General features: G+C 46.8%; 1 protein-coding gene across 1 annotated transcript; it reads right to left on the bottom strand.

Annotated features, from left to right (window-relative positions):
* Nucleotides 1-266,103: 266,103 nt before the first annotated feature.
* UBL3 (ubiquitin like 3) lies at nucleotides 266,104-959,564 on the bottom strand. The gene is made up of 5 exons (XM_069640754.1): nucleotides 958,768-959,564; nucleotides 622,234-622,342; nucleotides 490,088-490,174; nucleotides 382,211-382,288; nucleotides 266,104-267,877 (listed from the first exon to the last, which is right to left on the bottom strand). The coding sequence occupies exons 1-5, from the start codon at nucleotides 958,795-958,797 to the stop codon at nucleotides 267,825-267,827; spliced, it is 357 nt and encodes a 118-aa protein (XP_069496855.1). The 5' UTR covers nucleotides 958,798-959,564; the 3' UTR covers nucleotides 266,104-267,824.
* Nucleotides 959,565-1,153,433: the final 193,869 nt, after the last annotated feature.

Here is a 1,153,433-nt window from a genome sequence, read left to right as displayed (position 1 = left end):
TCGCTCTTATTGATTTTATTCTGCAAGTTGTTCAGCATTGGTGATGTTTTTTTTTTTTTTATTAGACGCACTTCTCTTCTCAGCTCTTTCTTTTTGTCGTCTATCACTTTACTAAATCGATGTTTGTGACTATTAAGTTGTTGAGCTGGATCATTTTTGTTTGTTATGTATATTGACAAGAGCGGAGCATAGTCTACGCCATTTGCTAAGTTCATTAGTGCTTCAGTTAAGTTACCAATTTTTCTCACACTCAGCCAAAGACGATTACCACTGAAGTTCGCTTCCACTGGTGTAGAATAACGCAAGGTGGAATCAAGCGAAGGCAGTAGGCAGCCAAGTTTTAGTAGCCTATGATCACTATTAGGCATTTTCAAGGCGTGTAGCGTTGTTACCTTACACTCGAAATTCCTGGATACCCAAAAATAGTCAATGATGCTGTGTGAAAACAGTCGGTGCCAAGTTGGTTGCGCCGGAATGTCACCCTGAACGGCACCGTTCAGCAACACACAGTCCCGCATCTTCATTGCGTCCAACCAATTTTGCTCTTTTGCATCCAGATTTTCATAGGCCAGTTGTCTGTAGCTTTGGTTGTTTGAATCATAGTTGAACCATGTACAATTCAAATCAACACAACAGATGATCATCAAATTGTTGTGTTTGAGACTTGTCTCATCCATTAACTCACAGATCGCAGTGATAAAAACTTTTTCTTTTATTTTGGCTGGATCCCAGTAACAGTTAATAATCAGCAATGATGAATTTACCCTTGTGGTGTCAATCATTGAGTGCATAAGTGTACCTTCAACAAAGGGATTTGGATTTGAACACGGTGGCGTTGTACAATTTCCAGTCAGACGTACCATCGTCACTAGGCCTGCACTCAGACGACCTTGTGTATTTTTAATGGCCAGATTAACTAGGATTGAGTATCCATCTCTCATAGGTGCTTCAGAGAGCCAAGTTTCTTGTAAACAGATCGCAAAGACATCGTCTAAAGGTACACCAAAGCTTTGAAAGAGATGATGGAATCCTCTGGTGTTCCACGAGAGGATTGAAAATGGAGCATCCCGGGGTTTCAATCATTGCTAATCTTGCGCTTGACGTCTTGATCTAAGTTCTTGCTTTTCGTATTGTTGACTTGTTTGGCCTTTTCTTGCAGCCACCGTTAAGCTGCTACGTAGCTGATTCACATCAACAAATTTATTTTCTGCTGAACTACGTGCATGAGACTCAGAATATTTGTTCTGAGAATGCTTGTCTGGTTCAACTGCAATGTCGAATCCGAACATCAGAAGGTCGTCAACCGCTTTAAGCAGAGTATTGCGAACTCCTGCAGATTCAATATGTAGGAGAACAGCATCAGAGCATTGCTCAGTCACATATTCGACAATTTTAATATCGTCAGAGTTAATCAGTCGCAAAGGTGGAATATGTTTAAATAGTCTCAATACATTTGCTCGATTTAAGTTGAGTTAGTTGTCCTCTTTGTGAATTTTTTCCAATCTGAGTTTACAAATGCGCTCGACCTCTTGATGTACATGGGATTTGTGAACCTTTGATGTAAATCGCACTTGCTGTTTTCGTTGATTTGTGGTTAATTTAGGGTTCAAACTTGAGGCTGCCACATTGAGTTTCGTGTCTTCTTTGTTAGTCGAAACAGTACTCGTTACTCTGTTGTCTTGCAATTTCGAAAAGGAAGAAGTCGTCATAACATTTATTGCTTGCGGTGGGGGACGCGAGCAGGGAACAATTCCATCACTGGAAATGTGAGACTTCACCTCGTCATCAGAGTTTGAGTACGTGGATAGATCACATAGAGCAGTTGATACTGAGTTTACTGAAGTAACTGACTGACAGACATCCGAATTAATACGTTGCTGCTTTGCTCCAGGTCTTAGGTACGTTGACTCACAGTTCTTTTGAGATTCTGTGGGCTCCTTCGCACTGTTACTGTGGCGATTAAAAAGCCCCAGCCGCGGCGGCGTAGAAAGGTTTCGTATAAAACTTTTCGTGGATGAATGAGTGGGTCGCTTTGCTTTCTTCACTATTGTGGTGATTTTATTTTTTGTTTTGGCTTGTGCTAAGTTCTTGACTTCAGTTGTAACTGCAGGTGTTTTAGCAGTGCGACCCACTACACCTGTTTTGGCCGGGCCAGTGAAAATGCCAAATGAGGAAAATACTCCCCTTTGTGCAGCCTCTTGAGAAGCAGTTAGAGAAGGATGCCTTTCTTCATTAGAGGGGGCACGTACAGCCACAGTAGACAGATCAATTACCGGCTGGACTTGTAGGGGAGCATTATCAGGGACGATATTCGTTCATACCACGATATTTTGAGTACTTAGGTCTTCGTCAGATTGGACTGGTAAGCACTTATTTTGAACCGGCATTGGCAGAAGTCTTTCTGCAACCTCCTCGTGTGCTTGCGTCCCAATGATAGTACAAGTAGATGAATCAGAAGTCTGTATGACTCCTCCGGAATTGTTTGTACAACGCTCTGTGGTTAACAGAGGAGCTAGCTCTCTAAGTACCTCCAGCAGACAGTTTATCTGAAGCTCATGTCGCTCCTGTTGCGTTGCAACTAATTCACCGAGACGTGTTTGCCACTGCAAACTTTTATCTTTTTCTTCTTGCATTTGTTGGTGTACAGACTTGGTGAAATTGTCTATTTGATCTAATTTTATGGAGAGATTTGATAGAATCGCCCCTTGATCACGAATCGTGTCATTCAGTGATTTGTAAAGTTTTACAAAGGGGATCATCGCTTGGGAGGAAGCCGCCAGTACATTGTTGTGCAATTGAATTGCAGCACCTGCTGAAAGGTTAATTTTTGAGTGTGACATGTTATGACCATCTTTTTCAGGACTTGGGGCAGTTGACGGCTCCGTGATGGAGGTGAGAAATTTTGATGGAGTTGCTGGAAATGCAGCTGCGGTTGTATTTTTTAAACTATGACGGCTTTCTGATTGTTTCGCCATAGACAGCTGATTTGAAGTTTTTTCATTTTCTTGTTGGCCATTTCGTAGCGTCAATAGAAAGTTCATTCGTGCTTGAGCTGATATTGTAGTAGGAAGATGCTCCAAATTTTTCTGATTCAACTTGAGAGGTGGGGTACTCACAGGCAATTGCTCACTCTTACGGAACTGCTGGTTAGACGTTACTTTAGATACATCATTTTGTAAGTGAGACTGAGACGGTGATTCAAGGAGATTGATTACACAACCATTTACTGTCTTTTCTGGTGGATGATTCGAATACTGAGAGCTGTGCAAAGAGGCAACCCCCTGATGTAAGTGGTTATTCGGGGTCCTTTGGCCTCCCACTGGCGCCAAACTTGACTGTGAGGAAGCGACAACAGGTGGTCGCCGATCCTTGGGCGGCGTGTATAGCACCGCTGGCGGCGCTGTGATTAAGGGCACCAAATCACTGCACGTGGCTGTTTGAGGTATCGAGTCAGCTATGGCCTGAATGGAGTTAGAGCTTGCCTCAGGTTTTCCAGGCAGGCCCTCATTAATACCTACTGGTGTGCTGAGTGTGGATGGTAAGTGTTGCTCACTTCTAGCATTGCTTACAAGACCGTCAGTTATACCAAGGGACGGAATCATGCTTTCATCAAGCCTCTCGTGTGCTTCAGACGCAGCATTTATGATTTCTGCATCCGTTAGGTCGAATGGAGAAAAGTACTTCACAGGGGGAGCAATTTGCCTGGGTACGTCATCTGCTTTTTCTTCCTGTGCCGCTGACGGAAACGAGATTGGCACCAGATCGGCCAAAGAAAGCAGCATCTGCGGTCTTACAGGCTGTTCACTAGGCTCTGTGTTTAATTGACTGTTAGATGACTCGACTGCTTCTGGTGCAGTTAAACTTACAGGACTTGCGGGGCTTACAAGGGGGCAGGTAAAGGCAGCAAACTCGTTGGAGACTTCTTGGTGCACTTGTGCTTTAGTCGTGCTAGATAAAGTCGCATTCAAAGTCGGAGTATCCGACGTGGATGTAGTAGTCGGAACAGCATGCAATGCTAGCTTGCTTACCTAAAGGCCAGCGCCAGACTTGTCAGGCAGTGTAGTCCAAGGATTTAGCATACGGCGTTGCTGCAACGTCTTTCGCCGAGTCTGTGGACCGTTAGATAGGGGTGCTTTCAGCGGAGCAACCATTCCAGCGTTCCACACCTGGGGCGAACTGGGCAAACTGAACTCTGCCGGAGTGCTTTTATGCAAAACAGTGGAGGTAGAAACAGGACTCCAGTCGCTGCAGCTCCTCTCAGGCACACACGAGTGGGACTGGGCAAACTGGTAGTGCAGTGTGTACACGTTTTAAAAAAATCTCTCCACACTCCACACGCCAAAGCCGCCAAACAGCTCAAACAGCACTACCCAGCCCTTCTGTCCTCAGGGCTTACTTCTGTGACATGGTAAATGTAATGTACTAGCAGGTGTCCTCATGCTTTACACAGTAGTTCCTATGGCTGATGCGTGTAAGCTTGTAGTTCTGTACCCGTACTTGTACGGCTGAAGCATATAAGCTTGCATTCATCAATTTCTGTAGGAAATTAAGTTCCTGTGATTATCATGAGATTTACCACGATGTGACGGACAACGTCATTGCAGAGACTATTGAAGAGACATGCACCGTTTCCTGTCACCCGCATTACTACAAAAGCGCTGTTTTGTGTCACCTGCATGACTTCAAAAGTGAGTGCTGCTGTTAGCCAGAATGCTGATGGTGTGGATATTTTAGGGACATTGAACTGCTGCAGTTTACATGAAATGCTGAACTTTAGGAATAACAAACGTAGAAGTACAGCAAACCTACGGTACAAGAGAGCTATATGGCACAGGTAAGCATTGCAGACCGCTTAAAAAGAAAAATTGAAAAATGTACATTTTATATGTTTTACATTGTCCACACCATGGAACCTACCCACGTGCCAAGTTCCAGGTTTGTAACATGTTGGGAAGTATGCTGAACATTTCGAACAGACACACACAGATATCCAAGCATTGCAGACCACAGAAAATGTAAACATGTATATTTTATACTTTGTACATGGTCTACACCATGGAACCTACCCACATGCCACATTTTAGCTTTGTAGCATGTCAGGAAGTGTGCTGAACATATCAAACAGACACACACACATATCCACAAATTTCCCTTAGATGGATAGATACATAAAGACCTCTTCAGTACTGCTATGGTTAACGGTTCGAAGACCACTTCCTGCCCAGTGGTGTCATGGGTCCAACAAGGGTGTCCACTCTCACCTCTTCTATTTGTTTATGTTATAGAGCTCCTGGAAGAACACTGCAGACGGAATGAGGACATCAGATGGATCAAAGTGCTAGAAAGATTCGGCAAAGGCAAGGTGAAGTGCTCCCTCTACAAGGATGACGTCTCAGTCTTCTGCGCAGATGGAAGCTCTTTGAGGGCCCTGGTGAAGACCTGTGAGGACTTCAGCAAAGTCTCAGGGGCTAGGATCAAATGCACAACGTTGGATACCATGCTCTTCTTACACTGGAACACTGCGCACAAGCCGCTGACTTTCCCCATCAGTCTGGCCCACATGAGGATCCTGGGAGTCTGGTTTGCATGTTATTTAATGGTGGAAAGGATGTGGTATGAACGAAAAGCAGAGGCCAAACCGAAGCTGGGACTCTGGAGCATGCGGAAGCTGATAATCGAAGGAAAGATGGTGGCCCTAGGAAAGACGTGCTACCCGTGCTGCGGTGCATGGCTCGGTTCTGGCCCGTCCAGAGGAGGATGGTAAAAACCATCACCCAGATGGTGTTCTACCTCATTTGGAATTCCGAGATGGACCGATTGAAGAGGGACATGATGTACAAGGAGCATGAGAAAGGGAGCAAGGGAGTGCCAGACAACCCCACCACTCAGAGAGGCTTCTTCACTTGCAACGGTTTAAGGGCCACGCTTAAGAGCAGCGATGAGAGTCACTTGGGATTCCTGAAGGCCAGCGTCTTCCTCCTTCTGGTCTGGCAGAGACGGGGGCAGCTTGGAACAGCAGGATCCCAAATAACTGGGTGTCATCTCTGAGGGATCTCTGAGGAAACCTAGCTGGAGAGGTGACACCAGACTAGTGGAAGATGGAGGCCATCTATGCACCATCTGTGAAAGGGATGTCTGCAAGCAGATTGGTGCCATTCCCTCAGAGATGGCAGTTCACGTGTGGGAGAACATTGCATTTGTGCATTTGATGAAGAAGCACAAATACATTTTCTGCATGGCTGTCCAGGGGTTCTGTCAATGAGAGCCTTCTTGTACACTAGAGAACTGAACCACTTCAGGAACTGCTTGTGGAGATGTACAGCAGATGAGACGGAGTATCACCTCTTCTAGGACTGCACCTATGCCAAGGACTTCATGAGGGACCTGTCCATGGAGCTCGGGAGCCTGTGTTACGCTCACCTGGTTCTCACAGGGGTGTTGGGCGGAACTGGACAGCCGCGGTCTCCACCAACGTGATGCGTAGTGCAGATATGACTGACTGGACTGGCCCACCTAGCTTAATCTGCTTGACCCGTAGAAGTAGTCTCCTAAAGGCAGAGAAAGGGAATTAGCCACCCGTGGAGTTGAGTAATAGCCCCTCACTGCGTTCCCATTTATCACCTCTGATATTCCCTTTCACCAAGCTCACCTTATAGTTTTGAATGATGAGCTCTCCATCCTGCAAGGAACGCAGGGGCGCATTGATGGCCAGTTACTTCACTGGCTTGAGGATATTGGAAGAGTTCTAGACAATCTTGGCTCCAAAACTCCTGGCGAAGGGCCATAAGTATATAGTTCTAAAGAGTTCAAAAATGTCTGAATAATCACTCTTGTCCAATTCCTTTATTTATCTTGCAGCTTAGACCCAAATGAAGATAGTTCTGTGGCAGCTGAAAGCGTTCTGGTAAGAGTCTGTGCTATTCCACACTGTCCGTTAAATGATGCCAAAGTTTAACTCGCTGCTGTCTCTCTTCTTACAGGTGCGGCGTAAGAAGATTTGGCGTGCTGGTGAATAATACCTCCGGCGGTAAAATCAGGTAAGTATATGGTGGCAAGAGATTGACCTTATTTATTTCCCCTCGGCTCACCTTGTTGTTTTCTTGTCCCACTTAGGTGCTGGAATACGGCAACTTAATGATGGAGACAACGCCGGATCGTAGAGATGCTGAGAGGAACGGTGAGTATGGCGCGGCGCTGCTGCTGGCGATGCGCCGTGTTTAAAATAAAGTATTTTTCTCGTTCAAAGATGTGATGAATCCGGAATCAGGTAAGAAACCCAATAATGTTCTTGTTCTAACCTTTCTTCTTCTTTCCCTTCTTTCTAGACGCTCTGGACTCGAGGCGGGCGTGGTACGAGGCTGGATGCTGACTGCAGGCACGGTGAGTGTTACGCTGCTGGATGCAGAATAACGCGACGCGTGTGCTGCCCTTCGGGCGTGGTTTAAATAGCCTCCAAAGTAGTCCCAGGTAAGTATTCCTCCACAACCACACCCGAGTAACAAAATAGTCCCCAGGTAAAGTAGTCCCTTCCAAGCCTCACATGGGCTTGGACTCTTGCAGCATGGTCTGCATCAGGTAAGTTTTAACATATGAGCCTGGCGCCTATGGTGCCAGGACTGTTCCCCCATATGAACCTGGCGCCATAGACGCCAGAACTGTACCCATATAGCCCCTAACAAGGGTTGCTGGGTTTTCTCTGGGTAACATGATGCCTGCTTCCGGGGTTGCTGGACTTGGTCTGGATGCCCGGGAGTAGGCATCATGACAGCCTGATCCCCTATCCCTACCTATGTTCCTGGTGTTCTTCTTCCTCTCAGTACTTTCCAGAACCTTGAGGTAGTCTGCCTTATAACAGTACATAGGTCTACTTTCTAAAAAGAGGTTAGCAGAAGGAGAGACTAGAGTGTCTGGGGTCTGAAGTCCTCATAAGAGCTATACCCTAGATGGTTTGTCCCTCCCCATGAGATCCTCCTCACCTCCCTGGCCTCAAGGGAATGGGTTCCCCCTTGGGGAGAAGTGATGATATCTAGTGATTCGTCACATACCCTTCCACTAATGCTGTTGGCTTCCCTATCGCCTTCCATGGGAAAACACAATAGGAAATAATGTTACCCTGCTCTTTTCCCCTCCCATATTCTACACAAAAAAAGAAGGGTTGTAGGTCCAAAAAACAGCACATGATCCTAGGGTTGGTCTCCTTTCGGAGACTAAGCCAAGTGGAGGATGAATGGTCACTGGTGAGCTTACATTTTCTCCCTGTTAGATAGAACTTTAGGTATCCTATGGGCCACTTTATTGCCAGTTCCTAATTCGATGGTGGCATAATTTCTTTCTCAAGGAAATAACTTCCGACTGATGTATAGTACTGGATATTCCACACCACCGTATTCCTGAGATAACACTGCACCTCTTCCCACCTTAGAGGTGTCAGTCTGAAAGATTAATTCCTTGTTAAAGTTGGGGACTTTTAAGACTGGGTCTGTCAGGCCCGAGGGAGTAACAAACAACTCCTTCCAGTCCATGGAAGTCGAATGGATGGCGACCCTCCCACCCTGGTTGACACGGGTTCCTGATTGTGAGTAAAAGGTAACCACGAGGCAGCCAATGGAGGGAAGAGTGTTAGGGAGAGGTTGGGAATGGTTAGGGGGATTTTAGGGAAACCGGTAAGAGGGTTAGGAAACTTACTTGGGTGGGTAGGGGCTTGGGGGAAATAATACCATCAGCACCACTCTGGATATAACATTGCCTCCTGTCTAACACCCTCATGTAGTAGCTAACCCTAACCCTAGTGGGAGCTGGTGTGCCGTTTATCTAGGGTTAGGGGATAGACATAGAGAACTGTCCCTAGACCGGAATCTCAAAAAGGCGCAATAACAAAAACAAAACATAGAAACAGTGTTTTCTTTTTTTGCTATTCCCACAATGTTATAAAATCTGGAAATACTGGAACAAGGAGCACGGGAGGGAGTTTAGACCAATTTATAACTGTCCCCTACTCATCTGTTCACTTGTGAAACTATTAAGAACAAAGATAGTTTCTCTAGAATATCTGATTAGTTGTCAGACATTCCAAAATCTGGACGATCGACCGGTTTTAGTGGGGTGCCGATTATTTCTATCCCACTTTCATCAGGACCCAAACACAATGGTGGTGCACAAGACCAGACTTATATCCCAAGGTTCCTGTAGAAATCCTGCAGAAGGACAGGAAGAGAGTGGACATATATTATCACTGTCACAATTTGTGGGAGTGTCATGCTTACTGATCACTTATGCTGAGGGGTGAAAGTTACTCACCATCTAATTGGTGATCCTTTCTTGAAGTCAATAAAGAAGTGTGCTGTGCATCGCTGCCTCTATCTGATTGCCCTAAAATAAACAGTGGCACATTATAGTCTTTTATGTTGTAGTCACTATAATGTAGTACCTACACTCTATATTATAAAGTAAGGTGGCCAGAATGCATAAAAATATACTCGCCTACAGTGTAGTATAGTCCTCTTCTAGTGGGCACTGTGGGTTGGATGTCTGTATCTCTATACTGCTGGCTAACTGCAGCATTGTCTTATTTCTACAATATAGTAATTGTATGTAGCTGAATATTTAATGCTACTAGTTTTGTGGAAGCTTTAAAGACAGAGGGCTTCATTGCAAGTATGGCAGTGCGGTAAAAAATTGGCAGTAATGGAATTACTGCCCCTTTTCCTGCACCGCCATACTATGACAATGACCCTGGAGTGGGGGATTTACCTCCAGCATTATGCTGGAGGTAAATCCTCCCGCTTTCCACCGAAAGTCGGCAAAATCGGAGGAATTACCACCACAGTAATTCTGCCAAAAATGCCACATAGACTCCAGTGCACTCTATAAAAATGGGGATTAACCCAGCCACTGCCACTTGTAATACCGTTAAAAGTGGTAACGGTAATTCAGTTTGGTGGTATCTGGGTAAATTTACCACCCAGATACCACCAAACTCGTAATGAGGCCCATAGTCTTTTATAATTAGAAGTTTAAACATTTTCTCATGTACAAGCTTACCTTTCTTTTGTTTGACACACATGGCAAATAGTCCTCTGGCTGGGGCTGCTACAAAGTAGCCTGTGTGACTCTACAGAATATATGCTATCTATCTCAGGCTCTAAACTGAGGACCATACAGTTTTTTAACTTGTATGGTCCACCATCTTAAAATGGTTTAAGGTTTATGTTCTTATATGCATGTTGTAATTAAATATCCTGCCAGTTGCGTATTATATAGTGTCTTATAAATGATGGTGCCCCCCCCCAGATGGTGACTAGTATTTTTGCGCCAAGATCCTATTCTTTTTTGGGATTTTATAATTGTGTTATTAAATTAAATTGGCACCTGTGACTCGCACGAGCTTTGGGCTGGGAGTTAGTTCAACATGTGATATAACCTGTCAATTACTGTTCTCATCTCAATGTGATTGTTGCCCTGGACTGTACACATGTTGCGCTGGTGCCCCACCCAGGCCCACAAAGCAGTATACTGAAACTGCAAGCACTACCACTTTATGAATGTGCACTTGACCTGTGACCCCAACATTATCATCACCCACTGCTGTGCCAGCTACCCTGGTTCCACCCACAATGCCCTGGTCCTACGGAACAGCACACTGCCAGGATACATGGAGAGGCACAGAGAACAACGGACATGGATATTGTATGAGTAGAAAAGCTAGCACACATGCGCTGTGCATCACATGCCAAATGGTGGTGGAGGGGGTCGAATGACCACACAAAGGCTGGCATGACAAGCAAATGTAAAAATCTGCCCATGACCACCTCCTGCACCAACATCACAGTACAGACCAGGGAGCATGCACATGTCTGACTTACCTGCATGGAGCATCAGTAGTACACATACAGTATCCACCAAATACACCAACATGACTACATGTTCCACAATGCAACATGCACTCACCAAAGCAATGCAGACAAATGGCAAAAATGTCACACAGCACAAAATCCATGCCAGTGCCACGGCCAGGCACCCATATGCGGCCAGCCCACAATTCCCACCTGTTGCCACCAGACACTGAGGGAGGGTCAATGGGGAACCCAGCATGCCACATGCACGTGTAAAGGCACAGCCACATGACAGCCACCATGTCCGCTGTACATGTCACTGACATACACCTTACGTAACATATGCAGCAAGGGAACAGAACACAGAACACTGTTTACTGCCTCTATCATCTATGTATCTTATTTATTACTATTTATTCTTTTCTCCACTACTCCGCACTTTCCACTCCCCCCACCGCCTCCCATGTACTTTTTCCCCCTCTCCTCTGCCCTTGCATGTTCTCAATGTCACTGGGCCTAGTAAGATCGTTGTTTGTCTCTCCCCTGTTCCCTTCCCTTGCCTTGTCGCGCTCTGAAACACTTGTGTACGAGCGCGTTACAAATAAAATATCATATATCATATCATGCGAAGCACAAACAATGCATGGCACAAGTGACGCTGCATGCAGAGACATAGAATAGACACATGCCATGAAATTAAGACCCATTTGCATGCACAAGTAGTCCATTTACCTGATATTGTGTAAATCCACTCCCAGACCTTACACTGTGACTAATGCTGTGTCTCCACCCATGCAGGTGACTCCGGATACCCACAGCTGACCTGGCTAATGACCCCTGCGCATGATCCACAAACACCGTAAGAGAATGCCTACAACCACGCTCACAGCCAGACCTGTGTGTGCATTGAGCGTACCTTTGACCTCATGAAGGCACGTTTCCGCTGCCTCAACCGTACCGGTGGAGTCCTGATGTATGCTCCAGAGAAAGTTGGTAAAATTGTGACTGTGTGTGCAATGTTGCACAATATCTGCCTGAAGAGAAATGTTCTGCTACCCTGTGGTGTGAACATGCCACCCCCAGAGGATGAGAATGCAGTGCCTGTGGCTGAGTCAAATGCACGCATTGCCAGAGATGACATGAGGGATGGGCGAATGGCACACCAGGCACTGATAGACAATTTTTTTTCACACTTTCAAATGGCACAAGCCATGTATCACTGTGTGACCCCACCCTAATCAATACACAAGACAAAGACACAATCATGAATGTCCTTTCATTGATGAATTTTAACAGTGTTTATGGAATGAAGTGCTCCAACTATCCCCTCTCCCCCACCAACTCCCCAGCACACTATCCCCCCTCCCATCACCAACTCCCCAGCATGCCCACTCATGGCGGCCAGTGTGTCAGACTTTGTGCGATGACGGCATTAGTACTGTTGTTGCGGGGTGCCCTGCTCTGACCCCGACCGTGGGTGTTGTCGAGGTGGATGGGACAGAGCCTGTCACCAGGTTCTGCTGCCGTTTGAACTCATTGCCCTGCCGGATGACTTCCGCTAGGGCACAGACACACTTTGTCATTTCTATGACATGTTGTGCATATAATGTCAGGGTGGACATGTTGGCACTCATCTCGGCCCTGTTCCACACCATTTTCTGCACAACCATGCGGGTGGCCCAGTGGATGCTCTCACTCTGCACACCTGCAGGCCATCAGGGAGTGTGGCCAATCTCCTCCATCTCCCGCTGTCTGTGCTCCATGCCATCCAGCCTTTGCAGCAATCTGTGAGACAGACTATGCGGTCTGGGTGGGAGGCTCTGTACTGGACCAGGGCTGTATGCAGGTGAGCCATAAGATGGAGTGTCCATATCCTGCTCTGGTGTCGCTATGCGCTGGCGATGTTGAGAGCTGCCTGGGGAGTGTAGGCCTTCGGCAGGAGTTGATTCCGGGCTGATGTCCCCCCGTGGCTTTTCAGTGGCACTGGCAGAAGGTGTTGGCTTGTGTCCGAACATATGGCTGCAGGTGTGGCTGCAGCTTGGCCTGCACTGCTCCTGTTGGCTGCTGGTGTTGGCACAGGGCCAGCAGTGCAACCTGCAGGCTAGGCTTTGCTCGCTGCAGGCATAGCACAGCAGTCTGTGTGCTTAGGCAAGGATCGTGTGCGCCTTTGTGGGGTGGTGGCAGACCTTGAAGGCCTTGAAGCGCCACTCCCTGATGGACCTGCTACCTCCTTCGGCGATGCGTGAGTGCCTGTAGGGGACATAGGAAATGTCATCAGGTATGGTTCCCCCACATGTATAGGCATGCAGGACACAATTGCAATGGTACAGAGTGTGATCCTACACATATGGACAAATTGACATGGTTCAGAATAGGAGGATGCATGTGGGACCACTGTCATGGGGTTGCTTGCGACGATGAGACCCGTGGCCTGTTGGTCATTGGCCTGTGTTTGTATAGGGCAGGGTGTACATGCTGGGCCGGGATATGTCTGACATGTATGCTTGTGGTCCTTCATGGCCCCACATCCTCTGCCCGGGTGGCACTCGCATGGTGGGGTTGGGGTGGGGGAGTGGCTTGCTCCATGGCACTGCCATGGCTCTATGTGGAAATTTGCAGCCAGCAGGGTTGTACTGTGGTGCACAGTGATTGGCAGGCTGGGCACATGTCTGTGTGCGGGAGGTGCACTTCCCTGTGGCTTGTCTGCCATGCCCTCATGGGGCAGGCCTACTGGGACAGCTTCATGATGGGGTGACTGCTGCACGGTGTCATGGCCGCTCAGGTACCTCAATCCTGCTGGCACAGGGTGCGCCAGTAGGGGTTTGGTCATTTGTTTGGTTCACTTGCCTGCCCATCCCGCTGCTTTGATGCTCAGGGGTGCCCTTGGTGCCATACCTCATGGCTGCTGTGAAGATGCCCAGTTTCAGGGTCTGATGACTTGTGTCCCTGTCCACTGGGGCTTCTTATGCTGGGTTGTCATTTGTGTATGCATTTGTTCGGGCGGGGGGGGGGGGTCACTCGCTTCCTGGCTCCTGCCTCTGCCCTACCGACTCACTCTATCCCCTAGAGATACAGCACTGTGCTACATTTCTCCTCCCAGGTGGTGAGGACCAGTGGCTCAACAATGCCTCCTCCTGTCGCCAGGGACTCGCAACATTGTTGGGACAGCAGTCCCCCACACCCTTACCCACCAGTCATTGCACCTCTTGCGGCAGTTCTCAATATCACAGGCTACACTGGATACTGATGTCACCTTCTGGGCGATGGTGTTCCAGATTGCTGTGCCCCTGCTGGCCACTGTTCTTCATTTGCCTGCTTCCGTACAGCTCCTCACGGTGGGTCCCTACCTCATCTATGAGGACCACAAGCACCCCTTACTAAATGTAAGCTTACTCAGGCAATATTCAGCCCCTTTGCCTCGTAGCCTCTCCTGGGACATATTTGCAGCGTTACGGGGCCGATGGCTGCAGAAAGTGGAGATATTCAATGAATTGTGTTTTTTCAAAATCGCTACCCGATGCTTCCCGTTCTGGCAGTGATGCAATTTCCTCTGGTGCTATTAGTGCCGACACTAATAGTGCTGGGTTTGCCGGAAATAGCACTATTAGCGCAGCTTCATTGGTGCTAGCCCTTATTCTGGCGCAATTGCTGTTTGGGGCTAATAGCGTTACCGTCTGTGTCGGGGGCCCATTCACTCCAGGTTGTGATATGACACTGTCTGTGCCACACGACCTGGCAGTAACACTATTTGCACTCGGCGGTAATTGCATTGATTTATCACCAGGCTTGTGATGAGGCCCTGTGTCTTAAAAGCTTCCACAAAACTAATACCATTAAATAATCAGCTACATACATTTACTATAGTGTAGAAAGAAGACAATACTGCAGAGTTAGCCAGCAGTATAGAGATAGACATCCCACCCTCTGTAGCCCACAAGGACTGTTCCACACAGTAGGTGAGTACATTTTTATGCATTCTGCCCACCTACATTCATAATATACAGTGTAGACACTGCAGCACAGTGACAACATAAAAGACAATAATGTGCCACTGTTTATTCTAGGGCAATCCGAAAGAGGCGATGCACAGCACTCTTCTTTATTGGTTTCAAGAAAGGATCACCAATTAGATGGTGAGTAAATATTAACCTTCAGCATAAGGTAGCATGGTTGGGGATCAAGACTTTTATTATATAGTAAAGCAAGAGAAAGCCTATCTTTCCCTATTATTAAGAGGGGGTTCTCTGCCTCTCAACTAAAGATCTAAGGTGACTGTCATGATGTCTGTTAAAGTAAGTGTCCACCGTCCACTGTCATGAAAACCTTACTTCTTTCTCTTGCACTATAAACTAAGGAATAAAGCAGTACTATTCTGGTCCCAGGAGAATGCCTCCCTTCTCCTAGGTTATGGTCAAAGTGGGCCAGCAGAATGCTCCCTTCTTCTGACATACAGTCTCAAATAGACTGGGGGAGTGACTCTCTTCCCCAGGTCACAAGGTTTCAAACAATATTTACTTTGTAGTTCAGGAGGATGCCTCCCTTCTCCTCACCTTCAGCCTCAAACAGTATTCACTTTGTAGGCCAGGAGAATGCCTCCATTCCCCTGGCGTTCAGTCTCGAATAGCCTTGGGTAAATGACTCCCTTCCCCAGGCCTGCTGGAGCTTCCTCCTGGTCTGAGTTGCCAGGAGAATATGACTCCCTTCTCCTGATAATCACAAAACATTTTCTTACAACCAGGGGGAAAGAATCACTTCCCCTGGTCGGCTTCTTTTGTGGTTTGGTCCACTTGGTTCACTTTCCTGCCAAGTACTGCCACGAGGAAGATGACTTGAATCACTCTCTTGGTTTGGGTCCCTGACCCTGGTTTCTCTTTTTTGGTTTGGCCCACTTGGTTTACTTCCTTTGCCAAGTGCTGCCACGGGTAAGATGACTCATAGTAGAGGCGATGACTGTGAGTGAGTGTTGACTGTAAAGAAAAAAGAAAGGGGAGGTACCAGTTGAGGAGTAAGAGGCGTTATTGTAAGCAAATGCTCCTGCACCTAAAACGCTGAACCATGTGTCTTGGTGCTGTAGGCACAGACTATGGAGGTATTGTTCTAACATCTGATTCAGGGATTCTGTCTGTCTGTTGGTTTCTGAATGGAAAAGCAGAGGAAAACAGAGCATTGATACCTAGGAGGGAATTAAGCACCGTCCAAAAAGGTGACAATGATAGAAGAGAGGCCGAACAAAGAAAAAACGCAGCAGAAATATAAATCAGCAAGACTGGAGCAGTGGGAATGCCTGAACAGGGAACAAAGCGAGCCATTTTCGTGAAATAGTCAACAACCACCCAGATGGTATCATGGTTCTGTACCTTGGGAAGGTCAGTAATGAAGTCCATAGAGACCATATACCACAGTAATGTGGAATCGGCCTGGGTTGCAAAAGGCAAACGGGTTTCCCTCTGACATACTTTCCAAGCACACATACTGAGCAATAGGGGACATAGTCAACAGTGTCCTATCTCATTGTAAGCCACCAACTCCATCGCTGTAAATACGTCAATGTCTTGTGTTGGCCGGGATGTCCATTAATTGGAGCATCATATGGCCATTGTATGGCTTGCTGTCTTGTGTTGGTAGAAAAAGAGGACCTTGGACAAACAGTATTGTATGGTTGTGATCAATGTTGGTGGTGGTGTACATATACACACGAAGTGAGTCTGTTGCAGAACAGTATCTAGAAACACAGGGAGATTATCACTGCCCGAAAGATGCAATAAGGCAACAGCTTTTCCTAGCAATGAACGGGACGGTGTTTAATTGTGAAATCGAAAACGGAATAAAAATGTGCCCCGCACTTGACGGCTGTTAATGTATTTCATAGAAGCCAGGTCTTGAATGTTGTGATGATCTGTATACACCGTCACTGGTCATTTAACAGCCAAGAGATGGTGTCTCCATGCCAAGAAGGTGTCTTTAATAGCCAGGGGCTCTTTTTCTGTAACTGTGTAATGCATTTCAGAAACTTAGAACTTCCTGGAAAGCCACTGGATGTAGTTATCCAGTGTTAGGACATAGAGCAAAAGAGGATGAATCTGCTTCTACAATAAACGGAACGTCCAGATCGGGTTGTGATAAAAGCAGTTTTCAGAGTGTCAACGGCCTCTTGTTGGAGAGTAGTCCAGTTAAAGGGGACCACTGGATGTGTTAGTTGGGTCAAAGGAGCAGTGATGGCAAAACACCCGAGGATAAAGTAGCAATAAAAGTTAGCAAAGCCAAGGAAGGTCTGTAAGGCTTTTACAGAGGTTGGTACAGGCCAGTCAAGAATGAATTGCCCCCTGGTTGTATTCATAGTCAAACCGTCCGCGGTTATCGGAAAGCCCATTAATTCGATCTCATGAACGTGGAATAGGCATTTTTCCGCTTTCGTGAACAATGCATTCTGGCATAGTCGGAGAAGTACCTCTCATACATGTTTTATGTGAGTATCGTATGATGGGGAACAAAATGAATGTCTAGATATACAATGGTATAAGTGTCAAGAATGTTGTGAAAAATGTAATTCAAGAAACGTTGGAAGGTTGCAGGTGCATTACAAAGGCCTAAAGACATGACGCTATATTCATAAAGACCATATCTTGTACAGAAAGCCATCTTCCATTCATCGTCCTTTCTGATGCAGACCAGGTTGTAGGCAACTCTAAGGTCCAGCTTTGTGAATATAATGGATTGAATGAGGTGATCTAGCAAGACTGAAATCAGAAAAATCGGATACCTATTTTTTATGGTGATTTGATTCACCCATCTGTAATCAATGCAAGGTCATAAGTCGCCTTCCTTTTTAGGGAACAATTATAGGACTTGGGGCTGGGTACTGGGAGGGTCTGATGTGTCAGTTGCGCAAGACCAAGGCGATTTATTCTTTCAGAGCTTGGTCTTCTGTAGGATTTAACGAATAGACATGACCACATGGTACATCTGTATCCGGAATAATGGGGAAATCATACAGACGGTGTGGAGACAGTGACGCAGCCTAGCATTTGTCAAATACATCTAAAAAGGAGGCACATTCCTCTCATACACTTGATATTGTAGCACCCACCAGATGTCCCACAGAAGCGAAGGCTTGACAAGGTGAATGGTATACGAATGTAAAAGGCTAACAATTCTCATGACAATATGAAGAGTGGAAGTCTAGAGTGCTGTGAGTCCAATCAATTAAAGGGTTATATTTCTTCAGCCATGGGATTCCTAGGATCATGCCAAATTGTGGAGCTTCTATAAGGTCAAAAGAAAGGTGTTCGGAATGATGTGCTTGTATGGTAAGAAGTAAAGGCAGACTTTGTTACCTGATTGGGCCAGAGACAAGGGTAGTACCATCGACTGCTTGTACGGATTCGGTTTTTGTTTTTATCTTGTAGTGGTAGTTTCAAGGAGTTGGCCAGAGGGATGTCCACATAGTTACCCGTGGCACCTGAGTCTATCAAAACCCGGATGGGTTGGTCCGCTCGTCCGGGAATGGTGGGACAGGCTTCTATGAACAGGTGAGTGGACTGACTGGTCACGGACGTGTTGAGGGGCAGGTCGCTCTCTTGGCTCATCTCAACCCCTCGATTTAAGGCTGAACATTCCAAAAAACCGACACGTATTTTGGTCTCTTAGGACATTCCTCTAACGAAATGTCCCAGTTGACCACAGTAGACACACTCATTGGTCAAATTCTGTCGTATTCGACCCAGAATACTGCCAATCTGCATGGGTTCGGGAGCACTTTCCGTGGAACCTGAAGGGCCCAGAAACTGACAGGGTGTAAAACCATGTGTCTTATACAACTCACGTTTGTTCTGCTCTCCTTGCATCTACTTGAAGAGTTAGGTCAACTAGCTCTGTATACAGGTTAGGCAATGCGGGAACAGCCAGGGCATCTTTCATGGCATCACTAAAACCCCTGCAGAATACAACAGATTTCTTATTTTCAGGCCAGGAAGACTTGGCAGCCAATTGGTTGAATCGAGTTATGTAGTCCAAATGTCCAGCCTTGTCTTGCGTTTATTCCAATAATTCTAGATCTCATGTTTGAGCCTTGAATCGAAAAAAGTCATTTCAGCTAACAGGAGATCGAAATCATACAGAACAGGGCTGTTGCCTTCCAATAAGGGATTAGCCCATCCCTCCGTGATGCAATAATGTGAAGACAGCCTTAGTAGTGGAGTCTGGGACAGCCTGAAGTCTACCCAAGAAGTGCAATTTGCACTGATTTATAAATGTGTGTAATTTACGCGTCTCTCCAATGAAACGTTCCGGAGGAGCCAATGGAAATGGAGTAAGTACATAAACAGGGGCTTCTGGGACTGGTGCCGGAACACTCCCAGGTTGTAGATGGGCTGCATCCCCAAACTTATAATTTGGGGGTAGCGGATGACGACCACTCTGAATCGCATCCAGTCATTGGTGCAAGACAGTCTTGGCGGTAGTCATGTCTGCCCTGAGTGCAGAAATAGCCTGAATCAAGGCTTTTACTGGGTCCTCAGCAGCCTCCATAAGTTCAGATGGGATCAAAATAAGGCTTCTCAGTCTGGCATGAACTGAGGTCCCAGGTGAACTTATGCCTTTTTCCCACAAGTATCAACCAGGAAGGGCAAAAGTACTCCATGTCCACAAACTGGGACAAAGGGTGAGACAGGAAGTTTGTTTGTTTGTTTATTGTTTTTATATTGCGCTCCAGACCCTCGGGTATCAGGGCGCTTTGCATAAAATCACTTACAGCTTGGTTACACATCATAAGAATCACATACAGTTTATAACTTATTTATAAAGCGAAGCAAAAAATATACAAGCATGTGGTACAGGCTAAGGTCAGAATATATGCAGAAGACAACAGTATACAGTGCAGGTAAAGAAACGTATGTATAAATATACAGAGTAGGCCAGAAGGGGACTAGGCGAAGGCGAGCCATTACTTGTCAGAGCCTTTGAGCCACCTTATGAAGTTCAGTCGGAATTTGAAGTAAGATGGATCCTCTCGCAGAGGAGGGGGTAGTGAGTTCCAAAGTTGGGTTGCTTTGACTTGGAAACTGCGTCCCCCGACTCTAGCAAGTTTGAATCTTGGGACTTCGTACTGGATGATCTGGTAAGTCTTGTGGGACTCATTTTGGTGAGTCTCTCTGAGAGATAGCAAGGTGCTGTGTTATTTAGACATTTATATGTTAGTGACGCCACTTTTAACTGGATTTTTTCATGGGTTGAAAGCCAGTTGTTTGATTTTCTAGTTTCAGAGATGTGCTCGCTCCTTGAAATTCCAAGTGCTGCTCTGAGAGCATTATTCTGGAGGAGCTGGATTCTCCTGATGATTGCCTTACTAGCCCCGATGTACAAGGCAGTACAATAATCCAACTTTGACAGAATGAGTGCTCTAGCCAAGGTAATGCAGCTGTTGGATATGAAAGGTTTTCCTGCTTTGATCACTTTGCAGGTATATGCAGTAGCCGAGGCTATCGCATTAACCTGTTTATTAAAGGTGAGGGTGGAGTCCAGATAGACACCCAAGGTTTTCACCTTGTTAGCAGCCGAGATAAGGTTATTATCAATATTGAAGGTGGAGTAGCTGGGACCTAATTTTTTGAAGGTAGAGGGGGTGCCCAGGATGATGAACTCTGTTTTATCATCATTCAGGCATAGTCCATGTGTGGCCATCCATGCCTGGATGATGAGATACACGCTGTTCGCTAAGGCCAAATCCTTGTCATAATCCCCAATAAGTGGTAGGAGAATCTGAGTATCATCTGCATAATTAGTGTAGATGATACCAAGATGGTCCAGATCATCGAAAACGGGCTTTGTGAAAATGTTATATAGCGTGGGAGAGACACATGAACCCTGGGGCACTCCGGAGGTGATGGGGATAGGGTCTGCAGCTGCAGTGGGGGAGAAGACCCTTATAGTCCTATTATTGAGATAGGATTGTATCCACACTATCGCTTCCTCAGAGAAATGGGCAGCCGAGTCCAGGTGGCTGCAGAGGACCTTGTGGTCCACAAGGTCGAAAGCAGCTGATAGGTCCAAAAGGAGGAGTAGGGCTGATTTCCCTTTATCTCTGAGCTCGTCAATCTGGGCCTTTAGGTCTATTAAGGCTGTGTCAGTGCCATGCTAAGGCCAAAAACCAGACTGGCGTGCTCCTAGTAAGTGGTAGGATGTCAGATGTTTCTGTATTTGCGAGTATGCCATCTTTTCTATGATCTTCAGAAGAAAGGGCACTGTTGTAATTGGTCGGTAATTGGTGGGTATAGCTAGGTCTAGTATCTGTTTTTTAGAAGGGGAAGCACCCAAGATTCTTTAAGGTTACTTGGTATAGATCCCGCGGTAAATGAAGCATTGATAAGTTTCGAGATAAAGGGAGCCAAATCTCTGGCTGCATCCTTTATCAGTTGAGCAGGACATTGATCTCCCTGACAGTTGGATGGTTTAAGCGATAGAATAGTTTTTTCAGTCTCGAGTATGGAGACTTTAGAACATTTAAAATGGGGGGGAGCCTGCAGTATTTTTGGGAAGTGAGGAGGAGATTTTGCCAGGGGTAGGTATAGTGAGTGATGCTTTTTTCTTGGCAATTTTAGCTTGAAGGGTGGTTACTTTGTTGGCAAGTGCTTGCTGAATGTTAAAGCACCAGGATTTATCTTTGACGCAGTTATCTGACACTGGGGTGGGGGCTTGTAATTCTTTCAAGATAACAAAGAGTTCCTTTGTACTTGATTTTGCTTGAGATATTCTGGTGTTGTAGGTTTCACGTTTCGCCAACAGTATTTCGTTCTTATAGAGAGCATTTCTATTTCTCAGGTTTGTTTTATTTTCATCAGAGGGTAGTAGTCTCCAAGATACCTCGTGTTGTCTTTTTTTTATGCGTAATGTTTTGAGGTATGGTGTGAACCATGAACTTAGGTGGGCTTCGGGTTTGCTTTGTCTTGTTTTGAGAGATGCGATTAAGTCCAGTGAGGTAGACATAGTTTTATTGTAATCATTCACCAGGGCCTCAGGGCTCAAGCTCTCTGGCAGAGAGTTACGTTTGGCGAGAATCAATGGGAGTAGATTATCCACAGTGATATTTTTATTTCTTGTAGGAATGGACAGGGCCATATGGGTGGGAGTGGAGGTCGGTCTTACGGTTGCTAGTGAGAATGTCACGAGGTGATGGTCTGTCCAAATCTGTGAAGAGATTGACGAAATAGCAGCATTACAATTGTAATCTAACACCTAGTCAAGTATTCTTCCTTTATTGAGTGTGGAGAGGAGCATTCTTTGGGAGAAGCCAAGTTCAGTCAGTCGGAGTATTTTCAACGCTAGTTGCATGTGGATCTTTAGGGTCATTGAAACCTAAGTTGAAGTCACCTGGTAGGATGACTTGGGAGGAGTGTTTTAGATTGTTGGACAGGATGGTAGAAATATCCTCCTCTAAGGTACCCATAGGGCCCGGAGGTCTATATATCAAATGGATAGTGAGAGTCTGAGAGTTGTTAATGGATAGCTTGCCTATGAGACTTTCACAGGATTTAATGTCAAGGGAAAGGGCTAATCTGATAGAGAGGTTAGATTTGGCAATAAGGGCTATACCTCCTCAGCGAGCTTCATTTCTGTCAGATCTTAATATAGTGTATTCATTAGGAATACCTAGCATAAGGGCAGGTCCTGCTGCGGCGTGAATCCAAGATTCATAGCCAAGAAATCAAGGTTTTGAAGCTGGGTGAGGTCGGCGATCTCAGTAGCATGGGCTACTAGAGATCTGGCGTTTATAAGAGCGCCTCTGAGACTGGTAGATCTTAGTGTATCAGGGGTACCTGAGGGTGAGGTCTTAGCGGTGCGTTGGGTACGTGGCACAAATATCTGCCGCTGGCAGTGTGATCTTTTTTGCACTATTGTTAGAGGTTACAGTGGGAACGGAGGCCTTTGTATGGTTTATAATGTTAATGATGATGTGTTATTTATATAGCGCCTTAATCCAAAGCGCTTTACAGAGCACATATTTACATACACTATCACCCAACCCAGATTGGTAATCCTTTATCGACCTCGGAAGGATGAAAGGCTGAGTTGGACTTCCCGGGATTCGAACCTGCGACCTGCAGATCATGCTCAGATCGCAGCAGCGAGCGCTCAACCCGCTGAGCTATTGTACCGGATTGAATTCTAGTAGGTTGAATTCTAGTTAGTGGTTCATAATTTGGCTAATCTAGAACACATTTAAAGCAAAAGGAAATCCCAGATTAAGACTGCGCCAAGTTTTTCAAAACATGATTTATTATATAAATGCCCTTTCTGATGACACGTATTTCGGTCCCTTATAGGACCTTCTTCAAATCAGGGCTAATTGCGTATATCACCGAAAAGTTATATAAGTATTTTCCCAACACAACAAAAATAAAAATAAAAATGTTCATTCAAATATTTAGCATATTTAGCAATAAGCACCAGTGATATAATAATATTTTTGTTAACAAAAAAATAGTAGTTGTTAGATCAGAGAAACCAAAATGCCAGACAAAAATTGGGTAGGGGATAGGGAGGGATGTCGGGGGTCAAGAGATAAGCAAAAAACACATTTTCATTAGTCACTGCTGCATGTATTGTCACATGGTTATTCAAAAATATTTTAAATTTGACTGTTTTACCTTATTTTCACCTAGTGCCCCTTAATGGGTTTAAGCAAATAGTAGCCGCTCATCAAGTCTCGGGTTAGATCCCTTCAAAAAAATATAAATCAAATATAGTGTCACCTCTAGCTTAGTGTACAGACTCACCATAAGTGTTTCATATCATTTGCGCGATAATCGCCTTACATCTCCCAATGGTAGTGTTGTTTTTTAGACTTGTAACCATAAGAAACAATATTTTTTGGAATCCATTCATTTTGTGCTATATATATATATATATATATATATATATATATACATATACACGTTCCCTAGTTCCCTAGTGACATGTGAACAGTTTTTATTCGAATCAGAAGTGATAATGCCTTTTTGTAATTATCATTCCTTATATACGAGTGAGAAATGCTCATTCTTGTTCACAAATTTGTTCGTTCTGACAGAGCGTCATAACTTAAGTGATTGTTCTAAGCAGATGTCCGTGCGCGCGTGAAAGCCACGCACGGCAAAATAGTGATGAAGCCCCAAGCGTTTAAAATCTCGCACACAGACTCGCGGCAGGCATTTCTACAAAAGCAGCGTGCGCTGCACTTGAAGGGCAGTCTCTTACCTGACAACAAATGCTCTCGCGTATAATCGCATACTGACGATTTTCCAGAGGGGGCGTCAATAGGCGCCCTCTCCCTCATTATTGTATCCAGGTTGCCATAGGAACGGATCCAAGCACTAGTTTGTTTTCCACATAATTAGCAACTGCTCTCCTATGTTATTGTGGCGGCCATTTTAAGATGGTGTCATTAACCTTACTAATGTAACCTAGAACACAGTCTTTTGTTTCTGGTGGTAATGTTGCATGATTGGGAGTTATATGTGGGAGACTGCTGTAGTTTTGCACCATTGTTAAGATTAATCAGCGGTAGGGTGTGTGTCAAGATAGACTGCGTCATTATGACGTTTGGCCTTGAGAGGTAGTATGGAGCTAGAGGGGTCCTATATTTGCAGACTAAGGCTGATATTTTTGTAATGGAGAGTAAAAGAAGCTCTGAAATATACATCTTGTAGGTACAGAGGTTAGATGTGAATTTGAGGTAGTATACCATTCTGTAATGTATGAGTGATGGGTCTTGTATGAACCCTGTCTAGGGCTGGCAGTATTCGGTACAAGAGAGACAAGGTGGGCTAAATCAGTATGCAGCTACCCCTAAATGGGTAAATCAGTGTGCACAAGGAGTGGCTGGTAAACTAGGTACAGTGCGGTAGGCTAGTTCGATTCACAGGACATGGAAAACAGGCCAATTCAATACTAAGAATAAATATACTTATACAGCTGGTAGAATATACAACGCTACAGACTAGGCTAATTCAGTGCTAGCTCGACAAGTGAGAAGGGATACTGTGAATAGAATAGGCTAGGTCATTTGTTAGGTAAGCGTTATACTAGGCTGAGGCGGTGTACGAAATGAGTGTAGTACGTTACATTAGTTATCTAAACAAAAGAGTAGGCAGGTTCAGAGAAATGGCAACAATATAGGCTGATTCACGTTATAGGAGAAGCAGTAAAATATGCGATTCGGCTCTAGGGCAACAGGTGGACTCGTTCAGATACAGCAGATAATGCAAGTAGTGCAAATAAACAGGATAGACTCAAACAGTACTAGTGCCAACAAGTGGGCTGAATCTGGTTACAGGGCATGCAGTAAAATTGGCTGATTTCGTCGCATTGAAGTAGTTAATTCAATTGGCAGAAGATACAGTAGGATGTATGAGTTTGGAGTTGTGAAGATAATTGTGAAGATAATTGTATAACATGGAACGCCTATTCACTTGACTAATGCTTAGGATTCGTTAACAGAGATAGGATAGTTTAGGTATACCAGGTATTGTTTCATACTGTCACAGCATCAAAGTGTTATCATGTAGCGCATTATGTTGTAGTCACATTTAAATTGTTAGCATGAGAAAGCTGGGGCAGACATGTAAAGGACAGGTCTGGAGTGCACTACTGGGAAGGCCCAGCGTGCAGCGTGGCTCAGATACTTAGATAGTGCAGTGATTTTATACTCTCACTGTCGTAGTCGAGAAGGTCCAGAGATGTACATAGGCTCAAAGGCAGTTGTGTGAACACACAGTAAGGGGCGGCAGGCAAGTAGAGGGGGCCAGGAGGACTGACCTGTACACTGTACATCCATGGACAGGCGCAGGACAGGCTGTAGTCCTTAGTGTGACGTCCTTCGTGCGATGGGGCGTATGATTGGCTTTGATGTAGATCCGACAGCCAATCCGGTTGTAATGGCAGGGCAATTGTAGTAAAGGTAGAAGACAAACTACTCAGGTTCCGATTCAGGCTAGGGTGGCGGCCATCATGGTCTGTGTCTCACCTCGTGGGGATCAATGGCGGCCTGGGGGCCTTGAGGTGCAGACTAGGAGTAAATGATGCACCGCAACAGAAATAATCATCTAGGAGGATTGCGGCATAAAAGTCTATGATGGTAGAGCGGTCCGCTTGAAAATACAAGCAAAGGACCGCTTGTGCAAAATCAAGTGGCCACGAAAGGCAATTGGCAGGTAAAAGAAAGCAATGAAACAGTTAACCACAAATAATGTATTACAGCCATGTAAACCCCCTATGTACGTGACATACCTGGTCCAGGAGTAGGTAAGCAGTGAAGAGATGGAAGACAGACAGTTATCACGAGGAGTCCAATCATGGAAAATCTATCCCGAACGGCATGAGTGCGCAAACTAGGGACGATGAAAGGGATTCCTAATGTTGCAGTTTAAATTTCTCACCAGGGTTCCAGGAGGAAAAGAGTTCTACAGAGTCAAAAGTTCAAAGTACCAAATCCAGTTCCAGTGCAACAAAATACAGGGGATAATCCTACAGCCAAAGTTCCAAAGGTAAACCAGTACGCCAAATCCAATACTGTAAAAAAAGCAATACAGGAAGGGAGCCAAGGTCAAAATACAAGAAATCCAAATACAGAAAAACATAGCAAGCCACTCGCAAAAACAGCTGAGAAGCAGTGAAGTCTTGCTGCAGGGCGTTTAAATAGCCAGAGAAAAGTCACTTCCTGAATCCAACATCACGTGACATGAGTGTCACGTGATCATCCTGGTCCCATGTCGGTGTGCGCATCGGGCCCCGTCACTGAGGCGCTACGGTAGTCCCCAATGAGGCAGCAGGATCCTCTGGTGCTGCTGAATCCTGGAAGGTACATGCAGCTGGGAATGGCACGGCACCCCCGGTCACTCTGGAGATGACCGTTGTGACTGGTGCATATCAGGTAAGTGTGTGACAGTCGTTCTCTTGGTTTGGGTCCTTGACCCTTGTTTCTCTCCCCTTCTCTTTATGTCCCCTTGACTGCCTCACTTACCAAGTATTGGCACGAGGGGGATAGTCCTGCTTGTTATATCTCTTAAGAAAATCTCAGTCACCAGTGGCTTGTTTGTCTCTTCGGCGAATCCTTGTTAATAGTATGTTGTGATTATACTGGGATCTGTACTATTGGCTCCCTTGTTATATCTCTGCAGGGTTTTTGCCTCCAGCACCTTCCATGCCCTACCAGTCCCTGCACTTCTCATGTCACCTTGCCTGCTGCTGGGATGTGTGCCCGGTTCTTCCTGGCATCTCTCTCATACTCCATGTGCTGCGTGGGCATCTCTGTGTCTCGGTGCCTTCACCTTGCGGATCTCCCCTTCTGAACTATGGTATGGACACTGCCTTTATTCATTATTATCACTGTCTGTCAGCCTCCCGTTACCGTCTGGACGCTGTTGGGCAAGGGAGTCCTGATGTTCTGTTGACTCCGGGAGCTGACTGCTCTCAGCTTCATCTTCGCCTTCTCTGCTTCTCCTTCATGCTTCCTGGGCTTCACAGTCTCTCGTCCTGGTTGGCTGTGTCTCTCCAATAGGCAGTTCTTTTTTGGTTTTTGTGACATAAAAGGAACCACACCTCCACGGAAGTCTCTATCACTGTAGTTTCTTCTTGGTATTGCTCTTCATTGTTCCTGTGTTCCACCTCGTCCCAGTACTTGATTACCTATGTTCCCAATGTTGTTCTTCGTCTCAGTAGTTTCCAGATCCTTGAGGTAGCCTGCCTTATAACAGTACATCGGTCTTCTGTCTAAAAAGATGTTAGCAGAAGGAGGATAGTGTGTAGGGGTCTGATGTTCTCATAAGGGCTATACACTAGATAATGGCCGTCCTTCACCCTGGGTGGAAGGGTCCTACCCATGAGATTCTCCCGCATTATACCACCCCCATGGGGACTATCTGGTAGCGGCCTCACATCCCTAGCCTCATGGGAAAGGGTGGCCCTCTTGAGAGAAGTAACGACATCTAGTGATTCATCACAGTTGCCACACCCAAGCAGACCTGCATACAGTCTAAATTATGCTGACAGTTGACCTGCATCCAGTCTAAAACATGCTGGCAGTTGACCTGCATCCAGTCTAAACATGCTGACAGTTGACCTGCATCCAGTATAAAACATGCTGGCAGTTGACCTGCATCCAGTCTAAAACATGCTGGCAGTTGACCTGCATCCAGTCTAAAACATGCTGGCAGTTGACTTGCATCCAGTCTAAAACATGCTGGCAGTTGACCTGCATCCAGTCTAAAACATGCTGACAGTTGACCTGCATCCAGTCTAAAACATGCTGGCAGTTGACCTGCATCCAGTCTAAAACATGCTGACAGTTGACCTGCATCCAGTCTAAAACATGCTGACAGTTGACAAAATGCTGACAGTTGACCTGCATCCAGTCTAAAACATGCTGACAGTTGACCTGCATCCAGTCTAAAACATGCTGACAATTGACCTGCATCCAGTCTAAAACATGCTGACAGTTGACCTGCATCCAGTCTAAAACATGCTGACAGTTGACAAAATGCTGACAGTTGACTTGCATCTAGTCTAAAACATGCTGGCAGTTGACCTGCATCCAGTCTAAAACATGCTGGCAGTTGACCTGTATCCAGTCTAAAACATGCTGGCAGTTGACCTGCATCCAGTCTAAAACATGCTGGCAGTTGACCTGCATCCAGTCTAAAACATGCTGACAGCTGACAAAATGCTGACAGTTGACTTGCATCTAGTCTAAAACATGCTGGCAGTTGACCTGCATCCAGTCTAAAACATGCTGGCAGTTGACCTGTATCCAGTCTAAAAAATGCTGGCAGTTGACCTGCATCCAGTCTAAAACATGCTGGCAGTTGACCTGCATCCAGTCTAAAACATGCTGACAGCTGACAAAATGCTGACAGTTGACCTGCATCCAGTCTAAAACATGCTGACAGTTGACCTGCATCTAGTCTAAAACATGCTGGCAGTTGACCTGCATCCAGTCTAAAACATGCTGACAGCTGACAAAATGCTGACAGTTGACTTGTATCTAGTCTAAAACATGCTGGCAGTTGACCTGCATCCAGTCTAAAACATGCTGGCAGTTGACCTGTATCCAGTCTAAAACATGCTGGCAGTTGACCTGCATCCAGTCTAAAACATGCTGGCAGTTGACCTGCATCCAGTCTAAAACATGCTGACAGCTGACAAAATGCTGACAGTTGACCTGCATCCAGTCTAAAACATGCTGGCAGTTGACCTGCATCCAGTCTAAAACATGCTGGCAGTTGAAGAGGAACAATTACAGAGGATGCAAGCAAATCAATTGTACATTTATACATTATTACTCATTGGACAATATAATTGTACAAACACATAAAATGACACCATCATATTTCAATGTGAACTATTTTACGAATTTAGAAATGTCCTCATTGTTTTCATAAAACAAAATAAAATAACCATCAACAACATATTTACACTTGTAATAACTTTTCACTTTTCTTTCATAAAAACAAAGTATGCCGTACAATCTTAGAAATCCTAAAATATTTTGTCATATATCCGTACCCAATAATGGCATGCCTCGCCCTTCTCCATTGCCACTGGGCCTTGTCCGGAAACATTGTCATGAGGTGAAACAGGTATTATACATGTCATTTCATAGACACTAGAGAGTTAAACCAACACTCTCATAATAGTTACTTGCCATCTTTCATGGACGTTACCAAACTGACTTCTTTCTACCACTCCTATCAAGTGACACCCCATCCTCCTTTGTGACTGTATACATAAACCTATTCACAAGTTAAGACAGTTGATTGAACATTGAATTTCTTTAAAAAAGACTCTGAATACACACCTCACACATTGTACTCATAATGATCACTTGCACTGATCGCCTCAACCAACTACATTTTTGTCAAATTCACAACCATTTCAAACAAAACATGATGCGTGCATAACATGCAAGACCATATACAAATGTAAAGTACACATCTGTTTGTTTCAATAATGATGCATATTTTCTTTAACTCTTTTTTTGTTAAGATCATGTTTAGTCTATTCTCTATCTAGATACTGCAGCCCTGGAAGCTTGAGGCACAAACGGTTGTGCACAAAATCACAGCATGCTGTTTGTCGGGCTTCCGGGGATGCAGTATCTAGACCGCGGAAGGAGGCAGCTGGAGGAAAGAGCCTGCAGTAGGTAAGTGGGAGTGAAGGGGGGTCGGGGCAAAGGGTGTTGCGCTAAGGTGGGGGCTACAAGACGAGGAACTCCTAACGCCCCAATCCCCGAGAGGCCGGTTACAATACAAAAGGCAGAACCTGCAAAATGTTGCCATCGACTGTTACTGTGAATTTTATCAACTATGGGAAAACTCAGAACCTACCAAATTAAGGCATTCCATTATTGTTAAATAAAGCATGTAATTTACTAATCTATTCCTTCATAAATATAAATCATTTCAACAAATGGTACTTGTGGTTCAATCCATCTTTACATGGAATGTGTTATCTTTTGATGTTATTATTGGTAGCAGAAGCATATCCGTCAGCAAATTGTAAAAATTGGCATCTGCGCACTTTCCATTCATGAAAAATATGCTGTTTACAATAGCCCAGTTTTAATGACAAGTAGTGTCTGAACTATTAGGGTAAAATAAATGATGAATCACCCAGATATGCCCAACAATGTGAGAAGCATGTACATGATCAACTAATCACTTTTGACATGTCATAGCAACCTTTTGAATCTTCTCCTACAGGAGATATTGAAATTCAAATCCACAGCAATTAAGAAATTTAAGTTGCACAAAGACCTTCAACGCAAGTCTGTGATCACCCAGAAACCATCCAATAAAGCACACCACATGAAACATAAGCATGACCACTACAAACATCGCCACAATCACCATTCAATTAAGTCTGAAGTAAACATTTTATAAGAAATATAACCCAACAAAACTATCATACAACATAGCATACAAACGATACCAAAAATAACATGTTAGTAGACATTAGCTAACGTGTTTGTAAATACCATGCCAAACTATAAACGTATTACTTTACAAGAAACTATTTCAAAATTAATAATAAGAAACATATGTATTTACAGACCAATCTGATGAACAACACCACATGATGGATCTCCTCCCCACAAACCACAGACAAGGGAGAGACATCACTTACAACTTGGAAACGTAATTTTTAGATGTAATAGTGACATGCTCAACATGCAAACAAGAGTTACCATATAACATCATATTAAGTTGTCCTTTTCGCTTGATTTCTGTCTGGAAGATATTAACAAAAACAGAAACACAATAAAAGGCCACATTACAGAGAGAACACTACTCACAGTACTCATCAGAATACTTTGAAAGGGCCTTAAAGAGAGCATTTGACAACTACCACACACTTATAACTCCCCATATTTCTACTTCTACTATTTTATCTACAAAAATAACCACTTTACTCTCTCATACATCCATAGCTCACAGTCACACTTTCTGTTGAGACACCTACCGTCACACTTTCCACAATCCCACAGACACTGCATTAGTGCAAGCCTCCACTGCAACAAACACCTGCCTATCCATTTATACAATAACATCCACATTTTATGTATTTCATTAACAGCAACATGCACACAACAATGTCATCACCTCAACACACTTTACAAGCAAAACACCACCAGTTTCCAATAGACATTTATTCATCATTAAAACACAACATCCTTTGACAATCAATCATCCTTCCAGAACGTCTGAAATTCCTCTACACTCAGGAAAACACCAACTGTGTAATCAACACGTTCTACACACTCAGTCCCCACGTATGAAAGAAGACCAATGAGGGATACACTGATGACTGTGAAGTTCACAAAAACATCCTGACCCACTAAATAAAGTAAACTGATGTCCATCATCACCTACCAAACACACAAGCCTGCAACTGCTACCCGTGAGATATTTGGTGTGAAACTACGCTCTTCAGTCTGGGATTGTTTTGATATTCCTGTTAATGAAGATGTCAATACAGCGCATCAGTAATGCCTACACTTTGTCTATGCCGCCAGAAGCATGGTAAAACCTCACAATATCACCTGTGTACCAGTTGGATATTGAGTTACATGAAAAACATACCAACACATTTACATCCAAACTACTCTTCCAGATAGTGAACAGACTCCTCCATCCAAAATGTCGCTGACTGAGAAACTCAAATACACACAAACACATCAGACTACGGCCACATACAGCAAGAACAAATGGCCAACAGCCAGTAAACGTAAACCCACTCCCAGAATGATCACATCAGTTCAGGATACACAAATATGTACTCTTCCAAACTCATACGATATAATCAAGCCACAGTACATATATTTGGGAATTACCAGTTTCCAGTGTAACAAATAGGTCACCATTGTTGAGGTAAATACCACAAGGTGAATGCAAAAGATCAGGTTTAATTTGAAAAAGAAATCATACAGTAACTAAACTCATACCCTATCTGTTTAATCCATAAAGTCATATTTATATTTGATATGTTCATATTTGAATACAAGGTAATTTAATGTAAAATACTTTATTTCTGTATTATTCATGTTCTCGTATGCCTTTCTGCAATCAATAATGAGATCTTACAAGACCATATTGCATGTGTAAGTAATATATTTTACTGTTAATGAGTTTCAGCAACTTGCAAATAGGAAAGCAAACGTTATTTTGTGCAGAAGAAGCAAACACTTTCAGAAGTGTATTTAGAAATAGTTAGTGAGAGAGAAAGGTCAATATTGACATGAGAAAACATTTTCCAAAAGCCCAATATCATTATTTTCAAATGAAATCATTAATTTAAACCAAGTCATTATTTAAGGTCAAGATGTTCCTCCGTAAAAGTGGGTACAAAGTATCGGTAGAAACATGAGAAATGACAATGATATAGTGTGTGTCCCAGGAACCAGTCAATTGCTGTGTCTGCATGCAAATGCAGCTTATTTACAGTCATTGATTTGTTTTCTTATATAGTGTAAATTGTCCAACGATGAATAGATGAAAACAAAGAGATCCTCCAATGTGAACCACAGTGTATGAACATTACAAAGTAGAAAGCATCATCAAATCTTCTTCCATGTTAGGAAGTCTGCAGTGAAAAGATAAGTCACAAGGTTTAAATTTAGTGACTTAATTGTCTAATAGTTCTGTCAATCATACGCTGAAGAAATATTTTGGTCTCATCACTTATAAAGCAAAATAAAATAATTTACAAATGGTACCAGACATAGAAAGCAAGATAACATTTACAAGTAGGTTAAAAAAAATACACAATAAGGTTCCATTACATTTAACTGTGAACATGCCTACATGTGAAAATCCGCAAAATATTCCAAGTTGTTAACTTTTTTTTTTGGATCATTGAGGAAACAATTGTACAACACCATAATAAATGACCGCCTCCCTTCAATCAGGTACCATGTAAGAAACACACCTCCTAAACACTCCTATGAATTAAAATGCAGCTTGCAATCACTAAGCATAAATAACTGTTTTCCTGTCATATTTGCATTGTGCAATGCAAATATAGATGTTCAGTTTATTGCTGGCAACTCAATGACCATTAGTTAGTACATCACTTCTTATGTCACAAAAGCAGACAAATGGCATATGCAAGATCTTCGGGAGGATATTTCAAATTAAAATTTACTATCAGCATGATTAACCAGATTAGGAGACAAAATATTCTCTCATCATGAGATTGGTACAAAAGAGCCAACAGATCAGTTAACCAATACAAGCCTTGATGGAAAAGGTGTTGACATCAAGTGGATCCGTTTGGTTTCCTGAAAGTAGAAAACAAGTATTGAAACCATATGATCATATTGAAATGCTTGCAAACATTGACTCAAACAGCAGAACAATTGTCAAAATCAACATACTTGATGATCACTATCCTTGTTGATCAAACCATCTAGAGGATTTGTGTTTATAATAAACCTAGCCTTATTAACCATCAAATATTAACATGCAGCAATGGAGAGAAAAGAAAAATATATTGGTCTTCTGTAATTGTTCTCACTATTGCAGGAAGAAGCTGAATAAATTGTAAGATGTAGCAATTATGAAGAATCCTTCAATAATGGGAAAGACTCCATACAATACCCACTCTTCCCGATTTACTTAAAAATGCGCAATTACAAAAGTACGAAAAAGAAAAAATGTGTAGAAGTGGAATTGAACCAAAATACCCCAGAATGACAGACTGAACAACATTTTAAGGATCCAGCTCCTCTAGCTGATCCCATACTGCACAGTGAAGTACACATTCCAATGCATGATGTACCTGCTGAAATGATTCAGCTGGAAATGGAAGAACAAAGCCTGCAAGAAATAACACATTTCATGAATGTGAAACAAAACCATATTTTGCATACTATTGTATTTAACATGGATAATGCATTTTCACGTGAGTAAACTGAATATGATTGTGAAAATGACCAACCTAATTGATTATACAGTTGAAGCTGGTAGAGGTAAAACCATTTGATTTAAATCATTCAAATGTTTATTCACTAACCCATTAGCTAGTAATGTCACAGGACAAACTTACTTCCTGCACCGTTGGTGTAATAACTTTATACTGTGTGTTAATAATAGTAGAGAATCATGAAAAATGTGAGTATTGAAAATCACATGCTGATGCAGCACACACAATGTAAACAATCTTTGAAGAAAATTAAAGCTATCATAAACAATGAAACAATGTGTAAACATGTTTGTAGGCAAGTATATGATTTTATTTGGACACCTCTTATAATCGACTTATGTAAATGGCCAACTGATTTTCAAAATAACAACTGAATTCAGTTCTAAAACCATGGGCTGTATAAAGAATATAAATGTACGGATTTAGTTCACTGATTTTGAATTGATGAAAAATATACACCAATGTAAATACGGAGCTTGAGCAGAGATAGAGCAATCTTTGCAGTCCGCACTGCCTCTGTGCTCCAGTCTGTCTACCATTGCAGCAGTTTTTGTGGGAGGACCCATAAAATCTACCTCAGACCATGGAGCAGTCGCGGAGCTTGAGCAGCGGTAGAGCAGTCTTTGCAGTCCTTGTCAGGACTGAAAAGGCTGCCAGCGAAATGGACCCGGACCCAGACACTCAACAAACTATTTTGCAACACACACCTCCGTTATCTATCAATGAAGGTGAAGACACCGAGAAAAGGCGTCTAAGAAGCTTACGGCAAACGCACCTAGCTTGTGACCCAATACCCCATATGCAAACTACCAGATCACGCCAGGCAGGTTTGTCAAACACCTGTACGGCGCCACTCCATCAAAACACCACCTACATACCAGGCGAGCAACTCTGCCCCACCAAATTGCCTGCAAGCTTTGGGCAAACTACTAAGGGAGATGCTCAGTCGGGTGCCGACCCCACACTAAAACAACGTGCCCAATTAAAACTGAAATCCATGGATAAAAACGCCACAAGAAATCTACACTCATCAAAGGAAATGCTTCGGGACTGGGAGCCAAACGGCACACCGCCCGCAATGCCCCCACGAAACTGTCTCCCCGCTGGAAGCAACCCAGTGCAGCCGGTCGAAGGACGGACTGCGAGAGAAATTGCTCCAGTGGGATTAGCCGACGAATGTGAGGTCAAAGAACCATCAGCATTTCGAAATCAAACCACTGGAGAAACAGAAACTTCCGAAACCTTGCATTCCTTGGATGGGCGGCTGGTCCACCTCCCGGCAGGCAAGGCGATGTGCCGGAGTGGGCCTCTGCACGCATGCCATAAGAAAGAACTCTCGAGACCGCTGGAGAACACCCGCGAGGCAAAACGACAATTCATTACCACCCAATAAACACAAAACGACCAAGAAATCTCAAAGGACTCTACAACATCACGTACAAAGATCACCAAGAACTGTGGAAGACTTCATGGCAGATAAAAACTCCATGAACATAACCTTGCATCTCACACCCGAAATAGGGGTAAGCAAGAAATTCCCTGAAAACGAACCAGAATCACAGCGGAGAACTGAAAGAAAACCAGTACCTAAAAAACGCAGACAGAATAGCTCACACACACCTCCTCCAAAATCATGGGAGAGCTCAAGAACCCCAAGAGGCCCAGCCCACACCAAACAACAAGTATCGGGGTCATCTCTTCAGCAATCACGATCAGAGTCAAAACAAGAAACGAGAACAGAGGATCGAAGATACAGCTACCACACCCACCCCCTCCGAAGAAACGCACCAAAAAGAGACGAGGAATCGAAAACGACAGGCCACAGAACCTTGCAACCCTCTACTCCAAATCACCAAAGGACCACAATCGCGACGAGTAAAAAATCTGATACTCAATCACAATCCAAGAAGTCGGTCCTTACAAAAATGTTCAAGTTAGAACAAACCCCAAAAAAATCTGAAGCACTAACATTGAATCGAGGAACAATTATGAAGATCCTAAAAACATCAGGGACCTCAAACATCTAAGACCAGATGATATTATTCTTGTGGAGCCCTACCACAAAGCTCAGAAAGCTAAAGCTCATTTACACATAAAAGAAGCCGCAACAACGACACCAACCAAGGAGGGTCTAGAGGACCTACTTCAAAGAGGGTACCTTCTAACAGTGTTCGAACAAAAATCGCCCAATACAGAACAGCAAACCTCACAAAAACCAGCGCGAACACACAGGATACATTACAGGTCTGAAACCGAAGCAGACTACCGGTTAGGCAATAACCTCCCGAGATTCCAAGACCTAATGCACGGAAGCAAAAGCCCAGACAAACAATCCACGGAGTCAACCCATAAGCTTAGACATCTAGCCAGAGAAAGACCACACTAGGTCCACAAAGGCATAAAAGAAACTGAAATGAAAAGAGCGCCGGAAATGACAACAAACACGCAACAAAAAGTTCTATCATTTGCCCCAATCCAACAGTTTTGGGCCTGGCTACCGAAATCAGTACCATCGTCCACAACCAAATAGCAACCATTGATAAGACAAGACAAAAAGGAAAATCTGAGAAGCACATCGGGAATTAATTTAACAGCAACAACATTAAAAATGGCTTTGTGGAATACCCGTGGTTATAAACACCTGACGACAACGGGAGGAATCAACCTGGGCGACTTCGACATCTCAGCTCTCCAAGACACCTAGCTGACAACCACGCCATCCATGGATGGCTTTGCAATAGAAGTTTTGCCAGCGACAAGAGGGATGTTAGGCCGCCCATCAGCTGGCCTCCTGATCGCAGTTCGTTCAGGCAGCGGGCTGTCTATCCAAAAACATATGTCCTCCCCTCAAAGCCATCTATCAGTTTTGGTGAAGTGGGATCGACCTGTAACAACCACGGGGAAAATCCAGGAAACTTTGATTGCTCTAATTACAATATACTGGAATCCAAACGCTATCACAGATGAGAAATTCTTAAGAACAATAGAATTAGAAATTTACAAGATCCAAGCAAACTCCGAAATCTTGCTAACAGCCATTTGTGGGCACCTAAAAGCTAAGTGTCCGAGACCAAAACCCCTGTCTTCAGCAAACACCTCGAAAGTCCAAGGCGACCCTAGGGGCAAACAATGGCAGAAACTAATGGATTAGAGAAACTTCCACAATACCAAACAGATCTCCCCAAAAGTTTTCCAAATTCCCACTTTGGAGAGAAGCAGCCAAAAAGCAAACATTGACTACATATTCGCCTCTGAGGCAATGTTTGATCTTGTGACATCGTTCGAGATAATAAGATCAAATGCCAGCGACCATAACATGCTCCAAATAACATGGGCTTCTCAAAGACCTCAGAATCCAACAATGGCCGACAAAGTTGAAGCCACAAATCAAGGAAACCGGCTAAAACTAACAGCAGAACGAATAGAAGACCTGACATCGAACTACAAAACCAAGCTCGCTAGAACCAACATCATGGGATCTGCAAAAATTGACTATCAGCCCCTACTAATACCATACCAGGCCGTCCCTTCAAAACACTCTAGAGGCTCACAGTCGGCCACCCATCTCTACAACAAAGTACTTGTGGAGAAACGCCGAGACCTATGTAAATTCAAGCGACAGGCCACAAAATCCAAATCAGCCCCACTCAAAAAAAAGTTCCTAGAGGAATCAAAGAAATATGCGTCCTGGATCAAATCTTACCGAATAACACTCTATCAGCATGATTCAGAGGAGATGCTCAGAAAGGTCGCGGGAAGAAATTCCAGAGAATTCTGGTCCCTCGTCAAATCAGCTGACAAACAACAAGTCCCCATGCTGCCAAATACTGTGAGTGACGAAATATGGAAGACGCACTTCACCGCCCTATTTCGAACTCCAGCCCAGGCACACATGCCTTATAAACCCTGCAGCATCACAGACTGGGAAGATCTTTCAAACAAGGACAACATAGAAAGAATGATTAGAAAACAAAAATCTTCCAGAGCCACAGGCCCGGACAAGGTAACAAATATTGACTTAAAAAAACACCCAGTTGAATGGGCTTCATTCATCAGCCTGGTCTTTAAGGAATCAAGCAAAACAAATACAATACCAAGATTATGGGCCTCAGCAGTAGTGGTCCCAATCTTTAAAAAGGGGGATAGATCCGACCCTTGCAACGTCCGCCCGATAGCGCTGCTGGACACAATTGGGAAAATCTATGGCTCCTTCTTACTTGAAAGCTTCCAACAATGGGTAAAAACCTCCCCCAGCGCAGACCCGCTTCAAGCCGGCTTCACGAAAAACACAGGAACTACGGTAAACATCATGCTGCTGAGCATTATAAAAAGCAAACTACGGGCCCAACAAACAAAAGTCTTTATGGCTTTCGTCGACCTAACACGAGCCTTCGACAAGATCAACTGCACTCTGCTATGGTCCAAATTGAAAACATGGAATTGCCTGAATCAAATCTTGGAGCCTATTATAGCACTCCACTCGGCAACCACCATGAGAGTGAAGCTGAACCAAAATGGCACCCTGTCAGATGAAATCGTTATCAATAGAGGAGTAAAGCAAGGCTGTCCCCTAGCACCTGCCTTATTTACCGCATTCCTCTGGGACTACAAAGACTCATGTAAAGAGATTAGATCTTTCCCACCAAAAATGGGAGAGTCTACGGTTCCTAGGCTTCTTTACACTGACAATATCATCCTCTTGGATCAAACCCTGATCGGCCTGCAACGCCAACTAAACAATCTGGCCAGCTATATCTCAAAAACAATCTTGAGATAAACAAAGAAAAAAACAAGATTATGATTTTTGAAAACACAGCAACAAGAAAAAAAAACTTACCAATGGAACCTTGAAAACACCAAAATCAAAGTAGTCAAAGACTTCAAATATCTCGGGGTAATGCTGGACAGTACAGGCCGTGAAGCAAGAATGCACAGCTACTTATGGGAAAAGACACGGAAACTTACCTCCCAAACCTGCGTTATAGACAGAAAGTTTGGACGCTTTTCACTGATTTTGGTGATAAAGTTCTACAAGGCTAAAGTGGTCCTGTCATTGACAAATGGAGGAGAAGCTTTGCCCAAAATCCCATCGGGTACTTGGGCAAAACTAGAAGGCTACTTCTGGCGGGAAATGCTACGCTTTCCAAAGTCAACTGCTAGTTAGGCAATCAGGAGAGAACTAGGCTTGCTATCATTAAAAGCAACAGGAGACTCAAACGAAATGTCGCTCTACAGGAAAGCGATCATGCCAGATTCAGCACCACAATACAACCTGATAAATCAAGAAATACAAAAAGGAGGTTGCAAAATGTTATCAGCTTGGGCAGCAAGTGAAAAAACACCAACTGCAACAAATTGGATGCTCAGAGGAGGAATTGTTTCAAAATCCAACAAAAATCCCCCAAAAAATGGACGAACAAGACTGGATTGAAACCCAAGACTGGTCAGACTGCAATAAATGACTTGTCCATCTACCAAAGCACAGCAAAAAACTCAGTGAAACTGAACAAGTTATTAAGAAGTTCCCGAACAAAAGACTGAGACAAACATTCATAAGGGCAAGGCTGAATCTCCTCCCGACAAATGAAATTTGAGCACAAAGGGGACTATCATCGTCCTCTGTCTGCAGACTTTGTAAGGACACCTCTATAACCGAATCAGTCCGACATCTGCTGACGAGCTGCCTGGAAACCTTAGTCTTAAGAAAAGCCTATCTTAATCTACTCCTAGAACCATTCACCCTGCGCGAAGAAGAAACTTGGTGGAACCGTCTAGTAAGTGGAAAAAAAAACAGCTGGACAATAGCCACAGCAAAGATCCTCGAAGCTGCTCTAGCAGAATGCGCTAAAGCAGAAAAACAACTAGCAGCGCCTGAAAATGAACAAGAAGAAAATGTGGAAGTATGCTGAAACGAGGATACATTCTTCTGGAAACCCTGAAATATCTCGAAAGGAAACACTTTGTAAAATCAATCAAATTGATAAATACAAAAATAATATATATATTCAGTGTATGGTTAAATATTGTTAAAAAATGAGACTAGGACAAATAAATGACATTACGATTCATAGGTACGATACTCGTCACTCATTTATATGGCTCCAATACTTCCACAACAGATGTATATAGAATAAACTCATTGTGGTAGGTACATAAAATGTATGTCTAATGTCCACATTAGAAGACCGTGAACATTAAGTAATGTAATGTTAACTAAAGAGAAACAACCATTACTACTAATTCAAGCAATAGATGAAATCCAACAGCACAGTCTAACTAGGGAGAATGTCCCTTTCTCAACGTATGGCCCTGGGCTTCTACCTGGGCCATAGCATGGGAGCATGTCATTATTCACCGATAACACCCCTCCCTCGGTATATAAGGCTATGGTAACCCAACCTCTGATAGAAAGTTACTCATTTTGTATTTGTATATATTTAGATAGGGATGGGAGGTACAAAACACTGAGCACATGTGGATGGTGTCGCAATCCCACAAATAGGTGTTTTACTTTGGTAGATACGATGCAGGGAAAGATACATTAGGGAGGCATTGGCACAGCAAAAAGGGAGCTCACTAACTTGGTCATCAATGCATATATTACGGGTTTAACAATTTTAAATATATACATAAGTTACAAGGTTATCTATCATTTTCAGCATGTGCAACGAAATATGGGTGAAATAGCAGGATAGCCACAGGGAGTGGGTGACCCATCAGGCGCTCCTGTGGCCCTTTTAGGGTAAAGAGGTGCCTGTTCAGTGTAGTCTTCAAGCAAGCTAAAGTCTGGATGGACTTCATGTCAATGGCAAGTGAATTGCAGTTGTTGGGAGCGAGTAGGGTTAAGGAGCAATAGGTATCACAGGGAGGACAGTAGACAAAGGGATTTTTGATAATTTGAGATTTTCGTGCCAGTGGGGGGCGAGGAAAGAAAGGTGAAGTTAGCAAGCAAGAGGGAGTTTGCCCATGGGTCAACCTGTAGACAAGGAGGAGAAATTTAAGGTGGAAGCAATTGTGTGTAGAACCAGGGGTCAAGTCCTAAAAATAAAAGTGGGGGTACTCATCAACAAATGCAATGGGATATGACGTCACCAGAAATTAGCATATCAAGGTGAAATATGCACATATCATTAAATTGGCTTTGCATATCCACCCAAATTGCACAGGACGAATGGCACTTGTCTGTCATAAAATCAACACACACACAAAACCAAGAGACGATATTTTCTTCTATAATAAAACGTTAAAAAGTGTGCATGTTTTGAACTCCAAGAACCAATACAAATGTTTTCCATGGGACTTGCAGTACCGAAATGAGACATTTCACCTTTAGTTGTTTGTTATTTTTCATTAGGTTATTTAGTTCAGTGGTGAAGTATCTGGCCTGCAAACCTGACAACTGCATTTTCATCCCAGAGGTCGGCTTTAATTCATTAATTCAAATAGGGCGTTCAATGTTTCTCACTTTAGCTGGGGGGGGACTGAGTCCACCCTCTGGAAAAAGTGGGTGGACTCCGTCCCCCTGCGTGTACCCTAGACTTGAGCCCTGCGTAGAACAAGCACCCTTGAGGCAGTTTGAAGAGGTGGCCGAGCGCCTGGGAAGGTTGAACAGGTTGCCGATAGCAAAATTAAGATGACGCAGTAGTGTGGGAGTCTCCTGTGACTAGTGTAGTAGTCTACCCTGCTGGGGCAAAGTTTGTAGACAGACGTTTTAGTAGAGTGAAAGGGGAGAAAAGGGTGATCAGTGCAGATGTTGAGGACGACAGTCTGGCTGCCAGAACTGTAGATGTAATTGATTGTTGAGATGTTATATCACTGTAAAAGCGAAACCCCTGCCGCAACACATTGGGCAAGGCATGCCGGGATAAGAGGGCAGAGGATAAAGGAGAGTAGAGAAGGGGTGAGGCATTAGAAGCCAGGTGGTGGTAGCAGGTTACCTCAGTTCTAGAAGAGATAAGCACCAAGCAGTGAATCACCCTCCAGTGGCCCACGGGGGGCTGGCTCTCGGGGATTCAGGAAGAAAGTTTGCAAATTTAAGTCAGATGAGCTTGTCAAGTGATGAGGTATAAGAGTGAATAGTTGTAGGCCAAGGACATAGCTTTGAAGGACCCCACTAGATTTCCACAAAATGTAAAAAAATGCAACAAGCTAAGCAGGAGGCAATCAAGGTAAGCACAGTGCCCTTGACCCCCAGGTGAGAGAGTGTCGGGGGAAGAGATGAGCTGTGGACAGAAGTTGCTGGGAGATCAGGGAGGATGAGAGTAGAAGAAAGATGAGAGTATTGGGCAAGTGAGAGGGAATGTTAGAGACATAGGCGAGCGCCGTTTCTGTAGAACTATGACTGTAGAACTCATACTGGAGGGGGTCACCCAATCCAATCAATGTACCAAGCGACGAAGATCTAACTCAAATATGCCTGCTTGCATTAACCAAATAACCTCTCCTCCCCTCAATGATCTCTGATACCGACTGTAACTAAGCAGACCACTTTGGTATGTAGCCTCGTCCCATGCTTCCTATTCTTTGTATTTGTCACACATTTGTAGTGTACTCAGTGTCCTGTTTGATTTGTTCCCAGTGCTTTGAAGTGACACCCCTGTGAGTCAGCACATTATAAAACAAAAAAAAGAAATAAATAAAATCCATACATTTCCATTTAATTGGGGATGTAATTGAACATTGTGGTTCAAAGAATTTTAGAATAGTGTGGGAGAAGGGAGACTGGTCGGTAGCTAGCAGGGTTCTGAGGGTCAGTCGTAGTTTTTATTTTCTTTTTTAAAAGGGCAATATGATTGTGCCCATCATATAGCAAGCTGGAAAGATCTCTGAGGATAGGGAGAGTTTGCATAGAGGAGAGGGGTAGCTTCAGGTAAGTGGTGCGAGTTCCTTAATGGTGCCAAAGAAAAGGAGGGTAGTGTGGGTGTCACAGATGTTAGATAATTTCATGAAGATGTTACAAGCAAAGTCAGCAGGGCGAGAGAGGAATGACGTTATGAGGGGTGGGGGCGAGATGAGCATATGGAGGGTCCTGGATAGCTCACGAGGGGTGAGAGGTTGGCATTATAGGAAGGCTTGGCAGAGTCGAGGACGGAGGAGAGAAAGTCAACGGATTCCTTTTGGGAGGCAAGGTCAACCTGGGACCGTATTTTGTGCCAGTTGCATAGATGGCGTCTCATATTCATTCTTAACTATATGATGCCAAGGATGGATAGGGGCAAGGAGACGTAAATAGGAGGGGGATTATATGATAGATTATTTATAACGGGCTTAATACCCAGAGGTTTCTAAGCGTGGACAGGGGGATCGAACCTGTGTTGCTCAGTGTCGTCTTGCTTCCAAGGCCAGCACGTTGCCACTGAGCTATCCTCCCGAGACAAGTGTTAATCTTAGGAGGAAATGGCTGTATTCACTTAGGGAATAATGGAGCAGTCATAATTTGTGCATGTTCACTAGAGAGGGGGATGGGTGCAGAGTGAAGTGGGGGCATATGAACTGAAGTGCAGGGGGGTTGAACTAGTGCAAAGGAGAGAAAGAGGAGACCCACCGAGTGTCAGCTAATGTTGACTGACTGGTTACGGAGAGTGACCAGAGAGAAGGAAGTCAAGCTGAAGTCAATAGCCCATGGTAACGCTCGGGGTGAAATCTAAACTTCAGTGGGCAGAGAATCAAGTATGAGGTCTAGGCAATGGAAAACGTGATCAGGTGTTTTCCTGTCTCCCTGGCATCAAAGGCCAGTCCTTTGATGTGCAATTATACTGCGGGAAAAGCATGCCAGAAGTAATGGAGGCAGAAGGAAAACACGTCTTATCTTCATCAGTTTCTTCTGCGCATGCGCAAGCTCGCACATACCCATTTGTCCATTTTCACATGACAAAGCTTCTCGTCACGTTAGGTTAACTGTGTCCTCTCTGGACACTACAGGTGTGTCAAACAGAAAATAAGTATAGTCAGAGGAGTTGAATGCCAGTGTGTTAAAACAGATAGAGGGTGTAGTCGTGGGTGCATAGACCGTTTTTTGCTGATCATGACAAGTGACCCCTCAACAATTCTTTTTGTTTGTGTGAGGGCAGGGGTCAGTGTGAATGGATTCCAGTGTCATTGGGTCTGAGCAGTGATCCAGGTTTCTGTGAGGGTCATAACTGTGAGATGGGGGAAGTGAACATGGTAACGTCAGTTAAAAAGGAAGTCTTGCTGCAGAGAGATTTGACGTGCCATATCCTTAACATTACTTCAGAGAGGAGGTGAGCTATGAGATGGGAGTGGTGCCCCCAACTGGTAGAAACTAGGGGTATATGAGGCTTGACTAGATGTGTGCAGAGTGACTCAAGGCTCACATGGGTGCATATCAGTCTTTGTCCCACCCACAAGGCCATCCAGCACCGAAATGCTGGGCAATTCTGCTCTGAACAAGAGTACCGTCAGCAACCCCAGACACGTGTTTCGGCCTTGTTGGGCCTCCTCAGTGAAGTGAAGCTGAGCCTACTGAAAGAACAAGTTTTACATAATTACAAAGGAGTGTGGGAGTCCATCTAGTGCGAACGAACATGGGTCAAATAACCAGTTCTATGAATTTTTTCCACTCAGGAGGGTCTACAATCACATTTTAGCTCAGCACACCGTACCCCTCATAGAGGAGAAATATGAATTTACATATCAGTCTTTAGCCCCGCCACAAGGGCAGTCCAATACCAAAATGCTAGGTAATTCTCCTCTGAACGAGAGTACCATCAGCAACCCCAGACAGGTGTTAGAGCCTTGTTGGGCCTCCTCAGTGAGGTGAAGCTGAACCTCTCTGAGGAACAGTGAGCAAGGGGTTCACGCCTGGCTTACCCTGGAACACATAGGATGAAATCCCACGTTTAACAACATTACAAAGGAGTGTAAGGAATTCCTTATAACAGCATATTTGACCCATGTTCATTCTCAGTACAGGGGCTCCCACACTCCTTTTCAGTACTGAATGTTTAGTTATGATGGTTTAAAGTTTCATCGAATTCAATAAAAACTATTTTCCAGGGCCACAGTTGCACCCAGTACATGGTTTCTATTTCTCTAGAATAGTTTCCATCAAGCGGTGTCAAATAATGGCTTTGCAAAGGCACAGAGAATCACTCCGTATTGCTTCAGTCCTGCGACCATTGCTAATCCTTTCTGTCAAGCAGCCCACTTCAAAGATGGCCGCCTGCTGTGTGGATTCTAAAAGGCTGCCTGTGTTACTTAAAGTTCAAAATTATTTCCCCCGCTTTTTGAAAAGATTGTCATGAAACTTTGAGTGTCAGTAAATGTAACTTGCGTATACATTCTGCTTGCTATAATGCTTCCTGCTATCCCGTAGCACAGGAAATAACATAGGTTACTATGTATTGGCCGTGGAAGGCTGGGTCGGCCTTACCAGAATTTGAACTTGTTCCTTGCAGATTGAACGGAAATCACAGCAGCAAGTGTTTAACTCGTTGATTTATCTGGTCAGCTTACCAAATGTTTCATCAAACCCTGCGTTTAGTAGGTATGCTGCTTCACAAGCTTGTAATAAAAGCCTCCCCCAATCATAAGTATGAACTAAGATTTTAGGGAAGAACAAGATTAAGCAAATACCCTTTATGAGCTTTAAAGCTCTTCAGTAAGGTACCAAATGTGCCCATCTTACACAGGATTCTCCAACTCTTGGCTAGCCAGATGTTTTAGACTACAGCTCCAATTATCCTTTACCATGGTCTAAGTTGACTGGGGTTGATGGGAGTTGTAGTCCAAAAAACCAGGAGAGCCACAGGTTGCAGACCCATGATCTATAATATCACCTTAACTGCGAACATGCTTAGATGCTGAGTGGCCAATTGAAAACGACATTTCTGGCCTTGATAGTGCATTGCTGTATGCTTGATCCTGAGTAGCAAAATCAAACAGCAGGGGGCCCAACGTTAGGTGAGAACATACAAACACAAAGTTCAGATGAAAATGATATATCAGCTCTCATTTAGGAAAAACCTGTAGGAAGACACGTGCTTTTGCAGTTTTGTCAGCAGCAAAGGCTATTTGTTCAATTGGCAAAAAAAAATGTTGGGGGTCGCGTGGCTGTGACCCATGTCATTTCATTGCCATCCCTGTGTCCTTGGTCCTGTTCGCTTTCAGATGTGAAGTGGTTCCTTGCACTGATGAGCTTTTAACATTTTGTGACAATCCTTATTTAGTAATCGTTCGCCGTCCTCCATGTTCTTGGTGGTAGCGCTGTGATGCGCGTTTTGAGCCGTGTAGCACTCTACAAAGACACTCGAGCCAAATCCCGAGCACCACGGCAGGGTATGTACAGGCACCTTTGGGCACTTGTGCAGGAGCCAGCAGCAATAATAACTAGGCATTCTGTGGCACAGTAAATGAGAAGGGGGGAGATATCATTTCATAGTGAATTGCTGCCTCCGTCTTCCCTATATGTATCAATTGGTGTAAGTGTTTTTCTTGGACTCGAAGCAGTCACAGTCTGTGCTCCAATTGCATGCGTTTTATCGATAGGTGCAGGCAAGCTATAGAGCAAGTGTGCTCTCTTAAAAGGTGCAGTTGAGCTCGATTTTACAGATCTACTACTCGTTACGTAGATGGATTGGTATTTTTGTTTACGAAATGATGGTATCAGATGCGTATTCTGGGTTGCACTTTAATGGATTATAGCTTTCTTTGGCAGACCCCCGGCTGCATCTGTCCATCAGCTCAATAGTTGGAAGGCCAAACCAGTAAACAATGAATTGAATACCCTAATTAGTACACCTTTTTATGTAGAAACTCAAGATCTTATTTTTATTTAGGAGATGGCAGCTTGTGTACATGCGTGCAATGGATTATGGTATGATATGTTATTTATAAAGCGCTTAATACCTTAATTTCTAAGCACGCACCCCGGGATCGAACCTGTGGTGCTCGGTTTCGTCTTGCTTCCAAGGCGAGCACGTATCCTCCCGAGACAATCCAAATTAATATTATTATTTATGGTTATTAATAACCTTTACAAAAGCTTAAAAGCAAAGCAATACAGTTCATTACAACATACACAACATATCCATCTTCGAATTAACCATTACAGAACTTAAAATCATATCAACCAGTTAATACAAAACAGAACATTACATCATATATAGAGAAGATAAATAAGCGTATCATGATCACATAACATAAGACACAATTCCAAATAGCGACCTTCTACTTATTCAGTTCATTATTTTTTCCTAACTCATCACTCAATTCCCTTTCTGCCCCCAATTTACATACATTTCCCAGATAGCTGACAATCGCCATTTGAAGCGATTTGTCCTTTCCATGTAGCATTTTCCACCAAAGTGAATTCAGATTGACTAAACCAGTGGAAACAACAAATTTGCTAAAATATTCTCAAGCCGATTCATGGAATTATTAGCGCGGCGCAAGTGGCCAAAAACGTGTGAATCGCAGTGGAATAGTGAAAATCGCAGTGCAAGTGCGAATATCGCACGAAAAGCAGCGCACATCGATTCATGGAAGGCCGTGCGCGAGAAAACCATCGGATGTGCGATAAAAAAGTGCGCGGCGCACGTTGGCGCACAGGCCATCTAACGGCGTGCGCCAGGTTACAGCGAAAATCGCACAGGCCACAGCGAAAATCGCACATAGCGCGGCGCACTCAACAAAAGTAGGCGTAACACGGGGCGTAACAATCGGAATGGGGAACAACTTGCCAAAATGTGGGCGTCACGGGGGAAGCACAGGGTACAAGTGCGCGGAACGCCCACACGCTCGCCTACAACACGTATTCATGGAATAGAATAGTGCAAAAAAGCCACGCTCAAACCAGCGCACAGGCACAAACACGACCGCCACAAGAAAGCAGGCGGTAGCGTCTCTGCGCCTGTAAGAAATGTGCACCAAAAGGTGCGCCAACAAATAGCACCTATATACAGCCATGATGAATGCCCAATACTGTGGCCCTCCAGGACAAATGACGTGCAAAGGGGTACCCACAAACACAGACACGCGCTGACAGAAAAAAAACGTGTGCGTGTATACCGGGGTGCGCGGGAAGTCTCACACGCGAATTGGCCGGGTACGTGGATTACAGGGGTGCGCGGGAAGTACCACACGCGATTTGTCAGGGTACGTGGATTTCAGGGGTGCGCGGGAAGTTCCACACGCGATATGGCCAGGTACGTGGATTTCAGGGGTGCGAGGGAAGTTCCACACGCGATATGGCCGGGTACGTGGATTTCAGGGGTGCGCGGGAAGTACCACACGCGATTTGTCAGGGTATGTGGATTTCAGGGGTGCGCGGGAAGTTACACACGCGATTTGGCCGGGTACGTGGATTTCAGGGGTGCGCGGGAAGTTCCACACGCGATTTGGCCGGGTACGTGGATTTCAGGGGTGCGCGGGAAGTTCCACACGCGATTAGTCAGGGTACGTGGATTGCAGGGGTGCGCGGGAAGTTCCACACGCGATTTGGCCATGTACGTGGATTTCAGGGGTGCGTGGGAAGTACCACACGCGATTTGTCAGGGTACGTGGATTTCAGGGGTGCGCGGGAAGTTACACACGCGATTTGGCCGGGTACGTGGATTTCAGGGGTGCGCGGGAAGTTCCACACGCGATTTGGCCGGGTACGTGGATTTCAGGGGTGCGCGGGAAGTTCCACACGCGATTAGTCAGTGTACGTGGATTTCAGGGGTGCGCGGGAAGTTACACACGCGATTTGGCTGGGTACGTGGATTACAGGGGTGCGCGGGAAGTTCCACACGCGATTTGGCCAGGTACGTGGATTTCAGGGGTGCGCGGGAAGTTCCACACGCGATTAGTCAGGGTACGTGGATTGCAGGGGTGCGCGGGAAGTTCCACACGCGATTTGGCCGTGTACGTGGATTTCAGGGGTGCGCGGGAAGTACCACACGCGATTTGTCAGGGTACGTGGATTTCAGGGGTGCACGGAAAGTTACACACGCGATTTGGCCGGGTACGTGGATTTCAGGGGTGCGCGGGAAGTTCCACACGCGATTTGGCCGGGTACGTGGATTTCAGGGGTGCGCGGGAAGTTCCACACGCGATTAGTCAGTGTACGTGGATTTCAGGGGTGCGCGGGAAGTTACACACGCGATTTGGCCGGGTACGTGGATTTCAGGGGTGCGCGGGAAGTTCCACACGCGATTTGGCCGGGTACGTGGATTTCAGGGGTGCGCGGGAAGTTCCACACGCGATTAGTCAGGGTACGTGGATTGCAGGGGTGCGCGGGAAGTTCCACACGCGATTTGGCTGTGTGCTCCCAGGTATTACCTGTACACCCTCCACGGCCCCTGCAGGCAGCACACACCACAGGGGACTACCCTGCACACCTGCTCATGTCACCCACCACCCTCACCCCCAGCCACCAGGGGCACCCTCCACCAGGCCCCCACCCATGCCACCCACCACCCCCACCCCCCAGCCACCAGGGGCACCCTCCACCAGGCCCCCACCCATGTCACCCACCACCCCCATCCCCCAGCAGTGCAGGGGCATCCTCCACCAGGCCCCCACCCATGTCTCCCACCACCCCCACCCCCCAGCAGTGCAGGGGCATCCTCCACCAGGCCCCCACCCATGTCTCCCACCACCCCCACCCCCCAGCACTGTGGGGCACCTGCCAGCAGGCCCCCACCCATGTCCAACCCATGTCTCCCACCACCCCCACCCCCCAGCACTGTGGGGCACCCTCCACCAGGCCCCCACCCATGTCTCCCACCACCCCCACCCCCAGCCACCAGGGGCACCCTCCACCAGGCCCCCACCCATGTCACCCACCACCCCCACCCCCCAGGCACCAGGGACACCCTCCACCAGGCCCCCACCCATGTCACCCACCACCCCCACCCCCCAGCAGTGCAGGGGCATCCTCCACCAGGCCCCCACCCATGTCTCCCACCACCCCCACCCCCCAGCAGTGCAGGGGCATCCTCCACCAGGCCCCCACCCATGTCTCCCACCACCCCCATCCCCTAGCCACCTGGGGCACCCTCCACCAGGCCCCCACCCATGTCACCCACCACCCCACCCCCCAGCCACCAGGGCACCCTCCACCAGGCCCCCACCCATGTCTCCCACCACCCCCACCCCCCCAGCACTGTGGGGCACCTGCCAGCAGGCCCCCACCCATGTCCAACCCATGTCTCCCACCACCCCCACCCTCCAGCACTGTGGGGCACCTGCCAGCAGGCCCCCACCCATGTCCAACCCATGTCTCCCACCACCCCCACCCCCCAGCACTGTGGGGCACCCTCCACCAGGCCCCCACCCATGTCACCCACCACCCCCACCCCCCAGCCACCAGGGGCACCCTCCACCAGGCCCCCACCCATGTCTCCCACCACCCCCACCCCCCAGCAGTGCAGGGGCAGCCTCCACCAGGCCCCCACCCATGTCTCCCACCACCCCCACCCCCCAGCAGTGCAGGGGCATCCTCCACCAGGCCCCCACCCATGTCTCCCACCACCCCCACCCCCCAGCACTGTGGGGCACCTGCCAGCAGGCCCCCACCCATGTCCAACCCATGTCTCCCACCACCCCCACCCCCCAGCACTGTGGGGCACACTCCACCAGGCCCCCACCCATGTCTCCCACCACCCCCACCCCCCAGCCACCAGGGGCACCCTCCACCAGGCCCCCACCCATGTCACCCACCACCCCCACCCCCCAGCCACCAGGGGCACCCTCCACCAGGCCCCCACCCATGTCTCCCACCACCCCCACCCCCCAGCACTGTGGGGCACCTGCCAGCAGGCCCCCACCCATGTCCAACCCATGTCTCCCACCACCCCCACCCCCCAGCACTGTGGGGCACCCTCCACCAGGCCCCCACCCATGTCTCCCACCACCCCCACCCCCCAGCCACCAGGGGCACCCTCCACCAGGCCCCCACCCATGTCACCCACCACCCCCACCCCCCAGCCACCAGGGGCACCCTCCACCAGGCCCCCACCCATGTCTCCCACCACCCCCACCCCCCAGCACTGTGGGGCACCTGCCAGCAGGCCCCCACCCATGTCCAACCCATGTCTCCCACCACTCCCACCCCCCAGCACTGTGGGGCACCCTCCACCAGGCCCCCACCCATGTCTCCCACCACCCCACCCCCCAGCCACCAGGGGTACCCTCCACCAGGCCCCCACCCATGTCACCCACCACCCCCACCCCCAGCCACCAGGGGCACCCTCCACCAGGCCCCCACCCATGTCTCCCACCACCCCCACCCCCCAGCAATGCAGGGGCAGCCTCCACCAGGCCCCCACCCATGTCTCCCACCACCCCCACCCCCCAGCAGTGCAGGGGCATCCTCCACCAGGCCCCCACCCATGTCTCCCACCACCCCCACCCCCCAGCACTGTGGGGCACCTGCCAGCAGGCCTCCACCCATGTCCAACCCATGTCTCCCACCACCCCCACCCCCCAGCACTGTGGGGCACCCTCCACCAGGCCCCCACCCATGTCTCCCACCACCCCCACCCCCCAGCCACCAGGGGCACCCTCCACCAGGCCCCCACCCATGTCACCCACCACCCCCACCCCCCAGCCACCAGGGGCACCCTCCACCAGGCCCCCACCCATGTCTCCCACCACCCCCACCCCCCAGCAGTGTGGGGCACCTGCCAGCAGGCCCCCACCCATGTCCAACCCATGTCTCCCACCACCCCCACTCCCCAGCACTGTGGGGCACCCTCCACCAGGCCCCCACCCATGTCTCCCACCACCCCCACCCCCCAGCCACCAGGGGCACCCTCCACCAGGCCCCCACCCATGTCACCCACCAACCCCACCCCCCAGCCACCAGGGGCACCCTCCACCAGGCCCCCACCCATGTCTCCCACCACCCCCACCCCCCAGCAGTGCAGGGGCAGCCTCCACTAGGCCCCCACCCATGTCTCCCACCACCCCCACCCCCCAGCAGTGCAGGGGCATCCTCCACCAGGCCCCCACCCATGTCTCTCACCACCCCACCCCCCAGCACTGTGGGGCACCTGCCAGCAGGCCCCCACCCATGTCCAACCCATGTCTCCCACCACCCCCACCCCCCAGCACTGTGGGGCACCCTCCACCAGGCCCCCACCCATGTCTCCCACCACCCCACCCCCCAGCCACCAGGGGCACCCTCCACCAGGCCCCCACCCATGTCTCCCACCACCCCCACCCCCCAGCCACCAGGGGCACCCTCCACCAGGCCCCCACCCATGTCACCCACCACCCCCACCCCCCAGCCACCAGGGGCACCCTCCACCAGGCCCCCACCCATGTCTCCCACCACCCCCACCCCCCAGCAGTGCAGGGGCAGCCTCCACCAGGCCCCCACCCATGTCTCCCACCACCCCCACCCCCCAGCAGTGCAGGGGCATCCTCCACCAGGCCCCCACCCATGTCTCCCACCACCCCCACCCCCCAGCACTGTGGGGCACCTGCCAGCAGGCCCCCACCCATGTCACCCACCCCCCCACCCCCATGCACTGTGGGGCACCCTCCACCAGGCCCCCACCCATGTCACCCACCACCCCCACCCCCCAGCCACCAGGGGCACCCTCCACCAGGCACCCACACATGTCCCCCTGCCCACAGGTCCTGACGATACTCAATCATGGCAGTAATGGGCAGCATACCCAGCACAAACACCCAGGCAAGGATTGCATCCACCCACATAGTGAATGCAATTACATGATACAACCCCAATGGCAAGTATGTAAATGAACACATGTCCGTCACACACACATACACAATGGGTGCAAGTGAATGTCAAAACCCATATCATGACATGTATGAAACCAATGAGAAAATACCACAAGTGAAAGTTAAAAAAACATGTATTAAAGATGAAAAATAAGTAAACAAATCAAACATACAACAATGGGGATAACAAAATAAATGGTCCATGTCCGAGAACAAATGTAAAAATAAAAAAAACAAAGTAATCCAAAAACAAATGTTGTCCAAAGCAATATCATGTGGAAGGAAAATAATGAAAAACCATTTCCTCATGGTGAACACAATAATTAATAAAAAAAATGTTTCTTCAAAAAGCAAACTATATACACGAATATTCCAGGGTCCATGAGCCCAACACCATAAATGAAACCTACTACTACCTAATGAAAAAAATATATACAAAAAAGTGGCCATTGTCCGAGCGGTCCAAAAAAATAAAAATGAATAAAGGAAACCTAACACTAACTAACTAAATAACTATATACAAAGGCAGCGGGCAAGTCCTGCGGCTCACTCGGTGATGTTGCTGGCCAGGGCATCATCGAACTCCATGTCGATGTCCTGGAGGCGGGACTCTGTCCTGGGCCCGAGGTCTCGCAGGGATAACCCCATGTTCAGCTCAAACTCCCTGCGAGCTTCCTCGAGGCACTCAGCCCGCCTCAACGCCCGACGCATGGAGAACTCCGCCCTGACCATGGTGAGCCGCTCCTCTTCCGCCCGCTGCCGCTCCGCACCTATCCGCTGGACCAACTGCTCCCACACGGAAGACACCACCATCCCAGGGTTGCCCTGCCCTCCGGCCGATGCCTGCCCCTCTGATCTTGATGGCCCCGAGCCATGATGCCTCCCACGTCGAGCCTGCTGCTGCCTCCGACGCCACTGCCTCTGCCAGCACGACGGCATCCAGGCTGATGGAAACCACCGACGCCGTCGTGCACGTGCCCTGCCCGATGATGCTGTCACATCTTCCATCTGCTGGGGTCCAGTTGCTGTGTTGTCCACCCCTGCTGGACCTCCGACTCCCAACTGTGGCAGGGATGGGATCCCCACCGAGCTGGCTGCATTGGTCGGGGCAGGTCCACAGGGGGCCCTGGTGGCATCTGGGCCGGAAGACGGCAAGGAGAACGACTGGTGTATAGCCTGCACAGAGGAGGAGAGGGCCGCCAGATTGGCCAACACATGCAGCAAACCCCCGAACATGGCCGATCCCAATTGGGCCACGTCGGCACAGTGCACTTCGTGATGACGTGCGTGCTCCTCCCGGGAAGCACGCACGGCATCACGAATCACAGCCGTGCGCATCGCGACCCCAATCAGGACCTTCTCCACACGCCCAGGGGTTCCCATGTCTGCAGGTGGAGGGGAGTCAGGTGACATGGACATCCCCTCTACCTGCGGACGGGCCTGGGACGGGGCATCCCTGCTGGTGCATGGTGGTGCACTCACAGGGTCAGGGACAGCGACATGCACAGGCCCCTCCACGGTGACCTGTGCTGCCTCCTGCCCCTGGCCCTGGACTGCACCACTTGCACCAGCAGGGATGCCCCCACCAGGCCCCATGTGTGCCCCAGTGGCGGCCTCCTCCTCCTCTGTGCAAACCACCAACCTGGATGGGTCCTCACCGTCTCCCACCGTAGCAGGCCCCTGTGGGGGCTCACCCACCCCTTCCGCTGCAGCCGTGGGGGCATCCCCGCTGCCTTGCTCCACAGCGCCGTCTCCGCCCTCTTCTTCACTAGCCGCTGCGTAGAGGGAGACAAAGAACACAAGCATCAGGGTACTGTACAATGGTCCCCTAGACAGGAAGCAATAGCAGATGAGCACCACTGTCAAAGTACACTTCCATCATGTCCCTCCACAACACATGGGTCAGTCCAGGCAAAACACACACAGTAACAGGCATGGTGCATGCCATGGACATTTCCATGCATGTCCAATGGACTCTTGAAACATTCAATGATATGTAACTCACATGCATCATGGCTCATGCCTATCACATGCACACACTTCACCTCAGTCACATCCATCTGGCCCCAAACACACCAAACACAGCGGATACAAGGGTAATTTGGCAGCTTCACTGAATCTGTGCATTGTCACACACATGTGTCATGCATCCATGGCATGCACAAGTCACAGACACGCAGGTCAGGCACACAGACATGGCTACCATTTATGTACCTGGCATCAGCACCCATCCCTCACCCCCACCCATGTCCAGGTACAGAGACTGGCATGCTCTCATGTTCAAAATCTGCATAGGGCTCCCCATGCGGCATTTGAACACATGCAACAACCATGTGGGTCACACATCACTGGTCGCACATGCATTACTATGATGTCCCTGCACACATACATGCATACATGGCCTATGGCACACATACAGGCAAGTATCATAGAACCAGCACACCGCAACATGCCCTGTCTCACACAGTAATGCTTGGACACTTACCGCTCAACTCCAGACGGGCCTCCCTCTCAAGGATCTAGGCGTGGAGCCTGGGCGTACGCGTTCCAGGACCCTCATCTGGATGGAACTCATGCAGCCCCGGCCCCCCTCCACGAGGCGCCGGGCCTTCACAAGGGTCCTGGACCTCAAGTCCTCCCAGCGCTTCGTGATCTTCTGGACGTTGCGGGTTGCCACCCCCTCCGCGTTGATGGCAACCACACAGTCGGCCCAGATCCTCTCCTGTCCTTCATTGCTGGCGCGGGACGATCCAAAGAGGGCATCATACTGCCCCAGGACATGCTCCACCAGGACACCAACTTCGGTGGCAGTGAAGCTGGTGCCCCTCTGCCCCTCTGGCCTGGGGTTGCCACTGGTGCCAGATGTGGAAGTGCCCGACATGGCAACCCCAGAGGCAGGTGTGGGTGGGCAACTGGGTCCTGGGGCTGGGCTGTGGAGCGATGTAATCCCAGTCGGGAGTCTTCAGTTCCAGCAGGGGTGGACACAGCAACTGGACCCCTGCAGATGGCTGATGTGCAGGCACCAAATGGCAGGGCACGGTGGCAGCAGGCAGGCAGGCAGGCAGCAGCAGATGGCACGTGGGAGGCTGCTCGGGGCACTGGGGGGCAGTAACTCGGCCTTCTGGGCAGGAGCGTGGTCTTCCGTGTGTTTTCGCGTGGCCAGCTTGATACGGAGTGATTTGGCACGTGAAAATCCTGCACGTCAGCGTGAAATCCGAGGAAAGGCCCTTAGCGCGTAAGCGCGTCAGCACGCATACGCGATTCTATTGGACCAGAGTCCCTCAGCGCGTAAGCGCGTCTGTGACGTGACCCGCACGGGTGTTCCCCACTCAGCAGGTGATGACGGAGCACACGTGGAAATACTGCACGTCAGAGTGTCATCGCGTGTAATTGGACAAAAGTGCGCGTACACGCGATTGGCCTATGTACGTGTATTTCAGGGGTGCGCGGGCACTTACACACGCAAGTACGTCAGCGCACCTGTATCCCGTGGTGCGTGGGAATTTCCACACGCTATTGGACTGGGAACTGGATTCCAGGGGTGCGCGGGTCACACGTTCGCCTAGAACACGCGCAAAGCATACATTTGCGCACTTTAACAATAACAAGCTCAGACGCCAGGATGAACATACCGTTCCTAGCAGCAGTGGCAGTGGGCTACCAAAGGAGGAGGAGGAGGATAGTCAGGGCCAGAATATTCACACCCAGAACCAGCCTTTTCGGGATGCCTGATGACCAGGAGGTACAGTTTTCCACCACACATAATACTGGACCTGGTGAGTGAGTGGGAGGATGACCTCACATCACCCACCCTGTGCTCCCAAGCACTCAGCCCCCTGGAGAAGGTCCTCAATGTACTGCACTTCTTAGCCACTGGATCATTTCAGCGGACAAGTGCCATAGTGGGTGGGGTGTCACAGGCCACCCAGTCACGCTGCCTACACCAGGTCTTGAACATCATCACTGCACGCCCATCAGTCCGCAGGCACATATACCTGCCCAGAACACCTACAGAAAGGCATGCTGCCGCCCTGGATTTTACGGTGTGGCACGATTCCCCAAAGTGCTAGGTGCCATCGACTGCACCCATGTGGCTCTACGTCCCCCCAGGGCATCTGAGCACATCTATAGGAACCGCAAGCACTGGCATTCCATCAACGTGCAGGTAGCATGTAATGCCAAGGGAATCATCACCTCAGTATATGCCAACTATCCCGGGTCCACCCACGACAGCTTCATTTACCGAATGTCCACCCTAAGCCGGGACCTAGAAGCTGGGCGGCATGGCGATACATGGCTGCTTGGTGAGTATGTATGCCACTGCACATGCATGCATGTTGGATACTGAGCAAGGTCACAACCCCACCAATGATACCAATCACCACCACCACAGGGGACAGTGCCTACCCTCTCAGCCCCCACATGATGACGCCAATTCGGAACCCCACCACGCCACCCGAGGTAAGATATAACACAGCCCACATTACGACCCGGGGCATAGTGGAGCGCACATTCGGAGTGCGAAAGTCACGCTTTCGCTCCCTTGACCGTTCTGGCGGGCAGCTGTTATACGCTCCCCCAGTAGTGTGCAGGATCATAGTGGCAGCATGTGTCCTGCACAACGTTGCAACACGCCGGGGCCTGGCCGTGGACATGGTGGTGGCCCCACATCCCCAACCACATGCACAGCCGCTGCGCATGGGAGGGGAAAGGGCATGGGGGGAGGCAGCCCGTACACAGCTAGTGGCTAATTACTTCACATAGTGATCACACCCCTGTGGAGTGTACACTGGCCTGGCACATTCCATCTGACAATCAATGATGACTCAACCTGACACTGATCCTGAATGTCTGGAGATTCAACCGTGAAAAGCATATCAGCCTGAGATTGTTCACCTGGAAGTGTTACAATGTGTGCATCCCTACCCACACACACCACCAATGCAGTTTTGTGAAGAAACACATTCAAGCAGCTAAAATGAATACCCACTTGCTAAATGCAACAAGAGGACAGTGCCATGTCACCCAACCCATCCCCAGCACCGCCACACAACACACCGTGCCATGTCATGCTATGTGCAGGTAAACAAAGTAATCCCCACAACATGACAAGTGTCACGATGTACAGTGTCCCCAATTGAAACTTGCTACACCTGAAATGCTCACTGTAATGCAGGACCAACAACAAACTTGAGCAGGTACTACCATTAACATGACTTCACTAATGTAATAAATCAGTAGTCTCACCACCTGGAAATACCTGCACTCCCACCACTTCCAACTGTACAGTGTTGGCGCCATGTAGAGTTGTAGGTGCACTGCTGCCAACAAGTACCCCATCTCCAGACTAGAGGGCCTTGTGTAGACATGAGGAAGGGACCTGCAAATTGGGAGGCAGACACAGATGATGAGTTACACATCAATGCAACATGCAGTGTACAACAGAACAGCAATATGCACTAGGAATGTATACACAGTATTGACTAGACTACCCACACATGTAGTGGGAGTCCAATGTCACCATGTACTTCAATGTCACTTGGGCACACCCTTTGCAAGCCCATGGAAACGGGAAGCAGGAGGGGTGTGTGTGACTCAAACCCAGGCATCTGAACCAAATACATGACAAGCCTGCATGTGCCCAGCCACAATGCAGCGTATGCCCACAGGAACCACGGAAGCCAACAAATTGTCCCAAAAAAATTGGGAAAAATATAAGAATAAAAATCAAAATTAAAAAAAAAATAAAAATAAAAAAAAATCAAAAATGGCCATTAATGGGCCTGGGGGGGGGGGGGTTGGGGAGGCCACCCAGGAGGTCCGAGGACAGGGTGCACACCAAAACCCACCTGTGTGGATCCTGGGAAAAAAAACACCTCCATGGGCTCATGGCCCACACGGCTACCCTATTGTGGGAGTATCACTGCTGTCGCTATTATCACCCTGTGCAGCTGCATCCGGAGGTGGTTGCACTATGGGAGGCAGCCCACGCAAGGCCCTACTCTGTTCCTCCACGGCTGCAAGCATGCGGGTGTGGTAGGTCTCGTTCTGGAGGATGAGGGTGCGGAGGTCCCCATGCAACAACTCACGGGATGCCCGGACCTCCGCCCTCGTTGCTTGCATCTCAGCTGAGAGCGTACGGGTGAGACGCTCCAGCTGCTCTTCTGTCCTTTGGTGTGTTGAAGCCTCAAGCTCAACAAGAGTCGTCCTGAGTTGATGGAGCTCCTGCCTCAGGGCTTCCCTGTGGCCCTGGGAGTCTATGGAGATGGCCTCCTGCAGAGTCGCCAGTGCCGCCCGCCTGTCCCTGTTGGACGCCAACATGTCCTCCCTGTGTGACTGGCAGATGGAGTCGGTTGCCTGCTCTAGTCGCTCCATCAGCCTTTCAGGGGGGACAATGGAAGTGGCCACCCTATCCATGGCCTGAGCCATCATCTCGGATGATGCTGCCTGTTGGGTAGCCATACCGTAAATGGATTGCTCCCATGCGGTATTGCCAGGTGGCGTACGGCCACCACGTCGGCGGGCACCACACCTGTCTGGGGCAAGGCGGACTGCACCTTGCTGTGCCGGCACTGCCTGAGGCTGCAGGACTGCATTCCCCCTCTGATCTGCTGGCCCAGGAACAGGATCAGATGTCGCGGAGTGTGACCCTGCATCCGTAACCACCAAAGGCCTAGCTGCCAACACTGACATCCCCATTGAGGGTTCTGACCCTGGTGCAGGTGGGTGGGACAGAACAGAATCCCTCCCTGGAACACTCACCTGCGACGGCACGTAGGTCTCATCATCCGAATCAACAGCTGAGTACAGCTCGGGGGAGGTGCAGCCAGAGACACCCCTTGAGAGCACGACCTGCAGCACTTGTGGGTTCTCACCCACCAGCACACCACGTCCCTCACTGGTGGTTGGTCGGCCCTCGGACCCCTCCTGGCTCTGCACCATCTCCACAACCCCAGCAGTATCAGGTGCGTCTTCCCCTGCAAAGACATAATAACAAAGAAATGGAAACAGGCATTAGCACCATGGCACACAATGAGGGCTGAGAAGCAAGAGAACCAGTACTTGATTGACACATGTCCCACATGACTAAGACCCTCCCATGCATGCACCCTCACTGCGTATGAAGGGCAGGCAAATGGCACACACTGATGACACAAAGATGGAAGATGAACACATTTCCTGCATGCTGCCTGGCAGTGGCATCACACATTGGCCTGTGATTGCCAGGTGACACACACATGCCATCACACAGATGGCATGTACCATTGCTATTGAGGCAAGATGGAGAGGAGGGCAGCACTTATTCATTCAGTCCAGTTCCCGCATGTAATAGCTTTTCTAAATCAAACAGGTCTGATTTTCACCTGGAGCTGGCAGTCCTAAATGGTCCAATTGCACAGGGACATGTGTGAACATATGATATCCAGGTAACAAAGTCACTCCACTTTACCATAGCCATGCCAGACATGTGACTAGAGGACTGAGAAATGCCTAGTATAAGTGGTGGAATGCAAACAATCTGTCTGAATGAACAGAGAAAAATAAGCAACAATGTTGTGGCAAGGTGACACTTCAAGGGCAACTGGCGTGCTGTTGGGCTAGATGTCTACTGTTGGCAGAAGGGATACTGCAATGGCCAAATGCAGCTGCGCAGGATGTATTGCATGAAGCACATGGCTGACCCATACGACTCAGGCGCACACACTCTCACCTGGCACACAAACAGAAGCCCTCACACACACACCATGCACATGGATGACACACACATGCATGTGCACTCACCGGACAATGCCTCGTAATCAGGCAGATCTCCCACGCCTTGGATCTGTTCCTCCGTGACGTAGGTCCCAGCGACTGACTCATGTGGAGTGAGTTCCATGTCTACTACTGGAGACCCACCTCCAGTCACTAGAGTTGCGGCATGACTTGAGGCCAGCTTCTTCTTTGCCCTGCGCTTTAGGTCATTCCAGCGCTTATAGCAATCATTGGCTGTGCGCCTCACGATTCCAAGGGCACTTACGATGTCCGCAACGGTCTGCCAGTGTGCCTGGCGTTGTGCAGGTGTGGTCTTGGATCCTGCAACAATGACCATCTCGTTATCATGTCCGGACACATACTCGACAAGTGCATTCAGTTCGTCATCCGTGAAGCTGGGCTTCCTCGACGGGCCGGACTGTGTAGCCGTGTCTGGGGCATCAGCCTGTGCCGGACGAGCACTCTTCCTCTTCCGCTTGGAAGGTGGTGGTGATCCTGAGTGTCCTGCGCCGCTCTGGACACTAGGGGCAGGAGCCCTGGTGGGCTCTGTATCAGGTGTGTGGGATTGCACACTCAGCATGGGAGTTGGAGCAGGCATTGGCTCAAGTGTAATGGTGTCAGGGGGAATGTCAGCAGGATGGACTGGGACCGACACTGTCCTGGCTGGGTGTGTGAGAGCTGGGGTGGATGGAGCCGCAGCTGCCCCTGCAGCCTCTCCGCCCTGCCTACTTGGGGCAGCAGATGACCTTGCTGCCCCAGATCCACGTGGCATGATGGCATAAACGTGCACTAGCGCACGTGTCGTAGCCCTGCTGACCTGGAAGTCAGCCATGGAGTCAGCCAGGTCTGGTGCCACAATGGGCTGGTCCAGCAAGGGCTGAGCATGGATGGTGTCAGCCACATCAGCCTCAACGGGAGGGGGGGGGGGATTATGGGTGCCCTTGACTGGTCCTCCACACATGGGGGGACAGGCTCACCCTGCAAGTTACGACCACGTCCCCTACCGGATCCACCACGGCCACCACTTGTGGCTCTTCCACCTTTGCCACCCTTACGGAATCCTCGCCTCCCAGCCATGGCACTGATATTAATGTGCGTATGGGAGTGGCTGTAGACTATTGTCCTGGGCAATTGGGGGTCAAAGGGGTTGGGTACCAGATGGTAATTGTACCCTAGTGCTCTAGCAAGGCTGAATGTAACCCCTGGGGAAAGATGACGGGTCACGCAACGCACAGGAGGCCCAAAAAAGGGAGATGACGTGCACGCAACCCCTCCTAGACCACGTGTGCAGAAAGAAAAACCTGCACTACGCTGTGGCACCCAGTAACACAAGAATGAACGTATGCGTGTCACACGCAGCCTAGAATGACCTCTGAAGGGGTAGGCTACACACGGGGCAAGCACAGATGTTAGATACGTGCGTGACTCACCGTCTGCCAGGTAAAAGAGCGTGAAAAATGAGCGCGTTTGGTTGGCAACACCCCCGCCAAAAGAAGATATGTACGCTGTCTGAGGAGACAGGACAACAGTAGAAGGGAACACTGTTTGAGGGAACAGGCCCAGGTAAACCAGTACAAGAGAAAAAATAGAAAAAGCTGTCAGAGGTAACAGGGAGTACAAACTTGAAACGCTGTGAAGTAAATCGCGTGTGAAACGACAAGAAGTACAGAATTCACCCACTCGCTCTCCACGAAAAGCATGTACAAGGAATTGGTGTTCTACACGTACCTTATATGCAGGCCCACACGTACAGCGTCACTTACCACTTACGCGGCGTGTACGTGCTAGGCCCATTCCCACCAATTACACGCTTTGACACTTCTGCGTGTAGGTCCATTTTCACCAATTACACGCTTTGTAACTTCTGCGTGTAGGGCTATTTCCACCAATAACACGCTTTGACACTCGGACGTGTCACGCAACTTTTTCCTACGCGTGCACGTGACTTCATAGACGCGCATACGCTAGTGACGCGTTTACGCGCTAAGGGCCTTTCATCGATTTACACGCAGACGTGTGGGATTTTCACGTGCAAAATCACTCCGTATCAAGCTGTCCACGCGTTCACACACGAAAGACCACACTCCTGCCCAGGAGGCCAAATTACTGCCCCCCAGAGCCCTGAGCACGCTCCCACCTGCCATCTGCTGCTGCCTGACTGCCTGCTGCGCACGTGCCCTGCCATTTGCTGCCTGCACATCAGCCAGGGGGGCTGTTGCTGTGACCACCCCTGCTGGAACCAAAGGCTCCCGACTGCTTTTCCGTCGCCCCACAGCCCAGCCCCAGGACCCAGTTGCCCACCCACTCCTGCCTCTGGGGTTGCCATGTCGGGCACTACAACATCTGGCACCAGTGGCAACCCCCGGCCAAGGAGGCAGAGGGGCACCAGCTTCAGTGCCAGGGAAGTTGGTGTCCTGGTGGAGCATGTCCTGGGGCAGTATGATGCCCTCTTCAGAAGGTTGCGCGCCGACAAGGAAGGACGGACTCGGATCTGGATGGACATCGTGACTGCCATCAACGCGGAGGAGGTGGCAGTCCGCGACTACGAACGTGTCAGGAAGCCCTGGGAGGACTTCATGTCCAGGACCCTCAACAAGGCCCGGCGCCTCATGATGGCAGCAGATGCTGAGGGGCGGGCGGGGCCACTTGTCGGAAGATCAGATGAGTGTCCTGGAACGCATATCCCCAGCGCTCCACATCCAGGTCCTTGAGAAGCAGACTCGTCTGGAGTCGAGCGGTAAGTGTACATGCATACTGATTGTAAGCTGTGCGTGTGGTGGTGTGCCAGGAGTGTGCAGGTTGAACATGTATTTTTATGTGGCCAAGTAGGGGGGTTGTACAGGGCTGTGAGGGTGACACATGCGAGGGGTCTCATGTGTGACACATGGATGGTGCTTGTGTGTGTGGGCTTGCATGGCACAGGATGTGGAGGAATGATTGTCAGGTGTGACATGGATGTCGATCGAGACACTGCGACAGTTGGCGGAGGTGTACACATGCATGCAGGTTTGGTGTTGTGTGTGCATGTGTAGTGTACTCCCTATGTTGCATGTGATGTGTGGATGACCTTTGGCTGCCCATGCTGTTGTATGTGAATGGATGGTGCTGGCTGTTGCATTATGGCTGTGGTATGGCTCATGTGTGCAAGTTGAAATGACATGTGTGTTGGGGATTGTGATGCCATGTGTGAGGTTTACCAATGCCACTCATGTATAACTGTCATGTGTGTATGAGTCCATTTTACAGTGCCCTGATGCCTGTGTTTTCCTTCTCCCTGTCTGCAGCGTCAACTGATGAAGAGGGCGGAGAAGGTGCTGTGGAGCACAGCGGCAGGGGTCGCACCACCAGCCGAAGACGCAAGGCCCGGATCCCCTCCCAAGTTGTGATCTCGTCGGGGAGTGAGGAGTCTGGTGCGGCGTCCCAGGCCGCAGCTGGCGAGGGGAGGTCCAAGAGGCGGAGGTCGGAGTTGGACTCCTCGGCAGCAGAAGGGGCAGCTGGGACCCCACAGGGCCCAACGGGGGAAGATGGCACGGAGTCATCCAGGTTGGTGGGGTGTTTGGTGGAGGGTGCCCCTGCACTGCTGGGGGGTGGGGGTGGTGGGAGACATGGGTGGGGGCCTGGTGGAGGGTGCCCCTGGTGGCTGGGGGGTGGGGGGGGTGGGTGACATGGGTGGGGGCCTGGTGGAGGGTGCCCCACAGTGCTGGGGGGTGGGGGTGGTGGGAGACATGGGTTGGACATGGGTGGGGGCCTGCTGGCAGGTGCCCCACAGTGCTGGGGGGTGGGGGTGGTGGGTGACATGGGTGGGGGCCTGGTGGAGGGTGCCCCTGGTGGCTGGGGGGTGGGGGTGGTGGGAGACATGGGTGGGGGCCTGGTGGAGGGTGCCCCTGGTGGCTGGGGGGTGGGGGTGGTGGGTGACATGGGTGGGGGCCTGGTGGAGGGTGCCCCACAGTGCTGGGGGGTGGGGGTGGTGGGAGACATGGGTTGGACATGGGTGGGGGCCTGCTGGCAGGTGCCCCACAGTGCTGGGGGGTGGGGGTGGTGGGTGACATGGGTGGGGGCCTGGTGGAGGGTGCCCCTGGTGGCTGGGGGGTGGGGGTGATGGGAGACATGGGTGGGGGCCTGGTGGAGGGTGCCCCTGGTGGCTGGGGGGTGGGGGTGGTGGGTGACATGGGTGGAGGCCTGGTGGAGGGTGCCCCACAGTGCTGGGGGGTGGGGGTGGTGGGTGACATGGGTTGGACATGGGTGGGGGCCTGCTGGCAGGTGCCCCACAGTGCTGGGGGGTGGGGGTGGTGGGTGACATGGGTGGGGGCCTGGTGGAGGGTGCCCCTGGTGGCTGGGGGGTGGGGGTGGTGGGAGACATGGGTGGGGGCCTGGTGGAGGGTGCCCCTGGTGGCTGGGGGGTGGGGGTGGTGGGTGACATGGGTGGGGGCCTGGTGGAGGGTGCCCCACAGTGCTGGGGGGTGGGGGTGGTGGGTGACATGGGTGGGGGCCTGGTGGAGGGTGCCCCTGGTGGCTGGGGGGTGGGGGTGGTGGGAGACATGAGTCGGGCATGAGTGGGGGCCTGGTGGAGGGTGCCCCTGGTGGCTGGGGGTGGTGGGAGACATGGGTGGGGGCCTGGTGGAGGCTGCCCCTGCACTGCTGGTGGGTGGGGGTGGTGGGAGACATGGGTGGGGGCCTGGTGGAGGCTGCCCCTGGTGGCTGGGGGGTGGGGGTGGTGGGAGACATGAGTTGGGCATGAGTGGGGGCCTGGTGGAGGCTGCCCCTGGTGGCTGGGGGGTGGGGGTGGTGGGAGACATGAGTGGGGGCCTGGTGGAGGCTGCCCCTGCACTGCTGGGGGGTGGGGGTGGTGGGAGACATGGGTTGGACATGGGTGGGGGCCTGCTGGCAGGTGCCCCACAGCGCTGCGGGGTGGGGGTGGTAGGAGACATGGGTGGGGGCCTGGTGGTGGGTGCCCCTGGTGGCTGGGGGGTGGGGGTGGTGGTTCGACATGAATCGGGCATGAGTGGGGGCCTGGTGGAGGGTGCCCCTGGTGGCTGGGGGGTGGGGGTGGTGGGAGACATGAGTGGGGGCCTGGTGGAGGCTGCCCCTGCACTGCTGGGGGGTGGGGGTGGTGGGAGACATGGGTGGGGGCCTGGTGGAGGGTGCCCCTGGTGGCTGGGGGGTGGGGGTGGTGGGAGACATGGGTTGGACATGGGTGGGGGCCTGCTGGCAGGTGCCCCACAGTGCTGGGGGGTGGGGGTGGTGGGTGACATGGGTGGGGGCCTGGTGGAGGGTGCCCCTGGTGGCTGGGGGGTGGGGGTGGTGGGAGACATGGGTGGGGGCCTGGTGGAGGCTGCCCCTGGTGGCTGGGGGGTGGGGGTGGTGGGAGACATGAGTTGGGCATGAGTGGGGGCCTGGTGGAGGCTGCCCCTGGTGGCTGGGGGGTGGGGGTGGTGGGAGACATGAGTGGGGGCCTGGTGGAGGCTGCCCCTGCACTGCTGGGGGGTGGGGGTGGTGGGAGACATGGGTTGGACATGGGTGGGGGCCTGCTGGCAGGTGCCCCACAGCGCTGGGGGGTGGGGGTGGTAGGAGACATGGGTGGGGGCCTGGTGGTGGGTGCCCCTGGTGGCTGGGGGGTCGGGGTGGTGGGAGACATGAGTCGGGCATGAGTGGGGGCCTGGTGGAGGGTGCCCCTGGTGGGTGGGGGTGGTGGGAGACATGGGTGGGGGCCTGGTGGAGGCTGCCCCTGCACTGCTGGTGGGTGGGGGTGGTGGGAGACATGGGTGGGGGCCTGGTGGAGGCTGCCCCTGGTGGCTGGGGGGTGGGGGTGGTGGGAGACATGAGTTGGGCATGAGTGGGGGCCTGGTGGAGGCTGCCCCTGGTGGCTGGGGGGTGGGGGTCGTGGGAGACATGAGTGGGGGCCTGGTGGAGGCTGCCCCTGCACTGCTGGGGGGTGGGGGTGGTGGGAGACATGGGTTGGACATGGGTGGGGGCCTGCTGGCAGGTGCCCCACAGTGCTGGGGGGTGGGGGTGGTGGGTGACATGGGTGGGGGCCTGGTGGAGGGTGCCCCTGGTGGCTGGGGGGTGGGGGTGGTGGGAGACATGGGTGGGGGCCTGGTGGAGGCTGCCCCTGCACTGCTGGTGGGTGGGGGTGGTGGGAGACATGGGTGGGGGCCTGGTGGAGGCTGCCCCTGGTGGCTGGGGGGTGGGGGTGGTGGGAGACATGAGTTGGGCATGAGTGGGGGCCTGGTGGAGGCTGCCCCTGGTGGCTGGGGGGTGGGGGTGGTGGGAGACATGAGTGGGGGCCTGGTGGAGGCTGCCCCTGCACTGCTGGGGGGTGGGGGTGGTGGGAGACATGGGTTGGACATGGGTGGGGGCCTGCTGGCAGGTGCCCCACAGCGCTGGGGGGTGGGGGTGGTAGGAGACATGGGTGGGGGCCTGGTGGTGGGTGCCCCTGGTGGCTGGGGGGTGGGGGTGGTGGGAGACATGGGTGGGGGCCTGGTGGAGGATGCCCCTGGTGGCTGGGGGGTGGGGGTGGTGGGAGACATGAGTCGGGCATGAGTGGGGGCCTGGTGGAGGGTGCCCCTGGTGGCTGGGGGGTGGGGGTGGTGGGAGACATGGGTGGGGGCCTGGTGGAGGCTGCCCCTGGTGGCTGGGGGGTGGGGGTGGTGGGAGACATGAGTGGGGGCCTGGTGGAGGCTGCCCCTGCACTGCTGGGGGGTGGGGGTGGTGGGAGACATGGGTTGGACATGGGTGGGGGCCTGCTGGCAGGTGCCCCACAGCGCTGGGGGGTGGGGGTGGTAGGAGACATGGGTGGGGGCCTGGTGGTGGGTGCCCCTGGTGGCTGGGGGGTGGGGGTGGTGGGAGACATGGGGGGGGGCCTGGTGGAGGATGCCCCTGGTGGGTGGGGGTGGTGGGAGACATGAGTCGGGCATGAGTGGGGGCCTGGTGGAGGGTGCCCCTGGTGGCTGGGGGGTGGGGGTTGTGGGAGACATGAGTGGGGGCCTGGTGGAGGCTGCCCCTGCACTGCTGGGGGGTGGGGGTGGTGGGAGACATGAGTGGGGGCCTGGTGGAGGCTGCCCCTGCACTGCTGGGGGGTGGGGGTGGTGGGAGACATGGGTTGGACATGGGTGGGGGCCTGCTGGCAGGTGCCCCACAGCGCTGGGGGGTGGGGGTGGTAGGAGACATGGGTTGGGGCTTGGTGGTGGGTGCCCCTGGTGGCTGGGGGGTGGGGGTGGTGGGAGACATGGGTGTGGGCCTGGTGGAGGATGCCCCTGGTGGCTGGGGGGTGGGGGTGGTGGGAGACATGAGTTGGGCATGAGTGGGGGCCTGGTGGAGGCTGCCCCTGGTGGCTGGGGGGTGGGGGTGGTGGGAGACATGAGTGGGGGCCTGGTGGAGGCTGCCCCTGCACTGCTGGGGGGTGGGGGTGGTGGGAGACATGGGTTGGACATGGGTGGGGGCCTGCTGGCAGGTGCCCCACAGCGCTGGGGGGTGGGGGTGGTAGGAGACATGGGTGGGGGCCTGGTGGTGGGTGCCCCTGGTGGCTGGGGGGTGGGGGTGGTGGGAGACATGGGTGGGGGCCTGGTGGAGGATGCCCCTGGTGGCTGGGGGGTGGGGGTGGTGGGAGACATGAGTCGGGCATGAGTGGGGGCCTGGTGGAGGGTGCCCCTGGTGGCTGGGGGGTGGGGGTGGTGGGAGACATGGGTGGGGGCCTGGTGGAGGCTGCCCCTGCACTGCTGGTGGGTGGGGGTGGTGGGAGACATGGGTGGGGGCCTGGTGGAGGCTGCCCCTGGTGGGTGGGGGTGGTGGGAGACATGAGTTGGGCATGAGTGGGGGCCTGGTGGAGGCTGCCCCTGGTGGCTGGGGGGTGGGGGTGGTGGGAGACATGAGTGGGGGCCTGGTGGAGGCTGCCCCTGCACTGCTGGGGGGTGGGGGTGGTAGGAGACATGGGTGGGGGCCTGGTGGTGGGTGCCCCTGGTGGCTGGGGGTGGGGGTGCAGGGGGACATGAGCAGGTGTGCAGGGTAGTCCCCTGTTTTGTGGGCTGCCTGCAGGGGCCGTGGAGGGTGTACAGGGAACACCTGTGAGGACCCACCCAGCCTAATCGCGTGTGATAATTCCCACGCACCCCTGTAATACACGTACCCAGCAAAATGGCGTGTGATAATTCCCACGCACCCCTGTAATTCACGTACCCTGCCAAATCGCGTGTGATAATTCCCGCGTACCCCTGTATTACACGTGCCCTGGCTAATCGCATGTAAGACTTCACGCGTACCCCTGTAATACACGTTCCCTGGACAATCGCGTGTTGAACTTCCCGCGTACCCCTGTAATACACGTACCCTGGCTAATCGCGTGTAAAACTTCCCGCGTACTCCTGATATGAAGGTTGCCCGCTTTGCGTTCCTTGTTTGGCAGCCCTGTAAACTGGTCCAGGGTTAGCGCAGCCCTTTGCGATGATTTAGCGATGTTGATGGCTTTTCCTTGCGCGAGGGCGTTCTTGGGGGCGTTACTGGCGCTGCTGCAGGCTCGCTGCGATACTCTGCGCCACGGCTGGTTTGGGAGCATGAAATCCATGAATACGCTGTGCGCGGAAATCGGTTTTAGCGCACGTGCCTGGCGCACACAATCGCACGCGGACACTCTGCGCCAGCCGCTTGCGACACTTTTCTGCGAAATTCTATGAATTACCCTGTCTATCCGTTAGGTCTCATTATTGGACAGTCTATCATCAAATGCTCTAGAGTCTCTATTTCTCCTATTTTCTGACAAAATCTGCAGTTTTGCACCAGCCCTAACTCTGTCCTCCGAGCATATAGGATTTCTCTTGTAGGGAGAACATTACACCTGAATCGCATAAACATATGCATGGCCGATTTGTCAGGGAACAAGATTAAATAGGGTTCCACGCTTCCCAGCTTTTTATAATGCAATACCATGTGTTTATGAGAGCGTGTAGCCACAACAGCACTCATTGTGATATCCCAATCCCACCACTCCAAGCGTTTTTTTACTGTAGAAGGATTAAACATTAAAAATTCCAGTGAGAGGCCCAGGATTTCAGGTTAACTCATACATTCTTCTTTAAGCTCAAGTATATAAGCAGAGGTAATGTTGTTACTTTGCATACCCGAGCCCAAGAGATCATACCTCTAGCAGTTGTAACCAATTTCCTAAGGAGTGCAAGCTGTTTCCATATTATCATGCTCGCCAAAGAGTTCAGTCCTAGTTCATAACGTAGCACTGCCAGCGGTGTACACTTCGGTAAACACAGAAAGATTGTCCTCAATAGACGTCCCTCATATTTAGGCAGTTCTACCATGAGCCATCTAGGGAACAGCTTCAGTCCATAGCAAAGTTGTGGTAGGAGTTTCTGCTTATAGAAGCATAAGGCAGGTATAATTGAAAACTTGCCAAATTTGCTATCGATTTTTTGTAATTGTAGCATTAAAGGTTTAATTTTGGCATCCAAATAATCTCTATAGTGAGACTTCTGCTTGTTTCCAAAGATGGGATAGCCCAGATATCGCATATTAGGCCTTACCACAAGTTTTATATGGTTCAAAAAACAGGAGTAGTGTTTTACATAAGGGTGCAGATGTAGGCGTATAACAACTGTTTTGTTTTCATTAATCATTAAATGATTTGTATCGGTGTATTCTCAAAACCTGCACAGCAAACGCTGTAGTCCAATAGGCGTATGATCGAAGAGCATGAAATCATCTGCATATGCAGACCAACAGATTTGAGTTCCCTCGACCACCGGAGACGCAAAGGCAGCCTCTTCCAGCCCGTCTTTTACATCTGAGACATACAAATTGAATATAGTTGGCGCAAACACGCACTCCTGAGGCAGACCATTCGGAGTATCTATCGATTAGAGTGAAGAGGCTAATCTGGTTATTAAGTCGGACCTGCAGTTGGGATCCCTCATGTAGGTGTATTAAAACAGAGAGAAGGGCCGATGGCATACGCAGATGTTTCAGCTTTTCCCAAAGCAATCTTCTATCCACTTTGTCAAACGCCATTAACAAGTCAACGGATGCGATATAAATCGGCACGGCCTCCTTTCTCCATGCAAAATTATTTAGCATACCTTCAGCTGAAAATCAATGCCTCTATATGCTGTGGGCTCTTCCCTGTGCTGCAGATCAGTAATGTGTGTGTGTGTGTGTGTTTTTTTTTTCTGGTTGCGATTATTGTACAGCTCTGGCGTGGGTGTTTAGCAAGTGCTTTGCGAAGATGCTGAAATCATGAATTTGTTATTCTAAAATATTCAAATACATTAAGCTTCCTTTTTAATTGAGCTCTCCACATTTGTTGGAACGGGCGTGCATTCCCATGTACAGTGCCTAAGTGATTATCCTCTGAGGTTCCTGAGCCTTTTGCAGAGATATAAATACTGCTCCACGAATCGCAGCCGGCGAATTGTGATGAACTCTTGCTTCTTACTGCGCCCGGATCCCAATCGGTTTGGAAATCTCAATTGATTAGGAATGGAAACTTGTGCACAAAAACAGGTGTCCCTGCTCCACCTCGACTGACTCCCACACAGGGATAATCTGCAGGTTTTTGTCCATAACTAAACGATACAATTTAGTACAGGGTAACCAATACCAAAAGCAGTCTCTGCTCTTTGACAAATTGTTTCCGCAATAGATAGATAATTCAGCACATCCAGTAAAATAACACATTCAAATGTTATGTAATTACATCTTTTTAAAGAAAATATCACCTACAGAAAATGGTAGAAATAATAACTTAATAATAATGGGTAATAAAAAGCCTTTTGAAGTGTCTTGGTCAGGTAAGTGAACAAGGAGCAGGAACCAGACCGACCCAGGAAAGTGCAAAAGAACGAGTTTCTTTATTTATTCTTAGTTACAAGGACAGACCTTCTACATGCTGGGGCAAACAAACAAGAATTCAACCCAAATTCCTTCTACCCTGGCCTGCCACACTAGGTTCACGCGGCTGTCACTCGCGAGCATGAACTTTGCCACACACAGACAAAATAAACCTACCTACATTACCAACCCTCAAGGAAACTGGACCTCTTTCTGCCAGGGACTGCCCTTCCCTGGCAACAGGTCTGCCACACCTGCATACACTCCTATGCCCACAAGAGAGCAAAATAAGCAAACAATGTTCCAGGCACCCATCTAACTCAACAAAATCAGCACATCCAGAAACAACCTGCACCATCCCTTCTTCCACAAGAAAACACTTAAAAGAAATGAAAAGTGGATAGAAAAGTAACTAACACCACTAAGAACACACAAAACGATGATGCAACCACACAGGCATGGTGCGCAAAAGTGCAGAGATTCAGTGTACTGTGAAAAGCTTCACTGCAAGCACGGTATGATGAAAACAATTGTGCAATGCAGTACAATCTCAAAACAGCAATACAATTTTGGAAACATTTTCACAAAAGATCACCCATCGAATCACTCCACCAGTGTTTTGAAAGTAAACTTGTTCTGGTATGTTCAGACTGCAACATCAAAACTTCACCTAAAAAACTTCACCAACCCTTCCCTTTGATCCACAGCTCACCTTGTTTTCTTGGAAAGTGTGCTCTCCATCCGGCTTTCAGTGCAGGGGCGCTTTGATTGATGCGGGCTCGTTGCTGCCTAGTTACTTCACTGGCAAGAGTCCGACAGGTAAGTATAATGAGTCTTTTGAACTGTACTCTAACTTCGTTCCTTTCCTTCCTTAGATGATGGCCGGCGTCCGGGGATGGCGACGTGCTGCTGAGATGAGTAGCGCTGAAGATGAGTGAGAGCGCGATGCGCAATGCGACCCTTTCGTATTTGTATTGAACTGAGTTCTTTTTCTGTGTCTTTTAGGTGCCACGACGTTTTCAGCGTGGATGCCGGTTATGAAGAAGAAATGCAGTGAGTAAGCGCGGTATGTGGCTCCTCTAGATGTTTACACGCTAACCTGGAGTGTCTCCATCTTTCAGATGGATGAGAAGTTCCGGAGACAGAGTTCCCCCGAGCGGCTGGGATTCAGGTAAGCATTTGAAGCTCGTACAGTCTTTAAAAATAAGCAAAGATTTGCTGAATGCTTACTAATGCCGGGATGGGAAATGACACCGCCGAAGATGCCCGCAGAACAGAAGAAGCGATGAATGATGGGCAGAAGCGCCGCAAGGTAAGGCTGTTCCTAACAGTGTTCTTGTTCTTGCAGGAGCTCAGCGCAGAAGAAAGATGCAGGCCTACTGGAGACCGATCCGAACACGGTGAGTGTCACGTTGCAGGTGCAGAAAACAGAAAGCATGTTTCTCAGCCTGGGCGTATGTTAGGCAGAAACCTGTGCAGTTCCCTTGGGGAACACTGCAAAAGATTTAAGACTACAGGTATAGCAGTAAACCCACTTGGTAGCAGTCTGTACCACCCAGATTTACCTGGTAGCTGTGGCTGAGCAGTCAGACTTCCCTCAAGAAGAGTTAGGCAGTATGCAAAGTATACACAATATGTCCTCAGACACAATAGCCCAAGCAAACACTGACCAGAGCTTGGTTTCAAAAGTACATAGTTATTTATTTATAAAACACACATAAGTTGAAAACACTCTAGCAAAGTATAGTGAAAACACTTAAAACACAGTTATAATGAAAGCAGTTTCAACCATTACTCCTATCTAGACAACTCTAAGTTAACTCCACATAATTAAAACAGAGGTGAGCGCTTAACGTTAGATGACACTCTAGTAGGTTTGAGGAAGGGGTAAAAAGAAACAGAAATGGGTTAAACACACCACTCTAAGATCCAGAACACTTGCAATAGGCTCAAAGAAGTACAGGTGAGCAAAAGTCACTAGGCAGGGCCCACTCTTAGAGTAGCCGGAGCGAAAATGTGTCCAAGATCACACTGTTATTAGGGATTCAAAGTCTTGCAAAGAGTTAGAAAGAGTGTAGAGTGGCTTAGAAAGTTTAGCCAGGGTGTCCCAGGCACTCCCAGGTTCGAAAGCCGGGGGCTAAATCTACCCCGTACAGTCGGTAGCAAGGGAAGCCAGGCGGAACACGGTACCTTAAGCGGAAAGGATCCTCCAGCGGTGGCAGTTGTTCCAGGCAGTGGCAGCAGGGCTCGACGTCGGTCAGGGGAGAAGAAGTTCTCGCTGAAGAGCAGAAGAAGAGGGTCGTTGCACTGCCCGGGAAGAAACCAGCCGCGGAGTCCTCCGGTTGAAGGGTTGTACCGACTTTCGTGGTTGGGGTAAAAGTGGTGGGGTTCCGGTTGCCGGGGTGCTTGGCACTGGCAAGGCGGCCACGAGATACCTCGAGAAGCGAAAAGAAGGCGAAAACTGGTTGTCCCCACCAGTCAAGGGAAGGAGCCACTCTGTTAGGAGTTCTCCTCGGTCGTCGGGAAAGTGGTGAGACGGTTCAGCAGGGCTCCACCGGGTGGTGTCGTCGAAGCAGGTCGGCTCAGCTCTTCCCTCGTCGGATTCTTGGTCCTGTGGCGACTTCTGAAGTTCCAGTCCCCAAAGCCCTGCTTTTATGCAGCAAACCCCCATTCACCCAGCCTAGCTGTCACTCAAACATGCTAAGTGGTGAGCCGGGCGGCTCACCACTTGGGCCAATCAGGACGGAGTGCGACTTGAGTTACCACGGTAACTCAGTCCAGGGTGCCTAAATCCCCCTCCACCCCTCCTAAGTACCCCAGACAGAGTGGCACCACTTTGGAGGGCTTCTGTGGAGAAGCCCGCCAAAAGTGGAACAAAGGGCTCCACTTTGGGTCAGAGTTACAGAGGCGAACACCAACGCCATTTTGGAATCAAGTTTTGGCAAAAAATCCCAACCGGAGTTATAAAAATAAATATATAAACCGGCGGTATGTTTAAGGCTACCGTAAATAAATAATTAAATGTGTTAGCCTAAAACAATGGGAAATCCCATAGGAAAATATTCGCGGTCGAATATAAAACGTAGTTTCCACTGCCACCAGCCAAAACTCGATCAGGGGGGACGGAGACGTGCCCCCTCGACTAACAGACCCTGGGGCAATCGAATTGCCCCAGCCAGTACGTCCACAATATGATGGTTTGTACTGGTTCTGTTCAGGATTCAAGACTAGCAAAGTCTTTGGTGACTTTACATGCCCTGGGAGACAGTAGTCAGTCCCAGGGTATGGAGTCTATGTTGGGGGGTCCCTAGGACACCCCTGGGTCACGGCACAGAGGGTGCTGTGTAACCCACATCACAAAAATACATGAGGCCCTATGGAGTAAAAGACCCCATAGCCCATTCAACACAAGGTTTGTCCAAGATAACACAGTTCAACATGTCCAAGAGTGAGGGTAAAAGAGTCTCACTCTTGGCAGGAGAAAAAAAGAAACCCCAGAAATCCAGCAAAGCTGCTGGGGGACTCACTAGGTAGGGAAATTCAGCCTAAACAGAGAATTCTCCCTAACACTCGCCCCCCCCAGACTAAGGGACAGGAGGATTTAATCCACTCCCGGATGAACCTCATACCTCTAGTCGATGATATACATCCTAGAGAGTCCATCAGCATTTTGATGGTGACACCCTGACCTGTGCTCAATGGTGAAATCAAACCCTTGCAGGCAGATTGACCATCTCAATAGTTTTGGATTTTCCCCTTTCATTTGCATTAACCATCTCAAGGGTTGGTGGTCAGTCTGAATAACAAAAGTAGAACCATACAAGTATGGCCTAAACTTCTTCAGTGCCCACACAATAGCAAAGCATTCTCTTTCGATAGTTGCCCACCTTGTCTCAGGATCCTTCAGTTTCCTACTGATGAAGCAAATGGGGTGCTCCCTACCCTTCTCATCCAGTTGGCTTAAAACTGCACCTATACCTACATTGGAAGCATCAGTTTGTACAATGAAAGGTTGGTGGTAGTCAGGAGCTCTCAATACTGGAGCTTGGCAAAGAGCTCTCTTCAGTTTTTCAAAGGCCTGATTGCACTCCTCATTCCATTTTACCTTTTTAGGGAATTTGGGAGAGGAGATTACATTCAGTGGAGAAGCTATGGTCCCATAGTTCTCAATGAAATTCCTGTAATATCCAGTGAGGCCTAGAAAAGCTCTCACTTGGGTTTGAGTAGTTGGTGTTGTCCAATTTTGCACAGCTTCAATCTTGCTGGGCAAAGGCCTTATTTCTCCACCTCCTACCTCATGTCCAAGGTAGACCACTTTACTTTGACCAATCTGGCACTTACTGGCTTTGATTGTCAAATGGGCCTGTTCCAGAGCCTGCAACACATGTCCTAGGTGGTTCACATGTTCTTCCCAGGAGTGGCTGAAGACTGCAATGTCATCCAAGTATGCCATGCAGAAATCTTCCATCCCAGCCAGAACTTGGTTCACCATCCTTTGGAATGTGGCAGGTGCATTTTTTAGTCCAAAAGGCATGACCTTAAACTGGTACAAGCCAACTGGGGTTGAAAATGCAGTTTTCTCCTTGGCATGGTCTGTCAGGGCTATTTGCCAATAGCCTGACGTCAGGTCAAATGTGCTGAGGTACTTGGCGGCACCAAGTTTATCCACCAACTCATCTGTCCTGGGCAAAGGGTGGGCATCAGTCTTGGTGACTGCATTTAGAGCTCTATAGTCCACACAGAATCTCAAGTCTTTGGATCCTGCCTTTGGTACTAACACAACTGGGCTAGACCATGGACTAGTAGAGGGCTCTATTACCCCGAGATCAAGCATCTTCTGGACCTCTCCTTTGATGTGGGCTCTGATATGTTCTGACATTCTGTATCCTCTGCTTTTGACTGGCATACAGTCACCAGTGAGTATCTCATGCTGGCCCCAAGGGGTCAAGCCTGGTGACAGTGAGAACAGGGAGGCAAACTGATTTAACATAGATTTGCACTCCTCTTGTTGCTCAGGTGTCAGGTCTGAAGAGAGATTGACTCCTTCAACTTTTTTATCTAAAGGTACACCTCTGAGGAGATCAGGGAGAGATTCACTCTCTTCCTCCTCTGCAGCTGAAGCTAGAAGCAAGGCTCCTACATCAGGTCTGGAGATGTATGCTTTTAGTCGGTTGGTGTGGAAGACTCTAGGAGCTTCCCTGGGTCTGCCCAGATCCACCAGATAGTTGACCTCTCCAAGTTTTCCCACAACCTTGAAGGGTCCCATCCATTTGTCTTGCAAGGCCCTCTGCCTTGTTGGGAGCATAACTAGAACTAGCTGGTCTTGAGTAAACTCAACCATGTTAGCCTTCTGGTCGTGCCAATGTTTGACCAGGGCTTGACCAGCTTTCAAGTTGTCACTTGCTTCTGCCATCATGTGTGACATTCTCCTCCGGAGACCTATCACATAGTCAGTCACTCTGACTGGCTTGAGGGGAGGAGCACCTTCCAACCCCTCCTTAATCAGGGCCAATGGACCTCTGACTGGATGGCCATAGAGAAGCTCAAAGGGAGAATAACCTACTCCCTCCTGAGGGACTTCTCTATAAGCAAAGAGAAGGCATGGCAGTAGAAGGTCCCACTTTTTCTTAAGGGGTTCTTCCAAAGCACCTATCATGCTCTTCATGGTTCTGTTAAACCTTTCAACCAACCCGTTTGTCTGAGGGTGGTAGGCGGTTGAGAACTTGTAGGTAACTCCACAGGTTTTCCACATGGCCTTCATGTAGTGGGACATAAAGTTTGACCCCCTGTCAGAGATTACCTCCTTAGGAAACCCAACCCTGGTAAAAATACCAAGGAGGGCCTTAGCCACAGCCGGAGCTGTAACAGTCCTCATAGGAATTGCCTCAGGGTACCTAGTAGCATGGTCTACTACAACAAGGATAAACCTGTTGCCTGAGGAGGTTGGAGGATCAAGGGGACCAACAATGTCAATCCCCACCCTCTCAAATGGGACTCCCACAACTGGGAGAGGCACTAAAGGTGCCACATTCTTGGAACCAACCTTACCAGAAGTCTGGCAGGTATGGCAGCTCTTACAATATCTATCTACTTCAGCCCCCATCTTTGGCCAATAAAAGTAGAGTGAGAGCCTTTCCTTGGTCTTCTTGAAACTCAAGTGACCAGCCAAAGGTATCTCATGGGCTAGTTGTAAGAACTGTTGTCTGTTCTCTTGTGGGACTACAAGGCGTTTGTAGTCTCCAGGTTCAGACTCAGTGGGTTCACTGTAGAAGAGGCCATCTTCCCAGTGCAACCTATACTTCCCAGGCTCTTGCCCATCAGCTTGAGAAGCTGCCTGGTGGCGGAGACCTTCCAGAGTTGGACATTCTCTTTGCCCCTTACGAAAAGCTGCCCTGCTAGGCCCACCTTCTGCCAGTAAAGACTGCAGCTCAGGATGGTCCTCAGGGTCCAAATCTCCAATAAGGTTGGGGCCTCCTTCTAGCTCTTCCTCAGAGTCTAGCTCAACCACACAGGGTTGTACCTCCCTCTCAGCCTCAGCTGGAGGTGGAGTTACAGGTGTAACTTTGGACAACCTAGGGGAAGTCCTTGTTGGAAGCACTGGAGTGCTTGCTGCTGGCTTTTTCCTAGGAGTCTTGGGTTGCCCCTTTGCTCCTGATCTGGTAGTTACTGCAGTAAGTTGCTCCAGTGGTAGAGGAGTGATTTCTGTCATCATCTCCTGAGATAACCCTCTCAGGGTTTTCTCCCTTGCAGGTTTTGTGAGTTCCTGGAACCTTTTGCTAGGAGGTCTGGGGGTATGAGATACAACTCCAAGAGCTTTGAGGTCATTACCCAACAGAACCCTACCTGGCACTTCACATTGTACACTGACAGGTATTTTTACAGCCATATCATTACATTGGATGAGAACTGGTAACTGGGGACACATCTGCACAGGCCCACCAGCTAACTTGGTGAGGCATTTGGGTGCCTTAGCAACATCCTCTGCCTTGAAAAATGATTCATCCACCACAGTTATGCTGGCTCCAGTGTCCCTAATGGCAGGAGTCTCCTGACCATTCACCTGGACACTGTCCTTATAATACTCTTTAGTATTATCTGGGATAGAGTTATAGACATCTAAATTCTGTTGTTCCCACAACCCCAGAGAGACTAAAGAAACACTAGCTGAGACTCCAGTGGGTTCATCAGCTAGTAATAGAAAGTTTCCACTTGCCATCTGTACTTCCTCTTCTGGAGCGAAGGCTAAGGAGGCAAGCTGGACCCCTGAAGGTTTACCCTTACATCTGGGATCTCCTTTCACATGGTCAGTAGCCTTACAAACAAAGCATGAGCCAAAGGCTCGCTGGAATGGAGGCTTGTTCTGACCTCCTTCTGGTCTGGGACCAGAAGGTACACTAGCCTGATTTGGTTTCCCTTGTGGCTTACCCTTATAGTTTTGTTTGGGGCCCTCTTTGGAATTTGTAGTATTAGAATTCTCTTTGGAGTCCTTTTTAGACTGTTTCTCCCCATCCTTCTTCTGAGTTACCCCAGAATCCTTGTGAGTGGCCCTGTTGGCAACCCACAAGTCAGCAGCCTTAGCTAGTTTCCGGGAATCCAATTCCCTGGAATCAGCCAAGTGTTGTCTGAGCTCAGGAGAGCAGGCATCATAAATAGTCTCCAACATAAACAAATTCTTCATACCTTCATAAGTGTTCACCTTGTAACCCTTAATCCATCCCTCTAAGTTTTTCAAACATTCACTCACCCAGGTAGCCCAAGGGGTACCATCATGCTTTTTGAGGTTCCTAAACCTCTTAAGATACTGGGAAGGGGTCTTCCCAAACCTAGCTATCAAAGCTAGTTTCACACATTCATAGTCCTTCCTATCCTCCTCCCCCATCTCCATTACCACATCAGTTGCAACAGGGGGGAGCCTAGAGAACAACCAGGTGAGTAAGTCATTTCCTGTGATGTTCTGGAGCCCATGATTATATTCAAACAGAGACAACCAATCCAACACATCCAACTTAGGCTCATACATACCAACCAATTCTTTAGGCATCCGGGGTCTTTTAGGACTGGAACTTCTAGAGGAGCCAGAGAGAGAAACATTCTCAACAGATAATTTCTTCATTTCTAAGTCATACTTGAGCTCCATTTCCCTTAGCCTTAGTTCTTTGTCAGTTTGAGCATTAAGTTTCTTATACTCCAATTCTAGCTTCATTTTCTCCAGTTCAAAGTACTGAGGACTAAATGTGGGACCTGGTAAAGGCCCAGTAGGCACAGCAGGTAGAGCAGGCAGAGGCCTAGGGGGACAGTTACAACAGCCTCACCCTCCTCTTCTGACTCTTCCTCAGAATCATCAACATTTTGCTCCATGTTAACTTCAACACTGTCATCTACAGTTGCTGGAGTGGTAGGTTCCTCTGAACCATCACCCAGACTTTGGTTAGCTAACAATCTTTCAATCAGCTCCATTTTCTTGCCCTTAGTCAGGAGATCCTTATGTTTACAGAGCACTCTTAAACAATCAGCAGTTTTGGCTGCAAGGGACTCTTGACTATAGCTTTCTATAACTGACATGTTAGAGGTTTTACTTTTTCAGTGCTAAGCTTTGTGGTTAGTTGCACTAAGGTATCTAAAGCACAATAAAATGTATACTCAATACAAATCCCACCGCTGTACACCAGTGTTAGGCAGAAACCTGTGCAGTTCCCTTGGGGAACACTGCAAAAGATTTAAGACTACAGGTATAGCAGTAAACCCACTTGGTAGCAGTCTGTACCACCCAGATTTACCTGGTAGCTGTGGCTGAGCAGTCAGACTTCCCTCAAGAAGAGTTAGGCAGTATGCAAAGTATACACAATATGTCCTCAGACACAATAGCCCAAGCAAACACTGACCAGAGCTTGGTTTCAAAAGTACATAGTTATTTATTTATAAAACACACATAAGTTGAAAACACTCTAGCAAAGTATAGTGAAAACACTTAAAACACAGTTATAATGAAAGCAGTTTCAACCCTTACTCCTATCTAGACAACTCTAAGTTAACTCCACATAATTAAAACAGAGGTGAGCGCTTAACGTTAGATGACACTCTAGTAGGTTTGAGGAAGGGGTAAAAAGAAACAGAAATGGGTTAAACACACCACTCTAAGATCCAGAACACTTGCAATAGGCTCAAAGAAGTACAGGTGAGCAAAAGTCACTAGGCAGGGCCCACTCTTAGAGTAGCCGGAGCGAAAATGTGTCCAAGATCACACTGTTATTAGGGATTCAAAGTCTTGCAAAGAGTTAGAAAGAGTGTAGAGTGGCTTAGAAAGTTTAGCCAGGGTGTCCCAGGCACTCCCAGGTTCGAAAGCCGGGGGCTAAATCTACCCCGTACAGTCGGTAGCAAGGGAAGCCAGGCGGAACACAGTACCTTAAGCGGAAAGGATCCTCCAGCGGTGGCAGTTGTTCCAGGCAGTGGCAGCAGGGCTCGACGTCGGTCAGGGGAGAAGAAGTTCTCGCTGAAGAGCAGAAGAAGAGGGTCGTTGCACTGCCCGGGAAGAAACCAGCCGCGGAGTCCTCCGGTTGAAGGGTTGTACCGACTTTCGTGGTTGGGGTAAAAGTGGTGGGGTTCCGGTTGCCGGGGTGCTTGGCACTGGCAAGGCGGCCACGAGATACCTCGAGAAGCGAAAAGAAGGCGAAAACTGGTTGTCCCCACCAGTCAAGGGAAGGAGCCACTCTGTTAGGAGTTCTCCTCGGTCGTCGGGAAAGTGGTGAGACGGTTCAGCAGGGCTCCACCGGGTGGTGTCGTCGAAGCAGGTCGGCTCAGCTCTTCCCTCGTCGGATTCTTGGTCCTGTGGCGACTTCTGAAGTTCCAGTCCCCAAAGCCCTGCTTTTATGCAGCAAACCCCCATTCACCCAGCCTAGCTGTCACTCAAACATGCTAAGTGGTGAGCCGGGCGGCTCACCACTTGGGCCAATCAGGACGGAGTGCGACTTGAGTTACCACGGTAACTCAGTCCAGGGTGCCTAAATCCCCCTCCACCCCTCCTAAGTACCCCAGACAGAGTGGCACCACTTTGGAGGGCTTCTGTGGAGAAGCCCGCCAAAAGTGGAACAAAGGGCTCCACTTTGGGTCAGAGTTACAGAGGCGAACACCAACGCCATTTTGGAATCAAGTTTTGGCAAAAAATCCCAACCGGAGTTATAAAAATAAATATATAAACCGGCGGTATGTTTAAGGCTACCGTAAATAAATAATTAAATGTGTTAGCCTAAAACAATGGGAAATCCCATAGGAAAATATTCGCGGTCGAATATAAAACGTAGTTTCCACTGCCACCAGCCAAAACTCGATCAGGGGGGACGGAGACGTGCCCCCTCGACTAACAGACCCTGGGGCAATCGAATTGCCCCAGCCAGTACGTCCACAATATGATGGTTTGTACTGGTTCTGTTCAGGATTCAAGACTAGCAAAGTCTTTGGTGACTTTACATGCCCTGGGAGACAGTAGTCAGTCCCAGGGTATGGAGTCTATGTTGGGGGGTCCCTAGGACACCCCTGGGTCACGGCACAGAGGGTGCTGTGTAACCCACATCACAAAAATACATGAGGCCCTATGGAGTAAAAGACCCCATAGCCCATTCAACACAAGGTTTGTCCAAGATAACACAGTTCAACATGTCCAAGAGTGAGGGTAAAAGAGTCTCACTCTTGGCAGGAGAAAAAAAGAAACCCCAGAAATCCAGCAAAGCTGCTGGGGGACTCACTAGGTAGGGAAATTCAGCCTAAACAGAGAATTCTCCCTAACAGCGTAGCTTAAATAGTCTCTGGGTATCCCAGTTGTCTCTGGGCTGAACCACACCCAAAAGACTAGACTGCACATGCAGTTCTGGGAACCGAAATATGTGGGGGCATCCATCTTGTCCCCATCAATGCACTACAAGTCCTATCCCCAATGTTAACCTATGGGAGTGAGTGAGTCTGGTGCCACAAGCGCCACGTCTGACTCCAAGTGGGTCTTTGGAGGGATGGAGAGGCCCTTGAGGGCCATGTAGGTGATCGTGGCCTGGCTCCAGCCTGACATCTTGGAGGGCTCGATAAAACCCTAGCCAAGATAAACGAAATTATTGGTGGCCCACGTGGCGTAAAGACATTATCCAATTCATCCTATCTTGTGGAGTGTGTGCTCAAAACAAGTCATCCAAGCAGAAACCGGCTGGGCTATTACAACCATTGGAAATCCCACCAGCACCCTGGCACAGGAATCATGACAGCACCCCCCCCCCCCAAGGCCCCTCTCAAGATGGCTCTTCTGTCTGGTCCTGGTTTGTTTGGATGGTTTTGATGAAATCGTCTAAGCAAGCGAGGTGCATGGATGTACTCACAAGGCTCCCATGTCCTGTCTTGTGGACCATACCACTTCCAGTCTACTAAGTAGTATAATTTGGATCTGACGTACTTTGAATCCAGGAGATCGTTGACTACGAATTCTGGCTCCCCGGCGACTACTACTAGCTGCGGGAGCGTTGCTACCCGGGTCCCAGGTTGAACAGGTTTGAATCTGCATGTTTGACGGCAAAGCTAGTCTGACCGCCACAGGATTTATCACGGAGGTGACGGGGAATGGACCCAGGTATCTTGGACGGAAAGTGTGGGTTCCTTTAATGGACACGTGTTTAGATGCCAGCCAGACTTTGTCTCCCACTTGGTAGTTGGGAGCCTTTGCTCGGTGTTGATCTGCAAACTTCTTTTGGCGATTCGTAGCTTGCAGTAGGTGTTCAGCTGCCTTTTTAAAGGTTTGAGAAATGGTCGTGTGCACGTTTTTGACTGCTGGCACTTCCAGGGTTGTAGGAACGTCCAACTCAGAAGTACGTGGGTGCCTGCCATACATGGTATAAAAGGATGTCTGCCCAGTGCTGGTGTTTAGGGAATTATTATAAGCATATTCAGCTATCTATAATAGGTTGAACCAGCTTCCTTCAGCTTGGTGTAACATGCAACGCAGATACTGCTTGAGCGTCTAATTTGTCCTCTCAGTTTGACCATCCGTTTGGGGATGGTGACTGGTGGATAGCCAGATGTCGATCTGGGCCATAGAGCAGCATTTTCTCTAGAAGTTAGATACGAATTGAGTACCTCGGTCTGAGACTAAAACTGAAGGAAATCCATGGAGCTGTACGATGCCTTCAAGAAATACCTTTGCCAGAGTGGAAGCATTTGGGAGCCCCTTAAGAGGAATGAAATGTGCCATTTCTGAAAATAGGTCCACGAACACAAGAATAGTGTTAAACCCTTGACTGGGTTGTAAGTCAGTAATAAAATCGAGGGACAACGTGTGCCAGGATGCTGATGGGATTTCCAATGGTTGTAATAGCCCAGCCGGTTTCTGCTTGGATGACTTGTTTTGAGCACACATGTAACGCTCACCTGACTCCCACAGAGGCGCTGGCCTGGTTCGCGCTGCTGTGACCTCTTCTAAGGTGATGCGCAGGGTTCGGAAGACGGACTGGACTGGGCCCCCAAATCTGGCTTGTCTGGCTCGCAGAAGTATCCTTCTTAGGGTCTGGAAGGACGAGCTCTCCATCCTGCTTCTGATGCAGGGGCGCGTTGGTATCCAGTTACTTCACTGGATTTTCGGATTGGTGAGAACCAAACTTGCTTGGCTTCCAGGTAAGTTTTTTGATAAGAGGTTCCCCTTGTGTCCATGCATTAATGTACTAATGCTAGTGTCTTTTTCCCCATACGGGCCGGGGTACGGAATGCCGGGGAACAGGCATCGACCCGAGATGAGAGGTGAAATCCTTGTAGAAATCAGTTAAGTCTTTAATGAGCGTTTTTTGGTAATGTCTTTTCATTTGCTCATTAACGCTGATGTCTCTTTTTCCCCTTCGGGGGCCGGGGTCCGGAAATGCCAGGATGCGGCGCGGACCCGAAATGAAGAGGGAATGAATCAACAGGTAAGTCTTAACATGGAGATTTAGCTTTCCTTATTCCCTTCTCTCTCTCATCTTTTGTTCTGGTCTTTTTCTCCCTAGGCGCTGGGGCGTGACTGCAAATCCGGATGATCGCTGCTGAACATGGAGGCGCCCTGTAAAGGTGAGTGGAATGCGGCGCTGCAGCGATCGATGCAATGAGCTTTTAAATAAAAGTCTTCCTTTTCAGGATTGTCGGCGAGATGTCTCCGGGATGCGGATTTAGCAGGTAAGGACTTTTCCTTCTTCTGTTCTCTTCTTCTCTTCCTTTGCAGGTGATCCAGGATGCTGGCAGGCGTGGCAGAAGTCAGGATGCAGGAGCAGACACGGTGAGCGTCCAGCTGCTGGATGCAGAACAACGCGAAGCACGTGTGGCTGTTTGGGTGGGGTTTAAATAGCCTTGGAAGAAGTTCCAGGTATGTATCCTTCCTCCAATCAGGTATGAATCCTTCTCCGACCACGCCCGGATGGTAAATTAGTCCCACAGGTAAAGTAGTTCCTTTCAGGCCTCAAGGAGGCCGGGATCCTGCAGCATGGTCTGCATCAGGTAAGTGCACCCAGCAACCCCATATAGGGGCCCTTTGGACAGTGTCCTGGTGCCTACGGCGCCAGGACTGATGTCTTTTATGAGCCTGGTGCCATAGGCGCCAGGACACTGTCCAAAGGGCCCCTATATGGGGTTGCTGGGCCCTTCCTTGGGGACTGGATGTCCGCTTTCGGGGACGCAGGGCTTGAACCGGCTCCCTGGGAGCGGGCATCATGACAGCACTCCCCCCCAAGGCCCCTCCCAAGGTTGTTCCCTCCGGGGGTTTTGGTTTGTCTGGGAAGAGTCGGTGGAATCTCCTGACTAATCGAGGTGCATGCACATGGTCGCTGGGTTCCCACGACCTCTCCTGAGGTCCGTACCCCTTCCAATCAATTAGGTAGAACAGTTTAGACCTAAACATTTTTGAGTCTAAAATGTTCTTCACTTCGAATTCGGGCTCCCCATCTATTAGAATAGGTTCTGGAGGTTTGAGTAGTCGGGTTCCGGGTACCACTGGTTTCAGAAGTGACACATGAAAAACAGGGTGAATTTGCATACTAGCTGGTAAATCAAGTTTAACAGCCACTGGGTTAATTATTGCCGTAATAGAATAAGGTCCCAGATATTTTGGGTTAAAAGTTCGAGGCCCTTTGAGTGGTAAATGTCTGGTAGCTAACCACACTTGATTCCCAATCTGATACGGAGGTGCTTCACTCCGATTTAGATCAGCATTCTCCTTGTATTTTCTCTTGGCTTGTTGTAAATGCGTAGTTGCCTCTTTGAAGGCTTGGGTAATTGTAGAATGCAGATGTTCTACTGCAGGCATTCCGAGGTTCTGAGGTGAGTCAAGGTTTGAGGTTCAAGGGTGATGCCCAAACAAAGTATAAAAAGGACTGTGGCCAGTTCCAGAGTGTACCGAATTATTATATGCCTATTTGGCTATCCAAAGAATGTCTTTCCAGTTGCCTTCAGATTGCTGTAACATACACCGTAAGTATTGCTCAAGGGTCTGATTTGTCCTCTCGGTCTGACCATCGGTCTGAGGGTGGTGACTGGTCGATAATCTTACGTCGATCTGCACCATTTGACAACATTTGTGCCAGAAGTGGGAAATTAATTGGCTTCCCCGGTCAGAGATTAGTATAGATGGGAATCCATGTAGCCGAACAATATTTTCGAGGAATTCTTTGGCTAGGACAGAAGCTGAAGGTAAACCTTTCAAAGGAATAAAGTGGGCCATTTTGGAAAACAAATCCACAATTACCAGAATAGTATTGTACCCCGAACAAGGAGGCAGGTCCGTAATAAAATCCATTGATAGGGTGTGCCAGGGTGCATGTCTAGAGGTTGAAGGAGACCGGCTGGTCTTTTCTTTTGACTTTTATTTTGGGCGCAAACATCACAGGACATCACAAAAGATTTAACATCTTTTCGCCAAGAGGGCCACCAAAATTGTCGTTTCACATTTTCCTCTGTCTTGGCAATACCGGGGTGTCCCTCTATTAATGCATTATGATAACCGGAAATAACTAGTTCGTGTAATTCCTTATGTGGCAGGAATAAGCGTCCTTGGAAATAAGGTAAACCATTATCTATGGTAAAGTCTGATCCCTTTTGTATCCAATCCTGTAAGGTTGTAGGGTCCAGGAGTTGTTTCACTCTGGCTTGAATGTTTTCAAGCGTCTGTAACGAAGTCATGCCTAGAATCCTCTGTTCGGGAATTATTGGTACTGGTTCTGAGTTTGTATCAGATTCTCCCATTCCAATTCGGGATAAGGCGTCTGCTTTGCCATTCTTGCAGCCAGGTCGATAGGTAATCACGAAATCAAATTCAGCGAAAAGCAAAGCCCATCGGAGCTGCCGTGATGACTGAGCCTTGGCGGTTTTCAAATACTGTAAATTGCGGTGATCAGTGATCACTGTGATGGTATGTCGAGCGCCAAGCAGATAATGCCGCTAGGCTTTAAAAGCGGACTTAATGGCTAACAGTTCGTTGTCCGTGATTGCATAATTAACTTCGGGTGCCGAGAATTTTCTGGACCAAAATGCTACGGGATGCAGTTGGTTGGTTTCGGGATCTCTTTGGGACAGGACAGCTCCCATGGCTAGACTGGATGCGTCAGTCTCGACGACATAAGGGAGATCTGGACGCGGGTGTTTCAATATAGGTGCGGAGGTAAACTTAGCTCTTAAATCCTTAAAGGCCTGCTCGGCTTCTTCAGACCATTCAAAACGTTTATTTTTCCTCAAGAGTGCAGCAATGGGTTGTACCACGCGTGAAAATTCCGGGATAAACCTGCGATAGAAATTGGCAAAGCCGAGCATGCTTTGAACCCCTTTTACAGAGCTAGGTGATGGCCATTTGAGGATGGCATCCACTTTTCTTGAGTCCATTCGGACTCCTTTGGGTGTCAGGATGAAACCTAGAAACTCGACTTCTGTGGTATGGAAAACACATTTCTCCATAATTAGCAAATAGTTTGTGTTGGCGATGTTTTTCAAGTACTGCCCTGACGTGTTTTCTGTGATCAGATTCCGAAGAGGAGTACACCAGAATGTCATCGATATATACGACAACACAAACATCGATGAGTTCCCAAAGGACATCATTCATGAAGTATTGGAAGGCAGCCGGCGCGTTACACAATCCGAAAGGCATCATCTGGTACTCGAATAATCCGTATTTAGTACGGAAGGCAGTTTTCCATTCGTTGCCTTCTTTAACTCGTACCAGATGATAAGCCCCCCGGAGATCTAACTTGGTGTATATGCAAGCGTCCTTCACCTGGTCAAGGAGTTCAGGGATCAGTGGCATAGGATAACGGTTTTTAACCGTTATCTGGTTCAATGCGCGGTAATCGATACAAGTTCTAAGGTCGCCTTCTTTTTTGGGCACCAAGAACAAAGCTGAGGATACCGGGGACTTTGACGGGCGAATAAAACCATTAGCTAGGTATTGATCCAAATATTGTCTCAAATGCAGATTCTCAGGTTCGGTAAGGGCATAAATCCGGCTACAAGGGGGTTGTGCACCGGGCACCAGATCGATTTGGCAATCGTATGATCTGTGAGGAGGTAACATGTTGGCCTGTTCCTTTTGGAAGACGTCCTGAAAGTCTTGGTATTCAGGAGGTAGTTGCATGGAGGCAGAGGTTACAGATGCTAGATTAATCTTCAGGTTTTCTGGGTAGCAGGTTTGTGTACAATCCGGGAAGGTTATTCTCTTAGCTCGCCAATCAATTCGAGGATTATGTGTCTCTAACCAAGGGATTCCAAGAATAACTTGAAACTGTGGAGCCTTGATTACATCAAACACAACACCCTCCTGATGGCCGTCGGGACCAATAAGAGTCACCTCAGTAGTGGAATGTGTTACCGGTCCAGAGGCAATTTCATTTCCATCGACTGTGGTGATGACATCTTTGCTGGTTTTAGGACGGAGAGGGAGGTTAATCCTAGAGACCAATTCACGATCCACATAGTTTCCAATAGCCCCACTATCGATGTATGCCTTTATTGCATGCAACCGCTTAAGCTGTTCTGGGTCTACGAGAACCATTGGCACAATGAAATGCGAGGTCTGAGAGTTAGTTTTCAAGCTCGGCAAGCTGACCCCTACACTTGTCGGGCAGAGTCGTTTCCCGAAACAGAGTCTTCATGGTTTTTATCAGCGGCTCCTACCGCCTTTCGGGGCGGTTTTGCCGGGCAATCTCGTAGAAAGTGTCCAGAATTCCCACAATAAAGACATAATTTTAACTGCCGCCTCCTTTCACGTACCTTTTGAGTTAAGGGTCCTTTAACCCCTCCAATTTGCATAGGCTCAGAGACATCAACTCCCTTGGGATTAGCATGGGTCTTGACCAACACCCGGGTCTCAAACCTGGACCGATCTGCTTTTCTGTTTTGAAGTCTGTGATCCAATTGGACCACTAAGTCTATATACTCTGTGCATTCTTGGGGCGGATTTACAACTTGGGCCAAGACATCTTTAAGTTCTCCGCGTAGGCCTCGATAAAACAACGTGACTCTTTTATCCTCTGGCCATCCCGTTTCCACAATTAGTCTATTAAAGGTTGCAATATAGGATAGGAGGTCCTGATTGCCCTGTCGCAGGGATAGAAGTTCGTCATCCAGAGCCAGCCCCTGAGAGTGTCGAGCAAATAACCTTTCCATGCTTGCTGAAACCTTTGAAAATCACGGAGAATCGGGTCATCTTGAGTAACCAGTGGAACTGACCAATCGGCAGCGCAGCCGCTGAGATATGACAATACAAAGGCTACCTTGGTCTGATCATTAGGGAAGGCCCCAGGTCTGCATAGGAAGTGCAAACGACACTGATTCATGAATACGGCGAATCGTTTGGGGTCCCCAGCAAAGCGTTCGGGTGGGGCCAGCGGCATGTTTCCAGGTAGATTAATTTGCACAGGGTTACTGGAAACCACAGGAGCGGGGTTCCCTCCGGAACCGGGTAGAGGAGTTTGCCCAGCTTGACCTTGCAAAAGCTGTCTGGCCAGGTCATCAGTTCTTTCCTTTGATATTATTAATTCCCTCCTGAGGGCATTAGTCTCTTGACGAGCGGCAAGCACTTCGGCCCGTAATTCCCCCAGTAATTGGGCCAACTGATCAGTCTCAGAACTTTCCATAGCGCCTGGGTGGGAATTTGTAGGAAGGCTTCGCGTTCTGTAACGCTCACCTGACTCCCACGGAGGCGCTGGCCTGGTTCGCGCTGCTGTGACCTCTTCTAAGGTGATGCGCAGGGTTCGGAAGACGGACTGGACCGGGCCCCCAAATCTGGCTTGTCTGGCTCGCAAAAGTATCCTTCTTAGGGTCTGGAAGGACGAGCTCTCCATCCTGCTTCTGATGCAGGGGCGCGTTGGTATCCAGTTACTTCACTGGATTTTCGGATTGGTGAGAACCAAACTTGCTTGGATTCCAGGTAAGTTTTTTGATAAGAGGTTCCCATTGTGTCCATGCATTAATGTACTAATGCTAGTGTCTTTTTCCCCATAGGGGCCGGGGTACGGAATGCCGGGAAACAGGCACCGACCCGAGATGAGAGGTGAAATCCTTGTAGAAATCAGGTAAGTCTTTAATGAGCGTTTTTTGGTAATGTCTTTTCATTCGCTCATTAACGCTGATGTCTCTTTTTCCCCTTAGGGGACGGGGTCCGGAAATGCCAGGATGTGGCGCGGACCCGAAATGAAGAGGGAATGAATCAACAGGTAAGTCTTAACATGGAGATTTAGCTTTCCTTATTCCCTTCTCTCTCTCACCTTTTGTTCTGGTCTTTTTCTCCCTAGGCGCTGGGGCGTGACTGCGAATCCGGATGATCGCTGCTGAACATGGAGGCGCCCTGTAAAGGTGAGTGGAATGCGGCGCTGCAGCGATCGACGCGATGAGCTTTTAAATAAAAGTCTTCCTTTTCAGGATTGTCAGCGAGATGTCTCCGGGATGCGGTTTTTAGCAGGTAAGGATTTTCCTTCTTCTGTTCTCTTCTTCTTTTCCTTTGCAGGTGATCCAGGATGCTGGCAGGCGTGGCAGAAGTCAGGATGCAGGAGCAGACACGGTGAGCGTCCAGCTGCTAGATGCAGAACATGGCTGTTCGGGTGGGGTTTAAATAGCCTTGGAAGAAATTCCAGGTATGTATCCTTCCTCCAATCAGGTATGTATCCTTCCCCGACCACGCCCGGATGGTAAATTAGTCCCACAGGTAAAGTAGTTCCTTTCAGGCCTCAAGGAGGCCGGGATCCTGCAGCATGGTCTGCATCAGGTAAGTGCACCCAAGCACTTCCATAATGAGCCTGGCGCCTATGGCGCCAGGACTGATGTCTTTTATGAGCCTGGCGCCAGAGGTGCCAGGACACTGTCCAAAGGGCCCCTATGTGGGGTTGCTGGGCCCTTCCTTGGGGACTGGATGTCCGCTTTCGGGGACGCAGGGCTTGGACCGGCTCCCCGGGAGCGGGCATCATGACAACACACTCCACAAGATAGGATGAATTGGATAATGTCTTTACGCCACGTGGGCCACCAATAATTTCATTTTACCTTGGCTAGTGTTTTAGCGATTCCAGGGTGCCCCTCAATCAAGGAATCATGATAACCGGACATGACTTGTTCTTGTAGTTCTTGGTTTGGTAAGAATAAACGATTCCTGAAGTAGGGCAACTGATCTTTTATCATGTAATGTTCTCCTTGCGCACTCCACGCTTGTAATTGCTCCGGACTCATCAGGTTTTGGATTTCTTCATGTAATTCTTTCTGAGTTATGGTTACTGTGATTCCTAGGAGCTTGTCACTTGGGATGATTGCTATTGGGTCAGGGGTCTGGTACCCTTGTTCTTCCACCGCCATACGGGAAAGGGCATCGACCTTCCCTTTTTTCACCCCTGGTTGAAATGTAATCACGTAGTCATATTCAGCAAAAAAAGAGCCCAACGTAGTTGTCGTGAGGATTGGGTCTTTGCCGCTTTTAGGTACTGGAGGTTCTGGTGGTCAGTTATTATGGTGATTGTGTGTCTGGCGCCCAAGAGGTAGTGCTGCCATGCCTTAAAGGCTGACTTAATGGCCAGGAGTTCTTTGTCTGTGATAGCGTAATTGAGTTCAGGGGGTGTGAATTTATGCGACCAGAAGGCAACAGGGTGTAACTGGCCCGTTTCGGGGTCCTTTTGTGAGAGGACGGCTCCCATAGCCACACTTGAGGTGTCCGTTTCCACCAGGTATGGGAGATCAGGGCGAGGGTGGCGTAAGATTGGGGCAGATGTGAATCTTGCTTTGAGTTCCCTGGAAAGCTTCCTCGGCTTCTGTTGTCCACTGAAAATTTTCTGTTGCTTTTCCTTAGCAATGACGTGATGGGATGCACGATTGAACCGGCGGTAGAAGTTTGCAAAACCCAGCATACTTTGAACCCCCTTGAATTAATTTGGGGATGGTCGGTTCAGGATAGCATCTACCTTGTGTACATCCATTCGGATTCCATTCGGGCTGAGAATAAAGCCCAGGAATTCCACCTCGGAGACGTGGAATGAGCACTTTTTCGAGCTTGGCGTAGAGCTGGTGTTGACAGAGTTTCTCCAATACGGATCGGACGTGTTTAACATGGTCCTGCTTTGATGTGGAATATACTAGAATATCGTCGATGTACACTAGAGCACAGACATCAATCAATTCCCGTAGGACATCGTTCATGAAGTATTGAAATGCTGCAGGCGCGTTGCAAAGGCCAAAGGGCATTATTTGATATTCGTACAAGCCGTATTTGGGGCGAAAAGTGGTTTTCCATTCGTCCCCCTGTTTTACGCAGACAAGGTGATATGCCCCCCTCAGGTCTAGTTTTGTGTAGATTTGGGCATCTTTGATTTGATCAAGCAATTCAGGGATCAGTGGCAGGGGGTAGCGGTTTTTTACGGTAATCTGGTTCAGTGCGCGATAGTCGATGCACGTTCTCAAGTCTCCCTCCTTTTTTCGGTACGAAGAATAGAGGACTGGCTGCTGGAGACTTCGAGGGACGGATGAACCCGTTGGCCAGGTATCGGTCAAGATAGGCCTTGAGGGTGCTGGTTTTCTGGTACCGTTAGTGCGTAAATTCTCCCACAAGGTATTTGTGGGCCGGGTATCAGGTTGATTTGGCAATCATATGGTCTATGCGGTGGCAGGGTATTAGCCTGTTCTTTCTGAAAGACATCTTGAAAGTCCTGGTATTCACTTGGTAGGGTGCCAATTGCCACAGTCGCAAGCGTGGAGGTTCTGGTGTCTATTGGTTGTTTCTCTTGGCAATAACATGTGTGGGCGCAAGTCTCTGGAAAGGACAATTCTTTTTCTCCTCCGAATCGATTCGAGGATTGTGAGCTACCAACCATGGCATTCCCAAAATCAACCAGGAACTGTGGTTCCTTAATGAGGTCGAAAACGATAGATTTTTGGTGTGCATCCTGGCACAGAAGGGTTAAAGCTGCAATGCATTGGGATACTGGACCAGAAGCTATTTCCGTGCTGCTGACAGTGGTAACAGTGTCGGTAGTTGCTTTAGGGTGTAACGGAAGCCCCATCTTTGCCGCAAGATACTGGTCGATGTAATTCCCAATGGCTCCACTGTCAATGTACGCTCTTACTGCGTGCATCCGAGATGGTTGTTGGTGATTGATCAAGACCACAGATAGTGCAAAATGGGAGGTCTGTAGTTCACTTTCTTCGCTCGACAAGTGGACCCCTACACTTGCTGGGCTGGGTAGTTTTCTGATTCCTTGATGGTATTTTCCTTGTCCGTGGCCCCTACCGTCCTCCTCAGTGGCTTCACAGGGCACTCTTTAAGGAAATGACCTGACCTTCCACAGTACAGACATAACTGCTGCTGTCTCCTTTTATCCCTTTACGCTTTATTCAAGGGGGATCTGACCCCCACGATTTGCATTGGTTCTCCTAAACCTTCCTTTGTGCGGGCAATATTGTCCTTTGAACACACATACATAGGGCGAGGGTCCGGTCTGGTTCGATCTGCTCTTCGGTCCTGCAACCTATGATCCAGTTGAACAACAAGGCCAATGAATTCTGAGCAGTCTTTCAGGGGGTTCATTACATGTGCGAGAACATCCTTGAGCTCACCCCGCAACCCCTGATGAAATAACGTGGTTCTCTTCTACACTGGCCATTCTGCTTCAACTACAAGCCTATTGAACGTGGCTATGTATGTTAATAGGTCTTGATTCCCTCGGCGTAGAGACAGAAGTTTGTTGTCTATTGCTGAGTACGACGGACGAACAGCTTTTCCATCTCCTGCTGAAAGCCCCCGAAGTCATGCAGCAAAGGATTGTCTTGGGCCACACAGTGTACAGACCAGTCCGCGGCACTTCCACTCAGGTAGGATAGCACAAAAGCGACCCGTGATTGGTCATTCGGAAAGGCCCCTGTTCTACAAAGGAAGTGCAGGCGGCACTGGTTCATGAACGTTGCAAACCTCCTGGGATCCCCCGTAAATCGTTCGAGCGGGGCCAAGGGAACTGCCCCAGGAAGGGTTATCCAAACGGGATTGGCTGATGGTGCTGGCATCGAGGGCACGCTTCCCGGCAATGGTGTATGCCTTGCTTGTGACTGGAGAAGTTGCCGGCTTAAATCATCAGTGCGTTCTTTGGCTACTATCAGCTCTCTCCTCAGGGTGTTGGTCTCCTTCCTGGCTGCATGTACTTCGGAACGTAGCTGCCCCAACATGTGGGCTAACTGGTCGGTTTCTGACGTTTCCATGATGCCCAGGTGGATTTTGATGTGAGGCTTTGTGTTCTGTAACGCTCACCTGGTATCCACGGGGACGTCACTCAGCCTGTTCTGACCTCTTACGACCTCAAACCCTTCCTTGGAGTCTACTCGACTGGAGACTGGGCCTGAAACACAGGATTGATAGAGTTTAACTCCCTATTGTCTCTGTGTGCTTGAACCCCTTCTTCCCCGGGGTCCAACCTTTCCCTTTGATCCACAGCTCACCTTGTTTTCTTGGAAAGTGTGCTCTCCATCCTGCTTTCAGCGCAGAGGTGCATTGATTGACGGAGGCTCGTTGCTGCCTAGTTACTTCACTTGCAAGAGTCCGACAGGCAAGTATAATGAGTCTTTTGAACTGTTCTCTAACTTTGTTCCTTTCCTTCCTTAGATGATGGCTGGCGTCTGGGGATGGCGACGTGCTGCTGAGATGAGTAGCGCTGAAGGTGAGTGAGAGCGCGATGCAACCCTTTTGTATTTGTATTGAACTGAGTTCTTTTTCTCTGTCTTTTAGGTGCCGCGACGTTTTCAGCGTAGATGCCGGTTATGAAGGAGAAATGGGGTGAGTAAGCACGGTATGCGGCGCCTCTAGATGTTTCCACGGAGACAGAGTTCTCCCAGAGCGGCTGGGATTCAGGTAGGCGTTTGAAGCTCGTACAGTCTTTAAAAATAAGCAAAGATTTGCTGAATGCTTACTATTGCCTTTTTTCTGTTCTTTTCCCTTTTCCTTAGGCAGCGGCGTGCCGGGATGGGAATGACACCGCCGAAGATGCCCGCAGAACAGAGGAATCGATGAATGATGGGCAGAAGCGCCGCAAGGTAAGACTGTTCCTAACGGTGTTCTTGTTCTTGCAGGAGCTGAGCGCAGAAGAAAGATGCAGGCCTACTGGAGACCGATCCGAACACGGTGAGTGTCACACTGCAAGTGCAGAAAACACAAAGCATGTTTCTCAGCCTGGGCGTAGCTTAAATAGTCTCTGGCTATCCCAGATGTCTCTGGGCTGAACCACACCCAAAAGAATAGACTGCACATGCAGTTCTGGGAACCGAAATATGTGGGGGCATCCATCTTCTCCCCATCAATGCACTACAAATCCAATCCCCAATGTTATCCTATGGGAGTGAGTGAGTCTGGTGCCACAAGCGCCAAGTCTGACTCCAAGTGGGTCTTTGGAGGGATGGAGAGGCCCTTGAGGGCCATGTAGGTGATCGTGGCCTGGCTCCAGCCTGACATCTTGGAGGGCTGGGGACATGAGGGGCAGGAATCATGACAGCTGGAGATTGGTTCAGCCAGGAGAGGCATGGCTTCTTTTATGAGAGAGCAAGCGGTGCTCTGATTGTCAGAGGACTTGAGGTTCTTACCCAGGGAGAGAATCTTGATAGAGGTTACTGGAGTGAATTACTGAAAAGAGCCAGTGGTTGGGTGGCCCAAGAGAAGGTGAAACGGAAGAACGATGCTGTTGCTTGACTGACAGATGGATTAGGTCGACCTTTTCTTGGACAGAAAAGGCAAAGGTAGATTAGATGCATATACTGCCGAAGGGGTAGAGGTAGAATACATTTGTGGACTATTACTGATTTCCAAGTAGATCTTAAAAGACTTCTGAGTCCTTATGTCAGTTTTAGAGATGCTGGTCTGAAAGTGGATTTTCTTTTTCCTTGTGATAGTTGAGTGATGGCACCTTCTTGAGGCTTCATAATGTAGTTAGTTAGTTTCAGAGCAAGATTTACACTGTCATTTCATGTCCTTACTGCTCTCTTTGTCTGTGGGAAGTCTTCGCTGAATCATTTGTTACCTTCTTAATGGGAGGTTGACCAAAGTGAAGTTAGGGCAGCAAAGGAGTCCAAAATGAATACATTTTCACAGACAATATGGTTTAGAAGAATGACTGGATGCTCCATTTGTGGATGTGGGTTGCATAAAGTGCTTTCCGAAGTTAACCAAAGTCTGTAGACAAGTCTGGAAAGAAATTCAGCCTGGGGTGCTGCTATCCATTGGAGCAGTACAGTAGAGTTACTTTCCCAACCATTTACAAATGATGATCAGACTAAAAAAGAGTCACATTGGGTCGGGAACGAAAGGAAATTTAATATGTAAATCACATCTATCTGCTGTGTTGGTTTTATGACCCAAAGGGTAAAGTTTAGATTGTGCATAAGTGTACACAAGGCTTAACACTGGGCCTCATCACGACTTGGGCGGTAACGGTAACGCTATTAGCGCGGGGGCTATTAGCGCGACCGCCATAGCCCCGGCGCTAATAGCACGGGATCACGACTTTGGCGGACTTGGGAGTCCCCATTCCCCATTGAGCCCATTCGGGAATGCCCCATTCCCCATTGGGCTCAATGGGGAAAATTTGCGCTCTTACCGCCGGCGGATTTCCCGCCGGCGGTAATAGCGCGAATCTTCGGCGGATTTCCCCCCAGCTAAGGGCTGGGGGGAAATCCACGGAAGTCCTGATTTGGCGAACCCTTAAATCCAGCGGTAATAGCGCTACCGCCAGATTTAAGGGTTACCGCCAAAGTCGTGATGAGGCCCACTATCTGTTGTCAGAACAATCAAACCAAATAGACAGGTTACCAAGTATAAGGCTATGGTTTGTCGTAGTTTGGAGGGTGGACAGAACATTGTGAGGAAGAAAGGGTTGGTGCCAGCCTTACGGCCTTTTGTCAGTGAGAATGGTGATAGAAGTGTTCGCATTGATGAGAAGTTTTCCAACGTGTTTTTCGAATAAGCAGATGGGACTGGTTTGAGCGAAGGTGATGTTAAGATTTGAGATGAAAGCCACACTCCTTTTTTTGCCCTGCATGATTGTTGATCAAAATGTTGAATCGTTTGGATGTCACAGTGGAGACAGATGTGTCGATGTATAGAACCCAGGGAACCAAGTTTTGGTAATTGCACAGATGTCAATGTTGAATTCTATAATGTACTGGACAATGGTTGCCACATGCTGTATGATATCATTACGGTTGAGTGAGCCCAAGCAAATGATGGCAGGATTTTTAGAGGGTGGTATGCAATTGGTCTGGGGGCTGAGTGTGCACTCCCACCAGCCCTCGCCAGCATAGTCTATGGTTGGGAATCATGGCAGAGGTAGTCCAAAACATCCGGGGAGCCTAAAGTTACAGACTCCTGTTCTAGGACCAATCAAGAGTGTACAATGTAGGATTAACTGCTAGGTGTAGCTGGTCGAGAGAGCAGAAGGCCACTGTGTGCAGAAGGCCACTTTGGCCAGGCTGAAGAGCTATTGGGAGGACATGTTTTGTATGTGAGTGTAAGATGGTGTCAGATTTGGTGTAGTCAGTGATCAGCCTGGAACATAACATTACCAGAATTGTAGATATTTATTGTCAATTTGCTGGTTCTGGATTGAGGTAAAGAAGCGATCCGAAGGATACCAGTATTGGTGGAGTGGGCTAAGGTAGGTCTTTAGGATTTACGTCCAGGACAAAGTCTTATGAGAGAACTGAGGGTGGACTTTTACCATGACCCATTCTGTATGTGCCAGTTTAAGGCCAGTAAGGGCTTGGCAGAAAGTGTTGCTTTTATTTTATTTTCTTCCTGCTATTTTTGGTGTTGCAGTACACTGGGTATTTGAAATTAGCACAGTATGTTAATACAGGTCGAAGGAATTCAGATAGATGGCAGGGAGGAAAGGTGTAATTGCACTGTAATATAGTATCTTAGTACAGGTGCTGTGAACACAGATAGTAAGGCACACAGAGGGAAAGTCATTGTAACTGTTGATGAAATAACATGTTGTGCACAACTATTGCAGGCTATGTCACAGTAGGCAGTTGAATAGTACAAGTAATATTGTTTGCAAACTAATACTTTGTGACAAGGCCAGCAGTCTGGCCTTGTCAAGAGATGAAAGCAACCCTCTCAGCAGGGGATGGGAGGCCTACCGGGCGAGATTCAGAGCCGGTCCTAACCCTGAGGGAGGGACTGTGGCACTTGAGAGGGCTCCAATTCCTGACCCCCTTAGTGGCAGTCTGTTATTAAGCAGTCAACCTTTTTCCCATGCCATACATCCACTACAAGATGCCTGCCAGTCTTTTTGTATATCTTTTACAGAGATCCAAGATCAAAGCAAGAAAACAACAGAACACATCAAAGAGGGAGCCTGTCATGAGCACCCCAGATCCACAGTAGAGAATCCGCAACCTGACCACCAACCAGAATTTCCCTAGTCTCCCACAAGGTCCTTCCAGGCTGACAGCAACTAGAGGAGAGAAAGGAGCAAAGCCATGGCACTTGTGTGTGGTGGCAAGAACAGCCGTGCAGTGCAACTGAGTGATGGCAGCAAGTAGACCCAGCTGCCACTGGCTACCCTTGACCACCAGGTGTCAGAACTGCCCCTTGGCAACTTTGAAAATGCTGGCATCTACCACATCATTTTGTTCCACTACGACTCTACTGAATTCAGCATTGAAGTTCTAGTTCTCTGAACAGACACCCAAATTTACATCAACGTCTTGTCTTCCAGCTAAATTGATACAGTGCCAGAGGAAGTCTGCGTCTCAATACAGAGACATTGCCTCCTGTTCCGACGCTCCTATATTGTACGTTCTCTGCCTTCTCTGATCATTATTCCCCTGTTTCTGCTTACCTACTTTCTCGCTACTACTGGCTCATTTCCTCTAACCTGCTTGAGCGCCTTGAGTCCTGTTCCAACGACGTTCCTGTTATCCTTCCTTCACCGGTGACTTAGTCCTGTTGCATTATCTGTCAGCAACATCAATTTAGTACCAACTGAGTACCAGGAATTTATTGACATCTTCATTGAAGAAGCAGTTAAGACCCCACCACCCCATTGTGCATACGATTGTGCTATTGAATTGATACCAGTATCCGTTGTACATTTTGGCAGGATGTTTATCCTCTCAGAACCAGAAAAAAAACCCTGCTTGAATATTTACAAATCAATCTTCAGAACACCCTAATAACAGAGTCTAAAGCACAGTGTAGAGCCTAACTATTTCTTGTTCCTAAAAAAGACTGTACAGAGTTACGGCCATGCCTAGGATTATATAGGACTCAATAACATCACAATTAAGGACAAATATCCTCTTCCTCTAATCCACTAGAAGCAGTTTGTGGAGTCGTTATATTTACCTAACTTGATCTCCAGGGAGCCGATCATTTAATAGGGGTCAGAAAGGAAGAGGAATGGAAGATGACATTCCGGACCCCCTTTGGTCATTTTGAATATCGGGTCATGCCCTTTGTGCTTACCAATGCCCCTGCTGTATTCCAGCAATTGGTTGATCACATATTTTCAGATCTCCTCTTCCAAACTGTGATAATTTATTTGGATGACATCCTGATATATTCTAGAAACATTGCTGATCATCCCTCTCAAGTGAAAGAAGTCTTACTACGCCTCCTTGAAAACAATCTATTGGTTAAACCTTAAAAATATCTTTTCGGAGTATTGAGTGTTACTTATTTAGGCACCATATTCTCTCCTGCTGGCATACAGATGGATCCCAGAAAGATGTAAGCCATTCTTAAATGGCCTGTCCTAAATCCATCAAGGACATCCAAAGGTTTCTTGGATTATCGAATTTTTTAAGAAAATTAATTTCCAATTATGCCACTATGGTTTTACCATTGAATTGTCTTCTTAAGAAGAATGTACCATTCATCTGTGATACTCCCCTCGAAAATGCCCTAGTAGCACTCAAAACCTCTTTTACTACAGCACCGGTCCTCTGCCAACCTGATTCCAGCAAACCCTTAATTTTAGAGACTGATGTCTCCGATGGTGCGCTTGGAGCGGTGTTACTACTGAAACAAACTGGCGGAAAAGAACATCCCATAGCATACCTATCTCACACTTTTCTGAAAGTTAACTGAATTATGCAGTACTCAAAAAGAATTGTTGGCAATCAAATCTGCATTTAAACAATGGAGACACTTGTTACTAGGGGTCCAACATCCTGTGGAAATACGGGTAGACCATACAAACCTACAAACCTTACAGAGCTTGGAATGGCGAAATAGCTTTCAGGCAAGGTGGGTGCATTTTTTCACTCAGTACACTTTCTTTGTTACTAAGCTACAAGGCACTGACATTATTATTGCCAATGCCCTGTCTAGAAAGGAGAATAACTCTGCTTCTCACCCTTTTTCCAGTGAACCTGTGTTCCAGCCTCATACCTTTTGTGTTTGATGTAAATACATTCCTACAGAAGCTGCAGAACAAAACAGCAGAATACCCTTAGAAATGATTCTCCTGATTTTTTAGATGATTCTTTCTTAAAGAAGGATGGTTTGATCTTCAAGAAACAAGTTTTGGTGCCCAGCATTGATCTTCAACAACAAGATCTCTTTGTATGTCATGACAGCAAAAGTGGTGGTTATCGTATCATTATACCTACTCAGAATTTAGTCCTTAGATAATTTTGGTGGCCTACAGTTAAAAAGTATGTTCGACAATACATTACCACATGTTCCATTTGCACACAAAATAAGAGACCAACTACTGCATGGTTGGCAAATTGCAACAACCTCAACTGCCTACTCGACGTTGGGAAATAATCACCACGGATTTCATGATAGAGTTACCAGTGTAGAGTAGCAGCCAACTGCCTCTGCAGTCCCGCCCCCCTACTACATGTATGCTGGAAGCCTGAAATACTGCCATGTTTGACACCAGAAGTTGTGACTATTCCGCATTGAGTCTTCGAGAAAAGGTATCCACTTAGACAACCTTTTCAGATGTATGCCCAAAGAGATGACAATCTCTTGGAGGAGATCCCTGAAGGAATATGAAAATGAGAAAAAAAGAAGTTGATGATGTCACAAGAAACGAGCGTGACGCACTGAGAAGACTGGCTGACAAAGAGAATGTATGGACCATATAGAAACTGATGACGAAGTAAAGAATCACATAAACCTTCATGTGCGAAATGAAGATTGAACTTGTGAAAAGCACTATAGAAAATGCAATCCGTTTAAGAATTGTACAGATGCAGCAACGCAAGTAGACTAAGTGATCATGGAAGTTGGCTATACGTAGCGAAGAGACTGCAGGCAAAGCTGCCATTATATAGAAGCTGGACATCGGTATCACAAGTTTAGTAAGTTCAGACCACGAAGAGAAGGACTGTGTCGCAGCAATGAATTAGCTGGGAGCATGGAAGGAACGAGAAGGGCTTTCTGGCCTGGTGTCAAGACTGAAGGTTGGACCCTCCCAGGTCCAACTTGGGCATGCTCCAAGTGGCATGATGCCTGCTTCCGGGGCTGCTGGGCCTGGTCTGGTCTTCCGGGGGCAGGCATCATGACACTCACTCAGGGTCAGTCGTTTCTCAAAGAAACAAGCTGTGGGTAGGTCTCTGTATTCAGCTGGGTCCTCCCTCTAGAACAGGCTCCGCCTGCCATTCTAAAACTTGAGGAGAACCATCTCCGGTTCCGGAAGCACCTCAAGACCCTCCTCTTTGCTTCTGTCTTCACCCCCCCCATGCTGATTCTGTTCTCCATCGGCACTGTGCACTTGGCCACCCTCTGTCCTTTGGGCCCAGGTACCTGCTCACTCTGCCACCCTCACGCACTGCCTCCGGGCCACCCCTTGCACTGGGGTCTGTATCTGTACCCATTCAGTCCCCCCTTTTTCTTCCTGCACTTATCAGACCTACCCAGCCTGCTGCCTTTCAACCCAAAACGTGCTACTTGCTGGCTGCACTACCATTGTTTGTTGCCTTCATTATTTATTAATTTATTATTATTTATCTGTTTTTCGCCTTGCTCCGCACTCTCCTTTTCTCCCCCCCTTCCATGCACTTCTCCTTCCCCCTCTTCTATGCACTTGCACGTTCTCAATGTCACTGGGCCTAGCAAGATCGTTATTTTTGTTTTCCCCTGTTTCCCTTCCCGTGCCATGATCTGAAACACTTGTATATGAGCGTGATAGAACTAAAATATCAATATCAATATCAATTGACCATCTAGTTGCTCTCTGAACAGGACATCCCATGCTACATCAATGTCTTGTCTTCTGGCTAAATGGATACTTAGCGAGAGGACCTCTGCGTCTCAATACAAGTAATTTCTCCTAGTCCAACACTCCTTTCTTCCTTGTTCCCTGCCTTCCCGGATCTTTATTCCCCTGTTTCTGTTTACCTATTTCTCTTTACTACTGGCTCATTTCCTCTAACGTCCTCGAGCCACTCGAGTCCTGTTCCATTGGTGTTCCTGTTATCTTTCCTTCATCCATGACTCCTTGCTGTTGGGTTATCTGTCCACCCATTCGTCTTCTGAAGATCATCGAATTTTGGATACTACCGAGTACGAATCCCAACAGGGGTTTTTACGGTGCAGCGTTCGGGTTCTCTCTCCCTGATAACAGTATATTGAACTGGTACCTTCGGGAGAGATCTGGCTCACCTGGCCTTTAAACATCTGTTTCATTGAAAGCAATGCCTGCTGCCATTCAAAGAAGGTGCTAAGGGGGCATTATTTTTATAAATTGTCCTTAGTTCTGACACCAGGGACTTGTAAGGGAGCCAAGACATGTCAGCAAGCTAAGGAGAATTCTTGAAAGCAAGAACCTTGAAGTTGAAAAAACACAGCTTGAAGTAAATTTTAAAGGGCAAGGGAGCCATTGTAACCCAAACAGAATGTGTAATTGTTCTCAATAGGTCACAATATGTAAGCAGGTGCTGTGTGATCAGGGCTTTAAGTGGGCCGGGGCCTGCCGGGGCCGGGCCCCGGCAGTCTCCAAAAAGTGGGACTGAGCCGGGGCCCTGCCGGGGCCCCCCCTTCCACTGCACGCAACATTGGCGGGATGCATTATCCCGTCGCGGCAGCAGCCGCGACGGGAAATGCGCCTGCCATGAAGTCAGGCATCTGACAGAAGTGGCAGCCAACCACAGCGATGCTGTGCCTGGCTGCCACTTCTGTAAGTCATAGTAACTGCCTCTGGTGACCTCTCGCGCGAGGGGTCACCAGAGGCAGTTACTGTCCCTTTGTTTCCCCAGGTCGCCGAGGCGTCTTTAACCCTCGGCGAACCTGGGGATTCCTCGACATTTTTCGAGGTTTATGAAAGATGGCTTGAAAAGTACACAATTCAAGCCATCTTTTATAAATCTTTGCCGACGGACAATTTTGTCCGTAGTCAAAGTTTTATAAAAGATGGCTTGAATTGTGTACTTTCAAAGCCATCTTTTATAAAACCGAAATGTTTAAAAAAAAAATGGCCTGAAAAGTAGGCAAACCGTAAGGTATGCACACACACATATATATGCATGTTATATATCTGTGTGCGTACCTTACTATGGTTTGTGTACTTTGCAAGCCATCTTTTCTAAACATAGAAATAAATATGTTATAAAAGATGGCTTGCAAAGTACACAAACCATAGTAAGGTACGCACACAGATATATAACATGCATATATATGTGTGTGCATACCTTACGATTTGCGTACGTTTTAGGCCACGCCTCCCACAAGCCATGCCCCCAAATGAGGGCCCCCCCCTCGATTTCTTACCCCACTTAAAGCCCTGTGTGTGATCAAATGATTTCTACCTCGCAGGAGTCCAAGAATGAATAGTGGCTAAACCTCCTACTCATCCCTCACACTTCTACAAAACAAGAGTGATCCCAACCATAAAGGTGAAACGTGCATAGGGAAGAGATGTACCTCCTTCGCCATTCGTGGTAACGTGGGCTGAGGGAAGGCTATACTCTTAAGAGGGGTGTGAATGTGAAACATTAGCAACCCAAACAGCAAAGTACAACAGTCCAAATGCCCAATCAAGGTACTATAAAAATGTATATACTTTAATTAAGCATACAATAGGCAAAAATAACTAAATAGAACAACACTATGCAAAACTCACCCCCGTGGAAAGAACACAGAATATGAAAGAAATGTAAATTCTTCTGAGAGGCAGGTCTTGCTCCAGCAGCAGGTAACCCCACATGTGCCCAGGGGATGGTTAAGGAGCAGAGCTAGCCTCTGTCACAGATCACTTGCTTTCACCTCAGAAGTGGGGGGCTTTGGAAAAGACTGCTCTCGCAGCTGATTCCAATGAATTCTTCTTGAAGGTTTGAAGTCCAGAGATGAATCAAAGGAGGAGTGGGAGACCCCCTCATTTATAGGCAAAAGTCCAAAGGTGATGGAACCAAAGCAAGCCTGCTTTAAGGAGTCCAATTCCTGTCCTTAAAACAAGTGGTTGTTTCCTTCTGACATCATGCCCTGAGTGCTTTATGCTAAAAGAAATGGAAGGGACAGGATGGAAAGAGGTACAGAGAAAAACAAAATGGTGAAACCCTTCTCCAACTATGCTTAGCTCACTCGGTCTACTTTAAACCACCCCTTCTCAGATCCATAGCATCAAAAGCTCGTTGGTATGCAACACCCTGGTGTGAGTCCAGTGTTTTTGTATAGGATGCGCCCTTTGATGCTGGTTTCCCAAACCAACCCCTGCTGAAGGGCAGTTTCCTTGTATAGAGGTTTTTTTCCCTTACAAAGGATCAAAGGAGAGACACAGCCAATGAGTCTCTTACCCTGCTAGTGGCAGGGACAACTTGTCTGACCAAAATCCATACAATCCGTCCACTGCTGGCCTGGCCTCACAATACTGACGCATGTATGATATAAACTAGATGTGGCTTCTTATAGTTATGTGAATTTCTATCCATCATACCTTAAACTCATGTATGGCTTTATGTTCACAGATTAAACTGCCAACAGAATAGCCATTACTCCTGAATTGCATGGTTTTGGAAAAGAGGGACAGTCTCTCTGCTGAAGTGCCTTGGCTGGCACAACAGCTGCCAAAATGGCACTTGTGACCACTGAACCTGATCTTGCTCTATTCCACTGGAGAGAAGACGCTATAGATCAGGAGACTGATTCATCAGAGCACAGGCCACTATGCTTTTGTTATGGAGCTTATGAAAGGGGGATCTGGATAGCAGATCAACCTCTCTGAGATGGAATTACCCGTATATTAACTAATAGAACATCATAAAAGCCAGGGCTTTTACACCCCTGCCAGAAGGCAATTCCTCATATGCTGACAAGCTCAGTAATATGAGAGGTAAAAAAGAGAGCAGAGCCTATATTGGAAAGCGCTTCAGAGACTTGGTCAGTGAATATACCAATAGATGACAGGGAAGACAGCAAGGTCTGCCCATGCAAAGAAGATGGTGAGGAAGTGAGTAATAGAAATTCCTCTGAATTGTCAAAGGCCATACCTCGACTGCTGATTTGTGGTGGTGATTGGTGTGTGCTGTACTTTCCACATGCATAGAGTGCATCCGTTTTGGAGGTCTGTTTCCCCCAAATGACCCTTACATGAGATATGGATTTATATGGAGTACTCCTACCAGCCCCAGTTAGGAATTGTTTGGCCCTTTCAATTCTCCTATAGCAAATGCAAGAGATGTCTCATGTGATTTAACAAATGGTAGACCTAATATTGCAGTGCTCAATGGTTGCTCCTTTTCAGAGGGACACAATGTTGTGTGTGTCCCAGAGGAAGCCACTTGCTAGCATTCTACCAATATGTCTTTGTCTGTCATTCAGGGACTGGAATTGATGGGCACTGGGCACTAATTAGCTCCTGGCTGACAGGAGGAAGTGCTTGATAACATTCCCCTTAATTGTTTGCAGATGCTAACATCAGTGCCTGCTCTATATTCAATGTGTGGTACAATTGTTCTTTCATGTGAAATGCCACTCAGGTAGTGGCAGAATGCTATTATAATGAGACCAGTGAGCACTGATTAAGCGCCTTTGCTAATCAGCCCAGTAGTGAAGTTCTTGTTCAAAACGCTGTAGAGAGGCAGATGTACACGTCATCTTTAGTACCCACCCCCTCACCTCCGTCATACTGGAATTGAAGCAAGAGAGCACTGTATGTGACACCAGGTATTGTCCCAATACTGCATCGAAGATATAAGAGATGTTATGCACTCAGACAACCGTATCGAATGTACCCTCTCACTGACATGGTGGAAGGATGTCTGCATACACCACTGGACATACAAGAGCTATAAGAGACATCAGGCTACATCATAGTGATCATAGTGATGTCAGTAAGAGAATATATAAGGACAAACTGATATGACATGCAAATATTTGACAAAGGTGCAACTGAAGTAATAAGAGAAACATGTATGTAGAAACGAAGAAATGTTATTCACTGAGGGGAGGGTCAATAAATGTGCATATGCAGAAATGCAAGGTAGATAGGATACACATAGAAGCTTGCTGCAGATTAAAATATAGCGCAATAAGAGCTGCCATGAATAAAACGAGGGACGTCGGACTCGTGCTAAGAATGATCAAACTACCTCAGAAACAGGCCAGGGCTGCAGAGCTGCAAAGAGATGGAAAACAGCTTCATGTGAGGAATAAAGAATGTCTATTGGCCTGGGATCAAGGATGCCACATGAAGGAATAATTGCAAGGCACAAGGGGAGATGATAGGCTATGTATGCATGACATATTTCTCTTGGATTAAGCACTGAAGAAAACATCTGCAAGTGTCAACCATTGAACAATTAAAGACGCAGAAAGCATATGTGAAATGGAACAACCAAGTCTCCAGAGGCCAAGAGGAGTAATAGCACCCAGCATAATTGAATTAAACAGCATTAAATAGAAGGTCGAAATGGACAAAATCGTGGTCTCCTTACATGTGACTCAAGACTCGAAACAAGGCCTATCCATTAGGCTCTAAATGAAGATAGTCATGTACCTACACACCCTTAAAAGTTCCAGAGAAGAGAACAGTCAACAAGATCAACTATAAAGAAGAAGCCTTGTCTCGGGGCTTAACTCATGAGAGATGGTAGGCTAATTGACCATGTGGGTAGTAGTCTGATGTTATTCACCGCACCAGGGTTTCGTTTTGCACATGTGCTGCTAGTTAGCCGAAGGTCCAAGGTTGGGAGAGAATGGCAACCAATCACAAGGGCCTATCTCGCAGTGTACTAAGCCAATCCACTGCTTTTATTCTGCTATTAATCTGTATTATATCTTTTTTAGAGTTAGTTCGGGGCATGCCTACCAGATAAGGGGCAGCCAATTATGTTCCTATCACCTAAATGATATATAGGTATGTATGTTCCCTTAATAAGTCACTCCACCCGATAGGTTTTACTATTTGCCACGTTGGATGACGTCATACATAACATACATCGAAGTATAAAGACTTTGTATATCTGAAATATCGCTGAGTGTGTGAGCTGCAGTTTGTCTGTTCACCAGGTTTCCCTACTTTATTTGAGATGATAATAAAGTAGTACTTTGCCATATTCTTTGAGTCTGTCCGGTTGTTTGGGTCTGAGATCGTTTATTGGTTATTCCATCTGGCAATTGGAACGCTTCAGGTGCTACTACACAATGCAGTCAAGCAATTTGGGCCACCCCAGTCAAAATAGTCTGGACACGCCACTAGCGCACTCTAACTGGCGCACCTTCGGGATGCCATGCTTCTAATATTGCTCCCAGATGGACAGATTAATCACCCGCCACAATCTGGAGCACCTACCCTAATTTAATATCAATGCTAGCAGCATTTGTTTTGTGAGCAGGTCTGCTCTACAGCTTGGTTGTATGATCTGTGGTAGACCTCCCAAACTAGTCCATGGACAGTATCAAATTCACACTGGGGAATTTCATCAGTTGAAATTCAGATCTACAAGTCGAGCTGCCATGTTTAGCAGGGACAGTGCACTGGGCAGAGAGTGATAAGGTGAGTAACTGTAATCTGCATCCTTATATATTGGGTCACTTTCATGTTAGTGTTGCAACCCATTGCAGTGTGAAGATTTGTATGGGGTGTGTGATGCTGCATTAACGACCTTCTAAAATGCTGCTCTTTAGAGCTGGACGTTTTAAGGCATTTTAACTCGGGAGACCTTTTCACACACCCTCCTTAAATATTCACATTTGGACATCCTTTTCAAGCTACTGAAGGAGACAGATAAAGTGCCTGAAAATCGGAGGACAGGGACCTGGTTGGCCCATCAGACTTTGTAAACACTATTTGACTGCAGTATTGTTTCAAACAAGTTATAGTTTTTGCTTGTAGTAAATCTTAAAAGGTCACAGTGCTGACTGTATGTGTTATGATGTGTTATTGTGGTATCATTCTGTCCTGCTGGCCACCTTTGTATGCTGTGTAGAATGCTGGTGACTAAGTGATTGGCAGCTCAGGAGAATGCTGGTTAGTGTTGCTGGAGAGTGTTTTCAATGAGTGTCAGTTGAGGCCTGAGTTGAGGTGTGTGAGCTATAGCAAGCTGGAGTACCTTATCAATTAAGTGTGTGGGGGTGCACGGGAAGTGAAGGAGTGCTTAGTGCTCCGCTTTTAATCCTTTGAACATAACTTATTCATGTTTTTCTTTATAATGCACAAATGGACATGCAGATTGATTTTGTATGGGAAAACGGCACCTGATAACCAGGCAGACATTGCACAGTCTGTGCAATACACTGGACATGTGGAAGTCTTACAAAAGCAAATGCCCCCTGCTTCCCACCGCTGTTTGCATGTGCACTAGCACATTGCAAAGGTACCTGTGGAGTATTTTTATCCACGCCACTGCGCCAAACTGCACCCCTTTGCCAAAGGGGAAAGGAAATTGCCAAGAATGGAGGCAATTACCCCTGAGCGCACTAAGTTTGCAAAATTGCGCAGAGTTCATAACCCATCAATGGGGCTGCAAGCCCTGCCAAATACACCAGCAAAGTGGTGTAAAAGCAGGCATCACTGCTGTCACCTGTCATCTGTCACTGGAAACAAGCCCACAGAATGGCAAGAATTCAAAAATGCCCCTAAATACAGTTTTCTAATCAAGGGCAAACTTCAAAGTGCTGTCTTGGCGCTAAATTCAGTTATTTTCCCCAGTGAATTATTGAAAGGAGAGTGTGCTGGAATCATGGATCCTCAAGGCAGTCAGAGGAATCCAGGCATCAAAGCCTGACAGCTGCCTAAAGAAATTGTCTGTCAAACGTAGCTTAAAAGTATTTCTGTGTCATGAAAAGTTGCAAAATCCACAATTTCAAGTATGTTGGTGAAGGGCTAATTCTTTTAAAATGGTTAAATCCTGTATACTTTGTATTTATATTTTATATGTGAACTGAAAAGATTTTAATATCCAAGAGCCCAGTCTGAAGCCAATCCACAGGTGAATTCTGATCTGACAGGGCCTGCCCTGGGAAAACTGATATCTCTGGTTGACACTCCCTTGAGAACAGGAAGACTAATGGCTGTTAATGGGTCACACATAATCCCAGCAAGCCACTCAAAGGGGCTGTATTGGGTATTTGTCTGCTGACTGGCCAAAGAACAAAGGACATGCTGATAATTGGCCTCTGCAAGGAGGAGCAGGATGTGGGGGAGGTTTCTCAGTGAACTTCAAAGGACTGGCCATCTGCTCACTTTGGGAAGCAAGAGAAAAAAAACCTGGACTGGATTTTGAATGGAAATTACTTGTTTTTGCCTCAGAAGTGTATGACATTTAACATGATAGCCAAAATAAGTAGAAAAGTGAAAAATACAAACACTGAAATCATGCTAGACAGTTGAAGAGGTGTTAGGAGTTTTAATACATAAGGAACCAAAGATACACTAAAAAACTTATTGTGGCAAAACTATTAATGTTGCAAGCTTAAAATTGTATGTACACGATCCACTGATCAGCGCCCAGAGGTGTGTCAAATTAGAAATGATGAAGCCAAAGTGTTCTGGGTAAAATTGACAAAAATCCATAAAATGACCAATACAGCTCTCACAAAGATGGAAATTGGATGTAAATGTAGACAATCAAATGTGAAAAATATGTGTCTAATTTTATGAGGGTACATAATGGTAGAAATGTACATTTGTGCAAACGTATGTTTTGGGTAAAAATTAAGGTGGGAGTTCCCAAATCCTTTCATTAGATGAGAGCCCTGTTTAAGCTGCCAACCAAAATGAAGTGCACGCCTGTAGCCACTCACAGATAGGGGGGAGGGTGGGTGTTCTGAAGTTCTGCCCATGCCATAACATTTGTAATGGATAAATATAGAAAGGGCACTGGACTCTACACTCTGCTTCCAGAACACCCTGCTTCCAGAACCTATCCAGATGTCCGTGCAGCACCTTATTCCAGAACCCATCCAGATGTCCATGCACCACCTTATAGCAGAACTCTTCCTTTTGTAGCTGACTCCAGAATTCTTTGAGAGTTCCAGATTTACTTGCAGAATCCAGACTTTAGCATTGCAAAAATATTGCTAGTCTGACCCAATTGCAAAAATCACAAACCTGAAGGGACTTAATTTTAATTCAGGTTGGCTGGCTATCATTAGGCTTGCCCGCTGAAAACTTGTATCCGGCTATCTACCGCATATAGTCACCAGAAGGGGCCCTTCCAAATCCAGTCTGAGGTGCAGTCCAAACTTGACCAGAACCGCGCAGCTGACCCAAAGCCCTACAGAGGTGCCTGTTTGCCGGTGGAACTGCCCAATCCATGACCGGAACTGAAGGTCCAATTTAAGAACTTATTCTGTGAGGATTAATAGGAAGAAATGTGACCCTAATATATCTGCAAAGTCTGATCCCTATCTCAAACCCATCCCATCTCTAATTCAGAACCATCGTCTTGCAAGAACAATTTTTGCGCTGATTTCTTTTCTCATCTGAAGAAGTAGAGTATCCACAGCAGGCAGGTTATGCTGATCACGTGACTGTAAGATCCATCTGTGGCATACTCTTTTTCATAGTCATAATTTATTGTAATCAACCCATCTGTCTTTTCAAAGTGCATTTCTGTTTTCCATTCTCGCGCCTATTTTACAAAAACGACCTTTACTAAAACCTCGATAACTCCCTCCGTTTTTATGATACAAACGAAATTTCAACTCCTACTTGTATCTAACATCCTTAGCTATCCATAGAACCCAATGCGATTCTCCCATTAGAGCGAATATCATGCAAGGGAAAGTTTGCCGCGAATTACAATTCTGAAAGGTTTTTACACGTGTGAATTAGCTCAAAGCCGCTTCAGACTTGGACTTTGAGATTTCAAATGTTTTCTTTGGACTAAATCATTGTGATTGCGTGCAACTGTGCAAAGCGGCTCCCATAGGAATTTATAATAATTTAAGTGTTTTTGACCACATTTAGAGTTTTTGCTCAGTCAATTCTAAAGACACTTTCAAAGCCATTGTGACAGCTGAAAAGTCAATTCCATTTTTCTCTTGTGTTTGAAGGGGGAAGGTGGGAGTGATATTCTGTTTGATTTGTGCTATTCCTGAATACCTGCTCTCTCCTCACATCTATTCATTGCCTATTGGGGGTTGAGGGGTGTTGCAGGGGGAACCACTAACCATAATGCTATCTGTTCTACACCAATTCAAAGTATTATTTTCTGTGCTGCATTTGTTTTTGTGCTCATTAATTGATTCCTAGTGCGTTAAAGATATTATTCAGTGTCCTGTCACCCCATTGGTGATTGTTGTTTACCTATTAAAATATATTGTGGTTAAATTTTAAATACATAAATAAATATTTACCTTTGCAAACTAGCCTGATTCCTGGTTCAGTGTGACCGGGGTGGGGGTTGGGTCGCAGGAGAAGGGTGTGATATGAGTGGTATATCGTTCACAATATTGAATTTATAGACAAAATTAATAAGGGCTTCAATTGCGCACTATATGCTGGGAGAGACTTGGGTGTGTGCCAGATTGAAATCACTTACATACCATTACCCAACAGTACTCACTGCAATCTGCTAGAGACGTAGAACCAGACTGGAAGGCATTTGTCAATCCTTGCAGTGTGCTGAACATATGGAAACTGCAGTTAAATCTTATCGACAATGGGCCTCATTACAGGTCGGGCGGTCCGGAATTAACAGTGGCGGTAAACCCGCCGCCACTGTTAATTCCGGACCCCCCGACCCCAACTCCTGCAGGCGGGAGGTGATGTTCCCGCCAGGTCTGACCTGGTGGGTTTAACACCGCCCGCCTGCAGGCGGACGTGGAAACACCAGCACCATCACAAGATGGTGCCGGTGTTTCCACTTCCCCATTCCCATTGAGTCCTATAGGACTCAATGGGAATGGGGATTTACTGAATTCCGCCTCCGGAATTCCCGGGACACCAGGGAAGGCGGAATGGTAATACTAGTCCGGCGGTAACCAGGCGGTTTTACCGCCTCGGTTACCGCCGGACTCGTAATGAGGCCCAATATATTCTTTTTTAATCAGTGCTTAATTTGTCTAATAAATAAATGCCAGGGCCTAAATATTTTCTAGCACTCTGTGACACTGCGGGTATGCAGTTATCCACCACTGCTGCCACCACCAATGGCTGCTCCCTACAGAGTCGACATATTTGGGGTTGCACTGCAGCTCACACCTGCTCTTTGTGGTGGATGGATGCACTGACTATCACCAATTCATAATCAAACTGAGTCTGAGACAATAAGTGCTGGGGCAAACACCCCCACAAATTAAGCACGGTTTGTAATGGTCAGGGGAAGATACAATTGCAGCAGGATTCATGAGGCACGTGCACCCTTATAATGTGCACAGCCACGAGGAAAGTTAATTAAGCACTATGTGGCACATATCAATCATAAATGTGTTCTGAGGAAAGTGCAATGAATATAGGATACGGCATTTCTCCTTCTGTGCAATATGCTGAAGCTTGAGGAACCAACACAAACACAGTGCACTACAAAGTACTTCAAAAAGCGTCACTTCACTAATTGTGGTAAAACAGTTTTTGAGGAGATTACACAGCCACTCTGTGCAGAGATGTAAAGAATTTCGTGAGAATGGGGATCTGATTATCCTCTCTTGTAGTCCCTCATGGTCAGGAGGTAAGAGTAGCACACACATTAGTAGGGGCTGTTTGCATCACGCATGCAGTCGCAGTTTGTGAAGAAACTGTGTGCACGCATCATCCTTGTGTGCCTAAGTACCAACCTCACACACAAACAAATACGCATTCAGTATTAATCAGAAAGGCCCCTCGTGGAGTCACAAAGGAGGCCCCATCCACTACTACCAACCAAATGAACTCCACCATGTAGCCTCTCACCCATTCAGACATGGAAAATATCCCAGGGGCCGGACTCTGGCACAGGAAGCTGGCCTTAAATGGGAACGCATCCTGCCTTGTTACTCATGTCCATGGGGGGTGAGCAAGCTGTGCTACGGCGCTGTGTGGACAGGCACTCTTCCAGGTTGCCAAAGCCAAAAGGGTTCAACCTTATGCTCAGTGTGGTCCATGGACAAGGGCCAATAAAAGAGTGAAAGCTTGGAACATGAGCAGAGAAAACCTGGGGGGCTGCACCTCAAACATTTATGAAGAGGGGGACTGTGGAAGTCCCTTAGATACTAATGCGGGGAACAAGTCTTGTCTCAACAGTGTTGAAGGGGTGCCAAGCTACAACATCTGTTTCCAGTTGCACCCTAGGCTTCAGCCCCAACAATGGATTATGCTTTTTTAAATTTGGTAAACCAAATGACTTTTACTGTAACAGATATAAGTAAACACAAAAAGGAATATAGCAATTTCTTGTAACTAAAAGAGCACAATTACAGATAGAAAGTTGAAAGTCAATAAACACGACAATTGCAGTAAATGTTGTATATGCATTTTGGAAGCTGCAACCGAGATTTAAGTTTTACATAAAATCAATGGTAATTTTCTTGGAACGCCTGAGTGTAGAATTGCTATTAATATAATTTGCTCTGCTGATCCCAGGCTATCTGGCCTTTGCAATATTGTAAAAAAAATCACCCATTCCCTCCTTTCTGCATTAAATTATCCCAGACTGATTGAATTTACAATGTTAAATTTAATCCGGATGCTACACCACTGGCATATGACCTCTTTCTTGTGTTACACCATGCATCTGTCCTTACCTTGTATTTATGGTAGACAAGATGATGAAGGTTTGACAGAAGTCCATCTGGTGAGGGCAGAATAGACCACCTGTTTTGATTTTTAATACTAAAATGAGGTGGCTAATTCTTTTTCTGAAAGGGAGGTCTGCTAATCAGACCCTTCAAGAAACCTGAACACTGACATTGTTTTTCAATTTGATTGCCTGGACACCCCCTGCTCATCTACCCAGCATGCTCTCCTACACAGTCTGCATTTTCTGGGGCTGATTTTCAAGGTCCAGAACATAAAGGAAGGTGCAAAAAATAGGTGTAAAAATGTTATACCTGTCTTCACTCCTTCATTCACTCTCTGGGGCATTTACGTTGTTTTTGAAGGCTGGGCAGCAGGGGTGGGATGGGAGTTATGTTTCTTCCTCTCTTTGAGCTTACACCTTAAAACGACTTTGTTTTCTGCCAGCATGACATTTTCATGATGGCGTGAAACCAATAATTTCCTATGGAATCCACCTACATTTTACACCAGCAAAAAGAAGGCGGATTCCATTAAAGATCATTGTAAACGCTGCCTGTCATGCTTAAATGGCAGGCAGCGTTTACTCGTTTTGCACTTCAGCATGCAAAAAGGAGGCATAAAGTTGCTTCCGCCGTCACTTGGCGCATCTCTGTCGCACTCTGCTGTGCAAATGAGAAAGATTGCCCAGTCCTGCAGAGTGTGCAAATGTAAGCGGTCTCCTCCAGGCAATTTACACACATTTTTAGAAATGAGAGCTACCACGCAAGGCGAAGAAGGTATACCTTACTATACCAGGATGCGCCTGTTTCAACTTTATGATTTGGATCACTGCTGGTTTAGTAGTATAGTGCCACTGAGTTGGTGGTTTAGCCACTACTCGTACCTGTACTCCTGCAGAGCAGTAGTCATTTACTCAAACTGATGGGCAGCAGTGGAATCTGATACAGACTCCGCTTATGGCTTAGTCATCCAGAATAAAGGACTGTGTTTCAATGTTAGAAACACTGCTAGTATTTTATGATTGATACACAATGCATCTAGACATGAACACAGTGAGGGGCTTGAAGACCAGAGCCCTTCGTATGCAATTCTAGGAAAGGGACCGCCCCAAAGGCAGTAATGCTAATAAACATGAATTGCTTACGAGCCTCCAAGGTCTTGAGGAAGCGCTGGTGATTGCAGAGACCCAGGGGTCTCGTAGTGATCTGGAGCTCTCAACCCAGGTACCCAATCCAGCGGGGCGGGCTAGTGTAAACATAGAGGGGGAGAGCGAAAGTGACAGTTGTACCCGCCATTCCCCCCAGAGGGCAGGTAGTGTGGTTTCTCAATCATCCATAAAACCTCAGCTTCAGTTAGGTCCCAAGACTCAGTCAGGTCCCAAATGACTTTTGCTGGGGCTGTGCTTGATGCAAGGAAGCTCATTCTAGAAAAGAGAGGCTTTGTGCAGCAGAAGCAGAGGGATGCAAGGCAGAAAACTATAGGATTTTATGATGCTATGCAAGTTGGAATTTGATGAACAGAGGGTGTCCTGTAAGCAGACCTCTTTTGGGAAGGGGAGTGTTTCCAATGGTGGCACACAAGGAAAGCATAGGCGCCACATCCCCAAGTACTTCGTGCAACTAAATGAGGTGGTGAAAGACTGGAACTAGCCTTCAAGCTCCATCTAATGGTTGGAACTGATGTTATCATTAACATGGGTCCTGAGAGAGTGCCCATTTACGATGAATGAAAGCTGCCATCCTCAGGATGTTCTGCAAAACCTCTGAGTAGTAGCCCATGAGCTTTAGAGAGCCCAACAAAAAGGGGAATGAACCCTTGAAGCATTTACACATCAGTCCTTAAAATCAGTCCAAGGATATCACAGACCCCACAGACCTTGAAAGAGCTGCTCAAATGTATGCGATTACTCAAGACCAGGAAAAGCCTCAGATGAACACATTCAAACCAGAAGATAAGGTATGTGAAAAGAAAAAAGAAACTGAAGGACGGAAAGCAGAAAGGTTCTCACCCTTCTGCCAAGAAAGATTCCCAAAAGTACTCTGGGCAATCCCAGCCACATCACTCATCAACTTCCACAGAAAAGGGGGCTGATGGTTCCTCTAATACTGCAGCAGATACACCCTCTGCACTCAAAGGTGGCTTTCTGTGTTGAGACATAACACATAGAAAGGTAGATCCAGACTGTAAGGCTAAACCGAAGCAAGCCGTAGTCAGTGCTGGTCTCATGCAGGAAGCAATAGTCAGTGTGGGCATCTTGAAAGGTGAATCCACGCTATGCCAGGGAGTGGCCAAATGTTCTGTATTGGCACTGAGTGGGAATGGTACTGGGTCCCCTGCAGAGGTCTCTGTTCCATAGAATTCACACATATTTTTGCAGCATGTCTTCATTAATATGTGACACAGCTGTGAGTTACAGCGCTGTCAGATGACAGTGGGTGTAAGAAGATCACATCATTCCTGGGCTAGAAAAGTTAGTTAGGGCCTTTTGAAGGCCTCCGCCGATGCCCATTGGCAATGGTGGAGTTTAGCTGGGGAGGGTAAACCTCTCAGTGTTGTGTTGCTGTTTAGTACACCAATTCCAGTTGACTGACTGTTTGGGAATAATCACCCTGACCCAGAGATAATGCTACAGTCATTAGATCTGATCTACAGCCAAACAACCAGCAAGGGAAGCAGCACTTGGGGCCATGGTCCCAGGGGCTCTTCAAGCTGGCTTAAGCACAATCAGGGGGTAGACGCAGGTGGATGAAGTCCACCCACTTTTTCAGAGGGTGGACTCAGTCCCCCCAGCTAAAATTAGAAACATTGAATGTCCTCTTTGAATTTATGAATTAAAGCCTCTGGGATATAACCGCAGTCGTAGGGTTTGCAGGCCGAACACTTCACCACTGCACTATATAACCTGATCAAAAATAACAAACATCTTAACGTGAAACGTGGTTGTAATGGTGAGAGAGTTGTGCAGGGTACCATATCCCTGAGTGAGATGAAAGGTAGTAGAGAGAGGTAGTGGTAGTAGCATGAAACGGAGTGATACAGTATTTCAGGTAGTAGCGTGAAGAGCGACAGTGAGTGAGAGAACAGTATTAGCTATTGGTTTAGAATTGATGAGGAGTTAGGATCAGAAGAATCGTACGGGGCAAAAAAGTAAAGTGAGAGGAAGGAGGAAGAAGAGGAAATAGAGGTAGAGTAGTAGTGGGCGATATCAGTTGTTATGAGAACAGGAGTGAGAAAGGAAGTAAGATCGAAGGGTGGAGGTGAAAAGCCGGGGTGAGAGATTGGAAGGGATAGTGACGTGGTGGGAGGAGAACAGTTGGAAAGTATTTACATAGTGACGGGCCAGGAGTGAGAGGTTGTGGTAGGAGTGTAAGTGATGTTGAGTGAAAGAAGGCACCATTACGATTTCACCCAGAAACCAATCAATGATAGGAGAGGGAGAGTTAGACGTTCCATAGGGAGGAAAATAGCCAACGACTTAGTGAGAACATCTTTAGTGGTAGTAAGAAGAGGGACAGATAGGGGTTACCGATCGATAGAAGGCTAACAGTCCAATAGGAACGTCTGTGGCCAGGAGGTGAATTCCAGGCCCCAGGATAAGTCGAGAGAGAAGAGGGTCAGCCCTAGAGCCAACTATTCCCCAGTCCACGAGAAATGAAGAAAGAAACAACTATCCTGACAATTCGTTTTAAATAAACACCCTTGAAATTTACTCAAGGAGTCAGCGTGGTTATTTGTGGCAGGCCGCCCCGTCACACATGCCAATTTAACCTCCCCGTTTATACAATCTCACCCCACAATTCTGGGCTAGAAACAGAGTGTGGTATTAAAAAATCAAAATGTATTGAAAAGAATAATGTAACTTTAACTAAGTTGATCACCGGCCGTACCATGGAGATAACTACAATGTATGTGTATCCAAAACAATTATCAATACAAACAAAAGTTCACCTGCCTACATTATTTCTCCTATCCTTTCTGTTTGTTTCACTGTGTTATTGTGCGCCCAAATTCTTGCAGTTCTCACTATTTTCAGTCCATACAAGCATTCAATCCAATGTTCTCTTTCTACATAGTATACTCTAAAAGATACTAGGCATTCTGTATATTTCTCTTCTACATTGGCTTCTTTATGAAAATCTTTATATACTTCTAAAATAACAGTTCAAGATGAGGTAAGTATATTTAAAACATTGTCGAAAGCGGCCGTGAGACTGAGATTCTGTGAGTTTCAACGGTGCGGCTTGACAATCGAACGCGCTGAGACATACTGAGAGGTTAATTCCTCCAAATATCTGAGCCAAGCCGAGCTAAGCAGAGGAGGTTAGGAGGCTGCTGCATTGCCGTGTTGTGCTGTGCCATGCTGTGCACCTATACCGCGGTTATAAGAGCAGTTATAAGAGCCCCCCAACTGCCCCCCTAGAGCTGCTCAAAGAGGGCCTACCTCACAGAGAGTCCTCTGACGGAGAGCCGTACCACTGCACTAAGAGCCCAAAGTGTGCCGTCTCTCGACGGGGCTACCCTACGCCTCTGTATAAACATCTTCTTACAAAACAGAGGCACGGTTGTGCCATTGGCAAGAAAGGTAAGCAGGCTGTCCTGAACCACACTTTTTAAATCGTATGCCCAGAAGTACTTGCTACTGGCCTGGTTGCACTTCTGCTGCTGACGCTGGGCGCTGGTTGCTGGTTGCATAGTCCTCCCCTGGTGAAGTGGAGGCAAAGTGTTGGCTGCTCGCAGAGGTTTACTTCCTTGCCCTGCTGTGGTGTGTGTATATATGTGATGTGTGCATGTATTGGACCCTGTTCTTGTGATATAGCTCTTAAAGGACTGAGCACATATGAACGAAAGAGAGTCCTCGATGGAAAATTCCAGTAAGGACCTCATACCGTCTGCACAGGAGGAGGCTTCTTTGCTTACGGACTCTGAAACGAGGGAATCAGATAATACTGTTGCATGTGAAGGGAGTGGGTGCCCCTTGGAGGTACAGATGCGAGTGGGCGCATTCACCACCTCAGCAGTGAACATGTTGGCCATAGAGAATCTGAGCGCTATAAGCGAACCTGGCCTACGTGTATCTACCAGCAGTGAGACTGGGTTGCAGACTTTAGAACTGGACCCCATTAACCAGCCTTTGGTCTCCAACTGCCAATTGCTACAGTCAGATTTTGACATGATGAGTGGAAGCTTAGGTGTCCCTTGCGAGGACAGGACACCAAATCCAACGGTGTTTACGTTTGACGTTTCTCACAATACCAAAACCCCATAAAACAGACAATATCACCAAGCATCCCTAAAAACGGTGTGGCACCCCAGTGGCCTGTCGACAGGCCCTCCATCAAAGCAATGTTTTTTTTTGTTTACAATAAACCAGCAATGTTGGGGGCACTGGAAGGCGAAACAGCTCAAAATGTAAACAGGGAGCGAAGGCTACCCTTGGCCAACCGGTCCCTGGATACACAGCTAGTTACACTGGATTCTGCCCAGAGACATGAGAATTTAGCCGCAGACTCTTCCTCTCTTAACAAACATCATTCTGAGACTGGCCAGGAAGGAATGTATTGCAGACAGGATCATCAATCCAGGAGCGAAACCCTTCAGTGAGCCAGATACCCCTCAGAGCGGAGAGGGGAACAAGGAGATCGGCCTCGTGATAAAACTGGTACATCGCAGGCCCCGAAGGATTGAGCAAGGGATCAGGAACACTCAAAGAAGAGACCCTGTAGCAAGCACTCTTCACAATCTGCATTTAAGGAGCGAGAGTTAGTGATCACCCATATAGAAAATTCAGACTACGAGGAGCTAATGAACTTATCTACATATTCATACTCAGAAGTAGAGCACCAGGAAGAAGCCGAGGGGCAGGAAGCCGATACTTCGATCTTAACGCTATACTCTAGTGATATTGGTGATGGTGCTGGGTCGGATGGATACTACAAGGGTGATACATCGAGTACTGAAGAGGAAGTGGAACATCGATCCGAGACAGAGGAAAGACCTAAAATAAAGGTCATAAGACAAACTCCTTCGAAAACGAGGTTTATGGGAGGTCAGAAACCGATAATACAAAAGCATGTGATCACTGCTCCCCGTCTCTCTGGAAGGAAAATCCCACTAAAATCTTATGACTCTGATGGTCATTTTGCTACCTTAGAGGAGAGGATGAAGGCCTTGGTGAACAGACAGCTACCTTATAGTAATGCTAAGAGACCCCTTCTTGAAAACAGACCACTGAAAAAAGAAAACAGAGCTTTAATCCAGCGCATAAGGAAGCCAAGAAAAGCAGTGAAACTTATAGGCTGCTGTTACAGAGAGTGTTAAAAATTAATGACGACCTTACCTTGAACAGGGCTAATGTACTGAGACTTTTACACTCTATTCCCTCTTTAAAAGTAATTGAGTCTGGTGAGCTGCACTTGATTGAGTTTCCAGAAGAGGATTGCTGGGATAAGGTCAATAAAAGGCTGGAAATTAATATTTTATCAACATTGCTCTCAAATATGTTATGATTCCATTCTGACCCTATTTGCATATTGTGTTCTCCAAAACACATGGGTACAGTTTTCACCAATCATGCCTGTGTGACTTTCAGTAAAAATGAGTGTGTGATTTCCAATCTATATATGTATGTGGGTGTATATGTGAAGCTATGGCCTCAGGCATCTTTCCATTCTGTGTATGTCTGCACAACTTTGATGCATCTGTGTGTGTGGCTTTCAGCCACCATGTATTCTAGGGCTGAAGATATTGTTCTGATCCCACCTGTATTTTGTGTTCTCAGAATGCGTTGGTGCAGCTTTCTACAGCCAGGAATATGTGGTTTCAACTAAACATAAATGTGTTCCTTTCAATTTAGATGCATGCACAGTCTAAAGGGGCCTAGATGCTATGCTTTCAGGCCTCTTGTATTTCTGGGCTGGAGATATACTATTCTCCAGTAACAGATACTTAGTTGAAGACCCCCGTCCCTCCCACATTACACCCGACTCTGCCTACGTATTGAAAGACAAGGGAATGCAGAGGTTTACATTTCACACAATTCTTAATACATAGAATTAATTTCTCTCAGCATAAATTGTGTTGAGCAAACATCCAACCTAAGGCTTTTGCTCGCCTGGGCTGCATTAAATGCATGACATTGCTCCAGGTAATAGAATTGTGCATTTTCCCTATAAGCCAACACAACTCTACATCTGTTCAAACCACTACTTTTATTTCAATTAATACTTAACTTTAGAAACCAATTGCACATTAAAGTGATGCCAAAATGTCTTCCGATTTGAGATTTGGTACCAAGTGGATTAGGCCTTAAAGAACAATATCTCACTTTGTATTTAATATCTATGGGGAAACACATGGCCTGAATGTATCATCACCTGTGTTCCTGTTTTCAAATTGCATCCCTGTACAATTCTCTTTCTATTGTTATTCATGATTTTACCCTGATTAATCTATGCACAGTGTGTGTGTCGATGGGGTTTTAATTTACCTTTATAATACAGCATATGATTTTTGAGTGCCAGCAGGTGTCAACAATACCATAGGGGAGGAAGTGTCGACACCACAGAAGCCGAATGAAGTCGACCCTCCACCCGTGGTTGGCACAGATACCTGATATTCAAAACACAGGATACCACGTGGCAGCCAATGGGGGGAAGAGGGTTAGGGAGAGGTTGTGGACGGAGAGGGGAAGTTTAGGGAAACTGGATGGAGGGTTAGGAAACACCTAAAATGGATAGGATAGGGGAAAGAACAGGGAAAAACCCTACACTGTCTAATGCGTGGATAATGTACCATGAAACATAACACACACATAGATCTCAACATATGACCCCCTTAATACAGGTCGAAATAGTACCTAGCTAGTGTAGTTGTGTTCTCTAATAGCCCCTTAATACAGGCACAAGCAGTAATGACCAGGACATAGAATACATGTATGCAAGCACCAATGAAACAAACTCATGGGATGTGATTCCCAATATGAAGAACATGACACATGGCCCTTTGGGCAAGCGTAAGCAACATAAAACACTCATAGAACATGTAGGACCAAAGGTGTGAATTCGACTCCCACAGAGAATGGATTCCAACAAACATATACACTGTAATACTAAGCTGTAGGTTGCACTGCATGCCCCCTTAGTGCCTCCTTCGAAATGGATTAATCATAGTGTTCTGCCCATATGACAGGCTCTTGAAGTCTCTCAAAAAGATAATAACGACGAAGAATGATGACGCCTTAAGATGAAGCCCCGTTCACAGTGTCAGTGCCGGTAGGGGAGCGGAGCTTGAACGAGGCGGCAGCCCCTTTCACAGTGTCAGCACCGGGATGACAGCGGGGCTGAAACGAGGCGGCGTGTGTCCTCCTTACACTTCCTGGGCTCCACCGCTCGTTCCGCGTAGTTCTCCGTGTGCTGCTGCTGCCACATACCCTGAATCCAATTAGAGCGTGCGCGATACCGCACAAACATCCGGCATGGCTTCGCCTCATGAAAACAATAAGCCACACCTGCCGTACGCTGGTGGCCCTTGATAAGCTGTTACTAATTAAGAACAGCTGGCCATACGCGCACACAGCAAGCACTACAAAACACCAAAGGGGCTGCTGGGAAATGTAGTTTTTCCTACGCTCTGTTTAGATTTAGACACCTTTTTCGCCTCCACCACCCCAGATTCCTGACATTACCTCCTCTCCTAGGGCCCTTCCAAGGGCTTGGTCTATCAGGATGTTGCTGATGAAATTGTCTGACCAACCTTGGAGCATGTACCTCAGCTGCACGTTCCCAAGAACAATCTTCTTGTCCATACCCTTTCCACTGGATCAAATACCAAAATTGTCGATTCCTTTTCTTAACATCCAGAATACTCTGCACTTCATATTCCTCCAGGCCATCTTTCATGATCACTGGGGGTCTCTTCGTAGTCATACCTGGAGCTGCAGGTCTAAGTAAAGAGACATGGAACACTGGGTGTATCCGCAAAGATGTAGGCAAACGCAATTTCATAGCAGTGTCAGATATACGTTTGCAAATCACATATTGCCCAATAAATCGAGGTAGAAATTTTCGGGATCCTATTAAAGACAAATTGCGAGTAGACAACCAAACTCTGTCCCCCACTTTGTATTGAGGACCCTTCTGGCAGTGCTTGTCAGCTTGCCCTTTGTATTGTCTTTTTGCTCTCTCCAGATTTTCTCGTGCCTTCCGTCTAGCCTCAAGAAGCAACTGTTTGCGCTCCTGTAAAACTAGCATATCACCTATTTCCGGCAATTCTTCTGGTATCATATTTTGTTCATGACCATATAAACATTCATTAGGTGCCATTCCCAGGGAAGTATGGTAAGTATTATTATAAGTGAATTCAGCTAACCATAAAGCCTGCACCCAGGAGGTCCAACCATCACTCAAATAGCCACGTAAATATTGTTCAAGTGTCTGATTCATCCTTTCTGTCTGCCCATCTGTCTGTGGGTGATAACTGGTAGAAGGAGCACAGTTTATTCCCAATATTCAACAAAAAGCACGCCAAAATCTGGAGGTAAACTGCGAGCCTCTATCTGAAACAATACTTTTTGGCAACCCATGTAACCGAACCACATGTTGTAGAAATAACTCAGCCAACTTACCTGCCCCGGGTATTCCTTCACAAGTAATGAAATGGGCTTGTTTTGACAGATAATCTACCAATACCCATATGGTGTCATATTGTTTATCAGGTGGCAGATCAGTAATAAAGTCCATAGAAATGTGTGTCCATGGTTGCTCAGGAGTAGGTAATGGCTGCAGTAGACCCCTTTTTCTAACATGCTCCGCTTTGTTCCGGGCACAAATCTCACATAATGCCACATAGTTTTCCATGTATTGTTTCAAGGAGGGCCACCAAAAGTATTTTTTCAACATGGCCTGCATTTTTCTCAACCCTGCATATCCTGCCAAAGGAGACTGATGAAACCAAAATAAAGCCTTGTCTTGTAACTCTTTCGTTGGTAAATATAACCGGCTCAGATGATAGGGTAACCCCTCTCGTATACTGCGTGCCGGATGACTGTTCCACCACTGTACCAACTGTCGTGATGTTAAAGCCTTTTTTTACTAAGTCTGTGATTTGTGTGGTAATGACCCCAACAATTTTATCTGGTGAGATAACAGTTTTAACTTCACTTACTGGCTGTTCCAAATTTTGTTGTCTAGAAAGTGCATCTGCCTTCCCATTTTTGCTACCCGGTCGAAAAGTAACCACAAAATCAAATTCATAAAAAAATTGACACCATCGCTATTGTCTGCGACTAAGGGTTTGAGCTGTCTTGAAATATTGCAAATTTTTGTGGTCCGTTACCACCACCACCTGATGTCTAGCACCCAATAAGTAGTGTCGCCACTCAAGGAACGCCACTCAAATCGCCAACAATTCCTTATCAGTTATAGAATAATTTTGCTCACACCCTGACAACTTTCTGGAGTAAAATGCTACCGGGTGCCATATTTCTTTTTCATCTTTCTGTGACAGAATAGCGCCTATCACCACATTACTGGTATCTGTTTCAACTTGAAATACTCTATCAGTGTTAGAATGTTGTAACACCTGTGAAAGCTATTTTCAACTTCTGAAAGGCGTTTTCCGCTTCATCACTCCAAGTGAATTTCACTGCCTTTTTTAACAAATGTGTGATGGGAGTAACAATGTTAGAGAAATTACTGATAAATCGCCTATAAAAGTTGGCAAATCCTAGAAAAGATTGTATATCTTTGATGCATTAGGGCGACTGCCAGTCTCTAACTGCCTTTACTTTCTTAGGGTCCATCACAATGCCTGTATTCGTCAAGATAAATCCCAAAAATTCCACTTGTGTTACATGAAAGGCACATTTCTCCACTTTGACACATAATTGACAATCCTGTAACCTTTGCAATACTGTTTTTACATGTCGCACATGCTGCTCCGGAGACTCAGAGTAAATCAGGATATCATCAATATAAACAATAACAAAAACATCAATGTATTCCTGTAAAACTTCTTGCATAAAGAACTGAAAAGCAGCAGGAGCATTACATGAACCAAAAGGCATTACAAGGTATTCGAACAAACCAAACTTAGTTCTAAAAGCCGTCTTCCACTCATCCCCCTCCTTAACCCGTATCAAACGATAAGCTCCTCTCAAATCCAACGTGGTGTAAATCTTAGCGGACCTCACTTGGTCCAACAAAACTGAAATCAATGGCAACGGAAATCTATTCTTGATAGTTACCTTATTTAAGGCCCTACAGTCAATACAAGTACGTAAAGTCCCTTCTTTCTTGGGGACAAAAAATAAAGTTGAGGAGACCGGGGATGTGGAATGCGTAATAAAACCCTTAGTCGACATTTCATCTAAATATTCTCGCAAATACTGATTTTCCTTTTCTGTCAGGGCATAAATTCTGCTGCAAGGTAATTTTGCTCCGTCCTCCAAATCTATTACACAATCGTAAGGTCTATGTGGAGGTAATTGCTCTGCCAGTCTTTTGTCAAACACATCACTAAACTCTTTGTATTGTGCAGGAATTCCCTCCGCCACTGCCCCCACAATTTGACCTTCAGACCCCTTCTCCACTAACCATGTCACTGGTCCTGTGTCCGGAGAGATATGCTCTTGACATTGCTTTTCCTCAAACCACACTGTCTGCTTTCCCCAATCAATTTTGGGGTTATGAAGCACCAACCAGGGCATTACCAAAATGAATCCAAATTGAGGTGCTGCTATTAGGTCAAAAGTGATTTCCTCCCTATCCCCATGACCACAAATCATTTCCAATTGTGCTGTCTGCTTTCTTATAGGGCCCGATACCAAAGGAGACCCATCCACTGACTGCACTCCTTCCGCCTTGATCTTGTCAGACAAAGGCAATCCTAACTGTTCCGCCAGAGTAATATCTACGAAATCACCAGTAGCCCCTGAATCCACCATTGCCAAAACCTCTCGCTTAGTCAGGGCAAAACATAACGTCACCAAAATATATAAGTGAGAAGTCATACCCCCCACTGTGTTTGCCACCCATCTGGGGAACTTGATCTCCATCGGGCCTGTCACCTTTGTTCCCCTTAAGGCCTGCCCATCTCTTTTCCCGCTTCCTTTGTGTTAGTCTCACATCCTCCACTTTTCTGCGGAGTATTAGGACATGTACGTATAAAATGTCCTGCTTGCCCACAATAGACACACAGTTTATTCACCTTACGTTGTTCCTTCTCCGCAGCTGACAAAGGTCCTCTTACACTACCAATTTGCATTGGTTCCACTTCACTTGTCCTTCCTCCTCTGCTTCTGTCTAAGCGCACAAAAGGCCCCATTTCTGGTCTCTTTTTATCTCCTTTCCTTTCATTCATGCGATGATCCAATCTAAGAGCTAAATCAATCATTGCCGTGCAAGTGGATGGTTGTGGCTCCACTTGAGCAATGGCATCCTTCAGTTCCTCACGTAAGACCTGGTAGAATAACACCGTCTGTTTCACCACTGGCCACTCGGTCTCAATTACCAACCTGTTAAACTGGGTAACATATGTGACTAAATCTTGACCACCCTGTCTTAATCCCAACAGCTCCTTATCTTGAGCTAATGACACCTCTCTGCGATCAAATAACCTGCCAAATTCTCCTAGAAAGCCATCCCAATTGTATAATATGGGATCATCTTTCTGAACCAACGGCATTGCCCATGCAGCTGCATCCCCTGTTAGATATGAAATGACAAATGCCGTCCTAGCCTGAATGGATACAAACGCAGTAGGTTTACACAAAAAATGAAGACAACATTTGGTCAGGAATGTCATGTACTTCCTAGGATCACCAGAAAAGCGCTCTGGCACTGCCAACGGTACACTACTGGAGGGTTGGACAATAACCGTGGGATTCTGACTCTAGGAACCTCTTGCCACATTAGCACCTTCCAACGGTGTTCGCTGAGCTACCAAACCCTGTACCTGGGCCTTTAACGTATCCGATTCCTGTTTTGCTTGTACTAGCTCTATCTGAATATCCTGAAGCGCCTTAAGCACATCTGTCAAGGACGGAGCAGTCGCCTCCATTTGGCTCGGGTGGTTGTAAGTATCCCAATTTGGGGGTGGCTTATTATGTCAACACCACCATAGGGGAGGACATGTCGACACTCTCCCCCGAACCACAGAAGCCGAATGAAGTCGACCCTCCACCCGTGGTTGGCACAGATACCTGATATTCAAAACACAGGATACCACGTGGCAGCCAATGGGGGGAAGAGGGTTAGGGAGAGGTTGTGGACGGGTAGGGGAAGTTTAGGGAAACCGGATAGAGGGTTAGGAAACTCCTAAAATGGATAGGATAGGGGAAAGAACAGGGAAAACCCTACACTGTCTAATGCATAGATAATGTACCACGACACATAACACACACATAGATCTCAACATATGACCCCCTTAATACAGGCCAAAATAGTACCTAGCTAGTGTAGTTGTGCTCTCTAATAGCCCCTTGATACAGGCACAAGCAGTAATTACCAGGACATAGAATACATGTATGCAAGCACCAATGAAACAAACTCATGGGATGTGATTCCCAATATGAAGAACATGACACATGGCCCTTTGGGCAAGCGTAAGCAACATAAAACACTCATAGAACATGTAGGACCAAAGGTGTGAATTTGACTCCCACAGAGAATGGATTCCAACAATCATATACACTGTAATACTAAGCTGTAGGTTGCACTGCATGCCCCCTTTAGTGCCTCCTTAGAAATGGATTAATCATAGTGTTCTGCCCATATGACAGGCTCTTGAAGTCTCTCAAAAAGATAATAATGCAAACATAGCCCCATGTTAACTCATGAGAGCAAACAAACTCATAAAGCACTTATCTGTGCGTCTGGGAGACTCGCAAGCCATCCCAGACGAAGAATGATGACGCATTGAGATGAAGCCCCATTCACAGTGTCAGCGACGGTAGGGGAGCAGAGCTTGAACGAGGCGGCAGCCCCTTTCACAGTGTCAGCACCGGGATGAGAGCGAAGCTGAAACGAGGCGGCACGCGTCCTCCTTACACTTCCTGGGCTCCGCCACTCGTTCCGCGTAGTTCTCCGTGTGCTGCTGCTGCCACATACCCTGAATCCGATTAGAGCGTGCGCGAGACCGCACGAACCTCCGGCATGGCTTCGCCTCATGAAAACAATAAGCCACACCTGCCGTGCGCCATTGGCCCTTGATAAACTGTTATTAATTAAGAACAGCTGGTCATACGCAGGCACGGCAAGGACTACAAAACACCAAAGGGGCTGCTGGGAAATGTCGTTTTTCCTACGCTCCGTTTAGATTTAGACACCTTTTTCGCCTCCACCATCCCAGATTCCTGACAGCAGGGGACTCAGCCTGAAATCATTCCTTCAACAAACCCTCTTATCAGTTGGCTTTTCGAAATCAACCTCCCATAGAGTGCCCACTCCTCCTTCCTGGAATGGTACGATGCCGCTAGGCAGGTGTCCGGTGGATGGAATAAGGGATATCAATGTGTTAATCACTGACAATGCGCTGTGAGAAATCTACTAGCCACTCCAGTCCAGTTTAACAAATATAACGTCTAGCTATTTGGGAGACATGTACATTATGTTCCATTCGGCCACGGAGTGAGAGAATTCCTGAGGAGCCATTGTTGACTCCCGGTACCAAATGGTCAGGCTGGACGCACTGCATTCAAGCACGAAACCCCAGAGGAAGATGTGGAACACAGCCATTCCCAATGTCGTTGAAACAGATTCAATATGTTAGATGTGGACAAAGAAGGAGTGGGCCTATTCTACACTAGTTGGGCATGGCAATAGTAAAGACAGGTGTATAAACAAATGGAATAAAGTGTATGTTTGTGTGCTTGACAAAGTCCACATATTAGTGGATTACCATTGATGCATATACAAACTGAATATATGTTATAGCTGTGATGGTTATGCTATCGATATAGGGGTAGACACATGCCTTATAAGGAGGTATAGTATGAAAGTCTGACAGCATGGCCTAAGTATGGTGTGAAGTGAATTGTTTATTTGGTGTGTGTCTGTGTTTACATTGAAGAATATGGAGTGCACATGTCTATGTTTTAATATAGGAAAGATGTTATTTAATAAACTTGTTGTTGCATCAGACCTAGACTCCGTGGATCTGTTTTAAACAAACCTGATTTATTCCATATAATGAATGAGCATTAATATACCCCATGTGACACATTTCTGTTTAGGCATGCACTCTTCCCTCCTGGACTGGCTGCCTTCTATTAGTGGGCTGATGTGAAGAATGAATCCTGCACAGTCAGCACCGATCCCCAGCTAAAGTGTTCTCCCATGCGGCCAGGGGAAGGCAGCTGCTACCTAATCTCGAACCTGGGGGTGGCATTCTTAGGGTGGATCACACGGGAGGAGATGGCTGTCGGGGGAGAGTTGCAACTCCAACAGGAGATAAGCAGTATTCTTCTCTTTCCTGCAAGGAAGATCTCTTCATTCCAGAGTTTTTGATAGAAACTACTTTGTTCAAACAAAACCCTACTCAGTCGTCATGTGTAGATGATGAGCCTAAAACATATGCAACATCTAATGTTTATGGTGATTGTAACTGTTCAACAATGTAACTTAAATTCATGTAAAACTTCCTCGGATTCCAAGTCCCAGAAAGCCTCAAGTACTGAGACGCGGAAGAGGAGCAAAGAGTCAATGTGAAGGGAATGTGACACCAAGTGAAAGGTGCAATCTAGTTGTCAAGGTCCAAGTCAGCTGCACAGGACATTTAAACCTGGGAATCACCTGCAGCTGGCAGACCAGAGAAGGAGACAGGAGAAAGGCTCCAGAGTGCGTAAAGCGGGAAGCAAGTCTAGAGGCAGATGCAAGCTCACAGAGAAGAGCCGTGGGAAGAGCGGAACGCATCTGCCAGTAACAAAATGGAGGCGTTCAGGACCAGACAAGAGGAACTCCAGTGAAGTCAAGGCAAACTATACACCACAGGACAAGGGGAGATGTGGTCCTGTACAGCAGCAGTGGTTCCATTGTCAAAGGGCTGACACGACGATGCGGGAACCAAAAGACAGCCTGACCAGGTGGAGAGGTTTGCCCAATAGAACCTCCTCACAGCAGCCGCACAGTGAACCGGTGAGTCAACCTAAATGAATGGGGGGCCCAGGGTTGTGCAAACTTGTTAACAAATATTTGGGAAGCATATTTGACTACCAACCAAATAGAATTGAAAAGCAAAGGCAGATATGGTACACATCTCCTGATATGAGATGTCATTTGGGGGAAACCTGGAATGAGCATTGCCATAAGCCAAAAGACATTATAAAAGCAGCAACACGGCAAAAGATGTACAATGCTCCTGATATTAGATGTCAATTGGGGGAAACCTGGAACAAGCATTTGCAAAGAGGCAAGAGAGATTGAACAAACTCTCATATATGGGATGCCAGTATGGGGAAAATTGGTACAAGTAATAACTGAAGTCAACAAATGTGTACTATTGAAGAAGTACAGTTGTGTGAAACCTAAGAGAAATGTCAATGTTGTAGAGAGACCTGATAAGAGCATCAGGTAGTGAACCTTTTTGGAAAGAGATACCTGGCAGGAGAGTACACCGGGGGATCTGCATGAGCCAAAAGGGAGATATCTCTGGCAGGAGAGTAAACCAGGATATCAAGAGATTCAGTGAGAAGTTTCCTGGCAGGGGAGTACATCAGGAAACCCATTTCGAACTGGTATGTCAAAGAGAAACTTTGTCATATCAAGTTGTTGTTTAAATTGAAAATGTTGTCAGCCACATGACTGGAAAAGACTTGCTTTTTGCCATACCTTAACCAATACTGAAGAAAAGACACTTGTTTCACCATCCAGAAAATTAGGAAAGACTTTCCTTTGCTATATTCAAACCAATGTTGTGGAAAAGACATTCTGTTTTGCCATCCTGATAGACGAGGAGAGGCGTTCTCTTTATTATATTTCAACCAGGGTTGTGGAAGAGACCTTTGTTTTGCTGTCCTAAGGAAGGTATTAGGTGAAAGTCATGTTCATTTCCTTTAAGAGACTATTGCTGAAACAGAACATTTTGAACAATTTACCAGAAATAATCTAGGGGAAGGGAACCACCCGCTTGGACTAGAGGCTTGTTTTTGTTGAAGTCATATGTTTAAATGTTTGCACGTTTTTGTTGAATTCATATTCTACACATTTACCTTGCACCTTTTGATTGTGACTGTTAGTGTTGTGGTCAGATTTAGTTTGGACGCAAGGTCAGCCTGCTTTCATTTTAGTTTCATAGGAAGGGATATTTGCTTTAGGATTGGGAAAGCTAGACCTTTAGTCAAACCCCTTTCTGTAAATAAAATGACGGATGATGAGAATATTACCATTTTGTGTCCGCCTCTCATTTCTGACCCCTCACAGCTGATCTCCCAGCTACCTACGGTCACTCCTTCAGCTGGTTCCTTAATATTCTTCACCCAATATTCCCTAAAGATAATCCTCTCTCCCAGTGTGTGCCAATTCGTATAGCTCTCTAAAGCCACCGCTGCCTCGTGACAGAGGTGTGGTTTCCCAGCCAGATGACTAGCAAAGGGGGCAGCAAAAAAACTACTCCTGTTGAAGAGATGCTGATTTCGTGTTTATACTCTAATTTCTGGCCAAATATGCGATCATAATGACACATACATTTTCAGATTCTGCCATTCAGTAAGCACGTTTAGATGTTTTGATGAACGCTGCTATAATGTTTAGTGAAATTATGAGATTTTGCTAATTTTCATCAATTCAAAATGTGGGACTGCCTATTTCTTAAGACATATTATGATAGATATTACTTCTAGCTACAACATTCCCAAATGTGGAGTCAATCGGAGATTTCACTACGATGCACCGATCAAATAGTGATTACACATTTTAATGTGAGATTTCCTTTTGTAAATGAATTCTGGACATTTCCCATTGGGGCAGTGGCAGTACATTGCCTAAATGCTATCTCTTTTATGCCATCCATGTATTTCCTAGATTGGGGTGTTTTTGTTTGACAGACAAAAAGTATATAAACTTCCCTTTAAGGGTTTAGAGCAGATATCTTTTCTGTGTGCATAGTTTAGAGAACTTTACCCCAGCCTGGGTTAATGCACTTTTTATAATAGTGGCCTGGTCTTTGAGACATGATGACAATCTCATAGAGGCTCACAGGCCAAAGAAACCAGGAGTGATATCTCTATTCCAAACCAGCCCCCCCGTCTATTGATTCTGAGAACACTTGCAAGTTTCATCTCCCCATTTTTGCAATGCTGAACTGCCCTTTGCATGGCACAGCAGAAACTAATCTAAACTGAAGCACTCTAATAGATGATAACATAGTTCTTATCTGATTCTCAGCCTTGTCCTTTGGAATTGTTACACAGTGGCTGAAAGAAAATATGTAACAGGCAGAAATCTCTAATAAATAAAATAATCAAGTCTGTTGCCACTCTTAATCTGCCCTAAAGGCCTTTCTCATTTTATTAATTCTAGGCCCCATTTGCACTGTGAAATCCCTGACAACATTCTGGGTGTTGTCTCAACCCAAAAGTACATCATCTCAATCCGATTTCACTGTTAATTCAACCCGCTGGTAGCCATCCATTCACATGCCAAGCTGACCCAATGAAAGCATCATTTTCATCCAACTTGACTGCTGACACAAACTCCTGAAAACCTATTGACTCACGTCTTCCCAACTGCCGACTCAATCCAAACAGAGCCCCGTTTTTAAGCTGTCTCGACACTGGATCAAAATAAATGACTCCATCTAGACACCCAAGACAAAGAATTCACATACTGTGAAAAGGCCCTTTTTCCCCTTGTCCACCTTTGGATCATGGTAACTTTTAAGCTCCTTCTCTGTCTTTTTCTTCAAGGACATTAAACATGTACCTGATCTGATTATCCCTGCTCATCTACCCAGAGTGGCCTCCCTCAGTGTATTCTCTGTTTTATTTTACAGGGTGGCTTTTTCTAGTGCTTTCTAGTTAGTTGTTTGCACTTTATTGTTTAATTAAAAGTCTATTTTTTTATAGAATTTTGGTTGGACATTCCATTGTTTGGAATCATTGTACTATTGCTGTTTGGATTGCTACTGTTATCACATCCCTCCTAAAGATATAGCCTGCCCTCGGCCTGTGCTACCACAAAAAGTGAAGGAGATGTACTTGTTGGGCTGTGCATGTTTCACCTTTATGATTCGGATCACTGGGCTGAGTAGGCGGTTTAGCCACTACTCATAACTGGACTCCTACAGAACAGTAGTCATTGCATCACACATGGTCATCTTATGTGCCTTAATTACCAGCATTGATCTCAATTTGATGTTTATTACAATACAATATAGTATTTTTCTGTTCAGATGGTGACTCAATATATATGTTCAAAATTATATGCCAAGCTGACAATATTGTACCAGTCTACTATGAGTGGCTGAAGAGTCTGCACCCTTCAGGTCATGTTATCTTTACTTGTTTTGTTTAGTGCGCATAGACAGGTAGGTGCTGTATTTGCAAATAGATGATCCATGTTGGCAACATGGTCAACAAACTTCATGATTAAAGTTTTTTGGTGGAAAAAATATATGTTGTGATTTTTTCCTAAAATGTAGGGTGTTTTTCTCTAGTCCTACATTTCAGGGAAGATTGTTGCACAGTTGATTGCTCCAGAGGCTATTCTATACTATTCAGAGGCTCAATTCTATACTAAACCTGCGTTACCCTTGGGTACAGGTCCACATAATCAATCCCACTACAACACATGTAAACATAGAACGTTCAACATTAAAAATGGATTTGGTTTTTAACCCAATCAATTATTGAAACATCATCTGGCCCTTTGACATCATATTATGCTTAATTAGTACCCGGCGAGAGTCAAGCAGAATGCAACACACATTCTGATTGGCTCTCGCCGGGTCATTACCCGGCCGAGAATCCCTTGATTCTCGACCGGGATTCCAGCTGCCTTGTCCACGGCAGGGGGTGTGGCAGCCCCTCAGCCAATGAGGAGGCTCGAAGCGGGGCCATCCCCACTCCGAGCCTCCCCATGGCTGAGAAGCTGCCTTCACCCCCCCTCTGGGGACTCAGGTAAGGGTTTTTTTTTTCTTCCCCTTTCCTCCCACCTCTCTGCCCTCCCCACCCCACTTACCTTCTGCCTCCTTTGTCCACGGCGGGCGGCGTGGCAGCCTCCAGCCATGTGGAGGCTCGAAGCGGGGCCATCCCCGCACTGCGCCTCCACATGGCTGTAGGCTACCATCGTCCCCTGACGGGGATTCTGGTGCGTCTTTTTATTATTTTTTTCTTTCTTTTCCCTCCCCCATCCCCATCTCCAACCCCACTTACCTTCTTCTCTGTCGAATTTCGGGAGCAGACACGCTGTGAACACTTTTGCTCCTAGCGCATCCGCTCCCAATGGCTGCCATAGAAAGGGAAAACAGATTCTGTGTTCCCTTTCCCGGTGGCCATTTTCTTGGTCGATTATTATTTTCTATCTGTTACAGCATTTCGGGACATAAAAAACTGCTTTTAGTGCCCCGGTCACGCAGATCTTGCGGGCCGGGGTACTAATAGCAATATGCCCCTCACGGGGGGGGGGATTCGTTAAGGTTCTTGCTTTGCTTGGGCCTATAACTATGGGGGGGGGATTCGTTAAGGTTCTTGCTTTGCTTGGGCCTATAACTATGGGCCCCGGGGCATTACCTGATTCGGTAATGCACCCGCCGCTTGGGGGCATATTGCTTAAATACCACATGAAATGGCACTAATTGTTCCTGCCTATATCCGTTCTATACCATATTCCATCATCATATACTTTCAATGATCTATGGACACTAATAGAATTTCTTCTTCAGGCATGTACTAGATGTTTGTTTAACTACAAATGGTGTTGCATTGGGTCCAACCTGAGAAGAATGCCCTAGATAGAATATCTTCCTGACATGCTTTATTTCCTTATGGTACTCTGGGAACTTCTACTGGAGGATTACCAGCGGTAAGGGGTAGATGGAATTGTTGTGATATCCTACAAAACAATGAATATAATAATGTGTGAGGGCTTAGGAAAGTTGATCTAAATGTGTACCCATACAAAAGAATAAATGGAAACATTACCTGGTGGTCTGTTGCCGTAAGATTGCAGTTTTCACTCTTGCATGCATGTCGTGCAGTGTGCAGTTCTCCCTCCCTCTCTTTATCCTCCTTCCATCTCTCGGCCCTCTCCCTCCATGGTGCTTTCCATCTCCCCTATCTTCTCTAACTGCTATTCTATCACCTATCCTATCTCTCTTTCGAAGTCTGGAAGGAAAACGTTCAAGAAAGGTCTCCTGGTATCCAATCCAGGCCTGCCCATTGCTGACACCTATGTCAACGCTTCTTCCAGGCAGACTGTCACTGACACCCTCTTTGTCATTCCCTCTCCTGACCTCTGGATTCCACATATGGTCTCAGAGCTGTCCCCTTTCTCTAACTCGCCCATTAATGGTGGAACCTGATGGGAAGTATTCTTGGCTTATTTCCCGACCTCTAGGAGCATCATTAATGTCTACCAGAATGGCAGCCCAACCTCCTCCTTCTGGATAGTAGTAGTCTTCCGTCTCTCATTGATGTCCTCCCTTTTCCTGCCACTCCTCCTACTGCCACCCCTCTGCCACCACTGACGGGTGTGCCACATTCCTGTGCGCCTCCTTGGAAGATCTTCAAAAATGGCAACAAGCTCCACTTAGCTACCCTCAATTCTCACTCTGCCGTTAAACACTCCTCTAACATCTACCACCTCCTTGAAGACCTCAACCTTGATGTCCTCGCTATCACTGAGACAGGGTTCATAGCCAGCTCTGTCACTATTTTTGACACACTCCTCCCGGAGGGCTACATGATCCTCTCTAAGCCCAGGCATAACTGATCAGCAGAGTGTCCGTGATCATCCCTGAATGGGTCCCTGCTACTATCATGTCCACTCTTTCTTCGAATGCCTTGTCTGCAGGATTGGCGTTTCTCCAATCCTCTCGCTGACTCTTGCCGCCATCTACAGGACCACTGCTCTGATCTCCCTCTTCCCCTAAGAGAGGTCTGACCTCACCTCTTCTCTCCTGCCCTCCACCTCCAAGCTTCACCTCTGTCACAAGGGTCGGCTATGCCCTCTTCTTCAAATGAAGTTTCTGTCTCAAAACCCTCCCCTTCCTCCTCACCTTTGTCTTTTCTCCTGGGTTTCCTTTCTTCTTTGTTTCCGGACCTCTCCTTTTTTTTTATGAAGGTAGGGCCGGCCACGAAAGGACGCCACCGTGGCACCGTATTGGTGAGGCGGTGGGCAATCCCCCTTGACTGTCAGAAAAGGGTTAAAAAGCCAAAGGCACAAAAAACCCCTATATGATGACTTCAGGCTGACACCGGGCAGTCCGGAATCCTTAGAAACAAAGGACGGAATAAGGTGTTCAATATGGAGATCCAGAGGTGAGCGAAGATATGGTGAGCAAAAGTGTAGCAGTTCGTGTGGCAGAGGCAGTCCAGTAAACAGTCCAGGTCCGGTACACAGGTATTCAGGAAGGTAACACAACAGGAGGCAGAGGCGGTCCGATGGGCAGGCAGGGTCGGTTGACCAGGTATCCAAATGGCAAAGGTAAAGAGAGAGGAGAAAACAGGGTTCCAGAAGGGGAAAGATACAAGTTAAGAAGTATAACAGAAGAGGGGGGAAAAAGGAACGGACGAAGGAAAGGAAGGAGAAAGAACCGAAAGAGCTACTAGAGGAAGAAAAGGAGGGAAGAGGGTAACGGAGACGAGTATGAATGGAAGGAAACAGGGGAGGAAGCCAGGAAGGGGAGAACAAGTAGAGCAGAAGCACTCGGAAGGCAAAAGCCCAGAGCGGCAACCAAGGCGAAAAACCTAGAGAACGTTGCAACGCATACGCGACCCGTAAGTAGAGGCATAAAAGCTCCCGGTCGCGTATGCTAGACCTGCAAGTTACGTTCGGGGGAAAAAAACGTGATGGCACAATCTATGGAGAACCGCGGCAATAGCGGTTCCAGACTCGCCATTTTCCCCAGGATGTGACAACCTCATCTGAGACTTCATTATTCACCTTGACTCCCCTGATGCAGCCTCTGGACACTTCTGCAGCCTCTGTGACTCTCTTTCCCTCTCCATTCTTCCTACCGGTCTGATGCACTCAGCTGGACACATCTTGGATGCTATAATATCAGCAGACATCCCCATCTCAAACTCTCTCACTACACCTATCTTCTGGTCTGATTATGGTCTCCTGTCCTCTCACCTGGATCTCTTGGGTCTCCCAGCTAAGCCTCTGCCTGCACCGCCGTTTGACTGATAAAGCGAGTGTCAGTTGCTGCTTTTGCCGTCACCTTCATTCCCCCTCCCGCCCTGTACACTGACTCTCACACTGACCTAGCCCTGGCTAACCTTCAACTCTCCATCTCCAACACTCTGGACATCATTGCCCTGATCATGAGGATCCGCCTGAAGCCTGCTTCCAAGTGCTTCAAGCACATTCTCTGACAGACTGGTCTGCCACCTGCTGCAAAGGCAATACAGACTCTCCATTCGCTCGAAAAATAAGGCCTGCATCTCTGGGACCACTAACTACATGGCTGAAATGTTCAAAATCGGCAAGAAACTCGCCAATCCTAATGCAGTCTCCATTTCCCCTCAGCCATCTTTGACCTCTGCACTGCACTGGCCTCTCACTTCATATCCAAAACCCAGCACTATCCTCTACTCCCCCTTTTCCCTCACCCATTCTCAGGCCTCCCTTGCCCATTTCCCTCCTACTCTCCTCTTTCTCACCCATAGCACCGGATGAGGTCACTAGTCGAGTCCTCGCTATGAAAGTCTCTTCCAAAGCGGTGCTCGCCTGCTGCTCCATAACTATCAAGGACAACATTGTCTCCCTTGCTCCAGCCATGGCTGATTTCGGCAATCACTTCTTTGCCACTGGCTCGTTCTCGTCACCCCTCAAGCACTCGCTTGTGCACCCTCTGCTGAAAAAGCCTTCTGCCAACTCCTCCTGCCCGGCTAACTACTACCCTATCTCCAGTACCCCCTTCCTGGGCAAACTCTTGGAAAAGCTAGCCATCTCCCAGCTTATCCAACACACTGAATCTGTTGGTTGTCTCCACGGCCATCGGTCTGACTTCAGAGCATCGAGAGGCATGGAAACTGCTCTCCTGAACACCTGTGAAGACCTGCTCTCAAATCTCTACTCCAGCTCTCTGTCTGTTATCATCCTTCTTGACCTTTCCTCTGCCTTTAATATGTTCAGTCATGCCACCCTTATAAATTGGCTCTGTTATACCCTTGATATCATGGACCTAGCACTGGACTGGTTGACCTCCTTCCTCTCTGAATGACCATCCTAGATTCAACTGGGCCCTTTTCTTTCCTCCATCCTACTCTCCACCTGCGGTGTCCCTCAGGGCTCTATTCTCGCACTGTGGCTCTTCAATACCCATCTTGCCCCGCTGGCCCATTTGATCTCTGCTTTCTCTCCTCACTTCCAGTGGTATGCAGATAACATGCAGCTCTCGTTCAAGCTTCCCTCCTCTGCCTCCTCTTCTTCCTCTCTAATTCCTGACTGTCTGACTGCCATTCAGGCATGGTGCACTGCTAACGATCTCTGTCTTAATCTCAGTAAGACTGAGATCCTTCTCATTGGGACCCCAGCTCCCTCCTTCCCTCCGGCCGCCCTCCATGGGCTCCCTCCCCTCACCCTCCTCTGAGGCAAAAAACCTTCATGTCATTTTCAACTCCTCTCTCTCCTTTTCTCCCCACATCACGGACCTCGCCAAGAAGGCCCACTTTCAGCTGCACCTCCTCAGAGGCATTCTCCCTTTCCTCACCTTCCCCCAGAAACTCAATGTTTCCAGACCTCTTGTCCTCTCTAGGCTGGACTATTGCAACATCCTCTTCCTCAATTTGCCTTATTCCTCCCTTTGTCCCCTTAACTAATCCAGAATAGGACTGCAAGACTTATCCTTGGTCTCAACCCCAGGAACTGCATCTCTCCAGCCCTATAATCTCTCCACTGGCTCCTGGCTGCTGCGAGGAGCAAGTTCAAGACCATCTGATCACTCAGAAAGCTTTCTGGGACCTGGGACCCCGCTACATCCAACTCTTTTTCCCTAAATACCTCAGTGCAAGAGCACTTCAGTCTTATAGCTCCAACTCTCTGCAGATCAGATGCTTTTCCAAGCAGAGGGTGGGGGAAGAGCTCTTCTGCAGGAGCCTCCCTCTGGGATGACCTCCCTGCCCCTCTTAGACTCGAGCCGGATCTCCTTAAGTTCTAGAAGCTTCGGAAGACCCTTCTTTTCCCTTCTTCCTTTTCTCTCCCCCGCTAATGTCGCCCTCTGCTGCATTTGACTGGCGGCCTGGATCCTTCTGAATCTACAGGGCACCAGGCCCCTCCTCGCCTAGTCTACCCCAGCACTTCAGTCTCCCCTGACACCCCGCCCGCTCCCCTCACCTGCCCTACCAGCCACCCTCTCCTGCACTAGACTGGCTGGGCCTGCTCCTGTATTGAGCCCATCTAGCCCCGTCTTCGCAGTTAGCATGTGGACCTCATTCCTCTGTCCAATGTGGACTCCCTTGCATAACTTTGGGGCCCTCTTCCCCCCTTTGCTCCTCCCCCCACAGCACTTGCATGCTCTCCATTCCAACCTGCACTTCCTTCCCCTCCTTGCATTGCACATCTCGCTCTGACTTGCACATCCCCGACCTCCACACTTCTTGGTACTGCACTTGCATGATCCGAATGTCACAAGGGTTAGTAAGACCGTTTTTGTTAACCCCCCGCCCCCCTTCCAGTCTTGTTGTGCCATTTTCTGTATAGGCGCATAATACCAAATAACTACATTTTGAAAATATATATTGTTTCTACAGGCTGTGTTACTGTTACAGTTACAGGTCGTTTCTGGTCGTTACAGGTCACCTATCCTTTCGTGTTGGGATCTTCATGGAGAGGTAACATAGGAACATAGAATGAACATCCGGCTAACCCGTCTAAATGAGAAAATAGTGTATCTAAAAAAATGCTAACAAAAAATATACGGGTTGTACAGTGCAGAGAACTACTTTTTGAACTTTTGAGCAAAGCCTCCAAGCACTAAACTTCATTTTGCCGGTTGACTTTGAAGGTTTCTTGAGTCTGTATTTGATATCTTGTTGGATTGTGTTTCTGGAACCACAGTCGCGTATTAATGACGCTGCATGCATTGCATGGATGGATCCATAACTACATGACAGGTGGTTTTCGAATCTTTTTACCATTTAGATTATCTGGACCACCTCATCATCCCGCCACTAGCAGATGGAGCAGGTATGGCAGGACCCACTGTTTGTGGGTTTTCTTTGTTCGCGCGGTGTAATGACGTAGACACAGCCACTATTCATAAAGAGACCGCCCTACGTCTACTGTGGGTGGACACATCACCTGCAGTAGGTGTATATTGTTAACACTTGTACATATGTTGGATTGGGTAATTCATTAGTAATCTGCTATACAGCGTGCAAGCCTGCTCATTTTCTTGCATTAGGCTGATGCATATTAAGAGAAACAAACACAATGCTTTGTTATAATGCATGACAGTATTGTATTTAATTATAGATAATTAATCAGAGCACTTCTATTCTAAGCACTAGTACCAAGACATCTGCAGGGCATAGCCTCCCACCCATCCCGAAGAGCCCGCTGCCATCCTGCTCCAACCCACTACTCCAGCGGGCCTCAAAGAGGCAGATCATTGGCACCGTTGAGCCCAAACTCTTTCCATCCCACCCTGGGAGCAGAATGAAACTCCCTCCAGGCGTGTTGCTAGGTCTGGAAAAGATCCGGGGCTACGCTAATGTCGGGATTGTCGGGACTCGGGGCTAGCTAGCCTTTTGGTTGTCGCCCCTGAGCTTCTATCCGGGGCTACAACCAAAAGACCAAGGGCTATAGACCCCTCTGCCCCACGCCCCCAACCGCCATAGCAACACCTCTGCTCCCGGCCATTCCAAAAACTATTGCAAACCTAACTCTTCAAGCTGCCTGATTGCTGAACACTACAGGAGTGTAGGCAGGCCAGTTTCTAGGGCCGGGCGAAGCGGGCCTTGGCCCAGGGCTCAGAGTGGGGAGAGGGTTGCTGCAGGGGCGGCCTCCTACCTTCCTCTCATCAAGGGCAGATAGTGAGGGATGGTTTCATCAGATTAGCATCCATGTCAGCAGCTCACTGACCACGGCCAAAAGAAAGAAGGCTGCTTTTTCCTGCAGTGCTCTCCCACCCCCACCCAACAAGCACTTTGTCACCTCTTTAACATCCTTAATGGCCCTAACTTTCCCAGGGCGCTGCCAGCTTTAGACAAGTTGGGACCATTAGTCCCCCACAGGGAAGGGATTGCCAGGGCTGAGTGGGTGATGAAACACCTGACAATAAAAACGTAATTCAAGTAAACTAAATAGAAAAGCAGGGTAGATGAGGGGGGAACTTGAGGTGCTGGACGGCTTATTGAGAAAAAGAGGGGGGAATAAAGGATGGGCTTAGTGCATGGAAAAGGGCAAAGAACGTGAACACAGGAATTAAAGGAGAAAACGCAGAAAGAAAATGCTAAGAATTCCAGAATATTAGAAAAGAGGGGGGAAAGGAAGAAAGTGAACATTGCATGGAAAAGAAAAAGCAAATAACGTGGACGAGAGCAAACCCAGTGTCAAATGAGAAAAAAACGGTGAAGGAAAGGGGGGTGAAAGATCAAAAGAAAGCAGGGGATTGAACAAAAAACAAACGGAATGCAGAATGGAATTTAATAAAAGAAATGATGTGAGAGAATGCTGGTCGAAAGTAGCAACATGCAGTAGAAAGGGATCAGGAAAGGTGGTGCTGCAGACACAGAAAAGGGGAACTAGATGGAAGAAGGAATGCACTCATCTCTTCCCGGATCTTGGGTGCATCCTACTCCATGCCAAGCTGAGTCTCTGCCTGGACAAGTTGCATGTTACCTACTTGGTGGTGGTGGCCCAGGTAAATGTCAGAAGAACCCAGCGCTATATGACCCATTACTGTTACTGGTATTTGGGTCGGTTCCTAACAATTCCTGAAAACATTGCAATGAATCGGCATGTGGTTGGCTAACACCTGAAAAATGTCAGCCCATTTTCCAGCCCACAATATATCATCCTGCCCTCCAAAAAAAGAAATGTGGTAATACACAGTTTTAAGGTCTGCCCTATTTATATACATAATGGGCCTTATTATGACTCTGGCGGTAGCAGTGGTGGTAAAAACGGCACTGCTGCCGCCATAGTCATTTTTTTTCCGGCGCCCAGCAATGGGGGTTTACCGGCGCAGGAAAAAGAAAATCCTCATTCCCATTTGAGCCCCATTGGACTTAATGGGAATGGAGAGGACGGATGCACCGCGACTGTGTGCAACAGTGCCGGTGCATCCGTCAAGGTCTGCCAGATCAGACCTGGCAGGTGGAAAGGCACCAGCTCACAGAACTCGTAGTTTGCCAGTCTGGAAACAACAGTACTGGCAAGCTTACCGGTACCGTTGTTTCCGGACCGGGAAACGTGTAATGAGGCCCAATGTGCGCCTTCTCTCACGGCATCATCACATGCAGGGTATCATCCCTTCCTAACACAAAGCTGAGGCATACCTCTCAACCGACACGGCTTTGGCGCGTGTCACCCACCATGGAGCCACTTCATAAACCCAGCTAGCCCAATAGTATCCATAGATTTCAACGGGCTCGTTACTCTAACCCTGATTTTCTCCGCTAGGGCGGCTCAAATAGATTGCGATGTAAGGGTGTGATGTGAATAATGTACTGCAGTGTTTGGTGGGTACAGATGGATCCGGTTGGGGCAAGTCCTTTAACTGGTGGGGAGCCAGCCTGCACAATTGCTTTCAACAACCCCAGGTCCTTGGGTGCATAACGGTGGAAGCTGTACCTGCTGCTATGATATCTCTGAGGCAAGAGGGGCACACTGATGTTGGGTATGTCGTGGGGGAGAGGTTGCGTGCGGAGGCAAGTTTGTGGCATTTGGAGGAGCTGCGTAAAAGTTGGGGGGGGGCACACTTTAGCTGTTTGTTCTGGGCCCCATATTGCCTAGAAACTGATCTGAGTGTAGGTGTTCTAATGAAGAGTGCCAGGTAGGGGATCATACCTTGACTCTGGTTGGACTATCTCAAGGTCAACAGAACACCTATTGCACGTTCCAGAGATCTGAAGTGACCACCGGTATCTCAAGGTCAACAGAACACCTATTGCACGTTCCAGAGATCTGAAGTGACCACCGGTATCTCAAGGTCAACAGAACACCTATTGCACGTTCCAGAGATCTGAAGTGACCACCGGGGGACCGGAAGTGGATTGCAAAATGCTGTCAACAAATTAAGGATAGCAAGTTAGGAAAGCTCTGCAAATAATGTTGCCTTTAGTCTTCTGATCGCCTACATCTTTTCATTTCAGTTGCAAAGATGTTACAGTCGAAGTTCAACTTCAGACGTTGACGCCCATGTTCCTATAGGATTAAATAAATACATGCACAAATCAGCAGTGCGGGATTTATTTACGCCTTCTTTCGCCCTCCACGGCTCATGTTTCTTGACGCAGAGTGGCACATGCCTGACGTGTGACTCAGGCACTATCTCTATGACTAAGGCAAGTATATATTTAAAAAGAGAACCGACAAGAAAGTCTGGTTGTTCAGCATTGTCCAAAAAGTGTGCCTAATGCTTCGGGCTAGAGGCGGGCGCCTGTCATGATTCTAAGAAAAGCTTTTATAAGAAAGAGAGGAACATTCGGATGAGGGCGGGTGGGTTGCAGAAACACGGCATGTGACGCAGTGCTGAGGGAAGAATTGTAAATGAGCGGTGGTATGAGGAACCGTAAGCAATAGAGAAGCATGAAAGGTTTGAAGACTTTGACAATAGGTTCTCTGGGTGTGTAGTTCTGGAGGGTTACCAGTCATTTGGTCGAAAACCAAATGGTCGAATGACCATTTGATCGAAGTAAAATGGTCGAAAAAAAAGGTCGATTTTTTTTAATTTTTTTTTTACTTTATGAGGGGGTTCTCCCTCAATCCCCCTTTTTCTTTATTAAAAATATTTTTTAAGCAACCAAAACTAAAAAAAAATATATAAATAAATAAATAAAATAAATTCAACCTTTTTTTTTCGACCATTTTGATTCGATCAAATGGTCATTCGATCTTTTATTTTCGACCAAATGACCGGACACCGTTCTGGAGATATAGGGTAACAAATCATCTTCAAGATACTTGCTGACAGAAAAGTACACTGAGTTCAGATCTTCCAGGGTTCCCCTTGCCATGTTGTGAGAAGGCCATGCAGTCCTGTTGTTATTTCCCTTTGAATCCGCGGACTTGGATTCTGGGAGTTTTTTCTTTCCATTTTTAAATCTAGGACAATTATAAATTCCATAATTCCAAGAAAACAGGGCTGGGTGGCCTCACACGTGGCAAGGGGGAACTTGAGAGATCTGTTAGAGTAGCAAACACTGGCTGTGGTTCCCCCAACATTTCCCGGAAATGAAGGAAAGGGATACCCTCTACTCACAATACAGAGGAGAATTCTGGGAAGCTGTAAAGCATCACTTCACTTGCTGTCCATCTACAGCTATTGAACAGTGTGGACTCTCAACTGCCCCCTCGCCCGTTGTGTATTTTTCTAAAAGTGAGCACCAGTATTAAGCGTCACTGCTCCTTTGGGATGTTGTGTGCATGTTGGCAGATCGAGCGCTGAATCAGACGCCTTCCAGGCCCAATCATTGAGGGCAAGAAACATTTTGTAATGATAGATGTTGAAAAACGGATCTGCATCAAACTCTTGATCAAGATCTGATGGTCGACGGTAGCTGTTGTGGTGAGGAACCGGAACCTGGAGGAGGCTCCTTTAAGGAGGAAGGACTGGGGACCAGGGAGGGAGGAGGGAGAGGAGACAAGGTAGGAAGAGGCAGTTAATGTAAGAGTGGGGAATAAAGAGGTTGAAACAGAGACGTGGCTCTGTGTCCCTCATTGATAGCTTACAAAGGGTACAACAACTGGCGATGAAGCGCAACATCTTCATACTGCTGCACAACGTGCTGAGCGGTGCAGGAGTCTAACAAAACACGACACGCAGAGACACAAGAAAGCTGACAACCCCGCAAGTGAGGAGGACCGCGGAGGGCCGATGGCAAAAGCGAGCGGGTGAGGATGACCCTGCATGGAAGCCGACTGGTGAGGAGGACCAGGCGGAAGGTGGAGCTGGTGAGAGAGACTAAAGATACACATGAGCGGGTGCAGAGGACTCAAACGAGAAGCAGACGCTATGCCATGCCCGCGTAATACAGCGAAGGCAGGAGGAGGCACACAAACATGCTGCAGGAGGACAGAGTGCTGCACGGGGCCGCTCCCCTAGACACCCAGGGCAAGGAACGCTCACGGAGCAAACACCACCCACACTGAACCACCAGGGAGCCAGTTCCCCACAGCAACTAGGGCGTGAAGAAAACATTAAAAATATATATAATTGAGACAACATGTTTTTTTACTGCAAATCTGCATGGCATACTTTTAGAGAGAGACTGAACCAAAGGGGTGTGAGGGACAGGCACCCAGGCAGCTCTGTGCCACAGGGTGAGCGGTGCAAGGACCACAACAGACAGACTGCTCAGCGCAGAAACAAAAGAGACAAAGAATATCAGAACTAAAGAGACCAGGAATGAGGGATGGTGCTGAAGCGTAACACGCAAAGAACAAAGCAAGCACACCTCATAACCTGGCAACATGGCTGATGAAGCTCGGCAGCCGCAGCTACGGGCGTAAGTGCAGGCGCGAGGCCAACATCGGAGCAGGGCTCACTTCCAGAGCAGCATTCCTCCCATGACCCAACCCATTCACGCTGCAGCCACATCACGACCAGGGGCAGAGTTGGGAGGAATTTGAAGACTTCATGAGAGCGATCAGTGAACAGAACTCCACCAACAACATTGACATTTTTGCCAACCTGGCAGGAAAAGAGATCAAGGGGATTCTAAACATCTGCGCGCAAGAGAAAACCACATATGCATTAACGTCTGCCATCAACAGGAAGCTGGTAATATCACCCAACAGGGAATATGAGAGATACTTGTTCAATCAATGTGTACAACTACCGCATGAGACCATATGGGAATTCGTCCTCAGGCTCCAGAGGCAAATCACCCACTGCGATTTTTCAGGAAACACATACTGAATAAGCCCCTCTCTCTACAAGAGATCATTGACCTGGCCAGGGTATACGAGTGAGTGGATGTGCAAGCAGCAGTTATGGAGTGCCCAAGAAGAACACCACCATTGCAGCTGTATACACTGGACCCTATGTGAATGTCCACAGTAAGGGTATGCTGCCCAGACAAGAACCCCGAAGCCCGCACCGACGGCCTCAAGGTGAGAAGCAGTGTTATAAGTGTGGATTTGAATTTCCCCACAGAGGCCAATATCTGGCCATAGGACAGATGTGTATGAGATGCGGCCAGGAAAATCACTTTCAGGCGATGTGCAGGGAGAAATTCCAGATGCTTGCTGCCAACAGGCTGACTGCACTTGCTGGCCCAGACAGTGGACTTGAGCAACCAAGAGGACCGAACCTCAGACTGTACCCTGACCGCGACACCCAGGGAACGAATATAGACAGGAGTGCGCCGACCTTTCAGGCCCAAACAGGTGTCGTAAAGGCCATGGAAGACCTTGCCATTGACCTGTCGAGATGCTACTTGATTGAATACGACAACTCAGCCAGCCCACCAACATGCTATGCTCTCAACCAAGGACACAGTCAAGAGCCCAAATCGTACACATACAGGACGTCATACTACAGTCAAGACCCATACGAAAAACCCTCAACGGATCGAGCAAGGGAACAGTCGCCCGACCAGCACTACAACCATGACAGGTACAGCAAAGAATACGTCAGACTTATCAATGATACCTCCGTTGACAGCGTGACCCCAAAGGTCGCCATCCAGATTGGTGGCCTGACCAACCAATTTATTGTGGACACTGGGGCTACAGTCAACATAATGAATGAGTGCCTTCACCATGCCATAAGAGACACCTACCCACTACGCCCATCCCAGGCTTGCATATTTCAGTGGGGTGCAGCTCACCCACTCCAGTCAAAAGGACAAATCCAGTGTGACCAACCTGGCCGGAAAGGGCGCAGAGTACCCAACTCACAGGGAGGTGCCGCCTCAGCTACCAGACCATTCAAGCACTGGCCCTGATCAACATACAATATGACCAATCTGAAGTTGTCCAGGGTCTTCCGCCGGGAGTGCAAGGCCTGTGCTCGATATTGCATCAAGTGATGAAAATTTAGGAATTCAAATCCCTGTACCCCAAACTGTTTGAAGCAGTGGGCATGCTAAAAGACACTGTCATATCTCTCCACATTGACCCAAAGATCAACCCAGTACCGCAACACCTGCGCTGGGTAGGATTCCACCTGCAAGCCCAGGTCATGCATGAGCTGCAACTACTCCTTTACAATGACAGTATTGAGAGAGTGGATGGCGCCACCCCATGGGTGTCCCCCCTGGTCATCATCCCAAGGGACAAGGGCCGTCTGCGCCACTACATCTACATGCTCATACCTAACATTGCCATTCAAAGGGAGAGACTCCCAGGTACCAACATCGAGGAAATGCTAGTGAGATTGAATCAGGCCACTTGTTTCTCCAAATTAGATCTCAACCAAGGGTACCACCTGCTGGTGATGGACCCTGCCTCCAGACCCATCACCACCTTTGCAATGCAGGGAGGGCTCTTCCGCTACAAGCGGCTCAACTTTGGGATATCCTCCGCCACTGAAATTTGTCTAGAGACGATTCGCAGGCTGATTTCACTGGTGCTCAATGCCCTCAACTACAGCAATGACATTCTCATATTTGGCACCAGCCAGGACCAGCATGATTGTGCACTTAAGGCCATGTGTGACATCCTACACAAGGCTGGGCTCACCCTGAATGGCCCAAAGTGTGGCATCAACAGGAATAGCCTGTGATTCTTTGGCTATATCTTTTCAGACCAGGGCATCACGGCCGACCCCGACAAAATCAGGGCCATTGTCGGTTTAGCATCCCCCGCAGGGGTCACCGAACTGAACTATGCCACGCTCACAGACCCACTCTGATGACTCCTCAAGTAGGGCTGTCCGCTCGAGTGGGACCTACGATACCAAGACGCAATCTGCACCATCAAGGAGGAACTTGCCAATAATCGCTGGCTTGCCTATTGATCGCGTCGCCTCCGTTGAGGTGTGCCGCGAATTACTTCCTTGCCTGAGTGCACAAGGTCCCTGAGGCTGGCCCCCTTGTTGCCATTGTTGTGTTGAGGTAGGCCCCACAGTGGAACCTAAGAAGCACCACCCCCCCCAACAGAGGAAACAGATCAGATGTTCTCAGTTCAGGCTCCGCTCGTGCCGACGCGGGAAGGTCCCTTTTATTCCATGCGGCAGAGTTACATGACTCTGTTGCGTGCGCCGACATGATATCATCACAAACTCGTATACTTTAGCTATTGCGCATTTGCGCACACATGAACTTCCTTTACGTTCCACCGACTACCCTCGACACATTATAAATTGTAATTTTAGCATTTTAGAACTTGAAGTGGTTGTACGCCATTGAGCGCACTATACATTAGGAATACATTTATAGAAACACTTCAGATTTAAGCACAAATACTTTTGCTATTGCGCATGAGCACATACATGAGGTTACCCCACGCTATACCGAGTGCAGTAATCTCAACGGACTAGTTGTTGAATGCGACTTTGCGTGCATGCTGGCTTTTGTGTAAATAATTATGCAAGCAACATGGCGCATGCTATCACTGTGGGACTCTGTGTCGAGCCAGAAAGGCAGTTTGATTACACTAGCCAAAAGGCGGGAGGAGGACAGATTTTAAGGGCACCCCCCGCTCTTTATAGTAAGCATTGTGCTGACGCACTCTAATATATTCTTAATACTTTCATGAAATACGAATTGTGACAAGCTCACCCATCTACACAGATACTTAAATGGCTTCTCTGCTTACACGCCACTATCAGTTTATCAACCGATTAGGCCACTTATATAGAACCTAATAAGAAGTACGTATCTGTCTTATTGAACCAGACACCAAGGGTAAGCACCCCATTTTCATATGTTGCAAATTACTCTCACTGGTGGTACTTTATATTGGGACTACCTTTCCCAAATGATATATTGTGACCCATATACATTACTTATTTCTTGTAGATTTATATTTAATAGCTAACAGGAGGTTACTACTACATGCCATTTTCGGTATTCATACCGTATTGGCCACCCCCACAAGGACAAACCTTGCTCTTGAGGTAACAACCTCATCTTATTCTTTCTTTTTTAATCCAATTGAGGCAATCAGTTGATTCTTAGCATGCCAAATATTAATTGAGGATTCTTTGCACATAGATTCAATTATTCGCAGTGAGTGATATACCGAGATTGTACTGGGATCTCTGAAAAGTTCTTGGTAAGCCTTTTATGTCCTGGCTTCCACCGTCCTTTGCTACAATGTCACAAGCTGTGATTTAATATTGATATGCTAATAACCTGTCTCTCTCTCCCTGCCCCCCCCTTTCCTCTCTCACATATTATGAAGTCAACCAAAAAAGAAAAACAAATTCCACATGTATGATTCTAAAATTTCAGTTTGTTATTTAATTTCACTTATAGCTTTTCATTCAATTTTTCCAATCTTATTCATATTTGTCTATTTGGTTTGTTTTTGTATTAGTTCAGGCTTGAGGAAGACCTGTGATGGTTGAAACATGTGTCGGCTGATTCACTTACTCCTTATATTAAATTTGACATATATTTACATATTAATATTTTCTGTGATTATTAATTGGTGTAACCAGCGCATGATATCCGGGCACAACCCATACGTTTGTGTTTGGTTACTCCAATGAGGTTAAAGTCACAGTACTTCCACAAGCCTCATTACGACTTCGGCGGTAGCCATACTGCTATTGGTGGCATGGCTGCCACCAAAATCGGGTCCGGGTTCCCAGAATGGGGAATTACCGGGCCATTCTGAGTTTGGAGGGCCCAGTAATTCCTCCCTCCAGGAACCCGGGCCCGGACCTTCCCCATTCCCATTTTAGCCCCCATAGGGCTGAATGGGAATGAGAGAGGGAGCAAACAACGGGCTGATTACGAGCGGCCCGTTGTTTGCTACCTCTTCCCCTTGCGGGTCCCGGTAAGGACGCCTGGTTTTACCAGGCGTCCTTACCGGGTCCCGCGAGGGGAGCTTGTAATGAGGCAGAACAGGTTTAATGGGTCCGCCTCCTTTAGCGGAGCCCGTTAACCCGTTCCGCCTCGCTCGTAATGAGGCCCAGGGTCTCTGTCTCAAATCACACTTGTCCTCAAAGGAGTAAACAGACACTCAGAGTGCTTGGGGTTTAGGATGCCCCACCCTTCTTTCTTGGCAATTCATCATGTTTCTTGGTTGTAACTCGTCAGGATATCGTGTTGGTACACCAAGACTCGCAGATTAACTGGTACCACTTTATGTCCATTGCATGGCTTCTGCAGGCTGGTTCTCCCCAGAATGCAGGTACACTCTTGGGCTCTTTCTCCTCAGCTCAAGAACATTAGCAGGGCCTGTGATGCAGGGTTATTTTCCTTTCTCTAACGCTCATTTGGGATGGTGTTCCTCCTCCACCTAACCTTCTTAACCCTCTTTACCACCTTCTTCAATTGCTGTTCTCCTCCAACCATCTCTTCTTTGTATTCCCTTCATTCACTCCCCTCTCATGTCTTTGGGCCTCCTCACACTCTGCCACACCCCCCTTATGCTCCTTGCCTTTCCTTTAGCCCTTCCTCCACTCTTTCTCTCTTTTTCACCTCCTCCGCTCTTCTCTTCCTCCTCAATCAGGAGCCATATGAACAACATGGCCATGCCTACCTGGACAACACTTTAGCAGTAAGCTTTAAGGGAGTACTGGATAGGTCAGTGAACATAACAGTTCCCTCCACAGTAGGTAATGGCTTTATCCAGTCCAGCAGAGACATGAGTCACTGGAGGCCTATATCCAAAAACAGTTCCAGTAGCCCTCGTTGTTACGTCCCTCTGCAGTAGCCTTGACTAAAAGGCTGGGGCTGCCTGCCAGGTCCCACAGGATGTTACACAGTGGAGGAAATTCAGCCTGTAAGAAATCTTCCTCTTATGCCCCCATACCATATTACAACACAGGAGCCACAGTCCCAGAGGCTAAGCCTGCATTCAAAAATCTGAAATCTGCTTTCATTGTGAGAAGGACTGTGCCCGGCCTCTTACCCTCCACCTTGGGTAAAGATACTATGTGGCTAACTGGTTCCACTGTTGGAACAGGGCCCGAATTAAGCAGACCATAAGTCCACCTTGGATGAGGCAGGTGTCTAGAAAGAACAGATGGAGTGGTAAGGCCATAAATGCAGGAATGTTACCATCCGAGCTGCAACCTTCAAGAGAAGGTGTCACTGGCTCGGACAGGCTTGATCCAGAGGACATACATCATCCAAGGTCCTCTGATTGAACCGCATCCCCTACCTGGCAGACTACATGAGCATACTGCTGCACAAGATCCTCGACAAGGAAGAGTGGGCCAATTTAAAGGCAAAATGCCTCAGACCTTCATTGGAGAGTAAAGTCACTATTATTTCGGAGATTGATTTGTGCATACTAACAATCACCTCAAAGGAACTGTGATGAATCTGATGATGTCAGCACTCCTTTCCCGGAGGTAGCCTCTCTTCATGTGGTCAGGGGATGACAGCCACTACCTGATTCTGACCCAAGGGGTAGCTATATGAGGGAGGATCACTTAGGGGAGGCGACCCTGAGAGCTATGGACAAGCATCAGATGAGACATGGTATCCCCCCTTTCCTTTTAGGGATACCCCCTTCATTCCCCTTACTGGCATATTGGAAGAACAATATCATGTAAAAGCTGATGACAGAACTTATGAACATTGGACATTTAGTAAAACTAGATGCACTGAGACGAGAAAGAGGACTGCCTTGAGCAAGAGTGCGAGCCATAATGTGCAGTCTAGTGTTAAGAGCGTGATTGATCCAAGACACTTTCCAGTGTGGAGGCAGGAGATTAAAACAGCCGCTGTTGAAAAGTGGAGAGACCTTCATTTTCCAAGCATTGGCTCGGAAGCCAACGAGAGACACAGGGTGCAGGGCAGAGCAGACAATGTCCGAACCTGGAAGCGAACCTCGAAGGCAGGTGAGTGAAAGCGGTGAGAGAGGGAGCCGACCCAAGTACCAAGCTGACAGGGCCAATAGCAATGGCTGCAGAGCACTGCCCATGAAAGGAGAGGTGCTTAGGCGAGCTCTGGACCAGCCATGTATTGAAGTGGTGCCGGTTGACCATGGAAGCACCAGAAGAAGAAAGTCGCAGTCTGATCTGGAAGCCAGGGCGGGCTTCGTTCCGATGCAAGGAGTGAGAACGCTCCTTGCCGCTGACTGGGGAAAGCTGCTCGAGGGGAGAAGATGATGCCAAAACTGAGGCAAGGAGACCCTGAAAGAGTCAATTGGTTGCCAAGAGTGGGGGAAATAGTAATCCTCATTGGAATCAGTATCATCTTCATTGTCCCAGTACTTTGCCATAAAGTAACTTGGGGAATACCCATGCTGAATGAGAAAGAGGGATTGCACCGTAAAGTCCTGGAAGGAGAGTATACCGGGCAAATTGCGGATCTGGGATTTGCACCCATGAGGAATTATATAAAGAGAACTTGGCAGGGAGTATACCAGGTGTTTTGCGTTTCTGGGACATGCACCCAAAAGAAACTGTATAAAAGAACCTGGCAGGGGAATACACCAGGTGTTTTGCGAGTATTATGAGACCTGAATGCAAGCTGTGTTATCTTGGAAGGAGAATCCTAAGAAAAACGCATGCCATTAAGATTTGAATTGCATTGAATGAGTAAAAAGGCCCGGAGAAGGGAGTCATTTCCCCTGGAGTGAATTGCACAAATAATGCAACACAAAAGGAGGGAGTTATCCTCTTGGGCTACAAGAACTTGGTTATTCTTTGAACCTTTGCTTTGGTGGATAGAATCCTGGGGATTGAACATCTGCGCACGTTCTAAGCCAAATAAAATACCCTTAAACACCTTAGAGTTAGTTTTAGAATGCGAGGGATAGGATGGAATTTCGGACACAGGACATTTTGCTTTGGACATCTTGACACTTGACAGACCCTTAGTTTTGGTTGAGGTAATCAAATACCTTTCTGGATTAGGGACAGTGAAGCATTTTCCAACCTCTTTATTAATTAATAAAAGTATATATCCACAACCATGGTTCCTCTGTGTCCCGGTCTCATTCCTGGTTCCACACAGAACACAAGTGCCCCAATAAAAGTATTGACCACTGATAAAAGTACTTCCATGCCAAACTTCTAAATCTTTTGATTCTGCTGACCAAAGTCCTAAACGCTATTAAAATGAGCCCTAAATACCAGCTTCCTGTTATCAAGTGATCCTAAATATTTGGGCACAGTGGGCTGTCTGCACACTGGGCAATTCTGACTTCACAATTTGTGCTGCACATTGCAGAGGTATTCTCATGAGACTCACTCATTAGAGGGAACAGGTTGCTTCAAAAGCCAGCCCTGAAACTGATGGGCTTCTTTCCAGGGTTCCCTTTTTGAAGGAGCTTTCTAAATTTGTTAGCATATATACAGCAGTTAATAAACTTCTGGCATCAATATGGAGAGTCATCCTATCAAAGATGTTTTGAAGGGCCAGTCATGGCAGTAGCTACTTGGTCGGCCGTATTTATAGGAATCCTTCCAAGCTTGAAGGAGGTAGAGGCACTGAATCCTAGTGGGAGACACGATAGCAACATTCTTCCTTCCCATTCAGAATACCAGGTAGTCACAGAAGGAGATGGAGATTGTCTAGGCAACCGTCCATTATCTCAAGTGAGCTCACCTCTATTTCCTTTTATTCTATTAGGGGGAGGGGAGCAAACTACCTTGGTTATGCACAGTTTAGGGTGGATATTTGACGATACCTGGGTATTACGGGCAATAAAGCTTTTCTACCTAGAATTAGTAAGGACTCCAATTCAGAAAACTCTCTCCCTCACCATTCAGCACTCAGCAGAATCGATGCCGCTGATAACCCAGGAGGCGAAAGAACTGTCTGGCAAAAGGGCTATAGTTCCCTTTTCCTTGCACCCCGGAATTTTTCTCATCAAACTATTTATTTATTTATTTATTGTTTGCTTGTTAGGCACTTAGACAATAAGAATATACTGATTCAAAGCGCCCACAGGGCAGGGGGGGGAGGAGGAGGAAGAGGGATGGACCTACTATGCCTTCTGAGTATTCAGAATGTACAATGTTCTTAGTACACTGAAAAGGGAAGTGGGCCCGGTCATACAGTGGATGGAATTCAACAACTGGATTATTTATCAGCATTTCAAGATGGAGTGTATCCACATGCTGAGGGATATCTTGCTAAGAGACAACTGTCTAGTTCATCTTAATTTCAAAGATGAATATCTCACAGTGCTCATTTTCAGACCACACAGGAGGTGTCTACAGTTTTGACATTCACAGTCCTCCCCTTCAGGTTGTAATCAGCATTCTGGTTCTTTACGTAGCATGACGATGGTGTGAGGAACCCTCAGGAGACAAGGCATTTGAATGATCATATATCTGGATGACATATGTTTATGTCACAAGACTCCACACTTTTAGCAGAACAAGTCCAGATGGCAAGATGCTTTACAGAGTTTTGGGTTTCTCATACATTGGCAGAAGTCAGAACTCTCTCTAGACTGACAGCTGGAGTTCTAGCTCACCGGGGCCCCTAAATTTGGCAGTGGGCGCGGCTGGGGAGATGGCATTCTTTTTTGCTTTACACTTGATACACAGTACCGTGCATCAAGGGTAAAGAAAACATGATAAGTGAAGTGTTATTTTGTGGCTAGACTGGCTTGCATTCAATGTCGGCCAGTGTAGCCATGTAATAACACTTGTGTTGGATTTACCCTTGATGTACAGTTACTATACATCCAGGGTAAAGTACACGTGATAACTTTATTAAAAGGCTAGACTGGTCTACATTCAATGTAGGCCTGACTGGCCAAGTAAAAACCCTTATGTTCGCGTTATCATTGATACACTGTAAAGGTGATCAAGAGGGAAGCAAACATGATAAGCAAAGTGTTATTATGTGGCAAGGCTGGCCTGCATTGTCTGTAGGCCAGTCTAGCCATGTAACAACACTTAGACTAGCCTACACGTACTAACATACTCTCCATAGTAATTATGCACTACACAGTTACTTCCCACAATAGAAATCCTCTAGTGGTGTTGCATCAAATTCATTAATCCTATCATGTCTCTGTAATGCTCTTAGGATGTCTGTGTGCTGTGAACTGAGCAGATGCTACACTACTCTTACTCAGACAACCCTTGGATCCCAAGATTTGTTGTCGGGGGTCATCGTTCCGTACAGATATTGTAGATAGTCACTTTCTGAATCACCCACTTTGTTCATTTGTCTCAAGAATCATCAAGAAAACATGTCCACAAGCTTTGTCTGTTGACCTTTGCCTGTGAAAGGAAAAGGTCATGCTAAGTTTAAATGTACATTACTTATTCATTCTTGTCTCTCTGATGGGGCCCCTAGGGGACCCTCGCGTATGGAAACAAGGCACAGTCACCACACACAAACTGATATGCTAGACACAAGGTTCAATTCCCAAAACCTAGGGTTTATTGCAAAGCAAATAGTCTCAGTTGGCCAACCGGGTCTCACGTCCCGCAACATGTGTCTCCAGACCCCGAGGGATGTAAGAGTGAGTATTTTACAACAGTTACATATATACAAAACCAACATCTTATTATCAGTAATGACATATTCAATAACGCCCATAATGTAATTCCTTTGAAATGGATTTGATGATTGACAATTGTGACGAATATGACACCTTCACACATTCATTTAGCAACAGTTTGCAATTTGCGGACTTGCAGACATCATTCTTTGTTTTAGGGAACACACTGCTCCTGTTCTTACAAGCAAGCTGCGTGCAGGGGAGAGACACATTCCAGGCCTCACGATCTTCCAGTTTCTATTCGTGTGCAGGGGGTCAACTTGCTCTACAGGGCTCAGTGAAGGGGGGCCGTAAAAGAGAGCATAATTCAAGCAATCAATTGTTTGTTTCTACCATTTCTACCGCATCAGCGAGACTAGCTGGCACTTGCGTAGTGATTAAATGCCTAGTTGCTTACTTCCAAGGACTTGTGAAGGAGGAGACTGGGCATTGTGGTCTGGGTTGCCTGTGTTGTGTTTCAACATGTATCTTGTGGCCTTGCTCTATACATGAGCAACAACGGAATAATGGAATAGAATATGCTTACAGCAAAGCAGTTTGGACAGAAAGCAAGAAGCGAAAATTAGTCAAAATGGCGAATTCTATTCCATCAAAATGGACACTCTCTGGTCATGCTCATGAGTCTGTACTAATACTGAACATATGAGGCGGTTGGCTTTCGGCCAACAGAATACATTGCCTATGTTATGGGAGGGTAATTTCTGGACAAACCCTCCTCTTGGCCATAAACCAAACGCATCATCCAAACATTGCATCCTCTTCTGACCAAGTATCTGATTCCGAACTTTGCATACTACTATAATTGTCATCATTGTCCTCGATATTAATTGACATAAATTCTTTTACTGTCTTCATTTCATAATTCATTTTAGTATCCAATTTGGGAGTTTTCTTGTGTGCTACCATGTGTACGCACTCCTCACTTACTAAGTGCAAATTATTGGTAAACAGTGTGTGCAACAACAACATGTCATAAATATTCCTAGCGCTGCTACTAGGATTGCAACTAGTTTCCATCCCCATGAGCGTATTATTTCCCAGAACCAGGAACATATGTTTACTTCCCAACTACCTTCTGGGGCATGGAAGTCGGAGCTCAAAACATGCAACGTTTTTATCGCTTCAAAAATCGTAGGCGAGGAGTCACTTACAAATACGCAACAAGATGCCCACGATTTTGCAAACTCCCCCACGATCAGCCAAAACTATGTCAAGAGCCATCCTATTTTGGCGTGTCATCAATCTAATCCCCTTTTCCTCCAACGTCATGTTACATAATATGTCCGTTGTCCCATTTATCGTTTTCTCTAATATTCTGGACAGTTGTCTTATATTATAGGAGTTTATTGCTTGGCCCCAAAATGGTATAAATGATTTTGCTCTGTCCTCTGCAATTAATCCTCCTTCCTCATCTCATCGTGGTCTTGATCTAGATAGTTTGGCTATGTCTGCAATTTTTGAAAGAAACACCCCTGGAAACAGAATCCCAAAGTAACAAGTACCTCCCCAGTTTCTAGGTAACCAGGGATAAGCTTTTTCTCCATATATGAAATAAACAGGGTCACCTACATACACTGGTTCTTCCTCTCTGTCGAGGATTGCAATGTTCATACACCTGGTGTATGTCCCTACTGAATAGGAGCCTTTTTTCTTCAAGCAAAATGGAACAGAGCGTGGGCTGTGATTTACTGCATAGGAGGGGGGCACTGTATCTTTATTTCCTTCTAGGTTCATATGAAACGTGATTACAGATGATTTATATGGCACATATAATCTATATAATCTATCTTGCGGCGTAACTGCTGGTCTTATTAATCTTGCTTTGCAAAATATAGAGCAACCTACAGGTTTCATTACTACCTCCTCAAATTCATCCATATTTGTTTTATCTATTTGAACTATTTCACTCTTATTCCATTTCCCATAGTACAATGCACTTAAGGATGCGTAACATGCAGAACTCAATGGCAATGGCTGCACATACCAAACTATTGCCTTACCACCATGCTGTGGTAAGTGAGCACACACCCAACAATTGTTTTTTCTCAGAATTGAGTGTGTCATCTTCATTATCAAAAGTAATGTGTTATTTCCATATCCTTCTCTGTGTCTCTCTTCCATTGGGGACAAAGTATAAGAAATTACGTGGACCGGGCTTTCAGTGGCAGAAATATTTCTAATAGGTAAGAACACTTCTAATGGGTGTATTTCTTCTAAATACGATAATACCAGTACTGTCATTATCGGTGCTAATATACTCATAACACACATGACTATTGTTAGGATCAGCATACAATTTTTTCGGCAATGTTTTTTCTGCAACCTTACAGTCTCTACAGTGAAATCATTATCAGCAGTGGTGCAGGAGGGGGCAAAAGCTGGTGCAGGCATTTTTTTTCACTTGTGGTCCTCCTTCTCCAACAATGTTTGTCGTGAATATCTCTCACCGTTGCACTTGTTCGAATTTTAATAAATTCAGGAATGTCAACTAAGTGTTTTGCCAGTTCTCAGCAGCCTGGATTGCTATACGTTGGGCAAGATTATCGTGCTTCTGCACATCGCTCAAAGAACTCCAGAGCAGTTATCACTTGTCTTTGTACCATATGAGCCCCTCTTGTCCGTGAGGGGTGATCTACACAAGGATTTTCAAAGATAGCAATGGGGAGCCACGTTCCTGAGCTGTCGGATTTGCACAACTCCCAAGCCTCTCTCCCCTAGGCCTCCGGTTCCCACTTCATCCATGATGGGAAACAGAGGCAACAAAGATCAATAAAATGAAGATTTGACCACTCCTTCTTTCGAGGCCGTCGGTTATACCGCCTTGCTCTTGGTACTGTGTGATTAAAGAATAGTGCGGGTGCACTTGCAAACTCAGGCTCAGAGTCAGCCTGCGGCGCAATGATAAGTGGTGGGCGCCAAAGTGACGATGCAGTCTTCATGTCAGCCAGCAGTGATGCAGATTCTGCTGGGCAACGTTGGGGCTCTCTTAGCCCTTTCTCCTTTATAGCAATCTTTCCAGGCTTTGTTTCAGGATCAGACCAGTTTTGCGGCAAAGAACTGGCAACAATTTCCTTTGTTTCAGAAGCAGCTGTCTCTCTCTGGTCGTCTGGATCGGGCAGTTCTTTCAATGGCGATGGGACTTTCTTCGTATGCGTGGCATCTATCCACGCCTTCCTACCGTCCACACGGACTGCTGTTTGTGTTGCCAAAAGTACCTGGTAGGGTCCTCGCCATCTGGGTGCAAGCGATGATTTCCTCTCAAAGTTCTTCACTAGTATCCAATCGCCTGGTTGCAGAGAATGCCCCAGACCAGTGTATCTGATGGGAAGAGCCTCCTGCACCTGCTGATGAATCAAACTCAATTTCTGCTGCATTAACAAGTTACAGTATGTACTGAGCACAGGGTATTCGACTTCATTTAATCGCCTTGGCTGTGGCGCACACCAAACATTTGCAGGTCTCCCCATCACAATCTCGTACGGGGAGAGCCCAGTCCTTGCCTGTATTGGCTGTTGGTATATATATTTACACTAAAATTTTCAGAAATTTCACATGCTCTGGTTAATGCTATTATCTCCGCAGCTTGTGCAGAGTTGTAGGGGATTCTCTTACTCTCTACAATACTTTTTTGTGTCGTAATAGCATAGGCAGCAGTTGATGTGCCATCAGGTAATTTGAAACAGGAGCCGTCACAAAACAGTTCTCCATCTGGCTCTTTCTGTGGGATGTCTGTTAAATCAACTATTCCTTTCGTTTCTTCCTCAGTAACCATTAAACAATCATGGGGAGGTGATTCATTCTCTCCTATTTCTTCATTGGGCAGTGGCATTAATTCTGCAGGATTCAAAGCACTACACCTCATAATTTGGTTGTCTCCTTGTGACACCAGGCGCAAAGTATTATTCCTGGAGCCTTGCCTGCGCTCTTCATCCACCTCAAGACTGACATTGCTGCTCGGGAACCCAACGGGGCCGCAGATGCGTGAGGCGTCTCCACACTGTCTCTGTGCCATCCTGCTCCCACACTAGTAGTCACGGTCCAGTCGGGGTCGTGACTGCTTGGGGTGCCTCCCTGCTTGCAGCCCTCCCTTCCTTACGACCAGAGTGGCAGTTCTGGATTCCGACCACAGTCCATCTGCTGCAGCAGCTTGAAGTTCTCCCGCCGGTACCTTAATACTTTTCTGAACAGCAGCCAGCAATCCTCCCCGCTCAAGAGTGGGCACTATTACGGAGCATCACTGCATCTGCCCTCCACTTGACAGTCTTAATTCTTCTTCCTGTGCCCCCACACTGCTCCCGGAACCGCCGCCTGCTGCCCTCCCCATTCAAGTGTGGGTGCAGCTGCCTAGTGCCTCCATACTATCTCGGATCAGCAGCCAGCACTCCTTCCTGCTCAAGGGTGGGCGCTGTCACGGAGCATCTCTGCATCAGCCCTTCCACCTGACAGTCTTAATTCCTCTTCTGGTGCCCCCACACTGCTCCTGGAACCGCTGCCTACTGACTTCCCCATTCAAGTGTGAGCTTAGCTGCCTAGGCACAGGGCACAGTGCCTCCGGCACAGGACAAGACCAAGGGACTCTCCGCCCAAGTACAAGGGCCACAGCCCATCATCTTGACATCAGTTTGCCTGCCTCAACCAGCTGGCCCCTCCATCAGTGACTCCTCCTAAGAACTAGTACCTGCAGTTCCCCCTACTCAAGATCAGGCCCAGCAGCCCAGCATCGCGATCCCAATCTGCCTGCCTCAACCGCCTGAGCCCCTCTGCCTGCAGCACTGGGTACCTGCTGTCTACGACCCCACTGGCTCCTGTCATCCTTCTCTCATCGCAAGGCCTAGGACTTCCTCTGGCGCCAATCTGTTCCTGCTGCCTAGCGCTTCCGCTCTGACTCTGCGCCTCCCCCCCGTCTCATCCCCATCTGTCATTGTCAGGCACCACTCCACTTATTCCAAACCTGCTGCTACCCTCCCCCATCACTCTTCTAATCCGGCTCCCTGATCACCACCCCTACTTGAAACTGCCCCACTGGTTTCTGTTTTCACCACCACAAGACTCTACAGCAACTATCCTTCCATGATCTTTAGAAGCCTCTGTTATGTAATTTTCCAAATCCCCTTCTCACCACCCTTCCTTCCCTCTTCCCCCCTTTCCCCTACTGCCCCCTTCTCTTCTCTCGCCTACTCTCCTTCTCCCTTCTAACGCCCAGCCCTCTCCCCTATCCCCCTCACCCCTCCCATTACACTCCTTCCCTTTCTCTCCGCCCTAACCTTCTTTACCCGCCTACCGTCCACCACTCCAGCCACTTGAACATGGCACTCTGGAACGCCAGATCCATCTGCAACAAAACCGCAGCTGTTCTTGCCCTCTTCTTTCGCCTTAACCTCCATTTTCTATGCCTAACTGAAACCTGGATTCCCCCCCCATAACACTTCTGTCCCCACTTCCTTAACCATCTCCTATACATCCTTTATTCACACTCCACGCGCTACTGGCCGCGGTGGAGGCATTGGCCTCCTCCACCACCCCAAGTTCACCTCCTCTTCCTCCTCACCATCTCTTCCTTCTTTCCCTACCTTTGAATTCCTTTACAAATCTTTCTCCTCTCCCCACCCTATCTCTTTTCTGATCATATACCATCCCCCTGGCCCTCTCTCTTCCTTCTATGAAGACCTGGATCACCTCCTCTCACTTATATCTCCCTCCCCCTCTCCTCTAACCGTGCTTGGTAACTTCAATCTCCATCTCCCTTCTCCCCCTCAATCCTCTCCCCTCCTCTCCATCTTTGACTCCTACCTCCTTTCCCCTCTCCCTTCCTCCTCCACTCACTCCTCTGGCTCCACCCTGGACCTCATCTTCAACTCTTCCTACCCCTCTTCCCCTGTCTCTACTTTTCCTATCTCTCTGATCATGCCTTACTCTCTTTCTACCTTTCTCCTCAACCCCACACCACCACTCCTAACCTCTCCTCTCCTAACTTCTCACGGCGGGACTTTGACCCCTCCCTCTTTATTGACTCCTGCTCTTCCTCCCTTCGAGCTCTTCATGACTTCTCCATATTACCTGCGAATGATGCCCTATCCTCCCTCTCCTCTGCTATCTCCTCCTCCCTTGATCGACTCTACCCCCTTTCTCTTTTCCGCTCTACCCGGAAACCCTCTCAACCTAGGCTTACTCCTCAACTCCTCTATATGCGACGCTTTCTCCGTCGTCTCGAGAGACTCTCGCTCCAAACTCCCTCGCTCTCTAACCAAACCTCTTACTTCTCTTAACATACACTCTACGACTCATGTCTCACCTCTGCTAAAGCCTCTTACTTCTCTAACCTACTACATTCTCAAGCCACTCACCCTCGCCGTATCTTCCAAACTCTCTCTCGACTTCTTTCACCCCCCACTCCTTATCCCTCCTCCAATTCTACACTCTCCCCTTCTGATTTCGCCAACTTCTTCTCCTCTAAGATTCTTACCCTTCGTCAAAAAATCCACACCCCCTCTGATTTCACTTCTACTCCTCCCCCCTCCCTCTTCCTGCATGAGCATCTTCTCTCCCGTCTCCCCTTCTGAAGTCTCCACCCTACTATCCAAAGCCCACCCCACCTCCACCCCATCTGACCCTCTCCCTTCCCTTCTCATCCCTAAGATTTACCCTCTACTTATCCCCTACCTCACCTCCTTTTTCAACATCTGTCTCTCCTCAGCTACTTTTCCCTCTGCTTTCAAGCATGCTACGATCATCCCTATCCTGAAGAAACCTTCTGCTGATCCTCTTCTCACCTCTAACTTCAGATCCATCTTTCTTCTCCCATTCCTCTCCAAGCTTCTCAAGAGCCTTGCCTACTCTCAGCTCTCATCCTTTATCACTAACTCCTCTCTCCTAACACCCTACCAATCAGGTTTACGTCCCAAACATTCCACAGAAACTGCTCTCACCTCTATTCTCAACTCCCTTCTCTCTGCTCGCCACGCCAAACAATCCTCTATCCTTATTCTCCTCGACCTCTCTGCAGCCTTTGACACTGTCAATCATCCCCTCCTCATTCACACTCTTTCTTCCTTTGGTTTCAAAGGTTCTGTCCTCAACTGGCTATCCTCTTACCTCTCTTCCCGCTCCTTTACTGTCTCCTGGGGTGGCCGGTCCTCTCCTACCTATCCTCTTGAGTACGGTGTACCCCAAGGGTCAGTACTTGGTCCTTTCCTCTTTAAACCTCCCTCATTGCCCCTGTAATCTCTTCGTTTGGCATCTCCCACCACTTCTATGCCGACGACACTCAACTCTTCCTCTCTTTCTCCTCCTTCTCATCTGACCTCCACCAAAACCTCTCCTCCTGCCTTACTGCCATTAAGAACTGGATGTCTTCCCGATTTCTCTCTCTCAACACTGACAAAACCGAAGTTATATTATTTACCTCTAACTCTATTCCCCATCCCTCTCCTCCCCCATTCATTCACTTTCCTCCCTCCAATCTTCCTATCTCTCCTCAGGCTCGTAACTTAGGGGTTCTCTTTGACTCCTCTCTCTCAACATATTTCCCTCACTTCCTGCACCTGTCGCTACCACCTCTTCAATATTCGCAAAATCCGTCCTTCTCTCACTTTCCACGCTACTAAACTCCTAATCTCCTCCCTCATATTCTCTCGCCTCTTCTACTGCTCCTCCCTACTCTTTGGACTTCCTACGTCTCATCTTGCCCCTCTTAAATCTATCTACCACTCTGCTGTCTGTACCCTCTGTCTACTTACCACCCGCGACTCCATCTCTGCCTCTCTCTCTTCCCTTGGCTGGCTTCCTTTTCACTCCCAGCTTCAATTTCAATTTCTCTGCCTTGTCTTCAAATCTCTCCATGGCCTTGCTCCCCCTTATCTCTCCTCCCCTCTCCTTCTACTCTCCCTCCCGTCCCCTTCAGTCTGCTGACCATTTCCTTCTCACTGTACCACGCTCCCCTTGTGCCTCCTCCCATTTCTGCTCCTTCCAACACCTAGCACCTCTACACTGGAACTCCCTCCCTCTTGTTATCCTCTCTACCCCCACCCTCACCTCATTCCGCACTTCCCTTAAATCCCTCCTCCTCCATTCCCCTCCCTGAAGCTCCTCCCCCCTCCTGATTCCCCCCTCCTTATTCTTTCCCCTACCTCCCCACCTCTCCTACCCCCCTCTCACCCTCCCCCATTCCCTCCTCCTACCATTCATCACCACTCCCCTCCCATCCTCTCCCTCTCCCCTTCCCTACCTATACCCCTCAGTTAATTGCTCTTTTCACTGTTTTTGTTGAATGATTCACTATGTATTTGCTTCAGCTGTTATTGTTATTGTCTGTTTATGTATTATGTTGTTCTATTGTACAGCGCTTTGGCGTAAGGCGCTTAATAAATCAATAAATCAATAAAAAATAAATAAATTTGAATGTGTGGTGCAAATAGGACAATTTCGTATCTAGTCAATCTAGCGGACGTGAGGTGTTGCGTCTGCGTTCTATTCGATAGAACGTCTATGGCATGTGGCACCATTAAAACTAAAGTGTGCCCCAGCACCATTCCTTCAGTTTGCTTTACTGACGCAGCAGCCGCTGCCACAGCTCGTAAACAACGTGGTAACGCGCATGCTACAGGGTCCAGCGTGGAAGAAAAATAGCCGCATGGTCTATTTCTTCCACCTTATTCCTGTATCAAAACAGCCAACGCGCAGCCTTTATTCTCATGCACAAATAATCTGAACATTTTTTCATAGTTTGGTGTGCCCAAAACTGGGGCGGAACACAATGCAGTTTTGTGCAGATCAAATGCTCTCTGGCATTCTTCATTCCATTGCAAAGGCATCACAGCATCCTTTTTTGTCAATGCCACCATTGGTTTCACAATCATTGCGAAGTTTACTATCCACTGCCGGCAATAGGAAGCCATGCCTATTATGGCTCTGACTCCTTTCTGTGTTTTTGGAATAGGCATACCAGAGATACTTTCTATCCTTTCTGGTGTCAGTCTTCTCCCCTCTCTCGAAAGTAGGTAGCCCAAATAAGCCACCTCCTTTCGACAATACTGGAATTTCTTCAAACTTGCTTTATGGCCATGCTCTGATAAGTGTGATAATAACAAAACAGTACTTTCTTTACAAATCTCCTCTGTATCAGCAGCAATCAACAAATCATCTATATACTGTAACAATACACAACCTGCCGGTAGTTCTAACATATCTAACTGTTCTTTCAATGCCCTGCTATAAATACTCGGACTCTCTGTATATCCTTGAGGAATGCGTGTGAATGTAAATGACCGCTCTCCTAACGTGAAAGCAAACAAGTATCTGCTATCCTTGTGTACTGAAATGCTGAAAAATGCATTCTTAAGGTCTATCACGCTAAAATATGCTGCCGAGGCGGGTATCATTGTCAAAATTGTGGTGACGTCTGGGACTAATGGGAATTGAGGATCAACCACTTTGTTCAATTCGCGAAGATCAATTATGAAATGATACGGTATCTCATTCCCTCCTTTCTTATACACCGGGTGAATGGGGCTGTTACATGTGCTACCTGTAATCTCTTCAATTACCTTCAATTTTACGAAATCTGAACCAATACTTTTTAATGTTTTCTCGCCCTCCATTGAAATCTCGCACTGAGGAATACGTGGCAATGTTACCCCCTCCTTCAAAACAATTTTTACTGGTTCTATCTTCAAGCATCCCACATCATTGTCATTCATCACCCATATGCAAGCTGGTACTCCACTCAATTCCCCCAGCAAAGGTTTGGACAGGAACTCAGATACTGGTAAATTCTGTGGCGATATTGTCAAGAGCACTCCATCAGGAGTGCAATGGATAACTGCACTCAGTTTTTTCAACAAGTTTAATCCTAAAAGATTTTCCCCACAATTGTCTGTTAAGAGAAATGTACAATATTCAGTGAATTGACCTAATGTTACTGGTACTGATTGGGACACTGGATTGATTACTGGCGTACCTGTGAACCCTACTGATTATATTTCTTTGCCCCGGCAGCGTTATTTCCGGAACCAAGTGGTGGTCTATTGAGCACTTTTATGCACCTGTGTTTACAAGAAAGCTGTGCTCCCTATTCCCGACTTTCATTTCTACGTAGGGTCCTTTTTGATTCACAGGAATAGACACTGGTTCCGACCCCTGTCTTGGGCTGTCCCATTGAGGAAACAACACATCATCCAATGTATAGTCGCTACAATAATATGTATTAGGTTGTGTGTCAAAAATGTTTCCGCTCCTGCCTTTATTTCGCTCACTTTGATTATGGTTATAAGGAATCTGACCCTGATCTTGGCTCTGATTCTGAGTGCCATTTCCTTGATTATTCTGGTTTTGCTGCATATTATTATTTCTACTCTGTCCATTTCTTCCCGGGTGTCCCCTGTACGGTCTTCTCTGACCATACCCGATCCTATTTTGCAAGTGTGGACTTTGCGCTCGCCAAAGACCCTCTTCTCTACAATATGCACACTGATTTAATCCCAGAGGCCCTCCATGCATGTTGGAATTACTCATCCCTTGTGGATTTCCCCTCTCTCTCTATTGTGTCCCGCTACCTGCTGAAGTAACACCCTCGTTTTTAAATATACCCTATCCTTCGCCTCTTTCTCTTTCTCTGTATTCACCCTATTCTAATAATACTGGGCCATATGCAATACTTCACTCTATGATTTTGCTTGCCATGCACTTTCTGATGTCATTATTAAGTTTTGAATTAGAGGTATTAATCCTCTCACATATTTATCAACAAATAGTCTTTTATCTGCCTCCGTGCTTACATCCTGTCCGCTAAAATCTGTAAACACTTCCTTAAATCTATTAAAATAATCTGTGGATAACTCATCTTTGCCTTGAACACATGCAGTTAATTTGTCCCATACAATTCTTTTTTCTGGAACTATCTCCTTCAATTTTTGTATCATTCGTCCTGGTAACGCTGCCATATTTGGCGATGGTTTCTCGCCCGCTTTTCTATTTTTATCCTCTACTGTTAGATTTTCCCATGTGGCACCATAGGCATCCTCATCATTTACTTTCCTTATTTGCTTCCATATGTCTGCTGGCACAATTACTGGGAATATTAGGTCTATATCATTCATACTAAAAATGGACAATCTCAAATAGGACTCTATTTCTTTATAGAATCCCGCCGGATTCTTCCTCAAATCTGGAATCGCTTGTTTTATATTATTCATCTCTTGTCTGGAGAAAGGGACATGTACATACTGTGCTGTGGTTTATAGTGATAATTTCGAAAGTCATTATTTCGAAAAAAAAATGTCGAAAAAAAAGTCGAATTTTTTCAATACGTTTTTTTTTTTAAATGGGCGGTTCCCCTCCAAACCCCCTTTTTTTTTGTTTTACCCATTTTTATTTACTCCCGGACCCCAAAATAAATATATAATTTAAAAAAACGTAATTCGACATTTTTTTTCGACATTTTTGTCAGTCGACATTTTTTTTTCGAAATTATGACTGACCACCCTGTGCTGTATGATGCGCTTCCGTTACCCGTGCTGGTTGATTACCTGTTGCAGGAATTTCTACTTTCGGCACAAAAGTAGGTGGCACTTCCCTCATAGGAAATACCAACAGGATTAGGTCTATGTTTCTTTCTTCCCAACCACTAGGTGGTTCGTGGAAGATAGAAGTCAGGACATGTTTTTAAAGTGTTCATTACTCACTCATCATCGTTGCTGTCATCATCTGATCGTTGATGATTACGTAGACCCTTAGGAGGCTGAGGCTCAACCACCGACAGGATTCAGTTGATGTTTCATTTTTCCCCACCACTAGGTGGTTCCTGGAAAGAGAAACATATTTAAAATAGCACAGGATTGTCAAGCAGGCCTGGATATCTCGCTGTGCGTGGGACCCCAAGAACAAACCACACAACACTGACTCTTTGACACGTACTGGGATGAGGTGTAACACAGGAACAATGAACAACAATACCAAGAAGGAACTACATCGGTATAGACTTCTATAGAGGCATTGTTCCTCTTACATCATACAAATCAAAGAAGACACAGCCAACTAGGATGAGAGACTGTGATGCCCAGGAAGTACGAAGGAGACATGTAGAAGGCCAGGATGGAGATGAGAGCAGTCCACTCCTGGAGTCAAGAGTACAATAGGACTCCTTTGCCATACGGCATCGAGACAGTAATTGGAGGCTGGCAGATGGTGATGCGAACACAAGAGGCAGCATCCAAACCTTCGGGCCAAGGGTACCGTGAGGTCCACAAGGTGAATGCACCAAGACCTGCACATGCCGTGCAATACACGGACTAGGAGAGCAACCCCAGGAAGAAGAGACCACGCATCCTGGGAACAGGCAAAGTAACGGGAGAGTCATGGGGACCGGTAGGTGCTGGAAGGTACAGGTGGAAAAAACCTTGTACAGCTATAATGAGCATCACTATACCCCTTGTGTCAGTACTTGGCAAGCGAGGCAGCCAAGAGGACATTAGGAGAAGGGAAGAGAAACCCAAATCAAGAGAGTGATATGAGTCATCTTCCTCATGGCAGTTCTTGGCAGGGAAGTGAACCAAGTGGGCCAAACCAAAGAAGAAGAGAAGCAAGGGACAAGGACCCAAACCAAGAGAGTGATACAAGTCATCTTCCTCATTGCAGTACTCGACAGAGAAATGAAGCAATTGGGCCAAACCACAGAAGAAGACGACCAAGGGAAGGGAGTCGTTCCTCCTGGTTGTAAGAACGTGTTTTGTGATTACCAGGTGTTAGGTAAGAATTGATATAGTAACACTGTGCGAGACTACACAACACTTATCTGTTTGGGTAACCCACCTTTTGGTGTAGGCCTGTATGTCACAAGTTGGTAGTGTGACTGAGCAGCCAGGCTTATCTCAAGAGGGGTAAATGTGAGCTGGAGAGCTGTAGCAATGAAATTTGCAAATACAAGTGACACTTACACTCAAGGTTTCAGTTATAAATAGTTATTTATTTAGCATCAATTTTTAAATAAGCGTTCTTTAAAAAAGGCAAGATATGTAACAATCAAATATACTTTAAAATACTTTTCCAGAACCAGCACAAGTTAGTGGATACTCTTTAGAAATGCTTTTTACACACTTCCTACACCCAGAGGAAACTACATTCACAAGGACAGTAATAGCATTTATATATCAATAGTTATACTTTGCAGATTCTGAGGTTGCAGAAAGTAAAGGTTTAAGGAAGGAAAAAGGTTAAAACAGGTTCTCAGTGTAAGTGAGGACAATTAATCTTCCAATGAGATCTAGACAAGCCTATCCCAGCAATAGCAGTCTAAAACAGGTTATCACCTATGTGGGACAGAAGGAGTCTGCAGGGAGCCAGGACAGCCAAAGTCTATTGGAGCACAGTCTCTGTCGCGGAGGCACTTCTTAGATAGTAAAGGTCTTGCACAAAGTTAGTGAGAGTTGTAGAAATCACTTGCGGGACCCAAGCTGTTACACTTGTGAAAAGCTGTGTTGGAATCAACTCTAGCAAAAGTAGCCAATGCAGGTCTCAACTGAGAAGAGCACAGCTAAAGATACCGAGGTAAGTACCCTAAGTCTAAACAGAACCTCTGGTTTGAAGAACAGTTGGCAAGCTGGATTCTATCCTGTTGCAGTGATGCCGATCCTGGTTTCCTGAGCCTCAGTCATGGTGACAAGCGGGATGACGGCTGTAGGACTCCTGCAGCAGCAATTTGGCGGTCGCTAACAGCTAAGAGTTCTTTTCGGATCAGCAGCACTTTGCAGTTTCAGCGCTCAGTAAACAGCACCACCATGTATCTTGGATACTGGTTGGGTTTCCTTCACTCCTTGAGTCTGGCACTCTGGTGAAGGGACTCGAGCTCTGATCGTCCTGCTTCTGGAGGGTCCTTAGGAGACTCCTGGAGCTTGTGGCTGGATTGCAGACGTTGCACTCGGCTACGGATTTCTCGACCCCTGGCACTCGGTTCCTGCAGTAGCGAAGAAGTACAGCCAGTCATGGAAGATGGTCCAGTGACGTTTGTCTCGGGGTTAGTTGGTCCCAGTAACTGAAGGGAAGAAGTCCTCCCTTCCGGAGCTTGTCTTATCGATCAGAAAAAGGAGTTTCAGCACAGCAGCTGGGCTTCACCATACAATTCAAAGGTCCAGGAGGATGCAGCAAGCTTTGTTCATGGTTTTTTCTTCGGGTGTTTCTCCCAGTGGTCGACACTGACTCTAGTCCCAAAACCCTTGCCTTTTAAGCAGGTTTCTCCCATTCATGCACAGCCTAGGCTGTCACTCAAACAGCAGGGTGGCTAATCAGGACCGGTTGCATTCATGCACTCCTAGAGACAAAGTACAGGGGAGTTTCAGGAACCTCCCTCACATCCTGCCTTTCCAGACACACTGGAGCCAGAGGCGGGTTTCAGGACTGAAGGCCACCAAAGGCAAAATGAACAAATGGCTCAAACCTGGTTTGGCGCATAGAGTAAACCTCAAGAAAGACCTCACAAACAGAAAATGGTGAAACAAGAAGACTGGGTCATTTTGACAAAATGGTCATCCTTGGGTGCTATACTGCAGCTGAGGATTCAGCCTGCGGTAGAAAAGCACAATGGTGGGAAAATTAAACCACTGCCACCAGCCATTTAAAGTACTGAGGGTAACATAACAATTTTTACATGAGAATGCAGGAGAAGGGGCTACTAGGTAACCCCCTAGCACTCCACATAAGATGGTGTGTGCTGGACCCCGCAAAGAGAAAAGGTAAGTAAAGTCGGTGTAACTTTACTATTCTTGGGAACAGTAGTTCACACTAGAAAAGGTATTTAAACCTTATGAGAAATCTAAAGGATTTCTCTGTGACACTGCACTTATGCTGTGTGTCACCATACAAAAAGTAGATGCCTATGGAGTTTGTCAGACTCCAAAAACAGTGGAAACACATAGTCCAAATCAGGTCAAAACATATATCAGTGAGAAAAGGTCTCACTCGCTCCAGGGTTAAAATGAAAAAGTCCTAAAGGCCAGCAAAAGAGCGTGGTGTCTCTAAGCTGGAAGGGAATTAGCACAGAAATGAGAATTCGCCCGAACACTAGGAGAAGGGAGTCATTCTCCCGGCAGTTCGGACCAGGAGGAAGGTCCAGCAGGCCTGTGAAGAGAATCCTTGCCCCCAAGCTATTTGTGACCGAACGCCAGGAGAAGGGAGGCATTCTCCTGAACTATAAAGTAAATAACATTTGGAAATGTGTGGCCTGGCGAAGGCAGTCGTTCCACCAGGCGATTTTAAACTGAACGGGAGGCATTCTCCTGGCCCACCAATGAAACATTGTGTGGAGCTTTGACCATAGCCTGGGAGAAGGGAGGCATTCTCCTGGGACCAGAACAGTACTGCTGTATTCCTTAGTTTATATTGTAAGGGGCAGAAGGTTTTCTTGACACAGGATGTTGGACACGGTTACTTTCACAGACATCCCGACAGTCACAGACATCCTTACATTCACCATAGATCTTTAGTTGAGGCAGGGAAAGCCCTCTTAGGAGCAGGAAGAGAGTTTTATTCCTGCTTTACTGTATAATAAAAGTCTTTAGCCCCAAACATGCTACCTTTGTACCAGAGACCTTCTTCTGTAGCCTTATGTAATGCATGGAGAGGCGTACACGACATGACGTCATGTGCGCAATTTGCCAACATAAAAAGCATATGCCAATGACCTCTGATGCTACAATGGTGCCATCCACATCATTAAGGGAGCAAGGAGTTGAAGAGGATTTGAAGGAAGACTTGTTGTGCAAGTGTGGAGGAGGACAAATTGATTTGATTTCTCTGCCTTCTCTGAGTCTGTTGGAGTTTGCTGGATCTGAAAGAGGCTTGCATTTTGCCACTGGAATGGTTTGCAATCGCTGGGCTGGGCCAGGCAGTATTTGCACCAGGAAAATGTTAGTTTGAAAATGGTCAACAATGTAAGTGATGCAATGGGTGTTCTGAGTGATGTTAATATGTGTGTATTTAGTGATGATTTTAGGAGAGCAGACACTGTTTTTTGTATGGCAGTATTTGCAGGAACAGTAATTTCTCTATTGTAGGTTCAGCTGTGATGCTTTTAGTACTGTGAAAGCTGCAATGGGTGCTTGTATGGCTATCGGCTAAACAAAGCTCATAAGTTAACCATTTATTTTTTGATGCTTTTAGGGCAGTGGGCAGTTTAGGTGTTGCTTGTCTAGTCTGAAAAGTTTAACTTTTTTCATGTTGTTCTAACAAGGTTATTCTAATTAAGCGATGATGGGATTATGTGGCTATGCATAATTTTGTTTTCTTTTTCAATCGTGTGATGACTATTTGTTCATTTATTTGTAAATCGATTGGATATCTGTAGTTATTGGCTTTGTTATTCAGTGTGTTTTCATGATGGGATCATATTTATGCTTTGTAGCCTTCTTAAAAAAGCCAGATTTGTAGGCACATGAATACCTATTGAAACATGGCACAGGCTTTAATTTGAATTTAGCTAATAGGGTACATTATATGGCACAGACTTCGAGGCACTAAGTGGGAGACCATTGTGAAACTTGTGACAAGTAACGAGTTAGCGAGCGGTTCCTCATATTCTTCTGCGATATGCCAGAGGCAATGATACAAGAAATGTGAATAGTACAATGTTGACGAGTAGAGACAGTCCAAATCTGCAGGGCAGACGTTTGTGCAGAAAATGCACATTTCATATGAGCACAGACCGCCACAATTGTTACAGATTTTAAAATCACCCGCATCATTTCCAAATCTTTTGACAGTTCCAGATCATTTTCTCCCCCTAAATACGGGATTACTGACTCTGCAGAAATATGAAAAATATTGGTGACATACATTTTTATATAATATGTTGTTTGCATGGTCTAGATTGTGCATTGCCTGAAGGCATGGATGACCCCAGTTAAGTGGTGTCCTGGGTACACCTGTCTTATAGTTACTATCGAGTGTACCATTGTCTTAAGGTGCCTGTCAAGTGGATACTCATAATTACATGTGCTTTCCTGACAAACTTTGTTTGTGTTGATTTTGATTGTGATGGTAGGGTTAGTTGTACCTGACTGCAGGCTGAACAAAGATCATGTGATTATTTGAATCCTCTTTTATGAACACGTCGGACAGGAAGCATATTCATTGGTATGTCTATTTCGTACGATAGACATTGACATGTGAATATTTTATTCTTACTATGCAATCCTTTGAATCATATTGTTCAGCAGGTTGGACTGGAAGGATTTTGAATTTTACATATGTGCAATTCGTACATGGTTCACCATTTGTTCTGGTCATACAATTTTCAATGGCGCATGTCATGTTCAGTTGGTGTGTTTTTAAAAATGGTTCGACTAAAAACAAGGACAGTAAATTTCACGTTGCTGACTAAAATCAAAGGGGACAATTTTGAAAAATGATGTTCTGAAAATCCATTTCCCCTACAGAGAGATTATTGTGTTGAGGTATTCGTCTTTCGTGAATGGTGACTGCACAGCCACAGGTAATTCTTTGTATGCATATTTATTCAGTACAGCACATGATTACTAATACAGCTGCCAGCCACAGTCGTCGTCCTCCCTCGACCTTGTCCTTTTACAACAACCACCCATTTTAGTACCTCAGGGGAAAGACAAATGGGCAAAGTTGTTGGCAATGCTCTCTGCCTGCCTGTCAAGCTACACATCTTGCCTGTGCTGAATACCTGACTCTTTGCTCAATGAACCACAGGGTCTGTGTACACAGGGAGATGGCAGGATATTCAGGAGAAGATCAATCGTGATCTTAACCTATGTAATAATGTTATGGATGTTTGCACCTGAAATGGTAGTACCACAGCCAGACAGGACGGACAAAGGTTGTCAAACGGACCTGCATAATACACAGATACCTCCAAATATGTCTGAAAAAGGTCGTCAAGCTGACCTGATGTTTATCAGTAGCTTGTCTTCTGCTGATGAGGAGATCCTAGAAGGCCAGTCAGAGTCACTATGTGTAGCCTTCGGATCAAAGCGGCCATTAGGATCTGTGGACTTTGTATTATACTACAGCCATCACCCTAAAACCTTTGGTGCACGCAACTTTTATATCCTGGCCGGCCTACAGATTGGAGTGTGGTAGGGGTGCATCAGAACCCAGCACCTTAGACTCCATCGGACTGGTGCTCCTTGAGGAATACAGACTGCATCGCCATTGGCTGTGCTCATATCAATCTCATGCCGTTTTTGAGCCGCTCCACACCTTGGGCAGCAGGTCATCCACATCGAATTTAAGAATTATACTTCCTTGACCTGTTTTTCACTCTTTTTCCATGTCTGTCTTGAAGACTGTTTTTTGAAATTAGTTCAATTTAGCCTTTTGTAGGTTATGTTTTTTGCTTTTCCTTCTGACCGTATTGGATTGTTCGTGTTTATTTTTTGGTGTTTTTTGTTTTTGAGTAGTGCTCTGAGGCCTTTGGGTGAGTTGGTGTTTTATTAAAAATAAATTCAATTCAATATCCCCCTCTGTGTGGTGTCCAGAGTACTTTACTTGCTGGCATATATACCAGGTAGTGCAGAGGGCCAGGCCCAAGCCGTCCCCCAGGGTGGTAACTCCAGAGACCGACTGAGCCAAACTCCCTACACTATGGGACAGCCTCCCAGAATAAGCGTGGTGTTTAGACAGTACAAACACTGCACTGATAGGCCAGGTAGTGTGTGACACCAAACATAGTCCAAAGGTCAGGCATATAGGAAGTGAAGCTCAAAAAGGGGATGAGATTCGGTTGAGAACCGAAGTCAGCAAAAGAGATGGAGAAGGTAAGAGAACTGAATGGTAGGAGCATTGACAGGCACAGAAGCACTGGAAGGCAGGGGAGGACCAAAGGCAAGGGAGATGGCAAAAAGGAAACAGGAAGGACAGAAAAGGGAGGTGGAAAGAGCAGTTGAAGGCTGAGGGGGAGAAAAGCAGAAGAACAGGAATTCAGCAAAACCGGCAAATAACCAAGGTATTGAACTGCTTTGTGATGCAAGTGTACCGCAGCAGCTAGCAGGCTAAATCGGGCCGCTGCTGTCACAATCAGGATCTGGAGATGGCAGCATGTATTGCTGATGCCACAGAGTATGCTCCCCCATTGTACGTGTGAGAACACAGTAATGCATTCTCCCAGCACAAGCGTGCTTTGAAAACAGTAGTGGTAACGGTGTGGGACAAGGTCTGCCATTCTCTGTTGCCACCAGATGTCCTTGTTTTCTCCCCGGCCAGAGCAGAGTATAAATTGCAGAGTATTGGTGCTTTGATGTGAGTGGGTGTGTGTGTTGATATTCCGGGTTCTGCACCAACTGACGTTTATACGTAGGTGATGACTGGGCGCGTTTGTCTACGCTGCCCACTAACATCAATAAAAATAGGTGGAGAATATCACTAGGAATACTGATGTCAGCTTCAGGGGCGGGGGATATGATTTAGTGCCGCGTGGGCAGGTCAACTTAGGGCGATGCAGCAACGGACAAGGTTAGCACAAGATGACCACGCCCTGCTCATTGATTTCACATGTGTAAAAGTGCGGAAAACTAAGGTAAGGTGCATAGGAAATGTTTTTACGATTGATCACAGATTGCTTTAAACCACATGCCCGAACGCTCGGGACAAGAACATTTTTGAGCGCACTATTCCTTTAAGGAGAAGATCAATCAGGATCTTAACTTATGTAAGAATGTTATGGATGTTTGCACCTGTTATGGTAGTACTACAGCCAGACAGGACAGACAAAGGTTGTCAAACGAACCTGCATAATACACAGTACCTCCAAATATGTCTGAAAAAGGTGGTCAAGCTGACCTGATGTTTATCAGTAGCTTGTCTTCTGCTGGTGAGGAGTTCCCAGAAGGCCAGTCAGAGTCGTTATGTGTAACGACTGAGGGGGAGAAAAGGAGAAGAACAGGAATAAAGCAAAACCAGCAAATAACCAAGGTATTGAACTGCTTTGAGATGCAAGTGTACTGAAGCAGCTAGCAGGCTAAATTGAGACGTTGCTGTCACAATGAGGCTCGGGAGATGGCAGCATGTATTGTTGATGCCACAGAGTATGCTCCCCCATTGTACGTGTGAGAACACGGTAATGCATTCTCCCAGCACAAGCGTGCTTTGGAAACAATAGTGGTAATGGTGGGGGACAAGGTCTGCCATTCTCTGTTCCCACCAGATGTCCTTGTTTTCTCCCCGGCCAGGGCGTGCCTACCTAGGGCCTCATGCACCAAAGAGGATAAAGGTGCCATCCTCTGTGCTGGATAACAGCCAAGTACGACAGGGCGGTGAGGGGGTGGGTTATGCGCATAGCGCATGACACTGCCTAGCTTTCCCAGCCTACATCCTAGGCTCTGTGATTTGACATGGCTTCCACTGAGCTTCCTTTTCACTTGTCTGACCCACCTGACTATTGGCCAAAAGAGGGAGCAAGGGTGACAAGCTTGGGGCTTTAGTTTCTGAGCAAGCTACTTTCCTCTTCAGGCCGTAGCTTGCCCAGAACCTACAGCCGAAAGAACGTGTCAGAGCAGGTCCCAGACATAAAAAATAAGGTTTCGGAAACAGTGAAGCAGTAACTTGAGACCAGACATTTTTTGGCAAACCCTGAAGTTGCATTAGACATTCAAACAGAAGAAGGGTTTGGGAAACCCTCAAGCCAGAGAGGCAATGCAGACCTGACTTTAGGAGAGTGTAGGAGAACGTTGGGGGAAAAGTGAGGCATTTCCTTGTTCTGAGAGGCTGGGCCAGTGAGTGTGAGGAAGAGTTGGTGAAAGGGTGTGGGGGAACCAATGTTTCATGCTGTACTTACCATCTTGTTGGTGCCGTATCTATCCCACGTGTTTGGAGGACCTAAGGCAATAAACTAGCACCAGATCATGAATGCCTGGTGTTTGAATCATGCTTGACCCAAATGACACCATTACATTTTGCACACGGGAACCATCTTGTACGCGGGAACGTTCCTTGCCCACTCTGCACTGCCTTGCAAAATGCCCCCTCATACTGCAGCATCTGCAGTCGGCCGCAGCAGCAGAACATACCATGGACCCTGTGGTGTGACTGTTCCGCCTGCATCTGTTACAGTTCCCTTTATTTTTTCTGCTTACCCTTGCATTCACCCCTACTTGCCCATCTCCTTTACTGGGCCGCCCCTCTTTGGCAGGAGACATGTCCCTCTTCGACTGCTTGATGCACCATCCTTGAAGGTCATAGCCCGAATATTTCTGGTGAACTCTTCTATTGCCCTGGCCAACTCCAAAGGCGGGTTCTTGTTGATCCAGAGTCGCTCCCTTATCTTAGCCATGACCCCATCATAATGCAATCCCTTATGTACTTATCCAAAGTTGCAGTGTAATGACATGTAGCGCAGTAACATAACTATCCATGGACTCCTACATTCCTTACAAATTATGCCTGGCTTCAAAAAGCAATATGACTAAAACCTTCAATGTTGCTGTGTTAGTAGAAAATATGAACTGTGCTCGTAAGGCCCCTTTGCTAGGTTAGTCAAATTATGTGACATCGTAATCTTACATCCACAATATAAAATATAAATTATACATGTACATCTAATTATAGAATCCGCTTCCCATGTGCCCCACAGCTAAAGAACCAATTAAGAATGCTGCCAAAACACTGAACAAATGCAATCCACTGCAGTAGAACAGGCTACAGCATCAGCAACAAACACAGCTGGTCTGTGCACATTACAAACTAGGAACCCCTACCAAACAAAAATGGTGTGAATCTCTAAAGTAAAATAGGCATTGGCAAACAAACTACTACAGTAAACAAAAAAAGAATATTAATAAGTCAACTTGGGCTATTCAAAACTGAATTAACTATTAGTAGTACCCGGCGAGGGTGTGGAAGGCCAGCCAATCAGGAGGCTCAGAATGGGGTCTTTGCTGCATGGTGAAGCCCCTGCTCCGAGCCTGCACAGAGCTGGAGGCCACCATCTTCCACCCGCTGGGTACGAGGTAAGTGTGCCTATGTCCCCAAACCCCTTTTCCACATATTTAGCCCTCTGTCCCCATTTACCTGCCACTTCCTTGCCCCTCTACACTAGTGTTCCCGGCGCATCACTGATGCAGAAATGGCCACCATGGAAAGGGAGAAGGGACTACATGTAGTTCTCTTCTCCCCGATCCATGGTGGCTACCTTGTTTTGTAGTTTTTTTCCCAACTTTAGAAACGGCAAACACGCCGTTTCTCAACTTCAGAAACAAACACTATTAATACTCTGATATAACGTGCTGGGGTACTAATAGCAATATAACCAGAGTAGGAGGGCATCACCGGTCAGGTAATGCCCTGGGGGCACAATTAAAGTCAAGCCCCCCCCCCCCCCTGCTAGGGTTATGTTACTTAAGTATATTTATACAAAGCATGCAGAACATTAACAGTGACAATAACATGTAAATATTTCCCTCCAGAGCCAAATGGAGATGCACATTGGAGTGCTTTTAGCTCTGAAAATCGACAAGCACACGGGGTTGCGATGAGCCAGCATGCTACAGTGGAACCTACAATCTTTGGTGCCCTGTGACACTGGTAAATCCAAAACATTATTTCAATGCAATTAGGAGGTTGGTTATGCAAATAGACCACTGTTCAGTTTTCCAGCATATTGGAAGGAGCAGCACCTCTCTCATGTCAACTAAAATTGCATTTTAGTCATTACTTTGCACCAATTATACTCCTTGTGTTTTACACATGCCTACACGGTTGCGTAGTACACATGCTCAGCTTTTTGAGCACTACATCTATTTAGGTGCAATTGGTACTAGCTGTGCACATGCTGAAGGGCTTTAAGTCACTAGTAAGGAATGCTTTACTTGATATGATATGATATGGCATTTGTAACGCGCCTATACACAAGTGTTTCAAGGCGCGACGAGGCAGGGGGGGAACAAGGGGAAGACAGACAACGATCCTACTAGGCCAGGTGTCATTCAGATCGCGCAAGTGCAAGGGTAGAGGGGACTGGGAAAAAGTGCAAGGGGGAGGGGGAAAGTGCAGGACATGGTTAGTAGAATGCAAGATAAATAATAGGGCCAGCTGGTGGCAAGTGCAAGGAAAAGTGCAGGACATGGTTAGTAGAATACAAGATAAATAATAGGGCCAGCTGGTGGCAAGTGTAAGGTAAGTGCCGGGAGAAGGGGCTGTAGGATACAGAGACAGTCCCGTAGTGCAGGTAGGCAGTTGAGGGAAGAGTGGCTGGGCCAAGGACAGAGATCGGAGAGTGGCCCGGTAGCAGATTCAGTCCAGGTTCAGTGTTTTTAGCAGGGGAGAGAGCGAGAGAAAGCGGAGGCAAAGAGGAAGGTTTTGAGGTGCTTCCTGAACCGGAGATGGTTCTCCTCAAGTTTCAGGGAGGCAGGAAGGCTGTTCCAGAGGGAGGCCCCTGCTGCGGAGAGAGATCTACCCCCAGCTCGTTGCTTGGAGAAGCGGCTGACCCTGAGGTAGTTGGAGGTGGATGAGCGAAGAGCTCGAGAAGGAAGATATTTAGGAAGAGAGAGTTGAAGGTATTTTGGCCCAAGGCCCCAGAAGGCCCCAGAAGGCCTTGTGGACAATGCAGAGGGTTTTGAACTTAATCCTCACAGCCACTGGGAGCCAGTGTAGTGATTTCAGTCCTCGAGAGATACAGTCCTTGGACTTGAGGCCAAGGACAAGTCTCGCAGTCCTGTTCTGGATGAGTTGCAAAGGGCGGAGAGTAGAGGCAGGAAGATTTAGATAGAGGCTGTTACAGTAGTCCAGCCTCGAGAGAACCAGGGCTCTGGAGACAGTGAGCTTCTGGGGGAAGGAGAGAAAGGGAAGGATACCTCTGAGGAGGTGTAGGGTGGTAGTGTGACTTCTTAGAGACGTCAGATATGTGAGGAGAGAAAGAGAGTGTGGAGTCGAAGATGACTCCAAGGTTTTTTGCTTTGCAGGTAGACGCAGGAAGAGGGCCAAGGGAGGCCGGCCAGAGAGCTGCAGGGAAGGAGGGAGTGGGTGTGCCAATGAGTAGAATCTCAGTCTTACTGGCATTAAGGCAGAGGTCATTGGCGGCACACCATTCCTGGATAGCAGAGAGACAGTCTGAGATGAGGGAAGGGGAAGAGGAGGCTGAGGGTAGCCTGAAAATGAGCTGGGTATCATCCGCGTAGCACTGAAAGTTGGGACATAGAGCATTCTAATGAGCAGCAATGGTTTTAATGCAAATAAGCCAAGAGTAGAGTAAAACTGAATCAGTGCCCAGCAGCAATGTGCATTGGGGCACATGCTTAATGTATGGATTGCACAGTCGGGTTCATAAGACCACATTAACACATTTATCAAACAAAGTGAATGAAATGGCTTTTGCCCGTGAAAACAGCACACTGCAAACTGCTCAAAAGGGCAAATGTTAAATGTATTTTATGTATAAAGCAAGAGTGCACTAGTTACATCAGACTTTCATTCGACTGCTGGTGTAGTGTGTAGTTTTTTTAATGTGTGTGTGCGTCAATAGGGTCAGGAACCCATACCATTATAGCTCCTTTTTACCTCGGATATCAGTGGTGCAAAAGGAAAGGCAACACGACCCTCTATCACTTCCACGTAGAGCCACCACAGTGAACAAAGATGATTGGGAGAAGTGTGGAGCCAAACTCAGGAGCCAAGTTGCATCCACCATAATGAACGGAGAGATGATGGGGAGAGGTTTGGGAGAAGTGTGGAGCCAAACTCAGGAGCCAAGTTGCAACCAACAACAAGAACGGAGAGATGATGGGGAGAGGTGTGGAGCCAAACTCAGGAGCCAAGTTGCACCCACCACAATGAACAGAGAGATGATGGGGAGAGGTGTGGAGCCAAACTCAGGAGCCAAGTTGCATCCACCACAATGAACGGAGAGATGATGGGGAGAGGTGTGGAGCCAAACTCAGGAGCCAAGTTGCACCCACCACAATGAACAGAGAGATGATGGGGAGAGGTGTGGAGCCAAACTCAGGAGCCAAGTTGCATCCACCACAATGAACAAAGAGATGATGGGGAGAGGTGTGGAGCCAAACTCAGGAGCCAAGTTGCAACCAACAACAAGAACGGAGAGATGATGGGGAGAGGTGTGGAGCCAAACTCAGGAGCCAAGTTGCACCCACCACAATGAACAGAGAGATGATGGGGAGAGGTGTGGAGCCAAACTCAGGAGCCAAGTTGCATCCACCACAATGAACGGAGAGATGATGGGGAGAGGTGTGGAGCCAAACTCAGGAGCCAAGTTGCACCCACCACAATGAACAGAGAGATGATGGGGAGAGGTGTGGAGCCAAACTCAGGAGCCAAGTTGCATCCACCACAATGAACAAAGAGATGATGGGGAGAGGTGTGGAGCCAAACTCAGGAGCCAAGTTGCATCCACCACAATGAACGGAGAGATGATGGGGAGAGGTGTGGAGCCAAAATCAGGAGCCAAGTTGCATCCACCACAATGAAAAGAGATAGGATGGGGAGAGGTGTGGAGCCCTGCTTAGGAGCCAGTTGCATCTGCAGCAAATGCCACACTGGGTTGACATTCTGTTTACCAATTGGGAAAGGGGGGCATCACTATCGCTGGGTGCTGCATTGGTGCACATATCTAAAAGCAGGCCCCATGATCCCATTAGTGCATAACTGCCTTGACTGGTCAAAAGATGAGGGTCATGGGAAAATCCATGGTCCCATGCAGCAGACGATTTTCAAGCCAGGCAGGAATGAAACTGATTTCGTGCCATCAAGTTGAAAACATTGCCACGAGGAGAATGTGGAGCGGAATAACCAAGCATGTACACTTTTTTGGTGCACCTTGCAGAACTAGATGTGTGGGCACATATAAAGTATGTTTATTTTATGTTTTAAGAACATCAAGCTGAAGCAGAAAAAGCCTACATCCATGTTTCACAAAAATTGCAATCTTGGGAACGATCATGAGGGACTGATTGATCAGGTGAACATGTCAAGTGGGCCTAGTCACAGTAATGTCTCCATGGGCCTGTTTCCCCGAGACCCATAAAAACTCTGCCTCGGCCTGGATGTTTCCCTGTGCATAACTGAACATGCCAGTCTGAGAACTGTGGCATAGCCATTGTGCGTGTGCCAACATTAATCGCTGTAACTCACCTGAAACAAAAGCAGATATGGTGTCACTGCTTTATTAAGCTTTTATACTAAGTTCATCCCCATCATAGTGGTCTTTAGGCTCAGAGGCTTATCTGGATTGCATATTTTGCCCCTGCTGAGGTGTGTGGGGGTTGGGAATGGAGGGAAAGGTGTGAGAGGATGGTACAAGCATAAGACTAAAACAAACAACTTGAAAGATGCAATGGTGTTGGGGGTGGGAGTTAGATTATGGTAGTAGGGGTGTGTGCAATCATTGGAAGTGGATCAAACGAATGTTGATAATCAAAAAGAAGCTGAATGGAATGAATGGGTATGCAGTCTGAGCTTCCCCCTTGTTCTCTCTATAGCAGATTTGAATCTCCCTGTTCTCAGTAGAGGGGCTCCCACAGTCCTTTTCAATTTAGTAGCATTTGACGTTTCACTCTAAATAATATTTGAAGACATTTTTATGTGGCCGTAGATTTTATAGTGTGCACAACGTTTGGAAAGAGATTTTAGAAGGGAAACAGGTCTCTACGATCCTAGCTACTGTACTGAAAGACGCAGGAAACCCTACACTCTGGACCCTGGTATTAACATACGAGTGTGCACTGAAGAAATGTCCAGAGGACTCTATTCAATTATTACGTATCAAAAATATTTCACTTGATGAAGATTTTTTATTTTACATAAATGAATAAATCATGTAACATCACCACTTTAAATCACATTGGGGTTGCAGGAAAAACAAAATTTAAAACATTGCAGAAGACCCAACTCTTAACTACAACAAACAATTCAATCATTCATCAACATACATTCTCATACATACATGTACATCCAACAATACATACACAAAAGTTTGTTGAATGTGTGGAAAAAAAGCTATTTTAAATAACAACATGAACAAAATTTGATTAAAGATTTAAGAACATTTCATCAAAAGTTGGAATGGATCTGGATAATAATAACATTTCATTTGATCACATCCCCAACAATCTTCGGTTTTCGACCGGTTACGACGTGTTGGAATTATTTAATCCACCTCTTCACGAAAGGCCAGCTGATGGTTCCAAAAGAACAGAGAAAATGGTAGCACAGCACTCTCACAAATTAATAGTGATCATTAAGCGCTGCCCATTTAATGATCCCGCAGCCAATGTTTTCATAAATATGGAGCATAAGTAGCATGTAATTCTCTGAGATTGTATTTATGAACAAAATGCATGTTCCAATTTGACTGCACTTCAATCGGATCTTGCATAACTCACGCGTCTGTTCCGAAAAGAGCAGGTCCTGTGCCCCGACAGGATCAGGTTGTTTTCACCAATGTGATTTAGAGTGGTGATGTATACATGATTTATTCATTTATATGAACAAAATCTGTATCAAGTGAAATACATATTTTTGATACATAATAATTGAAGAGTCCTCTGGACATTTGTCTATGATCCAAGCAACAGAAATCCTCAATAAGATTTGATTGTTTCTGCTTTAAAGAATTTAACTGCGGTGGGTCTTTTATAATCAATGTAGTTTTGATATATATCTTTGCATTTTCATGTACATTGCATGCTTGCTTTATTGGAGGTTTTCTTTTTGGGATACATAGTGTTGTTTTTTGTATGGTATAATTTTTATATTCTTAATTTATGAGTAAGGTTTTCATGTAATGTCAAGTCTACTAAGGGATGAAAGGATATCGACCCCCACTCTCGAACCACAAAAGCCGGATAGATCAACCATCCCACCGTGGTTGGCACGGGTGTCTGAATGTTAGTAATACAGAGAACCACGTGGCAGCCAATGGGGGAAGACAGAGTTAGGGAAAGGGGGTGGACTGACAAAGGAAAGGTGGGGAAGAGAAAACATGCATATCTAACATCTACATTTAATACTGAAACTTGCCTGAGCTCCTAATCCTGCTCTCCACACTTGTTACCAACTGTCCTGCCCTACTCCTGTTAACTACATACATAAGCAGCTTAGTAAGCTTGATTGTTATTAGCCATACCAGATAACCGTGTTAACATATAAATGAAGCACGGTTATGACACCACATAGCAAACATAAAGCAAACCACAAACTGTATGGCACAGACAAGGGAATGTTCTGTAAAATTAATTAACATGACACATGGCACATTGGGCTAATATTCAACATGAAACAGAACATAAATCATGGAATTCTCTGTGCATCTGTGCATGGAAGACTCTGTCCTTCCGCCCCTGGTACCCTGCACCCTTAGCAAAGATACCGCTTTTCACTGTGAGTACCCCGGGTGTTACACCATACTACCAACAACCTTTCAATGCTGGAATATGGATTCATGTGTCCCATCAGAAATCACAACTTCAGTTCCTTAATTAAACATAGAACTCCAGACACATTGCTCAATTCCTTAAACAAAGTAATTGGTGAGCACTTATCTTAGTGTCCGGGTGACTCGAGAGGTCACCCGGACATCGTAGCATGCCGCCTTTGAAACGCTGTAGCCTCTTGTGGCCCACCGCCGCGTACTGCTCAGACTCCCTCCTGCACTGCAGGAGTGGATTTCATGCTCACTGCCACTGCCCAGGGAGGGAACGCGCTCCGACTGCGAGCACAAAATCCCCTGAGCTCCGAGAAACACCACCGCAGCCCAAGGAAAGCCGCTGAATCAGCCAGCCAAAAGTTCACTCTCTCACCACCGCGGCGGCCCGCAGGATACACCAGCCTGCCGCCAGCTTCAAACGGAGTCCCATCCAAACTGTCGTGGCTGCCTGTGCTGCACAATCATCAATTATCAGCCCCTTGTGCACGGGCGGTCAACAGCTAAATACAGTCCTGATTGCCCACAGCTGACTCATGGCGCGAATCTCCTGAAACTACAACCCGCCCTAAAGCATGCCGGGAACTGTCATTTTTGCACTCATTTCTTTACATACCGTCTCCTGGGCTTGCCCCAAACCCTATTCCTGACATGTAAAACCATGGACATAATAAATAAACCATGCTTTAAAAAGCACTTGCTTAAGAACCCACAGACAAGCAACAAATACATACATTAGGGATACATCAGACTTGTTTTAGGAAAATGCTTATGAAGGAAAAAGCCTTGTCTGTTGGATTTCTTTTGACATGGATGAAACAACATTCTATAATGTGCAGGTATTAACTACCCTCGCAACTTCAGCTGGTGACAATATACAATTGCCACCTACCACTGGTGGATGGGCAATGTTGAGGACCACGCCACACAAAGGGAGGCAGACCCACTCCTGTCTAATTGGGATTTGCCAGCTTTCCTGGCACAACCACTTCCCGAGTGCGCGTTTGGCAGGGAGGGGCCTCCACCCCCGGGTTATGTGGAGTCACCTCTACAGGTTCTCACAATATAGTAACCAATAAAGCTAAATCACTTGCTGCTGAGTCAACTATTAGCTCTAATTGCAACAAAGAACTGGCATTAAGACAAGATTGGAAGCTGAGATGTATGTTGCTTAGTACCAGGTCACTTATTTAGCATTCTACGGAGGTAGATTACTTAGTCACCCCATAAATTGAGTTCTGTGTCATTACAGAATCATGGTTACATGATGCTGCAGGACCCGTCTTTACGCTGGCGGTCCGGGCTGGCTATAATATCCTATGGACTGATTGTTTCAATGCCAAAGGAGGTGGAGTGCTGCTACTCTATGTCCAAGCTTTGAAAATGTACAAGATGGAGAATATTATGCTTTCGGAATGTGAGGCGATGTGGGCAAAGTTTGAGATTGTCCTCCCGAACACCACAATCAACATTCTTGATATACACACCACCACATAGTATGCTGATTTCCTGACCCACCTTACTGATCTTATAGCTCCCAGTCTTAAACCCAAAGCAAGAACTCTCATTCTGGGAGACTTCAACCGTGTCTTCCTGATGACACTGATGTGACATCTACAACGGTCAAGACCTTGCTGCTGAATTTAGGCTTTTACCAGCACATTACCCAGCCTACCCATATTAAAGGGAGTATTTTAAATTGCGTTCTGGCAGAGAATATCACAATAGGTGACATGCATAACAACCAGTGCCCATAGTCGAACCATCTTATGGAGTGGAATATGTCCATCCCCTCTACCATTAAAATACCACAAGAGAACTGCTGGGTATCCTATAGAAACCACTGCAAGCTCACACCTGCGGCCATGGCACACTTCATTGCACCCACCAAAGATAACTTGGCCAACTTACACTGCTGACGATCTAGCAGTTGCCTATCAGAGAACACTAGAGACAGCTGTTGATAACGTGGCTCCTGTTAAGACACGCCTCATGAAAAAGCGACCTGACAAAAAGTGGTACTCACCAGACATTCCGGCTCTTAAAGACAAAAATAATGTATTAAAACATTGGGAAAAAACTAAATCTGATGATAATATATCCACCTACTTACAGGTAGTCAAAGCACATCCGACTGCCACATCCCTAGCAAAGAAATATTACCATGACCAACGTATTTTGGAAGCTGAATCCAGCTCTAAAGAGCTGTTTAGAGTTCTTAAAGAGCTCGAGGACCCATGTCCGCTTCCATCACATGTCAGAGACACTAAGAGGTGTAACACCATTCAAAAAACGTTCCTGGACAAACTCAAAAACATCCAGACTAACATCCCAAGCGAAAATTTCCAGAATAACCCTGAACATAGTAACTTGTCAGTCTCTAACCCAACAAGTACTTGCTCGGAATTCAATTTCCACTCAATCTCTGAGCAGGATCTCAATGATCTTCTCAGTAAGATAAAACCCACAAACTGTAAAGGGGACCTATATCCAGATATTGCAGTAAAGTCCTGTGCCCCACTTCTGGTCCCCCTTATTACTAAATTTGTGAATGCATCATTCAGTGAAAACTGTGTCCCATGTAATATTAAGCAGGCCTGGATTTCTCCCCTGTTAAACCCTCCCTTGATCCCAGGCTGCCAGTCAACTATCGACCCATATTTAATGTCCCCTATCTGCTTAAGATACTGGACAGAGTGGCACATCTGCAAATTGAGGCTTTCCTCACTGAATATGACATTCCTGGCCACAAACAGTCTGGTTTCATGCTGCTTGAACTAAAAAAACGAACCTACTCCAGACTATGAAAGGTGGCCATACGGTCCTGCTTGTGCTGCTGGAACTCTGCTGCTTTCGATGTGGTGGATCACACCCTTTTGACAGAGAGATTATGTATTTCAGCACATTTTTCCACAGCAGCAGCTGATCAGTTAAAATCTTTTTTGGCCGACCGTAGAGCTAGGGTTTTCTTTAAGGGTGCACAGGCAGAGGAGTTCATGGTTACCTGTTGGTTCCCACAGGGCTCATGTGTGTCACCAACTCTTTTCAACATCTTTACACTTCTGTTGTTTGAACATCTAGACAGGGTAGGCATTACATATGTGAACTACGCAAATCAAATGACACGCAGTGTCTTGTTCCCCTCGCAGGGGACTAGATCACTGACTCCACCGCTTTGAGCTCCAACTTTGAGCATTTCAAGACATGGATGCAAGCTGATAAACTTGCCCTTAAAAGCTCTAAAACACAATTTATGGTCCTGGGCACCGCAACCCAGTTGCGTAAGCTTAGCCCAGAGTACACATCTTTCAAAATTGAGGACTGTAGTATTCCTACCCAGTTTTAGGTCAAAATACTTGGTGTCACACTAGACCAAAAATTGACCTTGGAAGGGCAAGTAAACAGCCTTGTGTCTAGCACCTGCTACCACCTGAAACTGATTGCCAAGATACACCCCTTTGTTTCCACCGCAAATGTTGCTACTATTGATAGGGCAATTATAGGTGCCAAACTGGACTACTGTTCGAGTTTATTGCTTGGCATCCCAAAACACAATCTCACTCACCTATAGGTTGTGCAAAACAACGCTGTATGCGTCGTTGAGGGTCTACATAGAACAGACCATGCCACTGTGGCCAGGAGAGCTCTACACTGACTTCCTGTCTGTAGCAGAATCACTTTCTGTGTGCTATGCATTACGCATAAATGCCTTTTCGGGCAGGCCCCCCAAATACTTATCCACGCACATCTCTGACTGCTGCTAGTCCGCAGAACACAGAGATCCAATAACACCTGTATATGTTGGAGGCACCTAGAACCAGACTTTCCTATGTGGCCCAGAAATCCTTTTTCACACGCAGCTCAAAGGATCTCGAATACTCTTCCACTCAACCTTGCCCCTCACTTGCACTCTTCAAGGGAAGACTAAAAACTGTCTTGTTTATCTGATAATCTGGTGTTCTTCCTCTCTTGAGCTCCTCTCTGCTTTTCTGTTACGCGTTGTTTTTGTCTTGTTTTAGCGCTACTATGCCTCGGGGGTTGTGTTCACGTGCTTTACAAATAAATTCAATTAAAATGTAATTAAAGGGGATAAAGGGGAGTCTTAGAGGTTTCCTCGAAAAAAAAGGTATTTTCTTGGGAGTCCAAAACATGTGTCACTATTCAGCCCAGATTCCGACACTGTAGGCCTCGGCCTCAATCGAATTACTATAATCTGTCAGAATACCTTTATTATGTTGTGAACCAGTGTGATTAGCAAAAGGACATAGGGCCATACATTTGCTTCATCCTCATCAATTGCTTAGAAATATGATCAGATAATTTGGAACCTCCAGATAAAGTAACCCAGAGTTATGCATAACTGTTGACACATACCACTGTCTCATATTTACATGCACAATCTAGTAGTATATGTTGTATCCAGGACCTACAGCCATCAAATTTGACTTTGATGAATTCACCAAATGCCCCTTACTATACACGTAGATAACAATCATTTACTAAACACTGTAAAGCACATGGGTGTGTGCTAAACATGCCACATCATATGCGTAAAATGAAACAAGAAATGTAGAACCAGATGCATGTGGCACATCAACTGTATCAGTGAAATATCTTTCCAGATCATTTATGTCAAAGAAGCAAAGGGGCAAAAACACACCCCAGGCGCACACCGGGATACATCGCACTCATAGCGTATTGCTACATGTAAATAAGAATGAAGTTCCTTAAGAAGATTCATTAAGTGGGCCAAAAGACCTTTGGCCTCTAAATGTGACCACAAAACACCTGTCTACGTAATGAATACACTTGTTAAATCTATAAACACAAGATAAATTGTATCTTAATTTAGAAGGAGGGACAACATCAATTGTGGTGCATTGATCCAAAGGCCTTCAATAAACCCAAACCGAACGTGAGATACTATGTCGTTTTTAATAGAGCATTCCACTAACTTATGATCAGATGACCAAAAGGTTTAGAAACTGCGTCTAATAAAGACATTGGCCGGTAACACTTCAGGTCACCTCTATTACCTTTCTTAAAAATTTGAACTGTATGCAAGCATTTCCAACTTTCTGGAATTTTGCATGACATTATGATAACATTAAATAGAGAGCGAAGTATTGCAACTCAAAAATCTATATAAACGTTCTTGTTCACAACGTTTGTAACTTCTGCATGGATACATTGAAGAATCAGAACATATGGACTCCGTTACAGTCTACAGCTTCACCAGCTATGCCTCAAAGTTTAGAAAAATTATCCACCCATACATGTTCTTCAACAACAGCAGTTACACCCATTTGCGGCTATGTCAATACTGTCTCTCCGAATTGCATTTAGAGAGGGCATTAATGCAGACCTGCACCTATGCAAGTTTTATCGCACCAATTGAGTTGTCCTCTGTCAGGAAAATACAAGAGGGTTTTTGGTTGAGAACAGATTTTTTATATTTTGCAAGACATTATTAAACAATCCCAATATTGCTGGAAGATCAATTCTACCTCCCCCCCACCTCCCCTTCTTGGAGAAGAGACACCACACCCCCGAGCTGTTTTGATTTAAAATAGGAGTCAATCCAACTGAGTGCTCATCTAATGTTTGGGTCCTCACCGACCGGTTTTCTATTCTGATTCTTTAGTTCTGCCGAACGTGGACCAAAAAAAACCCCTACGTAATAGTAATTCGGAGGCCTGACCATGACCATCATATTGCCATATACTTTTAATCCATAACAGGTACAATGGCATAATCCATAATACTACTATTCCTGCTGCCTCCCTTACAAGTAAACAAACCCGGGAGTCGGACTTCGTACAACCATTCATTAATAGCCCAGACTCCTATATAAAGGCCAAGAAGACCCTAGCACTGGCTCTCCTTTATTATCCATGAGTTAGCCCAGGGGAAAACATGGGGCTGCATCTTTATCAAAATGAAGAGTCTAGATCATCCAATTTGAATATTAAAGTCAGTGCCTGCCAAACACCAATATTTATCCAGAGCAGAACCCTAGATCATTTGAGTAATACAGGACTGTTATATTGTTAAATGGTGATTCTGGAGTAGTGAGTGTAAGTGTGCCTTCCCCAAGTTCATTAATGGTTGTTCCTGGTATCTAGACTATCTATCGACATTAGATTCATCAAATTAATATCCAACAAATCATTAATTGAAAGCCATTTCCATCGAAATGCACTTTCATTGAGTACATTTCTTTGGATTTCGATTAGGGTAAGGGTTGTGTTATGGGGGTGGCCTTGGGGTTTAGGAGGAATTCAGGGAGGGAACCCCCCCAAAAAATAATAAACACCGAAACGTTACATGAAGCTGGCCAGTGCTGAGATACTTTGAAGATTTCAGCACTGGACAGCTCCATGTAACGTTTTAACGTGAAAAATAAATGCATCGAAATTCTATCTTTTACATTTAAAAGTACATATCCATCCAAACCTGTCCATTCCTATATTCGATGGACAGGTTTAGATGGATATGTACTTTTAAATGTAAAAGGATGCATTTACATTTGGTGCTTTTACTTCGATGGCTTTCTTTTTCGATGCATTTTTTTCGTTAAATACCATAAACCGTTGTTCCTTTATTGATTGGGTTGCCTGGCAGCAGATACCTAGTGCGAAATGATACCCACTAGTCAGTCCAGTTGTGAAAATTGGATGAGGGGAAACTTAGGTCTGACTCATGCGCCTAGGCTACAAGTCTGTTTGGAAAATAATTGACTTACTAATTTTGCTTCGAGATTGTGATTTATTGGCATTTCATTCTAGGTTAGTACATTGTGCCAACATTTCTCCCATTTCGAATATTATTTAAGCAATTTCTACAAATACACCCTAATTGAGGTATTAACATACCTATCCACTTTCCTTGCTTCCCACTTTTCCTCCATCTTTACAAAACCTGATATCAGTGATTTCGCAAAGCAGATTGAATGTTTCATTTATATGGTATAAATCAACTGTAGGACACTGTAAAAACCTGAATATGTCGAACATGTATGTGAAATAAGTAATAGTGCATTTACAACACTAAGTAATGAATGTACTAAATGGCTATCAGTCCAGACACCTCGCATATTAAGGGCAGTAAGGGCACAGTAAGGGCGTCCCTAAATATAGATCTTCCTTGATGACTTTCAAACCCATTAATCTGCGTAATCTATTTTACATATTGTACTTATTCGAATGTGCCTTGAGAAAGCCCAAGCAAGGGCAAAACTATAGCACATGCCTTAAATGTGGAGAAATGTCGGCACAATGTACTAACCTAGAATGAAATCAAATAAATCAGAATATCAAAGCAAAATTAGTAAATTAGTCTATTTTACAAACAGACTTATAGTTTAGGCTCCTGAGTCAGGCCTGGATTTTCCCTCATCCAACTGTTATATAGCTAGCATTACATTATCAAAAGGGCACATATGTATATATATATATATATTCACTGATAAAACTTTGTTAAAGGGACATTATGGTTATGTTGGACTAATAAAAACCTAGGAAATTCAAAGAAAAAATGTTGTTAAAGGGACATTATGGTTTCAAGTAAAATCATAAAACCCCAGAAATTCGCCAGTTATGGTAAGCTAAACAACCATAACTCGCGCCACCACCGTGCACTGCTAAGACTAACACCCAGGACATCAAAGATGACATCACAAATGTCATTGATGACATCACATATCTGGGCCACTTGTTTCTGTTTATTGACATATGTAGGCCAGGTGGTTTTGTTCACTGGCAGTCAGAATAATAAAATTGAAAAAGGTGCTATATATCTAGACATTAACCTTGTCATATGTTCTTTGAGTACTTTCCTTAGGGAAAAGCAATACTAAATACCATCTTTATAGCCAAAATAGTATTGGCGCGAATGAAGATTTTCAGAGAGACATGAAACCCAGGTTCCCAACCCTCCTAGCCTTTTACACCTTGAGGATGCTACAGCCGTTGAAAAATAGCAGGCAAATCGATCCAACTCCGCGCCATATCTAGCGAATCTAAGTGATTTGGCCGCGGCAGAAACTACTGCGGCCGAAACGTTTGCATGAGAAAGGTGCGAACTACCAAACGTTTCCACCTTTCTCATGCGAACACACATACACACCCATAACACCCCCACCCCACACCCTCAGCACACCCCCACCCACAACATAAACAAACCCCACTTACCTTCATCTTCACGCTGGGTTCCTGCAGCGCCAGTTCCCTTTCACTTCCGTGATCGGGAACCGGCGCTGCAGGGTCCTTTTTTTTCTTTCTTTTTTTAAACAGAAGGCTGCGGGGGTGTCCCCCGCAACCCCCGCTCACTATACCATGAAGTGTAATGAGCGGAGCGATGCGGAGGACACCCCCGAAGCCCTGTTTTTTTTGTTGTTTTACAATGCTACCACCAAAGTTTCGAACTTTTGGTGTTCGAACCTTTGGTGGTAGCATTTTTAGAACTTTTGGTCATTGCAAACATTTTTTGTCGGTCAAATCGGCCTATACCTATCTAGCCATGTTTCCTGCAACATTACTTTGTCAAAAGAATCAACAGCTGCTAAGAAGAACGGACCATGATGCCAGACATCAGATTTCACTGATCAGCACATTCTCTCAAAAGAACAACTTGGACTACATTATAGGAATTGTTAACTTTAGAAAAGAAAACGTGAACAGCTGAACTTTTCAATCGACCTGATTGGGTTTGTGTGTGTGTATCATTGCAGTAAGTTCTTTCATGGCTACCTGCTTAAATCACGTTTCTGGACGCCACATACAATTATTATTAGGACAACCTAAACTGCCAGTTCTGCAACAACCCTGTGAACAGAGAAAGTGTCTAACATCAATACCCTTGTATTGCAACAAAGGCTTATGCTATATGTGATACTGCCAATGTTGTATATTTAAGCCAATGCCCGTGCGGCTTGTACTATGTTGGACGGACCATGCACAGTAAAAATATGATGAATTGAGCATCCCTCCAACATATACTTGTGGATTATTAAGTCACCTTTGGCCGGTCACTTGTTGGGAAAAGGCCTTGCTATCTAGTATCTCAATTTTCGGATTCAACTGGTTTGTTTTTTCTGGAGTCGCATTGAATGCTGCCCTCTTCAAAGTGACATTTTTAATCGAGTAACTACCCAAATGACATCAATGATTAACTTGATGTGACACGTTTTATCTGCTTGCTGTGCATGTCCTCCAAAGTGTATTTAGCCTTAAATATTTTCGATTTGATTTGTTTTCTTCTTTTAAAATGAGTGATGTCTTATATGGTCTTGCCCCTCACTTACACGTTTCCCGTTCTTATCTTTCCCTTTGTCTATTATAATTTTGTCCATTTTTTTTACTTCAGTTTTTCTATCGTTTTAATTGAACTATTCTAATCTTACCCTTTTTCCGATTTTACCCTGTTGTTACTGCTAAATTGTGGTCTGTTCTTCCTCTTCTTTATTCTTCCATCTTAAAACGTTCCCTTTCCCATTCATTCACCCCACGTTTACAGATTATTCTATAGAATGGTTTTGTTTGGTTAGTTGTAGGTCTCTTTTTGTTTGGAAGCCTGCTAGTTCGATTTCATACTTTTTCCCCATTTCTCTTTAATTGACTTCCATGTATTCTTTTTTTCTCTTCCATTTAACATTGTTTTTGTTATTGTTAGTATCATATTTATTCGCTTACAATCCCACATGCTGAAAGTTTTGTTAGTAGGTCTTCTGTTATTGGTTCACCGAATGGCGAGCATTGATTTATTGTATCAATATTGATGGCAATTTCACCACCACTGGACTTGGATGATTACACTGTAGCTCTCATCGTTTCACCCCTTGGGACTTTTCATGTTTCATGTTATGCTTATTAACAATACATGGGTAGGATATATTTGTGGCCATCATTCCTGCTAGTTAATTTAGTGAGAAGATGATTATAAGCGTTACCATTCTTTTAATCATTAATGTATTCTGTATTGTTACACAGTGTTAAGCAAATTGTATTTTGCTCAAATGTCAGCATTACCTGGCTCTGTTACGTTCAGGGTATGTTTTCCATTTGAGTTTTTTTAAATACTGTATTAAGTTCTGACTGCATCAGATGACGATCTCACATTGCATTGTGTCTGGCTCAATATAGGTAATTCTTATGAACTTTCATTCCACTGTTATGAGACTGTATCCTTGTGTGTTGTTCTACTGTAATTTCCCTATTAAAGGGTTACTTGGATCTAAACCTTCTGCTGCAAATGCATTCATCTTAGTTTGTTTCACAATTTCCCCATTAATTTGGAAGTTGTTCATTGTGAGATGTTATAAGAACCTAATCATGACTTTGGACTGTTTTTTGCCATTATTGAGATGTGTAAGAACATCTTGCAAGTATTCAAAATTTTAAGGACTTTTGAATACCATGAGTTTTCTTTTTCTACTTTTCTAGAGAAACCTTTTATTTTGAGGCATAGTGAACTACTTATCTGCATTCATTGGTATCCAAGGGGTTTCTATTATAGGACAATGGGCCACCCACCACCCTGCACCCACGCTAATATTGGGGAGAATAGGAGAGCCAATGGAATTTGCAACACATGATTAGACACATGAACCCTTGTTATTGAATGCTGATGGGATGATGTTACTGCCCAAAAAAAGGATAGAAATGAGAAAGAAGCAATACGTGCTGTCGTTAAAACATGTGCTGTGGTCAGCCCAGTCTCACTAACCGAAAGGAAGGCAACACTGAAGATGAAGTGGTGGTGTCGCTTGGGCAGAGTCTGAATGTCGAAGCGTGTTCAACAAGGAAACAAGTGCAACACCCAAAGGCCATCAGGCACGATCAGTAAAGCATCTAGAGAAACATGTCCCTCCAAACTTCTAGGTGACAGAGTGGGTAAGGCTCGTTGGGCAATGGGCGAAATTCAAAAAGGCAGTTTGCTTCATAAGGCAAAATACACTAGCCCTTCTCCAATGCAGCCTGATCGGTAATGAGGCAGCTTAAACATTCTAAGACATGGTGGCTGCTAGTATGCACTTCTCTTTTCTTTATTTACATACGAGCAAGACGAGAAACCTACAAACTATTGCTCCCGCAATCACCAACTCATGCTCCTCTCTCCTTCAGTCTTCAAATTAGGAAGCAATCTCTACTTATAAAGACCTTCCTGGAACCTGCATACATCCTCCTTTCTTGCTGGTCCTGCTTGCATGATAAGTATCTTAAGAGCATTTCTATTTTATGGTAATCACTTACTTTGTGAGGGACGCTTGGTTGGCAGTCGTGTCTTCAGGTGGAGAATGTAGCCATTTATAAGTGTACTTTGGGTGAAAATGTATGTGTAATCTAATGAGTAGCTGCTTCCCAAGTCATGGAAACTGAGGTTTATGCCCTCATCTAAAATAGAGTCTGGCAGTAGACTACTTCTGAATATATAACCAGTTTTCTAAATCAAGAATGGTTTCTGGCCTGTCCATATATAACCTGTTGTTTGGATACTTTAATCCTGGTATAAAATCTTTTGTGGTTTCACCTGATAGATTTCTCATTAAACAATTATTCCCAGTCTAGCCAACAAGTGTTTCGGCCAGTCTGGTATTTTTCAAGGATATTCTAGTAGAATATAAATTAGACATGTGCAACAATTATATCCATGTGATAATCCAAAGACATTCTACTAAATCAAACCACAAGTATGAAGCATAAAAAAACGAGAAAAACATGGTCAGTCAGTATAGAGAGAAAAGTGGCAAGGTGGGAGGGAAAACAGAAAATCTGTTTTCCAAGTAGTGTTCTCAGTGCGTCTGACTGGCAAACAGCCACCATGGAAAGGAGGAAAGGATACATGTAGTTCCCTTCATCTCGATCCATGGCAGCCATTTATTTTGTAGTTTTATATCTCAAGTTGAGAGACGTTTTACACACTGTTTCTTAACTTGAGAAAAATACACTGTTAGTATCCTGGTACAACGTGCTGGGGTACTAATAGCAATACAACCCGAGCAGGGGGGGCTCATTACTGGCCTAGTAATGCCCCCGAGACACAGTTAAAACCCTCACTTCACGCATGCTTCTAACTTATGTCCCGGGGCATTAGCGGACTGGTAATTACTCTCCCGCTCAGGTTATATTGCTGAAATAGTCTACTTTCAGACTATTTTTATTAAATGTCATGAATACACTGGATTTTTTTTATTTCTTTGGTTCCTTTGCTGTATTAACTCAAATAACAAGCTACGCATGACTTTCAGGAAAGCCATAATTCGTCTTCAAGTGGGTCATGGTCGCTGCTGTGACCCAGGATTTGCTTGCACTCCGAGGTTCCCTTGCAGAAGTGTGCTGGCCCGTCACCTCGAGAGTGCTCATTCCTTCCCCTTTTCAGTTCCATACAGCAACCACACAGTTTCACAGGAGATTCAGGGGCTGCAGCATTGGCTAGCACCCAGTGCCAGTTTCAAGTAAAGGACCCCGGCATTGGAGCAGTTTGGCAATGGAAGTAGAACAGGGTCTGGAGGAGCATTGGTTAAGAGGTTTAGAATGCCACCAGTCGCCTCTAAGCCACTTAGCTTGATTTGGTCACTTCGACATTGGTTTTGGTTGTCTCCTTTTAATTCTGGTGAATATGTTGCAAAAAGAGAAGGCATTACACACAATGAACCTGTGGATTCTATAGAATGGCAGAATTAGCTTAATTGATTAATAACACTGTAGTCCAGGCCTGCAAGTGAACTACCGGCGATCAGGTAGGCATGGACATAAATGTGTCAATGGCCTCTATGTTCATTAGTTTTGAAGAGTGTTGCCACCACTATGAAGCAAGGATTGACTGCCCAGTCCAATGAGGACTTTGGCCAATCAAAAAAAGAAGGGGGGGATTACTTCTGAGACACTCAAACCTGCTTCATATGCAGACACAGTATAGTGGGGACATGGGTATGTCCATGCAGTCCAGCATCCCCAGGACTGGTGCACTTTTGAGACCCCCTTTGGCAACATTTTCACTTTATGGGTCCCAAGCAAAGTGGGCGAACAATATCCGCAGAAAAGGGCAGGATTTGCAGCCCAGCCTCTTCATGGGGGAAAAATGAGGGGAACACAGTTTGGGATGATCCTAATTCCCCTCAACTGTTTGATTTTCCCAACACCCCTCCAGCAGGAGATGGCATGGAGTTAAAAAGAGATGGTCTCTCTATTTCATGAGAAGGTGATCACATGGGGGAGTCCATGATTAACCCTTTGCTTTGACACATCCCTATTCCTCAGATTTGTACATCTCACCACACAGAGAAGTTTGCCCAATTCTTTTTAGCTACAAATTTGGACAATAATTGCAGGAACAAAAACTCTATATCAGGCAAGTAGCATATGGCGCCATCCACTGACCCTAAATTGGCTTTCTTTTTCCTGATATGGGAGAGATATTGCTAAGGGAGCTGACCAAGCCTGGGCCATTGAACACTTGAGCACAGAAGAGGCTTGAGTTACAAGTGATCCGTCGCTGAAAGGCACAGGAGACCCCACACTCTTGATTAGGGTATTAACGTAATAATTCATCTCAGAAAGGAAATCCAGAGGAAACAATTTTCAAAAGGCGTATTAAGGATTTTATTGCACCCAATACATTTTTTCTGTGAGTTTAATCACAAATTAATCTGCACTGTAGCAATTTTTATTTTACATAGCAGGAATATTTTAAAAACATCACAATTTGATAAAACTCATCCTATTAAATCATGCAAACATTTACCCGCATTCATACAACATCCATCCAACAACTCATACAACTCATCAAAAAAGTACAAGATAAAAACATATAACAATACATCCACAATTTCATCATTATACAAACAATTTTAGTGCAAAACAACGCATAGTGCAGGGCCACAATATGTTTTTTAAGTGGTCAGCAGCAACAACACATAGTGCATGACCATGATAGATTTTGAAAACAATGGTCAGCAATTGGGATAGGTCAAACAGAATCTTCACAGGTGACCTTATCCTAGGTTTTTCTCGACCGGTTTTGACATATAAACGATGGTTTGGTACGTCTTCATCAGGAGATTAAGGGTAGTTGTCTAAAAGCAAACACAAATATATGGGCCCATCAGTTCCCTATCCAACACTAAGTGCAAGTGATAGAGGGGAGAGGACAAGTGAAAAGAAAGTGGGGAAAGAAAAAGCAATACATGACTTCACTAAGCTAGATTACTGCTGTCCTGCTAGAAATGGCCCAATATCTACCTGTATTGGGATTAAACTCAGGGTGTCATACATGGAGTGCAGCCAAGAGAAATCAGTGTCCCTAAACCAAACTAGTGTAGATCATAGAAATGACAGAAGGAAATGCAAAGTTTGTAAAGAAGACACCTTTCTTGAAGAAAAGAACTTTTTTTCAAACCAACCTTGGCAATTTAAACAGGAGTCAATCCATTGTATGAATTTAGTACAACGCAGAAACACCGTCATACAAATTAGCCGGGTTCTGGTAAACAATCCTGCTAGGCAGATGGCTGGAATTAGGCTCCAATCTGTAAAAGTTAAAAAATGAAATAGAATTGTATCAAGGACCTGACCAAAAGTACCTAGAAGTGATTTTCTGTTGGTACATAGCGTCTTTATAGGGACGGGAGATAATTGCCTGTACACAATTACCAGAATTCAAGGTGGGGCACTACACCAGACTATGGCCCAAAGTCCGAGATTGGAAAAGTCACTTTTGAATTAATTTTTAGTCAAAATCTATGACATCCAGTCTAGACTGAAACAAGTCTATGTCAAGGAAAAAAGGCTATATCAAGAACAAAGGGGCCCTTTTGTAACCACCCAATTACTGCATTATAGCAAAGGCGAAGGAAAAACTTCCTTTAAAGTTGTCCGGCTTCAAGAGACTACTTACCTGCAGGGAGCATGCCACGGAATGAATCAGCGCTACTCGAACGGGAACCAGAGTCCGATGTTAGCTCCGGTCGTCTGTCACTCGTCCAGATCGGAGGGAGAGACGCATCTAACTTGCCTATACTTCCCGGCCCCTTTAGAAACGGTTGGCTGCCCATCACGTGAGTGCCCTGCATCACGTTGATAGGGTAATCCATAGCCCAACTGCACACGTGATTGAAGGACCCTTAGTCACGTGACTCTGCTAATCGTAACTACTGAGTAACGTGTTCATTTTGAGCCGCGTTGCTGAAGAGGCTGATCGACCTGAAATGACACATGATCTTTGGTCCACGTAACGTGCCCAGCAATAGCCTATGAGCACTCGGCAACAAAGCTTGCGCGCAACCGTTGTCACGGCAACCCATCACTCAAACGAGTGGTTGAACTTATTAACCAAACCTGAATCAACTAGTTGGACTTGGGAAGAGGAAATGCCAAGTCGTGATCGAAACCCAGAAAAATATATACATTTCTCAAAAGGCATTTCTGTAAAACACATGCAACTGGGCGATCCCTGCACTTACATGATGCCTGTACATCTAAATCACATGCTTATAGTAGATCGGGAGTAAACAACATATGTTGCCTGTGCTAGAACACAGCTCTCATGTGTCCCGACACGTGACTCAATATATGTAAGAGAATATCGAATATTGGGCAAGGAATGTTATGTACTTACATGCAAAGGTTCTAAAGTATTTAGCCCTTGGGTCAATGTTTTTAAATTGAAGATCCATAATTCTTCTTTGTAGGCTAGGTTTTTTAGGATTTGGGTGGGATTATTCCCAAAAACCCTTTCCACACAGAACCAATCCATTTGATCTGCTTTATGGCCCATCTCAACATAATAGATCACCATAGGGGCATTAAGCTTACAGGTTTTTATTTTCGAGTGATGCTCATTGATCCGTGTGCTTACTTCCCGGGTCGTCTTACCAATGTACATTTTTAGGCATGGGCACCGAATCGCATAAATAATGTTTTTACTTTTGCAAGTTGTGAAGGTGCGGAGGTCCCACTGTTTTTGTTGCATGAAAAACGAAGTCGTTTTTTTAGAAAATCTACAGGCCACACAGGTGGTGCATGGGTAATGCCCAAGGACCGGCTTTTGATTCAGATCCCGTATCATCGTCAGTTTTTGGTTGCTTCTGCTGGCGGGTGTAATCGTCTCTTTAAGATTTTTGCTTTTTTTTTAAATGCAAAAAGGGGTTTGGGTGACATAGTTCCTGAGGCATTTAAAATGCGCCAGTTTTTTAATATGATGCCTTCTATGGCTTCACTGTGTTGACAAAAAGTTGAAACGCATATTAGTTCTTTTTTCTGTAGTTGAACTTTGGGTAACAGTAGGGCCTCTCTATTCGCAAAACGGGCTCTTTTTCTCGATTGCTTTATGAGTTTTTTTGGGTAACCTCGTTGCAATAGTCTTTTTTCCAAAACAGCGGCATGTTTTTGAAAATTGTTGATGTCTGTACAATTACGTCGTAGTCGCAAAAACATGCCATAGGGCAAATTCCACAAGAGACTTGCCGGATGTTGGCTCTCATATTTCAGTGTTCTATTTCTTTCAGTCGCTTTTCTGTGTAATTCGGTATGAAGAACGCTTCCATCAGAAAAAATGGATAGGTCCAGGAACGCAATTCTCAATATATTGACTTTTTTTATAAAACCTTTGGCAATGGCCACTCCAACTTTTCTACTGGATTCACAAGACGTTATCAATCTGGTCCAATTAAGAGCTTTCGACTCATCTACACAAATATTGGTCTCCCTAGATATTGAGGCATTATATACAAACATACCCCAAGATAGAGCTATCCTGAGTTTAAGAACAATCCTAGATAGGAGACCATCCCCCCATATTGTACCTACAAAATTTCTCTGCAAAGCAGCGCAATTGGTTCTGACTAATAGCTTCTTCAAATTCAAAGAAGAATTTTTTCTACAAAATAAGGGTACAGCGATGGGGTGTACTTTTGCCCCAAACTTGGCCATCATTTTCATGTCGCTACTCGAAGAAAAAATCTTACATACCTCCAATCCGTTTAGAGAAAAGATCAAGAGTTATCGTCGATACATCGACGATATATTCATGATCTGGGAGGGCTCAATGGAATCTCTGTTGGCATTTATGGATTGGCTCAATAAAGTGGATACAGACATCCATTTCACTTTTGAAGATTCCACGACGAGAATTGCGTTCCTGGACCTATCCTGGACCTATCCACTACAATTGTTTGTATAATGTTGAAATTGTGGATGAATTGTTATATGTTTTTATCTTGTACTTTTTTGATGAGTTGTTGGATGGATGTTGTATGACTGCGGGTAAATGTTTGCATGATTTAACAGGATGAGTTTTATCAAATTGTGATGTTTTTAAAATATTCCTGCTATGTAAAATAAAAATTGCTACAGTGCAGATTAATTCGTGATTAAACTCACAGAAAAAATGTATTGGGTACAATAAAATCCTTAATACGCCTTTTGAAAATTGTTTCCTCTGGATTTCCTTTCTGAGATGAATTGAGTTACAAGTGAACCATTGAACTTAGCAGTTATCACTAGTTGGGCCTAGAGAGCATTGTGCTTCCTAGGAGGTACAATCACCTCCATTATACAGGAATGTCAGAAAGGAGTCCTAACGAAAATGCATCCGAAATTGATTTGACTTGTCGATTCCCTACTTCGGGGGATTTATAGGGTGTTTGGTGAGGGGTTCATCAAGGCGATTGGCAAATTTGTGGCTACATTTACTTCATTTGACAAGGCCCAGACTTCCCTCTGGAAGATTTCTTACCCTCAGGTCACTAGACGGGCCTGGCGTTGGAGAGATCCTTTGGCCTGTTGGGCATGGTCCACCAGTTGCAGTAATTTCAGCCCCTTCCAGCAGGCCTTTCAGAATCTCCCACGGTTGTCAGCCACAACAAAGGAGCAGAACCCCCTTCTTTCCACAAAGGGGTCAATGTGGCTGAGGCTCTAGGTCAGAGGCTGGCCAGCACCCCTATTAACCTGAGTATTCTTCTGTGACCCTCACCCCAAGACATGCCAGTGGGGGGGGGGGAGGAGTGCCTACAGTATTTTTTCACAAACTGGATTTTGATTTCCACAGATCCCTTGATTATGGACATGATCAGGGGATATAACAGAGATACACAGGACACCTCACCAGGTATACCCTGCGGGCCGACTCCGGTTCAATCAAACACAGGTGCGAGCAGTGAGTCAGGAGTTAGGGCAGTTGTTTAAGAATCGTGGCTATAGAGCGTTGGAGCCAACAACTCAGACTTATTCAGCAATATTTTTTGGTGTAAAAAAAAAAAAGGACTGCAAGTTCCAGCCAGTTTTCAATCTGTGATGACTGAATCAGTTTATCGAAACTTGGTAATTAGGCCAGGCGACAGGATAGTTTAGTGAGATCTCAAAGGCACATATCTGACAGTTCACATTGCACCCAAATACAGTGTTTCCTCAGTGGCATCAGCAGATGTGTAGTTTTCCTCTGCCTTTTGGTTTGTCAATCTCACCTTGGTGTTTTTTTTTTAAATTGTGTCCAGTGGTAGGTTGCCTATGGCTCAGGCGGGTCAGAATATTCCTATCCTGGTTCAGTCTCAGGAGGTGCTTTTTAAAGCACCTGCAATTGGCAGGTCAACTTGCAAACATTTCTTTGTTCGCTGATCCATTGGGAGAAATCAGAATGTCAGCCATTGCAAAAACTGCAATTTTTGGTCTTTGAAATAGATTGGGTTTCATCTACGCTTAGGCTTCTCAAAGAGGTTTGCAACATCATACAGGAATTTGGTGTTTCCTTCAAGCAAAGACGATGTCCATTTGGCCGGTAGCCAGGATCGTGGGGCTCTTATCAGCCTTGATTCAGGTGATATTTCTGGCCCCGCTGGATAACATAGCCCTGCAGAGGTTGAAGCTTTAGAAGCTCTGCGAAGGGTATTCCAATTGGGGCCGGCTTTCTTTAGAATCTTCCAGCGTTAACATGGGGGCCCCACCATATAGAGTCATGGAATGGGTGCAATTTTTGCTAATACCCCCAGTTTTGTATTGGAATCAGATGCCAGCCTCAGCGGTTGAGAAGCATACTGCACTGGGGTTTTCACTGGAGGTCTGAGATGGCACACGAAATCTCAAAAGCATATTGTTTAGAGATCCTTGTTGAAATCATTTGCAGCCATGAGGGAGGCAGAAATAGACAGACCTTTTTGTGGCACATTACGATAGAGGTGGGATGGCCTATAAAACCTTTTGGAAGATATTCTCTGGGAAGCCGACTGGGCTAATCCATCAACTTTATATACTTTCCATTGAAAGGCTATTGTGCATGCTTTAGATGTGATTGTCCCAATGTGCATAATAGCACAATACGTGACATGCCTGCAAATTCCAATGAGTCCTAGTGAGCAACAAGCAATCCTGATTCTATTATTGGCATGGAGGCAAATGTTACCCCTCTCGAACCCTGACCATGGGCTAGTAATGCTTGGTCTTCTTTATATCGAAGACTCTGGTGATCACAATGGCAGTCCTTCTAGGAGAGGTTGCAGTAGTGCAGCAGATTCTTTTAAGATGGTGGTCTCGTTTGGCAGATTTTTACAGGGGGACTTCATCGTGCCGGTGTCACAGCCTTGGAAAAGAGGATATATGCAGCTTGTAAGAAGGTCTTATGAGGAAAGACTGATCCCTGAAGGGGGGTGAAGCATAAGTTAGGGATTGTGGGAGTAGTAGTTTGTATGTTTCTTTCCTTGCTGCTATGTAAATAAAGAAAAGCAAAGTGCATAACACTCACCTCCTTTCCATCAATAGAATCACATCTGTCCATCGCTCACTAGGATTAATCGGAATTCCATGACAATGCTGCATTTTTATGAACTTGTTCATCAGTAGTTTCATGATGCTGTAGCAGAAAAGCAGGTGTAGCTGAAGCACACATGAACACAGTTTTAACATGAATGAAAGTGCCTTTATTTTCATTTGAAAATGAAGATGATCACATGTAAGAGAAGTTAATTGGTAAGTGGTTCCACACTTGGGGGGAAAAAGATTTCTCACGCACCCTTGCACTGGTCACCAAGAGTTTGAGTGGTGTAGATCCTAATGGCTTATATAGCACACTCTGCTTGGTCTCCAAATTCCGGTGCCACTTCAATGATGACCTTGTCAGCAAATCATAGAGCCTTATAAGGGACAGTTAGCTCCGCCTGGGGTCAATGCAAGCTTCTATAGAAGGATGCTACAAGAAGGTAGTCCAAATATTGTTCCAATTGTAGCATTTGCACTAATAGTAAATCATAGTAATAGTGGCCCCAGTACTGGACAGGGAAATATACTGGGGAATCCCACCAATGATTGAGTGCCATGAGAGAACCCAAAGGGACAGAGTAGTGAAACTCAGGCGAAGCCCCCTCGTACCCCCAATAACATTTGTTACATAAGGTGTTGAAATTGTTCAGTTTTACAGCAAATGTTTACCTTAAAATTGGATCCATCACACAATTTACAATCCATTCTGTAGGATGACACATGAACAAACCCAACAGATGGTCGGGATCCAACAATACACCATACATTTTACAACACATTTTATTACAACCCAGCCCACAATATATGCTAGTACTGCCACCGCAAAGCACGTGCAGATTCTAAAAAACAATGTTTGTGACAAGGGATACGCCGAAGAAATAAAAACCCTATCAGCTGTGATAAACCTGAAGGTGTCTCACCCGCTAGTCTCCTGAGATCTGTCATCCAGGTGGCCAGGACACAGCCATCGCTATTGGATTCAGTTCATGGGGGTGGACCACTGGGGGGGAGGATCTCCTGGATCGGGGGTCTTCAGGGAGTGGAACTGGGACACCTTCTAATCCCTTTTCCCCATCCTACCCCGCAGGTTACTTAGAAGCTGCCCCCCCCCCTTCATGACATGAACCCTTTCCTAAACCATGAAAGACAAGAGATCAACACCAGAGCGGTTTACCTTACATGTCTAACACAAGGGTCAGGCAGAATCAGGCAATTGATCATAACTACGCACACCTGACAGCCCTTTCCCTTCCCCACAGGGATAAAAGGCGGAGCACAAGAGCACGAATGCACAAGGAAATCGCTACACCGGACCGGCAGTTCAAATGGAGGAGAAAAGGCATTGAGACCTGGAGGGACGACAAAGGGAGAACTGCCCTTGCTCTTTTTTTTTTTTTTTTTTTTAAGACAGACCCGCGAAGCCTCCAAAAGGGAAATCATAAGACCGGGAAGACCAGCTCGCGTGTGGTGTAACAGGTGTCAAGGGCACATGGGGCTCCCGGGTGCTGATAGCCAAAGTGGGAGGAACCGCTTGCCACCGTGGTGTCATCCTTGACTCACAAGACAAGAAAACTGACAGTTCAGCAGAGCCAGCGAGTCAAAGATGATAGTAAAACCGAACTGTGCTGGGCCCAAGGTTGCAGGCGGCAACCTTATTTAACAAAACTTGTGTAAATGAACTTTAATGAACCCCCAGTAAAAGGCTCAAAAGCAGAGTGGACAGGCATCGCGGGGAGCTCATTTGAAGGACTAACTGAAGCCTTTTTTGTGTTGTGTTTTTTTGTGTTGAAACTACGAAAGCAAAGAGGTCTTAGAGAGGGCACAGAGAAGTGTCAAAGTGGTCCTAAAAGGGTCGAGCAAAACCTTTCGTACACTCGAAATTCTGACATATTGGAGAAAGGTGAATGAACTGTGAAACTGGCAAAAGTGAACCCGACAGTGGGAAGCCAAACAATGAATTTTGAAACTGGCAAATGTAAACCCGACAGAGGGAGGCCAACATTGCAAGAGGTATCCGAGCCCAGCTGAGGGGGACACAAAGGGGCAAAGAGCAATCACCCAACCTGAAAGATTACCAAAGGAAGTTGTGTTTGTTTTGGTTCAGCCAGCCTTCTAAAGCAAGACACTTTGCAGGAAAGAGACTTGGCCCGAGAAGGTCCTGGCATCATTGAAAAGAACTGTAACCTCATGCTAGCGAGGCCCAGGAGTGTGCTGTGCTCAAAGGTCCTGCCTTGCCCCGTGCTAAAAACGTGGAGAAGGGAGACCCCAGCACTACCATCCTGACTTATTTTGCAAACACTTCTTTTTTTTCTTCTGAACATTATCCCACACTACTTTGTAATTTAGCTGCAAGGATTGGCCACAGTTTATTTTTTTAGTTTAGGCCCTTTTTGTGTATTTTACAAGACGCCACTAGGACTGCCTTATTACTTGATGGTCGTAGCTTGCTCCGATCTTAGTTTTAGGTTCAGCTTTTTTCTCACCCATTACACAGTTTAATAAACACCCTTGAACTGTGATCACTTGCGTCTGTCTTTACTGTTGCCATCATGAGTTCCTTACACAGCCCAGAAAGGAGGACACAACAAATGTCACCTACCACCAATTACAACTATATGTGTTATCTTTGTTAAGTTTAGCCATCTAGCCACAATATCTCACCTTCCATTGCGGACATTCTAGGTAGGGGGCTAGTAGCTATTCTTATATTTTAAGTAGGATTACATTTATTACAGTTTATTGCTTTGTAGTAAAAGCTGGTAACAATTACTTTGGGCTCTAGTGCCCTTGCTGTATTTTCTTAAGCGCCATTGTGTTTCCCCACCTTTGCAGCCTAATCTCTCACCCCCAATGATGCTTTCATCCATTTTAGTATTTTGTCCTCCCTTGTGGGAGGTACAACATGTTCTACAAGTCATGATCCTCGCCATCCCACCCTCTTCTTTCGGGTACTATTTATTGTTGCCCAAGCCCGTTCTATTTCACAACAATCCGAGTGCTTTCTGGGCATAATCTCCAGCCAAGTCCAATAGGTAGTTTAATATTCAGGTTTGCCTTTGTGCCCAAAAACTTTTATATATTTAGCAAACATTTTTCTTACTCATCATTGCCTCCATTTTGTAACAGTCTTAAATACCTGAAATGGGAAGTGACAGTCCACATAGCCATTATAGCAGTTAAAGGTCATAGCACCGTCTTATGTCCCACCAACAAGTTTACTTATTTGGCTAAAACAGGGCCCAACCAACCACCTTACTTCTGGTCTCCAAAAGTAATATACGCAATAGCATATCAGTCCTTCCTACGAATGCCAGTAAAGTATTTTCACTCCCTAAATCTGGAGTAACATAATAGCTGGAAGTTGTACTTCTGAAAAGGAGCCTATTACATATGGCAATTGTTTACACTAATAAAATCCCTTCGGAGTCATCCAGCCTCCCTCTTAGTTATGTATCCTTTTTCCAATTTAGGCAAGGAACACTTAGTTTGCGACTTGTATTAAATGGTGATTACTAAATTAGTTTGTGAGCCTGATGGAAGTTTTAATTTGCCTTTTGGAGAGCCTTAAAGGAATGGTTCGGTCAGAAATATTCTTGTCCCTATGGTTCGGCCATGTGCTTTTAACCATAATTCGATCGATCGTACAAACATTTCCTATGAACCTTACCAGAGTTTTCAACTCTTGAACACAAGCAAAATCAGGCAGCAGGGCACGGCCATTTTGTGATAATCTTATCACTTGCCGCATCGCCCTGGGTGACCTGCGTTTGCGGCACTAAATCATATCCCCCGCCCCTGAGCCTGACATCACCAAATCATTTATATTCTCCACCTCTCTCCGTGACGTTGCTGGGCAGCGTAGCCAAACGGCAGGCGCATTGTAGCAATGGTCCAAGAACACTTTGCTGGAATCGCCGGTCATATTAGATTCATTTTCTGGCCATTCAATATACGGATCTAGTATACATCCCTACAAAAAATAGTATCCATTTAAAATAAGTCATTGGCATTACACATATAATTAGACCGACTTTCTTTCATTAGATGGTACCGTCAGTACGCATACCTCTGGCTCCGGATCAACTGTAAGGTCTGGTTCCGGAACAACTACAAGGGATAATGTAATTGTAGAGGACGCTGCAGCATCTCCCTGAAACACAGTGCTTGCATTAGTAAGGTCGAAAAGATTGGAAACTGGACACACAATTCGTAAAGACGACAAAGGTACATATCAATAATAAAGTAGGAATGAAACATTGTGTAAAACAATTACACAATATGAAAATATGATCAGATTATCTCGTCCTATTGAACGATGAAGACCCATACCACGGTCACCGGATAGACTAAGAGGGATGTTGTAATTTTAGTGGACGCTTCAGCATCTCCCTGAAACACAGTACTTGCATTAGTAAGGACAAAATGATTGGAAACGGGACACAATTTGGAAAGACAACAAAGGTACATATCAACAGTAAAGTAGTAATGAAACATTGTGCAAAGCAATGATACATTGCGAAAATATGATCACATTATCTAGAATTCCGTGCATAAAAACAGTCTGGATCAGAATAGCTAGGTAAGATTACCCGATACGCACTCGAAGTGGTTGGTGACTCCCGGCAAGACATGGATGTTGAATCTTGTTCCTTCATATTCGGTGGATAGTCATGGAGTGGTAAAGGGAAAGTATTATTCCATTTAGAAATTCCAACATTACAAAATGGCATGTACGGAGACTGAATACGAGAAAATTACACTTCTTGAAATGCATATTATAGCATAGTTATCCGTCCCCATAAATCATTTTTCTATGTGGGTTCTACAAAACAAGGACTGATGTTTAGCAAAATAGTAATTATTTCAACAGCTACTCAATTACATAAATACGGAAAGTACTATAATTGACATTTACACCAAAAATACAGGCGTAAAGCTAAATCCGGAAGCGTGACTCACCTGTGGCATAATTTTCACGAATAAAGTTGGAGTAGCGTTTGGGAGCAATTTCCGAGTTGTTCTCAGTTGATTCCTCTTTGTGTACAAGGATCTGTCGTACATATCAGGGTCGAAGTGCAGGCTGCAGATGCGGTATTGATGACCCCTCTTGTCCTCCAAGACTTGTTTGACTCTACTTTCAAGCTCTTCCAATGGATATCTGCAACGTCTGACCCATTCTCTTATTCGATCAACAGTCCTAGGGAATACATGCATTGTAATGCCTTCGGATTTGTCATGGGTCTTCGAAGGGCAACCGAAAATAGAACATTCAGGCATTGTTGTAAATTCTGCAAAATAAAGGTCAACATTAGAAAATTATTTTGCATAAACATGTGAATTGGACCATACATTGTTCATTGCACGCTTTCTTTTGGGCACCACAGCAAAACCAGTGCAGCGTGTGCGGCTGTATTATGTGATAAATTGCAGAAGCGATTCATTGATGTGTTGAAAATCAGAACATGTTACTTTTCCCTTGAATGTACTATCGTGCATGAAAAGGAAACATGCTTATATTATAGACACGGTCCGCGAAGGATGCAATACGTAGCCAATGGACACTGATAAAAATTGATAAATCGATAACATAACAAAAGAAACGCAAGTCAATAGCAATGCACTACGGAGTTCGATACTTCGGAATAGATATACATTTACAAATCAAGGAGATATGATTAGGATACATGGCCTTATCTTGACCAACACACAGTTGGATTCAGCAAGCACAGTAATTAGTGGCAGGAGAACAGGGAGATGTTCACAGGTAGCACACTGACGAGTTCACTCGAAGCGGCCACAGAGTAGCACGTTCACAGTTGACTCGCAGTGCTCAAAGATGTTCTCATGATAAATATCCAGTGGTTTATAAAGAATAACAAAAAGGGGTGTGTTTGTGAATGATTTACATGTATATGTTGTGGTATTATGTGGATTGCAGGGGCACGGTCTGCTTCAGGGGAGGCCTGCCTGCAGACACAGGGTCTGTGGAGGCCATGTGAACAATGGTCCCTGGGCGTAGGATACCTTTTGAAGTGTACATATTGTTTGGCACCTTGGCCGTTCGCGCCCCTGACAGCACCCCATGGCAGCGCACATCCACTGGTGCGAACTGCCTTTGATAGTGGGGGGTGGGATGGATGGGCCGGGAGGCGTGCAGACAAGGCACCGGAACACTGCTGAATGGGGAGACACTTCATTCACTTAAACACTGAAACAACCATTGATAAAAAATATGTTGTGTTTTATTTGGTTTCTTATTTTGATGGCATAAAAATACTAGACATTGTAAAGGTCTGGTTGCAGCTCTGCGAGGGAAAATCCCCTGTACTGACCGCTGTCACTGGGGAAAGTTTTTCTAATGGCACCAACGACACAGGCGGTTATTACTCGTCGAACGTGGTGTCCAAGCCTAGCATGAAGCCACCATGTGTATGACCGATAGGACACCAGCCGGTACCACCTATGAAAGAGAAAGATACAATCTGTTTTTAAATGACCAATCTAAGTGTATTAAACCTTAGTTGTCAATGACAATTCTTGTATGTAATGGCATTTTGGCCAGGACAAATGCTAACTAGACACTGCACAATATTGAACGACTTTTATGCGACTATTACTAGAGAATTGCAAGACTAAACGGATAAGACAAGGATATCTTGAAGTTACGAGAATAGAGGGGACAAACGTGAAATAGTAGTGGCCTAACTGACATCACAACCAGACTATACTTACTCGTTAACTGGATTACGAGGGCGAACTGTTACGCGAAGTTCGTGTATAAGTACCATAAAAATCCTCAACATGGACCGTGTGAGACAGACTGCCGTGAAGTCTGGCGCTCGGTAACGCATTGCGGCTGTGGATCGCCTTGCGATATGTAGGACAAGCATCCAGAGTTTTCTCGGCAGCAGCAGTTCTCCACCTCGGTTGGCATTAGCGCGCACCGATTGCAGGTACACCAGGTGGAAACACCGTCCATGCGACTAGGCCCAGGCTCTTCATCTGTTGAAACGTCCGCCCAACTGTTGTCCAAATCCCCATCATTTACAGAGCTTGCTCTTTCCAGTAATTCCTCCTCGGAATACTCAGGCTCGTTCAGGTATGGCATTATTGTGGCCATTGTGTGATAAAGAAACAAAATAATTGATAGCGGTCGTACTGGTATCTGTTCACACGGGCTACAAGCAACGAAGATAGCTGACCAGAGCACAGAAGCTAGTCACAGAATACTCAAAGAAATACAGCGAGAGGAATGCAAAAGAAAATCTGCTGTTGTGTGTTGTGAAACGCTCTGTTTATACTTATCGAGGAAAGAGGCTTTCTGCCATTTCCATGGTGACACGTCATTAGATGAGGCGCAGAGAATATTTACACAAGACGTTCTTTGGTGATGTGAAATGGGCGGTACGCGTCTAGTGAGGTCAGGCTCAGGGAATATGATTTAGTGCCGCAAACGCAGGTCACCCAGGGCGATGCGGCAAGTGATAAGATTATCACAAAATGGCCGTGCCCTGCAGCCTGATTTTGCTTGTGTTCAAGAGACGAAAACTCGGGTAAGGTGCATAGGAAATGTTTGTACAATCGATCGAATTATGGTTAAAAGCACATGGCCGACCCATAGGGACAATAATATTTTTTGCCCGAACCATTCCTTTAAATGGGGAGGGGCTTCCAATGAGGTGCTCTGGTATTGAATTACTTCATATATACCCAGTCAAAACACATGCATTTTGAGAGCTTTCTTCCCCAAACTTTACACAGTGACATTTCAAATGTGGTTTCTGTAAGAGCTGGTGCTACATGCTGGCTTTGTGGAGGACCTAGCCTAACACAAAACAAAACAGTGAACATATGTCTGTACACGGAGGATGAATAAAGAAAGGCACAGAAAAGAAACTGGCTGTGTTGCAGCATGAACAATATTAGGCTTTCTTCAGATGTAATACTTCTAGCCTTCACCATATTTCCCTTTGGAAGAGTGTGAATACTTGAGGGGCTGATGCAGGACTAATGTGATCACAATGTTTAAGGTTTATCCTGCCTTTCAGAAACAAGATTAGCAGCCATTTCAGTTTGATATATCAGATATTCCAATGTATCATCCACCAGAATATTACAATAACAAATTGAAGGAAACCGAGCCTCGTGGTGCTAATGGCATCAGCTAAAAAAAAGGAAGGCAAGAATAGAAAACAGGAAAGAAAAGGAAAGGGAGAAACAGAATAAAGTACTGAAAAGAAAAGGTTAAGATGTGAAAGAAAACGTACAGATGGAAATAGAGAAAGGGGGAGAAAGGATGTCTCGAAAGTAGGGAAACATAAAACAACAGTTGCCATACGGAACAAAAAAACAAGAAAAACAAGGGAAAACGGGCAAAAGAAAAGAAACAAGGAAAGAAAGCTTGAAAGATGAGTAAAACATACAAGATAAAATGAAAGATGGAATTGAAGGACAGAAAGATGGAGTGAACAAAAGGAAGGGAATATGGAAGGAATGATGGAAAGAATATATGACATGAAGGGAGGAAAGATTGAATGAAAGGCAGAAAGAAAGGACACACTAAAAGGGAAAACAGAATACACTGATGAATTGAAAGCAAGGAAAAGGGAGCCCATTTGATAAGAATTGAAGACAAGAAACAACATCATGAAAAAGAAAAAATGAAGATAGTTATAAAGACAGAAAGATGGTGGACAGTGGATCTGCTTACCATTCCAAATAGCTAATGAGAATTGGGGTGTGTATTTATACCGCGCAAAACAGACTTAAAGTTACAGTAGTCAATACTCTAAAGTTTCGAATCCTCAAAACACAATCAAAAAAATATATAGATGAAGCCGTCCAATATGTGAATAGTGATTTATTCTGTGCACAGCCGACACGTGTTTCGACTAATCAGTCATTATCTAGGCTGGTATTAGTATATTTGCAACAATTCAATCATCAACAGAAAATGTATATATACAATTGTTTGTGTGTATTGAATGATAACCAGCAAAACATAAGTGATACAAAAATAATGTGCAATTGTGCGAATAACATGGATTATTCAGGGCAGGTGTGCATTATAAACATCAAAAACTGGGTGTTCATACCTATAATCAGGCACGGACAATCATGAAGGGCGAGAGCAGAAGTGGGGAAATAAGACTTAAAATTCCTTAGCACATAGTCATAGTTCAATTAACATAGTATGAGTGAGTTTATTACTTTGTTAGGATAGTCCATTATCGATAATAAATGTTATTGTTATGGTTTAATCCCAGTAGTGATTGGTGGAAAAAAATGCCATTATATTTGACCATTGGTGAGACCCATTACGAAACATAGGTGTACCTGTTGTGCATGTTACATATCATGCAAAAGGAGAGCACTAAAAACTCACCAGATAGTTCAGGGAACGAATCCTATATACCGAGATATGGAATAAAAGAATACGTTCTATGTATATAGGAGAACTCAAAGAATCATTTGGTAGTACAGAACTAATGGCTCTGGACTGTTAGTCTATTGGAGCAAGGGCGAATGATTCTTACCCTGGCTGAACTTTGGTAAAGTTTCTTGGATGAAATAAGTTGGTTATAAGGGTTGTATTGCAATGCCTCTTTCATATGCCAAAATTCTAGACCATCATGGTTCGGGGCTTAAATGCCTGAAAAAGTGTATATACATCTATAGTTGGTGCCCAATTGGCAATATATATTCGATAAATAAGCAGTAATGCATAGAAAATTGGCGGTAGAACAATAAAGCCCATTAAAGTGTAATGATCCTTTCTCTCACCTTAGGGAGTGTTTCAAGCTGGCACGTTGGCCTGTCTGTTTCAAGCAATCTTCATTGCAATAAAGAGGTCCCAATACCTGAGATAACAAAATAGCGGGAAGTGAGTTAGCCCCAAGATTTTAATCATGGTGGTTCAATGGGCATCAAGGTTGGATAAGCCATACCTCATAATCTGAGTCCCAGGGATGTATCCCAGCAGGATGCCTGCAACAAAATGGCCGCGCTCGGTCAGGTGAGTAGTGTTTACATCTCGCCAGCGCGTCTGATGTCACGCTTAAACACGTGACGTTACGCGCATGCGCACTGAAGGAAAATGACGTCACGTGCAAGCGTTGCCGCCAAGAGAAACTAACCTATGAGTTATATTTGTGGGTATATAAAATGAGGAACCTGATTAAGTAATATGGAAAATATTATGAAGTAACATCAAAGTGAGGTGAGTTATATAGTTAATTGATGAGTAATATATTAGAAGAAAAAGGAGCTAAAGAAAGGTATGAGGATTAATATAACAATGATGATTGTAGGATTCCTAATAATCCCTGGATGTGGATTAAATAACACACCTTGGTAATAGGTTGTTAAAGGATGAAAGATGTAAAGGATGAGATAACAAAGAACATTGTAGCATTGCTAATAATCCCTAGATGTGGATTGAATAACAAACTTTAGTATTAGGTTGTTGAAGGTCTTGTGGATACAAGAAATGAGAACAAGAATATAATCTCGAACCAAAATGCTCACGTGATGAATATAATGTGGGGTAACTTGTATTAGTACCATGGATAACTATATCATCAGTGTAACTAGTAGATTAGGATCAAGCACTGAGGTTGTCACATGTGTTATTAATAGGATTAGGGTGATGTTCGGATGGATCGCAACAAGGCACTTACCAGGTCATGCATTGCAGATAATTGTTGATCAGGTCCCATGTTACTGACTAGGAATGCATATCTAAATCAAAGGAAACCATAGATTTCATTATCTGTTTTCAAACCATGTTGGACACACCATAAATTGCAAGTGGTTTTGGCTTCCAGTTGTCTCAATTTGAGCTTCAAACCTCCTCCTCTTTTCCCAATAGATGCCTTCTTTAGGCCAATAAATCTTATGTCATCAACATTGTCCATCTGATGGCACTCCTGCTAGTGAGTGGCTAATGGCAGTAAGTGGTCCTGTTTATTGAGACTACTGAGGTGTTCTCGAATTCGGATACGTAGCTGCCTAATCGTACTGCCTACATATACCTTCAGTCAGACACACACAATTGCATAGACCACAAACTTGGTCCTACAGTTGATGCAATCAGTGATCCCAGTTTTAATACCAAGCTGGGTAGTGAATTCTCTAGTGTCCGAGTATGCATGCTTAAATACAGTACAAGTACAACATTTGTGGAATCCCTTCACTGTTTTCAACCATTCTGATCCTTTAGGTTTGGAGTGGACAGTGAGTGAAGGGCAAAGTCTGTTTTTCAGGGTTTGTGCTTAAGGTTGGTTCATCACTGACAAAAGGCAAAATATCATAATCCAATTTCAAAATATCCCAGTGTCTTTGTACAATATTATATAGCTTGTGTGCCTCAGTCAAATATTGTGTGATGATATCTATGTATTTCCTTGGTGTTCGTGCTGTTTTACTGGTATTGTCAAGTTTGAGCATATCTACTCTTTCCTTGTTGTCTGTTTTGATGCGTGCTTTGGCTATAACGTTGTCAGAGTAGCCTCTTCCTCTGAATTTTGTGGTGATAAGTTCACTCTCTTGTGAGAAAGTAAGATCAGTACTGCAGTTGTGGCGTGCCTGATAGAATTCCCCAGCCGGGATATTCATAAATGTAACTGTAGTTTTACGATGTCAACTGTCAGCATGCAATGTGCTGTTGACCTCAGTGGGTTTGCGATATGTCATGGTCTCGATTTTCCCCTGAGAAATGTAGATGGTCAAATCCAGAACATTGATAGATGTGTTAGAACACTCACCAGTCAGTTTAATACCAAATGTGTTATCATTTAGGTGTTTTGCAAAAGAGCCAAAATCGGCAGCAGAGCCTTTCCAGATTATCAGCACATCGTCAATAAAACGCCTCCATATTACTATGTTGTCAAGGTAAATATTATTGAAGATGTGCTGGTACTCGAAATTGGACATAAAAAGGTTGGCAAGGGGGGGTGCGTATTTAGCCCCATTGCCACACCTTTCAGTTGGCCGTATAATGTATCATCAAACAAGAAAACATTGTTATTGAGAGTAAATCTGAGAAAATCTTTCAACATTTCCACGTGCATTAGAAATGAGGCAGAGTGATCCCTGCACACATAATCAATAGTACTTAGTGCCAGTTCATGACTAATTGACGTGTACAGTGCTGTCACATCCACAGTTGCTAGCATGAAGTCATCCTCCCACTCAATGGTTGATGATATCTGTAGCTGTCTCTTAAGTAAGTTGGCATCTGTGTTACAAAGGTCTTAAGTATGTTATCAATGTAACTGGATAGTCCTTCACCCAATCCCACCCATTATGGGCCTTACTTCTGGCAGAGTGTTATAAGCCTTGTGGATTTTGGGTAGAAAATACATGACCGGGATCACAGGGTTACACATTTTCAAAAATGATTTCTCATCATCCGAGATGCTACCTCTACTGTGCCAATTGTCTATCATTGAATGTAAGTTATGGATGATGGTCTTAGTTGGATTATTAGGAAGCTTCCAGTAGCAGCCTACTCCAATAGACTAACAGTCCAGAGCCATTAGTTCTGTACTACCAAATGATTCTTCGAGTTCTCCTATATACATAGAATGTATTCTTTTATTCCATATCTTAATATATAGGATTCGTCCCCAGATCTATCTGGTGAGTTTTTTTAGTGCTCTCCTTTTGCATGATCTGTAACATGCACAACAGGTATACCTATGTTTGGTAATGGGTCTCACCAATGGTCAAATATAATGGCATTTTTTCCACCAATCACTACCGGGATTAAACCATAACAATAACATTTATTATCAATAATGGACTATTCTAACAAAGTGAGAAACTCACTGATACTATGTTAATTGAACTATGACTGTGCTAAGGAATTTTACGTCTTATTTCCCCACTTCTGCTCTCGACCTTCATGATTGTCTGTGCCTGATTATGGGTATGTACACCCGTTTTTGATGTTTACAATGCACACCTGCCCTGAATAATCATATTATTCACACAATTGCACATTATTTCTGTATCACTTATGTTTTGATGGTTATCATTCAATACACACCAACAATTGTATATATACACTTTTTCTGTTGATGATGATTGGATTGTTGCAAATATACTAATACCAGCTTTGATAACGACCGATTGGTCGAAACGTGTGTCGGCTGTGCACAGAATAAATCACCATTCACATATTGGACGGCTTCATCTATATATTTTTTATTATTGCGAGTATTGACTACTGCAACTAAGTCTGTTTTGCACAGTATAAATACACACCCCAATTGTCATTAACTATTACTTTTTGAGGTACCAAGGGGAACCTCATGTGTATTTTCTGCTGCTTTTAGACATGATTCTAGGAAGCTGAGCGCACTGCATACAGTTACTCCCCTACTTTTTTGGTATTTGCATTCCAAATAGCATTGCTACCAATTAATACATTTCAGAATATTATCACTATACAGAGTTGACAAATGTTTGCTATAGTGAGGTCAATCATTGATATGTTTAAGCAGCAGCCTGTGTCGCCTACTTTTGTACAACATATTCTGCAGTGACCAGATGACTATTACTTGTAGTTAAAACAGGAGTTGTGGCATTTTCTGTGGCAGTGGCAAAGATGGCAGTCCCAGACGCCATATTGTGTTTTGAAGTTCTGCTAGTGTTCTCCCCAGTGACACTGGTAATTATTTCAATGTTTAAAATAAAATTTTATGAAGTTTCACCTTTACAAGTTGGACTTTTTTCTACACTATTTCCATTCTGTATATGTTAACCTTGATACTGCAGGCATGATGTACCTACAGTCCACAGTTAAGTCTGACTTTATTTGGACTTGCAGGTCTGCTCCTCACTTCAAATATAAACAGTTTACACCTACCTCCCCTGTTCCTGCACTTCCTAGGTAGGCCCAGTTGCGGCTGCTTTGGGTTCAGGGCCCCGGAGCACTCGTGCGGGAATACCCCTGGAACTGCTACCCCCCTTGTGACGACACTCATAGTAGTATAGAACCAGAGATGGATAAGACTCCATTTTGTAAAGCACCAACTCCATTTTGTAATGTCAAAACAATTGTGTGATTCCAATGCAAGCCTGCAGCTCTCCCAGCCAGGCGCGCACAGCGAGCGAGTACGTCCCCCCACCTCCTCCCCCTGTTCATCGTCTCTGCAGTTGTTCGTTTCCCATGAGAAGACTGTCTGTGAGAATGAAACAAAAGCTACACTGTATCTTCTGCCTTCCATCTTACTTCACTGACCCAGATACAGCCCTGAGCAGGGGCCTGGGCAGAAGCGGGGCAACTCCCCGACAGACCCTGGCCATAAAAAACATGATGCCCCCAGGATAGAGTCTGAGTTTGACTTTGATCTTTTATGCTTTAACGTAGACACAGCCAATATACCTCTTTCAAACAGGATCATGTAAACCTAATGTGGGCCAATGTATATATAAGTAACCAACATAATATGTATGTATAACCAGAAATCCCGATGTTAAACCCCAACGATGAACGTATGATGTATACTAATGTGGGACATAAGAATGCTCATGGAGAACTTGCGACAATGCAATGCATAATCGATATGACCTTGTACACACCAGCACAGAGCTCCCTCATGTCCATTAATCTGTAAGTTCAAATGTAAATATATGTGTAACATTGTGTAAGAATAATATAGTGGCTAGTCACTCTCAGCAAGCCATAATCTCTGCTAAAGGTGCACATAAAGGCCGCAAGTCATGAATCGCCTTTATTCCTTGTATATGTGAAAGCTGAACACCGATCCAAGTATATGTTTTATTTCTTGAATGAACTCTCTTGCTTCCTTCTGTGATAAGATTGTTGAGCTAAATGGGAAATACAGTATGATTTAACTTAGTATGTCTTAAGCAACTCAGCAAGCCACGTGTAGAAAGCCTGTATGTACAACTGTGTTCTAAACATCCCTGCCTCATTGTGCAACAAGAAACTAAACTGCAGGGAAGCCTCAACTCTCCCATGCAACCAGGGTGTCAAAATAGGTCAGCAAAGAGTTAATGATGTTTGGATACTTGATCATTGAGCCCCCACAATGAAATGTATACCCATAATGATATGTGCTTATTGTGACCCAGTCATTTCAGTTATACATTTAGAATCCACTTTGTTGTTATCAGATGGGCACCCCAGACCATGCAATGACCCCAAGAGCTCTACCCCTTACTCAGTATATCCAGAATTGTCTAAAAAGATCATGTACAGCATTTAACAGATGAAGTCTGATCTATGACCAGTAATAAATGATGTACCTTTGAACTATGTTTTGCAAGGATTAAGAAACAAGTCTCTGAGATCACTGGACAAACAAATTATGGCAGTGAGTGCATGGGAGTGTGTGGCCACAAGGGCAAATATCACTAGGTCAGGGCACCAGAAGAAACAAGTATCTGCACAGCATACCAATCCGATGAGCCCAGCTGACCGAATGACCCGGGACACCACGTCATCCCACCAAGTGCCTCCAAACCAATTGAACTCCTCCGGCCCTATGGCACCTATAGGTGACCACTCTTAGTGTCCAATCCAGATTGTCTTTGTACCTCCTAGGCCTTCCCACAGAAGTTTTTCGTGTATATAACTGAACTGTAACATGTTTTCTGCAGAGTGCTCTCAGCGTGAGCAGAGTAGATTCTGCTTGCCCCATTTTAGATAAAGTTTTCGTTACCTCCAGCTCTTGGTCTCATTCCCTTTTGGAATGTGTAATTATTGGCTCCGTTGGGAGGTTTAATTGTATTTTTGGGGGTCTCTCACTTACATTGGTGACCCAGACGCGATTGCGTTCTTTTCCATCCTTCTGACATGAGACGTCTCCCCTGCTTTGACCCAGAGCGCACTCCCTCAAGAGCTACCCGCCAACAGCAACCGGCACACCTAGATGTGCACACGCAGTAGGGCGAGAGGGTACGGGATTTCCCTTTACAAAACCCAACGTACCACTCGCCGGAGCCGGGTGTGGTCTTTGAGCGAGGAGCGGCGCACTGACCGATCGGGTCCAGAGGGTCTCGGATCAAGACGGACACGTGAGTATCAAGTGCGAGTGGTACTGAAAGGTGGGTGGGAGTCATTTTAAAGGGTATTGGGACAAATGACATAATTCTGGTGGAAACAGTGGAGAAACGTAGAGCTTAGGGGAGAGGGGTATAGGGGTCAGTAGCCATTTCTTTTTTCTCTATATTCCAACCTATTTCTTGTCTATCGCATATGGCCATTAGGACGGTGATGGAAAATAAGGTGTAAAGAGGTTAAGGGATCCTATCTCCGTTGGGGGGTGGAAGGTGGCGCCGCATAGTGCTATATCGACTAGTACAGGATTTATGAGTGTGAGAAAAATAAGGAAAGAGTATAAAGTAGGGGTCTCGAAGGAAGACTCGAAGTAGTTTTAGAAATGCTTTTTCCAACTTTGTCTTATCTATCCCTTTTTTCTTCCACTTTCGGGTGGGCTGGAACAAGTGAAGGGGGTTAGGTAACTTGGAGAGGGTGTAACTAAAGAGGGGTAGCGGGGATATTCGGGACGGTAAAGTGTAGTATATGTTATTTTCACTTTTGTTGTATATGAAGCTTGTAATATGTTGGTTTTTATGAAAAATAGTGTTTATGTGGGTAAACATTAATTAACAGGTTCGACATTGCATGACACATGGTGTATTGATAGAGATGCAGCCTACAAGTGTCGTAAAGTGAACAGTTCAATTTGTAAACAGGATTTCATAAGTGTGTTGAGCTCGTCATATAAAAGGTGTACGAGTATATGTGAGAATTGGCAATTGACTTACATTGAGAATAACATACAATGGGTGCAGAGATGCCTCTCGCTCATATTTGTCTCTACCAGGGTATGCTGACAAAATAAATAAGTACCATGACCAGTGGGTCGTGGAGCTGAAAGGAGAAGGACTGCCCCAGGTTTGGCCAGAGGGGGGGTATTTGATAAAACGGTACTAGACATGGTTGCCACCGGTTTGTTAATTAAATATAAGGGGAAACAGTTGCAGAACAGAAGAGAAGAACAAGTTACTTCTTACCTGGTAACGTTCTTTCGGCGGGATGTTCCTCCGACGTATTCCTTATCTTTGATAATACGTTTCCAGTTTGCTGGCCTCGGAAATGTTTTCTGTAGAGGGCGCTGCGCGTCGATGTCTGCCGAGTCGATGTCGTTCGACGGCCACCGTATCGGCGCCGACGTCACCATGCCCATGAATAGCCAGGCGCTGCGTCCGTTGCTCAGTTCTGTTTTGTAGCTTAAGAAAAGTCATGCCCGAATTGGTTATTGACCTTGAAGGAGCGTAAGCTGCAACCACAAGGGAAGTTATCACTGCAGGGATGTATGGGCGGGGCGATAAGGAATACGTCGGAGGAACATCCCGTCGAAAAAACGTTACCAGGTAAGAAGTAACTTGTTCTTCGAAGGGATTGTGTCCTCCGACGTATTCCTTATCTTTGATAGACTCCCATAGCAGTGGCATGTAATTGGAGGTGGGAGTGAGAGTGTTATGTATCCCTTTAGGGATGGACCGAATGTAATACAGCCTTGCCAAATCTGGTCTCTTGAGCAGTGGAGGAATCCAGATTGTACAATTGTGTGAATGTATGTGCGGACGACCATGTGGCAGCCGCACATATGTCCTGGACCGGTACCCCTCTTTGGAGAGCCGAAGAGGCTGCGATACCCCTGGTTGAATGAGCCCTGAGATTTTGGGGTGGCTCTTTCCCTGCTAGTCTATAACATTCCAGGATGGCCAAAATAATCCACCTGGAGATGGTTTGTTTTGTTATGGGTAGTCCCAACTTGTGAACTGAGTATCCTACAAACAGTTGGTCTGCTTGCCTGATCCTAGCCATTCTGCTGATGTAAAAGCTGAGAGCTTGCCTAGGGTCCAGCCTATGTAGCCTTTCCTCCTCTTTCCCTGGATGGGGAGGAGGGTAGAACGAAGGTAAGGTAATTTTGTGAGTAATATGAAATTCAGAAACCACCTTTGGGAAGAAATTAGGCTTCACCTGTAGGACAACTTTGTCCTTGTGGAAGATTAGATGTGGGGGTTTACAGGAGAGAGCTTGTAGCTCGCTCACCCTCCTAGCAGATGTTAGTGCTACCAATAGGACAGTTTTAAGCGTGATAAATCTCAGCGCGCAAGAGTGAAGTGGTTCGAATGGAGTGCCCATTAAGAAATTTAAGACTAAATTTAAGTCCCATAAGGGAACCTGGAATGGTTTTGGAGGGTAAACATTAGTTAGTCCCTTGAGAAATTGTACCACTAGAGGAAGTTTGAAATACAATGGTTCCTCCGTAGTGCTCTTGAAGATAGAAAGCGCTGCGAGATAGCCTTTTACAGTGCCCACTTGAAGGCCTGAGTTTGCCAAGTAGAGTAGAAACGATAACACCGTTGGTGTACCACATGAAAAAGGGTCGATATTCTCTTCCCTACACCAGCTGCAAAATTTGTTCCAACGGCAGCGGTATAAAGACTTTGTTGCCGGTCTTCTGGCCAAAAGCAACACCTCCATGACGTCATCAGGGAGATCCCAATCCTTGTACCTCAACCTTTCAGAAGCCAAGCGTGAAGGTTGAGGGTTCTGCTGTCTGGATGGAGAACCTGACCTCCCTTTTGCGAGAGAAGATTCTCTTTGGATGGAAGACGGATTGGAGGACAGATGGACATATCTAGAAGGTCCGGGAACCACATTCTCCTGGCCCAATCTGGGGCAATTAGGATCATGGTCTTCCGGAATCTTCTCAACCTCCTGATCATTTGAGGAATAACAGGGACTGGAGGGAACGCGTAAAGGAGTGGAAACTCCCAGTCCACTATGAACGCATCTCCTAGAGCTCCTCTCGGGGGAAATTCCCTTGAACAGGACAGATCGCACTTCTTGTTGTTGCTTGTGGCGAACAGATCCACCTGAGGGGTTCCCCAAAGGGTGAAGATCTCTTGAAGGACTTCCTGAGCTAGCTCCCACTCGTGGGAGACTCTGCTCTGCCTGCTCAGAGCGTCCGCTGTCAAGTTCTTCTCTCCGGCTAGGTGGACAGCCAATAGAGAGATTCCTTCTTGGATTGCCCAAAACCAGAGCTGCATCGCCTCTCTGCACAGTGGCAGTGATCCTACGCCTCCTCTTTTGTTGAGGTAGTGCATGGCCACTGTGTTGTCCGTCATTATCAGGACATTTCTCCCCTGTACTGATGGAAGGAAAGCTTTCAGCGCTAGTCTGATTGCTCTCAACTCTAATAGGTTGATGTGTAGTCTGGACTCCGATAGAGACCAACGACCGCTGATGGTCAAGTCGTTGGCATGGGCTCCCCACCCCGTGAGTGAGGTGTCTGTGACTACTGTTATCTCCGGCCATGGTTGCCAAAACAGTTCTCCTTTCAAGATGTTCTCTGGATAGGCCCACCATTGAAGGTCGCGGGCTACCTTGTCAGGAATCTGGAGGAGATCTGTCATTGTCCCTGAGAATTGCGACCACTGACTTCTCATTGCCCACTGAAGAGATCTCATTCTCAGGCGAGCCTCTGGCACAAGGAAGATGCAGGATGCCATGATGCCTAGCAACCTCAAAAAGTTGAAGGCTGGGAGACGTTGGGCATCTTGAAACTTGGTGACCATCTGTAGAATATCTTGAGCCCTCACCTCTGGTGGCAAGGCTTTTCCCAGGGAAGTGTCCAGGAACGCTCCAATGAACTGGAGTCTCTGTGATGGTATCATCTGTGACTTCTTTAAATTGAGGGAGAAGCCCAGTCTGTGAAGGAAGTGGCAGACATAATCTAGCTGGGCCTGGGCCTGTTCCGAAGATACAGCCCTGATCAGCCAGTCCAGGTAGGGGTAGACGTGGATCCCTTCCCTCCTTAGACTCGCCGCCACTACCGACATCAGCTTGGTGATGACCCTCGGGGAGGAGGTCAGCCCAAATGGCAGAACTAGAAATTGATAATGAGAGTCGCCAATTGCGAACCTCAGGTATTTCCTGTGTTTGAGATGGATTGGCACATGGAAATAAGCATCCTGAAGGTCCAGAGATACCAGCCAGTCCTGGAGCTGGAGGGCCTGAAGGATCTGAGAGAGAGTTACCATCTTGAACTTGTCCTTCCTGAGGAACTTGTTCAATTCTCTTAAGTCCAGGATGGGTCTCAGTCCTCCGTCCTTCTTTGGTATGAGAAAGTAGGGGGAGTACTAGCCCTTGTTCCTGTCCGCTACAGGTACTGGTTCTATGGCACCTTTCTCTAGCAGGTCTATAATCTCCTGCAAGAGGAGCGGATCTGGAACTTTTAGAGAGCTGTTCCCCGGTGGATGTCTCTAAGGAATGTGTAGAAAGGGTAGGCAGTAACCTTGGGCAACTGTTTCCAATGCCCAAGCATCTGACGTTATAGCCTGCCATTCCGTCAGATGGTGAGTTAACCTGCCCCCTACAGGTGTATTGTGTGGAAAGGCCTCCAAGTGGTTTGGGGGCGGCTGATGCAGATGCCGAGGGTAAAGAGGTACCTGCTGCTGCTGCGTTCTTAGTACTTTTGACCCGTCCACCTCGGGTGGATCCCCTTTGGCCTCTTTGAGCCGGCTGTCCTCTGCCTTTCCCGAATGCGGAATAATAGCGAAAGGACTTTCCTCTTCCAGAGGTTCCTGAGGGACGAAAAGAAGGTTGGTGGATAGCAGCTCCTAAAGATTTTGCTGCTGCTTTAGAAGTCTAACTTTTCCAGACTGTCATCAGCCTTTTTCCCGAATAATGAAGAGCCGTCAAAGGGCATATTCAAAAGTCTGGCCTGTACATCTGGAGCAAAGCCCGACTTTCGCAACAACGCATGCCTGCGGATTGTTGTACTTGCCGCCATGGCCCTGCCGATACTGTCAGCGGAATCGATGCCAGTTTGAAGTGATTCGCACATGGCATCCTTGCCATCTTTAATATTGTTAAGGAAGACTTCCTTTTCCTCTCCTTCGGGTATGCAGTCAGCCGCTGATGAAGCACACTCCCATAGTGTGTGACTGAACCTGGCGAGCGTACAGGTGGCGTTGATGGACTTCAACGCCATACTACAGGCAGAGAAAACTTTCTTTGCCATAGAGTCGTACCTCTTGTCATCTCTATCCTGTGGGACAGTAGGGTAAGCGGTCCTACTGCTAGATGAAGTTGCCGCTTGAACCACCAGGCAGTCTTTTATTGACTGCAGGGATAACTTCGGGAGTTTCCCAATTGGATGCAATTTTCCTTTGTAAGGCTGCATGGAAGGGGACCACTGGGTCCTCCTGTGGGCCTTTGTCTAATATATCTGTTAGGTCATCCTGTTGAAAAACAGATGAAGGCGCAGACCAACCCATAATTTCAATAATTCTTGCTATCAGGGTTGTATAGGGTGTTTCGGCATGTTCCCCTGGGTCTGGCTTAACAAATTCCACTTCTGGGGAAGTGTCCAGCCCACTTGCCTCATGTAGTGACTCCTGTAGGTCCTTCAGCCTTCTTTCCTCAGAGGTGAAATCCTCTGCAATAGGCAGTGTGGTCCTTTGTAACCCGAATGTTTCCTGGTCAGAATCTTCCCCCTCTTCATAAAGTGAAGAAAGTCCGGGGCACTCTGACCTCTGAAATGGAGTAAAGCCCATCTCTAGGGCAGAAGGAGCCAAACTCGTTATTGGACGAGAAAACGTCGATGTCGTTGACGCCGATGTAACAGGCTTCGAAGGCGCCGAAAACGGCGTCGAAAAAACTGGAAGGGGTCTCTAAGAACTCGAGAGGATCGGGATCCTACTCGAGGGCATCGACGGTCTCGGCGTCGTGCCGGAGGCCGGAGTCCCTTTAAATCACCGTTGGCTGTGGAGTGGCCTTGGTCCTCTCTTTCATCGGCGTCGGCGATGGCATCAAGTTGATCGACCGACCGATGCAACGAGGAACCCTTCGACAACCGCGTCGAGGGAATCTTCGACGACGGCGAAGATGGCGCCTTCTTACCCGATGGCTCATGGCGCTCTCAGGTGGAATGTTTCGCCGGGTGCTGCGACTCGCGGCGTTTTGATTTTTTGGGTTTTTCACCTGGGGTATCACCCTCAGCTGTCTTCGAGGGGGTCGAGGCCACGTTCTCGAAGACGCTTAACATTTTCTTTCTGAATTCCTCCCACTCAGCTTGAGAACTGTGTTTAGTGGGACAGGAGACCCTTTCTGGGGACACAGAAGACGAGGAATGGGACCTTCAACGTCTCTTTTTTGAGTGTCCTGATCTCGACGAACGGTGGGAGTTACTTCGAGATCTAGAATGGGAATGTTTGACGGTGAGGAGACAAATGCCTCGACTCAGCCGACAAAACTCTCGAGGAGGTTTTGGCCGACTTACCTGTCTCGAGCTTCCCCTTGCGCTCCTTCAAGGCTTTCGCCCTCATGGACATGCAGTCCTCACACTCCGAACAATGGAGCTCGGATCCCAAGCACCATAAGGAGATCCTGTGTGGATCCGTTATTGACATTTTTTTACCGCAGTCTCGACATTTCTTGAAGCCAGATCGCGGCGTCGTCGGTTCTGATGAAGAAGCCATCGAGAACGATAAGGAATATTCGAATAGAAATAGTTATCCTGACTGAACTGAGCAACGGCGTTCCGAGGCCCCCACGAAGCGCGGGAAAACGGAACTGAGCAACGGACGCAGCGCGTGGCTATTTATGGGCATGGTGACGTCGGCGCCGATGCGGTGGCCGTCGAAGGACATCGACTCGGCGGACGTCGACGCGCAGCGCCCTCTACAGAAAAAATTTACAAGGCCAGCAAGCTGGAAACGTATTATCAAAGATAAGGCATACGTCAGAGGACACAATCCCTTCGAAATATTGGACTTGTGGCACCTGTTTGAGGAAGTGCCCCTGGATAAATTTTGTGAGAATAACATCTCCCCTGACAACAACTGGCAGTGAAGGGCCGATCACACAGAGCGAGAATATGCTGGAGGTCCCACATGTATATCCCTTATTGTCAAAACCAGTACCTGCGGAAGGATATAGTGATCCCGAATATGTAGCACAACCCACAGCGCCCCCCCACAGTAAAACCATCTAGCACGGCACTGCCCCCTTATGAGAGCCAAGGGGCAACTAGACAGGCAAGTACCCCCACAATCAATATTTATAAACTTACACAGGATTTAGACTCACGATTAACAATGGCTCGAACTGATTTATCCCACCTAAGATCTATGGGAGAACAAGGGGGGTCACTCACCCCCCCCCCCCCCGAGCAGAATGTGACGAGACGCCCCAGCCAAGCGTAGGGGCAGGGGAAGATGGATGGAAGAAGGGAGAGATATTATTTCTAATAAATGACACTCCCACACAAATAGAAATAAACACAGTTGACAGTGAACGCGAGGTAGAAGGGTGGCATCAGATCGAGAAGAGGAATATTGGAGTGACTTAGAACAAGAGGAAGAAGGTTGGGGATTGCCACCGGTGGGGCTTGTTCAGGAGGGGGGCTGTCTGCCATAGAAGAATGGAGGGGAAGGTTAAGATATAGAACCGGGCACATGGCTGAGATTGGAAAGAAAGGGAAGAAGGCGAGTACAACAAAGGGGGGGCCGCGGGGGGTTTACAGCTGCCACTAATACATAGGGGGGGGCAGGGAAGCCAAATTATATACCATGGGCTCAAATGGACAAGGCCAGCTTACTGAAACAGCTACCCCCACTGTCAGGAGGCGCCATCAAGTGGATATATGCATTTGAAAAACATACAGCGGGAGTGCCCTTGGCGGTGGGGGATGTTAAAAGCCTGTTGGTATCCACAGTGGGAAAGCAAGCCAACAGGGTCTGGGCAAAGGCGGAGTGCGAGCACGTGTGTCGGATGCATTGAGATAAACATTCCCAGACACTCCAGATTTACAGTCAGTGATTCAATGTACAATGAATGATGAGGAAGATACGATGTCTTTCATTCTCCGGGTGCAGGACATGTGGAGGGCGGAAACGGGTACGGCCTGGGACCAATCAAGAGGTGGATTCAGGGGATCAAGAGGAGGAGGTACAGGGTATGGAGGGCCCCGAGGGGGAATGCAAGGGCAGTGTTGGAATTGTGGGGGGTGGGAACATTTCATGAGGGAATGTTGAAACAGGCCCAGTAACCCCTACCAAAACGAACACCAGATCGGGCACCCGCACCCAGGAAGCCCCTATGGGCTACCGATGGGTGGGAATAGAAGAGACAGCCAGCCCGATCCAAGACACTTGAACGAGCGGCCATTGCCCATGCAAAATACGTCCCCACACCTCCTGTGTCATGACAACACTACCCCATGCGGAATAACTCTTACGTCAATACAGCAAATGGTGCACCAACCACACTGTGTAGAGGGACAGCAATGGTAACAGGAAATGTTTTTGATGGAGATGAACTCCTGTGGCATTCAGCATAGGACAGCCCACAGAGAGCACTGGGGGTTGGCGACAGGAAACAAACAATTGATATTTATGGTGGATTCGGGAGCAGAAAAATCATGCCTCAAGGAAGGCAGGTTCCCGCTTTCTAATCGGACCTTGGAAACGCAGGGTTCTCTGGGGCGGTGGTCGAGGTTCCATACACTGAAGAGCTAGACATAACAGTGGGGGGAAAACTATACGTGCACCCCTGCTGTATTACGAAGAGTTACCCATTAACTTACTGGGGTGGGATCTCCTTAGCAAACTCAACATGACCATCTCCTTTACTGAAAGAGGGATTGTGTGCTCCACGCCAGGCATATGTGCAGTCCGCGCCATGTTAGTGATACATACACAAGCAAATTTCCTTCAAACACATGGTATACCCGTGAACCCAGACATGTTCATTCAGGGACTGAGAATTCTCGCGAGAGTAGTGCCAGAGCTGAAGAACGAAAAATGGAGAGTGCCTTCAGAATTTGTTTTCCTCCCAATCACAGACCCGGAAATAGTGCCAGGATCCATAGTATCCCTAGACATACATGCAATACAAGTGTCATCTCAAAACATAACAGTAATAGCAATGCAGGCATGCCAGTGGAGAACAGTGCTGTGCATCAATGCCAATACGGCCCTGCGAGAGTTGAAAGATGAGGAGCTTTATGACTCAGAAGATGACGGGGAAGTGGTGATGGAAATTGCTATCCCTTGTGATGTTATGATTCAAAGAAGAGAAGTACCACTACCCCTCTTAGCAGTAATTAAAGCCCCACCAGCATACTTTGAGGAAGATATGTCCCAAGTGCCACAGCAGCTGTGGACCACAGGCCTCCATGATGTGGGACTATTATACGAAGTGACACCAGTAAAAATAAAGCTTAAACACAGGGCCATTTTACCTCGAGTAAAGCAATATCCCCTGTATAGGGAAGCAGAGGAAGGGATAAAAGACAATTTATGCGCTCATGGCACAAGGAATAATAGTGCCATCTAACTCGCCCTGTAACACTTGCATTTACCCAATCAAAAAAGCTAAGGGAGGGGCGTTGAGGATGATTCAAGACCTATGCCCCCTCAATGACGTAGTACAAAAGGAGTTCCCTCTTGTCCGAATCCTGCTTCAATCCTATGTAGTATCCCAACAGAAGCCACTCACTAAACGGTAGTGGACCTAAAAAACGCCTTCTCAATTCCACTTGATGAAGGGTCATGGTACTTGACGGCATTCACAATAGGGGGGGGGGAAGAGATATGAGCACTATAGATTGCCACAAGGTTACTGTAAAAGCCCTAGTATTTTCAACAGAATACTGCATGAAGATCTTGGAAGCATACACACAACCAGTCCCATAATTCAATATGTAGACGATTTGTTAGTCTGCGGAAGGGATGAAAATGAGTGCAGAAAGGATTCTATCACTCTGCTGCTAACACACCTTGCACAGAAAGGGTACAAAGTGGACAAACAAAAACTGCAATATTGCCTGACTGAGGTGCTATATCTAGGTCAGTTAATATCCAAAGACGGCAAAAGAATCATACCTGACATAGGAGCGGCAATAAAAGCAGTAAAAGAGCCCAACACAGTAAAAGAGATGCAAACATTTCTCACCATGTGTAATTACTGCCGTGCATGGATATTGGATTATGCAGCATACACAAAGCCCCTTTTACAGGAGCTCAAGGAAGTGCAGCGGGAAAACACAACCTTGCAATGGACACAGGAAATGCACACCGGTTTTAACAGTCTCAAAGAACTGATATCCACTGCCCCAGTTCTCGTGACCCCCAACTATGAGCAGGAGTTTTATTTATGGTCACATTGTGATGGCACGCTCATGACGGCTGTACTGACACAAAAGACATCTTTGGGTCACAAGCCCCTGGCATTCCACAGTGGAACTCTAGATGCAGTGATGCAGGGACACTTTGCATGCGAACAGGCTCTTGCAGCCGCCGCATTCGCGATAGAAATAAGTTCTACCATTGTGATGGGATGCTCCGTCACATTGTACGTAGACCACTCCCTGTTTGCCATCCTTGAAAGATCAAAAAGTACGCTAACGACTCAAAGGACCACGGCATATGAACTGATTATTTCTAGTGCAAACATTCATATAGTGCAGTGTAAAAGTGTACACCCAGCCAGATTTATCACAGAAGCTTGCACAGAAGAAGACATGCAACAGCACGACTGCGCCACATACACAGGAGATGACACACCCAAAGCACATGAGAACACACTGTCAGAAGGAGAAATATACTTTGTGGATGGGTCAGCCTCTATAGATTGTGAGACGTGAGAAAAACATGCAGTAGTGAGAGTGGAGGACGGGGAGTTTGAGGTTATTGTGCAAAAAGGCTACTGCCGCATATTTCCACCCAAGCAGCAGAACTGGTAGCGCTCATAGAAGCGCTGCACACCATGAGGGGGTGCATAGTAACAATTTATACAGACTCTGCCTACATGGCAACAACAGTACATGGAGGGCTAGCAAGATGGGGGAGAAGAGGATTCAGGAGGGCAGATGGGTCCCCAGTCCAGCACGCAACACTACTAGTGGAATTAAGTGATGCATTAAAAGAACCTGCACTTGTAGCAGTTGTGAAGTGTCAGGCCCATACGCGAGGTGTGGACGTCATCTCACTGGGAAACGCGGCAGCGGACGCAGCCGCAAAGGATGCCTCCTATTTGCCAAAACCCCCAACTGGTGAGTACCTATCACAGAGGGTAGTGGAAGATGCACAACCTGATGGGTTTAATTCATTAACAGTATCTCAAATCATTGAGCTCCAAGATGCATCAAGTGAAGAAAAGGAGATGTGGGTGAAAAGAGGGTGTAATTAGTCTGCCACAGACCTGCTATGGAGACAGAATAACACTGGCAAGGTAGTGATGCCAGCATAATTGTTAGAGGTTGCATTTAAACAGTTACACTTCCCAGCCCACAATGCAAAGCAGCACATCATCGCAGACATACAAGAAAATTGGTTTGCCCCTGGAGTACAGGAACAGGTAACCAAGCTGATAATAGAATGCGTCACCTGCCAAACGTATAATTCTGGCAAGACATTACGAACCCTTAGGGGAACATTACCAAAACCCAAAGGACCCTTCAGAGAACTACATATAGATAATGCAGATATGGGAGAGCGCTGTAATGTGGGCTCGGTATTTGATTGTTGTTGTGTGCCCCTTTTCCCAGTGGGTGGAAGCCGGCCCCTGTGCTCACCCAGACACATGGTGCGCTGCCAAGTTCTTAGTGAGAGGTGTTTCCCCACTGGGGCATCTGTGACGTCATATGTTCCGACAATGGAACACATTTTGTGAATGACATGTTTAAACACATCACTGCGATGCTAGGGGTAACACACAAGCTCTGTACGATTTATCATCCACAATCAAATGCGATTGTGGAAAAAATAAACGAATTGCTCAAGAGTAGATTGTCAAAACTGTGCCACACTCACAAGAAGAACTGGGGGTATTGTTTGCCCCTGGCACTTTTTGAGATGAGAAATCAACCCAGCAAGGACCACCACCTGTCACCCAATGAGATTGTGAGAGGAAGGAGGATACACATGCCCCACTCTCTCCTGCGCAAGCAATCAGACGCACACCAGAGTGCAAAAGTTCTAGGAGAAGAATTCCACAAGTACCTCAGAAATTTTACAAGAGCAGCTCGAGATAGAGCCAAAGAACTAGCACCCCCATTTACACAGGAAAGTGCTACTGACACAGTAACAACAGCCACAGATAGCCCAAACTGCCAGTTGATGACAGGCGACATGGTATACGTGAGGAATTTTGTGCGAAGATGGAATGGGCCAAGGTTCCACATCCATACAAGGTAATATACTGCACGCCTACTGCAGTCAAGGTTCAGGGCTTGAGGTACTGGCTGCATTTGACATATGTTCGTAGGGCCCATGGGAGCACAGACTGCACGGACCACAAAGGTAATGGGGACGTGCATAGCACCCAAATGTAAAAAAAAGAAAAAAAGGGACGTGCAAGTAAATGTATAGTTTCTCTAAGTATCGATATGTGCGACAAGATGTAATATAAAATGAAATTATTTTTCTCTCTCTCTTTTTCATCTTTCTCTCTCCTGATTTAGTGGTTAAAAAGGTCTACAATAATGAATTTTCCTTCCTTAGCAATAAAATTAATGGACGGGGACCTACCTCTCTCGGGTCCCCTCCCCCAGACTTGAGGTGTGGGAGAGGGGAAACAGAAGGACGCAGAATAGCGAAGTAATGATATCCCTGAAGTTCACTTGTGAAAGCAAAACGAGGGAATAATGAATATAGAAGGAGCCGAATTTAAGCGGCAAAGTGTATATGTAAATTATAAACAGGTGATATGCGTGATTAACAAATGCTTATATTTCATTTATTAGGAGCTACAATGGGCATGTGGGCATGTATGAGGCCCTGACTGCAACAACTAATAGTGTAGATAGAAATAGGAGATATGTGTATCCCAGTTATTCATTTGAGTGCATGTTTGTGTGTGCAGTCTTGTTCTTTTCCACACTGTTTGGCCTGTCCTTGTATTGGGTCATCGCGTATATTTCAGTTAATACTGGCAAAGGGGGTGTGGGTATAGAGATTATCAAAAAGGGGACCCATCTGATTTGGGATGGTACAAAGTTTATATGGGCATACTGGGACCAAGAGAATGAGTACAATGGCTCTGCAGGTATTACGCCCAGTAAAGCAATACAAGCCACTCCCCAGTCCTCATATGTGACTGACCGAACTCCCTCAGAAGTTATGTGGGTACAGAATCACCCATACCCAACAACCATGCCAGTTTCTGAAACAGCCACAGTAAAAGACTTATATAGGTTATATTATAAGCTATATACACAATGGGAGGGGAAAGAGGGTGGCACACAGGCCCAAGGAAATGGGAGGGGTGGGCCTAGAAGAAAGAAGAGGGAATCACAACAGGAAACATGGGAGGAGCATTACAAAATTGGCCCCGAAACAGTTGATGACCCTCAACACCCTCACCAGTAAACAAATGGTATGCAGACATGAGCAACACAGCCAAGCAAACAACTAACGAAAGTTATGTGTGCTCCCTAATACCCCATGCTTCAGGCACTCCTAAGGTGTTGCTGCCACAAGAAATCCCATTTGCAGAGGCCCAGTGTCTCCTACACCTTGCACTATGCCGCATAAAAAATACATTTCAAGCACACACAGTGTTTGAACTTTTACAAAATGAGTGAACATGCTATTCTCGGCAGCAAGGAGTAATCTGTGTTAAAGAACCTTTCCTGGTGATCAAGGGAACATTGCACGTGGACAATAAATGGCAGAAAGAAGAAATACTATGCAAAGCAGAAGCATTGCGAGGGCTGTCTGAAGAAAAAACTCATGGGTACAGAAGACATGCACTCCCATATGGACTGGTCATGTAACTAAACTTACTTGGGTTACCGCCATCGAGAAACCCTTCAAATTGCAAAAAGACATTAGCTATGAACTGTGTTTTCACGGAGAAGGAAAAAGGGATAGGGGGAGAACAAGAACTGCAGCAAAACACTCATAATACCTGACATGAAAAGGGGAACGGCCGCAATAATGGACACGTACTGGGTTTGCGGCAATATGGCGGACCTGCATCTCCCACAATCCTGGAGAGGAACGTGTTCCCTGGCAACGCTGCATTCTGCATTGATGGTGATCCCAGCAAGCCATATCCGTGATGAGAGCACACGTGCGCCAGTCCTAAAAGGGCCATCCCCGACGCCGCTCAAAGAAGTTCCCGTGTACACTATAGACGAGGCAGGTGTGCAAAATCTGCTCCAAAGAAAGAAACGGTCGTCGAAATTACATCTCGGCCAAATCATCAGAGCTCCTGGCCCAAATAACAGATTGATTCCGGTTGTTCAGCTCCATAGAGACATTATTTGCGTCCCTTGTTCCCAGCATCCAGGCAAGAACAAATGCCAAATGGGTACAAATTACAAGGTGGGAGCTCATCCAGTTGGCCAACGACACTGAAGAAGGGTTCAATGCCATCAAGGTTGAGCTCAGAGCCCTGCGATTAATGACAATGCAAAACAAATATGTGCTGGACTTGTTAACAGCAATCGATAGGTGTTTGCCGAAGAATCGGGAGCACATGTTGTACATTTGTACCTTCTGCAGACGCTGAGAGCGGTTCCCTCTCCTGCGTGATAGCGGCGGTGCATGACCTCAGAGAGCAGATGGAGGGGCACAGTCAAGCACTTGGTTCGACATTCTTTTTTCCTGTGTACCTTCTTGGCTAGGAATAACGGTAAAACTCCTCATACCACGCATCGTCCTCTTGCTTCTTATTTTGTGTGTGCGCCAATTGGGACTTCGATGCTGCGCAAAAGCGGTGCCAAATGATGCAATGATGATGGTGACGATGGGTTGTGCAAATGGTGTGGCACAAATCAAACACGAGGCAGAAGTACAAACAGGGGAGAGTTCAGAGCCCAAATGTAGAATGACTGCCATATATAACACAGGGCACATAGTGGGCAGTCTATATCACACAACCATAAAGGAACCCAGAGAATTGGAATGGTACAAGGAAGTATGGGTAGATCTGGAAGGTGATGGAAGGTGCATCTACATGAGCTGCACCCCGGATGAATATGTTAGAAGGGGACATAGCCTCAGAGCGGTATGTAGGGCATGGATGCCAATAAAGGGGACACCTGCATGGGACAAAGCAGTGGCAGAAGAGGAGGGACATAAGAGATTGGGACGATTACAGTATTCGTTACTTAAGTAACGAAAGGGGGAATGAGTGGAAGGAGGAGATATTTTAGAACCCCTCCCCTATTCCCGCACTTCCTAGGTAGGCCCAGTCGCGGCTGCTTAGGGTTCAGTGCCCCGGCACCGTAGCACTCGTGTGGGATTACCCCTGGAACTGCGACCCCCCTTGTGACGACCCTCATAGTAGTATAGAACCAGAGATGGATAAGACTCCATTTTGTAAAGCACCAACTCCATTTTGTAATGTCAAAACTATTGTGCGATTCCAATGCAAGCCTGCAGCTCTCCCAGCCAGGCTCGCACAGCGAGAAAGTATCTCCCCCCCACCTCATCCCCCTGTTCATCGTCTCTGCAGTTGTTCGGTTCCCATGAGAAGACTGTCTGCGAGAATGCATCAAAATCCACACTGTATCTTCTTCCTTCCATCTTACTTCACTGACCCAGATACAGCTCTGAGCAGGGCAGAAGCTGTTTGTTTCCATAAACCCGCCCAACTCCCCCACAGACCCTGGCCATAAACATGATGCCCCCAGGTTAGAGTCAACAGCTAAGAATGACCCTTGAGTTCGACTTTGATCTTTTATGCTTTAACGTAGACACAGCCAATATACCTCTTTCAAACAGGATCATGTAAACCTAATGTGGGCCAATGTATATATAAGTAACCAACATAATATGTATGTATAACCAGAAGTCCCCCATGTTAAACCTTAACGATGAACGTATGATCTATACTAGCTAATGTGGGACATAAGAATGCTCATGGAGATAACTTGCGACAATGCAATGCATAATCGAGATGACCTTGTACACAACAGCACGGAGCTACCTCATGTCCATTAATCTGTAAGTTCAAATGGAAATATATGTGTAACATTGTGTAAGAATAATATAGTGGCTAGTCACTCTCAGCAAGCCATAATCCCTGCTAAAGGTGCACATACAGGCCGCAAGTCATGAATCGCCTTTATTCCTTGTATATGTGAAAGCTGAACACTGATCCAAGTATAGGTTTTATTTCTTGAATGAACTCTGTTGCTTCCTTCTGTGAGAAGAACGTTGAGCTAAATGGGAAATACAGTAGGTTTTAACTTAGTATGTCTTAAGTGCAACTCAGCAAGCTACGTGTAGAAAGCCTGTCTGTACAACTGTGTTCTAAACAGCCCTGCCTTATTGTGCAACAAGAAACTAAACCACAGGGAAGCCTCGACTCTCCCATGCCACCAGGGTATCAAAATAGGACAGCAAAGAGTTCATGTTGGGACACTTGATCATTGAGCCTCCACAATGAAATGTATACCCATAATGATATGTGCTTATTGTGACCCAGTCATTTTAGTCATATATTTAGAATCCACTTTGTTGTTACCAGATGGGCACCCCAGACCATACAATGACCCCAAGAGCTCTACCCCTTAGTCAGTATATCCTGAATTGTCTAAACAGATCATGTACAGCATTTAACAGATGAAGTCTGATCTATGACCAGTAATAAATAATGTACCTTTGAACTATGTTTTGCAAGTATTAAGATACAGGTCTCCGAGGACGAACAAATTATGGTAGTGAGTGCATGGGACAGTGTGGCCACAAGGGCAAATATCACATGGTCAGGGCACCAGAAGAAACACAAGTATCTGCACAGCATACCAATCCGATGAGCCCAGCTGACCGAATGACCCGGGACACCACGTCATCCCACCACGTGCCTCCAAACCAATTGAACTCCTGCGGCCGTATGGCACCTATAGGTGACCACTCAGTGTCCAATCCGGATTGTCTTTGTACCCCCTAGGCCTTCCCACAGTTGATGTTTTTCGTGTATATAACTAAACTGTAACATGTTTTCTGCAGAGCGCTCTCAGCGTGAGCAGAGTAGATTCTGCTTGCCCTATTTTAGATAAGGTTGTCGTTGCCTCCAGCACTTGGTCTTGGTCTCATTCCCTTTTGGGATGTGTCATTGACTCCATTGGGAGGTTTAATTGTATTTTTGGGGGTCTCTCACATACAATTCTGCACTATTACGTCTTCCATTGCTTCCGGTCTTTTAGCCAGTGAATAAGAATTGCGCACGTTAATATTCAAATGACCATGGAGGGTCAGGAAAAGCCAACTACTGTTAGGCACACTGGAATGGCTATTTAAAGCTTGAAATTTGGACGGCTCCCTGACCAACATTTTGAGTGTGATAATTTTATAGATAAGGGATGAGTGAAACCGTAAATGAAGGCGGAGTGGCCTATTGGCAGCGACCCCTCTGCAATAATGTATAAGGAGGGAGTCTTAAAACTCAAATTTTCCAGGGATTCATGTAGCCGATGTATTTCAAAGGTGCATACTGTAGGGAAATCTAATTCAAAGAAAAGATGCAGTGCAAGGTGCATTTTTAAAAACAAACATGTGAGCTGCGGCCTGAACACAGCTTTTGAAAAACATACATGCAAGCAAAACGTACAATGTTTACATTTCAGTGAAATCAAACTATAATTGACAGGTCCTTAGATAAATATTTCCAAGTACCAGAAAATATACTGCAGCTCTTATTAAAATGGAAAACTGTTCAAATTCGAGGGGAAAAATCACTGACTTTTAAAGTAATTATAAAAAAATGAATGTGCTGTTCCATTTTCCTTTACAGAAATGATGAGTTACGTTTAGGAAACTTTAAAATGTTGAAAAGGTGGACTTTTGATAGGCGTGGATAAGCCGATACAATGGATATACTTCAAAGTTTGGTGAAAAGGTAAAATCTAGGGGAACAGGAAAATGTACATTTAAAAACTGCAATTGTGAATGGGACCAAATTAAATTAAGCCAGGACTGGACAATGACGTATGGTATTCTGTTCAACTCCCCAACCCACAACAAAGTTGGGAAAACCGACGTTGTCCCTTCTAAAGAAAATAATTGTGTGAAGCTCAGCCATAAAGACTGCCCTGCGACTACGTTACAGGCCGATCCTGCAATTCTAAGCGTTTTATGGCCTGCATCCATGTATTTGTTGGGTTTGAGGTCATGGGGATACAAAGGAATTCAGCTGGACCAGTGGTTCTGTCTTATCCAATCTGATATTCCAAACTCTAACGCCTCCCCTGAAGGAAGGACCAAGAAACCTGGGAAAACAATGTTTTATCTAAGATCCGCTAGGCCCTGGAAACTACTCCATGGGGGCAGGACTGAAGTTGTAAACCCCTAGAAACATAAAACTACAAACGACCTTACTGCAGGCAGGCCTCTGACATCGTAAATACCTTTAGGTATGATCTAACAGTGAAGACAACAGACACTCTTATTGACAGACCCCACTGCAGATGCCATGTAACATGTAATATTTTGTATAAACAAATTGCCTTTTGAATGTTACATTGGAATTCAGCATTTTATTTATACTCTTGAAGGAAACCTTGCAGAGAGTTCATTTCATTTTTAAAAGGTTCAGCTTCACGCTATTAGAGGGACCAGAATGATTTTTCTAATGTGATTTTGAATTGTGCAACTTAGGTAAATTTGCATGTTTTCATGCGGAAATGGTGCATGCCAGGGAGTCATGTGTCTTAGCGTCCAGATTTGTGAGTCCATTACTTTGAGATGGGAATGTGTATATAAAAGAAGAATGGAGTTAAATGGAAAAATAGGTAAGTCAGCAACCATTCGTCCTACCTAGATACAAATTGCATCATTTTATTCAAGCCAGGGAGTTAAGGCTGGTGGATCTATTACCTATACAAGTATAGGTGTGGCATTTACTATTTCAGAATGTTACAATGTTTAATGCATGACATCTGAGATGGCATCACAATAAATGGAAGGGAAACTGGGTTTAGAAGTTAGTCCCATCAGACTGCCTTCTTCGTTAACATGCCCAATGGCTACAAAGGACTAGAACTAATGTGATGTCACTTTTGGAACACTGTCCAATCACATACATTGACCAATTGTATTCAATAAACATACACACCACAAAAAGGAGTGGTTTCTGTTCTATAGAATGTCAAACTGACAGGAGAGACTGTTGCTCACTCAGTGATGGAGAGGAAGGAGGAAAGGGGAATAGATGCTATCAGGAGCGGGTTGAAATAGATTTCTCTCCCTTTGAACCCATTGATGGATTATTAGAGTAAGTAAGGGCGGACTACCAGCAGTTAAAGTCCCAGGCCTCCTTCAGTGGAAGAGACAGCAAACAGGCTGTAGAGGAAATGTAATCCCATCTTGCTGACTGGTGTCCACCTGTTACTAGAGGGGGAGAATTTAAGAGGCTGCCAACCTGTCTGTGAGACAGCCAAAGAAACTCATAAGTGAGTATGAACTAAAGGGGAAGTCATCCAGAGGGGGCCAGGGTTTAATCCAGACTACAATGGAAGATTGACGTGGCTTCCAGGTGAGGCCGGATGTGAGGGACATTGTTGACTGATGGGATTGGAGATAAATAATCCTGCTGCTCCTGGATAAATATCCTGTGGAGCCTGCAAGTTAAGAATACTCTGGCGAATGTAGAAAAAAATACATTGTTTACCAGAATCGCAAGGATTTTGGTAAACAAATGTGCTAAAAGCTATAAAAGGCTAGTTTTTGGGAGGGTAAGTCCGAGCTGTTCGAGCGATCCTGGAGAAATTCTGTCAGGCTGGTAGACCAGAAGAAGGCTGGATATCCTCTACCCATTATGGCCTATGGAGAGAGGGCCAGCTCATCTACTCCTTTTCTATGCTTGGATTGTGAAGCATTGAAATTGCATTTTGGGCTCCAGAAGCTCACATATTGTTTTTGGGAGAACTACATATTTTGATTGAGCTGCATAAGGACACACTCCTTCCTATGCCAATCCGCTCACTACCATACAACTATTCAGATTTGGCTTATTTTTGCAACATGGTAAATTTCAATTGATACTCAATATAGTTAAGGCCGTTTAATTTTTTGCTGCTTTTTGCTAAGAGACCATGATCGGTTTTGATGGGTGTTTTTTCCAACAGGATTTGAAATTTTTGGATGTTCCTGTATTGTACAGACAGCAAGCTTTCCTGCAGGCATCCAGCCTTTGCACTCTCTTCTCCCTATTACCAGAGGACTATTGCTAGTATGAGACTCAGTATTACTCATTTTTAATATCACAATGGGACAAAAGGAGTGGTATTGAGAAGGCAGTTCATATTTTGCAGCCGTTTTGTGAGAATTGATGAACATACAATTGATTTTAAAGGAGCTATGTTTTTTAGATGTGGACTCATCGTAAATAGACAGTTTAAGAAAATTACAACCTTTTTTCGTATTGAGTGACGTAGTTAAAATGATAGTGGTAATGCTTTTTTTTAACTTATTTCTCTTAACATGCACTTTGCAAAAGCGTTAGAGCATTGTGTTTGAGAAACAAGTTCATATGCATGTGTGCATGTGAATGAAGTGTGGAGCATTGATTTAAAGTAATGCATATCATCTTAATGTATGTGGCACATGTTTGTGTTAAGGAAGGTATTAGAAGGTTTAATAGCAGACTCTTTAATTACATTACATTAGCAAATTAGTCCATATGGATGAGTGAGGGTGGAAAGCGCACTGCAGGGATTCATTGCCTGCTCTTGATGCATATTCACAGGTATATGCATTTCTCTATTCCTGCCACAGCCCCTACTGTGTGTGTTTTGGGTGGGGGGGACAGATGGGTTACACACTGCGATTGGGGTGGAGCAAAGGCTCGGTGAGGTAGAGGGGATAGGAATCACATTTTGGGGACCATGAAGGAACCCTACTAGTTAAACAATCCTACACCCAATATATTCTTCCTACTTCATTACTGAAGGGCTAAGAGGGTGGCTACAGACCTGATTATGCAATTACTTTCTTTAAAAGTCTTATAAAACACTCAAGTGAAGAGCAGGGTGTCTACATTAAGCAAGTAATCTTAAATCAGTCTAGCTAAGAGATACTGGAATGGCTAATACACATGTTTATGTTCCTATACCTGTAGATTTTCACCAAGCACCAACTAGATGGTTACATGAAGGAAGTAAGTCTTGGGTATGTTGACACCAATTTCATAGTGGCAGTGGCTGTGCCTGGAGAAACCCTTTTTTAAATATATGAAGACACCTGGCATCAAGCCTTGGGACAGGTTTCAAACCATACACATTAGGAGGGACCTAGATGAAATACAGTATGCACCGTAGAGGTATCCTGAGTTGGCTTTGCAACAGGTAGACCACCAGAACTGGTGTCCATGGGTTCTGACATATCCCACTACCAGGGCTAGGCATGGTCCTTTGTTATAACAGGGTTAACCTTAGAACACATCCTTAGGTACCACCCAAATCGGGAGGCAAATTACCCCTAACACTATGCAATTCTGAGGCAACACTGTTTGTGCTCAGGCTGTAAAGTTAAGAGCTCTGGGGGCTGAACCAGCAGCACCTAGACTTGTAGAAGCATGGGAAGAACACTTCCATTCCAGACCCTCAAAGCCTTGTTGGGCATCTGGCCCACACAGCAGGAAGAAATCCCTAAATGGCATTCCACTAAACTGGGTCAGCTGGAGGCTTTCTACCTTTAAGATACTGCTCAGCAGACATATGTATAGCACGCCTATACACAAGTGTTTCAAGGCGCGACGAGTCAGGGGAAGGGGGGATATGACAACGATCTTACTACGCTCAGTGACATTAAGAATGCACTAGTGCAGGGGAGAGGTGCCAGGGGAAGGGGAGAAGCAGCAAGTGCAAGACATAGGATCAAACATCAAAAACCAAGAAGTGCGGCCAGCAGGTGGCAATGCAGGGTTAAGTGCAGACAACAAGTGTTAGTTGCAGATGCAGCCCCAAGTGCCGGGTTGCCAGGAGGCAGTACAGGTGTGCAACTGGGATGGCATGGACAGTGGTTCAGAGTGTATCCAGGTAACTAGTGTAGTATCAGACAGGAGATTATCAAGGCAGAGGAAGAGAGAAGGCAGAAGCAAAGAGGAAAGTCTTGAGCTGCTTCCGGAACCGGAGATGGGTCTGCTCAAGTTTCAGAGAGGCAGGGCGGCTGTTCTAGCGGGAGGTGCCTGCCGAAGAAAAAGATCTGCCCCCAACTCGTTGCTGGGAAACGTGACAGACCCTCAAGGAGTTGAAGGGGCGAAGAGTTTGGGTAGGAAGATACTTCAGAAGAGCAAGCTGGAGATATTTCGGTCCCAGGCCCCAGAAGGCCTTGTGGACAAAGCAAAGGGTCTTGCACTTGATTCCTGCAGCCACTGGGAGCCAATTGAGAGATTTCAGTGCTAGAGAGATATGATCCCTGGGCTTGAGGACAAGGACAAATCTTGCTGTCCTGTTCTGGATGAGTTGTAGAGGACGTAGAGGGGAAGGCAGGCAGCTTTAAAGAGAGGCTGTTACAGTAGTCAGTCAAGCCTAGAGAGAAACAGAGTTCTGGATGCAGTGAGCTTCTGGGGGAAGGAGAGGAAAGGAAGAATACTTCTGAGGAGGTGCAGTTGGTAGTTTGACTTCTTAGAGACATTGCAAATATGAGGAGAGAAGGAGAGTGAGGAGTCGAAGATAATCCTGAGGTTCTTAGTCTCACTGGTGGGAGCAAGAGGCCGGCCAGAGTGGCGGGAAAGAGGGGGAAGGTGTGCCAATGAGGAGGATCTCCGCCTTGCTGGCATTCAGGCAGAGATCATTGGCGGCACACCACTCCTGGATTGCAGACCGAATCAGGGGAAGGAGAAGAGTGCTTTAGCAATCATATTGTCAGCATGTCGTAGTCCACCCATTGAACAAAGACAGCTGGGTTTCAGTACATATGTGGCTATACATTCATCGAAAAGGGACTCCTTCAATTACAGAATTAACCTCAATTCTGGGAGAGATAATAAGCCCCTAGGGAGCAGAAGCAGAATGAGTTTAGCTGGGGCAATTATCCGATGATGGGAGTAATCATGTCACTAATAAAAAGGATAATCCGTGAGAAGAGGTCTTCTGGCACATTGCCATTTTGCCCAGTGAAAAAGAAAAGAAAATCCAATTTGGTCAAACTGCCGAGTCTAAAGACTTTCTATGGATTATCATCATGGGAAAAATACTTAATGTTATGGACCATTCATTGATTTTGAACATTCCTGTGCCAACAAGACCAAGTCTAATGTGTGACACATTGCAGTTCTAGGGTACCCTGCACCAAGTGAAGGATCACTGGGTAAAACCATCTATGAGGTACCCTACACCCATGCTTGCATTATGCATAGGGATTCAACTGTTAACCAGTATTACCTGAAACACTGTGGGAACACTTCATGTAAAATGCCAGGGCACCTCTAAGGTCCACCCATGTGAGCAGAATTCAAACTCTTACAGTATGTCCATTGAGTGCTATGTGAATTGAAACTTTCAGCAGCAAAGCCTTGTTACTACTTAATGGTTCCAACATTGTGCAGTGCAACTCTTAATAAGATGTGCCTGTGGGAGCTGCCAGCCTAATTACGGTCTCAGAGGTGGCAATATGTTGGGACATCCTTCAGCCACCAGTGCAGACAACTTGTGGTATTAAATTAGCCTGAAGCTAAAGCGAATGTCTCTTCAGTTCCCACAGTTCTCATTGAAGCTAGCATACCTCCTGAATATGAAGATTGCCAGCACCAGAGAAATCTTTGCAGAAGCATCAAACAGAGCAATGTTGACCAAAGCCCTGCTAGAAAAAACACCCAATGGGGTGAAAGGAGTTCAAATTCCAATCTAAGGTTCCCCCCCAACAAATGGGAGTTCCATCCTAGGGTCCATTACTGGCTGGCTGATGCATTCAGTCTGTTCCTTTAATCCAGTGACATGCATTATGGACTACATTGGGAAGATGGGCGCAGAGATTCCTCCTATTTTCTATATTCTCACAGCTGGATTCATCCTGATCATCTTTTTCTTAAATTGTGGGGGATAACAAAGGATCGTTCCATGCACCAGAGGTCTAACCGGACTGACAAATGAGAACTGTTCTGAACAATTTGTGCAACTAAGATCCACCCATCTCCGTCACCATTTATGACTATTCATCATGGGTTTTGCTATGAATAGACTTGCATCATCAACTAGAAGTGGTCTACAGTGCTACATCTACCACAGCCAGCTTATCTTAACAATGTGTTTAATTGTAATATTTTTACTAACTAGTGCAGATCCTGAGAAAACCTCATCAGCGACCGGCTAGATGTTGAATGCTTTTTCTTTTGTCTCTTCACTCTTATTTCCATGATCCATACACATTGTCCATGGCATGTTCAATTACTCTTTGTGAGGGGGTGGAGGGTGTTTATTCTAGTCAGACAGGAGATTGAGCATTATCTCAAGCAGTGGAGCCATTTTGCAAGATAGCTTGCAAGTTGCACACTGCATTGAGCACATATCAACAAATCTGAAGTCCTACCATTTACTGTGTAAGTCTGGGCTTTGAGCCAGGCTAATCAGTTATTTTGGAACACAAGGTGCATTGTGAGTGGCATAACTTCTGGGATGTAATCCAACGGTCTGGGATGCGCTCCAGTAATTTGTTTGTGCAATTAGTATCCAATTTTCTAGTAACCACTAACTAAGCCCTAAAGACTACGATGGACTACAAGGGAAGATTGATGCGGCTTCCAGGCTAGGCTGGATGTGAGGGAGATTGTTGACTGATGGCCTTGGAGATACATAATCCTGCCTCGCTTGGAGATAAATAATCCTCTGGAGAGCCTGCAAGGTCACAATCCTCTAGCAAATGTAGAAGGGAAACGTTTTACCAGAATTGTGATGGTTCTGGTTAACAAATGTGATAAAAGCTATAAAAGACCAGTTTTGTAAGAGGGGGGGGGGAAGAAGTCTGAGCTGTTGAAGTGATCCTGATGAAAAGTACTCAAGCTGGAGAACAGAGCTAGAGGACCAGAAGCAGGCTGAAAATGCTCTCCCTATTATGGCCTATGTAGAGAAGAGGGGCTGTCTGCTCTTTTTTTCTGCTTGGAATTTGAAGCCTTAAAATTGTATTTTGGCCCAAAACGTTCAGAAAGATTTTCTTTTTGCAAGATCTATTATTGTGTAGTAACAGCAGAAGTGGCATCCTCCTAGTCATTTTCTCTCCTGACCTATGGACACCAAATATGGTCTATTTTCTCTCCCATCTCTTCCTCTCCCAATAATGGTGGCACTCGGTCAGAGGTCCTCTTGGCCTCCTTCCACGCCTCCAAGACCACAATTGATGTCTACCGGAATGGCACGGTCTTGGTCCATGGATGGCCGTCAGCCCAATCTCCTTTTCAATAGACTTCTTCTGCGTCTTAGCCACTTCATTCTTTCCCCCGCTACTCCTACTAGGACCTCTCTGGCTCCTCCGCACCTTCTTCAGCTGCCTCTCTGGCACCCTCCTCCTCCTCTCTGGCTACTATGGCACCGCCTGCCACCACCTCTGCCCACTCAGGTTCCTTTACCACTTCCGCAGGGTATACCTCAAGCTTTTCTCCCAAACCGGAAGCCTTTCAAATGTGGCAACTTGCTCCACATTGCAACCCTCTCTCGCTCAGCTGTCCAACACTCCACTGAGTTCTTCGAGGAGGTGGCAGATGTCAACCTGAATGTCCTCCCTCTCACCGAGACATTCAAGTTTTGACACTCTCCTCCCTGAGGGCTACAAGATCCTCTCTGTACCTAGAACCAACCGTCCTGGAGGCAGAGTAATTTTCCCAGAGTGGGTCCCTGCTTCTGTCAGCCGCATGCATGCCACCTCCTCCCTGGAATATCTGGTCTGCAGGCTCTCTACCTCTCCTGGCCTCTGACTGTGGCCAGCATCTACAGGCCACCTGGCCAGGTCGCCCTCTTCCTCCGAGTGGGCTGACCTCTCCTCTCCTTGCCTCTAGCTCTCAACTTCTTCTCAGTGACCTCAACATCCACCTGGATGCTTCCAATTCCTCCTCAGGGTTCCTCCGCAACCTCTGACACTTTTTCCATTCTACCCTCTGGTCCAACATTCAAGGGATACCTTGGATGTTCTCATCTTCTCAGACATCCTCCTCTCAAACCCTCTCACCACTTTTCTCTTTGACTGACCACTTTCTGCTTTCCTCTCACCAGACACTGTCCCTCAGGCAAAGCCCACCCCAGCACTGCCAACTACCTTCTCCATCATTCGGCCAATGAAGCCTGTGTCAGTGGATGCCTTTGTTGCTACTTTCTCTGCTCCACCAACACCTGCAACTCTCACTCTGACATAGCCCTCTCTAACCTGCACCTCCCTAGCTCCAACACTCTGGATGTCCTTGCCCCAATCATGAGAATCTGTCTGAAGCCTACCTCCAAGTGCAACTCTTGGGATGACTCTGACCTGGCCGCTCTGAAACGCAAGTGTAGGTTGGCTGAGAGGAAGGGCATCGGGCACATCCTCTAACAAACTGACCTGCTGCCTGCTCCAAAGGCAATACAGGCTTCTCTGTCCTGACCAAAAAGAGCCCACATCCAAGCCAGTGTCTCGGCGGCCTCCAACACGGCCAAACGCTTTAAAATCTGCAAGGAGCTGGCCAATACTTCTGCAGTCTCCACCTGTCCTGTTCCCACCTAGGCCCTCTAAAGCTTTGGCTTCTCACTTCACCAGTAAAACACAGGACATCATGTCCTCTCTTGCCTCCACCTCCCTCTCTTCCTCTCTTGGGCCCCCCTCTGGCCACCCCACCCTCTCCTCCTTTCTACTCTTTCTCTCCGACAACACCCAAAGTTTCTAGACAAGTCTCATCTATGCAAGTGTCGTCCAAAGAGGTGCTCGCCTGCTCCTCCAGAGCTTCCAAGGACCACATTGATACCCTCGCCGATTTCTGCAATCACTCCTTTGCCACTGGATCTTCCCCCTCTCTCCTCAAACACTCCCTTGTGCAACCCACCCCCATAAAAAGCCTTCTGCCGAGCCTATCTGTCTGGCAAACTATCATCCCCCGATCTCCATCACTCCTTTCCTGGGCAAACTCCTGGAAAAGATGGCCATCTCCCAGCATACTCTGCATACTGAATCTGTTGGTTGTCTATGACCATCAGTCTAGCTTCAGAGCAGCCAGAGGCACGGAAACCTCTTTCCTGTACACTTGTGAAGATCTGCTCACTAATTTCGATTCTAGCCTTCCTTCTGTCCTCATCCTCCCGACCTTTCCTCTGCTTTTGACATGCTCAATCACGCCATCCTGAACAACCGACTGCGAGAACCTGGGCATCACGGATGAGGCCCTGGAGTGGTGACTCTCCCAGGTCCAACTTGGGTCCTTTCTCTCCACCACTTCTCTCTCCGCATGTGGTGTGCCCCAGAGCTCCAACCTCTCACCCTGGCTCTTCAATGTCTACTTGGCCCCTTTGGCACACCTATCTCTACCTTCTCCTCTAACTTTCAGTGTTATGTGGATGACTCAACTCTCCTTCAAGCTCCCCTCAGCCTCCTCCTCTCGCTCATTCCTGACACTATCAATGATTCAGGATTGGTGCACCTCCAACGATCACTGCCTTAATGTCAGTAAGACTGATCCTTCTCATTGGGGCACCTGCTCCCGCTTTCTCGCCCTCACTCTGGCCGCCCTCTTCCTACACCTTCCTGTGAGGCAAAAAACATCAGTGTCACCTTTAATTCCACGCTCTCCTCACATCACGGACCTAGCCAAGAAGGCCCACTACCAGCTGCACCTCCTTAGAGGTATTCTTCCTTTTCTCACTTTCCCCCAAAGCGGTCTCCAGAGCCCTGGCTCTCTAGGCTGGACTTCCTCTACTCTCCAACCTCTACAACTAATCCAGAACAGGACTGTAAGACTTGTTCTTTGCCTCAAACCCAGGTCCGTATCTCTCCAGCCCTGAAATCTCTCCACTAGCTCCCAGTGGCTGCAAGGATCACGTTCAAGACCCTCTGCATCATCCACAAGACCTTCTGGGGCCGGGGCCTGCACTAAATCCAACTCTTCCAAAACACCTTCCTTCTCAAGCCCTGCAACTCTGTGGGCAGACGCTTCACCAGGCAGAGAATGAGGGGTAGATCTCTCTCCTCAGCAGGTGCCTCCCTCTGGAATGGCCTCCCTGCCCCCCCCCAAACTGAGCCACACCAACTGAAGTTACAGAAGTAGCTAAAGACCTTCCTCTTCACCTCTGCTTTCTCTCTCCCTTGCAGACTTACTCATCTGCTGCGCCAGCTGGTGGCCTAGCTACCCTCAGTCTCACTGGGTACCATGATCCTCCACAACCAGTCACTCCTGCGCTGTCTCCAGGCCTACCGAGCACTTCAGGACTGTAACCCAACAGTCCCCTGCCACCCTGCCTTTACTCTGAGCTACGCTGCCATGGGTGCACTCAGAGCAATGCACTTCCCCTTTCCCAGGCACTTCCACATCCTCCCCCTCGGAACTTGAATATCGCACTTGCACGATCTGAATGAAACAAGTCCTAGTAAGAAAGTTTTGTCCTCCCTCTGTCTTCCCTCCCTTGTCTTGTCGCGCCTAGAAACAAGTGTACAGGCGCATTATAAATTAGATATTCTAATGCTTTATTACTACTTTATCTCAAGTAAAAGAAAAGCACTTTGCAAGAGTGAGAACATTCCCCCCAACTTGGGGGGGGGGGGGGTGAGGTGATCCAGCACACTCCCCTTGGGGTGGAGGAAAGGCTCCGGGAGGTAGATGCAATAATAATCAGGTTAGTCTCCCCCAAGAAGTTATGGAACATTTCATAAGTTCATGCGCTTCTGGAAAAAAGTATTTGATAGACTAGGTTCAATGGCATGCCTATAGTGAGATCCCCTCATTATATAACGAGGTCTAGTGCAGAAGAATGATTAGGAGAGTTAAATGGATATCTCATGTTGTGCATACCTAGAAATAAAATCTAATTGAAATAATTCCTGTGTATACCATCAAGCAGAATACGGTTATTATGAGTTGCTTAAGGCAAAAGGGAGAGGGCGAATATCCGCTACACATTTTCCCACTTTAATTTGCCCATTGAAGGGGAGAAAAGTACGCTTTTACACCATAATTCCTTTCTACAAGCCGTTTGCATACAGGAAGGTCCAGTAGTTGGTTGTAATTGAATTTTTCGAATGCAGCTGAAATTCTGACATGTCTGTTGAGCAAGTGGGGGGTGGGGTGGGGTGGTATCTATTTTGAATAAAGGGGAAGTGGAGAGAATTGAATAGGCAGGGGTGTTTGAAACCAATTTGTTTTTAACAAATCAAAAGATTCCTCTTGGACTCTCGTGCATTTTCAATCCATACTGTATGCGCGCTCAGGGTCAATTCAATGTATCTATACCTATGGGGGAGGGGGTGTTACAAGAATCTCCATTTCTAGAAATATAGCCTTGAAAACTGACGTGAATAGTGTGATGATTATTTTTCATCATCGGCATTTCATGGATGTATAATTGGTTATCTTTAAACTAATTTGATGATTTCTATTTGGCGAATATATATACCTTTTGTGCAAACCTGTGCGTTTTGGTCCCAAAAGGGGAGGGAGACTGCAAACAATCAATGCTGTTAAGTTGGGGGTCCCAGATCATAGAAAGTACCATCAAATAAATGTTTGCGCCTGGTTGGAAAGTTTCCCTGAATTATATGCCACCCGACTAAAACACACTACAATACAATGTGGTGTTACTTCAAGGAGGTTCTATGTAATTTGACCGTTTTTTTCGACTGGTGTTTTTATGAAAAAATTTGCTGAAAAACCTCTTGAAATTTTTATTATTTTAGGGGGGTTCCCCTTCAATCCCCCCAATTTTTTAATATTCCCGCCCGCCCAACCCTTTATATTTCCCCCCCATATTCTTTATTGAGTTTTTCGGCTAAAGAATTTGTAAAAATACTAGTCAAAAATACTGCTGACGATGAAAGGACGTCGTACCCTTCAAGATTTTGCAGTGGATCTAGGTCTATATGCTGGGAACAAGCGAGCAAATTTGCAGAATCTAGCTCATTAATGCTGAACCCCGCAAGGTCAGTATTTTCTTCCCGGCCCCCTCTCCTGGTCCTTGCCCCCATCCTGGGTTTTGCAGTTCCACCGGCCCCCTCCACTTAACTGGTGCAGGCACTAACAGCCTTCCTAATCGATGTGAAGGTCGCAAACACTGAAACCCCAATGGTCTGCATGATGCGCTTCATCGTAGGTTTTGTAGGCCGGCAAACTTTGATAGAAATGTTCTTCCAAGTGGCCAAAACCCTTGTGAGTGAAGCAAGAACGGCTTGATTTTTCCAAGTTCTTGAAAGACTAGGCCATCTTTTGTTGTACTATAGTTTGGCTGTGAAATTGGTCAGAAGGTCTTCCCAAACTTGACTTTCTGAGAAGGCTGGCTGGAGCGTCCCTCAGTTCCTTCGATTCATAATGAGGTTTGTATTGGTTTGAAGAAAGAATTTCAACACAAACCCTGTAAAAAGGAACCACTACAGAATGAACAATCTAGTTTCTAGGTACTTTACAGCAGGGTAGTGGAACGGAGAAGAAACATCAGTTGGTTAAGTGGGAACATGAAAAGGGGACAATAATTACTGATGGGTAGATTACTTGATGGGCGTATATTAAAGCACTACAATCCAATTAGATACCGTGGTTATTTGTGTGAGCAGAACAGGATAGATAACCAATCAGAGGGTGATGCCACTAAATTTCAAGAGCCCCTTTAAGAGATCGGTGGGAATTGTTTTTAAGGGAATCAACGGCCTGAATAGTGGTTATGTTTGTACATCTTTCCTGTGGGTGATGTTCATTTTAATGGAAGGGTGCAAGGATGATGAATGGCAGAAAGGGCATGCAGTGCAGGGTGGGCTAGAATAGAGGTTCAAGTTTTCTGGGTTCAATCAGGGGAGTAGCAAGATAGTGAGTTGCTAGATTGTTGGAGAAGGGGGAAATGGCAATTAGTGGATACATGTGTAAATGAGTAGAAAGAACTTGGAGAGGGACTGGTGTTACTGAAGAGTATACATGTGGCAAAGTAGGGCACATTGCTAAGGAGAAAAAAGTAAATAAAGGGGAGTCCCACAAGGAGGCAGGAGCAGTAGTGAAGCCTTCTAAGGACCAGAGTGGAGATCAATGTTTTAGCTGCATGAAATGTGAATCAGGGGTCCATTTTGCACATGCAAACCATAGACTGTTTAGCAACAAAGGTGAAACTGTTGGCGTTGAAATTAACTTTCAAAGAGAAGCTCCAGGTCATACATCTTGGGGGCATAGATTAAGGAGGCAAGGTGGAACTGGACAAGTGGCAGGGAGAAGATACGTTCGCAGTTGAGAGATTTTGTATGAGTTGAGTATCAATTAGCAGAGTGCCATCAAGTGATGTGTGGCAGCTGGATGCTTGGAGAAGCAAGACAGCTTAAGGGTGAATGAGTAAAACAAATGTGGTCATCATTAGTAAATAGGCGGATAGAAGTCAAATGAGGAAATCAGTTTGCCAAGAGAGGACATTTAGTGTGTGCATAGGAAGGAGCCAAGGACTATTCCATGGGGCAATGTTACTGGGAAGTTGGTGGTAATGGAAGTCCTTTTACTTCAACAGATTGAGTGTGATAAAGGGGTTCAACATGGTCTGGGAGTTTGAGGATAGTTGGTGAGGATACAAGCAGAGAGAAAAGATAAGGCTGGTGTAGTAGTTGGATTTAGCAAATTTGAGGTGAGAGATTCCTTATTGGCAGCAAATAAAAGGGGTCCTCATACTTTCCATCAGAGACTGAATGCGAGGTGCATGGATATCATCAACTCATGGATCAGACAGGTTAATCTGGGCTAAGGGGATGGGGCTGAGAGGGAGTGAATGAGCAAGCAGGATAGTAGTGTTCAAAGGGAGTGCCTAGTACCAAGCTAAAGGCTGTAAAGGCGTTGTCTATGGAGGTTGTGTAAAATGCATCAAATCCTGGAGAGAAGATTTCCTCAAGATGGCGAGCAAGAGGGTCGGGTTTCAATTTGCTTTTGGTGACGTAGGGGGGCAGTAGGGAGTAGTTTAAGGAAGAAGAAAAGATGTGGCTCAGACAAATGTCAGAGTAAGCTGGTAGGTTGTGCTGAGACACCAGGGAATGGCCAGGTGGAATACAGTCAGGTTGGAAGCGGAGGTTATTGGAAAGGTTTGGGGGAATTGAAGCTGCCTATGAGCACAATCCCATCAGAGAGCAGGGAGTATAGTAAGAGGCCATGTGTTAGTGACAGTTTGGGGGTGGAGAGGATAATAGTGAGAGGCATCAGTGGAAAGAGTGGCATGGCAATATGTTCAAAGGAGGAAGGGAGAAAGTCTGGAGGGGGCAAATTGGATGAACCTGCTAATGAACATACACCCACCAAAACCCTTAGCTAGCTAAGGAGTAGTAGAAGGTATTCCAGAAGAATAGCCAGCAGCAACATAGCACAATGTACTGCCATAGTAATCATATTTTTCTAAGCAAAGAGTGTCTTTTACAGACAGTTACCATGACGTTTTACTTAGCACTTGTGAAATTAAATGTGCCGCATTAGAAAAAGATTCAGGCCTCTGGCTCGAGTTACTATGCTGGCATCGCAAAAGAAAAAAAATACATTAAATAAGTACTACACCAGGCAAAAAGCTATTTTAATTTTCAACCATTTATTAACTATTATACTGACCCAATATGTAATGGGTGTAATTCGTGATACTATGGTTCATACCCAGCAGAAGCATCATAGAACAGAAGCACTGCTTTCTTATGACAGTATTGCACATACCCAGCCACTGCTATCCTATACTGGTTAAAGCCTCACATGCCAGATAGTCACAATATGCAAACACTGCCTTGCACTTATCTTATGCCAGGTACATTAAGAAATGCTAGAGACAGGATTCAGCAGGTTTGTTTTTGTATAGTGCAAACTTAATTTTTGCAATGTCAATTTGAGAGATTCAGGAAAACGTGGCCCTGTGAGGTAAAGTAGTTTTCCAAGGTTCACACATTAGTCAAGTGGAGACTCTGGGACTTGTGCCTATTACACGGTCTCCAGTTTACCAAGCATACGACATGTCCTACCATCCCATGTTTAAATGTATACTAACATACTAAAAATGTTGCGTTGAGGTTCATGAGCAGACAGTGGATACATGAAGCACCAAACCACATTCTAAATTAATCTGTAAATAAACCTGTTGGTGACAGTATGATTTTCGATTTTCTGCATTACACTTAACTGCAAACACTGATGGCAGGCACACAAACAAAAATAGACCGGTCGAGGGCATCTAGGCATCAACCTGCTGCGCTGATCACTTATCAGGTTGCAAGAAAGAAACACTAATTATCAAGTAGATAGGGTCCCAATGCCCCATAGACCCCGAAAGTACACAAATACAAAAATTGCACGATCACACTGCGCTGATTAGTGAATCTGACATAGAATTGTTTTGATTAACCAAAAACAGCCAACACGTGTTTAGGCCTTCACAGTGTTCTTCCAGGCCGAGTACATAAGTAGTGACACACCAAGTATGGAATATGCAATCAAGCGCCCCAATTTACAAGATACAGTTTAAAACAAACCCAACAATATCGATCAAACCCATGGTTTGACAAGATTACAATTGTTCATATAGGGAGACCAGTTCAGGCATAATTCGAGGTAAAACAAATTAAATAAAAATATCAATATACATACTGTACCAGTTTTGAACAAATGTCCAAACACCCCAACCAAATGAACATTGAAAAGAGGACGAAGAGAAGAATGGAATTGTAATTGCAAATTAATGAGAAAAAGGGGGAACAATGAAAATAAATTATGAAAAATGGGAGCAAAAACTAAATTGCAATTACAATTTGAACACAGGTGTACAAGCAAATACAATGTCAATTCACAAATGGAAGTTCCACATCCGAGCCATTGCCACGTCCGGAGGTGAGCATGCACATGTAGTAAGTAATACATGAGGTTTTATAGCACACTAACTTATCATATAGACTACTTGTAGCATTACATACAGCAAAGCTCCCACACTTGGAAGGACGTTAATCCCCTCATTTATGGATGAATAGATGACACCCAAGGTTCTAAATTGGCTACAGCAATGCCAATTTAAGGGGTTCAACAAATGCAGGACTTGTTCTATGTGCACATTTGCCCTTGAAACTAATGTTATAGATTTTGGCAGTCTGGGTTCACAATACATAAAAAATTATTAATTGTGACACCAAATGTGTTATCTATTGCATTAAATGTGTGTGGGGGTTGTTTTACATTGGCAGCACTATTCGGGGACTCAAAATTAGGATTCAGAACACCTGAGCACGATTGGGAGCCAAGTTGCCAAGTACACTTGCATCACACTGGCAGTTGCATCACGAAATGGACAACACCAAAGTTCTCCACTTTGCAGGATCACTACAGGTTTCCACACCAAAACGAGGCGGCAATTCGGAGCTCCTACTCCGGCAAGGGTAAACAATTAATTTGTAAATATACGACTGTCTGTTGGTCTAAGCACTGACCATGAGTTCTCAATTTTCTTATAAACCGCTCATTGTGCCTGGCAATGCCAGGTGTTCGTCCATTTTTGATAATTTGATTATTTATGCAGCTTGGCCTGGATGTCAATGGTTATTCAGCAGCGTATTACATTATGCTCATTGCCAACATGGGGTCTAACCTCCTTGTTCTGTCTTTTGGGTTGCCAACAGAAAATATTAGTTTTAGATTTCTAATTGTGATCTCACAACAAAAATGTTTGAATAGTGAGCATCTGAGAAAATGCCAGGGAGTCCTTTCACAAGACTAAGACCTATGCACACAAGTTAATGGGCGCACATTTCTTCTTACCCTCCCCACTCATCTCATTTCTCGAGTTAGACCAGTTTTAGGCACTTGGTATGCATTTAGCAATACCTTGATGTTATCGGTCTTAGGTGTATGGTAACCTTTGTAAATGTTCCCTTTGAATTCATCGAGTTACAGGATAACTTGTTAACAATACTGGGATACCTGCATTTTAATAGTATGCAACTCACATTCCCAATCTTGGGCTGGGACACAGGTCATAGGCTTTCTTACCATTCCTCAGATGGAGGGCACCTTGCTCTTTTTAGTATCATATTGGTCTAACAGACCACAATGATTTATAACACGTCTCGCAATCCATGCGATTCACTAACGAACATGGGCTACGGGTGTATATGTGGTTTACAGCAGTAGTTTTGTCGCAAATAGCTCCACTCCAAGATGGCGCTTAGTTTGCGTTAGACCTCCACTTTTGGTCCGTGCTGCGTTTAATATATTGTGAGGCTGCTGCGGGTCGAGGAGAAGGCCGCAGAGACATGACGAAAGGCTTGCACATGTAGGCAAGCACTTGACAGGCTAATGTATTAGGTAATTGTTCATCTACTGGTGTTGGAAGAACTCGGAGTTGCCCACTGACGCCGGTCACATGAGTATTTTTTTGTTTTTATACTTGTACAGCAATAGCTCTTCCGCACTAGCGCAGGGATATTAGCTTGGCACATGTAAATACCCAATTGTCTTTCAATGGTGCTGAGGTGTGGGGGCTTGGATGTCATTTTAGAACTGGTGGTCGAGACGGATGTTTATTGTCCTGGAGGCGCACTCAAAGTAAGGAACAAGTTACTTACCTGTAACTGTTCTCCAGCATGGGTCTGGCATGGATTCACATGCTCATGAATATTCCCCGTTGTCCGGCTGGGAATCCTCGGTAAAGAAAAAAATCAGTTTCATTTCTGAACTGTCTTTCTACTACTAACCAATCACTGGTCTCTGGGTCATACTGCCCCCAGCCAATGACTGCCCTCTACCTAAGCCCCTCCTCTGGCAGCCATATTCAGATTTGTTAGCATGTAAAGTGTCAGTAGGACCAAGAGAAGAGCCGCAGAGGGGCTGGAGGGAGGGTTCGCATGTGAATCCATGCCAGACCCATGCCGGAGAACAACAGTTACAGGTAAGTAACTTGTTCCTTCTCCAGCATGGGGTCTGGCATGGATTCACATGCTCCTGAATACAAGAATACATAGCAGTACACACATGCACAACCACGGGAGGTGGCAAGGCTCAACATTAAGCATTTCAACAACTCAGCATTAAGCATCTCTTACCTCCTTACCAGGCTCGCCTTCAGTCGAACAGGTTGCGCAGGACAGCCTGGCCGACTCTGGATTCCTCCCTGGAATCCCGGTCGTCGCAGTAGAATCTCGTGAAAGTGTGTGTCGACCACCACGTAGCAGCCCTGCAGATGTGCAGCAAGGGCACACCAGAAAGGAACCCTGTAGTAGCAGCAGCGATCCCTCTGGTCGAATGGGCTCTCGGACGGCCGGGCAACAGACTGTTTGCCAACCGGTGACAGTGCCCGATGCAGCCGGAGAGCCATCTGGAAATGGAAGCCTTCGAGATGGCCTTCCCTTGGTTCACAGGTCCAAAGTTCACAAACAGCTGTGATGTCTTCCAAAATCTCTTGGTGCTGTCCACGTAGAACTCCAGTGCTCTAGCCACATCCAGCGAGTGCAAAGTCCTCTCGCCCGGCGACGAAGGGGATGGGAAGAAAAAAGGTAACACCAAGGGCTCGTTGAGGTGGAAGTCTGGCGGCACCTTGGGCATGAAGGAGGGCTGCGTCCTCAGCACTACCCTCGACTTGTGGAATGTCAGATATGGAGGTTTACAGGAGAGGGCCTGGATCTCTCCCACTCGTCGAGCGGAGGTGATGGCCACAAGAAACGCTGTTTTCCAAGATAGGAACTTCAACGGTGCCGAATGCAGAGGCTCGAATGGTGGGCCCATGAGCCTGGTCAGCCCCACATTAAGCTCCCACTGCAGGGCCAGAGCCTTTACCGGCAGGAAAGAGCAGAACAGTCCTTTCATGAACTCCTTCACCAGGCGGTGAGACCACAGCAACAACTGCCCCAGAGTTCTGGTGTAGCGGGAGGTAGCCACCAGATGGATCTTGGTGGAGGCATGTGCCAGCCCCGCCTTGGCCAGCGACAGCAAGTTGGCAGAACTTGAGTCGCCGTAATCTGTAGAAGGTTGATGATCTGTGCATGGCACCAGACAGAGAACCTCTTCCATTTGTGCCCATAGCACTTCAGAGTAGAGGACGCCCTGGCCTTTGCAAGGACCTCCTTGCAGTCCGCCAGAATATTGTAGCCTCTGAACTCTAGTGCTGCAGGAGCCAGCCCTACAGGTTCAGCGATCCTGGGTCATGATGTAGGATGGCGCCTCCTTCCCTGGTGAGAAGATCCACGTCCGTCGACAGTTTGACTGGCTGACAAGTCCAGAAGGTCCGGGAATCATATCTGCCTCGGCCACGCCAGTGCGATGAGCATCATCCTGCACCGGGACCGTTTGAGTTGACTGATGAGTCGCAGAAGCAATGGCAACGGTGGGAATGCATACAGGAACAGTCCGTCCCAGGGGATGGAAAATGCATCGCCCATGCTCCCCGGCTGGGGAAACCTGCTGGCGAACCTACGGCAATTGGTGTTCGTCGCTGTCGCGAAGAGATCTATGTGGGGATTGACCCATCATCGGAATAGCAGATCCACTTGATCCTGCTGGAGTTCCCACTCGTGGCACGAGCGCAGCTCCCTGCAGAGTGAGTCGGTGACAGTGTTCTTTATTCCTGCCAGGTGGAAGGGCACCAGGAACATCCCGTGGGCAAAGGCCCAGTGCCACAGATCCTGCGCTTCCTTGGATAGGGCTGGGGATCTGGTGCCCCCTTGCTTCCGGATGTAGAACATCTTGGTGGTGTTGTCGGTGAGGACCCTCACCACCTTGCCCTAGAGGGACGGGAGGAACGACCTGAGGGCACAGAACACGGCTCTGAGCTCCAGGACGTTGATGTGTAGTGACCTCTCCTCCGGGAGCCAAAGGCCTCTTGCGTGGAGATCTCCGGTGTGCGCTCCCCATCCTTCCAGGGAGGCGTCAGTCGTCACCGTTTCCTGATGTGTCGGAGGTCTGGAAGTCCATACCTGCTGCTAGATGCACGCTGTTGCCCCACCACCGGATCGCTTGGCGGAACGTCTCATTGAGGGAGATCTTGTCTTCGAAACTGCCCGCTGCCTGCATCCAACGGGCATCGAGGAACTCCTGCAGTGGGCACATCCGCAACCTGCCCAATGTGCCCACTGCAGGAGTTCCTCGATGCCCGTTGGATGCAGGCAGCGGGCAGTTTCGAAGACAAGATCTCCCTCAATGAGACGTTCCGCCAAGCGATCCGGTGGTGGGGCAACAGCGTGCATCTAGCAGCAGGTATGGACTTCCAGACCTCTGACACATCAGGAAACGGTGACGACTGACGCCTTCCTGGAAGGATGGGGAGCGCACACCGGAGATCTCCACGCACGCAGTAGATGCACGATGACATCATGCCGAGTAGGGACTTGATGGACCTCACACTGGCCCTGTCCATGGCCAACAATCGTCGTACCTTGCCCAGGATGGCCTTTGTCCTTTCCTCAGACGGTGAAGCCAACCGCGCCACTGGTCGAGTCTGGCTCCCAGGAACAGGGCGTCTTGCGACGGTACCAAGTGGGATTTCGCAGTTGATAGAGAATCCCAGATCCGGGAGCAGTCGGACGGTCTTCACCGTGTGATCGACGGCAAGTTCTCTTGACTTTACTCAGATGAGCCAATCGTCCAGGTAGGGGTATGCGTGGATCCCCTGCAGGAGTAGCCGCGCCACCACCGGTGCCAGGCACTTGGTGAAATCCCTCGGCACCGACTTCAAACCAAAGGGTAGGGCCTTGAACTGGTAGTGTCGCCCTTGGACTACGAATCATAGGAACTTTCGGTGTCCTTTGTGTATCGGGATGTGGATGTAGGTATCCTCCAAGTCCAGCGACAATGGGAATTCGCCCTCCTCCAGCTGTCCCAGAACGTGCTGAAGGGTGACCATCCGGAACTTCTGGGACTTGATGCATTTGTTGAGGTGGCGAAGGTCCAGGACGGGTCGCCAACCGCCGGTCTTCTTTCGGACGAGGAAGTACCGCGAGTATACTCCGGAGCCTCTTCGGGACGAGTTCTATCGCGCCCTTTTTCAGCATTGCTCATACCTCCAGAAGTAGCGGTGGCAAAGTAGCGGTGGCATGTTGGTTTCCTTCCTTGCCTCGGGTGGTAGACGGGGACACTTTCTTTTGAATTCCAGAGTGTGCCCATGGGCCAGAGCATCCAGCACCCAACGGTCACTGGAGATGGACTCCTACACACTGACGAAATTCGCCAGCCGGCCTCCCACCGGGGTGCTTGGGTGGGGGCCCAGACGTCATGGCCGGTTCAATCTTGCTTTGCCGAGGCCCTGCCGCCTAGGCCTCCTTGGGGACGCCGATGTCCTCCGGCCTTGCTGTGGCCTCTGTAGGTCTCCTGCGACGATGAGCGGGCCGCTTGGCGGTACGGCGCAAAGCCGCCACCAAATCCTTTGGAGGCACCTTGAGACTTGCCACCGAGTGTCCAAAAGGATGGCTGTCGTTGATGGAGAGAACCCAAGGCCCGGGCCGTTTCGGTGTCTGCTTTGATGGCCTGCAGTGACTAGTCTACTGCCTTTCCGAACAGGTTGTTCCCGTTGAAGGGCATGTCCAGTACCCTGGTCTGAACGTCCTGACGGAAGTCTATGGCCTTGAGCCACCTGCGCCGGCGGAGGCAAACACTGTTGCCCATCTGGCAAAAACCGGTGTCAGCAATGTCCGTGGACACTGATGGCGTGGTCCGACACCACCTCGCCTTCCTGTATTTCAAGGGCCTCCGCCCTCTTGTTGTCCGGCAGGAAATCCAGGAGGGGAGCTATCTTGAACCACAGCTCCCTGTCGTAGCGTGCCATGATCGCGAAGGCGTTGGCCGCTTTGATGGTAGTCGCCGCCGACGAGATGAGTCATCTTCCCATGGCGTCCAGCTTCTTTCCCTCACCGTCCGGTGGGGAAGTGGAGTTGATGCGGTTGCCCCTGCCTATTTCTTCTTGGCTGCCGCGGAAACCACTGAATACGGGGACGGCTGAGCTCTGAGGCACATCGGGGTAGAATCTGGGACCCGGTACTACTTCTCATACCGGTCCATCTTTGCAGGAGCCATGGATGGGTTCTTGAGCAGCGATAGTCCCTCGTCCTAGATGTCATCTACTAACAGGACTGAGAGGAGCATCTTCCTCTTTGCCTCCCGTCGTTGGTAGAGGAAACCCTCCTTCTGCTCTTCGGGATACAGCTGGAAAAGCTCCGATGCCCTGGCGATCATGGCGTGAAAGGAGCCAATTTCGTCGGGAGGGGAGGCCCGGGCAGGAGGTGATGGGACATCCATCCCGTCAGGAAATAACAGGGTAGATTAAAGCTCGAAGAGCCGGAGTGGCAACTGCCTTCCCAAACCGTAGGGAGATACTGGTACACAGGGGACGGTTTTCTGGGGAAAAAGGTTTGTCAGCTTGCCAATCAGGGCAAGACAGAACAACTAATGGAAATGCTTGAACGGTGGTCCTGTTCTCTTGGACACAGGGTGGAAAGCTGATCTGGTGCTCTGTTGAGACACCCAGACCCCACCGGTGAGGAGGAGGAGGTTTCGTGGGGGGTAAGAGGAGGTGTCGTGTGGGATATCTAGCCACAGGCGATGATGGACGTGCTACCTGACTGGAAGGCAGTCTGGCTTGGTGTGAGTTGTTTTGGTCACCAACAGCCTGACAGATGGAAAGGGGGGGAAAGGGGGGGGGAACAGGGTGGGAGGGGGGCAACCAGCACTATTATATACAAGAGTGCGAGAGGGGGATTAAATCTTGTGATCTTAGATCTAGACGACTAGAAATGACAAGTGCAAAATTGGAGGCATCGGGATTTTTTATGATTTTATTCACCCTGGTGACTCGAAAGTTCCTTGCAGATGGATGGTTGCCCGGAGAGTGGATTGGGTGATACCAAATTTTTACTAAAAATGCACTGTCCCACTAGCTAGGGGATGTGCTGGAAAAACCCATGCTCTGTTTTTTTTGCAATTTCGTGCAGTAGCCCCTGCTGGTTTTGGGGGTATCATAAAATGTTGTGGTGGAGCCACAACAGGTGAGGTCGACCGGTTTCGATGGTTTGTTAGTGATTACCGACCATCTCCTTCAGGACAAGATCGATCTTCATGTGCTACTGAATAGTATCTGTCCTCTTAGTAGGGCAGCGGTGGCAGGCTGCATGGGGATCCTGGGTAGGGTTGCTGTGCTGTCCAGGAGGTCCGCTGGGAGGAAAAAATGGGCTCTCTCCAGGGGCGTACCTGAAAGTTCAGGGCGGGCACAAAACGCTGCAGCCTGCTCCGTCCCGTCATCACCACCGTCATCGTCGTCCATCCCCGTCTCATCCCTCAGTGCAGGGGAAGGAGGTGAAGGCTGGAAAGGAGGGGGAGGATGGGTTTGCCTCTGCTTGTTCGGTGGGCAGGTCGATGCTCCAGGCGCCGCTGGATTGTCCGCTGGGGGTAAAGGCAACTTCGTCCTTATCTCCGTACACAGGGTCTGGATAGCCATCAAGATCGCTCCTGAGTTGTCCTGTGGCATAGGCATCGGTTGCGAAGGGAGCAACGGCTGGGGCGTGGGATCGTCCGTCTCCTCCACGGCCCGCGGCTCCTCGTCTGCTTCACCGTTGCTCTCTACGTCCGCCTCGTCGGGATCCCTCCCGTAGGACCAGACTACCTCGAACTTTTTGTCCAGGATCTTTGACGCCTGCCAGCTCATCTTCGGAGGTGTTTTCTGTGTCCGTTATGTAGCCTCCACAAGCTTTGCCAGGGCCTCCACGACTCCTTCAATCGAGGCCTTCGCCGGGTGAATCAGGGCCTTCACGACCTTGGCCTCGTCTGGGGCCTTCACCTTAGGGGGAGGGTCACTGCCTCGCCCCCCCTTGGCTTTCTCTGTCGGGATTGAACGGGGCTTCTCCCAAAGCTTACTCGGGTTCTCCAACTTACTTTTGCCCCCGAGCCAGAGCATTGGCTCGCGGTTGATAGCATCGGGGACATCACGCCCTGCCTGGCAGCCGAGGAGCCCTGTACCAACGGCGGACTCGCAGTGCTTTGCCTTATGCTGGGCCCCCGTCGCCAGAGCACCCTCAAAGGTCTTAGAAGACTGCTCGGACTTCTTCTCACCTGCTACTGGGCTCTTCCCTTCCATCAGTTAGCGAGTCGAGTCTGACGGTCCTTGCTCATCCTCCTTAAAGACATTCAGCAATCCACATCCAGGGCAGTTCCTAAACAGCTTGGATCCAGTAGGCATCGTGTCTACTTTGTCCTGGACCATGTCCACGCGGGGTAGGCCTCAAAGATCTTCCGGAATCCTCCAAGAAGAGAAACTATGAAAATTCGCCCTTGAGGGGTGTAGAAAAATTCCAAAACGGGTCCCCGTTGATCGAGCGAAGAATCGGTGGAGCTTGAAGCTCGAATTGACCGAAAAATAAGAGAACACTCTTAGGAAAAAGGCAAAATGGAGTAAAAGCTTGAGAGCTATAGCATGAGGACTCCCAACACTTGAACGTGCGGTAGTAAAAATCTGAAGATGGCTGCCAGAGGAGGGGCTTCGGTAGAGGGCAGTCATTGGCTTGGGGCAGTATGACCCAAAGACCAGTGATTGGTTAGTAGTAGAAAGACTGTTCAAAAACGAAACTGATTTTTTCTTTAACAGGGATTCCCAGCCCGACGACGGGGAATATTCATGAGCATGTGAATCCATGCCAGACCCCATGCTGGAGAAGGCCTGTTAACGGTCCATGTTAATATTGGCTCATTTACAGGTATGCCTGCACTTATTCACTTGGATTCTCCATGGGCAATTTGCCACTTAAATGAGACGATATTTATCCAAATGGGATTTCTAGGTATCATTGCGCACTTGCATGTATGTGTGACTGGTCCGTTCGACTGCTGAGCATACGGTAATCACCCCCAAAAAGATAACCAAGTGGTAGGCTTTGCGCCTCCTTTATTTCCGTCAGCAATTATGGCATAAATACTGTGAGGTTATAACTTTTTGACTTTCAAATCACATTGACGAGGAGGGCATGATACCACATTTCACCCGTACCACAGTGCCACTGGAGGGTACACTTACCTTGATTGTACATTCCGTGCTTGATGTGGCACTACTTATGTTGTCGGCCTGGAAGAAGACTGAAGGTTGAAACACATGTTGGCTGTTTCTGGTTAATTAAAACAATTCTGTGTTAAATTCACTAATCAGCGCAGTCTGATCGTGCAATTTCTGTACACAAAAATAGTAATACAGCTTCCCTGACAAAAAATTATTCAAAAGATGCCATGAGAGGTGCTGTTGTGGAAAAAGTTTAGTTTGCTTATGCAAATCGACAAGCGCGCACTTCTTCAGGCAATACGAATGACAGTGACACCCTTTGTACAAGCAGTCATTTTGAAAAGGTCAATGACGCTAAAACACACTTAGTGCTAACAACAAAGTTATTTATTTTAGTAGTGCAACAGTGTTTTTCACTGAGCAATAGAGAACTCAGAACCCCAAGTGTGAGGGCTGATAGGTCAGCAGTTGCAGAGGCAGTGCCAGGCGTTATTATAAGGAAGGCATGGTATCAAATAGACAGACACGTGATCACAGTTCAAGTGTGTTTATTGAACTTCAATTGGCTTTGAAAAACTCCCATCTAATCCTAAATCTAAAGATGGAAGCAAACTACGACCATCAAATAATAAAGCAGTCCTAGTCGAGTGTAAAAATAAAAGGGGCTATACTAATAAACGTATCGCCAGTCCTTACTTCTAAATACAACTAGTGTGGCAAACAATGTTATGCAAAAGAAAAGTGTTCAAGAAATTATATGCCAGGATATTCAAGCCGTTGGCTTCCCTTCCCCACGTTTTCAGCATGGGACAAGGCGGCACACGCGAGCTTAGCACACTCTGGTTTCTCTAGCATGAGGATGCAGTTCAAAACCTCAACATCAGGGCCTTCTGTGCCAAAGTCTCTTTGCCATTCAAAGTTTCTTATTTCTGATGCAACACAACAAATCTTAAAGTTCCTTTCTAACTTCTCGCAGGTGAAGTACTTTAAACCCTGGGTCCCCCTCCTCCAGGCTCTGACCAACTTTGACACAAAGTTACTTTCTTTTCTTCTTAGGATTTCACACATACAACTTCTCTGGTGATTTTCTGTTCACCCTGGGTTCCCCTCCACCGGGCTCAGACCCACTGACGCAAAATCTTCAATTGATCTCCCTCCACCGAGCTCGCACCAAATGTATCTACTTTTCCAAACGTTCTCTACTTTATGCAAATCGAAGACTTTCGACTGCACAGGACTTTGCTTACCCCATCACAGCACCACTTCGATTCACAATTAATCTTTTTCTTCTTGATATAACCTTTTCCTCTCTTTTGCCACTTCTGGATACCTTACAGAGACCTTCGATTGAGCACCAACGCTGTGCCGGACCACTTTGTCAAAAGTATTGCATCTTGCTTTTAAGGTTCAATCACTCACCAGTTCACTTTTCTTGCGTCTCTTATCACACGCATTTTAATAATATTCAGTCCAGCGCTCGCCATACAATGTTGCTGCTTGCAACCTTGGCTTCAACACAGACCGGTCTTGAATTGGTCTCCCCAACTCACCGGCTGTGTTGATTTTAGACGTCGCTTTATTCTTGGAGCCAAGGACGGTACTATGGTGGCTGCTCCTTCTACCCGCCTTGATTATTGCTGCGGGAGGGCCCGGGTATCTCCGACACAATGTAGGATTCTTTAGCCTGGTTCCCTGGTCTAATGATTTCGATTCTCAAGGTCTCTGAAAAGTAACGGTTCCTTGTCGAAAAGGTCAAGGGAAATTCCCTCCTTGCAATCCCGTTCTGTTTTGCCTTCTTTCTCTCGTTCAGCTGCTGTCTCGAAACTGTGGTTTCCTCGTATGCTGTGCCTCGCTCAGAGTGTGCTCTCATGCACCGCCTTATCTCTGTTCGGAAGCTTAATGGGAGTCAGGTGTGTGTGATGTCAGTAATTGCCCGACCTCGTCTGACCTTTGTATTAGGACACGTCAGGTATACTGCTCAAGCTTAAGTATTTTCTCTCATAGCGGGCTGTCCGTGTGAAAGTGTTTGTGTTGTAAAGGGGGCAGGGGTAGAGTGCCTAAATAGCCTACCTGGTAGGATGGTATAAAGGTCTTACAGGGAAGGGGATACTGCGTCTCACCATCTGGTGTCCCAATCCCCGAAGACCCCTCACCCAGGTGATCCTCCTGCACTGGTGCACCCCGAGGAACTAGATCCAAGGGCGATGGCCGTGTCCTGGCCATCTGGATGACAGATCCCTGGAGACTAGTGGGCAAGACACCTTCTGGTTTCTCACAATACAAAGGAGAATGTCAGAGGTAGTGCCCAATATCTGAAGTTACCACCAGACGATATACATGCTGTGGAAGAGAAAAACTTGTTATGCAAAATATCCTGACCACAGTTACCCATCCCCTGAATATTGCTTGGATTGAAAAGACAAGAAAATATCCCCTGGAATAATGATTGCTGCTGGTGTGAATAAACTTCATAGCGGATGCCTTGACCAAATTAGGTTTTTGCCAGTCTAGATTTTGATGGCAGGCTTGCATTTTCCATTGGTCACACCTTTGGTTAGACGCAGGTAGCCATGTCCTAACAAACCAACGTCTGGTTCATTGTAAATGCTTGGTGAGCTCTACAGCAATTCTTTTAAATAAAAAACAAGGTTGTTTATATTAAGTTTTACTTAAGTTTTCTTATTTGCTTCAAGCAAGAAAAGTTTTATGATGTCCATTTCAATCAAACATGTTGAGAACAATTACAATCCTAGGCAACAGCACTGAACGACTAACAAAGTGCACTACAATATTATTTTATTTAGTTTACAGAAGAATCAGTACAGGTTGCAGAAAGGAAATGTTTAGTGCTATTTACAATTGTTTCTTTAAAACTCTGTTCTATACAAATTTAATTCAGATAAGCATTAACAATATATCTGTAAGACCTACCGCATATAAAGCATTTTGTCAAAGCAATACCAATGAATAAAAGAACCCGATTACATATATTTGTTGCTGACCATTTGAAAAAGAATTACACATAACATTTGTCAGGGTTGTGGACATTTTTGTTAAGTATACAGAACACAATGTCAACCTATGACTTTGAATTTATCTAAAAGGTTACAGCCTTTTCATATGGTAATTTGTTCGATGGCGCTATATGCCAATCTATATGCAAGATCTATAGTTCTGTATTTTATACGATCTTTATTAAATATATTCTACAGAGATTTATAATTTCAACCAGGAAGGATATCTCCCCAGTGAAAAAATATAAAAACTTTATATTTTTACAGGTTTAGATGAAACTATGGCATGCTTTAGTGCTGTGCAAATTTCTTGAGCATATCTTTTGAATTGCTTGGAAGAAAGTAAAGAGTGAGGGATGCTTGTTTTTTTAATCAAGTGCCCTTTCATGAAAAAACAGCTTCCGGTTTTAATGCAATTTCAAGCACTAATACAAATGCAGGTTACATAAAGAAACAAAACCAAGTACTACGGTATGGCAAGGGTTTTTCTTCTGCTATAGAAGTTGTTTGACATCTCTGAAAAACGTGACAGAATACTAGGGTACAGGTGAAAAAGTACGGAAAAACATCAATTCTTGATATTCATTTCAAATACATAAACTTGATAAGTAAAGGAGGTCTTCTAATATATATGCACAATAATAAAACCCAATGAGCTACAGAAATTGACCCCTCCCAAAGTAAGGCTTGGAAAAGCACTCTCCGCAGGTTTGTGCTTTGAACATGCACCCCGACTGATGGCAGAAGGAGGAGTGTCCAATCATGGGAAAACAAAATCAGACTTAACAGCTCCCGGCTCACCTCCCCCTGTAGAGTGCTTTTAAACAGGCACATTTCGCTTTGTTAGTCCCAGGGAATAGATACCATATTGTCATTCTTGGTTTAGTTAGCGTTCTAAGCAATTATGGCCAGCACGGTTGACGCAGGTAGAATATTCACTTCATTCTATAGTTTTTCTTTCATATAGCTGCTGTCGAGCTCCTTTTAATTGTGGAATAGTTCTGCACTCCAGTGTAGAATAAAACATATTTAATTCATAGGCGCCGTGTACAAGTTTATGGTGATGAGCAATGAGTTAGCCAATTAGTTTAGTGCAAATTGCATCTAGAACACCTGGGATGGTTAATTCGGTTCATCGACGATGCTCGTTGCCGTCCTGTGACGACTCCTGTGGAAGAGGTGGTCTACTTGTTTCCCTGGAGATACTGAATGCAGTTGACCAATAACTGGCGTACTACGAGATTATTCACCACAAGCGAAACAAATGGAAAGGAAGTCCGAATGAAAATGTTCTGGATCTCTTGTTTTTCTTAGTGAAAATAAAGAGGATGTGTGAAAGCGTTCATGTAATATTTCAGTTCCATGGCGTCACAGACAGGATATCATCCTATGGGTCTCTGAAGCGATGTTGAGGGCTCTTCTATTCCAGCAGCATGAAAGACAAAGACTATATTACACCACAGTTAGCAGACACACCGCAGAGTGCTTACAGGATCACACAGCAATTGCTTTCTCCAGTTTTTTCACGGTTCCTTTGACCTGCAAACGAGAAATGTAGGCAATTAAAGTTGGGCTAAAAAGCCATACACTTCCAATTACATGTCACAACATATAATCTAGCATGTATGTTTAAATTTCACACAATTACATTTATGTAAAGTGGAAGGGGACCCTGAACTCTACTCCCATGCCCTCATCACCTTTTTGAAGGACTTTCACTCTGATCACCAACCCACTTAGCTCAACTTGGTTTTTTAATACTCTTCACTCTGCTAAAGATGGACCATGCTCGAATACAAAAACCATCCCCACTGCGGCATCCATTCCTTTCATTGCCTACTCCTCCACACCTCTCTAACAAACTCCATTCCCTACCACAAACAGTTTCATGACAAACCTCCATCGATTTCCTTTAGTTAGGTTTACATTGCCCTAGTCCGTGCCCTCAAAGCCTCTCACAATTTAATAACCACATCACATCACTCACCGTGAAAACCCACAGGGATGTCCACCTTCACTGGTGGAGCAAAACATGCTTTAAACACGCGAAGCATACATAAAAAGGAATACAGAAATTGGTAGTGCTTCATCCTTAACATGGAGGAATCGTAGTACCATTAAAGTTCATCCTTCTACCTTATCCCTCTGAAAACAAGCATCGTCAAAGCCAAGTTAAGGCTTTGTGTAGGCATGGGAAGAACACTTGCCAGGCACTGTAGTAGTGGTATTAACTGGCCATTGATATATGTACCTGGTGCAAAATGGTGCTAGTACCTGGGCATCCAACAGCAGTGCCAATGCCTAATGCTTATAAAAGCCAAAACTGCTGGCTTTGCAAATGCTGGTTTTCACCAGGATATGCAGAGTGCTTATAACATCGAGGCAGGCCGAGTTTACAACTTCAATTAAGGTCATTAACTCTTTGAAGAAAACACTGGCAGGCACCTAAAGTGCAAACTTTGATGGAAAGTCTAAATAAAAGCAAGCTCCAAGAGTTCCAATGAGGTGGTGTTTTGGGTGTGGAGGGGCAGGAACTGGGTGGGAATGGTCACGGGGATTAGCATGGCCACAGGCAGTCACTGGGTTGTCTAATAACCGAACACCTACAAGTTCTGTGTCCCTCCTCATATGCCATTTCTGCCAATCTGTACTTTAATGCAATAGTTTCGCTTATAGGTGTAGCAAGCGACACACAATGGCCCACACTAAACATGCTACACTACCTTTAAAACTCTGCTAACCCCAATCACACTTTCCTTTTCCTTCCTTACAACAACAGGTGACTTTCACCTACGCCTATGGAAATCCAAGTACTGAATAGCATCTCTTAGTCCCTTTCATGAAAGCCGCCACCCACATCCGAAATTCACTCCCTACTCAATTTTCCTTCCCAGATCAAACTTGCCCTAATTGTCCAATTGGTCACCACTTCCTGTTACTTATCAGATCCCTTCCTCTTGCGAATCCTAAAAGTCAAATACCTACAAAACCATTAAACTAATACTTCTATCTGGTGTCTTCTCTTGTTTCTTAAAAAACGGCCTTGAACACCTGCATAATCAACTCCGCCTATCGCATCTCTTTCTTCATTTACTTTTCAGTCTCCTACCAACTCTGTTCAAAGATGCAAGCCAGACAAACAGATTCGACCTCTTTCCAAACATCCCCAACACGTCAATCTAACATTCTGCATTTTGGGCATGTTAAGCTTTTGAGTTTAGGTGGAAGTCTTGGCCATGAGCGACTGTTTAATCACAATTGGGCACCTCATCAATCGATCCTTTATTTCCATTCACAGAGACCTCCGACGCCTAGGATATTGAACACCACTACATGTGTATCACTGGACAGCACTTTCTGTAAATGCACAGAACTTAAGAAAAACTACAAATCATTCAGCAACAATAGCTGCCAAAGACAATGGGCGTGGAGTGGAAATGTTCGCACATCAGCTATCCTGGACTGTTGGTTCCTCCCTAGAAATTCACCTCCCAAAAGTTACTGTTAACAGACCTGCTGTGTTCCGCACACCACTACAGTTGAGGACCTTCTCTAGCACAGAAGAATGGTCCATAACCTATAGTCAAGATATCTATGTTTTAACGTGAGCATAACCGTTCCTGAAAAAGAAAATTCACCTGGAGGGCACAGGACCTCCACCTCGTAGGTAGCAGGTGGCTAGGACACAGGCATGAGGCATAACGAGCTGCACAACTTGTGACTGCACAATTGAGTGCTTGCGGTAACCAACACACCCCATGCCCTATAAGAAGTGGTCCTCTGTACTCCTGGCTCCTTATAATCATCTGCTAATGTCTAGCAGAGCAATGCCAGATCCTAAACCGGTCAAAGGTGATGTCACTTCCTTTCCTCATCGAATGCCCCCCAAAATATAACTACCTCCCCTGTCCCCAAATCCATTCCCATGTTAAATGAGACCCTGCCTCTTCAAACCACTGCTTCTTTGGTCAACTATAAACTACTCAAAAGCCATAGAATATTTTCCCACCTCAAAGATCACGGATCCAAAACTCAAATGGGATTTACCTCAAACTTGATTTTCGCACTCTGATATGGCACGAGATTTACAGCTGTTGCAATCCCTAATATGCTATGTCATACCCAGCTATTTTTAGTAAAGAAAAGACCAAGTATTGGAATTGGCAGCCAGATCCTTAAAATAGAGAATGGTAACGAGATTGTGCATAACCAAGCAAATATCTGCTAATAGGTTATGTTTATTGATTTAGATCGTGCATGCCACATACCAAATTGCAGCTACAGTTCCAATAGTGGACGCCTGGCATGCAAGGGGAGGGGTGAAAGAAAGCGATGGCTTTGCAGAACATGGGAGAAGAAAGTGTTACGTTTAGAACAGGAGAGTTTTCCATTTGGATTTGAAGCGCAATATAGAGTTAAGAGGCTCTCGGGGACAGTGGGAGCGAGTTGCAAGGTGGAGGTCCTATGACAGGAAAGCATAGGTCACCCAAGGATTTATCATTTGAATCTAGGAGCCTTCAGATCTTTGCAGGCATGGTGCAGGACATTGCATTGCAAGTATCTGGGTGCAACGATTTGGACTGTGAAGTGGACCTTGGAGCAGATTGGCAGTGAAATGACTGATATGAAGTCGCATGCTTTCTATTTAAGCCAAATATCAAGTGGATGACAGCATTTTGCACTTTTAAAAGCGTGTCTCACGAGGTTTGGCTTGAGTCCATTGCCATAGTCTGAACCGCAATTCATTAATGGACCCATGTGTTCCCCTTGGGATCAATGGCAGAATCTTGTTCAGTAGGTTATGGTGAAAAAAGGCATTTTACCAATCTGAACACAACCAACAGCAACTTAAGGCACATTGAGTCCCTCCACAGAAGTAGTTTCTGTAATACTTCAAAAAATCTGATGAGCTGAACACAGATCCAGCAGATCTCTGAACATTCTTTTTTGGAAAGAACGGTCAGAGTCAAAAGGTACAGAAAACGATCTCATGGGTAAGGAGAAGCGCTACACCACAAGAGCGGGAGAGTTGAAGGAAACTGTTGCAGTAACAGAAGGGAAGTATTCAATCAAAGGAGAGCACCTTAATCACCCACACACCAGACGAAAGTTATGACCACAGTGGTCGAAGTGGGTGGGAGCAGTGCTCCTCTACTTTTTAAAATTAAGTGTCTGTTCCTATATATTTTTTTTTTTTTTTAAAACGTTCTGGAATGTTTTTTTTTTTCAAATACAATTGTAGGAAGCGGTTGAAACTTGCACTTCAGTGCACTGAACTGAACATTCCCTTAACCAACAGACATTTCTTTGGGGTTTTGTATCATGGGGGTGGCATTGGAGTTTGTGGGGGTGGGGCAGGCCAGCAGTATATATAGTTCCACTCAGCGCTACAGATAAGGGTTGTATCAGCTACTTTTACGCCCTAAAAATGGGGAGTAAAAATATTCAACAACAAATAGACAAGTACCACCTAGTCCCTCTGCTTTCACTTGCAGAGCTATATAGATATGTTTAGAACATTAGTGCACAAAGTACCACACAAAGAAACTAGTTATAACTGCCTGATTGGAAGAAGTAAATTGCATTTTTTAATGTGTATGAATAACTAGGTGCAAAGAAAAACATGCATTACTTACCGTAAAAGCATTTCTGATGGTTGCATCTGCTTAGATTCACATGCTGTGCATAGTCCGACATCCAGTGGTAACTGCTGAGTATTGCATCTGGTCTTTCGAGAATCGAAAGGGGACGTCGACATGGGAGTGCCTGTAACACTATCCCTAAGAGACATGTAATGTACCCAAGGTCCCTCCGATTGTATTTTTTCTGCCAAGAGGGAGCCTTATGACTATTGTGAGTGAGTACAGAAAAGAGAGCGAATGTAGTAAGACTTCTATGTTCCTTCCATCCGAGCGGGGAGGAAGGGTGGGCGCATGTGAATCTAAGCAGATACAACCACCAGAAATGCTTTTACGGTAAGTAATGCATGTCTTCTGATGTTTGTCAATCTGCTTAGAATCACATGCTGTGCATAGACTAGCGAGCAGTAACCGGATTTGGAGGTGGGTTGTGAGAAGGAAGAGTAGTGAAAAGGTGTCTTAGTACTGCTTGTCCCACCTGAGAATCAGACCTAGAATGAGTGTCTAGGCAATGGTGTTTTGTAAAGGTGTGTACATAACTCCAGGTTGCCGCTTTGTAAATAGACTCGAGAGGAATATTTGCAATGAATGCTATGGATGCCCCAGTGCCTCGAGTGGAATGTGCTCTAGGCTTGAAGGGCAGTTCTCTCTTAGCAAGATTGTAGCAGAGTGTAATGCAATTGACAATCCATCTAGAAATAGTGGATTTTGAGACTGTCTCCTCTTCCTGTGGCCATTGAAATGAAAAACGTATTTGTTTTCCTAAGTGGCCGAGTTCTTTTCATATAGAACATAACAGCTCTGCGTACATCCAGTGTGTGTAGGGTTCTTTCACAAAGGCTTGAAGGATTTTGAAAGAACGTTGGTAGCTCTATTGACTGGTTTACATAGAACTTGGAAATTAATTTAGGTGCAAATCTAGGGTGAGTGCGCAAAACCACCTGGTCTTTGTGAACTGTTACAAAAGGATCTAGAATAGACAGTGCCTGTAGTTCACTTACTCTTCTAATGGAAGCGATTGCTATTAAAAAAGCAGTCTTGAGGGTGAGGTTCTTAAGACTTGCTCTGTGCATGGGCTCGAAAGGAGCTCCCATAAGCCTAGTTAACATCACATTTAGGTCCCATCCGGGAGCCGGGTTACAAAGGGGAGGGTGAATTCTTTATATTCCTTCCATGAAGGCCTTTAATCACTGGAATTTTCCACCAAGACACCTTCTGTTGTGAGGTTGTATATGCTGAAAGTGCTGCCAAGTGCACCTTTATTGAGTTGAAGACTAGGCCTGAATCAAGTAAGTGAGTTAGGTATAAAACAATGTGAGTGGGAGAGCAGTTGATTGGGTTGATGCTCTTCGAGTTACACCAGATGACAAACCGTTTCCATTTACTAGAATAACAATATCTAGTGTTAGGGTTCCTAGCCTCCCTGAGGATGTCCATACATCTTTGAGGGAGGTGCAGGTGTCCGAAATCTGTGACCTCAGGAGCCAGGCCGCGAAGTTCAGTGTCTGTGGGCATGGGTGCAACGTCTCTGCTTTGTCTTGCAACATGTTGTACGGGCAAGACAGTTTGACTGGAGGAGATAGGGACATCTCCATCAGATGAGCAAACCAGGGTTGGCGGGTCCACAAATTTCCCTGACCATGTTATCCAGAGTCCGTTCCCCTTGGATCGGTTCTGGGGGTATCTGGAGGCGTAATATTGGCATTGGGTGTTTTCCAGGGTTGCGAACAGATCGGTCTCTGGAAAACCCCATTGTGCAAAGACGTTGGAGACTATGTCTCCGTGTAATCGCCATTCATACTCCCTGGGCAACAGAAAGTCTCTGCCGAGTACAACTGCCAGAAGATTGAGTTCCCCTGGAACATGTTGTGATTGAGAGCCCACTTCCAAATGTTCTGAGACAGTTTGGACAGCCCTGAAGAATGAGTGCCTCCCTGCTTGTTCCGATAGTAAATGGCTTCCACTGCGGGGGTGGTGAAGGATTAGCCCTTCAAGAAATGTTCCCTCTACCACCACCGCAGCGAGAGAACTAGGGCCGGCGATACTACTACTAAATCGTCCCACTGTCCGTTGGCCTGACACCACTGGTTGCTTAGCCACTCTTGCATTGGACGCATGTGCAGGCACGTGTGAGGACCTAACCAGATACAGGACGCCATCATTCCTAGCAGTCCCATAGCTTTGCATACTGTTACCTGTCGACTGGCTACATAGTGAGGGATCTGAAATATGTTTTGAACCCTCTCGGAGGGGAATACAAGGCCGTCCTTTGTTCGAATTAGAGCCCCTAGGAATTGTTTGACTTGACTGGGGTCTAAACTGGACTTTTTCTCGTTGATCGAGAACCCTAGGCTGAATAAAAGATCTATGGTCTTTTGGGTATTTGATAGACATGTCTTGTAGGTGTCCCCTGTTATGAGCCAGTCGTCGAGGTAAGGATAAACTGGGATGGATTGCCTACGCAGGTGTGCTGCCGCTATTGCTAGTACCTTTGTAAATACCCTTGGTGCAGATGCTATGCCGAAGGGTGGTACTTTGAATTGGTAATGTTTGTCTTGTAACATGAACCTGAGGTACTCTGTGCGCTAGCAACATCAAAATATGAAAGTATGCATCTTTCATATCTAGAATTGTCATGCCATATCCCGTGTGAGCAGGGGGGTTACTTCCTGCAGTGTGACCATGCAAAACTTTTGTGGTTTTACAAACTTGTTTGCAGGGTGCAGGTCTAGAACAGGATGCATGGTTAGATCTTTTTTGGGTACAAGGAAGTACACTGAATAAATACCCTCCTTTACCTGTGATAGAGGTACGATCTCTATGGCTCCTTATTGTTCTAGTATCTCAACTTCTCGGAGAAGTATGCGAAGATGTTCTGCTGTTAGTTTTCGTTGGCGTGGAGGTCTGTATCTTGGGGAATTGTCTGAACTCTACACAGTATCCGTGGGCTATGGTCTTTAGCACCCACTGGTCCATGGTTATTCCCTCCAATGCTTTCAGAAATGATGACAGCCGGCCCCCCTACCAGGGAGGCATGGGAGGGGACCTGAATCTTTGAGTCATCTGGAGCCTGAGGCAGGAGAGCCTCTGGGGGTCGGGTTCCTGCCTCTTCCTTTACCACATCGCTGTCCCCTTTGGGGGTACGGGGTATTGTAAGTACTGGTTCCTTGCTGGGAGTTCCAGTTGTTTCCAGAAGGATAGTGTTGATAAGTGGAGTGTTGGCCTCAAAAACACCTTCCGTTTCCAAATCCTCGCCTTGTGGAAGATCTTTGAGTGATTTGGTTTCCACTCCTTCCCCCAGAAGCTCACTGTCTCTAGAACCCTGGTTCTCTCGAAGCTGGACTACTGTAACAGCCTCTATCTAAATCTGCCCGCCTCTACTCTCCGCCCTTTGCAACTCATCCAGAACAGGACTGCAAGACTTGTCCTTGGCCTCAAGCCCAGGGACTGCATCTCTCCAGGACTGAAATCACTACACTGGCTCCCAGTGACTGAGGATCAAGTTCAAAACCCTCTGCATTGTCCACAAGGCCGTCTGGGGCCTTGGGCCAAAATACCTTCCTTCTCGAGCTCTTCGCTCATCCGCCTCCAACTCCCTCAGGGTCAGCCGCTTCTCCAAACAACGAGTTGGGGGCAGATCTCTCTCCGCTGCAGGGGCCTCCCTCTGGAACAGCCTTCCTGCCTCCCTGAAACTTGAGAGAACCATCTCCGGTTCCGGAAGCACCTCAAAACCTTCCTCTTTGCCTCCGCTTTCTCTCCCCCTCTCCCCTGCTAATACTACTGAAACTGCACTGAATCTGCAACTGGGCCACTCACTGTTCTCGGTCCTTGGCCCAGCCACTCTCCCCTGCACTGCCTCCCCAGCAACCCCTGCACTGTGGGACTGTGTCTGTATCCCTACAGCTCCCCTTCCCAGCACTTGTCTGCACTTACCTCGCACTTGCCACCAGCTGGCCCTTGTTATTTATCCTGTATGCTAATAACCCTGTACTGCACTTCCCCCCTCTCCCTTTCCCCCCATGCACTTTTCCCTTCCCCTCTACCCTTGCACTTGCGCGATCTGAATGACATCTGGCCTAGTAGGATCGTTGTCCGTCTCCCCTTGTCCCCGCCCCCCCGCCTCGTCGCGCCTTAAAACACTTGTGTATAGGCACGTTTCAAATGCCATATCATAGATCATATCATAAGCTTTTTAAAGTTTCATGTTCTTTTTTCACGGTTTCCAAAGCCTCATCGACCGCTTTTCCAAACAAGTTGGAATCTTCCACTTGTTTGTTTTTAAGAGCAGCTTGCGTTTCGGGTTTAAACCCTGAATTACGGAGCCAAGCATGTCTCTTGAGGAGAATGCCTTGAGCAAGGGCTCGGCTGGCTGTCTCGGCAGAGTCTAAAAAGTGTTTTTTAAAATACTCTGGTTGACTTGTCTGCCTTCAGAGACTGTGGTAAGTAGGCGGGTCCGCAGAGGTTCTGGTGCTTCCTGTAGGCCTTCTTGTATTAGGGTCCACTGCGCATCTGCGTAGCTGGCCAGTAAGGTAGTGTTATTGGCGATGCGTGTAGAGTACGCTGCCGAGTGGTAACACTTTTACCCAGGGCATACAGTCGTTTCCTCACTTTGTCAGGGGGAGCCTCGCCTGTGGATAAAGGAACCCCTACCCTTTTTCTTGTGGTAGTGACCACTAAAGAATCTGGGGTAGAATGACCTCTAATGTAAAGAGGGTCTGATGGTGAGGGGCGAAAGAGTTTTTCAATCCTTGGATTTACGCCTCTGGTAAAAAAGGTGTGGCAAAGGATGGAGCAATGCGTCTTCTAATCGAATTGAGAAGTGGTATGGCTTGGCTAGTAGGCAGCTTTTCTTCGAGTATATCCTCAACAAAGTCGGCTTCAGGCACTGCCTCTTCAGTGACAACTTTAAAGTGATCAGCTGCTTTACGTAGCATCACATTAAATGTTAGTTGGTCATCAATAGGAGAGGGATTTCTAGTAGGAGTAATCAGAGGGGAGTCCAAAGCCAGGATCTCTGGGTCCGGGTCTTGTGGTTCTGGAGACTGCCAGGGTTGTGGTTCACCCACATCTGGCTCCACTCCCCATCCTTCCATGGGCTCATCTTGAATGGGCTTCTCGAGTTCCTCTTCGTCATAGAAGGGATTCTCCTCTCCTCTAACTGGTGGAGTGTCCTCTTCTGTAAGGTCATAATTATAAATGTCCTTTTCTTAAGAGGGGCCAAAAAGCTTTCGGTATTCGTCTCTGGGGTAGGCAGGGCTTTCCTCTCCTGACCTTCTAGGTTGTTCTGCACGAGACAAACTTGTCTAGCCTTTCCATGCAGTCCTCAAACTTCTTCCTAGTCCAGACTGAAGATTTAGAGTAGTCTAGGGGTGGAAAGGTGTCTTTTTCTAGGTCTTCAATTGAAAAAATGTGTCTAGCCCTCTCTTCCGTCGAGAAAGGTAGACCTTTGTCCCTCAGAGAAGTTTTCTGGTGGGCCAATGAAGGTGGGGTCTGTCAGTGACCTACTTTTTCCTTCGAAATGCTGTCCTTCGATTTCGACGGATGTTTGGATCTTTCGGAGACCACCGGAGATTCCCTAGCCTGCCGTTTATGTGAATCAGCGGCTACAATCCTTGCCAGACTGGCTTCGACCTCCTCATCAGTCGGGAGGTGCTTCGGTACGTCTGCTGATTGTATGGAAGTCTGTTTCGGTGGGATTTGGGCTTTGCCTTTATCAGTCGCCGTAACTTTCTACGGTGCCTTCTCCTGAGTCCTTAGTTTGTCGTCGCCAAACGCTTTCTAATGATGCCTGTCGACGGAACTGAGTTTTGTGGGTAGCGGACTTTGTTTTGGAATCAGTTGCGTAGGCGGCTGCTGGGAGGACTGCCGATCTCGTCAATCGGTGGGTATGATCGGAACTACCGGTCCACCCGTTGGCGCTGAAGTCTTTTTCGATGTAGTCAAAGAAAGGTTAGCGGTTGTGTTCTTAGTGCCATGCACATGTCTGTCTTTGTCGCCGGGGTGTGATCTCCCCATGGCAGGGCCTACGCTGTGCTCATCGGGGCTGGGGACAGACGCTGCAGAACGTGAACGTTCCATCTAAAGGTCGACAACCTCTGGTTCGGAGGTTTGGTTGTCACTCTCGCCATCGTCACATTAGGTGGTGGCAGCAGTGGGTGAAGTCACGGCCTTGGACATACCGTAGGCTGCCCACCTTTTAACTCTACGCTCCTTTAAAGTTTTGGGGCGGAGAAGCTTACAGACTGCACACCCTTCCTCTTAATGATCGAGCGGCAAGCACCGGTTACACTGTCTGTGCTTATCCCTCCATGGGAATTTTCCCTTACAAATAGGGCAAAATCTAAACGGAGTCCTATCCATAGCTGAGGTGACCCAGAGTGACTATGACCGACAAACAGAGTGAAGAAAAGGAAAGGCAGTTTCAGAAGGAAATGTCCACCCACCCCCACTCTTCCTACTGTATAGGCCAGCGGAAGGCCCGGCCACGTGGTCGGTGACAGATCACTTTGTCGAAATTCACAGGTCTTCGGCGGGGACTGGAATAGCCGTTGAGTAATGGACGGAAGGGGCAATATTAAATGTTCTTTATAGAACAAATCGATCAAAGGTTGTGGGACAAAAGCACTGTTCTTTACGAACTCCGCATATGGGCACCGGTTAGCTGGGCAGAAAAAAAACTGAGGGACCTCGACGCGTAAGGGATTTTGAGTACACTACACATCACGTAGGGATAGTGTTACAGGTAAGCCCATGTCGACGTCCCCTTTCGATTCTCGAAAGACAAGATGCAATACTCTGCGGTTACCACTGGATGTCGGACTATGCACAGCTTGACAAACAATAGAATGATTATTCCAAAAACAATTGTTTTCCAGTTAAAAACATTTTTACTCTCTTATAAATTACTCCCATTGGGAATTGATTTAACATTTTAACTCCCTAAAAAATCATTTTTCTCCCACTTCCAAATCTTATCTGGAGCAATGGTTATGATATATGATATAATATTTTATTTATATCGCGCCCATACACAGGTGAAATGGTTCCACTTTTCATACACCTCTGGATGACCGTGCACACAACACCATGGGAGGGTGCCAAGGAGAGAGAACAGGCTAAAGGGAACAAGTCAACTTTAAAGGCTCTAAGAGGTGATTTGAATAACTATCCATCTGCATCAACTGAAACCAAGGTTCACCAACAATCTTTTCACCTTTCATTGGAGCCTAAAAACAGCCTCAGAGTTCCAGATGCAAACCATCCTGTAGAACCTGAGGCAGTTTGTTTTGTATCCAACGTAACAATCCACTTAGGAGCAAATCAGACCTGAAAAGATGATCAAAAACCTGGATGCTGCAGAGTCCGAGTGTCTGAATCTCAGGAACAAAAAGAACAAGAGGAGACAACAGGACTGACATGACAGCAGACCTGAGAGGGCATGAACAGAGGGGGTATAGTTAATATAGTAACTGCTGTATGCCTAGTTCATAGTCCCCATTCCTCCATATCCCGTGGACAAATCCACCATGGCAGGACAGAAGCATGTTGCGGAGCAGGACGGGTCAAAGAAAAAACAGGGCTGTGGCATGCGTGGCAACACCCCTGTGCAGCACTTTCCTTATGCATGCTCAGAGCCCCAACTGCTAGTCCTTTAATTAGCGTGACCCTACCCGTGTATCTTTTTAAGGGGCATAGCCGGGAGGGCTATATGGAGGAGGGAGACTCTGGACTAGGAGTACAACAGTCAGAGTGAGGCTTTAACTTTCTCGTAGGTCCCATCCCCTTTCCTCCATCATCAAGAGATGTGCAAGCAGTCCTTACAGGAGGATGGCAGAACCATTACCCTTAACACACACCAGACATTCCTAACCAAAAGTATTATCCAGAGCCTTCTGTACAACTCTTTGCATCTGTTCCTGTGCTGGAATTTATACAAAATATTTCTTACCAAAACTGAAGTGTAGAGAAGGTAACTGCCTTGCACATACTTCTGGTAATTGACCACCAGCACTCCAGGAGACATTATGAACCAACAGGTAACCTTCCCTGCATAGTACTTTTTCTTTCCAACTTTCACTTACCCTTCCATATCTATTTATTTTATTTATTTGTATTGCGCCGGTAGCTCGCAAGCCTCGGGCGCAGAGACATTAACACGAGGAGACATGAGACAGTAGACGAAGTCAAACAGGAAAACTACAGTGTATGGTTAGTTGAAGATGTGGGTTTTCACCAATTTGCAAAAGCGCATGTAGTTGGCTTCCATCCTTATATGGTTAGGGAGTTTATTCCAAAGGCCTGCGACTAATATGGGTAAGGATCTTCCTATACCGCATTTAAGCTTGTGTGCGGCCACAATGATCTTGCCTTCGTCGGTGGATCTTAGCTTTCTGCTGGGCACATATAGCTGTATTTTGGTCTTTAGGTACGCTGGTGCATTTCCATAGATACATCTGTGCGCCAGGGTTAAAGCCTTAAAGTGGACCCTGTCTTCGATTTTCAACCAGTGTAGCTCCCTTCTGGAGTCACTGATATGCTGAGGTCTAGTTTTTTGCTTAATGATCCTTACTGCGTTGTTCTGAACAACCCGATAGCTGTGGAGACATTGTTTGTTAGATCCCAGAATGAATGCGTTACCATACTCGAGGCGTGACAGTATAATTGCCCTTGCAATGGTGTCCTCCGATAGGTAGGGCCCAATGGCTTTTAGTAATCTAAGGTGGTATGCACCCGTTTTTTTAATGAATTGAGCTTGAGCTTCTGTCCCCAAGGAGGCTTCAAGCATCATTCCAAGGGTATTGACCCAACTAAAAATTTGTATTTGTGTGTCTTTTATCAAGAATGAGCTGTATGTTGGAAATTTTGCTCTGGCTGAATGGGAGCCAAATACCATAAGTTGTGTTTTGCCATTAAGGCACCTCCAATTAGCGTCCATCCATTGTTCTACAGTATTGTAGACCATGGTAAGCTGATCGCCGTCTTTCTGGAAATCCCCATTCAGTTCAATCAACAGCTGAGTATCATCAGCATAGTTGGTGAAGAAGTCTTACTTACCAGTAACTGTATTTCTCCAGCATTGGTATCTTTCATAGATTAACATGCTTCAATATTCCCAGTTGTCAGACAAGGAATCCTCTGATTTAAATAATTATTAAAACATTTAAATGCATACATTATTTCCATAGAAAATGACTGTAGATTGCCCATTATGATCTATAAGCCATTCACTCGTGTAGTCCCACCACCTCACTTTGGTCCTTTATGGCCCCAACCAATGAGGTGGCATGGCTTAAGCTCCGCCCCAGACAGCCATCTTCAGACTTTGAACCGTAGAGACTACAGCATGATGGATGCCGAGTGTAGGAGCAGCCTCTAGGGGAGGCGGGTGGGCGCATTGCTGAAAGATAGCAATGCTGGAGAAATACAGTTACAGGTAGGTAACTAAGACTTCTCCAGCATTACATCTTTCATAGATTCAGATGCTTGAATAGAACAAGCAGTTGGAAAAAAAAAAAAAAAAAAGAAGAAAAAAAAGAAAAATTAAACGTGCCCACAACATGTATACATCAATACGCAGAAAGAAAGACCTTCTGCAAACCTTTGCCGTAGAGCAACACCAAAGTTACATACCCAGGGAAAGGCGGGAGGAAGCCTGAACCTACCTTATGCAAAGAGATGGCAGAGCACTGCCTGGCCAACTGCAGATTCTTTGTTGGTATCTTCTGTCAGGCAGTAGTGCTTGGCAAATGTGTGCAGAGTGCTCCAGGTAGGTGTGGTGAATCGGGGGCCAACGGGAGAGGTGTTGTAGAGTGGAGTACCAGATCTGCCAGGCCCAATCCGGAGCTATCAGGATCATTGAACAATTCTGTTCCTTTAGTCTGCGTAGCACTCTCGATACGAGGGATGAGGGGAAAGGCAAAGGAATTTCCCTGTCCAATCCACTGAGAACGCTTCTTCTACTGACCGATGTTCTGGGTACCTGGAGGCAAATTTGTGGCATTTCTTGTTGGCTTTGATGGCAAACAGGTCGATCTGCGGATGACCCCATTTGGAAAATATTTGTTGGGCTTTCCTCTCGTCCAGTTCCCACTCGTGAGAAGTTGTTAACTCTCTGCTTAGTTTGTCTGCTAGGACGTTGTCCACTTTGGGGAGATGTTCCGCTTTGATTTGTACTCTGGTGCACTGCCCATTGGACTGTATCCTCCCACGAGCTGGGTGCCCGTTTCTATTGGTGTTCCAGGTCCTAGATCGGGCTCATGTGAAGCCTGCAATTTGGTATGAGGCATATACATGAGGACATCATGCCCAGGAGAGATTTGTAAGAGCGTATCTTGGTTGCCGTTCTGTTTAGGAACCATGAGGTCAAGTGTAGAATAGCAGTTATTCGGTCTGCAGAGGGTATTACCCTGGGGATGCAGGTGTCGAGGTCTGCACCCAGGAAGAGAACTGTTTTACTGGGCAGGATTTCGTTTTGTTGATGGAGAAACCTAACCCTCTTAAGCGTTTTATTGTACTCAAGACTGCCAAGCGTGCGAGTTTGTATGAGCTTGCCCTTGGCCAGTTGTCCGAATATGGGAAGACTTCTGTTTCTGTCCTTCTGAGTTTTGCCGCTAACGGTGCAAGGCATTTGGTAAAAACTTGGAGCCGATTTTAGGCCAAACGGGAGAACACAGAATTGGAAGTGTAAATCCCCTACTGAGAACCTGAGGAACTGTCTGTGGGCCGGATGAATGGGGATGTGGAAGTAGGCATCTTCCAAATCTAGAGTGGTCAGGAAGTCGTGTTGGTTTAGCCACTTTGTAGGGATATCATCTTGAATTTGATGCGCTTGATGAATTTGTTGAGCGCTCCAAGATCCAGAATAGATCTCCACTGACCGTTTTTCTTCTTGATCAGGAAGAAACAGGAGAAAAAACCTTCCCTTCTGTTGGTCTTGGACTGGTTCGATGGCTGCTTTTAGGAGCAGTCTTCGAATCTCGGACAAGACATGTCTTAAAAGATGCACCTTGCGAGGTGTGGGAGCAAGGGATGGGGGTTGATCTAGAAAATCTATAGTGTAAACCTTTCGGATCACCTGTAACACCCACTTGTCCGATGTTATTGACTGCCAACAATGGAGAAATCGGACTACTCTTCCCCCCACCCCCACTGGGGTGACACATTGAAGGAAAAGGTAGGATGTGTCAATTTTGCTTACCCTTGGACTTGCCCTGGTGTAACGCTCACCTGGTATCCACGGGGACGTCACTCAGCCTGTTCTGACCTCTTACGACCTCAAACCCTTCCCTGCAGTCTACTCGACTGGAGACTGGGCCTAAAACACAGGATTGGTAGAGTTTCACTCCCTATTGTCTGTGTGCTTGAACCCCTTCTTCCCCGGGGTCCAACCCTTCCCTTTGATCCACAGCTCACCTTTTCTTGGAAAGTGTGCTCTCCGTCCTCCTTTCAGCACAGGGGCGCGTCAATTGATGCAGGCTCGTTGCTGCCTAGTTACTTCACTGCCAAGAGTCCGACAGGTAAGTATAATGAGTCTTTTGAACAGTTCTCCAACTTCGTTCCTTTCCTTCCTTAGATGATGGCCGGCGCCCGGGATGGCGACGTGCTGCTGAGATGAGTAGCGCTGAAGGTGAGTGAGAGCGTGATGCGACCCTTTCGTATTTGTATTGAACGGAGTTCTTTTTCTGTGTCTTTTAGGTGCCGCGAAGTTTTCAGCGAGGATGCCGGTTATGAAGAAGAAATGCGGTGAGTAAGCGCGGTATGCAGCGCCTCTAGATGTTTCCACGCTAACCTCGAGTGTCTTTTCCCTCTTGCAGATGGATGAGAAGTTCCGGAGACACAGTTCCCCCAGAGCGGCTGGGATTCAGGTAAGCGTTTGAAGCTTGTACAGTCTTTAAAAATAAGCGAAGATTTGCTGAATGCTTAGTAATGCCTTTTATCTGTTCTTTTCCCTTTTCCTTAGGAAGCGGCGTGCCGGGATGGGAATGACACCGCCGAAGATGCCAGCAGAACAGAAGGAGCCATGAATGATGGGCAGAAGCGCCGCAAGGTAAGGCTGTTCCTAACAGTGTTCTTGTTCTTGCAGGAGCTGAGCGCAGAAGAAAGATGCAGGCCTACTGGAGACCGATCCGAACACGGTGAGTGTCACGCTGCAGGTGCAGAAAACACAAAGCATGTTTCTCAGCCTGGGCGTGCCTTAAATAGTCTCTGGGTATCCCAGGTGTCTCTGGGCTGAACCACACCCAAAAGACTAGCCTGCACATGTTCTGGGAAACAAAATATGTGGGGGCATCTTGTCCCCATCAACGCACTACAAGTCCAATCCCCAATGTTATCATATGGGAGTGAGTGAGAATTTGGAGGATGAGCCTCGAAAGGATCTGCGGTCTTTGTCCTTATCTTTAAGGGAACTGATGGCTCGAGCCGTGTCCGTCTTAATTCCTTTGAGGTGGTCATCGATCTTTTTGCCAAATAAGTCCTGCCCATCAAAGGGCATGTCTAAAATTTGAGCTTGGACTTCCGGTCTGATATTTGTAACCTTCATCCAGGCCGGTCTGCTTAGTACCGTTCCGTGAGATATTTGTCCGAAAATGGATTCCGCCACATCCACTGCTGCGTCAATCATATGATCTGAGGTAGCTTCCGCGTCTGCTATGATTGATCTGGCTTCTTCCTGAAGATCTGTTGGTAAGTGTCTGGCTAGTTTAGACATACGCAACCATAGTTTGCGGTCAAAACGCGCTGTCATGGCTAGTGCGTTGCACGCTCTGATGGTGAGAAAGGCTGATGAAGATACCTTCCTGCCCATGGCCTCGAACCTCCGTCCCTCCTTGTCAGGGGGTGCTGATAAGGGCGATGCAGGATTGGCCAACTTTTTCCTCGCTGCCACCGTGATGACAGAATCTGGTTTGGTGTGTCCCCTTAGACAAAGCGGCACTGCGTACAGAGCTTTGTATTTCTTTTCCGGTCTAGAAACCAGAGCGGAGGTAGATGAAGGTGTAGCCAATATCTTTGACCCCGATTCCCATATGGTATCAGGAAGAGGAATGGTTGTGACAGTCCTTCTGCATTTATCCCTGTGCTCATAAAGCACTGACTTTCTCTTCAGATGTGACTTGAAGCTTGAACAAGACTGCAGCTTTGCAATAATGGTGTGGAAAGATACCAAAACGTCTGGTGGTGAAGAATCTCCTGCAGAGTCTTTCTTACAGGGTTTTTCAACTATGTAATCATCCCATTCGCTCTGAGTGTCAGGTTGATGAGTGATCTCCCCTTATACGGGGTCAGAGAATTCACGGAAAGGATCCTCTTGCCAGTCTGAGACCAATGCGGTTGAAGGCACAATCGTCATGATAATCTAGGAAATGGGATCCTTGTTGGTGAAGCACTGGATCTGTGAGGGGGGGGGGGGGGGACCAGGTGTGTCCTTTTACGTGGTCTGCTCCTGGAAGGAGACGGTCTAGGCGTTCTATGCCGAGGTGAGATGCTCTGAGGCGGTGTTACCTATAGGTATAGATGACTTATTCTTTTCTGCTTGACGTCTGTTGAATTCTTCGATGATCCATTGCATCAATTCTATGATGATTGAATCGTAAGGATCGACCGGTTCCTCCACAGTTGGTTGCCAGGGAGGACTATGTTCCTTGGGGGTGGGGCAAGGTTGCCCGCCAACAAATTGTGTCTGAAAACTCCTCCTGAAAAATGCTGTCTGGGAGTTCTGTCATGTCTCCCAACGGCGAAGGTTGTGCTCCTATCAGTTCATCCGATAAAGGGAGTACTGTCTTTTCATTGGATGGTGTAACAGTGGCATCTGTTTTGGGTTTTGATTTCTCCACGGGGGTTGATTTTGTCGTCAACAGCGCCGAAATGGGCTTAGTCGACGGTGGTTTCGTGGACGATGACTAGTTCGTCGCCGGGGTGTCTTCGTGGACGATGACTTCGTTGACGGGCGAGTGTTTATCCGTTGATAGGATCTTCGTGGACGAGTGTGTCGTGGACGAATGGTGGGACTCAGTCGACGAGTGCTTCGTGGAAGCGGATTTGATCGTCGACGACGAGGTTTGAAGTGTCGTCGCCGTGGACGCTACGGGTTTGGTCGACGGCTTGGTCGTCAATGGACCTCTTACCATGACCGCTCGTAGGAGGTTTATCCGTTGACGATTGCCCCCCCCCCTGGGTTTTTTTAAAACTCCTCCTTACCTCTGGAGGTGGTTTTTTCTTCAGGATGCTGTTTTTTGTGATCCCGGATTTCAAAGGAGGTATAGCCACCTTCTTTTACTTTTGTGAGAAGGTGAGACACTCCTTTCAACTGAAGAGGCCCTTCTCTTAGAAGTGTGTCTCTCTGATGGTTTAGAAGAATGTACAGGAGCTGTTTTTGCAGATTCTTCGTCAGAAGATAGACCGTTGGCTTCTAAATGGAGAAGTCTTCTGTGTCTATCCTGCAGGGTCTTGTTAGAAAAAGTCCTGCAAATGTCACATTTATTTATATCATGAGGATATAAACAGTAGATGCATTGATCATGAGGATCCTTCATGTAGACAAGTTTCTTTATGTACCTCGTGCAGTCCTTGAATAGGGAAGGCTTCTTGGCAGTTGGAAGTTCAGCCATGTTGTGAAGAGGATTTCACTCGAAGATTTTATGATATAAAGTGTTTTCTGAGCCCAGAAACAGAGCAGAAAGCTCTTGAACAGGAGATCTCAAAAAGGTATAATTTGTGTAAAACAAATATACCTAACAGGAAAAAATATAAGAAAAGCTCAGAGAGCTTGAGGATTCCCTCTGTCAGACTGTGATGAAAAATCTGAAGATGACTGCCTGGGGCGCAGCTTAAGGCCTGCCACCTCATTGGTTCGGGCCATAAAGGACCAAAGTGAGGTGGAGGGACTACACAAGTGAATGGCTTATAGATCATAATGGGCAATCTACAGTCATATTTCTATGAAAATAATGTATGTATTTAAACATTTTTATAATTATTTAAATCACTGAGGATTCCCGGTCTGACGACGGGGAATATTCAAGCATCTGAATCTATGAAAGATCCAATGCTGGTGAAAGTATTGATATGGTCGAGCACTAAACAGATATCTCAGATAAAGATTGAATAGTAGTGGTGACATACTGGCCCCCTGCGGGGTTGTGCATCAACCTTCCACTACAACTTTGATTGCCTAAAGCTCTAAAGTCACAGGATTAACCTACCCGGGTTGTATTTTTGGGGGTATGAGGTAATGGGAGAGATGTCTGTTCCCATTCCTAAACAAGCTTCTGTTTACAAAAAAATACTAGAGCCACCCATACTCTTCACACCTCTACACACTTACTACAAACTACTGCAGTACACATTCTGCCCAGTTATATTTACTTTGAGGCTTTTGCTTCCTAGTTTTAGATTACTCTCCTGTGCAGCCCTCAAAGCTCCAGTCAGCAACTTTTATTCTACAAGTAACTAACCACAAACAAGTACTACCCCGTGTTACGGCATACCCTATCACATCAATAAATTAATTTCATATGCATCTGCCATCATTTTGCCATCCACGTCTCCCTTCCCAACTCATTTCCTTCACACCCCAGTTTTGATACACCAGGTGGTGATACAAATCACCAACCTGTGGATACACCTCAGCATTGAGAGACCACTATGGAGGTAACTGGTCCATTATAAAAGCCTATTTAAGTAGCATGAAAGGGTAGATAGTCAGGAGCACAGTTTTCGTTCGTAAAATTACCTCTATTAGTTGGGGATTCCTCTAGAAGCATTTGCCACTAAGACTTTGATTTCTCTTCATTTTTCTGTTTAATCAGAGTGCAGTGAGCAGCCCAAACACTCCACCGTAAGAAAAATACATTTTCTTTTTAGCATTTTATATTTGTTCAACGCAGTTCATATGCAACACATCTGCAGTTTCAATTGTCAACAAAGTGCACCTGTGCAACCATGTACCTAAAAACCTGAGAAATTACTTAAGTTGAGTTTCTGGGGATATTCACCTCAGTAGCCCTTCCCCAAAATAAATGTCCTCTTGTGCAGCATACGGGCAGGAATGCGAGGCCTGGTAACAGTGGGCCTTCAAACATTTGACTTAGTCCTACATCTATTTTTTATACAATGGCAGCATAATTCTGACCCTTCCAGGATGCCATTTTAGATTGAAAAAAAAACATTCTAGTTCGGAAGCGAGTGATGCTACACATTTTCCACTTCACCGAGTATCTAAGCTACAAAATACAGTGCCATCATAGGCTGAATTATTTGGATATTACACAATTTTTTTTTTTAATTCTGGTTTTATTACATTTTCAACCAATCAGAGTAGTTGGGTTACATTTACAATCTGGGCATTTGCAATCTTGTTTACATTTCTGATTCTCACAATGTTTCCCTCCGACAATCAGCTTAAACATATAACAACTTTCTAACTGGTTTGTTTTTACCCCTCCCCTGCCACCCAGCACCCCGAGCAGAGTTTCAACAGAGTTACACATTTCACAGGTGCACTTGGTTGTTGCTTAGGACAGATATTCTGCATTATCATCAATTTTTATTCAGTTTAGGTAACGATAAAGTCAATAGATTCAGAGGCTTCGCTCGCCCAGGGGAATCTCTCACATTAGGAAGTATTAGGAGCAAACTTCGAAACTTCTAGTGTTCCAGTTACTCAGTGTCCAGAGAGGATTCAGTCAAGAATACCCCTACACAATTGCTCCACATCTCATTCTGGGCTGCTTTTCCATGGAGAGCGGCAGTGATTCGCTTCATTGTGTATATGTTGGTCGCCACTGCAACCCACTCTCTCAGGCTGGGGAGAATGTCCACTTGCCACTTGGTGACCAAGAATGCCCTTGCGGCTAGCAGTAGCATGGCTGCTATACCTTTTAGTCTAGTCATCTCCCCCTCAGAATGCTCGAGGCCTAACAGAACCAGGAACGGGGTGGTTTCTCTGGAGATCCCATCCACCTTTTTGATCCAACTAAGGACTTCTTCCCAGTATGTCCGGGCACCAGGACACTCCCACCACATATGCCAATAATCCCCCCTATCCCCGCACTGGCGCCAACAGAGTGGGCTCCTTGTCTGAAATATTTTAGATAGTCTATGAAGGTCTTATTGCCACCTGTGGAGGAGCTTAATGGCATGGAGTTTGTATTACACCGATATTGATACGCTCCCCTAAAGATACTATTCCAATCCTCTGGGTCTAGCTCTATGCCCAGGTCCCTTTCCCATCTAGGTTTGAGATCGTCGGTCAAGCCCCTCCCCACCCCCAGTAATGATTTATACATGCCGGATAGCGTGCCCCTGGCTCCAGACATTGTATCCAAAAGCTTTTCAAAGGGGGTAAGATCTCTCTGGATTTTATCAGCCCATTCTTTCCTCATAAGAGTGCCCTTTAGTTGCAGGAAGAGGAAGACCGATAGTGGGTGGATCCCTAGTGCTTCTTCAAGCTCAGTAATCGTGATGTATATCCCAGTTTCTCCACAATTGTCCGACCCTCTCCAAACCTGCATCATACCACGATTGGAATCTAGGATGGTCATTGATTTCTTCCTGTAAACCCGGAGTCCATATGTGGCTCAATGCGGAGGGCCATGTAGTGACCCCTTTCATGTCTGTGCCTTCCCTCCAGATATCCCATATTGTGGCCAGTATCGGGTGGGTCCAGAGTCTGCGTGTGAATTTGTGTCTAGGGACCCACAGCCATTCCACCAATGTAACCGGGGTCTGGTTGTGGTGGTCTAAGTGTACCCATTGTAGTTCTTTTCTCCCGCTCAGATGGGGGATTAGTATCCTCAGTTGCACGGCCTTATAATACCGCTGGCAGTCGGGGAGGCCCAGGCCACCTTTTTCTTTGGGCAAGGTGAGAATGTCATACGATATCCTTGGTTTTTTCCCTAGCCACAAAAATTTAATGATGGCTCTTTTCACTTCTTTCAAAAATGTGTCTTGGAGTTTTATGGGAAGCATTTGGAATGGGTATAGGAACCTTGGAAGGCAGATCATCTTGATCGCATTAAGTCTACCCATCCAGTAGATCATGAGTTTTTGCCATTTCGCTAGGACCGTATGGAAGCCTGCCAAGAGTTGGGTAAAATTTGCCTCATATATATTCTCTAATTTTTTTGGACAGGTTTCTACCCAAGTACCGGAGGGTGTTACTCTCCAGTACCAATCCGAGTGCAGAGAGGGTGGAGGTGTCTTCGGGGGTGAGCTCCTTCAGTGGGAATAATATTGATCTTGATCTATTAATTTTGAAGCCCGAAAGGGCACCATATTTCTTAATCAGTAGTATACCCCTAGGTATGGTCGTAAGAGGGTTTTGGACTTGAAGTAGGATGTCGTCTATCAGCATAGAGAGCTATTTTGTATTCTCTGCCGGCCATCTGGAGACCTTCGACTTGGGGATCCGCCCTTAGGATCTGGGCAAGGTGGGGGGGGAATTCTACTGAAAGGGCGAACAGGATTGCAGAGAGTGGGCAGCCTTGCCTCGTTCCTCTGCTCAAATCAAACCACCTTGAGTATTCAGAGTTTACCATTAGAGGCCTTGGGGGATTTGTAGACTGCCTTGATCCCTCTAAGGAGGGTTGGGCCTATTCCGATCTTGACTAGGACTGCTTCCAGAAAGCTCCACTCTACTCTGTCTACTCTGTCGAATGCTTTTTCGACATCAACAGACAAGAGCGCTGGGTTGTCTGCCATTCTCTGTGACTCATGAATGAGGTGAAGTGTTTTTTGCATCGTGTCCGCCCCCTGTCGTCCTAATATGAATCACAGAGGGCATATGGGTTTCCAACCTGACAGCCAGCACTCTGGAGTATATCTTTTGCATCTATGTTAAGAAGTGAGATGGGACGATAGGAACCGCAATGTTTGGGATCTGTTCCTTCTTTTCGGATCACAGAAATTAAAGCCTGGGAAAAGGTTTCAGGGGCCAGTCCTGTTTGTAGGATGTTGTTAAATAATTCTACTATGAAGGGGAAGAGGGGGGTTATGAAGGTTTTATAGAATCCCGCTGTATAGTCGTCATTTCCCGGTGCTTTCCCTAGTGGAAGCCTTTTGATTGCTCTTTCAACCTCCTCTGCCATAATCGGTGACTATCCCTTCTGCCGTGTCTCGGGGGAGTCTTGGCAGATCTATTTCCTGCAAGTATTGGTCAACCTCCTCCTGGGCTTGTCCCATTTCTGATGTATAGAGGCGTTCGTAGAATTTTTCAAATGCCTCAGAGATTCCCTCCAGGTCTAATATCTGTGTCCCATCTTCCTTTTCAATGTCCTTGCCCACCTTTCCGCACGCTGTCCCCGTAGTCAGGCCGCCAATAAGGAGTTAGCTTTGTCACCCTTTTCATAATGCTTCTTCTTGAGAAACTGAAGTTTGCGCACCACTAGGCCTTCATCTAGATGTTTTAGTTCTTCCCTTTTCTGCATTGCCTCTGCGACTTTTGCAACCCTGACTGTCTCATTGTTCCATGCTGCTGCATCCAGCTGTGTGATTTCATTCCTCAGCCTTTTCTCCATTATGGGCCTTTGCCTCTTTTTCGCTGCCCCCTCTCTAATTAGGACACCCCTCCACGTTGCCTTGCCCGCCTCCCATACTGTTCTCTTTGAGACGTCTCCCGTGTCATTTATTTTGAAATAATCTTTGATTTCGCGGGCCATTCCGGGGCGGAAGATTGGGTCTTTCCAAAGAGACTCATTAAATCGCCATTTCGTGTTTTTGATTGGTAGGGTGTCCAGTCTAATACCGACCATTCCTAAGTCACGGTCTGACCATGAGGTTGGGACTATATCGGCCATGTTGGTGACCTTGAAGATTTCCTTTGTTAAGTACATGTAATCAATCCTAGTGTATGTTAAGTGTGGGGCTGAGTAAAAAGTGAAGCCTTTGTCATTGGGGTGTATGTTCCGCCAGGCATCTTGCAAACCATAGACTAGCATCATTTCAACCACTTCTGCTCGGCCTCTGTCTGGCGGAGGGCCGGCATCTGGGTTACCTGCCTGTCCATGGTGGGGTCTGCCATTAGAATGATATGTCCGGCTGCCTCGAGCATAAGCTTTGGGACAGTGCGTTTCAGAAAGCGGGTCGGACCACCATTAGGGGAGTATAGTGTTAAGGTAAGGGTAATGTTGTGAATTCTGCCCACCAATAAGATGTCTGTCCCCTCCCGATCGGTCCATATCTTGGAGACCTCAAGGTTAAGCCCCTTCCTAACCATTATGCCTATGCCCGCCTACCTCAGGGGACCAGAGCTCCAGTATTCAGAGCCTATTCTATCTTGCAAAACTTTTCGTTCTTCCCCCCGCATGTATTTAGTTTCCTGGAGAAAGAGTACATCCAAGTGTGCTCTCCTGAATTCCCTGCACACCAGAGATCTTTTATTTGGCGAGTTCAAGCCCTTCACATTGAGCGTGCTGATCCTGAGCAGCCCGTGGGCGCTAACTGGGGGCGGTGCCATCATTGTACTTTCGTTTGTTTTGATTGCTATGCGGACATCTCGTGCAACTATTGTTACTTAATTTCTCCGTGCCCTTGATCCAGTCTGTCGAGCTCCCCAACTCTGCCCGATCCCTTACCACGTCTCCATTCCTCCTCTATCCCCCTTGGTATCCGATCTAGCTGGAACATCTCACCCAGCCAGCCTCAGACCACCAGTGCGGAACGTGCAACCCATGGTCCAAATCTTAAACATCACAACTAACCATGAGACAACCCCCCCTTATATGTTTCCATATCTGCAAGTCTTTTAGTACTTCACTATCTGTTTACATGACGTCCAACCTAGTGATAAACATCTGACCACTAGTGTTGTGGCTGCGTCCAAATGGCATTACTCACCGTGACAGTCACTACCCCAGCGTTTACCTGTGGTCCAATACTGCCATCAATTAAATCATCCACCTGAAACGTCTTATAGCTGGAGTCACGTTCAGGCCCCCAGAATCCTCAGGGGTCCCTCCTTCTCGAAACTTCAATGTCCTCTGGTCGACATTTGCTACCATCAGTGCTCTACTCCTGGTGAGGCGTTCATCCGCCTATATGTCCTGGATCCCGGGATTTTTCCTACGTCTGGGTCCCTGTAGCCTCCATTGTCGATCCTCACAGGGTCTTTCTTCTGGATTGTGTTTGTTGGTTAGGTTGCCTACCAGGTCCGCTATGCAGTTCTGTATGTCCTTTTCTGTTTGTAGTCTAACGGCACTTCCTTTGTGTTCAAACGTGAGGTAGAAGGAACAAGTTACTTACCTGTAACTGTTGTTCTCCAGCATGGGTCTGGCATGGATTCACATGCTCATGAATATTCCCCGTCAGGCTGGGAATCCTCGGTAAAGAAAAATCAGTATCAGTTTCATTTCTGATCTGTCTTTCGTAGTAGTAACCAATCACTGATCTCTGCGTCATATTGACCACAGCCAATGACTGCCATCTCCCTAAGCCCCGCCTCTGGCAGCCATCTTCAGATTTGGTAGCACGTGAAGTGGCAGTATGACCAAGTGAAGAGCCGCAGAGGGGTAGGCGGGAGGGTTCGCATGTGAATCCATGCCAGACCCATGCTGGAGAACAACAGTTACAGGTAAGTAACTAGTTCCTTCTCCAGCATGGGTTCTGGCATGGATTCACATGCTCATGAATAAAAGAATACGTAGCAGTACACACATGCACAACCACGGGAGGTGGCACAATACAACAACTCAACATTAAGCATCTCTTACCTTCTCACCAGGCTCACCTTAGGCGAACAGGTCGCGCAGCACTGCTTGGCCGACCCTGGACTCCTCCCTGGAATCCCGGTTGACGCAGTAGAATTTCGTGAAGGTGTGCGTCGACCTCCACGTAGCAGCCCTGCAGATGTCCAGCAGGGGCACACCAGATAGGAACGCCGTGGTAGCTGCGATCGCTCTGGTGGAATGGGCTCTCGGATGGCCGGGCAGCGGTCGGTTTGCCAACCGATGACAGTACATGATACAGCTGGAGAGCCATCTGGAAATGGAAGAGAGCCTTCCCCTGATTGACAGGTCCAAAGTTCACAAAAAGTTGTGACGCCTTCCGAAAACTTTGTGCGGTCCACGTAGAACTTCAGCGCTCTAGCCACATCCAGCGAGTGCAAAGTCCTTTCAGCCGGCGACGAAGGCGACAGGAAGAAAACAGGCAACACCAAGGGTTCGTTGAGGTGGAAGTCCGACGGCACCTTGGGCATGAAGGAGGGGGTGCATCCTGAGCACTACCCTCGTGTCGTGAAAAGTCAAGTACGGGGGCTTGCAGGAAAGGGCCTGGATCTCTCCCACTCGTCGTGCGGAGGTGATGGCCACAAGAAACGCTGTTTTCCACGACAAGAACTTCAACAGAGCTGAGTGCAGAGGCTCGAACGGGGGTCCCATGAGCTTGGTCAGCACCACGATGAGATCCCACGCCGGGGCCGGAGCCGTCACCGGCGGGAACAATCTGAACAGTCCCTTTATGAATTCTTTCACCAGACGATGAGACCACAAAGACGTCCGTCCCGTGGTTCTGGTGTATCGGGAGATCGCGGCAAGATGAATCTTGATGGAAGCGTGCGCCAGTCAAGCCTTGGCCAGCGTCAGTAGGTACGGCAGTACTTGAGGAGCTGTGATCCGTAGAGGGTTAATCTTCTGTGCACGGCACCAGACAGACAGAGAACCTCTTCCATTTGTGTCCGTAGCATTTAAGAGTCGAGGATGCCCTGGCCTTTGCAAGAACCTCTCTGCAGTCGGCCGGTATGTCGTAACCTCCAAACTCTAACGCTGCAGGAGCCAGGCCTGCAAGTTCAGCGACTTCAGGTTGTGATGGAGGATGGCGCCTCCTTCCCTGGAGAGAAGATCTGCGTCCACTGGCAGCTTGATTGACGGGGACGCTGACAAGTCCGGGAACCATATCTGCCTCGGCCACGCAGGTGCGACGAGGATCATCCTGCACCATGACCTCTTGAGCTGGTTGATGAGCCGGATCAGCAACGGCAATGGAGGGAACGCGTATAGAAACAGGCCCTCCCAGGGGAGCGAGAAAGCATCGCCCATGCTCCTCTGCTGGGGAAACCTGCTGGCGAACTTATGGCACTTGAAGTTCGTCGCAGTCGCGAACAGATCGATCTGGGGAGTGCCCCACCGTTGGAAGAGGCGGTCCACTAGATCCTGTCTTAGTTCCCACTCGTGGCACGAGCGCAGCTCTCTGCTGAGCGAGTCGGCGATGGTGTTTTTTATTCCTGCCAGATGAAACGGCACCAGAAACATCCCTTGGGCGACGGCCCAATGCCACAGATCCTGCGCCTCCTTGGACAGGGCTGGGGATCTGGTACCGCCCTGCTTCCTGATGTAGAACAACATGGTGGTGGTGTTGTCGGTGAAGATCCTCACCACTTTGCCCTTGAGGGATGGAAGAAATGACCCGAGGGCCCAAAACACTGCTCGGAGCTCCAGGACGACAGAAACCAAAGGCCTCTCGCGTGCAGATTTTTGGTGTGCGCTCCCCACCCTTCCAGGGAGGCATCCGTAGTCACTGTCTCCTGGAGGCCCGGGGTCTGGAAGTCCATGCCCGCCGTCAGATGCGCGCGGGTGCCCCACCACCGGATCGCTCTTCGGAAGCTGTCGAGTGTGATCCTGTCCTCAAAGCTGCCGGTCTGAATCCAGCGAGCGTCCAGGAACTCCTGTAACGGTGGCATCCGAAGCCTGCACAGGCGGATGAGATAAATGCAAGAAGACATCATTCCGAGGAGGGATTTGATGGACCTCACCCTGGCCGCGTCCGCAACCAGCATCCGCTGCACCTTGTCCAAGATGGTCCTCGTCCTTTCCTCCGACGGAGAGGCCAGAAGCGCCACTGTGTCGAGTTTCGCTCCCAGAAACAGTGCGTCTTGCGCTGGCACCAGGTGGGACTTGGCGTAGTTTATGGAGAATCCCAGGTCCGTGAGTAGTTGGACGGTCCTCGCCGTGTGCTCCGCGGCGAGTTCCCTTGTCTTTGCTCGGATGAGCCAGTCGTCCAGGTAGGGGTAGACGTGGATCCCCTCCAGGGGCAGCCGCGCCGCCACCGGTGCGAGGCACTTGGTGAATACCGTGGGTGCCGACCTCAATCCGAAGGGAAGGGCTCTGAACTGGTAGTGACGCCCTTGGCCACGAATCTGAGAAACTTTTGGTGTCCCTTTAGGATGGGGATATGGAAGTAAGCATCCTCCAAATCCAACGACGACAGGAAATAGCCCTCCTCCAGCTGACCCAGGACGTGCTGGAGGGTGACCATCCGGAACTTCTGTGCCTTGATGAATTTGTTCAGTCGCCGTAGGTCCAGGATGGGACGCCATCCTCCTGTCTTCTTCTTCACGAGGAAGTATCTTGAGTAAACTCCAGAGCCCTGAAGCCTCTTTGGGACGAGCTCGATGGCGCCTTTCTTGAGCATCGCCTTTACCTCCAAGAGAAGTTGAGGGACGTGATGTTCCTTCCTGGCCACAGGGGGGGACGCGCGGGCACTTCTTTCGAAACTCGAGCGCGTGACCCTGGGCCAGGGTGTCCAGCACCCAACGGTCAGTGGAGATGGACTGCCACACGCTGACGAAGTTCGCCAGCTGGCCTCCCACCGGGGTGCTTCGGTGGGGGCCCGACCCCACGGCCGGTTCAGTCATGCTTCGACGAGGCTTTGCCGCCTTGTCCTCCCTGGCGACGACGGCGGGGTCCGCCCGACTTGCCTCGTCCCCTGTAGGCTTCCTATGACGACGAACGGGACGCTTGGTGGAAGATCCGCCGCCGGAACCTTTGGAGGCACCCTGCTTGCCTCCGGCGCTCCGAAAGGGCAGCCGTCGTTGCTGGAGAACACCAAGAGCCCGGGCCGTCTCCGTGTCCGTGTCCGTCTTGATGGCTTGTAGGGAATCGTCCACTGTTTTCCCAAATAGGTTGCTCCCGTCGAACGGCATGTCCAAGACTCTGGTCTGCACGTCCTGCCGGAAGTCTGTTGCCTTGAGCCATCCACGCCGTCTAAGGCACACGCCGTTGCCCAACTGGCGAAACTCAGTGTCAGCGATGTCTGTCGCTATCGTAATGGCGTGGTCCGACGCCACTTCTCCTTCCTGCAAGATCTCTAGGGCCTCCGCCCTCTTGGCCGAGTCCGGGGTCGGCTGTGCCCGAAGGCACAAAGGGGCCGCGTCCGGGACCCGGTACTTCTTCTCGTACCGATTCCTTCTTGCAGGCGTTGTGGATGGGTTCTTGAGGAGGGCGAGACCCTCATCCCAGATATCGTCCAGTAGAGGTACAGCGAGGACCGTCTTCCTCTTGGTCTCGCGCCGTTGATAAAGGAAACCTTCATTCTTCTCTTCCGGGCAGAGCTGGAAAAGCTGGATGCCCTGGCGATCATGGCATGAAACGATCCAATCTCGTGGGGTGGGGAAGCCCGGGGAGGAGGCGACGACGGGAGATCCTCGTCGTAAACCTCGTCGTCTGTACCCGTCGCGGCCGTGTCCGTCCCTGTATCATCCCCATGGGTCGGGGAGGAGGGCTGAGCAGGGCGCGATGGTTGATAAGGAGGTGGAGGATGAATCCTTCTCTTAGGAGGAGGGCTCCCAGAAGGGCCTGGCTCCGGGTCCCCCATCGGGAGCGGTTCCTCCGTTGGTGGTAGCGGCAATCTCATCCTTATCTCCGAGCATAAGGACTGTATAGCCAACAAAATGGCCGCCGATTTGTCTTGCGGCACTGGTTGGGGGGGATTCCGACGGGCGGTCAGGAGCCTCGTCGGCACCCTCGACGTTGTCTCTGACGTCGGGGTCCCTCCCGACGGGCTGGTCTTCTTCCACGCCAACGCCGTGGCTTAAGACTTCGATCAGCTCCTCTTCAGAGGTTGAGGCCGAATCCACGACAACCCCCTGCCCCCCCTTTTTCTTCTCCGTCGGAGGTTTCACGGGGGTCCTGTTGATGGGCACGAAAGAGGACTCCCTCCGCGGTGGCAGGGAGACTCTGGGCCCCGAGGTCGCCTCCACTGGTGTAGCCTCCACAGGCTGAGCCAGGGCCGCCGCGACTGTCTCGATAGAGGCCTTGGCAGGGTGGATTAAGGCTTTCACCACCTTAGGTGCGCTCACCGCCTTCTCCCTTGGGGGGAGAGTCACCGCCTCGCTCCCCCTCCTATGGGGCCTTCAAGCTCGACCGGGGTCTCTCCAGGAGCTTCGCCGGGTGCTCGGCCTTCCTCTTACCCGAGCTAGAGCATTGGCTCGTGGTTGATGGCGCCGGCGAGGATGCGCCCTGCCTGGCACCCGTAGAGCCCGACCGTTCAGCGCTCCCGGTGCCAGCGGACTTGCGGTGCTTGGCCTTCTGTTGGGCCCGCGTCGCCGAGGCGCCCTCAAAGGTCTTAGAAGACCGCTCGGACGACTTCTTTTTCTCGCCTGACGGGCTCTTCCCTTCCAGCCAGTTGGCGAGACGCAGGTGGCGGTCCTTCATGGTCCGCTCCGACATATTGCCGCAAAACGCACAGTCCTTCTCCACGTGCGTCTTGTCCTCATGCAGGCAGTAGAGGCAAAGGGAGTGTTCGTCCTCCTTAAAGACATTCTGAAGCCGGCATCCAGGGCAGACCCTGAAGAAGCTTTCCGGGCGTCGAGCTTCCCTTCTCCTGGGCCATGTCCGAGATGGGCCTGAGAAACTTCTGGAGTCCTCCAAAAGCGTGGCTCGACGAAATCTTCACCCTTGAGGGGCATAGAAGAATCCAACACGGGTCGCTGTTGATTGGATAAAGAAACGGTGGAGCTTGAGGCTCTTTTGACCGAAAAAGAGAACATTTTCCTATGAAAAAACGTGAAAAAAGCACTAAAGTTCGAGAGCAATAGCACGAGGATCCCAACACTTGAACGTGTGGTAAAAATCTGAAGATGGCTGCCAGAGGCGGGGCTTAGGGAGATGGCAGTCATTGGCTGTGGTCAGTATGACGCAGAGATCAGTGATTGGCTACTACGAAAGACAGATCAGAAACGAAACTGATGCTGATTTTTCTTTACCGAGGATTCCCAGCCTGATGGGGAATATTCATGAGCATGTGAATCCATGCCAGACCCCATGCTGGAGAAGGGGTATCCCCACCGATATCGGATTCCCTTTTCCTTAAGCCATTTAGTCGGGGGTATGCATTTCCTCCGCATGGCCAGAGTGAGCGAGGGAAAGTCCTGGAAGATCACCACATTAGCTGTGTCATTGACTATTTGGGGGGTGTTTTTTGGCCTATTCCAGAATTCTCGCTCTGAGTAATTGTGGAATCTCACATGTACCATCTTTGGACCACCGGGGATCCCCCCGACCTATGTATGCGGTCGATCTTGGGCTCGTCCACAGTGTCGTCCTCAAATAATATTTTTAGAATCGCATGGAGGGATCTTTTCAAGTCTTGTTCTGTTTCCCCTTCTCGTGCTGGTATTCCAAAGATTCTCAGGTTGTCACGCCTTTCACGATTTTCCAAATCGTAGATTTTCAACTGATATTCTTCTTTCCTTGTCTCGATGTCTGCAAGCCTCTGGTCTATTTGGGTTCAAGCGTGTCTAGGGAGGTTTGGTTGGTCTCTACCCCCTCGAGCCTCTTCGAGTTTATCAATTCTGTTTGTGATCCTGTCGATCTTTCCCCCGATGTCTGCTCTCATGCTCTCCATCTCAGTGAGAATGGCTGCCACATCAGCCTTTGTTGCAGTGGCTTCTGTTCCTGATGTTGCCATGATAGGGCTCTATTTGGTATCCGCTTCGGAGTGGAGTGGGGAATACCGGTATTTAGCAAGTTTTTGGCATGGGTCCATGCTCTTTTCGTTCCGTTAGCTGTAGGGTTTCACATGTTTCTTCTCGCCTGGTCTTTGTTGGTGTATGGTTATCCAGGAGGGTCTTCCGCAACCATGGTCCATCTGAAGTACAGTTACTTTCCTTTTGTGCCCAGATTTCCCTCCTCTGTCTTCTATTGTTAATGTGTTAGCCCAAGGGAGGCACACGCCTCTGTTTTGTTTTCTGAGGGGGCCCAACCCCTTAGTGCACACAGTTCAGTTGTAGATCATGAATAGGGCTCAACACTGGGATTGGGGTTCCTGGGAGGTCATGGGATTTACGAGCCATGGTCCAAAAAGTTCAGTGCGAGAGACGCACTGTCATGGATCCCAGGTGCAGCCCTCCCCTGGCTGGCCGAACAGAGGCACCTGTGAGGATGGTGCAGTCGTGGGAGAGGCATTCACCACTTCAGGGCGCCCCTGCAAGGCCTCCAATCATCACTTTAAAAAAAATTAGACGCGTACGTGGTGCAGTGGACGGGACTCTGACCTTCCAAGTGAGCCGCCTATGTTTCTCAGTACTTTCTTATTGTCAGTTATGGTATCACGTTCAGGGAGGCGTTCCACGCTATGTGGTGCTATCAGTCCACATTACCTCAGCTCCGGATTAGCAGATTAGATGTCCCCAGACTGATTCCAGAATCGAGGGTTGTGGGTGTGCGCACGTCAAATGCGGCGAGTAGCCTCAAGGGCTGGAAAGTCACAGTGGCTTATTCAGATTGTTCTCATGTAGGGCACCCAGTTGAGTAGGTGGGTGGAACCAGGTAGTAAAGGGAGAGTCCACCTATATTCGCTCTTGACCGAGTTCAAGGTGAAAACCCACAGTATGTCACGGCAGTGTCATGTTTTATTGCGTAGTGGTGCAGCGACAACAACTTCCTGGCGGGGGCTGCTGCGGCAGTGTTATGCGGTTTTTGTCCCCTGGCATCTAACTTCTCTTCCCAGGTGCAGGGGAGCAGGCGCTTCTGTGCACATCAAACAATCAGGGCGGGTAAGGCATTAGGAGTGCACCAGACTGTCTTGGCAAAAATAGCGTGACCTCCGGGTCGGTGGTTCCGTGTGTTCGATCCGCACATGCATCTATGATGCGCAGTCCTCATATTGAGAGTGGGGCACAGACAGGAAGCATGGGCAAGGGCGCTTTTCTCATTCCCCAGTGACACCTCTGCTTCACCCCAATGCATCGTACGAGGCGGTACAGTAATTCATGTAGGTTCACTGACCCCGAATGAATGCCACAACTCCGGTGGGCTAGAGGGATCCGTCGACAGGCATCGGGTGCAGCTGTGGTCAGCTTACGTCAGGCCGGCGAGGATGAATTGAGTGCTGGGATTACCTTTCGTTGGTATCCCCGTGCACTGCTCACCTCACGTGGCGTATCCGTGTCCACTGGAGGCGTGCAGCTCAGGGCAGGTGGAGCTGCACGGCTGTCGGGGTGTCTCTCAGGCAGCACTGGGTTCCATGGGGGGCACGGGCCTGCAACAGGCAACCGCCAGCCCACAGGCTCAGCTCGGTCACCCACAGCCAAAGCTGGAAGAGTCTTAGGGCAGTCCTCTCAGCTTGGGCGAAGCGGCGTCAGGCAGAGAGTCACTACGGGGTCCGTGGTTTTCTGCTGCAAAACCAAATTTTTCTCCGCCAGCAGCCTACTCCTTACCACCCGCGCTGGGTGAGCAGCAGAGACGGGTCTCACGGTATAGTGCAGCAAGTCTCCCCGGCAGGACCGCAGGGTTAATCCGTCTCTCTTCAGAGTCATACGTGTATCAGTAGCGGTTTCACTTTCACCAGATAACGTTCCCGGTGCCACTGGAAACACAATTTCTTCATGAATATGGCACCGATTTTCTTCGACTTTTCTCCGGCGAGAGGTTCCACTATCCCACATCACATGCTCACTGTTCAGCCATGTGGGTTAGGGTGGGGTCGAGAAGTGGGGGCCCAGAACCACTTTACGGACCTCGGAGTCGGAGCCCACACTGAGGGAGAGCTCATCCGTGCGGCCCTGGAGGCCAGTTTTTAAAAAAAAAAAAAAAACTATTGATTGTGGTTCAGGACATTGCAGCAACACTTTAAAAAACAATCAAATATAACAGAGATGAGAATCTTAATCACACAGTACATCATACATTTTACCAAATCAAACATGCATCAGGGCCTTGGGTGGTGGGAGGGGGGCTTTCTTCATCTGACATCTCGAATAGATATATCCTAAACAGAGTCCATATATCTTTGGGTCGATTTGTTCTAGGTAATGTCATCACATATTGTTCCTCACATTTGTTTACATACATAAGTTCTTTAAGAAAGTGGTCTATGTGTGGCGGGTGTGGGCTTTTTCAGTTCTGAAGTATACACTTTTGGCCACAGCACAGGTCACAAACAATCTTCTGGTTACTTCCACTATTTTCCCTATATCCCCGAACAAATACTTCTGGGGTGTGAGGTCAGCCGGTACCTGTGTTATTTCCTCTATTATCTCAGCCACCTCCCACCAAATATTCAAGAATGAGTGGACAACTCCAGTACATATGGAATGAGCCCGCTAATGGATTCCCACATTTCTGGCAGCCTCCAGGGCAATTTTCTGTGAATCTAGCAATTTTGGCTGGTGTATACTGTAGTTTGTTCATTAATTTAAACTTGATTAAGCGGAGTCCGGCTTTAAGTGATACTGTCTTGGATAGTGCACAGTATTGTCACCATTTTTCGTCTTAGAGTGTGGTCCCAGGTCTTTCTCCCATGAAACCTTAATCGTGTTAAGTGAGGGTGTGTGCGTTTGTACTATCGTATACAGTTTAGAAACACTGGTTCCAGACTGAGAAGACAATAAGAAGCATTCATGCGATGGAGGTTCATCTGGAAACCTCCCTTTAAATGCCATCTTCATACGATGATATTGCAACATTCGAAGCTGTCCTCAGCCCACAGTGGCCACGAAAATCTTCTGGAGTAACAAATTTCCCATTGGGAAACATATCCTGCATTTTTATTTCGCTGTTGGGGATCCCACATCTTTTGTATGTCCGTATCGAATGATGGTGAGGTCAGGTTTTAGCCCTTTAAAAATCTTAGACTAGGCATGGACTGTTGTACTAACTGGGTCGAAATTGCATTCATCCTTGTGTTGTGTTTTAAATAAAATAGAGCATAGATTTATCGGGGGTGCAGCGTGTCGTTCTATAGAGATGTGTGGTGCAGTGTCCAACGGGTCATACAAGTGTTTGGCATATTGGGCTTTTGCTACTAGGTAGTACAACCCAAAATCCGGTGCTGCTATGCCTCCTGTATTATACGGTTCAACCAGCTTCTCCCACTTCATCCTGGCTGTTCCCCCATTTCAAATGAACGCTATGACTATTGACCGTATGTTATCAAACAATTATATGCCAGGCCAGATCGGGATATTACTGAATATATATGTTATGTTCTGTTACTTTGTATTTATATAGCCCCTTATGCATCATTGGTATGATCTCAAAGTGCTGGTAGGTTGAATGCCCTCGGGAACCGTAGTTCAAGTCAGTAGAGAGAGAGAGAGAGAGAGAGAGAGAGAGAGAGAGAGAGAGAGAGAGAGAGAGAGAGAGAGAGAGAGAGAGAGAGTCATAAGGTGCGTGGGTGCACCGGATGTGTGCAGCTGGTGTGGCACTTGCATGATAGCTGTTTCTTAGCGGTATGTGTGGCGGTTGGGAGGTCAGGAATATGTTAATTCTGGAGGGTGGACACCCAGACTGATTTCTGGCTGCGTTAGGCCTGAGGAGACGCTTAGGCTAGCGGTGTGTGCTCAGCTAGATGTGTTTAATTACGAGGAGTACGTGGCGGGTGTTAGTATGAGAACAGCTATACCGAATGTGTCATAGTATCGCTGTGTTCTAGTTGAGTGGTGGTGTATAGGAGAGAGTGTAAGCGTGGTAGCATGTGATCTGGTGGTTTTCAGTAAAACAGTTCCATCCACTCCATCCGTTCCGTCCGTTCCATGCACTCCATCAGTGCATAATAGTTTGGCAGGACCACCATTTTAAGGATTGCGACACGACCGATCAGTGAAATGGGGAGTTTGGCCCATAACTGGAGTTTGGTTGCGACTGCATGTAAAAGTTGTTCATGATTATCCGTGTACAGAGAAGCTATTTCTTTCGACACAAGAATCCCCAGGTATTTTAATGGGCGACCATTTAAGCCCATGTGTGTTGGTTGGACATTTGGTGACGGGCGTCAGGGGGAACATTTCAGACTTGGAGTTGTTCATTTTATAACCCAAGTACTCTGCAAACGCATGCATGGTTTCCATAGCGGGGCTGAGATTAGTTTCGGGTTCTCAGACGTATAGTAACATGTCATCCGCATAGAGTGATATCGACTGGGTCAATCCCGCCATTCTGATTCTTCGCTGTCCCAGATTCTGCCTAATAGCGGCTGCCACTGGCTCTTTTGTAAGAGCAAACAATATAGGGGAGAACGGGCATCCCTGTCTGATACCCCTGCCCAATTTAAAGATATGTGAAATGGTACAGTTGGTCAATACCTTAGCTCCAGTTCCAGAGTACAGCAGCTTGACACATTTTAGAAAATAGGGGCCTGGTCCAAACTTCAAGTACTGCAAACAAGTATGTTCATGACAGCGTTAAAAGCCTTTTCGCTATCCAATGAGATAACCACTGCTTGAGCCCCGGGTTTAATTTGAGCCATGACCCTGAACAGTCTGCGCAAATTCAATGCAGGCGACCTTATCGGGATGAAGCCACATTGGTCCGGGTGGACCAGTTGGGGCATGTAAGGTACTAGCCTTGTGGCCGGAGCCTTAGCAAAAATGTTGGCGAAAAAAGGTAACGAAAGAGGTCTGTAAGAAGACATGTCATGAGATAGGCGCCTTGGCTTTAACAGCACTGTTATCATGGCCTCCCTCAAAGATTCTGGCAGAGTCCCCCGTTCGATCGCCTCCTCCCACACCAATAACAATATGGGGGCAAGTTCGGCACTGAATTCCTTATATAGTTCTGCGCCCAGGCCATCAGATCCAGGTGCTTTCCGGGATCACAAGGATTTCATTGACTCATTGATTTACTCCAGTATCATCGGTTTCTCAAGGGCCAGCACATTTTCTAACTGGAGTTTTGGAAGTGTTACTGTATTCAAATAATTCTCCATTTCCTTAGCAGGCCTTACTTCATGATTGGAGTATAGTTCCAGATAAAAAAAAAAATCAGTAAACTCCCTGTTGATACCTTCCTCACTGGTGATCACGTTGCCAACTCCCGCAACTATACCGGAGATGAGTGCATGATACCATTCAGCATTTAAAAAATTTGCGAGAGAACAACCTGCTTTCTTCCCTTCGCCATAGCGGCGCACCCTCAGAGGAGTAGTCGTGTATAGTAGCTCCCTGTCGCCAACTTTTTGAAGTCCTATAGAAGACTATTAATGTCTGCTAAGGTCTTTTCATGGGTGATACTGTATTGTAAGTCCAGCTCCCTCAGTCGCCTCTCCACCTCCGTCAGCTCCGACCTCACCGATTTCAGTAACCCAGTGGACTTGGAGATCAGGATCCCCTTCTCCAAATCTTGATTTCCCATAGTGTCGCACTCCTGTCTACGGACCCCTTGTTAATCTAAAAATAATTCCTCAATTTCAGTATGAAGTGCTTCTGTGACAGTCGAGTCCTTTAGGACATCGGTGGCATTCTCCATCTTCTAGCTGGAGGTTTAACATTGTCCAACAATATTTCTAGGGATATTGGGGAGTGGTCTGATAACGTGCGGGGTGTATCTCACAATTATCGATCACGCTAGAAAGGTGAGTGGAGACAAGCCAGTAATCAATGAGAGACTCAGTATCATGCACAGAGGAGTAAAATGAGTATTGTCTCTCTAGTGGGTGCAATGTCCTCCAAGCATCAACAAGGGCCATCTGTGTTAAAATCTGAAGCACAGTGGTGGCTGTTCTAGTAGGTACTCTGTGCCTACTAGAAGATCGGTCTAAGGAGACATCAAGAATAATATTCAAATCATCACCCCCACGATACACATTCACCATCCAACGGGCCTATCTCGTATGCAACATTTGTATAGAAATCGGGGACATCAATATTTGGGCCATACATATTTACAAGTACCACTTCCTTTCCGGCAATGCAACCCCACATTACAACGTAGCGCCCCTGTGGGGCAATTTTGCCCTTAGAGATGTATTAATGTGAGAACCCATCTTGCTTGAGAAGAGTATTCAGTGTAATATCTCTGCTTTCCCCAATCCCAAAGAAGGCCCACGTTTACTTTCTGACGTCCATGCGTTTCCTGTAACATGACAACATGGGGGTGATGTCTGGCAACATACGCTTCAACCTTCCGCAACTTGGCCAGATTGTTAAGCCCTCGGACATTCTATGTAAGGAGTTGAACTTATCCCCTTGGATATTGCCTTACTGTGTGCCATGTATGTACCTTGAAGTTACTTATAGTCATCGCCATCTTTTCCAAACAGGTGTAGCATGCGGCAGCGTGACCACACATTTTTATCAACTGAACCACTGGATACCAGTATCCTAACTCGCCCCCTGCCCCATATACAATAACGTAATAAGACTTCCTCTCCATTTGTCCCGCCCACCACCCCGCATCATCGTCCCCAACTTGACAATGCTTCCCCTTGAATCTTAAGAACTTCCCAAAGGGCATCCCCTTCAACTTGTGGAAATCTCCTGAGGGTCACTCGTTGCAGCTCCATGGCTGCCATCAACAGAGGCACACAACCCCGATTTAAACAATCAATCAGAGCCACTCTTCCTTACCGAAGGCCTCAAACATTGCAAAGGATATAACCATGCACGTCTCAATCAGCGGGGTCTTGTCTCATCTGGTCATGGTTACATATTCTGATCCACTGCCTGGTCTCTGGGGGGGGTAGAGGGATGGAAGCCTCAACGTATGCCATGGTTTCAGCCGGGTTCTTAAAAAAATGTGCCCTTCGACACCACTGACCTCGTAGCATGGGTCATGGGAGTGGCCCGCAAAGGCTTGCAGGCTTTCTCGTTGCAGAAGGAAATCGTAGACGATACCCAACGGGAAAGGCCTTGCTTCAGTATCGCCTTCCCCGTTGGAGTGGCTGAAAGCCACAAATAGTTGCCTCGGGGTCCTGAAGGACTGTCACGATAAAAATTCAACAACCTCTTGACATCTAAGGAATGCAGCCCTTTCTCCGCTGGAGAGGTAGCCTTTGGATAAAGGTGGGCAAGGCTATCGTAGTGTTCTTGTGAAACTCCGACGGAATCTTAGGAATAAGGTGAGGATTCATAGACAGGAGAACCTTGGACCTCATGAAACAGATACAGAGCCTGAGGTTCAGAAACCCGCTTGGCAGACGTGATGGCCACTAGAAAAGTGAGCTTCCAGGTTAGAAACTTCACCGCCGTTGTGGACATCGGCTCAAACTGTGGTTTCCTGAGGACCGAGAGTACCACATTGACACTCCAGACCGGAAAAAAATTCTTTGGGTAGGAACTTACAGAAAAGGCCTTTGAGAAAATGCTTATTCAATCTGTCGCTGAACAGAGGTGTAGAGTTGTGCTGCATCGTGAACCTGGCGATGGCAGCCAAGTGGACCTTGATCAAAGACAACGTCAGACCCCCAGACAGTAGAAGATACGGCAGGAGTTGTGGCGGCGAAACCTGTAATGGTTGCAAGTTCAGCTGCTTCAAGCACCAGGCACAGAACTTTTCCACTTTCGACCTTAAGACACATTGGTAGATGGCGCCCTTGCAGCTGCCAAGATGCAGCAACAGTCCTAAGGAATCTTTAGGTGTCCAAATTCTGAATGGTCAGGAGCCACGCTGCAAGGCTGGGGGGGGGGGTCCTGTGTCGTGATGCCACACCTCTCCGCCATCCTGCGACAGCAGTTCCGCCTCCAACCCCAGATGAAGAGGGCTGTCCACTGCTAGGTGAAGAAGGTCCGAGAACCAGGTCTGTCTGGGCCAGAATGGGGCCACCAAAATTACATTGCACGGAAAATTGTGCGCCATCTGGATCGTTTTCCGGATCAGAGAAAACGGAGGGAACGCGTATAGGCCCATCCACAGGAATGAGAATGCGTCCCCCTTCGAGTCCGGATGAACCACCCTGCTGGCAAAGAGAAGACACTGCTTGTTTACTGGGCTCGCGAATAAATCCTGAGGGGGAGTCCCCCATTTTTTTAATATCCTTGCCACCTGGGTGTCCTTCAGCCACCATTCGTGCATCCGAGCTGTTTCTCTGCTGACAGCATCCACCTGAACATTTTGAACCCCTGGCAAATCGTAAACCACGAGGCGAACCCTGTGAGCGATGGCCCAGTGCCAGACCGATTGAGCCTACCGGCACAGGGGCTGTGAATGGGTGCCTCCCTGCTTGCGCAGATAAAACATTGTGGTGGTTTTGTCAGACTCTGTACCACGGAGCCCTGAATGAGGGGCAGAAAATACTTCAGTGCCCAGTGTACTGCCTTCAGCTCTAGAATGTCAATGTGTAATGAAGCCTCCTTGAGGGGCCACAGGCCCTGTACCTGAAACTGGTCGGGGTGCACCCCCCAACCCACCTTGGAAGCGTCTGTTGCGATAGTCTACTGAAAATTCCAGGGGCATACCCCTTGCTATGTTGTCGGAACAAGCTCACCACTGCAGGGCATCTGCCAGCGCTCGAGAAATGAGAACCTTGTCAGACCAGGAACAGAGGACCTGTGACCATCTTGAGGCGAGAAACTCCTGCACTGGCTACATGAAAAGCTGACAATTGGGGAGGAGTGGGATCTAGGACGCCATGATGCTGAGAAGAGACATGTATAAGCGGACCATGACTGAGGTTCCCGGCCCAAAGGAGCCCACCATGGATAGCAGTTTCTCTATTATGTCGACCGATGGCTTCACCAGATTGAGCTGTGTATGAAACTGTGCTAGAAAAACCAAGTCCCTGGAGGGCGTCAGACAAGATTTAGCGAAGATGACCGCAACACCCAGACATTGTAACAGGAGCATAGCTGCTTGGAGAGACTCTGCTGTTGGGTCGCCCACCTGACCAACCAGTCCAGTTACGGCTAAACATTGTGTCCCTCCCTGCAGAGGTAAGGCGCCACCGGAGCCAGGCACTTGGTGAACATTCTGGGTGCCGACTTGAGGCCAAAAGGGGAGAACCCAGAACTGGTATTGCTAGTCTACCGCAAACTGTAGAAACTTGCGATGTTTGGGGTGCATCGGGATGTGGAAATAGGGATCTTCAAGATCCAAAAACGCCAAAAGTTCCCCAGGCTGAACCGTTCGTATGGCATCTTGCATCGTTAGCATCCTGAACTTTTGGCATTTTACATTTTTGTTCAGTAGCCGCAGGTTCAGAATGGGACACCATTTCCCGTTCGGTTTCTTGATGACAAAATAAAAACGTGTGTAGGTTCCTTCCCCTCTCTCCGATGCCAGGACCGTTTCTGTCACCCCCCTTCTGCAGCATTAGACTCACCTCCTGCCACAAGACCTGTAGATGAGGCTGTGATACCTTCAGTGGTAGAATAGGGCGTTGCGTACGCCAGAACTCAGAGTGGCTCCAATGGACTGCATCTAGCACCTATTGCTCCGTCATAATCAAACGGTACTCGTCAACATGATGCACCACTCTCCCTCCCAGTTGACTGCCCATACGGCAGTCATTGTTGAGGCTTGGACTACTGGCGGCTATTAGTGGAGGAGGACTGACCCCTCTTTCGCTGACTTTGATAGTCCTTGTTCCGCGGAGCTGACTGGAAAGATTGTCAGAAACCCTCAGAGGAATATCTTGAGCGACCGCAGCCTTTGTCATGAGATTCCACAAACCTGGCATTCCCTGAGGCTCCCCGAAACAAGCGAAAAGCGCGAAACAAACCTACCCTGCAGCCTCGCCAGGTACCTCGCCGTAACCGAGCACTCATTCATGTTCTTCAGAGCCTGGTCAATCTTCTCCCCAAATAGCTGTTCTCCATGACAAGGCATGTCCATCACTTTGTGCTGAACCTCAGGTCGAAAATCGGTACAGCGGAGGACGACCCCATTATTAATCTGTTTAAACGCGCATTCTGCCAGGTTCACAGCGATATTAATGCTATGATTGGAGGCTTCCTCCCCCTCATGAACCAGAAGCATCGCCCCCTTCGGTTCCTGCTCAGGCAGATGGTCCAGCAGTGGAGCCAATCTGTGCCACTTCTGTAATAGCGCGCAATGATCGCCAATAAGTTGGCCGCCTTATGATATGATATATGGCATTTGTAACGCGCCTATACACAAGTGTTTCAAGGCGCGACGAGGCAGGGGGGGGAAACAAGGGGAAGACAGACAACGATCCTACTAGGCCAGGTGACATTCAGACCGCGCAAGTGCAGGGGAAGGGGGAAGGGGAAAAGTGCAAGGGGAAGGGGGAAGTGCAGTACAAGTAAGTAGAATAAGTAAATAAATAGGGCCAGCTGGTGGCAAGTGCAAGGTAAGTGCAGACAAGTGCTGGGAAAAGGGGGGCTGTAGGGATACAGAGAACAGTCCCTCAGTGCAGGGGTTGCCAGGGAGGCAGTGCAAGAGGAGAGTGGCTGGGACCAGGACTGAGGTCGGTGAGAGTGGCCCAGTTGCAGATTCGGTGCAGATTCATGTCGAGACTTTAGCAGGGGAGAGGGAGAGAGAAAGCAGAAGCAAAGAGGAAGGTTTTGAGGTGCTTCCGGAACCGGAGATGGTTCTCCTCAAGTTTCAGGGAGGCAGGAAGGCTGTTCCAGAGGGAGGACCCTGCCACGGCGAGAGATCGACCCCCGACTCGTTGCTTCGAGAAGCGGCTGACCCTGAGGGAGTTGGAGATGGATGAGCGAAGGGCTCGGGAAGGAAGATATTTAGGAAGAGCGAGTTGAAGGTATTTAGGCCCCAGGCCCCAGAAGGCCTTGTGGACAATGCAGAGGGTTTTGAACTTAATCCTCGCAACCACTGGGAGCCAGTGTAGAGATTTCAGTCCTGGAGAGATACGGTCCCTGGGCTTGAGGCCAAGGACAAGTCTCGCAGTTCTGTTCTGGATGAGTTGCAGGGGGCGGAGAGTGGAGGCAGGCAGATTAAGATAGAGGCTGTTACAGTAGTCCAGCTTCGAGAGAACCAGGGCTCGGGAGACAGTGAGCTTCTGGGGGAAGGAGAGGAAGGGAAGAATACCTCTGAGGAGGTGCAGCTGGTAGTGTGACTTCTTAGAGACGTCAGATATATGAGGGGAGAAGGAGAGTGTGGAGTCGAAGATGACCCCGAGGTTTTTTGCCTTGCAGGTAGGAGCAGGAGGAGGGCCAAGCGAGGATGGCCAGAGAGCTACAGGGAAGGAGGGAGTGGGTGTGCCGATGAGTAGAATCTCAGTCTTACTAGCATTAAGGCAGAGGTCGTTGGCGGCACACCATTCCTGGATGGCAGACAGACAGTCAGAGATGAGGGAAGGAAAGGAGGAGGCCGAGGGTAGCCTGAAAATGAGCTGGGTGTCGTCTGCATAGCACTGAAAGTAGGGGCAGAGAGCGGCGATGCGGTGGGCAAGGTGTGCCAGATACTGGTTGAACAGCCAGGGAGAGAGATTAGATCCCTGGGGAACACCACAGGTGGAGAAAAAGATGTCAGAGAGGAAGGACCCAAGTTGGACCTGGGAGGGTCGATTTGAAAGGAAAGAGGTCAGCCACGCCAGAGCCTGACCAGTGATACCCAGGTCATCACGGAGACGGTTGAGCAGGATGGCATGGTTGACAGTGTCAAAGGCAGAAGAGAGATCGAGCAGAATGAGAACACACGGAGTGTTGGAGTCGAGGTTTAAGAGCAGGTCCTCACGGATGTTTAGGAGAGCAGTTTCCGTGCTTCTGGCCGCTCTGAAGCCAGATTGATGGTCATGGAGACTACCAACAGTTTCGGCATGGAGGTTAAGCTGGGAGATGGCCAGTTTCTCCAGGAGCTTGCCCAGGAAGGGAGTGATGGAGATTGGGCGATAGTTAGCCGGGCAGGAGGGGTCGGAGGAGGGTTTCTTAAGAAGAGGGTGCACAAGGGAGTGCTTGAGGGGGGAAGGGAAGATTCCAGAGGCGAAGGAGTGGTTGCAAAAGTCAGCCAGGGCAGGAGCCAGGGAGTCGATGTGGTCCTTGATAGTTTTGGAGGAACAGGGGTGAACCTGTTTAGACGAGACTTTCATAGATCGGACTTGTCTGGAAACCTCGTCAGCAGAAAAAAGTGGAAAGGCAGAGAAGGAGGGAGGAGGGGTGGCTGCAGAAGGGCCAGAGGAAGAGTCGGGAAGAGAGGGAGGGAGGGAGGTGATAGGTGGAGAGTGAGGACAGGATGTCCTGAGTTTTTGAGATGAAGTGAGAGGCCAGTGCAGTGCAGAGGGCCTGGGAGGGGACAGGAGAGGTAGAGACTGCAGCAGGGTTGGCAAGCTCCTTGCAGATTTTAAAGAGTTCAGCCGAGTTGTTGGATGCCGCAGAGATGCGGGCTTGGATAAGGGCTCTCTTTTTGGTGAGAACGGAGAGATGGTATTGCCTTTGGAGCAGGCGGCAGGCCAGTTTATCAGAGGATGAACATGAAGCACGCCATTTCCTCTCAGCCACCCTGCACTTGCGTTTTAGGGTGACGAGATCCGAGTCATACCAGGAGTTACATTTGGCTTTGGGCTTCAGGCGGATTCTCATGACAGGGGCAAGGATATCAAGAGTATCAGATATAGCAGAGTGGAGCATGGAGAGGGCTGTGTCAGGGTGGGAGTCAGCCGAAGGGGGAGGGGGGGCGAGAAGGTGGCAGCGAAAGCCTCAACTGACACGCGTTTCATGGGTCGGATGACCGAGAAGGTGAGTGGCAATGATGAGGGTGGCTTTGCCTGTGGGGTAGGGAGGGTGAGGTGGGAGGATAGGAGAAAGTGATCACTCCAGGAGAGAGGAGTGGAGAGAGGGACAGAGAGGGGAAGGTCAGAAGAAATCAGAGCATCAAGAGTGTGCCCTGCAGAATGAGTAGGCCCAGACGGGAGAATAGAGAGTAAGAGAGAGTCGCAGAGGTCACGAAAGAGTCCAGTGGGGGGACAGGAGGCATCAAGGTGGATGTTGAAGTCTCCAAGAAAGAGGAGTTGAGTGGTTGAGGACAAGAGTGAGGAGGAGAGGTCAGCCCACTCAGAGAGGAAGGAGGAAATTTGACCAGGTGGCCGATAGATAGTAGCCACAGTAAGAGAATGGCTAGGAGAGAGAGAGAGTCGGCAGACAAGACATTCAAAAGAGGAGTAGGTCTGCGTAGGAATGACAGTGGCAGGAATCCACTCAGGGAAGATAAGGGCAACACCCCCACCTGCACGGTTGGGCCTGGGCACGGAGAAGATCTTGTAACCGTCAGGAAGGAGTGTGTCAAAGCTGGTGACAGAGCTGGCTGTGAACCATGTCTCAGTGAGACCGAGGACGTCAAGGTCCAGTTCCTCAAGAAGGTGACAGATATCAGAGGAATGCTTGATGGCAGAGCGAGAGTTAAGAGTGGCAATGTGGAGAAGGTTGCCAGCCTTGAAGGACTTCCGGGGGGGGGGGGGGGGTACAGATCAGAGGTACGCCCTGCGGAGGTATAGAAGGAGGTGAAGAAGGAGCACTAGAGGGGACAGGGAGGGAGGGTAGAGGCAAGGTAGCCGAGGACAGAGGAGGGGGGACAGCGGGAGAGCAAAGGAAGTTGATGAGGCGAGGGAAGCGTCTATCAAAGAGGTGAAGGTTGGCCTGAGGACCTTGGACCAAGACGGTCCCATTTGCATAGACATTAATGATGGCCTTAGAGGAGCAGAAGGGGGCCAGGAGGACATCCCAACGGGTGCCACCATTAATGGGAGAAGAGGAGAAAGGAGAGAGCACAGAGACCATATGAAGGGTCCATAGGTCAGGCGAAGGCACAAAAAAGAGGATGTCAGTAAGAGTTTCCTTGGAGCAGGCACTGGTATAGGTGTCAGCGATAGGGAGGCCTTGGTTGGAGACCAGGATGTCCTTTTTAAACTTTTTCCTACCAGATTTAGTGAGGAGAGCAGGATAGTCGATGGAGAAGCAGTTAGAGAAGATAGGCGAGATAGAGAGCACCATGGAGTAGGAGGGAGTGGAGGGGGGGGAAGACAGACGATGCGAGAGCCCGCAGACAGGAAGAGAGCGGCAGGCACAGGTTGACCACAGTTCAGAACAACAACAGTAATGTGTATTAGGTACACAGTGGAGAGCCCACCTAAGTTTGAGAATCCTGCGAGGGGAGAAAAACCCTAGTTGTAGCCCCCACCATAAGCACCTTCTTGTCAAAAGCATCCAGCTTACGGCCCTCACTGTCCAGGGGAGTCACACACTTATGCTGGCTATGCGCTTTCCTACTGGCTGCCACCGACTCCGGCATGGGCTGCGACGTGAGGCACTTTGGCATTGACTCCGGCACCTAGAACTTTTTCTCTAAGCGGCCCTTGACCGCAGGCTCCATAAACCGATGGTGCATCATGCAAAGCCCTTCCTGCCACACGTGGTCCAAGATGGGGATGGGGAAGGCCTCTTCCCCATATGAGCAAACAAAAAACAAACAGTCTTTCCTCTCCTCTTCCGGAGTGAGGTCAAACTCATGGCAAGCCTTTGGGCAACTGAAGGCAACTGACCTCCATCGGCCACCAGCGAAGCAGAGGACAACAGTAGTTCCATTCCTGTCAAAGAAGCCGCAGACGACGAGGCAGTCGTGGTTGACAGAAAAGCGTAGCCGGGGTCGTCAACGAGCGGATTGCCGACAGCAAAGTGGTCGAGGAGGGGGTCCCTCATCAATGAGCTCATTGGAATCGAGGCCCCAGCCGGCGGCCTGGCTTTCACCAGCGGGACAGCTTGGACGTAGAGCTGGAGTGGTGTCTGGAAGACTCTTTGCCAGAAGGCAACCAACGCCAGTCCTGCGAAGAAGACTGTCGACGAGGACAATGAATGTGACTGGGACTTATCCTTGTCCGATGCAGAGGGCGTGCGCGATGATTCTGCCAGTTTCTCCGGCCGGCCACTCGAATCCTTCAATTTCTGAGTGCACGGTTCAGGCGTGACTGGAGAGGGGCCTCCCGACCCTGTGCTTTTTTGCACCTGCCGTGCCACGGAAGAGACTCCTAAATCTGACGCTGGCCCCGTCCCTGTGAGTGGCTTCTTAAGCATTGGCTCCACCGACTGCTCCCTCTGATGCAAAGGAGACCTTTTTGCCAAAGGAGTAGAGGACTTGCCCCGGCAGGCCGAACCTACTTCAGATCCCAGATAGGCCCCTTCATTCAACCAGCAAATCAACCGCTAGTTACAGTCTGAGCGTCTTCTGGGAGAACTCCTTGCAAATGCCAGTTCTCCATGAAGTAATTGGGGTACAGGCAGTCCGCATGGTCATCCCCTTCATAAAGGTTTGTGAGGCTGCAGGTCTCACAGCCGAAATCAAAACTTCTTTGGGCCCACAGTTGACATGGGGCCTGGAAACCCACCGGAACAGCGAAAAGACAAAGCAAATTCGAGAGAACACGATGTGATCCCAACAGTTTGGAGACGGTTGAAATCTGAAGGGAAGCCGCGGTGCGGGGCTATTTATACTCTACGTCCTATTGATGCAGCTTAAAGCACCCATAAAGACGTGGATAGGACACTTGGTGTGGAAGTTTTCCATAGGAAAACTGCTATATTAAAGTTACTGAGGTTTCCCAGTCTGACAGGAAATATTCACAGCATGTGAATCCATGAAAGATCCAATGCTGGAGAATTAAGGTAAACCTTGATAAGAGTGAAGCACTTACTATAAAATCTGGCCCAGGCCACCCACAAGTGCAGAAGTGAGGGGCTCCCTTCCTCTGGCCCATATGCTCCCTAAAATACCTTGGACATTCGGTTAACACTGCACAGTGGGGATCTTTATTCAGCAAACTTCCTGGTGCTGCTCTCAGAGATTAGTACAGACCTACGATCATGGGGGAGGAGGGCGATCACTTGGCTGGGCAGAATAGCATCAGTCAAAATAAATAATCACATCCGCTATACAATTTTCAGATAGCTCACAGAAGCCATCCCTATGTAAGTTATCAAAACCCTGCAACAAGACATTCCGGTATTCATTTGGCATAACGGTAGGACCAGGTACGCCAGTAGGACCCTCTAAAGACCCAGAGACAATTGGGGGCAAGGAGGCACTTCCAAATATTAAGAGAGTTTACCAGGCAGCTCAATTAAGAGCTTTATATGATTTGGCTAACCTGCTCTCGACTAAGCAATGGAGACATCTGAAAGGGGAAGTTGCATGCAGACTACTTGGATGCATACCTTGGCTCCGAAGAAGAAAGACCACTGGGTATGTATGAGCACCAGACCATGAAAATGACCATGCAGGTATGGGACAATCTACAGACTGAGCCTCTCAACCTTTTCCCTCTCAGGTCACACCAAACGTTTCAATCCGGAATTCCAGCAAGCCTACGATAAAGTGTCTTTCTCCAAGTGGAGAGCTGGGGGTTGGCAAGTACCTATTTCACCTATTCAACAGGGGTTCCACATTTGATCCTTTGACTCCTGCAAGGTGACCTTTGGGGTGTCTGACAGGGAGTTTCTCCAATATTGGTAGCTTTGGCAATGGGAAATGCAACTGGACATTAAGGAAGCAGCTAATAGGCCACTTACGGAGTTTGAGAAGAACATATTTTCCTCTGGTGATTTCTTGGGCCTGTATCCCACCTCTATCTATACGTTTCTTATATTGTGACACTCGCCCAAAGGCCTCTATAAATGTCTTGCACTAAAGGGGATGGGCTCTGTTGGAGAGGATGTGGCGTTAAGGGCACTTACATGCACATTTGGTGGCGATGCTCAAATGCTATTGGAGGTTGTAGCCAAACCTAGTCGCATAACCAAAGAATTCCTGCCGCTGGACCCTATTGTGTGCCCATTAGGTGTTTTTCGGGAGCAAAAGGAGACCTGCAGCACTCAAGTGGGCCCTTCATAAAAACCATGCTACAGATGGCTAGACCTGCAATTGCAGTGAGCTGGAAGACTGATAACTCCCACACTAAAGGAATGGTGGAGAAAAGTGTGGTTCTTGCTCATGAGCAAGGTCTCAGAACTTATAATAAAGATCTTACTTGCCCAACAAGACTGAGGTCATTAGGCTTACTCGACTGCTTGCAGAAACGCGGTGCAAACACCGATTTTCTCCCCAAAGACTACACTACCCACAACCTATGGATTGGCTGTCCGAGGAGACCGTGCATGTGTTTAGAGGGATCTGTAGGCATATTTGGTATCACTACAAGAAGGACAATGCTTCTTTGTAAACTGTTATTTGTATTTCCACTGTTTTGTGTTTATGTTTTTTGTTTCATCCTTGGCAATGCGACAAAAGCTGTGGTTTATGCTATAACAAAATGTTTAAATTGTTGATAAATGCTAAGTTTTTATAATGAACAGCTTCATATCAAGAGTTAGGGCTGAGTTTACCCAAATTGATGCCTCTTCGTGCAGAGCGTTTCTCATTCATCGTGTTAAGACATTTCAGCCAAGTTCAGATTGGGCAGATCACCACTGGTAAAGACATCTGGGGAATGTGTCCATTGAACTTAGTAAATCTGGAGAATATGGGGCACATACCAACAGCTGTGTATGTTTTCCTGCAATTGCAATGGCCATGCGTAACTTAAAATTAACGATTTGGTGTACTCCCGGATGTCCAGAAACCCCAAGCTACCATCTACCACCTTCTTCTGCAGCACCAACTCTGGAAGTCTATGATGCCTCTGTTCCCTAAAAGAAAGTTTGAACCCGTCTTGCAACAAGGGGAGGACAGTTTTTGGGAGAAAGAATATTTTCACGGTGTTAAGCCATGCATATTTTGGCAGGTTGAACCTTTCCCATCTTACAAACTCAATCTTGCATTCTCAAACTTGATCCCATCCAAGACAACCATCAGGTTAGCGGACAGTTATCAACATTGTGTACCATCTTTATCCCAAGGTATTAAAGTTACTTTCTTGACCACTTCATGGACTAGACAAACTTCAAATGACCCCCTAAAACACATCTCTGAAATTGGAAGAGACTCTGACTTTATCCATTTTATGATGTACCTGGAGACATCGGAATACACCGAATCAAGTCCAATAGTGGGGCGCAAGCCTCAACTGGATTTTCCAAGGGCCACCAAACCATCCACATAAAGCAGCTCTACTGCCACACATTCTCCCGATGCTGTGCCTTAATGGAAATCCTTTACTAGCATTACCATCAAAAGATTGAACACAGGGGGAGAGCGAGCAGCCCTGTGTAGTTCATCTGGATCCTTGCCTGCTCCTAAAGGGCATGAAAGGCACAAATGAACAAGCCGCCTAGTTCTAATATACTTTACGTATACCTTAGTTAAGACCTGCCCACGTAATCAAAGGACTTTTGGGATCTAAACTCACAAGTCCCTATAGAGACTAAATTGGTTTAGGTATTAGGGCAAAAAAGGCAGATTTAGAATGACTGCTCCCTAAGCAAATCAAACTGTAAGCCCCTTCTCCGCGCACAAGTGCGCGCAGGTGCTGATGGGCATGGCGATACCGAGACGAGATGCAGGAGTCGGAGGCAAGTGTGTGTGTGAATAATTGTGTATGCGCGGAGGGGTTGGGTAGGTGGCAGGGAGCAAAGGGGTGGTTTGGGGTCGGGGTGAAACTGCCCCGCCCCGAATTAAACAAAGTGGTGATGTCCCGTTCCCGTTTTCTGAGGGTCACACGAAATCGACGGAAGAAAAAAAAAAAAGCCTTTTTGATAAGCGACCTTAAGAAAAACAGGAAAATCACATAGAACCTTAGTTCAGAAGGGTACAAATGGTCCCATTGCTATGCCTTCTCTTCAGAAATGCAGTCTGAACCACCCGCCAGTTTTCATAATAGCCCAGACAGGCGACTTGCCAGTACCTTGGCTAAAGTTTTCATGCATACACTTAAAGGTGAACATGATTTATAGTCATTTTATTTAACAGCATACTCTCCAGGTTTTAGAATAAGTGTAATAAGCAGCCTCTGATATGGTGGCCGACTGGGATACATCAAGTACACATGTATTAAATACTGAGCTGAGTGTGGTGCAGGAAAACGTGTATTGTTATTATACAATTCTACAATGTCCCAGTCCACTAGTTTCAGGTCTATTGTGCAGATCTCTAGTCGGACGGGTCCATTTACGCTGTCTGCATCAGTAAGAGGGGAGATGGAAAATTTCAAAAAAGCATGTTTACGGCCAATGAATCAAACACCTTACTAAAACATCTCAATTCCGCCTGCTTGACGTAATCAGGGCTCCATTTCTTATAGTAGCTGCTTCTATGGTTCTGTCCCCTCGCAATTTTGAAAGAGGTCTGAGCAGTAGTTTCTCAGATTTGTCCCCTGCTCCAGTACCACTGTAGGGTTTAGAAAACCACTTTGCCCGTGAAGAGTACACAGAGAACCATTCCTCTTTGCCTGGTGACCCTTTGCTCACGCTCCCCATCCAGGGACCTAGTAAAACTTTGCTCTGCGTCCTTAACTTTTTTACTAGGCGGTTATAGATTCTTGGGCCATGCCATACTTCCAATGGGGTATTGATGGAATAAACCTTGGATTCCTGGCACTTCATACAGATAATTGCTCATATACTACATGTGATGAGAAAGCCAATTTATAAACATATCAAGGGGTTTAAACCCTACACTGGATATAATTTACTACAAGCCATACTGCCAACAGCGCAATAGGTCTTGCAAATCACTGTCAAGCAAACAGATATGCAGGCAGTTTCAATGGAAGAAGCATGGCAGTAACCTTTGAGCTTGCGCTTATTGGCTTATTAGTACTTCTGCAAAGATCCATACATTATTTAGTGAATATATGTTTTATTCAAGTGTTAGCGTGCGAGAGTTTGTATTACACTGGACGTTGCCATTCATGAGGACAGGAGCAGCTAATTCGGCTACTCCACTCTTTCAGTGCACTGCGACATAAACATGCGGTTTTATTTTACGTGCGTTTTTGACAAATGTCACTAGGCCCTCCTACAATGGTAAACTAGACACCAACGAGAATCATTACATGTGCAAAACATGTCCCTTTGCACCCACGGTGATTATTTTCAAATCTGAAGATGCTTATTACCAGGCATATTTGGGCTGCATGATCAAACCAAACTCCCCATTCAAGTCGAGGACAGAAGCATCATCCCCTTGGCTTGCTACCTACATATACTGGAGGTACTTCAGTTGCATTCAAGCATTTACTAAAGGCTGTTCCCCTGCCTATGTTCAACAAGTTTGGCTAAATCCAACACCATCTCTCCTATAGGTAGACATTGCAGCTTTTATAAAAAAGAACTTTCTATAAATCATCATAATAAAACTAGTTACTGCTCGTTTTTGCCTTTTTTTTACAAAGAAATCCAGCATTTGAAAAGACACGTTTTAGCACAGGATAGGTATTTGCCTGGCTTGGCTGAACTGCACGTTCAAACCTGTTCTGCACCGCTCTAGCTGAGCGCGCCGTTGCCTCGGCTCAAACTACAAACTCTTTATTGCATCTCCCACCTTCTAAGTGCTGCTCAAATCCCCCAGCAGCCTCTCTGGCAATCTTAATTGGCATTCAAAGCGACCCTGGTGGATCATCAAGCCCCGACCGTCGGATGTTGCATACAACCGCATGAACTTAACTGTGCATCTAGTCTCCAGCATCTTCCGACCCTGCGTGCCCTCACGATCCACACTTATTTGGGCACTTCATTGAACCGATCTCGCAGAACAGTGAATCGAGTCACCAGCACCATCAGAGTCAAAACGACCCTCGCGGCCCTCACAAACCGCTTTTCAAACATCGCCTTCGAATGTAACCACACCTCCCACCGTCCGTCCCGCCCCCGTTTTTGTAGATGTGTTTAAAGTATCTATTTTTATAGAACATTGATTGGATATTCCCTTTATTTTGGACTGTTGTAATATTTGCTATTTGGGTTGCTACTGACCCACATTCACACCCCTCCTAGAGTATAGACTTCTCGTGGCCCATGTTACCACAAAAGGCGAAGGAGGTATTCCTCTTTAATGTTCCTGTTTTGTCTTTATGATCGGGATCACTCTTGGTTTGTAGCAGCAGAGTGGAGTAGGTGCTGCAGCCACTACAACCTCTCCCCTTCTACTTATGGCAGAAGTAATTTTGTCACACCGGGAACCCTAGGCAATGGACTACGTAGGAGTTGGTCCGAGATATCTACTTACGCCTTTTCCCCAGTACTGCTGCTCCACAAAGTGTTACACAAGCTACACCAGGAACACCCAAGTAATGCTCATGTTTAGCAGATGGGAGTACCACAACTGTCTTACCTAAATTGGCATAATGTCTGTGCCCTCCAGTTAAAATGTATCTATTGAACAATCTTCTACCAGAACAAATGCAGCAAATAAAACATCTGCACCCTCAAACAGGTATCTTGTGTCCTGAGGTCATTGAATTCAGCCATTTACAGCTGACCACACAATGTATGGTTTTCTTGCTTCACACAGGTTATCTAAACACCAGGCATTATAATAAATTGAAGTGTTTGGAGTCTATGGCAACAGGAGGGAAGGTGATCCATTTACGAAAGCAAAGTTTACAAGATGTTTATTTGTGTGTATTCAACTAGGTTACACTCTAGCAAACCAATCTCTGCCATTTGCCCTTAAAGCACATTCAATACATTGGCCAAGTGCTCCTCGGTCTTCAAATTCACAGTCAAATCAACTTGCTTGCTTAGTTTAGTCTTTTATCACTTGTTTGTTTGCTTTATTATTTATAATGTGCACCATACCCTAGGGTAACAGGGCGCAACAGTTACAAGTATATGCGAAGCTTAGTTACACAAAAATGTATACAGTTTACGTACAGGTAATAATTACAAAGGTGCTTATTTACAGACATGGTATACAGGAAAAGAATATGCAGGCAATTTCAAGAGATTATATACAGAGTAAGATCAGGTGAGCGGAGATAAGAACAAGGATACAAGCAGAAAAGTGAAGATATTATATCATATAGTGGTTACCTTAGCGGTAGCCGATCAGATCTAGCTGTATCCTGAGTATGGGTTATTATTACTGGTTATTAGATTTCAGTCATATGATGGTGTTTGATCTAAACTTGTGGTAAGATTGTCCTATTCTCAGATTGAGGGGCAGAGAATTCCATAATTTAGCCACTTTCACCGGGAAGCTGTTGCCTCCAATTGTGGATCACTTGAAGCATGGTATGGAGAGCCGATGTCTGTTGGCTAGTCTCGCTGGTCTCATGGAGGTCTGTTTGTAGAATCTCTCCGTCAAGTAAGTAGGTGCGTCATTATTGAGAGATTTGTGGGTAAGCGACAGAGTTTTTGGATGACTTTGTCATAGGTTGGGAGACAGATCTCTGAGATGTGATCTCTTCTGGAGATGCCCAAGGCCGCTCTAAGGGCCTTATTTTGTAAAGTTTGGATTCTTTTGATGGTTGGTTTGGTCGATCCTAGGTAAAGGGCATTACAGTAGTACAGTAGAAAGTAATGGCTTGCCGGTGCGTATAAGTTTGCACGTGTAGGCAGTGAAGGATGCTAGGGAGTGGACTTGTTTAGTTAGTGAATGAGAGGTTTGAGTCAAGGTAAAAACCAAGTGTTTTTTCCTCGCATTCTACTTTAATGATGTTACCATCGATTATAAATGATGAGTAGTTGGATCCTAGTGTTTCTTTTTAGGTTGGACGGGGTGCCCAAGATGACGAGTTCAGTTTGATCATTCAAGCATAGACCATGTGTGGCCATCCATGCCTGGATGATGATATACACTCTATTCTATAAGGCCAAATCCTTTTCAGAATCCCCTGAAAGCGGGAGGAGGATCTGGGTATCATCTGCATAGTTGGTGTAGGTGATACCAAGATGATCCAGATCACCGAAAAGGGGCTTAGTGAAAATATTATAGAGTGTAGGCATGACGCATGATCCCTGGGGCACACCGCAGGTGATGGGTATGGGGGTGTCTGCAGCTGCTAGCGGCGAGAAGACCCTCATTGTTCTGCCATTTAAGAAGGATCTGATCCGGGTGACAGCGTCAACAGAGAAGTGTGCTGCTGTGTTTAGATGGATGCAGAGAATAGTATGGTTGACTAAATCTAAAGCAGCTGAGAGATCTAGGAGGAGGAATAATGCTGATTTGCCACCATATTTGAGCTCATCGATTTGGGTCTTAAGATCGATGAGGGCAGTTTCCGTACCGTGCTGGGGACTGAAACCCGATTGTCTGGCTCCTAGCAAATGGTGTAGTACCAAGTGCTTTTGTATTTGTGTATACGCTACCTTACCCAGGATTTCTAGAAGGAAAAAGGCACAGTAGAGATAGGTCTGTAGTGGTCGGTGTGGAAGGGTCAAGGGTGTTTTTTTTTTTTTATTTTTAAGAGTGGGAGTACCCAAGATTGTTTCAGGTTAGTGGGGATAATACCAGAAGAAAAGGACGCATTAATGAGTTTGGTAATGAAAGGAGATGGGTCTCGGGCAGCATCCTTGATAAACTGCACAGGGCATAGGTCGCCCTAACAGTTGGAGGGTTTAAGGGACAGAATAATTCTTTCCACTTCAGGGATGGAAACTTTGGTGAAGTTGAATCAGGTAGATTCATCAGTGTTAGCATGACCAGTTATTTTAGATGCAGGAGGGTCATTTAGGGCAGTTCTTTTACAAGAGATTTTATTTTGTAAAGTGGCTATTTTATTGGCTAGGGCGTGTTGGATATCGTCACACCATTTTTTATCTTTCGTACATGTATCGGGGTCTCTATTTCTTTGCGAATGGTGAAGAGTTCCTTTACGTTAGATTTGGCATGGGATATGCATGTGTCAAAGGATATTTGTTTCACTAAACATATTTATTTTTTATAAAGGGAGGACAATTTGGTGAGTTTGAGTTTATTGGCTTCTGACGGATGCTTTTTCCAAGTAGCCTCGCAATTTCTTTTTTGTTGCCTAAGATTTTTTAGAAAAGGTGTAAACCATTTATTCAGGTGGGTTTTCTGCTTGCTTGTTCTTAGTTTGGCGGGTGCGATCTGGTCCAAGGAGGTGGTCATGATTTTATTATATTCAACCATTCTCTCAGGATCAGTATTGTCAGGGAGTGAGTTGAGAGTGGGTAGTAGTGCCGGGATAAGCCTATCCACAGTAATACTCTTTATTTCTAGTTAATGTAGGTGGCGCTCTAAGGGCGGGAGGAGGTGGAAAGCATGAAGGACACAAGGTGGTGGTCCGTCCAGGCTAGAGATGAAATGGACAAGATATTAGCCTGGCAATTATGGTCTGCCACCCAATCAAGTATTCTACCTTTGTTGTGGGTAGCAGTATTACTTCTTTGGGGGAATTCAAGTTCTGATAGGGTGTTAGCTATGGTTGTGGCAAGCTGGTCTGATTGGTCATTGAAGCCCATGTTTAAGTCTCTGAGTAGAAGTACTTGCAATGAGCTTTTAAGGTTGTTGGTTAGGATGGTGTTAATATCATCCACGAAAGTTCCAGGTGGGCCTGGAGAGGGGGGGGGGGCGGTATATCAAGTGGATATTCAAGGTTTGGGTATTGGTCAAAGGGACTTTGACTGATAGTAGTTCACAGGAGTGAATGTCGATAGGGGTAGCTAGTCTCATAGCAAGGCAGCATTTGTAAATAATAGCGATACCTCCTCTGAATTTTAGTCTATCATGTCTCAGGATGGAGTAGCCATCAGGGACTGCTAGCATGAGCATAGGGCCTGCAGCAGGGTATAGCCACGTCTCGGTGATAGCGACGAAGTCAAAGTCATCTTTCTGGATCAAATCGGCTATTTCCGTAGCGTGTGCTACCAGTGATCTGGAGTTTATTAGGGCTCATTTTATCTAGGGGCTTGTATTAATTAGTGTAGTCGGTTGGGGGGTTTGTAGAGGTTTTGGTTTACTCTGCTTTTTATGGAACTAGCGCCGCGATAGAGTTCTGAGGGTGTACTTGGGAGTCCTTGTTCCTGGGAGGTAGGAAGAGACCTAATGGGGGGCTCATATATTTTGGCTAGTCTTGCTCTAAGGCGTAGGTTCCTGTCCGTTGTTGGGCAGGGCCTGCATGGGAGGTGGTTTATGGAGTTTATCGTAAGGAACAAGTTACTTACCTGTAACTGTTCTCCAGCATGGGTCTGGCATGAATTCACATGCTCATGAATATTCCCCGTCATCAGGCTGGGAATCCTTGGTAAAGAAAAAAACGGTATCAGTTTCGTTTCTGATCTGTCTTTCTCAGTAGTAACCGATCACTGGTTTCTGGGTCATACTGCCCCCAGCCAATGACTGCCCTCTCCCCAAGCCCCGCCTCCGGCAGCCATCTTCAGATTTGGTAGCACGCAAAGTGGCAGTATGACCAAGTGAAGAGCCGTAGCGGGGCAGGAGGGAGGGTTCGCATGTGAATCCATGCCAGACCCATGCTGAAGAACAACAGTTACAGGTAAGTAACTTGTTCCTTCTCCAGCATGGGGTCTGGCATGGATTCACATGCTCATGAATATAAGAATACATAGCAGTATACATGCACAACCACGGGAGGTGGCAAGGCTCAACATTAAGCATCTCTTACCTCCTCACCAGGCTCACCTTAGGCAAACAGGTTGCGCAGCACTGCCTGGCCGACTCTGGACTCCTCCCTGGAATCCCCGTCGACGGGTTAGAATCTCGTGAAGGTGTGCGTCGACCTCCACATAGCAGCCCTGCAGATGTCCAGCAGGGGCACACCAGACAAGAACGCCGGTCGAGTGGGCTCTCGGACGACCGGGCAATGGTCGGTTTGCCAACCGATGACAATGCATGATGCAGCCGGAGAGCCACCTGGATATGGAAGTCTTTGAGAGAGCCTTCCCTTGGTTCACAGGTCCAAAGTTCACAAACAGCTGTGATGTCTTCCGAAAACTCTTCGTTCAGTCCACGTAGAACTTCAGCGCTCTAGCCACATCCAGCGAGTGCAAAGTCCTCTTGGCCGGAGACGAAGGCGACGGGAAGGAAGCAGGTAACACCAAGGGCTCATTGAGGTGGAAGTCGGACGGCACCTTGGGCATAAACGAGGGGTGCATCCTCAGCACCACCCTCGTGTCGTGAAAAGTTAAGTATGGAGGCTTGCAGGATAAGGCCTGGATCTCTCCCACTCACCCTGCGGAGGTGATGGCCACAAGAAACGCAGTCTTCCACGACAGGAATTTCAGCGACGCCGAATGCAGGGGCTCGAATGGCGCCCCATGAGCCTGGTCAGCACCACGTTGAGTTCCCACGCCGGGGCAGGGGCCTTCACCGGCGGGAACGATCGGAACAGTCCCTTCATAAATTCCTTCACCAGGCGATGGGACCACAAGGACGCCCGTCCTGTGGTTCTGGTGCATCGGGAGATCGCACCCAGATGTATCTTGGAGGCGTGAGCCAGTCCAGCCTTGGCCAGCAACATTTGGTACGGCAGCACTTGAGGGGCCGTAATCCGTAGAGGGTTAATCTTCTGTGCACGGCACCAGACAGAGAACCTCTTTCACTTATGTCCGTAGCACTTGAGAGTTGAGGACGCCCTGGCTTTTGCAAGGACCTCTCTGCAGTCAGCCGGGATATCGTACCCTCCAAACTCTAGCGCTGCAGGAGCCAGGCCTGCAAGTTCAGCGACTCCGGGTTGTGATGAAGTATGGCGCCTCTTTCTCTGGAGAGAAGATCCGCGTCCGTCGGCAGCTTGACTGTTGGCGACGCTGACAAGTCCAGAAGGTCCGGGAACCAGATCTGCCTCGGCCACGCCGGTGTGACCAGGATCATCCTGCACCGGGACTTCTTGAGCTGGTTGACGAGTCGGAGCAGCAACGGCAACAGAGGGAACGCATAAAGGAACAGGCCTTCCCAGGGGAACGAGAAAGCATCGCCCATGCTCCTCGGCTGGGGAAACCTGCTGGCGAACCTCTGGCACTTTGAGTTCGTCGCCGTCACGAACAGGTCGATCTGGGGTTTTCCCCATCGTAGGAAGAGTCGATCCACTTGATCCTGACGTAGTTCCCACTTGTGGCACGAGCGCAGCTCCCTGCTGAGTGAGTCGGCGATGGCGTTTTTTATCCCTGCCAGATGAAAAGGCACCAGAAACATCCCTTGGGCGACGGCCCAATGCCACAGATTCTGGGCTTCCTTGGAGAGGACTGGGGATCTGGTTCCTCCCTGCTTCCGGATGTAGAACATCGTGGTGGTGTTGTCGGTGAAAATTCTCACCACCTTGCCCTTGAGGGACGGGAGAAAGGACCTGAGGGCCCAGAACACAGCACGGAGCTCCAGGATATTGATGTGGAGCTTCTTCTCCTCTGGGAGCCAAAGGCCTCTTGCGTGAAGATCTCCGGTGTGTGCTCCCCACCCTTCCAAGGAGGCATCCATCGTCACCGTTATCTGGTGGGATGGGGTCTGAAAGTCTGTGCCCGCCGTCAGATAAGCGCGGGTGCCCCACCACCGGATCTCTCGTCGGAAGGTCTTGTCGAGCGGAATCCCGTCCTCAAAGCTGCCCGTCGCTTGGATCCAGCAGGAGTCGAGGAACTCTTGCAGAGGGCGCATCCAAAGCGGGCACAGGCGCACAAGATATATGCAAGAGGACATCATCCCTAGGAGGAACTTGATGGACCTCACCCTGGCCACGTCCGTGGCCAGCAGGCACTGCACCTTGCCCAGGATGGCCTTCATCCTTTCTTCCGACGGTGAGGCCAGGCGCGCCACTGTCGAGCTTTGCTCCCAGAAACAGTGCGACTTGCGACAAGACCAGGTGGGATTTGGGAAAGTTGATGGCGTGGATCCCCTGCAGGCGCAGCCGCACCACCACCGGTGCGAGGCACTTGGAACACCCTGGGTGCTGACTTCAATCCGAACGGGAGGGCCTTGAACTGGTAGTGCCGTCCTTGGACCACGAACCTGAGGAACTTTCAGTGACCTTTCAGAATGGGGATGTGGAAGTACGCATCCTCCAAATCCAAAGATGACAGGAAATCGCCCTCCTCCAGTTGTCCCAGCACGTGCTGGAGGGTGACCATCTGGAACTTCTGTGCCTTGATGTACTTGTTCAGCCGTCGCAGGTCCAGGAAGGGGCGCCATCCTCCTGTCTTCTTTTTTACTAGGAAGTACCTTGAGTATACTCCAGAGCCCCGGAGCCTCTTCGGGACGAGCTCGATGGCACCTTTTCTGAGCAACGCCCTCACCTCCAAAAGTAGTTGAGGGACATGATTTTCCTTCCTGACCACAGGTGGAATGCGGGGGCACTTTTTTAGAAATTCGAGGGCGTGCTCCTGAGCCAGGGCGTCCAGCACCCAACGGTCGGTGGAGATGGACTCCCACACGCTGATGAACTTCGCCAGCCGGCCTCCCAGCAGGGTGCTTCGGTGGGAGCACGACACTGCTGTCTGTTCAATCTTGCTTGGCGGAGCCTTTGCCGCCTTGGCCTTCCTGGCGACGGCGGCGGGGCCCCCCCCCCCCCCCCCCCCCCGACTTGCCTCGTCCTCTATAGGCTTCCTGCGACGAGGAGCGGGCTGCTTGGCGGTACGTAGAGGAGCCACCGCCGAATCCCTTGGGAGGCACCCTGCTTGCCTCCGGCGCACCGAAAGGACGGCCTCCGTTGCCAGAGAACGCCTAGGGCGCTAGCAGTCTCTGTGTCCGCCTTGATGGCTTGAAGGGACTCATCTACCGTCTTCCCAAACAGGCTGTTCCTGTCGAACGGCATGTCCAGCACCTTGGCTTGTACATCCTGGCGGAAATCCGTCACCTTGAGCCAACCTCGTCGTCTAAGGCAAACGCTGTTGCCTAGCTGGTGGAAACCAGTGTCGGCAATGTCCGTTGCCACTGTAATGGCGTGGTCCGACGCCACTTCGCCTTCTTGCAAGATCTCCAGGGCCTCGGGCCTCTTGTCATCCGCTAGGAAGTCCAACAGGGGGGCGATCTTGTACCATAACTCCCTATCGTAGCGGGCCACGATCGCAAGGGCGTTGGCCGCCTTAATCGTTGCCGCCGACGAGAACTCGTCCCATTGCGTCCAGCTTCTTCCCTTCGCCGTCTGGCAGGGAAATTGACGTCGAGACCGATGCCCCCCCGCTTTCTTCTTGGCCGCCGCTGAGACGACAAAGTCCGGGGTAGGTTGTGCCCTAAGGCACAGATGGCCCGCGTCGGGGACCCGGTACTTCTCGGTACCCGTCGTGGCGTGTCTGTTTCCGTGTCATCCCCAGGGACGGGAGTCGTGGGTAAAGGCCGAGCAGGCCACGAGGGCTGAGAAGGCGGGGCTGGGTGGATCTGTCTTCTCTTGTTCGGGGGGCTACCCGCCGGGACCGGCTCTGGTTCCTCCGTTGGACCTGGTACCGGGTCCTCTGTCGGTGGTAAGGGCAATCTCGTCCTTATCTCTGAACATAAGGATTGTATTACCAACAAAATGGCCGCGAGTTATCCTGTGGCTCCGGAAGCGACGGCTGACTAGGACTCTCGCCGGTGCCGCCGTCACCCTCGTCTGGATCCCTCCCGTGGGGACGGGCCTCTTCGACGCCCTCGTCGAGGCCCTCTAGGACTTCTGCCAGCTCCTCAGATGTGTCCATGTCCACAATGGCCACTGGCCCCCCCCCCTCTTTTTCCGCCGGGGTCTTCACGGGGGTCTTTTCGATGAGTCTGAAAGAGGCTTCCCTCCGCGGAGGCAGGGAGACTCTGGGCCCCGAGGTCGCCTCCACTGGTGTAGCCTCCACAGGCTGCCCCAGGGCCGTCACGACTCCCTCGATAGAGGCCTTGGCCGGGTGAATCAAGGCCTTCACCGGCTTAGGCGCGCTTGAGGCCTTCACCTTGGGTGGCGGGTGACCGCCTCGCTCCCACTCGGCCGAATCCTTCAAGATCTCCAGAGGCTTACCCAGGTTCTCGGATTTCCTCTTCCCCGAACCAGAGCGTTGGCTCGTGGTTGATGGTGCCGGGGAAGGCACGCCCTGCCTGGCAGCCGAAGAGCCCGACCGTTCGGCGCTCCCGGTGCCCGCAGATTCGCGGTGCTTTGCCTCTGTTGGGCCCCTGTCGCCGGGGCGCCTCACAGGACTTAGAAGACCGCTCGGACTACTACTTCTTCTCACCTGACGGACTCCTTCCTTCCAGCCAGTTGGAGAGACGAAGGTGTCGGTCCCTGATGGTCCGTTCCGACATGTTCCTGCAAAACGCACAGTCCTTCTCCACGTGAGTTTTGTCCTCATGAAGGCAGTAGAGACATTTCGAATGCTCGTCCTCCTTGAACACATTCTGTAGCTGGCATCCAGGGCAGACCGTGAACAGCTTTCCGGGCGTCGAGCTTCCTTTCTCCTGGGCCATGTTTCGGGTAGGCTGCAGAAACTTCTGGAATCCTCCAAGAAGCGTAACTCGACAAAATCTTCAGCCTTGAGGGGCGTAGAAAAATCCGACACAGATCCCGTTAATCGGATGTAGAGACGGTGGAGCTTGAGGCTCTATTTGACCGAAAAATGAGAAATTCTCTTTGAAAAAGCGTGAAAAGGCAGCAAAAGCTCGAGAGCTAAACACGAGGACTCCCAACACTTGAGCGTGCGGTAAAAATCTGAAGATGGCTGCCAGAGGCGGGTTTTAGGGAGAGGGCAGTCATTGGCTGGGGGCAGTATGACCCAGAGACCAGTGATTAGTTACTACTGAGAAAGACAGATCAGAAACTAAACAGATACTGATTTTTTCTTTACTGAGGATTCCCAGCCTGACGACGGGGAATATTCATGAGCATGTGAATCCATGCCAGACCCCATGCTGGAGAACTGTAGGTAATGTAGTGGTCGAGTTAAACAAGATAGTGGAGGTCAAAATGGGCAGTATCCTGCTAGTGGGAGTGATGAATGTCATGGTGTAGAATGTGGTGCTCAGTGTAAGGACTATCGTATAGATAGTCTGGTTAGTCACTGAAGGGAACATGCTGGTACTAGATGTAATGCGGACTAGACACTTGCATAGGGACTAGGTGCCACAGTAATGTGTTAAAGTAGCAATGGGGTAATAGACAATGGATGTACTGAATTCTACAGTCCTGTGAAGGCTAGGTGCAACTGTGACTTATAAGCAGCATATGGGTTAGCAGCTGCTATGGCTGGTGAGCAAAAATTGGGTAACAGCAATGGTCAAGTGGGGTACCACCTAGGCTGGAAACTTCAATCAGAGGTAAGCATCCTAAGGCTATGGCATCAAAAGTAACAATTACAAGCCAGCACCATGTATGCTGAATGAAGCGCTTAAATGGTATACAGCATGAGGGCTAGGTGTCAACTAGGTTAAAAACGACTGTGGCTAGTAGGCAATATATAGGTTAACAGCAATGGTCAAGTGGGGTACCACCTAGACTGGATACCACAATCAACTGTAAGCATCCTAAGGCAATATAAAGGTTAATAGCAATGGGCTAAATGCATCAGTCAAAAGTGAACATCATACTGGCTAGTGCAGCAAGGACAACAATTGAATAGTAGACTGTATATATCCTAGATGCTACAATCGTGTGGGGTCAGCTACTGCTGGGAGCAGTAATCAGGGTTAGCAACCTGTGGGCTCACGGTACGAGATACATGCCGCAGTCAATGCAGTGACGATCAGTATTGGCAGACTAGTGTAGGGGAGCATCTATTAGTAGTAAAGGCGATAGGAAGCCACAGGCATCTGGCAATATAAAGTAGTGCGGAGCAGATGATGGCTCCAATGGGAGCGAATTAGTACAAATTAACAGTTTAGTATATTTTATGCAGGTGGTCAGCAGTATAGACAGCTACATGACCTGAACACAGTTTTTTCGCAGTAGTGGGGCTATACACTGACTGAGTCTCAGAGTTAGTATAGAATAAGGGCGTGAATATAAGTATTCAGCTGCCTATGCAGATTGAGCGTACTTTAAGAGAGGGTGGAAAGTGTCCCATGGCAAATGGGCACGGGTCCTGGCTGACGGCTGGACAGGAAAGAGCATTGATGTTGCGGGCCTTGTTGGAGAAGGGCCGGCTTCGCCTGCCGGTTTGAGATTGGCTAAGATATGCCAGTCAACAGCCAATCAGGGGTGGCTCATGCTGGAGCTACTGCTGCAGAGAAAAGCAGTGCAGGATGCGGGCGGCCATCTTGTGATGGTGTCGTTCTCGTGGTCTTCAAAGACCGATTTTGCAGTAAAAATACGAAATCCTTCACGGTGGGAGCGAGGATTTCAAGGAGAGGCAGGATGCCTGATTATCAATTATGGGAAGCACAGGATGTGCTCTTCTTTCCTGCATCGAGTAGTAGGAATGATGCGAGAATTCGGCGGGGGACTCAGGCAATATTGCCTTACCTCACACTTGATCAGCTTTTAGGGCAACCAGCCTCAGCGTCTTGACTTCCCTTGGTTTCCTTCAAGGCAGGGTTCCTCAGTCTACGCACAGTGGTTGGACCACCCATCACAGGTCCGCAACCGAGAACCCTTGACATTTTACAACTGTTCATTCTTTCTCATAGGACTTCCTTGACAACACAGGTTCCCTTTCTGCACCCGTGTCATAAGTCTACTTATTCATCTGGTACACATTTGTGGCTTCTTGCCTTTATCAACATGTGACTGTCCCACACTTTCCTGTGTGGTATTATTCCTGGTTAACACCTTACTTCCACACTATCCAATAGTATTTTGCTCTTTTTACTTTGTTTACAAATGCTGTCTCTTTAAATTCATCTCGTTCGCAAATTCACATCACTTTGTTTAATTCATGCAATATTCTCATATCTTTTCATCCGTTCAGCAATTCTAACTTATTACATGCTTGGAAACATGTTCGGTATTCAACAGTCCACTTTTTGGTCTCCAGACCTCTTTATTGTAAATTCTTGTTTGACTCGCATTCACTGTTACCCATACCATGCCCCTGAAGCCCCCCCCCCATCCTGAGTCGATCTTCAGGTTGCTCTTCCAAGTGCTCTGGTTTAGTTATTGCTTGCTCCTTTCTCACTCTGAAAGCCTCGACGAGCCGAGCTCGCTCTCTCCGGACCCTCCCGCAGTGGCAGAAGGAGTCGGTTTTCCCTACTCCCAATGGGGAACGCATGGCAATGGGCTGTGCTCGGCTCCAGACCCTCTTGCGGCCTGCTCTGGCCTCAGTGTCTTTCTGGCTGCTCTGCAGTCGCCATCCTTTTCACTTGCTCATATTTTGCCGGTTCCTCGGATTGCCATGCTCTACTGCGGACTAGCTGGTTCGCCTCTGCTGCTTCTTTCTCCTTCTATACACCTGCAACCATTAACAGGTTGCCGGTGGGATTTCTTAATTCTCATTGCTCGACCATAGTTATATGGTCCAGAACTTCTACTATAACCTTAATTGATCTCATGAATTTGATCTATCCAACACAGCATACACTTTATAAATTCTGAAATGATTGAATTTAAAATTTGACATGTGTCTGATGCTTACCCAAACAATGCCCATAACACCACACATAAGCTTCATGAATATAGTAAACCATGCAAAAGGACCCACTATGGAGTATACATTGGTATGCAGTTCGGTTCCTTGGTGATCCTGGGATTGCCTTTAACTTCAATGCACGATTATTAATCGTAATAATTATGTAACTTTGGCACAAAACTGGAATATCCACGGTGCCTCACAGCGGGAGCAGACAAAACTAACAATTATTAGCCTCTACGCATCCCGGACTGTGTTCGTGGCGAACAAATAAATTGATGCTCATTCTTTTTTAGTCACAAAAGCTCTCAGGAAAAAGAATGTTATCAGTAGCGAAACACCAATTGCGTAAACATACCATGATTCTCTTTGCTTAAAAGGCATCTAATTATTTTATCTTGCTTCAGAACGCTCAATTTCATTTAGAAGAGTAGGCTCTTTCGTCTATTTCGCCTGACATATTTCATAAAGCCATGTTAGGAAGTAAATATTACACTGCGCACTCAAACGTGTAATTGATGACCTAGTACTGTGATCAAGCACGACAAGCAGCACATACTTTTTTGCGAAACTTACCGAACTTAAAGCGCTATCAAAATGGCGGTCGTGACACATACAAGAACGCCTGACGCAGGCAGAGGCCCATTAAGGAGGTGCTCTACAACAACGTTAATATTAGCACTACGTAAGTGAAAACATCCCTCACTATTTTACATATCCAGCTATTGAATGCAAATAAACAGGGACACGGCGAAACACATTTGTTCTCCCTTTGCACCCATAGGAATACCCACGGCATCTATGCAGACACAAGGACTTCAGTCATACTATACTTGTTTGTCCGTTCGTGTAAAGGGCAAACCTTACAACATACTTACAAGGTGAGCTAATAAAAAATAAACCACAGCTCTAAGGTCTCCAAGTCTGTCCATAACGGATCGAGTTACAGATCTCTTGATAAATTGTATATCTTTTACTTTTAGAACCACTTGGTTTGTTTCCGAATCCAATTAATCGTTCATTGGTCACGCAATAAGACAACAGATCAGCCGAACTAAGGGTAAGTGGTCAGACTAATGGGTTCAGATAGCAATGTGAACACTATCACGCAATTAGTTTGGCAATCTCGCTCTGAGGCACATGGTACGGTGCAAAATATTGTGCTTACAGTAAATGAGTTATTCTTTGTTGTGATACCTTAGTGAATGGATAAGTAGTTGGATAACGTTCATGACTCGATGACAAAGCAGTTGGCTAGTGCCCATCACCGAATGACAACATACTAAAATTCTTTGTGTTAGCGGTCTGATGTAATATGTTCAATGATGAATACACATTAAGAACAAATGTGATTTATTACCCACAGAGGATGACTATGCTAGGTAACACTAAGAGGTTATATGATATATTGTATGTCTAGCTATTAGATTTATGTTCTGCACATATGGTGAAATAGTCTAAGCAATGAATCAATCCTTTAAAGAGGACAGTCATGATGGGTAACACCAAGAGGTTCCACGATATGATGTATGCGCAACTATTTAAATGATACTAAATGTATTAATCCATTTTTCATTTTGTATGTATTTTCCAATTTTTCCCTCCGCCCCACCCCATGTTTCCCGCCTCATAGATGCCAACTATTCATTATCTTATCATTTGCATTTTCTTTCTTTTTGTCTCTCCAAATACTGGATGATTATTGAACCTTGTTTAATTTATCTAATGTATTAGGACTATTGTCTATTTTGCGTTCTACATTGATATTTAATACATTCTACACTGCACATATTATTTGCATACTTAAGAGTAATGATTTGCCTTGAAAAAGACCAAATGGGTCAAAACACGGGTTGGCAAAACTACTAAACTGTCCATTAAATCCTACTAATTAATATCTCATGCATATTGACTTATTCTATATGACAAGAACCCAATATCTATTAATTAGGGCAAGCACATGGGATACTGGCACAACTCAATATAGGGGAGCAGGTGTAAGTGGATCTAGGTCACCTGGCCTAAGTCCCGCCCACCTGGTGCCTTACCGGTTGCCGCTCTTTTCCACTACTTAAGGAGCCCTCAGCCTCTTTTCCTTTGCAGCTGGGGAGCAGGTGTAAGTGGATCTAGGTCACCTGGCCTAAGCACCACCCACCTTCTTAGCCCTGCCTCTTCCTTCCTGCTCTTAACTTTAAGATCAAGGGCGTCTCTCGCCCGGGCGTCCAAAGTGAAGGGCAATTCCTGTTTGGACCAGGAGGATCCAGTGTCTGTAAAAATTTGTTCTGTTATTTATTTTTTGATATCTAGAATACTTGTTAAAAGTGTACTCTTGTTTTAAAATTGTGTACAAGATTTTTAATTTTTCTATTGTTTTGGAAAGTTGAAAGGTCTAGATTGCGATCAAGACCAAAGCAACTATGAAATAAAAAAAAAAAAAAAAAATATGTAATTTGTATTTAAAATAAACAAGTTACTGTAATAGTTAACATTTTGTCCTAAAATGTCCATGTACTTGCTTGTGGGTGCCCGTCTTCTGCTGTAAGTAGTACCTGATTGGATATGGTGTATGTTAGTGATGTCAGTAGGATGCGATTGGTTCAGCAGTATGATTTTTTTCCTGCAAGGTAGCCATTTTATTTCTGCGCTGAAAGAGAGGTAAGGTGCCACGCACCGCAGGTCTACTTGACAGGGCCGCTGTTTTGCACCAGTGTGCCATGATGCACACCTTGTGAGTGGATGAGGGGTTACAACCAGCTGTAGCTGTCTCACAGCTGGCGTGGGGGCTTCTATCTCCGCTTGCAGCCATCTTACACCCTCCACCCCAATCTATGAAGCTCTTTATTTGGTGGCATTAGCAGGCGAGAGACTGATTGCCACGGAGAAGTTGCGCACGTGCCTTCCCCGGATTATAAAGCTGGAGAAGAGCTCTAGTCCCTCCTACACGAGACGGCAGATTCTCCCCCTGCCGCCTCCTCCCTCTGGGCGTTTCGCCCCTTTTCTCACTTGGCAGAATGTATTTGTTATGTTCTCTTGAAACCGTCGATTTAAAACTCATGAATTCCTTTCAACCGAAACGTTAAAAGTGTTTGTTTCTCTGTGGCAGCTAGCGTCGTTTTCTGTGCAGGTTTGTTGAATGTGTGCGCGCGCTAGATGTCATTGGGATATATTGCCAAGCTCTTACCTCTGGGTGGTGATTCTGGTCAACAGCTGCCCACTTACCACCTCTCACAGACTCCCCCTTCTCATAAATGCAGGCCGTGCTCCGGGGAATGCCACTGATTAACTATTGAAGAACTGCTTACAAAAACACAAACCTACCCTCTGTCTGGCACAGATAGCATGCCTGAGGCGCTATGCGGCGACTCTTGTTTTTAAACTGATGTACAATTATATTTGTCCCCATACTGTTTGTATGGCTTCGTTATTTTTGGTTTTGGCGCTTTTTGCTATTTTAGCGTGATGGCAGACTCTGGCCATCTGGCACTATGGTCGAAAGTGAAGAACTAGTTTACTCTACTTCCCTTTCTTCAGGGCACCGATTTAATAAAGGAGGGCAGTGCATGGCGCACTGCATGTGTAAGGTCCCAAAGTGCTGTGTTACATTAAATGGTCAATAGCTAACGCAATGCGCAGCGCAGACTGGACTATGCTAATCTGCATGTTAAGTGGCGCTCTTCATAGATGGATAAATATGGAACGCAGAGGAGCAAATGCTTAGGCTGCACGAGCTCTATATAGCTGATTGACAGCTAACTTGTCCGCCACTCACTTTTCCAGTGAAAACTTTACATTTAGGGCCCTAAATTCCTAAAAATGAACAGGACCAACAGGAAAATTAGTTGAGTTTTTCTGTATTTACACAAATGTAAAAAACAACAATTGGTTCAGTCGCCAGTTAATCATTTCATTTATTTTATGCAGAGGCCACCATTACTTTTCCCCTTTTTCATTTTAAAGATTGGATAGTGAATTATTAAAAACAAAGCAGTTAGTGATTTTTCTTGTGTCCTGGTGTTTGCACCATCCAAACAGTGGTTTAAAAAGGTGAGGCACACAAGGCATCACGCTTTCCTTCCCAACTCTGCAGCAGCACTCCCTTCCCTAATTACCCTAGAAATCAACATGCAACTTCAGCACATAGGCATGCATGCTGCATGCCTTTTGTACTAAGCGTAGAGTCTCTAAAGACGCGCACATGCCTGATTTTAATTTTACAAAATGCTCACAAGGTGAGCGCCAGCACACAAATCGCGAATTAGCTCAGTGCCCAGGTGCTCACCTTTTATTCGGTGTCCGTGGCTGCACGTGGCCAGGGGTGAATATGCAGGGAAGTGGACGTTTTTGGAATGCCACTTAAATGCCGGTGGCTCACATTTTCCCATTTTTAATTTTGAATGGGGTGGGAGGGTCAGGGTATTGTGCCTCATCAGCTAATCAACATCTAGTGCCTCTACTCCCAGTTGACAATGACTACAAATAATTTCCCTTTAAATGACAACCGCTGAGGCTCAACCTTTGGAGGTGAAGCTGCATTCTGGCCACCACAGCTGTGGTGTCTAGAGCACCTTCACTTCCTGTGGCACTGGATCAGGGACACCAATGCCAAACTGGTGCCTTTTCGTTATTTACTATGAGAACAGAAGTGATGTAAGTGGGAGGTGCTTATGTCTCTCGTTTTTTAATGGATGGTCAGCGGGAAAAGCTGCAGTTACTCTTTGCTGTGGCAGCTGGACTGGCCTGGCAAGCAGGTGCGGGGGTGGGGGTAGCACAAACTGGCACACCGGGGCCTGAGGCAAAGTAGCGGTAGTCATTCTTTTGAGTGTAATGAGCAACTGTGGTACAGATGGCACCCATGGTAATATGGCTTTCATGGTGAGTTGCAGTCTCGTTTCCCCTCAGCTGCTGCCAACAGCGTTTTCGGTCTGCTTCCTGTGCAAAGAGTTTGGCAGTGGTCAGGGGGGTCATGAAGTAGAGCAACAATACCATCAAACGCCGCGTCTTCTCCCCACCTTTTCCCTGAAAGAGCTAGAGGGGCTGTATCTGCTTTACTTTGGCATTCATGCAGTAGAGGGCTACTTTATCCGACCAAGTGCCCAGGTTCTGTCTCCCTCCTGAATCCACGAGCACCTGTGAGCCTCTAATTATATTTTCACTCCATGTTCTGACCCAGAAATGAGTTGGCATGGACCCAGGGCTAGAAGGTGCTCAATTCGTGCAGCACAGGCGAGCCTAGGGATTCCGCTTAACTAGGCCTCAGTGGCCATACCTCCTTGCTTCATTTTATTGACCGTCTGTGGCGCTGCCTTGCCTTTGGCACAACAAGAGGGTCCCAAAACAGGTTCCGACCTCTTCTTTCTAGTCTTCACCAATAGCCGCATCAACCATGAGGGGGGGTTGTGTGTGTTCGCTGTTTTTTTCTTTTTTAGGGCACCTCTGGCTCCTTTTATGCTCCACTGGTCCGGAGTGCCTGCAGGCCAGGTACAAAATGTTCTCTTCCCTAAGCTTTTTATGCTGGAGACCGGTACGATCAGTGGTCCAGGGAAGGCCTACAATTACAGCGTTTGCTGCACGGGGCAGCAGTCTTCCTGAATAGCTGGTCCCCCTAGCTTTCTTACAAGGTTTGGCCTGCTCTTCCTATTTGCAGCCAGGGAGTTGCACCATTGGCTGTTCTATCCAGAGGGGCGACAGGTCAATGTAGCCTTCTACCCGGTGTTAGTCTAGTGTCCCCCTGATGGGACACTACTAAATGCAACTATTTGGAGAAAAGTGAGAATAAGGCGAGTTGTAGGCTTTATAAAATGGTGTCCAGTATTTTCCCACATGTTCTGTCCATACATTTTTTAAACTGGTTACAGTAAAACACTAATGATCCACATTAAACACTGTAAAACAATCAATTTGAAATGTTACATGCACATTTACATCTATTAAACATGTTTATATTTACACAAAGCATGTTTCACATCAAACTGGTGTCTGTGTATTATTTACATGAAGTGACAAAACCGTAATTACTATAATTATTTTACATCACTCATGCGCCCTCAAGTGATCCCAAATGTGTGCGAGGTTACACCCCCACCTCTTGGAACACCCTTTGCAGAGAACACCCATGAATCTGCCCCCTGATGAAAATGCCACAACAGAGGAGGGGATTGAAACATGTAGAGCCGCTTGTTTCTACTAAACTAGAGACTGTACAAAAGAAAGAGCTCATCTGTTTTTCCCGTAAGTGGTTGTTTCATTTAGTTGTGTCCGATTGTGCAATATGTAGTGTTTGTCTGCCTGTACACAATGTACTCATCAATGTGATGACACTAGACATTCAGAATTTTATTTTTTTTTCTAGATGGGGCGTTTATGTTCGTTAGCTACATTAGCTTTAAGAGTAAAGATATTTTTTGAATTGCAAGGCGATTTCTCTCAGAATGGTTCCGTTCTGATGCAAGCTCGGTTGCACTATACACACATCTCTGTAGAGTTTGACTTGGATTGGGAGGGTCTTGTTTGTTTGTAAATACTAGTCTCTGGAGACACCCTCTCAGCCAATAGAAATTCCTGGATTTAGCCTTGTATGTATTTGTATAAATTACTGGCGCAGCATCGTGAAAGTGCTCCCACAGTGGCAAGGGCGGCGCATATTGTGCGATTCGGAGCCCTCCATCACATAGGGCTACCTCGATGCGACTTTTGTTCACACTGTTCCACAGTAGATATGGATGTCCTCCCCTGAAAATATTCACGAGCAGCCATTGACCTATAATCCTTTTGAATGCTGTGCCTCCTCAAAACCCACCTCCCTCACATGAGCATTAAAGACTGCCTGCGCCACCGACAGAGCACAGACGGCCATTTTGACAAACCAACCTAACTGCAAGCTGCATAGAGTATTATTTTATAGCAGCTATTAAACGTTTCTGAGAACACAAGCGTAAAAGCAATCGGACCTCCATGATGTGCTCTGTTCCATGCAATCTCTCCTTCTCCTGAGAAAGCTCAGCAAGTGCTCTAGCCAACTATTGAAGAAATAATATTCAAGGGGACAGGCAGTTGTCATTGGCCAGAGGTTTTGTTGGAGAGGAAAGAGTTCAGTTTTGGGCCAAACGCCACTCCAGTTAATGGCCTTTGAATACCCATATCCCCCCCTCCCTCCGATTATTTTTCTAGTGTGAATATAAGGCCCCTTTAACTGGTTTTTAAATTACAATTATCTCAAAAAAATCAGTGTCAATACCAACAGTTTGGATTGTGTGGGCATAGGAAAGGCACTTGCCAGGCACTGCCATGGTGGTATTAACCGGCCATTGATGGTAGAAGGGGCAAAATGGGGCGAGTACCTTGGCATTTAATAGCTGTGCCTAATACTTACACACAAGCCAAAACTGTTGGGTTCGCAAATGCTACTTTGTGATTCCTGTGAAACTTTCTCACACTAACAACTCATTTGCTGCCTTCCAGTAATCTCTGATGTCTTTCACTGTAACTGCGGTAATGGAATAGCCAAGAAATGCTCAAATTAACGTCTGCCCGTCTTTCCTGACACTCCCCATGTGTCCCCCTCTTTCCTTGGCTTCCCTACTCCACCCCCTAGTGTTTCAGCTGCCTGGCCCTCAATTACCCCCTTTTGCGACACATTTTCATTTCAGAGCACCCCTTGCAAAGTTGCCACTGCCCCCGACATGCAGAACATTTTCTCGCCAAAACCCCCCACACTGCATGTGTTCCTCTTTCCCATACCCCACCTGTAGCCTGATATTAATGCAACCAATATCATTTTGATCACTTAATTTTAATCTGAACTCTGCATTACGTCAGAATCCTTTTCATCAAGCACAAAAAAGGGTCTTTTCATTTCTGCGAAGCCTCGCCACCTCTTTGCCACACAGCACCATGGGAGATGTATGAACGTTTTTTAGAAGCAGGGGGCATCCCCTTCTCTCTATTGAATATTTTATACTACTGGACAGATCTATCCCAAACCAACAAACATTACATCTGTGATTCTTTGGGCCCAACTTATTCGGTGAAAATCTGTCAAGCCATTTTCATGTTATGGGTTTTAAATCAAAGCATTGTTCTCTAAAGGAAAATTAATGTAACTAGGCCGAAAATGTTTCGTATTATTGTGAACTTTTTAGCCTTTTACACAATTTCCCAAAATATCCAGTTTGGGGGGCGAGGGGGAGCTGTACAAACTTTGAGAATTTCATCCAAAAACATATCTAGCAAGTCGTTATTAGCATTAGAATAGTGTATGCAAACAGGCTTCACTAACCATAAGGCAGCGTCCGCCGCACTATAACATGGAGGTGGATGTGTTAAAAAAAAAAAAAAATATATCTCCTTTTTTCCACTAGATAAAGGCATGAGATTCCATAGAAATCCATTGTAAATGCTCTTTGCAGGTTGCATTCGAGTCCAGGTAATGTTTGTCTGGTTTTACTCTTTACTTTTTGTTTTAACTTTATTTTGTATTCATTTTTCTTTTGTATTGATCCACCATAATGCAAATACGTTTCCAAATATATTTTCCCGTCCCTCACCCATCCCCAGCAGTACAATACAGGATTACATTTCTAAGAAACGCAGACAAGAGATGAATGCTGTCGCAATAGGGTCCTTCCGTAAGAAGACTATATTGCGTCTATGCATTTATCTTTACCAATGGAATAATAGGATGTTAGACTCATAAGGGCTGTTCTGTGCCCACCTCCTCCACCCTTTATATTAAAATAGAGTTTACAGAAAGGTTGCTCTTCCACTATTGCAATCTGCCACTTGCTTTCGGGGTTATCAGTCAGTCTGGCATAACAGTGGCGTCAAAGTGATTCCACCTACCATCTTCTTATCAATGGTCCCTATTCCTCCAGAAAGGAACCCAGGTGGTCATTGACCACTGCCGTTTTTCCATAACAAATATATCTTGTCATTTTTTTTCCCACTCTGTTTTTCGTTGGCACAGTCATCCTTCCACTTTGGGAAAGTGCCAATCTACCTACTCTAAACCGTGCCTCCCACATTCTGCAACATCTGTATACCTCCCTGTCCCGAGCTGGAACACCAAGTAACGTCTGGAGCGAATCGAGCTCGAGTTGTTGCCTCTATTATATCGTTGATCTAGCTCAAGAGTTTGCCCCAAAAGATTTGTATCTTTGGACAGTGCCACCACATATGGGATAACAACCCTACCTGACCGAAGGCCCTTAGCCAAAGTGATCTAACCCCTTGGAACATTTGATAGTTTGAGGATCCCGATGCGACCCTTGCAGTATCTTAAAATTATTATATATATATATATTTTTTTATTAAAATGCATTTGGTTTGTATCTTAAACCATACATTTTCGGTTCTAGAGAATACATTTATACTTATACAGAATTTTCATCATTTAGTCTTCCTTTAAAACTCGTCAGCATTGAGGTCCTTTTCAGCTGTAATATCTTCCCAAAAATGGACAATGGTAGCGACTATTTTTCTGTTTCCCATCAAAATTTGGCCTCATCTTTCCTTGGGTTCCAATTCTGAGGTAGTACTTTGATATTTGCCGCTATATAGAAGTCGTTTCTGGTTAAGTGTCTCACATTCCATTAGGATGTGATATATAGTTTCAGTTGTCCCAGAAATTAGGCAAAATCTGCAATCTTTGTTGTTCGCTTTGTTTTGGGTCAAATTCCCTAAGACTTCTCTTGTGGGGAGAAGGTTCAATCTTAATCTTAGAAACTTATCTCCGATTCTTCTGTCCGGGTAAAGATTGAGGTAGTGTGGGAGATGATTAACCGCTCTTGATTCACCTTCACCCCCATCTTAAAATTATGTTCCATGGCGGAAGTGAACAGGTTCACATGGAATGTCACCTTGTAGACCTTTGCCCATTCTTCATCCACGATTTCCCTCCCAGAATGTCCAACCCAGTATCTCCTGAAAGTCTGTCTGCCTGTCTGTCATGTCCGCAGTGATACGGAATCATGAGAATCTGCTTTCTGTTAACTGAATCGTCTAGGGCTTTCTCAAACAGGGTTAGTTCTCTAGACGAGTTCTCATATCACTTCTGGTCTATAACTATACCCCTAAGACGAGGATAGTCGAAAATGGAAATAGTATCAGTGCCCAGGTTCTCTCCCATTTCTTCGAAGTCCAGGAAGGTGCCTTCTTTAAACAGTTGACCAGACTTTTCTAGTCCTCCAACTATTTTTGGGAACCTTTAAAACCGTGAAGAGCGATTGATCAGCATTGCCCCATACAGCAGTCATCAGGGAAGGCCATGAGGAGAGCCTAGTATTGGCACTGTTCCTTCTCCACACAGCCCATAGTACTGCCAAGGAAATTCCTAAAAGACGAAGGGACCACCCTTATCAGAAGCCCATAATAGGGCCCTTACTTTTCGGGGCTGGGTTTCCCAGTCTTCTAGGTAGGCCCAGTATGTTCTTTAATCCTCACTCATTTGTTCCAGCATGACTCGCAGATGGGAGGCTTGATGATATAAGTGGAAATTAGGTAGACCAAATCCCCGCAGTACCTTGGGCGTGTAAGAGTAACTTTACATTTTGGGTTATTTATTCTGCCAAATAAATCTGCTTACTGATGTGTTGAGATTGCTAAAGAAACCATTTTAAGGTAAAGACGACAAGGGAGAACGTTCATCTTCACTGAGGACATACGTCTGTAACCAGGATAGGACCGCTGGGTCCCATCGTTTGAAGTCCAACTTAATCCCTACCAACCACAAAAACAAAAACACACAAACTAGACACCCACTCACCTAAACCAGCACACTGGTCGATTTTCTGAGCTGCGGCTGCCAACAGCACATCAAGGGTCTGCCGCTCTTCCCCCTGTACCCACTAAAACACACCCGCCCCCCTCCCGGGGGTCCACCTTTCCAGGTCCAGGAGGGCGGTGACAATGCGGTAGCACATAACATTGTGCTGAACCTTACTGTGCTTCCCACGTAGCAATTATGGTGAACCTGGCTGTGCCCTCAAGTTAGCAATTGTGTTGAATCCAGCTGCGCTTTCCAATAAGGCATTCTGTCAAAACTTGCTGCTCAATTAAAACCCTGCCACTTCTACATGACCATCCATCATTTAACTGTGCAGACTACCTGTTTCAACCCACTAGATAGCACGATAGACTTATTGGGACCATCTGTGTGCTGAACGTGGCTATATTTTGGGGGTAGGAAATGTACTGCACTTGGATAGATTGTTGGGGATAGGAAGAATGCAGCACTTGAGTTGTATTCTAGGGGTAGGAAACGTGTCGCACTTCGATGGATTTTTGAGGTTAAGTAATGTGTTGCAATCGGCTTTACGTCGGGGCTAGGAAACATGCCACACCAAGATAGATTGTTGGGCAGGAAATGTACCAGCCTTGGCTGTATTTAGGGGGAAGGAAAGGTGTTGCACTTCTGGGGGAAGAAAAGTGTTGGACGCCGCTAACCGTACTAAAACACAATATTCTGCATACTCGCCCTCAAACTCTAAACTAAACACAACCCTACCTCTTACGCAGCACAACTGCACACACTTCACAAAACCCAACAGGAAACCAAACACTAGTACACATAGCACCCATGCACAATCCATACCTCAACACCACATGGATACCAACCACCAACACTCAATGACGGTTTTTCCAAACTGAATATGCCAACAGCATACCAAAGCTCTCTTGCTCTTTACCTTCTCAATCCAACTAACACCCCCAACCCTCATTCCATTGCAGAACCGCTAGAGCGCAGTACAAGACCATATAACACAATTGTACTATCTGGCCAGAAGATGGCAACAGCTGGACAATGGTGGGAATAGGGTTTCAGCACCTGGCAAATGCCCATCAAATATCATGCACTAACCAAAACTATTGGCGTTGACAATGCTTTTTAAAAGAACTTCAGTGCGAGGAAGAGATCAACAAAGTTACACCATAGTAACTACCTTACTCCTAGTCCATAGTCCCCTTTCCTCCATATTTTTGGGACAATCCGTCCATCGGGATGGGACCGGAGCACTTTTGAAGCATCAGAAATAACGTCCTTTTATTTTTATGTGGGGCCACCGCACATGACCATAGCTCTGCCTTCCTGAGCTCTGCCCAGCGCATCGCCCTTCAGCCCTTTTCTATAGCCAGTCAAAGGACCATTATCAAAATGGAGGATACTATTTAGCGGGGACAGCGGGCGGGCGTATGGAGGAAAGGGGACTAGGAGTAAGATAGTCACTACGGTAAGTAACTCTGTTATACTTCTATGTCCCGTCCCCTTTCATCCATACTTTTGGGAGATTCCCAAGCACGGACCAAAGAAACAGTAGGATGGACATTTCCCTTACTGAAACAGGTTCTGAAGAACTGCCTGGCTGAACTGGGCATAAACCTGGGAGCTCAGGTCAAGACAATAGTGTCTGCAAAAAAGGAGAAGCCCACGTTAACAGCCTTGGTTATGGACTCCCAAGGAACATATTTCTGAAGGGCAACAGCAGCCACTTTGCTACGGACTAACATATGCATGAATGCCCTTTAGGGGCTGAAGGACTTGAACCGCATAAGCCTCTGAGATGCATAAAGGGATCCAGCGGGAAATAGATGCTTTTGATGCTGCTTTTACTTTTTGGTCACCATAAGTAACAAATGGGTGTGAAGAACATCTAAGTTTGCTTGTTCTGTCGAGGCAAAACGTCAGAGTTCGTCTGACATCTAGGTTATGTAGAACCCTCTCTGCATACGAGACCGGATTTGGATCAAAAAACCAGTAAGGATATTGATTTATGTGGAACTCCGGGACAATTTCGGGAAGGAAAGGAGGAGTGCGAAGCACAACCTTATCCTTGTGGAAAGTTAGGAACAGATGTTCGACAGAGCTTGAAGCTCACTTCTCGCAGAGGTTACCGCAGTCAACAAGGAACTTGAGCTCTGTAGTGGCCATTGGTTCAAATGGCTTATGACAAAGCAGTGAGGACCACGTTTATATCTCATTTTGGGTGAGGAGGCCGGAGCGGCGCAAATCGGTGAAGATCTGCGAAATGCCTCTCAATTACTGGGTTTGCCAGTGAAAAAGAGCAACTGTATGTAGACAGATTAGGTGCAATGGTTGACAGATATGTTCTGCACGATAAAACGTGGAAGTCAAAGGCTGCAAGGTCTGACATAAAAGATAAGACAGTCAACAGAAGCCTGTCGAGGATCAAGCTGTTCAGCTAGACACCAATGACAAAAACTAAGATTTACTTTTGTACTGAGCCCTCTTAGAAGGCTTACGTGGTACCTGAATTATGTGCATATCCTCTGAAAGGTTAAACTGCGCCATGGACCTGCACTCAGGTACCAGGGCGCCAAGCTGAAGGATTGTGGGGAGGGGTGCCACACTTGGCGATTGCTCTGGTGAAGGAGGTCGGGAAACTGTGGCAACCTGATCGGGTCGCATATTGATAGGTGTTGCAGCTCTGAAAACCAGAACCTGGCTGGCCACCAAGGAACTATGAAGAGGAGAGTGGAGTTGGAGGCAATCCTGAGTTTCCAGAGCAAACAATGAATCAACAGCAAAGGCAGCAAGGTATAAGCCTTCATGTTGTCTCAAGGAATCTCAAGGGCATCCCCCAAGGAAGATGCTCCGAGACCGTCCCTGGAAGCAGAGTGGTCGTTTGTTTGTTGCAGTTGCAAAGGGGTCCACCATTGGAGGACCCCATTGCTGGAAAAGCTTGCCAAGAACATGGCTGTTCATTGGCCACTTGTAATTCGCCACAGACTGGCTGCTCAGGGAATCTGTTGCAACATTCATCTGAACCGAAATGTGCACAGTCTGCTGCCAGACATTGTGTTGTACTGCAAATTCCAAATCTGGATAGCTAGATCCAGAGTAGGTGCCCTGGTGCCCCAAGCTTGATGACGTAAAACAAAGCTAGTGAATTGTCCATGCAAATTCCCACCACTATGTTGATGATAGAAGGCTTTCTATGCCAGAAAGACTGTCAGGAGTTCTAGGTAGTTGACATAAGACATTCTGTCCTGGGGCGTCCACAGATCATACACCTTGAGGTGCCCCAGCGTCGCTCTCCACTCTACGAGGGAGGAGTCTGTAACCATAATCTCTGGAACCACCAGGCAACATGTGGGAGGTATTCAGGAAAAAATGGCATGTGGCCAAATAATCTGCAATTATGTCCTATTAGGAACACTCTGGCACTGACAGTATGCCAACAGAAACCTAGAAAAATCTGGTCTTGAGCAACCGTCCAACTATTTCCACCAGTTCACGACAACCCCAGTTGGAACAGGAGCTGGACGAGTGAATGAAGCCAATCATCCAAATATGTATGTTTAGTATTTATTATGCGCCCCAGACTCGAGGTCATCAGGGCGCAAGCAATAAGAAGTCATACAGCTTAGTACACAGGTTACATTGGTTACAAGGTAATAGCAAACATCTAATCTAGCAATAATTGGTATATGGGTGCATACAGTAGGTGGTGGTAGGAAAATTACCAGGTTACTCACCGTAGTGACCACCTTACTCCTAGTCCATAGTCCCCTTTCCTCCATACTTGTGGGACATCTCTCCGTCCTGTGGGACGGGACCGGAGCACTTTGTAAAAAGCATCCGAATTTTTCCAAATTTTTTTCTTTCCTGCGCGGGGCCCGGCACGCAGCCGTAACCCCGCCCACCTTGGCTCCGCCCCGCGCATCGTCCCTCAGTCCTTTTCTTTGCCAGGTCAGAGACCCATTAACCAATACATAGGAACCTTATTAGAGGGGACGGCGGGCGGGCGTATGGAGGAAAGGGGACTATGGACTAGGAGTAAGGTGGTCACTACGGTGAGTAACCTGGTAATACTCTTACGTCCCGTCCCCTTTCCTCCATACTTGTGGGAGATTCCCAAGCACTCCTTACAGGAACTACGGGTGGATGGAAATACCCCTTACTGAAAAAGGTTCTTCAGCACAGCCTGACCAAACTGAGCATCAGCTCTAGAACTCATATCGAGGCAGTAATGCTTACAGAAAGCAGATGGAGGCCCAAGTAGCTGCCCTAGACATGGACTCCCAGGGAACATACTTCTGAAAAGCAACCGCAGCTGCCTTGCCCCGCACCAGGTGTGCATGAATATCTTTAGGGGGTTTCAGCTTTTGGACAGTGAAAGACTCTGATACAGGCGGCAATCCACCTAGAAATAGTTGCCTTAGACGCCTGTTTGCCTTGAGGGTTGCCGAAAGTCACAAAAAGTTAAGAACTTCTAAGCTCGGAAGTCCTATCCAGGTAGAATTTCAGAGCTCTTCGGACATCAAGACAGTGTAGAATCCGCTCCGCCTCAGAGGCGGGGTTCGTAAAAAAGACTGGTAGGGAGATCGATTGATTCAAATGGAATTCCGTCACCACCTTCGGCAGAAAAGCCGGATTAGTTCTACCTTGTCCTTGTGAAAGACCAAGAAAGGATGCTCCACCGACAATGCCTGGAGCTCACTCACTCTCCTTGCCGATGTGACGGCGACCAAAAAGGACACTTTCCAAGACAAGTACTTGAGGTCTACAGTAGCCATCGGCTAAAAGGGTTTATGGCACAGCGCCGTCAGGCCAACATTCAGGTCTCATGGCGGGTGCGGATTAGGAACTGGAGGGTAAAGGCGTGTTAAACCAGCGAAATGCCTCTTTACCACTGGGTTAGCCAGAGAGTACGAACACTGATCCGTAGAGAGATGAGCAGAGACCGCTGACAGGTAAGTCCTGCATGACAGAACATGAACCCCCGACTCTGCTAGGGATGACACGAAGGACAACACCTGTCAACCGTGGCCCCCCTTGGATCCAATTTCTTCTCTAGACATCAATGACAGAACCTGAGCCATTTACTCTTGTACTGAGATCTGGTCGAAGGTTTTCTGGCTGCCTGGATAATAGGCATGTTATCTGCAGACAAATTCAGATGCTCTAAAGACCTGAACTCCGGCACCAAGCCGCCAAGCTGAGCGATTGTGGGGAGAAGATCGGGAGTTACCGGTAACCTGATCGGCGGATAGACCGACAGGTGTTGGAGTTCTGAGAACCAAAACCTGGCCGGCCACCACTGGGCTATCAGTAGAAGAGAACAGTAGAAGAGAACAGTTCACCGAGTTCTTCAACTTCCAAATTGCCCGGTGAACTAGAGGCAGAGGCTGGTAGGCGTAAGCTCTCATGTTGTGCCATGGAATCTCTAGAGCATCCCCCAGAGAGGAGGCTCCCAGCCCCCCTCTGGAGGCATACAGAGGAAGCTTCTTGTTCGCCGCCGTCGCGAAGAGGTCCACCTGCGGTGTGCCCCAGCGCGAGAAAATCCCTGAGAGGACCTCTGCCTTCAACTCCCACTCGTAGCGGACCACTGTCCGCCGACTGAGGGCATCTGCTGCGACATTCAGCTGGCCCGGGATGTGCACTGCAAGCAGCCAGACACCATGAAGCACGGCCCATTCCCAAATCTGGATGGACAGGTCCACGAGGGCGGGGGGAGGGAAGACTGTTTCCCCCTGCTTGTTGATGTAATACATTGACACCACATTGTCCGTTCTTATGCGGACCACTTTGTTGACAATGACCGATCTGAACGCCTTGAGCGCCAAGAAAATCGCCAGAAGCTCCAAATGGTTTATGTGCAGGAGCTTGTCCTGAGGCGACCAGAGGTCCGAGACCTGAAGGAGATCTAACGTCGCACCCCACCCTAGGAGGGAGGAGTCCGTCGTGATTGTCACCATAGGGACCGGGTCCTGAAACCACGCGCCCCCAGACAGATTGTTGAGAGATGACCACCAGTCCAGGTCTACTCGCATGGAATCATTATCCGCATGGAGTCTGGGTCCACTGCCTGACGCCATGAATTCCGAAGGGCCATCTGGGTCCGTCTCATTTTGAGACGAGCAAGAGGAAGAGCCAGCACACACGAGGCCCAGAAGCCTCTGGAACCACCAGGCCAACATACTCTCCGACTGCGCAAACATCTGACACGTGGCCAACAGATCCGCCATTCTGTCCCCGGTCAGGTATACTCTGCAGTCGATCGTGTTCCAATGAAAACCCCGAAAAATCAGGTCCTGACAGACCGTCATGGAGGATTTCCGCCAGTTCACCGACAGCCCAAGATGGAACAGGAGCTGAAGGAGAGACTAGAGGTTGCCCGCTGCCGCCAGCGGACAAGGGCTGCGTAGAAGCCAATCGTCCAAATAAGGATTCACATGGATACCCTGAAGACGAAGATAGGCCGCAATCACCGACATCATCTTCGTGAAAACACACAGCGCTGAGCTGAGGCCAAAAGGAAGCACCCGGAACTGGAAGTGCTCCTCTCCCAAAGAGAAACAGAGGTACCTCCTGTGTGGAGCCGAAATCAGGATGCGTACATGCATATCCTGAAAGTCCACCACGCTGAGCCAATCGCCCGCCTGCAACGAGGAGCGAATCTGGCCGGGCGTGATCATCTTGAATTTCTCTTGGGGTAAGGAAAGATTGAACTGGGAAAGGTCTAGGATGGTGCGCAGGCCAGGCTGGTTGGGTTTGGGCACTGTAAACAGCCGAGAGTAGACGCCTTCCCCTCGCTCCCCAAGAGGAACGGGTTCCACAGCTCTGAGGAGCAGAAGTTTCTGAACCTCGGCCTTGAGGGAGGGCGATCCAGACAGCTGAAAAGGAGGGTTGAGGGGTGGAGTAGGGGGTAAAGGTAAGGGGAAGCCCGCCTGAGAGACTGACAAGACCCATCTGTCTTCTGCGATGTCTGCCACGCCTCCCAATGAGACCCAATGCGTCCTCCCACCGGGGTCTCGTGCGAACGAGGAGAACCCTTATTTGGTAGGCTTTTCAGTGGTGTTACCACCTGAACCTGAGGAGGAGGCCGAGGAGCGGGAGAAAAACCGAGTCCGTTGCTGCCTCTGGCGGTTATTGCCCAAAGGAGTATCCACTCTGCGGGATTTTCGGTCTAGGAAGCCCCTGAAACCAAAGGAGGGCTGGCTCTGCGACAGCAGTCTCTGGGTCCTGAAAGGTGTTTTAACCAGGACTGACAAGGACTTAGCTGTCTGGGTGCTGTCCTTCGTTTTGGTGAGCTCCACATCCGTTGTGGAATGAAAAAGCTCCTTACCGTCAAACGGCAGGTCCAACACCTTGTCCTGTACATCCTTTGAGAACTTGGTGGCATGCAACCACGCCTGTCGAGAGGTGTCAACACCCAGCATAAGGCCCCGAGCAGACGTGTCGATGTGACGAGCCGCGGCCTCCAGCAGATCCTGGGCCAAGACTCCGGCGTCAGATAAACCTGCCTTAAAGTCTTCCAGCTTCTCGACCGGAATGAACTCCTCAAACTCTGACAGACCTTTCCACATCTTCATGTTCGCCCCCGCTAACACCATATCCGCGTTGGCCTGCCGGAGCTGTAAGGCCGAATTAGCGAAAATCTTACTCCCAAGGGAGTCCAGGAGTTTGCCCTCTTTCCACAGAACCTGAGTCACTGTCGTAGAAGAGGACACTGCAGGCCTGGACTGCAAAGTGGCCGCAGCCACCACTGTTGAGGAGGGGGGCGGACAAGATGACAGGGCCACCTCTTCCTAATAATGCAGCCTGTAACGCGCATCAATTTTCTTATTGACGAACAGTCCAGAGTGTGGCTTTTCCCAGACAATGCGGACCTCGGCCAAAACGTCCTTCTGTAAGAACAGGCCGGTACGCTCAGAAGGAGACAAGGTGAATGCCCCCGAAAGCACCGCCTCCTGCGGAGCGGATGCCTCGGGCACTCGAACATCTAACAGGCACATCATGTCCAGTACCCGGTCGTGAAAAGCTCTAATAGAGCGTGGCTGGTCTTTGCTGTCCTGCTCACCGTGCGCATCATCCGACAGGTCAGGATCCTGCTGAACCGTGTCAGGCACCGTCTTGTCCACGCGGGGACAATGGGGGCAAGGGCGGAAGGGTCGGTGGAGGCACCGTAGGCAATGGTGGCGCTGACGGAACCACTGGTGGAACTAGTGGAGCCGGAGGTGCAGGCAGGCATATCTCCCTAAAAAGACCCTTGAAATACTCTCTCATGGGGTCGGTACGCATGAGCGTCTGAAATTTGCCAAAAAAGGCATCTTCAGGAGACTGTTTCAGAACTGCCGGAGAAAGCCTCTCATGAGGAGGATAATTACAGGGAAGCAGAGGGGAGGGTTGCCACACAGGCCCATCCCCCGAAGTGTCCACAAAAATCAAAGGTGCCAAACCCACAGGCAACGAGACACTGTGCGGAAGGGGCATCCGGGAGTTCCAATCGTAAACTGGATGAAACGGATGTGCACAAGGAATTTTATGTTATCCCGCGGAACCAACTCCTACACCTGAGGCCGATGGTGTAGTTGTAGGGTGAGCGCCCAAAATGGCCACCGTGGTCGTGGCGGGAACGGCCACCATTTTGCCATCACCTGAGGGGAACTGCGGCACGTGTGGCAGTTAGGCAGTGGTTCCAGTCGGTGGGTCAGGGGTCTTAATTTTAGCCTTTACATAAGGAACCTCAGTCGAGCCGGTACTATGTGGCCTGGAATGTTTCTGCGACATATCTGTGGCCAAACTAGCCTCCACAGGAAGGACCTTCGGCACTGCCGGTAAAGGAGGAACTTTCACTCCTTGCCCCCTCAACAGTTTTGGCGTCTCCACATGAGCGGGAACGGTGAGGAACAACTTTCACCGATAAGGCGTGGGCAGGCCTCTCAGAAATGTTGGTTGCTTTAGCCTCTGCAAGAGGGACCTCGGACCCAGGTCTGGTAACAGCCTTATTAGCGCGGGCCTCGAACATCCGTTCGGTAACACCAAGCCCAGCCGAGGCCTCGGGGCGCACCCGGGTACTTTTGAGGGAAGCCAATAACAAGGCCTCAGAGCGAGCTCTGGTACCCCACGACTCAGTAGAACAGGGTCTACAGGCAGCCCCCACAGGAGGGGCCTCAGAGTGTGCTCCGCTATCCACAGGCCCCTTACGGAGACCCCCAGAGAAAACTCTGGTACAATTATTATGCCCCGAAGGCACCTCGGGGCAATCCCCGGTGACAGAGCGATCAACGCTCCTCCTAGCTTGGGAAGAACCCGGAAAGGTATCGCCCGGCTGGGGTGCTCTGAAAAGTAAAGCACTTACCAGGCGTTTCTTCTTTTCGTCGATAAACTCTTGAAAATGCAAAGGAGGAGTACGTCGAAACACCTCCCACCGACGTTGAAGTGCCCGGACCGAAAGGGAATCGCAATAAAAACAGGAGTCCCAACGGTGATACAGACCCAAACGCTATAGACAAAGAGGATGGGGATCCGCCCTCGCGGAGCGTCAGTGACACTATGAACAATCTGGAAAGTCTAGTTTGAATGACAGACAGACTAGTAAACGATGGCTAGCGCGAGCCCGAGAGGAGCAAATAAGGGAAGATCTTCTGAGGATGCAAGTGCGTCCAGCGCCGAACAAGCGGAGAAAAGGACTGATGGGCGATGCGCAGGGTGGGCCGAGATGGGTGGGGTTATGGCTGCGTGCCAGGCCCCACGTAGAAAGAGGAAGGACTAAACATTTTTGAAATATTTCGATGCTTTTACAAGGCACTCCGGTCCCGTCACACAGGACAGAGGGATGTCCCATAAGTATGGAGGAAAGGGGACGGAACGTAGGAGTATTAGGAAATGATCAGCAATAACCCATTTATCTTTCAGACTGTTGCTTTTGTATCCAGTAGTGGCTTTTTTAAAATCCTCATGATGTGTCCAAAATTGCGATAATGTGCCACTAGGTGCAACCCTGGTGTACGTGTATCAATCCACAATGGTAAGCCTACATACACTTTCTTTCACATACGTGGCTAGTACTACCTTCATGTGCCAAACCTAAAAATGAAGTACTGTGGATGGAAAAGGTGGGGGCAATTGGTAACAAACAGAACTTGTAAGGAGGATGATCACAAAGGGGAGAGTCATGTGAAATCCACATGGCAGAGTATTTGTACAAAGGTCTTTAGTGATCTAGAGTGTAGCACCAACAAGATAGCTTATGGTGCATGTATGCACAAGTCCAGGACAGCAGGATGCCAGCTGGAAGAATACAGGAATGAGTTCAGTCACTTGGTTGTGTCTACTCTAAACACAGACTTCAAAGTTTATAGAGCAGAAACAAACATGCAGCGGCTACCAAGTATGCTTTTGCAGGTGGGAATTGTAAGGGTATCACAGGATGAAGCCGACACAAAGGTGACATGGTCGCTGGCAAAGACTTATTTGTACGAAAAGAAACCATCACTATGCCCATCTTCTCTGAGGGAATTTCCCTGCTTCAAACTAATACTAGAACTGGGCTGTCAGAATGTTCGTAGAAAAACTCCATAGACCTGTGTCACAACCTTCTTCTATCCCTTACCCTACAACTAAAGAATAAGTCAACAGAAATGTTCCTTCTCCAGGGGAAGGACTCAGCCCTGTATTACCAGAAATGTGTCAAAAAGTATGTCAGGGGGAGGAATCCCTTCACCTGGCTTGTGGTTCCAACAAACATTTACAACAGTTAATTTTCAGAAGAAGGAGAATAATGCCCTTCTCCTGGTATTGGCAAAGTCCCAAGTCCTTCTATGGGTGTCAGTGCACTCTTCCAGCCACTGCGATGAGGACGCTTTCCTCAGACACTTACATTTCTTCTCTTGGTCCCAGACCCTTCTATGATGGTGCGTGGGCTTGTTGCTGCCACTGCAATGAGGATGTTCTCCTCTGATGCTCAATATACTTTGCTTAGAGTCCAAGACCATACTCTGGTGCTCAGTGGGCTTATTGCAGCCACTCAACGAGGAAGTTCTCCTTGGATGCTCGATGCGCCCTTTCTAGTAGTTTGACTGTTACCACTGGGTTGGCGGAGAGTCTCGAGCCTGCCTCTTTTCGACCCCCATGTTCCCTCCGGGTCTTCTGTATCTCCAGTTAGAATTGTTCGATAAACCTGGGCTTCTGGGACTGTGGTGCATCTCTCCAGTTCTTCAGGTGTCTTCTACGCTTCTGGAACAGCACGGCGGTTCCACGCTCTCCTGGAATGCTCGGCTTCCTCTTCCTGCATCACATTCGGGTCCGCTCCAGTTGGACCCCCTGAGAACTCCTTCAGCACCTTGCTGGTGTCCTCCACTAGTGATTCATTCTGTGCAGCAGAGAGGATCCGTAAATGCTGCTCACACCTGCTACCTCTCCAAAAACTGGGCTTGACCAAGTCTTCAGTCCTCTTTGACAATAGGCCAGGGTGTGACTGGCAACCTGGGGTAAGTCCTATGTGGTTCTGGATGGATGGATCTTCATGCATCCTTGCACCACCTTGTAGCAGTACCAGCACATTAAGTAATCTTGATGTCTCCTGTATTCTTCTACGTCCTCGTACTTTGTTGTGACTGTTTCTCCTACACTAATACATAAATACATGGATCTACTCTCAAGGAAGTTGTTTGGCATGCGCAGCAGTTAGGGAAGTTTGGGGTGTAGCGTTGGCCACCAACTTGCTATTCCCTTGGTGATTGTCCTTATCCTGGGGGGGGAGGGGGGGTTTGGGAGGAGCATCCCTCCTCAAGAGGTCCTCCCGCATGGAGATGGAAAAGATGTAGGTAAAATCTCCCGACTCAACTGAAAGGCTGGCATAACCTTGGACAAAAATGCAGGGTCAGTTCTCAGCACCACTGTATCCATGTGAAAGACTATCTCTGATGCAGACAGAGCTTGATTCTATACCACCCCTAAGGGGACTATTGGGTAGCGGCTGCACCTCCCTTGCATCATGGGAAAGGGCTCACCCTTGGGGAGAAGCAAGGATACCTTGCAAATCCTCACAAAATGCAACTGAAGAGCTAGAGCTTCGAGGCAGCAACATGGTTACCACACCTGCTTTGAAGTTAGGAAGCATTGGTTTAGAGTTTGATGTTACCAATGTATTGTAAATGTTTCCAAAACCTATAGGGACCATATCTCTGGTCTCAGAAGACAAGTCTACTGGCTTCCAGTCAAGGAAAGAATCATCTTTAAAACTCTTGCCTTGGCGCACAAGTGCATTCACGACCTGGCCCCTCCATACCTTATCCAAAGGATCGCTAAACCCTGTGCCGTCAGGCCAGCTAAAACAGCATATTCAAACAAGATTACTGTTCCTAAAACTAACAAAGCTTGTACAGGTGATCCAGCTTCCCCACCATGGCTGCCACCCACTGGAATGCCCTTCCACCTCACCTTAGGCTAATTGAAGCTCACGGTGCCTTTCGTAAGGCCATCAAAACCATGCTTTTCGTGTAAACCTGCATGTTCTCTGTTTGCAACCCTAATAATCTGTAAGTATTCTACACTAATTGATGTACATGTAACCTTGTATCTCTAAGACTACCTCTGATGGGCGGCTTTTCTGTAACCCTTAAATAAGTCTTCTTACACTCAGTTTACAGCGCCTCGATGCCCACGGGCTGTAGTGCGCTCTACAAATGTAAAAAATAAAATATAAATAATATAACAATTGGAAACGGGCAGGGAGAAGCACTCGGGGACCTGCATGTGAATTAAGGGGGGGGGGGGGGGGAGGGGAGAGGTCTCTGGACCAGTTTCTTTAAAACCAGCATTGAGAGGGCGTTTATGAAGGAGTTTTATTTGCCCTAACAGGATACATATGCCATTCACTATATTGCTGTGTTAGGGACAATATTCCATGCACTTTAAGTTTGGTGAATAGGGGCTAGGTGAAGCAAAGAGGAATTGCATAATTTACAAGACTCTTAAGGGCATGACCCTCCTCAAATCATATCCATGGCTCTGCACTCCTTTTCCTGTCATCCTCCTCCATTCTCACAGCTCCATCCTTAGATTCTACCGAAATACCAGTCCCTCTCTTCTGGCTGCATTCGTCTGTGGATTATGTGATGGTATTCTTTTATCCTCTACATTTTGCAACATAAATGTAGGTGAGGTGGATGAATGGACTGTGGCGAGACATACCTCTATGTGGTGCCATAAACACACAAAAAGGTTTTGTATTGCATGTGTTTAAATATAGAGCATCACATAATAGCCTTTCTGGTGCTTGTATCAGAGTCACATGCTTTGAAAGTAAAAAGGTGTTAACAGGGTAGTTTCTATCGACACCTACTTTACTATGCGTTCAGATCCCAAAGTGCTCAACGTGTGGATTTTCTGCGATTGTGTAGTACAGAGCAAATTGTGCACAAGTAAGAGTACTGTTTTTGTGTCATGCCTGCATAGGGTTTAGAGTGGGCGCATGTGACAACCGATATAAGTATTAGAAAAATATACTGAGCAACGTTTGTTTGATGGGGCTTGTGAATCTGCTTAGATTAATGTGTGTTACATAGACAAAATAGTTTGTGCATGGCAGTGGATTAGCTGAAGGCACAGCAGAAATTATAAATTGCTCACTGTAGTGACTAATGTACTCTTAGTCCATAGTCCCCTTCTCGCCATAATGTATGGGCGTCCCTTCCAAGGGACAGGAGACGGAACCTTTTTCACCAGAAAAAAACCTTCCCCCTTCAAATTTAGAGGTGTGCGGGGACGTGGCTCAGGGAGCATACGCTGTCCTGACTCGGCCCTCTGGCGCAAAACCTCAGTTCCCATTCATGCGTCAACAATAAATTTAACATTGCCCAAGTTGCCGCCCTGCTTATGACTTGCCAAGGGACATGGCGCTGGAATGCGATGGCCGTTGACTTTGCCATGACTGCGTGGGCATGCATGTTGGCCGGAAGCGGCTTGTGCTGGCCCTCCTATGCTTCTTTGATAGAGACCATGCAGCGGGATATGGAGGCCTTACAGGCCCGATAGCCGGGCCTCGAGCCTCCGAAAGTGACAGAGCGTCCAACTTGCAGAAGCCCTTGGTCCTGTCCAAGTAGAATTTTAGGGCACGCCGACATCCAGGCAGTGCAGCACTTTGTGCTTCGTCCTTGAGATCGGGAAAGAACGTAGGAAGAACTATTTCTTCATTCAAGTGAAATGCAGATGGAACCTTGGGCAGAAATGCCAGGTGTGCCCGCATGACTACCTTGTCCTTGTGAAAGGTGGTATATGGTTCAGACGCGACCAGTGGTTGGATCTCACTGACTCTGCGACCCGAGGTAAGGCCGACTAGTAAGGGCAGCCTAATGTCCACAGACACCATTGGCTTGAATGGTTTGCGCGCCCAAGACTATGTTAAGGTGCCACACAGGGTGTGGTCTCTTGACAGGCGGGTAGAGCCTAGCGAGACCCTTCAGATGTTTGATGATAGGGTTGGAGGAGGAAAAAATGCCTTCTCTGGGTTCCTGTAAACCCCAATGGCTGCAAGGTATGTATGGCAGGCGTCGACCTGTACTCCTGAATGAGCGAGGTGCGCCGAAAAGCGAGAACGTCGTCCAAATTGCAGGCCAAGGGATCAATTCCATTGGAGTCTGCCCAGTGGCGAATCTAGTCCATTTGCTTTTGTACTGGGCCCTGGTATCTTTGCTCCTGGTGCCCTGTATGATCTTCAGATTGGCCTGTAAGAGGCTGAGGTGCCGAAGCGTTACCTGCTCAGGTACCACGCTGTGAGGGCTAGCTTCCCTGGCACAGTGTGGATGATTCTGCTCCCCTGCTGCGCCAGAAGATGTGCTTGGCCCATTGGAAGGTGTATCAGGGGCACCTCCAAGAGGTTGAGTAGTTCCGAAACCATGGCCTGGCAGGCCACCATGGAGCTATGAGAATGAGGAGTCGTCGGTGAGACTCCTTGATCTTGCAAATTACCCTGTGGATCAGGGGAGTGGGCAGAAAAGCGTAGACCTTCATGCCGGTCCACTGGAGGTGACATGCGTCGCCCAGAGAGCCGGGGCTCTGACCCTGCCAGGATGCGAACTGGGGACACTTCTTGTTGTGCAAGGTGGCAAAGAGATCCACTTGGGGGTGACCCCGCCTGTTGAAGATCTCCAGGGTAACTGTACGCCTCCAGATTGAATACCCCTGGGAGGTGGTCTACCGAGAGGTAAATGTCATTTTCCAGTGCCCATTCCCACATGCTGATCGCCAGCCTGCAAAGAGGAGGGGGATTTGGTGTCTCCTTGCTTGTTGACTTAGTACATGCTGGTCGAGTTGTCTGTCTGGATGAGGACAACCTTGCCCTTGAGAAGTGGTACGAATGCTCCGACCGCTAGCCAGATGGCATTCGGCTCCAACCAATTGATGTGGTATTCCTGCTCCCGCGAGTCCAGGTGCCGTGGACCGAGAGATCGTACAGGGTGGCTCCCTAGCCCTCAAGCGAAGAGTCTTGTGATGGTGGCCTGCAGGGAAGGCGGCCGGAAAGGCTTGCCCGTCCGTAGGTTGTAGTCCATGGACCACCAAGTTAGGTCCGAGTGGAGCGATGGAGGAATGTTTATCCTCTCTGATTGCAAATCCCGCTCCCGATTCCATGAGGCTGCGAAGTGCAGCTGAATCCTCCTCATCCTTAGTCTCGTGTGCAGCATGGCTAACAGGATCGCTGCCAGTAGACCCAGGAGATGTTGGTACCACCATGCCGTGGTCCCTTCTCTGCTGAGTAAGTGGGCGGTAGCCCTCTTGATTGCCGAGATTTTGTCTTCCGATGGGAAAACCCTCGGAGCACATGTCCCAAATGAGACCCAGGAATTTCAGAGTCTGCGTAGGGAGCAGCTGTGACTTCTTGAGGTTGAGTGAGAAGCCCAGGTCATGCAGTGTGTTCATAAGGGCATGGGAAGAGCGGTGAACCGTTTCCGGGGATGAAGCCCTGACGAGCCAGTCGTCGAGGTATGGGTAGATGGAGGCCCTGCGCTCGAGGAGGCCCGTTACAGCGTTCATGAGTCTGGTAAAGAGCCTGGGGGCGAGTTGAGGCCAAACAGAAGGACTTTGTATTGGAAAGGGTGGCCCATGATCCTGAACCGTAGGAAAGAATGGTGGTGCAGCCAAATCGGGATGTGTAGGTACGCATCCTTCAGGTCTAGGGAGCACATCCAGTCCCCCCTGTCCAATGTCTCCGCTATAAAAGCTGGAGTAACCATCTTGAATTTTTGCGGGGGTAAGGAGTGGTTGAGGATGGAAAGCTCCAGCACAACTCAGGCCCGCCTGGTGGTTCTTCTGAATGGCGAAAATCCTGGAGTAGAAGCCAAAGCCTCGCTAGGAGGACGGGACTTCCTCCACTGCCTGGCTCTCTACGAGCAACCGGATCTCCGCCAAAAGAGTTGCTGTCCCAACCTGTGGGAGTGGAGGGGAAGAGGGAGGAGAGGCTGTGATATGAAGGCGGTACCCTGTCGATACTACAGAGGGGATCCAGGGGTCCTCAAAATTCTGGACCCAGAATTGTGCCTGGAGAGCAAGCCTGCCCCCCCCCCCCACCGGAAACACATGGACCTGAAGGGGCGTGTCATGCCTTCTTTCGCTCGAAGACAGAGGAGGGGGACTGGAAAAAGCCCTTACTCCCCCACCCCCCCTTTTTGTTGTTTGTGCTGGTTCTGAGACGGCGAGCTGTCAGGCTGCCTGGACCTGCGTCCCTAGAAGCCGCGGAACCCTCCATATGTACAACCCTTCACTGAGTGCTGCCGAGATTGGGTGTACGCTGCCGAGATTGAGTGTACGATTGGGCTTGGTCTTTGTAAGAATGGATAAAGACTTTGCCGTTTGTGAGCTGTTCTTTTTGGTGTCCAGTCAATTCGTCGAAAAAAAACTGGTCGACTGCAATTTGGTCGAAAACCAAATGGTCGAATTTTTTTTTTATTTATATATTTATTTTTCGGGTTTTCGTTTAGTTAAAAAAGGGGTTTTTAGAGAAAAAAAGGGGGTTGGGGGGGACCCCCCCCAAAAAATAAAAAAAAGGGTTAAAATAAAAATAAAAATTTTTTCAACCATTTGGTTTTCGACCAAATTGGTTCGACCATTTGTCTGGTCGACCAATTTTTTTCGACCAAATGTCTGGCAACCGTTCTTTTTGTCCAGCTCTTCGTCCATAGAGGAGTGGAAGAGGTGTCCCCCCCCGCACTCCCCTTGAACGGTAGATCTAGAATGCGCTCCTGCACATCAGTGTTGAATTTCGTTGCCCGGAGCCAGGCTGTTCTCATGTCCGTGGCAATGCAAATGGCACGGCCTGAGGTTTCGATATGAGCCACTGGATTTCATGAGGTCATGGGTCTCAAGCGTGGCTTCTGCTAGCCCAGCCTTAAAGCACGATTGGCATTGGGTGGGGAGTTCCAGGAGGAAGTCCGCAATTTCCTGCCATAACAGTTGGTTGGCAGCGGCCAGCATGGCATCTGCATTGGCCTGACGAAGGTACAGGGAGGCGTTGGAGTAGATCTTCTTGCTTTATGCCTCCAAGATTTTCTCCTCCTTTCCCAGCAGCGTCACAGAGGAGGAGGTGGAGGACCACTGGGACTTGGGAGTATAGTGATGCTGCAGCAATCACAGAGGAGCGTGGCTGAGGATGGGTCAAGAGCAAGAGTGTACCCCCCCCCCTTAATCTGCCTGTACTTGGCGTCCAGGCTTCGGTTGACCGGCTGGACTGAGTGGGGCTTGAGCCAACCCTTCTTGGCCAGGGAGACTACATTGGTTTGCAGTGGAATCCCCGTGTTGGCAGAGGGGCATCTTGTGAGGACTTCAGCCAGAACCCCATCTGCCAGCTCTTCGACCTCAGGTTGGGGAGGCCCAGGTACTCCGCCAGGCCAGCAAGACGTTCATGGAAGGCTCTGGCTGAGGATGGCGTGTCCGGATCCTCCTCATCCGTATCCTGTGGATCTGGAGGATCTTGTGGAGGAAGGGTAGATGAAGCTGGAGGCTGGGGTACAGGGACTGCAGCCAGAGGCTGAGGAGGCAGCGGAGGTTGCAGAGTTGGCTGTGGGGCCGGAGGAGGCAGCTGCACTGGGGCCTGGGGGCCCGATGAAGGCGTGTCTAGCATGGCGGGGAGGACTTCCCTGACTGAGTCTTTCATGATAATCCCCATCTGAGGAGACCTCATGAGGCCGAGAAACTTCTCGAAGAGCACCTCTTCACTGGCCAAAGAGGTGGTAGGGGGTACCGATGTGGTTTCGGAGGGGCTGCTGACATGCTGCGTACCCTGTCCATATGGACGCAAAGGAAAGTTGCCCTGTGCAAATGAGGGGTAGACTGTAGGCCACCTACCTGTTTGAGGCCAGTCCCACCTGGACACTCATTCTTCGCCAAATTTGTGGAATGGCGTCGGAAGGGTGCCCCTTTCTGGCGCGGCGGCCATTTTGTCAAGCTCCTTGCCACGTGCCTGCGACGTGTTGCTCAGCCCGTTGGGCCCGGCCTTGTCCAAGACTCTTGCGTGTGGCTCACGAGGCCTACCCTGCTCCTCGGGCCGGTAGGTGTAAGACCCTCAAACTCCATGGGTCAGTAGAGCTGCATTTAGGCGCCGCCTCTGATGTATTGCTGGTATTAGGGTGTAGCCCCCTCAGCCTTTGTGCTGGTAAAGGGACAGGGCCCCTCGGGTGTAGATCCCGGTACAAGAACCTTCTGGTCCCACGCCACTGCGCCTGGGAGGATCCGGGGACACCTCGACCCGAAGGCCAGTAGCTGTAGCAGCCTCGGGGAACATGCCGGTAGGAGGACCCGGTCTGTCCCTCCCGTGCGGGAAATTCCCTGGAAAGGAGTCTCCCTTGCGGGGTGCGCTGGAAAATATTGGGCCTGGCTGGATGCTTCATGAAGTTCGAGATCCTCCGGAGGCGACCTCTGGAAGAGCTCCCTCCACCTGGCGAGTCTGTTCTTCAGCGCTTTCAAGGACAGCAAGTCACACGCCGAACATGACTGCCAACCGTGGTCTGGGCCAAGGCAACGTAGGCAGTTCATGTGGGGGTCTGAAGTTGGGATGGACACCTGTAGAAGTCGTATGTGCTGGTGAGGAGCGTGACACCTGAGGACCGAGTATCTGAATGATAAAAAAGACAAAGAATAAGTATCCGCTTTGGAATTACATGGCAGAAGCCAAACCCAGGAGCGCTGGTGAATTTGGCCTGTTCTCATCGATGCGGAAAAGGGGGCTGAGGTGTGGCACCGGAGGGTGGAATCAGGGCAGCACGTGCTCCCTGGGCCACACCCCGTGCGCCTCTGAATTTGAAGGGGCAGAAGGTTTTTTTCTGGTGAAAAAGTTTCCATCTCCTTTCTCTTGGAAGGGACGTCCATACAGTATGGCGGAAAGGGGACGGGGATGTAAGAGTAAGTAAGTTTCCTAAAACCACTTGTCCCACCTATGAATAAGCTATTGCTTGCTTGTCTATGCACAAGTGCAGAGATAAAATATACTCTGAGCTCCAAGTCGCCACCTTGCAAATACTTTCAAGCAGAACATTGGTTAGGAAGGACACACGTGGCTCCTTTTCACTTGGAGTGTGCCCTCTAGGGTTGCCTTTGCCATCTTGTGAGCCAAGCTGTCTTTAAGGCATTTTACAATCCATCTTCCAATGTTGGACTTAGCCTTCTAGATAGTTGACAAAAAGACACAAAACTGAAGACTTATGACATTCCTTTGTTCAGTCCAAGTACAGCATTACAACCCTTCTCGGATCTAGTGAGTAATTTCTGTTCAGCTCATGATTGTTTGGGTTTGATAGAAAGTTTGATACAGAGTTTTCGATATTCATTTTGGTGAAAAACCAGGGTGTGTTCCAAATACCACCTTGTTTGTTCGAGTTAGTTTGACCGGTTTCTTGGCTAGTGCCTCTAACTCTGTAATCCTCAGTTTGAAAGTGACTGCAACCAAAAAAGCTACTTTATAAAGCAAGAGGTTTTAATGAATGCTTCTTAATGAATTCAACAGTGGCTTCAGATTGCGCAATACCATGTTTAAATCCCAGCTTGAAGAGATTGTACTACCGGAAAGTAAATGCTTTTGACTCCCTTATAAGTACCCAACACCAAGACAGTTTTGTTGAAATGTGCTGTAAACTGCCGAGGCTGCTAAGTGTACCTTAAGTGAATTGAATACCAGCCCTGAGACAGGTAGAGGACATGAGGTTCAAAACCACACAGGATTGACCCAATGTTTTCCACACCAAATTACAAATCTGTTCCACTGCTATTAAAGCATGAGAGAGGTTTAGGCGTGCATGCTTACTAGTGAATGGTCATGCACCTTTGGCAAGTGGAGGTTGAAGTGGCAACATTTTGACCTCAGCCAAAGTTAGAGTTTGTGTTTTTGGAGGAATTCATTGCTGGTGCTGCATTAGCAATGACTTCACTGGACCAAATTAGATCGTTGGTTTTGCTGCCATGTGTAGAAGCTGTGGCACCACCCCTGTGGTATAGGGGAATACGATTGTATAGTGTTGGAATCAATGCTTTTACAGGGTAAAAACCTGTAGTTTTAAAATAATCCCCTTAGGTCTTAAATGAGGTGATTTCAAGATGAGGTTTCCCTTGGTCTTGAGGATGAGCATTACTTGGGAACCAACTCTGTGGTGTCGGCGGCTACCTTAGGTATCATCACTAGCTTCTCCTATTAGGGCATTGAAAAGAAAATCATGGCTTCATTTTGGCTTCTCGGTACAGATTACTTTAGCACAATGTTTTAGAGCCAGTCTTATGGGTGCAGCCTTTTTCAATGGACCTAGAAATGTTTTTCGTCATCTTCTTAGATTAATTTTGTACGCCTTCAGAGGGCCGTTTGGATGACCTTTTATTTCGGCATCAGTGCTTGACCTGTAATGCCCGAGGTCTTTTTACACCTTGTGCTCACTTTGCCACTGACTGTACGCTGATATTGTTTGGCCACCAGGGGGTCCATCTAATTTGACATATGGACACCGGTTCTATGTCGATTTGCTGACAGGAGTTTTTTTAGATGGAATTTTTACAGAAAAAAATTCCATCGAAAAAACAGGTTCCTCCCACAAGCTCCCCCTCCCTATATTTGTATACCTACTCCAACCCCCTCCCTACCGATTCCACCTTGATAATATTACCCTGCTGTTCAGGCTCAGCCTAATTTGACTGCATGGCCTATGCCGCCAAGCGTTGAATGTGTCTGGACTTTAAACCTTTTTACATTCGTGTTGAACAAGTCAAGCAAGGTGCTTCTACATGATCACAGGCCAAGCAACAATTGCACATCCTGTCAGTTTCCAGTCAGGAAACCGTTTTTTGTACATAAAGCAATATTTAAACCGCGTTCTCTCCATGCGTAAACACAGTGCCAGCATAATGGGGCCCAAAAGTACTTATTAGATTGGTTATTTCCAATGCAGTAAAGAGTATAGAACCTGACCATAGAACGCTGTAAAAACACTTTGAAGAGGAGGGTAGGTACCGTTAACAAGAAGCGACTCACACTGTCATTCGTTGTGTCTGAAATCAATGTTGCTCATCACCTATGGTGACATTTGCAAAGGTTACTCACTTTGGTGAGTTCTGTTCCGATAGTCCCCTTTCCTCCATACTTACGGGAGTACATCCTAGGAGGATGGGGCTGGAACACTTTTGCACAGTACAAAAGTAAATTTTATTTTAAGAAATGTAGGTTGCGTGGAAGGCTCCACAGCATGCCATTTTGAGAGGGTCCTGCACATCTGTCCCAGCCAACTGAGGAGAGTGCCCCACTATCTTTCCCACTTGCTCTATTTTTTTTCTCTTTTCTGCCCGTTCTCAGCATTTGTCTCCCTGTACCTGGCTTTCCCCGACCCTACTGCCCCCCGCCCCCAATTGGTGGCTTGGCATCAGGAAGCTGAACAGAGCCCCCAAAGGCAGCCTGGCCAGCCCTCGGCCAAGGCTCGGAGGCAAAGGGCAGCTCTGCTGCGAGAAGCTCCATTCTGTGGTTGCCAGTGTTAGCCTGGGACGCCTGACACAGACAACCTACAGCGAAGGATAAGCTAAGTGTGGTGTGAGCAGGGAGTACCGTCATTACTGTAGTCCAATAAAACCCCTCAACTCTGTCAGTCTAGAAATACGGATACTTCTACTTTGAGACCGCAAATGCATTTTGGTGGCCGTGGACCAACCGTCTCATGCGCGATGCAACAGAATATAGGTTTTGAGTTTGCCAATGAACGGCCATTTTGATGTAACAAGAATCGCCATTTTGTTTTCTAACCATTGCTTATTGCTTTCTGTTCCTATTGCTTCGCAGTATATTTTCCGCTTACACTGCGGAACATTGTTGTCTGTATGTGAAAAGGACAAGGCTGCAGGGCCGTGAGGATAACAAGAGTTCGCTGAAACACAAACTTAGGCAGCGCCAGGAAGAATGCCCGGCTCCCTCCCGAATGTAGCCTTGAAGCAGAGCTGCAGGGCATTTAATCATTTCACAGCTGCCAGCCAATCTCGTTATTTGGTAGAATATATGTTAGAATAATACCGCTAAAGGCTTGAATTATGCTTTTCTAACGGCCCCCCCCCTTTGCTGAGCCCGCTAGGGCATGTCGGCTCCCAGGACGCGAATAGCACCTGATAGATAGCAATGTCCAGAATGCAACCCCCCCCCCCCGTATGTAGTTCGCTTCCAAGAACAGAAGCGCCGTGTTCTATTCAATAACCGAAAGATGCCTTTGCACTCACAAATTGCAAATTGTTACTAGAATAGATGTTTGAAGGTGTCATAGTGGTCGGAGAAGTCTATCATCACACCAAGTTCAAAGAAACCCAATAAAGGGGGGTGTTAAACATGTCATAGCTGATTGTTTGATATGCATTTTGTATATATGTAACTGATGTACGTAATTCACTCTCTTGCGTCCCTCGAGGTCTAGAGATGCACGTCACGGGGCGTGAGACCGAGTTGGCCAACTGAGACCTTTGCTTTGCAATAAAACCATAGCTTTGGGAATACAACCTCGTGTCTGGCGTGTCTATCATGTGTGGTGACCCGCCATGTTTCCATCAACGTCAGGGTCCCCTTGGGGCCCCTTTCAACTCTTATTACCTAATATCATATAGCTAAATACATTTAGCCTAATAGGGCATGGTAGCCATATATTGCATAAGGTGTTCCAAAAATCAATCACTCAATGTGTATGAATTTAGGCCCTGCTCCCCTTTTAAATCTAGGCGTTTTGCTAATTTTGATCACATCATGCCTTTCTATGCATTTAGGCCCTGCCCTTCTTTTGAATCTAGGCGATACGTAGCACTGCTCTTTGTACATAGATGGAACCCGGAATTTAGACATTGTACAGCTAACCCATTTTCTCCCCTCGCACTACGCACCTTTGTAACTTAGCGGAAGGAACAGGCTCATTCCACACACCCTGCACTCGCATATAACACTGTTGCACAACATCTCTGCCATGAGAATGAAGCTACCTTTAAGGACAAAAATTTCAACTGTAGCGCTCCACATAATTCTCTCTCCTTAAACACAATTCACCCCCGTTTAGTTCATAGTATATCTCCGCTACGTCCATCCACACGACATTTAGACATGGGTTACTAGCAGGGTCTGGCCCACCCTCACAACTGTAATGGCTGAAATGCATACACGCATAATAGCACTTCCCAATTCTCCAAAATATGGACTCTGGTCCCTCTGTGACCATAATGATGGCGAAGGTGCTATAGAAATGACAGAATGAATGAATACAATAGTGCTTACCAAAAAAAAAAAACACACAACACAGACCGAGAAGACCAATTTGCTGCCTTACTGATGACTTGCCATGGATACTTCCTTTGGAAAGCAACAGTCGTAGCTTTAGCTTAAATACGGGTGGATAAATATGGAGCATATTCCCGAGAACTTACATAAGCTCTTATAGCTCAAATATGTGCGACAAGAATGGATATTAATGCCTGTTGAAGACAGATTAGATAGGAATTAAAGGACTCTATCCAATGAAGGATCAAGAGGATTAGGTGAATGATCTAGCATCCAGAAACAGAAACAAGTCCACTTGTTGATGGTGATCTCGAAGATTGCTTTCTGGCTGACTGCATGATGGCCAGATTGTGATCTGAAATGCCTAACCCAGCAAAGAATAACAACTCATGTGCCAGGCAGTTAAATTCAGAGATGTTGGGGAGGGGTGCAACACTCGACCCTTCTCCTGAGACAGGAGATCCTGCGTCACTGGCAGTAACCATGGGCTATGAGAGGTGAGGAGATACAGATCCGAGTACCAAATCCTGGTCGTCCAATTTGGAGCAATCAGTATTAGAGTGCAGCTGCACACACCTCTACATTTTGAGGGTACCCTCGAAATTCGAAGGAAATGTAGAAACTCATAATAAGCTTCACTGTCCCAAGGGATCTGTAGAGCGTCCCATCATGATTCCAGGTCCTGTGCTAAAAGAGCTGCAAGCATCTGCATGGTTACAAAAAGATCCACCTGAGGGAGACACAAATCCAGGATTATCTCCTGTAGAACAGATTGTTTCAGCTCCCATTTGTGGTTGTAGTGGTTAAGACAGCTCAAGCGCTCTGCCGCTGTCGAGCTCCCCAGCAAAATTAAGGTCATTGAGAGAAACCAGATGCTGCACTGCCCACTCCCAAATGTGGATGGCCAGACAACAAAAGGAGATTGAGACCTTGTTCCTCTCTGCTGGTTTATATAAAACATGGCCATCAAGCTGTCGGTTCTCAAAAGAATCCTGGAATTCAGAATCATGGGCAGGAAGGATTTAAGTGCCCTGAAAATTGCTAATGACTCAAGCATATTGATATGCTCTGTGGTCTCCCAGGGAGAGACAATACCATGAATCTGAAAGTGCCCCAGTGTAGCTCCCCAGTCAGTTAGTGATGAATCTAAGTAATGGTGTGAACGTCGGTAGGATCTTGAAAGCCCCCCCACCCCATTGGAGGTTTTTGTTGTCCTTCCACCAGAAAAGGTCCTGCCTCAATTCGGGTCCAGTCAGGAACCTTTACGATTGAGGATCCCTCTCTTGATGCCATGACTCAGATGAAGCAGGATTTTTTCATCATCTTGAGACAGGAAGAGCCAGCACGGAACGCTGCCATAAGGTAGAGGTGGTGTTGGAACCACCAAACTGCAGTTTAATTGCAACTGAGAAATTGTGAAATTGACTTCTTTAGGTCTTGTATTTTTCACTGTTGCTGGAGGAAAACTCTGCCCGCACTGGAGTCCCATCTGAAACCTATGAAAGTAATGCCTTGTGTTGGTTCCCAACACCATTTTAGCGGGTTCCCAAGATGAAGAGCAACTAACAATGGTTGCAGAGCTGCTGACGTCTGCTCGGAGCAGCCAATCATCCAAACAGGTATAAATCTGAATCCTGTGTCCTGAGGGGTTCGGTTCCTAGTGATAGTTACGAATGCCATAGTTTCGAATGGCAAAGTTTCGAATAAAAATGCGTTGAAAAAATGATTTTTTTAATGAGGAGTCCCCAACCCGTTTTTTTACCGTTTAACACCCATTTTAATAAAATTAAAAAAAAAAAAACCTACACCTACAACAAAAAAAGAAATCATTTTTTCAAAACTATGTTTTTGAAACCATGCCTGGATACCGTCCTGAGGTTAGCCGCTATAGGGTTCATCAGCTTTGCAACTACTACACGGGCTGCAATGAGCCTGAAAATAAGAACTCCATTGATGATGTTCGGGAAAGAACCTCAGGAATCTCTTGTACGCAGAATATATTGGAACATGGATATGTGTGTCCTACAGATCCACCACGCACAGCCATTCCCCCTGGTTTCGTGCATTTCGAATGTGAACTGGCGTGACCATTTTGAATTTCTCTTGGTGGAGGGAAAGATTTAGGAAGGACAGAGCCAAAACTTTTCACAGACCCGACTATGTTTTCTTGGGAATGGTGAACAGACGAGAGCAAAAGCAGTACCCTCTTTTCAGAGAGGGAACTTCCTTTATCGCACTGATGTCCAATGGGTTGGAAATCTCCCGAAGAGTGGCCAAACCTACGTGAATGAGAAGCGGGAAAGAAGGGGGTTGGGGTAGGAATTGTAACCAGTGCCCTTTGGAAACTACCAATGGGATCCATGATCCTGCGAGATGGTACGCCAGTTTTGGTGGAAGCTTGAAATTCTGCCTCTTACTGGGAACAAGTAGACCCGGAAAGATCGCTCATTGTTTCTTGGCCTCTGAAGATGCAGTGGAGGAGGGGGGGAAAGCATCCTCCATTGGATGGTCTCTGCTGTTTTCTACACTGAGAACTGGGTGATCTATCGGGCTGCCTGCCTTTCTCTCGTGGTAGCCACGAAAGGCATCAAAGCTTTTACTTTTAAAATCAGAATGCCTTGTCTGGATGCCTGAAAAGGCTTCTAATGCCTTTAGTAAGAACTGAAAGAGAATTGGAGAAAGCATTCTTATTTAGTTCATCCATGATGAATGAAACAAATTACCCTCAAAGGGTTTGTCCAAGATTTTCTCTTGCACATCTTTATTAAAATGTGTAGGACTCGCCAAAGCTGTTCATGTTAAAACCTACGCTTATCACTCTAGCGGGGGTATCTATGTGGTGAGCCGCAGGCTCCCACAAATCCTGAGTGATCAACCTGGCCTCAGCCAATCGACACTTAAAAGCTATGCTCCTGTATTGGGGCAGGCATTGTTGAAATCTGCGATCTTCAACCATAACCGATGGTTAGCTGCTGACTAGAATTTAGCACAATATGCCGGTGTCAAATGGAGTTACAATCAGTGCAGACCCTTTTGACATTGGAGCACAGCAATTTATCCTCTCCACAAAGGATTGGAACTCTGCGGTTTTGCAAACAGAGTAGTAGATGCCACCACCGAAGACTACGGTTGTGGACTGTCAACAGGTTTGGGGATTACGAGTACAGTTCCCTATATCTGGCCTCGATTATTTTGCTGACTGTGGGATCCGAATCTGTTTTTTTAAAGGTTTTTGCCCTCCGCTAGCACCTCCTTCTCCAAAGTAATTGGACTGGTCAGTTGTATTAATTGAAAGAAATCCAAACAAACAGACCAGCCTCCCGGTCAGTTTTGTTTCTGTAAGAGGAAAACCTTGGAAGTCCTGAACCCATGACATCCAGTTATGTAAGGCTATAGCAGCCAAGGAGATCTCTTCCTCACTTTCGTCTCAGTCGTCAATGTCCCCTTGAGTGTGCATAGCCCGGGCTTTAGTGGATTCAGCACCCAACGGAATGGTCCCCTGAGTTGAGTACGGATTCGGAAGAGCCGGTTTGAAAGGTTCTGAAACAACCAATTAGGCTGCTGGATGAGCCAGTGTGTAAAGTAGATGTTGGAGTAGCCGAGGGCTGCAACTGGGCAGGACGAACTTGCAGAGATGGGATAGCCTGGGCAATGACTTCCCTCAAGTCCTTAAAATAACCCTCCATAGGGTCTGAGTGCATGACTCTTTGAAACTTTTTAAAGTATCCTCAGAACAAGTCGAAAGAGTGCAACCTCAGGGTGTCCAGGGGGCTGGTGAGGAGGGTGCCATGTACAAAGACTGTTGCCTGACTGGAGGAGGAGCCCCAAATCTGAGGGAACATAATTGCACCAGGAAGAAGTCCACCAAGATGTCATTGGTGACCATTGAACCTGTACAAACATCTTTATTCAAAGTTGGGGCAAGCGGAATTTGGTGAGGGTGCCCCAGAGGCCAGAATTGCCATGGAACCTGTTATTTGAGGAGAGCCAGAGTAGCAGCAAGCTTTTCAAAATGCAGAGCTCTTTTTTCGGGCACCATTGCGGGTCCTCAGGGCGTAGCCCTTCAAATGGAAATAAGCCATCAGAACTCTCTGAAAGGTCAAAAAACCTCAGGCCTTTGCGCCCGGTACGTTTATGACACTGAGGCTTCGCCTCGGGTCTGGAAGACCTGGTATTCGACCCCAAAGGGCCCTTGGTGTTGCCACTAGTGAAAGCTTGGATGGCTGTAAAGACTGCATGAGGATATCTGTACTCCTGCCCTCTTTATGGCAGAGTTGAAGCAGAGAGCACCCCAGCCAAGATTCTCTATATGGTAGAATGGACGAGCAACCAGGGCTTAAGCTCTCAGGAGCTGATGCAGGCTGGTTGTTAAGTACAGTGTAGTCCCCAAGACCCCCACAAAGGAATGTCCATGCACTATGTTATGTGATCACGCAGTTCTTTATATATAAAAATAAGTTTCAAGATATATACATCAAGTAATAACACTCTATTATGGTAAATATATACAAGGTCTACGTGGTAACACACTTATCCATTTACTCTTTTAAAATGCATCAACTGCTGACTGTTATAATGGCATACACATTTTAGAACAATGCGTATTAGCATAGATCATAGGAAGGAAGACAAGTTGGGTTAAACAATGGCAGAATAGGTTCTCTTAATACTAAGACAGTTCTGAGCGAGTTTCCCCCCCACCTGGGTAACCTGTATTAACCAGCCCAGTCCATTAATTTTTAAATAGTCTTGTTTCCTGGTTAAAATGTTTCACTACTCTAACGTACCCGAGTTAGAAGAGATTCTTTGACGGTTCGTCGACTGGTCCCTTGAGAGTGAACTCCCTTTAAAGCAGGAGCCACAGGGTGTCGAGATTCCTCAAAGAAATTTGACACTTGCGTCGAGACTGTAGCTTCAACCTTTGCAGTGCTTGTCGACTATTGTGGATGTCCTGCGGAGTCGTGCAGTCTACCTTGATGCAAAGAGTTTGTTGTTGCAAAGAAGAGTCAGTGAAGAACATAAGCCTAGCACCGGGACTAGACCACGGCTGGATTTCGGATCTTTACTTGTCAGCATCTTTGTGGACTTCGGGTTGCGGGAAACACACTGGCGGATTCTTCGGCGGGACAAAGTGGTCAACAGCGATGGCAAGGGAGCCCTTCGTTCAATGTTCTCAGGCAAGGTGGCGTGTTGCGGCTCCGGTCATCGAACAGCACAGCGTCAAGCTGTCCCCGCTTCTAGGCAACACGACTAGACAGGCTTCCAGCTGTTATGGAAATGTTCCGAACCCCAGTTGACGGCAATGGACTTAGATGGCCTCGATGTCCGGGTGCTTTACTTCGAGATTCTCTGTAACCCTTTCTCCGGTCGACAGCCTTCAGGACTGGCTTCCAGGGTGCCTCGATGAAGATCAGCTTCTGCACGATGTTCCCTCATAGCTCGGGGAGAGGTCTCCTAGCCAGGTCCTCTCTTGGATCAGTCCTCGACAGACTCGACAGCTTTTAGATTCGGTCGAAGGAAAGCAGCAGCAATTCTTTTTCCAGCTGGGCTTCAAGGATAAGCAGCTTCAAGTTTTGACTTCAGCTTCTGAACCAATTGGAAAGGGAGAGGTCCCCAGATATATACATCTGACCCTCATTCACTCTGCTGAGAGAAACTCAGTCAGCTATCAGACAGATGGGCATTCATGTAGGCAGGCAGCCATCCAGGCTCACAGTGCATTCAGGCCACTGACTTCCACCAAGACACCCATAACAAAGAATGTGCATTGGGGCAAGCACCCAGCCTTTCAGCACACCACACTGCATTGTGTCTCGCACACACACAGAAACCAGATACCCATAACATGGAATGCGTATTGGGCACACACTCCATTCACCCAGGTCTCACTCAAAGGGTGTACCCAAAAAATACAGTCTCTCGGAAGGCTCCAACCAGTCTGGCCTGGACTTCTCCCACAATACCATATATGGTTCTTCCACCCAACAGCCAGTCAGGGGAAGGGACAGAGTTGGGGCTTCCCAGGACTTTGGGAAAACAAGGTAACAGGTAATAGAAATCAAGAGGCCACCGGGGCCATCTTGCCTTCCATCGGGAATCCACTATGGCAGGGCCTGGTTATACTAAAATGAAGGATACTCCGAGCACCTGTCCAATTCTGCATGGAGCTGCCAACGGCTCATACCCTGCCTCTGTGGGCCACTGACAGGTGCCCAAATACATACACTAGGGGTACAGGGTTGTACCCCCACCCATGGATTTCATAAGGGTATCCCAAGGGTCTCTGTTCACCACAGCCAAAAAAGAGGAGGAGCTGCACTGCCATGAGTCCCACATTGACTCTTGTGCAGAAAATAATACAGAACACACATAAGGGAGTACAGGACAATGACATGGTGGCCCTGTCCCTCCAATGCATTTCAAGCATCACAATGGCCTCAGTGACTGCTCCAGTCACAGTCCCCGGAAAGAATCTCAGCGTTTGAACCGGTAGAAGCAGGGTTGTCCTCGGAGCAGACCTCGGTGACTAAACTGTACATGACTTGCACCCCCCCCCCCCTGACTTAACAGCTTCAAAGATTGCACTGAATATTTCTCTCCATTGGGGCGAGCCTCCAGCGACCGCGGGGGACAGGAGGAATAGGACACCAATTGGTGGCTGTGGCCTAAACACTCCAGTCAGCGTGTATGGTTATCCAGCACCATGAAATGACTGCTGCAAGAGCGCAGGTCGTAAAACCAGTAATACCCGTCATATAAAGTGCAATTAAAAAAAAAAGTTGTCAAGGGAAATAATTGTCAAAAAACTGCACGCACCATCCCAGCGTCCTGTCGCTGCAGAAATAAGGACTGACGGGTATTGCAGGTAGGTGGAGTCAGCATGTCTGGCCACACTCACGCTGTGGAGCCTCACATGCAACTGACATTTCTCAAAAGGGAAATTTACTTTTGTGCTGTGCGAAAATGTACCGGAAACTCCCTCCCACCTGCCTCACGAAGGATGGGCTCCCACAGGTATGGAGGAAAGGGGATGGATGTAGGAGTACTTGCTGCATTTTCTGTGCCACACATGGGATTGAGACAATGTTTGCCTTCTGCTTAGACTCCTGCATCATACCAGTGGTGAGAAAAAAACAACCTGAAGGCTTAGGCACTGAGGGACACTTGTGGGAGTCTGTATATTTATGAGAGGGATAGTATGACAGGAATGAACAATCTGAGGACGTTGATATTTGAAGGGTAATGGGTGAAGAGTTGGGATAGTGTAAGCGGTACGCCCCAGACACCACCCATTTTTCAAATTTGAAACCAGTAATGCTCTGCACCGACCACTAGATGGTGGACTATGCATGAGTGTGCATCTAAACAGATTCACAGGCTACAGAAAATTCTGTATTAACCAATGTTTATGCAAGAGGCAAGGGAAGAAATGCCAATGTTAAAAACTGTCCAAATTAACTATTTTCTAGCACAGAGTCCTTCACACCTTAAACCACACTACACCAGAACTTCAGAATACTCGCTTCAACTGTACCATGGAGGCGAGCCATCCAGTATTTCAATACTACACGTTTTGGAAGTTGAGAAGTGGTGTAGCGAGTTACACATTTGTAAGGAGATGGGCTAGTTTGCATTGGGAAATATAACATTGTTACAGCGCTCGCACATTAACTTTGGCATTACCAGATTTAGTAGTAACTAACAAAAAAAAATAGTAGTAACAACAAAAACAAACAAAAAGTACTTTTAAATGCTTTACCGCCAGTGTAAACACTTGAAAACCTTCCTTGGCAACTGCCTTGCTTAGCAGTCACTTGTAATAGTGTCAAGGTATATGTCTGAGCAGGTACCAAGTGATTACATTAGCGTCATAAAACCTTGGTGAAACGCGTTTTCCTCTCACTACCCAGTGGGAGAAAAAAATATTGCTGGCCCGCAACAATATTTTTCAACAATTAACAGCCATCTCACTCCAGGTTAAATAGGAAAGGACAGCCCAACCCATTAAGCGATGTGGACACGGTCATAAAAAGCAGAATTATCTTGGTTACAACAAAATATTTAGTGATGTTTTGTAAGGTGCTGCATGCAGGCATCATGGATGTCATTTCGGTTGGCTAGGGTTCGCAGTCCAACCCCTGTGATCTCCCTGGCTACACGTGCAAAACAAATAAAAAAATTAAAAAAAGCTCATAAGCATTGGAGTAGCGGGGGCCCATGTGGTGCAGGGGGGCCTCCACAGTAGGTCTGCGGGGCTCCTGGCCCTGTTCTCACCCATAAGGGTGAAGGCTGGGCCTTGCAGCCCAAGAAGGAAGCACTCAGTAGTAGGGCTGTACCGAATAGCATATTTAGTATTCGGCCAAATATCAAATAGTTTGTCACCTATTCGGCCGAAGCCGAATATGAAGCCGAATAGTAGCTTTATTTAATAAATCATGTTCCAAACTTCAAAAAACAATTATTAAAAAAGCAAAGCACCATTTTAAATGCATTCTATACTTTTATTGCTCTTCATTGTAATTAATGTAGCATCTTTATTTAAAGTATAAAAGCCAGAAATCAAGCAGATTTAACCAAAATGAAGCAACCAAATGTACAGAAGATTGTTGCATATTCAGGGCCAGTTTAAGTAGGAGGCTTCACAAATGCAAAAGGACTGCCTTTGCAAATCAGATGCATTGCATTCTCTCTCCAGTTGCAAAGTCGATGTGGTCGAGTTTCGAAACTTCTTTGCAGCTCACAAAGAAATCTCAAATGCGTGAACTACATCTCATAACTATTCACCCCACCCAAACAAGTGCAGCTCACTTTTCACTTATTTTAGCCACTCTGTCTCGTCAACACACAAACATGCAACTTATAATTTCCGGATACAATATCAGATAATATTAAACTCAGGACTCAAGTCCTTAAAAAAAAAGCAAAGGAGGAACTATGACGCACGCAATGGGAAATGACATGACAAGAACTGAAAGTATCAGTTGCTTTTTCCAACTGAAAAAAGTGCACATTGCATATAAACATTCGCCAAAAGAAAAGCTGTCCCTGTATTGTTGCAGGCCAAGTATAAAAGGTGAGCACCTTTTTTGTCTAAGAATCTGTAACAAAACATGCGCTAAAGAGCAGATTACAATATAAGATATTTTTCAGCTGCGTGATAGCAATTGGTCTGGTCTAATTCTATTCAGTTTTGCAAACTCAAGTCTATATTTGCCTTTGAGTTCATGTTGCATTGTATTCAAATGAGAATGTCAAAGTATTCGGCAAGAGCCGAATAGCTAGAAACTATTCGGCCGGAGCGGAATAGCTTTTTTTCAGCTAGAAACTATTCGGCCGAATACTTACTCGAAGCCGACAAACGGGACACCCCTACTCAGTAGTGGTTGGAGCGGGTCGTAAGATGTGGCACGTGTCACATGCCACGTTCAGCTCCAACCCCTTTCTCCTCTGGCTTCCTGCCCATATAACGGAACCAGATAGCACTCCGAGCTTCCCGGTTCTGGAGAAGGGTTTTTAAAAATGTATTTTGCATGTGTGAAGTGCATGTCAGATGTATGTATGTGCTATGGGTCAGTGAGTGAATGAGAAGAAATGTAGTACGTGTGTGTTTGAATGTTGTGGGTGTGTGCCTGTGTAGATAATGCAGTGAGTGGATGTAAGAGAAGGTGTACGAGTGAATGAATGGTGTATGGAAGTGTATGAATGGGATAGTGTTTTTCAATGTTCTGGATGGGTACATGGCTGTGGAGAGTGCAGTGCGAGTGGACGCAAGAGGGTGTATGGGTTAGTGAGTGGTGTGTGAATGAGTAGGAATGTGATTGTGTGTTATTGAATGCTCTAGGTGGGTGCATTCCTGTGCGGAGAATGCAGTGCACGTTGACGTGAGAGGTTTGTGAGTGAAGATGGTCGAAATAAGAGTGCCTGGAAACACTGGTGTTAGACGCATCCGAAGGTCATGTGCCATCACTTCCTGTGATGTCACTTGGAGGCAGGGTCAAATGACATCACTTCATGTGATGTCAGAGGTCAAGGGTCATGTGATATCACACAGATACCCAGGAATTTGGGTGAAACGATGTCCCTGGCAGGCATAGTCGCAGACAACTGATGAGTTTTGGGGCATAATAGTTTAGGAAGGGTGAGGTGGAAGGACAAGGTGCCATTTGTAGCTAAACAAAGGGCCAAATTCCTGGTAACCAAAGTGCATTGAAATAAATTGAAGCCTTGTTTAGGTTGTGGAGACATAGGGTATAACAAAGGTCTTCAAAAGATTGTGATACTAGGAAGGTTTTCAGCAGTTTTGTAATTTTATGGAGTTTCTTGTAGCCTCAAGCCTTCATGGAGACAGTTCAGAACCTTCTACTGCTGTCATTTTTCTACTAGACGTAAATTGTGTTGTGTAGATCAGACCATTCCTCATAGGTTCTTGGTGGGGTGAACTACGGTAGTCAAGTTGGAAGGAGTATCAGGGGTCATTGATCAACACTGGTGAAGGTCCAGAAGGGGAAGAAGGTTCTAAAGCAAATTATTTGGGATTTCGCTTTCTTTTGAAATTTAATATTACCAAAATGCATAAGGTCTAATGAAAACAGATGACTGATGCGTACCCTGTTGAACGTCTACTACATCATTCTCACAAGCATCAATATCCCAAAACAAAATTTTTAACCAGGTCCTTTGTGCCAAACTAAATTCTCTAAATTATAGCAGAATAGTCGTGAAAAGGGCTAAGAGGATGGTGTTGGTGGGGTTTATTAGGGAACATGCTCATGACGAACATGCTGTACAGACAAGACAAAGCACATTGATATCTCCTTCATACTGCAGATAAACTCAAGAGTCTAAGATGACATTCCTGGCCTGGAAGGTTGAAGTTGGAGACCAGACCGAGGACGGCCAGGCAAACAGCCTGCTAGTTCCATTGCAAGTACCAAATCGGATCACTTTAGTTTTGTCCCCCTACATTGAGTCAGAGACCACCTGCCATAAAAATGTTTGCTTTTTAGATGCAAGGTGCGATGGCTACCTTTCCCCGGTTTAATGATAATCCCATTTTCAGTGCAGCACTGGAAACGTACAGCAAATTATTTGATATTGTGGTTATGGGCTTAATCAGTGTGCAGCCAAGGATAGAGTCCATCCTTGTGGTAAAGTAGGGTTTAAAATCAAATTATTTTAATTTGGCGAGATTTTTCAGGAAGAAGCATTTAAACTACATGAGAATGAGGGTTTACTGACCGTTTAAGCAGAACATGTTCTTGCATGTCTAATAAAGTTTACATTGTTCCTCTCGTCAGAGGTCTCACACACACACACACACACACACACACACACACACGAATTCTCCTCAGTCTAGTTCTTAGGTTGCAATAGGACCAATATTTCTTGAACTTTGGGTTCTAGTGGAAAGTTGGCAATGGGGCATTAGCTTGCAAAGGCTTCTGGGTCTGGATTGGCTTTTTTAAAGGATGAGGGTGGTTTTTATTAGACATTGAGATCCTGATGTCAGAAGTATTGCATAACATCAGCAGAAAAGAGGCCAAGATGCCCATGTGCTATTTTAGGAAGCTTGCAGGACATTTCCCCTCTCCCCCCTCCATCCTTTCACCGTAGGTGGTTTTCAGTTGCAAGACGAGTCCTTTTTGGATTTGGAGACTTACTAAAAGTATTGAAGGATAGCATCGCAGAAAACATGTTTGGGGGTACCGGGTTGTTTTTAGGGATGATGGAATGATTGATGACACTGACCTCATAACGAAGAAAGCAAGATAACTTGTCCACCAACTTCTGGATAGTCCAGGTGTATTTTAGGATGTGATGCTTGGTCAGTTCATTGCATTTTTTTGAAAAAAATGAAAGAATATTCTCTTGCTGCTCTGGACTCACCTTTGGTGTGTGTGTGAATATTGCGTGCATACTTTATTGTCACATCTATTCTGGTTTTCTGTCTGCTCTCTTCAGGTCAGCTAGTTCTTTGGTGCAGCATTTATTGCTACCTTTAAGTGGCGAAGTGGAGGCAGTTGCTCGTTTCATTCTTAACAGTACCAACCTGTCATTTTGTCTTGAGACTGCCGAGGGCTGTTTCTAGGGACTTAGTATTCAGCTCCTGCAGCCGATAAAGGTTGTGGGGAGGATAAGTACTGGTGAAGGCCTTCACCAAAATGTGCTTGGAAAGCCTGAAACCACACATCAGTAGGTATTCTTGGTGGTACCAAAGCACGTCACAAGGTTGGGTGAAAAAGTGTGATGTCAAATTAGGGTTGGTCCAGAATTTGGGATTGGAGGCCACTTCACTAGATGCCACGCTAAGGGTACACATCGATCCAAGAATGCAACCTCATTTGTACTTGGGCCCAAGGACCCACTGTGTGAACCCAAGGTGAATCCAGTTGGAAAGAAATTCTTGGGCAGGTCTACTTGAAATATTCTCAATCCACATGTTGAGAGCTCCAATCAGGATTATTTTTGGAAGACTAAGAATGTATGACAAATTAAGACAATATTCTAGGAATAACCTGGCATGGGAGAAAGCTAAAACACCTAGTTTGGATGGTCATTTTTTTTTTTTTAAATTGCGGATGTTATATCCTGTAGGATGCAAGTATCTAATGAGGTTGTGCAATGGTCACAGAAGCACATCTCAGTAGCGCCTCGGAGGTAAAGAGTACGGCTTTCTAATAAATTATGGATGTTGTGGGCATGTGGTATTGTGAGCATGCCCGGAAGACCCTATAGTGCATTTGCTTTGGTAAATCAGGGCTCGGATAGTAAGAGGGCCGAAGCAGCATCTAGCTCCGAGGAGTCCTAACTTTGCAGAAGTTGTTGAATCTTTAGGAGCCATTAGATGTTAGCTTGCCTCCATACAGAACATTGATGGTATGTGATTGGTTCTAGTTCTCTGTAGGCCGTTACTTGCCATATGACCGCAAGAGGAGTTGGATGTGAAGGGATGCAGATTAACCCGGTTGCAAGTAATCTTTGAGGATGTTGATGTGATGCACATCTGGTGCAGTCATGCGAAATCTGAATTACGACACAAGCACCTTTACAAGTGCTTAGTTGCGTTTAGGGCTATAGATTTGAGAGAAACTGGTGACATTTTAGCTGGGAAAATAACTTTGCAAATATCTTAAAATGCAAATTGTCATCTTGCTATTCCTTGTGACTTAGACTTTTTTTTAACCTCCATTGATGTGAAGAGTTCTCTGGGTGGATCTTTGCAATAGCTTTGCACCAGAAGGCGAGGTTAGACATGGCTTCCTTCAATGCATTTTAAGATGGAGGTATGCAGATCTCATAGCTGATCAGTCTCACAGGGATCTACCATGTTGCTGTTGAAGGGAATGGCTTACCTCTACCCAGCAGATGAGGATGATGGATGGGACCCACCCACCCTAGCGACTCCTCAGTGGTCTAACCTTGTGCTGCAAATAAGTAGGTATTTTGCGGCAATGAAGTAACAGAATAATTTAAGTTTTCCACAGAATCCATCAGATGATGGGCAGTATAGTGCATTAATCCGGTTTACCAGTCTGACATAAATTATTAGCAAAGTGGCACAGTGTTTTCCAAGATAGGGAGACCACCTAGATGAAATGAGAGCGGGCTTGGTGGTTGATTAATAGAGGGTTGGGTGCTCTTTGACTAGTACACTTGGGGTGTTTGGGGAGTACACCAGCAGTGTACTTCTCACATGGCTGTACCTGTGGGAGATGGCCACTAGCATTATAGACAAAACAGGCAAACCGCATCACCCAGGTTTTACGCACAGGAACACCACCCTGGGGAATTCTAGATGGAGTGGTTGGGGGGGGTCACGAGTTGTTGGGCCAGCCAATCCAGCTTCTAATCCTGCCATATAAGCTACTGGGCGAACGTGAGCTGAGGCTGGAAGGCATGATCTTCCTTCGGGTTTGGGGGCTAGAATTTCCTCACCCTGCCATAGATCCCAATCCATCTGCTGCCAATGCCGGTTACAGCACAGCTGAGCCTTGTGGTGACTTGACAGCCAAACTAGTCAGAGCTGCTTCTGGCCTGAGGACGGATCTTTGTTCAGGGCTGTGGATGAGGTCGCTGGCCCAGCTCCAGCCAATCTGCTGCCTTTGAGCAGGACTCTGCAAAAGGGTAAGGGACTTATAGCTTGGGATATACGCAAACGATTAAGAATATAAAGTACATTAGGTAGATCTACTTTAAAACAAACTACTGGAAGATGCTTACTGTACATACCATGATAAAACTTCCAAAAAGCCATATTAACATGTTTTTCCCCCTGAAACAGCACTGTACAGGAGTTGACAGATACCATAAGTGACGCTTGTGAGACTTACTTGGGAGGATAAATTTATCTAGAGTTGCAAGTCAAAATATAACATGTCTTTTTATGGGCAGTCTGCATGTATATTCCCTTAAAATGGTTCTCTACAACTGCATACCGGACATTCCATTGCACAAATTAGGACTTGTTTAAATGGGGATCTCGTCACAGACACCAGACACGCAGAAACCAATGAATGCCTTTTAGTCAAGCCTCAGAAATATAGTTATAAAATCATACCTTGAGAGTTTGGTTCTGGCAAGGTCTCTCTCGCTACCAAATGCATCACTGTGGTTTTGCCGAGAGGAAGCTTTAATGCTGAATGAGAGACAAACAGTGATTAAACAGGTCATCATTTGCATCAATCACCACAAGATACACACACATCCTAATCGATTCTACAGTAATGGGGAAATTGATGGAGCATCGAGCTATTATGAAGCACTAAGACAGTCTGATATTTTGAAAGAGACACGTATGCTCCAGAATAAATATGTCAAACAGGCTGCCAATATGACAAACGAAAGAAAGCAGTTATAAATATACACGTAACATCAATGCCCTACATACAAAAATGTTTCAGACTTGTACGTGCTAGTTTGTGTATTGTACACAAATGATGAGCCTGTGGAGACAAACCGAACAATAACCAAACATCAATTTTTTGACGTGCTTACAGTTGATCACGAGATGCGTTGCTAGGATTTCAGTGCAGCCCATGAAATCAGTTTTACCGAGTCTGTGCCACTGGAGAGAGCTTCACCCTCATGCACCACTTCAATCGTTTCACAGAATAGAGCTGCACAGATTGTTGCAAAGAGACAAACCTTTTCTACACAGACCATGCCTGCAGCTCACTTTGCCTTCCGATCGAAGTGATGGCAATAAGGAAAGCCACTTTGTATGTAAGCTCCTTAAGAAAAGGTTTTTTTGAATTGGTTCAAATAGAGGACCCATAGCTTTACATAGTACAATGTTGAAATCTATGACTGGTGGGGGACGTGTCACTGGTGGATACATGTGTTTTACCCCTTTCAGAAAAGCCTTAACAACTGATACCTTCCACTAACACTTCTTGTGATGTGTAGGAGGAAAACGGTGCCAAAAGCACTTCTAGTAAATTCTATACTAGCCATAGACAAGCACATGCAGAATTTGAGTATCGGTTTATGAGCAGTTAATGGGGCAATCTGTTTTTGAATATGCCAGATGACAAATCCCATTTACTAAGTAACAATGTCTGGTTTTAGGTGGTCTTGCCTGCTTCAATATTTCCATACATAGTGTGGGCAGAAAATGTCTGAATTCTATGACATCAGATGCAAAGCTGCCAAATTGGTTGTTTGAGGAGTTTGGTTTGAAATCTGATGTTGACATTGTGTCAGATTGTGTGAAATTGGAAGTCTCATTGGTGGACAGACATGTTCAGCAGGTTGGAGTACCACAGCTGTATCACCCACATTGGTGCAAGAATCATAGTTAAGTGTTACTGGTGTCATTTGTGTGCCAACTTGCACATCTGCAACATAGACAATCACTTGGCAATCTGAAAGGCCCTCAAAACCTGGCTCCTCCGCCTCTTGAAACCTTCTCACACACTATACTATGTGAGGAACCTGCGGGCGTCCTCACTTCCTTCTCCCAAACATCCTCTGCTCAGGTGTACAGGAAAGGGCCATCGCTCTTTGATCCCGCCCCTGGGGTGGAGATGTGAGGGAGGATCACCTGGGTAGGGGAGACTAGGAATGGAGCGGAGGGAATGTCCTTGGGTGAGACGCGCTGCCCCCATTTCCATTCCATGATGAACCTTCAGTCTCAGCCGCATCTATGGGATATTGTTACCCCATTCCTTTTTACCAGGAGAACACTAGCAGACACCATCAATCGAGGGAAACTATGAAGAGGGTAAAGAGGAGGAGGTCTGCAGGTGAAACATGGTACCCCCCCTTTTTCTAGTAAGAACCAACCTTACCCTCTCCCCTTCCTTTGTAGGTTGTTGCCAATCACGTCCCTTCATTTCCCCTCATTCATACCATCATAGGACTGAGATGAAGAAGAGGCCTACAGACCATTGAGGGTCAGGAATGCCCAGAGAACTCTAATAACTATGGTCAAGCAATTGGGCTTGAGGACTCACACCTGCAACCTGTTAAATGGTAGCAGGTGTCATGCCTGCGCCATGGGCGCATCCATTTACGCTCAATTTGGACTATATGTTTATCATTTATTTACAACAGACTCTTGGATCTATCTATATTTACTTTGGAAACTTTATTTCCCATTTGCAAGACTTTGCTGCTTAATTATTATTTCCAACAAACTACGCATACCATAATGCACCTGGCTACAAGCATTGATTCCTGGCTGTTCCTATTGGTTATCAATGGAACTACACCCCCCAGAAGCCCTAGAGACTTGCCCTGCTTCCACCAGCCCAGGAACAGAAAGGGAGGTGGCCGATTGCCTGCAGGTGTGTTTAGCCAGGTGCAACCAATTAGCCTGCCTCTGTGCTGGGCTAGGCAGTATAAAGGCTGCTGCCTGCAGTGGCTCAGGCTCTTGCATCTGAGAGTTCTTCCTCCACCTTTTGCTTCTTTCTACGGATCTTGTATGCTGCTTAGCTTCACTCCTGCTTGGACCCTGCCTTGTTGCTTGCTCCACCCTGCTGCCTCCAGCCATAGCCTTCCAGGCTCCCTGCCTCACAGCCCTGCTCCTCTGGGCTCTCCACACTGCAGCTGATCATGCTCTGCTGCCTTCCAGTCTCTGCCCTTGCCCTGCCGGGCTCTTCACATTACAGCGGATCACGCTCTGCTGCCTTCCAGCCTTCGCCCTTGCCCTGCCGGGCTCTCCACATTACAGCGGATCACGCTCTGCTGCCTTCCAGCCTTCGCCCTTGCCCTGCCGGGCTCTCCACATTGCAGCGGATCACGCTCTGCTGTCTTCCAGTCTCCGCCCTTGCCCTGCCGGGCTCTCCACATTGCAGCGGATCACGCTCTGCTGCCTTCCAGCCTTCGCCCTTGCCCTGCCGGGCTCTCCACACTGCAGCGGATCACGCTCTGCTGCCTTCCAGCCTTCGCCCTTGCCCTGCCGGGCTCTCCACATTGCAGCGGATCACGCTCTGCTGCCTTCCAGCCTTCGCCCTTGCCCTGCCGGGCTCTCCACATTACAGCGGATCACGCTCTGCTGCCTTCCAGTCTCTGCCCTTGCCCTGCCGGGGTCTCCACATTACAGCGGATCACGCTCTGCTGCCTTCCAGCCTTCGCCCTTGCCCTGCCGGGCTCTCCACACTGCAGCCGATCACGCTCTGCTGCCTTCCAGCCTTCGCACTTGCCCTGCCGGGCTCTCCACATTGCAGCGGATCACGCTCTGCTGCCTTCCAGCCTTCGCCCTTGCCCTGCCGGGCTCTCCACATTACAGCGGATCACGCTCTGCTGCCTTCCAGTCTCTGCCCTTGCCCTGCCGGGGTCTCCACATTACAGCGGATCACGCTCTGCTGCCTTCCAGCCTTCGCCCTTGCCCTGCCGGGCTCTCCACATTGCAGCCGATCACGCTCTGCTGCCTTCCAGCCTCCGCCCTTGCCTTGCGTACCCTCTACATTGCAACTGATCACGCTCTGCTGCTTTCCTGCCTCAGCCCTTGTCCTCTGGGCTCCCTGCCCTGCAGCCTGCCTCACTCCGGCTGCCTTCAGCCCTTGTCCTCTGGGGCTCCCTACTCTGCAGCCTACCTCTCTCTGGCTACCTACAGCCCTTGTCCTCTGGGCCTTCCTACTGTGCAGCTTATCCCGCTTCGCTGCCTACTACCTACCTTTTCCGCTGGGTTCTCGGCCTAGCAGCTCTCTACAGTCCTCTGCTACCTTCTACGTTCATCGGCCCTGTCCCTCAGGGTTCACTCCTTACTGCCCGGCCCTTACGGGATCCTTGCCGTGCAGTCTGCTTTACTCTGCTGCCCTAAGCCCTTTTCCTCTGGGCGTTCTACCTTACAGTCCTACCCCTGTGGGCTTACTCATTGCTTTCCTGCTCCTCTGAGCTCTCAACCTTGTTCCTTACTGTCCTCTGCTATCCTATCCTGTTACACGACTTTCCTTTCATTTCCTTCTGCTAGTTTGCTATCACCTCCTTTACTGGATTGGTCTGTAGTATCTTCTCTTGTACTGTTTGTAGACCCTTTTTTACAGAGCTTGTCTGTTGGTTCCCATCAGTCAACCTCTGCCCCTTCCCTTGTCCTGTTTCTACATTACAGACACCCAGCGCTGCTGTTCCAAGTCATGAGCAATCAGCGTGGGCCTCTGTTATAGCAAACTGTGCAGAAGGCTAGAGTATTTCCAAGGTTCGTGGAATACTCTTTTCCTATATCTGCATACACCCCAAGAGGGTATTCATTCTGTATCTTTTCCCTTGCTACTCTTGTGCTTACTCTTCGTTCTCTTTCCTTTCCGCTGTGTGTGTTCTTATCTGTCCACTTTATTTGGCACAACCACCCAAACCCTTTCTGGGTGTCCTGTGCCACTCTTAATAGAGTGCCACTCCTGACAGCAGGTACATAAAAGGTGGGGCCGATAATCGGAGGAGAGACCAGTAGAAGAGAAGCCAGGCTGAGCATTAGAAATCCTGGGGAGGACGACGCTGCCGAGGAGGGTCCTGCCTGGAGGCCAGGACACCACCAAGTAGCCTTAAGAGACACTGGCGCAGAGGCCCGGGAGGCCCGTGAGAGGGGCTCAGTGATGGGATCCTCCCTGGTCAGATGCCCGCAACAGGATATGCAGGGCACAGGAGAAATCCATTTGCTGAAAGCTATCAGAAGCATCCACGAGAGGCGAGCGGAGCTGCCGGAAACCCACACAAAGACCGGAGCGCGAGCGGGGGTTGCAATACTACGAAGACGTGTATGTGGAGCAGAAGGAAGGGAAAGCAGCTGTCCGGCAGAGGCACCAGAGACTGGTGAGAGAAAACAGGGGAACACTCGTAAAAGGGAACTCCTGTGGGCTGTTAAAGGCCAAAAGTGATTGCTGAAAGAACAAAATGAGATGGTCAAGATAAAGCAAACCCAAGGTGAAGGGTTGTGGTGAACAATATGAACAAGATGAACTGTGAATGAAAGAATACGAAGAACTATTGAATACTGAACTAAAAGAAAGCCTTTTGATGGGCATATGAGTAGAAGGCAAGCTTGTGTGAAGTACATGGAAAATATATTGAAAAGCAAAGAACAAACCTTATGAAATACAATGAAAAGCCAGCAGTGAATATTACTATAGAGTGTTAAAGTAATGTGGTGAAGGAAAGAGCACCACAAAGTGAATCTGTAGGAAAGAAAACATTGAGGCCAAGTCAAGGGACTTGTGAGGAGAAAGCCAAGTGAATGAACCAGAATACATGTGCAGTTACAAAGGAACCTGTGTCGCCAAGAAAGCCTGGGGTTACCGGTCGCATGACCTGCAATGGGTGGAGCGTGTGGCCCAACAACTGCGCCTAGACCGAGGAAACACCATCTGTGCAAGGCAAGGAAACCTACAGAGAGCAAAACCTAATGCATGCAAGAAATTGCTGAAGTGAAGCAGAAGAAAGCATTCTGTATAAAGTGTCAAGAAAGCAGAATGAGTGTAAAGTTGACCTGGAGCTGGTTTCAAATATTAAAAGACTGAAACCAAGTATAATTTGGCAAGCTGGAAAAGCCGACGTCTTGTGGAAGTGAACTCTAAGACCTTATGAACTTTGTGGTTGCCTCTATAGAGGGATCCCCGAGGCCTCCATTTCTTGGAACTGTGTTGTCTTCTGGGGGAAGGGAACCACCGAGACTTGGTGGAACTGTCTTGAACTTGGGGAAGGGGAGCTAGAAAGCAAATCAGGAGCTTGAAAAGGCTAAGAACATTATTTGGAACACTTTCTTTCATTGCTGACATCCCTAGATATCTCGTTTAGCTTTAGTCATGAGGGCAAGTATATGTTTTGCACACAGACTTAAGTTGAACTTAATGACTCGGACATTCCATTAGGTATGGATTTCCCACCTAAGAATAGGGAAAGTTGGGCCTTAACCATCCTGACATTTAAGTTAATAAAATACTTTTGTTTGAACTTTGAATCTGTTGTCTGTGTCTTGTTTCATGATGCCTTCACAACAGTCGATATGTGCTCAAAAATACTGGGTCAAACCGGACAACACCTACCCACCCAAACCTCCACGGATGCTTTGCAGCGTTTGCAAGGGGCACACTGACATTTGCCCCCCCACTACCTTGCCCACAGATGATCGAACATCACTCCCCTGTCCTTCGGGGTCCCTCTCGCACTGCTCAGGCTCTCAATCTAGGGTGATCGCAACTGGCGAGACCAGCCAATCGCATTGGACCTAGAAAAACGACATTGAAGATGAACTCTGTCAGAGCTTTAAGGTATGTATACCTTGCACCACATCTGTGGACACAAGCCGCAGTCACAGCCACCGATCCATGCACTTTAGAATGCAGCTATGGCTATGCAATTCCGGTGTTGCAGCTCACATAGCCGTCCACACTGAAACCTCTGACGCACCTCAACACCTCTACCATTAGTATACAGCGACAACCTACGAAAAAGGTCAGTGCAGCCGGGCACACATCAAATCACTGGCACTAGCACTCTATCCTAAACCACCAACAGAACCCAACCATGTGCCTGACCTCCGGGATGCTTTCTGGAGCTTAGTTAGCCAACCTAAGCTCTAACCTGGCAAAACGTGCATCCTTGGAATCTCCCACAAATGGACTACGGTCCCAAGGGTGTTACAACCACAAGGTGCATTGAAGCCATACAAATGGGGAAAGGGTACTATATAAATGACAAATACAATACAACTAGAAACCCCCCATTATGGGTACCTGGATTCGAAGCTTGGGATTTTTGCATTTTCTGCTGTGGCAAGTAGGTCGACTGTTGGGTGAACCCACTGTGCAAACATATGTTGGTGTTGATTACCCACTCATGTTTCTGTACAAGGAATCAGATTAAGCTGTCTAGTAGAAATGTGTATTCTCCGGGGACACGTTGTGCTTGAAAGTGGATATTTCCTGTGAGATGCCAGCACCAGACGTTGTACGCAAGGTGGGCCAACACCAATGAGTGTATTTCACCCGTTTTGTGGATATAAATCATGGCTGTGGTGTTGTCTGTTTTGATGAATGTTTTCCTCATCAAAACCTTTTCAAGAAAGCATCTGGCCATCTTAAAGCGCCAACACATTTATAGACCACTTTACTCTCAGCAATGGTTACCTGTAGAGGTCTGACAAAAGATCTCCATTGTAATATGTTCTTAATGGTCCGCTATTTGAGGGCTACAATCAGCTGTGACAAGGCCACCACTCGATCGTTCCACTCAACTTCCCAGACAGCACTGCTGTATAGGGCACATGACGTGCATATCGAACTATGAAGATGCAGGAGGACATCATGCCAAGAAGCTTCATAACGTTAAGGACTTATCTGGAGACTAGCCATGTAATGAGGGATTTAAGCTATTAGTGCTTTCACTCCCTCTTGAGAAGTGTAAGCCTTTGCAGTGCTCGCAACTAGCACCCCCCCCTCGAACTTTGGCTTGGAAGGAGTTGTAAGTGATTTCAATCAGGCACACACCCAAGTCTCGCCCAGCATGTAGTGCGCAAATGAAACCCTTATTTATGTTTTTATCTATACGTTCAATATTCTGAATGATATACCACTCATATCACACCCTCCTCAAAATACCCCCACGTTGCATTGAACCAGCAATCAGGCTAGTTGTAAAGGTAATTATTTGTTTATTTAGAATTTAAAATCACAATATATTTTTAATTGGTAACAATCGCCAATGGGGTGGCAAGGACAATGAATATCATTTTTAATGCATTAGGAATGAAGTAATGAACACAAAGAATGCAGCAAAGCAAAGAATACTTCCGAGTTGGTTTGGAACAGATAGCACTATGGTTAGGGGTTCCCCTTGCAACACCCCTCCACCCACCAATAGGCAATTTAAATAGATGTGAGGAGAGAGCAGGTATTCAGGAATAATGCAGACGAAACAGAATATCACTCCCACCTTCCCCCCCATTAAACACAAGAGAAAAACAGATTTGACTTTTCAACTGTCAGAATGGCTTTGAAATTGGCTGAGCAAAAACACAAAATATGTTAAAAAATGCTAAAATTATTATAAATTCCTACGTGAGCTGCTTTGAACAGATGTAAGCAAACACCAGCAATGGTTTAATCAAAACAGTTGGGATCTCAAATGCCAAGTGGGAAATAATTGAAAGGTAATTCACACGTGTAAAACTTTTCCAAATGTCAATTCACGTAAACTTTTACTTTTTTGATATAACGGGTCAATCGCACTGTTTCACAATGCGGTTGTGAGTTGTAGAGGTAGCTAAGGATGTTAGGTACAAGTGGGAGTTGAAATTTCACTTCCATCTTAAAAACTGAGGGAGTTAGAGGTTTTAGTGGGAGGTGTTTTTCGAAAATAAAGACACGAATTTGGACACAGACTTCAGTTTAGAATCAGAAAATATGGCTTATGCTTTCATTCAAGGCTAGAGTGTTCAGGCTAGGCAACCAAGTCGGGACGAAGTAAGCTCTGAGACAGATTCATGACTTCAGTAATAGATCCCCATCACCTTCTCCGGCAGCACCAGTTCAAACACTCAAAGTGGGATTTATGGATCAGAGTTGCACAAATAAAGATGACTATGAAAATTACACTTTAGCAACTAGACAGAATAAGATAGCACTAAATATATGACACTTACTGGTTAGGAAAGTAGGGATAGTTCAGAGATCAGAATGGAACAAGATAATGCAAGGTATAAAATAGTTCTCTAGCGTCCTATTAATACTCACAATCCACTGGTATTTAAGATTTTTGACAGTCACGGTTCTGATTAATGGATTGGATCTATCCAGGAAAGACAGCCCATCAGGCGCGGGACTGGATCATCTAGGCCGGTCACCGTAACTGCACAGGATCTGCCCTTCTTGTTTCTGGGTATTTCAAATCAGCGGGGTGGCGAGTTCATCAGGCAAGCATTATGGTAGCAGGCCAGATAGTTTCAGGATGCTAGTTTCAGGAAGCTTTCCCACACCATCCCACACCACAGCGCTACACTGGATTGTAATGAATATTTTGAGGATTGAGGCCTAACTGAAAATAGTTCAGCTACTGCTTGGCCTGGTTCTTGGCATCTGGATCTGGAAGGATGTTGAATGCTGGATCAGAGTGCTTTGCTGGAATCAGAAGAGTGAGTATGTGTTGTCAGCAGTCTCTATTTATCCTTTCAAATGACATCACAAAAATGGGTGTAAGGGCCGGCTTAACTAAACTCGCCCCTGTGGACTAGGATTGGATCAGAGCCTCTTCTCCGCCTTGCATCTGAGTGATTGGCTCAAACACAGGTGATGCCAAGTTTATGGTTTGGTTTTTACAATCCTTAGAAACCTCCCCTAGTCAGTAGTATCAAAATCAAATTTTCTCCTAAATACATATTTATACATTTGTAACCTCTACAAAAATCACACGCAAGGATTCCATATTTTATGTAGTATCGGTCCATCAAAATCTCGCAGCTGTGAGATCTTGTTTCGTCTTTTTGCAGCATTTTGTCAATTTCTTCATGAAATATTCCACAAAGGTGTGTTTACCATAGGGATGTGTGTGTGAAGTTTAACAATTCTAGCATAAATACAGTTCCCACAAAATCACATATCGCCATTCCTGTTCAGAATATGCTACACAGTGGACCTACATAAATTAGACTAACAAATCTGCCCTTATGATATTTTTCACCATTTCTGATAACAAGTTATGAGTCTCTAAAAATTGTTTATTGCATGGTCTTAATCAAATGGTCTGCCTTTGGTCTCTCCCTGGAGCTCAAGGAGTAGCCCCCACCTTTGGGAACCTTCTGCAAGCCAGGTTTACGACCTCTTCACACGTTCATTTCCTGGCCTGGAGAATCTGCCATTGTTCAGTCTCTGGCTGCAGACAAAAGTCTGTCCTACCCCACAATTATCATGTCAGTGAGTTATCTGCTGAGTGGAATGCCCTCCCATTGGGGGAAACCTGTTTTTCCTCTTCTTGCAGCCCAGCCAATGCTTATTTATTCTTGATTTCTTGACTTAAAATCCAGCAGAAAACAAACTTGTTGCATCAAATGACAGATAATTTACTTTCTTAGATTTAAACCAGTGGGATCATAAACAACTGAAATCTGTGTTTCTTTCAGCAACAATCCTTTTATGTTTTCTAATCCGGGAGACTTTTAGTTTAAATAACTTTAAAGTTTCATCAGGAGAGCCCATTTGACAGAAACTCATTCACAGGCAATCCAGTTTTACTGAATTCTTTTTTGCTCCGAGCCTTTCAGGACTTTGTACATTCACAGTGCTTCATTAGGTTAAATGAATTTTAGTGCCAATCAAGGTTTTGAGTGTTGAGAAGTGTTGTGTACAGGCAGTTTGGAGTTTTAGCAGCAAAGTAATTTACAAGTGAATTTTGATGTTTCACTTGCAAAGCGCTGTTTTTCCCTCTGCACTCTATGCTTGCTCGTCATGGAGCCCACTGGCCCTTTTTCTGCAGCGTGTGCTCTTTTCCATCACACATGCACCTTGGGTGGCAGGTTGTGCAGCCATCTTTTTGGGTGTTGAAAAACGCGGTTTTGGCGCACACAAAAAATGTTTTGCCGCCATTTTTGCTGTTTCTTGCATCATAGATAGCAGAGCGATGCCGCATAGTATAGCAGAGTGGGTCAATACATCCCACAGAGCCTAGTACCTTTTGTTGATGAAAAAGCTCAAATTTGGTAGATTTACTGCATATATACAGGAGACCTTGTTTTGTTTTCTTCCTTGTAATTAGCTAGTCATCCAGATAGGGTATACTGGTGAACTGCCACTACTGCAGGCACCTTGGTGAGCACACGCAGTGCAGAGGCAATTCCAAAAGTAAGCATCTGTCTATTTTGAATCAGAGATATTTGTGATGTCCTAGGAACATTGAAATATAAATGTTTGGATTTTTCCCATCAAGTATTGCTATATACTACTCTCCCTTATTTAGTGAGGGAATGACCTCTTTTAGAATTTGAATTGTGGTTTGACATTTGTTCATAGGTCTTAAGTCTGGAATTGGCCCCTTTGTTTTGTCTTTTGGGAACTAGGAAGAATAGTGAATAAATACCTTTATTAACAAAGTCTCGAGGAACTTTCTCGATGGCTCCCCTTAGTAAAAAGGCTTGCATCACCTCTTGGAGTAGTACAAGATGACCAGATAGCTTCCTGCATCTTGGAGGCAGATTGCATGTTTTAATAAGAACACAATAACCCCTCCCTGACAGAGGCTATTAACCACTGGTCTTGTCAATCTGGAAAAGTGAATACCCTTCATTTGAATGACAGACGTAACTTGATAGCCGTAGGCCAACCGTCTTATGCACCGAATTATAGAAATATAGACTGATATGCTTGACCAACAAGTGGCGATTTTAAACGTAGCAAGAATCGCCATTTTGCCTGTTAACCATTGCTCATTGCTTTCTCTCTAAAACTGCTTTGCAGCTTGCAATTCTTGCGGGTTCTGCTTACTCTGCTCAACTGTTAACATGGTTGTCTGAATATGAAAGGGCAAGGTCGCGGGACTGAGGAGTTCGTTGAAAACTCCTCATGAGTAGCCCAGAAAGGAATGCCCACGCTCCCTCTCTGTAGCCTTGAGGGAGAGCTGCAGGGCATTTAATCACTTCACAGCTGCCAGCCAGTCTTGTACTGTGGTAGAATATGTTAGAATAAAGCAACTAAAGGCTTGAATTATGCTCTTCCTACGGCCCCCCTTCGCAAAACCCTTTAGAGCGTGTCGGCTCCCAGGACACTAATAGTACCTCATAGATAGCAAAGCATGGAATGTGGCTCTTCCCCCGTGTGCAGCTTGCTTCCAAGAACAGAACCACTGTGTTCTGTTCAACAACTAAAAGATGCCTCCGCACTTTCTAAATTGCACATTGTTACTAGAATAGACATTGAAAGTGTCATAATTGTCATACCCGTCGGAAATGTCCATCGTCATCCCGAGTTCAAAGAAACTTAATAAAGGAGGGCGTTAAACATGACATAGCTGATTGTATGATATGCATTTTGTATATATGTAACTGATGTACGTAATTCGCTCTCTTGCGTCCCTCGAGGTCTAGGAAACTCACGTCGCGGGGCTTGAGACCAGAATTGGCCAATTGGGACTATTTTTGCTTGCAATAAACCCTAGCATTGGGAATTTGAACCTCGTGTCTGGCGCATCTTTTTGTGTATGGTTATTGCCTTGTTTCCATATCATGAGGGACCCCTATGGGCCCCTTTCAGTCTCATATCCTCATGCACAAGTATGAGGTTATCCGCCCTCACATGGGGTTTCATTGAGGAGTGGGGGGGCTGCACTGCAGTCATTGTTTTAAAGAAGAGGCTGCCTCTATGTGGGCTTGATCTCTACCACGTCCGTTTTGGAGAGACGCTGTACGTTACACTTTGGTTACATGTACTGGGCTGTGAATACTACTGCGACAAAAAGCCTGATGACTGGAAGAGGATCCTCCCTGCTGGAAAGCAAGTCCAAGACTCTTTATCAAATTGTGATCTTTATTGGCCTTTTCAAGTGATTTGTGCACTGCTTTTCGAAACAGTCGTGCTTCCTCTACAGGCCTCAGTCTTGGCCTTGAAGCAAAAGCTTGCAAAGCCATGCGTGTCTCAATGGTTGCGCCCACTGCGAACAGTTATGCCACTATTTCTATCAAGTCTAATGCATTCTTAATGACTGCATTTGCAGATTGCTTCTCCTTAAGCATCACCTTATTTATGGGTCATCTTAAACGTTCTGGGATTTCTTTCACAACATCATCCATCTGATCCTATTGTGCCCTACTGTAGTTTGTCATTAATGCGGTTGCATTCACAATGCATAACTTACACGCAGCAGAAGTGGATACTTTAACCCCAAGAGCATATCATTTTACTCCCCTTGTCTGGGGATATTCGTTGCTAGACAACAGTGTGGCATCCCTTTTATATGTTGTAGTGACAACTACAGAGTCTGGGGTTAAACGTCCCTTAATGTAAGTTGGGTCATTGGGTGCAGGGTTCTAGATTTTCTCAATAAAAGGGTTGGCAGCTTTGTTAAGAACCGTTAGGATCAGCCCAGGAGAAGGCTCCCAGTACACCAGTTAACAAGGAAACTGGGAGAGTGTCCCTGTAGATACCCGCAACGCACGCCACATGTTGAAGCGAGCAGCGCCACAATCAATAGGTTCATCGGATCCGGCGTTGCAGGCCGAACAGTGCCAATGACATCCGGATCCGATGACTGGACATCATAAACCCCAAGAGATCAGTATCGACTTGTTCTCGCAACAGCGCTGCTCCATTTATACATCCGGTCTGTAGAGCGATCTTGCTATTCAATATTTAGAGTTGCATGAATTTTACGTGTCCTATTCCCAATTACTGCTAAAAACCAACGAAAACCCTATAGGTTATCCTTCAGTTCCTTGTATGCGCCTTTACCAAGTTTTTTATTTGGTTTAGATTGTCAATCTTTTCATAATGCTTTTTTAAACTGAGTTCACGGTAATGACGCACCTTCCTTTGGAAAATAACAGGTTGCTTAACAGCATCGCTCACAACATTACCGGGACATCGAATGGTAAAGTGCATTCGCATGATTAAGTCATCATGTGTACATGCTGTTCCCTTTTATACAGCAATCTTGAAACACGTGCTGACATTTGTGTCTCTCCTCCGTGTGATGCGTACAACGCTCCTACCTATCCCACTGAGTTTTCTAATTGGGTTACATCCTCAATGATACACTCTGGAAAACACAATTTTGGGTGCGCCATCCATTTTAGACCATCACAGCAATGATTAAGGACGGTTTTGCTGGACAGCACTGACCAATCAGTGGATTCTCATTCTTCATTCCTTTGCCGGAATTAGTCCAGAAAACACGAGAGAAGGGCCTTTACCCAGTAAAGTGTTTGTGACTTAAGGAGAGGACCAATTCAATTATGAAAGTGTTTTTTTGAAGAATATTATCTGGTTATTCTATATGAGAAGTTACGGATCATGACTATTTTGCTCTTGAAGGGACACTGTCCCGAAACGCATGGAGTGTTGCATACACTACCTAATATAAACATGTATAGATTTTCTATCAAGAAGTATATGTGAAAAGTCTTTGAAATACTTACCTTGAATGTTTCCTAACCTTTTCAGAAAAGACAACCTCATGCTTGGCTTTTTGCCAAAATACAGTGCAGGGGACAGGAGTTCCCTACCTTGGAACTGTGTCTTGCCTTGATATCATGACAGGACATCGTTTAGGAAAGGCTATTCGTGAGCCTCCTTCACTCCAACCAAATATCTGCACAACAGATGCAATTGTATAAACGTACGAGTTCTCTACACTAAATTGTAAATCATAATCATTAACACTGTCCCCATTGTGCAGCGCTGTATTGAACCCCAGCTATGTTTGCGCTTACCTCTACATGCATTTTGCGAATCATAGGGAAGCAGCAATTACATACAAGCTAATACTCTTGCCACGAAACCCCGTGCTTATGCAAGCCATGCTAACACTGCTCTAATATAGTTGTGTTAAAAACAAGCTGTTGTCACCTCATGTAGTGCAGCTGCTTTATTTTAACCGTATGCCTTCGAGTAGTTCTTCCTACAGAAAAATGAAGCACAGGCACAAGCTGAGAGGAGTGCAGCAATTGGGTGTTTGAAATAGTCACAACGGGGTCTATTAGTCCATAAAAACTGCCTGCACTTGGGAGCCACTTCTTAAAGTTGTCTTTCTGAACTATAGATTAACTTGCAAAAGGGAAATCCGTAATTCTGATAACCAAGGATATAATCTACCTAAAAGTATTGCACAGTAAAGCTGCACTGCTAGCCAAGAACCAGGCGCCCACTCATGAAAATACCACAAGTGATAACTCATAGTGCAATGGACAACGGGTAACTGCTGTGTGTGAAAGAACGGGGACAGATTGCTCTCTTCGGCGGTTGGAAACGGAATGACGCATTTTCTGATGGGTGGCGGTATGCTTCATGAAAAACCTGCAAGAGCAAGGAGCATGTCGCAATGAGTACTGGACGGTCTCACCTTGCTGTGTGCACATTACAGAAGCCTTAATACCTAGGCACACGACAAGAGTCCATTCAAATAAGCTGCCCCACCCTAACCCAAGTCCCCTTACCTGGATTCAGGATGCAGCAATGCTTTGAGAATGCCCCCTAACCAGTGACCTCTGTTGATGGGTAACCGAGTGGGTTCACATTATCGTTCTGTACTGAAACTACCTGTGTATAGCATACTTAAAGGCCGCCCTTACTGCTAAACCGAGACAAGTGCAGGGCACACCCACCAGTGCAATACTGAGAAAATAACCTCACTACGTGACTGACATGGGCAATTCACACAAAAAGGAACGTTTTCATGGCAGTGCTGAAAGGGGATTCACACCGCAAGACCGACATCAGAGAATCTCACATCAGACGCACCACTGAGCCTAGTTACATGTATTTGGATAAACTCTAAACGAGCTACTTTCCATTGATTTGGTAGATGTGGCAGGCGAACTTGAGGCCAAACATTCTCCAATTACCTTTAAGATCCGAGAATTCCATTCTGTAGCTGGGTGTGCCATTGTTGTGACTACTAACCGGTTTGAGCGAATCCCGGTGCACTGGGATGCAGGTGGTGTGGCCGGCAAATTGAAGGCATCAATCTTGCATTTAGCAGCACCTTTTGCCACACATCGCTCTGCAATACTTGTACTTGGATGTGCAAGAAAAACAGACCAAGCTCAGGTATTCTAGCGAGAGGATGTGGTTCAGTCCACTGCCACTGGGCAGCAAGGTGAGATGCAGGTGGCATCTGCTGTGAGAAACACCATAGTGAGAGGAGCAGAACAGGGGAAGTTGCCTAATCTCCAGTGCCACCCACATGCAAAGATGAGCGAGAATCATTAGCAAGATGGCGATAACCCATCCAAATTCGGGCTGACAAAACCCACTCATCCAGAGGGCTACTACACACCCACATTTACACAGGGAGTTAAAGACAACGCCGTTGCTCTACAGGTGTAGAGTGGTTTCCGGTTAAAACCTGGCCGATATAAAAATGACAAATAGCGTCTACAACCACACCACAACCCTTGCAGCCAGATGTGTAGCAGGTCCATCTAAGCCAACCACACACATCTTAAGTGGAACGTCTTCATACAGTAGAAGAAAAACATCTCAGTCTACAATCTGTGAAAGAAAATTGTGCTGGGGAAGCATGGCACCAAGTTAGGCAACATGTTTGCACTCTAAAGCGGTTGCACCATGCACGAACGGGGATGCACTTGTGAGACCCTAACTGCAGTCCAATGCAAGCAGTCATTCACTGTACCAGTACCATTCTGCACTGCCTCTACAGAAAGCATTGCTGCTGGTACATTGCAGGGGTTGCAGAACCTTAGTTCTGTTACCCTAGTGAGCTGTAGTGGATGCAGGCTTAAGGCACCAGGTAAGTGTGATGGAATCATTCGAGTATGGATACAAATCTCGTCGCTTAACTGAATGTGCTTTCTAAACACTAACTTGGTGGTAATATGGCCCGCGTGGCACATTCTGCTACTGACATTAATGAAGATGAACAAGCACTGGTAAGTCTACACACCAACTCCGAGGATGAAAACGAAGACTTGTCAATTTCAAATATCTCATACAGAATGGGGTCGATTAGTGGTACTTGTGAAACTGCTATAGCGACTGAGCGATTCCATTAGCATTGGTGATCCTTCTGTTCTTAAGTCCGGCACCAGCTATTCTCCAACCACACTAATGCACACAATCCCTTAACACTAGGATAGAGTACCCTTGAGAATTATTTAGGTTCTACATTTAACAAGGTCTCCCGGCTGCACAACAGTAGTAAAGATAGACTATTTCTGTTGGCCTCCCTAATGCACAATAAGGCCAATGCTTTGGCCTACTGAACCCTAGTGCTTCCTTCCAGTTCTCCCAAAGCTAATGCTGTTTTTTTGCTCACTGGACTGATTAGCATGCAGATGAGCTTCCACATCATTTTGGACCGCTCTATCTCCGAGGGTCCCTTGTCGGACCACCACCCATCAATGCAGGGAACGTGTGCCAGTATGTCAGACAGGCAATCATGCTGGTACTCCCATATGAAGTTGCAGCAGGAACAAGTTACTTACCTGTAACTCCTGTTCTCCAGCATTGGTATCTTTCATGGATTCATACGCTCTTGAATATTGCGTCATCAGGCTGGGAATCCTTAGTGATAACGGTTCTGCTTTAAACTTAAAACTGCTTGGTACTTGTATAGCCTACTGCGGTCACTTTTGTACATACTGCCCCACCCCTAGCGGCTATTTTCAGATTTAAAAGCGCACGTGATGCGGCCGAAAAACCAATGAAGAGCCATAAAGGGGCAGCAGAGGGTCCCATTTAAATCCATGAAAGATACCAAAGCTGGAGAACAGGAGTTACAGGTATGTAAATTGTTCCCTCGAGCATTGGATCTTTTATGGATTCACACGCTCATGAATAGGATTATAGCAGTACATAACCACCATTGGGAGGTGGTACAGGTCTCAACAGAAGCAATGGAAACTCGCCTCGTGAACACTCACCTCAACCAAAAAGGATCTGAAGCACTGCTTACCTGACATGGGACTCCTACCTAAAATCCCCGTCAAACTAGTAGAGATTTGTGAAGGTGTGGGTAGACCTCCACGCTGCAGCCCTGCAGATGTTGAGCAAGGGAGCCCCAGACAGGAATGCCATAGTAGAAGCCACGGCCCTGGTGGAATATGCCCTCAGTCTACCTGGCAGTGGTCTGTTCACCAGCCGATGACGATACAAGATGCAGCCAGATTTCCATTTCCAGGTGACTGCCTTTGACAGGGCCCTCCTTTGTTCAACAGGTCCAAATGTTACCAAAAGTTGTAAAGTTATGTGAAAGTCTCTGATGCGTGCAAGATAAAACTTGAAAGCACGGGCAACATCCAGTGAATGCAATGCCCTCCCTGCCGTGGCAGTGTTAGCCAAAGACTACAGGAAGGACAAGCAGCTTGTACATGTGAAAGGTCAAATGGAACTTTCAGCATAAATGAGGGATGAGTGCACAGCACCAACCTTGATTAATGGAAAGTCAAATACAGTGGCTTGCAGGAGAGAGCTTTCAACTCCACCACACGTCCGGCAGATGTAGTAGCCACCAGGAAAACATTCCATGAGAGAAACTTTAGTGGAGCTCGATGTAGAGGCACACAAGGAGGTCCCATGAGCTTGGAGAGAACCACATTGAGCTCCCACGCAGGAGCTGGTGCCTTCACTGGAGGGAATGTCTGGAACAGACCCCTGAGGAACTCCTTAACCAGACTATGGGACCACGTGGCAATCTTGCCCGCTGCGAGTATAGCAAGAGATGGCCGCACGATGGACCCTTATGGATGCGTGTGCCAGCCCAGCTTCCACCAATGATAGAAGATATGGCAGCATTTGATGAGCCTTGATGCAAGTCCTTGTGAATTACACCATATAGTGAAATATTTCCACTTATGGTTGTAGCAGGAGAGAGCGGACAGGGTCGGAATACCAAATTTGCGATGGCCACGCCAGAGCAATGAGGATCATCTTGCATCAGCTCAGTTTAGTATGGATTACTCAGAAGGATCAGCAGGAATGCGCAGAGGAACAGACCCTCTCAGGGCCTGGAGACAGCGGCCCCCATACTCCTCCAGTGAGGGTACCTGCTGCCAAACTGGTCACACTTGGAGTTGGCTGCTGTGGCGGACAAGTCTATCTGTGGGCGACCCCAATTTGACAAAAGACTAACTTGATTTTGGCCGCAGTGCCCATTCGTGGCAGGACCGCAGTTCCCTGCTGAGGGAATCTGCTATAGTTTTGTGGAACCCAGGTAGGTGAAAGTGAATGAGGAGCATGGCTTGGGATAGCGCCCAGTGCCAGTGTCTGTGCCTCCTTGGACAGGACGAGAGCAGGTACCCCTCTACTTCCCGTAGTAGAACATTGCAGTGGTGTTGTCCGTGAAGATGTGAACTACCTCACCTTGGAGCTGGGGTTGAATGGATTTTGAATTTGTCATCAAAACATTCGCAGCAAAAATGTGCCTGCCTGTGAAATCTGTCAAAATCTGGGCGCAGTACCCGGTGCCGCCTGTATGACAGCTGTCAGAGGCTTGCATGATTGAATTTAAACTTGTACAACTAAAATCTAATGTCTGAAAACTAAGTGACCTGTTATTGAGAGTAACCTAGGTTGTAACTGTTTAATCCCATGGTTTAGAATCTGGAATAAGTATTCTAGCTGCTTGTTTTGAAATTATAAGTTGGTTTTAAACCAAGAAAAAAATGTAACAGAATGACAATGAAATTAAGCCTGTCTAAAAGCAATCAAACCAGTCCAACAGCTTCGCCCACGGAGGCCAGGCATCTCCCTTCTGCTTCACTCCACCAGGAAATCACACCTCTGATGATTAGATTAGGGGGGGGAGAATTTGGGGCTGCAGGGGAAGGAGACAATGGACATCCTTTGGCTGAAAGCAAATGCAAAGTGTGAAAAGTCATAAATGACCTGGGCCCAGCAGGAACTGGGAGGAGACTGCTTCTGAGCTGCCAGGAGAAGGAGGCAGAGACAAACCACCATTTGCTGCTTAACAAAGGCCAAAAGCACATTTTTAAAAGACTGATAATTTACTCTGTAAAATTGTGAAAAATATGTAAACAGATTTGTGAATCTAAATTTTGGCGGCACGTTTTAAGTGGCGCCAGAACTCAGATGTTCTGGGAAGTAAGAGCAGAAAATAAGGTTTTACACCAAAAGTATTTATGCCAAAAGCATGAAACCTCATACACTTATGCCCATATTCAATGCGCACATTTGTACATATTTTCTGATAAACTGGATATTGTGTTCCGGACAAAAAGGGCAAAATGCTGTAAAAAGCAGACACAAGACCCTACAGCAACAAGGTTTGGAGGAGTAGATGCTACACAAAATATGTAAACCATATATATGATTGTTATAGAGATTGCACACATGGAAATATGTATTGTACTAAAAGTAGATTTTGTGTCCAAGGGACAAGGAGGATTCTCTGACTGAAACTCACACCATCAAGGTGACACCCTATATCTCTCCTCCTACCAAGGTAGAGGAGAGACTCTAGCCAATCACCTGCCTAAGGGGCTCGCTTAGGATAAACCAGCACACCCCCTTTATCATAAGCATAAATATAGACAGCTGAGGACTTAAAGACACACAGATTCACCCACTAACCGATTGCTGGCAGAGCACCCTGCTAGAGAACCATCCACCTTCCTTGCTCCAGACTCAATTGAATTTAGCCTATGTGTGCTCTGCATTGTGTCAGCATTATTTAGTTTATATGTGCCCTGCAGCTACAACTGATTTTAGTCTTTCCATGCTTTGCACTGTCAGCCCAATTTAGCCTAGATGTGCCCTGCAGCTAACAATTGAATTTAGCCTTTGTGTGCTCTTCACTGTGCCAGCCCCATTTAGCCTATTTGTGCCATGCAACTACAATTGAATTTATCCTTTTCTATACTCTGCACTGTGTCTGCACAGCCGCATGCCTCACCTAACCACCTTAGAATTCCAGGACTGACTAATTCTAGCCAGCGACTATTACACCTCCTTGGTGCCTCACCATTATCTCAACACTGGTATCATGTTACCACGCCCCTCCTCCCAAAGGCTACTGCTCTCCTTATTGAGAGTACCCCTCTTACTGTGGGTATCTACCTGTGCGTTCCACTTATCATTAGCCAGTTTAGCTACACCTAGCACTCTGCGCGCTGGAACAATGGCCCCTACCTACAGACCTTCGGACACTCACCTGAGCACTGAGCCTCAACATCCCAACATCTACCCCAATGCCCCTGCCTTAAGGCTTGACCACTTCACTAAAAAACCCACACCTGACCAACCTTGCTCTACCCACCTAAGGAACAAAAGACTAGGTACCAGATTCCTGGGCATGAAGGGACACCCTATGCACTCTAGCGCATACTTGAAAGCCCCGACGCCCAGCCCGTCCCGTCCCCCCAGGCCCCAATCTCACCTACTCCTCAGTGCCCCCAGACGACCCCTGCCTCACAATGCAAAGCCGGATTGATCAAAGCCGCTTTGGTCAATGCAAGGTCCCTAAGCAGCTCATGCACTGGACATTGCCGATCTTATCAAGACTCAGGAGCTTGACCTCATTGCCATCTCCGAGACCTGGTTGCACCCTGCCTCGCGCCCGGCACTCTCCTTGGCCATTCCACCCGAGTACTCCATTTCCAGGTGCGACCGCACCTCCAGAGGCGGCGGAATTGCATTCATCCATAAAAACTCACTAGGACTTAGAACCCTACTGAGCACTAATCTGGAATCTGCTGAGCTACTCTTTCAAGCTTCCACTATCTGCCAACCAAACAGCCACTATTCATCTAATATACAGACCCCCTGCCCCCCCCACATCATTTGTGGATGACATCACTTCCTTAGTACTTGACAAAGCGAAAACTAACGCTCAAACCATGATCCTAGAAGACCTCAATCTAGGCTACCAAGACCCCAATGACCTCGCACCCATTGACTTTGCCAACACCTTAACAGATCTAGATTTCTCCCTTCATATACAAGAACCTACCCACATCAAAGGGCGGTCCTTAGATTGGCTAAGCGACACCAACTGCAACATTAGCCTGCTCTTGAATGCCCCTTGCGCCTGGTTGGATCATCATATCATCACCTTCAACATTGAAGCAGCTCATCTACCTATGCCTCCCGTCACTCCAGCCATCCCCAACAGAAACAAAAAGAACATAACCCCTGAAAAGTTACTCCCCTTCATCCTTCCAACCCTCAATAACATCACCGACTCTTGCTCGTACCCTACAATCCCAGCCGACACCTATAACCAGAAAGTGCTTTCGCCATAAACGCCATCGCCCCGCTCAAACTTAGGAGACCTAAACAACATGCGCAGCTTAACTCGTGGTTCACACCACAGCTCAGAGTGCTATGTAAAGAGAAACGTAGCGCAGAGTCACGCTGGAAAAAGTCACCCATCTGACACCCACAAGGACAGTCTCTTCCTAGCTACTCTCAACTACAAAGAAGCCATACTCCAGGCCAAAAAAGAATCCTACAATAACCGCATCCTGTCAGCACAATCAAATACCAAGGAATTATTCAAAATTCTTAAGGAACTTGAGACTCCTGCAGCACCCCCGACTCCTGCACTAAAGATAACAATTGGTGTACTAATATACAGACATTGCTTTTGGGCAAAATTGCAACCCTCCAAACTAAAATTAGAGACAAACAAAAGTCTCTACAGTCAGACCAACCCCTGACCATTCCCACATCTAGTACCCATCAAGCCAACCTGACCTGTAAACCGTTCGCCCTCTCCCCTCTCACTACTCTTGAAGTAGAAGGAATTATAAACAACCTCAAGCCTACTAACTGCCAAGGTGACCCTTGCCCGGCGCCTATTAAGGAAGCCTCTCATGACCTAGCCCCCTTTATCACAGCCTTCATAAACACCTCCTTCAAAACTGGCATAGTCCCCGACAACCTCAAGGACGCATGGGCGATCCCACTACTTAAAAAACCATCTCTGACCCCAACATACCGACCAACTTTAGACCGATCACTACAGTCCCGTTCCTGATCAAGATCCTAGATCGTGCAGCATACCTGCAGATCCAAGACTACATTGAATCCAACAATCTCCTGGGGCTAAGACAATCAGGCTTCCGCCCCAAACATGGCACCGAAACAGCTCTGAGTGACCTGAAAACTCAGATGGAGCTACTAAAGGACAATAGGAAGTTGGCGCTACTCCTTCTCCTAGACCTGTTCGCGGCATTCGATCTGGTTAACCACCAAATACTTAGCCAACATCTCAAATATGCGGCCCACTTCTCAGACTCTGCCAATGCCTGGATCCACTCCTTCCTAAGCAACAGGTCCATGCGGGTCTTCTCGCCCACAGCATCGGCAGACCCCGCTCCAATTCACTGCGGCGTCCCTCAAGGCTCCTGTTTATCACCCACGCTTTACAACATGTTCACCAAACCCCTTTTCGATGTGCTCGATTATCTGGGTGTCTCCTACACTAACTATGCGGATGACACCCAGATACTCATTCCCATCACTGGTGATTACACAGCCGATACCAAATCCTTGAATGATATCTATCTGGTCATCCAGGCCTGGTTGGCTCAACACAAATTATGCCTGGACGAAGACAAGACCGAGCTTCTATTACTAGGATCAACTTAACGTCTCAATAAATTAGACCAAGCCTTCAAGTGTTTTATCATTGACAGTAATGACATCAAGGTCTCTAAAGACACAAACTCTAGGCGTCTACCTGGACTCTGCTCTTTCTCTGAACACAAATGCAGTAAGGTCGGCATCGGCCTATACCTGCAAACTTATCACCTGCTGCAGACCTTTTCTGAACCCTCATAACTGGATTACCCTTGCAAGAACACTCAGTATGTCCAAAATCGATTACTGTAGTGCCCTCTACCTTGGGGACTAGCCAGTCTAACCTCAACAAACTACAAACTATCCATAATAATGCCATAAGGGCAGCTCTCAATATCCCCAGACGGTCTCATATTTCCAATGTCAGATCTGATCTACGCTGTCTCCCAGTAAAACAAAGAATCGCCTTGAAAACACTAGCCTTGACTCAAATGCTTGGACAACAAAGCTCCACCTTAGCTCTCCTCTCGTCGTACACTCCACACCTTCTCACGACCCACTAGATCAGCACAAACTCACAGCCTAATCCTGCCTAGATTTAAAATCCAAAAAGCGGGTGGTGTGAGCTTCCCTGTCCTAGCTTCAAAACTCTGGAACTCACTGCCTGCTTCCATCAGAACTGAGCCCTCGTTCCAAACTTTCAAGAATACCACCAAATCTTGGCTGTTCACGCAGAACGCATGAAGCTCCTTCACTTAAGATTTGTTACCGACTTGTAATATACTGTAATTGTGCATATACACTATAATGTACTGTGTATTATAATTTGTGCATATTGTATATATTGTAACTTTGTATCTAAGACTATGTGCCTGGTTGCCCCTGGGCCTGACTGCGCTTTACAAATAAACTAAACTAAACTCCAGAAACTTGGTAAACAGAAAGGCTCATTGCATAGCTGAACCATTTTCAGCTAGGCCTTAAGATTCCAGAACACGCCCCAGAAACCTAAGGGGAACAAAAGAAACAGCCGGGCTGTGCTGTAACTGCTTTCTTGCTAAAAGGATCATCAGCAGAACCAAAAGATCCAATCCAGTTGTGCTGTGACCAGAGCCATGGCAGACCCGATCCAGTGCTGTGCCGTGCTGTGAAAAGACCCAGTCCAGTGTGCCCAGACCAGAATCCCTTGACGGTTCCGCTCAAAGCATATATAGTGAGTATCTATAGAATAGAACTGTGTCACTAGCATATGTACCTGTCTTAGTCCAATCCCTATCTAAATCCATCCTATCTTGTCTTCAGAACCTGCATTGTTAGAAATCTTTTTGAATTGCCAAAACTCTCTCTTATCCCCACTATCTTCCTTTTGTACTAGGATTGTTAAAAATATCTTTGCGCTGATATATTTCATCTGAAGAAGGCACGCTCCTTGGCAGGCAGTCGCCCTGATCCAATGGCTGTGCTTCCGTGTGGTATTTGCTTCTTCATAGTCATCCCCTAGTGTCAAGAAATCCAATTTGTCTTTTAAAAGTGCATCCCCGTTTTCCCATTCTTGCGCCTATCTCAGAAAAACAACCTCCACTAAAACGTCCATAACTTTTTCAATTTATATGATAGAAACAAGATTTCAACTTCTGCTTGTAGCCAACATCCTCAGCTTTCCATAGAACCAAATCCATATAGTTCGCCCACAATCATGATTACCGCGGGCTGAAATGTTTGCCGCGAATTTCGTTTTAGGGTGTAAAACAGCTTTCAATTGCTTCCAACCTTAGTTTTAAGATTTCACTAGTGTTTGCCTGTAACTATCTAAAGCGGCTCCCACAAGAATTTAAACAATTTCAGCAATTTAAACCATATTTATTGTTTTACCCAATCCATTCTCAAGATAACTTTAAACCATTTTGACAGTTTGCCAATCAATTCTGTTTCTCTCTTGTGTTTGCTGGGGGGAAAGTGGGATTGTTACCTTGTTTGAATTCTTCATTCCTGAATACCTGCTCTCTCCTCCAATCTCCTTACATTGCTTGTTGGGGGGTTGAGGGGTGTGAAGGGGGAAATAGTAACTAACCATACTGCCATTTGATCTGAACACACACAAAAGTATTAATTTCTGTGCTGCATTGTCTTGCTCACTATTACTCCTTGTGATTAAAGAGATTGCTTTGTGTTACATCACCCCATTGGTGATCATTGTATACCCATTAAAATAGTGTGATTATATTGTGAATACATAAATAAATATTTTAATTTTGCAAACCAGCCTGATTTCTGGTTCAGTGTGACCGGGGGGGGGGGCGGTGTTCCAATAGAGGGGCGTGATATGAGTGGTACATCGTTCAGAATAAAAACGCTTAGACACAAAATAAATAAGGGTTTCAGTTGTGTATTACACGCTAGGCGTTGACTTACGTGAAGTGCTGATTGAAATCACTTGCAGTGAATACCCTTGGTGTAGACTTTAGCCCAAGCGGCAGGGCCTTGAATTGGTACTGCTTCCCCTGCACCAAAAAGTGTAGTAAAAGCCTGCGTTTCAGATGGATAGGTATGTGAAAGTATGCATGCTCCAAATCCAGGGGTGAGAGGATGTCCCCCGTTTGTTTGTGCTGAAGCGCACCCACGCAAAACATTTGGAATTTTAGGAACTTGTCGAGTTCCCTGAGGTTTATGATGGGTCTCCACCCATCAGACACTTCTCACCACAAACTATCTAGAGTACACTGCGGAGCAGTATGGAACAGCTTCTATGGTCCCTTATTCTAGCAGGGAGTTAACCTATTGTAGTAGGAGCATTTTGCCATAGTAGTAGAAGAATGGAGGGGCATTTGTCTAGAAAGTCCAGCGTGGGACTGTGTTGGACGATGTCGAGCACCCATCTGTCAGTGTTGATATTTTGCCATTGGTCATCTAACTGATAGCCGACCACTCACTGGGGTGCTCAAGTGGGGGATCGAGACCAAACGCTGGCCAGGCTTGCTTTTGGGTTTGTGTGCGGTTGGAAGCACGGTAGTTTCTGCGTACCTCTATACGCCTGAGTCTTCCTTTGTATGCCACTTGTGAGCTGGTGTGGGATGGTTGACAATAGGCAGGCAAAGAAATTGCCCTTCCCGGACCGAAAGGACTGTCTTCTCTGTTGCCGGGTACCCAGGGACCGAATGGTAACTGTTTGTTTGATGGCCAACAGTGTCATCAATCTTCCCCCCCCCCCGACCCTCCCTAAAGAGGCATCAAAAGGCATGTCAATAACCTTTGACTAACTCCGGGTAAACGTTTGTGGCTTTTAACCATTTCTGGAACCTTAAAACTGCTCCGTTGCCCATCTGGCAGAAGCCTGTGTCAGCAATGTCCAGAGCCACAGTGATGGCCTGTTCCGAGGGTGCTTCACCCTCATGCAGCAAAGCTAGAGCTTCATACTGATCAGGCAGTAAGTCTAAGATGGGACCCATCTTGAATCATAACTGTTGTACCTGCAGAGAACGGGCACGGAATTGGCTGCCTTAATGGTTGCTGCGGCTTTGGTAATTACCCGCTTTTGCAAAAGCATCTAGCTGCTTGCCTTCTTTGTCCGTGGACACAATGCAAGAGGACAGATTAGCCGACAGTGTTCTTGCTGCAGCGGGTACCATAGAGTCAGGGCCTGGCTGAGTGCAAAGACATTAGAAAGGAATTCTCCAGTCGGTCTTTTTTCAGAGGTGCTGAGGAAGGATTCTTCATAATCGGCAGCCCAACCGAGAATTCGCCAAGCATTCGTACTGCAACTACTGATCCACTGGGGGCTTCCACCTCTGAAACAGGAACCCCCCTTCCTTTCAGTGTTCGTCTGGAAGGAAGGAACAAGTTACTTACCTGTAACTGTTGTTCTCCAGCATGGGTCTGGCATGGATTCACATGCTCATGAATATTCCCCGTCGTCAGGCTGGGAATCCTCGGTAAAGAAAAAACCAGTATCAGTTTCGTTTCTGATCTGTCTTTCGTAGTAATATCCAATCACTGGTCTCTGCGTCATACTGACCACAGCCAATGACTGCCCTCTACCTAAGCACCGCCTCTGGCAGCCATCTTCAGATTTGGAAGCACGTGAAGTGGCAGTATGACCAAGTGAAGAGCCGCAGAGGGGTAGGCGGGAGGGTTCGCATGTGAATCCATGCCAGACCCATGCTGGAGAACAACAGTTACAGGTAAGTAACTTGTTCCTTCTCCAGCATGGGGTCTGGCATGGATTCACATGCTCATGAATAAAGAATACATAGCAGTACACACATGCACAACCACGGGAGGTGGCAAAGGATCAACATTAAGCAGTACATCCAACTCAACATTAAGCATCTTACCTCCTCACCAGGCTCACCTCAGGCGAACAGGTTGCGCAGCACTGCTTGGCCGACCCTGGACTCCTCCCTGGAATCCCGATCGACGCAGTAGAATTTCGTGAAGGTGTGCGTCGACCTCCACGTAGCAGCCCTGCATATGTCCAGCAGGGGCACACCAGAAAGGAACGCCGTGGTAGCTGCGATCGCTCTGGTGGAATGGGCTCTCGGACGGCCAGGCAGCGGTCGGTTTGCCAACCGATGACAGTACATGATACAGCCGGAGAGCCATCTGGAAATGGAAGCCTTCGAGAGAGCCTTCCCCTGATTGACAGGTCCAAAGTTCACAAAGAGTTGTGACGTCTTCCGAAAACACTTTGTGCGGTCCACGTAGAACTTCAGCGCTCTAGCCACATCCAGCGAGTGCAAAGTCCTCTCAGCCGGCGACGAAGGCGACGGGAAGAACACAGGCAACACCAAGGGTTCGTTGAGATGGAAGTCCGACGGTACCTTGGGCATGAAGGAGGGGTGCGTCCTGAGCACTACCCTCGTGTCGTGAAAAGTCAAGTACGGGGCCTTGCATGAAAGGGCCTGGATCTCTCCCACCCGTCGTGCGGAGGTGATGGCCACAAGAAACGCTGCTTTCCACGACAGAAACTTCAACGGGGCCGAGTGCAGAGGCTCGAACGGAGGTCCCATGAGCTTGGTCAGCACCACGTTGAGCTCCCACGCCGGGGCCGGAGCCTTCACCGGCGGGAACGATCTGAACAGTCCCTTCATGAACTCTTTCACCAGACGATGAGACCACAAGGACGTCCGGCCCGTGGTTCTGGTGTATCGGGAGATCGCAGCAAGATGAATCTTGATGGACGAGTGTGCCAGTCCAGCTTTGGCCAGCGTCATCAGGTACGGCAGTACCTGGGGAGCCGTAATCCGTAGAGGGTTAATCTTCTGTGCGTGGCACCAGACAGAGAACCTCTTCCATTTGTGTCCGTAGCATTTAAGAGTCGAGGACGCCCTGGCCTTTGCAAGAACCTCTCTGCAGTCAGCCGGTATGTCGTATCCTCCAAACTCTAGCGCTGCAGGAGCCAGGCCTGCAAGTTCAGCGATTTCGGGTCGTGGTGGAGGATGGCGCCTCCTTCCCTGGAGAGAAGGTCCGCGTCCGCCGGCAGCTTGATTGGCGGGGACGCTGACAAGTCCAGAAGGTCCGGGAACCATATCTGCCTCGGCCACGCAGGTGCGACGAGGATCATCCTGCACCGTGACCTCTTGAGCTGGTTGACGAGCCGGATTAGCAGTGGCAAAGGAGGGAACGCGTAGAGGAACAGGCCCTCCCAGGGGAACGAGAAGGCATCGCCCATGCTCCTCGCCTGGGGAAACCTGCTGGCGAACCTCCGGCACTTGGAGTTCGTCGTCGTCGCGAACAGGTCGATCTGGGGTGTGCCCCACCGTCGGAAGAGGCGATCCACTAGATCCTGCCGTAGTTCCCACTCGTGGCACGAGCGCAGCTCCCTGCTGAGTGAGTCGGCAATGGTGTTTTTTATCCCTGCCAGATGAAACGGCACCAGAAACATCCTTTGGGCGACGGCCCAATGCCACAGGTCCTGCGCCTCCTTGGACAGCGCTGGGGACCTGGTTCCGCCCTGTTTCCTGATGTAAAACATGGTGGTGGTGTTGTCGGTGAAGATCCTCACCACCTTGCCCTTGAGGGATGGAAGGAAGGACCTGAGGGCCCAGAACACTGCACGGAGCTCCAGGACGTTGATATGGAGGGACTTCTCCGTCGGGAGCCAAAGGCCTCTCGCGTGCAGATTTTCGGTGTGCGCTCCCCACCCTTCCAGGGAGGCATCGGTGGTCACTGTCTCCTGGTGATCTGGGGTCTGGAAGTCCATGCCCGCCGTCAGATGCGTGCGGTTGCCCCACCACCGGACCGCTCGGCGGAAACTCTCGTCGAGTGTGATCCTCTCCTCGAAGCTGCCCGTCGTTTGGATCCAGCGCGCGTCCAGGAACTCCTGCAACGGGCACATCCGGAGCCTGCACATGGGAATGAGGTAGATGCAGGAAGACATCATTCCGAGGAGGGACTTGATGGACCTCACCTTGGCCGCGTCGGAAACCAACATCCGCTGTACCTTGCCCAGGATGGACCTGGTCCTTTCCTCCGACGGGGAGGCCAGAAGAGAGACTGTGTCGAGCTTCGCTCCCAGAAACAGTGCGTTTTGCGCGGGTACCAGGTGAGACTTGGCGTAGTTCACGGAGAATCCCAGGTCCGTGAGAAGTCGGACGGTCCTTGCCGTGTGATCCAGGGCGAGCTCCCTCGACTTGGCTCGGATGAGCCAGTCGTCCAGGTAGGGGTAGACGTGGATCCCCTCGCGGCGCAGCTGCGCCGCCACCGGTGCGAGGCACTTGGTGAATACCCTGGGGGCCGACCGTAGTCCGAAGGGGAGGGCTTTGAACTGGTAGTGACGCCCTTGGACCACAAACCTGAGGAATTTTCGGTGCCCCTTTAGGATGGGAATATGGAAGTAGGCATCCTCCAAATCCAACGACGACAGGAAGTCTCCTTCCTCCAGCTGACCCAGGACGTGCTGGAGGGTGACCATCCGGAACTTTTGCGCCTTGATGAACTTGTTCAGACGTCGCAGGTCCAGGATGGGGCGCCATCCCCCCGTCTTCTTCTTCACGAGGAAGTATCTCGAGTAAACTCCGGAGACCCGAAGTCTCTTTGGGACGAGTTCGATGGCGCCCTTCCTCAGCATCGCCTTTACCTCCAGGAGAAGTTGAGGGACGTGAAGTTCTTTCCTGGCCACGGGGGGGACGCGCTTCTTTGAAATTCGAGCACGTGGCCCCGGGCCAAGGCGTCCAGCACCCAACGGTCGGTGGAGATGGACTCCCACACGCTGACTAATCTCGCCAGCCGGCCTCCCACCGGGGTGCTTCGGTGGGGGCCCGACCCCACGGTCGGTTCAATCCTGCTTCGACGAGGCTTTGCCGCCTTGACCTCCTTGGCGACGACGGCGGGGTCCGCCAGACTTGCCTCGTCCTCTGTAGGCCTCCTGAGCCGACGAGCGGGCCGCTTGACGGTAGGTGGAGAAACCGCCGCCTGAACTTTTGGAGGCGCCCTTGCCTCCGCTGCTCCGAAAGGGCGTCCGTCGTTGTTGCAGAACTCCAAGGGCCCGGGCCGTCTCGGTGTCCGCTTTAATGGCCTGAAGGGAATCGTCTACTGTTTTCCCAAACAGGTTGTTCCCATCGAAGGGCATGTCCAGGACTCTGGTCTGAACGTCTTGACGGAAGTCCGTAGCCTTGAGCCATCCACGCCGCCTAAGGCAAACGCCGTTGCCCAACTGGCGGAACCCGGTGTCGGCGATGTCCGTCGCAACGGTAATGGCGTGGTCCGAAGCCACCTCACCTTCCTGCAGGATCTCCAGGGCCTCTGCCCTCTTGTCGTCCGGCAAGAAGTCCAGTAGGGGAGCCAGTTTGTACCAGAGCTCCCTGTCGTAGCGGGCCACGATAGCCAAGGCGTTGGCCGCTTTAATCGTCGTCGCCGCAGACGAGATGACTCTGCGTCCCATAGCGTCCAATTTCTTTCCCTCGCCGTCCGGTGGGGAAGTCGATGTGGAGGCCGCACCCCCCCCCCCGCTTTTTTCCTGGCCGCCGCGGAGACGACGGAGTCCGGGGTAGGCTGCGCCCGGAGGCACAGGGGGGCCGTGTCCGGGACCCGGTACTTCTTCTCGTACCGGTCCCTTCTAGCTGGCGTCGTGGAAGGGTTCTTGAGGAGGGTGAGGCCCTCATCCCAAATGTCGTCCAATAGAGGCACTGAGAGGACCGTCTTCCTCTTGGCCTCGCGCCGCTGATAAAGGAAACCTTCCTTCTTCTTCTCCTCAGGGCAGAGTTGGAAAAGCTCGGATGCCCTGGTGATCATGGAGTGGAACAATCCAATCTCGTCGGGCGGAGAAGCCCTGGTGGGAGGCGACAACGGTACATCCTCGTCGTATACCTAGTCGTCCGTACCCGTCGCTGCCGTGTCAGTCCCCATATCATCCCCTCGGGAGGACGGGGAGGAGGGCTGGAAGGGGCGCGACGGCTGAAAAGGAGGCGGAGGGTGGATCCTTCTTTTCTTGGTAGGGGGAACACCAGAAGGTCCCGGTTCTGGGTCCCCCGACGGGAGAGGTTCCATCGGCAACGGTAGTCTCGTCGTTATCTCTGAGCATAAGGACTGTATAGCCAACAAAATGGCCGCGAGCTGTCTCGCGGCGCTGGCAGAGGGGAATCCGACGGGCAATCAGGGGCCCCGTCGGTACCCTCTATGATGTCGTCGTCGCCTGCGTCGGGATCCATCCCGACGGGCCGGTCTTCTTCCACGCCGAGGCCGTGGCTTAAGACTTCGACCAGCTCCTCCTCCGAGGTTGAGGCCGAATCTACGACGACGCCCTGCCCCCCCTTTTTCTTCCCCACGGGGGATTTCACGGGGGCACTATCGATGAGCACAAAAGAGGACTCCCTCCGAGGTGGCAGGGAGACTCTGAGCCCCGAGGTCGCCACCACTGGTGTAGCCCCCACAGGCTGAGCCAGGGCCGCCGCGACAGTTTCGATAGAGGGCTTGGCCGGATGGATTAAGGCCTTCACCACCTTAGGTGCGCTCACCGCCTTATCCTTGAGGGGGGGACACTGCCTCGCTCCCCCTCCGATGGGGCCTTCGAGCTCGACCGGGGCCTCTCCAGGAGCTTCGCCGGGTGCTCGGCCGTCCTCTTACCCGACCCAGAGCGTTGGCTCGTGGTTGATGGTGCCGGGGAGGGTGCGCCCTGCCTGGCGCCCGTAGAGCCCGACCGTTCGGCGCTCCCGGTGCCAGCGGACTCGCGGTGCTTTGCCTTGTGTTGGACCCCCGTCGCCGGGGCGTCCTCAAAGCTCTTAGAAGACCGCTCGGATTTCTTCTTCTTCTCGCCTGACGGGCTCTTCCCTTCCAGCCAGTTGGCGAGACGTTGATGGCGGTCCTTCATGGTCCGCTCCGACATGTTGCCGCAAAACGCACAGTCCTTCTCCACGTGCGTCTTGTCCTCATGTAGGCAGTAGAGACAAAAGGAGTGTTCGTCCTCCTTAAAGACGTTCTGCAGCTGGCATCCAGGGCAGACCCTGAACAGCTTTCCGGGCGTCGAGCATCCCTTCTCCTGGGCCATGTCCGGGCCTGAGAAACTTCTGGAGTCCTCCAAGAAGCGTAGCTCGACGAAATCTTCACCCTTGAGGGGCGCAGACGAATCCGACACGGGTCCCCGTTGATCGGATGGAGAGTCGGTGGAGCTTGAGGCTCTTTTGACCGAAAAAACGAAGTTTTTGAAAAAAAACGTGAAAAAATAGCACTAACGCTCGAGAGCAATAGCACGAGGATCCCAACACATGAACGTGCGGTAAAAATCTGAAGATGGCTGCCAGAGGCGGTGCTTAGGTAGAGGGCAGTCATTGGCTGTGGTCAGTATGACGCAGAGACCAGTGATTGGATATTACTACGAAAGACAGATCAGAAACGAAACTGATACTGGTTTTTTCTTTACCGAGGATTCCCAGCCTGACGACGGGGAATATTCATGAGCATGTGAATCCATGCCAGACCCCATGCTGGAGAAATCAAAAAGCTTCACAGGTCGCACGAGTGGAGCTTGTGAAGTCAACAGCAGTGCTGAAGATGCCAAAAGTGCAAATGCTGCCTTGTAGGCCAGATCAATCCTTCATACTGTCCTAGTCATTGAAGTGATCATAGACGCAGTCATTGTCAAAAGTAGTGGTACATTTTTGCAGATGGACCGTCAACGGGGGTTGACTAGACGGTCGTGGACGAGGGCATGGACAGAGTAACTGGCGTCAACGAAGATTTTTGCCAGTGACGTGTAGACTGGGTAGGCATCATGGCCATCGATGGACCCCTCGTCTCCGGAGAGTGGGACGAGTGTTTTGTCATCACTGTAGTTATTGTAGATTGGGCTGGAGCATCAACTGGGAGGTAGCCAAAATCTGCGACCTATGTCCCCTTTTAGGTTTCTTCCCCTGGGAAGTGTCCTCATGGGATCTCCACCTCTTCGTAGGGGAGTCCGATTTACAGGTCTGTTAACCCTGGCAGAGGGATGACACCAGACCAAGGACGAGTCAGAGGCACTGACACCCTCTTCCAGACAAGCCACCAGCCTCCTATGGAGTTTCCTCTGAGCCTTCGTGTAGGCGGCTTGGCAAATGGAGCAGTTGTCCAACTCGTGCTGGTGCAAGCAATAGATTGCATTAATCGTGTCGATCGGCCATAAAAATGTTCTTGAGGCGACACCTGGAGTAGGGTCTTAAAATGCTTTTGTAACTGGCGTCTGTCATGTCTGCGTGGAGAAGGCCTGAGAAGAGGGCCTCTCAGAAAATCAGATGCTCAGATCTTCATCAGCAACAGATCCCTACTGCCGGCAGTCACAGCGTGAACAATGAAGAAAAAAGGTTTTGAAAATGGTCTCCAAATGGTCTCTAAAGTAAACGAGGAGCAAAACAACAACTCCAAACGTGGAAACCTGCAGTCAAAATCTGCAGATGGCCGCCAGGGGCGGAGCTAAGGAGGACCAATGCATTGGCTGGGGCAGTATGACCCGAAGTGATAGCATCAGGCTTTACAAGTGCCAAGCAGTTTTAAGTTTAAAACTGTCATTATTGAGGATTCCCAGCCTGACTATGGGGAATATTCAAGAGAATGTGAATCCATGAAAGATCCAAAGCTGGAGAAACCGTTGCACTACAGGGGCTAGCTGCCTCTTCGAAATACTGGATTCATCCATTTTCTTAATCTATTGTAGGCAATGATGGTAGATATGTAATGTATGCTTGCAAACTGCATTCAACTGGAGAAAACTAATGGGAAGGTATGGCTTGAAATGCAATTTAGTCCTGGGAAAACCTTAGCCAAATAATATACCTAAATTGCTTTTTCACATCTCAAAGGACTGGCGTGTAATTTTAACAATAAAAACCCATTGCAAAAGAAAAAGAATATCTTCATAGGGGCCAATAATGGCAGATGTGCTCTGGAGGGGGTTGAGCTATTTTTTCTATATGCTTTAAAACATCTAAAGCTTCCCAACCTCTGATTCGCAGTAACATGTTAAAAACAAAGGGTGCTTTTGACCAAATGAGAAATCCAAGCAGAGGATTATTTTGCTGAATATAGTGCACATGAAGATGTTTTCTAATGCACATAATTTCAGATATTTGCAAGGATTCAATTGTCATTGTATTGAAATGTGAACAAGGGCACTATCTTTATTTTTTATCCTCACAATTGAGATATTCAACTCGATCATAGGAGCCGATGCGTCGAGGACTGCGACTGCTGGTCCATAGCATCCAGTCACTTCTGTTGTGTAGTGACCAACGTTGGTGGTTTTCACCAGTTTCCATCACCACAGGAAGGTTCAGCTATTACTTACTTTTTACACAACGCGTCCCATGAAGGCAGCCCCGTCCTTGATCTGTACTTCAATAGCCTAAATAATTTCACTTTCCGACTGCCGTGGCAGCCCTCTAGGATTTAAGGAATGTGCACCCAGCTGAGAACACTTCACTGTGAAAAGCCACTTGCAGGGTTTCAGCATTATGATGAAAGTAAAGTTAAGGAGATGCCGCAACATTGGGTGGGGGGAGGGTGGGGGAGGTTCCTTTTCGGCCTTTCACTGTGTGGCATGTGCATGAGGGGGTTTGAGACACTGGGGTAGACTTTTTTTTTGCAGAAAAGGGGGGTGGAAGGGTTTGGCTCTTGCCGTGATAGTCTGATGAACGGTGTGTCTCGCAGCAAGTCCAAGTAGCCCCAATGAGCACACCACTCAAATAAAGTTAGTTAGGTCTGAGACCTCTATCAGTTTGCCAACCAACATACTAAGGGAGGTGAAATGAGTATGTTGGGTTTCCATCTCACACCGAACCAAAGGTTAATGCATCTCAGTCTGTAGCACTTTGCTTATGGTAATGACTGGTGTCTCCAGACAGTGACAGTCCACTGGTAGGATTGTATGGAGTCGAGTGTGGTTTTGTGTTAAGATCCTCAACATGCGTTGCTATGACCTTCATGCCTTGCCATGCCATGTTATAATTTGCTTTATGTGGCTTCAAGATGTCTTTGCTCCTTAATAACCTGTCCCACTGAGGTAGCCGCTGACTGCTCCCAGCTTTAACAACTCAAAGTCTATGTTCCAACACACTAGGCATACAAACTAAGCCACCCAGACACAACAGCCACCCCCTGCCCCAACAGACAAGCAGAACGATTCACCTCTAAAAGCAACATATATACCACCATCACATTGGGCACATGCGGCTCCCCACAAACTACATAGAAACAGATCTGCATAGCGGGTCCAGGGTCCTCCAAGTCTGCACGCATCTAGCCAACAGCGAGGATATCTTGCATTTTCTTACCTCTCCCAACTAACCTAAACCACCCACTCCCTTTCAAATACACATCGAACGGAGGCCATAAAAATGGCAGCAGAGTGTGGTAGATCTTCCAGGGACAGAATATTCGGAGCCTGGCCACTTGAGGGTTTATACTCTTGGGCTGCACTACAGTAAGTTCATCTCACAACTGCTTTCTGCCACTTAATCTCCTTCCCGCCTTTTTGCATCTGCAATTTGCTTTCGAACCGTATAAGGCATTTCTCTATGTTTTATGCTACTTATAGAAAGTCTCCTTTAGATTGCACTTTCACAAAATGCCATGATGGAGGATGGCAATGGTAATATTTGCGTATTCAAAACCCTTTTACAATAACCGTTTTAATGTGTCATTAAATGAGGTCTTCGTATGTGCAAGGTCGGAGGCATCCAATCGCGTGCCACACGTTACTCCTTCACATTTTCCAATTAAAGCGTCCATATCCCCATTGCAAGAAACCAATCTGCGATCCTCTGAAGCAGCCAACTTGAATCATATTGGATAGGTTTAATTCGGACCTCTACAGCCTACGCAGAAAGGACGTTGCAGCAATATTATTTCATATGTTTTTGGATGTCACAAAACATACTAAACTGCAACACTTTCATGGATGGTGGACTTGGGCTGAATCTGTTTTGGCAGCTCCTTTTACTGTTTTGTCTATTGGACAATTGCTTCTGAGTCCCAAAACAAAAATGTCAAAGCGACGGAATTGCAGAGACTGCTCTAAATCATTAGGGACGAGTGCCTGTGCACTACATAATGGAGAGAAAGACTATGGTTTAATTTATTTTTATTGGTCACTTATTAGGCACTTATACCATTAGCAAAACTGTTTCAAGGCGCCCACAGGGCAGACAGGGTGGGGGAAGGTAGACAATGAATTACAGCAAGGATAAATAAATGCATTAATAGTACAGCAAGTAATGAGAATAAAGGGAAGGGGAGACAAACCTATTCTATGCCTTGTGAGTGTTCCCAATATGCAAGTGCAGAGGGTGAGGGATAATGTGCTATGATGCTCAAGGAGAAGTGCTAAGGGTAAGTGCTAAGAGGAGAAGAACAGAAGTGCAACCACCCATGGGTAGTGTGAGCCCAAGTGTGTGCAGTAGAAAGACAGCGGCTGGAATGAGAGATGTGGAGGGGTCAGGGCCCTGAGGATACATAAGGGCCCTCAACATCAGTCACACTGCTGCAAGATTAGCAGAGAAGAGCAGCAGAGAAGGAAGAGGTAAAGAGAAAGGTGTTGAGTTTTTTTTTTTGGAAATTAAGGGGTCTTGCTCAAGAGGCAGAAGGAGAGAGGCTGTTCCACAAGAGGGAGCCAGTCGACAAAAGTGATTGCCCACCAGCTATCTGTTTAGCACAGTGGTTAACACGAGGGAGTTTGTGCCTGAGGAACGAAGGAGTCTAGGAGGAGAGTATTTGGTCAGAAGTGTTGAAGATGGAGTCGGCCCCAGATAGCCTTGTGTATGATTCAGAGATTTGAATTTAATCTGTGCCGGGACCGGGAGCCAGTGAAGGCTTTGTAGGGCAGGAGAGATGCGGTCCCTGGGCTTGAGGCCAAGGATAAGTCTTGCCTGGCCTATTCTGAGTTAGCTGGAGGGGACACAGAGTGGAGGAAGGAAGCTTAAGGAAGAGGCTATTGCACTAGTCTAGCCTGGAGAGAACCAGAGCACCGGTAACATTGAGTCTTTGGGGGAAGGTGAGGAAGGGTAGAGTCCCTTTGAGAATGAAGAGCTGAAAGTGGGACTTCTTAATATCCTGAATATGAGGGATGAAGGAAAGGGAGGGGTTGAAGATGACAGATTCCTAGCTACAGTCAAGGGGTTTGGGAGGGGCATGGAAGAAGGCCAGAGTGCAGGGAAGAAGTATGGTGCAGGGGACCAAATAGGGAGAATCTCTGTTTTGCTGGCTTTAAGGCAGAGGTCATTGGCAGTGCACTAGACCTGGATGGCAGAGAGGCAGTCAGGGATGAAGGAGGGTGCAAGGCGCCAGTGGGAAGTTTGAAGAAAATGTGTGTATAGTCAGCGTAGCAGTGGAAGTTGGGGGAGAAGGAGGAAATTAGTCGTGCCAGCAGAGAAAGGTATATGTTAAAGAGCCAAGGCGCACACCTTTAAAATTACTGCGGAAGGGCTATGGAATAACAGCCACATGGGGAATCTGCAACCCTTACTTTATTCCATTTCAACACTCCTGTCCATAAAACTCATTGTTTCGATTAAATATTTAAATAAAACACCAACTACTATAGTTTTAGCCAGCGTAGACCAATTATAATTTCTGTCTGTGCAACCGACCACAATTCTTTTGATGTGGCGGCTGCTTAATGCAAGTCAAATAGGTGGTAACATCGATTTCTAAACTGGTTGACAGATTTTCACAGGCCACCCTAGTTATAGTGAACAGAGACAGGTTAGCCAAAACCCAATTTAAGTTAGCAACAGAGAGCAGTCAAGGCTTATTCTCAGGAGAGAATGAGTGCAGGCAAGGACCCTCAAAGAGGTCACACAGTATGGTACAAAATAATTCAATTTAGACAGTAAGTATAACAGTTATTTATAGGCCTTTGGACACTTAAAAATGATTCTAGTATTATCATACAATACTCATACAAATATGTACATTTCACCACAAATCATATATGCATTAAAATAATGTATTCAGCAAACCAGCTAAGTGCAATAAAAGATGGGACCCGTCACAAGTTCATTCCTTTACTTAAGCAGTCCAGCCCTAAGAATGAGGCATATTGCCCAAAGTCCAAAGAGCCACAATGATTCTCTCCCGAATGTAGTCTCTGAAGGTAGGTTGCCATTTACTCTTGTGTTGGAGACGGTTCCAAAAGTTATCCAGCAATTCGTTCCAAAGGTAAGTATATGTGTTCTTATACTTCCAGTTAACTCTACCCTGGTTTGACTACCAAAAAGGTGAGTGGCATGGCATGTAGGAAACAAAAAGGGCTTGATCCCAATGTTATCCTATTGCGGATGGGGTGGGGGCAGATGTAATTTAACCCCGACTCGGATTTTCCCAGATGTGGATCGTCTGGGGTTCGCTAGGGGGCTCAATTTTCCGCTGTCTGTTCTGGTGAGTGGTGTCCAGGAGTTCCAGGTTCTAGGATTCTTCGGGTCAGGTACAACTTAAAAATGCTACCTCTGGCAATGAAGAAATGCAAGAAACATGCACACCTTGGCAGGTTGGAGGAAGGAGAGTTCCAGCGACTGTCTCTGCACACAGGCCACAAAGGGAATCCTTCCAGTTGTGGTCACAGAAGCTGCTCCAGGACAGGATCCCTTGATGCAGGGACGTTGAAATTTACGATAAAGCCGTCAGTCCACTGGGCAGTCCAGGGACACTTCCGCAGGCTCAGAAGGGCAGGGTCCCAGAGAAGGTGTCGAGACTATTTGGTCTCACCAATCCAAAGGCTAAAGTAAAATTCAGGGTGTTCATCCCTTCCTTTGTCCGGCCTGGTGAAGTCCTCTTCACCAGGCCGGACAAAGGAAGGGATGCTGGCCAGTGTTTGGATCTTCAGCAGGCTTTGCTTCGAGTGATTTCTGGTCCAACGATGATCTAATGAAATGGCTGCAGAGGAGGTCCTTCAAACAAAATCTAAACTGGAAGCAATTTGAAACTCACCAATGTTAAGGCTCTGCACCATTCAAACAGCCAGTAGCTGTCCAATCTGGGACAACTTCTGGCAGCCATTTTAGGGAACACATTAAGTAGCCATATTCGGTAAATGCGAATGTGCACACTAAAAATAATGGCAAACGGTTAAAAAAAAGTATCTGCTGCCACCAGCTTGTCTTTATGCACATACAAGCAGTAGAAAGCTACGGTGATACACGTATGCAATGTAAAAAAGAACAACCATTCAAAAGGGAAAACCCGTTTCACAGTACCTATAGTCTGAATGAAGGATTGATCAATTTCACCAGAAAAAGGAGCAAAAGAAGTGAGCTGAAGCCTTTACTTCCCTTTACAAATTTAGAACAAGTTCCAGAAAAGAGCAAAAAGTTTGGGGGCCCATTGGAATTATGGAGGGAAAGTTGCAAAAATAGCTTTCCTAACAGATGGCATTTTTAATTTTAGTTACATCTGTAACAGCACATCATTTGACACATTGGAATGCATTCAAGGCAGTGCTACAGGCGTTTATGTACACAGGCTTCAAAATTGCCATTTGCCACTAGTTCTGGCGAGTGATAATTGACTGTTCAAGTAAGGAATAGTGTGCAAGTGAAGAGATCTGCTTGGCTAGAGGTGTTTAACTTTAATTCTGTTCCCCCAATCAGTTTAATTTAAAACATACTACAACTACAGAATTAACGATACTTTTTATGGCATCAAAGGTTTACAAACACAACAGGAAAACATTCCCTCCATAGGAAGCAGATAACACTGAACTACATACACTATAATGTTGAAGCCTCTGAAAAGGTTACACTGCTAAAGGTTAAGGCACAATACTCTGGGGTAGGAGAGACCATAATAGGCTGGGGAAACATTACCTCGCTCCGCTCCGTAACGCAGAGAAAAACAGCCAGAGTCTCGTGTCTGCTAAATGATGGGGAATTCAAGTATGAAAATTACACAACTATTTTAATTATTGACTGGGATAGGAAGTAAAAATGCATTTTGATTTTAAACAGGCATTTTTGTTACTTTAATGCACTAACCCTTCCTTACCCATTGTCCCTCATTTTTCGCAAGTTCCAGCAGCACCCTCAACCTGGCTATTCCTCCACCACCCTGTGCCACCATCTCTATTCCGTTTAGTCGCACTACGTACACACATCAATGGGCACCCCAATCCAGAAGATCAAGACCACCACCAACATCCAGACCTTCAAATCTACACCTTTACTTCACCCCTCCTGCAAAATGCTCCCTCTTCAGGTTACATAATTAGGGGCAGATGAACAGTCGGAAAGCTAGACTACACACCCCACCCCGACTAGTTTGAGCTCAAGGCACACAAACCCTTCTATTAAATAGCACAGTGCATGCTTTAGGACACATTACCAGCTAGACACGTTTACATCTTAATTAACTGCACTGTGCTACATTTCTATCTGCTCTCCACCTCTACTCCTCTTTCTTTCTTCTCAAGCCCCTCCCGTCATTGGGTCTTTCTTGTATCTATATTTTCCGGGCTCTGAATTGTATTAAAAAAAGGTGCAGCTGACATTGCAAATTATTATTGCAACTTCCCTGTTCTTCTGCAGAGTTCCTAGTCCCTCCTTGTGAATAATGGCTAATATTGAAATGTACTTTACTTTTTCAAGTGTTACTTTGCTAGGAATCACTACTCATGAATGTATAGCCAAATCAAGATGTGGTGTGTGTTGGATTGACTGGTCTGAGTTGTAATGATTAACCAAAACTTACCTTGTAGTACAGATTAGCACGACCACAAACATGCTTTATGTTTGAGCATGCGCAAACTTGAGGTAACTCACAGCTTAAAAAGGGAAGCTAATGTAGGCTCATCCACACAGGGGAGATGAAAATCTGCCCAGGCATTTTTCAGAACCATTCTTGCAGCTACACTTTGCAACGCTTGTACACGGTGGTCTGGTTAGTTCATGCAAAGAGAATATTGCAGTAAACAAACCTCTCTCAAATAATGACTAGTAAATAGCAGCACAGTGAGCTTCAGATAATAGAAGCCTCAATTGTCTTAAGTTGAGAATTTGCAGAACATTAAATGAACAAGTTACTTCTTACCTTGTAACGTTCTTTCGATGGGATGTTCCTCCGACATATTCCTTATCTTCGATAATTCATCTCCAGCTTGCTGGCCTCAAATGTTTTCTCTGTAGAGGGCGCTGCGCGTCGACGTCCGCCGAGTCGATGTCCCTCGACAGCCACCGTATCGGCACCGACGTCACCATGCCCATAAATAGCCACGCGCGGCGTCCGTTGCTCAGTTCCGTTTTGTAGCATAAGATAAGTCATGCCTGAATTGGTTATTGACCTTGAAGGAGCGTAAGCTGCAACCACAAGGGAAGTATTACTGCGGGGATGGATGGGAGGGGCGATAAGGAATATGTCGGAGGAACATCCCATCGAAAGAACGTTACAAGGTAAGAAGTAACTTGTTCTTCGAAGGGATTGTGTCCTCCGACGTATTCCTTATCTTTGATAGACTCCCATAGCAGTGGCATGTAATTGGAGGTGGGACTAATAATGTCATGTATCCCTTTTAGGAATGAACCGAATGTAATACGGCTTTGCCAAATCTGGTCTCTTGACCAGTGGAGGAATCCAGGTTGTAACATTTTGTGAATGTATGTGCGGACGACCATGTGGCAGCCGCACATGTGTCTCGGACCGGTACCCCTCTTTGGAGGGCCGAAGAGGCTGCGATACCCCTGGTTGAATGAGCCCTAAGATTTTGGGGTGGCTCTTTCCCTGCCAGTTTTTAACATTCCAGAATGGCCAAAATAATCCACCTGGAAATGGTCTGTTTTGTTATGGGTAGTCCCAAGTTGTGACCCGAGTATCCTACAGTTGGTCTGCTTGCCTAATCCTAGCCAGTCTGCTAATGTAAAAGCTCAGAGCTCGCCTTGGGTCCAGCCTATGTAGCCTTTCTTCCTCTTTCCCCGGATGGGGAGGAGGGTAGAACAAAGGTAAGGTAATTTTCTGAGTGATATGAAATTCAGAAATCACCTTTGGGAGGAAATTAGGCTTCACCTGTAGGACAACTTTGTCCTTATGGAAAATTGTATGGGGGTTTTACAAGGGAGAGCTTGTAATTCGCTCACCCTCCTAGCAGACGTAGTGCTACCAATAGGACAGTTTTAAGAATGAGAAATCTCAGCTAACAAGAGTGGAGTGGTTCGAATGGAGTACCCATTAGGAAATTTAAGACTAAATTTAAGTCCCATAAGGGAACTTGGAATGGTCTTGGAGGATAAACATTAGTTAATCCCTTGAGAAATTGTATTACTAGAGGTAGTTTGAAATACAATGGTTCCTCCGCAGTGCGCATGAAGATTGAAAGCGCTGCGAGATAGCCTTTTACAGTGCCAACCTGAAGGCCCGAGTTTGCCGAGTAGAAACGATAACACCGTTGGTGTACCACATGAAAAAGGGTCGATATTCCCTTCTCTACACCAGCTGAAAAATTTGTTCCAACGGCAGCGGTATAACCACTTTGTTGCTGGCCTTCTGGCCGAAAGCAACACCTCCATGACGTCATTAGGGAGGTCCCAATCCTTGTACCTCACCCTTTCAGAAGCCAAGCGTGAAGGTTGAGGGTTCTGATGTCTGGATGGAGAACCTGACCTCCCTTCTGTGAGAGAAGATTCTCTGAGTGGAAGATGGATTGGAGGACAGATGGACATATCTAGAAGGTCCGGGTACCACGTTCTCCTGGCCCAGTCCGGGGCAATTAGGATCATAGTTTTCCGGAATCTTCTCAACCTCCTGATCATTTGAGGAGTAACAGACTGGTGGACACACGTAAAGGAGTGGGAACTCCCAGTACACTACGAACACGTCCCCTAGAGCTCCTCTCGGGGGAAAGTCCCTTGAACAGAACAGATCGCACTTCCTGTTGGTGCTGGTGGCGAACAGATCCACCTGAGGGGTTCCCCAAAGGGAGAAGATCTCTTGAAGGACTTCCTGAGATAGCTCCCACTCGTGGGAGACTGTGCTCTGCCTGCTCAGAGCGTCCGCTGTCAAGTTCTTCTCTCCGGCTTGGTGTTCTGCCGATGGAGATTCCTTCCTGAATTGCCCAAAACCAGAGCTGCATTGCCTCTCTGCACAGTGGCAGTGACCCTACGCCGCCTCTTTTGTTGAGGTAGTGCATGGCCACCGTGTTGTCCGTCATTATCAGGACATTTCTCCCCTGTACTGATGGCAGGAAAGCTTTCAGCGCTAGTCTAATCGCGCTCAGCTCTAATAGGTTGATGTGTAGTCTGGACTCCGATGGAGACCAACGACCGCTGATGGTCAAGTCGTTGACATGGGCTCCCCACCCCGTGAGTGAGGCGTCTGTGACTACTGTTATCTAAGGCCATGGTTGCCAAAACAGTTCTCCTTTCAAGATGTTCTCTGGATAGGCCCACCATTGAAGGTCGTGGGCTACCTTGTCCGGAATCCAGAGGAGATCTGTCACTCTCCCTGAGAATTGCGAAAACTGAGTTCTCAGTGCCCACTGAAGAGATCTCATTCTCAGGCGAGCCTCTGGCACAAGGAAGATGCAGGATGCCATGAGGCCTAGCAACCTCAAAAAGGCGAAGGCTGGGAGACGTTGGGCATTTTGAAACTTGTTGACCATCTGCAGAATATCTTGAGCCCTCACCTCTGGTGGCAAGGCTTTTCCCAGGGAAGTGTCCAGGACCGCTCCAATGAACTGGAGTCTCTGTGATGGTATCATCTGTGACTTCTTTAAATTGAGGGAGAAGCCCAGTTTGTGAAGGAAGTGGCAGACATAATCTAGCTGGATCCGAGCTTGTTCCGAAGATACAGCTCTGATCAGCCAATCGTCCAGGAAGGGGTAGACGTGGATCCCTTCCCTCTTTAGACTCGCAGCCACTACCAACATTAGCTTGGTGAAGACCATTGGGGCGGAGGTCAGCCCAAATGGCAGAACTCGAAATTGATAATGAGAGTCGCCAATTGCGAACCTCAGGTATTTCCTGTGTTTGAGATGGATTGGCACATGGAAATAAGCATCCTGAAGGTCCAGAGATACCAGCCAGTCCTGGAGCTGGAGGGCCTGAAGGATCTGAGAGAGAGTTACCATCTTGAACTTGTCCTTCCTGAGGAACTTGTTCAATTCTCTTAAGTCCAGGATGGGTCTCAGTCCTCCGTCCTTCTTTGGTATAAGAAAGTAGGGGGTAGTACCAGCCCTTGTTCCTGTCCGCTACAGGTACCGGTTCTATGGCACCTTTCTCTAGCAGGTCTATAATTTCCTGCAAGAGGAGCGGATCTGGAACTTTTAGAGAGCTGTGCCCCGGTGGATGACTCTGAGGGATGTGTAGAAAGGGTAGGCAGTAACCCTGGGCAACTGTCTCCAATTCCCAAGCATCTGACGTCATAGCCTGCCATTCCGTCAGATGGTGAGTTAACCTGCCCCCTAAAGGTGTTGTGTGGAAAGACCTCAGAGTGGTTTGGGGGCGGCTGATGCAGATGCCGAGGGTAAAGAGGCACCTGCTGCGGCTTTAGTACTTTTGACCCGTCAACCTCGGGTGGATCTCCTTTGGCCTCTTTGAGCCGCCTGTCCTCTGCCTTTCCCGAATGCGGAATAATAGCAAAAGGACTTTCCTCTCCCAGAGGTTCCTGAGGGGCGAAAAGGAGTTTGGCAGATTGCAGCTCCTAAAGATTTTGTCGCTGCTTTAGATGTCTGCAACTTTTCCAGACTGTCATCAGCCTTTTTACCGAATAAAGAAGAGTCGTCAAAGGGCATATTCAAAAGTCTGGCCTGTACATCTGGAGCAAAGCCAGACTTTCGCAACTACGCATGCCTGCGGATTGTCATACTTGCCGCCATGGCCCTGCTGATACGGTCAGCGGAATCGATGCCAGTTTGAAGTGACTCGCACATGGCATCTTTGCCATCTTTGATGTTGTTAAGGAAGGCTTCCCTTTCCTCTCCTTCCGGTATGCAGTCAGCCGCTGATGAAGCACACTCCCACAGTGTGTGACTGAACGTGGCGAGCGTACAGGTGGCGTTGATGGACTTCAACGCCATACTACAAGCAGAAAAGACTTTTTGCCATAGAATCGTACCTTTTGTCATCTCTATCCTGTGGGACAGTAGGGTAAGCGGATCTGCTGCTTGATGAAGTTGCCGCTTGAACCACCAGGCTCTCTGGAGTCGGGTGTTTTGATAAGTATTCAGGGTCAGCAGCAGCTACCCTATACTTGGCTGACAATCTTTTATTGACTGCAGGGATAACCTCAGGAGTTTCCCAATTAGATGAAATGTTCCTTTGCAAAGCTGCATGGAAGGGGACCACAGGATCCTCCTGTGGACCTTTGTCTAGTATGTCTGTCAGGTCATCCTGTTGAAAAACAGGTGAAGGCGCAGACCAATCCATAAATTAAATAATCCTTGCCATCAGGGTTCTATAGGGTGTTTCGGCATGTTCCTCTGGCTCTGGTTTGACAAATTCCACTTCTGGCAAAGCGTCCAGCCCACTTGCCTCATGTAATGATTCCTGTAGGTCTTTCAACCTTCTTTCCTCAGAGGTAAAATCCTCTGAAACAGGTAGTGTGGTCCTCTGCAACCCGAAGGTTTCCTCGTCAGAATCCTCCCCTTCTTCATAGATTGAAGATAATCCGGGGTACTCTGACCTCGGAAATGGTGTAAAACCCATTTCTAAGGCAGAAGGAGCCAAACTCGTCATTATTGGGCGAGAAAACGTCAATGTCGTTGACGCCGATGTGACAGGCTTCGAAGGCGCTGAGAAAGGCGCCAAGAAAACTGGAAGAGGCCTCGAAGAATTCGAGATCGGGATCCTACTCGAGGATGTCGACGACGGTCTCGGCGTCGTGCCGGAGGCTCTTGGTATCACCGTTGGCTGTGAAGTAGCCGTGGTTTTCTCTTTCATCGCGTCAATGTCGGCGTCGTTTCGATCGACCGATGCGTCGAAGAACCCTTCGACAACGGCGTTGATGGTGCCGATCCATGCGAAGGGATCTTCGACGACGGCGAAGATGGTGCCTTTTTACCCGACGGCCCATGGCGCTCTTGGGTGGATTCTTTCGCCGGGTGCAGCGACTCGCGTTGTTTCGATTTTTTGGGGTTTTTCACCCGGGGTTCCACCCTCAGCTGTCTTCGAGGGGGTCGAGGCTGCTTTCACGAAGACGCTTAGCATTTTCTTCCTGAATTCCTCCCACTCAGCTTGAGAGCTGTGTTTTGTGGGGCAGGAGACCCTTTCTGGGGAAACAGAAGATGACGAGGAAGGGTATCTTTGACGTCTCTTCTTTGAGTGTCTAGATCTCGACGAATGGTGGGAGCTACTTCGAGACCTAGAATGGGAATGCTTTCGACGGCGAGGGGACGAATGCCTCGACCGAAGAAACCTTCGAGGAGGTTTTGACTGACTTACCTCTCTCGAGCTTCCCCTTGCGCTCCTTCAAGGCTTTTGCCGTCATGGACATGCAGTCCTCACACTCTGAACAATGGTGCTCGACTCCCAAGCACCACAAGAAGATCCTGTGTGGATCTGTTATCGACATTTTCTTACTGCAGTCTCGACATTTTTTGAAGCCGGACCGCAGAGTCGTCGGTTCCGATGAAGAAGCCATCGAGAACGAGTTGGTATTTCGAGTAAATATAAGAGGTTTTATCTGACTGAACTGAGCAACGATATTCCGAGGCCCCACGAAGCGTGGAAAAACAGAACTGAGCAACAGACGCCGCGCGTGGCTATTTATGGGCATGGTGACGTTGGCGCTGATACGGTGGCTGTCGAGGGACATCGACTCAGCGGACGTCGACGCGCAGCGCCCTCTACAGAGAAAAAATCTCCGAGGCCAGCAAGCTGGAGACGAATTATCAAAGATAAGGAATACGTCGGAGGACACAATCCCTTAGAAACAATGTATACTGTAGGATCTTCAGCTGAAGTCTCCTATTGTGGACAAGCGATCATGTGCATAATATAAATCACTGCTTGTTTTGACTGACATGTGAGGACTGTATGGTCATTTGTGACGCTGTTGATGCCACTTGTGATATCTATGATGCTGTGAGCAGTGCATGAAAGCATATTAGTTAAGGTTACCTATCCAACCTTCACTGTCAAATGTCTTTAGAGATTGTGTATCATAACCTTGACATGGCTTCAATTGAAGGTTTTTCAATGAACATTGCATGATGCTATTGCGATATCAAGGAGGCTTGCTATGCAAGTAACCCTACCTTGGGGACATTTTACTAAAAAAAAAAAAAAGTGATCACCACTAGACCACCAACCAGGACAGTTTAGTGAGGGCAGGTTGAAAGAAAAACCACTGGACTAGATCAAATAAAAGGGGTGCCACGTGTTTGATCCAGCACACTGCTGTTTCGTTACATAAGCCAATTTCTATTTTTAGTAAGGGCTTTCAGCAGTGTGCCCAAGAATTTAACATGCCAGAGAGTCTGGATTCACTATTTCTTCAAGTATGTCCATGTCTAGCAAGACTAGCTCCAGCTGCCTATAACACTAGAAGAGGATTGCAGTACTCTGATGATACTCTAACTCTTCCCAATTGTACCCTCCCACATTCGTTATACGTATTGCTCTAAATGTCCACCAATCATAAAGAATGACGGTCCGAGATAGGAGTTGGCTTGCACATTTTTACTCTATCCCAACATTTGTTTCAAAGCCAATCAGAGCTTGTTAGCATACCTTTGCAATGGACTGTACCGGTGTGGATACCATTGTCAAACTGGAGAAGACATCACTGAAGTGATCCCAACCCAAGTGACTGAGAAGCACCAATATTTAACCATGTAAAGGGAATATTCTTGTTGAATTTCACAAAAATATAGGGCTTGGTGACCTGCGTTTCAAGCTCCCATACAAAGCAGCATGGGTGTTGTCTGGTCCCACCGATGAGGAGTGTTTTGCAGATTGTATTTCTCCTCAATCATGTCAGAGAGCTAAAGTGCAATTGCAGACCCTTGATGTGTACCATCCCATACGCATGTTATTTGGGCTTGTGCGTTCTCAGCTTAGGGGTTCTTACACTTTTGGTAAATGTGTAAACTCTTGGGGGTTTTTTCACCCTAACTTTGTAAGGGTAATACATAAGCGTACATCTTGTTATGTGTACCTAGAGGAGGTAGCACCCACGGTTACTGTTTGTACGCTTGTTCAGAGGAGAATTGCATTTCATTTCAGTGTTGAACTGTATCTATTCAACTTTTTGTGTTGCGCCTTACACCCATAGGCCTGGAAGCGCTCACATGAACAACAAAAAACAAAGTCATAGTGGAGGAAAGGGTAAGGACAGGTTAATAGATGAGTCTAGCCTGGTCCTAAGTCAAACAGGTGCGTCTTCAGTTTTTTGAAGTTAGCTGTTGACTCTCAGCTCTTGAGAGCAGGAGGCAGGTGGTTCCAAAGGTACGGGCCCCAAGCATGAAAGCTTGAGCCACCTATTTTCTTCAACAGGACTAGAGGTTGCTGTAGAAGGATGTCCTTATTGGAGCAAAGAGTTTGGCAGAAGGGAACTAAGGATTCTAGACGTGAGATGACTAGGAGCTTTGCCTGTCAAGCAGTTATGAACTATCAGAGCATTTGAATTTGATTCTTTGGCTAACAAGGTAGCCAGTGTAGTTTCCTGCGCGCTTTGATGATGTGTATGACGACCAATGCTGCAGACGGCCCAGACCGCTCCATTTGTGGATCACCTGAAGACTTGCTACTTTTGTCTGAGAGGATTCAATCCAGCATAGTATTTATGATAGCAGCCGCTATCGTATCCCTATTGGTTTCGAAGAGATATGGTCGAATTTTCCACAGTAGATAAATATAGTAAGAACCGGAGGATATAAGGTGAAGAATGTGTTTTTCTAAAGGAAAGATGAGAATCGAAATAGACCCCCAGTGTCTTCACATAGTTAGAACCCTCCATTACATTTCCTACAATCACAAAACTGCTGTAAAATGGATCAAGACGTTTGAGTTTTGTCTGTATGTGCAGGATAAGTAGTTCCGTTTATCATTCAAGGCCAGAGAATTTCTGGCCATCCAAGACCGAACAGTGTTGAAGATGGTATTTATTGTTTCAAGATCTTTTTTGTAGAGGCCAGAGAGTTCAATCACAATCTGGGTGTTGTCTGCATAATTAGTGAACCGTACACCCAGAGAGGAGAGCAGGTCCCAAAGGGGTTTTATGTAGATGGTAAATAATAAAGGTGACAAACAGGATCACTGTGGAACCGGGGAGGTCAGGACAGCTTTTTGGCAGTGTGCATTGTCCTTCGTCACATATACAGTGCCGGGATCAAGAAACGATCTGAGCCAGTTGGCTGCGGAGATTGAGCACCAGCCCACTTGGACTAATATGTCAGCCAAAATGGCATGATCAACAAGATCAAAAAAAGGCCAACAGATCCAGAAGAAGCAACAGGGCCTGGCCGCCCCCATCAATGATCTCAATGTTGGACTTGAGATCTAATAATGCAGTTTCGGCTTCGTGATTCAGCCGGAAACTAGACTGCCCATTAGCAATTATCTTATTATGGTGCACAAAACATTGATATTGATTTGTTGCAAGTTTGTCCAACATTTTCAAGAATGGAACGTTCGTGATTGGACGGAAATTACTGGGGTAACTGGTATCAAGATTCTCCCTTTTTAATAGAGGCGTGATCCAAGCTTCTTTGATACTATCTGGAACAAAAGCTTCAGCAAAGGAGCGATTAACTAAAGTGGTAACCCAGGGCACTATGGAGCACTGAAAGTCTTGGAAAAGCAAGGCAGGAAATCGATCTCCTTTACATGATGTTGGCTTCAACTTAATTATGGCTTCCCGAACTTTGCTTTGAGACCTCTCGAAAGGAAAAGCAGGGATGTCACAAGATTGTAGTAGCATAAGTTGATCCAAAATATTGTGTGAATGTGTTTTGATTTTCTGGGCAAAGCAGTTGTGGATATGTTGACATCATGCATTATCTGCTTCAGGTAGAGAATCTACTGGGATGCTTTTTCATTCCTAGAGTACTTTAAACAACTCCCTCAGCTTGGATGTCGCAGTTTCAATCCTAGCATTTAATTTCTCCTCTTTAGCTTTCAACACAAGGTTCTTATAGAGCTTCACAGAAGAGTTATAAGAAGGGAGAGAGGCGTCACAGGGGAGTTTACGCCACTGACATTCTGCTCTTCTTTTTGTATTTCATTTATATAGCGCATCTGGCCCGAGGGCATCCGGACGCATCACTTTGGTTACGTGGTAGATTAAACAGACATAATATACAAGTTAAACGGCAAAATAGCAGTCATATATATACAGGGTAATAAACACTAAATGCAAGAGAATAAACATAATGTACAGCCTTAAAAAGATAAGAGAAAGCCTGTCACAAACACCAGGTCTGTACAGGGCAAGTTGTGGAAGTCTAGGTGGCAGGATATATACACAAGCAGTTTTATACAATGAAACAGAAGGCACAAGTGGTGGCTGCAGGCATGTTAGTGCTGGGCGAGGTCTTGGGCAGATACCCATACTTTAGCCTTGCTCTAAAAGGCAGGGAGTGTGGGTTCAGCTCTAAAAGGGTTGGGAGCGAGTTCCAAAGTTTCGCAGCAAGGACAGGGAAGCTGATCCCACCTGATCTTTGTAACTTAAAGCGAGGTATGGACAGACAATTGGAATGGGCAGATCTGAGGGGTCTGTTGGAGGTGTGGTAAGCAAATCTGCAGGCTAGGTAGTTAGGTGGTTGGTTAGCGAGGTATTTATGAGCCAGGGCAAGTGTTTTGAGTGAGACTGATACTGGAAGCCAGTGAAGGCTCCTCCTTTTGTCAGAGAAGTGATGGTTCCTGGGGATGTTTAAAGCGACTCTGATGGCATTAATTTGGCTAATCTAATTTGTTGAGATTACATTGGTTTGGGCCTAAATAAAGAGCGTTGCAATAATCGATTTTAGACATAACCAGGTTCCTGGCTAATGTAGTACAGTTGGCTGGTGTAGGGAAGGGTCGGCAGGCAGTGATGAGCTTACAGGTGTAAGCTGCGGAAGAAGATACTGCGTTAGTTTGTCTACAGAGGGATAGTGTGGAGTCAAGATGTATACCTAATGTTTTGGTGTCATTAGTAACTTTGATGTTACCATCAATGATGAACGATTTGAAAGATGGGTCTAATTTGTTGAGTCTCTGATGTGAGCCCAACATGAGATGCTCTGTTTTTTCATCGTTGAGACAAAGTTCATGTTGAGCCATCCAGGCTTGGATGACATGGTAGATAGTGTTTACAGCTAATGTGTCTGCTTTATGGTCGGCAGTAATGGGGATGAGTATCTGGGTGTCATCCGCGTAGTTTGTGTAGGCGACACCCAGATAATCCAGAATATCGAACAGTGTTTTTTTTAAGTGTAGTGGAAACACATGATCATTGAGGCACCCCACATGCGACTGGTGATGATTTAGCAGCAGCGGTGGGGGAGAAGACCCTCATGGATATGTTATTCAGGAATGAGCCGATCCATGCAGTGGCTTTGTCTGAGGAGTGGGCAGCTGATTTGAGAGGACGACAGAGGATTTGGTGGTTTACTTAGTCGAACACTGCTGATAGATCAAGGAGTAGAAGAGCCAATTTGCCTTTATCTTTTAGGTCATCGATCTGGGTCTGGAGGTCAATAAGAGCGGTTTCCGTACCATGACGGGGACGGAAGCCAGTTTGTCTAAGGCCCAGAAGTTTGTTATTTTCCAAATAGTCTTGGATCTGCAAGTAGCCTGCCTGATCCAGGATTTTTAACAGGAAGGGCATGGTGGTGATAGGTCTGTAGTTTGTGGGTATACTAGCATCTAATGTAGGTTTTTTTAAGCAGTGGGATGACCCAGGGATCCTTCAAGTTGCCAGGGACAATGCCCATGCTAAATGATAAATTTATAAAGCCAGTGATGAATGGGACTAAGCTGTGTGAGGCTTCCTTAATAGGGGCTGGGCATAGATCACCCTGGCAGTTGGAAGGTTTGAGATTATTTTTTTTATAAAACATTTTATTTTCATTTAGTCATAACATAGACATGATAGGCCAAAACCAAAAGAGGCGCAAAAGAAAGAAAAGAGAAAGGAGAAAAGAGAAAAAAGAGGCAGCTACATCAGATGAGGCCCACATGACCCATTCAGCAGTAGTAGTATATCATTACCGTTCACAGGGGACACACCTGCAATTCACAGTGTGAATATTCAAAAGGGCATCTCTCAAGGCCACACGCCTCAAGGCCCTCCCTCCTCCCATGCCGCCCATATTTTAGAGGCTTTGTTGGGACAGCCTCTTGCATTATAGACCCGTCTTTCAAACATAGCACATGTGTCCATGTCTATCGCCCATTGCTCCATCGTCGGAGATTCGGGGACTCCCCATTTTTGTGCAATGTTCCGCTTCATCAGGGCCGTCGCCGTATGCAATAAGAGTTCTCCCCATTTATTCAGTTCATACTCCCCTGGCGCTCCCAGGATTAGGACCTTCGGGTCAAGTTCTATTGAAGTGGAGAGTATCCGGGTCAGTTCCCGACAACAGGCCCCCCAGAAAGTTTGGATGCGGGGACAGGACCACAGAATGTGAAAGAAGGTCCCCTCCTCGTTCCCACATCTAAGGCAATTCGGGTTTGTTGCCCTCTTCCATCCAAACAGTGCAGTTCTAGGATAATACACTCTATGTAGTATTTTAAGTTGCACTAGTCTGAGTCTCGAGGAGATGGCAGTTTCCCTGGGGTGCATTAGTACCCGTATCCAGTCCTCAGGGTCAATGTTCCCTACATCTGTTTCCCACTTGGCCTTTAAGCTGATCAATTCAGGAGTCGCAAAGGATGTAATGGCATTGTAAAGAATGGATGTGCATTTGGAGGGGATGTATTCAGGTAGAATGTTACGTTCTATAGGCGAGTACTCCGGTATGCTGTCGTCCAGCGCTATGTGGACTCTTAGGGCATGGGACATTTGCATATGGTGGTATCTTTCGGTGTCAGGGAGTCGGAACCTGTGCTGCAGGACCGCAAACGGGGCAAGATTCTCACCGCTAAGAACATCTCCCACTTTCTGTATCCCAGCTCTCACCCAGCACGGCCAAGGTTCGAACCTCGCCATTTCCCTCAGGTTGGCATTTCTCCATAGGGGTTGCGCCGCTGATATCTTGTTCCCCCATCCCACAAAGTTGTGCACTTGCCTCCAAGTGGTAGTGATCTGTGCCCTCATCGTTAGTGGGGAGGATCTAGGGGGGGGTGTCGTGCTGTAGTGGATCGGTGTCATGCATGGTTGCCACATCGGCCTTAATGTGGGGTAGTTCCCGGTCCCCATGCAGTAGGTCATTGACCACCACTAATTGTGAGGCCCAATAGTAGGTCTGAAGGCGGGGCACTCCGATCCCACCCTCCCAGATCGACCTCTGAAGTGTAGCCAGGGCTATGCGCGCTTGTCCACCACCCCACAAGAGCTCCCTAAGGAGAGTTTCCACCCGGCCAAATTCGGCCCCCGAGATCTGCAAAGGGGCGTTCTGAAGGACGTAAAGGAATCGCGGAAGAGCCAACATTTTAAAGAGCGGCTCTACCCATGAGGGTCAGGGGAAGAAGCTTCCAGTGCTGTACATCATTAGAGAATCGATCCAGGATTGGCCTGAGGTTATGTCTGCTATAGCCAGTTAGGTCCGATGTGATCCAAATCCCAAGGTATCGGAAACCAAGTTGTTCTATTTGATAAGGGCATTCCTGTGGGTCGGGCTGTTCTCCTCCCTTCACTGGGAAGAAAACAGATTTCTTCCAGTTGATCCTTAGACCGCTAAATCTCCCATATCGGACAAGAATCTGGGTCACTATGGGGCAAGCTCGGGCAGCGTCTCCCAGGTATAACAGGAGGTCGTCCGCATATAAAGATATCCGGTCCTCGTGTCCCTCTGGCCATCTGAATCCCATCCAGGATGTGCTCTGGCGAAGCCATATAGCCAATGGTTCTATCGCCAGGGCGAAGAGAAGGGGGGAGAGGGGGCACCCCTGCCGCGTGCCACGTCCCAGTCGAAAGGGGCGAGAGGTCCACCCATTCACCTTGACCTCCGCCCATATATTTGTATACAACAATTTCACCCATCCCATGAACTCCTCCCCAAAGCCCATACGTGCCATGATCTCCCAGAGGCTATCCCATCGGACCGAGTCGAAAGCCTTCTCAAAGTCAACTGCCAGAACGGCAAGCGGAATGTCAATGGCGGGAGCCCTCTCTAACGCTAAATGGAGTCGACGCAGATTCATTCGGGTCGATTTGTGTGGCATGAAGCCACATTGGTCCGGGTGTATTAGGGTATCGGCCACTGATTGTAACCTATTGGCCAGGAGCTTGGCGAGGACCTTAGCCTCACCATTAACGAGATCGGCCTATAGGAGGCACAGTGTTCCTGGGGCTTGCTCGGTTTGGGGATGACCACGATGGTGGCCTTGCACAGATCCTGCGGGAGAGCGCCCTGTTCCCGGGCTGACAATAACATTTTATGGAGAGATGACGCTATGCTGACCCCTCCCAGTTTCTGCCACGTCTCCACCGGAAACCCGTTCGGGCCTGGCGTCTTCCCGGTCTGCAGCTGGGCTAGTGCGTCAGCCACCTCGGTCTCTGAGAGATCAGAGTCCAGCCTCACCCTTTGTTGTATTGAGAGAGTCGGGAATGGGATGTCATTTAGAAGGGACGGGTCCAGCCGCGAGGTCGGAGCCCGATAAAGTGTTTCATAAAATTGGGCGAAAGCCTCAGCTATCTCTGCATCCGACTGAAACCTTTCACCCCGTGAGTTGACAATCTCACGAACACATCGTTGTCCCTCATCTCTCCTCTCCAACCAGGCTAGCATTCGGCCAGCTTTGTCTCCGTGCTCATAAATTCTGGCTCTGGAGTCCCAATGGGCTTGTTTAGCATTATCTAATAGGAGGTTTCGGAGCCGCTCGGTGGCTCGTTTATGGGAGAACTGGGTCTGCGGGGATGGGTCAAGGGTGTGCTTATTCTCACATTGGGCCAGTTCACCCTCCGCCTCTGTTACTTCCCGGAGCCTCTCTCGCCTATTTGCCACCCAGGAGATTAAGGCACCCCGCAAAAGGTCTTATAGGCCTCCCAAACCACCACTGGATCCTGTTCTCCGTTGTCATTAATTTCAAAATACTCGGTAGAGACTTCAGTGAGGTGATCAACAAGTTCGGGGGAACCCAAATAGTAAGTATTCAGTCTCCATGTCCTAGGGGGGGGAAACACCCCGCGTGCGGATCTCCACCAGCAGAAGCGAGTGGTCTGAGATGCCCAGGGGAAGGAATTCCGCCGCCGTTGCCTTATAGAGATCTGTATGTGGAACAAAGAGATAATCAATTCTGGAAAGGGAACCGTGGGCACCAGAGTGGAAGGAGTATCCCCTGACGTCCGGGTGCAGTTCCCGCCATACATCACCCAGGCCCAAGGCAGAAGCAAAGGTAGAGAGCTTTGTGGGGGTGTCCGGGTTGCGATGTCTGAGATGTGTACGATCAGTGGAATTGCACATGACATCATTAAAGTCTCCACCCAGAAACAGCTCGTCAGGTTGGTGTTTACCTATGAGGGCAGTCAATCCGTCCAGTAACTCCTGCCCCAGTCCGGGCGGGGAGTACACCGAGACGAAGGCGACCCTTACGTTCCCAAGCGTACCAAGGATCAGCACATAGCGGCCCTGTGGGTCTTGCTCTAAGCACTGGAGGGTGAAAGGGACACGTTTATGTACGAGGATGAGAGTGCCCCTGGATCCCATTGTATATCCCGCATGGAAGGCAGCCCTGTAGTTTGTGCGTTGGAAATGCAAACATTTCGAACCCGCCAAGTGGGTTTCGGATAGCAGGGCCACATCGGGGGAGTGTCTACTGAGAATATGTTTAATCAAGCGCCTCTTGATCGCCGAGCCCATCCCATTTACGTTCCAGGTGAGCACCTTGAGAGACTTGGGATGTTCAGTCGGAGTCGACTGGGGTTGTAAAGGTGCCATCTAAGGACTCACACAAGAGATTGACCAGGTGTATTCCGAGGAGGGCATCCCCGTCAATAGTGGTGTATCGCAGTATGTGCCATGAATGCTGAGTGATGTGCTGCCTGAACCATTTGTAGCCTCGTGTTGCCGTGAACTTCAACTTCAACAAACCTCGGAGCTTGCGGAGACGCGTTGCTCCCGGGGTAACAGTGAACCCATTGAAACTTTCCTTTCCCACCCCCACCCCATACTCCACCCCAACACGAAGTACCTGTCGCCCCAACATCGCTGACCCTCAACAACGTAAGGTGACAGCCTTACAAACCCTTGTACAGATTAACACTAGAAGAAGTTAACGAATGGAGGGGGGGGGCCCCCGTTGCTTTCCCCACTTGCAACGGAAGAAGTGCCCCCGCAGACCGCGCTATTAATGACCTAGACAACTTATAGCAGTGCTGTGGTACTCTCCCACACCCCCTGCAACATCAATTTGGGCGTGCTCCCGCTTGTGGGGGCAGACCCCTCCGTAAGGAGCAACCCTGTTCAATCTCCGGCCGCCGCCGGTTGGTTCGGTGAGGGTGGTTGACCCGGATCCGGAGGATGTGGAGGATGTGCCGGTGGTGGTCTAGGATTTCTGTCCCTGTTGGGCCGGGGCGCCGACCAGTCCCCTTCTATGTGCTGCTCTGCCCAACGCCAGGCCTCCCTTGGGTCGTTGAAGTGGACTGTTGTACCCCTGTAATATATTTTCAGCTGGGCCGGAAAGAGCGGGCCGTACTTGACTCCCATCGCTTGCAGCTGTCGCTTCAGCTTCTCAAAGGATTGCCTCGCTTTCTGGACCTCACGGGTATAGTCCGGAAAGAAGGCTATCTTGGACCCGTTGAATGTGGTCGTGCCCTTGGTTCGTGCGAGGTGCAGCAGCGCGTCTCGGTCTCGGTAGTTCAGTAGCTTTGCTATCACCGTTCGCGGTGGAGCACCAGGCACTGGTCTGCCAGTGGGCATTCGGTGTGCCCTCTCTACAGAGAAGAATTTAGAAAAGGATCGTTGGTCGAACAGGTCCATCAGCCATTGCTCCAAGAAAAGCTCCATACAGGGGCCTTCAGCTTTCTCGGGGATACCGAGGATGCGGATATTATTGCGCCTGGATCTGCCCTCCCCTTCTTCGACTTTGGCTTCCAGAGTTTTAAGTTTGGCGGTGACTCCTTGGAGCTGTTGTTGTATTACTTGCAACCCGTCCTCCGTGTTGGAGATGCGCTGCTCCGCCTCCCCAGTGCGTGCCGATAGTTTCTGCAGGTCATGTCGGAGGAGGGACACGTCGAGACTGATTCCGTCCATCTTTTGCTCCATCGATGAGCGGGAGTCCGCTATAGCTGCCATGACATCCCTTAGGGAGAGCCCAGATGCAGTCTCCTCTTCGACCGACGGCAGCAGTGGAGTGTCAGGAGGTTGCGATGGGGGAACCGTATATTGGTCGATTCTGTTTTGCGTGGCCGGTCTTCTAATCTTGTCTTTCCCCATGGTCACTGCCTCACGGGCGCCCTCTTGCACACTGGTTCAGCCCCACCAGGACAGTTGCGCTGGGTTATGAGCGCTGCCCACACCTTCTGTGGACGCGGGCAGCCCCCCCGACCAAGGCGGGTGGGGGGAAGGGAAGGGCGTAGAGAGCCGGGTGGCGAACTCGTGTCAGTGGATGTGTTGGCCCGACCACCGGCGCTAGGGGGTTGTTATACCCCGTTGGGATAGAGGCCGCGTATCGGCGTATCCCCACCTTCTGTTATTAGATCCTCGGTGCTTGTAGTTCCAGGGGGAGCAGGAGAGACCCGAATGGCCCCTTCGGCTGCAGCAGAAACCCCCAGCCGTCTCTCCAGGCGTTGCCCGGCGGCGCGCCCCAGGGCCGCCTTCTCCCTCAACGTTATCACCTAGTATCTCCCAGGGGTCGGGGGGGAGCAAACAAAGCCTCGCGGAGGCGTGGGCCCCGCCGGATGGTTCAGCCCGCGCAGCGGGCCAGCAGGTTTCAAGATGTCTGCTCTTGGGGGGGGGAGTAGTTGTGTCCGGTGCTCGTGCCGGCTTCTCAGGATGAAGTCGGGTTTCGGGATTCCCAGCGAATTTGGGGTCTCCCGAGCAGGCGAGGTTTGAGATTATTGATGATGTTTTCAACTTGTGTAATAGAGCGGGGTGAGAAGCTGAATGGCTCATAGGAGTGAATTCTAGGTTTAGAATTATCATACTTGGGCTTGTGTTGCGAGTCCATCTGGAGGGAGATTTTTTGTTAATTTTGGTTGGAGTGTAGCTAATTTACCAAGGAGCACCTTCTGAATATTGGCACACCAGGTGCTGTCTTTAGTGCATGTATCAAGTGGGGTGGTCAGGGATTCCAGTTCTTTTAGGATTTTAAAACAACTCTTTAGTGTTGATTTGCCTTGTATAATTCGCTTATTAGATGTTTTTTTTTGCCTGGAGGATGGCATCGTAGTTCAGGGTGGCCAGTGCGAGGCTGGATTTGTTCATTTGAGAGGGATTACTTTTCCAACGGGCTTCTAAGTTACATTTTTCTTTCCTCAGAACTCTCAAGTGTGGTGTGAACCAAGAGTTGAGGTGAGCATGTGGTTTCGGTTTCCTAAATTTAGTAGGAGCAATGATGTCAAGGGCTTTTAGCATGGTCTGATTGAATGAGTCTACCAGGACAGTGGGATCAGTGCATGAGGAAGAATATTCGTTGAGTGGGGAGGCGAAGTGGGAGCAGTTTTTCGCATTTTGCGTCTTTTATTTCTTGTTCATATTGCGGGAGCTAGGTCCTGTGTAGCAGGGGAGCTTGTGACAACGTTTTTTTAAAGGGATGCTAAAGGTGATAAGGTGATGTCAGTGCAAGCACATGGTTGGTTAGACTCAATATTGATTTTACAGTTTGTCTGCTAACCAGTCAAGGGTTCTGCCCTTAACACGAGTAGGTTCAGTGATGCGTTGTGTGAAGCCTAAATAGATAGTACATTAGTGATAGAGTGCTGTGGCATCACTGGGGTCTTGGAAACCAAGATTGAAATCACCTAGTATGATAATTTGCAATATGGTTTTGGTGTTGTCAGCAAGGAGGTAGGATATATCTTCAGCAAATGTGGATGTAGGACGGGGGCGCCTGTAGATGAGGTGAATTGTGATAGTTTGGTTATGTGATGTGGTAAATTTCACAGTCACTCTGCTGATGGAGTCTGTTGAGTGGGTGCGATGCAGAGAGTAATCGAGTTTTTGTGAATGAAGGCAATACCACCTCCTTTAGTTTGGCTAGTGTTGCAGTAATTTCTGATGATAGAATATCCTGAGGGGATGGCCAGAGAAAGAAGAGGTCCTGAAGCGGCATAGAGCCAGGTTTCTGTAATGGCGATGAAGTCCAGGTCATGTGTTGCGATTAGGTCAGCCATGTCAAGTGCGTGAGCAGTAAGGGACCTGGCGTTAATCAGTGTCCCCTTAATCGCAGTCTTCTGTTGAGAAGGGGTGCTTGTGTTGCATTTGGTGATTGTGAATATGGTGGGTAGTGTAGTGGTGAGGGTGCTGGTGCCAGTGTGGCGCTGAGAGGCATGCAGGAATCTGGAACCGAGTCTGACATTCCTTTGATATAGTGAGCATGGTTGGTTAGGAGTAGGTTTGGAAGTAAAGTGTTCGAGCCAGAGGGCTGGTGAATTAAGGTAGGGTTGACCGTGGGTGGTAGTGGGTCCACTGTTGAGATGAAGTAGTTCTGCGAGATGGTGGGGATGGCCAGGAAGTGCTGTTCCTTCAGGTTGGCAGGCATGATGTGGCAAAGGTGTGTAATGCAGTGGAGCGATGGGAGTGTGGGTAGTGGTAAGGGAATAGCTTCTTTCATGTAACTCCATTTCTCCAGCATTATCTTTCATGGATTCACATGCTTAGAATATTCCCTGTCGTCAGACTGGGAACCCCTCGGTACATTTATAAAGACGTTTTCCATAGGAAGAAATTGACACTTTTGTGTCCTATCTATGTCGTTTTGGGCCACTTACGCCTGCGCCAATAGGACGTAGCTGTATAAATATCCCCGCCCCCGTGGCTCCCTTCAGAATTTAACCCCCCAAAGTAGTCTGGGTTATAATTGTTTGCATACAGGGCAGGCCGGCGGGTGCATGTGAATCCATGAAAGATACCAATGCTGGAGAAATGGAGTTACAGGTAAGAAACTATTCCCTTCTCCAGCATTGGATCTTTCATGGATTCACATGCTTAGAATAGATTGTATAGCAGTACTCCTGAAATGGCGGCGTGAATGCACACCAATACCATCATAGCCACACATGCCCCTCGTCATTGAGAAACTTTCAGCAGTTACACGTTAACCTTAAACAGAAAAACACATTACAATATATTGATCGAAAGATATACTCCTGTATAGGGCTTACCTCACAGACAGATGACGTATGACTGCTCGTCCCATCTGTACATCTTCTGCATGTCGCTGTTCAAGGCAATAATGGCGGGTAAATGTATGTCACCGACCAGGATGCCGCCTGACAGATATCTCCCAGCGGAATCCCGGGCCCACAATGCCATCGAAGATGAAGCGGATCTTGTGGAATGGGCTCTTCGATGCTTGTCCAGCGGCTTTCCCGCTTTCGAGTGACAAAATGCAATCGTCGACGAGACCCACCGAGCCAGTCCTTGTTTTGAGATTGCTTTTCCTTTTGCCGAAGGGCCATAAGCCACAAATAGTTGTTTTGTATCTCTAAATTCTTGAGTACGATGAAGGTAAAACTTTAGAGCTCTTTTCACATCCAGTGTATGGAGAGCTTTTTCCGCGACAGATGAAGGGGTCGCGAAGAATGTCGGTAGTACAATAGATGAATGTTTATGAAAGACAGTTGGAATTTTTGGTGTGAAATGAGGGTTGGTTGCCAACACCACCTTGTCTTTGAAAAATCTCAAGTATGGAGGATCAATGACTAATGCTTGTAGTTCCGAAAGTCGTCGTGCTGAAGTGATAGCCACCAAAAAAGCCCACTTCCACGATAGAATTTTAAAAATGAAGACGACATAAGTTCGAAAGGAGCTTTCATTAGTTCTGTCAATACCAGGTTAAGACTCCAGTTCGGAGGAAACTTTTTAGTTGGGGGGGGGGGGGGTGGAGAAAAGTACAAAATAAACCTTTCATAAAGTGTTTAATTAGCCAATCACTAAACAGTGGTGTTGAATGCCTTTTACGAGTGAATCTCGAAATGGCTGCCAGATGAACCTTTATCGACAAAAAAGACTGACCTCTTTCTGCTAAATGCAGCAAATATGGAAGAAGCTACTCCGGAACGATATTTAGAGGCTCCAAACCTGGTTGATCCTTACACCACATGCAGAATCTCCTCCACTTACATGCATGTTCGTGGACGGAGCCCGTGCGGCTTGCAAAATTCGACGGCAGTCCGATGAAATGGTTAGGGTACCAAATTCCGAGAAGTCAGGAGCCAGGCTGTCAGGCTGAGACCGTCCGGATCGTGATGCCAAACTGTCCCCTAGTCCCGAGACAGAAGGTTCGGAATCTTCTGGAACCTTACCAGTTGCGCCATCGATAGCTGGAGCAGGTCAGAGAACCACGACTGTCTCGCGCAATAGGGAGCCACCAAGATCACCCGACATGGGTATCTGAATCCATTGAAGAGTCCGTCGTATGAGTGGAAATGGGGGGAAAAGCATACACAAACTTGTCCGTCCATGGGAAGGAGAATGCTTCCCCCAGTGAATCGGGTTGTGGCCACCTGCTTGCGTACTGTGCACATTTCTTGTTCACTCTAGTCGCAAAGAGATCCAGGGAAGGTTGCCCCATTTTTTGAAAACCTTCGCCAGCTGTTGATCGTCCAATTCCCATTCGTGCAGCTGATTCATCTCTCTGCTGAGAGAGTCTGCTTGTACATTTTTTACTCCCGGCAGACGGTAGGCCAATATACTTATCTTTTGTTTTAGAGCCCAATGTCATATTTCTTGAGCTTCGGTCGAGAGAGTCCCAGAAAGAGTACCTCCTTGCTTTCTTAGGTAGAACATTGTCGTATTGTCTGTCAATATTCTCACTACCGGTCCTTTTATGTGTGGTAGAAAGGACTTCAGGGTCCAACGCACCGCCCTCAACTCCAGGATGTTGATATTAAGGGTTGACTCTTCTGACGACCACAGACCTTGCACTTGTAGAGATCCCAGATGCGCTCCCCATCTAGTCAGAGACGCATTCATCGCTATCGTCATTTGAAATTCTGGCTCCTGCAGTGGCATCCCTCTCGATAGATATTCGAAGAGTTGCCACCATCAAAGTGCTCGTAGCAGCTTGTTGCCGATAGTCTATTTGACTGACCAAAGCTCCCGACTCTGGAACCATGGGTCCGCCAGGAATTCTTGAATTGGTCTCATGAAGAGACGACCGTTGTTTACTAAGGGGATACACGACGCCATGGCCTCTGGTAGTGACATATCTCCTCACCGTCACTCTGGTGTTGACTTTCCACTCTTTCGCCTGTAGCCTGAGCTTGTGAACCCTCTACACCGATGGTTTCACCAACCCTGACTGGGTCTCGAACTCCACACCCAAAAACACTAAGTTCAGGAGGACTTTTCGAAGTTGATCGCAAATCCTAACTGTTGCAGAAGTTGCATGGTGGCCTTTAGACTTCCTTGTGTCTTTATTGGGGACGACCCCCTTACCAACCAATCGTCCAGATAAGGGTAAACATGATGACCTTGTTTTCTTAACCAAGTTGCTACTGGAGCCAAGCACTTTGTGAACGTCCTGGGAGAGGACTTTAATCCAAATGGGAGTACTTTGAACTGATAGTGGGTCCGTCCGACTACAAACCTCAGGAACTTTGTGTCGTTGACGCATTGGTATATGAAAATATCCATCCTGCAGATCTAACGACGCCAGAAAATCCCCCTGCTGGATAGATCGGATAACTTCCTGAAGTGTGAGCATCTTGAACTTCAAATTTCTTAGTGTCTTGTTGAGATCTCGAAGATCTAGATTGGGATGCCACTTGCCGTTGGTTTTTTTTTTACAACGAAGTATCGGGAGTAAACTCCTTGACCTCTTTGGGACGGTGGTCAGTCAAAATATCGAAAAAAAAATCTCGACTAACAAGGTGGAAAAAAAAAAGACATAAAAAAAGTCGAATTTCTCTTTTTAATTATATATTTATTTTGGGGTCCGGGATTAAAAAAAAATGGTAAAAAAAAAATTAAAAACAGGGTGTAGGGGGGGAACCCCCCCCATTTAGAATAAAAAACGTTAAAAAAAAATTCGACTTTTTTCGGCCTTTTTTTTAGATTTTTTTTTTCGAGATTTTCTTTTCACGATTATGACCATAAACCCTCTCGGACACCGGGACCAATTCTACAGCCCCTTTTTGTAGCATACGCACTACTTCTTGTTGTAGTATTTGCAGATGGGGCTGAGCCGAAAACACCGGTGGAATGTGTGATGGCCTGCTTTTGAACTGCAAAGAATGGCCTAGCTTCACTGTGTCCAATACCCACCGGTCTGATGTTATCCTCTCCCACTCGTCGACACGGCGAGATACCCTGCCTCCCAGGACGTTCTGAAACTTGTCATTGATGGTTCTTTGGCTGTTTGTCCTTCGTGGACGATGGATAACCTCTTTTTCTTGAAGCCTAATAGTCTCGAAAGCTTCGAGCAGTTTGGGTAGCCCGCCTATAGCCTTGAGAGGAGTAAGACGGCCTACTGAAGGTCCGGTCCCTGGAGGACACAAATCGGGTATTTCCTGACGCTCCTTTAAAGGGGCGAAACAAACGAAAACTTCTGCCACTCTGAAGGGCTCCAAGAGAGCGTGCCATGTCCGAGTCTTCTTTCATGCCTTTCAAGGCCCAGTCTACTTTCTCTCCAAAAAAGTTGTTCCCCCCTCAAAAGGCATATCAAGCACTTTATATTGTACTTCTGGTGCATTTGGGCCAGGCTTGCCTCCTCAAAACCACTCCATTGTTAATTTGTTTAAAACCTGATTCCACCAGGTCTACGGCGATGTTTGAGTGATTTGACACCTCTTCCCCCTCACGCACCAGCAACATTGCCGATTTTCTATGTTCGTCCGGTAGATGTTCCAGTATGGGGGCTAAACAATGCCACATCTCTCGTCATATCTCACCATAATAGCCAGAGAGTTGGCTGCCTTCCCCGTTGTTGCTCCTATCAACACTACTTTCTTGCCAAAGGCATCTTGTCTCCTGGCCTCGCTATTCGGAGGAGTTGTACATTTATGTTGCGACCTTGCCTTTCTTGCCGCAGCTGCCGATACCACCGATTCCGGAGAAGGTTGAGAAGACAACATTTTGTAGTAGACTCAGGAGCTTTACATTTTTTTTCCAGTCTACCTTTAACCACAGGCTCCGAGGATGGATGGCGCATTGTTCGTAACCCCTCTTGCCATACAGGATCTAAAATGGGGACCAAAAATATCGACTTTCTCCTCTTCCCCGTATGATCAAACAAGAAACCAGTCTTTCTTTTCTTCCTCCTGGGCCAGGCCAAACTCGGTACATGCCTTACCCTTCATTGTGTGGAAGGAACCGATGTCATCCGGCGGTGACGGTTGAGCCGGACTTCTTGGAGCTTCCATCTCAGCCTCCGACTCCCATGTCGGGTCCCTAGAAGGGGATGAAGATGTGTCTGATAAAGACTCTTCTCGTTCCGACTCGGACTCTGGTAGTTCTCCTTCCTTCGGGCGTGAGCATGGAGGATCTTCATGAACCGGGATGGCTGTTGATGTCGTAGCCATCAGCCGGTGGGAAGGGCCTGGCTCGTCAGCTGGCGTAGTTTGTGACCCTGCCGGAGCACTAATTTGAGGCAACTTCGCATCCAATCTACTCAATAGAGTCTGTAATGTAGACAATACCTCCAATGATAACACAGCCTGGGGATTGAGTAAAGGAGCTGTAACTGGGATACCTCGACCACTCAAGAGCGTCTACGAGCTGACCCCTTGAAATCCAAGCTCCGTAGGTCCAACCACTGGTTCACGGTCATCTTCCACGGATGATCTGGAAAAAGCTGTCTCCTGCTGCAACAGGGTCTCTGGCAAGATCGGATCGTACACCTCCGGTTGCCAGCCTTCCTGCGGGGCCTCCGTCGACGATGCCAACCTCGACAGTCGTCGCCTGACTCGACGGAGCTACTGAAGGGACGATCTGCGTCAATGGTAATGAGGGCGTCAACGATTGAACTCCCGGTCGATGACAACAGTGAATGTTGCGCAGAATCCTGAGGCGCTCCCGCCTTTTTTGAGCTTTACTTGTGTTTGGACGAATCTCGACTTGAGGATGACCTATGATGGTACCTGAGGAGGTCTTTGCCCTCCTTTTTTGATGAGGAGGAAGAAGACGAAGCTTTTGTTTTTGATGACGATTCCCTCGTAGAATGTTTCTCAGAGGAACTTTTCTCCGTCGAACACTATTTCTTCGCCGGAGGTTCTGCAGATACAGAATGGCGGGAGACCACCGGAGATTTAGCCCTTGAGGCCAAACTATGTGTAGAGCCTACCTCCGAGGGGGGGCTCCCGCTCCATCATTCGGCCACGTCACCAGCCGTCTATTTCGGTCTTTCAGGGTCTTCTGCGAGAAGCCTTTACAAATTTCACAATTGTCCGCCGAATGATGAGGGTGGAGACAATACAGACAGTACATATGTCCATCTCCTTCGTACACCTTTTTTAATCCGCATGTAGCACACGGACGGAATAGAGCCTTCCCAGACATTGGGAAAGAAATGAAAAATCAACCGTGTAAAATAGCAGATGACACAAGGTGATCCCACTACTTTGGAAGACGGTTGAAATCAGAAGGGAGCCGCAGGGGCGGGGATATATACGGCTACGTCCTATTGGCGCAGGCGGCCCAAAACGACGTAGATACAACACAAAAGTGTCGAAATGTTTTCCTATGGAAAATGTCTTTATAAATGTATCGAGGGTTCCCAGTCTGATGACGGGGAATATTCTAAGCATGTGAATCCATGAAAGATGCAATGCTGGAGAAGTGGTGGTTCTGAAAGGAGAGCACTGAGGTGTATGGTAAGTAACCACATCAGAGATAACTTGAAAATGAATGAGCGTGTGAGGAAGTTAGTAATGTCCTGTGTGTGATGCCAATACATAGTGGCACGTGCTGACGCAGAAGTATAGAGGTAATGAAATAGTAGATGATGATAGGTAGCAGTTCCGACAATACTGCGCTGGTGCAGTAGGCACTGCAAAGTGCGCTAGTTTAAGGCAAGGTGTGGTGGATCAGAATGGCTGAGGAGCATAAGGCATTATCTGTAGGTTGGGGTGAGTATCATTTGATTAAGGTGTAGCGCAGTATATGCAAAGCGGGCAAACCAGACACCGTGGACTGGTCCAGATTGATACATAAAAGGTGCCACACAAGAAGCGCAAGGTAAGCTGGCCGAACGTGACACGTGAATCAGAGCATAAGGTGGGAGGGCAATGCAGATGTGCAGTCGGCACCAGTTGTATACAATAGACTAGTTTACAAAAGCGTGGGGGTTTGGACACAGTGTGCAACAGGTGAAAATTAAGGACGAGTCCGAGGTGGGGAGGTATGAGAGCAGGGTGTAAACATTCAGCAGCAAGGTGGTACAGGCATATGCAGAAGATGCAAGATAAAGCAGATAGGTTAGGTTACAATAGCACAAGGTATTTAAGCACAAAGTGCGGTTAGTGTTCAAATGGCCAAGACAGTGCATGTATGTGCAGTAGGTGCAAACAAGGCTAGATATACATGTACATAATAATGCAAGTAGCTGAGCAGAAGGTAAATGCACTGCTCAGATGGTCAATACAGTGGTCATGTGCGGGCGGCGCGAGTTTGACCCAGAGGTGAGCTGGTTTCCAGAAACGCATAGAGATAGGACAGTTTATACATTTATTGGCAAGGTATTTAGGCAGGGAAGAACACTGTGCATTGGTGAAAGAGGTCGATTGTGACGCTGCAAGTACTGTTCACTTTCAAATGTTGCGGAAGTAGGTACTCACAGAAGGCTTGGATGCCGATACGAACTTTAGGGTTTATTGCACTGGCAGTAACGATATCGGAGGAGAGCCACAATTTATGGGAAAGGTGCTTTCTTATAAGAAGACTGTTTCGGGGGCCAGGAGTTTGAACGACTGATTAATGGCGTTCCTGAATGCTAGCGTACAATCATCCAGCGGTAGATCATCCTCCAAGGAAGGGAAAAGGGGAGGGCGGTGGATGTAAAGGCCTCATGTGTAATCCCGTTAGATTTCCTAATGTGGACAGAACGTTTGATAGTGTGGGATATCACCGTCTCTGGCTAAGTAGAAGTCTGAAAGGCATCAGAAAAATTGTCTTACCAGGGACAAGTCTGAGCTTTGGCATTAGAGATCACTATGTTATGGGACACTATTCAATCAAGGGTGTTGCCTCCGACATGAGTGGGTCCTGAAACATGTGTGAAATCAAGGTTCAGTAGTATATTTAAAAGCGATGCAGCCTTTTGGCATGTAGGATCATTGACCCAAATATTAAAATCACCAAGAATGAATAGGGGTGAGTGTGATTTAGTGATATTGCCTAACAAAGCAAAAGGTTGTTCCTCAAAAGAGGGTGTAGCTTCAGGGGGTCTGTAAAGAAGAATGCTAAGGCAATTAGTAGGATTGAGTTCAAGTTTGGCTAAAATGGCCTCACAGTGTTCAAGGTGAGATTTATTGAAAATATACAGATTTAGGCATTTACGAAAAATCAATTCAACACCTCCACCCCTGCTCATGTCTCGGTCTACATGTAGGTTATCATAGCCCTTCGGAGTGGCAAGTAATGCAGAAGGGTGTGCAGCATTGTGAAGCCAGGTTTCGGTGAGAGCCAAAATATCCAGTTTTGCTTCAAGGATGAAATCTGCAACCTCTGTGGCATGACAGATTAAGAAGCACGTATTAAGTAGCATGCATTTGAGGCAAGCAGAATTCAATGTGGGGGTGGTGGGGTTCCGAGTTAGAAGATAAAGTGGAGCTAATGCCCTGTGGCTCCCTGGTAAGTGAAGAATAGGCAGAATCCATCATCCGATTAGGATTGCCAGGAAAAGGAGGGGCAGTTATCTGATTTGTATCTACTATATTCACTACCGGCGAATGAGGTGCTGGGAAACCAAATGTTTTGCAATCTTCTAACATGGTGGTGAGGAGGCTGCAGCATGTGGATATAGTGTGGACACAGAAAAAGAAATACAACCAGCACTGTGAAAGGAATCCGAATGAATGGAACAGCGTGCAGCACTGCCCAGCACAAACTGGCCCGTTCGCGCCTGTGGTCTAATTAAATGTGCAAAACTACTACTGGTGGAGCAGGGAACTGTAGTTCCTGAAACAGACAGTGCGTGCAGAGACTAACAAGCGCGGATTCAAATCACACTTGGTTAGAACAAGATGTACACACAAGAAGGTGAGTAAAGTGGAGTAGCAGCAAATATTAAAAGCACAAAGTGCTAAAAAACAAAACATGAAATTAAAGCACACAGGGCGCAGATGCAATGTTTGCAGTTCAATCTATCCTGTCCAGTTCAATCTATCCAGCCCACGAACTGCTTGTGGGCAGGACCAGACTCCTGTGTAAATAGGAGTTTCTTCTCTGGTATGGCGCAGAGCTAAAGTATGGTTGTCGAACATGGTTAGAACTATCCCAGACAAACTATTTTACCCGTTTCCTTCTCAGCTAAGGGGCTCTTACTTTTGACAAATGTATTGTAAAATATTTGGGGGAATTGTCAATGCAAAGCGTTCCAACAAATGCATATGGTACACGATCACAAATCATTCCAAGTTCTTAAGAGTTGTTCTGCCCATCACCACATCGGAAATTCAAATACTCCAAAATGAGGGTACCGTCCTGCAGCTGGGAAAGTGGGTAACAGGTGTTATCTTTAAATACTACGGATTGCCCAGACAACGCATAGCAGTCAGCACTGAAGAGTTGCCTGGAAGTGGTTTTGCCATTTACTTTGGAGCTTGTGTTTGGATACAGTTTCATTAGGCTCTGCCGCCATTGCTTCAAATATCGGAGGTCCTGCAAAGCAGGCCGCGAAGTGCCCGGAAAGTGCACAGCAGTCTGCGGTACGCAGACAGGCAATCTTGGTGGTTCCTGTCTCAGCACAAGAAAACTGGTGGATGACAAGAAGCAGACTGGTAAAGTAAGGCATTTTGGTTATAGTTTGACGTGTTTATAGAAGGCAAAGTCACTTTGTTCTGCTGTAACATTGGTTTATAACTGTCGGAGAAGACCCTTTGATGTTGCTTACTCGCATTTCCAACAACTGAACGAGCAGTTCCTCTGATAATGTAATCAGCTGTTGGGACGATCTTTGAGCTAGTCTGCTTTGTTTAAGTGAACACTTATCATTCAAAGTCATCGAAATTAATGAGTATCAACTTGTGAGTTTAAACAGTAAATGGACGTGCACCTGTGCTAATTTTGTTTGTGAAATTAAGACTTGATAAATAATTTAGTCTATTTGTAAATTGAAGTTAAGTATTGAGGTATTAATTTGTGTGGGCGGCGCAGTGGCTAAGAATGCGGGGTAAAAGATAAATTTGATAAGTGAAAGGTAAAACACCTTCAGACAACGAGATGGCTCAAAACATAAGAACTGAGCGAATGAACACAAAACAAGTAGATTGGCTAAAATTAAAGCCTTCTTTCCTCGAGTGCAATCCAAAACATATAGCCAGGCAGTTCATACTGTTCAGTCTATCCCTGATTCTACAATGACAAACATTGGTAATGCTATTAATGATAGTCTAGAGATTTCAGGGCCAGTTTTAAGAAACGTAGAAAGACACATCAGTATATCTATGATGGATGCGTGCATTAGTTTAGAGGACGAAAGACCAGCATTAGAATGTCCCTATACCAGGTTAAGTGTTAGCCCGAACCTTCGAGTCACCCGATGATCGAGGGAGTGAGGAACTACACTCTGTAGTAGACACCATGTGTCAAACTCAAATGACATGAAATTCTATCGACAGTAGAAGATACCTCTCATACTCATGAAAGTTGATAACCCTGCCCTCTCTCCCCTCCTCTCCTGCCCCCCCTCTGGATCTTTCGGCTCTGCAGAGCGTACCTCTGATTTGTATCCCTCTCCGGAAGGCCTTTAAGGCTGGCAACCTTCATCTTGCCACTCAACTCTCGCTCTGCTGTCAAACACTCCTCTGACATCTGCTGCCTCCTTGAAGAACTCGACCTCGATGTCCATAGTCTCACAGAGACTGTTCACGGCCAGCTCTTCACAAGCTTTGACACTCTCCTCCCTGATGGCTACAAGATCCTCTCCACATCAGATCCACCAGGTCCGGAGGGGGTGTAACCCTGATCTTCCCTGCGTAGATTCCTGCCTCCATCATTCCCACGCAGACCTACTCTTTCTAATGCCTTGTCTGCAGGCTATCTCGCTCCTGGGCACTATCTATCGGCCTCATGGTCAGATCACCTCTTTCCTCACCTAGTGGGCAGACCTCTACTCACTCCTGGCCTCAACCACCGAATTCCTTCTTGGTGACCTTACTATCCATCTAGATTCTCCCTGTTCCTCGTCTGCACTCTTTCATGACCTCTGCAATTCCCTCTCCCTTTCTATCCTCCCTTCTGGCCCGGCTGACTCTGCAGGGCACACACTTGATGCTCTTTGATCTCCTCTCACCTCCCACTCGCCATCCCTCTCACCACTCCTCTCTCCTGGAGTGATCACTCACTCCTCTCCTCCCATCTCACCCCCTGTACCCACACCGAGGCCAAGCCAACCCCAACAATGCCACCTACCTTCTTGGACTTCCGGCCTATCAAGCGTGTGTCAGTTGAGGCTTGTGCCGCCACCTTCTCTCCCACCTCCTCCTCATCCTCTGGCTGACTCATCCCGACACAGCCCTTTCCAAGTTCTACTCTTCTATCTCCGATACCCTTGATGCTCTTGCCCCAGTCATGAGAATCAGTTTGAAGCCCAAAACTTAGTGCAATTCTTGGAACGACTCTGACCCAGCCACCCTGAAACGTAAGTGCTGGGTGGCTGAAAGGAAATGGAGGGCTTCTTGTTCATCCTCTGACAAACAGCTGCTTGCCTGCTCCAAAAGGTAATGCCGAGACTCTCTCCATACTAAGAAGAGAGCCCACATTCAAGCCTTTGTCTCTACGGCATCTAACAACTCAGCCGAACTCTTCAAAATCTGCAAGGAGCTGGCCAACCCTGCTGCAGTCTCTACCCCTATCGCCTCCCAGGCCCTTTGCAAGGCTCTTGCCTCTCACTTCATCTCAAAAACCCAGGACATCCTGACCACCCTCTCATCTCCCCCCCCCTTCTCCCTTTGTGAACTCTGGCCCTCCTGCAGCCACCCCCCCCACATTCTTCCCTCCCCCCACACCCCACCCCCACCCCCAACTAGATTTCCAGACAAGTCTGATCTATGAAAGTCTCATTGAAACAGGTTCTTCCCCGTTTCTCCAAAACCATCAAGGACCAAATTGACACCCCTGCTCCCGCCCTGGCTGAGGTCTGCAACCTCTCCTTCTCCTAGAGTGTCTTCCCCCTCCCCCCTGAAGCCTCTTGTGCGCCCTCTTCTCAAGAAACCCAGAGCTGACACTTCTTGCCTGGCAAACTGTCGCTGATCTCCATCACACCTTTCTGGGCAAACTCTTTGAAAAGCTGGCCATCTCGCAGCTTAAGCTCCACTCCGATTATGTTAGTTGTCTCCATGACCATCAATCCGGCTTTAGAGCTGCCAGAAGCACAGAAACTGCTCTCCTGAACATCCGTGAAGAGCTACTCTCCAACCTTGATTCCAACATCCCTTCTGTCCTCATCCTACACGATCTCTCTTCTGCCTTCGACACAGTCAACCATACCATCCTGCTCAAACATCTGACAACCTGGGCATCACTGATCAGGCTCTGGCCGGGCTGACTTCTTTCCTCTCTGATCGACCCTCCCAGGTCTAACTTGGGTCCTTCCTTTTCTCCATCTCCCTCTCTACCTGAGGTGTTCCCCAGGGGGTCTAACCTCTCTCCATGGGTTTTCAACCAATGCCTGGCAACTCTCGCCCATCTCATTGCCTCGCTCTGCTCCAACTTTCAGTGATATGCAGATGACAACTCATCTTCAGGCTTCCCTCGGCCACCTTCTTCTCTCATCTCCGATTGCCTGTGTGCCATTCAGGAGTGGTGTGCCACCAACTATCTCTGCCTTAATGTCAGTAAGACGGAGATACTCTTCATCGGCACACCTTCACTCTCCTTTCCCGTTACTCTCTGGATGGCCTCCCTTGGCCCTCCTCCTACCCCCCCACCTGCGAGGCTAAGAGCCCCTGGGTCATCTTCAACTCCATGCTTACCTTTTGTGCCCACATCTCTGAGGTCTCTAAAAAAATCAAACTTCCAAATGCACATCCTCCGAGGTATTCTGCCTTTCCTCTCCTTCCCCCAGAAGCTCACTGTAACTCGAGCCCTATTTCTCTCTAGGCTAGATTACTGCAACAGCCTCTTTCTAAATCTACCTGCTTCTAGTCGCCGCCCTTTGCAACTCATCCAGAACAGGACTGCAAGACTTGTCTGGGCCTCAAGCCCTGGGAATCATCGCTCCAGCACTGAAATATCAGCATCCAGTAATATGGTTGCCAAAAGTCTGTTTTGACAAAAAGATTGCGGCAAAAAGGCTGTGGTTTGACCCGGTAAAAGTTTATCCATTAAACCACACAAGTGAAGCGGGGGTTGCAGGGGTGTCCCCTGCTCCCCCTGTGCCGTACAATGGATCCAGGTGTTGAAGGGGTGTCCCCTGCCTCTATTACTTGGATTGTGGGGGGCCCACCACAGCCTTTTTGCTGCAATTTTGTCCTTAAAGGCCATTTTCACTGCAACTTTATTACATGGAAATGAAATATCTTCATTGGCTCCCAGTGGCTGCAAGGATTAAATTTAAGACCCTTTGCATTGTCCACAAGGCTTTCTGGTGCCTGGAGCCATGATACCTTCAACTCTCCCTTTGCGAATACCTTCCCTCTCAAGCTCTTCGCTCCGCCTCCTCCAACTCCCTCAGGGTCAGTCGTTTCTCAAAGAAACGTGCTGAGGTTCGATCTCTGTCTTCAGCTGGGGCCTCCCTCTGGAACAGCCTCCCTGACACTCTGAAACTTGAGAACCATCTCCGGAAGCACCTCAAGTCCTTCCTGTTTGCTTCTGCCTTCTCTCCTCCTCTCCCCTGTTGAGCTGTTCTGCTTTGGCATCGTGCACACGGCTACCATCTGATTTCTGGTCCAGCTACTTTTCCACCCTGCCACGCACCCACACTGCCTCCTGGCAACCCTCGCATTTTGGGTCTGTATCAGTAACACTACATAGCCCCGCCCCCTTTTCCCTGCACTTCTCAGACACCCCCGGTCTGTACCTTTAACCTAGCACTTGCTGACTGCACCGCCATTTTTTTGTTTCTCTTCCTATGCGCAGCACTTTCCACTTCCCCCTCCCCCCTGCACTTTCCCCCCCTTCACCCTCCGCTGCACTTGTGCATTCTCAATGTCACTGGGCCTAGTAAGAGTTTTGTTCTCCCTTGCCTCATTGCCCTCTGAAACACGTGTATGAGCACAATACAAATAAAATTTCAATAACAGGTCTGCTCTTCCTTTTCAGGGAAATGACACATGCAACTAACTCGATGGAAGAGGGCAGAAGTCCCCTTATTTCTCTATACCTAGTTTTGCAGTCATTTATTAGAATATAAGATACTACTATAATATACTATATATTAGAGGTTAGAGCAAATACCTCTACCTTACATGAGTTAAAAATATTAATGATTACAGCATTTGGAAATGGAGCCTGGAAGACCTGGAAAAGAAGAGGTTATTAAAAACATTGGCTTAGAATTTGTAAGTAAGAAACAAAACCGTGAAAAAGTTCAAGACTAAAAATATTAAAGGTCAAGTGAGAGTAATATGAAAATTAAGAAATATATTAAATGCAGTCAATGACAGAATTTGAAAAAGATGGGTTGGCGGGCACCCGATGCCTGAAGTTGGCATTAATGAGACAAATATATTGTCTAATATTGAGAATATTGAGGAAGACTAATGAAGCATAAATGATGCATTAAGCAGACGTAAAGATGATCACATGCAAATGGGAAATTAGAAATATTTTAATGATTCAAGGGACGTAAAGGATGTGCATGTGGGAAAAACTCTTGGGGGAACGTTTCGAAAAAAGGGTTGAAACAATTGTTTCGTGCTTTGGTATGAGAAGATGATTAAATGAAGTAAGTGACTGAATGGGTCATCTTGTGTGAATGCAAAGGGTAAATGCTTCCTGTCAGAACAATTATGAGGGGGTCACGTGTGAAACTCGTGAAAAAGTGTTTGTAGGCATCTCAGGATGGATTATAAAGAGTGCTTAATACTGGTAATGATGGCAAGGAAAAATCTCAAAAAGAAGGTGCAAATGTTTTAAGAAGAAATTATGGTAATTGAATGTAGCAAGGCAATCCTTGAGTGGGTTAAGAGTCGTGGCTCGGATGGTGTGGTGTGCCGAGACGGATTTGTTGGAACTTATTTTTTATTCAATAATTCAAAGTGAGAAAAATGTTCACTTGATTTGTTCCAAAATTCTGTTTTTCCATCATACCTGAATTGTCTGCCATTTCCACTATTGATATTAAGTGCATAGACCTGTTTGCTAAACATGTAACAGGAAAACGTGCAGTCCATCTTTATTCCAGATTGATCAAAAAGCTTGAGTCAAAAAGAACTTTTCAAAGGGGGTTTTGATAGTTAGGCAGTGAATGCAGGGAGGGACAAGACTCAGAAATGGTGTGTCATTAGGGACAGCGAATAAAAACACCTAATTTTAAAAAGTATGGTAAGGAAAGATGGATGTAGGCAGGTGACGATTGATCAGGAACATGCACATTGGGCCTGGCTTGCCTTCTCACTTAAATACACCGCGACCACACGTTCAGGTTTTACCAAACGGTGAATGGAAAGCTTTGTGTTGGAATTTCTGCGTTTAGAACAGCTTTTTAAATTTGTCTACGAATAAAGTATTTTGAGAGTTTGATAGTCTGTTACTACAGGAAATCTGGCTGTGTGAATCGCCAGTTTGAGATGGTTTTATAGTTATCATTGTGAGGCAGGCCTTGTGGTGGGATTCTAAATGCAGCGACGAACATTTGAGGACGTACAAGTAAAAGTATACGAACTACATCAGAGGCTATTTTAGCCACAGTAGTAAGATATATTGCAGGAGGTTCGATAGTTTGTTGCTACATATATATTTTAATCCCAATCAGGTTATTAGTGAAATGGAGACTGTTAATAGATTTGACCCAACATGGAGAACAATTGATAATTGCGGGGACAGTGGATGCCCTTGTGCAGGGGTAGGTCTGGATGATTTAATGACAATTTAGGATTTCAACTAGATCAAAACAAAATTGTACAGGGGAAGAAAGGTAGTGATGGTTTAATCTGGGGTTGTTTTTTGGCCAGATGTTTTGTCAATTAAACTCCCTTTTTGACTCTGAGACTAATACCCTTCCAGATTGGTTTGGGGCATCCTCAAAATCCACCCTGGATTAGATTTTTAGGACCAATATATAAAAAAAACTATTACCAATTTTAGTGTACCTAAAACAGAAATGAGCGATCATGCTATCTTGAATATTTCCTTTCTAATGGAAGATGAGGCTCCAGAAGCTGTTGCGACCAAGTGTCAACCTTGTAAATGTGTCTGATATTAGGGTATCGCAATTTGGTAAACAGTAACTATTAATGAGAAGTTAGTAAATGGTGGAACACCATTTCGGAGGATGAAATACATTTTTGCTGTTTCCCAAACGAGTTCCCGCATACACTTGAGACACAAACTAGTACTATACAATACTGGAAGAAGCAACATTTTGTTCAAGCTTAGAATTGTTTCCATGATAAAGCCATTAGTGTGAAGAAATGCACAGTGAGAGCCAAGGTGAAGAAATGAATCAATGATCCTGAAAATTGGGAAATTAAAAACAAAATGATACATACACAAATGTGAATAAAAATCTTGGTTAAAAAATCATAAACACTTAAATATACTAAGACCAATCAAGACTCAATGCTAGGGCTGTGTGGTGGAAACTGAATTCCAAACATGCGAGCCAGGTGATCCTGCAGTCATCTTGTATTGCAGAAAATTAGTGGGTTGACCATTTTTTTGTCGGTTTTTGCTGGGCAATGTTATGTTTTTATTGACAGATCCCCTAAATCTTTCAACAAAGGCAGTGGTGTGTATATGAATTTGATAAAGACGAGATTATATCTATTATTGGAAGATTCGAGAGCCAGTGGACTGGATGGTCTGAACAGCTTGTTAAAAAATAATCCCATTTTATTGTCTGATATTACTCAGGTGGTTACAACTGGAATCTGAAACAACCCCCCACCCCTCATCATCATCATGGCAGCAAGCAATTGTTATTCTTATCTTTACAAAAGGCCTTAGAAATAATCCGGTCAGTTACAGATCCATTTCGTTAATTGACGTTACCTCTAACATTTTACCAAACATGGCACTAAAAGATATAATTAAGTGGGCAGAGTCTAGAGCTATTCAGCCCTTTAAAAATGGGGTATAAGAAAGGCATAGGCACGGCAACTAGTGGGTTTGTTTTATCCTCTTGTTTAGCTCAAGCAGGCAGTGACAAGATTCTATGTGGCAGCACTAGACCTTTCCTCTGCTTTTGACAATGTTGATCGAAATATTTTATGGGAAAAACTGTCAAAGTGGGAGATTGCTTACGGTTTAAGTATGTTACTATTTTCTTATGCTAATAACACCGTAAGAGTGAGGATAAATATTGAGGGGGGGGGGGGGATCACCCGCGGAGTATTGAAGTGGTCTTTTAAGGTCCAATTGTATAGCCTACGTTGACAATGTATTTCCCTTGGACTTAACTCCTGTGGGACTCCAAGCTCCTTGAATGAAGTAGCCCAGTATTTGCAACAAAAACTTGTAAGCAATCCGTTAAAATCTAGGGTAATGACAATTTCTAACAAAACGTAAGAGAAAGGGGGAGGAGGAAGTTGATACATTCTGCTATTTAGGTTTTCTGCCAAAAAAACGTGAGGGTAAGCAGAAAAGGTCCTTGCTCATTCCCATGATTGAGTTTTACAGAATGAAAGTGTCACCTATAGTTGTGTAGGTGATAGAATTACTTCATCTAACAGGAAATGGTTGAATAAACCTCCTGAGGGTCGTATTTTGAAGGAAATGCTAGGAATATCCAAGTCTGTCCCTATTAGTATCATTAGACATGAGTTAGGTCTAAAATCTTGGTGGTCCCAATTTGCATATATAAGCAACTCATTTTATTTTAAAATCACAAATGCCACCGAGGGTGTTTATTTCAAATTTCTTTTTTTTTTTACTTACACATTTGCGCAATATGTTGATTCTGAATTCTAACTTTTGTTAGTATTTTTAAGAAAAAGTGTGATCGTTTTTTGCAGGAGCTTGAAACGGATGGTGTGTCGCAGTCGGTACGGAAAAAAAGCGATAACAAAATGGGATAAGATCAGAGACTGATTTGCTAAGACTTAAACGATATAGAAATGATGGAGCCTTTGGGTTACCGAGTGGGTAAAGAAGAGTGCATTTGAATAAATGTCCTTCACAGCATGCACGACAATGGTACTTAAGGTTCAGACTTAACTGCTTCCCTACACTAGAAACCTTGGGGCCACGATTAAAGATTCCAAAAGAACTAGGGAAATGAATATTATGTAAAGAGGAATGCACAGAGTCACTTTACCATTTAGTAATGAAATGTAAGAAGATGATGGAAAATAGGCTAACATTTCTGGGACCCTTTGTTCACATTACCACTGCCGTGATTGGCAATGACTTTTGGAACAGATTAATGATGGGTAGATTAATGATGGGTAATCAAATCTGCATCTCTTGCACCAGTGACATTTTTAAACAAGATCTTGGATGAATTATCTATAAATCTTGAGCAAGGCGAGGCACTTTTTGCTCAGGTTTTAAGTGGATCTCTAGTGTTTACCGTGTAGTGTTATTTATATATATGAAAGTCATGAATTGAATTTTAAGTGTTATTGTTTTAGAGAAGGAATTGAAATGAACTTTGTTTGATTTTAATGCTTGTTTGTAAACTAACGTTTTGTAATTTTTTGAACTGTAGTGTTTTTGAATGTTCTGGTATTTATGTTGTGCAAGGTATATTTTGTTTATACCATAAATGCAATAAAATAAAAAAATGAATACAACCCGATGCAGAAGCATAAGGTTTGGCGTTGCTTTTTGTATTCCAAATAAAAGATGTGAATTGCAGATTAATGAGAAAAGCACACATTATGGTAAATCTGCGCCTAGGTCCTGTGCACATAGAATTCATTAAGCAGAAAGACAGAACCTTAGGTTTCTTGCAAAGACGACTAGGCTCCTCGTCTTTCCTGAAATTATCTGTGAGCATCCTTTAGGCACAGGAGACTGCAACAAAGCCGCACTTCCTTCTAGATGCATGCCGAACTCTAAGGCTGGTAAGCATAACCCGTGGACGAGATGGGACAAGCATGACATCCTGGCTCTCTCTAGCCAAGGGGTAAAGTACGGACATAGAATATTGTATGGATTAAATAGGGGATTTTAAAATAAATTACTTCAGTGAACCAATGCTAGCCTAGCAAGAACGACAATAGATGTGGTTCTACTGGCACTGCCTATATGCTTCACAGGGAGGCATATAGTAGGACTTGCTTAAAGTTATTAAAATGTGCATTTTTTCAACCAAACTATTCTGTATGAAAAGAAATTAACACTGTAAAACGCGGTCGGGTTGATAAAATGTCCATTAAGATTGCAGTGCAGATGCTAAGCTTGGTGCATTCATACTTTGTGTCCAACAACTTGAAATCCTTTAAAACTTGCATCCCACACTTAATGGCGATATCATACATGCCCTGCCGTAAATCTGTATTCCATGATCAGATCAATCTGCAAGATACTTATTAACAAGTGTCCGCCACCAGAGGGCGCAGGTGTACTGAATTAGTTTTCCAATTCCAAGAATTACAGCTTTAGCAATTGGGGATAAAATGGTAGCATTAGGAAAAGGTACAGTTCCACCTTATTGAGAATTTTTTTCTCCAACATGTACATTTACAGAACAGCAAATAAACGTGGAGGAAAAGCACACGATTAGCCCATTTATTGCCCACTATTGTATGGCATGCATCCCACTACGCATTAACAACATATGCCAATGTTTTAATCCATATTCGTATAACGCCAATGTTGCCATTGTTATAGTTTCAATGCACTGTTAATAGGAACGCCCTTGGGGGACCGAGGTCCAGGGTCTTGGGAGGTTCTGGGGCACGATTATAATGCGGGTGTGCATTTGGCCGGGAAAAGCATAACAGGACTGGCCAGGGTCTGGTCGAAATGCAACCCATGTGGTCAGGCAAGTGGATGGGTGCCGAGAAGATTAGGGGTGGCATCAGTGCTAAAGACTTGCTATGTAACGTTCCCAAATTGCACTGAATTCTGCTGTCGGGGGTGTTGAGGCATAGCCGCGGGCAAGTAGGCAGAGAAAGTATGTGAACAGCAAGACTACATTTTTTGTTGTAGTTCTTGCTGTATCCGGATGTGTGTGGTTAGTCATGCCTGTGGCTGGTGGTGCATTGGTGTATTATATGTACATTGCCACCATTGGTGGAGCTTTGATGTTAGGGTGCATGCTCCGGTATTTGGATTCTTCTGGTGGTCCTTGCAGCTGTGATGAAGACGCCTAGCAGCTAAAACGGGTTATGCTCCAACTAATCGCCACAGGATGCGAATGATTTGTGCTTCCAAATTGTTCTAGGTGGGTGGGGTGGGCGATTGTGGAGGAGGTGGTGTAGGTTCCATCTGTACATGTCTTGTGCATTCATTCCTCAGACCTGTGACATTACATATATAAGTGCTGTGATGCTGAAGGGTCGTGATAGATGCAAGAAACGTCAGAGTGGTCTGGGGGGGCTGCAAACACATCGGTGCCGTCAGGTTTTGGAAAAAGGCGGGTGACGCCACAAACTGAGCCGGCAGCACCTGTGGACACAGTTTATATACTCTGGATACAAGGGGTTTTCGGTCTAATGAGGTAAGAGCCAGGTTTTGAGAGGTTTTTTGTATACTCAATCACACAGGGAATGGGCGCAGAGATGTGTAGGGCAACCTGTGTACAGACCATATGTACAAGCCCTGCCTGGCTATACCGAACAGCTTAATGAATTTGAATGGTGGCATTAAAGTTGGTTCAATAACCATCACATTTAATGACAGGTATTGCAAGAAGGAAGGGGGTTAAAAACGTTTCAATTTGACAAGTCCATTCTATACGAGAACCATATCATTCCACACCAAAATCTAGACCGGTTTAGTTTTGCTAAAGTGCCACCTAGAAGCAGAAACTATTGCATTTGAGTACAGCTAGGAAGAAATGGCATACGAGGGAGGGACACGAAGGCTGTGGGTGTTTGGTTATGTACCCACCGATTGTCTGGCATGACATTGCTAATCCATATGGCCATTTCGGCCCCCCTGCCCAAAACAAATACTCCTGGGATCTCTTGAAGCTAACTGTATGAACTCTGAGCATCAAACTGTGTGCTGGAAGTGCCTGCCAGTGTTTTTGCAAAGCACTCTTCTGAAAGTGAACGACTTACTTGGGCTGTAAACCAGCTAATGGTGTAATACAATGGTACCAAGTCTGCATTCAGCCACTCTATAACCACTCTGCCTGTCTTTCACTGAAATCCTGCTAAGCAAGCATTGGCAAAGCCAACAGTTTTGACTTGTATTTCCCAATTTCCAATTCCGGTTGGGTGATATTGTATGTAAAATATGTGCTCTAAAGCGCTTTGGATTAAGGCGCTATATAAATAACACATCATTATCATAGAAGTATTACGCATTTGCCAAGAACTGCTATTATATGCCAAGGTACTCTGACAATTTTGTAGCTGCTAGCATCGAATACCACCATCATAAAAATGCCTTTCCCCTGCCTACAGAAAAGCCAAAACCGTTGCCATTGCCAATGCTTGTTTGGAATCCAACTACAAGGCATCAGCATATAATTAAGCCGATCATTTATGGAAACTCTGTTTGATAAATTCCAAGGAGATCGTTCTCCTTACTGCGTATAAATGGAATGGGCAAGAGAGTACTAGAAGTAAGAACACTGCTCTACATTAGGAATGTGCGTTCAAGGTTGCGGCGAGTGGGGGGGGGGGGGTGAGGAGGGAAAAAACAAAAATCACACAGCCCATTACTTCAGGATGCTCGAGCAGTTGGAGCAAGCACACTGTGTGCGTATATCCCTGCAAAGGGTTTCCAGGATTTGGTTTTCATCTCAGCTGCTTAAACACTCCAGCATTGTGCATTTGCATGAACAGAGGAAGAGTTCACAGAAAACGTCAATGATCATTTTAGAGTAATGACATCGTGTCGTTGACACAAATATCGTAATAGAGGGGAACAAACACATTTAGGACTGTCCTAATATACGGCAAAATACACTTAGGCCCTTTAATCCTTTTAGGTCTTAAGCGTATGTTCCCATGCTACTATCAAATGCGTTTTGGAAAACAATAGGATGTCTCGCACCTTGAGTTATGGCTGTTGAAGATGTGCTTTACAACATACTCAACAGGCAAGCTAAGATCCCTGAATGACCCAACACCTCCTGATGGAACTATTCCCACCACATACGCCGATACTCACTTTCACAAACTCCAAATGAACAGGGGGCTGCTAAAAGACGAGGACTACTGCACCTTTAGTCACTTGATTTGAAAAGCTTCATCAAGAACTACAGATGGAACAGATTTGACTTTAAAGGGGACAAGGTTAATAAACTCTGGAAGGTAGAAGAATATGATCCACTGCAAGGCAGGGGGTCAGCTGGAGGAGGGGAGTGCTCTGTGCAGCACGCAGCTAAGGGGTGCAGACTGAAAGGAATGGTCATGAATACGGCTAGAGAGGTTTTAACTGTTTGGCCTAAGCCAGGGGTAAAATACCTTGATTCTTACCAGGTTACTCACCGTAGTGACCACCTAACTCCTAGTCCATAGTCCCCTTTTCTCCATACTTATGGTACATCTCTCCGTCCTGTGGGACGGGACCGGAGAACTTTTGTAAAAAGCATCCAATTTTTTTTCAAAAATGTGTTCTCTCTTTCCTGCGCGGGGCCCGGCACGCGGCCGTAACCCCACCCACCTTGGCTCCGCCCCGCGCATCGCTCATCAGTCCTTTTCTATCGCAGGGTCAAGACCCATTAGCAATAACAGAGGAACCTTATTAGAGGGGACGGCGGGCGGGCGTATGGAGGAAAGGGGACTATGGACTAGGAGTAAGGTGGTCACTACGGTGAGTAACCTGGTAATACTCCTCCGTCCCGTCCCCTTTCCTCCATACTTATGGGAGATTCCCAAGCACTCCTTACAGGAACTATGGGTGGATGGAAATACCCCTTACTGAAACGGGTTCTTCAGCACAGCCTGGCCGGACTGAGCGTCAGCACTAGAGCTCATATCGAGGCAGTAATGCTTACAGAAAGCAGATGGAGGCCCATGTAGCCGCTCTAGCGATGGACTCCTAGGGAACATACTTCTGAAAAGCAACCGCAGCTGCCTTGATGTGCATGGATACCTTAAGGAGGTTTCAGCTTTTGGACGGTGAAAGATTCCGTGATACAGGCCGCAATCCAGTAGATGAAGGACAGCACCGTGCCAAGGTCAATCGTCGCCACCCTCGGGTCCTATTCTTTCTCCGAACACCAATGACAGAACCTGAGCCATTTACTCTTGTATTGAGATCTGGTCGAGGGTTTCCTGGCTGCCTTGATAATGCGCATGTTATCCGCAGACAAACCCAAATGCTCTAGAGCCGTGAACTCAGGCACCATGCCGCCAAGTTGAGCGATTGTGGGGAGGGTTGCCACATCTGCTGTTCTCCTTGGTGAAGAAGATCGGGAGTTACTGGTAACCTGATCGGCGGACACACCGACAGGTGTTGAAGTTCTGAGAACCAAAACCTGGCCGGCCACCACGGAGCTATCAGTAGAAGAGAACAGTTGACAGAGCTCTTCAACTTCCAAATTGCTCGATGAACCAGAGGAAGCGGCGGGAAGGCGTAAGCTCTCATGTTGTGCCATGGGATCTCGAGTGCATCCCCCAGAGAGGAGGCTCCCAGCCCCCCTCTGGAGGCATACTGAGGAAGCTTCTTGTTTACCACCATGGCAAAGAGGTCCACCTCCGGTGTGCCCCAACGCGAGAAAATCCATGAGAGGATCTCCTCCTTCAACTCCCACTCGTAGCGGACCACTGTCCGCCGGCTGAGGGAATCCGCGGTGACATTCAACCAGCCCGGGATGTGCACTGCAAGCAGCCAGACCCCATGAAGCACAGCCCACTCCCAAACTCTGGATGGACAGATCCACGAGAGGGGGGGAGACTTCGTTCCCCCTTGTTTGTTTATGTAGTACATTGACACCGCATTGTCCGTTCTTATGCGGACCACCTTGTTGACAATGAGACGTCTGAACGCCAGAAAAATCGCCAGAAGCTCCAAATGATTCATGTGCAGGAGCTTGTCCTGAGGTGACCAGAGGTCCGAGGCCTGAAGATCTAACGTCGCACCCCACCCGAAAAGGGATGAGTCTGTCGTGATCGTCACCATGTGGGCTGGGTCCTGGGACCCCCCCCGCCCACTGACAGGTTGCTGAGAGATGACCACCAGTCCAGGTCCACTCTCATGGAATCCGGAATCATTATCCGTTTGGAATCCAGGTCCACAGCCTGACGCCAGGAACTCCGAAAAGCCATCTGGGTCCGTCTCATTTTGAGACGAGCAAGAGGAAGAGCCAGTACACATGAGGCCATAAGGCCCAGAAGCCTCTGGAACCACCAGGCCGACATGCTCTCCGACTGCGTAAACATCTGACACGTGGCCAACAGATCCGCCATTCTGTCCCCGGTCAGATACACTCGGCAGTCTATCGTGTTCCAATGAAAACCCAGGAAAGTCAGGGCCTGTGAGACCGTCATGGAGGATTTCCGCCAGTTCACTGACAGCCCAAGATGAAACAGGAACTGAAGGAGAGACTGGAGGTTGCCCGCTGCTGCCAACGGACAAGGGATGCGTAGGAGACAGTCGTCCAAATAGGGATACACATGGATACGAAGATAGGCCGCAATCACCAACATCATCTTCGTGAAGAGATGCAGCGCCGAACTGAGGCCAAAAGGAAGCACCCGAAACTGGAAGTGCTCCTCTCCCAAAGAGAAACGGAGGTATCTCCTGTGTGGGTTCCAAATCAGGATGTGCATGTACGCATCCTGAAGATCCACCACGCTGAGCGAATCGCCCGCCTGCAACGAGGAGCGAATCTGGCCGGGCGTGATCATCTTGAATTTCTCTTGGGGTAAGGAAAGATTGAACTGGGAAAGGTCTAGGATGGTGCGCAAGCCAGCCTAGTTGGGTTTGGGCACCGTAAACAGCCAGGAGTAGAAGCCCTCCCCTCGCTCCCCAAAGGGAATGGGTTCCACAGCTCTGAGGAGCAGAAGTTTCTAAACCTCGGCCTTGAGGGAGGGTGAGCCCGACAGCTGAGAAGGAGGGTTGAGGGGTGGTGTAGGGGGTAAAGGTAAGCGGAAGCCCACTCGAGCGACTGACGAGACCCATCTGTCTTCTGTGATGGTCTGCCACGCCTCCCAATGAGACGCAATGCGTCCTCCCACCATGGTCTCATGCGAGCGCGGAAAACCCTCATTTGGCAGGTTTATCGGTGGCGGTGCCACCTGAACCTGATGAGGAGGCTGAGGAGTGGGATAAATACCGCGTACACCGTCTACGGCGGTTATTCCCTGCAGGAGTATCCACTCTGCGATTTTTGCGGTCGAGGAAGCCCCTAAAACCAGAGGAAGGTCGACCTTGCGACAACGGCCTTTGAGCCTTGAAGGGAGCTTTAACCAGAACAGACAATGATTTGGCCGTCTGAGTGTTGTCTTTGGTTTTGGTGAGCTCTACATCAGTAGAAGAGTGAAAAAGCTCCTTACCATCAAATGGAAGGTCCAGAACCTTGTCTTGCACCTCCTTCGAGAACTTAGTGGCATGTAGCCATGCTTGCCGTGAGGTATCAACCCCAAGCATCAGACCCTGAGCCGAGGTGTCTACGTGATGAGCCGCAGCCTCCAGGAGATCCTGGGCCAAGACCCTGGCATCGGAAAGGCCTCCTCTGAAATCCTCCAGCTTCTCGACCGGAATGTGCTCCTCAAACTCCGACAGACCTCTCCACATCCGCATGTTAGCTCCTGCCAAAATCAATTCTGCATTGGCCTGCCTGAGCTGCAAGGCCATATTGGCAAAGATTTTCCTCCCTAGGGAGTCCAGGAGCTTGTCCTCCTTTCCCAAGACCTAAGTCGCCGTCGCAGAGGAGGATGCTGCAGGTCTGGATTGCAAAGTGGCCGCAGTCACCACTGTGGACAAGACGACAAAGCCACTTCTTCCGAGGAATGTAGCCTGTACCTCGCGTCAATCTTTTTATTGACAAAAAGTCCCGAGTGTGGCTTTTCCCAAACTCTTTAGACCTCGCCAGAACGTCCTTCTGCAAGAACAGGCCGGTACGCTCCAAAGGAGACAAGGTGAACGCCCCAGAAAGCACGCCCTCCTGAGGAGCAGGTGCCTCGGGCACCGGAACATCTAAGAAGCTCATCATGTCCGGTATCCGGTCATGGAAAGCTCTGGTAGAGCGGGGCAGGTCCTCGTTGTCCTGATCACCTTGAGGGTCATCTGACAGGTCAGGATCCTGCTGAACCGTGTCAGGCACTGCCTTGTCCACCGGGGACAATGGTGGCACAGGCGGAAGCGCGGGGGGAAGGCACCACGGGCAAGTGAGGCGCAGGCGGAACCACCGTCGGAACGGGTGGAGCCGGAGGCACGGGTGGACACATCTCCTTGAAAAGCCCTTTGAAATATTCCCTCATGGGGTCGGTGCGCATAAGCACTTGAGATTTACAGAAAAAGGCGTCCTCAGGAGATTGTTTCGGAACCTGAGGAGGCCTCTCATGAGGTGGACAAATCCAGGGACGCAACGGGGAAGGGTGCCACACCGGCCCCTCCACCGACGTATCCACATAAATCAAGGGAGCCGCCCCCGCGGGCAACGAAACATTGTGCGGAAGAGGCATCCGGGCGTTCCAATCATAAACCGGCAAGGATGCGCACAAGGGACTTTAGGTTCACCCGAAGGACCGAACCCTACACCAGGGGCCGATGGCGTAGTTGTAGGGGTAGTACCTAAAATGGCCGCCGTGGTCGTGGCGGGAACGGCCGCCATTTTGTTCTCATCTGAGGGGAACTGCAGCACGTGAGGAAGGGAGGGCAGGGGTCCCGGTCGATGGATCAGGGGTCTTAATTTTAGACTTAACCTAAGGAACCTCGGCAGAGCCGGTACTATGAGGCCTGGAATGTTTGTGCGACATACCAACCGCCAACTGAGCCTTCGAAGGAAGAGCCTTGTCACTGCCGGTAAAAGAAGAAACTTTCTTCTTTGCCCCCTCAACAGATCTGGTGTCACCACAAGAGCGGGAACGGTGCGCTGTCACCGACAGGGCCTTGCCCGGCCCCTCAGAACTGTTGGTATCATTAGCCTCTGTACGAGGGACCTCGGACCTAGGCCCGGTAGAAGCCTTATCGGCACGGGCCTCGAACATCCGTTCGGTAACCTCAAGCCCAGCCAAGACCTCGGGGCGTACCCCGGTTTTGTTTGAGGGAAGCCGAAAGAACGGCCTCAGAGCAAGCTCCTGTACCCCACGACTCAGTAGAACTGGGTCTACACACAGCCCCCACAGGAGGGGCCTCGGAGTGTACTCCGGTGTTCACAGGCCCCTTACAGAGACCCTTGGAAAAAACTCTGGTAGAATTATTAGGCCCGACAGGCACCTCAGGGCGAACCCCGGTAACAGAGCGATCAACGCCCCTCCCGGCTCTAGAGGAACCCGGGAAGGTATCCCCCGGCCGGGGTGCTCTGAAAATTAAAGAATTTACCAGGCATTTTTTCTTCGCGTCGATGAACGCCTGAAAATGCGAAGGAGGAGTCAGTCCGAACACCTCCTCCCACCGCTCCAACCGACGTTGAAGAGCCCGGACCGAAAGGGAGTCACAGTAAAAACAGGAGTCCCAACGGTGTTCCGGACCCAAACACTAAAGAAAGAAGATGGGGATCCGTCCTCGCGAAGCGACGATGACACGAAGAACAGTCTGGAAAATCTAGTTTAAAAGACAGACTGACTAGTAAACGAACGCTGGCGAGAGCCAGAGAGGAAAAAAAAGGGAAGAATATCTTCAGAGGATGGAAGTGTGTCCGGCCCCGATCGTGCAGAGAAAAGGACTGATGGGCGATGCGCGGGGCGGAGCCAAGGTGGGCGGGGTTACGGCTGCGTGCCGGGGCCCCGCGCAGGAAAGAGACATTTTTGAAAAAAATGTGGATGCTTTTTACAAAAGTGCTCCGGTCCCGTCCCACAGGACGGAGAGAAGTTCCATAAGTATGGAGGAAAGGGGACGGGACGTAGGAGTACTATAATAATTCTAATTAGCTTGCATATTTTCGGGGCGTATAATGCAGATATTGGATAAAAATATCACATTGCAAGCCAATGAGCAAGTATAAATCCCTGCCCTCTCCAGTTCTCCACATTTCAACATGTCTAACTCACCAAGAGTCAATTAAACTAGCCAACGGCTATGGACTAGACCAAATTCTGAGGCCTGCAAATGAGAAGGATTCACTAAAACCATTTCAAACTGACTCTTAAAAGTGTGGAGTATCACATTCTCGTGTACAAGATAATAAATTGAGACAGACCCCTTTACAATAAAAGTATAAAATCTTTAGAAACCGGTGACAACTAAGTGGGTTTGGGTGCCTAACTCTATTGTTGAAGTCTCATTAAGTTAGAGGAATAGACTTAATAGCGCAAAACATTACACAGCCCTTAGGATAGGGTAACAGTCTTTGGTGGTCTATGCAGGGGAAGCAGGTAATGGACTATTGCTGCATTCCCTGGCAAACCAATTGGAGTGAAACCACAGGTTGAAGGATTGTGATATACTATGCTGCAATAGAGGACTGATGGGAGCGTTTCCAGAGTCTAATCTAGCTCCAATAGTAAAGAGTTCAACAGGAGGGGACTAGACACAGAAGAGCAACAGATGAAAGAAAACGAGGATGCCAAGATCTCTAGGCCTTGGCGAGTTGTGAATTATAGCTCCCCCCCCTCAATTACCCAATTCAGTGGTAATACTTTTTTTTTTTAAAGAAAAAAATGTCACGATTTCCTTAACAGGAAAGAATGCACACAGTGTACTTATGGAAGCCATTTATCAGACATCAGCTTTCCCGGTGGTGCGGTTTTCCCCACTCATTCTCCCAGCTTCTGCCTTAACTGCCTGTGCCACTGAATTTTTAGTTTGTTGTTTGCCCCAATGCTCCTGATGGAGACGGCCACCCTGCCACACAGTCTCCCTTTCTCTGCTGCCACGTGATGCTTTTTTAACCCGCTTCCCATGCTCTGCAGCTCCCTATTCCAACGTAATTGCCACATCGACCCAATGAGGTGCTCTCCATGCCCCTCCAATTTCCTCTTGACCCGGGCCTTAATTGGCATTTTGCTTATTCCCTGAAAATGGTGCTTGCTGCGAATCAACTTGCACCTCCGTAATTTGACAAAAGGGCTTCCTTGCATCAATGACATAAGACCCAAGCTGAGCCTTCCAGTTGGCAACTTTCGTTGACACGTTTGTTGTACTTTTGCTCAGTTTATCCTTCTGTTTTGTTAAAGTGTTTGATCGTGTGTTTCACGATTATGCCCTTAATCGCCTTCATCTCGATTTCCCCCTTTTTTGCATAAAATTGCTGTTTAGCAATTTTTACAAAACCGTGAAGCATTTCACCCCTTGTTCCGTACAATCTGATTTCCCTCGACTAGTCGGTTTTAGTTTTTCATTATGTTCCAAGGGACTTCTTAGGTCAATTGGCCTGTTTCTTGCTCTAGGCCTATACACTTTAAAATGTGTGCAGTTGCTACTGCCAAGGCAACATTATTTCCACTGATCAGTCTTTGCCACCAGTAGTCCTCGTCCCAAATGGACGCTGCTTCCAAGTGACGCTTTAGGTACACTTCTCTTACCCGACGTGTTCTGGAGCATCCTAGCACGAGGTGTTGTGTTTCTTTTTTTGAAGTGTCCTTGCAGAAGGGACAGGAACTGCACGGTGATTGTCCCCTTATGGCTAAAATTTCGTTTGTTTTCAGCGCTTTTAGACGTGCTTTTAACTATGTTGCGCGCAGTCTCCTGTCCGGAAATTTTACTAGCTATTTTAGCGGAGTCCCCACTTTTTGTGAATTTGGTGGCAAATGCGAAGTTATTTTATACCTAGCAGCTGCTTCCGCGTTTGGATCCAAACCCAGGTTTTGTGCTTTTCTTCCACTTTTTCAGGATTGAAATCGAGCTCTTCTTTTGAGCTTCCCATGTCTTGCAGGAGGGTCAAATCTCTTTCCCCATTCCATCGGCATTTTGTTTATTCCACTTTCCATCTCTTTGCTGATGATGTCCAGCTGGGATTCTCCTCATTGATTTGCTTTAGGGAAGAGCTCAGTCGCCATCGCATATATTATAAACAAACATGGGCAAAACCACTGGGCCTCGAATGATTCAATGAAGCGTGTAGCTTTATACAGGTGGTTACGCTGCCACCGTAATGCAGGACGAGAAACATATGCATCATATGGACACTAACGGAACTGAATATTTGAGTAGCAATATTCTGCAACCAGCTAGTGTCTCCATTAGCATTTTGGCCATATATTTGGCTTACTAACAGCTTGAGTCAGCTTTTTTGAGTTTACACTCAAACCTCAAGTGCTCGCCAACTCTTCCCTTCAACTCAATGTGTGTTCATTTGGTCTGAAGGTGGTCACACTTTGCCCCACTACTTCCCATTCACGTCTCCTCTCATCCTCCGAATTTGGTCTGGATACCTCAGGCAATGGCAGACTTTGCCAGCCTGGGCACAATCCTCAGCACGGAGAGACCACTACGGTGGTAACCGCAGAAATAGATCGATATATATATGTAAATACATATAAACACACAATCCTAAATTTGTAGTTAAAACAAATCTTCAGTTCAGGCTCATATGAGCATGAACTGCCATATAACCACAACCATCATGAAACACTTGTGTATAGGCGCGTTATAAATGCCATATATCATATCATACGGCAAGGGTTAGACATTTTAGGGCTAGAACCATCATGTGTCAGTTCACCAGATTCGGCCATGTAATGACAGTAGCATTGCATGCCTGGATACTGCCATCACATGCCCCTTTTCATGCCATAGTATGCACAGATACTCCATCATTCTAGTTCCAGGCATGACCAGACACAGCCATCACAGGCAAGGTAGAGGCATGTATAGTTAACACGGGTTAAAATTGAAATTCATGAGCAGGTGCTGGCAGTAGCTCCTGGCTGCCTGAATTTTCCTCTGACTGGGAGTTTATCACAGGTCAGGCGCTTTTAAAGTGGAGTTTCATGAATGAGTTATCAGGGCAGTCTATGCTTAATGGATAAGGGAACACATGCAGCAAAAGAAAAAAAAAAGTGAGATTTTTTTTTTGTCATTTATTGTTTTAGTTGAATATCAACTTTTTCATTTTAACATCAATCAGGTACATAAGAACGATCAACAAAATCATTTCAGGTTCCATATTTGTTGAATTTGCTTATTAATACAGAGGCCACTAAATGGACTTTCAAGGCTTGTTCTTGCAGCAGTAAATAGAATAATACAATTTCATGCAAAAAATACATAAAGGTAATAGAGCTAAAGCAATGATTGATCAATTATTTGTAACATTTAAGCTAAGTAGGAACTGTACAGTAGCAATGTTTATAGCAACAAGTTCAGTATTGAATGTGTATATCCATAATTTCTCCTGATCAATTAATATGAATTCTTGGAAATGCTTAAAATAGAAGTTATTTCTCTGGGTTGCTAAAGCAGTACACTCAGTTAATAGGTGTCGTGTAGTTTCCTTATATTGCGTTAGATTGCAAAATCTACATGTCACTAGTAACAGGTACTGCTTGATTGTATTTAGCAATAAGTAATCGTTGGCCAAAGATTGAATCTCCATCTCATTAGACCCTACACATTTTAAATTTGGAAATATTTTTAAGTATGATGTTATTACAGCTGAAGATTTTATAGAAAAAGCTCCCGCTTGAAATGAAGCATATGTGTTACATTTCCGCCATGTTATGTCCAAGTACCAAAGCTTTTTCTTTGCTTTGTCTGGGTTTGTACACAGTAATTCTACTGAAATATCTGCTTCTTGAAGGATGCTTTTACATTCTTCCTCCCTAGGTTTAATAGATGGGTATAAATTAGGTGAGAGCATTGTAGATATTACTGGGAATTCAGATCCTCTACTGTGGTTAGAAGAATTTTTCTATATGCTGCAATCATTTGCCATGCAACCATGGATGCAAGAGAATTTAGGCTGAGTTCAAATCGAATAATGGCTATAGGAGTAGAAGTGGGTAGGTTTAAAATTCTTTTCCAATATATGCCCTCGAGGAGCGCCCAGTTCGGGGGATTTGTCAAAAGTTTTGTCTGCGCGCCATAGATAAATGATGGAACTACTTTTTGCTTATAGTAGATTCTCGCGGGCATATATGAGAATTTGCCATATTTATTCTGAATTGCACGGTTTTGGGTTGTTAAAGCTTGCATCCTTGTTCGTAGTTCTAGTTTGTATGGTAAATCTGAGATGTGAGTATTTGGGTTCAATTCCTAAGTATTTATAATAATGAACTTGAGTTAACGGATTGTGTGCAAGCTTCCAGTTAAATTACATTTCTTTCGGCCTCATGTTATGGCTGAATGTCATCATCGATTTTCCTATATTGATACAAAAGTTAGTCGCAGCATATATATCCAAGCCTGCTAGTTTTCTATGAAGGCCAATTGGAGTCCTATCCATAATCACCAAATCGTCCGCGTAAAGAAGATACAGAATATGTTTGTGCCCTAGTTTTGGTGAGAAGGCTCGTACAGAGTCAAATGCATTTCCAATATCCCGAATAAAAAAAAAAAAGTATTGATGCAAATATACATCCCTGTTTACGGCCTGTATTTGTGCACATTTTTTCCTATAAAAGGCCATTTTGTGTCAATTTAACTCTTAGGGATTTACCGGTGTAAAATAGTTTAAAATATAAGAAATGTGCTGGGCATTGACTGTTATCCAGTTTTGCCGGGAGCATGCGTCTTGGAACCTTATCAAAAGCTTGTTTAAAATCATTAAAAGCTACAAAGATTGGTTGTTTGGTTAAAATCCCCTGTTTAATTGCAGCAAATATAAAACTAGTTCAAAAAGGTGCGTACATTTTTAATAAAACCTGACTGAAAAATCTAAAAGTTTATTATTATTTAACCAATTTATACAATCTTTTAAAACTATACGCGCAAAAAATCTTAGCCGGGATGTCAAGGAGCGCTATTGGTCTATAATCGATTGGATCCTGACGATTTCCTTTCTTAAAAAATTGGTATAAGTATTGCACGTTTCCATGATTCTGGAATTCAGGCAGACTGGACTATTTGTTTAAAAATCAATAATAGAATTTTTGCCCAATGCTGCGGATGAGCTTTGAGAGTGACATTAGATAGCAAATCAGATCCTGGAGCACAAGATGAGCTGAGTTTGTTGATTAACATCAGAATATCGATTGCATCAAAAATTAATTCATGACAATCAGGTCTAGTTAATTCTACACTCAGTTTCTTTGCTGGAATTAAGGAGTGTGTTAAAATGATGCAGCCAAACTTGACTGCTGATTGGATTTATTAATACAGTGTTCGCTGCGTCGCCATCTTGTGAATTTAGCATTTTCCAAATCTGACTCGAAGATTTGGCAGTCACAGCTTTAATGATGGACACTGCATTGATTTGCTGTAAATTAGCTATAATTTGTCTTTTGCAATTATTATAATTAGTTTTAAATGTGCATCTTTGTTGTTGAGCCATGACCGCAGATGGCATCCTCATTTCTCGCCGATATTTAGTTCTTATGTGTCTAATTTCCGAATTGTCTTTATAAGAATCTATAAATGCCGGCCGCATATGTACTGAGGAAATTTCACTAATTGTGCCTATATGGTCAATATATGAAGACTTATTGAAAGTAGTGTCTAAGGATGCAGTTGATAGTGCAGAGTATAACGCATCTAACTTTCTCTCCGACCATGCGATTCGATTTCTGCTTGGATTCAGATTTAGCAGCATCTGTATTGGTGACTGGGGAGATTTCTCATGGAATGCCAGAGCGTGGCTAAGATGTTATGGTCACTCGCTAAATTGGGAATGCTTTCAAAATGCAGTACGCGATTGAGTGCGTGAGTAGATATAAAAGTATAGTCTATGGTCGATGTAAACAATCCATTTGACCAAGTGAAAGCTGACGGGACGTCACCCCTTATGATCCCATTCAGCATGGTTAGGTTCCTGGCTTCCATCATGATATTCCATTTGTCAGCTCTAGTTCGGTTTGCTTGTTTGTTTGCATTTAAGCAGCTAATGTTGAGATCTCCTGTTATAATAATCGTCTTTATGTCTTTATTCTCCACGATTAGATCTAATAATGATTCTACATGAGCAAGAAATGAATCGTCGCTAATAGATATCGGGTTCCAATATAAATTTAGTATAGGTGCAGATGGAAATAGCGGATGATGTGGATTAGAGGAGGAAAGCTTAGCTAATTGAATGCCGCGGAAGCACAGGGTTTCATTAGTAAACTTGATTGAATTCTAACTTCGAGTAATTCTCCGGCACTTGGTCTACCTTTTGATGATTTTATTTGCTGGAATATGATTTATTTGAAAATCTGGCCAGATCGGCTCCTTTGTCATCTACGTTTCCTGAAGAGCAACTATATCGAATTTAGCTAGACTAGCTGCCTGATTAGATAGCAACATGGAACACTGGGATTTAAGCAATTGCTAACACACACTGATGAAATTTTACATGATTGAAGATCTACAGAGAATAGGATGGTTTTGGCATTAATGCCTTAGAAAGCCATGTCCATTTAGAACTTGGAGGGGAGTTAGGTTTGACTGGCCCTGCAGATTGTACATTGTTAGAAGGGCACAAGCATTGAGCATTGGGTAGGAGCTTTCTCTGATGTCTTCAGCTTTTTGGGATCAGTTTTGTCTGGGCTTGTGAACGATTGAATTTGAACTAGAAAGCCATGCACCTTCAATTGGGCTCTCATGTTCCAAATTGCTTGTTTCACTATGTTAGAAGGTATATCCAACAGTACGATGTCCTCCTTTGGCGAATCTATGTAACTAATTCTTGTGATGTCATAGGATCCAATCGCTGTTAATTCTGGTAGGAGACGAAACACCGTTAGGAGAGTGGACCTATTTGGAAACGGATCTTTCGATGTTCTGTCTAACATAGTTAAGACCAAATTGTTGGTATGTTGAGGCTTTACTGGGTTTGCTTTTACTGTGGATGCAGCTACATTAGAATATAGGTGATTTGGAATACACTGAAATGTTATGTCCTGCATGTTGGACTTTTGAGAATGAAGATCTGAGAGCAGCTATGCCAGGGCTGCTTGTGTCCGTGATGGTAATGGTGTCTCTTTTTTGAGCTAATGGTCTGAAATTTGGATAGTCTATGTCTAGGTTGACACATATGACTTGTCTGTTATTGACAGATTTGTGCTTTGGAGAGTGTAGACTTTGATGTATGCTCTCTGTATGAGAAACTGGAGTGATTGGATAAACAGATAAACTCAACAAATCATCAGTTATAGGAGTAGCTGCTGCATTATTCGTAGGCAATGATTGTTTATGATTAATAACATTAGGAGTTGGAACAATACTCATATCCTCTGACTGCGGGGTCGCAGATTGAGAAGCAATTCCTACCACGGCATGATCAGCCTTTCGACCTTAGATGGCCTGTTGGGCATCCGCATTTAGTGCTTTCTGCGTCTGATCCAGTTTGAGAGCATTAATGAATTTGTGACTTTTGATTAACTTTGTTTTGACCGGCTTTGCTTGATTTTAAATTTTTTGATTTTTGTTGCTGCGGTTCCTGATTAGCTTTTTTATTTTTTTCTCTTTTTGCAAGGGCTGAAAAGATCTTAGAGGGAGATACCTACTTCCTCTGATTTCCGGGAGCACCTTTTCTGGTAAGATAACTGGTGTTCCTACATTAAGTAGAGCCGAAGTTACTGGGGAAGTGGTAGATCCGATGCTGCCGTGTTGGAATTGCTTTTCGATGAGGTTACATATGAGACAACTGGCATTTGGTACGGCGATAGCAGCTCTTCAGTCATGTTTGATTTAACAACTTGCATTGAATTGGAGAGACGAATCACTTCTTGTGCAATCCAGTCTGTCTTTTTTTATCAAGCAGCTAGTGTTTTGGTTTTGTATTATGCTTTTCTGGTCCAAGGATTCAAAAAGTTTAGCTATAGCCATAATGCTTCCATTGAGGGAAGCTAAGGTGGTATCTAAGGTGAACGATGAAGGGTAGGAGAAACCAAGTGAAGGTCTGGGAGCAGGTTTAGCAAAAGAATCTGGGGAAGCATTTTTGGAGGAAATAGAATGGTTAATATCAGAGGGCTCTTCTGTAGGATAGAGATCTGGAGAGATAGATGGATGAGATGAATTATCTATGGTAACCTGAAGAGGAAAGTTATTGAAATGGGGAGGATTAGATGCAGCTTGCTCCACTAAGGGCACATGAGCTAAATGAGACTGCTTTATTAGTCATCTGATCATGTAACTGCATCGCATGAGTTGGGTCAATAGAGGCTAACATGCCCGTAGAGGTAAGTGGAAAAATAGTGACGCCCGCTTGGGATTGAAGCGGGGGTATGGAAGGCAAATCAGACATATGCACCACTGCAGGAACACAGATGTGATCAGAGTTCGGTCCTGCTACCGGAGTGGAGAACTTTCATTGGGTTCATCCCAGTTTGTTGGAGTGGCACACATTTCCATTGTAGCATCAGAAATCGCCACTATAGTAGCATTACCATGGTGGCGAGGAGGAGGTTGTTTTTTAAAGTGAAAAGTGCTGCATGATCATTGGACTTGGTCAATTTGTTTCCTTGAATTTGCAGACATGGTAGCAGAAGAGCCAACATTGCAAAATTGGCGGATGTCTGCATTTCCCAATGGCATATGATTCGTATTGGTAGTTATTTTTGCCCATAGGTTATGTGAGGGCAGAAGAGGTAAAAATATGGCATATCTGTAGTGAGACGATAGGTAGCCATAGTGTAATTAGTGGGCTAGTATGACCGTAGATGACAAATGGCCAAAAGCCCTACAGAAAAAGGCTAGGTGCTGCCTCTATCGTTCTCAACAAGCAGAAGTTATGGGCGTGGTTAGCCGCAGCTGTGACCTAAATAGTGATTGTAACTGAAGTATAAATTCTTACCACGTGAATTTGCAGAAGTAATTTATTTAGGTCACCAAATAAAGTAGAAAAGTTTTTTTTTTTTTAAATGTTAGTTTTACTGATACTAGGTCTGTAACGACTCTATAACCGATCAAGGGCAGAATAACGGATGAATGAGGCAGGTGGTGGCCAGAACTAAAACACAAAGCAGCAGATAGACGCCGAGCGCTGGTGATTACACAAAAATGAAGTGCTGGCTGGCAATTAGGATAGAATTAGCACCTGGTAAACAACAACTTGGAAAGGGCAGTTGTAAACAAAGGCTTAGGCGGATACAGAGTTACAAATCATACACACGCGATATTGCCTGGAGCGACGTCGCACGTTTTAATGTTGGTGCGTTTAACTGTTTTAAGCCATCTTAGATAGCCGACGTTTGAGACTGTTAAAGAACGAATATTAAAGCTAAGAGAAGGCTTGCCTGTTTGAAGTACGCAGCAGGAGATGATCCTTAATCCCTCTCTGGAGCTAGTTGATGCGCCTAAAAATGAAGATGGAGATAAGGGTCTGCCGACGCTGCAGACAGGCAGCAGGCAGCAGATAGTACACTCAGAGTGCACTCACGGATGACGAGATTATGAATAAAAAGTTACTTTTGGATAGTGATAGCGGTGCAGACATCGGAATAGTCACTCTGGAGTGCCTGAAAGATGGTGGAACTTGCTTTTATCCTTATCAAACTGTGGCATGCACCTGAAAATGCACACCCCATGGACCCCTTGCAATGGCTATGTTGCTCTATCGCTGTATTGCAGACTGTTGAGTCATCTGTGTCCCTAGCAAGGTTGTTTGCATTTCTCTCAGCTCTTCTGTCTTGCTGCTACGTAGTCATGACCCATCTTTTCCACTATATCGGTTTCTGTAACCATCTCTGTTGCTGTCACTTTCCTGGCATAATTATCTTTTTTGTTAAAATCGGGGATTGATTTTCTCCCTCCTGCAGAATGAGCAGCTGACAAAGTGCACAAATCAGACTGGAGCACGGCCATCATGCTTTATAGGTCTTCTAGAGGTTTCTTAATTCATCCCTACACAAATTCCCAGACACAAAGTAAACATCTTATGGGTATATTTGCGTCACAAGTTTGCTTGGTGAGACAACCGTAGCTCCTGGTACTTATTAGTGTCCATAGGCTATAGCCAGGAGCAAAATCGCTCCCAGTAATTCAATTTCAAACCCTCCAACTGGTCCACTTATGCACGCCCCTCCCATACCTACCAGCCACTGGCGCTGAAGCTGCAACATGCTGCATGCGCACCCAGACCAACATGCCCACCTTTGCCCTACCCCACCATCTGATCTCATAAACAACACACCGTCATATGCACTCCATCTCACTTTCAACCTCCTTACCGATCCGTCGGACACCACCCACTCCACCTCAGGCTCTGTAGACTAAGAACTCGCACCAAACACCTCCTTACTCTCCGCAGTACTCCACACTCCTTACTCCTTACTCCTTAGGAACTACAGACTCAGCTCTCGCACCCATACTCCAGCCGCCCAGACCTCCTTCCCTGACCACGCTCACTACCTTAGCTCGCATCACACTGCATGTGCCACGCCCAAGCCTCACACACCCATATTCATACCGCCCACCCCCAGCACCACCAACACACACACTCTACATCCAAACTTAAGATGCGCTCTCATCAACGCGCGCTCTGTCCATGCCCATGCCATTGAAATCAATGACCTTATCACCACCCACAATCTCGACATACTTGCCATTTCCGAAACCTGGCTCCATGAAGCCTCCAGTCCCTCCATTCACCTCGCTCTCCCTGAAAACTATACCATCCTTAGACAGGACCGTAAAAACTTACAAATTGGTGGCGGCGTCGCCCTCATCTTTAAGGACACCCTCTCCATAAGAATGTGTAATCAACAATGGGACAATAACGCCGATCTCCTCACTGCCAAACTAGCCCTTTCACCCAATTGCACCATAAACTTCTTTATCACCTACAGACCACCAGGATCTCCCCTTGACTACCAAAAGCAACTCCTCCAAAACATAGGCAACAACCTCAAAAGCACCACCAAAAGCATCCTTCTAGGGGACATTAATCTTGGCTTAGCTGACCCGAAGGACAAAGCAGCCGCAAATTTAGCTAAAGAATTATCTAACATGGGGTTTGAACACAAAATTACTGCACCCACTCACAGCAAAGGCAGATCCATTGACTGGCTAGCTGATCACAACTGCTCATCTGCAATTACCTCCATCTCAGCCCTTCCATGGACGGACCATCACCTCATCCAATTCACCATTCCTACCACGCCCACTCATAAAACCTTAACTCATGCCCCACCCGCTAAAGTAAGAAGCTCCAAAAAACTCACTGCGGCCAACCTCGCCCCTCTCCTTGATACCCCGCAACTCAAGCATCCATTGCCCCTTGACCCTACATCTCTAGCCAACATCTACTCCAGCACACTCACTCAAGCCATCGATTTCATTGCCCCGCTAGAAGAAAAAAAAGGGAAAAAATCAATACACTGCAATTCCTGGTTCACTGAAGAACTATCCGTCCTACGCACTAAGAAACGCAAAGCCCTATCCAGGTGGCAAGCAGCGCCTAACCAATCCTCGCTTAATGACTTTAAAGAGATCTCTCTGACCTACAAAAAAGCCATATTCCTTGCTAAATCCGAATCCTACAACCAGAGAATCACTACTGCCAGTTCCAAATCAAGAGAAATTTTCTCCATATTCAAAGAACTCACCACACCAGCATCCAGCCCAGACGAAATCATCAAGGATGAAGCATGGTGTACAGGCATCCAGGCTGCTCTCCTCAACAAAGTTAAATTACTCCAAGACAAAATAGCCTCCCAACGCAAAGCTCTCAACACCCCCGCCTGCCCGCCCATACCTCTCACCTACATCTCTCCTTCACAAACACCCCTTTTTGCCTTCAGAGAAGTCTCTGAGACGGAAGTCAAGGACCTCCTTAAAAAAATCAAACCCTCCACATGCAAAGGGGATATCTGCCCACCCTCCGTAATCAAAGAGTGCGCAGAATACCTCACCCCCATCATCACGGCTTTTAGCAATGCCTCTTTCGCATCTGGAAGTGTACCACAATGCCTAAAAGAAGCCTGGGTCCGCCCGCTCCTAAAAAAACCCTCTCTCGATCCTTCCTCCCCTAACAACTATCGCCCCATCACCACCGTCCCCCTTCTCCTTAAAATCCTAGACAAAGCCGCACACAATCAAATCCAACACTACCTGGAAACCAACACCATCCTAGGCAAAAGACAGTCAGGTTTCCGCAAAGGCCATGGAACTGAATCTGCTCTTCTAGATTTAAAAAATCAAATTACTAAAATGATGGACACAGGCAAACCTGCCCTCCTCCTCCTACTCGACCTTTCTGCAGCATTCGATCTGGTCGACCACAGCATTCTCACATCGCACCTCTCCAATGCTGCACACTTCTCTTACAAGGCTACCACGTGGATCACATCCTTCCTTGAAGGCAGGGCCATGAAAGTATACTCTGACCAGGATAGCGCCCCCCCACCACTATCAATTGTGGAGTCCCACAAGGGTCCTGCGCCGCACCGACCCTCTACAACCTATTCACCAAACCCCTCTGACTTACTGGACTCCCTCAACATAGCGTACACCAACTACGCTGATGACACACAGGTCCTCCTCCCCCTCTCTGGAGACTACGACCTTGACTCAGAAGCCCTCCGCAAAATCTACTCGACTATCCAAACATGGATGGCTATCAATGGTCTCTGCCTAAACGGAGACAAAACCGAAATCATCATCCTAGCCCCTAACGAAACTCTAACCAAACTCAGCCCCGATTATTCGCACATGATCATCGACAGTATTAGCATTCCTGTCTCCTCTGCCGTCAAGACCTTAGGAGTCTACATTGACGCGACACTCTATGACAAGACAAACCAGCGCCATTGCCTCAGCTTCTGCTCTGACTACCAAACTCATCTATGCCATAAAACCCTACCTCACCACGCCCAACTGCCTCTCCATAGCCAGAGCTACTATAGGAGCCAGATTGGACTACTGTAACGCCCTCCTGGCAGGCACCTCATCAAAAAACCTAAACAGGCTCCAAATAGTGCAAAACAATGCCCTCCGTGCTGCACTACACATTCCCAAAACTGACCATATCTCACAGGCCAGAAGAGGCGTCCACTGGCTCCCAGGCAAGGAAAGGATCAACTTTAAAATCCTCACCCTCACACACAAATGCATCAACCACACAGCACCCCCCTACCTATCTGAAACTATAACCAAGAAGTCCTCCGTCCGCCCCAGAAGAAGTCATCACGCCAACCAACTCCAAGTACCCACTGTAAAAAGAGCCAAAGCCGGCGGCATTGGCTTCCCTCACATAGCACCTAAGCTCTGGAATGCCCTCCCCAACTCGCTCAGAGCAGAACCATCTCTGTATCTCTTTCGCAAATCCCTCAAAACCACGCTATTCAGCTAACTCCACCTTCCCTTCACCCACTTCAGCTCGCACACATCTGATACGAAAAGTGTTCGACACAAAATGCTTCCTGTAATGAAAATTGCTTTGTAACCATGTTCCTTCCATTGTAACCAGACTATGTATGTACTCATGTAACAGCGCCACGATGCCCCCGGGCTGATGTGCGCTTTAAATAAATCCGAATAAAATAAAATAAAAAAGCTGTAATATGCAATAATTGCAAGACTTATCCTTGGCCTCAAACCCAGAAACTGTATCTCTCCTGCCCTAAAATCTTTCCAGTGGCTCCCGGTGTCTGCAAGGATCAAATTCAAGACCCTTTCCATCATCCACAAGGCTGTCTGGGGCATGGGACCTCTACATCCACCTTTCACTCCCTAAATACCTCCCGACCAGAGTCCTTTGGTCCTCGGGCTCCATCTCTCTCTGCAGGTCAAACGTTTCCCCAAGCAGAGCTGTCAGCACTCTCCAACTGGCAATCCAACCACTCTGACACACCCAAACTCGAATTACGCAAACTCGCAAAAGACTACAAAAAAGCCATTATCAAACCCAAAGCCATGTCATTCAACACAAGAATCACAAACGCAAAATCAGACACCAAAGAAATGTTCACCATCTTCAGGGAGCTGGAAACTCCACTCTCTCCAAGCCCCCCTCGCCCTGCCCAAACCATCACCAAAGATGCAGCATGTTGCACTGACATACAATCGGTCATGCTCAACAAGCTAGACTCCCTCCACAACAATATCCTAACCAATCAACACATGCTGAAACCACTCAAACAGCCTCACCCTACCACCCCCAACCACAGGGCTGCTGACTCACCTCGCTTTGCCTTCAAAAGATGTTAACGAACTTGAAGTCATTTCCCTCAAAAAAGATTAAACCCTCCAACTGTAAAGGTGACATATGCCCGGCCCCACTCAGACTGTGCAGGCTCTCTTGCACCATTCCACACTGCCTTCACAAATGCCTTCTTCGTGTCCGGATCAGTTCCCGCTAGCCTCAAGGAAGCCTAAATACGACCACTCAAAAAAACAACCACTATACCCCAACTCCCCCAACAACTAAACTACAGACCAATAACCACAGTCCCCTTATTAAAATTCCTGGACAAGGCAGCCTATCTACAAGTACAACAATTCCTCGAATCCAACAACCTCCTTGGACTACGACAGTCTGGTTTTTCCGCCCTGGCCACAGAACCGAAACAGTCCTGCGCTAGCTAAAAAACCAGATGGACAACATCAAGGACACAGGAAAACCTGCCCTACTTCTAGACCTATCTGCAGCCTTTGACTTCGCAGACCACAATACTCTCCAACCATCTCTCTGCCTCAGCACACTTCTCCCCCCCACACAACTACCTGGATCACCTCATTTCTCCAAGGCAGAACCAGGAGAGTATTCCATGATCAGGCCTGTGCTAAACCAGACATCCAACTGTAGAGTACCACAGGCCTCCTGCATACCCTCCACACATTTTCACCTGACCACTATTCAACATACTGGACTCATTCGGCATCACCTGCACTAATTAAGCGGCCGATACACAAGTCCTCCTCCCTCTATCAGGTGATTACGAGGCAGATGCTAAAACCCTCAACTTCGCTTACCCTGCCATTCAAATCTGGATTGCGGAGAACTGGTTATGCTTGAATAGAGGAAAACAAACACGAATGATAGAAACGTCAGATGCTCTAAAGAAACTAGGTAACCAATAGTCATCATTCAAGATCGAGAACATCCTTATCCCCATCTCTAAGTCCGTACAAACTCTCAGGGACTACTTAGACTCCAACTTGTCCATGTCCAGGCAAGTCAGTGCCATTGCATCCTCCCTCTGCAGCCTACCACGCCAAACTCCTAAAAGCAGCCAGACCTTTTCTGACCACCGATTGCCTCACCATCGTTGGAGCCATAAATGGTTCTAGACTATTGCAATGCCCTCTTCACAGGCACATCAGCAAAGAATCTTGAGAAACTCCAAACCATCCAAAATAATGCTCTCCGTGCTGCCACAGGCATCCCCAATAGGGAACACACATCCTCAGCCAGAAGGCAAGCCCACTGGCTGCCCTCAGATAATGTATCCTTTTCAAAACACTTGCCTTAACACACAAATGCATCAACTACACAGCCCCACTCGACCTCTCGCGAAGAGTAAACAGATCCTTGCCCTCGAGACCAACCTGAATACCTTACGTTAACCGCCTCACAGTACCCAAATTGAAACTAACCAGAGGCGGCACCAGCTTCCCTTTCATTGTCGCAAGAAAGTGGGACTCCTCGTCACCCTCCATGAGAGCTGAACCTTCCCAAGTTGCCTTCCACAAATCCATCAAAACACCATTTGCTTAAACCAGCATGCTTCTCGCTTGTATCCACACGCCAAGTAGCCTACTCTGACAATCTGTAATGCATCTCCATCTGTATCACAACATGCTAGCTCTTGTAACTAAGTCGTTCAAGTATACAACAGCGCCACAATGCCTTCGGGCAGCTTGCACGCTTTATAAAAGCAACAAATAAAAAATAGAGAGTGGGAGGTAGATCCCTCTTCTCGTATGGCTCCTCTCATTGGAACAGCCTCCCTCCTCCCCTCAGACTTGAGCTGGATCATCTTAAATTCCGGAAACCTCTCAAGACTTTCCTTTTCACCTTCTTTATCTCTCCTCCTCCCGTGCCAACTCTCCCTCTGCGACTGGGGCCTGGCCCCTTCAGAGTCATACAGGGGTCAGACCACCCCCTGCCTGACCACCCCCTGCCTGTCCCCCTCACCCCCCAGCATTCCGTGCCAACACTTTCCCTCTGGCACCCTTTCCCAGACTAGCCCAACCTGGTCCTCCCTGTCCACCCACCTCTTCCTCCAGGTACTAGACCACCCCCCCACCCCAAGGGGAACCTCACTCCTGCACTCCCCCCCCCTACCCTTTCCCCCTGCACTTAACTCCTTGTTCATGCACTTGCACGGTAGGATTGTCACAAGGCAAATAACCTTTGCAAATGTCTAATAAATATGGGGTGTGTGGGATGCCAGACTGCTGTGCAATTGAAGGGCAGCACTGTGCCATAACAATTATACCATGGCTCAACAACCCCTTGCTTGCTCCCTTGTAGGCAGCAGTACAATCGGAAGGGATTGTGGGGACGGAGCAAATTTACTGCTGTGCAAGGGGTGGTTAGTGGGAGAAGGCAGAGGTGGTTGGGGAATTGCTCGCTCCTGCCTAGTTCCTAATCACTAACCTACCAACCACGGGAACCCAAAGGAGGAGTAGCTGGCTTACCACCAATGGAGCTAGCTCCTCTACAGTACTCCGTGCCGTGAAACATAAACCCACCCTCCCACACGGCTATGGTTTATGACCTGAGGGGTAGTAGCAGGGCAGGGCCGCCCATGGCGTCCTGCCATTAGCTCCCCACCACACCAGCTCGGGGGAGTCTTTCATGGTCTACCCTGAGCTAGCGTGGTGGGAGAAGGGGACAGGCGCTCTATTGAAATTAAATGCAGCACGCTCTAGCAGGGCGCGCTTAACAATAGGGCACTGATGCTTTTGCATCAGTGCTATTGAAAATAGTCCCCGCCACCGTGAACAGGGCCCGGTCACATTTTTTGTTTTTGCTGCGCGAGGCGCTGCCACCACTAAGGCCGGTCCTGGATAGTAGACCAAGGGAACGAGGAGACAGGCAGCCGCTATGAGGCCATCATCTTCCAGTGCGTTCCTGCATGGTAGGACATATATTCCCAACAAAAAAAACGACAGAGTGCGCGCTCTAGTGCAATTGAAAAAAGGTACAGCTTCCTTTCACATGACAGGACCACCTTAGTGTTTTTATTTTAGATGCGTCATCACTAGAGCAGAGTTAAAAAATGCTTTACCTAAAGCTCACACAGGGACACTATGCAATAAATACATAAATCAGCATTTACACAGGGGGACAAGGGAGGGAAGTAAATCGGCAAACACTGATCAATAAATCATAAAAAACGAAACATGATCTGTTTCCGCACTAAATTACAGTGGTGTACAACAGTGACTGACATTTTAAAGGTCAGTTCTTTGTGCAATTCGGTGCCATTTTGCCAGATTTTAATCATGCGTGCAAAAGGAAACTCCAGCCCAACGACTATGCATATGCTCCATTGGGTGAAATTGAAGCGACTCAGAAAGCATGCTCATCAATTCTTTGCACCTACTGAAAGCAATAACATTAAACATAGCCCCAATGCCTAGACTATGTACTGCAATTCGTTTACCAACACTTCCTTAATTCACCAACCCCCCTTGTCACATCGATCAGCAGAAGGGACTACACACGCTGCACACTGAATAAAGGGGCAGGCAGGCAGTTGACTCGAATACATGCAGAAGATAATGTGCTGCTTGAACAGACCCCATTGGGTCTAAAGAGATTGCTGGAAGCCATTGAACAATATTCTACAGAAAATGGTGTAAGGATTAATATGGAAACAAGAATGATGTACTTTGATAGTAGGAAGCACTGCCCGAAATATCAAACATTTTAACGAGAGGCAAGTTTATTTGGGAGTGGTATTCCATAAATCATTAAGAAAGTAGGAGAAGAAATGTACTTTTAATAAAGTGATGGCTAAGGTGGCCTCTTTAAGGAACTATGAGAGACAAGCAGGGAAGATACAGTTTCAAAGGACTTCTATTGGTGTATCAACAATGTTAGGTCCCTGCAATCTTACATGGCCAACGATAATTTAATATGGCTTGAACAGATAGAGGTTAAGATTTGGATCTAACTCTCAGGAATCTCGAACTCTGTCCTGATCCAGTTTATTCTATTGAACTGGGTATCATGGCGCTTAGTACACAGGCTTTGATCAACCAAAGCATTCCATTTTTAAAGATAGTGAAAAATATGGAAAATCCAACCTGAAAGTTGGTAAATGACAGTAAACGGGATGGGAGATGTGCCGTTTTACATGGACCAAGATCATGCATAGAGTTTTTTAGAAAAATTGTGCGTATTGATTGGGAGTTGGATATTGTCATTCTAAAAAGTGATAATGAAGAAGGCCCAAACATGGGATTTCATCCAGAAGGTTACCATGGCTAATCTGAAGAAAAGTACACGGGCTATGGCAAAAATCACGTACAAACTAGGGGAGCCTAAAAAGTATGTTGTGAAGTTTCCTTCTACCAGCATTAGGAAACAAGTTTTATTTATTAAGATTAAACCAGCTGCCTTGCATGGCAACACTGGGACCGAGATTGGATTGAAGCATTGAAAAGCGAAACTACCGTCTTTGTAAGAAAGAGGATGGGTTCTTAGAAACTTGTAAGCATTCAAAAACAGGACCGGGTGTCAACCCAGCAGAAACCAGTTGGGACTAGCCAACTGGAATTTCTGCCAGGACACCTGCACATAACCATGAAAATCAACCCCACATCACAAGGGGGTAGCCATTCAGAGATTCTGCCCCCACCCCACTAAGTTGGGTTGTGTGCCCTTCCTGCTTCTGTGCTGCTTCAGCCATACTACAGGGCACCCACAAGTCCAACTGTGCATGCTGTGCCATGAGCTGCATTGACTTAATGCCCAAAGGTTTATTTAAAAAATGCAGCATGGTGAAATGCAGTTTTGGGGCTTCCCAACACACTCTTTTGACATTCAGCACATTCAAGGCACTAGTGTTTAGGGGAAAAGAACCCTGGTTCCTTCATCGCAGCAGTTATGATTATGGGGAAGGTGAAGAGGGGAGATCAGCGTTTGGGGGCAGATTGAGGGGTCCTAGCCTCACATGCAATGTCATGAAAACACACAGCTACATCACTGCTCCACAAATGGCAGAAATAGCGCATTTGCATGAGCCAATAAAACCCGTTTGAATACTATTTTTAGATTTACTTTTAACTGGCTAGTCGTTTTTCAGGAATACTGCACCTTTTCATGCACCAACTTAACACACTGGAATGTTTTAATAACTTTCTCACTTCATGTAATAGAACATTTGTAAATCGGCCAGTTGCCACGGCCAGGACCTGGAGGCGAAATGATGTTGCCTGGGAATTTGTTAGAAGGTAACCTGAACAATACAGTGGAAGCTGTATATTACACTGCAAGGAAACAATATAAACTCACGAAAACATTATGGAAACTTTAATTTAATGTAGACACCATTGAGTGGTCACAGCACGTTTTTAGAATGCGTTTTACAAAGATAATTAGCAACACTTGTAAAAAAGAAAAAAAAAATGCTCAGTTTATTGGTGCTGTAGGTGTGCCAGCCTTGCTGACTTGGGACATGCTGCTGGATTTCTTTACCTCCTAGTGTCACGTTTCCGTGGAGAAAGCGTCCTTGGTAAATAAGCCGCAGGATATTTGGACTACTGACTTGCTCCTCTTCCCAGTCTGAAAGCAGTAAGAACAATTAGTTAGACCAAGCGCAGAATATACCACGTACCAGCAGTAGAAATTTAAACATTGTCAAAGCTTCTAGACCTTTCAAACAAATTATCTGTCACAGATATCCCCTGACGGATAACTGCAGTCACATGTAAATTATTAACTTCGCACATACATGGAAATCCAGTAATAAGGACCAGAATATGGCATATACCAGGGGGTAACTGCCCGGCAGACAGAGTTAAAAGGCACGAGCGAAGCAAGGGCTTTTAACAAGGGCACCAGGATGTTACTCCCCTGTATATGGCCCGTGGAACAGGTTACAAACGCCATTAGCACCCCGGGTTGCCAATCGGTAACCCGGGGTGCTGATAGTGTCTTTTCTATGAATAAACGGGACACCTCGCGGCATTCATAGAAAAGACTGTAGAGATGGCCACCACAGAGCTGGAAGAAAGGGCTCCAAAAGGAACCCCTCTTCCATTTCCATGCTGGCAGGAAAAAGTCTGAGCAGCGGCAGCCGCAGCCATCAGGTAAGTGGGGGTTGGGGTGTGAGGGACAGGGAAAAATATATTAAAAGGATGGCAGGGTGGGGAAACAACCGCCACGTTGCTCGGAACGAACAAGTAGTCCATACTAGAACTCACTATTTGCCCAACTACCACAAGGTAGGGAGTTCAGCATTACATTAAATGACAATTGGAACGTATGATGTAATTTTTAAGTCCTATTAAAATTATGTTACACTTTTAGTCCACCCCTATAGACTTTATGTACATGTGTTTAAATTCATTTGTAGACACAGGAACACATTTGATCGACAAAATAATTAGTTTTGTCCGGATGAAGACCGCGGCGATTGGCAGGAGCACCACCTGATGCTCCTTTATTTATTTGAATTTATAAAGTGTGTAGCGTACCCGGGACATTGCGGCGCTGTTACAGTATATTTGCTTAGGCGCACAAACAGTTTACATAGTGTGCTGCAATGGTATGGCACTCATACAATGGTGAGATACAGACGAAGTGACATACATTCGAAGACGGCTGAAACACACTGTCCACTCTAAGAAGCAAATCGCTGCACTTGAAACAAAGGGCAAGTCATAGGATAAAAGGACTTGCAAGAATGTAGGTGTGCCTTGATGTGCCAGGAGCTTTTCTGAAATTTACACATACATGTTGGATCTATGTTTGGGTCCAATGTTGAAAACTGACGTCAGTGTAGATTTGTAGCTATGCAATACGCCCAATTGTTCATGTATTGTTTGTTGAAATATGTACATCATGCTAAACAAAAATATTCTAACCTTTTACAGATTAATACAATGTTTTTTAAATAAAAGAACATTAAGTGATTAGAAAATACTGAGTGGATGAATGATATATATACACATATATACACATACACACATTTTATTAATTTATGCATGACTTTATTCTGACTGTGGCGCAGCTACAATGTTAGCACATCTTTCCTTTGAAGTTGTGAAATTCGAGAAAAATAAAAAAGGGAGCCGGGGATGATTCATTTTATGAAACCGGGTGTACCCCAGTTTTTTTCCACAGCTCAGAAAAGCACCCAATGTTGCCCTCATTTAGGTTCGAAAAGGGTAGTGTAAGGTTTCGGGCATTGTATGCCATTAGAGGTTGCCAATAATATCCAGTTACATTAGTTGGTGTACAACTGACACAAACTATACTATCCAATACACACATTAATCAGCCCTTGAAGGTCCTGCAGGCTGGTTTGCTAAATTTGGAATCATCCTTTGCATTAATTACAAACCTGGACCGAAGACTTAATGACAATTTTGTATATTTGTAAGTATGGTTTGAAAAATAAAAGTATTCTTTTTTGCAGCATGCATATCACAAGGAAATTATTTTGGCATTGTTATTCCTGCGAAACAGGAAAATAAAAAATGTGGTTTATGTAGGATGAACAAATCGCTGCTTCACAGCAAAACCTGTGTTTTCGCGCCTTGAAACACTTCTGTATAGGCGCGTTACAAATACCATATCATACAGCACCAATTCATGCACTAGACCTTGATACCCGATAGGTCACTTGTTTTCTTCAACAACTAGAAGCGAAATTTACAGATCAGGATTGGCATGTTCTTCAAAACTCTCCTACGCAAATGTAGGTTATCAGAACTTTGGCTATAGTTCAGTTAGAAGTGGTGTGGGCTGTGTAATGTTTGGGGGTGGTTGGACTTAACTCTGAATCGCTCCTTCATTGACCTCATTAGAGCTATATGAATTGCATAACAATTTCGAATCACTTTTTTTTTTACACGGTTGTAACATTCAGATTATAAAGAATCTTTTCTTAGTTGATTAATTAGCTGTGAAGAAGGGTACTGGAATGGTCACATAGGCTTCAGATTGAAGTATGATATTGCCTTTAGCAAAGATGTGGGGTCGTTTTTTTTAAAGGGCATTTCTCTCTGAAACAAGTTCAATGATATCATCAATGAACTTATGTTGATTTATACTGCGCACCGCTATTACCCAAGGGCAGTAACCAAGTTAGGTAGGTTAGTCGTGCTAGGGTGAGAGGACAGGGTCACCAGGAGGAACTGGCATCTGAGTGTTTTGTATGTGGGAGTTCATGTGAGAGGCCACGTGCATTGTAACCATATGGTTAAGATTTAGTGCCTCGGGTGTGTGGCTGTGTTTTGTGATGGTGTTAGTGTGTTGGGTGGGGTTGTGTTTGGTAGAGCGCACTGCTAGATAGTGTCCATAAGGGATCCAGAGTCATGGGTGGCCGTAGCTGTAAGATGATCCGGTATCCTGGTGTGTAATTGCATCGTTGATGGTTTTATGGGCTATGTGGTGGTTCATTCTAGGTGCGCTTCAGCATCTAGAGATGCTGGGTGTGAACACAGTATTGATTCTTGGTTTATGTGTAGTTTGGCTAGTCCAAGGTCTGGTGTAGTGGCGTCAGTTGTGTTGGAGGAGTAGGAAGGGGGAAAATGGGTTAGTAAGTTGGTCCGTTTGTTGGGGCCTCTGGCGCGGCTCTTTGGTTGCAGCTTGACAGTATCTATCCAGGTCGTTTGTGGTTCTTTGGTCCAACTCGTTTCCTCTCTAGTTTGTCTGTGGTGGTGTTTTCACCAGATTCCTTCGAGGTTGCCATTGTCTGCTGAATTGCCAGGTTTTGAGCGCTTTCCTGAAGATGTGGTTTTCTGTAGTTCCAATTTCTTTGGGCATGGTGTTCCAGATGTTAGCAATTAGACGTGAGAACACCCTTCTGCCAAATGTTTCCTTTTTTCATAGTGTTCCGCCTCCATTTGTGTGTCGTTGCTGGATCTTAGTTCCTTTCCTGGGCGATAGCAGCTAATCCAGTCTTGGAGGAATTCAGCTCCTTGTCTGTGTAAGGCTTTATGTGCGATGCAGAGTGCTTTGAATTTGATGCACTTTTTTACTGGTAATCAGTGTAGGCTTTTCATTGCTGAAGTGATGTGGTCTCTTCTGTTTAGTCTTAATAGGATTAGGGCTGCTATATTTTGCACCCATAGGAGTTTCTTGGTGAGTCTTTCTGGCATTCCTAGGTATAGGCTGTTTGCGTAGTCCATTCTTGTGAGCATCAGGGATATGATTGTGAGGGTTCTGTGGGGGTAGGAGAGTAATCTTCTGAGCAGTCATAGGAGGAAGCATTTTTGGGCAATTGCGTTGTCTTGCAGTTCCCGGGATAGTCCGTTGTCCATGAGTATTTCTAGGTTTTTCTACATCATTAGTCTCTGGTTGCGTTCCCATGCCGATCGGCCAGTCCAGTTATTTTCGCTCCGTTGAATCCTGCGGGTGAGTATTAATTTTGTTTTTGCCGGGTTCAGTTTAAGGTTCTTCGTTGTCATCCAAATTGTATGTCTGGAAGGCAGCGGTTGAAGTTGTTATTTTGTTCCTGGGTTCTGTTTTCACAATCAGTTGTGTGTCATCTGCATAGTTGTAAGCAGCAAGTCCGTAGATTTGAATGTTTTTCATCAGTGGGCACATGTAAATGTTGAAAATCAGAGGAGAAAGGCTGGATCCCTGTGGGATTCCATCAGAATATATTTTTGGTGTTTGAGGTGAACGGTGCTAGGTTCTTTCAGTTCGATTTGTTAAGAATGAGGTAAGCCACTTTAGTGCAGATTCCTGTATGCCACATTTCATCAATCTTTTTAGTAGTGTTGCGTGGCTAATGGTCTCAAATCCTGCTGATATGTCCAATAGTATGAGGGCATTGTCTGCATTTATTTTCAGGATGCACCATACCGATATGAGTTCTGATTCTGTTCCTTTCATTGGTCTGAAGCAGACTTGTGACCGGTCCAGTATTCAGTTTGTTTCAACGTATTTAAGAAGGATTTTGTACACGTGGTTCTCCAGGATATTTGCTGGATAGGGAAGGTTGGATATCGGTCTGCATTTGCTCGGATCTTCTGCGCTGATTCTTTTTATTAGTGGTTTAATGTATGCTGATCTGAAGGACGCCGGTACTATTCCTCTTTAAGTGATAGATTCATTAGGTTCTGGAAGCGTGTTGCCGGGGTTCTATGATTGAGAATAGTCAGCCCTGCATATAAATAACTGACTCTCTAAACACTGGAAAATACCACCAAAACAAATATTGGGAATAAAAATATCAAAAAAAAACAAGAATCAACTGACAGGAATTTGCAGCCTATTTTCACCCGCACAGCTCCACAGATCTGTTCAGATTGGTGGTATTAGCAGACCAGTGGGGAAGGAAAACATTTAAATTAGCATTAATTCTTAAGAGCAAAGAAGAGCAGAATACAAAAATAGCTCTGTGCTAATGTTAAAATATATACTTTATTAAAAATACACCGAACATGAATGCAAATAACTAAAATAAATTTGAGTGAGTATTTTACTCCCTCTCCACATTATAACTAAATGATAGACTCACTCACTGATGCAGCATTAAAACTTAAGGAATGTCTGCCAATGTTCATTTAACTCGGCACAAAGCATATTAGTAAGCCTTTCATTAGTAATAGAACGATTCAATACATGAAACTTAGTTCATCTAACATATGGGTACCATACTAGATTTACAAGGGAATTATTGGTGCATAGGAGGCTGAACTTGGCATTGGATGGCAGCACTTTGAGGCTATACATTACATAAATATGTTACTGGGGATCATAACACAGCATTGCCATTTGCATCGTCCCCAGGCGATATGGCGGGTCTGGAAAAAAGAGAGGGTAGATGGTTATGTGGTCATTTGAGGCATTCACACCCAGAGTAGCCTTCCCTCTGCGTGTATGCTTGTTTCTAGTTCTGTGTAAAGAGCATAGAGCCATGCATGTCCAGAAGACAGCCTTGTTTGCCAGCGGTGCTAGGATGCATTGGCCTGAACTGTGATATGAAAGTGGACTGTAGACGTGTAGTGTCCCGTTTGACGTTTGTTAGGGGTATTCAATTGCCATGTGCGAGTAGCTTAGTTATGCAGATTATGAGATTTCGTCCAATGCAGGCATGGTGACATCTCGGTACGGGGTTCCCTTTGGGCGACATTCGAGTTATGGTGCTCATCTGGTTAGGTAAATGTGAGCATATGCTCCGAGGCACTCTGAAAAGGCTTTTTCTGGCAGTGTGCAAAGACTGGACTGGATGAGAGGGGCCACAAAGGGAGGAGTAGAAGACACAGGGAGACTACAGCAGAGGGTAGGTACCCAGTAGACTGCAAGTGAAAACAATTCCAGTAGAGTTTAGAGTAGGGATTCCAGAGAGAGCACATGCCTGGGTAAGAACCCTAGGAAAAACTCGGCATGTTACTAAGTCAAGGTGTGGTATGTAAGAGCTGGCCATGCCAATTACATTGAGCATTAGGGAGCTGAAATGGGTAGAGCACTTATTGCATTGTGAAGTAATGAACGAAAACTCAGGAGGGACAATTACGGTGGAACACAGAGGCAAATCCCAGTGGGCAAAATCACAATGGGGCACATGGGAGCAGCATAGTAAAAGGTAGAATGGTGACCAGGTTAGCAAGGGGCACTGAAAATCAAGTCCTAACATGGTCATGCAAGGCCTGGTCAGGGCTTGGCAAGGCATAACAAAACAGATTTCGCAAAGTATGAAAAGAAAAAAAAAAGGCAAAAATAGCCTGGTATTCTCCCTGCGTGCATGCCTGAACGGTCCTCAATATCTCAGTTATTTAGTGATCTGATATGATATTTGTATCGCGCTCGTACACAAGTGTTTCATAGCGCGACTGGGCAAGGGAGGGGAACAAGGGAGAACACAGCACAACATAAAAACGATCAAGATCTTACTAGGCCCAGTGACATTGAGAACGCGCAAGTGCATGGGAAAGGGAAAAAGTGCATGGAAGTGGGAGAGTGGAAAGTGCAGAAGCCGAGGAGCGCAGATAAATAAAATAAATAGAAAATTGAGGCAAACTGTGGTAGTGCAGCCAGCAAGTGCTGCATTTAAGGCAGCAGACTGGGAAAGTCTGAATAAGTGCAGAAAAGAAAAATGGGGGGGGCTGTATGGGTACAGATACAGTCCCCAGTGCAAGGGGTGGCCAGGAGGCAATACAGGAAGGTGGCAGGGTGAGCAGGTACCTGGGCCCAGGGGACAGAGGGTGGCCAGGTGCACAGTGCCAAGAGAGCAGATCAGCAGGGGAGAAGGGGAGCGAAGGCAGAAGCAAAGAGGAAGGTTTTGAGGTGCTTCCGGAACCAGAGATGGTTCTCCTCAAGTTTTAGAGTGGCAGGGAGGCTGTTCCAGAGGGAGGCCCCAGCCGAAGATAGAGATCTACCCCCAGCTCATTTCTTTGAAAAACGACTGACCCTGAGGGAGGTAGAGGAGCAAAGAGCTCGAGAGGGGAGGTATTTGCGGACGGATAGCTGAAGGTATTTTGGACCCAGGCCCCAGAAAGCCTTGTGGACAATGCAGAGGGTTTTGAATTGAATCCTTGGATCCACTGGGAGCCAATGGAGAGATTTCAAAGTTGGAGAGATATGATCCCAGGGCTTGAGGCCAAGGACAAGTCTCGCAGTCCTGTTCTGGATAAGTTTTAGAGGGCGGAGAGTAGAGGCAGGTAGGTTTAGAAAGAGGCTGTTACAATAGTCCAAGCTAGAGAGAACCAGAGCTTGGGATACCATGAGCTTCTGGGGGGGAAGGAGAGGAAAGGCAGAATACCTCTGAGGAGGTGCAGTCGGAAGTCTGACATTTTAGAGACAGAGATATGGGCAGAGAAGGACAGTGTGGAGTCAAAGATGACAGCAAGGTTCTTAGCCTCGCAGGTAGGGGTAGGAGGAGGGCCAAGGTTGGCCGGCCAGAGAGTGAGGGAAAAGGATGGAGATGGTGTGCCGATGAGGAGGATCTCTGTCTTGCTGGCATTCAGACAAAGATCATTGGTGGCACACCAATTTTGAATGGCAGTTATGCAGTCAGAGATGGGAGAGGAGGTGGCCGAGGGCAGCCGGAAAATGAGTTGAGTCATCAGCGTAGCACTGGAAATTTGAGCAGAAAATGGCAATGCAGTGAGCGAGAGTTGCCAGGTATTGGTTGAAAAGCCAGGGTGAGAGGTTAGACCCCTGGGGCACCCCACAGGTGGAGAGGAAGATAGATGATGGGAAAGACCCCAGTTGGACCTGGGAGGGTCGATCAGAGAGGAAAGAGGTCAGCCAGGCCAGAGCCTGATCAGCGATACCCAGAGCCTGATCAGCGATACGCAGATTATCACGGAGACGGTTGAGCAGGATGGTGTGGTTGACCGTGTGGAAGGCAGAAGAGAGATCAAGAAGGATGAGGACAGAGGGAATGTTAGAATCAAGGTTGGAGAGCAGATCTTCACGGATTTTGAGGAGAGCAATTTACGTGCTTCTGGCCGCTCTGAAGCCAGACTGGTGGTCATGGAGTCAACCAATAGAATCTGAATGAAGGTTAAGCTGAGAGATGGCCAGCTTTTCCAGGAGTTTGCCCAGAAAGGGGGTAATGGAAATTGGGCAATAGTTTGCCGGACAGGAAGAATCAGCTGTGGGTTTCTTGAGAAGAGGATGCACAAGGGAGTGCTTCAGAGGGGAGGGGAAGGATCCTGAGGCAAACAAGTGGTGTCAAAAATCAGCAAGGGCAGGAGCAAGGGTGTCAATGTGGTCCTTGATGGTTTTGGAGGAACAGGGATGAATCGGTTTTAACAAAGATTTCATAGATCAGACTTGTCTAGCGACCTCGTCCGGGGAGAAAATAGGAAAGGAAGAGAAGGATGGTGGGTGGGTGCTTAAAGGGGGGTCTCCAAGCACAGACAGAGGGAATAGGAGGGGGAGGCGAGGGTGGACAGGATGTCCTGGGTTTTTTTAGAGATAAAGTGCGAGGCAAGGGCATTGCAGAGAGCTTGGGAGGCAAGAGGAGGCGAGGAGACTGCTGCAGGGATGGCAAGCTCCTTGCAGATTTTAAAGAGTTCGGCCAAGTTGTTGGATGCCGCAGAGACACGGGCTTGAATGTGGGCTCTTAGTGCGGACAGAGAGTCGGTATTGCCTTTGGAGCAGACGACGGGCCAGTTTGTCAGAGGATGAGCACGAAGACCTCCATTTCCTCTCAGCCACCCTACACTTACGTTTAAGTGTAGCTAGGTTGGAATCATACCAGGAATTGCACTTGGCTTTGGACTTCAAGCGGATCCTCATGACAGGGGCAACAGCATCAAGAGTATCAGAGATGGAAGAGTAGAGAAGGGACAGGGTTGTGTCGGGGTGTGAGTCAGCCAGGGGAGGAGGAGGGGGAGAGAAGGTGGCAGCGAAAGCCTCAACTGACACACGCTTCATAGGTCGGATGTCCGAGAAGGTAAGTGGAATTGTCGTGGTGTAGTTGCATTGGGGAGAAGAGTGAGAGATGGGAGGAGAGGAGGCAGTGGTCACTCCAGGAGAGAGGAGTGGTCAGAGGAATAGAGAGGGGGAGGCCAGGGGAGATAAAGACATCAAGTGTGTGTCCTGCAGAGTGCGTCGGGCCAGAGGGGAGGATAGAGAGGGAGAGGGTATCGCAGAGGTTGCGAAAGAGCAGCGATGAGGGACAGTGAGAATCGAGATGAATGTTGAGGTCACCAAGGAGGAGGAGTTGAGTGGTTGAGGCCAGGAGGGAGGAGGAGAGGTTGGCCCACTCAGAGAGAAAAGAGGTGATTTGCCCGTGGGGCCGGTAGAGAGTAGCAACAGTAAGAGTGACTAGGAGAGAGTGAGAGCCTGCAGACAAAGCATTCAAAAGAGGAGTAAATCTGAATGGGAATGATAGTAGCAGGAATCCACTCAGGAAAGATCAGGGCTACGCCCCCTTCAGGTCGAGTGGATCTGGGTGAGGAGAGGATGTTGTAGCACTCAGGGAGTAGAGCGTCAAAGCTTATGACAGAGCTAGCCGTGAACCATGTCTCCGTAAGACCGAGAACATCAAGGTCCAGTTCTTCAAGGAGGTGGCAGATGTCAGAGGCGTGTGACAGCAGAGCGAGAGTTGAGAGTGGCAAGATGAAGAAGGTTGCCGGCCTTAAAGACCTTCCGGGGAGGGGTACAAATCAGAGGTACGCCCTGCAGAGTTGTGGAGGTAGACTGAAGAGTGGCAGAGGAGGAGGAAAAAGTGGGTAAGGTAGCCAGGGAGTGAGAGGAGGGGTCAGCTGGAGATGAGAGGAAGTTGATGAGTCGAGGGAAACGCCCATCGAAGAAGAGGAGATTGGCCTGAGGACCTTGGACCATGACACTGCCATTTAGTTAGACATTAAGGATAACTCTGGAGGAGTGGAAAGAAGCCATGAGGACATCCCAGCGAGTGCCACCATTAATGGGAGAGGAGGAGACGGGACAAAGCACAGAGATCATATGGGGGGTCCATAGATCTGGCGAAGGAACAAAAAAGAGGATATCGGTGAGGGTCTGTCTGGAAGAGGCGGTGGTATAGTTATCAGCGATGGGGAGTCCAGGGTTAGAGGCCAAGATATCCTTTTTAAATTTCTTTTTTCCAGACTTAGTGAGAAGGGAAGGGTAGTTGATAGAGAAGCAGTTGGAATAGATGGGAGAAACCGAAAGCGCCATGAGTGGAAATGAGAAGAGGCAGAGGGAGGAGTAAGCAAGTAAAGCAGTATTGAACAGTCACTGGGCTAGCAGGTTACAATCAATGGGCAAAAGTTAAATGCAGAAATACACTGAAGTTGAACTTTCAAGTAAATGTAAAAATACACCCAAGTTTGACTTTCAAGTAAATGCAAGAATACACGCACTTTGTAACATGAATCTAGGCATTGGCAATTGAGGGACGGGGTCAGTATCGAGACTCCACATATGACTTTAAGCAGAGTATAAATGGTTAAGGGAGGCAGGGGCCTTTTGTTTAGAGAAATGGCTGCCTGAAATACAAAAGCCCCATTTGCTCACTTTGGCAACTTCCCAGGCATATGAAGGAGTTATTGGTTGCTACACATGGTATACAATCCAAGGAGGTACGTATTGAGTTATACCATTGCATATGGTAACTGCATCATTTGTTAACTATACCAGGCATAAGACGGCATTATTGTGGTATTTTAGGCAGAAGTAGCTTTGTCAGTCAAAGGTGATTGGATTTTACAAAGCTTTGCACATGGTTCCACAGATTTCTACCTATGTTTGCCCTATACAAACCCCAAACCTACAGAAACTGGTGTAGTGAGGTGCAGCTTTGGTCTCTGGGCCCAGCAGGCTCAGGAACCACGTCTGGGAATACCCCTCCCACTAAGGGTGACATCAGCAAAACAAAAGGTGATGGCTGAAAGGTAATTCATTGACCGTTGGGTGTCAATTGCGAAAATAAATTGTGTCTCAGGTTCCTCCTCAATTTGATCATCTAAAGGAAGTTCACTCTTCCACCTCCAATGGAAATGGTGATCTTGCCAAAACTGAAAAACAACATCTTGCACGCACTACACTCTACATCATTTGTGAAACTACACACTCTGGCCACTACCTTTGCATTGCAACCAACACCAAGACAACACCTCACGCAGTTGAATCCTCACTACCAAACTCTTTAAAACCCATCTTACTAAGCAGTTTAAAGAAAACTGTCCCAGACTCCATCACACCCCTGCCTTAGTTTTAATCCATCCCTACAAGTAAAGTGCCACTGCAGGTCTCCAATCTCATTTCACTCTTGACCACCTTGTTACTCTGCAGTCTGACTTTCTTACAAGGCATGGTGCAGAAACAGCATTCCTGAAAATCTTACATGATGTCCTCAAAACAGAAGAGTAAGGGCAGGTAGTAGGTTTACATATCAGTGCCACTTTTGACACTTCAGATTTCAAATTCCTGCACAACTGTCAAACGGATTACCAGAATCAGATTCTGTTCTCTCCCATTACAAGCCCTCGGTCTCCGGCCTTTCCCAACCATTCTGACTGGGCCGTTGCGTCCCAGATGCTGTCCAGCCTTGTGTGGAGTACAAGGATCACTTCTGTCAACAACAGTCCACGATCTTGCTCAGCCCTTCTGAAGCTCATCAGTGATCATGACCTACACAACCAGAGTACAAATTTGAAATCCTAGAATTAGACTTTTCTCCATATTTCTTCTGTATGCCTCTGAAATCAGAAGTAACTATTGATAGAGGTGAGCCATCAGATTTAAATGCACACAATGAGAAGAGAAAAAAAAGAACACTGCACACCTTAAAATTAACTTTGTAGAGAAAAAAGTAGTTCAATGATCTTGGAGAACCAGGTATCCAAGAAGCTACTTAAATATGTTGAAACAAAAATACTCTACAGGTTGGCTTCAGACCAATGAGAACAGAAACAGTGCTATCGATATGGGCAACCTGAAAATAAATGCAGACAACAGTGCCCAATCTGCTCTCATACTATTGGACAGATCTGCGGCTTGCAACACAATTAGCCACGCAACACTAATAAAAAGACTTATGAAATATGGCATACAGGAATCCGCACTAAGGTGGCTCACTACATTGCTCAGGAATCGAACCAAAAAACCTACTTACCACCTTTCATCTCAAACACCGAAAACATCCCCTGCAGAGTGCCACAGGGATGCAGCCTCTCCCATGCTTTTCAACATCTGCATGTGCCCCCTGATGAAAATCATTCGAACCCATGGACTAACCGCCTACAACTACGCAGACTACACACAACTGATTGTGAAGACGACCACGACCCAGGAACCAAATAACTACCTCACAGACATCTACAACTCGATGACAATGAACAACCTCAAACTGAAGTTGGGAAAAACAAATACTGTTCTCACCCACAGAAAACTATGCAACCAACCCACAACTGGACTGGCCAGCTGCATGGGAACACAACCGGAGACTTCCAACCTGGTAAATAACCTAGGAATACTCATGGGCAACGGACTATCCCTGGAACCACAAGTCAACACAATCACTAAAAATTTCTTCCACCTCCTAGGACTATTCAGAGGATTGCTACCATAACTCTCCTTTCCTCACAGAACCCTTACAATCATATCCCTGATAGGAACAAGAATTGACTACGCAATCAACCTATACCTAGGAATGCCAGAAAGACTCACCAAGACACTCCGAAAGGGTCCAATACACTGCAGCTAGGATTCTATTAAGACTAAACAGAAGAGACCACATCACTCCAGCTCTGAAAAGCCTTCACTGGCTTCCAGTAAAAAAAAAAAAAAAAAAACAAACATCACATAGCAGCCAAGATGAGACCCAAGATCAAGCGACCGCCTACAAATGGAGACAAAAGAGTAAGAAAAAAGGGAATTCAAAGAAGGAACAAGTTACTTACCAGTAACTGTTGTTCTCCAGCATGGGTCTGGCATGGATTCACATGCTCATGAATATTCCCCGTCGTCAGGCTGGGAATCCTCGGTAAAGAACAAATCAGTATCAGTTTCGTTTCTGATCTGTCTTTCGTAGTAGTAACCAATCACTGATCTCTGCGTCATACTGATCACAGCCAATGACTGCCCTCTACCTAAGCCCTGCCTCTGGCAGCCATCTTCAGATTTGGTAGCACGTGAAGTGGCAGTATGACCAAGTGAAGAGCCTCAGAGGGGTAGGCGGGAGGGTTCGCATGTGAATCCATGCCAGACCCATGCTGGAGAACAACAGTTACAGGTAAGTAACTTGTTCCTTCTCCAGCATGGGGTCTGAATAATGAATACATAGCAGTACACACATGCACAACCACGGGAGGTGGCAAAGGCTCAACATTAAGCATTACATCAAACTCAACATTAAGCAATTCTTACCTCCTCACCCTGCTCACCTTAGGCGAACAGATTGCGCAGCACTGCTTGGCCGACCCTGGACTCCTCCCTGAAATCCCGATCGACGCAGTAGAATTTCGTGAAGGTGTGCGTCGACCTCCACGTAGCAGCCCTGCAGATGTCCAGCAAGGGCACACCAGATAGGAACGCCGTGGTAGCTGCGATCGCTCTGGTGGAATGGGCTCTCGGACGGCCAGGCAGCGGTCGGTTTGCCAACCGATGACAGTACATGATACAGCCGGAGACCCATCTGGAAATGGAGGCCTTTGAGAGAGCCTTACCCTGATTGACAGGTCCAAAGTTCACATAAAGTTGTGACGTCTTCCGAAAACACTTTGTGCGGTCCACGTAAAACTTCAGCGCTCTAGCCACATCCAGCGAGTGCAAAGTCCTTTCGGACGGCGACAAAGGCGACGGGAAGAAAACAGGCAACACCAAGGGTTTGTTGAGGTGGAAGTCAAGTACGGGGGCTTGCAGGAAAGGGCCTGGATCTCTCCCACTCTTCGTGCGGAGGTGATGGCCACAAGAAACGCTGTTTTCCACGACAAGAACTTCAATGGAGCCGAGTGCAGAGGCTCGAACGGAGGTCCCATGAGCTTGGTCAGCACCACGTTGAGCTCCCACGCTGGGGGGCGGAGCCTTCACCGGCGGGAACGATCTGAACAGTCCCTTCATGAATTCTTTCACCAGACGATGAGACCACAAAGACGTCCGCCCCGTGGTTCTGGTGTATCGGGAGATCGCAGCAAGGTGAATCTTGATGGACGCGTGCGCCAGTCCAACCTTGGCCAGCGTCAGAAGGTACGGCAGTACCTGGGGAGCCGTAATCCGTAGAGGGTTAATCTTCTGTGCGTGGCACCAGACAGAGAACCTCTTCCATTTGTGTCCATAGCATTTAAGAGTTGAGGACGCCCTGGCCTTTGCAAGAACCTCTCTGCAGTCGGCAGTATGTCGTATCCTCCAAACTCTAACGCTGCAGGAGCCAGGCCTGCAAGTTCAGCGACTTCGGGTCGTGATGGAGGATGCGCCTCCTTCCCTGGAGAGAAGATCCGCGTCCACTGGCAGCTTGATTGACGGGGACGCTGACAAGTCCAAAAGGTCCGGGAACCATATCTGCCGCGGCCACGCAGGTGCGACGAGGATCATCCTGCAACCCGACCTCTTGAGCTGGTTGATGAGCCGGATCAGCAATGGCAATGGAGGGAACGCGTATAGAAACGGGCCCTCCCAGGGGAACTAGAAAGCATCGCCCATGCTCCTCGGCTGGGGAAACCTGCTGGCGAACCTCCGGCACTTGGAGTTTGTCGCCGTCGCGAACAGATCGATCTGGGGTGTGCCCCACCGTCGGAAGAGGCGGTCCACTAGATCCTGTCGTAGTTCCCACTCGTGGCACGAGCGCAGCTCTCTGCTGAGCGAGTCGGCGATGGTGTTTTTTATCCCTGCCAGATGAAACTGCACCAGAAACATCCCTTGGGCGACAGCCCAATGCCACAGATCCTGCGCCTCCTTGGACAGGGCTAGGGATCTGGTACCGCCCTGCTTCCTGAAGTAGAACATGGTGGTGGTGTTGTCGGTGAAGATCCTCACCACCTTGCCCTTGAGGGACGGAAGAAAGGACCGGAGGGCCCAAAACACTGCACGGAGCTCCAGGACGTTGATATGGAGGGACTTCTCCGTCGGAAGCCAAAGGCCTCTCGCGTGCAGATTTTCGGTGTGCCCTCCCCACCCTTCCAGGGAGGCATCCATGGTCACCGTCTCCTGGTGGCCGGGGGTCTGGAAGTCCATGCCCGCCGTCAGATGCACGCGGGTGCCCCACCACCGGATCGCTCGTCGGAAACTCTTGTCGAGTGTGATCCTCTCCTCGAAGCGGTCCGTCGTCTGGATCCAACGCGCGTCCAGGAACTCCTGCAACGGGCGCATCCGGAGCCTGCACAGCCGGATGAGATAAATGCAAGAAGACATCATTCCGAGGAGGGACTTGATGGACCGCATCCTGGCCGCATTCGCAGCCAGCATCCGCTGCACCTTGCCCAAGATGGCCCTCGTCCTTTCCTCAGACGGAGAGGCCAGAAGCGACACTGTGTCGAGCTTCGCTCCCAGAAACAGTGCGTCTTGCGCGGGCACCAGGTGGGACTTGGCATAGTTTATGGAGAATCCCAGGTCCGTGAGTAGCTGGACGGTCCTTGCCGTGTGCTCCACGGCAAGCTCCTTCGTCTTTGCTCGGATGAGCCAGTCGTCCAGGTAGGGGTAGACGTGGACCCCTTCTCGGCGCAGCTGCGCTGCCACCGGTGCGAGGCACTTGGTGAACACCCTGGGTGCCGACCTCAATCCGAAGGGAAGGGCTTTGAACTGGTAGTGACGCCCTTGGACCACGAACCTGAGAAACTTTCGGTGTCCCTTTAGGATGGGAATATGGAAGTAGGCATCCTCCAAATCCAACGACGACAGGAAATCGCCCTCCTCCAGTTGACCCAGGACGTTGGAGGGTGACCATCCGGAACTTCTGTGTCTTGATGAATTTGTTCAGTCGTCGTAGGTCCAGGATGGGACGCCATCCTCCAGTCTTCTTCACGAGGAAGTATCTTGAGTAAACTCCGGAGCCCCGAAGCATCTTTGGGACGAGCTTGATGGCGCCCTTCCTGAGCATCGCCTTTACCTCCAAGAGAAGTTGAGGGACGTGATGTTCTTTCCTGGCCACAGGGGGGACGCGCGGGCACCTCTTTAGAAACTCGAGCGCGTGACCCTGAGCTAGGGCGTCCAGCACCCAACGGTCGGTGGAGATGGACTCCCACAAGCTGACGAAGCTCGCCAGCCGGCCTCCCACCGGGGTGCTTGGGTGGGGGCCCTACCCCACGGCCGGTTCAGTCCTGCTTCGACGAGGCTTTGCCGCCTTGTCCTCCTTGGCGACGACGGCAGGGTCCGCCTGACTTGCCTCGTCCCCTGTAAGCTTCCTGTGACGACGAACGGGCCGCTTGACGGTAGGTGGAAAATCCGCCGCTGGAACCTTTGGAGGCACCCTGTTTGCCTCCGCCGCTCCAAAAGGGCGGCCGCCGTTGCTGGAGAACCCCAAGAGCCTGGGCTGTCTCCGTGTCCGCCTTGATGGCTTGAAGGGAATCGTCCACTGTTTTCCCAAACAGGTTGTTTCCGTCGAACGGCATGTCCAAGACTCTGGTCTGCATGTCCTGACGGAAGTCAGTAGCCTTGAGCCATCCACGCCGCCTAAGGCACACGCCTTTGCCCAACTGGCGAAATCCAGTGTCAGCGATGTCCGTCGCAATCGTAATGGCGTGGTCCGATGCCACCTCTCCTTCCTGCAAGATCTCTAGGGCTTCCTACCAGACGACAAGAGGGCGGACGTCCAGCAGGGGGGCCAGTTTGTACCACAACTCCCTGTCATAGCGGGCTACGATAGCCAAGGCGTTGGCTGCCTTAATGATCGTCGCTGCCGACGAGATGACTCTGCGTCCCATCGTGTCTAATTTCTTTCCCTCGCCGTCCGGCGGGGAGGTCGACGTAGAGGCCGCGCCCCCCCCCGCTTTCTTACTGGCCGCCGCGGAGACGACCGAGTTCGGGTCGGCTGTGCCCGAAGGCACAAGGGGGCCGCGTCCGGGACCCGGTACTTCTCGTACCGATCCCTTCTAGCCGGCGTCGTGGACGGGTTCTTGAGGAGGGCGAGGCCCTCATCCCAAATATCGTCTAGTAGAGGTACAGCGAGGACCGTCTTCCTCTTGGTCTCGCGCCGTTGATAAAGGAAACCTTCCTCTTTCTTCTCTTCCGGGCAGAGCTGGAAAAGCTTGGATGCCCTGGCGATCATGGAGTGAAACGATCCAATCTCGTCGGGCGGGGAAGCCCGGGTGGGAGGTGACGACGGGAGATCCTCGTAAACCTCGTCGTCTGTACCCGTTGCGGCCGTGTCAGTCCCCGTATCATCCCCACGTGTCGTGGACGGGGAGGAGAGCTGAACAGGGCGCGATGGCTGAAAAGGAGGTGGAGGATGAAACCTTCTCTTAGGGGGAGGGCTCCCAGAAGGGCCTGGCTCCGGGTCCCCCATCGGGAGCGGTTCCTCCGTTGGTGGTAACGGCAGTCTCGTCCTTATCTCTGAGCATAAGGACTGTATAGCCAACAAAATGGCCGCCGAGTTGTCTTGCGGCACTGGTTGAGGGGAGTCCGACGGGCGGTCAGGAGCCCCGTCGGCTCCCTCGACGTTCTCGTCGTCTCCTACGTCAGGGTCCCTTCCGATGGGCTGGTCTTCCACGCCAACGGCGTGGCGTAAGACTTCGATCAGCTCCTCCTCAGAGGTTGAGGCCGAATCCACGACGACCTCCTGTCCCCCCTTTTTATTCTCTGTCGGAGGTTTCATGGGGGTCCTGTCGATGGGCATGAAAGAGGACTCCCTCTGCGGTGGCAGGGAGACTCTGGGCCCCGAGGTCGCCACCACTGGTGTAGCCTCCACAGGCTGAGCCAGGGCCGCCGCGACTGTCTCGATAGAGGCCTTGGCCAGGTGGATTAAGGTTTTCACCACCTTAGGTGCGCTCACCGCCTTCTCCTTGGGGGAGGGTCACCGCCTCGCTTCCCCTCCGATGGGGCCTTCGAGCTCGACCGGGGTCTCTCCAGGAGCTTCGCCGGGTGCTCGGCCTTCCTCTTACCCGAGCCAGAGCGTTGGCTCGTGGTTGATGGCGCCGGGGAGCCTGTGCCCTGCCTGGCGCCCGTAGAGCCCGACCGTTCGGCGCTCCCAGTGCCAGCGGACTCGCGGTGCTTGGCCTTCTGTTGGACCCCCGTCGCCGGGGCGCCCTCAAAGGTCTTAGAAGACCGCTCGGACTTCTTCTCGCCCGACGGGCTCTTTCCTTCCAGCCAGTTGGCAAGACTTTGATGGCGGTCCTTCATGGTCCGCTGCGACATATTGCCTCAAAACGCACAGTCCTTCTCCACATGCGTCTTGTCCTCATGTAGGCAGTAAAGGCAAAGGGAGTGTTCGTCCTCCTTAAAGACATTCTGAAGCTGGCATCCAGGGCAGACCCTGAACAGCTTTCCGGGCGTCGAGCTTCGCTTCTCCTGGGCCATGTCCGAGATGGGCCTGAGAAACTTCTGGAGTCCTCCAAAAGCGTGGCTCGACGAAATCTTAACCCTTGAGGGGCGTAGACGAATCCGACACGGGTCCCCGTTAATCGGATGAAGAAACGGTGGAGCTTGAGGCTCTTTTGACTGAACAAAAGAGACATTTTTCTGAGAAAAAAACGTGTAAAAAGCACTAACGCTCGAGAGCAATAGCACGAGGATCCCAACACTTGAACGTGCGGTAAAAATCTGAAGATGGCTGCCAGAGGCGGGGCTTAGGTAGAGGGCAGTCATTGGCTGTGGTCAGTATGACGCAGAGATCAGTGATTGGTTACTACTACGAAAGACAGATCAGAAACGAAACTGATTTTTTCTTTACCGAGGATTCCCAGCCTGACGGGGAATATTCATGAGCATGTGAATCCATGCCAGACCCCATGCTGGAGAAACAGCATTCTCACGCCTATATGCTAACCTATAAAACACCATGCCCAAAGAAATTAGAACCACAGAAGACCATATCACCATCAGGAAACTGCTCAAAACCTGGTTATTCAACAGACTATTACAAATGCAAAGAGACTTGGACATCAAAAATATTGCAGACCAAAAGAAAAACACTAAGGGACGCAGTCACAGATAACAGCAGCAAAATTGAAGAGGACCAGAGCACCAACCAACCAACCACCCTTCTCAGCCATGCCCAACAACTAGAGTAATCAACAAAGTGTAGGTCACCAGATGGACTATGGGATAACACCCATGCGCTAGATATGCACCAAGGAAAACTCAGGTATAGCATTAAAACCTAGCATCACCCTAACTTGCCCACCCACACAACATGGGCTGCCCAGTTGAACACCACTTAATTTATTATAACAACTGTGCATCCGTTCAGCAGCTGACTGCACAACAGGTCCACACACAACTACGACTAACCCAGACAAGTTACTAGGAACACACTAGTTAAAACCAACCCTCTGCCCCCAAACCTGTAGATGGAGTTAGCCTCCAGGCCTGGAGAGGAGGTGAAAGTGTCCGACGGACCACAACCAAGAACACTGGAAGATATCAAGCAGCAACCAAAGACTCACGCCAGAGACATTGTCAAACTGATTTACTAAACCACTTCCTTCTCCCCCCTTCCCTCACCTCCAACATAAACAACATTACTATACATGACTAGGGACTAGCCACACTAAAATAATCTAACGCTCGCAGCCTACCTACTCTCAGAGACTCTGGAAAAATTAGAGGGAACACCCTTGCACAGAGTCCATAAATCCATCGACACTACACAAACGCACACCAAACCAATACAGTCATCCGTGACTCTGGACCCCTTATGGATACAACTAACCAGTGCGCACAACCGCAAACCACACCCCAACATCATTCAAAAAACATACCCAACACAAACACTAGCACACATCCAAGGCACCGAGTCCTACCCATATGATAGAACACGGGGCCTCTTGAATCCTCCCACACGCAAGACAATGCTCACAGATGCCCAGTAACTCCTGGTTCTGTAACCTATCCTATCCCCATTAACACACCCAGCCCGTTTCTCTTGCAGAGCCACGTGCGCGCCTGGAGATTGCGCTTGGTGGTAGCGGTACACGGTATAAATCAACATAACAAATGCAACAGAAAATGTACGTTTACATAAAGCAAAATGATTCTTGAAGGGATTAAAACCAATGCAGAATTGGAGCTACACTAAAGCTGGCAGAATGGAGAGAAGAAGCTGTCCCGTCGTTAATTGGTTCTAAAGAAAATACAGTGATAAAAGGAATCATAGGGTAATAAATAAGACTGATGCTAGCTAAAAGTAATGTCTGTCAGTGGTAACATACGCAGAACAGCTGATAAACAATTGAAGAGAAAAGCCACTCAGAAAGAGGAGACGAAATATTGATTTTCGAAAGGGAATGGTGGAACAGATTCTACAGCATCGTTACCTTGGAAACTAGCTTCTGAAAGAAGACTGAATAAAATCACAGGCGAAAATGCGATACGAAAGTAATGTCCCACTTGGGTTACCAAACACAGGCAAAGAACTCAGTAGCAGAATAAACCCGGATATAAACAGCACGCGAGATCGGAAAGCAAACTCAATGTGCATCATTTGATTTCATGCCCGTTTATTCTAGCCACCCCTGTCTGTAAAGCTCTCCCTCCCAAGACGTTACTCCGCTCTTGGCGATCAGTTGACCCTAAGGCACTTGGTGCCTGTATCGTTGCTGAGTGCGCCTCCTTGGGACCGGTATCTTTATCCACGCTCTCAGCATCGCTGCTATTCGCCGCTAATGTTTTCGCCCCATCTAAACTTACCCAGAGTCGGAGATTACTCTCCCAGCCTTGGTTTACTGATCAGCTAAAAAGCGCCCGCCTGCTACTCAGACAAGCCGAACGCAAATGGCGGGCTAGTTATGACCCTTTGCTTAAAGACTTGTACAAGCTCAGTCTTTCTACCTACCTAGCCAATGTCAAGCTGGCTAAAGCCACCTATTTCGCTCAACAAATTGAAAGTGCTCTATGTAAACCCAAAACACTATTCTCTATTGTTCAATCACTCTCCTCTTCTGAACCCCTCACCTCGATGGTTAAACCATCGCAAAAGCTATGCAATGACCTGGCATCGTTTTTTATTACGAAAATCGATGTGATACGATCTAACATTGCCAAATCTCTCGCTATGCAACCATCCGGCACTACTAGCTTTGTGCCACTCACCCTCACTGACCCCCCTGCCAGCTGGTCCACCTTTCCTCTATTCACTGAGGCAGAGGTTCTAGCAGCGATTCTTAAAATTAAGTCCTCTTCTCCAGAGGATGCCATTCCAGCAAGTATGATGAAGTATATTGCCCCAGACATTCTGTTTGACGTCACAGTGGCTATAAATAACTCATGCCAGTCTGGCCTGGTTCCGCCGGAACTCAAATCTGCTAGGGTTATTCCCCTGCTTAAGAAGCCGTCCCTTGACCCTACTATCCCCTCTAATGTTCGCCCCATATCCCTGCTCCCGTTCTTGTCTAAACTCTTGGAATCTCTGGTCACGCCCCTTCTCTCCTCCTTTCTGGAATCCTCTAAGATCTTTAATCCTGCCCAGGCAGGTCTCAGGCCAGGAAGGGGAACGGAGAGTGTGCTTGTCTCAGTGCAAGATGACATGTCTAGACTTGCGGACGCAGGTGGAGTTGGAGCCTTGATTCTGTTGGATCTGTCCGCTGCATTTGATACAGTGGACCATCCTATTCTCCCTCTCACGTCTAGCACAAATCGGGATCTCTGGATCAGTCCTGGCCTGGTTCACCTCTTTTCTTGCAGACCGCACTCAGACCCTTGCTATGCCCCCTTTCCTTTCTGTCCCTTCTGCCCTCACCTGCGGTGTTCCCCAGGGATCCTCTCTTTCCCCTATTCTATTCAATATTTACATATGGGCGCTGGTCTGCCTTATCCGCTCGTATGGACTTAACTGTTATTCCTACGCGGATGATACTCAAATCCTGATCCGTTTGGATCAGGATCATATCAAGGTCTCAGCTTCTCTTCATGACTGTTTGACATCAGTTGGTGTCTGGATGGACCAAAACTGGCTCAAGCTTAATGGCGATAAAACTGAGGTGATGTTGGTGGGTTGTCCTCCCTGCCCGTCACTATGGACCCCTGCTTTTTGGCCTACTTCACTGGGCCCTCTGCCTTGTCCAGTGGGCAAAGTAAAGAATTTAGGAGTCATTCTTTCTACCTCCCTGTCCATGACTAATCAGGTCGCTACGGTCTGTCAATCCGCCCATCACCAGATTAGGGTACTTAAGAAGGTCCTCCCTATGATCCCAGAGGCTATGCGTCCTCCTGTGGTAGCTGCATTAGTCCTCTCACGGTTGGACTATTGCAATTCCTTATACCTCGCTCAGCCGACGGGCCTTCTCCAACGCCTCCAACGTATACAGAACCTGGCAGCTAGACTGGCCACAGGTTCCCCCTATGGAGCTCATATCTCGCCAGTGCTTCGCCAACTCCACTGGCTCCCAGTGGCCCAGCGAGTTAAGTTCAAGTCGCTGTGTATTGTCCATCGAGCTATCCAGGGCCTAGGTGCTGAGTTTCTTCAAACCAAATTTGTTCGGTATATCCCAGAACGCAACCTTCGTTCCCTGAACACCAATCTTTTGGTGGTTCCTAAGTATAACCGGGAAAGACTCGGTGGCAGAGCCTTCTCCATTGCTGCGGCAAGGCTGTGGAACACCCTCCCACTGCCACTCAAGTCTATCTCCAACCATTTGGCTTTCAGGAAAGCCCTCAAAACCACTCTATTCCAACTCTCTGACTATTACTGTTCTTCTTGTTTGATAGCTTCCTCACCAGCGCCATGATGCCCCCGGGCGACCGTGCGCTCTACAAGTTCAGGTAATAATAAAAGACACTGGAATTATTGAGCGTCAGAGCCAAGTAAAACTTGGGCATTGCACTCGGGATCTTAAAGCGGGAGTTACATTAGCTCAGAGGTCCAAATTACAAATTTTTGTCTAAACCACAGAAAGAGTTGCATTGCCAAAAACTAGAAGCTTTAGCAAAGCCAATCAATACTTTTGTTATTTAGGTATTTACCAACTATTACGATCATATGCCTAGGTGCTGGACGGGTGAAAAAGAAAACAAAAATGCCTTCCCATCGGCATCACAGCTCTATCTTTATGTTGGAAGGGCAAACTCTTTTGTTGGGTGCGCGCCTATTGTTGGAGAATAAAACGCTCTTATCGGGAGTTGAGTCTACTACACCATTCACAATTATCCCATTACATTGCTATGTGATGCATGAAGAGAACGGCCCCTTCTGCATGTCACTAACTCCCACTTCACCCGAAAACCCTATTAAATAATTAATGGCTTGACATGGAGTTAGTCAGATAATATACCCACATCCCAAAACTGGAAACTAATATTTTCACAAGGTACAATCATAACAGTTGTGTGGGGTGAGCAATGTGAGGCAGACAACTTTTGGATGACCGTTCAAAATATGCCATTTTATGAAATTATAAATGTTAAACGCCTCACTATCCCTACTCTGACGAGGATTTCCCTGCCCATCAAAACTAAAGGGAAACACTAACACAGAATATCTGGCACTTGCGCTTAAACATCAAATACACAAAGAAAATACATGGCAATTCAATCATCAACAAGACTCTTGATAATCTCTTAGCAGTGCTCCAGATAAGATTTTGAAGTGGGAGAATTTTTTAGGGAGCATTTTAAAAGAGTACAAATATGTTTTAAGTTGAACACAGTAATGCTTTTGTAATTGTTTATTCATACACATTAAAAAGATACATGTTTGATTCCTGTAATCAGGTAATAGTAGGTTCTTCCTGTGGCACCGCATTCACTGCTGGTCCAAACATCCATGGAGCTGTGGGTGAAAGCAGGGGCACTAGGTTCTGAGCTTTGGGTGAAATCGGGGGCACGATGTTCCATGGGTCCATTTTCTATTGGGAGTATTTTGACTCCCCATTTTTATCTTTTAGGAGTATTTGTCTATTTTTAGGGAGGAAAGGTGGCCGATATACCCTTTATCTGCAGGGCTGCCTCTTAGTAACCTGAGTGAGCGCCCCTTCTCTAGGATCACAGGTAAATTCAGTTTCAATGTTCAACACAAACAATGAAATCGATATATGTAATAACATCTCAATTCAGTTCTTGATGTCTTCAATCTCAAAGTAAGTATTTATTAACCAAAGCTCCAATAACAGAAAAGCTTCTCCTCTTGGTTATAACACTTTCCACTTCAACAAAATAGCATCAGTGTCATTCCCGGCCACAATGCTTTGCCACAACTTCCAGTTGTTCCAGAAGAATGACCACATCTCAAAAGAAATACAACTTCTGTAAATGTTAGCGAAACACGAGTGTTGGTTCACAGAGAATATGTCTCTTTACAGGATTAGGAGTCACAGTAGGTATCTGTCAGGATGACTTCAACAAGAGTTTACCATGAGGACACTCCTTTGCCTCACAGTATTCCACCTTCATTTGTTCTACTGAAGTCTCAACTCTACCGACAGCCAAGTACACGACTACAGCTTCAAGTAGGCAAGGCATTGTTCCTCTAAACAGAGGGGCAGTCTCCTTGCCTTCCTTGTCTGCAACCAACAACAACCTAGAATTGCCTTAAGGACACACCTCTTCCTTCTACGGTCTTTGGCAATGAAGGATGTATCAACTTCAAAGAAAGTTCATCAACAGCAAGTTTCTCTTCCCCAACCTTGCCTTCAATCCCTCTGCCCCCGGTTAGCCAGAATTACCCAGAAGCTTTGTTGCCACTCTCTTGGCTTCAGGTAATGTGCTTACACTTTATCTTAGGCAATGCTGAAGTTCTATTTGGCTCACTGTATTGTTTAAACTTTTCTCTGGCTTTGGGAAAGGCTGGTTTCAATCTCCATTGGGGAATACCTGGTTCACTCTTGGCTTGGGCAATGCTATCCCTCCACAACTTCAAACAAAGTTTCTAACCTTTACTTTTCTTTATGAGCAATTGCTGTCTGCGTTAATAAAGACTCAGGTCACTCTTCCTCTGAAAATTGTAATTAGGCACACACAACTGTGTGGTATGAATCAACATAACTTCATGGGTTTTATAAAGTTTAACATTTGTTTTTCGTAGCATTTGCTCTTCATGCGAGCGAAAGAATGTGATAACACTCGAGTGCTACATTGTTAAAGACAAACAACTTTGCCTCGCGTTAACTCTTACGCGAGTGATTAAGCTGGATACTGTTGCCAGCAGTGCCTGCGAAAGGAATCGGAACGCCAGGTTTAATTCACTGGTTTCTGTAATCCTCTCTCAACGTGTTGCACAAATTCTACGACTTCTCGCTACACTTGGGACCCCCTTCTTAGGAAGTCCTCTTCCGATCCTTCCTCTCCAGCTATTGCCGTGGCTTTTCAACCACTACCGGGCAACTCTTTCCCACTGCATCGCTACTTTGTTACAATTTTCAGTGTTGTGCAGATGACAACCAGCTCTCTTTCAGGCTCCCCAAACCACCTCTGCACCACAATTCAGGAATGGTGTGCCACCAATGATCTCTGCCTTAATGCCAGTAAGTCTGATATCCTCCTCATCCGGACACTTGCTCCCTCCTTTCTTCCCTGTTAGAACCAGAGATGGATGCGTGCAACGCCGGTCCCCATCTTAACTGCACCTATGATGGGTTCCAGTCACTGCAGGCAAGTTCCGGGGCCTTCCTTAATAGATATAACCTACCGTGGTGGCTGAGAGACGCCGATCGGCGCCTCAGATTATTCCTGATTTCTGCATAGGCAGTGACGATATAGGTCATGTGACCTATGTAATACTCAAGGTCCTGCCCTCAAAAATCATGTTCTAACGTGACTGTATAAATAACAGGGCAACAAACACCGTTCTCACAACGGTTGCATATCCTATGGACCTGAACCCAAGCATCCAGTGAATCACAGTTGCAGGTATTTAGAGCTAGGCAATTATAACCAGACCTGTATCATTCTTGGAGTTCCTGGCTAGGAGCTATTTACCCTTAGGTAAGGACATTACAATTGTGTTGTTACAAACCTTGTATTCTCTGACTTACTATTCTAGACCCATCAACTTGTGTAGCCTGTCTCTGTAGCTCCTAGTTCCAACAGTTCTTTGCACCTGAGGTGTGTCACGTGGCACTCCTGCCTTGAGTTATAGGTCACTCATTGTTATACCAATTGGTGGGTCACCTTTCTTCGGCAGGGGTAGCACAGCATCTAGATTTCCGAGGGAGCTGAAATCACTGCTCTGTCTGACATTCCCAACACTCACTCTCTGGACACCCACTCTGGGCCTCTTCCTACTCCGTCTTGTGAGGCTAAGAACCTTGGTTTCATCTTCGACTCCACCCTCTCCTCCTCTCTTCACATCTCTAACGTCTCTAAGAAGTCAAACTATCAGCTGCACCTTCATAAAGGTATTCTTCCTTTTCTCACTTTACCCCAGAAGCTCACAGTCTCCAGAGCCTGGTCATCGCTAGGCGGCAATAGCCTCATTCTAAATCTGCCTGCCTCTACTCTTCGACCTTTACAACTTATCCAGAACAGGACTGTGAAACTTGTCCTCGGCCTCAAGCCCAGGGATTGTGCGTCTCCAGCTCTGAAATCTCTTCACTGGCTCCCTGGGGCTGCAAGGATCAAGTTCAAGACCCTTTGCATTGTCCACAAGGCTTTTGGGGGCCTGGGACCCCACTACCTCCAACTTTCTCTTCCTAAACATCTTCCTTCGCCAGCTCTCTGCTCATCCACCTCAAACCCTGCTTGGAGAAGTGTCTGACCATCAGAGTGTGGGGGGGAGGGGGCAGATCTCTCCTTGGCTGGGACCTCCTCTAAGATTGCAAATAAGACATTATGTTGGCATAGCTGGATCTCGAGGGGTGAGGGGTGCAGAGGATCAGTGATGTGCTGAAGGAGGGACGGGTGTTTCCTTTGCAGAACTTTGCTGCACGTTTGTCCTGGGGAATAGGGCGTTAGGTAGGTTCAGAGAGTTGAAGTCACTTCTGTAGTAGAGGCTGGACATGTCTGCTCCATTAAGGACTAAGCCAGGTGCATGCGCTATATTTGCACAGTCACCCTGTATGGTGTCCACATTTCTTAATATGATGCCTACGGATCTTTTATTGTTGAATCCTGGGACAAGGTACGAAGTACTTGGGAGGGTGAATTGCGATGCGATATTTTGGATAAGGAGTGGGATTGGGTGCAGATGGCTGGTTTTAGGAGTAAATTGTATCTGAACTTGAGACTTACCAAACAGAAGACTTTAGGATGTCTGTATTGGAATTTGGTGCGCATGCACAGTTTGCATTTATTGGATAAGGTTCGCTGGGGCTGTGGTAAGGAGCGGGGCACTTTATTACATATGTTGTGCAGTTGCCCTATGGTGCACAGGTTTGGAGCTGGGGAGGGTGTTGTTGGACAGTATGGACACAATTTTATCGATGAGTTTTCCGAGGATGCCTTTGCAAGTTTGTTACCTAGAAGAGGGAGGTGTGAGGTGGCTAGACAATATGGGAAGTGGATAGGCAAAGAGTTGGTGGTGGTGGCGAAACAGGTTCTGATGGTGTGGAAAACCAGGAACAAGCCACTGGTAGAGAGTTGGTTGAATGATTTGCAGGTCTTGTCAGAATTTGTTCCATAAGCAGGATTGAGAGGCTCTTTATCTGGAACTATGCACGCCCTTTAACATTTTGTATTGTTAGTAGTGATTGCATGTATGAAATGTTCTGAATGTTGGCGGGGGCCTGGCTGCGTTGTATGTGGGTGTGTATGTGTAGTGTGTTTTCTTGCTTTGTGTGTTCGGTTTGTATTTATGTTTGGGAAGGGTCTGTTATGGCTTGTATAATTCTTTTTAATGTAAAGTCATGTTTTTAATGCTTGAAGGCATGTTAAATGGGTGGACACGATATTTTGTTATTAATGTTGGGGTTTAATCCCTAGTGTTATGTTGTACTTCAAATGCTTGGTTTTCTTTACAGGTTAGTGTAAAATCCAAGTAAGACATCTTAAAAGACAAGTGTTCGTAAACACCCGACAGCAAAGTGCAATGTAAACCGGTATGTTTCAAGATCCTAGTTCAATATTAGCATTAGGCTGTACCCCTGGCGCCTTAATGATCAGTTTGCAAGCTTCATCATTTTCCAAACAGACAATCATCAGCAGCAAAAGACAGCAACCCAAACTCAGTCCACAGCTTGTGCAGTGCATCCTGCAGGAAAAGTGTAAACCAGCATGTGATTGCCAGCTGCTGGTAGACACTGGAAACGTACATCAAAAAAGATGGCGGTTTCTCCATATGAACAATGCACAGCACCACCTCCACCACATGCCCTGTAGGTGTACTCTTCTCGCATCCACCTAGAGCTGTGGAGTATTTGCAGTTTCCCTTGATTACACAGTCTTACCCCTCCTCAAGATCAGCAATGTTCTCTTCCACATTGATGAGCATGGTTAGAAGCAGGTGGACACATTTCAAATTACAAGCCAAATACAAATTGTTACTCGCCCCATCAGTTTTGCACATACATAAAGCACACAGTTTCTTGCATGCCAAGAGTCAATAATCACTAGCCGGTGGCTAGGGCAATTACACATTTTGAACCATGGCTAGTGGTGTGCAGAACATATCCGAGAGTGACATTTTTTAATGATATGTATGGTGGGGGTTCCCACAGCTTGACTGATGGTGTGAAGAGCACCACTATGCATGTACAGTGAGCGTGCATACGAAGCGCAGAGAATGGCTGGGGGCACACAATACAAGAGTTAATAAATTATGGCAGGCCGAGGACACCTTCTGAATACATAATACATCTAAGTTACTCACTGTAGGGACTAGAGTACTCATAGTCCTTAGACCCCTCTCCTCCATTCTTGTGGGCATCCCAAAACATGGGGCTGGTACTGGAACCTCTGGCAGCAAAGAAATGAGCTTCTCCTTTAAATTTAGCATAGTCCACATGGGAACACCACAGAGAACCCGGCCTCCGGCACCTCACCTCATTCCCCTCTTTACACATTGGATGTTTTAATACCTGGCTATGCTGAATATGTTAAGCCCCTGGCATACAAGCTGGGGGGAGGTGGGTGGGATGTATGGAGCAACAGGGAATGAGGACGAGTATTTTAGTCACAACAGTGAGTAAAATCACTCATACATTCCGTCCCCTTTCCTGCATCTTTGTAGGTGATTCCACCGAACAAGACCATTGGGGGGGGAACGGAGACAACCTGCTTCATACTGAAGCAGCAAAAAGGTTCTTCAGAACCGCCTGACCGAATTCTGCATCCCACCTGGTGTTGGTATCTAGGGAATAGTGTTTACAGAACGCAGACTGAGTGGCCCAAGTAGCCACTGTGCTGATGACTTCCAAAGAAGGTCGTCTCTTGAAAGGCGACATCCGTAGCCTTTGCTCTGACGGCATGACCACCTTACCAATAGCTGTATATGCCTCTACAATGGCTGATGAACGCCACCTCAGATTTCCTGAAAGGCTTCATCCAGGAGAGATAAATCTTGAGCACTCTTTAGGTCCAAGGAATGCAACACCCTTTCTGTCACCAGTGGGGGTTCGGAAAGAACACTGGCAGGTACATTTCCTGATTCAAATGGAACGGGGAGACCAACTTGGGCAAGAAGTTTAGATGAGTGTGCAAGATGAAGTGGTGAAGGGCTTGCATGACAGCCTGCAGTTCACTGACCCGGTGTGCCGAAATAAGCACTACCAAAAGCACTGCTTTAAGTGTCACCAGCCTGATGTCCACTGAAGCCACCGCACTCAGGAACTCAGACTGGATGCAGCCGATGGACCCGTGGCAAGAGCCTGGACAACCCCTTGAGGCGAGCCTTAACCACTGGGTTGGCCGCTGAAAAGTGTACTCTGGGGCATTTCATCGACCTGAATGCTCGAACAAGCCAGATGTGCAGGTAAAGGGGTCCAGTCTGTTGTTGCAAGTCAACTGGCAGAACCTGGTCCACTTGCTTTTGTACTGAAAGTGCATTGACAGCCTAGATGTCGCACGAGAACTGGGAATGGTGCAATCTTAACTGGTCAGGAATTCGCCCACTACGGCCAGCCTGGCTGGGTCAGGAAGCTCCTGCTGAGGATCGGGAGATGGACCGGCCACTGGGAGCACAACTGCAGCAGATCCAAGAACCAAGCCCTCGACGGCCAGTGGGAGGCGATCAGGATGAGGCTGCCCCCCCCCCCCCCACCGAGGCTCTGCTGGAGCAATGGAGGCGGAGGAAACGCATAGCACCTGTGGCCATGCCAGCAGAGCTGGAATGTGGCCCCCCCCACCACCCCACCCGAGAAAGCCCTGACCCCGTCCTGCCCTAGAAGCAAACCTGGGGCACTTTTAATTCAGAGGATATGCAAATAAATCCAGATTTGGGAACCCCAATATCCATAATGGGGCTGATGTGTAACTCCCATTTGTACATGTTGAACCCCAGAAGGCAGAGCTGATCCGCTTCCGCATGGTTCTTCCCCAGGAGGTGGACAGAGGAGATACATATCCCCTCTGAATTGGCGGTCCTGACCAGAGCCGCCTTGTCCCTGATGAAGACTAGAAAAGCCTTTTCCGATGGAGGGGAGTCCAGGTCCACGCGAATAGGAGCTGAAGGGGGTCCCCCTGATAAGCACCTGAAGGCTGCTGGCCATCTACAGGTGACTGCAGGGGTGGGGGGAGACAGGGGGCGCTGCTGGTACATGAGGGCGGCTCTGAAGCCCTGACAGGGCCTGGACCGGAGGAGGAACGAGTTGTGGCATGGGCACTCCCGGGGGGAGCGAAGGAGCCAGGGGAGGAGGCCTAGGAGGCATGAGCTGCAGAACCACTTCCCTAATAAGGCCCTTGAGGAGCCCTAACATCTGGGGGAGTGCATGAGGGGGAGGAAGCGCTCGAAGAAGTGTTCCTCGCATGCCGCCGCATCACGAGGGGCCCAGCCCTCTGCCGAGCTGTGTCTCCTTTCCTGATCGAACCATCTAGGAGCCTGGGGCGTGTATCCATAAGGAGGGGTAGATGTGACCCTGCAGAGACCATCCGCCTGTGCTGTAGGGCCCGCCACTGCTTTCTGAAGCAAGAGGATGGGAACCTTCCAGCAACGCCCACTCTGAAGGCAAGGGACCCAGTAGAAGCCCCGAGTACAAACCCAAGATGGCCACCAGCCTTGCAGGCTCCGCTGCATGTTTGTCCACTATCTTTGGGCCTTGCGGGAGGGAGGGCGTGCAATCCACGCACCACGTGCCGGCTTAAAATTGGAAGGGCACTCCTTGGCCACAGATCCTGAAGCGGGAGAGACGGCTCGGGTAGCCCCAGAGCCCTCAGCCAGCGGGCTGGTAGTCGAATCGCCCTGCGCAATGACCTAAGTGGCCGCTCCAGTAGGCTGGGTGCTCTCAGCTATGGAGCCGGTAGTCGTTTTGTATCGTGCTTCGAGCAGTCTCCTGGAAGCAGAACTGGACTATGCCTTGCACCCTAGTGCAGAAGAGGACAATCAGGTTTGCCCCTCTGTGGACCGGCCGGAAGAGCCCTGAGCCCCTAAGATTGGGAGCCTGTAGCCTTAACAGCCTCGGGCCTGCCAGACCAGTATCCCCTTACAGGTAGATACCCCCGTGAAGGGGTCTCCACGCTGAGGGACCATGCTAAATAAAGGACATATCTCGTCCCAACGTGGGGCCCTGGCAACAAACTAAGATGACCGGGAGGATCTCCCTCCAGTGGGAGAGACTATTCTGCAAGGCTTGGTGACCTAGAGCGCTGCAAGCCACGCACATGTCCTAGCGGTGGTCGGGCCCAAAGCAATCAAGGCAGAGCGCATGGGGGTCCAAGAGCGAGCGATCACAGGATGTGCATCTCGTGCCGCTTCTTGCAACTGAAATGCGCTGGTCGGAGGCAAGGAACCGAAGGGAGGTGAAGATCAAAAAATGGGGAGCACGCAGAAAACTACAAAAGTTCCTGCACATGGCTGCCAGGTCCGACACCATCCATGTGAAAAAAGGGACCGAGTTGAAGCAGCGGGGTGTCAAGGGCCTTCCCAAGCCTGCAGCCGCACCCCGGCACGCTACGCTAAAGTTAAAGGGGAAGCTACATTTTTCGCTACCAAATGTTCTGGTACTGTCACCATGCTGGGGGGACGCCCACAAGGATGGAGGAAAGAGGACAGGATGTATAAGAATGCGAGCTGCTTGATATTGACACATGATCCTACAAATGAAGGATCGGAATCCGGTTGGTTGACCAGTACAAATATTTGAATTTCTATCAATGTAATTCAGAAATGAAGTAAGACGAGTGGTGTTCCAAAACAAACAGTACAGAAGCAAATCCTATATGCTTTTGGATGGTGCAAAGCATTCCTGTGCACACATGAATGCCATTCTTAGACCGTAAGGAAGTGACCTCCCAACAGGCAGATTGTGTCAACGAATATGAAGTCCACCATGCATTTCTGCAAAACACAGCAAGTCAATTCTTATATGCTTTAGCATAGTATTTGGTATGCATGCAGTAACAAATTAGATTTAAATATATAAACACTTAAAGATTAACATTTCAGATATAAAAGTAGTCTGATGTATGGTGAAACAAATATAGTATTTTTTTACTGGAGCTGTAAACGAGTGGTTCATAATGCTGGAGACCCCAGGATTGAAAAGTACAACACGATAACAGTTTCACTCTGCATTGTGCTACATATTACATTGAAAATATTTGCTTGTTTGGTCTATGCCTGCCTTCTTAGAAAAAAGAAAGCAAAGACGGCAAATTTATAATGGCAAGGCATAATTGATTTCTTGGGCAGCATACTCTGGCTAGTATACTCAGCTGGGAACCATGGGTTGTGTGGGAATTTCTTAACACGTAGCATTAGGATCAATGTGATCACTGCACCACCCATAATATGCTGACTTCCATTAAGTCGTGGCGAAGTGATAACATATTACTAGTCCCCCTGCATCCTGCTACCCACTCCCTCCCAACCTACTTATCTTTTTGGCAGCACACTTGTGTGCCGCTGACTCCCTCTGCTCCTGCAAAGTCAGTTCTCACCCACTTACGCGGGTTGGAGCTGGCGCTGAGGGGTCCTTTTTTTAAATCATTTTCATTCCCTGCTAGTCTTCTAATGAATGCGGGGGACACCTGATGGCTTTATTGTGACAAAGTTCGGTTCAATCAGCATCACCTGGATGTCATGAGTGGGTCTCAAGTGAGGCGGGTGTCAGCATCTTGATATGAAATAGTTTAACAACTGATTGGATGGACGAATGTTGTCTGAATTACAATCGGCAGTGTCTCGCCCAAATGCAGTGTATAAGACAAATTTGGAAAAGGAGTACATTGACAACTTGAAGGGGTGTTCATCTTAGTGCACAAGGAAGAATCTTATTTGGCTTCATCTCTGAAACAAATGGCACATCAGTCCGATTGCCATCTTGACTGAAAATAAGAGGCACCTCCCCACCTGCATATCAATGATGCGGGCTCCCATCCCCAGTGACCCCCAACAAACCCAGGGAAAATTCTTGTGTGGGTGTGGTTTCTGATTCGAAGCTTAAACTCCATCATATTCCTTGCCCATTCAGTGCAATGTACCAATATCCACAACACATTGAGCAGATACTCTTCCTGGGTGCAATTTGGCAGCAAGGAATGTAAAAGCAATATGAGTGGAAACTGGTTAGCAAATTGCCCAGTCTCAGTTAAGGCGCGGAGCAAAAGGGATGAACCCAAATGCCAAGGAGGAGCAATTCCTTGGAGGGGGGTCTCGAGCTCCTCCCTGAAATACAGAAAGGAGGACAAGAGTTTGGTGTTGATCGGGAGGTGGTTGCAGTGTCTACACATACAGACTAAAGACCGGTCTTCTGGTTCATTCCTTCCTGCACCAGAGGAATTGAAGTGTGCACATTTCCTGCCTTCTGGCATATCACAGCCCTCTGGAGATTGTGAGGGGTCAGAAATTGATTTTTCATAAGATGCCATTTTGTTACCTTAAAAGGGTTTGATGAACTCCTCACTATCCCTACCCTGAAGCGAATGTCTTTGCTTCTAGGAATAACTAAAGGATCACTAACAAAAGGTATCTGTCCCTCACACTTCTACATGCAATAAACATATGAAGGAAATGTATGGCAATTCAAAAAAACACAAAACTTCAGTTCTATCAAACATACTTATAACTTTTTCCTTGTGACCTGGATAATGTTCCCTTCACCAGATTCAAAGCAGGAATTATATATCCACAGTTCAAAATAGGAAAGCTCCATTTATAATACAGTTCTGGAAAACAATGATGTCCCTGCTCCAAAATGTGTCTCAATGGGTCGTCCCAAGAGTTCCAACATAAATAATAAATCTGTTTTCCACTGATAACGCAAAGTTCTGCACAACTTCAGAACCAAAATACTTCCACAGTACCTGAATGGCAACAGAAATAGGTTGTCAGGATGATGCAACAATGATTCACAATATAAAGGTATTGGCTTTGCCACTTATTCTCAATAGTCTTTAACCACAACACAGTACTTTAATATCTTCCATCTGGTCCGCTCACCTGCCAGGTCTCATTAGAAGGTCCCTTGCCCTGGTATACTCCTGCCAAGACCATAAACTTCTAACTCTACTGCAAGTACCTCTGTGGTAATGTTCATTTGCCAACAACTTAAAGTCTTTGGACTTTTAGCAACTTCAATAACAACTTTGTAAAGAATTTTGGCTTCCACCAACACGTCTTATATAAACATGAACTACATTGATATATGCCACTTGTACTGCAGACTATGCTTCTTCCCTCCTGAATGCTGTCTATCAAGAAAGCAGCTCTTCTGCTATAGCCAAGTCTTATTTTCAACAAAATCAATAACGTCAATCTGGGCTACATTTGCTGGGTGAACATAAAACATTTATGTTGCTTGTTTCACCCTTAGGATTGCCACCAGTGAAGCATATTAGACTCCTCTCCTCCTAAATACTGACCATCAGGAAGGCAGCTCTCCTGCCACACGTGCTTGCCCACTTTTGCATCATTGAAATACTGATAATTCCTTTTTATCACCCATGCTCTTCTTCGATACGGGGCAATACATGCTTGGGTCTTTCTTAATTACTGCCTCTTCCTCTTGGTGACCATAGAATTTACAAATTGTTCTTAGTTGCCCTATTTGGGTTGGGGCAATATTGGTAGCTGTAAAGGATTTTTCCTATTGCCTTCTTTTGGCATTGTTTTATCATCTTCAGAATTATAATTGCCCCCAATGTTCTTAGTCTGCCACCTTAGCGGATAAGCTTAATTTTGGTATGCAAAATTAGGCCCAATCCTCCACTTCTGCCTTCACATTAGTTTTGTATTCAAAATTAGTAACATGGGCCAGTGGGCGATCACGGAGCGTTCCAGTGTAACTAACAAACTCACTGGGTGCTGCATACGCGTCCGCTCGCTCCGCTTCCCTTCTACTTTCGCTGCTTCCCACAGTCCATGCTGATCAGGAAAAGAGTGGTCCTCACTCCAGGTGCTCGCCTGTTACCAGAGCACACTTCATTTTGGGGAAAACATTTTAAATTAACGCTTCCTACCGCACAGTCTATGCACATGGGATCTTCCGGGGGAAAGCTTTTAGTACCAACTCTTCACACCGTACAATCTCTGTAGGCATCTGCTTTCCAGTATGCAGTGGCTCCGGCATCACTGCAGCCCTTCAACTTCGGCTGCTGCTGTAAGAAGTCACAAACTGAACTCAACCCCCTGCGTGTTCTGATATTACTGCAACTACCACTACAACTACTCCTCCTAATGGCCTGCACCTGAGGGGGCTCTTTAAACTCCATAGTCCCAATCTCAGGTGTGGGTCATTGAAACCATTAAACTGTGCCTTGCAGTCTAATGCATCATCGTCCCAGTACTTTGGGCATTGTGGGACTTGAAGTCCCCAATGTTACAATTAGCTTAGTTGCCCTTCATATCACTTTTATTCACTTCACTTATATTATTATTCATGTTTTTAGGAGGAACTTTAGAAGGAGCAAATTATTGTTTTGAAATCAAAGGAATGTTAGTTCAATTAAAACTAGAGATGAAGTTACTTACCCCACATAATGTTCTTTCGACTGGCTGTTCCTCCCACGTATTGCTCATTGTTTGACAGCCTTCAGGTTCAGCTACTTAGAAGAAAAAAAAAGGCAGAGGGCACTGTGTGTAGATGCAGTCGACTATGTCCCTCAAGGGCCACCGTCTCGCAGTCGAAAGATATATCTATATATATATCCATATCTTTTGTGTGTTTGTTTTATTTATGAGTCCACTTACTGTATAATAAAGGCCTTTTATCAGGGAGATGATGGCCAAACGTGATTCTTTGGATTCCAAATGGAGGAGTGCCGCTGCGAACCGCGTAACTGCAGTTACCTGCTCCTTGGTTCAGTGAGACCGGGGGGTGGGAGGGGGGGATTCAAAGAGAGGGGCGTGATATAAGGGTACATCATTCAGAAATAAAAGAACAGACAAAAATATATAATTAAGGGTTTCAATTGTGCGTCCCACGCTAGGCATTGACTTAGGGGAAGTGCTGGGTTAAAATCACTTAACAAGAATATGGTGGTGGTGTCTGAAGATCCTTTACCACCTTGCCCTTCAGAGACGGGAAGGAACGACCCGAGAGTCCAGAACACTGCCTGTAGCTCCAGGATGTCGATGTGGAGATCATCCTTCTTTGGCAGCCACAGGCCTCTGGCATGCAGACGTCCGGTGTGGGCTCCCCAGATTTCCAGGGAAGCATCCGTGGTGACCGTCTCCCAGTATGTAGGGTAAAAACCCTGTGTCCCGGGTGATGTGGGAGCGGACGCCCCCACTACCCTATCGGCTGACAAAACTCCTGTTCAGCGCGATCTTTTCCACAAAGCTTCCGGACGCCTGTTTCCAGCGAGCATCCAAGAACGCCCGTTTCCAGCGAGCATCCAAGAACTCCTGAAGAGGTGGCATTTGCAACCTGCAGAGCCGGATGAGGTAGATGCAGGGCGACATCATGCAGAGCAACGACTTGATGGTCCACACTGTTGCTGTCTTCATCGACCATAGCAGCTGCTACCCTCATTTCCGAGGGCGACGGCAGGCAGGACACCGTATTGAGTCTGGCTCCTAGGAACAGCGGATACTGCAATGGTGTTAAAAAGGACTTTGGATAGTTGGAGAATCCCAGATCCACCTCCGTCTGTCCGACGGCCAACTCCCCGCGAGCAAGCATGGATTAGCCAAACATCGAGGTATGGGTATACGCTAATGCCCTGCAGATGTAGATGGGGCCTCCACCCGTGCTAGGCATTTTGTGAACACTCTGGGGGCCAACTTCAATCCAAAAGACACAACCTTGAACTGATAGTGCTGACCCTGCACTACGAAACACAGAAACTTTGTGTTTCTTGTGAATGGGGATGTGGAAATAGGCTTTCTCCAGGTCCAGCAACGTCAAAAAGTCTCCTTACTCCAGTTGGCCAAGAACGTGTTGGAAGGTGACCATCCTCAACTTTTGGGACTTTAGGTATTTGTTGAGAGGTCGCAGTTGTAGGATGACTCCAGCCCCCTTCACCCCCCCCGTCTTCTTTCTGACCAGAAAGTTTCTAGAATAGACTCGAGAGCCCCGGAGACGCCGGGTAACTAGCTCCATCGCCCCTTTTCACAGCATGGCCCATACCTCTTCCAGGAGCTGAGGGATGTGCTGTTCCTGATGGGTAATCTGAGGGATCCGGACACCTGCATTGCAAATCCAGGGTGTGCCCCTGCCCAGCACCAATCAGTCAGTAATGATCTTACACTCACTGATAAACTTAGTCTGCCGGCCTCCCACTGGGGTGCAGGCGTGGGGGGCAGACATCTCGGATGGTGCTGGCCTGTTTTGGAGCCGGCGTCCTGCCCTGTGGGCAGCGTGGTCCTCTGCTACCGTAGGCCTGGGAACGGCCTCTGTAGGATTCCCAAGTTGTGGATCTGGAGGTCTGTCGGTACAAAGAGGAGAAACCTTTGCAGACCTGCTTGCCTTTCCCCTGGATTAGTGAAAAGAAGAGCGATGATGCTGGAGAGTGCCAGGGGAACAGGCCATCTCCATATCCGCGTTGATGGCCGGAGGGACTCGGCGTCCTTCCCAAACTAGTTCTCTCCGAAGGGCATGTGCAAACCTTCGCCTGGACCTCCTGCCGGAACCCCATGTCCGCGACGTCCAATGCCACTGGAATGGCGTGATCAGACGCTACTTCCTCCCTACTGGAAAAGAGCGATTGCCTCCATCCTCTTATTGCCGGGGAGGAACTCCAGAATAGGTCCCAGCTTGTACCACAGCTCATCGTACCTGGCTAGGATCGCCAGTGCATTGTCCCTTGATAGTTGTCGCTGCGGTGTAAATGACCTTCCTTCCCATGGCGCCTTCCTATCACTGTCTGGCGGAACCGATGATTAGAACGGGTTGGCCAACAGTTTCCTCACAGCCGCCGATACCACCAAATCCAGCGATGGTTGCAACCTCAGGCACTTAGGTGTGGAGTCCGGCACCCGATACTTCTTCTCCAGTCTATCCGGTTTGGCTGGAGCTGTGCAAGGGTTCTTCATGAGGGCCAGGTCCTCTTTCCACACGTCGCCAAGAAGGGGGCACCGCCATGATGTGTTTCCTCTTGCCCTTGCAACTCTGGTACAAAATACGCTCCTTCCTGGTTTATTTGGGCACAAGCTGGAATAACTTGGCAGTTCTGGAGATCATGGAGTGGAACGGCCCCATCTGGTCCGGTGGGGACATCCTAGGTGGTGCATCCACATGAAGACTCTCGCCGTCCGCTGCAACGCTATCCTAGTCATTCATAGTCGTGTCTGTATCTGTCCCCGTACCCATGCCTGGGTCCGTTGGGAGAGAAGTGGCCCGATGCAGATGTGGAGACTGAATTGGGGGCGTCCGGTGACACTTCCTCTTCTTTGTTGGGGACCTGGGGACCACTGGGCCCGGGGCATCCTCTTCTGGATCTCTGACATCAAGATGTGATGCGTCATCCCTTAGCTGATCTAGCGTATTTTGGGTTTGGAACACTAGGCCCTGCGCCATTGTCATACATTCCATGTCCTCGTGGACCATGTGCAAGTACTCCTGGCTCTCGTCCATGGATGAGACATCCATGGCTTGGGAGGGCAGTTCCGGAGCCTCCTTGTCCCCCCCCCTTTCTCTCCCCTGTGGGTCTTGAACCGGGGCCGGAGTTGGTTTGCTCCCTTCCGGTGTGCCAGCAGACTTTGGCAAAGTCACTGCGGCGGGGTCACGCCTTGGGGGCAGGGATATCCTCTGAGCTGCGGGGGGTACCTTCACAGGGTTAGCTCCCTTAACAGTCATGATAGCAGCCACCACCAACTCTATTGTCAACAAAGTCTTATCCTGTGCCACTTGGGCCGGTCAGCCTTCACCTCTGTCCGTTGCTTCTCTGACCTCTCCCGCAGTTTAGCCGGGTTAGATTTCCTTGGAGGAGGAGCTCGACTACCAGCCTGGCAATGGAGGCGGAGGGTGATGGTGATCGTGCCCTGTCCACCTTGGAACTCGCATCCGAGGCGAACCCGGTGGACTCGGACTTGCGGTTCTTGGTCTTGTCGTGGGCCCCCACGGATGAGGCATCCTCAAAGGACTAATGCCAGTCCTCGAGGCATGACCCTGCTCGGAGCACGGGGCAGAAGCCCTGGCATTCAGCCATACCACCAGAGTGCTGTGCCTGTCCCTCGTAACCCAAGGCATATCCCCCCCCACACTTAATCCCACTCCCCTTATACTGTGACTTTAAATTACAAGGATATGCACACGTGAATCAATTTCCTCAAACTATGAAAACTCCAATTAATCTTTTCTTCAAAACTCTGACCAATGATTGGGCCGTTGCAACACTGAATTGCCCATGACATTGCCAAGCAGGAATAGCAACCAAGCAGATGTGCTGTGAATCAAACACGTAAAAAAAAAAAGAACTACACAAACAGATGTTTTAATCTCCCCCTGCAATTTTCAATACTTGCAGGGTTTGCATGTGTAATCCTTTCATATTACGCAAACAATCAAGCGTAACTATTCTGAAACCAGGGTGTGAGAAAACAGGACTGAATATACAAACATCCATCATGAAATGATTACGCATTATGGGTACCAATGAATTTCACTACTCTCGGTTCTGGCCTGCTGGAGGGGCAATATACAGAGGATGGTTTCTATCCATTTTGTCCAGTGGAAAAGGAGGAAATTATGCATTTACCATATCTAGGGGGAGATTTTTACTTGCTCTTTATTCTATGATGCATGTGCACAGATGGGTTCCTTGGAGCTTTTGATCTTTAAAGAATGCAATTTTATTCTGCAATACGGCTTGTATGGTTTATAAACCATAATCTGTAGGGATGAATGACCGGACAAAACTTCCCTTTCCAATTGGTGAACATACTTTTAACTCAATCTCCAATCCTCACCCATGTCTCTAGAATCTGTTGGTTGTTAATACTGACTAGAAGCGTATTTTGGGTCTATTTGCCTTGCTCCTGATGCCCGTTTAATAATTGTATAGCGATTAATATTGGGCAGTGGCCATTCCCTAATGCTGACCTACAATATTCCAATTGGTCAGATTTAGATTCTGGTCAATGGTTTTACACTGAAAATTGGGTTTGTAAAATTGTAATAGAGAAACTCCCTCTTGGGGAAGACATGTGTTATGTTTCTACCACTTTCGGTGAAACCTCCTGGTACATGATATTCATACACGGTCATTTAAAAGCGTATGTGCACTTGCAAGTGCCTATGTGTCCATAGTGTGTGCACTATTACTATCCAGTCACCTTGGTCAACGCAAAATGTTGTATTTCTCAAACTTACATTTTATTATACTTTAAGGGATGGACAATGCCAAATGGTTAGAACATTTTCAAGCCATCTTTAAAAAGACATGCTTTTATTCAGCATGAAATGCTGAACACAATCCCAATTGTATCTCTATCCTATCAATTTAAGTGTTGAAGAAGGAAGCTGACAAAAGGGTGACATGTTTTGCTATAAACCTATATTGATAGTTAAATAACCCTCACTATCTCCATCTCCAAGAGGGGTTTTCCCAAATTCAAAATAATACTAAAGGATCTGTCAGAATGTCCATTCGCACGGTCCACCTCCTCGTGGAGGTCCGTGGGATACAGTGACCCACTTAGCAGAATTCCCATCCATAATCAAGCTGCACTTCAGCAGATAACTGCAAAATGGGTGCGCTGGCACCTTTGAGCACCACTGCCTTGCATCAAAACTGTTTTGCAGCTACAAAAGGATGGCTGCACTGTTATGCCAAGCGCCATTGGGCAAGTTGTAACCGCAAGCACAACAAAAAAGGCTGCAAGGGTGTGTTCTGGTGTGTACTATAGAAGCAGAGTGAAAAAGCAGCACTGCTTTCCTGCTAGCCCAAGGTTTCCCATTGAAAAAGAGAAATATTTTACATTTAAATTATGCTGCTTCGATGCTCTTCATCTGTTCTACATTACTCTGCTTTGATCAGTGAGGCCCTGCCATGCTCATCCATATTCAGATTGTGCTCCAGCAGAAGAGAGCCTTAGTCCTGAATGGCAAGCTGTGTCAGACCACGTCTGGGAAATCAACAAAAGCTTTACTTTCAACCGCACAGGAAAACGCTTGACTTTTGGGCTACAAAATGTCAAAAATCTCTGCTTCAAAAGAAACCCCTGCTCTAAGGGCATATGTTAATTTCAGTGAACCGGTGTCTTAAACAGATTGCTGTATAAGTGAAACTGATTAGGGCTGCAAAACAATGTTGGAATCCAGCGGAGTGAGAAATACCAAATTTGAAAGGGAAATCCCAGCAGCATTCGCCACGTGTCAAAATGTGTTTTTGCAAACCAAGAAAAATGCCTGTTTTAAAAGTACAACGTTGAAGAAGGCCCTGTCTTGGCCTAGCAATTTGCTGGGAAACATGGGAGGTTTTGTTTCAACTTGCTTGCTGCAGATTCAAAATAAAGAAATGTTTTTGGCTGTACTGGGAAATCAGCCCAAACAGGTTTCTGCCACGGCCCAAGGTACATTTGAGTACTGATAACAGCAGTGCCCTACCCCCAAGAGAAGCCACATCTGGGACACCTGTTAACGGCCGCCCTTGAAAACTTTGAATGGACCAAGAGAAAGAAATATCACACGCTCGTCAGACTTCTATCTGGGCTTCAGCTTGAGACAATAGATCTGGGACACCCAAGTGCGACTTCTGGAAGTGACAAACCTTCAATCAAACTGGGAAACCCCAATGGCAGCCCTGGTCTGAACTGACATTTGGTGGCAGCCTGAAGAATAAAATGGTCCCACTGGTGGACAAAGGCCGGTCATTTTTGGCTCTAAATACTTTGAGACTTATCTCTGCAATTGGACAGTGCAGAAATGCAAATGTTTCACAATCTAGATGCAATTTTGATGGCTGTAATTCAAGACATGGTAGCTTTCACTGGCATATAAGGGAAAGAAATGGCAGATAATTGGATATTCTGACGAAAGTGTATATGGTGCCACTTTGAAATTCAATATTAACATGCCTTATGATAATATGTACACATGTATAAAGTTATAGAATTTTATGTATGACATTTCTCACTGAAAAGGACGAAAAATGATTAGACGGACAAAAACAAAGTCCTACAACCGTGAGAATTGGACTGCCATGCTCTGCGTGAAATATGTAATCTGCCTATGTAATTTGCTTAAGTGCCACAACTGTACAAATGTGTATTTTTGTTAATATTGATTTTTGGCAAAAAGGACTGTTGGAAGGCTTTGCACCTCATAGAAACCATCCCATAAACTGAGTCACCTCCTAGAGGAGGCAACCAACATTGGCTGCCCTATCCGGTTCTTGGGGGGTAGGTGTAGCTCAGTTCTGCCGACCAATAAACCTGATGATGTCACCTGCTTTTATATAAAGGGTCGGAGCTCACAGGAACAGGACACTTCTGAATTTCCAGTGCCTGCGTATCCAGACCTTCCAGATCCACCTTGGGTACCCCTGGGGAGTATACTGTGACCAGACCGGCCTTTAGCTCACTGCCTGCATGCCTGCCTGCTGTACCCTTGCCAACCAGTGACCAGACTTGCCCACCCTTCATTTCTCATAGGATTGTCCATCGCTATCCTGTGACCACAGCTTTTGAGTCCAGAACTGGTTGACTGTCCAAATCCCCAAACTCAAGTGCGGATTGTGAGTATTTCCACATCCCAAAGCCACACATAGCCTACCCCATCTTGATAAGTCTTTCTTCCACTTTTTAAGTAATCTTATCCACACCCCGAGTCCTTGTTAAAACTGTTAGAATTCTCTGTACATCTTGTCATTTATATCCCAGCGTTAGCGCCACTTTTCTATTCATTTGTCTTGCATAGATCCTTAGTGATATTTTGAATAGTTTAAATTAATTCCCAAAGAGTTGAACGCGGGGTGAAAAGGTTACGTTGCAAATTAACCTTGGAACGTACCGTGTCTGTCTTTAACAATATAGTCTTGATAATCTAGTTTAAGTAAAACTTGCCTTTCTTTCCAAACCGATTTTCTCTTTGTAACCGCTTTATGTTGCCAAAACCGAATTTTACACCTTGAAAATCTCATCCAGTTCTTTCCTTAGTCACTCTTTCACTTCTATTTTGTCCCTATGATGTGCATCTATTCCCCAGCCTAAAATCCACATTCCGATTTTTTTTTTTAAAAACAGGTGAAATAAACAACGTCTTGACATTTAAAACTGAAAATGGTGAAAATGTAACTTTTACACGTGTGATTTTGACTGCACTGGGGTGCTCACTTTCAAATTGCTTTTGAACTGTAGGCCTTTGGTGATACATTGCTTTATAGTTGCTAGTGATATTACATCCCTGATACTATGATAAAACATACATAACTCATTTAACCACACATTTAATTAATTTTGTCAAAATCCTAGTGTCATTTTAAGCAATTGCAAAGGGTTTCCCTGCTGCTTCTTTCTATCCACTCAGAATTCGATTAATTGTGGGTTGAGGGAACATTGCAGGGGGAAACCTTAACTCAGGTGCTATCTATCCTGATTGAAAAAGTGCTCCTATTCATTTGTGCTTTGGGTATGTTCTTGTAGGTCACCCAAGCGTATTTCAGTGGTTTTCATTGTAATTATCACCCCATTGGTAATTGCTGCCCAATATAAAATGTGTGCGATTTTCTTTGAAATTAAAAAAAATGAATTGTGCTACCACCCACTGGCTTGGTTCATGGTCCGTTGTGACCCGGGGTATTTGTAAAAGAGGGTGAGAGACGGGTTGGGTATCGGCTCGATTCAAATTCGTAGAAAATAAAGAACAAAGCATTCCAACTGCGTGCTACATCTAAGGCTAAGGGCAAAGGTCCTGGTCCTGTGTGCGACGCCCAATTGGAATCCTTTACAGGTCATGCCGCTGTTCAATCGATTCCTGCTGGGCTCAGTCCTGCCCATTAAGGACCGGTCACTGATTCCCTCAGCCACTCGCTGGCATCCTCTGCAGAGCACTCTTAGACTGCAGGGCAGCCTTCAAAATTCAAGGTTTCTCGGACGAGGGAAGACTCAGTCCTCCTCTTTCCACTTTATAGGTCTTACTCTGCCTCAGCGTAAGGTCAACACCTGTTGTCAATGGCTTCTTGGCATCTCCTCATGCCTCCTGTAGGACACTGTCTCAGTACTAGCACAGTCATTATTCCTCCCGTTTTCTGTGCTCTCCTTCGTCCTCCTATTTTCTGTCTTGGCTGTACTCCAGGCTCTACAGAAATATATTGGTTTACTCTCAATGTAGTGGTTTGAAATGGAGGGGGTGGGGGGCCTAAGGAGTGTGATGTCGTACAACGGGTTGTACCTAAGGTGGTTGTGCCTATCCCCAGCATGGGGGGGAGGGGCATGGGGTTGGGGAGTCCATCCCCATGTGGTCCTCCCGCATTAAACCACCCCATGGGGACTATTTGGTAACGACTACGCATCCTTAGCCTCAAAGGAAAGGGATCCATCCTGGTGAGAAGTGACGAAACGTGAAAGATTGTCACAGTGAAATAATATTTGGGAGAGTCAGCACTCCCGTCACAAGTAGTCAATAGGATAGTAATAGAAGATTATTTTGAACATAATGAGGGTAGTGTGGAAAGCACAGGAACGGTCTGGGAGGCCTTCAAGGTGGTAGTTAGAGGGGAGGCGATGGGGAAAATGGGAGGTCTCAGACGAGAAACCCTAGCACAACTAGATGAGTTAGAAAGGAGAATCGAGAAGGCTGAGAGACAAGCGGGGGAGAAGGGGGCGGAACAAGAGAACCTCACCACCCTGCAACAACAGTGCGTGGAGACCTGGGAAAGATTGGGACGGCTAGACTACGGGAAATATATACAGAAACTACATGCTGAGGGGGACAAGCCTAGCAGACTCCTGGCCTGGCTAACCAAGCAGGAGACTAAGCGGGAGCCAATTAATGAAATTCAGAACAGAAAGGGAGAGGTGATAAGATCCCAAGAGGGAATAAACGAGGTGTTCTCGCAGTTTTACGAGGACTTATACTCCAGGGTCCAGGAGGCAGAGGAGGGGGACCTGAAGGAAGCCCTCGCGGAAATTAGACTCCCACAATTGACGGAGGAGCAGGCCCAAATATTAGACGCCCCTCTCACTGTAGAGGAACTAACGGAGGTAATCGCCCAGCTCCCGACAGGGAAATCTCCGGGGCCAGATGGGCTCCCGGGGGAATTTTACAAACAATATAAAAATGACATAGCCCCGAGACTGCTAGAAACACTAGAGGAAGCATACGAGAAAGGAAGACTCCCGAGTAGTATGTCAGAATCTATAATAATCCCGATCCTTAAACCAGACAAGCCCCCCCTCGAATGCGGTTCCTACAGACCGATTTCCCTAATAAACCAGGACTCCAAGATCCTGACGGCGGCACTAGCCAACCGCCTGAAAAGAGTGCTACCCACCCTGATCCACACGGACCAGACAGGGTACGTGCCAGAACGGAACACGTCCTGGAACCTGCGCAGACTCCACTATGTTATAGAAAGGACAAACCAGGAGGGAGGGGAGTGTGCTGTAGCCTCACTGGATGCAATCAAAGCATTCGATTCGGTGGGATGGGACTGGCTCCTGGGAACGCTCACCCACTATGGGATTGGACAAGGGTTTACAAGATGGATAGAACTACTATACAAAGACCCGAGAGCGAGAGTCAAGACGGGTAGACAAGTTTCTAGGGAATGGGGCATAGAGCGAGGCACAAAGCAGGGATGCCCCCTGTCCCCAATGTTATATATCCTGGCCCTGGAGCCGTTCGCAGTATTCCTAAGAACGGATTACAAAGACACGGGCATAGAGATAGACGGGGAAACACACCAGATATCCATATACGCAGACGATATACTCCTTTACATACAGAACCCACGCACCCACCTGCAGGACTTACTAGAGGCGCTGCGCGCGTTTGGTAGGTTATCTGGAATAGTGGTCAACAGAGAAAAATCCGTGCTGTTTCCCCTGGCAGGCCTACGCGCAGTGCCGTCAGATCAATTACCGCCTCTGGGCATCACATGGGCCCCGAACACCTTCAAATACCTGGGAGTGGACATCTATCACGACACCATGGAAACACGCAGGTAACACACAAGTAGCTTTAGACAAAATTGAAAAGGCTATGAAATTCTGGCAGACGCTACCGTTGGGCATGATAGGCCGGGCGGCACTACTAAAAATGACAGTCCTACCCCGACTCTTATATTACTTCACGAACATCCCATACAACATACCAAGGCCCTTCTTCAAGCGCCTACACACTATGGCGAGAACCTTCCTATGGGGAGGGGGGCGAAACAGGGTGGCACTAAGCACACTACAGAGAAGCTAAGAGTGGGGGGGCATCAAACTCCCAGATTTTGAATATTACTATTTGGCAGCACAACTCCAATTTGTGGTGCGATGGCTGGGCGAGGAGACCTCAATAGATGCAATAATTATTGGGCCAACACTCCGGAGGTATTACCTGAGAGAATTATTATGGGTCAATGCCGCCCAAGCCAAAGACCTACCCAAAATAGCCCAACTAGGCCGAACACTATGGAAAAGAGCCTGGAAGACACAGGGCATACGAGACCCCTGCTCAAGACATATCCCACTGGCGGGGCTGGTGGACACCCGAGTGGCCAGCCTGACCACGTACAGGGCACAATGGGAAGACAAAGGTGTGGCCCAAATTGGGGACCTGTGGCGTGACGGACAGTGGGCTGAATTCCAGACCCTGATGGACGAACAAGATGTACACAGGGGCCAATTCATCCTGCACAATAGCCTAGTTCAGACAATAAAGAAGAGGTGGAGCACTATGCCAGAGCCTGAGGACACCGAAGGGGAACTAGAGGCATGGTACGATATATCCGAAGGAGGTCATACGGTGTCCAGACTCTATGAGCAAATACTGGGACACACCAACAAAAAGACACTAACAGCACGGATGAAGTGGGAAGAGGAACTGCAACAACCCTTCGAAGACGAGGAATGGAACAAAGTCCTCATGTACACAAAAAAGGTGTCCAGAAACGCCAGGTTCAGACAACTGCAGATATACATAGTACATAGAGCATATCTAACCCCCAAGAGAATGTCAAAGATGGGAGAAGGACAAACCCGGAGCTGCCCGCGGTGCGGAGACGAACAGGCCGACATGGTGCACATGTTCTGGTCGTGCCCGCAAATAGCAGACTTCTGGAACACGGTGAGAGAAAAGGCGTTGACAGCAGACATACGGATGCCAGCAAGAACGCCAGCAACATACCTATTGGGCCTGTTCCCAAGGGGGCACCGGCAGATGACACACGTGGCAAAAATGAAGGATTTAATGACAATACTAGCGAAACGCTGCATAGCGATGGCATGGAACAAGAGCGAAGGCCCCTCGAAGGAAGGATGGTGGGCCGACCTACAAAAATGGGCAATAGCAGAGACGGCAGTCTGGGCGAGAGCTACACAAGGGGGAGAGAGCGACAGCGGAGCCAGACTACAAGCATGGAACTCCCTGGTGCAAGACCTGTTTGGCAGCGGAGGCGAGGATGATACGACTGACAATAGCGATCCAGGCGACTCAGGAAACGAAGAAATTGAACCGCCCACGTCGGGAGGCACTACATAATTCAGAGGAAGAGAACTAACGGGAAGAAAGACGAGGTCGTGACCAGCGCGGACTCTGAACAGTGCAACTCCAACTGGGAAAGACCAGCAAACACATGCAAAGACAAGACCAAGGGAAACTCCCAGGGAAAGGAGGGAGGCCACCGGGAGACCGGCCCCTCCGCTACGAACTTGACAACGGCCGGCGCCGGCCCCGAGGCGGCAACGGACCACGAACATACTGCGGCAGCCTTTGGGGAGAGGGAGGGGGGGGGAGGAAGGGGGAAAGGAAAATGGGAGGGGGACTTTTGTTTCTGTTTTGTCTGTTCTCTCCCATTCCTTTTATGCTGTAAAACCAATAAAAAGAAGTTAAAAAAAAAAAAAGTAGTCAATAGGATACTACTCACACCTCAAACGCAATTTTATCATCCCTGTGGAATGTTTTTACTCAACCATTGTAAGGCCAGCTTTAAAGCTCTTTCTTCCGTCGCATTTGACAAAACCAACCATCTGTGCTTTGGCATAACTAACCATCTAGCTATGTCAAGGCATTGATCCATACCGCGCGGACAGTCAAAAGTATACAGGTGTAATTTTAAGGATTGTGTGGGGCAGTAACTTATTTGAACACTTGCTCCTTGCAACTTACCCACTCCAACAAAACATCCATGTAAGATGTTACATATCGAAAAATAAGCATACATCATATATGAACGGTGTGCTCTCGCTTTGTAGCATTAACAGGGTTTTGTAAATTAGACAAAACAACATATACGAGATACACAAAATACCTTGCAAGATTTACCGTCTTTGACGCTTGTATCTGGCACAGCATGATCACTGGTCACTCAAAGTAAACAGGTGGCCCTGGTGTCCGAGACACCAGCATGACATGGATGAGCTTCCACAAATATCAAATGCTTTGGCACCATGCTTGGATTGCATTATCTTACACTTTTGTCAGACTAACGTATTACGTGATAGTATATACTTTAATCTAAAATAAAGCGGCAACAATAAGCAACTTGTTTCTTCTGCAGGGTGAAACCATTCTAGATTTACATCCTGTGCTTGGATTGACAAACATGTATAAGGGTATAGTTTGCAATGCCCAGATATTATCGTAAAGCTGAACAGAAGTAAAGCTAAACTCCTAATTCGAGGAGAAAATGAACAGTAAAATAAATTACAAATGGACCAGACGAGCCAATAAATACAATTAGGACACTATAACATAATGTATTAAATCAGTATCGAAAAGCTTATGCAAGTCAACAAGCATCACAAATTACAGAACTCAAGTTATACATACATAATGTTGAAATGCACTAAACAATGACGCAAACAAAAGAAGTTTAAATTTAGGATAATCGCAGACATCCTGCACTCCAGTGCAGGCCGAAGAGTCAAATTTACATCACCCAATGTTAATGTCACCTATAGTTTATGCTTTAACCGATATACAAAAAAAGCTACACATTAAATGCACACTAAGAAACAAACAACGACATGGAAAGTCAATAAATTAATATTTTCGGAAGCTGGGGCCGGCTAGTTTGTGGTAAAAAACATTGATATGAGTGTCCAGCCTTCAGCAGGAACACTATTTATTAGGGGATCTTTGTTCTTCAATGCAGAGACAATTTGTTCTAGATTAAAAATGTGGAAAGGTCATAACATTTCATTGATAAGCGATGAATTCATGGTGTCAGAAATAATAGCCGTGCTGCCATGCACAAAAGAGGAATTTATAGAATAGATTTATATATTGCACTACATGTCCTACATCAGATTAATCTTCAATTAAACAAAATATAGAATATATTCAATAGAAACCGCCAATACTCCAGTAGCGGCCTCCGACATCCATAATTCAGAAAATGATCTTCCACGAAAACGAGGTCAACTGCTACATGTACATACAAAAATAGGCTTTCGAATCCCTAAATAACATTAATAAGTCAAGCAAGAAGCAGACTTAGAAGCCGGTCGTTTTTTCGGACAGATGACAACATTTAATGGTGCTTATCTAGGGGTGATGGCAGGGCACAGATGAGCATTTAACTATTTTTCTCAGTTATAAGGGAAATTTAGAGCAAAAAAAAAATGGGAGTAAAAATGTACTGCTCATTCCTAAGCAGGTTATTTTTAAGCATGTAAAAATAGATTTACGGGGGCGTGGCTTTGAGCCAAAATGGTCGGACCAGCTCTATGAGAGCTCTCGGCTGTCGCCACGCATCCACCTGAAATGCTCCGGTGAAAGGCGATCTTCATCTCATCCCAACGGCGTCCCTGATGGCTAAAGCAATTCCGCTCAAATAAGGCTGGCCCTGGTCACTCTGCGATCCTTGGGTCCAAAGCAAAACCAGGACGACGGCGGTGCCGGCGGACGGCTGGAGCCTGCGCCCAAAATGGCAGTCGCCACCATAAGGCCCGTCTAGCATACCCCCGATCCGGTGCGGTGCCTCGGCGCAGGGGTCACTGACCATCGAGCCCCAGCGCTCCGGGCAAGCCATTGGCCCCGAGATGGAGACGCGCAACAAGCGTGCCTTTGGAACAGGACCAGGGTGACACACACAGAAAGAAGCGGGTCCCGGCGGTCTGCGAACACAGAAGCTGCACCCGTCCCACCCTTGCAGTACCGAGCAACGGGCGAGAGGCGCGGAAACGGGCAACCCCCAGCCGAGCGGTGCCCGATCCCCAGGAGAACACGGACAGCTGCAGCGCTGGACAGCCCGGAGCAGAGCAGACCAGTGGGGGCCCCACCGCCGTCCCCTGCCCCGCGCCTTCTGGCCCAGCAGCCACCTACCGTTGTCCGCCAGCAGTCCAGCGCTGACCCAGGGCTGCCGTGGGGATTCCGGAAGCACTGCTGCTCCTCCCCGGCCCAGCACATGCACACAACGGGGAACGGAGGAGGCCCCATATCGCAGACACCTCACCCGGAATAAGGTAGGTCGGCACCTGCCGCGCCAACCCCAAGCCCAACAGAACATCCGCCGAGCAAGAGGGCCCACAACCATCTTCGGCCGGGGGGGCAGACATTGTCCCTCCCCCCCAATCACCACAGAACACCAAGGGAGGCCCTCACGGGCCCTGAATCCTCACGGGGAGTGCCCCAATCAACTATCCCAAGCCGGCTCACAGAGGAGCAATCGCACAGGTTGTGCTTCTCACCATCCCGCCCCCACCGGGAACGAAACGGGGGAACCAAGACTGGGACGGCTCTCCCCACCGCCACCCGCACAAGTACAACACAGAAGAGACCCAGCTGGGGGCTACTAACGTCCCTTGCAACCCCGGGGGGGCCTCTAGCCCCATAAATAACCCTCCGGGGTCACGAATCAGCATTGAGGCTCAGCAAGCCAACCCCATGACCCAGCACGCCGCGTGACAGCCACAGGAGAGGGCGGCGGGCTGGGCAGGGGGTTGGTCCCGGACTTCCGTAGTCCCCCTGGCACCAGAACTGAGAACCAAGGACCCGGGGAACCGGGGATCCTCACTGCACAATACACGACACCCAGGCGGGGCGCAATGAGGCGGGCCGCTCCGCAGACCCCAGCTATCGCACCTGCCACTGGGGTGAAGTAAGGCAGTAAAGCGCATCAGGCCCGACCAATGCACCCAACAGAGACACCAATACGGCACCAGTGAGTGGCTGCTCCGGCCCGACGCAATACATCAGCCTGGGAGGATGAGATCCACCAAGCCCCAGCAAGCCAGGCAACTAAAAAAGACTGCACCAACCGCAACCCAGAGTGCCAACAGACAGCAAGCTACCGCAGTGAGAGGCTGCCCCGACCCATATAACCCATCCGAGCCAGGTCAAGTCCAGTCGGGACCTGCTAAAACAAAAGAACCACCCCACCCCCAAGGCATCACAAGTGCAATCCTCAATATGATGAAGGCACTTAAATCCACGAAACAATAAAACATCTCTACCCTGCTAGCGACCCTGAGCACGGACAAGCCCGAGAGGGGAGACCAGCCTGAGGCCATGGCCGCAATCACACACGCAGAAGCGGACCCTGCCTCCATGGAACAGACGGGGACCAAATCGGACCTGCAAGAGCTCTTGCAAGCCCTCACAAAAGAATACCAGAAGGGCACAGAAGAGGTCATGAGAAAGATCAGAGTCTTAGACAAACGGGTGGGAGAAGTGGAGGCAAGAACCGAAGAGGTGGAGGCGACCCTGTGAGAACACGGTCACGAGATTGGTGAAGGCTCAGACAGAATCACAGCACTCGAAGCCAGATGTGAAGCCATGGAATCGAGGCAGGAGGATGCCGAAAACCGCTCTCGCCGGAACATCCGCCTAAGAGGAATCCCGAAGACAATCTCGGACGCAGACCTGACCCGTTCGGTCAACGACCTGTTTCGCTTCATCTTAACCCTCCCTGACGAAGCCCCACTGGAACTGAACAGAGTAGACCGAACGAGAGCCAGAGCAAAACACAGCTACCCCGCCCGACGTCCTAGCCAGAGTCGATTTCTACAAAGTTAAATAAGAAATCATGCGGGAGGCCAGGGACTCCCCTCAGGTCCTCTTCAGAGACGCCTCTATCTCCCTATACCAGGACCTAGCCGCTATAACACTCGCGAAAAGAAAGGCCCTACGACCCATCATGGACTGGCTCAGGGAAAAGAAAACCCCCTACCACTGGGCATTCCCCACAGCACTGGCATTCTCCTGAGAAGGAAAACCCTGCCTAATCCACACCCTGCAGGAGGGAGAGTGGCTTTTAAACCCAGCTCCAGAGGACGACACCCACATCCAGGACACATTAGCCCGGACAGCCCGAACAAGGAGCACTGATCCCTCCTGGACCAGAATGGAAAGATGCCGAAAGCTCCGCGAACCACCGATCAAGAACAAGCCAAATGGCTAGAATTGGGCGCACCTCCCGAAGAGTTCAAGATCGGGACACCGAGCAGAAGCCCATGACAAGGGATACACCCCAAGATAGTGCAGTGCATGCAACCATGGGATCTGCGGTGATGGCCTTGGAACACTGGAGACTCGCTGTTTCACTAAACAGTTGAGGCACCGTTGCCTCCAAGTTACAAGGATGGGTTGGCCCAGCCGGATGCCCCGTTGGCAGAAAGCAGACTTTAAAGACTTGGATTGTTTGGGGAGTGGAGGGGCGGGGCCTCAGAACCGGGGGATAACGATCAAAAGCCTAGCACTACACAGGGGAACCAAAGTACCGGAGGTATCTCAGCAGGGGCAACCTAACGAACACACAAACACCATCCCAAAATATGAAGACCACTAAAGAACTAACCATGATAACGTGGGACGTGCAGGGGCTAAACTCACCCAGAAAACGGAAGTCTGTGGAGCAGAGACTGAGCAACCTAGAAGCAGACATTGAGTGCCTCCAAGAAACACCTCCTGCAACTGGATGAGAAGAGAATAAACTTCCGACAATATCCCACGAAATTCTTTGCCCCTTTGGGCCAAAAAAAGGGGGCGTTGCCATACCTCAGTCGGGCGGTGCTGCTAACCTGAATCTCGGTTAAACGTGATCCAGCGGGGAGATACCTGCTGCTCAAGGGGCTCCTGATAGACCTCCTGATCACCATAGCAGCAATATAAGCCCTGAAAACCGGGCAGGACCGCTTTCTCAGCAGTATCCTCCCCACGATCACCTACTTCACAGAAGAACGCCTCCTAATCGGAGGAGACTGCAATCTCACCCCAGACACTAGCACGGACAAGACGCTTCTGCCCTCCAGGGAAGACTTTTCCCAGGTGCTGGGAAGGGACACAGGCACCGTCGACACCTGGAGACTGGCTCACCAGGGAGAACGAGACTACACATTCTACTCCCCCGTACATAGAGGCTATTCAAGGATAGATCTCCTGCTAATGACAAGCGCACTCTTCCCCTGCATTAAGGACATACAAATTGGCCGCTGAGTCCTATCTCATCACGCCCCAGTCATAGCCAAGCTGCAAGTCGAAGGCCTTCCAGCAACCCCGCAGAGAGCCTGGAAACTTCAAGAATACGTCCTAGCAGATATAGCATCGATCACCGAGCTACAGGACTCCCTGGCGAACTACTTCACAGAACTCCGCTAAAGGCACTTCGGAAGCCATGGTCTGGGATGCAATGAAGCCAGTCAGAGGCGTGGCGATCAACTGCACAGCAGCACAGAAGAGGAGGAAACAACTCCAAATCACCAAGCTGGAGGCGGAAGTGGGTGAAATAGAAGCACAATACAAAGTTCGCCAATCCGTAAAAGTAGGCAGAGAACTTAAAAAGGCGAAGATAAAACTTAAAATGCACCTGGCAGATCAAACGGCCCAAGCATTAGCCTACACAAAACAATTCTATTATATAAACAGTAATAAGGCCAACCTCCGTTGGCTCCGGTGCGCACCAGGACCTCAAAACTGCATTTTGGCAGCAACAGATAAATGGCTGCACCATCTTGCCTCACACACTTCAGGCAGGCAAAATGGAACAAGGGGACACACTGCAGGAGGTTGCCAGCATGCTCCGAGACATTTAACTGGAATCAAGTGAACCAACAGCACTGCATTGCTGCAAAGCCCAAAAAATTCCCCTTCAGAATGAAACCTTTTTCTCACCCTTTAAAAATGCTGCGTTATGCCATTTCCATCTGTAAATTCTGAAACCACTATGATGGAAACGGCCCTGCCAGGCCCAGGATAAATCATTGTGCCTCAGAAAAACCAAGCATAATTCCTGAATGAAAGGCCCAGTCAATGTACCTTGGAAAGAAGTCAACAAGGATCTTTATTTTTTAATAAGACAGCAACGCGTGTTCATTTTCTTTACAATGTAACAAACATCAGCTGTCTTCAAAAGACCTTTAACTATCTGAGTCTGGTCAGTTTCATATATCAGTGTTCAGATAAAACTCATGCATTCAAAGAAAAATGACTTTAGCTGCAAGGACATTGTGGAAATCTGAGGGAGCTGCCCAAAACCGAATTGAAGAAATGTCAGCTTGCACCACGTGTGAAAATAGGCTGCTTACAAAATAAGGGAAAACTAATGCCTGTGTTTTAAAACATTACAGTGATAAATAAAAGTTTTATTTGTCATTATAAATATAAAGGGGCTGGTTACTGGGAGAATATATCATGTGTTATTTGATGTAACAGGCTTATTTAATTCTGGATTTAAGATCAAAAGTGAAATATGTTAAACCCAGGGTGGCTTCAGTTACAAAGTTGAAAAACAGGTTTTCTGCGTAAAGGGCCATCGCTTACAGCAGATCTTGCCAACTCACTTATAACTATAGGGTGGAACAGACTTTCGTCTCTGTTGGAACCCAGGATAATGCAGTTCTCAGGGAAGGAAGCAACAGGTGTGAAAGACCCTAAAACTTCAATCAGGCTGAAGGAGGCCCCCTATCCTGCTTGAAAGGAAATGCCAGTTGGTGTCAGCTGGAAAGAAAAAAATATTACAGTTACTCCCATTTGTTCTAAAGACTATTCCATAAGGAAACTTTAAAGACTCTTAACTCTGCAACCAAAATTGGTAACAATGTAGAATTTTCAGTGTAAAAGTACATTTGTGACCTTTAGTTCAAAACTTGGTAGAATGTAGTGACACCAAGGGGACAGAAATGGTGATATATGTGGAATTACAAGAAAAGCATCCATGTTGCAAATGTAAAATGTTGTACATATCTTCCTTATGACAATCCCCACTAATGTGTTGAGTTGTAGAATTTGGAGAATTGTAAATCCCAGTGAAAAGTGCAAAAAACTGGTAGAGGAGCGAAACCAGGCCTCACAGACTGGGGGTTTGGATTGAAATGTGAGGAAAAAAATATGTAACCTGTGTATCTGATTTACTAAAAAGGTTGCAATTGTGTAATTGTGTTTGTGGGAAAATTAGATTTTAGTTCCAGTAACTCTGGGAGGTTTCTGGACACTGTAAATATCAACCCATAAACATGACCATTTTTCTGAGAACCAACCAGCAAAGAGCTAGGCGGAGACTTCTACCCTTGCCCAATCCTATTGTTAGAGGTGTGTGTAGTAAAGCCTGCCCCGTCATATACTGTGATGATGTCACCTGGCATTATAAATAAGAGCCCATGACAGCACACACTGATTCCGGATTTCCCACGCAGCGTCCTGTTCCTGTCTTCATCTTGCATTTATACATCTAAACTCCAGATCCCAACCACAAGGCCAGGCATTGCTGGTCTTGCTTCAGCTGGGCCTCAATTCTAAAATAATCCCAATAGCCAAGGGACACACTGTGGCGTTTTGGGAAGCATCCTGAATTAACCTGGCTTGGTGTTCACTAAATGCATGCCTGCTGCAAACCTGCCATCCAACTGATCTGTAGTATCCAGTGACCAGTCCAGAGCCAGTCCAGTGCCATCTGGTAACCAGTCCATGCCCCACTAATCCGGTCCCAATGATTTTGTCCGGCTGTCCTTTGTTAGACTAGATCCGTGTGGTGACCCAAGCGCTGACTGTCCAAAATCCAAAAACTAAAAGTGGATGAGTATCAATAGGAACCATAGAAATTCATAGTATACCTTGCCTTGTTCCATCCCAATCTCAAGTCATCCTATACTTATCCTGATTACTTGTAATAGTCAAAATCATTATTGCCATCCTGTCCGATTCCTTGTGCTAGCGCCAACATCTTTAATAATTTTGTCTTTTAAAATTCTAAGCTATTAATCTGTTTGGAGTGATCGGACTGGGTCCCGCCAAGGCGGACACGGAGGTGCTAGGGTTGAATTCCCAAGTCAACCCCAGAGCTTACTGTGTCTCAATTTGGTAGCCGAGCCTGAATGCCCCAGTGTAAAGTAAAACTGTCCTGGTCCAAATTGATTTGCCTTTTTCGTGCCTTCATTTTCTCAAAAGCGCCTCACTAGATCTTGCATAACTCACTGAATTTACCAGCTAGAGACCTCATTTCACTTCGATTTACAATATTTCACCCGTTTCTATTAAAAACCGTTTTGGTAAATTCAGGTGGGAATTGCAAAGGTTTGTTAAATTTCCAACGTGTCATTTTGATTATAAACTGTTTTAAATCTTCCATTCAACTTGAAATTGTATGCTTTTGCTCAATCCATTGCTTGTGATTGCTAGTATCTTTTCAGTGTTGCTCCCGTAAAGAATCGTTTTTGTTTCAAGAGTTTTATACACATTCATTCATCCATTTCCAAGTGTTATTTTTAGCATTGCCAGGGTTAAAATCAATTTTTCTCTTGTTTGGGGAGGGATAGTCGGATTTTAATTCTGTTTTCCATTTGTCATTCCTGATTACCTGCTGCTTCTGTTTATCCACTTAGAATTGATTATTTGTGGGTTGAGGTAACATTGCAGGGGGAAATTCTAACTCAAGTGCTATCTTACCTAAAAATCAGAAAGTGCTCCTATTCCCTGTTTTTTTGTAGTTTTGTCAATAGAACGTTAAAATAAGTGCATTGCTTACATTCCTATTGCTCTTATCAACCCATTGGTGATTGCTGCCCCATATAAAAAAATTATGATTTCTTTTGAATTTTAAAATAAATATTATATTTTCATCAATCAGCCTGGTAGATGGTCCATTGTGACCTGAGGTATTTGAAAAGGGAGTGTGATATGAGTGGCATCTCATCTCAATATTGAATCTAATCTATACCATAAGCATTTCAATTGCGCGCTGCATTCTGGGCTGAGACTAAGGTGTGCGTCACCTGATTGAAATCCTTAACAGCCCTGACGAGCCAGTCATCGAGGTACGGGTGGATGTGGTGGCCCTGCGACCCGAGGAGGGCCGCCACTGTGTTCATGTGCCTGGTAAAGACCCGGGACCGAGTTGAGGTCGAAAGAAACACCTTGTATTGGAAATGGTAGCCCATGAGCCTGAATCATAGAAAAGAACGATGAGGCTGCCAGAACGGGACATGTAGGTATGCATCCTTTAGATCCAGGGAGCACAGCCAATCTCCCTTGCACAGTGTTTCCGCCATCAAAGCTGGCCTAACCATCTAATTTTTGCTGGCCTAATTTTTGTAGAGGTAGGGAGAGGCTGATGGTGGAAAGGTTCAGCACAACTCTCAGGCCCACCTGGTTCTTTTTCTGAATGCCTAAAATCCTGGGGTAAAAGCCCAAGCCTCGCTGGGAGGCTTGGACTTCCTCCACTGCCTGGCTCTCGACGTGTGATCGATCTCTGCCAAAATAGTTGCTGTCCCAACCTGTGTGAGGGGAGGGGGAAGAGGGAGGAGAGGCTGGGATCGGGAGGCGGTACCCCAAGGATAATACGGAGGGGATCCAGGAGTCCGCGAAATTCTAGTGCCAAAAATGTGCATGGAGAACAAGCCTGCCCCCCACTGGAGACACGTGGGCCCGGAGGGGCGTGTCATGCCTCCTTTCCCTCTGAGGCTGTTGCGGAGGACAGGGACAGGAAAAAGCCCTTACATCTCCCACCCCCTTTTTTGTTGTTTGCGCCGATGTTGAGTTGGCGAATGGTTAGGCTGCCTGGACCTCTGCTCTTGGAAGCCGCAGAACCCTCCGTATGTACGCCCCTTGTCAGAGCACTGCTGCGATTAGGTGTACGTTTTGGGCATGGTCTTTGTCACAATGGATAAAGACTTGGCCATTTGTGAGCTGTTTTTCTTTTCGTCCAGCTCCTCGTCCGTTGTGAAGTGGAAGAGGTCACCCCCTTCCAACAGAAGACCCAAGATGCGTTCCTGGACATCCGGGTTGAATTTTGTAGCAGAGCCAGGCCGTTCTCCTCATGTCCATGGCAATGCAGATGGCACAGCCAGAGGGGTAAATGTGGGCCACGGTGGACTCCATGATGTCCTGCGCCACCATCTTGGCCTCTGCCAATCCCGCCTTGAATCGTGATTGGCTCTGTGCCAGAAGCTCTGGGAGGAAATCTGCAATTTCCCGCCAGAGCCTCTGGTTAACGGCTGTCAGCATGGCATCCACGTTAGCTTGACGAAGGTGCAGGGACGTATTGGAATACAGCTTCTTCCCGTACGCCTCCAAGATCTTCTCCTCCTTGTCTAGCAGTGCCGCGGAGGAAGTCGCCGAGGACGACCGAGGCTTGGAATACAGTGATGCTGCAGCGATCACCGAGGAGTGTGGCTGATGGTGGGCCGATAGCAAGAGTATCCCCCTCCATCTGCCTGTACTTGGCGTCCAGGCATCGACTGACCGGCTGGACCGAATGGGGCTTGAGCCAGCCCTTTTTGGCCAAGGCAACTAAGTCCTTCTGCAACAGGATTCCCGTTCTCATAGTGGGACGTAGCGTGAGGACTTCGGCGAGGACACCCTCTGATGGTTGCTAGACCTCAGGTTGAGGAAGGCCCAAGTACTCTGCCAGACCCGCAAGACTTTCATGAAGGCCTTGGCTGATGACGGTGTGTCGGGGTCCTCCTCCTCATCTGTGTCCACCTGAGGGTCCGGTTGGTCCGGCACCGGTGGAGGGGTGCTGGACGCCAAAGGCTTGGGTGTGGAGACCAGAGCCGGAGGCTGGTACAGAACCACCTGCATTATCGGTTGGGGAGTCGGAGCGGGCAACGGGGCTAAACAGGGGCCAAGGGCGCCTCTACGCATTGGTGAGAGCACGTCCCTGAGGATGATCCCCATCCCAGGAGATTTCATGAGCCCGAGGAACCATTCAAAGAACCTGTCCTTGCAGAACGGAGTGGTGGTAGGTGATATTGACGGGGTAGCTAGCAGCTTCTGGAGCCCTTGTGTGCCCTGCCCATATGGTTGCAGCGTCAACCTGCCTTGTGCGAAGGAAGGGTAAGCTGTAGGCCACATACCTGGTTGACACCAGTCCCACCTTGACACAAGTTCCTCCACCTGCTGCCTTCCTTGGAGCGGCGTCGGCCGGATGTCAGGATTTTCTGGCGCCGCAGCCATTTTGTCGAGCTGCCTTCCACATGCCTGCATCGTGCTTTTCTGGGCTCACTGGGCCCCGCCCTGTCCAGGACTCTAGTGTGGATCATGGGGCTCACCCTATTCCTCAGGCCAAGGCCTGGTAGGTGATCGCCCTCAGCAGATCTGCCTGTAAAACTGCATATAGGCACCTCCTCAGACATGTTACAGTATTAGGGCATAGCCCCTCGAGTGAAGACCCAGTAAAAGAACCCTCCGGTCCCTCAGCACGGTCGACCAGTAGCTGATTCAGCCTTGGTACTTGTACCGGTATAAGGACCTGGGCGATCTCTCCCACATGGGGGAGTCCTTGGTGAGGAATCTCCCTTACGGGGTACAATGGAAAAGAGAAGCTCTACCTTGGGCCTGCATTGAAGGCAGATGAAGTCCTTTAGGTCCTATGGAGATGAACTCTGGAAGAGCTCCTTCCACCTGGCTAGTCTGTTCTTCAGAGACCTCGAGGAAAGCGCGTTGCACGCATTACAAGCTTGCCAGCCGTGGTCTGGGCCAAGGCACCCTAGTCCGAGGGGGTGGGGATATTTAGTCAGGAAGAGCCTGTCGCAGGATGGACACCTGCTGAACCCTGTAGAAGTCTGCATGTGCGGGGGAGGTGCATGATGCCCGAGGACGGAGTACCTGAATGATAAAAAGACAAAAAGACAGAAGAGAAGTAGTATCAGTGTGTGGTATTACATGGCCAAAGCCAAACCCAGGAGCACTGTTGGTTGGCCCATTCCCGTCGGTGCAGAAAAGGGGACCGAGGTATGGTGCCAGAGGGAGGAGTCAGGGGAGCGCATGCTCCCTGGCCCGCACCCCTGCGCACCTCTAAATTTAAAGAGGGAAGAGGTTTTTTTCTGGTGAAAAGGTTCAGTCTCCCGTCCCTTGGAAGGGACGCCCATGCTGTATGGAGGAAACGGGACGAGAGAGTACAATTTACATCAGTGAATTAGTAGGATTTTACTTTATTAATAGAAACACTGCATGAGTGTACAGGCCCATGCTCAGTACCTGGTAGGATTCAGGTGCACTATGGTGCCAAACTTTTGCGTTCATGAGTCTCGTGAAACTATGGCAATAAGCGTTTAACCCCAAAGGCCTACAATACTCTATGGTCCCTTTCTTTCATTAGAAATCTGCCCTTTGACCAGTTAACTTCCTCCAAGGCCAGTGCCATGAAATACACAGTCCTCTACTTTTTCTTTTCAATTCAGTGGTTCACCTAAACTTGTTGGAACAAAAGTGAACATGAGGGTGGGATCAAGGAGAGGACGGTCTTGAAATGGCTGTATTGTCAGCGACATGCCACAGATGGTTCAAGAATACTCCAAGTCGCAAAGTCAGTTCAAGGATTTTTATTGAAGTGTTGTGGGGCTTGGGGCCGTCACTTGCTCTTGTCTAGTGTCGAACCTCCTCCCTAACCCAGGAGTCTATAACTCCTGTTAGTGCTACTGAATGTTGATGCCCCAACTGACTAAACCTGGCTGGTGGCTAGAGGTGATCCAAGTCTATCTAGACTCATGGATGCCCCGGTTTTGCCTACTATCCAGTTGTTAATGATCGAACAGTATTTTGGGTTAGTGACTTAGGTACTATGATTCACACTACTCAAGCCACGCACACTCACCTTTCCCTTTTCTACACTCTCCTCGCTTCCTCTATTCTCCTACCACCAGTCTTCTGACCACCCCCCCTTCCATGTTTCGCTCCTAGGTCTGCCTTTTGCGCTTTAAAGTTGCCCCTCATTTTGTTATTTATTTATTGCCGAGCAACACGCAGGCATCGGGCGTCACAGACACTCCAGGAACAAACCCAGAACAGGACGTGATCTCCAGGTCAAAGGAAGGCTTAAACAATAAGGTTTTAGGGATTTTCTGAAGGTTTTGAAATTGTGGTCTAGGGTCACTGTGGCAGGAAGGGAGTTCCAAAATTACACTTTGATCTGAAATGATCTGTCCAGGCCCAACTCTTGCTTAAACTCTGGCCAGGCAATATTGTGGGATTAGAGTCTTCAGGTAAGAGGAGGCTGCTCCGTAAACACATTTGTGGATAATGGTGCCTGCCTTAAAGTTAATGCAGTCTTGTATGGTAAGCCAGTGTAGTTTCTGTCTATGAGCGGAAATGTGCTCCCGTCTGGCGAGGTTGTTAATCGTGCGCACAGCATGGTTTTGCAGTACTTCACATTTCCTGAGGTTATTGGATGAAGCTCCTATCAGTAGGGCGTTACAGTAGTCCATCCTTATAAGAATTGTAGCACAGGCAAAGTTGGCGGTGTTGTCTCTAGAGATAAATGGGCATATGTTTTTCAGGAGATGGGAGTGGTTGCAATTTTTTGTCAGAAGGTTGACATGCGCATCAAAATTTAGAGAGGCCTCTAGACATTAAATTGCAATTGGTGATGGTCTTAGATTGTTGGGATCCTTCGGGTCAAGCTTGGGTTTTTTGGTAGTGGAGTGACTGACCGGATTTATAGATTTGGGCACGTTTCCTTCACGGAAAATAGCATTAACAAATCTGGTGAAAAAGGGGGCAAAAAGCACTGCGTGATCCAGGATGATTTTGGGGGTTTTCTGTGCGGGCTGTGGGTTTCATAGAAACTATCTTCCATTTCACGGATGTCAATTTTAGAGAGCGAGAACAGTGTTTGGGCGTCTCCGCATCAATGAGAGGGGGGCATTGAGATGAACAAGTTACTTACCCTGGTAACGCTCTTTCAACTGGATGTTCCTCCCATGTATTCCTCATCTTTGTTATTTCCAATACCCCAGCTTTGCTGCTTCGGAAATATTTTTTCAGCAGAGGGGGCGCTGTGGGTCGATGCCTGTCAAGTCCGTGCCTCGAGGCCTCCATCTTGACATTGCAGGTATATGTAGCACGCGCAGCACCAGTTGGCCTCAGTTCAGTTTTTACAACTGGAGCATCACCTTGTGTTCGACGGTTACTCCGCCTGAGAGCGTTGAATGCAACAGCAAGGGACATTCTACTGCGGGGTAGGTTGGGAGGGGCGATAAGGAATACTTAGGAGGAACATCCAGTCAAAAAAACGTTACCAGGGGTAAGTAACAACTTCTTCGAATTGATTGTGTCCTCCCACGTATTCCTCATCTTTGACACACTCCCAAAGCAGTTTAAGTAATTTGGAGGTGGGAGGAGAAATTAGTATGGCATGAGAATTTATGGCTGTGTATGCACTGAATGCAAACTGCTTTCTCAAAAGCAGAATCTTGGCTCGTGGAAGAGTCTAAACTTCAATTTTTAGTAAAGGTGTGCACAGGCGACCATGTGGCAGCTGCACATAGATCCTTTATCAGAACTCCCCTTTGCAAATCAGATGAAGTTGCAGTGCCCCCGGTCGAATGAGCTGAAGTGTTCTGGAGGATCTTTACCTGCCAGCTTGCAGCATTCCAATATAGTTTCACCATCTGGATATAGTTTGCTTGATAATAGCTAGTCCTAGTTTGTGACCTAAATATCCCACAAACAACTGGCCATTCTGGTGTAATTTTGCAAATCTGGAGATGTAAAAGCTCAGTGCGCGTCAAGGGTCAAGCCTGTGAAGTCTTCTCTTCCTTCCGAGGATGTGGAGGCGGCTAAAAAGATGGCAACGTTATCTTCCGAGTAATATGAAACTCAGAGGCGATTTTGGGGAGAAAAGGAGGCTTCATCTTCAGTACCACTCTGTCTTTATAAAAGAAAGTATGAGGAGATTTGCAGGATAAAGCCTGTACCTCACTCACCCTTCGGGCTGATGTAATTGCCACTAGAAAGACGGTTTTCAGTGTTAGTAGTCTTAAGGGACAAGAGTGTAAGGGTTCGAAAGGAGCACCCATCAAAATGTTATACACAAAGTTAAGATCCCACAGTGGGATTTGGAAAGGTGTTGGAGGAAACACATTAGTCCGTCGCTTTACGAATTGTACTATTAGAGGAATCTTCTCTGAAGTACGCTTAAAAATAAAATGTGCTTCCAGATATCCTTTGATGGTGCCAATCCGGAGACCCAGATTTGCCAGGTTTAATAGAAAGTATATCATCGGTGTATTACATGTAAAAGAGTCAACATTCTTATCTCTACACCAGCTGCAGAACTTATTCCAGCAGCACAAAGATTTGGTCGCTGGTCTTCTGGCTGAAAGCAAAATCTACATTAGGTTGTGTGGGGGGTGCCAATCTATGAATCTCGGCCTCTCCGAAAACATGTGTGAAGGCTGAGAAACCAGATATCTGGATGGAGAACCAGACCCTCCTCTCGCGAAAGAAGGTCCGCTTTGTGGAAGATGTATCGGAGGGCAGATGGACAAGTCCAGAAGGTCCGGGTACAATGTCCTCCTGGCCCAATCCGGGCCAACTAGGATCATGGATTTCCTGAACTTTCTCAACCTTCTGATCACGTGATGATTGACGGGAATTGGAGGAAACTCGTACATGAGTGGAAATTCCCAGTCCACCAGAAACAAGTCTCCTAGAGCTCCTCTTGGGGGAAATTCCCTTGAACAGTACAGCTCACTTACGGTTGGCACATGTCGCAAATAGATCCACTTGAGGGGTTCCCCAAATGGTGAAGTCTTGACGGACTTCCTGAGCTAGCTCCCACTCGTGGGAGACTGCTCTGCCTGCTCAGAGCGTCTGCCGTCCTGTTCTCTCCAGCTAGGTGAACTGCTGACAGATTACTTCTTGTATAGCCCAGAACCAGAGCTGCATTGCCTCTCTGCACAGTGATAGTGACCCTACACCACCACTCTTGTTGAGGTAGTACATGGCCACTGTGTCGTCCGTCATCATCAGGACAGTCTTTCCCGTAGAGAGGACAGAAAGGCCTTCAGCACTAGTCTGAGTGACCTCTGCTCTAAAAGGTTGATATGTAGTTTGGACTACGATGGAGACCAACGACTGCTGGTCAAATCGTTGATATGGGCATCCCGTGAGTGAGGCATCCGTCACTACGGTCATCTCCAGCCATGGTTGCCAAAAAGGTTCTCCTTTCAAGATGTTCTCCCGACAGGCCCACCACTGAAGATCCAGTGAGACTGTTTGGGGTTTGTAGATCTGACATCCTTCACGAGAATTGTGACCACTGGGTATTCAGAGCCCACTGGAGAGGTCCCATTCTCAGGTGAGCCTCTAGCACCAGAAAAATGCAGTATGCCATGAGGCTGAGCAACCTCAAAAAATCCAAGGCCGGTAGATGTTGGGCATTCTGGAATTTGGTCACCATCTGCAGAATGTCTTGAGCCCTCACCTCTGGTGGCGAGGCTGTTCCCAGGGATGCATCCAGGTGTGTTCCGATGAATTGGAGTCCTTGTGGTGGTATCATGTGGGTCTTATTAAAGTTGAGGGAGAAGCCCAGTCTGAAGGGAGCGACGGGTGGAGTGACCGGTGGAGCAGAGATGTTCCAGGGCCTGTTCTGGGGAACTGCCCTGATCAGCCAATCGTCCTGGTAGGGGTAGATGTGAATTCCCCCTCTCCTGAGACTCGCTGCCACAACCACCATTAGCTTGGTGAAAACCTTCAGACGGAGGTCAACCCCAATGGCAGAACCCGGAACTGATAATGAGAACCCCCAACAGCAAATCTCAGGTACTGTCTGTGCTTGTAATGGATCAGCACAAGAAAGTAAGCATCCTGAAGGTCCAATGATACCAGCCAATCCTAAAGCTGGAGGGCCTGAAGGGTGTGAGAAAGGGTTACCATCTTGAATGTGTCCTTCCTTATAAACTTGTTCAAGTCTCTTAAGTCCAAGATGGGTCACAATCCTCCATCCTTCTTCGGAAGTACCAACCCTTGTTCCTCTCCGCTACAGGCACTGGTTCTATAGCACCTTTCTCTAGCAGGGTTAAAGTCTCTTGCATAAGGAGCAGATCTGGAACCTTCAAGGAGTCGTTACCCCGGTGGATGACTCAGGTTTACACAGGAAAGGTAGGCAATAACCTTGGGCAACTGTTTCCAATGCCCAAGTAATAGCTTGCCATTATTTCAGATGCTGTGACAACTTGCCTCCTACTGCGGTCTTGTGAATGAAGACCTAAGAGAGGTTTTGGAGTGGCTGAACGTAAGGTAGCTGCTGCTGTCGCTGTCATCTCTATCCTGAGGTCTAGTAGGATAGGCAATTTGCCTACTTGGGGTAGTGACTGCCTGAACTACCAGGCTTTCTGGTGCTTGGAGAGGTAAAAAGGGTCAGAGCTAGAACATTTGTACTTAGCTGACAGATTTTTATATTTACAGCTGGAATAACCTCTGGAGCCTCCCAATTATAAGCCACTCGCCTTTGTAAGGCTTGATGAAAAAGGACAATTGGGTCCTCCTGTCCAATATGTCTGTAAGATCATCCTGTCGAAAAACAGGTGTAGGTCTTGACTATTCCATGGCCGTTGACATTAGCTGTCTTTTTGTTACTGTAATGTGGTCACCCAGGTCTGCTTTTCCAAATTCAACCTCAGGAGAGGTTTCAATTCCACTAAGCTCATGAAGGCATTGTTGTAAATTCTTTATTCGAGAGTCCTCAGGCACTGATGGTGTTCCATATTTTAATCCAAAAGGCCTTTCTGTCATGATCTCTGCTTCCAAAAGGTCAGGGTTTTCCCAACTCCCTTGGAAGCAGATCCATAACCCAGGTTCCGAGTGCCAACCAGTCCCAATTGGGACCTTTTGGACCCAGTCCTGGCGCCAGTGGCACCAGGCTCATAAATATGCCCAGTCCCAGCGCTGGAAGCGCCGGGCTCATAATGCTTGGGTGGACTTACCTGCAGCAGACCATGCTGCTTACTTGCTTGCCAGTTGAGCCTCTGATCCTCTTCTGTTTGGAACTACTTTTCCTGTTGGGTGGGGCAGGAGCCACTCCCTAGATTCAGAACACTGGAACTCTTCTGGAAAGCAGGAACTCTTTTCTTACCTAGGCGTGGCTGTGGAAGGAGACACCTAAGCACTACAGGAGGCTATTTAAACCACACCCGATGGATGAATCTTGCTTTGCGTTATTCTGCATCCTCTGCAGCAGAACGCTCATCGTGTCTTCTGCATCTGATCCTGGGCCTAAGGAAAAAGGCTTACCATCCTGAATCCAGTCTTCAGCAACACCTATAAAGACAAGAAAGAACAGGTTAGCAATACGGTCTTCAGTGACAGCTCTTCACTTACCTGGTCCATCGGCTGTCACCAACGCCTCGCGCTGCATTCCAGCATCTGAAAGACAAAAACTTACCAACTCTTCGCACGCTCCGGAGGCCTTCGGCGCTGCATCCCGCATCTGAAAGACAAAACAAGGTGCGTTTAAAGACATTGGGGAACTTTAATACTCACATGCCATTACTCCTTTCCACATCTAACCCAGTGGGTATTCCAGCACCCTGCAGCCGCTCCGAACTTGTACCTGCAAAATAAAAAGACAGTTAGAGCGCATCGTGAAGCAGGCAACAAGCGCTTACTTACGTGCTTCCAGGCGCTTCTATTCATCACACGGGCTCCATCTTCAACTCACTTCAGCCCGTCATCCGCCATCGCCGGAACCCTGCAAAACAAGAAAAATCATTACTAAAGACTTTAAAGACATTAGAATTACTCGAAACTTACCGTTCGTGCAGTAAACGACGGACAGCAGTCCTCTGAAGTCAAGAGGCCTGCTCCCCTTATCCAGTGAAGAAACTGGTTACAGCACCCTTCCCCGGAGGCAGATGGAGAGCACGGCCTTCACTTACCTAAGGTGAGAGCGTTAACCTTTGGGGTTCTACAGGAGAAGAGAAAGGGAAGAAGAGAGAGACATTCAATAACCCAGTTCCTTAATCCCATATTTTCTATCTGCAGACATCTTACCCTTGAAGTCAGACATACAGTGCACAGAGGTCCAGCCCAAAGAGCCAGCCGTGTGTTACACATCACCTTTGAAGATACGGTATACGCCCAGTCAAGACCGGCGCCTCTACGGGAATCAGGTGAGCGTTACACTTTCATCAGAGGATTCTTCTGCATCTTCATAAATGGAAGACAAGGATTTGAAGAAATCTGAAAGCAGGGACGTCAGTCTCCCTTGCTGCTACCCCATAAAAAAAAATGTAAAAAATGTTTGGACTTTTTTTTTCCAATCGGAGCTCCTGGGCTGTGGCTCTTTGTTTTTGGAGTGGCTGCTTTTCTGGTAGCCATAGTTGGTAAGATAGCTCAGTGGGTAGAGTGCTCGCAGCTGCAATATGTGTGTGATCTGCAGGTTCCCCTCCCGGAAAGGTCCACTCAGCCTTTCTTCCAGTGGAGGTTGATAAATGAGCACCAACAGCTTGGGTGATATTGTATGTATGTTTGTTCTATATGAAGCGCTTAAGCATAAATCCTATATAATAACACTTCAGTATTGTTTGGCCTTGGACGTCTACTTGCATTCACAGTAATTTGGTAATATGGGCCTATACGCACTGATATTAACAATACACATTGTGATCCATTCTTGTATGCAATGTATATCACTTTGCAGTGATACCGTAACCATATTTTTCATAGTGTACTAAGAAACAATGCTTTGTGATGCCACTTCCTGTTTTGTCAAGTGGTGAAAGTAGTGTTCCATCCCTTCTCGTGATGTCACTTTGGGGTGGGGGTCAGATGACATCACTTACTGTGATGTCAGAGGTAAAGGGTTGTGTGATGTCATTTCCGCTACCCCTGGCATTTAGGTGAAATGACGTCCTTGTCTGAACATGGTAAAGGGATATAAATCTTCTCAACCGCAGTTGACATTATATTTGTCATTACAGGTGCCGAAATTGGCAAAATTGTCAACGTGGATGCCGATTGCTTCAACAATTGTGTCGATGACTTCGACGGAAGAATCAATGGCTTCGACGATTGAGTCGATGAGGTTGACACGAGGTGTCAATGTCTTCTCCACAGTTATCAGCGCTGATGGCGTAGAGGACGCACTTTTCAGTCCGGTCTCAATCAAGTCCCTCAGCGTTGATGATGTTGACGGTTTAGTCTTCAAGGTGACTTTCTCGACTCAAGGGCTGGGATCGCTCTCGAGGATACTTGGCTTTTGTGCTTCTGAGGTCTTTTGACCGGAGAATCGCCTTTAGGTGTATTCGAGGGGGGACAAGGCAGCGTTCTTGAAAACCTTCAACATTCGGAATCTAAACTCTTCCCGCTTGGCCGGTGAACTGGATTTAGTGGGGCAAACGACCCATTCCGGTGAACTAGAAGACGTGGAAGATGGCTATCTATGGCGTTGTTTCTTTCTGTGTCTCGAAGTCAACGAATGGTGTGAACCACTATGGCAACTTTTGGACTTTATCGATGAGGGGGAAACTGTCCACGACTCGTGTGATGTTCTTTGTTTTGACAGGGCAGAAGAGGATTTTGGGCCTTATCTGCCGCAAGCTTTCCCCTATGCTCTCTCAGGGCTTTGGTCGTCAGATGGGCAGTCCTCACACTCCGAAGACTGATGTTTCAACCCAGGGCACCACAGGCAGATCATGTGAGGGTCTGTCACGGACATCTTTGCTCCGAAGTCGGAATTTTTTGAAGCCGGATCGAGGAGTGGACGACGCCGAAGGAAGACCAAGCCATTTCCCAGCCGAACTTGAGATTATGACGAAATTTCGAATCAAAGATATTCCTGTGAGGAACGAGGCTTACCTCAACCCAAAGCTGTTAGCGCGGAAAAACGGAACTGAGGCCAACAGGCGTTGCGCGTGCTACATATACATGTGGTGACAGACGTCGAGAGGAAGCCCTTCGAGGGACTTCGACTCGATCAGCGTTGACGCACTGCACCCCCTGCTGAAATATTTTTTCTGAAGCAAAGCTGGGATATTAAAAATATCAAAGATAAGGAATACATGGGAGGGGCCAATCCATTTGAAGCATTATTTCAGAAGCCTCATGAACCCTATGAATGAATGTTTCTGGACAAGTCTTTTGATGGCGTTATACAAACCTTCTAAGAAGTACGACAAGCCTATTCCAGTGATGATTCCTCCCGGAATAAACAAGTTGCTCACGATGGCTTGTGGTTTCATGGATCTGCCCTGTACATCCCTTCAGAACTCTGAAGAAAAGTCATGCAGATGTGCCACAGTCCCAAGATTGCAGGACAGGTATACAATCGACTTTGCATTTGATTCAACGTCACTTTTGGTGGCCACGGTTACGCCAGCAAGTGGAACGGTACTGTCGTTCTTGCCTAGCGTGTGCACAAGTCAAGACCCCTAGACAAAGGCCTTCAGGCAAACTCCTCCAGCCAATGTTATCCATACACCCATGGCAAAAGATAGCCACTGACTTGGTTGCCTTATCCCCCCCCCTCACAAAACTGTACAGTGATCATGGCGACAGTGGATGCCTTCTCCAGAATGGCACATGCCACACCTTGTTCTAAGATTCCTTCAGCCATCGAAATGAGCGAAATCTTTAAGAACATTTTCAAATTACACGGGTTACCTACGTCTATCATCTCAGATTGTGGAACTCTACACCTCTGTCTTTTGGGAAACCCGTGTAGAAACCTGGATATACAGATATGTAGGTCATCTGGATACATCCCCAATGAAATGGAGTCAGAGCTCACAAATCAAGCACTAGAGCAGTACCTTTGCGGTTTCATTTCACCAGCTCAAGACGACTGGGTAGACTTGTTGCCCACATCTGAATTCTCCTACGATAACACGCTCCACTCTTTGATTACAATGACTCCATTCTTGTGCAATTACAGGTATCCGCTTGGATCCCAGCACTGCCCAAACACAATACAGTGGTAACTGCCATAAAAGAACCTTACCGCAGCTCAGAGAGATGCCAAACTACACGCAGATCATCGTAATTCAGATCCCAGTACAAACTAGGAGACTAGGTATGGTTGTCTAGCAAGTATTTACTCTACCATCTTCAGAGGCTAATTTGCACCCAGATTTTTGGGACCCTTTAAAATCAAGAACATAATCAACCCTGTTGCTTTGAAGCTCCACTTGCCTCCGTCCTGTCCTAGCATACATCCGGTGTTTCACTCATCCATGCTTAAACCAGTACATCCAGATGTTTCTTTATACCATCAAGCTCCTCCACCACCACCACCACCACCACCACCACCACCACCACCTTATTCAACATAATTATCAAGTAAACGTGGCTAGTAAACTTACCTGCAGGGCTAGTTCAAGGTCTTAAATGCTTACAATTGCCCAGATACATAAATACCGTTAGAAGATGTCAACAGGCCTTTCAGACAATGACTGAATTTGGGTGAACTGACCTTTTACATCAACTGTCGGCTAGAGACATTGTGCCCTTATGCAGAAGATAAAACAGCAAGACACTTCGTCTCGTGCTCCTTCGTACTGTAAATCGAGTTGTTTCAGCATCATTTAACAAATACTAGCTGAGCCTTCCCAAGCTCACTTGGTGCCAACGATTTGCTATTCACTGGCCAGCATTTATGGGACCCTTAGTGCAGTAAAGTGTCTATTGAACTCCATGTAGCTGCTTTGCAAATGCTGTCTAGAGGGACATTCGCAGTGAAAGCCAGAGTGGCTCCTGTGCTCCTTGTGCAGTGAGCTCTGGGCGTAAAAGGCAGTGTGTAGTCCGATAGGGAATAGCACAATTGTATACATCCGACTAGCCACCTAGAGATGGCATTCTTAGAAATGCGGTCACCTTCTCTGCCTGGCACTACGGAGACAAACAGTTGATACGTTTTTTGTAGCGGTCTGGTCTTGTCTACATAATAGAGGACCGCTCTCCTCACATCTAGTGTGTGGAGTTTTAACTCAGCTGAGCTGGTGGGTTCCTGGAAGAAAGCTGGTAGCTCAATAGACTGGATTACGTGAAATTTAGAGATTAATTTAGGGGAGAACCTTGGGCGAGTACGTAAAAGCAGCTTGTTTTTGTGTACAACAAAGAAAGGATCTTGCACTGAATGCTTGTATTTCACTAACTCTTCTTATGGAAGTGATGGCCACTAAGAAGGCAGTTTTATAAGTCAGGTGTGTGAGAATAGATATCGGCTCGAAAGGGGGTCCCATGAGCTTTGAAAGTACAACATTGAGATCCCATCCTGGCGGCGGGTTTGAAATTGGAGGGTGGCGTCTCTTTACTCCCTCCATGAACGCTTTGATGACAGGTACCTTCCACCACGAGATCTTATTTTGGGAGGTGGTATAGGCTGACAAAGCCGCCAGGTGGACCTTTAAGGAATTGATTAATAACCCTGCATCTAGCAAGTGGAACATAAAAGTTAGAATGTGGGAAGGCGTACATTGTGTGGGGTTAATTTGTTTAGACTGGCACCAAATTACAAATCTCCTCCACTTGTCAAAATAACAGTGCCTAGTGTTAGGCTTTCTATGACCTCAGGAGCCACGCAGCCAAGTTCATTGAGGGAGGTTGAGGGTGCACGGTTAGTCCGTGTTGAGTTAACAGATTGTACGGGCACAGGAGTTTGATGGGATCGCACATAGCCAGTTGGCGCAAGTGTGGATACCAGGGTTGTCCTGCCCACATAGGAGCAACTAGGATGAGCGCCACCTGTTCCTTGTGCATCTTGTTTACCACCTTCCTTCATAGAGGCATTGGGGGAAAAACTTAAGCAAATTTCTCTGACCAGTTCATCCTTAGGGCGTTCCCCTTGGAGCCTGGCTGGGGGAACCTGGGCACAAAGTCTGGGCATTGTGTTTTCGCTTGTAGCGAACAAGTCTAATGTGATGAAACCCCATTGAGAGAAAAGGTTCTACTACTCCTGCGTGTAGTTGCCACTCGTGTTCTTCTGGTAGGGGATCTCTGCTCAATGAGCGAGAGAGTCAAGTTCCCCTGGAACGTGCTGTGACGATAGGAATATTTTTGGTTTGAGTGCCCATTTCCAAATTTGTTGTGCAAGCCTGGACAGATTTGGAGAACGTGTGCCCCCTTGTTGATGTAAAACCTTGCTGTAGTGCTGTCTGCCAGGATTTGCACAGATTGGTTCGCTAGGTGAGATTTGAACGCCTGACGGGCTTTGAGCACTGCCAGTAGTTCTAGCAGATTGATATGGTTCTGTGCTTCCGCACGAGACCACAGACCCTGAGCTGTGGTGAAGGTAGAGAGCCCCCCCTCACCCAGCGAGCGAGGCATCCGTTGTGACAATCGCTTGTACTTCCAGTTCATAGAAGGGTTTCCCCTTCAGCAGATTCTCTTGTCCACCAGCCAAGATTTTGTACTAGTGTTGGCGAAACTACCACTAGATCGTCCTGCTGACCACTCGCCCGAGACCACGGTTTTGCCAACCACTCCTGCTTTGGTCGCAGTTGCGTTTGAGGAATCAGGTAAATGCAAGGTGCCATCATACCTAGCAAACGCATCGCTTTGAGCACCCTTATCTGGCGGCCGGCCTGATAATGTGGCATTTGCAGTAACATTTTGGACTCTTTCCTCTGATGGAAAGACCAACCCCTCTTCTGTGTCTATGACAGCTCCTAGGAATTGTTTGCTTGTGCTTGGCACTAGGCCTGATTTTATTCTTGTTGATGGAAAACCCCAATTGGAAGCGGGGGCTGATTGTTCTTTGAATGTTTTGCCTGCAAATCAGGGAGGTGGGGGGGGGGGGGAGAAGACTCCCCTGGGATCATGCAGCAGTCCAGATAAGGGTACACTGGGATTTCCTCCCTGCGCAGGTGTGCTGCCACCACCGCCAGTACCTTTGTGAATACCCTTGGAGCAGGTGCTAGTCCAAAGGGTAGCACTGAATTGGTAGTGCTGGTAAGATAGCTTGAAACGCAAGAATCTTCTGTGCACTGGGAACATTGAAATATGAAAATTGGCATCTTTCATATCCAGTGTTGCCATGTAATCCCCTTTTTTAGTAGAGGGATTAACTCTTGTAGCGTATTCATGCAGATCTTTTGTGGCTTGACATTTGTTTGCAGGGTGCATATCTAATACTGGGCGCATGGTTAGATCTTTCTTTGGCACAAGGAAGTAGGTTGAATGAATACCCTGGTTTGCCTTGTTGGCCGGGGCAACTTTGACGGCATCCTTTAGTAGAAGTGTAGCGACTTTCTCGAGGCGGATACGCTGGTGTTCCTTGGAATTGATCTTTTGTCATGGGTGGTGGTTCCGGGGTTGCTCGAGGAGCTCTATACAATATCTGCCTGTTACAGTAGACAGCACCCATCTGTCTGTCGATTGCCTCCCCTGCGTGGGTGAAGGTGTATATGAGCCCTCCTACTGGAGAGGCATGGGAGGGCACTAGGCGTAGATAGTCACTGCTTTTGAGGTGGAGTGCCACCTCGGTAGCAGTTGCCTCTACCGCGTCTGCAGGATCTGCGCGCTCCTCTTGGGTAATTCTAGGAGAACTGACCCCGATTGTTTCCCCAGGTAGTACCTTGGCTTTGGGTATAAGTAGAACCCCTGTGTGAATTGTGGCTGCTTGAGCAACAAAAAATCCTATTTCCCCTCTGGACAGTAGGTTTATTGGTCAGTTGGCCCAATGACTAGAGAATCGTAGTATTCTTTGGCCGTCTTTAAGGCATCCGACAGCCTTACCAAAGAGCACATTGGGCTCAACGGGCATGTTGATAACGGTAGCTTGCGTCTCTGGTTTAAAACCAGATTGGCGCAACCAAGCGTAATGCTCGATAATAGTCCCCTCTGCTATTCTACTGCCTGCATTGTCAAGATTGGTTTTTAATAAGCAGCTTGACACTGCTCTGCCTTCTGCAGCCACCTGGGCAAGCTGAGACTTAAGTGGTTCTGGGGCCGAAGACAGTAAGGCCGAGACCTCATCCCATTTGTGGCAGTTGTAACTGGCCAACAGGGTAGAATTGTTAGCAATCCTAGTCTGGAATGCCACGGAGGAGGCCACCTTTCTGCCCATCGTGTAAAGTCTCTTGCTTTCCTGGTCAGGCGGGCCCTCAGAGTAAGCAAGGGGAGTACCAGCCCTCTTCCTTGTTGTAGTGACAACTAATGAATCTGGCTTCAGTTGCTCTCCGATATACAGCAGGTCAGAAGGGGCAGGTCTAAACAGATTCTCTATGCAGGGGTTCACTACCCGCATAAGATTAGGGGTCTCCAGCGATGGCTGTATTTTTCGCTGAATGGACTTGAGGAGAGGGATAAACTGCTTAACAGCCTTCTCATCTCCTAGGATTTCTTCTACAAAATCCTTATCTTGTACTTCCTGGGTTTCTATCTGAAAATGCTCTGCCACCTTGATGAGCACTTCATTTAGTCGGGGTTGGTTGTCAATGGGGGAGTCCATGACCGGGGAATCCTCAACAGGTGAGTCCATAGGATACATTTTTTGCCTTGGGGTCAACATCAGGGTCTGCTGCGTCATCCCCATAATAAGGGTCTGCTGCGTCATCCCCATAATAAGGGTCTGCTGCGTCATCCCCATAATAAGACATAATAAGGGTCTGCTGCCGCTTGAATAGAGGTCTTCATGGTCGGAGTTCAGGTCACAGATCAATGACTGTGCCTTGCACTGGATTCTCAGGGCGAGACCTCTTAGCAGGACGTTGAGCAGGGATCTGCGACCCAGAGGGTGCTGTAGTGGGGGGAGTGGAGTGGAAACTTTTGAAATAAGCAGGATCCTTTTCATAGAAGTTGGCCATGAAGGACATCCTACTCATGACCCTGTCTATATCCTCAGCAGACCATTGTGTAGAACTAGGGATGACCAATGGTTGGGAAGGGAGCCATAAATCTTCATCTGTAGGAGGAAGTAATACAGGTTCTTTGGCCCTAGCCTCCTGAGATTTCTCCCTACGAGGGGGTCTTAGAGGACTTTTTCCTTGGACTCTTTCTCCCTACCCGGACCCCCTGAAACGTGTTTTCCTGACTGTTTGGGGCCCAGTACATGACTTGACGCAAAATGTCAAATTTCGGGTGCGGGCTGAACCGGAGCCTCCTCCGCCAATGATCGCCCCTCAGTGGGAGTTTTTGTGCGATGTCCGTACCGTCCTTCGCCTGCCGGGACCTGTCATGCAGCGATCTCGAACAAGAGTGCTCAGAGGACAGAGATTCCTCTGACCTTTCCCTGGACATTGTGCATTGCCATCCGCTCGACACGTATCGAGTATCAACCCACTGAAATTTCCTATTGCATTTGGGACAAAATTTAAAAGGGGTCTTGTCCATAACGGAATGATATGGCAGCTAGGCGAATGTAGTGTAAGAAAAGGGGCATATACATTCTAAAATTACCTCCGTCCTCGCTCACTACTGTGTGGGTCGAAGACCGTAGCGGCCTTCCAAGGCCGAAACGGATCCGTCTCGGGAGTCTTTCGACAGTTGTTTTTCTGGTCTTCAATGGCGACTGATGTTTCTATGGTCAGTGATATAAAGGATAATAAGAATAAACTATTGGTAATTGAAGAATACTAAATGGCTATAAGCCAAAGGAGGAGCTCTGCTATAAGCACCCGTCTAGAATGGCGGAAAAAACTATCTTAGGGACCTCGACGCGTGAGGGATCATTGGTACAGGGGACGTCACACTAGGGATAGTATTACTGGCACTCCATGTCTACGCCCCTTTTTGAGTTTCGAAAACAACTAATACTCTGCAGCTTCCACTAGATGTCGGCCTATGCACAGCATGTGATCTAAGCAGATTCCACAAGCCTCAAACATATATTTTTAAAAAAACACAGATAGATCACCTATGCACACAATTTGTAAGGCCATATGTTTTGTGGATTGACACAGTGGTATGCTCATTTCTATCCTCCATTAGTCTTAAGTGACCAGAACCTCACGTCAAAGCAAACTAGCCCCTCCACCCACCCTGGGGAGTGGCCAAGTGAATACACCTAACAAAATAGATTTAACAGTCCAAGTTTCAGACATTTTGTGCATTTTTGTCATAAAAATCCAGACTTATTTTAACTGAGAGCTGCAAAAGCAAATCAACCAATTGAAGATTACATTATGAATGCTACATGGTAATGGAGTGAACGGAGGATAGCACAGGGACAACGCGCTGGTCTTGGAAGCAAGACCACGCACAGCAACAGAGGTTCGAATCACAGATCTGCACTTAGAAACCAAACTCCGGTACGGTATTAGGAGAGTTATAAAAAAACTAAAAAAAGAAACCCAGACATCTGTCCAGCTAAAATGAGAGAAACATCTGTGTACAGGTGCGTTATAAATGACTTATCATATTATATCATAGGGGCTGGAGCCTGAGATGTTCTTCACTGGGAAAAATGAAGGCATGCCTGGCCTTGTAGAAGGCGGTCATGAAGGCCGATAAAACTGTGCTGGAGCACAGTGGCCCCGCAAGTGGAAATGCATGGCGAGTCAGATGTGCATTTCTCATGTCAAACTGGATAAGAATGTAGGTCGTACATTTAAAAAAGGAAAATTAACACAAATCAGCATCCTTACTATGTAAGCACGTGGAACCAAGATCGGGAGAATCTCTGCTTTGGTCAGACACCAAATTAGCTTTTTTCCACAATTATGAGAGTTAATACAAATTATAAAAATTAATCACTCCATAAATAACCTATAAGATTGTGCTTCAAGTCCAAGCATATCTACAATCGTAGGTTTCGCTGGTCTTGCTTTCATTGACTAAGCATGTTGCAGGTAAGAATTATAAAGAAAAAAACACTGAGAAGCATAGGAGTTATTTCACCCCTTCTCCTGTTAAAAAAAAAATAGAAAATTGTGATGAGCCAAGTGTGTATATTATTGCGAGTGTCAGTTTATTGAACTAGCCAATGAGGGGAAATTCACATTGTTCTGTTTCCCCGCGGGCTAGTATCGTACAGAATTTCTGGAGGCATCAAGTTCTTTAAACATTTAAATAGATTATTTAGTTCTTGTTTTAGGGTTGTGTACTGTTAGGTTGGCATATATTAGATCCGAGATAGTCACACAATATTGGTAAAAGGCTGAGAAAGTCACAGCACATTTGAAAAAGATCTCCATGAGTTTCACTCAATGAGCTTCGTCAGGGCCTAACAAATGGTGATAGATAAATCTCTATGAGCTGGATTTGTGCCGATTTTAGGGGGCCATGTGTGAGCATAGAGCCCGGTCTTGCCCTTGTGTAAGTTTTAAATGGCAAAAAAACATTTGTGTGTCACAATTTCTACAGCTTATGCTCCTTCATTAGTTAGTTCAGTGGTGTACCTTCCGGCTGTTCCCTTGTGAATGTAACTGCCTGCCAGTACCTTGAGGGCATCTGTAAGTGCCATAGGTTGCGAGTGTCTGGTGCTGCTTTTCCCCACCAACAGTACACAACTCTAAAACAAGAGGGAACAAGTTACTTGTAACTTGTTCTCCAGCATGGGTCTGCCATGGATTCACATGCTCATGAATATTCCCTGTCATCAGGCTGGGAATCCTTAGTAATAGAAAAAACTCAGTTTCGTTTCCAAACAGTCTTTCTCCTATAAACCAATTACTGAGCTCTGGGTCATACTGCCCATAGCCAATGACTGCCCTCTACCCATGTCCCTCCCCTGGCAGCCATCTTCAGATTTGGTAGCACAAAGAGGCAGTAGGACTATATGTGTACTGCCATGTATTCTTTATTCGTGAGCGTGTGAATCCATGCCAGACCCATGCTGGAGAACAACAGTTACAGGTAAGTAACTTGTTCCTTCTCCAGCATGAGGTGTGGCATGGATTCACATGCGCATGAATAAAGAATACATAGCAGTACACACATGCACAACCACGGGAGATGGCAAGTCTCAACAGAAGCAATCTATCTCCTCACCAGGCTAACCTTCAAGCGAACAGGTTGCGAAGCACTGCTTGGCCGACTCTGGACTCCTCCCTGGAATCCCTGTCAATGCAATAGCATCTCATGAAGGTATACGTCCACCTCCAAGTAAAAGCCCTGTAGATGTCCAGCAGGGGCACACCAAACAGGAACGCTGTAGTAGCAGCGATTGCTCTGGTAGAATGTGCTCGTGGAGGGCCAGGCAGCAGTCGGTTTGCCAACCGGTGACAGTGAGCGATACAGCCGGAGAGCCACCTGGAAGCCTTGGACAGGGCCTTCCCATGGTTCACAGTACCAAAGTTCACACAAAGTTGAGAAGTTTTTATGCGGGACACATACAACGTCAGTGCTCTAGCCACATCCAGCAAGTGCAAACTCCTTTCAGCCAGTGACGAAGGAGTTGGAAAAACACAGCTAACACCAAGGGCTTATTTAGATGCAAGTCCAACGGCACCTTGGGCATGAAGGAGGGGTGTGTCTGCAGCACCACCCTAGTCTCATGGAAAGTCAAGTACGGTGGTTTACAGAATAGGGCCTGGATCTCACTCACTCGTCGTGCAGAGGTGATGGAAACAAGAAAAGCGGTCTTCCACGACAAACTTGAGTGAGAGAAGAACAAGTTACTTCTTACCTGGTAACGTTCTTTCGATGGGATGTTCCTCCGACGTATTCCTTATCTTGATAGATCATCTCCAGCTTGCTGGCCTCAATTTTTTTTCAGTAGAGGGTGCTGCGCGTCGATTTCCCTCGAGCCGATGTCCATCGACAGCCTCCGTATCGGCGCCGACGTCATCATGCGTATAAATAGACTCGCGCAGCGTCCGTTGCTCAGTTCTGTTTTGACGTTAAGTTGTTTTACATTAATTGGTTAGTGACCCAGAAGGAGCGTAAGCTGTAACCACAAGGGAAGTTTTACTGAGGGGATTGATGGGAGGGGCGATAAGGAATACGTCGGAGGAACATCCCATTGAAAGAACGTTACCAGGTAAGTAGTAACTTGTTCTTCGAGGGGATTGTGTCCGCCGACGTATTCCTCATCTTGATAGACTCCCATAGCAGTGGTGTGTAACTGGAGGTGGGAGTAAAATTGCCATGTTTACTTTCAAGAGTGAACAGAGTGCAACACAGCTTTGCCAAATCTAGTCTCTTGGCTAGAGGAGGAATCCAGGTTGTAAAATCTTGTGAAGGTATGTGCAGACGACCATGTTGCAGCCGCACATGTGTCTCGAATTGGTACCCCTCTTTGGAGGGCCGAAGAGGCTGCGATACCCCTGATTGAATGAGCTAAGATTTTGAGGAGGCTCTTTCCCTGCCAGTTTATAACATTCCAGAATGGGTAAAATAATCCATCTGGAAATGGTCTGTTTTGTTATCGGTAATCCCAATTTGTGCCCTGAGCAACCTACAAACAGTTGGTCCGCTTGCCTAATCCTAGCAAGTCTGTTGATGTAAAAACTCAAAGCCTGCCTTGGGTCCAGCCTATGCAGCCTTTCTTCCTCTTTCCCCGGATGGGGCGGGGGATAAAATGAAGGTAAGGTAATCTTCTGAGTGATGTGGAATTCAGAAACCACCTTTGGGAGAAAATTAGGCTTCACTTGGAGGACAACTTTGTCTTTATGAAAAATTGTATGAGGGGGGTTTACAAGATAGAGCTTGTAATTCGCTCACCCTCCTAGCAGATGTCAATGCCACTAATAAGACAGTTTTAAGAGTGAGAAACCTTAGTGAACAAGAGTGGAGTGGTTCAAAAGGAGTACCCATCAGGAAATTGAAGACTAAATTTGAGTCCCATAATGGAACTTGGAATGGTCTTGGAGGATAGACATTGGTTAATCCCTTCAGAAATTGTATTACTAAGGGTAACTTGAAATACGATGGTTCCTCTGCAGTGTGCTTGAAGATCGATAGCGCTGAGCGATAGCCCTTGATAGTGCCAACCTGAAGGCCCGAATTTGCCAAATAGAGAAGAAAAGATAACACCGTTGGTGTACCACATGAAAAGGGGTCGATATTCTTTTCGCTACACCAGCTGCAAAATTTGTTCCAACGGCAGCGGTATAATGTCTTTGTTGCTGGCCTTCTTGCCGAAAGCAACACCTCCATGATGTCATCTGGGAGGTCCCAATCCTTGTATCTCAACCTTTCAGATACAAAGCATGAAGGTTGATGGTTCTGATGTCTGGATGGAGAACCTGACCTCCCTTCTGCGAGAGAAGATTCTCCTTGAGTGGAAGACTAATTTGAGGGCAGATGGACATGTCCAGAAGGTCCGGGTACCACGTTCTCCTGGCCCAGTCCGGGGCAATTAGGATCATGGCTTTCCGGAACCTTCTCAACCTCCTGATCATTTCAGGAATGACAGGGACTGGAGGAAGCGCATACAGAAGCGGAAACTCCCAGTCCACTAAGAACGCGTCCCCTAGAGCTCCTGTAGGGAGAAATTCCCTTGAACAAAACTGATCACACTTCCTGTTGTTGCTGGTGGCGAACAGATCCACTTGAGGGGGTTCCCCAAAGGTTGACGATCTGTTGAAGGACTTCCTGAGCTAGTTCCCACTCATGGGAGACTGTACTCTGCCTGCTCAGAGCGTCCGCTGTCAAGTTCTTCTCTCCGGCTAAGTGAACTGCCAATAGAGAGATTCCTTCTTGGATTGCCCAAAACCAGAGCTGCATCGCCTCTTTGCATAGAGGCAGTGATCCTACGCCTCCTCTTTTGTTGGCCACTTGTTGTCGGTCATTATCAGGACATTTTTCCCCTGTACAGCTGGCAGAAAGGGCTTCAGCGCTAGTCTGATTGCTCTCAGCTCTAACAGGTTGATATGTAGTCTGGACTCCAATGGAGACCAACGACCGCTGATGGTCAAGTCATTGGCATGGGCTCCCCACCCCATGAGTGAGGCATAGTTGACTACGGTCATCTCCGGCCATGGTTGCCAAAACAGTTCTCCTTTCAAGATGTTCTCCTGGCAGGCCCACCACTGAAGGTCTCGAGCCACCTTGTCCGGAACCTGAAGGAGTTCTATCATTCTCCGTGAGAATTGCAACCACTGAGTTCTTAGTGCCCGCTGAAGAGATCTGATTCTCAGGCGAGCCTCTGGCACAAGGAAGATGCAGGATGCCATGAGGCCTAGCAACCTCAAAAAGTCGAAAGCTGGGAGACGTTGGGCATTTTGAAACTTGGTGACCATCTGCAGAATATCTTGAGCCCTCACCTCTAGTGGCGAGGCTTTTCCCAGGGAACTGTCCAGGACCGCTCCAATGAACTGGAGTTTCTGTGATGGGATCATCTGTAACTTCTTTAAATTGAGGGAGAAGCCGAGTTTGTGAAGGAAGTGGCAGACATAATCTAGATGGCTCCGAGCTTGTTCCGGAGATACAGCTCTGATTAGCCAATCGTCCAGGTAGACTGACGTAAATTCGTTCCCTCCTTTAACTTGCAGCCATTACCGACTGCTTGGTGAAGACCCTCGGGGCAGAGGTCAGCCCAAATGGCATAACTCGAAATTGATAATGAGAGCCGCCAATTGCGAACCCCAGGTATTTCCTGTGTTTGAGATGGATTGGCACATGGAAATAAGCATCCTGAAGGTCCAGAGATACCAGCCAGTCCTGGAGCGGAAGGGCCTGAAGAATCTGAGAAAGTTACCATCTTGAACTTCTCCTTCCTGAGGAACTTGTTCAATTCTCGTAAATCCAAGATAGGTCTCAGTCCTCCGTCCTTCTTCGGTACTAGGAAGTGGGGGGGGGGTGAGTCCTACAATTTCCTGCAAGAGGAGCGGATCTGGAACTTTCCGAGAGCTGTTCCCCGGTGGATGACTGAGGAATGCGTAGAAAAATCTGACGTAATAGCCTGCGATTCCGTCAGATGTTGAGTTAGCCTACCCCCTACTGGTGTCTTGTGTGGAGAGTCCTCAGAGTGATTTAGAGGCGGCTGAAGCAGGTGCCGAGGGTAAAGAGGCACCTGCTGCTGCTGCTTTTGTATTTTTACCCCGTCCACCTCGGGTGAATCTTTTTTTGACCTCTTTGAACCGACTGTCGTCTGCCTTTTCCGAATAAAAGCGAAAGGACTTACCTCTCCAAGAGGTTCCTGAGGGGCGATATGGCGTTTGACGCATTGCAGCTCCCAGGAATTTTGCTGCTGCTTTGGATGTCTAACTTTTCTAGGCTGTCATCCGCCTTCTTACCAAACAAAGAAGAGCCGTCAAAGGGCATATTTAAAAGTCTGGCTTGTACATCTGGAGCAAACCCAGACTTTCGCAGCCACGCAAATCTGCGGGTTGTAGTACTTTCCACCATGGCCCTACTGATGCTGTCAGCAGAATCAATGCCAGTTTGAAGGGATTCGCACATTGCGTCTTTACCATCCTTAATGATGTTTAGAAACGCTTCTCTTTCTTCTCCCTCTGGGAGGCAGTCAGCCGCTGATAAAGCACATTCCCAAGTGTATGGCTGAACCTTGCAAGCGTACAAGTAGCGTTAATAGATTTCAACGCCATGCTACATGCAGAAAAAAACTTTCTTAGCCATAGAGTCGTATCTTTTGTCATCCCTGTCCTGTGGAACAGTAGGGTATGCCGATCTACTGCCTGATGCAGTTGCTGCTTGAACAACCAGACTCTCTGGAGTTGGATGTTTAGACAAAAATTCAGGGTCAGTAGTAGATACCCTATATTTGGCTGATAACTGTTAACCGCCGGGATAACCTCAGGAGTTTCCCAGTTAGCCAATATTTTTCTTTGTAATGCAGCGTGAAATGGAACCACAGGATCTTCCTGTGGGACTTTGACTAAAATGTCTGTAAAGTCATCCTGTTGGAATGCAGGTGAAGGTGTAGACCAACCCATGAATTCTATAATTCTTGCCATTAAAATTCTGTAAGCGGTCTCAGCATGTTCCCCTGCGTCTGGTTTGGCAAATTCCATTTCTGGGGAAGTATCTAACCCACTTGCCTCATGTAAGGATTCTCGAAGGTCCTCCATCGTATTTTCCTCAGAGGTAAATTCCTCTGGTTCTGGCGTTGCAGATCTCTGCAACCTAAAGGGTCTTTCTTGATCCGAATCCTCCCCTTCCTCATAAATTGAAGACAAAGGTCTGAAATTATCCCACCTTGGAAATGGCTTAAATCCCATTTCCAGAGCAGAAGGGGCTAAATTTGTCATAATTGGTTGGGAAAACGTCGATGTCGCGGACGTTAAAGGCTTTGAAAACACCGAAAACGGTGTCGAGAAGACTGGAAGAGGCCTCGAAGAACTCGAGAGAATCGAGATCCTACTCGAGGTTGTCGATGACCTCGAAGTCATGATGGAGGCCCTGGGTATGACCACTGGCTGTGACGTAGTGACGGCCGTGGGTTTGTTCTTTTTCAGCATCGAAGACGGCGTCGATTCGATCGACTTATGCGTCGATGAGCCCTTCGATAATGGTGTCAATGAAGCAGATTTATACGTAGAAGGGACCTTCGACGGCACAGTGCCTTTGCTCGAGGGTTTGTGACGCTCTCGAGTAGTTTCTTTCACCGGGTGCAACGACTCGCGGCGTTTAGATTTTTCGTGTCTTTCACCCAGGGTATCACCCTCGGCTGTCTTCGAGGGGGTCGAGGCCGCTTTCTCGAAGACGCTAAGCATCCTTTTACGGAATTCCTCCCACTCAGCCCGAGAGCTATGTTTTATGGGGCAGGTGACTCTTTCCGGAGAAACAGAAGAAGATGACGAAGGGGATGTTCGACGTCTCTTACTTGAGTGCTTGGATCTCGAAGAGTGGTGGGAACTGCTTTGAGACCTAGACCGAGAATGTTTCCTGTATCGGCGAGGAGATGAATGTCTTGACTCTGCCGAGGAAACTTTCGAAGGAGTTTTAACTGTCTTACCTCTCTCAAGCTTCCCCTTACGCTCCTTCAAGGCTTTCGCCGTCATGGACATGCAGTCTTCGCACTCCGAACATTGGTGCTCCGATCCCAGGCACCACAAACAGATCCTGTGAGGATCCGTCAACGACATTTTCTTTCCACAGTCTCGAAATTTTACCGTGGAGTCGTTGGTTCGGATGAGGAAGCCATCGAGTAAGAGTTGGTATTCAAGGAATAATGAAGAATATATTCGCTGACTAACGAACTGAGCAATGTGATTCCGAGGCCCACGAAGCGTGGAAAAACGGAACTGAGCAACGGACGCTGCGCGAGTTTATTTATACGCATGACGTCGGCGCCGATACGGAGGCTGTCGAGGGACATCGGCTCAAGGGACATCGACGCGCAGCGCCCTCTAAAAAATTCCGAGGCCAGCAAGCTGGAGACGATCTATCAAGATAAGGAATACGTCGGAGGACACAATCCCCTCGAATGCAGAGGCTCGAACAGAGCTCCCATGAGCCTAGTAATAACCACATTGAGCTCTCACGCCGGGGCCGGAGCTTTCACTGGCAGAAAGGAGTGGAATAGTCCCTTGACGAACCGTGCGACCACAAGGAGGGTCGTCCTGGGGATCTGGTGTAGCAGCAGATAGCCGCCAGATGTACCTTGGAGGCGTGGGCTAGCCTCGACTTAGCCAACGACAGCAAATATGTAAGTACCTGAGGAACGGCACCAGATTGCGAACCTCTCATTTGAGTCAGTAGCATTTCAGAGGAGATGATGCCCTGGCCTTGGCGAGAACATCTTTGCAGTCCGCTGGAAGATCGTAACCCCTGAATTCTAATGCTGCAGGAGCCAGGCTTTCAGGTCTAGAGATCCTGGGTCGTGGTGCAGAATTGTGCCTTCTTCCCTGGCGAGAAGATCCGCGACCACTGGCAGCTTGACTGGAGGGGCCGCTGACATGCTGAGAAGGTCCGGGCACCAGATCTGCCTCGGCCACGCTGGCGTGACGAGGATCGTCCTTCACAAGCACAGTCTGAGTTGATGACTCTAAGAAGCAACTGCAACTGAGGGAACGCATACAGAAACAGGCCGTCCCTGGGGAATGAGAATGTGTCCCTCATGTTACACGGCTGGAGAAACGTGCTGGCGGACCTCCGACACTTGGTGTTCATGGCTGTCACAAATAGATCGATCTGGGGATTGCCCCATTTATCGAACAAGTTTTCCACCTGGTCCTGCCGAAGCTCCCACTCGTGGCAAGAGCGTAGCTCGCTGCTGAGAGTCAGCGACTGTGTTCTTTACACCTGCCAGGTGGAATGGAATGAGAAACATCCCCTGGGCGACGGCACAGTGCCAAAAGGCCTGCGCCTTGCTGGAGAGCGGCAGGGATCTGGTGCCCCCCCGCTTCCAGATGTAGAACATCATGGTGGTATTATCCGTGAAGACCCTCACCACTTCTCTTCCGGCAGCCACAGACCTCTGGCGTGTAGACATCCTGTGTGGGCTCCCCATCCTTCCAGAGACGCATCCGTCGTGACCGTCTCCTGGTGCGGGGGGCTCTGGAAATCTGTGCCTCTGGTGATATTGGAGCACATGCCCCCACCATCTGATTGCTTGTCTGAACTCCTCGTCGAGCGCGATCCTGTCCTGGAAGCTTCCGAACAACTGGACCCAACAGGCGTCGAGTAACTCCTGTAGAGGCCGCATCCGTAACCTGCAGAATTGAATCTGGTAAATGCACAATGACATCATGCCGAGCAGCAACTTGATTGTCCTTACTGTGGCGCTCTTCAGTGCCAACAGCCGCTGCACCTTGCCCAATATGGCAGATATCTTTTCCTCAGACATGACAGCGTTAAGCTTGGATCCTAGTAACAGAACATCTTGTGATGGAATTAAGCAGGACTTTCCATAGTTCACCGAGAACCCCAGATCCGCTAGAAGACGGACGGTCTGCTCAATTTGTTCGACGGCAGTGTCCCTTGACTTGGCCCAGATGAGCCAGTCGTCCAGGTAAGGGTAAATGTGGATTCCCTGCAGGTGCAGATGGGGCGCCACTGGTGCCAAGCACTTGGTAAAGACTCTGGCCACCGACTCCAGCCCGAATGGACGTGTCTTGAACTGATAATGCTTCCCCTGAACGACAAAACATAGAAACTGGTGGTATCCTTTGTGTATGGGGACGTGGAAGTTAGTGTCCTCCAGATCCAACGACGACTGAAAGTCCCCCTCCTCCAGCTGGCCGAGCACATGCTGCAGCGTGACCATCCTGAACTTCTGGGACTTTATGTATTTGTTGAGTCATCGTAAGTCGAGAATGGGCCTCCAGCCCCAGTCTTCTTTATTACGAGGAAGTACCTTGAGTATACTATGGAGCCCCGGAGTCGCCGTGGAACCAACTCTCTCGCCCCCTTCTGTAACATGGCCTGAAACTTCGGCAGCAGCTGAGGGATGAGGTTTTCCTGCCAGGACACCGGTGGTATTCGCAGACACTTTTGTTGGAATTCTAAGGTGCGTCAGTAGGCGAGAGCGTCCTGCACACATCTGTCGGTGGAGACTGTCTCCCACACGCCGACGAAGTTCACCAGAGTGCACGGGTGGGGGCCGGACATCCTGGGTGGTTCAATCTTGCTTGGAGGTCGACGGGCCGCCTTGCGGCCCCCGATGATGACGTCTGCCCCCAAAGGCCTTTAAGCAACCCCTGTTGGCTTCCTGGGTCGAGGAACAGGAGGGCTGACGGTAAGAGGATGACCCCCCCCCTCCCCTCCACCTGCCCCAAAACTCTTGGAAGAGCGGATAGGCTTCCCTCCTGAGGAACAAAAGGACGGTCGTTGTTGCTGTAGAATACCTAGGGCACATGCCGTCTCCATGTCAGTCTTGATGGCCTGGAGGGATTCATCCACAGCCTTCATGAACAGGTTGTTGCCGTCAAAGGGCATGTCTGAAACCCTTGCCTGGACCTCCTGTTTAAAGTTGGTGGCCTTGAGCCGGCCACGACTGCGACAAATCCATTTCCCATCTGGTGGAAACCCGTGTCCGTGATGTCGAGGGCCACTGTGATGGCGTGGTCCGATGCCATCTCCTTCTTGAAGAATCTCCAAAGCCTCAACCCGCTTTTCATCGGGAAGGCAGTCCAGTAGCGGAGCCAGCTTAAACGAAAGCTCCCGGTCGTTATCTGGCCACAATCGCGAGAGCGTTGGCAGCTTTGACAGTCGTCGCTGCAGAGTAGATAACCTTCCTACCCAGAGAATCCAACTTCTTCCCCTCGTTGTCCAGAAGGGTGGAGGGAGGAAGCCGAGATCGACGATTTCATCCTGGCGTCCGGCGAGACCACCGAGTGCAGCGACGGTTGAGACCGTAAGCACTTGGGTGTAGAGTCTGGCACCCTGTACTTCTCCAATCGGTCCCTCTTCGCTGGGGTTCTTCAGCAGAGCCAGCCCTACGTCCCAAACATCATCCAGGAGTGGTACCGAAATGATGACCTTCCTCTTTGCCTCCCGGCGCTGATAAAAGAAGCCTACCTTCCTTTCCTCCGGCGTGAGCTGGAAAAGCTCTGATGCTCGGGCAATCATTGCGTGGAAAGATCCCACCTCATCCGGCAGAGACGCTCTGGGCGGAGGTGACGGGAGGTTCCCCCACCCCACCATTTTCATCCACGCCCATTGTCGCTGTGTCCACCTCAGTCTCCCTTGGAGGGGCGGGGGGTCGCGATGGGTGGCATGGAGGCGCAAGGTGCCTCCTCTTCTTGGCCGGTGGTTCCCCCATTGTCAAAGGGGAGGCCGGTACTGGGGCCGCGGGAGGTACAGGCAGCGGGGTCGCCAGCATCCTCCTCTGTATCTTAAACACCAGCATGTGTAGGGTCGAGAGGATGTCCAGTGATAGGTCTCTAGGCAGTATCTGGGGTGTAGGAGTGTTGGGTTCCGGGACCTCATTGCCCTGGGGCCCCTCAGTTACCTCCATCGATGGTAGCACCGTCATTGCCTTTGCCACCATAGCGGGGTGAGCCGCTGGCATTTCACTCGTCATCGCCCTCCAGGACAGTGTGGACAGAAATTGTCTCATCCTCATCAGCCGAAGAAATGGCCGTACCTTGGAGGCCTTCAACGCGCCCCCTTTCTTCGGGTCCAGGAGGGGCCAGTCTCGGGCTGAGGTCCGGCATCCTACTCTCCGGGTTTTTCTCCGCTGGCTTGCTCAAAGCCTCCCTCCTGGGAGGAAGAGACACCCTGATCGTCGTCAGGGTACCCTGCGGGTCTGCCCCTACGGCCTTTGAAAGACGCTACCACCTCGAGGGAGGACGACTTTTGCATGGTGCACTTGGACCTTCACAGATAGGCTGGTCCCCTTATCCGGTTTGGCCTTTTCCTTCGGGGCCTCGTCAGACCCCCTTGTCCATCTTGGCCTTCTCCGTCATGGGTGGGTCGGACACCGCACCCTGCTGGCCTTCTCCGGATTCTCCAACTTCCCTCGGGTAGTTGACTTCCTCTTGGACGACTATCCAGAGTGGTGGCTGGAGATCGATGGAGTACGATCGTGCCCTGAACGTCGTGAGACCCGCAGCAGCGACCCAGAAAGAAGCAGACTTGTGGTGCTTGGCCTGGTGTTGGTGCGCCCTCAAAGTACTTGGAAGCCTGCTCCGGTTTGCCGGATGCAGGAAAGGCATGCCCCTGGGTGACAACCGGGGTAGAGGCCTTGGATGGTACCCACACGCCCAACCGCTGGCGTCGATCCTGCAATATGCGCTTCAAGAAGCCATGGCAAAACTCACAATCCTCCTCCTTATGCGTCGGGTGCAAGCAGTACAGGCACTGGGCATGCTTGTTGTCCATGTACACATTCCGCAAACAGCAGTCAGAGCAAAGCTTGAAGAGAGAAGCGCTGTCCTTCTCGTCCGACATGATCCACGCGGTGAAGGCCTGAAGAATCTTCTGGAAGCCTCCAAGAAGAACGCTCAATGAAACAGCCCTTGAGGGGCACTGAAAAAGCTGAAAAACTGTACGATACTGCTGCATTGGGAAACAGAATATAATTTCCCATTATCTATGACGAAGGGTATACATGTCAATCATCTAAACCTATGCTACGCCATCAACATTAAATCAGACTTTATAGTATATTCCTAGCACCGTACGGTTAGTGTAATACAACATAAAACACTGGTATAGACTTCCTTTAGGTCGGCACTAAGCCACTACTACTAAGTATACCCACCAGATTTCTTAGCCTAGGAAAAGACTTCACTAATGAAAGTAGGCAGCAGCATTATAATTAATTACAGGGCTTTTCTAAATATTTTGATAATACAGGCTGCAGACATTGATATGGGCGAATGGATCGTTGAGAAAGACAGCAACTGGAGAGCTGGGATTCCATAAAGGCTGTAGAAAGGACGATTCCCCCTGTTCTACAGAAATTAGCCCAGTCCATACAGAACTTGTGCAGATCGGTTTGGGAGACTTGCTGAGTGAGGGATTCCGATCTGAGGGGGGGGGGGGGGGTCCAGGCTGACTTCCAAGAAGCTGTTACTGTCCCTTTGTTCCCCCAGGTCACTGTTGGGTGTCCTGACCCACGTTTAAGCTATCATGCCACAACATTTGGTGCTGTGGGCTTAGAAAATTCAAGATGGCGGAAAACCCACATGTGCGCCGAAATCCAGGAAAGCTGCGCAGTGTTTGCGCACACTAAAATGGTTGCCTCACTTGCCACCCACCAGTGCGAGAATGAAAGGCCGGGTTGCCATGAGGGAAATGGGTTGCCAAAGGAAAAACAGTAGCGCCGGTTAGCTTCAAAGCGCTTTAGAACCACCATTGGACTACCCGCACAGTAGTCTGAAACCATTGGGAATGGCAATGCTGATTGCCAAATGCAACCTAGAATTGTGGGGAATTCATTTTCTTAAATCCCAAAAATGGGTGCAGTACCAGTACTCACCACTATCCAAAAGCTGGCAGTTTAAAACCACTCTGTTTCCCTGAAGGCAAGTCAAAATGCCTATTTCAAACATTGCAATATGTGCAAAATATTCACTGAACACCAGCAGACATTTGGTAGAATGGAGTTTTGTGTGCCTACAAAATCTGGGAAATGAAGATCATAAGACAAGGTTTATAACAAGACTGGCTGAGCTGTGGATTGCAGCAGTTTAAGTTGCACTGGATTTAAAGACACTAAAATCGAAAATGTTTAGATTAAATGAGTGACCTATGTTTGGTATCACATGCCTTTGTAACTGTTGAAATGTCATAGTTTTGCACTTAGACTCAGCATCCTAGCTGCATGTGTAAAATTGCAAGTTAAGTTAAAAAGCAACAAAAAACCTGCCAGTTAGCTGAAGGTCTGGCTTAAGGAACTTGATTTTGCTTGGCAGCTACCCCCATCAGGAGTGAAACTTGAGTCACCACTGTGTTCCCAGGCCAACCTTCCTTTTGCTGCCCACACTAAGGATATGCCATCTATCTGATAATTGAATTACCTGTGCTCTGCAGGAGAGTGAACAAAGCCCTCTTCACTCAGGCAAAGGTTTTATTACGCAGTCGTAAAATGTAGCTTCCTCTTGGCAGGAGCTGGGAGGGGCACTGCCTGTGAGAGCAAGCTGGCTTGGCAGAACTGGATTAACCAGTATTTCTACCTTGTGCTGAGAGAAAACCACACCCCTTTGTAGCCAGAATATTGTTTAGAAAAAGATTAATAACTCATGGTGCGGACATGTGAAAATTTTATAAATGATACCATAATTCTTGTGATTTTTCTGCCCACAGTTTAAGAGGTTTTTAGAACCGGTGGTATGTACAGGGGGGTGTCAGCGGAAAAGTGGATATTACTCTAAATGTGTGCATGTTAAAAATCTTAAACTTCATCAGTTAATGTCCCTACTCCCTGCGCACATGTATGTAAAGTTGGGTCCATGTCAGAAATTGAAAAATCAGTTAAAAAGTCCATTATGTGCCATCTCTGAATGCAAGCTCCTAGAAAGAGCAGATTTGGACAGAGACATGGCTAAATTCAGCCACACCATGTATATGTAATTTCAAGCAACTGTGTAACTGTGAAATATGTCTTTTATTATCAAATATAGAATGTGTGCAATCTGACAAGGGAGTGCCCTCTTGGCAAGCCATAAAATGACATCACTCTGACTCACAGTTCATTCCCCAATCAAGGGGAGGAATGAAAGCTGGACCAATGACAAGTGAGAGGGGCAAGTCTAGTGATGCAACACACACACCCACTCTCAAAAACACATAAAAGCAGAGAGTCAGGACAGATAGGGACCTTCAATTCCATTTGCTGCAACGCACTCTGCCGGACCATACAACATCCAGAGATCCAAACTTCAAATTCATCAACATCCAGAAAGCCAAACTAGAGACTTCAATCTATCCAGAGCAGAGAGAAAGCAGTGCTGTGCCCAGAGAGAGACCAGAGCCCAGTCCAAAACCCTGACCAGATCCGTGATGAGGCCCATTTAATTCAAGAATATAGTGTGAGTACCCAGCAGAACTGTGTAGAACCAATCTCTTAGTTTAAATTCATCTAATTCAATCTATTTAACCTAAGTAGAACTGCAGCTTAGCAATTGTGTTATTCTGCCATCATTTTTAAAGCTGAAAAAGTGTGCGTTTAAAATTTGCAAAAACCAAAAACGACCTCTAGTAAATCGGTCATATCTCCGCAACCGTTTGGGCTAGAGACTTGCAGTAACTTTCATTTTGAAGCTGAGATCCTAGGCTTTCCTAGGACCCCAAAACGATAGAGATAGTCCTTGCGGTTCCTCTGTAATAGCGCTAGGCGCATCCGCGAATTTTGCCGCGATTTGCAAATTTCTTCACGTGTAAAAAGACAGCAGTTTTGCTTTTCCTTGCCAGAAATTCGTTTAACCTGCTAATCATTCCTGCATCATTGCTAGTGTGAGCCTGGACTAATATTAACCAGATACCACTCACCCTGAACCTCTGAAAGTGAATTAAAAGTATTTTAGCATATTTTCTAATTCATTGCCAGCACATATCAAAGCAATTTGGGCCTGTGTTTTCAAAACTCCTATCTGTTTTCTGTAGTGTAAGCTTGCTGGGGTGAACTGAATTACAGTTGATTGCATTTCTGAGAACTGTGTGCTTCCTTCCATTTCCTTGCATTGCATCAAGGGGGGGAGGGGATTGCCAGAGAAAAGTGATTACATTGTTTTGTTGAAATCATATTGAGTATTTTCTATACTGCATTTAATTTATTCAATATTGCATCCATTTGAACCCTATAAAGCATTCTCTACCGCATTATACTTCTGTACCTATTTACCAGGGTGCTATCTTATCCATTTCATGTCAACTCATTAGTGATTATAAAGAAGTGTGCTAGTGCCAGATTCTCCGTTGTTGATCTTTATCATATCAGATTAAGTGTGCTATTCAATTATTAATTTATTATAAAGTGTGATATATATATATTTTAAATTATCAAATAAATCTTTTAAACTTGCAAAATAGAACTACTTCTTGGCTCAGTGGGGTCAGGGGGATTCCAAGAGAGGGGTGTTATATAGGGGTAGTCATCCAGAACGCATGAACTGGACCTAAAGATATATCAATAAGGGTTTTCATTCAGTATTCTAGACTAGGCGTTAACTTAGCTGTAGTGCTGAATTGAATCCTCTTACATCACGGAGGTGTCTTTAACACGCGGCGAACCTGGGGATTCCTCAACATTGAGGTTTATAAAAGATGGCTTGCAAAGTACACAAACCATAGTAAGGTATGCATACAAATATATAACATTTATATATATTTGTGTGCATATATACATTACGATTTGCATATTTTTTAGACCACGCCTATCCCACAAACCACATCCCCAAGTGGGCCCCCCCACCTCAATTTCTTACCCCACTAAAAGCCCCGACAATACCTTTCCTGAAAAGGTTGGGTGGCATGGAAATGCACACTAGACATGGGCACCTATAGTAACCCAATCCTTCCTATAGCGCCCGCTGCGCATGCCCGGCTCCTCTTACTCACTGGAGGCGCTACCAGCCCACCCGACGTGTGGATTCATCATACGCTAAACACATGCTCGCTAATAAAGATCTTTCCTTATATGTACCACGCGCACCGCGCCCGTTAGAGCTCAATTTACCTGACCAAAGAGCACTTCAGCACCTTCCCAATTCAAACATGTGCCACTAGAACGCGCAGTAGTCCATCCCAAAGCGTAGCCAACCTTACCCTTCTTAAAAGACACACGTCCCTCGGAAAATTGGACACTTCCACAGCTTTCGTAGTACTCTTTGTTCCTTTAGCAATCGCCCTGCTACCGTCCTATTAGCCTGTGCGCTAGAAACGCTAATGGGGGCTGTGAGGGCTGTACGTTGGGTCATCTTTTCTAAATCTCTGCATTTATGAAACTTCAGCTCCCACAAGAACATTGCTACTTACCCGCCCCGATCTTAGATGACACCCACAGCCGCCTCAGCACATACCACATAACCCTCTTTAGTTTGGTCCCTGCCCACTACAATACCACTTTGACACCAATCCGAACCCTGCTGCCGACCAACTAACATTGGTTGAGTGGCAAAGTACCAGTATTTATCAAGGCAACACACAGACTGGCCGCCATGCAGTCGATATCGCCAGGAGGCATCCCATGCCTCCATCGACCAGGGGTCATGCCATCCAGCTCCAAAACAATCGCAAGCCATGCATCTTGAAGGTGGATCCTCACAAACTGAAAATACCCCAGGTTTTTACAAGTGCAGCTTTACTATACAACAACCTCCATGCTGTGTTTACAATTTGCGCCACCCGAACAAGTACATTCAAATAGCAGCAGGGACATAATCACAACGCAGCATGCTGACCGTGCTAAAAACGATCCTTGAACTAAACGCCTTCTGTACCCGAAACATTATGGTGTGCATGTTTTGCGGATGCTGCCATAAAACCCCTTTGTACAAAATGCACACCCCCCCCCAGGCGGAACTGAGACTGCCCTGCAATTAAACACCCAATGCATACTAAACGCTTACTCCTTCATGCCGCCCGCAAATCATTCCAGCCCATCACCAAAAACTGTGGCGTGGAAGGCACCAAACCTCCCATTTGCCACGAAAAACGAGCCATAGGCCGCCAACCCTTCCTTGCTGGTGCCATTTAAACCACCTGCCACTCTGCATCTGTCCATGGCCCGGAGACTGCCCTCACAGTAGACCTCCTCAAATCACTCTGCCATTGCCCATGCAGCATGAAAGCCGCCACGTGGCGGGCCACAAAAACCTGTCGCCGGTACAAATCACTATAATAAATCACAAGTACATGTGGGGCAGATAACAGTTTCGACTTTCTGAACGATCATCAATCGGATCCCCTATGTCATCCACCACAAAAGGTGAGCAGTGGATTGCGCAGGGCAGAGGAAGGGGAAGCGGGCCATGGGAGAAGGCTAGGTACACAAGGCCCAGCCCGCTGTGGTGTGCAGGACAAGGCAATGCTGCTTGGGGAGTGTTGTTCCCCACCCACCTTCCATACTTACCAGGGCCATCTGAACTCTGCGGGAAGCAAGACCAAAGGGAGGTGGGGCCCGTGCTGTAATCACGCTCGGTCTATACGAGAGCAGGGATGGGCAGTGGTCCCTCTCGCGCTGTGCTGGACTTGCTCATGCAAACCGCTGCGGCTTTGACTCAGCTTGAAAACGGATCAATCCACGGCAGACTTCTAACCTAGTCTGTCAGAAATTCAACTAACCAAAAATCATGGGTGCATACAAATCAAAATATAACGGCCATATATCTAAGTGCATTCATGTTGCGCCTATTTCGGAGCGTGCCCAGCTTCCCGGCAACAGCAGCTGGCTGGCAGACACGAGCTAGAGGGTCAAGGCCAAAATGGTGCTTCAGCATTTCATCGCCGAGCGCTGCAAGTTGCCATGCCAACGCCATTCACTGCTCCCAAACTCCTCTTTTGACATTTACACTACCAATGTGTTAGCGATTAGGTGGCTTACGCCACCAAAGCACCAACAAGAGTTTCTAGACTAAGCACGCGAATCAGTTGGTGTAATGAGAGGAGTGAAGTACGTATCTGTGAAACTACACATTCTGTGCAGATCTGTGAAACTACACATTCTGTGCAGATTCGAAAATACATGCTGTCACTACCAACCAGTAACTTCCAAATAAGAAGTGTAGAAGTATCAGTCTTAAAAAGAACTGCACTGAAGGCAAACAAAGCTAAAGTGCTCCTGACGTCTTGAATTAAGTCAAAAGGTTGGTTCTCTGCTGATGGGATAAAACTGCGGGCCATCGCGTCTCGACTTCCACTGCGAACAGTGAATGACAAGACAGGAAAAACACGCAAAATGCGCTATGCTAAAGAATAATAGCCTTTCTCAGATGGCTGACCCAATATGCCTAGCAGCCCTGCTAACGTGTAGGCAGGAGACACGAGTCCTTGGGGCTGTTCAGCACCAGCCTAGTCACTTTGCATGAATGTCAGAGCCCTGCATGGCACAGGAGGCCAAGGAGGTTTGCTGGAGGCATTTCAATGGTGGGTCTGTCTGGGCAGGGGGTGAATAAAGCACTGCTCTCGCGATGGCTGTTGCAAAGATGGTCTTTGAAGCTCTGGCTCTCCGTTCCTGATTCTTTTAAAAAGGCTATAGGAACAGTACAGCACAATAGGACCATGCATTCTTCTGTTCAGCGAGAACATGGAGCTCAATGGCATCTCGTCTCAAGGATAGCCCTTTAGAGCTCATGACGACAGAAGGCTAACAAAGCAACAAACACAAAAAGAACCCAATGTTCTGGTTACATATGCACACAATGGTGGTGCCAACATAAAAGCCAGGCGTGCCTCATGGCCGCACAGAGTAGTTACATTCCATTCGCTCCACCTCGTCTAGTACTACAAACCACCTTGCAACCAATAATATAAGTGCTAGACAAATGGCTACCAAGCTGTAGTAACTCGATCTATGCAACGGCATGAGTGCCACTAATGCGGTAGAAACCAACCCACAGCATGAAGCTAAGCCACGGGATTTACATGCAGCTCTGAACATAAAACATCTCCACAATAGGCGCTATCCTGCTGCCATCTTTGAATGTATGCTTTTGGGTTCCTCTCTCAACTCTGAAATATTTCAACATCAGAAGCAGATACCCAAAAATACTGAAATCACTGAAATGCCAACATCATAGTTCATGTACATGAATTAAAAGCCAAAACCCGTTTCATTTCCACTAACGCATAACATACTCTTATGAAGCCTATCTCTTTAGTAGGTTCTTCTGCCATTATCCCAGATTTTGGAGCTGTTCTTGTGACCGGTAGGAGTATAGGAAAGAGTCCTTTGCAAGGGGATTATGGCACTGGTTTGCTTTCCTCATTTGGCAAGGGCATTTTAAATTAATTGGGATCTATGACGTTCCGGAGGATCTATGTGGGAGTCAGATTCCTCCAAAAGGTCCTATAACTCGTGTGTTAAGTAGGTATCCTCGGGTGAGTTAGGCTGTTCCTTAAACCTTGCCTTTTTTCAGTGCAGAGGTCGCCCCCAGTTTAGAAACTGGGGTCCTCTTTCTGGTGCGTTCATGGCTCTCCATAAAAAAAAAACATTTTTGCCATAGAATCCCGAAATTTCTTCCATGGACCTCTTTTCTGCTCCCAAGGGGTGTAACTAGGTGCCGGAATCGCGGGGGTCAGATTTTCAGAGTCGGAAATAACATCTGAGATGCCCCCTACCTCATCTTCCCAGTCCTGCTACGAGTGATATGTCCACCAACTGCTTCTTTCCCATCGATTCCGAAATGGCGCTTGGCCCCTCTGTTTAGGTCCGTTTGTGTGTGGCGGGTCCAGATGTCTTGGGGATCATCCTTATCCCTGGGTTTGTGTGTCTCTTCCGTTTTCGGTGTCATGTGCTCAACGTCACCCTTCAGTGTGGAAGAGAACTTCTTCAGCTCTTTTCTCGACTGGCGTCATGCTTGCGTTTAGCAGCCTCTCGATCACCAGGGGACTTTTCCCTAAATCATTTTGATGAGCCGCCAGAGCTGGGGATTGGCTGAAAGGGTTTCCATTCCAGTGCCTCCTTGTATGGCGGTTAGGGTCGGTCTCAACCCCTGCGTGTGAAACCTAAAGTACCTAACAATCGATTACAGTCTTGCCCTTTCACTCATCGTTTCTGCCTACGCTCCCAAGTGTTTTTGCCTTGAACTGCTGGCACACCTGGCAACGGTCTTCGGCGGGGGTGTTCTTGGGGTAAACAATTGTTCCACACCTTGTGTGCATCCCCACCAGAGGAATTTCGAGTTGCACCCTGGGCAAAACAGATGTTTTCTCCATAAAGAAATCTAAGTTTTAATGCAGCCTTAATGTTATATAATACGAGGGCGATATGCATGCTCTACTGGTGACCGTCTCAAATATGTACTACTGGCATATTAAATCTTCTGCGCTCCTTACTGTACACCTAGACAGTGCAGCTGTCGCTTTCACTCGCCGAACATCGTTTTCGTATGGACTAACATTGTCAGGCCCGAAGTCTACAATGGTATTGAAAATGGCTGTTAGGAAGTTGCGGCAAACCGATGGGTGCAAACCGATGATGGAAAACAAACATCTGAGGATGTAGACGCGTGAAGGATTGTAGGTTACTGTGCATGTAGGAGAGGGATAGTGTTACAGGAACGCCCCAGTCTGCGCAGAGTTTCTTGAATTCGAAAAAGATTTAATACTCCAAGCCAACCACTAGATTGCAGACTATGCATAGCATGTGAATCCAAGCAGATTAACACCTCCAGAAAATTATGTTCGTTATAAAACACTACCTGTATTAAAACAATTTGGTTTTACACATTGTCTTTGTGCATATACTCTCGGCTGCCTCCATTCTTTACGCTCCCCAGCATTTTTATTTTTTAAATGAGGCGTTTGACAGAAGAAAGTTGCTGCAATAACAGTGTAATTTCATTTTTTCTTTTTAGAATTTGATTATGTTATGTTATAGGTACTTATATAGCGCACCATCACCAACGGAATTGGTCCCCAGGCGCTCTGGAGGATCTGTAAGATAGAAGGTGGGATGGGTTAATAAGGTGAAGAGGAAGTAGGATAGTGAGGGGTGGTGGGTGTACTGTTGGCAGCTTCAACACGGTAGACACCGGGTGCTGAGCTTTGGTGCGAGTATTGGATCAGTGTCAGTCCGTGTGTGCTGTTGGTGCGGCTTATGTGTTGCACGTACTTCACCACACCGCAGCTTGTTGTGCGAGAGATGGTTATGTGAGTTTTTTGAGTGAGATAAGTATGCAGAGAGTTTGAGCTTATATTGGTTAGTGGGTTATATGACATTTAACATGTTAACATTCACAGTTCTGTCTAAGTGTAGTTCTTGCTGATTTACATAATTCCGTCTAAGTGTGGCACTCGTTAACCTTCACAATAATTATCTAGATATGGGGTTGGATAATGTTCTCAATTCTAAGTGTGGCGCATGCTAACATTCAAGTTCCATCTAGGTGTGGCATGTGCTAACATTCATACGCCCAACTAGATGCGACACCTGCCAAAGCTACGAATTCTAACCAAGTGTGGTGCATGCCAACATTCCCATTTCTATCAGAGTTTTATCAAGTGTGGTGTATGCTAACCTTCCCAATTGCATCTAATTGAGGCAAATGGCAACATTTACAAACCTATCTAGATGCAACATAGGCTAGCATCCACAATTCCCTTCAGCTGTGACACTTGTTAGCATTGACTAGTATGTCAGGATGCAGTGTAAGGGAACATTTCAAATACTAAGAAGGGAGAAATAACACTATGGCACACCTGTGTTAAGTTAATTTATCGAATGAGATTTACATCAAGATCAAAAGAGATAATTTGAAAAGGTTTTTGAGGTGCGGGGGAGAAAGGCTCAACCTTGGCATCTAGGTTGGGTATCGAAAGGAAAACAATGGTTGTTCCTAAAAGTTTTTTTTAGGAACTCCCGTCCCTTGCCTAGACAGTGTGCAGGGGACAGGAGTTCCTAAAAAACTTTTAGGAACAACCATTGTTAACATTTCAAATACTGACATGGATAAAATCAGGCTGGTGGTCACAAATCTTTAAGTATGCATGGGCTAAGTCTATGGCAGTCTATGTTATGGGAAGGTAAGGTAGAGTGGCGGGGGCTTTCTGGTCTAGAGTAATTGCTCTACACCCCACCCATGCCACACTTAGTTTTTGTTGGTGTGTTAACTGCTGGCTTCCCCCGCAGACACCTGCAGACTCTCTCGAGCCGCCCATGTAGGTGCCGCCCTTTGCCTTGGGGCCCTTAGACGCAGGGGGTTGCCAGGCAGAGGGCTGCCCTGTGGTGTCCTTAATGTTTGTTTATCTGGTATTGCGCGCCAAACCCATAGGTAGCCGGGTGCAGTAGAGGTCAAGACAGCTTCAGCTTGGTTACATAATGTGTACAAAGAAGCATATAATATACAAAACAATTTGAAAATAGGCTGCCAGGATGGTTACAGAGGCATACAGAAGGAAGCAGAGACATGCAGCAAAGACAGTAGTGCAAGGTACCGAGAAGGTAAGCTAACAGTCATTCGTTAGTAGCCATTTAATTATATTGAGTCTAAATTTAGGATATGGTTGTTCCTTTCTGAGGTCAAGCGGTAGTGCATTCCAGGTTTGTTCTGCAATAACTGGGAAGCTAGATCCTCCAGCTGTGACACGTTTAAATCTAGGTGTTTCTAGGGTATGGGCATTGGCTGTTCTCGTTTGGCGTATGGACAATCTTCTATTTATCCTTTCAGCAAGGTAGGGTAGGGCCAAGTTGTTTAAACATTTGGAGGTAAGGGAGACTGTTTTTAGAAGTATCCTGTCAGATATTTTTAGCCAATGAACCTCCCTTCTCGCATTAGAAATGTGATCTCTCCTGGGGATATTTAGGGCTGCTCTTAGGGCATTATTTTGCATTCTTTGTATTTTGTCGATGATATTTTTGTTGGCGCCTGAATAGAGAGCGTTACAGCAGTCTAATCTCGGCATTACAAGGGCATTGGCGAGGGTGATACAACTCGCGGTGGAGAGAAATGGTCTGCAGGCTCGGATAAGCTTACAGGTATAAGCTGTGGATGATGCAAGTGAGTTGACTTGTTTCTTAAGCGAGAGAGTAGCATCAAGATAGAAGCTGAGTGTTTTGACCACTGGCATCACCTTGAGATTGTTGTCGATATTGAAGGCGGTATAGTTAGGGCTAAGTTTTTTTTATGTTGGTTTCAGAGCCTAGGATTAGTATCTCAGTTTTATCGTCATTCAGGCAGAGGCCATGAGATGCCATCCATGCCTGAATGAGGAGGTATACTCTGTTTACCAAGGCTGTGCCCTCCAAAAAGTTGCCTGAAAGGGGAATGAGGATCTGGGTATCATCTACATAGTTTGTGTAGGTGATACCCAGTCTGTCCAATTTGTCGAACAAAGGTTCAGTAAAGATGTTATACATAGTGGGCGAGACACAGGATCCTTGGGGTACTCCACAGGAAATTTGAGTTTGGTCAGCAGCTGTTAGTGGGGAAAAGACTTGCATTGTCCTGTTGGCCAGGAAGGATTGGACCCAGGCTATAGCTTCCCCTGAGAAGTGCGCCGCTGACCTAAGATGGTTGCACAAGACTGCATGATCCACTAGGTCGAACGCTGCAGAGAGGTCCAGGAGAAGTAGCATAGCTGTTTGACCCTTGTCCTTCAACTCGTCAATTTGAGTCTTAAGGTCTAGCAGGGCAGTTTCCGTTCCGTGAAGTGGGCGGAAGCCAGACTGTCGTGATCCTAGTAGGTGATTAGTTCTAGGTATTCCTGAATTTGAATATAGGCTACTTGATCAATAATTTTAATTAGAAAGGGGACAGTGGTAATAGGTCTATAATTGGTAGGGATGGTAGAGTCTAATGTTTGTTTTTTAAGCAGGGGGAGGACCCAGGATTCTTTGAGGTTATTAGGTACTGTATTGGTTTTAAAGGAGGCGTTTATGAGCTTGGAGATGAATGGGGCGAGGTCTCTAGCTGCATCCTTTATAATTTGTGCCGGGCAACTGTCGCCCTTGCAGTTTTTAGGGAGAGAATGATTTTTTCCGTGTCCAGAATAGAGATTTTCTTAAAGGTAAATGGTGCAGTTGTGTTACACCCTATGTCGGGGGGGTGGTTGTTGCTCAGAGGGGGGTAGAGAGGCTTTTTTAATTGCTATTTTCTGTTGGAGTGTGGTGATTTTGTTTAGGAGGGCTTTTGAATTGCAGTGCACCATGGCTTGTCCTTCGGGACAGTGTCTGCCGGTGGAGTTGGGGCTTCCATTTCGGAGGATAGAGAACAGTTCCTTAGTACTGGAGCTAGCTTTGGCAATTCTATCATTGAATATATTTTTTTTTGTGTTGGTCATTTCTTTTTTGTAGTATTTGGAGAGTTCTGTTAATTTAGCCTTATTGACAGTAGTCGGGGAGTGGCGCCAGATCGTTTGCAGTTTTCTTTTCTGTAGTCTTAACTCTAAGTTGAGGTGTGAACCATGCATTGAGGTGAGATTTTTGTCTGGCTTTGCGCATTTTTAGTGGGGAGGTGGAGTCCAAGGCTTGGGACATGGCAGTATTGAAGATTTCCACTAGAGATTTAAGGTCAGCATTATTGTTGATATTATTCAGAGAAGGGAGGAGGTGCGGTAGTAGTTTCTGCTGTGATTTCCTTTTTACTTCTTGTGGAGAGTGGGGGTGCCATTTCAATAGTTTTAGGACTAAGGAGGTCGAGTGTGGCTGAGAAAGTAATTAGGTGATGGTCGGACCATAATTGTGGTACATTATCTGTAACAATAATGTTACAGTTCGAGTCAGCCACCCAATCCAAAGTTCTACCTTTGATGTGGGTGGGGGATAGGAATGAGGGTGGAGCGGTCCAATCAGCTCCCATGGGCGGGCAGGGAGGGCCAGGTTAGAGGGGGAATCCACGAGAGTAGCGCGCTCCGTGTGATTTTAAAGCACAAAATATATTAGGAAACAGCTGGCCATGGTGCTAGGGGTTTGAGGCGCTCACCTTGGACTCTGGGAGACGGCAAATTATCTTTTTATAATCAGGTTTATATATGGAACTTTAATGGATTGCTACAACAATGTTGAACTACCCATCTTGTAGTGCACTTTGACCCATTTTACTGCTGTCTCTAGGTGGGATTTTACTTCCTGCAAGGTCGCCTTCCTTGATACCCTCAAGTATCAAAGACAGATGTCACTTACAGATGTCAGTGCATGTTCACATAAAGAGACCTACTAGTCTTTTGACACAGAGCCTCAGGAATTCTAGGATGGGCCCAACCGAAATTCATATCTGGAAGAAGGCTTGCTCCTCTGAGTTGCAACAAACTTCTGGGATTCACCCTGTGGGATGTTTTTACCCATACATCCGAGCCCTACCTCAAACACTGTGCAGTACTGACATGGAAAACATCATGATGGCCAGAGCTTCCCAGAAAATGCACAGGGAAATGCATGAAGAATAGGCTGCCGCTCATTTTTGCCGATGTTATGGGCACAGAAGGGCACTGCCTAAAACCACCATTGGGCTACCCACACAGTAGTCTGAAACCATTGGGAATGGCAATGCTGATTGCCAAAAGCAACCTAGAATTGTGGGGAACTCATTTTCTTAAATCCCAAAAATGGGTGCAGTACCAGTACTCCCCACTATCAGAAAGCCGGCGTTTTAAACATCACCAGACTTTTTTTTTTCTTTTTTATGTAAAACTGAATAAATGAACCCAAAGCATGCCAAAGAAAGACTTACTGAGAGGTGGATACAATGTAAAGTTATATTCTGAAGTGACTTGAATGTTCATAACAAGACTGGCTGAGCTCTGCAGCAGCCTAACTGAAACTGGATTTAAAACTACCAAAAATCTAAATGTTTAAAAGAAATGAGTGACCTACTTTTGAGTGTCACATAGGTTGCAATTGTTTTAATGTCATAGTTCTAAACTTAGAATCAGCATTCTAGCTGCATATGTAAACATTGTCTCGACTTAAACTGGGTAACAAAAAGTGACATTTTATCTGAAGCCTGGCTTAAGGAACTGAATTCTGCCCACCAGCTACCCCCGACAGGAGATGAGACTTGCACAACAGCTGTGTTCCCAGGCCTAGCTGCCCTTTTGCTGCTCCCACCAAAAGGGATATGACACTTCCCTGATTGAATTACCTGGGCTCTGCAGGAAATTGAACAAAGCCCTGTCCTGACTCAGGCAAATGTTTTATTATGGGGGCCGTAAAAAGTGGCTTCCTCCTGGAAGGAAAGGGGAGGAGCACTGCCTGTGAGAGCAAGCTGGCTTGGCAGAACTGGAAAAACCAGAAATTCAACCTTGTGCTGGGGGGAAACCACACCCCTGTAGCCAGAATATGGTTTTAGAAAAAGATGAATAACTCATAGTACGGACTTGTCATGATTATTTAAATGATACCATAATTCTTGTGATTTTTCTGCCCACATTTTAAGAGGTTTTTAGAACCAGTGGCATGATCTGGGGGCAAACTAGCAGTTAAGAGGGTATTACTTAAAATGTATGCATGTTAAAAATCTGACACTTCATCAATTAATGTCCATGCTCCTTGCGCACATGTGTGTAAATTTGGGGTAATGTTCGATATTACGAAATCAGTTAAAAAGTGCAAATGTTGCCATTTCTGAATGCAAGCTCCCAGGAAGAGCAGATTTAGACAGGGTATACCTCCTGTGATATGTGATGGGTGCATGTAATTTTAAACAAATGTGTACCTGCGCAAATATGTCTTTTGGGTCAAAATATAGATTGTGTGTAATTTGACAGGGGTGGGTTCTCTGTATCATAAACAGACATCATGATGACACTTCATTTCATTCCCCCAATCAAGGGGAAGAGGAGGAAGTGGCCAATGACAAGTGGAGAGGGGTAGGGCCTAGGAAGCTAGCCTTTCCACCCATTTTCAAAACACATAAAAGCAGACAGACAGGACAGATAGGGACATTCAATTCCATTTGCTGCAACGCACTCTGCCGGACCATACCACATCCAGAGATCCAGACTTCAAATCCATCAATCTCCAGGGAAAGCTGTGCAGAAAGATCCAGAGAGAGCAGAGCTGACCCAGACCACTGTTAGCAGAACCAGAGAGCTGACCCAGATCACTGTGAAGTGCCGAGACCCGACCAGAGTCCAGTCTAAAACCTGACCAGATCCGTGGCGAGGCCCATTTATTTCAAAAATATATTGTGAGTACCTAGCAGACTTTGCAGAACCAATCTCTTAGTTAAAATAATATAATTCAATCTATTTTAATCTAAGTAGAACTGCCTCCTAACTGTCACCTGTCATTTGCAAAGCTGTCACCTGTCATTTCTAGTTGATAGCCGTCAATTGTCTTTTTGAACTTTTAAAATTTCAAATCTGAAAAACGACCTTCACAAAATTGTTCATAACTCCGTAACCGTTTGTGCTAGGAACTTGCAGTAACTTTCCTCTGAAAGCTTAGAATCTTAGCAGGGTCAGATATATGGAGAGATCAGGGTCCCTTACATGTGGCCCTGAGTGAACTATACATGGCTCCTAAAGCTAAGGATGAACAAGACAAGATGGTTAGGATAGCGGCATACCTGTACCTATATATGGGAGACATGCAGGATAAATGTACTGAAAGCCAAGATCTGGCGAATAAGCGACAGATGGCGTTAGAGAAGGTCCAATCTGACCTGGTCTCTTCTGAGCAGAGGCTGCAGGGGAGCCAGGAGTCAGAAAATGAGAGTAGACAGCACATCATTAAAATAAAGAGGGATATGGACATCCTGCAACAGGAAAAGGCTGACCAGCATACCAGATTTCTGGCCTTGCAGAAGGAGTACCAAGAAGGTTTGGACTCCCTACTGCAGAGCCAGAAAAAGCTGGAGCAACAGTTAGACTTCAATAGGGCATGTGCTGAGCAGGTAGTCACCCTGCAAAGCCACCTAGATAGGGAGAAGGCAGAGAGCAATAAACTGATTTTAAAGACCTGGATACCCAGGCAGAATTTGACCAGGAGCGCCAGAAAGCTGGTGCCTTCCCAAGGCAAAGGGACGACCTGGCGGCACAGATGCAGGCTCTTAGTCAGGAAAGGGATACCTTAGGCCAGGAAGTCTGCCACTTAAAAAGGAAAATGGAAGAAAATCACCTGGCCCTCCAGGGACTGGGTGACCTCCAAAAAGAACACCATAACTTGTTAGAGCACACCAGGAAGGTGGAGGATTCTCTGGCAAGAAAGGAGCAGGCCAATAGGGACACAGCTCAGGAGGTAACCCTCCTGCAGCAAAGACTGGCCCAGTGCTCCAGGACCAATCAGGAAACGCAGAGAGAGAATGAGGCTCTCTGCCAGCCCAATGATAGGCTCCAACAACAGGTAGCGATGCAGGAGAGACTGATAGAGTCTAGTAAGGCCTTAACTGAGGAACTGAAGGCGCAGGCTCTTGCATTGCAACAGGGAGCAGGGGCGGATTGAGACCAGGTTCGCTGGGAAAGGGAAACTCCTGAGCATAACCTCATGAGCCCTAGTACCAGAGGCCTTTATATCTCTCAGTCCCTGGACTCTGCCACCCCCATGTCCCCTGGCGCACATGAGCACCGGGCCACAGGGATGGCAGATTTCTATCCAGCCAGAAGCATGGGGCTCATAGGCCAGTACCACCCAGGAATGGAGGGGCGGGCATCCGGGTATGGGCACCCAAGCACAGTGCAATTTAATGGGGAACCCCAGGAGAGTAGGCCCATTAAGGGCATCCTGAAAACCTCTGCCCAGTTAGGTCAGTGGGGGGGTACCCATCAAATCCTGGCAGCAAAGAGGAATCTGAAGACTCCTCTGAACGGTACAGGACACAGGAGACCAGGTCCCCACATTCTGCCAACCATTCCCAGGCTCGCAGAATCCGGGAAAACCTGGAAGATCAGACAGGAACCTCTGGGAGCAGTGCCTCTGAGTCAGAGGACGAATGGACAAGGGTTACCCGAACCAAAAAGGCCAATAAGGCAAAAAGGACCTTGATTAAGGACCCATTGAAACAGATTAAGGCAATCAGGAGTGTCATCACGCCTTATCATAAGAACGCCAAGTACTCTGTTTGGGAACACTTGGAGCTCTATGAGCAAATGATGGAGACTTTTCATTTGAAGGACAGCCAAAGCTGTATCCAATATGTTAAGTGGACATTCTCCCCAGAGTACTCCAGTTTCTTTGCAGGGCTGGAGGACCAAAATCATTTAAGATGGTCCACCTATAAGGCGGCCATCTTGAAACAAATTTCTACTCATAGAAATCCTCAAGAGGCTCGCAAGGCAGCCTACAATTTACAATGTGGGGAGGATCAGGCCCCACAAGAATTTGTGCAGGAGTTAAAGCGTGCTTTTGCACAGACCACAAGAAGGGTGCGCACGGATAGTAGAGAATTTATTAATACGTTTTTCCATGCCTTGCTCAAATACATAATGACCCAGCTCGTGAGGGATTTTCACGAGAAAAGATCTTTAGACTGGGTCATTGAACAGGCGACCCGGATCTATGAGGTGCAGAAGCCCATAGAAAATAAAAGTAATACCCAGAAAAATCCCAAAACCAACAGCACCCCTGCTGCTGCCAAGGTGGCAGAGGTAAAGGTCACCCCCGTTTTGGATTTGGAGATGGGGGGGCCTAAAAACCTACCTGCACCTAATAATGCTAGGCCCACGGGCCAGTCACAGACAGGGAGCCAGGGAGGCAGCCCCACAAATGGGGTCCCTCGCTCTCCTGATTATGTAAGTCCCCGTTACAAGGGAAGTCGACCCATCCTGGGTTATGTGTGGACTCCTCCAGCCCAAGGGGGGGGGGATCCAGCCAAGCACCTAACCCAGGGAACTTCCCTCCTAACTTCCCACCGGAGGGCAGAAATTCTCCAAATCCTGGGCAGAACTCTTTCCCCAGGTATCCACCCAATTTCCAACCCCAAAATCATCCATCCTTCTTTCCCCAATTCCCTGAGCCCAGACAACCTAATCCGGGAGAGGGGAGGCCAAGGGCGGAGGGGTATCCAAATCTTCCCAACCAGGGGTACTACCAAAGAAGGGATAGCTACCCTTCCCGGGATCAGCCCAGGGGAGAAAACAGGGCCCCGTATCAGCCTGAGCGGGTTTCCCAGTTAGAGCACCAGGTCCAAAATATGGCACGGGATCTGGGTCAAATACTGAGGGCGCAGCAGAACCCTCAGATGGGCATGCCGGCACAGAATGCCCCAAATTCTGGACCTGGTACTCCAGAACAATGACGGGGGCAGCACCCCGATAACAAACCGGTTCCCAGGGAGGAGGCACAAAGGGAAGGGGGGTGTAAAGCCTTGGAGGAAGCTTCCTTCCTCACTTGTAAACAGCCCCTGGAAACCCAGGAACCAGAAACAAAATCTCCTGCCCCTGAAAGTCTGCCTCCTAAGGAGCAGAGGGGGGGTAGGAGAAACAAAAGACCCAAACAGACACAGTTGGAGGAGGTACAGATCTTCAAATTTGAGGGAGAGGGATCCTCAGAGGATCCTGGGAAAAGGATTTTCTCCTTCAGAGATGGGGGAACTCCTCCCAAAGAAAAATGGGTCCCTAGGGATGCAAATCCAGACTGGGGAGATGTGGAGACTGAGCTATCGTCGCCCACCATCTCATCCCAGAACCAACAGCAAGAAAATCCCCTGGTTCAAACCCATCCTGGTGACTGTCTCCAAAAAGGGGGGGGGCGGCCCGGAACCGGAGCCAGGGGAACCCACAATGGCTCTGATCTCCAGTTGCCAATTTTTTCTTTCAGATTCCCAAGGCTCTCCACAGAATTCTGCCCAAATCTCTTCGCTAGCAATGTCCAAAACCAGAAAGTTAGCCCACCAGTTGTCCAAAAATGTGCATTATCTGTGCCCCCTTGAGGAGAAGGAGGGAAGATACTATGCCCCGGTACAAGTACAGGGGCAGGGGCAGGGTACAATTTTGGCACTGGTGGACACTGGATCTCAAGCTACCCTTCTGTCCAGAAGGGCCTTTGACGAACTGAATGCAGGAAGGGGAGAGAATTACCAAATTCCTCTCACCTCTCTTCCTGGACAACTCCAGAACTTTGACGGGAAGGAAATTCCCGTCGAGGGGACAGCAGATGTGGACATTAAAATTGGGCGACACAAGTTGAAACACCCAGTCATAGTAGTGACTCCAGAGGGCACCCCTTGTTTACTAGGGAATGACCTCCTGAGAAGGTTGTCACCTCTAATAGATTGTGTAAACAAGGTCCTCTGGACCCAGACTAGCCGACCAATAAAATTAAAACAGAGTGTCAACCATGTTAGTTTAAACGGCACCTGCCACATGGTTGAACAAAAATCTGACCAAGTAGAATTTCACTTCCAGAATAGCCAAATTCCAGAGTGACAGTAATAGCAGTAGGACCACAGACTGGTGATGGAGGGTCCTTTCTATTTCTGAAAATCAACCTTCCTTCCAGTTTAAGGTGGTATTCCACACTGGAAGGAAACACTCTGAGATTCTATACTAATCCACAATCAGAAACTCCCACTCCTATAGTCCAGAAAGATGTGAAATCAGCTCAGAGCCTGGCTGATATTCAGCAAATTGGAGAGCAGTTGTTCATCCCTGTTCAGTTAAATGATGGGAAGGACTCTGTTCTCGCTCGAGTGTGTGTGAACAACGGTAAGAGCTTCATCAGTGAAGCCATGTTCCGCCAACTCCCAAAAGATCCAGCCATTCCCACCTTCAAACTGATAGACAAATGGGAAATGGACCTGGAAGCACCTAATTCCAAACATCTCCTGCCAAGCAGGTGTATGCTCAAATTCTCCATTGGCAACAAGAGCATAGTCCACAATTGTTGGGTCGTGCGAGACGTCCATGCCGCCTTTTACTTAGGCAGTGACATTCTCAATCGCTTTGCCATTAGTTTGGACCTAATAAACTTCAAAGCTTGGTCCCGATTAGCGGATAATCCCATGGGCTTTGATGATCCAGAAAAAGCATTTAGGTCAGCTCAATTGCTACCTTATGCAGTTGAAATTCAGATCAAAGAGGAAGTCACCATCCCAGAAAGGACCCGACAATTCTCCCTGGAAGTGAAAGCTAAAAGAGGACAACATTTGAAAAACCCTGATGCTTACATACATCTAAACGCTTCTCTCCAACAGCAAGAGTTGGGGGTAAACCCAACTCCATTAGTCAACATAGAACATGACACCATTCTAATAGAGGTGGATAACAGCGACTTAAAGAGTATTACTCTAGCCGCAGGCACCATTATTGGAATGGCGGTTGATGACCGACATTTTTCCATAGACTTAGGTAATGAACTGTTAGGGCCAATCCCCAAGGACTGCTTTGACAGTGACAGTGATGACAATACAACACCAGACAGGATTTTTACCCGGCATGGGGGGGAACTTCCTGGTGTACACTTCCTGCCCCTATGGCAAGGAAGATGTGACTTCAGGAGGGATGAGGTGATTTTCCAGGTCCAAGAGGGCTGCCTTTCCCACCTGAAGCCTCCGGTCCAAATCAGCACTCTGACCAGGGACTTCTCCACCCAGCTGGAGGAGGCCGCGGAGATAGCCAAACCAGAAGTCTTTCCAGGCTTCAGGCAGATGGTGGAAGAGAGAGTCAACCTAGCTGATGCCTGTGTGACTCTGGAACAAAAGCAAAAGTTGAAACAAGTTTTCTTGGATTTCCAAGATCTCTTTGCGGTAGACTCATATGACTGTGGTCGCACTGACATCCACACAACAACAATCCCCACGGACCCTGGCATGACTCCTGTGTTTGTGAAGCAATAACGCTTGCCTCTCGCATCAATGGAGTCCCTTACTGAAATAATTAAGAACCTTGAGTCCCGGGGAATAATCCGTCCAGTCCACAGCACCTTCAATAATCCGGTGCTGGGAATATTGAAGCCAAACGGCCAGTGGAGACTCTGCGCCGACCTCAGGGAGCTCACCAAACGGGTCCATACTTCCCGATGGCCTCTGCCCTACATTGACCAAGGGCTGGCCCAGATCCAGGGGTCACAGGTATTCACTGCAATAGACCTGACCAATGGATACTGGACCGTGCCTGTCAGCAGGGAGGACCAATACAAACTGGCTTTTACCTTTGGGGGCCAGCAATACACATGGACCCGGACTCCCTTCGGATACCTACACTCCGGCAATGAATTCAACATTTTCCTACATAAGGCCATGCCCGACCTGGGTGCGAGGGGTAACCTGGCTTATGTAGATGATGTCCTCATCAAAAGTTCATCTGTGGAGGAACACATAGCGGAGATCCGTTATGTTCTGACCCAGTTGAGGGCCGCCGGAGCAAAACTTTCCTTTCAGAAAGCACAGTGGTGTAGAACCCGTGTTAATTTCTTGGGGCATGAGATTACTCCTCAGCGTCTCTGTCCCCAGGAAGAGAAAGTGGAAGCACTTCAGAAACTGAAAGACCCCACAACTCTGCGGGAACTAAGGAGCCTCCTTGGACTGACTAATTACAGCAGAAAGTTCATTGAGGGCTACGCAGAGATCACCAGACCCCCGATTCATCTCTTGAAGGGGGGGGGGTCAAGTGGGAATGGGGTCCAGAACAAGCCGAGGCAGTAAAACAACTCAAAATAAGCCTCTCACAAGCGCCTTGCCTAGCTTACCCTGTCAGAAACAAGGAGTTCTTCCAGGAGACGGGGTTCTCTAATACGTGCTTGACAGCAGTATTATACCAAAAGCATGACAAGGTCAATAAAGTAATCTCCTATGTGAGCAAAACTTTATCCTCTGTGGAGGAGAAATTCAACGATTGTGAGAAGGCACTCCTGGCAACGGTGTGGGCATTGAAGAATTACCGCCCGTTTATCCAGGGGGAACACATCATAGTGGAGACTCCACACCAGCCTCTGCAATATCTCCAAAGTGATAGAATCCGGGCCGGAAATGTGAGTAATTCCCAAATTACTTCCTGGATTCTGTCAATGCAAGGCTTTCCTGTGGAGGTCAGATATGGCCAAAACAAGAAGAGTCCCCTCGCGCAAGGTCTGGCTGACCTGCATGATTGTGCCAGAGAAAACTGTCTCGAGGACGAAAGTCTAAAAATCAAGGACAACATGGAGGCATACCTTAATTCCCCACACAAAGTCTTTGAAGAGGACAAGTGTGAGGGAATGCCCACTGTCTATGTGGATTGATGCTCTTACCATGTTGACAACAACGGGGAGAAAGAACTGGTGGCCGGCGTAGGGAATGCATGGGTGAATGAGTCCCCAGAACCCTCCGCTGGATACAAAATTGGTCCCCGAAGTAGTCAGGTGGCAGAATTGATGGCTGTGCATCAGGCCATCCTCACTGCTGTCCAGCATCAACTCCACGAACTGGTCATAATCAGATTCGGATTATGTACGGAACGGGTTCGTGGAGCACCTGGTTAATTGGAAAACCAGAGGCCTGTTATGTGCTAACAACAAAGCCTTGAAACATGGGAAGTTGATCCAAAACATAGATGATCTGGTCACCTCGAATGAGATGACCATCTATTGGAAAAAGATCAAGGGTCATTCCAAAGTAGAGGGACCAGACAAGACTGGAAATGACTTAGCTGATCAGCTGGCCAAAACCGGGGCCATCCAAGGGGATCTAATAGAAATAGAGTCCCTGTTGGGGGAAATCCAGGTCACTGCTATCACTAGGTCCCAGACAAATGCTCACAATGACCTTTCAATTGCACAATGGAGCAAGGAGACCCCTGATGCTGATTTGATTACCGCTCAGAAGGGGGATCCAATAATTGGTAAGTTTTACCAACACCTTGAGGACCCTGAGAACTTTCCCCTGACGGATACCGATTATATTGGGAAAGAGGACCTAAGAGGTGTTGATGAAATGTCCAAAAATGTTCCGAATCCAAGACGGTTTGCTGGTAAGGAAATCCAAAGCTGGCCACGATCAGTGGGTGGTTCCTACCTCATTCCGAAGCCTGATGTTAAGTCACGCCCATGATGCGGCCACCGCCGGTCATAGGGGGTTTCACACAACATTGGAAATCTTAAGAGAGGTTGCATACTGGCCACACATGGGGCAGGACCTCGACCAATATTTGAAGGGTTGTCTTGTGTGTGCCCAATTTCAGCCATCATCCCTCACGCACCGTGCGCCTCTCCAAAAGAGGGGGATGACACTGCCATGGTCAGATTTACAAATCGACTTTGTAGGCCCCGTGATTCGCTCTGCTAGGGGGAATAAGTACATGTTGACTGTGACATGCTTGTTTACCAAGTGGGTGGAATGTCTCCCAGCCCCCAATTGCAAGGCAGAAACCGCAGCTGCCCTGATGATTAACCACATCTTTTCCCGTTTCGGTCTACCTCAAAGGATTGAGTCAGACAGGGGTAGCCACTTCTACAGTGAAGTAATGACAAAGATGTGGGAGATACTGGGGGTCAAAAGGAAGTTGCATATTGCTTACCGGCCAGCTTCTTCTGGGGCAGTAGAGAGGTATAACCGAACCATTGTGAGCATATTAAAGAAGTTTGTGGCAGATTCTGGGCCAAGTTGGGATATCCGATTACCTCTGGTCCTAATGGCCATCAGATCTACCCCTTCATCTGCAACCAAAATATCACCATTTGAGTTGATGACTGGGCGCAAGATGGTGCTTCCGCAGCATTTGCTCTACAGGACCCAAGAGCAGACACTGATAAATGCCTCCACAACTCACGAGTATGTGGAGAATTTAAGGAAACACCTTCAACATGCTTTTGCTTATGCTCAGCGGAATCTAGAAAGATCAGCTGATAGCATGAAGACCCACTATGACCTGAAGACTTCCAGGAAGGAATATCAGGTGGGGGACCGGGTCTATCTATACAATTTCCAAAGGAACCAGGCCAAACAGCGAAAATTTTTGCCTACATGGAAGGGACCCTTTGAGATTATAGACAAAATCTCCCCTGTGGCCTACAAGATCCGCATCCCCAAAGGCGGTTTGGCAGAGGGGGAAGACAAGTGGGTCCACATTAACCAGTTGAAGTGTTGCCATCCCAGGCACACTCTGCAACAACTGGAGGAATCCTCTGGAATCCTAGAGGGTACTGTCTCAGATTAATTCAGTTCTAACTTAAAAGATCCTACATATCGCCTATCAAATTCTGAGTTTCTCAATGTGTTTTCGTTCTTGAATGCAAAAAGAAATGTGCAAGTTCATATGTTTTGACTATAAATGTATATGCCACCCCAATATATCAATGGTGGGGGGAAAAATGTCTATGAATAGGTATTGCCGCTCTTCCTTTGTCGTCCTAGGAGAAAGAAAACCTGGAGACGGGCCAAGGAGGACGATCCGGAGACCGGGAGCAGAGACGCAAGGGGCCCAGTGTACCGCCCAATATTCCCATCAGGACCGGCGAGGAGAACCGATCGATCAGTACCGGATGGAGGAAAAGATGCTGAACTGTGCCATCTATTGGAAGAAGATGAGGAAACATCCCAGGTCTTGCGAGTCCCATCAGTGAAACAGAATGGCCATCGCAAGAGGGGGGCTTGTGGGATGTTTTTACCCATACATCCGAGCCCTACCTCAAACACTGTGCAGTACTGACATGGAAAACATCATGATGGCCAGAGCTTCCCAGAAAATGCACAGGGAAATGCATGAAGAATAGGCTGCCGCTCATTTTTGCCGATGTTATGGGCACAGAAGGGCACTGCCTAAAACCACCATTGGGCTACCCACACAGTAGTCTGAAACCATTGGGAATGGCAATGCTGATTGCCAAAAGCAACGTAGAATTGTGGGGAACTCATTTTCCTAAATCCCAAAAATGGGTGCAGTACCAGTACTCACCACTATCAGAAAGCCGGCGTTTTAAACAGCACCAGACTTTTTTTTTTCTTTTTTATGTAAAACTGAATAAATGAACCCAAAGCATGCCAAAGAAAGACTTACTGAGAGGTGGATACAATGTAAAGTTATATTCTGAAGTGACTTGAATGTTCATAACAAGACTGGCTGAGCTCTGCAGCAGCCTAACTGAAACTGGATTTAAAACTACCAAAAATCTAAATGTTTAAAAGAAATGAGTGACCTACTTTTGAGTGTCACATAGGTTGCAATTGTTTTAATGTCATAGTTCTAAACTTAGAATCAGCATTCTAGCTGCATATGTAAACATTGTCTTGACTTAAACTGGGTAACAAAAAGTGACATTTTATCTGAAGCCTGGTTTAAGGAACTGAATTCTGCCCACCAGCTACCCCCGACAGGAGATGAGACTTGCACAACAGCTGTGTTCCCAGGCCTAGCTGCCCTTTTGCTGCTCCCACCAAAAGGGATATGACACCTCCCTGATTGAATTACCTGGGCTCTGCAGGAAATTGAACAAAGCCCTGTCCTGACTCAGGCAAATGTTTTATTATGGGGGCCGTAAAAAGTGGCTTCCTCCTGGAAGGAAAGGGGAGGAGCACTGCCTGTGAGAGCAAGCTGGCTTGGCAGAACTGGAAAAACCAGAAATTCAACCTTGTGCTGGGGGGAAACCACACCCCTGTAGCCAGAATATGGTTTTAGAAAAAGATGAATAACTCATAGTACGGACTTGTCATGATTATTTAAATGATACCATAATTCTTGTGATTTTTCTGCCCACATTTTAAGAGGTTTTTAGAACCAGTGGCATGATCTGGGGGCAAACTAGCAGTTAAGAGGGTATTACTTAAAATGTATGCATGTTAAAAATCTGACACTTCATCAATTAATCTCCATGCTCCTTGCGCACATGTGTGTAAATTTGGGGTAATGTTCGATATTACGAAATCAGTTAAAAAGTGCAAATGTTGCCATTTCTGAATGCAAGCTCCCAGGAAGAGCAGATTTAGACAGGGTATACCTCCTGTGATATGTGATGGGTGCATGTAATTTTAAACAAATGTGTACCTGTGCTAATATGTCTTTTGGGTCAAAATATAGATTGTGTGTAATTTGACAGGGGTGGGTTCTCTGTATCATAAACAGACCTCATCATGATGACACTTCATTTCATTCCCCAATCAAGGGGAAGAGGAGGAAGTGGCCAATGACAAGTGGAGAGGGGTAGGGCGTAGGAAGCTAGCCTTTCCACCCATTTTCAAAACACATAAAAGCAGACAGACAGGACAGATAGGGACATTCAATTCCATTTGCTGCAACGCGCTCTGCCGGACCATACCACATCCAGAGATCCAGACTTCAAATCCATCAATCTCCAGGGAAAGCTGTGCAGAAAGATCCAGAGAGAGCAGAGCTGACCCAGACCACTGTTAGCAGAACCAGAGAGCTGACCCAGATCACTGTGAAGTGCCGAGACCCGACCAGAGTCCAGTCTAAAACCTGACCAGATCCGTGGCGAGGCCCATTTATTTCAAAAATATATTGTGAGTACCTAGCAGACTGTGCAGAACCAATCTCTTAGTTAAAATAATATAATTCAATCTATTTTAATCTAAGTAGAACTGCCTCCTAACTGTCACCTGTCATTTGCAAAGCTGTCACCTGTCATTTCTAGTTGCTAGCTGTCAATTGTCTTTTTGAACTTTTAAAATTTCAAATCTGAAAAACGACCTTCACAAAATTGTTCATAACTCCGTAACCGTTTGTGCTAGGAACTTGCAGTAACTTTCCTCTGAAAGCTTACTTTTGCCGCAATCGCGAAAAACGCACTCGTGAATTTACCGTGATTTGCAAATTTCTCCTTGCTAAAAATTCGTTTGCCTCTTAAGAACCATCCCTGAATCATTGCTAGAGTGAGCATGGACTAATATTAACTTGATACCACTCACCCTGAACCTCTAGAGGGAATTAAAAGCATTTTAGCATATTTTTCACTTCATTGCCAGCACATATAAAAGCATTTTGGGCCTGTGTTTCCAACTTCTGTAGTCTAAGCTTGCTGGGGTGAACTGAATTACATTTGATTGCATTTCTGAGAACTGTGTGCTTTCCTTCCATTTCCTTGCATTGCATTGCATAAAGGGGGGAGGGGATTGCTAGAGGAAAGTGATTACATTGTCTTTTGCTGAAATCCTATCAAGTTATTTTCTGTACTGCATTTCATTCCACATTGCAGCCATTTGAAACCATCAAAGTATAGTTGCTATTATCCATCCTATAACCACTGATCATTGATTATAAAGAAGTGTGCTAGTGCCAGACTATCCATTATTGATTACTGCTCAGATTAAGTTTGATATTCAATTATTAATTTATTATAAAGTGTGATATATATATATATATATATATATATATGGGATACATTACTCACCGTAATCGTATTTCTGATGCTTGTATCTGCTTAGATTCACATGCTGTGCATAGGCCGACATCTAGTGGAAGCTGCGGAGTATTACAGTTTGTTTTTCGAAACTCGAAAATGGGCATCGACACAGGCGTGCCAGTAATACTATCCCTAGTGTGACGTCCACTGTACCCAAGATCCCTCACGCGTCTAGGATCCTCAGATTGTATTTTTTCTGACATGAGGAAGCATGAGGAGTAGCGTGAGTACCGATAATCCAAGCAGATAGACAGAAAGGTAAGACTACCAGCAATCATGCGCCTTCTCTCGGAGGGGAAGAAGGGTGGGTCGCATGTGAATCTAAGCAGATACAAGCATCAGAAATACGATTACGGTGAGTAATGTATCCCTTCTGAGGCTTGTGGAATCTGCTTAGATCACATGCTGTGCATAGATTAGCGAGCAGTACCAGAAGAAGGAGGTGGGATGTGAGAAGAGTCATGAGCAAACAGGTGTCTCAGAACCGCTTGTCCCACTTGTGTATCTGTCTTGGAATGAGTGTCAATGCAGTAATGCTGAGTAAAAGTGTGAATAGAGCTCCAAGTAGCTGCTTTGCAAATGGTGTCGAGGGGAACATTTGCAATGAAAACCAGAGTGGCCCCAATGCCTCTAGTAGAGTGGGCTCTTGGCTTAAAAGGCAGAGTTTTTTCAGAAAGAGAGTTACACAGCTGTATACAGTTGATAATCCACTTCGAGATAGCGCCCTTAGAGACGCGATCTCCCTCTCTGCCTGTAGCTACGGAGACAAACAGTTGATCTGTTTTCCTTAGCGGTCTGGTTTTGTTTACATAGTAGAGGACCGCCCTACGCACATCTAGGGTGTGTAGTTTCACCTCAGCCGAGCTTTGCGGGTTCTGGAAGAAAGCCGGAAGCTCGATGGACTGGTTTACATGGAATTTAGATATAAATTTAGGTGAGAACCTCGGGTGTGTGCGTAAAACCAGTTTGTCTTTGTGGATAGTAAAGAAAGGATCCTGCACTGACAGAGCCTGAATTTCACTGACCCTTCTTATAGAGGTAATGGCTACTAAGAAGGCCGTTTTATAAGTCAGGTGTTTGAGACTACTTTTATGCATGGGTTCGAAAGGGGGGCCCATGAGCTTAGCTAGCACCACATTGAGGTCCCATCCTGGCGGTGGGTTCGAAATAGGAGGGTGAAGTCTCTTTACTCCTTCCATGAAGGCTTTAACTACTGGTACTTTCCACCACGATACCTTGTTATGGGATGTGGTGTAAGCCGAGAGGGCTGCCAGGTGTACTTTCAGAGAGTTAAAAACCAAACCTGCGTCCAGCAGGTGGAGCATGTATGTTACAACGTTGGAAGGAGTGCAATCAACTGGGTTGATTTGTTTATTCTGGCACCAAATAACGAATCTCTTCCACTTGTCAAAGTAACAGTGCCTTGTGTTTGGTTTCCTGGATTCTTTTAGGATGTCCATACACCTCTGTGGTAAATTGAGATGCCCAAACTCTATGACTTCAGGAGCCATGCTGCCAGGTTCATTGAGTTGGGTTCCTGGTGCACTGTTTGACCTTGTTGCTGGGACAGTAGGTTGTACCAGGCTGGGAGTTTGATGGGCTCGCACACCGCCATCCTGCGTAGGTGTGGAAACCATGGTTGTCTCACCCACATGGGAGCAACTAGGATGAGCGTCATCGATTCCTTGTTCATCTTGTACACCACCTTCCTGATGAGAGGAGTTGGTGGAAAAGCGTACGCAAACATCCCTGACCAGTTCATCCACAGGGCGTTCCCTTGGGAGTCTGGCTGGGGGAACCTGGATGCAAATCCTGGGCATTGTTTGTTTTCGCTTGTGGCGAATAGGTCTATAGTGGGGAAACCCCACTGAGAGAAGAGATCCTCTACGATATCTCTGTGAAGGACCCATTCGTGTTCTTCTGGGAGGGAGTCTCTGCTTAGGGCATCCGCTAGGGAATTGAGCTCCCCTGGAACATGTTGTGATGACAGGAAGATGTTCCGTCTGAGTGCCCATATCCAGATTTTCTGGGCAAGCTTGGACAGATTTGGCGAACGAGTCCCTCCTTGTTTGTTCAGATAGAACATGGCTGTCGTGCTGTCCGTCCGGATCTGCACCGACAAGTTTAGCAGATGGGGCTCGAACGCCCGAAGCGCTCGGAATACTGCCAGAAGCTCCAGCAGGTTGATGTGGTTCTTGGCTACTGAGTGCGACCAGAGACCCTGAGCTGTGTGGTGGAGATGATGCGCTCCCCACCCAGTCAGGCATGCATCTGTAGTCACCACTGCTTGTACTTCGGGATCGTAAAAGGGTTTTCCCCTTGCGAGATTCTCTCTTGTCCACCAGTGTAAGCTCTGTACGAGTGTTGGCGAAACGACCACTAGATCGTCCCACTGACCACTTGCCTGAGACCACTGTTTCGCCAACCATTCCTGCATGGGACGCATGCGCAGACGCGCGTGGGGGACCAGGTAAATGCATGACGCCATCATGCCCAGTAACCGCATTGCTTTGCGTACCGTTATTTGTTGACCTGACTGATAATGTGGAATCTGCAGTAGTATATTCCGAATTCTCTCTTCCGAAGGGAAGGTCAACCCTTTCTGAGTATCTAGGATTGCTCCTAGGAACTGTTTTGAGGTGCTTGGCACCAGACTTGACTTCTTCTCGTTGATAGAGAAGCCTAATTCGTGGAGGAGGTCGATAGTCCTCTGAATGTTTGACCTGCAAATTCCTGGGGTTTCCCCCGTTATGAGCCAGTCGTCCAGATAAGGGTACACTGGGATTGCCTCCCTGCGTAGGTGTGCAGCTGCCACCGCAAGTATTTTCTGTGGGCTGGGAGCATGGAAATATGAAAATAAGCATCTTTCATATCCAAGGTTGCCATATACTTCACCCTTTTTTAGGAGGGGATTACCTCTTGTAGCGTGGTCATATGGAATTTTTGGGGCTTGACATACTTGTTGGCAGGCCGTAAGTCCAATACTGGGCGCATTGTCAAATCTTTCTTTGGCACAAGGAAGTAAGTTGAATAGATAGCCTTGTTTACCTGGTGTCCTGGGACGAGTTCTATCGCGTCCTTTTCTAGCAGAATGGCGATCTCCTCGAGAAGGATCTTCTGATGTTCTAAGGAGTGTATTCTTTGTCGTGGAGGGTGGTTCCGGGGACGCTGCAGTAATTCTATACAATATCCTGTGGACACTGTTGACAGCACCCATCTGTCTGAGGTGATCCCTTCCCAAGCCTGGGTGAAGTTGGAAATGCGTCCCCCTACTGGGGTTGCGTGAGAAGGGACCCTGAACTGAGCGTCACTGCTTTGGTGGAGGCGTGCCCCCTCCCTTGTTGGGGCTGCCTCTGCCTCTTCCACGACCTCTCTTGTTACCCCTGCCGTACCTTTGGGTAGACTGCTGGTTGTTGTTCCATTGTGTACCCTGTCCTTGGGCATAGTTGCCTCTTTGTGAATTTTGGCCGCGTGGGCGACGAAAATTACTGTTCCCCCTCTGGTTAGGGGGTTTGTTGGTAAGCTGGCCAAGGGATTTGAGAGTCTCGTACTCGTCCTTGGCATTCTTAAGTGCGTCTTCGACCGCTTTCCCAAACAATAGATCGGGTTCCACCGGCTTGTCTATTAATGAAGCCTGGGTTTCTGTTTTGAACCCCGACTGCCGTAACCACGCATGTCTCTTGATAACAGTACCTTCTGCTATCAATCTTCCTGCGTTGTCCGCGGCGTCGAAAGTTGCTTTTAATATGCAACCAGACACGGCTCTCCCTTCTGCCGAGATCCGAGCCAACTGGCCCTTTAACGGTTCAGGAGCAGAGGCTATGAGCGCCTCAACCTCTTCCCATTGATGGCAGTTGTAACTTGCCAACAGGGTGGTGGAGTTTGCGATCCTTGCTTGGTAGGCGGACGTAGAGGCTACCTTCCTGCCAAACCCGTACAGTCTTTTGCTCTCCTTGTCGGGAGGAGCTTCTGACGATAAGGGTGTCCCAGCCCTCTTCCGAGTGTTGGTAACCACTAGGGAGTCTGGTTTAAGATGTCCTCTTATATAAAGAGGGTCAGACTGGGCTGCCCGAAAAAGTTTTTCGACTCTGGGGTTGACGGCTCTGGTGAGGTTAGGATTCACCAGGGATGGATCTATTCTACGTTGGATGGATTTAAGGATAGGGATGGTCTGAGCGACCGGCCTCCTCTCTCCCACCAACTCTTCTGCGAAGTCCCTTTCCTCCTGTACACCGTGGGTGTCGATGTGAAAATCTTCTGCTGGGCGAGCGAGAACTTCATTAAGGAGGGGCTGGTTATCAACTGGCGAGTCGGTAACTGGGGCTTCGCTCTCTACCGGGGAATCTACTCTGTAAATTTCCTGCTCATCTTCTACCTCCTCCAGGTCCTCATCATCCGCATAGTATTCAGTCCCGGTTTGTTCCTCCATAATTGTAAACTCCTGGTCCCCTTCAGGGAAAGGCTGTCCTTGGTATCTGGGGTGTGGAGTAGAGTATGGAGTAGAGTAAGGCTGCACCTCGAAGGGTTCAGGTCTTTCGAACCGGGCCTTTTTACTTAGGGGGATAGGATCAGAGGAGCCTGAGGGTGTGGCCCCTTGAGGGTCATACGAAAGGAAATGTTCTGGGTTTTTGTCATAAAAATCAGCTAAGGAAGACATCCTTGACATGACCCTGTCAATGTCTTCACTGGACCATTCTTTGGAACAGGGTATGACTTTAGTAGGCAACTTAGAGGACTTATCAAGGGTACCCTTGCTGGATGTTGATGTCCCAGTAGATTTATGTGTGTCTGTCTGCTTAGGGTGGAAGGATGGTCTTACAGGAGTGGAAGGCTGTGCTTTCCGCTGTTCCCCCCCCTCCCCGTGCGTGGAAAAATGTTTTCCCTGCCCCTTGGAGGCCCCAGAGACTTTCGATGCCTGGCGTCGAGGGTCGGGAGAGGTATCTTGTTTCGAGCGTGGGGCCTCGCTGGTGTTAACTGCGGCCTCGGTCTCCTGGAGCGCGGCCTGGGGGTGGAAGTCGTCTTCGTCTTCCGACGATCGAACTTCCGTTAATCTAGGGAGCGAGGCACTCTTGGCAAGAGTGGATGATTGCCTTGCGTCATGAGGCGATCTCGATCGAGAGCGCCCAGAGGACACCGAGTCGGACCGTTCTATCTGTGCCTCTTTCCGAGAAATCGACGTCGTCGAGGTTCGGTTGGGCTTAGTGTGTTTAGTGTGTGTAGGGTGTGTAGCGCTTGCGTCGCCGGGGGTCTTCCCCATAGCCACCCTGCCGGACAACCTTCCGAGGTCGGGGACCTGCGCTCGGCAGTCTTTCGACGCCGTAATGCCCTCGCCGTCCGAAAGTACGGCGCCGCTGCCATCGCTGAAGGCGCCCTCCGCTGCCATGGCCGCCTGCCTGGCGTGGTGGGCCCAACGCTTTGTCGAACGGTCCTTAAGTGTCTTTGGCTTAAACCTACTACACGCTCTGCAGTTCGCTTCGGGGTGGTCCCTTGGCAAGCAGAGATTGCACGTGGCGTGCCTGTCGACCCAAGGGTATTTGCGGTTGCACTTGGGGCAGAATTGGAAAGGGGTACCCTCCATACGCACCTTGAGGCAGCGGGCTGGTAAGTGTAGGAAATATATAAGGTGTACCTATATACCAAGAGTGAAGAGTATGTACCACCCCCCACTCTCCCTACTTGCAGGGCCGATGCCAGCGGCCTACTAGGCCCGGGCCGAGGCCACCGGCCTTCCGAGGCCCAGATCCGTCGTGCAGCAGCCGACGGTCGATGTCTTCTCCAGCCGTCGTCGAGGGTCGACGTTGGGGTGGGGAAGGATGTCAATAAATCATTTTAAACTTCAATAATTAGCAAAAGTATGGCTAAGGCCAGGGGACTCCGCAAGATGCTTCCGACCAGTATGGCGGAAAAAAACAATCTGAGGATCCTAGACGCGTGAGGGATCTTGGGTACAGTGGACGTCACACTAGGGATAGTATTACTGGCACGCCTGTGTCGACGCCCATTTTCGAGTTTCGAAAAACAAACTGTAATACTCCGCAGCTTCCACTAGATGTCGGCCTATGCACAGCATGTGATCTAAGCAGATTCCACAAGCCTCAGAAATATATATATTGTTTAAATTATCAAATAAACCTTTAAACTTGCAAAACAGAACTACTTCTTGGCTCAGTGGGGTCAGGGGGATTCCAAGAGAGGGGTGTTATATAGGGGTAGTCATCCAGAACGTATGAACTGGACATAAAGATATATTAATAAGGGTTTCCATTCAGTATCCCAGACTAGGCATTGACTTAGCTGTAGTGTTGAATTGAATCCTCTTACAACCCACATGCCCGGCAAAGGCCATGAGAATTCAATGAGTGCCTAAAAACACTGGATTTAGACCCACGCAAGACTCTGGGGGGAAAGCTCTTCTCATTACAATATGATCAGTTGCATATTTACAAATAACGTTGAAGTGGACAGGGTTTTACTGGGAAGTCAAACATGTTTAACAGGGCCGTTCTTGTTTCCCAAGCGCCCCAGTCCTGCATTTGTTATCGCTTCCTTCCTATAGCCCCACTCGTCGACCAATGCTAATAATCAGGTGAGCCCATGTGTCCAGCTTCTCTTTTCTGTGCAGCCAAGAAATGCTGGGCATGGAACGAAGGCTACCTCACTTTAGAAGAGAACAGTGCACCACCGTTTGCTAGGGTACTTGTGCCCCCTGGGCATGAGAGCTAGTTGCAGGAACAGGGCGAAGACGCTGGTAAAATCAAAGATGCCCAGTAAAAAAGTTTGCCGTGATGTCAATGGCACCATTTTCTACTGAACAGAAGCGCTGGATTGAACTGTGTACGACAGTTATGCCGTAATATTCTTATTCATTATTTAACATGTTTCTTACATATCTCAAGAAAATGTGCAGCACCAAAACCCATTTCTGAAAAACCGAATTCAACCAATCGAAATAGAATCAAAAACAGATAGTGTGTACTTGTATATAATTCAAAGCACCATCTCGCCGTAATGAGATGCATCATCATGCACATTAGCTAGTCACTTTTTTTTCGGTTAACAATACATGCAGCAGAGTATGAAAGTTTGTCCCACTTATGAACAATGAAAAAAAAAAACATGTTTTAAAGATCTAACTGTCCATTGTTTACCGACACGTGTTTCAGCGCATTCGGGATGCATCAATTCTTGCCAGCAAATAACATTTTATGATGCTGGATACCTGCATACTATCTCATTCATGAGTGTTTAATTCGAGGCCAACTGTGAAGCCCTACAGTTCACATTTATGGAGGGCCCCAATCTATGTAAAAAAATAAAATAAAAAATTGCGGAAAACTAATAAGTTTCTCACGTCATATTGTGTGCATATGACATGCATTGTGTTAAAAGGTTCGGTGCCTGTCCGTGACTAAGAAAAACGTGTGCAGAAAAACCATGCTTAAATATGGCAGTGTGACCACTCGTCAAATAAATGCATCTTTCCAGGATTAGCTGCATAAGGACATATTTAAATGCAATCCTTTTTTAGATAGTAAAGTCCCAAAGAGACTGGATCCCAACACCCAGTTTTAATTTGTGTGTAATTAGATGGGTTGTTTCAATGCATACATGGTCTTGTTGGGTGCTTCTGGCTGCAAATATGGTTCTCACTGGATATGGGATGGATTCAAAGCCACATGCGCTCTTTCTAAAAATATTCAGCTTCTTGCAGTTCAATTGGTGAGGGATGATTAAAGTAATGACAAGGTGCTCCATTGCTAAGTGTCATTTTGTTATAACCATGCCCTTCCAATGTGGTAAATTGTGTTTTTTGGGTCAAAATGGCGTTCCATGGTGCTCCTCTGCTGGTGGCCCCCTAAGATAGTCGATGAGTGCTGTATTGTAACACCACCCATACTTCAAACCACATACCACTTGATAGGAAAGGAGGAAATCTATTCTCTCTAGGCAGAGTATAGTGGACCGACTGAAGCAGATCCAGTATTCCTCTGGCCACAGAAGGAGTGAAACCCAGACATATGATAAGATGGGTTATTTATAACGTGCTTAATAACCAGAGGTTTCTAAGCGCGGACCGAGGATCGAACCTGTGTGGCTGTGTCGCCTTGCTTCCAAGGAGAACACACTGCCCCAGAGCTATCCTCCCAAGACAAAGCACAACAAGCCCAGTCATGTTAGATTATGTTATGGCAGGCTAGGTCATTCTAAGGGAGGATACCCTATGCCTGGGCAGAATTTCAGAGCCCACAGTTGGTAGTTAATGTACCAGTACCTCTGATCTAAACGCTCAATGACACCTCAAAGACCATCCACTGCAGTGCCACCCAGGCTTCTATGGCATAATGAAAATGTAGCTGAGCACGCACCATGAACTAGCAAGTGAGTCAGCCACACCACATTGCACACAAAGCACCACCGTGCTGACAGCTTCCAATAAAAATGTGCATGTTGCCTTTAAATCCTACCAAGCTTTGGACAATGTAATACGCACAATATACTTAAAATGCACCATTGGGTTCCAATGTCGCACTAGTTCCCACAAATATTTTGTTAGGAAAGGAAATAAAGCTCAATGCAAGCACGTTTGCCTCAGAATGAAGTGTGGATTTAGTTTCTGCTTGGTTAAGGAAATGCTCCACCAGCACTCAAGCCATGGTATCAGACACAAGTAGTACAGCATAATGGCATTCCATTTCCAAATGAGTAATGAGTTTACACTGTCATGACATAATGGAAGACACCCAATCAGTTGCCAATGCCCAATGCATATTTCAGCACTATTTCCTTAAAACACTGCAAAACCAAATGTAGTGACCCTGTGGGGGCGGTCCAGAGGGCTGACTGGGCAGTCGGCAGATCTAAACCCAGATAACTTATTCTTAATTAATAGGGTATTTATGCACTATTAATGTGACACATCACTGCATTCATCAAGCGTGAAACAACTTCCTAATCGGCTGTCAATATAAAATTATTACCAGGTTACTTACCGTAGTGACCACCTTACTCCTAGTCCATAGTCCTTTCCTCCATACTTATGGGACATCTCTCCGTCCTGTGGGACGGGACCGGAGCACTTTATAAAAAGCATCCAAATTATTTTCAAAATTTGTCCCTCCTCTCTTTCCTGCGCGGGGCCCGGCATGCGGCCGTAACTCCGACCACCTTGGCTCCACCCCGCGCATCGCCCATCAGTCCTTTTCTATCGCAGGGTCAAAGACCGATTAGCAATAACAGAGGAACCTTATTAGAGTGGACGGCGGGCGGGCGTATGGAGGAAAGGGGGCTATGGACTAGGAGTAAGGTGGTCACTACGGTGAGTAACCTGGTAATACTCCTACGTCCCGTCCCCTTTCCTCCATACTTATGGGAGATTCCCAAGCACTCCTTACAGGAAATATGGGTGGATGGAAATACCCCTTACTGAAACAGGTTCTTCAGCACAGCCTGGCCGAACTGAGCGTCAGCTCTAGAGCTCATATGGAGGCAGTAATGCTTACAGAAAGCATATGGGGAGGCCCAAGTAGCCGCTTTAGCGATGGACTCCAAGGAAACGTACTTCTGAAAAGCAACCGCGGCTGCCTTGCCTCGCACCTGGTGTGCATGGATACCTTTAGGAGGTTTCAGCTTTTGGACGGTGAAAGATTCCGTGATACAGGCGGTAATCCATCTGGAAATAGATGCCTTAGACGCCGGCCTGCCCTGAGGGTTACCGAAGGTCAAACAGTTGGGAAGAACTCCAAAGCTCGGAAGTCCTGTCCAGGTAGAACTTAAGAGCTCTTCGGACATCCAGGCAGTGTAGAACCCTTTCCGCCTCCGAGGTAGGATTCAGAAAAAAGACTGGAAAGGAAATCGACTGATTCAGATGAAAATCGGTCACTACCTTTGGTAGGAAAGCTGGGTTCGTCTGAAGGACTACCTTGCCCTTGTGAAAGACAAAGAAAGGATGCTCCACCGACAATGCCTGGAGCTCACTCACTCTCCTCGCTGAAGTAACGGCGACGAGAAAGGACACTTTCCAGGACACGTACTTGAGGTCAACCGTAGCCATTGGCTCAAAGGGTTTATGGCACAGCGCCGTCAGGACTACATTTAGGTCCCAAGGCGGGTGTGGTCTACGAACCGGAGGGTAGATGCGTGTCAAGCCAGCAAAATGTCTCTTCACCACAGGGTTAGTTAAAGAATAAGAACACCGGTCTGTAGAAAGGTAAGCGGAAATCGCCGAGAGATAAGTCCTGCAAGACAGAACATGAACCCCTGACTCTGCTAGAGGGGATACGAAGGACAGCACCGTGTCAATCGTTGCCACCCTCGGGTCCAATTCTTTCTCCAAACACCAATGACAGAACCTGAGCCATTTACTCTTGTATTGGGATCTGGTCAAGAGTTTCTTGGCTGCCTGGATAATGCGCATGTTATCCGCAGACAAACCCAAATGCTCTAGAGACGTGAACTCAGGCACCATGCCGCCAGGTTGAGCGATTGTGGGGAGGGGTGCCACATCTGCTGTTCCCCTTGGTGAAGAAGATCGGGAGTTACTGGTAACCTGATCGGCGGACACACCGACAGGTGTTGGAGTTCTGAGAACCAAAACCTGGCCGGACACCACGGAGCTATCAGTAGAAGAGAACAGTTGACAGAGCTCTTCAACTTCCAAATTGCTCGATGAACTAGAGGAAGAGGCGGGAAGGCGTAAACTCTCATGTTGTGCCATGGAATCTCGAGTGCGTCCCCCAGAGAGGCGACTCCCAGCCCCCCTCTGGAGGCGTACTGAGGAAGCTTCTTGTTTACCGCTGTGGCAAAGAGGTCCATCTCCGGTGTGCCCCAAAGTGAGAAAATCCATGAGAGGATCTCTGCCTTCAACTCCCACTCGTAGCTGACCACTGTCCGCCGGCTGAGGGCATCCGCAGTGACATTCAGCTGGCCCGGGATGTGCACTGCAAGCAGCCAGACCCCATGAAGCACGGTCCACTCCCAAATCTGGATGGACAGGTCCACGAGAGGGGGAGACTTCGTTCCCCCTTGCTTGTTTATGTAATACATTGATACCACATTGTCCGTTCTTAATGGACCACCATGTTGACAATGAGAGGTCTGAACGCCTTGAGCGCCAGAAAAATCGCCAAAAGCTCCAAATGATTTATGTGCAGGTGCTTGTCCTGAGGTGACCAGAGGTCCGAGACCTGAAGATGATCTAACGTCGCAACCCACCCCAAAAGGGAGGAGTCTGTCGTGATCGTCAGCATGGGGTCTGGGTCCTGGAACCCCGCGCCCACTGACAGGTTGCTGAGATATGACCACCAGTCCAGGTCCACTCTCATGGAATCCGGAATTATCCGCTTGGAATCCGGGTCCACAGCCTGACGCCACGAACTCCGAAGAGCCATGTGGGTCCGTCTCATTTTGAGAAGAGCAAGCGGAAGAGCCAGTACACACGAGGCCATGAGGCCCAGAAGCCTCTGGAACCACCAGGCCGACATGCTCTCCGACTGCGCAAACATCTGACACGTGGCCAACAGATCCGCCATTCTGTCCCCGGTCAGATACACTCGGCAGTCGATCGTGTTCCAACGAAAACCCAGGAAAGTCAGGTCCTGTGAGACCATCATGAAGGATTTCCGCCAGTTCACCGACAGCCCAAGATGGAACAGGAGCTGAAGGAGAGACTGGAGGTTGCCCGCTGATGCACAAGGGCTGCGTAGGAGCCAGTCGTCCAAATAGGGATACACATGGATACCCTGGAGACGAAGATAGGCCGCAAACACCAACATCTTCGTGAAGATACGCGGTGCCGAACTGAGGCCAAAAGGAAGCACCCAAAACTGGAAGTGCTCCTCTCCCAAAGAGATGCAGAGGTATCTGTGTGGATTCCAAATCAGGATATGCATGTACGCATCCTGAAGATCCACCACGCTGAGCCAATCGCCCATCTGCAAAGAGGAGCGAATCTGGCCGGGCGTGATCATCTTGAATTTCTCTTGGGGTTGGAAAAGATTGAACTGGGAAAGGTTTAGGGTGGTGCGCAGGCCAGCCTGGTTGGGTTTGGGCACCGTAAACAGCCGGGAGTAGAAGCCCTCCCCTCGCTCCCCAAGGGGAACGGGTTCCACAGCTCTGAGGTGCAGAAGTTTCTGAACCTCGGCCTTGAGGGAAGGTGAGCCCGACAGCTGAAAAGGAGGGTTGAGGGGTGGGGTAGGGGGTAAAGGTAAGCGGAAGCCCGCTCGAGCGACTGACAAGACCCATCTGTCTTCTGTGTTCTGTGATGGCCTGCCACGCCTCCCAATGAGACTCAATGAGTCCTCCCACCGGGGTCTCGTGCGAACGCGGAAAACCCTCATTTGGCAGGTTTATCGGTGGCGGTGCCACCTGAACCTGATGGAGGCTGAGGAGCGGGAGAAAAACTGCATACGCTGTTGTCTACAGCGGTTATTCCCCGCAGGAGTATCCACTCTGCGAGATTTGCGGTCGAGGAAGCCCCTAAAACCAGAGGAAGGTCGACCTCGCGACAACGGCCTTTGAGACTTGAAGGGAGCTTTAACCAGAACAGACAATGATTTAGCCGTCTGAGTGCTAGCTTTGGTTTTGGTGAGCTCTACATCAGTAGAAGAGTGAAAAAGCTCCTTACCATCAAATGGAAGGTCCAGAACCTTGTTTTGCACCTCCTTCGAGAACTTAGTGGCATGCAACCATGCCTGCCGCGAGGTATCAACCCCAAGCATCAGACCCCGAGCCAAGGTCTCTACGTGATGAGCCGCAGCCTCCAGGAGATCCTGGGCCAAGACCCTGGCATCAGAAAGGCCTCCTCTGAAATCCTCCAACTTCTCGACCGGAATGTGCTCCTCAAACTCCGACAGACCTCTCCACATCCGCATGTTAGCTCCCGCCAAAATCGATACTGCATTGGCCTGCCTGAGCTGTAAGGCCGAATTGGCAAAGATTTTCCTCACTAGGGAGTCCAGGAGCTTGTCCTCCTTTCCAAAGACCTGAGTAGCCGTCGCGGAGGAGGATGCTGCAGGCCTGGATTGCAACGTAGCCACAGCCACCACTGTGGAGGAGGGAGGCGGACAAGACGACAAGGCCACTTCTTCCGAAGAATGCAGCTTGTACCTCGCATCAATCTTTTTATTGACAAAAAGTCCCGAGTGTGGCTTTTACCAAACTCTTCGGACTTCGGACAGAACGTCCTTCTGCAAGAACAGGCCGTACGCTCCAAAGGAGACAAGGTGAACGCCCCCAGAAAGCACGCCCTCCTGCAGAGCAGGTGCCTCGGGCACCGGAACATCTAAGAAACTCATGTCCAGCACCCGGTCATGGAAAGCTCCGATAGAGCGGGGAAGGTCCTCGTTGTCCTGATCGCCTTGAGGGTCATCTGACAGGTCAGGATCCTGCTGAGCCATGTCAGGCACTGCCTTGTCCACTGGGAACAATGGTGGCACAGGTGTAAGCGCAGGGGGAGGCACCACGGGCAAGGGAGGCGCCGGCGGGACCACCGGCGAAACGGGTGGAGCCGGAGGCGCGGGTAGACATATCTCCTTGAAAAGCCCTTTGAAATATTCCCTCATGGGGTCGGTGCGCATAAGCGCTTGAAATTTACCGAAAAAGGCGTCCTCCGGAGATTGTTTCGGAACCTGAGGAGGCCCCTCATGAGGTGGACAAATCCAGGGACGTAACAGGGAAGGGTGCCACACCGGCCCCTCCACCGACAAATCCACATAAATCAAGGGAGCCGCCCCCGCGGGCAACGAAACATTGTGCGGAAAAGGCATCCGGGCGTTCCAATCATAAACCGGCCAGTAAGGATGCGCACAAGGGACCTTAGGTTCACCCGAAGGACCGAACCCTACACCAGGGGCCGATAGCGTAGTTGTAGGGGTAGTACCTAAAATGGCTGCCGTGGAGGGAACGGCCGCCATTTTGTCCTCATCTGAGGGGAACTGCGGCACGTGAGGAAGTGAGGCAGGGGTCCCCGTCGATGGGTCAGGGGTCTTAATTTTAGCCTTAACGTAAGGAACCTCGGCAGAGCCGGTACTATGAGACCTGGAATGTTTCTCCGACATACCAACCGCCAACAGAGCCTTCGAAGGAAGGGCATCAGCACTGCTGGTAAAAGAAGAAACTTTCTTCTTTGCCTCCTCAACAGACTTGGTGTCACCACAAGAGCGGGAACGGTGAGCAACCACTTTCACCGACAGGGCCTTGACCAGCCCCTCAGAACTGTTGGTATCCTTAGCCTCTGTACGAGGGACCTCGGACCTAGGCCCGGTAGAAGCCTTATCGGCACGGGCCTCGAACATCCATTCGGTAACCTCAAGCCCAGCCAAGACCTCGGGGTGCAACCCGTTTGTCTTTGAGGGAAGCCGAAAGAGCGGCCTCAGAGCAAGCTCCGGTACCCCACGACTCAGTAGAACTGGGTCTACAAACAGCCCCCACAGGAGGGGTCTCGGAGCGTACTCCGGTGGACACAGGCCCCTTACGGAGACCCCCGGAGGAAACTCGGGTAGAATTATTAGGCCCGACAGGCACCTCAGGGCGAACCCCAGTAACAGAGCGATCAACACCCCTCCCGGCTCGAGAGGAACCCGGAAAGGTATCCCCCGGCCGGGGTGCTCTGAAAAGTAAAGAACTTACCGGGCGTTTTTTCTTCTCGTCGATGAACGCCTGAAAATGCAAAGGAGGAGTTCGTCCGAACACCTCCTCCCACCGCTCCAACCTACGTTGAAGTGCCCGGACCGAAAGGAAGTCACAGTAAAAACAGGAGTCCCAACGGTGTTCCGGACCCAAAAATCTAAACAAAGGATGGGGATCCGCCTTCGCAAAGCGACAGTGGCACGATGAACAGTCTGGAAAATCTAGTTTAAAAGACAGACAGACTAGTAAACAAACGCTAGCGAGAGGGAAAGAGGGAAAAAGGGAAGAAAGTCTTCCGGGGATGCAAGAGCGTCCGGCCACGATTGTGCGTAGAAATGGACTGATGTGTGATGCGGTGCCAAGGTGGGCAGGGTTACGGCCACGTGCCAGGCCCCGCGCAGGAAATAGGAGGAGGGACACATTTTGAAAAACATTTGGATGCTTTTTACGAAGTGCTCCGGTCCCGTCCCACAGGACGGAGAGATGTCCCATAAGTATGGAGGAAAGGGGACGGGACGTAGGATTATTTACAAATTCACATACACAGCATTACCTCCCCTGGTCGATTACATTTTATTTTATTAATAAAACAGCTCAGGAAAAGCAAATCAAAAACATGCCATATAAAATTATTAAAATATAAAATGAAAAGCAATAAGAGTGCCAGATAAAAATACACTCACCCATTGGCCAGTTGTCATATACAAACTTCGCAATGTCTGCTGCCGAATCATTGGGAGAAAATAAAAACTCTTTTGTCTTCCCACTTACTAAGATGAGACGTAGATTAATCTGCAATAAAAAAACATGGTTTCAATTTTTATTTGTGCAATAAAAAAATGTTAAAACCTCTTTTCAGAACATCAGCCATTTACAGAGAGCCGAATGTGTGCACCAATATGTGGAATACGTAGCAACCTTTATAAAATCCCACAGTACCCTAACCCAAATGTGCAGAATACGATGTGCATCTTGTGTACCAACACCACCCTTTCATGCATTTGTCCATCTGTGCCAGGTCCTGCGTCTGTCGATGTTTCGGAGGGGTAGCCACCCCCTCTCATCATTTCTACATTTTGGGCAAAGAATTGAGTGATACGATTAAAGAAATTGTATATGAACATGGAAGACATACATAGACTACTCTTACGTTTGAAAAGGGGAGGCTATTTTGAAGACATCCGGCGAGTGTAGATTATAGGTGCAGCTTTTACATATAAAATGGACTCTGCTATCTTGTATAGAAACGGAGGAACTGATCTGTGACCGATCCAACTGAGTGACTGAGAGCAAGGTTTTGAATGTAGACCGATGTTTGAGAGTTGGGAGTTATCCAAGAGTAGGGTTCCGACTGAAATGGAAATCTGTAGGTTTACCCAACATTGTATATTGCTCCAAGGCCATACAACTGAAAAACTGCCAGCTTATTGGCGAGTGTTTGTGCGTGTGGGGTCGTTGACTGGGACCCCGTAGAATACAGGTAGCCTTTCAAAAAGTATGAAATATAAGTGAAAGGATTTAGTTGCAAATGGCCAAGTCAGTAATTTTTAACACAACTCAAACTGAGTTGTGGACATTAGCAGGTACACTGGCCATATGAGTGTAAAAAGGAAGGCAGGTAAGGTTATGAAGTAGATGAAGTGGAGGCCATATGTGAAAGGGACTGCGAGTACCGGACAAGCCCAGATCAGGAAAGAGGCGCAGAAATTCTCCCACACCCCAGCTAGGGAGATTATGCAAACCCAACGCCTCACTTCGAGACAGAAATGCCAATTTACCAATCCACTAACAATTTCCCCCTCTGCATACACCTCTCAAACTCCAAACCAAACTACCACAAACCTACAGCACAACAAACCGCACAAACTTCACTACATTGCAACAACAAAACAAAACACACAGACTCACATAACAGTACACAACTACCGGCCGCAAACACCCCAGGCCCAGCCAACGGACCCACAGGGCTGAGGCCGCCAGCAGCACATCACTGCTCTCTTGCACTTTTCCAGCTTCCTCCCACTAACTCGCCCTCACTTTTTCCCCCTTTTCAGAGCCGCCAGAGCACCAGGGGACCACTCCTGTGGTGATAATGTTAAAGGACATTTGTACCGTGCACAACAACTGTAATTGGAGCCCTAGCCAAATTGCACCCCTTTCTTGCCAAATTATAAAACATCCATACATGAAGCAGTTAAACTAGAGCACCACAGGCTGTTGTGACAGTTAACACAAAACCAGCTTTCAATATAAGATTAACACTTTTATACTTTTTTTTTAAAGCCTCAGTTGACTCCCTTGCCCATGTGGACATTTTAAATTAAAAAAGGAGAAGTGAGACAACAGGGCTCCAGCTCAAAAAAATTGACTTGCAGCTTTGCTTTTAATGAGCTTTCAACTCCCCCTTTGGAGTTAAGTGGCCCAACTGGATAAGTAGTACTGGTTGACATCTCTGAAAGCATTGCATATAGTTTCATGCTGTTCAGCCAGCTAGGACGACATTTCAGCCTCAGTAGGGCCAGGCTTCTTCCTCTCGTTCATAAAGGGTTGCTACAGACGACACAAAACAAAACCAAGTAAACATGCTTCGGGCTTCCTTTTAGGTCTACAACCATTTCTGGCGGTTTATCTTTTTCGGATTGTGTACGGCCCAATACGAACACCCACATATGTTAATTCAGTTACCCGAATCGCCATCTCGGCTACTTCTGTACAAATCGGGGTGCTTGGTCTACACAGCACAAACCAGCATTCCCAAAGTCAGCAGTTTTGTCTTCTGTGTAGACATAGCCTAGGCATTAGGCACAGCCAGAAGGGTAATTCCTGGCCATAAAATAGCAACAGCTGTAAAATAGTTTGAGTACCTGGGCATATGTCAGCGTTAGACAAAAGCATTAGATCAAGAAACAGATGCTGGGCAACTTTTACAAATCAAGTGGGTCATGGCGCACTTTTAGACATATTTAGCTATTAACTCCGAGAAGGCTGCTTGCAAATAAGACGGTCAACCCTATAAAGCACACCGTTTGATGGGTGTGCATGATAAACCTACCTCAGAGATCCCAGGAGGATGTGCTTTAGGTGTGTAGGGGGGTACATAGTGGGTGCGAATGGCCATAGGGATTAGCAAGACCATGGGAGGTCAATGGGTCGCTAAGGAGCCAAACACCAACAAGCTGGGCCCCACTCAAATCCCTGCTCGGAACTACAATTCAATCCTTTCGACTTGCAGGTGGTGATAGCCAATGCTAAAAAACAGGCAAGTGTCCAATGAATGCTATCTATGCTATCTTACTGCACACTTGGAGTCAATGTACACGTTTTGCTTTGAAACCGTGGGGATATTGCCACATTTCACTGCACATCCTATGCCATGTTGTGAGCGAAACAGCCACAGAGTCTGCAATAGGATCAAGCAGGGAAAACGTGAGCGGAGATGCATTCTTTTTTTTTTTTTAGGCGAAATTGTCTGAATGCTTTCAAAAAGCATATTCAAAGTTTCACGAATTTAATTAATCTTTAGTAAAAAAAATGTGGATTGCGTTCCACCCACATTTCGGTTCTATGTTCGTTGAGCATGAACATATTTTGTGGCAGCTGCAATGGGGTCTCAATGATTTATGCCCGTTTTATATTACATTCCGTGAGGGGGGCTAGGCAATGTGGTAACACCAAACTCAAAATCTCCAATAAAATATATGCAGGCGAATGATGTAGGCCCTATCCTCAGTAAGATTTTAGAAAAGGTTAGCCCTTGTTCTGTGTGCTTGAAACAGATCGAGCAGGTTTTGGTAAAATGTTGAAGGAGAACGTTTGGCAATCGAGATCCAGTTTGCTGTCCATTCAAGCCTAACAGTTCTTACTTCGGGTTTGTCTCAACTGGTTATTAGCAATCAAACCAAATCGAGTGAATGCAGCAGGTCATAACTGTTCAGCTCTACCACACTTATATAAGGTGATATGTCCAATATGATTAACATGAGATGATCGGGAAAAAAATACCCAATGAGAAATTACCACTTTTGGTTGATTTCTTTTTCAATACCGGAGGTGGGGCGGGTGAGGGGGAGACAACCGCCCCCACACACCTATTCCCTTACCCCACTCCATCTATATATTAATACAAATGAACACAAATCCCGAACAAATGCGATCAAAAAAATATGGTGATCTCATTAGGTAATGTTGCATTTGATTATTTCTGCAGATATCTGTCCAATGAGGGAGCGTTACTACACGCTCGTTAATCCTAAACTTATTATTTCTGGTAGGCCACGAAGTCCAAAGAAGAATCGCTGGTTAAAAATTCTGGAATAGTTGTCCAATTGTTAATTCAAATGTAATCTTCTATTCCAATTGTCAGAGCTAGCTCCTCAGATCAGGAGTCCAAGAGTCACAATTACCCGAGCCATTGTACTATGAAAAATGTAGGCATTCACCTTTTCAACAGCACTAAAAGGTCAGGATGAAACTTGAGCATGCACATTGTCCTCTACAAGGTACCCGAAGAAACCATTTAAACATTCCAAGCAGCCCTACACAATAGCATAGCTGCGACCAAGGGTGGGGTTGCATATTACACATATGCTACCAGGGTATTTATTTTGCGATTGCAAAAATGCGGTTGTCACAATGTCAATCAGCAAACACATGTTTCACTGGGAATCCAACGGAAAAAGCAGTCGAGAAAAAAAACCTTTGGCACTAGGTTGGACTTGAAAAACAGAAGCGTTATGAATAGAAAATCTATGCATTGATTGTAAGCACTGTCAATTGCTCTGGACAGCACTTCAATACTGTGACACATCCTTGCAGACCACTTTTCTACCTGTGGTCCTAAAGATGTGACAACACAGCTCTTTCTGCTAAGACTAAAAGGATAGCAATTGGCAAAAAAGTGGCATGAACGTGTACATCAAATACATCCAACTCCACATACAATGTCATGCAATTGCGTATTCAAATTCAATAAAGGAAGTTTACTTCAATCAAAAACTGAGTTATTATGAAAAACCCTACCGCAGGAAACAGCATCCTTAAAAATTTGTGATGGACGTTTGGCTATGGAATATAGCACAAGCCTCACAAGGGATGGAGCCCTTACTATCAGTAGGTGAAGAACTGGCCAGACATGCAGGGGAATGCTAGAAGATGGAGTACGAAATGCAAGTATGGCCACTGTCCTTGGGTCACACAGCTCAGTCACTCCTTATCAGGGGTGCATGAGGTGCTCCTTAGAGTTATGCGTTTTCACATCTTAAAATCCGCACAAACGAGGACGATTGGTTGTAACTGATAATGGGAGTACTCATTTTCCAGATTTAAGGAAGCTTTTTTCTGCTCAGCACTTTGGTTTGGAGACCAGCAATTTTGGGCTAGCTTGGCCTGGCATGGCTATTTTAGAAGCCCTTGACTGAAGGCCTTCGATCTATCTTGGATGGGAAACTATTCCAATAATTGATTAGAGGAAAACCAAGCATTTGCTACTAGCCAAACTCGTTTTCTATTTTGCAGCTTTAAAAAAATGAGCTCTTGCATTTTTTATTTCATTAGATCATTCTCGACTTGCAGAACTAGCCCTCTAATCATGTAGCGTTATGGAGCATCATATGAGAATCCTCAAATCTTTCGGCACAGGGGACAGTGGAGGGTTAGTAGCTAGGAACAGATGCTCGTAGGCCACACACTACGACCCAGCGATACATGGTATACCAAGATAGAAATCGCTTTGCAAAATAAACCAAAAGGTCAGTCTAGGTTTATGGTAGTAGACTGCTATACGGTTGGGTAACCAAGTGCAGAGAGAGCGAGAACGGGCGAGGGAGGGAAATGAAAACACTTACCGAGTAGTCAGTGGGATTCAATTCCAGAGACAATGTGGCACTTGGTTCCACACTTCCGCTCCAGGAAGATTGTCTAGAAACTATAGGGGGTCCATCACTTCCAGCGAGTATGATCCTGGTTCTAGTACACAAGCAGTAGCAGTGTCAGTGTCTTGGTCAACAGCATGGTCACCCCCACTTGGGTAGGGAGCAGAGTTTCCCCCTTTCTTGGATACTGCCACCTTCACCTCTATGGTAGAGGACTTTGGAAAGGACTGTATCCCACCAGATTTCCTGGCGAATCCTTCATGTCTTGAAGTCCAAAGATGATCGCATTAACCAGGTCATAACCAAGCCTGGCTTATAGTTGCAGTTTAACGTGCCACTAGGCCGATTAGGCACACAATTACATCTCAAATGAGAGGTGAAGCAATTAAAAGGCCAATTCTGCCTGATGGAACCTTGAATTCCAGTAGCTGTCAGGAATGCACATTTGCCCTTTGACCCTGCTGACACTGCAGGGCAGGTACTGAGATGTCAGATAACTGCTACAGTAAAGGTACATTTATTTATAAAACGCCCAGACCGGGGGTAATGCGGTGTTGGTACAGATAATTGGGATGTGTAAATATGCTGTTGGCATGGAACACTATGCAAGGGAGTGTGTGATTAGCAGACTTCTTCAGAAACAGAATTACCAGCTTCATTTAATTACTAAAAATCATAAATGTCCAGGCTATTCTGCCCTTAGCAGATGGTATTCCGTCACTGAAAGCTACTTCGTAATGTGTCACAATCAACTGTAGGTGGGTATTCAGTCGTTTAGAGCACACACATTTCCTGTACCTCTGACGGGACTGCCCCAACATGAGTCCGGGATGGATTCGGCTACAACTGCAAGTTCATCAAACGGGAACATGGCGCACGTATACTGCAATAGGACTTTGGTCAAACAAATGAACCATAGTTGGCTGCTTTATGGGCATCAAGCCACAAAAAACCTGCGCGCCCCAAAACGTGGATGTGACTCAAAGTGCACAAATAGGTGGAAGCCTGGTCATGAAATAGAAAACATAAGTACACCAACATCAAATAAGCATATCTTAACAGCTCACCACGTTCAATCTGAAAGACAAGTATTACTTTAAGAAAAACACAACTTTGTACATCTTTGTCCAAGTCTCATGGCTGAATTAGAAACAAGCCTCAGGCCCCTATCAAGGCTATACATTGACAATTGATTCCAGTTGCAGTTACATTTCTAAAGTAAAATGTCAGAGAGACATCCTTGCACAATTTATTTTAAAATGACCTTTAGGCAGAGCGACGGGTTAGTGAAACCCCTAGCCGTGTCCAGCGTGCATTCACCAACAGTATTCCCCCTAGGCGCAGCAACAGTCTGGTTTGGCCAATTTAGTATCTAGTGATGAAATGGCTTTCGATTCCCGTCAGAAGCTCCCTGTGAAATGTAGCAAGGACACTTTCCCCGAAATTACCATACCTAGACTGGATTTGTCACCTCCACAGATTACAGACCGCCCACCCTGGCACCCACTTACCTTCCTTTTCTCTATCCAGTGCAGAAGTCACCTGTCCCTCACATCGCCAAGAGTTGACAGTAGACAACCACATCGCAGGAAAGAAAAGTGAGGAGTAGTTTCAGAGTGCCCCAAGGAAGAGTGGGCTGGCTATTGTCTAGGACACCCAAGTGAGGGCTACCCATAGACTGCTTTGTATACTCTGCGTCTTAACTAGATAAAATTGAGTATGAAGGAGTCCTGAAGCAATGTACTACTTACCATGTGTAACGGTTATAAAATGTTAATATTTTTCTGATCGAGTAAAGGACCTTTTCTTGCAACATACTGTGCTTAGGATTCTGATCATTCAGGATGGACTCGAGTCTACAAGAAGCTTACCAATTCTTAGACTTCGTATGTTGCAACAGACCACCCACTTAGGATCTCTTAACACATTGGGCCTCATTACACGGACGGCGGTAAGGGTTAACGGTCACCGTTAATGGCAACGGTGACCGTTAACCCTTACCGCCGTACTACGAGGTCCCTTTGCGGGTTGGAGGAACTAACGCCTGCTTCTTGCAGGCGTTAAGTACCAACCCGCTAAGGGACCTCGGAGCTAATTACGGCACCGCAAAATTGCGGTGCCGTAATTAGCGCCTTCCCCATTCCCATAGAGCCCTATGGGGCTGAAATGGGAATGGGGAAGGGCAATGGCGGAAAGGGGATTTACCGCCCCTCCAACCTTGGAATGGGGCGGTAAATCCCCTTTCCGCCAAGGCGGTGCCGGTAATTTACCGGCATGGTCCAGGGTGCTAATAGCACCCTGGATTACCGCCTTCCGTGTAATGAGGCCCATTATGTTGAGCACATTACCAGAACAACATAAGAAAATGCAGCAAAGTGAGATTTTTTTTTATGCCGTCAAAATAAAATGTACAAGCATCGACAGAAGGTTTACAATTTCTACTTTGATTGGAAAAAATATGTACTCTGATTAGATCTAAAGTGTAGATGAACAAAAGCAAAGTGATATGTTAGAGCAAGACATGCAAGTCAATGTACAAGTACACTGTCAGAGTTTGAGACCGCTAGCGTTGCCAAATCTAAGTGAAGATTTCACTCGGGAGGGTGGGGGGTTAAAGGGGGGGGAGGGGAGGCTCAGTGAAAAAAGAGGTATATATGGGCAAGTCTGCATGGGCCTCAGAGGTGTATGTATGGTCCTGCAGGGCGAAGAAAGTAGGTATTTGCTGAGGAGCATGGACGTTTATGTTTGGGATGGTGGGTGTACAAGTGTATGGGTGGATATTTGACGATGTGTGTAGCAATAAGGCATCTAACATTAGGGAGAGCACCTACAGTTTCCCCTATCAAAAGGGGAAGTTGAAATAGAAAACAGGCCACGCATACTAAAGGGGAAGGGAGGCTTTTAAATGTAGACATCAAACCATCTGCATACACCAGCCAGCCCAGATGAGGATCACACCCCAATTTTTTTTAAATGTGTACACCTTTAATTTTGACTAGTAGGTGGTGTGCCACCCACTTACCGAAACAATTATTTTTATTTAAAGTACAGCCAGGCCTTTAGTTACTTATCCATTCATTGACTGCCATGGCGATGCTAATACCAATGGCCATTTAACCCACTTCCTGTTGCTCCCCACCCAAAACACAATATGCTGGATTTTCTTTGAGCTAGGTTGATGAAGTTTCACCATCAAACCTGGTGCTTAAAGTGTTTTTTAAAGCAGTCTGAGAGTTAAGAACTTCATTGGAGCTGTAAACCTCCTACTGGTCTAGGAAATGGGTCTTAACCAGGCACGCCTTCAGCCACTCGATTAATAAGCATTTTGTGCGTCCTTCACTGTAGTCCTGTTAAAAGAAGCCTTGGCAAAGCCAACAGTTTTGACTTGTGTATAGATATTAAGCATTTGACAGGCACTCCTTATATGCCCACGGACTTGCACCATTTTGCAGCTACCATTGATGGCCAGTGCCTAGCAAATAAGTTTCACATACCTACACAAAAAACAAAACTCTAGGCATTGCCAATGCTGGTTCCTTTTGGCCCGTGCTCCCATGCCATTTTCCTTACTGGGTGCATCAGGATTTGCCTTTCTTCCTTATGGTTTCTTGGGCACGGATCTAATCCTGCAAGTGCTCTGTGTACGTTCTGAATCTCAAACCATGGCAGTTTTGCTGTTAACTTCTGTTACTGCCAGTGGCAATAAATGGCGTGAATGGTAACAGGTGGGGTTAGAATACAGGCCAAACAATAGCCCCTTTTTAGATTTCTTTTTACCACCATTTCAAATATGCACGTACATCATGTTAGCAAGGAGAGAGGGTCTTCCCACCCCCCCAGGCGATACCGAATGAGAAAAACACCAGAGGGCCCATGCAGGGAGTAGAGTGGAGGGGGGGTTCATGTAGAGAAATACACAGCTGTGCCATAGCGTGTAGTAAACCGATGCGAAAGTAGATGCCATCTTAGAAATTAGCAGCCATGTTGGAACTTTGGCCCAAGTGGGGCGAACAGTGTTCCAGGCTATAACAGCAGACCCCTAGCATGAGAGCAAACACCACCCCCACCCTGACCAGGTCTCAGAGTCCATGAGATTCTCCATTGGTCTGCAGAAATTAAAGGTCCTTGCTGCCTGGGAGGAATGCGTCCAGCAAGGTCATGAGAAGGGAGCAGCGCTCATCTTGGCGGTACCATCTTACAAAACAGATAGCAAGGCCCTCCTGCCCTAATTGATCCCTGCACGGGAAATACAGCTTGGCAGCACTTTCATCCTGAGACCCCTGCATGCCACAGGACAATCCAAACGCAGACCAGACCATAAAACCTTTACCTCCCCAATGCAACCCCCCGATCAGAATTTCTCCATAACCCAGCTGCGCTTCAGCAGAACCAACAAAATGGCTGCGATGGCTGCACTGTTTTGCCAAGCGCCATTGGGTAAGATGGAACAGGAAGCACCCAGAGAAAGGCTACTAGAGTGTGTTCTTGTTTGTCTTAAAGAAATGGAGTGAAAAAGCAGCACTGCTTTTGTGCAAGCCCGAAATTCCCATTGAAAAAGGGAATATGTCACCTCTAAAATGATGCCGCCCTGATGCTATTTTTCCCTGTTTTCAACAAACTGTTTTTATCAAAAAAAGCCCCCGTCACGCCCAGCCATATTTACACTGTGCTCCATCAGAAAAGAGCATTATTCTTGAATGACAGGCTGTGCCAGCCAAACCTGAGAAAATCAACAAAAGCTTTCCTTTAGCTACACAGGAAACACTTAAATTGTGCTACAAAATGTCAAAAATCACTGCTTGAAAAGAAAATCAGAGCTTTCTGTGCACTTGTCAATTCCAGGAGACCTTTGACTTGTACGATTTACACCAGACACTTCAAAGGAAATCTGTGACAACCTGCAGTGAGGGGGTAGCCTTGGAAAAACATGCCATACATGGAGAACAATACTGACATTTCTTTCCAAAAACTATTTATTAATAGAAATGTTAAAGACTTATCTCTGCAGCAGGACTTTGCAAAAATGTGAAAATGTCACAGTTTAAATGCGATTTTGTGGTTTATAATAAGACATTGTAGCATTCACTGACCACTTGAATAGAAATGGCAGAGATTTGGGTATTTCAAGGAAAGTATCCATGATGCCATTGCAAATTTTAACGCAGATATGCCTACAAATCTATACACATTTGTAAAGTTATAGAATTTTAAGTCATATTATTATCCCTGAAAAGCGCAAATAACTGGTAGAAGGGCGAAACAAGGTCCCACAATCGCGAGAATTGGACTGCTATGCTTTACATACAATATGTAATCTGCCCATGTGATATGTTAAAATGCCACAAATGTATAAATGTGTAAATGTATAAATTAGGTTATGACTATTTTATGAGGTAAAGCGCCATCCCACAGCCCTTTTTGCCCAAAATCAACCTCAAACTGGGACTCCTCCCCCGGAGGTAACCAACATTGATTGTCCTATCCGCTTCTTGGAGGTAGGCCCAGCTTAGTTCTGCCCACCAATAATTCTGTGATGTCAACATGCTCTATATAAAGAGTAGCTGACAGAACTACACAGACACGTTTCCTGAAGTTCCTGATCTGCTCCATTCATCTTTCTGATTCCAACTTCAAGGCCAAAGCATTGCTGACCCTACTCCAGAGCCCACTGCAAAACCAAAGCATAGCCGATTCCTATCCCAGCAAGGCCAGTGATGCAGAATCAACCCACTAATCTCCCATTAAAAGGGCGGAAAGCTGTGGTACTTTTTGCATCCTGAAATAAGACCGGCTTGCTGCCCACTGTTTGCCCACTCCGGATGTGGATCCCTTGCTCACTGTTCTTAGAGAGGCACAGTTCCACCTCACTGATGATGGCCAACAAGGCTGAAACACGTGTACGGGGTTGCTGTTGGTACTCTTCCATCCGGGCCGTGCAGGTGAGTGGGTGACCCCCCCCTGAGCCCCTCCAGGCCTTGACCTTGTGCCCCTATAGCGCCCAAGCCCCTGCCCGCTCTCCAGTGCAGGCTGCGTCCCCTCCAGCTTCCCCTTGTGCCCGCCTCCGTTCCTCCCACTGGCCCTGATAGGCTGTAGAGATCCCTGTGTGTTTACCCCACCTCGACCTGCACGCCACTTCCATCTGGGCCGTGCAAGTGAGTGGGTGACCCCCTGAACCCTGCCAGGCCTTGACCTCATTCCCCTATAGCGCCCAAGCCCCTGCCCGCTCCCCACGCCTATTCCTTTCCAGGCAGTGCAGGTGAGTGGGTGACTCCCCTGAGCCCGTGCTCTGCTACACCTGGCCCTCCAAAATCTTGGGCCTGGCCTTTTGCTGCCCCCAGGCCCTGCTTGCTGCCTTGCAGCCCCGGTGCTCCCCGTTGTTCCTCCCATGATTGGTTGCCTCCCTGGCCTTACCTGTTCTCCCCTGGGCAGCCCACTGACCGGCAGCCCCTGCGGCTAAGGGGCCAAGGACAAGGGCAGCTCCCACATTGGTGGTTCCAAGATGTGTCTGCAGATGTCAGCAGGGGAAGCCAAAGAAGCCACCAGACACCGACAAAACTGTAAGTGCTGGCATGGGTGGGGGGTAGAGCAATTACTCTACTCCAGAAAGCTCATGCCACTCCAACTTACCTTTCAAAGGCCTAGACTGCTACAGACCTACACCATGCATTGTTAGAGAGATATGTGACCACCAGCCTAAACCTATTCATGGCTGGACAGCAAACACTGCCTGCAGTATAGTTTTAACTAGTACCATACCCAGAGAGAACCACAAAGATTAGCCTGCGCCAAATCTAGACAGAAATGTGATTGTTAGCATATGTGATTATTAACATGCACCAAACTTAGAATTCTCAACCTAGCTTGCATCACATCTAGATAGAAATGCGATTGTTAGCATATGCCACACCTGTATGAATTCTCAAGCTTAGTCTGCGCCAAATCTAGACAGAAATGTCACTGTTAGCCTATGCCACACTTAGACGGAATTCTCAAGCTTAGCCCGCGCTGCATCTAGATAGAAATATGATTGTTAGCATATGCTACACTTAGATGGAATTTCAGAAATGTGATTGTTGGCATATGCGATTCTTAGCATGCACCACACTTAGAATTCTGAACCTGGCCTGCGTCGCATCTAGATAGAAATCTGACTGTTAGCATGTACCGCACCTAGATGGAATCCCACAATTGCAAGGACAGCAATGCCAACTAACCAACCAACAATTCCATCCCTCTGCATACACCTCTCACACTATAACCAAACACAACCACAAGCCTAAAACGCAGCAATCCGCACAAACTTCACAACAATGCAACAACAAAACAAACCACACAGACTTGCACAACAGCACACAACGACTACGGACCATAAAAACACCCCAAGCCCAGCCAGCGGACCCACCGGGCTGAGGCTGCCAACAGCACATAACTGCTCTCTTGCACTTTTCCAGCTTATTCCCACTAACCCACCCCCTCTCCTCCCCTTTTTCAGAGCCGCCAGAGCGCCAGGGGACCACTTCGGTGGTGATAGTGCACGGTACAAATGTCCTTTAACATTAACACTGACTGCATCCAGTGGTACATGTGCCATCCAGTGACCCGAATTGTCCAGCTGTTCGCTACCCGGTTACCAGACCTTGCCCAGCTGACATTTGCCAAGAACGCCACTGTGTGGTGACCAGACCCTGTTGACTGTCCAAAAATCCCAAAACCAAAAAGTGGACCGAGTATAATCTCCACCCCATAGAAACACACAGCCTATCTTGTCTTGCCTTTGTCCTTATCCCACTCTGAGTAATCATATTTACACCCTGGCAACTTGTTGAAACAGTTAGAATTATCCTTGTATCCTGTGCTTAATGTTTAAGTGCTAGCGCCATCTCTTTTCAATTGTATCTGGTGTAAATTATAAGTCCTTAGTTATATTTGGAATAATCAAACTAGTTTCAATATATTTTATTGTTGGGGTTCATGACTGGGGTGACAAGGTTGACGTCGCAAATCAACCTTGGAGTTTACTGTGTTACTCTATAACAATATAGCCTAGATAATTTAGTGTAAGTAACATTTTCCTTTCTTTCAAAACCGATTCTCACTTTTGACTGCTCTCTCAATTCACCAGCTAGAGACCTATTTTCACCTCTATATTGTCCCTGTGATGAGAGATGAACAAGTTACTCTTACCTAGTAACGTTCTTTCGATGGGATGGTCCGACGACGCATTCCATATCTATGACAGTAATCACCACAGCTGTGCTGCTTCGGAAAATCTTTCGGCGTCTGCGTCCTGAGTTGATACGCTGTCCTTGAGGGCCTCCATCGAGCCAACGTCACCGGATGTCATAAGTAGGACGCACGACACCCGTAGCCTCAGTTGTAGTTTTTTCCCCCGAAAGTGTGGCACCAATCTTCTGCCAGCATGACCACAGAAAGCCTTGCGGAAACGTAAGCTGCAATCGCATAAGAAATTCTGTAGCGGGGTAGGCAGGGTGGGAGCGATATGGAATACGTCGTCGGACCATCCCATCGAAAGAACGTTACCAGGTAAGAGTAACTTGTTCTTCGAGGGGATTGGGTCCTCTGACGTATTCCATATCTATGACAGACTCCCAAAGCAGTACCAACGTATGGAGGAGGGAAAAAGAATTTAGAATATAGAAATTTAGAAAGCCCAATCAAATTTCAGAGTAAAGGACCGCCTTGCCAAAGGCCAGATCCTGCCCATGGATAGAATCTAGGGAGTAGTGTCATACAAAAGTATGGACCGAAGTCCAAGTGGCTGCTTCACAGATGTTACGAATAGGAACACCCCTCTGCAGGGCAGCAGAGGCAGCCATACCCCTAGTAGAATGGGCCCGTAAGCCTACCGGAGGGTCCTTACCCGCCAAGCGGTAACATTCAGAAATTGCCAAGATAATCCATCTAGACAAAGTCTGCTTAGTAACAGCTTGTCCCAAACGCCTTCCAGCGTAACCTATAAAAAGCTGGTCAAACACTTTGACTCGGGACATGCGTGAAATGTAGAAACTTCAAGCTCTCATAGGATCCAACCTATGAAGCCTCTCCTCTTCCTTACCAGGATGCAGAGGAGGGTAAAATGCCGGAAGAATGACCTTCTGGCTTAAATGAAATTCCGACACCACTTTCGGAAGAAAGGAAGGACGAACTCTAAGGACAACCCTGTCCTTATGAAACACAGTGAAGGGTGGCTTAACTGAAAGTGCCTGTAACTCACCCACTCTGCAAGCGAAAGTGACCGAAACTAAAAATACAGTTTTAAGGGTTAACAGTCTCAAAGGACAAGAATGTAAAGGCTCAAATGGAGCACCCATTAGGAACTTTAGAACAAGGTTCAAAGGTGACGGTGGGAACACATTAGTGAGCCCTTTCAAAAACTGAGAAATTAAAGGAATTTTGAAATAAGAACACTCCTCAGACGAGCGCTTAAATATGGACAGTGCCGCCAGGTAACCTTTAATGGTACCCACTTGCAGGCCCTTGTGTGCTAAAGAAAGCAAAAAAGAGAACCCCAGGAAGGTCACATGAAAAAAGGATCTACATTCTTAACCCTGCACCAGTCGCAGAACTTTCTCCAACGGCAACGGTACATGGACTTTGTTGCCGGCCATCTGGCCGAAAGCAACACCTCCATCACGTCTTCACGGGAGGTCCCAATCCTTATACCTCAACCTTTCTGAAGCCAAGCATGAAGGTTGAGGGATCTGACCTCTGGATGGAGAAACCGCCCCCCCCCGCTCCCTCCCGTGAGAGCAGATCGTCTCGGTAGGGAAGACGACATGGAGGGCAGATGGACAATTCGAGAAGGTCTGGGTACCACGTCCTCCGTGCCCATGCCGGAGCAATGAGGATCATCCGGGAACCGAACCTCCGTAACACTTGCGGGATGACGGGGACTGGAGGAAACTCGTACAGCAGTGGGAAGGACCCCCTCCACCACGAACGCATCTCTTAAGGCTCCTCTTGGAGGAAATTCCCGCAAGCAGAACCTTTCGCACTTCCGGTTGGCACTGGAGGCAAAGCGAGCCACTTGAGGGGTCCCCCAAAGGGCGAAGATCTCTAGGAGAATCTCCTGAGCCAACTCCCACTTGTGAGAGATCGCGATCTGCCTCCTCAGAGCATCTGCTGTCTCGTTTTCGTCTCCAGCCAGATGAACTGCCGAGATCGAAATTCCCTGCTGGATGGCCCAGAACCAGAGCTGCATCGCCTCCCTGCACAAAGGAAGTGACCCTGCCCCCCCCTTTTTTGTTGAGGTAGTGCCACTGTGTTGCCAGTCAGAATCAGGACAATCTTTCCTCGCACAGTCAGCAGAAAAGCCTTCAGGGCAAGCCTGACGGCCCTCAGCTCTAACAGATTGATATGGAGTCTGAACTCCGACGGAGACCAACGACCGCTGACTGTCAACTCGTTGGCATAAGCTCCCCAACCCGTAAGGGATGCGTCCGTCACGATAGTCACCTTCGGCCAGGGTAGCCAAAACAGAGCCCCCCTCAGAGTGCCTTCGTCAGCCCACCACAGAAGGTCCTGAGCGACCGAGGGCAGCACCTGAACGGGGTCCGACATCCTGCCGGAGGACTGACTACTGCATCTTGAAAGCCCATTGCAGCAATCTCATCCGCAACTGTGCCTCTGGCACCAGAAGAATGTAGGATGCCATGAGGCCGAGCAACCTCAAGAACGCCGGGAGACTCTGGGCACGTTGAAACTTGTGTACCATCTGCTGAATGTGAAGAGCCCTCACCCGGTGAGGAAAACACTGCCCCAGGGATGTGTCGAGCACTGCTCCGATGTACTGGAGCCGCTGAGTTGGCGTCAAGTGGGACTTCTTTAAGTTGAGGGAGAAGCCCAGCTTGTGAAGGGAGTGGCAGGTGACGGACAGATGATCCAGGACTTGCTCGGGAGAGCGCGCCCTGATCAACCAATCGTTCAGGTAGGGGTAGACGTGAATACCCCCCTTTCCTGAGATACGCTGCCACCACCATGAGCTTGGTGAAGACCCTCGGGCCGGAGGTCAATCCGAAAGGCAGGACCCGAAACTGAAAGTGCGAGTCGCCAACCGCGAACCTCAGGTACTTCTTGTGCTTGGGATGGATTGGCACATGAAAGCAAGCATCCTTGAGGTCGAGGGACACCAACCAGTCCTGAAGTTGAAGGGCTTGGAGGACTTGAGAAAGAGTAACCATCTTGAACTTGTCTTCCTGAGGAGCTTGTTCAAACTGCGCAAGTCCATGATGGGTCTCAATCCCCAGTCTTTCTTCGAAATCAAAAAATAAGGGGAATACCATCACTTGTTTCTCTCCGCTACAGGCACCAGTTCTATGGCGCCTTTCTCCAGCAGGGCTTGAATTTCCTGCGCAAGGAGCGGATCCAGACCCCTCAAAGAGAGGTTCCCAGGTGGATTGTCGTGAGGCCTCTGCCGAAAGAGAAGACAGTAGCCGTGGGCTATGAGCTCCAGAACCCACGCATCTGAGGTAATGGCACGCCATTCTACCAGATGATGCGCCAGCCTTCCCCCAACCGGCGAACCATGGGACATGGCCTCATGACTAAGCTGAAGCGGCTGTGGCATTGCCTGAGGGTAAAGAGGCAACTGCCCGAGCGGCCTTGGCACCTCGAGTAGCCTGTTTTCCACCTCTGGCACTCCTACGGTGGCCCCTTTGACTTGCAGCTCCTCTCGATCTACTAAAGGATGAGTAATATCAAAAAGGAACCTCCCCTCCATTGCTGTCCCCTAGGACGAAAAGGCGGAGGTTGGCAAACTGCCGCGCTCAACGACTTAGTTGCAGCTTTGGAGGTCTGCAACCTCTCAAGGCTCTCGTCAGCCTTGCTGCCAATAAGATGTTCACCATCAAAGGGCATGTTGAGGAGCCGGGCTTGTACATCAGGAGTAAACCCCGACTTCCACAACCACACAAACCTGCGTATTACGATGCTCGCCGCCATGGACCGGCTGACAATCTGCCATGTCCAGACCAGACTGAAGAGACTCACATGGCATCCTTGCCATCCTGCACCATGGCAAGAAAACCATCCCATTCCTCCCCTTTGGGAATATGATCAGCCGCTAACGAAATACAGTTCCACAGAGTGTGTGTGAAACGTGACAAAGCACACACTGAGTTGGCTGCCTGCAAAGCCATATCCCCTGAAGAAAACACTTTCTTCGCCCAGCCATCAAAACGCTTGTCGTCCCTATGAGGAGGGATGGTAGGATACGACGCCTGCTTTGCTGTGGCCGTAGCCGCCTGCACCACCAAACTCTCCGGAGTGGGGTGCGTGGTCAAGTAGCAGGGGTTGCTTCTGGCTGGAGGGTATTTTCGCGGCCAAGACTTGCTCACTGTCAGGAGACTATGGGGCAGTCCAAGCTGCCACCAGCCTTCTTTGCAAGGCCATATGGAATGGCAGTACCGGGTCAGTTGGTGGACCTTGGTCGAGGAGATCCATCAGGTCATCCTGCAGAAAATCCACTGGTGGCGCAGACCTCCCAAAGTATTTCATTACCCTCGACATAAGGTGCCGGTACAAGGACTCGGCATGGGTGCCAGGCTCAGGCCTACAGAACTCCACCTCCGGAGAGGTGCCCAGACCACTGGCGTTGTGCAATGACTGCTGCAGGTCTTCAATCTACCTATGCCCAGACAAAATCTCATCAGGTACCTCCTCAGGAACCATACCTTCCTCAGATCCTTCATCCACCTCAGAAATATAATCCAGAGGCTGGAATAAGGGCACAGAAAAAGGGACAAAGACATTTTTAACCTTGGCCAGTGCCTTTCTAGGGGGTTCCACCGCGCCACGGGGCACCTGACATAACAGCCTCGAAAGGAGTCTATGGAATCGGCGTCGAGCATGGCGTCGACAGGTTCGACACAGTCCTCGAGGGCGGAGCCCTGAGCGTATCCTTCGACAGCCTGGGTGCCGATGGCGTTGGCAGCTTCCTCAGAGGCGGAGCCTCGAAAGCGTCCCTCGACGACATTGGTGCAGCAGACGTCGATGTCTTCTTCGAAGACTTCACAGGCTCCGACGGTCTCGAGGGTGTTGAGGACCGGGACCTGGAACGGGCCTGTCTAGAGCGACCAACCTTGTCCGACTGGGACTTCGAAGGCGCCCGGTGATCGCGACGATCACTCGAGCCCAAAGGCATGCGAGTGGAGTCTTTAGCACGGTCACGGCCGGCGTCTTTCGACGGTGCGGACGGACCGGAGCCCTGCGACTGAAAAAAATCGCCATCTTCCATTCGGCAGGAGTGGAATGCTTGTTGGGACAAACAACCCGCCGATGGGCAGAGTCGTCGGACGAGGAAGGCGACCGGTGACAGCGCTTCCGTGAGTGCATCAAAGAGGCAGAGAAATGGCGGGACCTACTCCGGGACCGAGACCTCCCCCGGACCGACGACGACAATGCAGAGAGTCGCCCCCCGAATCGTCAGTTGAAAGGCCGGTGGACTTAGACTTCCGGGGCTTAGCCACCTTACCTACAGAAAGCTGCTTCTTACGCTCCCGCAAGGCCTTCGAAGTAAGCGACTGGCAGTCCACACAGTCATCCGTGTCGTGGTCCCCACCGAGGCACCAGAGGCAAGCAACCTGCAAATCAGTCAACTACATTTTGGACTTGCATTCCTGACACTTCTTAAAACCCGGCCGGCCGCGGGGGTAGAAGACGAGGACATCATAGATCTTCACAAACTAACAGGTTTGAGGAACCGAATTAGAACAGAACTCAGAAGAGTCGAAGCGCACCGAGATCTCCGAAGCGAACACGTTCGCGGAAAAAACAGAACTGAGGCTACGGGCGTCGTGCATCCTACTTATAACATCCGGTGACGTCGGCTCGACAGAGGCCCTCGAGGACAGCGTATCGACGCAGGAGCCGAAAGATTTTCCGAAGCAGCACAGCTGTGGTGATTACGGCCATAGATATGGAATACGTTGGAGGACCCAATCCCCTCGAAATAAATATATATATAAATAAAATCTCTCTTCCTTAAACTGCTTTAAAGTAAAGACACTTCTGCTACTACAGACACCTTTTTGAATTTACCCTGATTGCATGGTTGCTTGTAGTCTTACCTTACTATCTATCTGCTTGGATTATCTGTACTCCCGCTACTCCTCATGCTACCTCATGTCAGAAAAAATACAATCTGAGGATCCTAGACGCGTGAGGGATCTTGGGTACAGTGGACGTCACACTAGGGATAGTATTACTGGCACGCCCTGTGTCGACGCCCATTTTCGAGTTTCGAAAAACAAACTAATACTCTGCAGCTTCCACTAGATGTCGGCCTATGCACAGCATGTGATCTAAGCAGATTCCACAAGCCTCAGAAATATATTATATATATTCCCTAGCCCAAAAACCGCACTCGGAGTATTTCACCCATTTTTCAAAGAAACAGTTTGACATTTCACACGGGAATTGTGTAAATTGCACATTTTTCAACGTGTCATTTGGCTGTAGCTGTGTTAACTTTCTACTCATTTTAGAATGGTATGCTCCTTGTTGATCCATTGCATTGTGGTTGTTAAATGTCTGTGCATTGTTGCCTCTGGGAGAAATCAGATTTACTTCAAGGTTTTAACTGTATATTTATTTGCCATTTCCGAGTGTTATTTTAGGCTTTTGCTAAGGGTTTAAAGTTTGTGCCCCTTATTCTGTGAGGGAAGGTCAGATTTTTATTCTGTCTTTTGCCTCTTATACCTGACTACCTGCTGCTTCTTTCTATCCACTCAGAATTCGATTTGTGGGTTAAGGGAACAGTGTAGGGGGAAACCTTAACTTGTGTGCCATCTATACTCATCCAAAAAGTGCTCCTATTCAGTGTGCTTTGTATATGTTCTAGGAGAAGTTTAACCAAGTGCATTGCTTCCATTTTAATAGTAAATATCACCCCATTGGTCATTGCTGCCCCATATTAAAAATTGTAGGATTTCTTTTGAATTTTAAAAATAAATAAATCTTGTATTTTCACCATCCAGCCTGGTTCATGGTCCATTGTGACCCGGGGTATTTGAAAAAGGGGTGCGATACGAGTTGTGTACCATGTCAAATTGAATTTGCATAAAATAAATAGAACAGCATATCAATTGAGCGCTACATCCTAGGCTGAGACCAAGGTGTGTGTCGCCTGATTGAAATCCTTAACACAGGCAAGGCGATCACACATTCACAAATGGGTCACATGATTTGTAAAGCAATGTGTAGGGTGAGGTCTAAATTATAGCACAAACTGAAGGTGGAGGACCTTTGGAGTTGCTTATCTGCCCGTGTACAAGTGAAGTGAATAAGTTAGGGTGACCTCAGCTCTCCAAGCCGATATGTGTATCTGCCAGGTGTAGTGTAGCCATGAAAGAATAACATTGTTAGCACTAGGGTATTATTGATCGTTAGGCCAAACTCGCATCAGATGACTAGCCCAGCAGCGTCCATATGGCTGTAGACGGACAGATAAAGCTGGACCAATGGCTTGGTATTCCATATGGTACAGGCCCTATATTTACCATCCACTAGGGAATGGAGAAATGTCTCATCTGTAATTGCATCATCAGTGATGCGGTTTGTGCTTATAACATGCCACACAAGCGGATAGCGGGCAGAACGTTCTGCGGTAGCAGAGGTCTTTGTTGGTGCTTTTCCTTTTTGTATGGAAATAAACACTTATCATTGCAACAGTTTTAGGCCTTTTTCCCTAGCAGGTTGCATTTTGTCTGGCGTGAGCGTACAGGGGCGTGCCTTCAATGGCAATGTGCCCAGGATCACAAAGTTAAGAGTAGTGGAATCAAGCGAGGTACGCAACCAGGGTTTCGCTGTGACACCAAGAAATACTGCCATCATTTGATTGGCTTGGAACGTATAGAAGTATGGCAACTCCCCAAACAGCTGTCAAATTATGGAGAAAGGTATACATTTATTATAATTAGGATCTTAACTTATCTTGTTAAGATTTTTGACCAATTGAAAAAAAACCAAGCCAAACAATGACACGCTCCTGAATAAACGCACTATGTCAATAACAGATTTCTCATTGTGGGACTGTCACGGGGAGGGCAAGGGGTAGTCTACGGAACCCGAGCCAATGTAATGAAGTCATGGCGGGTATGATCAAAATGTCCTGCCTCACACACGAGCGTTGCAACTGCTTACTGTAGCGCTGAATCACTGCACCTTAACAGCGAAAGGCAAAGAACATTCTCGATTTTAGTGATACAACAAAACTATTAAGATGAATGACAGGGAACAGAGCTATTGCAAATAAAACCGCTCTTTTTAAAGTTACCAACGAAACACATGCCCCCTGTAACATAATCGGTCTGCAAATAGGACAGTCAAAGATAGGATGCAGTCTTCCCCTGCCCACCGAACTACTGAAACGTTAGGAGGGGGCTATATTTCCACTCATGACACCAGCTGAACAAGGCCGAACGCCTCAAATACTCGGAGGGGTTAGAGAGCTGATCCCTTTCTAAGATGCCTGCACAGGTCAAACTCAGTTCAGCGCATGTGGGCCATTAAGAATGCGGCCTCTGAAAAATTCTGTTGGCGGCCGCTGCCGCACCGCTAGGACCAGGCGATTTCATGCCACTGGGACAACCTGCGCTCTCACTTAAGTCCATTGTTTTCAGTTTTTTTAGCTAACAGCTAGTGCTGGAAATGGGGAAAATGTACTGGGAAAATGTACTGGGAACTCTCTCCTCCTGGGGGGTGGAGCTGAAGAGGTTGTGTGGGGTGCGGGGGACTGGCGTTTAGGGGATACGGCCGAGGGGCGCGTGACGCCTGGCAAGGCCACATCTTTTCATGGAACCCAAGCCTGGCGAATTTGCATAAAAGCAGAGTGCATATTGGGAGCATAAGAATGCCCACAATTTTAAATGTGAAACATATCCAATGGTGATTCAGTAAGAAACCCTTTTGAGCAAATAATTGAAGTTGAATTTAGCTCTTTGTATTGGTTGCAGTAACCGATCTAGCAAAAAAAAAAAAAAAAAAAAAAAACAGGCCTGTAAATTACAGAAAAGAAATACCAATTTGGACAGCCTCTTTCTGCCGCCAGTCCCTCGTGCCAAAAGCGGACTGCTCGTTCCTCAGAGCTCAGCTTGGGATTAGATATGGAGTTTCCTGGTCTAGCCTAGACGGAGCAGAGTTCCAGCAGTGCTCCGGCAAGACATACTTTGCCAGAGCTCCGCACCATCTTGTTCCAGACCATTTTCTACAACAATAGCAATTTCTGAAAGGAAAGCACAGAACTGGAAAAGCGAGGCCAAGCATAGATGTATTGATCTTCCTAGTTGGGTAAGAATGAAGTTTAACAATATCACAAACGGAATGTAGAGTAGGGCCAAGGCTAACTGCTGTTAAAATGTCATATGCCGTATAGGAACTCTGGATAGAGTGGTACCAATAATGCTCAAACTCATTTTTCAATATCCTCAATTACTTCTTGGAACAATGGTAATTTATTTTTTTCTATTCCATGTTCTGGTGATTCGATGTTAGGACTCCTCCATTGCATTTTATTGGGTAAGGCTATATAATGTTTTGGTATGCAGTCAAAAATATAAATACAAAAAAGTCTATGATCAGCCTGGTGTGCCTAAGTGGATTCCCAGTGAACAACCCCACTGTGCATGGGTCATCATCACCTGTTCAAAAATATGCTCCAACCTTTTGTGGTATCCTGCTGGAAAAAAGTGTCTTGATGTGGTAATGTTCTAACATATGTGCCTATCCAACACAAACATCCATCCATCCATCCATCCATCCATCCATGGGTGACGGGGAAGCTGTTCCAAATGGTAGATCTTTGCCTGTGAAAAGATGTGCCTCTTACTCTTGTATCTAGTAGGTTGAATATAGAGAAGGTTTGCATTGCTCATTTCTTAAACTCAAGGCAGAACGAGATTAAGGGGATATCCAAGCGAAACTCTGAAGGGACTCATGGACTTGCCAGAGGATCTTGTAACAATGTTTTAATGGGAGCCAGTAGTGCCAGTTCTATGTGCAGCCCTACAGGCATGGCTTACAGTGGGCAAATGCTCCCCAAAAAATGAAATCTGGGGAGAAAGTACCATTTACAAAAACATAGGAAACTGGCAAAAAGGAGCCTGCTCTGTATACACATCCACAAAGCTCCAGGCATATACTCGGATCAGTGGAGGCAGCAGAGTAGTGCCACAGGAAGGAGCTCTCATTATTAGTGTCTGAGCTAAAACAGTTACATTAAAAATGTAAAAGATGATTTAAGGGTGCAAAGAACGGGATGACAAAACAATACTCGTTTTATTATAGTTACAAATACATTTTTACTCATCCAAAAAATACCCCTTTGGGATTTTCTTTTTTACTACCAATTTTTTAAGTGGCCCTGGTGCCTTGAGAACATTGGGAACAGCGTTTTTGATCAACTGAAGCGACTTCCGAGGTGCTGTTGCAACAGTTCAGGTGGAATGGTACAACTGCAAGACTAGAGTGATGGTGTAAATTCCCTCTGTACTAGTGGCTTGGAAAGCAGGGGCTATCACAGAGAGCGCAATGAAATAAAAATCTGGAACGATAGAGTAAAGAATTGATTTGGTATGAAATATTTCATACACTGTTAAGCACAAAGTACCTGAAGTTAATCGATTCAACTGCCTGCCCATTTAAACGCTAAAAAGGCCAACCTCCAAGTCAGTCTTGTAGTAAGAGAAAGTCATAGGTTCACAGAGGGTTTCCCAACAGTTTTCTGACCGGATTCGTACAATAGTTTCACTCCTTGACAGGAAAATATGAAAATGTCCATCAAAACCATCTCAACTGGTTTGGAGAGTGAAAGACTCGACTTGTGCAATTCATTCAGCAGCAATAGCTTGGAAGTTGTATTCCCGTTTAATCTGAACTATACAAGCCGTGTAGAGAAAACAGACTGATTTGTAGGTGTGGTATCATCTTTCAGATCATGACTTTGCCAATGTGCAATTTACCCAAAAATAAGGAGTTTACTCAGATCAAATATAGAGGTGAGGGCCCAGATAATGTACTGGGACAAGATGAATATACTCGCAGGAAGGAAAAGCCGACTAACCACCATGCTGGATTGCATGAAATGCAATATTTAAAACTGTGCCCCGAGCTGCCTGGAAAAAAGGAAGAAATAGGCACACGTGTTAGCTAAAATGACAATAAGCACAATTTACGAGGTACAGGAAGGAGGGTTAAAGCATATGGCGGACGGACCAAGCCACCAGATGCATGTAAAGCAAGCACCCTTGAAATAAACATTACACAATAAGTATCTTGAGTGGATGCCAGGTTTTGCGATAGTTTACCCAGTTGCAGTTTTACAGTAGAAGAAACTAGCACAGCCTGAAAGTGAAGCGGCTATGTTGTGCCGCATTTGTAAAGCGCAGCGATCGCCATGTCCACGGCTTATTGGCACAAACTACTGTCACAAGACGTTCCCAATGGTAGGTTTTCCTCTCGTAGAACTTTCCCGGTAGGAAGGGGGGAGGGGTATTTGCTACAACTCAACACCTCAGTGTGGCTTGAGCGTCCTTTGGCAGGCGGATGTCAAGGCTTGGTGGACGTCTGTGAAGCCCAAGTGACCGTGTTCATATTTGCTGGAATGGATGTGCAAGTGGGTTGGTTAATCGGATATTTTTAGAAATGTGAAATTTGTGGATGGGTAACGAGATGTTCATGTGGACAACTTGCTGGTCATGATTTTGGTGTGCGAGTTGGTAGCTGAAAAAAGTGGGTGTCCAACTAGCGTGGGAGATGTTGCTATGTCGGACGGTTAGTCACTAACGTGTCTTTCATAATCTATCGACGATGGACGTTTTCTCCAAAAGTGTGGTGTGTGAGGTGTAATGTATGCATACCAGTTTGTTTTAGGCCCAGTTGTAGACCAACAACCAAGACATAAAGGCAAAAAGATGACAACCTAGAATTTGCGTTTGCTTCGATCATTGTAGTCCGTGCATAGCACGGTGGTTCATGTATGACGGTGGTTCATGTATGACGAAATGGTGAAATCAGGCAGTTAAGAGGTTTCTATGTAAGCGCGCATTTGCATTATCTGGGATTCAATTTGATTTTTGCAGAGAACAGCGATATCGTCACTGATTTAGCGAACTTGATAAAATAGGTTGAGCATACCGACTGAAGTGCCTGCGCGCATACGCCGCGCGAGAGCTCCATGCTGCTGGACCACATCCCCATTTATCACACGAGGACCACGTCCCTACTTACCACATAAGGATTGGAGTAAGTACTGAAATTCAGATATATACGGGCATATACAGTTACTATGATGTACAGGTTCAACATACCCTCCTCCCATGTTTCCAATAGGACACTGGTGCATTGTGGGATATGCAGTCCTCGTTTCGCTAACTCTGCAAGAACCAGCCTCTCATACTCATCATTGGAAGGCTTTGGCTTCATCAATGCAAGACGGTAATATTTGATGTATTAACCTGTTAACACACACGTTAAAGCAGTAACTTTATGACTGTGGACATATAATTATCCACTTCTAAAATGCATTTGTTTACAGCTGCGGATTAACTCAGATGTCTGAACCTATTGTTAGGTTCCATGTACAACTCAAATTATCTCGCCCTCCACACCTAAAAAGAAATTCATTTAAGGTTAGTGGGACACCTACTCTTCCATTTACAATGTTTCGTGTGACCACCTACAACGAGTTTTAACTCAGTCCATTTTATTTGTTTTTAGATCTCTACACTGATGCATAGGCGCCTTGCTTTCAGTGTAACCGACCACTTTCTTAAACCATCTGCGTCCTGAAGACGGGCCCTGGGTCACCACTAATGAGATTTAGACTACGACAGTGCTGTCCCTTGTCCCAGAAACACACTAGATTGTAGACCCTGTTATCCCATGTTCATTTGATATCTCAACATGGTCTCATTCACTGTTACTAACATCACGTAACAAAATAATGCATATGAATTATATCTGCACTGACTAGAGACAGCCAAAAATGTGGATTTAATTTCTTTTCTTGTCCCTTTTGTGCCAATCTGTCAACAATTTGCGCATGTACTGGTTTTATATTTGATGACAATTAACTGAAGTATACAAATAATTTTTGTTTTTATAGGTTTCTGGCTGAACATGTAACTCGATATTGATCACTTCAGGTTGCGTAGCTAATTCTACAGCTATAGTGTGATGAGGTGGGTAGCTAGTGGTGACCGTTTGCTGTTCTATATACCTACTAATCTCACACCACAGCCCCCTTTACAAAAAACAGAGGACTTTTTTGCTCCAATCATTTTTCTACCCCATATGCCACATATATCATATCCGGAGAATATGGCATGGGTATTTGCTGTGAAAAACATTTAAAAAAAGATTCCACAGTCTTATTTCCTTATCTTGAACATCTGGATGCAAGTAAGAGGCTGACTGCACTGGGGGTTAAGAAGCAGCTTTGGTCGTCAATAAATTGGATTTTGCTCTACACTTGGACATCAGTGGGTTTAATACATGTTTTTCACGAACATCTGAAACAATTAAAATAATGCAACTTGCAGCACCAAGGCAGGGTTCCCATGTTTCGGTATCTGCAAGATAACCACACTGAACAATTGATCCTACATGTCTGCCTTACCCTGGCTTTGGTTAAAGTGAATACTTAATTTCCATTTGGCAGTTTTAACACCACAACACAAGATCAGCAAAGGCTAAATAAGGTTTTAATTTCAAACTAAACACATGACCAATAATATTGAAGGACTCAACCACCCAGGCAATTGCTTAAAAGTGCCACTAAACATGTACATGAAATGGTGCCATGCTGGTTACCAATGGTGCACCTTTCCCTTTTAAAAGACGGGTCAAATAAAGACGCTAGGAGCAAGTCAGAACCCCAGAGGACTAGGGTTCTTAAAATCATGAATCAGATGAATGGCAAACTGGTAAGATGTGCTATGTCAGAAAAAACCCCAGCAGACACGTTCTGATCCCAGCAGCAACAACTCGGTTCTTCACCCCATCCAATTTTAAGCAGCCCATCATACAACTTAACATTTGAAATTCAATGTCCTCAAATGCCTTTTTCAGAGGAAATGATTGGGTGCAGCTAGTCACTGAAATGACCAGGCCTTTTTATGCTGTTTACTCTAGCCCTTACACCACATGTACCTTTTTCGGTGATCGAAATCCTCGAAAGATTTGCCTTTTCCAAGTTTCTTGAAAAGCTACCTTTCACAGTCTTGTGAACAACTGGTGTCAGGCTTATGGGTGTTGGAAACCGGCCATAGACATGTCAACTTCAACATCTACAAGTGTAAAAGCACTGGTTCCCACAAGAAGGCTGTGTTAGGTCTTCTGTTAATGACCGAAAAGCAGACCGGGACTATGCAAAAGTAGGAATAACCCGAGCAGGCATAGGATGTTTTTTACTTCCATCAGAGAAAGAAGAGCTTCCATAAGCACTAGGCAAGTGGTTCAAGCCCCCCCATCCCCCATCTATGCGTGAACAGAGTAGCTGGAGAGACGTGTACATTGTCTGATTGGTTTGATGGTCTACATGGAACAAGGGGAGGATTCCATCCAGATCCTTGTAGACTATGCCTATCTCAACATGGCCACCTTCGATATAGGACCCAACCAGCATCCTTTTCGGCATTCTGTATAAAGGATAAGAGTGTTTGATAAAGGGGTTCAATTACACTAGGACCCACGAGGTTTATCCTTGGTGAATGATACTAGCAGCGGGCATCAGCCTTCATTGCACTTAATTTAGCACCTCGAATGTGCACAAAATCCACTTTAAACAAAGTCCACTTTTTTAAAAAGTACTCCTGTAGAATGTATGTGATGTCATTTGAAGAGAGCTAGACCAAAATAATCTCCTTTACTGAGTGGCAAATAGAACGGCAGTCTAAACCACCTGACTGTGCCTTCCAACAGCTGCTTCAATGGCAGACTGAACTTATTGCCAAAGCAAATAACTGGGAAATAAGATCAAGAGTCGTCAATCCAGCTTCTTCTGAAACGAACACCAATACCTGAGGGAAATGAACGCAAAGCTGGACCATTGGCTCAAAGTGATCATGGTAATGCCATCTTCATAGATTTACAAAATTACAAGAGCCCCTCTGAGAACGAACATGGCCAGAAAACTGTTCTCTGGCTTGGTTCCCACTCAGAAGGGTCTGCAACAAGAGGAGAAATATCCATGTGCATATCAGTCTGGTCCTGCCAACAAGGGCAGTGGAAAGGTATATTGAGCTAAAATGTGGTTGTAGCCCCTTCTGAGTGAAAACCATCCCCGTGAAAAGGTTATTTGGCTAGGTTCATTCTCAGTAGAGGGGCTACCAGAATGTTGGCATTTCATAGATTTGCCATTTACTAATGGAAAAAAGTCCAGTTGTTAAAAGTCTGTGTTGACAATGAGACTGCAACGCCACAATAAAAGTCAAGGTTCGTGCTCGGGTCTCTAAAATGAATAAAAGGAACTATAAACACTCATTCATCCCCTGTTCTTTTTTTTCGCAGCACTTTTTGGCGAAAAATGTTAACCGAAAAAACATCAAAAAATATGGGGAGGGCATATAAAGGGTGGGCTGGTGTATAGGAATAGATCATAGGGAGGGCTGTTTGGGGGACCCCCGCCCCAATAAAAAAAATAAACCTGATTTCTTTGCAAAATGTGCAGTGAAAAAAAAAAACAAAGAACCTAGAACCATAAAGATTGGGACTTGCTTCTGAGACTCTGAAAAATGCACCGCCACCTCAATAGCCAAGAGGAAGCCTCTCAATTTCTATAGGACTTTCGAGCACTATTGAAAAGTATGCATTAGGGATTCTATTTGCAGGCCTTTAGATCCAATAGGACAATATTTCCTAGGCCCATGGAATCCTCATTCTGTAATATTTGCAGTAGATTGACCAGGCACACTGGAAGCGCCACTAGAGGCAGTGAGAGCACCACCTGGTGGAGCTGGGAGGATAAACTGTAGGCGAAGGTATGAAACTCCACTTAAAATCGTGTACCACTCATCACGTTATTGACCAACCTAGTGCAATTTGCCAGTCTTGCTCTATACCCACCGATTGATTGATATTTTATTTCTATCGCGCTCGTACACAAGCATTTCAGAGCGCGACAAGGCAATGGAGGGGAACAGGAGAGAACAAAACAGCGATCTTACCTGGCCCAGTGACATTGAGAACGCGCAAGTGCATGGGAGGGGGGGGGTGGAAAAATGCATGGAAGGGGGAGAGGTGGAAAGTGCGAAGCAGAGGAGAAACAGATAAACAAAGGCAACAAACAGTGGTAATGCAGCCAGCAATTTGCAAGTGGTAGGTTTAAGGCAGCAGACAGGGTAGGTCTGATAAGTGCAGGAAGAAAAAGGGGGGCTGTATGGGTACAGATACAGACCCCAGTGCAAGGGGTGGCCCGGAGGCAGTGCGGGAGGGTGGCAGGATGAGCAGGTACCTGGGCCCAAAGGACAGAGGGTGGCCAGGTGCACGGTGCCAAGAGAGAACAGATCAGCAGGGGAGAGAGGGAGCAAAGGCAGAAGAAAAGAGGAAGGTCTTGAGGTGTTTCCGGAACCAGAGATGGTTCTCCTCAAGTTTTAGAGTGGCAGGGAGGCTGTTCCAGAGGGAGGCCCCAGCCGAAGACAGATCTACCCCCAGCTCGTTTCTTACAAAAACGACTGACCCTGAGTGAGTTGGAGGTAGAGGAGTGAAGAGCTCGAGAGGGGAGGTATTTGAGGAGGAATAGCTGAAGGTATCTTGGACCCAGGCCCCAGAAAGCCTTGTGGACAATGCAGAGGGTTTTGAATTTAATCCATGCATCCACTGGGAGCCAGTGGAGAGATTTTAGAGCTGGAGAGATACGATCCCAGGGCTTGATGCCAAGGACAAGTCTTGCAGTCCTCTTCTGGATTAGTTGCAGAGGGCGGAGAGTAGAGGCAGGTAGATTTAGATAGAGGCTGTTACAATAGTCCAAGCTAGAGAGAACCAGAGCTTGAGATACAATGAGCTTCTGGGGGAAGGAGAGGAAAGGCAGAGTACTTCTGAGGAGGTGTAGTTAGAAATTTGACTTTTTAGAGACCTCAGATGTGGGCGGAGAAGGAAAGGGTGGAGTCAAAGATGACCCCGAGGTTCTTAGCCTCGCAGGTGGGGGTAGGAGGAGGGCCAAGGGAGGCCGGCCAGAGAGTGAGAGGAAAGGATGGTGAAGGTGTGCCGATAAGGAGGATCTCCGTCTTGCTGGCATTCAGACAAAGATCATTGGCTGCACACCAATCTTGAATGGCAGTTAGGCTCTCAGAGATGAGAGAGGGAGGGTAGGTGGCAGAGGGCAGCCTGAAAATGAGGAGTGTCGTCAGCGTAGCACTGGAAATTTAAGCAGAAAATGGCAATGCAGTGGGCAAGAGTTGCCAGGTATTAGTTGAAAATCCAGGGCGAGAGGTTAGACCCCTGGGGAATACCACAGGTAGAGAGGAAGATAGATAAAAGGAAGGACCCAAGTTGGACCTGGGAGGGTCGATCTGAGAGGGAAGAGATTAGCCAGGCCAGACCCTGATCAGTGATACCCAGGTTTTCACGGAGACGGTTGATCAGAATGGTATGGTTGACCGTGTTGAAGGCAGAAGAGAGATCGAGGAGGATGAGGACCGAGGGAATGTTAGAGTCAAGGTTGGTGAGCATATCTTCACGGATGTTTAGGAGAGCAGTTTCAGTGCTTCTGGCAGCTCTGAAGCAAGACTGGTGGTCATGGAGACAGCCAACAGAATTGGAATGAAGGTTAAGCTGAGATATGGCCAACTTTTCCAGGAGTTTGCCAAGAAAGGGAGTAATGGAAATTGGGCGATAGTAAGCTGGACAAGAAGGATCAGCTGTGGGTTTCTTGAGAAGAGGATGCACAAAGGTGTGCTCCTTACGGGAGGGGAAGGATCCAGAGGCAAAGAAGTGGTTGGAAAAATCAGCAAGGGCCGGAGCGAGGGTGTCAATGTGGTCCTTGATGGTTTTAGAGGAACAGGGATGAATCTGTTTTGAAGAGGCTTTCATAGATCGGACTTGTCTAGCAACCTCATCAGGGGTGAACAGAGGAAAGGACGAGAAGGATGGTGGGAGGGTGGCTAAAGGAGGGTCAGCAAGCACAGATGGAGAGGGAAGAGGATGAGTGTGGATGGAGAGGGTGGACTGGATGTCCTGGGTTTTTTAAATTAAGTGAGAGGCAAGGGCATTGCAAAGAGCCTGGGAGGCAACAGGAGGGGTAGCGACTGCAGCAGGGTTGGCCAGCTCCTTGCAGATTTGAAAGAGTTCGGCCGAGTTGTTAGATGCCGCAGAGACACAAGCTTGAATATGGACTCTCTTCTTGGTGAGGACAAAGTCGGTATTGCCTTTGTAGCAGGCGACAGGCCAGTTTGTCAGAGGATGAACAGGAAGTCCTCCATTTCCTCTTTGCTGCCCTACACTTACGTTTAAGCGTAGCTAGGTCAGAGTCATACCAGGAATTGCACTTGGCTTTGGATTTCAAACGGATCCTCATGACGGGGGCAAGAGCATCAAGCATATCAGAAATTGAAGAGTAGAGCAGAGCAGAGACAGGGCTGTGTCAGAATGTGAGACAGCCAAAGGTGGAGGGGTGGAGGGTGGGGGAGAGAGAAAGTGGCGGCAAAAGCCTCAACTGACAGGCTTCATGGGCCGGATGTCCAAGAAGGTAGGTGGCAGTGTTGAGGTAGGCTCGGCTTGGGGGGAAGAGAGGGAGAGATGAGAGGAGGAAGTGATCGCTCCAGGAGAGAGGAGTGGTCAGAGGGATGGAGAGGGGGAGGTCAGAGGAGATGAAGACATCGATTGTGTGCCCTGTGCAGAGTGAGTCGGGCCAGAGGGGAGGATGGACAGGGAGAGGGAGTCGCAGAGGTCACGGAAGAGTACAGAGGAGGAGCAAGGAGAGTCTAAATGTATATTTAGGTCACCGAGGAGGAGTTGAGTGGTAGAGGCCAGGAAGGAGGAGGAGAGGTCTGCCCACTCAGAGAAATTAGGTGATTTGACCAGGAGGCCGGTAGATGGTAACCACAGTAAGAATGAGTAGGCGAGAGAGAAAGCCTACAGACAAGGCATTCAAAAGAGAAGTAGGTCTGAAAAACCAATGTATAGTGCTGTGTAGCCTCTGCATAGATCGGTTATTCCACCTAGCTGACCATAAGAAAGTTACTTATTGGGTAAAAACAAAATTGAGAATGTGGAGATTCCATGAGAATCTCAGACCAAATCTTCCCCTTTCTGCAGAGAAACCAGACTGGCAAATTCCAAAGTTTCTATTCACGAGACGGCGCAAAAGGAGCAGAACCAGGCAGGGACTTTCTTGAAACCCTTGCAATTTGGTGCAAACCATTATCGAGAAAATAAGGGGTCACAACAAGTCACTGTGCGCGTCTGGTCTACCTCACCAAGCAAGCCTTAGGCGGCCAATGCAGCCAAATCCCACACACCAACAACTCTACCAGGCTATAGAGGTTAACACTGATTCCCCCCTCAAGGGCACATAGCCAAGGAGAAGGCAGCCAAAGAGAAGGCACCGACAATTGTAATTTAATAAAAATTTACTGTACTCCAATACAGCTTTCACACTAAATGCTCTTAACGCACATAAAGCTAGGCCTCTTAACAGGGTTAATTACATTTCCCGCACATTTCAGAATTGTCAAGTACTTGCTGTGTTTCTTAATCAAAAGTTCTGCTCCTTAATTGCTCGAAGAATCATAAATGTGCCTGTTTCTATGACGCTAGGAAGTACCAGGCAGGAGCTTCAGTCTGACAGAAAAGCTTTAGCGTGCAAGAAAAATCAATATACCAATACAAATTCTCTCCATTCCTAAAAGCATTAAGACACTGAAGAAGGTTTACCTCCAGATTACAACACCTCTCTGGTGGTGCTTTCTGCCGTAAATCCCACACATGTAGACTGGTTCAATAAAGCACTCCGTCTGATTTCTGAAAGGCTAATTAACGGACCTTTTACCTGCTCTTGCAATGGGAGGGCACAGTAAATACCCCTGTCATGCATCCATGCAAAGCCTTTCTTATCCTCTGCAGTTAGTGTCCTGGAAGAATGTGAGCTATTCTCCGATTTCTGCATGGAGTCTAAAAATACAACCTCAGCTTCCCCTTCGCAATTGGCGACATTGTACAATGTAATGCGATGGCAGGCGGCTGCACAGGTGCTGAGCGTGAAAATCAGGTCTCTGCATGATTTTAATGGGACCTCTTACAGTTATCACAAATTGCTTTTGGTGTGTCGCCGATATGCTGCTTGCACTGCAAAACCAGCAGCCTAAAGTGTGCATCTTTTTTGCATTCTGGCTCGGAAAAAGGACTTCAAAACCTCAAGCTCAGATCACAAAGGAAGCGGTACTGGGGCGATTGCTTCCATGAAAATTCCCCAGCAGGCCATTTTTAGAGACCTGCATCCCAGGGTCCGGTTTTGGTGCCGCATGGAATTTCGACCTGTATCCCCTTCATCCCCCACCAATCACCCTTTTATTGTACGGGAAACGCACCTGCTGCTCCCGCTATCCCAGTAGGCCCATGCCCTTCCCTTTATGGAACCAAACCTCCCCAACACCACCCGTCCAGAACCTCTTCCTGCCTCTGCCCATCTATGTGTGCAAGCGGCATGCAGCAATCTCAACAGTCCTCATTTCGATGAAAGCTGCCCGGTGGGTAATAGGCCACTCCCCCATGCAGATTTGCTGGATCATAAACACGTAGAACTTGATGGACAAGCACCAGCAGACCCTTCTGTTGGGGCTTCTTAAACACCCCCCTCTTACTACCCACCCAAACATCCCTTGCTGCCCGATCCAAACACCCACCCCCCCACCTTGCCCACTACCAAAACATTTAATCGTCGGTAGCTTTTCTCCCTCTTTGAAAGACTACCAGTTTCACGTCCTGGGTGCCAGTTTCCATTTAGGACACTTTAGTGAACACGTCACTCAATCTACCCAACAGTCACAAGTCAACTTGTGGCCTACAGTACTGCAACTGAAAAGTACTTGCTATTTTTCTTCATCCCAGAATTTCAAAATCAATGGCTTTCGGCCTTTCGTCGATCATGTGCTTTTTACCTTTGCCATTGAAGGAGTGTAGACCAAACTAAAACTTATTGCAAGAGCCCAACCGCTCCCTAAAACAACCTGCAACAAAATGAAGCCAGACTCCTGCCCCACATCTTACGGCCCATGAAAGATCAAAATCAACATAATGGACCAGTAGGATTTAGGGAATGGAATAGATTACATTGATCTTTTTAACAAATACCAATAAATGTCACTCATTAGATTCAAATTCATTTCATTATGCTCAGCATATAAAAATTAACAATTTCGTAAAAAACATCACAGAATATTCATCACACAATCAACTCACTCAGTCATACCTACCATTCATTCAATCTACAATTATAAAATCGTGCAAATCACAACTACATTCGTTAACTCCTTGGTCAACAGTACGTCTGTTTTTCTATGTGAAAAGTCCTCCACTACAATGGCAGATTGTTCTTTCTGTATTTTAGACAGATACATGGAATATATAGTCTCCCCCTCTTTTTTGGTGTTTCACACTTTGCAGTACGAACCATTTAAGGTCCCTGCCAGTATGTTTATTTTGTATGAAGCGGTCCACTAATGGTTTATCCGCAACCTTGTTGCGAATGCAGCTTCTGTGTTCCCCTATGCGTTGCCTTACTTCTCTTGTGGTCTTACCCACATATAGTAGATTACATGGACATGAGATTATTTAAATAAATGTTCCTGGTTCTACAATTCGTATGCATTTTTAATTTCCACCTAATCTGCCCATAATTAAACTGAAAGCGTGTTTCTGTCAATGGACAGGACACACAGTTGCCACATTTCTGGTGGCCAACTATGGGTGGGAGTCCCCATTCGTTCAGAACCATACGGTCCCTAGTTTTTTCCGCATAGGTATGTACCAAACGCTGTTTTAAATTAGAGTTTTTGTTAAAGGCAAACATTGGCCGTTGAGACAAAGTACCTGGTTGTTTTATTAGGTCCCAATTATGATTGATCATCTTTTTAATGTCATTGCTTACTGGGTTAAATGTCGTCACACATACCAATCGATCCTGCTTAGGTTTATGGGGAGTCAGACACAGGTCCCTGTTCATATTAGACGCCCTCTTGTAGTTATCTTTAACCAGCTTTTTGGGATAGCCTCTTTCTAAGAGTCTCTTTTTTAGTACTTCTGCGTTTCTATTAAATTCTTCTCGTGAGGTACAATTTCTCCGAATACGTAAGAACTGCCCATAGGACAAGTTTTGACGTAAACTTACTGGATGAAAACTTTAAAAGTGGAGAAGTGTGCATTTATCTGTCGGCTTTGGGTAGAGTAGTTATTTTATCATTAGATTTTACTACCAGTAGATCTAAAAAAATGATTTGTAATGGATGCGATTCCATCGTAAAGCTAATGCGACTATCGCATGTATTAAGCCAATTATGAAAATTGACAATAGTGTCATTTGAGCCTCTCCATATGATGAATATATTGTCAATATACCTGTACCAGGCCCTAAGGCTTGGGTACCGGTCCTGTTTAAGACGACTTTCTTCCCCTGAGAGGCATTTCTCTTCAAAATTAGCCAGGAAAAGATTAGCTACACCGGGGGCAAAAGTTGCCCCCATACTTACTCCTTTCTGTTTATATAATGTTTGTTTGAACAGAAAACAATTCTCTATCATTGCCAATCGGGCACATTCAACAATAAATTTTGTTGGTGGCTTCCCGGGTTGAGGTCTTGTCTAGAACCCCTCTAACACCTTCAAACATTCCATCTGGGGAATGGAGGTGTAGAGGGACTACATCCATAGTGACAAACAGATAGTTAGCACCTAATGTCAGACCCTGTGTGATTATGATCATGTGTCTAGAGTCTTGTACATATGAGGGCATGGTCACCACAAAAGGCTCGAGGAACAACTCCACGTATATCGACAAAGGTTCAAGCAGCAAATCGAAGCATGGAAGATGCCACACTCACGCCCGCTTGGAATTCCAAATGACATGGTTGAGTAAATTCACTGCCACATACTTAACCTGGTGAAGCTACAAGGCGGGTGAAATCGTGATTTGCCCATTGATGTCTATAGGGTATGGAGCTTCCCAGCAGAGTGAACAGGGACTAGGGAGGGTGAAGTCTGACAAATGCGGTTGAATTGACGGGTATGCAGTGACTATTGACAGTGCACCTCACTTCGCACAAAACACAAACTTGCCCTACACCACAAAATGTTGGCCATTTGGTACACCAAAGACGTTTGCCAAATGAAAGATAGGCAAGAGGGTCTCCATTTCCCACTGAGTTGAATATTCAAAATGCACTCTAAGGCGTTAAAAGAGCCTGCACAAGAATAATAATGGCATACTTCATCCACCAGGTTCTAGAATCCTCTTTAACATACTTGCCTTAATCCACACCTGTCACACAACCATGAGAAAACGTATTCGGCTTCTCTTGCAAGAAAATGGAAATACTGTCCTCCACCCTACCTACCAACCAATTTAACCTGCTCTTAACTACCCAGCCAGTTTGAATTCACTGCAGTTCAGGACCGAGACCACCAGCAGTCTGAGCTCATTTAAAATCTTTTCCTTTGAGAAGATCCATGCAATTATAGGGGTGACAGACTTGGTTTTTCGGCATTAATGCCTTGCCATCTACCACCACAATAGTGCAAGCCCCATGCATGGTATAACTGCACCAATAGCAAACAAACATGCACAGAGCAAAGCCTTTTCATTCATTAACTTCCCTAAAACTCCTGCATTACTAAGGGACTGGAAATGGTGGTCATGACTCAATGATCAGTCTGTCTTTAATCTAGTATTCTATTCAACGACTTTCAATCAGGATATTGGCCACAGGAATAAACCACTCTGTTCAGAATCAAGACAAAACCTGTATGGTTTCTACTCATACTCGCCAAAGGAGTTGAAACCATCGGCCATATCATGTAGCTCTTTCAGGCTCAAACCAATGATGGGCTTGAGAGAAAAATCTTCACCTGCTTTTCATCATTTCTCCACACCACCATCAAATTGTGCCACACCTTTCCAGATTTGCTCTTGCAACCCGAGGGATGCTCCAGCAATCCGCTCTTTCACCTGTATGGAATACCAACTACTTACATCGTGCCACTAGCAATACATGACACCCAGACTCAGTTCTTGCAAATTCTTTAAAATCCTGCTAGACCTGTAGCTAGAGTAGTTTACATACTCAACTTAAGAGCAATGCACTTGACCCATGGTGATGGGTGACCAATGTTTCCAGCACTTTCTTTAAAAAAAGGTGCATGTCACCATACGCCTACACAATCTTTGGCGCACTGCTACCACCTAGAGGCTAGCCACACACAGTGAAACAGTTTGCCAAACAACATTTCCAAACATCACGGAATTTCATTGTACTCACCAGCAAGGTAGAGTACCATCTTCAAAAAGACTACTCTACTAGGAAGGTGGTGAAGTAGATTTTGCAAGGCCTGCAGACTGGCCTAGAATTAAAGGGATCGAAGGATCAGCCACATATATTGAGATGCTTTACAGGCATCCAACACAGGATGAATATGGACCAGCTTGGTCGGAATGGCCCACAAATTGAGACTGATCTTCTGCCTATTGGATCCTTCACACCTTACTTTAGGCTGGTCTGCTCTCTTGGTTAGCCAAACGAAAAAGCCATTCCAGAAATCACACAATCTGGTCATTCTACTAAACCGGAGGTCCACCTTCACACTGCAAGCAAAACTGTTCTACAAATGTATTACACCACTTGTGCTTGCTCAGTGGGGCCCTTTCCTACACACACGCACCTATGACACAATTGCTTCAGTCATTGCAGTGATATCATTGCACTTCAGTTAATGCAATGGCTTGCATACAGAGAGGGGAGAATCGGGGGGTGGAGGGGGCATGACTTTTCAGGAAGCCGCATGATTTTATTTTTTATAGTTTTAGTGCCGAGTATTAAGGTTGCTGTATTTGCTTCTAATCGACTTCAAGACTGGGGGCATAGTCTTGAAGACCATAAAACCCACACAGTGTACTAACTGAAAAACTTCCCAACCAGGTGAGCGACTACGAGATGATCCACCATGATGCTAACCAACTGTTTACAGGTCAACTATATTCATTTAAATACGGTACACTAGGTTTCACTGTCACGTAATGTCTCCGTTAAGGACTAATGCATACCCTCTGCCTCTGAGCCACCTGCATCATTGTATATATTGAACATTTGTATAGCTAACCATGCAAGGAACCTCCTCCACGGTCTGCGTTTTAGCTTTGTACAGCACTTCGGCAAGAAACCAAATGCAAACCACAGATAAGTAGAAGATCCTAGTATCTTGCCCATGGGTCAGCTCCACTCGGTTAATCCAAACCCATGTTCCTGGGCATTTTACATATGGATTGCACTTCGCTTAGCAGGCAGTCAGCAGAGATCTCCCAACGCAGGACCAGCTTCTGCGCTCACACCACGGCCCGTGCCTTTAATGGATGTGCCTTGAGGACAAATCCAAACATTGGACTATGGTATGGTGACCAAGCCCACGGCCAGGTTTCCAACTTTGATATCATGCACAGACAATTACTGTGACTTTCCAAAAGGCTTCCGTTTTAAACAGTGCTTTTGTAATACTGGGCTGCATCAGGCACCTCAATCAGTGATGAAGCGGGGGAGAAATCATATTCTCCAATCTGTTGAAGCTTCTGTGAGGCGTTGTTAATTAGCACTGCAATGACGCGCATTCAAAAGTCCCCAGTTGGATTTTCAATGTGTGTCTCGTTGCAAGTAAGCTGCGCGCCTGTGTCAGACAATGACCAAGGTGAGACAAAAACACACCCTTATGGGACGTGTCTTTACGTCTTAAAAGTAGAATAATCCCTAGGCAGGAGTAAAAAGGTCAGGGTGCAAGCAACTAGCCAGGCAGAACACGTCTTGTCCCTCCGTTATGCACACGCACACAGCACATCATTCCTTACTTGCCAAGAGTCAATCATCACTAGCTGATGGAGAGCACATTTTGAGGCCTTTACAGAGCAGTTCATAGCAATCTCACGCGGTCCCATACAAGGTGTGAAATCTGTGTCCTGGCTTTTAGACTCCCTTCCTATTGCATTCGGGTACTTGTAGCCGTGCACTCTTAATAAAAGGAACTAAACTACAAGTACTGTGCGCAAGAATCCATGATCTGCAAAAAAAAAAAAGAAAAGATAGGCCGGTAAAATACGACTTGTACCTTTTACTGCAAGCTGTTTCACCAATGCTGCTTTTCACTAGTGGTGGTAGGTGAGAAAAGGGGGCACTGGTTTGTACCAATTACTATCTTTTGTGGGCTTACTCGGGAGTTATGCCGATTTACACGCACACTACTGTTGTGCAACAAAACATTTACTAATGACGAAGTGGGCCATCCCGTAGGAGCACGTAGAACCCCACAGAGCTGTGGCACCTGCAGGTATGTTTGAATTATGAACGCGCCACCTTGCCTTGAATTCTTCCAAAGTTGATGAAATGAGTAAGACCGAGTTGGTTCAAAATCCTTACAGTGCCATGGAGCAGCAAGACTGAACAATTGCATCATACGAAGGGGTTCTTGGCATGAGATGGATGCAGACTGAAATGTAAGGCTGACCTTGGGCATATGATAAGTGTTCCTGTCATGTAGGTTGACTGGGCATATTAAGATTTTGGCTGATCACTTTAATCGCCTCCCCCCGCCACCTCCCAAATGTTGGCTCGTTTGCCCCTGCTGAACAGAGCCACGTGGTGGGCTTACACCCTTTAAGGAGCCACATTTGACGTTCACAACGAATGACAAAAACTACAATAACCAGAAAATGAATCTGAAATAAGGCCAGCACAAACTGTATTAGAAGGTGGGGTAGGGGGAATGGATCTGTGTGATACAGACAGGGCAGCAGAACAAATTACAAAACAAATGATGGAAAGATAGAGGGGAGATCAGTATGAAAAGGTAAAGCAAGAAGGAAGAAGGAAAGCAAGAATAAAAAACGACATGAGAGCAAGACCAACTAGAAAAAAAACAAAGAAGGAGATAAAAAAGAATGCAGGAGAGGATGAGAACAAAGGAAAGTAGGGATTGAAATGAAACAGAAGGAAGGGAGATGGGGTGAAGAAAACAAGACAAAGATACACAGGTGGAATTCAATATAGAGCATAAAGAGGAGACCAAGAGGTTTCAGGCAAAGAAAGTCACAAAAGAAAAAAAAGGAAATCTGTATAGAGAAAAACACAGGGTGAAAGAGCCAAGATGGAAACAAAACAAGGGGATTGAAAAATAAATGGTGCAATGGATTGGTACAGGATATGGAGATAGAAGAACAAACAAGGCAAGACAGGCGATGAGAAGTGAAAACAATACAAAAAGGTGGATCTGAAGGGGGTTAAGAATCAGGAACTGGAGTGAGCATGGCAGGGACATGTAGAGGTGAGAGATGGTAACACCAATTCTTTGGACAGCGTCAAAAAAGATTTCTCAAAGTTGATGGCGAATCCCAGTCATTGCAAAAGCTGCATGGTTGCCACTAGTCTGTCCTGCGCCCTCCCCGGTGATGAACCCCTCACCAACCTATCGTCCAGGTAGTGGTATACATGATGATCTTCCTGTCGGAAATACGCTGCCACTGGTGCTAAACACTTCATGAACGTCCTGGGAGACTACTTCAAGCCAAACGGGAGGACCCGAAACTGGCAGTGTTCGTTGCAGACTACGAACCGCAGAAAGTTGCAGTGCCGTCACCGCGTGGGAATGTTAAAATATGCATCCTGTAGATCCAACACCACCAGAAACTCGTCTGGCTGCACCGACCGGATGACCTCCTCAAGAGTGAGCGTCTTGAACTTCAGGCGTTGCAGATTTCTGTTCACCCGAAGATCCAGAATGGGCCTCCACTTGCCGTTGGGCTTCTTCACCACGAAGTATCGGGAATAAACCCCTTGGCCCCGCTCTGCCACCAGCACCGGTTCTATAGCCCCTTCATCCAGCATGAGAACCACCTCCTGCTGCAGGAATTGAAGATGCGGCTGTACGACATACACCGGTGGGATAGGAACCAGGGGACACTAACTCCAACGAGTGGCCTAGACGCACTGTGTCCAAAACCCAAAGATCCAATGTTATTTTGCTCCACTCATCCATGTGCATCGCCACCCTGCCCCTAGCAGATTGCCCATAAGGCAGTCATTGTTGCAGTTTAGCTGCGCTCCCTTTAGATGTGGAGGACTGTGAACCCCTTTTTCGCCGAGGCTGGCAGTCTCGATTTTTCTGTGCCGACTGGGCTGACCATCGATACTCTTGCGAGGAGTAACCGGATCGACTGTACCCACGATCCCTGGAGGAACTAAACCGGGCATTACCGGAAGCACCTCAAAACGGGCAAAAGGAGCGAAGAGAGCACCTACTCTGTAAGGCTCCTAAGGATTTAACAGTTTCCGTGTCCTCCATCCCTTTAGTGCTTCATCGATCTTTTCACCTAACAAGTGCTCTCCTTCACAGGGCACGTCTGACTTTATATTGTACTTCCGGCCGAAAGTCGGTCCATTTTAACCAGACCGGACGTCGCAGCACCACCCCATTGTTAATTTGTTTAAATCCTGGCTTCGCCAGGTCCAAGGCAATATTTATGCTCTGGTTGGAGACCTCACGTACCAACAGCATGGCATCCTTGCGGTGCTGCTCCGGCAGATGTTCTAGAATTGGGGCCAGCCGATGCCACATTTCGGGGTTATATCAAGCTATGATCGCTAGGGAATTCACTGCCTTGACCGTCACCCCAACCGTCAAAACCTTCTTCCCAAAGGCATCCTGCCTCCTAGCCTCACTGTCTGGAGGCGTCACCCACTTGTGTTGACTCCTGGCCTTACTGCTGGCCTGCCGCCACCAACACCACCACCACCACCACCACCACCACCACCACAGACTCGGGCGAGGGCTGTGACAGCAAGCATTTTGGGGTAGACTCTGGAGCCTTGAACTTCTTTTCAAGGCGACCTTTGACAGCCGGCTCTGAAAACAGGTGGCGCATCGTGCCAGGCCCTCCTGCCACACATGATCAAAAATAGGCATGGAGAAGACAGCCTTCCTCCTCTTGCGCATATGAACAAATAGAAAGCAGTCCTTCCGCTCCTCTTCTGGAGCCAGTCCAAACTCCACACACTCCTTGGACATTGTCAGGAAACAGAATTGGGGCAAGCCTCGGCGACCGTATAATAAGAAATAAGGCAAGAAACTACATTTCCCAGTAGGCTGGGGGCGGGGTAGTTCAGAACTCCTCGTGCCATTCATCAGCTGCTGGTAATTGAGGAGTCTACTAAACCGTTGGCTGCCCGTGCACTGGTGCTGATAATTGTTGATTGTGCAGCACGGGCAGCCACAGCGTTTTTACAGGAGCCAGCGGGAGCGGCGCAGGCATGCAGGCGGGTACTTAACCTTCCGAGCAGTGAACGAGAGCTGCTCAGTATTCAGCACTCGGGAACTCTTGCCTGCTGTAATGAGTAGCTGAACCGGACAAGCGGTGACTTTGGAGTCGGTATCCCGCTTCCTTCCACGGCAGTGAGCGTCCTGCTCACGGCAGGCTGACAGCGTCATTCCTGGAGGTCCGGGTGTTCTTACGAGACACCCAGACACACAGATAAGTCTTTTTCCTAATTTATGGTCATTTAATAGGACACGTGGTGTCTATGTTCTGTTGGGGCCTGGCTGAATTGAAGCTAGTCTGCGTATTAAGTTACACGAGTCATGCACTCGTCTTTTCTGGGCATTTTGGTTAATGAGGTGACAATAATACCCTCCATAGGGGCAGGAACATTGAGTATGAATGAATACTCTCCGGAGAAACCACACAACCTGTGATGAGTATAATATAATCCAGAAACGTGGTACAAGAGTTCACGTTATTTTCTCTATGCCTGTACAGAGGCGCAGAGTCCTGTCACATTCTCTGCTATATTTCATGTTTTTTGCTTTGCTAGCCCAATGGGCCATGTTTTCACGTTCAATTCATAATGGAAGCAGCTTCCTTGTTTGTGCCATTCAGCTTGCCGTCATTGTACCTATATGTGCTAATCATTACTGTTCTGTGTGATATGCAAAATCAGGTTTCGGTAGGAGGTTTGGGAATACTATGAAAATTCTGAGCTAGGTGAGGGTCCAGGATTAGGAGTACAGACTTGGTGGTATTATTAGTTAGTCCATTATCAGCAAAGATGAAACAGTAGACTTGTCCCACGGAGCACTCTGGCTCAGACTCTGGTAGCTCGCTTTCTTCTGGATGCGACTGCAGACGGCCTACCCCACCACAACCTGCAATGGCTACCGTGCTGGAGACTTCCTCAGCGGTACACCAGGTACTTTGACCACCGGCACTGCTGGATTCACATTCAGAGGAGGCAACCTCACATCCAGCTGCCCCAACAACGACTGAAGCGTGGACAGGACTTGTAATGACAAAAGACTGCGGGTTAACCAGTGGTTAACTGGCCTGACCAGCTCCCAGTCAACTTGTCGAAGGCCCCACACTTTGTAGACCCAAAGCCGATGGGCCCAGCACCTGTTCCTGGTCATCTTCAACCTCTGAAGAAACCAAAAGTCGCCGGATCCTAGTGCAGAATGTTGTCCGGAAGAAGAGAATCAAATGCGGCCGACTGCCCCGCTTGTCGACAACAATCCTTCCGTGTCCACTCACGTGGACGAGAACAGCATCAGACCACTGTCAAGGCTGGCGCCGTCGACGGGATCGTAGACTGCAGCCCAACCACCGAAGACGTAGCCACCATCGACGAGGTCGTTGACGGAACCACTACCTTTGATGACTTCACCGGAGACCCAGCTTTCTTGGACGAACTGTACCAGTGTTTAGAAGACTCCCGGCTGGACGATGATCTGTGATGGTCGCCGGACAACGAGTGCTTCGATGACGATTTCTTTGGCTTGGCCAAGCCTTTCTCCTGCGCCGTCTACTCCTCGGGCCTACCAACAGACCACCGGGAAGGGTCAGACCAACCATGCTTGGACGAAGAGGCACTCGCACCCTTCAACTGCGGCTTGCTCGATGAGGACTTACTGCTCTTCCCCACCTCTGACGCTGGCAAAGCAGGACAATGTTTCTTCGCCAGAGGCTTGGCCGGCGATGTTCAGCAGACTTCACCGCCCGCTCCGAAGACAGACGCCGGACAGATCCCACCTCTGAAGCCGGGTAAATGCCCTCATTGAGTCAACATATAAGCCACCAATTGCGGTCCTTCAGAGTTTTCTGCGAGAACCCCTGACAAATCTCGCAGGTGTCTGCCGAGTGATGGGGGTAAAGGCACTAGAGGCAATCCATATGGCCGTCGCCCTTGTACACCACCTTCAAGCCACATGTAGCACAAGGCCGAAAGAGAGACTTCTGAGTCGTTGCCATCGTAGCTCTCGATACCAAAAACGCACGTCCAAACACACGAAGAACACGAGGTGATCCCAACAGTTTGGAGACGGTTGAAATCTGAAGGGAAGCTGCAGAGGCGTGGCTATTTATACCAAACATCCTATTGGTGGGGCGTAAAGCACCCAAAAAGGACGTTGATAGGACACTGAAGTGTCAAAGTTTTTGATAGGAAAACGCTAAGTTAAAGTGACCAGCATGCGAATCCATGAAAGATCCAATGCTGGAGAAGTTATATTTGTTGCATACTATTCATAAGCACATCTTTGTGCAGCAGAAAGCGGGAGCTGGAACGTACCACAGAAAAAGAGGGAGGAGAAAAATATGGTAAAGGCAGTAACATTAATGCATTAACAGATGTGACAAAGTTATGAAAGAGGACCAAAAAAAAATGTAAAAGACATGAAAGGGAAAAGCAATTTATTGAGAATGTAAAAAAGTGGAGACAGTTCAAGCAACATGGCAAGAGACAGGATTCAACAGACCGAAATACAGTACATAGCAACACAGCAAAAGAAGAACAAGTTACTTACCCCAGGTAACGTTCTTTCTGGATGTTCCTCCCGCGTGTTCCTCATCTTTGGATTATCTTCCTCTACCAGCTTCAGAAAAAGAAATTCGGCAAAGGGCACTGTGCATCAATGTGGACGGCTCCATGTCCCTCGAGAGCCTCCATCTTGAGGTTGACGCCATCACTGGTGTGTATATATAGCATGTGCAGCGCCCGTTAGACTAAGTTCTGCTTTTATGCCGCCTTCTTACAGAATTACTGGCATCAGTGTCCAGGGCAGTATCAGACATTAAAAGAGCATAAGGTATAATGCACGGAAATTCTACTGCAGGGTAGGCGGGGGGGTGGAGGGGGACAATGAGGAATATGTGGGAGGAACATCCAATTGAAAGACAGTTATCAGTGGTAACTTTATCATATGGATTGTGTCCTCCCACATATCTCATCTTTAGATATACTCCCAAAGCAGTGTCAATTTTGGAGGATGGAGTACGAATTTTCAGATTTGCCCTTAAGAGTTGCCATGGACAGAATGTAAGACTGCCTTTCCAAATCCTCCTCCTTTCTGGCCTGAAGATGAATCCAGACGGTGATAATTTGTAAAAAAAAAGTGAATAGTAGACTATGTGGTTGCCGCACAAATATATATCGACACCCCACTTTGTAAAGCAGAAGATGTTGCCTTGCCCCTTGTGGAATGGCCCTCAGGCCTTCGGGAAGATCTTTCCAAGCCAATTTGTAGCATTCTGTAATGCCCAATATGATCCCATCTGGAAGGTTTGTTTTGTGACTGCTAGTCCCAACCTGTGACCAGTATACCCCACAAAACGTTTGTCATCTTGACTTATTTTAGCCATTCTTGAGATGCAAAAGCTAAGTGCTCGTCTTGGAACTAGCCTATGCAGCCTTTCCTCATCCATGCCAGGATCCAGAGGTGGAAAAAACGGTATTAACAATTTTCTGAGATATGTGAAAGTCCAACACAATTTTTGGAAGAAAAGTTGGCTTGACTTCAACTATCTTGTCCTTAAAAAAAGGTTGTAAACAGTGGTTTACTAGATAAAGCCTCTAGCTCATCGCGGCCTGCGGTTAATGCAACTAATAAGATGGTCTTAAAAGTCAATAATCTTAATGGACACGAATGGGGTGGCTCAAATGAAGCACACTTAAGAAATGTTAGTACAAGATTGAGGTCCCAAATTGGAACTTGAAATGGAGGAGGAAGGAACACATCAGTGAGTCCCTTTAGAAACTGTATGACCAACGGCATCTTTAAGTATGATACCTTTTCCGGGGTGCACTTGAAAATTGAAAGCTGCGTCAAGTATTTATTTAGCATTTTTTTAAAGCGCTCACACAGTGCGCGGGCATCGAGACGTTGTTGCAGGATTTTTTTTTTAGATGCGCAATTGTTTTTTGTTTTAGTTGCGTATTTATAATGCGCTTAAACACCCAGAGGTTTCTAAATGCGGACCAGGGGTTCGGACCTGTATTGCTTCATGTCTTGCTTCCAAGGCGAGCACGTTGCCGCTGAGCTATGCTCCCGGGACGGGAAGTAGTCTTTAATGGTTCCAATCTGGAGCCCCAGATTTGCCAAATGTAACAAGACAGACAACACCATAGGTTTATTGATTGCACTGAAAAGGGTCCCCATTCTGATCTCTGCACCAGCTGCAGAATTTGTTCCAACAGCAGTGGCACAAGTATTTTGTTGCCGTCCTGGCCAAAAGCAAAATCTCCATTACGTCATCCAGGAGGTCCCAATCCTTGTATCTCAAACTCTCAGAAACCGTGGGTGACTGTTGAGTGTCTTGACTGCTGGAAGGAGAGCCTGACCCCCCCCCCTTTTGCGAGAGAAGTTGCTCTCTTCGTCGAAGAGACATTTCGGGCAGATGGACATGTCCAGAAGGTCCGTGTACACATTCTTTGAATTCAGTGGAAATCTGCAGAATGTGTTGAGCCCTCCACTCGGACGGGGAGTCTTTCCCAAGGTTGTATCCAGGACCACTCCGATGAACTGGAGTCTTTGAGATGGTATAATGTGGCACTTCTTGTAATTGAGGGAGAAGCCCAATCTGGAGATTATGGCAGTTTCTGCTGATATGTTCCAGGGCGTTTGGGAGAACAAGCCCTGATCAGCCAATTGGCCAGGTAGGGGTAGACGTGAATCCCCATCTCCCGAGACTCGCTGCCACCAGCGCCATCAACTTGGTGAAAACCCTGTGGTTGAAAGGTTAGCCTGGAAGGCAGAACTACAAACTGATGAGACCCGCCACCAAACCTCAGGTACTTCGTGCTTGTGATGGATTGGCACATGAAAGTAAGCATTCTGAAGGTCCGATGACCCCATCCAATCCTGGAGCTGGAGGGCCTGAAGGATCTGAGCAATTGTGACCATCTTGAACTCGTCTTTCCTGAGGAACTTGTTCAAGCATATAAAGTCCAAGATGGGTCTCAATCCTCCGTCCTCCTTAGGAATTAGGAAATCGGGAGAGTACCTCCCTTTGTTGCTCTCCGTTAAACAGGTACTAGTTCTATAGCACCTCTCTCTAGCAAGCTCAACTTTTCCTGTTCAAGGAACGGATCTTAAACTTTGAACGAGTAACTACCCGGTGGATGTCCTGAGGCCTTCTTAAAAATAGGAGGCAGTAACCCTGGGCCACTGTTCCCAACACCAACGCATCTGAAGCAATACCCCACCATTCTTGCAGATGCCGTGAGAGTGCCTCCCAAGGGGGGTCTTGTGGGTTAAGGCCTCAGAGGTTTTGAGACGGCTGATGCAGCGGTTGATGGTAAAGTAGCTGCTGCTTGGGCAGACGTGGCACCTCTCCCTCATCCACCACAAGGGAATGTTCTTTGGCCCCTTTCACTAGCCAGTCCTCTCGCTTTACCAACAGTGGAGAAGAAATGAAAGCACCTACCCCTCCAAGCTGATCCACTGGGGTGAGATGTTTGTGGCTGAGGTCTGCAGCTTCCCTAGGCTTTCATCAACCCTGCTGCCAAACAGGAGTGCCGTTAAGACATTTTGAGGAGCCTAGACTGCACGTCCAGTGAAAATCCAGGCGTCCTACACGGCGCAAATCTGCGTATCCCTGTGCTTGCTATGGCTATGCTGATGCTGTGAGAAGCTTCTAGTCCTGACTGAAAAGACATTATACATAGCCTCTTTTCCATTCAGGAAGTCGCCTTTCTTCACATTTGGGAATGTGCTCAGCCGCCATGGCTATGTAGTCCCACGGGGTGAATGTAAATTTAGTTAACGGCCTTTGCTGATTTTAGAGTCATGCTCCAGGCAGAAAACACTTTCATCACCATTTTGTCTAAACGCTTATAATCCCCGTCTGGCTGAATGGCTGTATATGCTGCTTGTTTAGATTTAGATGTCGCTGCCTGAACTACCAGGCTTTCTGGAGTTGGCAAGTAGTAAAGATCGCTACTCAAGGCCTGTACTTCTTGGCAAGGTTTTTATTTACTGCTGGATGTTTCAGGTGCCTCCCAATGTGCCCTTATTCTTTTTTGTAGGGCGATATGAAAACAAGTACAGGATCCTTCTGATGACCCATATGAAGTATATCCGTAAGGTTTTGTTCGAATGGAGGAGCATGCTTGCCCCGTCCGAAAAAGTATTCCCTGGACATAAGATGTCTTTAAGAAGCATCTACATGCTCTGGTTTGCCAAACTCAAGCTCTGGTGATGTGACTATGCCACTTGACGAATGATGGTTTTCATAGGGGTCCTTTCATCTGAACTCCTCCGAGATCAGGGCCTCCGGGACATTAGGTGTCCCAAACCCCAAACCAAATTGAGGAGTATCTTGCTCCGATGGTTCATGTTCTTCATAAATGGAGGATAAAGATCTGAAAAAGTCCTTCCTTGGTAGTGGTTTATAGGTTTTTGTCGACACTGATGGCGTCGAAGGGTTGGACGCTGAGGTTTCACGATTTTGGCATTAGAGCCCTCGAGAGGCTGGGCCCCCGACTCGATAGTCTTCGACTGTTTATCATTGAGTTGAGACCTCGACAGTTCGAGGGGTTTCAAGCCTGCGTCCCGGGTTCAAGAGCACATGGGAATTTACCTTAGCCATTTCCTTGTTGGCTTTTGACAGCACCACAGGAGCATGGCTTTTTGTATTCTTTTTCATGGGGGTCGGGTCACCTTCTCGAAAATGTTTAGCATTTGTCTGAACACCGCCCATTCGACAGGAGTCGCCGACTTGCTTGGGCAGGCTATCTTTCTCTCCATAGAGGAATCAGAGGAAGTGGAAGGTGACCTTTGGCGCCTTTTCTTCATCTTCTTGGATGAAGACGAAGAATGGTGTGAACCACTCCTGGATCGTGAACACTTTTTGGACCTCTTCCTTCAAGGAGAGTCGCCTTTCGACTGGATGGACGAGCGACTTTTTGACTTGTCAATGGGGATTTTGTAGGGGGCCTACAGCGGCTAATTTCCCCTTAAGCTCTTTCAAAGCCTTACCAATAATGGACTTACAGGACCCAGTCTACAGTCCTATGCTCCACTCAAAGGCACCACAGACACCAAGGATCAGTGAGACACATCTTGGCACTGCAATCATGACATTTTTTTAACCAGGTCTTCAGGGATGGTGTCAATGACAAGGCCATTGTTCGAGTATGTCACAGTTTGCAGAGAAACCAAAGCGTGCTGTAGTTCTCAAAGTGTTAGCTTTCGCAGAATATAGAAATGAAGCGAAGGGGCACTGCGCATGCTATATGTACACCAGTGACTACGTCAACCTCGAGACAAAGGCTCTCGAAGGACATCGAGTCAAACGCATCAACGCACAGCGCCCCCTGCCAAAATATTTTTGCTGAAGTTAGAAGAGGAAGGTATCTACCGATGAGTAATACGTGGGAGGACACAATCCATTCAAAAGCTGGATTCAAGAAATGTGCAATTTTGGGAGCATGCCACAGTTTGAGAGTAAAAAAGCAAGTTGCGCCATCTTTCAAGCAGTGCATTCATGAGGTTGGACTTTAAAAGCATCTGAAACAAGATGGGCAACTCCTGGTCAGAGTAGCTACTTTCAAGCTCCTGCGCCATGAATTCAAATATCCCAATTCTCCAATACGCGTGACATCTTTCCCTCCTTTTGTGCGTTTTGCTATAAGAAACATTGATTGTCTACACTGTCACTAATGGAAAACATCCAGTTCTGCTTTTTTTGAAGTTTGTGCTTTTTATGTTAAGTACTTCTAGTATTTATTTATTGCAAGTCAGTCACTTTGTGGCTTTCCTAAGGAAGGGGTGGGGCAAAAAGGAGCCAGACATTGGGGAGACAAAGGGAACACGAAATCCTATCAATCACATGCCTTCCTTGTCAGTCAAATATGAAGGGGTGGGCAGAGGAAGAAGAACTGATGAGACAACCAAAGCAGAGGCACGGTTGCTGAATTAGACTACCCAGCTGGTTACAGCAAAGCCAAAAAGTAGAAGGAAGGAGCCACTGATAATCCAGCAAGGCCCAGGCGAGGGGTCACAGAACTAGGGTGTCAATTGTTGTGCATATGGCTGGCAGAAGGATCAGGGGTGCAGAGTATGATCTGTAGTCAGAGAAGAGCGAAACCAAATCATCCATGAAGTGCAGGTCTCTTTTGAAGTCTAGTGTTTCTAGACCTTCTGATGGTGATCAGAGTCATCTAAGGACCATAAATTGGTAATATACCTCAGGTTCGTCTCTCTGTTAACAAGTGATAGGCGAGCATGGCGTGAATTTCATTTTTGTACTTTAGTCATGGCATGAGGTTTATTAGGTGGATTGGAGGCTGTTCTTGACATAAGACATAAAAACCGACTATTTGCTAATGCGTTTTAAAATACACACTTTTTTAAAAGCGAGTAGCAGTCATAAGCATGGCACACAGAAATACATGGAAGCTCTGCTTCATGCGGTAATACAAATCCTGACATTTAGTACAAATCTGCAAGCTGAGTCCACCTACTGCTCCATCATAAAGCACAATACTCAGAAATTACAGAGTCTGGACTGCAAAACTAATTCTCGCCAACCATTCAGTCGCTGCACGTAGCAAAGCTTCATAATTAACAGAACAAGCGCATTCAAGTTTCCCAGGTCACTCAAGGTTCGTATATAGATGAAGTGAATTGCGTCTTTTGAACAAAGGCTATTGTTTGGATGTGAATGCTGCTATTCTCATCTGCTTTTATGCGTCAAATGGGAAACTGCCAGCATCAATGCATAATAGATTTGATTAAATGAATTGTGCGCCCCCGCAGGGTCCTTGTTCTTGGTTCTTAAAGCATTGCGTGTCACCAGATTGCAAGCCTTGATGGTTTCCGAAGAAATATGATGTCAAAGGAAAGAAAAATGAAAACTTGCTTCCGACGTGTCACTAGCGCACTGTCACAACACGTGGAATCAAATTACTTTCACAGCTACACTAACTAATGCTAGCTGCATAGGGATAGTGCCAGTGCACAAAGTGTTGTAGACTGCCAGCACACATCCAACATCTGAGCTGTGCCAGCAACATCACTGCATTCAGTCCAACCTCTCAACAAAATGTATTGGCGTCATCATACTTGGACTGGAGTGCTCCAATGCCCTTTAAGCGGCCCTTCCCTAAAAACAGGACACCAATAGATCGTAAACTAGGTCGAAACTCATTTTCAACCTTCAGCAGTTTGATCAAACAAAACTAACCTTCAAGCACTTCACGGGTTCCTGGTCTTGCCAGATTATCACCAAGGCACCAATGCATTGCTCTTGAAACTCTGTACAGCCACCTACTACTAGCAATTCTAGACGTGCACATACATATTTAGCAACCCCTTTCTCTATTGCTACTCGCCACAAGGTCCCTAGATTATCTAAACAATGATTTCCCAATGATAAATCCACTAACTTCACCCTCTCCATACACCTCTCAAATTCTAACCAAACAACCACAAACTCGACGCAGCAATCCACACAAACTTCACCACACTGCAACAACAAACAAAGCACACAGACGCACACATCAGCACACAACTTCTTCCGACAGTACAACACCCAAGCCCAGCTGACAGAATTTCCGGGCTGAGGCCGCCAACAGCACATCGCTGCTCTTGCACTTCTCCAGCTCATCCCCACTAACCACCCCCACACCCCTTTCTTTCAGAACCGCCAGAGCGCCAGGGGACCACTCCGGTGGTGATAGTGCGCGGTACAAATATCCTTTAACATTAACATGTAGTGGTCTTACACTAGTCTGATCTCAACTTCCTGAACTACACTCCGTTCTAAAACATCTCATTGTTCCGCCGTTTCTGCGCTCTCATTCCACCAGTAAATCATTTGCTATTCGCTGTGCTCTAAAGTAGTTATCCTCTGTATGATCACAAGAAACATTTGGAATAAATGACAAATATTTTTGCAAGTGAGACCATTTACATTGCACACGGTTAAGAAAATGCCCCCTTGGCAGTAAGTTACTCGCCACCCACCTTAACTTTCTAGAAAAACTCTTGCATTCTGGTCCATTCCCTCTGTCGCAAACAGACTAACCGCAGTCAGCAAAACCAGGTTGCACAATACAGTAAAAACATAAGTGTGCACAGGGAAACAATGCCATACCCACCATTTGATTCACAAAAAGAATATGGTGGAGTAAAACAAAAAAAAAGTGCATGTTATGACTTTAAGTACCCTGCCATTTTACACCTGACGAACTGAAGGATGACATCAGTGCAAATATATTTGAAGGGAAGCAATACGTGTCACGGCATACGATTTTGCAGGCCATTTCTCATTAACTCGTGGCAACTGAGAGATGACAAACCAGACTCGAAAGCCACCGATTACATGGGTATATTTGGAAAAGTCTTGGTGAAGTATTGCAGCAAATACGTAAACCCAGCAGCTGGAACATTGACCAAATGCCCACCAAGAGCAATTTGTAAGGCTTGCTTAACAAACTAAACAAGAAACACAAAATAATGCAGAAAAAAACTAAACACACCACGAGCTGAGTAGCATTTAACAGCGGTAAAGAAATGCCTAAAAGGGGCAAAGACAATGCTCTCTGACCAGGTACATGAACTGGAGGAATTACCAGGAATAGACACTTCTGAAGATCAATGACAAAACGGGAGATACTAAAAAAACAATTAAAAAAAAATGTTTTGCTAAAACATCAGACTGCGAGGAGACCAACGTTACATACAGGATCAGGACCTGGAGGAATTCCTTCGGGTGATGTTTTGTAATCTACTGCAACTACTTGACCAAGCAGAATTTCCCCTAGATCACACTCCTAGGTTATATACAGCCTTTCAAACTAATAATCTTACTTTTGATCAAAGTACTGTTCAACCAACAGACAGCGATGTTGGCGGCCAGGAGAACCAGGTAGATCATATTCAGGGGTGAAAGGTTTTCACTTTATAAAGGCCTGGAGCAGGCAACACCGCCCAAAAGGGAAATCTGGCGACTGCATGGGTACAGCACAGCAGCATCAAAGAGGTGGAGATTCTCCTAGAAGCTCCTGCTCAAACAAAAACAGTAGGTATATTCAAGGAAGATGTGGCAACCCCAATGACCAAAAATGTCAGCAAATATCCACAAAATGCAGAAAAGGTGAAAAATAAAAAATGACTTGGTCAGACGAGGAAGGCAGAAGGAGACGTGGCTGTGCATTAAGTGCAAATAAAAATAGCCCCATCAAAGAGTGAAGTAAGTTGAATTTAAGAAGTGGCCCAGTAATAATTTGGTTCCGTTGAACAAATTCTGGGGTGCACCAAAAATGGAGTTGAACCCTGCAAACGTTTTGGGAATAAGAGACTTGCACTATTCTGTTGCTGTTTGGAAAAGCTAGAGACGAATATTTGTACTAAGGAACTACCTCTTGATTGTATTAGATGTTCAGTTTCGGTGGGGGCAGGGGGTGGGTAGAGGTTAGAAGGTAACAAGGCTCCAGAGAATCAAGATTTTGTTTTGATTATGAGGAAGGTTTGTGAATGGCGAAGGATTTTGTGTTTGTTCCCCATCAATTACACTGGAAGTTTATATTCAGAATGGTTTATTTTGGCATATTTGTGGGCACCTATTTGGCTTCTATCATCTACGACATGAGCTGCAAGGCAGTAGGAATGTGGCTGTGTTGGAAAGTTGTAGCAAGTTAGCCCCACAGGGTATGAGATGGAGAAATTTCTAATAGCTACCCTGAATCTGCAGGGTCTCAACTCACCTATTTAAAGAATAACCTCAAAGAAAATTAAGAGAAATGTTTTTTACCCATCTGTCACCTCGAGATGAAACCATACTAATAAGGATTTCCCAAGGCAGTTTTGTACCTCAAACTATACATGCAGTGGCAATTCTAATGTGCAAAGGAACACAGTTCACTAAGGAAGGGATAGTGAGGAATTTGGAGTAGAGTTATTTTAAGTTACAAGGATGGTTAATGTAATACTTGGTTACATTGGAGTATCTATGCACGTAATGAGCACATTCTAAGCTCTCTGATGGACGGGGAGGTGGTGATGGAGGGGGGGGTGTCTTCCCTCCAACACCCAATTTGTCTCCTTCCAAGTGGGCAAACACCCATATCACTCAACAAATCATCTAACGCATGAAAATTGATTGATGCAGGGAGATTGTTCCACAAAGGGGAATATGACGGAACATGACTGCGCATATTCTCATATGGGTTTTTCTAGGATAGGTAGGGTGCTAGCATCACCAATTCCAGAGGTGACAGCAATTGGCATAGAACCTACATATCTTTCATATCACAAACCAATCCAATCCTGTCAAAATAAATCCATCAACCCCTACCCAGAGTCCCATAGATAATGGAAACTAAACACCTTGATACGGAGGATCAGCAAATTAAAACACTTGCTAGGCGTTCAAGAGAATGACAGTGGGAAATTTGACATGAGATCAGTTTGGTTTGCAGAGAAGGAAGTTTTAGGAAAATTATCCAATAAGACATCTGCATTTATGAGAGCGAAAGACTATGTAGCTTTGGAAGAGGAAACAAAAGAAAAAACAGATCCCCAAAAATACTGGGTCCTCTTAAGGGCCCTCATGCCTTGCACAGTATACTGTCTTTTGCCCATGACCCATTGATTGTGGGCAAAATAGACCACATATTAAAAGCCATTGAGCCCACCCCCACATCACCACGAGTGTGCGCAGGAGCTGATAAGCTATTCGGGATCAGCCCAGAAGATGACACAGGTAGTAGAGAGCAACAGTTAGGTTGTGAGGCGTGTTTTAGATTCTTTGGCATACACAAAACAGAAATGGGCCTGAGAGGAGGAGACAAGGAGAAGCTGTTAAGACAAAAAGAAACCTGTTGCATCCTTGACTTTGCAAACAAACAACCCAACAGACAGAATATCGATGAAGAGTTGTACACTTTCCTGGGATGCTAGAAAACACTGATGGTACCCCAGAGATAGCTAACTGTGAGGAAAAGTGGATAAGAACAGCCATCTGGGTCTTCTGTGGAGTGTTAGAGTTTGAGCTTCCCCATTGTACGGCTCATGTCTTCCTGTCCCCCGAATTTATGACCAAGGCTAATTGTAAATGACCGGTTTCATGCAATGTTTTAATTAAGATTTTAAGTGGGTTGGTGATTGTTTCTATTACGCTTTTGTTAATGAAGAAATTTAACAAAATTCTCATGAGGGAGAGATGGAACAAGGTGTAGGATAGTACACTGATAAAGATTGATGGAAGACCTATGTATCATGACCGATGGTTATGATCAGTTGATAGGTGCTGAGGCACTAGGAGTACGAAATTGTGTTGTGCACAGGAGATGTGGCGCATTGTGTCATGGACTAGTAGATTAAGTCACAGTAGAAACCTTGACAACTATGATCTGTACTATGCACTTTATTTTAATTTTAACTGAATATGTTGCTATTGCACTTGGCACTTTAGATTCACAGGAATATGTTGCTAGAGCACTAAGCACCTTTACTGAGGGTCTCAGTGTAATATGTTGTTAGAATACCAAACGCTAAAACTAGGCACTGAGTACATGTAAGACCACCTTAAGATTACCTTAAGTGGTTAAACAAATGGCTGAGTGCAGCAAAAACAATGGCATACACTGTTGGCAAATAAAGCATGGACTGGACAAGCAGTTCGGGCACATTATCCAGTTGAAATTGCAGCACTGAATTGATCCTATGAGAACGCATGATGCACCTCACAAAGATCACGCAACATTGCGCTCAGTCTCTCCTTTCAGGATGGTTTGCTGACACTTACACGAAGCATGCCGTACCCGCAACTGATCGCCAAGAGACTGCCAGACAATTTGTATTTAAAGGTAGAACAAGCTACATAGTTCCATATGGCACGCTATTATGCGGATGCCACAATCTGCATTGGAGGCAGGTATCCGATTTATGTAAAGTAAATGTATGGCACATTTTTAACACGTTTTGGTATTAAACCGCCTGTATTCAGAACTCAAAAGCACACTAGGCGTGAGATTTGAGATTTGATATTTGCAGTAGATAGGGCAAACTAGGCAGACATGAGATTTGGTATTTGCAGTAGATAGGGCAAACTAGTCCTTTATTTCTGCACCCCAACTTTGTCTTCTGTCTTTCCTCTGTTTTAAATGGGTTTCTGACAATGAGAAACTGTTGTGAGCAAGCGGCGAGTTGGCTGCGGAATGTGTGAATCTCTCAGCAATATAATTGCTACACTTTGGGAAGACTTGTGTACTTTGGTCTCTTGCATTTTTAATGGATTTTCATGTTTTGATGATACTACGATTTTTCCATGGTTAAAAGAATAAAGGAAGACATTTCTGGATTACAGTGGTGTGGACCTGGCTCTAATTTTCCAAATGGGTTTGGTTTGCCAATTGCTGTGGAGAGTGCAGCTTGAATCTTTTGCCCGCAAGGTCAAATTGCGACTATATACATGAAAGGAAATCCCACCAGGGCGGGGGTGGTGGGGCGAGTGGGACAGTGGTACAAAGGGGGTTTGGGAAGGTAAAAGCCCCCGAAATAGTCCTAATCTCAATCTGAAGGTAGAACAAAAATCAGCCTAAAAACGCCTTAGAAATTCAGCCTAAAAAAGCTTTAAAAATTCAGCCTTGTTGTGTAGTCTTCAACAAGCCAGATGACAGAACCGCCATGCAAATTGTATGCAACAAACTGGAAGCACATTTAGCAGCTCACTTGGCCAAAGCAATGCTACAAACTAAACAATTTTACCAATCAAAGGAAAACATTTTGACAGCTAAACTGAGGAGACTTAAATCAAGCAATTATATACCCAGACTTGTGGAAATTAAGGAGATCACTGATGGCACAATGTATTGCCCAATCACATCACTGATGTGACTATTGCCTCCTTGATTGAGATGGACCTGTCTGGATTCATAATGAATCTGAAAACCCACGATCTCAAACAGGCCATCAACCCACTTGACTAGGGATCTCGCACAAAGCAAAGGTTTGCCTTGCTTACCTTTGAGGCCAACAAGGATTGCCTGCATCGACGGGCACTTTCCGTACTAGCAGCTTTCGGTAAGGGGCCTAATTTCACCAAATTAGTGTTATCCAACTATCAGATTTCAGCCATGAGACTTAGGATGAATAGTTCACATATGAGCCCAATTCCATTCGCTAGTGGTACTCTTTCCTTTGTAACGCCCAGAGAGCGGTTAGTTTAGGTGATCCACAATAACCAAAAGATTGAGTGTGCAGTCAAGGTCCTTAAATTAGCACTTCACACTGATGGTGTGATTAACTTTTTACCAAAACCAGCCTCCCTCCCTTTCTGGTGGTGGCAGTTGTCTTGCAAAGCTTTGGTGTGATATCTGCTTTCACTATCAACTATACAAGAGGGCATGAATGCAAAAGAATCCGAAATACATCTACCCATCCGACAAGAGTTTGCCTCCTGCCCTCTTATGGCTGTGTGTACAAAACAAAAGTTCCTAGCCTGATAAAGAAATTTCAAGATTATCTTCAAAGACAGGGTAGACAAGAAATGTCATGGTCAAACCAAGTAAGTTGAACATTACCCAGAGTATTATACGCGCCCCAATAGCTGTGTGTTCCCTTTCTAGCTTCAGTACTTTGACGTCTGCAGCTCAGATGTCTAGAGCCCAATGTTAAACCATTCTTCACTAAATGCGGCAGGGTGACTTAGGAGGACCATGCTTGAAGAGATTGGGATAAGAACAAAATATCTTTGACGAACGCAAGGCAAAATCCTTAAATCACTCAGACGGAACACTTTTGCTGTACACACTGGACAACCCATGGCAAGTCGTTATCAAAATACTCGAAGGTCACAGAAATGTCCTTGGCAGATGGTCTCTTTAAGGGATGGGTTTTGAAGTGCTTCAAATTGCTGTATGGCTTTTCAGTGTCAGGAAGACTTCTGTTGAGATGGGAAATCGAGTTGGGGGCAACAATTTCAAATGGCGATTAGGCACAAATATGGGCAAGTGTGTTCAGAATTTCATAATGTACAACTATTAAGGAATACTCATAAAATATGCTTTCGATGGTAAAGTTCACCCCACACACTATATAGAATAGCTATCTCAGCAGATTTCTGGAGGAAATGCACACAGAAGGTCACTAGGCCACATATTCATGTCATATCTGAACTACATTGAAAAGAAAACCTATCTCAAATCAAAGAAATTGATTTAACAGTAGTGCTCCCAATGGACACACGGGTGGTTGCCGCCTGGGATCGGGAAGAGGCAAGGGTGTACACCCACCTTTGGATCATACAGTTTCTCCGGTTTTACATGTGTTGACGGTAGCCTGACGTTACTGCTATTTTGAAAATCCCCACATGGCCAAGTTTTGGCACAATGGTGGGTGAAAAGATGGATTAGCCATGGGAAAAGTATCAGCAATGATTTCTCGTTTTCAGAAGTATATACAGACCTAGTCCGCCCATGGGATTTATTGAAAAACAGAACATAAACGCCTTCAATAATGAGGAGCCCCTTCTTGATCTTGGGTTCTATAGGCAGGTCCAAAAAAAATTAAAAGCCATATTGTGGATGTAAGCATTCAAATATTTGGGAGATTTATTAACAGCCTTGCCATTGCATCCTCCGAAAAGAATGCAAAGTTGTCCTAGACCAACTTGGATTTCTTTTATCAGTTTCCTTTGTCTTCTTGAACTTTGAAGTACCATTGTTGTGAGACTGCCCATTGCATCTCATGTCCAATTATGTTGATTTTGACAGAACTACTGAAAATAGAAAAATTAAAAAAGGTTAAACAGGGCCAGGTGAATAGGTGGACTGTATTGAAATATGTATGGATTCAGCTAGGGCGACATTAGTTATTGCCAATGTACAATCCCACCCCACAATTCTGGGCCATAGACAGATTTCTAAAAACAACTCCAACTATATACACACCTTTCTTCCTCATGTACAGCTATTTCAGATGGAACTTTAGGTGAAGGACCTCAAGTCCCTGAAATTTGGATCTGTGAGTATTCAATAGAAGAATGACCATCGAAACAAGCAGGAAAAAAACCCTGTGGAAAACCGTTGAAAGGTGAGCTTTGAAGAATAACCAGGTTACTCACCGTAGTGACCACCTTACTCCTAGTCCATAGTCCGCTTCCCTCCATACTTGTGGGACATTCCTCCGTCCTGTGGGACGGGACCGGAGCACTTTGTAAAAGCATCAAAAATGTTGCAAAAATGTTTAGTCCTTTCTCTCTTTCTACGCGGGGCACAGCACGTGGCCGTAACCCCGCCCATCTCGGCTCCGCCGCCGTGCATTGCCCACCAGTCCTTTTCTATCGCCAGGTCAGAGACCTTCAAGCAATAACAGAGGAACCTTATTAGAGGGGACGGCGGGCGTATGGAGGAAAGGGGTCTATGGACTAGGAGTAAGGTGGTCACTACGGTGAGTAACCCGGTTATACTCCTACGTCCCGTCCCCTTTCCGCCATACTTATGGGAGATTCCCATGCACTCCTCACAGGAACTACAGGTGGATGGAAAATCCTTACTGAAAAAAGTTCTTCAGCACAGCCTGGCCAAACTGAGCATCAGATCTGGAGCTCAGGTCTAGACAATGTTTACAAAAAGCTGATAGCCCAAGTAGCCACCTTTGCGATGGTCTCCCAGGGGACATTTCTGAAAGGCAACTGCCGACAGGTGTTGAAGTTCTGAGAACCAGATCCTGGCTGGCCACCATGGGGCTATGAGCAGAAGAGAACAGTTCACAGTGTTCTTCAGCTGGCAAATCGTCCGATGAATCAGAGGCGGGAAAAGCATAGGCCCTCATGTTGTGCCAAGGAATCTCGAGCGCATCCCCCAGCGAGGAGTCTCCCAGACCATTTCTGGAGGCATACAGAGGAAGTTTCTTGTTTGCCGCTGTTGCGAAGAGGTCCACCTCGGGAGTGCCCCAATGCAGGAAAATCCATGAGAGGATCTCCGTCTCCAGTTCCCACTCGTAGTGGACCATCGTCTGCCGACTGAGGGCATCTGTCGTGACATTCAACTGGCCCGCAATGTGCACTGCCACCAGCCAGACACCATGACGAACCGCCCACTCCCAAATATGAATGGACAGGTCCACAAGAGGGGGAGACTTGGTGCCCCCTTGCTTGTTGATGTAATACATTGACACCACATCGTCTGTGCAGATACAGACCACCTGGTTGGCAATGATCGGTCTGAACGCCTTGAGCGCTAGGAAAATCGCCAGAAGCTCCAGATGATTCATGTGGAGGAACTTGCACTGAGGCGACCAAAGGTCCGAGACCTGAAGATCCAATGTCGCACCCCACTCCAGAAGGGAGGAGTCCGTCGTGACCATTACCGTCGGGCTGGGTCCTGAAAACCCGCACCCACAGACAGGTTGCTGAGAGACGACCACCTATCCAGGTCCGCTCTCCTGGAAGCCAGAATCGATATCAACTTGAAGTCCGGATCCACTGCCTGACGCCAAGAACTCCGAAGAGCCATCTGAGTTTGCCTCATCTTGAGACGAGCGAGAGGTAGAGCCAAAAACACACGAGGCCATGAGGCCCAGAAGCCTCTTGAACCACCAAGCCGACATGCTCTGACTGCGCAAACATCGGACACGTGGCCAACAGATCTGCCATTCTGTCCCCGGTCAGGTAAACTCTGCAGTCTATCGTGTTCCAGCGAAAACCCAGGAAAATAAAGTCCTGAGAAACAGTCATGGAAGATTTCTGCCAGTTCACCGACAGCCCGAGATGGAACAGGAGCGTGAGGAGAGACTGAAGATTGCACAAGGCTTTCAACGGGCAAGGGCTGCGTAAGCGCTAGTCCAAATACGGATACACATGGACAACCTGCAGACGAAGATAGGCCGCAATCACCGGCATCATCTTCGTAAAGACACGTGGCGCCAAACTGAGGCCAAAAGGAAGCACTCGAAACTGAAAATGCTCCTCTCCCACAGAGAAACCGAGATATCTCCTGTGTGGATTCCAGATCAGAATATGCATGTACACATCCTGAAGGTCCACCACGCTGAGCCAATCGCCCATCTGCAAAGAGGACCGTATCTGGCTGGGCGTGATCATCTTGAATTTCTCTTGGGGTAGGAAAAAATTGAACTGGGAAAGGTCTAGGATGGTGCGCAGGCCAGCCTGGACCGTGAACAGTCGGGAGTAGAAGCCCTCCCCTCGCTCCCCTAGGGGAACGGGTTCCACAGCTCTGAGGTCCAGCAGCTTCTGAACCTTGGCCTTTAGGGAGGATGACCCAGACTGCTGGAAAGGAGGGTTGAAGGGTGGGGTAGGGGGTAAGGGTAAGCAGAAGCCCGCTCGAGCGACTGACAAGACCCACCGGTTGGTTTCCTTAGCCTCTGTACAAGGGACCTCGGACCCAAGTCCGGTAGCAGCCTTTCCACAGCGGGCCTCAAACATACGTTCAGTATCACCAAGCCCAGCCGAGGCCTCGGGGCACACCCCGGTACTTTTGAGGGAAGCCGAATAGGCCTCGGAGTGAGCTCCGGTACCCCATGACTCAGTAGAACTAGGTCTACAAGAAGCCCCCACAGGAAGGGCCTCGGAGTGTACTCCAGTATCCACAGGTCCCTTACGGAGACCCTCGGGAGAAAACTCTGGTACTCTTTAGGCCCAGACGGCACCTCGGGGCAAGCCCCGGTGACAGAACGGTCGACGCCCCTCCTGGACCAGGGAGACCCCGGGAAGGCATCTCCCGGCCGGGGTGCTCTAAAAAGTAAAGTACTTACCGGGCGTTTCTTCTTTTCGTCGATGAAGGATTGAAAATGCGTAGGAGGAGTACGCTGGTACACCTCCTCCCACCGCTCTAACCGACGTTGAAGTGCCCGGACTGAAAGGGAATCACAATAGAAACAGGAGTCCCAACAGTGATTAGTACCCACACACTCTAAACAAGAGGATGGGGATCCGCCCTCGCGAAGCGTCGCCGACACGAGGAACAATTTGGAAAGTCTAGTTTAAACGAGAGACTAGAACACGATCACTAGCGAGAGCCAGAGGGGAGGAAAAAAGAAGAAATTCTTCCACAGATGCAAGTGCGTCCAGTCCCGAACGAGCGGAGAAAAGGACTGACGCGTGGGACGGAGCTGAGATGGGCGGGGTTACAGCCACGTGCTGTACCTCGCATTGAAAGAGGGGAAGGAAAAAAAATGTTTAACAACATTTTTGATGCTTTTACAAATAGCTCTGGTCCCGTGCCACAGGACGGAGGAATGCCCCCTAAGTATGGAGGAAAGGGGACGGGATGTAGGAGTATATTGAAATGTTAGTCCTATCTGTACAGTGCAAATACCACCCGCGAGGGCATCTTGGCGCTAAACTGAAAAAGAGAGGGTTTAAACCCAAGAACAGCAAGATTAGAATAAAATGTTCCTTTTTAAGGGTGTGTGGATGTATGTTGGGGTCACCTGCTCCCAATGTTGTATGAATTGGTAAAAACATGCTGTGCTGAGACTTAAGCATAGTAATCCTTAGAGCCTTTAGAAAAGGTTGTGGGGAAGGAACCAAGCATAGCTATTAAAGGGAACCCAATGCAGATAAAGGATCAGTGGTCAAATAGCACAATAGCGGTGACAGCATTCATGACCAAAAAGTTACAGAAAGGAGTGAGATGAATGGGAGCAATAGAGAACAAGAAAGTATAAAATAAATTCTGAATTTCTTTAATAAGTGGAGGAATGGGGTCTAAGAGCACGAGAAGATGAGGGAAGATTTTGCAATGTTTGGACAGAACCGTTTTCACTCGTTCCTCAGAGGAAACTAGCACTATATTGTAAATTTGTGGTCGTTATCGATAGAAATTGGGGGAAACATAAAAATTGGGAGTAAAAGGTAAAATAATACATGGTATGGCAGGAAAACTGTCAGACAGTTTCCTTGGGTGCTAATTTTGCAAGACTGAGCTTGATCATCAGTGGGCATGATTGGTTAGAAGGGGTCAGGTGTACTTTCCATTTTGTATCTGCATGGGTGCAGCTACTATCCCTCCCGGGGGAAGATTGTGTGTCCCTAAAACAGCCGTTAAATTATGTTGCGTTCCTGCCATATTGATGGGGAATGGAAGGAAGGTATTAGAGGTAGGATCGTTTAAAATCTCATGCTCTTTAGGTGCCAGAATTGAAGCAGGCAATTTTGTAGTCGCTGGTGTGATGTGTCAGCTGTGGGTGTAGCCTGTAGCTAATTTGTCAATATTTTTAGAGTAGTTTATTGTTAAGATTGGGTTCATACAGAGGTGTGGAAAATTAAAGATTGATGGTTTGTCCTTTCTGGGTACTGATTGGGCAGTCCAGGAAATACTCTGACGACATGGACTATAAGGGAAATAAAAAGCCACACAGGAGAGAAATAGTTTGAAAGAGAAATGTTGAAATGAATGTTGGGAGAAAACGGAAAAGGGGGCGGGTCAAGCAAGGTGGTATACTTGGGAAAGTGTAATGGAAGTAGTATGATAATTTATTAGCCTGTTCATAGGGCATTCATTTTTTATGGGCAGAAAACCAGGTTAGAGGCACTTGTGAGCTTTGACCGGTCAAATTAAAGCAACCTTTCGCCCACAATTCTGGTGTCCATGTTGATTGAGGGTAGCCTGAAAGAGTAAAACAGTACAGCCTCCTCCTCGCTCATCCCCGCTGTCAATGATCTCTGCCTGAATGCCAGTAAACTGAGATCCCCCTCATTGGGACCCCTGCACCCGCTTGCCCACTACCCTGCCTCCCTTGGCCCTGCGCCCTCACCTACCAATGAGGCAAAAAATCTTGGGGTCAGCTCAGATTTCACTCTCTCCTTCTCTTCTCACATCACAGACATCTCCAAATAGTCCAACTACCAACTGCACCTCCTCAGAGGTATACTACCTTTTCTAACTTTCCGCCAGAGGCTCGTCACCTCGAGAGCCCTGGTTCTCTCTAGGCTGGACTAGTGCAACAGCCTCTTTCTCAATCTTCCTACTTCTACTCTCCGTCCTCGAAAACTCATCGAGAATAGAACCAAGAAACATATCCTTGGCCTCAAGCCCTGGTACCACATCTGTGGCGCTGAAATCCCTCCACTTGCTCCCTGTGGCTGCAAGGATCAAGTTCAAGAGCCTCTGCATAATCCATAAGGCTTTCTGGGGCCAGGGCCCGCCCTGTCTACAACGCGCTCTTCCTAAATACGCTCCCTCTAGAATCCTCTGCTCATCCTCCTCCAACTCTCTATGGGGGAGCCGCTTTCACAAACAGAATGGAGGGTAGATCTTTATCCTCTGCAGGTGCATCCCACTAGAACAGCCTTCCTGCCTCTCACCGTATTGAGCCGGAGCACCTTAAGTTCTGGAAACTCCTCAAGACCTTCCTTTTCTCCTCCTCCCCCTTCCCCTGCTAACCACCTTTCTTTTCTCTCCACCGTCCTTCTCCTCCCTAACTCTGTTCAGCTTTGCCGACAGGGTGCCTGGTTCACCTCCAGAGCCTACAGGTCCCAGGCTCCCCCGCCGGTCTTTTGCACTTGCCTCTGGGCCGCTGCACATAACTCAGAGCCCTGCTGAACCGGACTCTTGCCCCTCCCCTCCCTTACACCCCCCCACAACCTCCCCGGTCCCTGCACCTCTGTGTGCATGACCTAAATTTACCAGGTCCATCTAGTTTGTCTGCACCTCCGCCACCACCCCCCCCCCCCCGACCCCCCGAGCTTGGTCTCAACTGTACCACTTCACTAGGAGAAATGTCGTCAGACCTAGTATGCTAGTTTTTCGGTTTGTATCATTCAGAATCTTCAAGGCCGAAGAAAGATTACTGTATTCCCTGGTTACCTTCCCGCTTTGAAGCACTTCAACTGTGTACAGAATGTATTCCAAAGATCACCCTTAACTTTCTTCATCTCACATGAAGTTAATGATTCCCTAACAAGGACCCATGATGTGTTCTGATTGCAAAATTTCAAAAGCTGAGCTGTTAGATGGTCTAACATGTGATGTGCCATGAGACAGGAGCTTCATCTGCCAATGCACAGAGGCTGAACCACATACAGCTGAATAAGTGAAGTTAAGAAAATTTGGCAAATATTTGGGAATTCAGATTGAAATCGAGCCAAATTAAGTCTAAGCTGGAAGACAAGGTCTTGCTCTGAAAACAATACCCCTTTCAGAGACACCTTGAAGCTGGAGGAAGAATCGTGAGAGAATACATTTAAGTTTCGGATGTTGATAGCCAGTATTTTATTACACAGGACATTGCAGAGGAAAAGTGGAGTTTATGAAAGCTGCAGTAATAATACAAGTGGGGATATGGAGCATGTGCTAGCATCCACATTTATTTCTGGTTGTCAATGCCTCATCTTACTGTGCAGTGAAGGAGAAGAACTAACGTCTACCAAAATAGTGGCCAAAATATTTCTGAGAAATGCCTATGGGGGTTCAGATCAATGAGCGCAACAACTATGCACGATGATGAATCGGAGGTTTGCTTTGAACACTATCTAATTCGCTATCAAATAACAAATAAATAATTCTTCATTTAAACTATGTGGTAACCCATAAGCCTACAACAATTTGAAAATGTTTATATGAGCTTCACCCTGCATCTTTAGGACAGCCATCTAATGCAACCAAATGATTCTGCCAACTATTAAAGGGGTAGTTTGCTCAGTAATGTTTTTGTCCCAGTCGATCGTCAGGTGGATACGATCGTATACCAAACCATCTTAAATAACAATTCCTATACACCTTACCTTAGTTTTCCTTACTTTTATACCAGTGAAAACACTTGTCTGGGCACAGCCATGTTGTAGAAATCTTATACGTTGATCCATCGCCCAAAGTTAAAGTGCCCTCACTGCACTAAATCATATCACCCGCCTCTCAAGCTGACACTACGCTTCTGCCCCTATTCACAACACCAATACACATCTCACATGAACATCCTCTTTGCGCCATCTATTGACGTGTCTCCATGGAAAGGCAAGACGTCTTTCCTCACAAATGTAAACCAAGCCTTTCTGATCACACAGCATTGGAGTTTTTCATGTCCTTGCATTTCTTCGAGTCTCCCTGATTTGTTTAAGCTCTGTTCAGCTATCTGCCAAGTACTCCACACACTTACAGCAGGTACTTCTGCTGTCATAAAATAATTAACTTATTAGTCAGTTTTTATTTAGTCACCTTGTTATGTATAAATATCTTTACCAAACCACGTGTCCTTGCGAATTTTGAAAGGTTTTCCACGATTAATCTAGTCTTTGCACAATTGGTTTTTCAAACATCGTTGTTTCACTTGTTTTTTGTTGACACTGAATTTTCATGTGAAACCTCAGTTTGTTAATGTATACAAAACAAAACATTTCTATTCATCTCACTGTTGATTCAATACTTTTCCAATATTCAGAAACTATGGCTAATATTCAGCCCTACATGTACAATATTCAGAAGAGGAAATCTGTGAAAGAGAAAAAAAAAGTCGAGACCATGGGAAATCGGATGATAGTTGTGACGATAAATCACCGGTCCCTGAACCCAGTTGTATGGAGGACGTTTCCACCAGGTGTACCTTCTATCGTGAGGTTATGCTAAGTGTGTTGGAGAACTGCTGTTGCCGAGAAAATTCTTGCTGCTCGGCCTACATTGCATATGAAGACACCACCACTGTGTGTTACCGAGCTGCATGACTTCAGGGCAGCCTGCCTTACAAGGTCCATTTTGCAAATGCCGATGGTCCTTATGCACGAACTTCGATCTATAGTTCGCCTGCGTAATCCAACTAACGAGTAAGTTAACTCAATATATGGTGCGTATTTGATAACCGACAGCTAACATTTCATGTTGTTCCCCTATATCGTAACTTCTATGGATCAGTGACTAAAGCGTTTTACTTTACATTGAATACATTTTTTTTCTAATCTCAAACCTTAATATTCAACTTGAGGGTCTAGGACCAAACAATGACCTATCTTTCCCTTGGAAGTAAAAAAAAAAAAAAATAATAATAAAGTGCCTCCAGCTCCCCAACCGTTTATCGAATGGCTGTTCACAATTTCTATTGATCCCTACTTGATATCACAAGCGCCGTTAGTGCTCTCAACGAAAATGTACTTTTAATGGTTCACAATGCCTTAAATTTAAAAAGGTATTTACAACATAATACATGCAATTACTGGGTTCACGTTTTCTGTATCTTTCACAGGTGTTACAGGGTTGTGGCATAAGTTTACATGGTGCATTAATGGAAGACTGGGATTCAGTGTTCAACTAGCGATACCTGCCTGTGTGGTTTGCGCCATTTGTGAAAAATTCCCAAGCGACTTGGGACAATACCGCGGATATATGCATAAAGTGCCTAGACCGCAGCAGTACAATTTGTAGTTTGTGATTGAAACCCACTTTAAACGTATTTTAAACGTATTTTAAAAAATTGTCGATAAGAAAAGTGGGTGGAAATTATTTGTAAGTACACAACATGTACAAACATAAGAGGATCGTGAATGATTGCTATTCAACACATTTACTGGCCTATTGCGCTGCCCTCATCCACATCCATCCCCCACAGTTATCAAATTGCAGTTCTCACCTGTGGCCGTACGCTCGCAAGAAGGCTTTGTGTGAATAGTGATGGCGCCGAATACCATGTAAACCTCAAAGTGCTCTTCATCACAGCGGCCATTGACCATATGGCGTCCCCAGAACCAGCGTCTCCAGACTCCCATTTGACAACCCCGTTCCTGCAATCAACAGGTGTCCTTTCAATGAGTTCTGGCCTACTGCACTCCCCTCATCCACATCCATCCACCTTCCGGTATCAATTGCAGTTCGCTCCTTTGGCCATGCACCCGCAAGGGGGCTTCACTGGTGGGATGTGGGGGTCCAAATTTGTCATAGATGCCTTGTGGGTGTGAACGAACACATCACACATTCACAGCCACTTCTGAAAGCCTTTATAAAAACTGTTGGTTACCAAGAAAACATCTCTGAAATAGACTAGGGATATCGCCATGTATCCACTTTTTTCATTGCTTGCTGAATCTGCTCATCTGCTCCTCCAACTAACGTTTAGTCAACTTTTACTTTTGTTTTACTTAGTGTCAAATGTTATCTGCTCTGCCACTTTCTATTGCTTTATACACAATGTACACTATGTTGTCAATTTAATACATGCAAAAGGTCTACATCATTATTAATCGTTCTATGTACTTTTTTCTCTGAAACTAGGACATAGGCTACTTTATCTACAACTTAACTTCTAACTTTAAGTGTTATCCGGATGACACTCATCTTTTTCAGGCTATCCCCTCAGCCTCCTCCCCACCCTCATTCCAGTGCGTCGATCTACCCTTCAGGATTGTTGCTCCTCAAAGATATCTTCCTTATTGCCAGACAGAGTGGGTGTTCAATCTCTCACCTCTGCAGGTGCCTCCAGCTGGAATGACCTCCTTGCACTTACCATGGGCACCTCTGCTCTGGCTGCACTTACCCTGAGCCATGCTGCCCTGATCCAACTTCAACTCTCCCTTTCTCTTCCCCCTCGATAGTCACCATGCACTTTGTGTTGTCGCACTTACATGATTTGAATGACAAGCCCTTGTAGGATTGTTTTTTTCATCTCCCCCCTCCCCCATCTTCCATCCATTATCTTGTGGCTCCTACAAACACTTGAGTCCATGCGTGTTATAATTGACATCTTATATACCATTACTCAGTATTGCTTCCAAATGTAATATTTGGTAAAGCATGTTCTCAGTGTCACATTATTTTGATAGGGCATTTTTAGACTGTCCTTATGATTGGTTAATAAAAAGCAACCAACATTCATTCATGTATCTTGTTTGGTTGCCCCATTGTTAGCCATGCCAAAAGTGAAAGTACAGTCCTGCATGTCTTTCCGAAGGATATCAATTCAGTAAAAATATGGCAGCAATCTGCAGCTTTCCAATGTCTGAGATTGAAAGCAAAGCAAATGTCATGGCTGACTTGATGGGGAAATCTACTCCGCATCTGCAGTGTGCACTTCTCTGAAGAAATGTACGAACAGTCCAAGTTCACTAAAAAGGGTCACCGTAGACTAATCACAAATACATACCCATTAGTGATCCTACTTAATTTGAGCACAAGCTGAACCCGGCGAGAAGTTTATTGGGGCCCAATTATTTTAATGTATTGCACCATTTTGACAAATGTGTATATAATAAGTTTTCCAAACAATCATCCAATACACAGAAATGGTATGTGAACAGGTAACAATTAATGATTTGTAATTTGATGAATACTTCCATCTAGATTTTACTAAACAAGTTTCCATTGTTTCAGTGTTCTGTGGTTTATACATTTATATCTGTAGACTACTTTGTGTATACCTTGTTTATGGATACATTAATAGTTCAAAGCAATGTGAGCCTTGTTAAAACATTATTTTTGTGGCAAATTGGTCAGTTTAATGTATTCATTAGCATTTCTGTCTTTGCATAGTCCGCACTCAAGGCAGTACAGACCGTTACCATGGAGGAAACTACAGACATGTGTAACATCCAAATGGTGAGGCCGATTGACTTGAACATAAACCTAGTTTATCCCTTTTCTAGTTGAGTTACTTACCAAATGGGAACGTTCTTGCGACTGGATGTTCCTCCAACGTATTCCACATCTTTGACATGTAATGTGCACAGCTGTGGACATTACATGTCAAAGATGTGGAATATGTTGGGAGGACACAATCCGGGTGGTGGAGGTATGACAAGAGATAATTTGTTATATAAATTTTTTTTTAATTTGCAGTACCATCTGCAAATTGAAAAGCGTTAGGTCAACAACCTTGATGTATTTGTCACAGAAACAAAGGCCATAACGAAAATGTTATAACAGTAGATTACTTTATCTATCCTGAGGTCATGTATACACTGATAGTTCGGTTCAATGTGAGGCTTCCACAAAAACAGAGATTGAGCAATATGAACTTTTTAAAAAAGACGCAAAGTGTTCATTAGCAGTTCTGTCTTTACGTGTATGACACATATGGAAGTACAGACCGTTACCCTGGAGGAAACCACAGACACTTCCAACATCCACATGGTGAGGACGCGTGACTTGCACATAAACTTATTCTCTTTGGATGTGGTGCAGTTTATGATCCAAATGCCCATTGTCCATTTAACAATGGTGCTAATATATGCATCAAAGGATATAGATTGTACATGTACCAATATCAACCGCACTCAACATTCAAGTAATTATTTGCTAACAATCCTCTGGATGCAACTATTCAAAATATTTAATTGTTTCAGTCTATAGCAACCCTGAGTACTGTCTAAGTGGAATGTAGGCTTAAATGTAAACACTGTCCATTATTTTAGATTTTACTTTTACATCTTCATTGATATTAATTTGATATAGGGTGAGGCTGGAACGTACTATTCTACTACACCGTTCTGGAAATTGAGGTATGACAAGTAAAAACATATTGAACTGAATTAAACTCTTATTGTTGAAATTTGCAATAATATCTGCTAATCACAAAGCATCTAAACTACCTCGACGTAACCCTCAGTAAGTAATGCCACTAGTAAAGGAAAAATTCCTAAAAACATAACTTGTTACTGAATGATAGACACTTTCACTTACTATATGAATGGAGTATGTTTGTTCATAAACTATCATCCTTTATATAAATCGAATGGCTATACAGTACATATTTAATGCATCATTTCATTAATATGTTTTGCAGGATTATCGCATATCAATTCCCGCTCACAACAGTAATCAGGTACACTTTCAAACTAGTCTTTTTAAAATGTTAGTGTGTTAGTATATTTCCATACTGATGCAAATGTAGTCATCATCCGAGTAACTATGTTTTTATACATTATAAACTGATATTTTTATGTGAAAATCCTAGAGGAACTTTCTCAAGATGTAATTTGTGAGATGATTTTAATATTACAATGTTTAACAATCTAATAATTTGTCAAAATCATGTTTAAGAAAGTACCACTGAAGTGTTCAAAATTGAAGATACCCATGGCCCAGAAAAGATATTTATAAACAGGAAGGCATCAACATTTATAACATTGACGTAATATTTTAAATTTGTATAAAAGTGCAATCTGTTATTTGTATTTATGAATCTTGCAGTTAAATCAAATAAGACGGTTGATCCAATTTCTAAATGTTGGCTTTCATCGTAGTCTCGAGGTCGGCAAATAAGACTAATGTTCCAAAGAAAATACAGAACACTAGGGTAAATAAAAATAAAAATGTAATCAAAATTAATTGCTTACAATCTATTTTGAGTTTACATTTTGATGGTGTAATTGCAATATTAAGTATTTCTACATAACAGTAAGCATGTTTCTTTTCATCCATTAGAGACCAAGGAAGAAGGGGAGCATGAAGACGCAGACAACAACCCAAATTAATGAAGTGGCGTACCAAACCAATGTCAATTGGGACAGCTTCTTTTTGATGCTCAGCTTGCTCCTATGAACATTCATAGCCGTGATGCATATGTCCAGAGTTTGAATGTTATGCCCCCAGTGACCCATGTAGAGTAACCATAGATCATTGCTACAGCAAAATAAGTCAACAGGAAGATACAGAAATAACAGCCCCTTTTTTAGAATTGCTTGCAGAACCGCTGACGCAATCCACACCTGCTAAAAAACGAAGATCTAAAAAGAGAAAATTATCACTTTCACCAGTACATTTGGAAAATCCTGAAAAGTCAGAAACTGAAATAAGTTGAGCAACTTCGCAAGTGATAGACGATTGCGCTCTTGATCATTACTTCACTGAGTGTTGACTTACCTACCACCATTGAATCGCAAACCACAGTAGTGCAGGACAATTGGCAGTTGCGAGAGCCAAAATACATTGTATTCAACTGCTGCCTTATTGAGATTATAAAAATAAGGTGCGCTCATAAATTACATCATTGGGTTTCTGGGGAGCCATTGGTGAACTTTACTTGTGTAGCTAAAGGCACAAACGTAAAAATCAATGGTAGCGGTGTACAGATTTGAATGGTCTGCTCAATCTATACTTGGAAAAGTGCCTGCTGGAAATGTACTTTGTTCAGCTGCTTTGCGGATAAACGTTCAGTAAAATGTCAAGTTTCTATATATTTGTGGGACTTTAGTGCCTTAAAAGAAAACTACAGATATTAGAAGAAATTCTTGTACCTGGCTATAAGCCAGGCACGGACACAGGAACTAATATCTTTGGACTATGCTTTCCATGGGAAAACGGCTCTGGCTTGCGGGTGATTGACAGTGACTGTCCTGGATTTTCAGCTAAATACTGCACTTACCACTTCCAAGACATGTAAACCAAACAAATAGTTTGTGGGCAAGTGTCTGGATGTGGATCTTCCGTTGCAATGGAAAAATATTGATTCATTAAAGCCATTGAACTTCTGCAATCCAGAGGAATTCAATAGGCCGGATAGCCACTGACAAGCACGTTGCAATAGCCAAGACCATGCAAGAGCAGTTCCCCACACATACAGCATCAGTATGATGTATGGCACGTTGCAAAATCAATTTCTAAAAAAGTCACAGCTGGTGGAAAAAAGGGCTACATAAAACATTTTAAGTTGATCACATTCTATAAGGAACCATCTTTGCTGGGGCTCAAAAATGTGCGATCAGCAGATTTGCTGCTCAAAAAAGGATGTTCATTGATGTACCATTGTTCAAACAAACAATTGTGGTAAGAAAAACATTTCCACAAACGTGCACATAGACCATTGAGCGAGGAGCATGTGCTTAAGAAAAGGTGGTTGCAGCCAGGCATCCCTCCCCACACAGCACTTGAGAAGATCGTCTATAACAAAACACTTACCAGAGACATGAGGGGACTCAGCGAATTATGCCAAAGGGGAGATTTGTAGGTGCTCCATAATATGTGCCTAAAGTACAAGCCTAAAAGGTTGAATTTTTCAATTGACGGTAAGAAGCCCAGAACAATACTAGCTGCACTTGCACCTAACGAGAACATTGGCAGGGAACAATCAAACTTCTGGAACATTCAGGAATATCCATTACAACAAGGCGTTAAGGAAAAGAAGTAAACAGTGGGTGGCAAAGCCAATCTAATAGCCGATTAATTTCGATTTTGTAAAAGATTTGACATTGAATGTACTGGCCATACAAACACATGGAATAGCTCCCAATTTTGTTTCCAGGGCCCAGTCTATGACAGAGGTTTGCCCTCCAAAACATGAACTTGTTGAAAGGTTGACTTAAAGATTCAAATGATGTGCATCTCTCTACGCAATTCTTCTTTGTTTACGTAAATAAAGCCTATTTGAACAGTTTGCAACTTGGTAGAATAATTTCTTTTTTCCAAACAATGTGCAAAGTTGGAGGCAAATCGCTCCTCGGATGGTGCCTCCCTTTGGAAGCACCTCCCGGCTACCATTAGACTTCAGCTGCACCTCCTTTAATTCCAGAAAGGCTCAAAACTATGCTCTGCTCTACCACTTTACTTCTTCCCCTTCACTGTGAATCAACCCACTGCCGATGTGACCGGTGGCCTGACCCCTCAGGAATGTTACATCATCCAAGGCCCTTCCTCCCAGTCAATTCCAGCACTCCTCCACCGACCCCCCATATCCCAACTGCACTGCCCTGTGGGCCCAAGCTTGGTGGATCCACATCCCCACCCTTGTGAGTCGCATGTACTCACGCTTTGCCTGAGGTTCTCCTCCTTGGCTTCCCTTAGCACTTGCCTCCCGGGCCCACCTCCAGCAACTGTCCACTACTATGCTCCTCTTTCCATTGCTATCCACTGCACTACTCTTAATTGCACTTCCACGTCCGGATAAAACAGGATCCAGTCATGGTGCACCTCAAATGATCTCGGTTTCATTGCTAGCAAGACTGATCATTCCTATCGGGACTCCTGTCCCCAAATTCCCCCCTACACTTAGGCCACTCTCAATGTGTTATTCTACCTCTCCTTCCTCCGAGGCCAGAAGTCTTCTGGTGGTGTTCGACTCTTCTCTTTCCTTCCCTCCTCATATCTCGTGCCTTGCCAAGAAGGTCCACTTTCACCTTTGCCTCAGAGGGATTCTCAGCTTTAATCACCTTCCCCCAGAAGCTCAATGTCTCTGTAGCTCTGGTCCTCTCCAGGCTGGACTACTGCAACAGCCTGTTCCTTAATCTACCCTTTAGCTCTCTACTACCCCTCAAACTAATATGGAATAGGGCTGCATTACTTGGCCTCGAGCACAGGGACCGTATCTCTCGAGCACTAAAGTTTCTCCACTGTTTTACAGTGGATGAAAGGATCAAGTTCAGATCCCTCTGCATAAAACCAAAGGCTGTCTGGGGCATGGGGCCTGTGGTCTGGGTACACAATACCTGCACTGGCTCTTACTAAATGCTCTCCTTCTATATCCCTTGTATCCTCCAACTCTCTGCTGGTCAAGCGCTTCTCCAAGCATTGCGCTGGTGGCAGATCTCTCCCTCCATTGAAATAGCCCACCTCTCAGACTTGAACCAGATCTCCAAATTCCACAAGCTTCTCAAGAATATCCTCTTCTCTTCCTTCCCTCCCTCCCTCTCTTCCTTATGCACCGACTCCCCTCATTCGCTGAGATTGGCGACCAGGTACCTTATGACTCCTACCGGGTCCTGGCCTTCAGTTCAATCACCTCCAGCCGCTGCCACCCCTGCACTTGCCTTCGTGCTCTCTATTGCCTTTGTATCTGTGTCAGGTCATGTTTGCACTTACTGGGCTGGCGGCTGGCATCCCCTCCCTGGGCTGTCACAGCCTTGCAAGTCTTCTAAACAAGCTCCACTGCACCCCTCCCCCCCTGGAGTTCCTGTATCAATTCATCCCCAACTTTTCTTTTCCATCCCTCTATGCACTTGCACATTCCAAATGTCACGAGGAGTAGCATGAGCGTTGCATTGTTTCATTTATTGTCAATTTCCTTCATTGTCCTGGTTGTTCCATTGCTACCTTGCCTTCTTCACTTGTTGCGCTTTGAAACCCTATTCTAGCTGTATGTGTGCCTTACAAACGCACAATAAATAAAACCAATAGTCTGACTAAGACTGAATATTTAGAGTTTGACATTGTTATTTCTCCTTTGTCCATCCAGTTTGTCCTTGCAGCACTTTCCAAACACAATTCTGTTTAAAGCACCTTACAAATGATAAATAAAATATGAATACAAATATCAATGGTGGTGCAAACCGTCTTTTCAGATACGAGTCTAACTTCGCTGGCAAGTAGGGATCTTGCTAAAATGCTGCTGGATGAAACAGAATAAAGGTTTGTGTGTCAACCGATGTCCTCCTTCTGTACTAATTTCCAGTGCTATGTTGATGACACAGCTTTTCTTCAAGCTTCCCTCTACTACCTCCTCTTCCACCTCTTTCCCAATTGTATTACCACTATTTATGCTTGGTGCACAGCCAATGACCTGTGTCTTGATGCCAGAAAAACAGAGATCCTTCTGATTGGGGACCCTGCACCATGTTTGCCACCAGCACTCTGGCCGCCCTACTTGGGCACTCTACCATCACAATCTAGTGAGGCCAAAAATCTAACTGTGATCTAAGACTCCTCTCTCCCATTCACCCGATATCTTGGACTTTTCCAAGAGGACCATTTTAACTTTACCTCCTTCAATGCGTTCTCCCTTTCCTCATCCTCCCCGAGAAGGTCTTCGTCAGAGCTCTGGGCCTTTCCAGGGTGGACTAGGGCAAGAGCCTCTTCCACAATCTTGCTCTTTCCTCCCTTCGACTCAGTCAACTATTGCAGAATAGGGCTGCAAGACGTATCCTTGCCTGAAGCCCATGGACCGTTTCTCTACCGCTATAAAATCCCTGCACTGGCTCTTGGTTGCTCACGGCAGCTATGACTAGCAGCCTGGTCCTTCAGGAGTCTTGACGGCTATCAAGCCCTCTGACGAGTCGACACCAGCACCCACCACCATCAACACTTGCCTCTGGTCCCCTTGCATTACTTCAGGATGGATGTGCATCCACCCCTTGAGACACTTCGGCAGAAGCACTTAGCCAGTAACCTTCTCCCATAGCACTTAGAATACTGGTCTCCCACCAGCACATGCCCAAACATTGGTCCACCACCCTCCACCCACCCCTTCCCACTCTCCTTCACTGCTAACATAACTTCCACGATACAAGTGTGACAGGGCCTAGGAGTACAGTTTGTGTTTATTTATTGCTATTGTTTAGTTACTTCACTTGTTTACCTATCCATTCTGTTTTTGGCGCCACTATGTTATATAGGTGCATTCCAAATACCATCAAATGAAAGTCAAATCAATGTAGAAATGAAGTTTTGCTAATATATGCACACAAGCCAAGTAGCATGCCAAAACTGAACTCCACTAGACATGCATTAATTCTAGTGATGTAATATTTTATTTTTCAACTTGCTCATGTGGCCCTTGGTACAACATTCCATGTATCCTGGTGCGAAATAGCACATTTGTCCAACATGTCACACCCTTTGCGCCCCCTTCCGGGTCCACTGTGTCCTGTCTGCACCTAAACTCAGCGCATCTGTGAAACAATCCGTAAATGTTGCGTAACCAGGTGAGTTTTACCGTTAAAATGCTAGTAAATAATTTTGTATGCGGAATACTGGAAATATTTCATTGCGTTCCAGCGCACAGCTTCCCAAGAATATTTTTCATTTTTGTGGGATGCATACGCGCATAAACAAAACTTGCTGTAAACACTGAATGAAGGGTGACCTTGTTATTTTGGACTTTAATCCACCAAATTAGCAAGTTCAATGACACAATGTTGCAAATAGCCACAAAGAATTGATGCGATTCACTATATTAAGAGCAGACACGGCAACGTTTGGTTTTTATTTCTGGAACCTGTATTTTGAAGCATTTCCCTCCTGTGACAGAGAATGGGCGCCCAAAACACAATGTAAGTATAAGCAAGTGAGGATGGGAAGTGTGCTGTAGGCTATATGATTAACCATGTGATGGATGAGCGTTCAATTTGACGCAAAGAACTAACATCGTACGTGTTAACTAAACTGGCTGCTTGCCCCTTCACCACCCAAGACCTACGTTTCCTACCATGTCTCGAACACGCAGCTCCCAGACTTTATTCGTGCCCAGAGCACCATCTCCTATATGGTCATTATTAACCAGGTTACTCACCGTAGTGACCACCTTACTCCTAGTCCATAGTCCCCTTTCCTCCTTACTTATGGGACATCTCTCCGTCCTGTGGGACGGGACCGGAGCACTTTGTAAAAAGCCTCCAAAACATTTTTTTTTCAAAAATGTGTCCTTCCTCTTTTACGCGGGGCCCGGCACGTGGCCATAACCCCGCCCACCTTGGCTCCGCCCCGCGCATCGCCCATCAGTCCTTTTCTATCGCTAGGTCAGAGACCTATTAGCAATAACAGGAACCTTATTAGAGGGGGCGGCGGGTGGGCGTATGGAGGAAAGGGGACTATGGACTAGGAGTAAGGTGGTCATTACAGTGAGTAACCTGGTTATACTCCTGTGTCCCGTCCCCTTTCCTCCATACTTATGGGAGATTCCCAAGCACATCTAACAGGAACTACGGGTGGATGGAAATGCCCCTTACTGAAAAAGGTTCTTCAGCACAGCCTGACCAAACTGAGCATCAGCTCTTGAGCTCATGTCAAGACAATAATGCTTACAAAAAGACGGGGAGGCCCAAGTAGCTGCCCTAGCGATGGACTCCCAGGGGACATATTTCTGAAAAGCAATCGTGGCTGCCTTGCCCCGCACCAGGTGTGCATGAATACCCTTAGGAGGTTTCAGCCCTTGGACGGTGAAAGACTCCGTAATGCAGGTGGTGATCCACCGAGATAGTCACCTTAGATGCCTGCTTACCCTGAGGGTTACCAAAAGTCACAAACAGTTGAGAAGAACTCCTAAGCTCGGAAGTTCTGTCCAGATAGAACTTAAGAGCCCTTCCGACATCAAGACAATGCAGAAACCTTTCTGCCTCCGAGGTAGGGTTCAGAAAAAAGACCGGCAGGGAGATGGACTGATTCAGATGGAATTCAGTTACCGGCAGGAAAGCAGGATTCGTCCGTAGGACTACCTTATCCTTGTGAAAGACCAAAAAGGGATGCTCCACTGACAAGGCCTGGAGCTCGCTTACTCACCCGCCTTGCTGATGTAACGGCGACCAAAAAGGACAGTTTCCAGGATAGGTACTTGAGGTCCACCGTGGCCATTGGTTCAAAAGGCTTGTGGCACAACGCCGTCAGGACTACATTTAGATCCCACGGCGGGTGCAGGCTACGAATTGGAGGATAGAGGCATGTCAAGCCTGCAAAATGACTCTTAACCACTGGATTACCTAGAGAGTAAGAACATGGGTCCGTAGAAAGATAAGCGAGACCACTGAAAGTTAAGTTCTGCATGACAGAACTTAAACACCCGACTCTGCTAGGAAGGATACGAAGGACAGCACTGTGTCAATCGTTCGCTTCTGCTCATAGCTCCGTGGTGGTTAGCTAGTTCTTCAGCTTCCCAATTGCTCGATGGACTAGATGCAGAGGCGGGAAGGCGTAAGCTCTCATGTTGTGCCAGGGAATCTCGAATGCATCCCCCAGAGAGGAGGCTCCCAGCCCCCCCCAGAGGCATACTGAGGAAGCTTCTTTTTTACCGCCGTAGCGAAGGAGGTCCACCTCCAGTGTGCCCCAACGCAAGAAAATCCATGAGAGGACCTCCGCCTTCAACTGCCACTCGTAGCTGAACACTGTTCGCTGGCTCAGAGCATCCGCTGTGACATTCAGCTGGGCCGGGATGTGCACTGCCAGCAGTGAAACACCATGAAGCACAGCCCACTCCCAAATCTGGATAGACAGGTCCATGAGAGGAGGAGATTTGGTTCCCCCATGCTTGTTGATGTAATACATCGACACCACAATGTCCGTGCGTATGCGCACCACCTTTTTGGCTATGATCGGTCTGAACGCCCCGACGCCAAGAACTCCGAAGAGCCATCTGGGTCCGCCTCATCTTGAGACGAGCAAGAGGAAGAGCTAACACGCACAAGGCCATGAGGTCCAGAAGCCTTTGGAACCACCAGGCTGACATGCTCTCCGACTGCGCAAACATCTGACATGTGGCTAACGGGTCCGCCATCCTGTACCCGGTCAGGTACACTCTGCAGACGATCATGTTCCAGCGAAAACCCAGGAAAATCTAGTCCTGCAAGACCGTCATTGAAGATTTCCGCCAGTTCACCGACAGCCCAAGATGGAACAGGAGCTGAAGGAGAGACTGAGGATTGCCTGCTGCTTTCAACGGACAAGGGCTGCGTAAGAGCCAGTCGTCCAAATACGCAAACATATGGATACCCTGCAGACGAAGATAGGCCGCAATCACCGACATCTTTGTAAAGACACGCGGCACCGAGCTGAGGCCAAAGGGAAGCACTCGAAACTTAAAGTGCTCCTCTCCCAAAGAGAAACAGAGATATCTGGTGTGTGGATTCCAAATCACAATATGCATTTACGCATCCTGAAGATCGACCACACTGAGCCAATCGCCCATCTTCAAGGACCACCGTATCTGGTTGGGCGTGATCATCTTGAATTTCTCTTGGGATAGGAAAAGATTGAAATGGGAAAGGTCTAGGATGGTACGCAGGCCAGCCTGGTTGGGTTTGGGCACCGTAAACAGCCGGGAGTAGAAGCCCTCCTCTCGTTCCCCGCAGGGAACGGGTTCAACAGCTCCGAGTTCCAGAAGTCTCTGAGCCTCGGCTTTGAGGGAGGGCGAGCCCGACAGCTGAAAGGGAGGGTTGAAGGGTGGGGTAAGCGGAATCCTGCCCGAGCGAGCGACTGACAAGACGCATCTGTCTTCGGTGATGGTCTGCCACGCCTCCAATGAGACGCGGTGCGTCCTTCCACTGGGGTCTCGTCTGAGCGCATAAAACCCTCATTTTGCAGGTTTTTCGGTGGTATTGCCACCTGAACCTGAAGAGGAGGCTGAGGAGCGGGAGAAAAACCTAGTCCGTTGCTGCCTGCGGTGGTTATTCCCCGAGGGGATATCCACTCTGCGAGATTTCCGGTCAAGGAAGCCCCTAAAGCCAGAGGAGGGTCAGCTTTGCGACAGGGGTCTCTGGGTTTTGAAGGGGGTTTTAACAAGGACCGACAAAGGTGCTATCCTTTGTCTTGGTGAGCTCTACGTCTGTTGAGGAATGAAAGAGCTCCTTACCATCGAACGGAAGGAGCAACACCTTGTCCTGTACCTCTCGAGAATTTAGTGGCATGTAGCCACGCCTGCCGTGAGGTATCAACCCCCAGCATAAGGCCCCGAGCTGAGGTGTCCACATGATGAGCCACAGCCTGCAGGAGATCCTGGGCCAGGACCCTGGCATCGGCCAATCCCCCTTAAAATCTTCCAGTTTCTCGACCGGGATGAACTCCTCAAACTCCGACAGACCTTTCCACATAGGCATATTAGCCCCCGCTAACACCAGTTTGGCATTGGCCTGCCTGAGCTGCAAGGCCGAGTTGGCGAAAATCTTCCTCCCAAGGGAGTCAAGGAGCTTATCCTCCTTTCCCAGAACCTGAGTAGCCGTCGTGGAAGAGGATGCTGCAGGCCTGGACTGCAAAGTGGCCGCAGCCACCACTGTGGAGGGGGGGGGGGGCGGACAAGACGACAGGGCCACCTCTTCCGAAGAATGCAGCCTGTATCGCGCGTCAATTTTCTTATTGACGAAAAGTCCAGAGTGTGGCTTCTCCCAGACCCTACGGCCAGAACGTCCTTCTGCAAGAACAGGCCGGTACGCTCCAAGGGAAGACAGGGTGAACGCCCCAGAAAGCACACCCTCCTGCGGAGCGGGTGCCTCGGGCACCAGAACATCTAAGAAAGCCATCATGTCCAGTACCGGGTCATGGAAAGCTCTAGTACAGCGGGGCAGGTCCTCGTTGTCCTGATCGCCTTGCGCGTCATCCGACAGGTCAGGATATTGCTGAGCCGCGTCGGGCACTGCCTTGTCCACGGAGGACAATGGTGACAAAGGCGGAAGAGTCGGGGGGGGCAAGGGGGGCAAGGGGGGCAAGGGGGGCAAGGGGGGCAAGGGGGGCAAGGGGGGAAAAGACGGCGCCGGAGGAATCACCGGAGGAACGGGTGGAGCAAGAGGCGCGGCCAGACATAGCTCCCTAAAAGGCCCTTTGAAATATTCCCTCATGGGGTTGGTACTCATGAGCGTTTGAAATTTACCGAAAAAGGCTTCCTCCGGGGACTGCTTTGGAACCTGAGGCAGCCTCTCATGAGGGGGATAATTCCAGGGACGTAACGGGGAAGGGTTCCACACGACCCCTCCATCGACGTATCCACATAAATCAACGGCGCCGACCCTGCAGGCAACAAAACAAAGTGCTGAAGGGGCATCCGGGTGTTCCAATCATAAACTGGCCGATAAGGATGCACGCAAGGGACTCGGTGTTCACCCACGGAACCAAGCCCTACACCTGAGGCCGATGGCTTAGTTGTAGGGCCAGCACCCAAAATGGCTGCCGCGGTCGTGGTGGGAACGGGCGCCATTTTGTCGGCACGTGAGGAAGTGAGGCAGGGGTCCCCGTCGATGGATCAGGGGTCTTAACATAAGGGACCTCGGCAGAGCCGGTACTGTGAGGCCTGGAATGTTTGTGACATACCAACTGCCAAATTAGCCTTCGAAGGAAGGACCTCGGCACTGCCGGTAAAAGAAGAGCTTTGCTTCTTTGCCCCCTGAACAGGTCTGGTGTCGCCGCAAGAGCGGGAACGGTGAGAAACAGCTTTCACCGACAAGGCCTTACCAGGCCTCTCAGAACTGTTGGTCGCTTTAGCCTCTGTTCGAGGGACCGGTAACAACCTTTCTGCGCGGGCCTCGAACATCCGTTCGGTGACAGCAAGCCCAGCCAAGGCTTCGGGCGCACCTAGGTCTTATTTTTGAGGGAGGCCGACAGAGGCCTCACTGCGAGCTCCGGCACCCCACGACTCAGTAGAACTGGGTCCACAAACAGCCCCCACAGGAGGGGCCTCGGAGCGTGCTCCAATATCCACAGGCCCCTTACGGAGACCCTTGGAGAAAACAATTATTAGGCCCAACAGGCACCTCAGGGCAATCCCCGGTAACAGAGCGATCAACGCCCCTCCCAGTCCGGGAGGAACCCGGAAAGGTATCCCCCGGCCGGGGTGCTCTGAAAAATAAAGAATTTACCGGGTGTTTCTTCTTTTCGTCGAACGCCTGAAAATGAGAAGGAAGAGTTCGCCGGAACACCTCCTCCCACCGCTCCAACCGACGTTGAAGTGCCCGGACCGAGGGAGTTGCAGTAAAAACATGCGTCCCAACGGTGATCCGGACCCAAACACTCTAGACAAAGGATGGGGATCCGCCCTCATGAAGCGTCAATGACACGAAGAGAAATCTGGAAAGTCTGGTTTGAACGACAGACTAGTAAACGATCGCTAGCGAGAGCCAGAGAGGAAAAAAGGAAATAATATCTTCTGAGGATGCAAGTGCGTCCAGTCCCGAACGAGCGGAGAAAAGGACTGATGGGCGATGCGTGGGGCGGAGCCAAGGTGGGCAGGGTTACAGCCGCGTGCCGGGCCCCGCGTAAGAAAGAGGAAGGACACATTTTTTAAAACTTTTTTTGGGATGTTTTCTACAAAGTGCTCCAGTCCCGTCCCACAGGACGGAGAGATGTCCCATAAGTATGGAGGAAAAGGGACGGGACATAGGAGTATAGCCTTTGTGGCTCTGCCGACGTAGCCCTCGGTCATAGAGGGCAAGGCCATCCGGTTTATACTAGTTGACACATTGCACAACCGTTCATATTAAACTCCCAAGTACCCTGCACGCCGGCCCGCCACATGTCTAATGGCTGTGTGCCTCCATCTGGGAGCTCTCTCTGGTCCTTGAAGTCCGCAAACACTTTCAAACTGCTTCAGAGCGAGGCTGTGTTTAGCGCTCGAGTAAGTGTTACCGCCTCCACTGTCTCTGCATTTGACCACCAACTGTTCTGAACTGTCCAGGTTAGCCCCTTACTTTCCACAGATGTCTACTAGCACTGTACATGTAATCCATTTACAATACACCCGTTTTGTTGACTCTACAGCTTTGTACTGCTTAACCCGTGCACCTGCATTACCTACAACTACATACTCAATGTTGTATTTCACATACCAGCAATTACATGCATGATGTTGCCAGTCTGTGTACCCACACCTATTTTGACTCATGCCTATCTGCATGCCTGATGTAGCCCCCCCCCCCCCCCAACCATGGGGTGTGGCTTTGCCAGTGTGTACTTGCACCGTTTCTGTCTGTAACCATATACGTAATCATGCACCTCACGAATGTACTGTGCACCTTCTGCAACTAGCGCCTAGATGCCTCTACGCTTTGTGCGTTGACAAATGCAAAAAATAAAATACAAATAAAATTATAACTTGAAATCCAAGGTTGCCCTACCAAGCACAGGGCCAGAAATGGCCGACTAACATTAGGCTTGATGGATTCACAAAGTCAAGTTTTTCATCCCTACATAGAGTTTGTTTCCAGCATGCTGCAGCATGACTCATCGCCACATCGTCTATATCCTAAAGGAGCTGCACTGGTTACCCTTTAAGCACATTTCAAGACTGCCTACGTCATCTACATTACAGTCAAAACCAAAATACCACTCTAGTTGGTAGAAAAACTCACCATTCCTGGAGGCCATGACATCACCAGAAGGCGGAATGTCACAAGGCGTTAAAAATAATTTTTAAAAATACTGCAAGAGGAAATAAAATGTGTTTTCCTGCAGTGCACCACGTTTCTGGAACATGTTACCAACACAAAGAAGACTCTGCCTCCTCCATCAATTTCTCAGACAAGTGACTGGTAACATACAACTACTACAGTGGTGATTGGTGCAGAATAAAATCCAAGTCTCGGGAGGATAGCTCAGGGGCAACATGCTTGACTAGGAAGCAACGACAGATGAACACAGGTTCGATCCCCAGGTCCAGACTTAGTCATAACACGCTTAATACCCAGAGGCTTGTAACTTATCATAGTGCCCATTCATATATGTGGAGACCTAACCATTTGAATGCTGAAAGCAAGTTATTGGACTATCTAACCAAACGAATGCTGAAAACAAGGTCATGCAGAGGCCTAACCAAAGTGAATTCTGAGAACTAGGTCACGGAGAGACCATAACAAGTCAATGCTGAGAAACCTGAGATTGGGTAAAGTCCAGAAGTGAGCATTGAGAAATCCAAGGTTTGGGAAATACCTAAAAGTAAAATTTTGTCAGAAGAGGATAAGACCTGATGAGGGGACCTGTAGAGCATGAAGCATGGCAAAGATATTGTTGCAAGTTTTTATATTTCCAAACGACACGTGCAGCATGTTTCTATTATTTCCATTTCTACAATGACCCCGTCACTATTCTTTTCAAGTCATGTACATTGGCAGTTCTAGTGCCCAATAATGCACATGGTTACAATTCTCAAATGTGAAGGCATGGACATCACACCTTTCCTTATTGTCCAGCAACGCATTCTGCCGGTGTTCTACAGCACAAAATATAACTGGCTGCGGAGAGAATTATCATGGAAAATAATGGAATACTTGGTTTCTTTTCAGCTCTCCTTTGTACATTTCAGCAATGTGTTACGTGCTAACCACTGCCTTACTGTTGCTTCAAAAACTATAAAGAAATGATGTACAAAAAAACATTGTGGCGATGTACCATCGACTGCGAGTCTACATGAGAACACAAGTTGTTGGATACTGCGAAATCGATTATCTACCTCAACGTAAAGGAAGAACCCCTGCATCCAGTACAAACGCCTCATGGGTCAGCTGTGAGCCTGCACATGGCGCAGCCAAAATGTTTACCATGTAAGGCGCCTTGCCTTCCCAGTGCACTCCGTGAAGAACTAGGGACTATGCCAATTCCACAGGCAGAAGTGTGCAACTACCACTCCAAACCTCCACCGCAAACCTCTGCCTACACAAACCCAATTTAAACTGTGAAGTTAAAGTACTTTCCCTGTATCCGCGCAGCTCATGGATTGCACTTGACTATATTTCCATGGACAAAAGGGGCAATTAACTGGCCTCCAAGCTGAGCACAAACTGTACAAGGCACACCTTACCTCCATCCCTTCAATTTGCAATACAACTAAAATATTGAAACTGTAAGAGGCTGCACTTTAGAGCTGCATGCCCCAAGTACAGACATTACTCATATCCATCCCATTGAATAATTATACCACCATCCTCACCACAAATAAATTGAACATACCACATAGAGCTTTTTGTTTCTTCCCCAGAAGATCCAAAAATCTAAGCAGCGTCAAATATATCTGCACAGACGAAATATTGGTGTGCTCCCGCAGGTGGATCATATAATGGCAATTCACATCAGCTGAAATGTTTGCACGTGGACTGAGCTTATCACACAGCACAGTTACCACCCCAGCTAAGGAGCACAATGAAGAGACACCCTGCTCTTAACACCTATTGTTTATGGACGGTCTTGGCCACAGTGATAAGCGATACAACATTCACCCCCCACCCCACCCCCAGCTCTCCGGGGAACAACCACCACTGCATTTCTGTTTGGATAACATGGCATATTTAACTTCGTAAAAATACAGCAAGTTGTATCAGTATATATTAAAGCCAAAATTCATAACATTATGTTGCTTTCAATTGAATAAATTAGGCCCGAGATGTATTCCAAATTCAATTTGATAGTGGTGATTATTCGAATTAACAGAAGCTGCTTATCCCACTCCAAAATAGGGAGCAGTGGGGTGCCATGACAAGATGGGGGTCACGTACATCAGCCGTACTCGGAAATCTAAATATGCCAGGATATAGAGTGACTCGCTGCTCCAAGCAAGCTATGCTGCACTCTCACAACCAAAGCTTCTACATGTGGACCAAGATCCCAGTGGACACACTGTGCGATACACCAGGGAATGGGAGCAATGGGGGTATGGAGCAGTAAAAGAAGGGTAGGGCGATGTCTGCTGTTGGTGGGTGTTACGAGTGGAGGGGTAGGGGCAAGGGTGAGAGGAAAGCAGATCCCGAATTGTGTCGAAGCAACAGGAACCAATAAGAATTGATTATTATCAAATACATTTCGTTGAGTGTAAACCTTGCCCGAAGGCATGCACCACGCTCTTCAAAATTGAGCAGTGCAATGCATGTTGCAATAAAATAGAATCTCAGAGCAAGGACTATATGACGAGAGAAAGCTAAGCTAAAAGCCCAATGACCAAGAATAAAGCACATTTAAGAGAAAGGTTTTCAACTTTTTCATGCTTTATTCCCATCTGCCCGAACCCATGTAGGTTTGACCAACATCAAGGCGGTTGAGCAGTTGTTGGGCCGCTGCTTTGCCACTCCTGGGTTAAGGAGAACGAGGTGCCAGCACAGACTATGCCCTTATAATCTATGGCCACTTCCAGCCACTCAGACAGAATCTGGTGGAGGGCTTGATGCACTCAAAACTTCCTTTCATTGGACCTCAAAAGAACTTCTGCTTCAGTCAGCACTGGGTGGTAAACTCCTCCAAAACTCCCTTCACTGCACCCCCAAAATGGTGTCCGAGGGACACGAGCATAATCAGGGGCACTCATTTGCGGTGCTTCTTTGACTGCCCAACATGCGACGGTTCTGAAGTACACAAAGGAGGGATTTATCAAGATATCTTGTCAAAATGCCGGAATATGCAATTACCCTTATTTAACTAAGACATTCACTGGGGCAGATTTGAAAGAAGAGCCTGCACAAAGAAAATGTTGATGAACTTTTCTATACACCCACATACAAACTTTATGAAAAATGTACCGATCACTGAACGAAGAATGAACTATATCCGAGGCCACGGCTGGACATTCCAAATAAATGTAGTCTTCACGCCGGTTTAATTGATGCATACATGCACATAAAGCAATATCCTCGACTGGTTTCTTCGTTAAGAGCAGCAGTATTCAGCAAAATTGGGCCACTGATTCACCGTTTAGGAAACAGTCAGGATAAAACTTTTTTTTTTAAAGCATTCTCGAAAGAAAAATAGGAATAGTGGCAAAAGAGATTCGCCAGAGAAACTCAGTAAACAGTGATTAGAAAGTTTACCTTTTAATGGCTATAACTTTTTCAATGGGCATGTGTTGACTTTAGCTAAATATGTCAGAAAGGCTGTGGACCTGGACGTCATGATTTCCAGCGGGACAGCACTCCAGTCTGGACCCCCGAGCACACATGGTTCAATCTTCCCGATGATTTAAACTGCAAATTGTCTTAAAAGAAAGCGCATCCTTTTTACTACATCAATTGGCAGACAGGTTTGCATCGCCTCACTGTGTGATGGACTGAACATGTAGAACATCATTTCCTTTGTGTCAAAGAGGGGACGCGACGGTCAGAGTAGCTTAATGAGCAACTCAACCGATGCATGTCATTTTAATTATTAAAAGTAGCTACCTTGTGACTTCCCTTGAGCCTTTTTTTGTTCTGGCAAGTTTAGGAAAAGAGGTTTCAACATTCTAATTAATGACCGAGTGTCATAATGCTTAAGAGGGCAGGCTGTCCACAATTACTTGTAAAGGAACAAACGTGTAAAGTCTCCACCGAGCCCATCTCACAGCATATGCAATGTGAGAAGTGGCTGATCCTCGGCCACAGTCGCAGCCAGCTCACAACAACTCGCTCTCACAGGGGGTCGGGAGGGCGACTCCCAACTCTGCCGCACTGCACAGGAAGTCCCAGGCGCATAATAATGGCAGTGCCCTCACGGCAACACCAAGCTTTTCATAAACCTTAACATCCGGCAAACCCAATTTCTACAAGCAGTGCAAGCAATCAAGCTCACTATATTGGCCTGCAAATTGATAGTTTTTTCTCCTCGAAAAACGCAAGCAGAGATTCTGGTTTCCAGATTACTTTCTGAAGTCGGCAAACTACGGACTGATAAAACATTGATCATAAGTCAGAGCATGGGAAAAAATCCAAACCAGCCACAACATGGTTGTATCTAGGACCTAGGTCAAGGCATTTATGTGCAAAGCAAAGCCCACAGTAACTCGTGCAAAGTTAAACCACGAGAAATCAGCCTTCAGATTTTGTCTAAATGCAGACCACCTGCAATCTCGTGGCAGCACAAAAATGCTCCCACCTCTAGTCAGAATGCAGCCAACTAGTTTTACAGTTGAAAAATGCAATTTATTAAAATCTGCTTTTTGCCGATATTTTTGAATATTGAAGGCTGCATGCCCAAAAGACCAATCTTCTAATTTGGTGCAGCCTTGGAACCGCTCTCCAGGCTGCCCTCACCCTTTAAAAAACAGGGAGTGGGCATTAGCTGCACAAACACCCTTTTCTTCCCCTGTGCCCTCCCAAGAAACCCCTCCACTCAAATGTAGACACATACACAAACGAAATCACAAACTTGTTCGCTCACCCGCCCTCCTCCCTTCCACGCAACAAACACTCCTCCTAGGCCCACACATATACTGACTTCTCCCCCTCCCAGTCAACCCCCAAACATCTCTATCGCGCACACGAAAGCATATATTTAACAATTACCTGTACCAGACTTCCATCTTCTGGTGCGGCTGCTCCCATCAGCCTCTGTGCGCCTCTCGTGCGCATCCAGTCGCGATAGATCGATTTTGGAAGACCACTCCGAGATGTCTCCGAATGATCTTTCTAAAGCAACCTTTTTAATTTCAGTACAGTTAAAAAGATAATTTCACTTAGTACCATTCTTGCATGGATCTTAGATTCAGTACCCTAGAAACATCACTATTAAAGACACTTGCAGTTTATTCATTATAACGGACAGCATGCAGAATAGCCGCACGGGTGAATGGGTATGCGAAAACACCAAGCCAGAAAATAGGGAGGGTCACAAGCAATCGATTTTTCAGAAATCGCTTGCAAAAAAAAAATAAAACCTGTTCCTGATTGTAAACTACAGTTAAAAAAAAAATGGTGCCAATGTCTGCGTGGAGCCATCACAAGGGACGAGATTTTATTTTCAGGTAATTTCAAGGGCTACCCAATTTCAGCTAGCATCAAAACATACCCATAAAGTTTAACAAAGGAGAGATACATGGGATAGACCAGTACGATTAGAGCCAAATTAGATCAGAGATGTGTGCAGCATGCAGCTAATTATGTTTAGGTGGTTTTATAACCGAACACATTTTACTGATTTGATTAGAGACGAAGGCTGCGTCCTACTTGTATATACGATCTCACACACACGCTTGGAAATTGGTAGGAGCCATTTAGCTCCTGATTCGAGCCCTGGAGAGCCTGATTAGTTTAACACCAACAGCTTCACAGGGCTTCTTTTGGCTCCCGATGCCAACTGGGGCCCTAAATACACCAACATTAATATTCTTCATCTGGGAATGTGTATAAAGAAGCATTGGAGACATCTAACATAAGGTCAGTCAATGAGAAAGGTTTAGAACAGATTGGTTTTCATTAACGACCAAAACGGCAAGTGGTTTTCGGCGGCCCCAATGGCAAATGGCAGGGAGTTCCAGAGTTTCGCTCCGGACACAGAATGATCAACCACCGACTCTGGATACGTGGTAAACAACCACCGATTACTGGCTTGTATAGTTAACATTAGAGAGAACCTCTTTAATCAATACCACAATTAATAAATCTGAGGTAGTTAAAAAGTAATCACGAATACATAATTTGTTCTGAAACAATACATTAAGGAATTTAGTTAATATAATCAATATTTTCAAGTCATGCAATGTTCTAAGGTAACTCTTAAATACAATCCAGCAAATACTCCAAATGTACATAAAAAATAAAATGTTATCAATTAGTTTTTTTCTGTGATCTGTATTCTACAGTACGTTGATAATAGTTGTGTTTTCATCTCTAAACGTTTCGAAATTGAACATTTCTTAAGGGGCTAAATCTCATGAACTTCAATGAATTGTTTATTCTGCAAACTGTTGCAATATACTATTACACCACATATGTAACCATAAACCAGTTGAAGTACACAACTGAAGAGAATACAAAATGTTGTCAATAGTTTCAGATAAACTTAATTTAAATCAGTCACTAAGTGTGCCAGCTATTTACATTGGATACCTGCAGAGTTAATTATTTCAGAGATTTCCACATACCCTCCACCACTGTACTTCAATGACCGTGAAACAGTGGTATTCTAGACTGGGCCACAACTAGCATCCAGGCTCATCAGTCCCACGTTACTTTTACAGAGCTTGCGCCTCATGGAAAAACGTTAAAGGTAATCGCAAGTCAAAAACCCACCACTGTTTAACTGGGTGGCTGGAGCACATTGAGCCAATCACAGAGCCCAACACTTATTAAAAATGCTTCATAAAGACATTCAATTTTATTCCGTAACTAGAGTATACCTTCCTTTCTGCAATCCAAATCTATGACCAACCTTAAGGGATCCACATGTACCCAAGCCAAAACAAAACATTTGAAGTTTGAAGCTTTGTTTATTTATAAAGCGCTAACCAGGCACAAGGGCAACCGGGCGCATACTCTTGAAAACGGGTTACAATAATCAGTAAATACACAAAAAATGTACACAAATATACAATATACAGAGAAAAATACTATTAGCAGATTATAACACAAGTACAATAAGAGGTGTTTATACACAAAACCTATATTACACATGGAGGCAGGACTGAGTGAGGGGCCTCATAAATCATGAGAGAACAGCCAAGTTTTAGCGTTGTTCTTGAAGGTTAGGAACGACGACGATTCAGTTCTGATAGGAGTAGGCAGAGTGTTCCAAAGTTTGGAAGCTAGGACAGGGAAGCTCACACCGCCCGCTTTTTGGAGTTTGAATCTCGGCAGGGTGAGGCTGTGAGTTTGGGCTAATCTAGTGGGTCGAGAGGAGGTGTGGAGTGTAATGCGAGAGGAGAGGTAGGGTTCTCATTCTACATCAACCCCATGCCAACATCAGTGGCACTTCACCAGCTTTCCCATCTTGTATCTTGCACATACTACTTAGCCTCCCCAGGATTTGGGTACCCGGAAGTGGGCACAATAGGTCACCCTCTAGATAGGCCAGGCAACTCTATGGTGGTGGTTTGGTGCAGTATAAACTCCTTACAACATAGCATGTGTGTAGTACAGAACAGCTTTGACAGGACACTTCTGTTCCCTTAACACTCCCCATTGGTGCTTTTAGGCATTTTAAAAACGTTTAGCAGCTACCCAATTGACAAACCTAACAGTATTTGACTCAATTTCCTGTTTTTGTGAATGCCTTCATCGTACCCCTCTCATAATGTTGATATGGACGTCCTCTGTGCAGTTTGACAGACATGCTCACCTTAGCAGTGAAAGTTGACTGCTCAATTTTTCTCCTTAAAGCCAGGATGTAGTACCTATAAAATGAAAAGGTCAAGTCTCTGCAGATGGATTGGAGGAAGATGCTTTTGGGGTGTCTGTATATAAGTGGTTTGGGAGAGCGTCATCCAGAAGGTATTTAAACCCCAAGTGTTCTATATATTTGGTGGAGGGTTTTCTGAATCCTGACTATTCATTTCCCCCCCCCCCCCCCCGAGGGGAGCCAAACCCCATGAGGCTAGGGAGGGGAGCCTGCTCAGCAAGACCCTCCCTAGGAGTCTGCCTAAGTGGAACATCACTGCGAGTGACTACCCTCTTGCAGACAAGGACTCCGATTCTGTCAAGGAACTCCCTGTCCGGAGTACATCGTCTGCCTACACACCAATCGCAAAGATCGCTACTTCTATTTCAGATTCTCCTGGTAGGGACAGTTCTTCAATCTCTTCAAATGCTGAATCCCGCCTGTACTCCACAGTCAAAGATAAATGACACCCCTTGTTTGTCATGACATACATAAATCTATGAGGAACTTGGAATCAGAGAGAATCCTATGCAGAGTTGAGTCTGACGGGAGGACGTCCGGGAGGGGTGAAGCCAGCGGTAGCATGGAGATCGAGTGAATCCCTAGACTGATGCCCGAAGGCTGGTGTCCTGAACAGCCAAGGTCGAGAGAGACGGTAAAGCGACTGCCTCACCTGGTGGTGCGACCACACAGGAACAGTGGTGGGTCTGGGGCCTGTTAACTGATGCCAAAACCAGACCACAGCAGAGAGATCAGATCCCCACATGAGAAGTACATTAACTGTCAAGCAGCAGAAGAGAAGCAAACGCTCCCATAGAGGTAATGCCGCAGAGAGGGGCAAAAAGTGATAGAGGCTGGGAAAGCCAGAAGGATAAGGAGAACCAAGAAAAGCCAAGAAAAGCCAAATAGGCAGACACCCTACCGAGGCCCTGCTAAAGCAATTCTATCAAGAGGGTCAGAGGGCTGTGGGGAGCCTGAAAAACCAGGAGGCATTCACATTCAAGACTGGAGAAGCCACAACGCTTACGGGTGCCTGGAAAATCCAAACGGGCAGACACCCCACTGAGGAACCCACTAAAGTAAGCCTGTTCGAGGGCCAGAGGACTTTTGGGGTTAATGGAAACATGAAACAGTGAAGAGAACTGGGAAGAGAGCACCTAGAGGGTTACAGTTCTTCAAAAACAAGACAAGGGCACTATCAAGCAACAAGTCAGAAATGGTGTAATTGTGTTAAGAAAACCTGGTCTTCCTGGGAAAAGGTAATCTATGTAAAGACTTCAAACTTGGCATGCAGAAACTGCAGAGATGGTGAGGGCTGTAATGCGAGAAATTGATGAACTTCAGAAATCCAGTAGTCTTGGCAAAGGGATCCAAAAGTTGGGCAAGGACAGACGATTGCTCCAGCCGCCTCCTTATTTTTTTTAAAGTGGTAGGGCCAGTTAGCAAATAGAATTTGGACTAGGGACTATATTTTTGGACTTTGTCAAGCACCCTTACTTTTAGTTTAGTTAGGCAGGGAACTTCCCTCATAGCGGTAGGGCTAGATAGGCTTTTAGTATCATTTAAATAAACACCCTTGAATACGTGTCACCTTAGTCCTGGTTCACCACAAAGGAGAAAGCAGACTGTCTGCTCTCCCATCTCTCTGAAAGATGCTTAAAGGAATGGTTCTTTGAAACTATGTTAAGGAATGAATTAAAATACACTTCTTGCAGCTGGAAAAATGTCTTGGGTCCAGTGATGGTGTAAATTCATGTGCAATCAACAGGTTTTAATATAATCCTGTCTAGGTTTTGAAGGGGTTTGTGAAGGATTTCCTAGCCTATATTTTGCCCGAATACTGTTGCTGGCAAACAGCCTTTGCACGGGAGTCTGCTTTGGAGCAAATATTCTTGTGCGTTTCCACGGGATTTTATGCAATCGTAGCTGTTAATATAAGGGGTTGCAAGTGTATAAGCTGCCCAGATCTCTCAATCTCTTTTGCCTGCGAGTCCATTTTGGAGCATGTTTCAAGCCCTCTTTATCTTCACCTGAAGACTGTTCAATGCTGCAAAAAGAGCAAGTTGTCCAGTAAATGGCGCAGTGGAGCAGTTTTCTAAAAACATATCTGATCACTCTACTGACAGCTATTAGACTAACTAGTCATTTATAGATCGGGGAAATAGGTGGTTGCTAGGTTCCTCTGGGAATAATCTGTATATAAAACATCCCTTTTACAGGAGATTGCCCCCACAATGCCCCAGCAAGCCTCAAAAAGTATGCTGGCAGGCCACAATCATTGCTCAGACAGCAGCCAGAGAAATTTATGCTCAGCTGGGAACTAGCACACCAAAAGCCACTCCAAACTGGAATAGTGTTTAAGGTCATCCACTTATCCCGACTATAGGAATTGACCCTTCTGTGTTGATGGGTACTTCAGTGCTGATCTTTGGGCACACTGGTGCTTACGTTGTTAGCTTCCACCCTTAACGATCCCTTCCCTGCTCCACACTGCTCAGCAGCGGGCTTGCTGTGGCAAATTGCTATGTAAGAAGCTATGACGTACGGGTCATAGCTGTAGGAAGTAATCGTCATGGAAGACGCACACCCCCCCCTGCACAAGTACCCTGAGATGTGCAGCAACTACACTTTCAGATAATAGATTATGTAGTCTACCGCCTCACATCCTGTAGCTCTTGCTGCCACTAAACCAAACCGTGAGGAAAACTGAAACCCCCCACTCTCACTACTCTTTTAAAGAGTGTGACACAAACAGCACATGAAAGGCACCTGTGATCACTCGTGACTCTTTGAAAAACAGCTGAAGAAGCAGGAATGGAACACACTGCTCAGCACCTCCAAAACTCACAACTAAGATGTGAAAGTGGGCGGGTGGCTAGATCTTCATTCCACAGAGTGACAGACTAAATAATAGATTGGTAAACAAATCCAGTAAGAGTACAGGACTAGGAAATCCTTCAGCAATAAAATCCTGTAAAAGGATGCTCGACGGACCTTGTGGGCCCATTAACCCCTGAAAACTTTTTTTCAAATGGGGTGAAGAGTCTGTGTAAACCTCACGCTCTAGTGTCACTGGGCACCTTGCATCTCAAGCCTTTTCCGTTTAGCAGTATTTGTGTTCTGTCCAGTCATCAATTCCATCTCCTTTATCGTCAACTTTTCGCTTGGGGGTTTGGTGTGGCTCCTGCCTCACCTTGGAAACAGGAGCCTTCCACAAGAAATAAGCCCTAGTCTTGCTTGAGGCATATTAATTTCCTTTTCCAGAATCCAACTGATCTTCACCGACCCTCAACTGTACCTCACAGGGACCTACTGGTCTCTTCTAATTGTCAAATACTTATAATTTGTTCTCCCTTTGGTACTTTCGCCGGTCACTCAATCCATCCTAAAAGTTTACCTCCCACGTCATACGATTTAACTGGACACCATACTGCCCACCAAGGTGAGCAATGGGTCACCACATTCACACATGTTGCCTGTGAAACCGCAGTGATGCCTCATCCGTGGACCCGGAAATAAGGATAATTAACCCCAGTCACCCAACCCACAGCTCCCAAGGGAATAACATGAACAGACTATGCAAATACCCTATCATTTGCCACAAAACAGGGGGTGGAAAGAATAGCAAGATGACCCCCCCCCCACCTGCCCAACTTCATTGGGTGTGGGCTGTTTTGCAGCTTAGGGATATAGCCTCTAGGAAATGTAGAGAAAACTACTGTTATTTTCTACTTGGCATGAGCTTTGCGGGTCTAGCACTTATTTACAAAAAATGTGTGCGCATTAGTCAAAAGAATTTTATTCTAGGTCTAATTACAAACACTAGTTCTTTTTTAAAGAGGACTCAAAAGTGGCTTTACAGAGTCTTGCTTCCCTCTCCCTAAATTTGTAGTGAAATGCAAGGCTTTCCACACCATCCTGCTTTGATCTTTAATACTTTAAGTGGGCTGGGTCCCTCCACATCCTGGACATGGCAAAGTACCTGCAAGCTTCCCGATTCCACAGCAGATTGTCTCTTCAACTGCCTCCCTTTCTTGCGATGGTGACAGATCGCCCAGTCCGTCCAACCCCATTTCAGTTTCGTTAGGTTGGTTAGGTTTATTCAACTGGCAGATTTAAAAAGGGAAGGACGCCTAGTGCAGAGAATGGGCCGGAACACAATGGAGTGGCACTCCGGCAAAACATGTTTTATCGCCCTGCCCACAGACTCTGGGGCTAGCCCACAGCACTCACACTAGAGCAGGCACCTGAAGACTCCAAAGCACTGCCAATTAAGCAGTCTACAGCACTTCTGTAAGGAGTCTGCTCGATGAAGCGTGTGTTGCTTGTGCAAGTGTGTGCGCAAGCAACCCACATTTCAACAAACACTTTCAGCAGACTTGGCATGGGCAACTGAATACAGACAGCCAAAGCTTCACATACTTGCTGTGGCTGTCCAGATTGATATATAAAAAACCTTTGGTCATCCTGGACTCTACGCCGACCTCCTCTCACATGTACCTTGTCAAAAAGACCCACTTCCAGCTGCACTGCCTCAGAGGTATTCTACCTTTTCTCACCTTCCCCCAGAAGCTCACTGTAGAGGTCTGGTTCCCTCCAAGCTGGACTACTGCAACAGCCTCTTTCTCAATCTGCCCAACTCTACTCTTCGCCCCCCTCAACTAATCCGAAATAAACCTGCAAGACTTCTCCTTGGCCTCAAACCCAAGGACCGCATTTCTCCAGCCCTGAAATCTCTGCACTGGCTCCCGGTGGCTGCAAGGATAAAGTTCAAGACCCTTTGCATCGTCCACAAGGCTTTCAGGGGTGGGGGGTTGCACTATATCCAACTCTCTCTCCCTAAATACCTCTATTCTAAAGCCCTTCGGTCAGCTACCTCTAACTCGGATGGTCAGATGCTTCTCCAAGCAGAGACGGAGTTGCAGGTCTTTCCTCTGCAGGTGCATCCCTCTGGAACGGCCTCCCTGCCCCTCTCAAAGCCGGACCACCTGAAGTTCCAGAAGCTGCTCAAGAACTTACTTTTCTCTTCTGCCTTCTCTCTTGCTAACCTTCCCGTCTACCCAGACTGGTTGCCGGGTGCCCTCAGTCTCACAGGGTGCCAGCTCCTTCCACGACCAGTCTTCCTTCACTGCCTCCAGGCCTACCGCGCACTTGGGGGCTGTAACTAATGCCCATTGCCCCCTGACTTCCACGCACTTACGCAGACCTGTTCTGCCCTGGCTTCACTTGCACAGATCCGATGGTGCCCGGATCGCAGTCTTCCCTCCCTTTCCCCCTTGCTCTTTTGTCGTCACACTTGCACAATCCTGTTAGGTTTACTGTCATTTGGATCGGTTGCCCTGTCTTCCCTCTGTCTCCCCCTTCCTGGTCTTGTTGCACCTGGAAACACATGTGTACAGGCGCATTATAAATACCATACCATATACACCATATCATGTCCTGCAATGTAGCGATCTTTTTCTTAGGGTGAGTAATGTGAACAATTTAAACTGCAGACCCCAACTTCCATTATTCGCTAAAAAGGGTTTCTTACTGAAGCACAATAAGACCCATTTCAAATTAAAAATGCTGGACATACTTCTATTCCCATAATGCTCTCTGCTTTTATAGAAATCACCAGGATTGAGTTCCACAAGAAATACAGTAGTGTGAGACCCGGCCTGGGACCACGGGCCACAACTCCGCTCACTCCCCCACAGCCACACCCCTCCAAGGATGAAAGGGTCCCCCAATCAATTTATTTCCCCATTTCCAGCACCGACGATGACCTGATGGATTCTTGTGCTGGTTGGCAGCTAGTTTGCCACATCCTTAGAAAGCGTCTAGCAGCACCCTCTGATCCAGCTTTAACAAGGACACTCACCTCTATCTGCTACCAGTGCTCTAGCAGAAAGAGAAGAGAGTAATCTAAAAAAGTTAAATATCTGCTCATGCCCCCCCCCCCCACTTAAAACACTGACTTCCTCAAGTTGGGCTCCCTTTGCCCCATTACAAGGTCACCCTCACAGCTATGTAAAACAAGGTAATCCCGTAATCTAACTCTCACCAGTGACATACCTTCTTATGCCTCAAATCAGATGCTAAATCATGTGGATTGTAGCCGGCATTAAACACAGTGGAGCAAGAAAAATCAATCTTTAAATTAACATCAAACAATGGCAATGTATGGTCATCTAGGCAATCCAAGGTCAGCCTTGAATACTCACGTTTTAACCTTTCAATCTATTTTATTTATTGCATTTGATTAGACACCCAAACCCAGGGGTATCACAGCGCAGGTTACACGGTTATAATATAGCATTCCGGTTACAAGGCAAATTAGTTCAGGTACAGAAAACATTGATACAGTTACAAAGCAAGTATTGACAATGGGGGAACGTAAGGGCTTACACTGGTTCCCAGTCCAGGTGGAAGACGGGGGCTAGCGAAAGCAGTAGGGCGGTAAAACATTACAATTTGTTGAATTACCAGGGTTTGAGCAGTTTCTTGAAATGGGTGTGGGAGGGCTCTTATGTTCAGTGGGAGTGAGTTCCAAATTCTAGGGGCTGCTGCAGGGAAGCTGGAACCTCCTACCCTTGAGCTCTTGAAGCGGGGCAGGAGTGAATAGGTGAGTGCTGGAGTAGGATCTTGGGCATCTGGTAGAGGTTTGCCGAGCAAGGCATTGATTAAGATAGGTAAGGGCATTTTGGGGGATTGATTTGCATTTAGCCAGTGTATCTCTCTCCCAGTCTGTGAGAAGTGGTCTCTTTTTTGGATTCAGAATGGTGCTCTTAATGCTTTAATTTACAGTAGTTGCAATTTGGCTAAGTTCTTCTTAGTGGTGCCTAGTAGGAGCATGTTACAATAGTCTAACTTGGACAGAACAAGGGCTCTTGCTAGAGTAATGCAATTCTGTGGAGTGAGAAATTGTCGACTAAGGCCAATGAGTTTAGCTGTATAGGCAGTGGATGAGGCAAGCGAGTTAACATGTTTGCACATGGTGAGGTTTGAGTCAAGGTACACAGGTAGTGTTTTGACTTGGTTTGAGATAGTAATGGGAGTACGATGGTACAACAATAGATGTGTAGTCCAGGTGTAACTTTTCCATCGATCAAGGGAGCCTACAATGAGGATCAGTCTTTTTTGCTGTTAAGGCATAGACTGTTGGTTGCCATCCAATTTTGAATGAGGGATTAGATTTTATTTATGAGGATGGAGTCCTGCTCTAGGTTGCCAGTAACTGGGAGGAGTATCGGTGTATCATCCGCAAAGTTGGTGTAAATTAACCCTGTGGCATCTAATGCAAAGAGGAGTTTAGTGTAAGCATTGTATAGCGTGGGGGATGGGCACAATCCTTGCAGTACACCCAAAGGTACTGGGATAGGGTCAGCCACCTCCTCTCCAATGCTACTCTGGAAGTATGTTCTGATAGGTTAAATCCTTTCTAAGGTGTTGCTTCGTCTGAGAAGTGAACATTTTGTGATTAAAAGCTATGCATAGTCTGTCATGGTCCAAGTCCAACGCAGTGGACAAATCTAGAAGTAGAAGAATGCATAGGTTCCTGGAGTCTTGGATAGCATCGATCTGATTTTTTGGATCCAGCAGTATTGTCTCAGTGCTGTGTTTGGGAACCAGATTGTCTATTGCCTAGCAGGTGATTGTTTTCTAGGTGTGCTTGTACTTGGGTGTATGCAATTTTATCGATTATTTTAAGAAGGAAGGAAACCGTGGTAATGGGCCTGTAGTTGGTGGGAATGGTGGCTTTTCTCAGCAGAGGAGTGACCCTGCCTTCTTTGATATCTGAGGGAATGGAATTAGTACTGAAAGATGAGTTTATGAATTTAATAACAATAGCTGCTAGAGTGGGTGCACAAATCTTGACTCGTTTGGTGGAAAAACAGTCTCCTTTGCAATGAGATGGTTTGAGGGAGGCAATATTCTTTAGTACATGGTCTTAGGTGACCAGTGTGAAGTTGAACGTTGATGCCATACCTGAATGGTCAGCCAAATGTTTAGGGGGGGCCTCCGTATTGAGAGCCAATAGTTTTCTTTTAATTGCGATTTTGTCTTGAAAGGAAGTTGATTTTGGAGGCTAGGGCGCTCTGGATGGTGGTGCACCATGCTTTACTGGCGATGTCGAGGCTGGGCGGTAGGATAGGTGTTTCCAATTCTCAGAGAATTGGAAACAGTTCTTTGCTGTTAGAAGCAGCATTGGTTTGTTTTATTTATTTCTAAAGCGCACCTGACCCAGAGGTATCTGGGCGCATTAGAACACTGGTATAATCGTTACAGACAATCACATTACAGTTATGTTTGTAAAAGACAGAGCACATAAGGACAACAATGTAGTTGTTACAGACATGGGCATACAGTCAAAATACAGTTCCACTTGAATAGGAAAGGCAAATGGCAGGTTGTGTGCAAGTTGTCAATTTATGTTAAAAGCAACAATGATATCCACTAGAAGGACAGGAATACATATGCTATCCGGTCATATTTTCAAATACTTATTTACGAAACATAATTTCGTCGAAAACATTTAGCTGAAATGTATTTTTTCAAATGTCTTATTTATATATTTTTTGGGGGTTTCGTAAGTAAAAAAAAAAAAAAAAGTGTTTAAAAAACAGGGGTTGGGGGGACCCCCTCCCCCCATTTAAAAAAAAAGCGCGCGCATTTTTGTTTCCGGCAAAATGTTTGAGAAAATGGCATTCGAAAATAAGCCATTCGAAAAAGTAACTATAAACCACAGATTATACGTTGAAATGTGTGCCTCGTAAAGTAGAACTATGTTTCCTCAATTCTTACCGATTAGCCAGGAAATGGAGTTTCTCCTGGAGTTAGTGAAAAGCTGGGTCATCTTGATAGCAGGTGGGAGAGTATTCCACAGTTGGGCCGCCATGACAGGGAAGCTGCTCCCTCCTGATTTTTTAAATTTTTATCTAGGGACCACCAGGCAGGACGTGTTAGCTGATCTGGTGACCTGTGTGGAGTATCCGATAGTGCATTTTTAAGTTAAGTAGAGTGGAGCTGTGTGGTTGAGGGATTTAAAGGTAAGACACAAAGTTTTTATGAGTCATGAGTCGGGTCTATCCACTCTAATGATAGAATAATTGTCTGATACCGCAAGTAGAATGAGGGGCCAGCAGCTGCATGCAGCCAGGATCCTGTTACGGCTAGAATGTCCAGATTTTCAGATAGGATGATCTCAGCTATGTCGGTGGCATGAGCCATCATAGATCTAGAATTTATTAGTGCTCCCTTGATCATTTGAGTAGAGTCATTGGAAGTAGTAGCACTGAGTTGAGATTTTTAGTTTCTTGTTTTGGTGGTTTAAGTTTTATTCACGACTAAGTTCCCAATCGGGGAATTGTTTGTGGTAGTTGGAGTAGGTTTATTGTGATTGTCTTTAAGCAAAGGCTGGATGTGAGTTGGTAGTCTGGATCAAAGTCTGTAGTTTCTGTCTTTAATATGGCAGGGGGACATTAGTAAGTGATGCCAAGGTATGCACTGTGGTGTGCTCATTAGCAGGTGGAGCGAAGGCGTTGGATGTAGAGGTCTTGTTGGGGCCTATGGGGCCAAGCCATAATTTAGGTAGGAATGTAGTAGGCTTGATTGGAGCATTGAGTAGGTTGAGGGTTAGTGATGGTAGAAAGGGCGTGGCTCTGAGCACAGAAGCAAGGTAAATAGTTTTAGACCTATTTAAACAACGGTAGTACCCACTCATATGGTGAGGTGATAGACAATGGCGATAAGCAGCCCTGTTAAGAACTAACATTAATAACAGTACTGGAATTGAGGCGTACATGTTACGCACTGTTAGACCGTAGTGGTATCTAAAATAGCTACTGTGGGTGTAGATACCATGTAGCGTGACTTGGTGTAATTTAGGCACAAGGAGTTCACAATAGATAGAGAGGTAGACTATAGCAAATTATGACGTACAGTTGTCATGCATCAAGCAGTAAATATATAGGCATTAGGTACTAAGGTATCGACAGAATACAAGGATGAACATAAAATCGATCTGGCAGTGTTCTAATTGAGTAGCAAGTAGGCAGTGCCTACCGAATGATGCAGATGTAAGAAATGCAGAGTATTATGAATGACACATTGTTAGTTGATATCACTCTGACAATTGAGGTCAGGTCATACATTGGTAATCATTGGTTAAGGTTGAGCATAGGTTAGCAAAGCTTTCAGAGATAGAGGTGGGCAGTTCGGTACAAACTGATCTGACACACTACCTCAGAGGTTCTTACAGTACGGTGCTCGCCCTCAGGCAACCAAGTGGGCTGAAAGTGAAAAAGCAGGACACTAATGTGATGTAGAGGACTAAGTGTATTGCAGTTTAAATCATTACAATCCTTGTGCACTAAATTGAAGTCAATTCCGTATACTGGCAACAAAGAGGGAGAGGGCCGGATGTATAACAATGTATAAAATTAAACATACAGTGGGCTAGGCATAGCAAGATTTAAGTCGAAAAGATTCAAGTACATTGAGTAATGACTGAAGCAGCACAGGCGCGAAATAGGCTAGTTGTAGATCAATAAAGGCAATATTGGCAATGCAATAGACTAGGAAATAGCGCAGGTTGAATCGTTAAGGACAATTAGTTGAGTAGTACACATTTTAACAGAAAGGTGTCATTGAAATCACAGTCAACAGAGTGGTAAAAGGTGCGACAGAGGCATCATAATGGGTTAGGTATGCATACATAAGGAGCACAGGTGGTGCATTAAGCTAAAAGCAGCTAGATACAAGTGCGTGGAAGGTTGAATTCAGGGATCAGTGTGGATACCCGTATAAAGCACTGCTGAGCATTATGCTGTGTCAGGCAGGCAATGAGTAGCATACTTTGCATCTGCAATGTTTATTTAGTTTGAGTCATGTAAAGGGCGTTCAAATCAACCCAGGTGTTGCGAATCGCACAATAAGCTTACTAAAGGTTTCGTAATGGCATTGGTGGTGGCATACACTAGCGAGTGGAGGTACAGTATAGCACTCTTACCATATGGAGTGGATCACCAGGCATGTACATCAATCTGAGAGTTATTTGGGATACTGGCTTTCTGGATCAACTGCGGAGAGGGTGAACAGCGAGGCACAATGCGTGCCCATGAAACGGGGGGTACGATTGAAAATAAGGTGCCGTACGCCCGTTTAGTCGCAGATAGGCAATGCTGGCCTTTTAAGGGGCTTCTAAAAAAGGGCCGGCTGGCGCCTTCCGGCAGAGTGTGGGCCAGGAAATGGGGCTTTGAAGCCAATCCGATGTTGCCCAGCAACCTAACACAACTCTGGTGTCGTCCATTTCCTGATGGCTGCACGCTGGATTCTTGATAACTAAGGGAGATCGCTGGTGGGCTCGAATGCAGTGTGAGCCAAGATACACAAGTAAATTGTGGAAATGGAAGTGGGGAAGCCCGACTGGCTTACCAACTCGGTCACTGATGCAACGGGGAGAGCCGCTTATCCAGAAGCGCTCAGGTGGTGAAGTGAGGTCTGGGGTGGGCTCCTGCCCTCCTTTCCTCTCGACGGCATCTTGGTGATACGTGAATTCAGTGCGTTAGCTTTGTGGGTGATGACTGCAAGTTTATATTTTTTGTGATTGCCTGAAGCTTGTTTTTCAACTCTGTGGATGGGTTTTTCCTGGTTAGGTGTTCTAGTGCTCTTGTTTCTTCCACGTTCAATAAGTTCATCGTTGAACCAGGAGTTGCTTTGTTTATCAGATCTGGCCAATTTGGACTTGCGTGGCGCTACTTCATCGGTAGCCCATTTCAGGCAGGTATGGTAGAGAAGGGAGATACCGTTTGGGTTAGTATTCATTATAGGTTGTGCTTCTAATAGTTTTGCGAGGACAAGGGTCAGGTTTTCTGGTGCGAGATTACGTGCATTTTTAACTATGGTGGATATAGATAGTGGCGTGGGTGAATCATGTGCTTTTGTAAGGGGTATATTGAATTCATCACAATGAGAATGTGATTAAATGGTGTATTCCAATACATTAGCGGATGGGAGATTTGTGGAAGAAGAAAATCACATAAGAGGCTACTATGAATGGCAGGATAAAGGCTGTGGTATTACTGGTCAGTCCAGTACTGCACTCGAGCACTTGCAGACATTTTATGGGACAGTTAATGACATGTCAGTGAGAAATTAAGATATCATGGAAACACCAGAGGGTTTCCCAGAAAGTAAGATTGGGTACTCTTCCAAGACCATGGCTCGCTATCCGCGCACAATAAACCACCATTACATGAAACTACATTGCAAGCTAGTATATTTAAACAGGCACTTCGATTAACTTCAAAACCATTGTGTACTTCTCTCAAAATGATCAACCACATAGCCTCCCTCTTTAATTACTGTGCCTTCGTCGGTGGCTTAGGCAGCAAAACAAAATGGGCACTGCCTTGGCAGCCTGCTAGGGCATGCAATAGGCCAGTTGACACCAGGAAGCAATAGCTGGTCACACAAATTACATATCTCAGAACTTGCACGTAAAGTGGACCACAGACTAGGCTCGACCTGCGATGCTTCTAATCGCTTTATCCCTTAGTTGAAGACAAGCCCATGGATCCGCCATCCTGCAGTTACATGAACAATCATGTGACACACACACACACACACGTGCCGACATTGCATATTTTATGGCATGCTAGAAAAGCTTATCCAACTAGATTTCCTCAACAATGCTAGCACCTGCCAGAACATATTTTCAGTCCGGACTACAGAATGTTGGATAATGGTTATCCAGGTAGCAAAGACACCTGCACCAAGCAGAAAAATGTTTCTAACTTCATTAAGCATTATAAAAAGCATTTCAGGGGGCAGCCCCCCTCCCCCTGTGTCCAGCCGACAGGTGTTCCACGCAAATGAGGCTCTCAAGGCAGCAATATCGCACACGGGTGGAGATTAACCATCACCTGATGACGTGAACGTGCAATTTAATGTATGCTTAATTTGGTTTACTAAAACCCATCCACATAGAAGAACAAGTTATTTCTTACCTTGTAACGTTCTTTCGATGGGATGTTCCTCCGACGTATTCCTTAGCTTGATAGATCACTTCCAGCTTGCTGGCCTCGGAAATATTTTTTTTTTTCAGTAGAGGGCGCTGCACGGTGGTGTCCCTCGACAGCCTCTGTATCGGCGCCGAGGTCATTGTGCGTATAAATGGACTTGCGCAGCGTCCGTTGCTCAGTTCCGTTTTGAAGCTTAAGAGTAGCTGTGCATGAATTGGTTATTGACCTTGAAGGAGCGCAACTACAAGGGAAGTTTTACTAAGGGGATGGATGTGAGGGGCGATAAGGAGTATATCAGAGGAACATCCCATCGAAAGAACATTACAAGGTAATAAGTAACTTGTTCTTCGAAGGGATTGTGTCCTCCGACGTATTTCTTATCTTGATAGACTCCCATAGCAGTGGTGTGTAAACTGAGGTGGGAATACAATTGGAATATTTCCCTTTAAGAATGAACAGAGTGCAAGACAGCTTTGCCAAATCTTGTCTCCTGGCTAGAGGAGGAATCCAGTTTGTAGAATTTTGTAAAGGTATGTGCGGACGACCATGTGGCAGCCGCACATATGTCTCGAATCGGTACCCCTCTTTGGAGGGCCGAAGAGGCTGCAATACCCCTGGTTGAATGAGCCCTAAGGTGTTGAGGGGGGCTCTTTCCCTGCCAATTTGTAGCATTCTAGAATGGCTAAAATAATCCATCTGGAAATGGTATGTTTTGTGATTGGCAATCCTAGTTTGTGTCCTGCATAACCTATAAACAGTTGGTCTGCTTGCCTAATCCTAGCAAGTCTGCTGATATAAAAACTCAAGGCTCGCCTTGGATCCAGCCTATGTAGCCTCTCTTACTATTTCCCAGGATGGGGAGGAGGATAGAATGAAGGTAACGTTATCTTCTGAGTGATGTGGAATTCAGAGACTACCTTTTGGAGGAAATTAGGCTTCACTTGTAGGACAACTTTGTCTTTGTGAAAAATTGTATGAGGAGGTTTGCAAGATAGAGCTTGTAATTCGCTCACTCTTCTGGCACATGTCAAAGCCACTAGTAAGGCTGTTTTAAGGGTGAGAAATCTTAATGAACAAAAAAGGAGTGGTTCAAAGGGAGTACCCATCAGGAAATTTAAGACTAGATTTAAGTCAGTCCCACAAGGGAACTTGGAACGGCTTTGGGGGATAGACATTACTCAACCCCTTCAGAAATTGGATTAACAGGGGTAATTTGAAATATGATGGCTCCTCCGCAGTGCGCTTGAAGATCGGCAGCGCTGCGAGGTAGCCCTTGATCGTACCAACTTGAAGACCTGAATTCGCCAAAAAGAGCAAAAAAGATAACAATATTGGTGTACCGCATGAAAAGGGTTCAATATTTTTTTTCTCTAGACCAACTGCAAAACATTTTCCAACGGCAGCGGTATAAAGACTTTTTTGCTGGCCTTCAACCCGAAAGCAACACCTCCATGACGTCATATGGGAGGTCCCAATCCTTGTATCTCAACCTTTCAGAAACCAAGCGTGAAGGTTGAGGGTTCTGATGTCTGGATGGAGAACCTGACCTCCCTTCTGCGAGAGAAGATCCTCCGCGTGTGGAAGACTAATCGGAGGGCAGATGGACATGTCCAGAAGGTCCGGGTACCACGTTCTCCTGGCCCAGTCTGGGGCCATCAGGATCATAGTCTTCCGGAATCTTCTCAACCTCCTGATCATCTGAGGAATGACAGGGACTGGAGGAAACGGTACAGAAGTGGAAACTCCCAGTCCACTACAAACGCGTCCCCTAGAGCTCCTCTCGGGGGAAAATTCCTTGAACAAAACTGATCGCACTTCCTGTTGATACTGGTGGTGAACAGATCCACTTGATGGGTTCCCCAAAGGGTAAAGATCTCTTGAAGGACTTCCTGAGCTATCTCCCACTCGTGGGAAACTGTGCTCTGCCTGCTCAGAGCGTCCGTTGTCAAGTTCTTCTCTCCGGCTAAGTGAACTGCCGATAGAGAGATTCCTTCTTGAATTGCCCAAAACAAGAGCTGCATCACGTCTCTGCACAGTGGCAGTGATCCTATGCCTCCTCTTTTGTTGAGGTAGTGCATGGCCACTGTGTTGTCCGTCATTATTAGGACATTTTCCCTTGTACAGATGGCAGAAAAGCCTTCAGCGCTAGTCTGATAGCTCTCAGCTCCAACAGGTTGATATGTAGTCAGGACTCCGATGGAGACCAACGACCGCTGATAGTCAAGTCGTTGGCATGGGCTCCCCACCCCGTGAGTGAGGCATCCGCGACTACTGTTATCTCGGGCCATGGTTGCCAAAACAGTTCTCCTTTCAAAATGTTTTCCTGACAGGCCCACCACTGAAGGTCTCAAGCCACTTTGTCCGGGACCTGAAGGAGATCTGTCATTCTTCCCGAGAATTGCGACCACTGGGTTCTTAGTGCCCACTGGATAGATCTCATTCTCAGGCGAGCCTCTGGCACAAGGAAGATGCAAGATGACATGCGGCATAGCAACCTCAATAAGTCGAAGGCTGAGAGACGTTGGGCATTTTGAAATTTGGTGACCATCTGCAGAATATCTTGAGTCCTCACCTCTGGTGGCGAGGCTTTCCCCAGGGAAGTGTCCAGGACCGCTCCGATAAACTGGAGTCTCTGTGATGGCATCATGTGTGACTTCTTTAAATTGAGGGAGAAGCCCAGTTTGTGAAGGAAGTGGCAGACATAATCTAGTTGGATCTGAGCTTGTTCTGAAAATACTGCTCTGATCAACCAGTCGTCTAGGTAGGGGTAGACGTGGATCCCTTCCCTCCTTAGACTTGCCGCCACTACCGACATTAGCTTGGTAAAGACCCTTGGGCGGAGGTCAGCCCAAATGGCAGAACTCGAAATTGATAGTGAGAATTGCCAATTGCGAACCTCAGGTATTTCCTGTGTTTGAGATGGATTGGCACATGGAAATAAGCATACTGAAGGTCTAGAGATACCAGCCAGTCCTGCAGCTGGAGGGCCTGAAGGATCTGAGAGAGAGTCACCATCTTGAACTTGTCCTTCCTGAGGAATTTGTTCAATTCTCGCAAGTCCAAGATGGGTCTCAGTCCTCCGTCCTTCTTCGGTACTAGAAAATAGGGGGAATACCAACCCTTGTTCCTCTCCGCTACAGGTACCGGTTCTATGGCACCTTTCTCTAGCATGTCTAGAATCTCCTGCGAAAGGAGCGGATCAGGAAACTTCAAAGAGTTGTTCCCCGGTGGATGACTGAGGGGTGCGTAGAAAAGGCAGGCAGTAACCTTGGGCAACTGTCTCCAATGCCCAAGCATCTGACGTAATAGCCTGCCATTCCGTCAGATGTTGAGTTAACCTGCCCCCTAGAGGTGTCTTGTGAGAGACCTCAGAGTGGTTTAGAGGTGGCTGACGCAGATGCCGAGGGCAAGGAGGCACCTGCAGCTTTTGTACTTTTAACCCGTCCACCGAGGGTGAATCGTTTTTTGGCCCCTTTGAGCCGGCTGTCCTCTGCCTTTTCCGAATACGGAATAAAAGCGAAAGGACCTACCCCTCCAAGAGGTTCCTGAGGGGCGATATGGAGTTTGACGGATTGCAGCTCCAAGAGATTTTGCTGCTGCCTTGGATATTTGTAACTTCTCTAGGCTGTCAGCCTTCTTACCAAACAAAGAAGTGCCGTCAAAGGGCATATTCAAGTGTCTGGCCTATACATCTGGAGCAAAACCAGACTTTTGCAACCACGCAAATCTGCAGATTGTAGTACTTGCCGCCATGGCCCTGCTGATACTGTCAGCAGAATCAATGCCAGTTTGAAGGGACTCACACATTGAGTCTTTACCATCTTTAATGATGTTCAGAAATGCTTCCCTTTCCTCTCCTTCCGGGAGACAGTCAGCCGCAGATGAAGCACGCTCCCAAAGTGTATGGCTGAATCTTGCGAGCGTGCAAGTAGCATTAATGGATGTAAGCGCAATGCTACATGCCGAGAAGACATTTTTTGACATAGCATCAAACCTTTTATCATCCCTGTCTCGTGGAATAGTAGGGTATGCAGATCTACTGTTCAATGAAGTTGCTGCTTGTACAACCAAACTCTCTGGGGTTGGATGTTTGCTCAAATATTCAGGGTCAGAAGCAGATACCCTATATTTGGCAGATAGTTTTTTGTTAACTGCCAGGATAACCTCAGGGGTTTCCCAGTTGACAGATATTTTTCTCTGCAATGCAGTATGAAAGGGAACCACAGGATCTTCCTGTGGGCCTTTAAGTAAAATGTCCATAGGATCACCCTGTTGAAAAGAAGGTGAAGGTGTAGACCACCCCATGAACTCTATTATCCTGGCCATCAAGACCCTATAAGGGGTCTCAGCATGTTCCCCTGGGTCTGGTTTAGCGAATTACTTCTGGAGAAGTATCTAAACCACTTGCCTCATGCAAAGAGTCTTGAAGATCCTTCAATCTATTCTCTTCAGAGATATATTCCTCTGTATAGGTGTAGTGGTCCTCTGTAACCCAAAGGGTCTTTCATGGTCAGAATCCTCCCCTTCCTCATATATAGAGGACAAAGCTCTGAAATAATCTGACCGTGGGTATGGTTTAAAACCCATTTCTAAAGCAGAAGGGGCCAAGCTTGTAGTCACCGGTTAAGAAAATGTCGAAGTTGTCGACGCGGAAGTCAAAGGCTTCGGATGAAACTGAAAAAGGCGTCAAAAAAGTATGAAGAGGCCTCGAAGAACTCGAGAAGATCGGAATCCTCAGAGTCGTTGAGGTCATCGACGACATCCTCGAGGTCATGATCGAAGCCCTCGGTACATCTACTGACTGAGATGTAGTAACAGCAGTAGGTCTGTCCTTTATCGGTGTCGACAGCGGCGCCGAAGACTGCGTTGATTCGACCGATTTGTGTGTCGACGGACCCTTCAATAAAGGCGTCGATGACGCAGATTTATGAGTCGAAGGAACCTTTGACGACTGCGTCGATGACGCAGTCTTACTGCCTTTGCTCGAGGGTTCATGACGCTCTCGGGCAGTTTCTTTCGCCGGGTGCAACGACTCGCAGCGTTTCGATTTTTCGGGTTTTTCATCCAGGGTATCACCTTTAGCCGTATCCAAGGGGGTCGAGGCCGCTTTCTCGAAGACGCTAAGCATTATTTTACGGAATTCCTCCCACTTAGCTGGAGAGCTGCGTTTCGTGGGGCAGGTGACCCTTTCCGGGGAAGTAGAAGACTAAGAAGAGGGAGATCTACGGCGCCTCTTTTTCAAGTTTTTAGATCTCGAAGACTGATGGGAACCGCTCCGAGACCTTGAGCAAGAATGTTTCCTGTGACGTCGAGGAGACGAATGTCTCAACTCTGCCGAGGAAACATTCGAAGAAGTTGTAGTTTTAAGAGCCTTACCTCTTTCTATTCCCCTTACGCTCCTTCAAGGCTTTCGCCGTCATGGACATAAAGTCCTCGCATTCCAAACAGTGATGCTCCGATCCCAGGCACCACAAACAGATCCTGTGAGGATCCTTCAATGACATTTTCTTCCCACAATCTTGACAATTTTTGAAGCCGGACCGTGGGGTCGACGTTTCGGAAGAGGAAGCCATTGAATGAAGAAAATATCTTGAAGGAATAATAAGAAATACTTGAAGAACTGAGCAACACGATTCCGAGGCCCACAAAGTGCGGAAAAACGGAACTGAGCAACGGACGCTGCGCAAGTCTATTTATACTCACGATGACGTTGGCGCCGATACGGAGGCTGTCGAGGGACACCAACTCGAGGGACGTCAATGCGCAGCAACCTCTACTGAAAAGAAAATTCCGAGGCCAGCAAGCTGGAAGTGATCTATCAAGATAAGGAATACGTCGGAGGACACAATCCCTTCGAAATACTGCTATAAAGTTGTGTTTTCATCATGAAAAGGCGCTCACCAAGAAAAGGACTGCCTACAGCACCACAAAAACATGCTTCGAAATGAACAGTCCTGTGCACAAATTGCTTTTTACATAACGCATCCTACTGAGTTCAGTCACATTAATGGTTCAAAATAAAAATATTACAAACTATAGTGGAAATAAGAATACTAAAGACATGGGGGAGGTCTTAGACATTTCCATAGAGCTATTTCATTTAACAAGAAAGGGTCGCAGGCCTTCAACAATATTAGGTCCTTGAGGATTTACTACGAGTCTCACAACCCATGTTGCCTCTGCTGAAGTTCATGGTTAATGGGATTCAAGAGTTTGCAATAAAGCCAGGTTTTCATTTCTTTGATCACTTTCCACAAGGCTATTGCAGAATCACCGGATTACACCAAAGCTGAAAATGCATGTCCGCTTTGGGCAAACGCAAGGTCTACCTTTCATGAAACGGACTGGAAAACTCTACAGATCACCGTGGGTAGGGAGAATGTGTCTACAACCTGGGAGTGGTATTCAATAGACTGCTGAAGCATGTCTGGGGTTGTGTTCCTGTGCAGAGGTGACATGACCTAGTAGCAGGGGGCTTGAAAACAATTTCTGATTCAGACCATGAAAAAATGTTTCTGGTGGGAGAACACTGCAACAGGAGAGCTCTCCAGAGTATCAAACTTAAATTCGGTAGTACCAATGTATGGTGGGAACAAACTACCTCAAGCTGTTAAAAAATAATAAGTCTGCAACCATTACCGCACCCCAATGCATGTACACCCATACAGAGTTTGGCTTCAGGCTCCTAAAAAGGAACGGAATCGTGCCTAGTCTGCATCTAGAACGATTGCAAAAGAACCTCAAACACGGAAGGTTGTGCCACACTTCTACTTCACAAACCTTCAGCAGCTTTTGTCCATGAGGGTGTAGTGGTAAATGGTGTCAGACTCCACTCCCTCGGCATCAAGGATATAGCATTAAAGTGGATACCCTCCTTCAGATCCCAAATTACACGCGTGTCTCCATTCTCCTGGAATCCACAGCACTCGGTCACCAACAGTGTACCGAAAGGCACCTCTCTACCACCACTGCTCTTTAACATCCATCTGTGCACACGCCTGTCTTGCTACAACTATGCACATGACACCCACATCATCTTCAAGTTCCCAAAGGACACCTCCAAACCCTCCCCTGACCTCGCTATATGCCTCACAGAAGTAGACCACTGGACGTTGGCTAACCACCTCCTTATATACCCCAGAAAAAACAAACAGACGATCTGTAGTCAGACTGCCCTCTTCCCCCAACCCTTGGCAGTTGTCCCTAGGGCCCCCCCGCCCCACCTCCAACACAACCAAGAACCTTGGATGTACCATGGACACATATCTGACGCATTACCTGTCATAATCCTGCTATCTGCACCTACACATTCTCCAATGCATCTTCCCATTCCTCTCCTACCCTCAGTCTACGCAATTCCGACCATTGTCCTCCCTCACCTAGACTATGCCAACACCCTATACCTGGGCGCCCCTGCAGCTCAACTCAGAAAACTCCAACCAATCAACACTGTAGCCAGGCTCCTTTGGCCCCAGGCCCTTGAGAGCACATCACACCCACCCTCTGTGTCCTGCACTGGCTCCCTGTCGGGCAACACTCTACTTTCACAGCCATGTGCAACTCCTAGCGTGCTCGGCCGAGCACAGGCCCAGAATATCTACAATCCAAACTCGCCCCCTACACCCACATAGAAACCATCAGGCAAAGCTCTCCTGGTCATTCTTTCACCAAAATCTACCAGAATAGGGGAGATTCTCCTTCTCCGTCCAAGCAAGCACAATATGGAACTACATCCCTTTTAGAATCAGCCGCATAGAGGATCAACTCGCCTTCCAGCAGGCACTCAGGTCCTGGCTCTGCATTTCAACTGATTTAATCTGCCTCTAGGGTGAACTTTCACCCCCAGACGGTTAGCCGGGGGTATCGATTAGTCACATGAGGAGACTCCATGAAAACACCATGCACAGAAAGGATTCCTGTAGACCCACATGACAGGACCTGCAGTCATTGAAACGAGTAATCAGCCATGACCAACCGATATGTATCACACACCATCTCAGTGGAAGATAGCTGTATCCCTCCCAAGGCACGGCCACCCACCCGCATACATCTGCCATCATATACTACATAATCTCATAATGCACAACACCACTGCCACTAGAATGCAGCCAAGTCCCACAACAAAAATTCAGTCTAGCTGGACACAGTCTCCTTGGCTCGCATACTCTCCCAACAGCCCATTACAGCACCCATCCACAAGATAGTTCTTTACAGGTTGCTAGTAGCGAATTTAGCCACCCCTCCCTACTTTTGTACTGGCTAAAATGCACACATTCATTCTAAAATCCTCATCAATCTCTCATACCTCGGTCCTCCAAGGGCTTTCAGCAACAGCGCTTTAAGGCCATACGAATGGCACGATACAAATGCCATATTACATTACATACCCCCCCACATACAATTTTTGCAATCTTTGCAACCACATCTCATTCTCTTCTAGACTGAGTTGGGTGGCTAAGGGATGGATAGTGGTGCTGGTAGTATTGGGTGAATTACAAAATTCACCTTCAGATTCCTACTCCTCAGGCTTACTTTTGTTAAGGTATGCTCTCACTTTGAACCGTGTGGGGGTGCGGCCCTTATCTTCCCTGAATGGATTCCTACCACTCAACTCCTACTCCTCTTTTGAATTCTCTCTCTCTAGCGCTCTCTCGCTCTCTCGGGCACACTCTCGATGCTCTGATCTCTTCCAACCTTCCCCTCTCTGTCCCGCTCTCCTGGAGTGATCACTTTCTCCTCTCCCCCCCACCTCACCCTCCCTACCCCACAGGCAAAGACACCCACATCACTGCCACCTTCCTTCTAGGTCATCCGACCCATGAAGCATGCGTCAGTTGAGGCTTTCGCTGCCACCTTCTCACCCAGTCCTCCCCCTTCGGCTGACTCCCACCCTGACACAGCCCTCTCCACTCTGCTATATCTCATACTCTTGATATCCTTGCCCCTGTCATGAGAATCCGCTGAAGCCCAAAGCCTAATGTATCTCGGATCTCGTCACCCTTAAACGCAAGTGCAGGGTGGCAGAGAGGAAATGGCGTGCTTCATGTTCATCCTCTGACAAACTGGCCCGTCACCTGCTCCAAAGGCAATACCGGCTCTCCGTTCTCACCAAGAGAGCCCTTATCCAATCCCACATCTCTGCGGCATCTAATAATTCGGCCAAACTCTTTAAAATCTGCAAGGAGCTGGCAAACCCTGCTGCAGTCTCTACCTCTCCTGTCACCTCCCAGGCCCTCTGCACGGCACTGGCCGCTCACTTCATCTCTAAAACTCAGGACATCCTGTCCTCCCTCTCCTCCTCTCACCTCCCTCCCCCCTCGCCCCCTCTATTCCCTGCTCTACCTCTGGCCCCTCTGCAGCCACCCCTCCTCTCTCCTTCTCTGCCTTTCCCCTGTTTTCTACTGACGAGGTTTCAAGACAAGTCAGATCTATGAAAGTCTCGTCAAAACAGGTCCACCCCTGTTCCTCCAAAACTATCAAGGACCACATCGACTCCTTGGCTCCTGCCCTTGCTGACTTCTGCAATCACTCCTTCGCCTCTGGAGTCTTCCCATCCCCTCTCAAGCACTCCCTTGTGCACCCCCTTCTTAAGAAACCCTCCTCTGACCCCTCTTGCCCTGCTAACTATCGCCCAATCTCTATCACTCCCTTCCTTGGCCATCTCCCAGCTTAATCTCCATGATGAATCTGTTGGTAGTCTTCATGACCATCAGTCTGGCTTCAGAGCCACCAGAAGCACGGAAACTGCTCTCCTGAACATCCGTGAAGACCTGCTCTCGAATCTTGACTCTAACACTCCATGTGTTCTCATTTTGCTTGATCTCTCTTCTGCCTTTGAGACCGTCAACCATACCATCCTGCTCAACCGTCTCTGTGATAACCTGGGTATCACTGGTCAGGCTCTGGCGTGGCTGTCCTCTTTCCTCTCCAATCGACCCTCCCAGGTCCAACTGGGGTCTTTCCTCTCTGACTTTTTTTCTCTACCTGTGGTGTCCCCCAGGGATCTAACCTCCCTCCTTGGCTGTTTAACCAGTATCTGGCACTCCTCGCCCACCGCATTGCCGCTCACTGCCCCTACTTTCAGTACTATGCGGATGATGCCCAGCTCATTTTCAGGCTACCCTCGGCCTCCTCTTCTCCTTCCCTCATCTCCGACTGTCTTTCTGCTATCCAGGAATGGTGCGCCGCCAACGACCTCTGCCTTAATGACAGTAAGACAGATTCCATTCATCGGCACACCCACTTCCTCCTTCCCTGCAGCTCTCTGGCTGGCCTCTCTTGGCCCTCTTCCTGCTCCTACCTGCAAGGCAAAAAACCTCGGGGTCATCTTCGACTCCACACACTCCTTCTCTCCTCACATATCAGACGTCTCAAAGAAGTCACACTACCAGCTCCACCTCCTCTAAGGTATCCTTCCTTTCCTCTCCTTCCCCCAGAAGCTCACTGTCTCCAGAGCCCTGGTTCTCTCTAAGCTGGACTACTGTAACAGCCTCTATCTAAATCTGCCCGCCTCTACTCTCCGCCCTTTGCAACTCATCCAGAACAGGACTGCGAGACTTGTCCTTGGCCTCAAGCCCAGGGACTGTATCTCTCCAGGACTGAATTCACTACACTGGCTCCCAGTGACTGCGAGGATCAAGTTCAAAACCCTCTGCATTGTCCACAAGGCCTTCTGGGGCCTTGGGCCAAAATACCTTCAACTCTCTCTTCCTAAATATCTTCCTTCTCAAGCTCTTCGCTCATCCGCCTCAAACTCCCTCAGGGTCAGCCGCTTCTCCAAACAACGAGTTGGGGGCAGATCTCTCTCTGCTGCAGGGGCCGCTCTCTGGAACAGCCTTCCTGCCTCCCTGAAACTCGAGGAGCATCTCCGGTTCCGGAAGCACCTCAAAACCTTCCTCTTTGCCTCCGCCTTCTCTCCCCCTCTCCCCTGCTAAACTTACTGAAACTGCAACTGGGCCACTTACCGCTCTCGGTCCTTGGCCCAGCCACTCTCCCCTGCACTGCCTCCCTGGCAACCCCCTGCACCGCGGGACTGTCTGTATCCCTAGAGGCCCCCCCCCCTTCCCAGCACTTTTCTGCACTTATCTCGCACTTGCCACTAGCTGGCCCTTGTTATTTATCCTTATGCTCTTAACCCTGTACTGCACTCTCCCCTTTCCACCTCCCCTTTGCACTTTTCCCCTCCCCTCTACCCTTGCGCGATCTGAATGACACCTGGCCTAGTAGGATCGTTGTCTGTCTCCCCTTCTTCCCCCACCACGCCTCGTCGCGCCTTGAAACACTTGTGTATAGGCGTGTTACAAATGCCATATCATAGACTACCACCAACTGCTTTTCTCCAGCTGGTATCTGATGCAAGTGTTTGGCCCTTTCCATTACAACAAGCACTTTGCTCAGGGTGCAAAATTTCAAGTTGTACACTGTAGGCAAATCTACACCAAAGAAAAGGATGCAGAGACATGTGCCGCATTTAATAACAAAAGTGAGAGCTGCAGCCTGAGCACAGCCTCTGAAAAGGAGACACGTGTATAGGAGCGTTATAAATGCCATATCATCTCATATATATCATATATCATATCAAATATATCATATCAAATATACAATATATATCATATCAAATATTTCAAATGTGCGATGTTAGCAGCCCATCCAGGACAAGAATAGATGTCCAAATGAACTGAAAGCCAAGAAAATAAGTAATTTCCCTTACCTTCTCCAGCAACCTTTTGTGAAATGGAGAATACAGTCCAATCTGAGATTAAAAGCACATCCTTTAACCTTGGGTTAAATGCGCCAGTAGACCAGAAGGCCACTGCCCTCTCCTCCACTCGCCATGAGACTTCACGCAAGCCATCTGCACATACTCAAGCCAAAGGCTGGACCCTCGACTGGATCCTCCCCTTAACATCCCCATTCAAGTTATATCCATTAACCCCGGTACCCTACATTGACCACTTTGTGATTCTCTTCACCATGTCCCTTGCGCCCACAACTACCAAAAAACTATAATCCCTTCACCCATCACTGTGAGACACCAGAACACTAACCAAGGAAATACTGCAGCCCACCATTTACACCTCCCTCGACTCATGGCCCGACAGCCACCCTGAAGCCACTCTCAGCCTACAACTCAACACCCCAAAACGACAACACAGAAAAAAAACAACTTCCATAATTGGTTCACTGAGGAATTAGCAGCCCCCCGTAAATGAAAAAGGTCCAAATTATCCATCTGGTGATAAAATCCATCCCAAACCAACAAAGAAGCTTTTAGCATCAGCATTACTTCTTACAAATCGGCAATCATGAAAGCCAGCATCTACAATATCTGCATAGCGGAGGTCAGCTCTAACACTAGAGAGCTCTTCAAAATCCTCAAAGAGCTCGAAACACCAGGCCCGCCTACCTCAACATTTCTCAAAGAAAGCCTGCCTGGCGTTCCCTTGTACAATCCACCATGGAAAATAAAATCCTGAAACTTCGAGACAAAACTATACTCAAGAAATCTCAGTTCACCTGCACCAATCCGATAGCCCCATACCCGCCTCATCCAGTCCGCCGCTCCCCTTCAAATTCTCCCACGTCTCCCTGGCAAAAACACTCTCCACCATCCAACGCCTCAAAGAATCTTATTACACAGGCAACATCTACCCAGCCAACCTCTCGCTCTGACCATTGCCAAATTTATAAACGCCTCCTTCAGTTCCTATGCTATGCCCAGTTCCATAAAAGAAGCCTGGGTCACACTACTGCTGAAAAAACCCTCACTCGATCCCACCATGCCTACCGAATACCACCCCATCATGACGGTACTTTTCCTCTTGAAAATGCTTAGCCGTACTGCCCATCTACAACTCCAAGACCATCTAGAAACCAACAACCTACTCAGTATGCGCCAGTCTGGTTTCCGACCCAGGCATAGCACTGAATCCACCATCCTCAACAGAAAGATTCAACTCTACAACATCCGTGATAACTGCAACCTCGCTATCCTCCTGCAATAAGACCCCTTGGCGGCCTGCAAACTAGTTGACCACAACATCCTCTGCCACTGCCTCATTACCACCACCATCAACCTCTCCCCTGAAGCAGCCAAATGGATCAAATCCTTCCTGAGCGAGCAAACCTCCAGGGACTTCCCTGGAGCCGAAGCAACCAACCCCATTCCGGTCTCCTATGGGGTCCCACAAGGGTCCTACCTCTCACACATTGAATAATATGTACTCCAAACCCTTTTTTGATCTGGACAACCAGAACAAACCCTATACCAACTTTGCTGACGACACGCAGATCCTCAAACTCACAGGCACCCACAAGCTTGACTATGCTAATATTAACCGCAGTTATAGCATCATTCAGATATGGATGGCTAACCACCATCTCTGCTTGAATGATTAAACCGAAATGCTTATCGTCGGCTCTACGCACGCCTCAAACACCTTAACCTTGCCTTCACCTCATCCGCGGCATACTCGACCAAACTCATTAACCTTTCCAGAAAATTCCTCACCCCTAGCAACTGTCTTACTCTAGCCAGAGCCATCAGCAGCAAATTAGTTTACTGAAATGCCATCCTTGCAGGAACCTCCTCCAAAAACCTCAAACTACAGCTGACTGAGAAACCTGAAGGTGTCTCCCTAACCAGTCCCCAGAGATCTGTCATCCAGGTAGCCAGGACACAGCGATCGCCATTGGATCCAGCTCCAGGGGTTGGACCACTGAGGCAGGATCACCTGGATGGGGGGGTCCTCAGGGAGTGGAGCGGGAACACGGACAGGAGATACGCGGTATTCCTTCTCAATCCCTCTCCTATCCTACTACATAGGATACTCAACCTCTTTACCCCCCTTTTCCAACACAAGCACTTTTGCACAACACAAGAGACAACAGACTAACATTAGGGCCCTTTACCTGACATGTCCCAAAACAAGGGTCAGGGAAAGTCAGGTGATTGACCAGAATCACTCGCACCCGACGGCCCTTTCCCTTCCCCACAGGGATAAAAGATGGAGCACGAGAGCACACTACAAGCTATGCAGACAGCACGACAGAGCTATCGCAGGGCAGCAGTTCAAGAGGAGGAGAAAGGTGGCGAGAAACGAAGCGGTAACAAGGAGAGAAGCGATCTTGCCCTTTCCGACCCAGACCCGGGATTCTTCTGTGGAAGAAATCATAAGACCGCAAACAAAAAACTAACAGGTGCGGCAGCAGATGTCAATGGTACACTGAGCATGCCGACTCAGAAAGCGCCTTTTTGTTCTCCTGCTTATCAATCGTGGTACAGTCCTTAACTCAGATACAAAGAAAGGCAAGCAGTTCAAAGCCAGTAAGTCGAGGGGAGAACACATAAGAAACCGAACTGTGTTGAATGAAAGTTACAAGTTAAGGAAAGTTCAAAGAACTGAGTCGCAGGGGAAGCCAGCTGAATGGGTCCAGCACCACGTCAGTGTAAGACGAGAAACTCTAGTTGGTTCCCCATTCTTGTTGAAACTACCAATACCAGAAGGCCGTGTCAGGGCCGGGAGCGTTGTCAAAGTGGTCATACAGAGGCCTAGCAAAAGCCACTGTACAGTCGAAAGTCTTTGACCAGCAACAAATGGAAAGCTAAGGGAAGTTAATCCTGCATCGTAAGGAAGTAGAGGAAATTGTGTGATTGGCAAAAGTTGGTAAGAGTGAACACGATGGAGGGATGCCAAGGGAGAGGGGCAGATCCTAAAGTCCTGATGAACAGTGTTGACAAGGTGAACCCAGAAGAGGGATGCCCACAGTGAACCACTTAAGACATTAAGATTTGTGAATGCCATAAGTGAAGTTGGAGGAAAGCCATAGTGAAACCGGCAGAGGGAGTCTAACATTCAAGAGGGGTCTGAACCTGGATGAGGGGGATCCAGGGGTGAAAGGTAATCACCTAACATAGCCAGAAAGGAACTTTGTTTATTGTTTTTGGAAAGCAGTAGGTACCCAGAGGAAAAAGACTTTGTAGAAAAGAGACTTAACCGCCAGGTGCGCCGATAGCCGAGATTGGAACTGTAGGCTCATGCTGACAAAAGCTCGAGTGTTCTGTGTTCCGGAAACCCACCTTGTCCCATGCTGAAAAGTTAGCAAAGGGAGACCCCCGGCTACTACATCCTGACTTCATCTGTGAACAATTTTCCCTCTCTCAAGAAACCTTATCCCTTACTTTTCAGTATTTTGTTGTAAGGATTGGCAATAGGTTTTTTAGTATTGGTCCTTTATTTTGACAAGACGCCACTAGGACTGCCTTTTTATTTGATGGTCGCAGTTCGCTCCAATCTTAGACTTCGGTTTAGATTAGGTGTTTTTCCAACCCATTTATACAGATTAATAAACGCACTTGCACTAATCACTTAAGTCTGTCTTTACTGTTGCTACCATGAGATCCTTACATGATGATTTCTTCAGAGCAGTGTGGGTGCCCTAATCGGATGCGAATCACACTGGCTTCCTATTAAGCCTCATATTGAATTCAAAATCCTATCCATCACTCATCGATGCTTCCATAACATCGCCCTCACTACATCACCCACTGCATAAACAAAAAGTCCAGCCAACGCAGCCTGCGCTCCCCAGAATCAGCAGAAAAAGAGCATGAGAATCTAGCTTCACCGTAATTGCACCCACTTTGTGGAACACCCTTCCTACCTGATCTTTCACAAACAAATCAAAATTGCTCTTTTCAACAAATTTGCATGAATCTCTGTACCATCTATGACCTACCACTATCATGCAATGTAACCATGTACCTGCCTCCGTACTCTTGTGTATGCAATCCAGCGTGATGATACCTCTGGGTCTTGGACTGTAACAACAAATATAATAAATAATGAACAGCATTTTAAAGGAGAGTCAAAATCAAAATGATTCCTGCTGGTGTTTTTCTTCTTTTCAGGACCGAGAATCGGTTTTGTATAAAGAAACTTAGCGATTTAAAAACTTAAACCTCTGATAGGAGTTTGATTGCAGATAATGTTATATTGCGCCATTTAAAGTGATAATTCCAGTAATTAAACCAGCTTTAGGTGTGGAAAGCAAAGCAGCATTTTTCAGACCTCCCCCAACAGCTACTGAGGGCGATGTTTGCTCCAAGGAAACATTGCCAGGCTTTGAAGCGGACCAGAACACTTTGGCAGTGTCTGGAATTCAGCAAAGAACCAAATGTTTAGCTTTGTTTCTCAAAGATTTGCCATCTTTGGAAAGGCATACGTCTTATAAAATAAATAATCCTGTCTGAGCAGTGGCCTGCTCTCCAATTCAGATCTTGTAATCAGCCAGGCGTTTCTAGAAGGAAACACCTCACACCTGTGAACACTTGGAATCTGGATAAAGTGACGGGAAGTGGCTGTAATCATTCGAGGGTCAGAGCTATATAAACATTGGGCTATGAGAAACTAAAGCTCAAAGACCCTGCACCATGACAACCAGCATTCTCAGCAGTCAGAAATGATCAGCTCTCAGCTTTGAAAGGAACAAACAGTATATGAAATCATATGTTCTGTTACCAGGCAGAGGAGCTGGAGATGCCATTTAATATTTTGTTAAAATAGAAGAAAAAAGAAATCTGCCTTTAACATAGTTTGAAAGTTATTTACAAAACAATGATTCCATATGTAAAATTCAGGTTACTTTTCATCAGCTGAATGTAAAATATTTGAGATGGTCCTAATTAGGCAAATTAGGCACACGCCAGTTATTCATATATCCTAACGCCTGTGTTGGCAAGGTTGTTAATCTGAGATGGAAAAATATTTTATAAAAAAAGTATTGGAGAGAAACATGTAACACTTCTAACCAATGCATCACATGTGGTGCCGCACAGAGAATCGTGATTGGATTCACCAGAGAGTAACTCTGATGAACAAATTAGCAATATGATCACATGTGAGGAACATGTTTCAGAATATTACAACTGTTTAATGTAGACATCTCCAAAATTACATCACATTATGTGGGAGGGAAACTGGGTTTGGTAGTCCCTCCCATTAGACTACCCTCTTCATTTAGACCCATTATGGAATTAGCAGGGCACTGTAAATGAGGCCTAACTGGAATTTATAACCCATGCCTTCAGTGCAAGACAGCAGATAGGCCCAAGACACAGGGAAACCAGGCTATGGAGAGAAGCACGACATCTTTCAGATTTATGCCCACCTGTTCCTGGAGGGGGAGAATTCCACAGGTCCTTAAGAGGGTGCCCAACTGTCTGAGAAAGCCAAAAGAAATTACGAGTATAGCTCCTCAGAATTGTTCCCCTTCATATTATAAAAAGGGAATAGATTCAACCCCAGCCTTTTTTATTCGTGGAAGTACTGAAGGGGCGGGGTATACACTGACTATATATGCTCCGAAATTAATATTTCTAAAGTTTGTGCTTCTGGAATTATAGATTTGATAGAATAGGTTCAATGGTTTGTATACTGTAAGATCCCCTGCCATCTCCTCTGTGCAATAACACAGAAGAACAAGTTACTTCTTACCTTGTAACGTTCTTTCGACGGGATGTTCCTCCGACGTATTCCTCATCTTAGATATCTCCTTCCAGCTCTGCTGGCCTCGGAAAATGTTTTCTCTAGAGGGCGCTGCGCGTCGACGTCCTCCGAGTCGATGTCCCTCGACAGCTGCCGTATCGACGTCGACGTCATCCTGCCTATAAAGGCCGCGCGCAGCGTCCGTTGCTCAGTTCCGTTTTGTAGCCCACAGTATTACTGTCTGGACTAGACTAATCACCCTGAAGGAGCGTAAGCTGCAACAACAAGGGAAGTAGAACTGCGGGGATGGATGGAGGGTCGATGAGGAATACGTCGGAGGAACATCCCGTCGAAAGAACGTTACAAGGTAAGAAGTAACTTGTTCTTCGAAGGGATTGTGTCCTCCGACGTATTCCTCATCTTAGATAGGCTCCCATAGAAGTATTCTATATTCGGAGGAGGAAGTACTGACTTCACGCTGTCTTCTATTGATGAATAGAATGCAGTACAGCCCTTCCAAACCTAGTCTCTTGACTGGAGGAGGAATCCAGATTGTAAAAACGAGTAAAGGTATGGACAGACGACCATGTAGCGGCCGCACATATGTCTTTAACCGGCACGCCTCTTTTGAGGGCCGATGAAGCTGCAATACCTCTGGTCGAATGAGCCCTAAGGTTTTGAGGGGGCTCTTTCCCTGCCAGTTTATAACATTCCAGAATGGCTAGAATGATCCATCTGGAAATGGTCTGCTTAGTTATTGGTAACCCCAGCTTGTGACCTGTGTAACCTACAAACAGCTGGTCTGCCTGTCTTATCCTGGCAAGTCTACTAATGTAAAAACTTAAAACCCTCCTAGGGTCTAGTCTGTGTAACCTCTCTTCCTCTTTCCCCGGGTGAGGAGGAGGAGAGAAAGATGGTAGGGTAATCTTCTGAGTGATATGGAATTCAGAAACCACCTTTGGGAGGAAATTAGGCTTCACTTGCAGGACAACTTTGTCTTTGTGAAAGATTGTATGAGGGGGTTTACAAGAAAGAGCTTGTAATTCGCTCACCCTTCTAGCAGATGTAAGTGCTATTAATAAAACAGTTTTAAGGGTAAGGAATCTTAACGAACAAGAATGGAGAGGTTCGAAAGGTGTACCCATCAAGAAAGTTAGTACTAAGTTTAAATCCCATAGGGGAACTTGGAATGGTCTTGGGGGATAAACATTGGTTAACCCCTTTAGAAACTGTATTACCAAGGGTAATTTGAAATAGGATGGTTCTTCCGCAGTACGCTTAAAGATGGATAGCGCTGCGAGATAGCCCTTAATGGTGCCAATTTGAAGGCCTGAATTTGCCAAATATAGTAGGAAGGACAAAACCATTGGTGTACCACATGAAAATGGGTCGATATTCTGTTCTCTACACCAGCTGCAAAATCTGTTCCAACGGCAGCGGTATAAAGACTTTGTTGCTGGCCTCCTTGCCGAAAGCAACACCTCCATAACATCGTCAGGGAGGTCCCAATCCTTGTACCTCAGCCTTTCAGAAGCCAAGCGTGAAGGTTGAGGGTTTTGATGTCTGGATGGAGAACCTGACCTCCCTTCTGTGAGAGTAGGTTCTCTCTGAGTGGAAGTCGAATTGGAGGGCAGATGGACAAGTCTAGAAGGTCCGGGTACCACGTTCTCCTGGCCCAATCCGGGGCAATTAGGATCATGGTTCGCCGGAATCTTCTCAACCTCCTGATCATTTGAGGAATGACAGGGACCGGTGGGAACGCGTACAGAAGCGGAAACTCCCAGTCCACTATGAACGCGTCTCCCAGAGCTCCTCTCGGAGGAAATTCCCTTGAGCAGAACAGGTCGCATTTCCTGTTTAGGCTGGTGGCGAACAGATCTACCTGAGGGGTTCCCCAAAGGGCGAAGATCTCTTGAAGGACTTCCTGAGCTAGCTCCCACTCGTGGGAGACTGTGTTCTGCCTGCTCAGAGCGTCCGCTGTCAAGGTGAACTGCCGATAGAGAGATTCCTTCTTGGATTGCCCAAAACCAGAGCTGCATCGCCTCTCTGCACAGGGGTAGTGATCCTACGCCTCCTCTTTTGTTGAGGTAATGCATGGCCACCGTGTTGTCCGTCATTATCAGGACATTCTTCCCTTGTACAGCTGGCAGGAAAGCCTTCAGCGCAAGTCTGATGGCTCTCAGCTCTAACAGGTTGATGTGTAGTCTGGACTCCGATGGAGACCAACGACCGCTGATGGTCAAGTCGTTGGCGTGGGCTCCCCACCCCGTGAGTGAGGCATCCGTGACTACTGTTATCTCCGGCCAGGGTTGCCAAAACTGTTCTCCTTTCAGAATGTTCTCCTGACAGGCCCACCACTGAAGGTCTCGAGCCACCCTGCCGGGAACCTGAAGAAGATCTGTCATTCTCCCTGAGAATTGTGACCACTGAGTCCTCAGTGCCCATTGGAGGGATCTCATTCTCAGGCGAGCCTCTGGCACAAGGAAAATGTAGGATGCCATGAGGCCTAGCAACCTCAAAAAGTCGAAAGCTGGGAGACGTTGGGCATGCTGGAACTTGGTAACCATCTGTAGAATATCTTGAGCCCTCACCTCTGGTGGCGAGGCTTTTCCCAGGGAAGTATCCAGGATCGCTCCTATGAACTGGAGTCTCTGCGATGGTATCATTTGTGACTTCTTTAAATTGAGGGAGAAGCCCAGTCTGTGAAGGAAGTGGCACACGTGATTTAGCTGGATCTGAGCTTGTTCCGGAGAAACAGCCCTGATCAGCCAATCGTCCAGGTAGGGGTAGACGTGTATCCCTTCCCTCCTTAGACTTGCAGCCACTACTGACATTAACTTGGTGAAGACCCTCGGGGCGGAGGTCAGCCCAAATGGCAGCACTCGAAATTGATAGTGAGAGTTGCCAATTGCGAACCTCAGGTATTTCCTGTGTTTGAGATGGATAGGCACATGGAAATAAGCGTCCTGAAGGTCCAGAGATACCAACCAGTCCTGGAACTGAAGGGCCTGGGGGATCTGAGAAAGTGTGACCATCTTGAATTTGTCTTTTCTGAGGAATTTGTTCAATTCTCGCAAGTCCAAGATGGGTCTCAGTCCTCCGTCTTTCTTCGGAATGAGAAAGGGGAGTACCAGCCCTTGTTCCTCTCCGCTACAGGTACCGGTTCTATGGCACCTTTCTCTAGCAGGTCCAAAATGTCCTGCAAGAGGAGCGGATCTGGAGCTTTCCGAGAGCTGATCCCTGGTGGATGACTCTGAGGTATACGTAGGAAAGGCAGGCAGTAACCTTGGGCGACTGTTTCCAATGCCCAAGCATCTGACGTGATAGCCTGCCATAACGTCAGATGTTGAGTCAACCTGCCTCCTACAGGTGTCCTGTGAGGGGAGTCCTCAGAGTGGTTTTGGGGCGGCTGATGCAGATGCCGATGGTAAAGAGGCACCTGCTGTTGCTGCGGCTTTAGAATATCTACCCCGTCCACCTCGGGTAGTTCTTCTTTGACCCCTTTGAGCCGGTCGTCCTCTGCGGAGTAGAAGCGAAAGGACTTGCCCCTCGCAGAGGTTCCTGTGGGACGAAAAGGAGTCTGACGGATTGCAGCTCCTAGGGATTTTGCTGCAGCTTTTGAAGTTTGCAGTTTCTCTAAACTGTCATCCGCCTTTTTCCCGAACAAAGAAGAGCCATCGAATGGCATGTTCAAGAGCCTGGCTTGCACATCTGGGGCAAAACCCGACTTTCTCAACCAAGCGAATCTCCTGGTTGATGTACTTGCCGCCATTGCTCTGCTGATACTGTCAGCCGAATCAATGCCCGTCTGGAGGGATTCGCACATAGCGTCTTTACCGTCCTGTATAATATTCAGGAACGCATCCCTTTCTTCTCCCTCTGGGATGCAGTCAGCCGCTGTAGAAGCACACTCCCAAAGTGTATGGCTGAACCTAGCAAGGGTGCAAGTAGCATTAACAGACTTTAACGCCATGCTACATGCTGAAAAGACTTTCTTTGCCATAGCATCATATTTTTTATCGCCCCTGTCCTGTGGGACTGTAGGATAAGCCGTCTTGACATCGGTAGAGGATGCTGCTTGTACCACCAGACTTTCTGGGGATGGGTGTTTAGACAAAAACTCTGGGTCTGTGGGAGATACCCTGTACTTTGTAGACAGTTTATTTACTGCTGGTATTACATCTGGGGTTTCCCAGTTTGTCATGATCTTTCTCTGAAGAGCTTTATGAAAGGGCACCACAGGATCCTCTTGTGGGCCTTTGTCAAGAATATCCGTGAGGTCATCTTGTTGGAAAGATTGTGAAGGTGCAGACCACCCCATGAACTCTGTAATCCTGGCCATTAAGGCTCTGTAGGGGGTTTCAGCATGCTCCCCCGGGTCTGGCTTAGCAAACTCCACCTCAGGGGAAGTGTCTAACCCACTTGCCTCATGTAAAGAATCATGAAGATCCTTTAATCTGCGCTCTTCAGAGGAAAATTCCTCTCTAACTGGGGTTACAGGTCCCTGTAACTCAAATGTGTCTTGTTCAGACAAATCACCCTCTTCTAAAATTGAGGATATAGTTCTCAATTGTTCTGAACTCAAAGGGAGTAAATCCCATTTCCAAGGCAGAGGGTGCCGAACTTGTCATTATTGGCCTCGAAAGCGTCGATGTCGCCGACGTCGAAGGCTTCGAGCGTGGCGTCGAAAACAGAGGTGGAGGCCTCGAGGACCTCGACAGAATTGGAATTCTACTCGACAATATCGAAGCCATCGACGTCGAGGGCCTGGGGATAGTCACTGGATGTGTGGTAACCGTGACTTTTCTTGGCGTCGACGCCGGTGTCGAGGCCGGCGTCGAGTCGACAGACCCGTGTGTCGAAGGTCCCTTCGACAACGGCGTCGAAGACATCGACCTCGACGTCGACGGCGTCGACGAAACCTTCGAGGAAGGTTTGGAGGTCATAGTCCTGCTCGAGGGTTCGAAACGCGCGAGAGGTTTCTTTCGCCGGGTACTGCGACTCGCGGCGTTTTTGACCTTTGGGTCTTTCGACCAGAGCATCGCTCTCGGCAGTCTTCGAGGGGGTCGAGGCCGCTTTCTCGAAGACGCTCATCATATTCTTTCGGAATTCCTCCCATTCAGCCCGGGAACTATGTTTCGTGGGGCAAGGGATTCTTTTTGGCGAAACAGAGGAAGAGGAAGACGGAGAAGGGGATCTTCGATGTCTCCTCTTCGAGTGCTTCGATCTCGAGGAGTGATGAGACCCACTCCGAGACCTGGAGCGCAAATGGTGACGAGGAGACGAATGTCTCGACTTCGTCGAAGAAGAAGAAGCTTTAAAAGTCTTACCTTTCTCCAGCTTCCCCCTACGCTCCTTCAGGGCCTTAGCGGTCATGGACATACAGTCCTCGCATTCCGAACAATGGTGTTCAGCTCCCAAGCACCACAGACAAATTCTGTGAGGATCGGTCAACGACATCTTTTTCCCACAATCTCGACATTTTTTGAAGCCGGATCGAGGAGTTGTCGGTTCCGACAAGGAAGCCATCGAGTACGGATCGAATAACTCGAGGTAAATAGGATTAATCTGACTAAGAACTGAGCAACAGTATTCCGAGGCACTGAGTAAGCGCGGAAAAACGGAACTGAGCAACGGACGCTGCGCGCGGCCTTTATAGGCAGGATGACGTCGACACGGCGGCTGTCGAGGGACATCGACGCGCAGCGCCCTCTAGAGAAAAAATTTTCCGAGGCCAGCAGAGCTGGAAGGAGATATCTAAGATGAGGAATACGTCGGAGGACACAATCCCTTCGAAGTAGTATTCTGGAAGCCAAATTGCTCTACGCTCCTCTAATTGGACTGTCAAACGCTTCTCTAAGCAGAGAGTGGGGCGGCAGATCTCTCCCTACGGCTGGTGCCTCCCTTTGGAACAGCCTCCCTGCCCCTCTCAGATCTGAGCCGGACCTCCTCAAGTTCATGAAAATGCTGAAAACTCTGCTCTTTACCCCTTTCCCTTCCTTGCTAATCACCCTATTGCCGGTGTGACCGGTGGCCTGATCCTCAAGAACCTCACAGGCCCTTCCTCCCCATCATTACCAGCATCCCAAACTGCGTTACCCTGCGGGCCTCTGCCTGGTTGCTCCACATACCCTTGAGAGCTGCCTGTACTAGCACTTAGCCCAAGGTGCTCCTCCTGGCTCCCCTTAACACTTCCCTCTTGGGCCCACCACCAGCACTTGTCCACTCCTCTGCTCCCCTTTCCAGCCCCCCCTGCCCTGCACTGCTCATCAATGCACTTGTGAATGCCACAAGGCCTAGTAGGACCACGACTGTAAATATATTATTTTTGCTTTTTGTTTCTTGCCACTGTTATCTCCCCGGTTCCCTTCCAATCTAGCCTTGTGGCGCTTTGAAACAATTCTATTGCATAAAGCGCCTTACAAATGGTCAATAAAATAACTCGCTGTGTATACACCCAGCAAAATAAGGTAACTGAAGTAATTTCCTGGTTACATCACCAAGCAGTTCTGTTACTAGTACTGAACCATTCAAGACAATGGGGAAATGGTGTTAAACTGCTACCTATTGCCCCACCTTCAAGTTGTCCATTGATAATTACAAATTTAAACTAATACGCATTCATCCAAAAGTAAAACCTCTGAATGAAATCTAGCAGACATACAAGTTAAACATTCTCGTATTTGCAAGCAATTTTCATGCAGGATTGGTAAGTAGCCTGTTTTTTCTTAAACTGATTTTCTGGAATGTTGCTCGAGCCGCTCAAATGTCTATTGGCTAGAGATGAGTCGTTTATGTTTATTGCAAAGAAGTGGAAAGACTACAGTAGGCATGCAAGTTGGGAGTCCATTTGGTTTTCTATAAAATTAAAATGTATCCTGAGCCCAATGCATGGTGGATGCATGCTCAGGGTAAATCAGAAGGGTACAGATGGCAGTGTGTTACATTTACAGGAACACGCTTTTGTAACACTGGAAATTGAGATGACCAGCGTATTGATCATTCTTCATGGTAGTCACCATCGACATTGGAATACATAGATGTATAATTTGTTTATATTATAATTGATTACCTTATTGTATTAATAGACCTGTGCAAGCCTGTGTGTTTCTTAGTTTGAATGGGGAGGTAGGCTGTAGGGAATCAATATTGTTAAATTGAGGGTGCCAGGTTTATTTAAAAAAACGCTATTCAATAAATAACAATTGTGGGTGCCCAATTTGGGGTGGGTAGAAAATTCCACCAAACTAGTTCACCAGATTAAAAAATCCTACAAAGCGACTAGCTACACACAATTCACTGGCCACATCTTCCTAGATTGTGAACTCATATTTTCTGTAGTTTTAAGCGAAATTCTATTTTCACGCATCCTTTTGTTTCCGTTACCCTTCATAACGCATGTTTTCCCAAAAATGAAACATGATTTCAAATGGAACTCCAAAATGGCCAACAGCTTAACTGAGTGCAATTGCACATATGCTCTATGCAAATATAAACGGAGGGGCCAGATTAGAAAGGTATGGAGTACTCCGGACACTGTAAACAATACTACACAACCCCTACCTGAGGTTGGTTGTACTCACTGAGTTACACCCAACAGCGTGCTGCCTGGGTCAGAGATCTAATATACAGGTTACCAAATCTAACAAGCATATTACTACACAACAGTCATTAATCTACACAATATTTTAATAAAAAAAAAAATGAAAAGGGAATTTCATATAAAATGATTCAAAATATATATTTAAAATCAATTAATCCAATTGCATTGATTAAACCATTTGATTGGAGTGTGTGCATATGCCGTTAACGGAGCTGTACAAATGTGCATATATTATTGTACGAACACATATTTGAAGTATAAGTCTATAAATATAGTACTTTTTGAATTTTTTGTTCCTAACTATTACTGGCCAAGATATATCAATAAAGGAAAAAAGAGCGAGTCAGACATGTGATGTCATCAATGACATTTGCGATGTCATCTTTGATGTCCTGGGTGTTTGTCTTAACAATGCACGGTGGTGGCGCGAGTTATGGTTGCTTAGTTTACCATAACTAGCAAACTTCAGGGGTTTTTCGGTTTTACTATGAACCATAACGTCCCTTTAACAAAGTTTTTTTACTGAATTTCATAGGTTTTTAGTAGCGCAACTTAACCATAACCTCCCTTTATCAAATTTTATTTTTCTGAATATACATATTAATAGTGTGAATTTGATAGATGTTTACTAGCATTCCCTTACTTTACATACATGTAACATAGAACATACTGAAGCCCCAGCTAGTCATTCTGTTGTCGGCGGATGGTGTGTATGTCCGCGGACACCAACACTACCCAAAAACTCAGGGGGCATCTTAAATTGTTCTATCATGCCATATAAACACTGAACAAGTTCAAAAAGCTGCACATAAACACATTATATGTAATAATAAATAAGAAGTGCAACCTATATATGTAACACATCAACCATCCATTTAAATAGCATATGTACTAAAATGGAATATGCCAAAACAAAAAAGATATGCTTCCAACATAATTATCTCACAGAAACTGCACAGCTAGGAGCAACAGCAGGCCTACACAACAGTAAGAACACAATTTACTAGAAACTAGTAAGTAAACTTAATTGTTCTTATACATTTCTAAACTTTCTGCATTAGGTAAACTAAAAGTTTTTTTTTTTTTTTTTTTTTTACACAGAAACGTACAGTACTTTGGAATGGCTTGAAGAAAATTTCCCACGTGAGGAAATGTCTGAAGACAATGATACTAATGGTAGACACTTCTCTATATAAGCAAATTAATCATTACTTTCAGTGTACTACACATACACATGTATATATCATACATTACTCACCGTACTCGTATTTCTGATGCTTGTATCTGCTTAGATTCACATGCTGTGCATAGGCCGACATCTAGTGGAAGCTGCAGAGTATTAGTTTGTCGAAACTCGAAAATGGGCGTCGACACAGGGCGTGCCACCAATACTATCCCTAGTGTGAAGTCCACTGTACCCATGATCCCTCACGCGTGTATGACCCTCAGATTGTATTTTTTCTGACATGAGGTAGCATGAGGAGAAGCGTGAGTACAGATGATCCAAGCAGATATAAAGAAAGGTAAGACTACAAGCATCCACGCGCCTTCTCTCAGAGGGGAGGAAGGGTGGGTCGCATGTGAATCTAAGCAGATACAAGCATCAGAAATACGATTACGGTGAGTAATGTATCCCTTCTGAGGCTTGTGGAATCTGCTTAGATCACATGCTGTGCATAGATTAGCGAGCAGTACCTGAAGGAGGTGGGATGTGAGAAGGGTCATGAGCAAATGTCTTAGAACCGCTTGTCCCACTTGGGTATCTGTCTTGGAATGGGTGTCAATGCTGTAGTGCTGAGTAAAAGTGTGAATAGAGCTCCAAGTAGCTGCTTTGCAAATGGTGTCAAGGGGGATATTTGCAATGAAAGCCAGAGTGGCCCCAATGCCTCTTGTAGAGTGGGCTCTTGGCGTGAAAGGCAGAGTCTTTCCAGAGAGGGAGTAACACAGTTGGATACAGTTAATAATCCACTTAGAGATGGCAACTTTAGAGACGCGATTCCCCTCTCTGCCTGTAGCTACGGAGACAAACAGTTAGTCTGTTTTCCTTACCGGTCTGGTCTCGTTTACATAGTAGAGGACCGCCCTACGCACATCTAGGGTGTGTAGTTTCACCTCAACCGAGCTCTGTGGGTCTTGGAAGAAAGCCGGAAGCTCGATGGACTGGTTCACGTGGAATTTAGAAATAAACTTAGGTGAGAACCTAGGGTGTGTGCGTAAAACCAGTTTATCTTTATGGGCAGCAATGAAAGGATCTTGCATGGACAGAGCCTGAATTTCACCGACCCTTCTTATAGATGTAATAGCTACTAAGAAGGCCGTCTTATAAGTCAGGTGTTTGAGACTGCTTTTATGCATGTGCTTGAATGGGGGGACCCATGAGTTTAGATAGCACCACGTTAAGGTCCCATCCTGGTGGTGGGTTAGAAATAGGAGGGTGAAGTCTCTTTACTCCTTCCATGAAGACTTTAACTACTGGTACTTTCCACCACGACACCTTGTTATGGGAAGTGGTATATGCCGACAGAGCTGTCAGGTTTACCTTCAGTGAGTTAAAAAACAGTCCTGCATCCAGCAGGTGGAGCGTGTATGTAACAATAGTGGAAGGAGTGCAATCAACTGGGTTGATTTGTTTATTCTGGCACCAGATAACGAATCTCTTCCATTTGTCAAAGTAGCAGTGCCTTGTGTTTGGCTTCCTAGATTCCTTTAGGATGTCCATACACCTCTGTGGTAAATTGAGATGTCCAAACTATGACCTCAGGAGCCATGCTGCCAGGTTCATTGAGTTGGGTTGAGGATGCACTGTTTGACCTTGGTGCTGGGACAGTAGGTTGTACCAGGTCGGAAGTTTGATCGGTTTGCACACCGCTAATCTGCCTAAGTGTGGGAACCACGGTTGTCTCGCCCACATGGGAGCAACCAGGACGAGCGTCATCGACTCTGTTCATCTTGTTGATCGCCTTCCTGATGAGGAGTTGGTGGAAAAGCATGCGCAAACATTCCTGACCAGTTCGTCCACAGGGTGTTCCCCTGGGAGTCTGGTTGGGGGAACCTGGATGAAAATCCTGGGCATTGTCTGTATTCGCTTGTGGCGAATAGGTCTACAGTGGGGAAACCCCACTGAGAGAAGATATCTTCTACGACCTCTCTGTGTAGACGCCATTCGTGTTCTTCTGGAAGGGGGGTCTCTGCTTAGAGCATCCGCTAGAGAATTGAGATCCCCTGGAACATGTTGCGATGACAGGAAGATGTTCCGTCTGAGTGCCCATATCCACATTTTCTGGGCAAGCTTGGACAGATTTGGCGAACAAGTCCCTCCTTGTTTGTTCAGGTAAAACATGGCTGTAGTGCAGTCTGTCCGGATTTGCACTGACAGATTTAGCAGGTAGGGCTCGAACGCTTGAAGCGCTCTGAATACTGCCAGAAGCTCTAGCAGGTTGATGTGATTCTTGGCCACTGAGTGAGACCAGAGACCCTGAGCTGTGTGGTGGAGATGGTGAGCTCCCCACCCTGTTAGGCATGCATCGGTTGTGACTATCACCTGTATCTCGGGATCGTAAAAGGGTTTCCCTTGGACAGATTTTCTCTTGTCCACCAGTTTAGGCTTTGTACAAGTGTTGGCGAAACGACCACTAGATCGTCCCACTGACCACTTGCCTGAGACCACCGTTTCGCCAACCATTCCTGCATGGGACGCAGGCGCGCATGGGGGACCAGGTAAATACATGACGCCATCATGCCCAGCAACCGCATTGCTTTGCGTACCGTTATCTGGCGACCAGACTGATATTGCGGAATTTGCAGCAGTATATTCCGAATTCTTTCCTCGTAAGGAAAGGTCAACCCCTCTTGAGTGTCTAGGATAGCTCCTAGGAACCGTTTCGAGGTGCTTGGCACCAGACTTGACTTTTTCTCGTTTATTGAGAAGCCCAATTCGAAGAGGTCGATTGTCCTTTGAATGTTTGTTCTGCAAATTACTGGGGTCTCCCCCGTGATGAGCCAGTCGTCCAGGTAAGGGTACACCGGGATTGCCTCCCTGCGTAGGTGTGCTGCCGCCACCGCTAGTACCTTGGTGAATACCCTTGGAGCCGAAGCTATCCCGAAGAGCAGTACCTTGAACTGGTAGTGCCGACTGTCCACCTTGAAGCGCAAGTACTTTCTGTGCGCTGGGAACATGGAAATATGAAAATAGGCATCTTTCATGTCCAGTGTTGCAATGTAATCCCCCTTTTTTAGGAGGGGATTACCTCTTGGAGAGTAGTCATGCGAAATTTTTGGGGCTTGACATACTTGTTTGCAGGCCGTAAATCCAATACTGGGCGCATTATCAAATCTTCTTTTGGCACAAGGAAGTAAGTTGAATAAATACCCTTGTTTACCTGGTGTCCGGGGACGAGTTCTATCGCGTCCTTTGCTAGTAGATTGACGATCACCTCGAGGAGGATCTTCTGGTGTTCCAAAGAATGCATTCTTTGTCGTGGAGGATGGTTCCGGGGACGCTCTAACAGTTCTATGCAGTACCCTGCGGATACTGTGGACAGCACCCATCTGTCTGATGTGATCCCTTCCCAAACTTGGGTGAAGTTGGAAATGCATCCCCCTACTGGGGTTGCATGAGAAGGGACCCTTAACGGAGCATCACTGTTTTGGTGGAGGCGTGCTGCCTCCTTTACTGGGACTGCCTCTACCTTTACCACGTCCTCTTATTACCCCTGCCGTAACCCTGGGTAGACTGTTGGTTATTTTTGTTCCACAGTGTACCCTGCCCCTGGGAATAGTTCGATCCTCTCTGGGAATTTTGGCCGCGTGGGCGACGAAAAATTGCCATTCCCTCTCTGACTAGGGGGTTTATTGGTTAGTTGGCCTAGGGATTTGAGTGTCTCATACTCGTCCTTGGCATTTTTCAGCGCGTCCTCGACCGCCTTACCAAACAACAGATCCGGCTCCACCGGTTTATCTAACAATGATGCTTGGGTTTCAGCTTTGAATCCAGACTGCCGTAACCAAGCGTGTCTCTTGATAACAGTTCCTTCTGCTATCAATCTGCCGGCGTTATCCACGGCATCAAAGGTTGCTTTTAAAATGCAACTGGACACGGCTCTTCCCTCCGCCACATCTCGTGCCAACTGGCTCTTTAAGGGTTCTGGGGCGGAGTCTATGAGTGCCGCGACCTCTTCCCACTGATGGCAGTTGTAGCTGGCCAACAGGGTGGTGGAGTTGGCAATTCTTGCCTGGTAGGCGAAAGTGGAGGCTACTTTCCTGCCAAAACCATACAGTTTCTTGCTCTCCTTGTCGGGTGGAGCTTCGTACGATAAGGGTGTTCCAGCCCTCTTACGGGTGTTCGTAACAATCAGGGAGTCCGGTTTCAGATGCCCCCTTATATACAGTGGGTCTGATTGGGCTGCCCTGAAAAGTTTCTCAATCCTGGGGTTCACCGCCCTGGTGAGGTTAGTCCCTCTCCTCTTGAGCACCCTGGTGTCAATGTGGAAATGTTCTGCCGCTCGGGACAGAACTTCATTCAGGAGGGGTTGATTGTCGACAGGGGAGTCGGTAATCAGGGGTTCTTTCTCTACTCGGGAATCTACTCTGTAGGTCTCAGGGTGTTCCTCTTCCTCTTCTTGGTCCTCATCATCCCCATAGTAGCCCGTACCAGTTTGCTCTTCCAACATGCCCAAATCTGGATCCCCACAAAAGGATGCATCTCCTTGATATTGAGATTAGGGCTGTATATAGAAGGGGCCCGAAGACCGTGTTGGGGCTTCAAACCGGGACTTCTTACTTGGAGGTATTGGATCCTTAGAGCCTAAGGGTGCTGACCCGTCGGGAGTATAGGAGAGAAAGTGTTCAGGGTTTTTTGCGTAAAAATCTGCCAATGAAGACATCCTTGACATAACCCTGTCTATGTCATCACTAGACCATTCTCTAGAACTGGGAATGATCCTTTCTGGGGCTTTCTCCACCTTATCCTGACTAGACTTACTGGTTTTAGCAGGGGTCCTTGGAATAACAGAGGATTGGGACTTGTCTGTCTATGTGGAGTGGGAAGTTTTTGAGGTGTGTGAGGAGGCTGAGACTGCTTCCTCTGCCCCCCCCCCGCGTGGGCGGAAGAGTGTTTTCCCTGCTTTTTCTCCCCTTCGGACCATTCCGACGCCTGGCGTCGAGGTTCGGGGGTAGTGTCCCTATCTTTAGAACGTGGAGGTAGGGACTCGGGCGCCGACTCCTGGAGTGCAGTCTGGGGATGGAAATCATCTTCGTCTTCAGGTGATCGAACTTCTGTTACCTTGGGGAGCGAGGCACTCTTTGCAACAGTGGATGATTGCCTGGAGTCATGCGGCGATCTAGAACGCCCAGAGGACACCGAGTCGGACCGTTCTCTATGTACCTCTTTCCGAGAACTCGATGTGCGCGTCGATTCTCAGTTGGTCTTCATGTGCTTTGTGGAAGTGCTGTGGGTAGCGCTTGTGTCGCTGGGGGTCTTCCCCATAGCCGCCCTGCCGGACGACCTTCCGAGGTCGGGGACTTGCGTTCGGCTGTCTCTTGACGCCACATTGCCCTCGCCGTCTGAAAGCACAGCGTCGCTGCCATCACTGAAGGCGCCCTCCGCTGCCATGGCCTCCTGACGCCTGGCTTGGTGGGCCCAACGCTTGAACGAACGGTCCTCAAGTGTTTTCGGTTTAAACCTACTACATGCTCTGCAGTTTGCCTCGGGGTGGTCCCTCGGCAAGCAGAGATTGCACGTGGCGTGTCTGTCATCCCAAGGGTACTTGCGGTTGCACTTGGGGCAGAATTGGAAAGGGGTACCCTCCATACGCACCTTGTGGCAGCTGGCTGTTAAGTGTAGGAATATATAAGAATGTACCTATATACCAAAAGAGTGTAGAGTATGTCCACCCCCCACTCTCCCTACTTGCAGGGCCGAGGCCAGAGGCCTTCCGAGGCCCAAATCCGTCATGCAGCTGTCGACAGTAGATTTCTTCTCTGGGCTGGCGTTGAGTGTAAAGTTCGGTGACTCGACGTTGGGGTGGAGAATGGGGAAAATATAACAATATTTTGCAAAAGTATGGCTAAGGCCAGGGAACTCCGTGAAATGCTTCCGACCAGTATGGCGGAAAAAAACGAACCGAGGGTCCTACTTGCGTGAGGGATCATGGGTACAGTGGACATCACACTAGGGATAGTATTACTGGCAAGCCCTGTGTCGACGCCCATTTTCGAGTTTCGAAAAACAAACAAATATATATATTTTTTAACAGCCCATACAAACATTGAAAATACAGCAAAAGAGACATTAGAAAATACTCTGCAGCGTATGGAACAAGAAATGGATATAATGGAAAATTTCAATCTTTTAAAACATTTTGTGGAGGACCACAAAAGAAAAAATTAAATATTGTCCCACATGTACCTGTTCCCCCTCTCCATGTCCCAGTCAACTATCCCCAAACCCTCACCACCAAGAAAAATGACTTCCATCCCTTCATCCCCTACCATCCATCCTCTCCAAACTCCTAATTCCCCTGTATTTGTGTCAGTTTCTGCATCCCCCATCTCTTTCATACATTTTATATCTGTATATAATAAAAATAATTTGTGTTTTAATTCAGTCCTTTGTGTTTTTTTTTTTGTTTTTTTTTTTTAAAAGGCAGTTAAGGTGTCCGCAGACAGCGCTGGTGTCCGTAATTAACCAAAATGAAGGTGTCCTAAGGACACACTACCTGTTCGTACTGTCTGCAAGCAAGATGGAACTGTTCTTAGAACACATTCGGTGTCCGGAATCTTCACAATTAACCAAAATGGAGGTGTCCTAAGGACACTACACGTGTCCGTACTGTCTGTGGAATTTCTACGCACATGCGCACCACACCCATAAGTCCTACGAACATCCCGCCTGTCCGTAACTGTCCGTCTCACGTGTGTCACACTTAATTAGTTTGAGGACCCGAACACTGTCCATAGAACACCCGCGTGCATGTGCATGACCGTTCCTACGCATTTGGTGTCCTGCGGACACCCGTCCCATTTGCGGATAATTTCGCAACGTCATCATGTGACCACACCCACGCTGAGCGTGTGTCCTAATTTGCGGACACTATCCGGGTCCGCGAACATTTTAAAAGTACTTTTTTTGGACAATCAAAAAGTATTTTACAGTAGAAATTCACCATTGCACATGTCCCAGGCAATGACCCTGGCTTTCTACATACTTTTTGGAACTTTGAGCCTTTTTGGGGCATTTGATCTGTCCACGGACAGCACAGCTGCACCCCTATAAAAGGCCACACACCAGAGCTCATCCTCATTGCTCTTCTGGCTACCTGAGAGCATTGTCTATATTACCTTTTGCTAATCTTGCCGACTTTGCTGCTCCCCATCAGACCTGATGGCATCTATGCTTGCTGCTGCTGCTCCAGCTGGTGCTACTAGTGCCTCAGCACCACCCCCTACCACTCCATCACCAACACCTCCACAAGGGCCTTCAGAGGGGAACAGGCGTGAGGATGTAGAGGAGGAGGATGAAGAGGATGAGGTAGTGGAAGTTCCTACTACCAGCACTCGCCGTGAGTCTTGGGTGTGGCGGTTGTTTATCATTAATGGTGACGTACCAAAAGCACATGTGAAGGATGTCACCTGAAATCAGTGCAAAATGGTGCCGAGTTGTGGGAGGCCTGGTCCGTACAGCTTTGGTACAACATCCATGAAGCAACACCTAAGGTCGTTCCACGGTGGGGCTGTTCGCAAGGTTGTAACTTGTGATAAATGTAGTAGGTCGAGTTCCTCTACAACATCCTCAGTTTCCGCTCCTGTCACCACAAGAGACCCTCCTGTGGGACAGCACACCCCTCCAGCTGCCTCACAGGCCATTCATGATGCCGTGGACCCTTACCTTTTGAGGGTCAAAATATTGTGTACGTACTGCGACGCAGCAATCTGCATGGGGGGGAGGGAAGAGTGAGTGCTTTCGAGACTGCGGTCAAGGAGCATGAGAAGGTCTGCTACCTACCTAAATATGGCCCACCCTACATCTTCCTCTCTCCACTTGCCCTTTCTTATCCCTGTGGTTGGTGTCCCTTCCTTACCCTCCTTTCCTCTCCTAGTGTCGTGTGTAAAAAAAAATATATATATATATATATAAAAAAAACAAGAAAAACCCCACCAAAAAAAACAGAGCCGCCTTTCACAGTTTATAATAGAAGTGGCAAATAAATGGAGCAGGGCCCTGTGCATTTTTTTTTTAAATGTTGGGGTGCTGCCCCATCATAACCATTGTGCTTTTCTCCGGGAGGAAGTGGTGGCTCTGAAAAGAGCTTTTTGGTGGTGTTTGCGTTTGAAAAACTTCAAATGGTCAACACTTACTGCAAAATGGATGGCTGTAATTCCAAAAAAGGTCACAATGCATTTTGTAAATTTCTCAGAAAAATCTGATTGCCAGCATAAGTAAGATGGACTCCATCTCCGCGAAAAATGTATGTACTACGAAACATATTTTCATTGTAAAAAGAGGACATGCCAACATCTCTTAAAAAGGCACAAACAGCCTTATTGACTTGCGCCTCGCTTTCTCCATTTGTGGACCAAATGAAGAACGCAGCCACATTTGTCTGTTCACAATACAAGAAAAAACTACTTGAGAATTTGGAAACCTGTCCATGACCTTCCCAAGTCGTCCTTTCATTGCAAATTGCAAAGAAATTCCAGACATGTCCTAAACTGTTCCCTCCACAATGAATTATAATTATGTCTGGATGATGCTATGTCTCTAAAGTAGCACAGAGAGCTACCAAGTTCAGCCACTTCATTCCACGCGCTCCATGCCAATGCACTTCCACATAAGGGAATCCAAGATCTACAGCTACTCCACAGCATTCTGCATGCACCTCCAACCAATGTATCCATGAGTCTCGCAAAATCCAGATAATATGTTTTCTGAAACACAGCCATAGCCATCTGCTCTTCTCCGAGGAAAAAAGACTTTGACAAACACTCCTTACACAACACACCGAGTAAACTTTGACCAATCCTTTCCTCTACTCATTTTCATTTGCATGCCTCTCCACCCCAAAATCCCTGTATGTAATATGCGATGTCCGCGGACTACCGTCATGTCCGCGGACATATCGAAAATCTGAACGTGGTGAATTTAAATTTAAATAGTGTGCCCCATTTCCCCTTTAGGGTTGGCTCTGAAAAGAGCCGTTTTTCGGGGGGTTTTTTGCAGATGCTTGACAGACGCCTGTTATTTTGCATTTTTTTTCTTTTTTCATACTTTACTCCTAAAATCTTCACATAACCTTCTCCAAAGCAACCCTTACATTCCAGAACAGCATGACATTTCCCATAAAAGATAAAGAAATGCCATCTTCTTTAAAATAAACAGCATTACTGGAATCAATATTCTCATTATTACAGAAGAACATACCAGCTCCAAGCATGAAAGCGCACATGCCTCAGTTGATTGCACACCTAGAAATGTTTTGCGGAGGACAAAAAAAACAGAACTATTGCCCGATATTGCCCTAGGTACCAATCCAGAAAAAATAAGTTTGGCATTGGGAAGGATGTTCATTACTGCTTGAACCAAGTGTTCCAAATCTGCCAACAAAGTAGGAGCACTGAAATAGCCCAAATGGAAAGCATCACAGTGCAAAGCTACCACATGGGGACTGTTCATCCTGCCCATATCTTCAGAAACTTGTACAATTCCCTGTACATTGCAATCAGGCACATTGCTCCACGTCACCTCCACTCCTTTAATATCAACATTGTTTTTTTTTGCCACATGCCTGCATTGAGCATACTGCTGTAAACCATGCACAAACATATCTCCAAGCACCAACACCTTGACTTTCTCCACCTCTGCCATCTTCACTACACACAGCCTCTTTCAACACAAATCCACAACCTCAACACCTGATTGTGTAATCCCTACAGTCCCCCTTTCTATGCTGGATTTGCTGGAAAACCCCGGACGTGGCAAGCCCTGTCCGCGGACAGCCACGAACCGCGTAACTTAGACAGCCCTTCTACCCTATCCTCTTCACTCTCTGTGCCATTCCCTCATTGGATACAGCTAAGCAGTCACACAACCATCCACCAATCACTTCCAAGACCTCTACATCTAACTCCATCATCAGAGTTCAGCACTTCAAATGTACTGTTGATCACTCTGAGTACAAGTCTCATGTCATTGGAAAGCACCTACTACAAAAACTACTGTACAAGTCTCCAAGATCTCTACTTGCAGCTGCATGCATATCCACACGGATGAATACAAACCACAGGTATGCATATTTTATGCACAGTACATGTACAATTCTTATAAATGCATGTAAACGGAGTACCTATCAATTAACCTGTATAACGTATAAAATGAACTTACTAGTATTTTTCCCTTCTGCTATAATCAACTGTCACTTTCAAAGCTGTCTGCTACCCAAATTCTTTTTTTTTTTTAACACACACAACTATCAAACATATTGTAAGTAAAATATAAAGGCTGCAACATAAAAAATGCAATAGTCCATGTAGCCAGTTAAAATGTTTGATTCTATGGGTGTGATATGCTGCGGTGGTTGTGGCAAGGGCCTAGAGTCTTGGGTGCGTAGTCAAACGAAACCGCATGCAGACACTATGTTCAGTTATCAAACAAGAATACTACTACAGAAACAAAAATCAAGGTCTAAATTAACATCAGTGCTATAAAAAACACACAACATTACTAACTTCTTTCTTTTACAATTGCAGTGAAGACCACTCTCCTGAAAAGCAGCGGCATCAGAAGTATAAACAACAACTCAGAAGAAATCTGCTCATTCCAAACAAAAAAGTAAATACAATACTACCATAATATTCTTACTGTTACTCAAACACACTGTGGGGTTGATTCATGGAATTTGTACACTGAAAACGGAGATTTGTGCACCATTCTGCCCACAAATCCCCATTTGTTAAACAAGGATTTGCAGGCAGAATGGTGCACAAATCCCCATTTTTCAGCGCACAAATTACATAACTCAGCCCCTAGAATGTTAGTATTGCAGAACAAAACTGTTTTAATTCTATACCAATAGATTTAGTATTAGTGCTTCTCCTCACCACTAGCTTACTTTCTACTGTCATCTAAACCCAAGTATACTAACACACAAATACAAGAATAGCCTTCCCAACTAGTTGTAGCTGCCCAATGCACAATCACACACCACATACATCCTTATCATACTCAGACACTCATGCACACAGCACACATACATTGCAGAACAGCCCAACCCATACTTTTTTCTTCAACAGACCCCAAAGACTTTCTACCAAAAAGCAAGTGCATAGAAAGCAACGCTGAAGTAGAGCAAATGAAAATAAGTGTCCAAAATAAGCATCCATCTCTAGCAGATTTTGTACAAAAAGTTCAAACAAAAGATCTAATAGAGTCATTAAGCGAAACAAAACAAGCTTCCAGTACAAAAACCTTGCCTCCTCTTTCAAAAAGTAAAACGAAACAGAAAGTGATTAACAAGAATTCAGCTACCACTACTGCTAACACTAAATTTTGATGTAGTGGCAAGTAACCATACCAAAAAAAGTATTTTACAAAAAATGTTCCGCCACAGAGTCCTTCAGAATCTTATAAAAACAGGAGAGAAAATCATGCACAACCCTTAAAGCATACCGTAGAATATGTATCTTAGAAGCTCTCATAGACATAGCAATCCTTCTCAAAAGGAAGTTATTTTAGTGTTAAACAGAATGAAACCACTAACAAAACTAACTACTAAATTACAAAAAAAAGACTTCTCAAACGAAATGTCAACAAAAATAACTTCTTAAATATCTGTGGAGGTGAATGGAGTCACACCACGAGCACAGACCCAGATTTCAATGAAGCATACAAACAAAAGCAAACGCACACAAATGCCATACATAGCAGTGGACGAGGGTATGAAAAACTTAATACCACTATGGAACAAGAAAAGCTGCTCACAAAATATCCCCAGAAAACTCAGTATCACCTCTCCAGACGGAACCAAAACATCCAGTATACAAATAGGTGTGCATGTCAATGTGTAACATTTCACAAAAAATCTTTCAAATGTTTATGCCAGTTCCTCAATCAATATGTAAAAGGCAAAGAAATTCAAAATGAAACTTCTGCAAAATATGGATACCTGTCCAGTGCGCGCAGACACAGGACTACAAGGACATTCATTAGCCTGCATTTCAGGAACGAATTGCAAAAGCACCTTCCATCATATCAAAATGATATCAACACATCATTCAAATCAGTCCAGCTTTAGCATTAGACAATTTAAATAACAATCTTGTACATGGTACAGCCAAAGACCTACTCGAAGAAATAGAGCGTATCCAGAGAAAATATTTTGGAAGTGAAAGCCACTTACAAAATGTAATAACTTTACAGCAGACTAGGAACAATTCTACAAATGGCAACCTTCTACTACACATACAAAAAAGAAATACTAAAATTTAAAAGTACATCCGCTGAAGTACCAAACCATGTGTGTGTTGCCGCAGAACTTTTTATAAAACTAGCACAAAAACTGTAGACAAACATACAAAATAGAAGACAATGAAGATTCCAAATGGTTTGAATTAGCCCTCTACCTTATAGCAGAAAACACATATGAAATAAATGACCCCTTAATACTTTGCAGTTACTGCACTGCAAAACTTAACAACCAAACTCCTTCACGTGCTATCACAAATAACTTAGAACTATTCCCACTACCAAAACCCTTGCAACAAATCAATTTATATGAGAGCATCATAATTTAAACAGTGCATCCATTTCAAGCAATACGCCTTCAACCAAAAAACAGCAAAATTACCTCCCTCAGAATTTGTGAAAGGCATTCGTGGCAAAGTAGTTTATTTACCATTAGATCTGAAAGAAAATGTACACTCTAGGAGTGCAGCGTCCAATAGAGCAATCTTTAATTGTCTTAGTAAATGGTGTACCTACAAAAGACAAAAAAAATTGGCAACAACTTGTAGACTTACATAAAGTTAGACAAGCATTCCAAGATCTAAAAGACAATGATGAATACTACAAAGAAATGAATATTGAAGAAAACCTGAGGGAAACGACTGAAATAATTCAAGAGTCACCAGAAACTGGTCAATTTGAACTTCTAGATGCTGCTACAGTATCCAATATTTTAGACCATTATACAATTCATCCATTACACTCTAAAGACACCATAGATGATGCACTGGAAATGTACCAAATGCGACAAACCAAAGAATCACCAATCAGCATATGGGAAAAAAGTATAGAAGCACGTGCTTTTCCTCTACTCTTTTCTACTTGGAAAAGAGGAAGGTACGATGATAGACCCACTCAGATAACTGCATCAGAATACCACTCTTTACGAATGTATTCTGTAGATCCACATTTTGTCTAAATCTGGGAATACATATTCCACCTACTCTTTGAAAGTGAACTAGCAACTCTATGCTACGGAGTTGCACACACATTGAAATCAGTTACCCACTTTGAAAATATGTCAGCTACGCAATTACTACAAAAAGTGCAATAAAGAGATTAGGTTTTACAATCAAGCCTTACAAATATGTTAGTAAACATGCGTGGCACTAAAGAGTACTGGTTCCGACGTCACGGAGATGTACATTGTATGATAAGAAACCTTGGCCCACCCACTTGGTTTGTTAAATTAAGTTGTGCAGAATATGCATGGGAAGATTTACATCATTTCCTACACATATCAAACAAAAACAAAACAAACAGTTATACCAACACCTGGAGATCTTTGCTCTCTAGATCCTGTTAGTGTTTCAAGATATTTCCATCATCTCTTCATTGCTATGCTACACTTTATTTGTAATAAAACTGTTCCTCCCCTCGGAGAAGTGCAACACTTCTTTTGGAGAAAAGAATACCAAGCCAGAGGGGCACCACGTATCCTCATGCTTTTATGGATTAAAGATGCTCCTAAATTTGGTCAAGACAGTGATGACACTGTTTTACATTTTATCGAAAAATGTCACTTGTGAAAAACTCAACATAACTATATTAAATGTCCCTGCTACAACCTTTTAAACCATGGAGAAAAGAAGAAGAGTTACTAGATATCTATGACTCTTATGAAGACTCTTTCAAAGCAAATGAAAGCACTATAACCTATGTAAACTTTACACAGTACAAAGCAATGTTGCACAATGAACCGCAACACGAAGAAGAACTCCAGGCCCAACTAGATAAAAGGCACGCCCGACAGTAGTCAACCTTCTATAACAGGAAGCCAAGAACCACTGGGACAGGCACTAAAAGCAAATAAGGCAGAATTAGCTACGGCAGAAGTAGAAAACACCATGTGTCACTATGAAGAAGATAAAGACTTAACTGTACTGCAATCAAAAATGAACAATGAGCAGCGTAGCATTTTTCAAGTAGTAACAAAAGAAATTGCACATGGTGTACAACATGAAAATAAAGAATGTACCTGGCAAAATTACAAACCTATACTACTATACGTCAGTGATAAAGCTGTAAAGGCAAATCATTCTTAATCAAAATAATCAGTAAGTTCCTTCAACAATTGACAAACAACAAACTGTCAGCTGTTTTAACTGCCCCCACAGGTTTAGCTGCCTACAACATAGGCGGTGTCACTTTACACCGGTTACTACATCCTTCCAGTAGAACACCAAAACAAATTGGAATATTACAAACTTTCTACAGAAGCTGCAATGGAACTAAGCAGAGTGTTAAAACAAATGAAAATGCTACTAATAGATGAATTGAGCATGGTCTCCAACCTAATGTTGGCCTTGATTCACCTCAGATTGCAAGAAGTACTCAAAACAAACTACAAAGAGCTCTTTGGAGGAAAACACATTGTTTTCGGAGATGATCTTCAATTGACACCTGTGAAATGTGAACCTATTTTTAAAAAGCGAGGACACAAACTCTGCCGTAAAACTGTTGGCAGCACAGGAAATGTCAACCTTTGGCAACATTTCCAATACAGAGAATTAACAGAAAACATGCGCCAGTCTGCAGACCTCACATATGCCAACATTTTAAAAAGGATTAGAATTGGTGTACTACCTCAAGAAGCACAATCAATATTAAAAACCAGGCACATTCATGCACTGTATGGCCATAATTCATACTGATGTCATGGAAAAAATAGCACACAAAAATGTCACTTGTATGTCCTTGATGCCAACTCTTGCAAGCTGTTCAAAATTCAATGAAACCATGTTGAAAAAAAGAAATGCAACCAATAATTGAAATTCGCTCCACAGACAAACTGGACGCACATGGTATGACACTACCCATGTGTCAACAAGCCACAACAAGACTAAATACCTTAGAAAACTATCTCCAACACAGCTGGTTTGGAGAAAATATTAAAATTATCTTTAAACTGTAGAGTAATGCTTAAACGTAACCTTGACATGGAGCAAGTTAATGGAGCACTTGGTACAGTTGTCGGCTTTCAAACATACTGACGTGACAACATTCAGTTTGTCAATATTCTCTTTGACAAACTTTCAGAAGTAAAAAAAGATAGGATGCTCAACAGCTCCATTCCTTCTTTTTAAAGGCATGCACGTATGCAGAGAGCAATTTTCTCTAACTCTAGCATACGCAGTCACCATTTACAAATCGCAAGGTCTTACCCTAGATAAAGTATTAATAGATATTGGGAACACAGTATTTAAAGAAGGCATGAGCTACGTTGCACTATCACGCTTACGTACACTTGTCGGTCTATTTCTAATCAACTTTGATGCAAGTAAACGCAGATATTCCTTGCATTTTACAATACAATAGACTACATTCACTGTATATCCCCCCATCTAAAAACCTATCCTGTTCCACAAAAAAAAGCAAAACGTAAAAGAAAACTACTTCAAACAGAAATGCAACAGGATCTCACTTCAAATCCTCCAAAGAGTAAAAGAAGCTAATAATTCACCAATTACAACAACCAAACAAGAATCTACTACTCAAAGTAACTCAGGTACTTCTTCAAAGAAGCAACACACACTCTGAAGAAATGGCTTGGACACAGAACTATCTGGTCCATTCAAATTTTCAAATATAACTTGTGTAAATGGCTACGCAAATGTAGCAAATATTCTATTCCAATTACCACCAATTGTTGACATTTACCTACACAATACGGACCAACTGTGTTTGCAAATGTTAGTCCTTCATAGAAATGCAAGCAACAATCCTGACAACACATACAGTGTTCATGGAATAAGACAAGAATTGGACTACTGTGCTGGAATGGTGAAATTCACTATAAACTCACAAGATCATCCACAAGAATGTCTAATGTACTTACTACAAGTACTGGAAAACAAAAACATACCTATAAATGAAATCTTCCAGATTTCATACATGTGGAAACATACATGCACTCACTCTCTGCAACAATGTGGCACAGGAACAAATCCCTAATGAACGCTTCGTATATGTATCCATACTTAACTGTAAATCTGTTCCATTTCAGCAACTTGTACAAAATGCAAACCATGGCAGATTATGTACTACCTGCAATTCAGATAATTGCTCCACCTTACAAATACAAACACGTAGTAAATATGCCATACTAATGCATCTACGTTACAATGCAGATGGTACCAACAACAACTGCAAGCTGACTGGATTCACACATGGTCAATTATCACTTGGTAAGAAAACCTTCAGAACAATAGGCATAATCTACCACACTGGAGCCACAACCAATGCAGGTCACTACACTGCATATATAAAAAAATATTGTGGATGGTTTGAATGTAATGATAGTACCATTACTCTAAAGCAGAGATTACCAGCAAATCTTATAAACACTTATTTAATATTCTTAAAACTAAAATTTAATAACTAATATGCGCATAAACCTTAATAAAACTTAAATTAGTAAACTATAAACAGTTAGAATACATCAACAGGTATCTAACTGCCCCAAGATTCTGCAACAACCCAACAGATGAGCAACACAACATAAATACAAGACTATAACCAGTTACAATTGACACCAGGTATCTAACAATCTGCAATAAGGCAACAGATAGAACATTAGCCAGAAACAACAAGTAAACACCGAAAACAAAGAAAGAAATGTACTGTATCATAACAAAAAAAGGTTTTTTTTAATCCATCATGGATTTTTTTCCCCACAGACCCAATGATTTAAGAAACAAAGAAACTGAGCAAATTGCACTGGTTTGTAAACTACTAAATATGAGGGTCGAAATAAAGCAGAAATGTCTATTATGCAATGCAATAAGTCTTTATAAACTACCTACACTAACATGATCTTTTCTTTTATCACGGAAATTGAAAAAGAATCTGCTCCAGTTACCTAAATCATGAAAAAATATATCCAAACACATAAAATCAAACAGTAAGTATATTATAATACAACTCACAAATACTGCTCGATAACACAACCATTGAAGCAAACATCTAACCATACACCACAACACAAAATGTTTACTTCCATGGATTTGTTATACTGCAGTACTCGTTACCAAACTCTCCAATCTTAATTACATGACGTAGCCAAAACTTCACATACAAATTATACAAAGCAAACAGTACACAAACTGTAGATTTTCAAATATATGATAGATGTTCGATACTATGGGTGCGATATGCTGCGGTGGTTGTGGCCAGGGCCTAGAGTCTTGGGTGCATGGCCTACGGCCTGCGGCCATGCACCCTAGGCCCTGGCCACAACCACCGCAGCATATCACACCGATAGAATTAAACATTTTAACTGGCTATATGGGCTACTGCATTTTTTATGTCTGCGGACAGCCGCAGTGACCGCAGACATGGGAAACACATCAGCGGGCGCCTGCCACCTAAACAAATACAGCATTTGACCCATCTCTTAAACCCCCACCCTCCCCAAGCACTCTTCCACACCACCACACTCCCCAAAGTTGTATTTCTCCAATACGACGGACCTCACGCTTCATTCCAGCCAATCAGCGAACACTTTGGCTAATCGGCTTGCGTCATGTCTGCGGACACGCAATGGGTGTCCTGTCCGCAGAGCGGACATAGCACAAATTTTGTACGACCTACATTTTGGTAGGTTTATAAAAATAAAAAAAAACTACTGGACGGATTTTAGCCCAATTTACAAAAGCACGCTTTCAGGACCAAGCCACTGCTCATGCCGCAAATTTGGTGAAAATCCATCCAGCGGTTTGGGCTGTAGGCGTGAGCAAAGTTTTTTTCCCCCATTCAGTCTAGGGGGGGGGGGGGGAGACATTTTGGGACCCCCCCTATAACTTAGCGCTCCCCCCCACACCAAACCTCATCAAAAAAATTCAGAGTGGGCCATATACATTTTTGCAAAGTTTGGTGAGGGGAGATGGATCTCTCTCACACTCTCACTGCGTCACTAATAGCAGGTGCCTGTGCCAACCACATTGGGAGGGTCGAATTCATTTGGCTTCTATGGTTGGGAGGGTCGAATTCATTTGGCTTCTGTGGGTCAGGGGAGAGTGTCGATTTCTCTCCACCATTATTGTGTGCATTGACAAAAGGAGTCCTGGGTCCTACCCCTCCTCAAAAAACAATTAGATCCCACAATACCTACCAATTACAGGCCGCTCACAACGGCGCCCTTCTTACTTAAAATCTTAGAAGGTGTAGCCTATCTCCAGATACAGGAGTATTTAGAGTCCAATCATCTCCTTGGAGTTCGCCAATCAGGCTTTAGGCCCCAACATGGCACGGAAACTGCACTGATCGATCTCAAAGCACAGATCGAACAACTTAAAGACAGGAGGATCGTTACTTTTACTGGATCTCTTGGTTGCCTTCGATTTGGTGGATCACAAGGCCTTATGTAATCACCTTGACTCAGCAGCCCATTTCTCACAAGAGGCCATAGCTTGGATCCAGTCCTTCTTGGGCAATAGGACCATGAGTGTCTTCCCGCCATCAGCGGCAGCAGATCCTAGTCCTATTACATGTGGTGTGTCTCACCCACAATGTACAATATATTTACTAAGCCCCTTTTCGATGATCTGGACCATCTCGGTGTCACCTACACTAACTATGCAGATGATACCCAGATTCTCATGCCGCTTACCAGGGTTTATGACAAGCATTTGGCCTTGGTAAATAAAATCTATCATCTAGGCATGGATGGCTGTCCATGGACTATGCCCGAATGATGACAAAACCGAGCTCATTCTGGGGACCGCTGTCAACCTCAAACTTGGCTATAAAAACACTTTTTAATATTGATGGCAAAATCATTAAAGTGGCTAAAGAGGTAAAAACTCTTGGCTTTTACCTAGATTCCACCCTCACTCTTGCTTAACAGGTCAATGCTAATGGCATCAGCTTCTGCGTACAGATGTAAGTTGATTAGAGCAGGTAAACCGTTCCAATCCAAGATTAGTTGCACCATTCTAGCCCAAGCTTTAATTCTGTCCAAATTGGACTATTGCAACGCCCTATACCTGGGCGCTAGCAAGTATATTGTTAAGATCCAAATTATACACAACAATGCCTTGAGAGCAGAACAGGGTATTGCTAGAAGAGAGCCTCTCTCAGATAGGAGACAAAACAAATGGTTGTCCACTAGCTACAACATTTTGCTTAAATCGTCTCGTTAATTCAAAAATGCCTTAACAACGCTGCACCTCGCTACCTTAGGGAGAGATTTAGCAGAAAAATCTCCACCTGTCCCTCCAGGACTGCTAACACTAACTGCTTAGTTGTACCCAGGTACAAATTGACTAAAGCCAGAGGGAGCATCTTCCCAGTCAAAGCAGCTCAATTATGGAACTCCCTCCCCCCTTTTTGAGGGCGAACCAAACCTTTCTGAACTTCAAACATAGCACCATTAAGGGGCTTAAAGCAAATGACCACTAATTTGTACAAGACTGACTCCTCTACTATGTATTACTATCTTAACCTCACTGTAAACAGATATTACAAAGTTTCTCTATTTTGTACCCTAATCTGGCAATTTATGTAATTATTTAAAGATTATTCCTATTCCTTGTATATACCCGACCCTTAGACCCTCCTACTGTATGATCTATGCAAATGTTGTAATTCTTTATACAACTATTTCTGTAAAACATTTTATGCCTTCTATGTAACCGTGTAACTGTAGCCTCAAGCTGAAAGCATTCTTGTATCTTGTGCGCCCCGATACCCCCGGTAAAAAAATAAATAGAAAAAATAAATGAAGAGTAACCCCATGGGCTTTGACAATCACAAAAAGGCATTTCGGTCAGCTCAATTGCTACCGTATGTAGTTGAAATTCACTGGAGAAGAGGTCACCATCCCTGGACCGGACTGACAATTCACCATCCCCCTAAAAATTAAGAGATCAGGACTTGTGGCTAATTGAAGAACCCAGTGAGGGTAGAGCCCATGAATCCTCTGAGGAGTAAAGGCAAGGAACTGGAACCTGAATAAAGAAAATACTACCTTAACAGGGAGTAGAACAATTATACTTGTTTTGAAAAGATTACGAATATCTGTATGTAGAAAAACCAAATGCTTGCACGATATGTGCACTTTATATGCATCTTTCCTGCTGTTTTGTTATCTATTTTTACGTCCCTACGTGGGAAAATTGTATTGTGTAAACTACTTAATATCACAGTTCTTCTTGGCAGATCTATTAACTCCTTACCTCTAACAGGCCAGAGGAGAGCTGCCAGACGGGGAGAGGCCCAGGAACCCCAACCTAATGGTAATCTCAAAATCCGAAAAGGGCGAGTGTGAATCAGTGCACCACTCCATCAGGACCAGGAATAGAGCAGGCACACTTCGAAGGAGAGCCCTGGAATGAACCCAGGAGCGGGCGTGCTCTAAAGGGGACCCCTGGGGCAAACAGGCCATCATGGAAGGGAACACCCAACTCTCTCCTAGCTCTTCTCTTTCATAGTTATATCAGAGCTACGAGGGGGGGATTTGTGGGGTGAAATAGCCCTAAAATGCCATAACCACAGGCCAGAATCAGTGGGGAAACATGCCCCTCAGTAAAAGGCCTGTGCTTGAGTTCATGCCAAATGAAGCCCTTGCCCAAACACGAATGACCAAATGTAGGCATCTAAGCCTTGGGATGCCCGAAAATATTTCTGCCACACATGAGTGGGGGGGTGATGGGGGAGACCTCATGATACTGTTAAGAAAGGTTTGCACAAGATGACACCACCCCCCCTCCCCTTGGCAAAGACAGCGACATCCAGCGTGTAAATAAAATGACCAGATTGTGTACAAATTTGCACTGCAGAATGGAGTTTTGTACGTTTCACCAAATCATTGCCTTCCAAAGCCATTGTCATTTGCAATTAAATACCTGCTCTTCAAAATAAGTGCATTAATGCAAGGAACTGTAAATTTGTTCATCATGAGCCCATCACAGAGAATATTAAGTTAACAGAATCTAGAAGGAAATGTGGAACTACAACAGCATGAACGGTTTCACAGCTAAAACTGACCCAGTGACATTGCAATTGGGTCTTCAAAATCAACACTTTAGGTATTCAAATGTACAGCTTAAGTCTTTAAACATATTATGTTGCCTATAACTGTCCAGGAAAGTACTGTTGCAAGGGTTTACATGTTTTGATTGTGTGCATTTGCTAAATTTGGATCAAATGTAAAATGCTGGCAAAAGACAACACTTCAGTTTCAATTCCTAGAAATGAACCCAAGATCTGAAACCAGCCTTCCCAAACTGTGTTGCCATTGGAATGAGCTTAGGAATTCTGTGGAGCCTCAAGTTTCACAACCAAAAGCACTCAGGCCATCGTAAACCTAGCAATTAGCTTTTGAAACTGTAGGCTAACCTGAACAAAAGGGTCCCTCTTGACGTCAGAGCTAAGAACCTGATCTCTGCTTATAGAGGGTGGGGGGAGGGGGAGTGAAGGCAGAGCTTGATACCCATTGCACACAATAGGAGATATGCAATTTTTTGAATAACTTGAGAAGTATTAAATGTACATTTTTCATGTTCAGATTTATGAAAAGCTGTCCATGAGCTGCTGCTGCTGGTGGGTCCAAAACGATTTTGGTGACAACCCATCAAAAGTTATAAAACAAAAATTGTTTTCTCTGCATATAATGCAATCATAAAAAATTGAGAAAAGGCAACGGGTGATAGGTACTCTGCCCATCGAATGCCATATTTTTAAGTAAGGTAGTTTGGGCATAAATGAGAAAATACTGTAGCTTTGCCGCAATATGTCTCACAGTCAAACCAAGTGTATGCGATTCACACAAAAAAGTAATGTCTGAATATGTTGGCATCTGTGGCATAATCTGATGAAAAGGGTATTTATCAAAATGTGAGATTTCCAGGTACAGAAGCCAGATCCCCCACACCCCCTGCCTGTCATGATTGATGGGGTATCCTCCGCTGTCTGCTTAAATCACTCACCTATTCTCTGAACCTACTGGCTTGCAGAGAGGGAGGGAACCTTTGACCACTGACCTATCAGTTGTGCGAGCAAGATGACACATCAGTGATGTCATTTGGCTTATAAATAGATTACTCCTCCTCAACTGGAGACTCCCTGTACAAAATCCGAGCTATGCAGCTGACTGAAGATCTGGAGCTATCCTTGCAGAAATGTGGCCTAGTCCTGGAGTAACTGCTTGGGAGAATTGAGTGAGGCCTTCATTGACCCCTTTCATGGTGCCTGCAGTGGAGTCCTGGCTCCATAGATGCCTACAGAGTCCGTTCTTCTGCAAGTATAGATCTCCACAGCCATAGATTAAACAAGTCCCATCTATTTAAGCACTAACCTTGAGTGTCCACATAAGGAAAGCCTCTAGTGTATCTGTTGGTGCAATATAGTCATTTTTCTATTGAAAAGTATTTCGTCTGTGCATTTTGGTAACTCTCCCATTGACCAATATTGTGTTCATCTAAGTCATTTTCCTATGGAATAAAATCATCCCTTGTGTATCTGTTGATCACAGTTCTTTCCCCTGAAAGGTTCTTTGTTTGCATAGTTAACTAAGTTATTTCCCTAGTATTTTGCTTAGTAAATCAATTGATTCCCCAATTGAAATTCACACAGCAAGAATGTTGCAATTCGAAATCACCCATCTTGTGCCTAGTGTTAATTAATAGTTATAGCTATTAAAGTGTGCCCCAAAAGAATTACTCCCATTATGAACTAAAACCAAATTTGTCCATGTATTAAATTGTGGGTTTAAAAACAAATCCCCATTTGCATCAGTCATAATAAACCCAAACTGTTGTTCCCACTGTGAGAAGCTCTTTGCCCCAAAACATATCTGAGTTGCCCGGTCATTTCCCTAAGAACCGTGGTTCCTATGTGCCTTTCTCATTGTTGAAAGCGTGCGTCATTTCCAGCTCCAGTTAAATTTAGTGGGATTTGTAATTTCGTTTTTTCCAAATATTTTTTTTCATCCTTTAAACAGGGATTTTCCTACAGCATTCCCCTTCCTCAGTCAGATTCTGAGCTCGTATTTTGCATTGCCTTTCCTTCCTTTTCATGGTTTAGAACTTGCCTGTCATTTCCAGCTCCAGCAAAATTTCATGCGATTTCAATTTTTCGAAAAATGTCTTTTACACTTTGACAACTGATTTTTCCTATTCTATCCTTCCTCCATCAGACCCCGCTCACTGATTTTGAATTGCATTACCTTTATTTTTGGGATTTTCTCTCATGTTTTGCCTGTGTTAAATGCACATTTCCTATGTGTGCTAGCTAGTGGGTTTTGAAGCCCTCTGTTCTCTAGTCTAAGCAGAACGAAATACCCCTGTGTGCTGTCCCATAGCAGTAATATTAAATTATTGAAACCCAGTCTTCCATTGTCAAATGGGGGAGCGCTTTTTTGGTGTGGCATTGAAGTCCGTCGTCACCTGGTTATGTTCTAGAAGCCTGTGCATTGTATTGCCACCTCAACAGTGGCTGTAGTCATATTTTTATCCTGACTGAATATTAAAATAATGAATAAGGTATTCATTGACAACACACCAGCCTGGCTCCTGGTCTATTGGGACAAAGGGTACTGGTGGAGGTTGGCTGCGAGGTGGGTTGGAGGCCTCCTTATAAACCATTTGGGGATCGTAAATTTAAAAAGAGGTTCAATTGTGCACACACCCTGTGCAGGGGAAAAGGTCCCCTACTTGCTTGTGTTGCATAATATATTGTAACATGCCTTCCTTAAAAACATCTGTTTTTTAAAAAAGACTGGACTCCAATGACGCAGCAAATTATCAATCCATCACGAACTGCAACTTTTTCTTGAAGATCTTAAAGAGGCTACTCGCCAGATTCAGACCCGCATTGAAACCATCAATATTTTACATCCAAGAGAGTCCAGCTTCCACCCTGCTTATATCACAGAGACGGCCCTCATTGATCGCCAGAGCCATATGCGGAGCATCATGGACCAAGGCAAGTCCGGCCTTCTGTTTGTACTAGACTTATCGGCCGAGTGTGATTTATTAGATCACAAACGACTCCTATAAATCTTAAAAGGACACTTGCCACTGCTCTGAAAACTTGAAAATGGACACATTCCTTCCTGACTGGAAGACAATCTGAAGTCTGCTGGAGGATGCTACCACGGACCCCACTCTTTCCACCTCTGGGTGCCACAAGCATGCTTGTCCCAGATATTGTTTAACCTATCCATCCTATCTCTATGCAGCCTCTTAGAAGAATCTGGAGTATTTTGGACCAATTAGGCAGGGGCGGGATTATGCAGCAGACAGTTTACTCCTACAAAACTATTACAATCAAGTGGATACCTGGATGGTAGACACTTGAATGTGCCTCAACAAGGGCAAAACTGAGCTCCTCGTCTTTGGCTCCTCCCAATCTAGGGCTAAACGCTCCAATTGCTACTTTCTCCATCCAGGACGGTAGCATTTCAGCAAAGAAGAAAATTCTAATTCTCGGCAAACTGCTGTACTTTGAGCAGAGAATCCCAAGTGTACTTGGTTGTCAAAAACTGCTTGTACCACCTAAAACTACTTCGGAACATTCGCCCATATCTTAACGAGGATAACTCGACGGCCATCGCTCAGGCAACTATTCTATCAAGAATAGACTATTGTAGTATGCTCTTAGTAGGGGCGGATAAATAAAAAAGTATCCAACATCTACAAACTGTCCAGAATAACACAGTCCGGATTGTAAAAAAAAGTCCCAAGAAAATGCCAGATCGACTCACCGGCAGGGCCTACACTGGCTCCCTGTCACGGCCAGGTGTCAATTCAAAGCAGCAACCTTACTTCATAAGTTCCTCTATGGGAAATCCACAAGCTACCTGAAGTCAATTACTTCAAATGCCAAACTTGTTGCTCGCCCCTTGTTTAAGATATCAAAAAGGCTGGGCCGATCATTTGAAAACTGCTCTACCAGAACCTGGAATGGCCTCTCTGTATCCTTGCGATCAGACGCGAACATTAAAACTTTTAATTAAACATTGAAAACTCTTCTCTTCGAGCAGACCTGACCCGATGCCCGCCTAATGTCCTGTACTTGTTCTGGTCGAGTGTATATGTGCGCCCTGATGCCCACAGGCTCCAGCGCATTATAAATATATAAATACAAGAATAAATAAATGAACTCCCACAAACTCCAATTCTCATCCCTCAATCATTTTCCACAACAAAAAATATATGTATGCTCTAACACAGTTCATTACTCTAATTCTTTTCGGTAATGATTTATATATTTGAGTTTAAAAGTAATACACATTTACACTTCTGCTTGTGGCTCACCTGGGAGAAAAACATTTTAAGGATAGTATCTTATATGCAGTGAAGCATGGAGAATAGATCACACGAGTATACATCTCAAAAGAATACACGAGCAAGGCAGTTCTTAAAGGGTCCTCATTACGAGATTGGTGATATCTGGGCGGTAAATACCTGGTAAAAATACCCAGATACCACCAGTCTGCATTACCATTACTGGCACTTGGTCAGGCGGTATGACCGCCAGATTCTGTGTGCTGGCAACGTGAGTAAATCCTTATTCCATTGAGTGCCATTAGGCTCCATGGGGGGGTGGGAAGGATTTGCCGGGATTACCGGCACTGCCGATACTAGCGATTTTTGCTGGTAAGGCTACACCTGTAAATTTGTACTTTGCTGGTGCGGTAACATGTCAAATGGAATTACTGGCACGTTATTACTGCACCGGTAAAGTTAGAATGAGCCCATCTGTCTTTACAGTAGGTCAAATTCCACAAGCCTTAATCCATTTCTAGCACTGCGTGTTGGGAAACAAACGTTGCTAACCCCTTAGTCACCATGAGCAGAGCAAAGCATATTTTTTCCTAAACACTGTGCAGGATCAGCAGTGTTGCCAAACGAACTGTGCAATTAAAAAAATCCTTAGGAGCCATATTTTGGTACCATAAGAATGGCCAACAACCTTTTTGCTTGACAAAAATGGCTTTGAAAAAACTTGGATGACTGAAAGTGACTAATGCACTTTTCACAAAACTATCCCTTACCGTGTTTATACGCATGAACTATATGCACTCATTCGAGCAGCCTCAGGATTCTGATGGAAGGATAACATGGTGGTGAAGTTGGGACAGAGCAGGCTTGAGCACAGATCTAGGAAGTACCCGACTTCTTATTTCACAGAAACACATTCCTTTGAATATATATATATACATATAAATATACATACACAAGTTACTCTTACCTGGTAACGTTCTTTCGATGGGATGGTCCGACGACATTCCATATCTATGAAAGTAATCACCACAGCTGTGCTGCTTCGGAAAATCTTTCTGCGTCTGCGTCCTGCGTCGATGCGCCGTCCTCGAGGGCCTCCGTCGAGCCAACGTCACGGGATGTTATAAGTAGGACGCACGATGCCCGTAGCCTCAGTTTCTCCCCAGAACATGTGACCACAACTAAAAACACAGTTTTAAGGGTTAACAGCCTCAAAGGACAAGAATGTAAAAGCTCAAACGGAGCACCCATAAGGAATTTCAGAACAAGGTTCAAATCCCAACCAGGCACCTGGAAAGGTGACGGCGGAAACACAGCGAGTCCTTTGAGAAACTGAAAAATTAAAAAGGAATTTTGAAATAGGAACACTCCTCAGACGAGCGCTTAACTATAGACAGCGCCGCCAGGTAACCTTTAACATTACCCACTTGCAGGCCCCTGTGGGCCAATGAAAGCATCTCACATGAAAAAGGATCCACATTCTGAACCCTGCATCAGTCGCAAAATTTTCTCCAACGGAAACGGTACAGGAACTTAGTCGCCGGCCGTAAGCAACACCTCCATCACGCCTTCAGGGAGGTGCCAATCCTTGTACCTCAACCTTTCAGAAGCCAAGCCTGAAGGTTGAGGGACCTGACCTCTGGATGGAGAACCTGACCCCCCCCCCCCCTCCCGTGAGAGCAGATTGTCTCGGTATGGAAGACGACGTGGAGGGCAGATGGACAAGTCAAGAAGGTCTGGGTACCACGTCCTCTGGGCCCATGCCGGAGCAATGAGGATCATCTGGGAACCGAACCTTCGTAACCTCCGCAGCACTTGCGGGACGACGGGGACTGGAGGAAACGCATATAGCAGTGGGAAGGACCACTCCACCACGAAAGCGTCTCCTAAGGCTCCTTTTGGAGGAAATTCCCGCGAGCAAAACCTTTTCGCACTTCCGGTTGACACTGGAGGCAAAGAGATCCACTTGAGGGGTCCCCCAAAGGGCAAAGATCTCCAGGAGAATCTCCTGAGCCAGCTCCCACTAGTGAGAGATCGCGGTCTGTCTGCTCAGAGCGTCCGCCGTCTCGTTTTAGTCTCCAGCCAGATGAACTGCCGAGATCGAAACTTCCTGCTGGATGGCCCAGAACCCGAGCTGCATCGCCTCCCTGCACAGAGGAAGTGACCCTGCCCCCCCCCTTTTTGTTGAGGTAGTGCATGGCCACTGTGTTGTCCGTCAGAAACAGGACATTCTTCCCTCGCACAGTCGGCAGAAAAGCCTTGAGGGCAAGCCTGACGGCCCGCAGCTCCAACAGATTGATATGGAGTCTGGAATCCAGAGGCCAACGACCGCTGCCTGTCAATTCGTTGGCATGAGCTCCCCATCCCATGAGGGATTCGTCCGTCACGATCGTCACCTCCGGCCAAGGCAGCAAAATGGAGCCCCCCTCATTAGATTGCCTTCGACGGCCCACCAGAGAAGGTCCTGGGCGACCGAGGGCAGCACCTGAACAGGGTCCAACATCCTGCCGGAGGATTGTGACCACTGGAGCTTGAGGGCCCATTGCAGAAATCTCATCCGCAACCTGGCCTCTAGCACCAGAAAAACGCAGGATGCCATGAGGCAGAGCAACCTCAAGAACTCTAATGCCGGGAGCGGCTGGGCAAGTTGAAACTTGTGAACCATCTGCTGAATGGGAAGAGCCCTCACCTGGGGAGGGAAACACTGCCCCAGGGATGTGTCGCGCACTGCTCCGATGTACTGGAGCCGCTGTGTTGGTGTCAAGTGGGACTTCAAGTTGAGGGAGAAGCCCAGCTTGTGAAGGTAGTGGCAGATGACAGACAGATGATCCAGGACCTGCTCGGGTGAGTGCGCCCTGATCAACCAATCATCCAGGTAGGGGTAGACGTGAATCCCCCCTTTCCCGAGATACGTTGCCACCACCACCATGAGCTTGGTGTAGACCCTCGGGGCAGAGGTCAATCCGAACGGCAGGACACGAAACAGAAAGTGCGAGTCGCCAACCGCGAACCTCAGGTAGTTCTTGTGCTTTGGATGGATCGGCACATGAAAATAAGCGTCCTTGAGGTCGAGAGACACCAACCAGTCCTGAAGTTGAAGGGCCTGGAGGACTTGAGAAAGAGTAACCATCTTGAACTTGTCCTTCCTGAGGAGTTTGTTCAAACCGCACAAGTCCATGATCGGTCTCAATCCCCCATCTTTCTTCGAAATCAAAAAATGAGGGGAATACCATCCCTTGTTCCTCTCCGCTACTCTATGGCGCCTTTCTCCAGCAGGGATTGAATTTCCTGCGCAAGGAGCAGATGCGGACTCTTCAAAGAGATTCCCTGGTGGATTGTCGTGAGGCCTCTGCCGGAAAGGAAGACAGTAGCCGTAGGCTATGATCTCCAGAACCCACACATCTTAAATAATGGCACGTACCTCTACAAGATGCTGCGCCAGCCTTCCCTCAACCAGCGAACCATGGGACATGGCCTCATGACTGAGCTGAAGCAGTTGCGGCAGTGCCTGCGGGCAAAGAGGCAACTGCCCGAGCAGCCTTGGCACCTCGAGTACCCTGTTTTCCACCTCTGGCACTCCTACGGTGGCCCCTTTGACTAGCAGCTCCCCTCGATTTACTAATGGACGAGTAATATCGAAAGGAACCTCCCCTCCATTATTGTACCCTAGGACGAAAAGGCAGAGGTTGGCGAACTGCAGCGCCCGACGACTTCGCTGCAACTTTGGAGGTCTGCAACCTCTCAAGGCTCTCGTCAGCCTTGCTGCCAAAAAGATGTTCACCATCAAAGGGCATGGTGAGGAGCCGAGCTTGCACATCAGGAGCAAAGCCCGACTTCCGCAATCACGCAAACCTGCGTATAACGGTGCTCACCGCCATGGACTAGCTGACGCACTCAACTATGTCCAGACCCGACTGAACGGGCTCACACATGGCATCCTTGCCATCCTGCATGATAGCAAGAAAACCATCCAGTTCCTCCCCTTCGGGAACATGATCAGCCACTAAGGAGATACAGTTCCACAGAGTGTGCATGAAATGAGACAAGGCACAAACGGAGTTGGCAGCCTGAAGCACCATACCCCCAGAAGAAAACACCTTCGCCCAGCCGTCAAAACATTTGTCGTCCCTAACAGGAGGGATGGTAGGGTATGACGCCTGCTTTGCGGGGGCCGTAGCCGCCAGCACCACCAAACTCTCCGTAGTGGGGTACGTGGTCAAGTAGCAGGGGTCACCACTGGCTGGGCAATATTTCTTCGGCAAGGACTTGCTCACTGCCAGAAGACCCTCCGGAGAAGTCCAAGCCTCAGCCACCCTTCTCTGCAAGGCCATATGGAATGGCAGCACCGAGTCAGTTGGTGGACCTTGGTCGAGGATATCAGTCAGATCATCCTGCTGAAAATCCCCAGGGGGCGATATGCGACCACCCCAGGTAATCCGTGACCCTCGACATCAGGCGCCGGTAAGAGGAGTCGGCATGCGTGCCAGGCTCAGGCCTAACAAACTCGACCTCCGGAGAGGTGTCCAGCCCACTGGCATAGTGCAACGACTGGCGCAGGTCCTCAAGTTGGCCATGACCAGAAAGGAGGCCATCAGGAACCTCTGCAGGAACCTCACCTTCCTCAGACCCCTCATCCACCTCAAATATAATTCAAAGGCTGGAAAGAGGGTACAGAAAAAGGAACAAAGACATGTTTAGCCTTGGCCAGAGCCTTTATGGGAGGTTCCACCGTGCCACGGGGTAGCCCCGAAAAAGCTGCCTCGAAAGGCATCAAGGGCGTCAACACAGGCCTCGAGGGCGGAGCCCCGAGCGTGTGTCTCGACAGCCTGGGCGCCTATGACTTCCTCAGAGGCAGAGCCTCGAGAGAGTCCATCGATTACCTGAGTGCCACCAGCGTCGAGGTCTTCTTTGAAGACCTCACAGGTTCTCGCAGTCTCGAGGGCGTCGAGGACCGGGACCTGGAACGGGCATGCCTAGAGCGACCATCCTTGTCCGACCGGGACCTCGAAGGCGCCCGGTGGTCGCGACGACTGCTCGAGCCCGAAGGCGGACGAGCGGTGTCTCTAGTACGGCCATGGCCGGCGTCCTCAGACGGCGCGGACGGACCGGAGCCCTGCGATTGAAAAAAATCGCCAACATCTCCTTTCGGAAGGAATCCCATTCCTCAGGAGTGGAATGCTTGTTCGGACAAGCAGCCCGCCGACAGGCGGAGTCCTCGGACGAGGACGGGGAAGGCGACCTGTGACGGCACTTCCTGAGGTGCCTCGAAGAGGCAGAGGAATGGCAGGACCGACTCCCAGACCGAGAACCCCCGGACTCACGACGACGATGCAGTCTCGCCCCTCGAATCATCCATCAAAAGACCAGTGGAACGCGACTTCCGGGGCTTGGCCACCTTACCGACCGACAGCAGCTTCTTACGCTCCCGCAACGCCTTCCTTGTGAGCGATTGGCAGTCGACACAGTCATCCGTATCATGGTCCTCCCTGAGGCACCAGAGGCAAGCGTGGTGCATGTCCGTCAGCAACATCTTGGACCCGCACACTCGACACTTCTTAAACCCAGACCGCGAGGTGGAAGAAGCCGAAGACGACATACAATGAAGAAACAGGTTCAAAGAACCAAAAGAACAGGATTCAGTAGAATCGAGGTGAGCCGAGATCTCCGAAGCGAACACGTCCGCAGAAAAAACGGAACCGAGGCTACGGGCGTCATGCGTCCTACTTATAACATCGGGTGACGTTGGCTCGACGGAGGCCCTCGAGGACGGCGTATCGACGCAGAAAGATTTTCCGAAGCAGCACAGCTGTGGTGATTACTGTCAGATATGGAATTCGGAGGACCCAATCCCTCGAAATATAGATATATAGAAGGATTGTTTTAAGAGCACCTGTCTCTGGCCAAGCACTGGCGCTCTTGCTGAAAAGTAGTACAGTATACCATCAAGATTAAAAGGAAATAATGTCCCCTCATGCAACACTATTCAGCTATTCACTATTCATGCAAACAGCATCGGTCTGACAACGGACACCATTGCGTAGTGGTGCTGCACAATGCCATGAAACCACCCCCACACATTCATTATAGACACAAGTCTATACAAAGGAGTTCTTTCATGAACATATGAAGATGCCATTGACTAATTTGTGTGACAATCTAGTTTGGTCTCAGATCTATGGCTCGCCAAGATATGCTAATGGATCACATATTTAGTTACATTTGTGGCTTAAAAAAAATGCAGTTGTAACTGAATATAGAGCTACAGACATGGCAATCAGAATAACCTAAATTATAAACAAAATCCTAGTCTTGGGAGGATAGCTCAGGGAAAATGTGCTCGCCTTGTAAGCAAGACCGCGCAGATAAACAGGTTTGATCCCGGGGTCTGCACTTCGAAACTTCTGGGTATGAAGCGCGTTTTAAATAACCAATTATAAATTACACGGTCGTGAAATGTTTGCAGATGTAACCGTGACAAAATATGTATGGCCATTGATGATGCCCATTTCCTACAAAAGGCTTTCAAGGTATCAAGGTCTACTAGCCATAGAATAGCCAGGTCTTCCTTAGTAGTCTAGCACTAAAATATCCTGTTTTGATCAACGTTTGCTCAGCAGAGGAGGGAACACACTACGCCATACATTTAGAGTCCGACCGAAAGAATGCCAGTGGGACTACCCAAAATTGATAGGATCGGACACGATAGCTTGGAAAGAAGTAGGTTATGTTTAAATGCTTTTATACAGCGCACACATCACCACCGTGGTGGGTTTGCAATGCTGAAACTGGAATGTAAAAATGGCGTATCGTGCGCCTGACCTGGGTGAAGCAGACCTTGGCCTGCTTGAAGATGGGAGAAGAGTTGAGGAAAAAAGCAGGAGTAGAATACCAATGGACATTCAAATAGAAAGAAAATGAGGAAGGGGCAGAGAGAATAAGACTGTGGCTGTGAATTTGTGCATAGATAACGGCTAATAGATCAGATTGCGTTCTGATGAGCAAAGGCACAAAAACCAGCTTGTAGAAAGCTCATGTTCTGTGACGGCAGATTCTAGTACATTGCAGACTTTGAAGTGGGGGAACCAGAGCCTTAGAGGTGTTCGGAGGGTCTGGCTCTCTTTGTTGGTTGTTGGACGCCGGGGCATAGAAGCTAAGAGCCTTTCAGTGGGTAACCTGTCCCAGCCTTGCCTTCTTGTTCTTTCTTCCTCCTGTCTGTGGTGTGGGTGGTGTTGCGTAGTACATACGCATAGTGCGCATGCGCGAGCCTCGTTCCGGGCCACGCATGCTCGTTTTTAATAAAGGAGGTCCCGGACGGCAGTTACAGCCGGGTCCCTGTACCAGCAACACACGTCCCGTGTGTGTTCCTGTATGCATGTGTGTGAGCGTGTGTGTGCATGCGGGGGTCTGGGGGTCACACGCCACCTCTAACACTGGCGACAAGGAACTGCGACGGTGGGGAACGTGACATTGCTCCGGCTGCTGCAGAGTCGGAGAAAGTGCTTTCTTTCCCCACGCGGGCGCGAAGCTATGCACGTGGCCGGCGGCCATCTTGGGATACACGCGGATCACAGCGGTTGCGGCCCACATGGGTGCCCGTGCGCCGGCTGTGATCCGGATCATCCTCAGACAATTTCTGAACACTCCATGGCCCTTTGTGATAAAGGGCCGTGGCTCATCAAAAATAAAATATAAAGAAAGGCTGAAGGCGGCTCCTACACCTGCTGCAGGCCCACCATGCCTCCATCCAAAGCCTTTGGTGCCTGGACAACATCCTAGACTCCTGAAGGTCAGTGCAGGCAATCCAGAGCTGACCCATCTGCAATACCCTCTCCCCAGTCACCACCATGGGTGAGGAGGAGGGAGAAGAGGGAGCCCCAGCACCAATTCCACGCAGGTTGCACAGTACCTTGGCACCCATGCCTGAATTCGACACCACAGGCCCACCTTCCAAGCTGGGGCCAAAGTGGCTGAAAAAGCTAGAAATGTTCTTCAGTGCCTCAGGATAGACGGATGATGATGCGAAGCTGGCCACGATGGTATATTCAGCTGGCACGGAGGTCCGCAGGATTTATGACTGGCTGAATCTTCAGGTGGTCACCTATGATGCAGAGAAACAGGCCCTCCACATGCCCTCCAAGACCACTTCCTCCCCATGGCGAATGTCGACTTTGACAGATTTGTAATGTGTGCAGAGAAGCAGCAAGGGGAGGAGTCTTTGGACCAGTTCTGTGCCCGGCTGAGACCTCGCAAGGACTTGCAGGTGGGTGAATGAGGAGGAGATTGTGAGGAACCAGCTGATTTAGGGGTGCAGCTCCGTAAAGCTGAGGCGGCAGGTGCTTAGGGAGCCAGGCCTGATGCTGCCGCAAATTCTTGAGACTGGGAGAGCGTATGAACTGGCATAGTCCAGAGGTGCGAAAATGGATGCAGCAATGCACCCAGGGAAGTGCGAGGACGCCTTAGCCATCGGGCGCTCTGCCCAAGGTAGGGCGCGCTGGACCCCCAGAAGAGTAGACAGTCCCTCTGCACCTGGAAATACCCAGTCGTGTCCGTACTGTAGAGATGACTTACCTCACGCGGGGAAGTGCCCTGCAAAGACGAGAGTCTGCAGATGGTGTGGCACACCGGGACACTCTGTGCAGGGCCTCAACCCTAGTGGCTGCATCGAGGGGGCCAGCGAGGTCCGTCGGGGGCAATGCCCGGCGAGTGAGGGGTGCGTCAATTGAGCAGGGCGTGCAAGATCTGGACTCTGCTGAGGAGGAAGGAGGAAATCTTTTTCATCTTGAGCATAGCTACCGGGTCAAGGCAGAGCAGGCAGCCGACGTACACGGTGAACATTGGTGATGTGCCCACCCCAGTCTCGATAGATACAGGGGCATCGGTCTGTGTGCTGGCTGCTGAACACTGAGGCTCTCCTGGGTCCTCCCAAGTTGGAGGAGTCCAAAGCCCGGATATACTCCTTCGGAGGGGATACGCTGCTGCTGATTCACAGAGTTTTCGTAGCCCCGGTGTCACACGGGCTGAACAAGATCAAGGAGAGGTTCTTTGTGACGAGTGTGAGCCTGCACTCCCTATAGAGTTGTGATGCTTCCAAAACCCTCGACATCGTGCATTTCACTCTGGGAGTGTAACACACAGACATTGATCGCCTGCTGCAACAGTTCAAAAGCATCTTTCAAGGGGTAGGAAAGCTGAAGGGCGACCCCATCAGACTCCACATTGACGGGTCAGTAAGGCCGACGGCCCTTAAGCATCGAAGAATCCTGTTCCAGCTGAGGGCGCAGGTGGAGAAAGATTCAATCACTCAGACTTGGATATTATCGAGAGGGTGGAGGGCCCAACCCTGTGGGTCTCACCCATAGTGGTGGCACCAAAGCCCAAGCAACCAGGGGCCGTCCGCATCTGCATGGACAGGAGACTGCCAAATGCCCCCATTAAGAGGGAGCGTCATCTGACGCCCACGCTGGACGATATAGTGGGCGAGTTGCAAGGGGCAAAAGTCTTCTCCAAGCTTGATCTGAGGTCGGGGTATCACCAGCTGGCACTCCACCCGGAGTCGCGGTACATTACCACCTTTACGACCCATGAAGGGCTATATCAGTTTAAAAGATTCCGTTTTGGTGTCTCGTCAGCGGTGGAAGTCTTCCAGAACGTCATCAGGGGAGCCCTGGCAGGACTCAAAGGAGTCATACATGTCGGACGACATCCTGGTTTTCGCACAGTCAGAGTCTGAACACCTGAAGAGACTGGAACGTGCCTTGGAGAGACAAAAGTTTGGGGCTGACCCTGCACCGAAAGAAATGGGAGTTCCTCAAGGACCGGATAGAGTTTTTTCGGGTTCGTATTCCATGCCGGGGGCATATCGCCCAACCCAGAGAAGGTGAGACACATTCATGAGGTGGCCCAGCCCGAGTCACCGGCAGGGATAAGAAGCTTCCTCGGCATGGTGAACTATTGCAGACGGTTCATCCGCGACCTGGCGTCACTGTCAGAGCCTTTACGGGCCCTGACGAGGAACGATGTCGCATGGGCATGGACGTCTAAGGAACAAAAGGCGTTTGCTGAAATCAAGAATGCTCTGTCGGGCCAGGAAACTATGGCGTACTTTAGCCCGGATAGGGAGTCCGAGATACTTGTGGATGCCAGCCCGGTGGGATTGGGTGCGGTGCACATGCAAGCAGACTCTCAGGGGCTCATGCGTCCAATCGCATATGCCAGCAAGGCCCTCACAGAAACAGAAAAACGGTACTCCCAGATCGAGCGGGAGGCCCTAGCTATACTGTGGGGCTGCAGGCACTTCAGGATCTACATTCTGGGTAAACCGGTTGTAGTGATAACTGACCACAAGCCGCTGATTACGATCATGGCGGGCGCCTCCTCTAAGCCACTGCCGTGCATCGAGAGGTGGATGCCGTCGCTGATCGAATATGGGGTCAAGCTGCAGTATCACCCGGGCACCCATAACCCCGCGGACTACCTGTCCAGACATCCAGGGGCCGGGCACCCCCGTGACACGGCCGAGGTGGTGGACTGCATCGAGATGGTGCACAACATCGTGGAGGCGGCCCTGCCGGTGGCCCTGGTGCGCCAGGAGATTGCGGGCGCCTCGAATGAAGATGCAATGTTCTTATTCATTAAGGAGGCCATGGACAGTAGGGAGTGGAGAGAGGTGCTCACCAACAACGCCAGGAGGGAGACAGGGGCCAAAAGAGACCAAGCGCTGTGGAAGGTGCGCAACGAGCTATCAGTTGTGGGGGACGGCCTTCTGTTGAGAAGGCGCCAGATCGTCATCCCGCGAGCTTTGGTGAAGAAAGTGCTACAGCTGGCCCACAGAAGACACCAGAGAACCGCAAAGACGAAGGCTTGCCTAAGACTGCAGGTGTGGTTCCCAGACCTGAAGAAAAGGGTGGACGAGTTTGTGCGCTCATGTGTACCGTGCCAAGCGGCCAGTCCGGTGGAAAGGGGACCACCAATCAGAGCAATGGAAAGAAGTCAACAGCCGTGGGGGATGGTGCACGCCGACTTCGGATCCACAGGCAGAGGACTGTACTTTCTCGCAGTGGTCGACCAATGGTCACGGTATCCCGAGGTGAAGCTGGTAGAGTCAACGGCCAGCGACCACACCATCCTGGCACTGGAGAAGATGTTTGCCACCCACGGGTTCCCCAGGGCACTTTGTTCAGACAACGGCCCGCCATTCCAGGGGCAGTAATTCGCCAGGTACTGTGAGGAAAGAGGGATCACACACCAGAAGGTCATCCCGCTATGGCCGAGGGTGAATGGTGAGGCCGAGCGCTTCATGCGGACACTCAATAAGGTCTTCCGAATCTCGTTGGATGGGGAGGGAGAATTGCACCAAAACCTCTTAGAATTCCTGCGAGAGTACCGCACAACCCTCCACCCCCAATCAGTCCACCCGGGGCACTGCCTGGGGGTGATTGACAATAACCGTGTAAGCGCAGAGCGTTCGGTCAAGAACGAGCGGGAAAGTGCCCACAGGAACCTGCCCGAGAAGCCGATCGGGGTAGGGGACACTGTGTTGGTCCGGAACAGAAGGCCGGAGGGGAAGCTGGCACTCCCGTACGAGGCCCAGCTGCTAGGGGTGACCCATGTCAAGGGGTCCATGGTCACGGCAGCCAATGTAAGAGAAACCATCACGCGGAATGTCTCGTTCTTTAAGCGGATCGAGATCTCACCACCTCCCGTGCCGCCAGAGGCGTCATCTCCGGGACCCGGACCGCCACTGAGGGATGAAGACCCTCCAGAGGTCCCAGGGACACCAAGACCACCTTGAGGGGAGTCCCAAAGGTACCAGAGCCGTGAGGGTCAACAGCGCCCGCAGAGGTTCCAGGACTTCATCATGGACCTGGTCTCCTAGGAGGTCGAGAACAGTTCTTGTGTTCCCAGGATGTGTGTATTACTTGTTAATGTTGGACTTGTTCATTGCTTGGGGGAAAAAGGAGTGATGTTGCGTAGTACATACGCATTGTGCGCATGTGCGAGCCTCGTTCCGGGCCGCGCATGCGCGTTGTTAATGAAGGTGGTCTCGGACGGCAGTTGCAGCCGGGACCCCGTACCAGCAACACGCATCCCGTGTGTGTTCCTGTATGCATGCGTTTGAGCGTGTGTGTGCATGCGGGGGGGGGCAGGGGGATCACACGCCACCTCTAACAGGTGGTCTCTCTCTGCTTCCTTTCGGCTGCCGTCATTCCAAGTCATTCCCTGCTGCTCCTCTGATAAAAACGAACAGTGAAGAGGGTCTCTGCTGGGGTACAACTAAGGTGTGCAGCCCCTCCAAGTCGGCATACATAATTTTTTGTATACAAATCATTGACCTTGAAAGTGGTCCAAATGATTGACCAAATTATACTAAATTAAAATAGATGTACTTGTTAAATCCAACAGGTGATTGATGTTTCATTGTGGACAGCAACCATGGCGGTAACACATGAGCTCAAGACACGAATAGGCAACATACCATTCAATTTATGGTGGGTTTTAAAATAAAAGCAAGAAAAAACGGTGTTACCTGTAATGTGAGAGCAATGGGAGAACAGCTCTTCAGCTAAGTGCACTGCTCTCTGGCTCTGCAATGAAGTGGAACGTCCAGTGCTGGCTGCTATGCTGCACTGTGGCCTATTCTACTTCATTCCCAGAGGTCTTACAACTCTGAATGAAATGCCAAATGTGTGCAGGACATTGAAAGCAACTGCTTTTCTTTGGTTGAAGTGGGTTTCACTGGCCCGCCATGATCTACATTAGTTCTGTAAAAAAAAAAAAAAAAAAGGCCCGGATGTATTTCTCACGTCGGAGAATGCTGAATTGTAACCATTTGTAGTGCAGGTGAAAGCTTTTCTTGTGCATATGGGCAATGCATTAAAAAAAACAATTCACTTTCAGAAAGTACATGGTTTTTAGTCTTCAAATATATATCGAAAAACTATTACAATGTTCTTGTAGAGCAAACGAGTTAGTCAACACATGGCCATGTAGGGTTTAATGAAAATCAGTGCCAGGGTCACGAAGTAAGCAACCACTGATCCTGAGGCGGAGCATTTTGACTGTACATACACATGGAAAAAGCATGGCAAGTGCGAGTTCAAGAAAAACTGCACTATAATGGGGTAGATGTGGTGCCCCATCCTCCGACAAGTCAGTTGCCACTGGCTCGACTTAGTGCCCAAAAGAACACATGGTTTCCCATTTTAGGAAGGAGGACCAAGGACTCTGTATGGAGTGGTTAAGGATATCTAGCTGGAACAGAACTGCAAGTTATCAACATTTCTATTCGCTAAGATTATATGTACCTGAAAGAAAAAAAAACGTTTGCTGAACAACCTTCATTCACAAATTGTAGCAAGTGAGTTTAGAGCCTTGCAAAGAGCGTACAATTTGAAATTCTGCACCCTACTTAACGCTGCCAAATTGTGCCCTGAAATCTACAATCGCAGTATATGATCTTGTTTACCGACATTTTCCTGTGTGACCAGCGGTGCAGGCCAAGCAAGACATGTAATACACATTCGTTAGAAATCAATCGCATCATGAGAAAGAAAAAAACAAACTTAAACGAATTAAAAGCAAAGGATTCATTCTTATCCTAGAGAACAAGGACTGAATAGTATTCTGCTCGCGACGGCGGAATATGTAACGCACCCCGTAATACCTTTCCTGCTCTCTTGATCTCCATCGCTGGGAGCACTTGTACTGTACATTGCCACCATAATCTACTGTAACATTACGATCTTGGCGGATCCCGGCTCTGCGGGCACATTAAGCCCCTTAATGAGCTCTTGCTGCATTGAATGAACCGGCTGCTCCGCTCCATAGTCCTCCCTGAATGCGTCAGTGGAATTACCTGGGGTAAACAGACGCTGCGACATACGTAAACATGACCACATCGGCCGCGTTCCGCTGCGCGCTGAAAAACAACAGCAAGCCTGGATACAGAGGATTAAAGGGAGGACCCAAACAGCGTGTGCCTTGATTCTCAAGCACCCGTCATCACGGGCTTCATGCCTCTGTGTTTGGACCTAGGCAACCTACACCCGTCTCCTAGATGCACAAGTGACATTGCAGCGCTGTGTCCTTGCGCAGTGCTGCAAGCAGCGTGTAACATTCAAGCCCAGGCCAATACCAACAGACTCAAAGAGTCCGGTTTTGCAGGTCTGACGTCTGGCTTAGAAGGATGAAAACAGGAAAAGGCCTGCAGCAGGCCAGCCAGTGCCTGAAAAAGAGAACCATTCGAATACCAATGTTTTTCTAATTTTGTATAGGCCTTCGAGGTCAGGCACCAAGCGTTTAGTCCTAAAATTAGTCAATGACTGCCTTGCGGCGGATTTAGCTTGCCCACCTGCAAGAATACATTGTATTTGACTACATCTTTAGTGTATCGCCCATGATTCATATTCAAATATGATTATTCACAACATTTGCAAAACCATTCAAAACGATATGGAAAAGCGCCGTTTATTACAGGCAAATTGCGGCCCAATTGCACATGTTTGGGGGCCCCTGCAAAGAGCGAAAACGGTCCGAGTACCCCTTGGGGTGCATGTATTACAATGGCAACAAACATAATAGCCGCCAATTATTACACGCCAGCCAGCTGGGATCTTAAACACTAAAAGCCTTCTCAAGAGCTAAAAACCGTTCTTTGTCAGAAAGTGGCTGATGTGGAGGAACCAGTTATCGAAGACAATTACGTGATAACACCATGGAAGTAATTTTGGGGTCGCAATTGCGAGCCCTGTGGTCTCCTTTGAAAAAAAAAAATGTTTTCATTGTTTTTCTTCTTACAAACGGAAGCTCCTGGGCTGTGGGAAGTACTATGTGGCTCTGTTTCTGGAGTGGGTGGCTTTCTTGGCCATGCCTCTAAAAAAACTGGGTTCTACAAATATAACGGCCTTTGACATTTCTGCCGAAATTGTTTTTTTAGGCATACAATCCGATTTCAATGAACCCTTTCTTTCTGTTTAATCAACAAAAAAACGTATGTTTTGATCAAAATGTTTGTAATGCTTAATGTGGCAACTGTCAGCAATCCATTTTTAATACACAATTCAAGTTGCGTCCTGGATATGTTATAGTGAGAGTGTTCCATCTGCGCCAATATAACCACAGCAAAGGCCTTTCCTTTTCAACAATCATTTCTGACCATCTTAGGTTTTTAGGCATTTAATCCAATTTTCTGTTAAACAAATAAAGAATGTATGTGGTACATGAATCAAAATGTGTCTCAAATGCCGATTTCGCAACTGGCAGCAATCCCATTACATGCACAAGCTGCGTCCCTGATAAGTTAGTGACATTGGTCCCTTTTGCTATGGTACCCTCCACTCTGGGACATAACATTTCACTCAGACTGCCTCTCGGGACAGGCACTACTCTCCCCGACGTGCGCAGTGCTAATGACAAGACACTGCTTTTTCTGACATGCGCAGTCCGACCGCACAACTCCTTGAAGAAGCGCCCGGCATCCACACATGCGCACTAGCGTTTTGAATGACAGCTCGTTTCCACTCCTTGAGGAAGAGCTCCTGCCGCCGGATTAGCTTCGAAATCCACAGCAGGTAATTCCGCCCGCAGCACGTCCCTCTAGGGACTTTTCGCATGCCGCGGTTTGCACCCCGCGCAGGGCACCGTTTAAATATTTGTTGATGCAGTTCTCACTTACAATTGAGGGTAATCACTCGCACTGCCTTTTGCTATAAAAAAATTAAGCACGGCGCATGTATTCTGGCCCTCCGGAATTTAATCCCGTTAGGCACATTCACCAGCATATCAGTACTTGATTAGACTGTACTCTGATCCAGCCTTTGATCCATGAAACCACCACTAATTTTTGCATCGAGGCGCAGCTACCCACTGCCTCTTCAAAATGCTGTAATTTACCAGCGTTAATACGACACCATCAATAATTTGGCCAGCACTTCACTACAAACCAAATGAATCCTAGCAGCATGGCCAACACATACTACACATTCTCTGTACCTTTGGATCTGCCAAAATCATCATGATGGCTCCACCATAACAACCACCCTATAGCATTTTTAATTGTTCATGCACGCGGGCTACTCACTTGTTTTCAAATCTTTTTTTACTCAGCCCTAGGCCTCTGACTTTCACAGACAGCCTCCCAGTCCAAATCAACCACTAGACCATCAAGACCTGAACCTGGGCATCTACTTACCTGTACATGGTAGGTCGACTCTTTCGCAGCAATTTTTCAATAAATTGAGACAGCACCTTCGTTTAACTAACAAAGTCCCCTATTATCATTAGGTGGACGCACTTCCTTCTTTTCAACTTTGATCTGACCGCAAACAAACTGTCTTGAAGACCGTTCGGTACCACTCGGCAGCGCTGCTTTACTCTAAACAGCCACTGCCACCCGTCATCTGAATACCGAACCATAAACACCTAATTGTTGTGTCGACAATGTTAATGTATTGTCATGTCAAGCAATACATGAAATACCTCGGTCACTCTGCCTACTAACTCACAAAAATGCAGACCATAATGAATAAATGCACTTTTTCAGCGCAACGGCGCAGTTTGTAAATATGTCTTGTTTTTTGTTAGTATAAATTAAAGCTTCTGAATTGTTTTGATATCTAAAGGTGTTTTTTCTTGAGCTAGCAGCTGCCTAGCTCCACTGCTAATTTGTGACCCCATGTCACGCCTTTGGTTAGGGTAGCTTTATCTCACTTTTGCTCTTCGTGTACTTCCTACCCTCTTGAGTCAAGCCCCCTTCAAAAAAGAGGGTTCTGCCCATTTACTTCTCATCATTTTAAACCTAGCCAGATGACGGAGCAGGACACATGAGGCCATCATCCCTAGGAGCCTCTGAAACCACCACGTCAACACATGGGTGGATTTGAAGAACAAAGCACGTTTTCGATAAGTCCTTCATCCTTTCGCCGGTCAGAAAGACCCTGGCACCGACAGTGTTCCATCGAAAACCAACAATCATTGATGGTTTTTCTCCAGTTCACCGACAACCCCAACTTGAGAAGCAACTGCAAGTGAGCCGCTGCTGTATGGGGACACTGACTGCGAAGGAGGCAGTCGTTCAAATTCAGAACGACAAACTCCTTGGAGCCTTCGGAACCCTATTACAGCCATCTTCATAAAGACGTGAGGTGCCGAGCTCACACCGAAGTGGAGGACGCTGTATTGAAAATGCTCTGCCCCTACTGAAAATGGAAGGAATTTGCAGTATTGAGGCCACATCGGAATATGCAGGTACGCATCTTTAAGAGCCACCAGGCAGAGCCAATCGTCCTTCAAGAGGGAGAAGCGAATTTGCATGGGCGTGATAATCTTGAATCTTTCTTGTGGAATGTACTGATTGAAAACTGACAGTTCTAAAGTAGTGCGCAGGCCAGCCTCGTGGGGTTTAGGCACTGTACAAAATGTGTAACCACCCCCACACCCTCTTCCACCGGAAGAACACACTACCACGTTCAAATCCAGATGCTTCGAAACTTTGTCACAGAGCGAGGGGACCCGGTCTGATGCAAAGGTTGGCGGGATGGAGGGAATCGTCCGAAGGGGCAGACGAAAACCTGAACGGGCGACTGACAATACCAGCAGTCTGTTGAGATGGTTTTTCAAGCCTCCAGATGAAAGGTAATACGCCCACCCACCAGAGTGACACGGGATCATTGGAAACCATCATTTGGCAGATTCATCTGTGGAGGGGGTACTGGACCCATCAAAAGAGGCTGAGGAGTGGGAGAAACCCTACCACTCTGCCTTTGCTAATTGCGCTGAGGGCTGCCAGACCGGTCTGGCTGATGCATCTTGTGGTCCTGAAACCCTCGGAACACGGACAAGGATCTCAAGAGGAAATCCGACTTCTGATGATCTGCCAGTCAGAGGCTTTGCAATGACCAACAAAGATTTTGCTGTTGAAGTACTAGCCTTAGTCTTGGCCAGCTCATAGTCGGTAGAAATGTGTAAGAGCTCCTTAACCTCTAAGGGGAGGTCCAGGACCTTCTCCTGAACATCCTTTGAAAATTTGGTCGCATGAAGCCACACCTTGTGATGATAAACGCGGATCATCAGGCCGTGCGCAGACGTATCTACAAGATGAGCTGCCGCCTCCAGTAACTCCTGGACCAAGCCTCTAGTGTCGCACAAGCCGGTCTTGAAACCGTCAAGACGATCCCAAGGAATACATTGTTCGAAATCAGTCAACTGTCCATAACTTGGTTAGTCGCCGCCAGGACTGTCTCTGTATTTGCCAGATGCAGCTGAAGACTTGCATTCGCAAAACATTCTTCCCTACCCCTTCTAGAACCTTGTCCTCAGACAAAACCTGTGACGCAGAGGAGGAAGGAGGATTTACACTGGAGAGTCGCTGCTGTGATAACAATGGAAGAAGGAAGCGGACACATAGTCAAAGGAATCCCTTCAGAAGCCTAAAGCTTATACTGGGCATCAATCCTCTTGTTTATGTGATGGACGGTATGAGGTTTCTCTCACACTTTGCAATAAGACATTCTGGCAGAGGCCTGCAAAGGCCAGAATGCTGCTATCACTTAAGCGTAAGAGCCCTAATAACAGCCCCTCTTGCAGTGCCGGGGGGCGGGGGGGTCAAGTCCAGCACCCCATCATGAAACACCCTGACAGAAAAGTGCAATTCCTTTCCGTCCTCCGACACATCTGCTTCGTCCCCTTTTGCGGGCATATCGGCAGATTCTAAAGAGCGTGCCGGCTCAGGATCTTTGGGGCCAGGAAGCCGCTCAACTGGAGGGGAGTGGCAGAGGAAGAGGCACTTCCACTGGCTTCGGGGGAGGCAGAAGGGAAGGCATCTCTCTAGGGGACGGAGGCGTAGGGATAATTTCTTTGAAGAGGTCCCCAAAATACACCATCATGGGATCGGAATGCATCATGTTTTGGAATCAACTAAAGGATGGGTCTTCTGAAAATGGTCTATGCTGTGGAATAAGAATTGGGCAGTCCTGAGGACTGTACCTCCACAAGTAATTCGAAACTGGCTGCCACAACAGGCCCCTGCACCCATCCACGGATCCACATAGTGCAGCAGGGCTGATGTCGGTGGAAGCGTTATATTTGGGGAAGAGGGAGTTTTGTATTCCAGTCCAATGGTGGATTGAAAGGGCACCCCAAGCACCGTCTCCCCCACATAGGTAGACGGCAAAGACTTGGGCCTGGCTTCTAGACCTGAATTCCAATGGCCCAGACAAAAGGGCAGACACCATCGAGACACAGGCAGAGGAGCAATTTTGTGAACCTCTGAGTGATCTGCCTCACAAATCTGTCAGGAGACATTGTCGTTCTGACTGGAATTTTAGAAGCCTTGGAATGAAAATTGTCCCCCTTAGAGGGATCCTCTGTAGAGCCAGTATTCCGAGACTTTGGACACCTGTCGAAATTTTTCGCTCCCTCAGCTAGACTGGTATAATGTTTAGCCCCAACGAGGGGAACCTCGGACGAAAATCTGTTCCCTTTATCCCCAGACTGGGAAGCCTCGACCTTGCTGGCACTTCTTTTAGCCCCTTTTTGGGGAACCTCGGGAATGACCCGGCGCGTTTTGTCCCTGGGTGGGGAACCTCAGGAGTGAGCCTGGTACGCTAAGCCCCCAGAAGGGAAACCTCAGAAGAACCTCCAGTATCCGGATCACAACCCGCCTGGGGTACCCGAGGGCGAACCCTGGTACGCCTTTTCTTCAATGAAGCTTAAAAGATGCACCGAAGGCATGCAGTGGAAGACTTCCTCCCACCTGTTGAGCCTTCTCTGAAGTGCGCGGACTGAAAGGTAGTCTCAATAGATCTGGGCTCAGGCACTCCAGACAAAATGCGAGGATCCGCCCCCACGTAATGTGCATGGAGCAGGAAGACAAATTGAAGGACAATTTGGGAAAACAACTAAAATTCCAATGATGCAAGTGTGCCTGACCCCGACCGTGCGGAGAAAAGGACTGAATGGCGATGCGCTGGGTAGGGCTCAGGAAGGCAGGGCTAATGAAACGCGTGCTGACCCCACAAAAATAAAAAGACTTTATTGTTGATGCTTAAATAAGCACTCCGGTCCCATACCGAAGGACGGAATATCCCACAAACATGGAGGAAAGGGGACAGGACATAGGAGCATTATTTTCGGAAATTTGTTTATAATGTAGAAGCTCTTAAAAATAGGTTTTTTGTATACAATTAATGCCCGTTAAGCATTCATGATTTTAGATTTGTGAAGATTTAGTTCACTTATGCATTTAGTAACATTTTGAAATGTTCTTCGATTTATTGATTACAATGCCATTTGTGTACGGTTTAATTTAAACCATGTGCACAATAAATTGAACTAAAAACTACAGTTAAATAAAACAGATGCTAGAAGACTTTTCTGTACAAAAATGTGCCACCCATTTCACAAACGTACTACTTTTAAAAACCTACTTCCAGACAATCTGCTAGCACTTATTCCGCAAGAGTCGGAAATTGCAGGAGGTGGGAGCTATTTAACTGACTCATCAGGTAAGTGGCACATACAAACATAGCTATGTAACATTTACTAGGTAGGTTAGGAAATGTGTATAAGAGGATAAGGCGCACACCCAACCATTAACAGATAATATATGATGGGCAAAATGTTAGTTTGCATCTTACACACTCACACATTTGCTGTGCACTACGTCTTAGCTACTGGTTACCCAGATGTAGTTCCTGCCTAAAGGATGATGTCCCGATGCCCAGGAGCTCCTTTTTGCTCCTGATCAACAATACCTAATTTCGAGCCCTATGCAGCTTTCGAACGGCACAGAGTTTGCATCCGAGATTGGTGCAGACAGAGCCCACTACAGAAAGCCATGGAATCCAATTATAAAATTAGTTGGCGGGTGCTTGTATAGAATACTAGGGGCATCAAAGCATACAATATCTGCATTATACCCTAACATAAAAAAGACAAAGATGTTGCCTTGCTTGATAGTCGAGTAAACCATCCCATAATTTTTTGTTCAAGCTGCCCATTTTAACTGACGCGAATCCTAGCATACTAAAACTGGTCCTCAGAGTGGCCATTATCGGACTTTCTTTCGTAATTCTTTCTTTATAACAAGAACCACCAAACAAATGCAGTTTATATCGGTTTTGTGGTTTAACATTATAAAGCACTGGACTGTTAGGTAATGGTAATGAGCTTCTGATTCAACCAACGTTAACGTAGAAATCAGCAGCTCACTGACAAACTCTTGCTCTAAAAAAGCAAGGAAAAGATAAGCACAAATACGTACATATAATAAAGACCATAGCATACATGATCAATAAAAATACATGGTTCTAGAAGGACTTGGCAGAAGGTGGCGATTGTAAAAAATAAAATTATAAAAAAAAAAAATCGCATTTGATGGGAAGGTAACGGATGTCCTGTGAGCTCGAACCAAAAGAAACCCGGGCAGCGATACCGCTGCCCTTCATGTCTTACGTAGGCGATTGCACCAATAACTATTTACAGTGCAAGAGTTAGACTGCAGCATCCTTTATGCAATCCTTTATGCCATAAAGGATGCTGCATATATACAGCATCCTTTATGGAAAGAGTCACATAAGCCCTAAAGAACTAGCACGTCACAATCGTACAGTGCACGATTAGGAATGACAAAGAACCTGCTTTAGAACGTGGGGATGCCAGGAATTGTCGACCTAGTTTAAATATGATGCAAGGAGAGTCACGCTTGACTTTCCGACTTCTTGCATAATCACTTATTCACAGATGCTTGTACCTAATTTGCATGAAGAGAAAACGTACAGCAGAAGCACGGATCCAACAATGAATCTGTATCACAGGAATGGAGTGCTCTACTTAGTGTTGGAAGGTGCATCTAAGATAACAAAACATTATTTTTCAACACCAATTAAGTTTATTGGTTATTTTGTAGAGAATGGTCTCTAAAGATGGTCATAAGACCGAAATGCATTGGACATCAACGTTTGCCTGCGTCTTTGGATTACAAATAATCTTTACGAAAACAGTACAAAAATGAGTTGAGGTGACTTGCAAGGCAATGCCCCCACGAACAGAGTGGAATTCATGCAGTGGTGCAGCATCCCCATACAGCCATTTTAGAGGTCCCGGTATCTAAAGAGGACCCCAACACTGCCTGTCTTCAACCCTGGACGGAGAACATGAGTGGCTTTTGAGCTAGCTCTTGCAAGTCTGTACTGCAGTGAATAAATAGCAGGTTTCTTCTAAGAATCACCCAATAACATGGTACCAGAGAGCAATTTGGTGATTAGGATCTAAAAGCAGACCCTAGATATCAGGCAACAACCAATAAGCAGGCATCACGTCTGGGGGAAAGAGGAGTCAATACATAACTTCCACCAATCTAACACCCATGAGAGAGACAACCTAAGTTTGTCCATTACGGCGCATTATGGTTTAAATGTCTTGTAGTTTTCCTATGCTCCTTTAACTCGGTTTTTGGGAATAGGTTTAATGTCACATATATGGTTGTATAAGACTAGTTGGCCTGGGAGGTCAAAGGTGGTGCCAAGTTAACCAGAATCTTCTAGGTTACACACAGGAGCTAAAAATCTGTCTGCAATGTCAAGGTTTATACACAGTACCACAGGATTTGGAAGGATACAAGGGAGAGCCGGCCTGCCGGGTTTCAGATCTGTGATAAGACTGAACTCAGTTGCATGTTGAGCATTTAACTCTCAGCTATCTGACAGGCTTTGCACATTCCTTCCCATAGTATAGGTGCTTCCGGGGAGTTCTCTCTGTGCAAAAGACAAACTTCTGGAGACAATATGATTTCCGCACTCTGGTGTGGCACTGCTCCCTTAGCGCTGGGTCCTTCAAGAACTCAAGAAGTTGTAAATATCCCACCTACAGTTTTTGCAGATGTTTGCTACCAGTACAGACCTCACCACCAAGAGGCTCTGGGGTGTTTACGTTGAACACAAATTCCATTTTCTCCTCACCAATCTGGCATTCCTCAGACATTGCACAAAGTTGTAAAGAATCGGCCTGCCGCCGCACCAAACCAAATCCACACTGTAGTCTCGTCCCCGATCTGCTAAAGGGTTCTATTCAGACACACTAAAAAGGCTGCATATTCTCAATCATTGATTGATTCAATTAATTTCCAAAGTACGTTTGCCAAATTGATGTACAGCCATCAAGGCACAAACCATTGCTAAAGTTGCAATATAGAAATGTATTGTTTACGTAAGCATACTTCCCATCAACACCCCTTCCCCCCCCTACTCCCTACCTCCACGCAAAGAACAAGCTGATGAGATAGCCAAATTTCATATTTACAATGACAGAAGGTATGAATTTCCAGCTCGTAGGGGGAACTAGATCAAAAGAGCAGAATGATAAACAGGCACCAAGGAGTGGCGGCAAAAAGGGGGTGGAGTGGAGATCAACAAAGTGTGCCAAGAGGAGCTTGCATAAAGGCAAGGTGGCGATTAGAGCAAAGCAGTTCATGAATAAACCGAAGGCTGAACCTGGAAAGAAAACAAATGATATAGAAGTGGGATAGCAGTATGTGAGAAGCAACGATCAGCATTAGGCAGCGAGTGGTTCAAGGTACAGAGAGGGGCTAGAAAAGTATACCAATTAAAAGAGGGAGCAATAGTCAAGATGGTAAAAAAAAAACTGTTTTATGCAGGTATTTAGTCATGGAAATAGTGATGAAACGCACATTTAGCAGACATTTTAGATAACTTGTGATTGCTATAACATTCCAGTGCTGTGAACTCGCAACTAGAGAAAGGATTCCCATCAGATCCACAGAATTACGGAGTCAACTCTGCTCTTTCATGACTTTAAATATTAAATTCCAACAAAGCATGCTGCACCCTCTGAACAGCCAAAGTATTCTAGGACATAATGGAAATGCAAATGTTCGGGTTTTGCATTAAAACAGCAAATAAGCGCACATCTGCAATTACTTTCCAAATCAAGAAATGGTCTTCCCTTATGTCGTATTGCAACCAGAGGCATTTGCTTTGGTCTCTCCTTTAAAGCAAGATTTTCAAGGCTTTTAACAGCATTTACGGTCCATATAGTCACAACATAGCTTAGCTAGCCAAATCCTAGTAACTGAAAGGAAGTTGTACTATGCACAGTAGGTTGTCTATCGAAAAATTGTTTTTCAATCCACTGCTGTATAAAAAGTCTTTTGTTTGGACATTTCTCAATCTATATAGCAGACAGCGTTGTAGCACAACATGATAGTGTTTGAAAAAGAAATCTATCAAAGTGTTGGTTCTTCTGAAAGCTCAAAAGCTCATCCTGTCAAAGGGCAACAAACAATTAATAAGGTAATCTGCATTCCTTGGGCCAGACACTTAAAAGCTTTTTTTAAAACTCTGGCCGGATTTCGCCTGGAAAAGCGCTTCTACAGGGCCGAATGAATGCGAGTGCCAGTCACACGTGTCTGCAGTGGACCCATGTCAGAAAGTCTGTTTACCGCATTTCAATAATCCGCCCTCCCAAACCCGGAAGACCATTTGTATTCCTAACAACTGATATTACCTGAAAAGCTTGTGGTTTGAACAAGGAATTCCTGGAGCCCAGCTTTAGAGTGGCCAGACAATTGGGGACGCCAAGCTCATGGATTTTTTTCTTTTTTTTTTTTTTTTTAAGTCCCACTGGACAAAGCCACTCAGTCATAAGGACAGCCAATTAAGAAATTGCCACACATTAGCTTTCATTAGCCAGTAGTGTATAAACTATTAAGGCGGCAAGTCATGGGCTGGGGCCTCTTGGTAAGAGTGAGCAACAAGACCCAACAAAAATTAAAAAAGTTTCAAATACAACATGAACAGTCAAACATTCAATTGAAAATAATTTTCCATAGGGAGCCTTGTTCACTTAAAATACTCCTATTGCTTGCTACTAACTCCCACCCACTCCAAACCTATTTTCAGTGCCCGAGTAGCCCATACCTCCGCTTGGAGCACGCCCCAAACTACATTAATACCCGAATTCCTGGAAAAGAGCTTAGCTAGCAGCGAGAGGAGCACAGCACAAACAGTTGAATTCATTTACACTGCATTACAATTTAAATGACACTTCAGGCACGTGGAAATTAGAGGTGTGCCACACTGACTTAATGACACCAGATTTACATTGATGATATTTGTCAATAGCCGCATGTCTACATATGTTGCTTTACAAATGCAAGGGAACATTTTCACATGGTATAAGGAGCGTGCAGCACTTCTCAGTGCAATTTTGAAAGATTCTGCTACTTGAATATGGAGTAACTGCAACAGTTGTGGCAGGTGTTACCCAGGAGGAAAGGCTAAGGAGCACAGTTTCACCTCATTGGCTTCATTTTACAATGTCTGACACTAGAAGAGAAGTGGGATCCCTCACCTGCAACAGAAGATCATGCAGAATATAAAATCTATACTAATTGGAAGGCAGCAAAGGGGAATTTCCTTTCAAGATTAGAGAACATTGAGCTCTTTCCGACTTCAATGTAAATTGTAGGCAGGCTCTGCCATATTGGTGCCTCCATTATAAACCTCATACGCCTTTCCTGCAGTGAAAAGGCAGCATCCTAGTGTTCAGCGAGGGCTGGGACAAAGCTACTGGGAGCAGCTCAACTCCCTCACCGCCCCACTTACTGCTGACGGTGATGGGATGCAGATCACCCCAAGGATAGAGATTGTGCCCATCACTTCAGCATGAATCATACACAAGAAAATATGCACACTAAAATGGCAAGCAGTTGATAATAATGAAGCTCAGGAGGATAGTCCGATATTCATAGACGCTTTTAGAGAAGTAAACATCCTCATCACTTGCTCTACAAATTGCACGACCAATGTAAGGAGCCTTAATCCATCAGACCCAGAGGCTGGAACAAAATGAGTCCACAATCAATCGAAACAGGTTGATCTTGGTTGCTCAAAATTGGCAGCACTAAATCAATTCAGATACCTCCCCGCAAATTAAAATTACAAAGCTTTAGACTTTTTCAAATTTCAAAAAACTACAACAGAATGGCTGATTATATAGATTTGTCTTTGTAAAATCATTGCTTTATTCTATAGAACACTGGTCGTAGGTAAATATCACTATATTTACAGCATACATAAATGATTCACTTATTGAAATATCAGATTGGGAATATCAAGTTGCAAACATTCCTGAATGTTTTGGCAGCACAAATACCAGGGATCAAATCTGTGCGTCTCTGGTGTACCCAATCTCGCAGCACCATAAAACATAGTTGTGTGTTCCCACGGAATCAGGCTGATAATCCAGTGTAGACTGAGTCCAGGTTGCTGTTCTTCATTTATTCACTGCACACCGCCGCCAATGTGGCAGGCGGGAGGGTGAGGAGTCAATTCTGATTGGACGAAGATCAGGATAAGATGTGAAAATGGCAACAAGAAGTAAAGGGGGGTGTGGGGGGGACTACCTGTCATTTACTGGTTTTGAAACATACATGTGACAAACATAAGCACAGCACTCCACAGTAGACAGCAATATGGCTAAACAGCATCCAACAAAATGCCTACTCGGAACCATGCAGGAGGTGGTTTTATTGCATGCCCTACATTGAATACAGAGGTAATTTGTGAAGAAAGAAGTAGAAAACTGTCTTCCAGAACGGAATGAATGCACATTTGTACCCGGGAAGAGTGCTCAGCCAGCCAATTAGGTGGGCGGAAATGCAAGTGAGAATTGCCAGTGGCCCGGCTGAGTTTTAACCGCTATTCAAGCCCTTACCCAGAGGCTGCCATTTTCTTTTTGGGGCAACGACCCACATCCACCAGTCCCTAACTCAGCATCCCTGCGCACCCCTTCTTACCCCTGAGTCAACTAAAAAACACTGCCACCCTGCCCCCCCCCCAGCCCAATTTACCTGCAGACCCAGATCAGGTCAGGGCTCTTCCCCCTTTCTTCCTAGGCCGCTGCAATGGAAATACAAAAAAAGACTTGCTCCTTTTCTAGTTTCTATGGCGGCAGCCATCTTGCTTTTTTATTTCCATGGAAGATTGGGCTCACGCAATAGGCGCAGAACCCATCTCATCTGGAAAAGAATAAATTATCACCCCAGACTGTACTTTGGGGTTCAAACAGCCATCACCCCATTGTCGGCGGTGCGTAAGAGCGCCAGTAACCACCCTGAGGCCTTTGCTCTGGCCTGTCTAGGCACAGGCTTTTGCAGCCCTGGTACCAAGAGCGCAAGGGTGATTGAAATAGCAATGAAAATGCTTGTATGGTCATTGAGGTGCTTGAAAAAAGCAAGCAGAGTATGCAGGTAGTTCAACAACGGCTGTGAGGTAAGGGGCAACACCATGGCAGTCTCATTTGACCAAGGACAGGAGAATGTTCATGTGCCATGCAGCGGCATGAGAAAACGTCACAAAACGTACTCAAGGAAGGCCCCTGGCAGCACCTGGAGGCTGGGAAACTTCAATTGTGGCAAAGTGCCGACAGCTTCCTTAACAGAAATTGCTATTACATACGTGCAAATGCTTATGCAGTGTGCCAAATACCAACAGAGCTAGGAGTCCAGAGAAAAATAACTTGCGAGTTAATCAAGAGCATGTGAGGTGAGCACCGACAGCCAGAATATTGTGAAAAATCAGGCTGTAAGAAGTGACCAGAGTCTAGGTAAGGCACTAGACGGAAATCTGGAATAGACAATAGAATAGAGTGGCCATAGCACACTCTTGGATTACTTCAGCAGTTAAAGGAGGACGGCGAGTGAAACCGTGGCATGTATGGTCCAGCAGCAGTGGGTGGTAAAGTGTCTAGCTGTTGCAGTAAGAACCGAGAGGGCTGCTCGCCTCAGCTATTCAGAGTGTGGTTGAGCTGCTGCAATGGGGCGTACTGTACTGCCGGAAGTTCAATGAAGCACTAGGGTGGGCACTTAACCCTAGGAGGAAATCTGAAGACACCAGTCTTGCAGGTTTAGCAGGAAGCACTCACAGATTGCAGGTGAACAAGAAGGCCAGTCGTCGAAGATGGCTAAAACGTTGAAGAAACACAAAACGTGCTAGAGGGAGGGGGGCCATTGAATATCCATTTCCTGCCCTATCTTGCTTGTCCCTCTCCTAGTAGTAGGAACCTTTCTTGCCTTCTGAGAATACACTTGTTAGAGGGGCATAGAGGAGCAGCTTGGACAGCTGCCCCATTACACATCCTGTCCTCTCCTCCTATTAGGTCTAATATCAACATCTCTGTTAAATCTGTTATTACTCCCGTGTCTCACTTCGCTTTTACCGAAAAGATTTACTTCTTTTAACTCTTTCCAGCTTATTGACCACTCTGAGTGTCTGCGCAGTTTCGCATCTTAAGTCTGCTTTGCCTCTGGATCCCATCCCTCCATTTACTGGAAACCATGGCCAGTACTCTTGATAAGATTTTCGCTAATGCCATTCATTTGTCTCCTTTCCAGTCAAATTCCTGATACTCTCAAGCATGCTTGGCGATACCGCTTTTGAAAAAGCCCACATTGGATGCCTCACTTTTTTCACATTATCGAACGATTTCATTACTTCTTTTTTTCATGAAACTATTAGAAGCTGTGGACACACCTCAGTTAAGATCCTTTCTTGAAACCGAACATTCTTGACCCTTTCCAACCGGGCTTCCGCCCCATTATGGGGACAGAACCCGTTTTGGTTTTGGTCATTGAGGACCCCATCCTCCTTGGTGTAGTGGGTCTAATTTTATTGGAACTCTGACGCTTTTGACATGCTTTCCTTTTGGCTAGCCTTGAGGAAGCTGGCATTTCAGGTTCGGTACTTGATAGATTTCCGGCCTTCTCATCTCGTTCTCAAACTGTTTCTCTAATGTCTTCTCCTGGACTACTGATTTCTGCCCTTCTACGCTGGGCCCTTTGCAATCCCAGTTAAATCCGTAAAAAATGTCAGCATCAAGATCTCGGCCTCACTGTCACCTGATGTTCCGATTAGCGCCACTTGCAGTGCCGGCTTTTTTTAAGCTGAAACTATTGAAGACAATAAACCCTTTTGGTAAGGGATATCTGCCACTATTAATGGCAGCCTGAACTATTGTAATGCTATTTTATTGGCTCAACCAGTCTACCTCTTAAAACATCTGCAAGTGTTGCATAATGCCACAGTACATTTGGCCAAAAGTATAACTTCTCGTCAAACAGTATCGCTGGCTCATCGGGTGCTGCATGGACTTCCCGTTACAGCACAAATTTAAGTCGCTATGCATGACTCGCTGTGCATATAAATCGGAAAGGTTGTTTATCTTTACAAAAGAACATTATTCTCCATCTCCCAGGGTGTATGCATTTGCGGTCTGCCTCGCTAACCTCTCTCCATTCCTCTTTTCAGTTAGAACGTGGCAGTGGATGTGGTTTCTCAGTTGCTGGCCTGAAGCTTTGGAGTCTGCTCCCGAACTCCCTTTGAGTTATTCTAGATGTTAACCTTTTTAAAGCTGGTCTGAAAACATTTAGTTGAATAATCTTGTAAGCTTTTCTGCTGTTTTTTTCTTTTAGCGCCAGTTTACTTTTGGTGAAAGTTTGCACTATACAAGTTTCCAGATAGAGAAGATGCAGGCCTGGAACATAGATCCTTTTTGCCAGCCCATCACCATTTTTAATAATCAGGCTAATTTACACAAAGAACGCATTTATTTTTGCATTTATTGCAGTGCACAAAACAGCAGGATACCTAGTCGCTAGTCACAGGAGAAAGAATGGGGGAGGGGGAGAAAAGTGGGGGGTTACGCATCAGGATGAGTAGCGAGTCTTAGAAGGTGCTGTGCTAGTTGGAGAGCAATGTCTTTAGATTTTTGCATCTTTAGGGAAGCAGGTTTACTCCCAGTAGCTTGGTGGGAAGGTACACAGACGGATGCATAGCCAGAAGGTATGGGTAATTCATGCCCAGAATGCTATGCTCCAACTGAACATCTGTCACAAAACGAACTCTAGAATCTTCATTTCCGTATTTGGTCCTCCAGTATCACACCCCCAACATTTCATCCCCAGCAAGACAGACCAGATGGGACGGTCGGCTAAAGCAAAACTCTGGCTCAACGCCCACTCCGGTCATCGAGGAGTGAGGTGTAATCCATATCAAGGAAATAAGTAAGGGTTGCATGTGGTGAATTGAACCACATGTCATTTGGCGCTGTGTCATATGAAGCTACAGCAAAGCATTCATGTATGAAGTGAGAGATAAAGGCGTGTAGAGAAGATGGATACAGATACCAGCATCAATTCCCGATACAGTATGTAGGCTACCAAGTCGGCTACAAACCACTCATCAGTCTATATGATGGCTTCTTGCAACGACTAATGCCCTCCTATATCCCCTTCATGGTGATAATTTAGAGTTGAGGGAGGTGTCAGAGTAAACATTCCTTTTTGGGTAAACGTTTGGAAAAAGTGATTTAGATCCAGCTAAATGCTCAATTACGGGGCTATCAATCGCTATGTTGTACTCCTTGCAGCACAGAAACAGCTATGCTGCAAACTGGACAATATTCTCCACTACATTTATGCAACTCAAACACGCCTTGTTTATTGGTGCTACTGGACTGCAGCGCTGATACACTGTCACAATGCTATTTTTCATATGCTGTATGCCTGTAAAATAACGAGTAGCAGTGTCCTGAATTGGTTTTGTTCTTTTCTTGGCACTACACCTCTACTGTACAAATGGGAACTTTCCATTAATCTCTTCTTCCTGGTCTTGGTGAAGTTCCACAAGGGTAAATTGTGTCCACCCGGCTATTCAATCTCTACATAGAGCTTTCGGAGTATATGGTTAGAAAATGTGACCCGTTTATTCATCAGTATGCAAACGATACTCAGCTAGATCTTAAAAAGGATGTTCCCTTTGCTTACATCCAGTTGGAAATCACTGCATGGCCCACTTCAGTCAGTCTGAAGTTAAATCCTTTGAAAGCTGAATTCATCTCATTTGACCATCCAACAGATTCTCCGACATATTTGTAAATAAAGCCACCACCCAGGCTACCCTTATTCCAAATGCCTTGGGTGGAACACCTGTGCCAGCACATTTCATAGGCGACCCATACAGAGGGAGCCTAGGTGGTGATCACCGGTGGGTCCTGCTCCCATTATGTGGTCTTACGGAACTAGTAAATAAAAAAATGCAACTTATAAGCGACTTACCTTGGATTCCCGAGAATCAGCTTTATTACACTATTGTATTGGCTTCATTTTCTTGAAGCTGGAGGGTTCAGTCTCATACTGGTTGCAGAGGCCAAATCCATGGGCTTCCATTGAGCCCAGCGTCTTCAAACACTTGTGACAAAAGTGCACAGAAAGCAAACTTTCACTGAGAAAGAAGACAACATCATACATTCTCCTGATCTGTTTTACTCTGTAGAATAGGCTTTGGTTTAAAGGATTGGACACCATTTTGAAAGCAGTCGGTTTATGTGAATTGTTACATCTGAGATCATCCCTACACAGTGCGGATTGGTGCCCAGGGGTGACTTTTTCCATACCTCACCTGTCTTTGCTGAAATGCACTGACTTCCTTCGGAAGCATAGATACGTTTTAAACTGCCTTGTTTTACATACACCTTCACATACTTTATAAGCAAATCGAAAACAGCTCGTGGATCTCACACACCGAGGAGAAAATAAGCTCAGTCTCGAAATCCCGAAAGTATCTAAAGCAAACTCTTCCAACCATGCATTTTCAGGAGTTGCTCCACGAGTCTGGAACTCTGGAGCGTCAGTTAGCATCATTCCCTAGGACTGTTTTGCACACAATTCAAAAACCTATTTCCTTAAGATCATGATTTACTGTTGAAGGCATTAGAACGTTCACCCACCACTACCGACTGCGAGTAAGATAATGATGTGCTGTGTGCATGTGGAAAATGCAGGAGGCAAGTGGCTTTTAATGTCTCGTTACTACCCTGAAACTGAAAATATTTAGCTCTGCTATTAGGTTTCTGGTCTTTTGGTTGTTTCAGTTCAATTGTACTGTGCTCCGCTGGCCTTCGGGGTGTTTGCACATTATAAAATCTTAAATTAAGTGAGGATTAAAACAAGACTGCCCACGCAGCTCTATGGCAAATAATTAATAAGCTAGGCACCCAAGTGTGGAGATGGCTGCACAGTAGTAAAGGATGCAGATTTGTGTGTCTAACAGACATAATACCCTAGCAAAAGACTCATCCACTTCCGCCTGATCCACAGAAACAGCGCACATCCAACATGGCTTGAACCCCACTCACACCTCTTCATACTCTAGACCACCCACACCCACCAACCAACTACAGTGCATCACCTCACACCTACCGGGTGACTAAGCTGCTCCCATCCCCATTATCAACGGGCTAGGGAACTTCTGCTTAATCACCTCCCCTCTCCAACGACCTTAGGAAGAGACACAGAAGTAACAGCTATGCATAGGAACCGGATTACCAGTGGATTGCGGTCACCAAATTCTGCTGTTCTATCCAGCTGTGTCTTAATACACTTCGAATTTGACTGGTCTTCTCGAGGAAGTCAGTCAATCTATGATGCTGCTTTTTTGATCAAGAACATAAATATAAACTCTGCAGGAATCAGAATGAAAACCAGCTTAGCGAATGGCAGGAATCACAAGTGACTAATAGTGTCATACACTTAAAGAATTGCCTGCTTTAGTTAACAGCATTTACCAACATTTGCAGGAATAGGGACTCAGAGCGGGAAAACCATTGGCTAAGTATGAGACCGGTACTATGAAGTAGCAGGGGTATTTAGTTATATTAAAGACTGTTAGAGAAGGGGATGCTCCGTTACTATGAAACAACCGCTGCACCGGTAATTGCAATTTGCGCGTTCTAGGGGGTGTCGGCATTGCAACCAATAATGTGGAATGCCTAGCCATACAAGCTTCGCACCGATTCGCTGACCACCCAGTCAGTTAACTATGTTCACGTTACCATTCCAAATTTCTCATTCATGCACAAAGACGACAACCCCCACATGTACCATGCCTTCGAGACTATGTCAATTTATTGGGGAATCCGAGCCAATCTCTTTGCAGTTACTGCCGTTTTACAAAATACCGTACACTATAAAACACTTACCACTGGTTTAACCTTATGCAACATACCCCAACCTCATATGTACCAAAATTTACTAGAGACCAGTGCATTAACTAACAATCTCTGCAACAGGATGGTTATTACATGTTGCAGCAATGCACAGTTCTATTCTATGCTAGACTACAGTTTTACTGGAAACGAAGCTGTGTGCAAGACATTCCCTATGAGACAACACAAGTTACATATGTCCTAGTAGCATAACATAGCTAGGCCTTTAATCCTACTTAAGTAGTGAAGATTCCCCACAATAGCTATTTAGAAATAGCCTATCCGCTGAACTGCAACTTTAAGCATGTTAATTATAGGGTCGACTAAGGCACGGACAAGTCAGGATCTGAATCTCAGGTGCATCCGCCATCTTCTCTTAGTAATTGTCAGTCATTACACTTTTAGTTTTCCCAATTTACATCTTGGAATTTAGTACATAACTGGGAAGGAAATAGTACTGAAATGAAGAGTATGTTCGAGGGGCAACCCCTCCGTTGACCTCACAGACAATACATAGAAGGGCACAGAGATCGAAAACTTCCCCCATCAAAAGGCTGTTAAATTCAGGTCGCCAACTATTATGAATGCAGTTGCAATTGTCCATGTAAACACAGGTGTAATGTATTGCAGACACTCTCAGGACAACATCACGTAAGCCATTTTGCTCAAGTCGCATTTGCTGGTTTGATGCATTGCCAACAAGGTATTTGCAGGCAGTGCAGTGGCAGCCACTAATCCGACTTAAGAATCATTCTGTGTTGAAGTTCAGTATTCTCAGTAGCATTGAAGATTACAAAACACTGCCCAGCAACACCATTCTACACATAGTGTGAGATTACAGAATAGCAAAATGTTACACTTACCTATAGAACTATATTTTTATAATGGTTCATTCATCTAGCTATATTAGGCCACCAGGTAGGTGGCGACAATGGGATCCGGATTCAAGAGAAGTACCCAGTCATATATTAACACTGTCCAGTGCGTTGAAGTGCTCATAAATAAGGCTACAAACTGGGTATACCAGTTTCTGTCTATTGGGGGGCAGGAGGGGTTTAGTGGTATGGAACACCCATCTTCAATATAGAGTTTGCTTTGGAAGCGAGAGATTTTTTTCATTCAATGATGGCCAAAGTGGTTAAGGGATGACAAAGAGGGAATAAGACTTTAAATGAGAAAGCTTGACCAAGTTGCTCACCATAGGGACTACCTTCCTCCTAGTGCATAGTCACCTTTCCTTCATACTCTTAACACATTCCGTCCTTTGGGACGGGATCAGAGCACTTTAAAGCATTTTCTTTGTTGTCTTTATTTTTACGTGGTCCATGACACGTGACCGAACTCCCGCCTTCCTGCCCTCCGCCCCGCGCATCGCCTTTTAATTCTTCTCTATCGCCAGGTATAGGACCATTTAGCAACAATAGAGGATACCGGTAAGAGGGGACGGCGGGCAGGCGTATGAAGGAAAGGGGACTATGGACTAGGAGTAAGGTAGTCACTACGGTGAGTAACTGTCATACTCCAACATCCCGTCCCCTTTCCTCCATATTTTATGGTCAGTGCTTGGCAATCTCCCACAGGTATTACAGGTGGATGGAAATTGCCCTTATTGGAACAAATTCTTAACTGCCTGGCCAAACTGGGCATCGGCCTGGGAGCTCAGGTCAAGACAGTAATGTCTACAGAAAGACAATGGGGAGGCCCATGGACTCCCAAGGGATGTATTTTTGGAAGGCAACAGCAGCCGCTTTGCCATGCACTAGATGTGCACGAATGCCCTTAGAAAGTTGAAGGATTTGAACCTTGTAAGCCTAGGAAATACATGAAGCTACCCAACGGGAGATGGATGCCTTTGAGACTGGTTTCCCCTTGGGGTCACCAAACATAACAAAGGGTTGTGAAGAGCTTTTGAATTCACTCCTTCGAGTGAAATCTTCAGATCTCGTCTGACGTCTAGGTTGTGCAGAACCCTCTCTGCCTCAGAGACCGTGTTCGGGAAGACCGGTAAAGATATTGACTGGTTCAAATGGAATTCAGAAAACACTTTAGGAAGGGCGAGTGCGAAGCACAACCTTATGCTTATGGAAAGTTAAAAACAGATGTTCCACAGAAAGGGCTTGAAGCTCACTTATTCGCCTTGTAGATGTTACTGCAATGAGAAAGGTCACCATTTGGGATGAGGGGCCCGAACCAGCGGGAAAAGATTAATACCTGAAAAATGTCTCATGCTTGCTGGACTCGTCACTGAAAAATGGCAACTGTTTGTAGACCGATAAGCCGCAATGGTGGACAAATATGCCAATGACAAAAACAGTGCCACTTTGCTCCTGTACTGAGCTCTCGCAGGGGGCTTTCGTGCCGCTTGAATTATACGCATGTTGTCCTCTGAGAGGTTGAACTGTGCCTATGATCGGAACTGATGCACCAGGCCGCCGAGCTGAGCAATTGTGGGGAAGGGGTGCCAAAACTGGTGAAGGTCGGAAATCTGCAGCAACTTGATTGGAGAGGACACCAACAGGTGCTGCAGTTCTGAAAAACAGAACCTGGCTTGCCACCAAGGCGCTATGAAGAGGAGAGTGCAGTTTGACAAACTCAAAGTGACCGATGAATCAGTGGCAAAGCAGGGAAAGCGTAAGCTCTCGTGTTGTCCCACGGGATCTCAAGGGCATCCCCCCCAAGGAAGATACTCCGAGCATGTCGCTGGAAGCATAAAGAGGAAGTTTCCTGTTCAAGGATGTCACAAAGGGGTCCACTTCTGGAGTGCCCCATTGCTGGAAGATCTTGGTGAGAACATCTGTGTTCATCTCCCACTCTTAACTCGCCGCTGACTGGCAGCTGAAGGAGTCTGCAGTCACATTGATGTGGCCCTGAATGTGCACAGCTTAGAGCCAGACATTGTGTTCGATAGCCCAATTCCAAATTTGGATAGCTATGTCCACCAGGAGGGGAAAACATGGTGCCCCCTGCTTGTTGATGTAGAACATTTGTACGGAATGGTCTGTGCAAATCTGAACCACACTGTTGGTGATCGAGGGTTGAAAAGAGCACCAGAAAAACTGACAGGAGCGCCAGGTAATTAATATGGAACCGCCTGCCTTGAGGCGTTCACAAAAATTGTACATCTGGAGGTGACGCACACCACCCCAGAAGGGAGGAGTCTGAAGTAATCGTTACTTGTGGTCAGGGCTCCTGGAAGGAGGTCACCAATGAAAGGTTGCTGGCGGATGACCATCATTGAAGATCTGTGTTATGCAGCAGGGGACTGGAATCATCTTGGAATCTGGATCTGTAGCCTGGGACCAGCAGCCCCGAAGAGCAAGGTAAGTAAAACTCATTTTCAGGCGTGCAAGAGGTAGAGCTAACACGCAAGAGGCCATGAGGCCGAGAAGTCGCTGGAGCCACCAGGCTGACATATGGGAGGACTGCAGTAAGAGCTGGCACATGGTCGAAAGGTCCGCTATCCTGTCCTCTGTCAGGAACACTCTGGTACTGACAATATCCCAACGTAAACCCAGAAAGATCAGGTCTTGAGCGATCGTCAGAAGTTTTCCACCAGTTCACCGACAGCCCGAGATGGAACAGGAGCTGAAGGAGTGACTGAAGATTGGCCGTGGTGGGCTGTGGGCAATGACAGCACAGGAGCCAATCGTCCAAGTATGGATACACATGAACCCCCTGCAGTCTGAGGAATGCTGCAATGACCAACATGTTCGTGAAGACACGCAGTGCCGAGCTGAGACCAAACGGAAGCACACAATACTGGAAGTGCTCCATACCCACGGAGAAGCGCAGGTATTTCCAGTGCAGACTCCAGATCAGAATATGCATGTATGCATCCTGAAGGTCTACTACACTGAGCCAATGGTCTTTATCTGGCAGTATATACTCATCTTGAATTTCTCTTGGGGTTTAAAGAGATTGAACTTGGAGAGGTCGAGGCTACTGCACAGGCCATCCTGGTTGGGTTTGGGCACTGTAAACAGAGAGGTAATTGCCCTCCACAGGGGAACAGGTCCCACTACTATGAGGTCTAGAAGTTTCTGTACCTCTGCTCTGAGGGAGGGTGACCCAGTCTGCTGGAGAGGATGGTGAGGGTCCGATAGGGGCAAGCAGGCGGCCACCTGAGCGACAGACAAAACCGATCGGATTTCGGCGATTGTCTGCCACGCCTCCAGATGAGATGAAATTCGTCCTCCCACAGGAGTCTCGTGCGACCGATGGAAAATCTCATTTAGATGCTTTATTGGCAGAGAGACCACCCGTTGCTGAAGAGAAGGCTGTTGGCCAAGAGAATAACCAGCCACCGTTTCATTGCTGTTTACGGCGGGCCGCCAGCTGGAGCTTCAGCGCAGCGTGCAGGGCAGTCCCGATAGCCTCAGAAACCAGAGAAGTACCTCGTGTAAGACCCAGACCTTTAGTATAAGGTGCCTTTGTTGGTGTTTTTTCACAAGGACCTACAAGGACTTGGCAGTTTGAGTGCTTGCCTTGGTCTTCGTGAGTTCCTCATCTGTGGAGGAGTGGAACAGTTCTTTACCCTCAAAGGGGAGATCAAGCACCTTGTCCTGAACTTCCTTCGAAAACTTCTTAGCATGCAGCCACGCTTGGTGGGAGATGTCTATTCTGACCATAAGGCCCCTAGCCAAAGTGTCTATGTGATGGGCTGCATCCTCAAGTAGATCCTGGGCCAGAACCCTGGCATTAGATAACTGCCCTTGAAGTCTGAGTATCAGGAGGAATGCATTCCTGAAACTCTGCGAGCGCCTTCCAAAGCTTGGTAACAGCCAGCTGCCAGGATAAGCTTAATATTGCCTGACTCAGCTGAAGAGTCAGAATTGCAAAACACCCTTTCCCCCCAATGGCATCAAGAAGCTTGTCCTCCTTGGAAAGGATCTGCGACAGTGCTGTGGAGAGTGTAAAGGCCGGCTTCGATTGGAGCGTAGCTGCTGCCACCACTGAAGAGGGGAGCAGGCATGCCGACAAGGATACATCCTCGGATGCGTGAAGCTTCACGCGAGCGTCAATTTTCTTGTTTAGGTGCTGCCCGGCATGAGGGTTTTTCCCCAGACCTTACAGGCCTCGGGCAGGACGTCCTTCTGAAAGAACGGGCCGGGGCGTTCCTGTGACAGAGTGAAGGCTCCAGAAAGTACCCCCTCTTGTGGAGTTGGGGGCTCGGGTATTGGGATGTCTAGCAATGTCACCATATCCAGCACCCAGTCGTGAAAAGCTCAAATAGAGCGGGGCAGGTCATTGCTGTCCTGGTCCGCCTGGTCCCCATCCAATGAGGCGGGAGCAGAAGTCAGATCTGCTGCACATGGCACCTCAGGGCCCAAAGGCGTGGTTGACAGAATCCAGATTATTTTCCACAGGGGAACGTGGAGGCAGAAGAGGCGGCCCCACAGGGAGTGGTGGAGGTGTTGTCACTTCTGGAACCTGCATAAGGATTGCCAGAGCAGGGGCCAGTTCAGGCGGCTTATGATACATTTCCTTAAATAAATCCTTAAAGTATGCCTTCATGAGATCAGAATTCATAAGCCTCTGTAACTTGCCAAAAAAAAAACGCATCCTCAGATGAAGGTCTAGGCGCTGGAGTGGGCAGAGGCCACTAGGAAGGGTTGCAAGGATCCCCAGGATCGCAAAGAGGATGGTTACCAGGGTGGTCCCCCACCAATTGGATACACAAAGATCAAAAGGTGCAGACGTAGGAGGAAGAGAGACTGTATGCGGCAGCCGAGTCTGAGCATGGCAATCCATTGGAGCGCTAAACAGGTTCTTATCCACAAAGCATGGAAAAGGCTGCCCCGCCCCCAAAACAGGCCCCTTTAAATGTTGGTGTAGGAGAGGTAGTCAAAATGGCTGCCGTGGACCGCGGGGGTTGGACCGCCATTTTGCCAACGCCTGCGGCGAACTACGTCACAGGTGTAAGTGAGGCCGTAGTCACCACACGGGAGTCAGGGGTCTCATGTTCCATCTTAGCCTTGTGACAAGGAACCTCGGCAGAGCTGGTGCTAACAGATCTAGAGTGTTTGAGACACCTTAAAGATTGCTGATGAATTAGCCCCAAGAGAGGGAACGTTGGCAGAGTGGTATTTGAAGACCTACGGTGTTTAACGGGCTTCTTTGCCCCCTCAGCAGGATCGGTTCTACCACAGGTCAGAGTGTTGAGAAGGCCTAGATTCACCCCCCTGAAGCCATAACCCCCAAAGGGGACCCCTCAATCCTGCTGGTCTTCGATATAGCCCCAAGAAGGGGGAACCTCAGGGACAACCCTGGTACGTTTCGTCACCTTAAGAGGGGCCTCGAGCCCAGACTCGGTACACTGCGTTCCAGATGTGGAAACCTGGGGGCTGACCCCAGTGACAACAGCACCGGAAGTACTGGGCCTAACTTTAGCCCCCAAAAGGGGAACCTTGCATGAAGATCCGGTCTTGGCAGCCCCTTTGCAGGGGTCCTCTGAGGAAACTCAGAAGTGCCAGTCAGATCCGTTTCGGGACACCTCAGGGAGATCCCTGGTAATAGAGCCGCTTGGGCCCCTCCTGGGTCCAGAAGACCCTGAGGAGTCCCCTTGTCGGGGTGCCCTAAAAAGGAATGAACTTACCGGCCGTCTCCTTTTTTTCCTTCAGTGAACTGCTGTAAATGTGGTGGAGGAACCCGTTTAAACACCTCCTCCCACCTGACAAGCCGACGCTGGAGTGCCCGGACGGAGAGAGTGTCATAGTAGAAGCACGAGTCTCAACGGTGTTCCGGGCCCAAGCACTCCAGGCAAAGAGTGGGGGATCCGCCCTCACGAAGAGCCGTTCGCAGGATGAACAGGACACAAATCCCAAATGCTCCGGCATAGACTGAGGCAGAGATTACCATGGAACCGGAGCAGTAATGAAGGACAAGGGAACAAAAAGAAAAATATTTCCTGTGATGCAAGTGCTTCCAACTCTGACCGTGCAGAGAAAAGGGCTTCGGTAACATGCCGTGGCATGCGTAAAAAAAAATGTAAAAAAAAAAAAAAACCACAAAAAAGTCAATTTGATGCATTAAAGTGCTCCGGGGCCGTCCCGAAGGACGGAATGTCCCACAAGTATGGAGGAAATGGGATGGACATAGGAGTATTACTGATTGCTTGTTGTGGTTGTGCTTTGGCACGATTGGAACGAGTGATAATGTAACATAAAGAGGGTAAATACTGTGTAGTGCCTTGGCCAGATGCAGAGAATTTGGCACAGACACTGCAATTAATGGCTTTCAAGGAAACCGTTTTGACCTGCACTCTTCAAAACCCCCATGTTGAACCCATCAGTCTTAAGTTTCCTTAATCATTTTGAGCACACAATGCAGGACACAAGAAGTCACACGAGCTCAGAAATGTTAGCACTATTGTGGAACCATCTTGGCAAAGAAGCATGCAAGCAAAGTTTAGAGTCGATCATCCTCTAATAGTTAGATTTGGATGACCCTCAATGGCAGCATCTGCTGATATTTTGGAGTTTGCCCATGGTCTGACTGAGTTGTTTTTAGAATGACCACCTCCCTTAGGCTCATCTATTCAGGTGGGGGGTATTTGAAATAATAGGACCCAACTTCCTCAATTTAGGTAGCAGAGTATTTCTTTTTGTGAGACTATGATTGGGTGGAGCTTCATTTTGTCTCAAAAAAAACAAATGCAGTGCACATTACTACTAGGCTGGAACTAATTAAAAAACGAATTACAAATGTTTCTTCATGTACTCCAGTGCCCCATGAAATTGCATTTTCGTGAATAAGTTTTAATACCAAAGCACCCATGTTAACTTTCAAACACGGCATACTTGAAGAGAAACTATCCACGTTAATGTACTACTTTACTTATTTTATGTAACAAACCAACACAAAAGTCACCTACATCGTCTTCTGGAGGAGACAACTGCAAACTTCGATACATAAAGCTTTCCTTATACTGAATGCCAGGTACATTAAGAGTGGCCCGCTTGATATATGACTTCAAATGTTAAGGTATGTAGGCAGTGCATGTGGTGAAACAATCATTTAGGTCATTAACCAGTTAGGAACTAGTCTCCTGAAGGATTCCTGGAACTAGACAAACACCTGGGTAAATATTGACTATTTGGCAACTCCTGGGGTGTGTGCGGTTACTTGTACTCTATCAAAAAAGTACACGTACTGTAAGTGCCAGTTGATTACATGGCATGCAAAAGTACATTGTACCTTCTTTGCAGTGCCTGAAATAGCAACAATAATTACTTTGGCATGACCGATGGATGGCAACATTCATGGAGTGAACAATGCTTCACTGAAGAAACACTAATCCCCTTGTTGACATCAAAAACTACTTGCAATAATTACACTAAACAATTTAATCACGTACAGCACTCCAGCATGCCCCAAACTAGTAATCTGTGCTCCCGGATGTTTACACATGCTAGCAATCTCGTAGTACAGTATCATCTCAAAGTACAGTACCGCTGCCTCCCAAAAGAGGAATACAGCTCCACTCTGCTGCCAGAATCCACTTCCTTATGCAAGGCAGTGTGCTCCGAGTTGGGGCCACATTGGAGTTGGGTCTGTGGAAGAACGTCATGGAGGCCATAAGGTATAGAGGAGGTAGTCTATTCCGCAAAGTTCTCTGCCACACCCCCTTCTCCTGGGCTACCTTGAGGGATTCCGAAGGCCAGTCCTTCTCGTCTAAATGTATGCTTAGCCCAATTCACATATGGGGCGGCCTCTGTGTCCACAGTATAAAATATATGGTCACCAGTGCACCAATTGAGTCCAGGTTTTGTATTAGCATGTACATTACTTGATAGTTTAAGATAAAAACACAGCCAACCACCTCAGACTGCAAAACCCATTGAATACTCTCTAGCTAGTGCCACGTCACTCGAAGCAATAAAATAAGCCTCACTGGAGGCAATCAAATAATATCAAACATAGATGAAAGATTTATCAAAGTAACTCGAGCACAAAACAAATGGCCATGTTCGAAAAAAAAATTCAAAAGTGGATACAGAGACATGGGTTGCGGGAGCAGGGGGGCTGGGGGAGGGTGCAATAAATATTTAAGAAAACAATTCTACAGGTTAAGGGTATGTTTAAATGGCCAAGTAATGCATTCAAATAGAGCATAAGTGCTCAACTTATTTGGGGTTTGCCCAAGATCGCAAACCTTCAGTGCAATGCAATCCCAACGTTATAGGCTAGATTGCTTTCTCCCATTTGCTACATGCCAGACATGCGCCCCAGACACTGTGGCTCATACACTGCCCTTCATAATGAAAACTGGGGACATTTTACTAGTGGCTAAATTACCAAACATGGAACCAGGAAACCTGGTTTCAAATCCAAGCTCCAGCATTGGATCAAAAAGGGTTGGAGTATGTGCAGATCATGTTATCCAAGTGTCTCAAACTGAAAAATGTAAGGAAAATAGCAGAAACCAACGCCTTGGACGAGATGCAATGTTGGCCAACATGTTCCTATTCCTCCTCTCACAGGACATCATGGATTTTGTGATCGGTCTCAAGCAGCACCAAAATACTGCAGCTGTAGTGAATGTTCTCTGAAGCACACTGCTGCTCTGTGGGAGAGGGTAAGCACTACATGAAACTAATTTAAGGTATCTTTCTCAAAAGTGTTATATTAAAATCGATTTTGTACGTTATGTCACGTGGATTGTCCAGCTCATTAAGTGCAAATTGTGGGAGGCAGAGGATGATGGTAGAGTAGGCATGGTGTTAAGTGTAGGGGGAGTGAGTGTGAGGAAAGTCAGGAGTGTCTAGCTTGGGAAATGTTTGCAGCGTAGTATTCAGCTAGGTCATTAACTGAAAGAGTGGAAAAGACTGAAGTCCAGATTTGTGAGAAGTGGTTGGAGAGGGAAGGTTAAAGTCACCTAAGAGAACAGGGTGATGTTTAGTGGAAAGGGACTCGAGGAGTTGCCCAAGGTAATCAACAAATGGTCCAGTGGAGAGCAATCCATGGAGATGTGAACCGAGTAAAGCAGAGCAATAGCTGAGATGGTGCATTCAAAAGATGTAGGAGAGGATGTGACATTGGTGATTTGTGAGGCATTGAGGCGGGAGGGGAAAGAGTAGGTGTCAGACGCCTGCAGCTCTACCAGCTAGTCGAGGAGAGTGAATGAAGTATAGTTTGGAATCATGTAGGGCTGCCAGAATGGCAGTGTCAGATGGAGAAATCCAGGTTTCAGTGATCACAAGAACGTCTAGGGGAGGAGAGCAGGAGTTAAAGTAGTTTGCGATAATGGGCTGTTTTGTTGCATACAGACTGAGCATTCCAGAGTGCAACGTTCAATTGAGGAGGTAAGGAAGAGTATAGAAGTTGAGTCTTGGAGGAAGAGAGGCAAAGTGGATAGTTGTTGGAGGTATAGTCAGCTTGTCAGATTTGTTTCTTGGGAGGTGGAAGAGAGATGCAGTTAGGGGGAGTTTAGAGTTGTGAGTTTAGTAATATGGATGGGAAAGGAGGACGTTGTAGTGTGAGTGTACAAGACACCAACTGAATGAAATTTGGAAGCTAGTGACATTTATGGCTAACTGGTAACTTGAAGTTGTGTACACCCAGTGGCCTTTGGGGACCGAATTCAAATGATGAAGTCACTACAGTTTAGCATCACATACTGTTCACCACTCAACCCAATGGGGCTGTTGCGATATAAACCGAACAAACATGCAGGGTACAATCTAAAAATTAGAGAATCGGACAATCATGCCTTTAGGGAAGCGGGTATAGGCCATGGCATGGCGGGTTTAGGCAGAACGGAGCTACAGACCTTAACCGAAGAACTGGTGTGTCGCGATTGTAATCTTAAATGCAGATATCTTTGACATTACATTGGATCATTTTACGGTTTCACCTACTTTAGTTTTTGATCTCTTCGTGGTTATCAAAACAAAGCTTTTAGTCAAGTTCTTCTCAGGCAAAACTTTAGAAGAGAGCAATAAAAGTGTAAACACCTGGCCAGGTGCCAGAGGTGCAAAAGCCTTGAAAATCAGCAGCTCCCGATAGAGCCCCATGATAAGACTGCACAGTGAGCAGCTGCCAATTTGTATGCAGAGTATTCCTAGATTGAGAAAAGGTGCTTTCAGATTTAAAACATAAGGTGCCTTTTAATTTGCTTAACGGTTCAAGAAACTATTAATCTGCAATGCAAAAAGGAATGCAATGCCACAACCAATAAGCTAACAGGATCTTGCAGGTCAGATGGCAGCAGATGAGAAGGCACTCTTCGCTAATGAGGCCAGAACTGAAAACACACGCTACCATCGTTACGCAATCAGGATCTCGGTGCATTATTTTTCTGGTATTGAGCCCATCTCAAGTCAACAAATCGGATGTACACTCAACATTCACAAACACTGCAATTACAAAAATGTCAACATTCTTTTACTACACAGAAAACGATATGACACCAGAACGAAATGCATAAAAATAACAGCCTTTACTAACAAAGGAAAAGACCTAAAAAGGTTGCCATTGTTTGGCTTCCGATAACATCAGTTTATGTCCGGCAGAGTAGACGAAAAGGGGTGTGATTTTTGCCGAGCGAGGCAGACTCGGCCAAGGCGCTAACCAAAGAGGTGACGTGACGGACCTTTCCGATGACCCCACCACGGGGATTGCTGCTCGCTCCTTTGGGGCTCACAACCTAACCTTTGCTGGTTCTCAGCCACCCTGTGGCGCACGACTTGCGGGTGTGCAACTGCCAGTAGAAATGTTATCCACCATTGAGCAAAGCATTCTTTAAGGTTTTCACCACACAAACTCAACTTTTCTGCACAATGCTTTCACGTTCCAGGCTTACTGGTGAATCTTGCATCCAAGTTTTCACAATAATTACCCCCCCCCGCCCCCCATTCCCACTTCATTTTATTTTATCTACTAGCTTAACTCTTCCCCTGTGCGGTCTTAATTTTTTTTCCCCTTTTTCTTATCCCTCTACCTTTCCCCTTCCCTTGCAGAGGATGGTTGTAAGACCCCAGGTGGGGGCATAAACCAGGTTGGGCGCCGGGGGCAGAGGGGGACGGGACAAGAGGGTGGCAAGGGAGTAGGCCAGACTGGGAGAAGTGTACCTGCTAAGGACTTTTGTAGCTTCCCTTGTGGAAATGGCTGTGTGTGGTGTGTGACTCATGTTTCCCAAATGTATTTTCTTTCTTGCACTGCATAGGACTGCATATTCGCCACAGATTACAGTTTGTGCTGTTTATGCTTGCTGTTTATTTCCGTCAAGTGCTTGCATGTTCCCAATATTGACTGATCACAATATTTTGTACCTTAATAATCCCTATAGTTGGTTTCTTGCACTCTTGACATTGCCCTCCATGGGGACTCCACTAAAACCAGTTGTTCCTGTCCCCAGCCTATGCAACCAGCTTGCAGACATTAATCGAGGGATCACATTCCTCCCAAAGGCATGGTTAATGCTCCTTGTCGGAAAAACCCCCGCCTTGAGCCTGAAACCAGCCCCAGTGTACTCTGCCAACTAGGGCTGAATCTTTACAACCAGTCATTATCCTGCCCTCTGCAAGTAACCAAGCTAGCCCCTGACCTCTTGCACCCCGTCTGGGAACTTCCTCAATCCTCCACCCAACAATTAATCTCGCCTTGAGGCTCCAACTGTCATGCACTTATAATTTCAACTCCCTTGAACTGCGAATCACACAGAATACCCGAAAATGAGTGTCCAGTCCTGCATCCCATCTGGCCATGAAACCAAACAACTTGTCCTGGCGACAAACAGTTGGAGGACTGGCCCTGCAGTGGGTGGAGCAACAGTCGTATATAAGTCTGTGGAGAAAGGACTGAGTGCTCACTCCCTCGCTTTCATGGTGGCTGGCAGTGGTGTGCCGATGGAGGGGGGGGGGGGGGGGGCAGCAGAGCTCAGGAGGCCCCTTCCACAGGTACCCTGGCCGTCCCTCTCCATTCTTCCCCTCCTTGCCTCCTCAACCTGCTCTATATTTCCACCAATAGGACTCCTGGCCTGTCTGCCTTCCCCAGTCTCTCTTTGTCCCAGTGTTTGTGTCTGTTCCCCTCTCCCAGGGTCTTTGCCTGTGTGTCCCTCGGCATATGCCCCTCTCTCGCTTGTTCGCAGTCTCCCCCTCACCATCTCTACCAGCCTCCTTCTCCAACCCTTCCCCTTCTCCCTTGGTGCACCCCCACATACAAGGGTCCATCCCAGGCCCTGGGTTCCATGCCAGTGGGTGTACCTAGATAGTCCAGTGTGTCTTCATTTATCCCGCTGGCAATGAGTTCACTCCTCTTCCTGTAAGAATTATGTTCCTGGTTTCTACAAAGACGTTGATGCCTTCATTGTGCTGCCACTTTTCAGTGCAGCCTGACTGTTATTGCCAGGGAGTGGGGGGACCCAGTCGGTCTCCGTACACAACATACCCCCACCAGTTCGGTTGACTCCCTGGTCCAAAACTGTGGCCCTGTCTAGGGTCTATCTCACAGCCTCCTCCATTTTGGCCTACCTCCCACTTGTCCTGAGAGCTGCCTGCTGTACCCGTGCGTGGCTGCCGGATTAAGTAGTAAAGTAAGTACTGATGTAGTATCAGTCACGCGCACTGACATTGCCAGCTTGAGGGGAGGGCTCCGGAATACGGTTGTCTGCCCACGAACGTCGGGTGAGCTGCCTGCAGTGAAACTGCGCAGCCCCCTGTTTTCATGGTCCATTAAAAACAAGGGCCCAAGCAACTTTTGTACCCTGCGGCCAATGCCAAGGATGCAGGGGACACCCCTGCACCCTGCAAATACCGAACAGTACTTGTTTGACAAAAACAGCAACACCCAATTGGATCAAAATGGCCATACAGCTTGTTTTTTCAATCTAATTGGGTGTTACTGAGGGCTCCTAGACTCCCAGGGGAGGGGGGGGCGCCAAGGGTAGGTCAGTTTACACATCCAGTCAACACTGCTCCCATTCCCACAGTGGCAAGGCAGTGGCTAATTGCCACTGCCAGAGGAGTATCTGCACACTGAGAAATCTGAGGGTGTTCTCACTGGTAGACCCCAGAGATCCTTTGTTCAGGTGGCCAGAGGATGGCCATTGAGCCTTCCATCCCACCCCTGTGGGCGGACAGGCGAGGGAGGATTACCTGGACAAGGAGCCTGCGGATGGAATGCCCTTGGGCAAGACGCAGTATCCAATTTTCTGCAATACACAACTACCCGACACCCCTCAGTCTTCATGAGATATTGCCACCACAGTCCCATCCTATCCCAATACTTCCCTTTAAGTAAAGGCAGGAGAAAACACATTTATCCACAACGACCCATCTGTTCTCTCTTGACAATTACCTTCCTTCAGTGGAACACTACAAACCCCATAATCCCTGTTTTCTTGTTGACAAACCTTTTAATTATTCAGCCGATTTTCTTCCACAATCTGCAACTCACTACATTTCCCAGAATCCCCTTCATTCACTCGGTCCTTTAAATACTTCAAAGAAGAGGAAGGAATAAGGATTACCCATAAGAATCCCTGGGCCATGAACTTCTATGGACGACCACCATGTTGTCCTGCTAACGAGGACAGGCAGGGTCAGGCATTCCCTTCCAACCATGCATACCTGAACCAAATCACCACTCCTAGGAAGTATAAAAGGGAGGGCAGGAAAGCACCCTCTGAGTGAGTTGGGGATGCTGGAAGGTACAAGAAGCCGGAAGACCAGAACAGCTTTAGAGACCTATAGGAGGAGAAAACCACCTTGACACCGGCCTTGTTAATCCAGGTGGGACTGCACTGTGGAGAGTGAGCTGAACCTCAAGAAGGCAAGTCCAGGGGAAGCTGGGGTTGCCTGGCGGTACCCACAGCGAGTCTCCTCCCCTGGACCAGTCACGCAAACCCAGGTCTGCGGGGCAGCAGAGGAGACCGTGATCTCAGAACAAAATCCCCTTTAAACTCCTGCAGCTCCAAATGCCAAAAATGCTGTTTTGGAGAGCGGAGAAGTGGGAGCAAAATCTAGACCGTGCCTTCTGGGACTAGAAATCCCCCAAACCCTTTTTGTGAATTGTGAGAGGAGGCACAAGCCCGGTGGAGGGAAGTCTTTGTGACCTTTGAGGTATTGAGGAGGGTCTGAGCTCGGCAAAGGGAGGCCCTTCCTGAACCTTGGCAGAGGGGTCCAACCCCAGCAAACCCTAGTGAACTTTGAGAGTGAAATTGGCACCAGAGAGTGGTACGGCGCCACATGGGCGCTCATTCAAAAGGTCTCTGGCTAGTGCCACCCCACCCTTCTTCTGAACCAGGAGAATGTATTGAACCAAGTTATGTTATGCTATCTTATTTTATTTTGCTTTTATATAGCGCCTTATATACCATTGGTATGGTCTGAAGGCGCTGGTAGGTTGAATTTCTTGGGAACCGAAGTTCAGATTAGTAGAGGGAGTAGGGAGAGTCAAAGGTGCGTGTGAGCACCAGGTATGTGTGCAGCTTGAGCGTGTAATAGCTGCTTCTTAGCGATAGGTGTGGTGATTGAGGGGTCAGGAACATGTGTTCGTTCTGGCAGGATTTATCCAGACCGGATGTGGCTGCGTTAGGCCTGAGGAGTACGCTTGGCTGAGGGTGTGAAAGTCGGTTGTAGGTATGAGAACAGTTATACCGAATGGTGTCATAGTATCTCTGTGTTCTAGTTGAGTGGTGGTGTAGAGAGAGTAAGCGTATGGTGGGTTATGTGATCATTCCAACGTTTTCAGCATTCCAACTATCCTTTGTACTTAACATCCGTTCCATGCACCCAATCCACTCCATACACCCAGTCTGTTCCCAACATTCCGGTCCGCTCCACGCACTCATGCATTCCAGTTCGCTCTGCGCAATCTAGTCCGTCCCGCGCGCTCCAGACTGCCCCGCGCTCACGAGTCTGGACCACGCAAGCCCAACGTAATCATCCGTTCTACGCAACTCGTCTGCTCTACGTGGCACATCAGTTTGTTCCAGGCACTCCTTTGCTCGTGGTACTGCACTCCTTCGCTCAAGGCACTCCATCGCCTTATGCCCTTGCACGCACTACGCATTCATCTCCTCTCCGCACCCACCCGCTCTCCACACCCACCCGCTCTATGCATCTATGCATCCGCGCCCCACGCTCATCCGTGCTCCGCGCTCCTCCGCTTTATGTACTCATCACTTTCCGGGCATTTAACAGCAATATCCCGTTCTACATATTCACCTACACTCTCATCTGCTCTACACACTCATCCCAGCGTTCTACACATTCTTTCGCAGTCACTCGGTCTACACACTCCTCTGCTCTACGCACTTCTGCATTCTACACACAACTCTGTACTTGCGCACTTATCTGCTCTACGCATGCATCCATTCTGCACATCCAACCGCTCTACACACTCATCCGTTCAACATATTCATCTTTTCTATACACTCCTCACATCTACACTCATCTGCTCACCGCATTCAGCCGCTCAGCGCATTCATCCGTTTCACATGTTAAGGCAAAGAAGGTCAAGCTGATGGGACATCATTAGGTTCTGGCAATCTATAGAGTGGGCCACCAGGGACATAGTGTTTAGCAGGCCACCTTTCAGGCCTGCCGCAGGAGAGATGTTGGATTGGATAGGATGCTTAATAAAACCTGTTGCGAAGTGACTTGCAGGCTTAACGTAGGTTATATATTAGGTTTATTCAAGGCACTTCAGTTACAGTTACATGGAAGTAAATACAGGAGTATCGAGTATTATCAGCACTGGCCCCATCACCCAGGCAGGGGAGCTCTAACTGCCTGCCTCAGTATGGAACCCTCAGATCAGCATTCCATCAGTCACCCAACAACATTCCATATGACATCACACACTCACACATGGCAGATCAACACAGACAGTCACTATATAAGACATCACCCTCCTTTTCCAAAACCACACACACACAGGAAGTCACAACGTACCACATCTCCTTCCTTTACCAGACCCACACATGTACAAATCAGTCACAACAAGATATTTCTCTAAACCCGTCTCAAACACGCATATAATACCAAACCGAAGACAGACACTCACAGCGACACAACACCACTCACCCATTCAGACATCAAATATACTCAGCCTGTTGGATGTGACCTACTTAGCCAATACATTCAAATACAGCAGAAAAAGCTGAGACGCTGGCCAGACATCTCAAACCCATCTGCGTACCCGGTGAATGACCACAGTCAAACCAATTCAGAATTGATCGAAACTGACATGCCACACCCCATTAATTTGGATGAAACACAGGCTTTGACACAACTACACAAGAAAATATCACTACAGAGGGGCTACCTCCTTTAAACAATTGCGGGAACAATATGACATGGTACTCATACACTGAGGTACCTGTCCTACTCTACACGGGCTGAGGCGCTACCTCACGCACATCACTATGTTCCACAAACCTGAGGCGCTATCTCCCTCATATACACTTGTGTCCATTCATGTCAGAGGCGCTTTTCTGGCTAACACTAATAGAGACACCTACCGGAGGCGCTACCTCCCTCATATGCACTTACGTCCATGCACATCAGAGGCGCTACCTCTAATACTATACTTCGCATAAACCCGGAGGCGCTACCTCCCTAACAAACTGACACTCACCTCAGAGGCGCTACCTCTCAAAGAAAACTTATTGTCACTCTAACTGGAGGCGCTACCTCCCTAAAATACCCATTGAGCCACACTCAGAGGCGCAACCTCTAAGTACTACCACAGTGTCATTCACCTCAGAGGCGCTACCCCTTACTAATAATGATGGAGACACATACACATCAGAGTCGCTACCTCTCATTCCTTACAAAATGCCATCCACATCAGAAGCGCTACTTCTTCAGTTACTGCCTGATCCATACCATCTACATGCCCATTATTGTGCATCTATTTTACTTCCAACTTTAACTGAATCAGGCAAAGACATTTTACAATTTACCATGTTAGAACTGCGGTGTTATTAAGTTAACCAACATTTTTGTCCTAGAAGTCCATGGTCATCTCTTGACCTTAAGATACATACTGTGCTCCTAAAAGTCCATGGTCAAGTTTTGACCCTATATGCAATGGCAACTGAACTCCTGAAAATCCTCAAAAAGATTGTACTAGCTCACTCTTCCACATGCAACTCCATTTGACAACACAAACTCGGCACTTCACCCCTTATTTTTGGCTTACTTCGTTCTGCATGTTAACATAATAAACATATTATTAACTTTACTATAGGTCCATGGATGATACGCACCCTTAACCTGGAAATCCTCAAAGATGTTACATCCTTTGCATTGCATTTCACACACTTAGATCTTACATATTAAACTTCTTAAAAAGGATACATCTCGTCTTGACTTTGCTTGCATTGACCCTCTTTAACTCTTTTGCCGTGAAACTAACAAAATCCTGCGATGGCCCTTCAAAACGCTGCATCTCGACCATGGCCCCATCACCCAGGCAGGGGAGCTCTAACTGCCTGCCTCAGTATGGAACCCTCAGATCAGCATTCCATCATTCACTCAACAACATTCCATATGACATCACACACTCACACATGGCAGATCAACACAGACCGTCACTATATAACAAAACCTATAGGGAAGATAGTATTGCACCAATTCTTAAAATATCCATACATCTTTGTGGCAAATTAAGATGTCCAAACTCTGACCTCAGGAGCCATGCTGCCAAGTTCATGGAGTGAGGTTGAGGGTGCACTGCAACTCCCCCCCCCCCACCCCCATGCTGAGTGAGCAGATTGTACGGGCAAAGAAGTTTGTTGGGATCGCACATCGCCAGTTGCACAGATGTGTATACAAGGGTTGTTTTGTCCACATAGGAGCAACTAGGATGAGCGTCACCTGTTTCTTGTGGACCTTGTTCACCACCTTCCTCACTGGAGGCGTGGGGGTGTGAGGAGAGGGGGGGGTTGAAACTACAAATACCAAGAGGCCTTATGGGAGGCTGGTGTAAGCAGTCAGAGTGGTCATACAAGTGTCAAGTCTTCGGCACATAATGGAGGCAAATGTGAACCAGACAGAGATGCCAAGGGAAAGCTAAGCAAATTGAACTGTGTTACTGGGGCAAATGCAAATTCATTTTTATGATAAAACTGTGAAGCCTGACTGGGGGCTGAGACCCAGACTTCGGTAAAGGAAGAACCTAAGGGGTCTAGAATGACTATAAAAACTTTATTAAAATGGCAATGTGAACCCGACAGCAGGATGCCAGGAGAAAGCAAAGGGAAGTGAAATCTGCATGGTGTTAAAACGAAGTGAACAGTGTTATCTTGACAAATGTGAACCTGACTAAGGGGTGGCCACAATGAGTTGTTGGTCTGAGACCGACGGAGGAAGGCTAATGTTGAGTGAAGGATCGGAGCCCGGCTGAAGGGGATCCAAGGGTGAAGAGTAATCGCCTGACATGATTAGTAGAAGGAACTTTTGTATTGTTTTGTTCATGGCATATCAGGCCCTCTAAAGCAAGAGGCTCTGCATGAAAGAGACTTGGACACAGGAGGTATTGATAGAGAGCAAAGGAACTGTAACCTTGTGCTGGAAAAACCCAGCAGTGTGCTGTGCTCAATAGTCCCGCTGTGTGGGGAAGGGAGACCCCAGCCATAACATCCAAGATTTTGTGAACACTTCTTTCATTTCTTGTGAACACTATCCAACAATATTTTGTAGCACAGCGGTAAAGATTGGCAATAGGTTTTCTTAGTATAGGCCCTTTATTTGACTAGACTCCACTTGGACAGTATTATTTGATGGTCGTAGCCTGCTCCCATTTTAGATTTAGAATAGGATTTTATAACACCCATTTTACAGTTTAATAAAGGAACTGTGATCACTTGCGCGTCTTTGATCCCATGCCTTCCTTACAACATCACACAACTGAAAGTTTACCCTTCCAGATAATCTATCCAACTAGTCATACATTCCAGTTCTCATCTGCTAATTTTATCCGGTGTTCAGTTTTAAACCCAAGATTCTCAGGTGTGGGCTGTCACCCACCCCGTAAAAACTTGTGTGAACAAGGGTAGCTATTGCTCACCTTAGGGTTGGGTCCACCAAGGGCCTGCTTTTAGAGCGCAGTACACGTCGCTTAATTCAGTTTACTAGTGTGCTTGAATCTGGGTACAAAGAGTGGTGAGGTGGCATCTTAATACTAAGTCATTCTGTAGATACCTTTGCAGAGTCTGCCCAGATATCCTTCGGTTTGCTTGTCTGGAGCCCTCAACCAGGGGTGAGGTGGCATCTTTATGGTAAGTCCACCTGTAGATGCCTCTCTGCAGTATACACTTGGCACCCTTCATTTTGCTTTTCTGGGCGGCTGGAGCCGTCACCACACCAAAGTTCCTAATTCAGTTTACTAGTACCAGAGCCACCTAGTCTGTACCAAACACATCTAGACACTCACTAGGTGTGAACAAAGCTAGTAGAGGGCCCATCCTCACCCACTTACCCATTTTGTGTCCATATCCTGGTCGTGAAAGCCCTTTATTTCTTTAGGACCACAACAGTGGGCCTCTAATGATAGACCTTGCCTGGAACTCTTGTGCGGAGTGCCAGACCTGCCTGCCTGAATAAATTTCCAGGGACGGCTCGGAATCGCACTAGCACTCCTTTTGGAAGTGGACCAGTAGCTTGGCATTGCCGCGCCCTCTTCTGCAACAGTTTATCATCCAACTCCTTCCCTATTTGAGCACCTGCGAGTGTGCATCTGTGAGTAACTGAGCGATTGTGAGTGCGGCATTCCTAGGTATAGGCTGTTGTAGTCTACTCTGGACACAAGTGCGATGATGGTGAGTGTTTTGAGAGTGAAAGGAATTGTAGGATCCTTTTTACTGCGTGTTGGAGGAAGAAATATATCTCGATTATAGCGTTTACTTGTGGCTCCAGTGTTCGTTCGTGGTTCATAAAAACTCCCAGGTTCTTTACTATCGTTGATGGAGCTGGTGCTGTTCCAAGTTCCGAGGGCCATGGGATGTAGGACTGTTTTCTCTGCTTTTGGTTATGATCATTATTTCTGTTGTGCTTGGGTTGAGTTTGAAGTTGTCGGTTCATCCAGGCTTAGAGTTCTTATAGGCAGCCTTCCAGTGTTATGCTTTCTTCCTGTGTGTCTTGTATTTTAGCGACTATTTGTGTGTAGTCAGAGTAGTTGTAGCATGTGAGGCCATGTCTTTTAATGAACTTGATTAGTGGAGCCAGGTATATGTTGAAAAGCAAGGTGATTTTTGCGGTACTCCACAGGTGGATTCCTTGAGGTGAATTTGAAAGGTATGATCCATATGGTTTCGTTTTTTTTTTTTTTTTAACAAAGGATCTATCCATAGTAAGGCTAGGACAGTGATTGCCATTGGTTGACTGTCAAATGCTGCAGAGATCCTGAAGTATTAGAGCTGTGCTTTTGCCTCAGTCCGCATTCGCCTTTAGATCATCCCAGATTGAAAGCAATGCTGTGTTCCGTTCCTCATTGGTCTGAAGCCTAATTGTGCCAGATCCAGCAGTAGGTGTCATTCTATGAATGTTTGCGTTACTATATAGATGTACGTTTCGAGTAGTTCGCTGGTAGGCCCCCCACGTTGCTCGATGTGTCCATCAGGAGCGGGTTGATGTATGCATAGTTGAAATTGATTGGTTGAAAAGGGTTCTGCAGTATTCCATGGGTGTCCCATGTGTGAGGATAATTGTCTATGTCAGGGGGTGGGGGGGGGACAGGGAGCCATGGGGGAGCCTGCTTTGTGGCTATTTACCAGTTTCTTTTCATGATAGTATTGCAGTTTGTCGGGTTGTTTGGTTGTTGGTGTAGCCAGCGTGATCACGAAGGAGATGAGGTGGTTGCTCCAGAGGATCTGTATTATTGGTGGTGCCGTGGTAATGTGTTTTTTGTTGGCTAAGATTGCATCTAGTGTAAGACCCACCGCGTGAGTTGCTTCTTTGACTAGTTGAAGTAGTTTCATTGTCTTCATTGTTTTGGCCAATGATTTTTGTGAGATTGTGGTTTCTTCGTCAAACCAGATGTTGAGGTCACCAAGGATTATCAGGTGTTCCTGTTCGATGACTAGGTTGACGATTGCTTCCGTGAAGGCATCCACGAAGGTTGCATCGCACGTCGGTGGTCTGTAAACCAGAATGTATTTGAGGTTTGTTTTGGGGTTTGTTGATAGGTGAAGGATTAGGGATTTGCAGTCTTCCGTTTTAAATTTCAGGTGTTCCGTGTATGCCATTGCCAGTCTGCCACCTCTTGTTTTTTTCTGTTTGCACAGAGACAGTTATGGGGTGTGATTTTGTAATTGTCGTCTAGCCATATTTTGGTTATGAATAGAATGTTGATACCTCAGTCGCACAGGAGGCTGTAGATCTTGGTGGCATGTTTGGACATTGACCTAGCGTTGATTAGATTTCAGTGGATATTTTTGATGTGGTTAGGTTGCCTTGTTTTAACTTGTGGATGTTCAGTTGGAATGCTTCTGTGTTGTCACAGATTGGTTGGTGTTTCGTGGATGCTGCTTTGTCGTTGAGGCGGACTGTTAAGATTGATAGTTGGGTTAATGAATTCTACAGCTTCATCTTTTGTGTTTGATGTGGTTGTTGGTGGTGCCCGTGATATATGGAGTAAGGGCGTTGGTATCGTACCTTTCTCTGCTTGGGTCCTCTATTTTGCGGGGTTCCAATACATTCTTAGCTTGTCTGGACACATCGGTGGCTTTGAAGTGCCAAGGTTCTGTGGTTGTTCCGAGGGACGGTGTAAGGTATAGGGATTCCTCAGTTAGGTTTGTTCTGTTGGTTGTATTGTTTGCTGGGGTGTGTTCTGTATTCGTGACGGCTTCTACTGGAGGCGGGTAAGTGTGTGGATCAGTTTGGATTGATGCTTGTTCCGATTCTCTTTGGTGGCATCCAATTCTGTGTTCTTGGTAGTAGGATGGTTTTGGGTATTGAGTGTACAGGGGCAGTAGCCCACCTGTCGAGCCTTGCATTTGGTAATATTGGGGTTTATCCTCTTGTGTTGCGATCGCTGGATGTCCTGGGAGGGTGGCTATCCACTTAGTTAGGTTCAGGTGTTCATCTATGGGTGGACGGTGTAGGAGGAGTACTATTCGTTGGAAGGGGTAGCGGAGTGGGCATGAAATGTTGACTACGGGTTCCTGGTTAACGTGGCCAGTGATTGTTATAGTTATAGCTTTCGGTGATTGCCGGGTGTTCCTGGTTAACGGGAGGGCGTAGGATTCAATGACGCCAGGCAATGATAGAATAGAATCCACCTAGATTCGAGATACCTTGATAATTGGAGAAAAACGCCTAGGTTTAACAGAGTGATTGACGGTGATAATAACCTTAGATTTGAGATTCCTAGATAGTGCGAGAAAGACGCCTAGGTTTCACCATACAAAAAGATACTCCAATGTAAGTTGTGTTCGCACTGGATACCCCAGAGGATGTCCTGGGTGTTTTTGTTTAGTGGTTAGATTACCTATTGCAGGAGGTTGTAGCAGTTACTACCAGTAGTTCTCCCTACCTTGTCTGTTGACTCAGGTTGAGGGCTGTCTGTTCCTCCCGACACATGTGGATACTGCCAGACAGTGCTTATGCTGCTTGCGGGCGAGTCGAGGTGTGAGCAGGGAAACTGGTGGAAAGCTGCTTTGCGAATAGGCAGGACTTGCCACTGCAGTCGGGTGTAGGGTGGACAGCACTTTACCTGTTGCTGGATCTTGGCGTGGTGTTGCGTCCGGGCAAATGGGAAAGAGGTAAAATGGGTTCTCAGGTACACAATATGTGGGTGGGGGTTGCTTTTTGGTGGCAGTGAATGGCGATTATACTTTTAGTAGTTGTAGTTGGCAGCCTGCTTCCCCCTGCAGACACCTGTAGGGGCTGCCCTTTGCCTTGGGACCCTTAGCCACAGGGGCTGCCCTAGCACTATGATGCTTATGTGAGCCGTTGGCCAATCAGGAGAGGAGAGTGGGACGGGAGGCTGGATATGGAGAGGTTAACACACGCTACGACCCGGTGAGCACGCAGAGGCTGGGGGAGCAAATGTACTTTTAAAAGGCCTGTTAGCAATAAGCATTATATTTGTAGTTTTTGTAAAGTGTTGAACATAAATTATCTCCTGAAAGTTACTGCGAATTATTTTTTAATGGCTACAGCCTGAAGAAACACAATGTCCTTGCCAGGTTGCAGCTGTTAGGCTTGGGGGTTTTAGAGCACGTACAGAATAATGTTAAACTAGGTAGGAGCAGCTGTAGAGGGTAATGGAAGACCCTGGCTGTAGTTGAATTGTAGCAAAGTGAATAGCTGTTGAAATGTAATCTGTGTTCCAACTTGGATATAAATGCTTTGTGAATGGACAGACTTGACTAGAGTTCAGGTCAGAGGGTGTCTTTACAAATAGCTACAGCTGTTACAAAATAAACTTGCTCGATGAGCATAAAAACGCTGTTTGGGTGCTTCATTATTGGTTAGACTCAAGTTTATTATTATATGATATTTTACAGGCCCAAAGTGGTGGGGGTAACCATTATGGGCACGCAACTTACCTGCACCAGGGACCTAAATGGTGCGGTGGATGTCATAGATGGATGGAAACACTTGTGTGCCCAACACAGAGCTTGACCAATCAGGGGAGAAGGGAGGGACGCAAGGCAGGATATGGAGATATGTAACCTAGGATTTGCTCCATTTAACTAATTGCAGGGACTGAGCGCGGCTATATAAAGATTGTGTATTGTCCTCATTCATTTGCAATTGAATGTCAACCCGAATTCCTTTTGTAATGGTTATATTAGATGTCATGCCTCTCTAGTTGTCTAGGTTATCTTAGTTTATCTCACTCTCCCAACACGGGACTTTGTCCAGTTTTTAATCTGAATTTTCTGGGGTGGGACCGAGCCCGATTTGCATATGGTCTTTCCCCTTTTGTAATGGCTTGGCAGGCGGAGAACGATGGTCTGGAGGGTTGCCCAGAGCAATGCCAGAGGTTAGGATTAATTCCAAAATTTCTAGCCATCACCACTTATTTTGCTTTAATCTGTGATATCCGGTGAGGATAGTTGATAAGATGGTCACCTGTGGTTTATGAGAATATGAATTGACTTGGAACTGAGTCATTGGAGATGGCGGAATTGAGTTGCTACTTGTTTACTTACCTGATGGAACGTACGTGATGTCACACGCATGCAATGTCCTTAAGTTTACTTAATAGCAATGTTTTAATATGGTGCAAGGAGGTACTGCAAAAGCGGCCCTGGGCAGTGCTGTCCTACACTGACTATTTCGGGCATGACTATCATAGATCTGGTCCTGAAGGGGGCATGCAGATGAAGGCAGGACCGATCGGGTCAGACTGCTACGCAAAGTGAAAAGGTGATCATGCTCCCCGCATGGACAGACTAATGGCAGCTGGGACTATAGCGCGGGCCTGTAACCAGAAATTAGTTAGAACCAGCCCTGGTCTTTAGTAGAAACAGACACAAGGAATCAAAGCTCAATAATACTGTAACAAAACACAGAAGCTGCTGCGCCCTCTTACCTGCGGTGGTGACGGTGGAAACACTTCAGAGCTGACACAAGTGTGGCATAATTAATTACTGTACTGAAGGAAGTGGCAGTGTTACCTCATTAGGGAACAGTTGGCCCTGACACAGAAGCCAATACAAGAGACTCAGCCAAAGGGCAGGACACAGCAAGTGAGGATAGTGAAACCACACGGAAAGTAACCAGGAGACGGGGTGACAACAGAGATTGTAATAGACCTATGGCCCCGCCTATAAGCGAAGATGGCGTCCAAATCGCCCAAAACCAAAAGGGAAACAATCCACCATGGAGGAGTTTGCCAAATCACCACAAACTGCTGAAGGAGCCAACGGGAAAGGACAAGGCGCTCGAGACACCGAAAAGATGGCACCCAACAACCAACAGATACTGGACGCCATAACTGAACGGACGACATCTTGGGAAAGTAAGATGAACATAGCCATAGCGAACTTAAAGATCGCACTGGAGTCTAAAATAGATGCTGTGAGCATAGATGCAAACTTACTGCGGCAGGATGTACGGTCATTGGCACAGCGCACAGGGACCCTCGAAAAGGAAGTGAAAGAAAACACAAGGACATGCACGACTCCTGCAAAAGATGTTCACGTGTTGCAACAGCAGCTGCACAATTTAGAGAATAGAGCCGAAGAAGCAGAAGGAAGGGCTGGGAGGAACAACGTGCGCATAGTGGGGCTTCCGGAGGGCGAAGAGGGATCTGACCCGACGGACTATGTTGAAAACATGTTGCTGCAGGAGGAGTGCTAAGCCAAGGGTTTACAGTGGAAAGGGCGCATAGGATCCAGTCAAGGAGACTGGCACCAGGAGCTCCACCATGACCTATCATCGCTAAAATTTTAAACTATAAAGACCTGGAACACTTCCGCAAAGGGTCAATGATCAGTAGAGCTTCAGCAACCATCACTGCATACCCGGACCACACGCTTCTGGTGCAAAGGCAACGCCTGAATTATGTGGCGGTGAAAAGGAGAATGCGTGAGGCGGGATACAGATGCATGTTGCCATACTCAGCGAGACTGAAGGTGCTCCTGAAGAATAAAGCTTTGTTCTTCTAAACACCGGAGGACGTGACCGCGTGGCTTGATTCTAGGAACTGTCCGACAGGAGCAGATGACCAGAAGGAGACTGACGGAGAAATGAACCAGAGTCTTGTACGTACCGCATGCACAAACAAGATGCCTTTGAGAGATCGGTACTGTACAAATGGTGGCATTGGGACTGGATTAGAGTAGACTGCATAAGAGATCAAGGGTTAACATATGGTCCTCTATTAAGAAGCGCAATCTGCGTATAGCAGGAGGCATAGCACCAGGAGCACGCTACAGATGAGGGAATGAAAAGGGGTGGTGGGAGTAATCCAGACGAGCTCCTGTAATACGGACGTGCACTAAGCAAAGTGGGAACTTCGGTCCAAACTCTTGGTCCTTAGTATATATAGAAATGTGGCTTGCCTGAGACGTGAGAGTTATGCAGTGCTTAGAACATATACATGGATGACATACTGTGGCTTAAATGCAGGAGAAATGGAGGAGATGTGTCTTCACCCCCAGGGTGTTAGATTAGTTAGGATATTAGTAATATAGTATCCTCCTGCTGAGTTCGGAGTATCGGCTAGGCCGCAGAAAGGGACTAGATGCGGGGTAGCCTGAGATCAAGAGATGGAGCTGGGCAACTGTTTGGGGAGTTGGGAGGGAGGTTGGTGGAGTTGTGGTGGGCAAGAGGGGGAGTGGGAGACGGGGAGTTTGAAGAATTAGTTGGGGAACGAGCTTACACCACGCGCTACTGCGCATGAAGCGGAGGACAAGGGAGGACAGAGGCGGGATTGGGTACGGATGAGAGATTGAAGACCTTAAGATAGCAACCTGGAATGTCAAGGGGCTTAACAGTTACCTCAAGAGGAATAAGATCATGATATATCTAAAGAGGCAGAGAATAGATAGCGCCCTATTACAAGAAACTCAACTTACGAGAGAAAAACAGGATGTGGTAAAGAAGAAATGGAAGGGGACCACTATAGGAGCAACCTATTCAGCTATTCGCTAGAGGCGTAATTACTTGGATAGCACCACATGTCTTTCAGTTGTTACAGTCCACTGTGGAGTCCGACGGGAGGATGGTGGCGCTACAAGGATTGATAGAAATTAAAGAGTTGTGCATCATTAATACATATGCCCCGAACCAAGATACAGTGGCCCATTTCAAGACATTATATAGCAAAGTTAGCCGGTACCTCGGAGGTGCAGTTATATGGGGAGGAGACTTTAATTGCATGCTGGATCCCAGGGTGGACAGATCCGACAGGAAGCTAGATAGGCCTACGCCCAGAGCTAAAACCTTGAGGACCCTGTTGGGAGACTCATCTGGAGGATGTATGAGACAGCACCACCCACATGATAGACAGCATTTCCCTTAGTCGGCCCCACAAAACTTGTATACATGGCTAGACTACAGGTTTGCTACTCCGGAGCTGACGGGGGAGCTAGTGCGGTCGGATTACAAAGCTACGGGCCTCCCAGACCACTTGCTACTGATCTTAACATGGCATTACTCGCCTCCTAGAGCTAGGATCCCAACGTAGCAGCTCGGAGCAGAAGCATTGAAAGACAGTGTTCAGAGGGGACTTGAGAAAAGAAATTGTAGAATATTTTGAAAATAACACAGGAAGCATAGAATCAGCTGGTACTCTATGGGAGGCATTTAATGTAGTGGTGAGGGGAGAAGCTATATCTAAATCCAAAGGCCTGCAAGGAGGTATAACGCGGGAGTTGGCAGAGGTTAAATTAGAGGCAATTATGCATAGAGGGGAGAACTCCCTTGAGGAAGCCAAAACCACAAGTCAACTGCAGCAGGAGTGTGGAGGGCATTGGGAGAGATTATGCAACTTGAACTACAAGAAATACATAGAGAGGCAGTATGCTGGGTGGGGACAAGCCGGGGAGATTGCTAGCATGGTTGTATAAAAAAAGAAAAATAAATAAATAAAATTTTAAAAAAAGACACCCAGACCAACGATCAGAGCAATAAAGGGGGAGAATGACAAATACTTAACACGCAAGAGGGCGTGAACGGTGGGTTCCTTGAGTTCTACCAGCAACTGTATGGAGACGTTGAAGGGGGGTGAATGGAGTGAGATGGTCGAAACACTGGAGGATATTGGCTTGCCTAAATTGGGAACTGAAGAGCGGGAGAACCTAGAGGCCCCAATCACAGTGGAGGAACTAGAAGCAGTGATTAAGCTATTACCTACTAGCAAGACCCCGGGAGCTGACAGACTCCCCAGTGAGTTCTACAAAACAAGACAGAAGTGCTCCCCCCATTACTGGCAATGTTGAACGAAGTATTAGAAACAGGGATGTTACCGGAATCCCTGAGAGAGACAATTATTACTCCGCTACTCAAACCTGACAAGCAGAGCACGGACTGCGGGTCGTATAGACCGCTATCCATGCTGAACCAGGACAGCAAGATACTCATGGCGGTGCTGGCAAATAGACAGACAAGTTATTCACAAACTCATAGATCCTGACCAGACCGGATATGTTCTGCACAGAAGCATATCCGACAATCTCAGAAGGCTCCACCATGTCTTAGAACAAACAGAAAGGGACTTGCACGATGTCCCAATTATTTTATTGGACGCAGTGAAGGCCTTTGATTCAGTCCAATGGCCTTGGTTGATGGCAGCCCTAAGAGAATATGCAATTGGGCCCGGGTATCTGAAGTGGGTGAAACTATTGTACAGTAAGCCACTAGCTACAGTCAAGACGGGAGTATCATGAGGAAAACCTGCAATATATCCTAGAAGTTATGGAGTGATTTGCGCTGCTCTCTGGCATTACTGTCAATCCTAAGAAATCATACATATTCCACCTGGGGAGATACAAGGGGATCCCGCAAGAAAAGCTACCAGTTTTACAAATACATTGGGAGACCAGTACCTTTAGATACCTGCGGATTGATATTTAATAACACGGTAGAGGATTAATACAAACATACTATTCTCGGTTTGCCACTGCCTTCTCTGTGTTATAAGATTCTGGGCTAAGCTCCCTTTGGCCATGATAGGGAGGGTGGCATTGCTGAAGATTGTGGTATTGCCGAGGTTGCTACACTTTTTGGGGAATATACCATATATGATACCCAAGAGATTCTTTGTTAAACTTCAAAACATATGTAGAGGGTTCATATGACAATACTGGGAATAGGATAGCCCTGTGGAAACATGATAAAGGGGACATAAAAATGCCCAACTTTGAGGTCTATTTGGCCAGTCAACCACAATATATGGCTAGGTGATTAACGGAAGACTCAACACCGGAGTCCAGATTGTTGAGGTCTGAATGTGTCCCATTCTTTTTGAAAGTATGGATCTGGCTGCCAAAACCAGAACTAAAAGGGTGTACGAGGATGTTAGAGCTAGGATGGAAGATGTGGCGTAAGGCTTGCCAGGTCATGGAGAACCAGACCCTGTGTTCTCCACAAGTGCCGCTAGTGGCATTGAGCAGAGGGGATGAGCAACTGAGGAAGACCATTTGTAAGCACTGGGAACCGGTAGGCATTGCAACTCTGGGAGATGCGTGGGAAGATAATGGAATTTAACGTACTGGTGGAAGAAACAGGTCTACACAGAGAGCACTATATTACTTACACCAGACTGGTACGGAGGGTGAAAGAGACATAAATACCGAAATAGTGCTGGAAGACCAACCCGAGACAGCCATGGAAACTATCTATGAAATCTCAGAGGGTAGGCACGAGGTCTCTCAGATCTATGAACTGCTGATGTCCAGGGTGGGAAAGGAGGTGACCCAGATGAGACGGGACTGGGAAGATGAATCCGGAGAACCCATGGACGGGCTGTGGGTGAGGGCTCAGAGATACCACAAAAAGTGTCCAGGAATGCGAGGTTGAAACAGATCCAGCTATGTGTTACACACAGAGCGTACATGACCACCCAGAGCATTGCTCGATTCAAAAATGCAGGAATACAAACATGTCTCAAATGTGGGGAAGTGAGCGCAGGGAGGACGCACATGTTCTGGGCATGCCCGGAAATTGGAAAATTCTGGGGAGAAGTAGCCCACCGCTTAACCGATAAAGGGATCACGCTAGATGCGGAATCTGTGTGGGCTTGCATGGTAAGGGGGTTTTTCTAGACCGCGTAAACTGAAGGACTTGGCCTATATACTTGCCAAGCGCAGAATAGCCATGGGTCGGAAAGCAAACAATAGACCAAAAGGTAGAGGTTTGGTGGCATGATCTCCAGAAATGGGCAGAAGCAGAAACGGCGGTGTGGAATGAGGCGGCCAATGGGGGCGGGGGGGGGGGGGGCGACAATGAAGCAGAATCTCTGATGGCCTGGAGACACTTAGTGGCCACACTGTCTTGGTCCACCCAGGCCTGCCTAAGTGAACATGATTCCTCCGAGAACAGAGGGGTAGGTACCCCTACAGGAAACACCAACGAATGGTGAAGTGGAGTAGGCTCGAGTTAGGGGGGAGGGTAATGGGGAGGCAGTGGACATTTCACGATATTGTATATGATGCTTGAAGCTACATGTCATGCACTGTTAGGTTTGTTATTTGTTGACTGGTTGTTGTAAAAGTTAATAAAAACATTTTTTAAAAGTTTTAATATGGCACCACAAACACGAGGCAATAACTGAGCGCAATAATTCAAGTTTCATTTAGGTAAGATAGGCAATAATCAATCGTAATATTTAAATATTGTTTTTTATTTGTGCATTAGCACATTGTGGTTTGCTCCATTATTAGGAACTTTTCAAGACCGAAGAAGCTTTTGAAGACCGATGCAATCACCAAGAGACAGATTGTGAAATTACCATAAATGCCAGGGGTGCTTTCGAGGTACTCTTATATCGTGAGCTATTGTACTGGTTCTAGATAGTCTTGATTATATCTGTAGTCTCCATCATATTTTCAGAACCTGAGGGGTTATGCAGCATGGCTTTTTAGTAACCTCACTTGGTCGCATGATTAATTGAAGATTAAAGAATTTAAAAATAGGTAGTTGTGTGTGCATATCTACTTTTGGTAAGGTGAAGGTCTTCAATAATTATGACACTTAAGTAAAATTAGGACTATACAAAATGTGAGTGGACAATGTTCTTGAATTAGGTGTTATGAGTTCACTGTGGATGTACCCAGAGTATTATTTGGAATGGTTTCACCGCACAGCATTATGATTTTTGTGACCCATCACTAGTGCCTGCGAAGGTTGGTGCACTTTAAGGTGTTTGTTCTCATGAGGAGATCAATAGCTATTATAATTTAGGTAAATTTAAATTGTTGCAATATATTAGTAACCCTCTTTTCTCGTTTGATTTTTTTGTTTTCCCCTTCCCGGTTTTGTCTCCCTCTCCCCCAGTCTTGGTACAAGATATCAAATCACCATATCTTGAGAATTTTCGTAATGTCATGGAATTTATTACATAATTGTGACAGCCTTGCTAAAGACCTTGAATAGGTCGAAACACATGTTGGGTGTGGAAACATTGAAATTGAAGCATTGCATGCTTGTTCTACACAATTAAAATTGAGCAAGATCTCATTACGAAGTCATCTTTATTGCATCTGACCAGTTGGTTTTATAAATAATACCCTGGTTGAAGTCTGTTCAGTTCTTGGAGAACATGTTGCTTTGTGCACGTCATTTGGGGGACCAGTAGTATTTGGAGCAGGTGTTTAATCAATTAGCCACATGTCGGGGATGATCTTTGGTGGTAATGTCCCATCAAGATCAGGAACGGTGTACTTGCTCTTCACGCTAAGGGTGTGTGGTAAAATCACACATCGTCATGAAACCAAATTTGTCAGCCATTCAGAAAAATCACATGATGCTCACGAGTCTAAAAAGTGCTACATAACAATTTCTACATTTTTGGGGTTCCGCAATCCCGTGCCAGACAAATGGAACAGGGTCAACCTAACAAAGAAAATATCTCCAGAACAAACCAGCAAGTCACAGCAGACCGTCTTCCACTGATTTGTAAGCAATTTCGGCACCAGCACTGGCTACAAGTGTTCACAAGTCAACCATCAGAAAAATGCAAAACCTCTGCTCTCACAAATCTGTCCATTTGAAGTTCAGCAAACAGCACAAAGATCTAAAAGACTTCTGGAACAACACTCAACACAGACAAGACCAGGGTAAACCATTTTGTCCAACTTGTTTTAAGCAAAGAACATTTCTCAAACATTGTGCTTGAACAGAAGATAATCATCCCAACGCTCACAAATTTCTCCTCTGATAATGATGGTTCTTCATTTTTGTTTCAATCCCATCCTGCAACTACATTTTGCAATATTTTACTGAATTCTAAAGTCCATACTCTACTGCTTCCCTACCTAAATGCCATCTGCACATCCTCTTTATTCACTTAGTCCCTTCTGTGTTCAAACATGCTTAGATTCCCCTGTTCTGAATTATATTAAAAAAAAAAAAATCACTTGATCCTTCCTCACTCTCGAACTTTTGACCCACCTTACTTCTTCCATTTCTCACATCTTCTAGATCGTATAGTTCACACCCAGGTTTCTGCTCACTTCGACACTATCTGGGCTCAATCTTTTCGATTCCACTGACACTGCACATTTTGGTTTCTAACTCACTCCTTTCCACTCACTATGTTAAGCAATTATTTTGACTTTCTCTTAAATCCTCAGCACGTTTTGACACTGTTGATCACTCAATTCTCTTTCCTGTCTTGGCTTTGAGGGGTCTGTTCTTATCTTAATGAATGTCCCTTCTCAATCGCTTGAGCAGGTCAATCCATCAGCTTTTCCTCTACAAAATGGCGTTCCTCAAGGTTTTGTTCTGGTCCATTAGCTTCCATTTCCTACATAGGTCTTTCTCGACAATTCTATGCAGAAGACTTGCAAATCGTTCTCTTCCTTCACTGAAACTTCACCAGACTGTCTCTGCCTGCCTACTTGCCAGCCAATCTTGAGTTAGCCAAATCTTAACCCCCAGTTTCTCTTCTTCCCTGCTACTGCTATTCCTTCTCCTTTACCAGTCATCTCTTACATCCTCCGCTCATAACCTTCGCATGGTGTTCGATTCTGCACTTTCCTTTCCCTCTTGCGTCTCTTGCTTGAACTTGCTGCTTTCATCCATTTAACATTCTGAAAAAACGCCCTTTTCCTTTTCTTTCCTTTCATGTTACCAAACTATTTCCTTGCATATTTGTTTGACTCTCCTCAATTTGTCTGGTTTTCTCTCAATCTCGTCCAACTCTATACTTTGTGCACTACTCTCTTTCATGGCCGACGCTATTCTCAACTGCTTTTTCTTTTTTGATGTATTGTGTTTAAATGTCTGAACGGGAAGGAACAACCTTATTCCTCCTCTTTGGTTTCCATTTAGTCCCGTGCTCATAATCTTAAATCTCAAAATCAATTTCTCTCGTCTATCAAACCCTTCCTTTCTCAATCTCAATTTCAGTCTTTGTAGTAACTTGCCCAAACACTGGAACACACTCCCCCTTGCTGTCTGATCTTGTTAGCTAGAAGACTAAGTCAATTAGTAGATAATGTAATTTTATTGCTCACATACATTGACCCCTCTTTATATGTAAAGCGTTACATAGATAAAATAAAAATAGGAGTCAGACATGTGTGACCTCATCGCTGCCTCAGGACGGCTAACATCATTTACAACAAAGAATTTGTCATTGCATCTTAAGATCCTAGAGGCAATGTCTGTTCACATCTCAATGAGCGGACGCTAAACAGAGAATGGTCCATGTAGCAAGACAGGATCCCAAGCATACAATGAGATCTGCCAACAAATGGCTTTAGTAGAAGAAATTCTGCATTTTAGAAACGTCTGGTCAAAGTCCATCCCTAAACCCAATTGTTGGGACAGGTCCTGAATTGAGAGAGATGAAGCTGTTCTGTAGGAAAGACAGGGCCACAAGTCCTCACAACAAATGACTGACCAACAGCTGCACGGAATCCAAAGAATCCATAAAAAAGATTTGTTGTGGCTCAAGGAATGACACCAGGTACTCAAAGTTGCACAAAACATCCCCACGTACATAGTAAATGTTGACTCATTTGTGGATAAATAAATGTTGAAAAAGTAGATTTGTGGGTCATGTTTTTTTGTCCACATACACTAGTTAACCAAAGCCTACACTTCATCTACTAAACTTGCCACATTCAAAAACAATTTGCTGCCTTGTGTTCAGCCCAGAGATCTGTCCTGAGGAATCAAATTTGATAGATTGCTGACCAAAACCAACTGTATCTCTTCTGCCCTTAATATTCTCAAATAAAGTCTGCTGCACGAACTTCCATGCAGATCAAGTGTATGGCGCTGGTGGAACCTTCATCTGAAGATGGTCCTTACACACATCTCAGCACAAGGTTTATGAATTTCACTACTGAACTACGCCATTTAGCTTGCGCATGCAATAGAAAAACCATCTACATGCTGAATGTAATCTGAAATCGTATGCATAGATTTTGTTTTCCAAGTCTGCAGGGTAATAGTTTTGAGTGGTTTAAGAGAGGAGGCATGCAAGAGCAATGATTGAGATGGAAATTACCAGATTTTTCTGCTCTGTTATTTTGTATAGGTTTGCAATTTCACTGGTTTTCAACCTCGAACTCTTGCATCTTCCATAAACTCTGGTCATTACCATTTTTAGTTTGGGCTTTATGAATTGAGAAGTGCTACCTATAAACCGGAACTATTGCAATGGTTTACAGAGGAGAAGGGATCGGAGGAGGGACATACCTTGTGCCATTTAACCACAGATTTACTGCCCGTGGTCAGGCTACTCCCCACACCCTTTCACACACATTATGTGTCTCTGCCCACCCATGCTCCTGGGATCTATTTCAGCTAGAGCGATCAAAGAGTGACATCAAGCTTTGTGCTGTACTTGGCCTACAGTACTCTTGGCCTACAGAAGCAATCTCCTGAGAGTCAATTGCTTAACTGCAGCTGTAAATGGGCTACTGTTGTAACAAATGTCTAAACCAAGCGTGCCTTTAGCTGCTTCATTTATGAGCAGTGTGTCCCTGCTTCTGGTTCTTGCACTGAAGTCCTGTTAAAAACAAACCACTGGAAAACGCCAATAGTTTTGGCTCGTATATTAGCTATTAGATATGCATTGGTGGGGCATTGCTATAAAGTTTCTAGCTACTTGCACCATGCTCCAGCTGTTACTACCATTATTGGCCAGTTATCACCATTATGGCAGAACCTGACAAATGCCTATCCTATGCCTATGCAAAATTGTTGCCCTTCAATGCCTTTACAACTTTAAGTATCAATGGGCCTTGTTACGGGTCCGGCGGTAACCGTGCCGATAAAACCGGCAGGTAGTCACCAGACCCGTAATGAATTACCGGCACCTGACTTCCAGTGCCACTGGGCTTTTCCAAGTCCGGTGGCTGGGAAATCAGGCGCCGGTTATTTGGTTAGTCCCCATTCGCATGGAGTTCCATAGGACTCCATGGGAATAGGGACACGGAAGCACCAGCACCGTTAACAACGGTGCCGGTGCTACTGTGAACTCTGCAAGCAGGTGCCGTCCTGCCCGGCAGGTCAGACCCTGGCAGGCGGGACGGCACCTGGTGTACTCTGCCTGTCTGGAAACAAGGGTGCCGGTGGGCTTACCGGCACCATTGTTTCCGGAACCGGCACAGTTGTAATGAGGCCCAATTCCTTTTTTTGTTAGACATTACTTAAAAATGTCACAATTCTCCAATACTTCTGAGGATTTCTAGTAATTTTATGTTGTTCAAGAACATGTTGTAGTCGAGGGTTTGCATATTTTACAGGCCCTGTGCTAGCAGGAAAGTGTTTACAGAGATGATTTTTGCAGATTTGTGCATTACAGGATTTAGTGCAATGGTCAGATTTCCATCTGGCTGGCATACACCGTGAACGTCATGCAAGCCCTCTTTCCTTTCTTCCATGGGCAAGACAAAGAACAGGGATTTTTCAAGACATAACAGACGCTAGCTGGTCTAGAGACATACACAGAGCACGGAAATATCAGCCGCCAGAAAAGCTGAAACACGAGTTCAGAGAACAGGTTAGGACTCCTTACATGCAGTTTTTAAAACGCTCATATCTATGTCGGCAATTGTCACTTGAAAAATGGGAGCTTTGCAAGAAAGGGAAGGTCCATTAAATTACACGGAACAAATTAGCAGCATTTTCGGTGCACAAAAATTGCCCTTCGTGGTCATCTATACGCAGGAAACGTCAACGAGCTTGCATCAAAAAATCATTCCTTGTGCCCGACACAGATAATCTACCTGAAGCTACAGACTCAGCAAAACATCTGTAGCACATTACAAATATGCTCTTTTGACCGGTGCCAAACTTAACCAAACAGCCCCCACTGCCCATAAATTTACTCATTCAATACAGGTGGTAAAATTTATTTGAACCAACGGATGTGATTTGCCAACAGTTTTCATTAATTATAGCTGCATCCAGGTCAATGCAGGGATTGAAATTAAGACTGGATAAGCAGGAGCTAAAAGTAGCTCCTGGGTATCCAGCATTAGCCGGTTCCCACTGAGGAACAAGGAGCTAGTACATGGTGTTCCACCTATCCAACTTCCACATAAAATGGAAACTTATTTTGTCCATTATTTATGACCCCCTTATGCTTTAAATGTTATATAGAGGACTCCTAATATTTAGTCATACATCGTCTCAAACAGAGTTAAATTCACGTCAAGCTAACCAGGCTCTTCTAGGCTACATGGTGTGGAAGTGGGAGACAGGCCATGTGGGAGACCCCAGGCAGGGCCACAGTTTTTTGACCAGGTAGTCAAAAGACCAGGTGGGGGTGTGTCATGTACACAGACAGACTGGGTCCTACCCTTGGCAATAACAGTCAGGCTTCACTGAAAAGTGGCAACACAATGAAGGCACTAGAGTATTTGTAGCAAGCGGGAACAGATTTATTACAGGAAGAGGAGTAAATTCATTGCCAGCACGATACATTAGACACACTGGACACAGGCGATAGCCTGCACTGGTCTGCGGGAACAAGGCGGGCATTGACTGCAGGCACACTAGCTAGGCACAACCACTAGCATGGAACTTGTGTACCAGAGAAGTACCCTTGGATGCACAGGGGAGCCAGGATCTGAAGGGAAGGATTGGAGAGGAAGTAGGAAAAGTGGGTTGGTAGAGACAGATGGCTGAGAGAGGGAGGACAACAAAAAGAGCAAGGAAGCGAGGGAGAGAGAGAGAGAGGTGGTACCCAGTGAGAGGTGGCAACCAACGAGAGAGCGCACACGGGGGTGTACGAGGGAGAAAGTGAGAAGGAGAAAGACAGACACAAAGACAGGCGGGACAAGCAGGGAAGAAAGGATAAATACAACAGTTTGGGGAAGAGTGAGAACATTAAAGGTAGACTGGGGATACAAGTACCTTAGATACAAGGCCTCTCTGCTCTCAACCCCCAAAGTCAACACACTCTGCCAGCAGTCCAACGAATACAAGTCCCAGTCCCGTGTCCACCGACTTCTATAAAATTGTTGTTCCCGCACCCTCTAGCCCTGCCCCTCACCCAGGCAAGCCTTAGTTTGGGCAAGTGTTGCCAGAGTCGTTTCCAGGGGAGATGGGATACAGAGTGAGACACACTTTCAGGTATTCTGCGCGATTCCCAGGTCAGGGGAGTTGGCGGTTTGAGTCCGTGTGGGGGGTTGTTAATTGTAGGGTATTGGGAGATCAAATTATACAGAGCAGGACAGTTGGTACCAAAGGGCAGGCCAATTATTGGATGGGGAAATGTGGCTTTCCAGAGCCCCAACCCAACCCATGATGGACACAAGTGGAACTGGTTTGCAGGGCTCAAAGAGGACAGGACAAAGTGGGGGTGGATAATACAGGGTAGGACAAGTGGGTAAAAGGTCAAGCCAGATTGCTGGCTGTGGAATTCTGGTAGCTGGGCGGGAGGGAACAGGTTTAACGACTAACTTAACTGGTTGTCTTTGGAGTCCTTTCCCATGGCTGGAGGAATTCCACAACCCCAAAGCTCCCTCCCAGCCCCCCCACATACTACAGATGCAGGGGACGTAGTGGACTAAACTCAATGGAGCATAAACATTGCGCCGAATAGTCACTCAGCGCAAGGTGGAAAATACATTTGGGAAACATGCAAGTCACACACATCCATTTCCACAATGGCTCCCACCGCCCCTCAATTTTGTACCCTGTCAATGGTGAGATATGCTTGCCACTGTACCCACTGATCAAGCTATTAAGGTCCTGCAGGATCAAACACTGGGGTGCAAACAGAAACTTTGGCTAAAATGATGCCGACGGGGTGGCTCACCAACATTGACATATCTGGATATGCCACTTTTGGGAAGAATACATATGTTTTGGGGAGTTGCAGGGGAACCCTAACCGGTTATTGGGTGGAACAAACATAAATTTGAAGGATACAGTATGTTTTTACCTACTATATTTTAAAGTACTGAAAAGGGACTTCCCAGAAGCAGCACTGCACAGCGCCAGCCTGGCCAATGTTTTTCATTTTTTTTTTTTTTTTTTAAACACCATTGGCATCTGTGTAGGAACCTACATGGGTGCGAATTAGTGGAGGGGGAGCGGTGAAGGAAAGGGGTTGCTGGCTGCCCAGGCAGGGAACTTGGGCTTGTACCATGCAATACAGCCCGCTTTCCGAACCTCTTGAATGGCCAGCACCCCCACCCAGGGTGCTAATGAGTGATTGACCAATGTCCTGAACTGCAAAAGACAAAAAAGCCTCAACTGTCAGTGATACCTTCACGGTCTGCACTGAGAAATTAGCATATCGCCATACTTGCACTATTAAAGTATTCTCAAAGTCAAAGCTCCTGCTCCCTTTGAAACTCTCTTCTGTGCAGAAGCGAGATGAGACAGGAAAGCATGCAGGGTGATCCTTTTCTCTCCCTAAAGATCTGTTAGGGGGTGCCTTCACCTGGTTTTCCTGTCTGTAAGGGATTTTTTTTCTAACAGCAAGGGATCTCTGTTGGTAGACAGGCAGGTACTGCTTGTGGACCAATGTAGGTAGAAAACGAAGTAAACGTAGATTAGGGAAGGCAGAAAAAGGAAACTAGATAAGCTTGGTGTATAAATGTTTTTTTTTTATTTTTAAAAGTCTACCTCAAAACATACCAATCCAAAGCCGAAATGGGCAGGCCGACTCATCCACTGCAGAGCCAAATTAAGCAGAGCAATGCTATGCTACGATCCTTGGTATAGATTGGTGCAGCTTTGGCCATTTGCATGGACTATTAGCACTTTGAAAGCCTTGCAGAAAGACTGGTGAGCTTAGACCAAGTAAAAACACAGTTCCATTGGCTCAATCACCACCACAAAAAATTAGAAGCATGTCTGTGAAGGAAGATATGGTGCAGTTGATTCGTCACTCTTCCTTCCAGGCAGGGGCCATTGCTCCCCCTGCATCCACTAGCCATTTCCCCGACCGATCAAACCCATTTCCGGCAGGGCCAAGCATGCATCCAGCCCCTTGGAATAAATGGTTACCCAGAAGAATTTCTTAAAATGGCAAATTCTAAAGTTTTGAGCAGAGCTTTAAGTGGGCATTGGTTAGCTGGGGGCAAGCCCTGGCAGTCTCCAAAAACTGCCTCCGAGTTGCAACGCTGCCAGGGCTCCCTCAGTCCCCCACATAAGCACCCAGAATGACTTAAACCGAGTGCAGGTGAAGAGCCTGATCTTAACTGTGCTCACTTGACGAGCCCCTGCAGAGGCAGATTTGCGTTAATCACAACCAAATGCCTAACACTGCTGTTAAGTGCCGGCACGGTATGCGGACAGTCAATACAAGACGCCCAGAAGGAGAGGCTGTCCAAATGCATATACGACTTATGGTTTGCAGTCATTTGAAGGTGTTAAAAATAGCAGGCAAGCCAGTGTACATTATGTGCTCAGAAGGGCTGCAGGCTTCAATCATGTCAGATATGCCACAATATTGCCTGCTAATTCTCGTGTTTCCAAATTGCTCTTTCATTTTATGAAATGTAGTTTACATTGGTTCCATTTGTCCCTCTGCCCTTTTCAAGGGTGACTTCAGGGCCTACGGAAGGTGCATGGGGGCTCAGTGGGGTCCCCTTTCAAAATGATGTTGGCCTCCATCAAAGCCCCCCCCCCAACTTTTGAGGCAGCCTAGTGGTTCAGTTTATAATGGAGAGGTTTCATAATGCAAACGCCAATGAGTGATTTCCCTGGGTGTATCATGGGACTGTGCAAAACATGCTACCCATGGACAATCATTATTCCCCCCAACCCACCCCCCAGTCCCTCCCAAGCATAATCCTTGCCCCACAACAAAAAGCTGAAAATTGATTAAACAGGTCGGCGAGGATTACCAGGTTACTCACCGTAGTGACCACCTTACTCCTAGTCCATAGTCCCCTTTCCTCCATACTTGTGGGACCGGAGCACTTTGTAAAAAGCATCAACATTTTTTTCAAAAATGTGTCCCTCCTCTTTCCTGCGCGGGGCACGGCACGCGGACGTAACCCTGCCCACCTTGGCTCCGCCCCGCGCATCGCCCATCAGTCCTTTTCTATCGCCAGGTCAAAGACCCATTAGCAATAACAGAGGAACCTTATTAGAGGGGACGGCTGGCGTATGGAGGAAAGGGGACTATGGACTAGGACTAAGGTGGTCACTACTGTGAGTAACCTGGTAATACTCCTACGTCCCGTGCCCTTTCCTCCATACTTGTGGGAGATTCTCAAGCACTCCTTACAGGAACTACGGTGGATGGAAATACCCCTTACTGAAACAGGTTCTTCAGCACAGCCTGACCAAACTGAGCGTCAGCTCTTGAGCTCATATCGAGACAGTAATGTTTACAGAAAGCAGATGGGGAGGCCCAAGTAGCTGCCCTAGCGATGGACTCCTAGGGGACATATTTCTGAAAAGCAACTGCGGCTGCCTTGCCCCGCACCAGGTGTGCATGGATACCCTTAGGAGGTTTCAACCCTTGGACAGTGAAAAACTCTGATGCAGGCGGCAATCCACCTAGAAATAGTTGCCTTAGTCGCCCTGAGGGTTACCGAAGGTCACAAAAATTTGAGAACTCCCAAGCTCGGAAGTCCTGTCCAGGTAGAACTTAAAAGCTCTTCGGACATCAAGACAGTGTAAAACCCTTTCCGCCTCTGAGGCAGGGTGCGGAAAAAAGACCGGAAGGGAGATCGACTGATTCAGATGGAATTCGGTCACCACCTTCGGTAGAAAAGCCGGGTTTGTCCGAAGGACTACCATGTCCTTGTGAAAGACCAAGAAAGGATGCTCCACCGACAATGCCTGGAGCTCACTCACTCGCCTTGCTGACGTAACGGTGACCAGAAAGGACACTTTCCAAGACAAGTACTTGAGGTCCACCGAAGCCATTGGTTCAAATGGTTTATGACAGCGTCGTCAGGACTACATTTAGGTCCCATGGCGGGTGCGGATTACGAACCGGAGGGTAGAGGCGTGTCAAGCCAGCAAAATGCCTCTTCACCACTAGGTTAGAGAATAAGAACACAGGTCTGTAGAAAGGTAAGCGGAAACCGCTGAGAGATAAGTCCCGCATGACAGGACATGAACCCCTGACTCTGCTAGGGAGGACACGAAGGACAACACTGTCAATCGTGGCCACCCTCGGATCCAACTTCTTTCTCCAAACACCAATGACAGAACCTGAGCCATTTACTCTTGTATTGAGATCTGGTCGAGGGTTTCCTGGCTGCCTGGATAATGCGCATGTTACCCGCAGACAAACTCAGATGCTCTAAAGACCTGAACTCAGGCACCATGCCGCCAAGCTGGGCAATTGTGGGGAGGGGTGCCACATCTGTTCCCCTTGGTGAAGAAGATCGGGAGTTACTGGTAACCTGATCGGAGGATACACCAACAGGTGTTGAAGTTCTGAGAACCAAAACCTGGCTGCCACCACGGGGCTATGAGTAGAAGGGAACAGTGCCGAGTTCAACTTCCAAATTGCACGGTGAACTAGAGGCAGAGGCGGGAAGGCGTAAGCTCTCATGTTGTGCCATGGAATCTCGAGAGCATCCCCCAGAGAGGAGGTTCCCAGCCCCCCTCTGGAGGCATACTGAGGAAGCTTCTTGTTCGCCGCCGTAGCGAAGAGGTCCACCTCCGGTGTGCCCCAGCACGAGAAAATCCATGAGAGGACCTCTGCCTTCAATTCCCACTCGTAGCTGACCACTGTCCGCCGGCTGAGGGCATCCGCTGTGACATTCAGCTGACCTGGGATGTTTACTGCAAGCAGCCAGACACCATGAAGCACGGCACACTCCCAAATCTGGATGGACAGGTCCACGAGAGGGGGAGACTTTGTTCCCCCTCGTTTATTTATGTAATACATTGACACCACATTGTCCGTTCTTATGCGGACCACCTTGTTGACGATGAGCGGTCTGAACGCCCTGAGCGCTAGGAAGATCGCCAGAAGCGCCAAATGATTTATGTGCAGGAGCTTGTCTTGAGGCGACCAGAGGTCCGAAACCTGAAGAAGATCCAACGTTGCACCCCACCCTAGAAGGGAGGAGTCCGTCGTGATCGTCACCATGGGGACTGGGTCCTGAAACCCCGGGCCCCCAGACAGATTGCTGAGAGAGGACCACCAATCCAGGAACACTCATGGAATCCGGAATCATTATCCGCATGGAATCCGGATCCACTGCCTGACGCCATGAACTCCGAGGAGCCATCTGGATCCGTCTCATCTTGTGACGAGCAAGAAGAGCCAGCACGCACAAGGCCATGAGGCCCAGAAGCCTCTGGACCCAACAGACCGACATGCTCTCTGACTGCGCAAACATCTGACACATGGCTAACAGATCCGCCATTCTGTCCCCGGTCAGGTACACTCTGCAGTCGATGGTGTTCCAGCGAAAACCCAGGAAAATCATGTCCTGCGAGACCGTCATGTAAGATTTCTGCCAGTTCACCGACAGCCCAAGATGGAACAGATTGCCCACTGCTGCTAGCGGACAAGGGCTGCGAAAGAGCCAGTCATCCAAATACGGATACACATGGATACCCTGGAGACGAAGCTAGGCCGCAATCACTGACATCTTTGTAAAGACACGCGGCGCCAAGCTGAGGCCAAAAGGAAGCACTCGATACTGGAAGTGTTCCTCTCCCAAAGAGAAGCAGAGATATCTCCTGTGTGGGTTCCAAATCAGGATATGCATGTACGTGTCCTGAAAATCCACAACGCTGAGCCAATCGCCCATCTGTAAGGAGGAGCGTATCTGGCTGGGCGTGATCATCTTGACTTTCTCTTGGGGTAGGAAAAGATTGAACTGGGAAAGGTCTAGGATGGTGCGCAGGCCAGCCTGATTGGGTTTGCGCACCGTAAACAGCCGGGTGTAGAAGCCTTCCCTTCGCTCCCCAAGGTGAACGGGTTCCATAGCTATGAGGTCCAGAAGTTTCTGAACTTCGGCCTTGAGGGAGGGTGAGCCCGACAGCTGAAAAGGAGGGTTGAGGGGTGGGGTAGGGGGTAAAGGTAAGCGGAAGCCCGCTCGAGCGACTGACAAGACCCATCTGTCTTCTGTGATGGTCTGCCACACCTCCCAATGAGACGCAATGCGTCCTCCCACCGGGGTCTCGTGCGAGCGCTGAAAACCCTTATTTGGCAGGTTTATCGGTGGTGGTGCCACCTGGTGAGGAGGCTGAGAAGCGGGAGAAAAACCGTGTGCGTTGTCGTCTACGGCGGTTATTCCCCGCAGGAGTATCCACTCTGCGAGATTTGCGGTCGAGGAAGCCCCTAAAACCAGAGGAGGGTCGACTTTGCGACAACGGTCTCTGGGATTTGAAAGGAGCTTTAACCAGAACAGACAATGACTTAGCCGTCTGAGTGCTATACTTGGTCTTGGTTAGCTCTACATCAGTAGTAGACTGAAAAAGCTCCTTACCATCGAATGGAAGGTCCAACACCTTGTCTTGCACTTTAGAAAATTTTGCGGCATGCAGCCACACCTGCTGTGAGGTATCAACCCCAAGCATCAGACCCCGAGCCGAGCGGTCTACGTGGTGAGCCGCAGCCTCCAGGAGATCTTGGGCCAAGACCCTGGCATCGGAAAGGCCTCCTTTGAAGTCTTCCAACTTCTCAACCAGGATGTGCTCCTCAAACTCCGACAGACCTTTCCACATCCGCATGTTAGCTCCCGCCAATATCAACTCAGAGTTGGCCTGCCTGAGCTGCAAGGCAGAGTTGGCAAAGATTTTCCTCCCTAGGGAGTCCAGGCGCTTGTCCTCCTTTCCCAAGAACTGAGTAGTCGTCGTGGAAGAGGATGCTGCAGGTCTGGATTGCAACGTAGCCGCAGCCACCACTGTGGAGGAGGGAGGCGGACAAGATGACAGGGCCACCTCTTCTGAAGAATGCAGCCTGTACCTAGCGTCACTCTTCTTATTGACAAAAAGTCCCGCGTGTGGCTTTTCCCAGACTCTTCGGACCTCGGCCAGAACATCCTTCTGCAGGAACAGGCCGGTATCCTCCAAGGGAGACAGGGTGAACGCCCATGAAAGCACGCCCTCCTGCGGAGCGGGTGCCTCAGGCACTGGAACATCTAAGAAACTCATGTCCAGTACCCGGTCATGAAAGGCTCTGATAAAGCGGGGAAGGTCCTTGTTGTCCTGATCACCTTGAGGGTCATCTGACAGGTCAGGATCCTGCTGAGCCGTGTCAGGCACTGCCTTGTCCACTGGGGACAATGGAGGCACAGGCGGAAGAGCCGGGGGAGGCACCACAGGCAAGGGAGGCGCCGGCGGAACCACCGGAGGAACGGGTGGAGCCGGAGGCGCATGTGGACATAGCTCCTTGAAAAGCCCTTTGAAATATTCCCTCATGGAGTCGGTGCGCATAAGCGCTTGAAAAGTACCAAAAAAAGCGTCCTCAGGAGATTGCTTCGGAACCTGAGGAGGCCTCTCATGAGGTTGGGCAAATCCAGGGACGTAACGGGGAAGGGTGCCACACCGGCCCCTCCACCGGCGTATCCACATAAATCAATGGAGCCGCCCCCGCGGGCAACGAAACATTGTGCGGTAGAGGCATCCGGGCATTACAATCATAGACCGGCCGGTAAGGATGCGCACAAGGGACCTTAGGTTCACCCAAGGGACTGCGCCCTACACCAGAGGCCGATGGCATAGTTGTAGGGGTAGCACCTAAAATGGCCGCCGTGGTCGGGGCGGGAACGGGCGCCATTTTGTCCTCATCTGAGGGGAACTGCGACACGTGAGGAAGTGAGGCAGGGGTCCCCGTCGATGGATCAGGGGTCTTAATCTTAGCCTTAACATAAGGAACCTCGGCAGAGCCGGTACTATGAGGCCTGGAATGCTTTTGAGACATACCAACCGCCAAATTAGCCTTCGAAGTAAGGACCTCGGCACTGCCGGTAAAAGAATAACTTTGCTTCTTTGCCCCCCTTCAACAGATCTGGTATCCCCACAAGAGCGGGAACAGCGAGCAACCGCTTTCACCGACAAAGCCTTGTCCGGCCTCTCAGAACTTGGTAGCTTTAGCCTCTGAATGAGGGACCTCGGACCCAAGCCCGGTAACAGCCTTATCTGCACGGGCCTCGAACATCCGTTCGGTAACAACCAGCCCAGCCAAGGCCTCGGAGCGCACCCCCGTCTTGTTTTTTGAGGGAAGCCGACAGAGGCCTCAGAGCGAACTCCGGTACCCCACGATTCAGTAGAACTGGGTCTACAAACAGCCCCCACAGGAGGGGCCTCGGAGCGTACTCCAGTGTTCACAGGCCCCTTACGGAGACCCTCAGAGAAAACTCCGGTAAAACTATTAGGCCCAACGGGCACCTCAGGGCGAACCCCGGTGACAGACCGATCAACGCCCCTCCCGGACCGAGAGGAGGAAAGGGGACGGGACGTAAGAGTAATTAAAAAAATACATTTTTAAAAAGTGTCTGTCTTTGGCCAGCAAAAGCACATGATACAGTTCAATGAGACTGGTGCCTCCTCGGGCAGCATGAGCATAGCATCAGTCTTTCACAGTGGCTTCATACTGTGGAAAAATACAATGTAAAGCAACAGAGGCAGCGCGTTAATAGCGGCCGATTACCATGGGACAGGCAGCCAGCAAGGGAGATTCAATCCTAAATGAGAATTTAAGAAAAGGGCTTGTGTAATTTTTTAACAGAATGAAGGCATTTTACCCACCGATTTAATTGCATGTATTGCGAGTAAGAAACAAATTTATTTACAGACCGCAATTTATTTAGGAACTCAACCAGAGGGAGCTTTTTTTGCAGTACGAGACAACGCTGACCCAAAATACATGTTTGCAGTGCCTCATGAAGTACGTTTTAGGAAAGATGGCTCTTGACCAAGCCACGTAATCCTCTTTAGGACACAGCCCCCGTCGAGAACACCCACCTAGATTTCGTATGACACTTAAAGCTCTGGTATGCCACCAAACTATTGGGACAGAAATCAAGAAGGTAGTATTTGCCTCAGTGCAGATGAAAGCGAACATCCCCCAGGTGTCTGTCAAGCCCGTTTGGAGATGGCACTGAAGCAGGCAGTTATGCCAACTATTCGCAGGATAATTCAGCTCATTTGCATTTTGGATGAATGCCTGGCATTTCGCTTGCAAACGTTTTCTAGCCATCATTCAGCTGCCCAGATGTGCTCTACCTCCTCCGCCTGTTTTACTGCACAGCACTGCATGCTTTTATCTGATCTGAAACTTCAGGGTGGATCTGCAGCGTGCGTGTGCACGCGCACAGCTGTTCCAGATTTCCCTAGTCTGCGATGAAAGGAAATGTTGCAGAGCAAAGCAGAACTAAGTGCGCGCCGGTCAAAGCCTCTTGAAAAAGATGCTGTGTTCGCTCGACTCTGCTTTGATTTGCTACAATAATTAGAGCGACGTGCGATCAGCAAAAGGAAAGCAGCTTTGCAAATCCTCGGTTTACTTCCAAAGGTGCTCGCTCGGAGGTTATTGGCACACATGCCAACAGAAATGCCTGCTCAAGGCAGTTAAATTGCTGCCGCACTTTGGAGAAGACATCTGGCAAAAAAACCTTAGTTGATTTATGGTTGGGCACAACTAGCACAGGCGATTGTCATTCTGCACACTTTATTATCGTATGGAGGTGGAAGAAACACGCTGAAAAAGTACTTATGATAAAAGCGCACAATGGGGCCTGAGGTGTGCAGCAATTATCTGGTGGGAGGCCAACAAGACGCCCAGAGTTATGAAAATGCGGTCTAGACACACACAAAAGTCGTTGCACAAAGTGTAGCTATTCACAATACAGAATATTCTGCAAAGATTAGAGAAAGTACAATCTGGTTTCTCCTGTCCTTTTCTAAACCACGCTTAAAACGGAGGTTTGGGTTCTCCTCTTATGCCCCCTCCCAAACCCCCAAAAACGTGTCATGTTTGATTCGGTTCCACTACCATGAGCAATAAGAACAATCGCCAGCTCATATGCAATTGTTTCTCTCCCATTTTCCACAAACAAATGATGTGAAATGTGATGTGCTTCTCTCACCCACGAATAAAAAAGAAAATTTGCAATTTCTCCGTTCCTGTGCCTCAAAACCAAAAAATATGGGTCAAATGTGTGGCTGTGTATGATTTAGTTCGCTGTTGGGACCAAAAGCTGCACCAAGATTCCACCCCAACTCCTCGCACACAAACTGCATCATGCCACTTGTGTCCAATAAATGCAGCCCATTGAAGAAGTGCATATATTTATATATTTGGTCTGGTGATCACACAATGCACAGATTTTCTTTTGTGCAAGGGAGGACGAACCAATCTAGGTTGATGCAGGGGCATCAGATCACACACCGACCTTCAGCTTTTAAGGGTACAGGAGAAGTGAATCAACGCATAGTGGTACATGATATTTTGCCACGTAGAAGAGGAGAAACCCAAAATCGCACACGATCCGAGATCTCTTTGGGCACAGACGAGGTGAAATCAAAATAAGGAACATTTGCAAGAGAAATCTTACACATTGCCTCTTATGCGCTCAGACATGTATTCAAAGCCAAAAATTGCACACATTGACTGACTCATGTGGTGCAGAAGGGGCAAAAACAACCACATGTATGCCCCATTTATTTTGTTAGTCTAGAAAACACCACAGCATAGATGGTATATTATGTTGGCCGAAAACCAACCGAATCATATGCCCAGCATCGCCAGTTACAGAATCGTCAGCATAACCATAGAGCGTCCATTTTGTACCCGCAGAATATGCCATTTTGCTTTCTCTTGCTTTTCTGTTCAAATGCTTTGAAAAAAAATTAATTTAATTTCGTTCGGCTCTTGCACAGAGCAAGGCCACAAGTTACAAGTGAGAGACACGCCCAGACAAATACATTGTTTTCCTCCCTCAAAAGTCCTTGAAGGCGAGCAGAGAGGCATTTAATCACCAAGCCAGGTGCCAGCTGGTCTGACTAAAACTGCAGAAACTGTAGAAATAGACCGTTAGAGGCATGAATTCTACTCTCTTTCACGGCCCCCCTTGCTGGGCCCCTATAGATCAAGCCGACCTCTAGCTCACGAATAGAAACTAGAAGATAGCATGCCTTAGAATGTGTCTCTCCTACGAACACAGTTCGCTCACTGAACAAGAGCATTATGTTCTCTGTAACAAACAAAGATTAGTGTCTGCGCCTTTGCAGATTGCAACTGTTGCTAAATAAATGTCTTGGAAGGTGTCATACTCGTCATAATTGTCAATCACCGAACCCTTGCTCAGGAAGATACATTATGGGTGGTTTTGATGTGTCACAAGCTGATAATATGATGGTCTTTTTGTACATATGTCACTGTTGTAGAATGCTTGCTCTCTTGCGTCTCATAAGGTCTGGGTGATACACGTTGCAAGACGTGAGATCCAGTCGGTCGACAGACTATTTGCTTTGCAATAAACCCTAGATTTTGGGAATTGAACCTCGTGTCTGGCGTATCAGTTTGTGTATGATAATTGTGCCTTGTTTCCATACGTGAGGGTCTTCACGGCCTGTCAAACAAATGGCGCCATAATAGGGACCCTACCACCTTTGCTCCATCGTGTACATTGAAATTTGACGAAAGCTGAAAAAACGAATCGAGGACGAGGCCATCGAGCTGGGATCAAGGGGTGATGGGGGCGCACCTGTAAAAGTGACGAGACTCCTTTGCAGATCTGTACACAACTGGTCCCTGATCGACACGCCCGCCCAGAGAGCAAGCAGGCGAGGGTCCCGAAACGAGGCAGATTGAGCCAGATACGCAGTCACAACGATCCTTGGTTGCGTCTGTATACGGACGAATTGCGTCTTGAGAGAGGAGCCGATGGATCAGGTGAGTCATGCCCAGATTCTTAAACAGCCCCGATATTGGTTAAGAGTTGCTCTTGCAAGATCAAACGCCCAGGGTAAGGTGAGAATAGAATCAAATATGCCTGGGAAATTGTCTTCCCGTCTAGAGGAATTTTTCCACTGCGGTAGACAATCTTTGGAAACTGGCCAGGCTGCGCCACCCGTAGGAACGGTAGCGTTTGAGAAGTATGTGAAGTATGGAATAGGTGCAATAATGTATTTGAAATTTGGCATAGGCAAACCAGACGCGTAGAAGATTTGCAATGGCCAAAAGGATGGTAGTTTTGAGATGCCGCAAATGGAGCATTTGGAATCAGTATTGCCGTGCAAGAAAGCACGCCCTGCGACATCATTAGAGACTAGAGGAAGGAAGCTAACCTCTGTTTAAGAAGTAGAGAAACATGTGCGTAGGCACAAATCTAATGCAGACAGAGCGCTAGAACAGGAAGAAAAACAATGGGATGAGGATATCATGAGGGCAGATAGTCTTCAATTAGGCATAGAAAAAATATATCCTCAACAAGAGTTGCATGCATCAGATGAACTAATCAATAAGATTTTAAATGAAAAAAGGCAAGAACACCCTAAAAGTAAAATTGACACAATCACATCAGTGCCCAATGCTTAACCGCAGCCCATGTTGCCACCCACCCTTCCAGTTCCATCTGCGCCAGCCCCTCCTGAACACGTGATCCCATTTCCCCCTCCACCTACCGAGCTTGAATCAGCTGCCATCAGAGAAGGCAGCACTGGAGAGGCGGGGCCTGCCCAGAGGGGGAACGCTAGAATAACATGTAATACGGTTAATGGGGAGAGGACGAGTGAACTGAAAGAACAGGCAGACATGTACATTGAAGGCAATGACGAGGGATCGACACTGGATTCAATGTATGATTATAAGAAGCTCAGCGAAAAACAGGTACTGTTGGAATGCATGGGAGAGTATCTGATGGAGAGGTAGAAGCAATTAACTGGTATGGTGCCGCCGCAGAAGTTACGGGATTTGAATGCCTTTTCACGGTTGATGGAAAGAGATTCAGAAATTAAGGAGCACGTGGACAGGTTATTTGAGTTTAAAGATGAACTTGATGAATTATATTCAGAGATGTTTTCTGTTCATGGGTTTCGGTACAAGGAGGTAAAAAGAGGGAGACAAGGGTTGGGAACATAAGTACAACAGCGATTTTTCCCCCCATAAAACACTGGTTAGTGAAAAAAGGAAAATATGTACGCGAGAAGTGCTTAGATGGATTATGGATGCTAGTATTCCTATAATGGAGGTGTAGGATACGTTTGAACTGTTTACGATAGAGATGCAAAGGAAAGTATTGCAAGTAATGGTTGAAAGTTTGCAAGATAAATATGTTGAGAGAAATGACTGCTGTCCCTCTGAATTAATGACAGTATATAAGAGAGCGTGTTTATCTGAAACTGGAAAGACTGCTCTATCCCTTGATCTAGCTATAGTGCTTAATAAGAGAAATGAGAGAGGGCCAGTGCGATTTTTCCGATGAGAGAAGTCCCTCCCACTTTTGTGCCGAAAACAGAAATCCCTGGTGTTGATGGAGCTCCAGCACAAGTAACAGAAGCACATTACACAGCACAATATGTACATGTCCCTTTTTCTAGACAAGAGGTGAATAATATAAAACAAACAATCCCTGATATAAGAAAAAATCCGGCGGGATTCTATAAAGAGATTGAATCCTATTTGAAATCGTCCATTTTCAATATAAGCGATATTGACCTATTCCCTGTAATTCTCCCAGCAGACATATGGAAGCAAGTTAGGAATGTAGATGATACAAGGCATAAATTAGTTTAAAGAGATTAGCAGAGATTGCCAATTAAAGTTTTCTTGATTAGCAAACAAACATATCGGATTAGCAATTTCGTACCGATATTTTTAATGTCACCAGACGTTATTTGCAAGACAAAACAAGAGCAGCAATGCATCATGTGTGTGTACCGCTGAAGACAGACATTAGTGCGGTGAATGTCTAAAATGTAAAAGGTTAGCTGCATGAATGGACACAAATAGACATGCTAAAAAGGCTCCGAAAAAAAAGTGCAAGGCTCTGTGCAACTGAGTGTGGTCAGTGTTGCACAGGGCACTGTCCCATATTTTATATGTTTGACCCATCATTTGCAAAGTAAGAAGTTTCCTAAATCCAAAAGTTTGCAATGTTAAAGGAAAGTCATAGCCTGGGAATAAGTACGCAGAATGGAGTTGCGGCAGGTAGAGTCAATGTGAACTTCAGGTGGGCAGGATGGCCCTTGCCTGTCATTGATATCACCAGTTTTCAATATACTGTCAAAACCCCTTTTGAGAGAGGGCAGGGCCTCTAAAGGTTGTCCAGCTTAAGCCAGGTTGGCCCAAGCACAGAGTTCAAGTCTGGCACACCCATGAAAGCAGTATATAATTGCCATCAGCAGTCCGAGTCCCATCTGCATTATGTATGGACTTACATTTTTTAGCAATTGAATTGCAGGACTTTCTTTTAAAAGAAATAATAGTTAACACATGGTCTTTGCCAAAGAGGATATAGTTAGCTTAATAAAAGTATCATCCCTATTACTTCTGGTTTACAATTATTTGAAAAAAGAAAATTCTGACCTAGCACTCCCATGCAGGCCTTTGGAACGTTTTAAGAGGATTATACTTTTCTGCTGCACTGTCTCTCTCGGTTAGCCCCTTTGAACTCACAGTGAGTAGAGAAAAGGAGGGTGGAGAGAGCCTTGAGAGGAATGCAGGGTGAGCTGTGATTTCGTTGTACATGGTGATTTAAATAGCCAACTGTGGTACACAAGTGACAATTTCATTAGCAAATCTACAGAATTGTATAGCAAATTGTTATGCGACACTGCTTATTTTATGCCTTGTGATCATGAAAGTTTGGGTGCGGCTTGGGAAAATTTAATCAAAGAAGATACAGACAGATGAGCAGGTGAAAAACCATTGTCAAATATGTTAGCATTACCGGCACGAATAGTACAGAAATTAAAGGTCATAGTACCTGAAAGAAGAATTATATGGGACAAACTAACTGCATGCGTGCAAGGCAAAGATGAGTTGGCAACTGACCATTTTAACAGATTTGAAGAAGTATTTGCAGATTTCAGTAGTCAAGACTTAAGCACTGAACCTGGGAAAACACTATTTGTTGACAAATATGAGAGAGGGTTGTTACCGAAAATCCAAAATTTGATAATGACATCTGAAAGCGCGTGGCAAGCAAAATCAAAGAGTGAAGTATTACACATGGCACAATACTATGAGAATAGAGTAAATTCAGAGAAAGAGAAAGAGGAGGGATAGAGTGAATTTAAAAACGAGAGTGTATCGAGTAATAATAGGGGCAGAGGAAATGCACAAGGGAAGGGGAATTACTCCAACATGCACGGAGGTCCAATTGGACTAAATCAATGTGCGTAAAGAGGGACATTGGCGAGCACAGTACCCACATTTGCAGAATAGAAATGGGAATGCCTCGAGAAGACAGAACAGAGGTCGCCTGGGAACACAGGGGCAAAATAGAAACACTGGGATGCCACAAAAATCAGAACAACCAAGGAAATAACCAGAATCAGAGCCAAAATCAAAATCAGCAGAATGGAGCAGGAGATGGAAATGTTTTTGATAATCAAATACATACTATTCTGGTGACTTCACATCAGATGATGTATTGTTCCGCTAGGACAGCCCAAGACAGGGGTCGGAACCAGTGTATTCCCGTTGATCAGAAAGGACCCGACGTAGAAATGAAAGTTGGGAATAAAGAGCACGCTTTTCTAGTGGACACAGGTGCGCAGAAGTGCTCAATAGACCATCACTTGGTTCCAGAGATACCACGGTCAGGGCAGAAGAATGTTTCAGTAGGGTTCGCAGGCACACCAGTAATTAGTCCTGTGTCACAGTAACTGCCTATAACACTAGGTCCATTCACTGAATCTTGCCCGTTCCGTTTGACACAAAATTGTGGCGAGAATCTATTATATTTAAACTTGAAGAAACTAAGTGCGGTTATTCATGGTTCTCCTGATGGAGTGTTTTTGACGATCTCACCACAGGCAATGCCAGTCTCCCAATTCCTGTCCAAACCCCTGCCAACAGAGTTAAGGAAGGTACCGACTTGCATATGGGCAATGAATGATAACGATGTTGGCCCTTTGAAAATAGAGCCGGTGAAAGTTGTTTTGAAAGAGGGAGTAACATTGCCGCGTATCCCCCAGTATAAAATTTCGGTGGAAGGTGAGAAAGCATCAAAATGCATTGTTTCAGATTTGGTTAAAAGAAACGTGATTGAAGAGATTACTGGTAGCACGTGCATAGTCCGATTCTCCCAGTTTATAAGAAAGGAGTTCTTGAGATACCATATCGATTCATAATTGATTTACGCACGTTGAATAAAGTAGTTGATCCCCAATTTCCGTTGGTCCCAGATGTCACCACCATTTTGACAGTGATTCCAGCCTCTGCAACACATTTTAGTGTAGAATGCATTATTTAGCATCCCAGTACATCCCGATAGCAGATATCTATTTGCCTTCGTGCTAGGACGACGTTCTTTCACATTCACATGAATTCCACAAGGTTACACAGAGAGCCCAAGTATTTATAGCAGAGCATTGAAAGAATAAGGAACAAGTTACTTACCTGTAACTGTTGTTCTCCAGCATGGGTCTGGCATGGATTCACATGCTCATGAATATTCCCCGTCGTCAGGCTGGGAATCCTCGGTAAAGAAAAAACCAGTATCAGTTTCGTTTCTGATCTGTCTTTCGTAGCAATAACCAATCACTGGTCTCTGCGTCATACTGACCACAGCCAATGACTGCCCTCTACCTAAGCCCCGCCTCTGGCAGCCATCTTCAGATTTGGAAGCACGTGAAGTGGCAGTATGACCAAGTGAAGAGCCGCAGAGGGGTAGGCGGGAGGGTTCGCATGTGAATCCATGCCAGACCCATGCTGGAGAACAACAGTTACAGGTAAGTAACTTGTTCCTTCTCCAGCATGGGGTCTGGCATGGATTCACATGCTCATGAATAAAGAATACATAGCAGTACACACATGCACAACCACGGGAGGTGGCAAAGGCTCAACATTAAGCATTACATCAAACTCAACATTAAGCATCTTACCTCCTCACCAGGCTCACCTCAGGCGAACAGGTTGCGCAGCACTGCTTGGCCGACCCTGGACTCCTCCCTGGAATCCCGATCGACGCAGTAGATTTCGTGAAGGTGTGCGTCGACCTCCACGTAGCAGCCCTGCATATGTCCAGCAGGGGCACACCAGATAGGAACGCCGTGGTAGCTGCGATCGCTCTGGTGGAATGGGCTCTTGGACGGCCAGGCAGCGGTCGGTTTGCCAACCGGTGACAGTACATGATACAGCCGGAGAGCCATTCTGGAAATGGAAGCCTTCGAGAGAGCCTTCCCCTGATTGACAGGCCCAAAGTTTACAAAGAGTTGTGACATCTTCCGAAAACACTTCGTGCGGTCCACGTAGAACTTCAGCGCTCTAGCCACATCCAGCGAGTGCAAAGTCCTCTCAGCCGGCGACGAAGGCGACGAAGGCGACGGGAAGAACACAGGTAACACCAAGGGTTCGTTGAGATGGAAGTCCGACGGTACCTTGGGCATGAAGGAGGGGTGCGTCCTGAGCACTACCCTCGTGTCGTGAAAAGTCAAGTACGGGGCCTTGCAGGAAAGGGCCTGGATCTCTCCCACCCGTCGTGCGGAGGTGATGGCCACGAGAAACGCTGTTTTCCACGACAGAAACTTCAACGGGGCCGAGTGTAGAGGCTCGAATGGAGGTCCCATGAGCTTGGTCAGCACCACGTTGAGCTCCCACGCCGGGGCCGGAGCCTTCACCGGCGGGAACGATCTGAATAGTCCCTTCATGAACTCTTTCACCAGACGATGAGACCACAAGGACGTCCGCCCCGTGGTTCTGGTGTATCGGGAAATCGCAGCAAGATGAATCTTGATGGACGCATGTGCCAGTCCAGCCTTGGCCAGCGTCAGCAGGTACGGCAGTACTTGGGGAGCCGTAATCCGTAGAGGGTTAATCTTCTGTGCGTGGCACCAGACAGAGAACCTCTTCCATTTGTGTCCGTAGCACTTAAGAGTCGAGGGCGCCCTGGCCTTTGCAAGAACCTCTCTGCAGTCGGCCGGTATGTCGTATCCTCCAAACTCTAGCGCTGCAGGAGCCAGGCCTGCAAGTTCAGCGACTTCGGGTCGTGGTGGAGGATGGCGCCTCCTTCCCTGGAGAGTAGATCCGCGTCCACCGGCAGCTTAATTGGCGGGGACGATGACAAGTCCAGAAGGTCCGGGAACCATATCTGCCTCGGCCACGCAGGTGCGACGAGGATCATCCTGCACCGTGACCTCTTGAGCTGGTTGACGAGCCGGATTAGCAGAGGCAAGGGAGGGAACGCGTAGAGGAACAGGCCCTCCCAGGGGAACGAGAAAGCATCGCCCATGCTCCTCGCCTGGGGAAACCTGCTGGCGAACCTCTGGCACTTGGTGTTCGTCGCCGTCGCGAACAGGTCGATCTGGGGTGTGCCCCACCGTCGGAAGAGGCGATCCACTAGATCCTGCCGTAGTTCCCACTCGTGGCACGAGCGCAGCTCCCTGCTGAGTGAGTCGGCGATGGTGTTTTTTATCCCTGCCAGATGAAACGGCACCAGAAATATCCCTTGGGCGACGGCCCAATGCCACAGGTCCTGCGCCTCCTTGGACAGTGCTGGGGACCTGGTTCCGCCCTGTTTCCATGGTGGTGGTTTTGTCGGTGAAGATCCTCACCACCTTGCCCTTGAGGGACGGGAGGAAGGACCTGAGGGCCCAAAACACTGCACGGAGCTCCAGGACGTTGATATGTAGGGACTTCTCCGTCGGGAGCCAAAGTCCCCTTGCGTGCAGATTTTCGGTGTGCGCTCCCCACCCTTCCAGGGAGGCATCCATGGTCACTGTCTCCTGGTGGGCTGGGGTCTGGAAGTCCATGCCCGCCGTCAGATGCGGGTGTCCCACCACCGGATCGCTCGTCGGAAACTCTCGTCGAGTGTGATCCTTTCCTCGAAGCTGCCCGTCGTTTGGATCCAGCGCGCGTCCAGGAACTCCTGCAACGGGCGCATCCGGAGCCTGCACATGGGAATGAGGTAGATGCAGGAAGACATCATTCCGAGGAGGGACTTGATGGACCTCACCTTGGCCGCGTCGGCCACCAACATCCGTTGCACCTTGCCCAGGATGGTCCTGGTCCTCTCCTCCGACGGGGAGGCCAGAAGGGACACTGTGTTGAGCCTCGCTCCCAGAAACAGAGCGTCTTGCGCGGGTACCAGGTGGGATTTGGCGTAGTTCACGGAGAATCCCAGGTCCGTGAGAAGTTGGACGGTCCTTGCCGTGTGAACCACGGCGAGCTCCCTCGTCTTGGCTCGGATGAGCCAGTCGTCCAGGCGTGCTGGAGGGTGACCATCCGGAACTTTTGCGCCTTGATGAACTTGTTCAGACGTCGCAGGTCCAGGATGGGGCGCCATCCCCCCGTCTTCTTCTTCACGAGGAAGTATCTCGAGTACACTCCGGAGCCCCGAAGCCTCTTTGGGACGAGTTCGATGGCGCCCTTCCTGAGCATCGCCTTTAGCTCCAGGAGAAGTTGAGGGACGTGAAGTTCTTTCCTGGCCACGGGGGGGGGGGGGGCGCGTGGACACCTTCTTTGAAACTCGAGCACGTGGCCCCGGGCCAAGGCGTCCGGCACCCAACGGTCGGTGGAGATGGACTCCCACACGCTGACGAAGCTCGCCAGCCGGCCTTCCACCGGGGTGCTTCGGTGGGGGCCCGACCCCACGGTCGGTTCAATCCTGCTTGGACGAGGCTTTGCCGCCTTGACCTCCTTGGCGACGACGGCGGAGTCCGCCAGCCTTGCCTCGTCCTCTGTAGGCCTCCTGAGACGACGAGCGGGCCGCTTGACGGTAGGTGGAGAAACCGCCGCCGGAACCTTTGGAGGCGCCCTTGCCTCCGCTGCTCCGAAAGGGCGTCCGTCGTTGCTGCAGAACTCCCAGGGCCCGGGCCGTCTCAGTGTCCGCTTTAATGGCCTGAAGGGAATCGTCCACTGTTTTGCCAAACAGGTTGTTCCCATCGAAGGGCATGTCCAGGACTCTGGTCTGAACGTCTTGACGGAAGTCCGTAGCCTTGAGCCATCCACGCCGCCTAAGGCAAACGCCGTTGCCCAACTGGCGGAACCCAGTGTCGGCGATGTCCGTCGCAACGGTAATGGCGTGGTCCGAAGCCACCTCACCTTCCTGCAGGATCTCCAGGGCCTCTGTCCTCTTGTCGTCCGGCAGGAAGTCCAGCAGGGGAGCCAGTTTGTACCAGAGCTCCCTGTCGTAGCGGGCACGATAGCCAAGGCATTGGCCGCTTTAATCGTCGTCGCTGCCGACGAGATGACTCTGCGTCCCATAGCGTCCAATTTCTTTCCCTCACCGTCCGGTGGGGAAGTCGATGTGGAGGCCGCACCCCCCCCGCTTTCTTCCTGGCCGCCGCGGAGACGACGGAGTCCGGGGTAGGCTGCGCCCGGAGGCACAGGGGGGCCGTGTCCGGGACCCGGTACTTCTTCTCGTACCGGTCTCTTCTAGCTGGCGTCGTGGAAGGGTTCTTGATGAGGGTGAGGCCCTCATCCCAAATGTCGTCCAATAGAGGCACTGAGAGGACCGTCTTCCTCTTGGCCTCGCGCCGCTGATAAAGGAAACCTTCCTTCTTCTTCTCCTCCTCAGGGCAGAGTTGAAAAAGCTCGGATGCCCTGGAGATCATGGAGTGGAACGATCCAATCTCGTCGGGCGGGGAAGCCCTGGTGGGAGGCGACGACGGTACATCCTCGTCGTATACCTCGTCGTCCGTACCCGTCGCTGCCGTGTCAGTCCCCGTATCATCCCCTCGGGTGGACGGGGAGGAGGGCTGCAGGGGCGCGACGGCTGAAAAGGAGGCGGAGGGTGGATCCTTCTTTTCTTGGTAGGGGGAACACCAGAAGGTCCCGGTTCTGGGTCCCCCGACGGGAGAGGTTCCGTCGGCAACGGTAGTCTCGTCCTTATCTCTGAGCATAAGGACTGTATAGCCAACAAAATGGCCGACGAGTTGTCTCGCGGCGCTGGCAGAGGGGAATCCGACGGGCGATCAGGGGCCCCGTCGGTACCCTCGACGATGTCGTCGTCACCTGCGTCGGGATCCATCCCGACGGGTCGGTCTTCTTCCACGCCGAGGCCGTGGCTTAAGACTTCGACCAGTTCCTCCTCCGAGGTTGAGGCCGAATCTACGATGACGCCCTGCCCCCCCTTTTCCTTCCCCACGGGGGATTTCACGGGGGTCCTATCGATGGGCACAAAAGATGACTCCCTCCGAGGTGGCAGGGAGACTCTGAGCCCCGAGGTCGCCACCACTGGTGTAGCCTGCACAGGCTGAGCCAGGGCCGCCGCGACAGTTTCGATAGAGGGCTTGGCCGGATGGATTAAGGCCTTCACCACCTTAGGTGCGCTCACCGCCTTATCCTTGAGGGAGGGGACACCGCCTCGCTCCCCCTCCGATGGGGCCTTCGAGCTCGACCGGGGCCTCTCCAGGAGCTTCGCCGGGTGCTCGGCCTTCCTCTTACCCGACCCAGAGCGTTGGCTCGTGGTTGATGGTGCCGGGGAGGGTGCGCCCTGCCTGGCGCCCGTAGAGCCCGACCGTTCGGCGCTCCCGGTGCCAGCGGACTCGCGGTGCTTGGCCTTATGTTGGACCCCCGTCGCCGGGGCGTCCTCAAAGGACTTAGAAGACCGCTCAGATTTCTTCTTCTTCTCCTCGCCGGACGGGCTCTTCCCTTCTAGCCAGTTGGCGAGACGTTGATGGCGGTCCTTCATGGTCCGCTCCGACATGTTGCCGCAAAACGCACAGTCCTTCTCCACGTGCGTCTTGTCCTCATGTAGGCAGTAGAGACAAAAGGAGTGTTCGTCCTCCTTGAAGACGTTCTGCAGCTGGCATCCAGGGCAGACCCTGAACAGCTTTCCGGGCGTCGAGCTTCCCTTCTCCTGGGCCATGACCGGGCCTGAGAAACTTCTGGAGTCCTCCAAAAGCGTAGCTCGACGAATCTTCACCCTTGAGGGGCGCAGACGAATCCGACACGGGTCCCCGTTGATCGGATAGTGAGTCGGTGGAGCTTGAGGCTCTTTTGACCGAAAAAACGAAGTTTTTGAGAAAAAACGTGAAAAAAATAGCACTAACGCTCGAGAGCAATAGCACGAGGATCCCAACACATGAACGTGCGGTAAAAATCTGAAGATGGCTGCCAGAGGCGGGGCTTAGGTAGAGGGCAGTCATTGGCTGTGGTCAGTATGACGCAGAGACCAGTGATTGGTTATTGCTACGAAAGACAGATCAGAAACGAAACAGATACTGGTTTTTTTCTTTACCGAGGATTCCCAGCCTGACGACGGGGAATATTCATGAGCATGTGAATCCATGCCAGACCCCATGCTGGAGAACTAGACCTGTTAGAACTACCAGCGGGTTGTGTACTACTGCAGCACATTGATGACCTGTTATTTGCTGCAGACTCAGAAGACATTTGCAAAGAGGGTACTGCCATGTTATTAACACATTTAGCAGTGCATGGACAGAAAGCTTAATTGAAAAAATTCCAGTATTGTCGAAAGGAGGTGGCCTATTTGGGCTACCTACTTTCAAAAGAGGGAAGAAGACTGACACCAGAAAGGATAGAGCGCATCTCTGGTATGCCTATTCCAAAAACACAGAAAGGGGTCAGAGCCATAATAGGCATGGCTTCATATTGCCGGCAGTTGATAGCGAATTTCGCCATGATTGTGAAGCCAATGGTGGCATGGACAAAAAAGGATGTTGCCTTGCCTTTGCCATGGAGTGAGGAATGTCAGAATGCATTTGATCTGCTCAAAGCTGCTCTGTGCTCAGCTCCAGTTCTGGGCACACCCAATTATGAAAAGGATTTTAAATTATTTGTGCATGAGAATGACGGTTGCGCGCTGGCTGTATTGACCCAGGAACAAGGCGGAAGAAATAGACCATGCGGTTATTTTTCATCCCCGCTGGACCCTGTAGCATGCGCTTTGCCACTTTGTTTATGAGCTGTCGCTGCTGCTGCCGGGTCAGTAAAACAAAACGGAGGGAATGGTTTTGGGTCACGCCTTAACTTTGATGGTGCCCCACACAGTAAACGTTCTTTTAAACAGAACGCAGACGCAACATCTAACATCAGCTAGATGGACTAGATATGAAATTGTCCTGTTTGCACCACATTCAAATTCGTAGATGTTGCACTTTAACCTGCAGAGTTAATGCCCCCTCCCAATGAAGGAACGGGTGAGAATGAATCACCACCCCATGATTGTTTAATGGTTACTGAAAAGAAATGAAAGGGAGAATTGATCTAACAGACACCCCACAGAAAGAGCCAGACGGAGAACTGTTTTGTGACGGTTCCTGTTTTAAATTACCCGATGGCACGTCAACTGCTGCCTACGCCATCACGAGACTAAAGAATATTGTAGAGAGCAAAAGAATTCCATACAAGTCAGCGCAGGCCGCAGGGATAATAGCATTAACAAGAGCATGTGAAATTACTGAACATCTAAATGTAAACATATACACTGACTGTCAGTATACATTTGGGGTGGTGCACAATTTTGGCCGACTCTGGGCTCAGAGGGGTTTTCTAACATCACATGGAACTAAAATTCAACATGGCCCTTTGATAGCGCAATTGTTGTCTGCACTCATGTCCAAAGCAACTAGCAATAATGAAATGCGAGGCGCATAAGAAAATAACATGCAATGTTGGAAAAGGAAACGCATTTGCAGACAAAATTGCGAAACAAATTGCTACTGATTTGCACACGAAAATGTTGATAGTACAGTCAGAAGAAGTGCTCTGCATGATAGAAAATGGGATTGCCACCATCAGAGATGCAGGCGGAAGCAACTGCTGATGAAATAAAAGGGTGGCCAGAGGGTTCCGCAGAATTAGATGTAGAAGGTTGCTGGGTGGTCAGAGTAGAAAATGGATGCTGCCCAACTCTTGTGTAACTGCAATGGTCACCATGGCCCACAGCCACAGCCATAGCCACACACACACACACACACACACGAAAAAAATGATTCAGCATCTGGCTACAGTATGGCAGAACCCATTAGAAAAAATGCTGAGACTAGTTCAGAATTGTATGACCTGGCTACAACATAATATTGGGAAAGGAACAGCCATGCCAACAGGCAGTTTTGCCCCCATGCCTTTTGAAGTAATACATTTTGATTTCATAGAAATGGAAAGATGTCAGAATCTTAAATACATCTTGGTGGTGGTCTGCGCATTCAGTAAATGGGTGGAAGCATACCCCCTAAAGGACTGCACAGCAATAAGCACAGCAAAAGTAATGCTAAGAGTATTTCTCCAGATTCGGCCTGCCACGGGTCATATGGTCAGATAACAGCCTGCATTTTGTTGCCGCCGTGATATTACAGATTTGTGCAGGCCTTCAGATTGATAAACTATTCCATTCCACCAGGCACCCGATGAGTGCCGGTCTTGTTGAGCGTCAAAATGGCATTTTAAAGAATAAAATAATTGAGATCTGTTCAGGGAGTAAATTAAAATGGACAGATGCGTTGCCTTTAGCTTTATGCATGCGCACGTCTGTGCAAGCAAGGACTGGACTCTCTCCATACGAATTTGTCATGGGGAGACCTGCTAATGTTTGGTGTGCACCGCAGCCTAGGCGTTTAAGTGAAGTGGAATACCCTGTGCCTAGTACATACTGTGACATTTTAACGCAGACGCTCAGTTTGATTCATCAGCAGGTGCAGGAGGCTCTTCCTGTCAGATATACAGGCCTGGGGCATTGTCTGCAGCCAGGCTAGTGCATCCTGGTGAGAAATTTCAAACGGAAATCATCACTTGCACCGAGGTGGCGGGGCCCTTACCAGATACTGCTGGCAACACAGACTGCAGTCCGCGTGGATGGTCGCAAGGTGTGGATCCACGCCACCCACACGAAAAGAATTCCATCTCCATTGAAAGAACTGCCCGACACCGACGACCAGAAAGAAACAGCTGCCTCCGACTCGGAGAAAGGGCTAAATGTGCCCCAACTTTGCCCACCTGAATCTGCATCGCCACAGGCGGACATAAAGCCTGCATCATCACTTGCTGCATCACAGGCTGACACTGAGCCTGTATCTGAAAGTGCATCTGCACTGTTCATTGATCACAGTACCTGGAGCGATAAGGTACAACCTACGTTCTCAAAATCGAAAGTGATTTGATCTTTGCGTTTTTTGTTGTTGCCTCTATTCCCATCACGGTTGAATTGGGAATCGGAGGCCAAGGGAAGTGGAGGTAAAGCCAAAAGGTAGGATTCGGTAGCAAGGAGATTGGCGCAAAAAAAGGGGGCAGGAGGTTGAGATCACTCTAGCCCATTTTTCACTAGTACGTGCTGCTCATCTGTAATTATTTGAGACACCAGCACTGTGGATGGTACTCAGCAGCCATTCAGAAAAAGTAGCAGATGCTTACCGGTAATAGGACAGCTAGCCAGCCAGCGAAGACTAGTTTGGTAAAAAAGAAAAAAAGAAAATGTTCTAGTACATGTGTAGATGTCGGTCACATCAACTACCATAATAGGAGGTTCAGGAGGAGTATATATTTCAACTTGGGCACGAGAAGAAAGGAACGATTCTTACCAAGTCATATGCAGGGAGCAGAAGGTGGGAATATTCAAAAACCTCTTTCTCTGCATCCCGTCTCCAAATTCTAATGAGTCGCGATGAGGATGACCAAGACAGGCATTATGCTACGTTCTGAGGCATAAATATAACATTTGTTAAGGCGAGCATGGATACGGTGAACAATAGCACAGGCCACAAATATGGAGGGAATGGCACAGCAATGGATGAGACTGACCAGGAACTGTGCCCATGCAGAAAGTGCTCTAAATCGGTCAACCCTCTGCATACATTTTTTTTTTTAATTTAAGACCTGCGTGGTCGTGCAAGTCATTAGCATGTAACAGGTTTATGCATAGTGCAGTCGAGACGTGAAAATCCTAAGCCAAGGTACCACCTCTGCCTGCAACAGAAATACAATGTGTGGAATTACTTCACACTAGAAAAGCAACAGCAGCAGCAGCATGGAACCACATTAACTCAGTGGAATAAGGGAACACGCTAAAGCAAAGCATAGTCCAACTGTGGTAACTCTTCACTGCGTGCTCTATAGGAAAACACCATTCACACATTTGGTGCCAAGGACGCGGGCATTCAACAGCAGGCTCCCTACGTCAACTGATAATACCACCTGCATCCCATACCATCACTCTGGAACCACCTCTCACCCCAATGGATAGCCCATCGCTACTCCAATGTCAAATCCAAAAGTACACAGGCTACAACACCACACAATATATCCGCCCAAGGTTGTGGAGGCATCTATGTGTTGCACAAAATACCACAAAGTGCCCAAAAGGGCACCTCTACTACTGCTGTATCCTTTGTTAAACAATGTGTATGTGACTGATGCAAGCAGCAGGGCTTTGCTGGCAAATTCCAAGACAGATTATTTAAGCAGTCTAAGGAATCCAAAGTTCACTTGAACACGGACAGGTGGACGGCCCAGTGGCCAAAACAGAATTACATGGCCATCATTAACAATGGGTCATGGTCCCAACGTCTAGCGTTAAACAATCCCTCGAGCAGCAGTATATGTAATGACATTTACAAGTTTGATGGCCAAAATTGTAAGAGGACCACCATTTCGAGAAGATGGCACGAATGTGTATTCCCTTATAGATCTAACTGTTGCAACCCCAGGTTTTGGTCAGACCACGCACTTCCCTTGCTTCACTCATACTCCACCTTGTATGCCATGCATCAGCCACTGAGCCATAATTGGCATTGCACATAAAATCAGCTCCCACTCAGATTCCTACAGTGTCCAAAATAAGGCAGGCGAATATGCTGCAGCTTGCCATGTCACCAGCAGACTGCTGTGCTGCTTTCTAGAATGTGACTACACATGCTGGAACCTCTAAACAAGACAGACTACTGCAAGGATTGCAGTCAGGCACTGTAGAGTGCATGCTCCTCACCCATTCAGTGGCAAATGCCAGGCAATGTGTGTTCTCTCCTGTTGCTGCTGGAGGCGGGCACCCAGTGAGTTAGCCCGTTCGCTTCGTCAGACAGGTCCTACCCCAGGTGTACCTGTTAGAATTGGAATGCTCTAATACAGCAAAACGCTTCTCGGCAAGGCAGAAGTGGCTAAACTGATATGTTAACCACTCACAAAGTTGCAGGGCAACCCACGCATTGTAATGAAAGGAAATCTAGTACCCCCCCCTAGCATCGTTCATCAACCCATGCTTTAAAGTTAAAGTTGCAACTTTGCAACAGCACAGGGTGAGGGACGACAGGCTCCTTACAAAAACGTACTCGCTATGTGAAAGGATACAAGCACAAGGCGTTTCGGTTGAACAACTGCGGCATGAGTTGGGTCAGCAAAGTCCTAAAACACTCTGTCTGCAAGACACTTAAAGTACAGTAACGTCCACTTCCAATATACCAATATACCACCGACTCAGGCTTAGGGGACGGGTGCAAGAGACTTCGGACCAAACTCCTCCCTCACTTAGGCATGCCTCATACATTGGATTGTACAACAAGACCCCAAGGTGCACCACCTTTAACATTTAAGCACACATTTTTGTGAAAACCTGAAAAACCACCCTACACTATTCACTCTGGTTTTGGCGCCTACTGCAAAGCAAAGAGGTCTAATCAACTCTTAAACAATGCATTACCATTGGCTGTATCAGATAAGAGTTACATTTGCATGCTTATACCCATTAAATCTGTATATGACCATTAACAACAACATTAACATTTCATTTTGTAAACTGGTTCGACGTAAGACCCTAGAAGAGGTAGTATCCCCAGTGGCGAACATTCGTCAAGATGGAGTCACGTACATGCGCCCTTCAGTCATGCCCCATAAGTAAGAACAAGAGCGCGAGAAGGGTCGCAGCTGCACGGAGCATGCAGCTGGCTAATTGGAACTGTGGTGTAAACATTCAGAACAGCCCCCACGTGAGGCATGTATTTAACATCCGTCTACCTCTGCCACATACACCACCTTGGAATAATTTCTAGCAGTAGAATCCATGAGATAGGAAGCCCAAGGAGAGATCATCGTTAGGTGAGAATTGCCCAACTAACCACCCGTGGGGAACGCACATCAGAGCCCAGGGAAGGCATTCATCACCCATCACTTTCTCCACACTCCTCCTTCCGACAGCTGCCACCCTCAATGGTTTTTCCGGCACATGTTCCACGCAGCCCTCGTTTCAGGCTAAAGGCTGCCATATTTTAGCCCCCAACAGTAACACAGAATCAATAGGAGCCTACCATTCAAGTGCCATTTGTTAGGAAAGATTTCTCTTAACTGTCCCTCCACAGTTCATGGACCTCCCCCCGCCCCCAACCCTTTTGTTTTTCATCCTGTCCTGACTTTACGGGGAAGTGAAGCCTTCAGCTTCCCTCCCATGGCCTTTTGCTCATTCTGTTTTAGGGAAACAGATCAGTGCTTCAGACTATCAGTACTCAGAAACAATGTCTCCCTTTTTCACTTTTATACTTCTGTAGCTTTTCAACCTTGCACACAGCATCTTACAATACAGTACAATGGGAATACCTCATCACCCTAGTCATTTACCCTTGGGATTTTTGGTTACTTTTACATGTGCCTATACACAAACTGGTGACGGCAATTATGTTTGCAATTTTTGCATTATTTCAACTGTGATGTGTGTTTTCAACAACTAGGGCTACTCAACGTGGCCAGTGCCCTAAAATGGCCACGCCATAAGATGAGATGAGACTTTCACTTGTTATTTGGCCATATTGTCATTTGGACTTCTTCCTGTATTGCAAGGTCAGGAAATCCCATATAAGGTCAGCCGTCCTGAGGCTTCGAAAGGGTCTGTGGATCACCCGGTGGACTGATCAGCTATACAGTGGGCTACCTTGCTAGAACCGTCGCTGTACAACATTTGCAGCCAGAATGTCAGTGGTCCCCAGCTTGTGGTGTAAGTAGCCTTCCTTTGGAATTTCAGCTTCCCAGATTCAAGGCATCCTGCTCTGGAAGGTCTTCAACTGCAACTGGCAGGATGCCTGCTGTCTGTGCAGCGGGCATCGCTGGACGTCACCTCCTAAGTCCTGTGAATTGTCCTCAATAGGTCTGCATCAGTGCTTTTTGCATTTTTCCATTGGCAATGGGTAGCACTCTGCTCCTGGACTTGACCAAATTAAATCTTGCACCCGCTGCTGCTAGGCACCGCTCACTGAAACCAACGGCACAAAAACCAACTTCCAGCGACCCCCAATCGACCCATCCCGTCATCTGGAACAATTGGGGTAAGTAAACAAAGCATTTGTCTCCCTATGTCCTCCACAGGATAACATTGAGAAAAAGTCTTTGCATCCTTCCATTGAACTGCTTTTTGGTCGTCGCATTTGACAAGTGAAACATGAAAACACATTCTTACTTAATAACTTTGTTGCATGTCTTCTCTTGAACAATCACCAATACAAGTACTTTACCTGCATCAGATATATTCTGGGGGAGAAGCACCGACTTTTGGGCTCAATGCTCTGCTCTTCATAGGGATTGGGCTTCTAAAGTTAGGGCATATTTCGTGAGATTCGGTTCAATCTTAATGCATCACTTACCTTTTATTCATTTATGTCACTGTAGGATTTAAGAAACTGGTCACTGTAGATATGTTTATTTAGTGCTGTGCGATATTCTCACCCATTGGTTTCTTTTTGTACTGTGTGTTATGGGCCTAGAATAAAAACAATATTTTTATACATTCCTGTCTAAAATGAACTATTGTGTTTTTCAGTGTGTGGACTCATTGTGGACCCGACCCCACTCACTCTCCCGAGAAAAACCTTGACAGCTTTCCAGTGCTACCTTAATTGGGTTTTGACGAACTCTCAGAGTTCCCCTGTTCACTAAAGCTATGGTGGCCTCCTAAAATCTGTTTACCAGGCCAGATTATACAAATTCATGTTTACACCCTCTCTTTCACATTATGGGATACATTACTCACCGTAATCGTATTTCTGATGCTTGTATCTGCTTAGATTCACATGCTGTGCAAGGATTTCCAAGTTCAAGTTGTCCATTTTGACAATTAGCGCTGCTTGGATACGAGAACACCACGTAGCGTCTTTAATAACTGCCGTGGGGGGTGAGGCAGAAGATTCAAGTTCTCTGAAGATAAAGATGTAATTTGCATCAGACTTGGCATTGTTGATTCTAGAATTGAATGATTTTGAATGAGCTGCAATATTGGCGGATTTTGACTATTTGGATATTTTGGAGAACTGGGATTCTTTAACCACGCTAGCTAGCCTTGTCGTTTCTTATTACGTAGTGCCATAAGGTTGGTGAGAAACCAAGAATTAGAATGACTGTTTTAGCTTTGTGCGGCACTAGGACGGCTAAGGTGTTTATTGCTTTAAATGGGATCGAGGAGCAAGTATCCACTAACACATTGGGGTTTGAGTTGATGTAGGTGTGAATTGAGGTGTTGCTGAAGCGTGATCTGAGATTTCTAGCCACTGACTGGCTGCCAGGTGGGCTCATGCGCTTAAGCCTTGGGAGGGGCAGCGCTGGGAGTGTGGGCCAGCTGTAAGAGCTGGTGGGTGAGTGTTTATGAGGTGGGGAGTCAGTCCCTTTGTGTGCGTGTTGCTGGTCGTGGCGGTTAGATGTGGGATTGAGAGAGATAGTGGACTTGCCAGGGTTTTCGTGCAGGTCACTGTTGTCCTTGGGGGGGATTTTCTAGCTATTTTGAATAAATTAGCTCCTCTCATCTGATCGGAGAGCAGACGCATAGTACTTGCAGAGAGGATTGTGGGGGTTGTAGTTCCAGGGCGCAGCAATTCGCGTTGTGCAGTTTTACCGCTGAGGTCATGCTGGGAGGGCGAATAACTGGCGATAGAGTTCGACAGTGGGGGGAGAGGGGGGAGAGATCGGGTAGTTGCCAGTTTGTGGAAGCGCTACTCATTCTAGTAGGCATGCAAAGAGCATGCACGGCTACGTTTGGGTTGGAAGTAGGGCACTTAGCAGAAGTAACATCGGATGGCTTGGAAGACATGAATAAAGATACCGGAGCATTGTGTGCACACACTGCATCATGCTGGGCAGCTATCCCAGACATGCAACGCTTCATGCAATTCCATTCTGGTAAAACTCTTGCCATCGTCTACTTTCACCCACAGCTTTCTACACATTTACAGACCCCCAGGATACGACAAACATTTCGCCAACAACCTCTGACTCAATAACTAGCATTCAGGTAAATCACCCATCTCTTACTCTGGTTTGATATGCCCAACAACCGCATGACCCATCCTCTGGTCGACAGTCTTGATGCACTCAACCTCTGCCGACATACCACTGGTCCAACTCACTCAGGTGGGCACACCCTTCATGCGATTTTCAGCTCCTATGACCTGGTCTCTATATCCAGTCCCAAACCGCTTATCTGGACAGACCACTTTGCCATCCCTTTCTCTGTCCATACACCAGCCCCTCCTCCTACAACCCCTCCTCCTTCCCCTCCACCTTTGATCACAAATGCTGGAACAAGGTCAAGATACTTCCCGACCTAACTGAGGTCCTGCTACTCCGCCCCCCTGCAACACTGTCCTGTAGCAGACACTTCACCATCGAATCATTCGACTTTTGGCTTAAAGAATCCCCAATTTCTCACACCCCTTTGCCCCCAACAACTTCACGCAAAGGACCGTCCCCCAAATGGTTCACGCCCCACCTGAGGACATTGAAAAAACAATTACACTCTTTGCGAACATCTAAAACCGATCTCAGCAGATCCATGTACCCCCCCTCCACCACCACATTTACAAATCAGAGATCTGAAAGGCCAAAAAAACCCATTACAATAAACTAATTTTGAACTGCGGCAGCAGCAGCAAAGAACTCCACAAGATAATCTCAGAATTCGTGAAACCTACTTGCACCTTTACTTCCACTCCCACACAATCACACTGCGACTCCCTCTCGCTACATTTCTACAACATTTCTACGGCTACCCAAGGGTTTGGTGTGCATTACCAAATAAACAAACAGCGCACTTGACAGGATGGCAACCCTTAACACTAAATTCTCCTCACTCACCCCCTACCCTACCCTACCCTACACCGATCCCTCCTGATCCCATTGCCCCAACACCCACTTTACCAACCTTTGACTCTTTCAAACCCATCTCCACAGACTAGTTCCTTGAACTATCAGCCAGCAGACCCCCTCGACCCCTGCCCCACCTCTGTTCTGAAAGAAATATTCTCCATCTGCGCAGGAGAACACACAAGAACCATACTAAACGACTCCCTCGCCTCTGGCATCTTCCCTGAAGCCTTTAAAAGAGCGCATGTCAAACCGCTCCTAAAAAAGGCATCCCTCTACCCCCTTGAACCTAAGAATTACAGGCCAATTTCCAATACCAGATTTCTCGCAAAACTCATTGACCAGACCGCATACTCACAGCTCAACTGCTTTGTAGAATCCAACAAACTCCTCGACCACACTCAATCAGGCTTCAGACCCCGGCATGGAACAGAGATCTCCATCTGAGATGATCAAGGTCACGGCAGATTCCGAGGGTTGCGCAGAGCTGATTCTCCTCGATCTCTATGCAGCCTTTGACATGGTTAACCATTCAATCCTCCTTGACTGCCTCCACTCCCCTAGAAATCTGTGACTCGGCTCACAAATGGATTGCCTCTTTCCTAACCAAACAAGAAACTCATTGCCTTCCTCTTCGCTTTTATCTTAACTGCTCGCCTTGTGAACAGTGAAGTATCTTAAGGTGCATGCCTCTCTGCTCTCCTTTACAACCTCTGACCACTCTACCAGGAATCATCCGCGTACACAATCTCGCCTGTTACAACTACGCAGACGATACCCAAATTATCCTAAGAATTCCCAAGACAAGGACTGACCCACGTCCCAACCTTGAGGCTTGTCTCTGATATTTACCGATTGAATGACAAGTAACCACCTCCTTCTGAACCCCGAGAAAACAGAAATCATGGTGTGCAGCAATACTGCCGTTCTCCCCACAACTGCTCCCATGTCCTCCCCCTCCCTCGGCCCACCACACCCTCCCTCCCTCCAACATAGTAAAAAACGGTGTGCAGTTATGTCGAATGCAAAAAGTCGAAAAAAATAAATCAAATGTTTTTTATTGTTATGTTTTTTGGGGTTTAGCTAGTAAAAATAAACGGGGGGGTTGGGAGGGAACCCAGACATTTTTTTTTCCGACATTTTTGGAGTCGACATTCACTATAAACCGTAAAAAACCTAAGCTGCACTATGGACTCGGTCTAACCCTCTGCCGTCAGATCTATAATGTTTCAAAATGCTGTCACTACCACCTCAGACTTCTAAGACGCATATTTCCTTACCTCTCCCACCCCAATAGACTCGCCGCTGTTATGTCTTGTTATGTCGAGACTGGACTATGCCAACTCCTTACATCTGGGAGCGCCAGAATACCAACTCAACAAACTACAAAGAACCCAAAACGCTGCCGCCAAACTCCTCCTCGGCCTGGGACACAGACCACATCTCACCCACACTCCGAACACTCCACGTGCTCCCAGTCGGACGAAGGGCCACCTTCAAGACCCTATGTATTACCCACCGAGCAGTGCACAAGACCAGCCCAGGGTACTTACAAGATAAAATAAGATAATACCCTACCTCCCATCTCGCACCCTAAGCTCAAGCTCTGCCCGCTTTCTAGTGATTCCAACCTCTAATTCTGTCAGGATCGGAGGATCCGGCTTCTCAACCTTGGCACCAACTCCGTGGAACTCACTCCCCCCACATATTCGACACCCAAGACTACAGCTATACCCGACGAAATAGGCCTAACTGCACAAATAAGCGCACTACACATGCCTAACGGAACCAGAACCCAGTCTTGGTGTCCATCCTCCAGACTGCACACATTCAACTGATATCAAATACCACCACACCTAATGCTAGGATGCAGCTACCATCAAGCAATCGCATCAGCTGTGCACATAATCTGTGCACCCAAGCATTCTATGACACCTTACTCTCTCGCCTGACCTGGACTGCGGTCCCCGAGGGCGTTCAACCTACCAGCGCTTTGAGGTAGACAGACAGACAGACAGACAGACAGACAGACAGACAGACAGACAGACAGACAGACAGACAGATAGACAGATAGACAGATAGACAGATAGACAGACAAATAACATGAGAAACGGGCAGGGAAGGGGCAGAGGGATGGCTGTGTGGCATATTCGTACATAAACAGAGATAGATGTAGCATTGCAGTCTAGCAAACATTGCTTAACAGTTGGAAGCTCTGTGGCTGCAAGCATGCGCAAAGTGTACTCTAGGGGCTGTAGTTCTCAGAGCGGCGGCAGCGCGGCATGTGGTGTGGTTTCCTCGCAAGGCTATCATTCAGACGGTGAGTAGCTAGTAAGAGTTTGGGGTGCTTGTGGCGCTACGCTTACGTCAGGGATTACAATGGAGCTGCTAGTAGCGTAATGGTTTACTGTGCAAGCGAAGCTGTTGCTGGTGCTAGGATTACCCTTAGTTGCTTCAACTGGATGAGGTGTGATTAGACTGGATAACCCTGTGGATTCATAAAGTGAGTTATATGATTACATTGTAGCACACATCAGGAATGTGCTTGGGGCCGGCAAAGGAATCCGAGCGCGGCAGGATAAATGCACATAGCGTGGAACAGACTATGTTTTTTGGCTAACAGATACTGTAATACATATGAGTCTATGCGGCCTGTAGGCCTGGGTCCATTAATAATGTGGAAGTACAATACCTGTTGCGTAGTTGGCGTAACATCACTGCCAAGGCAGCTGAGACCGGCGGAGACTGCTGGTAGAGGCCGTGTGTGTTGGCCTTCTGTGGGGGCCACCTTCACCTGCAGGCGCAGGGGGTTGGCTGCTTCAAGCTGGTTCACCAGCGAATCATGGTGCTGCAGGCCCAGGGCAGCCTGGGAGCCTAGTGTGCACAGAGGTGGCCATCTTGGATGTTTCTGGAAGGCTTCGTAATTCAGTGCGTCTTCCAGGGCAGATGGGGTTGCAGATATTAAGCCACTCATTTAGTCTCCCAGTAGTAAACACGCTTCTACTGTAGCATTCTCACCAGACCCCTTCACCCATCAATAAATTCCTCCTTCTCTGGCATGGTCGCCTCCACCAATTCTGCCTTTTCCTCTGGCAAACCCTACTTCACTGACATGACATCTTCCCGGACAAAGCCTTACCCAAATGGCCCTGCCCCTGCCTTCTGTGCTGAACCCACAACACAAATGTGTTTGCCTCCTCCACAGCTAGGGCCATCGTGCCCACACATCTGCCCCCACAACCATGATCTTTATCATTTGTCCTCCAACACCATGCAGAGTCCACTCATCACATGCTCCAGTCGCCTAAAAACGAAATTGCACGTCTCTGCCCCAGGCAATGATCTTTCTCCCTGAATAATAAAATGCAAACAAGCAGAACAGAACGATGACAAAGACAAATTAACGATACAGGGGTAACAGACAATTAAATGGGAAAGGGGAACCATTTTCTCAGCTTTGTTTTTTTTATGGAAAAGGGACGAGAAAAAGGAGACAGGCGAGCTTTTTGTGCTTTGCTTTTAATGGGTCAAAGCTTGGGGTGGAGGGGTAGCAGAAACCAATGAAGTTTTGCGAATACCACTTCCTTTTTTGATTTATTTTTTATAGGCAAAGGCAACACAAAATGTTGTAGAGGAACGGGGTACAAGAAAAAAAAAACCGTAAACAATCCTAAAAGGTTCTAAAAGCTCTTCCAAAGCTCTTCCAACCAGGTCTGCAAACCGAAACTCCAATTGTGAACTTACCTTGTTGAACCATCCTCCAAGAGTCTGGTGAACCCCACAAAGTAACAGTAAGTGAGCTGAGCTTTTTTTTTTCTTAATGGGACTGAATCTCCTTTTGAATATTAAAGGCTTCGGGTTGGCTGCTCAAACTCCATTTCCACAAAGAGTTTCATAATAGGAATCACAAATCACTAAGGCTTGAAGTATGGTTCAAAATTCGAATACTTGGAAACCCCACAGAGTCCCATGAAACAGCTTGAACTCCCTAGAAAAGATTCTAGGGTGCACAGGTCTGCTTTCAGGGTGTTAGAGTAAGTTTATAATGCACATTTTGTAAAGTGGTGGTTCCTCAACATCCTCGGTTCCTTTAATGGGAGGAGGAGCAGACGGTTGGAAGACATTCCCACACTTTTGGCTAGGAGCACACAGTCTCATCTTCCCTAATTTCTGAGGCGAGACAGCACCTGCTCTGGGGGTTATGGATGGTGTTGTGATTGCGCCAAATAAAAACTTATGGTGAATCTTTTCAAATTACAAGCATATTTTGACATCAATAAACAACCATTAAGGGGTGGGGGTATATTTATAGGCTGCCTGACTACAAATCAATCTTACAGACACTTCACATGTACTTCATTGGCATTGCATTAGCTTTAATATGGAGGCATACCATCAAGTAATGGTACAATAATGGAAAATCATTACATGTTTTTAGATACATTTCATTTTATATGGTACTAAATGTGAAAAGTTTGAATTGAACTAGAAAACATTAAATAAAACAAATAAAAAAGGTAGTGTTTTAGTGTCCTTTGAAATTTGGTTCGTGGATTGAATTTGTACTGTTTGTAGAAATGTTAACAGTAACTGCAGGTGCCTTAAGTGAGAATTTACAAATCAAAACCCACGCTCACTTTAGGCTTTCACACTGATCCACCAACACAGGAATGTTTACATGTCTATGTTTGTACTTCGCAAGCACAAAATTACACATTTTAAAAATACTCCCAAGTCAAAAATAAAAGGGACCAAGTTTCAAAATGTTTCACGCCTGCACCAGTTCCCCAACAAGGTTTAGGTACTGCGCGCCTGGTAACATTGAGACAGGAGCATTTTACTCATGAACTTTAGAAAGGGAATTAAACATTTTTTTACAAGACTTCCCCACTCTCTACTGAAGTAGTTTTGATTAACGCATTGAGTCGTTTGGACTTTAGGGACATGTCATTCTGTTAAATTTGTTGTTGGATTTATTTTTTTATGTGACACAATGTTCCCAGAGATAAAACTTGGCTCATCATTTGTGACAGGCGCATTCTGTGCGTGGGAAGTTGCCCATGCGATTTTAATATGTGGTCAGTGTAAGAAGGGTATTTTCCACCTCTGTTCTCCGCGATTTAGCTTAACAGTCCCATGAGGTAGTGTTCAGTTGCTCTGCAACTGAAGAGTTTAGTGATGCTAAATGTATGTAATTGGAGTGGATATAGGACGGGAGTTTCTATTTTGGCACAGTTACCAGTGATAAAGGGTTTTTTAAATTTATATTTTAGGTGAAGTTTCGATGATGCAGTCTGAACATATATCTTTCCAAAATTGTATTGCTGTTTTGAGATTGTACTGCTTGCACAATTTGTTTTCTTCTTACTGTGCTTGCAGTGAATTTTTGCACAGTACACAGTCTGTGCTTCTTTGCACACCATGTCGGTGTGGTTGTTCCATTGTTTTCTGTTTTTTGTATTGTTTGTCGCTTTTCTATCAACCTCATTTCTTTTGTGTTTATTGTGAGAGAAGGGATGGGGTGCAGTTTGCTTTGAATGTGGGATGTTTGTTTCCTTAGGACGCGGTTAGTGAGTTTTGCCCAGCTGTTGGGTTTAGGAGTGGCAGACCTGTTGCCAGGGAGTGGCAGGCCCTTGCGGAAGGAAGTCCAGTTTGCTTGAGGGTTGAGAATATTGCTAGGTTTATTTTGTCGCTGTGTGGCAAAGGTTGTGCTTGCGAGTGGCAGTCCCATGACCCTTGTATGGCAGGTTAGGGTAGGAGTTTGGGTTACATTCTTGTTTTTCCCGACATGTAGAAGGTCTGTCCTTCTCAACTGTTTTGTGTTTGCAGAAGGACATTTGTTGTATCTGTGAGTAAGTGTATATGTGTGTGTGCAGAGTTAGACCTCATGGAATGTGATGAGGTATGTTGGAACCGTGGGGTTCTAATAAAGGCAGTTTTGGGACCTTGGAGTAGAGACAGGAACCAGGATGGATGCTTGTACCCCACTCTCCTGCTGCTAACCTCTTACACGAACTACGAATTAATAAAACCATCCTGTTCTTTTGCACTTACCTGGGTCGGTCTGGTTCCTGCTCCTTGTTCACTTACCTGAAGCAGACACTTCACATATGTCATTTTAGAACAGATATTTTTGTTGGAATCCATAATTTCTTGGATTGAGTTGTAAATGAAATGAACAGATTCTTTATCTTTAAGACACACAATTAAGACACGTTTCGAGAGCTCCTCGTGGCATAAATTTGGGATGCTGCTGATATGAACAAGGACCTTTCAGACATTTCGTCATTCCCAGATTATCAGTGACAGGGTGGATGTTTATGGTTATCGCCTGAAGAAGAAGCCTTCATACTTCAAAGGCCTGCATGAACACATACTGTATCCATCACACAGCCATGCACCATTGTTAAACCCATCCAGCTTTATGAGCAGGTTTGAGCACCTCCTCTGATCAGCATTTGACAAAGACATGTATGTACCCACACCACATTGCCTTGCTCCCAAACCCAAAGTCATTCCATTTCTCGGTCAGTTGGCTATCCCTACTACCCTGCGCCCCCGTCCTTTTTTTTCTGTCTAGTTCACCCGGGCAGATACAATACACAACTTTTTTGGACAGGCTTTAGTGTTGTAAAACCACTGCAGTGGTGATGGCCACATCACATCAGCTGAGCGTTACTGTCGCCCGGAAGTGCAGCTCACCAGCAGTGAGGGCGCAACATACAACGCTGGCAATGAAGAAATGGAAAACGCATTAAAACGTTACAAAGTTCGCATTTAAATAGGAGCCAAAGTGGACAGTTCACATGGCCTTACATATGATAAAGATGCCACCCACAAACGCCCAATGGAAGCTTGCGAGGAGAAACGTTTCCAAAGAAAGCTAGGTAGGAACTTACAATAGCAATGCACGATAATAAGTGGATGCGAGACACTATTTCCTGTAATTATTCCCTACAGTAGAAAGAACATTATGAATAACACAAGCCTTAGGAAAACATTAAGCTGAAAGGACTTGCTGTCAAAGGTGCACCTTATTGCCAAGCTTTCCCGTGCCTGAAGGCGCCTTACTTAAAGAGTAGGAGTAGCTCTGGCAGCTATTTGCTAATCATTCACCTACCTCTGTCAAAGCAAGGGCAAAAATGTGGCATCTGGGTTTATAAAAAGGCAGCCTTTCTGCAGACACCCACTGAGCCAAGCAGGTGGCATGTTCCTTCAGACTCGGTCCTAACGACAAAGCAACGATTAGCTGCTCGCTGCTGGCTCTACCCGTCTCGGGCGTCGTCGGCCGACACAAGAGCATTAATTAGTGCCACTTCATTAGTGTCCCGCCGTTTATGCATTGTAAAATTACAGCGGCGAGCTTGTGAAATTTCTCATTTTCAATTCTAATAAAAAGGATTAATTTCTAAATGAAAAAGGCATTTACTCTGCGAGACAGCTGAAGCAAAAATGTAGCCAAAACAGCCCAGAAAGATCATGTGAATAGGCTGATCTTCAGCGATTTGTGTAGGTGGGCTATACATGGAAAAATAGATTTTTTTTTAAACTTATAAAAACATTTACTGCTTTTTAAAAATCTCCACAAAAATATAACCTAAAAAAAAAAAAACCCTTCACGCCACCCCTTCCCTTCACCTCGTCCAGAGCACACCAGTTTCCCTACCCTTCCAAGGAGTGACCACCACTCAGAAGAAAGCAACTTCCAACCATCCCACTTCCACCACAAAACTGAAGATTCCATTTTATCATTTGAACAGCCTATTATTGCACAATATTTACACAAACTGTAGGTGGAAGCATGAACCAAACTTGTATTATGCTAACCTAATGAGATGCACTCTTTGCAAGGTTAAATCAAAACTAAGGTCTACTAAGACAGGTTTGCAAAGAGCACAAGCCTAGAACGGAGGGAAAGAAAATTGAGAAAACCCCCACTAATGACAGTAACTGCAATCCCAAGCACCACTGGGCATCAATATCAGAGAGCGTTATGCAGAACTTAACCGTAACAAAGCATTCCGAAACCATATTTGCGACAATATATAGACTTGCCACTTACGGCCAGCAGGACAGGCTCGGTACGCTTTTTTTTTTTATAAGTCTCTTAACCAGATTTCATGTAGCAGTAAAACAATGGTTTACAGAATAATTACCGAGCGACAAAAGAATGTCATCTGGTGGAAATTCCCATTGGCCAGCTACAAATGTCCTCCCTTGGTGCCTATTGCTAAGGTTAGGTTGTCATATGTATTCTGAGCTGCCTATTCCAGTGGCATCTTGGAGCTAGTTATTGGTGCATGCCTCCATGTTACAGACTCCAGCCAGATGGACTGCAACAATGAGGTTGTGGTACAACATTCAGAATAAAGTCCCTGGACCGCTGTTTCAGTTCAAACACTGCAGTGGTTTTGCTTGTGCTATGAGCACCAAGTTAATTTGGAGCATAAAGGGAAGCAGCTAAATGTTTCTTTAAATTCCATGATGTATGTTCACTAATGTATGTCCGCAACAACTAATGAAAAGTTAAGCAATCCGGAGGACCTTGTGCCATCAAAGGAACTTTTTTGGGAAGGCTGCGCCGAAGATCCACAAGCCTAACAGCCAGCGAATGACCAGCAATTGGCACACACATGGAGGGTTATGTGTCTGGGTTTGTATGAAGAAAATGGCGCAGGAACCAGATCAGTACAAAATAACAGGATTCTTTATTTCATCTTAGTTACAGCAATAGAGGTTAGCAGTGGGAGAGTGGGGCTAATGCATCCATTCTGGTTCCTCTCTCAGCTCCAAGTCCCCCCTAACTGACATTCATGGAACCTCATGGTCCCCTCAATTCTAACCTACCTCATAACATTCCAAGAGGCCTACTACTGCCTACACACAACACTAACAGATACCGCACATCTCCCTCTGCAAAAACACAAACATTTGATAAGGACAAGACCGTGCACATGCCGGGACAACAATCAAAAATAAAAACTAAACACCTTCTACCTTGACCGGCCAAGCCAGGGTCACCCGACTGCCACTCGCGAGCACTACCCTTGCCACACAAGGACAAATTAAAGCTAACCTACATTCAGAAACACTCAAAGAAACTGGACCTCCTTCCACCAGGGAATGCCACTCCCTCGCAACATGTCTGCCACATCTGCGTACAATACCTATGTCCACAAAAGGACAATACAACCAAAACTAACCAAATGTCGCAGGCACCCACCAAACTAGGATACATTTAAAAACAACCTACACAAGCACCAACCTAGCACCAGCCTTTCGCCTAGAAGGAAAACACACAAAAGACTGAAATAGAATAGAAAAGCAACTAAGGGCACACACAAAAACAGGAACACGACCACAAAGGCATGGCGCATAAAAAAGAAAATACAGACCCCAAGAGATAAAACCCATAAGTGTACAGTGTAAAGCTTCATGCAAACAAAGGCAAGATGAAACAATTCGTGCTTGCAAAAATAAAAATGTAAGAATGAACAAAACATTTTTCTATATGAACAAAATGCGGAAAACAAAAAATGTACAATTCTTTTACCAGGGTCTTAAAAAACCATGAGGGTGTAAGCACTACACGTCCCTCATAAAACCTCACTGGAATGCCTGACCCACTGCTAAAACTGTGCCAAAATGGGAACTGTAAACCTACTTCTACAAAGGGTAGGATTTCCAATCCTACATCTATCAAAACAACCTGGCAACCCAACTCCATGCCACTAATCTCCAATATACTTTAGCTCCCAAATAGAACACCAAACATGACCGCACTGTCAAAACACGTGACATGCATTTTAGACTTCAACTCCGATTGAGCATGCAATGTAAAATGTATAACGTATCTCTCAGTTCCAAGTCGCCCATAACTGGCATTCATGGAACCTTGCGGTCCCCTTCATTCTAGCCTACCTCAGAACATTCCACGAGGCCTACTATTTCCTACACACAACACTCAGATACCGCAGGTTGATTTTAATTTAGATATTTATCAGCATACGATTTGGGGTTAACTAGTAATAGTTAACATTCCCAGATGGTGGGGAGTGTCTCTTGATCCCCACTGATGCGATACCTGGGAGCAGCACTTTGCCAGCAAAACTGCAGTCACAAACGAGACCAGAGTGACATCCTTCTGCCACGATTGAACGGTGAACCATGACTGGGAACAATGAACTTAAAATATCCAGTAGGGCTCAAGTTTCTGCTGGTTGCCATAAACGCCAAGGGAGCAGATGGTCCCAACTTCCAGCTTTAGCATAGACTGGTCAGCCGGTCATCTCAGTTGGCTCGGGGTTGGAAATCTTATGCTCTCCAGGTGTTCTAGACTACAAATGCCATCAAACGTAGCCAGCGAAGTCAGTGGCGGGGATCCCAGATATCCTGCAGTGTAGAGACATTGCATTCAAACTATAAGGGAGAGCCTCAAAGAGCCACACACAGTGCAGGGCTTAGATGAAATATCCGGCTACATTTCACTCTGGGATCTTGCAGATAAAGCACAGGATTAAAATAGTGAAGGTATTTGTGATCTTTTATATTTAGCACATTAATTAGCCCATATGATGTTTGTACAGTGAAAATATTTTCTGTAATGCCATTTGTTAATATTTATGCACAGGAGTAAAAGGAAAAACTTTAATAAGGGAGAACACACGGCCTACACAAAGATAAGATTTCCAATCATGCATACTGCAGCCAAAAATTGGGGGATGCAGACAAATGTTTCACTGGTCTGAAGAATCACCGAATTAAGTATACTCAAATATTTAAAATCAACTTTTTTCTTGCGTCAAAAAACAAACGATTTGAATATGAAGAATAATGAAATAATTCGTTGCAAAGGATACTGGTCACAATATACTGGTTGGTCGCACAGCCCAAATAGTTGTTTTAATGTTGTCATGTGTGTCAGTCTGTTCCTTTCCTAAGTGCCGTATGAAAAAGAGCATGGTCTGGTGTACAGTTTACAAGCAAAGCAGCAGCGCCCAACTCAGCTGACCAAACAGTCACAGGTCTGAAGCTCTTGACCGCGGCTATTAATAATCCTTCAGAAGAGAAATTAAAGTAAGATGTGTTTGACAGCCCATATTGCATCCAGTTAAAATCGCATAGCAGTTGCAGGATTTCTGTGGGAGCCGTTATTCTCAATGATGGACTGTCCTCGGAGCGAAGTCATGCTTTGCCATCAATGTACTCCAATTGTGTCAGAATGAAAAAAGAACACACATAGTCTTCAGTTTCGCAGTTCAGAAAGGAAGAAATCACATGCCCACGATTAGGGTTCATCAAAATGTATGCGCGTTCTGTGGTGGATGAATACGTTATAATACAGTATATCCCGACAAAAAGTAACTCCCAAAGTGGCACATTCGGTTTGAGTTGAGCATTTTACTACCTACGTTTGGAAGTAAAAAGTTTTGAAAGTTATTCGGTTAACTTTGGTTCTATCTGATCTGGTTAGAAGAAATAACTTGGGAAACCGATATTTTTTTCCTCCCACTAAATAGACTTCCCAACATTTTCTAGGACTAGTACAATTATATAAATACGTTCTGTTCTAGACTATGTGGAGAAAGTGAAGGGAAAAAACTCCCAATGAGGTTTTTTCTAACGATACATTTTGGTCAATTAAAAATCTTCTCTCAAAAAAATCTTGCTGTTACAGAATTTCCAGCAATTACTATATATGAGATTTTAGTTCATCGTCTAGGTCGTCCTAAACGCATGCAATGCAAGGGTCATGCTCCTCTGTACATGATGCCACTTGTCTGAACACAACAGACGTGCAGGCGGCAACAGAGTGAATACACCTGCCTCACTTTTTTAATGTTCTTTTTTTAGAAGTTTAATTTTGGGAGTAAAAAAAACAAAAAATATATACTTACCACCAAGCTCATCTGAAGGGCAGAGCTCAGCTGTCAATTTCTTAATCAATAAGCAATCACATGTGATTTACTATTTCAGTTCTTACCTCTATAAAAAGATGCATTGCTTATTTGTGGACAGACACAGCCTACTTCACTGCACGTTTTCCTCTGGCAGCTGTGGATTGGTAGACAGATGGCTAATAATCCTCATTTCCTGGGCTGGACAGTGGCAACAGAACGGGATAAGGGGGGCAAGTTTAATCGGTCAGTCTGCCCAAAATGGATGGCCTCACCAAAGAAGGAGTGTTGTGACTAGGAAAATTGTATAATATGGTAGGATCCTGAGCGAGTGACGAGCTAGGAACCAATTATAGGACAGAAACTGACATGATTTGACAGCTGGGGGGCAAAGAGGCTCCTTGCAAGGAGAGTATGCAGCTGGAGCGGACTTTAATAGACTTGTCAGGCAAGGGAAACGGGACATGTCAAAGTATTAAGGGATTTGCCCTTTCAATGCTCTTGGGGCATCCCCCCACACTGAGGAGGGTGCCCCTAACAATCATCAACTTGAATTATATGGCTTACTGTTTACTTGGTAGCCTTTCAAGAGAACGAATGTGTGGGATATAGTCCATGGCAAAGATCGGTACCAGCGAGGACTGGTCAGGTGTACTGGAAAGATGACCGTCTGGACGAGTATCAAGATGTGTGTAGTGTCTTTGAACAATCACCTGCACTCCCTCCAGTGCGAGTGTTTGAATGTAGAGTGAGCGTGAAAGGGAATGTTGATGTTTGACGTGATGGAATGAGTGTTGTATGGAGAGGTGAGAACGAGGCGGTTGATGGTTGAAGGAGCACAGGGTCATTGGCTACAAGATTAAAGGAGCACTTAAGTTTACCACTGGCTCCGTTTGTTCTTCGAGACTGGATACAACATTTTGGCGATGAGGCCAACGACCGACACTGGACCTGTGCAACAGGCTCACCATACTGGTGTTGCATGAAGCTCCCTCTGGGCTGATCAGGCTGCAGCAAAGTAAAGCTTGAAGGGATGGTCTAGTAAAAAATGTTATTTAAAAAATAGGCAACATAAAAAAAAAATACTAGCATTCTCCGTTTTAAAACTTCCTATGTAAAATTTTGAGCTATTCAAGCTCAAAATTCGCAAAAGCAAGCACATGGGCGCATCCATTTTGTGAAATGGAGGCCCTCCTGTGCTGGCTTTTGCGGCACTAATGAAGGAAAAGCCAGCCAGCTGTACTAAACAAAAGCTACCGCTGGGTGGCTTTCCCTTCATTAGTGCTGTAGGCGGAGGACGGGGACCGGGACCGGAGACCAGAGCAGGAAAGCTGCAGCTGAATATCGGTAAGTGCCATTTATTTTATTTTTAAAAATAAGCACTAGCTGCGGTTTTTTTTCTAAGTTTTCCGGGCTGGAGGAGCCCGGAAAACTTAGAAATAAAACCGCAGCTTTGAAAACGTATTTATGTTTGCGGTCGCTTTTGAAGCGACCGCAAACATAAATACAATGTTATTGTGTTGGAAAACACTGCGGTTTTTCTTTCCAAGTTTCTCAGGCTCCTCCGGCTCGGAGGAGCCTGAGAAACTCAGAAAGAAAAACTGCAGCGTTTTCCAACACAACCGCGTTGTTTCTGCCTGAATCTGCTTTCCCATTTGGGGTTCTCGGGCTCCCCACGGGGAGCCCGAGTGCCCCAAATGGGAAAGCAGATTTCGGCAGGCAATGCAGCATTTAGCATTTCCCATTTGGGTCTCTCGGGCTCCCCGCGGGGAGCCCGAGAGCCCCAAATGGGAAATCAGCTGTAGGTAGAAACACTACACGGCATGTAAACATAACCGCGTTGTGTTTCTGCCTGCTGTGGCTTTCACTTTGGGTCTCCGGTGCTCCCCTGGGAGCACCCGAGACCCAAAGTGAAAGCCACAGCAGGCAGAAACACACGCGGTTGTGTTGGAAAACGCTGCGGTTTTTCTTTCCAAGTTTCTCAGGCTCCTCCGAGCCGGAGGAGCCTGAGAAACTTGGAAAGAAAAACCGCAGCGTTTTCCAACACAATAATGTTGTATTTATGTTTGCGGTCGCTTCAAAAGCGTTTTTAAAGCTACGGTTTTATTTCTAAGTTTTCCGGGCTCCTCCAGCCCGGAAAACTTAGAGAAAAAAAAACGCAGCTAGTGGTTATTTTTTAAAAAAAAAATAATAGCACTTACCGAGATTCACCTGCAGCTTTCCTGCTCTGGTCTCCGGTCCCCGTCCTCCGCCTACAGCACTAATGAAGGGAAAGCCACCCAGCGGTAGCTATTGTTTACTACAGCTGGCTGGATTTTCCTTCATTAGTGCTGCAAAAGCAAAAGCCAGAACAGGAGGGCCTCCATTTCACAAAATGGATGCGCCCATGTGCTTGCTTTGCGAATTTTGAGCTTGAATAGCTCAAAATGTTACATAGGAAGTTTTAAAACAGAGAATGCTAGTATTTTTTTTTTTATGTTGCCCATCTATTTTTTAAGACCATCCCTTTAAGTAAGGCGCAGCGTTATGCGGCTTAATGCAGCGGCTAACATTGGTTTATGAAAAAGTGGCAAAGTGCCTTATCATTTAAGCACAGCTCTGACAACCAGGAAAAGGTTGAAGGAAAGGGCCTAAAAACATGGACACATGCCGCCATTTCGAATATATTAAAGGCAGAGGCTGTTAAAGCTCCACCTTGTGTGGTGCGCAGGTGCTCACTGCTAAAAAGAATAAATGGTATCATGCTTGAAGTGCTTTCCTAGCCCTGCTTCTTAAGTGTGCCTCGTTAAAAGCCCCTCAATCAAGAAGCTGTTGCCACATGGCGCTATGCAAGTGCTGACTTACTAATTGTGACATGCTTACTGAGGTGTCTTGCAGCACCCAGGTGCTGGTACATGTGAGGAAAATGTTCTGAAGCATTTTTGTCTGTAGCTCGGCGTTAGGACTACTAAGCCTGTATCATTTTAAATAAAGGATCACTGACACAGATCTGTGCCTGTGATGGAGTGTTATTAAAGTTCTTACCCCACGGCCCACCGCCCCTCCCCTCCCCCGACCCTGCCTTTTCTGTTCATGGAGTCAGAGGTTCCTACCAGCCTCCTCCTATGACCATTGTATGCAGAGGCACATTTCAGTTCAAATATATTTAGGCACAGTTCTAATCGAAAAACTCGAGTAACATTAGTTGCGTCCCTGTCCTGATCACAAGAGGTAAAGCGCCTTGATAACCTAGACTGCCTAATGGGAGTCACTGATTAAATTAACAGAGGTGTTAAATGAAAGCTCAGAGTACAGCACAGTAGAAATGTAAAAATGCATGTAGTGCCGACTAAAACAAGGCCTCATGCAATGACCACAGTGCAGTTGGGGCGTCAGCCTGTCCATTTTTTGCAAAGGTGCTGTGGTCATTGCACGGGGTGGGGGTGAGCGGGCTAAAGGCTATACAGTAGGAACAGTAAGAGTATCTTGAAGTGAGATTGCTTACTACGATCGTCAAATACACTGCAAGATTGCCTACATGAAACAGATTTCTACGTCATGAGATAAATAAGTAAAAATAAAGCAGATTTGTTAAAAGCAAGTGCAGGGTGGCTGAAAGGAAATGGTGTGCTTCTGGTACATTCTCTGACAAACTGGCCTGCCGCCTGCTCCAAAGTCAATAAAAGTTCCCACCAAGAAGAGAGCCCACGTTCAATCCCACGTCTCTGCAGCATCTAACAACTCGGCTGAACTCTTTAAAATCTGCAAGGAGCTCTACCTCTCCTGTCCCCTCCCAGCTCTGCACGTCTCTGTCTTCTCTTTTCATCTCAAACTCAGGACATCCTGTCCTCTCTTTCTCCAATCACAGCTCTTCCTCTGGCCCACCTCTCCTACCTCCTTTATCTGCCCTTCCCCTGTTCTCCCCAGATGAGGTTTCTAGACAAGTCTGATCTCTAAAGTCTAGTCAAAACAGGTTCACCCCTGTTCTGTCAAGACCATCAAGGACCACATTGACACCCTAGCTCCTGCTGTGGCTGACATCTGCAACCACTTGCAGTCTTCCCCTGTGCACCCTCTTCTTAAGAAGCCCGACTAACTATCGCCCAATCTTCATCACTCCTTTTCTGGGCAAACTCTGGGAAAAGCTGGCCATCTCTCAGCTTAATCTTTACTCTGAATCGGTTGGTTGTCTCCATGGCCATCAGTCTGGCTTCAGAGCTGCCAGAAGCACGGAAACTGCTCTCCTGAACATCCGTGAAGACCTGCTCTCCAACCTCAATGACAACACCCCATGACCTCATCTTACTTGATTTCTCTTCTGCCTTTGACACGGTCAACCATGCCATCCTGCTCAACCGTCTCCGTGATAACCTGGGTATCACCGATCAGGCCCTGGCTTGACTGACTTCTTTCCTCTCCAATCGACCCTCCCAGGTCCAACTTGGGTCCTCTCCTCTATGTCCACCTGTGGTGTTCCCCAGGGGTATAACCTCTCTCCCTGGCTGTTCAACCAACACCTTGCACTTATTGCCACTCTCTGCCCAAACTTTCAGTGTTATGCAGATGACACTGCTCATTTTCAGGCTCCTTTCAGCCACCTCTTCACTTTCTCTCATCTCCGACTGTCTGCTATCCAGGAGTGGTGTGCCGCCAATGATGTCTGCCTTAATGCCAGTAAGACAGATTCTACTCTTTGGCACACCTGCTCCCTCCTTTCCCGTCACTCTCTGGCTGGCCTCTCATGGCCCTCTTTCTGTTCCCACCTGTGAAGTTAAAAACCTCTGGGTCATCTTCGACTCCACCCTTTCCTTCCCTCCTCATCTGACGTCTCTAAGAAGTCACACTACCATCTGTACCTCCTCAGATGTATTCTTCCTTTCCTCTCCTTCCCCCAGAAGCTCACTGTCTCCAGAGCTCTGGTTCGCTCTAGGCTGGACTACTGCAACAGCCTCTTTCTAAATCTCTCTGCCTCTACTCTCTGCCCTCATCCAAAACAGGACTGAGAGACTTGTCCTTGGCCTCAAGGCCAGGGATCGTCTCTCTCCAGGACTGAAATCTCTACACTGCCTCCCAGTGGCTGCAAGGGTTTATTTATTTTTGTATTTGTAAAGCGCCTAGCAGCCCGGAGGCATTGAGGTGCCGTTTCAAGAAAGTGTCTTAGTTACAAAATGTACATGGCAATGCAAGGATTACAGGTAGCTAGTGCTTAACAATGATATCCTGACTAGGAGTTATACAAACAGTCTTGTTTTGATTGCTTTTCTGAAGGCAGCGTGGGATTCAATGCTTCCGATTATGGGAGGGAGCAGGTTCCAGTTGGTGGCTGCTATCACCGGGAAGCTTGAGCTGCCTGCCTGGGCTTTGAGGCTTTTGGGGATGGCAAGACGGTTGGTGTAGCTGGATCTAGTGAGTATTTGAGGGGGGGCACCGAGAATCTCTGCGAGAGGTACCAGGGTGCAGTATCATGGAGACATTTATGGGCGAGTGCCAGAGACTTAAAGACGATACGTTCCTTAACGGGAAGCCAATGGACAGATTTCCTCGTGGCCGGGATAGGATCTCTCCTGGAGATGCCTGTGGCTGCTCTGAGGGCATTGTTTTGCACGGTTTGGAGTTGATGTCCTTTACTGACGTGCCTACTAGGAGCGTTTTGCAGTAGTCAAGGCGTGATAAATTGAGTGGTAGGCAGCTGCTGAGGATATTGCGTTCACCTGTCTGGTCATGGTGAGATTCGAATCCAGATATACTCCCACTGTTTTGACTGATTGAGATATAGGGATGAGAGTGTTGTCGATGAGAAAGGAGTTAAATTGTGAACCCATCTTTCTGGTTGTGTCCGGAGGGCCGATGATTAGGAGTTCGGTCTATTCACTGTTCAGACAGAGCCAGTTTTCAGCCATCCAAGACTGGATGGTGGCATAGATGGGGTAGAGGGTTGTCTGGACCGCCTCGTAGTCTCCTGAGAGGAATGAGGACCTGCGTGTCATCAGCATAATTGGTGTATGTGATGCCCATGGAATCTAGGTAGTTGAATAGTGACTTTGTAAAGAGGTTGTACAAGGTGGGAGAAATGCAAGACCCTTGTGGAACGCCACATTTGATTAGGTGGGGTTGGGTGCACGCTTGTTCTGAGGAGACCTTCATCGCTCTACCACTGAGGAAGGAGGAGATCCATGCCGTAGCATTGGGTGAGACGTTGCCAGCAGTTGAGAGGTGTTCGACCAGGTTGAAGGCCGCGGATAGGTCAAGAAGTAGTAAGAATGCAGGTTTGCCTGCGTCCCTGAGGTCATCCATTTGGTTCTTGAGGTCCAAAAGGGCAGTCTCTGTTCCGTGATCAAGTTCAAAACCCTCTGCATCGTCCACAAGGCCTTCTGGGGCCTGGGGCCTCAATACCTTCAACTCTTCGTAAATATCTTCTCTCAAGCTCTTCGCTCATCTGCCTCCAGCTCCCAGTTTGTGGTACATCTCTTTCTTCGGCTGGGACCTACCCTCTGGAACAGCCTCCCTGCCTCTCTGAAACAAGGAGAAGCATCTCCAATTCTGGAAGAGCCTCAAGAACTTCCTCTTTGCTTCTGCTTTCTCTCCGGCTGAACTCCTGGGCAAAACTGAAACTTCACTTGTCACCGGGCTACCCTCTGTTCTCGGGACCAGGGCCCCTCCCCGCCATTTGCACACCTGCACTGCCCTCCCTGGCAACCCTTTCACTCAGGGGCTGTTTCTGTATCCCTACAGCCCCGTACCAGCACTTGACACTCGATGTCTGCACTTGACACCAGCTGCCCACACAGCTTATTTATTGTTTATTTTACTGTTTATCCTATGTACTGCACTGCCCCTCCCCCTCGCACTTTTCCTCTTGCCCGCCCCCCTGCACAATCTCAATGTCACCTGGCCTAGTAAGATCGTTGTCTGTCTTCCATCTGTTCTCCCTCCCTTGCCTCGTCGCGCCATGAAACACTTGTGCACAGGCACGTTATAAATGCCATATCATATACACTGAAACGACTTTCAGCTTTTGTTCCTAGGGCTAGACTGGCTATATTGCAATACAAGCCTTCGCCAAACAGTCAGAGTTTCTATTTTCAAACTCAGTAAGGGACACCTTTCATTTTTTCCCTAAGGCAATGGTGACATGTCAAATTACAGCAGTAGCCATGACCGATTGCTAATACACCATGAATGTGGTGCAGAAAAGAGGTTGGTATTTATATTTAACATATTTCAGAAACATGGTTTAGGTTGATTGAGGCAGGAAAAAAAAAAATAGCACATTTAATAAAAAAATTTGTTTGCTAAAAATAAAGCGGGGGCACTTCATCTAGACGATAACATCCAGGTCATATGGCAAATATGTAGTTTGAAAACGTTTAATTCAGCAGTTTAGTCGGAGCTCACCCTGGCACCGTGTCCAGCAGAAGGGCAGAGGCTCCAAAGAGTCCACCTTGTACCCACTCAATTTCAGAAGCTTGGGGAGTGACTGTAGCAGGGATTAGCAAAATGCACCCATACTCTGCTTGGGTTTCAATTTAAATTAACTTGCCAATCATTACCACTCACGGAACGGAAAATATTATCTCTGTTCAGATGACAGACATTAGTCTAGAATAAATTGCTGTGTCTTTGTGAATAATGTCAAACGGCTGGTGGCAGGCGCTGAGTATTCAGAGCAACGTCTGGCACTGCAGTAACTGGAGCCGCGTCATCAGAAATGCCCTTGACTAATTCACTGGAGCCGACAGCTCCAGTCACAATGAGCCCTAATGCAAGACAATGCCCCTTTGTGATTGGTCTTGCCACCACAAAGGAGCACGGATAGGCTGTAATTATTTGTGCTGGTGTACAGTAAACTCGTTTGATTTGCCTGGTGATCAGCCTTCATAAATCTAGCTCAAAATAAAATATTTTTATTCCGCAAAAATAATCTTTCACTCTTACAGCTTTTAGAATAAATGAAATTATGCATGGCACTCTTACGTAGACCTTTGGGAAAGTCCCCTCTATTGCAGTGGTGCAGATTCCTGCTCCCTGTTTTATCATTATGGAAAACATGCGTCATCGATACTAACCCTTTTGGACTCGGCTACTTCCAGCATGCCTCTCGACATGAATGTTGTATTTGTAGAGCAACAGTGCGAATATGCGCTTTAAACATGTGGGATGGTGCACTGAGTGGCCATGAACACAAAGCAGGATTTGGGTACTGGTGGAATTTCTCTCTAGTGGGTTACGGTTTGAGAGCAAGCTTCTTGTATGCCGTTTGGGCTCTAGTCCAGGGCCATGAGAAGGGAGACTGGTCAAGGTTTCCAAGCTCCTCTGTACAGCATTTGTAGAAACCATTTGCTTCCAGGTGAACAACAATTGCTTGATCGGTCCATGGTTATGAATTCCTCCCGATAGCAAAACGAGTCTGAGGAGTGTCCACGTGTTTCGTTGGAGCAGGATTTGCAAGACCATGCTTGAAAAGGCCCTGCTTTGAAGTCAGACTTGCCGAAATCGATTTTGTGGCTCAGGAGATAATCTCAAAGGATTTTGTCTGTGGGGTAGGACAACCCAAGTCAGTAGACCGAGATGAATTGGACACAAGGACTTTTGCGTAGGGCAAGCACAAATGAAGTGGCATTAATACCAGATCTGGTGAGAAGGACACCGTTTTAAACCATGGAGATGCACCAATAAAACTGGAGAGGTTGGTCTGTTGTGTTTCAGACTGCCAGAAAATTGGCAATCCATTCCTTCCCCACATTAGATTCTTCAAGTTTTTCCACTTTAAGGAGTGTGTCCTTGAAGGGATTAACAAAGTAATCAGAAATACAATTTAATGAGACTTCTGGATTGCAGTGTAAGTGATTTCAATCCGGCACACGGCCAAGTCTCGCCCAACATGTAGTGCGCAAATGAAACCCTAATTTATTTTTATCAATAAATTCAATATTCTGAATGATATACCACTCATATCATACCCTTCTCCTGATACCCGCCCCCGGTCACTGAACCCAGGAATCAGGCTAGTTTGCAAAGGTAAATATTTAATTATTTAGAATTTAAAATCACAATATATTTAATAGGTAACAATCAGCAATTGGGTGACAGAACACAGACTAATTTCTTTAATGCACTGGGAATCAGGTAATAAACACAAAAAGAATGCAGCACAGAAAAGAATACTTTTGGTTTGGAACAGATAGCGCTATGGTTAGAGGTTCCCCCTACAACATCCCTCAGCCCACCAATGGGCAATTTAAACAGATGTGAAGAGAGAGCAGGTACTCGAGAATAACAGATCATGCAGACTATCACTCCACTTTCCCCCCTTAAACACAAGAGAAAAACAGATTTGACTTTTCAACTGTCAGGATGGCTTTGAAATTGGCTGAGCAAAAACACCAAATGTAGTCAAAAATGCTTACATTATTATACATTTCTATGGGAGCCGCTTTGAACAGATGCAAGCAAACACAAGCAACGATTTAATCTAAAGAAAACATTGGAAATCTCAAAGTCAAAGTGGGAAATAATGTAAAGATAATTCACACGTATAAAACTCTTCAAAATGTCAATTCCCGGGAAACTTTTCCTTATGGGATTTTTCATATAACAGGTCAATAGCACTGGGGTTATGGGTTGTGGAGATAGCTAAGGATGTTAGGTACAAGAGGGAGCTGAAATTTTGCTTCTATCTTAAAAAATTGAGGGAGTTAGAGGTTTTAGTGAGAGGTATTTTTCGAAAATAAAGACACAAATTTGAACAAGGACTTCAGTTTAGAATCAGAAAATATGGCTTATGCTTTCATTTAGGCTAGGCAACCAAGTCGGGACAAAGTAAGCTCGGAGATTGATTCATGACTTCAGTAACAGATCCCCATCACCTTCCCCGGTGGCCCCTCCAAAGACTCAGTGGGATTTATGGATCAGAGTTACACAAATAAGAGGACTATGAAAATGGCGCTTTAGCAACTAGACAGAATAAGATAGCACTAAAGATTTTGACACTGTTATAGGTTATGAAAGTAGGGATAGTTCAAAGATTAGAGTGGAACAAGATAATGCAAGGTATACAATAGTTCTCTAGCATCCTATTAATACTCACAATCCACTGGGATTTAAGATTTTTGGCCAGTCACGGTTCTGGTCAATGGATTGGGTCCATCAAAGGAGGACAGCACATCAGGCGTGGGACTGGATCAGCTAGGCCGCTCACCGGAGCTGCACAGGATCTGCCCGTATTGTTTCTGGGTATTCAAATCAGCAGTATAGCGAGTTCATCAGGCAAGCCTTATAGTAGCAAGCAAGAGTTCCAGGATGCTTTCTCACACCACAGCACAACACTGGGTTGTGAGAATAAGTTTGAGGATGGTGGCCTTGCTGAAAATGGTTCAGCTACTGCTTGGCAAGATTCTTGGCATCTGGATCTGGTAGGATGTTAAAGGCTGTATATTGAATGCTGGAACAAAGTGCTTCACTGGAATCAGAAGAGTGAGTCCTATGTGTTGCAGCTGTTTGTTTTGTTTTATTCGTATTTATATATCGCACAACAGCCTGAGGACATCGTGGCACTTGTTACTGTACAAAGCTTAGTTATTTAGTTACATGGATAGAGATATAGATATATACACACACACACACATATATATATACACACACACTGCAATATAGTTAGTCATTAGCAGTATATATACAGGTTACAATATAGTTATATTACATTTGTGCCATGTTACAATATACATGGCAGAAGTGGAGGAGGCAGTCCTCCACTTGCTAGTTGAAGAGAGTGGCCTTGAGGTTGTTGCGGAAGACAGATGGAAGTTTCAGCTCTAAGGGTGGCAGGGCGTTAGTGCCAGAGTTTCGGTGCAATATAGGAGAAGCCTAGACCTCCCGCTGTGGCTCTCTTTATGCGTGGTATGTGTAGCTGGTTTGTGTACTGCGCTCTGGTGGGGCGAGTGGTTGTGGTCCTGGATATTGCTTCAGATAGGTATGCTGGAGCGGTTTTGTTGATGCATCTGTGAGTGATGGTGAGGATTTTCAGAGTAATACGGTCTTTGGCGTGGGATATATGGTCTCTTCTAGGTGATGCTCATGGCGGCTCGGAGGGCATTGTTGTGTGGTTTGCAGTCTTTGAATGTTTTTGGCGGAGGTGCCAGATAGAAGGGCGTTGCAATAATAGAGTTTGGCTCCTATAGTTGCTCTAGCTATGGCCAAGCGGTTGGGGGTGGATAAGTAGAGTTTAATGGCATTGATGAGTTTGGTGCTGAAAGCTGATGCAGAGGTTATGGCGCTGGCTTGTTTGTTCATCGATAGATTTGCATCAATGTGAACAGTCTTGACAGAGGATGATACGGTAATGGTTGAGTGGCCTATGTTGAAGTTGTTGTATTGGGGGCTTAGTTTCCATAATGTGTTTGTCTGGCCCAGGATGAGAATTTCAGTCTTCTCCCTGTTAAGACAGAGGCCACTGATTGCCATCCAAGCTTGGGATAGTGGCATAGATGTTGTGAAGGGGAGTGGTGTCTTGGTGATAGAGTCCAGATAGGGGTAAAGGTACTTGAGTGTCGTCTGCATAGTTTGTATATGCAACACCCATGGAGTCAAGTAGGTCGAAGAGGGGTTTTGTGAAGAGGTTATAGAGGGTGGGGCTGTAGAAGATCCTTGGGGGACACCGCAGTTGATAGTGGTAGGATCTGCGTTAGCTGTGTCGGAGTAGACCTTCATGGCTCTTCCTTCAAGGAAGGAAGTGATCCAGGATGCTGCTCGATTAGAGAAATGGGCTGCATGGGTGAGGTGGGTGGTGAGTGTTTGGTGATCTACCAGGTCAAAAGCAGCTGATAGAGCGAGGAGGAGGAGCAAGGCAGGTTTGCCTTTGTCCATGATCTGTGAGATTTGATTTTTTAGGTCTAATAAGGCGGATTCTGTTCCATGCCCGACACGGAAGCCAGATTGTCTTTTGCCTAGTATGGAGTTAGCTTCTATGTATGATTGAATCTGGATGTGAGCTGCTTTGTCCAGGACTTTTAGGAGGAACGGGACTGTTGTTATCGGTCTGTAGTTGTTGGGTTGCGCTGGGTCAAGTGCAGCCTTTTTTAAAAGTGGCCGCACCCAGGCTTCCTTGAGATTGTTCGGACAGTTCCTGTTTGGAAAGATGCGTTAATGAAGGCAGTAATCAGGGGTGCTAGGTCATTGGCGCATTCCTTGATGATTTTGGGAGGTAAAATGTCTGCTTTGCAGAGGGATGGTTTGAGGTTTTTGATGAGATTAAGGACCTCAGGTTCAGTGACGTCTCTGAAAGAGAATTGAGCGTGATTGAGGTTACTACGCTTGTCTTGTATAGAGAGGTTGGTTTTTCGGTTTGGGAGGGCTTTGCAGTGGTTTGGGATTTTGTTCCGGAGGAGTTTTATTTTGTTGAGCATGGTGGACTGAATGCTGGCACACCAGGCTTTGTCTTTAGTTATCTCGTCAACGGTAGCCGGAGGAGTGACTAATTCATTAAAGAATGCAAATAGTTCTTTAGCTTGGGAGTTGGCCTTTGAGATCCTATCATTGAAGGAGTTGGATTTTGCTGCTAAAATGGCTTTTTTATATTGGAGGGCTATTTGTTTGAAGAGGCTCTTATTTAGATCACTCGGGTCCGTTTGCCAGTTTAAGCGACTGACTGTTTTGAGCTCAGAGGGTTTGGAGTTCTTCCGAGAATCAAGGGTTGCAGTGAAATGATTTTTTTTCCTTCTCGCTTTCAAGCGGGGCTATAGAGTTTATGGCATTGGCGAGAGTATCATTGAAGATAGCTGATAGTATATTTGGGTCCTGAGAGAAAGGTGGTGCTAGGCAGGGGCTTTTAAAAGGTGGGGACGCAAGTTGTCTGCGTTGAATTTTTTAGAACTTCTTATTGTGGCAGGTGGTGCGTGGGTGAGAGTCTTAGGTTTAGGGTTGGTGGGGATGAGGAATTCGATGCATGTGTGGTCCGTCCACGGAAGGGCAGTGTTTGAGGTAATGTTGGATGCACAGTTGTGATCCATGACCCAGTCAAGGGTGCGGCCTTTGGAGTGAGTGGGGGTGAGGACTCCTTGGGAGAAACCTACGTCTGCGAGTTCTTTAGCTAGGGTTGCGGCGGATTTATCCTTAGGATCATTGTACCCTAAATTTAAGTCTCCTAATAGAAGGATTTTGGAGGCCTTTTTAATGTTGTTGCTGAGTCGATGGGAGAGGTGCTCTTGGAAGTCAGCTGGGAGTCCGGGAGGTCTGTATAGGATGTGGATGTTAATTAGATTATTGGGGGAGAGCGCAAGCTTGGCTGATAGGATATCAGCATTACCACCCCATGTACTATGGTCTGCTAATCTAATGGATAGTGAGTCTTTGTGGAGAAGGGTGACTCCCCCTGCAATCTTATCACATCTATCTTGCCTAAGGATGGTGTAGCCTGTGGGTAGGGCTAGTGCGATGGCTGGGCAGGAGGCATCATTGAGCCAGGATTTGGTGATGCAAAGTAAATCCAGATTAAGTGTGGATAGTAGATCATTTATCTCAAGGGCATGTGCAGGTAGTGAGAGTACGTTCAGTAGTGCACATTTAAGAGGTGGGTGTTATGTGCCTTTGAGGTTTTTGTTTGTACTAGTATGGGGTGAAGTGTGCTTGTTGTGTGTGGTGGTGAGGGGCTTAGTGCAAAGAGGGGCAGTGCCTGTGCTCATCTTGGTATGGGGTAGTGGTGCAGTGCGGGTGCCTAATCTGGTGTTTCTAGTCGTGATGGGTGTGGGTGAGCAGAGTAAATACCTAGGAAGTGATCGATTTCTGAGATTGCGGAGTCTGGGGGCTAGGCTAGGCTAGGTGGCAGAGACTGTGTGATGTTGTAGTCTGGTGCTGCGGCATCTGAATTTAGTGCCGGGTAAGATGTGCTGGGAATATGTGGAGAGGCGTAGAGGCCATTTATAGTGAGAGCTATAAGGATGGCTGTTAGGCTGGCTGAGCGGAGTGTGGCATGGAGAGTGCAGGAGAGTGAAACGATGCTATGATTGGGAGGTGCACTCTTGGGCATCATGATAATGGAGAGTGGCTGCGTATGCGTGTGTGTGTGCGCGCGCAGCTGTGTGGGCCACTGGTATGTGACAGGAATGACAGGGGGATCGTGCGACTAGTGCTAGGTAGTTCAGAGGCAGGTCACAAGTGGGACACAATTCAACAAAATACAATGCCTAAATTCGATTTTCCAAGTTGGGCAGGCAGAGGCTAAATGGTGGCAGGGCATAATAGGTAGCAGCTGGCTGCACAAGAGGATACAGTACAAGCAATACTGGTAAATGCGCTAAATAGTATAGTGAGATGTTATATATCATCTCTATCCTTTCAAATGACATCACAAAAATAGGTGTATGGGCCAGCTTAACTAAGCTTGCCCCTGTAAACTGGGATTGGATCAGGGCCTCATCTCCGCCTTGCATCTGAGTGATTGGATCAAGGACGGATGTCACATTTACGGTTTGGCCTTTATAGTCCTTATAAACCTCCCCTCGCCACTAGTATCAAAATTGAATTTTGTCCTAAATACAGATTTCTACATGTCTAACCTCTATGAAAATCGACAAAGATTCCATGTTTTATGTAGTATCTGTTCCTCAAAATCCCGCCGCTGTGAGACCTTGTTTCACCTTTCTGCAGAATTTTGTCCATTTCGCCATGAACACATTTTCCAAACTTTCTGCAAATTTCCAAATATATGTATGTTTACCATAGGGATGTGTGTGTTAAGTTTAACAATTCTAGCATTAATACAGTTCACATAAAACCACATCTATTGCCATTCCTGTCCAGAATATGTTATACAGTTCCACCGCCTCTTGAAACGTAAAGCCAAAAATTAGACTAACAAATCTGTCCTTTTATATTTTTCACCACTTTGGATAACAAGTTATGAGTCTCTAAAAATGGTTCATAATTTTTTCTTAGCAGCAAAAGGTCCGCCTTTTGTCTCTTCCTGGAGCTCAAGGAGTAGCCCCCTCCTTTGGGAAATCCCTTCAAGGAGCAGTTTACGACCTTGTCACAAGTCCATTTCCTGGCCTGGAGGATCTGCCATTGTTCTTACTTGTAGACAAAAGTCTGGCCTAACCCACAATGCTCACATGTCAGTGAGTTTCTGCTGAGAGGATTTCCCTCCCCTTGGGGGAAACCTGTTTTTCCACCTCTTGCATGCACAGCCAGGCTAATTTATCCTTATTTTCTTGACTTAAAATCCAGCAGAAACCAAACTTGTTGCATCAAATGACAGATCAATTACTTTCTTAGCTTTCAACCTGTGGAATCAAAAAACAACTGAGATCTGTATTCCTTTTAGCACCAATCCTTTTATGTTTGCTAATCCGGCAGACTTTTTGTTTAGATAACTTTGGAGTTTCATCAGGCAAGCCCATCTGACAGGGCTGTCATTCACAGGTGGCCCATTGTGCTGCACACAGATTTTGACAGGGACTGTCATTCTTTTCACAGGCAATCCAGTTTTTATGAGAAAATGTTTTGCTCTTCACATTTCAGGACTTAGTACATTCACAATGATTCATTAGGTTAAATGAATGTTAGCGCCAAGCAAGATTTTGAGTGTTGAGAAGTGTTGTGTACAGGTATTTTGGAGTTTTACCAACAAAATGTCATTTACAGGTGAATTTTGGAGTTTCATTAGCAAAGTGCTGCTTCTCCCTCTGTACTCTATGTTTGCTGGTCATGGAGACCAATGGAACTTTTTCTGCACTGTGTGCTTGATTCCACCACACATGCACCATGGGTGGCAGGTTGTGCAGCCATCTTTTTGTGGGTTGGAAAACGTGGTTTTGGCACGCACAAGTTTTGCCGCCATTGTTGCCATTTCTTGCACCATAAATAGCAGAGTGATGCCGCATAGTATAGCAAAGTGGGTCAATACATCCCACAAAATCAACCAAAATACTGGAAGATGGGTCCTTGGCCATGCAAACAGACCAGATGTTGATCTGAAGACCTGCATCAGAATCCCAAGGTCTATTCATTGATTTAAGCAGTAAGGCGAAATCACTGGTTGAGCAATTGTGTGGGGCCCTTATCAAGACCCCCATAGTGTGGTAAAAGAACTAAGATAAAATACCTCCCACAAAAAGGAGACACGATATCTGTGTGGCCCCTTCTTGTGCCTGGCTACGTGCCAAAGGGAATACATTTTAATGTTCACCAAGCAGTAAAGAGTGTTTACAGGTTGATGCTCTATGTAAGGGTAAAGCGAGGTGAAATGGAGGCATCAAAAAAAAAAAAATTAAAAAAAAAGGAGTGGTTCACAATAGTTGGATGAAATCAGGGAATAACCTTTTTGATGGCAACAAATGATCACCCAGTGAAAACTTAAGTTGTATGCCCAGCACAGAGTTACTTTAAAACAAGAAGCCGTCTCTCATTTACACTTGTTTATTTTGGAAGCACTTCCAGAACGTAGTCGTAGTACGCAGCCTTGGGCATAAATCAGACTGATCATCACAAAAAGCATTTGTCGATTCCATCAATTCAGCGACTTGCAATGCCACGTCTGGAAGTGGTAGGGAAAGGGAAGACTCTAGGCGCTGCATTTCACCAATAACCTATTGCATGTCGCCTCTGTGACGACTTGTTTTTCTGCTCCAACTATGATCCCAAATAGGGATGTAACGGTATAACGTTAAAGATACCGTGAAGCACTTAATTGAACAATAATAACCGTCACATTGTTTATACCGTTATACCGTTCATACCGTTAAGTGTGCTTTTCAATCTGATTTGGAAAGGCTGCAGTAAGCAAGTGCTGCGCAGTCTTGGTCTTGCACTGTTTGATGTGCCGTCTGCCAAGTAGTTTCAGTTGGAGCAGTTTTTAATGCCATTCCATAAGCCACACGTGCTTGACACAAAAACAATATGTTAGCAATAGGAAGAATAGATACAGTGCTATGAAGGAAAAGGGTTTACTTTGGGATGGCGGCTTTGGGGTTTATATACTTATAACGGATAATGTTCTCTAAACATATGGCAATGGGGGATTTCCCTGGTTCTATCATTGAATTTACATATAATAAGTCACACTGTGAAATTCATTCATCCGTCGGTATTCCCTGCTGCCATACCAAAGGGTAACATGTCCGTGATTACTGAACACCTTTTGGCCCGCAAGTAAACTAAAGGCTGTAACGTAAAGAGAGAGTGCGTGTGTGTATGTATGCGCAAAAGCGTATACTACCATCAGCCTCCATTGATCTGTGGCATGCAGGTTATCAAGATGGCAGCATGTTCATCTTCACCAGTAGCCAGTGGGGGAGCAAAAAGCCTAAATGACCACTTAAGAAAAGCCATTCACTTTGCTTTGCCAGTTGCAGCAGGCCCCCCCGACCCCCTCTCCACACGTGCGTTTGTGTTTGGTGGAAGCAAGGCATTTCAGTGGAAAGTATGTTGAAAAGCCCAATTCTGGCCCTGGGTGCCTGGTTTTGTTTGTGATGATAAATCTGTCAATTTATGACCTTTTAGAAAATATTTGTTAAGATTAGTTACCTCCACCTGCTATACCGTGATAACCATGATATACCGTCATTTGGCAATAAGGTTATCGTACCGTCATAAAACTAATACCGTGACACCCCTAATCCCAAATAACACTGTACGAGAAACATCTTGTTTGTGATGGCACAATGTATGTTCACCCACTCGCACCACAATTCAGTACGTCAACCCCTCTTCTAGATTAAATTCCTGTTAGAAATAGTCTTTCAAATGTTTGAGAAATTGTTTAGTGCATAAGCACTTTGATAGCTGGGGTATGCACCAAGGTCGTTCTTCGAATCCAGTTTTGATTTCGACTCTTCACGGAGAGCGTGGCATTATAATCGGAACAGGATCAAATAAAGACTTGTTTAAACAGGCTTTTCAGCCGCAGGAATTTTGTCAGAGACTATCACTGAAACTGGTTTAAATCCACAAGGAATCGATTAATTTGTGGTTTCAGTAGGATAGATGAGAAAGTGGGCAGGAACTAAAAGATACAGCGTTACCTTACTTTTTGTGGTGGCCCATCAGAGTTCGCTTACTTTATGCAACCCAGAATACTGTTCCAGGACGGCAACTTAAAAAAAATCTTGTGTTTTAAATTCATTCCTACTGGGGACTCAAACCTTTGCCTTCTGGATATAAAGCCAGTATAGCATTGCACTGCGCTCTCACTCAAGTGCTGGAAGGCGATTATTCAAATAAACTGTTTGGGATGTACAACCCGTTCCCAAACGGGCAAAAAACCCAGCTTGACAGCGATCTGGATCTGCGTATGGATTGCTGTAGGTTCAGACTTGCATGTTGGCAAATGGAGGTGTTTGTCTGTGGCTAGCCATGTTCTTTAAGGAGGTGTGGGTGGTGAAGGGGAGGCTGCATGAAGGTGCATGCTGAGTGGGACAATGAGACTAGTGGTGGTCATTTAAATCCCTTTTCTTTCATTGCGTTTTCTTCAGTTTTACTAGAACTGTTGCAAAACACAATGTTGCAGGGTGTAGCGGAGAAAAGGACCCAGGAATGAAGCGAGGGGGCTAGGGGGTGACCGAGTAGGGACGGGATGGGGGGGTGAAGAGGGGGTGGGTAGAGGGACATAGTTCCACAACTTTTTTTTATATACACTTCGACCAAAGCAGTAGGAACAGTCAATTATACAATTGGGTATGTTACTTGTTCTCAGTCCAGAGGACAGACCCTGCACACAGTGCATAGGACAGCATGTTACTGGTTCCCAGTCCACAGGACAGACCCTGCAAAGAACATCACAAGCTCAAAGAAGTTGGTGGATGCCCAAAAATATCAAGTGTGCTACTAACACGCACCATTTAAAAAAAAAAAAATGTAATTTTTTTTTTTAAAATCACATCGCTGACTTAGCTCCTGTGCAGATTCTCATCTTTAAAAAACCCAGGAAAATCTTAGAAATGGAAAAACAAAAAAGAATGAACTTGAAATATATGAACCACTATGATCCTAGGCTATGGTTCTCTGCATAAAGGAAAACAGAGTGCACAGAGGTTTTCATCACCCTAGATGTTGGGCCCTAATTCCTACTTCTTGAACCAGTCGTGGTATGCGACACTAATGAAACAGTGGGGATGGCAATCTTGGCTAGTGCTCTAGAAATTTTGGCTAGTGCTCTGGAACAGATCCAATTATTCCTCCAAAACTGCAACCAACCAATGAATCCACCCGGATACCTGTATCTGCAGGGTTAGCAGCTGGAGGCTTCTTGTTCCCCAGAGGCAGCTCCAGCTGGATGCACGATAGCCAGCAGCCGCATTTAGCTGCTGGTCATCAAACCTTATTTCGATCCACAATTAGGACAATAAAGATCCCTCCCCTCCATCCGTAGCATCAGGTTTCAGTCTGAAGTGGTACCAATTTCTGTGCTTTTCTGGAAGCATGCCATTTCCTTGTTGCTACTCATTAATCTTACCCACCCCCAAGATTCAAAACCAAAGAATCTGTAAAGTCCACCACACCAGCCTGAATATCAGGGAATATCAACCCTCCGACCCCATTCAACCCACATGCACTACTTCCCTATCCTCCACTCTCCACTTAAATCAACAAGCCGATACTAGCAGAGATTTGTAGTTTTGAATTTTGATCAAATTTTCATTAGTTTAAACGGAGCTCTTTCCAGGAAATGTTGCTTTTAGGTTCTACGCTAGGTTTTAGGTCTCCGTGCTCAAAATTGAAATTCTCCCTCTCTATGGGTGTGGCAACAATCTAAAGCATTGCAAATAGCTAGCCTTGATTTTATGTAGCCCATCCTAAATTGGCCATATACACCTGCAAAAATTGCTTCATAAAACACAGATACAAGTTCACAACTTCGTTCCATTTCTAATCTCTTATTGCCATTTTAATCTTATGTGATAGGGTTTGGAAATCGGTGCTCTTAAGTGGGGAGTCTGCACAGAGTAGTGTATGATGCACCGCCAGAACAGGCATTTTGTGCCGGGCTTTCCTATGCCTGGACATGCCCTTTAAGACCAGCCCATAACCAAAGTACGTACACTTCCCTATGCACACAGATGTTTACCCCAGTGACCCTTATGGTCTGTCATCCTCCCTCCTTTAGCACCTGTGCAGCCCCTTCCCTTGCCTGCCAATTCACCCACCTTCACCCTGTCTCCATTCCATTTTCCCTTCCTGTTTCTTTACCCCCCTCAGTGTGCACGAGTTTAGTTATTTAATTTCCCCCACATTCTTAAATAAGAAGGTTTCCTAGCCACAAGGCTCTTTCATGTCTGCCCTGTGCCCATTTTCCATGAAACTCGGTACATTACTGCGGGTTTGCATTAATTGGGGGGTCTTGCACCAAGCAGATCGTAAAGACATTGGTTTCTGAACTAAAGTTTATTCATTTGGTGACAGCACAAACCCAAAAAGTACATAAAACTACAAAGGTCTTTTACTGTATTGACCTACAGTGAGTTAATTTGTAGACAACTGTATCTTGGCATACGCCAATCCTTAGACAGTTCTAAGGCGATGTGCCGGTCTCCCCAGGGACCTCGTTAGCCCAAACACAGTTCGTTCTAGTGGCCATGCATGCATGGCTCTTGTAGGGTGGACTTAACGTTTTCTGCACCATCTCCTCACTTTCCTGCTGGTTCTCCAGGTTCACATTTTTATTTTTAACACTGCCAATCCTTTGGCTCAGTCACTTCTGACAATTGGCTTGGCAGGCCCAGATCGCAGATCCCAGTGGTTTGGAGGGGGTGCCTAACAATTCAACGGCTGCCCCAAATCATCTCTGGCCCACCACACAACCATGCTCCCACTAATTCTAGTAGTTGCTTCTAAGATAATACACTGCCATCTGTTCAATCCACTGTAACATCACACATGCAACCGCATTTATAGAAAAAGTTTCACTTCACCTGAACCCACTTATCTACCGAATATGTTCGTATTCCCGCCTACCTGCCCCATCCTGCACTTTTGACTTTTCTTTCCTCCAAAGACTACGATTTCGGGCACCCTGGGTGGGGGTACAATGCACCAAATTTCAGACAAGGTACTGGCAACATAAGGAACCAACAACGGTGATCGGCACAGTATAACAGCTTCATAACATTTATAACAGCAATGACTTACATGGGATACAAGAGACTTCTAGTCTACAGCCACATTATTTGTTTTGAGCGAAACTCAAAACCTAGACTGTGGACACACAAAAAGCCCTGGAAGGGAGGGGTCACTCGGAGACCAAGCTGACGAGAAAACTATATCAAAAAGGACGTTGGTAGTACAGTTTTATAAGCTCAAGAGCTACCATGTTAAACCAAACATGGCTTATTTTATTATGGTCATCTGCCACCAAACTTGACTCGTACACTTTTGAAATGTTAAACTGTTCTTTCTAACGATTTCAGCTTTGTATTGCAAAAATGCAATGAAAGAAAAAAAAGACTTCAGTTGTACACATGCCAGCTAGCAGATTTAGCAACCAAAATCAGGTTTACAAAACAAAGTCTGCTTGGCATCATCTAAAAGTGAAGCACCAGTGCAGCTAGCTACACATTCTGCTTGCATGCCAATTATCCATGCCCATCAGCAAGTATACAGGGGGTGGCATATGTATGTTGGCAAGTTCAATAATGCACCCAATGGCCAACAGACCCATCTGGGTAAAATCCCACCAACACCAGTTTGTAAACCCCAGAGCAAAGTTTGAAAATGAAATTGTTTCGCAGATCGATCATTTTCGTGGCAGAAACCATTTACTAGACCATTCACTAGAGCTCCAAAATGTCAAACAAAGGGAGTTTTCCTTACAACTGGACATCAGTCACAAAGCCTTTTCAGTATTCTCCTCGATAATATTCTGGAAACCTATGTAATCTCTGAAAAATTGGTAAAATTCTAACCTCCCAAGCTGAAGTTTAAATATTTGCACAGCTTCCATTTTGCCAACTACATGAAATTGGTGCAAATAAAAAACATACTGGCTTAAAGTAGATGTGGGTGGGAGTCGCATGTTGCCCTCTGGATCTAGACCACCTATCTTGGCCGTTAGATACTTTCCACAGCTCCCAGAACATCCGTTAATGGATGAGGTTTTTCAACAGCCATGACAGTTTCAATCAATTAATTACCAACCCTTTGTAAGGTCTGGGAACCATGCAACTTTTATTCAAGTGAGGAGCTGAGAGGAAAGCAGTGCTATCAAAATGAGAATAAATGGCATCACTGTTGAATAAGGTGGTAATGGTTTGTAATTGGCACTAGGATTATGACACCTGCATTTCAACATGCTCTTGCAAGGGCCAGTGTCTAAAAGGCGCAGTAAATCCGGGTGCAGCTCGTTGTAATAACCCCTCAACTCTATTTTCTTGCAGCAGAATGGATAAACTTACATTTATTTTCACATTTTGGAACTGCATCTTTTCTCCCTGTGCTTGCGTGCAGGGTGAAGCATCCAGGTTAGGCATACTCCTGTGCCAGTGGTACAAGAGGGTCCTGTCTACTATGGCAATATGGCCAATTTCACTTTGGAAGGCGTCCATGGCAGTGAGTGATGCTCAACAAATGGAGTCTTGTCAGACTAGGATGGATGCGTTTCACACAGAGTTCCTTCTAAATGCTTAAGGTTTTCTACAGGATTGCACAGTGAAAGCAAATTGAACCTTAGACGATTAGTGAAGTTGGTGAGCCTCAAGTAATTTTACTAAGCTTTTATACGGCACAAGTCACCACTGTAGTGTTTTCAGTGTGACAAGGTTTGTCTGGAAGTTGGCACATTTTGCTGCTGTCTTGGGTTTCCAGACCATGGTCTGTGGAGAAAAAGGAACATTGAATGAATTTTAGGTGTCGGGCAAGATGGTGAGCCAAGACAAAAAAAACAGGGATTCAGGCAGCAATGTGGTAGGTTAAAAGGGGGAGCGATAAGGTTTGTGAGAGTGGATGTGTGCTTATCCAACCAACACGAATCAGTGTAATATATAGTGCAGCTGAGTCTTTTTGTTAGGTAGGCTCCATTTTAGCAATTCATTTTTTTTGTGCTATTTTCCATCATAAAAGTTTATAAATCACCAAAACGTTTTTTTTTCCAACTTCGTGTCACCCTAAAAAGCATACCCTCCCAATAAAAGCACCATGTGTACAATGGAAATAACAGTGGTATGTTAATTGAAGGGAAAAGGCAGTTTCAGATTTTCTCTTTACAACACTGGAAAAACACCCTTGGAAATAAAAAAAAATTAAAAATACTAAAAACTGGAACCCAGATAACCATCTTGTATATAAAAATGGAAACAACTTGCCAGCTACATGATTGTTCAACTGAAAGATTAACAGCAAACAACCCTCTTACAGCACTCCTTTGGCTACCAGTAGTTTGATACAATAAAAGCAAAGTGCTCCCCACCAGCACAACAACTGAACCATAAGAAAGGCATGCAGATTGTGGATCCGACGAGTGCATAGATGAAGGAGCCTGGTACTGAGAATACTCGGACAGTCCACCTGCCCAAGTTCAAGTCGCAAACACACAGACCGCTTCTTCCCTCACCAAAACTCTTTGCCCTGCAAAGCTTTCAAGCCATGTTTAAAGAGCACAGAGAAGTCAGTTGCTCTTCTGAAAACAAACCCAATCCGCTTGACAGGAGGCGGCTAACTCCGAACAGGGGACCGACTTCACACCCTTGATGAGCCAAGTCAAACTGCCTGCATTCTCTCCCTCACCAACTACTTTAGACCCTCCCCTCATTGGATCCCAAGTCACTCATCAGATCTCTACTTCCGAACACCTCCGATTCCAGTCAGGTTTGGATGTAGAAATAGCAACGCACTGTGGGGTGGCACCGGGTGTGCTCAGTGCTTTAAGTGGGCTGGGGCCAGCCGGGCCGGGGGCTGGCAGTCTCCAAAAAGTGGAGCTGAGCTGGGGCCCCTGGTCCCATCACAATTTTGGCAGGACGCATTATCCCGCTGCGGCTGGAGCCGCGACGGGGGAATGCACCTGCCATTAAGTGAGGCTGGCTGGCACTTCCGTCAGACATTGGAACGTCCTCTGGTGACGCCTCACATAAAGGGTCATCAGAGGAAGTTACTGTCCCTTTGTTTCCGCAAGCCGCCAAGGCGGACCTGGGGATTCCATTAAATATGTCGAGGTTTATAAAAGATGGCTTGCAAAGTGCACAATTTAAGCCATCTTTTATAAAGCTTTGCCGATGGACAGACGCCTCAAGCTTTGCCCGTCGTCAAAGCTTTATAACAGATGGCTTGAACTGTGCACTTTGCAAGCCATCTTTTATAAAGATAGAAATGTTTAAAAAAGATGGCTTGAAAAGTATGCAAACCATAAGGTACGCACACAAACATATAAATCTTATATATCTATGTGCGCACCTTACTATGGCTGGTGTACTTTTCATGCCATCTTGAAGTACACAAAACATAGTAAGGCACGCAAATATATAAATGTAAGCATTTATATATTTATGTGCGTACCTTACTATGGTTTGTGTACTTTGCAAGCCAGCTTTTATAAACTGACATGTATAAAAGATGACTTGCATAGTACACAAACCATATTAACGTACCCCATAAGCCACGCCCCCAAATGAGGGGACCCCCGCCCACTCGATTTCTTGACCAATTTAAAGCCCTGGGTGCGATAAATCAATGGCAGCATGAACTGTTGGTTATTTGCTCATCACAAAGTGGGCTTCCTGCTCCGTTACACTGCCAGCACTTGGGATGCAAGGATACGATATGACGTTTCTAGGTTACCCTATGTGACCAATTCAATTTAACCGCATGGAACACGAAGGCACTGAACGATAGAAAGGCTTCTGGGTGGAGAAACATCTACGAAAATATAATATGCACTTAGCAATGCGGCCGCAGAGAACTCTGAGGAACGTGTGTAGTTCCGACTATTACACCCATCCGGGGCTAGTAACATTGTAAAATAGCCGTGTCACATGGAACATAGTTACTGAAATGAAGGTAAACTAAAGATGCGCCTGTATTTCCAGCTTTCATTCATGGATTGTTCCATTCATAATGTACTGTTAGCAGGAGCCCTCACACTTCCACCCAACCCACCAGGAATAGGTTAGCACTCGGAGGTCCCCAAGATCACCCCACAGAAGTGATCAATACGGGGTTGGAGACCGTGGCCAGTTGAGGCTCCTGCTGAGGTTCTACTGCGCAGCATGCGAGGAGACCAGTCTCTGGCTCGCAGAGAGCAGGTCCTTCTCATATGACCTGTCCAACTGCTGCTCATGAGCATTGCAACCTTCATCCTACACCCTTGCAACCACATCAAGCAATATCGTGAAAGTTGCACTCTTCTGTATTTCATGCATGCTGAAACCTGCCAAGCCCCAACTAACTGCATTATTCAGTCATGGAGTGCACTGTCCCGGTGGACAGCTCATCGGTGCACAGGTTGAGGGGGCATGGAGGAGCCCCGAGAAGCGCATAAACAAGGTACCCCGCCCTGCAAACAGGATGAGGTCCCAAGCAGCAGGGCAGCGCCTGATGCAGCGCCTCCGCTGGGACAGTACTGTACCCAATCAGCCTGGCAAGAACCATCAACTGCCCGGCAACTGGCATGTCGCGGGACTCTGGCTGGCTAAGGACTAGGACTTTGGTATTGTGGGAATAACCAGAACCACAAGCAAGCCGGACGTGCATATTTTTTCAGGGAGGACCATGAGGTCCCATGGCAGATTTTAGTGTCTGGGCTATAAGTTTCCAATATTGGGTAGAAAAGTCAATAGTGAAATGAGAAGAAAAATAATTTTTCCCACCAAGACTCATTTAAATGTATTGTCACATAGGGGGCTCTTTCATTGGAAGGTTGTATGTCAGAGGGGCTAGATTTAGTACACATCTGTCCATTTCCACACGAGGGAGGGAACATGAGTTTTCAGTTTTGCATGTCAAAGCTCACAAAAAAAATGTTCCCCTGCTATTATTGCTTGATAAGGACCTTTTAGTGGTTACACACAGCATTTGTGCGGGTATAGAATTTTCCCCAAATGTAATGCTGGTTCACAAACTATTCTTAGATAATCTTGCATGTTTGGTTTCGGGGAGGGGGGCAAGGGGGGGGGGGGGGGGGGAATTGCCTGGTTTGCCATATGACCTCAGGTGGAGGCGCTTTACATATTCACCGCTGAAATCAATCCCCATACACTCTTTGGGAAGCGCAGGGAGGACTTCAGTAGCCCAACAGGTTGCACCAGACACATTTTGAATGAGGTGGGGGCAGGCCCTACCTATGCCAGTTAACTTAGCTTCCTACATACTTAACATCCCAACGAGAAATTAAACGCAAATGAATGTTAATTCTAAACATACGTTGCAGGAATGCACGTTTCTAGCTGATCGCTGCATGAGATTGAGCTTTGCACACATATGGCCACCTTAAAACTCGCGGTTCAGGAAAACTAGCAAAGTCAGGCTGCGATAAGCATTAGTGAAAGATTGTGGACCAGTTTAAAAAGGAATAACCGTTTAGAAGCACTGCATGTTTTCAAGCTAGTCCTGCACAACGATTTGAACACAAGGTGAATATTTAACTGGCTTGCAAAATACTTCCAAAAAAAAAAAAAGTGTAAACATGGACTTTACTACATGAAGAAAAAAAAAAACATTAGTGAAAATGTGTGGCTGTAAAGTGTTTCCAAAGCCAGAATCGGCTTTTCCTCAAATGGACAATGGTACAAAACCAACAAGAACACAGTCATCCGATACTGGTAAGGTACATCCAGTCAACTTCACATCAAACACACAGGATTACGGGTTGGGGGGGTGGTCATTAAAGAACATGCACTGTATGCAAAAGGTATGAGGTTTACTGGAAAAATAGGTCATTCAGAGACACAACGAATACATCATGACTGATAACTAATGGGTTAACTGGCAAAACTTGGCGCATGGACCAAGATTGTTTAAATGGCCGTTGACATTGGCGTTCTGGAAATCGAAGCAGGAAGATTAAAAAGGGGGAAGATGCATACTCAGCTTCGAGGAAATGACCCAAGTGAGGAAAGTGTCCCAAAAAAAGGAAGGGCTTCCCCAATGTCCGACATTGCATAGGGAAACAGCTAAATGTTTATTGATGCTCAGGTATTTATGACTCTACATGAGGCCAGAACTGACAGGATCATTTAAAAGGCATTACGAATAGTCTCTGGGCGGGCGGTTGCTGATAGAAGGTCAATAGGCATCGCAGGACCACATTAAACACAAACAATACCATTGCAAAATCAATAGGTTCTTTCATTGGCTGCGGCATGCAGGATTTGATCCTTCAAGGGGATTTTAGTACACAGCCTTGGCGCGATTACTTGAATACATTTCTGTGCCTAGCAAATGAGGACCTGCCAAGCACTAAAAAGTGATGGATAAAGAGTTATCTGTAGATCCCTTCGATTGGAGAAATGAACATGACAAAATAAAACGTACAGAGCAAACATTTTAGGGAAGCTTTATTGAAGGCAGTTATGAGGATTGTAGAAGGGATGATGTCTACTAAATTTAGTCAAAGAAACCCCATCTTACCACTATCTTTACACACCAATACAAGCATACTAATCGTCAGACGTTGAAATCCCATACGAGGACGGTTAGTCAATGGAGTGCGACAGTAGCCAGTGCCCTTTTCTTGCCCCCCCCAAACACCTCAGATTATCACTTCTGATGCCACGTTTCAGACAGTAAAGACAGATTGTGTCCACTCATTTAATAGTAAAATCCAGTAAGGTTTTAAAAGTGTTTCAATTGTCTTCTCAAATGGTTTAGAGTTGTTGATGAACCCACCTCTACAATAGAACCTGCCAAGAACCTCTTATTCAGTTATGATTCTTTCTCACCATGGCTCACTGCATCCAGTCAACCTCTCAAAGTGCCAATGCTAAAGGTTTTCATGTAAGAAACAAATACATGTTACTAAGATCACACAATAAGAAGTCACTGGTGTGGTTCTGCCAAGCATTGTAGCATCCTGTATAGTAGTTGGCGCTTTATAAAACATTACAAATAAATATCGGGGATCCATTCAAATCTGTGTGCCGAATGACTGCGTCCTTCTAGATCTACAAGCAAGATTGAAACACTTTAAAAGATAACCTTGGTGACAAAATCGGTTTAGAATATACGCTCATTGTGCTCAATTGACAAATTGCTACAGCAAAACCGTAACGATCCTTGAAATGCAATTATCTTTCATACTGTACATGAGCGTCAAGTTATAGTGATTATCATTTAAAAGGCTGACGTTTTCAAGATTACAGAATTTAAAGCAGTACAAGAATATGGTTGGCCAAGCTTTGACATCTGCTTGCAGTAAATGGGAGCAGCCGAATTAAACCTTTAAATGACCGAAGTATGCGTACACAAAGCACGGGTCCACCAAACCCACACCCTCCACTAAATTTGAGACCGGGGCAGTACGTACCGTTCCTACCCCTCTCCCACATATCCCAGTGTAGCCCAGGACAATCGTGTTTTTCCCAGCACTCTATGCACCGATTGGATGAGGTGGGGGGCAGGAGTGAGACGGGCACCTGGACAATAACGACTGGCACTTAAAATGAGTTGCTGTCGCTCTTGTAAGCATTCCAAGGCCGTGTTTGCAATGCAGTGCTATTTGCTTTTCTACTGCACACCAGTAGAACTTCAAAAATAAATATCCACGTTGGAGGAGAGGACTTGTAGAATACATTAGAAAATCGAGTCAAAGAGAAGGATTTGGTGACGGTACTGTGGTTATAATTTTATAGTTCCATTAGGCCTCAAAATGTGCACTTGCCACTGTCCTGCGAGTAGGAAATGGTATGCCATGTTGTATGTATATGGAGAATCGAAGGGGTAAGAGGCCGTTTACGCCGAGCTAATCGCTTTCAAAATGTAAATGTTGACTCCTGAACTAGTTTCTTTCTTTAAGAATTTGGTAAGGTTATATGAAAGATTGCAGACCAGCACAGTCTACGTGGGGTGGGCGAGTCATCTAAGCAGACCAAGCTTCATATTCGGTGTGCTCCATTCTCAGGGATGTGGCATGCCACTGCTTCTGTGGTGCGGATGCGTTTTACTATATTGCCACATATAGCCGCAGTTTCGCTCCGTTCTAGGGCGTGTTGCACCTCACTGTGTCTCTCTGGGGTGCTCCCATGCTGTACAGTTTTACCCGGGTCCAGAATGTAAGCAGGGTTTAGATTTGAAGTCAACATGGCAGTTTGTGAAGCAAACAGGATGCTAAACGCATTAGGGTGGAAACTAAAATAATTCGTTGAAGTGGACGAGTATCAATAAGGGCCTCAATTGCCAAAAAGTATTTACACATTGGAAGAAAGGGAAGTATTAGTTTCCTTACTGCAGCAGAAGTACTTGGACCAAAAGGACTCTGCATGTTAACTTGGTCTCCCATGCAACTGGTAGCAACAGAGGGGGGGGGGGCTAAATATCCATAGCAAAATAATCAGGAGGCGCAGGGCAATAGGTTATGAGGGAAAGCGGACAAGTGGCATGCTACTACTGGATGAAAACCTTTACAATCCTGGCAATTATTTTTTTTCCAACTGGTGCAAGTAGGTTTTGTGAGAAAAAAAAATGGAACAGACTAATCCGTCCTATGGTCAAAGCACAGAAGATCAAGCGATGTTCAAAGGGGACAGAGTGGCGACTACGGTGGAGCTTTAGGGTGAGCTACAGCATATTTGCTGCCGCCATTATGACCTCATAAGTGCAATAGTCTATAGGGAAGTTTGAAAGGTGCTTGATCCTCAACTCTGATACATCAATAAAGCAAGTGGCGTCAAGGGCAGAGACCTGCGTACATACACTGTCAATTTTATTGAACGGGGCACAGCAGTCCGATTTTGCCGATTAAAAATGGACAGGTATACCACTTACTCTGTTAGAGGCATGCATCAAAATCAGATTTCAATTAGACCTATGAAGGCTTGGTGTGCCACCTGAAAAGGCTGATGACAAGAACCACATGGTACAGAGGACATGATCAATATGCCACCACAGACCGCTCAAAGAGTGGGGAGGGGATTAAAATGACAACATAAACGAGTAGATCCCAGTACGTTTGCAAAAAGCAACTTGCAAAGGATGCGTCACCATTGATCAAACCCCCAAAGTGCCGTGTCCTTTGCAGCCAGGATTCTTTTAACTAAAGGACACATCCACCTGCCTTGTAAAAGGATTACTTACAGGTATTAAATTGCTGTCGTATGGCAGAGTACTTAGTCGGAACTAGAAAGGGCCATTATCTAAAATCTACTTTGGTGTAAAAGTTACATTTCTCTAGACTAACGAAGGTCACAAGGGTCATTTCAAAGCAAGCACAGAGTTGTCTTAACCATCACATGTGGCAGTTGTGTATTATGTTCTTGCTGCAGCTACCTAATCTAGGAATTCAAAGTAAGATGCAAGTAACCTTTCGAGTAAGTGGTTAATGCAGCGTTGTATTTTAAAATGCGTCAAGATGGTTTCTGAAGTTCAACCTAAAATTTTAATTAAAGGCACAGCAGGGTTCGAAATTGCTGGGGCCATATAGCGCCTGCTCCTACCCTAGGAGAACCTAGTTAGCTGAAAACTAGCAGTTACCAGGAGCTACTTTTTGGATCCCAAGCCAACGGGTGCCTCAACATGCATATGTGACATTAACTTTGAGCGTTTTAGAATGTAAATCAACTAGGACACAACATGTAATGGGCAAAGTTTGCTTCTCATGTGAAAGTTAGATATGCAGTGTGCAAAATTACTTGCTTCTGGTTTCCCCGCGGTATCTCCTGCCTACTGGGTGATGCTGGACACCCAGGAGCTGGTTTTAGCTCCTGCTAGTCGAATCTGAATTTCGGGCCCTGTGGAAAACAAAGTGGGCCAGAGAAAAAGCGCAGAATAGTAGGAGACAGTGAGGCCGCGAGACACGGAAAGGACAATGGTTTTAACCAAATTCACAGGTTTTTTCCATCCATGTTCTTCATTCAGCAGGCACATCGTCTCTGAAGAATACAGCCCCCCCCGACCCCCCCCCGCCCCCTGCAGAGGGCTGCATTTCTCCAATAACCGTTTGGCAGCTCCCTGTCGGGAGCGAAATGATAGATGCCATTATGATGTTTGAACTTTGCGCCCTGTTGACAGGACTTCTAGCCACACACTTCACGCAAGACTGCAGGTCAGGGGAGGACAAACAAGAGAAGGGGGAAATTAACTGTTTCCCCATCAATCATTCGGGCAAGGCTGTGCTTAAACAATGCCACAGCGGTTTGTCGGTCACTCACAAAAGACTGACTCAGGTTCAGCTTGGAGCTCTGGCTGCGTCTGACATGCATCATGTCAAGCAAGAACCCCATTAGCCATTCCAAAGCGCAGAGCTCTCAAGGCTCCCCCCATTCCTTGCGCGGAAAATCCCCCAGTCCCAGCAAGAAAAGGGGTTGGGGGGGGGGGAAATAAGGATGTGTAATCTTAAATTTAAAATGATAAAAGAAACTCACGTCACAGATTTCCCCAAAAAATGTTAAAATACAAGCTTGAGTAGCCTTCTCACGTCTCACGCATGAAAATGGGGACAATTGAAAACTCGGAAATCGGTGACCAAGCATGCAAGCGATGGAGGTGAGCTTCTAGACCACAGACGTCAATTCGAATGAGCATCTTTGGCCAATATGCTAAAGGGAAATACAAGAAAGAAAAAAAACAAAAACCGAGAAAATAATTGTGTAAAATTCCATTCAGAACTACAAACTATGGATTACCAGAAAAATGTCTTTTCTTTAATTCAGGCACAAAAAGCACAAGATCCACGGTTCAGCCAGCTAAATTTAAGAGGCGTTTCATTATAGTGGAGCCCAAACGAAACATCCCGCACTGGGACCTCTGCGTGAATACACACTACACAATCCGTTCTTTCAGTGACACAGTAGGCATTGCAAAAGGGAAATCCAACAGCAGTGCCCACATTTCCACACCCTACTCAGAACTGTAATGTCTTAATTTCCAGCCAACAAATAAATAAGCAGCTTTCAAATCTGTCCTGGTGGCTTTATTATCGCTCAGGCACATCGTTCTGTGATCTGCTTAGCATCTCTGGGGAGTCTCCTGCCCATTTAAGCCAAGTTTGCCCATTTCTATGTATGGTGTTTTTTTTTTAAAGTTGGTTTAAAGCCCTCAAAGGCCTTCTCTACCAAATGCTGAGAAAAATAGAGGAGAGTTGATTATGTGCATATGTAGTCAAATGTCCTTACACTTGTGTGCTGCACCTATAAACCATTAATGAGCGTGGCAACCACTGCAGCATGTTCAACCTTGGGGGTAAACAGAAGGGTGTGTCCTTGTCCAAGTAACCAGAGACGAAAAAAGGCTGCTCTGCAAACTTAATCAAACGCGCAGAATCAAACCAAGGTGATTCGGTTCCAGGCCAGACAAACTTACCCACAAGATCTCATGAAAGCGTAAACAAATCGTGTAAAACTGCTCGTATTGCCATTTTGCTTCGCAGAGACCATTTTGAAACAGATTCTTCAGTTCAAAAGGTGCTCAACTAATGCTTTACCTGTAATGTTATTTTTAAAGAGTCTGTTTTTCGTATGGTTAATCATTTTCTGAAAGGCAAATCATTTGACCTTTGCACTCTTCCATTAGAGAAGGTCAACTGAATCAAATATGCTCATTTGCCATTAGCTATTCTCACATTTCTGTAATATCACTTCCCATTGTGCATGAGGAGCACCCCAAAGCTTTTCTTCGTAGGACTTGTGCCCTGCAGGCATGTATTTGTGGAGACAAACGTGCATGCTGCAAACAATTTTCAGGGTCTGCCTCGTTTAATGCCCTTTATTGGAAGAGCAAAAACAATATATATTTTACAGACCTTACTGTACCAACGGAAAAAGGGGAAGCAAGTCAGCCAAGACCTTGCCACCAAACTCGTTTGTTGGGAGCTTGAGCTGCCCTAGTCTGATGGTTTGCATTAAACGTTTCCACAAAATGGTCATTAAAAACACAATCAGTGCATGAAAATACCACCCCATCTCAAAAATGATTCTATCAACATCGCTGCAATTACGGGCGTAACAAGAACCACTGTGCAAGAGAAGACATTCTTAAAATGGGTAGAGTGATAACAGGTCTTTGCCTGTAGAGCAAGGTGCAAAATTTGCACTTGAACCAGCCATTGTCTAGGGATAATTAACTCCGAATAAGAAATGGTGTGCTGCGTTTCTGTATAGACTTGGTGGCAAGTGACATTTTATGGCTGGCTAGTAACTTACAACCTGAAATTGTTAACCCTGCCATAGAGCATTAGCACCACTTTTGATTTTAACTATGGTTCACCTGCATCATTTAAGATTGTCTGGCCGCAATTCAGGAATGGTGTGCCGCCAATGATCTCTGCCTTAATGCCAGTAAGACCAAGAGCCCCCTCACTGGGACACTCGCTCCCTCCTTTCCTCCCTCTCGCTGGCTGCCCACTCTAGTCCCTCTTCCTTTGAGGCTAAGAAATTCTAAATCTTCCTGCCTCTACTCTTCGACCTCTACAACTTATCCATAACAGGACTGCAAGACTTTCCTTGGCCTCAAGCCCAAGGATCGTATCTCTCCAGCTCTGAAATCTCTTCACTGGCTCCCTGTGGCTGCAGGAATCGGGTTCAAGACCCTCTGCATCGTCCACCAGGTTATCTGGGGCCTGAGACCACTCAACCTCCAACGTTCTCTTCCAAAATATCTTCCCTCGAGCTCTCCGCTCATCCACCTCCAACTCTTAAAGGGTCAGACGCTTCTCAAAGCAAAGAGTTGGGGGCAGATCCATCCCCTCGGCTGGGGCCGCCTCTGTTACAGCTTCCCTGCCTCTCTCAAACTCAAGCAGAACTACCTCTGGTTCCGGAAGCAGCGCAAGACCTTCCTTTTTACTTCCGCTTTCTCTCTTCCTCTCCCCTACTGATGCACCCGACTGCCCCACACACTTGTCACCTGGTCACCCTCTGAACTCTGGCCCAGGCTCCTGCATGTCCAGTTGCCCTCGCACTGCCCCAGTGCTCCACAGCACTTAAAGGTCTGTATCTGCAACCCTATAGTCACTTCTCTCTGCACTTATGAGCTGGCTGCACTTGAGAGTTAACTGCTTCCCCTTTCCCCTGCCCCCTGGCACTTCTCCCCTTACCTCTTCCCCACAACTGCATGATCTGAATTACGAGGCCTAGTAAGATCGTTATTTTGTCCTCCCTTTGTTTCCCCTTCCTTTTCTTGTACCGCATAGAAACGCTTGTGTACAAGCGCATTATAAATGACACTTCATACATCCTAATTACTCTGAAGTCACAGCCTTAATTCAATCGTAAACTGGAGACATTTAATACTATCAATTTAATAGCAACAAACATGTTTTTACTGATTAAGTGCCGATTAAGTGCCGTTACAGCTAGATTCAAAAGGATTACATTGAATGCTGGAACAAAAAAGCAACACTAGAAACTAAATATTTAACTGTTCTTACAGTACGACGTTCCTTCATTTCCAGGGATTCCCCCCCCCACTGAGTTATTTGCCACTGATTTATGGCTGAAAAAAAGTCATTGAAAGAATGTGAGGGGTGGGTAAGGGGTAGAGGAGTTCTGGGGAACTAGGTAGTAAAAAACGGGGAAGGGGGAAATTGGGGGTGAACCCCCTCCCCCCAATTAAAAAAAGTGATTATTTTCGGCCAAAAATCGGCAGCAAAAAAACTTGGTGAAAAAAAACCCCAAAAATAAAAAAAAAGCTTGCCGATGGCATAGAACCCCCTCTTACTTTATTCCAGCTCTTTTTAAGACATTTCTTTTGAGGACTAGTCTTGGGCTCAATGGTCAAAATACATCATGCTGTATCACAGGTCACGAATGATGCAGCTTACAGAGGACCTCCCCTCCGTTACTGCGAGCCATCCATCTGCTGCAAAGGAATTGATAAAGGAAATTTTATATTGGTTATCTGCAAACTTTACCAAGTGCCATAGTTATTTAGGTTCAAGCACCAAGGATAAATATCATCCCAACCTCTGACTTAAGGAACATCTCAGAAAGTGCACCCCTACCTCCATGATCAATGCCTCACTGTAGGCATCGGGCCCAATTCACTGAAAACTGGACCGATCCATCGGCTAAAGACGACCACACAACACACTTGCATACAATTGCCCAATTAAATCATCTACACTTGAAAGGAAAGGTTTTTTTTTTTAAAAATCAAGTTGCAAGCTACATGTCAAGTACAGAAAGTCAATCTGCCACCCCTCTTTCAGTTCTCCACATGCACAGAGCACTTCATTACTTACACGCCACAAGTCAATTAATCACTATCCAAGGGCTATAGTGAGGAGTGTAAATTATGGGACCTTATCCAACTACATGGAGAAGTACCAGTCCTAATTCCATCTTAGAGGCAGCACAGTGACTTCCAAGTTATTGACAACACGCTCCACCTGACCTCTGCCTTCTGGTACTGCTTGAACTCTGCCGAAAATCACTGCCCAGTACTCTTTCAAGCAGCAACGGGTTAAAAATCCTCTGCTCCAGATTGGACACCTACCTCATTAATCAACACCACCTCCTCCAATCCAGATCTCAGTAACTGCAGTCATCTTCAACCTCTAGATTAGGTGTCTGGAACCTTTGGCAATGCAGACGTTTTGACTACAACCCCCATCGGCAATAACCAGCACAGTTAACGGGTAGAGATCATGGGAGTTGCAGCGCAAAACATCTGGATAGCCACAGGTTGCAGATCCCCTGCTCTAGGTTCTGTAGAATAAGTGCTCCTTTATAACGTGCTTCATACCCGAGACCAGTTTCTAAGCAAGAGACCAGGATTCAAACTGGTGTTGCTATGTGCGGTCTTGCTTCCAAGACAAACTAGTTGCCCCTGAGCTATCCTCCCGGTTCAGCTGCAGGGGCACACTCCTTGCTAATCTCAAGCTAAGTTTAACTGTGCCATTGGCATTAGCAATTTGAATTCCCAAGCCCCTTCTATTCCAGCCAATACCGTGAAACTAAGTACGATTGGTAAAAAGAAAACCCAAAAGCAAAATTAACATTAAAAGAAAATCACTGAGAAACAATAACCACATAACTACTGTAATAACAAGCACTGGGTTCAATTTTTCCCAAAAATATGTCATGTCGAGAAACAAACAGTTGTACCGAATTACTCAAGAAAGACTCCCTCACACCAAACAGCTTCAAGATAATTTCCGAGCCGCAACCTCACCGTGCTGGCAGTGGGGTTTCCATGATCTGAGTGGATTCCCTTTTCCATTTTACCCACCAAGATCTACTCTTCCTTTGAGAGCCTGGTATGCAAGTTGGTCATCTCTTACTCGTCCACCCCGACTATTGCTACCATTTACCGGCCTCCAAGCGCTACCTCCCGGTTCGGGCTGATTTCTGTTCCTCCTCACTATCAATCTCCTCCAATCTGCTCCTCTTTGGTGATTTCAACATCCAATTGGACTCTTCTGATACAGCATCCACCCTTTTCATTAGCCTCTGCTCCTGCACATCACCCTCCATTCTCCCTTCTGGTCCAACCCTCTCTGCTCGACACACTCTGGATGCCCTCATCCACCTCAGCTTCTCTGGCCACCCCCCTCTCTGTAACACCCTCACTTCTCTCCTCCAATCTGGGTCCCTTTGGCCCGGTGGCCGCACCCTCTGAAAGCCCTGCCAACCTCATTCATGAACATCCGCGCGAAACAAGTATCAGCTGCTGCCTTCAATTCCACCTGTATCCCCTCTTGCCCCATATGACTACCACTGATATTGATACTGCTCTCATCAACTTCCACCTGTCCATCATCTTGACATTCTTGCCCCAGTCATGAGGATCTGCCTGAAACCCGCCTCTAAGCGCAACACCTGGTACGACTCTGATCTTGCAGCCCTGAAACTAAAGTGCAGAGCGGAGGAACAGAAGTAGCAAACTTCAGGTTCACCCTCTGAAACTGGCCAGACACCAGCTCCAAAAGGCAATACTAACCCTCCATCCATGCCAAGAAAAGGGCCCACATTCAGGCACGGTTATCTGGTGCATCCATAAACAGAGCCGAATTTTCAAAATCTGCAGGAACTAGCCAACCCTTCAGTCACCTCCTCCCCTTTTCCTTCCAAAGCCCTCCGAAACGCACTGGTCACTCACTTCTCCACCAAAATTCAGGATAACCTGAACAGCCTTGTAAGTCACCCTCTCAACCCATCACACACCCCCTTGCCTCCCCTGTCCGCTCAACCTCCTCCTTCACCCCAGTCACGCCTGAAGAAGTCCCCAGAGTTGTCCTCTCCATGAAGGTCTCTTTCAAACAGGATTCCCTTGCTCATCCAGAACCATCAGGACAACATTGACTCTTGCTCCCACACTCACCGACCTCTGCAACCAAGCTTGCCCTTGTGCGCCCCTCCTTAAAAAAACGTCAGAAGACCCTACCTGCCCAGCAACTGCCACCCTATCTGCATCACCTCGTTCCTGGGGAAGCTGCTGGAGAAGTTGGCCTTGCCCCAACTCTCACACTGAACTTGTCTGTCTCATATATAAAACGGCTCTGCAATACCCTTGGTATCTCGGAGCAGGCCCTGGAATGATTCGTCCCAAGTCATTCTGGCCACCTCATCTGCTTCCTTCTCCACCTGTGGGGTCCCCCAGTGCTCAAACCTCTCCCCTTGGTTCTTCAACACTTGTTCAGCTGGCACTCTTTTCCTCCTTCTCCCCCAACTTCGTGTTATGCAGATGGCACACAACTCTTTTTCAAACTTCCAGCTGCCCTTCTTGCACCTTCCTTCATCCTCGACTGCCTATATGCCCTCCAGGCCTGGTGCACTTCAATGATCTCTGCCTCAATGCCAGCAAAACTGAGATCGTTCCCATTGGGACCCCGGCTCCTGCCTTCTTCCCTTCACTCTGGCCTTCCTCCATAGGCATTCCCCTGCCCTTTCTTCTGAAGCCAGAAACCTTCTTTGACTCCTCTCTCCCCTTCCTCCCTCCCACAGGACATTGCCAAGAAGTCCCACTTTCAGCTCTTCCTCCTCAAAGGAATTCTACCTTTTCTCACCTCCCCACAGAACCTCAATGTTACCAGAGCCCTGGTTCTCTCTAGGCTTGACTATTGCAATAGCCTCTTCCTGAATCTACCTTCTTCCACTCTGCGACCAATCCAGCTAATCCAGAATAGGGCAGCAAGACTTCTCCTTGGCCTCAATTCAAATCCCTCTGTATCGTCCACAAGGTTACGTGGGGCCAGAGACCACTCCATCTGCAAGTCTTACTAAATATTCTCCCTCTAGATCTCTGCGTTCCTCTGGCACCAACTCTTTGTGTTTAAAGTGTTTTTCTAAACAGAGGGCAGGAGGTCAATCGCTTTCCTCAGATTGCTCCCTTCTATGGAACAGCCCCCCCCCCCCTCAGTCTGCCTCTTGAGCAGGATTTTCTTGAATTCCGGAAGCTCCTCAAGACTTTCCGCTTGACCTCATCTTTGCTAATTTCACAGTTGCTTTGATTGGTGTCCAGGGCCGTTATGCATCTGCGGGCCCTGACCTCCCACACTGAATCATTCCCAGCTTCAGTCTATCCTCAGCACTTGCCTCAGCACACCCTCTGTCCTAGAGGCTAGCACTTACCATACCTTGCACTTCATCTGTTGCTCATCCACAAGCACGGCACCCCAGTGCCTACTCCCACTGGCCCCTCCCTTCTGCCCTTTCACGTTGTGAATACTCACAAGGCGTAGTAGGTTCGTCCTCTTTTCCCTCCCTCCACTGGATCTCATTTTTATTTTTTTAAATGCGTCTTATTCCCATGTCCCCTCCCTGTTGCCCTTGCTTTGAAACATAAGTTATTTTCAGTATAAGCGCCTAACAAGCGAACAATAAATAAAATACGAGTAAGAAAACCTCTTGAATTTATCCCCGGTTTTTGGATAGAAAATAGACCACCTAAGGAGACGTTACCTGAATGTGATTTAGCTACAGACAACTTCTTTGCATCCATCATAACATCAGTATAGACCAAACAGAAACCTGCGATTTAGGAGGCCCTTTTGCATCTAGTAGTTAACCTCCGATCCCTGGGCTTTGCAACAGATCAAATTCGAAAGGCTAAATTGGTCACTCAAAATAAAGGTAATATGTTAATTTTTAAACCCTTAGCCTCAAAAGCAATTAATGCTACATCAACAATTTGTTATCGTTTTAGATCTCCATGCTAGATCAGCAAGTACATTTTTTAATCGGACTAATGTAATTGAATACACCAAATTCTGACTTTAAAGATGGTTATGTCTCAAGATCTCAAATTGGTAGAGATCCCAAAAACAGCTCGAGACTCAAATTGGTCAATACATCTTGTGTTGCCTATAGTTTATTACTTATGACACAAGCCACCAATTGTTTTAATTTGGAGTATGGATTTGTGAAAGAGGCAAAGCCCACAGATAAGAATAGCACAAAAAAGAAATGTGTTACTGATACTATTGGAGGGCAATTGTCTGAAGATACCATTACTTATATTGTTACTAAGGTATGCTCTTCATCACAATCCAAGTTAAACAGTCCTAACAGTCGCAATTTATATAATCCTGAAAACTCTATTGATTGGATAGAATGCTTGAGCATATTGAAACATCAAACATGAGGGGCTTTAGATACTCTACAGATAACGCATTAGATCTGCATTATTTGCTTTCCTCCGATATAATCCTCTTGTAAGAAACATGGCTAATGCAGAATTTGTTTATGGGTGGATATGCCATCTTTCAAAGTAAAGCACAGAAAAATATAAGTGATCGCCCTTTGGTGGGCTGATCACTGCTGTTGCCATGTACCCGAAGGCAAAAAAAAATTCTTATAGTTAACAAGTATGATCCGAGTATGTTCTGGCTACTACCATTGAAAGGCTGGCTCATGGAAAAAAAAATACTAATACCATTGATAAACATGTAGAACCCTCCGGGCAACAGTAAATCGGAGTCGATAATCACGCACATAGAACTGCTGCTTGATGTATGGTCAAGCACAAACGTGAATGGTTATTATATAAAGGAAGACTTCAACTACTGATGCCTTTTTTTCCGAACAGGCAAGTTATTTTCTCTCAAGACTTTCTGAAGAGAAACCATTTCATGTGGGCTATTAGAAGTGAGGAAGAGGAGATGTATTCAAATCCTTGTTCGTTTATCCAGGCATACCAACTTATTTTACACATGGACTAATGGAACTCAATTTTCTTGGATTGACTGTGTACTGACTAATTGATCACATTATTTTGAACTTATTCCTATAGCGTGATAATGCTGTGGTTGAATTTTCTCTGGCTAGTGGACTAAAACAACCACAAAAAGCAGATAACCAGTAATCTCCTCCTAAATAATGGGGGCAACCAAATAAAATGGACGGATGGTAATCTATACAAAATATCACTAGTAGATCTACTTATGAAAGAATATTCACCCAAATTCAGAAATAGAGAGCACTATTACCAGACCATATGTACTCTGATGAGATGGAGAATACTAAAAAAAGGTAGCCCTAAACAATAACATACATAATTTCTATGACCAGGTTATTGCTTACAAGGAAAGAAAAAACTATTGAACACATCTATTTGGGGGTGGGGGGTCAGAAAAAAACATTTTCGACTCAACAATGCAATATAAAAAATTGAGACCGAGATTTAAAAAACAGGCACAGAATGCATAAAGGCACAGTTGCATCCGCTCAATGGAAGATTATACACACAGCATTGAAGGGCAAAGATAAGCGTACATTTTGACATGCATTTAAAAAACAACTCTAGACTCATGAGTAAGAGAAATTAATCCCATTGCTAATGACTCTTGGAAAAATGATATCCTGGCATTATATCACAAGAATATTTGTTATGTTTAATAATTTTCATGCCATACCCAAACGGTTAGAGATCCTTCAAAGGTCAAAAGGGAGGAGGTGAAAAAAGGTTTTAAACATTTCAGGACATAGTAGGAATATCAGGATCGAACGAAAATTGCAGAGATGGTGCTCTGGCAGGATTAGGTGATTTATATAAACAACGTTTTAGATGAGTAGCTATTTGCCATATTTTTGCACAGATGTGCGCCTCTGTTTAAAATAAGATTGCATAAAACACACAAATAAGAGGAAACATACAATTGTTGTCAAATAGGGTTTTGGGCCGTTTTACACGACTGTCTTCAGCTCACTTACATCTGAAATAACAATGAAGACACGTTTGAGGCATGCTTTTTTTCTAGACAACCAACCAGTTGCCTACTTTCTCCGCATCTTATTTCGGTGCTCACGATGGCGTTTTCTATGCGCCCCTCCGTTGGCTTCCATCTGCAGCTATAACAAAGAATAAATGTGCCTTTCCAAGACACATTAAACGGTGCAGTTACATATGTGATGGAGGCTCTTGGTGTATGAAACCTATAAACAGTAATAGGAAGTTCCAATCCTGAAGGTACCTGCTCCAAATGGTTTGATCTTCAGGGATCATTTAAACTTCACCTGTATCCATTTTGCTAAAATCGGGGGCACTTCTCCGAGAATTAGGGAGGTAAAATACAAAATATTACTCATTTATTATGCTTAACTTTCCTATGTACCATTGTCAGTGCAGTTTTACAAAACAATATAACCAGAGAAAGCAATCTTGAAAGGAAGGTGCAAAACATAAGTTATCCTAATAAAAGCACTCTCTAAATGAGAGAGGAAAACTTGTATGCTTTTCTTTCAGAAACCAACTTTATTTTACATGCATCCAGTTTTTTTAATGTTGCTCGGTGCACGTTAATAATGTAACACCCCTTTAGTTTTTCTTACTCCGGTCCATCACTGTCAGGGCAGGTAGGGCACAGCTAATAAAGGCATTATGTGCGAGTTTTGCACTTAGGATCATACTTGGAATAGCCCTAAAGACAAGTTACTGCCATTTTACACTAGGTTCCGGCGACTTACTATTGCCAGGCCTAATGCCCCTATAATACAATAAAATATGTAGCTGTGGTAGAATACAATAGGGATTGAATATTATGGGCACAGGTTTAGTGATGGAGCGGGTTACAGTCGGGGTTCAGTTTGTGGGGGAGGAGGCAGACTCAGTCTGGGTAGGGGAGCCTTTGTGGATGCCCTGTAGATGGATCAAAACAACTACACAAAGGCTTTTCTATTAACTCCTTAATCTGATCAAATTCGTGCGCAAATAACAGCTGACGTTTCTCCTGGGCCTCTCTTCTCAAAGAAAGTCAAGATTAAGGCTTTTAAGGCAAGATTCAGGCCATGTAATATGGTATGTGATATTTTAATGGTTATGGGCTACTGCTGTAAAACGTCGATTCTGGGGGACACTGGTTCAACAAAAACTTTTTTTTAAATTACCTAACTGCTTCGCCTATGGTCTCAGAATTTTTCAAGCAGTCCACCTTTCAAGCAGGATTTCGATTTTTCCTTTTTGAAGTGCACTTATTCAATGCAGTTAAAGTAGTGTAACATTGCTGGGACCTTTAATAAGATAGCCAGAAAACCAAGAGGAGCATGCGAGACACGATATTCTCGAATGCACAAGTGTGCGTCTGATTGCAAATGCATGGAACCGCAAATCCAGTTATATAAAATGACTGTTAGGCACACGACTCTTGAAAGAACCCAATTTGGAAACATATCTATTCAAAATACCCACTCATCACTTACCTTCCCATCTTCGTCAAAGGGATAGCGAAAGCGGCAGAGAATAAATATATCTTAGAAAGCAGCACAAATGGCAGAAAGGCTGCCCTTATAAACGAAGGGGACGGCTTGCAAAAGACTCCAATGGGCTTTCTGTTCTGCTGATACTGTTTTTGTGGCTTTCCAGAAGGATGGACCATGCAGCCAGGCCTCTTGGACAGGCTAGTGGAGGCGGGTAGTGCTGCAAATGGCTCTCGCGAGGGGACTTATTCCATCACATTGTCATGGGGCCTTACCAAATTCACATGTGCTCTCCATAGCTTCCCAATTTCATCAATCATGTTGCTGTTACCTTTTCCTAGTCATCTGGCTCCCTAAATCCAAAAAGGTCTAGGTTCAGTCATACGCAGACGATGAACAGTTAAAGCCTAGCGAGATCAGGCCTCATATGGAAAACACCCCATCAACCAGTGGATGATCAACGGGAAAAAATTAAGTCGCCAGCCATAAAGAGTTATTTGCCACCTGAATTGTATGCAAACATAGCACACCATATCTTACGAGCCAAGAGTCAATGCTCACTAGCCAATGGCTATTGCACATTTTAAGCCCTAGGAACGAGTTGCAGTGGCCCCCCCAGCACCACCCGGTCACTGGTTCAGGCAGCCCCTCTGGGAAAGCTGTGCCAACAGGCACTGCCACCGGCCTGAGTGCTGACTGGACTCCTCGACATAGCACCACCCGGCTTGCTGAAGAGGATACAAAGGCCAGTCAAAACAGCTCTGGGCCTCAGCCTGACGACAGCTTGATACTGGGACATGAACTCACTAGAGGGCAATGTTTCCTGGTTCTAGACTGTCCTCTTCTCGACAGGATCCCATCCTCGTCGCCAGTGTGGTAAAGGTACCTGAAGCAACACCCGGACCAGCAGGTAAGTTACAAGTAAGTTTATTGTAGTATAGTTACCAGGAACAACATTGGCATGTCCCCTCAAGCCAGCAGCTCTCTGTCAAGCATAGAACCCAGCTTCAGAGAATAACACCAACACCCACTCACGCTGACATCACCACATTCCAAGTTACAGTGATGTCACCACCTCCCCTCAGATGCACATTATAACACGCTTCTGACCCTTAATGGGAATTGCTGACCCTGTGCTCCGTGGGTATAAAATCTTGGGGCGTTTCTGGGCACTGAGACAACCTTGGAGGACTTGGTTATAGTGTTTAAGAACTGCAGGGTTCAGCATGAACTTCTGAAATCTCTGCAGCAACTGCTATGAGCCACACAAAGCCATCATACTGCTGAAACCATTACTGAAATGCAGTTGTATTCCCACTGAAAAACGGGGAGAAGGCTACTGTCATAATCTGTGCTGGGCTTGATTATGGCTATGAGTGTTGTGAGCTCCGCTGAAAAATCAAATGATCACATCCTGTCTATTTTAAAAAGTAGCTTGACAATCGAAAAGCAAATATTACATCATAATTGGACTTAAAGGCAGGCAGGCTGGAGAGCGAATAGAAATCCCTGCTGCGAGGACTGTGTAGTGGGTTGGTCCGCCACATAAGACACTGGACCCAGGCCTCCATGTAAGTAGCTTTAATGTCCATTGGTGTACAAAGCGGTAAGTAACATACAGGTAAGTTAGTACATAGATCGACCGATCGACATTGGCCATCCACACCCAGACAACTCCCAGTTTTAACTGCCATTCCCAGAACACCCATATAGTCGCACACACTAACATTCCACACGGACCTCACGATGTTCCAATGCCTCAGCATTGCAACCAGACAGCATGAGATCATAACACCTCTCCCTCAATTATACAATACACGCATCCACACAAACCACTAAAAAATATGAATCTACTCAAAATAGAACTTCCTTCCACAGCCAACATGTGGCCACCACGTAATTCGATGCAAAGAAACCACAAAAGGTGAACCCACAGTGTAATGCAGCCAAAACCCCTACTCTTAACGACAGTGCAACCAAATAAAACTCAACTGTGCAACACTGAGCACATAACAGACTAAAACTGGCATAAAGCATTACAGAAACTACCCACTGTGCAGAAAATGACAAACAACAAATGTTGGTAGATGGAACAATTGTAGCACATCATTTCGCTCCACTTTTTCACACGTAAAAGGAATCACATGAAAACTAAATGACAACATGACCCCCCTCCTGCATCACTTTCTGCACCCCATGACTGCAACACTGGAAGTACATTTTCGTGCAGCACTTCACTGCACTCTACGACTGCAGCACACGCCATAGGAGAATGACATGAACAAGGTCAACTGCCTCCCTACTGCATCCATATATCCAATAAGCTCCATAACCCAACCGCCCATTGAGAAACAAAAATCAACCACACTACAACCGTCCAAAGAACAAAATAACTGATCCTGGCTCACTATACAACTTCAGAGAGGGGACAGGGGCGCTTCAGACTATAAAACACCAGACACAACCAATGACCACAAAACAGATTAATACACATTTTCAATATATCTTCCAAATAGATGGCAAACAACTACCTAACCTCCCCCACCCGGAAAAACTCTGCGCTCCCCAAATTCAACACAAAATAAATCTCCAATGTTCAAGTTTCACACAAAAAAATGAACAGAAATGTCAAAAAATGGATCCTGTGCATACAAGTCCCAAACAACAATGACTTGCATGTGTAAATCGCTTGCACAACTCAGATCCCACATAATACAAAATGTAGGCAAACCTGCATCCATGAGCCTCCAAATGCCCCTAACCGGGCCCAAGACCATACAACAGATAAATTATATATATATGACGTGCCTCTAAACTTACACATCACCTGCCTCAACCCACTTAGAAACTCTAAATATTGTTGCTAATCCTTGAGGCCACTACATGACACAACAGCAATTTTTAACACAGCCCGCCCACCCCCAACAATACTAAACATTGACTATTCCTCTTCATACTGAAGTTAATTTCTTGAAAAAGAATCCACAAATCAGGATCGAACTCCTGCACATTTTTAAAATATCTATCAGCACCAGAGCACACATAATACGCTACCAAAATGCCTTGGCTGCATACCCCACAAGAGTCGCACTTCTCCTTGCCCATGCCGAAATCCAAATCGAGATTCCAAGCACTTTACCCGTTTTTGCACCAAAAGGGACCAAAGTAACACTTCCCCCTTTTTGACCCCTTTCTTCTTGATTTCTCGAATGGACAACTTGCCACCATGCAAGAATCTAGATCTTCTTTGACCTCTAAATTTACAGCCATCACAACAATACGCCATGAACTGCAGACCCCTATCCGTTTCAAATGACTATATGCCCTCATTCCGCTGCCCGCTGCAAACTTGGCTCCGAGATCATCCAGTGCACTCCAAGGCCTCTCAAATTCTTCAAAACCCAGACGTGCAGAGGGCATTCCTTAATTTACATACTCGACCTAAGAGAAATTCACTCGCCCCATGGTAACGGGTGACAAAATATTTACCTCGGTTTTCTATAAAACGTAGCTCGTCAGAAAAAGCACACTTCATATTTGGTGCAATGCTACCACCCAAAAGCTATCCACACAGTGAAAAAAAATGTATTTTCCATTTACTGCAAACAGTTTGTTTTCAGTAAATATCCCCAAAAAGTTTCAACCATCCCCATACTTGCCAGCAAGTACCCTGCAAATAGTACTCACCCTTCAAACAATCTTCGCCAATTCAAGTGGACTAGTAGACTTTGCATGCCCTGACTCCGATGTCATCCCCATGGCAACACAAATCAATGAAAACAGAGGTCTCATGTGATGGCATGCGTGAGCTCCACTGGCTGACGTCACTTTAACATTGCCAGCAGGTGACTGAAAAACAGGTCTGCACGGCTTATCACACCAAAAGTGGACTCTGGCGCCCAGCCTCCGTTTCTCCACCCGCCTCGCAGCTCTACGCTCCATACTGCTCACCTCACAGGGAACCAGCGCTGCAACACCAACTCATGACCGTTCCTTGCAGGCTCCCAGGTCCTCCACTTGGCACACTCGCACCAACAACCCTACATGCTCCCAGAACACTGCTTTCTTTACTGCCACCCCTATAACCGTTGTCATTCCACAACTCTCCGTTGGTTATGGAGTCCTAAGGACTCGATGCTCACTTGCCCTCTTACTGCTGCAACATAACTAGCACCACCCAGCATGCGAGCCCTGGGACCATGGCACCAACATGCCTGATTACCCCCCCCCCCTTCCTGCTGGCATGAACTTGGGGTGTGGATGGGTCCTTGGTGGGCAGTGGTCGATGCTCCCTCTGCACAGCAACCCTGCCACCTAAAGTTCATCCGCAAAATGTAGTGGGTTTGTCTGCCATATAAAACACTGGACACAGACCGCAATGCAAGTAGCTTTAATATCTGTTGGTGAACAAAGTAGCATACAGGTAAGTTGGTATGTAGCCATGGACAGTTAGACGCACTGGCAATCCACACCCAGCCAGTTCCCATAACCAACTCCCTTTCCCAGAACACCTATACGGTCACACACTAACATTCCATGCTGACCTCACCACATTGAAATGCCTCAGCATTGCAACCATACAACAGGAGATCAGAAACTGGTTTGAGGGTCTTACCATACTATGTGCCGGAGGACGCATATCCTGCCAAAGGAGTGCGAGAGAACTCAGGGGTCTATTTGGAAGCTTTTCAACGACTTCTACATGAGAGTCTCTTGAGACCTAGTCTGAAATTCCCATCTCCCCTACCCAAATGTCACCTTGCACCCCTTATCCTCTGTCATTTCTTTATTGGTGTCGTCATCGTGTCTGTGTTCCCTTTGCATCGGTTTTGATCCCCTATACCTGCCAAAAGACATGGCCAAAATGACCAGAGCCATACATGTATGAGGTTAACCATTGTTGAGTCAATATAGCACATCACTTTAAAACTTGAGAATTGTCGGATATCAACCCTAAGAAATAGATTATCTCAGGATACATGAAATACCTCCATGTAACACACTATTAGGTCTGCTTTTGTAAGAATAATGCTCATTTTGTATTCCCCGAAGGCTGTACTCAACACAAATTCTATCAAAGGAAAAAAAAGCAGGTAAACCTCGGTCGTAACAAATAGCTATGGACGAGTAAGCATGAAAACTATGGTAGGCAGGTATGGTACACTCTTGGTACTTGAGCAACTGTTCAAACTGCTAATGAAAGGCAGCCATGGAAATCTTAAACAAACAACGTGTTATTGTGGATACACGGTTTGCAAATAAAACAGCACTCATCCAGCTCCTCATCTGAAGGTGGGTAAACAATGACAAAGTGCTTTCGGAGCCAAAAACTCGAGATTCTACGCACACGGCAGACTTTCGCAGAGGCTGGGTGTGAGTCGATGATCCCTTAAAGACTTTCCCTTGGAGCACACACAGCACGAAAAGCGGAAATGAGAGCGCAGGATGGAAATCTTTGACCTGGAACACCATACAGCTAATGACGATGGAGCTTTGCATAGCCGCCCCACAGCATTATTCTACCTTGTGGACGAGCCAAACTGTGTTCCATCCAACTCCAGACATTCGAACTCGTTCATGCCGCAGGACTTTGACCCTGCAAAAGGTCTTGTGCGGCCACAATCATGCTCCAAATGGCAGGTCAAGTTCTCGGAATCACGATTAAACCAGACATGCTAAAGTGAATCGATGGCGGCAGAATATTACCGTCTCCAGCAGGTGGGTGAACGAAAAAATATATAACTTCCTTATTCAGGAAGCTCTCGACCTCAATTGTACTACTACAAAACCACACAATCATAATCAACTTCAAAAGGTTAAAAGGGGAAGTCAAACCAAGACAGTGAAGCAAATCAAAACAGCAGGCTCACGACCTTCTGGCCCATCTGAACAACTAAATTTCCAATGTGAAAACAGTTACTTTTGAAAACAGTACAACGACCTCCCAGAACCTAGTAAGGTATTGTGGTTGCTCTCCTACCCTCCGACATAGAGGTGCTCACATTGTACACAATTACAATTTCCCAATTGAAGCTGCAATATGGATAAGGAAACATCCAAATATGTATCAATTTTCCAATATTATCTCGATATCACAGTACATTTTAACAAAGAGCTGCCATTTCCAGTGAGCAATTAAAACATTTTTTTTTTAAATGATTAAGTCCCATCGCGATCATGTTCAAAAGCACATTCAAACCACAGGCCATTCGCCCCTTTTCACCCTCAGTGATTCACCTGGGATTCTATGAAGGTAAGGCAACCACATTTAACAGAAGTGAAGAAGGTAGGGCTGAACTTGGCACAAGCGGCAGGGTGTTGCTCCCAGCATTTACTCCTAGGCAGATCAGACTCTCCCACAAGAACCACAAACAATCACCCCATCATTTAGTAAAGCAAAGATCTTCTCAGGTGCTATGAATACGTCTTAGATAGCCATGGGATTCCTTTGGCAACTTCAAACAATTGATAGGCAGTGATCACAGACCAAGAAGCAATCAAAGAAGGCAGTCAGTCACCCCTTGTCCGAAGTGGGAACCCTGCTGGCTGGCAGGGTTAGAGGCTAGAGTCACAGTAACTGATCTTTCGCAGACATCCCGCACTATGAAGGCTTCCAGCATTCCTTGTTCATTACGGAAGTGTGATGCAAGATGGGGTAGGGTGTAGAGGGATATCATACAGCAAATATAAGAGCAGGTTAACACAGAAGGAGTTGTAAAAGCTCAGTCACAGGGTGGGATGAGGACGACCTACTGAGCGGTCAGAATGTGCAGGATTTCTTATTCTTAAAGCACAGCACAAGGCACTTAAAAACTGTAAACAATGTTGGCACTAAAATACCATTGTTATGGTTTTACTCCATGGGATCAAATCCCTGACAATGGACACGCCCATCTCTGAAAAATGTCCAATGACGTTCCATAAAATAAAAAGTAGTGTTTATTTCTATTGCGCTTCATGATGGCCAAGCGCAGGACTGGGTTTTGAACCCGCGCTGCTACGCATTGTCTTGTTTCCAAGATAAGTGCGTATTCTCTGAGCCACCTTTTAGGCACAATTAGACTAAATAGAAAAACAAACATTGTTTCCGCGTCAACAGTACCATAACATTTGCCCACTTAAAGGAAGACACATATTTTGCAGATTACCCCTGGCTACAAAACAAACGGGAGAACTCTCAGACATGAACGGGGCACATGTCCAGATGCCTCCAAACTAAAATTAAGTACATCAATGCTCAGCAGTTGCCAACTGAGATCAGGTTTCACGGCCACGGAGTGACAGAATCCGTCCCCAGGGGTGGCTATATGGCCCATCTGCGAATGGAAGAGCAGCTAATAGTGCATAGAAGGATTCCACACTTGAAAAGCTGACAATGCGCCCGTTCCTTAGAAATAAAACATCAATTCAATTCCTTACCACACTTGAGTGAAGCAGAAAATCATAGAGCACAACAAGGCATGCAGCACCTTACTCCAGCAGTGGTGCATGGCCCACAATGAAGCTGCACTTCACCAGACCACTCTGGGGCCAGGCTCGAGAAAGACATTCTGAAACAGTACAGAGTGCACACATCACTTCAGAAGTCGCTTGCCTGGCCTTTATCCTCATCTTTACTTTTGTTCTTAACACGTTTTACTATCCCTTTTTGTTCACTTTGTGGGGAAGAGGTTTTTTAAGCAACAACATCTGCCCTGTAATCAGCCGGAATTGTTCATTGCTTTCTAAAGAATTTGACCCAGTGGCTGCAGTGCTTCATTCTTCGTAGGAGTGCCATTTCCTCAGCAGCACTACAGGGCGCGTGTGCATGCGTAAGTAAGGGATGGGTCAGGCACGACTCCCGTAACTGAACTCTTCGCCCCACCCCGTCGTCGTTTGAGAGCTTTGGCTAAGGATGGACTTTTTGGGAAGGCGATTATCAGTGCGGCCCCCAGGGACAGCGTAATGACAGTCTCCCCCTCTTTCTTTGGGTCAGATTTACTAGTCTGAGCTGCGAGAAGCTAGGTGGTGAGAAAGCAAGGAGGTTGCCTGCCTCCGCCCCTCCCACAGCCTCTTGTTCATGGCAAAATTCGCATCCCCATCTCACTATAGATTATGCAAGCTAGGGAGACAACTCCATTAGTTGTCAGAAAACTCTCTGGGCAAGAACTTTGAAGCCCTTTTCGAGAGCCATGGCAGACTGTAACACCTCTGCTAAAATGTTTCTAATGAGGGAGACCTTTTCTACTGCGAGACAGGCACATGTGCTCTGTTGCCTGCCCCCATGTGAGCCACTTTATGTTCTTTTAATGTCACATTTGATAACGCCTCTGCGCAGTGCCTCTTGGGCCTTTGGTCCTGCAAGAAAATTATGGGTGCGTTAGTGGAAGCAGAGGATGGTACTAGATACGTGCTTTGCATGCAGTATACATTTGTGTTTTTGCTGGACATTGGCCCAGAGCAAGACCGGGTAGATTTCCTGCATGTGGGTCAGTCTAGGAAAAGAGGAGGTGAAAAGGGTGGGGACGAGGAACAGGGTTGGAGGGTTTTACAGATTGCGCTATTTGGGTGATGCTGGTCTGGGAGACCAATCGTGGTGCTATTGAAGAGTTTTGTGGGAGGGCGATACTGTAGCAGGTAAGAAGTTAGACGCTGGCAACAGAATAGAACTGAAAATCTTACAAAATACAAGATGTGGTGGACACTGCATCAATTATTAGCTTGGAGTCAGTGCTTGTGCCCAAACGTACCTCGGCTCATTTCAGCTGGGTGGCAGAAGATAATTGGGAAGTGTGCATACTTTTCAGGACCTTCTCCAGATTGCTTTGATAAACATTATTGAAGGGATTAAGCAACTGCTGTCTTACCAAAGGGCTGGGCCAAGTTGAGGGACATGTCGGTTTCAGAAATCCCCTTCTTTTCATTTAGCTACAGACGAACAATTGATCACTTTTTGTCTCCATCATACCTTGGTTCAAGGCAAATCTTGATTCAAGGGACTTCGCTGCAAGAATAAATGTTTGCAGAAGGTGCGCACACAGCACAGCACATCCCCTGTAAACTGGGCTGTCCTATACGGAGGGTGAAGAATTTGTACTCGTCACCAGCCATTGCCTAGTTAGAATTGACCTTTGGCATGTAGGAAATCGGGTGCTCTATGTGTAGAACTGAGGTGGCGATTTGTTTTATGGCTGCTAGTAACAATACTTGCACCTTGACATTTCTGTCCCTGCCTTATGTACAGGGGCAGTTACCTTTTCGTAGTGTCGGTTTAGTTGTGGGAAGAAACCATACGTGTGAGAACCCAAGAACGAGTCAGTGGTTTGAGGAAATTCAGAGGAAGTGCCGCCTCACCTGCAGTCAACAAAAGCACTTATTTCCTCAGAGTTCGAAGTGCAATGATTCAAAGACTATCCAAATCCAACGCACATCTGTGTCCATTTACCAGGGGCAACCACCCAACATTACCAGACTTCATCTCCAGGAGAGGTCCAGCGTTTGTCCCGTGGGTACATTTCTAACCTCAAAAGGTCAAGTACACTTTCAAGTGACTTCAACTTCACAGCCTAGCAGGCTAGGTACGGTTTAGGCTGGAGCGATACCAGTGAACCTTGTCAACATTTTATGATTTTAATCTAGTTTAGCAATTTAGTCTGCATGGAGACCCACATTGTCTTCATGGTTTATCCTGCTAATCTTAGTGTAGGGATGGCTTGGCTTTCTTAGAAGTCATTTTTGTCATCTGCAGTAGTTAAGTACTTACGGCTTCATATTTTGGAAGTTGAGTCTCCATGTTTACTATTCGGGAATCCCTAACTTGGGCATACTGAAAGGTTTGCCCTTGCTTAATGTAAAAAAACAGTTGCTCTCCGTATGTGCGGAAGCATGATGGCAAATTCTGTCTGGAATGCCAATTCATGGTCTATTTTTCAGACCCTTCCTCCTTTTGACAGAACAGAATTACACAAGAGATATTTAACCTCCATTCTATTAACTACCTCCAAGGATATCCTCACTGACATTCGCTAAAAGCATTCAAATCTGCACCTCTTCAGCAGGTAGATCTGCTCTCTGTGCGCAAGCATGCTGGCAAGAAAAGGATTTAAAAGAAAGGCGTCCAACGCACCATCAGAAAGAATGAAAGAAGGGCAAACTAAGAAAAATGACCCATTACTTTTGCACCATTCTCACCAGTACACCTACTTGAAAGTTCCCGCAATTTACACTAACAGCAGATGTTCAAATAAGAACATAGCAGGACTTGTGATCAGAAACACCCAAATGATGCAAGAACTGAATAATAAACCAAGAATACCAATAGATCCATCAAAACAATCTGAGCAGGCAGCAGGGAACTTGGGAAAAATGGATTCCTGCAGCATTTCAACTTGCCAGAAGAAAACAAAAAGGTCGTGTATCAAGGTAGTATCAGCGGAATGCAGGGGAAAAAAGAAATAAATAAAAAGGTTCGTTCTCTCTTTGCCATCTGACTACCTCACATTTCTGAAAGGAAAGTGCAGAGTCTAGACCTGCCGGACACATCACATTTCACCAATACAAAGCAGAGTTCAAATTGAGGTGAGGTGGGACCTATGATCTCCTGCTTTTAGCCTAGAGGAGCCCGTTAGCTGGAAACCCACATCTACCAGAAGCCACTTTTGGCTCCCAAGGACAACAGATGCAGAACAAACCACACCTAGGTGAATTTAACTCTGCATTTGGGGGAAATCTATACATAAACTTTAGGACACATCCATATGGCATTTAAAGCCTAACAGGTCATACACAAAATTATGTTCGCATCTTATGTGGAAGTTAAATTTGCGAAATGCTATGTACTAGTTGCCCGTTCCCCAATGGTAGCTTCTGGTCACCGGTCAATGCTGGAAACCCAGGAGCTTCTTTTACTCCAGCTTATCCAGACTTAAATTTCGAGCCCTGCAAGGAGGTCTGCAGTCTTGCCAACAGCCATGATTTTATGAGAGGTCGTCTCGGGTCAATATTCGGTAACCAATGAGTGTCGTGCTTTTAGGGTGCTGCACGTCACTTCCCATTTCTTGATCCAAGTACACTTGCCCCTCTTGGTTCATTGTATATGGGAAGAATACTGCGATTAAACAATTACTAGAATTTTCAGCTTTAAGAAACAGGAATGTATGATTCAAACAAATCGGTTTGAATTTCATGCAGTGGTAAACTACAAAACGCAGTCAAGCCAGAGTTGTTCAGGAAATATGATGGATAAAGGGGTGTGCAAAATAGTGGCACGTCCTTCTGCGCATTGCCTGCTTCACCGAAAAAGATTAAGCATTAAAAATACAAACGGTTATTAATCTACACGCTTTGGAGTGTTGCTCTCTAGACTAGACGAGCACGGCAAGAATACATGAAACATGACACTGTTCATGATATTAGCAGAAGCATTCCCCTTCCTAAATAAGTTTCCTTTAAAGAATAGGTTTCAGGCAAAAAGCGTTGCCCATCAAGGATATAGTTTACTCACCTTCACACAGAATGATATTAAAAGGAAACGGGCCATCGCGCTATGGGGTACGTTCAGGGGCAATTGCTGGAAATATATTCTCAAAGCAGGGCTCATCAGTACAAAGACAACCTACAGATGCAGTCACAGAAGAAAGTGCCCAAACGTACGAACATTAAGAGTTTGCATTTCTAAGAATCCCTCTGACTGTCCATTTCGGACATCCAGTCTTTGTAGACTGGACACTTGAGGTGTGCTGGCTAATAAGGTATTCGGATAAGAGTTGGTATACCCGTAAGAAAAAAAAGCAGGGACATTAAAAAGTTACTGGTTTACCACACGTACAATAAATTACCCATCCTATGGACCAATGTTTTTGTATATTCTCCTCTGATAAAAAGTCACCATGTCCTTAAAGATTAGTTTAAAGCAGAACTGTTACATATTGAAGCAGGGAGGAAAGAAGGACAGGAGGCATCTTGTCCAAGATAGAGGACTTTATTCAGGTACCGGACACAGCAGGTAGTCAAGTGCAGGTAGGGACAAGACACAAGCAGGACAGAGCAATGGCATCCCTCACCCATCAGATGTTAATCTTTAGATGCAGCTGAAGTAACTGTCCCCTTTGGGATCTAAGGTTAGAAAACCAAGACCACCACTCCACAGTGTCTCTCGCACACACATACATCACAGTAATGCAGGGTTCTATCCATTCAGGGAGGCAAGAAGTACAGGTATTTAAACAATTGGGTTTGCATGTTTGTGCGGGTGAAGAATATATATACTTCCTAAACAAGAAACCATTCACGGATTCCTGCAGGGGGATTTGCACTCCTCACAAAGTGCGAGCCAGCTCGTGATACCGCCATAGTACATAAACATCCATCAGCTCTTCATAATTTCCAGGTTTTATTTTGGCAAAAGTTTAAAAAGGAAAACATAACAGCGTTTTGCGGCGTCCTCGTTGCTTGTTCACACACAAAATAGAACATACCCAGTGACACTTAACCATCCATCAATGGTTGATTTTTTTTGTTGTCCTTTCTCGTTTTCCATGTTTCGCAAAGAGTAGTTTAGACTACGGTGGTCTGGGGGTCGCGTAACTAATACAGTGGTGGACGTTTTGTAACAGGTCATTAATACTGCTCAATTCACTTCTAGCCAATACCTGGCCAGGAATACATCTTTCCTCAATGAGCCATTTGTTCACTTATTACTAGCACCATCAAATGTAGGCGCTACAAACAGTCTGATCGTTTGCGGCACGTCGGTTGTCAGACTAAATAAAGTGCTTAGTGCATATATTTCTTAGCTGCCATAATTAATATCTCAACATCCCATCTCCCTCAACTAATGAAATCATGTAAAACAAAAATTGGCCAATTATTACATCCTAATTAAAAATATAACAAAATGCAAGGATCATATTTGCAGATTTAAAGTTCAGAGTTCATGGCTTATATAATAACTCATACGAATTTGCTACATAGGCCTATTGCATTAACAAGTGTTGTGCAAATATTGCGCTCATTTAAATAAAGGGCGGAAACAGGAACCATGTTCATTTAGAGGTATTTGATTATACACGATTGCAAATCACTAAAACCAAACATGATAAATATAGAAAAGTGCTTAGTGCATTCCATTGTATCATCATCTAGTCTTTGTGCAATTCTTTGGAGAGAAGAGAATTGAGGCCTGCCCATTATCTTCATACTTGTTACTCAGAACATGTAATAAAATAGTTTACGAAACAGGTTTAGAGAAAGGAGAAATTAAAAACAATGACAAAAATGTATATTCAAAAAAACAAATGAAAATATCCATATGTGGGACACCTTAACCTAAGGAAACCAGCTAAATCGTTCAATTTAAGAGTCGGATGAAAAGGAAGGTAGGGATTTAGATGGATGACATCAAAAAGTAAACATAATATAACTACAGCTAAACATTCCCCTTTCAGTATATTGCATTATTGCATATACTCCGATCCCGACAAATGTGTATAATTCCTCATCGAGGTTATGTCCCTTGGGTTTTTTCGTTTCAAAGTCTAGAATAAACCGGGTCTCCATCTGGCGCAGTTCTAGTTCTCCATTACCCCTGCAAGGATTTGCCTTAATGTGATGCAAACCAAAGAACCTCAAACTATCAATTTTTCCACCATGGGCCTCCAGGAAATGTACTGCCATTCGGTACGACACGTCAAAGTTTTTTATGGCCCTCATGTGCAGTCTTAATTTTAATTTCCCAATGGTACTCCCAATATACCAAGGGTTACATGAGCAAGAGGGCATATACATTGTATTCAGTGTTGCACGAGATTCTAGCTTTTAATTCAATTTTATGACCCAACACTTGATGCACATACTCAGTTGTATTCCAAGCATGTGTACACGCTTTGCGCTTCGTACACTTAAAAAAGCCAATAATGCTCTTATTCAGCCACATGGTGTTCGTACTCTTGGTCTGGGGGGCCAAATAACTGCTAACCAGTAGATCCTTCAAGGAAGCGGATTTTCTGAAAGTCAAGTTCCCATCTTGAAGACAGAGTGATGTAAGGATTTCATCTGATAAAAGAATATAAACATACACAGGTCAAAGCCCCAAGCAGAAATCCAAAATTGGTCTCTGTGAAATTAAGATGGGAAACAGCCATGTTTTATTTATTTGCCCCATTTCACTAGAAGGCACAATGATTGTTAAAATGCCAGTTTTCTTTTGGGCGTGGGATCCAAAGCTTTGCAGCTAAAGGAAAATCTGCTTCCTCATCACAGTAGTATCAAACGAGGAACACATTGTAGATTAGATTGTGTAGATCTCAACCTTTGATTTGGAACATAGATTTGCAAGGCCCATGGGAGCACTCTTCCATCAAGTTCAACTTTTCAAGTACATGTAAATATGTTTGTTCAAAGTCGCAATGCTGGTGGCTTTCCCGGTCACAAACAAGGTGGGGAAAGGGAGCAGACAGTGGGTAGAGTGAGGGCATACCCGAAGTAAAGTGGGAATTTACCACCCTTCAGTGGTATTCTAGGACTGGCCTATTCTCACAGAACTTCTTTTGTCAGAAGTAACCACAATCTGGCCCAGTATGTTCTTCTTTCCCATTGCAGATATATAATAACATTGTGTTGAATGGCCTAGGAGGATTTCCACTCCTCCCTATTCAGTCATTTCCACATTGTAATGCAAAATGGATACTTCCGATATCTCCAACATTGTACCACCCATCTGGTGGGAATGAGCAGAAAGGAAAGATGGAAGAAACGAGAAGGAGCAGGTTGTAGGCAAAGAAGGACAGGCCAATCTAATGTGCTAATTTCTCTACTTAGTATAAATACGCAGACATTTTGGGTATGGAAATTGGATGCAGACGAGGGCGAGTAGAGAGAAACAGGCTTGTATGTTCTGCACAAGTCCCGGACAGGTCTCATGCCTCCAAAAACGTACGTCTAGGGAATAGCATATTTCACCAATTAAAAAGCAAAATTGCCAGAATGTTAAAAATATGCTTCGGCTATAAAATTCTGTCATCCCACTTTTCACCCAAAACAACAAAAACGCATTAACAAAACTGCATCCAAGTTTAAGATGGGGGGGGGAAATAGGAGATTCAAAGAAAAAGGTTTTTTTTTTAAGTTAAAAACATTGGCAAAAATGTTTTTAAATCTAAATATAGCATAAAATATTGGCCCAATTTAAAATGTTCAGAATTTGTGGATTTCAGGACTCGTCAAGCTACACTGCGGGTAGTCCAACTGCGAACAAAACGTTTGCAAGCAGACAACCCACATCCTCCTCGGTATTACCCAAATTGATTGAAAAAAAATTGAACTAAATGGTAGATTTTCTATCAATTTGCGTCCGAAAATGCCAAACATGAAGAGCGGGGGTGTCCCCTGCTCCCCATATTTGGTATAGCCAGCCTAAGGGGTTGCAGGGGTGTCCCCTGCATCCATAACATTGGTGGTAGGGGGACAAAAATTGCTCCGGGCCCCATTTTAAATGAAGGGTCGAAACGGGAACCCAAGCAGTTACACTGCGGGCATTCCACCCGCGAACTACGAGGGAAGACAACACACATCCATTTTCTTTAGGTCTGCAACCTTTGGCATTTCAAATGTTTTGAACTAAAACTCACATTAGCCCTAATCAGCACAGTCAATGGTAAAGCATCATGGTAGTTGCAGTGCAAAACCTCTGAAAGCCGAATGTTTCTGGATGACCTCCCTCCCACCCGCTCTACAGGATGTACATTTTCATGAACACAGCTTTATCCAGAAACTGTTATTAGAACCAAACCATGAATGTAGTTCTTAAGTTTAGGACTGTAGCATGATTTGCACATAGAAGACCACCACAATTCTGTCCCTTCATTCCAGATGAAATGCCGAGTGGCAGGATCCCGCATTCACAAAATGACTGCAACCATTCTCTCAGTTTTATTAAAAAGTAATAAAATATTAAATTGTAAAAATTCATACATTGTTAAAATGCATCAATTATTCTGCGCACCAGTGGAACAAAAAATATAAAGCCCCACACTGTCAATGTAAATCGTAAATAAATATGTAATCCTCTATTGCGTGATTTGGTAGAATTCTGTATTCTTGTTTTGCATTCGAGTGACGATCACCAAAAGCACAGAAACTAATCAACAACTGCAATACAGGGAATTTTTTGTATTGGTTTAAATTACTGCAGGTCTAAGAAGTAAACACTATTCATCCCAATAAAACAAATCTCCTAGGCATCTATTTACCACCTGTCTACAAAGACAAACATTTCCTGGCTGGGGGAAAAAAGCTCGGCATTCAACTCTACACTACAGTGGCCTGCGGTGCTTTTGCATTCATGGCTACCCAAGAGCACTAGGAAATGTTCTGTAGTGTAGGGTTACCGGAAGAAATGAAAAAAGGTATGCGAGTGTATCTTACGTTTGAATTTAAAAGGAATTACCAACATCTTGTGTGTAAAGGAAACGGGTAACAATGCAACCACTGTCTTGTGTTCTTCAACTATAGTCCGGCGTTTGCTGGTTGGTCCCATGACAACTGAAAAGAGACCAAACACAAGAAACAAAACACCATCCATCCTTTAGGTCTGCCTCAATACTATGCCACAGAATGTTCTCCTTAGAATGAACGAGCGCTACTTCAAAATTAGCCGACAGGTGTACAAAGATTTCAGAGGAGGGACCCAAGTCTGTTAACAATGCTTCAGAATGTGCAGTAGTCAATTTGCGCACTTCACTAGTATATGTATATGGACGCATCTTTATTATGTGTACAATGGTTTGGTTACCTTAACAAATCCTATAGCAAACACAAGGAATGACTAGTCAGCAACTACCTTATTTACGTTACCCACACAACACGAATCGGGTGTTTACCAAGCTCAATAAAACTGGTGCGAGTTACCTGAAGAGCGAGATCTGGTGGCAGTGGCAAACAGCATGTCATCCAGGCAATTCCCTTGCAGTGTTCAAAGCATCCTACTGTGAAACCGGTCCCACTAAATGGCTGCTGTTTACACCTTCTTACAATTGTTTTTCATATCAAAGCATCAGATCCATGACCACACAGCTAAGCAGGTATGGCAAAAATACGGTAAGTGTGCCAACATTAGAGGCAAAGGCTCCAACTAAAGTAAGGAACAATAGAAAAGGTAGGGGAGAAATTGGGCCGGAACAAGACAGACCTGCGCTCTGGCAAAAACTGTCTGGCCGGAGCACAGTTCAGCATAGACCGACACAAAGCCCAATCACCCCAAAGTTGAGGAAGCCCTCTACCCCAGACTGGCGCGTGTCAATGCGTGCATGATCCACGCACCTCTTCACAGATTGCATCTCAAAGCTGTCCTTTGCTCAATAGCCCAAACTTAAACATGAAAACTGTCCAAAGATGTATAAAAGTCTCATGATTTGCACACATTTTACTGTCAGCATGACTATTCTGACAGGGGAAATGAGCAGCATACCACGTGTGCATTGCATGCTCAGAAGAAATTCAAGTTTTAATTATTAGCACAGACATGTTTTATAAATTGGTGGTTATTCTTAAATTCACAAAATGCACTTTTAAATGCAAAACAGCCAGCATTCTCTATACAGCGCAGGCACATCATTCCACACTTTCCATCACCGCTCAGTTCCATGCACAACATTGACAATGCAGCCCCAGTCCCGAACACACCACTGACGACAACCCGCCCCCCTGCCTGTGCCAAGTAAGGAGAAGGGGCAGTGGGGAGTTCCCCCAGTATATTTTGCCCATTTCCAGCACTGCGCAAAGGTAATATTAGGACAACGTAAATAGGGCATTTGACACCCCAGCACACAGACGAAGGGACACTCAATTCAGCAATCGAAGTTGGAATGAGGTGAGACTACTGCAATCTTACCTATTTGCAGTGTTACAGCTCTGCCACTACATCATTCATGGCATATCCAGGCTAGTGGACTGTGGTGCACACTACCCTTTTATTCGATGTACTTAGTCATTTAATGAGCTTCGGAAAACCACACGGTGCTCTACTTGGGTAGGGGTTCTATTGACGTCTTATATTTAACGGGTGGGAGAATCACCCACATTCATCCTGTACTATAGCTTCCTAAAGAATAATTACATTGAATATTTTGGATGTGTGGTACCAACAAATGCTTGTTGGACCAAATCGAAAAGGAAGCAGTGGGCAAGTAGGTGGCTTTCTATAATACATCTTTAAGTGTGGCGTTGAGATTTTTGGTGGATAGAATAACCTTATTTCCTCTTCTTACAAGCTGGTAAAACTAATACCTACACAAAGATTAAAGTTACAACATCGCCCTAAACATCAATGTTACCGAAGACGGGCATTGTGGCCTGCTCAGAATGATTTGTAAAGGGTGCACAGGGGTACACTGTATCCATAATCACCCTTATGGTGTTCAAGAGCAGCGGGCACAAGGAGGTCTAGTCAGTGTATACACATTGGAGTTGGTGTTCTCCGACTAAGGTACCCACGGGATGCAGGCTATCACTTCACTGGTAAATCCTTAAGTAGAACAACCGTCCAAGCAGTAAAACGTCCAAATTCAAGTGCAACCACGTAACTAAGGTATGCAAAATAGTGAAATTAATATTTATTTGAAAAAGCACCCAAAATGAGAAAATGAAAAAAGGCATCCCACTCCTTTGCATATAAACTAGAAAACGATATTTTGTATTTGTAGAGCAAAGCCAAGCCCTGAGGCAACTGGACGCTAGTCTTACATGCTACAGCAGTCATGGCAATACAGGCAAATCACAGGAGAGGGAGTTACAAGTACAGTGAATACACAAATAGGCATATCAAGGTGAGGTGGGTACATAATATAAGGATGGTTATAAGTGAGGGCCATATATACAGGAGGTAAATGGATAAAAATGTCAAATACAGAGTTGATACCACATCACTGTAAATGCTGCACCCAAGAGTAAATGCTTTACAAGCCGTTCATCTGCAATGTCCCGGGTTTTATGTATATATTGGTGGAACCATGCGTTTCGAACAGAAATAAATGTATTGAGTAGCAACCCAGCTTCAAGTGCCTTACAAATGGGGAAAAGGTAAAGAGCAACTGACCAGTTGATGTTGGGTAATACACGATACACTGACAGGGCAAGACAAACAGAATTCCAAGAGACTGGATATGTACAGAGGGAATGGTCATAGATACAGTCGAGTTGGCAGACTGTAGTTAGTAAGAGGGTGTGGAGTAGTGGGTGTTCCCCCCCACAAGGTCAAAACGTGGAGATTGAAGGTGTTGGCGGTAGTGGTGTTTTGGATGGGGAGAAGGGGGTTGCGCTCCAGGGGTGAGGTGCAAGGAGGTAGAACAAGTTAAATCAGGAGGACACAGAGTGGCCTGGCAACAGTGAGATTAAGTTGAATTTTGAAGCGGGGATTACAGGTTAGAAAGTAGAAGGAGAGGTCTGGTAAATAATTTGAATGGGGACAGATTTTCCATAGAATCCATTTGACACACATAGCGTGTTCAGAAGTTGAAGGAGAGATTATGGACGTCTTGGGTGAGGGAAAGAAGATGCTGAGGCCAAAGAGGGGGCTAGCACAATAGTTGAAGCAACTGAGCACAAGGGTTTGGTCTCCCATCCCCCTGCTGGTCTTATTTTAATAAGCCGTTTACACACCACTTCTTTAAAGCAGACAATATTTTGTGAGGGCTCTCCTTTCCATATTCCTAAAGCATTTCTGGTTCTGTAGAATTGCAAACTACAAAACACATGCTCAGATCGGCAGATGCCGCAAGATAAAACATTTGTATACCACATTAATAAGACTGCTCCAGAGCCTCTGTCTTCATGAATGCAAATGTAGCTAGACTAATGCTAGGTAAACCCAGTGCTTTAATGGGCAGGTACATGCCCCTTATGAGTACCTGCACTTCTGTTATATGAAAGATACAGCACTTCTCAGACGGAAGCCAATACTTTTAACGTAGGAGTACATGCTTGTGGCAAAATATCTAATGTGGCTACTGTCCAACATTAGCATTTGACCAACGGGTGCCTGATCTCTTGAGAGAGAATCCACTCTCAGAAAAAGGAGGAGACGGGAAAACAATATTATATATAATACACACTTTTTAAAAAAAAAAAAAAAAAAAAAATCAAATACGGCCTCCTGGTGACAAAGATTTGGTAAACAAGGGTTATGGGATGTTGGTGGTAAAACAGTTGTTAAAGCCAGACTAATATCCTGAAAGAGGGATCACTCCTACCCAGGATGTCCGTTGGAGGGGGATATAGGTCAGAGTCGTACACATACCTCTGTGGTCCTCACATTAAAATGTCCCCATCAGTTGCAAACACTTGCCCTTTGCCACCCTGACCCCACAGAAAAAAGGCAGGTCAGTTGTGCCCCATTTGGGGTGTACTTTTTGTGTGAGCCGTTTCCACTATACATACACAAAGCGATTTCTCACAGTAAACTTAGCTATGAAACCACCCACTCCTTTGCTCTGAATGTTCAGAATAAGCCCTGGATCATTCAAAAACAGGACCAGTGATGTTCAAAGTGCATCGCGGCTTGAAACAGCCCCATGCACCAACCAGAGAGAACAAATATTTAAAAAGGAAATTTCACATTATTTCAAAACTTGTATCGCTTGGAAAATTTACCCTGCAACAAGATCTCGCCCAAAACTGCTAATTATCTGGCTTAAAAAAAAATTGATCTAATGGCTGAAAAGGTGACAGCTCCAACAAACGCATTCATTAAATTCGACTCCTAGTCAAGGGTAAGGGGATCCATTTCAGTCAGTATAAAATACTGTATTCTATACTGTTAACCAACCCCCACTGATATGCCAAAGAAGCCATGACATTCCAACGGGATGCTAGTGAAAAAGAATTGCTCCCATGTTGTGCTAGTACTGACTGCATCGGGCCTCATAGCTTGCGACATTGGACAGAAAAAGGTAAGCATGGCATCACAACTCCTCCGAAACTCAAACAGGGGACGATTACATGCTGGGCAAACGAGGATGTGCAAGGAAATGTGCTCCCGAGGTCTCTCTTAAATTTTAAAAATGTCATGTTGCTCTCTCTCTATTGGTTCCGTTTGAGCATTTTGAATCACAAGAGGCAATAGCACTGTTCCGTTAGAGGACAGCAGCGAGTCACAACCACCGATCTACATGCCATACGATGTTATAACAGCAATGAAATCAAGCCATGTCTTTTTAGAAAACGAAAAATCGGTCAACGTCGCAGTTCGGAAACAAAAATGTGCCAAAGATGCATCATCAATATTCAAGAACACCTTAGCACACGGATATGGGTGAAGCATCAAGCATATGTGGGCATATTTCTGGACGATCAAAGTGTCGGAACAGAAATAAACAAAACGCACCCATTTCACAACTCCTCCTCCCTTTGAACTCTGGTATGCTTAGAAAGTGGAACCAGAAAAACAGGACTGAGGCAGAACAATCTTACGGCTTAGAGTCGCCAAGTGCCCTTGAAAGAAGCCAAATTGGCACTGCAGGAAGGTATCCGAGTAAGACTACGCAGCGGAAGAAAGGTGCCAAGAACTAACTCCCAGCGCTGACACCGGGACATACGTGGGAACAAGCGAGCATGAACCGTCGTGGAATTAATTACAGAATCCATGACTGGCTTGAAAAGAGGGTAGTCTAGTCAGTCATGCCACTTACATTCCGGACAATCTATTACTTTGCCCCCTCTCAGTAACACGTAATTCCTTTACACACATGCAAAAAATACAATGAATCAGGTCGCAGCAAACTTTTGGATATTAACTGAAACAATCATGAACAGTCATGTAAAAGAAACTCTGATAATAAACCCCCACTACCGGCATGCCAGCCCCCTGGCGGTTATGTCAGTGGTGCAGAATGAACACACTGCTGTTCTGAGGTCAGAGGTCCTCTTACCATATCTGATGGTACAGCGGCGTTAGACATCCTGCTGGCGATGTGATCCTGGCTGACAGCCACACGATGACCAAACGAGTTTCGAAAGCCAAAAAAGCAATATAAAAACAAATCTCACACACTTGTCCTCGTGTACTTGTTTCTGATGAGAAACCCTGTGTGGTGGTTTCAAAGGAGCGGTGAGGGCAGCGCAGAGGATCCTTTTTTTCAGCAGCACTCGTGCCAGGTAGCGCAGGCAGCAAGGGGCGCTTATGTTGATCTTTTTTTTCCCAGTACGTTGTCACTAAAGCTGGTCTTTGTCATGATGTTCTGGAAGTGGACAAGTATGGATTTTCTGGACATCCAACATGAGAAGTACGACAACACACACAAAAATGAGAATCCTTCTCACTCAGTGAGGATACACAAAAAGCACGCCTTAAAAGTTAGAGCGAGATGTAGGGGTATTAACTGAGAACAGGGTGGAAATAAACATGGTCTTGATGGGGGTGAGGAGCTTCCTGTGGGAGCCTGGCGGTGGTTGTGCAGGGCAGAGGGGGCAGGGCTGGAGTCGTAGCCTTCGGTGCTAGCGATTGTAAGCAGCCCTGTCCAACGGCTCCTGCGCCTGGGTGCCGCTCCTGCCGCCCGCTCCACGGACCCTCGGACCCTTCCTCTGTCCCCTCCGCCCGTAAACGCTTCACTCGGACGGTGCGCTGTGTACAAGCCTAGCTCCGCTTCCTGCTGTCATCTCGAGATGCAAAGAAACATGGCCGCAGCAGCAGCAGGGAGGTGGAGAGCCAAGCAGCGAAAGCCGAAGCCGCCCCCAGCCCACCCCGCCCCGTGAGATGACATCAGCTGGGCTGACCCCCCTCCCCCAGCTCCTGTACTTCACGGGGGATGTAGTCCTTGGAGTGATTATAGGTTTTATTATGTTAGGTTTTTAACATGAAACTAAAAACTTAGCATTCACCATTCTCCCGCTTAATTCACGTCTGTCTCTCCGCCATCTTGAAACAGAACGAGTTCTGTAAGATGGTCAAGAGGAATGTATCGCTAATTCGTGAGAAGTATACACCTTTTAATATCGCGACAAATTAGCACCAACCTGCTAGCAGGTATTGAACGTGTAACTGATATTAAAAAAAGGTAAGCTTTGCCTTTATTTATAAACTTAATTCGAATCAACTAAGGCATCTAAAACAGATGAGAGTTTAGCTATATCTTTTTGACTTCACAAATGTTTATGCTCGCTGGTATCCTTTGTTGTTGTTCTGTCCATTTCCCTCTTCCTCGTCTCAGTGCTTACTTTTTGGCCCAGCCTCCACTGACAGGGACCCTTTTCTAATAAAAATTGTTTCTCCCCTCTCTAGGTAGGGTGGACAACTTTACAAAATATTTTCACAAGACACTTTAGACGTGCTATTGCATAAGATGTCTGCACTGTGCACGGTACATGCCAACATTTTGGATCCCCTGGGAGGGACATTAGTTCATGGGAAGTGTGGTGTCATAGCTCTCAACTCACCCGCATTTGGCGGGTGTCACCCGCCTTGCAAAGGGCTGACTCACCCGCCAAGCCTCCTGCACGCCCATTCATTCCAATGGGCGTCTCACCCGCCAAAAACAAAATCGGGTGATTTCACCCGCCTTTGCGAGACAAATGGTTGAGAGCTATGTGGTGTATACTCCAAGCTCGAGTGACGTGAGTGAGAGGTGGCCAGGGCAAGCAAAGGAAATAAAGAGGGGGAGGCCCGGAAAGGGAGGAGCCCAGTTACACACAGTAAGCCAGCGTGTGGTGTGAGTTTTTTTGATCTCGCGCGAAACAGGAGAGTAGGTATTCACCAGCCGACCAGACTCCAATGTGCCCAGCCGAAGGTCGGATCTCCATATATCAGACATGCCAACATTCTGAAGCCCCCAAGAGGGAGATTTGAGCACCAAAATCGGGAGAATGCATTTTCACCATAGGAATGCATTGGGAATATTGTTATTTTATGCGGGAGACAGTAACAAATAGTACTGTTTTTAATGAAAAAATCTGGAGTCTGCCACCTAAATCGGGAGAGTCGGCATGTATGATATTTCACACTGGCGATGAGGACGAAAATAAGCCACGTTTGTGCCACGCCCCCCACAGCTCACTCGCATAACACCGGCCGGGACAAAACACGCATGCCGGCAGAGGAAAGGCACAAAACGGGCCGGAGTGAATCCATAGAGCCAGAAGCATCAACGCCCATACAAGGTGAGAGCACGGGGGAGGGCCACACACTCCAACAATATCAAGGGAAGCCTTATAACACACGAGGAGACAGAGTAAGCAAAGCTCACAAGCACTCAATCATCCAGGTCACATCGCAAGCCCCCAGAACAGCCCCACTAGAAAAGGCAGCAGGAGCCCCAGAGACCTTTTCACGAAGGCAGAGGGCCCTGATACCACACAAACAACGTTCATGAGGCCATTTGACCCATATGCTACAGGAGCAGCCCTCAAGTGGGGAATATGGATTCAACAATTTTAACTTAACATGCAAGCCAGGGAGATCACAGAAAGGAAGAAACAGCGCACGCTGCTACTGATAAACATCGGCGCTGTGGCACTAAGGCTGTTCAACACATTACCTAACAGGGTAGCAAATGATGACTATGGGCAGTGAAATCAGAGCTGAATAACAAGTTTAAGCCCAAACAAAACCCAGATTACGAACATTTACAGTTCTGCATGACCAGGCAGTGAGCCAAAGAAAATATCGACGATTTCCACGCATGGCCCAGGGAAATGGCGCTGGGCTACGAATTCACAGACAAAGAGTATGCTGTCCGCATGCAAATCAACGGCCTATCCTCTGATAAACTGCACAGGGCAGTGTTGTCAGAAAGGAATGTCCCCTTAGACCGAATCCTAGCAATGGGCAGGCTAAGGAACCACGCAGAAGACCAGGTAGCTGCCATGGAAGCCACCATGGATCGATTACCCCTCGACAACATCCAGAAAGAAGAAGAAATTGCAGCAGTCCGAGGCACACCAGAAGGAGAACACTACCACCACCACGCCAGGGAGAGCACTGAAGCGACGCGAGTCATGGAAATGGTGTGGAGGACCCTGGCACAGAAGCAAACCATGTCCAGCCCTGGGAGTCACCTGCAGGAAGTGCAAGGGGCTAAACCACCTTGCAGCAGTCTGTCTAAACCCACCTCCACCAAGAGGAGCAGAACAACCAGATGCCTCCAGCCGCAGACAGGAATGGAGAGGCAAAGCCAGAGCTGTTGCAACAGCACAGAGCACACCGACGACTCCTCAGAGTAAGAAGCATCCCCAAAACGACACCAGAATTGTCAGAAGAAGAATAAAGAATCGGTGCACATGATATCCACCAGCAAACCCTCGAGGAAGAACAGAAAAGGGGGAAAGTCCTACCAAAGTTGCCATAGATACAGGGGCAACAGTGAATGTCATGCCCCTACTAAAATTCAAAAAGATCGAACCAAGACCACAACTCAGAGACAAACGAGTACAACTGTTTGCCTATGGATGTAAAAAGCCAGTAGCAGGGTCATTCCGATTCGACCTATCACACAACGGAACAACGTGTCGAGCCAGCATATACATGGTCGATGCAGGGCTGGAGACACTAGTGAGCTGCTGAACAGCTGAGAAGCTCCATCTGGACCTGAAATTGACCGCCTCCTGATGAAACACAAGAAAGTGTTCCAAGGCATAGGATGCCTCAAAGGACGAACAGTCAAGCTACATATTGACCCGATAATCGAGCCAAAAGCAGTGAGGCACCGCCGAATTCCCTTCCACATGCGCAAAGCCGTGGAGAAAGAGCTAGCGAAACTAGAAGAACAAGGAATCATCGAGAAGACATCAGGGCCGACTCCGTGGGTGTCCCCTATGGTTGTTGCCCAAAAACCACGGCAACCGAACGCAGTAAGGATCTGTATCAACATGTGGCTACCCAACGTTACCATAGGGCGCGAGCACCATGTGACCCCCACAATAGACGAACTATGCATAGCCCTAACCCGGAGCAACAATATTCAGCAAGCTGTACTTGCGCTCTGGTGATCACCAAATATGCTTGGCCCAAGAGTCACGCAACATTACAACTTTTTCATCTCACCTAGGGCTCCGGAGATACAAGAGACTAAACTTTGGAATATCCTCGGCCGCAGAGGGATTTCATAATGAGATAAGGAAAGTATTGAATGGACTTGCAGGCACCACTAACATCAATGCCGACATCCTTGTATATGGAACAATGGTAGAGGAACAACACGAAAGGTTAGCCGCCGTTGTGCAACATCTGGAAGTGTCCGGCCTTACCCTCCACGCAGAGAAATGCGAGTTCGGCAGGAGCGAATTATGTTTTTTCCGTTAGGTGTTCAATGCAGAGGGAATGTCAACCCACCCAACCAAACTGTCCAGCATTAAGGAAGCCAAAGCACCAGTGTCGGTGACAGAAGTCAGGAGTTTTATGGGAATGGCCACCTACTGTGCCAGGTTTATCCCAGATCTCGCAACAATCACTGCACCCCTAAAACAGCTGACCCAAAAAGAAACACAGTGGGAATGGGCTGAACACCACCAACAAGCTTTCCAACAAATCAAGTACTCCCTATCTAGCACCACGAAGATAGCATTCTTTGACACCAACTTCACTACGGAGCTACTTGTGGACGCCCGTCCAGTAGGACTAGGAGCAGTGCTCACCCAAACCGACCAGGAATGCACAGTATACCCGGTCACCTTCGCCAGCCAGGCCCTCACTAAAACAGAACAGAATTACGCCCATATAGAAAAGGAAGCTTTAGCAATTCTGTGGGGATGTTGACATTTGTAGGTCTACCTCCTGGGACAACCAGCCAAGGTGTCCACGGACCACAAACCCTTAATACCTATTTTTAAGGGCTCAGCTCCTCACCCCCAGCACACCTGGAAAAATGGATGCTGCAGCTACAACCTTTCAATATCAAAGTAACGTACAGAGCCGGAGCAGACAACCTTGCGGACTACCTGTCCCGACATCCCCGGCCAGCCAGCATGCAAGAGAAGGAGCATGCTGTAGAAACTGAGGAACACGTATGTCAAGTGATTGCATGCATAAAACCAAAGGCAATGACCCTACAAGAAATAGCAGAGGAAACGGCACCGGATGCCAGTCTACAGCACGTTAAATACACCATCCAGTCAGGAGACTGGAAGAACTTCCTAGCGACGGTAGCACATCGCACCTCAACAGCGCACGAGAAGCTACATGCCCTATTTGAAATCAGACATGAACTCACCGTATCAGATGAAGGAGAATTGTGCTGCCCAAAGCACCTGAGGAGAGAACCCTCAGGTTAGCACACAAAGGCCATCAAGGGGTCGTGAAAACCCAGGCATACCTGAAGTCCAGAGTGTGGATGTCAAAAATACAAAACAGATTCACAGAACTAGTTGAAACCTGTGCAGCGTGCCACTCTGCGTGAAGATAATTGGCACCCAAACCGATCATCAGTGCCTCCAGAAGCAACACAAGATGGGACTCAGTCAGTGTGGACTTTTGCACCATTGCTGGTGAGGGGTACCTATTTGTCCTGATTGAAGAATTCAGCAGATACCCAGAGGTTGAACCCATCAAGTCCGCAGACGCACAGTCAGATTGACGAAGAGAGCCTGCGATGCTGGAAATGCATCGGGGACAGCGCCTCTGAATCCTTGTCCTTTATTGCTTATTATCAAGAGTTCTGTCTTGTTTTCCGCACAGGAGTTCATGTGGGACTCCTGGTGGTGTGGCTCTTCAAGTATTTGGTTTGGTGAACAGACCCTTGGGCTACTCTTATGGCACCCATTGGTGGGAGTACGACCCTGTACTCCTAGTGTATGTTTTTGGGCACCTGTGTGTGGCCCACAGAGCAGGGTACGGGGCTGGTGGCAGCTCCGTGCTGAATTGACATGTGCCCTGCGCATCCTCCATTTTGGGATGCCCAGGCCCTGTCATTGGAATCAGTAGATTCCTGATAGGAAACAAGATGGCCCCTGTGGCCTCTTGCTTTCTATTGCCTGTTACCTTTTCCCGAAGTCCTGGGCAGCCCTGACTCTGTCCCTTCCCCCTGACTGGCTGTTGGGTGGAAGTTCTGTATGTGGTGTTGTGGGGAAGTCCAGGCCAGACTGGCTGGGGCCTTCCCAATGACTGTATGTTGTGGGTACACCCGTGGGGTGGGACCTGGGTGAATGGAGTGTGTGACGAATTACGCATTCTGTGTTATGCGTGTCTAGTATCTGGTGTTTGACACAATGACTGAGACAGCCCTGCCCGAAACTGGTATGAATGCAGTGTGTAGTGCTGAATGGCAGAGTGCTTGTCCGAATCCACATTCTGTGTTGTGAGTGTCTGGATGGAGAAGAATGGCCTGAATGCACCCTGCGCCTGATTGGCTGACGGACTGCCTGAATGCCCTTCTGAGTGATTGGTTGCCTGAGTGTGACCCAATAGAATGAATGAGAGATCAACAGTATATCTGGGGGCCGCTCACTGCTAGAAATCGTTCAGAAGCTGCAGTTGAAACTGATGCTTAGTCTTAAAGCCCTGCTGGAAGAGAAGAATTGCTGTTGCTCTACTTCGTTGATCTGAAAACGGTCGTTTCTCCAAGAACTGATCCAAGAGAGGACGTGTTTAGGAGACCTCTCTCCGAGCTACAAGGGACCATCATGCACCAGCTGATCTTTGCCAAAGCTCCCTGGTAGACAGACCTATGAAAGGCTGCCAACCGGAGAAAGGGACCGCTGAGGAGAACGAAGAGAAGCACCGGACAGCCGTCCACCGTCCACGACAGCCGTCGCCGACTGGAGCCGCAGTGCTCCCTTTGCCTAAGAACATTTGATCCAAGGACTCCCTTGTTCATCCTCGTCGACCGCTTTCATCCTGCCGGAGAAAGTCAAGACCGTCGACAACCGAGAAGAATCTGCCGGTGGGTTTCCCACCACCCGAAGACCTCAGAGACGCCGACGAAGCTACTGAAGCCTGCCGTGGTCACGTCCTGTTCGCCAGACGCCGACGACTCGACACCCTTGTTGGGCCAAAGTTCCTCACTAACTCTTTGCGGAAACAAACTATCATCGTCGAGGTGCACAACACACCTTCCCTGTCGCAGGACATTTTCAATCACTCATCTACGAGCACCGCAAGGACCGAAGCTGCTGCCTCAATGACAACGTTCACCTTTTCTTCATCTCAGAAGTTCGACGACCCGTGGCTCCTGCTTGAAAGGGAGTGCACTCAAGAAGGGCCTGTTGATTCCCCGATAAAGAAGTCTACAACACCAGGTACATTGGTGTTGCAGAACTGTTAGAAAGACCCGAGACTATATTAAGTATAACTGGACTGGGCTTATCAAATACGCTTTACAGGTTGCCCAGGTGGGGGGATCCTCACACAGAACGGTCTCTTAAACGTGGGATAGACTGTTCTGAAATTGCTTGATTTAACCTTGCCTTCTTTCCGTGTCTATCATTGATTCATCTTGCCATCTGATTTGTATGTCATTTGAACTGTTAGCAGTTGATGCATTTTAAATGAATCGATAGTTAAGAGTGGTACCACATAGACCTGTATATATTTGCCATTATAGTATTGCCAGAGTACAAAGTGTGTTATTGTGATTGTATATATAACATGTACAGACACCCCCCTCTGGTCTTTAAAGAGCCTAACACGTCAGGCGTGCCACAGAGAGCTCCATGCTAGAGACACAGTGCTAGTGAAAAATCGAGTGCCTCCAAAGAAGATGACACTGTCCTATGAATCACATCCTTGGACTGTGCTCGATTCCAACCACACCATGTTGACCACCACTAGGGGACAAGAAGTGGTAACACAGAACATATCACACTTCCGCAAGGTGCCCCTGGTGCTATGGAAAGAGCAGACCACTTCAGAAGGTGAAAAAGAGATACGCCCAAGCCATCCGATGAACACCCTGAAACCAATGATGCCGCGTCTCGGCAAGGAGAAACACCTCAGTCAACGAGCACCATTGGCGATCAGGACAGGCAGCAACACGAAGCAGACACTCCAGGAACAGTAAACACCAAATACAGACTGCTAGAAAAGCCCCAACCATTGACCAGGTTGCAAGGATACGTTCTGCACAGGGTCTACCACCGAAGGCAGAAAACCATGACCAACAAGTAAAGCGACAGACAGAGACCGTCAGCAAACGCACAACTTTGTATTGAAAAGAACCAAGTTTGGGAGGAAAGGGCATGGTGCTCTCTGTGGCACGCCTGATGTGTTAGGCTCTGTAAAGACCAGAGGGGGTGTCTGTACACGTTATATATACAATCACAATAACACACTTTGTACTCTGGCAATACTATAATGGCAAATATATACAGGTCCAAGCCCGAGTCACGTGAGCGAGGGGGAGCCCGCTTCACGTGACCAGAGCAAGCAAAGGAAATAAAGAGGGGGAAGCCCACAAAGGGAGGATCCCAGTTACACACACTATGTTAGCGTGTGGTGTCAGTTATTTTGAACTTGCACGTTGAGAGCGAAACAGAGAGTAGGTATTCACCGGCTGACCCGACTCAGGTATGCCCAGTCGGAGGTCGGGTCTCCATATATCACAGGAAGCGGGAGAATTACATTTCCCCTTCAAAATGCACTGGGTCTTGGCATATTTTAGGCAGCAGGCAGTAAAAAATAGCAACATTTTTGCCAAAAAAATCAGTCTCCCGCATACATTGGGAGGGTTGACATGTATGCGATATGGTATCATTCACTCCACCCACCCGCATCAATGTTTTTTTTTAAATTGAATTTAATGCAAAAACAAGTCAACCAACACAATACATCATCACTTACATGGCTCGCCAGCAAAAAGAAAACAAACTCCAAAAGAGAAGACTATTATCAAAGATGCCCCCATCCCACCCCATTTCCTGTGTACCTCCCCACCCCCAGCTATATCATCATATCAGACCTAATCCACGCCCCCCCCCTTGCATTCACATGTGACCTCGTCTATAATGGCATCTATATACAGTGATTATCCCCCACTGATTGTAATAAAGGGCAAAATACACCATATGCATTCCCAAGCATCACTTGATGAAGCATCTATCAGTTCTCTGATTTGTTCTGCTTGGGAATTTCTGCCTCGCCTCCGCATCCCTGCACATTCTAAGGAACATAACTTAGGAATCAAATCTAGGCTAGCTTTTCTGGTAGGGGATCCGACATAATTAACAGCTTGCATGGAATACGTGAGCTACGTGCATCACATTAGTATCTGCATGCCAGTCTGTGTCGTTTGTACCAAAGAGCATGGGCCCAGGGGCAAAGTCAATGGAGACATTTGGGACTCGGGAATTGAACTCATGAATATGCTTCAAATACTTCAGTATAACCGAGCATAACCACATGATATGGCCCAATGTGCCTAGACCCACGCAGTGTAGTTTGCTAGGGGTGTAATAAAGTAGTTGGATTAATTTATATTGAATTTCTCTATTGCAAAAGTTAAAGGACATGGCAAGAATACTCTCAAAGTAGTCGTATATGCCACCTGAGTCTGTTGAAGCGTTTAAGTTACTGGACCCTGTGATGACAGGGTGATGTTGCGGTTGGTGTTGTTAGGGGTGCAGATAGTGTAAAATTAGTGTATCTCTGGATATTCAGTAGGGTTTCGTTCAATTTCCTGTTCACCTGCTAAGGGGGTATCTTGTAGTGTCTGTCTGGTAGTGTACACTTTGATCACTCTGCGTATAGTGTGGTAATGCACCCACACTGTACGTCGGAGCTGTAGTATTTTTTATAGCCTCTGTGAACCCCATTGCTTCATCCTCAACATACAGATTGGCTACTCAGACTTCCAGCCATAGGGAGGTTTGGTGCTTGGCTAGAACATGGTCAAGGCCCATAGTTAGTATTGCACGCACACTGATCCAAGTGGGGGCAGCCTGGCTGTCCGCTCCTAATAATCTTCTCATTCTATGCCATTGGGTTAGTGTTGGGCCGAGCAGTGGGTGTGTTTTAATGTTCTCAGGCAGCTTGTTCCAGAGGATGGCCAGAATTTCAGCTGGCTTATATGGCGACATCATTGAGAGTTCAATTTGACGCCAGCTGGCCAAGTCAGTTATGTCGAACCATCTTTTGGGCTAGCATATTTGGTCGGCTTGGTAATAAGTGCGCCAAACCGGTACCTCCAGGCCGCCATAGTTCTTGGAGGCTTGTAGGATCTCCAACCGAATCCTGGCCTTTTTACCCTTCCATAGGATTTTGGACAATTGTTTGTCCAGATCCGCATACATTTTCAACGAGGGAGCGCATGGAAGTATTAATGCCAGATAAATTAATTTTTGAAGCAAATTCATCTTGACAGCATTAATGCATCCCATCAGTGTCAGTGGCATTGTATTCCACCTAGTGAGATCCTCGACTATCTTTGTCAGTGTGGGTGTGTAGTTTAAATTCCCAAGTTCCCAGATGGAAGGGGCAATATGGATTCCTAAATATTTGATAGAGTGTTGCTGCAGGCGGAAGGGGGCAACCCCTCCAGGGTCCCATGGCATGTCTAATAGGGAGGACCTCTGACTTCGACCAGTTCACCTTATATCCCGTCATGGGCCCAAACTCCTGTAGTAGGTGACACAAGCATGGGAGTGATACAGAGGTGTTGCGTATATAGACCAGTAGGTCATCCACGTATTAGGATATGCTATGCTCCTCTGCTCCTCTGATCACACCGTTCCAGAAAGGATAATTGCAGAGCTTCTCTGCCTGCGGCTCCATAGACAACGCATACAGGAGGGGGAACAAGGGACACTCCTGTCTGGTGCCTGAGTGTAGGCTAAATTTATCAGAGGAGTTTCCATTCGCAGTTACTGAGGCATGGGGGCCTTTATAGAGTATCATATAAGCCCTATCAGTGCCGGTGGGAACCTATATGTCGCGAGTGCACTGAACATAATGTCCCACCTTACTTTATCGAATGCCTTTTCGGCGTCAATTGTTAAAAGTAATTTGTCTGGACTATCATGTCCCGCAAGGATCTGGAGGAGTCGTCTAACATTATCCACCAGTTGGCGTCCTACAATAAAGCCTGTCTTGTCCTTGTGTATACGTTGAGGGCGTAGCTTGTCGATTCTGCATTCTATGCGTGTCGCTAGAATCTTGGCATCCGCATTAATAAGGGAAATAGGGCGATAGGATACACAATCTTCGGGGTCATGCCCCGGTTTGTGGAAGACGATGAGATTGGTCGCCATCATTGAGTTCGGTAGATGACTTTTAGCTGATGCCTCTGTAAAAACAGATTCAAGCAATGGGGCCATACGGACCTGCATTATTTTATAGAGATCTATTGGTATGCCATCTGGGCCTTATGCCTTCTCTCCAGATAATAAGGCAATGGCGTGAGTAATTTCTTCTGACAATATTGGTTTCTCTAGTTCTGTCTTTCGTGAGTCGTTGATTGAGTGTAAGTGGAGTGAGGAGAGGAACGCCATGATTTTCTCAGGGGCGAGTGGGCTTGGCTTGGCATATAGTTTACGATAAAATTCCTCAAATTGTTTGTTTATGTCTTTTTCATCTGTAACTGATCTCCCCTCCTTGACCCGAATACTTATAATTTGTTGAAAAGCATGTCTGGTATGGAGGGCGAGCGCCATTAGGTGAAGGGGCCTGTCGGCGTCTTCATAATAGGTCTGTGACCAACTAGTGAAAGACGTCTGCAATCGCAGTGTTGTAATTTGCCTAAGTTCCGCTCTGAGTCTAATGAGCCGTGTATATGTAGTGGAGTTGCGTGTCCGTTTATGCTGGGTTTCCAGTAGTGCGATGTCCGCTGCAAGCCGATTTTCACGTTCCCTCCACCCCTTTAGTTTATGGGCCCACCACGATATACATTGTCCCCTAACAAAAGCTTTAAAAGCATCCCAGCAGGTAGCGGGGGAGTATCCTGGGATTAAGTTAGTGCGCCAGAACAGGTCAGTATCTTCGTCCAATTTTCTAGTGAAGTCTGGGTATGTGAGTGATCTTAGATTCAGGTGCCACGGTGGCCTAGCAGGGGTATGTCTGCTATCTCAACTAGCAAGAGCACTAGTGCATGATCTGAGATCATCATTGGGAGGATTAAGCATTGACGGACAAGGGGGAGGATAATCGTCAGGGCTAACCAATAGTCCAGTCTGGAGTATGACTTGTGGAAGTTAGAGAAAAATGTGAAATCCTGATGAAGGGGGTGAAGATGTTACCATATATCAGTGAGTTTTAGATCTGTCATGAGTGTGGGCAGGATAAAGTGTTTGTGTGGGATGTGAGGGGTCGATAGTAATGCACCCTGGCTGTCTAGGGTTATATCTTGAATTGTATTCCAGTCCCCACCAATAAATATGAGTTTCCCTATGAACGGCACACATTTCGCGATTACCTGTGGAAAGAAAGCAGATGTGTCTTCGGTCAGGCGTAGATGTTTAAGAGGGTAATGGGTTGCTGTCGGATCAGGCCTTGAATCATGACATAAATACCCTTCTTATCGATGACAGTGTGCAATTTATGGACCGGGAGCCGTTTCTGAATTAATATAGAGATGCCCTTATTACCCCGGTGGGGCGAGTGAACTGCTGCCCCGACCCTTCCCCATTTTAGTTTGGACTGTCGCTTAATTGGATGCCCCAGACCTTGCACATTGAGAATTATAAGGCGTAGATCAGCCATAGCCATGTGATGCCGTTGTGCAGCGTCAGGGCTGATGGGAGTAGGGTTTATCCATGTCATGAAGGATCGTAGCCGGTCTAGGCATGATGTGAGTATATGTGGTACAACAAGTAACATGTCAACCATGGCCGTTAATATAGAGGCCAAAACATTAACATAAACATTGGGAAGTGTATACAGTGTCTCAATACTACATCTCAACTGCCCGTGCACTGGGAAATGTAGAAGAGAAGAAACTGCTAAATCTACTCTACCTCCGGGCATGATGGTGAGCCCCTCTGTGACTGTCAATGGAGCTGAGGGGCCCCAGTGGGAGGGAAGAGGAGGGCCCAGGACCCGCCAGAAGGCAGGATAAAGTGCTATCTATCATTTGGCTTTACTCGCTTAGCGCCAGAAGTTTCAGTGTCCTGATTGGACAGTTCTCACAAGGTGAGGTAGTTCCCCAGGTGAGCCTCACTACATCAGCCTTATCCAGGCCCCATATGTTGGTGTAAAGCAGTAGGCAAGTGGGCCCACAAGGGTGGCTGCATGGGGTCAGTGCGACTGGGACCATTAGGCCGTCTTACTGTGCGTTGCCGCCTGCTCAGTGGGCGTCGCTGTTGCTGGAGCCGCCATGGTGGGGTGTCTTTTGGCCGCACAAGCTTTCTTCCTTTGTATCATGGGGATAGTCGGTAGATACCAGGCCTCATTGTCTGAACAGGCGCCATGCGTCTATTGGGTCGTCAAATGAGTGCCATGTTTTATCCAGAAGAACGCACAAGACTGCCAGAAATTTCAGATAGAACTTGTATGGTGTGCCTTTGAGTGTAGTAAACAGAAGGGCGAACCACTTCCTCCGGCATGAAACTTCCACAGAGTAGTCATTGAGGATCCAGATTTCTGTCCCCTTTGCTATTACCTTGCCCACCGCTCTGTACGCACGAAGTATAGTGACTTTATGTTGAAAGTTGAGAAGTCGCTGTGTTATAGGCCTTGGGCATTCTCCGGCTGCTGGTTTCAGGATCGGCTCTCTGTGGATTCTTTCAGTGGTGTAGGTGCGCGGGTCTTGAATATGCAATTGGTCTTGGAACAGCTGATGTGCATACCCTTCAAGGTCCGGGCACTCAGCCAGTTCCGGGAGGACGTTGATTCGGAGGTTGTTTCGTCGGGAGCGATTTTCCTGAACCTCGACTTTCGCCCCCAGATCGGTGGTGGCTACTGCGCTGATATCCTTGAGGGTGCTGATTCTCTGCTCATTATCTGTAGTGCGTATGGCCTGGACGTTGAAGGAAGTCTGCATGTCCCCGAATGTCACGTTTGATCTCCAACATTGTGACGTTGGTTTCTTGTGTACTGTGGCCGATCGCTCGCATCTCTGTTAGAAGTGTCTACAGCTGATTTTGCACTTCCATTTTGGCGTGTTGTCTTGCAGACCGACGTTGAAGCGAAGTTGTGGAACCTGAAGCGTTATTTCCTTTTTCGTCGTTGCCACTAGGGATATCTGCCATACCCCCCTCTCAGGTTAGCGGGAAGATAGTGGACCAAGCAGACCCATATGCGGTCGTGGTTACTGCGTTTACTAGGAGTCCACCAGGGGGGCCAGAGCACCGTCGCTTCCACCTTGGTCGTTCGCCACCATTGATAAAGAAACAATACCCTGAGTTGGGTTCTTTGGCCATGCTGATAGTTTGTCAAGTGCTCCGGCCCAAGTGATAGTCAGGCTACCAGCGCCATCCCCATGTCTTCTTGGCCACTCCTGTGGACGTTTCAGTCGGTCTGCATATGTCGCAATGGGATGGAGTGTATGATCTGTTTTCCCGCAGTTCCTGTAGCTTTGGCTGTCAGACAGCGGGGAATGCACTTTCTTGGTGCACCCAATTGGTTGCTATGTCTGCATCAGCGAGGTGCGAATTGCCGTAGCTTTGTGTGGAATATCGGGCTTCACATATTGTAGTATTCCCCCAAGGAGAGAGTTTGTCCCGATTTGCAAAGCTTGTGTGAGCTCATATGCCACCACTGAAGAGAGGTTGATGGGTAGGTGCCACAGCCTGTAGGAGCCTGTCACTGTTGTATATCCGCTGGCCCTATGGCATGTAGCCGGTATTCCCGGGGTGTCCTTAAGTAGGGGGTCGGGTAGCCATGCCACACACATTATGGGATATTTATTGGAGAAGCGTTTGTGAGTAATACCCTGATTGCCAGCATGGGGTGCATAGCGCCGTTTCTCGTGTTGCCCGGTGGACTGCACTGCCTTTGCGTAACGTGTGTTCTTTTTTGGGCAGCAGTTGTGCCGTTTGTATGTATTTGAGGCCCCACAGAGGGGTTGGGATCCCCAGCACCTGCCTCGTGCTTATCTCTGGTGTCACCCGGCCTTCCAGTGTATCTGGGCCATGGAACAGAGGTGGAGAGAACACGCACCCAGCGGGTTCCTGTTAAACATCTGTCCTGGCAGTTCTGCGTGGAGGGACGGGGAGAGGCTCTCTGTCTCGGCTCACGTGGCCACCCCTGCACGCGTAGCTGCTACAGATCTGAGAGCCGTGGTGGAGGAGGATGGAGCACATAACCCACCCCCACAGCCCAGTGCCGGCAGATAGAGTCTGTAGTAGCAGGTCCACTGCGGTATTTTGGGTGTCAGGGTTCCGCTCTCTCTTTCAGGCCTGTGACGTGTTAACTCCTCCTACGCATGCACTCCGTCTAAGACCACCATTGTATCACGAGCCGGCGTCGGCTGATGTGCTCCTCGTTTTCGGTCCGCTAGGCGGTGCAGGAAGTGAATAGGGAACCGCTCTGAACCCCGAGGAATACACTGTCCCTCCTCAGCCCTTCATTCGATATCTGGCCAGTATAATAGCCGGCATTCTTCCTGTCTTCCACGGAGCCTCAGCTCTGTGCCACCATCACGATCACGCTTGGGCACTCGATCGCCTCCCCCCAATCAATGTTTTTGGAAACATTAGTGGCAGATGGCATGTCAACACATACACAGCACAAAAAAAACTGTACGACCATTATAGATACAGGCAGTGCTTCAGATAGGATTTTGGAGTGATAGTATTTTACCCCCAATTATTAGAACTAGAGTGTAAACTACCCAGAGGGCAGGTTTGTCAACATGAAAGACTTTAAAACAAAACTGGGGTATTGCCCTGTAAGGGTGTTGGAATACTACGCATGCGCGCAGCTGTGAAAAAAAAGTGGCCATCATTCCCACAGGAGCCAGAACCCACTGAATGCATTGAGATGATTGTGCAGGGAGAAAGCTGTAGAGGGCTACTGTCTAGATAATATGCTAAAGTGCAAAACAAAAATGAAATACACAACACGGTTAGCGTGAGATGGGAAAGAGACACTGAAAACACTATAGAGGAAACAAAATGGCAGAAATATTGTCTTCTCACAAAGGAATTCTCGATGAATTCATGGTATCGACTCATACAATTTAAGGTGTTGAATAGACTTCACTACACGCCTGAGAAAATTGATAAATTCTCCCCCACGTCTGACAATAAATGCATGAATTGTGGGAAAGAAAAGGCAGACACAATGCATATGTTCTGGGGCATTCCACAAATATTGGAATTTTGGCGCACTGTGACTGATGTGTTATAGCAAATAAATGACATCCCCCCAACAATGCTCTCTCTCAGGTACCTAATAGGAGACATTGGGAAAACAAAGGTCACAATTCGACAATTCTTTAATATGGGGTGCATAACAGATAAAAATGTATTTTATTAAAATGGAATTCAAATTTGGCACTGACAATACAAGGCTGGTTCAAAGAACTGACCTTTGCAAATGAAACGGAGGAGGGATATGTGATCGCTGTTCCAATAATGTGCAGACTTAAAGTCATTTGGGGGCCATTCCGTGAATACATAAATAAGCAATAAAGTTTTGTCGAAATAACTATAATGCTATGCTAAGAAATGTGATGCAATGGCATGTCTGTCTGGATATGATGTATAAACAGTGATAAATCGATGGGGACTTTGAGATGCAGCTTGTCAAAGCAGTTTATGAATGTGAATGATGTACGTTATTGATAACCTGTAACCCAAGTGCAAACAAGTTAAATAAAGTGTTAAAAAAGAGTTAGAGAGTAAATCCAATTTTAAGAGAGTAAAATGATTTTCCTCCTTCGCAAGAGAGTAAAAAGTGTCTGACAACTATCCAATTACAATTAAAACTTTGTTAAAATAAATAATTGACAAAACAGCTGTATTTCAAAGTGGTTCTAAATAATGTATTGCAACTGTGGAAAACATTTTCCCCAGACAAGATCCTTGTAGATGCATACTACCCAGCTTCATCTTCATGATGCTTGGGCACAAACTCTGTGAAGATTTACTACAGATGCCAGCTAGTTACATCGGGTGATTCATAAATCAAGTCCTGTACTCTACCAGCATCACTTCTCTGCCTCTCGGGCCTACTGTTGCTGCCTGTCACTACCTGCTTGACAGCCACTCCATGTTTTTGCTCCATCTCTCCTTCCCATTGCTACTTTGTTTCCCCTGTCTCTCACTTTCTGAAGCTCTGCCTCTCACCCTTGTGTGTTGAGATGCCACATTTTGCAGTCTGCTTCTCTGTCACTCTGCCTCTCCCATCTCTACATTCTATTTTTGCTTTTTCCCTCCTATATCTCGCTGTATCGGTTGCTACAACTCCTCTTCCTCTCTCATGTCATTACTCTGGCTATATCTGTTTTTGCATTTCCTCGGTTGTGGTTGCTACTCCTTTTGATTATCTTTCTTGCACTGTCTCTTATGCTATTGGCCTGCCCTTCTGTAGTCTAGCTTTTCTATTTCTATCTCTTCCCACCCTTATAAACAAGAGGGGAGGCTAGGGTTTCCACCAATGACAAAGACAAAACCTACACTCACCCCCTTGCCATCATTCCTGAAAATTGATTTTTCTTACAGTTATGAATCTTCGTTTTTAAACAGCTGTTAGTGTGATTGGTAAAACATTTTGTGATTTCAACGTTAAATGTTTCATTTCTTCTAAGACCATCTCTTTCAAGGCAAAATAATTAAAAGGCATTTATCAAAATAACGCCAAATCTTTAGTGGATGCATCTTTTGTTCCATAACAAACAATCTGGACACTGCCCATGAAGCTGTGTGGAATCCACCCTAACTGTCACAGCAGAAGATATCCTCGAAAACCTGAAACAAAATCTACCAACTGCTTTAATCCTCCTAAAGGTTTCAGTCAGTGGCATATGAGAGTGTTGACCACAAAATCCTGCTGTACCGCCTTGGAATCAAATCAACAGGCTTGAAATGCATCAACTCCTTCCTGACAGACCACTCTGCAAAAGTGAAGTTGGGACCGTTCCTTTATGAACCTACATCCAAGACCTACGGAGAGCCTCAAGGCTCATCCTTATCCCCTTGGCGGTTTAATGTTTACATCCACCCGTTAGCTGTCTCATATCCGCCAATGACATACATTTTTAAATTCAACACCTCTGGCCTCCTATGGTTGCGTGTTGCCTTACAGCTATACAAAATTTGATGACAAACAACTGTTTATACCTTATTAGTACCCAGCGGGGGGAGGCAGGACGGCAGAATGGGGGCTTTACCACATGGTAAAACCCTGCTCCGAGCCTCATCAGAAGCGGGCGGCAGCCATCTTCCCCCCACCTCTGCCCCCCGAGGTCACACTCACCATTCCTACTTCCCGCACCCCTCCAATCCCAATTTCCACATCCTCCACCCTTGCCCCACTTACCTTGCTCTCCTTTGCCACTCTCTGTTGCAGCAATGGCCACCATGGAAAGGGGGAAGGGACTTTGTGTAGTTCCCTACCCCATGGCAACCATCTTGGTTTGTAGTTTTTTTCAAGTTGAGAAATGGCAATCACGCTGTTTCTCAATTAAAAAAAAAATATTAGCATCTCAGTACAATGTAGCCTGTGACTTAGCACCGGAGCATTACCTGGCTCGGTAATGCTCCCCTCCCCCGTCATTGGGGTTTCCTTAAATATAACAAAAATGGAAATGCTGCTCTGTGGTTCTGCCCAAACATCAGCCATCCCTACAAGTAGGCTCCTAGCCCTATTACTCACCCCAAATGTCTAAATCAGTGGTCTTCAAACTGTGGGGCTGGCCACTGTCGGGAGGCCCAAAGGAGGACCGGGGTGGAGGCATTTCTAAATGTGTGTACAGTGACTGCTTTAAATAGAAAATGTAAGCAGATAGGGCATCTGGGGGGCCCAACAACACTACTCAAGGGGGTCTCGACAACAATTTTTTACTCAAGGGGTGCTAAGCATAAAAACGTTTGAATACCACTGGTCTAAAGCTTTGAACATTGGTTTAATATTTAGACATCTCTCCTTCATCCGACAACTATCTAGCCTATCTAGGGGATATTTACCCAAATGTGCACTCTGAATAAAATCAAGCAATTTTTTAATTGGACTCTAGAATACAAAAAACAACAACCCTAAAATATGTGGGGGAAGGCTTATTAGGGTTCAGGAAAAAAATGTGCCTCACTGGCAACATTTATCTGGCAACATTATCACATAGAACCCTTCAATTACCTAATACGACGGATCCTTCCTACCCTTGACTTGCAACAGGAGATGCTAATCATTCAATCCTCACTCCTTTCCACATTTGATTATTCTAAATACATGCATATGATATGATATGATATTTTATTTATATTGCGCCCATACACAAGTGTTTCAGGGTGCGACGAGGCAATGGAGGGGTGAAGGGAGGACAAAACAACAATGTTACTAGGCCCAGTGACATTGAGAACACACAAGTGCATGAGGGAGGGAAGGGGACGAGTGCAAGGGGCAGGGGAAGAGTGGAAAGTGCTGAACACGTGAACAAAACAACAACAGGTAGTGCGGCCAGCAGGAGGCAATATCAAGAATAAGATGCAGACAGCAGGTGTCTAATAAGTGCAGGAAGGGGACTGTAGGTTGCAGATACAAAACCAAGTGCAAGGGTTGCCAAGAGGCAATGTGGGTATGCGGCTGGGTGGGCAGAGGTCTGGGCCCGATATCAGAGGGTAGCCAGGTGCCCAGTGGCGAGATAGACATAGATCAGCAGGGGAGAGGAAGAGAGAAGGCAGAGGCAAAGAGGAAGGTCCTGAGGTGCCTCCAGAACCAAAGATGTTTCTTCTCAAGTTTCAGAGAGGCAGGGAGGCTGTTCCAGAGGGAGGCCCCAGCCGAAGAAAGAGATCTACCCCCAACTTGTTTCTTGGAGAAGCGACTAACCCTGGGGGAGTTGGAAGTGGAGGAGCGAAGAGCTCGAGTAGGAAGGTATTTCCAAAGGGAGAGTTGAAGGTATCGCGGACCCAGACCCCAGAAGGCCTTATGGACAATGCAAAGAGTCTTGAACTTAATCCTTGCAGCAACTCAGAGCCAATGAAGAGATTTCAGGACTGGAGAGATACGATCCCTGGCCTTGAGGTCAAGGATAAGTGTCGCAACCTGGTTTGGATCAGCTGCAGAGGGCGGAGAGTAGTGACAGGCAGATTTAGAAAGAGGCTGTTGCAATAGTCCAGCCTAGAGAGAACCAGAGCTCTAGAGACAATGAGCTTCTGGGGGGAGGAGAGGAAAGGAAAAATACCTCTGAGGAGGTACAGTTGGTAGTTTGACTTCTTAGAGATGTCTGAGATGTGTGGAGAAAAGGAAAACGTGGAGTCGAAGATGACCCGAGGTTCTTAGCTTCATGGATGGGAGCAGGGTGAACCCAAGCACATAGGGCCCTTTAAGACGAGGTAGCAATACTTTGAGATGGATGGGGATGCAGAATTTACTGAAACATCAATAATCAAACCGACTCAGGAAGCTGGCAAAACTTTGTCTGTTTTATTTGCAATTGTCTAAGACAGGGAGTTACAACAGACATCAACAGACATTTGCTCGATTTCTTTCAGCCCATGTTATAAAAAACACAACTGTTTTTGGGGTCTCTACTGTCAGGTGGGCAACTAAGCCCATCCCAAGTGCAAGTCATCTTCTGTGTCATACTAATACTCAACACTCTATTGGTTATACAAACTATAGGGTTCTTTGATACATGGCCCCCTACCATTGGTTTGGCACCTTTGTACCCTTCTGGAATATTCCATATGCTAGCAGCACTCAGGCTACCATACCAGGTGCAGGGAAGGTCAGCGTGATCATGCCTCCCCTCCCAATTAGCCCAATATCTATCATCACTCTTGCAGTCTGCCAGTCAATTAAGGCTTTGAACTTTGCCTTGCAGAAGCTCTCTGTACCTGAGAAATAAAGGAAGTATCTTCTTGGTTTCGGTGTAGCTCGACCCAATGTCTATTTAGATCTAACCATGTGACTGGGAGACCGCATTTTCAACCTCTTTGCAGCATTTAATTCTATTAAATGAACTCTTGACGCCTTCACTGTTTTTGCATTCCACCTCAAACAGAAGTTTGTTTCTTTTGAGATGGATGGGGATGCAGAATTTACTGAAACATCAATAATCAAACCGACTCAGGAAGCTGGCAAAACTTTGTCTGTTTTATTTGCAATTGTCTAAGACAGGGAGCTACAACAGACATCAACAGACATTTGCTCAATTTCTTTCAGCCCATGGTATAAAAAACACAACTTATTTTGGGGTCTCTACTGTCAGGTGGGCAACTAAGCCCATCCCAAGTGCAAGTCATCTTCTGTGTCATACTAATACTCAACACTCTATTGGTTATACAAACTATAGGGTTCTTTGATACATGGCCCCCTACCATTGGTTTGGCACCTTTGTACCCTTCTGGAATATTCCATACGCTAGCAGCACTCAGGCTACCATACCAGGGGCAGGGAAGGTCAGCGTGATCATGCCTCCCCTCCCAATTAGCCCAATATCTATCATCACTCTTGCAGTCTGCCAGTCAATTAAGGCTTTGAACTTTGCCTTGCAGAAGCTCTCTGTACCTGAGAAATAAAGGAAGTATCTTCTTGGTTTCGGTGTAGCTCGACCCAATGTCTATTTAGATCTAACCATGTGACTGGGAGACCGCATTTTCAAGCTCTTTGCAGCATTTAATTCTATTAAATGAACTCTTGACGCCTTCACTGTTTTTGCATTCCACCTCAAACAGAAGTTTGTTTCTTTCTCACGTTCGTTGTAACTACTGGATGGACAACCAGGCTCAAGGTGGCGTCGACCTCTTGATGCTGGGCCAGCCAAGCCTTTCTTGAATTCTCCTTCGCCAACAGCAATTTTCCAACTGCGCCACACTGAAAACTCTTTCCAATCACAGGGTTTCAGGCCTTGCTAAAATGCACTGTGGAATATCCAGATTCTATACATTCCTATGTATTATACATTGGCGCATCGCAGCAACTATTCACTACGTAGCCAGCCTTAAAATCACTTTGTCTACTTGCGTTACTGCCTCTGTACAAGTGTAAACTGATTTGTATTTTCTTCAGAATATAAAATTCATCATAGAAAATGGGGGGACAGACTGAGGTATTTAGTACAATTCCCAGGTCCGAAAGCCAGAAGAATGCACATGCGATTCAGACTCAATCAATTACCTACACTAGACAAAATCAAATATTGGGGAACTTTAAGCAGGGTTGAATTAAATGGTGTGTGTCGATTTTCCAACAAGTGCAATTGTGATGAAACGCTGAAGCATCTTGTACTGGACTGTCCCAACTTTAACCACGAAAGACATAGGATACTGAGTATCTATCTGTGTAATGAAGGTCCATTCACCCGTGAAATCTTATGGAACAGATGTATGAGGGGCGACAGTATGAGCCTTAATTTAGCATTCGTAGAACTACTTTATGCAATAGATGAGAAGCTATGTGCAAAGTTGGAGGAATATCAAAGAATCCGATGAACTTATCAATAGAGTGATTGAGAAATTCAAGTAACAATCTGAATAGATTTGTGGCGCTATTAGGCTCTAAGTATTTGAGTAGATAGCAATGGTATATGTGGAAACTTAACGACTTCTATTCCTAATAAGAGAATTGTTTATTTTATTTTGTTGATTCGAGATATGTTTCATTAGCCTCAAACCTGATAAATTGTACATAGGAATCGGCTCAAATGAAAGAAAAGAGAAACTACTTATTTGTATGAATAGAATTGTTATATGCTGAATCCTGATGATGATTAATCTCTTTTCTTACTATTAGGAAACAGTATCTTCTATTCTGGTGGTCTGTGACAAGCTTTCACTGTCACTATATTTATGAATTGTAAATAGCAACTGGTGTAATTGAACAATAATGTAAATTCATCATAAGTGGACCAATGTGAAGAGATCTTTTTTTATGGTTTTATTGTAAATGTGTATTATTGATTATTACAGAAAATGGGTGAGAACTGAAATTGTTTGATAATATGTATGAATATGTATGAAAAAGGAAATTTAATTACAATTTTTTTGTAGAGGTTTTAACACAAATAAAAAAAACTAAAAAAAAACTGGTTTGTATTTTGTTCTTCAGTGTTTCTCTAGCATGAGCATCTTCATCTCTAGCCCGAAATGTTGCTCATCTTTACCACCTCCTCTTCTGAGCTTATGGAATGTCTATATAATTTTACCTCGAGCATCTTTTCTAGGTGCGGCAGCTCCATTCCGTATGACGTCACCAGTCTTCTCTTTCACTCATTTTCACACTTCTTCTGGGACTCTGTCCAAAAGGCCATCATTTCTTCGTGAATGCATATAAGGCTTTCTCAATGGATACCTTGTTTCCAGGATTTTCTGCGGAACAGGCATCATCACTGGTACTGCATGTGTTGCAATTTCCGGTTCCCAAAATATAGGCAGCATGGTGGCAGAGCTTTTGATGGGGGTACTTGACTCCTCCTCTACACTCCCCCCTCTGGGCGATTCATCGACCACTCTCTCATCAGTCTCCACATCCAGCCACCTTGTCGGAAGAAATGCTTCTTTGGGACCCATATCTTTATGACTCCTTTCAAGCATCCTGCTGATTTCACATGATCATCAACACTCCAGGTCATAGGCATACATTGTCCATTGGGGCTGCAGTAGATCCATCTTCCCACATACTTTCTTGTGGTTCCTTGGGTACGAGAACTTCGCTCCCTCAGGTGCAGGAATGCTGACCTTAACGTAGTCTCTGATTTCTTCATCTGTCAGCTCTTTATGTTCCAATCCTGACTCGGCATCAATTACAATCTTCATTCCTACTGCTTTCTTTGCAGTCTTCTTGCCTTGTGTGATTATTATCCTGATCACACAGAATCCAAACATGATCATCACCAACAGGGCTCCAAGTAACTTGAAAATATTCGCCATCCATTGTGGAACCCATGAGAAAATCGACCCAAACCAGCTCTCATCACCAATATCTTCCACTTCATCTTTCATCTTGACGTCTAGGTTTGCTAGCAGCGTTATGGCCTCTGTCAAGGTGCCATTCTCGTTGTCGTGATAAGCTATGAATTTGCAACATGATTCTCCGATTTTGGCACTAACACCTCCCATCCATAACTGTGATCATGTCCAGGACATATCTGTTCTGAAGTGTCATCAGTCTTATGGCTCTCCGCCCCTCTTGATAGCATTGAATCCCTTTATGGTGGTGTTAATCATCTGCAAAAGCTCCAATCTGGTTATTTGTAACCATTTAGTATTTGCTGCTGCCTGGATCCTGGGCATAAAGATTGTCATGAATATTGATGAAGTCTGACTGAACAATCTGTGTTCATATGGAATGACATAAAAAGCTTCTATTGACTTGGCTTAGTAATAGTTCTCCCTCTTCATTTGATCCAGGAGCTCAACAGATCTCTTCTTTCTCAGGTGACCATCTGCTTTTGGAAGCTCGTCAATGTTCAGGTCACTCTTTGGGATCACCAATACTGGAAGATGAACAATAACTATAGAACGTAGTCCTCCCCAGTCTCTGGGCAGCTTCATTTAAGCTGCGGGTCCACAGGCCCAATAGTGATCTATTATCACTGTTGTGTCGTCCTTCATTCCTGGCACATCAAAGATTTGTCTGCATTGCTGATTCTCTCCAACCTTTCTCGTGCCATTGTTTCTGAAACATGGTTCTGCCCTAGCCAAAGGCGCTATCTGCAATGGACCTCCTTTATCTTTGACCCATGCCAGAAGCTTTGCAATCCTTGGCCATAGAGGTTTGTGCAATCGTTCCGCATTCTTTACAGCTGCTTTGTGCGATCCTTTTACTGCATGTGCTTTGCTTATGACCACGCCTTCTTCCAATACGTCTGGAGAAAGCACTGTTCCCCAGATCTGCATCTGGCCTCTTTCTTTACAATTTCGAACCTCTTCATCAGTTGTTCCTTGACAATTGAGTCTTCCATTTATTTCCCATTTAATACCTCTTCCCTTCATGCCAGGCTGTTCGTATCTTATCACATGATTTCTGGAGTGTGCTCTCACTCTTGTCTATATATCTTGTACATAGTCATCTTCATCAGGTGATGACCATTCTGTTTGTGGGATGTTTTAACCCACTTCTGCTCTGCTATGCTGCAGCACTGTGTCATGAGGGTGCCAGAAATTGCAAAATGGCCGTGAAACCCTTGTGCATGCCAAAACCCATGAAAATCGTGCTTTTCAACGCACAAAAAGATGGCTGCTCACTCCTGAAATATGTCACTGGGCTCCACAACATGTGAAAATGGAATACAGAAGGAAAAAGCAGTGTTGCTAAATGAAAACCCAAAATCTTGCTTTAAATCCCTTTTTTCTTTGTTGCTGAAACTGCAGAATGCCGGTACAAAACACCCTCAAACATCCAAAATTCTTGGTGGGTGATACAATTCACTTAGTCTAAGAAATCATTGTGAACTTGCAAGGTCCTGAAAAGCTGAAAGCATAAAGGGATTTCCACAGCAAATGTGGCCTGTCTGTGGATGTCAAAAACAATCTCTGTGCATCAGAGGGCTGCTGGAATGTCAGCTGCCAGGAGCATGCCTGATTAAACTTTAAACATGGATAAACTGAAATCAAATGTTTGCAATCTAAGAGGCATGTTACTGAGGGTAACCTATGTTGTAATGGTTTTGATCCCATGGTTTAAAATCTTGAATAAGTATTCTAGCTGCTATTTTAAAATCACACGTTTGTTTTAAGCTAAGGAAAAATGCAACAGAATTAACAATTAAATCAAGCCTGGCTAAAAGCTACCAACCTGGAATATCAGGTTTCTCCACAGAAGGATGGCCTTTCCCCCACCAGGAAATCACACCCATGTGGTAATTATAGGGTTTGGAAAGAACTTGGTCTACAGAGGCAAAAGGGAACAATGAACAGCTGCTACTAAGGAAATACGAGGTGTGAGGACAGTCGTAAATGGCCTCTGCAAGGAGCAAACATGGGGGATGGCTCCTGGGCTTCCAGGGAGAGACCAAGGGGTGGAGCTAAAACAACAATTTGTTGCTTAATAAGGACAAAGAACACATTTTAAAAAGACTGATAACTTACTGTTTAAAATAGTGAAAAATACGAAAATAACAGATTTGTAAATCTAAATTTTGGCTGCACGTTTCAAGAGGCGGCAAAATCGTGTGACATGTTCTGGAAAGAAATGGCAGGAAGTGTGATTTTACACAAAATGTATGTCTGCTAGAAGTATGAAACTTTATACACTTATGCCCATGTTAAACTCGCACACTTGTAGAAATGTGCTTATAAATTGGACATTGTGTTCCTGATGAAAAGGGCAACATTCTTTGAAAAGCCGAGACAAGATCCCACAGCTACAGGGTTTTGAGGGATAGCTGCTATATAAAATATATAATCTGTATATGTGATTGTTATAGAGGTTGCACATGTGTAAATATGTATGGTGCCAAAAGTAGATTTTGTGTTCAAGGGGGTAGGGTTGGATTCTCTGCCTCATAAAATCACACCATAAAGGTGACACACTGTTGCTCTCCTCCTATCAAGGCAGAGACGAGACTCTGACCCAATCAACTGTCGAAGGGGCAAGCTTAGGATAAACCAGCCCACACACCCCTTTATCATAGCATAAATAGAGACAGCTCACCACTCAGAAAAACAGACAGATTCACCCACTACCCTGATACTGGCGGAGCACCCTTCTGCAGAACTCTACATCTTCCTTGCTCCAGACTCCAGAAACTTGGCAAAGCAGAAACCCATTGCATAACTGAACCATTTTCAGCTAGGCCTCAAATTCCAGAACCAGAACCCCACAAACCCAAGGGGAAGCTTCTAAATACAGCCGGGCTGCCCTGTACTGCTTGCCTGCTAAAATAATTATCATCAGAACCAAGAAGGGCAGATCCAATCCAGTTCTGTGCCGTGCTGTGACCAGAGCGCCTTGCTGATCCCATCCGATGTGCCCACCTGTCTGTCCTAGAACCTGATCCAATTCCCTGACTAGAATCTTGACGGACCAGAATCCTACCGGTTCTGTTTAAAAACATATCTAGGGAGTATCTATAGGAAGAACTGTCACTAGCATATGTACCTTGCTTAGTTAATCCCTATCTTAAACCCCTCTTCTCTTGTATTCAGAACCTGTATTGTTAGGAGTATTTTTGAATTGTCTGAACTCTCTATCCAAACCATTCTATCTTCCATCTGTAATAGTATTGCTAAAACTATCTTTGTGCTGATCTTTTCCCATCTGACGAAGGCGAGACCCTAGCAGGCAATCATTCTGATCATGTGGCTGTGTTCCTGTGTGGCATTCGGTTTGTTCATAGTCATCCTCTAGTGTAAGAAATCATTTTGTCATTTTAAAAGTGCATTCCTGTTTCCCATTCTTGCGTCTAACTCGAAAAAACAACCTCCCTGAGCTTTTGCGCTAGAAACAAAATTTCAACTTTTGATAGTAGCTACCATCCACAGCTTTAAATCACATCTAAAACCGCATCTCAAATCCATACGGTTCTCCCGTTATCGCGATTATCACGCAGTGAAAAGTTTACCACGAATTTCATTTTTGGGAAATTCGGACACGTGTAAAACAGCTTTTGATTGCTTCCGACTTGAATTTTAAGATTTCAAATTGCTTCTTGGTATTAAATCATTGCTTGTGTTTGTGTGCAACTATCCAAAGTGGCTCCCATAAAAATTTATAGTAATTTCAGCAAATCTGACCATATTTAGTGTTTTTACCCAGTCCATTCCAAGATAACTTTAAAAGCCATTCTTCTCTTGTGTTTGCTGGGGGAAAGTGGGATTGATATTCTGTTTGAATTTTTGCCATTCCTGAATACCTGCTCTCTCCTCCTGTCTCTTTACATTGCCTATTGGGGGTTGAGGGGTGTGCAGGAGGAACCTTTAACCACAGTACTATCTGATCTGAACACACACACCAAAGTATTATTTCTGTGCTGAACTGTTTTGCTCACTATTACTCCTTGTGTATTAAAGAGATTATTCGGTGTTACATCACCCCATTGGTGATTATTGTGTACTCATTAAAACATAGTGTGATTAAATTGTAAATAAATATTTTAACTTTGCCTACCAGCCTGATTCCTGGTTCAGTGTGACCGGGGGTGGGGAGGTGGTGGTCCAGGAGAGGGGCATGATATGAGTGGTATATCGTTCATAATAAATAACCTTTAGACAAAAATAAATTTAAAAAGTCTAGGTACAGATCATTCTTGATTTTTAGTTGCTGTGTCTTCATCTGTGTTCTGAGACGACACCTTGTCCGCTTGATTTGATCTGAAATGACAGAGATACTAGCCTTCATACATGTTAAGTACTCACGTAGCTCATCACCAAACAATTCTGCAGTTATCTGGGCATCACTTCTATTCCTCAATGGAGGAGTTAGAAGCATTTTCATTTGCCTCCCTGTAAATAATTTGTGGGATGTGAGGTGGTGGTCAGAACCGGGCTGATTTCTTAAAGCATATAATGCAAGGGGCAGGCATTGCAACCACCCCCTTTTCAATGTCAGTTTCAACTTAGCTATCCTCTCTTTGAGCAGACCGTTGAGTTTCTCATATAATCTGTTCACTTGCGGTTGATAAGCAGAAGAAAACTTGTGTTTTATACCAAGCAATAAGCTAATTTGCTAAAATACCTCATTTACAAAATGGGGGCCATTATCTGATCTCAGCACCTCACATAATCCCCATCTAGGAAATACTTCTTGGACTAAGAACATTGCAGCACAAGTGGCATCGGGTTGTGTGCATGGACTGGCCTCGATCCGCCTAGAGAAGGGGCACACCACTACTATCATATACCTGCATCCATTACAGACCTGTAGCATGTCAACATAGTCAATATGTAAATGCTGAAAAGGACCATTTGGTTGAGGAATTACTCCCCTGACTGTTCACAGTGTGTGCCCAGCAGTAAACCTTTGACATACGATGGAATTTACTACATAAAAAGCAACGTGTTCTAGCAGGTTCGGTACGAACCAGTCCTCTGCAATTGTTGCTGCGAGACTCTCGCTAGTAACATGCACAGGGTAGTGTAGCTGTTCTAATGCCACCCTTAATAAGGCTACAGGCATCACCACTTTACCAGTGCTGTCTTGTCGCCACAGTGCCTCAGAAGGGGATAAAGAACACCCACTCCGTGTTCACAGGTCTTTCTCTTCCTGTGGGGCTTCACCCTGAACTTCCATCCATTGTGTTCTCGATAAGTGGTTAAAGCTTTCATTCACAACCATCTTGACAAAAATGTTCTCTTTCAACTAAGGCGTATCAAAACTCATTATGGCAGGTGAATATGCAGCCCTTTTTGCCTCTCCGTATGCGGCTTGGTTTCTGCATGAAATAAAGTCTGTTCTCTTAGTGTGTGCGACGCACTTAACTATTGTGATGGCTACTGGGAGCTGGAGTGCTTTAATAAGCCTGTCCAATAAGGCAGTGTGTTGTACTGGAGTGCCGTCCGCTGAGAGGTAGCCCCTCCTTTTCCAATGTGCTAGCCCTCCGTGCACAGTTGACGTCACGCAGGCAGAGTCACTGTACACTGTTACTTCCTGGTCTGCATGTTTTTCGAGCGAGACAATCGGTGCCACTAATTCTGCAGCCTGTGCTGAAAAGTGAGACGGTAGTCGTGCACTTGATATTACTTCAAATTCCACATTGGTCCTGTATTTTACCACAGTGGCACCTGAATGCCTTTCTCCATCAGTTTGCTCAATCGTCAAAGAACCATCAATGAAGAGAATCAACCCTGCTGCTAGAGCATTTCCTTTCACTCTCGGGATGTCGTCATAGAATTCCTCATAATTTGAGCTGTCATGCACTTGTTCATCCTCTGCCAGTGGTTCAGCTACAAACGTGGCAGGGTTCACCATTTTACACCTGACTATTTTGATCTCCGGATTTGATATGACCACCTCATAAGCAGAAGCTCTTTGTACCCTCAGGTTTCTCCAAAACAGCGAACAAAGCATGCTCAGCAAATAACGTCATAGAACACCCCATTACTATGGTTGCAGACTTCTCAATAGCGAATGTGGCGGCTGCCAACTATTGTTCACAAGGGAAGTGATTACTGGGTCCAGAATCCCACTGTAATATGCCAAAGTGTTGTAGTTCTCTGCGTAAGCACTGTTGTCATAACTGTTCCATTCGTGTGCGAGAATAAAAAGAACTCCTCAGAATAATTGGGAATCCCCAAAACTGGCGCTGTACATATTGCCTTTTTTAAGTTCATCAAACCCCTCCTCCACTTCCTCAGTACATTCAATTTTTTCCTGATTCACCTGTGCCTTTTTCAAGGCCTGCAATAATGGCCTTGTGTATGAACTATAGTTAAATTCCCATGCTCTGACATAATTGCACAATCCTAAAAACTGTTGCATTTGCTTTATCTTGTGCGGTTTTGCTGTTTTCAAAATTGCCACAGCTCTTTCAGGCCTAACCTTCTTTCCTTCATGTGAGATTAACTAGCCTATGTACGACACCTCTTCCTGGCAATACTGCAATTTCTCTTTGTCTATTTTATATCCTTTCTCTGCTAAAATAATCACGACACTTAGCAAATTAATATTGCTTAGGTCCATCTGCAGGACCCTATTGACAATTGATGGAGGCTCACAGTACCCATGGGGCAAACTTGTAATTTTATGCTTAGTCTAACGAAACGTAAATGACGTAAAATCTTTGGAGTCTTTATGCAACAGGATTGAGAAAAATGCATTTTTCAAGTCAATCACTGTGAAATATCACGCCTCAACCGGGATACTACATAGGTTTGTCGCCAAATTTGGAAATAGAGGAAATGCTGCCTCTTCAATCTGATTAATCGCCCTCATGTCCTGAATTAAATGCCACAACCCCCCCCTTGATTTCTTGATAGGGTACACTGTGGTATTGCATGGTGACTCTGACGTCACTAAGATGCCGTGATCCATCATGGTTGATATAGTCTTAAAAATCCCATCATCTGCCTCTAGAGACATGGGGTACTGTCTTGCTCGAGGTAAAATTGCTCCTGGCTTCAGCTTAATCTTAATTTCTCCCACCCCCTTCAACAGGCCTATGTCATAGGGGCCTGTAGTCCATAAAGAAGTTGCCACTTTCTCCATATCATCATCATAAAATGCAGGGCGCTGCCGCACTATCATCATCTGTGGGATCTCTCGTCTCTCTGTCCTGATCTAATACGTAATGCTCATCTGAAACTCTACTTTGTCATCTGATGGGTCGTCTCTAAACATATCCTCGTCAGTAACGTTAGTCAATCTATCTCCTTCCCCAATAGCAATCACTGTTCTTCATGGCCTGCCTCGATCCCAGCCTTCGAGCATGGCCAGTTGCCCCTCGCACTACGGCTGCCTGCAATTCCAAAGGAAAAACCCGCCCCCCCTGTTCGTCCATAGGTATCTGTGGCCTGAACAAAAATTAATCAGGTATTCTCATAGTCATACCCACTAAACTGGGTAGCCAGGTTAACAAAATGCATACCCCATAGTGAATGGCTTCTGGTTCTAATGGTGCTCCTCGCATGGCTATTTGTCCTGTAAACACACTATGCCTTCATCAGTGAAGGAGATTGTCATATTTAGTTTCATCATTGCCCAGGATATTAACTGGTGTCTGTCTTGAATACAACAATGGGACAGACATGTCACACTCTCCTATAGAGACTGGCAATTTCTCAGTAAAAGGAACTCTATTTGTAGCTCCTGAGAACCCTTGAACATTCATGGCATTACCCGACAATGAAAATGTTCCTTCTCGTATACATGAGAGAGTCGCTCCAGTGTCTATTAAAAAAGAAAAGGATTTGCCTCCTATCGTGATGTCAACCCTTGGTTCCTCTTGAGGATTAGGCATCACAGATAGTACTGAACACATCATGTCACCCAGTGAGTTGTCATATTGTGGGTACATACGTATTCCCGTATCTGTTAAAGGATTCCCACCCTCGATGGTGACACACCCTACTCTAGGAGTCAATAGCTGTCCTGTGTTTGTGCTCAGCTGTATTTGCATGGGTGCGTGCTGTGACTGCCCTTGCGGCAGATTCACTGGTGCTTGCTGTGGTTGCACTGTGGTATTCTCAGTGCTTGTGATTGATACACTGTCTGATCTTGGGTGAACCCATCTCTGCTTTGTGGGCTATATGCTGGAGGATAAGCTGTCTGCCCCCTCTTGAGAATTGCCCATTCTGCACATACCCTTGGCTCCCACATGTTTGCACGATGTGTCCTGTCATTCCACATGTCCAACACACAGGAGGGAATCTTCTAACTTGCCCAACCTGCATGCCTCGATTACCACCTTGGTTATTTTGAAAACCTCCTTGATTACTCTGAAAGTTTCCCTGATGATTCTGAATCCCTCCTCTTCCGCAGAAGTCTCCTCTGCCTCTCAGTATAAATCCATTCCCTCCTTGATCAAACTGCCGTTGGTTATTCACCTGTGGCATACCTGCTGCTTGTTGTGATCCTGGCCCTTCTCCACTAGTCAGCACTGCCCCTTCTATAGCATACTTTGACAGCTTCTTCTGTACTAACTTAGCTTCCTCGAGCTTCCTAGTATCCTCTCTCTCTCGATTTCTCTCTTGCAACAATCGGCAATGATGCACAATGGTCAGCTGCATCTCTGACCACGGTTTTGCCTCCATGCCCACCAGCTTCTTGAGCTGTCTCTGCACCTGGTCTGGCAACCCTTTACATGATATATGATAGAATACAGGTATGGATTTTCCCCACAGCTCTTGAGTTTCCAAAGACCACTGCTCTTGAACATTTTGAATGTAAGCAAGCAGATCTTCCCCTTCCTGCATCTTCCATGCCATTTTAGCACCCATATCTGATGTATCAGTATATTGTACTCTAAGCGCTTTCCAGACTGCTGCTATACAATTATTAAACGGCGCACCTCTCCGTTTTAAGGTGCTGTGCAATCCCGGTTGCTCGTTTCGTTCAGCCGCGTGGAAGTGTGTGAAATCTTTCTCCAATCTGAGGGCTTGTCCCTCTCTTCTCTTTGAACTAACTTTTCTACCACCCAACCTCGTCCGAAAACCGTGGCACTGACTTTACTGCGAACTACCCTGAATCGTGTGATCTTGAGCAAAAGACTTTTGTCCTATTGACTTTGGCCCTAAGCCTTTTCTACCTGATTCTATCACTATTGTTCCTCTTGTTCTATTGCCCTGAGTACTTACCTGTTTGTGTGGTTCAATTTCTAATTAACTTTATCTTTCTCTCCCTTTTAAATTGCTGGAGGGCCATTTTGCTCCCACTTCATTTTGTGAGTTTAACCTGTCTGGAATTTAAGTTAAGGGAAGTCGTGTGGTGTATTAAGAGTGTGATTTTTAAACTGCTTATAATGGTGTAATGTTATACAACTGAAGAGTGGAATAAATGTATATTCCTTTACTTGAAAACCTTGAGTCAGTGTTTGCCTGAATCATAGTAATTGCTGTCCTTTGTGTAACTATTTGATACTGCTCACTTATTCTTGAGATAAGTCTGGCTGCTCAGCCATCGCTACCACTTTACTGTGTAGTACAGGCTTGTACCAAAGGTGAATTTGTACTGTCACTTGTAGTCTTAATTGTGTGTGGTGTTCCCAAAGGGTACAGCATATTATTCTGCCTAACACTGGTGTACAGCAGTGAGGATAAAAGTATAGTAATTACCCTTAGAGTGCTGCTACTACTTTGGATGAACTAACCACAAGGCTAACATCACTAAAAAGCAATATTAATCATGTCTGATATGGAAAGCCACAGTCAGGATACCCTCCTGAGTTACACTGCTGATTATCTGAGAAATCTGTGTAAAGAAAGGAAACTCTCTGCCAAAGGAAATAAGACTGAATTGATTGAAAAGTTGTTAAAGAATCCAAGTCTAGGGAGTGGATCTGAAATGCATGACCGCCTAGCAAATGTGGAAAGTATTGAGGACGATAATATGTCTGTTAATGATGAGTTGGAGGAAGTAGATGTGTCTCTTAATGTAGGCCTCTCTGCTCCCTTGCCTGCTTGGCAACCTCAACCCTTGTCCACTGGGACCCCCACAGGTCCTACACTCAGTCCTGAATTCATTGCTGTAGAGATAATGAGGCTTGAACTGGAATTCAAACATTTAAATGCTCAAACTGAACAAAAACTCCAAGAACTTAAGCTCAGAGAAATGGAGTTGAATCATGAACTAGAAATGAAAAGATTGTCTCTTGAAAATGCTTCTCTCCCAGAGTCTTCTAGGTCTTCTAGTCCTAAGACACCCCATATGTCTAAAGAAATTGTGGGTATGTATGAGGTTAAGCTTAATATTTTGGATTGGTTGGCAATGTTTGAATATAACTATGGGATTCAAGGTCTTACAGGGAATCAATTGCTTCCCTGGCTCTTCTCCAGGCTATCCCCTGTTGCATCTGATGTTGTAATGGAGTGGATAGGATGGATTATGAGTGTGTGAAGCTAGCTCTAATTGCTAGATTTGGGAAGACCCCTTCCCAGTACCTTAAGAGGTTTGGGACCCTCAGAAAGCATGATGGTACCCCTTGGGCTACCTGGGTATGTGAGTGTTTGAAAAACTTAGATGGTTGAATTAAGGGTTACAGAGTAAACACTTATGAAGGAATGAGGAATCCTGTTATGTTGGGGTCTATTTTGGATGTCTGCTCTCCTGAGCTCAGACAGCACTTGGCTGATTCTAAGGAGATAGATCCAAAGAAGCTAGCTAGGGCTGCAGGCTTGTGGGTTGCCAACAGGGCTACTCACAAGGATTCTGGGGCTATTCAGAAAATGGATGAGGGGAAATAGCCAAAGAAAGACAACAAGGAGAATTCTAATACCTCCAATCCAAAAGAGGGCCACAAACAACAACATAAGGGTAAACCACAGGGGAAACCAAATCAGGCTAGTGCACCATCTGGACCTAAACCAGATGGAGGTCAGAACAAACCCCCATTCATCAAGACATTTGGGAAATGTTATGTTTGTGCATCAACTGACCATGTGAAAGGGGATCCCAGATGTAAGGGTAAACCTTCAGGGGTCCACACTGTCTCCTTAGCCTTCTCCCCAGAGGAAGAAGTACCTATGGCAAGTGGAAACTTTCACCTACTGGCTGATAAACCCATGAGAGTCTCAGCTAGTGTTTCTTTAGTGTCCCTAGGCTTGTGGGAACAACAGAATTTAGATGTCTATAATTCCATCCCAGATAATACTAAAGAGTATTATAAAGATAGTGTTCTTGTGAATGGCCAGGAAACCCCTGCCATCAGAGACACTGGAGACGGCATTACAGTGGTGGATGAATCATTTTTCAAGGTGGATGATGTTGCTACGGCACCCAAATGCCTCACCAAGTTAGCTGGAGGCCCTGTGCAAATCCTTCCCCAGTTCCCAGCTCTCATCCAGTGTAATGATATGACTGTCAAAATATCTGTTAGTGTACAGAGTGAAGTGCCTGGGAGAGTCCTGTTGGGTAATGACCTTAAAACTCTTGGAGTTGTGTCAAGCACCCCCAGTCCTCCCAGTAAAAGGAAACAGGAGCTCACTAGGTCTGCAAGGGAGAGAACCTTGAGAGGCTCTCCAGAGGAGCCGATAGAGGGACCTATCACTCCCACTCCACAGGAGTTGCTCACTGCCATTTCTAAGAAAACAGAGGCAAAGGGGAAACCCAATACCTCCAGGAAAAAGTCAGACAGCACCTCTGTGCTACCAACAAGGACATCCCCAAGATTGTCCAAAGTCACACCTATGACTACTCCACCTGCTGAGGCAGAGTGTGAGGTGCAACCTTGTGTGGTTGAGCTAGTATCTGAAGAATCAGATCTGGCAGAAGACACTATCTTAGTCGGAGATCATGACCCTGTTGAACATCCTGAGCTGCAGTCTTTACTGGCAGAAGGTGGACCCAACATGGCAGAATTCAGCAAAGGACAGAGAGAGTGTCCTGCTCTTGAAGGTCTTCAACAACAGGCTGCTAACCAACTTGATGGGCAAGAAGTTGGAAAGCACAGGTTAAGCTGGGAAGATGGCCTCTTCTACAGTGAACCAAATGAGCCTATCCCTGGGGACTGCAAAAGAATTGTAGTGCCCCTTGCCAACAGACTCCATTTCCTACAGTTAGCCCACAAGATACCTTTTGCTGGTCACTTGAGTTTCAAGAAGACCAAGGAAAGGCTCTCTCTCTACTTCTACTGGCCTACGATGGGTGCAGAAGTTGACAAATTCTGTAGGAGCTGTAACACTTGCCAAACCTCTGGCAAGAGTGTAGTCAAGAATGTGGCACCCCTGGTGCCTCTCCCAGTGGTGGGAGTTCCTTTTGAGAGGGTGGGCATTGACATTGTCGGTCCCCTTGACCCTCCCACATCTTCAGGGAACAGGTTTATCCTGGTTGTAGTAGACCATGCTACAAGATACCCAGAAGCCATACCTATGAGAACTGTTATGCTCAGGCTGTGGCTAAGGCTCTACTTGGTATTTTTACCAGAGTAGGGTTTCCTAAGGAAGTGATATGCAACAGGAGATCTAATTTTATGTCCCACTACATGCAAGCCATGTAGAAAAACTGTGGTGTCGCTTACAAGTTCTCTACAGCCTACCATCCACAGACAAATGGACTAGTAGAGAGGTTTAATCATACTATGAAACGCATTGATAGGTGCTTTAGAAGAACCCCTTAAGAAAAAGTGGGACCTTCTACTGCCATGCTTTCTCTTTGCATGTGGAGAAGTCCATCAGGAGGGAGTTGGTTACAGTCCCTTTGAACTTCTCTATGGTCATCCAGTCAGAGGTCCATTGGCCCTGATCAAGGGGGGGTTGGAGAGTGCTCCTTCCCCCAAGCCACTCAGAGTAACCGACTATGTGGTAGGCCTCCGGAGGAGAATGTCACACATGATGGCAGAAGCAAGGGATAACTTGAAAACAGGCCAGGCTCTGGTCAAATATTGGCATGACCAGAAGGCCAGAATGGTTGAGTTTACTCAAGACCAGCTTGTATTAGTTATGGTGCCAACAAGGCAGATGGCCTTGCAGGACAAATGGATAGGACCCTTTAAGTTTGTGGGCAAACCTGGAGCGGTGAACTATTTGGTGGACTTAGGCAAACCTAAGGAGGCTCCCGGAGTCTTTCTCACCAACCGTTTAAAGGCTTATGTCTCGAGACCCGAAGTGGGAGCTTTGCTTCTAGCTTCAACTCAAGAGGAAGAGGAGAGTGAACCTCTACCTGACCTCCTCAGAGGCCAGCCTTTAGATGAACAAATAGAAGGAGTTAATCTCTCTTCTAAACTGCCTTCTTAACAACAGGAGGAGTGCAAAGTTCTGTTGAATCAGTTTGCCTCCCTATTTTCACTATCACCAGGCTTGACCCTTTGGGTCCAGCATGATATTCTCACTGGTGACTGTTTACCTGTGAAAAGCAGAGGTTACAGAATGTCAGAACATATGAGATCCCACATCAAAGGAGAGGTCAACAAGATGCTTGATCTCGGGGTTATAGAGCCATCTACAAGTCCATGGTCTAGCCCAGTTGGTGTAGTACCAAAGGCAGGATCGAAGCAGTTGAGATTCTGTGTGGACTATAGAGCTCTAAATGCAGTCTCTAAGACTGATCCCCTTCCTTTGGCAAAGACAGATGAACTGGTGGACAGACTTGGTTCAGCCAAGTACCTCAGTACATTTGATCTAACATCAGGCTATTGGCAAATAGCACTGACAGACCATGCCAAGGAGAAAACTGCATTTTCTACCCCAGCAGGCCTCTACCAGTTTAAGATTATGCCCTTTGGACTAAAGAATGCACCTGCTACATTTCAAAGGATGGTTAATCAAGTTCTGAATGAGATGGAGGACTTCTGCATGGCATACTTTGATGACATTGCAGTGTTCAGCCTACTTGGAAAGAACATATTGATCATCTGGGATATGTTTTGCAGGCTCTTGAGCAGGCACACCTGACCATAAAGGCAAGCAAATGTTCAATTGGTCAGAGTAAAGTGGTCTACCTTGGTTATGAGGTAGGAGGAGGTGAAATAAGGTAATTGCCCAGCAAAGTACAAGCTGTGCAAAACTGGGCCACCCCTACTACTCAAATCCAAGTGAGAGCTTTTCTAGGTCTCACTGGGTACTACAGGAATTCCATAGAGAACTATGGGTCCATAGCGTCTCCCTTGAATTTGATCTCCTCTCCAAAATCCACTAAAAAGGTTCAATGGAATGAGGAGTGCAATCAAGCCTTTGAAAACCTGAAGAAAGCCCACTGTTAAGCTCCAGTCCTAAGAGCTCCTGATTATCACCAACCCTTCATTGTGCAGACAGATGCCTCCACTATAGGTATAGGTGCAATCCTTAGTCAACTGGATGAGAAAGGTGGGGAGCACCCCATTTGCTTCATCCGTAGGAAACTGAAGGAACCAGAAACAAGGTGGGCAACCATAGAGCGTGAATGTCTTGCCATTGTGTGGTCTCTGAAGAGGTTTAGACCATACTCGTATGGATCTACCTTTGTGATTCAGACAGACCACCAACCCTTGAGATGGTTAATGCAAATGAAAGGGGAGAACCCAAAACTTCTAAGATGGTCAATCTGCCTGCAAGGGTTTGATTTCACCATTGAACACAGAGCAGGATGTCACCACCAAAATGCTGATGGTCTCTCTAGGATGTTTTTAACTGACTAGAGGTACAGATCCATCCAGGAGTGGATTAAATCATCCTGTCCCTTAGTCTGGGGGGAGGGGTGTTAGGGAGAATTCTCTTAAATGGCTAATTTCCCTTACCTAATGAGTCCCTCAGCAGCTTTGCCGGATTTCTAGGATTTCTTTCTTTCATCTGGTAAGAGTGGGAGCTTTTATTCCCACTCTTACATGTGTTTTGCTGTGTGTGTTTTTACCATATGTGTGATCTTGGGCTTGGGCTCTGGAGCCTCACCTACTCCATGAGCCCCATTTTTGTGTGTGTTACACAGCACTTTCAGTGCAGTGACACAGGGTTGTCTTTTAGGCTTCCCACTGACTCCATTTTTCTGGGACTGACTACTGTCTCCCAGAAACATGTAAAGTTACCATTAACTTTATGTAGTCTCTTTAAACTACAGACCCAGTACACCCCATCTTACATGGAGTATTGGAAAGGGTTAATTCCTATCCCTTTTTGTCTGTTCCTCTTGGAGCACTGTTTCGCTCCCTTTACATCAAGACTTGGCTGGTGGCAGTGGTAACTACCCTAACATTTCTACCGCAGTTATTTTATATAACCATGGTATTGTTTTAGGCTATCATATTAGCCTCGAACATAAACCCGCTCGACCAAATACACTGGGTTTTAAGGGGCGCACCTGTTATTCGTTGCTTTGCTCTGCTGCTAGTTTCTTCCCTGGGTAGTGCAGGACCCTCCAGTCTTCCTACTTCGTGTCAGTCCGACAGTTGCTTCAGGAACTGTGAGCCTGCTGGAACTACCAGGAACGTCCGCCTCAGCTACAGTTTCCTCTCCGTTTTAAGGTACTCTGCAAACCCGGTTGCTCGTTTCGTTCAGCCACCGGGAAAGTGTGTGAAATCTTTCTCTAATCCGAGGGCTTGTCCTTCTCTTCTCTTTGAACTAACTTTTCTACCAACCAACCTTGTCCGAAATCCGTGGCACAAACTTTACGGCGAACTACCCTGAACCGTGTGATCTTGAGCAAAAGACTTTTGTCCTATTGACTTTGGCCCTAGGACTTTTATACCTGATTCTACCACTGTTGTTCCTCTTCTTCTATTGCCCTGTGTACTTACCTGTTGGTGTGGTTCAATTTATAATTAACTTTGTCTTTCCCTCCCTTTTAAATTGCTGGAGTGCCATTTTGCTCCCACTTCATTTTGTGAGCTTAACTTGTCTGGAATTTAAGGGAAGTGATGTGGTGTATTAAGAGTGTGATTTTTAAACTGCTTATAATAGTGTAATGTTATACAACTGAAGAGTGAAATAAATCTATATTGTTTTACTTGAAAATCTTGAGTCAGTGTTTGCCTGAATCATAGTAATTGCTGTCCTTTGTGTAACTATTTGATACTGCTCACTCACTTGAGATAAGTCTGGCTGCTCAGCCATCGCTACCACGTTACTGTGTAGTACAGGCTTGTACCAAAGGTGAATTTGTACTGTCACTTGTAGTCTTAATTGTGTGTGGTGTTCCCAAATGGTACTGCATATAATTCTGCCTAACACAATCTTTTGTCTTCCGTGCTATCGCCATTTACTTCAGGCACGGTAGGGGGAGCAGAAGGCTCGACAACCCCCTCTTTACACTGGTTCAACAACCAGTCTTCAAGAGGCGGGTCTTCCCATTCCTCCTGGTATATCTTCCAAAGTTCTAGGCTAGCTAACCTTTTTTCTAACTTCTTTCCCGTGTACGCTCCGTGCAGGTATATGGTCATGTGTTGCAAATCTGCTTTTGCCAGTGATCCCACTTGTGGCCATGGCATGAACATTTTATCTGCCATGCCCTTAACCCATTTTGCACTATATTGTTTAAGCTTGGGCACGTGTTTTGGCAGCTGTTTGGACAGGTGCATGAGCGGAGTAATATCCTACATCATGACTAGTCACACTCGACTGTCAATACTTACCGTTATTTTATACAGAAAATACCTTTCAGAAAAATAATACAATATGAGCGTGCACCAATCGTCGCAGCTCCAAACCTTTATGTCGCACTTTACTTCAGTCTACCTGTTCAGTCAATACCTTTGGCAACTAAGTATATAAATTATCTACTCTCAACCTTTTAGAACAATCTATAGGTTGTCGCTCTTCGCCATTTCATCATTTCTTTATCACATATAGTACATACAATATACAGACAGACAGACTGGCCGGCCCTCATATACTTCTGCCACCGCTCCTCATGGCTACTCTTTCCACTATTAATGACTCTGATCAGCGCGTGAATGGTTTTCTTTAACAGATCTATCTGTTTGTTGCCTAAGTATCCGCTTGGATTCTAAAACAATTCCTTCTAGACATCCTTGATGTAGATTTCTGGGCTTATCCTATGGATCGCTACTCGTCCATATATCTTTCACCTGACATTCTTCGTCATTAACTCAAATACCCAACCAACCCTCTGTTACTTTTTCCCCATTATCACTTTCTCCATTTAACGCACAGTTATTTTTGCCACCTCTCTCAATTGACTCACCATTCGCTTTTCAGCTCCTGACCCTCAGGATCGTCACCTCCTCAACCGGCCACCTTACCCTTCGGTCCGCTCAGCTGCCTCTTGAAACTAGGAGAGGAATTTTGTGAAAGAGGGACACGTCCCACCCGCTTTATTTTTTTTGCAAGATTTTGGTTCTTGGCCACTATCCACAGGGAGCCTTGTGGTGCTCCAGCTAAATGGCAGAGGACATCCGATATTTCTGAGACCCTTAAAAACCTACTGGGTCGACGGATCTCGAACCATCATTTCTCTGCTACCACGTGAACCTAAGTACCTAGGGCCCTTTAAGATGTGGTAGCAATACTTTGAGATAGATGAGGATGCAGAATTTACTCCAACATCAATAATCAAACCGACTCAGGAAGTTGGCAAAACTTAGTCTATTTTATTTGCAATTGTCTAAAACAGGGAGTTACAACAGACATCAACGGACGTTCACTCGATTTCTCTCAGCGCATGTTATAAAAAACACAACTTTTATGGTAAAAACTCATCATAGGTGACGTCACATTACGTGGCAAACTACAAAAACCTACTTGGGGATGTGATAGGATTACAGAGAACATCTAAGTATACGATCCATACTGACAGGGGAAGTGATTGGGTCTCTACTCCACTCCTCTACTCCTGTCAGGTGGGCAACTAAGCACATCCCAAGTGCGAGTCATCTTCCGTGTCATACTAATATTCAACATTCTACTGGTTATGCACACTATAGGGCTCTTTGACACGTGGCCCCCGCTACCATTGGTTTGGCACCTTTATACCCTTCTGGAATATTCCACACGCTAGCAGCACGCAGGCTACCATACCAGGTGCAGGGAAAGTCAGCGTGATCATGCCTGCCCTCCCAGTAAAACCCAATATCTATCATCACTCTTGCAGACTTCCAGTCAATTAAGGCTTTCAACTTGGCCTTGCAGAACCTCTCTGTGCCTGAGAAATAAAGGGAGTATCTTCTTGGTTTCGGTGTAGCTCGACCCAATGTCTATTTTGATCTGACTATATGACTGGGAGACCGCATTTTCAAGCTCTTTGCAGCATTTAATTCTATTAAATGATGAACCCTTGACGCCTTCAGTGTTTTTCCATTCCACCTCAAACAGAAGTTTGTTTCTTTCTCACGTTCGTTGTAACTACTGGATGGACAACCAGGCTCACGGTGGCCTTGACCTCCTTGGTGCTACGCCAGCCAAGCCTTTCTTGAATTCTCCTTCACCAACAGCAATTTTCCAACTGCGCCACACTGAAAACTCTTTCCAATCACAGGGTTTCAGGCCTTGCTAAAATGCACTGTTGGCGAATATCCAGGTTCTATACATTCCTATGTGTTATACATTAGCGCATCGCCGCAACTATTCACTTTGTAGCCAGCCTTAAGATCACTTTGGGCCTCATCATAAGGTTGGCACTCCGGTAAGAACGGCACCGGTAAGGCAATACCGGCATCCATTACCGGGCCGGTGTATCATGACCCTAGATGCTGTTGCTACCGGCATCGCCAAGGACCCGCTGTGTCCGTGCACCACCGTACCGGCACATGGGCACGCGCGGCTATGGGGAGGCCTTAATACCGGCATGCCGCAAAGAAGGGGAGACCACGAGTCACACGTACAAGTACATACCGGCATCGAGATGCCTGTAAGAAGGGCCACCATGATGCCGGCAATACCGGCATCGCGGACCACCCGTAAACAGCAAACTGCTGTGTAACCAAGTGCCACAGATGCACTCAATCAGCACAGGTGGAGGCAATGGAGTCAGGGTCAGCACAAAAAGAGCACACCCACACACCACACCCCCCTCCAAGGCAAAATGCTACCACTTGTACTTGCCATACTAGGCCTGGAGGACATGCCTGCACTGCTACTCCTTGAGCAGGCAGTACAACAGGAAACACAGAAGAGACGCCGGAGGAGAAGGAGGGTGAGACATGCCCAGCAAATACCACCAGTGCAGGCAGTCGCTCCCTGCAGACAGCCAACAATCCAACTTATAAGGTCCAATCCATTTGACTTAACCCCAGCACAGATCCACACCCTGTACCGCCTGGACAGAGACACCATCACCAACATAGTGGAATTAATACAGGACGACTTGGTCAGCCTGATCAACATCCGCACAGCCATCCCCCCTTTGCTGAAGGTGGCATCTGTGCTCCACTTCCTGGCCACAGGCACTTATCAACACACAGTGGGCCAAATGCATGGCATGTCCCAATCATGCTTCTCTGTTGTGTTAAACCAAGTGCTGGATGCACTACTGAAGCACGCAAATGCCTACATATCCTTACCAAGGACACCACAGGAGGCAAATGCCACCAAAATAGCATTCCATGCACTGGCAGGCATGCCCAATGTAATTGGTGCCCTCGACTGTACCCATGTAGAGTTGGTAGTCCCACATGCCATGGAGGCGGTCTACCGCAATCAGAAGCTATACCATTCCATCAATGTGCAGATGGTGTGTGATGCCAGCCAGATAATAACACACTGCTGTGCCAGATACCCAGGATCCATGCATGATGCCATGGTGCTGCGGAACTCCTCACTACCCCGCTACATGGAAGGAGACGTTGTACGAAGTGGCTGGCTGTTAGGTGAGTCTGCCCTCTGGGCCATGGGGGCAGATGGATTGGGGGGGAGGTACATGCATATGCTAGGGGAATGCCCTCTGGGCAATGGGGGCAGATGGATTGGGGGGAGGTACATGCATATGCTAGGGGAATGCCCTGTGGGCCATGGGGGCAGATGGATTGGGGGGAGGTACATGCATATGCTAGGGGAATGCCCTCTGGGCCATGGGGGCAGATGGACTGGGGGGGAGGTACACGCATATGCTAGGGGAATGCCCTCTGGGCCATGGGGGCAGATGGATTGGGGGGAGGTACATGCATATGCTAGGGGAATGCCCTCTGGGCCATGGGGGCAGATGGATTGGGGGGAAAGGTATTTTCTTAAGTCATCCGCAGACACACAGCCCTCACATATGCATGCAAAATGCCCCTAGCCAAGACATACATTCCCTGGTGCTTTAACATCCTAGGTCCCTAGGTCGTGTATGTCACACAAGGCTCCCTCTATGGATTGGCAGGCACTGTACAGGGCTGACAGTCATCTGGATGTGGCTGCCAATAACGAGCATATGACCTTGAATGATGTACAGGCTGAGCACACCTGTCAACTGAGCCTCATCCTCACACATACCTCCTTCTGCTCCCATGTAGGTGATGCTGGATATCCCCTGAAGCCGTGGCTACTCACCCCTGTCAGAAACCCGCATAACGGGCACGAGGAGGACTTCAATCGTGCACATACACGTACACGTGTGGTCATTGAGCAGACGTTTGGCCTTTTGAAGGCACGGTTTCGCTGCATCAGCAGGTAGGGAGGGGCACTCATATACGGGCCTGAGAAGGTGTGCAAGATCATCACGGCATGTGTAATGCTACATAACATGTGCATCCAGCGGAACATACCCCTGCCACCTGACGTGGAGCTGCCACCACCTGGTGAAGTAGAAGGAGAGGAAGGAGTAGAAGTAGGACATAGGCCAGGATGTGAAACTCGTGAGGGTCGCGCAGTGCGCCAAATGGTCATAGACCAATCATTCTGATGTACTTTGATGCAGAGGGTGCCATGTGTTGTGAACTGTGGGCACTGGGTGTGTGGGCACATGTGCGCGAATCACCATGAAGCAATAAATTGACATGCAATAAATCTGCAATGTCCACTCATGTGATGTTTGTTACACAACTGGTGTATTCGTGAGGAATTAAGTACAACATGATACAACAATCCACGCCCCCACCACCCCTCCACCCACCCCCAACCTACTCCCATTCCCCCAAACACCCCAGTACTACACACTACACCCACCACTGACCCCTCCACCCACCCCCAACCTACTCCCATTCCCCCAAAAACCCCACTACTACACACTACACCCACCACCACCCCTCCACCCGCCCCCAACCTACTCTCATTCCCCCAAACACCCCAGTACTACACACTACACCCACCACCACCCATCCACCCACCCCCTAACACCCAAAGTCAACTATGGCATGACATGTGTCTGCATGTATGCCCAAAGGGATTATGCAGGGTGGCCCTGCTACTGTTGAGCCCCCTTGGGGGTTGGGTGTTGGATCTCTGTGCGGCACGAACTCCGCAGGGACATGCGCACAGGGCTGGTCTGCCTCAAGCCCGATGGCGTGGATGATGCGGATGACCTGGATGGTTGTGATCCAAGGGGCCAGGTTTGCCGTTGGTCCATGCGGTCAGCAATCCTGGTGAGGATCTGAGCCAAGGCATTGAAGCCATCACGCACGTGCTGTGCATTTGAGTTAATGGCCTGGATAACGAACGCAGTGCTGTCCTGGATAATACAGCGTGTTGTCTCCCCTTCAGCAAGGTACTGCTGCACATAGCCTTGCATCACCTCCTGCCGGGCCTCCATCCTGGAGAGACGTCCCTCAAGGTCCCGTATGGCAGTGTGGGTTGTGGTTGGTGGGTGATGTGGTGGCACAGCATGGATCATGGGGCTGTGCATGGCCGGAGACCACTGTTCATGGCTGCCTTGGTCGGATGTGTCCCGCTGAGGTGTGTCCTGTGGGGTGGCCTGCGGGCTTGGTGTGTGCACTACAGGCTCTGAGTGGACAAGTCCTGCATCGCCCTCATTGTCCGGCCCAGCTACCTCATCAACACTATGATCAGCCGATGCAGCCATCTCCCCAATTGTGCTGGCAGCAGCAGAATGTGTGCCATCCTCCATGCCTGTTGTGTCCTCAGCCAGTGTGGATGGTGTGACCACGGATGCAGGTGCAGGTGTCAGCTCTTCCTGTGTACTTGTCTGTGGTGCTTTCTTTGCACCGGTTCTTGGCCCGCTTCCCGCATGGCCCATCCTTGGTCCACTTGAGGTTGATGGACATGTGCCATCAGATTGCCTCCTAGGCATTTTGGCTGGTGTTGTGCATTGTGCACTCCCTTGCGCTTCATCACTGTCAGCATCCATACCTGTGGGGGACAGAGAGTGGCAGGATATCAGTGATTTTTCCGCTTGCATTGTGCATGCATTAGTCATTGGACATGTGGCGCCATCTGATCAGTTGCATTCGTGCATTTGTAGGGGACTGTGTACATGCAATGTTGAAGAGTGGATTCTGATAGCGTAGTCGTGTCCACATGTACACATTGTTGGGTGCAGTTGCACATTCATGTGTTTTGGGAGGGTCGTCCTGGGTGGCACATGCCCATGATATGTGTCTTGTGGGTGTATTCGTGTATGACCGCAACATGCATTGGGATGGGATGGTGGTTGACCCAGAATGCGTACATGGATATGTGTAGGTGTGCATGATGGCTCATTTGTTGGCTGGTGTAGCAGCCACAATTGGGGAGGGTGATTATGATTGTTTTTACTCTTTCAGTAGGGATGCTCACCTTCATCTGCCGATGTTGGCACGCCAAACTCTGCTTCACCGACTCCTTCGATGGACTCCACGTCTATGATGGAGCTGCAGGTCTCCTCCCATCTGGCCAATTTCAGTGGGGAATGTGGTCCTCCTCCTGTTGCCCGCCCCTGGCTCCGATTAGCTGACAATATGTGCCAGACTCTCAGCCTGAGGTCGTCCCAACGATTTTTGCAATCACGCACTGTGCGTGCGGTGGTGCCGACTGCACTTACTTTCTGGGCAACTTCTTCCGAGATGGCCTTTTTCCTGAGCTGGACGCCTGAGGTCGTGGCAGAACACCACTTCTGCATTTGCCACAAGGGTGTCGGCCAACATGTTCAGCTCATCGTCTGTAAAACGTGGTTTGCGCAGGCGGGCCGTGCCTCTCCAGGTGGTCTTCGACATGTTGTCAGTGGTGGCCTGGGAGTTGGGGTGTAGAGGGTCCTGTAGGTGGAGGATGGCAATGGATTGTGTTTTTAAAGATGGCCGCTATGGCATTTCCCGTTCCGGCGCGATGACGTTACTTCCGGGTCCGGTATTGAGGCACTCGTTGTTTGCACTATGTTAATAACGGTAACGGTATTTAGGGGTTGCCGAGGGCGGAGCCGTTCTGTGCGCATTGGTCGATGCCGCTGTGTGGAGGTTTGGGGGTCGTTACCGGCATGCTGGTACAGCCGTAACCGGCATGCAGGGATGCGCGCGCCCGCGCACTCTTGATCGTCCGCTATGTGCGGGTAGGTGCCAAGCCGGACATGTTATTACCGCCATGCCGGTTCGGCAAGATTTATAGCGCCAACCTTCTGATGGGGCACATGTGTCTACTTGCGTTACTGCGTCTGTACAAGTGTAAACTGGTTTGTATTTTCCTCATTGTTTCTGTAGCATGAGCATCTTCATCTTGAGTCCGAAATGTTGCTCATCTTTTGCACCTCCTATTCAGAGCTTATACAATGTCTATGTTCTTTTTCCTTGTGCATCTTTTCTGGGTGCATCAGCTCCATTCCGTATGATGTCACCAGTCTTCTCTTTCAGTCATTTTCACACTTCTTCCGGGACTCTGTCCAAAAGGCCATTATTTCTTTGTGAATGCATATAAGGTTTTCTCAATGGATACCTTGTTTCCAGGATTTTCTGCGGTACAGGCATCCTCACTGGTACTGCACTTGTTTCAATTTCCGGTTCCCAACATATAGGCAGCATGGGGGCGGAGCTTTTGATGGGGATACTTGACTCCTCCTTTCCAAGGGAGAGGGCCAAGTGAGGAAGGCCAGAGAGTGACAGAAAAGGAAGGTGCAGGAGTGCCAATGAGGAGGATCCCTGTCTTACTGGCATTAAGGCAGAGGTCGTTGGCGGCACCCAGACACCTGGATTGCAGACAGACAGTCAAAGATGAGAGAGGGAGAAGAGATGGCAGAAGGGAGCCTGAAAACAAGCAGAGTGTCGTCCGCATAGCACTGAAAATTGAAGCAGAGAGCAGCAATGCGGTGGGCAAGGGGTGCCAGGTATTGGTTGAAGAGCCAGGTAGAGAGGTTAGACCCTTGGGGACACCACATGTGGAGAATGAGATAGAGGAAAGGAAGGAACCAAGTTGGACGTGGAAGGGCGTGTTGGAAAGGAAGGAGGTCAGCCAAGCCAGGGTCTGATCAGTGATACCCAGGTTATCACGGAGGCGATTGAGCAGGATGGCATGTTTGACTGTATCAAAGGCAGAAGAGAGATCAAGTAGGATGAGGACAGAGGGGAGATTAGAATCAAGGTTGGAGAGAAGGTCTTCACATATATTCAGGAGAACAGTTTCTGTGCTTCTGGCTGCTCTGAAGCCAGACTGATGGTCATGGAGACAACCAACAGAATCTGTGTGAAGATTAAGTTGTTAGATGCCCAGCTTTTCCACGTGTTTGCCCAGGAAAGGAGTGATAGAGATTGTGCGATAGTTATCCAGGCAGGATGTTTCGGCTGTGGGTTTCTTGAGAAGAGGGTGAACAAGCGAGTGCTTCAGAGTGGAGGGGAACGCTCCAGAGACAAAGGAGTGGTTGCAGGAGCGGGGGTGTCAATATGGTCCTTGCTGGTTTTGGATGAACAGGGAAGAACCTGTTTTGACGAGACTTTCATAGATCGGACTTGTCTGCACATTTCATCAGGGGAGAACAGTGGAAAGGAGGAGAAAGAGGGAGAAGAGGCGGCTGAAGGGGGGCCGGAGGTAGCAGAGAGAGAAGAGGGAAGAGGAGGAAAGAGGAGGAAAGGACGAGGAGGTGGACAGGATGTCTTGGGTTTTAGAGATGAAATGAGAGGCCAGGGCCATACAGAGGGCCTAGGAGGGCACATGAGCAGTAGAGACTGCAGCAGGATTGGCCAGCTCCTTGTAGAGTTTACAAACTTTGGCCGAGTTGTTAGATGCTGCAGAGACATAGGCTTGAATGTGGGCTTTCTTCTTAGTACGGTCAGAGAGCCGGTATTCCCTTTGGAGGAGGCGATAGGCCACTTTGTCAGAGGATGCACAAGATGCCCGCCATTTCCTCTCAGCCACCCAACACTCAGTCGTACCAAGAGTTGCACTTGGATTTGGGCTTCAAGTGGATCCTCATGACAAGGGCAAGAACGCCGAGAGTATCAGAGAGAGCAGAGTGGAGCTTGGAAAGGGCAGTGTCGGGATGGGAGTCAGCCAGAGGAGGAGGAGGAGGAGAGAAAGTGGCAGTTAAAGCCTCAACTGATACATTCTTCATGGGCTGAATGACTGAGAAGGTAGGTGGCAGTGCTGGAGTAGGCTTGACCTGCGATGTAGAGAGGGAGAGATGGGAGGAAAGGAGAAAGTGATCACTACAAGAGAGAAGAGTGGTGAGAGGGTTGGAGAGGAGGAGGTCTGAGGATATCAGTCTCCCAAATAATCCACTATCAATCTGCAAATGGATGGTTCTGGGCCTCCACAAACATGGCTACCACATTTCTAAATCCCTTCTCAACCTGGCTACTCATCCAATGCCACATCAAACTAAAATTTCTTTTGATCACTAGGCAAGTGATTTGGAACATTGGCCACACCTACATCCCTGTCCTTTCTAAGAGGTTTAACAGGTCCACAGCCATGAGTTCCAGTGCAGGGAACATATTGATCCAGCCTGTTTACAAACAAAAGCAAGCACTGGAAAGGCCAAAAGGTTTGGCTTTTGTGTGGGCATGGAAGGTAATTTTCCAAGCACTGCCATAATGGTATTGTCTGTTCATGTGATGGAAACAGTTAGCAAGTGGTATAATTACATGGGAGTATTCTGGCGAGGAGACTTAAGTAGGAAGTAGGGAGGAGTGGTTTGGGGAAATGGACTGGGAACTACAGAGGGTTGGGATGTGCATTTCTGAAAGGAGCAGAGTGGCAGCGGTTCTGGCGGTTTCCCTCAAATAATGATGCAGGAGAACCACAGTAGACGGGGGAGGAAGGGGCAGTGGGGTGGGAAGGGAGAGAGAGAGAGAGAGAGAGAGAGAGAGAGAGAGAGAGAGAGAGAGAGAGAGAGAGAGAGAGAAAGAGAGAGAGAGAGAGAGAGAGAGAGAGAGATTCATTTTGGGACTCCCATGGGAGTTTCAAAACGGTTAGTTCCTAAAAGATCACAAACAGTCCCTTAAAGTACAGAGTTAGCTTAATGAGATCCAAGGGGATGTGTTTTGGTTTGGAAGAGGTGGGCAGAGGGTGGGAATGGCTATAGGGACCAGCATGCCCACAGGTGATCATTCGGTGGGTAAAAATACGAACATCACCAGGATGTGTATCCTTCCTCACATCCAATCTCTCTACAATCTTCACTTCCCATGTCAATCATTTTGGCTCCTACCAAGTGGCTATAATGAGATCTTAAATATGAAATCCACTGGTCCCAAAGGCTTTAAGGCTGGAGCCCAAACAACTGAAGTTCTGAAAAGCCATCAAGACCCTTCTCTCCCAAAAGCCTTTCCTTTAGACAGAGTCCAACTGACGGGCATTAACTCTCCCGATTCTCCCATTTTCTCCTCACTAATTTAAAAATACACAATGTTCCCTTTCAGTGAGTGGCATTTACAATTTGATGGTACTGTGTAAGCTTCTGCCTTAAATTAACCTGTGAGTTTGGTCTGCGTGTTATGGCCCTCCTTTCCCTCTGCCCATCTCCTTCAACCACATTGCTCTCAAGCATATATCATGCAATTATCAGCAAAATCTATACAAACAAATACATGAAAACCACATTTTCTGGTAGCCTATTTCCAGTGCAAGGTCCTGGCTACTCATGTCCAACATTTGGGAAAAGCAGAAGGCAGATGTAATGTTCCCCGTCGGACTGTCAGAGATGTGTCGTTGTGTTCCAAAGAGGAAGCATGTGACTAACACGCCTTTAGAAGTAAGTACATTATCTTGCGAGGACCCAGATAAATGGACATTAAATTGCTTGTGAAGTATACACTGCTCTGTTCCCCTTTGGGCAGCCCCTTTTTGGTTCAAAGGAAATGAATAAACAAGCCTCTATGGCCTGTCACGCGCCTTAGGCCTGCTTGTTGTCTACAGCTCAGTTTCGCCATGCTATTCATGAGACCAGAGGGTCACACAGCACGTGCTCTGGATGGCTTACGAGAAAAACATATATCCACAGATCTTGGAATTATGTCAATTGAAATGTCACAAGAACTAATTGGGCACATATAATTAGATATGAATGCATTACTACCGAGCTTCACGTAAGAAGTCAAAAGTGGTTCCAGTCCGTTTTTTTGTCGGATATGGGTCACATCACATGACTCTCTTAGCAATTTTCCGGTAGTGCACAGTTTCTTTAAATGCATTTTACAGAAAAAGCGGAAGTTAGAAGTTCCCATAGAACATTGAAACTCAATGTTCATAATTATTTTCAAATTATCGCCGCCACAATGGATGCTGAAAATCATGGCATTGAAGCAGAACTCAGACAGCATGGTAACAAATGCCTTGGACTTGAAACATTGACAAAATTACAATTGTTTTTGTGTGCCACACAAAACTGTTAAGCACCGTAATTCATGAAATGTATCTTTATGTACATTGGGCTAACATTATGAAGTTCTCAGGGGGCGGGAGGTGGGGGGCAGGAGGTAGATGGGATCCAGAGAAAAGAACATTACTGGTGTGTTCTTTAAGGAAAAAGGCATACGCTATGACAGGAGAGGGGAGGTGGTGGTGGAAGCACAGGAGGGGCCAAGGGGTGAGCAAGATCACACGTCCTTCTCAATATTCAGTATGGCTCATAGTAAGTCCCCCCGCAGGATGATCAGATAAAAAGCACCTCTGTGTAATAGGACCATTCTGCTGCTCTCCTCTCATTTATATTCACTGTTCTTTCCTTAAAGCTGTTCTGTTCTTTCTTTTATTTTTATTAGCACTAGCTGGGATACCCGTCATTGCCCGGGATTTCATTTTCTCAGAATTTGTGCTTTTTGGAAAAGCTCCTTAAGAAAGGTGAAAAGGGGCGTGGCCAGCAGCACCACTGATGTGGCTGGGGTTCTAATGGCCTCCATAGGAAGCCCGCTGCCTGTGAAAGATTATGCAGTTCCCGTAGCCCAGATAGTCCAGTAAACCCAGCCTCTGTAGCCGGAGAACCTCTGGCGCCAGCAGTCCAGCTGTAAGCAGTCAAAGTCGCAGCCTTTATGCCTAAAACCTAATGGGGAGCCCGGCCTCCCAGCGGCACCTGAAAACCAAGATGGCGAATGGACGCATCGCTGATGAGGGGAGGAGGCTGCACCGTCTCGCAGTGGGTCACTGAGGCGGTGAAAATTCATACGCCGAGTGAGCAGATACACCTGACTCCGGTGTGCATGCAATATCCAGGGACCAGAGACCTACGACACCCCCACCCCTCAGAGCGGAGCATCTCTGTGGTGTGGGTCCCGGACCCCAAGCAAGACACCCCACGGGAGCGGCCGCAGCTCTGGCAAGTCAGGAGCCCTGAGTCTTACTTGGCGGCTGATCCATCCAGACAAAGGCGTTCTCCCTTGCCTGTCAGCCCGCCTGAAGAGAGTTCTCAGAACCTTAGACAACCCTGCAGAGGACACCGGCACCACCAGCCAACGGTAGGCGCAACGGGGAAGCCATGAAAAATAGTCCTGGGCCCCAGCTGTTGAGAACATATGCAGCTTAATAAAGAGGGGAACGAATCGAGGTGCCCAGGGAGCCCAATATGATCTCCACGCTCTCTCTCTCTTTTCTCATCAGCCTGATGGAGCGGCCAGCATAGTCATTCAGCAGACTACTGGCCTGAGAGCCCGCCCAAAGAAGAGGTGGCACACTAAACCCCATTAAGCTAAGTGGGGGTGGGAGGACTACTCCCCCTCGGCAGGGTGGGCTCTGGTCCTGCTGGGAAAACATCTCTCTCACACGACTGACCCTGAGCTTGGGCCCGCACTACTACCAACTAATCTACCCAGTCCCGCTGATTCGAATATTATATTGCTGGGACATCAAGGGAGCTCCCCCCCTGCTCCTCTTCATTGCCCCATCCAAGGCTGGCTGGAGGGCCGCTGGTCCAACATCAGACTTCGGTTGACCCTGCTGATCCCTTCCCCCCCACTCCGAGGATTACAAGCCGCCGGGACAGCAAAGTCTCGGAATTCAAGAGCCCAACAAGATATGGGTGGACGCCTCCTATCCCGGGGGAGCCTCTTGCAACCTTTATTTGCTGCGCCTCAGTGGGGGCACGGCAAAGCACAGCAGGATTCCTTCCACATGTCGAAACATCTCAAGACCCCCAAGAATGGGGACATTTCCACTATGTTGCTCCCGACGGAAAGGGGAAACAAGAGACATCCAAATCTTCACCTCAAGCTTTATCGAGGGCACTGGACAGCTGGCCCCCAAGGAAGACATCCAGGCCTTTATGATGAACATTCAATCAGAATTCCAGTCCTGCATGTTAGAGCTCACTACCAAACTTGAGCGTACGGACCAGAGAGTATTGCAGGTGGAACAGAGGGTGGGAGAGATGGAAGACCTGACCCAGGAGCCCTCAGCGACACTTATTGAAGTATAACAAAAGATCCGGGCCCTGATGGACAGGAACAAGACCCAGGAATACAAGCAAGAGGATTTGGAGAACAGAGCCCGACAAACTAATCTGCGTATGCGAGGGTCCCCTCCTCGATCCCTGATCAAAACCTAGCGGAATATGTGGGAGACCTGTTTCAGTCTCTCCTGCCACATCTGGAGAAATCCCAACTTATATTGGATTGCACCCCTTGATTCCATCCCCGGAGGGGATTGGAATCGGAAGCCCGCCCAGAAGGGATCACCTGGGTCCACTTTTACACAGCCAAGGAGGCAAAAATGGTGATAGGTCACTCCCGGGATGAGCTGTTGTTCTAGGGGTCTCCCTTGCAAATTTTTCAGGATCTGGCCACGGCGACGATACCGAAGCAGAGGGCCCTCAGGCCATTAACGCTATTCTTACGTGACCAAAAGATCAAGTACCGCTGGCTGTTCCCTACTGTGCTCCAATTCTCCTATAAAGGGGTCTCCTGAATAATTGCACATCTGGAAGATGTGGAAATGATCTTGAACCCCATCCCACCGGATAAAAGAGATGGCTCCTCTCTTGACTCTCCCAAGGGTGCGAAAGACCTCCTTCTTAAGGCGAGGAGGACGGCCTGGTCAAGGGTTCAGAAGGGTCGTAATGCCAGATGAATGACTCTCGTGGTCTGATTCTCCGGATGCTGGATGTTGCCAACATTGTCGAAACCAATGCCATCTCATGCCTGGCGCTCTGGGCTTCCAGTCCAGCGGACACTAAAAGCTATAGGGAACATACGGTATGAATAGCAGGCTTCACACGGTCCATGCCTCTCTCCAAGGTGGATGCCACCTGAGAACCCTTGAAGTGAACTGCAGGCAGCTTTGTTCCAGTTTGTTAGGGAAGTTACCGACAAAGCATGGTTGGTAGCCTACCAGTTCGATGTTAAAGCTTCAAGTTGGAAGCTCAAGTTAAAACTCTGGTTGTGCTGTGGTGCCATGAAGGTAGAGGACATAAATGGCGGCTGAATTGGATCCGGTTCTCCCCCTCTCCCACTGAACTCAAGCGCTCTTGAAGACCCGCCGCCACACCAGAAATTGAACTCCACTTCGCTGAATGTAAGGGGCCAGAATTCCCCCCACAAACGGAAATTGATGCTGCAACATCTCCAGGACATGGAAAGCTCAGTAGTTTTCCTACAAGAAACTCATTTGCTACCGCTGGACTCTCGACGCCTCTGAAATAGGCAGTTCCCTCTTCAATGCAAAGCCTCCAGTGGAACCAAGAAATGGGGGACGGCCATACTCCTAGCTAAGGGTCTCCAGTTTAGAGCATTGGAGACATTGTGTTGCCCAGAAGGACGATGCACAGTAGTCAAATGCTTAATTTATGGGCAGCTTACTCACTCATATTGGTTTATGCCCCCAATGAGGGACAAGAGACGTTTTACGAAACACTGGGGGGCAAGCTCCTTCCCTTCATTGAAGACCAAACAATAATTGGAGGGGACTGTGCTGTAACTACGCCGATGACACACAACTAATCCTAAAACTCCTGAATTCAAAACCCAACTGCCAACCCGACCTCGCTTCCTGACTCCTCGACATAGATCACTGGATGACCACAAACAGCCTCTTGCTAAACCCCTCCAAAACTGAAATCATGGTATGTGGCAACACCAAACTTATTCCTCACCCGCTACCCTGGCCATCTGCCATGGGCAATACCCCGACACCCTCAAATTCAGTAAAAAACCTTGGATGAACCCTAGACTCAGACCTAACCCTCTCACTCCAAGTCAACAACGTCTCCAAGTCCTGCCGCTACCACCTTAAAACTCTTAGGTGCATTTTTCCATACCTCTCCTTTCCCAACAGCCTCTCTGTGGTCCAATCAATTGTTATGTCAAGACTGGACTATGCTAATCCACTCTACCTCGGAGTCCACGCGTACCAACTGACTAAACTACAAAGAGCACAAAACGCTGCAGCCAAACTGCTACTAGCACTTGGTCCAAGAGATCACATCTCCCCAGCCCTCAAAACTCTGCACTGGCTTCCGGTTGCCCGAAGGGTGACCTTCAAACCTTTATGCATCTCTCACTGAGCAATGCATAAAACCGGACCTCAATATCTTCAAGAAAAACTAAAACCCTACCATCCTGCACGCACTCTAGGATCAAACTCTGCCAGCCTGCGATTTCTACCAAAAACCAACTCAGTCAGGTTAGGTGGATCATCATTCGCAGCCCTGGCCCCCACTCTGTGGAATTCACTTCCACCCCACATCTGTCTCACCAATTACTGAAAACATGGCTCTTCCCCTAAAATCGACTCCTAACTCAAACTGGATAACAGCAATCAATGACCTTAGCCCAAAGCTGCTTTATCATAAATAACATTCCAGCCCATGATCCGAGCGAGAAATCGAAAACTAATAACCACCAATGTAAATTAAAACGGATAAACTCAATAGAACGAGTGAAGTGGATGAATGTAGTGAAGTAGATGAAAGGAATAAACTGGATGAAAGCAGTGAAGTGGATGAAATTAAGGAAATGGGTGAAATCAATGAAATGGAAGAGAGGAACGAAGTGGACGAGAGGAATAAAGTGGACGAGAGGATGGTAAGGACGAATACATGATACGGATGGAGTGCACAGAATAGATAGAGAGCATGGACCGGATAGATGGCATGGAATGACAGAGTGCATGGAATGAACAGAACGAATGGAATAGATGAATCAAGTGCATGACATGGATAGAGTGCATGGGACGGATGGAGTGCATGGGACAGATGGAGTGCGTGCGACGGATGACGTGGGTAGAATGGATGAAGTGGGTGAAACGGATAAAAAGTGTGGAGTGGATGAAGAGTGTGGAGCGGATGAAGAGTGTGGAGCCGATGAAGTGTGTGGTGCGGATGAAGAGTGTGGAGCGGATGAAGAGTGTGGAGCGGATGAAGACTGTGGTGCAGATGAAGAGTGTGCATGAAGTGTGTGGAGCGGATGACGTGTGTAGAAAAGATGACGTGTGGAAAGGATAAAGTGTGTGGAAAGGATGAAATGTGTGTAAAGGATGAAGTGTGTGGAAAGGATGAAGTGTGCAGAAAGAATGAAGTGTATGTGGAAAGGATGACGTGTGGAAAGGATGAAGTGCGTGTAAAGGATGAAGTGCGTGGAAAGGATGAAGAGCGTGGAGCGGATGAAGAGCGTGGAGCGGATGAAGAGCGTGGTGCGGATTACCTGTGTGGAGCTGATAACATGTGTGAAGCGGACGAAGTGTGTGGAAAGGATGAAGTGTGTGGAAAGGATGAAATATGTGGAGCAGATGAAGTGTGCGGAACGGATGAGTTGTGCGGAGCGGATGAATTGGAAAGAATGAAGTGTGTGTAAAGGATGAAGTGTGTGGAAAGGATGAAGTGTGCAGAAAGAATGAAGTGTAAGGAAAGGATGAAGTATGTGGAAAGGATGACGTGTGGAAAGGATGAAGTGCGTGTAAAGGATGAAGTGCGTGTAAAGGATGAAGTGCGTGGAAAGGATGAAGAGCGTGGAGCGGATGAAGAGCGTGGAGCGGATGAAGAGTGTGGTGCGGATTACCTGTGTGGAGCTGATAACATGTGTGAAGCGGACGAAGTGTGTGGAAAGGATGAAGTGTGTGGAAAGGATGAAATATGTGGAGCAGATGAAGTGTGCGGAACGGATGAGTTGTGCGGAGCGGATGAATTGGAAAGAATGAAGTGTGTGCAAAGGAAGAAGTGTGTGGAAAAGATGGTGTGTGCGGAGTGGATGAAGAGTGCAGAGAGGATGAAGAGTACGGAGCAGATGAAGTGTGCGGAGCGGATGAAGTGTGCGGAGCGGATGAAGTGTGCGGAGCGGATGAAGTGAGTGGAACAGATGAAGTGGGTGGAACGGATGAAGTGCATGGAACGGATGAAGTAGGTGGAACGAATGAAGAGGGTGTAACAGATGAAGTAAGTGGAACGGATGGAATGCATTGATCCGACGAAGTGCATGGATCAGAAGGAATGCACGAAACTGATTGAACATATGGAGTGCATAGAAGTGAGGGAGTACATGCGACGGATGGAATGCATGGAACAGATAGAGGGCATGGAATGGACAATGTGCAAGAATGGTTGGAGTGCATGGAATGGTTGGAGTGCATGGAATGGTTGGAGTGCATGAAACGGTTGAAGTGCATGGAATGGTTGAAGTGCATGGAACGGTTGATGAGCATGGAACGGTTAGAGTGCATGGAATGGTTGGAGTGCATGGAATGCATGGAGCATGAAGGTGTTCGATCTCAAGCACCTACTGAAAACCACCAAAGCACATCACCACGCTTACTCTCTTCTATACAACACCACTCAACTAGAACACAGCGATACTATGACACATTCGGTATAGCTGTTCTCATACCAGCACCTGCCACATACTCCCCATCATCCTAACTAAACACACCTGGCTGCACACCCGCCAGACTAGGCATTCTCCTCAGTCCTAACGCAGCCAGAATCAGTCTGGTATCACCCTGCCAGAACGAACACATACTCCTGATCTCCCAACCACCACACCTACCGTTAAGAAGCGGCTATCATACGAGTGCCACATCTGCTGCACACATATCCACTGCACACATGCACCTTATGACTCTCTCTCTCTCTCTCTACTGACTTGAACAACGGTTCCCTAGGGCGTTCAACCTACCAGCGCCTTGAGATCATACCAATGGTACATAAGGCGCTATATAAATGCAAAGTAACATAACATAACATTAATAATATTTGGAGTCATATGCAGGTCGCACTGTTGGTGAGAATGACAAGTGTGACATCACATGTACCGGATAAGCTTCCTTCCTTTGGCTATTACCAGGTTGAGCGAAGCCACGGTTCCATCCTTGGAAAAGCATGGAAAACTAGTCAAACAGCGTAAGGTTGATGGGTCCTCTTCTTTAACATGGCACCGAATGGAAACCCAGAACTAGGAGCGGAATGGAATATGGCGTGGAAAAAAGAGATGCGATCGACAGCAGAACAAGATTAATGGAGATAATCTGCTTATCTGGCACAGTGGTGTATTGCCAGGCCTGTGAACTGGGCAACCGTGGAAGAGTCCCGAGGGCGCCAAACAATTTAAATTAAAAGAAAAACAGTCAACATTTTTAATTTTACAGACTGTCTTCAAAATACTGAAGGGGATGACGTCCACCCTATGAAAAAGTGGGTGGACGCCATCCACCCGTGTGTACGCTCCACTTGAGCCCTGGAGTGGAGGTATATGGAATGGTGATTATGGGAGCTGAAGAAAGGTGACTGGGGGGGACAAAGGTGAAGGATAAACGTATATATTAGCAAGGGGAGAGTAGATGAGAAGGAAAGATAGGTAGATTGATATTGCAACAACATTTTCCCTTCTTTTTTTTCTGTACTTTTGTTTTATAGAGGGGTGCACATTTATTTTTCCAGATCTGGTAAGACATTTTTTTCTGGATCACGTATCTGGGAAATCTGGATCAATGTGTTACACACCCTATGGAATTTGGGCGCCCCTGATCACAAACCTGGCCCACCCAGATGAAAATTCCTGGAGCCAGGCCTGCTTGTCCTGGCATGGGACACGGACGGGAATCACGTTAGCGTCTACGATTCTTTCTTTCTGAAAGTTTGCTCAGAACCACATTTTCATGAGAAAACGCCATTCTCTGTTCTACTTTGTTCCTGAGAAGGCAGTCTTTGTGTGCTGAGAATATTCTGTAGACTGTTGGATGAGGGACAGGATCCCATACTGGTGCTCGTAGTTTCCTTGGCCTGCAGGGGTTTGCATGTTTCTCAGCTTCCCCATTGCTGGATCGATAGCTGATTGCATTCTGCACTCCTATGTGCTGCAGGTCATTTCTGCTGCAGAAAAGATGGCTGCTAATGAGACCGGCTAAAGCAGCATGAGGGCCCTTCTGCTGTTCAGGTTTCATGACCTCTCTAGAGCAATGCTTCTAACAACTGCTCGGATATCATGACTGCAAGCATCTAAGCCCAATGTCTGCGCCATTGCCAATACTCTCGTTTCATTTGTTACATTTGTTCAGGTATTTTATGAAGCACAGTCCTAGCGCTCGTAGACAAGGGAACATGTATCCTTGCAGGAATATCACTTATTTCAGGTGTTGGAGCTAAAGCTGTATACCATGTGGGGTGCGATTGAGAGCAGGTAAGAGAGTTGGGTGGGCACATTTCATTGCTACAGAATTAGACAGACCCCTTTAAGATTGCCTTTGCATATTTATATCACGCATGCTTACAGTGTGAGGTGCAGGGAGAAAAAACAGTGTTCCCCAAAGCAGATAATGGGCCTCATTAGGAGTGTGGCGGCCACGAAATGAACGATGCCGGTAAGGGACCGTCACAGTTCATTCCGGGCCGCCACATTCGGAGTTCTGCAGCGGGTCCTGCTCTTCACGCCTGGTCAGGCCAGTAGTGCAGAACGGACCCGCTAGCAGTCCAGGATGCTAACAACGGGCCCCTTAATGACGGGCCCGTTGTTAGCATCCTTCCCATTCCCATTGAGCCCTATGGGGGCTTAAATGGGAATGGGGACGACGTACCGGATCCCGCAAAAGGGAATTACCGGGCCCTCCAAGGTCGGAATGGCCTGGTAAGTACCCTTTTGCAGGACCCAGACCCGGACCCGGGTTTGGGGGTAGCCATGCCACCAAAAATGGCATGGCTACCCCCAAACTCGTAATGAGGCCCAATGTATTTGCTTAAGTGACAAAGCAAGATTAGGACCCAGGCATTTAGGCTTATACATCATCAATTTAGCCAGGCGAGCACATCTTCTCCTGGCATATCAGTCCATGGCGCTCTATCAAGGAGCTCTTAATATACATGGAATTGGAAGATTTGGCCAGGTGTGCTGTCGGCTCAACACAGGCTTAATATTTCAGTCGCTCAGAGAACCAGGTTTTAGACCCACCATCTAGTCCCTATGAGTTGTCAATGGGAGCGAGCATAGGCCTAGGTGTACAGGAGTCAGAATCAAGACTGTGGGCCTCATTACACGGTAGGCGGTAGGGATTTACCGGTACCGGTAAAATACCGGTACCGGTAAATCCCTGCCGCCTTACTACGAGGTCCCTTAGCGGGTTGGAGTTTTAACGCCTGCTTTTTGCAGGCGTTAAATACCAACCCGCTAAGGGACCTCGGAGCTAATTACGGCACCGCTAAATTGCGGTGCCGTAATTAGCGCCTTCCCCATTCCCATTGAGCCCTATGGGGCAGAAATGGGAATGGGGAAGGGCAATGGCGGAAGGGGGATTTACCGCCCCTCCAACCTTGGGATGGGGCGGTAAATCCCCTTTCCGCCAAGGCGGTGCCGGTATTTTACCGGCATGAGCCATGGCGCTAATAGCGCCATGGCTCACCGCCTACCGTGTAATGAGGCCCTGTGTTTCTGATTTACTGGTTGCTTATTAAGTTCTGCGGGCACTAAAAGGATAAAGTTCAATTAACCGGTTTCAGTCACGGTTCAATGTGTTTTTACTGCAGACATTTCCCCCATTTTACCATATCTTTTTACCAATGGGCCTCATTATAAGTTTGCCGGTCCTTGAACTACGGTACCATAGTTCCCGGACCGGCAAACTACTAGTTGTGCTCGTGGGTGCCTTTCTGCCTGCCAGGTCTGACCTCGTGCGGAGAAAGGCACCTGCGAGCACAGCATGTCAGATGCACCGGCACCGTTATGAATGGTGCTGGTGCATCCGACCTCCCCATTCCCATTCAGCCCTATGGGGCCGAACGGGAAAGGGGAGCATCTTTTTTCTGGCGCCCGCAAATGGACAATTACCAGGTCCGGCAGAGCTGTAATGGCTTGGTAATTGCCCATTCGCGGGTGCCGGAAAAATAATGACACCGGCGGCAGCCGTGACTATATTATAAGCAGGCTACCGCCGATGTCATGTTGAGTCCCAATGGGCCTCATTATAAGTTTGCCGGTCCCGGAACTACGGTGCCGGTAAGCTTGCCAGCACCGTAGTTCCCGAACCGGCAAACTACGAGTTGTGCTCGCGGGTGCCTTTCTGCCCGCCATGTCGGACCTGGTGGGCAGAAAGGCACCTGCGAGCACAGCATGTCGGATGCACCGGCACCGTTATACACAGTGCCGGTGCATCCGACCTCCCCATTCCCATTCAGCCCTATGGGGCCGAATGGGGAGCATCTTTTTTCCGGCGCCCGCAAATGGGCAATTACCGGGTCCGGCAGGGCCGTTATGACCCGGTAATTGCCCATTAGCGAGCGCCAGGAAAAAAATGACATCACCGGCAGCAGTCGGCTACCGCGGATGTCATGATGAGGCCCAATGGGCCTCATTACGAGCTTGCTGGTCCAGATACAATTGTACCGGTAAGCATGCCGGTACCATTGTATCCAGACCGGCAAAACTCTGATTTGTGCTCGCGGGTGCCTTTCATTCCACCATGTCTGACCTGGCGGAATGAAAGGCACTCCCGAGCACAGCATGTCAGATGTACCGGCACCGTTTTAAACGGTGCCGGTGCATCCAACCTCCCTATTCCTATTGAGCTTATGGCCCTCAATATAAGGTTGGTGGAATGGGTTTACCGGCACCAGTAAAGGTGCCGGTGCCGCTAAACCCGTTCCGCCCTATTACGAGGTCTCCTCGCGGGACCCTCAATGGGCACCTGGAAAAACCAGGTGTCCTTACCGGGTCCCGCAAGGGGACCAGGGAGCTAACAACGGGCCCGTCATTAACGGGCCCGTTGTTAGCTCCATCCCTATTCCCATTGAGCCCTATGGGGGCTCTAATGGGGATGGACCGGGTCTGGGTTCCTTGGACGGGGAATTACCGGGTCCGCCAAGGTTGCGATGGCCCGGTAATTCCTCATTCGAGGAACCCAGGCCCGCATTGCGGTATGGAGGCAATCTTGCCGCTAAAAGCGGCATGGTTACCTCCCACCTTCTAATGAGGCCCTATGTCTTTTGCTGCAAAATGTGTTGGTGGGGGGCAGGACCATGCAGCCCCTATCACCCCTCACGCTTCTTTCCCCATAAGATTTTGCCTCACCCAAATCTCCTCCTGCATTTTGCTTCAAATATTCTGTAAAAATGTCATGGTAAAATCAAATCTGTGGTGAATTTTCTGCTGTAAAAAGACTCGATACCGGCAGTCAATAATCTTTCAAGTGCATTCTGGACACATTACGGCCTCAAGATCTGAGCGGTTAGCAAGGCTTCATTCGTGACACTGTTGCCAGCTTGCACATGCTCGTCCCAGAGTATTTGAAACCGTTCTGAAACGCAACTGCAACTCTGACATGCCGTAAAAGGGGCAGGGACTGATTTAAATGGACCTAAACACATGTAATGGCTGCCATGGGTGCTGCAAACATATATATATATATATACGGGAAGCAACTCCACAGAATTTGAACAGAGTAAATTAATTGTTATTGTGGAAGTTAAAGAGTACACCACAGCGATATCGAATGGCAAGTTAACCCTTTCTTCAAGGAAACATACCTTCTATCCACACCATTGTGTACTTACAAAAGGCGAAGCAGAGTGTGTCTTTGCAGGCCGATGGGGGTTTGGTCGGCCAGGGTGATTTCATCCGCATAAAGTAGTCTTCCGATTGCCACTTCTCCTATTTTCGGAGGAAAACTTTTCGCCATTTCTGCAGTGACAATGAAGTCTCCTAGGAAGGCAGTAAATAAGGCCGGGGCGAGGGGGCAGCCCTGTTTTACACCCCTGGACGTTGGAATGTCTTCTGACAATAAGCCTTTAGTATTCAGCTTTACTCGCATTGATGTACTCGTATGGAGGGCCTTTATTGGATTCAATATCGCCTTAGGACAATTTGCGGCTGCCAGTTTGTTCCACAATAGTGGTCGGTCCACCATATCGAAGGCCTGTGAGAGGTCTAGGAATGCGAGGAATAGCTGTCTTGTGATTTGCTTTTGAGAGTACTGAGCAGCAGCGTTGGTTCCTGAGTTTTTCCGTAATCCCGCCTGAAACGGATCGTTAAAGCTTGTTTTCTTGAACCAGAGTTGAAATTCGCGTATTGCGTCAAGAAGTGCAATTGGTCGGTAGTTTTGAGGGTTTGTCCTGTCACCTTTTCTAAAAATCGGGGCAACCACAGCTGTTGTCCATGATCTCGGGAGCAGGCGGCTCTTTGCGCAGGAGAAAGATAGACCATTCTTCTGGAAAGTTTTTCAAGTCTACGTTTGTCACCCCATCGGGGCCCTTGAATTTTTTAGTTTGCTTATGGCAGTTAAGATGGACTCTCTGTCTGCCACGTCTACCCATTCCTCGCTTGTATCGGAAATCCTGCATTCAGAGATTACAATGGGGCCTCCAAAAACTTTGTTGAAGTGGGCCGTCCAGCAGATTTCACTCACTCTGTTGGTCAGAGACGGCTCAGCGTGGGCCCCCATGGATTCGATCAGTGACCAAAAGGCTCTTACGTTCTTTCCCCCCATTTTTGCAAGCATTGCTTCTGAGTCTTTTTGGTAGAGGGACAGCCGTTGATTTCTTAACCAGGCTTTGTATAGTGTTGTCTCTTTTTGCCATTCCAAAAGGGCGGCTTCTGTGTTTGCGATTCTAGCCTTTCTCTTTAGGCGTCTTATTGCAGCTCTTTTCGCCACTAGTTGTTTATCATATTGATGAGCAAACTGGTCGCTCGAAGGACATTTTTTTGTTGTCCTTAATTTGTTAGGGCTCAACAAGGGCTGATAGTCCGGTTCAGAAAACCCTTGAGTGGCTTTGTTGTCCAAACTGTTGTTGTATCTAACTGTTAGTTCTTTTATTCTGTGCTTCGTTAATTTCAATCGGGACCTCTGTTGGTTGCACTCAGTTTGGGATTCAGTCCACATAGCTTCCGGGGGGGACACAGTCCAGGTAGCTTTAAGCAGGTTGTGATCGCTTGCGATAGTTTTTACGACTTCAAACGAGGTAGCCAGGTTGAGCATATGGTTGCATGTGAAGATATAATCTATGGTGGCGTTTGAAATGTGATTTTCCCATGTTGGACATCGATTACGATTGGGAAAAGCTAGGGCGAGGTTTGCACATCCTCTCGACTTCATCAGCTCCACCCATTGTTTACCGCGGTTTTCCGCTGAGGTAGTGCCATGTTTGATGTCGCTCGGGGTCGAGGGGCATCTCGCATTTAAGTCTCCGCAGATTATCAAGGCGGACACTTCTTTTTCTGTGTACAGCTGGTCAATAGTCGCTTCAATGGAGTTGAGAAAGGCGTCGTCCTCTATAATTTGAGGGTTCCAGTAGACTGCAATAATTGCAATCTGGAGTTTCATAGTAATTCCCTTTTTTGAAGGATCCGGCAGTATCCAGCTGGTAAGAACTGCAAGATGAGTTCTGGAAACTGATACGGTCTGCTCAAGTGTGATTCCTCTTCTTGATTGAACTGCAAGGAGAATTCCTGCTGACGGACAGCCCAGGACGTTTTTTTTGGCTGGCGAGTCCACTATGGTGAATCCGTCGAGGTATGGAGTTTGTTTTGGTTTATTTAAACCCTTGCAAAATATTTAATCAAACAGACAATTAATTTCAAGTATTGCTAAAACATTAAAAGCAGAACATAACATAATTATTACAGACATATATTACCTATACCGATAAAGCGTTCGAGATATTAAAAGGATAATCAAATCAAAGAAAACATATCAATTACATACCGATAAAAAAACAAGTGCAAATACTGCACAGCTCCTCATTAGAATTGAACCATTAACACAACTTGAAACAGTATTGAAGCATAATAACATATAAATTCCACTAAATAAAATCTGAGTATTTCCATACCAAACATTAACGTAAATCACAAAAAGCTTTTTAAAAAGCAGTAACACGTGTCCTCAAAACAGTTGAGTTACCGTGTCTCATCTGATGCCCCTATAACTCTCTATTCACACAATGTAAATGTTCAACAAATTGACCAAAGTATAGAATTTGTTGACTAACAAGAGCAGGGCACGTGAGTACAATGTGCTCCAGAGTCTCCTCTGTTCCTACGTTCTTCCAAAATCTGCACCACTGCCATGAATCAGACAACAGGTTCCAGTTCTTTAGTATAATGTTTGTCCTCACCACATTAGTCCTAAATCTCATAAATTCATTTTGGAGGTTTCTACATGGGTATTTAACCAAATAACCCTCGATTGTAGGAAAGAACTTCCAAAAGGAGTATGTCTGATTATAGATATTAGACTGCATTACCGCTCTAGTAGTTTGTTGCCAGTCCTCACTTTTCAGAATCTTTTTCACTTTCAAAGGGTTAACCAATAACAATTCAATAGAAACACCCAATTTAGAGAGTATCTCTTCAATAATGCCCTTCATTTGATTTTGAAAATCATTTACCTGGTCCATTCCAACAACTGTATAAAGGTCCTCTACTGGATTTAAGCATTTTCTCCACAGTAGTATTTTTTACACAGAATAATCTATTTCAGGGATTGGAGACCTAGTTCGTACCTAATGACCTCCATGGGTACACATTTTGGTAGGAAGAACAAAATACCTCTCCATATTGAACTTTCTAGGATTTTTACAAAGTTCGTAGAATCTAAACCATAGAACTCCATACCATACAGTAGTCTTGGAATGGCTTTAGTAATATAGAAAGTCCTCAAAGGAACTTATGTAAATTTACAATATTTAGTCCCCAATTTACTCATTTGTCGGAGCATCATTTTAGCCTTTGTTTTCAATTGACTTTTTACAGTTGTTAATGAGCCAGAACCTATAATAGAGTAACCCAAATATTTGAATCCATCTTGACATTTGATGCGTTTACCCTCACAATACCATGTGTATCCGAGCTGATTTTTTTTGTATTTACCCAGGCATACAATAGTTGTTTTAGATGAGTTAAGTTTTAGGTGTAGTTCTGTCACAAATACACAAACACATTAATCATTCTTTGCAGTCTGATTTTCGTGCAGTCTAGCAGCAAAAAATCGTCTGCATATGCCAGCCATTCAAAGCATTTATTACCATTTTTCGGCGCAACCAGCTCTTTTTTCATTAATGCCTTATTGGCTCTGCACACATATAAATGAAACAACGTGGGTGCAAGCATGCAACCTTGTCTAAGCCCATTAGCCGTATCAGTCTCTGATGTTAGAAGCCCTTCCGAATTTAGCCTTACTTTTATCTTTGTTTCGGAGTATAATTCAATGATTATCTCTAACAGATGTTTAGGCATGTTCAAGTCTCTCAATAAGCACCATAGGGTGGGATGGTCAACCAAGTCAAAGGCTTTACTGAAGTACATAGAAGCAACATAAATGGGGGTCCCATCTTTCATCAGAGTCTTCAATTGAAGACTTCTTAAGAGAAGCCCCCTACAGTCAGTACCAGTATTTTTTTAAAGCCAATTTGCTTTGGATCTAGTATGTTGTTACATTTGAGCCATTCTTGCATTTCTTCAAGCACGATTGATGCAAAGATCTTTGATTCGGGGTCAGAAATAGCTATTGGTCTATAGGTTTCCGGAGATAATCTAGAACCCTGTTTGAATACAGATAGTAATAAAGCCAATCTCCATGACTTGGGTATTTTCTTAGTTTCTAAGATGTCTTTGTATAATATGTGTAAGATTTTGGCCCAGAGTTTGATATTGGTCATTAAAATCTTGTTTGAGAGGTTATTTTGTCACGACCCTCGCCCAAAACCCCCTCTGGCAAACCCATTGGCCAGGTGGAGTCAGGACTCGGGCCTCTAGAGCCTGGCATCCTCTTCAAAAGCCTTCATGGGGCCAGTCCTCGCACCTATGGCGCCAGGCTCATACACCATGAAAAACAATGTGCTTGGGAACTACTTTGTAGGCCTGCAGCATTTCCAAACGACCAGTTGTTTTATCATACCTGAGTGGTAGTGCAGCAGATTGGTCGGTGCTGTTGGTAACCCATGACGATCCTCTATTACATGACTTTGGGGGGTTCCAGAGAGAAATGGAAAAACGTTTTGCTCGCCATACCCATGAACAAGCAGTAGACAATGAACTCTTGTCCCTCCGACAGGGGAATCAGGACTTGTTAACATGCATTGCTACCTTCAACAGACTGGTTGCTGAAGCTAGGTGGCCAGAAAACAAAAGAACCACGTTATTCCATCGAGGCTTACGAGGCGAATTAAAGGACGTCTTAGCCCAGGTGGTTGATCCACCCAGAGACTGTGCAGAATTCATAAATCTGGTCGTGCAGCTAGACCACCGGTTGCAGGACCGAAAGGCAGACCGGTCTAAGACGGACCCTCAGACCGTGTATGTTCGACCAAGGGAAAACACACCCCGTGTACCTGAAAATGATGTAGAACCCATGCAGATTGGAGGGATACGGCCTCCATTAACAAAACAAGAGCGGGGCGAAAGAAGACAACAACAGCTTTGTTTGTATTGTGGGAAACCAGGACATTTCCTGAAGGACTGTCCAGTAAAACCCCCAAGAAGAACAGTCGGGGCCACAGAGAAGGATGAAGCTAAGGAATCGGAAAACTACCAAGCTCGACAAACGTAGAGGTCAGTTTGTCGGGTGAGAAGAAAGAGTTGCTGACCTCGCATTTTGCAATACCACTGATCTTAATTAACCACCAACAGTTGTCAAGAATGCATGCCGTTGAAGCATACATCGATAGCGGAGCAGTTGGAAATGATATTGATCAAGAACTGGAAGCAGAGATGGGGCTTCCTTTGTGTTCTAAGCCAACTATGGGACAGAAATCGCTTCCGGACCAGTAACCCAGTGCACGGCCAGGGCAACCTTGCTGTGCCAGGACGGACATCGGGAGTCTATTTCATTCAATCTCATCAAGGCACCTCAGTTCAGGCTAATACTAGGGATGCCATGGTTTATTGCTCACAACCCTTTGATAGACTGGCGAGCATGAAAATTAACCTTCCCCGGTGACTGCTCCCCTGCCTGCTATTACCAAGAGGAAAAACCCAACGTCTGTATACCCATGACTCCCGGAGCGACAGTATCAACCCTGGGAGCAACTAATACCTTGCCAAGTGAATATCATGATTTCCAGGATGTTTTCCGAAAGGACCAAGTCAATACATTGCCGCCGCACAGGCCCTCTGACTGTCAGATCTCCCTTGTTCCTGGTGCACAAATCCCTTGCTCTCACAGAACCAGAAAACCTTCATTTGAAATCCTATTTAGACCAGTACCTTGCAAACGGATTTATCCGTCCTTCGAAGTCCCCCGCAGCCAGTCCTTTGTTCTTCGTACCGAAAAAGGAAGGAGACTTGAGAACCTGTATTGACTACCGTGCAGATCACCGCGAAGAACCGCTACCCCTTGCCACTTATCCCTGAGATGCTAGACCAAGTTAAAGATGCCCAGATTTATACCAAATAGGACCTTCAAGGAGTGTACCACCTGGTCCGAGTCAGAAAAGGAGATGAATGGAAAACCGCCTTCCGTACTAAGTACGACTTGTTTGAATATCAAGTCATGCCCTTCGGGTTATGCAACGCTCCTGCGGCATTCCAATATTTCATGAATGACGTCTTAAGGGAGTTCATTGATGTGTGCGCCTTAGTGTACATAGATGACATCTTAGTATACTCAGCCTCGGAACAAGATCATGTCAGGCACTTTCGTTCAGTCCTCACCAAGCTCCATCAACATCGCTTGTTTGCAAAGCTTGAAAAATGCTTTTTTCACGTCACCGAAGTAGAATTTCTTGGTTTTATCCTTACTCCAGGAGGCATCAGAATGGACGTGCACAAGGTAGATGCCATTCTGAAGTGGCCTTCACCGACGTCTCTGAAAGGGGTACAAAGCATGCTGGGCTTTGCGAACTTCTACCGCCGGTTCATCCCAGACTTCTCTCAGATTGTGCACCCAATCACAGTACTATTACGAAAAACTACAAAAAGTTTGCTTGGACCGAAGAAGCAGAAGAAGCCTTTCAGGAACTTAAACGAAGGTTTACCTCCGCTCCAATCCTGCGACATCCTCGTCCAGACCTCCCTTATGTCGTTGAAACTGATGCGTCCAATCTTGCAATGGGGGCTGTCCTTTCACAGAGAGACCCGGAAAGCGGCCAGCTACATCCTGTGGCCTTCTGGTCGAAAAAGTTCTCACCTCCAGAGATTAATTATACCATCACGGACAAGGAGCTCCTGGCTATCAAATCTGGAGGCACTACCTTCTGGGTGCCAGACACACCATTACAGTCACCACAGACCACCAAAACCTGCAATATCTCAAAACAGCCAAGGCCCAGTCCTCGCGCCAATTACGGTGGGCCCTTTTCTTCACCCAATATGATTCTGTAATCACATTTCGACCAGGAGTCAGAAACGGAAAGGCGGATGCCTTATCTCGCATGGGCATAGATGAAATAGTATATACAACTCCAGACCCAGTACCTATTATACCTGAAGACAAACTCTTGGGTATCACGACAGCCTTAACACAAGCAGAACTACGAAAATAAATCCAACGGACAATGAATCCTGGTGCCTACCTCGCATGACAAACTCAAGGAGAACAATATACCATCAAGGACCACCTACCCTTTTTTAGGGATTGCCTATATGTACCCAAGAAGGAATTACAACAGCATATTATTTCAAACTATCACAATTCACTGATCGAAGGGCATCCTGGGATCGCCAAAACCCTAGCTAAGGTGAAAGAGAACTTTTGGTGGCCTAACTGGCGTAAGGACATCATTCAGTATATTTAGTCCTGCGTTGCCTGCACACAAAATAAATCACAGAAACAAAAACCATCTGGTCTCCTACAACCATTGGACATTCCTCCAGTTCCATGGCACACTCTTTCCCTTGACTTCATCACTGATCTATCTCCAAGCCAAGGGTTCAACACCATCCTTGTAGTTGTGGACTTATTCTCGAAGATGGCCCATTTTATTCCTCTCAAAGGCCTCCCCGACGCAGCCACTTTAGCAAAAGTGTTCCTGGAGGGCGTGGTTAAGCTAAATGGCTTCCCTTCGTTTCTGGTCTCTGATCGAGGCAGCCAGTTTGTTTCAAACTTCTGGAAAAAATGTTGTGCAATGGAGCAGATCGACGTTCGGCTATCTACCAGTCACCATCCCCAAACGGATGGCCAAACCAAGAGAACCAATCAGACACTCAAGCAATATTTACGGAGCATGCTGCACCACAAACAAAGGAATTGGAAAGACCTACTATGGATAGCCGAATATGCATATAACAATTCTTTGCATTCAAGCACGGGACAAACGCCCTTCTATACCCTTTATGGCAGACATCCACGTACCTCTGAACTAGACCTTCCAGCCAGCTTGGAAATGCCAGCGGTAAAGACTCTACACACAACCATTACTCAGGCTTTCAAAAGGGCAAAGGAACACCTTATTCATGCCAAAGAAAAACAAAAGAGATTTGCCGACCAACACCGGAAAAAGGCCCCTGATTATCAAGTAGGAGACAAAGTTTGGTTAGCCGCTAAATTCGTACCCATCAAGGGAACCCGGACCTTTCATCCCAGATTCTTAGGACCCTATACCATTAAGGCAATTATCAACCCAGCAGCCGTGAATCTGGATTTACCACCTAAGCTACACATCCACCCGGTATTCCATGTGTCCCTCCTGAAACCAATGCAACCCGGCACATGGATTGGGACACCACCTAAGCCCATACTTGTTGACGGAGAACCAGAATTCGAAGTCAAAGATATCTTGGACTCTAAATACTCTAGGACCAAGCTATATTATCTCGTCGATTGGAAAGTATTTGGACCACAAGATAGATCCTGGGAGTCCAGTGAGAATATCCACGTACCACGTCTAATCAGGAAATTCCATCGGAACTTCCCAACCAAACCTGGGCCAGACAGAAGGAACACCATGGGAGGGGCCTTAGGGGGGAGTGCTGTCATGACCCTCACCCAAAACCCCCTCTGGCAAACCCATTGGCCAGGTGGAGTCAGGACTCGGGCCTCTAGAGCCTGGCATCCTCTTCAAAAGCCCTCATAGGGCCAGTCCTGGCGCCTATGGCGCCAGGCTCATACACCGTGAAAAACATTGTGCTTGGGAACTACTTTATTGTATTGTCAGCCAACATGGAGGCATCCACATAGCTTGGTTCCTAAGAACCAAGCTATGTGGTCTAGTGTTTTGGGTGTGGTAGCCTAGGGACTACTTTACCTGGACTATTTTGTTGGGGCTATTTAAACCACACCCGAGCAAGACAACACGCATCGCGCTACTTTGCAGCTTGCAACGTGACGCTCACCGTGTCCAGCTATTCCCTGGAACCTCAGATAAGCAGACCTGCAAGGAGACAAAAGGAACATCATTAGCAGCAGCATCTTACCTGCAGTCTTCATCTTTAAAAACTCGCAGCTACTGAGAACAGCTTCCTCGAATCTGCACACCTCCCGGACAGAACGACCTGAAAGAGGAAGATGGAGGCAACATTAAAGAAAGCAGTAGAGACATTTACAAATTACGAACTGCTCAAAAGGCTTACCTGGCTGGTCGCCTCTCGGCTGGCACCACTCCGGACATTCCACTTGCGCTGAAGAACACTGCGACCTGCAAGGAATGAAAACACAGGTTAGCAAAGGCAAGACTTCACAGCGCTGTGCATAGCGCTTACTTACCGCAACATAGCGCTCTTAATGCGCCATCATTTACCAGCGGGGCTCAACATAGCCAGTTCGCTGCGCTGAAGCTCTGCATACCTAAGGGAGAAAAAAGAGACATTTTAAACAAAGAAAGGCATGTAGGATAGCAACAAAACTAAAGAACAGCAATTAGACCTACCTGAACAATATCAAATGGGCCGGCGTCAGTGAAGTAACTGGACCACACTCGGCCATGAAAGACAACGCCTAATTCTAACACAAGGTGAGCAAAGGGCGCCAGAGGGACTAAAATCATACAGGGGTGGAGGGAGGATACTTACCCCAGTCGGTCAGTCTTGAACACAGTCCTCCTGTATTTTCAGGCAGAACCTTCCCCGCAGACCACATCAGGGCAAAGCTGAGAAGCATATCAGCGAGTAACCTGGCTGGGTGGCGTCCCTGTGGATACCAGGTGAGCGTAACATATTTGGGTCCGGGGCTGCAGAATCTTTTGATTTTATAATGAGCCGAGATATATTTGTTATGGAGATATCCAAAAGCCATTCTCCACTTTTACTTTTGTCTCCCAAAAAGGTTGTTGTGCTACAGCTGTACATCTTAGTAAAATGTTTCTGCCATCTTTTTTCACTAATGACATAGCAGTTCTTTTTGTGGCAGTTCCATGGAGTTTATGATATACCAAAAGTTGGATCAGTTGTTATCTCTCATTGCATGTAACATTTTTTCACCATCAATTTGAGCTTGTATCCCCCTGTGATTTATTAATCAATTTTTATAACGTTGTTTGATTTTTTTTTAATTTGTTCAAACATGTGAGAGTCAGCATTCCCTTTTTCAAGGATTAACCAAACTTCCCTCCTCATTAGCCGTTTCTGGTTTTGAACTTCAATGTCAAAACAATGTTCATGCTTGAGGCCCCTTTTGGCAGCTGGTTTATCACAAACTCCAGATTTAGATATAGTATCATTTAAATATCTTGTAAAGTTATTAACTGACAGTTTCTGTATGCGATGCTCAAGGGACATTTCATCGAAATCCTGCACCATTACTGATGTAAATCTTATTGTTTTGTGAAAGGTCCATCTAATTCTATTGCCCCCAGCATTCACACGCAGTCCCTCTGTACAGTAAGATGTTTCCTTTACATCACATATGTTGAATAAGTCAACATGTAGCAAAGTGTGATCGCTAGTAGGCATCTCAATTACTTCAAGATTAGAAGTATATTTATCTAAACCTACTGAAACAAAGATATAGGGCCTCATTACGACCCTGGCGGTACAGGGTTAACGGCGCCGTTAACCCCGTACCGCCTCATTACGAGGTCCCCTCGCGGGACACGGTAAGCACGCCTAGGAAAACCAGGCATGCTTACCGGGTCCCGCAAGGGGAAGAGGGAGCAAACAACGGGCCAACTCGTAATGGCCCATTGTTTGCTCCCTCTCCGATTCCCATTCAGCCCTATGGGGGCTGAAATGGGAATGGGGAAGGACCGGGTCCAGGTCCTTGGAGGGAGGAATTACCGGGCCTTCCGAACTCGGAATGGCCAGGTAATTCCTCATTCTGTGGACCCGGACCCAGACGCGATTTCGGCGGCAGCCAAGCCGCCAATAGCGGCATGGCTACCGCCGAGGTCGTAATGAGGGCCATAGTCTAAAATAGAACTGCAGCCCCTTGCATTCCACGTGTGATATTTGTTCTCAAGCATTACTAACCCCATGATTTCAATTAGATTTAGCCAGCGCGCTCCTCAAAGCTTAGGGTTGTCTGCATTTAATTGTGTATTAGTCATTAGAACACTCCCCTCCATTTGATCAATATTGCAGTCTGCGTTCAGGTCACCCGAAATGATTATTAACCCATTCACATGCGCTACACACCACGCATCAATTCTCTTTATCAAGTTGATCATTTCTTGTTCCAATTGCAGATCCGAATATTTCAAAGGGTTCCAATAAACATTAATAAGTTCAGGCTAGACCATTCCTCAATTTTGTTTGCCTGGAGGATTTATTTACATGCTATTAATAAACCGCCCATAGGTCGTCCTTTGGTGCCCTTTGTAGCATATAGTTGTGTTACTTCGAAACCTTCCCAAAAAAAGTCACAGGTAGCCCAGGTTTCCTGTAACAGTATTAGATTGTATGATTGCAGTACATCTGTTACTTCTGTATTATGTATGAAATTAACATGACCTCTTGATCATGCCACCCTGATCCTTCCAGCCTTGCTAGAGAGGTTTCCCAATGTCCCTCAGGGAGCTGATAGACTCCCTAAGGGAAAGTGCAAGCCATCTCCAGTCTTGCTTGACCCCATCGTCATTTATTGTGGTATTGAGGGTATTGAGGGTATTGCTAACAGTCCCCAAGTCCCTGCCTCCCCAGACCTTTCTAGGGGGTTCCTTTTCATTGAACCCCTGTAGAGGCGGGTTGTATTGGAAAAGATCAAAACCTCTACATTGAAGTGATTCCACCTCCTTTAGCAGTACGTTTCTTACCAGTGGAGAGGGAATTACTAACCGTACAAAATCGAACCTCTTCTTATGTATAAAATCTACTAAGATTACATCAGCCGATGAAATCAGTGAAAGTTCAGGAATGGCAGCAAATAGTGAAAGAACATTTGGCCGGTTTAGACTTATTTTGTTTCCATCCTCAAACAATGTTGTTAATATAAGGCTGGGTTGGTCAAGAAGTACCGGTTTTCTTAGGTCACAATCTAAACTTACATTAGCTATCAGTTCTTGTGTTTTTTGTTCTACACTAATAGAGTTCATAACATTTTGCTTATTCATATGCAGAGGTTGCCATCCGTTATCAACAAAGGTCAGTTTGTCAGTCAGGATTTTTTAAACTATATTAGCTATTTCCCCCTCATTAGCACTAATATTTCGGGGTACAATAGTTGAAGTTTCATCTGTAGTAAGTAGCCCTTTATTTTTTGGAATAGAGGGTTCGGTAGAGGGGACAGCTGACGAGAAGCATCTAGTAGCGGTTGGAACAACGTCAGCCAGGTCAGCTTCTTTAAGCCTAACACCATGACAAAAACCTGCACTGACCGAATGCACCACTGGTCTGTTCCTTTGACTTACGTTTAGGGAAGTTAAGGTCTGTTCAGTTGTAATTCTGTCTTTTATATTGTTTGATGTATTAATATTTACTTTGGATCTTTTAATCGTGTTTACACTGACAGGAAGTGAATTAAGACATCTGCCATTACCCAATGAATTTGCCTTGAATATTTCAAAAATGTCATCCAACCCAGTTTTTAGGGTAGATAGTTGGGAGTCAAAGTCACAGGATTCTCTTTTTTTTCATTACTTCCGACAGAGAATCCCCTGCATCACAGTATTCGTCTTGGACAACCTGGGTTATTGGCATACATTGTTTAAGAGCAATCTGCTTTGGATCTGTCTCAGTAGTTGAATGTTTCAGATCCGCATGCACCATTTCAACTATGGCTTCCAAAATAGAATTTTTGAAATTAGAATCTCTCAAGAATTACCGTGAGGATTTAGCCAATGCATTACCTGTTTTATGCCTACATCCAAATCCCCTTCATTTACCTGGTTTTTAGGACTCACAACTATCATATCCAGGTCCTCACCTGCCTTCAATGATTGTGAATCCGATATGATGATTATTTCCTGAGTAATAGGGGGTTGGTCTATGGGTTGATGAGGGCTCAACTCAAAGCACCTCTCTCCCATTTTTGTTTCAATGGTTGTTTTCAAGGTGGTGAGCGAGTTTTGCATTGATCCAGAGATCCTTAAGGGAATCTGATCCACGGCAGTGTGAATTTTCACCAATACTTCCATCTGTTGCCTTAATTCATGTAGGATTAGTCTATTAATTATCCCCATCAGCAAACAAATATCTGTATTTCTTTGAGACCCCACCCTTACTTTTGGTGGTCCCTCGGAGTTGGTTGAATGACCCATAAATTCGAAGTCCGCAGTGCGGAATACACTAGGAGTGTCACAAAAGGAATCATTATGGTTTGAAGCAATATTCAACTTTGAAGCAGCCTCCCCCCACTGTTGCTTTAATCAATCTTTCTCAATATTAGTAGGATATTCCTCCGGAAAAAGTGGTTGGGAGTCATCAATAGGCTCTGTAGGTTTATAGATTTGGTCTTCATGTGATTTGAGAATACTGGAGCACACCTGTACACATTGCAGAAGCTCTTCCTCCTCTGAACAAACAGGCGGTAGAGGAAGTACCACTGCCCACGCCAGGCTAGCTCTACGCGTGTTAATCGCCAAAAAAAGAAATCAGCACATGCGTCTTTCCTCAAGATAGGTATTTTTATACCTTTACCCATGGTGAATGACTATAACGTGGCTTGTTAATTTGACAACTAAAGCAGGTTTCAATATCCTATAACACTTCGGCGTTGTACATATATCTTTAAATGCAGCCGATAATAAAGATATCATGTGGTTAGCACAAAATAATCACTCACTTAAGCAGTATTGAGGCTGGTGCATAGTAAAGCCATCATACGGAAAAGAAGAGGGTATATTCGCCCACGCCCCAGCTCCCAGCCTAACAGCACAACAGCACAGCACTTCCGTGCACTTCCGGGATGCGCTCGCGGATGCAAATAAACATTTATAGGCAAGGGTGGAGGGTAGCTGGAACTTTCCAGAGTCTATGACACATTTCAGAATCTGACATAGCGACTTTGTAATCACGGATAAACGATACCAATAACGTTGGCACGTTCAATAAAACTGGACAACCCGTCCCAAAGGAAATATGTATTCTCTGCTGACTTGTATTGTATGTTTCATCCGAGGGATGAGAATAAAGTTATAGGGGAGGTCCCAAAAGCTGAATTGACCATTCCAACTCACATAGGGAGTGCTTGCTACGGCAGCCTGCAGCAAAAAACATTGGACTTGTTTACACCAAACATCCACGTAAAGCTGTCTTTTGGGCTAACTCATTATCGTCACTTGGTTTGGTAAAAATCTGTACAGCGTTTACATTTTTTTTTTGAAAAACTCCAGTTGTGCATCTGTGAGGAATGCGACCACCCACAGGGTGGGTGCGTGCTCACCTGGCTTTTTTGAAATTGTATATGAAATAGAATGATGGTAGATCAGCCTCCGGAAAATGTGTGGGGCTAATCTACACACAATTTCCAATGCTCACTTCACGACATACACATAGACCTGTGTACTCTGGGTGGACAAAGGGTACAGGTGCAGTCCCCCTGTCATAATTAGTTGGGATATGACAGCCAGGATTACACTCTCAGAAGGGGGAGGCCAGGCCGGCGTCGCACTAGGTTGCAGGAGCAGTCTACAGCGAAGCGCAGCACCCAGCTGTAGCCGCCAGCCCGCCCGATCCCCTGCCCGATCATCTTTCAGCACATCCTTCTTTGCTGAAATACCTACCTCATCGTGCCCGCACTGCTGTGCTAGCACCTTCGTGCATTTTTGAATTTTTTTTTTAAACAACTTTTTATTAAGGTCTCAGCAGTTACAGTGGCACCCAATCAATACATCACATGGTCTTACATACAACAATGTCTTCATCAAAAGTTCAATAATTTACAGTCTACATAGCTGTTTCGTCATCCGAGGGCAGGTCACATAGATACGCCCTAAAGGGGCTCCAGATGTCCTTTGGTCGGCTCATGCTCGGTTGGGTTAGCACATATTGTTCCTCGCATTCATTTGCATAAGTTAATTCGCGTAAAAAGGTATTCATGGTAGGGAGTTCGGGCTTTTCCATGATAGCAGTATACATTTTTTGGCGATAGCACATGACACATTAAATAGCCTTCTGATTTTTTCGGAGCATTTCCCAATATCCCTGAACAAGTATTTTTGGGGGGACAAATACGGGGGGATTTGTGTAAATTCTGTCAGCGTAGCTGCAACCCTCTCCCAGAATCGAACCACAACCGGGCACTCCCAGTACATATGATAGGATCCCGCTTGCGGGGACTTACATTTGGGGCAGTCACCTGTATCACCCGGCGTAAATTTAGCAATTCTGGCCGGGGTATAGTGCAGTCTGTTAAGGATTTTAAACTGTATTTGGCGCAATCCCGCATTGAGGGACACCCTTCTTGTAAGCATACAGTACCTTACCCATTTTTCTTCAGGAATAAGCATTTTCATATCAGCTTCCCATTTCTCTTTCACTCGGTTGGTCGTAGGAGTGTGGGTCTGTATCGCCGTATACAACTTGGAGATTCCCAGCCCCCCTAGTGTTGTAACCAGTTGTGTACACGGGTGGGAGGGGGGTTCATCAGGGAAGGATGGCCAGTGTGCTTGAAATGCGGACCTCATCCGATAGTACTGTAATGTTCGGAGGGATCCTTCTCCCACACCCCTCAAGAATACTGCAAGGGTCACGAACTTCCCGTCTATGTACATATCTCCCACCTTCATCTCTGTATCGGGGTCCCAGGCTTCCTGGATGCTGATGTCGAATGTGGGGGGAATATTTGGGTATTTCCATAACGGGGCCTCGGGGTTATAGGGGATCTCAATGTCCAGCTTCTTGTATATGGCCCCCCAGGCTCTCACTGTGCAGCTAACAGGGTCAAATTCACATGTGTCCTTGTGTCTTGTATCAAAGATAACTGATCTAACGTCTGTGGGTGTAGTAGTGTATTCTTCTATCCACGTGTGGGGTGAATTGTCCGCCTCGTCATACCAATGTTTTGCGAACTGTGCATGTGCCGCCATGTAATAGAGCTCAAAATCTGGTGCTGCTATTCCCCCTTTTTCATATGGTTCTATCATCTTTTCCCACCCAATCCTAGCCACCTTCACGTTCCAAAGGAATGACAATGCCATGGATCGAAGTTTAGAGAAAAATTCCTTACCCGGCCATATAGGTATGTTTACAAATAGATATAGCAATTTTGGGAGTACAATCATTTTAAGAATGGCAATTCTACCGTGTTGTGAGATTGGGAGGTGTCTCCAGGTCTGTGATTTGGTATGGAGTGTTTGTAGCACCTGGTCATGGTTGTCAGCATACTGGGTCTGTCTATTACTTGAAACCAGGACTCCCAGGTATCTGATGTGTCGCTCCGACCACTTGAATCCGCACATCCGAGCCGGGCGGTTTGTGGATGGGGTGAGCGGGAACATTTCTGATTTAGCACTGTTCACCGTGTACCCAGAGTACTCAGCAAATTCGTTGATGTCTGCCATAATAGGGACAATGTTTTTGTCTGGTTCGCGGACGTACAGCAAGGTATCGTCCGCGTATAGGGATATTATTTGAGTGGCACCTTTCAGTGGTACACCCTTGTTAATATGTCTCAGACGAACCACAGCCGCCATGGGCTCTATTGTCAAAGCAAATAGGATAGGGGAGAAGGGGCACCCCTGTCTGGTGCCACGTCCCAGCTCAAACAGCTCGGATATAGTTCTATTCGTGCACACCCTTGCACCCGGGGCCGTGTACAGCAGCCTGACGTACTTGATATAGTTGGGGCCCACCCCAAACGCCTCCAGCACCAAAAAGAGGTACTCCCAGGAGACCGAGTCAAATGCCTTCTCGGCGTCAAGGGACACTGCGACTGCTTGCTTGCTCGGGTTGATTTGTGACATTATGCCGAATAGCCTACGCAAATTTAGGGCAGTGGACATATGGGGATAAACCCACTTTGATCTGCATGAACCAGCGTAGGTGTTATGGGTAACATGCGATTCACCAGCACCTTTGCGAAAATTTTGGCGTCTACATTTATCAGGGACAGGGGCCTATAGGATGACATGTCTTGTGGTGGCCGTCTGGGTTTGGCCAACACTGTAATGATGGCCTCACGCATTGTCGGGGACAGCATTTGTTTCCCCAAAGCCTCTCCCCACATCTCTAACAGCACAGGTACCAATTCTTCCCGGAATTCTTTATAGAATTCAGCACCGAGCCCATCCGAGCCGGGTGCCTTTTCAGACGTGAGCCCCTTTATCGCCTCAGTAAGCTCCTCGGCAGTGATAGGTTGTTCGAGTGCTAGTTTGCTTTCTTCTGGGATTGTGGGGAGATCTAGCATAGCAAGATATCTTTTAATCTCATCAGGGGATTTCCCATCTCTATTCTTATACAAACCCTGGTGGGGGCTGCTGTATGTTTTACTTCCCTTATTGCCAGTCGGTCAAAATCCCTAAGTAACTTATGTATTGCAGCCAGGGTGTCTCCACCATGCGTAGATTTCTTGTAGTGCGTTCAACTCTTTCTCCACCCCCTCCAGCCCACGGCGCACTTCCCTCAAAAGACCAGTGGTCTTAGATATTAGGGTCCCCCTCGCCCAGACTTTGAAAGCCTCGCATACTGACGATATGTGTTCTACAGAACCAATGTTGTCTGTAAAAAAGTTGGCAATTTCAATGTGTAGGGTTTCAACAACATTCGGGTCTTTTAGTATGTCTCTTGGCATTCTCCACCTCCTAGTTGGTCTGGGGGCATCTTTCAAAACGATCTCCAACATCACCGGAGAGTGGTCCGATAGTGTATGAGGAAGGATTTCGCAATTCTGTAGGGTATGCGCTATGTTTGTGGATATAAACCAGTAATCTATACGTGACTCACTATCATGGACAGAAGAGTAGAACGTGTACCGTCTGCTGGCTGGATGGAGCACTCTCCAGGCGTCCACTAGAGACTGTTGCTGGATAATTTGCTTCAGAACTAGTGCCGCCTTGGTGGGTGCCCTGGTTACCTTAGTAGATCTATCCATGGTCTGGTCTAATATCACATTAAAGTCCCCTCCCCATAGTACTGTGGTCGCATCATGTTTGGCAAGGATCTCGAGGATGTGTAGGTAAAAATCAGGATCGTCCATATTGGGACCATAGGTGTTCAATAAGGTTATTTGTTTCCCTGCTATTTCCCCCCAAACCAGAACATATCTACCCATCGAGTCCACCAAGTGGCCTTTGGCAACAAAGCTAAGAGAATTATGTATGAGGGTGCAGACCCCTCTGGACTGCGATGAATAGTTCGTGTAGTAGCGCAATTTGCTCCATTTTGCCAGTATTTTATCGTTAACCGAGCCCTGTGCATGCGTTTCCTGTAACATTAAAATGTGAGGCCCGTGTCTAATGACATAATTGCCAACCTTTCTGACCTTCATTGGATTGTTCAGTCCCCGGACATTCCATGACATTAATCTTATCTTCAGCCCGTCACCCTTTTTTTTGCATTTTTACATTGTACCATACAGTAATGACCATCAATGCTCAAGTGATTAACATTAGAGTAGCACCCGTGCCTGCGAGACCATGTTTTAATCAACCTACAACTTCCAACAGTGCATGCTCCCTCTCCAGACTCCTCCATATCCCAGGTCCCTAACATGCCCTGGCAGCAATAGCATTCTGTAACTTCCCGATTTCCCCAACCCCACCCTCTACCCACATCATCCACCCCAACTTGACGATGTACCCTTAAACCTTTTAGGAACTTTCCTGTGGGTGCCACGTTGTCGCCAGGGGCAACCAAAGCGGGCTCACGACCCGCTTCGAAGATTACTCAGAGCCCCCCAGCGGGAGCAGAAAACCGTTACACATCACTAAAGCAGCAACGAGGATATGTGCGCAACCAGGTTCAGTCAGCAGGGCCCCGGCCTCCACCTCCCGGAGGTGATCTTCCGTTCTGGTCCGGCCCACGGCCTCTAGGTGGTAGGGGTATAGTTGCTTCCACATACGCCAGAGCGGCGGCCGGGGTCTCAAAAAAGTGTCTTCTTCCTCCATACTGGATTTGCATTTTGGCCTGGAATATTAGCGCATAGGGGACCTGTCGTGCCCTCAGTAGCCGCTTGACCGGCTCGTATGATCCCCTGCTAGCCTGTAATTCAACAGCCTGGCAATGATGGTGCGCGGCGGGGCTTCGGGTTTCGGCACGGGGGCCAGAGTGCGATGTGCTCGCTCAACCAGGAATTGGCTCGAAAAGGATTCTGTCCCAAAAAGAGTCTTAAGAAGGTTTTCCACTTGCTGTTCCATTGCGCCTTTCCCAAACTTTTCAGAAACCCGAATATTGTTCCTTCGGGATCTGGATTCTAGGTCCTCGCATTTACTTTTCAACGCGTTCATGCCTGCCTTAGGCTGCGCTATGTCGCGATCGTATCGCGCAATGGTGTCTTCGTTTGTACCAATTCTGTCTTCAGCCTCTGTGTTTCTGAGCCTCTCCTTGTCGACTCTGGTTTTCAGTGCTCCTATGGTGTTAACAATGTCATCTAGCTTCACATTTAGGGATAGGTAGCCATTCTGAACTATCGTGGTAAGGCGATCAACCCTGTCACCGCTGTCCACGCCAGGTTCAGCCGTTGATGTTGTCGACAGGTCTGGTTCGTGGCCGTCTGCCTGGCTACTGGTGAACAAGTCCATCGGGCCTTTCTTTTTCCCGGTCGTCCCCTCTGCCGCTTTTTCCTGTTTCCTCGTGTTACCTATGTCTGCCACCCCAGCCGGGTCACCAACACGGGCCAACAGGGGCAATGGATCCTGTGGGACTATACCGCAGGGGCAGGCCACGTAGGATATTATTTGTCGAGTGGGCTTGTTCAGGCCGGGGAGCCACAAAACTAGTGATTCACGGAGCCACCAATGTCCAGGCACCAGTGGTAACTTGCTGATTTGCCCACTTACAAAGGGCTGTGTCTTCCCACGAAGAAAGGAGCTGCACCCCAGCCGCTGAATGCCGCACCACTCACCGTCTCAGCGGCACCGCCGCCAACTTGCAGGAAATGTAGCACGTGTGGCGCGTCCCGGCTGCAGGCCAGAAAATGGAGTCGCCCCCTCGGCCACGGGCCAGGCCCGGGGGGAAAAGGATATCACGCCGTCCGACGACGGCCCGCTTCCCAGCACCCGCCGCGTCACGGCAGGGAGCACCAGCTCTCACCCAGCAGGATCGCCTCAATAACCGCAAAGGCAGGGCCCACAAGCCAGCAACACTTGCCCGCACAGCCCCGAGTACGGGACCTAGGGGGAGACACCTCAGTCGATCAGCAGCGCACACGGGCAAGCTCCGCGACCGTGGCACAGCAGCTCCACCTCTCTACGCCACTCTGGCCAGAGCGTCAGCGGCGCGTGGCGCCGACCAGCCGGACGACCCACGCGGCACATTCCCGGGCCTTCTCCCGCTCAACCCGCCAAAGCCGATATCTCTGTGAGTTTTGGTCCGCCGCTCTCAGGATTTCAGTCGGGTGTGGACCGGGTCAAGGTGCACCCTCTGCTCGACTTCGCTGTCCGCTGGTGGCTCCGAAACAGGATTCAAATGTAATTTGGATTTCTGTCGGGCCGGAGCTCTCACTTCAGGCGGCCATCTTGGTCGTGCACAACAGCGCCCCCCCACCTTTGTGCATTTTTATCCCGGCTCCTTGAACAACGGCTTCCATAGAGCCACGCTGCCCTAAGGTGGCCGCCATGATCGACGATCACGAAGCGTCCACGTCGGTTGCCTAGCAACCAAATCTGCATTTACCCCGGCAACGAGGACCGGAGGCGGAAGCCGGCCCTCAACAGCCGAAGGCCCGTGAGCCAAAGGCCATCACCTGTCTGCCCCTCAGCCCACTATATATATGGGTTGGAATCAGGCAACAACTTCAGTGATGCAGCCACGCGTGCCGGCGTCGCACTAGGCTGCAGGAGCAGTCTACAGCGAAGCGCAGCACCCAGCTGTAGCCGCCAGCCCGCCCAACCGCCTGCCCGATCATCTTTCAGCACATCCAGTCTTCTTTGCTGAAATACCTACCTCATCGTGCCCGCACCGCTGTGCTAGCACCTTCGTGCATTTTTATCCTGGCTCCTTGAACAACGGCTTCCATAGAGCCGCGCTGCCTTAGATGGCCGCCATGATCGACGATCACGAAGCGTCCACGTCGGTTGCCTAGCAACCAAATCTGCATTTACCCTGGCAACGAGGACCGGTGGCGGAAGCCGGCCCTCAACAGCCAAAGGCCCGTGAGCCAAAGGCCATCACCTGTCTGCCCCTGTCCACCACTGCGCTATGGCGCGGGACACTGCTCTGCATTCGCCCAGCCCCCCATGCTTTGATAAATCATCCTTATCACTATCACAGAGCTAGGAGAGCCCACATCTATCGTGCCAACACCGGATCTAAGGGACACTCACGGTCGACAACTGCGACTGACCAGAGGACTCCCGCTACCCAAGATGCCCGCGGACACGCTCCCAGTGACTACAATGACAGTAAGTCACGCCCGCCTATGAACTAGGTCCAACATATGACCCCGACCTCGCATAGTAGTTCAGCTAAATGTTAAAGTCTCACGGCACATGCAAGCCGCCTTGTGCCCCATAAGGCAACACCGGATTAAATTGCTTAGATACCCACTATAACCACTGCATAGCGGCCCTTGGGCCAGTCTTGTGTTAACTTGCATAGAGCCACTTGGGCCAGTCTTGTGTTAACTTGCATAGCGCCACTTGGGCCAGTCCTGCGTTAACTTGCATAGCGCCACTTCGGCCAGTCTTGTGTTAACTTGCATAGCCCAACTAACTCCAGCCCAGTATGTTCTCCCCGCTCCTCCTCACCTGCCTATTAAGTGCGAAACTAACACTCATAAACACACCGATCATCGACAACCGTCAGCCTCACCTCCACTACCAAATCACACAGAGTCACCCATCTACAATGGACCTCTTGCTTACCCCTTCACATGCACTAGAAATCACCACACTTACACCCAACCCTAGCCTCAGACTAGACAGACTCAGAGCCTGCACCGCTCCCATCCAATACCAGGCCACCACGCTACACACACCACACAGAAATTTCAGACTTAGCTCACGCACCCACCCACCATCGAAAGAACATTACCTCGTGCCAGAGCAGCAAGCCCACATATACCACACCGAGCATCAACCCCTGCTCTCCCAGCACCGCCACACCCAAACTAAACTCTCATACCTCATGTCCAAAGAACTCCTGCCTTACTCCATACAAGTGCGCCCTTATCAATGTAAGATCCCTCAATGCCCACGCCATAGAGGTACATGACCTACTAACCACACATGACCTAGACATACTAGCCATTACTGAGACATGGCTTCAAGAAGCGTCCGGCCCAGCCATCACACTAGCCCTACCCCCAGCGTACGCTATCATCAGACAAGACCGGATTGCTAAAACAGGAGGGGGAGTTGCCCTCATCCATAAAAAAACCTTATCTATCAGAACCCTACCCCACCAAGAGGAAGGAAATGTTGACATTCTATCTATTAAGTTAACTCTCTCGCCTAACAGCACCATAAATATTCACACAATATACCGTCCACCTGGCCCCTCCACGAACTTCCAAGGTCAAGTTAATCACCTCCTTGGAAACAATATTAAAAAATCCACTAAATCACTCCTTATAGGAGATCTTAACCTAGGACTCAACGACCCCAAGGACAAAGCTGCTATATCCCTAGCCAAAGACCTCCATAACCTAGGCTTCTCTCAAAATGTCACATCGCCCACACACGCCAAAGGACGCACCCTAGACTGGATTACAGACCACAATTGCAACATAGCAATCACCGCCAACACTAGCCTCCCATGGACAGACCACAACCTCATCCTATTCGATATCCCCGTCACCATAAACTCTAAAGTGCCCATTATAGCTGCAGCTACCCTAGCTAGAAGCGGCAAAAAACTCACAGCAGCCAATGTCAGCGCACTCCTCAATGTGCCCTGCCTAAAACCTCCGTTCTCATCAGACCCTAACATCCTCACTGAAATATTCAAAGACTCCATCACAAGGGCCGTCAACACCGCTGCCCCCTTAGAAAACAAAAAAGAGAAAAAATCCTTCCACTCTAACTCCTGGTTCACAGAGGATCTCCAATCTCTGCGTACAGACAAACACCAAGCGCTCAAAAATTGGCAACGTAAACCCTGTGATAACACAAAAGAGATATCCAAAGCCATAACCAAAAAATACAAAGATGCCATTTTCCTTGCAAAATCCAAAGCCTACAACCACCGCATCACCGCTGCTAACTCCCAATCTAAAGAACTCTTCAGTATCTTTAAAGAACTAACTGTACCACCAACGTGCCCTGATGAGATCATCAAAGACGAGGCATGGTGCACAGCCATACAATCATCCATGCTAGAAAAAATTAACCTCCTCCAAAAAAAGATATCACACCACTACAACACTCTACCCAAACAGAATACACACGCCCAGATGAAACATAGTGTCAAAGATAGCAACCGACCCAAATTCACCTTCTCTGAAATTTCCGAAACCGAGGTCATTAACATCCTCAGACATCTCAAACCCTCACAATGTAAGGGTGATGTATGCCCCCCAAAAATCGTCAAAGATTGTGCAGAGCAGCTCGCCCCTCTCTTCACAGCATTCATCAACGCTTCATTCAAGTCAGGCATAGTCCCAGACAGCCTCAAAGAGGCTTGGGTGCGCCCCCTCCTAAAAAAGCCCACACTAGACCCTGCTAACCCCAACAACTACCGACCCATAACCACAGTCCCTTTCCTTCTAAAATTACTCGACAAAGCCGCCCTCATACAGATCCAACTCTACCTTGAATCAAACGCAATCTTAGGTAAAAGACAATCTGCGTTCCGTAAGGGACACAGAACTGAAACTGCCCTTCTAGATCTTAAGAACGAAATCACAAACATCTTAGACAAATGTAAGCCCACACTCCTCCTTCTCCTTGACCTCTCAGCAGCATTTGATCTAGTAGATCACACCACACTCACTAGCCACCTGACGCATGCAGCACACTTCTCCAAGGACGCTGCATCCTGGGTAACCTCCTTCCTACAAGGCAGAGCGATGAAAGTGTTCTCCAACAGAGCTCATGCAGCACCTTCCATCATCCACTGTGGGGTCCCACAAGGCTCCTGTACTGCCCCCACTCTATATAACCTTTTTACCAAGCCGCTATTTGACATGCTAGACACTATGGGGATCACCTACACTAATTACGCCGACGACACGCAAATACTTCTTCCTTTGAATGGAAACCACCACCAAGACTCTGTTTCCCTTCAACTAATCTACTCCACCATTCAAGCCTGGATGGCCACCAACGGCCATTGCTTGAATGGGGACAAAACCGAAATCCTCATCCTAGGTCAGAAACCCAACCTCTCCAACCTCGACCCACTATTTATCAACTTTAACATAGATAACTGCATCATCCCAGTTTTATCCTCAGTCAAAACGCTAGGAGTACACATAGACGCCACCCTATCCATGTATAAACAAATTAGCGCCATAGTCTCAGCTTTGGCGCTTAGCACTAAACTCATCAATGCAATAAAACCCTTCCTAACAAAAGATAACTGCCTGTCCGTCGCGAGAGCCACCATAGGAGCTAAACTGGATTACTGTAATGCTCTCCTAGCAGGCACCTCCAAGAATAACCTTTCAAGGCTCCAAACCACTCAAAACAGCGCTCTCAGAGCAGCCCTCAAGATACCAAAAAGAGAGCACATCACTCAAGCTAGGAAGGCAGTCCACTGGCTCCCAGTCAAAGACAGGATCGCCTTCAAAATTCTCACCACCACGCATAAATGCATTAACCACACAGCACCTTCTTACCTATCCGAAACCCTGTATAGATCGCAATCCACAAGACCTATCAGATACACATACACCAACCTACTTACCATACCACGCATCAATAGAACCAAGGCTGGAGGTATAGGCTTTCCCTACCTTGCACCCAAGCTCTGGAACACGCTACCCACAACCCTCAGAGCCGAAACATCACTACTCTCCTTCCGCAAACAACTTAAAACAGCCCTCTTCAAATAACATGTTCACCGGACCTCTCTCGTGCTCAATGTATGTATATGATTAAAGCACAATCATTGTCCAATGTAACCACGGGCAGTATGTGTATGTAACCAAGTTTAAGAAACACTGCAACAAGCGCCACGATGCCTTCGGTCTGCTGTGCGCTCAACAAATGCGAATAAATAAATAAATAAATAAATAAAAACCTTCCTCCTGCCATGGCCAGCCTAATTAACTATCAAAGGTTCCATGGATCCGCCCTGTCTTTTTATTTAAGCACTTCAGAATGGTGGCAGCAAATAACATAATTAGCATACTGATAGAGTATACTTCAAACAGGCCCACATGGGGTTTAGCTGCAGAGGTGAACAAAGGAGACAGGAAGCTCCAACAACCTTTGATATGCACTGTATCACCCTGAAGCCAGCTCCCGTCCTTAGCATCAATGGTCAGTGAAATGTCATGTCAGGGAATGCGTGGATTACAGTATTCAGCCCCACAGAGAAACCCCATTCAGAAGGTAGAAGTGTGTGATTGGATGGAGACAGAAAGCCTGGTCCCGCCGCGGCTTCAAGGGAGACCTGCTGCTTTAATCAGGAATCACAGAGAACTCCATTAACTAGAGAGACCCTTTGATCTACAACAGACAGGAAGATGGGTGGGACTTAGTATTACATGTTTTCACCCCTTTACCTTTTCTGTTACAAAGCACTCTGGGTTATGACCTCATGCCTACAGGAGATGGTTGGTGGGGACCCAGGATTGGTTCATTAAGGTAGCCTTAGCCTACACCAATCACTGTGGCCCATTTGGCCTTAAAAGAGGGCTGAGCACCTCCTTTGGGCAGATCATCTGAAGACTTTGCAAGGAGTAAAAAGAAGAACTCATTTGGACCCTGGTTGAAGGTACAGTCTGCCTTACAGCTTCTGCCAGTGAAGGAAGGCCAGGATTTCCAAAGCGGGAAGCAAGATCCCACCTCTAAACATCTCACAGGGAACAGAGGGAAATAATGAATCCAGAGAACCCTCCAGCAGCTCCAGAACTGGTACCCAGCCAGCACACAGTATGCCCTGCTATGCTCTGCAAGCAAGCTTCCTAGATGGGAAAGTTCCAGAGAGTCTCTGAACCAAACCAAGGACAAGGCCGTTGCCTGCAAAACTCTGCTCAGCTTTCGGCCGTCCACCTCAAAGGAAAAAACAAGCCCAGCGAAGAAGCTAGGAGTGCATCACCAAGCATCAGCCAGCATCTGCCTTAAAGGACATTGTCGAGCAAGTCGAGCCTCTCGAGCTGCACCTGACTGCACTGCTTACTGTTGTCATGCCGCAGTCACTCACGCTGTCCGAGAAGCCTCGCCCAGTGCTTCAGACCCACCGACCAGCACTGAGACAACGGTTCCTGGCCCAAGCCGCCATGTAGGTCCAGCGCACAGATGTCCGCCCAGCCCCACCCGCCATACTGCCTACAGATGTCTCCCTTCTTGAACTCTGTTGCAGAAGCTGCAAAGCGCCCTGAAACTGACTCTACACTATCGAGGACCAAGAACCTCTACAAGAACAAGGTACATTGTGGTTTTGTTCCCCTTGTCCTTCTCCGAAGGCCCCTAGTGACATTTAACAACCCATTGCTCCCTTTGTGTTGAAACCAAGCATCCTTGAACTATTGCAATTAATTACTTTACCAACTAGCCTCCTGTCAGTATCTAGAGGGCATCCCTTTTCCTTCTTGAAACTGTCTGTCCTCTGCATTCCTTTACAGGATGGGTTGTATTTTGTAGTGTGCTAGAACTGTCTGTTGTGATAATAATAAAGTAGATATTTGCATACAATCTTGACTGGATAGTCCGTTTTATCATTGAGTAATAATAGTATTTTCGCTGTGTTGCAACTAACCAACAATCCACGACCTTGCGGAGGAAAGCCTGCCGTTCCATCCACATTACCAAAATTGAACAAGGAGGTTTATAATTTGCTTGTGTTTCCAACCTGTTCGGATCCCCTCTGGTGTACTAGAGGTGTGGGGCTTTAGAAACCGATATTCATCCCTGGACCACTGGTGACCCGGAAGATGATTCGTCACAGCGTCAAAATGTGAAAAAGGATTCACAGACCTCTTGGACCCTCAGAGAGTTCTGCCGACCCAACTGGTAAGAATTTGAAAATGTTATTGGCTAACGCCAGGTTGAACAATATTTACCTGCCCACCATCCTGGATTACAATCTTGTGCTAAAATGGGTATATAGCATTCCTTCTGGGACATGTCCTGAAAATGCGAGGGTCAGGGCATGGCCTTAAGGGGCGAAATATGCCCTTTTCCCAAATAAATCTGCAAATGATGGCCACAGGCTTCACCAACCAGAGGCAGCTTCATGGACCAAAGGGAAAGGATATGCATACTATTGCATTCCCTGACAAACGAAAAGTGACAATGATTCATAAAATGGCAATTTGTAAGCCTTATCCCCTCCTGAACCCTGGACACAAATGTGTGACAATCCTTCAGAAATACACATACAGCCTACTTAAAAATCTGTGGGGAATTCTCGTCTGGTTTCATGCAGGGGGGAAGAGGAAATGTTACTTGTGGGGGTAGAAAAAGGTTTCCCTTTTAACCTTGCCCCCGCCACATGCACAAATCTTCACAAACGCTTCCAGAAACCATAGTAAGAACACTCTGATTATTTTTGGGAAGTTTTGTGAAGATCCATCTGGGCGGAGTGGCAAGTCTATAAGGGTCAACATAACACATTTCCTATTCAATTACCAATATGGACAATTTTGTGAAAGAGTAGCACAAAAAAACATAATTGATTGCAACTAAACCTGGATAGAATATAAAACAAAGGGGGTTCTGGGAGTCCCTCTCCTGGCACAAACCCAGCCCATTGACCTGTTCTTGGGTGGATGGCCCCGGGAGACTCTCAACCAAGACTTTAGCTCACTGTCCCTTTCACAGAGGAGAAATATCCCTGCATATCAGTCTTTGTTCTGCCCAGGGGCAATCCAGCACCGGAATGCTAGGCAATTCTCCTCTGAACAAGAATACAAACAGCAACCCCAGACAAGTGTTTTGGCCTAGTCGGGCCTCATCAGTAAAGTGAAGCTGTGCCTCTCTAAGAACAGTGAGCAAGGGGGCCACGTCTGGGTTCCCCTGGTAACTTAGGGTAAAACCCAAAGTTACTTAATATGCAAAACAAAGGGGGTTCTGGGAGTCCCTCTACCGGCACAAACACAGCCCATTGACCTGTTCTTAGGTGGATGGCCCCGGGAGAGTTTCAACCAAGTCTTTAGCTCACTGTCCCTTTCATAGAGGAGAAATATCACTGCATATCAGTCTTTGTCCTGCCCAGGGGCAGTCCAGCACGAAATCCTAGGCAATTCTCCTCTGAACAAGAGTACCAACAGCAACCCCAGACAGGTGTTTTGGCCTAGTCGGGCCTCATCAGTGAGGTGGACCTGTGCCTCTCTAAAAACAGTGAGCAAGGGGTACAGCGCCAACCCCCCGGTACAGCCGGCGGGTTGGCGCTGTCCTCATAACACTGAATCCACTCCCTGACTTCCCGGTGCCACTGGGACTGTAGAATTCCTGGCAGATTGGAAAGTCAGGCGGCGGATTCGGTAAGTTCCAATTCCCGTGGAGTCATGTTGTACACCACGGGGATGGGTTCACGGAAGGACAACTCCACCTATCCGGTCCGTTGCGCCCGGCAGGTCAGACCTGCCGGGCACAATGGCACCGGAAGGCAGATTTGGAGTGTGGCAGTCCGGAAAGGGTAGCGATATGGTGCGATCAGCACCCTTTTTCTGGACACAAACACTTCAATTAGGCCCTTTGTCTTTTGTTAATATATGTAGTACGATATTTTGGTACTATTTTTTAATAATGTGTTTTATGTGATTTGCTGTACAATAAATGAATTTGATGTGATTTAATGACATTATTACACTGTCACTGTTCTTTGCTCCACATTCTTCCTTGTACATTGATGTGTACATTTTCTATACATCTTTAAACATTATATTGAATTGTTTTCAGCCCTCGGGAGACACGATGGTATAGTAGCCTATGGATCCAGTCTGTCTACCGCACTCATACTGGTTAAGGATATGGAGACAAGATAAACTTCAAGGGATTTGACTTCTAGAGATACTGGAATGGAGATGTCATCGATAATGAATGCTTTGTAGGCAGTGTCAAGTTTATTTAACTGGACTCGAGAGCCGATCAGGAGCAGTTCAGTCTTCTCATCATTGAGACAAAGTGAGTGATGTGCCACCCAGGCCTGGATGGTGTGAAAGACTGCATCAAGAGTGTTGCTGTCTGTAGTGTAGTCGCCTGAGATGGGGAAAAGTAATTGTGTGTCGTCTGCATAGTTCGTGTAGGAGATGCCTGGGGGGTCCAGGAGGTCGAAGAGTGGTTTTGTGAAAACGTTGTAGAGGGTAGGGGATACACATGCACCGTGTGGGATGCCACAGGTGCAGGTTGGGCAGATACGGTGGGTGAAAAAACTCTCATGGTTCTGTTGAAGAGGAAGGATGAGATCCAAGATGTCGCTTCATTGGAGAAGTGGGCTGCTTTTGAGAGATGATTGTAGAGGATTTGCTGGTCGGCCAGGCCATATGCAGCTGAGAGTTCTAGCAATAGCATGAGAGCCATATTGCTTGTGTCTTTGATTTCATCTAGTGGGGTTTTAAGGTCTAAAAGGGCTGATTCAGTGCCGTGGCCTGGCTGAAACCCAGATTGATGCAGGCCCAGGAGATTATTGGATTCTAGGTGAGTAAATTTGTAGATAGGCTGCTCTAAGATTTTGAGGAGAAAGGGGACAGTTGTGATGGGAAGGTAGTTGGTGGGGATGTTTGGATCAAGCGTAGGTTTCTTTAGGAGAGGTAGGACCTAGGCATCTTTGAGGTTGGTTGGGACTGTATTGGTAGAGAAGGAGGCGTTGATGAGTGTGGAGATGAAGGGTGCTAGGGCTTCTGCACATTCTTTGATGACTGGGGCAGGGCAGATATCCCCTAGGCATCTGGATGGTTTGAGGCCTTTAATGATTTTAATTATCTCTGGTTCAGTGACAGGTTTGAAGGAGAAAGGGGTTAGCTTCTCTAATGTTTAGGGAGTTTCTGACTATAATGTTGACACCCCCTCCTCTGGTGTTGGTTCTATCTTTGCACAAGATGGAGTAGATGCTAGGCACCGCAAGGGAGAGAGTTGGCTCTGAAGCAGTATGCAGCCACGTTTCTGTTAAGGCTAGGAAGTCTAAGTTGTGAGAGGTGATCAAATTATATATATTGAGCACATGGGCTAATCATGGATCTAGCATTTATGAGTGCATCTTAGATTGGGTTTGCCCCATCATGGGTGGGTGAAAGGGGCAACTACCTGGCTGTGTTGCAGGTAGTATCCAGGTTCTAGGCAGGCATTGGGAAGGGAGGGACTGGCAATGTCGGAATGGGATTAGAGTTAGAAGCTGCTATGGCAGGGACCAGAGTAGGTAAATGTGTTAGTGTGCCGGTGGGAGGCTGAGGGGGCTGTCTCAAAGCAACCACTGGAACGAGAGATATCCTATTAGCTAGTAGAGGACAACGGTTAGAAGGGGTTGCTGAATGTGATGCGGTAGATGTGAGTGGGGTCTGAGGAGTGTTGGTGAAGGGCCTTGGTGGCAGCTGTGAAGAGGGGGAGCGGCCGGAGCTAGGTGAGTCAGCAGTGAGGGGGTGCAATGTGGTCAAGCATGGGGCAGTCATCTGAGTGAGGAAAGCTAGAGGCAATAGGTGCTTAGGTGAGTCTCTATGACTCCGGGCTGCTATTGTGATGATGCTCTGTGAGGGTTATTGTTGTCGGGAACGCCTGGCACTTGGTGCTACGGCAGGTAGGGTCATGGGGTGGTGCAGAGAAACATTGAGGACCGGGCTGCAGACATGGAGGCGTTTGTTGCATGTGGGAAGCAGCAGTAATAGGTGAGAGTGGCCCAGTGGGTGGGACATACATGCCGATAACTGGTGTTGTGTTGCAAAACCTATGCAAGGTGTAGTTGCATCCATGGAGTAGCACAAGGAGCATTAATGATGGGGCTGCTGGCATGGAGGTGTTTCTTGCTTGTGGACTGCGGCGGCAGTGGGCGAGAGGGGCCCTCTGGGCAGTGTGTAAACCATATGCGGTAAAGCTTGTTGAGACCCTGGCAGGGTTGAGGGGTGCCACACTCAGAGGGCAGCTGTCTTGCGTGCCGGGCCAAACATGCCAGATTGACTGAAGGGGAGGAACTGGAGAAAGGAGAGGAATCGGGTAGGGCAGGTGGCAAGAAGGGAGACAGGCAAATGTATTTGTGATGAGGAAGAAGAGCACACATGCAGGGCCTGTACGATCCACAGTCCTCGCTCAGTTTGTCAGGCTTCAGCAAAAGTATGATGCTAGCCTCCTGGATAGTATCCGTCAGCACCCCCTTCCGTAATGCCTCCTCCCACAACTGAAACAAATACGGGGCCAGAGAATCCCAAAATTATTTATAAAACCCTCCACCAAAACCATCCGACCCTGGAGACTTACCGTTGGGCAAACCCGCTATGACCGCCTTAATCTCCTTGACTGTCATTGGTAATATGAGTGTCACCCTTGCTTCAGCAGATAATAAAGTGGTCAGTAACTCCTTCAAAAAACATTCTGTTTCACTCGGGGTACCACTGCCTTTAGGCTGGAAGAGGGCAGAGTAAAACTAGAAAAAACCTCATTTATTGTCATCATCCGTGTGCGCCATAGTGCCATTTTAGTGCTTAATACATGGTATGTGCCCACCGCCAGCTTCCCTTTTCACCAGGTGAGCAAGGACCCTGCCCGGCCTGTCTGCTTCACCATATCTCCTAGCAAGCGTGAGTCAATCGAAAAACTTCACCTCCCTCTGCGCAGTGTGAGAAACCTGAGGGTATTCTCCCAAGCAGACCTCGAGAATCCCTTATTCAGGGGGCTGGGAAGAGCAGACACGCTCAGACCCCAGCCCTAGGGGCGGATGAGTGGGAGTGGATCACCTGGATGGGGGAACCCGAAGTTGTGCTCAGGAAATACCCCAGGTGAGACACGGTATTATACTGGGCAAGAAGGAGCGGAGACGAGATCCCTGAGGGATTTGTAGGCTACCTCTGCCTCCCTTCCTCCCAGTGAATCTCTCTTGCCCAGACCCAACAACCCCTCTGTAAGTTATTTCTCCCAGGCTCCCTAGTTTTCGCGTCCCTCTGGTTATTATTTTCCGATCTCCCAGTCAGCAATGACAAAACACTACTGTTCCCATAATCCCCCCAATTCATTTCACAAATCCTACCAAACTTCCCCTTCCCCATTTACCTACCCCCTAGGACGAGGAATATGATTCCCCCATCTCATGAAACCTTCTCCCCATCCTACCACCTAGAATGTTCAGAAACTCTATCCCCTCTTTTCCGCCAAAAACACTTTTTCCCGACACGAGAGACAACGGACTAACCCCAAGGGTCAGGCAAAGTCAGGCAATTGACCAGAACCACACACACCTGACAGCCCTTTCCTTTCCCCACAGGGATAAAAGGTGGAGCACAAGAGCACAAAACAAGCAAGGCAAACCGCACGATGACTCAGCTATCCAAGTACGGATGTTCAAGAGGAGGAGAAAGGCAGCGAGAACCAAAAGGCTGACAAGGAGAGAAGCAACCTTGCCCTTTCCGACCCAAGCCTACAAAGCCTCTGTGGAAGGAATCGTAAGACCGCGAATAATAGCCAGTGTGTGTTGCAGCTGATGTCAACGGTACACGGGGCCCTCCTCCACTTATAACCAAGCAGGGAGAGACGCTGGCCACTGTGGTACCGTCCTTGACTCCAGAGGCAAGAAAAGCCAAGCGGTTCATCACAGCCGGTGAGTCGAAGGGAGAGCCGATAAGAAACCGAAATGTGTTGAACAAAAGTAGCAAACGGCTAATTGAAGAAAAGTACAAAGAACTGTTAATGCTAGAGGGGAAAACCAGCTGCAGAGGAGGCCGGCACCATGTGGGTGCTCACTCAAGAAACTCAGGGCGATTACCCTATTTTTGAAAATACTGTTACCAGAAGGCATTTGGGACGGGGTGAGCAAGGGGTCAAAGTGGTCATACGGGGTCTAACAAAATCCCCTGTACAGTCGAACGTCTTTGACCGGCAGAAGATTGTAATGCTAAGGGAAGTGATTCCTGCATCGTAAGAAATAAACACTCTTGAACTGTGATCACTTGTGTCTGTCTTTACTGTTGCCACTGTGGGTTTCTTACAGCGGCCTTACGAAAAGCATCCAGTTCGGTTTTGATTGCACATATCAACGCGGTCGGAAGGCCAAGCACGTACTGCTGCTGTAACGATGAAAGGTTGGTCCAGCTCCCTCTGCATACTCTTAAGGACCCCAAAATCTGTTGATATAGCCAACCCTCGAATACATGCCTTAAATGCCTACCAAAGAGTGGCAACTGAGTCCACAATGCCTACATTAATGTGAAATATGAGGACACTTCATCACACAAGTTCTGCCGTGCCAGGAGTGCTGCTGATTTAAATCACCACAGGGGCCTATGCCCGCCCCCGGGTAAAAGCTCCACGTCTAACTTTACAGGAGCGTGGTACGATCTCACAGTGTACCACCTTATTCAAAAAGGAGTTGGACACCAGTCAATAATCTATGCAAGAGTGCATATCATGCACAGACGAGTAAAACAAATATCCCCTACTGGTACTGTGCAGTATACCCCAGGCGTTGAATAGATTCATGGCTTCCATATGCGAGCGGAGGCACAAGGCAGCCCCAGTTGGTGCCCTAGCAGCAATGCCTGTGCGGTCAAGGGAGGAATCCAGGATAGTGTTGAACTCACCCCCACACAGTATCTCAGCCACGAAATACACAATGCAAAACTGAAACACTCTATCGTGAAACCCTGGGTAATCAGCATTAGGGCCGTATACATTATCCAGTAGCACCTCTTGACGCTGTAATGTACAATGCACCAAGACATATCGCCCTCCCTCATCAACCTTGGTGTCTAAATGCGTGAACTGTAGAGAACGCTGTATAAGGGTCATCACTCCCGAGGCCATTGAGGAATACGTAGTGTAATATCGGCGGGCCCCCAATCTGGTGCAAAAGCCATGGTCTGCCGCCCCAGCATGCATCTCCTATAAAAAGAGAACCTTTGCCCCCTTTCGGTTAATATAGGATGCATGTTTGCGGGCCTTAACCTGGTTACCCAGGCTGCGGACATTCCATCTAAGCAGGGCCACTGAGTGGGTCATCCTGTGGGGCACAGCCATAGAGGTTTAGGTGAGCCATTGCAACATACTGTAGCCAGTGTCCCCTGCACCTGCCCGATACCATCAGACACAGACTGTGGGCCTCATTACGAGTCCGGCGGTAACCGTGCCTGAAATTATGGCAGGTTACCGCCAGACTCGTATTATCATTCCGCCTCCGTGATTCCTGGAATTACCGGGGCATTACGACCCCGGCGACCTGGGAATTCCGGAGGCGGAATTCGGTAAATCCCCATTCCCATTGAGTCCCATAGGACTCTATGGGAATGGGGAAGTGGAAACACCGGCACCATCTTGCGATGGTGCCGGTGTTTCCACGTCTGCCTGCAGGCGGGTGGTGTTAAACCCGCCAGGTCAGACCTGGCGGGAATGACACCTCCGCCTGCAGGACTCGAGATCACCCGTTATGGAAACAACAGTGGTGGCGGGTTTACTGCCACCGTTATTTCCATACCGGGTGATTCGTAATGAGGCCCTGTGTTTTCAACTTCCTCAAACTCCCATTTCCCCTCTCCAGCTCCCTCATAGCCCCCAGACAATGGAAGTGCTACCCCCCCCCAAATAACAACTCTCAAAAACAGTTGAACTTGCAAAAGAGGACAACTGTTGATATGTACTGCAGGCCCTCACCCATCAGCCTCGGATAGTCCATCTAGCATGAGACTGTGGACCCAAGCTCAACATTCAACACATTACAATGAACTCGTAAAAGGACAGGTATTCAGCAGGCATGTTCACTAGCAAGCTTACAGGCAATGATCAATGCAGCCCTGGGGCTTCCACACCCTCAACACCCCTAGAGGGATCTTGGACTCAAAGGAAACGGTTTCCTCTGGCACAAATATGACTTATTCTTAAACAGTAATTTGAGACGTGCCAGGAAGAGCATTGCATAGGGTCTATTTGATATGATATGATAGGTTATTTATAATGCGCTTAATTGTCATGATGCCCGCTCCCGGGGAACCGGTTCAAGCCTGGCATCCCCGAAAGCGGACATCCAGTCCCCAAGGAAGGACCCAGCAACCCCATATAGGGGCCCTTTGGACAGTGTCCTGGCGCCTATGGCGCCAGGCTCATAAAAGACATCAGTCCTGGCGCCATAGGCACCAGGCTCATTATGGGAATGCTTGGGTGCACTTACCTGATGCAGACCATGCTGCAGGATCCCGGCCTCCTTGAGGCCTGAAAGGAACTACTTTATCTGTGGGACTAATTTACCATCCGGGCGTGGTCGGGGAAGGATACATACCAGATTGGAGGAAGGATACATACCTGGAACTTCTCTCAAGGCTATTTAAACCCCACCCGAACAGCCACACGTGCTTCGCGTTGTTCTGCATCTAGCAGCTGGACGCTCACCATGTCTGCTCCTGCATCCTGACTTCTGCCACGCCTGCCAGCATCCTGGATCACCTGCAAAGGAAGAGAAGAAGAGAACAGAAGAAGGAAAAGTTCTTACCTGCTAAATCCGCATCCCGGAGACATCTCGCCGACAATCCTGAAAAGGAAGACTTTAATTTAAAAGCTCATCGCGTCGATTGCTGCAGCGCCGCATTCCACTCACCTTTACAGGGCGCCTCCATGTTCAGCAGCGATCATCCGGATTCCCAGTCACGCCCCAGCGCCTAGGGAGAAAAACACCAGAACAAAAGGTGAGAGAGAGAAGGGAATAAGGAAAGCTAAATCTCCATGTTAAGACTTACCTGTTGATTCATTCCCTCTTCATTTCGGGTCCGCGCCGCATCCTGGCATTTCTGGACCCCGGCCCCTAAGGGGAAAAAGAGACATCAGCGTTAATGAGCGAATGAAAAGACATTACCAAAAAACGCTCATTAAAGACTTACCTGATTTCTACAAGGATTTCACCGCTCATCTCGGGTCGGTGCCTGTTCCCCGGCATTCCGTACCCCGGCCCCTATGGGGAAAAAGACACTAGCATTAGTACATTAATGCATGGACACAAGGGGAACCTCTTATAAAAAAAAACTACCTGGAAGCCAAGCAAGTTTGGTTCTCACCAATCCGAAAATCCACTGAAGTAACTGGATACCAATGCGCCCCTGCATCAGAAGCAGGATGGAGAGCTCGTCCTTCCAGACCCTAAGGTGAGACGCTACGAGAAATCACAGAAGGGTTTCAAGGAGGGTGAGAGGGGAAAGTGGGAGGCCGATTGCATTACCCCGCAGACAGTTAATCCCCTATTTTTGCCTACAGAAGGATACTTCTGCGAGCCAGACAAGCCAGATTTGGGGGCCGGGTCCAGTCCGTCTTCCGAACCCTGCGCATCACATTAGAAGAGGTCACAGCAGCGCGAACCAGGCCAGCGCCTCCATGGGAGTCAGGTGAGCGTAACAGAACGCGAAGCCTTCCTACAAATTCCCACCCAGGCGCTATGGAAAGTTCTGAGACTGATCAGTTGGCCCAATTACTGGGGGAATTACGGGCCGAAGTACATGCCGCTCGTCAAGAGACTAATGCCCTCAGGAGGGAATTAATAATATCAAAGGAAAGAACTGTGACCTGGCCAGACAGCTTTTGCAAGGTCAAGCTGGGCAAACTCCTCTACCCGGTTCCGGAGAGAACCCCGCTCCTGTGGTTTCCAGTAACCCTGTGCAGATTAATCTACCTGGAAACATGCCGCTGGCCCCACCCGAACGCTTTGCTGGGGACCCCAAACGATTCGCCGTATTCATGAATCAGTGTCGTTTGCACTTCCTATGCAGACCTGGGGCCTTCCCTAATGATCAGACCAAGGTAGCCTTTGTATTGTCATATCTCAGCGGCTGCGCTGCCGATTGGTCAGTTCCACTGGTTACTCAAGATGACCCGATTCTCTGTGATTTTCAAAGGTTTCAAGCAAGCATGGAAAGGTTATTTGCTCGACACTCTCAGGGGCAGGCTCTGGATGACGAACTTCTATCCCTGTGACAGGGCAATCAGGACCTCCTATCCTATATTGCAACCTTTAATAGACTAATTGTGGAAACGGGATGGCCAGAGGATAAAAGAGTCACGTTGTTTTATCGAGGCCTTCGCGGAGAACTTAAAGATGTCTTGGCCCAAGTTGTAAATCCGCCCCAAGAATGCACAGAGTATATAGACTTAGTGGTCCAATTGGATCACAGACTTCAAAACAGAAAAGCAGATCGGTCCAGGTTTGAGACCCGGGTGTTGGTCAAGACCCATGCTTATCCCAAGGGAGTTGATGTCTCTGAGCCTATGCAAATTGGAGGGGTTAAAGGACCCTTAACTCAAAAGGAACGTGAAAGGAGGCGGCAGTTAAAATTATGTCTTTATTGTGGGAATTCTGGACACTTTCTACGAGATTGCCCGGCAAAACCGCCCCGAAAGGCGGTAGGAGCCGCTGATAAAAACCATGAAGACTCTGTTTCGGGAAACGACTCCGCCCGACAAGTGTAGGGGTCCGCTTGCCGAGCTTGAAAACTAACTCTCAGACCTTGCATTTCATTGTGCCAATGGTTCTCGTAGATCCAGAACAGCCTAAGCGGTTGCATGCAATAAAGGCATACATCGATAGTGGGGCTATTGGAAACTATGTGGATCGTGAATTGGTCTCTAGGATTAACCTCCCTCTCCGTCCTAAAACCAGCAAAGATGTCATCACCACAGTCGATGGAACTGAAATTGCCTCTGGACCAGTAACAATCAAGGCTCCACAGTTTCAGGTTATTCTTGGAATCCCTTGGTTAGAGACACATAATCCTCAAATTGATTGGCGAGCTAAGAGAATAACCTTCCCGGATTGTACATAAACCTGCTACCCAGAAAACCTGAAGATTAATCTAGCATCTGTAACCTCTGCCTCCATGCAACTACCTCCGGAATACCAAGACTTTCAGGACGTCTTCCAAAAGGAACAGGCCAACACGTTACCTCCCTACAGATCGTACGATTGCCAAATCGATCTGGTGCCCGGTGCACAACCCCCTTGTAGCAGGATTTATGCCCTTACCGAACCTGAGAATCTGCATTTGAGACAATATTTGGATCAATACCTAGCTAATGGTTTTATTCGCCCGTCAAAGTCCCCGGCATTCTCGGCTTTGTTCTTCGTGCCCAAAAAAGAAGGCGACCTTAGAACTTGTATCAAGTTCTAAGGTCGTTTCTAGGTTTCATACCGCGCATTGAACCAGATAACGGTTAAAAACCGTTATCCTCTGCCTCTGATCCCTGAACTCCTTGACCAGGTGAAGGACGCTTGCATATACACCAAGTTAGATCTCCGGGGGGCTTATCATCTGGTACGAGTTAAAGAAGGCGACGAATGGAAAACTGCCTTCCGTACTAAATACGGATTATTCGAGTACCAGGTGATGCCTTTCGGATTGTGTAACGCGCCGGCTGCCTTCCAATACTTCATGAATGATGTCCTTCGGGAACTCATCGATGTTTCTGTTGTCGTATATATCGATGACATTCTGGTGTACTCCTCTTCGGACTCTGATCACAGAAAACACGTCAGGGCAGTACTTGAAAAACTGCACCAACACAAACTATTTGCTAAATTGGAGAAATGTGTTTTCCATACCACAGAAGTCGAGTTTCTAGGTTTCATCCTGACACCCAAAGGAGTCCGAATGGACTCAAGAAAAGTGGATGCCATCCTCAAATGGCCATCACCTAGCTCTGTAAAAGGGGTTCAAAGCATGCTCGGCTTTGCCAATTTCTATCGCAGGTTTATCCCGGAATTTTCACGCGTGGTACAACCCATTACTGCACTCTTGAGGAAAAATAAACGTTTTGAATGGTCTGAAGAAGCCGAACAGGTCTTTCAGGATTTAAAAACTAAGTTTACCTCCGCACCTATATTGAAACACCCGCGTCCAGATCTCCCTTATGTTGTCAAGACTGACGCATCTAGCCTAGCCATGGGAGCTGTCCTGTCCCAAAGAGATCCCGAAACCAACCAACTGCATCCCGTAGCATTTTGGTCCAGAAAATTCTCGGCACCCGAGATTAATTATGCAATCACAGACAAAGAACTGTTAGCCATTAAGTCCGCTTTTAAAGCCTGGCGGCATTATCTGCTTGGCGCTCGACATACCATCACAGTGATCACTGATCACCGGAATTTACAGTATTTGAAAACCGCCAAGACTCAGTCATCATGGCAGCTCCGATGGGCTTTGTTTTTCTCTGAATTTGATTTCGTGATTACCTATCGACCTGGCTGCAAGAATGGCAAAGCAGACGCCTTATCCCGAATTGGAATGGGAGAATCTGATACAAACTCAGAACCAGTACCAATAATTCCAGAACAGAGGATTCTAGGCATGACTTCGTTACAGACGCTTGAAGACATTCAAGCCAGAGTGAAACAACTCCTCGACCCTACAACCTTACAGGAATGGATACAAAAGGGATCAGACTTTACCATAGATAATGGTTTACCTTATTTCCAAGGACGCTTATTCCTGCCACATAAGGAATTACACGAACTAGTTATTTCCGGTTATCATGATACATTAATAGAGGGACACCCCGGTATTGCCAAGACAGAGGAAAAGGTGAAACGACAATTTTGGTGGCCCTCTTGGCGAAAAGATGTTAAATCTTTTGTGATGTCCTGTGGTGTTTGCGCCCAAAATAAAAGTCAAAAGAAAAGACCAGCTGGTCTCCTTCAACCTCTAGACATACCATCAGCACCCTGGCACACCCTATCAATGGATTTTATTACGGACCTGCCTCCTTGTTCGGGGTACAATACTATTCTGGTAATTGTGGATTTGTTTTCCAAAATGGCCCACTTTATTCCTTTGAAAGGTTTACCTTCAGCTTCTGTCCTAGCCAAAGAATTCCTCGAAAATATTGTTCGGCTACATGGATTCCCATCTATACTAATCTCTGACCGGGGAAGCCAATTAATTTCCCACTTCTGGCGCAAATGTTGTCAAATAGCGCAGATCGACGTAAGATTATCGACCAGTCACCACCCTCAGACCGATGGTCAGACCGAGAGGACAAATCAGACCCTTGAACAGTACTTACGGTGTATGTTACAGCAATCTGAAAGCAACTGGAAAGATATTCTTTGGATAGCCGAATACGCATATAATAATTCGGTACACTCTGGAACTGGCCACAGTCCTTTTTATACTTTGTTTGGGCATCACCCTCGAACCTCAAACCTTGACTCACCTCAGAACCTCGGAATGCCTGCAGTAGAACATCTGCATTCTACAATTAGCCAAGCCTTCAAAGAGGCAACTATGCATTTACAACAAGCCAAGAGACAATACAAGGAGAATGCTGATCTACATCGGAGTGAAGCACCTCCGTATCAGATTGGGGATCAAGTGTGGTTAGCTACCAGACATTTACCACTCAAAGGGCCTCGAACTTTTAACCCAAAATATCTGGGACCTTATTCTATTACGGCAATAATTAACCCAGTGGCTGTTAAACTTGATTTACCAGCTAGTATGCGAATTCACCCTGTTTTTCATGTGTCACTTCTGAAACCAGTGGTACCCGGAACCCGACTACTCAAACCTCCAGAACCTATTCTAATAGATGGGGAGCCCGAATTCGAAGTGAAGAACATTTTAGACTCAAAAATGTTTAGGTCAAAACTGTTCTACCTAATTGATTGGAAGGGGTACGGACCTCAGGAGAGTTTGTGGGAACCCAGCGACCATGTGCATGCACCTCGATTAGTCAGGAAATTCCACCGACTCTTCCCAGACAAACCAAAACCCCCGGAGGGAACAACCTTGGGAGGGGCCTTGGGGGGGAGTGCTGTCATGATGCCTGCTCCTGGTGAGCCGGTTCAAGCCCGGCGTCCCCGAAAGCGGACATCCAGTCCCCAAGGAAGGACCCAGCAACCCCATATAAGGGCCCTTTGGACAGTGTCCTGGCGCCTATGGCGCCAGGCTCATAAAAGACATCAGTCCTGGCGCCATAGGCGCCAGGCTCATTATGGGAATGCTTGGGTGCACTTACCTGATGCAGACCATGCTGCAGGATCCCGGCCTCCTTGAGGCCTGAAAGGAACTACTTTACCTGTGGGACTAATTTACCATCCGGGCGTGGTCGGTGGAGGATACATACCTGATTGGTGGAAGGATACATACCTGGAACTTCTTTCAAGGCTATTTAAACCCCACCCGAACAGCCACACGTGCTTCGCGTTGTTCTGCATCTAGCAGCTGGACGCTCACCGTGTCTGCTCCTGCATCCTGACTTCTGCCAGGTCAGACCTGGCGGGAATGACACCTCCGCCTGCAGGACTCGAGATCACCCGTTATGGAAACAACAGTGGTGGCGGGTTTACTGCCACCGTTATTTCCATACCGGGTGACTCGTAATGAGGCCCTGTGTTTTCAACTTCCTCAAACTCCCATTTCCCCTCTCCAGCTCCCTCATAGCCCCCAGACAATGGAAGTGCTACCCCCCCCCAAATAACAACCCTCAAAAACAGTTGAACTTGCAAAAGAGGACAACTGTTGATATGTACTGCAGGCCCTCACCCATCAGCCTCGGATAGTCCATCTAGCATGAGACTGTGGACCCAAGCTCAACATTCAACACATTACAATGAACTCGTAAAAGGACAGGTATTCAGCAGGCATGTTCACTAGCAAGCTTACAGGCAATGATCAATGCAGCCCTGGGGCTTCCACACCCTCAACACCCCTAGAGGGATCTTGGACTCAAAGGAAACGGTTTCCTCTGGCACAAATATGACTTATTCTTAAACAGTAATTTGAGACGTGCCAGGAAGAGCATTGCATAGGGTCTATTTGATATGATATGATAGGTTATTTATAATGCGCTTAATTGTCATGATGCCCGCTCCCGGGGAGCCGGTTCAAGCCTGGCGTCCCCGAAAGCGGACATCCAGTCCCCAAGGAAGGACCCAGCAACCCCATATAGGGGCCCTTTGGACAGTGTCCTGGCGCCTATGGCGCCAGGCTCATAAAAGACATCAGTCCTGGCGCCATAGGCACCAGGCTCATTATGGGAATGCTTGGGTGCACTTACCTGATGCAGACCATGCTGCAGGATCCCGGCCTCCTTGAGGCCTGAAAGGAACTACTTTATCTGTGGGACTAATTTACCATCCGGGCGTGGTCGGGGAAGGATACATACCAGATTGGAGGAAGGATACATACCTGGAACTTCTCTCAAGGCTATTTAAACCCCACCCGAACAGCCACACGTGCTTCGCGTTGTTCTGCATCTAGCAGCTGGACGCTCACCATGTCTGCTCCTGCATCCTGACTTCTGCCACGCCTGCCAGCATCCTGGATCACCTGCAAAGGAAGAGAAGAAGAGAACAGAAGAAGGAAAAGTTCTTACCTGCTAAAACCCGCATCCCGGAGACATCTCGCCGACAATCCTGAAAAGGAAGACTTTAATTTAAAAGCTCATCGCGTCGATTGCTGTAGCGCCGCATTCCACTCACCTTTACAGGGCGCCTCCATGTTCAGCAGCGATCATCCGGATTCCCAGTCACGCCCCAGCGCCTAGGGAGAAAAACACCAGAACAAAAGGTGAGAGAGAGAAGGGAATAAGGAAAGCTAAATCTCCATGTTAAGACTTTCCTGTTGATTCATTCCCTCTTCATTTCGGGTCCGCGCCGCATCCTGGCATTTCTGGACCCCGGCCCCTAAGGGGAAAAAGAGACATCAGCGTTAATGAGCGAATGAAAAGACATTACCAAAAAACGCTCATTAAAGACTTACCTGATTTCTACAAGGATTTCACCGCTCATCTCGGGTCGGTGCCTGTTCCCCGGCATTCCGTACCCCGGCCCCTATGGGGAAAAAGACACTAGCATTAGTACATTAATGCATGGACACAAGGGGAACCTCTTATAAAAAAAAACTACCTGGAAGCCAAGCAAGTTTGGTTCTCACCAATCCGAAAATCCACTGAAGTAACTGGATACCAATGCGCCCCTGCATCAGAAGCAGGATGGAGAGCTCGTCCTTCCAGACCCTAAGGTGAGACGCTACGAGAAATCACAGAAGGGTTTCAAGGAGGGTGAGAATGGAAAGTGGGAGGCCGATTGCATTACCCCGCAGACAGTTAATCCCCTATTTTCGCCTACAGAAGGATACTTCTGCGAGCCAGACAAGCCAGATTTGGGGGCCCGGTCCAGTCCGTCTTCCGAACCCTGCGCATCACCTTAGAAGAGGTCACAGCAGCGCGAACCAGGCCAGCGCCTCCATGGGAGTCAGGTGAGCGTAACAGAACGCAAAGCCTTTCTACAAATTCCCACCCAGGCGCTATGGAAAGTTCTGAGACTGATCAGTTGGCCCAATTACTGGGGGAATTACGGGCCGAAGTACATGCCGCTCGTCAAGAGACTAATGCCCTCAGGAGGGAATTAATAATATCAAAGGAAAGAACTGTGACCTGGCCAGACAGCTTTTGCAAGGTCAAGCTGGGCAAACTCCTCTACCCGGTTCCGGAGAGAACCCCGCTCCTGTGGTTTCCAGTAACCCTGTGCAGATTAATCTACCTGGAAACATGCCGCTGGCCCCACCCGAACGCTTTGCTGGGGACCCCAAACGATTCGCCGTATTCATGAATCAGTGTCGTTTGCACTTCCTATGCAGACCTGGGGCCTTCCCTAATGATCAGACCAAGGTAGCCTTTGTATTGTCATATCTCAGCGGCTGCGCTGCCGATTGGTCAGTTCCACTGGTTACTCAAGATGACCCGATTCTCTGTGATTTTCAAAGGTTTCAAGCAAGCATGGAAAGGTTATTTGCTCGACACTCTCAGGGGCAGGCTCTGGATGACGAACTTCTATCCCTGTGACAGGGCAATCAGGACCTCCTATCCTATATTGCAACCTTTAATAGACTAATTGTGGAAACGGGATGGCCAGAGGATAAAAGAGTCACGTTGTTTTATCGAGGCCTTCGCGGAGAACTTAAAGATGTCTTGGCCCAAGTTGTAAATCCGCCCCAAGAATGCACAGAGTATATAGACTTAGTGGTCCAATTGGATCACAGACTTCAAAACAGAAAAGCAGATCGGTCCAGGTTTGAGACCCGGGTGTTGGTCAAGACCCATGCTAATCCCAAGGGAGTTGATGTCTCTGAGCCTATGCAAATTGGAGGGGTTAAAGGACCCTTAACTCAAAAGGAACGTGAAAGGAGGCGTCAGTTAAAATTATGTCTTTATTGTGGGAATTCTGGACACTTTCTACGAGATTGCCCGGCAAAACCGCCCCGAAAGGCGGTAGGAGCCGCTGATAAAAACCATGAAGACTCTGTTTCGGGAAACGACTCCGCCCGACAAGTGTAGGGGTCCGCTTGCCGAGCTTGAAAACTAACTCTCAGACCTTGCATTTCATTGTGCCAATGGTTCTCGTAGATCCAGAACAGCCTAAGTGGTTGCATGCAATAAAGGCATACATCGATAGTGGGGCTATTGGAAACTATGTGGATCGTGAATTGGTCTCTAGGATTAACCTCCCTCTCCGTCCTAAAACCAGCAAAGATGTCATCACCACAGTCGATGGAACTGAAATTGCCTCTGGACCAGTAACAATCAAGGCTCCACAGTTTCAGGTTATTCTTGGAATCCCTTGGTTAGAGACACATAATCCTCAAATTGATTGGCGAGCTAAGAGAATAACCTTCCCGGATTGTACATAAACCTGCTACCCAGAAAACCTGAAGATTAATCTAGCATCTGTAACCTCTGCCTCCATGCAACTACCTCCGGAATACCAAGACTTTCAGGACGTCTTCCAAAAGGAACAGGCCAACACGTTACCTCCCTACAGATCGTACGATTGCCAAATCGATCTGGTGCCCGGTGCACAATCCCCTTGTAGCAGGATTTATGCCCTTACCGAACCTGAGAATCTGCATTTGAGACAATATTTGGATCAATACCTAGCTAATGGTTTTATTCGCCCGTCAAAGTCCCCGGCATTCTCGGCTTTGTTCTTCGTGCCCAAAAAAGAAGGCGACCTTAGAACTTGTATCAAGTTCTAAGGTCGTTTCTAGGTTTCATACCGCGCATTGAACCAGATAACGGTTAAAAACCGTTATCCTCTGCCTCTGATCCCTGAACTCCTTGACCAGGTGAAGGACGCTTGCATATACACCAAGTTAGATCTCCAGGGGGCTTATCATCTGGTACGAGTTAAAGAAGGCGACGAATGGAAAACTGCCTTCCGTACTAAATACGGATTATTCGAGTACCAGGTGATGCCTTTCGGATTGTGTAACGCGCCGGCTGCCTTCCAATACTTCATGAATGATGTCCTTCGGGAACTCATCGATGTTTCTGTTGTCGTATATATCGATGACATTCTGGTGTACTCCTCTTCGGACTCTGATCACAGAAAACACGCCAGGGCAGTACTTGAAAAACTGCACCAACACAAACTATTTGCTAAATTGGAGAAATGTGTTTTCCATACCACAGAAGTCGAGTTTCTAAGTTTCATCCTGACACCCAAAGGAGTCCGAATGGACTCAAGAAAAGTGGATGCCATCCTCAAATGGCCATCACCTAGCTCTGTAAGGGGTTCAAAGCATGCTCGGCTTTGCCAATTTCTATCGCAGGTTTATCCCGGAATTTTCACGCGTGGTACAACCCATTACTGCACTCTTGAGGAAAAATAAACGTTTTGAATGGTCTGAAGAAGCCGAACAGGTCTTTCAGGATTTAAAAAGTAAGTTTACCTCTGCACCTATATTGAAACACCCGCGTCCAGATCTCCCTTATGTTGTCGAGACTGACGCATCTAGCCTAGCCATGGGAGCTGTCCTGTCCCAAAGAGATCCCGAAACCAACCAACTGCATCCCGTAGCATTTTGGTCCAGAAAATTCTCGGCACCCGAGATTAATTATGCAATCACAGACAAAGAACTGTTAGCCATTAAGTCCGCTTTTAAAGCCTGGCGGCATTATCTGCTTGGCGCTCGACATACCATCACAGTGATCACTGATCACCGGAATTTACAGTATTTGAAAACCGCCAAGACTCAGTCATCATGGCAGCTCCGATGGGCTTTGTTTTTCTCTGAATTTGATTTCGTGATTACCTATCGACCTGGCTGCAAGAATGGCAAAGCAGACGCCTTATCCCGAATTGGAATGGGAGAATCTGATACAAACTCAGAACCAGTACCAATAATTCCCGAACAGAGGATTCTAGGCATGACTTTGTTACAGACGCTTGAAGACATTCAAGCCAGAGTGAAACAACTCCTCGACCCTACAACCTTACAGGAATGGATACAAAAGGGATCAGACTTTACCATAGATAATGGTTTACCTTATTTCCAAGGACGCTTATTCCTGCCACATAAGGAATTACACGAACTAGTTATTTCCGGTTATCATGATACATTAATAGAGGGACACCCCGGTATTGCCAAGACAGAGGAAAAGGTGAAACGACAATTTTGGTGGCCCTCTTGGCGAAAAGATGTTAAATCTTTTGTGATGTCCTGTGGTGTTTGCGCCCAAAATAAAAGTCAAAAGAAAAGACCAGCTGGTCTCCTTCAACCTCTAGACATACCATCAGCACCCTGGCACACCCTATCAATGGATTTTATTACGGACCTGCCTCCTTGTTCGGGGTACAATACTATTCTGGTAATTGTGGATTTGTTTCCAAAATGGCCCACTTTATTCCTTTGAAAGGTTTACCTTCAGCTTCTGTCCTAGCCAAAGAATTCCTCGAAAATATTGTTCGGCTACATGGATTCCCATCTATACTAATCTCTGACCGGGGAAGCCAATTAATTTCCCACTTCTGGCGCAAATGTTGTCAAATAGCGCAGATCGACGTAAGATTATCGACCAGTCACCACCCTCAGACCGATGGTCAGACCGAGAGGACAAATCAGACCCTTGAACAGTACTTACGGTTTATGTTACAGCAATCTGAAAGCAACTGGAAAGATATTCTTTGGATAGCCGAATACGCATATAATAATTCGGTACACTCTGGAACTGGCCACAGTCCTTTTTATACTTTGTTTGGGCATCACCCTCGAACCTCAAACCTTGACTCACCTCAGAACCTCGGAATGCCTGCAGTAGAACATCTGCATTCTACAATTAGCCAAGCCTTCAAAGAGGCAACTATGCATTTACAACAAGCCAAGAGACAATACAAGGAGAATGCTGATCTACATCGGAGTGAAGCACCTCCGTATCAGATTGGGGATCAAGTGTGGTTAGCTACCAGACATTTACCACTCAAAGGGCCTCGAACTTTTAACCCAAAATATCTGGGACCTTATTCTATTACGGCAATAATTAACCCAGTGGCTGTTAAACTTGATTTACCAGCTAGTATGCGGATTCACCCTGTTTTTCATGTGTCACTTCTGAAACCAGTGGTACCCGGAACCCGACTACTCAAACCTCCAGAACCTATTCTAATAGATGGGGAGCCCGAATTCGAAGTGAAGAACATTTTAGACTCAAAAATGTTTAGGTCAAAACTGTTCTACCTAATTGATTGGAAGGGGTACGGACCTCAGGAGAGGTCGTGGGAACCCAGCGACCATGTGCATGCACCTCGATTAGTCAGGAAATTCCACCGACTCTTCCCAGACAAACCAAAACCCCCGGAGGGAACAACCTTGGGAGGGGCCTTGGGGGGGAGTGCTGTCATGATGCCTGCTCCTGGTGAGCCGGTTCAAGCCCGGCGTCCCCGAAAGCGGACATCCAGTCCCCAAGGAAGGACCCAGCAACCCCATATAAGGGCCCTTTGGACAGTGTCCTGGCGCCTATGGCGCCAGGCTCATAAAAGACATCAGTCCTGGCGCCATAGGCGCCAGGCTCATTATGGGAATGCTTGGGTGTACTTACCTGATGCAGGGGCAAAACAGAAAGTTGATGGCTGGAAGGTTTTGAATTAATCATAACCACGGGCAAAGCTCTGGGCAACCCTCCAGTCCATCGTTTTTCAGCCTGCCAAGCCATTACAGAAGGGGAAAAACCATATGCAAATCAGGCTTGGTCCTACCCCAAAAGGGGCAGTCCAGCCCAAACTGCTAGGTCACATCCCTTCTGCACGAGACCACAAGCATCCCCAGACATGTTTCAGCCTTGTTGGGCGTCATCAGTGAGGAGTAGCTTGGGTCTCTAGGCCCGGCAGACTCGGGACCCACGTCTGGGCATACCCGTCCCACTCGGGGTGACTTTAGCAAAACAGAAAGTTGATGGCTGGAAGGTTTTGAATTAATCATAACCACGGGCAAAGCTCTGGGCAACCCTCCAGTCCATCGTTTTTCAGCCTGCCAAGCCATTACAGAAGGGGAAAAACCATATGCAAATCAGGCTTGGTCCTACCCCAAAAGGGGCAGTCCAGCCCAAACTGCTAGGTCACATCCCTTCTGCACGAGACCACAAGCATCCCCAGACATGTTTCAGCCTTGTTGGGCGTCATCAGTGAGGAGTAGCTTGGGTCTCTAGGCCCGGCAGACTCGGGACCCACGTCTGGGCATACCCGTCCCACTCGGGGTGACTTTAGCAAAACAGAAAGTTGATGGCTGGAAGGTTTTGAATTAATCATAACCACGGGCAAAGCTCTGGGCAACCCTCCAGTCCATCGTTTTTCAGCCTGCCAAGCCATTACAGAAGGGGAAAAACCATATGCAAATCAGGCTTGGTCCTACCCCAAAAGGGGCAGTCCAGCCCAAACTGCTAGGTCACATCCCTTCTGCACGAGACCACAAGCATCCCCAGACATGTTTCAGCCTTGTTGGGCGTCATCAGTGAGGAGTAGCTTGGGTCTCTAGGCCCGGCAGACTCGGGACCCACGTCTGGGCATACCCGTCCCACTCGGGGTGACTTTAGCAAAACAGAAAGTTGATGGCTGGAAGGTTTTGAATTAATCATAACCACGGGCAAAGCTCTGGGCAACCCTCCAGTCCATCGTTTTTCAGCCTGCCAAGCCATTACAGAAGGGGAAAAACCATATGCAAATCAGGCTTGGTCCTACCCCAAAAGGGGCAGTCCAGCCCAAACTGCTAGGTCACATCCCTTCTGCACGAGACCACAAGCATCCCCAGACATGTTTCAGCCTTGTTGGGCGTCATCAGTGAGGAGTAGCTTGGGTCTCTAGGCCCGGCAGACTCGGGACCCACGTCTGGGCATACCCGTCCCACTCGGGGTGACTTTAGCAAAACAGAAAGTTGATGGCTGGAAGGTTTTGAATTAATCATAACCACGGGCAAAGCTCTGGGCAACCCTCCAGTCCATCGTTTTTCAGCCTGCCAAGCCATTACAGAAGGGGAAAAACCATATGCAAATCAGGCTTGGTCCTACCCCAAAAGGGGCAGTCCAGCCCAAACTGCTAGGTCACATCCCTTCTGCACGAGACCACAAGCATGATGCAGACCATGCTGCAGGATCCCGGCCTCCTTGAGGCCTGAAAGGAACTACTTTACCTGTGGGACTAATTTACCATCCGGGCGTGGTCGGTGGAGGATACATACCTGATTGGAGGAAGGATACATACCTGGAACTTCTTTCAAGGCTATTTAAACCCCACCTGAACAGCCACACGTGCTTCGCGTTGTTCTGCATCTAGCAGCTGGACGCTCACCGTGTCTGCTCCTGCATCCTGACTTCTGCCATGCCTGCCAGCATCGTGGATCACCTGCAAAGGAAGAGAAGAAGAGAACAGAAGAAGGAAAAGTTCTTACCTGCTAAATCCGCATCCCGGAGACATCTCGCCGACAATCCTGAAAAGGAAGACTTTAATTTAAAAGCTCATCGCGTCGATCGCTGCAGCACCGCATTCCACTCACCTTTACAGGGTGCCTCCACGTTCAGCAGCGATCATCCGGATTCGCAGTCACGCCCCAGCGCCTAGGGAGAAAAACACCAGAACAAAAGGTGAGAGAGAGAAGGGAATAAGGAAAGCTAAATCTCCATGTTAAGACTTACCTGTTGATTCATTCCCTCTTCATTTCGGGTCCGCGCCGCATCCTGGCATTTCCGGACCCCGGCCCCTAAGGGGAAAAAGAGACATCAGCGTTAATGAGCGAATGAAAAGCCATTACCAAAAAACGCTCATTAAAGACTTACCTGATTTCTACAAGGATTTCACCGCTCATCTAGGGTCGGTGCCTGTTCCCCGGAATTCCGTACCCCGGCCCCTATGGGGAAATACACTAGCATTAGTACATTAATGCATGGACACAAGGGGAACCTCTTATCAAAATAAACTACCTGGAAGCCAAGCAAGTTTGGTTCTCACCAATCCGAAAATCCAGTGAAGTAACTGGATACCAACGCGCCCCTGCATCAGAAGCAGGATGGAGAGCTCGTCCTTCCAGACCCTAAGGTGAGACGCTACGAGAAGGATACTCCTGCGAGCCAGACAAGCCAGATTTGGGGGCCCGGTCCAGTCCATCTTCCGAACCCTGCGCATCACCTTAGAAGAGGTCACAGCAGCGCGAACCAGGCCAGCGCCTCCCTGGGAGTCAGGTGAGCGTAACATTAATACCCAGAGGTTTCTAAGGGTGGACCCGGGAATTGAACCTGTGGTACTCTGTGTCGTCTTGTTTCCAATGTGAGCACGTTGCCCCTGAGCTATCCTCCCGAGACAACTTCTCCAGCATATCCTCCACAGCTGCCTCCATGTTCCTGCAAAGAGCCTCTCTGGAACCCCTATTATACGAATGTTGTTTCTGTGAGATCTAGACTCCAGGTCATCGCACTTCGCCTTCATCAACTTTATATCCTTTGACAAGGTAGCAACAGTGGATTACAAAACTGCAACATCGTCCTCAATTGGGCTAATCCATCCCTCTGCCTCAGTAATTTGCATTGCTTCTCTCTCCAGCTGCAAGCGTAGGGTAGCTCCTTTTTCTCCCTGCCACGTCGAAGTATCAAATCGATGTCACAGTAGTTCATTATATGCGCAATGATAGGCCTTGGGAAGTCACCAGGTTTCGGCTTCTCCGTAAGAGCTCTGTGGGCACACTCCACCGTGAAATGCAGCGAGAAAGGCGGATTGTCCAGCAGAGTTCCAAGCATATCCTCCACAGCCCCCTCCATGTTCCTGCAAAGAGCCTCTCCCGGACCCCTATTATACGAATGCTGTTTCTGCGCGATATAGACTCCAGGTCATCGCACTTCGCTTTCATCAACTTTATATCCTTCGACAAGGTAGCAACAGTGGATTGCAAAGCTGCAACATCGTTCTCAGTTGGACTAATCCGTCCCGCTACCGCAGTAATTCGCAGTGTATCTCTCTCCAGCTGCGAGCATAGGGTAGCAACATTAGTGTTGATGTCATCGAACATTTCATTCACTGAAGCAAATCCGCACTGCATTGTCTCCAGGATCTGCTGCATATCCAGAGGGGTGACGGACACCATTGGCAGAGCATCCTCAGGCGAGTGTACCACAGCCGTGGTGGTGGGAGAAGGTCTTGGTGTGGACTTTGTGAATCGATCTATGCTCCCACCTTTCTTACTGCCAGTGCCCTTAGCCATTTCCTGGGCGCAGTCGGTACCCGGGTCGCCCACGCCGAGGTTAGAAGACCTCAGATCGCACTTTGGATACGGACACAAAAGCAGGTATCAAGGGGCCTCTTATAATGTTAGCGAACGCTGTCCCTGTAAATTACAGATACTGGGAGGGATCCCCAGCATCCAGGTCTCGAACAGATGGTGCAAGCTCAGGCCTTAGTTCACGGTATAGGGAACAAGAGAGTAAAACACTGGGTCAGAGCATGTACCCACCAGCTTGCCAGACAGGAAGCACCAGCACTGTACAGCCCCCCTGCCCCTCTACAGTATGCACCGGGCTGCAAGGAGAGCAGGCAACTGAGAGGACAGCAACTGCATTGACAGCATTATGGGATGATCTCCTGGAGGTGGCAGATCAGGGGGACTTGCCCTTCTGGTTATGCTAGATCTGTTTGCAGCCTTAGATACAGTGGATCACCATATCTTATTTCGGAGGCTCAGAGAGATCAGCAATATCTCGTTTCAAGCTAGCAATGGTTTGTGTCCTTCCTCTCAGAAAGAAAACAAAGGGTCACGATGAGTGGTTTTATGTCAACCCCCCCATCCACAGGGATGTGGAGTTCTGCAGGGGTCATCACTTTACGCCTTGTTAGTTCATGTGTATTTGCATCCTCTGATGCCTAGAACACTGCAATGAACTATTAGAAGGCATACCACTTACCCAAATGCATCATATGCAAAAAGCATGCTGTCAGGATGATTTTTAAAGTAAGTAAGTCCTCCCCAATCTCTGAGTTTTGCCATTCCCTGCACTGGCTCATGGTGTTTAATACTGGATTGATTTTAAAGTTCTTTGCTTGGTGTTTAAGTGTGTTAATGGAAGGTCTAAGCATGTGTTTCAAGTGATTGTAGATTCAGTGTGTATGGCCCTATCTTTGGAATAGTCTACCACTGGAAATCCGGACCGTTGAATCATTATATCAGTTCCGTAGGGCACTAAAAACGTATCTATTCAAAAAGCTGTTAGCTGGGCTTAGGTAAATAAATGAAAAGATTCTGTTTTTTATTAGGGTCAAGTGGTGGTCACAGACCCCGTCTGGACGGTGGCTGCCACATTATGTTATCTGCGCCCAGATACATCTGGTGCGCACTACAAATATTTCAAAATTTAAAAAGATCAACCCCAGTGAACCAGTATCCAGAGCCTCTGACCTGATTATAACATGAACATGGCTGGCCGACCTCTGCACTAGAAGAAAGTCCAGACCAGCACCTGCCTCACTGACCCACAGGACACAGCTGTAATCTTGCAGCTGCACTGCTGCCTCTCCAGGTGCATGTCCAGCCACCTGTTGCCAGATTAGCTCAGGGTGCCCTCCAATTGAGTTCAGAGGATTCCCAAAAGACCCGGGGAAATGTTCTGTTCTGTGTGGGTTAACCCCTGGTCATCCGATGCCCTGGGCAAGCAAGTATTCAAAGCATCCCTGAATCAAGAGCATTTCATCCCTCCGGGACCTGGCACTACAACCCAACCCCACTGGAGCAACCAGACAAGGGCCATGGACAGATTATGAAAACATGGGTGCACAGGCAGGAGCCCGATTCACAAACAGCTGGATTACCAAAACATGCCATAGCCCACACCTCAGGAGTTCCAATGCTGGGACAAATGCACAAGCCCTGCAATGAGAGCATCTCGGGGTCCGTGACGGGCGCACTGACAGTGCACAGCTGGTTGGGCGGTATGACGGGCGCCCAGGATGAATCACAGCTCCAGGAAACAACCACTGCATTCGGCGTCTGTGTTTGCTGCACACATACAACGCCAAAGATGGAGCCACTTCACCGGCGCGCAGGCAACTCCTCACACAGCAACGTGAGCCCCTCCTGTTCCAACAGTCACCCACCACCACGGGGTGCAGCGCAACCTGCTGCAGGCCTCCTCCACGCCTCGTCCTCTTCTGACGGGATGACAAGTATCACAGGGCAGAAAGGATATGCCACGCCCCCCACAGATCAAAGCAAGCTTCGGGCAGCTGCACAGACTCACCAGGAGATGGTATCAACAGTAAGACAGACACAAGGGACCACAGTACAAGGGTGTTTGAACTTCAACAATGGTGTGATAAACACCTTTCTACTCCTAAATCTACAGATGGGAGCAAGCTACGGCCATTAAAAAATAATAACGCAGTCCTAGTGGTGTCTTGTCAAAATAAAGGGCCTATTCTCAAAAAAACTATTGCCACTCTTTACTGCTAAATACAAATAGTGTGGGGTAGTGTTCTTGAAAAACAAAGAAGTGTTCAAAATGATATGTCAGGATGTTCAGGCCGTTGGACTCCCTTCCCCACGTTTTCAGCACAGGACAAGGCGGTTCACTCAAGCATAGCACACTCTTTGGCTTCTTCGGCACGAGGACACAGTTCAATTTCCAGTATCAGGGCCTACTGTACGCAAGTCTCTTTGCTTATCAAAGTCTCTTGATGCACAGGGCCTGATGTACCAAAACAAACAAAACCTTATTTTCCTCTCAAAAGTACCCAATTCAGAAGATTCACTCTTCTCCCTGGATCCCCCTCAGATCCCTTTTCTTACAATGTTTGTTACTTTGGATCCCCCTCTTCCAGGCTCAGATCCCTCGTTACAATGTTCAGAGAATATTCTCTCTCGGTGACTCACGGTTCACCGCGGATCCTCCTCAGCCGGGCTCAGATCCTTCCTCTTACACAGTCTCCCTCAGCCGGGTTCGGACCAATTTCAGTTCGCATTAACTGTCGAAGACTTACGAATGTGAATGGGTTTAGCTTGACCCATTTCAGGACCACTTCGACCTCCCAATCTATCCACACATTTGCCAACCAGTTGGATACCTAACAGAGACCTTCAAATGAGCACCCACTTAATGCCAGACCACTCTGTGTACGGTATCTTTCTTGGCTTCAAAAGTTCAGTCACTCCTCTGTTATTCAATTATATTTGCATTGTTCCTCACATACGATTCGCATGCTGCTCTCTTCCGATTTCTCCATACAGTGTTGCTGTTTGCAACCGTGATTCTAACACAGGCTGGTCTGATATCAGTTTCCCCAACTCACCGGCTGTGCTGACTTTACTGGTGCTGCTTTGTTGTAGGAGCAAAGGACAGTACCACGGCAGCAAACGCTTCTCCCCGCTTGGTTATTAATGTGGGGTAGCCCCGGGGACCTCCAACACACAATGCAGGTTTCTTCAGCTTTAATTCCAGGTCTTATGTTTCTTATCTTCCAAAGGTCACGAAAGTAAGGGTCTGAAAAGGTCAAGGGCACTTCCCTCCTTGCAATCCTCTCTGGTCTCGCTGTCTTTTTCCTTGTATTAAACATCTGCTTCCTCGTGTGCTTTGCCTCGCTCAGAGTGTGCTTTCGTGCTCCACCTTTTATCCATGTGGGGAAGTGTGATGGAAGTCAGGTGTGTGTAATGATCAGGAATTGCCTGACCCTACCTGACTATTGTATTAGGAGATGTCAGGTGTACGGCTCTGGTGTTAGTCTGTTTTCGCTCACGTGAGCTGTCTGTTTACAAAGTGTTTTTGTCAGGAAAGGGGGCGTTAAGCTCCTTAGCATCCTACCTACTAGGAAGGGGGAAAGGGTGTTACAGGGAAGGGGATACCGCATATCACCATCCGTGCCCCACTTCCACTCCCCAAAGACCCCTCATCCAGGTGATCCTCCCGCACTGGTCCACCCCCTGACAGATCCCCAGGGACTAGTGGGTGAGACACCTTCAGCTTTCTCACAGGGAACATCCACCCAATACAGCCAGCGTGTATGGAACCAGACGCTGCAAGGCCTGCCGCAGGCCAATACGCTCCGCACATGGGGATGGCACCCCGGTCTTCAGTAAATAAACGATTGCTTCACTCCCACAGGATTCAGCAGTGCCGCAGACACCAGCAAGGCACAATCAGCACTTCAGGTCCGGTGTTATTGGACGGTAAGCACCCGCTCAGCGGAGAGTTTAAGCGAAAGCAGCCGTGATGGCTTCACTGCTCAACAGCGCCCCGAATACTCCCCCTTGATGGCCAAATCCACAGATCTCTCTTCCCCACCTCTCTCTCGCTCTTTCTCTCTGCCTCTCTCTCTCTCTCTTTCTCTCTCTGTGTCCCCTCCCTCCTCTCCTTACTACCACTTCATACCCCTCTTTCATTCTTCACTCCTCCCCCTAATCTTATGAATCTTTTCCAATACTTCTGCCTCCACTTTCCTACTCACCTCACCCTCTCTTCCTGTACTCCACTTCCTGGTTTTGTCTGCCTCCCTTTGCACTGATCTTATCTCACTCTCTCCCTCCTTCTGCACTCTCCACTCCTAGCTCTGTCCTCCAACTCCCTCCTCTCTCCAACACTCCCCTCCACTATACCTCCTGTAGCTGTTGCTCCCTCTTCTCTCCCTTTCTCCCTCTCTCTCTCTCTATCTCTCTCTCTCTCTCTCTCTCTCTCTGTCTCTCTCTGTCTCTCTCTCTCTCATACTCACTCCTCCCTCCTCTACACCCACACCTTCTATCTCATCAACTACTCCTAATTTCTCTTTCCCCAGTCTATATTCTCTCTTCAACCACTTTCTCACTCACTACACAACATGCTAATCAATTGGTACCACTCTCGCTCTCACACAATACCTTACCTGCACCCCCTAACACAACCATCACAGCCTCTCTGCCACTCTTCTCCACTGTCTGCTCTCCTCATCTGGTCTCTCGGTTCTCCTACTTTGCTCTTGATCTCACATTAATATCTTCCACTCATCACTGATTTGGCTGGGCATGCATAGGCAAAGCCCAGCCTACTCCATTCTGTATGCCTTTCTGGTTCCCATTGGCCCTCCTGACCACCTATTCACCTCGGCCAATCACTGACTGTTCTACCCCCTGTGGCTTTGGACTTCATGAGTGAGCCCCACCCCCTTTTTGGACTTTTCCAACATGGTGGTCGCCAACGGTTTCAACAGTTCATATTCCCTGGGTGCTTCATTCTAGAGTGGCCAGTCAAGTTTTTTTAAAAATATTTTTTCACATACACTTATTTGATCATGCACTCAAATTCTGTTGCCGGGTATAAGCAGGGGGCTCCATTCCATATTTCAAAATGGCCCCCCAATAGATGATCAAGACCTCATTAATTTGCGTTTGTGAGGCCATATCTCTCCCTTTGAGGCTGCTCTTCCGTGTCAAGCTCTGTGAGGCTTCCCTTCTTGGTTAACCCTCTCCTCCACTCACAGCTGTCCCTGGATGAGCCCTTCTATAAAATCTCAGCTCACCTTGAGCTCCTTTCTTTCACACCAGACAGACTCACCAGAGAATGCTATTACTTCAATCAGAAACAAGTAGGTAATTTTTGCATGATCCAACTTCTGCTGACATGACAATTGTCATTTTAGCACTTAAAAGATGTGCCATCATTACTGCCGGTTCCAGTCCTGATCTGTTAACGGCATTTATCTCTAAATGAAAATGTAGAAGTTCTACAAAAGGTGAATGGTGCCATGCAAACCTCTCAACTTTGTCGATAGAATAATGTTGGGCTGTGAGGTACCTGCCCTAAAAAGGAATAAACCTCAGAAGAAGGAAGAGAAGGTTACCTCAAAGGTAAAGGAAATATCGGTTCCTCAGAGGAAGAGCGAAGTCCTCTTAATTGTCACTGTTTAGTTACGCTGCTGTACTGTGTGTCTCTTCCTTGTCACTTCTCCAATTATAAACTAGAATATTTCTAAATTAAGGGCCTTGCAAGAGCTTGATATTGGGTTATGGTACTTTGTGGCATGTTCTTCCCATTTTTTGTCCCCTCTGCTACATCCTATTAGGATCGTTCTGTCATCAACCCCTTATCTTATATCTTTGTTTTAGTTTGTCTTCAAATGATCTATAAACATTAGCGCATATTTCAATCAATCAGTACCGCTGACAGCCTTACAGGACCATTGAACATAGACTGGTACTCATGTGCAGCTAGGCACTGACATTCAGCGCATTCCTTTCCTTCCCAGCTAGGTTTGTGCATTATAAATCCCAAAGCAAAACCAAAGTTGGTGGCTGTAAGGCTTTGAATTAATCATAACCTCTGGCGCAGCTCTGGGCAACCCTCCAAACCATCATTCTTTAGCCTGCCAAGCCATTACAAAAGGGTAAAGACCATATGCAAATCAGGCCTGGTCCCACCCCAAAAGGGGCAGTCCGGCCTGAACTGCTAGGTCACATTCCCTATGCACATGACCACAAGCATCCCGAGACATGTTTCGGCCTCATTCAGCATCATCAGTGAGGATTAGATTTGGTCTCTAGACCCAGCAGGAATGGGATCCACATCTGGGCATATCTGTAGCACTCAGAGTGACTAAAGCAATACAAAAGGTGATGTCTGGAAGGTTTCAAATTAATCAATCAATCATAACCTTTGGCGCAGCTCTGGGCAACCCTTCAAACCATTGTTCTTTAGTCTGCCAAGTCATTATAAAAGGGGAAGGACCATATGCAAATTAGGCTTGGTCCCACCCCAAAAGGGCAGTCCAGCCTGAACTGCTAGGTCCCATCCCGTCTGCACAAGAACACACGCATCCCCACTAGCTATGTTCTAGAAAGCTACCCCAACCGTTTTACACTTTGGGTTGTCTCAACCATCTCCCTGATCCTCCCAGACTGAGCCAGCACAACTTGACCCATTGGTGCCATTGACCCGCAGTGCCACATTATCACTACTAGCAGTGCAGCCTCCTGTTGGTGGTGGTAGAATCCAGGGTGTGATGGAATTTGGGCAAGACAAGCAAGACAGAGTGCTGAGGAATGCAAGAACATACTGTGTGCATTTTGTGACACATGTCCATGGGTGTGGGCTGGATGATGAGGCAGTGGTGGATGATTTGTAGAAGCACATGCTCCTGCACCACCCTACTCCTTTCTAGATGACCGGGCAATAGGGTACTAAACATGGGACCATGATGGACACACAAATACACTGAGGCAGATACTCAGTCTGTGAGCATGGGGCTAGGACTCAGAAAGTGGCACCACTAATTGGAAGACCCAAACAAATTCAGGATGGTGGGAAAACTATGGATTTACTTTTGCAATGCACTCGGCCACTGCTGTCAGAGTCTAAGCCTTCACAACCTTTACTCATGCCGCTCCATCCATATGAATACAGCTAGCTTGCACATAGATCTCCATCATTTAAGCAATGCTACTGGCTTTATCTGTCACTGTAGTCTTCTGCGAGAAGGTGTTTGCTAATTGTCCTAAAAGTAAGCTCTCTCTTTCGTGTGTGTTACTGAGGCATCTTCTGTGGTCTGAGACAATAACTCCAGCAGTGCTAAAAACCCATTCCCACTACAGACTAGCTAGGGTGCAGCTTAGGCTTTCCACAGTTAATTGATCAAATTTGGATGACCACACTGATTGCCTGCCAAGCCAGAATTGCAGGGGATCATCATCACTACCCAGCTGGCGTGGGTCACAAACATAGGCATCAACCCCTGATGCATATAGCAAGCCATACTGGGGGTGGAGTCTATCCCACAGCCTCTTAGGGCTTTCCCTCCCTGAAATCTCACATTGGAGCAGCCAGCACCAGTGTTAGGGGTTTTGGGGATGAGGGTGCACTGCTAGATTAACTTCTTTGCAGTGGTGGAGTACAGAACTGGGTTGTTGATCTCCAACCTTTTACCCCTCTCTTCCTGTGCTAGTCAAACTTTTAAGTGTCTTTTTAGTGCATCATTACACATGGCCCACATGTCCTCTTGTGAATGACAGCATGTTTTTCTCATCCTCATGCACACATGCTATTTAGAAATTGTTACTTTGACTTTAAACTGTAGGCCAAAAAAGATGGCAAGAGGTATTCCATATTCACTGTGCTATGAACAAAGTGTGAATTCTGGCAAAAGGTTGAGAGCAGATTCAGAGGCGATTTCCCTGCTTCTCTATCGACCATACAGCACATCTTCATGAAATATGTTGAATAGTCCTAATTCCAACAAATATACCAGCGGGCGCAACTCACTGAGTGATGTAGCATGCAGGCTAATCTGCTGGGTGACCGCTTGAATTGGCTGGAGCAACGAACAAATATTGCCCAACATTTGCCACTGTGCCTGTGTTACGTAGGCAACATTCACTACCCAGATCTGGCTATTGCAGTAGTTGGTCACTGCATTGCACTGTTCTTGGAAAGAGAACTTATGGCACAACTGCAGCTGTCTTAATATGTTTCGGGCACTGTAGGGGCGGGTGCAGTGGGCACAGATCTTCTGGGCTTCACTTAACATGTCATCTAGTGGTGGGAACCAGTATTTGAATTGGGTCACCAGAAAATTACAGGGTTAACAAGGGTTACAGCGCCTTTGTACAAAGCGCTATATAAATAAATAAATCAATCAATCAATCAATCAATCAAAATGGAGGACATGGCAAAAGCAGGTCACATATATAATTTGCATACTCTAGGGCAGCTACAGCATTAGATGGATTGTCAGCTACCACAAAGCCCACTTGTAAACGACAAGGAGCGAGCCAATATGCCACAACTTTCTTTACTTTATCCCAGAGATCTACTCCCCCTGTTGGACCTGCTATCAAACCCTTGCCTACATAAGGTGGGCTGCTAGATAGTGACATTTGGTGACTGCTGTCCTGGGCTTGTTGGGGAGAGGTGAGGAGGAAAGTGACCCAGTGCTCAGTGAAGCCGATATAATCTGTGCCTTGAGCACTTGTTCGCATGCTCCTTGTTAGGTGGACTTTTGTTTTGCCCTAACTGTGCTCCAGTGACATTACCACTGCTTCCACGACATAGTCATAAAGGGGTGGTACTGAAGTTTAACTGAAGTAGTGCTGACTCACTGGTGTAGCAGGGGCCCTCACAGGCCCTGCAGTGCGGGTGGTCCCCACCAGTTCATGTCCTGGGAGTGTGCCCCCTAAAAACAAAATAACTGTGATATGCCGTCAACGATTGATACACTCAGGCTCATAGAGCGGTTAAAGCGTACACCCATAAAAACAAATGGGACAACAACGCGCCTTAAAACAGCTTCTACACTTAGTTGCGAACGCGTACATTCATCCTCGGCTGATATAAGATTTATCTAGAAGACCGAGGAAGTTAGAAATAGTGCGTCCGCAATCAAAGAACTAATAAACAGTGATTTAACATCAAGTAAGAAACAACTAGGGGAAACCAGTAGCCATCCTCAAATCTTGATTCTAGATAAGAGACATCTGACTTCAAATACGGATCAAACAGATGTCACTATGGCTTCCTTACCACCGATAGTACTAGCCCCTCAATCTGTAAATTTGACCACTTGTGAGAATAGACATGAAGAATGTGTCACAAAAGATCATACTGTGTTTAACGTGGCACATCCAGAATGGCACAAAAACTCTGATTATAGTTCATGATCTTATTGAAATGGACTCACCATCAGTTAATATATCTAAAGCAGATACACTCCCCTCGCATAGACCTTCACAGACGGATCTGGCCACTGCTGTTCCACTTATAAAGAATGTCATCTCAGAAGATATACCGACATTATCCCCTATTCCCAAACATTTCATAAACTCCTCAGACCCTCAAGCTCCTTTATCGCAATCTCCTATTATGTTTGGATCCCCAACACATAATTCATCTATTTCATCTGCCTTATCTATCTCCTTCTCACATCATTCTGTACCCAAACCTTTACAATCAGCAAGTAGGCACTCTACTGCTGCACCATCGTTTTCTAAATCAGACTATGGTCTTCAAACGACCTTGGTAGCCATGAACACAGCTCTCTCATCGATGCTTAAACTGTATGAATGTTTAGAGCAGAAAATTATAGTGCAATCAACCTTAATAGAGCAAGTGGTCGAACACCAAAAAAGGCTATTACATCTAAACCAGCAAAAAGACAAAGATTTGCCAAACGAACTAAATAGTAATCAAACATACTAATCAAAATCTCCCTAAGACTGTAATGCCAAATGAGTCTGTAATCTATATTGCTGTGGAAACAACCAGCAGGAGGACTCTCTCTTACCGCCTAAAGGTGATGCAGCGGTCCTGGCTAATATAAATGGCACCGGAAAGGGGAATAAAGGGAAAAAAAAGGACAAAAACAAGAAGACGACATCTGACTGTCAGAATTTAAGTGTCGCAGATGTGAACGCTGGTATATCTCCATCAGTGAATGCCCAAATGATAGCTTCTCCTATAGAGGATCATACACACAAAACTGGTGATAAGGCAAATGACTTTTCTATTTTTTCCAAACCTACAAAAAATATAACCAAACAATCACAGCTTTAGGCTCAAGAAAAGAAGTCCAAGAATATTAAAACAGCCTCTGGAGCTAATCAAACCACAACCAAACGATTCATAAAAAATGTATCAAACCTGAAACCTAGAACTGTTAATGCAAGGGCTGCTATAACAAAGAAATGTGCAGATATTGCTTGCCTAAGAACAAATAGCAAACCTTAGCGATCTATTCCATCACCAACTAACGAAGAACCACTAGATAAACTATTAGCACCATCGTGTCGCCCCTCCCTATCGAATAAGAGACCAAAAGGAAAGGTCCATCTGTTTTGTATTTCTTTCTTTCTCAGCGCTCTGGCCCATCATTTGTCTCTTCACCAGAGTAATCTGTGCTAGGTCTTGAAAAAGTTGCAAATTGGACCCATTATATGAGATCACCCCTGCTCTCCTTGCTACTGCCAGCACTCTCTCCTTTTGCTCACAATTGTGAAGGCCAGCACTCTCTCCTTTTGCTCACAATTGTGAAGGGTGACCAGCACATCTCTGGGTCTTGCTCCCGGGTTCATTGCTCTTTGGACCGACTCTATGCACGCAGTCCAATCTTATTTCAGCCCCCTCCTCCAGTTCGAGCAGATCTGCAAACACTCTCTTGGCTATCGCGTGAAGGTCTTATCGCTCAACTTTTTTTTTCTGCCTGACCTTTTATCCTTATGTTCCACCTCCTTGACTGGTTTTCAAGGTGTTCACTCTGTATCTCTAGGTTCTGTGTAACCCTTGAGAGATGTTCCACAAAGTTGTCAATTTTACAAGTGTCATCAGCTATTTCCTACAACGTGTTTTCTGTAGTGTCTGCTTTCTCTTCTAACTTATTCATGTCCCCTTTACCACTTGCAATGCAGAAGACAAATCCTCTCTCATTTTACTCATTTGTAATTGTATGGTGTTTGCGATTTTATCCCCAAAGTCCAGAAAGCTCTGTAGAAGGACCTCTTGAGTGATCAGCTGGTCCTTTTCCAGCTTTTCATGGAGCCCCATCTCCCCTGATTTCGCCAGGCCTTCATCGCCCTTCATCAGAGCTCCCCCCTCCTTGCTCCACAGTTTCTGTCAGTTGCCCTAATGAGATTTCTTAACGGATTTTGATGTGTTTTGGGTCTCTTTCCCTTTATTCTTAGACATCTTGCCCACTGGCGACAAGCAAAGGTAATATTAGCATTGAGGGACTGGGATGTTGCGCCCGGTCAGGGGCGAGGGGCTCCCGGGCTGACCCAATAGATTGTAACGGTTTATTGAGAAGCCACCCTCAACACAGGGAGTTCCTTCACTCCCCACTCAAGTGGTGACACAACAAACCGTTTAACAGATTATTTTCTTTAGCCCTATGTCAAACACACATCATGCACCTTGGATCCCTCTCCCCTGAGCTAACAATGAGCCAAGAACCAGGACGGTGTACGGGAAATATTTTGGTATTTATTTAAATTAAAAGTAATAGAATTTAGCACAAACATATCAAAAATCACTTTATGCGTGGCATAACACAATCAACTTCTGTCAGCATAAATAAATCACAGTAATGATTTACAAAGAACACAATCACAGTTCTTACTTTCTGCAAATTTCACTTCACAAAATAATTGCACTGATCAATGACAAAGGGCCTCATTACACGGTAGGCGGTGAGTCACGGCCTTTACCGGCATGGCACTAATAACGTGTCCGTGTAGGAAGCAGAGCGCTAATAGCGTTGCATCACGAGTACGCGGGCACAAGCTTAGCGCCATGCCGGTAAGGACACTACCGCCATGCCGCTAAAGGCCCTATAAAGGCCCTTAGCGGCACCGAGGAAAGCGCTGATAGCACTCCCGCCCTCCCACAACACGGCATTAGCGGTGTATTAGCGGTCACCGTAAATAAGCAGAACCGGAAGTAGTGTCATCGCACAGGAAGGGGAAATAGCACGGCGGCCATCTTTAAAAACGCAAATAATTGCCATCCTCTGCCCCCAGGACCTGCAGTCACACCAGAGCCTTCCCAAATCTTCCAGAGACCCACTGAGAATGCCCAAAGCAATAAAAAAAAGGAGCAGAGTGGCAGCGGAAGGAGCGCTTTTCTAATGAAGAGCTAAGAATGCTAACGGACAATCTTGCTGCCAACGCAGAGGTGGTGTTTGCCAATGACATGCGGCGTCCCACCCTAATCAAGAAAAAGGAGATCTGGGCAGAGGTGGCCCGTAAAGATAGTGCGGTGGGCTCCACCCCCCGCACTGTGAAGGATGTCAGGAAGCGGTGGGACGATCTACGCCTCCGTGTACGCATCATCCTGGCTGCAAACCGGAGCCTGGTCATGGGCACAGGAGGCGGTGGGGGATCCCCAATAAAACTAAAGGAGCGGGAGGAGACCTGTGCAAGCACCATTGGGGTTGAATCAATCGAGGGAGTAGGCAAAATGGAGCGTGGTGTGCCGACATCGTCCGATGGAGGTGAGTGTCCACAAAAAACACTGCACTGTGAAACATGAGGTAATTCCCCAAATGTGACCCTATAATCATCTCATGGATGTGGCCATCACACATACATGCACACAACCCTGCCCATATGCGGTTCACATCCCAACACACACACATGCATGCAGCACCACAGACACGTGTCACCCAGACTCATGCATGAATGACCCACCCAACAGTCGTACGACCTGTATGGACAAACATGAAGTCCAAAGGCATAGAACAGCATGAACAACAACATCTGCATGAAGCACGTTGACCAATTACCAATGCCATCCCTCTCTTTGTCCCCCGCAGGCTCACAAACTGACAGCGATGAGCAGGACACTGCGACGCAGGCCCCACCCGCTAAGAAACAACGCAGGGGAAAGGAATCTGGCAACATGGCCAGCACGTCGAGGGGTACAGGAAAGAGTGCACTCCCGCAGAGGGCCAAACCCACAAAGCCACCCATGTCACCAAGACGTGAACGTATGCCAGAACCAATTGCAGCACCCACTCCAGAAACCCCCCCCACGCACGATCCACCCACGGAAGGGACACTGTCTGCTGCCAATAGCTCCCTCGGCGAGGCAGCTGCCACGGCACCGATATCCGATGTGGAGGACACTTGTAACTCACCCTTTCAACAACATACACCCAGCCCCCAGCAGTCAAAACAACCGAGCCCACGCTCGACATCACATTCCAGCAGCCATGGCCAGTCTGGGGATGATATCATGGCAGGGTGCTGGAGTCCACCGGTTTCATCACCTGATGCACGACCAATACAACAAGATGCAGCACCCACCGCACAACGCAGTCATAGCCATGACATGGCCATCATCAGACAGCCGCAGGAGGACATCACTGCGCTGGTTGGCCAGCATGTGGATGAGGCTGCACTTGCGAGGGAGGAGTGCAGGGAGCATGCAAGGGACATCAGGCTAGCCATAGAAGCCAGCACCAACAGGCTATGTGAGGAAATGTCACTTGTGAGGTAGGTCCTCACACGCATAGCAGATGCGATGGACAGGCAGAACCCCCCCACCGGCACCGGAACAACCGTGCACCTCCTCCTCTGCCAGCTCAAGGCAGACCAGCCCCCGGCGCAGGTCCTTGCGGGCTATGTGGTGCACAGCCTCTCAACCCCCCAATGGTGGCAGTGGGGATGGGAACTTGGGCCAGCCAGATGTTGCTGACACATGTACAGCTATGCAGCACTGATGTACAAGCCATTTATGGGAGTGTTGTGGGGGGAGGGGGTAAAGGGTGTTTTGGGAGTGTTGTGGGGGGTGAAAGGGTGTTTGCGTAGTTGGGTCGATGCACTTCTTTTACTCAAAATACATAATACACACTGGTGACATGAGAAATCACAGGAGTGGACATTTTTCTTTGTGTATGTGTGCTTTACTGGTGGACAGGCCACAGTGTACATTTCACCACAAAACCCAGTGCCCAAATACCCACATCCATTGAACAATGTTCATCCATGTGTATTAGAAATATTGGTCGATCAGATGCTGGCGCACAGCACGGCCCTCCTGGGCATTGCCACCTGCATGACCTGCAGCCCTGTCTCCTCTCTCCTCATCCCCATCATCATCATCCTCAGCAGGTGGTTGCAGTTCAATGTCAGGGGGCATTGGCACATTCCGTCTGATACACATATTGTGCAGCATGACACATGCCATGGTGATCTTGGCCACCTTCTCATGTCCGTACAGGAGTGCCCCACCCGACCTGCTGAGGCACCGGAACCATGTCTTCAAAAGGCCAAATGTCTGCTCAATTACCACGCGGGTACGGGTATGTGCATGATTGTATTCCTCTTTGTGCCTGTTCTGTGGGTTCCGTACAGGGGTAAGGAGCCACCTCTTCAGGGAATAGCCAGCATCACTTGCATGGGTGCAACAATGGGTATGTGTAAGTGTTTATATCAAGTGGAACCTGTACATATCACACAAATCAACTTTGCATTGTGAATGACATCCACAAATCCCTGCATGCATGGAGGCAATCAAAGTAACTGCAATGTGGGAAGGTGAGGTAGTCCTTGCAAGTGGACATGCACCGTGCTTGCCTACGGCAGTTATCGCCATGTACTGGGTGAGGTCATGTCATTCGTGTCTTTTGGTCCTGGCACCGTTTGTACCACACTGCTAGTGTACTGCCATTCCAAAGTTGACGTCCCCATGCTGTGTAGGGGTATGGATCAGTATAATGGCTACAGGAGATCCCTTTGTATGCACCCAAGGGCGCATATCCGTTGTGATGCTGTTCAGTGTACATTTCCAATGTCCATTTTGGCTGCATGTAGCTGCATTGCGTTGTAGAGGGTATGGTCTGATGTCCAATGTGCATGTGGATATGGCATGTTTGAGGTAATGGATTCATTTCATCGTTGTGCAGCTTACCACTTGCATGTGGTTTTGATGCATCAGGTCCATTGTGGGCTACCTCGGTGGACAGTGGTGTAAATCTGTATGTCCGTTGTTTATCCTGGCAGCTATCACACCCAGTTGGAGTATGCATCTCCCCCCCCCCCAATTACACCCAGTTGGAGTATGCATCTCCCCCCCAATCACACCCAGTTGGAGTATGCATCTCCCCCCCCAATCACACCCAGTTGGAGTATGCATCTCTCCCCCCCATCACACCCAGTTGGAGTGTGCATCTCTACCCCCCAATCGCACCCAGTTGGAGTGTGCATCTCTCCCCCCAATTACACCCAGTTGGAGCATGCATCCCCCCAATTACACCCAGTTGGAGTATGCATCTCCCCCCAATCACACCCAGTTGGAGTATGCATCCCCCCCAATCACACCCAGTTGGAGTGTGCATCTCTCCCCCCCAATCACACCCAGTTGGAGTGTGCATCTCTCCCCCGCCCATCACACCCAGTTGGAGTATGCATCTCTCCCCCCAATCACACCCAGTTGGAGTATGCATCTCTCCCCCCCAATCACACCCCACATCACACTGCCATGTGCTTGCCCTGCTACTCACCAAGTAGCCACGAATGTTGTCCAGCATGTCTCTCCATGTAGCGTGGTATCGTTGAGTTCCCATGGTACCGTTGAATCATGGGTTGATCCGGGATATCGGGCACAACAATGTGTGATTATCTTGTTGGCGTCACATACCATTTGGACGTTGATGGAGTGGTATTGCTTTCTGTTTCGGTAGACTGCCTCATTGGCATTTGGGACCACCAATTCCACATGGGTAAAGTCGATGGCCCTGATGCAACTTGGGATGCCTGCCAGTGAATGGAAGCCAACTTTGGTGTTGGAGATCTCCTGGGCAGTCCGTGGCAGAGATATGTGTTCACTTGTGTGCTTCAGGAGGGCATTGAGCACCTGGTTCAGCATGCGTGAGAATACTGGTTGTGATATGGCATGCATCTGCCCTACCGTATGCTGGTAGATGCCTGTGGCCAGGAAGTGGAGCACAGTAACCACCTTCAGTAGAGGGGGGATGGCAGTGCGGATGTCTATGAGGCTGACAATGTCGTTGTGTATCATGTCCACAATGGTGGTGATGATATCCCGGTCCAGACAGTACAGGGTGTGTATCTGCTGAGGGGTTAAGTTGAATGGACTGGCTCTGATCCTGGGGATTGGTGGCTGCCTCTGTGGTATGACTAGGTGCACTGGTGGGCCTTGCTGGGCCTGTCTCTCCCTCCTCCTCCTCCTGCGTCTCCTCTGTGCTTCCTGTTGTTGTTGCAGCTGCAATGCAATCATGTCCTCCAGCCCATGTAATGCTGCTAGTATTGGAATCATTTTGGTGTGTGAATGGGTGTGGGAAGGGGTGTGGTGTGCTCCTTTTTGTGCTGGCCCAGTCTCCATTACCTACACCTGTGCTGATTGTGGCCACCTGTGGCAGTTGTGAACACTGCACATGACCCTTAACGGGTGGTTTGCGATGCTGGTATTTCCGCCATGCCGGTATGGGCTTTTTGGGCCTGCTCCATGCCGCTATTAGCATGTCCACATGTCTTGTGATAGACTCCTATTTCCGCCATGCCGCTATTGCCGACATTTAATTTAATTTAATTTAATTTGGCATTTATATAGCGCTACGAACCCTGAGGTATCTGAGCGCTGCTTATTCTTACCCACGGTGTGTGGTGCTCATTTATCGACCTCGGAAGGATGAAAGGCTGAGTTTGCCCCTGCCGGGATTCGAACCTGCGTTAGTAGGCTCTGCACGGGTGTCAAAGCGAGCGCTCTACTCGCTGTGCCACTTGACCGGCAATATATTGACATGACGGGACGCGCGCCCGCGAGCTTGCCGCTATCAGAGGCAACGTTGTTAACGGTGCCGCTAATAGCGGGTAGGCTGGTCGTAATTGGCAGGAGCAGTTAGCAATGCCGGTAATCCTTTACCGGCATCGTTTGTCCCATACCGCCTACCGTGTAATGAGGCCCAAAGGCACTTAGGCAATGTTGTGTGATTTTGATTTTCCTGCAAGCATAAAAGGGTAGCAGTAGGATTTCAAGATTGGTAAAAATACATATGGCAGATATAATTTCGCCCACACTTTTGGTTTAAAATAAGCACAGGGTGATTTATTGCTTTGTTTTTCAGACCCCCCTTGCTTTGGTCTAGGTTGGGAAGTCCGACAGAAACATTTGAATGCTTTGGGGAATTTTGGATTTCAGAACCCCCTTACTGAAAAGCTTGTGTTGGGGAAGCTGGATGAAAAGTTTGGATTGATTTAAGAACAAAAACACCCCTCTTCCTTAAGAAGTCAGGGTCAGCTGGACAACAAGGATTACCCAATTAATGTATAGGCTATAGTTTTCAGCACACGCCGGGAAGCGAGTTTTGTTAATTTTGAATTTTAAAGAAATTCACCCTGTAGTGTTCTTCCAAATGGGGAATTCTTTAAATTAATATTTTTGGTTAAATAGGCTAAGGATCTACACAGTTTCCTCCCTCCGCCACCCACTATAAAAGAAAGGAATTCAGGGCAAGCAGACTCCCCCACCTTTTGGTTTCCCAGGGCTCAGTTCTACTTACATAGCAAGCCTCTGTTTAAGGTTCAGGAAAGTCAGCTGCATCGCAGGACACTCTGGAAAGATAGGGCAAGGGTCTGGTCACTCCACTATCACCATAGGACCCACGCAGCTTTAAGGTCTTCCTATTGATAGACAGCTCCATCCAGGTGCACTATCAGGAATCTCCTCTGGTGTCTCCTTACAGCTGTCAGATGGTACATTTCAGCAGCCTTAGTGTCTCTTCTCTATGTCCTATCTTTCTCCTTTTTCTCTCTCCTTTTTCTGTCTCCTGTTCTAGTGCAGTCCCCCTTATATAGCAGCGATGACACCACCAATTTTACAATCTTGGGGAAGTACCCTGCAATAAGCCCTGCCACTAGGATTGGACAGTTGCCCTTCTCTCTCCTCCCAAACCCAGCTTCCAACTCAGGATTGGTTTAGGGGTCTGGAGCAACATATGGCAATTCCCATTTGTCATCATCCTTTGTTCTCCTTTCAACTTTTGGGCAAAAACTATATATTATATATCACAACTTCATAATTTTACTAGCAACTTCCAAACTAAACATATTTTCTGTTTCCACTAATCATGGGGAATTAGATAAGCCGACCACAAATCTGTATCATGTAGCACGGCCATGTGGTACCTTTCTGGCATTTCCATAAAAAGCACAACAGTTATGAATATGGAAGTTATTAAGCATATCCCTAATTTCAATTTCCACCCGCTCACCAACTCTCACATTTGGAACATGTTCAGATCAGCCAGAAACCAAGTGTAACTGGCCCTTACAGTTCCCAGAGTCACAGGAAGATGTATTTTATATCCCCCAAATCACCACAAAATTACATAAAAAATGGTACATAGATGTACTCCACCTGCTTATGATGGCTGAGAAAAAGGCCTAAATGATAATAGTCCTTTTAAATAAATTGTGAATCTTCATGTGGGACAAATAGTTCTCTTTCTTCTTCCGGCCAGTTGTTTTCACTGGGCCAGCCTGTGCCTTTATCAGTCTCCTTTGTGTTGGAAGCTTGCTCTTTGAAGTAGGTGCCCCCATTTTCATACATATTAGTCATGCTCCAGCCAAGTGTGAATTTTCTTGAAGCCCATGCTTTCAGAGCCAGCAGGTCTGGAGAACACTGAATTTCACACCTTTAGCAGGACATTTTTATTGCGGTTGGTCATCAGATGGGCGATGTGACATCCAGGCTGGAAGTGGGAGATGTCCGTGGAGGTTTTGCCCACAGCCAGCAAAAGGGTCTGCCTTGGGCTGACATTTTTTTTCATGAAGACACAGTGGGCCTCATTACAAGTCAGCCGGTCTGGAAACAACGGTGGCAGTAAATCCGCTGCCACCGTTGTTTCCGGACTGGCTGATTCCGAGTCCTGCAGGCGGGAGGTCTCACTCCCGCCAGGTCTGACCTGGCGGAAGTAACACCACCCGCCTGCAGGCGGACGTGGAAACACCGGCTCTGTCATAGATGGAACCAGTGTTTCCATGGTCCCCATCCCCATGGAGTCCTATTGGAGTCCTATTGGACTCCATGGGTATGGGGCTTTACAGAATTTCGCCTCCAGAATTACAGGGTCACCGGGGTTGTAATGCCCCAGTGATTCTGGCAATCATGGAAGTGGAATGGAATTACTGTTTTTATTTGCACACACATGTGCAGGCTGTTTTTGTTTTCAATGTTTACAAATCCTGTTTTCAATTTGACAGGGATCTTTGATTATCCTTCTTTTGTAAATTAATAATCTCCTTATCCATTGGTAATGACAGATAGGCCCTTTCCACATGGCTCTTTCATTTTACCTGAAAAACGGTTTCAGTGTTTAAAATCCTGCCAGTCATGTGAAAGGGACTTCTGTTTGGGGCCTTTAAATGTACCCCACATGCCCCCCTTGTTCTTCCATGACTCTTTGTTGGGGAAGAGCAGGGCAGAGTGGGGTTTCATTAGGCGTCATTTCCTTCATCAGGGAGTGGGCAGTCCAGTCTCCCCTTCCATCGCTGGGTTGTGGGTATGGCATGTCCCCCCCTTTTCTTCCTTCTTTCGAGAGTGGGCACTCCAGCCTCCCCTTCCATCTTTGGGTTGGAGGGCATGGCACGGCACCCCCGAACCTCCTTCCCAGGTCCCTGGGGTTGTCACCGGACTGTACTCTCACCTCCAGGCTGGAAGTTAAGAAGGTTAGTTCTCTAATAAAGATAGAAAAGGAGTTTCAGTACTTTCTACTCACAATTTTCTTCCAGGGAAGATTTACATACAATTTGCAACAAAAACATACAGTTATAACATGACATTTCCATTTCACAAAACACATTTTATTTGTTTTCATTTGTACAGTAACACCGAGTGAATTACCCCCTGATATATATATATATATATATATATTTCCATCCCATTTTATTATCCTTCCTTTTCATTCTTGAGATGGTTCCTCTGCTCGATTTTCATTTGGCTCATCAATCAGTCGTAAAGAGTGTCTGGGATGACAGCTTTTCAACTGATTGATGTGGACCCATTTTTCTTCTGTCAGTTCTCCTTTTGGGATGCAAATCATGTAAACAACAGGTGATATTTTATTTACAATTTCAAAGGCACCACGCCAAGATGGGTGGAATTTTCACTTATTGGCCTGATTCATTTGAAAATTGTACAGGTAAACCTTGTCACCTATTTCATACTCTTTCTTGGTGGTCTTTAGATAATAGTAGGTCTTCATTCCTTCAGCCGACTTTTCTAAATTGTGCTGAGCATAAGCAAAAGCATGCTGGAGATGCTTCCTTAAATTTTCAATGTACCCATGAATAGTGGACGCATTTATTAGGGTCTGCTCCTGAGTCCTATAGAGCAGATGCTGTGGTAACACCATTTTTCATCTGGTCATGAGCTCAAATGGAGACATCTTTGCTGCAGGAGATGGTGTAGACCTAATAGCCATCAGGACATGCAGCAATCGGATGTCTCAAGTGGGTCCAGAGTCTGCCACACATTTTTTTAAAATACTCACAATTGTTTTGTTGTATCTCTCTACTCCCCCACTTGAGGCCTGGTGATAGGCAATGTGGAGTTTTCTTTTTACCCCTAGAATCTCCCATATATTTGCCATCAACTCACTGGTAAAATGGGTTCCTGGGTCTGACTCAATCCTTTGCAGGAGGCCGAAACAAGAGAAGATGGGGTTGTTAGTGCAGCATCTGTCTCTGCCTTACAATTCGGGGCTGGAAGACATTCTACCCATTTCGTGAACAAGCATGTCACAGTCAACATGTACTTGTTTCCTCTAGAGGAGCGATTCACTGGCCCGATGAAATACACTTTCAAATCTGACCAATGCATTGTCATTCCCCTTTTTTGTAGGGGAGATCTGTGTGTGAGCGATCTGGATTGAAATTGAACACACACAAGACACCCCTTTAGGTAAGTGTCAGGGTCCTGGCACATGTGTGGCCAGTAGGCAAACTAGTGCAAGATTTCCAATGTCGTATGAAACCCCCTATGACCGGCAGTCACCACGTCATGGGAATGGTTCAACATCACGCTCCAGAATGAGGTAGGTACCACCCACTGGTCACAGCCAGATAGGACTCTCCTTACCAACATACCATATTGGATCCAAAACATCTTGGAAACCTTCATCAAAATCCAGAGGTCCTCTTTACCGGCATAATCCGACTCTGTTGGGGGAAAGCTTCCAGGGTCTTCAATGTGTCGATAGCCCAATGATCGTGTCCTCTTTCTGTGCAGTGATCAAATCTGCATCTGGGGTATCTTTCTTCCACTGGGCTGAGAGTTCACTGTTATCCAGAGATTTTGACCATGATGTGCTCCCCCTGTATGAATGGGCAGTAATTTTTCAGCGCCCACACCATTGCCAGGAGTGCCTTCTCTTAGTCATTGAATTTTCCCCCACAGAGGACAAAGTCTTGCTCGCATATGAGATGACCTTGTTGACCTTGTCATGCTTTTGGTACAATACCGCTGTTAGGCAAGTGTCTGAGAACTCCGTCTCAAAGAAGAACTCCAAGCAAGGAGCCTTGGAAAGGCTTCTTTTCAGTTGTTTAACTGCCTCAGATTGTTCTGGAGCCCACTCCCATTTGACTCATGCCTTTAATAAATGGACCAAGGGTCGAGTGACCTCTGCATAGTCTTCAATGAACTTTCAACTATAATTAGTAAGTCCAAGAAGACTTCTTAATTCTCGCAGAGTTGTAGGGTCTCTTAATCTTAATAAGGCTTCCACATTCTTTGCCTGGGAATTAAGACCCTCAGGTGTGATCTCATGCCCTAAGAAGTTCACTCAGGTTTTACAGCACTGTGCCTTCTGATAGGACAGTTTTACTTCCGCCTTCTGCAACTGGGTTAGAACATAGCAGATTTCTGTTATATGTTCCTACATAGTTGAGCTCTTGTTCAAAACATCATCCACATATGCCAGGTTTCCCCTTTCGCCTAAATCGGGCATGGCCTTATGTAGGAAAATGGTGAACTCATTGCCAGAGTTTATGTATCCAACAGGGGTTCAGGTCCATGTGTACTGCTGCCCCCTGAAGGTAAAGGCAAGCTTGTACTGGTCTTCCCTACACACAGGTACTATCCAGTAACCTTTGGTCAGGTCAATAGCGGTGTACACCTTTGACCTGGGCCATTTGCTGATCGATGTATGGAAGTGGCCATCTTGACACATAGTTGTTTGTGCAACTATATCAGGTCTGCACATAGTCTCCATTGGCCGTTTGGTTTGAGGATCCCCAGTACAGGGTTGATGAAGGTACTGTGGATCAGACGAATTATCCCACGTGATTCTAAATTCTTAATAATCTCTGTGGATGCGAGAGGTAACCGGTATTGTTTCACAACTACCGGAGCCCTCTCGGGGTCCATGGGATTGGTGGTTGAATGAATGGATGTGCATTCAGAGTCATATGGTCTGATCTTTTGGTAGTTTCCTGAATAATTCTTTGCTGATGAAGCTCCTTCCATTATTCAGGCATACTCTGGCGAGCACTGGTACCCCCCATTTAACTGAATGGGGAAGAACAACTGCTTGCCCTTTTCCTGAATGTCCGTCACACTTTGATTGGACTCTTCCTTGTCTGGTTTCACGGGACTCAAGGTTTGTTCTGATTTTGGACTGGTGTAAACCTTTAGGGTGTTCCCTTCCAGTATGGAATGCCACTTAAAACTGGGAGGAAGGTTGATTTTCAAGAATGGAGAACGGTTCCCATCACCAGTTTGTTCTCCTACCGAGATGACAGTGATATCTGGGACTTAGTTATTCTTTAAATTGAACTCTATATTCCCAGAGCGTTGATCAATTAGGTGACAGGTACCATTCAGGCTTACATAATTGGTACTCATTTTTAATTTGATGAGGCAGTTAGTCTGAGTCGAGAGCACCTTGTTTACATAGTCGATCAGCAGTGATAACCTCCTCAGGGATCCTTCCCCAGTAAACAAAATGTGCCCTCTGGAGTCACAATGATCACCAGATGTTTCAGCCAGTGCCTTCCAACTTTTTTGTCCTGCTCTGCAGTCCCTTTGACGGAAATGTAATTTCCGATGAAATTCTGGAGTTGTCCGGGGAGTGGGATCAGTGGAATTTGGTCGCCCTCCCCTGTCCTGAGTTTAGTTGGTCAAAGGCCCTTTTTGACAGGAGGATGGCTTGGAATCCAGTATCCACCGGAGCCGATAATTCACACTGACCATGCACCTTGACCGGGGCATAAAATCAGCCTTCTTTCTCCTCCAAGGTGCAAAGAAAGTGTGAGTTATTTAATGGCCTGGTGGTCATTTTCTTAATATTGAACTCCGACAATGTGTGATCTTCGGCGGCTTTCTGTGTCGGAGTTCAGCAATCTGTAAAAAAGAATTTGCAATTCGCAATGGATGTTGTTGGGAAATCCTTTTTTCCCCCGCTCCTTGGCTGTCTCCCGTTACCTGGCAACAGTTCTCAGAACCTGTTTGGAAAAAGGACACCCCCTCCGTTTCACTTCAGTTTGGCTCACATGTTTGGGGTTGAATAGTTTCTGTTTCTGGGTCAGTCTCCATACTTACCCTGTCCCGCTAAGGGTCTTTTGGGACCCATTTTTCTTTGGGAGGGATCCCCCTGTTTTTGAAAGAGAAGGTCTGCTTATCTGAATCCTCCAGGGATTCTTCTCTTTCAAAGGGGATAATTCAGATTTCCTCCACAAAGTGGCTTCTTCTTTGGCCTCTCCTACTTACCCTTTGCTCTTTGGGTTCTTAAATTTCAGGGGTAGAAGAGACTCTTTCAGGCTGAGAGGTTTTTAGGGGTTCTGTTTGGGTGAGAAAGGTAGCGTCCTCAAGGGCTTGGAATCTCCCCTCCACCCGGGCCCCCTCGCGTGGAGCCTGTAGTTTGGCAGAGGTTTCCTCCCGTCATTTCCGCCCTGGGGTATCAGACCTAGGTGTTGGGGAATTCCGGGATGCAAGGTTAGGTTGAGAGTTGGACTGAGCCCTCAGCATGCGCCCCAGATCATTGGTCAGTTGCTGGACCTGTTGCTCCAGTTGCGAGACCTTGTCTGGGTGGTAGGGAGGTCTCAAGTCATACCTCTGCTGCTCCTGAAAGGGGTAACTGTCCCTTCTCCGAGAGTAGCTTGAGTACTGGAAATTATCCCTTCCCCCCATACTTTTCCATCCTGAATCTCCGTTCTCCTGGGTTCAGGGATCTATTGTTCTGGAATGGGGGGGAAGATTGTTTTGGAAGTTCTGGTTTGGGGGATATCTGGGGAAAAATGAGGTGGAGTGATACATCTCTCGCGAGGGAAATTTGGAGGTAAGTTTCCCACGGCAGTACTTACCTGATTAGTTCCCCCCCTTGTGCCAGGGGAGTGTATACATACCCCAGAATTGGTTTAGTACCCTTGTACCTAAGACCTATATAGGTGGCAGGGTCAGAGGGATCATTGTTCTGGGCCCCCACCTGACTACCATTTGATCGGGCCGGTTTGGGTGGTCCCTTCTGCTTTCCATTTTGCTTGTTGGCAGGAGGGTTACTTTTAGGTCCCCCGTCTCCAGATCCAATGGAGGGATAGTTTTTACCTCTGCCACCTTTGCAGCAGCAGGGGTGGGGGTTTTTACAGTATTTTTACTCTCAGCCAGCTTTTGGACCTCATAAATCCTGGTGGCCTGTTCAATCACCCAATCCAGGGTCCGATGCTTGTGGAAGTCGTGCACCAACTGAATCATTGGCCCTCATTAGAAGGTTGGCGGAATGGGTTTACCAGCACCGGTAAAGGCGCCGGTGCCGGTAAACCCATTCCGCCCTACCACGAGGTCTCCTTGCGGGAACCGCAATGGGCACCTGGAAAAACCATGCATCCGTACAGGGTCCCGCGAGGACACCAGAGAGCTAACAACGGGCCCGTCATTAACGGGCCTGTTGTTAGTTCCATCCCCATTTCCATTGAGCCCTATGGGGGCTCGAATGGGAATGGGGATGGACCGGGTCCGGGTTCCTCGGATGGGGAATTACCGGGTTCGCCAAGGTTGCGATGGCCCGGTAATTCCTCATTCGAGGAACCCGGGCCCGGATTGCGGTAAGGAGGCAACCATGCCACTAAAAACGGCATGGTTACCTCCAACCTTCTAATGAGGGCCATTATGTATTTGTGGAGAGCATGGAAATATGTAGTTATGAACTCGCTGCTATTGGTGTTCACCCGCAGGGAAGTTTGAGCAAATGCCTGCTTTAACTCTTGCACAAACTCCCTAGGTGCCTGATCTTCCCCACACTGCAAATTATATGCAGCCTTACGTGCCTCTTGTGAGTTCCTATGGGTGGACATTTTTTTCAGTATGGCCGCCTTATAAGTGGACCATTTATGATGATCCTGATCCTTCAGTCCTTCAAAGAAACTGCAGTACTCGGGTGAGAACGTCCATTTAGCAAATGCAATAGAATTGACATCATTCCTGATCTGGAATTATGCCATAAAGTTCAAGGTGCACCCATACCGAATACTTGGCATTCTTGTGGTATGGGGTCAGGAAGCTCTTTATGGCCTTGATTTGTCTTATTGGGTCTTTGAGAAAACCTTTTCTTTGTTTCCCTGTATTTTTCTTCTTCTGCACCAGAGTCCATTCACCTTCTGACTCAGAACTGCTACCGGTACTCCCTTCTCTGTTTTCTAGGCGCTCCCTATCTCTATGAGACTGAGAATATCTCCCAGAACCAAGGGGTCTGGACTCCTCTCGCCTGGACCAAAGTGAACTCTCAGGGTCACTCTCCCTGGAGTTTCTTTCAGGCCCAGGATAGAACCCAGTTTCCTCATCCCTCCTACCGGGAGTCTGGGGAATTCCCCCCTTCCCCTGAAACACAGAGGTTTTGAGAATGCCCTTCATAGGCTGAGGGTCTGGCTTTTCTCCTTCAGCGAAGCAGGCAAGGTGGTCTCTTTGTAATCACATCTTCAGCCAATTTAACTCCCTGACTTTCTCCTCATAAGAGTTTTCATGGTCTGAAGTACTTACCGTATTATTCCTTACTTCCCAGGGCACACTGGCCGGCCACTTTCCCTTCTGTGTGGTAGAGATAAATACTCAGAAATATCAGATAGGGACTGGCCTTCTTGATCAGTTGGACTAGGCCTGGGTAAGACTAACTGCCTCATGTCACCCTGCTCTTGATAGGTGGCATGCTTGCAGTTGGTCCCCATTTGTGCACGAGAGGTTGTAAATGACTGGCATGAGGCCCCTGTTGGGAAGGGTGCCTCACCTTGATCAGCGGGCCTTGTCCCATATCCTGATTGGTCAGGGTGCCTAAGGTCCTGTTTATAATTTTCAATTTCCTTGGTGAGGCTCTCATACCTGTGTCTCTTTTTATTTATTTGCTGTTGGTAGTCAGAGAGCTGGCTTTTTAATTCTTGACACTATGGCCTGATTAATCTCATGCACCCTGCTCTGAGCTACCAACCCATCCTTTGTTTGCTGCACCTCCTGCTGAAGTGATTCATTTCCCCTCTCTGAGCCTTGTATGCTGCGTGCATATTCAAGATGCTTTTCCTTCAGAAGACTAATTTTTTTCTCTTGTTCATCCCTACATTTTGCTGCCTCTAATAGTTCAGCTTCCATTTGCCTAACTCGCTCTGCAAGCTCATTCCTTTCTTCTCTAAGTCTGATCAGTTCCTGAGAACGTGACTGTTCCTTTTCTATCACCATTTCCAACTGATTTATCCTCTGTAATAGGAGGCTGTTATCCTATTTCAAGAGGTTTATTTCCTGAGCCAGCTGCGTCCTCTGTCGTTTCAGAGTACTTGCCTGCTGATGTTAACCTCTTTGAAAATGAATTGACTATTTTCAGTTTTAAATTGTTTTATTTCTGATTGGAATGCGATAATGTCCTCCAAAAAGACTATTTAGAGTAGACTGGCCATTTAGCTTGTGCTGCAGTGCGCTCAGAGTTTCTACACACTCGTTTTGTGAATTTTCCAGTGCAAAAAAATGGGTTTCACGCTCTGTATTTTCTTGCTGCATTTTAACTCAGCTTTGAGTTGTTGAACAAGATCCCAGTCCTGTGATGGGTCGGTCTCCAGCCTGATTCATCCTACTAGCCTCACTAGTTTGCCAACGCTCTTCTACTAAATGCAAATGAAAATATAACTGAGCAGTTAGCTGAGCCATTTGTATCTGTTCATATAAAATGTTTCAAGTGCTATGTGCAATATTCCAGCTTCAGGCCAAATATCATTGGTTACAGAGGTGACCTCCCACACAATTCTGGTTTTTGCCAGTTTCCTGCATCGTCCTCAACCCATTCTCCTTTGAGAAATAAGTTAGTTAGGAGATGCTTCCTGGCTTCCCCAGTTTGTACAGTAGTTATTGTTTCATAATTGGCTTTTTGCACTTTAATGAAACTTTCTTTATTCAGGGGCAAAATCACCCTGTTCCTGCTTGATTTCCTCACTCAAATAAAGTCTTACACACTCTTAGGACCTCATACCGACCCTGGCGGAACGGGTTAACGGGCTCCACAAAAGGAGGCGGACCCGTTAAACCCGTTCCGCCACATTACGAGGTCCCCTTGCGTGACCCGGTAAGGACGTCTGGTAAAACCAGGCGTTGTTACCAGGTCCCGCGAGGGGAAGAGGGAGCAAACAATGGGCCACTCGTAATCGGCCCGTTGTTTGCTCCCTCTCCCATTCCCATTCAGCCCTATGGGGGCTGAAATGGGAATGGGGAAGGTCCGGGCCCGGGTTTCTGGAGGGAGGAATTACCAGGGCCTCCAAACTCGGAATGGCCCGGTAATTCCCCATTCTGGGAACCCAGATGCGATTTCGGTGGCAGCCATGCCGCCAATAGCGGCTTGGCTACCGCCGAGCTCGTAATGAGGCCCTTAATTCTTTACCTATACACCTCGCTGGAAATTAGAAGTGAAGTCCTAGCGGCACTTTAACAAAACAAAGATGACTTTCCCTCCACCTTAATGCATCAGCATGAATAGACTGTCACAATGTACTTGTCGTGGGTCAGGAATAGGAAGCTAAATCCCGGCCCGAGCCCCCAATTTGTAACAGTTTATTGAGAAGCCACCCTCAACATGAGAAGTTCCCCCCCCCTTAACTGGTGACAGAACAAACTGTTTAACAGATTCTTTTCTTTAGCCCTATCTCAGGCACATATCACGCCTCTTGGGCCCCTCTCCCCTGAGCTAACAATGAGCCAAGAACCAGGCCGGTGTACGGAAAAATATAGTGATATTTATTTAAATTAAAAGTGATAGAATTTAGCAAGAAAATATAAAAAAACACTTTATCCATGGCATAAATCTTCTCTCAGCATAAATAAATCACAAAAGTGAGTTACAAAGAACACAATTACAGTTCTTACTTTCTGCAAATTTCACTTCACAAAATAATTACACTGATCAATAACAAAGGCACTTATGTAATGATGTGCGATTTAGATTTTCCTGCAGGCTCAAAAGGGGAGCAGTAGGATTTCAAGATTGGTAAAAAAACATATGGCAATTACAATTTTGCCCACACTTTTGGTTTAAAATAAACAAAGGGTTCAGACCCAACCTTGCTTTGGTCTAGGTTGGATAGTTAGACAGAAGAAATTGAATGCTTTGGGGAATTTTGGATTTCAGACCCCCCTTATGGAAAGGCCTGTGTTGGGGAAGCTGGATAAAAAGGTTGGATTGATTTAAGAACAAAAACACCCCTCTTCATGAAGAAATCAGGGTCCGGGGGAAAACAAGGATTACCCAATTAATGTATAGGCTATAGTTTTCAGCACACAACAAAATTCACCCCGTAGTGTACTGCCAAATGGGGAATTAATTAAATTAATATTTTTGTTACATAGGCTAAGGATCTGCACAGTTCTGACCCCCCACCAACTATAAGGGGAAGGGATTCGAGGCAAGCAGACTCCCCCTTACATTTGGTTTCCCAGGGCTCAGTTTACTTTACTTTACTTAATTTTATTATATTTCTAACGCGCACCGGGGTGCCCGCTGGCTTATGGGGGCATATAAAACAAGTGGGACAGGACAGTAACTGTGCCAGGACAGTAACGGTTACATAGCAAGCCTCTTTTTAAAGTTTGGGAAAGCCAGCTGCGTTCCAGGACACTCTGGAAAGATAGGTCAGGGGTCGGGTCACTCCACCCTCAAATATGTCCTCCCGCTCTCCACTATAGGACCCAGTCAGCTTTGAGGCCTTCCTAGAGATAGACAGCTCCACCCAGGCACACTCTCAGCAATCTCCTCTGGTGTCTCCTTACAGCTGTCAGATGGTAAGTTTCAGCAGCCTTCCTGATGGTCTGTCTCTACTCTCTGTCCTCCTGTCCTTCTCCTTTTTCTCTCTCCTTTTTCTGTCTCCTGTTCTAGTGCAGTCCCCCTTAGCAGCAATGACACCACCAATTTTACAATTTTGGGGCAATACCCTGCAATAATCCCTGCCACAAGGATTGGACAGTTACCCTTCTCTCTCCTCCCAAACCCAGCCTCCAACTCAGGATTGGTGTAGGGGTCTAGAGCAACACATATCAATTCCCATTTGTCATCATCCTTTGTTCTCCTTTCTACTTTTGGGCAAAAACTAGTTATGTATCACAACTTCATGATTTTACTAGCAACTGCCAGACTAAACATATTTTCTGTTTCCGCTAATCATGGGAATTAGATAAGCCGACCTCCAAATCTGTATCATGTAGCACGGCTATGTGACATCTTTCTGCTGTTTCCATAAAAAGCATAACAGTTATGAATATGTAAGTTATTAACCATATCGCTAATTTCAATGTGCACATGCTCACCAACTCTCACATTTGGAATATGTTCAGATTAGCCAGAAACTTAGTTTAACTTGTCCTTACAGTTACCAGAGTCACAGGAAAATGAATTTTATACCCCCAAAATTGCCTGGAAATTACATAAAAAATGGTACATAGATGAAATCCATCCACCTTATGATGGTTGAGAAAAAGGCCTAAATGATAATAGTCCTTTTAAATAAATTGTGAATCTTCATGTGGGACAAATGGTCCTGCTCCTGCTTCCGGCCATTTGTTTTCACTGGGTCAGCCTGTGTCTTTATCAGTCTCCTTTGTGTTGGAAGCTTGCTCTATGAAGTGGGTGCCCCCATTTTCACACATATTAGTCATGTTCCAGTCAAGGGTGACTTTTCTTGAAGTCCATGCTTTCTGAGCCAGCTGGTCTGGAGAACACTGAATTTCGATGCCGTTAGCAGGACATTTTTATTGTGGTTGGTCATTAAATAAGAGATGTGAAATCCAGGCTGGAAGTGTGAGATGTCCTTGTGAAGCTTTGCCCACAGCCAGCAAAAGGGTCTGCCTTTGGCTGACATTTTATTTTCATGAAGACAAAGTGGCTCTTCAAATGTCACCAGTGTTTTGTGGGTGAAACATGATATACATTTCTCTTTGTCAACTCACACATCATGTTTTTTTCCTGACATTTTTCTGGGAGCAGTGATATTTTTCCACTTTTACTTTTTTCAAAACTGTTTTTATTTGCACACACAGGTGCAGGCCGTTTTTGTTTTCAATGTTTAAAAATCCTGTTTTCCATGTGACAGGGATGTTTGATTCCTCCTTGTTTTGTATATTAAAATGCTGCTTATCCATTGGTAATGACAGGTAGGCCCTTTTCCACATGGCTCTCTAATTTTACTTGAAAAACAAAAACAAAGTCTAGGCCGTTTTTGTTTCAGTGCTTAAAATCCTGTCATTCATGTGAAAGGGACTTCTGTTTGGGGCCTTTAAATGCACCCCACAAGATAGAGTTGTTCTTGACCTGTGCTCCTTTTCCCCTCTGTTCCAGTAGCCACCAATCCCTTGTTATTTTGGGCAGCCCCCTGTACGCCCTTTCCCTGGATGTGGTGCTCCCCTGGCTGATTGGTCACCCAGGCCGTTGCCGCAGACCGTACTCTGGGCCCTTATTAGACAATGGGCCTTATCACGAGTTGGGTGGTATCCTGGCAGGATACCACCATGGCTATTAGCGTTACTGCCAACCCCCCCCAGTGCTATTAGCGCCTGATCACGGATTTGGTGGAACGGTAATACCCCATTCCCCATTGGGCCCATTCAGGAATTCTCCATACCCCATTCCCCATGGGGAATTGTCAGCGCTACTACCATTGGCGTGATTTGGCGGACCCTTAAATGTGGCGGTACCGCCAAACTTGTGATGAATGCAGAATGTCTTTAGTCACCCGCCCTTCTCTCCAGCCTCGGGGAAATCTAATCCTCCCCAGCGCATTCTATTGTGGTGCCTTGTGTAACTTTGTATGTAACTTGCCCGACCTATCCTGCTGTAGTTCCGTCTTGGTAGGTGTTTAGGATTTGTATTGGATAAGATGTGAGTAGGGCTGTTAATTGCTGGCTTTGCCCCCTGGTTTGTGGCCCCCACTCCTCTTAGGCAGCCACCCTGCCTGGCTCCTGGGCAGGTTGCCGCCCTGGGTGGTAGTGACTCACCCGGTGGCCCATTGTACACCCCATTCTGCGATACAGGTATCTGTAGAAGGTACAGGTCTTCATGTTGTCCCAGGCACCACTGCCGACAAGCTTGGATTACTCCGCAGGTGGGTACACGAGCCTGGCTGCGGATTGATGGGGGTCTCAGCACCCGCCCGCTCAGCAACACTCTCACTCTGTAGCCACCAGTGCTCACGGGGTAACAGGGGATCGCAGGCCAACCCAGAGGGAGCAGGTCTCGGCCTCCACGCAGGCCTCCCCTTCACAGTTCTCTACCGTGCCCACCTAGCACCTTCACTGTTATGGCCCACTACGCCACACGTGCTGGACCATGCGTAGATCCCTGGGGCTGCTGCGGGATGGGTCGCTGTTGCTCTTTCCCCTTGTAAGTGAGTGGCTGATGCAGACCTTTGGGCCGGATGTTAGACTCACCGGTGGTCCAGGACGCTAGTCTCTGATGGCGAGTGACCGCCCGCGCCACTGCTCACCAGCTCCTCATGTCCCGTTGCCGGAGAGCTCTCACAGGTTGTCGTCCCTTTGCCGCCTGCACCACCATATCCTCCATGGGTGCCCAAAGATGGGGGCGTCTGTCTCCTGCCCCCTCAACTGGATATGATCCCAGTGACCTCTCGGATCCTCAGATGTTGCTGGGCTCCACAATCCACGCAGAGCCTCCTCGGTTCACTCATTGGGGGATCTCTGCCTTCCTCTGCATCCTGACGCCCCTTACTGCCTGGGCCCACCTGCGGTGCTTCACTCACCGCTTCTCTCCTTCAGGTACTATTTCGCTCATGGGGGACACTGCCGCTGAAGGCCTCGCTCCTCTGAATTCCAGTTCTCCGCCGTGTCGCTGGCTCCCTGGCCCCGTCTCTAAATGGTTCAAACAGCCAATTGTACACTGTCCCGAGGACCACCTCACATTGTCCTCATTTCGATGCCTGGGGAATGTAATTCACTTAATCTTATCGATAAAGGCCCGGGGGGAAGGACAGTCCCATCTCATGCAACTCTCCTGTCGGTGGCCATCTTGGAATCCCAACTCTTCTTATTTCATCAATGTGGTCACTAAGGATATTTGTCTGTCTGTTTGCATGCTTTTCCTAAATGGCCTGTTTTACTGCATGCTGAGAAGTCCTTACGTTTAGCAGAACACAGATGATCTTTTGCTAAGTGTCTGTTGCTTCCACATCTGTGACATTTTAAAACTCCTCTTAAGTCTGGCTGTATTTCTTCCACTTGTGTTATCAGGGGTGTTTCTTCTCATTTTTCTCCCAAATTCAATAGCATAGTGTGTTTTGTTCTTTCTTTTGGTGGGCAGTTTCTTCTACTGTTCTGTATATTTGTATGGCCTTGTTCAGCATCATTACATTTTCTTGTGTTTTGGCTTGTTTTCTCCTTCTGTTATGTGGGATGTATTGACCCACTCTGCTACTATGTGGCATCACTCTGCTATCTGTGGTGCAAGAAACAGCAAAAATTGCAGCAAAAACCCTTGTGTGTGCCAAAACCTCCAAAACCACGTTTTCAACACACAAAAAGATGGCTGCACAACCTGCCACCCATGGTGCATGTGCGATGGAATAGAGCACATGCTGCAGAAAAAGTGCAAGTGGGCTCCATGACAAGAAACATAGAATGCAGAGGGAAAAGCAGCGCTTTGCAAGTGAAACTCCAAAATTTGCCTGTAAATGACATTTACTTTGCTGCTAAAACCCCAACATGCCTGTACACAACAGTTCCCAACACTCAAAATCTTGTTTGGCGCTAAAATCCATTTAACCTAAGGAAGCACTGTGAATGTACAAAGTCCTGAAATGTTAAGAGCAAAACCTCCTCAGCAAAACTGGATTGCCTGTGAATGACAGTTCCTGTCAAAAATCTGAGTGCAGCACACTGGGCTACCTGTGAATGACAGTTCCTGTCAAATGGGCTCTCCTGATTAAGCTTTAAAGTTATTTAAACTAAAAGTCGGCCGGATTAGCAAATATAAAAGGATTGTTGCTGAAAGAACACAGATTTCAGTTGTTTTTGATCCCACAGGTTTAAATCTAAGAAAGTAATTTATCTATGTAATTTGATGCAATAAATTTGTTTTCTGCTGGAGTTCAAGTCAAGAAATTAAGAATAAATTAGCCTGGCTGGGTCTGCAAGAAGTGGAAAACAGGTTTCTCCCACGGGGTGGGCATTCCTCTCAGCAGATACTCACTGACATATGATAATTGTGGGGTAGGACAGACTTTTGTCTGCAGCCAGAGATTGAACAATGGCAGATTCTCCAGGACAGGAAATGGACGTGTGAAGAGGTCGTAAACTTGGCTTGCAGAAGGTTGCCAAAGGTGGGGGCTACTCCTTGAGCTCCAGGGAGAGACAAAATGCGGACCATTTGCTGCTAAGAACATGTAATGAACAATTTTTAGAGACTCATAACTTGCTATCAGAAATGGTGAAAAATATTAAAAGGACAGATTTGTTAGTCTAATTTTTGGCTTTACATTTCAAGATGTAGTGGAATTGTGTAACATATTCATAACAGGAATAGCGATATATGTGATTTTATGGGAACTGTATTTATGCTATAATTTTTAGGCTTTACACACACATCCCTATGGTAAACACGCATATTTGTGGACATTTGGAGAAAGGTTGGACATTGTTTTCATGAGGAAATGGACAAAATGCTGCAAAAAGGCAAAACTCAGATCTCACAGCTGCAGGATCTTGAACAGATACTCCATAAAATATGGAATCCTTGTACGTAATTTTCATAGAGGTTACAAATATATAAATATGTATTTAGGACAAAATTCGATTTTGATACTAGTGGCTAGGGGAGGTTTCTAAGGATTGTAAAAGCCAAACCATAAATGTGACATCATCTGTCCTTGATCCAATCACTCGGGTGCAAGGCGTAGATGAGGCTCTGATCCAATCCCCATCCGCAGGGGAGAGTTTAGTTAACCCTGCCCACACACCCATTTTTGTGATGTCATTTGAAATGATAAATAGAGACAGCTGACAACACATAGGGACTCACTCTTCTGATTCCAGCGAAGCACTCTGATCCAGCATTCAACATCCTTCCAGATCCAGATGCCGAGGACCAGGCCAAACATTGCGATTGACCCGTTATATCAAAAATTGCATAAGTAAAAGTTTGCCGCGAATTGACATTTGAAAAAGTTTTTACATGTGTGAATTACCTTTTATTTGCCACTTGGCCTTTGAGATCCCAACTGTTTTCTTTTGATTAAATCATTGCTTGCATTTGTTTGCATCTGTTCAAAGCGGCTCCCATAGAAATGTAAAATAATTTAAGCATTTTGAACATATTTTCAGGCCGATTCATGGAATTAATGTGCGCCAAAAATCTCTGCACAAGCATGCAAAAGCGTGCGAATTGCAGCGCAAGTGCGAAAATCGCAGTGCAAGCGTGCAAAAGCCACGCACATCGATTCATGGAAGTCTGTGCGCGTGTAAATACTGGGACGTGTGCCAAAATCCTGCGTGGCGGGCGTACACATCATCAAACGGCGTGCGCCACGTGCACAGCGAAAGTGCACATAACGCGGTGCACGCAACAAAAGTAGGTGGAACACAGGGAGTAACACACAGAATGCGGAACAACGCGTGAAAATGTGGGCGTTACGCGGGAAGTACAGGAGGCAAATGCGTGGAACTCCCACACGCGCGCCTACAACACGTATTCATGGAATCGAACAGGGGAAACGCGTGCGCCAAAAAAGATGCGCTAATCTGGAAAGACGTACGCCAGCAGGAAGCAGGCGTACGCGGACCCGCGCAGCATAAAAGTGTGCGCAAACAACAAACAAGCTCAGACGCTACGAGTTATATACCGTTCCTCGCAGCAGTGGTCGTGGGACACCGCAGGAGGAGGAGGATAGTCAGGGCCAGAATTTCTACACCCAGGACCAGCCTTTTTGGGATGCCTGATGACCAGGTGTATGGGAGGTACAGGTTTCCACCTCACATAATACTCGACCTGGTGAGTGAGTGGGAGGATGACCTCATATCACCCACCCTGTGCTCCCAAGCACTGAGCCCCTTGGAAAAGGTGCTCAATGTACTGCACTTCTTGGCCACTGGTTCATTTCAGCAGACAAGTGCCATAGTGGGGGGGGTGTCACAGGACACGCAGTCACGCTGCCTATACCAGGTGTTGGCCATCATGACTGCACGCCCATCAGTCCGCAGGCACATATACCTGCCCAGAACACCTGCAGAAAGTCAGGCTGCCGTCCAGGATTTTTACGGGGTGGCACACTTCCCCAAAGTGCTAGGTGCCATTGATTGCACCCATGTGGCTCTATGTCCTCCCAGGGCAACTGAGCACATCTATAGAAACCGCAAGCACTGGCATTCCATCAACGTGCAGGTAGTATGTGATGCCAAGGGAATCATCACCTCAGTATATGCCAACTATCCAGGGTCCACCCATGACAGTTTCATTTACAGAATGTCAACCCTAAACCGGGACCTAGAAGCTGGGCAGCATGGCGATACATGGCTGTTTGGTGAGTATAAATGCCTCTGCACAGGCATGCATGTCAGATACTGAGTAATGTCACAACCCCACCAATGATACCCATCATCACCTCCCCAGTGGACAGTGCCTACCCTCTGAGCACCCACCTGATGATGCCAATTCGGAACCACACCACCCGAGGTAAGATACAACACAGCCCATATTGCAACCCGGGGCATAGTGGAGCGCACATTCGGAGTGCTCAAGTCACGCTTTCGCTCCCTTCACCGTTCTGGTGGGCAGCTGCTATACGCGCCCCCAATAGTGTGCAGGATCATAGTGGCAGCATGTGTCCTGCACAACATTGCAACCTGCCGGTGGACATGGTGGTGCCCCCACATCCCCAACCACATGCACGGCCGCTGCACATGGGAGGGGAAAGGGCATGTGGTGAGGCAGCCCGTACGCAGCTTGTGGCTAATTACTTCACCTATAATCACACCCCTGTGGAGTGCACACAGCCCTGGTACATACCAGCTGACAATCAATGATGATGACGAAAGGGACAGTCAACTGTCACAACCATACCCAACACACCATGGCATGACATGCAATGTGAAAGCAAACAAAGGAATGCACAACACATGACACAAGTGTCACAAAGTGCACTGTCCCAAATGGAAACAGGCCACAGACAATATGCTCCCAGTAATCAATAACAAACAGCACACATGACCAAATACTTACCAGCAACACAATACAGCAACACAGGATGAAACATTGCCAAAATATGACAGTACCAAATCAAAGTAGTGCAAGTTTTACAACCTGAATAAGCCAGCACATCCACCCCTTCCAACTGCAGAGTGTTGACGTCAGGCAAATGTGTCAGTGTACTGCATACAACATGAACTGCATCCGCAAAGGAGACTGCCTTGTGAAGACATGAAGAAGGTACCTGTGAATAAGGAGGAAGACATGGATGCACAAGCACATATCAATACACCATGCAGTGTTCAATACAACAATCCCCACTAGGGATGTAAACACAGTTTTGACTACAGACTGCCCACACAGCTCATGGTAGCCCAATGTCACTGTGTAAGTCACTGTCACTTGGTCACACCCTTTGCAAGCCCATGGAAGGGGAAGCAGGAGGGGTGTATGTGTCAGGAACCCAAGCATCTAACCCAAACAAGGACAAGCCTGCATGTGCCCAGCTGGAATACACAGTGGATGCCCACGTGGAAGGCAACACACTGTAAAAAAAAAAGAAAAAAGAAATTGCCATGTGGGGGTCGGGGGGGGCGCCCAGGAGGTTCGAGGACAGGGTGCACACCAACACCCACCTGCGTGGATGTTGCGAGAAAAATAATACCTCCATGGGCTCATGGCCTGCACGGCTATGCTATTGTGGGAGAACTGCTGCTGTCACTCTCTTCACCCTCTGCTTCTGCATCAGGAGGTGGTGCTATGGGAGGCAGCCCACGCAAAGCCCTGGTATGGTCCTCCATGGCAGCAAGCATGCGGGTGTTGAAGGTCTGATTCTGGAGGATGATAGTGCGGAGATCCCCCTGCAGCACCTCATGGGTTGCCTGCATGGCCTCGCGTGATGCCCAGATCTCCTCCCAAGTTGCCTAAAGCTCAGCTGAGAGCGAACGTGTGAGCTGCTCCAGCTGCTGTTCTGACCTTAAATTTCAGGAAGCCTCAAGTTCACTTAGAGTCTGCCTTTGGAACTGGAGTTCTAACCTCAGGGCTTCCCTGTTGCCCTGTGACTGTACAGAAATGGATTCCCGCAGAGTCTCCAGTGCCGCCCGTCGGTCCCTGTTGGACGCCAACATGTCTTCCCTGTGTGATTGGCAAATGGAGTCTGTTGCCTGCTGTTGTTGCTCCATCTGCCTTTCAGGGGGGAGAATGGAAGTGGCCACTCTCTCCATTGCCTGAGCCATCATTTCAACTGATGCTCCCTGTTGTGCTGCTATACCGTACATGGAGTTTTCCCATACAGTATTGCCTGGTGGCGCACAGCCACTGCGTCGGCGGGCACCACACCTGTTTGGGGCAAGGCGATCTGCACCTTGCTTTGCCGGCACTGCCTGAGGCTGCAGGACTGCATTCCCCCTCTGATCTGCTGGCCCAGGAACAGGATCAGATGTTGTGGAGTGTGACCCTGCATCCGTAACCGCCAAAGACGGAGTTACCAACACTGACATCCCAATAGAGGGTTCTACCCCTGGTGCAGGTGGGTTGGACAGAACAGAATCCCTGCCAGAAACACTCATCTGCGACAGCACATAAGTCTCATCATCCAATTCAGCACCTGAATCATAGAGGTCTGGGGAGGTGCAACCAGAGACACCCCTGGACAGTATGGTCTGCAATAAGATTGGGTTTTCACCCACCACCACACCACGTCCTCCACTGGTGCCCGGTCGTGCCTGAGATTCCTCCTGGGTCTGCACCATCTCCTCAACCTCAACAGCATCAAGTGTGTCATCACCTGCAAAAACATGAAAGACAACAAATGGAAACAGGCATGAGCACCATAGCATACACATAGGCCTGACAAGCCAAAGATCAAGTACATGATTTACACATGTCCCACATGACAATAACCCTGGCATGCATGTACTGTCAATGAGTTGGAAGGGGAGGCAAAAAGCAGACACTGAGGACACCAAGATGGAAAAGCAACACCTTTGCTGCATGCTGGGTAGCACTGGCATCACACATTAGCCTGTGAGTGGCATGTCCAATACACATACATGACACATGCCAGCACACAGATGACATGTAGCCTAGCCATGGTACATTTGACAAGTACAGCCATATGTCAGTGAATGAGTACTGTCACCCATCCATGTGAGATGGACATGATGAGATGAAAAATGCTAAATAGTGTGACAAAATATGCATGTGCCACACACTGCAACATATCCAGTGTACAATAATACAGTGATCGCAGGCAGATGTACACATCAATGGTTGGTCACTTCAACATGACAGGAAACAACTATCATGTTCCACATTGAAACAGGCCCCAAAAATTAATGTGAGCAGGCCAATACTCAATCAGCCTGAATGGTCTAATCATTCACATAACAAGGCAACAAATGTGGGCCAATGTGGGGTGTAATCAATGAAAGAAGCATGTCACATAGGTGGCATTAGGGCTGAAAAATGTGTTGCAAAAATGGGAGAATTGAAACAATCAGCCTGAATGAACATTGAAAAATTCAGAACAATGTTGTAGCAAGATGACAGCTCAAGGGCAACTGAAGTAATGTGGCGCTAATTGGCTACTGTGGGCAGAAGGGATACTGTCATACCCAAATCCAAGGCCGGTGAATGTTTTGGAGGAAGCACATGGGTGACCCATACCACTCAGGAGTACACACCCTCACCTGGCACTCAATCAGAACCCGTCACCCAAACAACATACACATGGATTACACACACATGCATGGGCACTCACCGGACAATGCGTCGTAATCTGGTAGGTCTCCCACACCTTGGATCTGTTCCTCTGTGACGAAGGTTCCAGCAACAGACTCATGTTCAGTGAGTTGGTTGTCCTCTGGTGGAGACCCAACGCCAGTCACCAGAGTAGATGCATGATTTGAGGCCAGCTTGTTCTTTGCTCTGCGTTTCAGGTCATTCCACCGCTTGTAGCAATCATCAGCTGTGCACCTCACAAATCCAAGGGCACTAATGTGGTCTGCAATGGTCTGCCAGTGTGCCCTACGTTGACCAGGTGTGGTCTTGCACCCTGCAGTCACCACCATTTTGCGGCTATGTGCCGACACATAGGCCACAAGTGCATCAAGTTCGGCGTCATTAAAGCTAGGCTTCCTTGACGTGCCGGAGTGTGTAGCCGTGTCTGGGGTCTCAGCATGTAGTGCCAGAGCACCTTTCTTCTTCTTTTTCAAAGGTGGTGCGGATCCTTAGTGGCTTACGCCACTCTGGTCAGTAGGGGCAGAAGCGCAGGTGGACTGGGTACTAGAAGTGTGCGAATGCACAATGACCATATGTCTTGGTGGAGGCATTGGCTGCAGGGTGACGTTGGCAGGGCCAAAGTCAGTTTGATGGACCTGGACCGACACTGTCCCGGCTGGGAGACTCAGAGCTGGGGTGGATAGAGCTGCAGCTGCCCCTGCAGCCTCCCCACCCTGCCTACTTGGGGCAGCAGATGGCATTGCTGCCCCAGATTCACGTGGCCTGGTGACAGCAACTTGCACCGCCACACGTTGCTTAGACTTGCTGACCTAAAAGTCAGCCTGGGAGTCATCCTGTGCCGGTTCAGGTGCCAAAATGGGTCGGTCCAACAAGGGCTGAGCTGGGATGGTGTCAGCTACGTTTCCCACAACCATGGGGGGGGGCATGGGTGTCCCTGATTGGTCCTCCACACACGGGGGTCTAGGGGCACCCTGCAAATCCTGGCCATGTCCCCTACCGCGCCCACCACGCCCACCTTTTGGAGGTCGGCCACCTTTGCCTCCCTTACTGCTTGGTCGCCTCCCAACCATGGCACTGATGTTGTTGTGCGTATGGGAGTTGCAGTAAACAATTGTCCTGGGCAATTGGGGTGAAAGGGGTAGGGTACTAGATGGAATTCGTACCCTAGTGCTCTAGCAAGGCTTTATGTGACCCCTGGGGGAAGATGACGGGTCACGCAATGCACAGGCACCCCAAAAACAAAAGCACACGTGCACGCAACCCCTGGTAGACCACGTGCGTGGAAAACCCGCACTACGCTGTGGGACCCAGAAACACAAAAATAAGCATACGTGTGTTACACGCAGCCTACAATGACCTCTGAAGGGGTACGCGACACACGGGGGCAACCACAGTTGGAAAATACGTGCGCGACTCACTGTCTGCCTTGAAAAAGAACGTGAAAAAGACACGCGTGTGCGTGTAGGCAACACCCCCGCCAAAATAAGAAAAGAACGCAGTCTAAGGAAACATGGAGTACGAACAGGAAACGTTGTGAAGTAATCACGTCTGAACCAACAAGACGTACAAGATACACCCGCTCGCTCTCCACAAAAAGCACGTACAAAGAAATAGCGTGATACTCGTACTTTTTAAACCAGCCCACATGTGAAACGTCACTTATGCACTTACGCGCTAAGGCCCTTTCCTCCAATAGCACAGTGACGTGCAGTTTTCTCACGTGCTGATTCACTATGCACCCGTGTTGTGGGCAACGCCTGCGCACCTAACATGACTGACGCGCTTACGCGCTAAGGGCCTTTCCTCAAATTACACGCTGACGTGCAATTTTTTCATGTGCCAAATTACTCTGTATCAAGCTGGCCACGCAAATACACACGGAAGACCACGCTCCTGCCCAAAAGGCCATTTTCCTGCCCCCCCAGAGCCACGAGCACGCTCCCACCTGCCATCTGCTGCTGCCTGACTACCTGCTGCCCACGTGCCCTGCTATTTGCTGCCTGCACGTCAGCCAGGGGGGCAGTTGCTGTGACCACCCCTGCTGAACTGAAGACTCCCGACTGGAATACCATCACTCCACAGCCGAGCCCCAGGACCCAGTTGCCCACCCACACCTGCCTCTGGGGTTGCCATGTTGGGCACAACATCATCTGACACCACTGGCAACCCCCAGCCAGAGAGGCAGAGGGCCACCAGCTTCAGTGCCAGGGAAGTTGGTGTCCTGGTGGAGCAAGTCCTGGGGCAGTATGATGCCCTCTTTGGAAGTTTGCGTGCCGACAATGAAGGACGGACTAGGATCTGGATGGACATCCTGACTGCCATCAACGAGGAGGGGGTGGCAGTCCGCGACATCAAACATGTCCGGAAGCGCTGGGAGGACTTCAGGTCCAGGACCCTGGACAAGGCCCAGCGCCTCTTGAAGGCAGCGGATGCCAAGGGGCGCCGGGGCCACCTGTCGGACCACCAAATGAGGGTCCTGGAACGCACACGCCCAGCGCTCCATGTCCAAGTCCTTGAGAGGCAGACCCGTCTGCAGTCGAGCAGTAAGTGTACATGCATACTGATTGGACGCTGTGCGTGTTGTGGTGTGCCAGTAGTGTGCAGGTTGCACATTTATTTTTGTAGGGCCATGTATGGATGTGTATGTACAGGGGCGTGAGGCTGACACATGTGAGTCCTCTCATGTGTGCGATACATGGATGGTGTATGTGTTGGTAAGCATGCAGGCCAAATGCAGGTGTGGGAGCACACATGTTTGAATTACTGTGTATGTGCGTTGGCATGGTTGTGGTGTCACACATGGATGGTGGTTCCAGCTGCATGTATCTGCACTGTGTACATGTGCATGTGTGTGTATTTGACAAGTGTGCAACTGTGATGCAACATGGATGCATGTGACACTGACATGTAGAGGGCTGAATGGCAGATGTGACATGGATGGCGATCTCATCACTGCGACAGTTGGTGGAGATGTACACATGCATGTAAGTGTGGTGGCCTGTGTTTATGTGTTGTGCACTCCCTGTGTTTCATGTGACATCAGGGTCACCTTCGGATGCTCGTGCTGTTGTTTGTGTATGGATGGTGCTGCCTGGTGGAATAATGCCGTTGAATTGCTCATGTGTGTGAGTTGAAATGACATGTGTGTTGGGGAGTGTGATGCCATGTCTGAAGTTTGACACTGACACTCATGTACAACTGTCATGTGTGTATCAGTCCATTGTCCAGTGCCCTGATGCCTGTGTTCTATCTCTCCCTGCCTGCAGCGTCAACTGATGAAGAGGGCGGAGACGGTGCTGTGGAGCAGAGCGGCAGGGATCACACCACCAGCCGGAGATGCAAGGCCTGGCTCCCCTCCCAGGTTGCCATCTTGTTGGGGAGTGAGGAGTCTGGTGCCGCGTCCCAGGCCGCAGCTGCCGAGGGTAGGTCCAAGAGGCGGAAGTTGGAGGTGCACTCCTCGGCAGCAGAAGGGGCAGCTGAGACCCCACAGGGTCCGACAGAGGAAGATGGCATGGAGTCATCCAGGTTGGTGGGGGGTTTGGTGGAGAAGGAGGCCGTGGAAGGGACACACACGGGGTCTGGAGGTGGGGATTCCACTGGTGCTAGTGGTGCAGTGCAGGGGCAGGGACAGGAGGCAGCACAGGCCACCGCGGATGTGCCTGTATGTAATCCTGTCCCCGATCCTGTGACTGCATCATCCCGTACCAGAAGGGATGCCTACGTCCAGACCCGTTTTCAGGGAGGGGATCCGCTTACAACAACTGGCCTTCCTCTCCCTGTGGACGTGGCTATCCGGGACCGGGTTGAGCCTGTCCTGAGTGGGATGGCGTTGCGTCAACGGGGCATGCGAGGTAACCTGCAGTGTTTTCGTGAAGACACTGCGCGTCATCTCGAATGCCTCATTGACAACGTTGACCTACTGGGACTGGTCACCAGGGCTGGATTCCTCCGTTTGCTGGACCTTGTTCCGACCCCCTCCTCACCTGAACACCCTACGCGCCAGTCTTCCTCCATGCCATCTTCCCACCCATGTATCACCTGGGTACCCTGTGGAGCTGCCTCTGACCTGGCCAGGCTGGTGGGGGACACATCCCTGTCACAGTCGGGATTCGGACGTCCAGCAGGGGTGGCCACCACGACAACTGCACCGCAGCCAGAGGAGGACGTGCAGGCAGCAATAGCAGGGGCACAGGCACAGGCAAAGCAGCAGCAGCAACAAGGTGGGAACCATGATGGCTCAGGGCCATCGACATCGGAGGGGCAGGCATCGGCCAGAGGGCAGGAGGACCCAGGATTATAAGTGTCTTCCATGTGGCAGCGGTTGGGCCACGCCATAGATGCGGAGCGGCAGCCGGCGGAAGAGGCACGGCTCACAATGGTCAGGGCAGAGAACTCCATGCAGAGGGCACTGAGGCGGGCCGAGTGCCTCGAGGCAATTTGCAGGGAGTTGGAGGTCAACATGTCATCGTCCCTGCGAACCCTCAGGGCCATGGAAGAGGACTGCCTCCAGGACATTGAGCGGGAGTTTGATGATGCCCTGGCCAGGGACATCGAAAAGTGAGCCGTCGGACTAGCCCGCTGCCATTGTAAATAGTTTTTAATGTTAGGTTTCATTTTCATTTTCCTTTGATTTGGGGTGATTGGACTATGCCCCACACATTTGTATATAGTTTTTTTCTTAGGTAGATTCTTAGGTAGGTTTCATTTCTTTCGTTGGGCTCATGGACCCTTGACAATGGATTGTACATAGTTGGACAATGGATGTATTTGAACTTTTCATTTGGATTTGAACATGGATTAATGGATTTTTCTTTTTGACAATGGAGTGTACATAGTTGGACAATGGATTAATTTGGACTTTTTCTTTGGATTTCACCATGGATTTATGGATTTTTCTTTTTACGTTTCCTTTGGATTTGCTTTGGTGGAGGGAGAGTTTGGACTAATTGTCTTTTGGATTTCTTTGGATTGGTTATACTTTTCATTTGCTCATCTTTTGGACATGCTTTTCATTTCATGTTTGCTATTTTTTTATGCTTTCATTTCATTGCTTTATTTTTGTCCATAATACATTTTGATATTTTACTTCCATGTGTGTGATTAGCTCATTGGGTTCATGCATGTGAAGATGTGGGTTTACACAATCAATGCCAACCAGTGTGTGTGTGTGACGGACATGTGTTGATGAACATAGTTGACTTTTGGTTTGTGTCTTGAGATAGGCATGTCAGTGTGGGGTGGATTGGGAAATCATTGCGTCTCAAGACTGGGGTGGCGTGCTGTGGTATTTTGGTGTAGAAGTGGGCCATGATTGTGCATCTTTATGTCATGTAGGGGGGGACATGAGTGGGGGCCTGCTGGTAGGTGCCCCTCACTGCTGGGGAGTGGGGGTGCAGGGGGACATGGGTGGTGGCCTGCTAGCAGGTGCCCCTCACTGGTGGGGGTGCAGGGGGACATGAGTGGGGGCCTGCTGGCAGGTGCCCCTCACTGCTGGGGGGTGGGGGTGCAGGGGGACATGAGTGGGACATGAATGGGGGCCTGCTGGCAGGTGCCCCTCACTGCTGGGGGGTGGGGGTGCAGAGGGCCATGAATGGGGGCCTGCTGGCAGGTGCCCCACACTGCTGGAGGGTGGGGGTGCAGGGGGACATGAGTGGGGGCCTGCTGGTAGGTGCCCCTCACTGCTGGGGGGTGGGGGTGCAGGGGGACATGAGTGGGGGCCTGCTGGCAGGTGCCCCTCACTGCTGGGGGGTGGGGGTGCAGGGGGACATGAGTGGGGGCCTGCTGGCAGGTGTCCCTCACTGCTGGGGGGTGTGGGTGCAGGGGGACATGAGTGTGGGCCTGCTGACAGGTGTCCCTCACTGCTGGGGGGTGGGGGTGCAGGGGGACATGAGTGGGACATGAGTGGGGGCCTGCTGGCAGGTGCCCCTCACTGCTGCGGGGTGGGGGTGCAGGGGGACATGAGTGGGACATGAGTGGGGGCCTGCTGGCAGGTGCCCCTCACTGTTGGGGGTTGGGGGTGTAGGGGGACATGAGTGGGACATGAATGGGGGCCTGCTGACAGGTGTCCCTCACTGCTGGGGGGTGGGGGTGCAGGGGGACATGAGTGGGACATGAGTGGGGGCCTGCAGGCAGGTGCCCCTCACTGTTGGGGGTTGGGGGTGCAGGGGTAAATGAGTGGGACATGAATGGGGGCCTGCTGGCTGGTGCCCCTCACTGCTGGGGGGTGGGGGTGCAGGGGGGACATGAGTGGGACATGAGTGGGACATGAGTGGGGGCCTGCTGGCAGGTGCCCCTCACTGCTAGGGGGTGGGGGTGCAGGGGGACATGAGTGGGACATGAATGGGGGCCTTCTGGCAGGTGCCCCTCGCTGCTGGGGGGTGGGGGTCGAGGGGGACATGAGTGGGGGCCTGCTGGCAGGTGTCCCTCACTGCTGGGGGGTGGGGGTGCAGGGGGACATGAGTGGGACATGAGTGGGGGCCTGCTGGCAGGTGCCCCTCACTGCTCGGGGGTGGGGATGCAGGGGGACATGAGTTGGTGATCACTAGTGCAAGGTGACATGTAGCCTGGCTGGGGGGCATGCCCATGGTGGATGGGCTGCCTGCGGGACATGACCAGGGGTGTTGGGTGGTCTCCTGTGGTGTGGCCTGCCTGCAGGGCCCTTGGAGGGGGTAGAGGGCACACCTGGGAGGACCCACACTGCCAATTCACGTGTGGGACTCCCTCGCACACCCCACTGGATACACGTACCCCGCTCTGACAGCGAAATTGCGTCTGAAACTTCCTGCGCACCCCTGAAATACACGTACCCCGCCCGCACAGGGCCAATCGCGTGTGAAACTTCCTGCGCACCCCTGAAATACACATACCCCACACCCACACAGGGCCAATCGCGTGTGAAACTTCCTGCGCACCCCTGAAATACATGTACTCCGCTCTCACAGGGCCAATCACGTGTGAAACTTCCTGTGCACCCCCGAAATACACGTACCCCGCTCGCACAGGGCCAATCGCGTGTGAAACTTCCCGCGCACCCCCGAAATACACGTACCCCACTCGCACAGGGCCTACCGCGTGTGAAACTCCCCGCGTACCCCTCAAATACACGTAGCCTGCTCGCACAGGCCCAACCGTGTGTGAAACTCCCTGTGAAACCCAGTAATACACGTACCCCGCTCACACAGGCCCTACCGCGTGTGAAACTCCCCGCGAACCCCAGGAATACACGTTCCACGCTCAGCATTTGCTGTGTAGCGGCCCTGTGAGCTGGTCCAGGGTTAGCGCAGCCCTTTGCGCTGGATTGGGGATTTTGATGGCTTTTCCTTGCGCAAGGGGCGTTCTTGGGGGCGTAACTGGCGCTGAGGGATGTTCTCTGCGCCAGGGCTCTTTTTGCCTTGGGAATTCCATGAATACGCAGTGCGCCAGAATGCTATTTAGCGCACACGGTTGGCGCACGCTGGCGCACGCTGGCACACGATCCCTCTCTGCGCTGCTCGGGTGCGCTGCCTCTGCGCTGAAATCTATGAATTACCCCCTTTGAGTTTTTGCTCAGCCAATTTCAAAGTGAATCTGACAGTTGAAAAGTCAAATCCGTTTTTCTCTTGTGTTTAAGTGGGAAAGGGGGGTGTCATATTCTGTTGGGTCTGCATTATTCCTGAATACCTGCTCTCTCCTCGTATCTATTTAAATCCCTATTGGTGGATTGAGGGATGTTGCAGGGGGAACCCCTAACCATAGTGCTATCTGTTCCAAACCAACTCAGAAGTATTATTTTATTTGCTGCATTCTTTTTGTATTAATCACTTAATTCCTAGTGCATTAAAGATATTAGTCATTGTTCCTGTCACCCCATTGGTGATTGTTGTTACCTATTAAAAATATATTGTGATTTTAAATTTTAAATAAATAATCAAATAATTACCGTTACAACTAGCCTGATTCCTGGTTCAGTGTAACCGGGGGGGGGGGGGGGAGGGGTATTTTGAGGAGGGTGTGATATGAGTGGTATATCATTCAGAATATTGAACTTATAGATAAAAATAAATAAGGGTTTCATTTGCACACTACATGCTGGGCGAGACTTGGGTGTGTGCCTGCTTGAAATCACTTACAGCTAGTAGGAACGGTTAGCATATCTCCGACCATATTTACGAGTGCATCACCAAAGTCACATAATGCAGGCAACCCTCTCAAACTAATGTAGTAATCTTCTAATGATTCTGACTTCTAGTGTAGAAATGAATACCCTGCAGTAAAACTTTATCCTTCTTTTCAAATCTTAAGGCTAACCTCTGCAAAAGCGTCAACATTTTCTTCAGATCCCGCCGAGGATGGCTATGGCTTAATTCCTGCAAATACTCCCTGGCCATCTACAGGCAACACATTTAGCTGGACCTCGTGTGGCTTTTATATATATCTGGGATATAGGTGGCCATTTGTGACCAGTCCATTGATGGCTTGACTAGGGTTGATAGGAATGGTGGCGGAGGGGTGACTCCCCTACATGTTACTTATGCTGCCAGTGAGGTTGGAAACCCGTCCTTGGTCACCAATGTGGTACTTCCATTTATGAACAAATGATTTGCATGCGATGGAGTAAAGTTGAGGATTTTTAATGTCTTCATTTACATCTTATAGCTCATCATTATGGATACATCCCCATGAGCAGTGTCTTCAAGGCCATTCCACGCCCCTCACCTAAGGATGCGGGCCTGCCTCTTACGGAGGGAGCGCGTGGGAGCAGGGACGTCATTTGGGGGTCGCCAGGGGTCGCAACTGCGACCTCTGTGGTGTCCCTTGCGACCTCTGTGGTGTCCCTTGCGACCTCTACTAAAAAAAAAAAAAAATTTTTTTTTTTTTTTTTTAAAGTTATGCAAGCTCCTGGGCTGTGGCTCTTTACTTCTGGGGTGGCTGGCTTTCTTGTTCAGGCCCCTTAAAAAAAAGACTTGAGGCACTTGTTCTTATTTTTCTTCTAACACTTTCAGCACTGACCCTAAATAAGAAAGAATAGGAATACCAAATAATGTGTCTTTCTGGAATTCTATACAGTAATTGCTGGCCTCATTAAATGTTTATTTCAGGCACACTTCAGGGGGTGAGTCACTGATTTAGTCTGTTCTTAAACGCCTCACTAAGCCTAAGCCGTTCATCCTTCTGAGGTCGATAAATGAGTACCAACACAGGTTGGGTGATATTGGGTGTATATTTTTTCTATATAAAGCGCTTAATGATGTGTTATTATATAGCACTTACGCTTATCATTTGGTCATGGACGTCTGCTTGCATACACAGTCATTTGGTAATACGGGCCAATAAACACTGAACTTAATGATACATATGGCGATCCATTCTTGTCTGAATGTACATCATATAGTGATATCATAACTATATTTTTCATAGTGTACAATGCTATGTGATGCCATTTCCTGTTTCGTCAACGGGTGAAATGTCGTGTTCCATCGCTACCCGCTATATCACTTTGGGGCGGGGTCTAATGACATCACTTCCTGTGATGTCATCAGAGGGTCAAGGGTCGGGTGATGTCACTTCCGCTACCCCTGGCATTTTGGTGAAATGACGTCCCTGCGTGGGAGCTCCTTGGGTCGGAATCTCGCAAGCTCAGGACAGCACTAAAGCACTATGCCCCTAATCAGAAACTGATTGAAATCCTGACTGAAGTCCTACCTGCCTCACTGCTGCTTCCTATCAATTTGAGGCAGCAAAGCAAGCTACAGGGATGACATGGCTTTCTTCAGACAGCTACTTTAAACAGGGATCTGTTTTAGTACCCAGGAAGGGGACCCTGAGTAGGCCCAATGTCCCAGAGTCTGCAAAAGCCTATTCTCTATTCAGAGTGCCTTTGTGGCCCTGAGGCCACTCTATACTGAGGGCGGGATTCTACTTGTATGATCACAACTGAGTGCCATGCCTTAGGCCTGCTCTGCCTGGCGCCTGCATACTCTGCCAGGTTTCTGTTGGTTTTCCACTGCTGTTGACAAGACAGGGTTTCCCTTAGCCCGTGGTAGACTGTTTTCGTGATCATCTGCAAATACCACTCCCGCTCAAGCTCCCTCTCTCTGCTGCAGTTATGTCCGTACATCATAATGCACCAGCAACATTAACCCTGGCTGCGAACCTAACAGACTAAGCCAGGTTTTGGGGGAATACACCTCTTTACAGCAAATGCAGCAAGGTGAAGGTGGTTCCTAGCCTTCTGGGGAGAAGACACAAGCAGAACTAGGGTTTATTAGTCTCCAGTCTTGACAGAAACTGCCCATGCGCAGTTTAGTTGGTGCCAAATGTGCCTGAAATTTGCTGTATCATAGGATACGTTTCTAGGGAAAGGAAGCCCTGATTAGTCAACATATTCATGTCTGCCTTTGAACTTCAAGGAGCCTCCTTGGAGCGAGTGCCTCTTTAAATGCATCATTTATTTATAGGGGTGTTTTATGGAGTGATGTCGCCCCGCAGCCGCTTCGGCACTTGTCTGCCTCGTGGTTGGCTTCAAGGTGGACGTTTGGGCATCATAGTGATAAGTCACCCAGACTTTCTGATCGGCTGATCTGATGGGTTATTTTGTTTGAGGTGGAAAAGGGGCAATCGTTGGTGTGTTACCTGATTGTTCGAGGCCCGTTTCTCAGCGTAGAGGACATAGTAGTGCCTGTCCCGTCTGCTGTGATGGGAAAGGTATTTTTTGCTCATATGCAATGCAAAGGTTGTCAACGTTTTCCTTGCCAAACTTGTCCCTCGTATCCCTAGCTTCATCAGTGTCTCACCGTCCTCCGGGGAAGACCCACAATCTATTAAGCATGCATTCATTATGATGCTCCTAAAAAATCCTAAAAAATAATAATGACCACAACACCCTGTTGAATGGACCCAAATCAGGCTTATTGTGCATTGAAAAGATTCATGAAATGATTAATACTATTAAAATCGACTCCCCCGCCCCCCGCAGTTAAAGTGACTTACAGACAGGTTTCCAATCTCGGCAAGGAACTAGAGATGATAATATTGAAAATTAGAGGCAAAACTCTGGCCAGAGACCAGAGCAGATCATGTGCTCTGATAAGAGTGGATTTATAAGCAACTTTTGAGACTGTTCGTCAAAATGTGTTGCTTGAAGGACTGGAGTTGGAGGGACTATTTAACTTTTTTCTGATATTTCCTGCATATTTCGGCTGCTCAAGTTTCATTTGGCTCAATACGAGGAGACAATCAGGTTTCAAGGAGCCCAGGCTGAATACAGCAGTGTAAGCCTGCGTTCCTGTCCCTGTTGGTTCACAGAAACTCCCCCATATTCCCTTAGAGTTCATTCCAGCCTCCCTCCCTCACAAGTCCTTAGAACAGTCATCGTCTTTCCTGTGGTAGCCCCAGCAGTCAACTGCCTCTGCTCTCTACTTCTCTGCCACATATACGGCACGCTGTTGTTACCCATCCCTCGCCGCCTTCGCCATTCTTCTGCTGCTTTATTTATCCTGTATGGCCCATCAACTGGCACAAAGGGTGCTAATGGCATTAATTGATGTACAGGGTGCTTTTCCCGGCCGATAATTGCCCATATCCCTTTGTGCATGTCCTTTACTTCACTTGGGCCTATCACCACGGGCAAGCTGGACATTCGCCTACTAGCAAAACCACCCTGGCCTGCAAGGACATATCCCAACAGCCATGAGAACATCGCACAGTTCACTGACTAGCCAATAAAGAAATATGGGCACATTGAAATTTTGTGCCATGTCAATAAGACGCTGCATGGTAGGACCTGGGTGAATTCTTCCAGCCTTGCCAAACAACAAGAAATGTGAGTTTGGCTACTCCGACCATACTTTCAATCTGCCAGGTTAGGTATGAAAATGGGTATACTGTACTGCCCGAGAAAAAAATGCTGGGCACCACTTGCCTTCAAAGCGAGGCTTGGTTGCCTGCACGTTGCTAAGCAACGTGTCACCTCATTAGGAACCCACTTCTGCCTGGGCCAACAAAGGCCAAAAAAGGCCCTGTTTGCCCTGCCTTGGCACACTGTGTGACGAGGCTGAGAGGACAGGAGCCCCTACCAGCTCACTGGTCATCCCCGAGGCTGTAGCTTCCAACATCCTGTTCGTGACTGCACCGAATTACTGAACCAGCTGATCCCCCCCCCCACGAGGATGAACGTGCCTAACATCGCCTCCTGCTCATTCATCTGCCCCATCTGACGTACCTAAATGCATCAGGACCCCTCTCCTTCAGCACAGCACCTGATTTTAAATTGCTGCATTTCCACTGCCCGAAACAAAATCCCTGGCGCCACTCGGCTTCAAAGCGAGGCTTGGTTGCCTGCACGTTGCTAAACAACACGTCACCTCATTAGGAACCCACTTCCACCAGCAGGCGGAAAGCCGGAACACGCCAACAAAGGCCAAAAAAGGCCCTGTTTGCCCCTGTTCAAGTCTGAACGTGTTAATGCCCAACCTGCTGATCGAGCAACTATTTTCCTAGCATCTTTCCCCCTACAAATAGTGACTGAATGCACCATCTATTGGAAGAAAATCTTGTAATCAACGCTGCAGACAAATTTGATATGCCTAATTTCTAGTTCCTCATTACATTATGCAACGTTAACCGGAATATAATGCTGCAAGTTGTCTCCTCATTATACATATCCATGTACAGTACAATATGTTTATGTTTATTAAATTTATATAACGCTTTAACCCAAAGCGCTTTACAATAAAACAACAGGTACAATGGAGGGAGAAGCATATAAACAATCATGATACAAACCAGTGTAATAGTGCGTAGAACAGTTTCCTTAGATGGAGGAGGCGAGGGAAGGGTGAGGGGGAAGGGAGTGGAGGTAGTCAGGGAGGGGGATCAAATTCAGTTGTCTGATTTAAGTTCTACAATGTGAGGAAAAAAGGGGGGGAAGTGGGAGGTATGAAGGGGAAAGGGGGACTGGGGAGAAGGGATGAGAGAGAAGGAAGGAAGTCAAGGTCGGAAGTGGAGAAGGAGGGCTTTCAAGGCAGAGCAGAAGGAGGAGTAGGTGGGGATGGAGCGGATGGAGAGAGGTAAGGAGTTCCAGTGTTGGGGGGCCAAGAGCTAAAAAGAACGGAAGTGAGAAGAGGCACATGGTGAAGGGGGTACAGCGAGTAGGAAATGATCAGTGGAGCGGAGAGAGCAGGAAGGAGTGTAGAATGAAAGGAGCGAGGAGAGGTAGGGAGGGGCAAGGTCATGGAGAGATTTGAAAGCCAGACAGAGGAATTGAAACTTAAGTTGGGAGAGGAAGGGAAGCCAACCAAGGAGGGAGAGTGAGGAGGAAATAGAGTTGCGAGGACCTAGGAGACAGAGAGTACGGATAGAGGAGTGGTAGATGGATTTGAGGGGGGTCAGATGAGAGACAGGGAGACCAAAGAGGAGAGAAGAGCAATAGAAGAGACTGAAGAAGATGAGAGAGGAAATTAAGAGTTTAGAAGTGTGGAAGGTGAGGAAGGATCGGATTTTACGAATGTTGTAAAGGTGATGTCGGCAGACGCGAGAGGTGAGAGAAATGTGGTGAGAGAAGGAAAGAGAGGAGATGAAGTGGAAACCGAGATTGCGAGCATGGGTAGAGATGGGAAGAGTTGAAGGGGGAAAGTTGATTGAATGAGGAATAGGGGAAAGTGTGTTAGAAGGAAAGAAAAGGACTTTCGTCTTGTCATTATTAAGGGAGAGAAAGTGAGAAGACATCCAGTTTTTAATGGACGTAAGGCAGAAAGATAAGGGGTGGTGGAGATCAGGAGTGAAAGAGGAGAAGGAGAGGAAGAGTTGGGCGTCATCAGCATAGAAGTGGTGGGAAAAGCCGAAAGAGGAGATAACAGGGGCGAGAAGGGAGGTATAAAGGGAGAAAAGGAAAGTGGCAAGTACAGAGCCTTGGGGAACACCATAGTCCAAGGGTATGTTGGAGGAGGTGCGGCCGCCCTGGGAGACAGCATAGGAACGATTGGAGAGGTGAGAGGAGAGCCAAGAGAGGACACTGCCTTTGAAACCAAAGGAGGAGAGAGTACTAAGGAGTAAGGGGTGATCGACTGTGTCAAAGGCAGCAGACAGGTCAAGGAGGATGAGGATAGAAGATTGTTTAGCGTAGTGAGCAGTAGGGAGGGAGTTGAGAGGGCAGTCTCGGTAGAGTGTTTAGAGTGTTTATGCACGCATAGCTTAACATAGCACCAAGGTAAATGCAAAACAACATAACCCTTTGCACTGCCTGTATCCCAGATACACGCAAGCATTGACTAGGTGACCATTTGAACCAGCCAATTGCTATTGATTGTGCAACCGTTTGAACTAGCCTATTATTATAGAATGTGCGACCACTTGAACTAGTCTATTGCTATTGATTGTGTGACCCTGGAACTGCCTATTGCTATTGATTGTGTGACCACTTTAACTAGCCTATTGTTATTGATTGTGTGACTATTTGAACTAGCCCATTACTATAGATTGTGCTACTCAGACAAACCTCCCGTCAGCATTATTCCCCTAGTCAGGCCCAAAATAGCACCCCACATCAGCATGGGATCAGTAAGACACGTGACACTCACAATGGCCTCCATCCTTCCAATATTCCACAATATAGCACCGGCCAACCTCCCTCCTAACACCTGGGTCAAACCACCACTCATGCTGTCTTTAGGAACGACTGCCCCCTTCAACCAGCTCTATCAACTGCAGAATGGATCACCAAATTTGCCACCCCTCCCACACATCTCATACCCTGTCCTACCTACCTGAGAAATGCTAAACTAGGCTCCCGTACAAACACACCTAACACTCTGAATCGCGACATGACTTGCTACTTGCACGTAAGAAATACCGACTATCACGTATCCACGGCAAGCATTTACACGCTAAAATGATACGTTGAAAAAATGTCAAACTTCCAATCCAAACTACACCACTACCTCACGCTGACAAAACTAATATCCTCCGCCCTGATACACCATGCAATCGATCACCTGAGATATCAGCAGACTTGGCCGCCAGTACACTTAAAGGCGCCCTCCTCAACGCGCACTCCTTTGTCGCCCACTCTCCTGACATTGCAGATGTGATCACATCTAACAAACTGGACTTCCTGCCAGTAACTGATACATGGCTACATCCCGCTGTGGGACCTGCTCTCTCTATTGCTGTCCCTGAAAACTACTCTATCCTTAGAACTGACAGAGCATCAGGGATAGGGGGTGGAGTAGCAGTCATTGCTAAAACTAACTTATATATCAGAGTAGTCAACAACATAGACATGCTGTCTGATGAACTACTATCGTTCAAACGTCCACTATCCAGCACTAAAACCATACTCTCCCACTTGATTTACAGGCCTCCAGGGACTACCACCTCCTTTGAGGATGACATCCCCCATCTACTAACAGCCAATACAAAACTAGGCTCCCAAATCACCATACTGGGCGACTTCAACCTCGGGCTACAAGACCCCAATGACACAAATGCCGTCCTAAATAACAACACTATCACACAATTAGGCCTGACACAACACATTAACAAATCCACACACCTTAAAGGCAGAACACTGGATTGGCTTGCTGAAGCCAACTGTGACATCTCTGCGACTGACATTACACCTTGCGCCTGGTCAGACCACCATCTTATTACCTTCACAATACCCAAAGCCACACAAAAGAATGAACACACTACCGAGGCACCCAAAACCCTAGCCAGAAACAAACGTAATATTATATTACCATTGAGAACTTGAGACCACTGATAAAACCTATCACCTCCGTAATCTGCGATTCCACCAACATTAATCCCACATCATTAGTCGAACTCTACAATAACACTTTGGAACAAGCTTTGAACAAAATAGCACCATGTAAGTTAAGAAAGCCTAAACCTGCTGCCCATGTGACCAAATGGTTCTCGTCAGAACTAAAGGCACGTCGCAATCTCAAGAGAACGGCTGAATCCAGCTGAAGAAAAGCTCCATCAATCACCACCAAGAAATAATTTTCCCTGACAGTAGCCACTTATAAAGATGCTATTATGAATGCCAAAAAAGAGATCTTCAATACAAGAATACACAATGCCAAATCGGGCACGAAAGAGCTCTTCTCCATCTTACGAGAACTGGAATCTCCCGTGCCCCCCACTGGTGACTGCATCAAGGACAAAACTTGGTGTAATAACATCCAACAAGTGCTCGCAAATAAAATAGCCTTACTACGAGCTAAAATAGAATCCAAAAAAGCCAGTCTTATGCCCATAGACCACCCCGGAAACCTGCACAGCCCCCAGTTCCTTGATTGCCCCCTCTTCCACTTCTCACCCATCACAGAGGATGAAGTAATAAACATAATTGCTAGCCTAAAACCTTCTAATTGCCTAGGTGATTTATGTCCTGCCTCAGTCATTAAGGACGGGGCCAGAGACCTTGCCCCCTTCATCACTTCACACCTCGTTCAAAAATGCGGCTGTTCCAAACAACCTCATAGAGGCTTGGGTCCTACCCCTGCTTAAAAAACCTAACCTAGACCCCAACACACTGACTAATTATAGGCCCATTACAACAGTCCCCTTCCTCCTAAAAATACTAAATAGAGTAGCTTACCTCCAAATACAACAACATTTGGAAGACAACAACCTTCTAGGACTGTGACGATCTGGCTTTCAGACCCAGGCATGGGACGGAAACAGCCCTTCTGGATCTAACAATCCAAATGGATGAAGCCAAAGACAAGGGCAAGTTGGCCATCCTGCTCTTGTTGGATCTGTCCGCAGCCTTCGACCTAGTCGACCACCAAATTCTCACCGAACACCTCTCCTCGGCTGCTGCATTCTCCCAGGATGCCACCAATTGGATTTGGTCCTTCCTATCAGACAGAACTACCAGGGTCTTCTCCCCATCTAGTGGTGCCGCCGCTGACCCTGTCCCAATCCAATGTGGAGTTCCCCAAGGTTCCTGTATCTCCCCCACACTTTACAACATCTTCACCAAGCTCTTTGACCGCCTTGACAATCTGGGTGTTACATATACTAATTATGCGGATGACACCCAGGTCCTCATTGCCCTCACGGGGAGCTACGATGAGGGTGTTGCTAAACTGAATGAGATCTACCTAGAAATCCAAGCATGGATGGCCACCCACAGCCTCTGCCTAAACGACGATAAGACCAAACTGCTAATTGTCGGCTCACAGACCCGTCTCAATAAATTGGATCCCAGATACCAGTCCTTCACCATTGATGGCAACATCATAAAAGTGTCGAAAGAAGTCAAAACACTGGGGGTGTACCTTGACTCAACACTTTCCCTCAAAAAGCAAATCAACACCACCATTTCAGCCACAGCCCATACCAATAAAATTATAAATGCTTGTAAACCATGTTTATCCACCAACATTTGTCTCATATTGGCTAGAGCCCTCATATTGGCCAAGTTGGACTATTGCAACACGCTCTTGGCTCTACAAACAGCAACCTGAACAGACTACAGATAATGCAAAATAATGCACTCCGCTGTGCTCTCAATCTGAGACGCAAGGCCCACATCTCTACGCTCAAAAAGGAATCCCACTGGCTCCTCATCCGTGAAAGAATTAAACTACGGGAGTTGGTCATTACTCATAAAGTCCTATACCTGACTGCCCCACACTACCTTTCAGCCAAATTCACGAGACAGAACTCCACCAGACCAACCAGATCACCTTACCTTCACCAACTCAATATACCAAAGTTTAACCTCAAAACCGAACTGAAACCTGAAAACTGAAGAGCCGACACCTCATTCTGGTCGTTTAGAGCCAAAGTCAAGGAACTAGTTAGCACCCAACAATAGTCTGGCCAAGGCACTTAACTATACCCAACGGGTCCATTACCTTACTTTTGTCTTTGTAATTTAATATATTATCTGCTTCTTCATTCAAATGTATGCTATGCTTGCGGCGAACCAAACTGTAACCTGGCCTGCCATAACTTACTATGCTCTCTCTGGACCACTGTGTAACCAGGTCCTTCGAACCACATTGTAATGTATTATATTCACCTGCCTGTATGTGCAACAAATTGTAACCACTGTTGAACTTAAAGAATTAGCGCCCAGTTATCCTAGGGTTCGGTAGCGCTTTACAAATAAACAAACTAAACTAAACTAAACTAAACTGTCTGGATGACGTGGTCCCGCAGGCACGGTCCACAAAAGGCACACACAAAAGCACGCTGTCCTCAGAACTTCTAGGGCCGCACTGTCCAGTCAGCACAAGGAGGAGGGAAGCAGGCAGCCGGAGGCCGGATCCCCCAGTAGGTAAGATGGGGTCGGAGCGGTTGGACGGGTTCGCCTGGTCCGGGAGAGGCCCCCACCAGGGACCGGGAGCCGGCCGCGCACAAAAGGTTGCACCTGCGGAATGCAGCTTTTTGTGCTGCAATCGCTTGTGTGAACCTTTGTGCGCTTCCCGTAGAAACAGAACCAAAATATGTGACACAAAACAAAGTGATTGATGAAAAAGCTCTAAATCATGCATTTTAGCCACTTCAATTTGCACTGAGTATCGTTCTTTTACTGGGGTTTTAGCGTGCATGTGTCATTCGAAAAGATTCTATTAAACCTACGGTGGTAGAGCTCCCCATCTGCATGCTGCCTCTTTTTTAAATTCTCTTCCTCCTCACCAGAGACGGAAAACGGACTTGACTTCATAGAGGTCTGTAAAGCTCTGACTTTGCACTTTCTGTAGCCATAATTTATCTTTATACCTGGAACCCTTACACACTCCATACTCTAATTCCCGCACCTGTACATACACCACCCACTGATCAGATCATAGACCATCCTAATCAGACGCCTAACAGCAGTCAAGCCCACCTGCCATGTTTACGGCAAGTATGGAGAATCATGGATGATACGTTTTCTGTGGCGTGTAAATACCATCTTATAAGGTGAAACCCCTCCTTGTAAATCCTCCAATCCTTACTTCCACGCCAGAGGTGGGGATACAAATTATAAAACGTCCCCTGATGTTTTTTTTTAATGTTTTTTCCCCAGCACTTCCCTTATTTGCAGAATAAAAAGGGTTTCTAATGGGGATATTCAAATGGGGTGAAACAGTGGGAAGCTCTGCTGCCCACCTTCCCCTGCCTTTACCATGCACTGCAGAGAATGAACCCTTCTCTGCATTATTAAACAAACATTGGCAATGCGAAAAAAGCTTTGCCGGTTACTGATGTTCTTTGCATTTTGCATTTATAGGCAACAAGGTGCAAGGAGGATCGTGCAAAGTTTTAAAGGAGGATGTGATAAGAGGTGCAGGTGTGCAATGGAACGAGAAGGGCAATAGAACAATGGAGGAAGCCATTGACAGAGGGTGCCGATCATGAGCAGAGCAAGAGGAAATATGTGCGAGAAAGGGTGAGAGAGTAAGAGAAAAAGTGAGTGTGAGAGGAAGGATGAGAGAAAAAAGTAAGGGCTGAGAGCAAAGGTGAGAGTTGGAGAAGTCGGAATATGGGGATAGCTTCAAGAGTGCCTGAGAGAGCGACAGCGTGCATGGGGAGAGAGCAAGAGAGTGACAGCACATGCAGGGAGAGAGCGAGAGAGTGACCGTGTGAACTGGGAGAGAGCAAAAGAGCGCATGGCGAGAGAGCAAGAGAGCGACAGCGCGCATGGGGAGAGAGCAAGAGAGCGACTGCACGTGCGGGGAGTGAGCGAGAGAGTGACCGTGTGAATTGGTAGAGAGAGCGAGAGAGCGCATGGGGAGAGAGCAAGAGAGCGACAGCACGTGCAGGGAGAGAGCGAGAGAGTGACCGTGTGAACTGGGAGAGAGCGAGAGAGCGCATGGGGAGAGAGCAAGAGAGCGACCGTGTGAACTGAGAGAGAGCGACAGCGCGCATGGGGAGAGAGCAAGAGAGCGGCAGCACGTGCGGGGAGAGAGCGACTGTGTGCACTGGGAGAGAGAGCAAGAGAGTGACAGCACGTGCGGGGAGAAAGCGAGGGAGTGGCCGCGTGAACTGGGAGAGAGGAAGAGAGCGACAGCACGTGTGGGGAGAGAGTGAGAGAGTAACGGTGTGAACTGGGAGAGAGCAAGAGAGCGCATGGCGAGAGAGCAAGAGAGTGACAGCGCGCATGGGAGAGAACAAGGGAGCGACTGCACGTGCGGGGAGTGAGCGAGAGAGTGACCGTGTGAATTGGTAGAGAGAGAGCGAGAGAGCGCATGGGGAGAGAGCAAGAGAGCGACAGTTTGTGCAGGGAGAGAGCGAAAGCGCATGGGGAAAGAGCAAGAGAGCGACAGCACGTGCGGGGAGATAGCGACCGTGTGCACTGCGAGAGAGAGCGAGAGAGCGCATGGGGAGAGAGCAAGAGAGCAACAGCGTGTGCAGGTAGAGAGCGACCGTGTGAATTGGTAGAGAGAGAGCGAGAGAGCGCATGGGGAGAGAGCAAGAGAGCGACAGCACGTGCAGGGAGAGAGCGACCGTGTGAACTGGGAGAGAGCAACAGCGCGCATGGGGAGAGAGAAGAGAGGGACAGCGTATGCAGGCAAGAGAGAGCATGACAGTGCACACGGGCCCATTCAGCATTCCCCTGATCATTTTAAGATCCGAGATTAAATTTAAAAAAAAACATAATTAAACACGTTAATATCTATTTTGAAAATATTTTTTGGGTTGAAATGGTCATTTTTTATTAGCAAAGACAGTTTACCCCTTCTCCCAAATGTAGAGCGGGTGTCCCTTCAGGATCTCCTGGAAGATCCCTTTTCTGAAGAAAGTTCCAGATCCATCCTGCCTTGCCCGGCTGCGAATGCTGCTGACCTCCATCCTGTGGGCCCTGGAAGAACAGGCCGACAATGACCGAGAGGCGACTAGTGAGTGACATGGTGGAGGGGCAGCAGATCACCCAGCAACCAGGGAGCACCCGGAGCCTGCCTGCCAGTGGAACTTGGCCAATCACAAACAAACAGGGGTGATGGAAGAGGGGGCAGTGGAGCAGGGGACCCCGTCCCATTTGATGGAAAAAGCGTATGGTTGCGATGTAGGCAAATCAGCACAAATGGCTGCCCTCTGGAAAAGCGATCACTCTGCGACTCCAGTGTTGTTGACAGACAGACACGTGGCATGTGACAGTACTCTCAATTGGGGAGAAAACACGCTAAACAGGCCACTATTGGATTACATCGCGTCGTACTACTGTAATGAACACTTAGTGCATTGGCGATTGTATGGCACAGCATTTCCAGTTGTCATGCCAACTACAAAGACTGCTTCTTGGAACCCTTTCTTGTAGCAATTGTTTTGGTGAAATTTGGTGGTTTACGCCACCAAAAAGCACCAAAACCAAAAGGAACAGCTCTGGTCTGCTGTACATACTGCAGTGCCATCCTCAAGATGGGGCTTGGAATGCAATTTCTTTTTTAAAAAAATGCGTGCAGATTTAATGAAATACTGCCGGTGGTAGTTCATTAAATCCCCATTCATTGCTGACATACTGGCAGTAACATTTTAATGACGGGAGACCCTCAGATTACCTGAGCAAGAATTGCAAATATGGCCCAACTCCAAACCAGTCTATCACATTTTCAGACCACCTGGTTGGACCTCCTAGAGACCCACCCAAACAATGTTCTCTTGCTCCCACCTGCAGCATCTTCCCAGGCACTGGCAGGTGACCTCGAGCTCAGGTGAACGTGTTCTTCATCATCATGATTGTCATCATCATCATCATCTTGATGATCATCATCCTGAGTTAATGTATTTCGGGACACGCCCAGACAGATGACACAAGACGAAATACAAATACAATGACACGAAAATGCAAACAATACAATTGCAGTAGAGCAAATAAAAGGTAGCATGAGGGCTGCTAAACCCAATAGTCTAAAATGATCAAAGTGTAAAGTGAAGGCACGGAATCTTAATAAATGTACTGACCTACACACATACTGCAAACGATCATAATTAATTTCTTTCACTACCCTAAATCTCAAAATCTTAAATAACATAAAACAAAATATTAATCTGTGCAGACAGTTCTTATCTGATTTAAGATTATCGTGCCTAGGCTAGTCATAAAAACATCACACAATTTATTTCATCCTAATTCTTAAAGCAGACGTCCAAGACATCTCCAAGACCAGGACGATCACATGTTCATTTTCTTTTTTTTGTTCTGGCCATACCTTCCTCTGCACTTAATTTCCCTCTTTGCTCCCTGAAGCAGTGTCAAGCTGCGTTCGGCGCTTTGCGAAAAACCATTGCATAAACAATGAAAGATGGATTTCAAGACATTTTCCTGTTAGCTTTTTCCCCAGAAAAAACGTGCTCTTTTCTTATTGTGGCACTATTCCCAAAAGATCTTAATAGATTCAATGTTTGTGAGGCTTCAGGAAAAGACATGTATCACTGCTCCCTAAAGTCAGTCCCAAAAAGTCAGTTTCCAGCTGGATTAGAAAAGAAACGAACACCACATTGTGGAGGCGGCTAATATGTCTGCAAATAAATGAGCATATGCGGCATGTGTTCCTTTTCATACGCCATACTCATTAGTGCGTATGACGTCATACTCATTAGTGCGTATGGCGCCATACTCATTAGTGCGTATGAAGGTGGTCTCTGTTTCATCGATACATGCAGGCTGACATGTGCACCTATTCATAGTTGCCACCTGCTCAGTGACACATGTATTCTTGAGATGCCAGCGTCGGTGGCTCAGTGCCTCACCATCCCTCGCCCGCCCATAAGATGCTGTCAGTAAACACATCTCCAAGTATCTCTGATGACCACGAATATAAAATCCGGACACCACAGGCCAAAAAAAACACTATTGTCAGATAGCTTTATTGCATAAATGCATCAATTTCCTACCAGAGATCACTTAATTAAGGCACTGCTTTCTGAGTGTAGGAACACAAGCACCACTGTTAGGGTTGCCCCAGCAGAAAAACATTGCAGCACTATTAGGTGTAATGACCTCCTAATTTAGCACCATGCCAAGAAAAACAACCCATTATTATCCAGAGCTGCACATGGGATGAACAGAAAATATCCAGGTCCATCAATACAAATTCCCTATAGATTGGGGAGTTATTGATCTCTATGTCCTCCTATGTTCAGACCCCGTAAGTCAAGGTCAAAGTGCCACACCTCTGTACTCCAGCCTTCCTCTTGAATATTAAGTTTTCTAACGTCATGCCATTTTCATGACTATGCAGCTTTTGTCCAATCGGGTTCTTCAGACTGCAAGCCCCGAGAGAGCAAGGCAGATGTCAAGTCACTAGCTTTTAGTGTATCAAAGAATGATATCCTTTGCGGTCGAGCTCAACCAGAAAAGTACGGCAACCTTTATAACTCATTCTCTATGCTATGCACATATCTTTGAAGAAAAGTAAAGCTGGCTGTAGGGGAGCGCTGTGGTTGCACTCACTTATCATCTAGCCTTCAAGAAAGCCCTAAAAACCTGGCTGTTCCCTCCCCGTTCCTGAACCCCTCCCTGTGCACCCCCCACACACTAGCTCCATCCAGCAGACAGACTCCCCCCGCACAATCCCTCCCTTCGGGTTTCAGCCACCTTGCCTCGGCTCTCTTTATCATCTGAGTGCGGTCACCACCATCTCCCATACTGAACCCCACCAAACGCAGTTTGCAGGACTCAAAAAGGTATCCAGTAAATGTGCACGCTATAAGAATCTTGAGAGTGGGCCGGGTATTCAATCTCAAATGGGCTCTGAGGGTGGGCAATGCATCACACTTAAACGCACCCAGGTCAAACAATTGGATCAATTTGAAGGTGGAGAGTCAATTACAGCCAAACCTTCAATTGAAGTCAGCACTGAATGTAACTCAAAAGCATATGAGGGTGGCCATTGCCGCCGATAATAGACATGTAAGGTGGGAATCTTTCGCACCTGAAGGACCTGGGGATGGTAAAGTATCACTCTCAGAATAGAGTTTTCATCTAATTATTTATTCTTTGGTTAATTAATTTAATTGTTTATAGCAGATTGTATATGTGACTAAGTATTGTTTGCACATGGATGGAATACAGGGGATTGACATAGTTGTTTGTGCAGCTACCCATTTTTCCCATTTGCCCCTGCACCTTTGTAACTTAGCCGAAGGCACGACCTCACTCCCAGACACCTCTGCACACACATATAACACAAACACTATTGCACAACACCTCTGCCATAAGTCTGTAGCTACGTTTCATGACAAAAATTTCGAAATGTAGCTACCCACATATCTTCTACCCATTTAAACACAACCCCCCCTCCCAGCGGAGTTCATAGTACTCCTCCTTTCCACCCATTCACTTGCCATTCAGACATGGGTGACTAGCAGGGTCTTGGCCATCCTCTCTAACTTTAATGGCTGAAATGCGCACACTCATTGTAGCACCTCCCAATTTCCCATATCTGGACTTTGGTCCCTCCGAAGGCATTCAACCGACAGCGCGTTGGGACCATAATTATGCTGAAAGGTGCTATACAAATGACAAGATTAATGAATGAATAGACCCTGCTAACAAGATATTGGGGTGTGGCCGTAGTCTCAGAACTAAGTTTTTGTCCCAGAACTAAGTGGACTTTCTTAGATTCAAACCCGTAGTCTGCATGTTGCGCGCAGATCTCTGCAACAGATGCGTTTACCCCACAAACTTTGTACCCAACCTCAACGTAGCAGCTAAGAGTGTAGCCCAATTAGACAGGCATATGTCCTGGGAGTAAAGGGACTGATGACTTGCATATCTAGGAAGGCCGGATTGTAGAATGATGAAGGCAAATTCTTTTCTATGGTGCACCATCTCCAAGTGAAACCCAAAACCCTAAGAGTGGAAAATTAAGGACCCAAGGAAAAGAGGCTAAGTGCTAAGCATAACAATGGGCCTCATTACGAGGTAACCCTGTAACACTGTTTCCGCTGCCTGACATCCCGATGCTACTGGGATATCATAGGCGGCGGAACGGTTATTTCACATTCCCATGGAGTACTACAGGACCCCATGGGAATGGGAAACCTGAAGCACTGGCACAGTTAGTAACCGTTCAGTAAACAATAGATCCTACCTACACACTGTGAGTAATGGAGATTTTTTAGTTCGGAAGTTAAAAGTAAAAACACTTGATCTTGCCACTAGGTTCAATCAACAAATGTACCGGTCGTTAGATTCAAGAAATTCTGAATCAATATTTAAGCCAAGGCCATGTAGCTTCTGGATCACCATCCAGCAATGGATCGGGGCGGACCGGCCACCTTGGGGTGAAATTCACGATGGCTAAGAAGCTCAAAAGGACTTCTTTGGAAAATGTGCCTCAGGATATTTTATTTGCGTGGTGTCAGTTAAGCTCTGAGTGAAAGGCTTCAGCAAATGTCTTGGGGTCTGTCTTATCCACTATTTCATAGAGAAATGCAGAAACAAGCAATAGTGGAGTGCATATATGTGCTTTGTTGACTCCACACCAGCTTTTGATTGTATGGTTAGATATACCTGTGGCCATGGGCGTAATGTCAGGAGGTGACATGGGTGTTTGTCCCCCCCAACATTCATGGCACACCATTTTGTCCCCATTCATTTGGCTGGGGCACCTTTTCTTCAGATGTCATGCCCCCCAACATTTTCAGCAAAGTTACTCCACTGCCTGTGGCTTAAGAAAAATGTAGATTGTGGTGAATTTACTGTTATTGGTTTAATGTGTAAGGTTTGTTTTGGTTTATTTTATGATGGGCTTTCCTAATTTTGTAACTTTGCCCTGGGTTTGGGACTCTGTCACCCAGCACTGTTGTATGTTCCAGTTTTACCATGACTATACAGTGCTCAGTACATCATTTTATGTTAAGTTTCACGCTTTAGAAATATTTTTAAGTAAATAAACATACATTAAATATATTGGTGATTGCACTTTAGTCTGAAGCCATATACTGGAAGGTACAGCACTGGAACTCAACAAATTCCTCCGCTGAATAAATTCAATGAAGGTTGCGTGCTGGCGCGATTCAACCTCAATGCATACTCGGCCGACCTGCCACCGACCCCTGCAGAAGTAATTTCCGTGCATCTGATGTATTAACCCTTTCTAAACCTCAGGCATGCGGAAGATGAGGCCCTTTTGCCCAAATACTGGTAGAATTACAAAGACTGATTAATGTCCCCAGTTGCTAAGTGCCCTCACAATTAACAAAGAGGTACAGTGAGTCCTATGTTGTGTGTGTGTGCCAGATAAACCCCTTATTAGAGTGAAACTTTGGAAAGGAATACATTTGGGTGTGACTATACCAAACTCATCAATGTCAAAAGCACGAGCACATCTGTTGTGTTGTAAGAGCTGGTCAACGAGATTAAATCAAAAGTATGATTAACAATCCAGTCCATTCATTGAAGATTGAATTCAGAGAATGATTATTCTTTGAAGATATGGAGAGATTATGTTCTAAACAAAAGATGAGTTATTAAAATACAATCTTGTCCCATCAATATTTAAAATGCTGTATGTTTAATGCAATTTTGATTGGTTTTGATCAGTGGTGTTCAAATTGTGGGACTTGCCCCGATATGGGAGCCCAAACGATGTCCATGGAGTGGGGACAGGAACTCTTTAAAAAGGGGTTACAGTGACTGTTTTTCATAGAAAATATAAGAAATTTAATAGAAACTATGATCAGTTATAGCTTGTGGGGGTGGGGGATGGAACAAATATTATTACTCAAGGGGGCACTCACTATAGTAAAAGTTTGAAGACCACTGGTTTAGATGTAATGTATCATTTATGTCCCCGTTTTCTTGCTCCAAGTTCTGTTTAATTTGAACTTTTCTTCTCCCAACCCACCTCCTGATGCTTTCATTCTTGTTCTGACTGTTTTTCCAAAACATATTTATAGCATTAAGCATGGCCTGATCTGTAAGGAGGTGGAGATTGGAACTGCTGAGGATTGATTTTGTTCGTCTGTCTGTAAACGTTTTGCTTTGTTTCCTGTTTTTGTTTAGCTGTTTTTCAGCGTCAATAAAATTCTATTACCATGGTGGCATCGTAGCCATTATCCCTCACACTTGGCTATGCTGGCTAGGATTGATGGGAATTGAAGTCTTAAAGAATTGTAGAGACAAATGTTGCAGACCCCTGTAACATCACTATTAATGCTTCACCAGATGAGCGACAGCATGAGGCATTCATTTTAAATGGTCCACATGACAAGTAGACTTTTATGCCCTTGAATCTTTGAGATCCATGAGCCAACCTCTACTCATTATATTTCGGAACCATTATTGACAAAAAAGCATTATTTCAATTCTTGCCATCTCTCCCCACCTTCCACAATCTCCTTGATGCCCGCTCTCACATTAGCCCTGTCCCCCCACACTGAGGGTTTCATAACTCCTGGACATGTTCACGGTTTCTTGCTTCTCTTTACTGTTTGGGAATTTTTCTTTGCAGGTTCTCTGCAATGTTACAAACTTCCTGAAGTACAGTCTAATTTAAGGTCCACCAGTTTATCTACAATTCCTTTGTAGTTGGTGAGCAGGTGCAAGTTGATCTTGGTCAGGTGACCCGAGCCCCACCCATGTGTCAATCACTGCTGATCTTTTGGTGCCTTCTTGTTTTGCCTCCTTTTTCCCCTACTTAAGAAACCCTCCAGCTTCTTTTCCTTTGCAGTTGGTGAGCGGGTTCAATTGGCTCTTGGTCAACTGACCTAAGTCCCACCCGGCAGTTTAGTCCTGCCCCTTCCTTTCCTTTCCTTTCTTAGCTCTTAGCTGAAGAGCGTCTCTTGCCAGGGTCCCGAAGGGAAGGGTAGGGTAGATGAAGAAACATGCAGTTCCTGTTTGGACCTGTGCAGACCGGAAGGATCAAGGACCAGAAGCCCTACTCCTTTAACATAAGGTAAGCTCCTTGGAATATGTGTTTCACCCCTTTCTCCCAACAGCCCATCCCTACCATCACCACGCATTGCCAAACACAGTGCTCACCAGCATCATCATGGACACTGCATCGCTTCAACCTCACCTGTGTCGCCATAGACCCCATAAGCACTCGTCATCCACCACTACATGAAAACTGTTGCTCGTCAACATCTGCTCAGCAGATAACCACGCAGCAGAGATCGCCAACCTGATCACCACACATGACTTGGGTGCCATCTTCCCTACTGAGACATGGATGGCATTCACCTCCACCCACATCCTTAATGCCCTCATCCCCAACAGCTACAGAATTCTTCAACAAGACCATCCAAATAACATCTGCAGAAGTCTCGCCATCTCTCCACCATTGGCTCTTTTGAAAACATTTCTTGCCCCTTCCACTCTCCCCAACAAACACAGTCACTTTCCCCGTCATCTAGAGACCACCCAAGCCCAACACCTCCTTCATCAAAGACTTCACGTGCTTCATTACAGCCATGTCTCTTACGCATGCTAACAACATCTTCCTTAGTGACTACAACATTCCTTGCAATCCACGAACCAGGTTAATGAAGGAAGCACTCCACATCCACCAGAAACCCAGTAAACAAGCCTTCAGATCATTCAAGAACATCCCAGTGAAGGCTCTTATCAAAGACATTGTCAATCCACCTTACATGGGATGACCTACCGCTGACGAACCAGGACTGCGACTTGTCTCTCCAAGAATTCAACACCACACTCACAACCAACATTATCCTCCAAGCACCCTTGAAACACACACCCTCAAGCCTAAACCTTCTGCACCTAGGTACACTGAAGAACTCAACTTCGACAAACAGACTATTAGAAAATGAGGAAAGACTTGGATGAAATCCTGCTGCACATCCGACTTTGCCCTGCTGAAGGAACTCCATGCTACATGTAGACAATTGATCAGCACTGTCAAGGCCAACGACTATCAAAATACTATAGCTAAGGCCAGCAATGAAGGCAAAGCCCTTTTAAAAGCCACTATGCACTGCGTCAAACCTCTGCCTGACCCATCCGTACCGCACTTCATCAAAAACCCAACTGCCGTCAACTCTGTCTTCATCAACAATCTGCATGATCGACCAACACATAGACACCAATGCCACAACTGGCAGCAAACTACACATCGCATCTCACAAAACCACAACTACCTGGGCAAATTTCAAGATACTCACTATAGAAGACCTCATTGCCACCTTAGTATCCCTCTGGGGCACATCGTACATGGACAACATCCTCCCTTTACTCAAATTACCAACATGTTTGATTACTTTGTTCAACTTAAATGCTACCTGAAATGTCATATTGCTATGTAACCACTGTTTCTAAGATATGCGCCCGGTAGCCTCCGGGCCTGGTTTGCGCTATACAAATAAATTAAATACAAAATACAAATTCAAAGACACTTCTGACTGAAAGACTGCTCCCTTACCTGACAATCATCAATAGCTCCCTAACTGTAGTCCCCTTCCCCTCCCACTTCTCAAGAAACCAACACTGGACCCTGACAACCTCACCAATTACTGCCCCATCACCCATCTTATCTTCCTAGGTACGATCCTTGCCCAATCATCCATCTTTCCTTCCCAGGTAACATACTTGAAAGCAATAGCCACTCAAGTCCTCCAACACAACGAAGCTAACAGTCTCTTTCAGGCCTACCAATCTGGTTTCAGATCCATATTTAGCACAGCAACGGCTACTTTCAAGGTGAGCAATGATGCCTTTAAAATCCTTGATGATGGCAATCCTTGCCTCCTGGTTCTCATTGACCTCTCAGCAACATTTGACACAGTAGACCAGCAGGCACTCACTGACAATTTACATCACTTCATGGGGATCAGCGAAATAGTCCTCAGCTGGCTCAAATACTACTTTGCTAATCACCACCAGTTCATACAAATGGATTCCTCCAGATCACCAACTCTGCTCATCAGGGAGGAGTCTCTCAAGGATCCATTGTTTCCACTGTGATCTTCAATCTTTACATATAACTGCTCAAAACCCTCCTGTGTCCACACAACATCTACATCAACCAATATGCAAATGGCCCGTAGCTGTCCCTCAAGCTATCCTCCATCGAAGACTTCCACAGGTTCAAGGTCTGCCTCACATTAATCAAGTTCTGAATGCTTACCGGAAACTCAACCCCACCTAGCCTGAATGCCTGCTGCTGAACAACATCATAGAGCACCATCACATTCAGACCTGGGTCTCTTCTATCAATTTCGAGGGCTTCACACAACCCAACTGGCCAGTATTACCCAATTTGATAGATTTTTTTTTTTATTTGAGTTTTATTGATTTTCAAAAACATACCAAAAGAAAAAAAACATTTACGTGTTTCATGGTATCTTTGTCAGGTTACAACAATGGAAGGTTGTGTACATAAACAAACGTGTCTGCGTGATCAAAGACTTTACCATTGCAATTAAATTAACAACTCCCTTTCCCTCCCCCCTCCCTCGAAGACAGGCATGTTATTCGGGTGGTTCGTTGACAGAAATATACTTGTATATCTTATCGGGACACAGTAATATTGTTTGCATGTTCATTGTTGTACTTGCAACAGGCTCTTGTCCAGCTGGTCTGGTGTTTGGGCTCTGAGTTGTGATCAGGTTTTGCTAGAGTTACGTTCCTCCGTTATTTGAGCTTATTTCTCCTGGATTAGTGATGTATAAGGCTGCAAAGTCGCACCATAGTTCTTCGTGTCTGGCCTCTCTTTCATGGAGGGCCGCAGTAATTTTCTCCATCATATATATATTTGTGGTCACTCCAATCCCTTCCTTTTTTGCGGGGAGGTTTGGAGATTTCCATTTAGTCGCTAAGCATGCTTGTGCCGCTAGTAGCAGTGGGGATGCTATTTCTTTTATTCTGCCTACTCCGTCTTCGTCGTCCTCTAGACCAAACAGAGTCAGAGGATGTGTTGCTTTCCGGTAAATACCATCTATCTGTTTGATCCAGCCTAGCACCTCTTCCCAGAAGATGCATACTTTAGGGCAGTCCCACCACATGTGCCAGTAGTTGCCATTTTTCCCACAATCCCGCCAGCACTTTGGGCTGTTGGTCTGAAACATTCTGGATAGTCTGTGCGGGTCATATTGCCATCTATGCAGTCATTTAATGGCATGCAGTTTGTATTGCGCAGAAATTGATATTCGGGATAGTGTTTTGCATATTGCGTCCCATGTGTGTTGGTCAAATTCTGTTTTGAAGTCCTTCTCCCATCTGGTTTTGAGTTTTGGGACTAGGTTTGGGCCTTTGTCAAGTAGGGCTTGATACATGTAGGTGATTAGTCCTTTTGTTGCAGTGGCCGAGTCGAGGATTTTTTCGAAAGGTGTGAGTTCCCTGCATAACTTTGTGTGCCATTCTTGTTTTGATAGCACGCCTTTAAGACGTAAGTAGAGGAAGACTGGGATAGGTTTCAGCTGGAGGGCTTCCTCTAGGTCAGAGATTGCTATGAATTTTCCGTTTCTCCACAATTATCCAACTCTTTCTAGTCCCGCCTCGAACCAGGATTAGTATCTAGGGTGTTCTGGGATTTCCTCTCTAATTCCCAGAGCCCACAGGTGGCTCAGGTGGGAGGGCTATGTTGTTACCCCTGCCATTTCTTTACCCTCTTTCCATATTTCCCACATGGTTCCCAGGATGGGGTGTTTGCGAAGTTTCTGTGTGAGCTTTGGTCTGGGGACCCATAGCCATTCTGAGAGTGTGACCGGGGTCAGGTTGTTGTTGTCCAGTTGGACCCATTGCAGGTCTTTTATGTCTATTAGGTGGGGGATAAGTACCCTTAGCTGGACCGCTTGATAGTACAGCTTGATGTCAGGGAGGCCAACGCCGCCTTTATCTTTAGGGAGTATAAAGGTTTCATAGGCTATTCTTGTTTTTTTCCCGCCCCACAAGAATTGTAGGGTCACCTTTTTCACTTCTCTGAAGAAGTCCTCTGGGATCCTCAGGGGTAGGACTTGAAAGGGGTAAAGGAAGCGAGGGAGGCTGACTATCTTGATAGCGTTGAGCCGCCCCATCCATGGGACCATAAGGGGGAATGGGATACCCCGCAAATTGCGGTACCGTTATTAGCTCCAGAGTCCCTTTGCGGGTCCCGTCCTTAACGCCTGGAAAAACCAGGAGTTAAGGGAGGACCCGCAAAGGGAACTCGTAGTAGGGCGTCAAGGGATTACCGGCACCGGTGCCCTTACCGGTGCCGGTAATCCCTTACCGCCCGCCTCGTAATGAGGCCCCTATTCTCTAAGTTTGTTCTCTATCAGCGTTCTCTCTCTTTTCTTGGCTGCCCCCTCTCTCATTAGTATGCCTCTCCACATTGCCTTTCCCGCCTCCCATACCGTGTTCTTGGACACTTCCTCTGTGTTATTTTTATCGAAGTATTCACCAATTTCTTTCGCTAATTGTTTGCGGAATACAGGTTCTTTCCAAAGTGTTTCGTTGCAGCACCATTTCGAATTCCTGTGGGGGAAGCGCTATTAGGTTAAGGGAGACCGTGACCATGTCGTGGTCTGACCATGTGATTGGAGCGATCATCGATGTGGACATTGCATTTGTGAGGGCGGGGGTGAGATATATGTAGTCAATCCTTGTGTATGTGGCGTGTGGGGTCGAGTAAAATGTAAACCCTGTCTGAAGAGGAAGTTCGAGGCGCCATGCGTCTTGGAGCTTATAGATGTTCATCATTTTGCTCACTTCGGAGCAGCCGGCGTCTGGGGGTTCATTCTCTAGTGGGTTGCCGGCTTGCCTGTCAAGTGTGGGCTCAGCCAACATGTTGAAATCCCCTCCCAGGATCACCTCACCTTCTGCCTCTAGCATAACTTTGGGGATCATGTGTTGCAGGAAGCGGGATTATCCAGTGTTGGGTGCGTAGATGGAGGCAAGTGTTATGGTAGTGTCGTGTAGCTTGCCCACCACTACAATTGCTTTACCTCCCACATCCGACCAGGTTTTCCGCGCTTCGAGTTTGAGTCCCTTTCTGATCAGGATTCCCACGACGGCTTTCCGTAGTGGGCCAGAGCCCCAATATTCGAGACCGAATCTGGTGTATATGACTCTTTGCTCTTCCCTTCGTATATATCTGGTTTCTTGTAGAAAAAGTATATCAAGATTGGTCCTTTTAAATTCTCTGGCGACTAATGACCTTTTTGTGGAAGAGTTGAGACCCTTGACGTTGAGAGTGCCAATTTTGATGGATCCGAGCCTGTCATTTACTGTGTCACTTGCCTTGGCCATGGCTGTTTTCTATGCGACTACTTTCTGCGTCCTGTATGTCATCTTTCAATGTTAACAACCTGTATTTGTTTAGTCCGTTCTGCTTGCCTGTCTTGAACATTTCTTCTTTCCCCTTACCACCTCCCTCCCTCCCTTCGACCTTTTGTGGCGTCCGATATTTTTGAACCATCTTGTTCTTATCAATTTCAGATCACTAGTGAAGTACTAACCCTGATGGGTCAGTGAACTATACACTTCTCTTTGTAGTCAGCCCTCTTTGGTTTCCCCCCTTCCCTCATTTTTCTGGCAGTGGTGTGCACTTTTGCCAGTCATGTGAACTTTTCGTTTCTCCTATCTGCTGTGTGTCTTAGGTGTACAGTGTTTGTAATCAAGATTCTTACTTTTTTCTCTGGTGTGTCAATCCTGCTCTTGTAATCTCTTCTGTCTGACCCCCAGACTGGAGCTCTTCTCTTGAAGCAAAATGATGCTTGCCCTTTATGAATCAACACACCTTCTTCTTTTTTCTTTTTTGCTGTGAGCTCTGGGTTTCATTGTTCTGTGTCGGAGGGTCCGTTCGTTCGTCCGTCTGAATTTTTGAGCGCCAAGGATCTTTTTCCGTCTTGGTCCTTTGATCTTCCACCCATTCTCTCTGTTTCTTCCATCGTCGGGCGCTGATCCTCCCTCCTGTCCTCCGACCAATTCCGCTATGCACCCCTTAATGTCTCTTTCAGTTTTCAGTTGTATCGGGGAGCCTTCCCATTGGAATCTTAGCGCAAAAGGGTACCCCCATTGATATCTCACTGCTTTGTCTTTTAGGAATTTGGTGAGCGGGAGGCATTTCCTTCTCATTGCTAGGGTGAGAGCAGAAAGGTCCTGGTAGATGGTTATGTTCGCTCCTTTGAGGGGGATGTGGGTACCTCTTCTGACCTTGTCGAGGACTCAGGCTTTGTCCGCATAGTTGTGGAGCCTGGCGAGAATCGATCTTAGGCCGCCTGCTGTTCTGCCTGCGCGGTGGATGCGGTCGAGTTTCGGTTCATCTAACGAGTCATCTCCAAAAAGTATTTTTTATCACAGAGTGCAGTGTTTTTTTGAGGTCTGTATCCGTTTCTCCTTCCTTTTCAGGAACTCCAAAGATGCGTTTGTTGTTGCGTCGTTCTCGGTTTTCGAGATCATCAACCTTCATACAAAAGTCTTCTTCTCTTGTTTCTATTTCTGTGATTCTGATATCCATCTGCATTTCGAGTGCCGATAGGGAAGTCTGATTGTGCTCCACCTCCTCCAGCCTCTCCTCCATTTTATCTATTCTGTGTGTTATTTTTTCTATTTTTCCAGTGATGTCTGCTCTCATGCTCTTCATCTCCGCTAGTAGGTCCACTACGTCAGCTTTAGTGGCTGCTGCCTCTGGTCCTGTGGTTGCCATATTTGTGGGGCAAGCGGGGCCGCTTTGTGGTTCCTGTGGTGCAAATTTGAAGGGTGCAAGTTTTTCTCGTATGTTCATGTGCAACAAATTCCGTGTACGTTTTGTTGTTGTGCGAAAGGGTTCCCCTGCTTTTCTATATTTCTGGTTTGTAGTGGGTTATTTGGTGCTGCAGGCTCAGTGGGATGTGCGGGCACGGTGTCTTGCATCTGGTGGGCTGGTCTTCAGAGTGATTCCAGTATCTCACTGTAAGGTTTTTACCATCTCCGTGTTCGCCTTGGATTCACCGGGATCAAGGGGTCACGGTGTTATTCACAGATTGTGCAGTCCTGTTGGGGAGAGGTGGGTATGTGGACTTGCAGTGGAGGGAGTTCAGCATTAACTGTGTGAGTCGCCCTTTTCGGTTGGTGCCTGGGAGGTGACTCCGGATGGTGCTCAGGAGTCGGGGTTGGTGCTTGCCCCCTTTGTGGGTGAAGAGTTTGTGCAGGATGCTCAGGGTGCACTAGTGGTTGTGCTTAGTCCTTTATAGGTTCGTTCCTCTTTTTATGGGGCCTGTTTATGGGAGAGTGCTTGCGTTGGAGGTTGGCTAGACTGCCTGTACGAGGGTTGAGCTGAGAACCTGGTGTCCTTGCACTGCGTGGACTGTCCCGTGTGTTCATTGGGACTTTAGTTTTTACACTTTTTGTGTGCAGCAGTACGTGGTCTTAGAGGTTTTGAGCAGGGTTCACGGGTAGAGATGCATTCGGTGGTTTCCTCTGTGTGCTCATCTGTGTGGGTTAGGGCGGTTTGGGAGGGTTAGAGTCCCGCCTAGATGAAGGCCTTTACGGTCGTCATGAGGGCGGGGGAGCGTGAAGCCTTTTACTTACTTCTGCGTCCGGGCAGCTGTTGTTGAGTGGGTGCTGTCTGCTCTGCCACGGGTGCGCACTTGGTGGTGAGAGGCTATGACTTTCCCTTGATCCCATGGGGCTCCGGGGGTTTCCTGCATGCTCCTCATTGTCCCGGTGGGGGGGGGGCTCGGTGCACAGAGCGCGGCCCTGGTGCATCTCCAGATGGAGGGGCTCTCTCACCCCATTGGGCTGGAGCGTGTCTCGGTGGATTGGTGGATTCGCCCCTTGATGGTATGCTAAAGGAGCTCAGGAGTCTTGTGGTGGTCATTCTCCGTGGCACAGTGCCGTGGAACCATTGAATGGGTGATGCTATTCGTTCCGTGGCTCTGCTCGTCTGTTCGGTGCCGTCTCCTTTCTCTCCTTGTTATTCTGGGGGTGAGAGTTGGAGGAATCATGCAGCATGCAGAGACTTTGTAACGTGGCCTGGCTGGCGCAGAGCGCACGTGTGTTCATTGGCGTTTCAGCTTCGCCAGGTCACAGCTGTGTGGGGCGGCATTTGCCAGTGTAGCTTTTCAGGCAATCCACCCCCGATATTGGTTGGGTTTTCTCCTGCTGGGGGGGAGACCTTCATGCAACGATCGGCAGGTTCGGCGCTCTGGGGGTGTCCCAAAGTGGGGGCTCACTTCACTTTGCGGACCATGCGGGGAGAGCCTACATGGATGGAGTCATCGTCTGTGCGCCCCAATTTGATAGATTTTAATTGATCGAATGGTAGATCTGGCCGAATTCGGCCAGTACCATTCGATCGATTAAAATCAATCAAATTGGGTAATCAATACCGAACATGGGGAGAGGGAGTTGCGGGGGTGTCCCCCTCTCCCCGTGTTCAGTGTTGATGTCCTTGGGGGCATCAAGGGGATCCCCTGCTTCCTCAGGATTGGAGGCGTGGTACTAAAAAAAGAAAGAATAAGAGGCCCCTGCGGCGTCGGAGAGAGGGAACTTGTGCCGCAGGGTCAGGAGAGGCATCAGACTTACAAAAGATAAGTGGGGGTGGCCATAGGGCGGAATAGATTTGCAGGGATTTGGCTGCGGCAAAATTGGTTTCGCAGTGAAATTCACTACGGTAATTTCCGCCGCGAACAATTCTGCCACGGCCAACTCATATAGATCCAACTGGCCACCTGCCCCAAGACCCTTGGATTTGACATCTGACAGACAAACTGGTACCATCTTTCTCTCCTGTCGAAAATCAAGCACTTCACCCCAGAAAACAACTTTGGATCTGCTGTCCCAGCCTTGGTCCTCACCCACCTGGATGGTGGCAATGCCCTTTTGGAGGGGCTTCCGGTGACTACCCTGGCACGCCTGATATGTGTCCTGCATGCTGCATCATGACTCATCAAAGGACTACGCAAATTCGACATCACCCTGACCCTCATAAAACTGCACTGGCTCCTGCTGCAAGCACATATCATCTTCTAATCCTGCTGCATCATCTACAAGGATGTCACCCTGAACTCCCCAAGTTACCTCACTGAGAAATTCAGTATCTCTGGAGGCCTATTATCCACCAGAAGTAAGGACATGTGCAAACTTGAACTTTGCTGGTGCAGGAAGGAAAGAACCGCAAGACAGGCCTTCAGTGTCTACTGTTCATGACTATGAAACCTCTTCCCTGTCAACACCAAACTTTCCCTTTGCTTCTACATTTCAGGAAGGAACTCAAGGCACTCCTCATCAAAGAATCTCACACACCCTACACTGCCCACCTTACTTGAGACTGAGTGAACCTCTCCCCACTGTTTCCTTCACTGGTTTATTGTAGATCCCTTCCTGCCAAATTGCCCACCCTTACCCTCTTAGTTGTTAGATTCCTACTCTCTTGCATCTCTGCTTCCCTCTCTGTGTCCTTCCCCCAATGATTTATAAAGCACTCTGTTGCTTCCCAAAACTAGGTCTGCACTCAATAAATACCCTAATAATAATACTGTTCTGTACTGTTTGTAGCCTGGGTTTGGCCGGATCAAACTGAGAAATGCAATCTAATCAGGGGTTCAAGTGGCGTTCCATAGTGTCATTTAATCTGTGAGGCACTTTTAGTTCACATAGTATTGGACTAGCATCCATTTTATCAGCAGGAACAAAAATATGTCCTGTGTTTTATTTAGAAATGCCCAATAATGTACACACAGTTGGATCTATGTCATCCATACGCTGCATGAAATTTCAATGCCGAATGTCGAATCCGAAAATGGTTACATGCAGTGATCACATAGATCACTTTTAAATGCATTCCCCCTACAGCTACCCCTTTATCTCTACTTACTTTTCTGTATCCTACTTCTTACCCATGCTGCGACTCCCCCTTGCCCCTCCAACGTCAGTTCCCTATTCCCAACGTGGGTCGGAACTGGCACCGTAGGGTCCTTTTTTTATTTTTGGGAACTTTGTCGCCCGCCATCCATGTAATGGAAGCGGGGGAAATCCCTGGAACCCCTAAACCCCATTTTACTAAACAAGGGAAGTGGGGGACACCCCTGCATCTCCCGCTCCCCTCTTTCGGTAAACTCTGATTCAGTATTTTTGTAAATGTAGAATGTGCAGTAAACGGGCATTCAGCATTTTCTTTCCGAGATTTTCTCATAATACTTCCACTGTGCAGGTGTGGGGATGGAGAACAGGTTGTATTGAGATAATTTATTGTAATAATCTTATTTGTATTTATTGGTTATTTGTAAGCACTCGTGCATGAGTCCTGTTCGGAGTGCATACTACAACTAATGCACTCGCACCAGTACCTAATCCTGCTAAGAACTGGCCCTTCTTACTCCTTACCCAACAGATCTCTGCATCGCTACGTGTTATTTTTTGCCTTCTCTAAATATTCTTTGTGGGTTCCCCTAATAATTCTGGGAACAGTCTTCTCTGCATGGTTTTCTAAACCAGTAAGACCGAGATACTTCTCATTGGGACACCTGCTCCCTGTTTACCTCCCACTCTCTGGCTGCCCTCCTTGGGTCCTCTCTCCTCACCATCCTGTGAGGCCAAAAACCTTGGTGTCATCTTTGACTCCCATCTCTCCTTCTCCCCTCACATGATGGACCTTGCCAAGAAGGCCCACTTTCAGCTTCATCTCCTCAGAGGCATTCTCCCTTCCTCACCTTCCCCCAGAACCCTGCGGTCTCTAGCTTCAACTCGCTGCAGGTCAGACGTTTTTCAAAGCAGAGAGTGGGGGGTAGATCTCTCTCTTCGGCAGGTGCTTCCCTCTGGAACGGCCTCCCAGCCCCTCTCAGACTTGAGCCGAACCTCCTTAAATTCCAGAAACCTCTGAAGACCATACTTTCACTCTACCTCCACTTCCGCCCTCCCTTGCTAATCTCCCCACTGCCGCTGCGACTGGCGGCCTGGTCCTTTATGAATCCTACAGGTTATCAGGCCTTCCTTTGACCAGTCCACACCATCTCTCCCCCAAACCAGCACTGCCTCCTGCTCCCTCCCCCCGCGACTAGCCAGATGGGCTGGGCTTCCCTCTGGAGTCTGATCCACCCCTGTCCTTTCACTTAGATGGTGGTGCTCACCCTTCCCTCTGGAGTTTGATCCACCCCTGTCCTCGCACGTAGATGGTGGTCTTCACCCTTACCTCCAGAGTTTGATCCCCCCCTGTCCTCACACTTAGGCGGTGGTCCTCACCTTGTCCACCCACGCTGGCACTAATCTTATAAATATTCAATAAATTAAATAAATAAATATCTTGTTGGCACACATGGAATGTGATCTGTCCCCCTCATCAAATGTCTGCTGCTGATTGAGTGCAAATTGGGTATATTGCCTTCATGTGTCATTCCTGTTACTCTCCCATAATGTACCCTGAACATTCTGCCAAAGAACCAGTGAGTTTTCAGGACAGATGCAAGTGTGAGAGGAAAAGAGAGAGAAGAGCATAAGCTCTAGGCGGCCATCTTGATTGCACTCCTTGTGGTCTTCAGAGAGAACATACCTAATAAGGTAGCCACCATGATAATGTGGGGTGATCAGCAGAGGTAACTTGAGCTCGTCATACAACACCACTTCCAACTATTCAACCATATAATGGATTATGTAAAACGAGCTCTGCGTAGGGATTTGAGGATTGCACTAAAAAATATCACCTTTCGTTCTGCAATACGCAATATACCTAGAATGTTTTTTTTATTTATGAGAAGTTTTCGATTTTTTAGGTGAAAGTGGAAAGAATTACCTGAAGGTCACTCACATCTACGGTAAAACACAATTTGCCAAATGATGAAAAAATAAATAAAAATGAGTATGGTAAATGGCAAATAATCCTACTATTAAATGAGCATCTGTGGCACTTAGATTTTCTCATATGGCAAAATCATTTCTGCACAAGAAAGCTGTCTCTGTTACTTCGGAAATTGTTGACATTTTCACCCATCTATAATTGGCACGTTTTCACACACACATATTTGAGATGTTCGCATGTTCGATGCCTCATCCCCCCCTACACCCAACCTGAGATACATTTTTAATGAACATTGGAATTATTACACTGTGGGGACCATGAATGTAAAATACAGGAAACCTGCAGGCATGCACAGTTTCCACATTGTTTTACCCAATATAAAAGTTGCTATTCATGAGCTCTGTGGTCAGCGTTGCAAGAGAAACATCACAATTAGTTTCATTTTTTGCATAACAAAAAATATTGCATTTCAATTAAAACATTTGTGTTGACTTTTACCATGCCTAAAAACAGCAGTACCAAGGTCATGCTCACTGCCCTGGAAAGACCCACAACCAGAAAACACCATTGCCTTATGGTATATCAGTTATGAAACACAATGTGCAT

This window comes from Ambystoma mexicanum, chromosome 7q (genome assembly GCF_040938575.1).
Source record: "Ambystoma mexicanum isolate Mex_15411 chromosome 7q, UKY_AmexF1_1, whole genome shotgun sequence".
In the NCBI taxonomy this organism is placed as follows: Eukaryota; Metazoa; Chordata; class Amphibia; order Caudata; family Ambystomatidae; genus Ambystoma; species Ambystoma mexicanum.
Note: the sequence above shows the minus strand (reverse complement) of the source record. Positions and strands in the feature narration are given on the sequence as shown.

Excerpts from the sequence above, each read along its gene's own strand:
- UBL3 (XM_069640754.1), bottom strand. The coding sequence starts at position 958,797 with ATGTCTAACGCCGCTGTACCATCAGATATG. Across the intron at positions 622,343-958,767 it reads CCGCTGTACCATCAGATATG|ATTAATCTACGTCTCATCTT; the intron begins GTAAGAGGACCT and ends TTTTTATTGCAG. Across the intron at positions 382,289-490,087 it reads CGGAAACGTGACACTAGGAG|CATTAAAGCTTCCTCTCGGC; the intron begins GTAAAGAAATCC and ends TCTCTCATTCAG.